Source organism: Filicampus tigris, chromosome 11 (genome assembly GCF_054856515.1).
Source record: "Filicampus tigris isolate MCC_2025a chromosome 11, RoL_Ftig_1.0, whole genome shotgun sequence".
Lineage (NCBI taxonomy): Eukaryota > Metazoa > Chordata > Actinopteri > Syngnathiformes > Syngnathidae > Filicampus > Filicampus tigris.
In genome coordinates, this window is record NC_141227.1 from 10,615,612 (window position 1) to 11,514,942 (window position 899,331).

General features: G+C 39.9%; 26 protein-coding genes and 4 long non-coding RNA genes across 54 annotated transcripts; 18 read left to right on the forward strand and 12 right to left on the reverse strand.

The window, feature by feature from the left end:
- Positions 1 to 18,715: 18,715 nt before the first annotated feature.
- Positions 18,716 to 37,768, forward strand: LOC147139711 (uncharacterized). The gene is made up of 16 exons (XM_086046104.1): positions 18,716 to 19,526; positions 20,405 to 20,455; positions 23,267 to 23,370; positions 24,091 to 24,220; positions 24,301 to 24,350; positions 27,912 to 28,017; positions 29,311 to 29,445; positions 29,512 to 29,617; positions 29,688 to 29,749; positions 30,718 to 30,843; positions 30,924 to 31,015; positions 31,097 to 31,210; positions 31,307 to 31,503; positions 31,721 to 31,850; positions 35,649 to 35,842; positions 36,168 to 37,768. The coding sequence occupies exons 1-16, from the start codon at positions 18,716 to 18,718 to the stop codon at positions 36,400 to 36,402; spliced, it is 2,643 nt and encodes an 880-aa protein (XP_085902230.1). The 3' UTR covers positions 36,403 to 37,768.
- Positions 37,769 to 48,150: 10,382 nt separating this feature from the next.
- Positions 48,151 to 128,382, reverse strand: LOC147139712 (uncharacterized). 4 transcript variants are annotated; one of them, XR_015088729.1, is made up of 6 exons: positions 128,335 to 128,382; positions 127,834 to 127,933; positions 108,248 to 108,480; positions 105,612 to 105,768; positions 79,535 to 79,590; positions 77,924 to 78,614 (listed from the first exon to the last, which is right to left on the reverse strand). It is a non-coding gene; the product is annotated as an uncharacterized LOC147139712 (long non-coding RNA). The 4 variants fall into 4 exon arrangements; XR_015088728.1 differs by lacking the exon at positions 128,335 to 128,382 and adding an exon at positions 128,143 to 128,303; XR_015088727.1 differs by lacking the exon at positions 128,335 to 128,382 and adding an exon at positions 128,143 to 128,303 and having other exon boundaries at positions 127,826 to 127,933.
- On the forward strand, positions 64,971 to 71,702 carry btbd3b (BTB (POZ) domain containing 3b). Its single transcript, XM_086045385.1, has 4 exons — positions 64,971 to 65,868; positions 66,491 to 66,581; positions 68,159 to 68,277; positions 69,570 to 71,702. The coding sequence occupies exons 1-4, from the start codon at positions 65,558 to 65,560 to the stop codon at positions 70,600 to 70,602; spliced, it is 1,554 nt and encodes a 517-aa protein (XP_085901511.1). The 5' UTR covers positions 64,971 to 65,557; the 3' UTR covers positions 70,603 to 71,702.
- On the forward strand, positions 127,781 to 149,498 carry sptlc3 (serine palmitoyltransferase, long chain base subunit 3). Its single transcript, XM_086045518.1, has 12 exons — positions 127,781 to 127,975; positions 130,045 to 130,236; positions 131,312 to 131,466; positions 132,370 to 132,518; positions 135,418 to 135,542; positions 136,627 to 136,720; positions 138,900 to 139,005; positions 139,488 to 139,707; positions 144,612 to 144,738; positions 146,553 to 146,688; positions 147,270 to 147,399; positions 147,463 to 149,498. Exons 1-12 carry the CDS (start codon positions 127,865 to 127,867, stop codon positions 147,523 to 147,525), a joined length of 1,608 nt encoding a protein of 535 aa, XP_085901644.1. The 5' UTR covers positions 127,781 to 127,864; the 3' UTR covers positions 147,526 to 149,498.
- A 6,385-nt stretch (positions 149,499 to 155,883) lies between these two features.
- On the forward strand, positions 155,884 to 172,449 carry ism1 (isthmin 1). 2 transcript variants are annotated; one of them, XM_086046107.1, is made up of 7 exons: positions 155,884 to 156,224; positions 156,379 to 156,626; positions 164,732 to 164,956; positions 166,020 to 166,272; positions 169,666 to 169,809; positions 170,893 to 170,982; positions 171,167 to 172,449. In XM_086046107.1, the coding sequence occupies exons 2-7, from the start codon at positions 156,501 to 156,503 to the stop codon at positions 171,682 to 171,684; spliced, it is 1,356 nt and encodes a 451-aa protein (XP_085902233.1). In that variant the 5' UTR covers positions 155,884 to 156,224; positions 156,379 to 156,500; the 3' UTR covers positions 171,685 to 172,449. The 2 variants fall into 2 exon arrangements, with proteins under 2 accessions (XP_085902233.1, XP_085902231.1); XM_086046105.1 differs by having other exon boundaries at positions 155,884 to 156,626.
- Positions 172,450 to 178,236: 5,787 nt separating this feature from the next.
- tasp1 (taspase, threonine aspartase, 1) lies at positions 178,237 to 197,839 on the reverse strand. 2 transcript variants are annotated; one of them, XM_086045819.1, is made up of 15 exons: positions 197,698 to 197,839; positions 197,203 to 197,277; positions 196,161 to 196,362; positions 195,534 to 195,601; positions 194,952 to 195,020; positions 194,260 to 194,380; positions 194,056 to 194,140; positions 193,887 to 193,966; positions 193,641 to 193,747; positions 190,752 to 190,871; positions 189,245 to 189,323; positions 186,483 to 186,593; positions 185,361 to 185,468; positions 184,752 to 184,825; positions 178,237 to 179,264 (listed from the first exon to the last, which is right to left on the reverse strand). In XM_086045819.1, the coding sequence occupies exons 3-15, from the start codon at positions 196,288 to 196,290 to the stop codon at positions 179,172 to 179,174; spliced, it is 1,245 nt and encodes a 414-aa protein (XP_085901945.1). In that variant the 5' UTR covers positions 196,291 to 196,362; positions 197,203 to 197,277; positions 197,698 to 197,839; the 3' UTR covers positions 178,237 to 179,171. The 2 variants fall into 2 exon arrangements, with proteins under 2 accessions (XP_085901945.1, XP_085901944.1); XM_086045818.1 differs by having other exon boundaries at positions 197,605 to 197,784.
- A 2,599-nt stretch (positions 197,840 to 200,438) lies between these two features.
- On the forward strand, positions 200,439 to 592,491 carry macrod2 (mono-ADP ribosylhydrolase 2). 6 transcript variants are annotated; one of them, XM_086045890.1, is made up of 18 exons: positions 200,439 to 200,645; positions 203,182 to 203,286; positions 205,858 to 205,971; positions 289,686 to 289,715; positions 348,042 to 348,158; positions 446,109 to 446,230; positions 477,715 to 477,745; positions 497,920 to 497,993; positions 555,757 to 555,835; positions 563,124 to 563,162; positions 564,773 to 564,829; positions 570,694 to 570,732; positions 571,144 to 571,188; positions 571,972 to 572,109; positions 572,616 to 572,684; positions 589,115 to 589,150; positions 590,050 to 590,121; positions 591,465 to 592,491. In XM_086045890.1, the coding sequence occupies exons 1-18, from the start codon at positions 200,609 to 200,611 to the stop codon at positions 591,485 to 591,487; spliced, it is 1,227 nt and encodes a 408-aa protein (XP_085902016.1). In that variant the 5' UTR covers positions 200,439 to 200,608; the 3' UTR covers positions 591,488 to 592,491. The 6 variants fall into 6 exon arrangements, with proteins under 6 accessions (XP_085902016.1, XP_085902018.1, XP_085902020.1 ...); XM_086045892.1 differs by having other exon boundaries at positions 572,619 to 572,684; XM_086045894.1 differs by lacking the exon at positions 590,050 to 590,121.
- On the reverse strand, positions 248,474 to 257,371 carry flrt3 (fibronectin leucine rich transmembrane 3). The gene is made up of 3 exons (XM_086045920.1): positions 257,093 to 257,371; positions 252,368 to 253,050; positions 248,474 to 251,621 (listed from the first exon to the last, which is right to left on the reverse strand). Exon 3 carries the CDS (start codon positions 251,577 to 251,579, stop codon positions 249,627 to 249,629), a length of 1,953 nt encoding a protein of 650 aa, XP_085902046.1. The 5' UTR covers positions 251,580 to 251,621; positions 252,368 to 253,050; positions 257,093 to 257,371; the 3' UTR covers positions 248,474 to 249,626.
- Positions 592,492 to 613,906: 21,415 nt separating the features above from the next.
- kif16bb (kinesin family member 16Bb) lies at positions 613,907 to 634,559 on the reverse strand. The gene is made up of 19 exons (XM_086045863.1): positions 634,404 to 634,559; positions 634,263 to 634,326; positions 634,087 to 634,188; positions 633,854 to 633,970; positions 631,695 to 631,789; positions 630,209 to 630,324; positions 629,960 to 630,102; positions 629,544 to 629,712; positions 628,425 to 628,547; positions 628,148 to 628,320; positions 627,986 to 628,051; positions 627,850 to 627,909; positions 622,352 to 622,471; positions 622,155 to 622,206; positions 621,920 to 622,057; positions 620,669 to 620,751; positions 619,902 to 619,975; positions 616,574 to 616,664; positions 613,907 to 616,457 (listed from the first exon to the last, which is right to left on the reverse strand). The coding sequence occupies exons 1-19, from the start codon at positions 634,448 to 634,450 to the stop codon at positions 614,265 to 614,267; spliced, it is 4,026 nt and encodes a 1,341-aa protein (XP_085901989.1). The 5' UTR covers positions 634,451 to 634,559; the 3' UTR covers positions 613,907 to 614,264.
- A 787-nt stretch (positions 634,560 to 635,346) lies between these two features.
- On the forward strand, positions 635,347 to 641,230 carry mad2l1bp (MAD2L1 binding protein). Of its 2 annotated transcripts, XM_086045104.1 has the most exons (4): positions 635,350 to 635,746; positions 636,399 to 636,655; positions 636,755 to 636,880; positions 641,030 to 641,230. In XM_086045104.1, the coding sequence occupies exons 1-4, from the start codon at positions 635,515 to 635,517 to the stop codon at positions 641,042 to 641,044; spliced, it is 630 nt and encodes a 209-aa protein (XP_085901230.1). In that variant the 5' UTR covers positions 635,350 to 635,514; the 3' UTR covers positions 641,045 to 641,230. The 2 variants fall into 2 exon arrangements, with proteins under 2 accessions (XP_085901229.1, XP_085901230.1); XM_086045103.1 differs by lacking the exon at positions 641,030 to 641,230 and having other exon boundaries at positions 635,347 to 635,746; positions 636,755 to 637,477.
- Positions 637,749 to 643,625, reverse strand: ephx5 (epoxide hydrolase 5). The gene is made up of 9 exons (XM_086045102.1): positions 642,902 to 643,625; positions 642,598 to 642,814; positions 642,321 to 642,501; positions 641,927 to 642,136; positions 641,719 to 641,848; positions 641,024 to 641,235; positions 639,573 to 639,681; positions 639,368 to 639,493; positions 637,749 to 639,293 (listed from the first exon to the last, which is right to left on the reverse strand). Exons 1-9 carry the CDS (start codon positions 642,922 to 642,924, stop codon positions 639,095 to 639,097), a joined length of 1,407 nt encoding a protein of 468 aa, XP_085901228.1. The 5' UTR covers positions 642,925 to 643,625; the 3' UTR covers positions 637,749 to 639,094.
- cst3 (cystatin C (amyloid angiopathy and cerebral hemorrhage)) lies at positions 643,230 to 645,506 on the forward strand. The gene is made up of 3 exons (XM_086045105.1): positions 643,230 to 643,479; positions 643,616 to 643,717; positions 645,093 to 645,506. The coding sequence occupies exons 1-3, from the start codon at positions 643,279 to 643,281 to the stop codon at positions 645,168 to 645,170; spliced, it is 381 nt and encodes a 126-aa protein (XP_085901231.1). The 5' UTR covers positions 643,230 to 643,278; the 3' UTR covers positions 645,171 to 645,506.
- A 796-nt stretch (positions 645,507 to 646,302) lies between these two features.
- Positions 646,303 to 652,017, forward strand: LOC147139723 (glycine N-acyltransferase-like protein 3). The gene is made up of 5 exons (XM_086046148.1): positions 646,303 to 647,780; positions 647,882 to 647,989; positions 648,071 to 648,191; positions 648,407 to 648,539; positions 650,609 to 652,017. Exons 1-5 carry the CDS (start codon positions 647,706 to 647,708, stop codon positions 651,012 to 651,014), a joined length of 843 nt encoding a protein of 280 aa, XP_085902274.1. The 5' UTR covers positions 646,303 to 647,705; the 3' UTR covers positions 651,015 to 652,017.
- A 162-nt stretch (positions 652,018 to 652,179) lies between these two features.
- On the reverse strand, positions 652,180 to 653,335 carry LOC147139724 (uncharacterized). The gene is made up of 3 exons (XR_015088619.1): positions 653,282 to 653,335; positions 652,749 to 652,883; positions 652,180 to 652,300 (listed from the first exon to the last, which is right to left on the reverse strand). It is a non-coding gene; the product is annotated as an uncharacterized LOC147139724 (long non-coding RNA).
- Positions 653,336 to 653,358: 23 nt separating this feature from the next.
- Positions 653,359 to 660,703, forward strand: LOC147139725 (glycine N-acyltransferase-like protein 3). Of its 3 annotated transcripts, none has more exons than XM_086044882.1 (6): positions 653,359 to 653,462; positions 657,679 to 657,809; positions 657,922 to 658,029; positions 658,104 to 658,224; positions 658,723 to 658,855; positions 659,723 to 660,703. In XM_086044882.1, exons 2-6 carry the CDS (start codon positions 657,735 to 657,737, stop codon positions 660,126 to 660,128), a joined length of 843 nt encoding a protein of 280 aa, XP_085901008.1. In that variant the 5' UTR covers positions 653,359 to 653,462; positions 657,679 to 657,734; the 3' UTR covers positions 660,129 to 660,703. The 3 variants fall into 3 exon arrangements, with proteins under 3 accessions (XP_085901008.1, XP_085901006.1, XP_085901009.1); XM_086044880.1 differs by lacking the exon at positions 653,359 to 653,462 and adding an exon at positions 654,819 to 655,467; XM_086044883.1 differs by lacking the exon at positions 653,359 to 653,462 and adding an exon at positions 655,504 to 655,950.
- A 10-nt stretch (positions 660,704 to 660,713) lies between these two features.
- On the reverse strand, positions 660,714 to 663,625 carry mgme1 (mitochondrial genome maintenance exonuclease 1). The gene is made up of 5 exons (XM_086044879.1): positions 662,170 to 663,625; positions 661,871 to 662,099; positions 661,360 to 661,492; positions 661,152 to 661,282; positions 660,714 to 660,939 (listed from the first exon to the last, which is right to left on the reverse strand). Exons 1-5 carry the CDS (start codon positions 662,675 to 662,677, stop codon positions 660,924 to 660,926), a joined length of 1,017 nt encoding a protein of 338 aa, XP_085901005.1. The 5' UTR covers positions 662,678 to 663,625; the 3' UTR covers positions 660,714 to 660,923.
- On the forward strand, positions 663,028 to 672,893 carry snx5 (sorting nexin 5). Its single transcript, XM_086044878.1, has 13 exons — positions 663,028 to 663,409; positions 664,216 to 664,320; positions 664,404 to 664,514; positions 664,609 to 664,730; positions 664,823 to 664,946; positions 665,246 to 665,341; positions 665,433 to 665,538; positions 666,385 to 666,460; positions 668,692 to 668,731; positions 668,836 to 668,922; positions 669,921 to 670,080; positions 670,404 to 670,489; positions 671,788 to 672,893. Exons 1-13 carry the CDS (start codon positions 663,374 to 663,376, stop codon positions 671,836 to 671,838), a joined length of 1,200 nt encoding a protein of 399 aa, XP_085901004.1. The 5' UTR covers positions 663,028 to 663,373; the 3' UTR covers positions 671,839 to 672,893.
- Positions 672,894 to 674,761: 1,868 nt separating this feature from the next.
- rrbp1a (ribosome binding protein 1a) lies at positions 674,762 to 692,266 on the forward strand. Of its 5 annotated transcripts, none has more exons than XM_086044444.1 (27): positions 674,762 to 674,884; positions 678,758 to 680,657; positions 681,662 to 681,816; positions 681,892 to 682,014; positions 682,479 to 682,631; positions 682,796 to 682,914; positions 683,028 to 683,181; positions 683,538 to 683,676; positions 683,798 to 683,967; positions 684,050 to 684,084; positions 684,320 to 684,395; positions 684,635 to 684,672; positions 684,777 to 684,855; positions 684,934 to 684,968; positions 685,051 to 685,117; positions 685,193 to 685,282; positions 685,390 to 685,476; positions 685,552 to 685,641; positions 685,759 to 685,851; positions 685,951 to 686,001; positions 686,093 to 686,173; positions 686,260 to 686,343; positions 688,293 to 688,370; positions 689,464 to 689,547; positions 690,519 to 690,617; positions 691,536 to 691,679; positions 691,769 to 692,266. In XM_086044444.1, the coding sequence occupies exons 2-27, from the start codon at positions 678,776 to 678,778 to the stop codon at positions 691,805 to 691,807; spliced, it is 4,245 nt and encodes a 1,414-aa protein (XP_085900570.1). In that variant the 5' UTR covers positions 674,762 to 674,884; positions 678,758 to 678,775; the 3' UTR covers positions 691,808 to 692,266. The 5 variants fall into 5 exon arrangements, with proteins under 5 accessions (XP_085900570.1, XP_085900571.1, XP_085900569.1 ...); XM_086044445.1 differs by lacking the exon at positions 674,762 to 674,884 and adding an exon at positions 674,913 to 675,080; XM_086044443.1 differs by lacking the exon at positions 674,762 to 674,884 and adding an exon at positions 675,561 to 675,792.
- A 1,312-nt stretch (positions 692,267 to 693,578) lies between these two features.
- LOC147139729 (calpain-2 catalytic subunit-like) lies at positions 693,579 to 703,099 on the reverse strand. The gene is made up of 21 exons (XM_086044454.1): positions 702,765 to 703,099; positions 701,562 to 701,631; positions 701,035 to 701,153; positions 699,751 to 699,884; positions 699,492 to 699,660; positions 699,322 to 699,405; positions 699,105 to 699,190; positions 698,040 to 698,114; positions 697,686 to 697,843; positions 697,415 to 697,584; positions 697,312 to 697,323; positions 696,973 to 697,184; positions 696,846 to 696,882; positions 696,684 to 696,749; positions 696,505 to 696,562; positions 696,333 to 696,397; positions 695,796 to 695,864; positions 695,320 to 695,398; positions 695,066 to 695,182; positions 694,883 to 694,938; positions 693,579 to 694,792 (listed from the first exon to the last, which is right to left on the reverse strand). Exons 1-21 carry the CDS (start codon positions 702,999 to 703,001, stop codon positions 694,769 to 694,771), a joined length of 2,097 nt encoding a protein of 698 aa, XP_085900580.1. The 5' UTR covers positions 703,002 to 703,099; the 3' UTR covers positions 693,579 to 694,768.
- A 202-nt stretch (positions 703,100 to 703,301) lies between these two features.
- LOC147139730 (calpain-2 catalytic subunit-like) lies at positions 703,302 to 714,596 on the reverse strand. The gene is made up of 22 exons (XM_086044455.1): positions 714,500 to 714,596; positions 712,240 to 712,615; positions 711,496 to 711,565; positions 711,244 to 711,362; positions 710,067 to 710,200; positions 709,809 to 709,977; positions 709,520 to 709,603; positions 708,767 to 708,852; positions 708,620 to 708,694; positions 707,909 to 708,069; positions 707,570 to 707,739; positions 707,479 to 707,490; positions 707,156 to 707,367; positions 706,955 to 706,991; positions 706,695 to 706,760; positions 706,561 to 706,618; positions 706,404 to 706,468; positions 705,566 to 705,634; positions 705,405 to 705,483; positions 703,931 to 704,047; positions 703,792 to 703,850; positions 703,302 to 703,683 (listed from the first exon to the last, which is right to left on the reverse strand). The coding sequence occupies exons 2-22, from the start codon at positions 712,474 to 712,476 to the stop codon at positions 703,660 to 703,662; spliced, it is 2,103 nt and encodes a 700-aa protein (XP_085900581.1). The 5' UTR covers positions 712,477 to 712,615; positions 714,500 to 714,596; the 3' UTR covers positions 703,302 to 703,659.
- On the forward strand, positions 713,839 to 726,967 carry LOC147139731 (calpain-1 catalytic subunit-like). Its single transcript, XM_086044452.1, has 22 exons — positions 713,839 to 714,076; positions 716,775 to 717,021; positions 718,565 to 718,634; positions 720,193 to 720,311; positions 720,392 to 720,525; positions 720,696 to 720,864; positions 721,560 to 721,643; positions 721,719 to 721,804; positions 721,927 to 722,001; positions 722,639 to 722,799; positions 722,880 to 723,049; positions 723,136 to 723,147; positions 723,663 to 723,874; positions 723,974 to 724,013; positions 724,100 to 724,165; positions 724,443 to 724,500; positions 724,644 to 724,708; positions 725,544 to 725,612; positions 725,687 to 725,765; positions 725,849 to 725,962; positions 726,056 to 726,114; positions 726,196 to 726,967. The coding sequence occupies exons 2-22, from the start codon at positions 716,776 to 716,778 to the stop codon at positions 726,220 to 726,222; spliced, it is 2,115 nt and encodes a 704-aa protein (XP_085900578.1). The 5' UTR covers positions 713,839 to 714,076; position 716,775; the 3' UTR covers positions 726,223 to 726,967.
- Positions 726,968 to 727,043: 76 nt separating this feature from the next.
- On the reverse strand, positions 727,044 to 728,506 carry mrpl14 (mitochondrial ribosomal protein L14). Its single transcript, XM_086044453.1, has 3 exons — positions 728,185 to 728,506; positions 727,921 to 728,002; positions 727,044 to 727,526 (listed from the first exon to the last, which is right to left on the reverse strand). Exons 1-3 carry the CDS (start codon positions 728,246 to 728,248, stop codon positions 727,157 to 727,159), a joined length of 516 nt encoding a protein of 171 aa, XP_085900579.1. The 5' UTR covers positions 728,249 to 728,506; the 3' UTR covers positions 727,044 to 727,156.
- Positions 728,461 to 746,775, forward strand: LOC147139733 (mechanosensitive cation channel TMEM63B-like). 3 transcript variants are annotated; one of them, XM_086044449.1, is made up of 24 exons: positions 728,461 to 728,882; positions 731,378 to 731,599; positions 731,693 to 731,772; positions 732,914 to 732,955; positions 734,557 to 734,647; positions 734,726 to 734,763; positions 734,868 to 735,010; positions 735,324 to 735,375; positions 735,466 to 735,574; positions 735,677 to 735,747; positions 736,113 to 736,193; positions 736,299 to 736,422; positions 737,536 to 737,669; positions 737,748 to 737,885; positions 737,992 to 738,145; positions 739,296 to 739,402; positions 739,505 to 739,591; positions 739,724 to 739,789; positions 740,333 to 740,495; positions 740,687 to 740,792; positions 740,936 to 741,103; positions 741,223 to 741,338; positions 741,422 to 741,493; positions 744,584 to 746,775. In XM_086044449.1, the coding sequence occupies exons 2-24, from the start codon at positions 731,402 to 731,404 to the stop codon at positions 744,761 to 744,763; spliced, it is 2,520 nt and encodes an 839-aa protein (XP_085900575.1). In that variant the 5' UTR covers positions 728,461 to 728,882; positions 731,378 to 731,401; the 3' UTR covers positions 744,764 to 746,775. The 3 variants fall into 3 exon arrangements, with proteins under 3 accessions (XP_085900575.1, XP_085900576.1, XP_085900577.1); XM_086044450.1 differs by having other exon boundaries at positions 744,587 to 746,775; XM_086044451.1 differs by lacking the exon at positions 732,914 to 732,955.
- On the reverse strand, positions 742,285 to 743,712 carry LOC147139734 (uncharacterized). The gene is made up of 3 exons (XR_015088568.1): positions 743,582 to 743,712; positions 743,310 to 743,500; positions 742,285 to 742,862 (listed from the first exon to the last, which is right to left on the reverse strand). It is a non-coding gene; the product is annotated as an uncharacterized LOC147139734 (long non-coding RNA).
- A 2,192-nt stretch (positions 746,776 to 748,967) lies between the features above and the next one.
- Positions 748,968 to 757,184, forward strand: LOC147139735 (zinc transporter ZIP9). Its single transcript, XM_086045970.1, has 7 exons — positions 748,968 to 749,501; positions 749,673 to 749,787; positions 749,867 to 750,001; positions 750,553 to 750,615; positions 752,954 to 753,039; positions 755,765 to 755,899; positions 755,976 to 757,184. The coding sequence occupies exons 1-7, from the start codon at positions 749,406 to 749,408 to the stop codon at positions 756,222 to 756,224; spliced, it is 879 nt and encodes a 292-aa protein (XP_085902096.1). The 5' UTR covers positions 748,968 to 749,405; the 3' UTR covers positions 756,225 to 757,184.
- A 146-nt stretch (positions 757,185 to 757,330) lies between these two features.
- On the reverse strand, positions 757,331 to 760,649 carry LOC147139736 (uncharacterized). Its single transcript, XM_086044552.1, has 2 exons — positions 760,634 to 760,649; positions 757,331 to 759,500 (listed from the first exon to the last, which is right to left on the reverse strand). Exon 2 carries the CDS (start codon positions 759,373 to 759,375, stop codon positions 757,663 to 757,665), a length of 1,713 nt encoding a protein of 570 aa, XP_085900678.1. The 5' UTR covers positions 759,376 to 759,500; positions 760,634 to 760,649; the 3' UTR covers positions 757,331 to 757,662.
- LOC147139737 (uncharacterized) lies at positions 757,353 to 761,031 on the forward strand. Its single transcript, XR_015088576.1, has 3 exons — positions 757,353 to 759,819; positions 759,906 to 759,943; positions 760,748 to 761,031. It is a non-coding gene; the product is annotated as an uncharacterized LOC147139737 (long non-coding RNA).
- Positions 761,032 to 763,067: 2,036 nt separating this feature from the next.
- Positions 763,068 to 810,197, forward strand: tacc2 (transforming, acidic coiled-coil containing protein 2). Of its 6 annotated transcripts, XM_086044551.1 has the most exons (22): positions 763,068 to 763,440; positions 772,201 to 772,427; positions 772,861 to 772,968; positions 774,683 to 780,247; positions 781,618 to 782,064; positions 785,860 to 786,105; positions 795,101 to 795,201; positions 796,377 to 797,754; positions 799,173 to 799,230; positions 799,305 to 799,497; positions 799,751 to 799,800; positions 799,921 to 800,024; positions 800,120 to 800,273; positions 800,628 to 800,765; positions 802,358 to 802,417; positions 805,101 to 805,241; positions 805,832 to 805,908; positions 806,700 to 806,743; positions 807,927 to 808,087; positions 808,196 to 808,302; positions 808,773 to 808,893; positions 809,237 to 810,197. In XM_086044551.1, exons 1-22 carry the CDS (start codon positions 763,330 to 763,332, stop codon positions 809,300 to 809,302), a joined length of 9,657 nt encoding a protein of 3,218 aa, XP_085900677.1. In that variant the 5' UTR covers positions 763,068 to 763,329; the 3' UTR covers positions 809,303 to 810,197. The 6 variants fall into 6 exon arrangements, with proteins under 6 accessions (XP_085900677.1, XP_085900676.1, XP_085900672.1 ...); XM_086044550.1 differs by lacking the exons at positions 772,861 to 772,968; positions 774,683 to 780,247 and adding an exon at positions 798,160 to 798,195; XM_086044546.1 differs by lacking the exons at positions 763,068 to 763,440; positions 772,201 to 772,427; positions 772,861 to 772,968; positions 802,358 to 802,417 and adding an exon at positions 798,160 to 798,195 and having other exon boundaries at positions 774,564 to 780,247.
- Positions 810,198 to 811,307: 1,110 nt separating this feature from the next.
- On the forward strand, positions 811,308 to 814,015 carry LOC147139739 (uncharacterized). Its single transcript, XM_086045960.1, has 2 exons — positions 811,308 to 811,729; positions 813,462 to 814,015. Exons 1-2 carry the CDS (start codon positions 811,397 to 811,399, stop codon positions 813,570 to 813,572), a joined length of 444 nt encoding a protein of 147 aa, XP_085902086.1. The 5' UTR covers positions 811,308 to 811,396; the 3' UTR covers positions 813,573 to 814,015.
- A 157-nt stretch (positions 814,016 to 814,172) lies between these two features.
- Positions 814,173 to 819,367, forward strand: ly6pge (lymphocyte antigen 6 family member pge). Its single transcript, XM_086045961.1, has 3 exons — positions 814,173 to 814,575; positions 816,342 to 816,458; positions 818,299 to 819,367. Exons 1-3 carry the CDS (start codon positions 814,515 to 814,517, stop codon positions 818,475 to 818,477), a joined length of 357 nt encoding a protein of 118 aa, XP_085902087.1. The 5' UTR covers positions 814,173 to 814,514; the 3' UTR covers positions 818,478 to 819,367.
- The last annotated feature ends 79,964 nt before the right edge of the window (positions 819,368 to 899,331 follow it).

Here is an 899,331-nt window from a genome sequence, read left to right on the forward strand (position 1 = left end):
TTAATCCATGGTTACATTCCATCTGTCACAGACACAAAGACCCTCGACTTTATCTGCATTCAGCGCTGAAATGGAAATTGGGCTTGTGGGCTAATTTTGGCCAAAGTAGTTTTCAATCAGATGGTACATAAAATAGAAGTAATCAACAACAGTGCCAATTGTAGGTTAAGGCAACATGTGGTCAACAAGACCCTACAATAATAACAATATATTATTTCCTGACTGAAGGTGCCATTTAAAGGACAGATATTCATTTTTCTTGCGAATGTAAACATCTGAAAATCTGACATTAAACAGGTCAGCATGGTCTTTTAAATTTAAAATTCCAGCTCAGAGAATATGGCTTCAGTTCTGTAGATTTCCCAGCTATAGGCCATTTGACTTCACTACAGAGGAACATGACTTTAGGGAAAATGAAGAGCTATCAAACACAGAAAGCAGGACCATAAACACTCACGATATGAAACAAGTAATGGCACACGCACTCTCACACCATACACATTAAAAGGGCGTTCACACGTTAGCAAGCAGAGGTGATTTCGTCATGTCACCCTCCTTAACATTCTGCCATTGGACGAGAACAAATGATGATGTCATCACTGGCACAGCGCTAGTGTCTGAAAGCTTTTCATGCAACCGCCTCAGCTGAATGAAACACAGACATTACGCACGCACAAGAGCGGAGACGAACCGATCACTAAAGCTTTTTTTTTTCTAAATTGACATGGACCACTGACAGAACAAATAATGTTTACTTAAAAAAAAACACAGAAAGTGACTTTCTCTGCCAATCATATATCCTTCCTGTCCATAGCAGCAGGCACTGGCACCAAGTGAAAACCACCAAGTTTGTCATCACAGGGCTTCATGTCTAATACGCTCTTATAAACTTTGAATTGGAGTGCATTGGACTGTGTACCTAATATCTTAACGTATATGTACATGAACCACAATATTTTTTAGCTTGCATGTCTCAGTATTAAAGTATTTAAATGAAGGATTCAACAGCTATTAGTGTTTGTATGCTTTAAAATAGCCCATTTCTTGAAAGTGTGTTTCTTGGAATATCATGGTATTTTTTCTCTGCAAAACCTCCCTTATCTTGCTTAAATTTGAATTGCTAGTGTGGCATTTCAACCATGAGTCATGTGTGCCCTATAAGTATTCAAATGTAAATCAGACCGCAGCGTTATCGCAGCCATCCTTATTGCGATATCAACGTTCCCAGTCTGGCTGACAGGTCAATTGAACTGTGAAGTCACAGGACGGAAGAGGCCTTGTTTCACTCATGAGAAAGTACAATGATCCTGTGGGCAGGATATAGCTGACAACACAGCTAAATCCATTCAGTATGTCTATTTTGGTGCAACGTCTAGACATGAAAACATTTTACTAGCCACCCAAAAAAAACAAAAAAGAAACACTACAACTTCTGCAAAGTTGCACAAGACGAAACACCAGTGCCTGAAGACGCGGTGTGGCCTGCAACTGATTTCTTGCCAAGCACCTTACAGGGTGCATACCTCAACTCTAGCGATAAATTATATTGAATGTGATCATGTCTTTACAACTTCTAATGTTGTTCTCGTGTCTTAATGATGTGTTGGCTTTGTAAAAGTGTTTATATCAGAGTATTTTACGAGATGTTCGATTTATACATCAGTCTTTGCCACATCATTAAAAAAAACTGTGCAAATTAAGAGAATTGCGTGACACTTTTTTTCCTCAAAATTGAAAAACACAAGCAACCATTTTGGATGGAGTAGACATTCTTCTGCATCTGTCAGAAAAGGCTCCCATGGCCATGTTTCCATCTTTTTGGCATCCATTAAATAGTCTTCTGGTAGTTCAAGTCAGAAAAGCAAGCATTGAAGATAGACAGACCGGTGAATGTTCCCTCAGAGCTTTTCAGACAAACCAATGAGCAAATTGCAAACTGCACGATCTATAAATTAAAAAAAATTGGACTTTTAACTGTTGTAAAAACGCATCAATACAAAATTACTGTTGCGTATGTTGCGCGACCAATATCTGCTACTCCTGTAACTGAAAATGTTCCGATTCTTTGACTGGTCATTTGCTGCTATATTTTGTGTACATGGGGACATTTAACCAAATATTAGTGGGGGTGCATGTACCTGTATTTCAGACTAGCAATCTAATTCTAATTTATGTGTTAAAATCCCAAACAAATTCAAATTTAAGATCAACCAAACCCAAATTAATATAATATTCATGCCATGAATATGAGTGTTCGTCAACTTCTGACTACAACTGGATGCATCTATCGGGGTATGATCAATACTAACCTTAAGTCCCTCCTGCAGTTAAGTTCTTCATCATAACAAAAATATTTTAGATAATTCTATGCTCCCAACATTGTGTCAACAGTTTTGACTAGGTCCATGAAGGCATGCATAGACAAATTTGTTGTGGGTGAACTTGAGCTCAAACTCACCCAATGCCTTTGCGATGAACCAGAATGAGGTGGAGCGCCAGCCTCTCTCTCAGTTCCAATATCAGCAACCTTTCAAGTCACAATAGCTCTTCACGATGACTAGACAAAAATTCCCCCAGACACATTTCAAACATGTAAAAAGCCTTCTCAGAAGTGGATGCTCTTATATCTGTACAGAGGAAACCAGAGTGAATGTTTTAAAAAATAATAATAATCACCCTCATTATCGAGTTATTTAATCATCTCCATGAACATGGACAAAATGGCTGATTGACTTGATACTGAAAATTGGAAAATTCTCAACAGAATTAGCATTCATAATCCTGTGGTTTGGGCCAAAATCACTCACTGGCTAGCAGGCTCAGATTACCATCTTTATTATCTGAAAAGGAAAAAAGAAGAGCAACATATCCTGACCACACTATGGTGTGCTGTCGGGTTAAACAGTCACAAAGCCAAGATGAAACTTTAAGCACAAGCTTCAGTCAAAAACAAGAGATTTTTCATGGTAAGAGATCCATAGAAATAGAAAATATGCTGCATACTTATGGATTCTCCTCAGACAGTGCGTGACTAAGAGGGAAACCTCTTGACTGATTTATATCGCTGTCAAATCTAAGTGGCACTTCCGCTGTTCTTTTAAAACCATGTTTTACTGTTAAATTGTTTTCTTTTTTAATTTTCTAAAATAAGCAGGCCCTCCCATTGTTGTTCAGAATGGGGACTTCGGGGCGGGGGAGAATGAAGAAAAATAACTGACTGTGTTCTTTGACTGATTTCTTTCCTTCAGTCGAAAGAATAGGTTTCGTTCTAATCTTGCGGAAACATATTGGTGTGAACACCCTGGTTCAGCCCAACCATAATCACTGAGAGGCTTGCATTGATTAAAAAAAGACTGAATGAACCTGAACTTTGGTACTGTGAGTGGGAACAACAGCACAAAGCATCAGCTGGAAGAAAGCCCCCCCCATTAGTTCCTTCTCTGGAGGATCTGATGACTGACATGATAGTGGTCCCAATCAAACTGCACATTTGACACATGATTGAGGCTTTGTTGGTTGTAATGAAGTGTCCTTTCTTAATGTTTTGCTTGTGTCACCACCAGTACAATGGGTGCTATTATAGTTTTGGTCTTACAAACCATTGTTTTATTGTACAATGTTTCCACTGCATGCGCTATTATTGCTAAAGCAGAGTGGACCTGTGGTTTCGGGTTTATTATATATGTGACAATTCTATTCATCAGGAGCCAGCCACACAGTGTTAATTGACCACAGAAATCCCACAGCCAATTTATGGAACGTTTGGAGTTTGGGTCACTGGAGAATGTAAATGCAGAGAGGAAGTCTGCGTATAAAACTACGGAAAATGCACTAAACCTGGGGTCACTGACCTTTTTGAAACCAAGATCTTCAGCACTTGGGTACTGATTAATGCGATAAAAAAATCTGAAATAACAAATGTGATGATTTTACCTATAACACTTTTATTGTTACATTTTAATTAATAATCATGTATGTGAAGATGCTGATCATCTTGATGTCTTTACAGTTTCAAATGATCACCTCTACGACATTCCTAGAAAATCACAATGTCCCATCATTGGTGAGCTATTTTTAGAACAGGCCCGCAGGCTACTCATGGTAGCTACCTGGTGCCCACCAGCATACGATGGTGAACTCGGCACTCAACTATTCATTTCTGTGTTTCTTTCACAAGTAATGTCACAATATTAGGTACTAATGCACAACCCAATGAATCACAAGAAAAGAGCTGTATAGTCAAGAAACATGCAAAACAGTTACGCTCAGTTTTGAGTAACAGTGTCAAAAAGGCATGTAATTATTATTCTTAACTGTTGCTTATAGAGGTTGTGGTTTGCAGGTTGTCAAACTGCTCTGTAGCGTCAGAGATCTTTTAAAATATTTTAACACATTCTGACAATGTTAGGCATGCGCACAGACATGATTTATCTTATGTATTAATTTCTGTTAATACTATTAGGACAGTCAATAAACCGAGTTACAAAGGAGGTTAACAGAAGCTACAGTATTTTTCAAAGGTCTATACAGCCCTGCTCTATTGGTGAAGGCTTGTGTGCACTATATGTGCACGTTCCTGAAATCAAAACTGATCATTATCAATTTGTAAAGCGAGAGCAAGCATCCATCTCAAAAATTAAATCTCCCAAATGATTATATTGTAGCAGTGGTAGAGTAGTAATAGTAGAATACCTTTTCTTCATATTACAAGAATGCAGTCATGACTACAAAATACTCAAAATACTCAATGTGGCCCTGAAACTCCTTAAGATCTCATTAGATGGTGGGTATTATCAAGAAAAAATACGTTAATACATTGATTGCAAATTTATTCACAAAATCCAATCTGGCATAAGTAAGAGATGACCCAGTTTGTCTCTCTTTGTTCCCCAAGCATGCAGATGTGTGTGTGTGTGCATCTGTGTCTGTGTGTGTGTGTGTACTGAGGTCCATCTGGCCCTCTATAATCAGCTTTTAACAACAAATCTAAAAACAAAGACGCACATGTGCAAGACCCGTCACACCGCCACAATCACAAGCATCCAGTGTACATTTTTATGACCATCCAAGGTCCACCATCCACACTTGACAGCGTGCAACAAGGTGGCCCGCTGGGATGACAACGGATAGCTTTGGATCCCGCCGTTACATTTCCAGAGCAGTGTGTCAGTGTGTTTGAATGCATGTGCATGTGGCCTGCATCTGGACATTGTTAATTCAGTTTAATCCTTTCCGTCAGCCAGCCAGCCTTGTGTTCATGCCCATGTAGTGTGTCACTCATCTTCTAACAGAATACACGCAAACCCATAATGTCTTGTTAACCTGGAATAATAACAATTGCTGCTGGTGTAAAGGTAAGATGACTTCTTTTTAAATGCTATTTTCAGTTATAATACAACCTCCAGATTTTGTAGTGACAATGCAGACAAACAGCACATTAGGAGGGGACACAATCTTGTTTTCTAAAGGCAGTGAACCTTTGCTTGCAAATACTGGAATAATGCAGATTCAGTGGACTGTTTTTGTAGACAGAATGATTTGGAAGCTTGCACCAGCCATTTAACACCCGGAAAAAATGAAGATGATTGCCGCGAGGATGTCAATAATTTTACTGTGATTATGTGATAAGAGGCTGTGGGCTGCATCGTTTGGGAGAGTTGCTCAGACCTGAAAACAGAGTCGAGGCATTAAGTCTGTGTTTTGCTGCGCTGGGAGACTGTTTTGGTGCGTGAAGTCTTGCATCACCATGCTAGCTTACGCAGAAAAGCAGCACTAATGGATTTGGGTTACATTGCTAAATCAACTGGGCTCCCAGCGAACCTTTATGATCCATTACGCACACGGGGATACTTTTGCCAGGGTGCCTGTGCCAGCTGGCCGAAATCATGGAGCCAGCGATAGCTCGAGTGAGGTTTGCACAATTTCTCCTGTTCACTCTTGCTGAACACATACATGTTGTTTTGTCATTATAAAGCCTCCTTGTGGTCCTGTCTTATGGAAATGCTTGATGGAATCAGGGCACATGGGCCGTGTGCAATATGTCTGCAGACAGCTCAGGCAGAGAGAATGCGCAGCGGTTAGAATTTGGGTGGAGACGGCAACATTTACTGGAGAACTGCAGACAAATATGCATGCGCTCCACCCTCTGTGAGTGATCAACTCCTCTGTCATCACGGTCTTGATCACGCAGACAGAGATTGATACCAAAGGTTCAAATTCATCTGGTTTACACCAGGTATTTTTTCTGCATGTGGAAACGCGACATAGAAGCTGGCAGGCCTCCCCTCCTCAATCTGCGTCTCAAGTAGCATCCCGTTTTACACTTGGACTTTTCTTGATAGTTGTCTGTGCATGTCTTGTATTGCAAAACTGGATTATGACATTGATGTCTTCTTCAGCCACCATGTAGTTCATTTGCCAAACTTTTCTCCTGAGCGCACTTCTGTTTGGGCTCCCTGTGGATGACTCATATTTCAGGGCCAATGCTTTTAATGGGTCAGGAAAGGCAAGGGAACGGGACAAAGGAACCAGAAAAGGGTTGTATGCGAGGAGAGAGTGGCTGATACGATTTCTTTTCTACAATGAAAGCAATAACAACTTCAATTCATAATGTCTCATTTGTTATTTCTTATTGTAGAGTAACCATGATCCACCAGCATAGATGCAAAGAGTCGGGGAATTCCAGGCTTTTATCAGATTACTGCTCCCGTATGGCTGTTAACGCATGATATATCTTGATTTAAGTAGACGATATCTAGGTCGGAGGCTCTTTGAAAAAGTGTCACTTTCACTCCGGTAGAAGGCAACCATGCATCAGGAGGGGAAGGAACGGGAGGGAAGGTGCGTCACTGGCACTGGGCAGTGGTAATAGACGGGAAGAGAGGAAAGACAATGGTTCAAAGCAGCGTCCTTGGTATTTGATCTATTGTCCTCACTGGTCTTTGGAGACCACCACTAACAAGGCATCATCTTACTCAAATTGACTGGGTTTTGTGGCGCTAAGATCTTCTGTGAGATTAAGTTCAGGTAGCCAAAGGGGTTGAGAGTGAGGAGGGGTAGCTACTGCAAGCACTTTATTTTGTGGGGCGCAGAATTTCAAAAGAAGAAAAAAACGTACGGCATTTAACTTATAGCTGGCGCAGTAGATGTAGTTGTGTTCACCTTATTTGGCAGTCACTGACCAAATTTTACGGCAAAAAGAGATGCGAGTGCCACCTTTACCTACCACCACCTCGCTTTGCCCACCCCTAGCCCCCTGCTATTTGAGCACCTCATCGTCATGGCGATAGCCAAATTCGAGATCTCCAGGATCGAAGATGTTGGATTTTTCCTTTCCCAAAAGGACTGTTGCATTATGATTCTACGTAAACATACGGAGTGTTGCATGATTTAGTTTGTTACGCGTGCCAACTTTGGCTTGCTTCTGCATTGTTGATCATGAACTTGCCTTCAATCTGCCTACACAAAGTGAATGAACAGTGTGACAAACATTTAAGATGGGCCTCTTACTTGTCTACAGGATCTTTCAGTTTCCACCCAAGATCAATACAAAGAACAAGGGAAGCACCGCCTTTTTGGTTCTAGCCTTTTGTTTTTTTTGCGTCAGCATTAGGAGTCCACAGACTGTGGAAAGTTCTTTATCTTCTTGATTCGTTGCAACAGTCGACAACAGTTTTCTCTCCAGACACTTACAGAAAGTGGGACAGCTCTAACCTGCAGGTTAGAGTTTAAGCAGTTAAATCAGTTTAATATGGGCAGATTATATTAGACTTTTCGTTGCAGACAATTTACATGTACAGTGTGAGCTGGATTTAAAAATACAATTTTGAAAGTTGTAGTCTGCGTGCCCAGGTTTGGGCGCGCAAATACTGACTTACCCGAGGTACTGGCAACCCACATATGCTGTGGTATTGTTAGAATTTTAGGCATGTATGTATACTAATGTTCTGGTTAAAGTAATAAACTACTGGCAAAGAGAGTGCAATTCTTGCTTTGTTAGGTCGTGGAAATAAGATGGGGGTTATGTTCAAAAGAAACTGTCTGTCCTTTTATGAGTCTTTTTTTTTTCATGAACTATAACAACATCCCATTTTTATTCTTGAGCAGATTTATGCCCCCTTGTAATTACCATTTGTCCCTACTCTGTCACAGAATTGATGGAATATGTTGAGAAAAATGCAAGTAAAAGCCAAGCAGGAACAAATCTCAGAGTGAAACCACAATGGATGAGACTTTGAGGATGCTAATTAAACAACAACATGATTTACGGTAACAAAACATGCAGTGTTTCAACGCCAAAGGCTTGGTTTCTTGGAATACGAACCACTTGGTCAACACTCTTCCCCTTAGTTCTATTTGCAACGAGGGGAAAATCCGAGTAAAAGTGAAGACCGGGTGCTATATGGTTGTACAGTATCAGCAGACTGGCTAAATTACTCCAGGTTAATTTTTTGACCCCTCTTCCTAAAAAACAGTGATCCATAATGTTTCAAATCAAGCTCAAGATCGTCATCAACTTCATGCAGCCTACTGAAGTAATTAAATTGCAAGACATTTGACAGTTTCACAACTACCTTTAACTTCTGTGTCTTAAACCGATTTGGTAACGAGAATGATTAGACCTTATGGAATGCTTCCCCAGTTCCCCAGCATGGCCTTTGGGTTGCTTCGCGAATGGATGGCCAGAGATGTTATCTGGCCTTAGGGAGGATGTTTGGGGAGTGGGAGTGGAAGGGCTGTGGGGCTTCAGTGTGTTAATACAGCTAACAGCCAGGAAGGCAGAGTGTTGACTCTGCAGATTTAAGCCCGCTACTGATGGCTATGGGGCTAAATACTGACCCCATGGACTAATAAAGAAAATCACCTCAGGCACGAGCCGCGGGGGTCAGAGGTAACAGCGTGGCTGGGAAAAACGCAGGCCACGGATTTCCATCACTACACTGCCTAATTGAAATGACAGTTAAAGACCGATGAGGGTAACAGTGTTTATTTGCTTCTTTGTTACGCGGTGAGCAAGCACAAAGATATGCCGAGCCCGGACAGGGGTGACATCGCTCCTGTATGCTGTCTGGCTCCGGGATCTCTGCACTAGTACAATAAGGACTTCCTGTCTGCTGTCAGATTCCGATGCATTCCATTCAAGCCTGGGATAAGGCAAGGGGAGGTGTGACGTGATTGTGTTAATAAGGGTTAGTGTCTACAAATCCTACTCACGCTAACAACATGGTTGTGTTCGCTCATTTGACCGTTAGGCCAAGTTGGCACCAGCTGAGGTACAGCCCTCTGGATCAGCGGCATTGGGAACAGTACCACATCCGCTGAGCTGTTTTCGTTTCCTTCCAATATATATTGGTGATTTAGTACAGAGCATGAGAGGGTCTTGATATTTCCTAACTTGGCATGCAAGCAGCCTATGCGGAACAGGCATTTAGCAATAATATTTGTTTTTTATTCTGACTAGCAACAAGTGGCTGGGCAAACATGCTTTGTCACCAGGGAAAATAATCAGAACAATTCTGTTTAACGACATTGCTGTGTGAAGATTTTATTTGACTTGTGAAATTTTATAATGAATCACATGTGTTGTCTGTTCACTTATAACATTGCCTTGCCTTTGAAAAAGAAAAAAAAGAACCGTAGCAGAAAGTGCTTCAGTCTAAATACTAAAAACAAATACCCCCGGGGTTGTAAAATTTGCACTTTAAAAAAAAGGTCCCACGAAACTGTTGTCATGCATTACGTCACGCAAGACTTCAGGGTATCTTCCTAGACTTAAGTGAATAAGTCTGTTTAGTGGTTTCTTTGGTTTTTTTTTTGTTTGTTTGTTTTTGGGAAGGCACCACAACATGTTAACATTAATAGCAAATAAGATAAAGGTGTAATAATCACCATAGAATCAAAAACTACCTAGAATCCATGAAAGCGGCACAGACGTCATGGCTGCTCAGCACAATTCGGCTTCAACCACAACAAAATAATAATAATAATAATAATAATAATAATAATAACGGAGTACATTTAAAATTTCGAATTTTACCCCCAAAATTGTAATCTTCAGTGTGCATCTGGCTTTATAAAGTTAAGGGTGAGTAGTGATACACAGTTTATTGTTTTTAAGTTTTATCACACAGCAATTAACCTCTTTTCACTTTTATAGATTAAATTGCTACTTAAAACATTCAAGTTCAAGACTTAATGATGGAGACAGTTTAATCCTGAAAGAATGAATTACATTTTTATCATTTTCTATGGGACAATGACTAACCTTAACCCTAACCCGACAAATCTGATGTTGGAAAGATTTCTCAAATGTGTTCACCCTTAGAGGTTGCACTGTGTATAACCTCATACTGTATAAAAGCACATCTGGATGGTTTGCTATGTTCAGTTAAATGTCATGTTGTTTTGTTAAATTTAGGTAGGACCGTCAGCACCTACAGCCATGCTTCATTTACAAATACATTTGCAAGATGTCTGCTCCCATTTTCTTGAAACAGAAAAAACAACAAAGACATGATGAAATATCAAGAAATGACTTATCATGGCCTCTGCAATGTACACAAATAATATATATATATGTGTGTGTGTGCGTGCGGGTGTGTGTGTGTGTGTGTGTGGGTGTGTGTGGGGGTGTGTGTGTGTGTGCTACCAGAGGGCTAAACCAGCTTGTTTGAGCAGCAGCAATGCCCTCATCGGCAAGGACTCAGAATGTAGGAAAAGAGCACACATATTCCATCACAGATGACAAATAACATCATTTGTATGTGGTGTCACTCAACAAGCATGCCACTTAAATGACTATACCACAAATTATATAAATTAGAACCCCAAAATGACACCAAAATGATTTATTTGTCCCCAGGATTATTGGTCCAACACTAACACAAGCTTTTTCTGACTGGATTGCAAATCAGCCGTGCCAGATGTAATAGTTCTGCTCCCAAAGAAAATTCCTTGCTCAAAACAAAAATAAGATTTTGTTTGAGGATATTGTAAAATGTTATACAAGTGTTATACATTTTAGCTGCCTTTAAAATATAGTCAGTGACTGCCAATAACTACAATTACAGAATATGATTTACGCCTTCGCTGCCATATACAACCCTCCAACGTGTAGACATTCAGCCATTCAGATACATAACCATATGCTGCGGTCGTTCTCCGTTTTACACCAAGCACCATCTAAAAAAAAGTACTTAGCTCTCCAAGTACCACCATCCTGACCAACATTAAAATAAAATGAAACCAACATTAAAATTTAGGCACAGTAGGCCTAAATCAGGGAGCCAACTTCGGTCCTCAAGAGCCTCTCTCCAGCATGTTTTTGATCTCTCTTTCCTCCAACACACCTGATTCAAATGACCAAGGATCGTTATCGGACTTGTGTCAGGGCTTCTCTGAGCTTGCTGAAGCGCTCATCATTTGAATCAGGTGTGTTGGAGGAGGGAGACCATGCTGGATAGGGGCCCTCGAGGGGCCCTCGAGGACCAGAGTTGGTCACCACTGGCCTAAATGTTAATCAATAATGTGGCAGATGTTTTATTGCTATCAAAAAATAGTTTTTGTAAGTCACTGTAACATTATACACAGTTTGAATATAAACACTGTGCTAAAATATAGTTGCACACAAACACACAAAAATCAGTTCTTAAGTAATGATTCAAGAAAACGTTTTGCACAACAAATTTACATTTTTAATTATTATCCAAATTTTTATCCAAAACGTAAAATCCAATTTACACTCAGCTCTATACCACACGCACATGCAAGCATGCAATCAGAGAATCAAAGCCGTGCAAACGATTACATTTTTTAAAACGAATTAATCGCAAAATTTTCCATAATTAATAGTGTTTAATTGTATTTTTCAACAATTTTTTTTACAAAGCTTGGAACCGATATTTACTTCAGTAAAATCTTGGAATTAATATGGAAACAAATGTAAAGTATATTTTGTTTCAAAGACTGTTCTAATAGCTTTTTTTGATCCTTGAATACGATTCTTTTCCAGCTTTTGATCCGACGTGAGAACGAAGGTTTTCTGCTGTTTTCCAGTGTCTATTTTATATAGTATTTTGTGTTTTAATTTATTGCTTTCACTTCTTATATTATTGCTGTTTTGTCGTTGTAATGTAAAGTGCTTTGTTACAATTGTAGCTGTTATGAAATGCACTATACAAATAGAGTTGTGTTGTATTATATTGTATTGTATAAAACACAACAGTTGAACAATACACCAAAGACGTACAACTAACATGGTATTTGGATTTGTATTTTCAAATTATTTTGGATTTCTCCAAAGAGCCGTTGAGCAACTTTTTACAGTAAAACTACGTAAAAGTTCATCTTTCTGACAGTAACTCTCCTCTAAGTTTGGCAGCACAGTGGGCATAGGTCAGCTGCTACAGGAAGTAAATAAAATTGAGTTAACTGAGTTAATTATTTTTAATGCGTTATAAAATTTAAATCAGCTCCAAAGCCAATATCCTTACAGATGAGACCCAAGTATAAAATGAAAGTAAGTAAAGGCTTGAAACAAAGAGTTATCAAAGATTAATTTGCTATGGCTAGCAGGGTCTTCACTGCTAACGGTAGTCACTGTTAGCACCTGTGCTCAGCTTGCCTCTCATCCTCTTCTGTTTTTGTGCGCTCCTGACCCATACTTTTCTTTGCAGACTGAAGCCATGACTATTGTTTGGCTGAGCACTTCACCATTTAGTTTGGTCCCCTCCACCTATTTCCATAACAGACAACTACTGTCTAACGCTTTTAAATGCAATGCATGGCTACCCAGAAGCACTTGAAAATTCCCTTTCATGTTCTTGCCACTGGTTGATATTTTCATTCATTCTAATAATCCGAAATTGAAATTCAGTGATTCCACTGCAGGGAGCCTGTGTACCATTACCACTGTGAACGAGTACTATATTGTCAAGTTATAAAAAAAAAAAAAAAAAAAAAAACGTTACATGCAGCTTTCATTGCACCCTTTTTATGACTTGTTTTATGTGTTGTAATAGTATTGAGAGACACAACACAGCATAACATTGAATTGGATACTTGAATGTGTATTGATTTAAACGTTTGTTCACGTCCTCGAGCATTTCTAAATAATAAATTATCAATATGCCATCGTGTGAATCGAATTATAACGTCTATTGTCATACAATACATAACAATTGGTAACCATTTCAATTATTTTTTTACTTTGATAGCAGAAAAAAATAGCAGCAGCGGGACTAGCTCTTGACTAGCATTTCACACTAACCGTATGAACTACAAACTGCTCATTTCATTTGCATTCAAAATCAATCACACAACTGTTAAGTTGTAACATCTTGGGCTGTATTAAAATAGGTCAGAGCATGATTTATGACACATAATCAACATTTCTGACGGACCTTCATTACATAAATATAACATCTGAAAAGCGATGTTAAAGCGTGTTTGCTTAAAAAAACAGTAACACATGCTAGAAAACAAAATATCATTTGTAATTACAAAACAATATAGTGTAAGAGGCAGTTTGCATAGATATTTTATATATTGGCTTATGAAAAAGTATTTCTCATATTTTAAAATTTTGTTGAGATGTCATAAACTGTTATCATAAACTGTTACCAACAATGTTCAACTTGTTGTGAGTATTGCCTGTACATAGTTGAAACATAAAATTGTAATTGTACAACAACATATGCATAGAGTAATGTGCATTTACTTGGACTCGTTTAACTCATTCACTGCCATTGACGAATTTACTTGTCTTTTCACAGTCGAGCCATTCAATCCCAGGAATTTATTCATAATTTTTTTTCACATTTTTGCACACGTTAGGGTAAAAGAGGGTCTGAAAATGTCTGGCAGTAAGTGAGTTACTAAAAAAACAAAAAAAACAAAAAGGAAATAATTGGCTTGTTGTATCATAAAGATAGTTAGATATTTTCACCCGTTTTAGAAAAGAATACTCTTGTGCCGTGTTAACACTTCAATTGAAACTCATGAGGCTACGGTAAATTTGTCCTAAAGAAAAGACGTTCCTGAACAGAGCTGATCGTGTTGAGGCCCGTGACCACTGTTACCATCTGCTCACTATTTCCTCTCCAAAAGATGATAATTGAATTTGAAATCACTTTTCTTTCTCGCTTGAAGAGAGAGAGGCTCTGTCACTGAAGTCTCTACCACAATAGTTAAGGCCCGTGTTTGTATTCTTTACAGAGCTATTTGCTCTGCTTGGCTCTTGAAACATCTGCACCCCAGATCAATATGGACCATCTAATCACCTGACACACCTAATTAAAATCTCACCAGAGGCATCAAAGAGCATGTTGCCCAAAATGGGGGGGATGTAGATCAGCCGCCAGTGGAGTGCTTTGCCGGGCCTTGTACACAATAGAGGATGCTAAAAATCCTTCCTCATCTTTGGTGAAAATAGGTCACTGTTGGCAGCTGAGGCTAATGTGTCACAGGTCTGGCCTGTTGTCAAGCGTGCTACTCATCGAATTTAACACCCTTTGTGCCAGCGTCTCGGCACTAATCTGTCTTTTCACTGCGTGTTAAAATTAATTTGCAGTGATTTCTTTGAAAGCACACGCATCTCTTCAGAGACCTCAAACGGACAAGATGCCACTTGGAAGCCTTTGTCCTTGATCTTGCCCATTCTAAACTCTCGTGACAGGAGCTTAGAGATGCCTGCCCGATGAGGCATCGCAGTGACCACCCTTGTCTGCCTGTGAAAAACATCCCATGACAAAATACAAATCTAGCCCAACAGACAATACGACGCACTAAATTCCAAATCTGCTCGAGTTAGAGTCCAGCTAACGTTGCATGGTAATGTGCAGTGACGATAATCAGAGTTGGCTCCGAATTGACAGATAAAACATAATTTGATTTAACATTATCTTCTCACGGCTAGTCTCAACAGGGCATATCTGGAAAGGGGAACATGAGCGAAGTGAGATAACTTTATCGGAGTGTTTGGCAAAGAAACAAAATGGTGTTCCCATGGGAAAAGTGGAGACACAAGTGTTTAGTGGCGCTCACAATACCATTGAGAGAAAAATGAGCCGCGGAGCGCCCTGGGGGAAGTCGCATCTCGTAAGGCAGGTTTCTAACTGCCTGTTGCAGTCGAGGGTGTGCGCAGTCCGAGCAAGTTCCTCCCCTCTTTGGATCACTTCCCTTGTCTTTTCATTCTTTCGGCCCCTTTTATCTTTCTTTATTTAATCTGTCCGTCTGTGTATATCTCGCTCACCCACTCAAACATAAACCATTTGCACTGTTTTGCCTCTGGCCATGAAACAAGAGCGGAGAAATGATGACATTTGTGATGGCTGATTGGTGACCTAGCTCTATAAAGGAGATAAACTTAGAAAGTTAATGGTGAGAGGCAGCAAAATAAGAGATGGAAAGCAGGGGGGGAAAAAAAAGGTATAAAATGAGAGAAAAATAGTTGTCTGTGGGTGTGGTGTAAGAGTTCCTCTCATCCAATTAAACATCAATCACTTAGATCCAAGCGAGACAATCAGCCAATCTAAAACAAGTGATTTTGTTGAGCTTTGTAGCCACACTGACCGTGAGAACAGCTCTCATTCTCACAGACAGAAAAGCCCCTAAATGATGTGGTAATTGGCTGGTCTCCTGTCAGTAAACAATATTTGGCATCTGCTTATGTGCGTACAGATTACAGTAAGACATGTTCTTTTTATTGTCGCTGATAAATACAACTGTTCAAGGCTCATTTCAATGTTTCACTTTTCCCATGCTAGTTTAGATCAAAGCAGTTTGAGAGACTTCTTCTCAACCCTCTTCCCCTAACCCCCACTCCTGTGCCCCCTCCTCAAACGTCAACCCCCCAAACCACGTCTGCCTTGCTCCCGCTAATCATTGGTGGTCTCCTGACTGCCAACAGTAATTGATTAGGGAGCGCCGTACTGGTGGGGGAATAGAGGGGAAAGTTCAAACCACGAGTTCTCAAGGTCACTGCCCTCTTCTTCCCTCCGCCAAACTCCTTTTCTCATGCTATTAAATGTCAGCCACAAGGGAAAGCTGCAAATATCTGGCGCACCCTGGAAGTCCGACTTCCATGAATGTTTGGGTGGAAAACCGTAAAATGTGCTCAAGGACAATAAGGTGTTATGAATGGAAGAAACTGAAGTCAAAATTCTGAATGTCCGACGCGAGGTAACGTCGGCAGCAGAAATGTCCGGATTTTACGGTAGAACATGTTTCCCACTGGCGCAACATCGTGAGAGGTGAGGGCGCTCTCCATGTTAAGAGCTAAGAGCCAGAGTGTTGATGTTGGCTTAATGGTTTTTTGGGGGTCAACCAGACCCACTCAAAGACGACTCGGACACTCCAGGATGTATGTGTGAGCGTTTAAAGCAGCGCAGCAATAACAATGACATCCACTAAGGCAGAATCCAAGGAGAGAATCAAACAAATCCCGCTGAGGCCGAGTTAAACACATATGATTGAGATTGTTTGAAATTTACATCGTCACTGTGGGAGTAGAGACTAATGGCTTTCTGCGTCTGTCTCACTCATGTCTCAGAGAAGTGGCCCCAGGCAATAGCAGCTGTGTTGCATTCATCTTTGTCTTCTGTGTCTGTCTCCCAGCTTTTGTCATAAGGATCTCAGTTTTCATAAATTTGTCAGTTTGGTCGCTGATTTTCAGCTGATTTCAATCATTAGCTATACAACGAGGACGGGGACATTAATCTTACATACATCTCTTTAGTTTCCTTACCGCTTGGATATTTCTAAAAAACATGTAAAAAGGATTATGACAAAACTTGATATACTTTCAAATAGTGGATCAAGATATCATAAAAGCTGGCTTTAAAGGGCTGTGAATGAAAAGCACTTGTGTGGTTTAACTCTCTCCAGACTTGTGAATACCAAAGGAGGTGGTTCTAAGGAGTGGTGGGCTCTGGTTTTTGTTTGTCCTGTCAATGTCGTAAGCCTGCTTCCTACTGCCCTCCTCTGGTGGGCATGCGGTATTGATTGGGAGTATCTCAAGGGAAGCTTCAATTAAGATTCCTCCATATAAGGGACAATTTATTTCTAACTGCCTCATATTTAAAAAAAATAGCTTTCATCTGTTTCCAGGTTGCAACATTCCTCACAGCGGCAACTGGGCTTTGAGTGCTGTGAAGTTATTCGGCTTCTTTGCTTTGTTGTGGTATATTCTAATGTGAGGTAAACGGAACCCACATAGTTTCAGAGATGTTATGGGAGGAAAGCCACCCAGTCTCTGGACTAATGCTGGTATCTGCCTGAAAGTGCCTACATGTGCTGCAATTCAAATAAACAACTTACCTGTGCATCTCATACTATGTTAATACATAGTATATATATATATATATATATATATATATATATATATATATATATATATACACATATAAATGTGTATATACATATACATATACGTATGTTATGATATACATATACCAAGATAGATTGATAATCCCTGTCATTGTCAATCAAAATTGAATACGGTCGTATTAAATTTTTAGAGGCACACTTATGGCCTGTGCAGGAATAACTACCAAAAGCCATATTTTTGTTTTTGGAAATAAAACTCAAATACAAATCTAATTCAGGAAAACATTTATTCTATTCAAGATCACAGCCAGATGGAGCCTATCCCAAATGGGTTCGATCAAAAGGCGAAGTCAGTCTTAGTGCTCAGACAATTACTCCAAGGAAATGTATTAAAAACATATTGGAGAGTTGTAGAGTTTGTAGAGTAGGGACAGCATAATATATCCATTGTAAAAACCCTCAAAGGATTCATTTGCTTGTTCGAAATGTCATTTTGTAACTCAAAAATCGGAATACTATAGGGCTCATTATGCCGTATTTCGACAAATGAGCAGTGGCCTGTTTTCATGCAAAAAAAAGGAAAAAGCACGTAAGACATGAGAGTCCTATATTCCAATCACTTTACTGCAACCTTATGGGCGTGAGAAAAAAATAAGCAACACATAGATATCATCTTTTCATAGAAGCCTTCAAATGAGGGTGGTGTGGTAAAATGGGTTTGCGCTGTGGCTGAATGGCTTATCACGCAGCAGACAACAGGACTGGGCACGTGGAATCTGGAGCCATAGGGGTTTTACAGGCAAGCATCCGCCGGCCCATATTCTCACCTTTTCCCAAACGCACTGTTCAGCTCCCAATGGATGACCCACAGGGAAACAGAATGCTCCCTTATAACAATAATATCACAAGCCCACACAAGACATTATAATTTTACTTGGAATGAACCAACCCACGTTACTAATGTATTCACAGAGGTTGCAAAGTTGCAGTGACTAAAAAAAAAAGAATAATAATAATATTAATCTCTCACCAGAACTTAATTGCAGCCATTAGCTTGATGTAAAATCTATTTAAACTTGATCGATTTTGGAAAATAAATGTCATTTACATTAAGATCTTTTTTTTCTTTTGCATTTTGCAGCTCTTTGAAAGAGATGTCCACATCGCCATTAACATATCAAAGGACATTTATTGGACCCTCCATTCATTTCAAGTGCTCACCTGGCCAACAGTGTATGACATGTTTCTGTCCTTCCCTTAGCAACCCATTATGCAAATGAGTGTTTGTGTTGCAGATGCTTCATCCTCCTAAACACAATTTTATCCTGATGTGCAAGGTTGTGCATTTTCTCAGGGGTCTGTTGAGCTGGTGAGCAACCAGTGTAGCATCATGGAAAGTCCAGTTGAGAATTCCAAGAAACGGAAGGCTCGTTGGTTCCCTCGGAGAACTCAGCATCTTTCCCGTAGGCTCTTCTGTTGCTCATGCTTGCAGGGTGAAGAGGGGGATCAGTCGCATGAACAGGACATGATAAATGGAGACTCTCTACACGCGGATCAAAGGGGATCAGGTGATAAGGAGACTATCCACATTACAGTGGAGGATCTGGGGATAGTTAATACCGGTTTTGGTCTGTTTGAGGAAGAGCCTGTGACGCCGAGAAGTAACATGGGCCGCTCGGTGTCAGCCTGCACGAGGGCTCTGAAGAAGAAACGACTGCAGCATCTGTCTTCTCTGCCCCTCCAGCCTCGAGCAAGACAGGCTAACACTCCTGACAGCTGGGAAGAGAATGAAAATGAAGAAGAAGAAGAAGAAGAAGAAGAAGAAGAGGACCACTTTCTGTTTGGAAGTGGCAATGACAGCACCCCTGCTTCTGGGAGCCTCTCGGTGCATTGTGAGATCAATTTGATTCCACCCACTCCATCCGATGTTATTGACGATGATCAGTTCTTTGATACGAATTCAGAAGAGAGCGTGGTTGACACTGCAGAGAGTGACGGTTGCTTTGCTGTTAGAGACTATGAGGAGAATGAGGCAACGCTCCGACTGACAATGACTGAGAGTGAGATGATGGTTGCGGATTCTGAAGAGGACGAAGAGAGGGAGACGATAAAAGACAAAGATGGGGATGATGAACAAAAAATAAAGGCCACGTTGTTTAGTCTTTATCAGGTGGATCCCCTACCTGTGCTCCCGCAGAAACGTGAGTTTAACTCTGTTCCCAACTCCGCTGGTTTTCAAGGGTAGAGCAAATATGATTCAAGTTCAGCGCATGTCTTTTTAGCCAAAACACAAACACGCAGCAGAAACCTAAACGATTTTAGATACAAAGGGCCGGCATCAAAGCCATAGAAGAAGATCCGTCAATAAACTACCTTTGTCTTTTACACGTAAGACAGTGGTTTGTTATTATACCTGCAAATTCTGATTATCATGGCACATTGCACAACACAGTATTAAAAATGCATCTTGACAGCTGTAATTGATATTCTTTGATCGATGTGCAGCATTGGGATTATTTCCAGTCATGCAGAACTGCACAACATAGTGGGACGTCTTTCTACAACTACACACTAATATAATTACACCTCCGCCGCAGAGGTTAGGTTGTTTGTGTGCAAGATTACGCAAAAACGACTTCTGCAAAACTTTATATGCGGTAAGGCAAAGGAAGAATCTTTTAAACTTTTGCTGCAGAGTAAAATACAGTGGCAAATTTTTAACATTGTTATTCAGGGCAATCCCGGCATAAAATTTATTTTACTGTCAGGCATGTAGAGGAGTGGCGCACTATGCTGATTCAAATTAGGGTTGTTCAGTCTGTACTGAAAATAAGTAATCAGTACAAATGTTTACTAAAAGAAAATAGAAATATGACAAGGGCAGCAGACTCTTAGCTTTTTTGTTCAGTGTAAAAGCAGAGCAGATGTCATGCAGCAGATGGTGGAAGGCTGAGGTTACAACCATTAGAGACTCGATTTGAAGATTGTGTCCGAACATAACCGATAATTATATTAGTAACAATAGCAGCGGGTTTCATTTGAAGCAAGCTCAAATTTGTCCAATCATTTTGCTTTTCAGGCAACTTCAATACCGGAATAAAACTTTTGCCCTTCACTGAGCTCAACTTGGGTGAGTTTTTATTCAGACACATGTACTAAGTAAGTATTTGTATTCAAATTTAAAAGGTCTGTTTCCATTTGGAACAAGAGAGGCGAGGTAAACGGCACCAGATGATGGTCGACATCATCCAGCTGTTGAGCTGCGTTCCCCATTCAGATGAAATTGCAGTCATTATGAGACATCGCTACAGTGCCTCCAACACCTCCTTTGGGAGTTGCAGAAGTTCCCCTTTGTTCGAATCCCATTTTAGCTATTGTGCGCGTAGTCCCAGTGCTTGGCTGGACCGATGGTTCCCAGGTTTTGAGTTCCTGTGACTCAGCGTGCTCTCCTCCCTCAGTTGTCACTCAATGAGCGCTTTCTTTTCTCTCAAATCAGCCCAGGGCAATAAGACTGAAAGAGAGCCATCACATACATCCACTAAATGTGATTCTCCATAATCAGACTCTACAATAAGTGTTTTGTTGCAAAGTACTGCGCAAAAATGTAAAACATCAATTCCACATCAATCACACTACCATTCTAAAATATTTAGCTAACTAATAATATAACAAACAAAAAGTAATATAGAAGAAATGCCATCATGCAGATAACAAAGCCGCTACATCTTTGGGTAGATTTTTCTGCTTTTTTTCATAGTAGCTCATTGGAAAAAAAAAGCCTGGTGAGTACTCTATCTAAAGTTGTCAATCAAGTTCCACAAACAAAACAGTGCATCCACACAAAATGTAGATTGCACATACATATAGGTTGCGCTTTATATTGAATATTTTCCCATGAGTATTTTGTTGCCACGCAGAGTAGAGTATATGTGCTTGTTTGTCACAAGGATGATGCAAAAACTGCTCGAATGATTTGCATGAAACTGTTGCATTTCCTTTTTAACCGACTGTCAATATTTCAAAATGGAATATATTTCAACATCAATTTCTCAGGGATTGATCGTATTGACCCACTTCAGGTACGTAGAAGGAGCTGGATATTTACAATCTTGTACAATTGCTGCTCCATTAATTCCATCAACCAAAGTGTTGAGCGTCTTTTTATGGCTGACGTATCACACAGCTGATTGCCCAATGTGTCTTTGTGTATTGGCATGCAAGGGCAGAATGTTACCCACTTTAGTGAGTGAGAGCTCACTCAAGCTTTGACATGTCCTGACGGCGCCTGCTCAGTCTGGGAACAACGTCCATCTCTCCTTCGCTACTAATTTCACCCTATAAGGCAACAACGAGCCTTGTCGCTGAGCCTGCCCAAAATGTTCTGTCCTCTTATTTTAGTTGGACTCACACAAGATAGAGACTGTGTGAAGTCTGTGCACGACTGTGGTAAGGCTGTGGGTGTATAGCTACCCTCCATTAGCTCTTTCTCCATCTTGAGAGCATTCTGTAATCCTTGGTGAAAAGAAGTCATATAGCAAGACAGGAAAGGGAGTTTCAAAGAAGTTTCACCCAATCTGGTCTAAGTGACCCAACAGAGGAGAGAAGGCATGTTGTTTTCTTGGCTGTAGTTTTGACATTTTGACCCTGCTTACGGAGTCACAGGCCAACCAGGTGATGAAGAGAGTGCCAGCTAACTTGCCCCCTCCTCCTCTTCCTCCTGTCTGTCCTGGACCCAGACCAGATTCCTTCGCTAACACACATAAACCCATTAAGTCTTATCTGATGCTAACAGCATCTGCACTCCTATCTACGTCAAAGTAACCTTTCAAAAAACCTTCAATGGAAAACATGTGTTCCATAAATTAGGCTGAATTATTTGTCGCGAAAACAATTCAAAAGGCTACTGTTGACGGAATTATAAAATTTGGGACTCTAACTTATTTAATCAGAAAAAAATAACATTTGAGCTAGGAATCATATTGTCATATTGGTATCTTTATTGTCAAAATGTATTTCTTTTCTTTTGACAAATTATGCTCTGTGGCAACAGTTTTGGGTGGGCAATTTTCTATTCAAGTATGATTGTACCCCAGTGCACAATGCAAAGTTTACAAAAGTATGCTCGCTGAAGTTTGGTTTGAAAGAAGTACCCCAAAGCCATCAAATGCCTTTGAATGAACTACAACAGAGATTGTGAGCCAGAACACCCTCAGTGAACTGACCTCGCAAATGTTCTTCTGGATGAATGTATTCAAAACCCCACTGACACAGTATCTTCCAGTAATTTGTTGTTAGTTGGGTTCTGAATCTTTGTGTAATATAGGCACAAGTTGGCAACACTTTCAGCATGATGTCATGCAATGACAGCGATCCAAAAACTAAAGTATGGCGCAAAATTAGAGGCATAATTTTCAGGAAAAGTCATGACATCACGTACTGTGACATTATGCGTGAGAATTTTTCATCTTTTGTAATATGTCTTGGGGGAAAATGCCACAAAAGCCCTTGAAAGGTTTATTTGCCTGAAAAATGTAGGTCAAGCTCCAAATTGTACAGCCTCATTGGTCTTTAGAGGTTTTGCTGTAATGAGCGTGTATACTTGGGTTAAATGTCTCTCGGTTGTTATGATAGCACGCAAATATGGAACTGGCTCGCTGACCATGTGATATTTAGAAAATTAAGGAATGCACATTTCTGTGGGAAGGAATTTGAGTTGTCAAAAAGCACGTCATCGACTCGATTTTATTGTCTGACTTGTTGCCAAGCAACCCCATCAAGCTGTGTCTATCAGCGGAATTTTCTACAAACAACTGTGGCGACCTATAAAAATTGAAAAAAGACAAAACAGAAAGAATGGCAAACTAGTTTTCCCATGCGTTTACTAAGTGATAATGCACTAACCACATGCATTTATGAATGAGAATATTGTTCTTCTACATAGATGACTTGAGCAACAGTGATGTGAGCTGCTCTGACATGCTGAAGACTCCTATTGGCGTGCCTCCTCTTAAGGCTCCCACAATGGATGCATTTACTCACCAGAGGGTATGAAGGCCAAGCAGTGCATCTGTTTGCCCATAATGTCACATGTTGTTTCTGTACAGACCCACGCATGCACATCATGTATTTAAAGGTATATCCACAGAGTCTCTACACATTCCTCAGAAACATTTTCATTATCTGATTAAGGCTCTTATTGTGCATTGCTTCCCATGATGTTAAATAAATTACTGTCCATAAATAGACCTCCGAGGGGCGGGGGTGGGGTGCATTGTCCTACTTGCCATTGGGACAGACAGGTAACGTTTGCACAACTTGGCCAAACAGGGAAACCCGTCCTCGTTCTGGTCTCCCAACAGCAGCAGGTTCCGCATGGTGGGAATTTGCAGTGTTTGCAAATAACCACAAAACCTCTTTGTCTGTAGTGGATTAATTGCTGCTTACTTTCCTCTTTGATATTTTCTTTGATCAAAAACCTGCTGAAATCTGGCTTCTTTTCCATTTACTTGTTATCGCTCACTTAATAAATACGTCTATTAGAAGAAATAGAATACAATTCGAATTAATTAAGGTGATGGACTGATTTCATTGCACTCATTCATTTTCTGCAAGTGGCTTTGCCTCCTTTTCTAGCCAAAAGCACGTGCAACGTTATGCCCTAAATGACATTTTGGGGTAGTAAAGTCAACAAGTTGATTAGTCTGTACAAATGGTTAATTGACATCACTTTTTTTTTTTTTTTGGTCTGTTCTGTTAATGTTCCAGAGGCCAATCACTCGTTCCTGCAGTTTAGGGGACACACAAACTGAAAGTGCCACTTTTCACACTTTAACCCAGGCCTCAGACCAGCAACAGCAAGGGAAGAGGTCGCCACGGCAACGGCGTACAACCGTTGGTGGGTCTTTAGTGGTTTTATTAAGGACAAATTGATTCATATGACACCATATTTAACCATGAAACTCTGTATTCCTTCAGCATCATGTGTTCCCAAATGCAAGGACCAGAATGGAAACTTCCCAGAGAAGGTACTGTGTACCATCAATGCAGCGCCTTCAGGGTGGCATCAGCACACGACCCAGATCGACTGCAATTACAGATTATATTCTGTTTATATTTCGCAGATCTCTAGCGCTGTCAAAACAATGGCTCTGAAAATAGTCTAACATTTTTTGTATTCATGTCTAGGTGGGATTTGCAGGGTAAGATTTTCAGCATCCTTGGCAAGACGCGTGTTCACACAAATTTAAAATATTCCCTGCAGTTCTTATCCAAAGTTATGATCACCACTCGCATGTGATTTACAATGAATGGAGGGATAGACAGGTGGATGGACAAATGGGAGACTAAATGGTTAAAATAGTAGGTCATTAGGGAAATAGAGTAGGTACATGGTTCAGGGCAGGCCTTCATTTAGGTGGGTAAGTCGGATAAGTGAGTGAGGGTTGGGGTTATTTTCGTTATTAGTTGCTAAGTGGACTTTAAATTTTGTATCTAGGCAAGTGCTGTATGTATTTACTCTAAGGAAGGGTCTGTAAGTTCTATGAACCCACCTCTAATTATTATTATTATTATTATTATTATTATCATTATTATTGTTGTTTATATCTGGATGAAAAACGCAACTTAAAAGATAGTACCTGTTTTTAACCGAATCATTATTCATGTGAGCAAAAGTATTGGAACATGTCATGGAACATGACGGGTGCGTTATCGCTCAGTGTCAGACTCAGGTTCTGCCTGTGAAAAAGAAAATTATATCAGTTAACTCATTCACTGGCAGGCATTATCAAACACTGTTTTACCCTAACATTTGAAAAAAAATAGAAAAAATATATATAAATAAGTTCCTGGGATTGAATGGCTGGACTGTGAAAAGACAAATAAATTTGTCTTTGGCAGTGAATGAGTTATAGGTGTAAACAACAAACCACAGTGCTGTTTATTGGTGAAAATATTAACAACTGTTAAGCAGAAAGGAGATGGAAAATCAATCAGAGCCATTTCACAAACATTTGGAATGTCTTGAAAAGAACCACTGGCGTACTAAGTAACAGATGTCAAATGGGTATACAATGGAAAACAATAGCGGTTTATGATGAAAACAATGTGAGAGCTGTAAATGAGGCCCCAAAACAACTAGTGACATCAGTAACAACCTCCAAAAGGGCATGAGTATAGTTGTCACCATCTACGGTTTGCAGAAGACGTCATGAACAAAAGCTGGCAAAACCAGAGGATGAAAGGAAGAACTGGAAGGTCAGCTGGTATTTGCCCCACAAAAAGTAAAGACAAACCTTAAAAAAAAAAAATCAGTGAGAAAGTTGTATGGACTGATGAGACAAAGATGAACCTTATCCTTTGGTCTGCTAGTTTAACACATTGCTTGGCCTTTAGTCTGCTAGCTTGCATCCAAGTACAGCATTTCTTAAGCACTGCAACTTTCTCTGTGCATTCACGACATGTTGGGTTGCCCCTGTGCTCAACACACACACAAAAAGTCAGTCCCTCTCCTGTTTTTCTTGAATCTGGCTAGTCTTATTGCCAGCCGTTTTTTTCACGGCAGGTTTTGAAAATAACATGACTGGAACTCAGTGTCATTTCAGAATTACGCTCCACCAAAAGCTGTCACACTCAAAACAACTGTCAACACGCATAGGGGAACGAAATGGCAAAACACATGCGTACTGCACTAACATAAAACATAAAATATCATCCTGTGGACCGCATATGGCCTCTGGGCCTCAGTTTTAGGACCGCTAGCGTACAGTATACCATTTCAGTCCCTCTGTCTTATACTGCCCCCAGGTAGCTAAGATGGGCATCATCACAATGGATTGATACAAAATTTATTTCAATTGTATTTAATTATGCAGAGCTGGGCACTTGACCCTTTTTTGCCGGTCCTGCCACGACCCTCCACCCTTGACCTGGGTACCCTTCCGGCCCCGACCCTCCTGCCATATTCATAAACATTGCCGGTCCCCGCCCCGTTCCGCCCCCCGAGGCCCCGATACCCCCAAAAAAAGCATCCGTGATTGACGTCGCCGCGGTAGAGATGCTAACGGCAGAGGCTTTTTAAAGATCATTAGCTGGCAAATTTACAATTCGAACCCGCTGTGGACATGCTTCAAATGGGCCTCTCTTGTTCAAACTAGTACTTTACTACTTACCCAACTGCGTGTGCTTACTTCCATTGCGAGCCCTGGGGTTGGTTTTGTCGTATTGTATGTATAATTATTTGGGTGCAATAGACGGCCAGAAATTGCAGTCAACAAGTTACTTATTTTCCACACTTCCCCTCCTTCACACTTCCCGGCCTTCAAAATAAAAGCATACCAGCAAACTACTATGCACAGCAGGTTTGCTACGGCGTATTTCCGGAAGTAGGGAAGACGAGACAGAAGAACTGCATGAACTCCACCTTGATGTGCCGGCGTCATCCTTGGGTGCTGCGCGCAGCTTGACTATACTCGTGGACACAATTTATTTTGAAACATTTGAGTTCCAAGTCGGGGGGGGCGTCGCTTCAAAAAGACAGCGACAACAATGGATATCATGCCTGCTACAACCATAAAGAGATCGAGATGACTAGACGATGCATTTAATTTTATTGCAAAAACGATCTGAAAGGTGGCGGCTAAGGGGGAACGTGGGTGAGCGACTAGCTTCTTTTTACACACACGCCGCAGCCAAACTAGTTTGCTTTGCAGCAGCAACTAGCTGCGTGGTGCATTCTCTCCTCCGTGTGGGAAACTGTATGTCATCGCGACATGTGACATAATGGACCGATCTTAGCAGCAACAATTCCTGATGTGTGCGTGGCATGTGTTGCAGACCTGTCGCCAACAGCACAATGCGTCGGTCACGTGAATCAATGCGGCAGTTGTCACTCGCGCCGACGCGGGAGTAAAAAGAAGCCTTTCACCGAGTAGGCTGAAATTTGGCCGCCTCGCGAGCATGTCACACGCATGAGGGCCGATTAGTGGGCCGGACTAAAATCCACTTCCGGCCATGCTTAGTCCAGCCCTTTTTTTAAATTGTCAGCCCTCACACCCCGCCCCAAAAATGGGCCACCGGCCGGGCCGGTGGGTTCGACCGGTCCGGCCCAGGGACGGACTGTCCAGCTCTGTAATTATGTCATTGCTGTATGTGTTACAAATTAAACAGGTAATTCAATGAACCCCTGTACATACAGTATCAAGACGTATTCACTTTTGTCTACTCTAAGTGTATCGGTTTCAATATTTATGATGACCAAAAAAATGTTTTTGCAAGTTTTGTATCAGATCCTGGAAATGAAGCCTGAACTGCTGGTCTCTTGTTTCATTTCATCATTCATCTGTTGATGTGTACCCAAATATTTTCAGTCTACAGCAAAAGGTCCTGATACATTTGCAGTGTAATGTTGATACATTCATCTGTATTCCTCAAACAACAACAGTTAATCCCATGAATTCACAAAGCAAGGGCCATTAAGTGGAATGACAACTATGCAATCATAATAACTGCGTTGGACATGATCCACAGGTTGGAAAGCACATTAGTCATGAGTCGCAGGTATGAAATCTCTCCTCTTCGCCCTCCAGACTCTGAACAGGAAGGAGGCCAAATCTCTCAGGGAGCGAAACACAAATGAGATGTGCCAGTGGTTCACTAGCATTGGATTGCAAAAATGTCTTCCTTTCATCCAAGGTAAGACGCATGCCTTGGCGGTCTGCCGCCCCTCCCAGCCCTGTGGCTGCAAAACAAAGCCAGCCATTTTAATTATTCTAAATGAGACCAAACATGTATATAATAATTCATGTATCCAGATTTGAATGGGTATTTCTATTACTAGAGTATGATATTGGGGTGTAATGATTTCTTCAAAGAAATGCTCTTGTGTGATAAAGTTATGATAGCATTTACACCATGCAACCAAAAGTTAAATTCCTGCATAGCAACTTGTCAAGTCCTTCATAATGATCCAATAGATTTGCTCCAGTTCATTTTCCTTCCAATTTCAAATCTGATGTTACAGTATGTTGAAAAAGTTTAATTTATCTCTATTTTACAATCAAAATAAATGTCAGTGAAGTTACACCTTTCTGCATCTTGAATGTGAAGTAAAAATTGTATTAAATCAATTATAATTATAAATGTTAACATAAGGTTATTGAAAAGTATGATTATGCCGGTGGTGTGCTTTTTTTAATGCTAATACTATGCTGGTAAACAATGCAAAACACAGAAGACAGGCCAATGAATGGCATTGGTGTTATGGTGTTATAACCCTAGTAACAGATAATTGAATGCATCTGATGGAGCAACACATGTAGACAGACAATACAGCAATACTGTCAGGCACACTTTCTTTATCCTTTGATGAAAACGACTGTTACTGCAGGTTACTGCGTTTAGTTGTGACTGTCTCAATATACATAATTGTATGTCTGTATTTTACTGCTATATATCTGTTTTTACTGTCCCTAGGTAGCCAAGAAATTGAATTGCTTGATCATGATGCACAAATTGTGCAATTAATTATGTTATCTATCACTATGTGTGTTATGCAGTACAATATTGTAAAGTGTTACTTTCCTTATTTAAAAAAACATTGCAAAAAAGTTTTTTTAGGGAGGTTGGAACTGATTAATGACATTTCCATTCAGTTCAATGGGGAAAGATTATTTCAGATAAGAGAGTTTATAGATTCGAGTCACGAAATTAATCAAATTCATGTCTCAATCCACTGCTGTATATAATATACATCAAATGTAAATTATTGATTTATATTTGATTATAAAACAATGATAATATTGAAGTAAAATTTGCAGATTTTAAAGCTGAGCCACAATGACATGTCATTACATGAAAATGTATTAAAAAAAAATTGATTTTTGTCATTTAATCAGAATAGAATTGATTAAAGCTTAAAATGTTAACTTAATAAAATTTAGTCATAGCCCCTTGTCATGTGCATTGCATAAAACGTTTGTCTTGCAGAGGCAAATTTGTGTGGAGCAGACATAGCATCAATAGATGTCAACATCCTGGACATGCTTCACATCAACACACTAAAAGACAAGGAACAACTTCTTTCTGCCATTTATAATGAGCTGCACCCACCCAGTACTTCTGGTACGCTTCCACCGTGACGAATGTCTCAACACCTTCAAAGAGTACTGAATGTTTATTTTCTGGTAGGATCCTTCGGCTGTAATCATGTAGAAACATTCATGCCAATGATCAAATCCAAGTCCTCACCACACGTGAACTGTCTGAGCATGAACCGACCATCCCTTAAGATCAGGTAGAGTCTGCTCTCATTAACTCACTGCACACTTGCATTGTCAACCTATATATATATGTTTTTTTTTCAGGCACAACAACCAAAGCTACATGGCACAGAGGAATGCACAGTTGATCGAGGTCACTATTAATGGTGAGTAATGGAGGGCGTTGGAAGTGCGGGCTGATGAAATTGAGAAGTTTGGAAATTGCAGACCTTTGACTTTTTAATATATTTGAAGTTATGATTACTTTTAATTTTATGTTTATATATAGGCCTACACACATATAAAGTATATCGTCGCTGTCCTGTGAAAAACACATATGTCCAATTTTTAATTTTCACGTTCATGCGATGTCTGTAATGCGGAAACAGCATTCACGTGAAAATAATAAAAATGAATGTTTTTCACAGGACAGCAAGGATATATATACACATAGGGTCACACAAACATTCCTATTTTCTGTGTATCTTTCTAGCAGTTTTGCACAAGGGATATATAAATGCTATAAATTGTGTATCTTTATTATATTTGATCGTTAATTATAAATGGGAATTCAATTCTAATGTATTTTAGCCATTTACTGGTCCGTACCTTGGCTTAAAGAAATGTTTCTAAACTTTATCTATTAATTAAGGACCCCTGCCACATACATTGACTCTTAAAGTACCACCCATTTCTGACAGTGTACATAAAATATTTTAGACTGCAATATTGTTACGGATATCAAACAGAACTGGAATTTGTAGAGCGCTGACAAGAAAATGGCCTTGCAACCATTGTGGTTGTATAGTTTGGGAGGACAATATTATTTAGATAAATTATAGGAGGCATCATGGTGGTTTAGTGGTTAGCACATCTGCCTCACAGTGAGGTTTGGGGTTCAAATCTCACCTCTGGCCTTCCTGTTTGGAGTTTGCATGCTCTATGTGTTTGTGTGGGATTTCTCAGAGTAGACTGGCTTTCTTCCACATTCTGAAAATATGCATGCTAAGTTATTTGAATCATTCGTAGGCGCTGATGTAAATGTGAATGATTGGGTGTCTATATTTGTCCTGCGACTACCTCTCTGCCAATGACATAAAGGTATTGTGCCTAAATACACTCTTGTGTGTTATAGCATCAGAGCGAATAGTTCACCTCAGAACGCCAAAAGAAACAACCGTGGGCAAAATAATGGACTCGTGTCTCAGAATGTTGGGAATGACGGATGACAGAAGTCTTTTCTCACTGAAAGAGCAGAGAGGTACAGAAAAAAAGCTCACAACACCGAGTTTCATCACAACAGCATGAAGACATCATGTGCACATCTGCTTTTATTTCCAGATTCCACGGCTGAGCTCTCCCAGGATCAGCAGATTGGGAGTCTGCTGACATCCCTGTCTGACAGGCAGCTGGACCTGCATTTGTCTAAAAAGGTATGTTTGGTTGATTTTTTTTTTTTTACTGCATCAATTGTAGCATTAAAAGAATAAATCATGAACGGCTTTGCATTGTAGAATACTGCCACCCAAAGTAGCCCAGAAGCTAACAGCTCTACTGGTATACAAAAGGAGGAGAGAATCAAGGAGCTGAACCTGCAGGTGGAGTCACTACAAAATGTCATCCTCCAGGTTAGGTCCATTCTCTGAAATGCAATGCAATGTTTCAATTGCACTATAGTCCTTGAAATATACCGTGAAAACTGATTGACTTCTCTTGGCCTAAAGGTGCAGGAGCTCCACCTAGGCCTGGTAGCATTTTGCTCCGAGCTGAAGAACTCAGACGGCGATGGGAATTTAGAAATGCTCGGCTCAGCTGAGCTGGAGCAGAAACTGGAACTGCTCCAAAGAAGACTGAGCGACAAGAAGCAAAGTCTTCAGACCCTCCGGGATCACATCAACAACTCGGCTGCTCACAGGAAGAAGTAAAACTGTCTTCTATGATAATCGGAATTGAAAACAAACACCTGGTTGTATTTTGCAGCCACACGTTTAATATAGATATCCCCAAAGTGATTAGGTACACATAATACAAGCGCCTGTAATCACAATTGAGCATTATAGGCCTCACAGAATTTAGCCATGTTATATGTGTGCATTTGTTGACTGTAAATGGACTTTATGGTTTGTCTTTCCATCCAGACAGCTGGATGTTCGTCTTTTGGAAAAAATGAAGCTCAACTGCCAGGTGTTTAAAGAGGAAATCTCCATGGTGCATCTAAACCGACAGGTGGCACATCTGCAAAATGTTCTGCAGGACAGTTATATTAAGGTACTTTACTGAAATATTCAAAGTCTGGCACTAGCCTGCACTGGCATAATGTTGACATTGAAACAAGATTTGTACAGCTTGAGAAACAGTCAGTTGGTATGTGGGAAAATTGTTTAGTGTGGGAATAATAATATTTTGATTGCTAAAAATGTACTGAGATTGAAATGCAAAATCAGTTCACAGCACTTTTTCTTTTTTACTGCCACCAAGCGTGAATAGCAAAGGAGCACAATTTTAGTGGTCGTGATCGGGTTTGAGTTAGTTAGCAGGATTACATGCACATTTGTAAAACATAAATTGGAATGTATTTTTCCATTTTTGCCTTTTTGAGTCTTTTATACTTCATCCCACGAACAGAATGGAAATAGTGCAGTCCGGTCCACCCACTGAATTCTTCCAGCTTCCAGCACACATTGAACGTGAAGTTTTAGTGACTATTCCATCAATGGAGCCATTAAAAGTGTCCATAATCAATTATGGAATCCCTGTTCATTTATAATGCCATGCTCCATGTACCATGTCTATAAGTGCTAACTAACAAACAGATGGACAAACAAACACAAATAGGTGCTTTTTTTTTTTTTTTGGTAAACACCTAATACCGAGTTGACACCCATTCGAGTTTTGTGAAGGTCTTGTATTGTCCTTTAAGTAACAATAGATCTGAAACATGGAAGGCATAAATGACTTCCTGGTGTCAAGGTCAGCGACCCTTTTATGGCCACCATCTTTGATCCCGTCACGTCCGTTCTCCTGAGGAACAACACAATGCCGCATTGACCTCTCTCCGCTGATGATTAAAGCTGAGCAGGGTGTCCTGTTGTGGGTACGGGCGCGCACAAGAGAGTTGTGGATGGTCATGCACTTGGTCTGAGAAATTGTTGTTTTAGCGCTGCTACTGACACCCGAGAGCCTGTGACCATACCGACAATGGAATGTGCGCGACAAAAGGCACTGGGAGAGCGCAATGGAGAAATGGGCCAGGATGTGTAAAACTATCTCCGTCTATCCCCCGGAGGAGCCCACTTCTTTTTTAATGTGGGCCTTTTATCCCGCTGGAGAAATCCTAACGAGGTGCCATGAAAGGACACACGCGGCTTCGGCTTTGACTGCCGCCCCGTGTCACGTTGCTGCCCCAGGGCCACGCTTTTTTAGGTGGCGAGCTTGTGGGAAAAGCAGCAGCGTTAATGTTTATCATATGACCTAATCAGAGTTAACACACAGGTCAGGACTGAGGAGCAGCCTGGGAACTGATGGAGCCACTGCTCTAATAAGGAGCAGACCGCCCTGTATTTGGTCTCGTAGGCTGCCCCGCGTTGCAGACAATAAGGAAATATTTCATCATTGGCTGTCTAATCTCCAAGGATCTCTTCCAACTGGCGAGCATCAATAAAGCAGCCGAGAGGCAAGGGAAAGAGAAACGGGGAAGAGTGCGAAGGGCGGAGGGGAAGCACAACAAATAGCGGAAATGATTTTAAATAAGCGTCTTAGCTTGGACAAAAACTTCAGACAGACTCTTGCAGAGGGGAAATTGAAAGAATAACATATACGTTTGCCTCCGATTGCCCATGGCCTTGTTGTTTGAGAATAACCTGTGTGTACCTGCATGCATACCCTGTGGTTTCACTGGGTTGTGTTTACACAATGACAGCCAAATTATACTACAGCGGAACCTCAGAAGTTAAATACCTGAAACACTATAGAATATGGAATTCAAACCAAATTTCCTTCAAGAAAAGTATGCCTCGAGTCAAACAAAATGTCCTGCAAATGTTGCTACAACTTCACCTTATTGGGAAGCTCAAGGATTATTGTGTGTTCTTTGGCCAGAAATGTAACCTACTGTGACATGAGAAAGGGTGCTGAGTAATTCAATTAATAAAATTTATAAAATAATCACATACTAAAATCAGTTTTACCAATATGTAAATAGGCTGCACCATACATGAAAGTGTAATGACAAATCACTTGCATGGCAATGGCCTTCAGGAAGGAATGTAACATTCATAATAATGATATAGACTACCAAGGCAACCACAAAGCTCAAGTTGGGTTCTTTGGTAAGTGCTGGCACAGTAGTTGAACAATACATATAAAATGGCACTCGGTGCTGCGCTGCAAACACTTTCTTGTTCCCTATCCATTTGGTGTCTGCCGGACATCACTGAGAGAGAGTACGGTTGTTTAAGTTTAGCTGAGTTTTCGCTTTACAATAGTTAACTGTTCTTTTATGCTTTGACCTTTATTATGTCATATAGGCCTGATGTCTTACAGTTTATAAGTTACTCAGCGAGACGTACGTCAAACCTTCTTCGAGTGTGGATGCGAGCTTAAATCCCAGTCAGAATTCCTCCAGCCCTGCTCTTTGTAGTTACTTTGTATTTTCGTTGATAGACTTTTACTTTTCAACTTCCGTGTCACGTCTGCTTTTGGGTCCAAATCCTGCTCCTCATGTGACAATGAACCAATCTTTATTTCACTTAACATTATTTCATATCACTCACCCCAAAAAAGATTACATTTTTCCTAATTATGTTTGACTTTGACGTTCAAGGTTCCAATGACCTGTAAACAGTGTCTGTGACCTCTGTGAGCTGGTGAACATCACCTGTCATCTTTCTTCATTGTTCTCTACCGTGTTAAGAGATTGATTCATTACACTGGATCAAACTAAATTCTTTTCACATTTAATGGCAGAGGAAAGATATTGCTCTCGTTCTTTTTAAGGCAGTAGCATAGTTTTTAAAGCTCACTTTAGCTAACCAAGTTGTAGTGATTTTTCAAAGATCTTATTTAGCGAACCATTTCTCTTTGGTGATTGCCTTTTGTAATATTTCATTTTCTTATTTCATCTTGAGCCTGTGGCCTGTGGCTGCCCTCGCTTGGTTAGAATTTGATCAAATCATGTGGATAAACATGAGAAAATTACCTCCGTCTTTGGGCGTCGGTCCAACATTAAGGGCAACTACGAGAAAATGATGCGCATTAGCGTGTACTTCTCAAGGAGCTTGAGATGCATTTCTGTGGCTGTATCCTGTCTGGCTCTGTTGTCTGAGGCGAGAGGAGCTTTTGTTTTGACCCCTGACCTCGGTGAAGCAATCAATTGCTGTAAAACATTCACATGCCTAACAGAGAAAGGGCGGGGATAGGACACAGAGAAGCTGGATAAGGGAACTGAGGAATTCAGCGGTCAGGCTCACAAGTTATTTCTGATCCCCACAAGCTACTTGTGGCGTGATGTCCTCAAACGCTAATCATCACGTCTTGGTGGTCTGCAAGCTTTGACGCACACTCACTCTTATCTTCCGGGGACCTCGCCACAGCGGTATCTGTAATAGTCTGCCTCTTAGAAAATAGAGTTGCATATCCAGGAAAATTACATATATGAGAGATATAAATCACAACTTTGTAACGATGTTTACATGTGATGATGTGATTTAAAGTATGTGCAGTATGTGTTTTTGCATATGCACTTATGTTTGTCAGTTATTTTGTAAGCGTGACCATATGCGTCCCATTGTCAGGCTAAAGACACTTATCGTCCACTGAAAAGAAAAAAAAAAGAGCCTGAAATAATTTTCCTATATCACCTTATCTTTTATGTATTGTTATTACAATGAAAGTTTGAATAAATGCAATTTACCTATGGCATGTATTTTTACACTCACCTTAAATTTTTATTATAATTTTTTTTTTTTTTTTTTACCATGAAAGAGTGGTAAGTGGTAAGGTTTGTTTTAAACGTGTGCAGGTACGTTAATGTTTACAATGTAAAGTGACATTATTTTCTGCATTCAGGAGAAAGCCCTGAGAAAGAATATGACCATTGGAAACCTAAGACAGCTGGTGTCACCACAATCTCCCGCCATGCTGCTGCTCTTCCAGGAGTGTTGCGGACCGGATGGCTGCTATGGCTTTACATGTCGTTACACAGAAGGCAGTGGCTTAGTGGTTGTCGAGGTGGACAACTCGCAATTATGTGTGGATGACAGGTATCATAAGCACTCCTGCCAAAGAACGCCCAAAAAAACCTACAAAACGGTTAAAGCATGAAGTCCTTGCCAGAAAATTTCTCAGCACCAAAAAGAGAAGTCAAAGCATATTTATATTTAAATTAAATTTCATATACCGGTAGTTTTTTTGTTTGTTTGTTTAGCTGTATTGGTGGTGTAGCAGCATCTTTGCAAAAAGACATTTATTATGTCATAGCTTTCTTGGGCACAGATATACAGTAAAAGATAATAGGGGCAATTTGTGGGGCGAATCGTGTACCATATAGTTTTGGACTAACACTACCTATCTGCAAAATCTCTGTAGACTTGTGGAGGTGAATGGATCCCCAGTGGTCAACTCGACAGAAGAAGAACTGAATGACCTTCTCTTTCAGCTAACCAGCGCTGAGATTATTGTGCTTCGCCAGCCCCCTGCGACCCTCACCTCACATCAACCCCCTCTTATCCTGCAGCACATGGTTAACCCTAATCCCCTGCAAGTAGAAAGAGATGTGATCGTCATGGAAACTCCATCACTGCGCAGGCTAATGGCCATCTGAGGACAATGGGGTTCATGGATGAACACCAACAAATAGCGAGACTAAGAAACTGAAAATTGATGAAAATGGTGGAAAGATTTTATTTATTTTCATCTGGCGTTCATGTGGGTTATTTATGTGCTGGCATTTCTTCTATTGTGGTACTAATATTTGTAGTTACAATCTCAAGGTCCTGTGATAATGTTACAGTGCTTGGTATATATTCATCATGTTTACCCCACTGTAAAAGCTGTATGACTATGTAAAGAACACATACTTGAGCTTTGCTGTCCTAACCCTATAGGAGGTTTACATTGAGATGCACCGATACTGATATTGGTGCTAATACCGCTGATGTGATGGGCCAGTCCGCCTATTACGGATGCCTATTTTGTAGGTGATAAACAATAAACGGGAAGCTTAAAAAAATAGTCAAACTAAGCATAGTTGGAAGCCCATTGGCATTCGCCATTTTGCGCCGGTGGTTTGTCTTGATTTAACTCTGGTAGCCATGGTTGCATTTGCGCACCCTCTCCTATTTTATGGCGTCGCGTAGCTGCTAGCATCCGCTGTGTGCTCCATGCTGCTCCGCCCCAGCTGAGTCAGCTGCACTCCTGTCATGATTGCGACGCTTTCATGAAGAATCACTTCAGTTGTCCTGACAATGTTTAGTTTTAAAGCCAGCGGTATTTTCAAGAAGCAGTTTTGTACCTGTATTTCTTTTTGCTCACTTCACTTTATTTTGTAGTTAAAGCACAGAGGTAACATCCTACTTGTTTATCCAGAACACTCTACATTCTGAGCCTCTTATTTGTTCTTCCTTGTCTCTTAGCTATGTACACTGTTTACATAGTGCCCACTAGTGTTCAAACTGTAACACTACATAACTGAAATACCTTATGCTACAGGCTACAACTAAATTAAATGTGTAGCAAGACTTGGAAATAAATGCAGTTGGATGTTAAATATCTATAATGACAAGTTGTTATACTAAAAAAAATGTTACAACTGAGTGAAACGTCTGCCATGGTTAATTAAAAAAAAGTGTTTTGGACAATAGTTGGTTATAATAAAACACATTTTCATTACAATTGCAAAATGTTATGCATTGTCAAATATTGGTACGGATACTCTATCAATCGCTGCACCCCTAATAGTCACGCTAACATGCATTGTATTCCATATACTCTCATTTGCAAAATTGATGATACATAAGAGTGCTGCGAATGAATAATAAAAAAAATACAAATCCTTATCTTAGTAGACTGGTGAGGATCATGCTTGTCGAACATCTGTCTTTATATTCCTAAGGGTGAAACAAGGAATCCTTGATGTTGCGTAGGGGAACTCCTGGAAGTATCAGGAAACGTATGTAATCTAGTTACATGCATGCCGTACATCCCATATTCTCTTTGTAGAACACACACATACATCTTTCTTTGGAAGGTGAGTGAGTCATGTTTGGCTTTTTGTATGTTGTAATGCAAACCATCGGGCTGTGGGAATAAACCCTTGGCTGCAGAAATGCCTCATTTCAGTCTTCAGTTCTCCCTCGTTAAGAGCCAATAGATCGTGCAAGCTTGACAGTGCAAACAGTATCAGCCGCTGACCAAGGCTGCTGGGGGTCCAAAGAGCCTGAGGACAAGAAACCGATTTTTCTCTTCGGCTGATGAGAAAGGTCACTGGTCACTCACCAGTGTAATATAATTTGGCAATAAAAAGAAATGGAGCTCGATGTAATGCGGATGAGAGATGTTGGCTGCCAAAAAACATCCACAAAGAGGGAGAAATATGACTCTGGCAAATTGGAGCGATTTTGGCACATACATGGGAAAATAAAGTTGACCAGGCCACAACTTGTAAACTGACACAGGAAGTGTTAGCTCAGTTTGGTGAGAAGTCATCCAAAACCGCAACACAATGCAATGTCAGAATGTAAAAAAAGTAGAAAGACTGACAGTGATCATAATGCTTATGGTCAAAAGACGCAACAGGAATGTTCGGTCTTCTTCTTTCAGTTCACACAGACGAACGAGTGATGAAGTTCAGAAAAATAGAGCAGCACTTGTAGACACGAAGGGCAGAGGAGACTATGTGTCATGGCTGTCTTTAGGGAAATGAATTAACACTGGGGAAAATGAGACACAATCCTATAAACACTGCCGCTGGCAAAAGAAGAAAGCCATGGTGACCAACATAAACCAGAAGACACAGTCAGGATGTAACACTCCCGCTACCATCCACTCCTCGCTCGCAGGCGAAAATGGCCGAATGGGAAACTGGGGGCTATGCAAGTCAGGAAGATGAGCCGTAAGACCTTGTTCAGTACATATTAGTCAGAAACATCTGCAGCACATTTGAATGAAAATCAGCCTCCTCTTATTCTACTGCCAAGACGCCTCTGGTTGACCCAGGCTGTACCTAACACGTAGTGGCACTGCGCAACCTGTACTACATCTGGTTCGCCTTAACAGCCTTAGCAACAACATCCAGCGCACACCGATAAGCTCTGAGGTGAGGCCACTGTAGCTCCATTTCTCCTCTCCAACTATCAGCAGCAAATGCTCCACTCCTGAAACAACACCCCCCGCCCCAACCCTTTCTTCTTTCAGTCCTTGCACCACGTCAACTCTCATCCTGCCTCTCGACATTTCAGGGTGCCTCACATCTGTTTGAAGTGGAAGAGGGGGCATTAGCTTTGGTTTCCTGCCCAAATCCAACACAAGCCGATCAAATGCATACAGGTATGATTTGGAGCAAGGGAATTCCTGTCCACTAAACACTAAACAAACACGCAGTTAATATACGGATGGTTGAAGCAGACACTGGTGTTACTCCTGCAAAGATTAAGTAGTTATGGGCTTGTCTATCAAAACATAACTGCTTTTTTACATGTGAGTGTGAATGGCTGTGTATCTACTGTACATGACCAGTTCAGAGTGTACCATTTTTTACAAAGTTGGATAGAGAATTAGCTATTTTGATGGGTCACAGACATGTTATTAGGGCACATTAGAAACTGTTGAAATGATGTGTGTGTGTGTGGGGGGTGTGAAGGTGTCAAAGTCTTATTTAAATAAAATGTAACACTATATCAAACCAGTGAGGCTGTAAAATACCCATGTTTTGTTTTTTAAATTCATTTAAGTAATGATTTTGTGCTGGGGAGGTAGGGGTGATGCTGTGAGGCTTGCTGTCAAATCCCAGGGGCTTTGGATTTCATTTTGCTGAGGTGGAAGTAGGACTTCTGCCCTTTCCTCTGGCAAATCTCACTCTAAGTAGCTCCACTAGATACTTAAGAGAGTCCCAGGAGATATTTATGTGTTGGCCCAATCCTGGTCAAATGTACTGTGATATTTGACCTCTGCCTCTACCGGATTATTCCTACATAAAGGTGCACATCCAAACAAAGTGAGGATACACTGCCATCTACTGGTAGAATGCACAGGCTGCCGATATATATATATATATATATATATATATATATATATATATATATATATATATATATATATACACATATACATACACACACACACACACACACATACACACCCACACACACACGCACCCACACACACACACGCATGCAGTACACACCACTCTAATAAATCACTCATCAAATCACGCATTTTCCTCATTACATAGCATTACAAGACTTAATAGGGAAATATGACTGAATGATGAGTGCACTGTGGGTTAATAAGGGTTTAATCAACTAAAATGAATGTGAAGTATAGGGTTGATCAGGCATTGAACCGATTTACAGCAGCTGAGCTATATTGCCATACTTTGTACCCTACATAGTTAAAAGGCTAATGAAAAAGATATTAGAATTAAATACGAGGTGAGCTCTGTGTGTGAGATAAATATGTTGGCAAAATGACCACTTCCTTATCGACAGGTAATGACTGAGAAAGGTCAGCACAATGTATTATTCAATCTCCAGTACATTCTTCTTCTTCTCCTCTTGTGCAATGTAAAGAACATAATGGCCTGTGTCTGTCAATAAAAAAGGTTTAATTAAAACAACATGAAAAATTGTCGAAGCCATATTAAGAGATGAAAAATACATGTGGTTGGGGTAATTCAAAATTGAGTAGCAGAAATTAGACTGCAAATCCATCATAAGAAGTGAAGATAAATATGAAAGATTAATTTGCATGCTAGTAATGAAAAACACTTGAAAAAAGCCACGCTACATCATGTTCCTTGAGGCTTAACAAGCATTACCCATTTTTGCACAAGATTATTGAAAAACAACAACGACATTAATAATACTAATGTATATATATTTATGTTTTAGGACATGTACACACACACACATATATATATATATATATATATATATATATATATGCGTATATATATATATATATGCGTATATATATATATATATATATACATATATATATATGCGTATATATGTATATATATATATATGCGTATATATGTATATATATATATATATATATATGCGTATATATGTATATATATATGTATATATATATATGCGTATATATGTGTATATATATATATATATATGCGTATATATGTATATATATATATATATATATATATATATATATATATGCGTATAGATATATATATATATATATATATATATATACGCGTATATATATATGCGTATATATATATATATATACATATATACGCATATATATATATATATACACATATATACGCATATATATATATATACATATATATATACGCATATATATATATATACATATATATATACGCATATATATATATATATATACATATATACGCATATATATATATACACATATATATATACGCATATATATATATACACATATATATATATATATATATATACGCATATATATATATATATATACGCATATATATATATATATATATATACGCATATATATATATACATATATACGCATATATATATATATACATATATACGCATATATATATATATACATATATACGCATATATATATATATATATATATATATATATATATATATACATATATATATATATATATATATAATACATAATACATATATGCAGGCGCAAACTTCTTCAACTGCTCAAAGCGTTTCAAGACTACTTGTAGCAGTTCTATTTTCTCCCACCATGCCAATTTACGCACTAGGTGGCAGTAAAGGACTCGGTATGACTCCATCAATGGCAATTAAAATCCCTGAATCTCTCGGTGAAAACAAGTGTACCGGTGGTTTGTGTAGTAATTCATTTACAAACATGATCTTGTATTAGGTTGAGCATTGCTGTTCAGGTTGTTGTTGTTGTTGTTAGTATTTCTGTTCAAAAAATGTTTCCTCTAACGTTCATATCAAGCCCTGGTTATCATTAACATAAATGATAAGTGTGTACTAAACAAATATTGTATTATGGTTGCAGATGTGCTCATTGCTCCTCTCTGTAGTTTTTAAGTTATCAAGTTAAATTGACCATAACTTGGTGTAAGTGACAGCTAGTGTGCTCAACTCTCAACCAGTGCAGATGGTGGTAATGTGATGGATCCCAGTGCTAGTCTGTGCAGGGTTTTATTTTCAATTAAAAAGACCAAATTATTTAATGAGGCTTGTGAATATTTTAGGGGAGCCAAAGCCCCCCTAAATAGGCCTAACAACACTACTGATTCCCGGCAAAAGCGGAAAACGAACACATTGGGGTTGCTCTGAGAAGGGTGGGGGGATGCGCTAATTTGTTCTGATTATTGATATGTGTGCACCCATCTTAAGTGCTTTGTCACAGTTTTGGGACTGAGATGTGGAAGAGGTTACATGTATATGATCCACACCTATTCAATACACACCAATCAAAGTGGCGTTATGGGATGTGGCTGACAAGGAGGAGATGGAAGTAGCACACAGAGGGGACCAATGAGAGGAAATGGTGCACATGATAAGTGCTGAATGGTAGGCCTGTGGGACAGACCTTGTCAGAGTGGCTGTTAAAGGGCTGCTATGCCAAGAAGAGAGATGACTGCAGAGGACAAGAAGTACAGACTGGGAGGAAAAACGTTACTCAGTGACAAAATATTAATATCCACTTGACAACCAATGAATTTTTTGTCTTGCGTTTCATGACCACTGTACTCTTTTTTTCCATAACTGCCGTGCAGCCCGAGTAGACTAATGGAAGATTATTACGTTGAAGGGTTCAGAGATGAGAAATAGGGTTAGCAGCATGTTTTATTCAGCTCATACGTTGAATTTCATGTTTTAGCACTGACTCGTTTGCATGAGTACTTTTTTTGCAGGGACCCAGAAATGTCTCGGTCTGACGCTGCTGTACTGTGCGTTGTTTTCTGCTCTTGTCTTTGAGCTTTTCATCTGTAGAGTCTTGCGGAGAAACAATGATGACCCAGTTCTGAGTTTGTCTCTGTCTTACAGCCAGCTCTCTTCTGTCCTAATCACGGGTGTCCCTCAGCTCCGAGAGCTGCCGCACTACCAAGGCACGAGTGAGAGAGGCGTGGGAGCTCAGGGGGGGTTGGTAGAGATAAAAAAGAGACAGAGAGGCGTGAACAAAGTCGGCATGTGCAAGAGAAGAAAACGTGAGCTAATCTCAGCAGGAGGAAAAAAGAGACGGGGTGACAAAATATTAGTAGGGATGGATGGATGATACATTCAGAGAGAGAAAGAGGGAAGGTTGACGCATCGCATCTTCTCCGATTCATCCCCTAAGGACAGCACATCTAAAGGCAGGATTGAGTCCATGACAGGCGGTTGAAGAGGGGAAACGGAGGCCTGACGCTTCATGCATCTTCACGTGCACAGATGTCTCTTGAGATAAGCAAAACCAGGTCATTCATCAGGTGTAAGGATACCTTTGCAAGGAAGGAGACATACTGGCCTTATGTAATAGAAGATACACAGGCACACATAACCTGCAGCATTCTTGAATCTCGTGCTGTGCTTTCCTCTACCACATGGAGTGTTTATTAAAATGGAACTAATAGGGTTGGCGTAAGATTATGGGAGATTATTGTCAGCATTTTATGTGGGAGAACAGCATTTGAGTTTGTGATAATCCACCAAAAAAGGGTTGCCTACATATTGGTAAGCCAGGATCATTTCAAGAATATTTTGAATTTTTAAAATGCCTATGAAAAATGTTGCAAGAAATTGTGTTTCCTCCAATTTTCCAGTGACATCGGGGAAATATAATACTTACAAATAAATCAATGAAGGCAACATTTTCAATTCTTATTTTTGTTTTTATTATTTATTTATATTTATGTATTATCTTTTAAAAAATGAATTTTAACTTTTTTTTGGGCCAGGGTACAAATCATGTTGGGCTTCATCGTATGCAGCGCTTGTATGTGCATGATTCAAAAATCCGTCTTTGTCGCTCCTTCACTGTCTTGTCCCCTAACGCTTTTCTTTAGTGCACCATATACCATCATTGGGTGACAGGGTCGTCATCATCCTGGAAAATGAGCCTCCTTGCTCACTCCTTTATGAAGATGATTTAACCGTCGCTGTTCTTTCATGACTGTTGCGAATTCTGTCTCTTGTGTCTGTGTGGAAGCTCCCCATTTTTTTTTTAGCTCATGCCGGGAGGTGATGTTCCACCATGTCTTAATCAGTCTAAGCACCAAGAAATTACAGTTATATTCTTTCAGTCGTATATTTCAGATTGACATGATTTTTTTTTCATTCAGTTCATTCATTCATTGTGTGAGGTTATGTTTATGTCTATTGTTTGAACTGATACAAATGGCATAAGTGGGTTTCACGTATACTGTATAGCACTTATCTACATTTCAGTCTTTGCTCAAAGATGTCTCATAAAAGGTCATTGTTGTTGGAACACAACCTGGATTTGTAGTTTATTTTCTGCTACAGGTTGTAATCATCCGGCAACATCCATTGTTTGGGCCCTCACTTACTTTCATACACATTCCTGAGAGAAATCAGTGTGACACATTGATGGACTTTGAGACTCTTTTGTGATTAAGAGTCAATTCTTGAAACATTTTTTTATCTGTGACAGACTCCACACATAAAGTTCAGGCATTTAACAGTTTTGGTCTTATGAGTGTGGTCTGCTCCGATAATCTCAAAACAGAACACCACACACCCCCACACACACACACCCCCACACACACACAAAGATTCCTCCAAAGTCCTCTGAGGCAGAGCTCTCGCATGGTCACATGGGATCTTACAAACACAAAGCCGAGCAGACACTTTGCGGGTATGTATCGATGGTTGCCGAGTGTTTGTGAAAAGGACCGAAGAAGGGGGCATGGTGAGCTGGGAATGTCGGCTATAAAAGACATTTTGCTTTGGAAAATACTTCCTGCCATTTGGGGAACCCGCTTTAATACAAAAAAACAACACCACAAAGAACATATTTTATTTGATTTATCGCTGCTTCCTTGTTTGTCAGTCAAGGCACTATTTTGATTGTCTACATTCCATTAACCTCACAGGACACAGAGTCAAAGGGATTAAGAGAACTCGGCTGTCCCCACATACATAAAGATTTTTTGTTGTAAATATTAAACATGTTTAATATTTAAGATTGTTGGGCCAACCTGATTTGTTCCCTATTATCGGGACAAGTACAATCTTAACACACTGAGGTGTGTTGATCCCGAACTCAACTCAACTTTACAGAACACTTTTAGAACAAGCACCGCTGCATACAAATTGCTGTACATGGCGTAAACATCAGAAAACAAAGATAATTAAAACAAAGTAATAACATAAAAACAGTACACTCCATAAAACACCAAGCCAATGCCGAGCCTGATGCTAAGTCAAAAGCCAAAGAATCAAAATGTGTTTTAAAACAAGTTTAAAAAATGGACAGAGAGGGCGCTTGCCTAATGTTCAACATTCCAAAAAGAGGAACCAGCAGCGGAAAAACTTCAACGCCATCTGTGCTTCACGTTGTCCTCTAAACCTCTAGAAGCGTTTGGTCTGCTGACTTGAGGCACCGAGCAAGTGCATAAGGGTGGAGGAACTCAGAGATGTAAGGTGGTGCGAGACCATTTAAAGATTTAAATACAAAACAAAATAAGTAAAGTAAAATGAATTCTAAAATGTACAAGGAGTCAGTTTAGGGAGTCCAGAATTGGAGTTATGTGCTCCCTCCCTTGAGCTCCAGATGGTAGATGAGCAGCTGCATTTTAGACCAACTGGAGATGCTTGAGGGGGGACTGGCTGACTCCAAATTAAGTGCATTACAGTAATATGACCAAGATGTAACGACAGCATTCCTGTTTCTAACTGTTGTTGAGAAAGGAGAGGCTTGACCTTATCAGCTGGCTTAAATGGAAAAATCTGGATTCAACAGCAGCATTCATTTGCCAGTCATATTTATAATCACTCTCCAATTTAAAATCCAAGTTTGAGACAAGGCACCGGGGTCCCAAGTCAGCGGGGTGGGATGTACAAGGGCCATTGGGACCAAACACCGTAACTTCTGTTGTCTTTCCATTGAAATTCAAGAAGTTGAATGCCATCCGGGCCCACCTCTGCCGTTATACAGATAGGCGAGTACCACAGGTTTTTCATATCATAAAATAAATGTTGGAGCAAAAAAAAAAAAAAATGAAGAAAAATCTTTTCAATCTTTGAACAAATGTTGAAACGAAAATAAGAACTTGCCTAAAATAAGACATGGATTCAAACAAGAAAAAAGTATTTTGCTATAGTGCTCCATGTTGATGTCACTCAGGTCGACTCTCAGTGATGCAAATGGACAGGAGAGTAAACGCTGGCGAAATTGTGCATCCAGCATGAAAACATCTCCAACTCGCAGGCAGCCCTGTGACTGGGTTAGTGCCAGCTGGGGACTGTAGGGATGGATTTGACCTTGCCTGTTTATACCCATATCTGGCAAACCACCCATGCACAAGAGACATATTGCAAGATATTCTAATACGCCGGTTTAATGGGGTAAAAAGATTTGAACAAGTGAGGATGCTGTTTCTTCCTTCAACGTATCATTCCCAATAAGTAATGTCGGTATGACCACTGCATGAGTGTGTCCTGTTCAGTATGTCTGAGGGAGGGGAAATGTGACTGAAACAGACTTAACGGTCAAGGGTGCCAAAGCTGGCATGGCAAAGACTTGGCAACATACAGGCATTAAGCCGACACATGGGGGAAGGGGGGCTTCCTTGCCTGGAAGGGTGGGCTTGTCAGAGCTGAGAGAGCACATATCAATGACTTCTAAGCTCTCTGAATTATGCTAAAACATGTCTCCTTGAGGGAGCATGGTGTGGAGTTGAAAGTCAGTCAAGGACAGAGCAGCGCCGCGTGAAGCCCCACTTCTCTTGCTGTTTGGGCAATAGCTATGTTTAAATAAATTGATATGTACAACAAAATGTGACTTAGCATAGTAAGCTATAGTAAGTATGTAAAAAAATGCACATGGTAATTCTACTGCATGTAATTTGATTCTGACGATGTGATATATATCTGTGCCATGTTGAGATGAATTACACCATCAGCCCTTGTTTTTCCTCTACTTTACATAAGGTGACCTTGGGTGTAATGTAATTTACAGCTAAACGACAGGTTTGCTGCTCACGGTGCTGCCGAGTTGCACGCTCGTGTTGTGACATATTGCTGGACAGGTTTGTACAACGAAATGATGCAATCCAATGCTTGCATATATCACCATCTGCAGAGCTTACAGTGATCCTCTCTATCTAAACGGCATGAGAAACAGCTCTGGCATGATGATGTCTTTTTGGTGAAGTATCTTCCCGCAGCACAACTTTGAAAGAGTGAATACGTAAAATGGATGCGCATTGGTGAGACCTGGTATCTCGTGCGGTCCAAATGTGACATGGGCTGTGCCTCCATGCTCCGCCAACCACCGACTGATGATGTGAAATATTGATTTGCATGTCCACCCACATCAACGCGCCTTGGCTTTGCTGTCAAGTTCATTTAGAAGAGGCCCCTTTTAATGGGCCTTTGATGCCAAGCTTGTGGCAACAGCAGAGGTGCCGAAAGAGGGTGGAAGAAGTCCCGCAGGGCGGAGAGGAGAATGCAAACACGAGGCCAAAAATGGGATAATGCTGCTCTCATAAAATCTCACCGGTTTCATAATCAGCAATACGCAGGCTACATGGGTGCACGCAAGCTGTGTATGGGGCATAAACCTGCAGTAATTCATGCAATGGTAATGTGTTGTTGGTGCCTCATATGAGGTTGTACACTGTACTTTTCAATTAGCATTTCGGCATGGATACGCTCTTCTGCTTCACAAAAGCAGCCGGCAGCCTTGCCGGAACACACCCACACACGCACACCCCTACACACGCATACACACTTACGCTATGCACACTTATGTACAGTCAGAGAGTAAGAGAAAATGCTTTATGAGTTGCATTGGACACAGAATGGCCTTTGCAGAAAACAAGAAGTAAAAGATTACTCTCCCATTCCATTGTGAGAGTCAGTCTATCTATGAACAGATTTCAGACTGAAAACTGATGCCGCACGCGACTACGAGAGATAACAAGGTGACCTTTTCATGTACACGGCTGAAATGACCAACTACCGGTATGTTAATGCCTCGATTCAAAGCTGCTTTCGCCCCCAAAAAGAGATGGGTTTTGCTATGTGTTTTCTTCATACTGATGACAAAGTCGCAGGCTCCACATCTCCACACACATTTGTGTCGAGGCATTTGTTTTCCACTTTTTCTCCCTCTCGGTGAATCGTGGAGGCTGCCTCAGTCAGACAACCGCAGTCCATCATGCAGCAAGAGACACCTGTGGCCTTTGTTCTCACTGCCATGGTCCCTGACATTGTGTGAATTGTAGAGGGAAGAGGTAATCCATTGAGACAAGTCAGAGTGGCACAGGAAATGAGCAAAAGCTGAGAAAAAGGTGGCGCAACAGAATGGAAGGGGAAGGTCACGTCACAATTAACTACACTCAGTAGAGTGTACACCTGTGCCAAGGATGAACTGTTATTAAAGTGAACAAATCATTGAGCACCTCCATTTGTCCATATATTAGCAGCCCATTTAGGGAGGATGATTTAAGATGACAGGACTTTCCTGTCCCATTTTTCATTCTGGGCCAGAATGGAGTTCTTCTATCGCATCTATCTATAACTAAAAAGCAAAAAGAACAAAATAGTAAATAAAAGTCAAAACATTGTGGCGCTCTATGTTTTTTGTCTCTATGTTTCGTTGGCTGTGTTCATTCCCGGGTTTGAGCAAGGCTGTGGATTTGCCCGTATGTGCTCTCTTTGTCCCGCTCTGTACTTCTTAGTGGTAACATCCGTTTTGCTGTCAGCTGTGGCTGGTTGCCTCACTTTTTATGTTCCAGAAGGAACGATGATTTCAATTTGTTCACCTTGCTTCTCTTTCGCTTGTTTAATTTATCATTTAGACTCATTTTAATTCACTTCGCCCATCTTTCCTCGCAGTAAAACAATAAGAATTGGCATTAAGAGTTATTAGCAATGCTTTTAATATACTGTACATTTATCGAAGGTGATTATTTTTTTCATGATTTTTGGCACCACCTGGAGGTCACAACATGCTTAGCATCGCCAAATGTGCTGAACGGGCGAGCCAGCCCTTCCATTAGAGATAATATGTAAACTGTAACAACCAGAGCTGGGCAGTCCGTCCCTGAGCTGGACCGGTCGGACACTCCGGCCCGGCCGGATGCCCATTTTTTAGTCAAATGGACATCTCTATCTTTTAAGTCGCCAGAGAAGCATAAACCTCTGCCAAGGGTGAATTTAAACTATTTAACAATGAACAGCTATTCATGATGTAATGTGAATGGGATTCAAATACATGAACAAATACTGATATAACGCAAATACGGTGCTATGAATACTGTACAAGATGATTGAAAATAATTCAAAGAAATTACAGACTATGTTAAATGATTATTTTTTGTTTTGCTTCAACAACAAACAACAACAACAAAACTACTAGAGAGAAATGTATAACAAAAACACACTTTTTAAAGGCAGAACCTTCTTGGTGAAGTTACAGTAATAAGGACACAGAGTCCACCATGACATTATAGCATGCAAGGGGAGTCATTTTTTTGTGCTGCCCTGAGTGCAAATAGAGGTGAGTCACTATATGCCAGCAAAGTGCTATAAAAGAGGCCAATTCCAACACAGCCACGAGGGGACAATGTTGTGTGAGACAGGTTGAAGAGAGGAAATGAGGTGAAGGTAAGTGAGACAGGACGGATATAGGTCTCCTGCTATTAGCTCTTCCTGTGTCCCACTTCTGAAGATTTGCATCATCCTTTATTTATTTATTTGCATGCAAAATATAGGTCAGACCATACATTTTTAATAGTTTTGCAGATTTAATTCAAATGTCTGCGAGCAACCCCTGCGAGAAAATCTGCCTTTGACGCTGAGAATAAAATGGGATGAAGACAACACACAATGCACATCAGCGTGCAATGTTGCTCGGTAATGCCCCGGCGAATAAGGCTATGGTGTGATTAAATACAGTACATTGTCTATTCAGACGACATGCTATGCTATTCGAGGTGAAAAGAGGACAGAAAAATGTAGTTGACTACCAGATCAGTAATGGTTTGTATATCATAAAGGTTAAGCCCCTAAAATAGGCCTTTGACTTCAAGTCATGATGCAAAGGTCACTTTTGGTATTGGTGTACCTTAGGGTCATGCGAATAAATGTATCCTAAAACACAAATGAAACAATACTCTTTATTTCAAACACATTCTTTTTTTCAAAAATGACTGCCAGCTTGAGAAAAATGCTCTAAAGTGCATGTCTTTGCTTCTGTTATTGCTATAATGAAAAAAATGGTGTCAAAGTATATATTTTTGGGTGGGGGGCGGTTTGGGGCCAGAAATGCCTCCAAAATAGGCTTCAAGTTTTATAAGACAAAAGTTCTCGCCATGGCACGACATCCCTGATTTACACTCACATTCACACCATCAATGAGTGGGAACTGAACCCACACTGCCAACACACGTCAGCCGAGCGCACCACAACACCATCAGTGACAATTAGTCAGTAGTTAGTTTTATTAGAATGAGCTATCTAGTTAGTCACTAGTTAACAGCATTGTAACTACTGAATCTTGCTAGTAAATAGTTATCTTTGTTTATATAGGCCTCTCAAGTATAGTCGGTGCCCCTTTTTGGAAAATGTGTGTAATTAAGGTAGAAAGTATGATCTCACTCGTGTTGTAGGATACATTTATTTCTATGACCTCAAGGTACTTCGATGCCAAAGGGAACATTAGCATCACAAATCGAAGTCAAAAGTCACTAAACTCTACTAGTAATATGCAGAGGTGGGCATTCCGTCAGACTAACGGACGCCCATTTTGCTGACGATTGACGGGACACCTTTTTAAAATGATGGACTGACAAATGACGGAAGTGGGTTTTCGTTCGTCATTGTAGTCACTGGCGGACGCCCATTTTTTGGACGTTTTTGGGGGGGACTGACTGACGGAACAACAGACTTCTGACGGATTGTCTGACGGACTGACCGACTGACGATTACAATTCAGTTTGTCACGAAAAATGATGGATGACAAATGACAGACCAGCAAACTGTAATAAAATGCCCACCTCTGGTAATACAAGTCAATGGAGGACAGTATCGTCCATAAGTGCTTTCAATCCAAGCATGATACACATTCTGCACCTGGACCAAAACATGTCTGACACACACAAATTTACATCATAAGTGCATCTTATCTGATTCATGGTTGGGTTGATAAGTCAAGCTCTATTTCTAGGAGGCATTATGAGCCTCCCGGCTGTAACTGGCCTTTTCCACTTTTTTAACATGAAAGAGAAAAGGAAAATGCCACTTCATAACCGCGACTATACTGTTACCAGGAGACTCATGTTGATACTAAGCCCAACCAGTGCACTGAAAGCTTTATTCGCTTTCTTAAACTACATGACACATGGACTGGAGTAAAGATAAATAAATCCAATTTATCTGGTTGGCATAAAAATACAGGGATTATTTTATTTATATCCTTGGTGAGCCAATGACACCACTGTGGCATATGAGATCATCCTTATTCCAAATACTTCATGCTGAAATACAAGGCAACCTGTGGAGAAGCATCAAGCTTTCAACTATGAAAACCCATCTGTGGTAGTATGAGCCATTCTGAGCCACTGCCCAGCTGTTTAAGCCATAATTCAAATGTAAAATGTAATGTGTAAATGTAGCCCTCAATATACAGCAATTTACAATGCTGAGATTCCCATCATCTTGATTTTAATCAGCACTGTGAAAAATATATTGAATTACAGGTATAGCTATATAATACAAAGCATTTCCTCGGGTGAATATTATCTCCTGAAGGAAGAATTAAATAGGCAAAAATCAATAATCGTGTACTATCAGACAGCCGGACTGGGGGAAAACAACATTTTTTTTTACTAGTATTATTTTACGCTTTGTCTGGAAATGAAATTGCCAAGAGAACAACAATTGAACCATTGTTAAAGCTGATATGTAAGAAATGATTTATTTTTCTGTGTGAAACATTACACTCCCTGCTTGCCTCAAACAAAAGTAAAGATGTTAAAATTATTATAAACCTGTATGTATGAACTGTATACCCTATATTGAGGAGGTCAAAACTGAATTCAGTCTTGAGCTTGAGAATCATCTAAATATGAAAACCCAAATGCATAATGCTAACCTAATTGCGAAACACTAGAAACCACGAGGAAGTAACATCAAAAAAATAATATGGAGCTTCCTTGTTCTGGGTTCCAATATGAACCATATTTCAACATAGCATTCAAGCATGCCCCTGTGGATGTAGTATAAGAATGGCCTGCTGTGTTAGAAGGCTCATGCAAAACAGTAGCTATGCATTTATAGCGACCCTTCAAAGAGCATGTGTGCATGCTACTACAGTATATAACTAAAGGTACTCCACTGGCTATCAAACACCAGTGGCATGACAATCATTTGAGTGGTTATGACTGTGTAAAAATAGCAGCACAAATAACACATTTTGCTCTCAGAAGAATAGTTTTATGGGGATTTTAAGACATATTTTGATTTTGTGGAACTCTACCAGACCGCAGCATATACCACAGTGAATGAACATTATTTCACAACCATTGCTACAATTAAAATCTGCCTCATCAAAACAATATTCTCATTCCATTGTATTTCCAAGTCAAAAAGAGAAAATATCTTTTTTTCCCCTTACATATGGTTCCCAGTTCAAGATATGTTATGAGAGCAAACTGAGATTATGCCGGCTGGGCTCACATTTTACAGAATAACAATATAACAGCCGTATTGTAAATTATTTGGGGCAGCTGGGGAGGGTGAAGAGATCACTCTCAAGATGTTACGCTTCCGTGAGTCACTGATTTGATGATGTACCGTATGTGCTCAGTCTGACTGAGGAACACAGTGTAATGCTTCAAGCTTCTTTCACTTTGGTGGGATCATAATGTGGGAGCTTGTAAAGCACACTCATTGGACAAAATATTAGGTATGCCTGCACCAACCAATGCCATCAGATAAGAGCTGGATGAAAATAAGTTGCTATGACAAAGCTCAATTATGATGACACGTATATGCGTCATACATACACACATGCTTGAATAAAAATAAATTGTATATGAACTTCCCAATTTACTAAAGCATATTTTATTAATGTGGGTGCAATAGTCATACTACATTGTACTTATATATTTTTACATGTTTAAAATTCAAGCAGCTAAGGTACCACAACCAAACCAGTATGATGAAATGCAGTTTTATGCCACTGCAAACTAAAAACACAACACATATTCAAGATTCATATAAGCGAATGACTCTTTATTGTTTCACACTATTTACTGCTATCATTTTCACTCTGAAAACTAAGCTGCAATATGCTTGTTATGAGCCATGCCATATTGTGGCTGAACACATTATTTTGGAACGAGATGAGGAGCAATTTCAAAAGCTGTTATTTGTTATACTGTTTGAAACACCGGCAAACCTATTGTGGCCATAAAATATTTTAAAATCTTCTCCCATATTACTATAGACACAATTCTCTAAAATGGGTCTGGAAGCGGCCTGGGTACATAACTGTATTTCACTCTGATTGAATAATAACCAAAAGGATTATGATTAATATGTACTATACTGGATGGAAAATGATGAACACTGAATATATCCAAATTAATGCGGGCAGCCCGAAGAGATTGAGGAGTGATCACTCAGTGAAATGGTGTAGACCTCAACCTGGGACTAATACACAGCAGAACAGTACATCCATCTATCTATCCATCCATCCATTCATCATGTCATGGGTAAGATGGCGCCTATTACATTTGACCAGCATTCACTTTCACACCATAGGAACTTCCCACTCTATTTTCGTAGGCAGGCACCTTTGTGCTTGACGTGCAAACGGATGCATCTTCATTTTGGTGCTGGCTCAAGTCTAGTCTACCGTTTTTGGGTCCGTGTTGCGTCTCTCTGGGTGTTCCGGCGCACGGAGCTGCCTCGCTCCCAACGCACCTGATAATTTGGTCACAGAACGTTGAATGCGCTTGGTGTAAAAACAGGCGCATATTAATTTTCGAGCCAGGGCAAGCACAAAAATAGAGCCCTTCATATTCAACTGAGTACGGAAAAAAAAAAGTTATGGAACAATTGAAACAGATGCCAAGGAAGGGTGTGAGTAAAAAAAACAATAAAAAAAACAAACGAAAATACTGAGGCTGCATCACGATTGTGATAAGGCATCACGTCAAGTATATGGAGAAATCGTTGTCGAATTTATAGTAGGCTAAAATGTGCTCTGTGATTCCTGTACACTATCCATTTGTCATGAAATCTCATGTGTTAATCTGTTCCCTCTGACTGACTTCCATATTTCATTTGCTGATTGTGCATGTGTGGGAGCATGCACAATCAGCGTGTGACACTGAGTGGGCAAGTTTTCAAGCAGAGCAGACAAGCTCTACATTGGACCTGGGCGGCACGTCGGGGACAGCTGGATGTTTTCATGCCCCTGTAATGCTGATTGCAGCCCACGAGCCCCTACCAATTATAAATCAGCTTCACAGCACTCAGGGGTGAAATACAGCAGCAACGGAATGCTGCTGCTCTACTGTACAAGAAACCTTGCTCGAATTGTGAGTGCAGATGGTTGCTTTAAACTGTTTGATATGTATGAACACAACATTTTGGGGAATTAGAAATGTGTTTCAAAACATTTTGCCATTCATCCATCTTTTATAGCGCTTGTGCTCAGAGTCGCTGGACTGCATCCCAACTGACTTGGGCAAGAGGAACGTTAAAGCCCAGAGTGATCACCGAGCAGTTGCAGATATTTTGACATATTTTAAGAAATTACACTGTGCTGTCTTTCCTTTGAGCATATAACAATACCTTTTACGTCAATCATATATGCTTCATTACATTAACCAAAAACTGAGGAGAGAAAAATGACATGCATCATAGAATTTGTGTTATTTAGTCAATTTAGGCTCTTCATTGAAAGGACGTAAAGGTTAAATGCTTGAGTAGTAGGATTTAGAAGGATTACATTGATTGGCAGCTGTCCTTCGGAGATTTATTTGAAACCACAATTTGTGCATTGCTGGTGTGCAGCCTCACATACAGTCCATGCCGCAAGAAAAATATAAACATGTTTTTGTTCCCATTTCACATTAGTTTTTGAATTGCGCGAGATAATCTAATCAGCAAGATTCATGCAAACACATTGGTGAAATCGTACTAAACTGGAATTCTCGTAGTAGAGCTAACACACATGGACAATGCGGTTAAAAATCAATGTAGTTATTTACAACAAATCAAATGAATGTTACTAAGGTTATTTTCCCCACTAGCATCCTTTAGTCTGTTTCAATCGAATTCTAGTTACTCTTCCACCTTGTGGATTTGTGAACACTGTAATCTCATTTGGATATGGAAAACAAAGCACTATCTCGGTTCCATTCTAAATGACCTCTGGTGCGGTTAAGTTGTTGCAAGAAACCAACTAAAAGGACTATATGTATCAGATTTGTATACACACATGTAGAGACTAACGATGATATTTATAGATCATTGTGGTGAGGTAAAGAGACGACGCCGCCGACTGCTTTTCAGTACGTAAAAGAGGATAATGCACTCGTGACGTAAGGTAAATGCATGATACTTAATTGACATAAAGTCACGTCAACCTCATCAGTGCACACTGGAAGCTGACCGAGAGTGCAAGGAACTCTTCTACGCCTACCTGCACTCGGCCATAAATAAAGCAACCTCCACTGACAAGCTCATTTCTCCATCAGGGGTTTCTACGCAAGAGTGGGCTTTGACGGTGCGTTAGAGGGATGTGCTTGGGCAGCACGGTGTTGGCAAGCTCAATGAAAATGCTCTCTGCCTCCTCACTCTGCTCTGAGCATCGACTGGTCATCACTAACACCTTGTTCCAACTGAAGAACACATTAAATCCCTCCTGGCAACACCCCCGCTCCTTGATTACATCATTGTCGGACAAACTGACAGGACAGAGGTTCAAGGCAGTTTGTCTTTCTACACTACGGCATGACTCGGAAATCTGGACTCCCCACCAGAGGCACATACGAACCCTGGAGGACTTCCACATCCGTTGACTGCAAAGGATTCTGGGTGTGTCCTGGGAGGACAAGATGCAGCTTCACACCCTCCAGTGTCGCCTATCCATACGTCATGTAGCAAGCCCTGAGGATCCTGAATCGGCCACATGGCCTATATGCGCTGCCGCAAATAAAGAGCAATATTAATACTGTATATTACATTTGAAACATTACATTACATACACTGGTCAACAGAAAACTTGAATCAAAGATGGCTGTATGCGTCCCTAAACCTAAAAATGTCATTACGTTTTCATTTCAGGTTCTAAGTTTGACTGATAAAAGCTTGCGCAATATGGATTTTACCATGCGCTGTGGTTTATAGCTATTTATTCAGAAAATAGTTCCATCTGTTGCTGAACCTAATGCTTAATTCATAAATGATAGTGAATATTACTAGTATTTATTAAATTATGATGATGATTATTATTAAAACCTGACATGCTAGAGAATAAACGAGGGCCGATTCGGAATCAGCGCAAAAAATTCATCTAGGAAAGTTGCATTTTAAAAAAATTGCAAAAGATTTGTTGACCAGTGTTATCATTGTAAATGATGCCATAAGCAAGCAGATGAAAATCGTTCAATTACAGATGTTACACCCCACTTTGTGTTTCTCACTCATTAGTTCATACAGAAAATCGTTTTCCCTTATTTGCATTACTACACCAGCTGCTGGCCAACCAGAGAGATCTTATGGTTTGTTGTGCCACTGAAACCAAACCATTGGAAAATTCTCAACTGTTTCAGACGAGAGAAAGTCAACTGCAGTGTATGAAGTGCAACGCCATAATTGCTAAGAGGGGAAATGGGATTAGATACGAGAACATTTTTGACAAACCAGAACCAAAACTCAAATATGTTTGTCATTGTTATGTCATCCACCGATTTTCGATAGCGCTTATCCTGTTCGGTATCCTGGGGGAGTGGAGCCGATCACAGTTGACTTGGGGGGAAAGTCAAGTTGCATACCGGACTGGTCACCAATCAATCAAATGACACAAACAATCACACGCCACATTGTTGTTGTTTGTTGGTAAAAATAGTTATAGAATGATGCGCCTTTCGTAGCAGCCAACACACTATTGTGATTAGTGCCATTTTGTTTGGGTTACGTACAGTAATAAATTCAGAAAAGGTCATTCCCCCACCCCATGGGGCTGAGGCAATCAGGAAACATTAACTGTGAGAAGGTTAAGCCATCGGCTTTCATTGCAGCACAAAGTAATTAGTGAAAATGAATAAAAAGAGGTGTTGGTGACATATACAGGACCCAAATTGCTGTGAACAATTTCATGTTAACACAGTCTCAGAGATTAGGCTGACGGATGGAAAAGGATGGGGAGGTGCGGCAAGGGGGTGTTCTTGGCTAGAAATGAATTAAGAATCGTCTTTGAAGGGCTTCTCCCATGTGCTCCACAAAACCATATCTCACTTTTTAGCTTTTCCACAGCTTTCTGCCGGGACTATTTACTCTCAGTTCAAAAAAAGCTAATCTCCCTCCTGACCTTCTCTTGCACCACAGTTTGTTGATTAATACACACACAAACACACACCAGTGTGCGCATGCAGACACACACACGCGCACGCACACTATGGAATTTCATGTTCCAATATAGCACATTGTGGTCACCCGACAGTCTCCAAATTGCAACAAGCATCAGCATCTGGCCAATGCTTTGACGTGTCCTAACAGCGGTGTGAAATAAATCCAGTCACCTAATCTTACAAATCATTTGTTGTGCGACAAATGCTGTTTTTGAAGACTTTTAATATGTGCTTGAATTGCCTTGTTCTCTGCCAGGCCTTCTCTATGCTGCTGTTGTAATGTCATTTATAACCGTTGGACAGCTGCGCCCATCATTGTCCATTGTTTTCTCCCACTGCCACTTTTCCCCTGCTTTATTGGATGATAAGGTAGTAGAAATGTGCGTGCGTGTGTGTGTGTTGACTTTGCTTCATCTGTTATTGCCTAATCAGGATTATCCTTTTGTTTTGTTTTTTGTTTTTTTAAATCTCAAAACAACTCGATTGTCAATTGGATGAAGTAAAGGATTGATGAAGTCCACTTTCTGACCAAGCATTGTGTGCAGCTGCATGTGTTGCAGACATGTATTCACATCCCAGAATGAGCCATATGGTCAGCTTTTACAGCATCCGTGGGTCTGTTGCCAAGACTCAACAGCCTTGTCAACACCTTACTTTCCATATTTTTTTGCTCCAAGCAGCGGGTGTTATAGTGTTGCTTAAACATAAGGCCGTGTGTGCTGAAGACAGCAAACATTTTTTTGCGCACAAACGGCAAATTTCAGTTTCCGGCTTGGCATTTATCATGCCGTGACCGATGTTCAACTGTTACCATTCTTTATTCAACTGTTGGCGATGGCATGTAATAGTATAGGGAAAGACAGACAATAAATAATAGAAATAATGTGTTATAATTATTTCTTATATCGGGACTAAAGCAGGCAGAACCCTCGGGAGTAGTACAGAGACAATGATTAATTGAAATGACTTTGGGGAGAAACTGCAAGAATGAGATTGGTAGAGAACAATTCAGTAACTTGAATATAGTCATGGGGCACATCATATATCTACAGTATCCATCTATCTACAGTGAATATAATATCAAACATCTCCAACATTATGTTTCACATACGATAGCAGAAGGACACAATGAGTGAGTGATGTTGAACAACGTGGGAGTTGGCGTGTGAGCATGCAGTGGGCATGGGTTAGAAGGTTTTTCACTATGCTGTCATTACTTAGTGTGTCCACACAAACTGGCCAGCAACACAAGCACAGATAGAGGAAGACAAGCACCGCATGGTGTAAACGGCCCATATGAGAGCACCCACTCTCATGCGGTGTTCTAGATAAACTGGTGGATCCCATGAGGCTTCCTACACTTTCTGACTGAGCAAGTGAAATTACAACTATATATCTTTTGACTATGACACATTGATTCTGTGCCAAAGGACCGACTAACATAATCTAAAGTGTTTAGCGTCAGTGGTTAGAAGTTAAAAAATAATGATTGCGTTATCGATTTTAGTCTTTTTGAAGATATAGTCATATTTTCTCAGGAGTAGGGAAATTCATACTTGGAACACACCATCAGGAATTACTTCAGAAGGAGAGTTTAAAAGGGACTTTGATTCAGAAGATTCAGGCAAAAATATTCAGCATTGATTCCTTCCTCCTGTCAGAGTCACCATTTTTTTTTAGATGCAAATTCAACACTAATGTACCCTAAATCTAGTGGTGGCTGCTGAAGTTTTCTCCGGAGAGGTTATCGGTTACCGTTATTATATAATCTCCCGAGATATGGTCATGTGATCAAGCCAAAGAAAATATGACTCAGATTTGATAAGAAGAAAAAAAAAATTGGGGAGAAGAAAAGTTGCCATGTTCAAGGTCTGGTTCAACGGTATAATGCTAATTCTATATTTGAAATAATAATTATCTATAATTATTATAGAAGGACCTTAGTATTTGAAAACTACAATGTAAGAACATCTGAAAACATTTAAACTATTTGGAAAAGTTTTGACAGCAGCAATTTCGCATTGTATTGTATTGTAGTCTTAATTAATTCACTTTATATACCTTATTTAAATGTGAAGTGTATGGCTAATTACTGGACTCAAAATAATTGGAGTAACAAGGTTAAAGGGGAATAAGTCAGGTATCGAAGGTTCAAAAGTAGTAAGTCTGAGGCTAAATTCTAATCTTAAGGGATATATCATTGAGATAGCCTTTCCAAAAACAAATCTGTGTGTAGGTTATACATTGGTAATTCAAATTGTATAATTTAATTTAATTTAAATTTGAACAATGATGGCTTTTAAAAAAACAAACAAACAAAAAACACCATCTTGGAAGTAAGTGACAACACCAACTGACCTGTGGTGAGAAGTAGCAGCCAGGTTACTTTATATTTTGGAGTAGACTGCATAATGTAGTCATTTTATTGTCCACAATTGGGTTTGCTGGCCATGTTAGTTTGACAGATATGATACGTATCCTGTTACGGAAAATCCACTCACCACAGTGAAGCACTTTGATAAAACGCGACCTAATTTACTCTTTCCAGCAACAATTTTGCTAAAAAAGACACATTTGACTGTCAATTCACATGCACATAAAATGGAAACACATGTTCATCTTCACACACAATGCAAACACATGTTTTTGGGAGTCACATTGACACTTAAAAGAAGGAGCTCGCGGTCTTAAAACTACAACAGAATAGAGCTCAGTGACATGTTCTCAGATTTGGTCAGTTCTTTGGTCTCCGACTTCCACTCTACACTCTGTAAAGCATAATTGGAGTGCTACTAGGTGGTAAAGTCTAATCAATGTTGTCATTTGCTGGTTACAATGTGATTTTAAACATATATCATGTTTCAGTATGTGTTAGAAACTCCACAGATGGACAGTTTGACTGTTTCGGCAACCTCTTACGGCAGCTCACTACTACAGAAGGTACACCATAATTTATTACTTTTTCAGAGCATTTCTGCATTAATGGCAGCAGACGTGAGTGTGTCCATGCGTGTGTGTGTCTTTCTTCCAGGCCTGCATCACAGTTCATTTTCTTGTCTCATCCTTTCTCTGCCAAACCTCCCAGCAGGTGTCTCTCTGTGCAGAAGAGTTCTTCCACAACTTGAGTTCTTATCTGAGCTCAAACTCGAGGCTGGCAGGCAGCCAACTTCATCACATGTGAAGGCCTACATAGATCAATCCGACGTTGGCCAACTGTGACCGAGGCTTACCCCCTGTGGCACCGGGCCGACTGTCGGCACGTCACACTGGAAAAATACACCGCAACGATAGACAGCGACGCTGACCATTAAAGTTCCTTCTGCGCATGCATGAGATGTAATACCCTTCCATACCATCGGCGGCGGTAGTCACTATTCCTCATGGTTAGAAAAAGGCAACCGGAAAGCTATTGGCCGGGGACGGATTATAAAAACGTACACAATGTATTCAGCTATATTTTTCGCTCACGATGAACTCCGTATCGTGAAATACTTACATTGTAAACACTCGCTCTTGTACTTGTAAGAAGATTAAGGGAGCGAAGGCGTGCTCACTGTTTATCCGCATTTGTCGTTTCATAATTGTAATTGCATTGTATAAAGAAAAACACAGTTTGATTTGTTCGACTGTGTGAACAAGTCAATAAATTCACTACCTTGGAGGCTTATGTGATTTTTTGATTTTTTTTTCACAGAATAGTAGAAAACTGCCATATTTCTTTTAAAACACCAATAAATACGCAGAAGTTTGCTCATGCTGTTTATATTGAAGGATTTGTACAATATTAGAATCAGGCTGGTAATTACTGACTCTAGATGGATGGCTTTAGCCGATATGTTAGCTATATGTTGATCAGATGATAATTTCATAACACATTTATAGTCATGACACATAGACAACTAAATGTCTTTACACGTAAGTAGTCATATAACAATCAATAGTAAGGGAAGAAAGAAAACTATTTGTGTCTTGTGTAACACACACACACACACACCAACAGGCCTCCACATAAGTGCACGCATACAGCTTTGTCTAGTGGAATGGAATGTGGCTTTGAGGGACAATTTGACAAAGGTTGAAGTCCTTGTGACCAAGGATGTCTCCAGCCCAGACGACCTGGTCCTTGAAGTGATAAACTATAGATGGAGAAGATCAGAACTAACATTTTTGATTAGACTTATCTGACAGGACAACATGTGTATATGTGAGGGTTGCATTTTCGACAGCACCCTTTTCTCACTTCGACTCCACGGGTGTAGGTGTTCGCGAGGTAAGGAAAGAAGCCCAGATCTGACCTCGTCTGATTCCTGCATTTAGACGAGCAAATTCAATCAACTTGTATCAGACTTTATTTACGTTGGATGCCTTCTTGAAAGATGAATGCAACAGGCATTGGAAACTAGTTGTTTTTTGGGAACAAATAATAGAGCTTACATCCCAAGTGAGTGACCTGATGACATTTCATCAACACGAAAATGTTGATAAAACATCCATCCATCCATTATCGCTACCGCTTATCCGAACAAGGTTCGCGGGGCGTGCTGGAGCCTATCCCGGGTGCCTTCGCAGGGCACACAGAGACACACATCCACACTCACAATCACACCTAGGGGGAATTTAGAGAGTCCAATCAACTTACCATGCATGTTTTTGGAATGTGGGAGGAAACGGGAGTACCTGGAGAAAACCCACACAGGCACGGGGAGAACATGCAAACTCCACACAGGGAGGCCTCAGCCGGGATCGAACCCACGACCTCTGAACTGTGAGGCGGACGTGCTAACCAGTCGCCCACCGTGCCGCCGTTGATAAAACATATTTTGCAATTTACAATACATTGCAAGAATTAATGCAGAGGATCACAATTAGCAAAATGATCATAATTAGCACATTTGGATGCGTTTGTTATTAAGCAGAAGCTCATCATGAGGACTGGATAACTGTGCTAGTACACCATCGCACTTCTGCTGGGGGAAAAAGATGCTACTACGCAATGGCAACGTGTGAGACAAAGGTCGATTCTGCGACTGTCACTTACGCCATCATGATTCAACTTGCGTAAAGCAATATTGCAATTTCAGTTAATGAATGAGATATATTTGCAATCAAAGAAAGCAGGAGGTCATTAAGGATGACGGTGGCATTTACAGCCATTCGAGTTATCATAAAACTGTTAAACGGTGCGTTGCGTGCAGCATTTGAAACGAGTGGCATGTGCCTTGTAAAGGCAAAGGCTGCAGAATTAATTGTGTATTACTGCACCATAGTCAGTTGTTCTGTGTCCTAAATGTCCGTCCTGCTGAAGCTTGTGGATGTGGTTTCCAAGGTAACGTCTCTAGTGGCCCGGCTTTTGAGAGCACCGTGCCCTGTAATGTTGGTCCCATGTTACCATAGCAAATGTCTTTGTTCCACATTGCACACTCTATAAGGGGGCTTTGTGGGCTAATGCTCCTCAGTGCAGCAAACACTGAGACAGTTAATTGGGGATTATGGAAAAATCAATATTGTAGCTCAAAGAAGTGGATACAAAAAATACAGTTTTTCCACCCTGGCTTGCTCTTTGAGTTTTTTGCTTTACTTTTGTTCATCCAAATGAGATGGCAAGCCAGTATTAAGGACAGCGTTATTGCTCCTGAAAACTTTAAAGCAAGGTAAATATTAAACATTTGAACATTTCAAATGATGTGCAGTATAAATATTACAATATCAGCATTTTATACGTTCATACCATCTCACACAAACATTTAGAACACTAACTCCGCTGCTTAAAATAGAATCCCCACTGTGCAAAGTGCCAACTGCGCAAGAGGAGCAAAAATACATGCATTATACATTGTGCAAAAGTGCATTGCATTTATGTCTCAGTCTATTCCTCTGCAAAGATGACTTAACAAGAACAATGCTTCTCAGTCCCGGATATATTGTACTTGTTTTGGTTGTTTTGCCCTCCCACAATTGAAGGGGGGTTCTTTCAATCAGAAATCAATCAGTGAAGTGGCAAAGGTCTAAGATGCTGTGTAAAAAAAAGAATTCTTTTTATTATCATCATTATTGTTTTTATTATTATTGTAATTATTTTATTGGTCGTTTCAGTATTCTTTTTATTGTCCAAAATTACTCATGCAATTAATTAGGGGTGTACATCCTTCCAATAAAAGATGAGTCAATGCATACATGGGGGATGATACTATTCAAGAAAGGTACATTTTCAAGTGCAGCAGATTCAGTGGGATTACGATTATATTCAATATTGTACGGATGTAGCTTTTGTCGTTTTATACGTATTCAACAACATGTCAGAGTTCTCCAAAGACCAATCGTTTCCAGTTAATTAAATTCAAATAAACAAAAATTCATCATCAAAACCAAACTGATTTAAAGTGATTCATACTTGGTGTGCTTCTCTCATAAAGATGATTCAATGCAATATACGATTCAAGGGTGGTACATTTTAAAATGTAACAATTCAATTTGGTTAAATCTAAACCACTTTACAATTGAAATAGTTTTTTCCTTACAGCCCTAACATTAACTAATAACTGCATTTTTTATTCATCTTCAGAATGCTCGTTATATAGAAGCTATTGAGATCCTTGAAATATTGCAAAAGTGTGTGTTTCCTGAAAATGGTCAGGGATACGAATGATTATCTCAATAAAATAACATGAAAAGATATACACATACATGAATGCATACATTTTCTACCGCTTGTCCATATTAGGGACACAGGTGAGCTGGAACCTTTACCAACTGACTGACAGGAGTAAGGTGGGGTCTAACATCAATTGCCAATCAACTGGATGTCACACGTACAGACAAATCATTCACATCTTCTGTATGAGCCGTTTAGAAATCAAACTAATATGCCTATTTTCGGAATGTGGGACAAAACCCACGCAATCACGTGGAGAACATGCAGATTCTAAGATTAATGACTTTGAGCATAAGTGCAAATCAAAGATAAAGCTATTCATTAAGTACTAGCTGAAAGACAGGTATTTGCGAAGCACTATAATGAGTTCATAGTTTGAGATCAATTACACTTTGTTGACTTATCTCAGAAGCTTTTGCGAGTCCGGTTAAAGTGAAAAATGAAAAGCAATGTGCATGTGTCGGTTTGAAGGACCTTGTATTACAATTGCCCTTTCAAATCACAGCCTGAACGTGATGTTTTTAGATCATGCAAACAGGAAATAGATAATTCCCGTGGAAAACAGCTGCCTCTTTAATTGAGACTTTGACGATTACATATTCAAGTATGTGCCTCACTGTGCCGCATGAGCCAATCGAGAAAGCTCTGCACTGCCATTGGCCGCATTATGAGGAGTTCTGTGTACTGTGGGGGGGGGGGGGGGGCATATGTCGAGGGGGCTGGAGCACAGTCTCCTCTGTGCGCTCCCATTTAATCTCTGTAGTCAGCAGAACGAGCGGCGAGGAAGAGCAGCGCAGCATCCACCGACGCATCATCCGGGATGACGACTGCGCTCATGGGGGAAGCAAGAGGAGGAAGTGTTGAGGAGAAGGTGTAAGCGCTCCAAAGAGGAGAGAGCGAGCTGTAAAGAAAGACAGAGCTGGAGTAAGAGTGGGAGATGAGAGGGATGGAGGCATCGTTGCTGTCTGTCTGAGAACCACTGCAGCAGCACTAAATCTGCGGCTGTCAGACCAACCCTCAGCAGAGCGACAAGGGGGGGCGAAGAGGCGATTTCAAGAGCGGGTCTCATCACCCTGAATCAGCAATGGCATTCCCAAGAGCAAATGTAAGTTCACCCAGGAAAAAAGTGGATCACAAGTGTGGACTTGCATCCTCAGAGAAATAAAGCGACCAGCAAGTTTTGAAGACTCCTCGCGGATTAGTGAGTGCTGCACTGCGTCCGAGCCGTGCAACCTGCGCTGTCATCTTCCCAGGTCCTCCCTCGCAGCTGTCTCTTCCCGTTGGATGTCCTTTCTGCTCTCGCGCTGCTCAGCAGTTGAACACACTCATGGTCGATGCCAAGGGAAGGAACATGAAATGTCTGACTTTCTTCTTAATGCTGCCTGAGTCAGTCAAAAGCAAGTCAAGCAAAAGCTCCAAGAAGGGCAATGCCAGTGGTAGCCCCAAACTGCCCCCAGTCTGCTATGAGATTATCACTCTGAGGAACAAGAAGAAGAAGAAGATGGCAGCGGACATATTCCCCACCAAAAAGCCGGCACCTGCCACCACTGTGCAACAGTACCAGCAGCAGAACCTCAACAACAACAACACCATACATAACTGTAACTGGCAAGGACTCTATTCGACCATCAGAGAAAGGTAGGCGGCCGAAATATTTATGGCTCCTCAACAAGGAAAAAAAGAAACGCAATATAAAAAGATGAACAACGTCATCTCTGTGCGTATGTATAAGTGCCGGGGTTATTCTTATTGACACCACCTTTATGCACACTTTGCCGATCTGGACGAGCATGAGGTGGACTTTTTATGCACGACTGGCCAAGACTCTTCTGTGCTAAAGGCAAAATATTTACTTTGGCCAGAGACGAAAAAAGATCCCAGCTGTCCAGTGCTAAATACTGTATGTGTTTTTCTTTCTTTTTTTTGTGACCGGGCTTTGTTGTTGTCTCTCCAGGACATTTTGTTTACCTACCACAGTGCTCCTCTGCTCAATAATACATAAACACAGCTTCATTGTTGGGCCTTTTGTAGACAGCTTTTGTTTTGCTCTCATTTAGGAGATGTCACACTTTGTGCAATACTAAATTTCATAGTAAAAGAAGAAAATGTTTAAGCAACTACTTGTTCAATGATATAGTAATGAATTCCTCTATTCGGGTGCGTTACATTTGTCATCATATCTAAACTGACATTTTTTTGTCTTACACGTGTGACATACAAATACCTTGTACATTTGTTGTCTCTTTTTCTGTGTTTTCAGAAACTCTGTCATGTACAACAATGAACTGATGGCAGATGTTCACTTTGTGGTGGGTCAGCCTGGAAGGACCAAGCGGCTGCCAGGACACCGAGTAAGATTTTGATCAATCAGTCAATTAAGTGGAAAACGACAAGCATTTCATAAACCTTCCTCATCACTTTATGGAACTCAAGTCCTTTGTGCTCCACTCTCGCTTCGCCACCACATACAGTACAGTTCAGTATGCCTGTTCGAGACAGTCTTCAATTATTTATGTAAATGAGTCTGAATGGGGGAAAAAAGGAGAAGGGTTATTTCCTCCATCTTCCACACAAGAATTTCTACGTCTTTGTATCTTCATTAGAATTCGTTTTCTTCATTTTGGGCGCAATTACAGTCTTCAACTTCAATCTACACAGCCACAACTTGAAGCTCAATGCATTCACATAGAGTATATAATCAGACCCTATTCTGCATTTGCAGCACAATGTATTTATAAGAAGGAGCGGTTGTCATTCTAATCAAGTCAATTTTCATCATTTATGCTTGTTGAGAAGTGTTTTTTTGACATCCGGCGTCTTAGTCTGGTTCGCACCCTTAAGCCTTTGTGTTCCAAGATGTAACCATAAATGATTAATTTCACATCATGTCTGGACAATGGGCATCACTTAAAAGCACATCTATTCTATTTGAATCTATTTTAAAATTCACTACAAGTCATGGAATATTTTGTCACCGTGAAAAGCACCCAGCTGACTACTCTGTATTTTCACTGTCAGATGAGCCCTGTGTGAGCATTTTTTTTTTTTTGGTCTTGATGTGAGACCTAGATTTATAATCTATAATTGCTGGCAGCAGATTACTGAGTGCACTTTGAGAAGGCAGTTATGGAAGGACATGTTGGATGACTTGACTGCACTTAAAAGCTGAAACATTATGCCAGTTGGATATAATGACGGTCAATTCAGCAATTTTTATTGTTTCCATTTGGCACTTATAGCCAAGAGCCAAGAGGTGCGACTAAGCACATCTTAAACTGGTCCACAATTGACCTCACTTTATGGAAAATAATTTTTAATATCTGTGTATCCTTATGTTGGAACAAAGATTGCCTTTACTGTTTCATTGCCAACTCATAATAAGAATACTGTCTATGTCACGCAAGTCCCGACCTACAGGCACCGAAACCCGCAAAACTCTCGACCCCCCCCCCCCCCCTCACACCAACACACAAGTTGACACAAACAATACAGGCGTACGTAGCGTCATTAATGGATTTGTTCTCATTTCTAAAATTAGCGTTTTATGTTGCAACCGATTCAGTCAAGCTGTGATTAGTCATTAATTTCAGGAAATTGAATTTTCGCTATTCAATGGTGTGATTAGGATTCATTTTATTTCTATCAGATGCAATCTTGTTTGTTAGAAACATGCCTCTTCATCCTGAGGGTAAATACCGCTCTATCTGGCTGAACACTGCTCATTATAAGGCAAACCGTACAAAGGCAACCTCCAGTAATTACAACTGGGGAAATCGTTCAATAGCTGGGCCTTAAATACACAGCTGCACATTCACAAACGATTCAAGTCAAATTACAACTAATCAAGCTCATGAGGTCAAAATGTCTCTTGTATAAATCACATATGATGTGAACCAATTAATAAATGTCTTTTTCCATTTCCGAGCAGTATGTCTTGGCTGTGGGCAGCTCAGTGTTTCATGCCATGTTTTATGGTGAGCTGGCTGAAAACGATGATGAGATTCATATTCCGGATGTGGAACCAGCTGCCTTTCTGGCAATGTTGAAGTAAGGATCTTCTCTTCTGTTTGCCCCGTGCACTTCTATCATTGACCTTTTATTATATTGTCGCCATGTTTATGGGATGAGGTATGAAACATTTCCTTCTGTCAACATCACTGCTGGATTGTCTTCGAATCTTTCATTCGTCACACTGTCAAGGATTTAGTGACGAAACAATACTGTTGATTTAATATAGTGGTTGCAGTGTGCAGTGGCACAGAAGGGCACTGAATCATACTGAGAGGTGTTTCAAATATCTTATTAATTTAGCAAAACAATTTTGATCATGAGTAATACCTCTGAGTAGGATGTAGTGAAATTGTACACACATTGTTTGAATACCTCTGACAGTTTCAGTCAGCAGGCACAATCTCATAAAATTGTAATGTTATGGTCAGTGAGTGTGTATATGAACACGTCAAACCTATTGCTTTGAGTGGGTGGTGTCATGACACCAATAGTTTTGCGTGCACAATTATTCAAAGCCGAGGAAACGCTTATATTTCACATCAGCATAAAGGTACAGTGGTAGGATTTAGGAGTTTATAGGTTCTGGGACCAAGCTCGTAACTCAAATTATTTGTACAACGGAAGTAGATACTGTATAATGCTTTAGGCAATGGATATTTGCAACGGACAGCAAAACAGGGCAATAAGCAGACAACATAACACTACTCACAAGCACATATTTTTTATCCTCTACAAAAAAAAACTACTATTACTGCAGCTTCCTGAAACTCTTCATGTACTATGTGTGTCTGTATTATACTGTGCCCTGGTAGCAATAGAAAGAGCACATTAGAAATGGGCACTGAATCTATCTATCTATCTATCTATGTTTTTATAAAGTACAAGACTGTAGAATGTTATTTTTTTGACCTATCAAAAACACAGTACAGGTTTTTGATTATTGTGGGCCAGGACGGAGTCATAAAATTTCCATTGATTTCAACAGGGAAAGATGATGCGAGGTACAAATGTTTTGAGTCACAAGAGTGGTCACGGTGTTTCCTTCAAGGCCAAGTCAAATCAAGGCCGGACTGTCTTTCAAATCAATTTTCAAAGGAAAAGGCCACTAATCCACTGAAGCCCCCAAAAGACACATTTTTTTCGTTTCGTTTGTCATAAAGACACATTCATGCGTTTGATGTGCCTTTTAGTAGCACGGATTCGTGAATGACATCAGGAGTCAAGCATTAGTCATGTAAGGTGCCTCTGGCCCTTGTTTCCAAAGTCGCATGCTTTCCGGTACAATGCAATAAAGTTCATCAACGTAAACTACACGTCTGTGTCAACAGGTACATCTACTGTGACGAGATCGACCTAAGTGCTGACACGGTCTTAGCCACTCTCTACGCTGCCAAAAAGTACATTGTACCGCACCTGGCACGTGCCTGCGTGAACTTTCTGGAGACCAGCCTGAGCGCCAAGAACGCCTGCGTGCTGCTCTCCCAGAGCTGCCTCTTCGAAGAGCCCGAGCTAACTCAGCGCTGCTGGGAAGTGATCGACGCCCAGGCCGAGCTGGCGCTACGCTCCGAGGGTTTCTGTGACATCGACTCCCAGACCCTGGAAAGCATCCTTCAGCGAGAGACTCTCAACGCGAAAGAGATTGTTGTCTTCGAAGCGGCGCTCAGCTGGGCTGAGGCCGAGTGTCAGAGACAGGAGCTCACCTTGTCCACTGATAACAAGCGGAAAGTTTTGGGCACGGCTATGTACCTGATACGCATCCCCACCATGGCTCTGGATGACTTTGCAAACGGCGCGGCCCAGTCGGGCGTGCTGACGCTTAATGAGACCAACGACATCTTCCTTTGGTACACAGCTGCCAAGAAGCCTGAACTTCAATTTGTCAGCCAGCCAAGGAAGGGCCTGACGCCGCAGCGCTGCCACAGGTTCCAGTCCTGCGCCTACCGAAGCAATCAGTGGCGTTATCGGGGCCGCTGTGACAGCATACAGTTTGCTGTGGACAAACGAGTGTTTATTGCCGGTTTCGGACTCTACGGCTCCAGCTGTGGGTCAACAGAATATAGCGCCAAGATAGAGCTCAAACGGCAAGGAGTGCTGATGGGACAAAACCTGAGCAAATACTTCTCGGATGGCTCCAGCAACACTTTCCCGGTGTGGTTTGAGTACCCGGTGCAGATCGAGCCTGATACCTTCTACACCGCCAGTGTGGTTCTTGATGGGAATGAGCTGAGCTACTTTGGACAGGAAGGCATGACAGAGGTGCAGTGTGGGAAGGTGACATTTCAATTCCAGTGCTCGTCAGACAGCACTAATGGCACAGGGGTGCAAGGAGGTCAGATTCCTGAGCTTATCTTCTATGCCTAACGTTTGCACTTGATTAAAAAAAAAAAAAAAAGAAAAAAAAGATCACTTTGTGTAGCGTGGCCTGGTATTTATTTTTTCCACTACTGTTGTATACAGATGAAAAAGAGCGTAAGTGTATCTCAGATGTTGGAGTTTAGAAATATATAGAAGAAAATATTGAGAAATCTATCTTGCACTTGATGTGCATGTACATATGAATATATGTACATTTTTAAACGTATATGAGGGCAGACTCGTGGCTGAGGCTGACCTCAGAAATAACTTTTATGATGAATAGCTACTCTTCTTATTTCCATCCATCTTTGCATAGAATGCACATACTGTACATCGCAGCAATACATCACATTCTTCTGTATTCGCTAATGAGTATTTCATGCGATTATCGGTGTGGAGTGTCAGCATTATAATGGAGGGGAATATAAATACATACACTTATAGTCAAAGCACTGTGTTTAACACCCATCAAGCATTTGTATTTGAGTGGTCGTGCTGCTTTTTGATACTTCTGAATCTACTAATGACGAGAGGTCTTAGATTAGAGAGCACTATGAGACACTTCTTTCTCTCTGTAGCATGTTGCTCTGCACTTACAATCACCCCTCTCAATATAACTCCATCAGTGTTGTTATGCCCACAGTAAACATACATAAATGATCATTAAAAAGTGAAGTTATCCCCTTTCATGTCTTGAGGGTTCTCTTCTGTTTTTTTCTTCTCTGATTGCATTGCAGCCTAATGTGTACTGCTAATTGTTTTTGCACCTTAGGTTTGTTTCACAGGGACAAGATCAATAGTGTACTTTGTGTGTGTGTGTGTGTGTGCGTGTGTGGTGAAGCACTGTCTTCCAGACGTACCGTTGTTGAACAACTCCACACATAAAGTGTGTACTGTGTGTTGCAGAATTGCACCTATGTTTTGTAATCAAATGCGTTATTTTTTTCATTTCTTCAAGATGTGTATTTTTTTTGACTCAAAGTTAAAATCTGATATAAGAACATCCACAAGCTGGTCTGATGAGGACAAAGTCCTGTGTTTACATGCTGAGTGACTACTGAATGTGGATGATTGTTGAAGAAGCAAATAAAGAACAACAAAAAGTACTCATTGTGTGAAGGCCTCAGCCTTCATAAATATTTAATTCCAATTCTTTATTAAACTTAGTATTATTCCTCCCACAGTTTTTTTACATAAATGTACTTTCATATAATTCAAATCAAATTCAAAACATTCATCTCATTCAATTCATCTTGAGAATGATTTTCAACATTCCAAAAATTCACACATACAAAAAATGTGACATTTTTCAGTTTTATTCCTAAAAAAAAAAAAAAAAAATCACAAATTCATATTCTGTACATTAATCGTTTCTATTTCTACATGTATTCATTGATTCACGACTCCAATTTCAACATATTCCCCAAATTGATGTCATTTAGTGCACTATTCTCGTACCAAGAATTCACATTTCTCCACAAAAAAAAAATCAACCTTTTATTTTCAAACAATTTTCATCCAACAAGTTCATTACAAAAATACCCACCAAAAATTCACCATTAATTCTCAATGGTATTCTCCTCTAATTTCTACTAATTTCTAATTTTTTATTGTCTCAAACCATTACAACTTCAATGTTCAGCTCATTCCAGCTCATTGTATACGATTATGTCATTATTATGTCATTATATTAATTATGTCATTCAATATAATTATACATCTTTCGATATCATTCCACAATTTTTCATTTAGCCTCTCACCCTTCACATGCAATTTCTCCAGAAATGGCATTCTCTAGTTAGTTGTGATTCCTTTCCATAAACTAGAAATGGTACTCTATTGACACTTAATATTTCCTCAATTCATGTAAACAGACTGAAGTCAAACAGTGGTAATATCCAGCGCGAAAGCAGCATCTACAAGCTTGACAGTTACTGCCAGCATAATTAAAGTTACATGACCTACAGGAAGTAATAATTGAACCCAGCCACATTATTACCCTCACACAACAATAACATAGCTGTGTGCCTAAATTAAAATCATAACAGCATAAACATGTCTTCATCTCCATCCAAGACTGTGATTAATTGAATAGAATGAGAAGAACTGACACAAACAATGCTTGTGTTTTCTTTCACTGCACACAATTTGAAAGTGTGTCTTTCGGGAGCCTGGTGAGAAAAATCATTACTCTAGTGGTCGTATGGCAGATAGTTGATTGTCAATAAATCTGAGGGCGCGTTTGACAGAGCCAGCAAGCATGAAGCCCATGATGAATTGAACTAAATACGTTAAAGTTGCTAGATGTGCCAGTGTGATTTCTCATGATTGTGTTGCTAAAATTGTAAGCAAGGCCATTAATTACACTGTGGAAACAGATTGTGCCAAGAGACCGAGACAAGACTGTTCCCATTTGGTTTTAGTGATCTAAAAGTAAAATTCAAGTACAAAATCCAAGTGCTACTCCACTCCAACTTCCCCCCCAAAATAGCTGCTCATTTGCAATCCAATTATTTTTTATATATTTCAACTGCAAAATTGATGTCACTCTGTCTATGCATCCATCATACACTTACTATGTGATTAGCCATTCTTGGTAGAGAATCTTTTTTTAATGAGAGGTGACGATTATTACAGGAGATCACTCAGTTGTGGTTGAAGGAAATGTAATTAAATCCCACAGGGATACGAATAAAACACATGGTTAGGCGACTAAAAATAATTAGTTTGTCAGTAGAGGAAAAACCAGAGTCACCATGTGCATACTAATGAGGAGGCCTGTGCAGATTTTGTGTCACGTGAGCATTGGGATTTGGACCCATACGCAGACATGACGCATAAATTGTAGAGTAAAAAGTCTTTATCAACGTAAATACAAAGTAACTACCGAGAGCCGAAACTCAAAGAGAGTTATCATCCTCACTCGAAGAAGGTTTGACGTACTGAGAACGTGTCACTGAGTAATTCAAGTTTATAAACTGTTACGGCACCAGGCCTATATGACATATAAAGGCCGAAGTATAAAAGGACCATAGCAACTGCATAGCAACTGATACATCACGTAACAACCAGTCCTAACATTTTGTGGTGTTTTTTTCTAGAAATATCGTTACCAGGTGAAGCTATCTTAATGTTATGGTATTAACTAACATACTAAATGTTGCATCCTGTTTAACTTGGCCAATCAGTTTATAGTGTAATATTATATAGCTTAATTAGATATTAGAGCAGGTTTGTTATTTTTCTTTATTTGTATTTTTTTCTCACTCAAAAAATGCTTCGTTTTAATTTCTTTTTATAGTTTTTTTTTTTTTACCTGGGCATTTGTGTTTTGCAGTAAAAAGTAAACAAAATGTACAACTTTATATATAAAACTATTAATTAAGAGCATAAACCTTTTACCAGATAAACAACCAGCTACAAATCAAATACAGGTATTGTCTAACAGTCCTCTAAGAAGTGCATAATCCAGCTTTGAAGATTTGATTAATATAGATGCATCGAAAAAAACAGGGAACCATTTATGAGAAACATGCTGTAGGTATGGCTTTTCTTAATATACTGTTTTTATGTTTTAACTTAGCCTTCTGCCAATTATTGTAAACAAATGCAAATTGAAGCCCTTACTTAATTGCATGCTTTCCTTACCTTGCCTCAAGTTGCAAGATGATTACCCTCCATCATCGGAAATGTTATTGAAATAATAATACAGGAACTGAGAATAGAAACACAGCTGTGCATTTTAAAAATTCATCAAAGAAATCATACCCAAATGTTTTTTATAATTCATAACATCAAAGTATATTGATAAGCCCTTTCCCTGTTCCTCTTCTTAAACCAGTAGTTCTTAACCTTTAGGCGGCACTGAATCCCATAAGTGTGTAGTCACTAAAACCTTTCCAATTGGAATATATTAATCAGACTTTCTTTTTTTTTTTTTAATTCAAAACATAGGTACATATTGTATCAGGGCACAAAAGTAACCATTTACTTTTGACAAAAAGTCACTGTGTTCAAAAAATAAATAATGATGAATTTCACTCAAAAAGGAAACACTTAACTCAATGGATATTTACTGCAAATCAATATAATTTTTGTTGATGCCTTACAGAGGTAAGTTCAGGAATGCTCGGCTTCACCTTAGCAAGTGCCACTCATATCATTTTCGGAAACAAAGTCTGTTTTTTTCCTTGATTTTATACTTTATCTACCATCCTTGAAAAGGATTACTCACAAAAATGTGTTACAACAAACAGTATGCGTATCTATATCTAATACTTTCTATGATTTGGTGATACTGAGGCTGAGAGCGTTGTTCTAAAAGAGTTGTTATAAATCATACAAGCGGGGTGAACGTAATATGTTGTGTCTTAATATGTCTCAATGCAACACTTAGGCCCTATATACATTTACATGATGGCACTGCCGTAAATATGTTTTTGGTCCCAAAAATCTCATGTAGTAATGACAACACTGTCATGGCAGCATAAATGGGAAAAAAAACATGCACAGAATTGAATGTTCTCAGATTCAAATCGGGCCTCTAACAATTGTGGATATAAAGCCAATACATATTGGATACCTAGCATTATAAAAGCAACATAAACAGACAGATTAGAGATACCCAGTCAATACGAATGGAATGCAAATAAGTGCAGATGGCGATCAGTGTAAGTAAACTGCAATTAGACAGTATGTAGCATTGAATATGTATGTTATATATTATTGTTTACTTCTGTCTTGACACTGCCCCAAGTTGATGGTTGTGTATAGTATGTATATATTTTTTAAAGTGTGACTTGGGCATCTACGGCTGTGAATGCGGGTAGTTTCATGTGTTCCATCACTGTAACCAAAGTCATATTGGCTATGTGTCACTTGTAATTGACATGAAAATAGACACAAATTAAATGAATAAATAAATACATTCATAAATAAAAACATGGATGCAGGCGTATAATTGGAACTGGCCACTACAGCCCGCAGAGTAAACCCAGCCGAAATGTTGTACATTTTGCTGCCACTACACTCTGACCTGTGGTTCTTAAAAAAAAAAAAGACACAATAGGGAACAGAATTTGAGAAGGTTGTAAAACGAGGAAGAAGTGTGGCAAATATGTCGTTACTAGTATGTAGGCAGAGTGAAACATTTTCACATAGATTATTGGTGCACACTAATGGCGCGGGGAAAAGCTAAGGTAGCGCATGGAAAATAACACAAGGTTGCAGAGTTCAGCAAGGAAATGCAGCCGGGCAGGGGGGGGGACTAAAACGGGGCCACCTATTGCTCATTTGTCGTCAGACTGCAGTGCTAAAGAGCTACAAAATAGGGGTATTATTTGCAGTAATCTCCTATCTTGGAGCTGCTGCCAACCACATGGGATCGCGGTGCAATGCACAAGCAGCAGCCCTGTGATTGTGTTATCTATTTATTTATTCATTGCTACCACCATGCGCTAAAACGTTTCAACTGCCTGGCCATTCAGAGACCAGCTTTTATGTAAGATTAGCCTGTTTATAGTGATGTCGCTGAGCTTTGCAAGCATCAATAGGGCTGTGATTTCTTGAGGCAAAATCTCTTTGTGTATGGTGAAGAACTCTTTGCTGAAAAAAATTGCAAATGTACTTTCCTTGAATAATAGAAGTTGCACATCTTATTCAAACCGGATGGAAATATACACGGCATGTAGCAGGCAGGAGGTAGATTATACTTTGCAGTGGTGCAGCGGTAAATAAAGTACCCTTTTTGCATAATAGCATGTTTGTCCAATGGCGTGTGACCTCTGCAGGTATACTGTAGGTATACAGAACTCCATCCAACCATTTTTTATACCATTTGTCTTCATTCACAAGTGAGATGGAGCCTATCCCAACTGAGAGGCAAAAGGCGGTGTGGTGTACACTGGAGACTGGTTGTCACCCAATAGCGGAGCACATATAGACAAACAATCCGACACGCTCATATTCATACCTATGGGCAATTTGGAGTTTTCACTTCCCCTAATGTGCAGCATATTTTTGGAATGAGGGAGGAAGCCGGAGTACCTCGACTCCACACAAGGAGGTTAGATTCGAACCCCCAACCTCTGAACTGTGAGGAAGACCTACGAACCCCCGAACCAGACAGTGGCAATGTACCACATCCAGCCCGCCTAAAGTCTCCGATTGAATCTCACAGGGACCATGAAATCAAAATAAAATAAAAAATGAAAGTTGTGCTTTTATTTTATGTGCACACGTGCGGACGTTGGTACAAGCGATGTAGTGAGCAAGAGCTGCAACTTGTGTCTGCAGAGTTGCCAATTTAGCTACGTTTTTGCTATATTGAATGACTTTTCCGACCCCTCTAGCAACTATTTTGCCAAAAAAGAGATGAGCAAAAATGACAACAGTGGTCCTAATGTTAGTAACTTTCTTATTTCCTGCACGGACTGAGAAGATTTAGCCCGATATAATACTGTACGCAAATATACAGCTTCATATACTGTACATATTAGGTGTATTTTAAGTCATCACTGTATCATTATACGTCACTGTCAATATTATTAAACTTCCCACTTATCTATATATTTGAGAGTCCTGCCTAGGAATGGCCAATATGAGTTTGCGGGTGAGGCACGAAAATTTATGTTAAAATTTTGAATGTGTAAAGATGCAATTTTAAGGATGCTAATAACATTAGTTTAGAATATTAATTTCCTCACAATAACAATAGATAGCATTTTTACTGAAAAAGACAACCTGCTTTTTCTCAATAAATTAAAAATAATATAGAACAAAGCTGAAGTTAGCATGTTGGCTTGGCCTCTGCAAATGTTCCAGTTTCTCATGTACCCCCTTTGCAAAAATTAATGACCCAGCCCTGCCCCGAGAGCATCAGACAACTTAAAGCGGAAGTCAACCCAAACATCTTTTCTTCAAGAATATGTTCTATGTAGGCCCGCTATTTGAAACACGGCATTCTGATTAGCATTGCGTTTGTTTAATATGAGTTAAGCAGAAAAATCCACCTGTTTTTAGCCATCTCAGGGGGTGGACATTGTGCCACTTCTGTCGATTGAAAATGACATCACAGATGCTCAGGGCTCAGATAACGACCAATCATGGCTCAGCTTCAGAAAACAGGTGAGCTGTGATTGGCCGTTACCTCAGCTCAGAGCAACTGTGATGTCATTTTCAGTCGACAGAAGTGACAAAATGCCCGCCCCCAGAGATGGATAAAAACTGGAGGTTTAACTCTTATTCCCCAAACGCAATATTTATCAGAATGCCTTATTTTAACTAGTGGGCCTGCATATAACAGATTCTGGAAAAAAAATATGTTAGGGTTGACTTTCACTTTAAGATTCAGGAGAAAATGAATGCCACTTTGAAGAGCTAAATTAGGTGATATATTACAGTCATAAAGTTTTCTTTAATTGCACAACTATGGTCACGTTTACCTATCACCAGCAAACGGCGCATTAAGGTTTGATCAAACACTTGAATGTTGACAGCTTCCTAGTGGGAGAGGTGCTCAGGGCTGAGCATGCTAGTTTTTGTGTGTACTCCAGAGCTTCTCCACATGTTGTAGAAGGCAGCTTGATGGCTTTGATAGTATGGAGCGAGAGGGCCTTTCTCTCCCCGGGGTCTGATATAATGAGTGAGAGCTTACTAAACATGATCTGCAGCTCTCACAAATAGGCTACTTGAAACAGCTGGAGTCTGAGAAGTAACAAGCAGGAGTAATGTATTTGTAGGAATGCTATCTGACTCAATTTGGGCTGTGTAATGTGTTTAAATATGATACAGTGGTGGAGCGCGGAGTGGCAAAAGACGCTGTCTGTGCTGATTCTGAACGCAAAGGCTGGAACAACAGCTTTCCAGTTTGGCGCATGCAGTTGCAGATTTCAAATGATTGCATTCAAGGTTTGAGCCTGGGAACAAATGCAAATAGAATTGTACTGCACGGTCTCAGAATCACATCCCATGGTCAGGATTTATCTTGTAGAAAATCTTATCACTTGGCAGCATGGAGTCTGGAAACCAAAAGAGACATCATACTTGAATTCAGGTATTTCCACGCGTCAGCAGAAATTCCTTGCTTCATGAATACATTGTGTTTTTCACCACACATTTAGACAACAGAATTGAATTTGCTGAATGTTCATTTTCCTCCTTTTTGTCCACATTTGCAGTGGCCATTGTAGCTACAAGACTCTTATGAAAGACAAGTGACCTCTAACAGCCTGTGCTTGTAAACCCAATTCCAAAAGTAGAGCACCATCCTCAACTCCCCTGCAACATGTACGACCTGCTTATTACTGGCAAAGTCTGTCCCTATATTTAAGATAGCAGCAGCACCCAGAAAGGCAAATACAAGCATATGCAAAATGTCGAAGCTGGCGTCATTAAATCTTTGAAGCAGAGATTCAGTGTTCAATCAAGGAGGGATTGAGCGCAATACACCTTTGCTTTCATATCAGTGTCACATTTCCATATTCCGTTGTGTGCATAAACATCACCACAGCTGCGCCATCTTGGCCTATTTGTCAAGCTGATAATGAATCTGATGTTTACAAAGCAAAGACTCTCTTCTCATCCCACTATTAACTCAGTAATTACTGCAGCTGCCTCAACCCACTCAATGACAAAGACTTTCAAAGATATTAATGCTATAAAATCTGTTTACCGTATTTGTTTAGGTTGAAAGAGTTGATGAAAAACAGTGAAATACATTTCTGTTTCGATCACTACTAAAATATTCAATAGTTCTGAACTCTGGAAATTTAAAACAAGCTTGCTCATCCTCATTAAAGAGTTTTGCGGCAGCTGCCGTCAGCGTTCATCCGACCTGACTAAAACTCTCTCGGCTCACCCGTTTTTGAGTCGATCCCCAACCCATTTCCTCACTAGTGCCCTCAATAATGGCCTCAGTTTAATCTCCACTGTGCCTTACCTTTGCCTTCTTTTCATTTCCCTTTGCGATAGCAAAGCTTCTTTCACTCTGAGCTGCTGGAAACAATCACAAGACATGGGATGAATAAGAATGTTGTATTTTGAGCAGATTTGCCATGTGTGACTATTTTGTATTCTCCTGCAGCACATCCAACTGTGACTAAACATATTATCATGTTTTGTGAAAAGGGAAGCTATAGGACATCGCTTATAAGTGCAAACTTCCATCCTCTATGTTGGTCAAAGATAACACAATTACATGAAAACGCCAGCCTTTTATTCAAGGGTTCTATTAGAACTAATAAACCTACACTCAGTGGCACTAAAATATACTGTATATGTTCATCTGGCAGGAAATTGTACCCAGAGATGAGATGGGCATTGTGCATTCACTCAGCATAGCATAAAGTCATGTGTGCGTTTGTTTTACGTGGTTGAAGAGAAGGGTTTGTTCTGGCAGATCAATATCCATAGAATATTTGGTATAGTCATGTCATATGACTTTTTCATTGTAGCGGTGGATGCAAAAACTTACAAAATGATTCAACATTGCACTTTAGTCCTATTTTAATGTTATATTTGTGAAAGGATCTACAGTATAATGCTAGTAAGGTGTAAACAGGGGTGCACACAAGTGGTGCGCAGCTGCGTGCATTAGAAATATCAAAAGCGCACGAGTGTCACTGCTCATCTGTCTACCAAATATTTTGCTGTAGTAAAGAGTTTGGGCAGGAAATATAAAGGCTGCAGTATACACAGTAGATGGTATAAATTTAAACCAGCTCAACAAAGTTTTAAAACAAAATGTTTCTAATTGGTGAGAATCTGATCTTTGATTTGATTAACGTTGATTCCTGCCCACTTTATTCAAAATCCCTCACTCCCAAAATCTAAGCCGTCACAGTTCAATAGTGTGCTGCACTAGTAAACAGGTGCAAGTTGCGCTTCTTTGCCAATTCAGGTCTGCAGCTGATGACGATTTCACCAAACATTGCCACTCCTTATGTTGATTTCATACCATGAATATTAATCAGAGTACCGTGTTTTGACTAGTGCTGGCACATACAATGAGAAAAGCGACGGGGCTAGCGTAGTGTTGTGTCATCCGCGAATGACTTGTGATCCAAAGAAGGCTGGGGACTGCTGCCTTAGAAAGTAACAAAGTACAAATACTTCATTACTGTACTTGAGTAGTTTTTTCCAGTCCTTTTGTAATTCACGGAGTATTTATTTTTTTAGAATACTTCCTACTTTTATCCATTACATTTTATCACCAGTATCTGTACTTTTTACTCAATACATTTTCAAAACAGGGTTGTTACTTTTGTTTTACATGACGATTAAAAAATAAATTAGACCAATGTTCGTGGCTCCGCCAATCATATGAAGTGTTACAACCGATCCCGGACTTCCCAGCTCTCAAGCTACAACATCACCCGAGAAGAGGCTATAAGATACGAGCTACAGAAGATAATTTAATTGTAAGGTAAGTAGAATGTAAGTAAAATGTTCGACAACGTGGAGTATGTCGACGTTGAAACTTTCAACATGGGCTCGACTCAGAACGAGCCAGCGCCAGCAAGTCAGCAGCTGTCTGACGCCCAGTCATGGCCTAATCTGAGAAAACATTGAGGTAAAGCTAAACGAGTACCCTTTTGTTAGCTTGGCCCTGCTTAATGACGTTAGTTTTATACTGTTTGAATGAAACAGCGGTTCATTAATGAAAACTTGATTCGAGGGGTGGGTCTTCCTGCGCGTGTGTGTTAAATGACGAATTGAATAGCCTTCAAATCATATGACATGAGAAGGAAAAATACGATAGAAATTCTTTGGACTTTTACTCACAAAGTATATTTCAGAGCGTCTACTTTTTTACTTTTACTTGAGTATTTGAATGAGTACTCTTACAAAGTTATTTTTTATACAAATAATATTACTGAAGTGCAGAATGTCATTACCTTTCCCATCCCTGCCTCATTGTGCCATGCTTTAAAGTCTAGTGAGGTGGGTGCATCATGAAAAAAAGGAGAGCCAAGCAACAACCTCAAGTGCTCATTTGAGAACCAGACCAAAATTGTTATGTGCACCTTGCGTATAAAATCACCAAATTTATTCAAATGCAACTCTTTGTGAGCAGCAGCCTTTTCTCTTATGGCGCAAATGCTGAATACACTAAAACAGTTTTAGTTGCAGGCAAAATGTCTCCATCCCTTTAAATATGCAATATTACAATAAAAAAACAAATTGCTCTTTTTATTGGTTGCATCCAGAATGCCCTCACATGAGAATAGTCCATGCAATGAGAACCTTGGAGTGTGTGTGTAAATATGAGCCCAGCCAGCAAAAGGAAAATCACACATGTAATTCCAACTCATAAACTATTCTATTTCGTCATCACAAGAAAACAACATGCAGCTTGCAGTCCTTGGCCATACATATAAACAATGAACCACAAACAACTGTTTACTTCAAATGGACAAGGTCAGTAAATGTTCCTTGATTTTTTTTTAGGCAATAATTCATGTGAATAATTCACATCAACACTGGCTTGACTGAAAAGGCACAATTTCTGTTCATGTTTGTACTTACTCCCCCACAGATTTCTCAATTTAGATAACCCTCTGAGCATCGCTCTACCAATGGCAAAGATCTATCTATGGCAAAGAAAAGGCATGTGAAATATCAGCACTCAACAAGATTGGAGTGCAGGTGGGTGGGGGCAGCCTCCACCATTCTGAAATGTTGCACCCCCAGCAATCCTTACGAAGAGGAGGGGCAGTTGGAATCCCATCTCTCGGTGATGAAATTCTTTTCATCATTGCTCATATGCATAACAAAGGTGCATAAAACGTATTATATATGCCAACGTGCAACTGTACACCTCTACAAGAGGACTGTCGAACCAACACTGTCCGCTTTTTTCCAGGAATAGTCACGGGTTCGTGTGCACATTGGCTTGAAATGTTCCCCAGAACAGATCATTAGAAGGTTCGTGTCATTTAAAAAGGCGTTCGACCATGCGACTCCCAAGATATTATCAATGCAAAGCACCTGCTATTCCATGATGTTATACACCCTATTTAAATGCTTCCTTTTAAGCGGCAATACTATCCAAGCCTCATGAACCACTGTCTTCGTTCTAATGAACCCACTCGGAGTTCAGCGAAGCACAGAGACAAAGGTTTAGGTCCGTAATATATCATCAGAGGTCTATTAGGCTGATAAAAGGGGTGAGATGTGACGAAGGGCCATCATGACCGAGGAGCCGAGCCAGGTGTCACTCTATCTTGTGGTCTGGGGCAATGTGCTTAACAACCACGACATGCAGAAGTTATTATACAAACATATACTTGTTGCTGGGGAGGATCTGTGGTTACCTGTAATCTGTGCTCCATATGAGTAATGAACAAATCAGTAAACGTCAGTCATGCCCAGCAAACAGCAGACTTGTGTCAGCTAGATCACAAAGTCAGGCAGACTCACACTAAGCAAAAATAATTCTGCAGGGATTGGAAGAAGTTTACACATCAATTTCACAATTTAGTCATTACTCTGAATCAAATATAAAATTGATATAGTAGAAAGTGCCCATTTGCTGGATCTGGTGCACTGCCCCCTCCTGTCCCAAATGCTGAGTCATCACTGGAAGAAAATACTGGGCCACACGGCCACACCTCTTAATCACTGAATTCAGATGTTTTATCATGTGTAAAATGTCCATCATTGTGCCAAAAAATGTTTTTAAAGAAATCTGTTACTTCTGTTTTAAATCTGCTTGTGAAATTTCTTCCTATACTTTTATACATTAAGTTTAAGTGTATTAGGGGGGAAAAAAAGTCATTTATATTTAATCTGATGTTATGCATTGGTTGCACATGATTAATATATGTTAAACTAACAGATTTTCAGGGAAAACGAGGAGATATTTACATCAGTTAACCACATTTTAATCATGTTTAACTGAAAATGTACCCAACTAAATACCCACATTGAAATAATCATCTACTTAATTTGGACATGTACATCGGTTGCGCATGATTAAAATCCGTTAAATTAACATATCATGTTTTTATATTTTTGAGGAAAAGAATACAAAATTACATCAGTTGACTACATTTTAATCATGTGCAACCAAAAGTTAAGTCCTTTTTTTTTGGCAGTGTACTGTAACTATTGACATAGTGTAGGTGAAATATCAACTGATCTATCCATGTGTGGAAATTTTTCAGACCTACTACAACTGAAGAGCTGCATAAAGTTAGAGACAAGTTAAACACTGAAATGCACAGTGCATAAAATACCTAAATACTGCTGACTCAGTAATTGCAAAGTTCAAGGCATTTTTTTGGCATGAACATCAGCTCAAAACTCCTTTGAGGCATAGTTTTCCATGGCACAATGCCAAGCGTTGGATAAAGTACTCATAGTAATGCAAGCCAACAATGAGCTCTGTAACAGTGCAGATGTGTTCTGTGGAGTGACAAATGAGTTTCTAGCTCTGCATGTTTGGTGGTAGAGTTTGGGATGATTGATGCCAGGACAGCTATATAGCGGAGGGTATATACCGGCTTGATTCCTGGTGGGTAGCTAGGTGAGGTGAGGAGATCTTAAACTATTCATCATAATGAGACAACAATTCTAAGATTACAACATTTTGTACTGTTCCAGCATGACACACAAAGGCAGTGGTGGCGTTTGGTGCGGATGAATTTGAGAATCCTGACCTCAACCTTTTCAAAAACTTTTGCAGAACAACTAAAACGGAGTGCTGTTTGATTGCGAGGCTCTGGATGAATCGATAACGATTCCCATAAACACTCCCATAAATCTCGTACCCCTTCCCAGTCTGCTGGGAGAGATATTGAAATCCATCTACTTAAAATGAATGCCAGCTCCTGTAGGTAAAATATGACAGCCCATATAGTGTAGAGCCTGAACTGGGCTTGGATTAAGTCGGTTTACCCTTGAAAATGATAACAAGTGAAGCAATGAAGGCCTTACAGTATGTGTACAGAACAAATAGAAGAGAGAGCTCATGAAAAACAAACACGAGTGGGGGAGGCAGAGCATATGTGGAGCCTTTGCATGAGCTCTTGAAGAAAAGATATTTTAATTGCTGCCATAATTGATCCGTCAGAAGATGCCCTGCACTACTACGAGTAACGTATCGTATTAACGTCTAATACTGCCGTTGTTTATTATACCCAGTTAGATGAAGGCAAAGATTAATAAGGTTACGACGGATGAGAGCCGCTCTGGGCACGCTTGTCTGCTGATAAAGCAGCGCAGGTTCAAACTTTCAGTGGTCACTGCAGCCATGTTTTTCTTGATGGGAGGAATGCTGACATTTATTGAAAAATCAACAATTACACACAGAAATTAATCTGGACACAGGCAGATGCATTAGATAAATTATGCTTTAGCAGTAACACGCAAGTCCTTCCGATATTCAGAACAGCACTTGAGGACCTGAAGAAGATTTGCAGGATTAGAGGTTGTAAGCCAGGCTTGATCAATATATTGATTGGCTCCACACTGAGAGCTGCATTCAATTTCCCAACAATTAGATGCACCCGAAGGTTAATATGGTAGTCTGTTAATCTGTGGTGTTTGTGTTATCTAAAGCAGTGATTCCCAACCGGGGCGCCGTTGCACATTACTGTGCCGTGGGAAATGATCCACTTTCACTTAATTCATTCACTTAATTCATCTAGCTATGGGAGTGAGGTGTCATGACAGTCAGAACAATTAAATGCTCTTCTATTACATTCAAGAAGGTGCAATAAACATGCGCACCCAACTGCCATTCATTCATTCAAGAGAAGAAGTCATGGCTTTCTGCAAGTGCGTATATCGACTTTTTGTTCGATTAAACAGGCCCAGATTTCACACAGAGTAAGTCCATTTGTGAGTACATAGAAGAGATCATCATTATTTCAGCATTCAGACTGTGTAATATTTTTGTCTCAAAGGTTGGGAAACACTCGTCTAAACTAACGCTACCTCACCTTCACTTGTTGTGTGTGTATGTGTGCGTTTTGTGCATAGAGAACACTGATGTCACTGGTGCCATATGTTTGGATGACAGGCTCAAATCTTGGCAGGACATCCATACAGATATAATGAAGGTCATTGCATATTTGATAATGCAAAGACACTAATGCGTTGGAGGAGGCTGCCTCTCATGAGGTGGCTTGGTCCGTATCTTCTTATATAAAGTAAGTCCCCACTCTGACCTTGTTTCGACACCAACTTCCCCCGACGACCGCAGTATGTTTTTAATAAGGGTGCTTTTCATGCCTAGTGGCAGTTGGCTTCCAATCCAATCCTCCTGGCTGATATTATATTCTGAGGATGTTGTGGGTCCCTTGGCCATATGAGAAGGAAATTTCTCTCCTGGGATGTGGGAAGATGTCTCTGGTGTGGCACACACTGAGAGGCAGTGATGACAGGAACATTACATGGTTCAAATGAAAATCTCACATTAGGCTATTTATATTCGTAAAAAGGCATGAAGTGCCCCTCCTATTGTGTCTCAATGCAAAGCAGTGGCAATAAAAAAAGTTGTGAATTGAGGTAACTGAGAAAGTTGGTGTGAATGCAAATGCAAAGTGCTAAAGCATTGGCAGAAAGGGTTTATTTTATAAAGCCTAAGTCACTGACTTTATTCGTTCTAACCTGTGGCCATAGTGACCGACGGAGTGAAAGAGGAGCTGATACTGACCAACAAGGAAGGAGATTAGCTAGAGTGTTTTATTTTGCTGCCGTCTGCTGTTTCACAAGGAAACTGAAAAAAAAAAAAAAAAAAAGACAATGACTGGGATGTCCTTTGTTCGTAGCTTTCATGAGAAATAATGTCTGCACTTACGGGGACAAAGTTGCTCTAACTTTTCCATCAAGGACGCCTTCTGCATCAAAGTGGGTATTTTAGGCTGTCAGAAGTGGAGTGACAGTTCTTTTCAGACTAAATGAAAGTGTTTCACACAGGAACAACCAGTGACTTTCATTGCGTACTTCACAAGCAAAGAACCTGTGAGCTCACATGTTGTACAGTGTACAGTATTTCCACGGTTATCCTAAAACCTTGATAACAGAGAACATTCTTACCCGTCAATAATACCCAGTGAGTCAATACCTTGAACTGATTGCAAAACACAAAGGTGAGATTATCACTATCAAGTACACTTACCAAAATACACGTTACAGTAAAGTATGTCCCCCACGAGAGTGACACTAATCTCCACTTCAATCAATTTCAAAAGGTTATACTCTAGTATTGTAAATGACTTTCTGTGCTCGGTTTGAGTTGTTTTCACCTCCACTAAGCACTGTAGTCACCTCTACTATAGCTGATGCTGCACAACTCAGAGGTGATATTGTTCACTTCATTGTGTGGGTGTGTCATCAATACTGATGGTGTATTGCATCATATATTGTATTTAATCCGAACTGTTGCTAACTGGCCAATAGTTAGTCAATATTTCAAAAACATTTATCTCAATAGTTTGGCGTCAATGCTCTCTTCAGATAAATGATAGAGAAGTCACTGAGTCATTAGGAGGTGCTACATCTCATGAATCTTTTCTTCGAATCACACCATCAACTATATTTTTTGGAAGGGAGTAACGTCCCTAAGGGGTTATGTCCAACAGAGGTGTGTCTGACATATAGTCTGCAGTGTGGCAGTAACTGTAACATCTAATCCTATCAGCAATTACAATGCTGATACAGTATTCTGATAACCTGGACCTTCCATTTTCACTGTCACCAGTACAGCTGCTAATTTAAACCGTTAATTTCAGACTGTGCTGTTCTTCCACTTCCATTTCTTATCCCCCCTGGTGGCGGATGGAGAAGCGGTTGGGGGTAGTGCCTCTATAATTGGAGAAACCTTCTGAAACATGCAGATGAAGCCGGGTGGGAAGGATGGAAATGAAAGCGTGAAATGGGCCACATTCCTAATTATCAGCCCCTTTTCTCCCACTCATAGTCATAGTGTATAGCAGAGATGCCCTCTTCGCCTGCTGGCCACCACATAATTAGTGCTCAATGTCTAGGGCTGAGGGTGGATTGACACTCGCATAAGGCTTGAGGAAGGGGGCTGGGTGGCAGGGGGTTCACAGGCAAGCTAAGGCTTTGATGGCAGGGTTAAGAACACTGTCAGCACACTCACTCCTACATATGTTGCAATGAAACAAACTGTCAGCTGACACCCAAGCCCACCGCTCTTGGACGTGAAACATGGAAAATGAGAGGCTGAAATAAAGTAAAGAAGGTAAATTGGAAAATGAGGATATTGGAAAACATTACAGTGCGACTTTATGTTAAAACGTCATTTTTAATGAGGTGACAATCATTTCCTGCCGAGAGGAGGGACAAAAATGGAAAAAAAGGTCAGGAAGAGCCCCCGCGCACAGTAAAGGTGGAAATCAGCCTTTGCAGATTTCCAATTTTAAAAAAATGTATCAAAGATAATGCATTTTTAAAAACAATTTAAAAAATAATATTTTTGTTTCATTTTTACTACTACACAATATTTAACATGATGTTTTTTAATCTTTCACACAATAGATTTTTTTTTCAAAACTAAAACTAATAAAAACTAAACTAAAACAAAGCATTTTTGAAAAAACTATAAATAATAAAAAATAAACAAACCCGCTCTGAAAACTACGGTACCGTATTTTCCGGACTATAAGCCGCTACTTTTTGTGTAAAAGTGTGGCTATTCTGTGGATTTTTCTTCCACCGCAAGATAATATTAAAAAGAAAAAAATACACACTGATGGAATTACTTACTCTATTCATCCCAATAATGCCTTATTGTTATCCCTTGTATTTTTGGTTAGTGCTTCTTCTACTTTCAAACAGCCTGAAAATTCAAGTGACAATTTAATAAGATTTCACACAAAAGTCATCCACTGAGAAAACATGTTGAACAGACATATTCGACATCATGTACTTAGAGTATTCTGAAGTGCAAGTGCAGCCTCTTTTAAAATAAATTTTATGAACTTAATATGCACTGCACAACCCCTCTGACCCCTTAACGGCTTAAAGTGAAAATAATACTGTATATAGCATGTTTGTCCCAATAATGCTTTCAGGCATGTCAACAAATTTGGGGGATTGTGTGCAGCCCATCATGAACGAGGTTTGCACATGTACATGGAGCCACAGTACACATATTAAAACCTCCACGAGGACTGGTTCCATTTTACCCCGACCCCCCACACGCACACACACACAAAAAAGGAAAAAACACACATTTTCCAAAATCCCACTCTCTCTAAGATGAGTTAAGAAACAAGAAGCTGTATAAAGAATTCTCAGCTAAGGAAAGTCACCTACCGCAGCAAATGGAGGCTCAGCACTGCCTCTTTTCAGGGTGTCGGGCTGCTCTTATCGGCCTACCAAGGGGCCGTAGAGGGGTAATAGGATTGTGGCTCACAGAGAAAGTGGCATGCTCACTAAGCAGGGGAAGACTGGGGCACATGTGCAGTTGTCCAGCACTATGAAAGCACAGAGGAGCAAGCGGAAGGATCTTGAGTTCTGCTCACTCAATAAATAACCCTGTTAAATGGAAAACTTTGGTGGGTCAGTGGGACACTGTTCCGCCAGTGTATGTCTGAAGACCTGGATATAACCTGTAATCCTGCAGCCAAGAAAATGAATAGCCAGCAGTTACACGGAAATGCATTTTCTGTAAAATGGAGGGTACGAGAGAGGTTGCACAGAGAAGCGGACGGTGGTTTTAGAGTTTGCTGTCAGTGTCTAACTGGCTGAGTCTTCCCTTGGCTGGCTGAGTCCTGGCAGCAGCACAGTATCCATTTTGTGTTTGGAAAGATGAAAGCAGCACTGGGCTAAATCAGAATGGGAGGGGGTGGTGAGCATGCACCTTGAGCTCTGCTGACTTAGGCAAGCATTGATGAATAATTACAGGCAGACTCTGTAAGGATGGCATGTTTTCATCAGTGGAGATTTGACCATCTCCTTTAAATCCAATTTTTGGTCAGATACACAGCCACAGATTTTCAAAATAATCCCCATCATTTATAGGGGCGAATCATTACACTCTGAAATCATCTCTATTCAGACGAATTGGCCACGATATTGGAAACAGACGGTAAACCAGGTTTAATCTCGATCTGATAGCAAATTACAAATTTGGCAACGCTCAGAATCAGGAAATTACCATTTAACGTCATTCAGATGTTTATGCCTGTTTATATTCATCCCCCTCCAAAATAAATGGACTAGTGAAGCCATTTCTTTTATTTTTGCTGAGGACTCACGTAGTTTGGGATTAACATCAAAAGATGAATATGAGACAAATAAGAGATCAACATTTTAGCTATGATTTCCAGGTACTTACGTGTTAATCTTACTCACATATAATTGCCATATTTTATGGACTGTAAGCCGCTACTTTTTTCCTAGGTTTCGAACCTTGCGGCTTGTGTAAAGGTGCGGCTATTCTGTGGATTTTTCTTCCACTACTATTGGCGCTCTAACCGGAATTAGAATTTTTTTTTTAAAAATCAATGAAAAGAAAAATACGCTAATTTTATAAGAATTAATATAATAATTTTCTTTAGCAGATAGAACACGGATGACAAATTAAAAACAATTATTTTCAAATCCTTGCCCCATCATCATGGAACCTGATATGTATTGATGACACCATTAACAGGATGTGACTGGAGGTGGAATAGTACAACAGGCGAGGGAGTGAACTGAAGATAAGTACTGGTTATCTTGGTTCTGTTCCGTTTTAATCAGCAAAGTTGCTGCCGTGTTAAAAGGCACTTTTAGGAAAGAATTTATTCATGTACATGTGCATTTACAGTTCAAAATGCAGTTCGATCTGTAAATGCAGTAAATATCAAATTTGTATCTAATTTTTCAACATAGATAGGTGCGGCTTAGAACTTAAATTCGTGAATAAATTCTTTCTTTCTTTTTTTTTCAAATAGAGTGGATGCGGTTTATATAAATGTGCAGCTTATAGTCCAGAAAATACGGTATATAGCAACTTTTGTTTGGACCCACCCATTTTTAAAGTGAGCAAACTGAAACATATGACCGACAGAAATCTGATTTATTGTCCAGGAGTGTCTGTGATTAAATTATTTTTTCAAACTACGTCCACGCTGTCTAATTTCAGGTTCAGGTTTTGCCTGTGAAGGCTACATTTATAGCAGATGTAACCAATATGAAAAACAAAGCGCTGTCTCTGGGTGAATAACTTACTTACAGTAAATACTTCAGTATTCTCAATGTGCATGTACTATGGAGTTTTAAAGGATAATTTTGAACCTAGAGGGAATTGGTTAACATGTGGTAGTTTTTCTTTTCTTGTTTTGGCAAAAGTTCCAAAATTACCTTCTCGTTGTTATTAAGACATTAAGAGCATACATTCCACATGAGAGACAGCCTCTTATCAGTTGGAGAGGTTGTGAACTTGAGTTACATCAGTGCACAGTGGGAGGAACACAGGTGGTACAGGTCCAGTAAGGGCCATGCTTCACATTTGACAGAATAGTTTTTTTAAATCCTAAAAAAACAAGGTAGCAAGCTTTTGGGTTAGATGTGGGGTTATTATTAATAGAGACACATGGTGTACCTCTTCAAGATGAGTTAAGAGTGTCCATCTTGAGGACCAATAAGCAAAAACACACAGAGCATGGAAAGATTTTCTCTGTGTACGCAGCAATATGCAGTCAATGCTGGATGCTTGTTTACTGTGACTTTGTACAAGATAAGGATGAGATATAGAAGATATGATTGCAAATTATTGGCAATTTAGTATGCATCCAAACACTGACAGAGGTCTAGTGCGTTTGTAATTATACAGAATTGCCCCCTCATCTGCATACTGCAAAGCCTGTCTTATTGAGTTTGATGAATGGTTCTGTTTATCGGTCACACTCACATCTCCCATCAGAACAGTTTCATTAATTTCACACATGCTGGATGATGACAGCCGCGAGCTGATTCCAGAGAAGCTTAATTTGAAGTGTGGGTATTTCAATTCCCAACAACATTTGGTAATTCAGAGAAAATAGAAAAAAAGTTTAGCACTTTGAGACGAAGAGTTCAACAGCATGGATGACCAGATGGAAACCATAATTGTGAACTCTGAAAAGAGCATTGTGTTTGAATTAACAGATTTTCTCTTGTAACACTGCATATGTGCATACCTTGTTTCAGTTAAAGAATTATTTTCATATTAATGTTGTCGGTTGAAGACAGGTCAAGAAGGAGAATTTGAGCTGCAATAAATACACTCGGACCTTCAATATATCACAACTCTTCGGAAAACATAACTCTGATTAATATGACACTAGCAAGGAAACCGAAATTCAAAACATGGCAGCAAGATCCTATGAAAACTACTGTTTTCTCCACAACTAATCAAAGTTAATTTAGTCCATATCCCTTTATAGCTATACCAACTTGAAATACTCTTGCAATCATCACGTCCAAGCTGAAGTCTATACCAGTTAAATTCAGGTAAGAGACTAAACCTTGGATTGATCACAAGTCAGTCCATAGAAATCGACAACCACTCACATTCACATTCAGTACTGTAAAAAATGTGTCAATGAGCCAAACATACTGTACATGTGTGTTGGACTGTGGAATGAAGCCAGGTAGTAGGCAGATAACACGCACAAAAAAAGAGAGAGAACTTGCAAATTCCATGCAGAACAGTCCGATCTTAAAAACCCTGAATGGATGCTGCAACAACCAAGTTCGATTATCTTGAGAATTTAAATGTCAATTTAACTGCATTTAATGCATCACAGCATCACTGAATATAATTTTTCATTGCGTAAATGACAAGAGCATCTATTTTTCACACCCGAGCTTTACATGGTGCTGTAATCAATCTCCAAATGTACGTGCATGAAATTTCACACGCATCAACGGTGAAGCAAGATGGTAATGCCAATGTCATTTACGCCGTGTGTTAGAAAGGACACTGCTTCTGTTTATGCTGCATTTCCTATGTTCCAATTTATATCCTGACAGACCTGATGAGATAACGTGACGAGTGCTACAAGATGGTTGTCAGGAAGAGACGGTGTCTTTCTTCTGGCTGTCGCTTGGCGGCTATCAGAGATGGTGATCTGGCTGAGAGCACCCCCCATTCTCTGAGAGGGTCAATAGTGCGGCGCCTGACACCATACATGCTTTTTGCAATGTGAGGAACACTGGCATGCTGCACATATAGCGGCTGCTAAGCAAATGTTTCAATTCTAAAATGACTTTCACATTGTGGAGACTACGAAAAGACACTCATTGAAAATGATCTCTATGTTTCCGTTGTAGAATAACGATGTCTTGCTGTTGCTATTTATGGCACATGCAGTACATGTCACACCCTAAAATAAAAGCAGGGGAATTGTTTTTCTGCTCAAAATATGCTGGTTGCGCCTCAACATAAGAATGCATAAAGGCATCCAAAAGCAAAACAGCATGACTATATTTTAAGACGTTCCATTGATGAAAGAATACCCCTTCGATCCTAATTATACAACAGAAACATTTCTTATCTATTGTATGCCTCTTAGAGTAGCATTGACTACTGTGTCTGATCAGTCAGGTCGCAGCAGACTTCAACAGTCTGTCAACAATGCAATGTTTGCTCTTTGTAGTGATGTTTCTCGCTCTCTTTACTGTCTTATATTCTCTCTCATCATCCTCTTTCTTGTTTTATTGTGTTGTCTCTTGCTGTCTTTTCTTTCATGTGCATGAAGTCGACATACTGCACTTAGTCACAGGGTGATCTTACGCTTCAAGTCACGCAATCCTGTTAGGAACTGGCACAACTTTCCCCATTTGATGCCAGTCAAAATATTACAGTCTGTTCGTGGATCTAATGAGCACTGGCCACAATGCATCCCATAATGAGCCTTGTTTATACATCTTTATGGTGCAGGGAGTATTGGAGCGGCGCCACCCAAATCTGTTCACTGTGTTTTGCATCTTTCATGTGCATGTGTGTTTTCGCTCTCATTTGAAGCACAGGAGCAAGACATGGATGCCATGGTGACAAAGAAAGTTATTGGCTTTCCTAATATGAGCCAACAGCCTGATCAGGATTCAGCAGGTGTCCTATGTATCCGAGGCTGACGTCTGTTCAGGACCATCAATCAGAGCTAAATGGCAGATGGTCGGCTCCGTGGCCAGGCAGGAAGTGCTCTAACACAATCGCTGCAGCAACACAGCGAGCAGTCTACCTGCTGATAATCCATTTATGCACAGACAAAGCTACTTTAATCTGCACCCCCTCCACCCCTCCCTGCAAACAACAAGGCCAGCATCCGTGCTGAAGAATCACTGGTCCACTGCATACATCACGCAAGGTGACAGGCCGCATTAGAGTGAATACTTAACCGCATTTACATATGGCAGAAGGCTTATGATGTGAATTAACATACAGTACTTGATTAAAATGAGATGATTGCCTCCTTGCTGGTGATATGGCGATTGATGCAGTGGATGAATTATTCCATTACTCAACCAGAAATTGAACTTAATGCAAAATAAGTCTGCAATTCATACATCTTTGTCTTGGCCATTCCCTGGCACAGTCCATGTTGATATTGATCTAAATGATGATAGAATGTACAGGAAATTATATTTGAAACTTTTCTCAACCCTGTCTTGAGTTGACATTATACTTTCAACTATGAAAGTAGTAACTATGATGTCATATTTCACATGTTATCATTTAAGAAAATAAGCCTGCTGGGTCGAGAACACATTTGACTAAAATACATCCTCGAGCAACGTGTTTTCTAAGCCAACCAAAGCAATTTCTTCTTTTTAGCGCAGTGTAACTACATCTCGCTTATGTTGCATGTTTTTTTTTTTTTTTTTTTAATTTAATACAAATTCTAAAGTTCACATTGGAACCAAGGATTTCAATGAGAAACGCTGGACTCTGTGCCAAACGAAGAGATGCATCAGGCCAAGACCTTGAGTTCCCAAAGGGTGTCATTAGATAAGACTCAGTTTGACTGAGCTCTGTTGCCAATATATTTCCGCTGATTAGGCTTCATCAAACAACATAGACTTAGTGGAAGAGAAGTCTGTTCTGCTGACATTCTGCACGGAGTTGCTCTCGCTCTTGAATACATTTGTTCAAGAGTTTGTGAGACTCATCCTCTTTTCTCAAAGTATGGACACTGGCACTCTAAAGAATGAGGTGTCACAGCCCAACACAAGAAGGAATATACAATTAGTGTTGACTAGTAGAGCTGTTCCACCAACCCGAGGCAGCAGCGAGGGGGGAGACAGCCATGAAAGAGGCCAGGTGCAATATCACATCCTTCCTGTCAGAGCGCTTAAAAGGAGAGCAGAGGAAGAGCGTTTAGCTCCAAGGGACGCATGTGGAATGCTGACCGCAGGTTAAAGAATCGACTATTCAGTGTGCGTCTCTTCCATGTGCCCTATCGTGTCTGGGAGGTATCTGCCAAGTCAAAATGTTGCCAACATCTTCTGAGGTGCTTGGAATACTGACAAGGAAAGTCAGGTCTATAGGAGGAGCGCTGACCTTGATCACTAAATCTCTGGTGAGAAGAGACCTGAAGTAGCATGTCATGTAAAAAAAAAATCAGTGGTTGAAAGAGAACAATAAAAATGTTAATATAAAATTTGGTCTATTAACAGACCTGTTCATAAACCAAACCTACGAAATAAAGATAACCCCACTCTAATTTTCTGAATGGAAACTTTTGCAACTGGTTGCGGTTTACTCAACATTTTCTTGAAAGGGTTTGATCTTCCTTATGGAAGCACAAAGTGTGGGGAGGACAACACTATGAGCAAACGATGTTCCAAATTACACATTAAGATCATTTAAAGACCTCAAACAAGGTTGATCTTTGCTTGAGAAGTCTCGAGAGTTTAGGTAACACATCTCTTTATTGATCAAAGCACTGCAAAACATGGTTCCATCGTTTGCTTGTGTATAACCAAACATCACATGATGTCCTTGCTTGGTACTTTCAGTCCCTGCTGAGAATTCCTGGTGTTTGTCCATTATTGATTAAATGGCCAGTTAACAGCTTGCACTAATGTCTCAAATCTCTGGTGAGACAAGTGCCACGTTCAATAACCACCGTCTGCTCTCAGAGTGCCCTCTCTTGTTCATAAAGGCAGAGGATTTTCTTTTTGTTCCCCATTGATATTTCCTTACAAAGTCAATAGGAGCCATTTACTCATTCAAAACAACATTGGTCTGGAGTCGAAAAAGAAGAAAAGTGCCATTCTTCTGAAAGATTTTGCACTTAAAAAAATACATGTAGCTTTTCACCAAAACAACGGAATTGCTATTCCCATTAGATGTTTGAAAATACTACTTGATGAGGATGAAAAGTCAAAACGAAGACTCAATTATGAAGCCATTGCACACGGTGCTGTGAAACAATGGGAAATGGGCTTTCACTTGTATAACACTTTTCTACCTCCAAGGTACTCAAAGCGCTTTAACACAGCATATTTTCAGTGGCAAGAGCAATAAATGGAGATGTGACAATCATCTTTGAGAAAGAGAACTGTCACATTGTTACCAAGGTTCGACATCCTTCGGAGCGTTTTTCCTTTCCACTTGTTCATATTGTTGATCAGTGTAAACAATGTGTGTGTTATGATGCACAAATGAAGAAGTCAAGTAAATTCCTTTGGACTGTACTGCGTTTACAAGTTCAGATTTACAAGCACTGTTGAGGAAGAATAAAACTAGGCACAAGATGTCTGCACCTCCCCTAAATGGCACTGCAGAGAGAGGATGGAGAACACTGAATAACATGGGCAGCTGTTTTCTGATGGAGAGTAAGCTACCAGATAAACCGTGGAACTACACTATCCATAAAGGCTGTCCTTAGAGCACTTCCACTTACAGTTTAATAAAAGTGGAGTCTTTTTGATAAGGAGGTGATGAACTATAATCTCCTTTTACTCTGGCAAACAAACACACTAATGGCCATATTGACTTGAGAGTTAAAAGAAAATCAAAGCTTGGCAATAGTCATTGTTAGTTCCTGAGAAAAACCTTTAAGCGAACTAAAATGGCTGGAAGCGTAGGGCACAGTTTGTGTGTGTCCAATTATTCAGCTTGAGTGACCAAGAACAAATAGGAAGAGCTCCATACTCTGCGACCGATAGATTTACTGTTGCTGCAGAACCTTATTTGTGTTTAATAATTATTGAGATCTTATGCGAATAAGTGTTGACATAAGATATGAGCAAAACAGAGAATAAAATCAATCTGCACCCACAGACGTATCTATATAATGGTTCCACTGTGAATGTCGTGCCATTGAGTACTGGATTTAATGAGCAGGAAAGTAAAAGAGACAATTTTTCCAGCACTACCTCACGTGAATGTTCTTGAGGGCACTCTAATGGATAAATGGTTGCCCAAATGCAGTCTGACTTGGAAACAGGCTGCTCCCTGACTCCACTGCTAAAAGCACAAAGTGAGATTAATCACTGTTGCCAAGGGAGATGATATTCTTTGTTTCTTTAAATGGGCTTAGTTCAATGAATAGCAGAGGGACAGGCATAGTTCTGTCCTACTAATGATAGTAGAGCACAAGAGGTGTAAATAGAAATGGCTGGACAGCTACTTATAGTATCATTGGAGGCTATAAGCATAGGTTCAAAGTATACAGTGACCTCTCATAGCCGGGGGGGAGCAAGGCTCTCCTTGCGATTTTGAACAGAACTCATGGGATTTTTGAATATTTCATGGCAGCTATACCAAGGCTGACAATGATGCTGGTCACAGTTGTTTCTTTATGTGTTAGGGGGTTAGAATTGTTAATGATAACTTTGAGCCTAAAGACATATTTGCCACACTGACATTTCCAGTATTGTTACAACCAACCCAGAGAAAAGCTAGTTTCTCGCTACAATGAAAGGCAGTAAAATCGTATACTTTGCCCCCTGCCAACAGCAGACCAAACAAGGCCAAACAATCTAAAACGCATCCATCCATTTGACATGTTCAGTCAAAAATCATGATGTGTAAGGGCCAATCCAGCTCTGTAGGTGCAGCTCACATTCCCACTTGGCCCCGGTGCCGGTAGACTTTAATGGCAAAAAGTGAGAGACAGAAAATAAAAGGTTGTTTCCTCAATTTCACTCAAATATTTACCTAAATATAGGAAAACAAGTTAGGTTATTACGCCACACTTGACAGTATTGCACATCTGACTTTGTATGTTTTGCATATTCTGCCAACTAACAAACCAACAATCTGACGACTGGTTAGTCTTTGGTGGCTAGTATTTAGACTCCCATTCACCAGACTCCTATCCACCTGTTAATTTTGTCCTGTAGATTTGTGATGACAAAAAAAGCTAATAGTGCTCCAATTCTGCTTTGATTTTTTGATTTATAGCATTCACAAACACAAATATATCAACAAAAAACTTCTCAGTGATGACAACATTACATTTCATACAGGCTCACATTTGTGAAGGTCCTACCTTTCATTGCACTCTATTGATGTGCACACATTTAAACATTTGTATTCCATTCAACTTAAGACAACTGCAACATACCAGGCCATAGCAGTATATTTTTGGTCCCCCAATAATTTAAGAGGGCAGCGTTCAAGCCCAACTGTGCAGCTGCAAGTTCCCTGGAGACAGCAAATCACATAGACTTATAATAGAGGAGACAAATCAAGTGTACTAGATCCCTCCAACCTCCAGCCCTACTTTCCCAAGGTTATTTTCAAAGATGGTTTGGTACTGTATGTGGGTTGGGTCTTAAGTAAGCTCTGCCACTAGAGATGTGGTATAACCCTATGCAGTGGAAGCAAAGGATATTGAGTGGCCACAATGACACAGGGGGGTAGCTAATTGAAGCCCCTGGGAGGCCTTGATGGGTGCTGTTTTTATCTCAGCAGAATCAAGTCAGGCCACTTTAGCCCTGCTAACATCATGAATCACATAATAAAGTTACTGTGGACTTGCATGCCAGAATTAACAACACCTCAAAGATTCAGTGCTAAAAGATTTAAGCCATGATTTAATAAGATCCCAAATACCGGGCACTGAATTGCAGAGCTGGGCATTCTGTCTATGTGACATACCGGTCCGTCTATTTGCCCATGACAGATGGCCATTTTGCTGACGGTTGATGAATGACAGGAAAAATTAAAAATAGACCCACTAAGCATAATCGGAAGCCCATGTATTTAATCCGTCTTTCTGTCTGCAGTCCATCTTTAGTCTATTTTTCACGGCGAGGAACAATAGTGAGTTGTTGTTGAGTTGTCGTTGCTTGAGGGACAGGTTTGAGTGAGGGACCAGGCTGTGAACAGGCTTCCATGGTGCAGAGAGTCACTGTGACTCACTCTTTCTGTTCAAATATCGGCCAGCGGGGGGAGGGGGGGTGCTATTGAAGTTTGCAGTCGGAATCACTGACGGAAGCCCGCTTAAAATCAGAGGCGGACCGGCCAATAGGCGGGTACTATTTTTTTCCCCCCGAAAAAAAGGCGAATAACGGACGACGGAAGGGTACACATGCTGCAGACGGGTGACGAATAACGGATGCTCAATTTTCAGTAATATGCCCAGCTCTGCTAAATTGTGTGTTCATTCCTAACAGATTGCTCATGCTGTTGGTGGGTGTTTTGCGCATGATCTGCTAAGATTGTGACCTCAGAAGATTCCAAATAATAGGGTGAAAATTGTATGTTTGACTCACTAACAGATTGTGAGTGCTGACAACAAGTAAATGTGGTGCCAGCTGATGTATTTAAAAGAGGCTTTTGTGCTTTTTTTTGTACCACTGTGTGTGTGTGTATATATATGTATATATGTATATATATATATATACATACATATATACATATACATACACACACAAGAACAGACACAAAATAGAGTGTATGACTTCTCGATTCAGCTATAGTAAGGACATTCCTTTACGTCAGCTTGTCCTGCCTGAGGCTGAGATCATGTAAGATCCAGATGGCAAATCATCGCCGTTTCCTTTTTCTCTACTTTAATTCAGTCTTTTCTCCAATGTTATTCCAGGCTTCTGAGAAAATGATAGTCACACGCACAACTGTAAAAGTACAGAAAAATAAGTCCGTTTGTTATAGTCATCTTCTCATCTCAAGCCTGACAATCTTCTCCCTACATGTTTTAACAACAACATTTCCATGACTCATAAACTCAAATTTGAAGTACTTGTTTGGTGTTTCAATCCGTGCATTACTGTGATAAATATGATAGATACAATCCACTGTGTCAAGGAACCATAAAAATGATTATTGTTTTCATCAACGTATATAAGATATCAATTCAGTAAGAAACAAATGATTGACTCTTGCCTGTGCTTTCACTTTTCTTTGACTTTTGGTTGGCCGTTTTTTGTTTGTTTGTTTGTTTGTTTGCTTGTTGCAGGGGGGGTGCAACACCACCGTATTAAGGGGAGAAAAACTTTAAGAAAAATATAAATAACACACAGTAAGTGGACTCCTCCAAAGTAAGACCCACTACTTTTGTCCAGCATTACTGTACAGCAACTCACTTGAAAGAAATGTTCAATTTGTTCGGCTATTTTGATTGCTCCCGGAATGGAGTATTGCCATTAATACTATCCACAATTCCCAAAAATACAAACGCATTGGATGCCAGCATCCAAGAATATATCATGTTGCAGTTCAACTGAGTATTTCAACGACACGGCAGCTGAGAGACCCTTACTTTTTTATATATATGTACTTGATACACAAACTGAGAGTGAAGCACACTTCCTTAAGGAGGAGTAAGTTGGCCGTTCTTCCTCTGATAATGTATGCATAGTGCATGTTTACAAGCCCCTGCAGCAGAAGTACATACTGGCCTCCTCCCGTGTACAGTACTCTCTATACAGGAATAAGGAATCATCATCCAGGCAGTTAATTGTCGGCTGTTTACAATGCCGTTGGCGTACCTCTCCTCCCCTGCTCCTCACATCTGTAGTCTTCATTACAGCCAGGAGCTTGGTGCTTCACCGTGTTTGCAAATCTGCCCTCTCAAGATGTTCAGTTTGCAAACTGCATAAACCTGATTCACATCGCTCTAACTCTGTGCATGTATTCATGTTAAACCTAATGGAAATTTATCTGAAAAACTATTTGGAAAGTTGACTTTATTCCCCTGTGTGTTTTACTGAGATGATTAGTTTCATTGAATTAAAGTTTGAAATGTCAATGTTTTGTTTGAATTCTAAGCAGGAAAGTTTAACTACATTGCAGTAGAGAGATAGAACAAGGTGGAAGAACTGGAAGTGAACTGCAATGGAAAGCACGGGGGATGTTGAGGGAAGAGCATTTATCACAGGAGGCTCACTAAAGGCACAAATGCGGCAGATGGAGAAATGTGTGAAAAGGGAGAAACAGAAAAGACTGACAGCAGCCTCAAGGATCCATTTGAAAAATTTTGATAAAAATGAGACAAAGACAGGAGAAAAATACAATTAACGACAGCTCACAAAAGGACAAATTAAGACTTTCTGTATTTTAGTATATGGTGATTTGATGTGACTTTTGAATGGTTCAATAGATAAAATTATTGGCACAGTAACCTTTCCATTAATGACTGATTTCAGGACAGAATACCGTAACATTCAAAGTCTGCACTCACACCCAAAAGTATTGCAACAGTGAGGCCAATTACTTATTTTTGCAGTCGACTGAAAACAGCCGGGTTTGAATTTTCAAATTTGGGTTATTCAGGTGAAGAATATATTTTTTATATGTTAGAGGTATAACCAACATCATAACAGCACAGCTGTTTGTGCGTAGAAAAACAAGGAATTGTGAAGCTGAGAGAAAAGGGAAATACAACCAGTTATTGCACTATGATTTTCCATAATCAGTACAGTATAACTGTATGATATTTGGAATGTTCCAAAGAGGAAAATAGGACCAGACAAGGCAAATAGTGGTGCTAGACAGATGCTATTCCAGAAGATGCTAACCACTCATTGCCAAGAATAAGATGGCCAGTCGGGAATTTGTTTCAAAGTACAAGTTCAAATACCGCTCTCTACCTTTATATTTTTATTTTTTTCTATGTTTACAATTTTTTGTAAGACAGTCAGGGTTCTTCTGCAGCCTGTTGGGAGTCGTAAACGATATGTTTTGTTTCAAGTGTTCATTGCAGAATTGAACAATTGAACGGTTTTGATGTTGCTTGTGATGAATCTGCAGACAGGAAAAACAAAATTACTGGACTGGCATTGCCCGAACGGCCACAGCTAGAATCGGGAGCCAGTTAATGTGGAAGCCAGTTGAACTGTAACACTGACGCGAAATCCATCCGAGAACGAAACTGGTCAATTTACGTACCCTATTCTTATCTTTTGGCCGCTCAAAGAACTGTCGGCCTGGACGTGAACAATGCATCACCACACAGCTCCGAGGCATTTCGCCAAAAATTGCGATAACACCGGCAAAGAGCAGTTAATGGGACACTCAACAATGTTGACTGGCGACTCAATCTTTTCAAATGACGTCACTCACCGAAGATTACCGGAACATTTGCATTTTCGTTGTTAAGCGCGTTGCTATGTGGTCTAATTATGAATTTTAGTTGTATCCTTGACCTCAACCCTCAAGTAGCGGAGAGAGCTTCTCTACACTTCCAACTAATGAACTGAGAAGGAACTGCTAAAGCCTGAAAAAAGTGCTTGAGTTGACAGAAACTCATTTAAAAGCTTGAACATGGGCAAATTCCTCTAATTGCACTGGCAGTAATCTATTTGTGCATGTAGTAATTGCAGGATGAAAAATACAAGTTGTCAATGGCTCAATGCAGTTATTGCAAGCAAAGAATTTGAAACTAGTCTTATTTACTTCAGTCTATTAATAAGTTTAATTGTTTCATTACTTTTGCTCACCAAAAATGTTGTATTAATGCAATCATCTAGGTAGTTTTTCTGACGCAGATGTACCTGGAAATAAAAGCTGAAATGTTGATCTATTGTAATGTATTTACACCTTGGTGTCAAACCCAAATGTTCCCAGTCTAAATACTTTTGGAGGGGGGCATATGTGGTAATTCATGAAATGATCTTTACTCTCTTCATTATGGAAATGCAGCCACTCTGTCATATCATTAGAGGAATTTGTCACTACACATTACCAGAGGTGCCCGTCATTCGCTGAAAAAAAAGCTGCTATGTTATCAGTAGAGTCAATCCTGAGCATCTTGTGGCACTTTATTGCCAATTATCTTCGGCAATGTCGTGAAATGTGAGTTTCATTACAATGGTAGACTTCATGTTTTTGGCTGATAACTGAATAATTACATGAACTTATCTCCGTGTATGTACAGTACATAGAGAGAGAGAGAGAGAGAGAGAGAGAGATGGATAGATAGATAGAGATAGAGAGATAGACAGATATACAGATAGATATAGTACATACAGAGTAAATACAGCACATAAAAGGCCTATTTCTCAACTGTTGCTAATAAATCTGTCCAAATCTGTCCACATTTACCGAGATAATCCATCCACCTCACAAGTGAGGCATTTTCAAGATGCTGGTATGACAGCATGACCATTGCACTTAGGTCGCCCACAGAAAAGGGGACAGTAAAATGTGCAGTTTTATCAAACAGCACATAGCCAGAAATATTGCACGCTTTGAAAGAACTTGTAATTTGCTTGCTGATTACAGGAATATCCACCAGATGATTGCCTTTGAATGTTCATTTTAAGCCATCTCCAAATGTGTTTTGGAGAATTTGGCAGGATCCTTACCATCCCGGCCCGGGAATTTAACCTGCACCATATGCACTTCCAAAATCGGCTGAGACCAGCCATCCTGGCAGTTGCTGCAAATGTCGGTTTGCATATCCAAATAATTTCTCCACAAACTGTCAGAATCCTTCTCAAGTAAGATCATCTCTATGTTCATCATCCTCATCAGGATCTCCACCTGACGGCATTTATCGTCATACTGACTTGTCATTGTTGAGTGCAGCAAAACCGGTGACGCAACGCTTTGTTATTTGAACAAATAAATATTAGGAACACACGTTGAAAGACTCCTCCACTGACTACTTTACTTGGTACCTTGTAAACACTATTTGTTTGTAAATGCATTGGTAAATTAAAATACTTGTGAATGTTCAGTCATACACTAGCTTATCAACTATGCGTCTGGCCCCTGTAGATGCATTTTATCTTACACTACTAATTTTGTGTGAAAACAAAGGTTCACAGTCAGTCAACACATGGAATGCAGCATCACAGTGCCATGGCTTTTCACAAAGCATTCACTTTTCTTCTGTCCTATCTCTTTGGATGTCTTTCCAATTAAATCAGAATTATATGCAGGAGACCCCTGGGAAATTAGTTGACTCGTGGCAGTGGAAAGTCACCATAACAGATGACCTGCAAGGTGTGAGGTGACAGCAGAAAACCTTACGAAAGACCACCTGCCTCAGCCAAATCATCATGACTGAGTGTGTGTATGTGTGTGTGTGTGTGTGGGGGGGGGGGGGGGGGGGGGTATTAGCACCGTATAAAAGTAGTTTGTTTCATTGTTGCGCTGAGATTTGCTCTTTTTATATTGGCTTGCCGCTTCTCTGTTTTATTTGTACAGTTTGTGCAGTGCTACCTTTACAACATATCAACGCTTGCAGTCATTAATTTACAATTTAAGAACACCTGCAGTTGGCAATCGTTACATTGCTCCTAAGGACAGTGACTCAGCAGTGTATGTAATGAAACATTAACTTTCTATTAAGGTTATATATTTCGGAATCATTCACTGTTATGCTCACAGCCCATTGCAACACCTATGGGGGATTGACAATGTTTTCATTAGGGTGGAAGTCTTACTTTAAGGGCAAGTCAACCCAAACATATTTTTTTCAAGAATATGTTCTATGCAAACCCACTAATTGAAACAAGGCATTCTGATAAATATTGTGTTTGTGGAATAAATTAATCCAGCCATTTTTAGCCATCTCTGGGGGTGGCTGTTTTGTCACTTCTGTCGACTGAAAATGACATCACAACTGCTTAGGGCTCAGGTAACGACCAATCACGGCTGACCTGTTTTCTGAGCAGTTGTGATGTCATTTTCAGTCGACACAAGTGACAAAATGGCCACCCCGTGAGATGACTAAAAAGGTGTGGATTTTGCTGCTTAACTCATATCCCACAAACACAATACGAAACAGAATGCAGTGTTGCAACTAGTGGGCCTGCTGGGAACATATTCTTGAAAAAAATGTGTTTGGGTTGATTACTACTTTAAGGGACAGAAGTGCACTCCTACTGTATCCATATTTCCAGTCGCGTAAGTGTAAAGAGAAAGTCTTTCGTAACTAATAGTGTAGTGGTATGTGAACTATATTGGTTGTTTGATTGATTAGTTGGTCAGTCGGTATAGATCGTGGGCCAGTCAATTGGTGTGCTTGGTTGGTTATTGTTGCCTAAGTGGAAAATAAGGAAAATGTGCCATAAATGCACCACTGTATTGTGGTCATCCTCATCAAATACCTTGTGAATAGTGATAGTGACCCCAGGTCAACATCAGTAACCTTTGACATGACAAGTGTTATTCCTAATGAAAAGGCAAAAATCTCTCAATGACACCACAACCTTGGAAGTCATGTTCGGTGTAGAAACTGGTGTCAGGCCAAAACCTCATAAGACACATTTTGGTGAAGTTCATATTTTTTCAAAAATGTATAATATTGTTCAGTACATACAAGTGGGTGTTATTTTCACACATTATTGACCAATCTAAAGTGTTGAAAATGGCTTGCTCCCTTTCACAATGCAATGCTAACAGATGCACAAACTTGCCATTTTTGGGCTCTCCTGAAAAGTGACTATTTCGGAGATACATGGTATTGACCCAACGCCAGTGATATGCAGCTTTAAGTTATAAAGAAGTACATTTAGGTACAAACCCAACCCCATCAACCTCAATGTAAGAACTTGGATCGCAGAAAACACCAGGAGTACTGTACTACTTGTATTGATTGGTAAGGGAGATTTGACCACAGAACCCGAGCGCAGCTATTATTCACCTTGATCACACCCTCTTCCGTCTGCAGCTTTCCAATCACAGCTGGCTCCGAGCGCACATTTCCCAGCAAACACACTTGGAGGTCATGGTACTGTGAAACACCGGCTTGTGACAAATAGCTTCTGGAGGGTTGGCCTGCTGAGACCAGATGGAAAGACCTGTATGATGAAGAGAGGACACTTCTGGAATTGCTAAACCCAACTAGGCATGCAGGTAATAACAGTACAATACATCATTAAAATGAAAAAGTAACATTTTAAGCACGCTTAAGATATTTTATTCACATTCTCTAATATCAAAGTGTTTTAATTTTATTTTGGAGTTTAGGCACTATAATTGCAATAATGTGGATTGTGTTGAAGATCTTTTTTTTGGGCTTTCTTTGATCATGAAGGCAATGTATGCACACTTGAGAATTCTCTTGTGCAGGCCTTTGTGATTAGCATCTATGTGCATGTCTTACCTTCAGTTCACCTCAAAACCTCCAGAGAACCAGCTTGTACAGACTGAGTGGGAGAGAGATGAGCAACCCAAAGATGTTTAAAACATGAGGGGGATTTGTTGCCTATGTTTCGCTCTCAGCCATAATTAAATTCTTAATTAGGGAGCCCTCTGGAAAAAAAAATACTATGGCTGGAATTCAATTCAGTGCTGTAACCAGTTTGTCCAGTGGTGAAGGTGAAGAGAGAGAGAAGATATTGTAGAGGAAAGTAGGCAAGCCCCGAGGCAATAGATGAGCACACTGTTTTCATTTTAATTTGCTCTTTAATGCTGCTCTTGCAAATATAGCTGGACCTCCCACAACCTGGTAAAACTTTCAAGAGAAAATCTGTATATTTATTGCCTTCATCCAAAATAAACGGGCTATGGTGTTAAGATGTACTCTACCACCATGATTTACGTGAGTATTAACTTGGGCTTTTAACGTTTTTGCCTGAATCTTTTTGTTGTGTCGCCAAGCCCTGAAAAAAAAAAAAAAGAAATCGGAGAAAAAGCTGCACTTTATCACATCTAGCCTGTCTGTGATCCAGATCATCTCGCCTTAACCTTCAAGGTTAACTATTGCGTGAAGAGACAGTTCTACCCAAAGGCTGCCCAATTTACTTTAACTCATCGAAGTGGGAAATGGAGAATCCATTTTTTAATACGTCCGCTCGAGGCTTTGGTCATGCCTGTCCTCTCCCTGTGCATGTTTGTCATGGCAGCTGCAGATTGCGGCAGTGAGGATCCAACTAGCGCTATGAAAGTGCTGCGGCCCTTTGATGTGTCAGCAGTGCGTTCGAGGCACACCTCAGTGCAAATTTGGGGATGTGATGCAATGACGATAACGTGAGGGTGAAGAGCTGCCAGGGGCTGATTGAATGTACGCGGCCCTCCCTGCACATCGCTCTTGCCTCCAGCTCCTTCATTTCCACCTTGAAATTGCAGATCTTCTGTGTGTGGACAGCCTGAGTGAGTGAGTGCGTGTGTGGGTGTGTGTTGTTTATGCACAAGTGTGATTACACATGTAAGAATGCAAAAAGAAAAGTTAGTTGTGAGTTATTTAGGATTTCTTTGAGTGCTAACTCTGGAATTTATACAAGCAATTACTGCATAAGGAACACAGCAAATCAGTACAGCGGTCCCAAACCATGTTTGCAATATTTTTATGGATCCGCATAGAAACAAATAAAATTAAAGACAGTCCAAGTGAAATTATACTGAAGGTAGTTGCTGTAATTAGTGGGAGCTCTGCTCTTGTTTCTCTTAAATGAGCAGGTCCCATCTTGGCGTAATAGGGGACATGTGTGTTTCTTGTGCCCATACTTTTTATATAATTTTGTTTTGGTCGCCGTCATTGCCGAAAATCCTGCTTTCACAGCGATAGGATGTTGGGAAATGAATGCAAGGTAATCAGTGCTTTTTTGGCAATTTAAAATGCTTCCTTGCCTCATTTGCGAGCCTAACACGACGAATTGCACAGAGCGGGCTTGGTACATGAGAATCACCTGTTGTATCAAACATGAATTTTAGGAATACTGATACTATCTCTTAACTGTACTTTTTTTCTTGGACAATGTAGGATCGTTTGTTTCATCATTTGGACTTTCTTCCTTTCAGAAGAAGCACTCCAAAGAAGTTTGTATTTTAATCATTTTTGCCATTATTTATTTATTATGATACCGCATGATTAAAATGACCTTCAGACTTATGATGAATGCCATATTTTTTGTTTAGTCTCTCCCTGCGTTCAGTACCAAATGGCTCAGCGACCGGTGCCAGTCCGCAGCCTGGTGATTGGGACCGCGGGTATCAAGAGTCCCCCAACCAGCTTACACTCTTTTGAGTAGAATTTCAATGCAATTTTAATATGAATCTCAATTCCGGTTCTCTGGTTCTTCCACAAAAAAACTCATCCAACTATGCCATAAAAGACTTTGCTTTGTGCACTGGAAGGAGGCACAGAAAAAAAACAACTGTCTGACAACTTCAGCACAAAAACTGTCTGAAAACGTCAGTACATTGAGTGTATTTGTTCTCAAAACTTTACAAGATGCCAGAGTGTATTTATAGCGAAGTGATTTTGAGACAGTGGGTCAGATCCTAGGTGATCCAGCATACACAGAGGAAAGCTGACAAATTTACTCATGTTCTGACCTTCGCAGGCCACTGCGGCGCTCTGGTGATGTGGAAGTGAGCGGCGGGCATCCTGGGAGAGCAGAGGCCTCATGGCCAGTGGACTAGAGCTGAGCGTAAGGGGGATGATTGTGCAGTCAGATCAGCTCTGCGGAGGCGAGGGTTTAGAGGCTTTAACGTGTACGCAGCACATGTAATCCCCAAACCTCGGGGTAGGACTATGTGCCAGGCGGATCCTCAGTTGTGCTGACATTCTGACAAGGAAGGAGAGAAAGATCTGTTATCATACGTCGTCATTTAATTCACCATATGCTAAGACACACAAACATTCTAAACAAAGCCCAAATGACTTGGTGCTCTGGTGTTTATCTTTAGCTCCATTATAAAATATCCCTGCGGTGGGGGCACACTTGTGTTCTTACATCAAAAGGGTTTGCTTTGTTTCATCAGCAGGTTTAATGGCTTTGTTTTGGGACCACATGATCATAGCGGCCATTACACATGACAACCCCATCAGCAAATCAACGTATTAGGCCTACTATCGGGAAGCAGGTGTTGGATTACTGAAGTCTTGTTTCCTCGACGAGAGCTGAAAGCTCTGATTTCCGATGTGAAGTTTTTTGCTCTCACTTATCTCTGCCTTTGCTTACTCCAGTCGGCACCCTTCCCCTCCCTCAGATCCCACCTCCCACTGGGAGGTTGAGGAAATTGACGTATCAGCACTTCTGCAGCGTACTGGAAAAACACCATTTGCAGAGTACTGCTGTATTTTTGTCAAAAGGGCAGAATCTGCAGAATCATACTAAAAAATACCTGTTCGTATTATCGGCAAGATAATCATATGGAATTTAAGATCGTAATGAGTACCAGTACAGGAAAATGAATGCATTATGCGCTTCAGTTTTAAAATTAGTACAATTGGGGAGGCTCCAGAAATGTTTACTTTTGACTTAAGAATGCATTTGATACGGATCATTTACCCTTGAAGACAAAGTGGATTTTATCATCGTAGTGTACAACATGAAATTGAGATGCTCAGGTGCCTAATGCAACAGAGAGTGCTGCTTGAAATCCATTGAATTGGACTTTAATGAATCATTAGGCACTGATGATAATTTCCTTTTACATCTGCGCTTTTGACCATACAAAACCCCATTAAATAGCTCTGAATAGCTTTCCCTCAATGGCGTTACGTCCACTTCATAACATATTGTGAGCAACAGATGATCTAAGTAATCGTGCATGCAGTAGGATACATGCATGATCAGCAAGCATCTTTTCATGACGGAGTGCACATACCCTTATTTTCATTATTGTTATCATTAAATACAGTACTCTGTGGTCCCCAAGATCCTGTAATTTCTCGTCTACAATGTTTGTATGTGAATGGTCGGATAAATATTCAAATTTTGGGTGTATGTGAATAGACAGATAGAGGTGTACATAGTGTCTACACTACAGGATTTGAATGAATTCGCTGATTTTTATGTTGTGCGCACTTGAAAGGACATACAGATGATCAGAGTGACAGATAAATGTAATGTAAACATAACCCAGATGACAAGCACGAGTCAAATCTACTGAGCTGCTTACATGCACCAAAATGACTACTTTGCTCGAATGAGACATGCAGTGTTTATAATGCTTTAAAAATGCTGTTTTGTTTTATTAAAATAAGTTATTGGAGAATACCAAGTTCCAATGTTGGTTCTTTGTGTTGTCTGCAACTCCTACATACAGTATCTGCATCAGGGGTGGGCAGCTGGCGGCCAGTGATCACACTTTGAGTGGCCCTGGATTAATTTTCATGAAAACAAAAATTGGGGTGGGGGGAATATATATATATATATATATATATATATATATATATATATATATATATATATATATATATATATATATATATATATATATATATATATATATATATATATATATATATATATATTTTTTTTTTTTTTTATTGGAAACCCAAATAATTCTTCAAAAATGGTGATAAACATTCAATATGCGTTTTCCACAAAGGACTGGGTTTAATGGGGAAAAAATCCTGGAAAAACTGGAGATAATCCAAAAGATGAAAATATTGAAAAAAGGTAAAAAAAATAATCTGTGAATTTGAGGGTGCTGAACAACTAATATGCAGACTGTAGTTTTATGTTATAATATCACCAGCAACCGCTAGATGGCAGACATGTATGAGTTGCACTTACACTGGGTCCTTATCCTGCCCTATACAACAACAAAAGTAGGATGAATAATGTTTTGCAGATTTAGAATGATATGCCTCAATAATATTAAAATTGCGACTGAGTTGATTTTTGTGAAAATGTGGTTATTTTGTTGTTTGCTTCAAACTCTTTGTTGTTGGGTTAGGATAGTGGATCAGTCTACAAAGCATTTATTTTGCTATATTTTGTCCTATATTTAAAATAGCATATTTGTAATACATCTGGTTAGGAAGTGTGTGGTCCTACCTGGCCCCCCACTAGCAGTGATGAAAAATTGTGACCCCCCCCCCCAAATTGACAATTCCTGAGCTACAGTGTATCTGTAGAAACTGTACAATAGGTTTGACATCAGAGTATATATTTTTTTCGTTATTAATTTCAACTAATATCCACAAAGTTTCAAAATTTATATTTGACTTCAATTGGGGAGACACATCCATTCAAGAAATCTCACTGTTACCATTTTGCCCTGAAATGTATTGAAATATACACACAATTCCTACTCTAATATGCAAGTGAAACCCCAAATTAAATTAGACTAATACATTAAAAGAAAAGTGTGATCTAATGCTCTAGCGAATATTCTCTCATGCAGTGTGATTTGTGCACACTCATTCAGCTGTTAGAATTACATTCTAATTATACTTGTACATTATATTTCTAAACACAAAGGACAGAAAAGTGTATTCCTCTTTGGCATCTTCATTGTAAAAGAGAAGTGAAATGCAAACCATGGTTAAGGGCAGTAACCGTTCTCAGTAAGTGAAACTAAATTTAACAATAGCAGAGGCTTCAGAATGTATCCAGCTCCTGTGACGAAACCTGCCAGCCCCAAGACAAGCTTATTCTTCCCTTCACCTGTCGACTACATTTCTGTGAGTGCTTGCAGACTGTGCTGCCAAGCCCGACATTCTGAAGGCAGTCCGTGATATCTCTTTTTATTAGAAACTTGACTTTAACATGGGGAGCAGCTCCACACCGGGCAAATTGGGTGCTATGGCACTTTTAAATACCATTTCCTTCAGGTTGGAGGGGGTAATTATATCTAGGTCACTGTTTTTCATGAGCTATAACAATGTGTTCCAACCAACACAAATGAGGAAATAAGTCCTATCTAGACAAACAAATAGACAAAAGTGTTTTCTGCATATGTGTGTGCGTATGTGCACAATCCTTTGCATATCCACAATGAATTCAAAAACATTACTTTGAGAAGCCTCCAGAGCAAGTAATCTACTGGGTGGATGTCATGAAACTGGGTCATCTAAAGACTTAAATGCAGTCTTTTTTGGGCGCTTTAAATTCCAAGTAATTCTTTTAATCTTCAGCATCTTGCACTGGAATTCACTTTTGTGTTGGAGGATGATGCTGAATTATAGTGAGGCTGTCCTACATTAGCCTTCACAGTTTGATGCGCCTCAGTCTTTCACACATTGACCAAATTTATTCGTAGTTGTTAATAAAATAATAATTTAAAAAAACAAAAAACGTCATCAATTAAAACCCATCGCCTATTCACGATTCGTCATTTGCAAACTGACAGTCAGGTCGGTTATACTGTAATCTTTTTGGCTCTAATCACCACCACAGTGGATTTGGAATTAAATGAACAAGGTGGTTTAACTGCAGACTTTCAGCTATGATTTGAGGGTATTCCACACAAATCAGGTAAGCGTTGGAGAATTAAAACAGTTTGTATATGTGACTCCCACTTTTTTTAAGGGACCAAAAGTAATGGGACAACTGGCTGCTAAGCGGTTCTATGGCCAGGTGCGCATGTATGAACCGGTTTTCTTTTATTTATTGATTATGCGACTTCTGACAAAAGCAGCAGGATGAATCCTGAAGTGTTTTAGGCGATATCTGCTCATATTAAGCCAAATTCTTAAGAACTCATTGGACGACGTATCACAGTGCAGATGGACAATGACCCGAAGCATAATGCGAAAGCAACTAAAAAGCTTTTTTAACAGAAAGAAATGGAATGTTATGCAATGTCCAAGTCAATCACCTGACCTGAATCCGATTCCGCTTGCTGAAGACAAAGCGGAAGGGAAAATGCTTCTAAAACAAAGAGTAAATGAAGCTAGTTGCAGTATAGACCTAGCAGAGCACCACCAGGGATTAAAAATAGCGCCTTGGGGGTGATATAGTGGGGTGGGGTGAATTAGGGGGGTCGGCAGGGGGGTTGTTTGATGGGAGGTTAGGCGGGGTTATAAAAATATTGCTTTTAAATTGCTAGTTTTAAAGCATTGGTACTGAAAACAAATTTTCCGGACTATAAACCGCTACTCTTTTACCTAGGTTTTGAAGAATACGGTTTATATAAAGGTGCGGCTAGTCTGTGGATTTTTCTTCCACCGCTAGGGGCGCTCTTACCGGAATTAGAATCAAAAGTAAAAAAAAAAGTCAATGCAAAGAAGAATACGCTACTTTTTCTTTAGCAGGTACAACACAAATTACAAAGTTACTTATTTTCAAATCCTTGCCCCTTCATCATGGATCTTGCTATGCAGGAAGGAAAGGGTTAATGGAAAGGGAAAGGGCACACAAGCTTAGCGTCAATGAATCTATGGTGAGAAGTTGGAGGCAGCAGTGGGAAGTGAAATGAAGATAAGTACTGGTTATTTGGTATTACAGTACAACAAATGTCGAACAACAAAAAAATAACAGTGAACTACTAAAAATAGACCCGTCAGGAGTAATGAATACACCTTAAATGTAAGCATAATATTTTGTATGTTATGATCCCTCGTTCAGCGTTAGCATCATTGGTGCTTGCAAATGTGCAAGATCAAAAGATGACACGATTGATTGTTGCTTTCGTCCAGTGGCTGCCGGCTAGTTATTAGCGGCTAAACTGATCATTTTTACTCTGCTCGCAATCTAATCTTCATGCTGATACCCTAGTCAGACCTTGCAGTAAGATGTGTTTTGGATCATCCAACTGGGAAATCAGGTGTGAACGTTAGACTTAGAAGTTCCTCTTCGTCTTGTGTTGAAATTCCACGGCATCATTAACGGTTATGGTGTCAGAATAAGCATATGTATATTGCAGTTTAACTGTAAAAATAAACAATTCCTCAATCTTTGATCATTATTTTTAGTTTCATTATACTGAAACTTAAATCTTAAATTCCTACTGTATTTACATTTTCCAGACACTCCAGTCCCCGGAGTGTTGCATTATCAGGCTGCTGTGCTAATGTATTCTCACTGACACCGTAGATGTCGTAAATGATGCCTTTTCATCTTATGGGATGAATGGAATGATGCATGTTAACATGCTTCAATTGAGACATTCAGTACCTCCCAAGTGTCCCTCAATGACATTTCTAGGAGCTCAGATGAAAAACAACTGCTTACATATCAAACACTGTTAAAAATCATTCTCATGGGGACTATGTTTCATATTATATTTATTCTCCTTTGTTGTTAGTCTGTTGGGGTTTTTTTTTTCATTAGAATTTGGTGATTCAAAAATGAATGTCAAGTTTATTTTCTCGGGCTGATAAAATACAGGTTGCCACTAAATGACTTGCAGCACTACATGTGGGAGATGTTCTACAGCACTGGTGTCAAACTCAAAGCCAGAGTTCCCGATCCGGCCCTCAACATCATTTTAAGTGGCCCGCAAAGACAAATTATGTATGTCGACTTCATGTTTCTTGCAAATAGTCTCCATTTTTAACAACACTGAGGTATTACAAGATTTTTTGTTAACAATGCCCCCTTAATAATAAATTGAAAAATAGGGAAACCAAACAAATGACTTCTTCTGCAATATTGTACCAGAAAGGGAAAATGACACAGTACAACTTTAAAAATGGAAAAAAAAAAAAGCGTGGGGGGACTCAAATCTTTCTAAATAAGAATGTCAGATGAAAACATCCCATCCCCACCACTCACCGTAATAAATAATTGAAGATTTAATCTGTGATATTTCCAAAGGTCAAACACACAACAAAGAAAGAGAAATACCATGACTTTCTCTCCTTATAAGCACACTTGGTAATCATTCCATATTGCGTTCATACATTTTCACCTCAATGCTCTATAAGTAGCTGGAGATAAAAAGAGGTGAAGAGGTCACCAAACAACATGAATGATTCATCCTTTTGTCTTGATGTGGGCTGGAGAAGAACCGAGCAATTGTACTCGGTGACACCCGGGCGAGGACAGTCCCCACTTAGCCCCGTCACAGGTTCAGAGCAAGAAGCCACACTCACTTTTATGCATAAATGTCTACTTCATGCATTAAATGCATGCGGTCCTGATGGATTTCTTCTGCTGATGTATTATCAATGAGTTCAGCTCTCTGCATCACTGCCCCAGCACAGGCAGAATGGGCTTCATTTTCCTCCTCAGTGCCTCTCGCAGTCTAAAACCAATGGAAATTTAAAAGCACACCTCAAGTTACTTTTTAAAGTGGTGTTAGCGGAATGGATGAGAGTTTTATACAATACATTTTACACATTTTGACAATAGCTGCTGCTTATTTGGGTGTGTTATATTAAATATGCTTGAAATGGAAAAAATGTGGGTTGGACTTTCTGGATTTAATCATCTAGTCGCCTCTGTTTCTGTGGACACATTTATAGGGATGGGCATAATGATGATTAGTCAATTAACTGATCAGTTTGTCTGATTGAATGAAATTGATTGTTGATCAATCATTGTTGAAGGAACAGGCCAGTCCAGGGTGAACCCCGCTTCCTTTCCAAAGTCAGCTGGGATGTGAGCCAGCTCACCTGCAATCCTAATGAGGACAAGTGGTATAGAAAATGGATGTTGTCCAAGTTTAATATGAATTGGATTAGTTGGCCGCTGTTTTTTCATTTACAATGTATAATGATAGATTTTTAAAAAATGTACCGGTAAGTATTCTTGAAATAAAGGAACACGTTTCCTGCCGATTTACAAGCAAGTGTAACATTTTGACTGAATTTATATTCATTCCTCATTGTGTCAGCCCAGTTAGTGCTGACTCATCTGAACTCGTGTGCTTGTTCCTTTTTTTCAGATGTTAACTTTTTGAAGTATGAACTTTGCATGGTGCCACTCAGAAAAATTCAGCGCATTGCTGGTGCCGCAGTTTCCCGGCACTTTCTGTCTACTGAAGGCAGCTCTAAGCCTTCTATATCAGTGTCACCCTCGCACTTCATCGGTGACACACTTATTGCCTTTGTGCTGCCTCCTCATCAAGCCGGAGCTACGGAATGCTGGCAGACAGATATGAGCGCCTGATTGTTTTTACCTTACAAACAGAAGACTAAAAGACTTTGATGTGATGTTGTTTGTGACTTCGCTTTAAAGCTGGCACTGAGAAGCTGATGTTTGCTTGTGCAGATACAATGAGTTTATGTCAGGTAACCTCAATCTGCATAGCTGCCATGCTGCCAAGCTAGCACCAATATAGTCCTAATATTGTTATGCATAACAAATTACAAATCAAATGCATATGTTTCTTTCATTTTTTTTATTCTTTAATTTGATCAGATGTATTTCATAGAAAGCTACTGTCTTAGTTTACCAATATTGTCAAATGAACAACTGTTTTGTTGGTGTTTTCGGTGGTGTTGTTTTTTACTAGCGACAAGTTCATTAAAGTCATCATAGTCTGCCTTGTGCCTATAGTTAGCCTGCATAGGCTCTCGATCCCTGTGACAAGATAAGTGAGTGGTATAACTGCAAAAAAAATTGTTGGATAGATGGATTTTTGTTGGGGATTTCTATAGATCACTAAAGTAGCCAATGCACAGCTAAGACAGTAGCTTTTTTGTTGATTGGTTTTCTTGATTAAGATTGATTTCCATTGGTTTTTGTGTCATATGTTATTTCTTACTTATTTCTGCAGGTCTGAGAATGATTTAATCATTGCTGGTGTTTTCATGTGTCGCGTCCTTTGTTTGTAGCACCTCTGTTTTTCGCTTCGACTTCAAGTGTGTTTGTTTTTGCCAAGTGGCAAAATCAGCTGGACACACCCAAAACTGCCAGCTTTAACATTAAACATTCATGAGCTGCAGTGTAGTGGGACTAATGCAGAAAGGCCATTCAATAATGGTCAGTTTATTTGGGTACAGCACCTCAGATAACTACTGTGAATGCACAGATAGTCATAAATAATTGCAGGACCCCTTGGACTGTAATGTGTTCCTTTCTCAGTCATATTGAAAATTCCATCGATGCACATATGCGCCTCCTCTGAGAAACGATAAGTAAAGTGTACACTATGCATATCTATGAACATTAAACCATTGAGGGTTTCTACATTGTACTTTACATTTTTTGCACAAATGAAAAGAAATGGTATGAGCAGGAGGAAACAAAAGCAGAATTTCATGCCAAACCAAGCATACATTTTCCATTATGCAAACTGATCTGCATTTATATAACTGCGCCTAAGTCAAATAATGTAAGCACAAAAAAAAAAATACATAAATTAACAGTTACCTGAAAAAGGTAACATTAGCCCTTTGGGTTTGAATGTGGATTTTAGTTATTGAAGGCAATTGACTAAAGTGCACTGTGGCGTTGCTGAAGAGACAGACATTTTAAATGATGATTTTTATTTTGCATTCTGCATTAACCCAATCATTTAATCTTTTCTAGTTAAGGCTCTTTAAGTTGTATAGACATAAAGGCCGTTTGAGAGTAATCGCAAGGCGTATGATTCAATGGACTGGGAGTGGCTGCATGAAGGCCCTGCAAAACAAATCACATTACACCTCAATTAACACTGGGCAGGCCTCTGGAGTCCAGCCTGAAGTCTTAGCAATAAACCTCTCTGTCTTGCACACTAACACCCCGCAGGTATAGCTACCATCTTTCCATCTATATACTGTACAATGAGAGTAAGAGACACAATAAGGAAATCTGCCTCAGTGGGCAAAGAGCTTATATGGTCTAGCTTTGTCTTCTGTTGAATATAACTCCTGATGTTGCATAAAATACAATGTGATTGTTTTTTTATTTCAAAAAATGCATGCATGGATTGAGTAGTTAGATTAGCATGTTGTTGTATAGGGTTAGTGTCAATAAACAGTAAATAGAGGGCCCAGTTAGTACTGTTAAACTTTCAGTAGACCTACACACGACCACATATTTTTGTACGAATACTAACGTACTCTTACTTCAAATGTAACGTCAATTCAATTTGGACCGGAAAAAGTAGAGAACGTCACAACTTGCGATCATCAAATGTCAAGCAATAACGAGACATCGGTCTCTGGTTAGCTCGTGATTTAAATTAACTACTTGGCAAAGCAAAAATATACATATGCAGCCATGTCACTCTGTCACTTTCTATGAACAGCCTCAGCTCATCGCCCAAATAAAGCGCCCTTAACATCGATAACCTCTCACTTCAATGTTTATCAGCAACATACTTGAAGACAACTTATGTCTCCAGAAGTCAGCCAATTTCCAAATTCAAATTCCTGCAGCAACCCTGATGAGCTCTCAATGCACACTAGCATGCCACCGCGCTCTGGTTGGGAATCACAGATTGAACAATCTCAACAAACATTTGTCAGGCTATTGAGTATGCTCTGAGTGTTTGTTCAGTGGCTGCAGCTTTTAATTGCTTGTTTTGAAGCATTAGAGAGTTAGTGAAATCCAAGCAGGTTTTTATTGTGCTCGGGGATGTTAGGTATTCTTTGCTTGTTTGTGTGGGGGTGCGCGCGTGTGTGTGCGTGCGCGTGTGTGTGTCTTTATATTCTAATCACCAGAGCTGGGCATTCCGTCTATGTGACAGACAGGTCCGTATATGAATCACTGACGGATGCTTGATTTGCTGACGGTTGACGAATGACGGGAACATTTTTAAAATAGACGGACTAAGCATAGACGGAAGCCCCTTTATTTAGTCCGCCATTCGTCAGTAGTCCATGATCAATCTATTTTTCGTGGAGAGGCTTCGATGCCCAGCTCTGCATGACACACGCTTGTTGAAATTGTATGTCAGTCTCCACATGTGAATTGTTTTAACTGCCAACTACATTCATACACATTAGTTTAAAAAATTAGGTAGAAAATCATTTTACCATGAATAGATATTGACAAACTTAATTATTCCTTTGCAAATATAATAATGTTCAGTTCTGATGAGTATTTATTTCATAATACTGATTGATTGGTATTGCCCTCTTGTGAAAGTAAAAAATATATATTTATACACCCATATTGCAGTAATCTAGCCTACAGACGCGCGTGTGTCCAGTGAGAGTGTAAAAATAGGGTGTGTGAGTAGCCCAGCAGTAACTGATGTCACCACACATCCACCGCTCAACAGTGCCCTCCCCGCTGCCCCAGCCTCAAAACATGCTAATTAGCTTGATTGGAAACTATAATTATTCATAGGTGTGAATGTGAATGACGGGAAGTCAATATGCCATCTCTGATTGCCTGCCAGTCTTTTTAGAGAGAGTTTACATCAGCTCTTCCGAAGTGTCAACTATAGGTCACAACTCACCTTGGTGTTAAAAAAAAAATCCATGGACACATCTAAAAATAAAATGGAGGGTTTGTGAATATAATTTTGGGTAATCTGTCTGATCCTTTTCTCATCGATAATACAAGAGCATCAGCAACTTTTCCAGACTTTTGTAAAACAGATGAAAAATTAATAACCTAAACCTGCAAAACAGAGGGGAGACACTGATTTGATATAATCTGGTACATTATCAGTGTTTTCAATTTTTCACTCACTACATGAAAATTATTCCACCCTGCTCTGTGTTTCTTTTCTGATATATGTTAAAAAAAAATGTTATCTATAACAAATAATTTGAGTGAGAATTTAAAAATAACTGAACAATAAATCATACCTAAATTATAAATGCTGCAAAATCAAAACATGCAGTGCACAATATTGAATTTTAGAACTAAATGTAACCTCAACTCGCAAAATACTCAAATTCTTCACCAATCCAAGCATTAAATCAGTAATGTATCATGTAGTATACCAACCGTATAGTGAAATCAACACACAGAAAACTATTTTGTGTTAAAATGTCAACTTGGATGTGGCTTCTTGAGTGTCTCGTCATTCTCATCACTACATGCTTCATCTTGCATTTGTCTTGGAGCACATTAAGTAAAGATGATCATGAGTGACAGGGACTTTTACATCTCGCCCTAATTAGCGGCTCACCCATGTGTCCGTCCCCCTCAACATTTGCAACTGGAGGAGTATTCACACATGCCCATCAGTCACTCACCTTTTCATAACCCATGATGAACATGCATGCCTCCACATGCAAACCCCCACCTCACCCTTCAGTCTCAGTCTGACGCCTGTTGCCACCATGGTCACAGCCAGCCACCATCATGAACATGTCTCGTTTCTGTTACATCCAAACTTGGCATCATTAATTCACCATCACAGCAAACATGACTGTGTTTCAAGCATGTAGTATTGATATGCGGAAATGGTTGCAAATAGACCAATCAATTTTATGATTGTTTGCATTTGTTTAAAGTTCAAAATGCTGTTTTAGCCATTTTTCTTGCAGAACGCAATATTGGTGATCAGCACCCTGTGTGCAGCTTTTGTTGATAGCATGAGCAACTCCACTGCAGGACTACAATCCCTTAAGTCAGCACAAAATGGTACATTAAACACTGAAATGCTTTTAGCGCTCGAGCTTGAAAAATAACACCCAATAGCGTGATTTTTTTTTTTTTTTTTTTTTACTGTAGCTGTGAACACACCCACTAAGAGTCCTAATGTGATCAGTGAAAGCTGAATGTGATGATCTTTTAACGGTGTGTCTGGGAATGTGTCAAACACATTCGAGAAGACGTAAACAAACTGTGTAATCCTACTGCAGTTTTATATCAAGAGAACAGGCCAGACGTTTGAGAAATACTGCATTAAATTTGTTATATTGATCCTCACTCTGTTCCTCGGGTGAACATGAAGCGTTAACTTCCATTCTTCCTCCCATGCGTTTCCTGTATCGACTCTTTTCCAGAACACTTCCAAAGTTAGAGAGTGAAGTGTGCTGTAGGCATAAAGAAAGAATCTAAGAAGAATTTCATTTCATGCCTCATGTTCAATGAAAAATACATCAGACTATCTGCACTTTGAAGGGAAATACCGAGCTTTGGTGATCGGTCATTACATTACTGTAGCCTTACACAGCTCTTTTTGCAGATAAAGTATTTTGTAGATTTCATAATAATTACTCAGAAGTGCCTAAACATTTGCTGTCAGTCTCTGGAAATTAAAAGGCACAATTGCCAGGCTGTCACCATTCCACAAACCAAGATAAAACCTGCAGCACATTGACAAGGACTCAGAACCTTTGCGTGCAAAAATAAAGTTTATTAAAATTCTGCTCCTGCAGAAGTAGGGAGAATGACAAATACTGAATGTGACTTGCGAGTACAGTAACTGCTATATTACCGTTTGAAAATGAGCTATGCATGGTAAATGAGCAGTGTGGCATAATGTGGATTGATACTCTCATAATAACCGTGCTCCACAAAAACGACTTTAAAAAAATGGCCCCTCCAGCTCTTCGTCTACGTCGCTCTTTTTATTTCAATTTCCCCATGCTGTACTAATGCAAATTTGATGGCATGGCATACAAGCTCAAAGCAGTATCAGTTACGCTTTATTGTATGGACTGATACGTTGCTTTTGGTTGTGAATGGCTGAGAATATGACTTTGGCTCTACATACTTTGTCAGTGATTGATATTTTATGCTAATTTTGCCAAACATCTCTTCTTTTGGCGTGACAAAACTGAATTGCAGTGTGGCAAATTATTCCGATGATCCTACTTTCATTTCATTGGATTTTTTCACTCAATATTTCAAACTGAAGCAAGTTAAGACATCACTCCCAACTTGCACACAATCTTCATATACTGTATAATTGTAAGTAATACTTAAATTGAAATTAGACCCATGCTGATGAATTATGAGATTTGGGACTATGTAGTGTCATTCGATTCCATACTGTCAGCTTGTGTTTAGTGACAATGCATTTATGAGCGTGAACTAGCCTGGCTGTCTCTATACTGTATGTGCTCTATGATTGACTGGGAACCCAAAGTCAGCTGGGATAGATGCTAGCTCCCACAGTACGTCCAGTATAGAAAATGGATGGATGAAATATACAGTAGAATGAAGAAAATATGCCTGATGCTTCACGCACACCAAGATGCAACGTAATTGTCACACAATGAACACCTTTCTTTCCCATTTCCTGACAGCTCAGAGCCTTTAAAGACACTGCTTTGCAGGAAAATCGCAGCATGTGCCACTGTGATTCCCATCAGCCTCGTATACACGAGACAATATTTTCTCCCACCGGATCCGGAACACGGCAGCCCGCCATCTATCCTCCTCGACACACTTGCCTGGTGTGACAGTGATTCGAGATTGGCCCGCTGAGGGGAGGCGAGACCATCCATTAAAATCAGCCCATGTTGGTCCATACATCAAACACCCCGCAGGACTTCACCTCCAGGAGGCACTGTCTCACACGTGAATGTCCAGACAATGTCTGTATGGCTGATTTAGGACATGCCGGAGTGGAGATTTAATGTGCAGTCTCACTGGAGCTGCTCGGGACTCTGGATACAAGTAGATAGGAAACGGTAATTACAGCCAGGGGGGGGCCTCACCGGGAGTCTGGAGCCTTGCAGGGAGCTGGTGTCGTAAGGCCAACAGATTTGTCAGGAGGAGAACAAGTGGTTGGTTCGCTGGAAATAGCGCAAAAAGGCACTTTTGAGCTAATTTAACACCACAGAAGGTAGGTTTTTGGTCTCCTTGGAGACATAATTCTGCCAAGAGGGAATTAAGTCTTTGCACTCACTCACCCACTCATCATGAATGAAAGTTCAGGAAGACGGAATCACCTTGACTAACAACGCTAATAAAATCCTCAATATATATATATATATAATTCACCCCAAATTTTGAAGAAGAGTGACAGAATGATTCAGGTAGGATGAGAAGACCGTACGGGAAAAGCAGAAACAGAGAAAAGTGCACCCAACATCATAACCAAGCACCCGCACCCCCCTCCCCCCAGCCTCTAGTGAGTCATTTAAAAAATAACTTCAGAACATAATTAAGGTCAAGACCAACTCAATGTCTACATGTTCTTGCTTTATTTTTTATTCTCCACCATCTCACAGATTGTTGCATCCGGCAACTCAATGTGTCTTGCCACAAGCCACCATCGCAGTTTCTCCCACTCTCTAGAAATATCTGTTGCAGAATCTGTCTTTTTGCGCATCTTCCTTCTGACGTGAACGGGGGACAATCTTCCCAATGTGAACACTCAATATTGAGACTTCTGCAAAGCAGTCTGCAGTCACACAGGACATCATAGCCATACAAATGCCTGTTTACAAATGGAGCACCCATAAGGCTTGAAAAACAAAACTGTCTGTTCCTTGTTCCTGGATACACAGAAAAACAAAAACATGCGTATACGGTTTTTAGCTGAGTAAAACATTCTGTGACAAAAATAAAGTCAGTTAATGCATCAACGTTTTATAATTTCATCAAGTCTCAAGGTGGTCTTAACAGACTATGCATTTAGCCAAAATCATTTTAAAGTCTCCCTCCTTGCAGCTCACAACAGAAGCAGCACAGTCATGACACAACAAATTAAATCCCATTGCTGCCACTTTGCCATCCAAATACAAGCAACGTTGTCTTACTTATTATGTGTTTAGGATTATACGATCAGCATGTCTGCAAAGGGGATTTAATGTAAATGTGAGATGTGCACGGATACAAAATTGAATATTCCTCTTTTTTATGTTTTTTCTCCTTAATGCTGTATGATGTGCGTATTAAAATGAGGTCATCCGGGCCTGACGAAGAAATTACATGATTTAATGGCACCCCAGGGGAAGTTTAAATATAGCTCTGCATTATGACTGGTCTCCAACAGCACAGCTTGACACCTATAAACATCTAGATCCAGCATAAGTCAGGCTGTGAATACAGTGTGCAAATACCACAATCTTAGGCCTGTGCACGCAATTGCTTATAGTCATCTATCCCGCTTTATCCTCACATGGGTGCTGGAGCCTATCCCAGCTGTCTTTGGGCAGTAGGCGGGGAACACCCTGAACTGGTTGCCAGCCAATCGCAGGGCACGCAGAGAAAAATAATCATTCACACGTAGCCGGGGTTTTTGAAAATGCCGGATATAAGCGCCGGATATAAGCCTACGGTTAACCCTATCATCCACACATCCCCGGAGTTTTTTCAGTGAAAACGCAAAACTCTGACCGCAGTGGAGATTTGCGGATACCTCCGGATGTCTCCTGATCCGCGATTTGGTGTGGCTGCTTACACCCGGAGATTTACGTCGTCACTGTGCGACGACAATGCTCTGACGTCATTGCGCTACCTGTGTTTTCATGCGAGTCTCGCGGCACTGCGTTGGATATAGCCGTTCTCGATGCGCTTTTTGCTTACTTATTTGTCCGCAACCAACCACTGCTTCTCGGTGAAAGGTTTAAAAGCAATTCTTACCCCTTGTCGGTTCTCCCAAACGAGTTTGGCGCCGTGTTTTTGGTTTCGTAGAAGTGACGTCAAAGGACGGAAGTTCTTCCGGCGGTATACGGTTGTTAAAAACCCCCGGCTACGTGTAGACAAGGCCTTAGAGTGTTCAATCAACCTACCATAGATGTTTTTGGAATGTGGGAGGAAATCGGAGTACCCAGAGAAAACCCACGCAGTCACGGGAAGAACATGCAAACGCCACACAGGAAGGCCGGAGCCAGAATCGAATCCACGACCTCTGAACTGTGAGGCGGACATGCTAACCAGTCGATCACCGTGCCGCCCTGCTTACAGTCAAATACATGGAAATTTGCCCATTTGCCAAAAGGGAGGTGCTGTTTCAGATGTACTGCCGCTAGGTGGCCAAATTCCCCACACAGCACACTCACTAATACACCGTGCACAATTATAATTACAAAGGTGATAAAATGGATAATATATTATTTATCTGGGAAATGTACTACCATTAATGGTTACAAGAACATTAAACAAGCATTATCCAACAGCCAATTTTACATGACAGTAACATTAAAAATGGTGTTTCACTGAGATGCCCCACTGAGCATTGTGTGCATTTCCACCACTAATAGTTTCACCATTCATTTGTATTCAAGGTAGAGAATCTCTTTCTTGGTGACTTTTAATTAATTTCCCCATCTCATCTTAAAAAGGGCCATGTGCATTTAATAATCTTATGGTAAATGCAGGGAAGGGAAAATGAGGCTTTGGAAATGAAACGATCAATCCTGTAAGGAAATTAAAACATCAATCAATAACAACCAGGATAGATTTCAAGTGGGGAAATTAAGTCCAATCTGCTATTGCACTGAGAAACATGAAGTGAGATGTCTTCTGAATGGTACTTTCCATGTAGGGGGTGTTTTCTTTCATTTATAGCAATGGCTGAATGCATGGATCCTGAGAAATTTGTGTGGTTTTGCGTCTTTCTCGAGGACACCTTGGCAATGTTCAGGAAGAGAACAAGCAGGTCTCCAGCAATGAGACTTAGTTTCAATGTTTTTGGTCCGTAGCAGGTCTTGAGTCTGGGCTAAGGGTTGGGCACTGACCTACAGTATATCAATGTTGCCTTTGCAAAGATGTTGATGATCTGTTTTCACTGAGACTAACAGAGATACAGTACATTATATCGTGGAATCGGTTCCCCCCGTGACTCCGGCCGAACAACGATTGTTCGGCCATTGTTCTCATTATCAAGGGACGTTATTCATGGAAACACTTATTTCCTAATTTCTCCCAAATGTATTGATAAAATAGAAAATGACAACTCTTTTCATTTTCCTGATCAAAAAATATATAAAATGAACTTGTTAGTGAAAACGTGGCCATCCCCACCGTCACTTAAATATTCTTGCTTCTTACCATTTCCCATCTATCCTTTCACTTGGTGCATGACAAACTTGGTGCCACTTTTTCACATGGCACACATGCAAGTGGCCTATGAAGCAAAATGAGTAATAAATTCCTTCCAATCCTGTAAAATAACAAGCAAAAACATCTCCATTCAAGACAGCAAATGGAGGAGGGATAACATGAAGAATCAGGTACCTTAAACGCAGTGTGCTAAGACTGCGGTGGCCTCTCCTCATTTCGTTTATTCTCTCTCTAACAGCTGGATTCCACCCAGCAGGAATGTTTCACAGCACTGTATCTTCTTTTCTGTTTTTCGCTTTAATCGAAAATTCCGCTGATCTTCCAGCAGTCCTATACTGTCTTCATTCATGTGTCAGACTGCACCCCACCACCCACGAGCACCCTCCCTAACAAGGGAGCTACAGCCCTGATCTGTGAGTGACAGCTGACTTTGTGCGTCATGCCACGGAGTAGCCCTAAGACTGGCCAGTGCAGTCTCAGAAGCAGTATGATTGGAATGAAGGGAACATTTCCAAGGAGACAAAGAATGTGGGAAATTATGTCAATTTGTGAAGGATAGTCTTGAACCTCAAGTATTAAATGATTCCCATTTCAAAAGATATTAATGTCCCATGCTGCAGGTTGTAGCATGATGTACGTAGTCAAATGTGCACTATCGGTGTAAAGGAAAGCATAATCGACAATACTGAAGCTCAAACTACAGCTGCTTGCTTACTTTCAAACTTAGCTTGTAGCAGACGTGTGTGACGTCATGCATGCTGTGTTCATGACGTCTCTAATCCACTGGTGAAAAGAGACTGAATCTCTCCTCTTTCATCTCTAGCCGCTTCAAACAACAAGACCTATGTACAGTAGGAATAGTTATGATTGTATTGTTGTCAATGTTTTATGTTATGTGTTCTGTTGTATTGTTGTTATATGTTGTGTAAAGTGCTTCGTTACAGCTGCGGCTGTTGTGAAAAGGCTTTATAAATAAAGACGTATTGTATTGTGTAAGTTTGGGTGTATTACACTTACAAGACGTGCATACTTTGTTAACCAAGCTTGACATACTGTGCTTGCACATAAAAATCTATGTCTGTAAGTAAATAACAATGATGATAGTGATGCAGTTACTGTGCATATAACACATGACTGAGGCATTGACCTGTTCCTCACAATCACTTTTTGTATTCCCGAAGATGAACAACAGGAAGTTTTAACAAGACAACTTTGGAGTTGACCTGACAATAAAAACTGTGCGCATGTGTGCGTGCGTGTATGTGAGCGCGTGCATGTGCGACATTTCAATAATTCATCAACAACAGAGTGGAGTGCCATTGACTACAAATTACTACATTACTATTTATGTGTTTGCCAAATCAATGTCACTGAGCTGGAATGAATGAACTATGGTGAAACTTCAAACGGAAGCCAAGTCAAAGATTTTCTTTGCAATAATACTGTATGTGCCCCCACTAGTCTAAACACGGTATTCTAATTAATATTGAGTTTGTGGGGTAAGAGCTAAGATGAAAAATTCACGACGTTTTTATCCACCTCAGGGTGCGACCATTTTACCTTGTACTACCACCCGCTGTTGAGTGAATTGACGTCACAGTACCAACGGGCTCAGCTTGCGAATACCATACCTCACCTGTTTTTTGGGTTTGGTTACGTAACGTTCGCAAGCTGAGCCCGTGGGTACTTTGAAGTCAATTTTAGTCAACAGCAGGTGGCAGTATGGGGAAAGTATTCTGCCTCACAATGACACTACCATTAGGCAAACACAGGCAATTTCCTGAAAAGGTGTCATTAGAAAAAGTAAATATTAATTAAGTAACAAAAAGTAAAGCAAGTAAAAGCTCTATCATGATCGTTCCGACTGGTCACCCCGCCCTTCCCATCAGTGGACTAGTCCATTCTTTTTAGTGCACATGTACAGACTTGATTCAGCGAGACAAAAAAAATGTTGACTTAGTTGTGTGGAAGCGGAAGCTACAGTCCCTATGTTCTAAAATGCTCCACTGCTCCAAATGAAACCCAAGCATGGAGGATACTTAATTGTCTAATATTAAAAATGAATAAACAAACAATATCCAAACTAGGCTGCAAATCTAAACAGAATCTAATTAATAAAAGAAAACCAACACATAAATCTGTTTCAAATAACAGGTCAGAAAACCAGTTTTCAAAATCAGGCTGCTAAATTAATGTAAATTGTACTGTTAGAATTGCATCTCACGTCTCAGCTATCATCAGTTCCTCACTTAGCTTGATTGACAATATCAGAGAGGATTATGTTTAATAACTTATTTATTTATTCATTCATTTTGTTATTTAAGTCCCCAATAAAGTTCTCTTAAGGAGGGAGTTATTGCAATATGCGTGTTCTGCCGTGGAAGCCCGACACCAATCACAAAAGTGACGCGGCACAAGGAGGAAGTCAAGTCACCTTGATACCTGTTCAAAGTTGACAGCCGACACACTTGCAATGGTGCAGGGGGGAGTATGGTTCGACCGGCCCCTCATGGAAACGTTAACCCACCCGGAGCAAAACGGACTGAAATGCAAAGAGATACACATCTGTCACAACATCGCACAGGTATGGATGCAAACACGGCTTTCAAAATGCGTTTAATAAGTGTGGAAAATGTGAACATGACGACGCATACTGTATTTGAACAGCTTTTAGTAAACATGACTTTATGCTTATAGCCCGACGACCTGCACGGTGACGTAGGGAAGTTGTTGCTGCTCTCGTATACTCACGTTTATCTACTTGACAATATTGGAGATAAGTGGTACATTTTATACTCTTAAGGGAGTCCATTGTCGAGCATTTCGACGTGACTTTTTAGCTACCTTCATGTAAAACTAACTTGTGCAACCGTGTTTGTTGTTTGCCCTGAAGTAGATTAAAATGTCCTATAGTAGGAAGAGACCCCGCCCTTGTTAGTTTACCTCCAAACCAAAGCAGGTTTCTTTTGCCTCCAGGCTGTTGAAATCAGGATGCAGCTGTGCAACGTCAGGTTGCACTGATTTTATTCCACCTATTGGCCTGCTTTTGCTATTTAGGGTTAATATGAATGTGGTTTGTCATAACACGAGGTTTTTTCTTTTTCTTTTTTTTCATGAATGTGGGTTAGATAGCTACAAAAGCTGTGACAAAACATATGTTTTTTTATTTACATTAATTTTTTTGTAACTAAATAACTTTTTGGGGGGGAAACCCTTAAGGCACAGATAAAATATATATGATATAATGTTGCAGTTGTGACTGAATGCATAAATTAATCAGTGCATCATGTTGAGCTTTCACAAATGATTATCCACTTGTCAGCTAACAAAAATATATATTAATGCCCAATTGTCTTAGATGCTATATGGTCTAGTCTTGTGCTTAGCATGTCTGCCTCCCAAGCACTAAGATTTTTAATCTCGCCTATTACCTTTTTATAGTTTGAAGAGTTTGCATGTTTTCCCTTTGCTTGTACTACGTCTTTTTCCTACATTACAAAAACATACAGGCGGCACGGTGGTTGGCTGGTTAGTACGTCCGCTTCACAGTGGTCGTGGGTTCGATCCCGGCCCCGGCCTCCCTGTGTGGAGTTTGCATGTTCTCCCCGTGCCTGTGTGGGTTTTCTCTGGGTACTCCGGTTTCCTCCCACATTCCCAAATAAACATGCTTTGTAGGTTAATTGGACACTCTAAATTGCCCCTAGGTGTGATTGTGAGTGCGGATGTTTGTTTGTCTCTGTGTGCCCTGCAATTGGCTGGCAACCAATTCAGGGTATCCCCCGCCTACTGCCCGAAGACTGCAGGGAGAGGCTCCAGCACTCCCCGCGACCCTTGTGAGGATAAGCGGTATAGATAATGGATGGATGGATCGACAAAAACATCCATGTTGGGTTGATTGAAGACTCTACATTGTCCATATAGTGGGTTTGAATTTGCGCTGTAGCTTCCAACATGATTGTTTAAGTGTGTGGGCTTCCACAGTAAACCACGGAGTAGGCCTTTTTAGGACGAGTTTTAAGTCTTAATGGTGCTACGGAGTCACACACATTTAACAGAGCAGCATTGAAATCATTTGTGAGATTATCAATTGAACCAATATAACTCAGAAAGGAAGCAGTTGCCAGAGGCAGTAGCTCAGAGAGCGCAGCGGTAGTTGAAGAACTGATATTGCGGCTGCTACAGCTTTGATTGTGGGCAGGATGATGCCAATGAGCCAAGACTTCAAATTTTATAAAGTAATGGTCAGACATAACAGTAGTATATGGTACATTTGAGAATGGTAAACCTCGGGTTAGTGCCAAATCTAAAGTATTACCATATTTATGCGTCACTTCGTCAATTATCTGCAATATTTGTATATAGAAAAGGTTGGAGCTGATTGTTTCCTCCAGGCAGGACAGACTGGAGTCCTCTGAATATGTGCCCATTTTTGTGGCTGTCTCTTTACACCTGTGCTCATGTATTGTCATCCTGTTTGGCTACCTGAGAGACTTCCTCAAAACAGTGGGCTTAGGGAAGCATACTTACACGAAGCAAAAAAAAAAAAAAAACAAGAACAGAGGGTAGTCCATGTTTACTCAAATGGTGTTGCTCTCTTTTTTTCTAGATCTCAATACTGTATGTGACTGCTCATGTTGGTGTCTTGTTGTATAGAAACATGTCGAGGATCCAGGAGTCACCTCTGGCCAGCACAGACAGGAAGTCTTTGAAAAGGCTCCCATGCACGTGGCTGTCTTAACATACTTGGGCTTTGGCATCGTCACCCTCTTTGGCTACTTCAGAGACTTCCTCCGAGCTGTCGGCTTAGAGAAACGCAATCTCGCACAGGAACGAGAGGAACAGAAAGTACGTTGCTGTCATTTCAGTCATCAGCGCATTGCCTGCATACACACATCATGAGGAGATGCACGAATGCACAGTTGGCTCGAAGGCCTGTGTATGCATTGAGTCTTAACACATTGTTTTGCCCCAATTCTCTTAAATGTTTTTGCACTTTTAGCTCTTCCTCCCGCTTCATGTATGTACAGGACCTCTTCACACGAATGTTGCCAGGGGTGAGACAGCACCACTGGGAGAATCTGCTGAAGACCTAATTAAATCTCAGAGGAGTCAAGATATCACAATGTTTTTTCACTTCACATGTTAAACAAGACATGAAACTCTCCCGTACACTGCCTTAGAGTTGAGATGAGAGTTAAATGCAACTTGGACCCGGGAGGTTATACTAACAATACTATTGTTCTGCAATGAAACAAGCCATACAGTGACTATATTCAGTGTATACAACTTACAAAAGCAAGAACTGACTAACCGAGGACAAGAAATAACTCGTAAAATGACGTAATAATGCGCAGTTTTGTTTTCACTGTCTTAAAGGAGAAACCAATCCCAAACACATTTTTTTCAATAATATGTTCTATGCAAGCCCACCAGATAAAACAAGGCATTCTGATGAATATTACATTTGTGGAGTAAGAGTTAATCCACCTGTTTTTAGCCATCTCAGGGGGCGGCCATTTTGTCACTTCTGTCGACTGAAAATGACATCACAACTACTCAGGGCTCAGGTAACGACCAATCATGGCTCAGCTTCAGAAAACAGGTGAGCTGTGATTGGTCGTTACCTGAGCCCTGAGCAACTGTGATGTCATTTTCAGTCGACAGAAGTGACAAAATGGCCGCCCCCTGAGATGGCTAAAAAGCGTTGGATTTTGCTGCTTAACACATATTCCACTAACACAATATTTATTAGAATGCCTTGTTTAAACTAGTGGACCTGTATAGAACATATTCTTGGAAAAAAATGTTTGGGTTGATTTCGCTTCAATCACATCACTATCTTAGATGAAGATGTAAAATAATGTTGCAAATGTTAACAGGAGTTGGAAAAAGCTCAAAGAATGACCGTCTCTACTTCCAGGATTTTGTGCCACTTTACCAAGACTTTGAGAATTTCTACACCCGAAACCTGTACATGAGAGTGCGAGACAACTGGAACCGGCCGCTATGCAGCCTTCCGGGGCCTGTCTTTGACTTGATGGAGAGAGTTTCTGATGACTACAACTGGACATTTAGGTACTGAGAGCTTTGACAAACTAGCACAATCTTTCAGCCTGAATGTCAGTACAAGCTGTCTGAAGGTTTTCTCACAGACTTCAGCAAGGACATTAGAGCAAAAAAAAAGAGCACACTATGAGTTATCATCTACAAAGGCATTTTACAGTACGTACAAAAGATGCGCATCTTTAGCAAACAATATTTTGGTCATTTCTATACTTCTACATTTTGGGGTAGAAGACAGCAGATATTTTTGTGTGTGTTGCAGTTTTTGTTTTTGTAGCACTACTTCACTACTAGGCCAAACATTATACACACTTCCTCAATTTTGCCGACTTAATGACACTTTTTGTTGATGAAACTGTAATTTACCAACTTAATTTACCACTGGTTTGATCAATAACACTGTAAGTATGCTTTTTAGGTTCGTGATACAGCAGCAGGAAAATTGAGAATGAAGAATTGGAGTAATTAACCGTTGTAATGATAATGAGTTAAAGTCTGATTCTGATTTTGAAATGGAGCAGGGACCTTATGAATTAAAATGTGAATGAGTGAAAAGATAGTAGAGTTTGTTGGGCTGGACTGAAAAAGAGTGCACTTAACCTGAATTAACTTTGTATAGATTCACTAGTGAATCACTTTGACATTTATTGACTTTTGTGTTTGAAGTTAAACTCTAATCTACACTTTTAATTCAAGATTGAGTTGTGAAGTGATTTGAGTCATGCTCTATGTGAAAAAATGGTGTTCTTTCTTCAATAATCATTTTATGAATAAATCACCTCAGACGTAATGAGTTTATATTTTGAACTGTAATTGGACATTTATATGCTCTTAATACAGTGCAATGGAAGGGCGGTATGTGCTGGAGAAACAACTAGAATACTAATGGATCTCCTAATGTTTAAATGCTTGCAGATTAACTGGCAGGACAATACACAATGTCATCAATATGGGCTCCTACAACTACCTCGGGTTTGCAGAGAACAATGCCGATTACCTTGAAACGGTGGCAGACAAAGCACGCCAGTATGGGGTCGGCGTTTGTAGCACACGGCAGGAAACAGGTAAGCATGTGGTCAGTGTTGCATTGGGAAAGGGAAAAAAAATAATGATGAATGTGAGCGCGTCTCTTGCCCTGTTGAGCTAGTTTGAGCAAGGCAGTTAATCCAGATGGCGGTGTCTCACACTGCTTCAGAAGTCATCAGCGGTCATCTGCTTTCCAACACTGACAGAGCACGAATATGCCGAGTCGCAAACCAGAAATGAAACTCCATTTCCCTCATCACATATGCCATCATTTATTATCTTTCTCGTGATTTATACTGTCTGCAATTTTAATTATCTTTCAGTAGCTGCAATGTTGTATGAATTATTCACCCTTTGTTAAATTATGTACCGCTCGGGCACAAGCTGAGATCATTAGAGGCTCGTCCAGTGCGATGGGAAAATTACATCTTATAATGTTATGAAATGCCATAGACATGAGGCGGGATGCAAAAAGAGCAGATGTGAGAAGTGTTAGCGTGACTTGGATCAAAGAGAGGCGTATTGGGCTTCAGATGAATTTTGAATAGCAAAAATCGGGGCTTGTTTCTGACGGGGTGGCAGTGGCTTTGAGTGCTGGGATTTCGTGTTGTTGTATTCCAGTGTTACTGTGATGAAATCTGATGCCTCACCATCAGCCTGCTGCTGAAATGTAAACACGGTACAGGAACTCACCAAACAGGTTGCATTTCGGGAAAGTTTGAGAAAACTTCAATCTAACCCACCCTCTGTTAGAGCTGTTTACTTCATGACGCCTCCAAGGTGAGATGACACCATTACGTATTGTATTTCAAGCACAACGTTAGCCTCATAGTTTAATAGCCTTGGTCATAAGAAAACTTATTGAGACAATATAGGCAAAAAACACCAATCTTGCTAAAATTGTGATTTTATTTATTTATTTATTTTTTTATGTGGTGTAATTCGCAAAGGATGCATCTAGGCAAATTAATAAATTAAATTACATTTCTTGTTTTCCAAAAAAGAAAATGACACAGATTATCAAAAGCTATTAGGCTAATGATAAGAACAAGGAATTCAATATATAGTGGTTATTATTTATGGAGTGTATTTTTCTATCTGCATTAAAATGCCCAAATATGTTATCCACATTTCAATTATTTATTTCTGTTCCCTCAAGACTGGGACGGAAAAGAACAAATATTTCTTACATGAGACTTTAGTAAGTATTGTTGTGTCTCAGAATGAGAGTTTCTTGACATGTCGTGTCTTTCAATGGAATGTAACCAACATTCTTGTGGATCTTGTCATAACTTAATGTACCTGAGAGACAGTCACAAGGTGTGGCTCAAACGATCATTTCTTTTTTTGTTTTGTTTTAAATTGTAACTATTTTTTTCCCAAAATGTGCAACAATCTTAGGACAAATAACAGTGTGTTACTGTGTCACAAAATCAAGGTACAGAGAGACCATATGAGGAAAGATAATTTAAAACACAAGCTATGACTTTTCCCCTTCAATATGACCAGGACGTTTACAAAGAGATCCTGCGGCATTTGCTTTGGTCAGTGCAGAAAAACACGTAGCTGCTTCACCACGACAACATGCCTGCTCACAGTGCCCTGAGCATCTGCCAATGCCTGGCTAAAAAGAACACGCCATACTTTGCCATACATGCATCTTTCCTACTTGTTGGACCTTTTTTTTTCTCTTTACCAAGCTAAAGGGGGTCATCAAATGACCCATTTTGAAGACCTGGACGACATCAAGTTGGCTGTGATGGCAGAGTTGCGGAGGCGTGGCAAAGAAGGCTGTGGGGAAAGTGGGTTAGACTGCTGGGGAAGTATATCCAAGGGAAAACTGGTAGTTTGGAACTTTTAGAACTAGAATATTTCTGACATACCTTGTATATTTTGCAACTGTTAGCAAGCCTAATGTCAAACATTTATGGAGTTGATGTATAACCCGTGGTTCGACTTATCCTATAATCATTACTTAGGTATTGATAGATGCATTCAGATGAATGCCTACTACAGAGAAGTTTGCCGGTTTAGCCGAAGAGCACATTTTATCAATGTGTGAAAAACCGGCTACTATATAAAGGCACTTCTTTTATGACATATGCTGAGTCAATGTTGTAGATGCAAATCATTAACTCTTCTTTGGGACTTCTTTTTCCTCATCTGGTTGTAAAAATTTTAAAGACAACTTCATTCACGTGCTTCAAATGAAAGAAGGAAGTAAACAACCAACTGAAACTTTGCAAATCTGATCTTTTTCATCTGCGCTTTGCTGTGTTCAGTGTTCTGAATGTGACCTAAAACAATCACTATATGCTACATACACCCATCTAATGAGATCTCATTCAAGTGCTTTACCCTCTCTGCTTTTATATTACGTCTCAGTTTTGCTCATGAAGAGCATTATCAAGATTGTGAAGACAAAGTGCGGTACTGATGAAAAATGGTGCACTCGGGCTTTCAGCCATGTTGATGAAACTCATAAATCAATGTGTCTCGCCACAATGCTGTATGGATTTGAACGTAATGAAAATCACTATAAAGACACAGCTGCGTTGCCATGTTATGTTTTTTAAGTCCATACTTTATATTGGCTTCCAAAATGTGCTGCTGCACTTTTTTTTTTTTTTTTTTTTGCTTATCTGAAGAAAAGTCATTGCACAGCTAAAAAGAGTACCGTAAACCAACTCCTTTATCCATCTTTATTTTGTATTTTTTACTAAAATTGCCGTTTGCAAGATGTCATTGCTAGTGCACTGGTGGGTTTCAATTCCCACTTGCTGTTCCCAATTGCTCTGTGATTGACTGGTGGCCAGTACAGGATATTGCCTGGTTTTCACTGCACAGGATGAGCAGTACAGGACGTGAAAATATGGCTGGATCGCAGTATGAATGATGTTTTATGATTGATTCAACACTGTGATTTGTGTCTCTTAGGTACCCTGGACATTCATGTACAGCTTGAATATCTAGTGGCCCGTTTCCTTGGAGTGGAGTCCTCCATGGTATTTGGGATGGGGTTTGCCACCAACTCCATGAACATTCCTGCACTCGTTGGCAAGGTATAATTACCACACAGTAGAAGAAAATCCATCTGTGATACTGAATACTGCAACAAAGGATATATTAATGTAATTAGCCAAGCTTTTGCTGCTGCCTTGCATATGGCCTAAATTAATGAATAACAGTCAACTTAACTCAGCTCTGAACAAATCCCGGCTCACCCCATTAATTAAAATAATCATAATTAAACAGAACAGTCGCCAGGAGGTTGAGGCTCTGGGTATACATATTTGCCTTCAGATACACTGACAAGCACGGGCACGTTTTTGTTAAGAGCACCTCTCAAGGGTATTATTAGCCATACATTTGCCTGTCGGCGCACCAGTCAAGCTCACACAGACAGTCACAGGTTACCAGGGGCAACGCGCAGCATGGATATCTGATTGGACCGGACAGGACGAAGGGGACTGTTGAACTGATCAAAGTGTGGCAGCATTTATGCAGCTCAAGAGGTTGCAGCCCCCACTGTAACCCTGCAGGGGCAGGGAGGGTCAACCAAGCTGCCAACTCTGACCTACGATACGATGCCAAGACAGGACCGGCCTTGCATTAGAGTGACAGCTGCTGTTGGTCCGGGGACCAGGCCAGTTGGATCTGAGGCCCGAGGGAGGGTTTCTGTCACTGAGATGGTGTCAGCACACCCTCAATATGAATTCATTTGAAAGTACAGTATGATGGCAAATGCTTATTAGTACGTCAATGTTATTATGCTAAAATAGTGGAGAAGGCTTTGCGGTATATTCAATCAATTTGCACACTAATACAGGCTGTCCATAAAGTGTTTTTAATAAATGCTAAACATGCTTTTTCTTGAGTAGACATTTTCCAGGGTTTCAGAACCTACAGTATTTCATCAACAGGGTACCAGAAATACACCCAGTCATGTGATTTAAAAACCGTGATAACCACAGTACATAGAACAAATATGAGTAACATATCTCATCAACTGCTTTGGTACTAATTTATTTTCAATTGTAAAGAGACTTTGGGGGTACACTGTTGTCATTCCTGTGTAGCAATTTGGATTTTGTGAGACAGTATTTTTAGTCGGGAATGATTGATTTTCAAACTTTTCCTTCCAAGGGCTGTTTGATCCTGAGTGATGAGCTCAACCACACTTCTCTCATCTTAGGGGCTCGATTGTCGGGAGCAACCATCAAGGTGTTCAAACACAATGGTGAGTCACAGCTGAAATGGACTTTTGAGATATTGCCTGCGTGAATGATGAATATATTATGATATACAGCATTCCAATTTTAAGCTTTGAAAAGAGCATCATGTGTAAATGTGCATTTGAAAAAAATAAAATTGTCATTTTATTGTGCTAGGGGAACTCAACGCAGACATATTTTTTCTCAAGATTATGTTCTATGCAGGCCCACTAGTTGAAACAAGGCATTCAGATAAATATTGCGTTTGTGGAATAACAGTTAATCCACCCGTTTTCAGCCATCTCTGAGGGCGGCCATGTTGTCACTTATGTCGACCTGTTTTCTGAAGTTGAGCCATGATTGGTCGCTATCTGAGCCCTGAGCATCTGTGATGTCATTTTCAGTCGACAAAATGGCCGCCCCCTAAGATGGTTAAAAACAGGTGGATTTTGTTGCTTAACTCCTATTCCACAAATGCAATATTAATCAGAATGCTGTGTTTCAAGTAGTCGGCCTGCATAAAACATATTCTTGAGAAAAAATATGTTTAGGTTGACTTCCACTTTAAATAGATAGTTTAATTATTGTGCCTCTGCTTGTATATTGCATAAAAACAATGCCTATCGTCCATTCATCCATCCATCCATTATGTAAACCGCTTATTCTCACTATTGTAACTACCGATAACTAAAATAAGTTGGATTATGCAAGGTTTATGAAAGAATGTAATTGATCAATGCTGTCAACTGCAGGAAACACTTGAAAATTGATGTCAAAAATTGCTTAAAAAGTGCTTAACCATGACCCGGGAAAGGGTGCCCAAACCCTGTGTACAGTACTGTCTATAGAAGACCTAGTATCTACTCTATTCATGAATATCTATTAATTCCAAACTATTAGTGCTGGAAGGAAAACATTACTTTCTTCACAGCACAGGATTTGCCTCAGGAAAGACCTACTTAACATTCTATGTTTGGATCAGCAATTGTGAAGGCTTTAATGAAAAGGGTTCACTTTACAGTCACGGCCGTGTTTATCCAGCAGCGGAAAAGCTGAATGTGTATTTAAATGAAAATGTCAATCTTGTTGCAATTCACCCTGCTATTAGGTTGTCAAGGCGCATGTAGTGGGGTTTTTTTTCAATAAAGCCTATAAAGATGTATTAAACATGAAAGATATATCATTCACTGTCCTCAGATAAGGAACATCGGCTGCTCTTTCAGTAGACAGGACAAACGAGACAGTCCACTAGTGCTAAATGCATACTGACAGGTACAAGCCAAGTCAGTTATAGGTATTTCCAAGCAGCTCTCACGGGGCAAAAAGCCCTGAGGCACCTGAACAAATGACCTCTTGCTGCCTTTGTACCTCCTGCACTCACTGCTCGTGCGTTTATAGAGTAAGGCCCGTATTTACAAATAGGGCTGTGCCAGCCCACTGGGCCACACCCCAGATTAATGATTAACATTCAATGGGTTGTAAGCACAAGCGCCACATATAAAAAGTCTGTGGTCTGTGTAGTCTTGTGTCATCACAAACCCGTAGCCTATACATTGTTGTTGGCTTGTTGCTTTGCTAGCACTGTATTTCAGGTTCAGTAACATTTCGGCACGCTAAAGCTGAGTCAGAGATACAATGGCATAATGGATGCACATAGCTGGAAGAATGCTAGTCCAGTGTGACCCATGAAGCTGTATCTTATCTCAAATCAATACTCATTTACTGGAAAACAGTTTTCCATGACAAATTTAACAGGTCTAACCGTGATGACATGAATAGCATTAACAATAGTAATCTGCTCTTCCAGGAAGCAAAATTATCTGAAAAGCATCTGTTTCCTCCGAAGTAAGGCTGGTATTGGTCTCTAGCGGTTTGTAAGGTCTGATGAGTAAGGGCCCTGACTACGTCTTGTAACTACAGTTGTTTAATACTGCCATCTGCTGGTTGGTTAAATAAGTAACACTAACAGGGTCACCATCATGAAATCATGACCTTTGCATGTGGTGATTTATGCAACCCACATAGCTATTTCCTTTTGGAAGTTAATGACATTTGTTATTTTCGAAATATAATGTGCAAGTTAATTATTCTGGAAGTCAAAGTTAATCACTCATGTAAAATTTGGTGAGGGTATCAAGGATTTTGGTCAGAACCGGTTAACCTCTAGCTTACAACTCTTCTGTGTCTGTGTGTTGTATGTGAAAGACATGGTCCATTTAGAGAAAGAGTTAAGAGACTCAATCTGCTCAGGGCAGCCTCGAACCCACAGGCCCTGGAGGAAAATCCTGATTATGGTGGAAGGCATCTATAGGTCAGTTGCTATTACACCACGCAGAGTCACTCACACTTACACTGTACAATTGTCTCGCCGACATTTATCTGGTGTCAGTTGGTATATCTTACTAAGTAAAGGCTTCCAGGTGGTCTTAACAGAGGCTTTTTGTCTATGTGTCAATTTCAGTAGCGAGTTGAAAAGAACAGTGTGCCTCAGTGCCTCCATCTGCTCATTAGCTCCAAATCAAGGCTAACTGGAGCCGCAAAGGTTGATGAGGCTAAACTCTGAGCTCCTTTGATTCATGGCTCTTTTGCCTTTTGCAGGGGTTGCTTAGCCCCTTTGAATTATAATATTTACATAGACACACGCACACACATTGTGTGTTTTTTATTTATTCAGGAGGTGGCTTATTGCATTATTGCACTCATTGTTGCAGCATTGAATGTTACATACCTTATAATACTGTGTCCACACTGCCATTGCATTGAAAACTGTTTTTCGTCATCCTTTGACATTAGTATGGAGGGCTCAGTGGTACGACTCCCCGAACTGATCGCTCTGAAGAAGAAATATAAGGCATGTCTGTACCTGGATGAGGCCCACAGCATCGGTGCAGTGGGGCCAGGCGGGAGGGGCGTGACAGAGCTGTTTGGGGTGAACCCAGCAGACGTGGACGTGATGATGGGCACCTTCACCAAGAGCTTTGGGGCTGCTGGAGGCTATATTGCAGGCAAAAAGGTGAGTGCCCATTCCAAGATTTTTCTGTTGTGATTCTTACTTTAGCAGGTTCTCCTCTTTATACGGTATGACCATCTATATGATGATAACTGTTAGTGGAGTATCTACAAAAACAAAAACTGACACACCATCAATATTTAGGATATCAAAAACTAATCTGCACTTGAATGAACTCAACATTGACAAAGTCTGAATACAAACAACTGACCAATCAACACGCTATTCAATAGTCGTGTTTATGGCGGTCATTGAAAAAACATGACGGTGGATACAAGCAGCTTGAATGTGTTAACTCTAGAGGGTGGCCGACCATTACGCTACTGTGACTCACTTTTTCTGGGCAAAGAGGTTGTTAGTTACATACCGTAACACCATGTGTGAGAAGAGGTCGAGCTCTCTACTCCACTGCACTAGTGTTACTAGCGCCACTTGAGGAACAACATATTACATAATAGTAACGCTGCGAGCTTTCAAAATAAAAAAAAAAATTCTTGAATGGTATTAATTGGTGGCGTCAGTAACTCATCTGTAAGTACTTGGGTTTTTTGGTAGTGCAGGGTCAAATATGAATTGGAACTAGTTGTTTGAGAGATAATGGTCTGCTTCCTGACTACTTTCAAGCAAGAAACTGTGACTCAGCTCAAGGGCGCAGTCGCCGTATGTTTATTGTGCACCACATTACTCCTTACATGTGTGAATGTGTGTGGTCGGGCTCTTTGTGTGGTGTGCCACCGAAATATACAGCAATGTAATTTGAATTTCCCCCAGGGGATTATAAAATGTGTAATAAATTAGAAAAATAATATATTAAAAATGATCATGGACCGCTCACAACAACAATCCTACTATTGGTAAACATTTTAGATCAATACCTGTATGACTCACACTCTTAGTCATCATGGAGGTGTGGAATGAAGCTGCAGGTGGAACCGTTTGTTGACAATAGCCAAGAGTGGACCGTGTTTTCTTTTGCACTACAGGCCAAGGTAACAGAAACTCTAACAGCCGAAAGTGGGAGCACTGAGAAAGTGATTAAATTAAACATCACACAACTCGGATCTGACAAGTACTGAACTAGGAGAACTAAAAATGCACACAGACAAAAATGACACAATGAGGCATGGGTGAGTTCAAGGAAGGAGTTGATTGCGTCAAAGCGGGAGGGAAACGACAGATAATAGGTACTGGGACACTAAGGACTAGATATAGGAAAGTATGAACACAATTGTAGATTAAAAAATAAAAGTTTAGTCTTGGTAGAAATGCCTTCTGTGAAGGCAGAATTTGCATATTGATATCCACAATTTGTTTAAAAGATGGATTTCTGGTCTGTTGGTGTATTTTTTCTCTGCCATCTGCCCAAGACAAAAAAAACATAAAAAAAAAAACAACAACCTTACTTAGATGTTAATTTATCTAGGTTCTCTTAACAAGATATTTAAGATTAACTATACACACTTTGTCACTACCCATCACCTTCACAGCTCACATACGTCCAACAAATGTTGCACAGGCGTTTGTAATTTCAATTTACTCCATTAAGAAGTACACTTTAGTACATAACCACATGGGTTTTGTGGCACTTGATTAAAATACTGCAGAGGAAGTAAACATGTTGTTTGAATTAGGTATTGAGAACGGAACCCTTCCTGTCCTTTCCTTATGTTGGCTTAGCCATAATAAGAAGGTACAGCTGGCAGATGGCCAGCCCCTTCTTGTGGCAGCCTCGGAACTGTGCTCCAGATTTAACAACGCAGCTTTAACAGGCATGATCATGTTTGAAGTACCAATACTGTGCCTGGCTTGACAGCTGGCTGTAGTAAAGTTCAGGATGAATCAGGCCAGAGAGAACTTCTCGATATGTAGGTATTTGTTTGTTGGTGAGTTTCTCGGTTAGGGTTATGGCTTCCGGAAAACAGGCGTACTTTTGATGAGGGTAGAAAACATGAAACTCCAATGGTTAGGCTCTTTTTAAGTTATGTTGTTTTTGCACTGCTCCTACTTTTGTGGAAGCACACTGCAACATTAGTAATTGTGTTTGTGTCTGCGGCTATAGGAGACTCTCTTAAGCTGTCACTCCATACCCCAGATACGAGATGGATGTTCTTTCTCTGACATGCTGGCCTTATTGGTGATCTCTGTCACCAAAATCCTGTGGTGAAAATCCCAGTCTTAAAGCGAAAACAGATGCAACGTTGGTTCAGGATTTGTATCCTGCGTTTGAGCATTTCCCCTTAAATCCCTTCCCCTCACATGTGCATAAGGAAGCCGCAGCCGCCGCCCAGTAGGGACAGATGGCGAGAGTGGAAGCGGTGGCCAGACATCATCACCAGCGACGTGACATCGCCCAGCGCCCGCCGGCCGCCGCACATTCCACAATAGCTTTGAGTCTGCTCCAACCTCGGAGCACTTTCCACACTCCGCGGACACACCATCAGATAGATTTGCAGCAATCCTGCTCCTCTCACATCTTCGAAACCAGCGGGTCAAGTCATCTCGCTGACATGTGAGAATAATGAACATGACGGGGCCCATTCTGGCTCATTTCAGTGTCCTGCTCTGGCTCCCGTAAAAAGTACAGATCGGGAGGTGTTCCAGAGCTCATTGACGTAGGTCATTATGGTGATGAAGAACCGTCCTGCAGATTGATCTTCAGGTGTGGAGTGAACTTGGGCTTCCTCTAGTGGTTTTTGCTTGGAAGTGCATTTCTTCCATTAGCTCAGCCAGATGAACTTAGGGGAAAGTTCATATTTTAGATACAGTGAACCCTGCATATTCACGGTTCGGGATTCACAAATTCAACTGTTTTCTTCTTTTTTTTGTTTTTAACTCACCAATTTGTGTTTTTGTGCTCCATCTTGTGGCATCTCTGTGCCAAGAGACTATGTTGAAGTGAGTTGAGGAGCTTTGTTTTTTTTTGCTTGGGCTTCCTTTAGAGCAGGGGTGGGCAATTCCAGTCCTCGAGGGCCGGTGTCCTGCCTGTTTTCCGTCTCTCCCTGCTGCAACACACCTGATTCAAATGGTCATATAATCAGCAAGGTCTGCAGAAGCTGGATAACGATCATGATCATTTGAATCAGATGGGTTGTAGCAGGGTGACATATAAAACATGCAGGATACCAGCCCTCGAGGACTGGAATTGCCCACCCTTGCTTTAGAGGTTTTTGTCTAGATTCACCTATTCACTAATGGTTTTAGAATCTGCCCTCACCAATTTGTTGTATTTGTGCTCATCTTGTGACATCTTGGTGCCAAGGAACTATGTTAAAATGAGCTGAGGAGTTCATTTTGACAAAAGTAGTGCTTTGCCAAAATGCCACCAACTTTGGCATCTTGGTGCCAAGAAATGCTGTTGAAGTCAATTAAGAGGCTTCATTTAGACAAAAGTGGTGCTATTCAAAGTCAAGTCAAATTTGTTTATATAGCCTCTAATCACAGAAGAGTCTCAAAGGGCTTTACAAGTTCACAGTTGACAAATATTAACGACATCCCCTGATTTTGACCCCAAAGAAAGGCAGGGAAAAAGTAAAAACAAAACAAAACAAAAAAGAATTGATAAAAAGAAGATGCCTTGAGAAGGGGGCCACAGATGGGGGAATTCCCCTCCAGGATGACCAGGATTCAATGGATGCCAAGTGGGCAACATTTAACACATGATGAACAAATGATGCGATGCTGTGCAATGTTAGTTAGAATCGTGTGAAAGTCTAATCTCCAGCACACTCGCGAGGCGCGACCTATATGAGGGCAATTGGTTCAGGAAGGATGAATGCATGCATTTCTTCCATAATCTCAGTCTAAGGAATTTAGCTGATATATTCATGCATATTCATGGATCTGCATTTGCAAATTCACCCTCTCGCTAAATTTCTTTTTTGGGAACCTGTCCTCCGTTATTCTCTGAAAAACCCACCAATTTGTACTTATGTTGGAAACAGTGAATTGAGGAGCGTCATTTTGACAAAAGTAGTGTTTTGCTCCCATCTTGGTGCCATGCAACTTTGTTAAAGTGAGTTGAAGAGCTTCATTTTGATAAAAGTGTTGTTTTGGCAGCATATTGGGGCATCTATAGATAGTTATAATCCTTTGGGCTTCCTTGAGCATTTATTTATGAGCTTAAGGGTCTGTGTATATTAAGTACATTAAAAAAACAAAACAAAAAACATGGCGGCATTCACTAGTTCACTTATTCACAATTTTTGGGGGGGGAACCTACCCTCTCTAAAACTCACCTCTTCCCTGCTATTGTGCTCAGGCCGTCTTTTGGCATCTCGGTGCCAAGAAACCTGCTAAAGTGAGTTAAAGAGGAAATCATTTCAAACATTTTTTTTTTCAAGAATATGTTCTATGCAAGCCCACTAGTTGAAACAAGGCATTCTGATAAATATTGCGTTTGTGGAATAAGAGTTAATCCACCTGTTTTTAGCCATCTCAGGGGGTGGCCATTTTGTCACTTTTGTCAACTGAAAATGACATGACAACTGCTCAGGGCTCAGGTAACCACCAATCACGGCTGACCTGTTTTCTGAAGCTGAGCCGTGATTGTTTGGCCACAAACGCAACATTCATCAGAATGCGGATTTTCAACTAGTGTGCCTGCTGGGAACATTTTTTTTAAGGAGCTTCTATTAGACAAACATAGTGCTTTGTCTCCATCTTTTGTCAATTATAAACCTTTTTAGGGGGTTTATAAATGCTGCCCAGGAACTAGTTAAAGTGAGTTGAGGAGCTTCTGTTAGACAAAAGCAGTACTTTGCTGCCATCTTGTGGCACCTTTAGCAATTATTAATCTTTTACGGGGGCATTAATTACTTGCAGATTTTTGCTATTTACATCAGGGTTCAGCCCCTACACTGTGTAATATTTGTTTCGGTGATGGACGTGTCAACGGACTTTCATTGCAGGAGCTGGTCGACTACCTGCGCAGTCGGTCCCACGGTGCCATGTACACCTCGAGCATGTCTCCTCCTGTCGCTGAGCAGATCATACGGGCCATAAAGTGCATCACGGGACAAGACGGCAGCACAGAGGGTAAGTACTGTCTCAGTACTCGTAGGCTTGGATTTGACAAGCACTATCTGCTCGTCCCTATATAAATCTTTACACCTGCGCATAATTTTTATGGAAACAAAAGCAATCTGAATCCAGAGGACTGTACCAATGTTAGCATTAGGAGTAAGTCCAGACCCGCAGGGGAAGACAAACAGCTGCTCGGTCCGAAAATATGGTAGCGATTACCGGGGTCTGCAGTGGTAGAAAGAAAGGAGGGCGGAGGGCGTGCAGTACCCCAACACACGTGACCCTCACACAGAGGAAATCATTTTCATGTGTGTTTTAAGGAACCGTAGACCTCTGAATAGTTTCTACTTTAATGGCATCAGACATGACGGCAGGGAAGTAGTCATTAGTCGCAGTACCACCAAAGAGCCAGCCCCCCCTTCTCCACTCTGTTGTCAGGGCTAGTTGAAGAACTGGGCTTGCACAGGTAGAACACAGCCCACTTTGTGCCCCTGAATATTAACGCCCAGTGAAAAGGTCACCAGAATCCTGCAGGTCATCGACAGTGCGCGTAAAGTTCTGCAGTGCTTTAATCAATATGATGGACGAGACTATGGAATATGCAATCACGTTGGAGTGTCTGCCTCTCAACCAAACATGCTTTGCATCTAACGTAGCCAAAAGAAATAACTGCAGAGACTTGTCTTCAAGCAAACACTTGTTCACAATGACTCCAGTGTCCACCTGATCACTAACAAACAAAGTCTTCATTTATCTTTGCGCCTGCAGCAGATTAGTTTCATCATTCTTCGTCTCCCTCCGCCGCCCTCCTTTTTTCTCTTGAACGTAGAATTTCACACTTGAAAGCAAACTGGTGGCGAGAGCTCGGAAACACGGACAAAGAGCACCTCCGCAGTTTGACCCACTCCTTACAATTGCTGTGTCTGGCATCGGGTTTTTAACCCCTCTGCCCTGCACTTTTTGCCCCTTCGCTCTCCTTTCCACAAAGTAGGAACAATCTACAAAATGTGGCCTGAGCTTCTGGGCTGATGCCTGCATGTTTTGTGTTTTCCCCCATTTAAGATAAGAAGAGTTGCAAATGCTTTCTTCCATCCCTTGCAATCGCTCCCAGGTAATCAGAGGTAAACAGAACCATGCTCCAAGACACAGCTGGGCCAGCCACGTAGAAAGCTGGCTTGTTAGGGAACACGGGTGATGGAAGGGAGGGGGCACCCTGGCACACTTGATTTTGTCATGATATCTGAAACACTTGTGGCGCTTTGGCATTAAACGTGTGTGCTTGTGCATTTTGAATAAAATGCGTCGCGATCTGCGAGGACTGAGTCTGGCAACGCGCGTGCATGCACAGCGTGCCCGTCTGTGGCCAAACCTGAACCATCTGCTGCTGCAGCTGAGTTGTCCTCATCAACTTCATAGAGGAGGCTGCACAGGCCCAGATGGAGGAGTAGGCCTCACATAGTAAGATAGGAACTCATGTTGCATTAGTTACTGCTGACAGCTGACTGTGTCCCTGCAAGGCGAGAGCACGGGAAATACATATTCAAACTGAAATTTATAAAAAAAAAAAAGAAAAAGTGCAGACTTTCACCATGCAAGGCTGAATAAACCTAAACATGTCCATCAGACTTCATCCATCCATTCATTTTCTGTACCGCATATGCTAATTACAGTGAGCTGATTTTTCCTCACTTCATACGTCATGCGTCTACAAAGTTGTGAGGACATCCTTTTTTTTTTTGTGTGTGTGTAAAACTGCTCACGAACCAACCGTCAACCACCGGTCAAACCCTAACATCGACCTCTTTGTCTTCTTGTTTTTGTTGAAGGTATCAGACGCATCCGACAATTGGCTCAGAATACCAGATACTTCCGGGCCAAGGTGAAAAAAATGGGCTTCATCATCTACGGCAACGACGACTCCCCCGTGGTCCCCATTCTGCTGTACATGCCAGGCAAAGTGGTGTAAGGATGCTCCAGTTGCATACAAAGACCTCTTTCTGGTTGCGCTACACTTCTTGTCAGATGAACTGTGCGTGGTCCCATTTCGAAGCATTAAATGCTCAGTGTTGTTTGTTGTCACAAGCAATTTTCAGCCACATCAGCGCGTTTCATGTTGAAGTGATTTGAACGGCTGCCACGGCCCACATTTAAAAGTTTCCATGAATCACTCGTGTGGACTGTTTGGTTTGACTCGTATCTGTGACTACTGAAGAGAAAACATCAGGTAGCTATTATGCAGAGCCCACTCAGGTATAATGTGTCTTGCAGTGCGCGTTTACATGCGTGAACATTTCAATCCCTGAGAAGGAGTTGCTGCGTTGTCACACGACAAGACAGGACGGGTTTCTTTTCAGAGACAAAGACCCCAATTAGAATGTATTGACTAGAAAGGCACTTGATAGCACGCAGACCTTCACCGCAGCATAGTCAAACAAAATTGTACACCTTCCTAAATAAACACCCTTAACTATGTAAGCATTACAGAAGCTTTATTTTATTGGCATGTTACCAATTGATGTTTTTATTTCTCTATCACTGACCAGTGCTTTTGCTCGAGAAATGCTTGAGAGGAAAATCGCCGTAGTCGTGGTCGGCTTCCCCGCTACGCCGCTAACTGAAGCCCGTGCTCGCTTCTGTATGTCTGCAGCCCACACCAGAGACATGCTGGACGAGGTACGGCCAGCACGTTCTTGCTCAATCACAAGCGCACCGTTTAACCCTTTGCTTTGTCCTCAGGTGCTGCACCACCTGGACGAGGTGGGAGACGCTCTCGGTCTGAAGTTCTCACGACGGAAATGATCCTCCTGTTCTGACCTCTGTAATGAAATTGACTTTGAGCCGGATGGCTAAGGCGACTCTTGACCTCTTCACTTCAGTGTGTCAAAACCTCACGCGACCACAAATCCACACAGAGCCGGAAAACACAGGGCCGAATTCACTGAAGGATTGCGTGGTTTTTTTTGCGTGGCGCTAACTGCTAAAAATGGAGCAAACGGATAGCGTGTTATTCCCGAAGCACACGCAGATGGTGAAATGCTTCACTAACTGCGCTGTCAAGCAGATCTCGGTACTCATGTGTTATTTGCGCGTATTCAAATGAGATGTGATATTTTGGTGGAAAAAACATCTAATTCACTAACACCAGTGCTAGTAGCCACATGCAGTTTGAGGGAAGCAAATAACGTCTTAAAAAGCTGGTGTAAACTTGGCGCTCCTCTGTCTAAGCCTTATTATGCCAGCAAAGATTGTAGCCCGGAGTAGGCATCATCATGTCAGGCGTGCTCGTATTTCTTGTCTGGAGCTCTGTGGGATAGGTTCGCATCGGGAAGGACTAAAATGCTTAATGGGAAAAAGCTCAACGTCCGATTAATGTCACAAAACAACGATCAATTTTTATGAAAATTCACATGCACGCTTCAACTAAAGGAAATATCAACACAATCACCACCGTATTTTGGATTTTGCAGGCATTAAGCCTTTTACGCCCCATAATGTCATGACAGAGAAAAACCTTAATGTTACTAAAATTAAAGTGGGATGCATCAACCTGTGAAAATCGTGAAATGATCGCACAAATATTTGGTGACACCAGCAAGACCAATACCAAAATACAACAAGTCCGTGCCGGTCTATGCTTTTTCTTTTTCTTTTCTTTTTTTTTTTTTCTTTTTTCCTTTAAGCAGGGCTGCATTTTTTTTTTTGCCACGGTGTTTTTGGAGCAAAGCCAACATTTATGCTTTGCCATGTACGGCTTATTGCAACCGGGAGAAATCAGGAGCAAACTGCACTTCACTGTCAAACTTTGAGGCATGTTTGCGCTGGTATAATTTTAGCGCGTACATATCCTTTGTGAATACGGACGTAATGACAGAGCAAACTGCAGATGCAAGTCAAATGCAATTGAAGGTTCTACCAGCAGTTCTTTCTTTGTGAATTCGGCCCACGGTGTTTACACCTCAGAAGCGCAGTCAGCACTCGCAGGATGATTTGATCGACAAAAGTTGATTGTGTGATTCGTTCGAATCTCCCCAGTGTATGCTATGTAACAAATGTAATGTAAAAATATAATTTGTAAATGAATCGAACGAATAAGGCCATCCACTTACACAATCTAATGACATTCAGTAGAGATTGATGACACTCACAAAGCAAATTAAATGCTTACATACCAAAGACGGTTAATATGAAGAAAAATACAAACCTGAGATATGTTATGTGCTATATGGACAAAGGTGTTTGGCCACTTGAATCACTGAAAAGAAGTGAAAATATCTGTATTGTATAATATACCTCAGTTGGCACACAGCTAACATGCGAGGAGTGCAGACAGCTGTGTAGATTCATATATGAGTATGTGTTGCGTGAGATGCAAAAAAGGGTCCAGACTTGCAGGGTACCACCCACATTCTGCTGCAAGACAGCCAAATATTGGCTTTTTTTTGTATGTGTAAAATGTGTTTTTTGTTCTTTTTAACCAGAAGGTTTGTATCGCGGGCACGGTGGTCAACTGGTTAGCATGTCCGTCTCACAGTTCAGAGGTCGTGGGTTCGATCCCGGCTCCGGCCTCCCTGTGTGGAGTTTGCATGTCTTAGATAGAGATAATGGATGGATGGGTTTGTATCGCCTCTCCTGCCACGACTTTTAATACCAGCCAATCTGTGTGCTAAATTTGTCAGCTCTAGTTTAATCAAGGCCTTTTTTTATGTTCTAGAGAGCAAGGTATGGATTACGTAATTTTGTGCTCTTTTGTATTAAACCATGTTTGCCTCATATATTTTGAATCAATTTTTGTTTATTGATTTGTATGGTACATATTGTAGTAATCATAATCATCTACAGCTTCAAGTACAAAGATAAGATGATCCAGGTATCAAAATGATCCTTTACCCGATACGTGCCTAATTAGCTCACTTCAATATATGACAACTCATTGCATTCCAAAATGGAACCAAATGTCACATTGAGCTCTCATTTAGTGTAAATGATAAACTCTGTGTGGGTAATAGCTCATTTAGCATTTACTTCTTTGACGTGTGTTTAAACCCTTCCAAATCCTGAAGACGATGCAGATTGTTGGGGCTTGTTTTGTTGGAAGACGTCTCATATTTTTCACAGCTTCATTGTTGATGTTTTAAAGACCAGCTTGTTCCCTTTGACACACACACAAACTGCAACAGTTGTGAAGGTAAGCATGCGGGGTATGCAGCACCTGAGCCAACAGAAACCTAAACCGGCAATTAACGCAATGAGCTCCAAATTCTCCTGCAATGGGGTAATCAGTTGATTAACGCAGGAAGGATTATGGATGGATGATAAATGTGTTTTTCACAACGTCTCAGACGGGCTCCAGTCGACACTTGTTTGCCCTCAGGGATATCGCTCACTTTGTATTTTTTGACTCTGTGTAAACAACGTGATCACATTTTACAAGAACAAATGGAAAGATATCTTGCAAAATACGCATTATATGCATATACTTTCCGACAATGTTCCCTGCATTAATCGAGCCAAGGCACATATTTTAAATAAGAACAATCCCACGGCATACCACCAAACAAAAATGTCACAAAAAGTGTATGCACTGGAATGATGGATAGCATATAATTGCCCTGGCCCACACTATAGTCGCTAACATAGATAGAACAAAGATACATTATTTATAGACAAATGAGAATTTTTTGATTAAGTGAAACTGTATAATTTTCCGCAGCTTAACTGTTGGAATTCTCAGAGCACAATGATTGCCATATGCAAATCTCTGGCGTCAGGCCTAATCCTTATACCTCCAAAATCATCACTTTTCACGAGACCCTGAAAATGCTGTTTGTTGAAAAATGAACATTGCATCCTCAAACAGAGCGAGACATTTTCAACACTTTGGATTGGTCAGTAATTTGTGAAAATAACACCCACGTGTGGACTGACCAATTGCATAGATATGTGAACAAATCTTACATTTACCAAGTATGAAGGCGCGGTCTGATGCCAGAGATAGCCAATGTTGTACATCATGAAATATGTACAGTCCTTTACAGTCCACCAAAGAATACCAAACAAACGAGACTAAATAGAAGAATCTGTTTGGCATAGGCAATGAACAAATGGCAAACTTTAACATGCTCACGCAACAAATACTTAAAAGGAAATGCAGATGTACTATTAATTGACAACACTCTTTGCATCTATACGATGAAATGCAGTTAAATGGTGTGTTAGGCGTTGCATTTTTTTATGAAATGGCACAGTTTGTTCTTTATAGTAGTTGGTATACGTTTATAAGGCGATAGGAGTGATACGCTGTACATATAGTTTGATGCAAGACGCAGTAGTAATACCACCTACCAGATCAAAAAGTAGTATATGCAAAGTAATATACAATATATCAAATGCATACACTTTATGAGAGTAAATTGGATGATATACATATATTTTAGAAGTTGACAAATTATGAAAATATTGTACAAGCTGAAAGTGCCATATGCAGATCGGTTACAAGACGAAACTGTATACGCAAGTTTACAAGATGAAATAAAACTGCATGCATATCCTCCATCATATGAAATGGTATGCTACTTTACAAGATGAAGCAAGATATACATATCCTTTACCAGATGACATTTTACAGTATGCATATCCATGTGAAAAACATGGAAGAAAACAGACATGGGATGAAAAGAAAGCCTACTTCCCCCAAAGGATCAAACTGTTCTATTGGATCACTTTGTTGTGTCAGTGAATATTCACATCTGGCTCCTATATGGGCCTGAAACAATACAAAACAGTCTCTTCACCCTCCACACTGTGACGTTATGCCAATGTTTCATATAGATCTAGAGGAGATGGGGAACGGGGGCTCATATTTCCTCTTCATATCTGTTCTTGCTGTTTTCAGATGTGAACAGCTAAGGTGAGGATGTACAGTTTGCTGGGACGCTTAACAGATTTCTCCTGCAAAAAAAAAAAAATGACTCAGACCATCATCGCACACGTAGGGGTGTTCAAACAATAGTCCCTATTGTGATGATGCAGAAAGACAAACTCTGACATGCACAGACATAGCAGCTGCATTTTTGTACATAGCACAGTGGGGGAAATGCGTATTTGTTTAGGGAGCTCCTAGTAAATCTAAGCAGCTTTTGTCCATATATAGTCACGAAAAGCAACCAAATCACATTGAATCGTGGAAGACACTTCTGTTGAGAACACTCAAAGGACGGTTCCATTAAAATAATGCAAGTGGTACCAAAATGTAAACAATTTTACTCTCAAAACCCACATCATTAGGTACACTAGCACAACCTAATGAGATCCAGCGCACAAGCTGCATAAAAAAAATCTGCCTTTGCATATTACATTATCATAATTCTCTCTTTTGATTAAGACTGTCACAGACGTATTGAGGTACTCCCCACCACCACTGACTGGCGAGCAGCTCGGGGTGTACCCCAAATTTTGCTTAAAGATGGGATAGGCTCCAGCTCAGCCATTACCCTAATGAGCACAAGTTAGATCTAAAATTGATGGAAGGATGGTTGGATAATGTGCACCTTAGACATAAATCCTAAAAGCGTTGCAAACAGTTTTTGATGTTCATTTCATTTTAGGATAAAAAAAAAAAAAATCCCACACATTTTTGGCATCGGTGAGACTTTAAAAGTGGGCCTCTACACAACCAAAAGGCTTGAAATAAATTGTTTTTCTTTGGGGAGCAATTTTGCTAATCAATGATTTCATTTGAGGAGCAACTTTTTAATTTTGATTCGCAATTTTCAGGATAGTCGCGGGGACCTGAAGCAAGGTTTTTACTAAACAATTAACAATTGGTTTTCTTTTTTATGTAATTAACTGTTATTATTTCTTAAATTCACATTGTGTATAGCAGGAAACTGCATTTTCTTTCTTTTTTTTTCTCTCTCTCAATTTCAAACACAAATACAAATTTCAGTTTAAACTTAGCATTTCCGAATGGGTTGTACGGTCTTTAATTCACTGCCAGACATTTTGAGACCCTCTTTTACATTAACATTGGAAAAAAAAATTAAAATATATAAATAAATTCCTGAGATTGAATGGCTGGACTAAAGTAAATTCACCAATGGCAGTGAATGAGTTAAGCAAAGCTAAATTGAGGGGGGAAATATCAGCTCTACTGTCATGTAATTTTGAGAACTTGTATTGTGCGGACCTCAAAAGTCAAAATCAAAACTCAGGACTTTATTGTGAAAACAAACAAAAAACATTACAATATTTTATACTGTAGAGTTAAGCTTATAGGCCACTCCTCTTGGCTGACATATGCCGTAACAGCAGTTCAAGCCATCAAAATATGCTCAACAACAACAACAACAAAATGCCACATTTTCAGCACGATGAGGGTATATGCTTGAGCAGAGCAGATGTAAATACCGATCCAAATGCTTCAATGGGGGTGGATTTTATATAAGAATTTAACACTTCAACACAGAGTTAATTGAAAGGTTCCTGTGCAGTAAACACAATTTTGTTGAGTTAAAGAGAAGCTAACAATAGAGAAGAGTATGACGCTCCTGAAATTGGGAAAATAAGTAAATAAGCCACATTGATGTTAAGGTGCAGGGGTGATTGAAGATAATTCTATGTTTTGCTTTGAATGTTTTAAAGCACTTTGAGTTGCATTTTTATGTATGAAAAGTGCTATATAAATAAAATGTGATTGATTGATTGATTATACTGTAGTCGGCACCTTATGGTGAATGGTGACCTCTGAAACCTCACATTACAGCAAAACGTCAACTCGTCAATCATATCTTGTTTAATTTGTGTGCGTGTGCTGCTGTATAAAGGCCAAATCTTTCAAAAAAAACCAAAAACAATTCTGACCCCACTGTATATTCGACATACAACAGCTTCTACTTGTGACTCCAATAATGTGTGCTGACTCAAAGGTGAGGTGAGTAACGTTTGTGTGTGTAGCCAAACTGGCCTGCAGTCACTTGGAACTGGCCTCAGCTTCAACCCAAGTGGCAAATGGTCTTGAGTGGCATTCAAAACATCTGTGCAGCCAGACGTCTGGTGGCAAGGCCCCAGAGAGCAGCCTGCACCAGCCCTCGTTTGAACTGCACATCCAAATAGACTGCACTTATTGGAATGGCATGTAGCTGCTATTCTAAAGGGGAATCCTCTGCCATGCTTTGATGTCCACCACTGTTGTCCAAAGCAGCCAATGTGTTCCTCTATGCACTCTGTTTTCCATTTGGAGGGAGATCTTTCAATTGTGGCAAGTGATTTTTGAAGTGAAGCAGACAAAGGAGAGATTTACATGGTTGAGACAGCTCTGCTGCGTCTGGCCCAAATAAGATGGCAACACAAGATTGCTGCTGTGCTGTAGGCTTTGAGACAAAGTCAAACGTTTCTTGCTGCTTGCTAAATATTGAAATACGAAACCGCTCGTCATTAACTGATGATTGATGTTGACTTATTGTTCTGAATGGCAGCATCTGCTGCTGGCTGTTGGATGGCAAAATTGGAGTTAAACCGGCCCTGATGCGAGCCAGTTTCAATTGGGGATGGACTGGGCATTCTGGAAACTCCCAAAATTCCTGATGGCCACCATGCTCCTGCTTATTTATGTATGTACAAGTGAATAACTTTGCTGATTTAAATTGTTCAGGCTGAGTCATTGCAACAAATCTAATGTTATGACCTATCAATCTCTATCCATTTACTGTGTAAAATATGTAAACACAAAGACCCACCGACATGATGGCAACCCATACTCTTTATCTATCTATCTATCTATCTATCTATCTATCTATCTATCTATCTATCTATCTATCTATCTATCTATCTATCTATCTATCTATCTATCTATCTATCTATCTATATTTGTACTCTGTAGCTTGGTGCTAAGAAACTAAGCTCAAGTGAATTGAGGCGCTTCATGTTCTGCTTTGCTGCCATCTAGAGGCAGCTATAGGTTTTTATGAACTTTTTAAGGGGAGCCATCAGTTATTTGTGGATTCTTTTTTATATTCACAGCTGGGTTTAGCCACCATCCTCCATTCATAGAAGGGGTCCACTCTATTCTCTTAATATTGTCATTGTAATTTGCAGTGGTGAACAACCGCCTTTTATTTTAAGAGCAATTTATTTTCCAACCATGAATCTTGCAGGAAAGTACGCAGAAGTACACAATTATGGCACATTTGTTTTTACATGTCCCAGACTACAAATCAAGAGCACTAGTAATTAAATATGCAATAAAAAGTGCATATTGTCAGGCTGCACAAGGCTACCCCACAATTATTATGCAGAAAAAAACTGAGGCAACTACAAATGTACAAGAAGAAGAGAAAGAAGAGGACATTCCAAAACTCACCAAAATTCACGTGCACATCCAAAAATATGAAAATAATCACCTTAGTATTTTGGTTTTTTTGGACATTAAGCGTTTTCCTCTTTAAGCAACATTAAGCTATGATGAACACCTATATGGAGAGGAAGACGATAATGTCCATAAAATCCAAAATAATGGCATGATCATTTCGATATTTTCAGAGATTGATGCGTATATAGGTAGATATGTCCAGTTGTCCACATACATTTTAATAAAGACTTTTTTATAGAAAAGAAAACACTTAACGCCAATAAAATACAAAGTCATATATTGAGTGTTTTAATATTTTCAGAGCTTGATGTGGATATATATAGATGTGCACATGAATTTTGGTCACGATTGGGTGTAGTTTTCTAACATTAAGCGACATTAAGCTTTTTCTCTGTAGTGAACATCTATGAGGAGAAAAAGGCTTAATGCCTGTAAAATCCAAAATACGCTGGCAATTGTTTTGATATTTTCAGAGGTTGAAGTGGGCATGAGTAGGGATGTACATGTGAATTTTGATAATGATTGGTTGTAGTTTTCTGACATCAACCAACCTTGAGCTTTTTTACATTCAGTGTTTTGGACTGTCCCTAAAACTGAAGAAAAAAAGAGGCACAAGAAGAAAAGTGACTTATAGGTGACTGATTTCTACTTGAGGGGTTTGAGTTGCGTTTGGCCAAGGGCTCAATAAAGAGTTAACAGGGGGAGGGCGCCTGGTGGTGGGCGGTGTAGGAGGGTGGGTGTATGGTTTAAAAGTCACTCAAGAGCCCTCAAGTCAAACGTGCCATGCGAGTTTGCTCGGAGTCTGAGCCTGCTGCTGGACACCTTGAGGTGCGAGACCCCCTTTCTACTTGGACCCCCACCCTCCTCTTCCTCACCCCGCCACCATTATGGAGGATTTTTTGAAGGGAGCGGAACACACGAGGGAGGACTCAAGAGGTCGAAGACATCTTTAGGACACTTGTTTGGTTCCGATCCAAACGGCTCTCGTTGCGTGGCCAAGCCGTCACATGGCGCACGATGCGGACAAAAGTGGAAACGATTCTTAAGTGGCCTTGAGGACGAACAAGTGTGAATTAAGGAGTTGATGCTGCAGCAGGCGATACGAACTGGATACGAACCAGCAGATGCACACGTGTGTTTCTCTCCAAGCGCAAATAATTTGTTGTTTATTTCGGGACAAGCCCGCCATATCTGCATTAGCACCTTCTCCCTCAAGTAGACTTTGGACTTTGGGGGGACTGCGTCGATCTGTTTCCCCTCACTTTTTGCATTTCTGAATCCCGAAGTGGCTCCGAAGTGGTGTTGCGGCTCCTCGTCCCCGGCGGATCCGGAGATCGGAGCCTCTGCACCGGGCGGAGGCGGAGCCGCGGCGACCTCTGAGGCTCCAAAGGGCGGCCGCGTCAGGAGGATGGTGCGGCTGGCTGCAGAGCTCTTGCTGCTCCTGGGACTTCTCCTCCTCACCTTGCACATCACCGTGCTCCGGAGCAGCCCGCTGCCGCCCGCCAACGTCAGCCTGAGCCTGGATCAGAGCGAGGTGAGTCCGGTGATGGTGGGGGTCTTCACAGATGGGTCTGATCAAATATGAGAGTCTGTTGACACATGCACGGAAGCGAGGGTTTCCCCCGGGGATGGCAGTCAGTCAGTCAGTGAGCACGCAGGGTCAGGGGTCATCCCCTCCAACCCCAAGGCAGACACACCCCCTGTTGTTGTCCTGGGGGGTTAAATGCTTGCCACGGGCACTTCTCTGTCATCATGCACCCATCACATCACATCACGTCACAGCCCTCACTCAATTTGTGTCTTACATCTTGCTGCATATCAAAAAGAAATCCAACTTGAATTGTCTTCTATACACCACAGCATTGGGCTGTGTGCAGCACCGCCCCCCCCCCCCAAAAAAAAAAAGAAATCCTATACCTGTAACACACAATGTTGCATTTGACGTAATGTGTTGTGTTCACATTATTTTTACATGTATTAAATTTATTATAATCACAGTATAAATTCAACTCACTCTTTGCTGTATATTTGTGATGCACATGGTGAACCAAATCACACACAAACATATGCATGGAGAGGGATGTCAGAGTGAAAAGGGCGCACACAGAGGACTGTGCCACTTGAGCTAGGGATGGTGGAGCCGATGTCTTGCTCAGGGGCACCTTGAAGATAGCCAGGTGTGTGTGTGTGTGTGCATTCTTACCATCAGGACTTTAATACAATTGGTGAATGACTTACACACCCCAGATGGACCCTCATCAACACTCTTCTTCGACCCTTTGCACAGCTTTTCATTATACATTATTGTAATTTCCATGTTTGAACCAGGTAGAATAGTACTGTTGTGTTCACAATCGTGTTTATTTTTGTACCTTTTACAACACTTTTGACAATGAAAACACAAAAGTAGTACGTTTTGTGCCAAACAATAAATTGGCATGCATAGCAGAAACAACGCTTAAGTGACTAATAACTGTGGTAAACAGCAGATTTTAATCAGAGATGGCTTTATGTGTTCCTAAAGGTATTTTTGACACTGATTTAAAAGTGTCTTCACCTTTTTTTTTTCAAACACATCAGATTTTTGAGATATTTTCACTTTTTGTTTTTAAGTTTGACCTATGAAAGGTTGGGCAAAATACAGATTTTACCATGCATTGTAATTTATAGCTATGACGTTTCAGAAAAAAAAATCCACCTGTTGTTGAACCTAACCTTTAATTCATAAGAATTAACATGAACTGACTAAATATATATCATATCACTATATTACATGTCACATTTTTGTCATGGTGTTATTATTATGATGTGCTACAGAAAAAAAGAGGGCAGAGTCAGAATCGGTGCATAAAATTCATCTGAAAAGTTTATTTGCATCTCTGATTAAAAACTGTATTAAAATTTGTTGATAAGTGGACATCCAGGGTAACTTCTTGTTTGCCCGGTAGTTTAGAACATAACGACATGACCTCACCAAATTTCACAAGGGGAACATTTGTCAACATGTCACCTCTTAAGAGATGCTCTAATAGTTTAACTGCCAAGTTTAACATCAGTAGAAAGCACTTAGACTCCAATAGAACCCCCAGTCCTAACCCAGAGGTTAATACAGGTCTGGGATCAACAGGCTTTTTAGCAAGTGTTCAGCATCCTCCAGCTGCTTGTTGATATATATTTAGCCTGCAACCAAACAAATATTTTCTTCACGTCCCAATGACGAATGGGTACTTAAAACCTATAGAGTGGTAACCGCCACCACCATCATCATCAAATGCTTACGGTGATTAGCACTGAATAATTTAAAACAATGTTTTCTCGAACTTAAGGATGGTATTGTAACGTTGCTTTCCTGTGAGTACCATCACAGCAAGTCTATGTTCGGCTGGATGTGAATGTGAAGACATGCAAAGCTGAGGAAATATTTCAAGAATGTGTGGAATATTTGACACATGGCCAACTGTTTGATTGGGCAGGCAGGGCGGAGGACCAGGAGGGAGTACCCCCCCCCCCCACCTTGCAAAACACTTGAAAAGTATAGAACATAAACTACCTAACATCCTTTTGAAAATGTATTTTGTTGTTTCTTGACACTGACATCCAAATGTTTAGCTATGTTTGAAAAAAAAAAGAGAATATATGCATCTATTTTTTGTCCGACATACATGCCCACTGTGTGGATATGCTCCAGTGGTCCACCACAGAGGACAATGATGTAATCTTTGAGTGAGGCTTTTCACAACCCAGGAGGTGCATTGTCATTCCAAGGTGTCGGATTGAAAACGCCATTCAGAGAAGCACCAATGACAAAATGTCGCTTCCTGTACCTGTAGCATTACAGTTTAAAATGGAGGCAATATCACACATAAGTACAGTGTTGGGCAAAAGTCATAGGCCAGCATGACATTTTTTTTGTTCGCGCAATTCTATTATGCCCATATAATAGGGCTGGACAACTATGGAAATAATACTAACTAACTAATTAATACTAATTATTTTGATTGAGATTGAAATCACGATTAATACAATTATTATTCATTGACTCCTAAACATATTATTTATTCTATTACTAAAACTCCACTACTCAAAACTATCATCATAGCCCCATTATGTATCCCTGCATGTTGAACATTTTATTCTTGAACTCTCTTTTTGTCAAGTAAAAAATGACCTTGTAAATATAAAGTTAAATTCAAGCCTCTTGCATTTTCATTCTCCTACATCCACACCTTCGATGCCTTGGATCGTTACACTCATTCAAACCATGACTAAGCACCTCCCTGGTCGCTTTATCATATTTATTTTACAGTTGTCCCGATCACAATTTTTTGCTTCAGAATCAGAGTCATTTGTTTTTAAGCATCTGCCAATACCGATTCTCGATCCGATACCTCAGCAGAACATTACGAGGACAGGAAAGAGCGCATCCAAATTGTCTTGATTATCTTAAAATTCACACACACACACATATATATATATATATATATATATATATATATATATATATATATATATATATATATATATATATATATATATATATATATATATATATATATATATATATATATATATATATATATATATATATATATATATATATATATATATATATATATATATACACACACATATATTATATACACACACATATATTATATACACACAATATATACACACACAACCGGAGTTGCCTAACCCTGGATTAACCCCAAATAAAGTTCATCTATTCCATTTAGCTTTTCCTGACATACGTGTAGTCACACCTGACAACACAAACAATGGTCTGTTGAGAGTTTCCACAGAATCCGAAGGAGAGATCACTGTTCAAAGGTGTCAGTCAGGAGAAAAGATGGCCCAACAGCATTACATTACCAAGAACTGGATGTCACTTCAAAATTGATAAAAGATGAGAGGAAAACTGCTCAGAGAGGCTGTCAAGGGGCGTAAGGAACATTGAAGGAGCACCAGAATTTCTGGCAAGAACTGGCTGTTAAGTAGCCATGACAACAATCTCCCTTCTTCTTCCTCCAGTACATTGGGGCTATAGGACTAGGGGGCACGACGGAAGCCTTATCTTACAAAGAAAACAAACCACACACTTAAAATCCCATAAACATTTGGGAAAATGTGTTATGGTTCCTTTGGTTGCTAGAATTCCACAAGCTTTATGCTTGGCGCAAACACAACTGCTGCTCATCACCAAAAGAACACCATACAGCAAAGCATGGTGGTAGTAGCAATATTTTTTTTTTTTTGCGAGAAGTGGGGCCTTAATCAAGGTGTAGGCAATTATGAGCAGTGAACAGTTCCATATACCAGTCTGAGCACAAAACCTTTATGCCCCTGCTAGAAAGAAAATTATAAATATCAGGAAAAGCCTACTAGAACAACTGAACTGTCTTTGGGATTATTCAGAGGGACTTTAAATGGTCGATTTTATGTGCTGACTCCCAGTTAACGTGAGTTTGAATGTTATCGGTTAACAGCTCCACGCCCCTCGCCTACAGCACAGAACTCCAGCAGTGTATCATGAGCCGCATCTTTATTGGATTTAAACGTATTGTATTGTGTTACAATTATATTAAATATTTGAATTCCAGTTTTATTTTGTAGTTGTTTCTCTATTACACATGTAAACAAAGAATGACTCATGTGGTAGGGCAAGATCGTTTTGTTTTCCGCCTACGTGAGTGCAGTGTTGAGAAGCATCTGGCACAGTGTGCAACTGCCTTCATTTCCTGCCAGTCTCCCAGGGGGGGAATGGACCCCTGACTTGTTCCCAATTGAAAATGGAGTCATGCCCCTTTAAGCAGCCGTCACAAAGTGAAAAAAGGGGAAGCGGGAAAAGAACAGGAGCGAGAGTAAGGGGGTGTGCGGGGCGGGTGTCTTGTGTGTGCATGTGTTCATTCATGGCTTTTCAGAGTAGGGGGTGACACCCTGGGGGGCCAAGATGAACTGAGGGACTGTGTGTCACTTTTGATCTCCAAATTAAAGCGCACAGCCTATTGAGGAAGATTGCACGAGACTGATGGCAAGTGGAGCGCAGCCTGACTTTTTCATGTTTTTTTTTGTTTTTTTTAGTCACTTTTAATATGCTTCTGACTCTGGACTATATTAAAGACAAATGAGAAAACAGCATGTTTCCCCCCCTCAATTTCCATTGAGACTCATATGGAAAAGAGAGAGGTGCTCATTTTGACACTATCAGGAAATGATGGAGGTTACACAACTCAGACGTAATTCCTTTCTCCTGACTTATTCGCTCATATTTTCCAACTATGGGTTTTTGGCTATTCATTTACTGAAATACTCAATGCGTATGTAATTTGAGCACAAAACAATGTGTTTGGCACATCATATTGCTGATAGAGACATTTGTATTTGTTGATTAGAGCTACTTTAGTTGTGTTAAGTAGTGTACAACCTTTTAGTTATTTATATAACAGTGTAATACTTTTCATTCCACATATAATAATTAAGAATGATGGCTTCCAGCATGCTATATAATCAAAGACATTCTGTGTCCACCATTTTGGCACAGAAAACTGAAAAGGTTTGAAGCGCACAATTAAGATCAACTTAAACTACAGTGTTCCCTCACTTATCGTGGGCAATATGTTCCAAGGTGGCAATATATATCAGTATAAAACAGGGGCAGAGCCATGGGTGGGCCTGGGTGTGCACAGGCCACATAATTGTGGTTGTCTAAGGAAGTTCTGAACTTCATATTATTCAGTTTGTCATTTTATTTGAATATATGATTTGTCGGGACAGGAGGATTGTGCTCAGTGAGAGAAATATTCAGGCCCACCCATTAGCCACGTTCTGGCTGCGACCCTGGTATAAAATATTCTCATATTCACTACCTTCTTTATCCTTTCAATATCCATCCATCCATTATCTATACCGCTTATCCTCACAAGGATGCTGGAGCCTATCCCAGCAGTCTTTGGGCAGTAGGCGGGGGACACCCTGAATTGGTTGCCAGCCAATCGCAGGGCACACAGAGACAAACATCCGCACTCACAATCACACCTAGGGGCAATTTAGAGTGTCCATTTAACCTACCAAGCATGTTTTTGGAATGTGGGAGGAAACCGGAGTACCCGGAGAAAACCCACGCAGGCACGGGGAGAACATGCAAATTCCACACAGGGAGGCCGGGGGCGGGATCGAACCCACGACCTCTGAACTGTGAGGCGGACATGCTAACCAGTCGACCACCGTGCCTCCCCCTTTTAATATTGAAATCTGAATTAATTATAACACATTCAAATATATTATATATATCTATATAATATATATTCTTTACTGCGTAACGTATAGATATTTAGTCTACGAGACAGATGGATACGAACACTGTCTGACTGGTGGAACTTTAGTTTATACACTAGATGTGCTAGATATTGGTTTTACATCAAGTTTTTACAACTTGTATCAACAACTGGCAGTCTGTCCAAAGAGCCTAGTTAACTGTCTGCAAAATAGTTGACATGAGCTGCGCATAAATCAAATGGTCATGTCATGTCATGTCATCTTCCAAACCGCTTATCCTATATAGGGTCGCGGGGAGTTGCTGGAGCCTATCCCAGCCGTCAATGGGCGAAGGCAGACTACACCCCGAACTGGTCGCCAGCCAGTCGCAGGGCACACATAGACACTGTCACTGAGCGGGAATCGATCCCACGCTGCCCGCACACAACTCAGGCGTGTGTACCACTACACTATCAGCGGACCTAAATCAAATGGTATTATGGTATTTAAAGCTAAACAGTGAAACAACACGACTTGCAATGGGAAGTAGGGGAACACTTGAAAGTCTGACATGAGATCATTTCAATTGGAGTTGGGATTAGATCATCTGTATGCCACGTGGAACACAGCATATGACAACTGAATATTTGTCTGGTTCAGATTACACTGGATAATGAAGGATTTACCCTGTAAACACTCTTGTTGGGTTTCATGATGCAATTGTTATGCATTGTTTTTGATGAAATAACAACAGTTGTGTCTGAAGCATAAAGTCTGCTCATGTTTGAAGAAAATGATCTTTAACAGCAGGATTGAAGTTTTATCCTCAAAAAGTTAGCAAAGATTACTCTCATGATTCTTTCAGATGTTTTGCGAACTTTTATTAACAGTGTCTTATGATTTACAAAAGATTAAAATGATCAGGAAATAAAGTTCATCCTAGTTTAATGTTATGATGATTAAAGCACAATCAAATCCTAAAGGTCTCATTTGGATCTAATTTCAACACATTTGTAATCTAAATGAATGTAAATTTCTTTGAGTATTTACATTGACAAGAGTTTGGCCTCAGAAGTGTGGAAAGACTCGTAACTGGAATGTGTTGAGTTAAATAAGCTCTTGTGGTTTTATCGTCACAAAAAGGTCTATTGCTTGGACATAAAGTAAACGATGCACATATAGCACTACAGAGGTAAGTTATGAGACAAAGGCATTTTAACCACAAAAGGTCAGTCATTACCTCTACTATTTTTGGCATCAGGCGCATTCACTTATGACATTTTGTCCTCCTCCTGTCCATTGGATGTTAACTGCACTTTCTATAAAACAACAACAACAATATAATTGAATACACAATGCTATGAAATATTTTTATTTGCCTCTCTATGTAAATTAAACTAGGATGAATGGACTTGAACGTTTCTTTTTTGCCTTCGCTACAGAATTAAAGTGACATGTACATTCAAAAATCTTCGATCCATGTTGTGCAGTACTCCCACTGGCTCAGAGTGCACCTTGGTTTGACACAACCAGCTCCACTGGAGGCTATTATGGTGACCACAATGCAGGCGAGCTGACACTTTGTCTGTGACTGGCAACCGCAACCGTACAGCACTGCTGCCATGTTCTCAGGCCTCAAACCCAACCACACAAACGGTGGGGTGCAAGAAATGGAGCATGAACAAAGATAACACGACACATAATGAGTGGTGATTTCTTGGCGATACTTTGTACCACACCGCCCTATCGAAGACTGCTGACTTTGTAGGACTGTGTGGTCAGTTAAGAAGTCACTGTTGAGGAGATGCGTCCACTTGTCGTCCTTTTGCGTTGATTTCACAAACCCACCACCACACCCCTGACAGAGGAACCAAATGCTCCTTTGGCTCCAAGAAACCTAAAGTCATAATTTTGCAATGTTTGCTTTGGGTTGTCTTTGCAGACACAGCAATGGAAAACCAACACTTTCACACAAGTTGGTCTTTCAGACAGCATCAGAGCATGCTATATACGGGTGCACTGCATATTACTATGTTAAAATATCAACATTCTCTGTGGGTTAAAACAGGACAAGGATGGAGTCCAACAGACACTGAAAGCAGTTGTTAGACAGATGATTTAGGCAGATTATGTTTTGACTAAAGCAGACTACAGTTTCTGGCTCTGCTATTTGGAGCTCACACAGTTGAGAGATTTATGGTGGACGTAATGTCCGCATGAATGTCTTGTCAACATGGGAGATCATGCTAATATTGTTGGATGTGCAGATGCCAAGTCACATACGCCGAGGTTGTTTTCCTCATTCACACCTGACATTTAGAGGACAGTAAAACTGTCTTGTACCAGGGCTTCACAAACTAACAATAAAATATTTTCCTTTGGCAGAACATCATCCATGCAAAAAGCAGCTCATTGGGCCAACTGACTCCCGAAGGCTCCTGGCGGTCTGGTGCAGAGCATCGCTTTACCCATCGGTCCTCCACCCTGCCGTGGGCGCAAGGCGCTGGCAGTAACGTCCACAAAGATGGCCCTGGAGCTTTCATCCTGGATCTGCAGAATTTCCCTGACCTCTCCAAACCTGATATCAATGGGCAGAATCCCAACATACAGGTGATCATGTGTGACTGTGCACCTGCCCCGCTGCTTTCATGCTTTCACTGACTTGTAAGACATGGCTACTCAAGCAATCAGGACAGGAAGAGCAAGCAGGAAGATGGAGAATAGTTTGGTGCACACCACTAACCCCGCTTTCTTCCGTGCCCTCCTCCGCCTCCCCCTTTATCCCACTTCCTGGGATGTGGTGAATCTTAGGGTAGACTTTGAGGTCTCATGTCCATCATAATGACAACTGAAAGGCAGACATAGCCAGCAATACCCCACTGCTCAGCCTCTTGCAGGAATACAGCTGGCGGCTTATGTAAATTTGTGGCGAGCCCTCATCCATAAGTTCGTCTGGGTGCAGATGGCCGGCTAACCACCGCTATGTTCAAATTATTCCCCTGTTTTAATCTAGCAAGGGGGTCCCTTCATTTTCCTGCGAGCATCGCCGCTAAGTCCGAGGATGAACAAAGTGTATTAACATCTCAAGATGTGGGAAGAGAGAGGAGCCACCAATTGAGCAAGGGCGTGAGGCTGTGGGAGAAGAGGGGGAGGAGGCGGGGGTCTTTGATCCTGGGATTCATCTGGCTTTCATGGTCTGGAGGAGGCTGAGGAGCCCTTTGAACTTTGTGTTTAGGTGGAGCGAGCTAGTGAGGTGGGAGGGTGGCTGAGGGGAAGGGGTGCTGGTCCCAGCTCATCTGGGAGGCACATGTGTTTGTACAGAAGGGGGGAGGGAGGGTTGGGGGTGGGGGACATGGCTATCAGGAGGTGTCACCTCTTTGCACCCAGTTGACCCGTTTGGTCAAGGAGAAGAAACTTTAATAAGATTCGCCTCAGGAGAAATTATTAAATTTCCACCTTGAATGACATGCTACAATCTCATTGGATAGATCAGGGAGTGGTATAGCGAGATGTTCATGCTCCATCTAACGGCTCCTCTGTTTTTGATCCAGCAAATGTCCGAACACAAGGCCAAATTCTTACACATTGAGCCTCTGCCACCCCTAATAAAAAAATAAATAAATAAAAAACTGTCAACATGACTCTGAAGCTGCCTTTCTTCTTTTTATGGAAGGTGACAATTGAAGTTGTGGATGGATTGGAGGCACATGAGCCAGAAAAAGTCCACCGCAAGGAGAATAAACCCAACTGGGCTTCTCCTAACTGGAGAAACTGGTGGCCTCGCACTTCCTCCACCACTCATCAAGGGCAGGAGCACGATCGCCCCTTCGGAAGCGACAGTGAGGACAGCAACTTCCTGAGGCCGCCGGTAGACTGGGACCGGAGAGGAGGCACAGGGGACAGAGGCAAATCCCAAACGGAATATGGTGAGTAGCACTGCAGCGGGTCTGAAAAATAGTGTTGTTTTCGTCAACGACGAAAGTATTTAATTAATGCCCCTTTTTTTTCATGACAATAACAAGACGATGACGAGCTAAACGAGGCTCTTTGATGACGAAAACATGACGTGGCGTACATGAATTTTCGGTGATGAGACGAGACAGGACGAAATTGTTAGCGTGTGGTCCGTCAGACGTTCAAAATTTATGACATCCCTTCCTATTGTACACGTAATCTGTCTTTCAAAAAAATGCAATGCTGGTTTGGGCACGTCCACCGCCGGGACAGCATGCAGGGCGCACGCGTCGCACACACCGTCGCACACACCGTCGCACACACCCGCACAACAAAACACGAACGGGTCTGCGGTCATTCGTCTCGGCTCATGTACACTGACACGCTTTCCTTTGGCGGACCATGGCGACAGTGACAGCAAATGGGCTTGGTGGTCGGAAACGTAGAAAAGATATGGACATACTTTCTGTACAACCCAGGAGAAAGAACAACACGATGCATTGTAGACAGCGGCAACGGTGTATGGGGCCACAAACTAAGTGGAAAGAATGACAAATCTCAAGCGACATCTGAGGCCTCACTATGCTGATATTTTGTGACAAATCGTCCTGTTAACACATACTGGATACATCTACTTGCACTCTGTTATTCGACAATCGGCTTGTGATCAATTTCATTGTGCTTAAAGCTTAAAAACTTGTGGCGCAAATGGGCCGAGTTAAGGCATAAGTTATTTTGGTTGAGCTAACGTCAAGGCTAGCGCCCATTCATTCGCTTGTTGTGTGTAAAGTCAAATATTAAAAGTAGATTAAGGCAGTGGTCCCCAGCCATTTTTCTACCACGGACCGGTTTGTGCGCGTTAGCGTGCGTGTGTGGGTGGTGCGTGTGTGTGTGTGTACAATAATAAACGCGAAACCACAGTTTTTTTTATTTCACCAATATTGAATGACTTTTTAGCCTTAGCAATGCGGTTAGCTGCCAAAGTACTTACATTTTTTGACAAATCAGTTAAAAAATGTTTGCCTTTATGTACGGAATGTATGTATGAAATATTGTATGCCTATTTTCAACTAAAACAAGCTAAAACCTTTTTGAATTTTCGTCGACTAAATTTACGAAAACTAGATTAAAACTTTTTGGGGGAGTTTCCGTCGACTAAAACTAAAACCTTTTTGAGTTTTCATTGACTAAAACTAGACTCAAACTATCACTAATAATAATGACTAAATGTGACGAAAACTAATAAGCATTTTTATCCAAAAGACTAAGACTAAATCTAAAATGCCTGCCAAAAACAACACTGCTGAAAAAGAATATTTACAGTAGAATTCATGGTCTAGCATGTCCACATTTGGCCACGGTTTCACGAAAGATCTATAATTTACAGATTTGCTGATTCAGGCTGTCACCATCACAAGTGCTGCTATCCCCAGACAGGCTTTTGGCAGCTCTTGCTTGAAACCTTTTAACACACTTTTATGAGACAGATTCCTCTACGGTGTCGAGCTCGCAAGGTGACACAATTTAAATGCTTCTTAACATCAAAGTTGAGCAGCAGGAATGGTTGCCAAAAGCACTGTTGGGCCGCCACACCACTCTCACAACACTCTCCAAGAGTAACCCCGCACATAAATCAGCTGTGGAAGAATTTACACTCACTGTCGTACAGTATGCGTGCAGTCCGAGTTGTAGCATGCCCAAACCAATGCGGTGGAACAGGAATGTGGCTGCTGTGGAAAATGTCCACTTTATCCACTCTCGCTTTTACTTAAGCGGTTAGGCGTGTGACTTTATAGTGTTTCCCTGTCAAACCCATGTCCATGTCTAATGTTTCTAGCTTATCACTGTGGTCAACTCTCATTAATCCTTTACTTTGTGCTACACTAATGGGCAGGGATCTGTCCAATTTTCAGATCTCTCTGAGATTTAAACTTGGAAATAAGAATTGTGAAGTCAGTGAGGATCAATATCTGCAAATTGAAGTCCTACAACCTTTTGACCAATAAGGCACGGCTCCAGGATTTTTTTCTCACCTGAGGCTATAGGGGGACTTGACTAATACATATGGGGCTGAGAAAATAATTTATATTTCAGAATGCCAAATAAAATGCTTGAGGGACTTAACTGGAGTTACACTGATTTTTTTACAGGGTTATAGCACCCCCTCACCCCAGTGCAGCGGCATCCCTGAGACTAATGGAGCTAGATATACCGATTTGGAAAAACAACCCCGGGAAATGATACGAATATCAAAGATGATATCTTGGTACTGATGAGTTAATCTCTTTTGTGAAACTCATCACATTATCTTTCTAGCAGTCTGTGTTGTATATAATCAGTATATGGAATCCATTATGCGCCCAATGTTTTTGGACCTAATGCGCACTTTACATACAGTACATACAACAAACGGCTAGCTTTAATCATTTTTGATGTGAAGGACAATAATTAATCATGCCTATTAATAATGTCTAATATGAAAATTGATTATGCACATAGGCCAGAAATACACAAATGCAAAAAGATGCTTTGAATGTTAAAAGTGAAACTGGGATGGTCATGTCCAGTGCATCTTGCTTGAGGGCCACTCAACAGCACTTTGGAACAAGCCGACATCCCACAAGCAACAAGTTGCTGGTACTAAATTGAGTAGTTATTACATTAGCATTCAAATGTGGTCTTGGATCTCACTTGCTCTTTGCTTCTAATATCCCATAGAAGGGGTAAAGAATGAGCATTGGGTGTCTATTTGTTCATAATGAGCGGCAGATGGCAAGGGGTGGGGGGTGAAGTCCATAAGAGGGTTTGGACTTTGGCCAGAAATACTTCCATCCCAACATGCCCACATTAATTCTCCTCATTGATGGAGCGCTGCTTTCCAGACAAGCATGTGAGTGAGATCTGTGTTTGCATGCGGTTGTGCAGATGGGCTCCGGCAGTCGAAGAGCCCAGTGTAACTGTTTCCATGGATGCCCATTACAGCCATGTGCTCAACAATAATTGGACTTAAAGAGGATTTCTTGCCAATTCGCTTCCCATTTTCAATCGGATGAATCACGGATAGAGCAACTAAATGCTGTCCAGGATGTGCCTCTACTTGGAAGCGCAGCGCTAAATGTCTTGAATCATTGGTGGAATATGCAAAATTCATGTCTGTTACTCCACTCACTGACTGAACACACACAACCCCCCCCCCCCCCCCCACACACACACACAGACACTGTTCATTGCCTTGGCATTATTTGTTTAACAATCATTCATTAGTTGGTACAATCATCACCGAAAATCTTATCTGGTAAGATGATAAAGCAAAAGTTCAGCATGTGGCCTACATCAGCCTTCTCATCATTTTCTCTCTAATTCAGACTACATGGATGGAGAGGGGGACTGGAGTAACTGGTCAGTGTGCAGTGTTACCTGTGGAAATGGCAACCAGAAGAGAACCAGGTCTTGTGGTTACGCCTGTACTGCCACTGAGTCCAGAACGTGTGATATGCCAAACTGTCCAGGTAAATACTTGATGTTGGCATCATCGGACTGACATCATAAATTTACACTCGCAGTCCACTTCATTAGGGGAAGTTGTACGATCGAACAAAAACAAATACAAGAGCTATAGTAAATAAAAATAAAACATCTGCCTTTACAATATTATGATTAACTGAGTTGAACTATATTATTGTGGTTGTAGTTTGGAGTGGTGAACAATTAGACTACAACATAACAAGAACTGTTTTTTTTATAGTTTGGTTACTCCTTTTACCAACAAGAGGGGCAGAATATTATTGACACCTCCCGGTTTGGGGTACTACAGTTCCATGCCCCTGCAAACTACAACCATAATAATAAAAACTAGGGATGTTCGATAACACTTTTTTTAGACCATCAGACGAGTATCACTCTTTGAGAATTGAGTATTCGTTCTTTCAGTACTCAGTACATCTAGTACTTTAAAACAGTGACAACAAATTGTGAACAAAGACCTTTCTTTCGCCGATGTGTCAAACTACCGCCAACTACTGTTGAGGAGGACTTACTCGATGTTAGACTTTTTTTTTTTTGTCTAAAGTATCAGTGGCTGATATCGGCAGCCTCCAAGAGTACCCGATACCTTAAGATAAGACCGATATCGGTACTCACGCAACCCTGATAAAAAGACAAAACAGGATGCACTCAGTGGACTTCAAGGCCCATCAACCCGAATTTAGCGCAAAATAATACACTTGAATACAAATCTACCTGACTTTGCTTCTTCCTTTTTGATTCGTGTCAATTCCTACGGCATTTCATTTAGGCAGCTATTTGTGCTTGCCCCTGCTCCTTTTTGCAAAGTAGTCAAGTCTATTGTAGATCCAGTTTCAGATGATTCATTAGATAATGTAAGACTCATACACTTAGGACCGAAAACACATATGTTGACATACATGACAAAATGTTATGGATTCTTCCTCAGCCTAATCCCAATAGCCAACAAAAACTAGTCAAATCACAACTAATCTCCCAAAACCGAGAACTGTACATTTTGGGGGCCGTATTCTTATTTAGCTCTTATATTGGCAGAATAATAATAATGTGTTCCACTCTTTACTCAGGTATCGAAGATGCCTTCAAGACAGCAGCGACTGAAGTGAGCCTGCTTGCAGGAACAGATGATTTCAATGCCACTGAGCTCTTTGGTGTCGGTATGTTTGCCGCTACTCTTTTAGTACTCCACACCATCCCTCATATAAATGTTCCCACTCTGTCAAAAGCACTTCATCAATCCACTGTTGCGGTCTCGCACTGTAACATTATCTGTACTTATCGTTTTTATCTTCCAATACTGGAACAAGATTTAGCATTTTAAAGTGTCTCCATATTTTCTAGACACCGACAGCTGTGAGCGATGGATGAATTGCAAGAGCGACTTCTTAAAGAAATACATGACTAAGGTGGCCAACGACCTTCCCAGCTGCCCTTGTTCATACCCAACCGAGGTGGCGTACAGCACTGCCAATGTGCACGACGCTCCTTCACGCAGAAATTTCCGCTGGAAAGATGCCAGCGGGCCAAAAGAGAAACTGGAGATCTATAAGCCCACGGCCCGCTACTGCATTCGCTCCATGCTGACACTGGAGTCCACCACACTGGCCGCACAGCACTGTTGCTACGACGACAGCATGAAGCTCATCACACGAGGCAAAGGCGCCGGAACACCCAATCTTATCAGTACCGAGTTCTCGGCTGACCTCCACTACAAAGTGGACATCTTGCCCTGGATCATATGCAAAGGAGACTGGAGTCGCTATAACCAGGCCAGACCACCAAACAATGGACAAAAGTGTCGCGACAACCCTCAGGATGAGGATTACTACAAGCAGTTTGAAGAAGCAAGGGAATTCTAGCCTTAAATTTAGACAGAACTACAAAATGGTGATGGAAACATTTTGGATTGTTTTCACACATTGAGGCTCCAAGGCATAAGACTTACTGGTCCTCCGAAGCTAGAAGACCTACAAGACAGAGAGAAATTTCAGTTGACACCAGTTACTTTTTTTGTCAGGCACTGAAGGATGTGCCATCTTAACATCTTTTTAAAATATACCGCTGAAAAAGCTAGGATTGTTTCGGTCTCAATTCCGTTCTCCAATAAAGGGAGTTTCTATTCTTAAAGGGCAAAATAATAGTATCTTAGATGTGTAAACTGTTTGAAGGTTTGTGTCTAAATATCTGTGATTGTAGAATAAATGGAATCCTTCAGGACTACATTGACTGAACGGGAGGATGCTGTAAAAGATTTGTACCATTTTGTCACTGGCAACATCCAGGTTCTCATCTCATGTAAGCTTGTGAATATGTTTATTAAGTATGCACATTGCAGCTATAATTTGTGACGGTGCCCGCTGCCTCTCTGAGGAAGACCTCCATTGTAAAAAGTATGCATTGTCTCTGTAAAGTATTTATTTTAGAAGTCTATTGCTGAATTGGTCATCGGTGACTTGTCACCAGTTCACAAATGGCTGAATGCTAATTTGAGACTCCTCTCTCACTTTTTCAAGGTTCTGTCTTGAATTCTGAAATAAACCATAGGGGTCAAGAATGTGTGTGAATGCAATTTATGATTAAATAATTTCCAGATTATAAATCTATAAATAAAACTTCAAAATATCGATGTCCTTTTTTGTCACTGGGCCTGCAGTCACTGGTCTTGAAAAAGTATTCATCCTCCTTGACCTTTTTCAAATTTTGCCACCTTACAGAATGGATGGGTGGACAACCACAAATTTGAGTGTTTGTATTGAGATTTATCTGAACGAAATAATCAAAAGACAACTTTGGTCTCATTTGACCAAAGCACCTTCTTCCACATTTGCAGTGCATGGCAAATGGGACTTCATATACCTTTATTTCAACAATGTCTTCTTGCCACTCTTCCATAAAAGCCAGATTTGTAAAGTGCAGGACTTATAGTTTTCCGTGGACAGATTCTGCCACCTGAGCTGTGGATTTCTGTATCAACTCCAGAGTGACCCCGGGCCTCTTGGCTGCTTTTCCTCATTCGCTTGTCTTGGTAAGTTTGCAGTTGGGCCATACTTTTCCATTGAACGTTGAACGGATTGAACGTTGCTCCTTGTTCAAAGCTTGGTGTATTTGTTTCATAATCTAAACCTGCTTTAAACTTCTCCAACCAAATTCTCCCTGATCTGTCCGGTGAGTTCCTTGATCTTCATGATGCTTTTGTTCACTAGTGTTCTCTAATAAACCGCTGAGGCCTTCAGAGAACAAGTGTATTTATACTGAGAGTAAATTACACACAAGTGGACTTCACCTATATTTACAAATTAGGTGACTTCTGAAGGCAATTGATTGCACTGGATTGTTTTTAGGGGTATCAAAGTAACCCTAACAGCCACATAAAATCTCAACAAAATACACCCAAGTTTGTGTTGTAAGGTCACAACATGTAAAAAAAAAAGTTCAAAGGGTATAAATACTTCTTCTAAACACTGTAACTGACTGAGAAACCGGTTGAACAGACAATCCAATTTTCTTTCTTCTGCCAGAAATTAATACAAGCTTTCATTTGGGCAAAAAAGATCTTATCTCAATTTTGCCAATAGGATCAAAACCATCGCAAAGCGCTTTCATCTGTTTGACCCACTGCAACACATTAGTCCCTCCTTTTGATGGGATTTCTTTCAAGGCTTGACTACTGAAAGAGCCTCTTGAATTATTTTTGTCTATGGAGTATCGTCACATTCCAGTATCATTTTTGCAGCACGCATACACACACAGCGCAGTCTGTCTATAGTGGGGACCTCTGACCAGCTGCAGCCATTGTCACACAGAGGAAGCCATTCATGGCGTGCTCATTCCTCCAGTTAACTGTATGCCACAGCTGGCCAAGTGCACGGCTCGTGTTTACAATGCAGCAGGCTCCTTCCTCACTACCGTGTCGATTACTGGCTTTTCTACCCTTCCAAAACTCCTCAATGTGCACCACTTGACCGCAGATATGTATCAGCAATCCATCTTCTCTAACTATAATTAAGATATAATTCTCTAAAGCTTCAAACTTCTGTATCATCAGACCCAAAGCCTGTAAAGTATTCTTTTTATGTGTCCTGTCCTCCTCGGTTACATCATCGTTTGAAGCTAAGATTACAGTACACAGCCTGGATCGTTATCTATAGCAGACCATCTGCTGCACAGGCCATTAAGAGCTAACGTGTTTGTCTTTATTTAGAAATATACTCACCGGCCACAATATTAGGTACAACTCTAAATACACAACACACGATACTGCTTTTTTTCCCCTTAATTTACATTGTGAGAGTGTCAATTAAGTTCCAATTCTTGATTGTTTTAATTAGCAGTGGAATACAACTGAACTGCACTCATACTGAGGTGTATTTTAATATTTTGGTTACCCCAACTTAATACACAAGAGGGTCCAAATATTAAACAACTCATACAATTTTAGCACTTCAAAAGCACTGCAAAGTACAATCACAATAATGAACATTGTTACATCAACACCTCTCTGACACTGACAACAATTTGTGCATTGGATCTCATTAGCCCAAATGTAACGCGTAATTTGGTGAAATAAATACAAGTGAGATTCGACGACAAAGCTGTTGGACTCACTTTAAGATATTGTGTTTATCTAGTTCGTTACAAAACACAATGATGGTTGGTTTTTTTTAGTCAACCTCTCTGGGCCCCAGTAAATCCTCCATGTCAAAGAATGGCAATTACTCTGACATAATTACTACAATTGAACAAGAAAAAGTCATGGCTAATCCACACCAGTAGGCTATGTTAAAAACTACAGAGAAAACTTGCTGCTCTGGATTGTGGGGCGTCACTGGAGGTTCATTTCTGCGATACTATTTTAAGGATACTTGTCTCGTACATTTCAAAGAATTCAAAGCACCATATTAGTGGTATAATGTTACGGATCTGAAAGCGCTCATTAAGAAATACCAAGATATGATTGTTGGTGTTGTACCCTCTATTTCTGTTGAGAACTAATAGATGTCAAACATTCTGTTTTTTTTCTTTTGCACAAGGGAAAAAAAACTAAAGCCAAACTTTTCTACAGCTCATTTCTCTAGTAAAATGTATTTTTTAATGTACATGTGCTTTTTTTCTTTGGGCCTGCTTAAATTCAATGTTGGGGTTCTTGTAAAGTAGGTGATGACTCAGAAAGCAGCTCATTATGGAGTTGTGTAATTTTTATCCTCTCACACTCCCTTTGCTTCTTTGTTGTGTCTTCGTCTGGGCCACAATAGCACGTGGTCTTAACCCCACTATAAATGAAAATGTCTGTCTACTAATCTGGAATATCTGATCAGGAACTTTCTCCACCCATTGCGTCTGAGCAGCACAACAGAGGTGGGGCCAATTGCTAGGATAGAAGGTGAGAGCAGCTGAATAAACAGATCAGGCTGTGGAGGTCTAAAAGAGCAGTGACATGATCTGTTTCTTGATTGGCTGTGTTGGGCCCTTTTCACGAGTACATTTTTGAGTCCAAACTGTTCTTTTGGCTGTTCATCGCGATGACAGATTTTTTTGGGAGCCTGAGTGCGCACCCACAATGCATTAATGAAACTTTCCAGAACTTGTGACTTATGTTAAGCCATTCTGTTTATGTGTATTGTGCAAAGTGGAGGTTATTAAATGCACTATATAAATACAATTGTATTTATTGTCTTGTATATCGTATTTTATTATCACTACTAACTGCCAGAGGAAATGATCACTACATAGCATTGTAGTTGGATCTGTGCTTCTGATCCAATTCAGATGGCTGCGTTGAATGCGGACTTCAGAAAAACACAGTGGGCCAATAACAGCAGATTGACAAAAAAAAAAATTTTTTTAGATGTACCCTGTCTTTACTGGTACTTGAACCCGAAAGACTTGCTGCTACATGTAACGAAACCTAAAATCCAACTTGAAAATAATTGAAGACCTTCGAAAAGAGACAAAAAGCTGAGACACATCATTGCTTTAAATCTTATGTGACAAGAATGGCACTCTGTACCATACAGACCCTTTTCAAGGTAACAATGTCAGGCATTGGTTTTCCTTTCGCCTAGCATAGCAAATCCCTTTGCTGAGCTAATAACTTGGCACTCGTTCTGGTAAGACCTCCTTCCCTCCTGAGGGTCAATGTTGACTAAAAGAGACATCACCAGACAGTGAATGTTGACCCTGTGTGTGGATGTGAAACAGTGACAGTGACAAGGAGGTTGGCATCCCTGAGGTGGGAGATTTTGGGCAGGGGTGAAGTAGCATGAGCAGTGATTCATTGTGACAGTGGCGTTTGGCATGTGAGGACAGCAGCCTGGCCTGCAGCCTTTGATCTTTATTTGCTTCAACGTCTGTTTTGCATTTAAGAGCCTCGCTGAGCACCAGGCATTGGATACACCTTGAATGGCTCAGGACTTTGTCCACTTTTTAAAGATCCAGGATCCCTTTTCAAAGCAAAAGGGGATTCAGGGCACAGAAGGTTCATGCTTGAAGGGCAAGGTTTCCGAGATGAATTTGCTTGAGGGTCTCCCGGCAACGCAGATTAGCTCTGATGAAAAGTGGGCGCTCTGTAATAGCCCATAATCAAGCTAATGGTGACTGGTGTGAGTGTGGGCGAGGGGCAAGGTAACAACCGTCTCTTTTTAGATGGACTTACAGGATCAAACCAGGGTCAGAAGGCTAAAGAGGAAACACAAACACATTTCTGACACTTCTTCTGACCTGTCAGCTACATTTTGCATGTCAGTGATCTCACAAGAGTGCGATTTGTTACACTTGCAAACCAAACTGCCAGTGGATGAAGTCATCAAGTCAATATGTTATTATTCTCCTACATGTTTAGTACCATGTAAAACCCAGTGAAAAAAAACCCATCTGCTGCCAAGTCACATTCAATTTATTTATGAACATCACTGATTAACTTTTTTTTTCAAATTTCAAAATGGCGGCACTAATATGGATACCAATATTGGTATCAGTGTCATTACTGTATGCCTCGACAGTATCGGTGCCTTTAGAAATTATCCGATACTAGGCATCGGTACCACAACAACGACCTGACATAAACCTTTCGGGAAGAAGCTATGACAGCTGTGTGCGTGTGGAAATACTTTAAGGACAAGGATGATGATACTTTTAGGCGACTGCAAATTTTGCTCTGCAATCTAGTCAAGTGGTAATGGAATATGCTTCCCCACCAATTGCGGAGGTGGTCTGCCAACCAAAGAGTTTTGTGAGCATGCACAGTGGTTAGTTGTTTTTGTTTTTGTTTTGTATTTTTCTTTGTAATGTGCTCATAACAACTTTTGTTAACTGTTGTAAAACGAATCCGTGTTGCCTTTAATGTGACATTTGTGTGTGTAGTTTTATAAAACAGACATATGTATGGGAATTGTGAGGTAACACACTATATGATCATGTGATTACAATGATTCATTCGTTTTGCTTATTTTATGGCATTTTAATCTGTTTATGTTGTCGGGCAGAGCTGCAAAAAATGCACAGTAAACCCATTTTACATAGTGTCCCCAAACGTTCAGACTGAGGCACCACATAACTGAAATGCCTTGCGTTACAGGCTGTATTTTAAGAACATGCAGTTGGATGTTAAAATGTCAGGAATGAATACTTCTTACTCTAAAACGTGTTATATGTCAATAAAGGTATTCTACAATCATGAAAAGTTTGTATTCCACAATCATGAAAAGTTTGCATTTTGTGTTCCTAAACAATACTTGATTATAATGAAACACATTTTTTTCAATTGCAATACTTAATGGCTTTCCAAAGTATTGGCGAGTACTCAAATGTGAAGTACTCTGTCTGGGGGAAAAAAAAAGTGTTACTTTCTAACTCAAATGCGTAAGTGGACACGGACACAAATTCAAAGTTGGCAACTGCACCCAAAGCCGTTATCAGAAAACAGTTTGAAAATTCCTTGAAAACTGTAAAGAACAGGGAAAAAAATACAGGTTTGATCTTTTTCTTCCCATCAAACTCATGCATCTTCAAGATTATATCCTTTGAAGTTTTAAATATTTTGGCTTCGACACTCCACGATAAATCCTTAACATTTGTAAAATGGAGATTAGGACAGGTAGAGAAGCAGCAGGCATTTAACCCCCCCAAAAAAAAATAGGTGTGATAGAATTGTAAAGATTCAGATGCTTAAAAGTTGAAAATTGTGGCTCCTCAACATACTTGAGCCTTGAGGCTAAGCACACTGGCGACTTGTCTGTCGAGTTCTCTTTTCCAACCAGCATGCAATTTATTCCCAGACTATACATTTTGACAGGAATAAAACACTGTCTCAAAGGGTAAAAAATCTGTTCTCCAAATAGCTGCGTGTGGCAGAAATGCAACACTCCAATTCCAAGAAAATGTATCAAGTTCTGAAGTTTCTCAAGATAGACACATTGACACGGTAACATAAAAGTTTATTTACTTCTGAAGCACTGTAGTAAGCTGCACACAAGGATTTTCTGTATTTCATACAGGTTTATACCGGATTTTCACGTGACAAGCACCATATTGGTTTGAGACTTGAACATTTACTAATAAAGAATCTAACAGAAACATGAATTTTACTTTTTCCAAGTAAAACTTCCTAGCACCATTTAAATATGCTTTAAAATGCATACATTGGATTATAGATTACCCCCTCTCTCATAGCAACAAAATACAAGTCTCTTATGATATCTATATAAATATGAGATATTTATGGTTTGCTAACAGTCGTTCTTGGTTGTAGCTCTAACTGCTACAGTATTAGCATAGCTCTGGAAGTGCATACATACATTTCTGCCCTCTTGTGATGCGCATGCAGTGCTATGTATTTACTTTTGCATAAACTATGCTGTTTATAAAGGATGAAAGATTTTTAATGATGTGTAAGTGTGAAACTACATAGATGTTGAATATGTTAACCAGAGTAATTATATCACTATTTTACTGTAATTCCGCTTTTCACATTTGTCTTAAGTAGCAGGAATTCTCCAATGTGCATAATTGCATCTATTGTGCTTGAAAAGTATTTTTTTTTACAACTGTTGGATTTGGTATTGAAATCCCTTAATAAAAATAGTTCCATTGGTGAAGCAATCCAAAATAATATCCACCCTGTTTACCTCAAAATCATAGCTTACCCTCAATAAAAAGGAAGAAATCAAATATGTGACACATCAAGGCAACAGTGCATCAAGTATAATCCAAGTGCATATGGAAGTCCTGCAAGTGCACAAACTACATGTGAAACACCCGAGCCTGTTGTTTCCAGCATCATACATCTTGATGCATTGTGAGTATAGCATATAGCATCGCTTGGGAAGCCAACAAGAACGGTGAATGGGACTCAATCCATCGTGCTCATCAGGCGACAAACACCTCCTTCGATGGCCAAGGACTGACCAGGAACTGTTCCAGGTGGTAATCTGGATATGTGTGTCTGGAAGGAGCGCAGAAGATGACAACATGAGATGTACGCGCAAGGTGACGCCATTTGTCAGAAAATGGACAAACATTGATTCATAATTTAACACTAGATGAGGATGCTACTAACGTTTTACATTCATGTAACGAACACAACAACAAGGTCTGACTCAAACAATATCAAGCAATAAGAATTTGTTTAAATGATGTATTTCTCACCGACGCCACTAGTCTCAAAGGGTAATATCAGTGAAGTTTGGCAAAGAAAGAAGTGGGAATTTTTGTCAATCAGTCGAGGTACAAAATCCATTCATCCACTCCGCTCATCAGATCAAAAAGAGGCAAAAGTGAGTCAGATGCAAATACTAACTGGCGGGGTGGAGGAAAAAGTCTAGTCATAGTAGTAGCATCAACTGCATGACAGCTGGTCCACTGAAAACTGTCAAAAGTACATCTTTCCATCAGAGGATGATATGACAAACTAAAGTGCCAAGGCTGCAGAATTAATTACTTGCAGTTGCAGATCAGTTTGTTGATCAAATGTGACCACTGTGAACAATAAAGTCAGCGGATCGTCAAAGTCACATAATGCAGTGTTTGATGTTTTGCGGTCTCCTAGGCTGTCTCCAGCCAGCTGCTGCACATCGGTCCAGACTCAAATCAACTTTGGTTTGATAAACGCAGCGTGACATTGGCCGATGTTTTTGATCTGGAACATGAGGTTATAGTTCATCTCCATTTGTCTGTTTTGACTGTTAAATGACACTTGGATGAGAGGTTTATTTATGGCGGGTAGGTTTGTCATCCTAAAGGAATAAACTATCAGAAATAAGAAGAGAATCAACGAGCCACTGAGTTGGCTTGACATCACATCTCCAGTTGCAGGACCATCCATCTCTCCAACATTCTTCATTCAAGTCCTAGACTATGGCCCCTGGCAACCTGGGGGCAACTGTCATACACTGGGGAACATCACCCGGACCTGGCTACATACACACATGGCAACACTCTTGGGGGTTATTATGCCTCCAATACAACCTTCTGTATTCATCTTTTTCCCTTCATCTTTTGCGGATGGGTTTTGAGAACAGCCATTTTAAATCTGTTTCAAGTGAAAGTTCAAAGCGGCGTTATAATCAACTTAAGGTGCTTTCATGTCAGAAGAGAGCCTTTGAAGTCTTAACAATTCAGACTAAATTCATCAAAATATAAGCTACAGTATTTACAACTAGGAGCTATGCATGATAAACATTAACAACACTCCAGCATGCAAGCCGTCAATCACCTTTAGAGACGTTCACTTTTGTGGCAACCTGACACAATGACCATAATGAGCGGGCAGGCAAAAAGGGCCAGTGAGCAAGCACACCACAATGCTGACAGCATTTTGCTCATTCCAAAACTCTGCTTATGTGGTTAGGGAGGATGGGTGCTTATTTATAGTCAGGAAATAACCATCCCGTAGCCAAGCCATGTGTAAACACCTAATGCGATGGATGCACGTGTCCGTTACAACTTCAATCACAATCCATTTGGTCATTCTTGTACTGACTCCTACTATTGTCTGCAGTGGAGTAAAATGCACATCAACAGTCACTCATATCAAATTGTTGCATCGTGGCCAAGGCAATGCATGTTTATTCCATGATAATGACCCTTGGTGGGCTTGAAGAAATGAACAATTACCTGATAGCTACACAAAGTAAACAGAAAATGAGGAGCTCCAAACCAACAGCGTGCTTGCTGTCAAGTTGTCAACCAGTGAACCGACCACATGACATGACAAAAAGCCGGGTCAAAACATTACATGAAAGACATAGTTGGTCTGAATTTATGGGCAACAAACAACTTCATGAATGCCTCTGGAGGCAAGACAAGCCACATGCTAAGTCCAGAGAGAACGCCAAAAGACACTTTTAGCACGCCGAATATGTCACTGTTTTGTTGTGGCTTTCACATTCTTTAAATCATGTGCTATTTATTACCAAGCCTAAATGGATAACAAAAACAAAATGTACAAGAATGAAAGACACTTGTCATAAATTAAAAAAAATAAAATAAAAACTACACAATATCAAAAGGACTCGCATTGCATGCTATCCGATTATCTCTGGCCTTAGTTTGCACAGCAAAATGCTTTATAGTGGTAATGATGTCCAGGAAGAGGGAACAGTGCCTAGGTGGGGGGCAGCATATTTTACATTTCTCTTTCATCTGCGCAATCATGATAAGCCATGTGAGGGAAACGCGATTCCGCATTGCCTGTCATGCAGCTCACGTGTGAGCAGAGCTGGGTATTTTACTAAAAAAATTGCATCCGTTATTAGTCATCCGTCTACAGCGTGGGTACCCTTCCATAGTCCATCTTTTGTTTTGTTTTTTTCTGGGGGGGGATAGTACCCATCTATAGGCTGCTCCGTCTAAAATTTTAAACAGGCTTCATTTTAAAATTTTTCCCGTCATTAGGCAACCGTCAGCAAATCGGGCGTCAGTGAGACGAACCGGTCTCTCACATCTCTGCGTGTGAGGCTCAGTCCAGCGTAAAGGTGCAGCCATTTTAAGATAATTTGACAGTACTGTATTAAAAGGATCTCACGCTGAATAAAGTCCATTTCTAATGCACTTTGGCACAGCTAAAAATGTTAATTCTGTCTAATATGAATTCTCTGAAGCGGGCAGAGGTGCGGTGTACTTTGGTGTCCCCTTGTTGGGGACCAGAATGATCACTCATGCACGAGCACACTGATAAGCGCCCAAACTAGATGTGCCATATCATGAATGGAATCGTTCCTCCCGCTATTTTTTTATGAAAAGAGCCACCTTGCATAAAAGTAATAAAACGACTTGATATAAGTCATGTAGTCCGACATGGATGAGTGCAGCACAGTGTGAGCATGTGCCAGGGGTGGATAAGGGAGGATGGGTTACCTATGCTGGGCCACAGTACACTACGATTGGCCCAGAGTGACGGTTCCCTTTTGGTATCTAATAAACATCCACAATCCCCAATGACCTGCAACTAAAACCCTGGAATAAAAATGGCCCCACATCATCACTGTAGCTGCATATAAGGGAACAACTGTTCAACATCACGAGAACACCTTATGGATCTCTGACATTCTAGTCGCACATTAAAAAGAGTATAGAGACACAGCACTTATACGACAAAAGCTTTTAAATTTATGCCCTTTTCAGTGACCTAAACAGAATGGAGAGGAAACAGATGCCCTTCACTTTGGCATTCATTGAGTGGAGAATGTGTTGGCAGCGTTTAGAGGCCCAGCGGAGAAGCAAAGGCTCGAGTTTTGTTTAGCACCCACAATGTTGGCTTGAAGTACTGGACGGCCAGCTGCTTTGGCATGCAGATGGTAAAAGAAACAGATGCACATGTAAGCGTTGTAGCCTCACTCCTTCAGCATGCTGCCTTATCAGTCTCAAACGTAACACTGCGATGTTTGCTGCACAAGCTAGGGATGAGGCTGTTTAATATCACTGCTGTAAATAGAAACTATGTGAACTATTGCATATCATCATGAGACATTATCTGGGTATGAAAAAGCAATCCTTGCGTGCATATATTCCGCAACTAACCAGAGATATGAAATTCTGCTTTCTTCAAGTAAAAAAGATAAACACTTGTGTGTTTTTAAGTGTATTTAATGCCTGATAGGGAGGCGGTCTACCAAGACAGATAGACTACAAGACATGAGTAAAGTCAGGAGGGGTGGAACAGTGCTCAGCAGGTCATAGTACCAACGCTTTGAAATCTGAGCCAACCTTGAACAACAGTGGCCTCTCCTCATTCAGAGTGAGAGATTCATAGGCCAAACAAATCAATGTGATCAGTCCTCAGAGCCATGAAGTCACTGCATTAAAACGCTCTTGTTCAAGAACTGCATTAAATCTCACAGATTGTCTGTCTTCAAAATGTGACTGAAACTCTTATGTAATATTAATTAAAAGAAACAATGAAGCCAACAATGAAGGAACCAAGATGACTAGATCAAACAAACATGCAGTAGGGGAGTAGAAATTGTTCAAATAGGCCCTGACCTGACTCTCGGCGTGTGTGTGTGTGTGTGTGTCTGTGTTGACCAGACACTGACAAGGTTAAACCAACTTTCCAACGCACAAATCCCCGTCATTAATTTGTACACCCCGAAATCCAAACAAGAAACTTAACCTTCATCTTACAGTATAATACAAAGTCTTCTCATGCGCGCAGCGCAACAGGCTGCTTTCTTTTGTAGTCAAATATTTCCAGACATTACTCTTCAATCCCAACCACCTGCTGCCATTGCGACATACTGTATCTGCTTTTGGCAAGCCCTCCAGGGTTCATTTCTGACAAGAGTCATCCAACTTATGGATTTTACCAGAAAGCTGATGGTAATGTAAGTCAAAAGAAAAGAATCATTATCTGTCTTTCTTCTGCTGCTCTCTTTCATTTTTGCTCCTCACGCTTGCATGTTTCTTTGTGCTCCGATAAAATAGCTTGGACAGGACATCTGGAAAGTGGGACCGATCAGCTGCCAAATTTTTGCCTTTGCGAGGACTCGCCGATGCTTGATGTTCACTTTGTATTTTGTTTCTATGGTTACTCTCTGCATTTTTTCATATGATTAAGTGAGTGCTGGTGTATGTTCTATGGCTAACTGCAACACAATTTTATATTTATTTATTCAATTCACTCTTTGGATTCCAATTCCACAGCTGTCCAGAATTACTATGCATTTTCTTACACATATACATTAATTACTTGATACAATGCTAACTCCAGAGCTGGCTGGGCATGTTACTAAATATTGAGCGTCCGTTATTTGTCATCCGTCTGCAGCGTGGGTACCCTTCTTTCGTCCGTTATTCGCCTTTTTTCCAGGGGAGGCTCAGTCTTTAATTTTAAACGGGCTTTGGTCGGCGATTCCGACTAAACTTTGACTCGCCACTTCCATTTAATTTTACTTAACAGGTAAGATAATTACTTTAAATTTCTACAAATAATGTATCTTTGCTCATCGTCATATCGCTGGCATTGGGCGTAATTCACGTATCGCCATAATCATCACTTTTTAGGACACCCCAAAACAGCATGTTTGTTTAACCATTAAAGATTGCATTGTCAAAGAAAGCAAGCCATTTTCAACATTTAAGATGGGTCAGTAATTTATCAAAACAATACCCACATGTGTGTCCTGACCAATCGTGACATAGGAGGTTTCGGCCCGATGCCAGTGATATCTATTATTAGCTGTACTTACAGACAGAACAATGTAATGCTCTTCCACTAGTTGACAGAATAATTGACCTGTGTGTAAACTTTTTGTGACATTATTGTTTGGTGAGGATATGCCAGCATAGGTTAGAAAACACCGCTGTAGCAGAGGTAAACTCAATGACAAACCAAATGTCAATAACATTTGAAGTAAGAGGATGTAGTGTCAACACATTTTGTTGAAAATGAATGGACGTAATTGAATTGTTGAAGCAGTTTAACAGAGCTCACCTTTGCTTTACTATCTTGGGCAGACATGTAGCCTACACACATGCTTTCTGTGGTATGGCTCCAAAGAAACTCCACTGTGCAAACATATAAGAACAAGTGAAAAAAAAGATACAAAATTGCATTTTTATTATAAAAGAGAACATGGTTGCTCAAATAACATAATTGTACTCAATTCAAGCAATATTAATGCAACTCAGTTTATAGTTGGCTCAAAAAAAGCCATCTATTGCAAAAAAAACAAACAAAACAAAAAAAGCTCCAGGTAGAGAAACCAGATCCACCAACACAATCAGCCAAACTGAGGCACATTCAGAAGGCCTGCTTGTCTGAAGATTAGCATTTGATGCCGTAGTGGGAGGTCTTCATGAGATCTGAGATGAAGGGTGTGAAACTAGAGCCTGATTGTGCCAGTTAAAACAGACCACCTGCCAGGAAAGCCAGGGTGAAGACACCCCCTCCCTGACCACACCCCATGAACCCAATCCAAATCTCCCTTTTATCTAATTGGCCAATGATAGAGTTTAAATATTTGCAACCACATTTTTTTGGCTGGCCTTAGCTAGGCATGGAATCCAAGTGTGGCCAGGAATGAAATACTCCATGTCTCACCTAGAGAACCCTGAACATTTGTCGACGGGTGAGGTTCCACACATTTGCAGCACCTCAAGACGATGACCCCACCCAAAACTCGATCTTCGCTGGCCAGAAAGGGTGAGCCTTAAATGTAAAAAGAACAATATATTTTAGTGGCCAATTTTAACTTCCGTATCATAGCTTCCTTACTACATCACATGAAACAAAGAACAACAGCCAAAACACACACTATTAATTTGATTATGATGATCCTTCAGTGCAAATTAAATTACTAAATGCAATTATTCTGTCGTGATGTGTTTGATTTGAGAAATGTGAAATAAATTGTGTCAAACACTTGCCTACAGGTTGAATTAAAAATGACCTATAATTGTATATATGTATGTATGTATATTCTATAACTTGAAAGGCTGATGCCTGTCCAAAGCATAGCAGCCAAGTATGAAGTATAGTGCCTTAATGTTTCCCATTGTTTAACTATCCATTGTCCTTAATTGATGGATGTGTACATTATTGAGTATGTCTTTGGGATGCATGTCATGAGAAACCCTTTCTACTATAGAGCTGACGCAAAGAAAACAATTGTGATAAAGTCTGAGTAAGAGGCCTTCACATTATAGAAACCATTACTGAATGTGGAGCAGGATTTATGGGGCATTGTTTAAAAGGAGGCAGCTGAATTAACTTGAACTGGTTGCATACAACTTGTCCAAATGTGTCAGTGTTATAGATTAATGACAATGTCTAAGTGGTACAGACACATAGTCACTCGCTGAAAACACCAAGCAAACCGTTATAAAATGGAAGAATTATGAGAATACAAGAAAATTAAACCTTCACATGAACATTCAATGAAAACATCTTCAAAATGAAGTGCAGCCATCAACCATGATATGCGGGGAATTTGGGGGCCAAGTGGAAATAGCAAAAAATAAATACATAAATAAATAATGAATCACAAGACTTTTCTTTTGATTCTGGTCTTCCCGCTCTCCAACATCTGTTTGTTACATCTGTCTGTTCATGCTGTTGGAAATCATTGTTTTTCCACAAACTTGTTCTTGGCTGACAATACTGCACGCATATACAATCACTGGGAAATGTTAATGAAAGCTACATACAGTATGTGCAACTCACTAATGAACTTGTTTTGCATAGCTTCCAGCAACGCCTGATGGGCGTCTTCTGACTGCATGGCAGCGGAGCATTCCCGTGCCAGCATGGTGCGAATCAGATGCTCTCCACAGCCTGCGGGAGACACAAATACATAATTAAATATATGTGAAAACAACTGACCAGCATTATTTCACCTAAGGCTCAATACATCCGCTAGGCATCCTTTGAAAACTATGTTCTATCTGGAATATTATGGAAACGCGTACACATTTGGTCTCAAGATAATTCCGATATCTCTTCATAAATACAAATTAGTTTAAGGTGTATGCTTATGTAACACAAAAATATGTTGGGTAAATAAAACGGAAATATTATTAATATTATTATTATTACGGCACCACTGGCTAACAGGAGGGGGTTAAAATGAAACAGATGTTGGTGAACATGAGTGACCGCCTGCCAAATGTAACACTAACAATTTTATCCATAAAGTCTGACACATTGTATATTTCCCTATTCTTAAATTCCAGGAAAACAAATCTGTGGGATACATAAAAGCTGTGTATAAAACTGAGTGTGAACATGTTATTCTTGCCAAAAGCTCTGGATTACTTTAAAGCTGTTCGTTCTTGTTGCATGTGGTTATGGTATCACGTCCAAGGAGTAAAAGAGAGACAAAGTGCAAAGACTTTAAGCAAAGGATCTATAAAAAGCATCGGGCCACTGGCATAAGTGCCTCAAAGTATGAGCAAAAGCTTTTAAGACAAAATATCGCCGGTGTGTTTTTTGGGATCGTACGCTACTTAATACCAAAATTTACCAAAAACAGCACATTTGAGTCTTGTTGCTGTCAATTTAAGGTTAACTTTCACATGACTATTTTAAGCTTGAAAACAAGACATGTCGTAGAAAATGCGCTACTCCTCATTGAGGGTATTGCCATGTTTTTGTGAGCGCAAACGAAAGCCCCATAAAATATCAAGTAACTACAACACAACTAAAGCCAGTTCTGCAACTGTGGAGAGCAGATGCCTGGAGCAGTGCAAAGTTTCTTTCTTTTCTAATGAGAGCAGAATGTCACGTTGGCCAGGTACATGGGCTTTTTTGCACTGTGTATTATGTATTATGGCTATTTTGTTGATGTATGTAAAGTGCTTTGTTACAGCTGTAGCTGTTGTGAAATGCGCTATATAATAAAATTGTATCAAATTGTGTGTACTGTAAAACACTCAGAGTGATCATCATGGCAACACAAACACAGTTAAATTAGATCTGCAGCGGCACCAGAATAAAATGCACGGAAATCCATGAGTAGACTGTGACAGCCAGCAGCACCAAGAAGAGTTAACAGTGACATGCTGTTCCTTTATGGGCCACAACAAAGTAGGAGTGACATATTACAAATCAAAACACAATAGAGGAGAAGGCTATGAGGGACCAAGTGAGTGACAAAGGGTGAGGATCAAACGCCCGCTATGTCAGCATGAAAACTATTGTTTTTCCTAGTCCTTTTGATGGGGCTGGCTTTCATGCAGGGAAATTAAAAACAGGTGATGTACTGGAACACACATTATGCTCTACATTCCCTTAACATCCCCATAAAGATTTTTAACCAACATCAGAGACTGAGCAACATTACAGGGAAAGAGAGGATGTGGTGGAAACACAGTAGTGCATAATAAGGATGCTCGACAACTTGTTTTTTCCACCAATGATAAGCGATAACTACCTGCTTCACAATAATCGATACAATTTTTTTTCTTGAGGGGGGATACTACAAATATATCTTTTGTTGCATCTTAAAAGAATAAAACGTTTGAATCCCGTTTCCTACTAATGTAGCGGGGTCGGAGGATCATATAAATTAAAGTGGTCAGCGACAACATACAGTTGCACGCTTTGCTACTTTCTGAACTCTTGTCACTTCAAGAGGGAGGCGATGAGCAATCTCAAAAGCAATGATGTGTATCAATACTTATTAAGAAACTTGATTCTCTCAATGAATTGTATTATAACATGTTGGAGTAGATAAAAATACAGTTAAAAAGGAAAAGGCACAGCCGCCCCCGAGGTGGTACCATGGCAATCGGGCCAGGTGACACTGAGGCAGTCTCTGCTGTGGCTCTCATTCAAATTAATTTTACATTTAAAATCAGGACACAGGTGTAGGTGCTTTAGGACATTTGCATACGGACAAATGCAAAGTAAACACATTATTCATCCATTAATTAGTTCGGTTGTGTGAAACCTTTGCATTTACAGCACAATGGTGAGTGAAATGGCAAAGAGAAAAGCAAAAATGACAGTACAAACCACTTTCATTGAACCAAGTGTATGAGCTTGATTTCAGGTAAAGGGAATGTTAATCTTTAATGTACAAGAAAGCTGGAAAACAACTTGCATGGTGCTGCACTCCAGTGGCTATACACAATTTTTATCCATAGCAGGTGACCCGTGTTGAATGTCACTGTAAATTCAAAGTGCCTTGCCGGGCACCTGGCCTGCAGATGACTAACAACGAGCGGAGAAAGATGACTCAATCATCAGAGGAAGTGGCTGATGAAAATCACTCAGCAAGAATGGTTGGAGGTCGTCGGAAAGAATTATCAAGCCTTTTAAAGTTTGACTCACTGGAGCTAAATAACAGGCTCAAATACAATATCTGGTTCTGATTCATATCATCACTTAAACGAAATGTGGGGCTTGCAAACGTTAAACATGATAGGAAGAGGTGCAGACTTGTGCACAAAGTAGAAGGTTGTAGATATAGTGGAGTGTTATACCTGAGGTACTCACTGCAGTAGAGTAAGGGTTCATGTTACATGCATTTTCAGCCCAGCAGCCACATCCATAATGAGCAGCCTGAGAAAAGAAGGAAAAGTAAAGGCTTGAAACGCAAAAATAAGTCTTAATATGTCACAGTTTTTGGGCAAGGCAATTCTTTTTTCTTTTTTTTAAGAAAGTAGAAGTAAAACACTAAATGAATTTAGTTGATACAGTTGTGGCTGTAGGTTTTAGTCAGTGAATCAAAAGTTGTGTCACCAAGGTGCTTAACTCATTCACTGCCAGACATTTTCAGACCCTCTTTTACCCTAACGTTTGAAAAAAAATGTAAATAAGTTCCTGAAAAGACAAGTAAATTCTTCAATGGCAGTGAATGAGTAAAGTATTTTTAAAATAATATTTAATGTTTACTATTAACGTTATATAGGAAAAAACGTATTAGAACAAAATCAAATTTGTCCAAAAGGTTGATATTTACAGGATGCAAAAAGGTTGATGTGGTTTCATAGGCTAATAATGGAGCCACTTCTTGCTTAAATGATCCCACATTTTACAAGTTTAATGTTAAACTTAAGTTTAATGTCATTACTTTCAGGGTGAAGAATAACATTGACATGAAACGGGTGTGTTTAAAATATACTTGAAAAAAGTGAAACATGGTGAAAATACATTTTCGAAGACAATTCAATAAATACAAACCAACTGGAAAGCCGATTTGAATATTCCATTAAAAAAAAAATAATAATGAAGGCGACAAACAGGAAAACGAGTGCCATGTCACTTTACGGTGTGCATGTTGAAAATCTGTGAAGCTTTGTGAAATCAGTATAAAATCTGTATCTGTTTGAATATGCCGTTGAAATTTTGATAAATGAAGCTTTCCTTTTTCCAAAGTGAAGTACATTTAATTCCATTTGCCTAGAACATGCAGCTATGCATATTTCCAATGACGTTAACTTTTTGGAATACCATATACTATGTTGACCATTTTTATTTCAACTGGCTCAAGAATACAAGAGTTTATGGAGATTGAGGGGGGAAAGTGCTCATTGTAACAGCGAAACAATGTGAATCACCACCAGCAAAGCAGCACAGTTAAGTGAAACACAAAATTGAGCTCACTGGCAACACTTTGCCATGACTGTACATACAAAGAAATTGATTGGTGTAACTTCATGCAGGACTTATTTTTGTCAACTTGCAGAGTGCCAAAAAACACAAACCCCTTGATTTTTTTTAGTCAGGATTTTTTTCTTTTTTTTTCCCTGCTGCAGCACCATGATATTACAAGGCCAAATGACATCATACCATAACAATTCCCACGATCAATGTAAATGTGCAGTAAAGTAGCTAAAGGCAGTATAGAGATAACATCAGTCGACTCAGTAACCTTGATTTTCAGCAGCTATAAACAATGACATGAAGACATATTTTTGATACACTAAACCGTTGTTATGAAAGCTTGTCCCAGAGCATTCACACAGCTAAAAAGCCACAAACTATTACCTGGCCAACCCTGCCTGGATGCTTCATGGCCAGACCTCCACTGGAAACTGCTGCAGCTACATTGCCTTGCATGTCAACGACAACGGCTCCAACAGTATCAAGGCACTCGGAACCATTTTCCTACATCACAGGAAAAGATTAGCAGCCAGGAATTGTTTGAAAATTGTCAAATACATCTACTTGACAGTTGATCCAGCTGGAACAAATGGTATGGCCATGATGAAGCTGATCCTGTGATGCCTAAGGAACAAGAGTATAATTAATAAGTAACTATATATAAAGAGAGAGTTTGGAGAGAGGCTGATGTTTTGCAAACTACACAAGTGCTACATTAGAAATACTGTAGATTACATAGTGTATTTGACAAGCATTGTATGAATCACTCTTCCATGCTCTTCAAATTTCATTCATTATGACTTGAGTCCTCCCTGATTGCAGTTTGCCTCAGGCATGCTTTGCTACAACCTTCACAAGTACAATCAAGCCATTGCAACGGCATGTGATGCACTTCTAATCCCAAACAGAAACTGAAAGATTACATTTTTGAAATTGGCACATGGGCCATTTGGAGATGAGGTTAAAAAAAGGCTAAATGTATAAGCATGTGTCATGTATTTATCCATCCATTTTCTATACTGCTTAATAACCTCATCAGGGTCATGGGTGAGCTGTAGACTGTCCCAGCTGACCTGGCTGAAGAGGCGGGGCACACCCTGTACTGGTCCCCAGCGACAGTAATTGCAGGACACATTTAGACAAACACCCATTCGCGCATTTAGGACAATTTAAAGTGTTCAATGAACTAAACACATGTTTTTAGAATGTGGGAGGAAGCCATAGTACCCCGGAGAAAACCCACGCAAGCACAGGGAAAACATACAAGTTCCTCATAGGAAGGTCAGAACCTGGATTCAAACTAGACTTTACATGATCAGGACTTTGGGGGTCTAATCACTGTAATTAAAAAAACAAAAAAACAGATTCAATCACAAGATGAAGCATTATGCCATTGAAGTAAATTCCTTATCTTTGTCTCTATGATTACTGCATAATTGTACTTTTACACTGTATCAACAAAAGTATTCTCAAGCATTTAACATTTTTTGCCACGCCCCAAGGAAGGAAAGGAAAAAAAAAAAACACTAAAAGTGTTATATTTGAAAATTAAATGTTAATTTGCGAACAAACAAGCAGAGCTTGTAGTAGTCTTTTCACAGCATAATACGAAATTCAGAAAATCCTGCTGACTGCATGTAAGCTTTGGCCAAAAAGAACACAGTGTGCTGTGATGGGACAGCATTCAACCGAAAATGAAAATGAGTGCCTAAGGGCTCAGCTTACGAACATCACATGACCAACCCTAGAAAACATATGTGCCGTGATTGGTCGTTACCTGAGCCTTAAGGCACTGTCATATCATTTTCAGTCGAAAGCAAGTGGCAAAATGGCCACCCCCCTGAGATGGTTAAAAACGGGTCGATGTTGCTGCTCAATTCTTATTCCACAAACGCAATGTTAATCAGAAAGCGGCATTTAGAGTAGTGGGGGCGCATAAAACATATTTAATTAGACTTGACTTCCTATTTAATAAATAATACCATTAAATTAAAAAAATAATTATAATAACACATACCGGTAGATTAGAGTTAAATACAAGCCAATTTGGAGGGAGGAACATTGGATTATCAAACATAGGGGGGAAAAACATCTTCCTGCAACTACTATATATAACATATTTTTAGACAGATGAAACACTGTTAACCGTGTAAGTCTCTTAACTTTGTTTTTTATATTACTAAATGAATTAACTGATGGCTTAATTGAAAAACACCATTCATACCGGCTGAAAAATTGTGGATTCTGAAGCTGACCGAGTGTGGTTGCTGGACTGCACCAAATGGTCACAAACTCATCTCTAAAATCGTTCACTGCCATTAACGAATTTACTTGTCTTTTGATAGTCCAGCCATTCAATCCCAGCAATTTCATAATATTTTTTTCAATATCTTTCAAACGTTAGGGTAAAAGAGGGTCTGAAAATATCTGGCAGTGAATGAGTTAACAGGTCATGCGGGGTTGCATTGGCAAGGAGATAGATGGATGAGAAAAGAGGGCAATTTAAACCTGGAACTCGTTTGTTACCAAGACATTTGACAGACAAATCAATCATTTGATTATACTACTCAAAGACGGCCAAGTCAGCAATTGGTATAACTACACGGTCGCTCTTTATTGAACAAATGCCATTCATGTTGAAGACAGCTATAACTGAACTCAAAATACAATAATATTTGTTATAAGAGGGTACAATTAGCAACACCTGGCAATGGAAGTTCACATGATGGTATAGTCTATTTTACATAATAACATACCATAACATTAAAAATAAGAATCTCCTACTCTCTTCTGTGTGTGGGTAGCACCACTTGTGGGTTGGAAGCAAAATCGTTCTTAGCTCAGCTGCTTTTTAGCTCAACTCATTAAATCAGGCTCCAGTTGTGGTGTTCAGTTCAATAAAACTTTGCACTAATCACTGTCAACACTAGCATCATTTTTTGGAGAAGTCTCTATGTACAGTCTGCTAACTCCATTTCCCCCGTGGAGCAACTTGAGATCTTATATAGGAGAACACAGCTCGCTTATTGCATCATTAAAGGTCTTCATCCATTCATCCGTCTCTTCCTCAAATGCGATATAATGTGGTTTGTCAGTATGTATGATTCTCTTTTTTGAGGGGGATGTGCTAACCATCCGGCCACTGTGCCACCCTAAAAATTGTTTGATATTTTTATTACTGGGATGTCATTAGTATAATAGCAACCGTGCATTATGTGAACGAGCCATCTAGTTTTCTTATATCTACAACATAAATAATGTAATACTACTCACATTGCTACTTGATTGTCGTCTTCTCTTTGTTTGATTACGCCCTGGGTCCATTTTCTCAGCCAGCTCCATCTTTCTTTTGTTCCGCTTATATGCAGATAAACTGAATTCTGTGTGTGATTGCAAAATAAATAAATAAATACTCTGATTTGTCTGCAACTACGCATCCAGAATCGCCTGTGTGTAATCTAGAGTAACTTTCAGCTCTTACGCAAATGCCTTCTCCAGAAGCAGCGGAAAAATACTCACTAGTGGCCATTTTCTCTGAGGGGCAAGGTGGGACACCATGGCTAATGGCCCAGTCGTGTGCTCCCCGTCCCACTAAAAAGCTGGCAAATAAATCATCGATTAAGACCAAAAAATACAAATATAATGTAGTCACAATACTGACAAAGTAATTGATGATTATGATATTCACCAGGGGGGTATTCTGCCGGCTGAAAGTTTCCCTTTCTGTGCTTCACTCAGCAGTCGATTTGCAACCAAGACAGGGTTCTTAATACCTGGACGGAAGGTCTGACAATTACTACTACTTATATGACAACAATGAATACAGCCCATTCCCTGAGTGAGTAATATAAGTAAGTATTCAATATATTCTATTGAGCATATAAAAACGTACCACTAATAGCCCCTACAGCTCCATAATGCAGTGATTTCCCATCCATGATACTGGCGTCACACTCTATTTCCCCTGACAGGTTTATGTTGGAGCCCATACCTGCATTCGTAAAAGGAGAGTCCTGGGAACACACAGAAAATGCAAATTACATTTGACCAGGAAGCATTGACAATGGCTTACCAATGTAATCTCAAGGATCAGTGGCCCTTTTGACTCGTTCCATTGCTCTTAATTTATGATGTTCTTCACTGTGGATGAAAAATATGTGGATTTTCTCTTTCTCTACTTTTCATGAATTTATCAATCATTTACCAACATGCAGATTTTGCCATGTATAGACAAGGCTGATGGATTTACAGTCTTCCGTAACCAAGTTGAACTAAAACAGTTAACAGTTAACAAAGCAATTAGGGATACAATGGGTACCTTATTGCAGCTGCAGAGATCATGAAATTCATTGTTATTTTTCTAATCCTTGCCTCGTGCAACAGGATATATGCACAAGCATGGGCAATTTAAGAACATAGAGGCTATTTTGGAAAAAAACATGCATGTGTTAATTTAAATTTAGCAGTAATTTGCACTGAGGTTTTTTTTTTTTGTTGGATGCTCATTTAGTAGAAAATAAGAACAGTTCCATCCATCCATCCATTTTCAGAAGTACTTAAGAAGCTGAATTATTACAAACCAACCTCAAGCTCAACCAGTGCTGCAGCCACGGCTTCAACTGCAAGTGCCCCTGCTTTGAGCTGGTCCACAGCCTGAAAATGATAAGACAGTGTTTACCTTGCCAGTAACATTATGCGGGTATACCTCACTTTGTAAAATATTAGGAGGAAGGATATTTAGTGTTAAAGTTAAAAACCATTGAATTACAAATATATTATATTCAAAGCAAAACAATAACATTTGTATCACCACTGAGTTGTACACCACTGATTGTGTTGAACGTTGTCATTAAGCTTCATGCATTTTTCACCAAGGAAAATGGTAAAAAAAAAAAAAAAAAAAAAACTTCTTACGTGAACAAAAGTGAAACACGACGATGGAGAATGATGTTTGATTTAAGGGTGTTTAAACGATTATTATTTGATAATGTTGACTGGAAGGTGATATCTCCAGGAGGCAAAAAACGTTTGGGAACAAGTGTTAGAAAATGTTTGAAATATCGTATCATTCAAATGATTCAAAGTACTTCTACTTTGCATAGGTTACCCTTTTCTGTGCAGGAAATTGTGGAAAGGATTCATGCATGTTGAGAGTAGTACACTTACTTGCTGGCAAGCTCTTTTGCATGCATGCTTGTACTCCTTCGCCTTGGACTCTGAATGGTAACCAGCACCTGAAAAGACATGAGGCAATTGCATAAAAGGGTTTGACCATGAATAAGTGAAAATAATGTATCTATTAAAAGAATGACTAAACAGTCTTTAAGATTCAACTCTATTTCATCTCCATTGAAAGAGAAGTATTTTTTAACTATTACAACAAACTTGATTGACCCCAAATCTATCTATGCATTTTCTATTGCACTTGTTCTCATTAGGACAGTGGATGAGGTGGAGCCTATCCTAATGGAATTCGGGCAAGAGGCAGCATACGCCCTGGACTGATCACCAGACAATCACAGTGAACATACTGACAAACAACAATTAACACTCAAAATCACAATTACAGAAATGTAATGTTTTAATTTAATTTAACATGCATGTTTTTGGAATGTGGGATGAAGCCAAAGTATCTAGAGAAAACCCACGCAAGCACAGGGACAACATTCTAACTCCACATAGAAAGGCTGGGACTGAGATTCAAACCCTGATCCTCAGAACTGTGAGTGCAAGCCCCTTCACTGATATTTCAATTCATTTTGCCGAAAAGTGAATGGACTGCATACAACTTACCTGCATGCACTAAAACAAATCCGCCGACACCTGGTTTGTAATTGTTGGAGGATTCCTGTATGTTGGGCCATGAATTGTCTTTGTAAAAAGTGCATTGTTCCACTTCAGCAGAGTTTTGTAGACTTTCCATAACCCTTGCATAACTTGAAAAGCCTATCGTGGCCCATCATCTGTGAGTGACGGAAACATTTTGAAGATAGACCTGTCAAGGCAAAAGGCAATACAAATGTCACACAAAGGCACCTCCAAAGGTCATTTCTCTTGATATGTACACAACCCAATTGCAATGAAGTTAAGCATATGTAAAAAAACAAAAAACAGAAAACAATGATTTGCAAATCGTTTTCAATTTATATTTAATTGGATACACTACAAGGACAAGATACTTAAAGCGATACTTTACTAATTTTGTCTATCAAGAATGTGATAGCTTTATGATTTTTTATGGACAATTGCCACTTCCTGTCGACTGAAAATGACATCACGTGTTGAGGGCACAGGTAACAACCAATCACGGCTCAGCTTGTGAACGTTAGGTGAAGGTGCAAAAGATTGATAATTATCCTGATCCTGTGCTGGTGCGACCAACTTAGTGCAAAGGTTAGTGTAGAGGCCTGCACTGCATTAAAAACCGGCATCTATGTGCAAAGGATAGAGCCGCATTTTAAATTGTTTTGGAAATCATAGGCGGGGCGTGTCCTCTGGGCCTAACAGAAAAAGGACCATCCAGATTGTTATTAGTGCAAAGTTCAAAAGCCAGCATCTGCGAATGTATGCGGGGGTGCACATACCACAACTCTGATAACAATCCTGATCATTTGTATCAGGTGTGTTGGAGGATGTAAACATCTAACATGCAGTATACCGGCTCTCGAGGACCAAAGTTTGACAACTGGCTGTGATTATGCTAACTTAATAATAATAACAAAAAAAATATTCGTTTTAAAAAAACCTTGTAGACCCTAAATGCATATTATCAAACGACAAACAGTAAGAAAACAAAACAAAAAAAGACAAGAAGAGATAGTGAGCAATCGCTCACCTTTACTCATGTGGTTGGCTTCCCACAATGGAAGCAACCGTTAGCAACGGCGAAACGCTGTCAACCGAGAACCCACTGTAAAATAAGCAATCCAAAATACAATTTACTGATGCAATGACAGAAACGTGTAATTATTCCATGTATTCCTTTCTTCCAGTGTTTATATAAATGTACATTGTAGGTTATTGACTTCCCAATAGTGCTTTCAAACTGGGGATAACATTAACAGATGTAGTTTTGCAGCAACGACGTGGCTCACTTTCAAAGTTAGAGTACAACGTCATAAAGACAGTTCCAGTCTGAAGTACGCTGGCACGTTGCAGCCCAAATCACTTGCGATGGAGCCTATGGTTGCGACAGCTAACAGTTCGCCAACATACAAATAAAACAACGTCAACTTACAACTTATACACGTCCCCCACGAGCAAGACACCAGTTTTTTGACATAGCCTTAACACGTACGTTGGTACTTCAGGCAGTAACTGAAGTACTTACACTCGCAACTCGGACAAACTTCTTTGACACTTATCACGTTAGCCGGTTAGCAGAAGCGTCGTGAAGTACTTCCGGGTCCAGCTACGCGTTGCTAAGGAAGTGGTGTGTTAGAGGCGCTGGATCACGTGACTCCAATGAGCGCTCTACGCTGTAATTGGCTAAACAGACACATTAACAGACTATATTTAAACTGAACTGAGGTAGTCACCCCACAACGATAGCAACGTTATCTTTTATTGATAATATCTAAATGTACTGCATCACAGTATTCTGTTTACAGTATTACAACAATAGCAGAATAACGCCTAATCGCACCAGGAGAGCAACGAGTTGCCAGGATCCTGGGACCCCACTCCACCCCACCTTGAGCAAGAGTCAGGACCCGGCTAGGAGCGTGGTTTCTTGATGTCTTTGATTTCTCAGTTATTTTAAATAGCACATTTTAAAGAGTTTTTAATTTGCGGTCAGTATTATTTGTGAAATGACTTATAATTACACTGGTTGGTTTACTACGCAAATAAAGTCTGTAATGAGGATGTAATATGTTCTCAAATGCACTGAGCAACATCAAGAAAATAGTACATTCTTAAGAAAGTTTTGATGATTTTAAACAGTTTTTGTATTTCCATAACACAATAACTGCAAGCCTAAATACAAGACTAGATAATCAAAGGGAGCACAGAAATAGTCACGTGTGCCTATACAATTTCATACAATTATAATTGTATTAATATTGCTCCCTGTAATTATGACGCAACATGTTATCCTCCTGTCGGGTAGCAAAACCTTACACATCAAGCCATCATATTTATGTGACTTTTAAAGACCATTTTCTTTTCTGCAAATCCAAGATAATTAAAAAAACACTTATTACTTACTTGGTTATGGCTTTCTAATTCTGACTGAGGATGACCAAATGACTCTGACAGGAACATGTACTGCAAGAGTGACACCTAGCGGTTTGGATTCGATTGTACACATAGAATAATGCGACATTCGGTGTACAATATATGTTTTTAATAAGTAAATAAAATACTCAACTTTACAAAATTTGGCTGTGGTGGACACAAACTAATTTTGCCATTTAAGTATTTTTTGAGTGAGAGTGCTAGTATGTGCTAGTATGTGCATCTTTCAACTGTGGTGCACATTTTAAATTGAGGCATGGCTCTGCGTGTTGAAGTGTTCACAATGATATATTTTTTCTTCATAATAATAAACAGAGAAGGAAAAAGGTGAGTAAAACCTGTGAATGAGTGCAATTTCCCCATGATTTCTCTGGTTTCAGGAACATATGGGTCAGGTAAGTGCAGACCTGAACCCAGACCCCAGACTTTAGGAGATTTCATGAAATACATGCATCGGGAGGCATGCGTTACTTTGATCCATGTATTTGGTGCTAATAGTCTTGAATGGCACCCTTTGTGACAACCACTGGCAACTTACCATAAACAACATTTACAGTACATACTGTGTACATAGACACCATCTTGAGTATGTCCATATAGCAACCGTATTGGATGTGGCAAAGTAAATTGTTTTGCATACCTGTCAGCCCCGGGGTGTACTGAATCTTTCAAAAGTTGTACTGCACATATTTGCATATTACATTATACATTTTCCCGTACATATCTGTATATAATCTTACACATTATTTTCAAATGGGTGCTGTCACGTGATCGGAAATCATCTTTAAAAAAAGTAAACATGATGATGCGGGTATTGTGATACCTTGTGCGTGAGGTGTGGGTGTGTTGTGCGCATGCATGAGGAAGAGTGTGGAGAACCGTTGTCTCCCTCTGATGTGTGTTGTGAGGTTACTGGGCTCCCCCTTTTCGACGGCGTGAGACGGCCGTGATAGACTAATACATAACCATTGCTTTTCATTGTATTACGTCATTCTAACTCAATTTGTCGAATATTATTTGCTGATTTTATGTCGAAAACAATGGCCACATCCAATATAGCGGATGCACTGACATATCGCTTCGAACGGGCCACCCAGTTCATTGGGTGTCAGATGAACAGAAATAAATAGCCAAGGTGAAAACTTCATGAGCATCCTGGTGGGTGGGCACGGTCCCTTAAGGCCCACCCGTGGGGACAGGTCTGGGTAAATGCCCTAAGCACACAACAGATCATAACCATTATTTGCATTTAACACTAGTGTCCATTTCTGTTATTAACCCTTGTGCGATCTTAACATTCTGTTTACTCCCCTTGTCCTATGGGCCAAAAAAGACCCGCTCTACCAAAGCCCCAAAATAAAGCAACTTAATTGAAATGTAAATCCCATATCTACTTTGCATGATGAAACAACCTCTTATTTATCAATTCAATACAATTTAATTAATTTTTATCATGTATTTGTAACACAAATAAACAATCATCAATGACCATTATTTGGCTTTTTTTTAAACACAATCCAACTGTCATAGCACTTATATATATATTATTGCTATTATATAAAATGTGAAGTAATTACTTCTGAAGTAATTGTATTGAGGAATTGTTACATTTTTTGCCTACATTTTTCCGAGTGACTTAAAACCCACCAGACATTGCAGAACTGCATAAGCCATGAAACACAACTATCAGAAATGACCTATCAAACGTCCTCAGAGCATGGGCCACTTTTGATTGACTCAACAAGTCAACCAATCACAAGCCCACTCTTCCGTTCTTTCCAGCCAATCAGATGGCCTGGAATCATACACATAATTCACGCCGCAATCACGGTAGGTTGAGCTGAGTGAGCACCGTAGATATTTGACAGCTTCACAGGTGAGAGAAGCGGCTAAAGGCTGTCAGACTTTACATTTCTATTTTATCCCCCGGAACATCGCTCACAGTGAGTCTGGGGTTGCCACAGTCAAAAAACAACCAGTCGAAAACCAATTACTCCGGCAGCATGAGCAAAAAGAAAAAGGATTGGAAGACTGAAAAAGGTAAGGCTTGATTTGAGGAGGGATGGAAATATTATGCTCTTCGTGGCTGACAAGCAGCGTAGATTCTTATTATGCTTGACAATGGACCAACGCTCTTTTTGCTTCCCCGTATGGCTCCAAACTACTTTCCATTTGCACTCATCCCACACACCAAGTGCACACATGTTGTGAGGGTGCTCCTGCTTTGGCTACCGTTATTGCGTGTTTTGCATTGGAAACAACACTGTGCATAGTCAACCCAAGGCTACTTCGTATTTAGCTTGCATCCAGGGCACCAGTTTCTTTGTCATCACCTGTCGGAGTAACGTCGCTGCAAGCTTCACCGCGACGTGTGATGCTCATTAACATCCACATGTGCGGTTATTTCTTGAGCCAAACAGCACAGCGACACCAAGACAACAAATATTTTATTATTTTCAAGAATATGCATTCGTACCTCATACTAATAGCCAAAATACATATTGCACACCTTGATATTTAATACACTTTCACTGCCACTGGAATTTAATCTGGATAGTGATGGAGCAGCACGTGCAATTGATCACCAAATCAGTGCTGGTCCAACACATGTGTATACATACTCTTGTGTCAATGAGTAAAATATTGTAATGCAAACTTTCTTACCATCTAAATACACATTTTTATTGTTGCATGTACATTTTTACAGGCAGCATGTTGAGTTGGTGGGTTGCATGACTGCTTCACAGTTTTGAGGTTAATATTAATAATACTGTATATTACTTTTATTATAGGAGTGTTTTTGAATGAATGAATGAATGAATGGTTTATTTTCGGATGTATACATGGTACATAAAACAAACAACCAAGAACATTTTGAACATATCAATTAATAACCGAAAAAAGGAATAGGCTTAGACGCACCAGGCTTATCATTGCCTATCCTATAACTGTTCAATGAATCACCTAGAATTTCAAAAGACCAAAAATAAATAAATACTGTGCACTCACATTATAATCCCCAACTGTTTTACATTTTATCAATGCCACTATAATCATTAATTTCCCCAAACTTCGGCACAGTATGATGTGGGCAACACAAGAGAAGAGTAAAATATACAGTATAAAGAGCATTCTTATTTAGCAAATCGTTTACATTATAGAGAACAGCCACTGATTTAGCTAATTTTCATTTGGAGCATTCTATTTGTTGCTCCCAACACAATTTCCAATCAAAAACCACACCCAAAAACTTTGTTTCACTAATTCTTTCAATTGTATTGTACGAAGGTTGTGGGCTTTGTTCAATGTTTCATGAACTCCCTATACAGCCTATACTTCTTTTCACAAGTTTTTTTTCAAGGCATTTGTTAACCATGGTTTCCTCTTCTTCATGGACTTTCTAAATTCTTTAATTGGACAGTGTCTGTCATGCATTATCACAAATGTTTCTTAACATGCATTGTATGAGTCATTAGTGTTGTCTCCATAAACCTCTTTCCAATCATTGTTTCAACAGTTCTGTTTTCAAAGCCATAATTATTTCTGGTAATTTTACTCAACTTGCCTTAAGAATCTGTCTTTCCATTTTTGATGTTACCTTATCATCCATTTCTAACAAGGTAAAACTGGAAAATGGTACGTAAATCAGTCACTAATAGTCCACATTTTATCTTCCCAGTAGTTACAGTGACAAAAAAATACTGTCAATCAATGTTGCACTATATTCTGCTATGCTTTAAAATTAATTGATACAAACTCAAAGTGAACATTATTTATAAATCTGCAGTCTGAATATGATTAACAAATCAATATTAAAATCCCCACAAACAAAAATCACCTTATGTTTTTCATAGAATTCAGAAATATTCTTATTAAATTGATCAACACAGGACCCAGGTGTTCTATAGATGCCACTTATTAACTTTAATTCATTTTTTGCTCTTTTGGCCTTGCACATTCCATAAAATTGTCAAGAATAGTTGTCATACTACCAATAATCCTGCATTTAAGATTAGACATAACAAACAAAGCAACGCCCTCCACCCCTTTTGTTAATCCTACTTTGCACAAATATTTCATAACCATCTAATCCATCCTGCAATTCTTCAGCCAAATCTCTGAAACTGCAATTACATATTTTTTTTGCATGCATGGATTTTCTCCGGGCACTTCCAACAATCCCCCCAAAAATAGGTTAACTGAAGATTCTAAACTGTCCAAATGTATGACTGTGAATGTGAATGGTTGTGTTATATATGTTCTGCGATTAGCTGCTGACCAATCCAGGGTGTACCATACCTCTCACCTAAAGTCAGATGGGCTCCAGCTCACATGTGACATAAAGAGGGCAAGCGGTGTTATAAACGGATGAATGGGTGGTGGCATAGGCAGACAACATACAAAAATGTAGTCCTTAGAAGTTCAAGGCAGCTGTTACAGTCTGATCCTGTGAAACAATTTTGTAACCAATAATACGGCCAGGTACAGATTATTGTCCATGGCTTGTAGGGGGATTGGCTGTCATTAATTTTGATTAATAAAACATTTTTTTATTATTTTTTACTTGTTTTGGCAGAGAGACTTCTCCGCATGGACCGCGATGAGAGACGCAAGGAGGGCTATCGTCGTCAAGATTTTATAAGTCTGGACAAGATTCCAACCTGGAGAGAAGAAAACTACTGTAAGAGAAGACACCATTGGTGGTCAAATTCCTGCATCACATTTTTCATTACAGTACAGTTATATACTTGACAATAAACGGGCAGTAAGGAAAATACATCACTTACCCCAGCTATCTGTACCTGACTTTCTATACTATCGGAGAACATCAAATTGTACCTAAATTAAAGGGACACTTGGGTGATCTTAACATTGGCATTTATATAATAGGTTTGCATGTAAAAACGACATTAGTACTAAAATGTCCACCTCAAAAGACTCTGCAGTGATTTAAGGTCTTTTATTGTGATTAGGTTTATGGCAAATTTCCATGCCCCAAAAGGGGGCGTGGCTTATGTTATGTTTTTGGTCTCAGCGGTCTACGTCACGCGAGGGAGGCATGCTTGTTAATGCTCGCTGTGTCAGTTCTCTTGTCTAAAATGGTGACCGATCGCCACCAAAATGCAAATGCACATTACTACTCTTCAACCTGTGAAAGTATAAAAGTCTTCTGCACAATAGTTTGGATTTATTGACATAAAACGTGATCTCATCATGATCACCTCCACAAAATCAAAAATACCGTGGCGATTGCTCCTCCACTTTCACAAGCTGAAGCGGACAACAGCATGAATGCGCACACGAACCCCGATATTTTGGACATTTAGCGACGCTAAACTCGTGTCTCAGGAGGGAGAGAGACGCGGCTTTCAGCAGCAGCAGGCAGATTGGAGCCCCCTGCTTCCCTCCCCGGTTAAAGGTAGGATTGGGACAGCGGAAGTTTAGCAACAACTAGTTTCAGGCCGTTAAAACAAAAGGCGTTAGCACAACAACATTAGCTCCTTACTGTCCGCCCAGCGTGTAGAGGTGAAGATGAGCCTGTGTCTTCATGTCGCCTCGCAAGCAGCCGCGCGCGGTGTCTCTGCTTCTTGCTTGCAGCCCCCTTCTGCCCGAGTGAAGCGGCTTGAGAGTGACAAAAGCCTTCATCGAACAGCGAACGAAAAGTTCCAGCGAGGCTGACTGCACAGCCGAGAGTGTGGCCGTATTGGAATGTGCCATTTCGGCTGTTACCTTCCAAATTGGACAGCGCGTTGTAAGCCGAAAATCTAGGGCACTCCTCATCCAAATAAATGTGCACGTCTCATTTCCACTTCAGTCTCTGTAAATATCGTGACTGGTGTTTAATGCCTCGCCGTCCTAATCGTGATCAGCAAAGAAGCAGTGTTTTTTTTTTTTTTAAGCAAAGAAGCAATGTGCGCTGGTTCCAGCCTATGTAGCTCTGCTGACCTCCGCATTTCCTCATTCTCATATAAATTAGTCACGGAGAGGTTAATCCTTTTGATATGTTGAAGTGGGCATTAGTAGAGATGTCCACATAAATTTTGGTGCCAACTGATCGCCGTATTTGGACATTATAAGCAATGAAAGTACAATGATTTCCAATGGAGGGTTTGGAATCGGTCCCTCGCGTGACTCCGGCCGAACAAGGATAGAACGGTAGGGGGTGCGGTCATTCTGCTGATTAACAAGGGGCGTTATTCATAGTCACTTATTTCCTAATTTCTCCCAAATGTATTGATAAAATAGAAAATGACAACTTTTTTCATTTTCCTGATCAAAAAATATATAAATGAACATGTTAGTGAAAACGTGGACATCTCGGCCCCACCGTCCCTTTAATGTTCTGAAAGAGGGGTGAACAAAAAAAATCAACACACCAAAGTGACTTATTGTCCTGTATAAGATTATCTGATCAAAAGCACTAACACATTTTAACTGTAATTTATCAATAATACATGCTATACTCATGTATTATCCACATACTAATTTGATAGATTGGGATTTCTTTTGCGCCGACACATTTGTGTAAAGAGAAGTTCTCTTACTTTGCTAACTGTTTCGGATGTCAACGCTCAATTTCATGGATGTGTATACAGTACATAGATACGACAAGCCCTTTTTGAGCTTGGTGCCTACGGCGTTGCTAAGCTAGGAGGGTCAAAGTCGTCAACGCATTACATATGTGTGGAGGGCAAGAAAAACAATCTTTTTTTTTTCCCCAAATATTATTTACCCTGTATTGATAGAGCACACTTTGATACCTTCGTTATTTTGCATTATAATTAACAGCTTTTAACAATGCATTTTGCCACTTGCTATCGACTGAAAATGACATCACATGTTGAGGGCTAAGTTAACAGCCAATCACGGCTCACCTAACGTTCACAAGGAATAGATTTCTGCCTAATAAATAATTAGACCAGTGTTTGTGTGCAACAGCTGTAAATGGTTAGAGTACATAAAGGTGATCAACGACATCGGAAGCACCATAGTTGACCGATTTCAATTGTCAGGCCCGACTGCTAATCATTAATTGTGGGGGCACTGCACATTGTCCTGTATTGAAGTTTTGTCAGTGTTGATGTGACCAGCAGCAATGTTCCATTGTAAACACCAAACGAAACTGGACACTTGGTTTTATATCTAATTGAAACACATTATGTCATTAAAATAAGTAATTTATTAAATTACATACACCAGAACTCATCATAATATGTTGCGGTGAGATGATTATTTTTCTTTTTCCGTTTAGCTGATAGAAAAGAAGATGGGAAGCTTTTGACAGGCGGAGGCGGTTTGAATGACAAAGTATCTCTTTACAAAGGAGACATCACTGTCCTGGAGTTGGATGCCATTGTCAATGCTGGTAAGTACTTTGCTCTTTGACCTTGTTGGTCATCTTCCATGCCTTTAAGCTGCTGTATTTATCAACATGCTCTGGCTATCCTATTCTGTACTTGAAGATAGAAGTATTGGTTGTGACAAAGTCCAAATTTTTCCTAAATTGAGACTTCTCAATTGCAAATTTTGTCCAAATTGAGATTTCTCGATTAATTTTAACATAGTTCCCTGCCACCAAGATGCCACAAGAGAGTGGCAAATAAATGCTTTTTTTGCATTGGTCTAAGCACAACATCAGCATGTAGGCGAGTGTTTCAGTTTAACGGAGAATAGATTAAAAAAAAAAAAAAAAAGTGAATTCAAAAATATGCGGGGATCACTGAATTACCGGTACTCAATAGGTTCATCCTGAAATTTCATCCAAAAGCTCAAATGTCCCAAACGTTTTGTGAGTAGTGACTGTAAAGTATTGATGTTTTTATTAGTAAACAGCATACAACACCGTTGTCTGTGTGCCTGTGGTAGGATCTCTTACGAAATACCTTAGCAGTCGGAAGTTAGGTAATGGCAGATGAAAGGCCTCAGATTTTTCTCCCTTTTTTTCCCTTTTTATTGTGTGCAGTACATAATGTTATGCAATGTTCTAAAGTTTGTCTGCTCACAACCTACATGGTGTGTCACAACCTACATGGTGTGTCAGACTTGCCACTCTAGTGTTTTTTTTTGTTTTTTTTAAACTGGTTGCTATGTAACAGCATTCAGTGTCTTAGCTGTATGACTGGCCGCATACCGATAATTTAATGTCAACTGAGCCAAACTGACTAACAATAAGTTGGTGTTTTTCCTTTGTTTTAATTGAATGCAACACAATTCTACACTACATTAGGAAAAATGTTATTAATAAACTATCAATTCATCCAATTTCAGAACCAATTATCCTCACTATCCGTTTTACAAAACATTAAGATCCTTCATTTTAGTCAAGGAAATGTGTCATTTCCTCTAGTTTATCATCTACAAGTGTTCATAACTGATCACAGTGATTGCATATAAAGGCAAAACCTTTACGTGACACTTATTTTGAACTGAAAAATAAATTCTGGACATTAAAGTAGCCTGCGGTCTTTGAAATATTTTTACTTAGGTCTGCACGTATCTAATAAGTCTCCAAACCTATTTTGACTTCTGAATTCCCATGTTGAAAATGTCATTTTTTGTGATATAACTAAGTAATTTCAAAACTTTTTCCACTATTAATGTGATCTGTGAACGGTACAACTCAAGTGGATCAAAGAAAAATTGAAGAAGTCAAACAAACTGAGAGCTGGTTGCAGAGGTCTACATACCCTCTGTAAATTTGGATCTGTCTGGCTTTAGAAAGTAACATTCTATTAAATGGAAGCCTCATGCCTGCCGCCATTTAAAGCACCTCTGATTAACATTGTATAAAGTTCAAATGTTCTTGTAGGTATTTCTTGACTTTTATCTTGCTTTCTAGCATGCTAGTCTTGCTATTTTTAGAACTGTTCATAATTGTATTACCTCCATGTAGCTTAAAGTCCAAGTTCCAGCTGAAAAAAAACAAAACAGTCCAGACTATGGTACTGCCACCACCATGCCTCACTTCTTTTAAAAAATGGGGTCAAAACATTTAGCCTTGTTTATATTGGGCCACAAAGGCCTCATTTAATCATTATGTTTGTCTCTCTTATTTTTAATGGCATGAAAACCAGTTTTCATACACAGGTGTGAAGAATTTTTTTTTTAAATCTACTTTATAAAGGAAAAAAGTAATCACCTGCAGTCAGAAATGATAGACATCTTAACACAGCACATACTTATAATGTCACTACAGAATTTTGTTCACTTTTAAATCCATCCTGCGGGCTGAGTTGAACCCCCCCAACATACTGGTTTTAGCCTGCGGGCCATATGTTTGACGTCCCTGCTGTAATCGTTGCTTAACCTCCTTATTCACTGTTTGCCAACATATTCACACAAGTTAAGTAGTGTGTATGCTGTGTGAAATGAGCGGTGTATAATGTATGCTGAATTAATAGATGAGAATAGCAGACTGCTCTGTTGGATGATGCTAATGAATTGAATCTTTTATATAAATAGCCACCCTAAGGACTTGGAAACTGGGCATTCTGAATATCGTCATCTCTGTTGTGTACACAAAGCTATGTATTTGTACATTTTAATTGGCCCCTGATAAGTGCCTAAATGCCAGTTTCCTTAATTTAGAGTCGATGCGTCTCATTTGCTGCTGCTGTTTATGGTGGAAATACTGATATACTCTAATAAAAAAAAGAAATTGAAATTACTGTTCAACCAGGTGGACTTTGCTTTGTGGAAAGTACACTGACTGACATTTTTGTCCCTGTTTCGCATCACTGGATGATAACAGTGTATGCGGGGATTGGTGTATTTATCACTTCTGCAATGTAACCGTGGCCACAACACCACAAACTGTATCGTTAAGGAGGAAACGTGTGTTCTGGACACAACTACAAAAGCAAGTTGTCAAGTGCACTCCATTTACATGTGGATGGTCTTGTACCTTCTGTAATGAGTACTGTTTTATCATTCGCAATAATGACTTAATTTCTTCTTGAATTAACTTGGTGCTATCATTGTGCAGGTTTTAGCATTGTTGCATCACAAGAAGGTGAACCCTGCACCAGTTGGAGATGGAGTATCAGTACTAAAATGGTTGTATCTCAGTTTTTTCCCCACATCCTGTTCACTCTTGAAATGGTGTGTCTGAAACACTTAAAGATTATTAAATTATGTCCCATATTTTGGGACTATACATTTTTCCAGAATATACAGTAAATTGCACCAGTCAAAAAATGCTAAGTTAAGAAGAAAAAAACCCCACAAATTATTCTGTTCACCGGCGGTAATGCACCACAAAAATCTGTCAACGAGCACAAAAATGTCAACACTAGACCTGTCACGATATTGGCTTATCCCTTGATGAGCGAAAGTGGGCACAATAGATTTTTGGGAAGCAGTAAATGTCGGTCATCTTGCTCATTGTTGTGCGAGAGTAGGAACGCTCATGCAACACGCATCCACACTAGGGGTGGAACAGTTTTTGAAACATATTTAAACATAGGCGCGCCCAACTCTTTTTCTCTTTTTGTAGCATCTCGTAGCAGTGTTCAGTAGCGCTATTAATAGCCAAGTAGCGCTAATGCTAACCAGTGCAACTATGCGTTCGGCTAACAAGGCAACGGCGCTCTATTGTACTATTTCATTGTTCAACAATTCAATGCAAATGTGATTTACACATATATATATATATATATATATATATATAGATATAGATATAGATATAGATATAGATATAGATAGATAGATAGATAGATAGATTAAAAAAAACAAACTGTTTATCGTAATGGTTTCTGGGAAAATATATCGTCCGGTGGCAGGCCTAGTCAACAGTATTGGAGAACGGGAGATTGGGGAGCCAGTAAGAGCTTTACTTAATATGTGAAAGTCAACCTGAGTTTAAGTCGCAGGACCAGCCAATCTATGAAAAAATAGGTCGGACTTATAGTCCGAAAAATATGGTATATACTGTATTTAGAAGACCACAGTGTATTAAAGTTCTTAGTCAAAATAACAGTGTAGAGTGAATTACAAAGGTTAGCAATTTTATGAGGCCTTGTGCTCCCACTGTTATAGTGGTTGCCGACAGCTTTTAGAGGGTGTCAGTTTGCTTTATGTCCGCTGTTAAAGTTTAATTATTGGCGTCATTGAGTTTTTAATGCTTCCTTGATTCTGTTTGGCTCGTGGCTCTTCTAAAGCCGCTTACATGTTGAAAGTCTTAAGACACTATCTAGCTGCGGTGTTTGTGGTCACACTATGGATTGACTCCACTGTCTAAATGAGACATTGTTTATTTTCCCTTTCATTTTCTTCAACTTCGGTTGCTTTTAGGTGGCTCAGTGAAATGGTTGTCAGCCGATCTGCTTCTCAGTCCGGATATCAAGGTTCTTTGGAGCATTTCTGAATGGAGTTTGGATGTTTCCGTGTGCTTGCACGTTTTTTTATTTTTTATGTGGGGGTGGGGGGGTGGTTACTACTCTGATCTGATTTCCTTATACCAAGTTTCCACATACCCCCAAAAACATACATAATACAGTATATTAATTGGGGAGTCCCAGTTGGACGTTGGCATTCATGTTTTGTGTGTGTGAGTGTATTTGTGCCCTACTATTGACTGGCAACTAGTTGTTGGTGTATCCAATCTGTCACCAAAAGTTAGTTGGGTTAGTCTCAAGTTACTTATGACCCTAATGAGACAAGTTGTGTAGGACATGAATGAATATATGCCTGCTTTTAAATGTGTTGTTTTATGATGATCTATTCCTACTGCGTGGAAGTGAATTTACGTTTATTCTTTATTGGGATACTAAGATTTTTAAAATGTTAGTTGCAATTGTTCTCTTAATGTATTATAATTTAGGGAAGACTGTTGTCATGCATGATTTGAAGCCATTCATGAAGCATGTACCTTTTTCGTAGAACCTTGTGAGCAGGCTAAACATTCATTTGGCAATAGATTTACTGCTTAACACTCTGCCACCAGAGGCAGTGTTTCAGTGGCTTTGTCTCTGCAGATTAACAAAACTCCAAAATTCACGAGTCATACATGAGGCTCCAAGGTAGATGACCCCCAAACAGACACACATTTGTGATTGTTACACTGACACGCAATGAATGAAGGTCAGCGCTGCTGCCTACACTGAACTTGCTGCTCTGTTGAACAGTGAAATGACCCAGGTGGAGTTCGACATTGAGTCCTTTTTAGGTGCAGTTAATGGTGTCAGTCCTGAGAGAGATCACTATACCGATACGGCATACACAAGGTTTCCCCCCCTAAATCTTCTTAGAAACGTGATAACGGCTAACACACCATCCAGTGTATTTTCCACTTTAAGTACTCAGCAAGCCCAATTAGCAATTCACAAAAACAACTATAACTCAATGCGTGTTTGTTTTATCTTTCAAGAAGGCATCCAATGTAAATAAAGACTCACACAAGGTGATTGAATTTTCCGTCTGTTTCTTTCAATCTCTGAAGTTCAGGAATCTGACAAAAGTCAAGCTGGGCTGCTTTCCTTAACCTTGTGACAACTCACACCCAAGACAGGCACAGTCAGAAAAGAGCGCTATCTAAAATGCAACTCTCAAATATATCATACTGCCCTAACAGAGAAATCTAATAAAAAAATGTCGGTAGACTCGAATCTTCTCCCTCTATGGTTTATCACTCCAAGTCCCAGGTCATCTTGGCGCCTCGAGCCCTTCCCCCGGCTGGCGGCTCCAGAGTCCCAAGGACTCAGCCCTGTGAAACATCCCTCAAGGCCCATTGCACTCCACAAGCTTGTGTCTATATGCGTCTGTAGATAAAAACATGCATGACAAGTGTGTGTGTGTGTGTGTGTGTGTGTGTGTGTGTGTGTGTGTGTGTGTGTGTGTGTGTGTGTGTGTGTGTGTGTGTGTGTGTGTGTGTGTGTGTGTGTGTGTGTGTGTGTGTGTGTGTGTGTGTGTGTGTGTGTGTGTGTGTGTGTGTGTGTGTGTGTGTGTGTGTGTGTGTGTGTGTGTGTGTGTGTGTGTGTGTGTGTGTGTGTGTGTGTGTGTGTGTGTGTGTGTGGTCAGTGCTGAGAGGGATCACGATACAGATATGGCATACACAAGGGTTTTCCCCCTAAATCTTCCTAGAAATGTGATCATGGATAATGCACCATCTGGTGTATTATCCCCATAAATAGGAAGTCAACCCACACATATTTTCAAGAAAATCCACCCCTTTTTAGCCATCTCAGGGGGGCAGCCATTTTGTCACTTCTGTCAACTGAAAGTGACATCACAACTGCTCAGGTAACGACCAATCACGGCTGACCTGTTTTCTGAAGATGAGCCGTGAGTAGTTGTGATGACATTTTCAGTCAACAGAGGTGACAAACTGGCCGCCCCTGCGATGGCTAATAAGGGGTGGATTTTGCTGCTTAACTCATATTCCACAAACACAATATTAATCAGAATTCCATGTTTCAACTAGTGGGCCTGCTAGCAACATGTTCTTGAAAAAAAAGATCCCTTTAAGTATTCAGCCATACAGTATCTCAAAAAAGACCAGACCGAGTTAAAACATGCCATGCACATTTATTTTTTATTTCAAATGCACAAGCTGTGCTGAGATCAAAACAAAACAGTCCTTCTGACTCTGATTGGTTGTTTTTTTTTATCAAGTGGGGTGTTTTATTTCTCATATTTTTCCCCAAGTACTGTCAGGTCATAATGATACTTTTTAACAAATATGACGGTTTATTTATATATTTTTTTAAATTGCAAACTTTCTAACTGTGGTCAACTGAAATGTCGCATTATCACTGCCGTACAGTAAGAGTTTGTAATGCAGCTTTTGGAGCGAGTCAAGTTGTGGCTAGTCACTGAATATCTGAGAAGAAAAATCTCCATCCAGCATCCTTTTTTTTTTTTTTTTTTTTTCCTGCTCATCCTCACTGTTTGCTTACAGGCTCGCAATGTAAACTGCCAAGTGAGGAAAGAAAAGATGAAGATGAAGAGGAAGTGATTAGAGAAAGTTATGGGGGACAGGTTTTTTTTTGTTTTTGTTTTTTTTAATTACAAACTGTAATTTCTCATTTTTCATGTTCCAGAGATAATCAGGCATTACATGTCTATGCTTCAGCAGCCTTAACAGTTGGCTATAGCGGCTTGGCAGTGTTTATGCAGAGCTGACCATCATACGGTTGAAGGCAGAAAGCCAATCATTAAATACTTTTTTTTCTTTTTTTTTTTTTTTAATTGAACATGTATTATACAAGCAATATCATGGATGGTTACAGAGTGCACGGTGGAATATAATGTGGGCATCTGCGATCGTGTTCTTTTCGTTGGTCAAGAAGTGGATATTGTATATATTGTTGTATTTTAATTGTCTCTACTGGAGCCAGAAAAAGACACTGTATTTTCTAAACCGGCACTAGATTTTAAGTGTTGACACATTTCACATCAAAACGCCACTCAATATGATGAGCATTTAAGAATCCTTTTCTGAAGCAGAGGATTTTTTTTTTAATTGGGTGTACATCCTGCAATTGAATGCAACAGCAGTGTGAATTGAATCAGTGCTTACTCAATGTGCCTGTAGGGGTCACTGTGCCCCCACCTATCACTGACATACCCAATGGGAGACATTGTTTGACAAGGGGTGGATAAGATGGTTCTTAGGCTCAGCTGTATCAATCCTCATTTTCTGCTACCCCTCGGATATTCCTTTTAGAATTGTTTTAGAGGATGAATGGAAAATTCAAGACATCCTGTAGTTTGTCAGCACCTGTTTATGTTCAGCAGTCTAAAAAATATCCAATATTGAGCTGTTGCATTTTTAATTAAACCAAGCTGAGAAACAGACAATTTTACCTCGATACAACATTATGATAAATCTCTGCATAGCAAGTGACACCTTGGCACCCCCCATCCCACGTAGCATCAAATGTACACGTAGTTATGGAGATAAAATATTGCATTTTTCTCTGAGATGAATATGGAGGTGCCACATCCATCCATCCGTCCATCCATTATCTGAACCGCTTATCCTCACTAGGGTCGGTGGTGTGCTTGATCCTATCGCAACTGTCTTCGGGCAGTATAGGTGGAGTATAACCCTGTATTGGTCGCCAGCCAATCGCAGGGCACACATAAAGGAGATGAACAATCATTCACATTGGATGAAATTAGTGAAACAAGGGTGATGAAAAGGGTTTGGTAAGACTTATTTATTTATTTTTTAAAGTTTAATCTAAGTGTCATGCAGTGATTAATCTAAATTACTTAGGTTTCAGTTATCACAATCTAAAGAATAATCAAAGGCATTCCTCTTAAATTTCCTGTGCCGCTCTACAGTATTTTGTTTTTGTGAGTCCCTGCAGCAGTGATGTGCCGCTGTACAGTATTTTGTTTTTGTGAGTCCCTGCAGCAGTGATGCAATATGTCCACGATGAAGTGATCTTTTTAGTTGAACATTCTCTGTCTATTAATGAAAAACTCCCCCACCAAATGCAATGAAAGCCAATAATCACCAGCTGCTCTCCAGGTCATATTGGCTGCACAGTTGTTGTCCTCGTGGATGCTAAGCAGTGACTGGGCGTCCTGATGAAATGGATTTTCTTCTGTTGATACAAGTGATTGTGTGGTTACTGTAGGGCTTAGGGAATGTGGAGTCATTATAGATAAAGTGCTTCCTTCTGTGGAATGAGAAACGCGTCAATGTTCTCCTGGCTATGATGAACAGTACCATGTCCGAGAGAGGTCCAGAAGATATGACTCCATTAAGCATGATTGACTTAATTCTGAGTGATCTTCCTGCTAAGTCAGTATTTTTATGTAACCATCCTGTGACTAATGGGTACAAAGGAAGTGTATCATTTACTGTTATGGCAAAAACGATCTCAGTAACTGCATTGAGATTTGTTTTTTTCAATTTCTTTAAGCAAAGCAATGCTTGATTTGATTGCAAGTGGTCTTCTAAGTATCACTGAGGTGACTGCCTTGCATGCTAAGAATATACAGATGTTGGACTGAGTCTCTAAAAGACAGTTATTAATTGTCCTGCTAGTTTGCTGTTCAAAGATGGATATTCTCCGCTTTAAACGCGATTCCAGCCAGACATCTATGGAAAGTGTAATAGATCATACATGCACTTATTTGTGGTGTTAAATGCACTAGATGTGTCGTTCCTAGGTTAGCTTAGCACTTGGCATGGCTTCTCCATCTTTTCTCTTCATTCCTCAGCCTTTGTATGGTACTTGTCAGAAATGTAACTTCTTCACCGCTCTAGTGGAGATTACTGCCTTAGTGGTGACTCCGCAACATGTTTAGGCGCACTAATAACCAGCCAAAGCTGTTGCTAGCCAGCTGCTTCCGCTTAAGTAACAGGGCTTCCCATGGACTCCTGACTACTTGCGGGAGGTGTTGTGAACCCAGCGAAGCTTTTTGGGACTGTCTCGGGAAACAGCAATGCGAAACCGCTTATTTCGAGCCTTGCTTTGGTTCAATAAAGAACAGATATGTGCATGTAAGTTTTCCACATTTCAAATGTTATTTTTCTCATACATCTGGTTAGAAAACGCGTAGTCCTATATGGGTCCCCCATTAGTGCTGATGAAAAATTGTGGCCCTCTCATCATTTCAGTTTCCCATCCCTGATTTACAATGTATAAAATCCCTCAGACAACCAAACCAATTTAGTTTGACAAAATGTTATTTGCATAACACATTACAGCCAGGAATTTTTAATAAGTGTGGAAGAGTTTCAAAAATGCAGTCGTTAATGCAGCAGGGTTCAAAGGTTTGCGTCGAGCGTATAGACAAGCTGATGATTTGTTGTCATGTACGCACTAAGAGCAGTGAGACTTGACTTGGAGGTTGTGCAACCTCCAACAAGATGCATTTGTTTAACCTCACTCAGCTGTGTCACTATAATGGGATGATGGCTTCTGCCATTAGCATGATGAAATGGACAAATAAGTGACTTAAAAGAAACCCACTCAACTCAGGGGTTGCAATTTGGTTGGCCTTTGATGCTTCAGATGGCCATGGAAACAATTTAATCTCTCTAATAGAATCTCGGTCCCCATCCATGAGCAAACAAAGCAGATTAAGTTTTCCAATAAATCGAAGACTACACAGCCTTTGTCATGGATCAGAATTCCCAATTCTGTGGGTGACGTTTGAATAATTTTCTGGAGGGAAAAAAAAACTCTCACAACCATGTGAAGATAGCCTGAATGAATAAGTATAAAGAATATTACCTACTTCTACAACAGGTAGATTATTAAAAAAAACAAAACAAAACAAAAAAAAAACATAATTATTACTTTACCTTGTACAGTACCTTTTTGAAATTGTCAGTAATTTTAATGCAACATGCCTTTTACTTTAGTGTTTTTGTTAAGAAAAACATGCTATTTTTAATAGGTGAAGTGGTTCAGAAAATGGATGGCTACATTCTTGATGCTTTGATTTGTATTTACACTACAATACAAATTTATTTATACAGCACATTTCACAACAGCTACAGCCGTAACAAAGCACTTTACATACAACACCAAAATAGCAATAATATCACAAGTGAAAGCAATAAATTAACACAAAATACTACATACAATAGACACCGGAAAACAGACGAAAACTGTCAGTCGGATCAAAATCTAAATCTCAATCCTAAACCTCAATCTATGTGTTTTGGTTCATCACGAAAATATTGCCTTGGGTGCTACCACGTGACTCTGTTTCACCAATCCACTCGGGGTGTTTCACTCCATTTCACCAATCAAATGGTGCCAGAAAGTCACATGACTGTGCATAGTGTCCATGACCTGACACTGAAAGCAAGGTTTTCAAGGTGATTTTCTTTTTTTTTTTTTCGGTGGAGGAAACAGTGGCGTGCAAATCTCAGTCACAATCACTGGTTTAATATTATTTATCTTACATACTATAAAAAAGAACGGCTATTTCATGCACTGAGCAGCCTTGTTCCCGTTTTTTTATATAAAAATTACCTCGTGACCCTATTGTGCCCTGTACACTGTATGTCTCAAAGAGTGTGAACAAAGACAAGACCATTTCTTGTGGCTAAATTTGCCTGAATTTCTTATCAAGATTGATTTGTTTTTATTGTAGTTAGTGATGTTGGTCAATATCTGAAGTTTTACAATTCCTATTTTAGTTTTGTCTATTTGACGTTCATGCGCTGACTAATGATGATAATAATAATAATTAATGATATGTTACCCATTTTTTTTACTCTAATTTGCAGGTCTACTTGTTACTTTTACTTGAGTCAAATTATTCTAACAGTACTCTAACTTCAGTACACTTTTTAGCTACTCTTCCCACCTCTGTTCAGCAGTGCAATCACTGTACTATACGCTGCATCTAGGTCACTGCTTTATGTTGTGGATGATTGTTAAGCTAATTATATCTCAAGTGGCTAAATTCTGTTGTTGTAAATAGTTAGTAGGGACTATTTTTTTTTTGGATGAGCCCTGGAGATACCATCCATCATTGTCTTACTGCCTGAAGCAGGTGTCTTTGTAAGAGTATAATTCGGGGAAGTTGACTAAGGACTGTTATGATTGCCATCTGTTTTATTTTTTTTTTGTCACAGGCCAAAGACAATGCAGTGACTGTTTTATTTATAGGGATCCTCTGAAAGCTTCCAGGTAAGGAAGAGAAGATGAAGAGCGAGAGATTGGATGAAGTTATGACAGGCGGGGGACTTGGATGAGTGTGTTGTGTATCACCAGATGTAATTTCCCATGTTCCCCAGATAATCAAGCAGCACATGTCTACCCTCAAGCCGCTACAGTTACCCACTGGCTGGGCAGTTTTGTTGATTAAAAATACACCAGACTGCAGTAGATATCTAATCTTAGTTGGTTTCATGTTTTATAGAAGACACATGTCAGAACCATACTGCTTCCGCCAAGGCAGTAAATCTATTTCATATTTATGAGCCATTTGATCACATGGCATCTAGTCAAAATATCTAACATTTAAGAATTATAGATGGTTAGTTTTGTTAAAGGCCAAGCCAACGCAAACATTTTCTTCACAATATGTTCTATGCGGCCCCCACTAGTCTGTCATTGGCAAGTCTGTTAGGATTTTGCTGCCTTATTGATATTCCACAAACGCATTGTTATTCAAATGCTGTGTTTAGACGAACTGGGGCGCATACAACATACACTATTATTGTAAGGAAAATTGTTGAGCTGTCTTCCCAATGCTTGGTCCTTTCAACAACTACAGCAAACGCAATTCTTGTTGAATTTGTCAGAACATTGGACAAAATTTGCAAAACACAATTCAGCGTGAAGCATGTTGAAGATTGGAATTAGAATCTTTGTCATTGCGCTGTGTACAACATAATTGACAGTATTAAAAACGTTTTACTTACAAACAGATAATTTCACCCATTTCTTTCCCCCATTAATGACTGCGAAACAGTGTGCCCCTCTGTTGAGACAGCAGCAAGAGGCCAGCCAGTGGAAATTGAACACCTGATAGCGGAAATCTCTGGATATTGCTAAATGAGCAAACCAAAAAAAGCAGTTTATTGCTACCTCTCAGTGTAACCTGCATGTTTTATAGAGAAGAGTCTCACTTAGAGACAATGAAAGCACCTCTCAGTATGACACACTAATAGCCTCTGACAGATGTTTATGGAGGTTTATCATTGCACATTTCCCCAACTTTCTTTCATGGCCCCAAAAGGATGCGCATCAAAGTGGGAGAGAAACTTCAAGTTTTTATGTCATTAGCCAACATGTCAAAAAGCTTGTGAATGCTCTAGTGCTTCAGTATTTGGACAAAAAGATTACCTTTTGGTCGTTCCAATGTACTTTTTAACATGAACACCACTACAAATTTATTTATAAGATGTTATTGAAGACATGAATTTTAGAACTGTCCTTTCGGACAAACAATTAAGTACAAGTGTCTTTGTCGCCAACAAGAGTTGGTATACCTTAACAATCAAGGACTTAAATGGTTTAAGACATGGCATGCAATACAGTGTGAAATAAATATTCTATTATGGCAATTCTTTATGTAACTCACACTCTAAAAGCACTAGGTTAAAAAATTACAAGTCAAAAACGAACTACTAAATAAATAAACCATGAAGTTGGGCCAAATTAATAACTCACAAAACAACCCAATTTATTGGGTTTCTTGGGTCACTTTTTGACCCAAGTTAGGTTATTTTTGACCCAACTGTTTCTTAGTGTGCATATTAACCAGAGGTGGGCATTCCGTCGACTGACAAATGCCCGTTTTGTTGACGATTGACGAATGATGGGAGACTTTTTTTTTTTTTTTTAAATGACAGACTAAGCACTGATGGATTTTCGTCCGGCAGAGTAATCGTCACTATCCGCGTCCGTCAATGACTGTCCATCAGTCTGTCACTAACAGATGCCCGTTTTGCTGATGTTATTTTGGGGTGGGGGCAAGGGGGACCGACTGATGGACCAACGGACTAACTTACCGAGGATCAACCGAGGATTGCAATTTGGTTCGTCACGAAAATGTACTAAAATGCCCACCTCTAATCTTAACATTCTTGTTTACATACAAATTCCATAATATTATGCTACTACAATTTTGATAAGTGTGAGTAAGTACCACCAGTGTCAATGGTAAGATGTGTGAAATTTTAAATCTGCTCAAACAGTGTGACGGGGCAAAAAGTCCTGCCACTTTGGTTTGGATCAGACATCAGTTGGAAAAGGAAGAGAGCTGCTATCCCCTCCATTTGCTTTAAAAAAAATAAATTAAGAAGAAAAAAGGCCTTGGGCATTTAAGCGAATGTGCTGCCCAACCCTCCACATCACAGTAACTCTATAGCCCTTTTCACATCATCCTTCAATTTCTCAACACCTCCATAGCATTTAGCCTCTCAGGATTTTGACCTAGCAGTGCAGGTCACCAGTCTGAGACAAAGAGGGAGATTCTTATCATTGCCGTTTCCCCCTTCTCAACCACCTCCCGAGCTCATATCTCAAATGGTTAGCGATGACTTCTCTGAAACTCAATATCAGTGAAACCAACAAGGTGCTTCTTCACTGCTCTCAGGCTTGAGAGGGGTGTTGAGAAAAGCAGCGTTCGACACTTGGCTAACGGAGGGTGCCTCCAGGGAGTGTTGATCAGGTTGGTGCCATTAAGGATGGTGTAATACAAGCCAGAAAGACAGGTCGGCAAAGACGGTGTGTGAGAGAAAGAGGCATAATTTTGAAAGAGATTAATGCCACATCATTTGGTTTGCACCACTAATTTAGAAGCGGGAAGCAATTACAAGATGCTGTCTTGATCTGTCTATTATGTTTACCTTTAAAACCTTTTAGTGTAATGCTTAACATGATAAGTTTTTCAAACATAAATCGTATTGGATTAGTGCATATCAGTTTACACACTATTTGAAACAGGAGAGAAAAAAACAATTTCAGTCAAGAAAAACACCTTTCACTTCGTCCAATTCCAGTATAACTGCTGCTGTATCTACGCTAATGTCTCTCTTGCGGTACATGTGGCTTGTGTACCTGTGACGTCAAAACCATGCAATGTGGTTGCTGCCTTTTTATCTAATCAAGTAAATGATTTGTAAAAACGGACCAATCACAAAGTTGTGGATATTTGGCTTTTGAAGATTTCCAGAGATTCCAAGTGTTCCGGTTTGGCCGTATTTTGTTATGTGCAGTTGCCATCTGCTCCGCTATTTTGCAGAGGCCGAAATTGTTCTGCAGATCCCGAGATGATGTACGGTAGATTAATTTGGAGTTTATCTGTAATGCTAGGTTCGGACCAAACACAAAATATTGCATCGCCCTGCTTGTCTCGTGCACTTTTGTTTGCGGGATAGAATAAAGATTCCATTGTGACAGCCCTGGTATGTACAGAGTTTAAATGAAAACTGTCTCCCATTTATAAAAAAAAAAAAAAATAAAATAAAAAAATAATAATAAAATAAAATAAAAAAAAAGTTTTAGAAAGCACATTGTAGTGAATCATAGCATTGCAAAGTAAAACGTGCAAAGATGCTTTGCTGGCAATGTGGATGTCATGAAATGCGCTAATGCTGGTCAGTCATTTGGGCAATAAATGAAACTTCTATACTCGTGCATCATTTTAAAGTAATGCAGCTGATGTCCTCCTTAATAGCCCATTAGTAAGTAAGAACAATATTAATCTGTTCCTGCTCTGGAATAACTATTTAGAATGTTCATAATTATATACACCCTCTTTTAGCATATTCATACAGTTTTAATGAAGAATTAATTTGATCGCAAAGTGCTTGGGTATTATTCTGCTTATAAAGAACTTTAGCAGCAGTTGCATTCATCCCTTGTATTCATGTTTGATATTGTGCACCAGTTTACCAAACTATGATGATTAAATATTCCTTTGCAAGAAGAGATTGTCTCTCCTATCTTCGGTGTGATTATCAACAAATCCCGGTAAAGTACTATCTGGCAGTTTGGTCAATGCAAGGTCTTATGGCATATGCCCCTTGAACATCATCCGATCACTGCTTAACAATTAATGGTCTTTATGTGACTTATTTTAGCAAAATTGCTAACGGTAAAAAATGTAGACATTTACATCTCTACTTAGTTACACAAATCAGTGTTGGAAAAAGTGTCTGAATTAGGGATGTAATAATTTCAGTCTGAAATATATTGAGATGCATATCTAATTTTCTTGGTATATTTTAGAAGGGAATGACACATTTATCGTGCTGACAAGTTCATTCATATATATGTAAAATAATTTTAAAGATCAATGCATCATACCCTGTCAACCTGAGCCGTAACATACAGAATTATAATCCCCTTGAGTTGAATCGAATTGTTCCACTTTCAAATCGAACCGTCCTCGAATCGTTTCACAGACCACGAAAACTGTATCGAATCGCCCTTTGTTGAGAGATGCGGTGCTTAGTCTGAATAGTATCAACAAAAGTAAAAAAAAAAAGTCTCCTAATCACAAGATGCATGCACGCTAATATATCCCAAAAGAAATGTTAGCATGTTCTTGAACTGTGGTCTGTCCTTGCAGATTTATATATGAAATAAAAGTGAAATCTGTAACATTTCACATTCAAGGAATTTTGACATGTGCCACCAGTTCCAAAAATGCTGGATTCCAAAAGTAATATGGGTTTGTATTTTACTGCAGTATGTGCATGCTTAGGTTGTCTGAAAAGGCTGAGGAAATGAAACGAGTTATACGAAGGGAAAAATAACATGTACTGATATGGTACTTGACATGTAAGATTGTGAAAAGTGTGACACAAAAACTGAGCATTCAGATTACGTTTATCCGGTCGTTTCATTGCACACAAATGTCATAGTTTTATGAAATACCTCTGGCAGTATGACCTGGATATGTTCTTTGTAATAGAGCATGGAATAAATGAAGTGGCACTGTAACTGTCAAAGCTGAGGCATTTATTTTATACAAACGATGCATCAATAAATTATTCTTACTGAAAATACTGTGGCTTTGGGATAACAAACACGTTGTTTATTTGGTATGCATTGACTTATAATAAATCAATGTGTGTGCAAAATATCTTACACAAGATGCCTACTGTCTGGTCCATAAATACCGAGTTTTTGACTAGAAAGTTTCACCAGGGTTACTGCCCCTGGTAAGGATGATCTTTCAACTCTTTTCAGAATATTGAGATGGGTTTTGAAACATATGGCCTACGTGAAGCAAAGACCAGTGTTCAACGTGGCTCATTTGTTTCTTGCTTGAGTGCTCTTGTTTAGTTTTCTTCTTGTCACCAAATATACCTAGACAGTGGGAGACAGGAGTCAGGGGCTAAGCTCTCCAAAACAGATGGTTGAAATCTGTTTAACTCCCTGAGTTAAATACCCCTCTTTATTTTCCAAGGTACCCTAATTGGTATTGTGTTTACGAAAAGCTTGTGACATTAGGGTCAAACTTGGATTGCTAAGGTGTTTGTAAATGCAGTGCTCATTTAGGTTAAGCCTAGGAATTTGTTTCCACACACACCTTCCTCTTTATGGCCACACACAGTGATTGAGAAGCTAAACAAAGCTATGGTATTGGGATAGCTTTTAGCTGGATTGAAATGCAGTCAAAGTCTGATAAAAATGGGTAGATCATAAAATTGGGGAGAAACATTTTAGTTTGGTCCAGGCTCAAAAAAGTCAGTCTGGAAAATCCTTGCGTTAGAGGAAGTCGCAGTGGGTGTCGATGGACTTTTGCGCTGCCTGGGCTTAAAGAAAAGAAGCTGGAGGATTTCAAAGACGCTCTTCTACAATGAGCGCTTCAGTGCCTCTCACTGCACCTCCTTGTCACTCACACAGCCACGCAAGTGTGTGGACAGCTGGTCTTTGGCTGGCCTTTGAAAGCAGTTGTGATAATGCTTCACACAAGGATGAAACGGAATCAGAGTCCCAGAATGATGATGTATAATATTATACAGGGAGTCAAACTTGCATGGATGCTGATTTCTAGTGTAGTGCTCCAAATACTCTGGAAGGCCAGTTGCACACCGTGTGACACGGCTGAATGAGACTGAACTGTAGCGTAGAGTGTGGCATTCAGTAGCCAGTTGTCGAGTGATTGACTGTTTGCCACGCGGTTTACTGTAGTGAAAAAAAAACAAAAAAACAGCATATTTAAGTTGTATCGTGAGCTTTTCAGAACCAAATTATTTGTTTTTAAGTGATATTCCGCCTGTTGCTGCCATTGCCATGCTATATCGATACAGTATTTATACAGTAATTCCATATGTACCTGTGGATGAAAAAGTGAAGTGTTTAGCATCTTCTGTTGTTATAGTGCACAAGTAGAGTACTGTTAATTAAAAGAACCAACAACCTATGAAGTATCAATACACCGTCCTTTATTTCTCAGCATTTTTTGCTCTTTGTATTATAGCTACAGCTTCTTTGATGATCATGCCATGTTTTTTCATATTTTATTTGCGATTTTCCTGTTCAGTTTCTTTCGGCCAAGTTGCTTGATGTGTGGTAGGCCGAATGTGGATTCAGGTCTGACTTGCAATCACTTTAAGCGACCATAACCATCTCAAAATCCCTATGTGATTACGGATTCTTTTGTCCTTCTTGAATTTACAGTGTTATCTTTAAAATTGTACTTGATTAGTTAATCAGTGATGTAACGTATTTTGCTTAACAACATGCACTTTGCTCTACGTTCAAATGATTAAACAGTCAAATCTGTCGATTGGTAATAGTGGGGAAACCAGATGTATCATTCCATTTTGTGACAAAACCAGTATCAAGATGGTGTCTTGGAGCTGTTGGCCCTTACAATGTGGCTACAATTTTATTCAACCAGTAAGGTTATAGCATTGGAGCTTTAAGTGTATTATGCATGCTTAAGTCACAACGAGTCTATAATTTGTCAATACTGTTCAGAGATGTTAGCTGGATACGGTTATGCAAACACTTAAACAGCCGATCTAAGCAATCTCAGGAGAAATGTGTGGAAGATGTAGGAGAATCATCTGTCATGGTATATACTGTACATCATGTCCAATGTGGCCCTGATGAATGTCAGGCTGGCAGCACTCGACTGAGAAAAGTAAAAGCTCCCAGTCTGGTGAATTAAATAAATGTTTCATGAATCTTAAACAGCTTGCTGTTTTTCTTGCTGCAGTTTTAAAAGACCAAAAGGTTTAGGGAAAAAAAAAGACTACAGGCTGATAGAAGGAATCTGAATATATTTGCATTAATTTTGTTTTGTAATTTGTCTTCCCGTTTAGAAGTGCATCTTTATTTCCTGTAACTCTTGAATTTGCCCCTATTAAGGGGAACAAAATGAAAGGGAATTGTGCATATTTTCTTACTGTACTCTACAGTCTTGTACAGCAAGGGTCCCCAACCGCCGGGTCGCGGGCCGGTACCAGGCCGCAGGCAGGCCGCATAGATGAAAGAAAGAAAAGTAGTAGACAGTACTTCCGGTCTATTTATTATATGAGGCTGAAAAACATTTTATTTTGAAAAGTGACCGGATTCTCTGTTACATCCATCTATGACTGACTTTTAACGTATGTCAAGTTGTCTCAGTTGCGTAATGGTAAAATTAAATGCACAAGTTAGCAAATGAGTAAAATAAACAGACGTATTTGGAAAGATCACTCCTAGAGCTCATGGTAATGCTAACATTAGCATGGTGATACGGTAGCTTCACAACACAATTAGCTCCCTGCCATCCAAGCACCCAGAGGCATTATACTGTTAGGTTGTCTTAGGTGATTTTGACCATGTAAAATTGATACGCACTCTCCCAAATTTTCACCAACATCTCTCCATACCAACACTGGGGGATTTGATGCTGGATTTTCTGAACACAAAAACAAAGGGCGAATACAGAGGCCTCCCCCCCGCCTCGACTTTTCTGACCACCTCTCCATACTGCCGGCCCCAGCCTCTAAACCGGTTGGGGAAGCCCACAGGCAGAAGTGTCAACGTGTGGCCCACTGATACCTCCTCTGTGTGCAAACAAGCGAATGTTCAGGGTTGCAGTTACTCAGGAAGGAGAAGTGGTCCTGGAGGAATATGCTTCATCCGTCCTGGGCCTAATCTCAAAATGATGGCTGCACCACCAAGAACGTGATATACCTGAACCAAAAACCCTGGCAGGGCACTGCTGAAGGCTAGGTATGCTGTCTTGTGGGCACACAAAATGTCAGCACTCAGGGCAGCAAGAAGAGAGCTGCCTGCGGGCAACAGGAGAAATACTACTTAAGTAAAAAAAAAGTCCAGGGGCACTGCACCCCCAGTAACCCGTGTAGCACGTGGAAAGGTGCATCACAAACTACAACATGAAGGATGTGCAATGCATAAGAGACGCCTTGACTGCAACTGCAACAATACCCTCAACGTCAGACTCACACCACCACTCAATGACATGGGTCCCAGTTTATCCCCAGCAGATATGAGGAAAACCTTGGAAAGGATTAACCCCCACAAAGCCGCAGGTCTTGACAGTGTCTCACATACTGAGGGACAGTGCCCGCCAGCCGACCGAGGTGCTAAAAGACATTTTGAACACCTAACTCCAAATAGCATCCGTCCCAACCTGCCTAAAAGACTGCCTCCATCGTCCTTGTACCAAGACCTCCACATTGACAGGTCTGAATGTCTATCGGATAGCAGTCCTCACTCAGACATGAAGTGCTTTGGAAAGTGGATCATGGCGCAGATCAAAAACTTCTTTGCCATCACTGTGTGGACACTCACAGTATGCCTACATGAAGAACAGCACCAGTGATGCTGCCATCTCATCAGTGGTCCACACAGCCCTTACCCCCCTGGAAAGACGGAATTCGTATGTCCGTCTGCTCATCCTGGTTGCTAACCAAGAAGATGGTGCAGTTCTCCAAAGCCATCATCGAGTCCATCCTCGCCATGACCATGTGGAACACTGGTGCAGATGCTAGGGACAATAACAGACTGCAACGCACTGTGCCTGCTGCTGAGAAGGTGATCGGCTGTAAGATCCCATCCTTCCAGGACCTGTACATCTGCAGGACCCAAAGGCGTGCTTGTCCGATTATAGCTGACTCTAGTCACCCAGGACACAGCCTGTATGACTAGCTCCCCTCAGACAGGAGGCTAGGTTCCTTTCAGACCAGAACTTTCCGCCAAAGGAACAGCCGTTTCCTCTTGGCTATCTGAGTCATGAACACTAAATAATATGGTATCACTTCTATTCTGATGAATAGTTTCAGTCTGGCAGGTCATAACTGGTGCTTGACCTGTGTCTAAGGATAAATATGATATTAAAGAATGCCCTTTAAAATTTTCACACCTAAATATTTTTCAGTGTAATTGTTAACCTGGAGTGACTCTCAACCAAAAAAGGTTGTTGTATCCTAAAACTGCCCAATTTGGTTCATCGGATTATATGACTGATGGACATTAGTATAAATTATGCGGAATGCACAAAATGTATAAGGGCATTTTCTTAGCAGGTGTGCAATTGATTGTTTTTAAGTGAAGATAATTGATTGCGAGAAGAACATTTTTACTGCTCAGATGCAAGTTTAGCTCTATATTTATTTATTTATTTGCAAAGCAATTGTAGGAATCCTTTTTGGGATACATTTTGTTATACAAAGAGTATCATTTCCCCACACACACACTGTGAGCGGAGAAGTTCCTCAGCACAATGAGGGCGTCACCTGTGGCAGGGCTCTCCAGCACATGCATGGCCCCGAAAAACAGTCAGGAACTTTTAAACCATATGATGGTGGAGGGAGGCTACATTCTCATCCGTCAAGGTGAACACCTACATCCAGGCACTAAACTATGGGACAAAAAGTATACCCAGAACTGCCCCGCGCCTCTCATTGCAGGCAATTTTAGAGTGGAAGAAATTCCAACCCCTCTCAAGAGGATTGGTACCAGAGCCCAAGCTGTGTATCGCCAGAAGCCCGACTAAATCAAGATGGAACCTCTTGACGTATCCCCCCAGCTCAAGATCTTTCACAGTCAGAGAGATGACGATCCATATCCCTCGAGCTCGCTTCTGTGGCTCTGAGCCGCCGCTCAGCTCACAATGCACCCAAACCCCTTTCCCTCTCCGACAGTTGGTGAGCTCATGGGAAGGGGGACACACATTGTCTTTGGTATGTGCCCGGTCCTGTGGTTGCAGCCACCAGACGCTTGCCATCGAGCCCTACCCGGTGAGCCCTGTCCAGGCAAGGACAATGCGGTCCAGATATTTAATTCTTCATAGGGTGTATATATATATATATATATATATATATATATATATATATATATATATATATATATATATATATATATATATGAAAGTCGTGTCTGAGAAGGCATCAGGTTTGGGGCACAATTCAAATGTCACTTTTCAACATTTCTTCCAAATCCTTCTATTAATCATGAGCCCCATTTTATGAAATATTTAATGTGGATATAGTGCAAGTAGAGTAGGAGCTGAACTGTGTGGCTTTCCTTTTAGTGCTACTATCTAGTATTTACTGTCAAAGATTTAAAAGTCAGGGTTTTTGGTTTGAATGAGTGCTAATTAAATTTGAGTTGGCCGATAAGGATTTGAATTCAAATTTAGTATGAAGAATAGACTAAAAAGAAACCACAACAATGGAAAAAAAAAATGCTGGGTGCTATGGATGTACTTCTTACCCTGTTCGTGAACCTCTTGTCATTGCTTTCATATTCGCAGCTGTCCTGTGAAAAACACTTATCTCCAATTTTGGATACTTTTTTAATTTTCACTTTAATGTGATTTCTGTAACGCGCAAACATGAGTCAGGTAAAAATAAGAAAATGAAAAAAAATGGAGAAGTGTTTTTCACAATACAGCGAATATAGTACTTATCCTTATTGTAAATAGCAGCTTTAAAACGTTTTCGGCCTATTTTTGTTGTTGTTCTTCACCGTCTAACTGGTTAGCGCCATTGTAACCCTTTGCGACAGATGTGCCTTAAAAATGTATTTGTCAGATAGGTTGTCATGGAAACATTTCTCGCTTCTTTCTCTTTACCATAATGAGTTACAACTATCATTAAATTATTTTTCTGATATTTTTTAGCGCTGTAAATTCTTGGCTGTTTTGATGACTCTCCGCCCACAATTTCTTTACAAAAACACCTTTCCCTAGTGTCCTTAAAAATAGACATGCCTAAATGAACCTCATACCTTAAAATACCATGCTCCTCATGCAAAAGGAATTAAAGAGTAAATGCATTTACAATTTGCGGAATACACTTTCATTTTTCGTGCTCTGTTCACATAGTGTTCTCAACAGTTTTTACACATCTAGTAAAAGTGAATCAACATGCTTTTCTGCCAACATTGAAGATCCCGTCTGTTTTACTTTAAGTAAGCCTGCTTGTGAAGACAATCCGTCCATACAGCTTTGGTTTCAGCGCTTTGCTTGCTGAGAAATGTAAATCAGCAGTAATGGATAAGGACCCATCAAAGCACCTGCACATGTAATGTTAATGCTCTGCTTCACATAAGCTTGCATCTGAGAGGGTGAGTCTAAAGGCCATGAATAAATCACATGCTTTTCAGCAAAAAGATTTTTTGCTTTTTACATTTGCCGGGCTTTTTATTGCAAGAAGAGCAGAGTTGTTTTGGTTGATGCAAACTCCTTCCTCCACGTAAGCCGTAAAGTAGAGCCACAGTGTGTGGGTTGAGCTGGAACAGGTTACTCTTACCATCTGACATGAAAATGTTCCAGATCTGGCCTCAAGATTCCGGAGGGTAGCTGCCAAACACCATCATGATAAAAACAATATTTTTGATGCATTGAAAATTGCAATAATTTATATTCATACGCTATTTCAAACCTCACTACACACTGGTATTACATGGGGGGATGCAAATGATATGGAATAGATGGCTTAACTTAATATCTTCTGATATTTTAACTAGGTCCTTTTGTGGAATAGTAGTTTAGTAAACCAACAGAAATATGTGACTTTTACATCGTTAGACTTTCAGTTCAGTGCTCTTGTAGTCATTTCTTGTTTGTGAGGCAAATGTTGACAATCAAGTAATCGCAGCCCTTCTCAGTAATGTTTGCCATCATATTTAACTCCACTTGAAAGACCCACCTTTTCCGAATGCCTTTCAACCCACTGAGAGATGTACATTTTTTTTTCTAAATTTCATTCACGTTCTACTGCATGTTTTGTACCATCAGGGGGATATACAAGTCTGCTTTAGTGTAATGAGAGCGGTGGAATTAATGATCACTTGGTCAGTATTTTAGTAGTTAGTTCTCTAGTGTTTGATTCAATATGTAGTCTTGAACCCCAAATTTATTTACTGCCAGCAAACCAGTGGACTGTAGTGTATATGAATGCCAAGTATGATCAGACAGTCTGAGTGAGATTCACATCTTTAGTCTGTTTCTTACCTGAGGTTCTAAAGCCCCTTTGCCTCCTCTTTACCCAAAGGGCCGAGATAGCTCCTGTTTTCTGTAGACTACATGTTAACTCAGCCTTTCTGTTGGACAGAACTCAATTTCTTCCTCCACTGCCTCTAAACTGCATCATCAGAATAGGGTGCTCTAAAGCCCTCACATATCCCCCATTGGGCACATTTGAATGTGTGCCACTGTACAAAACCCCCACTCCCCTCGACTCATTCTGGCGCTTACGTTCCTGCTTAATATATTACATACACTAAGCTACCACTTTTCCCTGTTTTTTATTTTATTAGCCACACCTACACTTATCTTATGGGAAGCGTGTGTGTGTGTGTGTGTGTGTGTGTGTGTGTGTACACGTGTGTGTACTTGCATGTATTCTTGTGATTTTTATCTGAATCCATCCAATAATTGGATTACAATGTTCACTGTTACAGGAAGGAGACTGGCAAGCAACAGCAAAACAGGATGTCAAGCAACTGAGAAAAACGCTTTTGCAGGTGCCACTTTAGAGCCACAATGTCTCACTGGCCAGATGCCCGGGAAAACCCTAATTAACAATCATGCTTTGTTTGCCTCAAACTGACTCAAGTTGACTGCATCTTGATGAAATGTAAGAAGCTCATGTCATCACAGGTTGTGGCCAAACCCAAAGAATGAATCACTTTGGTTAATGCAAGCATTGATCAGGTTTAGCAAAATATAATAATATGATTCGCTATAGATGTGTACTACTACTTTAGCTTTGAAAAGGCTTTTTGTACCTCATTATTTATATTTTCTCAGCAATATGACTGGTTGTAATAAAGTTTGAAAACTTTAAATTACAATTTGATGGTGCAAGAAGGGTAACATGGTTATAACTAAAGCACTATCGTTTTTTTAGTCTCTGGGGTCTTGGTATTAGGTTTTCATTGCCTAAAATGACAAAAAAGCATATTTTGACATAAAATCACATTTTACAGGATTGAGTGTGAATTCAGTGCCCACAAGCAGGACAGTGAATATGTAGTATCTCACAAAAACAGTACACCGCTCACATTTTAAAATTAGTTTATTATAGGTTTTCATGGGACAATAAATGACACTTTGATACAATTTAAAGTAGTCAGTGCACAGCTTGTATAACAGCATAAAGGTATTGCCACCATAAACGAATTAAACCCACAGCCATTAATGGCTAAACCTCCGGTAGCAAAAGTGAGCTAACCCCTAAGTCAAAATGTCCAAGTTGGGCCCATTTGCCATTTTCCCTCCCTGATGTCATGTCACTTGTTAGTGTTTCAAAGTTTTAGGTGTGAAGAGTGATCAGGTGTGCAAAATTCGGTCTCCTCTCTCACACTTTCTCATAATGGTCACTGTAAGTTCAGTATGACACCTCATGGCAAAGAACACGTCTAAGAAAATGGACAAAAAGATTTGTTGTTCTACATAAAGATGGCCTAGGTTGTTTAAAAAAAAAAAAAAAAATCCCAGCAACCTAAGATTGAGTTACAGCAGGGTGACCAAGACTATGCAGCAGTTTAATAGGACAGGCTCCACTCAAGAGAAGTTGAATGCAAATCAACATAATATCCAGTGCTTGTCTCTGGAAAAGACAGAAAAGACTTGTGCATGCTGCCAGCATTGTTGCAGAGCTGGGGTCTGCCATCGAATCTGCCAGTGCTCAGACCATACGCCACACACTGCCTCATATTGGACTCCAGATAGAAGCCTCATTTAACGATGATGCAAATGGAAGGCCACAAACATCTTGCTAAAGACAGACGAAGGACGTACTACTTTATAGACCAAGATCAACTTATTTGGTTTAGATGTTGGCAGCGATCAGGCGAAGGGAACAAAGACAAGTGCGTCATGCTTTTTGTCATGGTGGTGGAGGATCCATGGTCTGCATGAAGGTTGCCAGCACTGTGGAGCTACATTTCATTGAGGGGAACCATGAATTCCAAGATGTACTGTGACATAAAGAAGTGGAGCATGATTCCCTCCTTCTGTAAATGGGGTCGCGGTACCGTATTCTATAATAATGACCCCATACACACCATCAAAATGACCACTACCTTGCTGAAGAAGCAGAAGCTAAAGCTGATGAACTGGCCAAGCATGTCTGCCACCAAGACCTTATTGAGCATTGTAGAGCGTCCTCTGTCTTCAGTGTCGTTCTTGAAAAGACAAGAAATACATTTACAACCGTTTTTCCCTTTTTTTCTTTGTTTTTGTTAAACCTCTAAGTCAAACAAATACTGCACCTTAGTATGAGCAATTGCCATGTCACATTACAACAAGCTGAAATGTAATCATCAGTCCGTCACTTAAGTCTGTCAGTTAGTCCGTCAGAAGTCTGTTGGTCCATCAGTCGGTCCCCCCAAAACGTAAGAAAAGCGGGCATCTGCCAGTGACTGATGACAATAAGACTGACAGATTAAAACCATCATTCGTCAGTCCGTCATTTTAAAAACGTGTCCAGTCATCGGTCCGAATACCCACCTCTGCTCAATGGTCTCCTCAATAACCACATTGTATCAGGATCCTTATTCTGTGATATCTATTCTTCCCCTTGATTTGGCCTGTTAGTCAACCCGCAGACCTTTATCCACTGGCATCTGGGTGCAGGCAGGAGAAAATGGGAGTATGGCCATAAAAGATTCAACTTAAAATAGTTTATTTGATTGTTTCTCCTTTGCGGATGAGCTTTTACAATGGGTCTGACCAGTTGAGTTCAGTCTGAATTAGCCTTAGCAGGAGGGAGTGATGGGGCACTGAGAGGGGCCTCAGCTAATCCCAGGATATTGAGTAGGATTCCTAGGATGAGGCTGCGCTCCTTTGCTTTCCCGAGTGTGACTGTGGGGACGGGGCACCCCCTTGGGCAGGGGGATGAAGGAAGAGGGGTGGATTTGGACTCCTCTTTTTTTTCCCCCTGCTCAGTCCCTATTGTAATAAGACTTTTCACAGTTTAGGGGAACGGTATCTGGGATTCTCTGCCCACTGAAGTGAGTCTTTTTTTGGAGGGGGTGGACAACCAGCCAGTGTTGGACTCTAAGGATTAGGCCCATTGGGATAATCAGGATCAGTTCACAGTGAACTCGAAGGGGGTCTTAGTCTACGTCCAGCAGAGATGGAGCGGGGGAGTCACTGCTCAGTGCCCAAGATGGCTTGTCCACATCCCCCTCTCACCCTGAGCACACCTGCCTTTCCCCCTTCTCTCCCATGCGTAACACACTGCAAGATCATGCCTAAAACTAAATCTGTTTATTTTAAAGCCATTTGCTAACTAAAGTTAGGCTCTGTGCTAATGAATTGATTATAATTCAGGAGAATAAGTTATCTAATTAAACTATAATTAGATCAAGTTGAATAGTGTGTGAGTGTGCAGTGTAAAAAGGGATGCTAGTTTTAACGTAGCGTAGTCACATCTGCTTTTCCTATTAGCCGGTTCTCTTCTCTATATTTTGTGACAAACCTTTGCCCAAACAAAAGCCCAGGAAATGGGTGTAACTGAAAGGCCGTCACTGTGCATCTACAATAAAGGGACTTTGACGCAAACGGATACCCCGATGGAGTAGCCATTCCCCCTTAATGTAACTTGCACATTTCTGTTCACACTGAAACCTGTAAATACCTCTTCATAAGCCTTCACCTTCCTGTAACTGTACGTGATTCACATCACATCGCCATCTGTGAGCTGGGAAACAGTCGATAAACTTATCTACAGTAAGATCCCCCACAAAGGCTGCTTGCTTTTTGCTGTTACTATGACACCATCCGAACAACTGCAAGTATGTGTTTGGCTGGTGTGCAACTTCAGCACGTGCGCCGACAGAACTGGTCGCAGCACAAAGGGCAACAAATAAGGGCTTTCATATCTTCACTAGCCCTCTTCTTTTGAACAGTTGAGGGATTGAATGGAAAGCAGTGTTTTTGTGTGTGCGTGTTAGCTGAGTAACATAGGACAAGTAGTGTTGGGAAATATGTTTGTGTGAAAATTCTTTACATTGGCTACGTATTTATTTGAGAACAATTTAAACCGTCTGCTGCATGTTGGGTGAATGTGTTGGAATATGATTTTTATTGCATATAAAATATACAAATACATTGGAGTTTTGTAACATAACGGTAAATTGCGGTTGACTATTACTCACTTTGCACTCACACTGTAAATGCAGCTGTCACATGACTGTACCCTTTGTGTATCTTTCATCTCTCCACATTAATTTCTTCCACAAATTACCTCATAGTACATATACAGTCCTTATGCATATTGTTAAACATTGCAAAGAAGGAACAAAAAAAAACATTTTTAATTTGTTAAACAGGATATATGATCACATGCCATGACTGTAATTTGATCTTGCTCTTCAAATGCAGCCGGGCCTACCTTCTATAACTCTACGCCAGTAGAATATGTCATTTAATTATTCCTCAATTAAATTACATATTCTACTTTGTGTCATATTACTCTGCTACACAAGAAAGCATGATTTCCCTCCCATGTGAAATTACATTCATTGCATTTTTTCAAGTATCCATGTAATATTTCTCTGCAATAGTATGGCATATGATGCACATCTTCCAGGAAAAGTAACATCTGTTTATCATTTAGTGTTGATGCGAATGTGATTTAAAGCTACATTTGTACCAGGTGCATTACGCTGCAGCTTTATTAATGGGATTCATCTCATTGGAATGCCCTGTTAACTAAACAATGCAGGAGCTTGCTTTAACAATCACTCATCTTTGAGACGCAACAATTGATCACCAATTCAACTGATAACTGTTGAAAATTGAATTTCCATAACTAACATTGTCTGCTAACCGCAATGCCGATGAGATGGCCATCCGGATTAATGATAATGGGGGGCTAAGATGGTTTCGGAGACGGTCTGTGAATTTGATTATCTCCAAACGGCTGTGGAGACAACGAGCAGCCAGTCAGACTCTTATGTGAAAGTACTTAATGAAAACCCTGCTTGAAAGGTAATTGGGAAATGTTTGTCTGGCTGCGTGCTTCTTAGGTTTTACTGTACGTACCCTTTAAACACCTTCACTCTTGCCTACTCACACTACAACACGCTAGAATGGGGGGTGGGGAGTTGTGAAAGGTTCAAGAGTGACCTAGCGCTTACAAGAGAAATGTTGCATTTTCTGTTGGGGGGGTTAAGTCACACAATGAGGTGGCTATTATAGACTATTTGCTAATTAAAACATGTTTTCTCATTTGGTTTATAATTTTTTAACATCTAAAATCCATACACAAATCAAGTCACTTTTCTTGTGTCATTGACAGAGCACAACCCACTCTGACCAACATTTGTCATCTTCCTATTAATTCTCTTCATAATGTTGGTTGCAATGCCCTATACAGGTATATGTATAACTTACAGAAAGGAATACATTAAAATACATTTTAAATGTATGTTTTGAAACGTTTATTTTTTTTTCATGAGCATTATAAGACTTTGAAAGTAAAACACAAATTTGCCAAAGTACAAAGTTCTTATCCAAGACCAGAACAGTTCAATTGCTTTTTAACTAAAATCAGATGCAAAATCTTCGTGTTATATGGTAGCGCTAGGGAGAGAAACTTAGCTTTTGAAAATAGGTTTAAAAATTGAATTTGTTTTTAAAAAAACAAGTGAATTATCATTCCTGTTAAAACACTGAAATACACCTGTGTTCTAAAATGCAGGATGTACATTTGTATGAGTGTCACATGCATTCATGAATGACTGTATGATGGGTTTTTTCCCCTCTGTGTGCTCTATACAATAGTTTATGACCCTTCACCAGTGAAGTGTACATAAATTTACTGTGACCGGACAAAGAAAGACATTACTCCCACAACTGACTTTACACTCTGACTCTGTGTGATGTACACTATATATTACATACTATTTATGCAACATCCTTGATTTGTTAACATTTGATATGGTATAATTGGATAACACAGCATAACAACATTTATATTAAAGCCCTAGCAGGGAATCAAGTTTCCTCAGAAAATAAATAAATAAGGAAAGGTAGCATATTGCTGAACTTAATGCTGGCAAAATATAATGTGAATTTGAGCAGTCCATCTTCAATGCCATTGCACTGCTTCTGTTGCTGCCCGTGCTCTTTTGAAAAGGGAATCACATGTTTGTGATTGTATTTGAAAATGCCCGAAAGCTCATGGAATTGTTTTCCTTTAATTTCTTACTATTTATTATGCATCATCGTTTTGCCAAGTGCTACATTTAAAATCCTTGCTTAGTGAGAATTGCCGGCTTGCATCATAATGAGATTTGCTTCAGTACATTAGGGATATGGATACTTCTTAAACAAATTCGAATGCGACAGCAACCCTCATACAATTTCTCTCATTTTTCACCACATTTTATACATAAAACTGTTGCACTTTGTGGCATGGTTTGACAAATCTTTGTTTTGCTCACCATACAGTAGTGTGAAAATGTTTTTCCCCCTTCCTGTTTTCTTATTTTTTGTCATGCTTATGTTTCCCATCATTAAACAAATTTAAATATTTGTCAAAAACAAAACGAATAAAAGCACAAACTGATTTTTTTTTTTTAAATGGAGTCTGTGTTATTATTAAGAGAGAATGATATCCAAACCTACATGGCCTTGTGTGAAAAAATTGAGTGCCTCATCAACCTAATAACTGGCTGGGGTGCCCTCAGCAGCTACAATCAAAATCAAGTGTTTGTAGTAACATGCATGATTTTCTTACAGCCTTGTGGAGAAATTTTGGCCCACTCATATTTGCAGAATTGCTGTAATTTAAGATTTTCGATCTTGAATGGTCTTTTAAAGTTTATTCCATATAATTGAAATCAGATTCAAGTCTGTGCCTCGACTAGACCACTCCAAAACATTAATTTATTTGATTTTTTTTTATTTTTTATTGTCAAGATATTCGGACTTGCTGATGTGTTTTCGATCGTTGTTGTGATGCATAACCCAAATCTGCATAACCACTGGTGCACGGACGATTTAAAAAAAAAAAAAAAAGCTGAGACTTAGATTTGGAAAGTTTGCACCCTGTCTAGTTTTCCAAAAAGTTCGTTTTAAAAATTACTTGGATAATGAATCATAATTGTATTAAATGGATATCTAAAACTCATTCGACACATTGTCGAATTCTCGAGGCCTCATAACATCTTTGCAACCCAAAATAGACTCAATAATTCATGCCAGCCACTGCAAGAAGAATCCAAACACAGAACAAGAGTTGCCTGTTCCACACATATTAGATAGCCTTCTTGGAACTAGGTTTCTTGAAAGACTGGGACCGAGCCGAGCACTTTCACCTCACTCCATTTTCCAAAACAAAGTCACATGGTTCTGTGCCAGTGGCTCTGTGCTGCCCTTGTCTTAGATTGACAGACCCCCGTCTACCAACCCCCTGCACCTCCTGTTTGTGTTCCTGTGGTCAGACTGTTTCTCGCTCCTCTCCTGCTTCAGTCTGGCTCAGACAAATTAACTTTAATTCGTATTTTTACTCTCCTACAGTGTTGTGCACCGTCTGAATATGTTCATTGTGTCGATTAAAAGGGCATCACCCAATAAAGTCAGTGAATAGCCCATGTTAATTAATATCAGGGGTTTATGGTGTGTGGTATGGTCTTGGCATAGTTCTTTGTACTTGATAATCATTTGGCTATGCCATGTTAGTTTCGTTTTGGAGGCCGAGAGCAATGACACTTGTCCACCAAAATTAAGTCCAATATTGAAATTATAGCATTGAGTATGCAGGTATTATGATCCTATTCAATTAGAGTATTGTCACCTTTATTTGGGCACACACAATTGCTGAATGCCATCAACACGCGAGGCTGCAAATGAATTAGAATTAATAATAATGTGCGTTAACTGTGTCAATGTGCGTGTTTTGTACTGATTTGTCCATGTGCGTGTGGCTTGACACATTGTGTAGCCTAAGGCCTGCCACACAGGGCATGATATTTCTGAACCTGATTGGACCGGACCATCGCAAAGAATACAATTTGGCCACTCACGCTGCCCATTGGGTGATATAATGTGTAGACTCCCTGTGATCTGAACTGTTCCGGCCTGTATCACGTTTTGAGGTTCCCCATACAATACATTGCATTGGCCCCCTTTTTTTTTTTTTTTTTTTAAAGCTGTCAGTCAAGGAACACACAGGTTGCTTCAGAAAGAGGACATGAGCAATAATCATGATGGAAGTCTGCATATATTGAAAAGTAAGACTTGCTCCCGTTCAATTGAATGGACCGGCGAGGCTTGGACAGTTCGTACAGTTTTACCACGATCTTAGCTATTTTATCCGCATATGAAATTGTGAATGTGGTTAACTAATGTTGTAAAACACAATGTGTTGTGTATATGCTATATTTCCATGGCTTGACGCTGTACGGATGTATTTCCCTCTCTTGGCTTTAGCTGTTGAGCAACCCCAAACTTGAAAGGTGGTGTGTGGTTGGGCGGCCTGAGCTGCTCATGCAGTGAGTGTGGAAAGTCCACATGACTGATATTGTCCTAATTTTCAATATTATTATTATTATGTCGAATGTTCATATGTAGATGATATGATAATGATCTATTGCCCAGCTGTACATGATGCTATTAAAATACCACCACGGAGTATGAAAGAACCACTTTAACAGTAAAGTCAAAGCACATGCGCCTTCGTACAAAAGAGGCATTTGCTGTAGAGATTCCTTGTCTCTCTCATCTCATGGCAGCTGAGTGAAGAGTCTTGCTCCTTTTCAGCCTCTGCGATCTGCTACATAACCTGGTAATTACTGGTACTTAAATGAAGGACCTCAAATGAAGCCCATTGTCTTACTCTAGTATCCAGCCAATACTACACAGACATTAGTGCTACTGAATGGCAGTCTTTCCCATCCTTACCACATGCTCTACAATATTCATGTAGTTTAGTGAGTGGAGTGGCTCCCAATGGTGTTATGCCCCTTAGCATTCAAAAAAGAATAACCATTATCTATCCACCAATGCACTGATTTAATGAAAACAAGTGACAGTTTTATTCATAATAAATTCAGGCATCCAATGTATGGTAGCTAATAGGTCCAAAGGTATATTTCATCTTTCTTGTGACGTGCATATTGCCGTAAACAAGTGTATAACATTGTGGTTCACGTCCAAAATCGAGTCCTGACTCTCTTAAATTGGGGCTTTTTAAAATAAGTTGCTGATATAAATTGCACGATATTTTCATGTTCAGGAGTTTGCATGTTCTCCCCGTGCCTGTGTGGGTTTTCTCCGGGTACTCCGGTTTCCTCCCACATTCCAAAAACATGCATGGTAAGTTGATTGGACTCTCTAAATTGCCCCTAGGTGTGATTGTGAGTGCGGATGTTTGTCTTTATGTGCCCTGCGACCAATTCAGGGTGTCCCCCGCCTACTGCCTGAAGACAGCTGGGATAGGCTCCAGCACGCCCCGCGACCCTTGTGAGGATAAGCGGTATCGATAATGGATGGATGTATGGATGGATTTTACACACACTTAGCAGGTCAACACCCAAATGTAAAAAATCCCAAAATTACAAAAAGGTTCTCTAATTTAGATTTTTCATTTACAATTCCATCCATGGGGCATTATGACACCATTCACCTTCACAGTCTTTAGTATTCTAGCTGGACTTTGGTAAGCATGGATAGGCAAGCCCGCAATTAATGTCGCTGCCAGTGTGTGTAATCACCCACCATGCGGCATGAAACAATGGAGAGCACAAAGGTTTCAATTAATCATCCTCATAGAGAATTTGCATTTGTCAAGGATTTCTTGAGATGGGTCAAATCTACATATGACCAAAACCTGCTTGCTATGAATGTGTATCAAAATGACAAATCTCTTAATGCCAATTATGATAATTTATCTTCTACGGTGTGTCAAATCGTCATTAAAGCTGATCATATTAACTACAGGATAAGCTTCGAGACTATAAATTTAAGAGACCACCAAACCATATCATTTTTTTCTTTATATGGAGGAGGCTGTAAAATGCACAAAGTTAGTATTTGGTTTTATTGTACACATTAAAAAAAAAAAAAAAATCATAGAGCCCATATTCTCTCCTTTCTATCGCTGTATGGACTTGATTTGTGATGACAGACGGTAGCTTTGTGTGGTTAGGGAGTTGGTGACTGAGTGACCTCCGAAGGAGCACCTGTCCAAGAATGGACCTGCTGCTCGCTGCGTTGTGCTGGCGGGTGCGTTTGGCATTAACCTCACTGTTGTGTTCGGCGATCCTCACTAGCCCCTCACCCCAGCCGTAAGACATACATAGCCTGCCAGTTCCAATCTGTCATCGGGGGATTAATTAAAATGCTACACAGCAAAGGTACGGGATCCCTTTGGGGCTGTGGTATATACATGAATGACATGCTCATGTGTACAAGCCCACACAGAGAGCCTTGTCTGACATAGCACGTTGTTGTTGTCACCTCAGGGGACTTACAGCATGTGAATAAATTCTCTATTGGAGGGACAGCTTTCACATCATTCCTTGTATATGTTGTGCTGTACAAAAATGAAAATTTTGTGCTTGCTATTTCAAGGAGGTTATTTTGTCCGCATTCATGGCCATATGGGCTGATATACATTTGCGTAGTGCTTCTTGCTGTGACAAAGCTGTCATCAAAGTTTCAAATGGTCACTGTCATTGTTGAATTAAATCAATGCCTGTCTGAAAAGGCATGCATTCATATGAAAGGACTTAAATAAATTGAGGGACAGGGTTACTCATTTAGCCCAGACCCTCTGATGCCCTGGCAGAGACAATAGCCATGAGCAAGGGATGCTAAATTAATTCTCTTGTCCTGTGCGCTGTCCCTGGATATCAACATAATTTGATTAGTGACCGGGTAACATGAATGTGCAGGACCTCTCTCCATTCAAGTCCAATGGGGCTCCGGGGGTGAGAGTCCATGTTACAGGGCTCAACCCCCTTCCATTGCAACTCTGCCCCCTTGTCATGTATACACCCAACCAGACGACTGTGTGATTAATGACTCAGCTTGTGGTGTCATTGACAACTTCGGGAGACTTTACACAAAAGGCACTAATCGTGTCACATCGGCGCTACTTTTCTGGGAACATGTGGCTGTACGCTACTAGCCTACAACCTGTAGGGACATGTGTAAGACTGATACATGCATTGATAGAATGTATAACACTTTGTAGTGGCTGAGCTTTATTATTTTGAAAAAGAAAATATAGCTTAAGTTCATTATTTCATTCAAATCGAATTCCCTGCAAAGCCTTTTAGGTGGGCTCTGCATCAAATGCAGTCAAAGCCGTCTAATAGTTGCATAATTTGCTCAATGTGCCTTTCCTGGCATCTCCTTATTGCATTACCACATTATGTTCACGTTTATCTTCTCTGTCAATTAGGTCTCTTGCCAGTGTCATCTATGAAAATTGAAGGGAAAAGTGCCCGCCCAACATTTCCTGAACTGGAAAAGCTCTATTATGAACCCCCCCCCCCCCCCCTTCACACACACGCATACACACACAGTCTTTTAGATTTAGCGTTTCAAACAATAAAGATATAATTTTAGTTTATTCTTCTGGTTGAAATATATTTTTTGCCAAATTGTGATCCTCCGTGTCAGAGTTATCAGGAGTTGAAAGGATTTGATTTGTATCTGGTCTGTTCTGGTTGTCATAGAACAGCCACAAGTCCGATTTGCCCTGAGGCTGAATTCATCTGGCTAAATGAGAATGTTCACTAGCATATCTTATTGCTTTCTTCACCCGTATCTTCCTTATCAATCTGCCGTTTTAAAAATTCAGAATTACGTCAAGTTAGAATGACCAGAGTCACCTTCTTACCTTTGCTGCCATTGTTCATACAGTTCACTATAGTGAATATAATGCATGACTTAAAGTGAGAAAAATCTAATTTCCTGAAATGTATGCACCCCCCCTCCACCCGAACCCTACTGCCACCCCTCCCGGGTAATTGGTACAGTAACGATTGCTAGTACCAGAAGACGGTAATAATCGGTACTCAATGGTAACAATTTTCGGTACTTTGGTGTCTGTTGTAATAAATGTTAATCTGTATATCAGTCACATGTCAATTTTTAACAATTTAACATTTATTTTTAATACTATTTTTCTAATACATAAATTGGGTTCTTCTACCCCCCCAAAAAAAAAAATCATGAAACAATGTCCATACACCAAATTGTCAATATTTCAAGTACAGCACATATACAGTGTACAGTGGTGCAGTATTCATAAATGTCCATACACCAAATTGTCAATATTTCAAGTACAGCACATATACAGTGTACAGTGGTGCAGTATTCATACATTTGGACATTGTTTCATGATTTTTTTTTTTTTGGGGGGGGGTGTGGATCTAGTTGACAAACTGGAATTATATACTGTACCTTTTGCAATTGCCTCTGGCAGTTAATGTTTGATTTTTTTTTTTTTTTTTTTTTTTTCTTGAATGCAAATTGTATAACAGCTGTAATTTGTTTACAATAAAGCATGATCTTTAAGGAGATGATGCATTTTCAATAATCCTTGCTCTTTATTCATGTCCATGCTATTACTATATTCTTAAATTCTCATGTTTCATGTGATCTTATAATTGCTTCAGTACAGTATATTGTCAGGGCAAAAAGGGTATTACTGTATTACTAAGGATCCCAAGAAAAAAGTGGATAGCTGGATGCAGGGACATTGCCAGATGTTAGTTTAAGCCGAGTGTTGTGTGCCATAGTATTTATAGACACACACATCATTTTTACTTTTAAACAGCACAAGCTTAGGATTACAGTGGCTTAGATCATTTGACCCCTCAATGGTCTGAGTACATCACTGAGTTGAAATGAATTCATTACACTCCTATTCAAAAGTTTAAGTATTCATTCTTCACCTCATTCCTCATCCCTTCCTTTCTGGGTTCTTGGCTTCAAGAAGTTGCCTTTCTCTGTAGACCCCGTCCCATTTAGCTCCCCTCAATGGGAAAGGAAATGACTTGTGGGAGCAGATTCTTCTCACACAGAGATTGTAATCGTGTGACTGCGTGTCACAGGCGCACCAGTGACTCCAGGTTTTAATTAATCCTACATACCACCACCACCCCTACCATCACCCCTGACCGTTCTTCCTCTCCCACAAAGTTTCTCTGAAGATTTTCTTTCCATTTGTGTGACTCCATTCAAGTGAATTCTCCCAACCTGCTTGAAGTGTGGTGTCCATAATTTTCATGGTGCCTGGGATCACACCGCCATCACTTATCTACGCCCTGGAGTGTGAGGCGGCCCACTAACTGTGTTAATATGCTGTAAACTCTCCACTGCCTGTGCCACTAACTGTCTTCAAGAGATGTTAACCAAACTCAAGCTTGTAGACTGTGAGAGCAATTCACAGTTTACAAGGACTCACCTAGGCTCACTTTTCAGTTGTTTTTTTTTTTATCTTCCTTGGATTTATGCTGAATTTGGCAATAGATTGATTAGAGTTCCCATTGGTTTATATCTTCATAATCGGGCTGCCAAGATTAGTCGACTAGTCACGACGATGTCGATGATCAAAATCATCAACTGAGTCGTTTATTAATATTTAATTGGCACCTTTTCTGTCAAATCTGCCTTGTCTCACACTTTTCCCACTGGCTGTAAACCTTGGCTGTAACGCACATGCGCAGTAGTTTTAAATCCGTGATGTAAACAGGTTATGCGGTGTCATGGCTAACAGTGTTAGCAACAGAGTCCAAAAGTTCAGGTACATTTCGCCACAAATACGTAATACAATGCAAACCTCCCTTTCACGGCCGCACGGTGGTGATAAACAAGCATCTAAAAAGGAAGCACATTGTGGCTGATGTCCAATTTATTTCTGACATGGGGACAGTCTTGTCTGGAAGCTTGCATTAGCACAACAGGCTACCGTGCCCGTTTTGTAACACAATGTCCTGTTTGTTATGCTAACATATTGTTGTGTCTACTATTGATTATAGTGGAATTAGTCAGTGAAATCATTTTTATTAACAACCCAAGAACAGTTTTTTGTATACCCGTGCTTGACATCGAACAGGCGCTCCCTCACAGTCACTCACAACTATGCACAGAATGTTGCATTTATGAACTCAGACTTAGCAGCAGTCAAAGTAACACAACATGACATATTTGCCACAAGCTCTCAACAGCAACACACAACAATAAAACACATAACCTTAGTAGTTTGTTACAATATGCTAATTAACGGTGCAAAAATGTTACTCCTATTTTTTTTTTTCCCCATTACAGGTGCATACCACATTTTGATTGTGTAGATCAAATTATGCATACCAGTGAAGCAAAACAAAAGGTTTTGGATAAAGGTTAAATCCAAAATGAATAAAATAAAATAAAATAAAACAAGTGTTTATTTTAGTTTCATTTAGCACAGTGCATTTTCCTAATTTGCTCATCTGACTTCACTACCTTCTACATTAATCAAAGCCTTTCTTTTTGTATTCATAGATATTTTCGTAGTAGTAGTGCAACTCTGCGTAGTGTATAGTTTTTTGTTCCATTTTGAAAATGCATGATACATTTGCAGCTAATAATTTTAAGGCCACATTATCACCTTCAATTTAAGTTACGCCATTTATAAACATGTCCGGAATTCTGGTACTATCGTCTTAATTGTTTATTAATTAGGACATACCTTAGAGAATTCAAGCTGTAAGATAATGGTTATATAAGAGCGGTTGCTTGCTGGTGCAATACGCCACGATTTACATATGAGCTGATTAGTTGAGTAATTGAGACTCCTGTTGGTGATTAGTAAGTATATTGAAACCTTGTTCCTCAAGATTCTAACTGCTTTTCAGAATGTCATCGTTTGTATCATATGATAATGAATGTTTTTCTTTTTTTATCAAATTGTCTTTCATTATACCACCCCGTGTTGTGAAAATAGTGGCAATGTTGTTTACACAAATCCTTGGGGTTGTTTTTTATCTTTTTATTTTATTTTTTATAGTTGCCTGTTTTGTTGTAAGAGAGGGTTGTATCCCAGTAGTGCAACTATGATGATGTTTAGAATTATTTGAATTGATAACTTATGTTGATTGAATTAGCTTCTCTGTGATAATCATAGAACAGTAGGAAAAACAAGGTATTGGATGTACCTTAATCCTTCCTCTGCGCCGGTAATCGGGGAGTTGTATTTGCAATACAAAAAGACGCTGTCGTTATGAAATGTGCAGTACTTTGAGAGTTGCCTACTATTGCAACATTTGCACAAACATCAATCTTCAGACTTGTGTGGAGTGCCTTGTTGGTCTTTATGCTTCTGTTTTTAGGTCACACTATCTTCATACTCCATAAAGCTAATGGAAGAAATCGCTCTTGAGCTGGAGATCAAACGTCTCTGTATATTGTAATAATATAGTTATACACCATTTAATTTATTTAAACCCATCTTTTTACTGCAAATTTACTTGGCAGACAGTGTCGTTTTTGTGGTTAGCTTGCCATGTTTTCTTTAATTATCAGCTATCAGTGTTTTGTTTATTTTAGTGTTTGTATAAATGGAGCCACCTTGGTATGCGGATCCTACACCAGTATTTAAAGATGCTGAACACAAATGAGAGGAAGAGATTGAAGAGGTGCCTTGGCCTCCCACTGCTGAGATGTAGATCTACTCTGAGGAGTAGTTGAGAGTTTGGACCCCTCAAACCTTTAGCAATGAAACAAATGTTCCACTCCATCAGAAATGGAGGCAGAATGAGATGCAAGGTCGATTAAGATGTGAGGGGGATGTGGTGGTGATCTCATAAAGGGCATCGGAAGATGTATGGCCTTTTACAGGATCATTTAAACCACTTAATGGGGGACAGAAATTAATGGTTTCTATTGAGTAGAGTCAATTATATGGATATTTTCATAAAATATCGTGTATACTTCATAGTGTAATAGATTATGAATCCACCTCCTTGCTTTTGTTTTTGATAGTTTGCTTTAAATGAGAGTGGCTCTTGTATTTCAGAGTGCAATCTGTCTTCTTCATAAAGTGCTTTAAATGTGCAGAGTTTTCTTCCTTTACAGAGGCACAGTCTTCATAGTGACGGCTCTTGTTAATTAGTATTAATGTCAAATAATTTACAGTTGCAATGGATGTATGTGGGGGCCTTGTGCTCTCAAGCATAAAATTGGATTCATTATGATGACGGAGGTTCTGCTTAGGTTTTTTTGGCCCTGTGGTTTCAGGTCACTGGGTAAAGTGATGGAGAGCCTTCTGGCTTTAGGGAAGGGGCGGGGCAAGCTGGTCAGAGCCAGAGAAGAGAGGACAAGTCCTCGACACAGTAACACATCACTCACTGGCATCTCTCAATGGCCACTCTGTTCTTTTACTGCTAGGTCTGGTGACTAAGAGTGACAAAGTCCAGTTTCAATCTTGAGAGGATGTATGATGGTGGGAGGAGACGTTGTTTGTCTTGATCATTTGTGTAAACAAGGTGCACCTATGAAGAAGTTATCTTTTATTTTTGACACATCAAATATTTGTCACTCACATATGCAAACTGTACTGTTTGAGGTTTTTATCACAATGTTGTCTTTAAATTGTAAACCTAATCTCTAATAAACCATGGGATCACTTTGGTTGTTTGGAAGATGTCTCCCCATCACTAAATATGTCAGTTTGCCAGCATATTGCAGTAGTATTGTGATTATAACTTTCGGTAAATGTGCATGTGACCAATGTGATGTTCAGTATGTTTAGGTGTACCAAACAAAACATTTGAGACGTGTTTTACAGCCCTAAAATTGCGGATTTCCGTGAGGCAAGCTGGATTGACCAGTCATCCACTCAATTTTGCATATAATATTGCATTCTTGTCCGATGAAGCCAGTTGTTTTGATACTATCTGTTTAGCTTCATGAGTTAAAAAGTATGCAGTATCATGTCATGATTCTTAATGTGGATCATGGCTACCCTGGTAATTTTCTTGTCAGATCCTGACTGATAGCCTTTATTTGTTTCTTGAGGTCCTGTGAGTTCACTCCGATAGCTCTTATAAAGGTAACAGGCTCTCACAGCCTGAACTTACTGTATGTTATTAGTACTATTGGAGAACAACCAGTGCTATTGGTCACGGAGGGGTCATGCAGTGATGCTTTGATACCAGCATCTATAGGAATGCAAATGTGACCGTCTGCCTTGACCAGCACCTTGCAAAATGAATAGTAGCACCCTGGTGCAAACACCACAGCTGCACCATTAGTGCTGATCATTCGGTACATAAAAGCCAAACTGTTGTCTGCACTGTGTCACACACGAGGAGACAAATGCATGTCACATTTTGTTTTGTCTCCAGCCTTGTCTGGCCTCAGATGGCATGGGAGTGATTTAAGGAATTGTTTAAAGTGACTGATCAGATCAGGTCATGGGTCACCAATGATAAGTGAGGTCACACGGGGTGATCATCAGTCTGGTTCATCAATTTTGCTTCATGCGCGTTCATGCAAGTTACACAAAGCTGCTCCTTTCACCGTTTGTCTTATTTGTCGTTTATCACAAAGCGGTAGGAATTTGCCAGAGTGGTTTGCTCATTTTCAGAGCATTGAGGTTGCTGGCATATATTTGTCAAACCCATCTAAATTATTTACTCAAACAAAAAGACCCATTAATAACAGATGAAAGAGTATTGTTCAAGCTAATGGAATTGTTGGTCTTAAGATGCTCTTAATAAGAAGATGGGCTATTAAGTGTGAGAGACATGTTACAGTTTTCAGTATAAGTGAAAACAAAAATAATCTTAAAATTTTTAGAATTAATTCATTTATTTCTTTTTACAAATGTTTTTTGTAGAATATTGTTAGTTTTTACAACAACACAGTAAAGTTAGATGCTTGACAAGGAAAAAAAAATACCCATTGCCATCATTCATATAGAACCCTATTAAAATTAAAATGGTCGGGCCAAGTATACACAACTTTTCATCAATAAAGTTACTTCACAAACATTTTCATAACATAAAGTACTTTAGAGTAGGGGTCACCAACATGGTGCACCGGGTAGCCACCATAGACCACATGAGTAGCCTGCAGGCCTTTTTCTGAAAATTGTTTTTTTGTTGTTGTTGCTGTTGTGTTTTGAATTACCCTTGCATTGGGGCAAATTTGGAAATTACGCTATCATAAGATAAATTAAATGTCTCAGACATTTTCAATTTACTATTACAACATCAATAAATAAAAACAAAAAAACAGCAATATGCCAGCGAAAAAATGTTTTTTGTATGTAGCTTGTTAGTCACAGAGCTCATAAAAATCTGCATCTGTTTTTATTTGTTGAATTATTTGTTTTCTGGAAATGATCAAAAATGACTTGGGTAATTATTTAAACATTTAAACTAGTATAGGTAGGTCAGTATTGTAGCGCATTCGTTATGACATTGTAGCATTTTTCTACAAAAGCTAGCGGGTGCTCTTATGATGGGATGATTTACCGCCAAAAGAATGTTACAAATTTATTTCAAGTGTTTTATCAAACTGGTAGCCCTTTGAATTACTCAGTCCACAAGAAATGGCTCTCACTTTCAAAGAGGTTGTTGGCCTCTTTAGAGTGTGTCCTGCATTAATAGCAAATTTAAGTGTTTCTTTTGTGTGAACTTAGTAGTGAATATACAATATGTATGTATGTTCGAGTAGTTACATTGTAAATTGGAAATGGTAAAACCAAATCAAAAAACATCATATTCTTGTCCATACAGCTTGATATGGAAAGTAATTTATTTTTTCCAATACAAGCTAAAAAGGCAAATTCTGTTTTGTTATTCTTATCATTAAACGAAGTACTTAATGTTTCTGAAGTGAGCTGCAGATCTGCCATGTACGGTAAATATATTTTTGAGCTGTTAGTACTGTGTGGGCAAAATCAAGGTGAAAACACAACTTGTATGATTTTGTTTAAAATAGGTATATTTTTGAATTTAAACAAAAAAAAACTGTTGTCAAGGTGGAGTGTAGGTAATAAAGAAATCAGTGTTATTTTTTTTGTTCATATTTCTTTTATTCTGTAATATGACCAATACTTTTCATATTCAAGTGTGTATGAAAAAAGTCACTGGTTCCTTAAAAAGCTAAATACAATAAGCATTGGATCAAGGCACATACAAGACTGGCCAAAGGGCATACAATGCACTTTGGTTTTTTTAAACATGAAGAACAGATAATTTCAAATTGTGGCAACAAAAATGTGTTCACTTTGAAAATACAAAATAGTAGTTATGTTAAGGAACTGCTAACACTTGGATCATTTGAACAATCATGTATTTTTGGCCTTTTGACTTGAATGACGTAGGGTACACGGTACTGAAGAATGCCACCGTTGTCATTTGGCCATTGTTGGTTTGTACAAATAGCGATCGTGTGGGGTCCTGTGTCAGCCTGTCCAGTCTTTTTGTTTTGAGGAGCAAAGTCCCCTTAAAGTTGATGTGCTTTATCTGCCCTGTGCTGTGGCCTACAATCCCATCAGAAAAAAAGTAAACGAGAGTCCTGCTAGGGTTGTTCTGCTGTGTTTCAAACTTGCAGAAGGTACACACCTAAGAAATAAAGCATGGCACATCATCTGAAGTGATTTGTATCATGAAAACTAGAACAATATTATTTATCAGTAGTACATGAGACAGCTCGTTGCTGTTTATTTTTCGTAAGAGGGCAACATGTCTGATTTGTTATTTTTATTGATCAACTGTACCTTAGTATATGACAATTTCTGCCTTTGTTTTTCAGACAGCCACAAAGTGAAAACAATGACCTGTGCTTGTACAACAATGCTTTCTAAAGTCTGATTGTTCAACACAGCAATGAAAACCCACTTTCACAGTTGACAAGTCATCATATCTCAGAACACAGAGTTTCTTTTTAGTTGGTCGATCATTTTAAGCCAAGGAAATACAGTACAAATTACTACAAATCCCTAAAATATAATTGCAGTACTACACCCACTGGTTCAGTGAGGGCCTGCAGGTGGAACGTTCTCAGTTTTCATAAAATGTCCTTAAATATAAATTATATGGCAAATGTACATAACATTGCTCCCTTAGTCCTATAGATCCAGTGTTTTGTAAAAGTCTTGCCACTCTGTTCACAACACATTTTCATCATGAATGTCTGTGTGCAATATCATGAATGGGAATAGTCTGAATCTGGTATTCCACTGTCTCTGTAGCTCCTGTTGTTAATATTGTTCTCGTTGTGTGGGCTCTTGTATAAACTCAGGCCATTAGGTGGAAAAATTGTGTGTATCACAAACTCCTCCTTGGACACAGGAAGCTGATTTATAGGTATCATTTGAAAAGAAGTCTCTCTTATTTCTAGAATTGAGTTGTCCTTCTTAGTGCCAGCTTCGGCATAGTCATCCTTTCTCCGACGGCCTTTATTGTAGGTGCAGTTCCTGGAAAAAAGTGATCCATTTCTGTGGACGTACCAGCAGACCAATGCCAACATGATTATTGCCAAAAGTGCAACAGCCCCTCCAATGATGGCAGCCAAAGGCAGACTTGAATTTTTGTAAGGCTCTTTCTCCTGCTCTCTGTTTAAAGTTGTGGTTGGGTTATACGATTTATGAGAGCCAGTCTCCGTTTCTATGCACACGGGGGTTTCGTCTGATAGGTAGATATTGCTGGTCTCCATGGGAACCATACATATCCTGTAGGAAGACTCTGGCTCCAGCGCAGTGAGCAGGTACTCCGTCTTCTCCCCCTGTACAATTGTTTCAGTGATGGAACCAAATGCAGGGCTGTGTCCCAACTTCAGCCAGCTGAGTCGAAGGGCAGTCATGGGTTGTGATACCCTCCAGGATATGTGAACTGTATCTGCACTACTTGACTTCACGCTAATTGTGATGATCTTTCTGCCTGATGAAATCGTGGTGCCGTGGTAATTTTTGCCCATATTTGGGCCTTTTGCTCCAGGCCTTTTAGTCACAAATGAGGGCCACTGTGGCTGTGAGGGGCGCCAAGCGTTGGAGACTGTGCTTGTCTCATATGTGGGAATAAATTCTAAATCTGTGCAGTCAAACATGTCTGTAGTTAAGTCTTTGAGAGCCATGCCTTTTACCTTATCAGGGCCCTGGCACATGAATCCCCGTACGTTTACTTTTGTCGGTAATGACCGGAGCCAGTCACGCACCCATTTCATCCTGCAAGTGCATTGCCAGGGGTTGTTGCGTAGCAAAAGCTGTGTGAGATTGTCCAGATCTTCAAATACCCCTTGTGGGAGGCTACTCAGGTTGTTGCCAGAGAGGTCCAAGCGGTAAAGTTGCCTAAGGAAAGCGAAAGCCCCAGGTGGGACCCTATTAATGTGATTATCTTGTAGCTGCAGCTTCTCCAAACTTGTGCCTGGCAGGTTAGCTGGTGGTGAGGTCAGCGAGTTCCTCACTAGCGACAGCTCAGTCAGGTTAATCAGATTGATGAAGGCCATCTCTCCAATTCCACGGTTATTGAGCAGATTTCCATCCAATATTAGTCGCTTCAGGTTGATGAGATCTTGCAGCGACTGTTCAGATATCGATGAGATTCGGTTGTCTTCAAAGCGCAACTCCTCAATGCTCATGGGTAGGCCTGAGGGGATGGTACTTAAGTGGTTCCTGGAGAGGAAAAGCAATCTAAGGTGACTGCTGTCCCTAAAGGCCCCCTCTTCGATGCTGACCGCTGACACAGAGTTGTCGTCCAGGTGGAGTTCCTCAATGTAAGGAATCTGGGCTAAAGTTGCGTGCGTAATCATTCGAATGTTGTTCTCCTGGAGATGGAGCTCTTTCAGCCCAAGAGGAAGGTTAGTGGGGAACTCATCTAGATTGTTGCAGTAAAGGTAGATCTTCTCCACATTTGTGAGCCTGCTGAGCTCTGCAGGAATTCCTGAGCTCTTTATGCGATTGTTTTGCAGGAAGAGCACTGTTGCATCCAGGGGTAAACCAGTAGGGATGGAAGTCAGGCCACGGTCATTACAGTAGATGAAGGTCCCATCACAGCGGCAGGCAGAGGGACATGAGGCAGAGGTCACCAGTGGGTTAGCAAGGCCCAGCAGCAGTCCAACCCTGATGAGGGACAGAATAAAGGCCTTGCACTGACGTACCATCTTGAAGCGGAGTTGCCTGGCAGTCTAATCACTCAAGAGCCCCTGGGGAGAAGACACAGGAGTACATTTAATGCAAAAGGCCTTTAAGATGGGTCCAAATTCCTGTTCTTAAATTTGCTTGGTGTTTGAATGCTGCCTGAAGCACTTAATAGATTAAGTACAGGATCCGATTCAATTATTCTTACGTGATAAGTCATACGGTGGTACATAGAATTTAGTATTGGGCCTCATTCATGACTGTATGTAACATACGAAACTAGTATTAAAAGTGACTAATTAGTAAGCCTTCTATACATTGAATCTCTTCCCCATAGATCTGCTTTAACTGTCTGCAAACAAGGCCTGTGAAGTTTTACTAGCATTGATTGTCTCACAGGCATCTGTATCTCATGGCTGCCTTTCATTGCTACATACCAAACAGAAAACAGTTGTGGTTTGTTGAGTTAGTGTCTAAGTGACATACTGCTTTAAGTGTTTAGTCCTATAAGACATTCCACATCAAATTAGAGCTTTTTTCTACATATACTGCAAATAGACCTTTTTTTAATATTTTTTCTTATCACTACACCCAATATCAACAGGGGTGCTGAGTTGTAGTGTGATACGAACCATCGCGTTGCAATTAATACAGATCTTTTTTATTCCTAATGGCTATTACTTTTTGAGAAAAACTCTGTCTTGCTCTCTTTCTCACTCTCTCTCTCTCACACACGCTTTCACCCCATGTAGTTAAATTCGTGTCGAGTTGTGAAGTGTAAAGAAGCAAAGGCATACAAACGTTTCTATACCTGATTTATGATAGGTGGTAAATCCTTTCTGATCACTGAAAAATCCAATCAAGGGTTTCTTCTTTTAATATCCTTTCTGAAAAGAAATCTGTTTCAGAGGGCTTTCTCGTGATATCCTGACTGGTCAGTGTTTGTAGAGCTGATCCTTGTTTGGACGATGACCTCCTCTGTTGTCAGAGGCTCATGCCTTCACTGCCTTCACCATGGCAGATAAGCCTGTTCAATAAGCATCTCCTCTCAGTGACAAAGCCTGCGCTCGCTCAGGTAATATTAAAAATCCTAATGGGTGTTGAATTTGTCAAGATCAGTAGCCATAACCGTAGATTAGTTTTTTTTTCCAGTTACAGCAATCCTGCTGGCTTTAGTATAGGCTCCTTTCTGCAGTCAGGCCCGGCATGCATGATGAGTTGACACAAAGCTGGTCTGAGCCATGCCAATCCCCTGTGCCACAGGCTCAATCAAGGCCTGTTCACTTGTGTACTCCGGCTCATACAGGTAACCAGAATCCTCTTGTCCCTTGTCAAACTTGTATATACATTAATCCTGGGCTCCACTTCCGGATGTGGATGAACAGTGTTCTCTCTCCTAAACCGGTGAGATGTGCTTCTCGTTTTGGGCCAAGCGTCCCTCATGAATCTGGAGTTGGATTCATGTTGGCCACTTTTCACACCTCAAATGTTGTCCTGAAAAAGAAAGACAAACATGCTTAGTAACCTGTAATCTTTTAAAATGAAGAAACAGTTGTACAGTTGTTTTAAATGTTTTTGAGGGAACATTTAAACATGTTTCTTCCATTAATACATGCAACTACTTTTATCGATAAATTGATGTGATTTGAAAATTTGCGTGATTTCAACATTTATTCAATTTCCCTTTTTGGCTTTGATCATGACCCTTGACTTCTTACTAACTTTATGCTAACAGAACACATTTATTGTTTGGTGATCACAACCCTTACAGAATGGGCACTGATGTGCCCTGTATGCGCATCATAGTCCACTCTGTTTAATTATTTTGAATTTCACATCTTTTCCACACTTATTTCAAATTCATTTCATTGAAAATAAATACATAAAGACGGCGCTGAACTGGCTTTTCTGCTTTAGATGAAAGGACGATCCAGTCAGTGCTCACATTGTTAGCAAGCCCATTTGAATTTCATATGTGGAGGACAAAGGCTGTTGCATCCATCCCTGTCATCCCCTACTTCTCCGTGACCCCTTGTCCCCACCTCATCCCCTTTTTAAAAGCTGAGAATAGTCTTGTTTGTAAAAACAGAATTTCCTTCGCCTAAGAAAATGTTGTTTTGCCATTTGAACACAATAGTTGTCATTATATGTGACCTGCTGGCAGCTGCCTTGTGCTATAAAACACAAAGATAAATCAGGAAGCAGGGCCCCAGCCATTTACAGTTGGTTGCCCAGACCTAGGGTCAGCTGTGATTTATAAAATGTTGTCTAGTAAAAATTAATAAAATATAAATAAATAAATAAACAGTCCTTTTGTGCAGCACATACGTTGTCAAATACAAGCTGCGGAAAATTACTTGACCTGAGTTCTACTAACCTTTAATCAAGGTGTAGGAGACATGAAACTTCTAGAACCTACATTTAGAGAGCTGGATGAGAACGGTCTGATTGGTTTGGCTTTTAATGCAACACTTTATGAAGACATTTGAGTTGTAAATGGTGGTTTTCACTTCATATTGAAAAGTATACATTTCAGTCAGTAATGAGAGCTCAGCAAGACCTAGCTACTACATTTATTCAAATATGCTTTTCTGATTTATTTAAAAAAAATCTACATTAATGCTGCCTTTTTTTTAAATAAAGGGCATAATCTCTCTTGACTGCTGGGTGGCTGTTATTGGCCATTTTATTTGTTCTGCACTCTTTGGGTTTCAGGAAAGAGAAACAACCCCCCCCCTCCCCCCACTCCATTATTTGCTGCAAGGCAAGTATGCTGGACTTCAGCAGAGGAGCTTTAGGTACAAAAGTACTCCATCCAAGCAATTCGACAATCAATTAAAATGGCATTACAACATACTTTTCCCTGCAGGTTATATTAATACATATTTGTTTTGAGGGCTAGCCAATCAAACATCTCTTGCAACAAATATCCTTCCGCATCATTTTAATATGGACCACTGACCAGACGGGAGGTTTCGTCGACAAGCAGGCCAAGTGGCTTATGCTTCATTAAGTCTGAACTGCCAAAGTTAAATTGAGCATTCAACTAAACGTGTGTGTGTGTGTGTGTGTGTGTGTGTGCGTGTGTGGGTGCGTTTGTGTGATACTTTTCAGTCGAAATCATGGGATGTAACATGGATCACACAAAGCTGGATGTTAAGTCAAGTTTAACATGGACAAATACATTTGTCTGCAATAATAGCTTGCCAGACCTAGTACCCCCAAGATAAACTTCACATTGCACAAGGGAGGCATTTCAGATTTCTTAAAAAAAAATAATAATAAAATGCTTTTAGGGGAGAAAGGACCATTGAAGTTGTAAAGGCTAGCTAAATTATTCATGGGACCTGAAATTAATTTTGCTCCACAGTACCTATCCATTGGGAAATAAGTGTTGTTTGTATCTTTTGTTGTTTATTAATTTTGGACCATTAAAATAGTTGTGTAACGGATTGGAAAGCACAGACTGTAGTTGCTCTAGGTTTATTTTGTCAGCAAGTTCAGATTTATACGTATGGTAAATACTGAATAGTCACATATAGCTTCTTTCTGTTTATATTGATTCAGAGTATTAAATGATTGTGTACTCTTGAGTCCTTAATTTCTGAGAACCAGAGGTGGGATTTAAATTAAATTCTATGATTCAGTGAAGAAAAATAATTGACGACAAGTGACAACAAGAATACAACAGGGCTACGGCTTCCTGTAGCGATGAGCTGAACAGATGATACTTTTGGTGGCCGGGTAAGCCTGTATAGGCCCGGGACAGTCAGGGGTTTCTCTTTTGTTCCATGCTGAAAGGAGAGAGCTGTAGCAGCTGCCATGATTTTTCCCCACATGGGGGTGGTAGGCACCACAAGATGTGTGTGAAAACATATGCAAGTGTGTGTGTCTGCTTGTGTGTGACAAGCTAAGCTGCAAAGAGGAGCACATTTTAGCCTACAGGCCAAGCGCCCACTTACAATATAGGGATTTGTCAACTGCTCTCCTGGCCCCCGCTACTTTCCTCAGTCGCGTAGCTTCGAAAGGTTATCTTGCTGTTTTATTACAGTCTTTGAATGCCCAGCTGCGTTTGTCACTGGTCCCATAATAGATGGTAAATATAGTTTAGTGGGAGAATTGAATAGGAAAATAAGGAATGATATACTCTAGTGCTGAATCCGAGCTATGTCTAAAAGTAGGGTTTTAGTGTGGTCTTTTGCAGATACATTCATGCGGCATGTTATGCAGACTGATATTTTGATCATGACCTGGTTAGTGGTTAATCTAAAATGAAAGCAATTGGCTGGGAACTGTAGCCTTAGGCAGTCATCAGTGAAGACAACTCATCTGCCCTCCTGTCTATATTGAACCAAATTTATTTTTATCAAATACACTGAACCGTGGCTTAATTGGATAATAACTAAAATTGAACTTGTGCACATTTCACAGTCATTCAAAAGCAATTTTCTGGTTGGTAAAATTAGCACGTCGTCTCATACAGTAATATATCTGTTAATTCGTTTAAGCCCGGATGACCTTATTGTCTCATGAAGATAAAGGCTGAGTGAAATTGGATTAACAGCTGTCTCTGCAATGGTGTTTCCAGTAAGATGTGCATGCAATAATGGAATGGACACGAAAGTGCACGGATGCGGCATTTAGGAGGAAATGTGTTGTCAGTTGAGAGCAATATTTTACTGCAAATATCCGTGGGAGATTTTTTTTTTTTTCTATTTCAAAGCAGCCAGTGTACATAAATGTGGTTGAGCAACTATAACATACGTGCGGCGTGTGGCTGAAGCGCGTGGAATGATTCGTGCGTTTAAGCCAATTTATTGCGACCACCATACATGTTGGTCAAAGTTTAGTGGGATGTCAGAACGTGAGTGGGAGCTGCACGGAGCCGTCCCGACAGAGGCGCATTTAGCGGAGTTTGTCCAGCTGGCTCTGCGTGCGCATCGCTGCGGGATGTGCGCTGCAATTCAACATACTCATGTCTTGACGAGCCGTGGCGCCGGCTGGGTTCAAACCGCTCCGCCTGTCCTCTCCTAATCCTATCAAGTTTGTGTATTCACTGATCAAAAGCTCAAACGGCCAGCGCAAAGACAACGCGTCTCCACCACGTTTGCACCACAGGAATGGCAGCGGCTGTCGTTAGAGGCGCAAATGCGGCTCTTCGTCACTGCCTCCACGCAGTGCAATGCCTTTTTTTTTCGTAGAGTGAAACGTGAAATCCAGTTGAAGTTGATTTCGTTTCAATGCGTAAATGGACGAGCTTGATTTGGTTTGCTGAGAGAAAAGAGCGCTCAGTAATTTTGACGTCGCTTCCAGCTAAAAAAGCCTGCAGCCTGCTATACAACCAAAGCCGTATACCTCACGTTTTCCATTAGGGTAAGGGTCGTAAATTCAAAGAAATAAACTGCAAATTGTTTTTGTATCAAGATGCAGTGAGTGACTGTACTTTAGTCATTCGGTCAGAAAGACACCCCCCCCCCCCCAAAAAAAAAGAGAAAAGATGCACTCCATCTGGATAGTACCAGTCAGAAACACTTACCTCAAAAAACAACCCCAAAAAAGTTACAGGTATCCTCTGAGGTGGTTCAAGGAAGGGGCTGGGGAGGGGGAAAGTAATCCTGTCCGAGTTGTGCGGATTCAATACAGATCCCAAAACGGTTTCTCTCACTCAAGGAACCAGAACTAAATTAGATTTATCTGTAGCACCACTACGATGTTTACGGGTGTCCCCTCACACATACACACTGCAAGTTGCACAAGCACATGCGCGCACGGATTGGTCCCAACAACAAATGTGGACTTATGTTTGCCTGTAGCCCTGCTCCAATAGAGCGCTGACGTCATTTGGGGGCGAGGCCTTCCTCTCACTCACTTTGTGTGTGTCTCTCTCTCTCTCTTTCTCTCTCTCTTTCTCTGTCTCTGTGTCTCTGTCTCTCTCTGTGTCTCTGTGTGTGTCTCTCTCTTTCTGTCTCTGTGTCTCTGTGTGTGTCTCTCTCTGTCTGTCTGTCTGTCTCTCTCTCTCTCGCTCTCTCTCTCTGTCTCTCTCTCTGTCTCTCTCTCCCTCAACCACTCTGCTATGGCTCCCTGGAAAATACATAGGAGTTTTGCAGTACTCAGTGGCTACGCTAGGGGGAGTGGAGGAAAAGGGAAAACAAATGCCTTGGCAGATGTGAAAGAAGCTGGCAGGGACTTGTTAAAGAATCACGCTCTTGAGCTGAAAAAGAGGGAAAGGCTAAAAAAATAAATACAATAAAGTCATAATTTCATGACTCAATACTAGTTTTATCAAATGTAATACAAACATGGGGTTGATACTTACATTGCATGCATGAAGATGAGTGTTCTCATATGCAAGGCATTCATTGTCTATACAATATCAATTAGTTTATGATTTCTGTGGCATACCTTAACTCAACTGCCTTTTAGCACTAAGTTTGACCCTGTTGCTTCCATGTTTAAATGAAGTCAAACGTGCCCTCCGAGGCTCAAAGCAGCTCTGAGTCACACTTTTAGTAATAGGGTTGCAGACACTCTCTTGGCGTCATCTCCAGTGTCTCCCCCCTTAGGCTTCCCGACCGCGCCGACACCGTAGCCCACAATAGGGCTGCTCTTGTTCAACCGTTGACTGAAGATCAGCAATCAGATATGGGTGATGTTTGCCACTGTATGTGTAATTGAGAAACCACTTGCTGAAATGTCATTCACTGCTCCCAAAACTACTTTTAGTGATCACAGTGATTCATCAGCTTGTGGTTAAACCACATTTACCAGCAGTGTCTGCCAACTTGAGTCTCATTTTTTTTTTTATGGGTCGCACATGCAGTTTTGTTCTCAACACATTTATAGACCAAGCTTGTATGCTATTAGGTTTGCCGAATCACATGATCAAAATGCAATGCATAATGGGTGCACTCGCGGATTCTATGGAACGCTATATGATGACAAGTTAAAGTCAAGGATAAGGTGCAATATTTGAAGAATTGGCCCAAATCAACACAGAGTCGGTGTAAGACCTTAACAGATCCTACCAGGTGCATAACAATTTTTGTTATTTTCTGTTTATAAATAGTCAGGCACTCATTATTTTTACAACATGGTAAAAAGCATTGCATGTCTAAAGGTGAAAATTACGCAAAATGTGAAGACACAAACCTCATGCATTTATAAATGTTTTGCATCCACTTATTTGGCTGTGCCACCTTTTGAGGATGCAGATTCTGAGAAAACATCCATTCAGAATCGTGCTTGAGCATTTCATAGACTGGTTTGCTTGTAAACGCAAATACGAAGCATTCTGCTGAGATGACCAAATTCAACGTATTACTATTAATGGCGTGGAGGGACAAATCTCCCTGTGTAGTTATACTGATTGTTAACATTGCAAAGTATTGTCCAAGTTGTTTTGGATTTTGTGGTTGGAGCTAAGGTTTGCAAGTTGTGTGGCTTACAGTTGGGTAACATAGCTGCAAACCAACATCATGTCCTATTCTACCAAGCAGGTCGTGAAAGTTGTAACAGAAAACACTAAAAACAGTTGGGTCAAAAAAGGTACCGATCCACTACTTGAGTCAATTTGAATAAATATTCTGGGTTGTTTTGCATACAACAACCCAATTGAGTTATTTTTGAACGTTTTTAAGAACTTAAAAGCTTATACTTAATGAGTTATTTAAAATGTAACTCTGTAAAAATGCTTTTATATCCGATCACCTCACGGCTACTTTTAATGTCACGAGTAACATCTTTGTATCATCTGAAAACATGTCTTGTGCTTTTTTCCCTCACTGTAGCACAGGTTGATGTGTTTATTTGTGGATGGCCTTGAGAATTGCTGTTGCTAATGCTACAGCTCCTTGCCATTTTCTTGTGTAATGCGCTCGCCTCGTAATTCAAAATGATGTCTAGCTTTACTCTTCTAGTTGGATTATCAAGAATTATTTGCTTTATATCACAGCAATTACACCGCACGGTGCAATCAATCCATTTAGTCATATTATCCTGTATTGAATTGTCTATTGCACTGTGGAACTGCCACATCTCAGTTTCATTTGCCTAATGAGCATAATTTTGTTATTCTTTTGGACCAGGTGCTTCATGCCCCCCCCCCCCCCACCCACCCAAAAAAAAAAAAAAGAAACAGGTGACAAAAGGTCAATCTGTGACATCCTGACTTGATCCTTGTCTTCTCTCTAAGGAGACGAGGCAGGGGAAACCTGTGACTGACCTCAGCTCAGCTTCCTCTCTAAAATCGACTGCAGACACATCTGTCAGCAACTGTTGATTGACCTGCACTCAGACATACAAAGAGCCCCATTGGAGGACGCGGGTGTTGGATTTCAGTTATCTTCAGACGAGGGAAAATCTATTGCCCTGTTTATCTTTTGTTCAAGGGGATTGGTGCCCTATTTTACCAAGGGTGCAATATTATTCCGTCTGTCCAATTTCTCCAAGTCTGGATATCGGACAGCTTGTGACTGTTTAAAATAAGGGACAAGTTAACAGTCTTAATCTGTTTAGCTGAATGCTTGCTACAATGCCCTTTGACTTTGGTGGCTACAAAACAGCTGTTGAATGTCTGTTTTGTTATGTATAGTAACAGACTGTATACATTGTTTAGGTTATGGCAGATATCTCAGGGTTTGCTCAAGCTGCGATCAGTGGGAAGGCGTGCCCTACTTTCGGGATAGTCAGCCGAGTATGCACACAGTATAATGTATGGTTATTTACGCTCTTGATTGTGCGTGTTTGTGGACACTGAGGAGAATGTGGTCTTGATGTTGATAGATGTAGACATTTTTTTTGTCAAATGCTGAATTACAGTAACATTGTGCATGACAAAATGTAATGTGTGGGCTACACATCAATGGCAAAATAGTTTCTCAATGTAGATAAGCAAATATTTACATTTCGAGAACAGAGAGCCTTATTTAACTATGATAGCTCATCCATGTTCTGTCCAATGTTAGCGTTTTCTAATTCAGATCCCAGATGTTGAGAGACAAGTTGATCCCTTCATCTCTGGGGACTGGATGCAACCATGAAAAAGGGGGGGAGAAAAAAACAACAGACTGAAGGGGCCGACATCCTGCTGCTTCGGCAAGCCAAGGGACCTTGGTCAGCAGTCATTTAGGCTGTGTTTGGGGAAGAATGACAAGCCATGCAAATAGCACAGTCGGCTGTTTTTACCCTCATCTTTTGTTTTCTTTGCTTGTTTTTGTGGTTGCAGTTGTGTTGTCTGCAGAGAAAGAGGAACACAGGGATGAGCGAGTTCTGTAAAACAGGTAGAGGGGGGTAGGAGCTTACTCGTCAGTCTTAGGACCTCCCATAGGTTAATGACCCCAAACACAATGCTCAGTGATCAGATTAGATAAAGCACTCTCCCCCTCTGCACTCATCAGCACAATAAAGAAGATAAAAGAAACAATTAACGTACAGTGTTTTTCATATCCCAAACGTAGATCTCTAATGTATCTAATAGAAGCCCCTTTTTCTTCCTTTTCTAACCAGTTTACTCTTTTGATACTTAATATGTAACTACCCAACTTTAGTCTAATGACTCCAATGCGTTAAGCAGAGGTATTTGCTGTACATCCAAATTTGTATTTGTTAAAAAACACCGACAGAGCTGTCAGGACATGTCTCCTTCAAATTCCTCAGTCCAGGTGAATATATAGTGCATGAGTCTCCTTTAGTTTTAAAGTTCTTGAGAGGCTGGAGAAAGGTCATTTAGGGTTAATAACTGTATGAGCAGGAAGCTAGGGCTAATGTTATCTCACACGGCAAACCAAGTCTTTGCTTCTCTTGATAAGGTAAAATAGATTATACAAAAGCTCAAGGCCTGTTGTGGCCCTGTTGATTGGGGCAAATACAGGAAGTAAACATGTTAGACAACAGTATTTTGAGTAAAGAGAACGGGAGAGGGTGTACACAAGAAAGGAAGTCTCGTCACACAGAGGTGCCAAGATTGTGATCAAAGTGTTCACTTATCTGTGCAAAACAGTAACTCTAAATTTCCTTTCTCAGTCATCTGGATGATATTGTTTACCCATGACACCTTTCCAATGAGTTCTTCACTTTAGTCCTCATGTTTTTTTTCCAACATGTTGAATAACCAGAATATTAATATTGGAGCATGGGGATATTTGTAGACATACTCGGCCAAACTTAGCATGGCATGGGTGATTTTAAATCTTGAAACATCTACATTTTGATTTGAATGCTGTTGCTCTGTCCTGTCTGTTTTAGCACAGTTGTGATATGTTGACCTTTTTGTTACTGAGGTGCTAAGTAGTGTCTTCACTTCAAGATAGTGTTGCAAGATGCAGCCGAGAAACTTGATTGGCATTTATCATTGTCTGAATGTGTTTTCAGGCACCTCAGACCCTTACAACACCAAGGTGTTTTTACCTCACTCTCCGGAAACTGCTTTGGCACTGATTTGAGCTGAATATCGAATATCTTTCTACTGTTTAGCCATTAGCCCTCTTCAAAGGAAGGTCTCAAGGAAGTGATGGTGGGGAACTGAAAGGGCAATTTGAGATGAGGTGCAGTTATGACTATATCCTACATTGCCTGCTCACTTTTTGACATGAGGGTCTAAGGTGCTCGTGCCAGGGTTGAAGCGAATGACGCTTGATGTAAAACTAGAGCGAACTGAAGTAAAACAGTCGTCAGCCCAATCTGGGCTGTTTTTGTTTAGGTGAACACTCAGCGATAACACACTTTGTGTGTGTTTGTGTGTAGGTGTAAATTACATCAGCAGTGACAGGGTTGAGGTCAGGGAGAATTTTAAATTGGTAGACAATCACATAATAAATATTCAGGCACACACCAGTGAATCTAGAGGCAGGCTTGATTTTTGTCAATGGTTTGCCATACTTGGCTTTCACAGTCTGTGTGGCAATGATTTTGTCATAGATCATGTAGCCTTGAACTACCTCATTTTACAAAGGGACAGTAAAAGCTGTGACATTTCACACTCCAGGAAGAACGCCTTTTTAACCCACCAATCAAATGCAACCAGTGAGTGACATAGGAAGTCACGCAGCAAATCTGTAAAGCAGAGATCCGTGGAATGAGTGTATATACACTAATAGCCTTGAGCTCCACATCAAATGACAGAAGTGTGGATATATACTGTATGCTATTTGTAGTAATAGGAAATGCATCAACCAGCCACATCTAATGACATCCAATACAGGAGCTGTATCAAACTGCCTTTACGAAGCCTATAGGGAACACTTTCTCAAGTTCTATACCACCACAAAATGGGCACAGCGTTCCATGAATACACTTTTGGTTGGACTCTGTCACTGACCAATATGACCTGATTTTACTAAATGTCTGTGCAGCAAAAACAGGTGGAAATTGATTGTTCACGCAAACGTCCAAGCGGATCTACTAACCTGGTGCACAATATTGCCATTGTGTTCATTTGGATGGTCTTGAAGCCGTATAGGCAAATAGACACATTAGGCACATGCAATGTGATTTATCCAACTTGAGATAAATTGCATTTGCTGACCTTGCATCTTTAAATATCGTTCTACAGGCGCAAAACCAGTACGCACACTGGTGCCACCATAGTGCAGGTGTATTTCTCTAAAATGAGAAAATACGGGGGAAAGAGAACTTTTACAACTTTAAAAATCTTTGAAATGACAAAGACAAAACATGTCGCCTATGGAGAAATGCTATTTTGGATCTTCTTAATGAAAGAACTGACTTGATGCCAGAACATTTAGCGTCCACTATTTGGGGTCTTAGTAAAAGATTGCAATCTGTAATCGATCAAGTCCAACACACCCATTATCCAGCCACAGTGGACCCTCATACCTGCGGTTTGGCAACCATGGATTGACCTACAGTATTCAGAATTTTTTTTTTCTGTATTTGTTTTAAACATTTTCTCCCTCTTTTTCTCTTTCTGTATTTCTATCTAGATCTCTCACTATCCTAATGTAATGGGGTACGGTTTTGCACAATTGTGGTGTGAGGGGGTTCACTCATAGTTATATTGTGCAATTTTTGTGTAAAATAAGGTTGTCTGCTATGGCACACCTCGAAGTTGAGCAGAAACCCAGTCTGTTATGCTCCCATATTTCTACTCCAAAGTTTTTGAGAGTTGAGCCAACATTCTCCCAATTACAATCAAGTTCTATGTGCACTGCAACAACAGCCACCCCCAACTCTCACAGGATAGAGGAAGCCCAAAAGAGGCTCCATTTAACCCCTAAGGATTAGTGCTCATGCCTGCTTTAGCACTGGTAAAAGGGAAAGCGTCTCAGTACATTGAGTCAATAGGGATTCAGGCTCTACTGGCTTCCCACATAAAAAATGAACAAGTAGAAAACAGTGAAGCTTCACTTTTGACTTGAACAGCGATATATGTTTGCCCAGCCCACTTAACTGGTGCACCTTTTGATTCCTTCTCACAGTACATTACTAGACCAAATATACTTGTGCAACTATAATGCCAACACTGTATTCACAGACAATTTTAATATCAATAGTACTGTATATGTAAAGACAGTTCCTGGATGATACTTTAAACATTGTTACTGTATCAGTTGTCCAATTACTCTATAACATTGATTTGTGATTTTATGCCAAAAGTCACAAATCAATGTTAGAGAGCAATATGTGTTTGTTTTGTAATATTGCTCTTGAGATGGCCTAAAAAAATCTTTGTAATTTTTCCACAAAAATCACATCAGTTTCAAAGGGCAAGGTAACCTTGGAAAAATAACTGTGGCCTGCGAGCACATACAAGCTTCCAATATGTCAATAAATCACTGTTTTTGTAATGTATAAAGGGCACTAGGTTTTTGCTAATGTCTTATGCGATTCACTATCTGATCGCCTTCCTTTGGGCTCCTTTCTTGTCATATGCAACACAATGTGAAAGTGATTCTGCTCCTGTTCTTTCATGGTAATTATAGTTATTAGTTGATTCAAAACACATACATAGAAAATTGTTGTTGGAGCGGTCAGGAAAAGTTGCTGACTTGGCAACACTGTATGTCCTTTTGTAAACTAGCTCCTTTCTATTAACAGCTACAATACTGTATGTTGTGAGAGTGCGAGGATGCGTTTTGAACTAGGGAAGCTGTTTGATTGAAAAAAAAAAAAAAAATGTCCTGAGGAACATACTTTGATATTGACAGAATTGATTAATTTAGTACAGTACTATCTTGTTTTCTGCACCCTCAAACTAGAGTTTTTGTTTTTGCCCATGAGCTTCTTAGTCCGGTGCGATTTCGGAGGGCGTGGCCTCTGTCAGGGTTGCCTGACAGGCGAGATTCTGTCTGTTGACTTTACTCCTCCGTTTACATTCCCTTGTGTTTGTCTAGGCTTTCATCACGGCTCCGTTCAAACAAGCGCCAGCAACTGATAAAACACATGCCCCCACTAAATCTCTCCCTCACACACGCACTTGCACACACATGCACACACACTATACAAGTGACATGAGGACAGACTTTGATTTTTTTTTTTTTTTTTTTTTTTTTTGCCTCTGCAGCAGATGACACCCTAAAATGCGATCATTGCAAGTTATGTTGTGCGCTAAATCACACTGGAGGCTGTTGGTTGGTTGAAGTAACTGTTGTGTATTGAAGTCTCCACTTGCTGAAATACAGAAGCTTTCCTCCATGGGAAGTTCACCGGCATGAAACACATGACCGGCTGTGTCTTTAATTCTCAATGAGGGAAAACAGCTGTGTTTTCACATTGGGCTGAACAACTCCGCTGTTTACATTTTTTTTGTGTGAGCTGAGACTCTTGAGCCACCCAACAGGAATTAATCTGCCAGTCAAGGAGGAAGAATGTCCTCACCGTGTGTGGATTGCTGTCTGTCTGGTGTTGGCCGGCGCAGCTCGCCAAATTCCTCACCTGCTGTGGGGCCTGGGGGATGGAGGAGGAGGAGCAAAACATTACGGGGTGTTGGGACAGAAGAGGTGGGGGCTGAAAGTGATGTCACATCTGCAGTGTAGGGTGAGCTTAATCTCCTCATTGGGATGGCAACAAGGAGACGTGATGGTTTTTGCAAACCAGGTGCAATCCACACCTGCATGTGTTTGTTCCACCCTGCTTCATTAGGGTTCAGCATCCTACTAATGAATATTGTCGCTCTTGTCTCTTCACTGTTAGTGTGTGCCTGTGTTGTGTGTGTGTGTGGTTAGGGCACAAAGGCTCAATTGGGAATTATGTCGAGTTCCCTCGAGAAAGCATGTCTCCCTACTCTCGATTTTAATCACAAGTGCATACTGTACTCTCGTTCAAGTGAGCTGTACATACTCAACAACCGGTGTCTCTTTTAATATATGCCTTAAATTGGTTCTGTGTCAGTATGGATGCGTTACCGCAAGTTTTTGCAGGCCTACTTTCCATTTTACTTTTCTATTTGACACAAAATCAAACAAGACCTGAATTTTTTTTTCCAGCCACTTCTTAATATAAAATGTTACTATACAACTTGTCACTTTCACTTTCTTCCAGAATATGCTTTGAATTCAAAGATGTTTTTTCCACCTTTCATGCAATACATTTTGCCAAGTGGCATGTCACATAACAACCACAGTAGTGCTTTCTGCAGATCAGTCGTGCTGCCATATTGATTGACACATGAGATGGTCCAATGATTGAGAGTTGTGCCCGAATCAGGCAATGCTGTGATAGACATTGCTCTGCTTTAGTTACTTTTGTAACTCCATATTCCCAATACTGATTCCAATTTTGTCATAGCTATTTTGTGAAAAGCACACTATTAATCCCAATCGGTTTTATATTTATTGATACCTACAGGTTCATAATATTACTTTTACTAAATTGTTCAGTCTATACGAATAGTCCCATTCATTTTTTTTTTTTTCATAAGGATTTGAAATTGAATGTATCTAATCAAAATGAACGACGATGACGTCAAAACCCTTACTTCTTCTGAATAGAATAAAAAAAAATGCTTAATGGAAATTGAATGTTTTTGTTGCTTCACCTAGACTGACTGGCATGTCTGCTTCTCACATCTCAATCAGTTTTATCCGAGATGCACTCTTTGTCTCTTTGTCAGCCTCAGATTTGTGACTGACATTGGTGATAACGATGTCACCTATCAGTGTGTGCTCATGATGTCCTTTAATGACTCGAGCGACATTTTCTCATTGGTGCTCCTGGTTTTCATTCTAGATCACGTCAAAGACATATTCGTTGTCGACTCCCGCAACCCATGACACTGCCCTCCGCTATATCACATGGCCAGCTGACCTTGCCCCTCAATGCTTAACAAACTCCCAGTCTTTGTTCATTCAACCATGTTTCCATGGTGATGGGGCTTAGTCACCACAAACAGCATGGGCATACAGCCTCAGATGGCCCAGTTTAAGAGCAGAAGACCACAGCTTCACAGAATTTTTGGACATAGGTTTTAATGCACCGAAGTCAAAACACTTCAAAGCCTTATAGCATCATCTGAAAATACAGAGCACTCTTTGAGATTGTGGGTTTGATTGCTGTGCGGATATGCTTTGTAGCCAGAGAGAGAAAAAAAACAAAACAGTGAGCCCATTTGTGTTTATTGTTCATGCAGTGAGCAATTTCCAAGCTGTTAGCTTGTGCTTTCCAAGTTAGGCGTTCTTTGGTCATTTCAATGGTGCCCTGTGGAATATGACACATGTTGCACTTATGAATTTCAATCCCCACAGGTGCAACCATTTACCTATTACCAGAGTCATAACGGAACACTCAGAAGTCTAGATTTCTCCTGCGGGGTGCATGCAGTCCCAAATGAGGTGTTAGCAAAGACAAGCAACTTCTGTCTGGGGAACATGCTGTCACTGCAAAACCCTGAATATGCACCAAAGAAAACAAGAACACAGGCAGCTGCTGCACGTTTTCTTCACTCTGTTCTACTTTGGGAATATGCATTGGTGGATGTCTACGCACACTTTGTCATCATGTACATTTTTGTGTGGTCCTTTGCAAACAGGACTAATATGACAGAATTCACATCGCACATAAGGCAATTGCAGTGTTTACAATGTGCTGTTATACACAATTAGAGGTTCATGCTCTGTGGAGCTTTGTACACACATGGACAAAATTGTTGGTACCCCTCTGTTTGTAACCCCCCCCCAAACCCCCCAACCCCCCATGGCCACAGAAAAAAAATCAAATCTGAAAAGTAATAATAAATAATAGTGTAATAAATTAACCGCCGAAAATCAGAATTCTTTTTAAAAACAAAGTCATGAATCAAGCCTGGACAAAAATGATGGCATGCTTAACTTGCTTAACCGTATTTTCTTAACTATAGGTTTGGAACTATGCAGCTTATATAAAGGTGCGGCTAGTCTGTGAATTTTTCTTCCACCGCTAGGGGCGCTCTAACTGGAATTAGAATCAAAATTAAGAAAAAAACAATGGAAAGAAGAATACGCTACTTTTTCTTTCGCAGATAGAACACGGACCAAAAATTACAAATAGTTAACGGGAATTCTTTTGAAATCCTTGACCCTTCATCATGGAACCCACACAAAGAAGTTTGTATGATGGAAGTTTTAAGTTGAAGGCCATCGACTTTGCTATCCAATAAGGATAAAAATGAAACCACGCTGCTGCACGCAAGCTTGGCGTCAGTGAATCTATGGTGAGACTTCGGGACGGCAGCTGGAAGTGAAATGAAGATAAGTACTGGTTATTTTCTCTTGGTTCTGTTCCATTTTAATCAACAAAGTTGCCATGTTAAAAGGCACTGTTAAGGAAGAATCTATTCAGGTACATACATGTACATTTAAAGTTAAAAATCGTTCTGTAGATGCAGTAAATATCAAATTTTTCGACAGATAGGTGCGGGTTATAACCCAGTGAGGCATTTAAAAAAAATAAATAAATAACAGACTGGTGGCAGCTTATATAAAGGTGCGGCCTATAGTCCAGAAAATACAGTAATATTTTGTTGCACAACCTTTTGAGGCAATGACTGCAATCACGTTTTGCAACTCTGCTGGACTGGTGAACTTCTCATTAGTTATTTTGTCCCACTCTTCATGAGCAAACTCCAGTTGTCTCAGCTTTGAAGAGTACTTTCTCCAGATGGCATCTTTCAGTTTCTTTCACAGATGTCCAATAGCATTTAAATCAGGGCTCATAGAAGTCCACTTCAGAGTAGTTCAATGTTTTGCCCTTAGCCATTCTTGGGTGTTATAAGACCCATGACTCTGCGACTAAAGGCCTAGGTAGAACAATCCGACGTTGGCCAACAGTGACAGACGCTTACCCCCTGTGGCGTCGGGCCGGCTGTCGGCACGTCACGCTGGAAAAATGTGCCGCAATGACAGACAGCGACGCTGACCATTAAAGTACCTTCTGCGCATGCATGCGATGTAATACCCTTCCATACCATTGGCAGTGGTAGTCACCATTTCTCATTGTTAGAAAAATCCAACCGGGAAGCTATTGGCCGGGGGCGGATTCTAAAAATGTAAACAAAGCATGCAGCTATATTCTCACGATGAACTCCCATGCGGAGTAAACCCTCACGTTCTTGACACGGTATTGTGAAATACTTACATTGTCAACCCTCGCTCTTGTACTTGTAAGAAGATTAAGGCAGCGGAGGCGTGCTCACTGTTTTTCCACCTTTGTCACTTCCCGTGCTCTGAGCGCTGATTTGCTAGCTAACAGCCAATCAGAGTGACCAAATGTCACGACTGGCGACGCTGATTCAACATGCGTAACGGCCCTGAAGACGCTTACAGTCGGGTTACGACACCACGACGGTGGCCACTACACCAAACAGACGGCGCATTCAGACGCCACAACACTTCATGACCTCCGACGTCGGTTTGGTGTATCAGAGCCTTAAGGCCAAGCTTTCTCACACGAGGCAGCGCATTCCTCTTTAGAATACCTTGATAGTCTTGATTTCATTGTACCCAGCAGAGATTCAAGACACCCTATGCCAGATTTTGCACAGCAGCGCCAGAACATAACAGACACACATTAGTCTCTTGGTCGAATTATTTATAATCTTTTCTCGGGGTACCCTCATTTTTGTCCAGGCCTGTTTCATGAATTTATTTTTAAAAATAATCCTGTTGAACCATGATTCAAAAGCAATGTCAGATTTTCATTGGTTTATTATTATTATTATTATTATTATTATTATTATTATTATTATTACAATTATTTCATTTTTGTCCATGCGTGTGTGCACATATGCAGCTTTGCTTGACCCGTAGTTAGTACTGTTGCCTCTGTAACATTGAACATGAAAATAATAATAAAGACATTTTATCTGGGATTCCAATTTGCTTCCACTTGTGAGGCTATGTCGGATACAAAATGGATGGATGGATGGATAAATAAATCCATGTGGTTCACACTCTATCCAAACATCATGTATTCTGAATTTTGCCATTAACAGCAATGTATTATTCATTCATAATGCCTGCAAGGTTAACACAATCTTGCAAGTTAATAATGGTGAAAACAAATAAGCTGTTTTCTACTTGCTGGAACATTCTGAAAAGTGTTTTTCATACTGCCCTTCATTTCCCTTCTGGGTACATTTGCACCAAAACTTAATTAGTACTTACTTGGACCATGCCCAAATCCCTCCAAAGTTTTGAATATTTTAAATATACATCATTTTTTTTTTTATGTTTAATTTTGTTAGTTAACAAACCCATATCAGTCTTTGATGGAGAACACAGTGCTTTTCATTGCTGTAAAAGGCAAAATTAACAAGAAATAACTGCTAAAATGAACTACTTTTGAACAATATTTTTTTTGTAAAACTGAACTATTCTGCTTGGAGGTTTATCTCTGCAATTTTGTACTTTAAATTGTGCTTAGAATTTAATTCCACCACATTTCACAGGAAAATTGCAGGACAAACATTATTTTTTCCGCCCCTCATCAGTTCTTTACAGTTCTAAACGATCACATTTTTGTGACGTTTTTCCAGGTGTATTTTGGGTTTTGCAGTGGCCATGGTGAGATTGGTTGTGTGAGTATAATTACTAATTTAGCTAAAGTGTGTTGGAAAATAAACAGAAAAGCTAGACTGATTCAGAGATCACGCTTCCCAGCTGCCTGCAGCTCCAATCTTCCCAGGTAATTCTCCTCAAACTCATTGATTCCATACAAGTGATTGAATTTCAATGCATCACTGATGAGAGGGGGGAGGGCAACCTACCTGAGCACTCAAATGGATTGGAAAGCAGATGTTCAGTCAGCGTTGACAGGTGATAAGTGCTTTTGCCAGCTTTAAGTGAAATCTTTATGAATGTCTTGTCTATATATGTGTGTTGTCACTACATATCACATGTTCCCTCTTTACCAAGGAACAAGCCAGTTTGGGGGCTCTCAAAATTGACTTATCTTTTTTAAAAGGAACTTCAGAATAGTGATGACCCGTTGCAGACTGTGCAGATGAACTTATTGTTGTGGCCAGTCCGTATAAGGGCAACATTACCGCTCAAGGTGGACATACAAACTCGTTTCACTGCAAAATTACTCCGTGGCATAGAGCGAGGTAAAGCGACACTCCTCCCAGGAAGTACAATTTAAACAAATATTTCAACTTTGGTCTGTACCAGAGTACCAAACTTGAAATGTGAATGCAGCCTTAATTGAGTTTGAACCTGACTTGCACTTTGATTTCTTTTCTTTTTTTTCCTTTCTGAGTGACTTCTTACATTTCAAACGGTATGTATGATCATATAGTCATGAATAAAATAAATTACAGATGCAGAGAAGAATATGGAAATTCAGGTAAATTGCTTTGGATTTGAATTTCTATACGTTGTCAGCTCTGATGTTGACTCGTCGTGTGTCACATTTGACCATGCGGCTGGTGCTACACTTCACTTCTCAGGTTGACCTATTTTTTTTTTCATTCCGCCAGTGTTATGTCTTGTCATAATCAATTACTGAAAAATATTAATCAAATCAGGCTCATTGAGTTCAGGCATCACAATGCATCCAAGAATATTGCTCCCATCCATAAATAAAGCAAAAATAATACAAAAGCTTCATCACATCAATTTTGAGTAATTCAGAAGAGAACATTAAGTATACTTTTACTCTCTCACTATGGCATAATCTGTTTAAACAGTTAAAAATACACGCACATATTCACTACCTTTTGTTCTTTGTTATTTGAAGAAATTGTGCTGAAACATATGTTTTCGAATAAAGGCCTAGGTAGATCAATCCGACGTTGGCCAACAGTGACAGATGCTTACCCCCTGTGGCGTCGGGCCGGCTGTCGGCACGTCACGCTGGAAAAATGTACCGCAACGACAGACAGCAACGCTGACCATTAAAGTACCTTCTGCGCATGAGTGCGATGTAATACCCTTCCATACCATTGGCGGTGGTAGTCACTATTTCTCAGTTTTAGAAAAATCCAACCGGAAAGCTATTGGCCCTGGCCATGTTCTAAAAATGTAAACAATGCATGCAGCTGTATTCTCACGGCGAACTCCCATACAAAATAAACCTTCACGTTCTTGACACGGTATTGGGAAATACTTAAATTGTGAAGTCTCGCCCTTATACTTATATGAAGATTAAGGCAGCGAAGGCATGCTCACTATTAATCCGCATTTGTCACTTCCTGTTGGTGCGCCGAGCGCTGATTTGCTAGCTAACACCCAATCAGAGTGACCAAATGTCACGATTCGCGACGCCTTTTCAACATGCGTAAACGCCCCCCAGACGCTTACAGACGGGTTACGACACTACGACGGTGGTCACTTCACCATTCAGACCTCCGACGTCGGTTTGGTCTATCTTGGCCTTAAACTCGCATCTAATCAACAATGCTATATGCACTGTAAACAACTATTTCTTTTATCTGCACTTTCACTAGACTCATTGCCCTGAAGTGTTTCAAATGGCACCACTTTCAGAGGGCTCGTTTGGTGCTATACTTAATCACCTTTCTCATTGTATTGGCGTGACACCAGCCAGCTCTTGCTGCACATGCATAGCAGCTTCAGATACGTTGGACCTTATTAAGTCTGTGTAAAATGTGAAGCCCCCCGAAATTGGAGTCCAGGGGAGAATCTCTGGGGGTGCTCTCTAAGTACTGCCCTACATTGTCTACAGGTCAGAGGGCAGCACTGAGATTTGCATGCGGTTCCACGCAAGAAGTATTTAAGTCCAGTGTTTAATTTAAAGTGGCACAGAGGCAGTTGGAATTCAGCACAATATCTTTCCATTCTCCCCACGTAATGGCCTCAGCCACCTTAATTTATTTCTCCGCACACTTCATCTCACTGCACGTGTTTTTCATTTGTGTGGATCAGGAGCATTCTGTGCGTTCATCTGGAGATCTCCCACACCAATCATATCATCACAACTTTCTGAAAGACGGGCAACTCTAGGCTCCATCCCTACATCTGCGATGGATGGCAATCAGTAAATTGACCTCTTAAGTGCAATGAAAATGCATTAGTAATGGCTTGTGATCACAACCAGAGCACTGTGGATCTGAGTCACTAAGCCTATTGTCTCTCAGGACAAAGAAGGTTTTGAGCAGCCATGGTTGACTATTCCAAGTTTCTTTGCAACTACCCACAAAGTTGAACTGTCCTGATCCGTGGTCTAATCCTCATTCTCCCAGTTTGGCTGTCACTCACTCAGCCATCAGGTCTTATTTCCTGTGGTCGCACATGCTTGTATGGCATCATTAGCTGAGGCTCAGCCCTTTCCCGTATGTAGCCATGTATGCATTCCCTGTCGCTCTTTTTAGGAAGGGTCAACATTTTCAACACCCTGACAAGTCTTTGGGTGCTGGAGTGTAAAACTCTAATACTGACATCCTATTGACTTTCTAATCCTCGTGAACAAGAACCATAGCAATGGTGCTGAGACAGCGTACATACAGTAATAATCTAATCCTGCCTACTGTACTACTGACATATCAAAGACTAGCTATATGAAAATATATTAATTTGATTTAATATTCATTTAAAACATTAATTTACGTCTTGAGTTATAAGAGTGTTTTAAGTTTTAATAGGTTAGAGGCCATATTAATGGTGGAAAAAGCCTTAAATGTTTTATCTTGGTCTCACTTTCTTATCATAAAAACATGGCATTTGAACTGGGGTGTGTAGTCTACATTTGGTTACATCCGCTGTAGGTTTTGGATTCAACAGCAATACATACAATTGTCTTCCCGAAGTTTTCGGACTGTAATACACGACAAAACAATTTTAGGTTAATGTTTTTAACTTCAACTGAGTTTTGGTTTTGTGAATATGATTAAAATGGAGTTTTATTTTTTGATAATGGACGCTTTGCTCATCCTTTCATGTTTTTCAGTTCAAACACCCCAGTTGGACCCAAAAACTATTTTGTTTTATTTGAGTCTTTCTCCTGTCTTTTTGTCTCTCTGCAACTATCAGTAACAAATACAATAATTAACATTGATTATGCCAAGAAAGTTGTTTTGAAGTAACATTTTACATTGCATCAGTGAGTGATGTAATTTCTACGGCGCCCCCCCGGTGCCAAAGTATGAGGAAAAATAATTGATCTGTACTCACAATTTCATGATCTTCATCCTCGGTTTAGCTTGTCGATAAAAGACGAAGAAGAACACAACAATGGTACCATGATGGCATATTGAATAGATACTGCTTAATAGCTCTCTGTGCTGAAATGTAAAAACAAACAAAAAAAGAAATACAAGACTGATTCTTGAATACCACACCGAGAGAACTCGACTGTGCGGAACAGGTAGCCCAGACAGTGGCGGCCGACACGCAGTGAAACTGTGACAATTTTTAGCGGCTATCGCTTGCACCACAAAGTTAGATGCTAATGGTAATGTGTAGTGCACAAGACCCGTGAAGGACTTTGGATCTCTGTAGTGATCAACAAAGCTTCCATAAGTGCTTAGACTGCCAGGAAAAATGAGGAAATGTATTGCGAGGCATACTCTCACACTCTACTAAATGGTGGGTGGCTCTGTTCCCTGAGTTTTTAAATCCCTGCGGCTTCATAGTGTTTCTCTATCAAGTCCCGCATATTTTTTAAACTGAAACAGGACTGTTATTGGACTCAGAGACCTGCATATAACCAAAACAGATGCAGCTATTTAAAGAGGCCTCTGACGTTAACTGCAGGTAGTGCCCTCCTGAGAGGCCATCATTTACAGCTGTGCTGAGGCTACAGTATTTCATCTTTTAATTAGAATGTGAGCGATCGTAGATTACTATAGTCAAGCAGGAGATACTCTGGCCCAACTCTGGGAAGCTCTGCTTTCACTTTTTACCTTGGGCAGCTGGCCTTCTGTTTAACAAACCACACATGTGGAGTGTTGGTCCTCAAAGACATACCATCAATGAGTATAAGGAAAAAAAAAAAGGTTTATTCCATGTGCTTGTCCATGAGTTGTTCAGTATGAATTAACTTGTATAATAAGGAGGAGATACCTTTTGTATCCAATATGTCTGGTAGTGTGAATAAACGATAATGGTGTTCAATGGGTAAATAGGTTCAGTTGTGGCAGGACTTTGAAAATGGAAGGTCACAAGCAAAAACTGTAGCTAGTTGTTGTTGGAGAGATGCTGTCAAGTTGCCCTTGAACAATGCATGGACCCCGATCACCACCCTCAAGTCTCAGTTCACAGCGTTTACACATCCCAACGCTCGCACATCTCTCGTTGCATGCCTGAATGTGTGTGGTCTGATTCCTGCTGGGGTGTGCAACAAAAATACACAGCAGAATTTTCCCTTTTGGTTTTAAAATTAGCTCACTAGATTTAAAAACAAAACACTCAACTAATTTTCTAGTCATGAACAAGCCTGGAAAATATTATGCATTCCTGGCAAAAGAAAACATTGCAGTTGTCTCCTGTATTCATTTGCCCACCATTCCAGCTTGACTATGACTGAAATTAACCATATAAATATTAAATATTAAATTTAAATAGTATCTCTTGTTCTGATTTGGAGAACTTGGAGCAGTGGTATATTTAAACTTTAATTACAATAGACAATACCAGATTCGGTTATCCCATACTTTTTGTTCTTGTTTACTATTTTTGTTGTTGTTGTTGTTTTTACCATAGAAACAAATGAACATGCTTGTCCTCCTGAAAAGCTATCAAAACACAGCCCACAACCTAGCACGTGTTGCATTATTGCGTTGTATTTAGTGCTTTGTATTTTGGCGCAGATGCTACTCTTTGTGGTTTCTTTTTAGCTAAGAAAGTCTTCTTGTTACTCACGCCTGCAGTATTACCTGACACAGCTGACCACAAAACAATCATTTTGTGTCGTCTTAATGGTTTGTGGATGTGCTTTCACTGCACTCACAGCATCTATGGTGCCGCTATGTAAAGCTTAGCAGACCTGCACTTTGTTGGACCAGCTATCACGGGATCCTGGTTCATCTTGCATCACATCTCATTAAAGATGAACGCAAAGATTAAACCACATCCTCGTTTGCACACGACAGACTGTGGACAGAAAGCATCATTTCTTTTTGTCTTACTCGTAAATGGGAGCCTGCTGTAGCAAACATGGTGCTTGTTGCTGCTTCAGTTAAAAGGTTTATTTAATCAGACGAAGACAGATGCTCTGGAAGCTATTGCGAGCAAATTATTACCTATTACTTTCCTTTTTTTGTTGAATACATCAGCCAAACACAATGGCTACAAATAAAACATGATTGGATTTAAAATAAACACACAAAAAACACCACCAAATTACTGTACTTAATAGTGCCAGTCTCAGCTTCTGTCAATATTTCTTTTTCTACTACTGAAAGCCGAATTTTCACCCCAAACCTTTCTGCCATAAATCATATTTTTAAACTAATGAAGTGGCTGATCTAAGAGTGTGTCGTGGTTTAGTACCAGTTTTGTCAGACATTGCTGCTGTAAAGTGGTCTGCAGCTGTGTTGTTTTTATTCTTTATGGGTAGGGGGAAAAAAAAAAACAGAGAGAGATAATCCAATTAAACGCTTTGCAGAGTTGAAGTTGCACTCCAGTTCCCTTAATGGTGAGCTTGAACTGGAACTTTACTGATGGTTTCCCATAATTAGAACTTCCATTAATGATGACAAAGTTCCCCTTCCTTCAAGGGATGCCTTAATCCACACAGTGTCATTCTGCCAGCGCTCAAAGAAGGCAGTCTGATACGTGAATTTAGCAATGTTATGGTTATTATGCTGTAAAAAAGATGCCTTCCTCTTGGCAGCTTCAAAAAGACTTGATGGGATTATTGGAAGCTCAGCCAAATTCTTTCAGGGTTGATTAATATTTTGTGGATATTATTGGTAAAAAAGACTTAATGTGCATTTTAAAATCCATGCATAACAATTGCCCCCTTTCTCGAGTAGTTTTTATTTTTTTATTCAGATGTTGCACATTTGGCAACTGGCGACTGGTGACACCCTGGCTAATATTTTGCAGTTTGGTGTAAGTCTGTCCTGTATGGCTGCCAATTTCATTCCAGTCATTTATCCATCCTGCCTTCCTAACTGAACTGACATAATTATGTATGGTTTTAGCCACCTTTGTCATCATTTTGATGTTTGGTGCAAAGTGATCATGCTGAAGTTGCTATTCGAAGGTACATTTATTTACAATGGTTAAGTTAACATTGGACTGCAGATAGATCTCTGTCTGTGATTGAGGTCACAATGGTCTATAACTTATTTTTTCACATTTACAAAAAAATACACATTTTGTTTGTGATGTTTAACAGTTAGATTGAATTTGACAAACACATGACTTGCTGACCTTTTTTCCCCCGAGCAATTTGTCATGTTTGCCCTTTTGGTTTACGAGAAAGCAAACGTTTAAAAAAAAAAAAAAAATGGCTGAGCAAGACGTGCTCTGCAAACAGCAAAAACAAATATTCCATTGTTACTTTAGGACTACTATGCATTGTCACTGTGGTCGTACTTTAAAAGGTACTGCTTTTGACACCTAGCTTTTACAGCTCAGGAACATAGCTGTAAATTTTAACCCTGGAAAAAGATCCATAGCATTACATTTGAGTGCTATGATTAGCCCACAGGGGGATACCTGTAGATTGTACCTTGAGGGACAAAAATGGACTCCTTCTGTACGCCTGTTTCTGGCCGTGTGTGTTTGTGTCAGACTGAAGGATCTATTCCCACACACACAGCAAAGACTAGCACAGGAAAGACCAAGTTAATTCTGCGGGGAAAAGATATATCACTGTGGTGTGGCACCCAATGCATTTCAAATGACGTGTCCTTGGGATGCAGAGGTGACTCCTGGGTCCATGTCCTCTGGCAAGGTATACTAGTGTGACTATGGCTATTATTGAAGGGGTCTGCCAATGAAAGGTTTTGCCTACCTTTTGACAGTGACATATTATTGGAGTTGTTTTTCAGAGCGCAATTCGTTGAAGGGCTTCACTTCATTAAGGCTTTCACTGCTACGCCTCATGTTGATTTATTCAGAAGGCTTTTTGGCTGTTGCTATACAATTAGACATTTCCCATAACACTTCACTTTTACAACTTGAATGTATTTACATTTATTTTCAGTCTTAGAAAAAGGTGTCGTAACATTTATTACAACTTATATAGGAATTAGTCAAGAACATCTACTGGATGTTTTTGTTTTCATCAATTGGCAATTAACATTTGAGTTTAGGGGTTACAGAATTTACTGTGATAGCTGTATGGCTGGCATCCTATCAGGATCATTGGAAATCCATGTAAATGTTGTCCTTGCTTATTTAAAAAAAAAAAAAAAATTCACACAGTCCATAGAGAACTGGATTATTGTTTGCGGAAAACAAATGAAAAACATCCCGACTAGCTTCTCCTTTTCTATAGTTTATAGTCACCATTAACGCCTCAAATGTTTCTGCCCCAACAGTTTCAACTTGAATCGTTCAACTTTCAGTCACATATTGGTCTCCTGGGTAAGTGTGAAAGCCATATACGTTGCCTCCTCCAGAAGTGAGAAACTCCTCACAGTGTAACTAGTTTGCTAGTGTGATTTTTGTGTTTGCTTGATGTTTTGGAGTTGCCAAAGTGTAGCAGGTCTGTGCTCACTGACCCACCCCCCTGGTTGGAAGTTCTGACACAGGAACTCTAAAGCTGGCGACCTCATGTAAAACTGTTCTGTCTGGCCAACCAAGACCCTGGAACTGCCTGTGGATATTGCCCACATTGACTTGCTGTTCACCTATTAGTCAATGTGAACTTTAGAGTAAGTGCTGCTTGACAAAGACACATTGGAGTCACTTAATATGCCTTCCTGGCAAAGCCCTTGTCACCCTCACTTCAACCTTCAAACCACCTCTCCAAAGGATTTTTACAAATCTGCAGGGAACTCAGAAGTCTGGCTAATGCAATTTAAGTCATCTTCACATGATAGTCCATGCACATCGTATTTTGTCAGTTAAGATAATTTGGCATAGACTAGGATGGCTACAGCAACTGCTTTTTGGGTATTAGCAAAGGAAAAAATAACAAGCCTTGGAGGCATGTCAATTAACATTTGCAATTATCCAGCACTGCAAAGTTCAGCGTGAGCGAGGCAAAACCATGGAGAGAATCAACCACTGTGAATCTATTTTCTAGTTAAGTTCCCCCAAGGTGACTGTTTCACCTCCGCAGCCTGCAACGTCTGTCATTTTATTTTTTCTGATGAACATGATTCTGTTTCATTCTCCTGTCTGCATGTGGGAGGATCATTTTTTATGAAGTATTTCTTCTCAAACGCTCTATGTAGGCCTACTTCCTCTTTTCAGTAACATAGTTTTTCCCCTCTGTTAAAAGTCTCAGTTCCAGTTCTAATATCAATACTAAGAGGGGAGATTTTCTTCAGTATGTCAATATGTCAACATTTCTTACTCTTTAGGGATTCTGGATGTTTGCTTTTTTTTTTTACTACATTTTAGAGGGTACTTATGAAAGATAGTTAACCAAGATAGTACTTTAATGAGTTAGGTTTTGATGTAGTGATTACACTAGAACCTATCCAGACACTGACCTACCCACCAGAGCATGCACACGCACACGCACGCACACACACACACACACGCACACACAAACATGGCAGATGTGATGCACTGTGAACAATGTTTTGCCTCCTAAAAAGCATGTTATGAAGTATTGGATCTTTTTTTGTGATTGGGCAAATTTGAAACGGATGCTTGTTTGAAGGTGCAACTAAGATAACTCACTGGTATCAGAAACATGCCTCAGAAGAAAACTATTGAAAACAACTAGGTTTCCAACACATAATAGAAAAGAGAGCCATTTTCATGCATACTATACAAGTATGCATTTCTATGGGAGCATCCTCCTTGGTTGTTACAACATTTCTCGACATTGTTTATGGTCATTGCTTTATCGTAAGTCCTTTTTCAGTCCCTCCCACCAACTTTATGATTACAAGGCGGAGAAGTGATACCTAACAACTCCTATTGGCAGCTAAAAGCCTGTTTTGTAGAGCTGAACTGTCTGCTGCAGTTTTTCACCTGGGAAATGTGGCTTGTGGGATGGTCTGTGAAATAGAGCACGAACAATAGAAAACATCTCACCAGAACTATTTTAGATTCTTGTTCTAAACCTACAACTGCCGAGTATATCTTGTTGGAGTAATATGTAGTGGATATAAAACATCTACACACCTCTGCTCAATGGCCAGGTTTTTTTTTTTCCAGGGTTAACCGAACTATTTTTGTGAGGGTGAGTAAAAATAAGAGTGAAATAATGTTTTCACAAGTGTGCTGCCCTCTTATAAATGGGGATGTGATTGTGTACAGAACTGGCAAAACCTGACATTTGAACAGGGGTTTATAGATTTTTTTTTTTTTTCTTTTTTAGAGATATCCTCGGAGGATATCGTCATTAGACGTGTACATGTAATTGAGTAAGTGCACACATTATGTACATTTCAGTTTCTTTATGGGGCAATAGCACTCACAAACACTAATGGATATATTTGGTTTAATCTTAGTTAAAATTGAATACCCCTCCAAAAAGATGCTTTATTTAAAGTAGCTTCATTGAAATTTTCTGTCCAGGGAGTCTGCGACTTAAATGGGATCCGCCTAGAGTCCGAACACGCTTCACTCGTTTCATCTGTACTAACACCGCTGTAAACAGATGGATGCCAGTGAGACCAGAATTTATTAATTGCTAGTTAAATGTGTTTAGCTAAGGATGTTAGATTGCAGTTTTTTTAAGCATAGAAAGGACATTTGGCTTCTGCACTTCCAAAATATGGGCTGTACTGTCCTGTCTATACCAGCTGGCCTGCCTAAGGACAGGCATAGCCTCTTTTTCAGCTAGCTGTTCCAGGCACATGATGTTCTGTGGTTGTTCTCTAAATTGCACTGCACTGAAGCGTTATGGCACATGGTACAACCCTTGTGTGTGTGTGTGCGTGTGTGTGTGTGTGTGGACCTAGTAATTGCAATTATTCCATATTATGTGAGGGGATGCTGTGATTTTACCATGTTTGCGCATTGCTATGGATTGGGAAGACCCTGTCGAACTGTGCAGGTCTTTTCCAGTTCAACAGGTCTGGTAATACTGAAAGAAGAGATGCTTAATGTAAAGCTGATAAAGAGCAAACTATAATATGCAGCAGCTGGCCCAAAAACTGATAGAAGCACAACTGACACGAGGCCCTGTGAAATATACCCACAAGATAGTTCTTCCTCATAAAATACTGTTGTGAATAGGGTAAAAATGTCTTGCATTATTAAGAATAAGTTATGAAAAGTTTATCAGTTGCTAAGAAAAGCACTTTTTTTTCCCCACAGCATTTCTTTATAAAACATTTCAGTCTGCAGCGGCGGTATGTGCAATAATACCATAATGTAAACCTTGTCGTCTTGGGCCATTTACCAGCATGGGTGATTGTAGTTTCACACAGTCTATCTTTCCCTTTCAGCGCACAAAATAAATTGATTTGTACTTTGCTTAAATGCTTACAGCTACTTTGTGTTTTTAATATAAATACAGTATTTTAGCATTGAAAATATCCCCTTTGTGGGACAAATAAAAGTTATCTTATTTTAAGAGTCTAAAATAATGGATTCCCCTGTGTTGAAGTAGCCACCTGCATCTTCACTTTCTTTCCACCTTCTAAAGAATTGGGGGTTGGGTGGTTGCAGGTAGATGTATATTTATGAGGGGGTTGTGTATTTCTGGGAGAAACAGTGTTGTGAAAGGTGACCTTGTTAGATAAAAGGAGGGCTTGGAAGCCAAATGATGAAAGAGAATGGGATCATCACGGACTCATTAATGTGGATTTGAAGGTCAGGTAATTATAACAATAGACGTGGGCTGCTTTTTGGCACCTGGTATTGTTGGTTTGTTATGAAGGTGACAAGCATGCAGAGGAAGGGGATTAATCACTGTGACACCACACTGTTGTCACTTTGATACATTCAGACATCATCACAGTCCTGCTGTATGCTTGTTGCTGCAAACAACATCAGTCGAGCAAGTGACAAAAGAACTCTGTGGTATTAGCAGTATTTGTTTTCAGACGCAGCCCACACACCTCTGATATTAGTGATGAGGCTTCCAAATAAAAGACAGAAAAAACATTTTGAAACAAATTTCGCAGCTTTGTGATTGTAGTAAATTGTCATATTTTAAACACTGATGTTCTTGGCACACAAATATCGAGTCACATTTATTTATATAGCACTTAATCACAAAAGACTGAAAGGGCTTCATAGGCCCACAGTTCACAATAAGCCTCGTTAAAATCAACTGCCAAATACATATTCAAAATGATAGCAAAATATGAGAAGTTTATAATCAAAGGCAACAGTTTTTTGTATGCACATTTAATAATTCAAACATGTCCATTTTAATGAGAAAAAGATTTCAAAGTTTTAGTTCTACTGACTACAAATTTATCTGCAAGCACATTTCTGCTGTTAAAACACAGCAAAATAAATGTGTGCATCTACAGCGCCCAGGCACAGTTTGCTGCTATAAAATATTCATGCAGACATGCTCCCCCTAAATTGTCCAGCGCATCAATGTGGCACTTTTGTACACAGTATTATCATTTTAGCATTGTACATGACTTGAGATTCATATTACATGAAATATTGACATAATGTCCTGATAGTGTTTTGCACACTGATGCCAAAGTTGCATCATTTTCACAGCTGCAAATGTTCCGTGAGGCAGACTTGTTTGTCTGTATCAGAACGTGTGCTGCTTGAATAGTGCCACCCCCAAGTTTGTTTGACTCTGTGTGGCTTCTTTGGGACTACTTGAAGCTGTAAAGAACAAAAACCTCTATAATAAGGCAAGGCAGCTTGTGTGGCATTGCATACATTTTTAATGCACCACAAGTAAGAAATACCACTGCTGCCTCTTTTACTTCATTCCACAACTGGTGGATTTTCAAGTTTCATTTCTATTTGATATTTTAACGAAGAAATAACCCATTATTGAGAGTTTGAAATGACACAGTTCAACAGGGGCACGATATGGGCTGCTCTACAAATCAAATCCTTGCTTGAATATTTCCAATAGTACTGCTTTGTGCTTCTGTGCATGTACATTAATGTGGGTATTGTGGATGTGATTGCGTGTGTGCATAGGCCTAGTAGCGGTGCTTGTTAGGAAGATTGTTGAAGTGGAAAAAGTGTGTATCTGTGTATTTCACACAAAAATAAAGTTTTCCAAAAGTACTTCACTTGACTAACTCTTTGAACATTGTTTTGTGCTGACATTTTGGACGTCAAAACACAACAAGGACAACATCTAATGACTGTCTCAATTGTCAGTCCAGTCTACGAGTGATTAATCAAAGCGGTTTTCTGTGTCCATACTTCTATTTACAGTTCATTGTATATCTGTAATAAGTGTCAAAACAAGCTCAAGGCAATTCCCTATACAGTACAGTAAGTGAAAAGGCACGTAAGTCTGCCTGGCCGTCAGAGCCCCCTGTGTTTGCTCATCAGACTGGTGTGTCATGGATGTTACCAAAAGAGGGCATTCTATCAGTACTGATGGAAGGTCCGTCATTGACCGACTCCCTGTTTGCTGACAAATGATGGGAAACTTTGATAAACTGACAAAGCGCTGACGGAAGCGTTTTTTTTTTTTTTTTTTTTCCGTCATCGGAATTGTCACTAATCGTGCCAGTACCGATGGACCTTCTCAGACGAATTGCACGGGGGTGAATATACACCGGGATTGCTTCGAGCAAATTGCATTGACTTTAAATGGAAACACTTCGCCAGAAACACTTAGCACATAACCTGCCAAGCCCCATTGCGGTTCCTGTCCAGTAGGTAGTGACACCAAAGAGACGTAATCCGCCAATTAACTAAGAGCAGCAGAAGGAGAAAGCTCACATTCGGTCTGACCGCACCATTATAGATCATGGATAGATTTAGCAGAGACAGAATAAGGAGAGACAAGCGTGGTTAAAATAATGATGATGGAGTGACAGATAGACGATGGCGGACGGATGAAATTCACTGACAGTCCTACAATAACGGTGACCAGGAGTAGGGTGGTCATCGGGAATTTGGAGAAAATATGTACATTTTCTCGAAAGGCCCGTGTATTTCCGGTCCGGTCCTGGCCATCACGGGCTGCGACATCACATACAAGGTGTCATAAAAGTTACTGGACTGGTGTCACAAAAGGTATACCACAGGTTTCAAAGTAATCCTACTAGGGTGTAAGACACTTTCCCAGCCTTCTCTGCAACACCCTTCGTGCATTTCTTTAAGTATTCTTCCGGGATCATCCACAGCTTAAGTCCTCATGGACATTTTGATGTCATCACATTTTCAGAATGGGGTCTCCTTAGTGACCGCTTTGAGATTGGGAAGAGGAAAACAAGTGAGTTTAGTGACAGTGATGTTGTTTCTTCCTGGCCAGGAAATGTCAGATACTCAGTCTTGCCTTCACTCGTGCACTGAACAATCCGAACGCCACATGATCTCTTTGTAGACATTCTGGTTGATTGTCTTGCTCACAATAAAAGGGGACAACAGTCCCTAAACATTGCTGACACTTTGTAGTTGGCCACATATCATTTTGCTACAAAAATGAAAAGCAAACTGAACAATGGCATTTTATTTCCTTCTTTACCTTACTATATCTTTGAAGTGCTGTATTTTCCACCAATGCGATTCAGAAAACCACGAAAAGCTGAGAAAGTTGACTTGGGGTTGTATTTGTTCGACAATCGTTTCAAGGCTCAGCTAAGGCGGCCAAGATCAGAGTGCAGACATTAGATCCGTTTACTACCGTCAGCTTTTGCTGTTATGCACCACTATGTCCCATTTAGCTGCATGATCGAGAGTTGTGCCGATGACGCTAAACAAGCAACCAAGGACCTTGCTTCTCTGCTCACTCACTGCAATGCTATGCAATGCATGGCTGCTTTCCAAATAAATTTATACACTGAGGCTATAGGGTGGTAGTGGTGGTGGAGGGGGGAGAATCTTGATGTGGTGCCACGATTCATAAGCTGGGGCTGTCATACCTTCTGGCTCTGTAATCAATATTTTCCTCGCTATGGAAATACACAGCAGTTTAACCCTCTGAATTTCCATTGGCTGCAGGGTGTGTGGGGATGTTGTGGGGATTAGGAGTTCAAAAGGCAGACTGGAAGTGGTGTTCCCACAGTGACAGTGAAGGCATGTGTTGGATGAGTTAGCCCAATGTTGTGGACGAGGGGTTCCTAATGACCTGCTATCTCCAGGCAGCCCATCCATTTGAGATTTATGACCTGCGTCGTGGTTGCCACTGGGACAATTCACCTTCTGATACACGTCATAACCTACACTTCTCCACTGTGTTTCCCTAATTGGCTCATTCTAACCCTCTGTGCATGTCTTAACCGAGAGATACTGTATTTTATTTTTTTTGGGAGGGGGCGGGGGGTTGGGCGGGGTTAAAGTTTTAAAACGCACTGAAACTTTTTGTCTGGCAATCGCTCTCATATTTGTTATATAGGTGGATAGGTCATCTACGGTGTCCTTGAAGAAGTATTGACTCCTGAAAATCCTCCCGTGGTCTGAAATCGAAAGACAAATCATTTTAGTAGTGGTTTGTATAGAGGAGAATAGCTCTGCTAGTGTTTGTTTATTATATGGATGGTCAATCCTAGATACCTCATGCACTGCTCGCATTACTATTCATGGTTGTTTTTCATTCATTCAACATTCAACATGTAGACTCAGGCCCTGTCGACACGTAACAGCGGTTTTTGAAAACGCCGGATATAGGCCTGCGGTTAGCCCTATCATCCACACGCCCCCAGAGTTTTTTCAGTGAAAATGCAAAACTCCGGCTGCTGTGGAGATTTGCGGATATCTCCTGATCCGCGTTTTGGTGTGGATGGTTACACCCGCATATTTACGTCATCACTGTGCGACAAATTGCTCCGATGTCACTTGCGCAACTTGTGTTTTCATTAGAGTAAACATGGAATCTCGCGGCGCTGCGTTGGTTATAGCCATTCTCGATGCGCTTTTTGCTTATTTGTCCGCAACCAACCACTGCTTCTCGGTGAAAGGTTTAAAAGCAATTCTTACCTCTTGTCGGTGCTCCCGAACGAGTTTGCCGCCATGTTTTTGGTTTCGTAGAAGTGACGTCAAAGGACGGAAATTCTTCCTAATAGACAGTATTTGATTACCTACTGCCACCTAGAGGCTTGGCGTGCGTTTGCAAACGCACTTCTGCGGTTACGTGTGGATGGGTTTTTTTAATGTGTATTCCAACGCAGGCGGGGGGAGAGGGGGTTGATATACGGTTGTTAAAAAAACCCGGCTACGTGTAGGCAAGGCCTCAAAATCGCTCAAGTATTTATTATACATATTAATAAAAATAAAAAAAATATTGCCTTTCTTATTATTTTCACAAAGGTAAAAATGTGTTGATTCACTACCATAGACTATGCCCAGGATAGGCACAGAGCTATTTATAATGAATATATTCTACACAAAATGTACATTATGGGGTCTAAATGGCCAAATATGGATTTCTGGTTTGATTTTCACTCAGAATAATTGAAACACCTCTGAGAGGTTTTACTGAAAGGCATTCACAGTGCAGGTTCCATATTCAGATTATTATTATTTTTTTTTTATGCAATCCAGTCTACCTATAGTATACAAAACCTTGCAGACCTGATTTAATGGACTTGGCAAAATGCATATTCACTCTAAAAGATGCACACTGTTGGTGGGAGTGTAGTGTGTGGTATGCTAAGATTGCAAACTTTAACCAAGATCCCAAATAACAGGCGCTAAATTGCGTGTTCACTCACGCCAACAGATTGAGATGAAGAGTTACAGTAAATAAATGTGTCACTGAGATACATTTTGAGAAGGGAGCAACTTGAAAGCCATGTGTGTGTTTTTTTTTTTAAATTTTATTTATTTAACGCACACGCAAGGAAATGCAGAATTTAGAGGAATTTTGTAAAATGACAACCCAATAATTGTTGATTCTAGTATTTCAAGAAAGTTTACACAAGCGGCAAAGATCTGTTCTTCCCGTCGCCTCTGATTTTGCCTGTTTGACTTCCTGGGCACAGGAATGCAATCGTCATTACGGACGGCGATGACGGTTTGCAACGGCCTTTCAGACATAGTATTTGAAGATCCAAATACTCCGGTTTTTCTCATGCAAACCTTTTCATTCAGCCATCTCTTACTTGTCTTCTGGCCTTGTTGGTATTTTAGTATTTTCTTTTACTGATTTTGTTTGCAAATGCAGTATAGCGTGCTGACAGATAAACAGCTGGAACGTGTTTCATGACATTCTGACTATTAAAAGCGATGCAATGTGGGAGACAGGAAATGAAAACGCATGCCTTAGCACTTTTACCTCCCCACCTTTCTGCTTTCATATTTATTCCACCAATAACAGATGAGGTGGCTGCCAAACACTTTCCACACTGCAAGATCACATCACATGGCTAGAAAACATCCTCATATTGTATTCTCACAATTATCGCTGAGTCTGTCTCACACACACTTTCGAGATTTGTCAGACTGATTAGAAAACACATCTTCATTCTCTGATTAGGTTTGGAGTAAATGAAGCGGCCCCCCTCTGGTATGCATTTCCATAATGTCAAGTAATTAAACCCCAGCGTTTTAATAGATCAGGAATAAGAAGACTCCCCAGGTGACAAGAGAATGATAGACTTTCAGGAAACTGCCTTAATATCAGATTTGTTTTAAATGAGCACTGAAACTTTGACTTTCATTGTGTTCATAACAGTCAAGTGGTAACATACAGCAATCAAAACCCTAAAAATCCCATGCCATCAAAATCCACTTTTTCGCCACTGCTTCTTGCATAACCCAGGGTCATCCAACATGATTTAAGTTTGACATGTATGCAGTTTGTCGTTTGTATGCAATAATCATTGAAAGGAAACTGGCCTGCAAAATGAGCAATATTTAATTTGGCGCCGTTGTGACATAGAGTCATTATTCAAGTACCTGCCCTCTACGTGCTTGCAACACACCCACCCAATACAGAAAAATCTGACACTCGTGACCAACAAAAATAGCTTGAATAATGGCATCCCTTTCCAACCCAAATTTTCTGGCAAACCTGATAAAAAGGATTATAACACAATAAAACGCAGTGCAATGACACCTTTAAACTAATTAGATTTATTACCAAGCATTTATCACTTAGACCTCAATTTATACGCCTCACAGTTCACATAGTTTCTTAATATAATAAGCTTTGTAACTCATTCTATTCCAATGGCGTATTTATGTGATTTCACAGTGGGTCTGGAAAAAGTCTGGTACTGAATGAGTTAACATGAAAATATACTTCGCATTATCATTTTGGAATGGCTAGCTGACATAGTCTAGACATATACACAAAAAAAAAAAAGGTTTACATGAACATCTCCCGCCACAGAAAAAGAGAAGCACCATTGTAAACATGACAGCGGACTGTCAGTATATCATTGTTGGAGTTTATTGTCTGTTATGTTATGCGCCTACTGTATGTGCACACACCAAAAAATAACAAAAGGCCTTTGATGAAGCAAATTCTGCAGCGGGAGAGCTTTCCTTTGTCCTTGCTCCCACTCACACGTGCTGCTCTGTGACAACAATGCAAAGCCGTGATGGTGCCACAGAAAGTTGTGGAAGTCCCCCGCTGCCCATCATAAAAACAAAACTGTGCTGTGATTGTGCAGCTCTTCCTGACATCACATGTTCATTATCTGTTGCTTTTTTTTTTTCTCCAGGAATAATAACCGTTAAATGGACTACTCTTGACTGCTAATGATATAGATGGAACAGATGATCATTTGAAGAATATTTTGCAGTATGATTGTTCCAGTGCCCGTTGTCTGAACTATACATCAAACACAAAGTTCCTACTTCCTCTAACACCCAAATTAATTGATGTATTCTTAACAATCCCTCCTTCTAATCTTTCTCCTTTTCAAGTGGAACGGATCGCTCTGGCAGAGCAAAACCTAAATAGGTTAATTGTCATATGATATGCTCACCACTTTAAAAACTCCGGCTTTGTCTTGGACTGCATGTGAACCAACAAGCTTCATGTCGCCTCAGAAATGGACTTCACTTATCATGTATACAACCTGTTGCTAAGTATAGAGTGCATCTATCGAAATCATGGGTAAACATTTTACAAGCACCGCAAGCAATGCATCGGGTTTGTCCGATGTTTTCATCTTCCTGGAATCTGTCCGTTTCTGTGACATGTTTCCATAACAACCCACACATTCCTGATGCCTGCGTTTACTGAGATGAACACAACGTTCTCGCACCACAGGGCATTTTTAATTGCTTCAACTGGGCTAACATTTTAATGTAGTCTTGCTCTAAGCAATACATCTGCTAATTAGTATACTTTATGTGATGGAACTACGCAATTTGATTTTCTTTCATGAGAGATAAACATCATTTTGTGGATGAAAAATGCAACTTTAACCGTGGCCCTCAAAGTACACGTTTATTAGGTACTCTCTTTGCTCTTGTGTTCAGTGACTAAATGCATGAGTGAATATTTCTGCTTGTTTTTGGTACGTTTAAACATGTTAGATATTGAGCAATCATGGTAGCCTTTCTTGCAAGCTTTCTGACATTTGATTTGTCTCTTTTCAGCAAATTCAAGCCTACTTGGAGGAGGGGGTGGTAAGTGAATGTCTTATTAGTCTACCTATTGTTTGCTGCTCCTTTACAAGATGAGTTGATTTTGGTGTGAGGCCCTCAATATTTCGATGGATCGGCGATAGATATAAGTGTAGAGTATGCTCATCAAATGTCTGGGATGAATGTGACTGAATGTAATTCTGAAAAGATGAGCGTGAAGTGCAGCGCAACCTTGCACTGTGCCACACTGAGAAATGGTCATTACTTTACTGGCCTGCCGGAGCACATTATCATCAAAGCAGTGAAGGAAATCTCAAGCAGTCAACCGTGGTGTTAGAATAATGGGGAAGGAGCTGGAATGCTGCAGCCCAAACCTCTCTGTTCTTTTCTGAAATTTGACTTTGTCAGTGACATGATTGAAATAATCATTCCCCCCACAGTGTGATGAAAGCTCCTAGTTAGATGTTGAATTGTGTGTGTGTTTTTTTTTGTTTTTTTTTGTCTGAAGTAGAAAGTTTGGATGGTACAGAAGTCTATCGCTCCAGCAATATTTCTATACAGTTGTGTGGGAAGATTTTTTTTCTCGCTCTCTCCATCCATCCATCCATCCATCCATCCAAGTTTAACAGCTATTAAATGCATAATGATTTATACATGGTCATCTTTCCTGTGTTCAGGGGAGTCCACAACAAAGACAGTTATTTTTCTAGACACTTTCGTATGTGTGTTTATTCTTGGGCTTGACAAAATGCATCATTAAGAAAGAATGGACAGTTACCTGTGGATCTGCACAGTGTCCGTCTGAGTGCTCACTGTGCTGATGGAATCTCATTGCCATCTAATCACACTGCCCGGAGTGGCTCTCATGAAGTCTCATGGTTAAGACTGCAACATTTTACAGGTGTGGCAGCTTGGCTACACTGTATCAATGACAGTGAGGAGCAAAGAAAAAATGTGATTGATATGAAAGGTCATGATGCATTTCCATGAAACAGCCAAGTTCTCCAAGTGTGATATACACTCCTACAGATTGAGGTATGTGTTTTACACAACTTTATGGTCATTTGATGCGCACCAAAAAGAAACCATAATATATGCTATTATTAGTCACTTTAAAGTTCAGAACACGGAGGCGAATTGTTTGATCCAATTTTGTGAGTGTTAAAACTGCAAGGATTGCACCGTTTCAACACAACCCAAACAGAAGTATTCTACTTTGCAGCTATTTTCACCATACATTCATATAGGAATATAACTTTAAACAGTATATATTTTGTGACTAAATATTAACGAATGTTCAGTAATGATCACATTACCTATTCCAGTCTTAAAACATGAAATATTTAACTTGCTCAGTTTACACCAGGGGTTCCCAACCTTTTTGACTACAGTGACCAGTTAATTAGTCACATTTAAAAGGGAGAGTGGGGTACAGTTTAAAAAAAATGTATTCAAAACTTTTATTTTGATTACATACAGTATATTTACAAATTTACAAAAACATAATAACTGACCATAACACAATACAGTGCAGTAGGTCTATGTATTATGACGTTCCTCTTGTGGAGTTTTGTGGGCAGAGTTGGGCAAGTCCATGACTTGGAAGCACAACTCAGCCAAGAGTTGGGAACCCCTGTTTTACGTGACATTGTTGTCAACTAAAAATGGTTACAAGCAGTTACTATTTTGTTGCAGCAAAGACTACATTCTCAAGGCTTTCCAATACTTACTGTTTATTTGCATTCGTCACTTCCTGTTCTCAGCCCGTGCGCTACTTCGCTCACTAACAGCCAATCAGAGTGACCAAATGTCATGACTTAAAACGCCGATTCAACATGCTGAAAAGCCCACCAGACACTTCCCGATGTTACGATGGTGTGTAGTACATCAATTACACGGCACAATCCGATGCCCTGACTCTTTCCGACGTCGAATTGGCCTATCCGGGCCTTTATATGCCAAATAGCTTGGCTTTTTGAGTGCATAGTCTACAGCAGTGATGGCAAGACACATACACAGCTGTGCTTATTAATTATAATTGCTCTGAGTGCCTCTTTGTTGTAAAACACATTTGTCCAATCATTTGATGCTTTTCTGCTTAATAAAATCAAGGTCAATCTGAAAGGAAACAAAATCGGTGATGTTTTCAGCCCCTTATGGCTTTTTTTTTTCCTGAAAGAAAACACAATTGATGGTTACAATCAAGGACAGTTGTCCAACATTAAAAAAGAGTTATGACAATGATTAACCAAACAACCCCCCATGCCTGGCCTCATGGAAGGCCCAGAAGGTTTTTTTTTTTGCTCTTGTCTTGATAACTCCGAGGTGGCTGCTGAAACTACAAACCCTTCTCTCTCGCCCTGGCCCCCTCTATAGCTTTATCTGTGGTTTGGCGTGTGAATATCTTCTGCCCTGGTGGTGGAAAGGATCAATATGAAGAGGGGACGTGCTCTCATACCTTCCTTATCTCCCAGCTGTCTTCTCAGGACTCTGCAGAGGGGCAGTTTCACAACAGGATGATTCATCATGTTTGGCCTCATGAACCAAAGCCTTATTTAGTTCCCACAGATTGGGAGGTTGCCTACCACCACAACCTCACTAAAACTGACAAAAAAACCCTCCATCTCCACTTCATTTGGAGAAAAAAAATTGTAGACCGTGCACTCACGTTTAGATATTCTATCGTATTCTTTTGTCAGTATTATACTGAACCCATTTTCCATGTATTCAATGCTTTTCAGCATTTTAGGGATTTTTTTTTAGGACTTTTTTTTTTTTTCCAATGCATTTCAATGGCCGTAAATTATACACAAATTTTGTGTACTCTTGAGTCCGGGCAATCCCAATCTCGACTGTACAGTAAATTAGTTATTTGGATAGATTGGTCCCTTGTTTGATCAGATTGGTGATCGGTTATCATTTTTTCAAAAGTCGCTGATTGGTGATCAGGGCAAAAATACTGATTGTGTAAAGCCTAGTCAGTATTCAGTCATCACCCAAAATATACATGAAATATTATTTGGTGTGACATATGACATCATGGTCTCAATTGATTGCAATTAAAAAATAGAATTGTTTTGTCCCTGAAACATTGTTTGGGCTGTGACCATTGATTTTAGCGACCCCAAAAAAATTACAAGATACAGTACACAATGAAAACTGTTATGCGCCGGTGCTCTGTTTAATCCTATAAAATCACTAATGGGAATTCTCACTGGGCCCTATGTTTTCACTTTCATGTACACAATGGAGTTAACCAAAATAGCACAGTTATCTGCAGTAGACATATTGGTCTCGCTGGGATTGTGAACATACATGGAGGGAAAATAACAATGATCTCTGATAATAGAACACTAAATGAGGCCTTGGTGAATAGAGGATAATTATGAATGGTACTGAGATGATCTTGTAATGTGTGTCACCGCATGGCTGGATGCTGGCACTGTCCCAAAAAGAATGTAAACATCCTTCTGTCTATCTCATCACCACTTCAATTTATCAAAGGCAACATGACAGCATATTCACAGCCTTGTAATGATACCATGAAGCACGGTGTAGCCACCGAGCAGGAGCTTCCCCTGCCTTTTGATGTCTCCATTCAGGAAAGGGGGGCTGCCTCATTAGCATTCTAACCACAATTGTTGCCCATTTAGCAACATGCTTTGACTAGACCACCCAAACAAATTGTTTTTCTTGTGTTGGCCCTCCTTTCTCGACTCCAGCCGGGCAGTGGGGCACATCCACGCTTGTTTTGTAAGTCCTAACTCTGGCTAATTTAGTCATTGGACTCCAATGCTCACCGAATTAACGAGCCTTTGCCATTGCTTGCGTAACACCGACTGTCGAGCTGCAGGCACCCAGATCTCTTCATTGGTGTGAGTCTGCAAACACAAGCGGGATTAATTATGGTTGATGTGCCACCGATTGTATCTGAAAACGGTGGCTGTCCTGTGGTCCTCTTCTTGTGCTACATCAAGGTTCCAACAACAGAAGCATCATGTTCAGCCAGTCATGAATGGACGTGACGTGTTTGCGCAGCCTCTGTTTTGAGAAAAGTTGCGAGGTTACATAGCATTTTCTAAAATGGTCACTTTGAGCTCTTTTTTTATAAAGTTTTTTTTTTTACTTACAACCATGTAAGCAAGGGGCCAAAACCACTGTTACTAGCAAATAAAAAAGACAACTACGATCAAATTGCAGACATGGCTGTGATGTTTTGTGAGCCCGAAAACTATTTTGAAACCAGGTCCTAGAGTGGATCGTTCTGAAAAAGCTGGCCTTACATTTTTGTTTATGCGGATGTACTCATCTTTCCTGAGACGATGATGTGGTTGTCCCAGTTTTCATGTGCACGTGCTCAAACACCACCCAAATTTGCAACAAATTTCTATGACACATTTCTATAAACAATTCCTTCTTTATGGGAAACCTTTTCAAAACCGATCAAGAAAAAGATCTCCTCCGTTTGCGTATTGACGATAAATAATGACCAGACTCGAGAGGGACGTGTTTCTAAAGAATGAGGAAAAAATGGAAATAGAGAGACGAAAACACCCACCTGTTTCCTCTTGGGTTCTGAATTCATGATAAAATTTCCCCACTAATGAAAGTTTTGCAGTTTCAGCAAATCTAGATGGTAACTTCAGGACTTTATTATCCTGTAACTGTGTGTGCGTTTGTGCTTAAAAAAGAAAATGTTTTCAGTTTTCGACATGTTTGGATAATCCTTTTGACAAGGTCCATGTTTGCTTTGTTGTCTATTTCTCTGTCTCCATTTGTTATGCAAAGACTTCTGTTTTCTTTTCACGTCACCTCCAGGTGAACCATTATCCGCTTTCTGGTGCTGCCAGAGGCCTGTTTATTGTGGAGATTGGCAGAGACTGGGGCATGCTGTTCTTTGTAATGGGGGTGAGGTGTGTGTGGGGGGGGGGTTGCGGTGCGTGGTGGGCCGGTGGGAAATGGTGATTAGAGATGGTGTTGTGTGACTACTTGGCCTGGCTGACCTGCTGGCCTAGCTGCAGCCACATCATCTTTCTGGGAGCTCAGGACCTCCCTCTATGATTAATCACTCAAAGATGACATTATTCTCATCTCTCATCGATTGCACACTATGCTTGACTGATGGTCCTCAGTTCGCAGATGGTAGTAACAGCCATTAGCATAACTTATGACAAAGATAGTGTTTTCCCCAGGGAGTCTCCTAAATAATGTAACATGATAAATGAAATGCAAAGATTCCTCCATCAGCGTAATACCCGAGAGACATGCTTATCTCCTCATATTTAGTGAGCACTTAGTTACACTCTGATCAAGATGCACCTTATATCTGTGCTGAGATACTTTGTCGTGTGTTCATGTTGTCGTGTGTTTAAGTCCTGGTGTTCAGGAAATCGTAAGCAATATGTAGTAAATGCAACTCATTCTGTATTTTTCAAATCAACATTGCTTGGTCAAGTGATCGTCTAAGATGCATTTTCAAAGTCAGAGGTCAAGCATCTTGCAGCGCCCTGTGTGAGATGACTTATGTGACTTCTTCCTGTGCCAGTCAAGTGCCGTGTGATCATATATGATATGATACGTAGTTTTATACAAAAACGTCCATCGTGCTGTTTAACCCTATAGTTTTTTATATTTGTTGGGATCGGTATTAGTTTGATGGTGACGGTGACTCCGCTGTCCGAGCCACATCTACTCGGGCTTATGAAGCCACCACATCACTAGCTTGGGAACCCAGACCACTAAATCAGCAGCTTTCAAGGCTCCTAGGAGTGAGGTTTTAATAACGTACACTCACACAGTGCTAGTTGGAGTCCTTTACATTGGGTTAGCTCTGTTGCTACGAACGTAGCATCCGAGCCATTCACTCCTTACGCATGACAAACCGATTTCCACTCAATGCAATCGTCACACTAACGTGAAATTTTTGTTATTTTTTGTTTGGGTGGTAATGCCTGGAGAGGCATGGAGGGATGACGGCGCAACGTCACTGCTCAATGCACGTTATCACAAGTGCAAGAAATCATTGAATTGTAAGGGTAATAGTATCGTTAAATTCTTATCGATACCCATCCCAAGTTGAGTGTATGGATTTTTATGAGCCACCTGTCACACTGAGATCTCAGTAATATAAGTATGTGTATTGTAACAATAATATGTAAAGAGTACTTCTGTTGCATCTACCATTAAGAGTAGTTAACAAGGTCATTATCTGGACTGTATTTGGAGGTACCCAAGAGGGAAATTACATTTGGTGGACTGCCCCCGCTTTTTTTCTACTGCACCCTCCTCCAATCTATAGTGATGGATGGACTAATTGACGTGGAATGATTGAACCATTCATTTTAGTCAAAAAATGTGGGTTCCATATTTAGAATTGTTACATGATAATAGGAAGGTAAGAAGAAAGTCAAAGAATGCAAGATTAAAAACAGACAGGAACAAAAGGGAAAGGTTAGAGCATGCAATTATGTGTGCCAATAACCAAAAAAATGGCCAGTTGTGCAAAGCTAAGCTTCAGAGACCGGTGAACTGGATTTATGAGAAGGTGTGTATCTGCAAACGACAGAAGGACACATCTGCCACGTGCCATGGTATCTCACTCGTAGCCTATGAATCATTCATCTCTGTCCCCATGTATAAATCAAGCTGCTGGCTGGCGCCTGTGGCAGTCATGTCTTAAGCTGGTTGATGGCAACGCTTGATCTCTGGCATTGTACTGCAAGTGACGGAGAGGAACAAACTTGAATGGCACATACAACCTTTGAAACCTTCTTTACTGCCGTTGTGACCGGAGCTGTGCCACTTTGCAAGTCCACATAAAGACAAGCGTTTTTGAATTGATGATACTCCACTGTGGATCATAGTGGTCATTTTGTAACATTTATGTAAACGTATACAAACCCTGACATATGACATCAATGTCGTTCTTAAAAATACAATGAAAAAAACCCTATTGTAACCGCTTTATGGTGTCTCGTCAGAATTGATGAATCAATTTATCCTCGCAACACATGCTGTGTTTTACTGATGACTTCTAGGTCAATTGATCTGACAAGTCTCAATACGCAAGTCTTTGAGTATTGTGCAACGGATTGTGACTCTAATCAGTAACCACCCACTGGAGGTCATTCAACAACATTTTTCCTATTCAATGGCTTGCATTATACTTAGTAGTTACCCGTATTGAAACAAATTGAACCGGGACTTGACTGCAGCTAGGGCTAAAACATGAAAAATGTATTTGTCATTCAGTAAGTACATGGAAAATATCCCTGTACTAGATGCTTCCATGCTTAACTAGCCCTATTGAAGACAGTACCGGTAAATAAAGCAGTACCGCCCACAGTGACTTTAACCCTGGAACCAAAGATTGAAAATATGCTAACAACTTAACTATTTGTGCTCCTTTCCGGTCTCCAGTGTATGAGGTAGACCTTATGCACATTGTAAGTAGGAGACACACTTATACACTAAGGATGTCATGATATCCAAATGTGACTATACACTAATATCACGATATGAACCTCACAACACGATAATTATCACAATATTGTGGGGAGGTTGGTGATATATAAAAAGCTTGCAAAACTGTATAAAAGCTCACAATATTGTAAAAAAAAGAGCTTATATAAAAAAAAAAAAAAATCTGGTTTTGTACATAACAGCATTCACAATGAAATATCCTTGGCCAGTCATGCACTCCTATTGGGTCAGCAGCGCAAATTATCATGGTCTATGTAGTTCACAATGCTGTGTTCGGCTGAAGTGGGCTGACGCAGATGTTGAAAAATATTGGACCTTTTATTGGTTAGGACATAGTTTTGTTCATGTGAGCAACAATCTGTTTAATTTCTGTATAATTTGGTTGTGTGGGTGTGTGAATGTATTCTGTGGAACATAAAATAAAATAGACATGAGCAATTGCATTTACATGTCTCTACACAGTGCTTATTAGCTGTGGTCCTAATTATACATATAGTTCAAATAGTACAGTTATATTAATGACATACAATGACCAAACACCTAACATTGAGGCACTTAAACTGCACTAATTAACTAACCACCAGAGGGTGCTGGAACTGCACAAATGGAAAACAACTTTTAAACAGATTTGCTGCTATTAATATCGTGACATGACAACAGCGATATCATGGCAATGTTAATATCGTGATATCACATTATTGCCGATACTTTGACATCCCTATTATAAACTGTATATCGTCGCTGTCATGTGAAAAACGCTTATCTCCATTTTTTTTTTTTTCATTTTCTTATTTTTACATGAATCATGTGATACGTGTTTTTCACAGGACAGCGACGGACGATAGGTTGAATGTTATGTGATATGTTTCAGGGGGGAAAAAAAATCAAAGTTAGATAATTTTTACTGATCTACCAGTATCCCAAATAGCGGGAACCTAATTGCATATTCCTGCTAAGAGACTTTGCGGCGGTTTGCAACAGGTATCAACGTGGTGGAGGCCTCTAGCTGTACATAAGAGACGGTATTTAACTATAGGTAGTGCTGAATGTTGTCACCATGGAAAATACTGTTACAGAAATTACATCTGTCTTTCTAATCAGTTTTGAGAAACCAACAACGGCATAAAATCGCTGCTTTGTTTGTTTGATTTAACTCATTCTGAGTTTATGCCCAGCCTGCGTAGCATCATGTTTCAAACTTAGGACATCACACCGAAGATTTTCTTTGGTAGAATGGCCAGCAACAAACAATTGTTTCACTGTTCTGAAATGACCAGGCACTGCAGAGCTTCAAACACTTTTGTCATAGGTAAATTGATATGGCTCCTTCTTGTGGCACGCTACATTTTTTGTTGTTGTGGAATTTCAATTAGGTTTACATGAGCAAAAATGATCTGGTTTCCCCGTCAACTGTCATTTAGCCTGCGCCTCATTGTCATGGTTGCCGCACAGTGGTGCAAATTGCAACTGCCTTTCAGATGAAGTCTTTAAAGACACAACATGAGCCACCATGATTTGTGTCAGGTTTGATAAATCACATGGCACCTGCACAAATAACCTATTTGCATCTTTTCTTCTCTGAATGCGCAAAATTAACTGCACAGCATTTTAGTGCATTTGGCATATGCAGTTGTGGGTGTGCCCGGCTAGTAGATCAATTTACTCATCTGTTTGACTGAGCAATTCAGTTTGCTCTTGTTTTTGCATGCACAAATTTAAGTATACGAACAAGTGTGAAGTTATCACTATTTTAGAAGGGTCTGTGTTCCGACAGAACCCGCCATTCTCTTTAGGAGTATTAATGCACGGTTCTTAAATGTGTTTGGAATCCATCCACTGAAACGTTCCTCGCTGAAAAATAATGTAGCAATTATAATTTTGAAGTTGTACAAAGCCTTAAACGCTCAAGCTTTCAATGCTTTTGTGCTTCCTTTTAACTGCAAGGAATCGCACAAGAACAGAGCAGACCATTATCAGACTTTTCTGAAACATTTAGTTGATCTATTTTTTTTATTACTTAGTTGATAGTTGAGTCTATTTCCCACTCTCCCATAGGGTCTGCTCTATAAATGTATTGCAGCTGCTTGCTTTTCTTTGTTTTTGACCTATGTAGCCTCTCTTTTCTACTCTTTCCATCCCCGAAAGGAAACAAGGGTGGCCTTTGACTTCAATCAGGGGACTTGGGAGATTGATATTGTGCAATTCTACGCAGTATCTCTGTAATATCTGAATTGGTTATTTATTCTCATGACTGTATTGCAAAAGACTACAATTTAGAAAGTGGCCACCTTATTCTGTCACTGCACATTGTGCACAGAGTGTACAGTGTATACCGCCACAGGGCTTTTGAACTAGGCAAGAAAATATCAATTTAGTTCTCATCCACATTGCACTCGACCTCCCCTGGACCCCAGACCCCTTGGTGTATCACAATTTCTGGGTCAGTTGTTGAGATTTTAGACAACTCAAAGCATTACCAGCCCAAGTGTCAGAGCACATTTGTGTCCTGTGTCAGATTCATTGTGGACTGTTTTGTGGGCTGATCCTGCGGTCGCTTTGGCCATTTTTGTTTTGCACGCATGTGTCTGTGTGTATTATCTGTAATTGTCTTTTTGACTGAGTCTTGGAACGGTTGTGTGCGTGAGTGCAAACTTGATTGTCCACACATTTGCTTGCATGAGGCCTGTCAGCGTCCGTCTGAATCTGCAAGTGTGTAACTGGGCTTCAGCTATAGTAGTCTTATTCCGGGATATCTGGACGCTGAGTTGCCTTGTCAGTTGACTCAGTGGTCAGTTTGGGTCCCACTGCCCCCAGCGATGCCGGATGGATTGATGAGATCTGACAGATAGGGACAGTTCTTCCTTCGCAGGGCTCTACCCTACATCATTGTCTTACCAACCAGTGCAAGGCTAACACAGGGACGTCACATGAGGCTCTGAGAACTTGGCCACACGGTCAACCTCTCATTCAGAAATGGTTGACGGCATAGTTTGAAACCCTTGATTCAGTTTCTTTTCAACATTTCTACAGAGGGATGGATATCCTTTTTTAAAAAATCTTTATAACCCCCACCGCTCCTCACCCCCACTCACACACACATTTTCCCCACTCACACACACATTTTCCCCACTCACACACACATTATTCTTATTTAATATATAAGAGTTTAAGTAATGATGTGGTGTGAGTTGAGTGTGGACAGAATTGCGGGTCCATTCATTCTTTGCTACCATACTATTCTGCATTCGGGTGGCCACAGCTCAGAGGTAGAGCGGGTTGTCCAGAAACCAAAGAATTGGCTATTCGAATCCCGCTCTGTCAGAGTCTGTGTAGTTGTGTCGTTGGGGAAGACACTTCACCCACCTTGCCCCCATTGTCACTCACACTGGTGTATGGCTGGGCGTGAATGTTAGGTGGTGGTTGGTGGGGCTGTAGGCGCATACTCGCAGCCGCGCCTCCGTCTGCCTGCCCCAGGGCAGCTGTGGCTACAGAAGGTAGTTCACCACCACCAGAGCGTGCAAGTGCATGAATAATGTATCCATTGTGAAGCATGTGAGTGTCCAGAAAAGTGCTATATAAAACTGATGCATTATTATTTTTATTATAAGATGAAATATGACCAGTTATGATTGCTTAGGAGAATGTAAAAAAAATGTGGTTTTCACACAAGATGGGGCCCTTCCACATTTTGCTATTGTCATTAGTGAATGGCTCATTGCCCATTTCCCTCGGATGGGGTGGCATGGTTCGTATGAGTGGCCAGCCAGGGGTCCTGATTTAACATCCAGCTACTTTTTCTTTGAGCTTAGAAGGTGCAAGTACTGAACCAAACTTTGGACAAACTTGAAGGGAGGATACCAGAAGATTTTGTCTTCCATTCCACAAGAGTTCCTGGCAGAAATAGTTGATGTGATTGCAGGGTGGCTGGAGAAGTTGGGAGCAAGTCCTGGTGCCAATATCAAATTTTAAATAAAATCATGTTAAATACTTTCCTTAAATACTTCCATATATCATCGCTGTCCTGTGAAAAACACATCTGTCCATTTTGGGAATTAAAAAAAAAAAATAAAAAAATCACGTTAATGGGATGTCTGTAACGCATAAACATCATTCACGTAAAAATAAGAAAAAATAAACAAATGGACATACGTATTTTTCACAGGACACCGATTATATGAGTCATTACAAAAAAAAGCAAATACAAATCATTAATTCGGCACATTAATACAATCATACATATGGAAAGCAAGTGTTCATTAGTGATATGGCTCCTATAAGATTTGTTTTGTTGTTGCTAAGCTTCATCACAGAAAACAGCTGCTCACACAGATATGTTCTACCAAAGATACTTTGCGCTTGAACAGCACGTAGACGGACTTACAGCGTGATCGCGGGGAGCCAAAAGTTCAGTAAGACAGCTGTTGCGCTGCATTATGTATTTGTAGTTTGAGTGTCATCAGCACTTCACATCGCGCAATTAAAAAACATATTAGTGTGTGAGAGAATTGGCGAAGGAGACATTGCCCAGAATGCTTTTCTGTAGTTTCAATTATCACATTTCTCAGTGTTATGTCTTATTTTGTAAAGAGATCGTGGAATAGTTAACCTTGTAGTGCCTAGTTGCTATATTTGAAGGTGGACAATATGGCCCCCTGAATTATGACACTCTAGTCTCTTGCATTATTCGATTTAATTGATTTATAGACAGATGGATACTTTATTCATCTTGTGATGCTATTGACCAAACAGTGAAGATAACCACTGAACCAGAAATGAAACTTATTGCAATCTAGTTGTAGTGTAGCAACAAAAGTGTGCCTCCCTAACTACTCAGTGCAATATGGCTAAAAAACAATGTTTAGAATTGTTGTTAATGTTTGATACAAGAATAAATCTTTTGAATCGTGTGTAATTCTTAATAAATATTGGTTAACTTTCATGCTTGGCAGTTAAGAATCTTAAAAAGAACAATGCATATTTTTATTACACAGCCATTACCCTAAGCCCCTTTCACACAGGTGTCCTGGCAAATTCTTGTTAGAGGTATAACCATATAGCAAGCATTTATAGTAGTTAGCCTGTCCCTTTCAGAACCTCAGGGTTATTGCCATGTGTGTGCGTGTTCACACAGCTGCCGTTTTGGCTTTGTACATTCAGATAACGAAAATGATGAAAAACTAACATTGACTACATTCACAAACAATAACAAATCTTTATCCAGTGGGATATGGGCTTTAAAACTCTGCTGTTATATAGTTAAGGTTTTATAATGGTGACAGTTTGGAACGTATTTCAATATCTTGTGGGAAACCTCCATCCATCTGTCTATTTTCTAAATCACTTGTTCTCGTTTCTGTTGTAGTCTTTGATGATAGGCTACACAGGACTAGTTGTCAGACAATTGCACATCACATTCAAATCCACATTTATGGGCAATTTGGAGTCATCAATTTACCTTCCATGTAGAAGTGTGCGGTACAGACAGTGTATTCAATTTATTTTTGAATTTGCCTGAACGTAGAGATGTGGACCCTACTGTCCAATTGCAGTAATGCAGGTTGATGGTTGTATCCCTTTCCGTGCGGACTGCTCAGTGTAAGAGAAATGCCCAAATTGTATGCCCGCATCACATTTTCCGCTCTTGCTTGTTGCACAATACTTGCAAAGCCTCTGCTACTTACAAGTTGCAGCTTGATACCTAAACTGGCTAAACATGGTGCAAAGTCAAAAGTGCATCCCGGTTCTACATGGCATCATTGCCTCTACAGTCAACGGCAGCGAAAAAGATACAATTCTATAAGTAGCGTTGCAACGAAGGGAAGACGGTGAGAACGATGGGAAGCCATGCTAATTGGTAAGCTATCGAAATGCAAAACAGAGAAATAAGCGTTTATGTGATGCAGTGCACTTGTCACACATGTCAGGCTGCAACATTTACAGCGGAAAGTAACTAACTTTGAACAGCTAATTATCAAGCAACTTAATAACTGGGAAGAAAACAATACAGAACAACGTAGACAGCCACTGAAGACCGGAAATGACGGAGGACATCAACCCATACGTGAGAGGAAATGGGCTGAATAAAGTTATAAGTACATTAGTTATAATATAAAAATAAATAAATATGATAACCTTTGTTAGTCCCACATTGGAAAAAAATAACATTGTTTCAGCAGCAATAGCGGATACAGGAAATAAAGGAAAACATTGCATCCCAGAGAAGACATTTGTATAAGTACATTGCAGAAAATAGAGACCTGAAATATTGCCTGTGTATTAACCATCTCGTCCAATCCATCAGCAACTTTTCATTTTTAGTGCCAATTGTTAATTTTGACATTTGAGATTAATCTTGGATAGACTTGCTGGATTTACTACTGTTGAAAAAAGAATTGGTAAAGGCTTATCAATCAATTGCCACATAAATTTCAATGAAAAATGGAAAACAAAACTGAAAGCCAGTTTTACTGTTTTCATTTAACATATCAGCAGCAATATTTTTTATTTACAGCATTTTGCACTAGGGAGTGCTAACATTCAACTCTGACTTGAGATTTGCATAATGAATGTTTATCTTATTCGTTTTATCGCTATGTATTTGATCAATTGTGCATCTCTAATGGAGTGTATAATTACCCTATTCAGAAATTATTCATTTAGTAAATTATTAATTCAATATATTTTTACCCTTTAGCCTTAATTTTATTTTGTGACATATACCACCATCGGGAAGGAATGCAATTCATATCGTGATATGAATTTTGGGCTATATCGCCCAGTTCTACCTACATGTATCTTTTTGTTGTATGTGGATAGAAATTCACGCAATGGGAAAAGCTGTAAACTCCTCTCTGGTGGGCCAAAGCAGAGATTCAAAACTCGGACCTGTGAGACAGATACGCTAACCATTACTCCAGTGCTGCTTTCCGGGAAACATAGTTATATTTAAGGCGAGGTCGACTAGAGTCCTGTAAGAGCTTGTGGTCTAATTCTTAATTTCCACTTAACATAAAACATGTTGCCTGTCAGTAAGGAACCACATAATCGATACTGGTTGCCGTTCATGGAAATTCAAACCTATCTGATAGGCTTGTGCAGTACTATCATCAAATTGAAGCATTATATACCTTTGGTTTGGTGCAGTGCATAGTTGTTATCTATAATGTTCATCCCGGAGGCATAAAGAACACACACACAAAAACTCTTGTGGGTCGAATGTGACTCAATATTTATACCACAGTGTATCGTTTATCAATTTTGTCAGGTTCAAATTATGTAAGAAAGGAAAACAAATGCAATGGTCTTAGCCATTGTCCTTGTTTGATACATCTTGCTGAAACGCACCTACTGTGGTGGCTATTTGCCAACACTGTCGAACTTCTGAGCCCCTCATGGGGCAATCTAGTTAGGTCTGTCTGACAGTCTGCTTGCCTACAAGTGAGGTTTCAGCCGAGGGAGAGCAGAGCATGCTCCAGAGGAAAGCTGTCATATTTTTTTTCTAGACCACGGGGTATAGCGTTTTCTCTCTCCTCTATCCTTTCTGTCTTACCCTCACCCTGTATTTATCCTTCACTGTACCAGTCGGTTCCCTTGGTGAAGATCTTCACTTTCCCAGTGTCTGCTCCTCTCAGCCTGGCTGTGCAACATAAACAGGCGGGCATCGAGCAGATGAAACACCAAGCGTCCCTCAGGAGGCGGACAAGTCACTATGTGAACCTCCTCGCTGCTTCCTAAAAAGACCCAGCAGCAATCCTGGTATGCTTGCTGGGACTGACACCGAGCCAGCAAGTTGGACTGAGGTAAAATACGCTCCCTGCGTGCTTCCTGTGGGGGAGATGAGCGTTTATACCTTTGGGATGATACCCACCACTCCACCTTATCCCCTCTTCCCAGGCACTTCATTATCACCTGCACAGTGCTCCTGCAGTGTGTGCTCTGTAGACAGATCTCTAAGGAGAGTCATAGGAACCCACGTAAAGGAGCACTGAAGACTTGAGGTGAATGTCAGGAAAAATGAATGTGAAGAAAGGAGGTGTGGAAATGGCAGAGGGATAAATAGACAAACAGAACAGTGAACAGATGTCTGCCACAGTGGGTGGCGTTAAAGCTAAACTGTTTGTGCTATATCTTCTCGTTTTTGTCTGCAAATGAATATATTTTCACAAAACGAATGAGATGCAGGTCATCAACGTACACACCATGTTATCAAATGTGTTTGTAGGCTGACAGCAACTGTCAACATGTTTTGCAACGAGTGAAAATACAAGTTTTTAGTTTTCCCTCTATAGCAATGTTGCATTACAGCTTGGTATTTCGTAATACGGGTATCTGGGGATTGCTATGATAGGCTGTAACATATTATCAAGTGCCACGGTCCTTAATTTATTCCTTCCTATGGCATTGAGCCAAGTGAAGGCTTTTCTGTGTGTTCACACAAAATGTTCCAGGGAATCACCATTTCTCATCAAAATGATGGTTTGGTGGAAATGCAGGAAACCTGAAATCACACTGGCTATGGCCCGACAAACACGACATATACTATAACATGAGTGCGTGCATGCAAGTGTAAAAAATGTGCAAATACTGATGCATGCAGTAACAGGGCTCTACACTAACATTTGCACTTTTTCAGTTGGTGCACCAGCACAGATGTGGTAGCACCCTTTTTTTGGGGTGATACATCATGATCGTATTCGCTGGTGTATACCGTAGTTGTCTCAATTGTCATTCTGTAGTTTTTATATGACGTAAAGATTGACACTCACTCAAGGTATGTTTGCAAAATATTTTACTGAACAAGAACTATCTGCAACAAGCAGCGGCTGAGAAAACAGGTCAATAACCTAAAACTGAGATATTGAAAAATGGCTTTGCTTTTGTGTGAACATTTTGTTCAACACAGAGGGGCCGGCTCTTATTGTAAGGCCCCCTAACCCTCTTCCCGTTTGGATTACCAAAGCATCACGGCCTGCCTCTCATCATATTCCATCAAGTCTGGCCCCTCAACACTGCTTTGGATTAGGGCCTCCAAAGCAGAGTTTTCAACCACGGGTACATTGCAGGTGGCATGTGGAAACTCATGAAAGTTCAGATGACTGATGAACATAAAATAAAAGTGCCATAGTGGCTCTGATTATTATTCTTGTTCAGTGCTTTCTTCCTGATATTGAAATTTCATGCCTGTTTAAAGGGGACTAATTTAAAGTTGCTCCGATTTTTTTTTTTTTTGTGGTAAATATTGAGAATGATATATAACAAAGGCTGGTTTATTCTTTGGTTTGATTCATATTTTGTTTTAATATATATTTATTTTCAAGGTAACATATTTGTGTTAAGACAATGCCTAAGAATGAAATGTTCAAATTAATGAAACGTAAAAAAATAAAAATAATAATAATCAGCTGAAAGAGAAGAATAGATAGCAAAGCATACCTGAGCTTTTAATTTTACATGATGAGTTGGGTCTCTCTCACATCTATCAATGTTTCTGGCAGGATCTGCACCAGATTTCATCGCTCTCCTAGCCCCTCTATGATGAGATGCAATTGTGGGCTGTTGGACAAAGGGATGCCAGAACCACATGAACGTGTTTGCCTGCTAAAACAGCATATTTGACTGAACTTAGTTTGTTAAAAATGGAGTGGGAGCAACTGCAAGCGTGTCAGGATTTTAGCATCAAAGTGTGCAGATTCATTTTCCCTTGAAAAGTAGTCCGACCGCTGTTGCAAGCCGGACACTTGCTGCTAGCCGCAAACGCTGGAGGATTTATGCCGAATCACGCAATGATAGTGTAATGAACTAGCGGTTTCTTAGCATCCTTAATTAGCGACTGAATATGATTTTGGGATGGCTTTGTGTTGATGTTAATAGCTCTGAGATTTGATGGCAATAAAAACTGTTAAAGCGGATTCAACCCTAACATATTTTTTTCAAGAATATGTTCCCAGCAGGTCCACTAGTTGAAATACGGCATTCTGATTAATTTTGCGTTTGTGGAATATAAGTTAAGCAGCAAAATGCACTCGTTTTTAGCCATCCCTGGGGGCTGCCATTTTGTCTTCTGTCAACAGAAAGTGACATCACAACTGCTCACAACGACCAATCACGGCTAACCTCTTTTCTGAATCTGAGCCATGATTGGTCGTTGTGAGCAGTTGTGATGTCATTTTCAGTCGATAGAAGACAAAATGGCCGCCCCCAGAGATGGCTAAAAACTAGTGGATTAACACTTATTCCACAAACACAATATTTATCAGAATGCCCTGTTTCAACTAGTGGGCTTGCATAGAACATATTCTTGAAAAAAATATTTTTGTGTCGACTTCCTTTTTAAAGACAAGCGGAGAAGACGAATCAAGCCTGCTAAGGCTATTACATTGATGTCCATGTATTATTTGTTAGGCCTTCATCTTGAAGTTGGCCTTCATAGCGCGTTGGATTGTTGTGGCTCTGCTCGAGATGACGACCGCTATGCTTTACTAAAGCAAATGAAGCACTCCAGTTGTTGGTGAGAAGACCCCAAAACTGAAACTGTACAGTATATACCCTACTTATGGAAGGAAACAGAAGCTTAGAAACTTGTCGTAATTGAGCCATGCTGATCAATTGTCGACAAAAGTCCCGAACCTTTAGACCGAAGACTTGTCTTTGGTCACAATTGTAGGATTGCATCTCTGAATGTTTCCTCTTTGTACGATGAGAAGTGTTAATACACTATTTAGAACTCACGGCCCACGGGCCACATCAGGCCCGACACACAATTACATCTGGCGCGTGGAACCATTTGATTAATAATGTGGAACTTTCCTGCACAGCAAGTGTATAATGGCAGTAAACATATGGTGTCTTTGCTATTCTCAGAGAGATTTACTTTGTTTGACACAAATACACATGAGGTACCCTCATGCTGAAAGAGACCAGCATGTCATTAATTGCAGGGTTCCAGATTCACCTTCACAAAAGTTGGCAATTGTAAAACTGTACACGACTAGAAGCAACACCCCTTTAACTCTTACACAATGCTTCGACAAACTAACACATTAAAGATGCGTGATAAGTTACACAAATGCGATAGTTGTAACTACAGCAAACGATGCTGGAAAATGTCTCCTTCTCCAACATGCTCCAACATACATTTTTTTAATGGCACAATGGGAAGCACTGATGAAATTACACAACTACAAATTCCATAATACTGCACATTATCTGCCTTACCAAATAAAAGACTACTCGTAATCATTCCACAGCTCTGTCTACTTGTGACTTGAGTGCTGTGTATCTTGAGTAGTACATCTCTGCGAGCACCGTAACATTTCTGAAGTGATGACTATTGTAGCATCCGAGGTAGTTGACCCTGGATTTCACAGCAAGTTTTGCGGCATTATTAAAATAATTATTTTTTAAAAAAGCATATTGTTCACATTTTGTTGTTAGATATTCCACTAGTGGTAGCCGTAATTGTTTTACCTACTTTTACATGTTGTGCTGTCATTTTTGTCTGTACAGTGGGTGAGGTTAGTGTTGTGTTTAGTGACCACGTCGGCGTCGGTGACCTTACCTTCTGAATCCGCTGAGTGTCAAGCTGATTGCAAGTCTATTGTTGACTCAATATTGCTTAAATGCAATTTCCGGATCATTAACCGTGCAACTAGTCACATTATTAACATATCCTCACAAATGAGTCTTCTCAATGATGGACACCTGCAGTCCAACCTGACAATCTCTAAAACATACAACTTTACCCCAAACCTAAACAAGCAAGTTGCCAAGAAAATATGGCAATTATCTTCTCTGTTTTGACTCACATTTATGTTAAAACAAATGTCTTTCCAAACATGTTTTAACCTGTTCTGTCTGCGATGTAAAGGGTGCTTTGAGTTTTTTTCCCTGTGTGATTGAGTTTAACACCCCTGATTAGAATATTATGTGCTCAAGAATTAGATGTTCAGGTTTTCAGGCACTCTTTTATAATATTGCCTGAAGCACTACTTAGTATATTGTTGGGTGGAATCCTTGTACCTCTGTAATCATCACTTTTCAGGGCACTCCAAAAACTGAATATTTGTTCAAGCACTAACATTGCATCATCAAAGAGAAGCCATTTTCAATGCTATAGATTAGTCAATATTTTGTATACTAAACACCCACGTGTGAACTGACCAATAGTATAGATTTGTTTAAAAATATGACCGTTACCAGATTGTGAAATATGAGTTTTTGGCTCGAGGCCAGCGACATGTGTGTTAAGAAGCAGTACCCAATACCGTCCATGTGTGTTCTTTGTGCTTCTAGAAAGATTAATAGTAGTGATGAAATGCTCTTTGAGCCCATTGAAAGTTGGCAGGCTTCTGTGAGGTTCACCTTCGCATATAATGTATAGTACATAGTTGTTGGAGCATAGTTAGCAGATGAGCATCTTTGTTTCATTTTGGAAGTGGCAGCATCTTGTCTTTTTGAAGAAGCTTTCCAAGCCTTGATGAGCACAGCTTGCCAATCAGTTTGTTAGGGTCTTTCTACCATGTGTAGAGAAAATGACCCAGTTCATCAAACTGTGAGAGAGACAGAGCATGTCTCTCGTGGCTCTGGTACTAGCCTTGATGAAACCGCAATCAGCTCAGCACCATGGGGAGCTATTGTGTTTACAGTTGGTGGGTGGATGGACCTGCTGCAATTTGAGAGATGCACGCTTTGAGGCTAGCTGGGCAAAGACAACCACACACCAGGTCTACGTGGAATTGCAAATAAGAACCGTCCCTTCCCTTTAGCCTCCAGTACTGATGGAGTAATCAACAACACACTGACTTATTCCCACGGCTCTGGACTCAATGCAGTGTGGGAGGGCTTTAAATGAAGGCACACACAGATCTTGTGTTGATTCCCATTGTTGACTGTGTATGTGCGTTTTGACCAAAAGGTCACAATACGGATGATTTAGGTGGATAGCAAAGAAAGCATTTGACCTTTTTGCAGTTTCTCCGATAACCATTTGTTCACCTTCAAACTTGTTTACTTCCATTGCCAATACTCCTTGGAATACTTGCTTTTCCACACTAGCTCTTTCTTAGAGAATGTGTTCTGTTTGACGAAAGCACACCGGAAAGATTCTAGAATGCATGTAAATGCTTTACCTGAATGCCCATAAAATGTGTTCCTGCCTTTTGGACAGTGTAAAAATGTCTCCCGAAGCATGCTAAGAACATGGATTGGACCAAGTCGGATGTGAAATCCAACACATTTGCAAATTAGCTTTGCAGCATTTGAGGCTGCTATGTTTTTGACCAAACATGTGCAATAATTCTCTTTGGCTTTTTGAAATGAAGCATGATTACTATCTGTCTGGATCCTTCTGGAAATGTCATGCCTTTTAATGAAGTTCTAAATGTGAGCTACTGTGTATGAAATCTTAACATAGTTTATCTCCCCTGATAAGCTCTTGAGTGAGGATGTATGGGTTCATACGAATCAAGGGGTTGTCTGAAGTTTTTGTCATGCTTTGGGCTTCTCTTTTCTTTCTTTGTTACTGGTTTAGTTAAACTCACTACACTGAATCTGCCCTCCTGTGGGACACAGATGTTTAATGTTTTATTTACTGAACCTAGATTAGATAAGAATAGAGCGATTTAAAACATGTGCGTGCATTTCTTCGTGTCCGTTTGTGTGTGTTTGTGTGCTTGCATGTGTGTGAAAGTATGCACGGGCATGCAAAATGGTTGCATGGACATTTGGCATCTGTCCTCCAACACTTAATTGGCCCTGATGTAGCTCATAAACATTAGCAGTCAATGACAGAGCTGGTCTAAGAAAGGAAGAAACACGGAGTCATTTTCGGGGTTATTCTACAATTGGGTTTGAAAACATGGCTTGTTAAGTTCCCAGTGTGCCTACTTAGGTGAATTGCTCTTGATGTGGACATTGCCTTTGATCACTCACAAAGCATGTCGCAGTAAGGTCTGCATAGGCACCAAACAGATGGCCATTAAATCATGCGTTTTATTTTACTGGAGTCTTTTACAGCCCTGCAAGATCTGTGTGCGTTTATTACTGCCATTTAGGATGGCTACTGCACATAGGAGAAACATGCCAAGGCCTTTTTGCAAAGAATCTAACTGAAAATACTTACTCATTCTACGACCTCATTCAATGCATAATTATACTTCCCCCAGCATAAATGGAAAGGTGTAGATTGCTATATGAAATGTTGCGTGGCATGTTTTAAAGAGGAAGTCGACCACAAACATGTACATATTCGAAACATATTCAACCCAAATGTGTTCTGTGCTGGCCCAAACAAACAAGGCATTTTGATTAGTATTGCATTGATGGAATAGGAGTTAATCAGCAAAATCCACCTGTTTTTAGCCTTCTCAAGGGTTGGTCATTTTGTGACTTCTGTTGACCGAAAATGACATCACAGTTGCTCAGGGCTCAGATAACTGCCAATCATGGCTCAGCTTCAGAAAGCGGGTCGTTACCTGAGCTCTGAGCAACTCTAAATCATTTTCAATTGTCAGAAGTGACAAAATGGCTGCCACCTGAGATGGCTAAAATTCGTGGATTTTGCTGCTTGACTCTTATTCCACAAACACAATATTAATCAGAATGCCTTGTTTCAACGAGAACATGTTGGGGAAAAAAAAAGTTTGGGTTGACTTCCACTTTAAGGAAACCATCCAATGCCATTGAGTCTTATCAATCAATAATGTATGCCATTATTGATTGATACGACTCAATGGCATCTCTTATTTAGTCAGCTATGCTTAAAAGCTTTTCAATCTTGGTGTCAGTAAACATAATGGAGACAGAAATACCTAATTATTTTTGCCTGGTTGGCTACTGAGCAAACCAGGAAATCCACTCTAGTAAATGCATTTCATCTGGCTGGCATTTAAGATGCTTAGTCCAACCTCTGCCATCTACCTTGATTGGGTCAGAAAGAACAAGTGGTCACATCTCACTGACCTGCCTGTAGATTATTATTATTCTTTTAACTTCTGTCAAAAAAGAGTAAATAATTACATATAATGGTAAACCACCAGCAATACTACGGCATCCAGAATGACGCAATGCAGTATATCTTTATATCTTGCTTATCACACATGCATTTTATTCATTTCGTTTCCAACTCAACCATGATCTTAATGATGACAGTCGGTGTCCAAAATGGGTGAATGTTTTCAGAGCTGCGCATCCTCCCTCTGTCCCTGAGTTTTAATCTTGCATATTCAATCGATCGACCCACGTGGTCCCGGCCCATCCCTCGCCGGCGACAGCCAATCGGCGTTGAGAATGCAATCTTTACGTCACACGCAGGGGCCGCACGATCAGACACGCCGCCAAACCAAGAAAAAAATATCAAATAAAGACAACTAACACACACACACACACACACCCGTACACACGCACAGCGTTGTCATCGGTGAAATAAAAAGAATATGGGGCACATGTCATTGCGTCTGTGGGACCGCAAGGTACACCACACTCTTTTATTTTTCTTTGTTTCCTTACTCAATCACGTGTCAGGAGTGCAGCACCTGCATGTGATGAGGTATCGGTTAAGTCCGTTCCAGATGCCGGTTGGCTGACTCCGACCGACTAGGACCACATGGGTCGATTGAATATGCAGGACAGAAACTCGGGGGCGGAGGGCTGATGACCAGCTCTGGATGTTTTATTGCAACTGACTGTTGACAGTCTGTGTATTTTTAAATATAATGTTTTCTTTTTTTTTTTTTTTTTTAAATAGCTTACTGTATAACTAGCGCATGGCCATCTGTTTCTATTCTACTTTGTGCATAATGTGTGCTCTAGTTTAAATATGCATTAATTTGCATCAAGTATTTTTGCTTTTTTGCTTTGGAAGTGGAATAGTCGCAAAATCCCTCACATATGCTTGCATCAAAACATGTGTTATCTTATTGTAGCTGTTGTTGCACCATATGAGCGTTAGCTCATTTGTGGTATAGCACATATTATTGCCATTCACTCCATGTGAGACAAAAGCTGCACGTTAAATTTGCGTGAAGGATGAAGTTCCTTACATGGCAATTTGTCTGTTCTTCTGGGTGGCTGGTGACAATAGGCTCTTTGGGCCCCAGTGTGAAAGTGGTTTGGCTTTTTCCCCTAAGGGGTCAGCGGGGAATCTCAAACATCACTTGTGATGAGTGTTAATCTGGCCTCCTTAGCAAACTCCCAACCTTTTTCTGCAACCTTCAAGCAGTGAAACACAATTAACAGAGGTGGCAGAGGTCGAGGTGACCATGGTGTTTGCAGCCAATGGGGGAGTACCTTCAAAGACAGAATCGGCACATTTGGATGTAATTTAGAAATTCTGCAAAACATTGGTTTGGTTTCAAAATGTTTTAAAAATGTTCACATACAGTAAGTTTATAGTACAGTCCATATACAGTAGTTTCTTTTACAGTTCTAAAGGATGGCAAGTGGCAAACCATAAAATAACAAGCACATATCGAGAACTTAATTTACAACAGCCGAGATATGACATTTCGCATTTCAAAGTTACAAGCACGGCGCAGTGTATTTTTTGGATTATGAATTGCTTCGCAACAGTCCCTTCAGGATTTCGCGGGCGACTTTCCTAAAAGTTGCAATAAAAGTTGCAATTTTTGGAGGCTCAAAACCTAATTTCTTTACAATCAAGCAAACCTTTTCTACAAATTTGAAGTGGATTTGTACACAAGTTGTCTGAAAGTGCAACATATATTTACACGTGTATATTATTGAAAATGGATATTTAGCACACATCTCTTAGCATCTGGAGTTGAATCAAACATGACGGCAACAGTATTTTTCTCAATGTTGCTCATCAATGCTTCTTCTTTCTGGTAGACTGCAGCATAAATATATAAATATATATATTTTTGAAGCTGATAGTAAGCCAGAATAGCTCCTCCATTGATGACTTTCTCTCCCGGTGATCTTCTCATAGCTGAGTGGTCACTAACAGATAGTGAAATGTTGATAGCTTCACAGGTCTGAAAAGAAAGCGAAAACCTTTAGCACTCCTAGACTTTTTTCCCCCCCATCTGTACTGTGAAATAACTACAGTTGGGCAATATATCAAATTTTCAAAACAATTTGTGGCTATATTTTACAACAACAGAGACCAAGAACTGTCATGCTCATATTGGCACCCAAAATCCCCGTTCCCCTTTATGGGTGCCTTTGGAAATACACTCCAAGTGTGCACAGCTTCACTCCAACCGTTCAGAAAGTCAGAGCGTTCTTCAAATGTGCCATTGTGTTATACAGAGTGCCCCAAAAAAGGAGTGGCGGAGCCCATTGCGTCACACAGGACAGATGTAGTTCAAGCTGCTGATTGCTTTATAAGATAGGCTGCCTTCAGAAATGAATGGTAAGGGAGCACACTCTTACTCTCTGAATACACACTTGTTAGGGCGTGTAGCGAAAATGGGGGTCACTCGTAAGAGTGTAAATAGCTGTGACGGCCAGTAGCGATGCCTGCATTACTCATGCCCGCCTCTAGGGGCACCACGTCAATTTTTTCGGGTATTCAGAGGGGAATTTGATCAGTCATAAAATGTGAAGGCGCTACAATAAAATAAGTTGTGAGCACTTGGAATAAAATAGAGGGGAATACCTTGACCCAAACACACACAATTCACGCTTGACTTCTGTATATGGACAATGTTTATTAACTATTCTAACATATAAGAAAACACTACGATATAGCAAGCCTAAATAAATGAACAAAAAGAAAACAAATATCAAAATTAACTGGGAGGAAAGGAAAAAGGGGACGTCTGATAGGTGAGCGTAAGGACGACTATAGTCAAGTCGACGGACTTTATGAAATGCACAAAGTTTACTAGCGTTCACGATCAATGTGTATGCACACACTGTGAAAAGCCTCGGCGAGTCACACAGTAGTCACTTCCATTTGCTGAAGCTCACGTGATGAGCAAAGAGGGGAAGGACCTTCACTCGTTTGAAGATGGAAAAAAAATTAAGATAAAAATGATGGAAAAAGAAGGGGGGAGAGACTGCTGGGAGCGGGACCAAGCTCTGTTGGGTCCTCAGATGACCAGACCGACCGCGGAGCGGGGTTGGGGGTCCGAACATGACAGAACCGGCGTGTTGCTAAAGCGGTTGCTGCCCAAGGGCCGGAGTCCGGCGCGTCTGCCACGTGTGTGGTGACGATGTTCGCAGTGGTCCAATTTAGCTTTTCAGGTCAACAGCGGTTGATTTCCAAAAGTGCAGCCAAAAGATCCAAAAGTTGAGAAGTAAAAAAGTAAAAGGGAGTTTGAGAAGTTTCTTTGGGAGGAGGATCTCGTGTTTTGGAGAGGGCGAGATTTTTGAAGAGCCAATTCTTGAAGAGATTCTTTTGAGAGAGCGTCAAGGGAGAGACAAAGGCCAGGCCTTTTTATCTCCTTAAGAAAAAGGGGGAGGGGGTGAGGTGTCCACCCCTCCTCCAGCTCAGGTTTCAGGTGAGCCTTAAATCATGACAATAAAGTTATATTTGAGTCTATTAAATTGTCCTGTTTAAAACCCTTGTGCATTTCACAATTTGTAACTGGCATCAACTGTCATACTTCAGCTGGAAAATCTTATTGTGAATGCGTTTAAAGTTTAGGAGTCAAAGATATGAGTTTAACCCAACATCTACACGGTTATTTCATAAACCTGCCCAGAAAAATGATTGTTACCATAGCGAAGCAGATTCCTCAATGCAAAGTTAGCAGGATACAAAAAGTAAGCAATACACAAACATACATTCAAATATGTTTCATTTCAAGGTAATTTTGATTGCTCGAAAGCATAGGACGTTTAATGCTGCGGTTCCCATGTCGACCTCTTGGGGTCGATCTTCATCCAGCATTGTCAATGTTCGTCGGGCTGGACCCCCCGTTGAGGAAGCTCCAAAAAGTAAGGCCGTTTGAATCCACATCATTTGTCTGGAGAGGTTTTCAGGTGACAACAAGTGGCTCCTTATCAGGATTTTGGGTCTTCCTGAGTCCTAGCATGTCCTTGTTAAGTCAAATGGCAGAGGTTCCCTGGTGATTCCATTGTTTTGAAGTAAGGCTGTAGTAGACTTGATGGCTGACTCTTGTCTCCAGCCCCGAAGATGTGGTCCAAATGAAGGCATATTCACTACAGGTGTCAGAGTGAAATTTGCGAACACACCCCATGTTGATGGCAGCAAACGATTTCCAGTTGGACGAAACTTCCGCTTCCAACTACAAAAAGATTATTTTGAGTTTTAAATAGATTACCTTAACTACTCTGTAGAATACCACATCGCATTGGGACCTAAGGTGGAACCCTGGTTGGTTTTTGCGTATTTGGTTCTGTACGTCCTTGTTGTGGTGTAAAGCTGCTATCTCACCGAGCGGCAAATGCTTGCGAGTGTAGCAAAGTTTGAGTTTCCGTTGGGGTTCATAAAAGGTTGCAAAGATGTTCAGAAGTGAACATGTTCCAAACAAGGGCAATGAGAAAAACTGTTTGTGAACATCTTGGCAACATTTTGCAACCTTTTAGAACCTTTAATTAACCCAGATGAAAACCCCAAATTGGCTACGTTCGCAATCATTAACTTACTTACTACTTACTCCTGCGTCACATCGTGGCCATATGTAGAATCCTGGTCATTCAAAAATAACACAAAAAGCCACAGAGAGAGAAACTTGTGTATAAATAGAAACATCTGCGTATAAATATATAAACGTCAGCTGTAGTCAAGCCTTCAATTTCTCAGTGACACGAGGGACAGGTGAAGTGAGGCTACATTCAAATCTGGCTAGCAAATTAAACTGCATATTCCATCTTTAATATTTGCTCTAATCCCCATCTGGATAGTTTCCGCTAGTTGTGCTACATGAGATGATTCACAACATGACACATTAAATGTTTGGCAACTGAACTTTAATTGAATGTGCCTCTTTGTCCTTTTTATTGCAACTATTTTGGCAAGGCTTTGTCTTAATTAATATTCACAAGAAGGTCTTCACCTGGAAAATTCTGAAAGAATTGGAATAGAATTGTCATGCAGCTCATACCAAAGTTGATTAAAGAATTTAAATGGTCTATTTAACCCTTAATACAGGCAAGGCCTACCTTTGTGATAATACCATTACTTCGCAGTAATTCTTACAGGCGGCAGTTCAAATTGATCCCCTCTCAGCCATACGGAAGTTTTAGTACTGCTATGTGTGTGCTCAAAGCCCAGTTTAATAAAGCTAGCCAGTCACGAGCCATTAAAGCAGAAGTGAACAATAAATACACACAGCAACCCTTCCCACCTTACCCCCTCTTCCACCTTTGCCGGATGTGTACCCGCATGGTGAATGGGCTCTATGAGCCTGACTTAGGAATTTTATATATGGTGCCACCCTTGAAGAAGCCTTGATCACCTCCCTTGAGAAACCAAATAAAAAATACCTTTAAATCTTTTATTAATTGACATAAGCTTGGTTTACCGCATGAGAATGTTCAGAGGAATGTGTTGTGAGAAAGCTTCCATAAAGGTGCTTGATCCTAAGACGCCTGGCCAATGGAGATACAGTTTATCTTCAGCCGGTTGGGATATGAAATCTAATCACATGAGTGCCGGCTGAGAAAGTGCAGCCACAGATGAGCCACTAAAGCACACCATCACACTTAAATTCAACAAATAGCAAGGGATCTCTCACTGCGCGATTGAGACTGTCGATAAGAGTGCCCCCGACAAGAACTCTGTCATTTTATTCAGAGAGAGCAAATCGAAATTTGAAAGGACTGAAAAAGCATGAAACGGGCAAGGCAAAATAAAAAGGTAATGTAAGGAAAATGTGGAAAAAATGGCCAGCATCATAACACTTACAAAATATAGAATATATCACATGCTCTTGTTTTTTTGGTCATTTGTTTTAGTACATTGATGATTCTCCATGCCGTAATTGAACTGCATATGTGATTTACCATTATTCAATTGGCAATGACTCCCACAATCGATATATTCCTAATGTACTGTACTGTATTTTCTGGACTATAAGTCATTCCGGAGTACAAGTCGCACCAGCCATAAAATGCATAATAAAGAGGAAAAAACATATTTGAGTCGCACTGGAGTATAAGTCGCATTTTTGGAGGAAATTAATTGTGCTCTTAGTACACATCATTTCCACCGAGCTACGATGATAACAATAAGCTAACATTCACACATGTAGCATACAAGAAAGTTACGGTAAGATAACTTTAAACTCACCAAAACGGTTGTAGATCAATTAAATAAGTCTTTTATTTATCCCCGACCATATAGAATGTTTCCAAATCTCCAAAAGTATTTATGTATTCGGTTGTAATAATCTCTTTGTTCTCTTCCCCGCTCTCAGATCCGTATGTGTGGCTGATGCAAGACCCCAGCCAGTGTCTTAAAGCAACAGTACACTATTTTGTATAGATGTATTTTGATTGACAGCCAAATTGTCTATCATACTATTTTGATTACTTATCAAAATGTTATATTTTAACCGTTTAAATTATTCATGCATTTTGATAGCTTTTAGGATTTATCTTCATGTGGGTTACAATAAGCTGTGAAATGATATACACTACACATGTTATTCTGCCCGTTGTAAAGTCAATATGTAATGCAGGTTAATATGAAGCCTTAGAACGCTCTCCTGTGGTTGTTTGGTGTATTGTTTGCTGACGTTGAAAAGGAAAGAGATACAATAGAATATGTTAATAATTTCACACATATGTCGCTCCAGAGTATAAGTCGCACCACCGGCCAAACTATGAAAAAAACTCCAACTTATAGTCCGGCAAATATGATATATGGGAATTATAAAGGAGGCTTTTCATTGTTGAATGATGGATTCGCATTTTACGTTGTAACTTTACAATTCCTTCAGAGCTCAACACCAAGTGCAGCTGTCAGGGCCTCAGTCTTGGGCACTTAAGCAATATTAACAGACACCCCAATTGGATATGCTCTTTGATCTTTCAACTACTTAACCATTCTTCTATTGTACTATTAGAATCAATGTACATGCTCTCTTATCACCCACACCATTTGGTATTCCAGTGGAATCGCCATTATAATGAACGTGAATTGGGTTTATGATATTAATGTCCTACTAGCATATTTTTAATATATCCACAGGTATCCACCAGGGGCTGCACAACTTCACATTTTGTTTTTCAAGTTGACACAAAATGTGATGGTCGAGTATGTCAACATACTGACTATTCAGGACAGTATTATGAAAAAAATATCAAAATCAGGTGGAGGGAATGTTTTCCGGTATTCTTAGTAGTAGTTCGTAGTAATTCCCCATTCTCCTTCTGCTTTAATAAAAAAAAGTTTCGCGGGCTGAAAATTTGCTCTGAATGCTTCAGGAGGCAGGCTTTCCCCCCCTGTACTGCCACATTCAGAAATAAAATACAATTTAGATGAATTAAGGTCACATACAGTACTTGATTTCATCCAGCATTGACATTTGTTGTTGCAAGCCGTTTGCCTCCTACATGAGCCAAAAATATATCGATATTAAGCTGGAAACGTCATTGTGTAGTTGTAAAATTGACAAGTGTCTAGTCTGTACAACCCCGACCATACACATTGACTCTCTGGAGAAAAAAAAAATGACACAATTAAATACAACTGTTAAAAACTATAGTACTAAAACACATTGCATCAAAAATTACCAGTAGTAGTACCATAACTAGACTGTAGGCTTTCTTCCAGACTAAATCCCACTGTGTCCAAGGTTTACTTGGGTGCATGACCACTTGCTTAAAGAGGAAGTCAACCCAAACAAGAGTACTGTATGTTCTATACAAGCCCACTAGTTGAAACAAGGCATTCTGATAAATATTGCGTTTGTGGAATAAGAGTTAATCCACCCGTTTTTAGCAATCTCTGGGGGCGGCCATTTTGTCACTTCTGTCGACTGAAAACAATATCACAACTGCTCAGGGCTCAGGTAACGACCAACCACAGCTAACCTGTTTTCTGAAGCTGAACCGTGATTGGTCGTTACCTGAGCCCTGAGCAGTTGTGATGTCATTTTCAGTCGATAGAAGTTACAAAATGGTCGCCCCCTGAGATGGCTAAAAAGGGGAATCTTGCTGCTTAACTCATATTCCTCAAGCACAATATTAATCAGAATGCCGTGTTTCAACTAGTGGACAGGCTGGGAACATATCCTTGAAAAAAAATATGTTTGGGTTGATTTCCCCTTAAGTGCCACGGCTAGATTCACTGCTTCAGACATAAGTTTGACCACATGATTGCTTTCTTTACCGAGATAGAGGACCCACTCATGCTCAATAATCACACAAAAAGCTTTTCCCTGTAGTTTCAGAATTCATTTTCCACAAAGTTTCAATAATTCTGTAGCTAAATACATGAAGGAACCACAAACGTTTCTTGCACAAATCGTCGTGAACTGTATTGTAAAAACATTTTACATTGAACTGATTTCATCAGGTTTTGTTTCTGTCCTGCTTAGTATGTGTGTCTTTAGTAATGTTTCTGTAATAGTTCACATTGTATCAAAGACTAGAAGTGAAGCACTCTCATAACATGGAATGGGATCAAACATGAAATGGCTAAGGACTGTGGTTCTCAACTTTGTACTTGTTAAAAAGTTGGAAAGTAGACTCCAGAGATGTTATATAATAAGCTCACTACTCATTCTATGAAAGGGTAATCATTTTGACAAGACTTTCAGACGGATCAGAAGATCATGGAGAGATAACATTTGGGAGAGATTTTCCATGAGAGAAAAGCAGTGCTGAATATCACAGAGTAAAAAAAAAAACATTTGACACAGTGGTGCCTCTATGGTACACACACCACAATTTTCAACATCATAACCATGTTTTTTAAATTGAGACCCCACACATGACAAGAAAAAAAAAAACTGTCTTTTGTGTGGTGTACTCGAGATGACCCACACAACACACAAACGTCCACTGAAAAATTATGAGTCTCCTCCCCCAAAACAGATGTCTGACATCATACAAATACTGACCTTAAGTGTTACAGTGGTACCTTGACTTATGAGTGACCTGACTTTACCGGAGTTTCTCAAGTTACAAGCCTTTGCTTGAAAAAAGAGGCCAACTACTTGCTTGAAGCAGTCTATTGCTACCCTCAATTAAACTTAACTGAAGAAAAAAATCACATAAAACAAAGATAATTGTACTTTGTGTATTTCAAAATCAATCACACAACCTTGGCTTAGGAAATTCTGCTAGCTTTATGCTATCTAACAATGCAAAACGCGATTAGACTCGCTAAAGCATCCTGAGAAGCTGAAGGTGTTACAATCATTTAATCAACCACTATATTAACACCCACGGTGCACAAACACACCAACCACATAATGTACAAATAATCAAACGCAAAACAAATCAATTAATGTATTACAGCAGTTTACTCGGTCACTTGTTGTGAAACTGTTTTTTTTTGTGTATTATGTATTACTGTATTATACTTCACAGAACAGGTGCATTTATACTGACAATAGATAACATACAAGTGGACTCTGTTTACCAATTAGGTGACTTCTAAAGACAATTGATTGCATTGAATTGTAACTACGGTTGTCAGCGTACAGGGGACTTATCTGAATACAAAGACACTCCTCACTTTTCAGTTGTATTAAAACTTTGAAAACATTGTAATTTTAGTTCCACTTCACAATTTATTGATACTTTGTATGAGTCTGTCACAAAATCTCAACAAAACACATTCAAGTTTCTGATTGTAAGGTCACAAAATGTGGAAAAATTCAAGGGGTATTAATACTCTTTGTAGGCTCTGCATTTGTGTGCCTAGCTGAAGTGGCACGATTACAATGGTTAAAATGACTGTGATGGACTGAAGTTTTTTTTTTTTTCAGCTTCTTCCTTGTTGTCCATCAAGCACCATTATTGCCAAGGTGATACGTCTCACAAAACTTGTTCTGCCATAATAAACTTGTTAGAATGTTGTCACAGTATGCTAAACTGCACATTAGCAGTTGAGTTAGTCGTGCTTGTATCACATTACTGTATATATCATGTACACAGCAAGTCGGTGTTAGAGGTCACGAGTGTGACGGTGACCTGGTCGCCAGGTCATGAGACGGAGCCGATGTCTCCAGGAAAGTCTCAAACATGTCTATCTCCTCACCGTTCCCAACATTCCTTCACTTCACCACTCTTGCACACATCCTCCAGGCCTGTTGTGAACTAATGACCCAAGAGTTTTGGTGCTATGCCATCCATTTGCCAACAGGGAGATTGTTTTTCAGCCCTTGAAATTTTAGCCCGTAAGATCAATGTTGCAGCTGGCCAGAGATTTCAGCTCAGGGCATGGAGGACCAGAAGGGGCTGAGGTCAGTGTCTTCTTCCCGGCTCCCTGAGGTGTGTTTAGGAAAAGATAGAATCTTTTAGATCACTTTTTACGCTGACAGCTGAGAGAGGATAACTTTCCCTGCTTTAATTACTTATATGATAGAATGTGTCGTTTAAAGTACTTTGGAGACCAAATTGTGCAGTTCTGAAGGTTTCTTGTGAGTTACACATTTTTAATTGTTTACTAAAAAAACTAAGGACTTGTACTAACTTTCCCAAAAAAATAAACAAATGTCCTGCACTGCGGGACCTGTCCTGACAAAACTTTGGTAGGATTTTGCGCGAAAAGTTCAGAGTGTAGTACACAAATAACAAGTAGTTAGTATAAAAATATTATTGTTAAACATACTGAGATGTGACATCATGAGCAATTGGCAAGTTTCAAAAGATACTGTAGCTGCTAAAAGAAAAAAAAAAGTCTCCCACAGTTAATCCTTTGAATATTAAATCTTTCAAGTTATGTCATGCGTTGAAATGGTCAAATGTTCATATTTGGAGGTTCCACTGTATCTCAGGACTCTTTGTACGATTTTCTACCAAAATTAATTATAGTGTGATCTAGTGTCAGATTGTCAATATGAATTAACAGTTGTGTTTCTTGTTGCATGTCTGTGTTGTCCCCCGCCCCCTCTTCGTTAACTAATCTAAAAGAAGAGATTGAAGAATCTGTTTATACTTGAATGTTCCCTTCAGTCCCATCTCCCTCATGCACACTTTACCCATTTCCACAGTTGTTTCTGCCTTTACAAATGGGGACTAAAGCGGGGTGATTTCATGCTTTGAGCTTAGTAATGGCATTATGCAAAATGCCATTACCGTGGAAAGGACACTCCAATGTGGAACCGGGTCAAGTGCTTTTTTTAAAAGGTGGAACCTTTGGGCTTGTACAATGCAACACAAACAGCCGTGTCTTCCTTACTCTCCACTTTAACAGCCATTAAAGACGGGTGACATTTCGGCTAAATTGATGTTGAGCAAAGGCTTCTTGCAACTAATGGTCATTGTTGGTGTCACATTGAAAGCGTCCATACAATATATTTTGTTTCATCTTTTTTCCAGCACTTGCTTAAGGTTGCTGTTGAATGGTGCTGGAAATGGCATGATTATAGGGGTTCTTTGTTGTGAAGATGCTGATTGATCCACAGTAGGGTCATAATAGAGCACTCCTCAGAAACAGATGTTCCCGATTTATTACACTATTGTCTGAGGAAGCCTGAATACAAAGTAATCAAATGAGCATTCCACAACACTTCTTTGAGAAAATCATATTCAACTTAAATCTGACATTTTTATTATCTGGGGGAATCTTTCAGCTTCTGAATAAGTCATCATGAGTTGCATCCATAACCCAGAGAGTTTGAAGTAACACAGTACATGTATAAAGAAAATATGCAGAACTGGACTGGACAATAGCATACCAGACCTTTTTGCTGGATGGCCATTTTGTGGGAGTGTTTATTAGTTATGGGTCACCTTCAAGGCAGCAAGGTGGATGGAAGGCAATCAATGGCTAAGCCAATAAGGAAGCTCAGGCGAAGCGGGTAAATCCTTGATGGTAAAAGCAGGAAATCTATAAAATAAATACTTCCCCCTATCTTTACGGTGGAGGAGGCTCTATTTTACTATAAATGCATTTGTTGTCACCGTTTCTGTTGCAATACACACATGGAAGCAACACCAAAACCATGACACTATATAGATAGTATCAGCAGCAAAAGTGTTGACTGTCAGATACTGTAGTTGTTGTACTAGATTAGAAGTATGGAGCTCATTTTAATTGAGCAGCAGCCACTGAGCAGTGTTTTTCATTAACATGTTAAAAGTATCTCATCAGTTTATCAGTGTAAGCAACAGGCTTCCTCAGTAAATAATTAACATCACCTTTCTCTTTGGCGATGCTGGATGCATATTGATACAGGCAATTTGTCTCCTCGTCTGAGCACTTAAGCTCCTCCTGTTAGAGGAGCATGTGTGGCATCCTCAAAACATAATGGCCACAGCAACAGCTTGTTACAAGAACCTGTTTGCCTCCTTATGCCACATGTTTGCACACCGCGTGTGCAACAAGCGTATATCGCAGCCATCATTTGTTAGCAGCTGACTATTATTTTTCACATTGCTCAGATAAGCGGTGGACTGTCGATTGACCTCGGGGTAATGAGGACATTTTTTCTACGTTAATTAAGTAACCCGAAAAATAGAAACAATTACAATATCCTAACTAGGACGTCGCTAACCCCTAAGGTATATGATTTGGAATTTGAGCAGAATGTTTGGGTAACAAAAACTTGGACTTACTGTAAGTAGCTAGGGGTGTTCTGATCAGGGTTTTATGCTGCCAATTCCGATACTAATCATCCATGCATGAGATCGGCCGATGAATTTTTGGTGCGCTTATTTTTACAGTAAAGTCCAACTAGAGTGTCAATAACATCATCAAAAGAATATGCATCACGCTTGTTGCAAGCAAAACACTGCAACTTGCATACACATGCCGCGCTATTCAGTACATTAAGCATTTTTCTTTGACTACATTGTTTTTATGATTTATGAATCTAAGTCATGATTGCATTTCGAGTAATTGCCCAGACCTACCATCTACTGTGACTGCTCACTGCCTGCAACCAAGAAAAGCAGCAAAATTGTACAATCACAGCATTTTATTTTAACGTTGCTTAATACTTGCATGGAAAAAACAGGCTGCTAAATTTGCATCTTGCAAGTTCTCAATCAAATGCTTTGAAGGCCATTGATACTTTGAAAATGAAACAAATATATCTAAACAATTATCTTTTAGTCTTGCCCTTGCAACTAACGAGTCTGTTTGATTTGTCTTTTTTTTTTCTTTTCATGTCACTTGTCACCATCTTTGCTTGTACAGGTTTCTAGCAGTTGGACTTTTCACAATGGCCTTGTGTGCAAGGAAAGCAATCTACTTGTCATGCCTGATACTTGCCCAGTTCAAATCCAATTGTTAAAATGTGAGCCAGATGCTAGTATCCTTTCAACATATGATCTCAAATGATGTTAAATGACCTTGTGGGCCGATGTGTCCAGAGGTTAAGCAGGGGTTGTCCTGATCAACCTCTGACACCTAGGTCATTCCTAAGGTTGTGCTCCAGGCGCGGCTTCAGTGATAAGGGTCATCGAAAGGGTCATTCTCTCTTCTCTTTGGTTGTATCCAATTAACGCATCAGTCGCTGAATCATTTGCTGCATTTCTTCGGAACATGAATTGTTCTCATTGATTGGCATGCAGCTCAAGCAAGGGTCCTCTGAGCACTAGACAATAGCATTGCTTTTCCTTAGCTTAACTGACAGTAGTCATCTGTGATGTAAAGGCCCACATAAGAAGACTTGAAAAGGCACATTCTTAACCAAATAGATGGCCACTGTTGTGGAATACTTGGACAGACTTGGCTCGTCCACAAACTTGAAGAGATTGACAGCCGGGTGTGTTGAGGTGCTGACGGTGGTGTAAAGGGAGAAGCGCAGCGGACAGCGGATCCTCATCCTTGGGGGCCCTCGATGTTGATGGTGCGTGTTGATCTTGTCTCTCCCAGACTGACTTGTTGTGTCCTGTCCGTCAAGAAGCTGTAAATCACAGGTGTCAAACTATGGTCAGGATAGTTATCAGGCTCCTGCAGAGCTTGCTGATGAGCTGATCATGTGATTCGGGTGAGTTGGAGGAGGGGAAACATCTAAAACATGCAGGATAGCAGCCCTCGAGGATCTGAGTTTGGCTGGTGGAACTGGTGGAGAAGAGTGGTTCAAGGTATGATGGTGTTGAACTCAGAGCTTAACTTCACAAACAGGATAAAAGCATGGTGCGTGTGTGACACCCAGTGAATTTGGAAGAACCACTCTCAACCGAATTCACCTAAATGATGGAATTCATTGTTATTAGCTTCACTATCTCAGAGTTTCAGAGCAAACCTTGAAAATGCTTTGTCTTTTTTTTTTTTCTTTCTGCATTCTGATCCTGGGGTTTCTCAATGCACAAATTGTCGATCAAGCAGGTTAGATAAAATTAACACTCTATTTCCAGAGAATACAACATTTTCATCCTCAACACAAGCCTGCTGATTACATGAATTGGCAGAAGTGATTTCAAATCAGTGGGGCTTCCCAAAAAGTAAAAAGTTATTTTAGGGAAAGGGCAGTTCATTATTGCAGTATTTCCTCAGAAGAGTGATGACAATAACAATTGTGTGTTGTATTACCAGATTCCTTTTTGAAAAGTACTATTCCATAGTACATTGATTTAATCCAATCGATTAGCAAAGACTAAGTAATGTTGGGTTTATTAATGCACTACTACAAAACATTTGTCTAGTGTTATACAAGACACAAGATATTGTGGAAAGAGCATGCCTACAAGAGATGCCCTGTGTATCTCATTGTTCATTGAGGCTGGTTTTGCCTCAAACTTGTGCAGCTTATTAAAATGTACAATTAGCATGTAATTTAGTCACCCATGCACCCAAGCTTTTAAATGAAACTTCACAAAGGCTGTTCTCGTTCAGAACTGGGACAACACCCCCTCCCTTTTGAAAATCTAATTAAACTAAACTAGTTTTTATCTGTTCTAAATGACTTTAGAGAAGACATTCATTATGCCTGCCCTCCAGTCCTGTCACAAATATATTCCAATATTGCGTTTATTTGATAAATAGGTTACACAATGTTGTCGCTCTTCTGTTGTCCTGGACCTGCTGTTGCTGTGTTTGCTTTAATGTGGTAGGTATGCTGATGATGCTGATGTAGGCAGCTACATCACAATCATCTTTGGTGTATTTAGTCTTTAAATACAATTTACGTACCGATGCAGTAACCCATTTTTCTGTAATCACCGCATATGATGACAGCATTACCAAGTGATCAATGGCACATCCTTCTTACTTTTTTTCCACTGCCACTCTGCAACTATAGCAACGGGACCAGGATAAATCTAGTATTTAGAGAAAGAATTACCTTTTTAGATTTGATCATCAGCTTTGCTCTATTGCTCAATTTCCTCTCTGCCAAGGTTTGGCAGTTATGATCTAAGCGATATATGAATGAGAAATGAATTGCTTGCCTCATACCCGTTTTTGGTCATTACCATTTAGACTGTAACCAGGAGGCCTGGCTTATCTTTTTCCTCCAAGATGGAACGGTACAATACCTGATTTCACATTTTGAATAGCAGTCAATTAGTTTAGACCCTCCTAATTTAAAGTAAGTAAAAAATGTGTTCATGTTTATTTTCCTTATTTTGACTGTGAATAATACGGGAATCTTGAAGATCAGTTTAGGTATGTACAGGTGGTGGGCATCTATGAATTAGTAATTGATGATACATATTATTAGTGTTCACCATCGGTAAACATCTGCTCTCTACTGAAGGACATTCTATTAATTGTTTTTTATTGCAAGACTTGACACAATAAATAATGGAATGATTTTCCTGAGAAATTGCATTGTAAGAGTAGCTGTGTCTCTCAAAGAGTTAGCGTTTATTTACAAAAAAAATAATTTGCTAATTATCTATGTTAGCACTTTGAAACAATGTAAGATGATTAACAGTGACGATTAACAGATCAACAGTGTGTACAGAATATGTGTGAACCATTAAATGTTAGGCCTGGTACAACACAATTATTTTACAAATCTTAAAAAATCTAATTCTGTGACAGACCCCACACAAAAATAGACAGAAAATAAGGCATTTTACAGTTTGGGTTGTATTGTGTGTTGCCGCAATAATTTCAAAGAACACCACACTCAAAGATTCTTATCCACCACCAGTCGAGAATCCAGTCCTCCGAGGCAGAGCTTTCACATGATCACATGTGATCTCATGAACTTAAAGACGATCAAACACTTCTGGGTATGCACGATAGTTGACAAATGTTTCCAAAGAGGACCGGAGATAAGAGTGTTTCAAGATGGCGGCAAGAAAAGACTTGCTTTGGAAAATAATTTCTGCCGTTTGGGGAACTCACTTTTATAGCAAAAAATTACATTGGGTAGGACATATTGTATGCTGTTTTATTTACCACCGACCCCGTGCTCATCAGCCAGGACGCTTGTTTGATTGGCTACATTCCCTTGTCGTCACAGTCTACCGAGTCAAATAGCTTGAGAGGAGTCGCCTTTCTCCACTCGCATGAAGATTTTTGCTCGTAAATACTGAACAGGTTTAATAATTAAGATTTTTGGCCCAACCCTATTATTGGGACAAATCCACTCTTGACACACCTCAGACATAAAGATAATATTATAGGACAATCTTTAAAGACGTAAGATAGTCGGGCATTCGATGTCCTTTGTCAGGATGGTCCAAAATCGTGACAAAAACTACCCGATTGTCTTTGTGTGTACCCAGACTCGCGAATAAGGAATTTCTTTTCAGCATTGGCTTCTCATACTACCTCACTGGTCACAACACGAGTGATTGATGTGCATCACCAATTGTAGAGACGTAGAGTGGTCCTGGCTAGCTTTCCAGGCTGTCGCTGTCCTAAACACAACGTAATCCCTGGCTGCTAGCCCAGTGTGTTGCACTCACTTTCATTAATTATGGAGAGCCAGTTCATATGGCTGTCAGACAAACTGCTTCAAAGCAAGAAGATCACTCATGGTGCATTAACTCGTAAATAGCCTTTTTACTTGTATTCTGTTTGACTTTTTGTCTCCACAATAACGAACTTGTTGACCTTACATGACTTGTTTGATATCTTACTTTCAAACTTAGACGCCTGTTACGTTAATAGTGTGTTAATATTTTATTTGTATGTAGTAAACAGAAGAGATGTGCATTTTTGTGCAACATCAGTTCTTGAGTTATGAGTATACCTTTTTTTTTTTTTTTTTTTTTAATATCTCATTGAAATTGTAAGGCTGCCATGCAGTAAAGTGGTGGTTAATTACACACATCTTCATTCAGCCTGCAGTTGAGTCTGCCTCGGTTTTTGAGATAGTTAGCTTTAATATGCAAAATAGTCTGGTTTTGTTTTATTTTAACTCTTATGGGTCCCTTTTATGTGACATTAAGAAGAATATCATGACTTAATATATGCTCACAACATGCTTAAGGGGCCTTTCGAAAGCCATCAAACTAAGAATGAATGTAGCTTGCTATTCTTTTAACATCCACCATTGCTGTGCAGCACTTGCTCCGTGACATACGTAATGCTGACCTAAGAAATTTAAAGTCAGAATGTATAGAAAAAAATTATCATAGGTGACAGTTCACTACATTGTAAGTCCACATGTAATCCCAGGAAGGTCAGGGGCTCCCAACTAAGTCCCCATAGCTGATATTCAGCTCTGCCTTAAACGTGTTCTGATGAGAATTTAGTATGGAATAAGTCTGAATATTGGCAGAATGACTTCTTACCCACCTTTGTGGGTCAGTGCAATTTTGGCAGAAGAACCAGGCAAATGGTGTAGAAAAATACCTTTGCTTTTGCAGGCAGTCTAAAAGGGACGTTCATTTCACACCTAAGAGCCATAACAGGGGCCACAGTCCCAATTGGGATGGCGAGAGAGGAGGATGAATTTCACACTTGACACTTTCTTCTCTGGCCCGATTGTTTTGAACGTATTGTCACTATCCTACTGTTTTTTTACTGCTCAGTAAATGGTGGTTGTGATGTCATCACACAGCTTCTTGATCACAGGATGCTATAGACATGCTATCATGTTGTCGTGATGAGGATATTGTGTCCATTATATTATTTGATAAAATTCTCTTTTTTTTTCAAATAAGTCCAAATGAAAAAAAAATCATGAACTGTTGTCATTGACAGCGTCACAGTCAACAAGTAGTTAGCACATCTGCCTCACCATTCTGAGGTTGGGGTTTAAATCCAGATTCAGATCATTCACATTTACAACCTAATGTTATCTAATAGCTCATGCCATTGAGGCTAATATTGCATTTAGTTTTGGAGGAAACAGATGCCTTTATAGCAAGGTGGATGCCATATACTTGGTGACTACAATATTACAGAGATAGGCCTCTGGAATAAAATGGAGGTGTGCTTCATTATTAAACTTTCCATTGTCACTCACAGACGTATTTACCCAAGATTCACCTCCACTCCACATATTGTGATACTTCAAAATTCAGTCAATGAAAACAAGGAAGATACTCCAACAATTTTGTCATAACGTCTCCAATATACATGTTCCCCCTTTCACATTCAGTCCTTTACATTGTAAATCAAAAACGACTTTGTTCAAGTAAAACCATATTTTCCATTAAAAAAAAAAGAAAAAAAAGAAAAAAAAAGCTACTTTTGAAATAGCCGGTAAGTATGTTAAAGCTGGTCTTCCCTGGAGGAAAATTATCTCCGTAATTAAAAGGACCAGCAGGAAATGTCTGGAATCATCTCGGTATAATTATAAAAGCCCCATTTTTGTTAATCTGTGGTTCTACAGCAAGGATTCTCATATAGTGGAGCTAAGATATAGCCTTGAGTAAAGCAGCTAGACCACACAAGCTTCCACAAGGAGAGGCAGTGGGTGAACAACAGAGGATATGGGGGGCTAGGGTGGGGGAGCCAGGACCTCTGCTTGATGTTGCCGCTAAGGAACAGGGTGTCACAAGCAAACCACGGACATGCTTTCAAATCAAGTCTTTGAATTAGAAGACAAGCTCTGCCACCATGCATTATTTGACCCATAAGCGAAACTAGCTTTTGTACTGCATTTGTGATTCATTGTTTCCATGGGCTGTGTACGAGTGGTGGCAAAAGAGTTGATTCTCCCAAGTGACTTTGGAAAAAGGGAGAAGGACTGAACTCTGGGTTTAATTTCTTTTACATGAATCATAGTCCCTGTAAAATGAAAACACAGTGAAGTTAACATACATGCCTGCCAAAATTTGAATGAAATCTCCAAATATATACGTTGAAGTTTCAAAATTGTGAAAAATAAAGCCATTCTCTCATCTCTCAGGCACGGTGGGCGTGTCTGGTGAATGCATTGAAACCACACCCAACTCAACTGTCAATGAAATACTTTTAAACATCTACATCTTTCTATAATGTCATCGCACAGGGCTTGTCCACTAGCCACTAGTTAACTCGCATGCCAACAGAGTTAATCATCAACCATAAAGTTAACCATTTATTATTTAATAACACAAAATCATTACATTTGTGAATTTAACTAGCAAGCTGTTCAGTCAGTTGTGATATGCATTGAAGATGCATTTTGAGGGGTGGGTGTAGCCTGTACATAGCTAGCTAGCTAACTGCAAGCTGTAGTGGTGGAAATGGGCCTCGTAATTATAACTAAGTAACTCACAATTGCGTCGCATAGCCTCTGATTCGAACAAAGGCGCCCAGCTCTTAAACAGTGGGGGGAGCGGCCCCAAGTGAGTTAATGGGCACCATTTTAGCCACGGCCTCAACAAATCAGGAAAACTGAGATCTTGAAGAAAATGCTTCATCACCTTAATAGAGTACTAAACACTTTTCAGTCTTTGCACATTTTCAATAATTATCCTCAAACATGTATTTGAAAGCAAACATCTTAATTTACTTTAAAGAGTCTTTAACAGTTTATTCAAGTCCTTAAGTGTTAAGAATGTTTAAGAGTCTTTTTTACTCAACAATTAATAGAGCAGGGCATCAGTGCTTTGTTGTGTGCTTGTGTAAAGGTGAGCTCTGCTGTGCTGCTTGGTCTCAGTGTCGGAGCCTTTGATTTGTGTGTCACAGCTGGGCCTGAGGAGGACGTTTCAATGGGCAGCTGTGGACGCTTTATCTCCCGTGCGCTGACACAGGCTCATTTAATAGATAGCATACTTGGGGATTTGCCTCCAAAGTTGTCAGGGCGCAGTCAGATAAATCACTAGACAGGATTCCACACTGGCTATCCTAGGCTCTGACACTTATGGCTTTGTCTACCGACCATGAGACATGTAAAATATATTGTTCCCATTGAAGTCTGCGTTTTCTTTGGTTCAGCCTAAGCACTCACTCAGCCACGTCTCATAAAGGTACATATCCGACATGCTGATACTACAGTATGTACAGTAATTACACTAAAACCATCTAAAAGTACCAGTAGTTTATTTATTTACATTGTCTTGTTATGTTTATTATGTTTTGATAACGTATATTGCTATTCTTTGTTAAAAAATGCAAAATATTGGCTTTTTCCTCTGACAGATTAGTAGCATTTGAATTCATTTCAATGAGGTAAATTAAATTTGGTATGTGTAAATTATCATCAGCATGGTCACGGGAACAAAGTAAACTGGTAAGACAAGGTACTGCTTTATTTGTGCTAAGATTCTCAGTAACACTCTTAAGCCATTTATCTGAAGTAAATTCATACAGTACATTCTTGATAATAGAATACGAGAGCATCTTCTTGAACCTAATGTATTACTTACTTCCATTTTATTGTTTGCTGTTCATCTCATACTGAAAACGGATAGACATCTGGAGAACTGGGGTCATCTCCCTTGACAGAAGAGAATTGAGTTTGTATTGATTATGACGCTTAATATTTTAATCCCAGAGGTTTTCTTTTTTTTTTTCTTTTTTTTTTTTCCACTTTGAATAAGTACCATCAAAGAAGTTCAGCAGTGGCAAAATGTTGTTACTGTTCAGGTAACTTTAAATGTCAACCAGTGAGAATGAAATAACAATTCAATCATAGTGCTTATTGCTGAATTTTATTTTGTGTATGTTGTATCAAGGTTGGAAGAAGGCAGTCGATGCCCTCACAGTCTTATTGTTGTCATAAAGCATTTAAGTACAGGTAAGTACTTAATAATTTATTAATTCAGAGAAGGCGGCTAGCTGACCCATTGTACAGTACAAAACAAGTATATTTTGTTTACAAAATAGGTCATTGCTGTTGCAGGAAGTAAAAAGACATTAAGGGAAACTTGAAGTAGAGACATTTATAGAGCAAATGTGGATTATAAACCCAAGAGTTTAACACAAATTTTCCGCTGCAGCCTCTGAGAAATTGCTGCCACTGGAGCAATAGTTCAATGTAACTCCTCATAAATGTTTACCGCCAGCGGCCTTTCAAACATGCACTGTTCAGCAAGAACCACAATGAATATTACCACATCCACTCAGTCATCAGTTGAGGCACTTATACTCTTTCTAAAGTCGTAAATTATCATTATTTTTGTTAATATGTCAAATCGGTATGATGTTACAAGCAGTATGCTTGGCCATGTGTGTGCTTAGCTAAAATAAGGCAGCTACTGTAAATGAGGCAAACCATAGAAATGATATCTCAACCTGTCACAATCAAAGGTAATTGGATTTGATGGTACCTCTTTTGTACAACAGGAGCAAAGATCCCCAGGGCTCTAGACTAACTTTTTGCACTGGTGCGCCTGAATTTATTTATTTCTTGTTCCTCTTTGGTGCACCAACACAAAAGTTAGGTGCACCCACATTTTCTACTGAATCACATTCAACACCACAGTTTTTCAGATTCACTCCTTTTAGGCAATATTGACTGGTAAATGATTAAATCACATGTGGTTATCATAAACTTCTTTATTTTAATCAACTAACTTACTCAAATGTATCGGCGCTTGACATACTCTGTGTCAGTGTTGGTTATGCGTTTTGAATATATTGGGCCTTTACTTACTTCTCTGATGTCACAACATCACAGTTGACCTGTTTTCTGAAGCTGAGTCGTGATTGGTCGTTATCTGAGCCCTGAGCATCCGTGATGTCATTTTCAGTCGACAGAAGTGACAAAATGGCCGCCCCCTTCGATGGACAAACACGGGCATATTTTGCTGCTCAACTCATATTCCACAAAAACAATGTTAATCAGAATGCCATTTTCCAACTAGTGGGACTGCATAAATTATATTTTTGTTAAAAATATGTATGGGTTGACTTGCCTTTAACTGAAATTTTAAATACTCGTTTTTTCCATGTATTGTACTGTTAACTGAAATGTACCCCATTTTAAAACCATTACTACTTCATTTACGCGTCTTTTGAATCTGCACATGAATGTCATCAACACTGAACTTTTGATCATGCCAAGTTAATGTCAACAAATGACTGACTGCATTAATGAAGATTTACAAATATTTACTGAGCAGGATGTGTCTTCAGCTGAGTCCGTATTCCTTCTGCTCCGGCGGACATGACAGTGCTGTTGCATATCTGATGTTTTAATATGCTTCCCTTTCACGAGGGAGGAGTTTGATTGATTGGCATGCTAATCCTCCATCACAACAGTACAATGCCCAAATTGACAGGCAAACCCTCCAATCACGACAGTCCCATTTACACCGTAACTAAACGTTACGTTTTGTATTTAAACCGACCATATAAAATATAACATCATTCAAGTCTTTCAATTGATAATGTCTCAAATCAACACCCAAGTCAATGCTCCTGTCTATTAGTTTTTGCCTAGTCACAAGTCATTAAAGCGGTGACTCGAGTCGATTCAGATCCTTGTCAAAAGGACTTGAGTCCCCATCTCTGGTATATATTATACAAGGCTGTGGGCACTTTAATGAAAAATTGCCTTGCAAATGCTAGCCCAAGGAACCATGCATAATAGCAACAGCTGTTCATGCATTTTAATCAAAAGCAGTGGTCTTTCATGGAACTGCTTCATTTCTCTTCATTTCTGCAATTACAAACTGCCCACCAAGCTTTTGGCCCCAAGTTCCAAGCATATGAGGAAGCAGCCATGCTTGCTTTCTATCCTCAACTACCTTAAAGCATGCCGTTAAGTTTGCTTAATAATTGCATACATTTGTCTCATCCTGTCTGCCGCAGCTTCGTAGTGCATAGTTTTAGTGTGCTTAGAACAAAGTGTTTTTGTCCAACTTTCACCTATATCCAGGTTGAAACCATCCTTTAAAATCAAGCAGCAAACTCTCTTGGGTGACTCAAAAATGAACTTTGAGCAGGGAAGTAATTCATGATTAATTTAGCCTGGATCCACACTGGGGGTTATGTTTTCCAGCCATGTTTTCTCAGCATTTGTGTGTCCCTTATTAGCCCAGATTGCCAGACAGTGCAGTTTCTTCACGAGGTGACATTTAATTATGGGTGCATGAAATTGTGTTCTATTAATTGAAAATAGTCACCCATGGTCAGTCAGCCTTATGTTTTGTAATGGCCAAGTCTATGAGACTGACTAATACAGCTTAGTGTGGTTTAATGAAAGTCGTACCTCACCAGGATTTAGACACATTTAGATCACAAATTCACCAGTAATGAATGACATATTTGCATCCTTTTTCCAAAACTGTTTTTTTTTTTTTTCTTCTAAATCCAAACATTTTTGGGACAAAATGTTTACAAAATGTTTACTGTTAAATATTAGGCCCAAAGAAAAATGATGTTTGATTACTTGATTGATTGAATTATATATGACTGATTTATTACTACTCTAAACTCTCTTAAGATGGAGGAGCTATTTGGCTCACATGGACGTACCTCCAAAATCATGACTTTTCAGGACACCCCAATAAACATGTTTATTCAGCTCTTAACATTGCATCATAAAAGAGATAAAGACATTTTCAACATTTTAAATCTGTCAATTTGGAAAAATAACACTCACACACATGGAATGACCAATAGTATAGATTTGTGAAAAAATATTACATTTACCAACTTGCGCCATTTCGAGGTTTCGGCCCGCCGTTAGCGATTATGTAGCCACTCCTATATTAAGTATACCCGAAAGAGATACTTGAGTAAAATTAGTCTGCATACAGCATATCTTATCAGAATAGTATCTTCTGTCATGGAGACAGTGTTCCCAACTAGGTTAGTGGGGAAAGAAAGAAAAAAAAGACTGAGAAATACTGCACTAAATCATCAAAGACAAACTCTTAAAAATATGTTAGAAAGGTGGAAAACACACAGACACACTGATTGGATTTGGAAAAGAGAGTGCCTATCCTATCGAGACACTGTTTTTCAGTTGCAATAATCGTAAAGAAGGGGTGCCGAAGATAATCTAACCTAGAAGACTAGGCGATAATAGCTACATTGGCAGAGTGCTTGTTGGTAATAAGAGACTGGATGAGAAGTTAAGGGAAAAAATGAGTGTGATATTGAAGGAAGGGGAGAAAACCGTAACAAAGGAGGTATGTGTTTATTTGTGATTATTAGAGTACCTTTCACCCTGAAATGGACACAAAATGTAGAGTAATAGAAGACACAAATGGATTTCCATCAGGCAGCTGTGATCACAGTCTGAGATAAGGTGAAAATGGGTTGTATTCCCAGGGTCAGTCACATTTTGAGCATTTATGCTATAGACAATGGTTTGAATAACCACCTTCATATACATGAACATGAACGTGTTGATCATTTCACTCTGAATGCAGTGCTGCTTAATTAAATGCAGAAAACACTATACATGCCTGCCCTTTAACTTATATCCCTTTTCTACTGCTTATCTTGTTAAGGGTCATCTGAACTGACTAGTCACCAATCAGTCACAGAGTAGTGTAGACAGACCATATTAAACCATACATCTATGTTTGGTTAATTTCAGACAAAATTGCTAGTAGGTTTTGATGTGATCAGATATTTGTTGTTGTTTTTCTGTGGCCTTATTCAAGGTGGGGGGAATTGAACAGTTCCAAATACCATTCAATGTTAGCACAAAACCTCCATCTTGGTCTCATTTATTTGTGTAGACGTATGTTTTTGATGTACAGTATATATGAAATATACTGTATATGTAGGAAAACAGTCACAACTGTATCGTATTTTCCGGACTACAGGCCACTACTTTTTTCCACGCATTCAACTGTGCGACTTTAAATGTGACATGCTTTATTTGTGATTTTTTTTTTTTTTTTTTCCCTCCTGACAAGCTTCAAGTTGCCATTGAATTCACCCATAGTTTCGTCACATCTGACCAAGGAAATTACTGAACACATCACAGTGGGCCAATGAAACTGTCAGAGTCCGCCCGTATACTGAATATTCATCAGCCATTTGCAGTTGGAGTGCACATGTAGGCTGTGATACGGAATATGGCAGTGTGTGTGTGTGTGTGTGTGTAGCGGTACAGGTTGGAGCGAATATAGGGGATACCGTATATGGTAGAGCGAAAATAAGCATCTAGAGTTGAGTTTAATGAGCATAGGGAACGAATGCCATAAATATCTCTGCAGTACGCCCCCAGTTTCTGTTGTTTGTTTCACTACCGACTCCCACCATTGGTGGCAACGGACGACAAGTGCTAGCGGCTAACCGCAGAGGACAGCATTCCTGGCCATGGAGCAACATCCTCTGCATCTCCCAAACATGTAACAAATGGCTTTCCAAAGGCTACACTGCTATGTACATATGTACATTGCTGCCTGATGAATCTACTCAGTGAACTGGCCTCATGTGACAACAAGGGACTGAGAGGATCTGGGATGCGACTGTGTAACTAGCTGCGATCAGTATTGTTTGGGGGTGAAAAGGCATCTACCAGTATTTAAGGTAATACGAATTTTTAAAAAATCAATCTGTGACCTGTTTCTTTGCAAAGATCCCGTTCTAACTAGGAGACCAGCGGCTATTAATACGACGCGGCCAATGTATGAACAATTTACCTGCTGCAGCTTTTAATCAGGTGTGTTTGTCCAGAAAATACAGTATAGACAGGGTAATTCAAAAATATTGAACTGATTTCATTATTCAATATTTTAATAAGGAAAAGCAACCCTAACCCTTAAATAAAAAGATATAGGAACACAAAGAATGTAGCAACACGTAGACAGGCAGTGCAACAGTCCTGAGTCATATATTATTTAACCTCAGCGGGTTGAGAGACGCTGTGATGAGTCTTCATGAACAGTACATATAGTCTTATACTGTGGCCAAGGTGCATGTACCAAACGGGGCAACAAAATCGCCATTCAATTCATGCAATGTTTGACAAATTTTACTTAAATATAATTGTCAGTACAGTATGTTTTTTTTTGTGTAATATATTAGAGTGGAACCTCGAGTTATCAATGTCCCTTTTTACGAACAATTTGGGTTATGCACAAAATTTACATAGACAAATTAACTCTATTTACATACTGTTTTCAATATACAAACATTTTTGGCATGGATGAGCGTATGGATATGTTTTTGCTTCTCGCACTGTTGCCACCATTGGCAATGTGATCCACATTTGGAAGAAGCCTTATTCCCATCTGACGATGTCCGTTTCCATGCATCTTAATCCATTATGCTACCATGATTCCTATCTAAATTATGCAACTTAGTGTTGTGTAAAGACAAAATTTCTTAATAGATAGATTCATTAAATCATTGGTTTTCAATATATATTTTTGAAAAACCTCTTTTTCTTAGTTTAAATGACTTCCCCCAAGTCATTCTCTATATTTCTGTTAGATTTCCTTTTGAAGTTTGGAAAGGATTTGCAAAATACTGTAATCAACCATATATTGAAATGAATCCATATTTATATGTACTTTATTTGTTAAACTGTTTCAATTGATAGACTAGATTTTGTGCAGTAGAGTCAAGTCCAAATAAACAGTGCAGTAAAACATCCTGAAATGCTGTTCAGAAGAAGTTGTGCTGACAGTGTGATTGTCTGGGACGGGGCGGCTCCGTTGCCTCTGACAGGGAATGTTGCAAACGACAAGACAGAACAGTTGAAAAAAAAAAAAACATTTTAAAGTAAGGACTTTGATGATTGTCACAAGAAGTGCTGCACTGTTGGGGTTCGGCACCAAGTTGTCCGCAGCTGTCAGACTCCACGCTTCCAACAACAGTGTCACTTGAGCTAAAGTACCCAAACTGAGCTTTGTTTTTTACGATTCTGGGAACAGCATGAACAGTCTGGTGTTCTTGTCAACTGTCAGGGCCTGTTGCAATCATCAGTATGTGTCCATTGTTCCAGACGTTTTTAGAAATGTACACAAGTAGTGCGATTAAATATTAAAGGGACACTTGGATGATCTTAACATTGCCAAATTGCCCCACCCCTTTTTGGGGCATGGCCTATGTTATGTTTTCGGTCTCAGTTGTCTACGTCACAGGAGGGAGCCAGGCGTGGTAATATTGCTCGCTTTGTCAGTTCTGTTGTCTAAAACGGCGACCAATCGCCACCAAAATGCAAACGTACATTACTACCCTTGTCCGGTTCAACCTGTGAAAATTAAATAAATACAAAAGTGTTCTGCACAATAGTTTGGATTTATTGACATAAAACGTGATCTCATCATGATCACCTCCACAAAATCAAAAATGCTGTGGCGATTGCTCCTCCACTTTCACAAGCTGAATCGTACTAGAGCATAAATGCGCCCACGAACCCCGACTGGTTATATTTCGGACATTTAGCGATGCTAAACTCGTGTACACTCTAGGGAAGCAGACGGGGACTGGCAGTGGGCTAGCAATCAGGCAAGCATGGATCTTTATCCACCCCTGATGCCCCCCTCCCCCCTTCCCTTCCCTCCCCTCCCCAGCTAGCAGTAGGATAACAGTACAGATAATGGCAACAACTAGCTTCAGGCCGTTAAAACAAAAGGCGTTAGCACAACAACATTAGCTCCTTGCTGTCTGCCCAGCGTGTGGAGGTGATCATGAGCCTGCGTCTAGGGTTGCCTCCCAAGCAGTCGCGTGCGTTGTCCGACAGCGCTTGCAGCCGCCGGCTTCGGGGTGAGTGAAGCGGCGTTAGAGTGGGGTAAGACCTCAACGAACAAGTGTCAATTTTCAGCAAACAAAAAGTTCCAGCGAGGAGGCTGATTGCACAGCCGAATGTGGCCGCATTGGAACGTACCATTTCGGCTGTTACATTCTATTGGACGGCGTGTTGTCGGTCGAAAAACTGTGGCCATACCTCATCCAAATAAATGTGCATGTGAACTCATTCCCACCTCACTCTCTGTAAATATCTTGACTGGTGTTAAATGCCTCGCTCGTCCTAACTGTGATCAGCAAAGAAGCAGTCTTTTTGTCTTCTTTTTAGCAAGAAGCAGTGTGCGCTCGTCCCAGCATAATGTAGCTCTGCTCACTTACACATTTCCTCATTCTCACATAAATCAGCCGCGGAGAGGTTAATCCTTTTGATATGTTCAAGTGGTCATTAGTAAGGATGTTCACATAAATTTTGGTGCCAATTGATCACCATTTTTGGATGTTATAAGCAATGAAAGTATAATGATTTCCAATGGAGGGTTTGCAATCGCTTCCTCCAGTGACTCCGACCGAACAAGAATAGAACGGTAGGGGGCGCGGCCATTCTCCTCATCAACAACAGGCATTATTCATGGAGTCACTTATTTCCTAATTTCTCCCAAATTTATTGATAAAATAGAAAATGACAACTTTTTTCATTTTCCTGATCCAAAAATATATAAAATGAACTTGTTAGTGAAAACATGGGCATTCCGGCCCCAACGTCCCTTTAAAGACCCTTATATACCAAACCGACGTAGGAGATCGTGAAGCGTCGTGGCGTCTGAATGCGCCGTCTGTTTGGTGTAGTGGTCACCGTCGTAGTGTCGTAACCCGTCTGTAAGCGTCTTGGGGGCATTTACGTATGTTGAATCGGCGTCGCCAGTCATGACATTTGGTCACTCTGATTGGCTGTTAGCTAGCAAATCAGCGCTCGGGGCACCAACGGGAAGTGACAAATGCGGAAAAACAGTGAGCACAACCGCCGCTGCCGTAATCTTTTTACAAGTACAAGAGTGAGGGTTGACAATGTAAGTATTTCACAATACCGTGTCAAGAACGTGATGGTTTACTTTGCGTGGGAGTTCATTGTGAGCGAAGAATATAGCTGAATGCATTGTTTATTACGTTTTTTTAATCCACCCCAGGCCAACACCTTTCCAGTTAGGGTTTTCTAACCATGAGAAATGGTGATTACTGCCGCCGATGGTATGGAAGGGTATTACATCTTATGCATGCGCAGAAGGTACTTTAATGGTCAGCGTCACTGTCCGTCGGTGTATTCCTCCACCGTGACGTGCCGACAGCCGGCCGGACGCCACAGGGGGTAAGCGTCTGTCACTGTTGGCCAGCATGTTTTTGGTCTATCATCGCCTTAATATACTAAGAATAAAATTATAGGAAGCGCCTTGGGCTGCTTATAAATAGAGAATATCAAGGTGCCAAAATAACATTACAGTATTCAATGGATTCAGTTGGTATGGCATAGAATGCATTTGTGATCAATGTTATAATGGCAGAATGATTTATTTCTGATGAAGCTGTGATAGTTGTCCATTGTTTTCATCCCTACTTACATACTGTAGCAGTATCAGGGGAATAATGTGTCATGTAAGCCTCCACCATTTAATGGCTATTTACAGAGTAACATCTGTGGCTATCTGTTTTACCATTTTTAAATCCCATGTATTATGGGTTGAGCGGAGATTATTATTACATTGCACAGAATGTGGTTACAGTAAGGGGCGAGCTCTAGCTCCGGTTGTACCTAAAATTGCTGCGATTAGGTCTCACGATCCTGTATCACAAGGGAGTAACCACAATGGCTTGAACATATTCCACCTGACATTTAGTTCAGCCGGATCTCTGATTGGCACTTGATTAGCAACTAATCCATGTCATTATCTCCTTCGTAAAATTAGTTGAGTAGAAAATAGTGTTGTAAATCACAGCGATGGAATTGTGCTGGGGCTTTGATCAGTGTTAAGCGCTGAAAAGTGCTCAGAGGAGTTGGGACATAAGCTGTTGCTATGGTTACAACAAAAAAATCGGTGAACAGAATAATAGAGTAGCACCCTAAATGGTGTTATCTTAGCCCCCAATTTTGTAATAATAGTCACACAGCATTTAGCTAGTATTTGAAAGCTAGCAGTTATCCCTATGTGTTGATTATTTTGTGTATTGTTAAGTCATTCAGGGTGCCCTGATCAATGAAAAGCTAAGTTGAAACATCACTAAGCATGCAGACAATATTGGAAATACTGTATACTTAATTTATGCAAACATTTGTAAATCATATTACCAAAGGCAAGTTTTATTTTTCCCCCAAATTGGTGGACCATGGAACAAAACTCAAACATGCCCCCACCCCACCCAAAAAAAAAAAAAAAAAATCAAACACTGCATGCAGTCAATCACTGATGTAATTATAAGATTATAATTATAAGATGTGTGTCCGTCCACTTTGTTCTCTCACCTTATCTCAATTAGCTTTGCATTGTTATAGCTGGAGTTCTTTTATTTCCTCTGATGTGTATTAAAAAATAAATACAATTTTACTTGTTAGTGATTACATGGACTTTTATTCATCAGTGGCCTGATTTTCATTGTTTTTTTTTTTTTAATTCTGTCAGTTTGCTCTTTTGTTATTGTTGTTGTTGTGCTATTTGCTTTTTTTGTTTTGTTACTTTCTCCTAACCTGCAGTGTCGAGACCCTCCAGTAGACCAGCAGGTAACGGTAACAAAGACAATGCAGCCGAGTTGGCTGTCTTTATATGAATGCCTCTCCATTCCCCTTACTTGGATTACTTGCTGATATTCAGGCTTCCATATCCTGCTAGGTAGATTCTAGCTCAAGCATACCCGATCTCGCCCCCCCACCCGCTCCATGCTGCTTCCTCTGGCTCCAGTCCTGATCCTAACCCTCAGAGGCGCAGGAAATAATTAGGAGAGAAAGCTGCAGCTGACACTATTTCTGAAAGCAGGGTATTGTAATGAGAGCAGAGCAGGTATTCATGTGTCTGATGGAGCGATTGAAAGCCACTTGGTTTTCGGGATGCCTGGGAGAAGCCTTGCAGAGCTTTGCTGGTCCCTTAATGCACATGGGAGCCAAGCCTCGGGAGGTTGAGCCAGAGGTGTCTCCAACAATGGCAGCAGCCAAGGTTATAGCTGAGTAACCCATTCAAAGTGCTTTAAAGTGACACAGCCCTCACTGCTTTTGTCTCTGCCAATATGGCTGCCTCTCTCTCTCGCTCTCTCTCGCTTTCTCACTCTCGGTTGTTGTACTCATTATTAAATGTGAGGAATGCCGACGAGCCACTGATCAAAATTCAGCTTCATTTAACTGTGTGGACTGAGTAACTACTTAGGAAAGCTTTCTCTTATCAAGGCAGAGAATGAGCAGGTTTAATTACATAGTGTCTCACCTATTGTATGTTTCTATTCTGGTGCAATGATTTAGGGGCATTTAGGGTTTCATTTCTGAGATGTTAACTTCAGGCAACATGTCAAAACACTCACTGTTGAAAGACTAATAGTAAGACAGTAAAATGTATAAAAATATTGGCTTGCAACAATACATGTCTTTGTATCAAATTGTTTGATAAAATGGCCATGGTTCGGTGCACACTGTATTGAACGATGTTTTTTTTTTTTGTTTTTTTTCTTAATCATTAGCGCTGCAACATCCAGTTTTCACAATTCCAAGTTAGTTGAGAAATCGGCAAAGAAAGTACATATGGAAATGCCGATGTACTCTCTGGAATATACTCTTTTCTGGAGTACGTGTTATAATAAAAAGCACAGCAGTTGTTTGTACTTTTCCATTTTTACACTGAACAACTGACTTTATTCACAGAAAACTATTTCAGGAAAAATTGCTATGCAAAAAATACTTTGAGACCCAGTTTTAAATGTTTTTCAGTTTTCAAATTGTTGCTCTTGTACTGAAACCAAATGGATTATATCTGTTTTTATGTGAGAATAATATTTTGTAAATAGCACTTAAACCTGTGACCTTTCCCATAATAAACAGCTCCCACAAAATGTACATCACATAGCCAAGATCCTATTAACATGTTCTTTCTAAACATATTTAGAAACAAAGAAACAAAGAAACAAAATTAAAAAAACAAACAAAAAATTGTTTTTGCAGCAATACAGATTAAGGTAAAAAAAAGTACTCTCATTTTCCCCTTTCAATTGTAATTGTTGCATTTCAGGAGAGAGGCTTTGAACTTCCACAAAATGCGGCATCTCTGTATGGATAGTAACAGAATTTGGTACTGAGTCTGCATCGGGTTAGATTATCCTATATTTATATATATAATCAATCTGCTTTCGTGGAGGCCTACAGAAATCGGAGAGGTCTTACTTCTCAGAGGCTGAAATTCTGAGGATTCTGAGGATATATATATATATATATATATATATATATATATATATATATATATATATATAATAAATAATAGTAGTAGTATTGAATGACCCTTCCTGAGGACTAACTTGTTTTATAAGGGTGGAGCATGGACCAAGGAGTCCATAAAATCGCTTTGCAGATTTCAAAGTGCAGATCATACGCATTAAATAGAGATCCTAATGTTACTTCACTCAAATTTGAGGTTGTATTTTGGAGGCTAGACGTTAGAGCATCAATATCCCAAGTCCGGCCCGGGGGCCAAATGCAGCCCGTGGTCAAATTTTATCCGGCCCGCACCCTCTGTCATAGAATTAATAACGGCTGGCCCGTAGCCCCATTGACGTTGATGCATATAAGATACACTCTAAATGCAATTTCTTTACATATAAGAGGGCAGAAGCACTCTGTCCAACTCCATACGCCTATTTGCCCCTTTCCGGACAATTTCTAAAATGGCGACAATGAATAAAAAAGGGACAGGGAGGGCCGACAATTTAAGGAAAGGTTGAAATTGGACTATTTTTCACTGAAATACACAACTCTGTCTGCCTCATTTGCAAGGAGACTGTTACTTATGTCCCTGTTTTTACATTTAAAATTCACTGAACATTTATTTTCAACAATATGCCATGTTTCAAATTAACCCTGGCCTGTACTGATGAATATGATATATATTTCCATTTTTCCCTGTCATAGAATTAAAATTCTAAGTGATTTAATTGCAATGTGTTGTTGTTTGAAAAGTAATTTGCACTGGTGAATACGTTTACTCATTTCCTTGTTTTAAATCTAAAAGTTCAGTGAACATTTATATGCCAGTAATACTGTATGTCATGTTTCAAATGGACCAAAATAAATGTTTAAGAATCTTAAAATTTAAATAGAGTCAAAAGCAAAGGGAGACTTGTTTGCTAAAATGTGTTTGGATTTATTGGTGTTCCATGTAAAAAAAAAAACCTGTCAGGCTAAATGTTCGGCCCCGCGCATTTTCACCACACCGAATCTGGCCATCTTTGCAAAGAGTTTGGACACCACTGCTTTAGAGTGATAAAATGAAATAAGTTGGTACCATCCTCTTTTCCAAAATGAAATATCATTCTTTCATAATGAGATTCCGAGGCTGCACTTTTAATGTGTCAGACATACACAATTTATGAATCTGCTGAGATTTTTAATCAAACCGTGGCTTTAGAAAACCTTACAAAAAATCAAGTGTGAATGACAACGACCACATTTAATGATTTTTTTTACTCCCCAATTAAAATCAGTATTTCTCTGTGGGCTCCCATCCCACCTCCATATCTTATTTGTGTCTCTATGGTATACAATGGATCAGTTGAACTCCACTCGTTCCTGTAAACAGGTAAATTAAATCCATTCTCCAGCTATGTCAATCATTTCACCATCTTTTGTTGTATTTATGGACACTGAAGACCCATTCCCAGACTCATTAGAAGTATGCAGTGCACCGGGGAGGGAAGGAGGAAGGGAGGAGCTCTCAGATGGAAATTGAAGCTATCACTTTGAATCATTTTCTCCAGCTACTGAGATGTCGTGCACAACCTCACGTTGTTGCTTGCTGAGTTCCCAAGGTGCTTAGAGGCTAGAGATCAGGAATGCTTGGTAGTGATGAGAAGTGTCTCGGGAGCATTGACTCCTGCGGGAATGCTACAAACCGAAATAGTGCATTATTGCCTTTCCCTAACCTGACTCGCTATAGGAAAAAATAACAAAAGCAGTTGGCCTTACATAGGCGTGGCCTGAACCTGCTGCCCTTTGTGAGATTAGCCTTCAGAAAACTATACTCTATATATGTTGTATATTATTTGTGTGTAAATGCGCAACTTTTTTCTGCTTTTTTACCCTGCCTGCTTGTTGCATCTCATGGAAGCTGGACAAATATGATTAAATGATGTATGCTTTTGAAAAGCAGCAATATCAGGCCGTTAAAAAAAATAAAATAAAATAAAAAATCGAATTCATCAAAGTCAACTTAATTTCCCCCTGCCCTCAGCAGGATTATACAGGTACATTTCCAAATGTCAAATCTATCTGCATTCAATTTGTTTTATTTATAATATACATAGCTGCATAGCATTTTGTATCTGAGGCCTTTATGCATTGTGACAGCCTCTTCTTTAGTCCTGTTATTTCCTGTAATATTAAGTATATTGCTTCAAAAATTGTTATTATAACAATAACTCTACCTGGTTATTGTGGACAAATATGTGTGGACATTTTCAAAATTCCAAGCTCATAGCCGGCCGGCGCTACATCAGCTCTGGACTGTGTTAAGTAGCTCCCTCTGTCACCAGAGCGATCCTTCTCCATATCCACATCGCTGTCAGATGCGTGTTACTTTTCCGAAAAGCCATCAGGCTCCGTCTCTGTCAACCGGCTGTCCCTCACTCCATTAAAGATGATTGATAGAGCCTGAGAACCTTTCGCCCAGCTGTTGACTCATCCCTGAGAACCTGAAAAGAACTCAGATAAAGGACCCCCCCCATCACCAAATATCTTTTGTCTTCATACTGTTCACTAGTACACTTCGGAAAATGGTGTATTGCAATACGAAGGTGGTTTGGAGTCTCAGTGGTGCTTACCATGTATGAGTTGTTAGTTTTCTTTTTCTTTTTTTTTTTTAACCACAACCTTTGATGTATAAAGGCAGTCCTCCGGTCAATTGAAAACAAACAAAGAGAAAAGACAACTTTGTTTGCCCATCTGTCATTGTTCTTCCTCTTGGCTTTGTTATCCTCTAATGGCTTGTGAGGATTTCTGCAGGACAACTTGAGACTGATTTTATGATGTTTCAGTGTGATTGATAACATGCTCTTGGAGGGATGTCAGGCTTTCAGAGTTGGATAATGTGGATTTCTATCTCCCTGCCTTCTTCTGTAAGACGGGCCATCAATCAGCAGCAATCGCGGCCTTAACCCGGTAAAATTAAAACCTTGCAGGGGGGGGGAGGGGCCTACGTTTTCCGTGGAATCAGGACACACATCAGAAGGGAGCGCGACAGAATCGGAACAGTGATCCACATCACACCAGGCTCACTGCCACGGAGAAGAGAACATATATAAGATTCCCAGCATGGGGCAGAAAATACGGTTAATGATCTGATTGTAGATGGCCGTTGACAAGGGAGAGGGATTACAGGAAGAACAGTCTCATTTTCACTGTGTGTGGAGATGTTATTAGATCCTAGACCAGCTAATTTAATTCCTAGGCCTGTCAATATTTACCAGCAACAAGGGCACTGCACTCTGGCAGAGTCTCTCGTCTTTGAGAATGCCGAGCTAAGGAAATGATTTGACGTGGAGATGAAAAGATCGAAATTCCGCTTGTGTCTATCTCAACATAGAAGCTCCGGTCTTGGACATGTCACAGGCATGTTTTTATGCATGTCTCAGTACTCTATGTCTGTGTTTTTCAGTCGATGGCTGCATACACAAAGCTGCAGGTTCCTGTCTCTATGATGAGTGTCAAACACTAAATGGCTGTGAAACCGGCAAAGCCAAGATCACCTGCGGCTATGATCTCCCTGCAAGATGTGAGTACCAGTAATTAATGCCTTCCCTTCGCTCAGTGCGTGTGCTTTTGCTTGCGAAAGTGCCGCTCTTTCATACTGCATTCACACACAGACACAGGCGTAATGCAATGTAGTGTAATAGTCCATTCACAGGTCACAATTTGCACAATCTAATTCCTCAAGATTAACTTGCACCAATGCATTTACACCCCAACACCCCCAAAAATAAGCCTTTCAAAAGATTTTTTTTTTTTTTTAACATGTATATGATCCCGCAATTTACTGGTATCCACGCTCAAAAATATGAGCGTTATCTGCATATTAATTTAAAAGTTTGGGAATTCTTGTATTCAGACACATTTTTTGTGTGAAGACACATTTTCTTACCTTCCTAACAGTTTGGACTGTCAACGCTCGAGCTTTCCTTAGAGCTGTCCCCGCTTTGTGTGATGTCACAAAAAATGAAGAAGGATAAGCTTGAATATGTGCTAAGTGTCTCAAGACATCTCTGATGTAAAAATGGCTATGTAGGAGTGAAAGACATGCTTTGGAAAATACTTTTTGCCGTATGGGGAACCCACTTTAATACAAAAGAAGCCAATGTCAAAGTCATGTTTGTGTTTATTTACGGCCATTTACGTGTGGGACAAATTCACTCACAAGGCCTTCATGATTCTTGGTGAGCAACGAAAATTATGTTAAGCTGGAGCGAATAAAGGGAGTTGTAGGAGGTGTGTCTGAAAACAAAGCTCAGAGGATAAATAAGTCAGGCACACCAAAAACACACTCGTGTACCACACTAATGTGGTCCATATTCCCATGGGGGAATTGAGCCAAAACCACATTATTATATATTTATGTTTCACATCAGACAATAAATATCATATTGGAATGAAAGTACACCTTTTTTACAACAACTAGGAACCGGTTAACATCTATATAATGTGACTGTGTGTGGGGGGGGGGGCTGGGTTATTCCCGAGAATTTATGGTATTTTATAATGTAACCAGCATATTAGAAACACCTTCCCCCATACATCACTGCAAAACATATCCACAATATCGTTAAATAAATACATATCTGACACAAAAAAACATACGGAGCATTATTAGAATGTTCAGGTGAACCTAATGAAGTGTCTGGTGAGTGTGTATTGTTTCTGAACCAAAGTATTGTGAGACAGTATATTAGTTTGAGGCCCCTTGACTAGAAAGGTTGATCATGTTGATGTTGCAATAATGAAGGTCCCCACTAGAACAGATCGTGTTGCTATTCGTGTATGTGAGTATCAGGTTGAATAAAGGGGGATTTGGGATAAGGCTTTATGAGATGAAAACAATGCATGCAATATTAATCATACACACTGGCTTCAGCCTCACCTGCACATGATAAAGTGTTCATTTTTAATAACACAGTGGAGAGAAACAAATGATGAGAAACTTTTAATTTGGATGTATTAGTTGTAAAAAGTTCAACAAAGTTCATCAGGAGTGTTTTGCTCAAAAATGATTATGATGGTACTCGTACGGCTGAATGAGAGCATCATCTATATACAGGCGCGCCTTTTGTTGCTTCATTTGATTGATTCTTTTTTCATCCCTCATTTATTCTTTTACCCAAACACACGACTTTCACTGTCACACTGTAACAATGATAAGAGGAACTTAGTAGGGAACATTAGTTTTTATCTTTACCTGTAATATATTATTTTGTGTGCCCGTGAGTTTTCTGCCACTTTCGAATATGAGCCAATTTCCTTTTGTAATTGTTGAGGACGTGTGGCTTTTAAAGGGGGAAACACGAGTGTAATTCAGTTGAGACTAGTGTCCCACTGGTCCTAACCTAACCCTGAAGGATTTCCATGAGACAGCCGTGAGAAGACATGGAGCCCCAGATGAAATTAAGTAGTGTTGTAGGGAATGTCAAACAAATGGAGTAGATAAACTGCAAGTTTGTCGTTTTGGGGCAGTCAGATCAAGAGACACCAAAACAGGGTGCACCCATGACAGTTTAATAAGCTGTAATGTCACGCAGTAGCAATCGCACTGCGACTGGGTACTCTTATAGTAATTATCTCTGGGTAATACGCCTCCTGTGCTGATAAGTTATTATGGATTGAACTGTTCTTCACTGGGAACACTCAGTCCAATTTTGAACCAAAGTGGAGTTCATTTTAAAGCTTGTATCTTACCCGCAGTTGTTGAACTGTTTCCATCTCCACTAATCGGAGTCATCGTCCTGTTATCTTTTTTTTATATCTCCTCTTAGAAATCAGCGTCTCATTTTGAGAATGCCATTTGCTTGCTCACGAATCATTAATTAATTTGCATTGCTGTCATATTTATTCCACCTGCACGTGCCTCTTTGTTTCTGGAATCCAAAACCTTAATGTCCACCTGCCCACTGCTTAATAAACTACAAAGCAACCAAGGGAGACATCCTCCATTCTCGTACATCTGTAAGGATTGCACCCTTCTTTGGAGAACTCTGTATTAGTTACTCCAAAGTCAGTCCTTTATACCACTATTGCATCTCAAATTGTCCAATTCATTTAATCAAATGTGCTTAGGCTTTATATTGTCCTTCTATTTGTGTGAACGCGTCATCAAATGGACACCCTAAATCAAGAGCTCAGCCACTTCACTTGATGCTGCATTAATGGGTGTCATTTATTTATTTTTTGTCATTTTTGACCATTTTAAATGACAAATTGAGTGTGCATATAACTGGTTTTGTATAACATTCCCTTTGTGTGTGTTGACTGTAACTACTTAGTGAGCACAGGGAGAAGAGCACTGAAATCGCAGTTGTCCTTGTTCAGAGATGTGATGGTCTGAGGAAATGAAAAACTGCCGTAGTCATCCGCCCCATCTCGAACTTCCTCTCAAGACAAGAAAATTGGTCCCCTTACATCCCACTAAGCAGTTTAGGCTGTGAATCCCACTGGCAAATGAGCCTTCCTTTTAGGAGGGCCGTGCACATGTGGGACACATTATTATGGGGCTGGCCAGGGATTATTAATCAATGACAGTAATTATGCACCTACCAAAGCGGAAAGACACCCGAAAACTATCTCCTACGTCAAATTGACAAGGAAATTGTCCATTTACCCTGATTTTAGACAAGTTATTCATCAGTTCGTAGGTTAGGATGAAATGAAAATACAAAGTCAAGTGTTGCCTACCGCCATACATATTTATGATTCTACTTCTGAAAAGGATTTGCTCATTTCTACTATTTAAAATCTTAACAATAAAATATGTGTACGCCGGTTTTATAAATAGAACCATTCTAATGAATTAAACATGATGATCTGATGATACAAATTAATATAACCACCCTTATAAGCCTTTTGTGCCATACTCTACACCTCACATTAGTCCCAGTCCAATGTATTTAACATGAATTAAAAACATCTTAATCTATTTTGAACGTTATTACGGTTGTGGGTTACGTAATAACCTGCATCAGTGTGGCTGTTGGTTTGATGTGCGACGAATCAACCTTAGTCTTGCAGTCCGAACTGTTAATTGTGCTTGTCCACTCCAAAGGAGTTTTAGCAGAGGCCTTGAGGGCTCAGCTTCACTTGCACTTTCCCACCCCAGATACTACTCTAAGCTTTTGATTTGAATCTTATATAATATGCTTCGAAAGTGAATACCCCAAAGGAACTTTGAAGAAGATACTGTGTTTGTTGTGCTTCCACTCCAGTACCATGTAAAATATTTTACACAGTTCTGTTCAACCCCCAGAGGAGTTTTAGACTGACACTTCAAAATGCTTGTGGTGTTTATTGTTTTGCTTCTATTTTTCTCCCTTCCCATTGAGCTCTGTGCGTGTGTGTGCTTTAAATCATGGATTATATTTGGATACAAGGCGGGTATATTCTATTTTGTTGCTGCAGTCCTCTTTATTTTACTCTTTGCTAATTAATAATCCTTATGAGTGCTCCTTCAGTTGTATTCACATTTTGAAAAGTTGCCTTTACTAAAACGGTTTAAGCATTCTACAGTTTTCTCAGTTTGAGCACCAGTCCTCAATGTTGTCAGCATGTCGCCAAGATAAATGCGTAGGCTTTCGCTCCTTCATCTCCTCGGTTGTAGAGTGATCATTTTCAGCCTTCGTTATGTTTTTTTTTTTTTTCCCTGCCACTCACTGGTTTAGTGTGGATATATCCACCTTAAACCCACACAGTCGCAAAACCTTTGATTAGTCTCTGGGTGCTATGCAACGCACGCACACTCGTCCAGCTCTGTCCCCACTGCGACCCGGCACGTCTTTACACTCCTCCAGCACTCTTTTCAGACTTCTGCACAACAACAAACAACATTCCACTCTGCAATTTATTCATATTTCATATGCTGCTGCACAAGCCTGCTTGTCTCATGCATTCATTGATGTCATATGAAGTCTGTGCTTCAATTTCATCCCAATAAAGCTCATCAGTATTATTTAGCTACAGTATGGGCACACGACTTTGTTGTAATTAGGATCTTAATGTCACTAACTATCAATTTTAAATGTCACTGGTGTAGAGTACCAGAAACCAGTAGATTTAAAGTACTTCACTATTTTGTGTGTTTAATATCAATTTCTGTGTGTGTGTTGAATATGGGAACCACTAGCTCTGCCCAGACAAGTCAAATGCTTAACAAATGGGTTATGCATATAAAAAAAGGTCTAGAAAATGAATTGAGGTATACAAATATAGAAAGTCCCTAAGTGAGAAACATGTAACACCATACTTTAAGGGGAAAAGTAACAGAGTGCCTATTGCGGTAAACTTTTCTTCTTACTCTGAATAATCTTTACTTGTGTGATCCATTGCAACATTTAGGAATGCAGACAAAACACCTTTGGGAGACGCACCCTGCCTCAGCTCACAGCTTCTTTATCTCATGTTCTTTTTCAGTACAAACTGCAACTCTCTGGTGTTTACTGTAAGTGCACCTGTGCTAATAATCATCCGCTGGTGATAAGTTTTGCTCCCTGATAGTGTGAGTAATGTTTCCCAGGCCTTATTTACCCCGGAAAACCAGCCTGTCTGTTCCATCACTCCACTCAGCAAACACAGACAGGCAAGGCAAACCTTTCTACCGTTAACGGAAGCTTATCCTGCTCCATCATCCACTTTTTTCACTTGTAATTTAATTGAAAGGAACAAAGGCTGATTTGTTGAATATGTTACTATTTTGCTTCAACTGTGTCCTTAATCAAATACATACCAATATACTCTTCACTGTGGTCACTCTTCCATCCGCAGTTATGCTGTCAAAATATTGTACTTTTTCTTCAATTTTGACAAACTTAAGCATTTCCTCTCATTGAGTGCCATAGTAAGACTGTTCAAGTATTTTTCAAGCTGACCTTATTACGGAAACCTCATTATTGTGCTGAGCAGCAATAATCCTATACAGTATCATAAACAATTGAAAGATGACCGGGATGCATATCGATTGTCTCAGACTATATACTTTTTGTTGTTGTTTTTCATCATCTATATATTTTTTGTTCATTGATTGCCTGTTAAGTGCCATGCTCTGCTACTGCTTCATAGTGAGGTTGTGCATGGTCTCTTTTGAATGCAAAGATCTCAAGTACTTCTGAAAGGAATATTGCCTGATTGCTAGCGGTAATGATCTTGAAGCAATAGTGCATGTTTGCTGCACATTATTACACTGCATAGCATTATTACATATTACATTGCATAGCACATTTTAACACACAACACATTGTGTGTAGGTCTCAAGTGAAAGTAATCCTTTATTTAGATCCACCATGGTGGCCATGACAGAAAAGCCACACACAGAGCAAAGCCAAGTTACTGCTCAGTGTGAGCACTCACATCATAAATGTCACTTCATCACTTCATGCACATGCCATCAAACCTCCAGCTCCCTGACTGTTTGGATGCTCTTGTGCTAGTCACTAATTTACCCTGTCTGTCACCAGGGTTATTATAGTTTTGGACATTTTAATTAGAGTTATTTTTTATTTATTTTTTATTTTTTTTTAATTCAGTTTTCAGGGCAGTTTTAGTTTTTACTTAGTTCCGTTTAGTTTTATTTATTTTATTTTTTAATTTTTTTTTTTTTTGGGTTTAGTTTTAGTATTAGTTTTCCTTTTTTTGGACTTGTGTGCAGGATTTCAAAATCACCATGTATGTATTGTATAATACAAATTCAACAAAAATATATTTTTTAAACATTTTGATGATACAGAGTACAGTTTCAGTCCACAGACTTTGAATTACAATAAGTGCAGTGTATAACACCGCTTCTAAAGTTTCCACTTTTCACCCCAAAAAAATCATAGTAAGATCCTGCCATAGGAAAAAAAAAACATGATTTGCTCATCATTATTCTTCAATTGAAATGTAAATTAACCACTGACAAAATTAAGCATGAAAAGGAAGATTGGATATCAAAAGAGGCCAGATGTTTTTTTTAAGCGTTATTTATTGGGGGGAGCGGGGGATTGTGGTTTTTTTTTTTTTTTTTTTCCGCCAGATTAATCCACTCTCCCTCTGGCTCCTCATCGGTGGAAATGGGTCCTCTCTCAAGGAACAGAACAAACCTAATTTCACGATTCACATGCAGAGGCCAGTGTTGTGTCTATTCTTCAGATGTTTGTTTCTTTTGTTGGTAGGCCTGTCAGTTCTTTAGGCCTCTTGAGGACTGAAGTAATTTGGTAATTTTACCTAAACGGTGATACTGTAATTGTGTAGCGTCAGCTGCCGAGCTGTCATTGAGACGGCCAATGGTCATTCATCACCAGCAAACGAGATGGGTGGGGGGTCATTGTGACTGATCGGGTAAACATTAGCAGAAAGAAAGCAGTCTGGTGGTCTCACCCCGAAAAAATGATGGAAATAGTAGTGGAGTGGTCTTTGGAGTAATGGGGTGTAGGGGCAGCAACAGTCTGTGTGGCAGCCTGGTTATTAGGCTGAAATTGGGCGGAAAGGTGGTGGTGTGGGGGGAGCTAGTTCATTGGGCGTCAGGAAAAGGTGCCTGAGCCTCACAATGACATTGATGCATCAGAATACGAGAGTGTGGGTGGCGGATGAAAAGTGCCCACTAGAAGGTCAGGTTTGAAGTGGAAAGTGGCAGTCGCTCTAATGCAGTCCTGTCTTCCCATCAAACAATTTCATCCGTCCAATTTTTTGCTTTTTGCTTTTCTATTTACCGGTATTTATCATGAGGAATTATTTACTCCATTTACGTTCTCTGCCATTAAGTGATACATTCAAAATAAATAAGACACTTTTCAAAACATGTCATCTTTCACAGAGTTGCATTTTAAATTCCCGATGTACATTTTTTTTTTTTTCTTTTTTAAAAAGTGTCTTCCAAACAAAGCTTCCCATCAGGAAGTGTGTCCACAGTCACGCAAAGACTGAAACTTACCCCAAACTTTCCGAGCAATATCATGCACAGGAGCGTCTACAACAGAAATATAGCATGATAATCCACCAGTGTTGTTGTAAATAATGTCCACGCACGGCCAGACAAGTACTCTGACAACTCTGACATTGTCTTAGGAAAGATGCTTACTGGATGGATGGATGGATGGATGGAGTCAAAGCCCGATTAAGTGGACAAATGGTGCAATGACAACCTTCGGCATGATTCCAACACGTAACAGCGTTTACTGTTTCATGATAAACTAAGAGTGTATAATCGACAAAACTCCAGCTGATTATGAATATTCCGACCGACAAAATTGGCTGAATGATGAATTGGTCAGGAACCAGGCCCCTACGTTACATTAGGAAAACCTTTGCCACAGCAAATTGGAGTTGAAAAAAAACTCCATGGCACTGGTCACTTTACTGACAAATGGTGTCATTTGTGTATCACATATGCTGACTAGTGTTGCAAAGTTAGTGACTTTGACTTTTCAGATGTCTCTTGCGACTCTTTAAAAAAAAAAATACAAATAAAAGGCGACTCCAGACAACTCTAGCAAAGTATTCTGGTCACCAAAGTCTTGGTGACTCTGAGACTCTCCCCCACCTGCAGTCAGAACAAAGTGCAGACTTAAATAAATCGCACTCAAGTCAAGCCATTGCTGTGAACACCAGCAGACACAAAACTGTTTAGAGAGTGACTGAACTTGACTGAACAAGATGTTATATAAAAATGTTGATAAAAACACTCCCACATAAAAAAGCAAACACAACTAAATCAAAGTTGACTTTAATATATTTTGTTTGGAATCTGTCACCATGTTTTTGAACGCCCTACCTTGTCCTCTAGAAGTTCTTCTACTGTAACAACAGACTATATTATTTACTAGAGACACTTAACATGAATACGCACAAGGCCTCAGGCTTCTTGATAATGTAACTGAGACCCCGGGAGAACACTGCCACTTACTTCTCAGGGACAACAGCGTGCCGTTTATGGCTCAGTTGACAGTGCTGTTGTCACAAGAAAGGACAAGTTTTAATCTTGTGGCTTTGTTTACTCCTCATCCAAGACTTGTGATGAAAAAACTAATTAACAACACTGAATAACAGACTCCTGTAGTGCCATTTTCACAGCTAATTATGCAAGACTACCGCCTGCCTAAATCGTTGTTGCTTTGTCTTTGATGTTATTTTCTTCTAAATTGTTATGCTTCTTCAGCTCATTAGGCTGTTAGGATTGTAAATGTTGACAGTTTATATATATATATACATATACACATATACATATATACACATATACATATACATATATATATACATATATATATATATATATACATATATATATATATATATATATATATATATATATATATATAGATATATATATATATATATGTATATATATATATATATATATACACACACATGTGTATATATATATATATATATAGATATATATATATATATATATATATATATATATATATATATACACACACATGTGTATATGTGTGTATATGTATGTGTATATATATATATGTATATATATATATATATACACACATGTGTATATGTGTGTATATGTATGTGTATATGTATGTGTATATATATGTTTTTTTTTTTTGCTTTGTTTTAAACATTTCATCCAAGATAAAAAAAAAAACAAAAAACACTTGATATAGAAAAAGAAAAAAAAAACATCTTTTTAAAATTCCAGGATTCACTCCTCCAATCTTCAACAGAACTATGTGACTTATGTTGGTATCTCAGGTCGCAATTGCTGGTTTTAATGCTGTGGATTTAGGCTCATGCCATTTAAAAAAAAAAAACAAAAAACAAAAAAACATTAACCTTCCCATTAAACAGCATATGGTTTTCCATAAACCCCAATGGAGAAGGGGAGCAATGTAAAAGAGTCTGTGTTTTTAGGGATACCACCTAAATACAAAAGTGAGACCATTTAAAGGCAACCACAGTTGTTTTTGATACTATCATGGGCTTGGCAAGGTTCTCGGTTTTGTCTTTCTTGATTTAGAAGCTATACTACTTGATATAAATAAATGGACAGAAATACTTTATTTATTAGTCCTGTGAGAGTTCAAGTTTGTTTACTTTTAGTCTGTATTTACTGGCCTCAGCTCAAGTTCTAACCTTTGTTGGAAAAACACCATTATTTCAAACACTTCAGAATGGTTCAGGCTTACTGTATGATTTTCCTTGTTTTTCAACTTTCCTTAATTGTTGTAAATTAGTCACTGCTTGTGCCATTTGAATATATCCACACACTAATATGATGCAATTTCATAATAGGTCTCCTTTAAGATTTATCTAGTGGTCTAGTGTTCAGTGCATATTTAAATCTGATTTTTAATCTATAGCGTTTTAAAACAGTTCATGATGCAATCATTTACAGTATGCCCACCGTTGGTTTTACGACGTCTACAACTGTTGGCAGCAGGGAATGGAGACGTGTCCTCCTAATTTTTATGACACATGCTAGCCTGGGGGCTTTTTATACTGTCATGTTGCTTCTGTTTCTCCAGGTTGTTTTAAAGGTAATGCCAGTGGAGAAATGCTTTTGTGGCTCACATTTTTATGGTGATCTCCTTGAGTCATTGCACTGGCCAGGACCCAGGGAATGTAATGGATCTGCTGGGAGCCGTCACTATGGATTTATGAACGTCCAATGCTGGAGGGGAAAGCTCAGTCACCTGGTGGTATTTTTCGCAGCCCTGTAGATACCAATTCTCAGATATGTAATCTGTGATGAGAACAATATATGACACACGGGCAGTATCTTCCCGTACTGGCTGGCAGATTCCTCCAAATAAAGCCACACACCTTTCAACATTACCACACAATTCGACATGTCATGCAGCACTTAGCTGTGCTCCGCAGGGAATTGAGACGTGTCGGTAAAGGTCCCCTCCATGTGCAAGGCGGTTGGTTTGGCAGGGCAAGCGGGGGAGCGTCCGGATCAAGTTTCCTCCTCCTGCTGTCTAATTATTGACCCATCTGGTATTGTCTTTTCAATTGTTTCAATTATGATGGCACTAGTGTTGCACTGCACCATGGCGTTAAGGCATGCATAATTCATGTGAAACACCCTGGACTCCACTCAGAGCTGTGGGTTTGAGCTGAATGTCAATACTAGCTCATGCCCTCAGTGGAGCCCAGGGTTGTCTGTATTGACAGCAAGGTAGATAAGGAGGGCCAAAGCAAGTGCTGCTGAAGACAGTGGATTGTGATGCTATCACCAAGTGTTAAGGTGAACAGAATGTCCTCCTGTGTGAGTGTGTGTCATCAACAGCTAAGCTGATTTCACACCTCGTATTTGTCATTGTCTGATAGCCGACTTATTCATTGTTATCCTCCATTTTAGAGGCCATTTACATGATGCTGGATTACACTGTGTTTTTAGTCAGAAAATATGTAAAAAAGACATTTTTAAAAATACAATATGCAGGTACATTTCTGCTTCACCAACAAAATGTTACTACATCTCAACTTCATCCAGCAGAGTTGCATAACCTATAGTATATAACTCAAATTATGAGCCTGCATGTAAGCTAAAACAGTAATCAACAGAAATCATTTTGTGTTGAGACTTTGCTAACTAGTGGACTGACATGGACATTCCGGTCATTTTTGCAGTTCCATCTGAATTTTGATAGCACTGGCATATACCTATGCAACTTCACAAAAGCACAAAGGAAAAAATATTCTCGTCGTCACTCGATTGTTGCAATGCAAACGACGAGGCTCAGTTTTAGGCTGCTACAACCAGACTTCCCCATGAGATGAATGACTTCACTGGCCAAACCGTTGCTTCAATCATACCACTGTACATAAGCAGAGGAAAAAAACACAGGTGAAGGTCAGTCAAGAGGGAATGATTCAAGCAGCGTGACTGTTCACTAAGGTGTGTGAAGATGAAACACAGAACAGGTCACATTTCTGACACAAAGGAGTAACGAGGACATGGTCCATGACAACTCTAAAATCCTGCTCTTTGACTATGTGGGATGCCACTTGCAACTATCTAACCTCAGCTCCTGAAATTATTAAAACAATTATTATTTCTCTGCTAATTTACTTCTATTATTTTATATATAAAAAAAAAAAAAAAAAATCCATTTGATCTGCATAATCCCTCAACAATGTCTGCATTAGATAGAAAAACCTTCCATTTCCACTGCTTTCCTCTCTTAACTTTGATCATAGTGGTTGTGATGGACTCATTGATTCAGCTTGAGACGCCTGCAGTATTTTTTATACTGACCCTTCATTACAAGTCACCCGCCGTTGCTCATACTGTATGTGCTCTCACACTGGCATACTGGTCTCCAGCACTAGAATTGTGTGAAATAAGCTGTCAGCGTGTAACAAGACACGGACGAGATTTCACTCTGCTAAACGTGTCTCTGAAGACCACAACCTGCGCCAGCTAAATGATGCCTCTGCCTGTAGGGGAAATTTCCACACAGGGAATATTTAACCTCCTGTACCTCATTCAAGGACATTTGTTTCAATGGCAGAAAGACAAGACACACCGCCGCAAATCCATACCCTTGATAATTAGAGAAGGGAAGCAATATGGAGGAATTACTCACTGTGTATTGACACTACAACATGTCTTCTGGAGGAAAAAAAAAAAGTTCCTGGTAATTGTTGTGGACAGAGAACACCCTGTTTTGTGGGATTGTATTGCACTCATTCCATCATAACAACCCCCCGCCACCCCCCACGGAAAAACTAATTGACCAAATAACATTTTGTTTAATGGAATCTCACAAAATATGAGCAGTCCCCTCAGTCATATTTGTTACAGGTGATCTAAATTGGACAAGGCTACAGAATGACGGTGGAGCTAAGATGCCAGTTTTTTGTATACAAGGCAACAGCCCTGCGCAGGAACAAGATTGTTCCATCTTGATCGTAAATTGGTTAATTCCTGGATGCACTGTCCACTTGAAACACATAAATACATCTCCCCAAATATAGACCTCTTTTTTGTCTTGATTTTAGTTATCATTGGAAAAAAACCCTAAGTTTGATCGTCTCATTTTGTAGATGCTGTTTTCCAGCCACAGACATTAAAGAGTTAACTTCTGAGCCCAGCAATAGGTTGTTGTTATATCAGTTGCTCACAAAAAATAAAAACACATCAACATGTCAACTCTCAGCTTAAAATGTGGCATCTTACCGGATGCTGTAAATTAGTTCACTCAGCAGTATTTCTGATGATCTTTTATGGCAAAGCTCTTTTTGTGATTAAAATCCAATGACCGCTCTGCTTACTATTCAGTGTTGTGTGTGTCATGTTGCAAAGAATTTTCTACAGAGTACCCCTTTTATTTGTTGATCGATTGATATGTTGGTGTAATTAATTTAATCAGGAATCAATATTCATTTGGGGAAAATATGAAAATGTAATGATGTATTGCTTCTAGATATTATTGTTGGTATAAAATATAAACTGCACAGAGGTGTTAAAAAATAAAATGTTGATGAGGGAAAAGTTTAGTCTAATTCAGTTCAAGTACTCTTTGACATGGATTTTTGAGCGTGGGCTAGGACAGGGAGGTGTTTGTGTTTGTCAAAACCTGTCAGAGCGTCAAACTGTTAAGAGTTCTGAGAGCTTTGTATTTTTTTTTTTATCCTTGGCAGTACACTGTACGCATTTTAAAGTATTTTTTTATTTACCCACTTAAGGAAGTCTATTTGTAATATGTGAAAACCACTAGACCGGAATATTGATAGACAGTCTGTATTGTGTGACATTGTATTTTGCTTTTATGCCAGTTTCATAGAAAATGATTTAAAAAATACTGGGCAGTAAATTATGAAGCAATTTGATTATTTTCTAGCAAAATCAGCGTTGGTCAAACAGTGTATGTGCATGCAAAAAATCAACGGACAAAAAAAAAAAAAAAAAAAACTACACAAACATGGTAGGCATGCTGCACTTCAAACACCATTTTATCACATTTAGGGGTATTTTCTGTAAATTGCTATTTGCTATTTTTAAACGCGGCTCCTATGTTGTAGCAAATCTTAAAAAAGACAAACAACCCTTATTTGTTGTTTAAAACCTTTGTTCTCACTCCTGTAAGCATTTTTTTTTTAGGTTGGTGTAGGGCAAAAAGGAAAGTGTCTCTTGGCATAGCAACACAGGGACAGCTGCACACCTCACCGTTTTGTGCAACCTCCGCCTCCGTTTCTGCGGCCGTCAATTCGGGTGCTGTCATGCTCTCAGGGGGAGTCATATCGGCTTCTTCGCTGGCACAGTGCTGCCCTGACCAGTGAAGTCGCACAGCAGTGGTGGGGGGTAGAAGAATTGAGGGTTGTGGTTAGTTGTTGGGTTAGGGAAAGTGAGTGGGGTGGGGGGGGGGGGGGGGTGACAGGTGAGCAGCTGCTTTCCTTTGGATCACTTCATTAATATCCTTGGGCAGAAATTTGAGGGGCTTCTGCTTACTAATTAACCCTGTCTGACCCTGTGTCTTACGGAGGTTGCTCCCTTTCAAATCTTGCAATGCAAAGCAATGCCTCCCCACTACCTCCCCCCCTCCCTTCCGCCAACTATTACCATCACTGTCGTTTTTTTTTTTTTTAATTTGTTTCGTTATTTCTGTACAGCGTGGAAGCTGAAAGGTCAACCGCTTATTGTGCACTAAATTACGACTCGCTAAAAGCTCAAACTTTTTTACACTTTTTTTCTTCATGAATAAACATGGAATGACTTTTTTTGTGGCCCAGTGTCAGCTTGTGCCACTGTGCCCATGTCTGTCAGCGATTGTTTTTGTTTGCGTAATGAGCGGTGCCTTTGACTCTTAAGCCAGCAGGGACAGTGTAATACAACGGAAACAGTGTGCATGCTTGGTAGTGGGAAGGAGCTGTCCCTCATTAGTCTCATCTGTTTCCCAGATGGCAGAGGCATGGTAAGATGGGGATACTTGATGAAAAGAATCTCATCCTGCAAGGTGACACTTATTCCGCCACGCAATGCTCACTATGGCTCCCGGAGCCGAGTTCCCAGCTCTCAGGTGATACCGTGGCTTTGGAGGGATTCAACGTCAGAACAGGAGCTTGGTGTTCTTTATCCCTTCTTCAGCCACTTGCTCATGCTGCAACCTGATGACTCTGACTGAGATATACAAAGTAGAGCAAAGTTAACTCAAGAACATGATGTTTTCTTGAGAAGCCAAATGGAAATCTGTCCAAAGGAATGCAGCAATTATTTGCCGCCTGTGACTTCAGTTCTCACCTAAGATTTTTTTTTTTTTTTTGTCTTTTGTCAAATACCTTTTGTACTAGCTCATTAGAGTGCCGTTTTTGTCCAATGTATCAGCCAAGAAGCCTTGCCCTGACTCCATGCGGAATGGAGTTAGAAGCTCTTGCAAATGTGACCTGTGTGGCAGCAGTAGCATCTACCAGAGGGAAAAACGATAATGAGCGGTTTCCTTTACTTTTTTTTACCTTGAAAATTCAAGTGGCCATTATCAATCCTGACCTTCCAGTTCTTTTTTTCTTTAACGATTTCCTCCCGATTCTGCCATCTTTCGCCCTGGTGAGCCCAAGGAACCTCGAATGGTCGGCAAGGAATGGCTAATAGTGCTCCAAGTTGAGGTTGGAAGGGAAGAAAAGACACCATTTTGTTTCCTTGTTATCTATGGCTATCGCCATCCTATCATTTAAAATTTGCCTCTTCTATAGATGGTGCATTTTGTTCTCAACTCAAGACTGTCTTAACATTTCAAAAGTCATCCTCAGAACCTTCAATTTGATGCAAATGTGATGAGTAGTAGCTTTAGGGGTGTGCGAGTGAAAGTTTAGTCGGACCTGCCAATGGACGGCCGTTTGAATTTAAAGGCGGACCGACCTACAGACAGGTACTACTTTTTTCCCCCCAGAAAAAAAAGGCGAATGTGACTGATGACGGAAGGGTACCGATGCTGCAGACGGATGATGAATAACGGATACAATTTTTTTAGTAAAATGCCCAGCTCTGTCAGTTTTGTTTCAAACAATTCTACTGCAGCTGTCAATGGAACTGTCTGTTATAAGTTGCCTTATTGAACATGCTTCTATTTTTTTGCTGCGCAGTGCATGCTCAATATGTCTGCAGGAAAAACTAATTATCAGAGCTGGGCATTGCCTATTTCTCGTCTGCATATTTAATCGACCCACGTGCTCCCAGTCGGTCCGAGTCAGCCAAACGATGTCGAGAACGGACTTAGCCTGTGCCACGTCACACGCAGGTGCGCACTCCTGCATGCGGCCGAGTAAGGAAAACAAAAAATAATGATGTTGTGTACCTTGCACAGAAGCAATGACATGTGCCCCGATTGGCTGTCACCAACGAGCGATGGACCGGGACCACGTGGTCGATTAAATATGCAGGATGGAACGTGGTGGCGGTTAGGTGACGCCCGGCTCTGCTAATTATGCAAAAAAGTCAGAACTGTCTAAAGTGCATTTAAAAAGTTGTCATTAGAAGGCTCTGAGTAGAGGGCTATTGCTGTTGTATTTACCTGATATTAGATTGTTGAACAACTCACTGGATGTTCCCCATTTAAATCAATTAATCATGTTTGTGGATGTTATACTAAATAAGACTAAATAATCATGTTAAAAAATGATATCCTTTGAGTGTGTCACAATTTAATCTTGAAGAGAGACGATACAGTACATTTAGAAAGGTAGGCATTGAATACAGGAGGTATTGGTACATGTTTTGTATAGTTTTCAATCACGTGTTATTTTGACAGTTTTTCGAATGGAAAATGTCTACAGACTTTAAAATAAGTACATCAATAGATAAATGTGAAACCTTTCGCACACTGAACCAAGCTGCTCTGCATGAGCTTCATTTCTCCCATAGTTGATCTATTATTTATATGCTGTTTACATGTTGCCGTATTTATTAAAGTAAAATGTTTTCATTTGCATCAGATAGAAGTGGAGTCCTACTTGTCAGACTCAGGATAGCATCAGCAATATACGAGGTATAAAGATATAATTGCTAGAAATGTCCTGCATTAGGTAGGCTAGACTGAAATTGCAATGTTTTTTGATCAGCATTCCCAAGAGGAGAGCTTGTCTTGCTTTTGAACGCTCTTGGAATGAATGCCTGGCGCTGGTTAAAGAGGCAGATTACCCATGGAGGTATTACTATGTTGATGTCTGTGGCGTAAGAAGCCATCAGCCTCCAGCGGCAATAGCGAGGTCTGCCCATTATTCAGGGACAAGGTGGAAATGGAGAGGGATAAGACACAATGTGCTCAGGGCCAAGCCTCTCACTTCTCTGACCTGCTGCTCAAATGGCTTTTCCACACTCTCATAAAAGCCATTGCGTTGCATTTTAAAGAATAATAGAATCGCTGCCTCCTCCCTGAGAAACTATTTTAGCTTTCTAATTCCTTGTCACTGGGGCATTTCTTTGAAGGTGACTTGGCTCGTTCTTTTTTTTTTTTTTTTTTCCTTTTTTTTTTTTTTTACACCGTAGGGATGCCTTTAAGAATAACCCAAATGTCGTCTTGTTTCTTTTGATGTCAAGTCATGAGACCGATGCTGAGGAAAAGATGAGACTTTCATAGGTGGGGAGCAAAAATGTTATGATTTAGATGCCATTCCTCCCGACCTTTTAGTTCATTTTACTCTGCATGCTATTTTTATTAGTGCCTGACAGTGTTTTTTCTTCTAAACAAAATGTGCGACACATATAGAAAACAAACATGCTGCACTATCGGAGTTTATTTTAATAGATAGATGCACTGAACAAAAATGTAAATGCAGCACTTGTGTTTTTGCATGTCTTGTGCTGAACTGCAAGACCTTTTTTATGCACTCAAAAGGCCCATTTGTCTCTAATATTGCTCACAAATCTATCACAATCTGTTAGTGAGCACTAATCATTTTGTGGCATATTAAGATGCCGTTTGATGATTTTACAGGCTTGCTGTAGGCTGCCCACAATAAAAGGCCACTCTTGAATGTGCAGTGTTATCATACGGTACAATGCCACAGATGTCGCAAGTTTTGAATAGGAGGTCAGTTGGCATGCTGACTGCAGAAATGCCCATTAGAACTGAATTGAATGTTCATTTCTCAACCATAATCTGTCTCCAAAGGCGTATCAGAGAATTTGGCAGTACATCCAAATTGCCATACAATAGCAGACAATGTGTACTGTGTAACCACACCAGACCAGGACCTCCACATCCAGGCCTTTGAGTTTAGCTCATGAAAAATGGGAGCAAAATGATGTCTTTTTGATAAGCCTAAATAGGAAGGCAGACTGGTACAAAGATTTATCTTGACCACTTATTAACCACATCATTTTTTTTAATTTTTTTTTGGTGGTGTCGTTTTTTTAACAATTATTTGAAAATGTCAGCAGTCCTTGCCCCCTTTCAAGAGTCACTTGAATAAGACACTACTGCAAATATTGCCTGCTGTGTTCCCACCTCTTTTATATTCTAAACTGCACTTTCACTGTTTCTAACTAAAAAAAACAACACTCCCTTTCTCCCTTTAATGCCAGGGGATACTGCAATTGCTCGTATTAATCAGAGCAGTGATAATGAGCAGTGAATAATAACTGTGGGTGGAGGCATACTGAATGTGGTAAGTTGTGGGGGGGTGTCCCTCTTCCCCTAGAGAGGTGTTTATTTGAGATCGTAGGATGTTGTGAACACTTCTGTTCTTGTCTCTGGAGACCAAGAGTGTATTTTCATGCCGCTGACCTTATCTCTCTCCAGGCAGTTACCACCTGCCACCCCATCCTCCAGTTTTGCATCAACTCAAATGCAGTTGCTTTTTTTATCAAGTGCTGGCAATGCAGTTTATTAATGTGTTCACTATTTTCTTACAATAAAACATCCATGCCTGCTTGGCCTGTAACAAAAAAGAAAACATTTTGAACACTTTTTGCATGGTATTGTATGAAAAGCGCTGTACACATTAAGTTTGATTGAGTGATTGACTTTTTCTGTTATCAAACAATGTTTCATGTTATTGTTACCCTTTCCTTGTTAGCTAACTAGCAGGTCAATTATCTGACAGCCAGCTGCCAACAGTTTAATCTTTTGCATCGAAAGCAGACTTCACTTTTTGGCGATCATAGAAAAATGATTACCGTATTTTCCGGACTATAAGCTGCGACTTTTTTTTCCTAGATTTTGAGCCATGAGGCTTATAGTCTGGTGCGGCTATTCTGTGGACTTTTCTTCCACCGCTCGGGGCGCTCTAACCGAAATGACAGTCCAAATTAATACAATACATTTCCCATTAACTGGATGTGACTGCAGGTGTAGGAGTTCAACAGGCGAGGGTGCCATAAACTAGGTTATTGCATTAGGTGCTGTAATGTTTTGATTTTCTGTTTTCCTAGAGGTCCATGAAGTGCACATGAATGTGATTGGCTGATGTTACGTCTGTTCTGTTGTTTCGATGTGAAATGCTATTGTTGATTTAGCACGTCGTGTGTTAGATTGGCTGACTTTATAAACATAAAACAAGACAGGTGCATATGTATAGTGTAGTAGAACAATAGATGGTGGAGTACGGTGGACGTTAGCTGACAAACTGGAGCGGCAGTCGGCAGTGAAATGAAGATAAGTACTGTTTATTTTCTCTTGGTTCTCTTCTGTTTTAATCAGCAATGTTGCTGCAGTGTTAAAAGGCACTGTTAGGAAAGAATCTGCTCAGGTACATACATGAACATTTACAGTTCATAATCGTTCTGTAAATACAGTAAATATAAAAGCTTTCAACATATATAGGTGCGGCTTATATAAAGGTGCAGCTTATTTAATTTTTTTCCAAAATATCCCAAAAATAGAGTGGGTGCAGCTTATATAACGGTGCGGCTTATAGCCTGGAAAATACGGTAGGTGCTTTGTGTGAATTGCGTGTGTGTGTGTGTCTTTCATACATGCCAAGCTAAGTAGGTTGTAGGCTACTGCTATTACGCTACGGTCATACTGAACACAACTAAAGTCAATGCAGTCCGCAAATCCGTGTCAGGCTGCTTGTTTAATGGGTCTGAAATGGCGCACGTGGCTTAAACTGCTCACCACTGAACTAATAACTTATTATTTCTTATCCCTCCTCTACACATAATCTAAAGTAACTCTTTAATGTGTACACATTTATAGCTAACCGTTCTGTCATACGTATTCCTGCATTCCATCGTAGCTTAAGTACAGTATAGCTCTGTCGTTATATACACTACAGATAAAATGCGTATGGATGTGTGTACCTTTTAATAATAATGTGTATATATAGTGTAGTATATCATAAAGCCAAAAACAATGAATTTGACTAAAGGTGAATTGAAGGTAATTAGTTTCAGAAAGAGTAAACATGATTGTTAATTTATGCTTCTGTAGTCTCACGAATCAGAATATTTTAATCATGCCTGTGGAAGGGTGGCATAAATTATTTAAAATTGTAACTCAATCTGCCTTGACTGTCACTGATTTTGGGTAGTTACGGTCTTTTTATTTGATGTCACTTTCATTGCAGGTGGGGTGCAGTTACTCCTGCTGTGTCAACAGTCAGATTTACATAATTGAAAGTCTGGGGACCTTACTTGCTGTGGGAACACAAAGTAACAATGGTCCAAGAGACGTTTTTTTCACAATTTAAGAGTATCATCCCCCACACTGTATAGTGTGACCTTTTTTCAGGCCTCTGCAAATATTGTTGTTAGATGGAATTCTCCATCTAGGCAGCCAGTTAATTTTTGATTACACATGAAGCATGTTTAATTCCAAGCTATCTTCATTTCACCCAGCTCATCAAGTCACAGTCTTTGTGATATTTCTTTTTTTTTTTTTTTTCAAGCTGATTGATGAGGTTTTGATTGAACTTGCGAACAAGAAGACACTTTCATTACTGTCTGTCGACATGCATCCTTTTAGGGGTGGTAAAGTTTTGCGGAATGTCACACAATTTGTGGTTTCATTAAGTGCTTGTGTAAATGTGGGTAAACAAATAACATCCCTTGGTTATGACATACAATGACATTTCTCATTTAGTGTCAAGCACAAATGCTCAGACTTGGGATCTGGAGGCCTGGGTCACTTAAATGAGATGCAGATGACTAGATCATGACTGACTTGTTTTGTTGCTTACCAAGACAAAACCTATTCTCTTCTTCCCACATCCTCAAGACAACTTGAGTGTGGATGGTTGTAAATTGAATGTGTTTTATTTATCACATACAGTATTTGCTGCAATGAAAATGGAAGCAGGGCATACATCTGAATGTTGGCAAAGGGCACTACCCACAACTTGCACTGAATCCTCTGCTGGTTGCTTTGAAGTTTATAACTAATAATAATAATATTAATAATAATAACTAAAAAAAGGAAGTTGTCAACTGAGCTTATGTCTTATGTCATAGAACCCGGAGAAACGCATAGTGGTTGCAGGGGCAATTAGCTAAAGGGAGACAATGAAGTAAGGTTGAAAGTGATGGTTCATTTTAATCAAATGAAGTTCAAATCCAAAAGCCTCTTGCTCTGTTTGTATAAAGTGTTCATTATGCCTCTTGCTCTGATCAATTAGGTTGTCAAGTCAAGTTTTATGACATGTACTCAACTTCTAATCACCACATTGAAAAGCATTTTGCATCTGCTGGCTCATTTGTTTAGAGACTAGTTGCAAGTCAGCAATAACAACACATGCATTGTGGGAAAGTTTATTGATTATTCCCCATGTTATTAATAGCATAATGCCAGATTTATTTGCAAAATTCTACTCATTTTTTCCTCACACTGAGTAAGTGTGACAGGCCATTTTACTCCTGGCAGCATCCTTTTTCATGTCCCGTTATTAAGTGGTTTAGGTTGGGTCACCTTGGTACAAAAAGGGAAAGCATTGCCTGCAGCAGCTGTGATTAGAAAAAAAAAATGTTTACCAGCAAATAATGTTTCTGCGACAGGAACAATCGACACATCATGGTTGCAGCTCAATTGAGCTGGCCAGCTCATTTATTTTCAGGCTCAGCCATAGGTTCTATTTTGATTTGTTAAAAAGAAAGCAAAAGAAAGAGAAAGAAAGAAAACACCTCATTTTACTTAGGAGGACAAACAAATTTATTGATTCTATTTTTTTTTTTTTGACTCTGTGTTGGTGACAAGATATGTCAATAGTTCGATACTGCGTCCAAAAATTAAGTCAACACATGAGAATATATATTACCATTCTCACCTGAATAACGATGCAATCAGTTTGCTGCTAGGCTCGTTACCCGGTAAAATACTTCTCTTTTATTGTTAAAAAAATGACCCAAATAATTTTGTCTCGAGGCAAATGTTTTAACATTAGACTATGGGAGCAACATACAACTAGATGTCAGTCCTATAATAACAGTGAGTAGGCAAACTGATTCATTTTTAGGTTCTGAAGAAAAAACATGTTTTGCTGAGAGGTAGATAACAACAGGGTGGACATTTTGAGTTTACACTGTTTCTGAAGGTTGTATTGTGCTGTAGTGACAGTGTCATCCTGTGATCTTTGCGAAGACACCATTTATTATTGCCAGGTGTTGCTTACACTTTAAATTAATGGGTTTGGCCAATTTCCTCAAATATTAAGAGTACAAAGAGGAAACATTGATGTACTAAAGATGGTTGTGCAATTTAAAATGTATTTCATGGTGTGATCGTCAACGTTTATATACATAATTGCTTCATTTTTTTTTTTTAATTTGGTAATCATCCCATTTTTTTCTTGAGTGGTGAAGGTGCTGGATTTTTTTTTTTTTTTTTTAAGTATAGGTAATTATGTATTCAATTGGATGGAACCTTTTTTTAGTTTGACTTGTAAGCAAAACTTTAAGATGACTGTTTGGTGAATGTACTCAACTTAAGTCAGACGCAGTTTGGCAGCTAGTGAACAATTCTTCAAAAAAGAGGCTCCAAGCTGATTAATGCCACTCGTAGTTGTAGTTTACTATCAAACTAAACATAAAACAAGATAATTACACAGTTTACTAAGAAAAATAAAATAACCTAAACAGATTGCTTTAATCCTGCTTAGCTTAATGCTAACAAATGATGCAAAATGCAACCGACAGACTAACGACTAGCATCCATGTGGCGGCACTGATGGCACCAGGGCACATCTGATGGGTGGGGCATTCGATCAGCACGGATGAAGGGGCGCGGGGGGGTTTCATTTCACTGCCCAAAAACGTGTGCACACAAACACATCAGGTACATTATGTCACGGCATGCGACAAGTGCATGTGTTCAAGCAGTCAAACACAACATTATGCCGTATAAAACAGGTGAGCCTTGGCTGCCGTTGGGTGAATTAAACACATGGCTTAGCTTTAGGAGAGTTAAGGCGGCGTGTGGGTATTTTTCTCTAGGCGATGGTGTCCTTCCACTCACCTGTGAATTTTCGGGTTGCCAATGGGGCCTTTTATTTTATGAAGCATTATGTGCCTGTGGTTTGAAAACACGTAGTGGGGAATTAATTCTCACATATTGCGGTGGAGATGCTAAATGTTAGGCATGGAAGTTTGTAAGCACTCAGCTTACTTAAAACTTGGTATGGCCATCAGATGCACGTACAGTATATAAGGCTTTGACAGAAAGTGGCATGACTGTAATATGGACATGATCAATTGAATTTAATTATCACATGGATTAGATTATGTATAAAGCTTGACACGGAAAGGGTTCACTGCAGTGGGGGGCAGTAACTCATTGTGTGGGGAGCGGCATACTCTGTGTGGCGGTGTTATAACAAATAAAGTGACGGATACATGAACAGAAATGGTTCATCTACTGTGCATGTTGACAGACAATATAGTAATACCAACAGACATATGTTCTTTATCCTCTGCAAAAAAGGCTAATAGTAGTTTACAGAGTCACTTTGAGATATTTTGACTTCATTTCTTTTCAGATCTTTTTTATAGCGTTTGTTGTTACGTTCTTTTAGTGATTTTTAGTTAACTGTCTTTTGTTTCTGTACATTATTTTTAAATGTCTTTTACTATTGTTTTTTAAATGCGTTTAATCATGTAATCCACATTCACTTGTGTATGAAATGTGCCATAAAGTTGCCTTGCCTTGCTTTACGAGCGTGTTCACTGAGCAAAATAAATTCATATCTCAGTCCGATTCAAATTTCATACACTGAACCACTGCAAGAGTGCTGTTTAGTCTTGTGGAAAAAAAAAAATGGAAAATTGAACAGTACAGGATTACTTTGATATTCCCATCTGCTCTCATTCTCTTTCTTTTTTTTTTGTGTAACTACATGAATTATTTACAGTGGATTTGGGGGGTAGAATCGCGACATGTTTTTGGCTGTTTGGAAGATTTATTTTTGTCGTAGTATGCCGTGTACAAGCTTCATCTGCACTTGCAATAACACACAAGCTCTGCGCCTCCATGGTTGTCCCACATCAACCCCCCCCCCCCTTTCCCCGCCTATCCTCTGAATTTACAAATGAAAGTACAGTACACTTCTGCTGCCATCATTCCACAATGACAGAGCAAAAGGTAATCCCTGTTCATGAATTCTAGATCACCTTGTGCCACGTGCATAACAATGATTCATTCTTCATTGTCCCTCCCTTTCTCTCTTTTACTCCCTGGATGAGTTGTATGGGTGAAGGCTTCCATATCTGCTGCTTGTCATGGTGGGGTGATACTTTTGCGATTATATTCTCAGTGGTGTCACTTCTATTCCACCAGAGGATCTTTAATGTGTTACTGTACATGTACCAGCAGCTACAGCACCTCATCAGCTCACACAGTAGGTGAAGTTGTACATTGTAGGAGTAATGAATGACATTAACCATTTTTAAAATGTTATATGCACTGTATTGTGACACTTTTCACCTACTGTCCTTGACCAAGTCAGCGTTAGGACTTGCATGCATAAAATGTCAACACCCCCCCCAAAATTATGTTGAAAGTACTATTCACAATATAGTTTTGAATAAGACCTGCAGGATAAAGAAGGCAAAACGTTCAAGGTTTATACTCTTCTGATTTTGGGTAAATAAATCATTGCATCACTTCTGTTGTTTTTTTTCTACCACCTCCCCTAACATGAACAACAACAGAGATTATTCAATTGGGTGGATAATTTGAATTCTTTGTTTTGGCATTTTCTCTGTCCTCAAAGCACCGATTTTGTTTTCTTTACTGGGCTCAGAGCTTTGTTGGGAGTAGCAAAGTCCTATAAAGGAAGTACTGTCATTAAATTTTCCCCCACCTTTCCACAAAAAAAAAAAAAAAAAGCATACATGCTGACAGTTTTAGTCCAGCAGAGCACCTGCCAAAGGACAGACACACTATTTGGATACTTTGATGACAAGCTTAATTTTTCCATATCGCTGAAGCATTAAACGACAAAGCTGAGTTGATAAGTCCTGTATGTTGGCCTGTTGTTGGCCCTGCATCCATTTGTAATTCCCAAAGTCATGTTAATCCCCCTCCGAGATATCCAGCTCCCAGAATAACTTTCAGCAGACAGGAAATTCCTTTGATATGCTAACATGGAAATTAACTTACATGCTCTTGTGTTTAACGCTCAGTATCATTAACTGGACTCTAATATTAATTAAACACACAAGATATCTTTAGTGGAATAAAGGGAGACTAAAAAACAGTGAGTTTGTTTAGTCATTTATTTATTCTCCCAATGTGGATACAAAGTTATGACTATTTTGTGCTCCTATGTCTTTATTTTGACATAAAATGCTGATACTAAGACGATGAAGATGAAGGGGTGGAATTGTATTTACTTTTTTCCTGCAAGTCATAATGTATTTATCATGAGATGCGCATTGTCTTGCTGATTCTTCACATGGCTTGAATTCTTTAGACCCATATGAGGGCCGTTCCCAGCAAACGTTTGTTTCCACCATAAATAGTACTTTTGGTTCAGCTTGGAGATGTCAATGTATTTTCTGTGTGTGGGTTAATACGCACTGCTGTTGAAGGGAATTAACACAAGTATCAGGATCCTCTTTATCTTCTAATTAAGTTTAAAACTTCATATCTCATTTGCAATATTTATCCTACTTTTGCTGGTTTCTCCTATCTGGCAACACGCTGGCTTGCTTCAGAATTCTAATGGAGAAAGCGTTGATACCACCAAATCATCTAAATTATAAACCCCTGGCCATCTCACTTAGAACATTTTTTTTTTCCTCCTGGTCAGCACATTATTCTTTGCCCGTAGTGAAGGAAGCCATTCTGCTGGCTGTCAACACATAGAAAGATTCAGTGCTGCTCTCATCTGGATGATGGATCTGGAGTCGTCAAAGAGTTGCTGACTCCTCACTGACCAGCTCTCCCTCACCACCACGTCGGCCCCTAAACCCAACAGAAAGGCCCGCTGTGATGGATAGGGCATACGTCGCTCAGCCCCAGCACATCAGCCCCCCCACAAACCCGCCGCCCCCCCCCCCCATTCACCCTGCTGGGCCTTTGTCAGGCAGGCTGCTGGTGGCAACTCACAGCTTGACTCGGCTGTGAAAGACAAGCAGGTAAACACAGAAGCAATATTGTTCTCAACTTACCCGCTGTCATCCTTCTGGGGTCATTTACAGTTTACCGACAGGTTCAGGCCGAGGACTGCGGATTTCTGGCTGATGGATTAGGTGGTACTTGTCTTTTCCCATGCATATCTTTCATAATGAAAAGATAAGGCTCTTTAAAGGGTGTGTGTTGCTTTAATGCTTCATCTGATTAATGCCAAGATAAGATATATGATGAATTTCATTGTGCATCGGGGGTGTCTGGCCACGCACTGCGCTTAATTATGTTTCAAAGGCTTGTTGTTTTTGGACCAAATATTTCCCCAACCATAATAATTCCTCCAAGTCATGAAAGCGGATGTTATTTGCTGTTGTACTTGTTAAATAGCATTGTTGTAGTTGTAATTAAAAGCATTTTAACTTGCAACATATATTGCATTAAAAAAAATAATAATAATAATTTTAAAAAATTGAAAAAATGCGTTACAACCATTCATCTCATAGAAGTTGTTGCAGGGACTTTTTATGTTTTAATTGGACACTCCTTTCACACATCACATGCTTGTGGTATTTTGAAAACTCATTACTAGAGTACGCCGTTATATGCCATATATCCACTCTACACCAGAACAATATATCTAGTCTGGTACTTCTGAAGAAAAAATACATTGCTTTGTGGCAAAGAATAAAATCTGACTTAGTAATTGGCTCCAGTTGTACGTGATCTGCCAGGCCACCTCATAAAAACAGAATCACTGTTACTTGTGTTTGAATAAAGTCCCCTTTTCATGTCATACTGAATAAATTACTTACTTTTCTGCACAATTCCACCACTGCTTTTCAGGGAGTAGGTTGCCCTCAGTATCATGTAATGAAAGAAACTCCCTTCCTTCTGTGGTGGCAGAGTGGAGCAATTAAAGCTTATCAAGGAAATTATAGAATTATGTATTAATGGGAATTGCACGTTTGTTTTTCCATGTAAAGATGATTGTGGGGGGGGACTAAACAAAATAGTCAACTGAGGCACAAAATTGCTAGGCAATAATTGTTAGTAATATATCACTTTTGGATGTAATTCAATATGAGCAGGCAGTTCTCTGATCAGATAGTAAAAGTTGGAAAAAGTCTATGAAGTGTATAATGAGGTGACACCTGATATTCTGTTGGGCCTGTGTTGCATCAGGCTCAAAAGCCTCCATCTGTCAGGGGGGACACCAGTGGCTAATCTCCCGCTGCATGCAAAGAACTGATCCCACTTACCTCCAACCTGAATTATTCATTATTCACACAAAGACTTAGCCTACATTGTTTAGTCAAAAGAGAATGCCGAGTTCTGCAAATAGGAACTTATTAAAGTGTGAGAGCTGCTTTTCTCATCACTTTCTCACTGCACTACATGTACTTGATAATTTGCACCTTCTCGATTCCTGCCTTTGTGCTGCTTCGATGGCTAAGTGGGGAAATGGGCTGTGGAAAATGATCATCAATGCAACTGGCCCAGTGACAAGAATGGCGCATTTCATTTCTTGCTCTAAAGAAAAGGAACATCCTTTCACGCCTCGTGCATTGCTCCCTTTACTCATTACATCCCCGTAATTGTTTGGATTTGAAAAGATTTCACTCTCTAATTTCTGCCACTCTATACATCTAACCGTGCTTTATTCATTTTGCAGACGTTCCAATAAATATTCACTGCATTAATATGGTCCATTAATCATTGGAAGAAACACAAAAGCTTTGATTACTCCGCAGTATAAACATGCATTCTGTTGCTGAACGGAATTCTTCCCTCCGGCTTGTTATGAAACAATGTGCATGAATATAAATCATCTCCATCATTAGCATGTGGAGCCAGGTGATTGGACAGTGGTGTTGAGGGCATTGCCACACTTTACACTTTATTATGCTGCGGATACTGCTGTCATTCGTTAGTAGAAACAAAAGAAGCAATTTAAAATGATAATTATGCATTTATTGTCTTATGGAGATGAGGAAATGTGGCGCATGGCACACAGTGACTCGTAAATCTCTGGATGCCATCCATGGTGTGTAGATGGATCTGCTCTCCTGCGGTTGTCTCCGGCTCTGTAGAGCACTGTTTGGGCAGACTAATGAATGCAGAGGGCCTTCACGATGGTAAACAAGTGCTTGATTAATTGGCCATATGCTTGCATTATTTTATCAGTGGAATACAAAATATTTCACAATAGAATGTTTTTGATTAGGCAGCATGGCGGACTAATGTTTAGCACCCGTGGTTTGGGGTTCAAATCTGGGCTTGGACCTACCTGTGTGGAGTTTGCATGTTCTCCCCATGATTGGGTGGGTTTTGTCTCGGTCCCACATTCCCAAAAAATGCTTGCCAGGTAATTGAAGACTCTAAAGCAAGGTTCTGCAACTCATAGCTCCAGGGCTCGGTGGCTCTCATCCTTCTGCTGGGGCTCTCTATGACTTTGGGAAATAAGGACTATTTAAAGGTTCTGTTGATTGGCCTGAGCATAGGCACTTATGTAATAGATCTGTGTACAAAATGATTTTCAGCTCTAAAATTCACCCCCCTGAAAAACTCAGTCATGATTTAATGCATTTTGTTTCTTGACTACATTCAGAAGATCTTAATGGCATCCATTATTTGTGGGCAGGGAATATTTTTTGTCACACATCAGCCTGTCATTGAGGAAAAAAACAACAACAACAGTGATATTCCTCAAAATTAAAATCAAAATATCAAAAGGGTTTTGTGGCTTTTGGTGAGTATTTTTTTTTTTTTTTTTTGTATGTGCAATGTATTGGCAGATCTCTTCCGGAATTCAGCTGGGATTGACTAATTTAACTAACAAGAAACAACTGTTATAGAGAATTGATTGATGGATTATCTTTTACCCTTTATACAGTTTGTCATTCCACTTCTTAAAATGAGTGTGGTTAGTAAATCAAAAGCATTCTCTTATTAGAATATATTTGTACTCTTAAATTTTAAAAGACACTAGCATTTCTTTGTCGTGTCCAAATATGTTGAGCCAAATGTGCTGTTATGTTATAAATTATTATACGCATAGTGACTCCGTTCAGGATTGAGATGTTCTGACTGCAAAGGCCCATCTGTTCCAAATCTTGCCGCAGTTAACTAAACTTTTTTAAAAGCCCAAAGATGTTAGTCTGACTCTCACCGCACACTACACACTAAATCATTAAGTGGGCCACTGGATTTTCAATGCATGAGGATGTCCTCAACACCAGCGCATTTCAGAGAGCCTATGAAATGTTCAACATCAATAATGCGTGCAGCTGTCTTCGTCTCAATTTGTGACTTTACTTATGTGAGCTTTCAGGGCACTTAAGTGTCACCGTCCAGCATATACTCATGAGAATGTAGTAGCGAATCTGTGATTAAGATTCACAAGACTATTATAACTAGACTAATTTCCAGCACACCTACGTTGCTTTTATGCTTTTGCATAGTTATGTCATAATATAAATGCTCTATTGTGTCATCATTTGGAAGGGATGAGAGTTTGGCCATACTATTTCCATGAATTGCATTAACCCTCCACTCATTTTTGTGGTGGACAATATTGTGGTTACAGCTTCCCTCAGAGGGTCATTATGACTGTGAAACCAAATAAAGGATTAATTGCCTCAACATATTATTACCAATATGTATGATTGTGTATATTCAGACTTGTCCTCTTAAAGTACCTTACAAATAGGAGCCACATGGAGATACTCTAAAGGCCCTGATAGACCAAACCGACGTCAGAGGTCGTGAAGCGTCTTGGCGTCTGAATGTGCCTTCTGTTTGGTGTAGTGGCCGCCGTCATAGTGTCGTAACCCGCCTGTAAGCGTCTTGGGGGCGTTTACGTATGTTGAATCGACGTCGCCAGTCGTGACATTTAGTCACTCTGGTTGCGCGGAGCACCAACGGGAAGTAACAAATGCGGAAAAACGGTGAGCACGCCTGCGCTGCCTTAATCTCCTTAGATGTACAAGAGCGAGGGTTGACAATTTCAAGAACGTGGTGGTTTACTTCACGTGGGAGTTCATCGTGAGCGAATGATAGAGCTGAATGCATTGTTTACGTTTTTATAATCCGTCCCCGGCCAACAGCTTTCCGGTTGGAGTTTTCTAACCATGAGAAATGGTGACTACCGCCGCCGATGGTATGGAAGGGTATTACATCTTATGCATGCGCAGAAGGTACTTTAATGGTCAGCTTTTCTGTCTGTAGTTGCGGTGTATTCCTACAGCGTGACGTGCCGACGCCACACGGGGTAAGAGTCTGTCACTGTTGGCCAGCGTCTTTTAGTCTATCAGGGCCTTAAGGACGCGGATGACAATGCTTTTAGCCGACTCTATCTCAAGGGGGTGTTTAATCTTCTTTCATATGGGCATGATAACCTTACATTTTTTTTCCCCTCGTCTCAATTCAACAAAAGTACCACTTGTAAATATTTCAATGGGACAAAGGGACTGTTATTTAATAAAAGCGATGGAAATCCATGCCTGCGTTCAATCCTCTTATTAATCTTACAGGAACATTTTGGCACAGATGAGATATATTATGAACATGCTGCTCTTGCAGCACATTATCACATGCTTTCATAAATATCATATTATGTTACTGAGCATTTTTTTTCATACATCACTCGTAGCCGCAGTCATTTTAAAGGAAGGTGTGGGCTCTCCATGTCAAGTTGTTCTACACTTCTGGGTCCACATGCCTTCCATTTTCACAAATTACTTTCCAGGAGTGTCAAACTCATTTTTGTCGTGGGCCACATCCTACTTTCCTACAGTGGTTTGGAATGACTGTGGAAACCATATAAATGGAGAGTCATCTTGTCATATTATTCCATAATTTGCACTTGTGATTGACTGTTACATGTATTTGAAAATACAAGTTGAATTTGAAATCAGAAGTCACAGATAATTTGGCTTACACGTGTTTAAGTCTGCATTTCAATTGTTTAATTTATGTTCAGTGATTTGGTGAAAACATTGCTTGTATTTATTAAACATGGAGAAAAAAAATTGCCACTTTGGTACCAATTCTCTGCCAAAATGGAAAGAAGAAACCTGTTCAGCAAGAAACATGAAGTGGACACATTTAAATTCCACAAACTGATGTGGCCTGCCAAATATTTCCCCCTGGCCTTGAATTTGACACCTGTGGTTAGAGCGGTTTCTCCTTGCATTTTCACATCTTGTGTAATGTATTACATTGTGTACTGGGCAGATAAGACGACATAATTACCAAAACAAACTTTACATCAATCAAATTACACGTGATTAGCAGCTATTATTCATTTACATTGACTGTTTTGTTTTTGCTTGATCTTCGGTTGTTATCGTCATACATGTTTTTCACACTTACATGCTCTGGCGAAACCTTACATTTTAGTTGAAGCAGCAAGTCATGTAAACCTGTCAATGAATGTATCATGTTTCCAGTGTACAGTATTAATAAAATCTTAAATCTCCTCGGGTTTGGGCGTAGCCTAGTTAGACAGCAGGCATGGGACCCATTTCTCTTCCATCTACCTTGCTATGTCTCTATTATTGAGAAGACATCTTTGTACTAAACATACTGTAAAACAGTGATTATTCTGTGAACTCGTGGGGAGTCTGTGGGGCTCACAGATCTTCTGAGGATACCACAAGCTCAACAAAGCCATCAGAACAAGGACGTTTTGAATCTGTTTGGTTGTTCTGCGGGGATTACGCTTAGCGTTTGTGCAAGCATAAAGGCAGTCACCTCAGAGGATCTACCTTTTCATGTTCACAACCAAAACCTGAACATGACATTGAATGGAAAGGGTGAGTTTTGACAAAAAAAAAAAAAGTGGAAAAAATAGCAGTAATACTACATTTTTTTCCCTTGGATTGCAAGTAGTATACAGTTAAAAGAGCTGATTGTGTTTGCTTTGGATTCCTATCTGCTTCCACACACGTTCATTGACTGCGGCGAGACCATGTGAGAGGGTCATTACCCACCTCAAAGAATTACATGTTAGCATTTTCGCTGGTAGAATTAACCGTTGTGTCAAATTCAGTTCTGCAGTTTGTGTGTTTTAATTGATCCTGCTGGACATAGTAGAGGCAGTTTGTGACTTTGCTAAATGGTAGCCATACAATGCCTAATATGACCTTGTTAATTCTCATGTCACTCTCAGCCCTTAGCGGTGCAGAGGGAATAATCGGGCATGTCTGCTTTGGAAACACACATTGATTTTTGCTGTGTATTATTCAGCGTGTTGGTGCCTCAAGCCACTCTGCTCTCCTTTTGCTATCGGGTTCGGTAGTTAGGATTAGAATCATTATTTGGTTCTATATTAAGACTATTGATTATACGGAAACTGAAGCGGTGAGGGTGATCACTTTTTTTTTTTTTTTTTTTTGCCTTGAGAAAAATGCATATGCCAGGTGGGACCTCATGTCACCATTAGTTGGCATTGACCCACCAGAAGGGGATGTAATGATCACTGTGTGGCATTGTGCACTGTCACTATATACAGGACTAGAGTTGGAAATTAACACTGAATACATTGTGACTTTTTAAACAGTTTGAGAGAGTGTAAACTTTTGGTACCAGTTCTCAGTATGATGTAGCACCTTTCTACTCTACAACCACTACAACCACAATAATGAAAATGTTACATTAATATATCTACAGCAGTGTTGTGACAGTTACCCTTAAAAAGTAGCTTAGTCACTTTGCTGGTTACTTTATTGTAGGAGTAACTTAATTATAAGTTACATTATCAGTTACATTCAGGCAGAAGCCTAAACAAAAATGGTTTTGTCAATACTGGAAGTGCTATTTTGAATATAGTGTTTAATAAAGTATTTATGAAAAATACAGTCGTTCTTGGCTTTGCATATTTGTTTTTATTAAAAAAATAACAAGTATTTCCTGATTTCACATAACATAAATAGGCTACTTGCTTTCATAAATCTATCAGCAGTTTCAAAATCAATTGATTCTTACATTGATCAACACCTATTTCAATAAGTGAGCAATCATTTATAGCCATTGTTTAATTTAAAGTTGTCTAAGTCCTCGGATTTCAGCCTCTCAACAGTAATTATTCATTGTCTGTAATCCTTCATGAAAGCAGATTAGTTTTTATTTTTTTGTATTCAATCCAAATAAGTAATTTGCAAACATCTGCTTGTACTTTGGTTAACAATGACCGAAGCAGTAAATGAATCAATTTTGAAAGAGCTGTTGAGTATATCAATCCCTCTTGTGCGATATTGCATAATTGTTTTTCAGGTGTTTTTTTGTTTTTTTAATCACTAAATAATATGAAATAAACAACAATAATTGTTTAATAAACAGTCACCGGAGGAAAAAAAAAAAAAATTTTAAAAACTTTTTATGCTAAACTAAAATTGTCTCCAATTATTCAATGCAATAATTGATAGAATTATCAATTCTAAAAAATATGCCTTAGTGATAGCCCTAATGTCTTGTCCTGACATTTAACTGTTAATACTGTGATGGCAAAACATAACATTTTTAATGCACATTGTTTATGAATATATCTATGAGAATATTGTTAACATGTTTAATGAACATTGAACCTGTTATCAGCATTATAGCAGCAAGATGTTGTTTTACAAAACAAAATGGTGAATAAACCACATGTAAACTTGAATGTTTACTTTGATACTTAAGTCGTTAATCTTTGTTTCTTCTTCAATGAAGTACTTCTTTTGTTGTTTCAGTATTGGTGACCGCCAACATTAGGTTCAGCTTTCTGCTTTGCACAACATGGTGCTACTTTTTGTGTGAGTTTGATATGTACCCTGCGCCGACTCCAAATGTTTCTTCAATTTTGACATAAGGTTTTTGAAGCTAGGTAATACTTTGTCACCAGCACAGAGTATACAACAAACCATACCAGTAGTATTTTTATCTTTATCTGACACAAACTCAAAATTGCGGTTTTATTTCCATCTTGAAAACGCAAATCTCTTTACTCCCTTTTTTTGCATCAGTTGCTGCTTGGTATGTACACCTGATGCTGAAAATGTTACTTGGCGCAAATGTGATTTCACTCCTCCAGAGTGAAGAAGAAAGCAAATACTTTATATATATATTTTTTTTTCTAAGTAACATGACTGTAACATCCACTTGGATAAGTAGATTTTAATTTGATAACCAGTCTGGAAATAGTAAGGTATTAGATTACTTAATACCCAAAATGGTGGTCATAATAAGTGAGGCATTACTGGCATCACTGGTATACAGTGTGAAAACAGAACAGCCTTTTTTGATGCAGCTCTTGTGTTGTATATCATTATATTGTGTTCTTTTTGGTAGGTGTGTATGGCAGACATACTGAAAATGTTACATTTTCTCATAAACAACTTTGCTGTATTTTCAATATTGTTAGGGTTTTGGGAAATTCTATTCATAATATTCAATAATGGTAAATTGAAGCTTTGTCATGTCAGCCTAAAACAAGTGAGCTTTCTACATTTTTTGGGGGTAACCAAATCATCACTAATTTATTGGCAGAAGAGACCCGCACCAAATGAGCCAAACATTGAAAGCATCTGCGACAGTTGCTTGAATCTTCATGGAACACATTGACAACCATACCGTGTCCGCCTGTGTCTAACAGATGCCAATATTTCTTGCAGCCTCGTTGGTCAAAGCTGGTAACATATTAATTGAATTGCTGTCACACTGCTGCGCATGCGTTGAACCTCATATCTATCAGATAGCCTTGGACTGGGGTGTGACAGATGATAGAACAAAAAACGAGGCTCAACACAAATACATACAAAATGCACCAATTTGGCTTCTCAATCCAGTATGTATTGAATAGAGGGAAAACACTGCCGCAAAAGCATTTTTGACTGCTCTTTTCTCTTACGCACCTTCTAGCGTACATTGCATTTGTGTTGCACCTCAATCATGCCCCTTGAACAGGTGCCTTCGAGTGAGCCGCCCCTCCTGTGTGCCACAGCACAATTTGAGGGAGGGAGTAATGGCTGCTAAGAGCTTCACAAACATATGCACTGCAATTATCCTCAATTATGGGTGATCAACATTTGCATAATCTTTATCCCAGCTTCTCCTCAAGAACTCATCAGACGTTGCTTTTTCAGTATGAAAGTTACATGAATAATGCATTCAGTAAAATATATCTATTCTGTGAGTCTCAGTGGCTATTCAGCCTCCTTCTACATCTATCATTTATGATGGAGCGGGCTCGGAAAGCTCCCTGATTGGACTAATGAATGCAAATGCACTTCGAGTCGAGCACGGGTCAGTTGCAGCGCTCCTTGCTCCTGTTACCTGTTTTTCCTCACTATCAATTCACTTCAAGACCATAAACAAATGTGGCATATCATTTACTGTGGGTGTGAAACGATTAATTTTCATAAAGAAGCAAAGAAATGGCTATCACTTTGCCACTTGAGGCACCTGACACTGACGATAAGCGTACATGGCAGCCCAATTACGTTCTCGCCACTTTTTTTTTTTTTGGATGTTGTGAATCCTCTCAGAGCAACCTTTGTTCACAAATACACATATACTTATATTGGCACTGGCACCTGTGCCGTTTCTTTTGTAATTAGCCCTGCGTCACATCACAAGACTAGCACGCACACATACTGTAGGTAAATTGTTATAAATGCAAGTAATGGGCACGCACTAAAACGCAGGATTACTCATGCGTTTGTAGTTTCTTTTTGAGTCAATGAGATGCCCATCTGGACATGTGCTTGATATTTGTTGTTGTAGTACCTGCAAATCACCATATGTGGCAGCGATTGTGAACATACTACATCTCATGTTAACATTTGTCATCTGTTAAATCCACATACGGCAGATGTTTCATAGAATTTAGGACTGTATTGCATTTGGGTTTTGTCCCGGGGAGATAAGCAACGTCGTCAATTGAAAACATTTTGACAATCCTTGACAAATTGTCTCTTTACAATGTTTAGAATATATTGCAAATGTAGTTGATAATATATCTTAACCAATCAGTGGTTGTCGTTGCATTTTTTACCTCATTTAATACACCTCTTCATGGCACCATTCGTCGCACGAATCCCATTAGGACACGACTTGATTTATTGCCATGTTCGCTGTAGCATAGCCTTATCAATGGTAGCAATGGCAACATAAATATTTAGCTTAAAGTCAGTAATGTCCCGTTCCTTTGTTTTAAAGGGGAAGTCAAACCCAACATTTTCTTTACAAGAATATGTTCTATGTATGCCCACTTGTCTAAACATGGTATTCTGATTAGTATTGCGTTTGTGGAGTATGTGGTAAGCAGTAAAAGCAACCCACTTTTGTTTTTCTCAGGTGGCCATTTCGTCACTTACTGTCGACTGAAAATGACATCAGAGTTGGTCAGGGCTCAGATAACGACCAATCACGGCTCGGCTTTGTAAAACAGGTGAGCCGTGATTGGCTCTTACCTGAGTCCTGAGCAACTGTGATGTAATTTTTAGTCGATTAAAGTGACAAAATGGCTGACCCTTGAGATGACTAAAAATAGGTTGATTTTGCTGCTTAACTCATATTCCACAAACGCAAAATTAATGAGAATACCATGTTTAGACTAGTGAAGGCACATAGAATGTATTATTGCAAAGATTTTGGAAGTGGTTGACTAAATCTTGAGTACAGATTTTTTTTTTTTTTTTAACATTGCCCCATCGAAAGCACCCCAAGGGAGTGATATCTAGTGAACGTGGTGGCCAAGGACTCGGCCCATCCCTTCCAATCTACCGATCTGTAAATGTTCCTTTTTTAATTTTTTCATTTAACAGTACCCCTTTTTCGGGATGCCTGGAACACAACATTTCAATGTGTTTACGAACGTGAATAAACAATACAATAAAACAAATCCGACTGAGATATAGCAACTGCCTTTGTTTTTAATTCTTAATATTGTGAAGATACTTTCTGGACACTCTATTAGCACTCTATAATATGTACTTTGTGGAGCATTCGTACTGAAATGCCATAAGCAGTGTCTGTCTAGCCCTTTGCTTACTTCTTGTAGCCAACTGTATTAAATCCATGTGAGACAAAGCAACGATCACAATAATAAGCTGTCATAATATACAGTACTAAGTGTACATTGTATTATATTTTTTAATGTTATAACATAATTGTTTGATTAGCTTCCAATATCTTGTCATTTTCACAGTGATGTCGTATAAAATCAGTGTAGAGAAACATCATGCGCGGTCCTGGATTTTGATCAAATAATATCCGGTTGATAAAAGGTTTGTCCAGCACTATCCTCCAATGTGCAGTGCCTAGTATTATTGTTCATTACTGGAGAGGATACATGTGTGATGGGAAACAGGTACATTGTTCCTTTACTCACTGCAGTGCTTGAATGTAACATATTCATATATTCCAGCCAGTCCTGAAAAAGCCCCTCCTATATACAAAGACTGAGTGACATTATCTGGCAGTGCTTTTTTTTTTTTCCCCCCCTCTTCCAAGCTTCCATAGCTTTGACAGCAGAAGGCTTCCCGTTGCACACACACACACGCATGCACACCCACACAAACCAATGTGTTAGGCTCTACCAAGTTGTCAACAGCTGCCAACATGGCCCAGTTTTTTTTTTTTTTTCTCTTCAGCGGGCAGACATCAGACCCTGTTCTGACAGGTCCGCTTTTGTTATTAATATTTCCACAGAATTTTAATTATTCTGTGCTTCATCTGTCATGTTTGTCCATTGTTAGCATGACTGTGGCCACGTGCAGTTGTGTAGTCTCACAATGTGACTCCCGGATATTGAATTTTCCATTCTTCCACACGTGTCCCTCTCTAAGTGTTTTCCTCAGGGTATTAGCATGTTGTATTCGCCTGGCTAACAGGATGATGCATGGTGTAGCACAGACCTAACCCAGACAACATGCTCTTTGACACTCTCTCCTTCTGTGCTCGTGTCACCCTTCCTGGGATGCATGACACCACTGCTATCATTGCAGGTGAAGTGAATGCAGTGAGCGGTACTTGTTTGCCGGGGAATCTTTTTTTTTTCTTTTTTTTTTTTGTCTGTGTTTTTCTTTTCTTTGTTTTTCTCATGAAGCAGTATTGTTTGGTGTCCAGATGTACATCAGTGACATTCACACAAAAAAAAAATAATAATAAAATGACAGATTGTTTTAAGTGTATGAGGATTTACTAACAAGTGTGTCCTCCAAACAGACTTTGTTCAACACATTTAATAGTGTTGCTAACTCATATGGTGGCTTGGACAACTGGCTGTTGCAACGGACAGAGTGAACTGCCTCATTCACTGCACTGTATCATACGGATGAGTGAGTAAGACTATTATTTTTGGGAGTTTGAATGACAGGCAGGACCACAGGTATAATATTCAATGCTGTGAGTTATTTGCTTCTTTGCCGAAGGGGGGAATTTGGGATGTGGCTCTGTTCAGAATTAACCAATAACACAATTGCCACCATTTAATTTGCATCTAATTAACATCAGATGTTGTAGTAGTTTTTCCTGGCATTTCCTGGCAAGTCACATCTAGCAACACAAGCCATGGGCCACAGAGAGCTTCCACAGCATCCCGGAGATCTCATTGTTCAAACGTATCAGTCAGAAGAAGGCTACAAAAGGCTACAACAGAACAAAGGCATTCAATATACAGTACATTGGACTGCAGTGAAGACAGTCATCATCAAGTGGAGAAAATATGGCACGACAGTGACATGACCAAGAACTGGATGTTTCTTTCAAATGTTAATACATGTTTAATACATGTGACAACAATGTCCCATCTTCTTTATATATCCGGGCTTTGTGGATGTGTAGCAAGACAGGAAACGTATCTTACAAAGAAAAACATCCAAGCCTAACTACATATTGCAAGACCACACCTGATATCTCCCATATGCATGTGGAAAAATGTTATTCTCCGATAAAAAGCAAGGTTGAAGTGTCATGTCATGTGTCATGTCATCTTCCAAACCGCTTATCCTATACAGGGTCGCGGGGAGGTGCTGGAGCCTATCCCAGCCGTCAACGGGCAAAGGCAGACTACACCCTGAACTGGTCGCCAGCCAGTCGCAGGGCACACACAGACACTGTCACTGAGCGGGAATCGATCCCACGCTGCCCGCACACAACTCAGGCGTGTGCACCACTACACTATCAGTGACCCAAGGTTGAAGTGTCGAACGATCTTTCCAGATGGTACGTTTGGTGCCAACGCAATACTGCTCATCAACAAAAGAAAATGATGCCCACTGTCAAACTAGTGGTGGCAGCATCATGCTTTGGGGCTGCTTTTCCTCTGCTGGAACTGGGCCCTTAGTCAAGGTGGAGGTTAGCATAGAATCTTCAGGGTTCTGAAAGCAAGCTAGATACATTAACTAAAAAGTAAATAATATAATCCATAGAAAATCAGGAAAGGCCTGCTAGAACATCTGAAATTTATTTGGGGTTAATCAGAGGCAATTTAAATTGTGGTAGGTGTGTGCTGATTTCCCTTAGTTTAAACGTGAATGGTAATCTCGACCACAGCCACATATATACTTTATATCTGATGGTTTGTTATTAAAATAGTATTAAAATCTGTCAAAGCAGCCAGCCAGCTTGCTCTGAATCAAACAATAATAAAGTACTTAACCATTTAAAAAATAAGTGCCTGTAATCCTGAAGTGCTATGTCATGTCATGTGAGCTAAGGGTGCATACACTTAATTTTAATTACGCATCTTCTTTGTACTTTGTACATATTACTTCATGTTGGATCACTTTAGTTACATTATGGAACAGTTAATTACTTTACGCTTCTATTGCACTTACAAATATTTAATCCAACACCTACATATAAAAAAAAAGACCTTCATTGCTGGTTTCAGGTTTGCTGTTCCATTATTTTTTTTCTGTTATTAATTCAGTATTTTTGCTATTTGCCGGCATTTTGTGCCTTTTTTTTTGTGCGTAAATCCCACACGTCACGTCAAAATACCCAAATGTACTGGTTGAGCCGATCAGAGCGTCACTAGTTTTTGTCGGCCGCTGTTTGGCGGTTGTTTCGTCTGTAGACTCACAACACGCGGCTTGCTTTGCTATTAACCTCCGCGTATTCCTTTTCGATATGGAATGTAATATTAGTGGAGTGGCGTGGTGCACTGCAGTTCCAAAACAACATTGGTGGAGGCACACAGGTATACAAAAGAAGAACCCTTTATTTTGGCATTGAAATGGGGGAACATAACCCCCGCAGCAACGGGGGATTTACTGTACTGCTCATTATTACATCAGTTTGACACTGTGACGGATGATTTCTAAACAGTTATCCGGTAGAATACCAGACTGATTATATGGTACATATGTTATCTTTTGTCAGACTTATTTCAGTTATTTTTTTTATTGTTTTAAAAAAGAAATCATTTTTCAGGTTTCGTATTTTGATGGTTGCTTTCTTTAATTGCAGCGTAATATAATCACAGCACACAATTTAGGGAGTTGTTTGGTTTCCTGTCTGTAATGAGATCTTAGCTAAGGAATGACAGACATACATAATTGAATCAAGGCTTACTGTAAGCAGCAGATCAGCATCCCCCAAAAAAACATCCCGCTGTAAAAAACAATTTGGTTCATGTAAGTGAAAATTGATATACGGTACTTTTCACTGAGCCACACTTGTGTGTTTTTCAGAGCTCTTTTGATAGGGTTCAAACAAATACTGTCTTGAATGCCTGTGATATGGAAAACTCTCCAATGAGCAATTGAAAACGCTATGTATTCCGTTCTTTGCATAATTTAGAAATGTGATAATCCTCTGTGCCAGTCATGATGTGATTGTGTTTGTTTTTAGAGACTATATATCCTGACAGCTCTGTAGGGTAGATGTAATGGACACTCACACGAACTGTATAGTATCAGATCTGTCAGATGTCAGAGGACATAGGATGGCTGTTCGGAGTAAACCGTTTTAAACTGTATCCTCCCACAACCCCCAGTGAAATGTTTATCCTGCAAGCATTTTTTTTTCCCCCTCAAATCCCCCCAAATTATTGTTAAAATTTAAATCTCCACAGCCCGTATTACATTACTATACATACGCACAAAGTTTAACGGTTTTACACATGGCTTTTGAAATTATATAAATTGTAATGGAGATTCGCTCGTGAATGAGATTAGCTTCATTTAACTTGGCATGACATTTGAATTGGATCTCAATCCATAAAATGTTTCATACGCCCTTCAACCAGGTCGTGATTGATATGGATTTCACATCCAGACCAGATTTGCGCTCCAGTTCTATGAGTACAATGTTGGACGCCGCCTGCCTCAGAGCTATAAGAGGAGGGTTCTCCGTATTTGAGCCTTTGCATGAGCAGAAACTATGAAACCTTTTTCTCTTTCCTTGACAACTCAAGCAGAAACATTAAAGATGTATTAACTACTCTCAAATGGCAGCCTTGCTCTTCTCCTTATTTTAAACAGGAACCATAATGGCTTCATACTAACAGACTTACAGTACCAGCCATGCTCATGTTATAAAAGAGATGTGTGTGAGCTTTTTACTGGTACTGCATGTTCTACTGTGGTTGTATTACATGAATTAAAATGAACTATGATATGATTAAGTTGACGCAACATAAATGCATCACTTTACCCTTATATCATATTTTTTTGTTGAGAATATTCCTTTTTCTCATGCAATTGACTCATGCTGTTTTAGACAGTGGCATTGGTTAAAATATTTTTAAAATTTCAGCAAAGGTTCTGTAGCTCAGTCAAAAAGGTAGAACGAAATGCATTTTATGATGAATTCAGCATATCGGCTGAATTACATAATAGTACAATAGTACAACCTTGCCTGTAGGTTCTACTGTACTCTGTCCAACTCTCAATTGAAAGCCATGCAATAACTACCACATTTTAATATAAAATTGAAGGAATTAATAGTGATTTTGCCTTTTCTCATGTCAGTCTATTCAAAGTTTAGTCCTACACATCTCACTCAGAAGCCACTTAGACACAATAAGGCGAAGCAAAAATGAAAATACTTTTGTGGTAAAGCATCCGATCAGCTGTTGACCATCATTCCAGTAGTTTTGCGTTGCGCCCCTTGGAGCGCAAGGGACCACGCAATGCATTATTAAGATGGCCAATCACTCACAAATCCCTCTATTTGGGCCAGCAAAGGAGCAAGATGTCTAAAAATATCACTCAACAATGTGTAGTTTTCCTGTGTCATTACAATGGGACCTGCAGATATGTACATGTGTCTCTGAAGCCGTTCGTCAAAGTGATGGTGGCAACAGGATAAATCGCTTGTATGCGACAAGATTTGCACTGTTGCTTTCCTCAGGAGGTGTCCTAGATTTGCGACTCCGGTGCAGTCAATGTGTGTGATGGACGGAAAGATAATTATTCAGGAAGGAATTGTGAAAATTACTGATACTGATTAGTTTGTGCCAGGTCTGCTTTGTCATATGATCTTCACGGTCATTCATTATCATGGCTTTATACTATGTTGCCTTTCCGAAGATTAAGCTTCGTGCACAAAAAGCGGACAGTACATTTGGGATCAGATGTACAGTATGTATTTTGTGGTTATACTTTTTGAGTTTGTGGATGGATGTCAGGATGTGACACAAGACTAAGATGCTGTGCTAAGCGATATAAACTTCAAGAATGCAGTGGCTAATGTTCTCAATTTACAATTGAATACGTACATAATGAATACTCACTTTCATTAGAATGCAAACACTTGTGTGTCAGCAAATAAATGATACCCATTCCACAAATAATTCACTTCATCTGGAAATTGTATCCAGGCTATGAATCACATTCGATTTGACTATTTCTACAGTATATGCTGTGTGTATAAATACATGCATTCCCTTAAAATTGCTGTTAATTTCTACCTGTTGATTTCCTCCGAGACTATCCAAAATATGTATTGGCTCAATAAGAGGTGTGTAGCTCCATCATTTATTTTCTTCCCTGGGAATAACAAGCTCCACAGCCACAAAGAGGCATCTATGGACACCGCGGAGGCGTTCAAAGAGCAAGCATCCCCTTGCCCCCCTTAGGGCCCATCTGGCCGTGGCCGTCAAGACATGTTTCAGCAACGTACCCCCTGGCATGTCTCCTGCTGCTTCAATCCCCTTCTGCAGTACTTCCATGGAGCCCACGCCACCGAATCCTACTTGAACGTTTGGAAAGAGAGGTAGAGGATGCAAAGGAAATGAGCAGCAGTCAGAGATAGAGAATGAAGGGAAGTAAACAACATCATTAGGAGTCCCTCAGCTTTGACCTTGTGAGCAGGTCCAAAGCGTTTGTGCAGATGGCTGCTGTTGTAGTGTGTAGAGAAGGTAATTATGGTGCACACTGATTTAGTCGAGCATTCTCCCACCTAGTGCGCAGCCTTGATGAAGGCACAAGTAACGAGATGTCTACATTCATGGATGCTGTAGTTTTCAATCACGCTAATTACTCGAACTGCATGACAGTTAAAATGAAAATGTTGCAGCGCACTGTCACCGCAAAAACATGATTTCCTCCCTAACTTCCCGGCTGCTCCAGTTTACAGATTTTTTTTTTTTTTTTTTGCCGTTTATTTGAAACACGAGTCTGTCCCTACATATACAAAGACTCAAACAAATAGCTAGGGGTTTGTCTACAAAGGGTTCAGACACAGAGACTTGTTTTTCGAACAGAAACAGAAGTGAGGCTAAAAAAAAACAACAGAAGGAAAACACAAATGACACCAATCTCAAAGAGTTTGAGAGAGGAGGCTGTGAAGAGCAAATGCCCTTAAGCAAAGGAGGCTTTGGTGTCAAAGTATTTCTCAAACTCTCTTTACAAATGCTTTTTTAGGAAATATGAAATAGAAAGTAATCATTATATTCCACCTGGTGGTTGTAGTTATGTCAACTTCACTGCACCACCCATCCATCCATCCATAAGCACATATTTTGTCTATATTAAAAATGGTATTTTTAGTCATGCGTCTAGTTAGGGAGTGTGTGGCCCTGAGTAACACTGAAGAAAAATTATGGCCCACTCCAGCATTTAAGTTTGCTTTTCTGGACTAGAGCAAGATAACTGACACACCTATATGGCAGCCATGTTAAAAGTAATGCATGGATATATGTGGCGGCCATGTTGGCTCTGGTGTCAAATCCCATCAAAGACCAGTAATAAAAATCATGGACATGAGTTTAGCGTTGCCGAAGGCACACTCCTCAAAAGGAATGTGGCATTTGTGCCTATTCATATCTATGGCTGTTGTTTAATGGATCATATTTACACGTCTCTTGAGCATGCTATTTTTGGTACAGTATATGTTTTTTTTTTTTTGTTTTTTGTTTTTGTTAAGCCAGCTAAATTGTAACAGGTGAAAGCAAAGAAATACACTAACATACACACTGTGTGTGTGTGTGTATATATATATATATATATATATATATATATATATATATATATATATGTATGTATATATATATATATATATATATATATATATATATATAGATAGATAGATAGATAGATAGATAGGTATAGATATGTAGATATAGATAGATTTATATGTATATATGTATGTATATATATGCATATATGTATATGTTTTTTATTAATATTGTTTTATTTTTATTGTGTGATCGCTGTAAAATATGTATTTTATAAATGAATCTGAGAAAAGAGCCCAGAAAGTTTCTATTAATTTAATGGAATTTTAAGAAAAAATCCTGCATTGGGATATGTATCATTACCGGCATATAACATTTCCAGTTTTTGGATATTCATTTTTGTTCATATCATAGCCCTCTATAGCATCATCACAATGGAATAGGTTTAATCAGCTATGTATGCCTTGTTATTTGTAGTTTACATGCCAATCTGTGACCTGCCATTCTGTTTTATAACAAATAATTTTACTGCTGCCATGGGCTGCAGTAATACACCAGGAGTTAAAAACAGATGCAACTGATCTTGTCCCCTCATCAGGGACCAGCTAAGAGGCCTACGTCTGTGGGTCGCAATTATCATTCCAACACACGTTAAGCCCCTTGGTATGGGTGAGTCACTTTAATGTGACTTTTTAATTAACACAGACATTCCAATGCACTGCTTAACATTTGGGGTGCCTCCTTGGTACCCCTTGGCCATCAGGCAGATGGTCAGTTATGAGTAGTAATTAAAAGTCCATCACTGATCATGGTTTGTAATTGTATTGAAATTGAAATGTATTAATGATTAAAATCCACAGCTGCGTGGTGTGAATGTAAAAAGGGACGGGGGGCCACCAGACAGATGCAAAGTGTCACAGCCTCCCGTTAATTGCCACAAATTCTGATGTCTTGTGCACGGCCACCTTTGTCTCAGACTGCTATGCTCATTAGCTCAAACCAGTTCCATCAGTCCTCATTTGTTTATTTATTCAGCTGATTTGGAATTTACCTCGTGAACGCACAGAAAACAAAACTAACATCATTTGTAGCCAAACAACTCACAATGACATTTTCTGGATCTAATGAAGACAAAATGGTTGTATTTGTAGTGGAGGGGTTCTTGAGGGAGCTGCAAGACCTCACAGAGAATAAAGTAGGTCAGCCAACTGACACAGGGTGCCTGTGGACATGTTCTCGATGCCGCTGGTGCTGCTTTGCACTCGGCGGAGCTGTATGCAATGGAAGCAACCAAAGTTAACATTGTTAACAGCTTGCCATTAGAGGAAAGTGCCTGAAGGTATTTATTTGATCATCTGAGTGGATCTTGTCCATCACATCTCTTAATAAAACAGCACAGTGGGTTAAATCTATGACTCTGTGCACTTGGAAGTCCACGTATTCACTGCAGGTTTGTCTCAGTAAGGCAAACAGGTTTATCATTACCATCAGTAAAATGCACCTTATAAGTGCTATTATTATAGGCTTTGAAGCTTATATATAGAATTGACTTTAAAGTTATGCTACTGGTCTATGCATCAGTGAATGTTTTGGGTCCTAATTATACTACTTAAGGAATGCTAATGCAATATAAACACAGAAGGGCACTGGGGTCTGCTGACTCGGGTCAATTAGTGGAGCCCAGAGTTCAAAACAAACATGGTGAAGCAGTATTTTGCTGTTATGTTACAAACAAATGGAATAAACTGCCAAAAGAAGTTAAATCAGCCCCAAATGTGAAATGTTTGTTTTATATGATACATTGTTCAATCGAATCAAACCCAATCAATGCCACCATGTCACCTTAACACATCTATTGTATCAACTAAATAAACAGGACTCCAACTTCTCCACAGATTATATCATATGAAAAGACCAATAAATCAGAGTGACACATAGAGCTCTTACATCTGCCTTTTTGATCTACTTGATGTCATGTCTATCATCCGCAATACAGTTCAATAAATCCTAATGAGGAAAAAACCCTGCAGTAGACGGGGATGTTGTTGGGGTTGGATATTTTGGGACTCTTTACAATGGAAATTCAACTCAACCACCATGGCCCAGTGATTGTCAAGATTAAAAATGACGCCTTAAAAGCATGTAGTAAATATAAAAACATGGAACGCTTCACAGTAAACCACATCATTTCCTGAACCTCAATACCTCATTGTCATGCATGGCTTGTACAGCAGTTCAAGTCTAAATATTGTAAAAGTCTGGTCACTGCTAGTGAAACGGGTTGTTAGCTAGGCTCATTGCAAGGAGAGACAGAATGACAGACTTACTTAATGACACAACACCTATCCTACTGCTCAGGCTCGTGTTTATTGATTTGTTGTCTGGACCATTATAAATGAATCTGCAAAATCCTAGCTTTATTCTTGACCGTGTGCTATGACTGACACTCATTTAGAATAACAATAGCATGCTAAACCACTTGAGGGTTCTGCGTGCCAAGGAGGAGCAGTCTTCAGACCTAACACTATTACTTGCAAATAATGCTTTGGACCTATATTTATTTATTTTCCATTACCACTCTTACAGTGTTCTGTATTTTACGGACCATTAGGTGCACTCTATTATGAGGTGCAATATCCATTAATAATCCTATTTGTAAAAAATATATAATAAAAATAAGAAAAGTTTTTTTTAACAGCCGTATATCCCCCGTGTGGATGATAGGGCTAACCGCAGGCTTATATCCGGCGTTTTCATAAACCCCGGCTGCGTGTAGACAGGGCCTTAGATGTAAAAATGGTATTCCTCGTGTACTCACAGCACTGTACTATGCAGTCAATGATTTTATACGTGTGCCATTTAGTCATAGAGGCTTATACTTGGAGGGTTATACTCTATTGATTCCTATTGACGTATTCCTTGTGCTACCTTTACTACGGACCCTGTGCCCTTTGGATAACTCAGGCACACACAAAGAGAAAGGGCATGTCATCGCAAATTAGATCTAGAGTCTTTGCAAATAGTAAACAAAGAATATAATATGGCAGCAATGTGAATCAGAGAAAGATCTCATGTTCACTCATGGGGGCGATGACCTACAGCAAGTGAATGTGACCCTCCCAAGGACTATTGAAGGAGTAAGATCAATTCCAAAAATTTGATGACAACTTGGTTGGGTCATAATGATTAATGTAGCATTGTGATGACAGCAGGATGTTTGCGATCTGAAAGGCTCTCATTATAGTCATGTCAAGGGCTGTTGCACTTCCCAACAAGTAAATAATGTTTAATGTGGTGTAACGCCATCTTTCACCTTGACCTTAAAACCATTTTGCAAGCAAGGAACTATGTAAGTGGGTATTCAGAATGGACCCAGCAAGCCTCCCTGTGGGCCATAGAACAGTGCACGCAATTTCCTCCCCAGACAATGCCAAATTGATACAGTAATCCAATGCAACTAGAACGAGTTGCAGGAATGTTTTACAGTTGGTATTAAATGTGATGTTGATTTTAAAAGTGTCACAATTTAAACAAAGAATTAGCGGATTTGCAAGTGTTTGAAGTCCAAGGTCACATTCCTGTTTCCTGCTTTTTTTTTAATCCACAAATGGAGTGGCTGCACAACTTTGTTTACACTTATATTTGTTTTTCCCCTTTTTAATGATTGCAAATAATCATTTGGAGAAAAAGTTCACCCATCTGGTGAGGAAACTGGGGCAAAGTTTACCTCAGAGCAGATGATAACTCTCCTGGCCTTTAAGGATGGAACTAAGGAGAAACAAGATGATGCTTCTTCAACAAAAAAGGAGGAGGAAAAAAGTCAGGTCATTAATTCAAGTTTTCACATAATGAATACTTGCACTGAACACCAAAGTGTGACTTCATGAATATCTCTGGTCAGTCAAGTACTAATGGTATTGTGGCTCCAGGAAAGGAGTCCACAAATTGAATTTTAAGCCTCCAACTTATTCTTCCTGCCCCCGCTTTAAAATTGCTTACCCTGTCCAATCCAAAAGCATTCAGTCCCTCCCAGCGCTAGCATTCAGAGCTTCATCATTCTCCTGACTCTTATCTTGAAGTGGGATCAATAAATCCATGGATCCGGCCCTGACTGGATTTTGGTGTCCACCTGCCTCCTATTTTTCCCTTTGTCAATGGACAAGAGCATCTGCCTGACACAATGTCTGATGCCTGGGTGAATGTCCATTAAGTTGTTTTCCAATGAATCAATTTTACACGACGTTGATTCAATCAATCCCGCCCTGATGTGATCTGATCTCATGCTGGAAGTCGACTTTTGGTAATTTGCAGGCCATGAAATTTAAATGATATCGGTATGAGCAAAAACTGCTTGCATCTCATTTAAAAGCTGCAATAGTCTTCATAATAATATTAAATTTCTGAGTATAAACATTGAAACAGTGCATCATTAAGCCTCGTCTTAAAAAAAAAAAAAAAAAAAAAAAACTCATACAAATTTAAAAATGTGAAATGGTGTCTTTCTGATAAAGCAAATAAACTATCAGGATTTAGAACAGAAACTTCTTGAACAGCGCATCTCTGCAACATAAAACAGCCCCTTAGGGATTGAGCCAAAATACTCATATCCAACTTCTTTCAGAAATGTTAAATGTTGCCCAAGGTGAACCAATCAATATGGTCAACTCTTGCAGAACCACATTCAAGGTTATTGGAGAAACAACTTTCATAAAACATTCAATTCATAGCAACGTGCCTCATCACATCAGCCTCAAGATGCGGTTTTCATACCTCAAACAGTTTGATCAATATGTCTCAGCCTTCTGCGAAACCATCTGCAAAGACCAGGCTGTGTCTACCAGTGATTGCTGGTGTGTATGACATTTTGAGCATGCATTCATGTGGTGATTTAACCCAGCCTGGATTTCAAGTCACTCATTTTGTTCTGCTGTGTCGCTGGTCAGTTGTGGTTCAGAGCCTTTAATTTATTCAATGAAAATCTAATGCTTGACTTAAGGCCTTTTCTACACGTAGCCAGGCATTTTTTAAAGAAGCAAGTACCAAGGGCTAACGTAAGGCTAATAGCCGCTTTTTGCAAAACCCCCGGCCGCGTACGTGTAGACGAGGCCTTAGACAATATACTGTATAACAAACATCCTTCAGCATCATACACTGAAGGTAAACACCACTGCAAACAATCTCAAAACCTATATTTTCTGACATTGTAAATTAAAAAACCGTTACCATTTTTGATGCATCTCATGTATTTATTGGATCTCATTATATGCCTTTAGGCAACCTTATGCAGTGTATAATGTGCATGTTTCTTTAAAATGAAGGAACAAATCTCAGTAACATTGACACTGCCTTGTTGTTCCTATGTGATGTCTTCATCTTTCCTCCAGACATTTCAAACACTTGTACATTTGGTTTCATATTGTCATTCAGATGCTAGACATCTCCAAAAGAAGGCTTTTTTTTTTAAGTTGTCACCCTTGAAACACATTCAGAAATCATTTTATAATCTGGCTTGTTTTCATTTTCCCTCCCTCTCTCGATCAATATTACAGCAGCATGCGGTGGCATTGTATGTTGAATGTGCTACTAGAATTATTCAGACAACCTTATACATAATTCTATTAGAGCAGACATTCATTTTGAAGCTAAAATTGCTCAGTGGCAGACACCAGCTTTGTCTCTGCATACAGTACAATATGTAGAAAATGCACAAGAATAACAAGGTTTCTCGAAGGTGACAGATCTTTTGGTCAAAATAAAACTTAGTGGGTTGGGTCTGAATTGGACATGTGTGGCATAAGAGAATCTTCTGGAACAAAGAAGCAATTAGTGGACCAGTGAGTTAATGATCATCCTATCTCTCACGGGCCTATCACTTCCTCCTCTTGTATCAATCACATCACAGTTGGGACATTCGGCCAGCCTTTGCTACACCTCCCATCGAGACACCAACTGTACAACATTATCCTTCGTGTGGTCTTGCATCACTTTGCAGGAGATTGCTCCATTTGCACAAATCCATCCATCCACATGTCGAGTGTAATGCTATGTGGTGTTACGTGAAAAGGCACCGAATTTGCAGAATTGCAACACAAGGAGACAAGTTAAAGTTTCACCGTGCATATTGTTTCCACTTGTATCCTGTTGAACAATGCAGATGAGGGATAGCCTATTGTCTCTTCGTCTCTGCTGTGGTCGTGTTTTCTATTCATGCACTAATTTGTACAGCCCACTTACCTCTGGCTCAGTTTAGCAGGAAGAGGAAATGATCGACCCCCGTGGCTTCCCCAGTGGGACATTGCTGACCGCAGCACTCAGCACCAAGAAGCATTACAAAGACATCATTACAAACAGCATATGGGTGACTGATAGAGAGCAACTGCTTTTGCGCCAAAGGAACATCAAGGTGGACACAGAGTGCATCTCTGCAACCCTTTCTAGTCATGGGGGAAGCTAAAATGGCCTGAAGTGAAAAGGATGAATGCAGCATGATTGAGTGATCTGTCAATGCAATGAGCTAGCTTCAATGGGAAATCAGGAATTTACCGTTCCTATTGTAAAACTTACTGGAAACGTGACATAAAAACTATGAAAATCATTTGAATACTTGACATACAGTACATATAAAATACTACAGAAATAGTTACATCACTTTCAAGTGGTCCTGGTTACTAACCGTTGTCTACTGCATTATTCATTTCCAGCTAAAGGTTACCCCATTCACCACATAGACATTTTGTTCAAATCAGTGGTTACAATATTAAATAACGCATTAAGAATCTCATGAGATAGAGTACAAGTGTATCAATAATTCAACAAGCTGAGGAATAGTTTTGATCGGCACTGTCTGAAATGTTTACAATCGGCAGATCTCTTTGGTACCGTTCTCATCTTGAATATGAGGAGTTTGGCAGCACTGGTTTTACATTCATTTTACAGTTCTACCTAATGGATATAAATCTACTCTCTTTTCCAGATATTTGGTTCCAATGACACATAATTGAGGGACTGCTTTCTGCAGAGTCCCTTTTTTTTTTTTTTTGCCACAGTGTAGTTAACAGCCCACACTGTCTGTAAAACTATTTTATATCTTGTTATAACTAGAATAAATACAATAAAATGTAAATGGGTTTCATGCATGCTGGTTGTGTTTTCATGTCGAACAGCTCTCTCCTTCCCTCTTCTGTGCTTTTGTCTCCCGTATCACTCCACATATTGGAAATGTCAAATCCATCTTGGTGACCCCTGTAATGAGCAGAGGTATGCTGGCTTCAAGTCAATCATTTTGTATTATTGACCATTAAATTCCTTAAGGAAAATCACACAATCATGCTTGACTAAATTCAGGCTGGAGTCCGAATATTTTGCTGGAGGTTTGTCCGGTGACGATGACAATATCGTGCACTGACTTTGTGAAGTTGGTTTTGAGTTTCTGCCCTGCAGATATGTTTTTGCTCCTCACCCATTGGGACAACACTGTTTATCCTCTTATGTTAGCTCAGCCAGAAAGGATGCTCTATTGAATAGTTTTTGAGTGACAGAGATTTGCAGCACATGTCAATACTACATCACTCAATTCCTGAATTAGAAGCTACTACTTCTTAAAGAGGAAGTCAACGTAAACATATTTTTTTCATGAATATGTTCTATGCAAGCCCACTAGTTGAAATGGGGCATTCTGATAAATATTGTGTTTGTGTAATAAGTGTTAATCCACTAATTTTTAGACATCTCTGGGGGCGTCTGTTTTGTCTTCTGTCGACTGAAAATAACATCACAACTGCTCACAACGACCAATAACAGCTCAAATTCGGAGAACAGGTCAGCCATGATTGGTCGTTGTGAGCAGTTGTGATGCCATTTTCAGTCGACAGAAGACAAAATGGCCGCCCCCAGAGATGGCTAAAACAGAGTGCATTTTGCTGTTTAACTTATATTCCACAAACGCAAAATTAATCAGAATGCCTTTTTTAGAACTAGTGGCCCTGCTGGGAACATATTCTTGAAAAAAATAAGTTTGGGTTGACTTCCGATTTAAGCAATGTTTCTGACTTATGTCTCCTGAGACATACTCTAACAAACTCATGTATACTGTACTGTATTTTTACTACATTTTCCATGAACATCAATCCTTGTTATACTTGTCATTGTGTAACTAGACAGCACTCTGCACATCTGCCAAAATAAAAATATTGTCAGTTTAGATGCAACATTTCTTGGAGACCATTCTTCAAAAGTATTGTTTAAAGCTCAGTTCAATGTAGAAGATGAGCACAACAGTGTCGCTTTAATCAATATTATAATGATATATAGGGATATTGCAGTAATAATTAAGCAGACTACATTAATGTTGCAGTTTTCGAATATCACCGGTGCTGTAACTGTTTCTCTGAGAACCATCATGCATTGGTGGAATCCACCACCCATTGAACAAACAAGTTTGATTGTTAACAATTCACATGTATTTGTGTTCCCTCCACAGGGGCATGATTAAAGATAAATGCACTTAAGTGTCCCCTGTGCAGAGCGTTTCATTGGGCGTAGGGGTGCAATTTTGGGCAAACGAATGATTTATTCAGGTGGAGAAAGCTGTGTACACGATTGGTGATCAGGCTAATTCCATTTGCAATTGGGCTGACCAATTTGCAACAAAATGCATGGGCAGAAAATCGGATAGAATCTATGTTCAGCAATAATCCTAGTGGGGGGCAAGGGGGAGAGGACTCAAACTGTGCAATTACCAGAAGAAAGGAACGACCCACGACTTGGCCTTTGCACATAAGACCACAGTTGTTTCTTACTTCACTACGTCAATTCAGCAAATAGGCACAAAGCCTTCCCTGTGAGAGAATGATTGTCACTCTACAGTCCCCTCAGCTTTTACCTCGACTTACATATTCTGTACATGTTGACTGAGTTCTGCCTCATTTAGTTCAGATCAAGACTTTGTCATCTACAAGCTTGTGTTGCCTCTCCTGCTCACAAGACCGTTTCAGGTACTCAACTGTAGTGTTGCTTGTTTATTCCAACAGCTCCTTTTATGTTCCCTCAGGCAAAAGACAGAGAATCGCTGAAACTTCATTCTCTCACAAGGGACAGTGTGGACATCAAGGCCCACAGGGCCAAGAGAACTAATGACGAGAGTGTGGGGATTTAAGGCCAAAAGTATCACCACAATTACATTAACACACATTTTGGTAGCAAGCGGTTTCCCCTATGGAAAACCTCTAGTGTGTCACCTAAATTGCCTATTCACAGATGCATGGATGACTATATGCAGATTAACATGGTAGTTCCAGTGTGTGGGTTAGTGTTGCATGGGTACCGGTACCAGTACCGTGAAGTGATTTACCATTTCTTTTTAAAACGGGTATTCCACCAAAAAAAAGCTGCTCACCAACTCTGTCTTAAAGGCAAGTGTACGGTCCATCATGTCTCGTGTTGCGATGATGTAAACCAGGACTGCCCAACCTGCGGTCAACAATAATGAGCTGGTCTTCTTAAAATGTAATTTCGCACGTCAATATGGCATTTGTATGCTTCACCTCTGGGTTCGTGTTACGCAGCCAATCAGGTACCTGTATTCGCAATACAGGCACTAGATTGGCTGTAGTCTGAAGAAATGCACTGATGATTGGCTGACTGGCGCACGTGACATTTGTCTCGTGAGCAATGTAAACGAATGCCAGCCGTGTGCGCTCGGAGCTACAGTAATCTTCCCATTAAAAAAAATAAATATATATATTTATATAACTAATGTGAATTGAAGCACACATTGATTATGGACGCTTTCAATGCATGTAGCGGATCCCTCCCGGACTACCCCCTGTGTTAGCGTGGCTTCGCAATCAATCTTCGGGCGAGACGGTTTACACGTCATGTCGTGACGTGCCGCCGTCTGGTTGGGAGCAGTGCCCGTTGCGGAGATCTCTGCTTCGCCTGACTTCCGCCCCTACCTCGGACAATGCAGCATAGATACGCCTCCAAATGTAAGCATCTCAGTAAACACAGAAAAGGAAAACTAACAAGTTGAGTATTTTATTTATTGTTACTTTGCTTTTTCTATAGCTGCGGCTTTATTCAGAGTGTTCCTGTGTTTCTGACAGCCATTCTGCCTGGGCATCATTAGAACCTGTCCAGGCTTCAAATCTTCAGTGGCCCTTGAGTTCCCTCCATTGTAACATCAACCAGTAATTTCAAAAAGGGAATCAACTTCTCAAAACACAGGTTGTTCACTTAAGTCAGGCAGAAAAGTAGACATACTGTAGTTGTTCCCAAAATGTATCAAACGCTCGTGTCAACTTGCTTAGAACATTTCACGGGTTACAAAGATATACAATGAATGGGAGTTTGTCAAAACATGCAATGGAGGGGACGGGACGGAGCAATTTATATGCTTAGGTGTATGGTGTGGCTCTTTGCAGTAACACAGTCAAAATTGTGGCTCTTTGCCTTTGATCTGTTGGCCACCCCTTTGAGGGCAATTTTTCACCACGGAGGAGAGGCTACACCAAGCAGCTTGTTGCTGCTGCGAAGCAAACTAGTTTGGCAACGGCGTAGGTCTTATGTCACGTGTGTGTGTGTGTGTGTGTGTGTGTGTGTGAGAGTGTGTAAGAAACCCTACACACTCACGTACTGCGTTTGTCTTTCCGGATTGATTTCGCAATACAATTAAATACATCATCTAGTCATCGAGGTCCCTTTGTTGTAGCAGGCACAATATCCATTGTTGTCGCTGTCGTTTTGATCGTTGCTCTGCAGTCAAAACACAGACCGGGATTGGCTATAAAAGGCAGAGGAAATTCCGCCCTGTGTTGTCCTCGTCAGTATCTGCTGTAGCGACGCCCCCTGACTTGGAGTGAGTGAAACTATACTCACGGACGTCGCCCGCGGCACTATAAAGCAGCCTTCAAAGCAACATTGTTGAGTCATTATCAATTAAATGAATATATTTTCTTGACTGTAACGTTGCAAATGTATTGTCAAGATCAACAATGGATGACATGAAATGCAGGCAAATAAGTCAAGAATATGGCATGTAATGAAAAAGGTCTTAGGGAATATATATATAGATAACTGTCAAGTCAAATCAAGATTATCCAGTGCAATTTAGAGGCGTCTTGTGATTTCTGGTGAAATTTAAGCCTAAGATTTAAAGGCTCAAATGTTATATTTTTGGTTTTATTGATGTAGTTGATTTTGTTTAATGCTATTTTTCGTTTGACATTCACTTTTTAGCTGTTAACAAGCCACAACAGGCGAGAATGATTTGTTTCATATCACTGTCACTTGCATTCCTACTGGCAGCGCAACGGCGTCTTAGTGTCAAGATTTTGAGTGTTCCTTGGCTTTTAACCACCTTAGCTGACAATACCTTCATTTCTTGTCAGCCTAAATTCATTCATTCTGTTACCATGTGCCTTTTTTTTATTTTTTTTTATGCTGCCCAGCCCGTCACTCGTCAATTATTTTGACACATCACTTTCCTTTTCTTCCATTTCATGGTTATGTCACTCTGTATTCCACACTGAGTTACCATTTATTCCTGTATTTATTTTATATATGTATTTATTTACTTATTTATTTTATGAGTATTTCTCCAGAAATGTCACACTGCCGTTGCTCTATCATTTTATAATTCTCATTTCAAAATCGTCTTGAGAAATTAACACTTATTTGAAGGCTAACAAGGACAAATGCATTCAAATTGTGGGCAGAAGGACTTTTGAAACAAGGCTACTACCGGGTTAGCTACTTTTCTTATCAGCTTGCTCTAGCGCTAACAATGTCCCTTTCTTTGCTGGTGTATGATCGATAGAAATAACATTTTGACAACAGTCCAAATGGAATGCCGCATGGTGTCAATAGTGCATATGTGACACGGAAGAGCTTCCCTGTGGATCTCCATGTAATTGTCTTGCAGTTCTAATTGCTGATGCCTGTCCCATGGCTGTTCTTCAATACCCATTCACACCTCTCCTCATATCCCCACAGGTGGAGTGTGGAATCCATTTGTTTCTAAGCAGGTACTAAAGTGCTCTCTGCCTTTGACAGGCCATTTTGTCTTCTGCCACAGACCATTTTAATTGAGCTAAGCAGGTATAACTCAACGACATGGTAATTTGGTTCATATGAAGTCATTGGAGAATCTTTAACCTGAACCCAAAGCGTGTGTTTTTGCATTTTCCTTCCATCTCCATCCATTGTTTCCGCATTGCACTGGTGATAAGCAGACAATTAGTGGTTCATTTAGGCATCAGCCGAAGGTCGTGAATCATGTTAGCATTGTCAACCTGGTTAAACCACAGCAATACAACATTAGCCCCATATGAACGTGAGCAGTGCTTCTGTTGTGCACCTGAGCTTTAGGAATTTAGAATTTAGCAATAGGAATTTAGAGACATTTAATTAACCTGTTCTCTTTTTACGGCATGGTTAATGGATGATCTTTTAAAACAGTACACATTGCGTCCAGCTGAAGGTTATGAATGATGTTAGCATATTCAACCTGGTTTAACCTGAGCAATACAACATTAGCCCCATATGAACGTGAGCAGTGTTTCCGTTGTGCACCTGAGCTTTTTGGAATTTAGCAAAAGGAATTTAGAGACATTTAATTAACCTGTTCTCTTTTTACGGCATGGTTAATGAATGATCTTTTAAAACAGTACACGTAGCCTTCTTGTAAATGAGCCTGCCATCTGAAACTACTGATAACCTGCATGCCGACCTTGACTGCTGGTAAACAGATGGTCTGTTTGTGAATCTTTGCAATGACCATAACCATTGATGTTCTGAAGGCTTGTCGGTTTTCCATTCCTCTGAACCTTTTTTCAATGATTTAGTGTTGAGCACCTCAAACTTTGCCTCCTGACTGAGGAGTAGCAAGAGCTTAATGAGAATGAGGATCTCAAAATGCTAAATCACCTCAGTTAGGGCACCACCTGTCCCTGGTGTGCCTTGGTAATTATCTGGCATCACTTCCTCCTTGTTTCCTCCCACTGAGAAGACATTAGCATAGTGCAGAGACGTCACTGAATATGTGAGATGGAGTACTTGGCTGATTGCATGCCTGTTTTGACCTCCGTGTTTAACACATAGTGGAAATTCTGTAGATTATAAGGAACGCATAGTATGTTTTCTGGCTCTGCCTGCACAAATAAACAAAGGGCTCAAATGTTAGACTTTGTATAAATTTGCATGAATGACTTCATTATGTTTCTGGACACTGCACTTTTGTTACAATCAACCCTCCATTAAGTGGTAGTGGCCACTTGATTGAAGTTCCAGCTGTATTTGCAAAGCTCGATGGAAACCAAGCGACATCAACTACTACTATCGACCACAGGTTTTTCTTTGGTGATAAATTTGAATGTGGCCATGCCAATCAGTTTTTTCCTTGACAATGACAATAACGTTTTTTGTGGTTCATTAAAAAATAAGACAGTACTCTATATGTGGCGCCTTAACCCATTCAGGCCTAAAGTGCATCTCCTCAAAAGCTACGGGCGACTATAGAATCACATTAAACCGGACGTTCTCCCACCTACAAAATAATTGATACCTTAGCCCGCTTAGCGGATCGAAACATCATTCCAAAAGACATTGAGAGCTTAGACATGTGGCTTTCACACAGGCCCGAGTTGAATATTTACTGTCTCAATCAAAAGATGTGGGAAAAAAAGTGTCAGTGCAAGAGAAGCACTATTTTTAATTAAAACAATTGTGGTAATGTCATCTTCTATGCTGTTGTTATAATATAAATATGAGCACAGTACGCTGTGCCAACGTGTTTTAAGTTAAAAAAAAATAAAATAAAAAAAAAGAGAGAGGAAAAAAAAAATAGTAAATGGTTAGGCTTCATGCTCCTCAACCCACAACCGTAGGTTTGTTCAATTGGCTATTCATTCATTCATTTTTATTTTATCTTAATCAGCCCTTATGCATGCTGATTGCCACCATGATATTTTTGTCTGCTATGCGTCAAACACCTCTATGACTACACCATAGCCTACTATGACAGAATACAAAACCATATTAGTATGTATTAGTGTGAATGCATCAGTATGTGTTTTCTTGGACCATTTTAGTCCATCCAGTCCTCAGATGTGCCCATGGGACTTGAACCTATTACCCTTTATTGATTTAGGCAAGCGCTCTTTGGAAACCTGCTTTTCCCAGGTCTCGTTTGAATATGACTTTTGAACCTTAACCACCAAACTGTCAATTGGTGTTTGTATCTTTATGAACCTAAACAGGTAGGTTAATTACTAAAGATGATTCTGACCAAACATCATCTTTCTTAACAAAGTTTCATACTTGGTAATCATTAGGTCAGGTAATGAGAAACTTTCAGAAATACATGAAAATCTGTTTCCAGACTAGTTGCAATAAAGGTCTATGAATGCAAAAAGTTAACACAGTACATCAGAAATAAAGTACAGTGTAATCAACCTCAAATGTGGTGTACATTCCATTATTCTTTTTCCAAGCTATATTATATACTAAGTATCCAGGAAAAAGTTCCTTATGCCAGTGTTGGATGTTACATCGCACATGATGACAGTTAGTATTGTGGTGTATACGCCTTACTTGAGTTCAGGCAGCATGGCTTCAGTTCCCACTCTGTCACACTGTGAATATGAGTACAAATAGTTGTCTGTCTCAATGTGTGCCCTGCAACTGACTGGTGACCAGCGTGTAGTCCACCTTTCGCCCAGAGTAACCTGAAGAGGCTCCAGCTCCACATGACCCGAATAGGATAACCAGTGATAGGTTGGTGATGGTTGGACTCTTGGGGCATTATTTTTTTCTCCAGAAAATGTAGTTTGAACTTCAGATACGAAGACTTTGGGGGAATTCAATTTTTGAAGTTCCGCTGTAGTCCTTTGCTGAATAATTAATGTTGAAGGGAGAAAGCCCTACACAATTATCAATATCGCAGAGCACATTGACGGTCCAACAACACGTGTTTTTGTTTAGCATTCCCTTTTTACTTTAATCAAAATCCATGTGGGAAACCTTTACATCTTCTGAAGGTCAGTATCAGTCTGCAGTCAGAATGTGCCTATTAGAGGTACATTTCATCAGACATTTCCTTCAAGGCACATAAAGATGCACTTTTGATGTGGTTTTCTTCTGAGAAAAATACAAGACCGGCGATAGTAATGACACGCCTTCAGTCCGCTGCAGATGCTGATTGAAGAATCTATTTTGGCTTCAGGAGTTTTGTCAGTGGGACTCTCACTCCCAGAGGAGGTCACTGTGATCTTTCCGTCATCCACTGGAGCTTGCAAAGGGGCCCCTCCACATGTCCTGGTAGAGGGATGTGAGTTCCCAAGGGGAGGCAGCTACCCAGCCTTCCCAACTTGTCAGCCTGCTGCAGAACCTTCATTAACATACTGACAGGATTAGAGTGCTTCATAAAGCTAGCATGCTGCACTACACACTTAGACAGTTGTATCACCACAGCCTCAATTGTAACGTCATAGGGCTTTCTGTGAAGATGACAATGCAGTCACTAAATAAAACATTGCGCTTTGACGCTAATAGTAAACACCCTACCCTGCCTGTGAATGCAAATTTTCACTTTTCAAAATAGCTTTAGTCATTGAAGACTGTTTTTGTTGTTGTTTTTTTTTCTCCCCCATTTGCTCAAGAAACATGACTCATTTTGCCAATAGTAGCTTCTGGATATGTCACAGGTCATCAATTTTGTATATGTCAAATAGGCTTTGATAAGAATTTCTGATGCAAACAAAGCAAATGAATTAGTTAAACAGCACTGTGTGTACAATGCATGACAAGAATATAGTGGCAGTCTGGCAATTTACTGTATTCATATTGCTTCATGTACTGTAGCTGCTACTGTCAACTTCCCAGGAATACTGTCATGCATTTCAAACCTCCAGGGCTTAGCCGTATTTACAAAGAGCCACGTGCGCTGGGTGATTAGCATTTTGTTTGGTTCTAGCAGGTGTGCAATTTTCTGCTGTGTACTAACAAAGAAAGTAAAAGCTCTCGAAATATACCCACAAAATATATGGGGTGACTTTACACATTGCTTGGGTTTTTAGTTTCAAAACAAATGTAGATATCCTGAAAACGTAAGGGTAGAGAATTGGTAGTAGTACGTAGCACTAGCACTTTTGTTGCCGTAGCACTCTCTCTCTGTTCAGTTTTATTCAACCTTTGACTACTGTGCATATGCTGTTTGAAAGTGGATGATCCCATGTTTGATTTGGCACGTTAAAAAAATGTAATCACTGCATGTATTCATATATGCAAATTAAATAAAATGCAATCACTACTTTACATTTATTCGTGCTCTAATAATGGTGAATGCCAGTTGGCTGCTAAGAGAAACTTTCCAAATTGGATTTTGAACACCTAGTGCCGATTTCATGTAGTGTGTGTCAGGGGATGAGCACAGAGTGCCTATACATAATTTAGCTGGTCTGGGAATAACGGGTCATGATTCCTGCTTATATTGGAACAGACTGAAGGTATTGTTTGGGCTGTGAGTTGTTTTTGCAAAATGTTACAAATTTCAGAACATATTGTTTCAATTCAGTTTGGTAGAATACTTTTAACCACAACTACATTCATGTCTTCAGGATAATGGTTTGCATATTCCTATTATTTGAAGAATACAGGTTTGTGTAACTACAAATTACTACTTTGGGTCAGAACAATATAAGGAAATGTCTATATTAATATGCTCCACAATTACGTTGCTAGTTTTAGTACAAAGCCTTCAGGCTCCTTAGAATACAGAAAAAAGGCCTCAGGAAAAGCTTACTATTACGGTGTAACATTATTTGGGGTTAATCAGGGCCACTTTAAATTGTGACAAGTATGTGGTGACTCCCATTTAACATTCATTTGGATGTGATTGGTTAATTCTGAACCGAGGATGTGCACTTATTTTTTCTTCCCCTGTTAAAGATCTTTTTTTTTTTTTTCTCAATTGTGTGTTGTACAAAAAATTGCATTTTAACAGTGGTGTGTAGACTTTGTATCCACTGTACAGCTCCCAGCTTCTTACTTTCCTTTTCACAGTCCAGTCATTCAATCCCAGGAACTTTGTATTTTTATTTTTTTACATTAGGGTAAAAGAGGGTCTGAAAATGTCTGGCAGTGAATGAGTTAATGGAGGTTCGAATGCTCAGTTTTGGTTGACACTGGTTTTAATGTATACGAGTCATGGAGTGCATTCTGCCATGTTGAGATACACTTTTTTGTTTTTTTTAACGTATCATCGATTATGTAGCTACAGTATGAGATGCTGTTAAATTACTACCCATTTGATACTGTCAAATCAAACAGAGCAATTTTGTTTTTAATGGATGATTTGATACAGCTCTAACCCTGGATCTCATTAGATCAGGGGTCACCTCACTGTGTCAGGCAGCCAGCAAGAATCACATGAATAGTCAACGGTCTTCTTTAAAAAAAATAGCTCACCAGTGATGGGAAGTTGTGATTTCCTTGAAATATTGTACAAGTAATCCATAGAAAATGATTTGCAGATGTTTATGAACATAAAGTGTTGTTATTGATGTTTAGCTGTTTACTACTTAGTCAAATTTTTTGTGATGAATATATTGAGAAAGCATTAACATAAGCAGTTTCTTCGCATAGATGAATTCCGTTAAGATTAACATCATTTTATGTATTTTGAGCATTTATTTATTTTTTCCTATCAGGAATGTGCATCAAACTCATAGTCCTGTGTATTTATCCGTGCCCAAGAAATGGCTCTCAGTTTCAAATAGATTGCTGACCCTTGCCTTAGATCCAACTGTTGTGCAGAACAGCTTCTGCAGCAGTAACTGGGTGTTACTGTTCCTCATTTTATTCTTCCCTGTCCCATTGTACTATTGCATCACACAGAAGGATGGATGGTGGAAAAGAAAGGAAGAGCGAAAGATTAGTTTAGTGGCACTAATTAAGAAGCAGGCAGAGAGGAGCTGCATACTATCTCGTGCAGAATGTCTTGCGGCCCTCCAGCACCTCCGCTGCTGTTAATTACCTCTGGTGATGCACTCTCTCTCCCAGGAAGGGGCTAGCATCTCTAGAGCTGCTCCCTGCATGGTCATGAAAAATAGATTCTGCCCAACCAAACTAAAGCATGTGTCATCTCTTGAAATACAACTCTGACAATTATTACCATTTCCTCAGTGTTTCCACATCCCCAGAGAACTCTCTCTAAAAGCAACAGAGCGAGTTTGCAACAGCACAAACCTCAAACAAGAGATTATTCAAGCACAAGTAGTTTTCACTTTGCGTCTGTTTTAGTCCAAACTGCCATCAAGCGAAGGCAAATTAACAGCAGCTGTTAATGGTTACCATACTGTGTTAGAAAGGCACAACTTTAAAATAGATTGTCTGTTAATTGCCGGTTGATGCATTTGCATCTGTTTCCAAGGCTCATCTGTTTTACCAAGCAATAGAGCATCTGACTTAAAATTAATTAGTATCAAACTTAGTCTCCAACTTCAGAAGTTATTTCTAAAGGTGGAAATTGTGTCGGTATTAAAATACCTACGCTTTATCTAATCTGCTTGAAATCCTTGTTTTGTTTTGTTTTTGCATGCTGACCCCAAGCGAGTACTGCATGGCAAGTGGGCACCTACCTTACATTACCAAAAGGAACGCTCGCAATACATACTTATACTTAGCCTTCCCTTGGCTGAGAAGCCGCACTCTCGAGAACAACATGTCTCTTCTGAGTTATTCTGTGGTGTTGGATCATGTTGTTCTAATCCGTTCCGAAGTGTAGCCGCTACCTCGCAGAGAGACAAAACATGCCCATAGCCAAAGACTGCTAAGGGCAAGCTCATGTCTGAACACAACTACACCCTCTTTTTACTGTGGTTTTCCCACCTAAATAGACAATATTGCATCATCTCTTTCAGATTTGTTTCCAGTTTCACTGCATGTGGTTTTTTTGTGTTTTTTTTTTAAATGTAGGACTTCTTAAAAGTGGAAATTTGCATTTTCTTCTACTGTACTTAAAAGGCTGATGTGAGTGATTGACTGGGAATTTTGTTTTTGTATTTGTTGTCATCACACGACCAAACCTAAAATGATAATAAATTAGCTTCGTTTTGTGATTTGTACATTACAGGTATGGACACCATGATTTGTAATTGTATCATTTTATCATGCAAGTCTACTTACTAAAACCTCAATCCAGCCAATCTCACCCTTTCTCTTATTGTAGTGGACCGGTGTGGAAATGTACACTCACATTTTGCATTTAAAAAAAAAAAAAAAGGCCTCAGCAGTCCTTCATTTACCACGGCAAAAAAAGAGCATCAATATGATTTTGTTTATTTTTTTAACCTTAGTAAGGACATTTAAGTGGAGAACTTTTATGAAAGCAAGTGAGTCCCACTTTAAAAGCAATACTCTTTTTAGATGACAGGAAATCACTGGAATGAAAAGGTGAATTTCCTTGATTATTTGTCCATCTGTTTTTAATTTAAGTCTTATCACGGTGGACATTGATCACAGTGTCTGAGCAGGCCAGACACCATTGAGTAGATGCTACTCAATCAGTTAGGCTCATTTCAGGATTTGTTTTTCCTCCCTTGAGCATCTGGTGCCAATTTTCAGATGACTTTCAACCAAACCGTGGATGATCCTCCATTACGCCTATTAGTCCTAAAAAGTAGAGCACAACACTACTGAAGTGTTCTCGTCTTGAGGTTGTTTAACTATTCCAGTGTTCAACAATATTCAGTAGCTCATAATCCTTTGATGTCATTGCTTGATAAAGTAAAAAAAAAAGAACAGCAACAAATCCTCCAGCGCGGTATCATTTTTGCTTGTCTTCTGCATAACAAATGTTTGATGTCTTTTCTTTTATGTTGTATTGGTTTGGCCCGTTGGACTCATTTGTTTCTGTCTTAGGTCTTTGATCCAACATGGGAAGTTATCTGAGGTATGGTTCATAGGCCCTTTTTTTTTTAGGTTGACTTAACACTTCTATTGCTTCATTGTTGCATCTTATCAAGAGTCTGCATTGCCTGTTCTGTGAAGAAGGCTTTGCTGCAAAGACGATGTAGTCCGTGCAAGTCCTGACTTTTGTTTTTGTTTTGTTTTGTTTTTACACCGTACGGTAATGGAATTGCAGCAGGAGAAAAGCTTTTAAGAACCTAAAAAACTCATAGCACCTCTCACTTCTGCTCTTGTGGAATGTTGTAATTAAGATGTCATAAGGCATATTGATCTAAGCTTGCTATTTTATTTTTTTTTACATGCATGACTCCAGTGATGTTTCTCATGATTATATTATATACAATGAGCATATATACAATTAGCATAATGCAGCAAAATGAAACTGATGCTGTGTTTACCCAATGTTGCGACTGAGAGTTAAAAAAATATATAAAAATAATTGTATAGTAATTGGTCCTTTTTGTGTTCTCGAGAGATAATCCAATTAGACTATCCCATCATAATTATGATTTAATGATTGTTGATGCAATTAAATCGTTATTGCTAAATTGATTGCAAGTGGGATCCACAACACAACAAATCGCTTTAATATCGCAGAGTGTGCATAACCGCTAATAGATTGTAGCCCATTGCACCTTAGTACACTTTCTGTTTTATGTGCCACATTTTATAGTGCATATGTGCAAGAGGAAGTAGTTTTGAACCTAAAAAAAATCTGAAAATACAAGATGGCAAGCACCGTTAATTGATGTTATTGAGGCTTCCTACTTTGTTTATTTTGGTTCAAAGCTGGTGTAAACGGAGACATTCTTTTCTCAGCCCAATGTCAAAAATTAATCCACATCTCCTAGAAACAGTCATTTTGTGTTTTCAGGAAAATTTACCACATAAAACATTAAACTCTACTAGAAGTGCATCATAACATCAGTGTATTGTGTAAATAACCGCTATTCAACACACTCCAGAAAACAGTGATTTGTAATGTGCTGTATTTACCGTAGTTTTAAATTACTTTAGGAGGTTATTATTCAATATGATCAGCACATTAATTAGTTGATTAATTAACAAAAATATGTAGTGATCTATTATCTAACACCCCCAAATAGCATAGTTTTTAGATAATTAAATTTCACGTCTGATTCTAATGTGAACAAGCTCTACTTACTGTACAGTATGTATTACTTCATGTCATAATATTTTTAAAGTATTGTTGGACTGGGACAATTTATGAATGTCTCTTGCAGTTTGTAAATATTGTGGGATTGACCCATGTTCAAACCATGTCCAACTATTCAAAGCCTCAAATATGAGCTTCTTTCCCACATTTAATTGCCGCTGAGAGTACTTCCAGAAAAGTCATGTGTAAGTGGTGTTGCGGCTGTCCAAGCGCATTTGCCTGAGCCTTCCCTGATCTGCGCTGCGGTCCAGAGTAGTGGGCCAAAACCAACAGATGGGTAGAGCAAAAGAAATGCTGCAGCAGTGTTTGTCAAAAACACCACGCTGAGCGGGTGTCCCTCCACAGATCACTTGGCTCGACATCCTCTGGGCTTGTGCCAAGGAACTAGAGTGAAAATGGTAGAGCTAGTGCTAGCAAAGGCTAAATCAATGCAGGTTGACGTGCAACTTCAGACAGGCTTTTTGTGAACAACCTCTGAGTCACCAAAATGTTTCATATATATTTTTAATAGCTGTATTTATGTGTAGACTTTGCATTCATTAAAGTCGGCCTTCAGTTACACAAGTCCCAATAATGTCTCCCCTTGTCGGTATTTGCAAATATATGCGCACTTAAACACAAATTCACAAACATGGTGAGGATTTGAACCCAGAACCTTAATTTACTCATGGGATGGATTGAGTTTTCTCTAGTCATTCTTGCTCCATCCGATAGTCGAGGTCTGCAGTGCAATTTTGAGCCCCAGGCATGCTGCCCTCTGTGTACGTATAGTATGTGGGTGGAAGGAGTGCAAGGCAAGTGCTAATGCTTAATATGAGCTGCCTCCCTCCCCCCTCTGTAAACAGGATATAATATCAGTCCTTCATTAATGATGCAGGGCCCAGGCTCTCAAAGCTTTAGACCCACAATCGGCGCACATGATTGCATCGTACTGTCTCCAGAGACTTGGGTGGTGGTTTATGTGGACTAGCTCTTGACAAAAATAAATGAATAAGTATAGAAACAATACAATGCTATTCACACTTATAGTGCTCACCAAACCCTTTTAAATCAATGAAAAGAACAAAAAGCTTAGTTGGTAGCAATGTTTGTTTGTGATCACTGTATTTGCTGGAAATCAATAAAAACACAACAAAGACTGATAGCGTCACAGTGTTGCGTCTGCATTATCATCCCTCTTAATTTTCAAGCCGCATTTCCTCCCTTTTTTTTTTCTTCTTAGCCCAAATAATCACATCCGTTTCTCATCATCTCCCTGGGAGCTGCCTTGTCACTAATTAGAGATACTTTCTGGGATGTTGAGAATCTACGAAGGAACGGCATTTTTTTCCCCCTTGTGGGACTTATCTGTTTCCTGCTGTTATTCTTGTTCTGCACGCACACTTCTTGTAGGGCACGCACACTGGGTGACGGGTGACTTTGATGTGTTTGGTATGACTGAAATACCACTCGGCTGCCTTTGCTGAATACTGTATGATACTGTATGTTGTCTACATATACTGTACATACAGTCAGCTAGTTAACATTCTCATCAAATAGATGATCAAAAGCATTAAAAATGCCAGAGATAATTGTATGGTGACATTTGAAGAACATTTTTTTTTTTTTTTTTCAATCCACCATCATTTTATTCTTCTGAAGAGTTTATCATCACTAGGTGATATAATGCAAAGTGGTTGCGCTGTCTGAATGGTGAATGTCTGGTTCTTGTGGTGCATTTAAAGCACTATTGCTTAAAACAGCAATTACTTCATATGTTGTTGCCCTTTGTATGAAGTTTGGATTTTTTTTTTTATAAAAGTTCTCAAATGTTGTGAACACATTATGAATACTCTGGAAAATGACTTTCTCTCCTCACCTCCTGTGTCCAATGAAGCCTTACACAGGCTATGTTAAGGTGCTCCGCGGGTCAATTCCATTATATTTTTGCACCAAGTGATTTGGAAATTTGCATTTACAGTCATCCGCATAATGTCTATATAAATTATTGGTTGCAGTGCATTTGTAAGAGTAGATTCTAAGGTACACTATACCTACAAGGAAGAATAATTTTTTCTCCCACTCTGACTTAGCCCAGTTTTGCCAACGGAGCTAGTAATTAGCCTACTTGCAGTGTTTACTTAAGATCTTATCAGACATGATCGGTGCCTGTTAAGTCAGTGAAAGCCATCCTCTTGTGTGGAAATTGCCTAAATGGATTTTATTAGCTATCATAAGTAATGTTGTGGCCGTTATTCGATGGCTATTGTCAACATTGTTTTAAACACTGGGTTGTTCTGTCCTCTCAGAGTTTGCCTTCAAAAGTTGTAGTTAACTTCACCTTCACAACTCATGCTCTGCCGTTTGGGCTATTTCAAATCTAAAACCCGAATAAAGTAGTGTGCGTTGATACAGCATAAAATCCAGGGGTGTGCAAGGGATTGCTTTCTGAAAAGCAGCAAGTGTTCAAGGCTGTAACACTCAAATAGGTTTTATTGCGTGTGCCTGTGGCGTCTTCTCGGTTCTGCCAATCAAACTGAAGGAAACCTGCTTCTCCATAGGGGTTGGTGCTTTAGCTGCATGGGTCTCTAATAATAGGCTTTTATGAGTGTGTACAGTAACAGATAGTGCTTTCTCCTATCCACCTCACAAAGAGTTCCACAGCACTAGAATATAAACTGGCAGTGAGGTGTGGCGTTGTTGAATTAGAGTAGAAATAAATAGGCAGTGAGCACTTAAAACCAAATTTCCAGTGCTTGGGAACAGGACTGTGTGCACATGCATGTCAATCACACAATTTGGGTGAAACAAGTGGGTAGGCCACCGTGCATATTCAAAGAGAGAATGATTTCAAGTAGTAGTGAAGGACGCTTTAGTTTCCCTCCCACATCACTGCGAAATTGATCTTAACAATGGCATTTCTTTCAGTGCTGAGATCCCTCACAGCTTTAAAAGACTTAGCTGTTTGTTCAGTAATTCGTTTGTCTCAATCTCCACATATGTACCTAACAGCACAGCTTTTAACTGAAAAATATTATTCATGCATAACAACCTAGGTCACATTTTGTAATTATTGTATACCTGTATAGCCAGACACCATTTTTTTTTAGCTTGTGCTTATACTACATTTCCAGGCCAGCGTATTTTAATGAATGTAAATTAGGTGTGAATAGTGGACCTAACCCTTTCACAGGGATATCATCATGGTAGCTCAAATCATAATTAAATTAATATCAATTGGATAAATATTTACATAGGGTAAAGAATAATCATTCATGCAACCAATGAGTCATTTACCGATGGGTGGGTGGGTGAGTGAATTTCGCCGGTCCATTTATCATTCGCCAGCAGCCGGCCCGACAGTCCTACAATTATTTCAAGCCAGCCCATTCTGTCAGTCGTCACCAGTGTTGGGGAAGTTACTTCCAAAATATATTACATATTACTTGTATGCGAAAGTAATGTTTCTTTGTAATGAGTTACTCAAATTTGTTACTTTTGAATTACTTTTTTTTTTTTAATTGTGCAATCATTTATTTAATAATGATTTCAACACTTTTAAAGGAAAATGCTAAATTTAATACCCTATTGTAGCTGGTAAAGTTAACTTTTAATGAGGATATTTAACTATATGGTGTGGGCTATAATATTAAATGTTTCGACCCAATGGTGGGAGATCACTACCTTTGATCAATATTTGTATCATAGTGGAACTGATATTTTGTCCAGTAAATAATCACAGAGTCTAAACCCTAAATGTAATGATCAACATACTCAAATTAATTTACACGCAAATAACAGGTGATAGATGACATATAATTCATAATTGGTCCAACAAAACTTGTAGATAGATAGATAGTGTGTAATAAAAGCAAAAATATGCATTGAAAGTCAAACTTGATTTGACTATTTTTTTTTTCGTTAATCATTTAAAATAAATGTACCAAACTAATTAAAAAATCAGTTAGTTGAATTATCTTTACTACATTGAGACAAAGGTTTGAGGTTTAATTGAACAAAAAAGAAAATGGAACTATAAACGAGTGCATTTGACTATAATTTAATGGGGCATACTGTAGTTTGTCCGATTGGAGTTGCCATAGCATGACGTCTTCGACCACCGGACGTCTTCGACTTTGAGGCAGACGTATTGCATTTTGATTGCTAACAGCCAATCAGAATGACCAGTTTTACAAACTGCAATTGATGGCACAAAATTCATTAAAATCATATCTAAAAACTGCACAATGACCCTTATTCCTTGGCAATTTATTTGCTTTTTTTTTACTTAGGTTTGTTGCCGCTTGTATTTTGAGTATGTGTTTTGTATTTTATTTTATGAAACCATGGCAGTGATTGGTGTCACAATCACTTCTCAGCCATGACAAATGCTCATCATCGTGTAAAAACAAACGAAGCATTCGGGAGGGGGACAAAATATTCATTCTATTCATCTCTGCTGTCTTACGTTCCGAATGCGTCAAGAAAATATCATTGCGAAAATTGGTTTAATAGCTGACCTTGTAAGTGAGGTAATAGACTGCTCTCCTGATTAAACTGTGATTATCAGTGTGTTGTGTTCCCGAATTTAAAACTGTAATATTACACAGGAAATCTGAATAACTCGTTATATTACTTTTCTACTGCCTAAATGTAATGTATTACTGTACTGCATTACTTTTGTAACACGTTAACCCCAACACTGGTTGTTCCGCCATCATTGTTATTTTAACTGTGCTTCTGTCATCCCTTAATTACTTTTTCACCGCTGTTTTAGGACCGTCAGTAAAAAAATATTACAAGGCTAACAGCAGTGGTGGGCCCGTCAGTAAATGTCACCGGTCCGTCACTCGCCAGTGGCCGGCCAGCTACTCCGTCATCATCGATCTGTCATTATTTCAGGCCGGCCCAGTCGGTACTAACAAACTGCCTCTCTCTGGGGTTAGTGATGGTTCGGATAAAAGTCGAAAAAACGCTTCTGTAAGCACTTAGTCCATCTGTATTTCAAAGTTTCCGTCAGTCGTCATTCTGCCAGCAAAATGGGAGTCTGTCAGTGAGAGATTGACAGACCTTCAGACAATACCGATGGCATGCCCATCACTGATTATTTGTTGCTTGCGCTCGTTAATGGATTGGGCATATATTCAATTTTTGACTACTTTGTTTTTCCAGATGCGATGATAATAAAAATCATTCCAAGCTTTTTCTTTGTGCTGTTCCCCCATATTTTTAAAAAAAATTGTATTCTATGGAAAGGTACTGTAAGTTTTGATCAGGAGGTTCTAGTGACTTTCGACTACCCCAGTAGATTTGTTCGAATCTGTCTGGATGTTGACTTTTTTTTTTTCCTGTCACAGCAAGTCTCTGCCTGAGAAACACTTCATCCAGGGGACATTTGCATTAGTAAATAGCACAAAACTGACAGGCTCCTCTATAAACGAGCGAGTATGTTGTCGAAACTACTGGTGGGGAAATGGGACATCTTGGGGGCATATGCACTCGATATGTATGTTGACAATGATAAATGCTGCCTCCGAAATACAGTATAAGTGATTTCCACCATTATTTATTTATATACTGACTGAAATTGGGCCGTTTTTGACTGGTCTGATTAGCCAGCTACAGCGCGCGGATAGAAGAGAGAATAGATTGCCAATAGCTGTTAACTGTGTTCTGCCATTGAGTGCCCAACATCAGCTGGGATAGGTTCCAGCTCACTTGTGACAGTAAAACCGGTAGAAAGTAATAGATGTGTGTAAGAATTTGTGTAAATTATTCTGAGTACAGGGCTTCATCCGTATCTGACAGAGACTGTAACAGCCTTTTATCAAATATGAGATAGGATGCTTTAAGCACAGTTAATTATTATTCATATGATATTAAAATTGGCCATGATTATACATGATCTAATTGTATGTAGTTTCCTCAGATCCAGATAAAAAAACAAAAACAAAACAAAAAACAATCAGCTTTTTACTTCTAAAGGTCCGAAATGATGTCGGGTCACCAATTCAGTATATTTACTGACTTGAAACACATTTTGTAATCACGTTTGAAATTTCTAAAAGTCACACTAGCAAATACATTAATTTAAAGTTCATGTCATGGTTCTATACAAGACGCTTCTCTAACTCTGGGTTGCAGCCAAAATGTCTTAAAGTCCTGTTTTATATTGAGTCACGGTTGTCAGAGTAAAAGGCTTCACTGTATTGTACTGTTCATGAAGGACACAAATCATTGCAAAAGGAGTCAAGTTATGTTAAGTCAATATTTGTAGTGTTCTTTATCATATATATAAATGTATGCATCAGTATTATGCCAATGCACTCTGTATTTCAGTTATTTTTGGTCCAGAGAACCAACTTTCTTATTTAAGAAAAGTTTGGGAAAGATCCATGTGTACAGTCAACCTTGGCCTTCGATGCATGCTTCAATTTATGGATCTGACCCAGAAGTAAAAAACAAAGAAAAACCAGTAAGAAAATACTATAGCTAAAATGTACAAGAGAAGATTAAGCCGGTACTAGAATGGGAGAAGCTACATTGTAAGGTGTGCATTTTAGGACAGCAGACAAGTGGGCGATGCACTACCTGAAATTAAAAGTAAAAGTACAGGGTTGGCATGAAAATGCATATTGGGTGCCAATTTAAAAGTGTGTTGCATACTTGGTGTTTACAGTTGCATTTGTGCATGTAACTGTACTAAAGTATTTAGCAGTTGGCACCTTTTGTGTGCTCTTATGTCATGTTTACGCAGCATTCCCAACATGGCAACACATATGTTGTGGTTTACACAGTGTATCTCCACCTCCTGGTTGTTGGACCTTATAAGAAGAGCAAACATTTTAGTACCTTTTGTGCAAAAACCATAAAAAGGTGCCTCATTACTTCATAAAAGTGTTTTATATCCCCTGATGTTTTAATGGTGTTTACAGGGTTTGTATTAGCAGACACTTTATGTCAGAGACACATGATCGCTGTTGCTGGGTCATTGCAGTCTGGCACTTAACTTTCTTCAAGGGGGTTTTATGCCTTGCTTAAACCATAGCAATTAGTCTGATATTGCACAGTTTGAGAGTTTGCAGCAGAAAGCAGAGCAGTGTGGAAGCTGCTGTATGATAAGGTGGGTGTGAAGATAAGATATCTTCTCAAATGCAATCTCATTTGTCCCCTATAAAGGCATAATATTTGCTTGTTAAAGTGACAGCTCAGAAGTTTTACTCTTGCTTTGAAATGCCATACTATGTAATGAGTGATGCATTTTTTGAGGTTGTAAATATTTCACCTCACCTGGTTTCATTGAGGCAAGAGAACGTTTGTGTCTTTGTTGATGTTGTATTAGTAAGCAAAAATTTGATATTTTAGTGCACTAATTGCATGCATACTTGCAATTGCAACGGTAAGAAAAGAAAATTACAGAAGTTATGCCTTCTGCTTTTTAATTATTTGATATTGAAAACAGTCCCAAGAGAAAGTGAGTTATCAGTGTTAATAATTGTTTCTCTGCGAGCAGAAAAATGAAACAACATAACATTGAAACATACCTTTCCGCCACAGTAATCATATTTGTTTAAGTTTTGACCAAGCGTTTGTGGAGTTCTTCACTGGTGAGGAATTGACAACATTGGAGCAGTCACAGCATTACAAGTAGGCTCATAACCAGTTTAACTACATTTGTCAGTAGCATGGTCACTGTTTTCAACATCAAATAGCATGTCAGAAGTGTATGGAGGACCAAAACTGCCAAATCAAAAATAAATACAAGTAAAATAAAAGCAAATATGAAAAAATATAATTGACAAAAAATATAATATGAATTAATATTTAACAATATTTGTATATTTATGTATGCATTTATTTCCAAATGTATTTTGCTATTCTTTTTTTTTTTTTTTTTTGGTTCTTGTTTTTGTTTGTTTTTACATTTAGTTTGTATCATATATTTTTTTTGTTGATCTTATTTCCATATTTGTTAAAAATGTTCAGTTACTATTTGTATTTTCACTTATTTATTTATATTTGATTTGGGTGTTTTAGTCCTGCATTGCAGAAGGAAATGTTATTCAAATGAGGGGCGCCTATTGGTTGATCAATATGTCAGTGTAGCAAGCACCTTCACCTACCCTATAGGCAAATAGTTCAACCCAAGCCACACTCAGGACCGCCCCATCATTTGAATACCATTTGTAAATTTACGTGTAAATGTTTCACTGTTCATCGTGAAAACAGAAACCAGGACTCGGCTGGTAAATGCAAAAAACAATTCCCCAAGGTTGCAAATGACTGGGTAATTGAAAAAAGCTATACACCATAAATAGTAGTAGTAGTAGTAGATTGTTTATTCTCATATCAGTCATCATTACAATCCATAATTATGCACGACATAACAGTTACAATCATATGTCCCATGACAGAATGGCACAGGTAGAAGCTAAAGCTTATTTAAGCCTGGCCTATTCTCCCCCTTCAGGCAATGTAAAACTGCATTTACCTATTTACATTTGATGCAAAAACAAGACAAAACAAAACTGCAATAAATAAATCATCTAAATCATTCTCTGCAACTTTCCAAAATAGCTTAGCGAACAAGTTTTTTTAAAAAAAGAAGTGATTCGCAGGTTTTCCAATCTATATTTGCATCATTCCAATATTTCACCCCGACAATAGAAACACATCTTTTAATTCCCTTAACTGCATTTTGCACAATGAACTTACAAACACCTCTTAAGCAATATTGAGACTCTCGGATTCCAAAGAGATTTTATATAGAGTGAGGAAAAGATTGAGTTTTTGCTTTAAACATTATTTGCATGATTTTATAATAATATATGTATTTTAACTTCATAATGTTTGATTTGAAAAAGAGTGGGTCTGTATGTGCATAGTAGTGAGTCTTATTAATAATTTGTATTGCTCTTTTTTGCAGAACTACAATTGCATTTATTGTAGTTTTTGTGTGTAGATCCCCACAATCCTACGCCATAAGTCCAATAGGGAAATATCAAAGAACAATAAATTATATGTAAGGCTTTATGATTTAGAAGATGTCTTGACTTATATAATATTGCTATTGTTTTAGAAATATTTCCTTTTATATAGTTAATATGTTGTTTCCATGTTAATTTATCATCTATCATAACTCCAAGGAATTTTGTTTCGTAAACTCGTTCAATATTAACATTTCAAATTTTTAACATTATGTTCTCTTTTTAGTTTCTATTTTCTTCTATTTTCTTCTAAGAAAACCTGTAACTCTAAATGTTCAGGCAATCATTAGCTGTCATCCAAGTGTAAAAATAAATGAAGCACTGAGTAAACACTTAAACAATAAACCCCTCATATAATACTAGCTAACGCCTTTGGATTTACACTCAAGGCCACTCAAGATTTGCTTATGAAATGTGAAATGCTGGGCCCTTTGTAAAACCTTTGTGGCCTTAGAATTTTGACATTTCACTCTTTTAGTCCTACAACGTCAGTTGAGATCATAAGCTTGACTTGTCTTATTATTTTCCTATTCATGAGGCTAAGTAGAGACACTGTATTATATTGAATGGGGATGTCACATTGTATCCTGAAGTAAGCAATTCTCAATGCAGGAGCGCTCATTGTGCGAAAAAGTCACATCCACCTGTCGAGGGAACATAGTTGCTGTGGCTTTTGTGATGAATATTTAGCATGTGTCCTTGACAAATTATCTCATTAATGATTGATTTAGATTGAACATGTATGAAGAAACCATTCATCTATTCAGAGAATCTCATTTGTCCTGTTTCATGGAGTGATGCCTTTGACAAGAAGTATGGACCAAAGAGGCAAAATGGGAAAACCCAATTGTCCGAGAAAAATGGGCTTCTTTATCAATGTCTTTGTCATGTATAATGCCTTAAAAACGGAACTTGATTTGGATTTTTTCAGGATTTTATTAGAACTATCCCTGATTTTGAATAAGATACGAGATGTACAATTTCTTTGTATTATCCTTTTTGTAATGGTATGCCAAGGCTGTGGTCTCCAACCCTTGATGATTATTAAGGCTTTTAATACACACTATTGTCATTCTTACTAAAATGATTAGTTGTTTTTTTTTTTTTTTTGCATATACTCTATCACGTCAGTGGCATGGAAAAAGAGACACTGGCTGTTGCTGCTGTTTTAGAATCTAAAGAGTTCTATTCTTTGTCTTCTAGAGCAGTGAGAATGTCAGCAAAACAAGCATTTGCTGAAGAAGTGATATAGAGGCAAACGAGAAAGCGGACATTGAGAAAACAACATGTCAGCTCATTAAACATATACAGTTTAGAGATAAGGATTGAAGAAAGGGGAAAGAAAAGTGTGCCTTGCTTGGGCTAAAAGGCGTGTAGTTGTATCAAAACCTGGTGGCTTAGTGTCTCATCACGGATACATATCTTGTTAGAATATTTTCCTATATACAGTGCAAAACGAGATGTATACTGACTGGTCCACCAGTATAATTGAGTCAACTCGCATGCATCACCATTCACTCTTATATACCAGTGTAGTATTAGTGTGATATTCTCTCTAAGGGTATAAAGAGTAAACCTGAATCCACCGGCACCGGTTTGTGAGAAGTGCCTTCTTTATTCTTAAGCAATGTTGTTGTGGTGGGACATTAAAAGTCATAATTTAAGAGAAAATTCAACTAATTTTACTGCCGTTTTTATAAAAGTTACAGAATTTATGCAATTCTTAGTTTGTGATATTTAAACCACACACAAATTTGTACAATCTATTGGGGGCTCTCCCAGAATTGTTTTGGTTATTAACGGCCTAATTGAGAATCATCGTATTTGTGTCATTGTGGCTGTTTTCCTCATTAAAGTTAGCATAGATAGCAGTCAGCATATATTATATAATGAGAACATTATTGCCGTGTTGAATGCATTATCTCTCTACTAAACAAAAATATAAACACATCACTTGTTTTAGCTCTCTTTTTCATGTGCTGATCTCAAAGATTGAAGACCTTAGTAAATATTCATTATGAGTATGTAATACAATAGTAAATATTTTCCAAAAATCTCTTAAATCTTAATCTGTGTGAGGGAGACTTTGTCGAAATAATCCATCCATCAGTATCTGGTGTGACTGTCATTTTCTTCACGCAGTGCAACACATATATTGCACAGGGACGTAGATATCAATCTAAATAAGAGGCATAAAACATGTTTCTGACAGAAATCGATTTAAAAAAATTAAAAAATAATTAAAAATATGACCTCAAAAAGTCAAAATCAAAACTCAGGACTGTGTTGTGAAAATAAATCACATTAGTAACATTATATGTATTCAAGATACTATCCATCCATCCATTACATGAATATCCTCTATCAATCCATTTTCTGAATCGCTTATCCTCAATATTAATATACAGTATATGTTCGGTCTTCTAGGCCATTGTGAAATACGGGACGCCGTAAAAAACATTTCCTGTTCAGCTAGGTGTGTAGCATTATTTTGTATCATTTTCTCTCTAGTCACTTAAGTTGCTTGCTATGTTGCTATTCAAAGATGGATATACTCCCCTTTAATGCGGTCCCAGCAAGACTTCTGTGAAAATTGTATTCAGTCACTCAAGCACTTAATTCTGGTCTTTCACGCTAACATTAGGTTAGCTTAGCAATTAGCAGTCTAGTTTAGCAATTAGCATTATCCGTCTTTCCCTCTTTTAATTACTCCTCATAATCCCTTTGTGAGAATGATACTTGAAGCGAGTGTAGCTTGTTTGCCGCCATGGAGGCTGTGATTACTACCACAACGTGTTGTTTTGCCACCATAGTAGTCAGCCAAGGCTATTTGTTAGCTCGCTGCTGTGGCGTAGGTAGCATCAATATCTCCTCAACCTGCAAACTACCAATGTGTAGATGACGTAAGCATCCCGCCGTCAATTATCGGAAAAAACTTAAACATATGTGATTTTCAGTTTTGCTATTGCTTACAATTCATTATTTGCATTCACCCACCTCATTATTTATTTTCAGTGACTGCTGGATTTAATTTAGCACAGTAGGTTTGTTATGTATAGTGGCAAAGTATTATGAATCACTTCGCTCTGTTATTGGTCAGTCTGCCACGTGATGGCAGTTGTGTGGCATAAGACCGATAAGTGAAAGCTTTTGTCCTCAAATTGAGCTTCCTATCACTTCATATTACTGGCATTTTACTGTAGTTGACAAATGACAACATATACGATAGGAGAAAAGTGACTCGATACTTTACAATCATCTGTATGATCTATATTGTCATATCGTCCTGCTCTATGAATAAACTTGACTTGATACACCTGTGAGGTTGATGGATTGTCGGCAAAGGAGAAGTGCTTACTAAAACAGATATGTGAACAACATTTGAGAGAAATGGGCACTTTGTGAACATTAAGGGGACATTTTACATCTTTGAGTTCAGATCATGAAAAATGGAAGCAAAGCAATTCTTGTGTTTACGGTTTTGGTCAGTGCTTTTCTTTTATTGGATCCTTCACTGTTGCTGTTTCTGTGGGTGTTGTAATAAGGGGAGAGACAGAATATAGGGTTCCTTGTACCCTTGTTAAGTGTGATATGTAGATGCATGGACTGAAGAATGTGTCTTACAATCAGTTTTGACATCTACTTTGCTACATGTCCAATCTTGTACAAATGTGCATTATTCTCTCATACTGCACTTTTTGTTTTTTACTAACATGTTCTTGTTTTTTCAAATGTCAATTACATTTTAGGATACTTGTCTGTTGAAGCAGATTCAATTCTATTCAATTGTTAAGAAACGATGAATGATTCTCCAAGTCTTGTTGCACTGAACACATTGTTTAGAAAGTCATATGCATTTGTGGAAGTGTTCACTCACCTCACTGCATGACTTGCTCTGTGTTGCTGTGCATTTCAGCCTCCAAGATCAAACACAATTCATGCCCGATTTGTTTGTACTTCAGTATCATTTTACCCATGTGAATAAATGTAAATAAAATTATAATGTTCAAGCGTCAAACAGTTATCATAAATCACTTCAGTATAGGTGGGCCTATTAAGACTTTATTTATTTTTTTATGAAGAACCTCTCTCTCTATCCATCCATCCATCCATACACATACACATATACATATATACACGAAAGTCTTTATGCTCTTCGGGTTTCCAGGACTGTAGCCTATCCTTGCCGACTTTGGATGAAACGCAGGCTACAGACTACACCCAGAACTGGTTGCCAGTCAAACACTGGGAATATACTGTATTTGGACAGGCAGCTAATCACATTCACATTCACACCTTCGCTGACTAGCAAGTGGCAACCGAACCCACGCTGCCTGCACCGAAGTCAGGTCACTACATGCCGTGACTCCATAACAATGACACTATTTAAAGTCACTGACTTCAGGGAGATAGTCTTCTTCTTTTCTTCCCTTGTTGAAGCTGCTCCATCTTTTGGAATGTGTTGCAGAAAGCCAGCGGAATGGACAAATAATACACACAGAGTTAATCTTTTGAAAGTGAGCTCATGTGAGATACACTGAGGTCTTGTGAGATTTGCCCACTTTCATGTTGCTTTCTGTGCGATGACATTTCAACCTCCAAGCTTTAGTGACTTTAAAGGCATCATTTTTGTCTGATTATCCAAAAGAAAAATTAAGGAGTTTTATCACACCTATGCCTGTTTGTAAGAAAGGAGCATTGACAAAGAGACATGGACTTGCACTTCCAAATGATTGCTAGGTCCCGGTTGGAGGTAAAAGGAGCAAATACAAAGAGCAAAAATGTGTAGCCAAGATACGTGCCCAGAAAAGGCAGTGTGAGGCAAAGACTGGCTTTCACATGATCAGCGTTCACATTACAGGCTCGTTCACAAGAATAATGGAGCTCAATAAAAGCAATCAAACTCTGAAATAAACCACAATTAAACAACCTTATATTTTCTCATTACAGTCGGGAGTGCTCTGCTGGGCTCAAAAGAAGGCCACTGCTTCAGTCTTTAACCATGTGCTGCTGACACACTATTATTGTGCACGCATGAGAGGATGCACTGTGTAAACATCCTATGAAGATTGAGCATTCCCATCATTTGAGGGCTTCTTAGTGTTCAGACCATGCTCAATAATCACATCCTCAAAGCCGTTAATGTGTAGTTATGCTACACAAACACATTGTATACTGTTGTCTTTCTGCAAAGTATCATTTACTTCACAAATCCTTCTACAAAGCCCCAGCATCAAGTGTGGACTGTGTGCAAACAAGTCACACAGCTTTGGCTTCGCAGCGGCAGCACCAGGAAAGGCCTGTGTACGTAGGAGCTCTAATTTAATTGAGGGATTAGCATTGGTGTTCAGGGTATAATATTCTTCTTTCAGAACTGTCCGTTTAACCTTGCTGCTGCCATCCTGGACTTGTAGCCACAGAGTTGAGGGGGTTAGCTGAGGCCCTCCTGAATGTTGTCTGGGGGTTTGAAGCCCTTATTGATTCCAACAGATGGCAGAACAGGGGAGGGATTTTTTTTTTTTCTTTTCTGCTGACTCGATGCCCAGATGAACAGCAGCAGAGAGGCTGCCATGGCTTCATTAAATATTCACTCATGGATGGAAAACCACACGTTGAACACCCAAAGAACAACAAAAGAACAACTATGCATATATATGAAATGAAACTCTACACCATATACTTGTGAAAAGCCATTTACCTCACCCCTATTGCCCTTAAAATATTCAGCAATCTGCATTAATGGCGTCCACAGCTCAGTATGCTTGATAATCCAAGTTGGAATGTAATTAATTATTCATTTAGAAAGTATTGGTTCATTTTTCTTTTCAAAGCATAGCTTGCATTGACGAAGATCCTGATCTTTTCATCCAATTTCCAGCACTTATCATGGACAGTTGTGTTAATTATTAACCTTTATCAATTGGAAATTGGCCTGGAATGAGCTTTGGAGAACTTTGAAGGAATTTTAATACTTCAGAGTTGGCTGTGAGTCTGCCCTTCTGCATGCAAAACACTCGCTATGAACCTGGACACCAGGATTTGTTTATTTTGGCAATTAACTGGAGGAAAGATGATTTTTGGGCAGGTCAGGGAAATAATTACAGGTCTTAGGCAATGTCAGGCATCATATTAGGCCACATCAAGATTTGTCTCTTCTGTCCAGGAATAAACTTGAAAACGCAAATGAGGCTTCAACTCTTTGCAGGGATGTATTTCCTGTAGTGCTGCAGTAACAAGCTCATTGGAATGCAGTGCCACCAGTATGTTATAGCTGCTATTTATTCTTGCAAAACACCTCACCTTTATAATGGACTGAGACCTGCTCTTGCTGAAATACTTTTTTTTTTGTACTAATAGCAAAAAACAAAAAAACAAAAAAAAAAAACACACCTCAGTAATTACGCTGAATTTTAGGAGGATTACAATTTGATGAATCATCATTCTCCTCATTTCTCATTTTGAATTAAACAAGATGAGAGTGGCAGCACAATTCATGTATACCGGAGCTGAACGTGCTCAACAGCATTAGAACCCAATTTATTATCAGCTTAATTCCTGCTGGGTCCGTGCATGTTAAGTATGCACTCAAAGTGAGATAAAGCACATTCGGTGAGGCCATCCATCTTTGGGTATTCTTGTTGTAATATTTCCCATGGATGTATATTCAAATTAAAAAAAAAATAAAAATAAAAAAAAACTTTTAGTGCATTGTTTCATTATGACTAATTTTCTATGAAGTGATCTTTTGGGGACAGAAGAAATGCTGTGCAATGTAATTGCTTTTATTTTTTTTAAAAACATTATGTTGTTAAGCTTTGGTTACTAAACAGTTTTCCAAATGTAATGTATTTGATTTATGTTTATTATATTTGGTTGTTTTCTTGTTGATGAGGAAAGAGCGATTAAAAGATGCAGATTTACTCACACGTTTACTTTTAAAGTGGAATTCAACCCAAACACATATTTTTTAAGATTATGTTCTATGCAGGCCCACTAGTTGAAACACACCATTCTGATTAATATTGTATTCGTGGAATATGAGTGAAGCAATAAAATCCACCCGTTTTTAGCCATCTCTCGGGGTGGCCATTTTGTCACTTCTGTCGACTGAAAATGACATAACACACCTTCAGGGCTCAGATAAGGACCAATCATATCTCAGCTTCAGAAAACAGGTGAGCCGTGATTGGTCGTTATCTGAGCCCAGCTGGGAGTATGTGATGTCATTTTCAATCGACAGAAGTGGCAAAATGGCCACCCCCTGAGATGGCTAATAACGAGTGGATTAATCATATTGCCTTGTTTCACTTAGCGGCCCTGCATACAACATATTCTTGAAAAAAAAATGTTTGGGTTGACTTTCGCTTTAAGAATAGTCCCTGGTTGTTACCCTGTCTCACCTTTTGTGGATCTAGCAATACTGTGCATTTATTAGGTAAGGTAGGCAAAGTAATCCAGGGCCTGAATGCCAAATTTTGTTTAGCTCCAGCAGCCAATGTTTTCCACAGGTATTTGGCTGATTGAGGAGTAATTCACTGTTTTCTCTTTTTTTTTTTCCCAACAATCAAAATAAGAGACAACAAACGGCTTACTGTATGTTGAAAGTAAACTTGGATATTGTGTGATTGCTAATCAGTGATTTCACTTGAGAAGAAAATTACTCATTTATTTTGGCCCTTTTTTACTGTCCTGTTTCTACCCCAAAACAGCCTGGCTACGCCCTGTGCGATTACTTTTCCATTATTTTCCAAATATTCAATTTTCGTCGCCGTGCAGTTAAATTGAACTCTTCCTCAGCACCTCTTCCAACCTGGTTCTAAAACACAGGCCGAGGAGAGCCATGATGGCACTGTCATCTGATTGGCCGGGAGATGCAGCCGTTTCTTAAGCGATGCGTAAAAGAACACTTCTGCTCAAACCCATTTCCTGGTTTTATCAAGTTAAACAGAGCCGGTCGCCACCAGGTCATAACAATACAGTACAACCAGTACATAGGTATAGAGTTTTACAACAATACAACCATATTTACAATTACATATGCATCTGTGGATGAAATAAGTGAAGCTTGTACATTTTTTTGCGAGATGGATCCATTCAAATGAATGAGAGCCAAGTCTTTCAATATATCCACTTTCCTCTTGAGGGTTGCCGCACACTGCACGGTGTCAGTCAAGTAACACCCTGCTTGCTCCAGAAAGAGGACGTGGTGTATAATAAAGACAAAAATGGGTAGATATTGAAAGACGAGACTCGCTATCATTCTCATTCAAGTCCCATTTAATTGAACGAACCCGGCAAGGTGCGCATGAAAAATGTTAAATTTTTGCTTGCCAACTACAAAGCCCTGGAAACACCACATTCTTTTTTTTTTTTTTGGATTGAATCTCCTTGGTCTTTCCCTTAGTTTCTCTTTTTGTCTATCTCATTTAGTTTCCTTCCCCACTCTTTCTTTCTCCCTATCCGCCCTGCAGCAAGAGGCTGGCGCGGTGATGACCAGCCCTCGTGTCCTTTAGTGTCCGATAACAGAGCCTTCTCATCAGCTGCCTGCCTCAGCCAAGCAAGGTCTGGCTAATGGATTTGGCTGGCAGGCATACATCCCTTCATCCCACTGCAGCCACCCTGCTCTCTTCCACACCTCTCAATTATTTAGTCTCCACCTCTATGCAAATGGTTTCCTATTGAGGAGAAAACCTGCCAGTTTCATCTGGTTGTTATGCGCGCTGATGCGTGAGACTCCAGAGACTTGCTGGATGTGACATATGGTATAGCTGGTGTGATGGAGCACGATGGCTGCCTGGTGATCCCTCATCTCCTCCTTGGCGAGACTCCATCAGACCAGAACCATTAGAGTCTGATCTATCGGAGCGCCGCTCACAAGTGGTATCACTTTTTAGCAGTTCCCTAGCAACCGCTGCAAGCACTGGTCTCTTTCACTGTAATGCTTAGTTGCTAAGCTACAGAGACTGACAAAACTACACATGGCTGATCTCCCTATGGGGTTGAATTGAAAAAAAATGGTTGTATCATAAAGAAACAGGTTCAGTGAGTGGGAGCACAAATGTCACAATGCACTGTTCTTCAGCCATCTGTAAAGTGTCCCCGTGAATATTTCTCAATGTGTGTTTGATATGTGAAATAGTACTTTTTCATGTTTCCATTTTATGGATGGTGGAAGTCTTGCGTAGGCTTGATCAGATCTGTGTGTTAGTGAGTCACTTCCTGGTGTCTGTGGCAAGCCAAGGGCAAGAGAATCGGAGGGTAGAGAGGCACTATTGGAAGACAGTCTAATCAAGGTACATAAAGCCGCCAGTCTTGTCTGCAGCGTAAAGGTGTGCTGCTGATTAAGCCCCCGCCCCCATGCTGTCCACCTGTTAAAGGAATTATTTTCCTTGTCTTTGGTGGGTGCATGTCATCATCAGGCAAAATGCTTCTTTCCTGTGTATAGTCATACACTCAGGTTTTCTAAGTGAATTTGTGAAGTCGGGGCATTTTGTGGAGGCCAATGTGCACTGAGGACTAAAAGTTCCTCCTGAACTCATCTGGGAGTCATTGTGCCCTTCCAGTTTCCTCTCTCACCAATGTCATATCCCACCTTAGCAGATGCTTTAAGAAAACACCAGCAAGCGCATTTACCCCCAGTTCACACTCTCATATTTCATTTCATGTCCGCTGAGGTTACTTTGCCATTTTTCTACCCACTGCAGATATTGCAAGGTGAAAATGGTAGGGTATCTGTTTATTTATGAGAACTGCAGTCAGGGCCATGTATTTGCCATAGCCGCAGATCACTGTGTGTTTTGAAGATGTCTCTAAGGTAATTTGTTGAATCTCTACTCTGGTTTACACTAACAAGGCAGGGGTAGTCTCTCCCCCAGATGGCAGCATGCCTCTGCCTCCTGAGAGGACTTTACACCAGGCATTGGCAGGACTTGTTCTGCCAAAATTATTAAGCACGCTGTCACAAGCTTTTTGCTGTATTGGCGTAAAATGTTGGTCCAAGTCTCAACATGGGAGAAGGCCTCTACCTCCAGTCTTTTCTTAGCCAGACTCATACATGCACATTTGTGAACACTAGGCCCTTTCCACTGATACTCACACTCACAATTGTGATCGTCAGTGCACAAGAAGTTCTCGTTGATTAAGTGTCTCAAGGGAACTGTTTAAATTCCTATAGGGCTGCATTTTCTGAGCTGTTATTGCTCACCCTATTAGACACTGCATATTACTGAAATTATGCTGTACTTGTCCAACTGGTTCGTTACAGATCACTACATTTCATAATGGACACCGTGTCTGGTAACAGTTTCCTATTTGTAGCCATTCACATTTGGCTTGATTGATGACACCATATTGTGCTAAAGCCTATGAAGCGCATGACTCTTATTCTTATCCATGGTTTACATTTTTATTGCCAGCGTCTTGAAGACAATATGGTAATAAGAGCATGACCATATTGTTTAATTTTTAAGCATGTGCCCAGTGATGACACATCATACGTTCTTTGGATTTACACATCCACAAATTATATAATAATTACTGTGCAATCCATAATGGCAGCAAACAAGAAAGGCCGCTACAATGAGCAACGAAGTGCTGCTTGTAGCATCACTTAGCGTCAGAGCTAGAGAGTGTAGAACAGGGGTGGGCAATCCAGCCCCTCGAGGGCCGGTATCCTGCCTGTTTTCGCTATGTCCCTGCTACAACACACCTGATACAAATGATCATATAATCAACAAGGTCTGCAGAAGCTAGATAAGGATCGTGATCATTTGAATCAGGTTGGTTGCACCAGGGTGACACATAAAACATGCAGGATATCGGCCCTCGAAGGCCGGAATTAACCAACCCTGGTGTAGAATGTATGATATTTGAAGTATCTGCAGTACATGATTTTCTTGCAGTTCAAATTAAAAAAAAAAAAAGAATGATATTACTTTGAGTATTCTTGACATTTGGCAACAAAATTGAATTTCCAATGCAAGGATGTCTAAACAATATTCAGGGGCCATTCATTTTTTTCAGTGGGCCTCAATATGTATTAGAATTAAAAACACATTACAGGAAGTCCTCAAATTACGACGTTTTGACTTTACGACGCCCGTGCCTCCTCCGCCATTTTGTCCCCAGCACTATAGTGACTACATTTACATGCAATTTTTTTTTTTTTTTTTTACCGTCACTTTGCTGATTAAAACAAAACGGAACCAACAGAAAATGACCAGTACTTGGCTTCATTTCACTTCACGCTGCCACCTCCAACGTCTCATCATAGATTCATTGACACTAAGCTTGCTTGCGGCAGCGAGGTTTCCTTCCTGGATAACAAGATCAATGGCCTTCAACTTAAAACTTGCATTTTACGAACGTTCAATGATGAATGGGGCGCAAATTTTAAAATAATTAACTGTTTTTAATCTGTCGTCCGTGTTCTATCTACTAAAGAAAAAGTAGCATATTCTTCTTTGCATTTTTCTTTTTTTTTTTTTTTATTAGTTTTGATTTTAATTCAAGTTAAAGCGCCCCTAGCAGTGGAAGAAAAATCCACAGAATAGCCACACCTTTATAAGCCGCATGGTTCAAAACCGAGGGAAAAAAAGTAGCGGCTTATAGTCCGGAAAATGCGATGCGTATATACAGGCACCGTGTCATTTTTGCCGTAGAGACAAACAATAATGTGAAAATGCAGCTGAGAAATCAATGTATTCAATTTTGGCTCTCTACGGCGAGGATGCCGCACATTGTACTACAAAGACCAAGATTCCTTGCAGCTGAGCATGCGCAGTGTGTCCCGTGCAATCGGGGTATTACCATCGGGGCATAAATGTGCACATATTCAAGTTAGAAAAGGAGTAACCCAGGCATGATATTCTGAATTTAGAAAAAAACGAATAAGGGCATATTCGGGTGGTTGTGTGCAATTATATAGCTTTTAAAAACCTCAATACTGCCAATATTCGGGTTTTAAGAGGGTTATTGACTGCATGTAAACATAATCAGAGAGAGCACTCCACTGTTTTGAGGACCATGGCCTTAGATATGGAGGTGCATGTTTTCATCCCGACTGCTTCACACTCGGCAGCAAACCGCTCCAGCGAGAGTTGAAGATTGCAGCTTGATGAATCCAACAGAACCCCATCATCTGCAGAGACACAATACTGTGGCCATCGAACCAGACGCATTCAACTCCCCAGCTGCACCTAAAAACTATGTCCATAAAAGTTATGAACAGATTCAGTGACTAAGGGCAGCCTTTGCAGAAGAATCATCTGCCGTTGATACACACTCTCTGGTCACCCTTTTTCCCTTCTTTCATTCTAATTAATATTGCATTTGTGGAGTATGAGTTTAGCAGAAAAATCCACCCCTTTTTAGCCATCTCAGGGGGCGGCCATTTTGTCACTTCTGTCAACTGAAAATGACATCACAACTGCTCAGGGCTCAGGTAACGACCATTCACGACTCAGCTTCAGAAAACAGGTCAGCCGGCTAAAAAAGGGTGGATTTTACTGCTTAACTCATACTTTAAATTAATCGCATTCCCTTGTTTCAACTAGTGGGCCTGCATAGAACATATTCTTGAGAAAAAATGTTTGGGTTGACTTTCCCTTGAAGAATAGTCTCGGTCTCCCCGTCTCACCTTTTCTGAATCTAGCAATACCGTGCATTTATTAGGTAAGGTAGGCAAGGTAATTCAGGGCCTTATGCCAAGTTTTGTTTGGCTCCAGCAGCCGTTGTTTTCCATAGGTATTTGGCTCAGTAAGGAGTAATTCACTGTTTTCTCTTTTTTTTTTTTTTCCCAACAATCGAAATAAGAGACAACAAATGACTTACTGTATGTTGAAAGTAAATTTGGCTATTGTGTGATTGCTAATTAGTTATTTCATCTGAGAAGAAAATTACTAATTTCTTTTGGCCCTTTGTTATTGTCCTGTTTCTACCCCAAAACAGCCTGGCAGCGCCCTGTGCGATTGCTTTTCCATTATTTTCCAAAAATTCCATTTTCAGGGACGTGCCGTTTAATGGAACTCTTCTTCAGTACCTCTTCCAACCTGGTTCTAAAACACAGGCCGAGGAGAGCTATGACGGCACTGTCATCTGATTGGAGTGTGGATTTTGCTGCCTAATTCATATTCCACAAACGCAATATTAGAATGCCGTGTTTTAAACTAGTGGGCCTGCTGGGAACATATTCTTGAAAAAAATGTGTTTGGGTTGATTTCCGCTTTAAAGTGACTAATGTAGTCTTTTTGAATGAGCGATACTTTAACTCTTTAGGCTCTTCCCAGAAGAACACATGCTGGTTCAAACAACGCACAATTGAGTTTCTTTCAATATTGCTCAGACTGCATTGGATGTCTTGACCATAAACACAGCCACTCCATAAGTGAAACTCTCTCTGACATAAGAGAAGGAAAGCAGCATCTTGTTGGCCCTCCTTTAAACACCCGCCATCAGATAAGACCAGCAGATAACATTGTGCCGTTGCATCTCTCAGCAGACTTGCATTAATGCCGCTTAATGGCACTGTGCACTTAGGGCGAGCGTTTGATGACCCAGGTAGCCGGCCGATGTTTCTGTCTCATCAACAAACATGGGGGCCCCTGTAAGGTAGGGTTGCACACATGTACGCACACACCGAGCACTGCTGGCCCAAGAGCTGCAGCTTGATAGACGTGAGGCTGTCCCTCCTCCCTCCCCCAGCCACTATAATTCATGTCAGTGAACTATTTTGCACAACAGACTCTTGTACTTTGATATATTTTGGGAATCACTGCCACATGCTGCATGCACATTGATCTTACACTCACACAAATGTAGATTGAATTAGATAATGTGGGTTACTGCGTTAAATGCAATTAAAGTGTGAATTTAGTGCTGGATGGCGGGATTTGGACAAACTGTTTTAACTTCAAGAAGCACAAGGTGAAGCCATCAGTTTCAACCCAGTAAACAGAATTCATTTATGCTCGAGTCTGTGAGTAAACAGTCAGGGCTTCACTTCGTGGACGTTCTCATTTAGGTTGGGAACAAATCACTGACATAAATAAATAAAAATAAATAAAAGACAAAGCGAGAAGAGAACAGTTAAAAACCTTCATTTTCAAGTTGAGATGCCAAGCGCTTAGGAACAAATGACTTCCATTATTTCAAACTGGAAACTTATTGAACAAATCAAATATCAACAGACTCTTTGACCTCAGATTTTCACAGCATTAAAAATGGCACTTTCATTTATATTAACTTCTTTAGTCAAAGTCTTAAAAAGGTCTAGCATTACTTAAATGAACCTCCTCAATCATCGATATTAGCCAGATAAAGCTTCTTCAAAGTAAAACTGCACCCGGATATGAAACAAAATGATGGAGAGCAAGTGAAAAACATTGCACACATCAGTGCTACCATTCAGACAGTGCTCAAAATAGCGTTTCACACCTGAGTGGTGCTACAAAGAGAATCCAGAGGAGCATGGACCACAATCCAAGGCTGCTGTCAGTACTGTCTGTAAGCTTGCAGGATAAATGATTGACATACATAGATGTGTTTTATTCACCAAAGCCTCACGGTTGGCGATTGCATAACTCAGTAAGGTGAAGTAAAGATGACTCGAATATGAATATAAATAGGATATATTCACAAATGCATTAAATGTTCATTGTTCCAGGTGTGCTCTCCCAAGTTTGAAATCCACTGTTATGATGACATCCATCCAATTGCCGCATACTGGGGATGAGTTAAATCAAACCAAATATGGCTTTTTGGCGGTTGCTGGCGTTCCCAAAATTATGAGATCAGTCCGTTTGTTTTCTGTCATTTAATAAGATATGTTTGTCTTCCACTGAAGCTTCCAATTCCATCACCTCAAACTTAATTTTCTACTTGTGATGTTCTCCCAAATGTTCCATAGTGCTTACCGTGTCATTCGGCTTTTTTTTTTTTTTTTTTTCTGCAGCAGTATTATTACCCCTGAAGATTGTTTCCTCATTTTTTGGGGTTGTTGCATAAGCATTTGCACACCTTGGTATTTGTGTTATCTCCCCCTTTGAAGGCAGGAGACCCACTTCAAGGTAGGGCCATGCTTGGATTTTGTTGTTCAGTCTTCACTTGGTTTTGTCTACTCAATATGGTATAGTCCAGTTCAGCCTGCCATCATAACATTTGACATCCCAATCTCTGACTTGGTTTGTGTTTGCACTATGCAGTATGGAGGATGGCCTCGCTCTGTCTGTTATTTAGTTATTCTTAAGTCATTTCCTCTCTGTCAACCTATCAATGTATTGTTACAAGTATACCGCATGCTTACATGAAAGTCTAATTTTCACTGAGCAGTATGTTTCAGTTGGGTAAGTTATGCTTTCCTCTTATGATTTTCTTTGTACTGGGCCTAAAGGTTTTACTCATATTGTGATCCCAATTTTCAACGCATTTTCCTTCGCGTGCCAGTCACAGTTGGTGACTGTCAGGTAGAGTTTGAAACACTACTATCCTTTAAATGGTTGACAGAGAACTCTCACGTCTCTCTTACAAAAGAATGTAGGAGTTGTTTTTGAAGGAATCGTGGCATTTAACAACCCTGTATTTTATGATGAAGAGAGCAGTTGCCGGTTTGTCTGTAAAGCTTCTTTACAGATAACATTAGCATGCAACACTGCTCGGGGTCACTTATTTCTTCTTTGTTTAATTCATTGGTTTGTTCCAGTTACACAGCAATATGATGCCACACTATGTATACAGCCGAAACACCTCTAGCCATCCGGCCCACACACCGCATAAGCTTGCTCAGGATTTACGCTCAGAACTAGTCAAGTGACCCAGGCTTGGTGGAAATGATTTTACCCCGTTGTGTTTGGTACCTCAATGGTAGGGTGTCAAAATGTTCTGGTCCGGATCAGTTATGCGTGCACCATTTAAAATGTGTGTACCATGCCAACGTTTTAACCAGTTATGTCTGCTGGAAATGGTTCCAGTGAGTGTTTACAGGTATTTTGAGAATGACTTCCAACAAGACAGTCTCTAGAACTGGTTTCACAGTTTTGTGACTAACCTAGACAAGTAACACTACTAGTGATACCCCTGCTTCCTCAAGTAATGTGAAAAACCTCAGAATGTAATGTTCAAACTGTGCTTAATGTAACAATGACTTAAATATATATATTTTTTAGGAATAAAATATCTGCCTTTTTTGTTTTTTTTTTCCCTCTGATGAACATGTTGGCCTACTACTCCACTGTATTTAAATGTTAGTCGTCGTGATGGCACATGGAGAAGTAAATCTTTTTTGAGGTGGTACTTGGTGTAAAAAGTTTTAAAACCACTGTTCTAGATAACCCTTCTTTGTGCGAATGCAGGGAGGAGTACAACTTGGCGGACTGTGAGATGACACTAGCTGGATGGGTCCTTGTTACAGCTTCTTTAGTGGAGCTAGCTGAAATACGCAGAGACAAGAGGCTGCCCTGGTCACTCTCACAGATGGAGCTGTAATGGGGCCATGCACCATCTCTGCTGACGGAGGTCTCTGGGAAAAATAGGACCTCTGTAGTCCTGCTGTCATTGTGGGGAGATTATACTCTTTTTAGCAGAGTGCCTCCAGGTGTTGCAGAAAGAAAATGGAGGTGTTTGTCAGTGCTGTCACTGTGTAGACCTGGCATGATGACCTGGTTAACCATTTTATCATTAGGCACTGTGCATGGTTTTCCTGAATGCATTGTTTAAAAGGTTACGGGTTTTATTTCCAGAATAACTGACTAAAAATTATTTTGGTGTATCAGGAAGGGATTGTGACTTATTCACATTCTTCCTTTATGCTTCTTCTACATTACACTGTTCGTCCCAACATTATAGATAATCACTTTTTTTTTTTTTTACAATGGAATGTTCCAGATAAATTAAAATGGTGAACACTGAGCTAGCTCCATTGGAACCTTAATGACAAGATTACTGACCATAGGTACTGTAGCTGGTTTAGTTGTTTTGGGCATACTGTAGTTTGTTTTTATTAGTTGTGGTGTGAAACAGCAGTTTCTAAAAATGTGTAAAGGATCTTGCACAGAGGAACTTGAATATCTACATCATTGGAGAGTGTAACTTGTCTCATCCCACCTCTTATCGTTCATATGGAAAAAGTATTTAATTCCTGTTGTGAAAATGGCCTGATCAAATACTCACACACATGCATCCGCTTTGAAAGAGAAGGTAACGCTCAGTAGATTCAGACGGTACCCCCTGCACCGTTATTCACTGGAGCTTTGTGATGTTTCAAGTGTAATATTATTATTCAGTGGCTCTGAGGCAATAATATGTCAAGTCACACTTGAAAATAAAATTATTTTATTTTATTTTTTTGTCATTGCTATTGGGTCACAACCACGATTCTGGAGTTAATTGTTCAGTCATTTGTGAGAGAAGGTGAAAACTCATCTGACCAATGCTCATGTGTATGTGCTCTAGGCCAGGGGTCGGCAACCATTTACACTCAAAATAGCCATTTCTACCCGGTTCCCACGGAAAAGAAAACATGTTTTGCTGCAAACACGTTTTTGACATCTAAAATGAAGGTGTGTGTGTGGGTGCGTGTGGGTGGGTGTGCGTGTGTGTGTGTGTGTGTGTGTGTGTGTGTGTGTGTGTGTGTATGTGTGTATAGGTGTATGTGTATATATGTGAGTATATGTATACATGTGTATATATGTTTGTGTATGTATGTGTATATATATATATATGTATATGTATATGTATATGTATGTGTATGTGTATGTGTATATATATGTATATGTATGTGTATGTATATGTATATATACACATATATGTATGTGTATGTATATGTATATATACACATATATGTATGTGTATGTATATGTATATATACACATATATGTATGTGTATGTATATGTATATATACACATATATGTATGTATATGTATATATACACATATATGTATGTATATGTATATATACACATTTTTGTATGTGTATGTATATATACACGTATATGTATACGTATATATACACGCATATGTATACGTATATATACACGCATGTGTATACGTATATATACACGCATATGTATACGTATATATATATACACGCATATATATCTGTATACATATATGTATATGTATATGTATACATATATGTATACGTCTTTGTAAGAAAATACAGCATGGTAATTACCACTATTTTTTTAATTAAAAATAGTGCTTGCTTCACTCATCTTCGATTGAAAGATTAATATTAAGATTAATAAACTCATTCCTGTGTGAAAGCCACACGTCTAAGATCTCAAATTATTTTAGGAATTATGTTTCTATCTGCTACAGGGGCTGAGTTATAATTATTTTGTAGGTGGCGAAAATGTCAGGTTTTCAAGGGTGACTCCAAAGACAACCGTAGGTTTTAGAGCGATGTCTCACGAGGGGCTTCAGTGTTTAATGGGTTAAGGGTGTACCATTAAGTGTAAATACCAGCCTGCCAAAACAAAAACAGGCTTGAATGTTGCTTTGCAATAACTAGCAATCTATCCGAGTGAGTGATTAACACAAAGACGGGGAGAGAGAGAACCTGACATTTGAAAGTTTCATGTAGGACCTGCTTGCACACATATAATTAAGATTATTAAGCCTAACTGTTTTGGTGCCATACGCTCAATAAAAGAAAAAAATATTTCAAACAAGAAGCAGAGCATCAGAGTGTAACATTCAGTGGGAGAGATAAAAGACTACTCTGTGTTTGTGTGGTTTGTTTTTTTACATTTTCGCTAAACAAAAGAGGGTCAGTTGTCATCAAAGCTCTGCCTTAATATCTTGCTCTTAAAGTGTTTTGTAAATGAATGGACAAAACATGCACAATTGCCTGTTTTGGTCAAAATGAGACGAAACAAAAAAAAAGTCAAATTACTGCAGAAATAATGCTTGCCTAGTTTGTGAAATAGCTTTTCAAATAAGTGGTGTTTATTCCTTGGCATTTGAAGGCATTATAGATGGTATTTTACCGTGTCGCGTGAGTGCTTAACATGGATGTGTGTGCCTTTATCAGTGGAAATCAGCTCAGTGTAATCTGCTTTGAGGACTCATGATTGACAGTACAGATGGATGCAAACTATCACTTCATGAAAAAGTCATGGTTCTCAGTGATCAAAGGGTGAACTACTTTGCTCTTTCTTGGAGAAAACTAGAATACAAACCGATGCCTTTTCTCCAAGAATTATTCTGATAAACAGACGTCATGGTGTGCCAATGTGACGTATGTTTACCAGTCATAAAAAAAGCAGTTGTTTTGTAGTGTAGTTTGGTGTGATAGATCAAATAATTCATGGTCACGATGGGGAAAAAAAACAAATGTGTGAAACCTAATATGACGCCTTACCTTGGTTAAATGTGACACGTTTCACATGCTCTTTACCCCTTCACCTGTTTGAATGTGAAACATCTCACAGTGGAAATCCCCACTGAGAGCAAAGTGTATGAATAAAGCAGCCCTTTTCAATTTTTTAAGAAGAGAAGCGAATATAAATGCATGAGCAACTATTTCTGCTCGGCATGTGGCAGATGATTTGAGGTTTCCAAAATGCTCGCCTTTCAGACTGGAGCGGCGGTAAGTGTTAAAGGATCACTCTCCACTCTCTGTCACCATGACAACACCAGTTCCATGTCCGAGTGGGTGTCCACACTTCATTTAGTAATCCTCATTGAATAACATTCACACCGCTGTCTACATGCCAAGAGGGTCTAGGATAGTAATCACAGCAAAATGCAGCATGAAGCTTCCCTACTGGAAATGTGCTTCTTCTTTTTGAGTTTTGTGGAGCTGCAAGTCAAGTGGCAGTTGGAGGTGTCCACTGTGTAAAGTTTATACAAGTAAAGTATACACCAAGTATTGTTTTCCCTCTCTGAGAACAGCATTTGGTTAGTCAAAATTGTATGTAATTCTAAAAATGTACATTTGACCCGACATAGGATGACACATTTCTAATTGTCTAAACCTGCACTAACCATCCTTAATACATTTTTTACATCCTCACTCAGGATATTATACACAAATAGATATTTCACTTCAGTATTCTTATAAAGCTTTAGTATCTCTTTCAAGGCTTGACTGATTTCGTTTTTTTGTTGTTGTTGTTTTTTTTTAACAGTGCCAGTAAATTCACAAGATCGCCAAATTGATTAGATTTAATGGCAGCACATGGAAAAAAGTCATCACTTTATACACATTGGACAGTATGACTATTTACACTGATTACAGCCAGGACCATCTTTGTAAATAAGATAACGTTCATCCGTTCATGTGCAGGCTTTTTGCATTTTGACTCAATATTAGCTGACCCATCTAAACATTTTGAAATGTGCTGCATCAGCTTGTGAAGAAATAACAAAATAAAACAATGTTATCTGTGCATAGTGGCTCGTTCAGCAATGGAGTTCTTCACCATGTGCTGCAATGATAAACTACTCAGAAAATGACACGTCCTTTCGTTTTACTTTTTTGTTTGGTTTTTGATTGGGGACAACACCACAACACCATGCATCTTCCAGCTCTATAAAGTCTGATGATTTCATGCTGCAGCTGCTTGTTCTTAAAGTATTTCAAACCGTTTTAAGGGCCAGCCCTGTTTCATAAGTGATCTTAAATATATTGTTAGGCCAATAGCGTGCCTAGCTTTCATTAATGACTGCGCCAAATGCATCTTTTGACTAGAATGCTCCTTCTTTCATCCTTCTCCTCTTGATACAATCATAATAAAAAATGCATTTACTTTATATCTTAATGAACTGCTCACTTATGGTGTAGTAATACATGCTGCTGCCTTTCACGCAGACACCACAAGTTACATTCCAAGCCACATCCAATCACAAACCCGGCTTAAAAAAAAAAAATGGATGCGTTGCATCAGAAGATGCAGCCGACATAAAACCATGTCAAACAAATCATGCCAGTGACTGTCTGCGGAAACCCCTGCTGCAACATCTCTGCCTGAACCAGGAATCATTTACCTTGCTGGAAATGTTTTTATATGGAAGATAGCTGTCTTAAACAACAATGTAGCTTGGATTTAAAACCTGATTTTAATAGAGTGCTGCTTGTTATTACACCCCAATAATTTTTGGCAAGACAGAACATTCAGGTGCTGTCACACTACAGTAGATATTACAAAAATGCCTTTGTGGGATTAAGCAAAGCAGCAGCCTCAAAGTCATAATAGCCAAGTGAAAATGAAAGATTGATTAGGCCCTGAAGTGTCAATCCTACTCTAAAATAGCTCAGCACTTCTGTTCTAAATGAAGCCTGGACATTTAAAAATATTTTTTTTTTTTTGTTGCTAAGAAAGTGGTGTCTTTGAAGTGTGCATGTCCCCCCGGTAGGAAGTCGAGGAATATTTTAGTGGGAACGTCTAAGATGATCACACACCACACTTTGGTGTGTTTAGGGGTCATTTCATGTCCAATCCATCGCCAACAATCCAGACTTACTATAGATGGTGAGCCACTAAGGACATCTCAGCTCGATTAGTTTCTCTTTTTGTGGTTCTGCCAGAAACAGGGGAGCAAAAATAGTCATATGCTTGTGTCCCCACTTGGCATCCAAGCATTAATTGATGGGGGAACCAAACATCCGATTCAAGGACATTTGATGTTAATTAATTAACAGCGCTATACTACCAACATATATTGTTTTCTCATACTGTAGTATTTTGTATTTGACTGAAGTGTGTACATTCATCTATGAAAAGAGAAGGTAATGGTTACCCAGAGCGTCAAGGTCCTCATTTCCTTGTCTCAAATATCTGCTCTGATGCAATGCAATGATTGTATGAATGATGAGCTCTCTGATTAATAACAAAACAGAACAAATCTTTTTTTTATGTTGAGGCATGCTGTTAATTTGCTAGAATTTGAGACGGATTAGTTTTCTTATTTGTATGAAGGTCTGAAAGATTAAATTGGAGTTCATCAGTGGTCTCAATGTTGTTGTTTTTTTTGTTTGTTTTTTGCATCTATCAGTTTAGGGCCACTCGCTGAAGTGTGAAAGTGATGGAAGTCATCTTTTCCAGCCTCCTAAAACTGTGTTTATGCAGACCTCGGCTTCACAGATAAAATGGTGCACGTATTACAGTATGTCAGTATGTGCTAAGAGGATGCATTTATGGACTGAAATTTTATTGTACTCAAATACTGGATAACACAGAGTACACAGAGGTCTCTACCAGGAGTGATGATGTTCAAGACATATGCGGAATGGATAATCAAGTAGAAAAGATGTTTGTTACAACTTGACAGGCTTTGTTTAGGATGGAGCATTACTGTTAGCTTCAAGTATACAAACCCTGCACTGAAAAAAAAAAAATTGCTCATACAATTTTCTGTTCACTACATGTATTCTATAAATCATTTTTCCTCCATAATAATGAACACATTTTCATGGATTCAGATAAATAACGTTTCCCTTGTACAAAAGTAATATCCTCAAGTTCTGCCATTCCCAAGGGCTGGGAGTTCATTTGTGATTGATTTTTGAGGGATGCCAAAACAACTGCCAACGTGTTTTGGAGCTCTAAAGAAACATATGTGCCTTCTTTGTAATGCCTCTCCTTGTTTACCAAGTGAAATATACCTTCCACTCTCAGATGTATAAATATTTATCTAATGTGGATATGCTGAGGATAAAATGGATTCATTGTACAGATGAGAAAAGGCCTCTTGATGTTGTTTTTATGAATTCACTACTTGTCTAATTTTTAGCACCTGTCCACACCAATTGGAATGTGGCTATGTGTTTAGTGAAGAACTTCAGGGACTACCCAAGCCTGTTTTAACTTGTCACTTTCCATTTCGTTTATCATTCAATGTGTGTAAGATTCCTAACAATGTTGAGAAATTGTTTGCTTTTATTGAAAACAATCTGTTAATTTGTTTGAAATGGTCTTTTGTGTATGAGATTATTTTAATTCATCAAAACAATGACAACGTTTGTTGTCTGTTTTGGGGGACTATCATTATTCAGTTTTGTCCAAAATTGAAAAGAGGAGCGCAGAATTGAGTGGAGATTATGCTCGGGCCAAATTATAGTTTCAATCCTCTTATTCCTTGTGAGCTTTTGTATCTCTGGATTTAGCTGCTGTATACTATTGTTTCTATCCAGACCATATCCTGAATGAAATGTATGATGAACCAGTACAGACAATAGTATGCAAAGAGTACAGGGTGAGATCAGGCTAATCTGAATGGGTGGCATACAATCACATTTAATTTCAGAAAAATATTTATTAAAAATATATGTGTGTGTGTGTATATATATATATTTTTATTTTTTTATTTTTATTTTTTTTCTTCTCACAACATAGGTATGTCAGAGCACATCCATTGTAGATGTCTGTACTAGGTAGCTGTTCTTGGCATATGCTTGGTGGTTTGGCAGCCCGCTGAGAGATTTTACAGTCGCTTAGTAATACACTGCATGCTGCTTTAGAGCTACTGCCAACCATTTAACCTTGCTAGAGGTGTTTGATGTTTAAAATAAGCTTTGTGTTTTGTCCCTTTCCAACAGTTGTGATCCACACCGTGGGTCCGGTGGCCAGAGGTCATGTGGGCCCTACCGAGACCAATGACCTCACCTCCTGCTACCAGAACTCCCTCAGGCTGGTGAAGGAGTACGGCTTGAGCACTGTGGTGAGTAGGAACGCATTTTTAATGGGAATCTTCACTTTGAATGAACCTCCCAGTCTATTTATTAGTATTATTATTATCATTATACTATTTTTATTTCAGCAAATTTGAGAGGTATGCAAACAATAATTTAGCATTATAGCAATAGTTCATTAAAAATACACTTCTAAAAAGGACAATATTTTCTTTTAAACACGAGCAAAAGATAATACATATCGTTGTGATTAAATGATAGGAAAGTCCTGTTTTCCCATTTGCCCTCGTTTGGTGTGTTTTGTCAGTGTTTTAAAACTGCTAGCGTGTTTAAAGCATAGCATGGGTAAGGCACTGCATTCCTGATAAATTGCCACACAGGTAGCATGGGCTGGTACTAGGGATGTTCCGATCAGGTTTTATGACACCGATTCCAATCATGCATGAGTGAGATCGGGCGATACCGATTCCGATCACATGGAATACTGTATATGTATATGTTTCCATTTATTTATGGTGACTGCTATTATGCAATACTATCTGAAAAAAGACAGCCATGTTATTGCCGTAATTTTGACAAAAATCTACAAAACCGTTGCTGGTACAATACGATAATTACTCAGTCACAAAGATAACTGAAAAACTTAAATGTACCAGCTTTTAGTAACACAGTTTTTAACAGATCAAAATAATCAGCAGTCTCAAAAGACTTATGAAAAAAGTCAAATAAATAACATGCCACCTAAACATTGCATGGTTCAGAATACATTCAAAGTAGAAAAAAATAGTCACATGCAGGCTTCACTCGAATATACTATTCAATGAGTTCCTAAATTGAAATGACTCAGGAACTTGTTTTTTGTCTTGTGTATAGACAAACTATGTTGTGCATTTGTCAATGAGAAAAAAGTCTCTGTTAATATTTTTGTCAATTATAAAATGATATAGTAGTGGGTCTGTTGTCCACAAGTGACCTACAATGCATCTCCCTGTGACAATAATGCCACTTATACGGCGCTGTGTCCGCCTTGAATAATTTATTCAATGCAGTGAGCTTCATAAACTCACCATAGTCTCCCAATTGCTTGTTCTTCAAATGACGGATTAAGTTGGTTGTGTTGAAACATTTGACCATGTTCTCCCCGCGAGGTACCTTTTCATGGCATATACAGTATGCATTGCGAATGTTTTGATCGGCAATAAAAGGCTTTGATCGAATTTTCCGATCGTCATTTTTCGCGAAAATCGACCGATCATGATCGGTGCCCGATGGATCGGAGCATCTCTAACTGGTACCATCACCAAAAACAAAATTCCGTGTCAACTTCATCGCCTACAGTATATCCACATCAATACCTAACACACAGAACGCAGGTTACAAAAAAGACTTTTTTTTTTTTTTCTTTTTTAAACAAAAAGTTGGCTTGCGTGACTATTGCGTATGGGGCTAAATGTATTTTCTCCAAACCTTGTCATTTCAGTTTTATCAAGAATTTATATTTCTGATTAAAACAATGTCTTCTGTTGTTTATACATGAAGCATGCTATTCATTTGTCATATCCGCTCTATTTATATACACAAACAGTGGGATTATGTGTCAAGAAGAAAAATTGTAAAGGTATTAAGAAAATGATGCTAGTACTTTCTCACTTCAAACATGTTACAGGTTGCTGAAGCATGACAGCTTTAAATGATAGAATGGTCACACAATCCATGGCTAGCTTTATCTCAATGTTTACAGACTAACCCATTTTTATATATTTCCCCTTACCCAATAGGGGTACACAAATCAGTCTATTTCTCAAAATAGCCACAAATCTCATTTTTAGTGTCAGCCTACGGCCCCTACAACCTCATCAGAATCCAATCAATTTAAGTACTTGCCAGCATAGACGGGAGATACTGATTAGTGCCAGTTTCATTAAAGATGATTGTGACAAATTCCTGCACTGATGATCAATCATTGTGGCCATGATACTCACTCCAGGTAGCAATTAAATTGATTTTGAAAGCCAAAGACAGAGTTATAAAGACTTTTGATGTTATATCAACTGCTGATATTTAAAAGTATCTGCAAATTGGCAGAATTTACATTGTTGCATGTTGTGCCCGAATCCTATTTAGTGACTAGATCTTTTGTGTATATCCATGGACATGTATTTTTGAGGGAAACATAGCCAATATCATTGTGTTTGTGTATATGTAACACCTAGAACAACATGCATGTACACTTGGTTGGCCATGTGTCAGAGATTGCATGAAATCATGCATAGGCAGGTCACAAGTCTTTTTGTCTAGGAAAAGTCAAGTCCCAGGTCAAATTATTTTGTTAATGCAATCGTACATGCAGTGTCTGGGTCTGGTATCCATAAAGAGATAAGACCAGTAAGGTCGTATAATTATATTATTGGTCAATGTATCTAATCTGTATGTATATAGAAATGTGTAGCACCTCAAAATAATGAAAGACTCTTGCCGAGTGGGGCACGGTGTGGCCTCATAATGATTCCACCATAGCTGAAGAGCTTCTGAACTAGGTGCTCTCATTGCAATTGGGAATAGTAGTTCTTGTATGTGTTTTGAAATGTAGCCTTTATTTAAATTAATTCATTTTGAAAACAATTTTCACAATTCTTACTGTTTCAACCTAAATTTACATAATTGTGTGTAATTAATAATCTCTGATTCCATGTACTGTATTAAACTTATATTTACTTAATTTTACAACCATATTTAGTCCATGTTCTTTTTTTGATTGAAATTCTGCCCATTTTAAAAGCATTGACACTTCAAACACTCAATGGTTAACTCAAAATTTCAAATCATATTTACAGTTAGTGTGACTGTTTTGTCAATGTGAACTTTTTGCAACAGACTGACAAAATGAGTGCGGCGTGAGAGTCAATGACTGAGCATCTGCAACATTCAACTTTATATTAAGCTAACGTTGCGTCACTAGTTAAAAACGAGTTAAAAACAGGCTAACATTTTTAGAAATACTGATTAGAATGGTTCTTCAAGTGACAAGCAGTTAGCTTTGATGAACACATTTTGCATTACTCACTTATAACTCTTGGAACAACCCTCTTTACCTCTTTACGCTAGTATGATCAATAACCGAACTGCACCTCTTGGAAGCATTACAGTCAGTTTGCTCCCATGCAGTGTAAATCCAGCCTTAGATGTGGCACTGATGAGAAATAACCATGTAATTTAATTCAGACATCAAATATGCCATGCGATCATAGAAGTGGTACAATTTTAAAGTTTGTGGGCAGAGGGTACATATACTTTATCATAAAGCCTCATTACACGCCAACCAAACACTGCACCAGTCCTTGCTTTAATTTCTTAAGTTTGACTCTACTAGTCGTATTTCTTCCTTTATTTGTACAATATTATATATATTTGTAGGAAGCAGAGGTTCTGTTTTTACTCACAGCCGTCTGGATTCTGTTTAATGTATTTATACAGCTGTTATGCATTGAGAATGCCCTGAGTGAAAACAGTGGCGCTCTGTGATTGACTGGCCTTGTACGATGAGCCTAGTCATTACATCGTCATAGCTATACCCCTTTCCATCAAACTGCAAGGGCACCACTGCACCAGCATTCATTTTGCCACAACGAAAATATGTTATGGGTCTCTCTGTGCTCATAAAAAAATGTGGAATTTGTTCATTTGGACTGCCTTGATATGCAAGAGGTACATCAAGAGAGTATCCGTCCATACACATTTTTGGTTAACTATTGGAGCCAAACAGTTTGTAAGGGGGAAAAGTTGTTCTTGTCTTGGTTGTTTCACAAAGTGGAGAATGGACTGGGGGGTATGGCAAGGAGGGGGTTGGCTACGTTTTGGAAACCTAGACGGCCTGGCTGCCTAATGGGGATTCCAGAGCATTACAAAGGAATATGAGTCAAAACAAGGCCTAACGCAAAATAAACTTCAGCATGAAAGATTAAAACAAGGCAAAGCTAGTCGTTAATCCCTTTTTCTTAAAGCCCATAGCCATCCTTCAGGCCATGAAACAAGTAAGGGTACTGCAGTTGCAATCTTCACATCCAAATCTTCTCCTGACTGTAGCGTGTCAGGACGGAGGAGTAAATGCCAGTGCATTGCACAGCTGAAAATGGATTTCCCTTACCTCAGGGCAGCTCAATGTGTATGACTGAACTATTGCTAAGAACCCCCAAAGACAGAAATTAGTTTGACGAGTTTTTCCTTTCTCCAAAGTAATGTTGCACTTATAGCTCTGTTGGAGGAAAAATATCCAGGGAACTCTCAGCAATTCCTGTCTCAGAGGTGTCCCTTGTTTAGTCGTATTCTTACCACCAGTCCCGGAGTAAAGGGTCATGTATTCACTCTGAATATAGTTGGGTTGGAGGCCGCACAAGAAATACAAATCAGTTGTTTCCCGATCTGGTAGTTTCCAAACATTTAACACCTGCATGAGGGCAGATTTACAGTTTGAGTATTTCTAATTTCTACCTGTGTTTTTGATTTGATGTCAATGTGATGCAATTTCTCACCTCCCTCCCTTCAGGGGAAGTGGTTTTCTGAATCAAATTGAAAACAATCCCAAACCAAATAGAAATGACTTTGAACCACAACGATAAAGTTGAAAGCTATCTGGAATAGTGCAGGCTTTAACACCTTCAATCTGTGTCAATTCCTGGCAGAATATCATCATTAAAGTATTTTGGAGGCTGGCTTGCACGTCTCCCGAAGCATTTGACTTCACTGCATGCTGGAAAGTGATTGTGTACTTGTATATTTATGTCCACATATACAGAAACCCTTTGTGGATGCACAGAAACTGTTTCGACCTTGAGGCGGTGTGTGCGTTTGTGTGATGAGTGAGAGCGTGAGTGTTAGTGATGCTTTACAGTATGTGTATTTCGTCTTTGCTTTAAGAGAACTGTTATGCTTCAGTTCAGTGCTTTTCTCCATTGCTGTAGCTGAAAGAGCAGCAGGCTGTCACAGCTCCCTGGGCTCTGACTGACCACATCCCACAGCCTGGATGTCAGTGTTACGGACTTGGCTCTGCCATACTGCATGGTGGAGTTAGGAGGGGGCTGTGCAGCCTGTAAGAAGGGTTGGAGTGAGGCATGTTGTCAAACAGCCCCCTCATCTGCTCAGTGCTTGTCATTCAACATTATTTGATGCAAAGAAAATTGATGTAAAATACAGATAAAGACATACAGATTATGAGGTAATAGATTCTAAACTTTGTAAAAGCCCTGCCTGATGGTCGATGGTGTATTTAAAGGGCCTCATCATGCTTGTTCCAGTTTGCGTCCCATTTTGTTGCGGTGTTATTGTGGTACTATTTGGAAACAGCTGAGTTTTCTGGAGAAACTCATTTGTCAGTGGTGGTGAACAAAATTAACCACTAATATGAAAATTATTGTGTAAAAATAATCGGACTAAATGTTTTAATCTGTTTGGTAAATTGTTGCACATTGAGGATTAATGTAGATGTCGCTTGGTGAAAAGGGAATCTAAGCATATCATTGGGGTCATCAGGTGCGCACTGTTCTTTGTCGACATTTCATTAATTGACGTCCACAATGTCTCTGAGTGGCTCAGCGGAGAGTCCCAGGTACAGCCCCTCAATGCCAAACACTCAATGTCTCAATGACATGGCTGTCCTTCTCCCTGAGCCTGGTGTATGCCTGGCCACATGCCATCTGTCTTCATCTTGGTTCCCAGTTGTTGCCGTCTGATCCAGTACCAGTTGCTGCTTTTTTCCGGCAGCAATTTACAGAGTCTTAATAGCCTGCTGGAGAGAATGGCTCCTCACCCCCATTTTGCTCAACAGACTCATAGATGTTGTAACAAATCCCCTGCATCCTACCTCAGTCGGGAAGATGAGGGTCTTCCACGCATTTTGGGATGCCAAGTGAGAATGTATGCATTTCTTCCAGTTACAAGCCACTTCAACCCCAGTTTCCCATGGAGCTGTTAGCTCCACAACATAAGCTATCTTTGCTTCTGGACACCACGGGAACATAACTAGCCTGAGTGTTCTAGCCACTATTTACGGGGGGAAACATACGTGTTTTTTTGGGGGGTTTTTTTCATCATCAGTGTCCACCTCCAGTGTCCAATCTTGAGAAGCTTGCTGGATGCTTGCAGCTTGCTGGATGCTTGTTTCCTTTGGTAGTGTTTTTTTTTTCTTTTTGAGGTTGGCCTCCTGGTACAAAATGCAAGAAGTGGACCTTCATGCTGATGTTTGTTGGAAATATGCAGTGATATACCTCTGTTCCGGAGTTAATCCTTGCTGTCTGAGTTGTTGGTTATGCCGCAAGGAACACACAGGACATGCTCTGTACCACAGTTTTATGTTTTGGGGCAAGATAGCAAGTCGTATGTGACTGATGACAAAACTCAGCCGTGCTCCCTTCATCTGCCAGATGTCATGTCAGCTGAGCTTTTTCTTCTGTAGGTTGTCCCTGTTGGTTCATTTCCCTTGCCTACCCATTTAGCCGGTTTTGGCATGTCGCTCTGCCTCCCCCTTGCCTTCTAAACTGATGTTTCTTTGTGTCACTTTTGGGATGAGCCGAAGCCCCGATCTCCAGTATTAGACTTAGCCAACCACTTTTCTGAAGTGGCCCTCTGAAGAGCCATATCCACCCGGGGTCCCGCTATACGACTGACTGTCTCCTCTGATTCAGAAAGGGTCATGATTAGCCTTGTTTTGGTGATTTTGAATTCTTCATTGAGGCTTGCAATTTATGATTCCAGTTTGCTCTCCCTGCATTGTCTGATGGAACTTACATAGCAAGGTACTGTTTCAGCTATGTGCTGATCACCCGTTGCAACTTTTTCCAAATTGTTGTTGGGGTTCTTGTATACTGTTAAAGGCCACAAGAGTCGTGGGGAACTGGGGAGGAAAAAAACTTGAGTTTTCCTGGTCGTATTGATGTGATCCATGTCGTGTATCATTGAGCTATGCATTACAACAATGGCTGAAAAAAAAAGCAGCTTACTGTGTTCAATTGTCATGCTCGGTGATACTGTATATGCACATTTTCATCAATTCACTATATTCTCAGAGGAAAGCAATGCAATTCGGTTACATTGTGTGTGTGTGTGTGTGTGGGGGGGGTGCGCCTATTCACCTATTCGCCTCTGTAGGTAAATTCTAAAAGTGCTCACTTGTGTGTAGAGTCAAGCCTTTGGGGATGGGAGGTCCTGAGCTGAGTCTTGCAGTACATGGAAGTGAGGACACAGTTAATGCAGGTCCCCTGTCTTGTTTAGTTATGGAACGCTGCTCATATTTTCCCCTGGAAGCAAATGTAGCATCTGTCAGGCAGAAACTGACTGACTGACTGACTGTGTTGAGGGGGACGCCACCATCTGGAAGCCATTCAGCCTTTGGCTTTGCTTGATTTTAACGACCATATCAACTCAACTCTTAGAATTTGACCTTTAGAATAAAAAAATAGACTAGTATTAATTTAAGTAAGTCTGAGTCATTAGGGAGTCTTTCGATGAGACTGCCTAACAAGGATTCTCATCCCAAGACAATGTTGCACAAAGATACAGCAAGATTTGTTGTTGGGCAATGATCTTGTGGGCTACTGAGTCTCTTTTTGTCTCTAATTTGATGCTGACAAGCTACAATTGTATGCGTTGTGAAAGTATATGTCATTAAGCTGTGGAGTGCAATGGCCTGGCAGCTGTCAGTGTGGACAGTGACAGGGTCACAGACTACTACATTTAGAGCCCTTCTCTCTGACTCTCAGGCATCCCTGGAGCTGTTTTGCAGTCATAACATATTGGCGTTGAAGAGATCCAACAGGGAAGCCACAAATTGCCCGTTCAGAAAAATCCTAAAAGCCAAGTGGATTGGAGATGAATGGTGTAGAATGATAGGATTAGCCGCTGCTCTCTGTGGGCTCATTGCAAGGCTGCGCAGAGCATTAGTGCCCATTCATTTTACCCAGAATGCATTCCCACAAACAATTTTGTACAGTGACACATGCACGTGCACACCCTGCTTGACAATGACAGCCACTATGCGATAATCTTCTTAAGAAGACAGGAACAGCATAGAAATGAAGCATCACAGGGTGAAGGGACTTTTTTGTTTTGGACATGTTGACAGTAATGCTAAACTGCAAAAACATTTTCTTAAATTGGTGGAGGGCTGGCACTTGTTCGGTTCTAAAAGGAAATTGGAATAGAGATGCATTTTTGCTTTCAACCATTTGAGTTTGACCATTGTTTTGATTCTAAAATGTTGTCGCAGGTGCCAGGAGTTAACCTGTTCATGGAACACTGGTCTCTGTCTTTTCTTTGAGGATTCACAAAAAAGGCCATTAATTGGCATCTATAGCCTAGTTATTTTACAGGATATACTGTATTTCTTATAGCAGCATCCAATACATGACACAATGTGGTCACGCATAAGTACAAAACCCGGCACTCCTTGGCGGTGGTCTGCACTTGGCTGAGTGATATTCTTGTTTACAACCACTCTTTGTTGCAAGTGTATTCAATCAAAAAGTGTGGTCATTTTACTTGCCGTGTTTTGCATAGGTTTTGTCATTATTTACAGCACGTTTGAAAAAACTACCATCACACAGAACTACTTGTGCTCTACTTCCTGTGCTGACTCTCCAAGTGATTATTCTGGATTCACTAACTGAACATTTCCAGCCCAAAAATGTTCCTCTTTCTGCTTTCAACATCCTTCTTAACCCATTAAGACCTAAAGCGCCCGGCTCAACAGCTCCCTGAAACCTAAGGTTGCCTTTGGAATTACCCTTGAAAACCTGAGGTTTTCCCAGAAATTCAACACTTACAAAATAATTAATATCCCAGCCCCTGTAGCAGACAGAAACATAATTGCAAAAGAATTAGAGAACTTAGACATGTGGCTTTCACACGGGCAGATTTTATTATTATTTACTAGTAAATAATAATGTATTATGTTTCAATCGAAGATGTACAAATAACATGTCAGTGAAAGAGAAGCACTATTTTATTTATTTGTTTAAATCGAGTGGTAATTACCATCCTCTATTTTGTTACAATGATGTCAATATCGTCATTGTCGACAAACCATATCATATCACCTTCGACTGGTTCCACCGGGTCAAAGTCCACAAGCGCGTCGTCTATATATCACTGCCGTTGCTTATTTCAGAGCTCCTGGCGATCGACAGCATCCGCCATTAGCCTACGGCTCGAAATAAATCTGCGACATCTTCCATGGTCCCGTGACACCGTCACGTGTATATTCTGATGCATTAAATTGGCTAGGAGACAGAGAATTGGATTAAAAAAAAGACACAGACGTATCCGCTCTCCCGGCTTTAAAGGTAGAAAGACGCAACAGCGCTCCCAGCTCTAGTGGTAGAAACGCGGTTATGCGCTCCCGTACTTAATGGGTTAAACAAAGACTATCCAGAATTGTACTAAAAAGGTAATCGAGAGCCAGCTTTGCCCTCTGATTAAAGCAAAGTAAACTCAGCCACTTTAAGCAATAATTTAGACCATAATTAGGATGGAACACATTTTATTAGCCATTAGCTTGCATAAAGCAGATCATTTATGTGAACCCATACGCCACCAAGCCTGTATTGCATTTTCTGTCAGTTGCATTATCCTCCGCATTCTTACCATCTATAATTGTAAGCATTGAAATGACTTCATTATCCCGTGTGCCATGGAATGGCATGAGTGACAACAAATCAGACTTAATTATCTACTTGGAGATATAATGCATTGTGGTTATTTGCTAATGTCTGTGTTTAAAGTATGTCAAGAAGGGAAAATATTTTGTCATTTTGACCACAGTGTCCGTCCTCGAAGATCCATAGTTGAACTAAAGGTCTTGTTCTAATTAAGGGTGAATTAACTGGATGTCATCTCTGTATCACGACTGAGCTGGTTGTCTCGCTGAGTGGTTATTAACCAGTCCACTTTGAAGCCAATCAGCCAACCATTGCTTGTGACCCACTTCCACATACAGTACCTGCATGCATCAGCTGAAGGTTAATTAGACTGAAGCTTTCAAAAGGTCACTGCGCCATTTAAATTAGTCATTGCTATTTGTCTGATCCGAATCACGAGCAACACTGGGCCAATTAGATCAAATTACGCTGATAGTAGTTGTGGTGGCCTGCCAGTCTACGCTAATGACCATGGGAGCGCCAATTACACCGCCACCGTTATTCAGAAGGATGCAATAGCAGCAGGAGGAGCTACAGCCTCAGATCTGGTTGGAAGAACCAGCGGCACATAGCATCCCTTGACGTTCCTTTTACTTACAGTGAGCACTGCAGAAACCTATCATTTATTGCATGATGAAGTGTTGGGATATGTAAAATGAGACATTTTTACACACCTCAGGAGGGTTAATCACAGTTGATGGGGACTGAAATGGTAATCTCTTGACTCTGTGTAGAGTGGACTTCAGTACGTGGGCATCCAATGCGTTGATTTCAAGTATGGAAGCCAAGAGCAATCACCAGTAAGATGAGATCTGTCGTGAACAAAGGCAACTCCACCAGGATGCTCAGCAAGGGGAAAATGGCAGCATTCCTGTTTTAGACTAATGGGCTGTGACAATAATAAAGTTGCTTCAAATAATTTAAGTATCCAAGCACAGTCAAGCAGAGGAAGACTCAAGCTTGGGACTCAAACTGCTTTCACTAAATCGTTTCTTTCCTTGGCTGCCGGCTGTGCAGAGCTCCTGGAGACAGTCTTCTGAATTTCTATGAGGCTCATCTGTCCCGTGGTGGAGCCATCTGAGAATTCAACCGACAGCTCGCACCCAACTGAGGGACTATCAGAGGAAGTTGTTGATTAAACAGATGTTGTTCCTACTATATGTCGTGAGACAAGAATGCCACAACAAGCACACATTAATTAAACATACCTGAAGAATGCGGGCCACAGAGCAGAACAAAAGACATTTCTATCTTTGTCTCCGCGTCACAGCAGGAAGAGAGAAAGTTGCCTCTTTTTTTCTCCCCCAGTTTGACTGCTTTGAAGAATTATAGCAGCAGCAGGAGGAGGAGTTCTTGTTTTATATTATAATTGTTGATTACAATGTAACATCAATGCACCCCAAAGTGCTGTATGTTCACATCTGTACATGGACAGTGTACCGTATTTCCATTCTCATCTTAGCAATGAAAATCCAGTTGTTTTGCCCTCTGGCGTGATTTATTATGATCAGGTGGGAGCACAATACCCACACTTGGGTGCAAACCAAATCAACCTCATCAGAGGCCATTGAGAAGAGGTGGTCTTAGTGCAGTTCCAATGGAGCTTACCATTATTGGTGAGAAAGCCATCGACCCCTCATGTACTCAATTTGACAAATTAAATAATGTTTGATGCTAAACAGCAGAATTATGATGTAACTTCAGGCAGTAAAGGGATAATACCGGGAATTTATCACCTCTTTGGCTTAAAATATAGAGTATGTACAGATAGTTAACGTCTTATCATTCTCTCTCTCTCTCTCTCTCTCTCTCTCTCTCTCTCTCTCTCTCTTTCTCTCTCTTTCTCTCTCTCTCTCTCTCTCTCTCTCTCTCTCTCTCTCTCAATCAATCAATCAATAAATAAATAAAGTTGTGGAATGTAATAAAGGTGAGTTAAACTGCACTCAATTTATGTACATATTTTATTGGTTTTGAATTAAGGTACAATTTACCCCAAATCTATTATTTAAATATACCTAAATTTAAAGTGGTTGTAAATTTAGACATGCACATTTTTTTTTTTAAATAAATGTGGAAGGAAGCCATAGTGCCTGGAGAAAACCCAGGCAAGCATGGGGAGATTATGCAAACGCCACAAAGGAAGGCTGTAAGGCGCATGTGAATCCCCAACCTGAGAACTGAGGTGGATGTGCTAACCACTCACCATGTTGTTGTCAACAAAGGATCATTTCGAACTGCTAAGAGAAAAGAACAATGCCATATGGCTTGCTGTTATGAATCTTGAAAGGGAATGTGAACTACAAATTGGTAGTTAGTTTCAATGCAAGCTGTTTGCATAAAGGTCCGTAAAATAATACACTTAACATGTTAGCTTTAATCACCCCCTGCCAGTTTACCACTTCAAGGAGTCTTATAAGCTGCATTGACTTTATAACACTTTTTCTGCAGCTTTCATTTAAGACTTGTATGAAGCCAGATGTTGAACCCATCTTCACACTTGCCAGGGCCAAGTCCATGAAACTGGAATTTCCTGGTGTATGACAGGGATTCATTTCAACAAGCTTGCACCCAATTATCCTTCAATCATAGTGCCCGCCTTGACAGATGTGTTTAGTCGGTGTACAAGGTCCTTCCAGTGTTCTTTGATACACTGGGCAGATTTCGTCTCACTCTGGCTGTACACATAGAATGTTTTCATGGGACACAATCAAAGGGCACCTTGGATTAAGATGAATGGCAAAAGAATGATTATGTATGCGTCTGTTAAACACTTCTATCTACACTGAATAAACAGTAAAAAGGGTTATGGCATCACAGGACATGTTATTTATTCCATTAACACCTTTCAAGACAGTTTGTGACGCAAGTGTTTGAATTGTACATGCTTGCCCACCGTCTTTACAGTTGTTACCTATTCGATGGGAAAACGAAAAGCATGAGCACATAATTGCGTCCATTCTTCAAAGCAACGAAGCACTAAAGCCTTTTTTTTTTTTTTTTTTTTTTACTGGCTCTGTACGTTCATGCAGTCCTCTGCAAAAGGTAAAAAAACAGAGCACAATGTTCCCCGCGAATAGTGAAAATTCACATATAATTGATGCCCACTAAAATACATTGAGAGGGGAAAAAAAATATTCCAAAATGTCTTCGAAACAAACAAAAAAACTACAATATATCGAGAAATATACTGAAAAAAAATGTTTGAATAGGTTAATCTGCGGGTGCCGAAACACAAGCATTATGCGGCGGTCTACTGTTTTGTTTTGGTTTTCTTTCTTTTATACAAGACAACGCTCGAGGCCTAGAGAAAAGGGTGCCCCCTGTATGTGGGGCCATGTGGAATAATATCAGTTTGAACCACACCACAATTTTCCAACAATGTGAAAATAACATTTCCTCTGCGCCTGTCAGTCATGAGCCCAGAAAATTATCAAACACACGCACACACACACACAAACACACACGGGCACCCCGGAATGGAGATGACGGGTACTGCGAGCACTGGGCGACTATCCCTCATATTTCCTGTAAGTTATTACCAAAATTAAGAAATCCGTATTCAGCAAAAGTTACCATCCATCTATCCATTTTCTATACTGCTTCACATATCCATGACAAATTATGAAAATGATTTTGTCTTGTACAGTCAGCCCATGATTATTAAAATTACAATTTGAAAATGAGCAGAGCTGGGTAGTCCGTCCCTGGGCCGGACCGGTCAGACCCTCCGGCGTGGCCGGATGCCCATTTTTGGGGCGGAGGGATGGGGGGTATGGCACATCATACACTTTCCTACTTCCGGAAGTACGCCGTAGCAAAACTGCTGTGTAGTGGTTTGCTGGCATGCTTTTATTTTGAAGGCCGGGAAGTATGAAGGAGGGGAAGTATGGAAAATAAGTAACTTATTGAATGCTTGCAGACTTGTTGTCTGTTGGACCCAAATAATTATACAATACGACAAAACCAACCCCAGGGCTCGCAATGGAAGTAAGTACATGCAGCTGGATGAGTACCTGAATAAGTGGCGCGTTTGAAGCGTGTCCACAGCGGGTTTGAATAGTAAGTTAGCCAGCTAATGGCCCTTAAATAAACCTCTTCCGTTAGCATCATGCAGGTTTTTGGTTTTTTTTTTGTTTGTTTGGTTTTTTTTGGGGGGGGGCGGGTGATGGGGGGGGGGGCGGAGGGGGACAATGTTTATGAATATGGCCGGGGGGTCGCGACCGGAAGGGTACCCAGGTCAAGGGTGGAGGGTTGCGGCTGGACGGGCAAAAAAGGGTCAAGTGCCCAGTTCTGAAAATTAGTTGGCAACTGAGACACTGCAACCTATTGATAAGACCTACATTTGTAAACTTGTATTTTTGATGAGCAATTCTGAAAATGAAATGATCAAAACCCCAATGGTCTCCCTAAAGGCTCCAGTGATGATTTTAATCAGACACACCGTTGTTTATGCTGTTTATGTATTTCTTTAATTACAGAGCTATTACCTTTGCATACACCTTTGCAGCTTTAGTGCCGTTATTATCTCCCAAGGTCGTATCTAACGAGGACTGACACTGTGCCTGGCTGGTGCTGATTGACTCTCACTTTTTCACTGGCTCAATGCAGACCTACTCAGCAATTCAGATCCATGTCGGGTTAGGTTATAACAAGATATTTTAGCAGTTATGCTGTAAAACTACTTCATTTGGTTTCTGCAGACTGAATGGGTTAAGGCTTAGGTTTAAATACGGGTGCGCGATATGTGCCAAAAAAAATCTATTGAAAAAAAACTAACAATTTGACCATATTCTACAGAAAATTACTGTAAATCTGCACTTATGCAATCTTATGGATAAACAGAATTTCTGAACAATGGGCTAGGTTGTATTTTAAATTGCTTTATACAGCTTCTGCAAAGCATTGTACAACAACATTCTGCGGCAAAATTTAACACTGAAGAACTTCAAATTATGTCCACGCTATATAGGGTGTTTTTCATTTATTTTTGTGATTTTTTTTCCTTTATTTCATACAGTTTCTACTTAATGATAGTTATCAGCAACGTTCGATGTGTAGTATGCAAAGGCCTCCAATTTTCAACTACATACTACAGCACTCGGAATGGGAAAAATAAAATATTGTATTTGATATATGGTGATTTGTGCCAATTAGTGACACCAAATGCAGCCACTTTTGACAGATAGTTGCCGAAATGTTTCTACACATGCAATAGGCGCTAATGTATCGATAATGCAGAGTATGAGCATGTGAGAATGAATGGTAAACGAATATTGAATATCTTACCAACTTTTACCAGTTTGTATAGTGTAGTAGGCGTTTGTAGTGTCTCTCCATTGTTTACTTTCTTTGTCAATGGTACAGTGGCGAGGGTTTCATGAGTATCTTTGTTTTTCTTTAGCGGTATTCGTGTTTATGGAGTTGTGAAGTTTTGTTATCCCTCACACATCCTTTGCCTTCTATGCACAGTGATTCGCCAAATGAGGATTTCATCACTTCCTCCTGATTTGCAACCAATCAATAGGCCTTTTTGTTTTTGAACGGGTTTGTTTCAGAGACAGAATTAAGACTCGACAATGTAAAATTGCACATCATGAATGCAATTTTTACAATATTGAGGACGATAAATGTCACCAACCTCTAGGTTTAAGTTGCTTGTTTGTGGCTCAGAAAATACTTAAAATGTCCCTGAAACTACCCAAAACAAATTAGACTGACATCTGGTAGAATGCAGACCTCTACAAAAGTGAAATTAGTAACAAAGTAAGAAACAATGACTTGGGGAAGAAAAGTCATTTGTGGGACACAGCATACTGTGTATGTTCATATACATAAAGTAAACAGAAGTTATGGTGTTTGGTCCCAGTGGTCCTGTTGCCTTGAGCCCCCTGACGCCTTATCTAAAGCCAACAGTCTCAAACTTGGGTATTAATTTGGACAGTGATTTTAAATTGGACCGACAAATTGGTACTGTTGTTAAATCCAGCTTTTTCATCTTAGGCAGCTGGCTAAGGTCAAACCTCTCCTTTCTCAACAGCATTTTGAAACAGTAATCCATAAAGTGTTTCCAAATAAAATTTAGTTGAGAGTATCTAAAAAAAACTCCCTGTTAGAACTGTGTCTTTAACTGTCATGCAAGTGTAAAGTAGGTTATTCAACTGTGATTTAGCACTGTAGTCAGTTGACAGGCTGCTAATAAAGGCTAATGCTAATGCTACCTTCACACCAATTCCGTTGGGAGCGTTTCTGGCGGCGCGTTTGAATTGGAGTCAATGTGGTATGGTCTCTTGTCTCTTAGTCTCTTGGCAGCCAATCAGCATCGGGCATACTACATCACACACAGCCAAACAGCGTTCTGTTCACTCAGCAGCTTTTTTTTTTTGTTTTTGTTTTTACAGTTCATGAACTTTACCAAGACAGCAATATTGTTAGCATTAGCATAGTGTGTCAGCCATTTGATTGCGATGTTGAAAAATGGTCTACTCCTAAGTGAAGCCCCTCCACTCTCCGCTGTAAGCGAATAAGCGGCTGCAGCAATCAAAATTCAAATTTCCCGCGGTCAAACACGAGCGAATCAAGCAGCTCGGAACCCTCCATCCGCATTTGGTTGGAACGTAGCATAACTCGAGCTTCATAATCTTTGCCCTCTGTGTTTTATGCGCTAATCTTCATAGCTAGCTCCGACTAGCATGTCCGACTGGAATCGTAACAAAATTACAAAATCAGTGGTCTGTACAGGGTAGAATTGGGTTTAGGAAAACCTTCAATATAAGTGATTCTCATTTTGTAGCCTATTCTATCATGATGGTTCAACCTTAGTTTATTGTGGAAAATTTCAACCATAGGTTTGCCCCAATATTATTGTTTGGCTGGCTCTATTCTTGATTTTGAGTGTTTATGAGATTAATTGTTGCTTTCATTTCTAACATTGTCTTAAATGTCACAGTCACCTTTTGTGAGTGATGCTGTAACAATAAGCAGTAAAGTGTGTCGTTAAAGCTAAATCAAGCCTTTTGTATAACATACAAATGAGCCCATAAAACTGAAATATTTAGTCAGCACACAATGCTAAATGAAGAGAAATGCTGCAGAAAAGAAAGAGGTATAATTTTTTTGCACACAGTGCAGGACGCCAGATAACTTCCTAATCTCACCGAGCTTAATATCTAATGTCACATCGAGACATCCCTGATAATAGCAACGGGCATGAAATAGATTCTAGGCCTTTCTCATTTTGTATCTGAGGCTTTTCTCAGGAGAGCAACAAGCGTGAGATGGAGAGTGTAGGACGATGCATGTGTCTCATCGTACTAAATTAATTAAAAAAGAAAAAACCTTTGTACCAGACAGTCATATTTCCACCTACATTTCCACCTAATGGCATGTAATTGTGTTGCGCCTTTTGTGTGGATTGTATATTTATTGCTTTGTACCACCGACCTGTAGTTGAATGATGGCATGCACTTGGGCACTTAGTCAGTTCTGACCTCTCCAGAGGACAGTCAATTTGAATATGGAACAAGTGGTTCATCGGATAATTATCTTGACACAAGGTTGTCTTTTTTTATCTGGACTCAGCACACCTAATTCCCCCAGCAATTAAAAAAAAAAAACAAGCACACTGTAGTGTTTTTCAATCAGTTATAAAGTGAAGAGGCCCTATCACCAAACTGAAGAGAAGTGACTTGAGGTAAGTGTACACATCAGATAATTTTGCCTTAATCAAGGCCATTATGAGTCTAGAATGTGAGGCATTATTGGCCTTCTACCCGCTGTGCACTGCAAGGGACAAGGCAAAGAGAAATGTGTGTTGATCTGGCATAGATCAGGTATAATGACCTCCACAGTGGTCTCTTACTGAGCTTTAATTATGATACACATTAATACTAATTATGATTCTCTCTGTTTTTGAGCTCATGCTTCATTGATTATAGTGATGTGTCATTGAAAAAAATTGTAGCGTACATTGATGTACATTTTCCCGGGTATCAATTTGTTTGGTGCTGTCGAAACATGAGCCGCCATTGCTCCAAAGTAATGTTCTGCCCCCAAAACATGTGATGTATTTGGTGCAGAGAAAATGGTTGCTCCAGTTTTAGTAACTAATTAATGCTTTATCAATATTAATGGTGAACTCCACATTTAGAAAACTGTAATTAGCTGCATTATCCTCTGGCCATTTGTGGAAGTATAGTTCAGCTCCAGCAACAACTCTAGTTTCTGACCAAGTGGTGAAATCTACAGCTGTGACAAGGAAGTCATTGCAGGGCCAAACAACAGATGAGAAGCCTACTCAGCATGCACTGCTTTTTATTCTGCTCGAAAAATGAAAAGTGGTGGATGGAGGGTGTCATAATTCACGGGAGCCACCTGGTGATTCCCTCAGTGGCATTGCTCTTTCCTCTCAGCCAGCTGCTCCCTGTACTCCCAATCAATCGACAGTCAGTGCTGCTGCAATTCACCGTGACCTTGAGCGCCGTGTCCCTTCTCTTTGGTCGGAATGTTTGTGGGCATTGACTCCCTTGTTATTCCTCCTCATTTGGAGACACACCTGCGCTCAGACCAAGATTATGTAGAGCAGCTTTGGGAATTTATGGCATTTAGGGAACATTTTATACTTGCAGACTTTTCTTACCTCAACTGTCCATTGCCTTCCGGTTTCTCTCTCTAGTTGTGTTTAAAGGTGTAGGTATAAAGTAATTGCCCTGTCAGTGTTCATTGCATGGGTACTTGTAGCAGACCTCCCATTATGTTTTATTTGCATAATTGTGATTTCATTCAAGTCATAGTTACCTACCGGGGTCTTATTTTTCTTATTGTTAGCCTTAAACTAAGACCTGACTTCTTTTCAGGATGTTGTTCCGTTTTCCTTTTAAATTCTGGAGGAGATGGATGTTCTATTTAAGCAGGGTACACACATACTGTCAATTGAGCCACTGAGTGACTGATAATCACTCAGTGATTATCCTGTGGTGCTTGGTTTGTTCAGAGTGACTTAGCACCGAAGACAGTTTGATTTCAGCTGATATTATTGGAATCTGATGGTACATATGCAGTCACATGAACAACTCAAAAAGATGCCACTGATGCATTGTGAGCATGTATTTCGAGTTCCATAATGTTTGTTTTTCTACAATAGTCATCATATCATCACATGGGATGTGATTGGAATATTTAACTTACCTCACACTGAGCCAGCCCATGATTTGGCATGGTATTTCTGCAACTTTCCCGAGTTGAGGCTTATTTTTAGTCATTCGGTTGAGGTTATGGAAGGTGACATATCATTAAAAAGTGGCGGGAGGAATGAATGCATTAATTATATCACATTGTGCGCCCCTGCGAGTTCCCAAACCCACCTCTTCCAACCATGCTGACACCAGGAAAATACACCGTGCTTGAGTGCGGCACAAAGTGGCTGCACCAATCCTCCTGATTTTAAGTGTCAAGCGTGATAAAGTATGTTATAACATGGGGTCCTCACTTTACGATGAAGTACCGGTCCTCTAGCTGCGTTGTAACCTGAATGTCCTGAAGCCGGAAGTCAGAACTTACCGTTGTGTGTAGATCGTCTCTCTTCTAATCTCACTAAACTTGTCTGAAAAATCATTATTTATTCATTAAAAATACATCGTTGCTGTCCGGCGGAAACCTTATATGTACATATATGGTCAAATTCATTTTTTTTCCCCACAAATCGATTCTAACGGTCCGTCCCTACTTAGTCTGTAATTTTTACGCAATGTTCGACAATTTAAAGCGGTGAAAATAGCAAATACAGGGAGTCCTCATTTTACGAATGAGTTCCGTTCCTGGCGATGTAACCTGAATTTCGGCGTAGGTCGGATTTCACCGTTAAGTCAAAATTTACGTCAAAATACTTTGCATAGAAAAACAAATACATCAAAATAAAAAGCATAAGTTGCTGTATTTAGCATTGCTGCTGAGAAGTGGATAGAGAAGGACTAGAGGAGAGCAAAAAAGGCAAAGATACTGCCGGCGTGAGCAGACACGATCAAGACACTCTGCGTATGCACAACCACAAGGAATGCTGGTCTTTGTAGTACAGGAAGTGCTTGTATGTGGAAGTGCGGTGATTGGCGCGCAACCACCGCAAATACCCAAGCAAAGGTAAACAAGCTCAGAGACGCAGCACAAAAGCACAATTTTGAAGCGAGTAGGAAACCGGCTGCTTCATTCATGTGGTGAGTGAAATGAATATCAAGTGTTTTATTGACGGTTGGAAGTTACAAGTGGAAATGACGTCCATTTCAGTGTCGCCGTACACAGTGGGTTATTCAAATGCCGGAGCAACTCTGTCCGCTCAATCATGTAAACGGGATATTCAGAATGTTTCAGAAATCTGAATTTTGATTTTAACCCGAATATTGACTGCATGCAAACGTAGTGACTATGGTGCTGGGGACATAATGGAGGAGGAGGCACGGGCGTCGTAAAATCGAAACGTGGTAGGTCGCGTACATTGTAATACGAGGACTACCTGTACAGAAATAAAAATACAAAAATAGCCTGCCGCTCTTGATTATGTTTGAGTGTTGCAGAGGTGTGGCTATACTACTTCCATTTCCTCATTGTGCAAATCCATGTGGCGTAATTGTTTTGTTTTGGGTTTATTTTAGACAATAACGAGTGAAAATTGTAAAATTCGCTGGATTAAGTTGGCTTGTTTATTTAATATGGATCGATGTGATGCCTCGTTGCAGAAAGACCCTCGATCATGTGTCATCGAGCTAAGACTCTGTTTCATTTTAATATCCACGTTATAGACGCAGTTATTTGGCTCATTGTTTAATTTATTGCATCACTCATGGCTGTGGAACTTTTAAGAAGGTGTTTGTGAAGGTGTTGTAAGCCAAGGGCAGACATTTGCTTTTGTGATGTCATTTTCAAAGGTTTTTTGCACGATGGGTGCTTCACATGAGCGCGGACTTTGAAGCACTCAGCTGCTGCAGGCTTTGTGTTTGTAGTCTTTTAATCAATGCAAGCGTTAAATTAGCAATTGAATGTATAAAGTAAAAGAAAAAGCCATTTTGTACCTATGGCATGATGAAAAAATGTTGTTTCTAGCATTTAGTCTACGTTCAATCACTATCATTCATCAATCCATCAAAAAGTTTGAAGACACTTTGCAAGTATGTTTCACAGACCACAATGACATTCTCACATATTGGGTATCCATGGTTCAAATAACGATGACGGACTGGCGGGCCGGCCACTGGCGTATGACAAATGACCGACCGGTAAAATTTACTTAACATGCCAACCACTGCTGTTATCCTTGTAAACATTTTTTTTTTAAATTGACAATCCTAAAATAGCGGTGATGAACTAAATTTCTAATTAGCCATAACTGAAGTGCGATTAAAATAACAAAGACACAGTGACGGACTGACAATTACTTTTTTTTTCGGCTTGAAATAATGACGGACTGAGGATGACGGATGGGCGGTCCGGCCGTTGGCGAATGCCGAATGACGGGCCAGCAAAATTTACTGATGCGCACGTCTCTGTATTATGCTTAACAATATAACATACAGTATATGTGTAATTACCTGAGTTGCAAAATATAAAACTATCTACTGGATGTATCTACAGCAGTCCTTCTCAAATAGGGGGCATTCGCCCCTTAGGGGGACATGGTGGGGGGCATGTGAGCTTTACTTTTTCCTTTTTTTTTTCCCGGCCAAACTAGAATAAATTGTCATTTTCTTATCTACTACAGTATGGAAAACTACAGCTTAAAGGTCTGTTTTAGCATTACTCTCGCTTGTGCTGGTGTCACAGGTAGTCTGTTATTTGGCCCGGTTGGCCTGAAAGCTTGGTGAAATAAATCTCTTTGGGGATTTCAAGGTGCATACTTTGATCAGCCAATCCTTCAGATTGCTTTTGCACTCAGCTCCAACAGCATTGCTGGGTTTCACAACACTGCTTTAGCAGGCTAATACTTTATAGCCGTGTTCCTCACTGAAGTGTAAATGTGACAGAGCTATTTGAAGATGGGGACAAGCCGTGGGGAGCACTCTCACCGACACTTTGACATCTGTAGCTCCCCTGTACCCCTATGCCATGAATAAAAGTAATTGTGCAATATGACAAGACAAGTGTATGATGCTCTCACTCCCCTTGCAGGTCGTGAGAAGAGACCATGAGGTTCAGTCTGCTCGTGCTGAGTTCAGTGAGTGTTTGCACATCTTCTGCGGAGTGAAGGTCTCGCGGTGCATCCTATCCACAGTTCATTCCACCATAATTACATTCACAGTGTTTACATCCAACGGCCATTGAGAGCCTATTTCCTCCTGATTCTTATACAGAGTCAATTTGAGACAGAGTGCACACAACCACGTTATTAGCCGTTGTAGAAAACTGCAGTAAAACACCTGTCTTCAACTGTGGTGATCCAAAGATTTTCTGCAGCATCTTTGTGAATTCAGTTTTATTACAGATGAATATGAAGAACTTATTAGGAAATCTAGTTCTTTTGTTATTGTGCTAAATGACTGGTCTGTGCAAGATTTCTTTTCACTCAGGGGTCTCAAACAACAGTTCTCGAGGGCCGCTATCCTGCATGTTTTCAATGTTTCCCTCCTCCAACACACCTGATTCAAATGATCAGCTAGGGACCCCAAAGAGCATAATAGTGATGCAATTAGGGGAAGAACTTTAACCGTTGAGACTGCTGACTCACTCAACACGAATTTGGTTTTGCATGTATGCACTTAACATGCCGATTGATAGCAGTGTTTATTTTGTTACCACGTGAAAGAGGATAATTAGCTTAATATATCTACATAAAGTCACTATAATTGTGTGGTACATTATCTAGGGAATTATTAAAGCTCAATGGACAGAAAATTGGGTTCCTGGATTTGGTGTGGGGGGTGAAAGTTTGGTGTATGATGTGTTTGGTATCGGACCAAAGTTCTAAACGGATTGATATGTGTACTGTAGTTGCAAAGGCACCCCTTGTAACATTCAGCAGCTGTTCCTTTTTGGATTGCAGTAAATGAAGCACTAATAAAGGCATTGTCATTGCCTCTAATCATTGCTTAAATAGTCAACTTGTTCTCATGAGAATTAATTAGGGAGGGTTTCCAAAAAGAAAATAACTCGGTCCAGGATGAGTGCTGAAATAATGGTGAGTCCTCCTATTACAGTATTGTTCAGTCCACTAACATGTTTTGCTATATGTTGTTGTAATAATGCAATTTTGACATAATTTCACTGTAGATGCATTCTTTGATGATCTAATTTTAAGACTTTTGAGTAACACAAAAATATAGTTTTGTGCTAGTTACAAAACGTAGTTGTCCTACTAAAAATTCTCAATTTTTTATGAGAACATGTATATGTACAACCTAAGATGAATGTGGACAACAGTGTGTCCCTTAAATCTGCCGTTTTTGTGCCATCAAGTTACATTAAAATACTGGTGTCTGTCCATGAAGTTAAATATTTCAGCAGTAACACAGTTTGCTAAGAAAACTTTGATTCTAGTTCCTAAAACCCACGGCTTAAAGATCATCAAGAAATAATTAATTCCCACTCTCACCTTTGCAGATCTTCTCCCATTAGAGACTTAGACACGAAGCACCTTGTTTTCGCGTAGGCTTGAATATCATTATCTTTCTGCGAGTGCGAGAAACATGGTTCGGTGAAGCAACCTTTACCCACGAGAAAATAAAATACATATGGAATTGAGTCGGCAGCATGACTAATAGCTTGCTGTTTGATCCACACGCCCATCTCAGCAAAATGCCCGCTCTCTCAAAGTGAGCCATTATACAATTATCAATGAGCCTGCCTCGCCTTTGAGCTCGTCCAGCAGTTGAGGACTTAGCACCCTAAAAAAAAAATGGAGAAAGCAGTCTGAAGGGTGTCTTCCGTTATGCCCAGAATGAGGATGAACCAAGCACAAAGGAGCCTGTCACTCCTCATGTCCCTCCTGTCCCTAATCCCCGTACTCCTGAGTGTGCCATTATCCGAGCTCAGATCTCAGCAGGAGAATGGCCCCCAGGTCTGCATAGAGAGAGGACTGACCTCCTCAGAGCAACTACGTCCTTGGACCAAAGTAATTTTCAAGGCTTAGAAACATTGGTGGGAAAAACTCCCTAAATTGACCTTTAGCTTTCATGCTTTGTGGACATTCCCTTGAGGCATTGTAAGTCATTTGAAGGAAGTCATAAGACACATACTGTCTGTATCCATGCCTACATTTTTTGTGTCACAACATGTGCACCAGAGCACTATATGGAGCAAATACATTGTGTCTGACCTCGCCTACTTGTAATTAGTGTTGGTTGCTCTTACCTCTGGCCAAACTCTGACGCATTGCTCTGTAATCTGTTGTTGGGAGTTTAAAATGTGAGCATCACTGGGGCCAAGTCTGACCACGGAATACATGGATAAGCATTCTACGCTAGTGTGGTATGTCTGCATATGAGCATGCCATTTAAATTTGTGGTATAAACTGTGGTGTAAATGCTGTTCGGTGACTGGCTTTATCATTATATTTACAAGAGATACTGCAGCATATCTAGGCTTTCCATCCAGTATCGAAACAGTTCTGGCTGTAATTGGAAAGGATATATGATGAAGTATTTATTTATTTATTTATTTATTTATTAATACCATACAAATTGATCAATTAAATAAAAAGTTGCCATATTGAAGATGGATAGATATGTCTTTTTCTGTCCATTAAATACTGATAGGCAAATCAAACTAACCCAAACCCTAAGTAAGTAAGCTAGACTTGTGTTCATTTATTTATTTTATTTGGCTGATATGCAGGACATTTCTCCCTATTGTTGCCTCACAGGGGTCTGCACCGACCTCGCGTTAATGGGGCTGTGCAAATGGGATGAACTACCATCGTCTTTGAGGACCCAAGCACAAGGAAGGAAATCACAGACCACGTTAAGCCTCCGTTAACAAAGAGAGTTCATTAAGTCTATTAAATTCCCAGTTGACCGAAACATCCCGACTTGAAGCCACTGAGTAATTTATTCCTGAAGTGAAAGACCACTGAATAAATTTAGAAATAGACCCAATGTGCGATCTACTGTGTTCAAGTCATTTTATTAATTTTTGCTAGGGGAAAACAGGGTCAAATAGTCAATTTTTAATGGGAAAATCTGACAAAATTAGTTGTAACTGGCATACTTATAATACTTCCGAGGGGTCACTGTTAACCTAGTGCAACTGAATTTGCAGTTTATGAGAACACTCATTAAAGCATGCTCTGCAATGCTTTGGATAACAATAGTGGCTGTTATACAGTGCATTGCAGTTCTATGTATATGGAATATCTTTATGTACTTTACAAACATCAGGGAGATTCCTGGGAAACATTTATGTCCCTTTCTGTACTCATGAATTTGTTCATGAATTGTCTTTCATCACTGTTGTGCTGTTGTCACTGCACAGTAGGACGCCTGCATAGTCAAAATAATCTCCATCTGTTGGTCATTAATTTCCAAACTCCTAGAAAAAAAAAACATTCACATGCTGGGCTTACACTGCCAAATATAACTACCAAATTAGGTACGTATATAGGTGTGTATGTGGGGGGGCGGGTATGTATTTATATACTGTATATATATGTGTGTATATATATATATATATATATATATATATATATATATATATATATATATATATATATATATGGATTTTGGTGGATTTTGCTGCTTAACTCATATTCCACAAGCTCAATATTAATCACAATGCCGTGTTTCAACTAGTGAGCCTGCTGTGAACACATTCTTCAAAAAAATATGTTTGGGTTGATTTCCACTTTAAGTCGTTCTAACAAGGTACAGTATTTCCCCCCTTAAAATACCATGTGAGCCTCATCACAGTAATGATTAGTATGCAATTTTCATCAGAAATGCATACTGTATGTTTCACCCTAAGGAGTGCACTAGAGCTAGTCTCCACATGTGTACAGTTCTGTCTCTTTAATTTTCAAAGTGGACTTGGGACTTTGAGGCCCCCTTTTGAAATGGCAATTTTGAAATGTTGAAGGCGGTCTTGAAAGCAAAAAAAAAAAAAAAAGAGTTTAATTAATAGCCTCACAACAGATGTGTGTCACAGGCAAACTTTCACCTTGCTAGGCCACAGACATTTTTATTATGTGATTAAAAAGGTTGTTGAAGTTGATTTATGGATGTCTCATGATAATGCTTTCTAATGATTTTATTATTCATTTTGATAAACCACCAGGGAATCATCTTCTCCACTACTGTAGAACAAATCACAGCCTTTATTTGAGGATTAATGATAATTCTAACCGTCCATCTCCATATGCTACTAATCTGCCCTCAGATATTTTGAAGCATGATATAAAGTGCTTCATATTCATCGTAAGTTTTTAATCACGGTGATTTATCTCAGGTTTGTTGTTTCTACTCCATTAATCATGTGTGGCTGTGTAAGACAGTTTAAATACATTGGAAGTAACAAACAATGCACCTGTCCCCTCTCGTGTGAAAAGGAATTAACTGAAAATAAAAATGTAATCATTGAATAACAGTGTTTTTGTTTTTTTCCATGCACGATGCTACATGGAAGTTTAAAAAAAAAAATGTGCTCCTTGTCCACTGTGCAATACCCACTTACCTTGATATGGCTGTACTTGCTCTGGATGCCTTTCCATGGGCAAAAGCATGGACCATTAGGCAAGCCATTGGCCATTGGTGAGTGACGCTTTTTCACTGGTTCAGCAGATTCATCCAGACAGAGTCATTTGAACTTTTGAGGGGTACATTGCTGTTATAATCCTCCCCCCAAAATTCTGGTTCCTACATACTTTGATATTAGGTGTACTAAATGCCCAAGGATGAACACAGATTATCATGGAGCATCTTAAGGTATATAAAGTAAAATAATTTAATAATAATAATCATCATCATCATCATCATCGTTTTGCTTGCACTGATGAAACTAAGATTATATGACCCAACACCCCCACCCCCTTGCCCCATTCTCCATATACACGCACGCACGCACGCACGCACGCACGCACACACACACGCACACACACACACCTTGAGGGGCTTAATAGGTTTTAGCTTTGTAATATAAATGAAAAAAATATCTGCATCTTTCTTAGGTTTTCTGCACAATTGCACTATTTTCATTTCTTTGGACGTCCTTCCTTTCTGGCAAACCACAATGCGAATGATGGGAGCATGTCATTTTGTCATACAAATGAACCATAAACATGCAAAAAAATAAGTCCACACAGATCTGTGTCGCTATATAGGAAATCCAATATGGATAGCTGACCCTCTATATATGCTCTTTTTTTCCAAGTGGCTTTGCTGCGTTCCCCTTATACATTTTACTTTAGTATTCAGAGAGAGGCATTTTCGCTTTAAGATCCCCTATGAAATATCACTTTGATAGATGCGGAGTAAATCCTCATCATCCCTGCTTTGATCCTTTTTCATGCCCACCTGTAAATTTGGCTTCCGAAATGCAAATTACTTCAAATGCTACATGCCATGGACACATAGTCTACATTTACATGAAACACTCATTGGAATATTCACATTGGCCTGGAGGCACATTGAGTTCTACTTCTCAGTGGTGAATGTTAAGGTTTTAATCAAGCATTTGGCAATATGTTTTTCCTTTAATTCTTCTTTCTTTGCTTCTGTCCTCCATTTCAACACTAAATGAAAAAGGCTTTTTTTTTTCTCTTTATACTGCGACGGTTCATGTGACAAACACAATAAACATTTCATAAGACCATTCTAATCATGTCAATGTGAGACTCGTAGTAAATGTAAAGTTCAAAGCTTTAAAAGAAGCTTCTGTTGACCTCTATATATTCTCCAATAAAAGATGTGCCCAAGTTCTTCTAGCAATGAAGAATCGATTTCCATTCAAAAGCAAAATTCTAAAAGGATACATTACATGATATATATTTGTACACACACAGTTATACACTTTGTGTAACTAATATATTATACACATACAATATGTTAAATGCAGACTGGCCACATTTGTTGATATTACATTTGTGGTCACATGAGAACACTCTTGCTGCTTATGATTTATAATCTTACCTTCTATCTGCAAACAAACTAGACGGCTATAAGCTACAGGCGCAGCACCCTGGGTCCAGTTCTATATACTCAGCCAGCCGAGACGAGGTGTTCCTCCTGCAGAAGTCACTGTGCCCATGAAAGGTTTTCTCCACATTACCTGCCTGCTCATAGCTATTTTGCAGCATCTCATTCACGTTCATTCATGTGAACATTGCAACTACAGCTGGACTGTTGAGCTTTGCCTGAGGTTTACTACTGTTACGTCCTGCTGCTAAACAAATGACTGGAAGTTGCAGGGTGCCATTGTGCTAGTGGCGCTACAGTTACTCCGTTGTAAGAAAACAGTATATGCATAATGCTAGTCATACACTGAAGTCAATAACTCATTGCTTTAACTAGACAATCTGCACATTATTAACACGTTAAGACAAATACAGGTGAATAATTAAGCTTAAAAGATGCGCAATTATCCCGAGGTCCTTACGAATGTATATGTTCACCTCTCAGAAAGGCCGTTGCAATTTGTGTAAGTGAAAGGAATGAATAAATATGGCTGTACCTATGCACAGAATGTATCAGTTTATCCATGACTTTGTACGACTCAAACTAACTCACTTCAAGAGTGTCCTTAAAATGGAAGTCAACCCAAACATATTCTTTGTCAAGAATATGTCCCCAGCAGGCCCACTACTTGAAACACGGCATTCTGATTAATTTTGCGTTTGTGGAATGTAAGTTAAGCAGCAAAATGCACTCGTTTTTAGCAATCTCTGGGGGCGGCCATTTTGTCTTCTGTCGACTGAAAATGACATCACAACTGCTCACAACGACCAACCACGGCTGACCTGTTTTCTGAATCTGAGCCGTGATTGGTCGTCGTGAGCAGTTGTGATGTCATTTTCAAGACAAAATGGCTGCCCCCAGAGATGGCTAAAAACTAGTGCATTAACACTTATTCCACAAACGCAATATTTATCAGAATGCCCTGTTTCAACTAGTGGGCTTTCATAGAACATATTTTTGAAAAAAAAATGTTTGCGTTGATCCCACCTTTAAAGAATAAACATGGGAAAAAACGAACATATTGGGAAAACAAGTCTAGTCATGCTTCCAATAATCACAGTAACCGGCCTTTTGTCATTGTTCATGCACTGCGAGCTAAATAAGTGTGCAGAAGTGCTGAGAGGAAAGGTGTTCCACTTTAAAATTATGTGATAGATTTGGGAGGAGCCTCGGAAACAGAATAATTTCCCAAGTGACCAATTTCTGAGCGCTCCCTAAGCAAAGAGAATCATCAACAAGGCAACATGTCATGCCAACACGGGCCGACATGCTGACTCACTTCTAATGAGCAGCCGCAGAAAGAAATAATAACCTGAAGCAGGAATCATAGGTCATGACTGTCTATATACAGCTGCCTGTTCTAATTAACTCTGGACCTTCACACAGTGTAAGCATATCTACAGGTATGCATGGTAACAACTACACATTGCGTTGTTTGAAAACAACGAAGAAAAGTAGGTTATGCTTTATTTGACTTACTCTTGGATTTATGGGGCATTTTCCGGTGTGTGCGGTGCATTGTTGACACCTTGGATCACATGGCTCGTTGACGTGATATTGTTTTTCACATTACATACTGAATTCCGTTGCCAGGAACTAAAACGCACGTTTTAAACGATACTTAAAATTGTATTCTTACGTATTTCATTGCCTTAGCTTTTTATTGCCATTTGCAAACATTTTGGCATAAGTTATTAGCAAACAGACCACAGGCACAGCTGGTCAAGAATTTGTTTAGGCTTGAGGCAAATACAGTCGATATTGCAAATATATGAATTGACTCAATGTAGTCGTGTTGTTTGGGGTGTATCTTAAAGCAACAATATTTCACGACTTAAAGTCAACAAAACGTGGTCTCAAACACAGACATTAAAAATTCACCAATTTTTGGGGGTGGGGTTATTTTATTTTATTTTATTTATTTTTTGTTTGTTTAACAAATCATTTTCCTCAATTGCACATTTGGGAAAATGCCATGGGCTGAGCTTGGCACCGCATTAAAACAATGACCATGCTTCATCATCTGTTATTTGTGTCAGAGTCAGACGGTCACCTGGAAAGGTCAAAGCTACTTTAAAAGATTTAAATCTCCCTGCAGAAGAAAAATGAACTTGGACAGGTGGAACCTTAGAACTGGTTTAATATGGATACACACAGAAATGCATTCCGCTTGGCTTAAAAAAACATCAAATTGACCTATTGGTTTTCAAAGTGGGGGAAAAAATGAAAGATAGAGTATCACTTTACTCATTTATTTTACTTATTTTCTGATCAACTGTAGGTTACAAGATGTAACCTTTAACATTTGATAGTCTTACTTTAACAATGAAATGTGGCTGGAAATCTGTGTTATAATTTTGGCATTTGGCATATTTTGGTTAAGCCACGTAAAACTCTGAAGAGTACTTTTGGGACTCCAATGATGAGAGATGTCAAAGGTGGTCTACGAAAAGTAGCTGAATTGCGGTGATGATGATTGTGGAGCAACTGCCATCTGAATTACATTCCATTAGTAAATCAAAATGATGTTGGAGGTCTTCAGAGTTGCTTGTATGAATATGATGGGTTTGTTTGTTTATGTTAACATCACAAATCCTTCTTGTTGCGAGTATGTTGCTTTAAAAGCAGTGTTCAAAGATGGACAGTTGAACTAAATTGATCAGACCTTGCCATATTGCTGCGAGATTTATGTTGTCCTTAGGGCGCCAGTGAGCACAACAATATACCAAATTGTTTGTTATTTAAAAAAAAAAAAAGAAAAGTTTTAGTCTTTATAGGGAAACACAGCCTCAAGATTGTTCTGCGAACAAAACACAAAGTCTAAGCATATAGATTAATTTTCATGGCTTCATGGCCTTAACAAACATGCAGACAAACTATGCTCTGGTCTTTACAAAATAATGTATTTACATGTATCTTAAGTACCTTTGTATGTGTGTTGTAATTGACATAATTTTAAATGCAAAAACAAGCTGTAGCCGTTTTTGCTTACTATTAGAGTAATATATTTAGTGTGCTAGTCTTAAGTACCTTTGTATGTGTGTTGTAATTGACATAATTTTAAATGCAAAAACAAGCTGTAGCCGTTTTTGCTTACTATTAGAGTAATATATTTAGTGTGCTAGTATATTAGTGGTTGTAATATTAATCCATTAGTTAGATATTGGTGACATTTGTTATCTGTGTGTCATTTATTAATGTTGTGCTTGCTCATTATGAAGAATGCAGGAACCAAAACACAACTTCAGCTGCTTTTGAGGACAAATGGAACCTTTGAATAAGAAAAAAAAAAAAAAAAAGGAAACCTTTACTGTTTATTAATATAGTTAAAAAGATAAATGTGACATAGGGACGCTCGGTGCAGGTCCTCTGTATCACAATATATTTGCAGACACAAGTAAAGAATAATGGAACTATTTTAAGCTATAAATCCATGCTTGAATAATAATGTTTGCTGCAAAGTGCTACAAAGCAAGAACTATTACAACGTGGTCACTTTAGGGAAACGCAAATATGCTATATGTAGCTATTCCTGTTTAGTTTGTGAGGAAGCATTTGTATGTAAAAACATGTTTGAAATTCAGCCTGAGATTATGAGTGTAGAAGTTATATTGACTTTGCCGAATTGTGTCATGCTTGTTTACTGTGAATATGCTTTGACCGATGTTTCTTTGACTCGTTTCACAGGCCTTCCCGTGTATCTCCACAGGAATCTATGGTAAGATTTATTTATGTATTCATTTATTTATGTATTTGATGTAGATTTGTTTTCTCTCTATGAGAGCTTCACCAAGATAATGTGCCCACATTATCGAACTTTGATTGCAAATGTGTTTGTAACAGTTATTATTTATATTAAATTTGATAAGTTAAATTATTGAAAAGAGAATGTTGAAGCATGTCAACAAGCTCAATTTAGATCATGTTACAAAGTGAAAGTCGCATTGAATTGGGATAACCAAATGAAAGATGCTCTGTGATCATTCAACAAGTCACTTTGCAAATATGTCAAACTTGTTAAAAGAAGAACGATTTGATGTTGGCAAAAGTTGCGAGTTGTGGAGAAATTGAATTTTGGAACATAGGTCACCATGTTATGTTATATTGTAATATGGACACAGATTTACTTTCACTAACAGGAAAGACAAATCAGCAAAAGTGTTTCCATCATGAAATTCTCATAAAATACGAATAATTTTAAATGACAAAGATGACTGTTTTTTCCCAAAACACTGATCTCCAAGTTTCAATAGAGTCAGTGTGAGTGCTAGTATATATTAAATAGAATCTGGGACTCATAATTGTTGTGAGCACACTCATAATACAAGAGGTCTGGTGATTTGATCACTCTTTATTAGCAGAACATTATGTACCTGCGGTGAAAACACTGTTCCCTTAAGATATGCTTTCATACATTTACAGCAGCAGTAATGCCTCAGTGAGCAACAGTTAGATCAAAACAAGAACACGTATGTTACCTCATTGGCACGTCATCCAAAAACAAAACAAAGATGGAGACTGTATTGTGACATCAGAGATATAGTACCTTACCAAAGTGAGTACACCCATCGCATTTGGATAAATATTTTATTGCATCCTTTTTGGGACAAAACTGAAGAAATGACACTTGGTGTACAGGTACAAATATAGTGTCACCTCAAAGTAACTCAACACACAGTTAGCAATGTCTCAACCACTGGCAACAATAGTGAGTAGACCACCGAAGTGAAACATACCAAATTGGGTCGAATTTGCCGTTTCCTCTCCCTAGTGTTATGTGACTCATTAGTGTTGCACGGTCTCAGTTGTGAATGGGGAGTAAATGTGTTAAATTTGGTGTCATCACTCTCACACTCTGGAATACTGGACAATGGAAGTTAAATATGGCACCTCATGACATAACTCTCTTAGGATCAGAAAAAATAATTGTTGCTGTTTTTAAAGATGGCCAAGGCTGTAGCATTGCCAACATCTTGAAACTGAGCTGCAATGCAGCACAGGGGCCAATCCCACACAGGACAGGTTCCACAGAGAACAGGCCTCGTCATGGTTTACCAAAGAAGTTGCGTGCACATAATCAGCATCATATCCAGAGATTGTCTTTGAAAATTAGCCGTTTGAGTTGGAAATTAAATGTTTGAGTTAATTGCCAGAATTTCTGCAGGGATTGAAAATTGAAGGGGTTGTAGGGCCGTTGCAGCCTGTCAGTGTTCAGACAATGTGCTAAACCCTGTATCAAACTGGTCTGCATGTCCGTCATCCTACAAGCAATGGTCTTCTAAAGAGGATGCATAGAAAGCCCACAAACATTTTTGCTGAAGACAAACATACAGGATATGGTTTACTCGAACTGTGGTCTGATGAAACCACATATTTGGTTCAGATAGTGTCATGCATGTGTAAGACAGACTTGTACAAAGTCAAGAGGGTCTTGCCTTGAGTTAAGCATGATCGTAAGCGTGTCATGGTCTCGAGCATGAACTGTGACAATCTGAGGCAGAATTCCAACATAAGAACCCCAAACACACATCCAACAAAACACTGCTGGCAATGCTGTAAATTAATGGCAGTTATTCATAATATTGACACTTTGGGCACAATTTGCACATTTTCACATGGTGTACTCACAGTTTAGACATTTTGCCTCTACTTTTCTTGCGACAAGAAAAAACACAAACTGTCGGCGAACGTCTGGAGAAAGTTTGGCTAGTGTTTACGACGGGCTTTTTACTACTTTTTCCAACACTCATAAACTCTCATTTGTGCCATGCTTGGGCCTCTGCCTTGATTGACAAAAAATGATTGTAAATGTCAGTGTATGTATTACATTCTAAATTGATCTGCAAGGAAGAACAAACATTTCATCACAATGTTTTCAATTTGCTTTTTCTTTAACTTCTACAACTAGCCTGAACCCTCCCGCTACCCTAACCCCAAAATTTGTGGTAGTGGCTTGTGCTATGGTCCTCTCGTCTAGTGAGATTACTGAAAACGAAACAATATATGATTATGATTTTCACTGAAATACAATCATCGACGACCCCTCTACTCTGCATTGAATTATCAGCATTCATATATTTATACTAATGTATTACTTTATCTACCGTACCTTCACATGTCTTGACAAACCTTTTTAAAATGAAAGTCATTTTTCTACAGACACCAATATTTTTAGTTTAGAAGATATGTGTGGACAGTACTGTAGTGTATTTCTGTTCGGTGAGTTTACCAATAAAAGACTACCTTTAATGAGTGCGAGAGATTTGTGGGTAACTATCTTTGCAACATTTAATATTATTTATTTTCCACATCGCACTGACAAAATGCAGTGATTTATACCCTGATACAGCACCGTGAAATGAAGAAAAACTACTTTGGAATCTACTGATAAACTGTGAAGGAAATACACTATCATCATCTCATTACATCGCTGATACAGTCAATGAAATATCCCCATGGTATAACACAATGCATAAAGAGGTACAGTAGGTGTGCAGTCAATGACATGTACAGGATATGTGATTCCTGCAATTTACATAATTGGCAAGAATTGCAAATGCAGTATACTGTATCCTGAGTGTCTAGCTAAGTTTACCTCCACAGCCTTGTAATGATTGTTGACAGGCGATAACATCAAAGTTGGTTGCACTCTGACCTGACCAATCCAAAATGTCTGACTTGAATTGGATTTTGGGACACATGTTCAAGTGGCCTAATCCATCCTGTAGAACATTTGATGATTAATGATTTTTAATCTTTGCTGTTCCGTTTTACACCTCCAAGATAAGGTTACATATGCACACAAATCTCTGGCATCATTCTCTTTGTCTTTGATCACTTTGCTTTTACAGCAGTGCAGGATTTGTAGTCTATGTTGAATCTATTATGCTCTTGCTCAATCGATTTGATTTATGACAGGTGAAAAAGTCAATTTTAGGGCTGGGATGAGTCCTTGATATCTTAGTCGCTCTGCTCCTGCTACTCCTGTCATAGCTATCTTGCAGAGACAGTAGAGTTTATCTTCAGCTTTGTTCTACAGCTACAATCACTCTCTGGAGGGTATGTCAGTGCTGATCCATGTTAGGATACCTTCCACACAACCAGAGCGGTTAAAGAAAACAAAAACTTCCTCATCTTTTTTCCTCTCAGCATTAACGACTTGGTCTTGGCTTGAATGCACTCTCTATTAGAGATAGACTGATATGTTTTTTTCAGGACCGATACCGATTATTAATAGTCAAGGAGGCCCATGGCTGATATTTGAAGCCGATATTTATTTGTAGAGAAAAGGGGTAAAATGGTGTCAAATTTATGAAAAATAAAAACTCCAACACTTACTTTAAATGCCTAAAGTCCATGTTTATTAAACAACTTTAGTGATGTACAAGATGTTAAAGCTTTTGTAGATCTTAAAAAATGGACAACTTTGTTTTAAGTCTCACAAAAAAGTGCACTGAGCTCCCAGGCTCAGCTGCATCTCTTATAGTTCAATGAAAACAAACATCTCCTTACAGTAAATAGTTTTCTAAAAATCCAATATATCTGAAATGTTGATCTTTCACACATCTTTGTTTTAAAGTTCAAAAACATAAAAGTGAATCCCTAACGCAGCTACTAGCCAGAAAAATAAGCATGTTTCCAAGACCGGACTTTCACATGCAGTACTTTGCCGTCAATTTTTGCACCATGTACAGCACTTGGAGCTAGGGTTGCCAACTCCCGGAAAAATAAATAAGGGACACCTCATCGGCAGGGACGGCCGATCTGACTGCCTTCAACTAAGGATGGACTGCTCTATACCAAAATATCGATATTACGATCCAGGGTGCTCAATTTTAAGTATGGATCCTCAAGCTAAAGTATTGATATCTGCAATTAATTCATATATACTGTATAATGTATTTATTAATCCATAATTTAGAAGGTTGTATTGTCATCCAATCTGCTATGTGTTGCCAAGGGCAAAGAGCTTTCTGCCTTGGCAGAAACAGACTGCTGGCTCTGGTCCCGCCCACCAGAACTTTGTAAACACATTTGATTGGATGAAGAACGTCCAGGCCACTGTTGACAAGATGACATGGAAGTGATAACACAATAGTTTGGTTCAACTGATGACGTGTACCCTCCCACTGATATGAGCGCAGCAGCAACACACATGTGGTTTTGTTTGCAGCTTTGTATAAAAAAATTAAAAGTCACTTCCTGTGTCAATATCAGGTAGGTATTACAATATTTAGTCCAGAATTACTTGGTATCGGATCGAATCCAAAATCACTGGTATCGCCCATGCCTTCCTTCAACCTTCATGGCGTGATTGTTTTGGTGGGTGAAACAATTTTTAACTATTCAAACCTCGAGTTGAATAAGATGCATATTTTTGGATGATATGAACACATTAAAGAGTTATTATCCAGAAATTTACTTGAATTAGGGCTGGGCCGATAATTCGATATCGATATGTATCGCGATTGACACGTGATCAATACCAATAGAAAATGCCTTCGATAAAACGTTCAATAGCAAAAACAAAAACATACCCGATCGCAGCATGGTGCGTGATTTAGGCAGTGCGCTTCCGCCTCCAAAAATGAAGAAGAAGCGTTTAAGCCAAAGGAGAAACCGCTTTTAAACCAACGAGGAAGCAGCTGTTAACTCAATGGAGCATACTGGAGGCCCCGGCGGCCGTGCGCTACACTGGCGCGGCCGTGCGCTACGTTCGCGGGCCTGGCGGCCGTACGCTACGCTCGCGGGCCCGGCGGCCGTGGACGCGAGCGAACGCCGTAACTTTCCTCAAATAAATGACCACTCAACTCAGTACAACTCTTACAGTTAAATTATATTATGCATGATAACCATATTAAAAACTTGTGAATGGAGCCATGATGTACAAGTAGAGTAGATCTTGTCCTTGACATGCTAGCAGTAGTTAACCTTATCCGACACCGGCATCGCACTCAAGGTAAAATCAAGCAAGTAAAATATGAATGGACTATGGCAATAATGAGTCCGCTAAAAAGATAAAGTAGTCCTAAGACGGTTGGTCAACAGTGATGTCCGCTGTGCATGAGAGTATTCGTTCACTTACATTGGATGAACATTGAATGAAGACTAATATATATGACAACAACTGCTTTGGGGTAGACCTAATGCAAATAAGCATTTACAATGCACTGATGGAGGACAAACTGCACATTACACTACATAGCGATGTACAAAAAACAGTTAACTGTGATTTAAAGAAAAGGTTTAAAACAAAATCAATAATTATCAATATTGACTGACATGAAATACTTGGATTGTGACAGTTTTTCAAATATTTCTCAGCTCTTCTAAGCACATTATCTTTAAAACTGAGTTTATTTAATCTTTATATCGACCAGTTTATTTCACACTTTCATAGTTACATCGACCTCTTCTGAAAGGTGAAGTATTATGTTAAAATAAAAAAACCTAAATGTATTTTTCTTCGGGTCATTATTTTCAATAGTTAAAAAAAAAAGAAAAAAATTCAATATATATCGATATCGACCAATATGAAACACTTATATCGTGATATGCTTTTCAGTCGTATCGCCCAGCCCTAACTTGAATACAAACTAACAAAATTAACTTATCAAAATAAATATCTCTCAAACAGAAACCTTTCCTGCTTAACTTAAGAACATTCATCCTGTAACTTATGAACAGCTCAATGCCACATTATGTGGCGCCTATTTTTCCATTCATATTTCCTCTGAGATCTTGTTGCAATGAGCAGCGGTTTGTCTTAAACAACTGCAGAGTAAAACACTGAGCAAGACATATCATAGTTGTGGCTCACAATGAGCTCACCTTTAATCAGTTCAGCAGAACATTTCTTTCGCACATTTAGCCACTTCATCTTCATAAAAGAGAAAAATATTAAACATTCTTTTTATAGTATATAAAATAACTATATTTATATTTACAGTGTAGTATATCGACTGCGCGTACATTAAAAAGTATGCATATCTGTTTCAACTTGTAATGAATGTAAGGCTGTGTGTGTGTATTCTTTAGCTATTATTCATGTCAATCAATCAATCAATTACCCGTCCGTTTAATGTACTTTATTGCTTCTGCCGGTCGCATTGCTGCTCGAAGGTGTGTCACCGTGTCATTCAAGCTGCTTTGTTTGTCTTCCGCTATCGAGTTTGGCGACATTACCTCAACCAATAAGTTAGCGGATTCGGTATCGTCATACCCGTGTATGAATATGCTGTCACCTCATTGGTCATAGAGCAGAGACGGTCCTAGGACCATTACCGTAGATTGTTGTATAAAGGCAACTGTTGTTCATTAATTCCATTGACATTTTACTGACTATTTTTGACTCTCACGGTATTACGGGACAAAGTGCGCCCCTTTACAACTCATTACGGGACGCGTACTTATATTTCAAAATACGGGACGATTCCGTTTTTCAAGGGACGGTTGGAAACCCTACTTGGAGTGGTGGTTGTTTTAAAGTGCTCTATAAATAAAATTGAGTTTAGCTTTTCACTACGTGGCTTACACACACTGGCACTCACTCATGTCTTACTTTTATCACCATTTCTCGATATTATCAGCAACTTCTCTCAGGAGCCATGTCATTCACAAAGCAAATTAACTGTTGTGACATTGGGGGAGCGGTTAGATTGAGCTGCGTGGCAGCTTACTGTGGCGAGCAGAACTGCCCCTTGTGTTTATTTGACATAAAAGGGCTCATAGTAATGTTACAAGTGAGTTATAGTAGACTGACATTTACTAAAATTTCGGCAAAGTCTATTGCATTACCTTGAACTACTAACTCGCCGACTCCCGTCATGTATGTGCCTAGCTCGCCCAGGAGACAGAGAGAGTGAGCGAGCAGGGAGCAAGCACGCAGCTTTATGCTGATTGGCTGTTACGCACTGCACAAGGAACCAATCAGATGGTGCTTTGGGCGGGCCAATCTGCCTATGGAGAGAGAGAAGCACGCTCAGCAAGCACGAATAAAGTATTTAATTTATCGGCCTTAAAATGAAAAAAAAGGCAGATGCCGATAATCGCCAAAATGCCAAATATTGGCCCTGATAATCGACCCGGCCGATAATCGGTCCATCCCTACTCTCTATATCTTCATTTCTCTGAAAAATGAGTACCCACGGACTTGAAAACCCGTTAATGTTGGCGCCTGGTAAAATAACACAATCAGCTTCTTGCTTTACGCAGGAGGGCCCGGGTCAAGTGTAGAACGTGGGACCTTTCGACTGTAAACCAGACAGGATCACAGCTGTTGTATGATGTTGTCTTCCAACTTCATATATAAGATAATAGAACATGATCGGTTGCAGGCCTTTTGCTGTTAAACAGCTGTTTTAGTGCAACAGAGGCATTTGTGCAAGCAGAGTGGGGGTTGATTATTGTTGTAACTGTATGCTGCTGGTAAGGGCATAGCTTATTGCAGTTCACTGTGTTTATTGTGGTGTCGAGTGCTGCACTGGCAGTGGGGGCCCGTCATACCACTCTGCCAGACGCCCTTACTTCAAAGTACAAGGCAGCGCCGAGCCAAGCGTGCTGCTGAGGGGAGGTATTAAAGGCTGTTCAATAAATAAACAGCTTAGCACTTTCCATAACTGCATCTCCACAGAACAATGCAGCTGATTAAGGATGAAGATCCAAATACAGCAGAGGGCAAATAGAGGATGGATTTTTGTAAAAGAAACTACAGTGTCTCAAGTGTAGTATTCTACTGTTCCTGCATTTTCCATCTGTTCCCTGGAATTATCATGCTCCGCCAATCTTTTTGGCAAGTGTTTAAGGGTTTTTGTGCACTTCAGACCACTGGTCCCCAACCACCGGGGCTACGCAGAGAGACTGACCGAAAAATAGTGTATTGATCATCGGAGAGTGGAAGAGGTTTAAACTCAGGTGCATCCGCCCGTGCCACTGTCAAAGTGCTTGTCTTGGTGATGTGATACAGTAAAAAAAAGTCAGTTCACAAAAATGACTTAAAAGTATTTGTCGAGCTGGGAAAGGGAAAAAGGCCACATGTCGAAAAAGGAGAAAGGCCTATCACTTCCAAGATAGTCAAGCCTACTCTGTGTAATATAGGCGCAGGCTCCCAAATGAGGCTATGGAGACTAAGGCAAATTTATATTCCATATGAATGAAAATTAATCTTCCCAATGCCTCTCACTGTTCAAATTGTCTCTGTTTTGGAATTGGTTGTACGTTTGTGTGTTTTCATCACAGCTCAAAACTATTTTACAATCAACTACAGGACAGAAATGGTTAACTTTGGCCATCTGCATTCTCCTGAGTGCCACTCTTGTATCAATAACATTTTTTCAGTGGTACTTGTTTAATATAAACATTTAACATAGTTCGAGGAGGGATTGTTTTCTGATGTGAATATAGATCAGAGATTCCATTTTTTTAAACATGTATTTATTGCTTGGAAACCTGCAGGGAAGATGAGCATGAAGACCTTTATCTATCGAGCATAGATGTTTGCTCTTCCCTCTTTGAAAGCTAGTTGTTTACCTTGTCAGAAAATGTATCCACTACTCTTTACACTGTGACAGAAACCAATAAGGAACACGTTATCCAAGGTCTTTTGTGTTGGGAAAAACAGATTTGTCAGGAAATCTGATGCTAATTGACACTGTCTCTCGCCCCTCTATATTCCAGAGGACTCAGTCACCATTGACAGATTATGGCAGAGCAGGATGGGTGGGTGTAACAGTGGGGCACAGGGGGTACCTTCCACACATTGGAAGAAAAATGAGGGCTCACACTGAGCTGACAGTCTAATCCCTCAATCAGGCCCATTAACCACAACAGAATTTCAGCACGGACGTACCACCCCGTAAACAAACTGGTACCCACTGTGGGTCACAGGGTCACCTAGCATGATAGAGGTTATTAAGTGTTACTCCTGTTTCTACATCAATCACAGCAATGTGACCTGAGTTCAAATGGATTATTCAATCCAAGGTGGGGCCCTTCTTAATGTCTCACAAGTTAAGTGCCAAAAGTCAGCTGCCTATACTTAAGAGAGGTCATTTTGTCTTTATTTATACTGTTCCTGTCTTCACTTTTTTAAAAAATCTTAAAATACTCTTTCACCGAAGCATGCACACGCACGATTCAACGCCAGAAAAGCTACATATGTAAAAATGCTCTTTTAGGTTTTGTATAATTTTAGTTTTAGGATGATCATCTCTTTGCTGATGCAGAAAAGAATTTTCCAGCAGCCTTGTAATGATCTGTTTATGAGGCATCTGCAAGAGATTATGATATCACTGATATTATGCAAAAGCAACAACATCAACAATGTGTCTGCCATTCACCTGACAGATATCGAGGCACACTTATATCTATAACCCAATCGAAGCAGTGATCTTACCTCATCAGATTTACAGTACTGTGTATCCCTATTTACTGCTCACCCTCCACCTCATGTGTCTCAGTGATAAATCTGAGTACTGTTGACATACCACTGACTGGTGCTTCTGTGAGATATGCAGGTGTAATCCACCCAAACTGGACTGGATTGTCCATGGTGCTATTCTCTACATTTGTCCAGATCAAAGGTGTTAAGCGCTAAGGATTCTTTCCTCCAACCCAGCATCACACCAGCGGTCTTCATTCCTTGAGGATTAAGGAAGCTTGGAGACATTTATGCCACCTTATCTTTCAACAGTGTTATCTTGCCTTCTTTCGCCAGCGATGGCCTGGCAGCTTCACTCCTTCTGGCAAAACCTTACAACAGTAATCTTGCCCTGGGTGGGAAAAGCAAAGATGCATTAAAGCCAGTTTCCATCAAGTGGTACTGGTCAGTTCATTTAGTTTTAGTTAAATTTTGGCATTTCCACCACATGATGTGTAGGAAGAATGACAATGTGCTCTTTAAAAGTTGTCCATCCCTTTTGGCGTTATTTTTAAACTTAACTGTTTTATAGATATACAGTATTTATACATATATTAAGTGGTGTGATGTGATATATTCCCAATATATTCAACATAAAATAAAGACAGCACTGATGCTGACTAAATTTAATATCTTAAATTATTCCTGTTCTTCATTTGTTCGTAACATTATATGCTTCAAAGTGAATGTATGTCTCACTGTTACAACCACACCAGGGTATACACAACCTCTCGCCCAAAGTCAGCTGGCACAAGCGCCAGCTCACCTGTGACTCTCATCAGGACAAGCACAATAGATAATGAATGGCTGTTATGTAACAGTCATGCTAATTTACATTGTCACCACCCTCGCTCTGTGTTTCTCCGCCATTGAGATAACCAGCAATGCTGGACAAGGATCTGCCATTTTCATGCCATGGCCGGACTACGCTGTCTGAAACATTTAGTGGCAAATCCAAAAGTTAAGCAAATCTGCAATGAGTTATATTGGATGCACATATTAGCACTAGCTAACAGTGTAAGCTTCTCAAAAGAGCATACTTAATTGCTCGAAAAAGTCAAAGTGGTGGGCCTGAGGGGGGCGTATGTTTTGCAATGATCTTCCACATACAGACCAGCGATCCGCACACTAATTGAAAGTGTAATTAAGCGGCTTTGTGAGGAAGTACTGACTTCACGAAGGAAATTGCAATCCATGTTGTCTTTGTAGGAGCTTGTGTGCACTATTCAATTTGCACTCGCTTTTTTAGACTTGCAGCCCCCAAGCTCCTCCCATAGGCATCAGTTTAAGTAAAATCAGATTTACTATTGAACCAGCAGGGTATTTGGTGGGAGTAGTCACTCACTTGCATGCTCCCCTAAAAAAAAAACGATAATTTTAACAAAACAAAAAATAGTTTATAAAGTTTATGTAATTATTGATTCATGGGGGATTTTCAGAAATATTAAGACACCCGAGACTGTTTTAAAACGTGAAGAAACGATAATGTAATATAGGCCTCCTTTTAATTCAACCGGTACGTCTTGTCCACTCTGTTTTTTAAAAGGAGGTGTTAATTTTAGCATGTAGGACGAAGCAGGGCATCACCTCAGTGGATCGTTTCCAAGAAAGGTCATCATGGCTTGTACCATAAAATCTGCTCTCCTTCTTCCTACTTTCTTTTTCAGTCTGTCTTCCTCACATACTGTAGCATGCTTCTACCTCACTTTGTCTCTTTCTCCTTTTGTGGGCTGCAAAGTCGGTCATGGTCACAGCCTACTATTGTGTGCCACTGTTAGCGCTGAAAGAAGCTTCGGGCTATTTGACATCCACACATCAGTGCTTGGAGTTCTGTGGCACTTCTTACGTCCTCAACCCCGGGTCACTCACCTGTCCTGAGGGCCCTGATACTATGACAAAGATTTCCTCTACTTTTTCCACTGGACATCACACCGACTTCAGCTATAGAAACCCCTTCCATGCTGATCTTAACGATTTTTCTGTGCAGATGTTAACGCAGGTTTTGTTTTAACCCATGAAGGACTAAAGCGCCTGTCTCAACAGCTCCCCAAAACATAAGGTCGCCTTTGGAATTACCCTTGAAAACCTGAAGTTTATGGAGTAAGATCGCTGTCAAAAAAGCATATGCGTGATTAACGATTCGTTTCCGTAATAGTAATAATTTGCAAGTACAGATTAAAATTGTGAGGGTTTGACTTCTTTTCTTGTGAGTACGAATAAAAACTGTGAAGTGCCATTGTTTTGTGAATACAACTCTCGCTTCTACGACTACGAATCTTCACTACGCACAAATTGCCAGCTGAGGATACGAATCAGTTTGTGCTTTGTGAGAGGACGAATCTGCAGAACATGCAAATTAGGATGATGTCATCATCGCATCATTAGATTGCAATCTATCGCCGTAAACCAGAGTCCAAAGCTATTATTTGAGACAGAACAACTTTATGAAATACATATTAATGAATTGGATATACACGTTGATGACTTAACCTGCTGTGAAGATGCGTCTCCTGAGCCGCTGGAAGCGCCGTCCAATCCGCTCGCGTTCGCCATCTTTGTTTTCTTAGCCACGCATGTGCGGGGAGGGGAATCGCGGATCAATTAGCTCCCCTTGGGACCTGCCTGTGTTCTGCGTGACGTCATCCTAATTTGCATGTTGTGCAGATTCGTCCTCTCACAAAGCACAAAGTGATTCACATCTTCAGCTGGCAATTCGTGCATAGTACTTCACAGTTTTTATTCGTACTCACAAGAAAAGAAGTCACACCCTCACAATTTTGATTCGTACTCAAGAAAAAAATTCAAACCCTCACAATTTTGATTTGTACTCTCAAGAAAAGACGTCAAACCCTCACAATTTTAATTTTTACTCACAAATTATTACTATTACGGATACGAATCGTTAATCGCGCATATGCCTTTTTGACAGTGATCACACTCATTTATGTTGTTTCTGTTTAAGTGTATTTCCATTGTTTTTGTTTTTCTAGTATCTTTTTTTAAACCATTTGCCTCTGGTGATTTTTCAAATATACTGCAACCTTTGGCAATATATTGCTTCTTGGTAGACAGTTCCTCAATATGAATGGCATGTTGAGACCTTGACCAACTGCATCTTTAGGGATGGCAAAAGAGCTTAATAACACAGACCTTTCTTAGAGAAGAGAACTGGAACTCAACAAGAGCATGCCAGTGAAATGCATTCTCACTGGGAAATCTTTTGTTTTTCTCTCCACAACATTATACCTAAAAAAGCAGGTTGCTGCTCAAGCCCAGTGAAGAATCGCAAAGATGGTGTACATGCTGCAGTATATGAATACCAGCAGCTACTATCTAAGAGCAAACGATGCAGTGCATTTCATTGCACAGGCCTGCGTTTGGCTCTTTCCTCTCACTTTATCAGGTGGTGTAGCAGCACCTTGTCACTTCTTCTCACTAAAGGCAAAACACCTGAGCTATAGACGTTGCTTGTGAAAGTTAACTCTGTAGATGCGGAATGTGAGGTAAGTGCAATGCTAGCAACAAGTTTGTAATGCCTTTTTCTCCTGTGTTCCAGTTCAAGGTTTGCCATGCTTTGAATCTTAGTAATATTCCTCTTTTCACATCATCAAGAAAACTGCAGCTCAAACGGCAAGTTAGTCTAAACTGAATAGTCAGTTGAACCGTATTTTTATTTTATTTTTTTACGGGTGGTGTCTTGTTTTCATGAAAATGATTTTTTTGTCCGTCAAGATTTTTGTTTTCTGTTTATCAGTATTAACACGGGACATCAAATCCTCACATTTTTAAATAAAAAATATGTAGATTTGAATATAATTATTTTAATGAATGTTGAATTATTTTTTAATCATTATGATTATTATTTCATAGCTGAATGTCGACACTAATCTTTCTAACCAGTTTGATCATGCTTTTAAATGTTGCCAACTGGTGAGAAAGTGTCTAATGAAAAGGTGAGCCTGTGCTAATTTCATTTGTACAGTATTTGCTGTGGTCACTTCTTCCATAATCTGCCTTTTCATGTCACAGGATGTATTATGAGAATATTATACAAGTACATTTTGCATCAGTAGCTCTTTTTTTTAACAAGATGCATGTCCTAAAACTCCCCCATGCCCTCCCTCGGTCACACCCACCATCTCTTTGCTCTGTTGTGCTTTGTGATGAAGTAGAGGAGCCTTCAGCAGAAATAACATTGTACCACCTGAGTCCTCATCAGCGCCACTACACAGCACATATCCCATCAGTGCGCCTCACGAAGACAAATCTCCCTGTGCCGTCCATATTCCCAACATAGGACAGAACCGATCCAAGCAGCACAGAGACCCTAGGGCCCACCATCACTGCACCTGACGCCAGTTCTCCACCTCCTGACAGATTAGCTTTCACTGAAACCTTCACAGTACACAGAAAGAGAAAGGAGAAGCAGTAAAATAAATCACTTTCAGTGATATTAAATTAGTTTGTCGTGTTTGTACATCATAAGGCTATGCTTACACTACTGTATGTTGCCAGCAGCCCAGTTTTTCTAAAACGCCTTGCTGCATGTTCTTTTGCCCTTTATTTTTCTCCACATTCAAGTCTTGAAAGGTTTTGTCATGGTACCTGTGACAACAAGGGGTGGGTGTGGCTGCTGTGTCCGTGAGGCTTGAAGTGCACTACAATTTGCCCGACTGTTTTCTACCCGGCCAACAAGTTCTGATGGGGTCCTTTACGTTTGCCATGTTCTGTCAATGCTTTCCAAAGATGAAACATGGACACCGGGCAGCTTTGGAACTTGTTTGAGGGTTGGGCTGAGTCGAATGAAGCGACCCTGCCAGACCCGGCTCCAGACGCGGATATCACAACGTGCCACTAAATAAATGTTTGACCATATTTGTCTCCTGTCAACAACTAATTGACAAGTTTCACTTTTACTCTGCTACAAATACTATACTATTACAATAATGTATGATATATTCCCCTATCTTTTGTTCTTACACAATACAGAAAAAAAAATAATAATAATTGAAATGTTCATTGACATAATGATTAGACTACGAAGCACAAAGTGGAAGAATAGTACAGGAAGTTTTGAGTATTCCTCTCCATTGCTTTTTGTATATAGTTGAAAATGAAGAGGAAAAAATAACATGTCCTGCGCCGTGAAGATAAATACCAATGAAGCAGACATTGAAACAGAGCCAGATGATGGTGTTGAACGAGCGGGAGAGAATGGAGTTGAGACTGCCAGAAAACTAGAGAGACACTGGTTTTCAGAGAGGACACAGCGAAGTAGAGATAGTTGAAGATCCGGAGAGTGAGGGCGTGAGATACAAGCAGAGTGTGAGAAACAGACAGAGAATATACAGCTTTGTATGTGCATCCACTGGACCATCATGTTTGTGGTGTTGGGAAGGGGGGGGGAAGGCTGCTTAATGTGTGTGTGTGTGGGGGGGGGGGGTTACTTTTTATTGCAATGACAATAAAATAAACATAAAATGAATAATTATTTAACAGGGACAAAACATACAATGTTGCCTTTCAGAAATGGAAACGTGATGCATGTAAGACATCTAGCTTCGGCTAATTTGCAGTCGTAGTCCCTGGTCAGGCTTTAGAATACAGTCAAGGAATGTAGGCTACTGAATACAATAAGAAATATATATTTAATGAATACAATGGCTAAATAACATGAATAAATAAATACAGTTACGCAATTAGACAATAGTATTATGTGTGTGTTTCGGAATTGAACTGTAGACAAAAAGCGATGGAAGGGAATACACTATAATACAGGAACCTCATTATATAAATACAATTTATTATAACAGGCTTCTGTTGCTTAGTTGTGGCTTGTGGTAATGGTTCACAAACAGCATCTCTTGACTAGAAGTCTTACCTTGAGATAATACAATATTGTTCATTGTAATCTGCATTTGCTAGTTCTGCCTGCCTCTCATGGATGCTGGTAATTTGGAGCTTGTGACGTATAACAACAAAACTCATTGTTGACAACTCTTTGAAGTGGCGCAACACACTAAAGAATCCTGTGGCGTAACAGTTTTCTTTTACTGCCGTGCTTTTATTTTCAAGGCCAGTTCAAGGATATGTTATCGGAGTGCTGCCGAGCGGAAGTCTGTTGAACCATTTATCTGAAATAGGACAGTTCCAACTGTTGAGCCACGCGCATTTTTTTCCACCTTCTCTGTCGGCACTATATCACAATTTTTATAACTAAATATATGATTAGATTTGTTCAGAGGGGTGCGACGGGATCGGGTGTGGTGGCTTATACTGGACTGGACTCTCTCTACAACTGCCGCAGGCACAACCACAAAACTATTGATTATTCTTTAGCAGAGAAATCTTACCATTTGCTGTATTGTCACAAGTATGCTCAGATCATCAGAGAGGCTTATGTTGCTTGTGTATCTAGTAAATGTTCACTGTGTGATACATGAAGACTCATCTGTATATATGATTACAGAACCATATCAAAACTATTGGTGGATGTGCAGTCTGTGATCATGAGGACACAAAAGTTTGTTTGTTTTTACTGCTATTGTTTTTCACTATACATCCTGCAGCGTTTCTAAGGTCCACTATCAACCAGTGAATAGTAATGTGCAAGGTCTATAATAGCCAAATGAAAATTTAAAATACAGGAAGCGGTTGAGAGCTATCATAGTCAACCATATTTTCATTTGCACGATGCAAATTGATGGAATTTAAGAAGCCCCTGCTGCTGACTCTGCTGCTTACACTCTCCAGCAGCAGGTGACGACCAAGATGACAACAGTGTTAAATTCTGGTGGTGATAACAAGGATAACACGTGGGCGTATTTACAGGGATAGTTCTCATACATTGGAGTGAAAGACTCGTCCTACAGGATGAAGTGTCTCTTACAGTATGCCTAGCTAAACTGATGAAATATTGCCATTCAAAAATTCCCCATTGAAGTCAAATGTTCTTTTAGTTATCATGATCTTGATTAAGCACATGGTTAATGTTATGGTGAGGCTAACCTCTGGTAGCTAATCTTGCTCATTATCCTACAGGCATATAACTAACAGGTGTTGACATTAACACTCGCCAAATGTGGGTGAATTTCAGCTGTACATGGTGACACTGCAACTCTCACTAGGCAAATGCCAGGTGCAAGCTCAATTTGTATGCAGTCCGCTCACTCATGATCAGTTTGTGTACGGTACTTTGAAACAAAGTGACATGACTATATGCAGATTTTGAGCATCGTTTTTTCCTGTTTTCATTTTGATCCTATTATCTTTGTCTGACCTGTTTTACCAAGTGATGAACTTTGTTGCATTTATTGTTCAAAAACAAAATTGTGACCAGTGAAAATGCCGAGTGACGAGTAACTCTGGGAAACTACTAGCCACAGTGGAGCAAATAAAAGTGAATGTCAAGCTTACTGAAGTAAACCAAATTATAAATAAATAGAAACGTAAACAGAACTCAAACCACTCCTTGTATGGGGAAAAAAAAATATTTTTGATACTTAAGTACATTCAATGTGCGAAAAACAATTTGGAAACTTAAGTACATTTAATGTCAGATACTTTGACCCCAGTAATATTATGCAAGGCGACTCCTAACATATTTGATACTTTCAGGTATTTTATACAAGACGTGTCACGGATAACTGCAGCTTATTTTAGCTGACTTAGGGCAAGGGGTGGAATACGCAGTGGACTGTTCTCCTGTCAGTCAAAAAGCGCATGGGGCAAACAACCATGCACACTCACGTTCACACCTATGGGAAATATAGAAATCTTCAATAACCCTAGAAGCATAATTTAGGGATGTGGGAGGAAATTGATGTCAACAGAAAATGCTTTCATGTACGAACCACAAAAGATGTTCCAACTGAGATTGAAACCCAGATCTCCTGTCAGTACGGCAGTTGTGCTTACCGCTAACCCACAACGCTGCCTATGTGATTATATGTTACCAAATTAAAAGTAATTCCTATAAATTGTCTAATCACAATTACCCCAACTATACTTGTCATTGAAATTGTCTGGACGTTATCAGTCCCTTGCAGCCTTAGCAATGTTTAAAATTGTATCATGCAGGCGTATGTGAAATGTGTGTGTTGTTTACTAAAGTCACCTGTTACTTCATTTATTATGTTATGAGTGTGTGCAGTATCATTATCAGAGCAGTGAGGAGCCTTGAAAAACTCACACACTGAATAGATTCAATGTACCCGATAATGTTTGCCCATTGCTAGTGACCAGATGTTCTATTATGACTGGGATGCTTTCAGGATGTTTCAGCCAAATTCACTTTAGACATCACACAGTGAGCACAAATGTGGAACTTACAACTCATTTATTCAATTTCATTTCCTGCACTTATTTTTATGACACCCTTTTCCTAGACAGCTGGTTCTCTTTTTGTTTTTCCACAGCTTTGTCTACCTCACATCTGTTCACCAATAATACATGACAAGCGTGCGTTGAAATATTGGTAAAATGGTACTTTCATGCAGAAAATATAAAAATGGTGATAATACTGCAAAGTAAAGTACATACAGTATACAAGAGTAGTTGCGTAACCTGCAAAATGACTTGGCGTGCTGGATTTGGTTCTTAGCAGAGTTCCTGCAGCCAAGTTGCTAAGGACTGAACGCTCAGTGAACTATCTGCAAACACGCACCCTAATGTAGTCTCAGAGCTGACATGTTGTCACTGCTGGCTGGTATGCTCCTCACAACCTGCTTATAGAGGAGCTCAGCAACATGTATTCATGTCTTCGCCCCTCTTGGTGTAACTCAAGTTTTCCTGCAAGGCGGAGAGGGAAATAAAGGAAGATAAACATCAATAGCCAGACAGCGGAGAGTTCTGTGAATTGTTGTTTTATTTTTTGCTGTCAAGACTATAAACTTTACAGAAGAGGTATTTATTGACTTTGACCTCTAGTACTCTTGAGTGTGAGATGACATCATTCAGGCAATGTTAAGATTGATTGCTTTCGCTTATCCGCCTTTCTTAAAATGTCCTTGCAACACTTGTTTCATAGGTCATACAATGTTATATCAATGGCCATGACCCAGGAAGAAAAAACAGATCTGAGAAAGTGACCGTGCAATAACCAACCGGCTGCGTATGTTGCATGGCCCTTGTACCAGTTGATTTGGGTTGAAATTGAGGTCTTGACCCCTGTCATTACAGCCAGATAGTGCCCTCTGCAATCTCTGGTCCCTTATTCAGGGCTTATTATATGGAACAGTGCCCATGCCGGTTGGTTGCTTTCAAATTATTTAACATCGGCTATAGTCTTTTTAAGTTTGCATAATTTTAACAGTATGGGCCTGATTTATTAGAGGTTTCTCTGCAAAAAAGTTGATTGCTCACACAAGCAGATGTGGAAGTTGATCTGCTAACAGGGCGCACTTAGAATTGTGTGCCAGATACATAAAATGGTTACATTCATTTTCTGCAGTCTGCTTGGTGTCTATGCATATAGACACATTTAGCACATGCATTGTGATTTATTCAAACTTAAATGAATTGTGATGCCTGATCCTGTGACTGAAAAGTGTGTCTGAAAAGCAGATGCAAACCAGCATGCAAAACTGTGTCAGAAAAGTGCAAACAAATCAGAAGCTGAAGGGAGAACTTTTCCACTCAGATAAATATTTTTGAAATGTCAGAAACAAAAATTATGGCAACATATTGTCTATTCAGCAATGCACATTTTGAAGCTTCTGGATGATCTAAAATTTGGAGCCATTCACATAATATGCCATTATGGCCTGTGAGAAAACTGTGCATCATTTTTTCCCTGAATGTAGGTAATTTCAGTGCATGGTGGGAATTGATCCTGGTCTCTCCCGAGTTTTAAACATAATGTTAAGCATGGTTCACACAGCAGGATAATTAGCCCGATTTTATCCCCAAATCTCCCCTACCGACAATTGAAGGGACACTCAGATTAATGTAATGGCTCAAAAAGATCATCTTATCAGATATTCCTTCTGTTGGTCACGTGTTCAGACTGATCTGGACCACTCGGAAGGACGTTTGGGCCGCTCCGATCTCAAATTGGGGAATATCAACATGTTGGGTTGTTTTGGCCCGACCATGCTGAACTTGCAATTTATCAGCCACTATTTGGAATCTTAATAAATCAGCCCCTGTGTGAGCGTTGTTGTGAAATTCCTGCAAAGGTGAAATATTTTTTATGGTATAATAATTTTCTTTTGTTGTCTCGCAAGACTCATCGTGGAGTGAGAATCAGCTTTGATTGCTGGCCAACAATTTATACAGTCCCAAATTAAGTCACAATCAAATGCTTTTGTAGTCAAAACGGTACGTGGCCTCAAGGCTGGATCATCATAAGGGAGAAACGATAACATGAAAAAGTAGATTATACATTATATTCTAGTAAATCCAGTTCTACCTACAGAACGTTGTAAATGTCTTGTATGTACTGGTATTGATTGTCATTGTTTTTCCTTTTGTAGGGTTTCCAAATGAGCCTGCAGGCGACATTGCCCTGAGCACAGTCAAAAGTTGGATCGAAGAGAATCCTAATACAGTAAGACATATTTGTGTATCCTCCACCACTTTTTTTTTCATAACTCATTACAAGTGAGCATGATTGGACCACCACAGTGAGACAAAACACACATTTTCATGCGTCCTTGTATTTGATGACATCTCGTCTAACTGCCTCGCTTGATCAACCATCAAGTTTGAGGTCTGCATTCCTCATCAAATTAAAAGCGAGTCTGAGACTAATCAGACCTTAAATGGTCTGTTGACTCTTTAATTGGTCTTGGCTGAGGAGTAGGAGCAAACTCAAGAACATAAACACATCTGATGAAATAATCTATGATGTGTTTTTGTGTTACATGAATTACTGAGCTCCTAAATGGTCTGGACATGACTAAGACTTTCAGGCTTCTTAAATAACACAGTGATTTAATTGTTGGTAAACATATCTCAATTGAAAAGCATGTGAAATTGAATGAATCAAGTCATTAGATTATCCTTTTTAATTTCGAAAAATATTAATTGGAATAGCAACTTTACCAGTGACTTTATAGAGTTAATTTTGTACCAATACAATACAATGCAATACAACATAGAAGCAAGGAGCTCGAGTGTTGAGCAGATTTATCTCATGCTTCTGAGGTTGGGGGTTCAAATCCTTCCTGTATATTTGCATGTTCTCTCCACTTATGCATGGGTTTACTCAGGGTACCCAATCAGGATAAGCAGTATAAAAAGACGTATGAATGCATAGTGTATAAAAATGTTTCCCATCAAATTCTATACATTTGTTTTCATTCATTCTTTAATGGTGAAGAACTGGTTTTCAGAGTGTTATTACATATGACACCGAACATTAACCTGTGCGAAATGTAACCGTCAGAGGTCATCTTTGTGTCCAGTGATATCCTTCTATGTGTCACTGTGGGTGTCCGTTTTAAACTCACAGCTTGATATGCTCCAGCGTCTCTCAGCCGGTGTTACAGATGCTGTGAAGAAGCAGTCAAATATTACCTGCTGCTGGATTACTTTGCAAGTGACGTGTGACAAGACTCTGCCTGATGATTGCTGTAAGGTGCAACTGGGGGACCCGTTCACACTCTCTTTCACATAGCATATTGGTGACTATAAAGAGCAGGCTTTAAGTTGACGGTTATGTGAAGACTTTAAATTGCCCATACTATAGGTGTGAATGTGAGTGTGATTGGTTTGCTGTCTCTATGTGCCCTGCAATTTAATAAGGAACAACTCAGAGTGTACCCTGCCTCGCATCAAAAATCAGCTTGGATAAGTCGTAGCCCTGGCTGGCACTTCTATAAGCATTTACATATTAATAATAAACAATTTGTACATAGTGACTGTTGGAGTCATTGTGAGACATTTTGTCGCACAATAAAAATGCAGCTCTATGTTCCTATTCAGAAAAGCAGTACGTCATTGCAGATTGTGTCTATTTAGTTATAGCACATATTTCTGTTATCGGGCACGCTGTCAACTTAAACACTACGATATAATCTGGTAGAGTCCAAACAAAAACGTGGTGCCGTTACTTCAATTACTCAATGGTATGTAGTATGCAAAAAGCCTCACTGGTTGCATTAGGCCAGTAGGAAGAATAATCATGCATAGACCAGTAGAACTTAACCTACTTGTTCATCTGCAGTTCAGTGAGCTCTATGCCGAAGAGTGAATATTGTCATTGTCCACAGAGACAATTCATTTCATAGCGACAATAAGGCTTCTACTTGTCGGGGGGGGGGATGCTGTGCTATTGCGGTTTCAAATCTGTACAATAGCCTGGCAGAGCATCTGAAACACTTGTGTGGCAGAGTACATTCCCTTCCCTGGGCTGCATACTGTGCATGTGCATCTCTTTTTTTGGATTTGGGAGCTATTCGGTTTTTTTTTAGAATATTAACATGATGGCATACACGCACAACATGTTTGGAATCTAAAGAGGTGCTTACATAAAGACTTTGTTGTCCTGCAGTGTGCTGTTGCTTCCACAAGCCTGGAATTGAAAAATAGAGAACACTGTGTGATTGATTAGCCTTGAGTTTATCTCCTCTGCCAGCATTCTAACACAGATGCACTCACCAAAGTGCAGCAATGTCGCACCCAGGCTTCTGTTGTGGAAGAATAAATAGCATCTGTGTGGCAAGACCCTTTAATCTAGAGAGACCTGAGTGCAGCAGTGATCACAATAGATGAAAGAATGAAGGGGCTCAGTCTCTGCTATTGCACATAGAATAGAATTTGTGGGTAGGTTGGGGGGGAGGAGTTCTCATATCTTCATGGAATGCAATGATTGACAACCCAACACCTATCTGGTCTTAGTTTTTTTTTTTGTTTGCCCATCTAATTGGCTTTAATTTGCCGATGAAAAATGTGATCTGACATGTTATTTTGCAACCCGTGCTGTGGTGTCCAAGCTTTTTAATGAAACACCTCAACATCCCAACAGCTGCCATCACTGACTCAGACTAAAAGCTTGAAGACTCAAATAAGCTCTTCTACTCAATTCCACTCAGGGCAAAAAATGTAAATTTTTAAGTTGAACAATATCCCTGTGTAATTCAACTTTAGTAATAAGCACTCCCTTGTTGGTAAATGCACCCACAATACTGGTATATGTACAGCTTTCTTGTGTGTATGTGAATGATCAATTTATATTTCCACCATTTGTCTTTTCAAACACCAGATACTAAATCCAATCCTAAACCTATGCTGGAGCTTTAAAAGTGATTTGTGCCACATGCCAAGTGAATAAATACAATTTGGTTTGTGAATGGATATTAGTTTAGGATGCTGTCTGTGTTTCGACAAGCTGGAGACAGCTATACCAAATTGAGGGATTTATTGTCAGTGAGTTGAGTAAGATGGATCTTTTCTTATATGAGACTATATTGTGAGCTTTTCCTTCATAAAAAGAAAAAAATAATAATATTTGTGTTTACAGTACCTAGCTTCACCTTAGCTGCGCTAAACTGGTAAAGCCTGTGTGCTACAAACACCTGTTGGTAAAATTAATGAAATGTTGCCTCAAACAACCTCTACAATCTTGTATGAAATATCGTTAAAAAAAAGGTTTATTCGAAGTGACCACTATGTTTTTTTTAAATGTTCTAACTTACTGCAAGTTGTTTGAGGATCTACACAGTTTAGTTTGATCATTAAACGTTCTTTACAACAGGCAGCTAAAACCTGTTCTGGCCATCCATGATGAGTTCAGTCCAAGGTGAGTATTTACTGAGCTCTTAAGCACAGCACATAAAATTTGTGAAAAGAGATTATGTCACTGATATTTGATCCATAAAAACAAGATTGTTCATAACTCTGCCAAGGCATACAACTAACACTGTTTTGTTGAAAATGTACAGGTATACATAAAAGCACTGTGAACTATTGTACTTGGTACTGTGTGTGTTCTGAAAACATGCAACTGACATTTGAAATATACAATGTATTATATACATTATAATTAAGGGGGAAAAAAAAAAGGTTTTTATTGCTGATTTTAAGAAAACAAAAATGTCACCGTATCCTCCACAAAATCAGATTAAGTCTTCCTTGGCCCAAGTGCCTAAGATGTTCAAACTCTAAATAGTATAACAGTAAGAAGAAATCAGTTAATATCATTTACCAGGGATCTGATTCAGGAATTGCATTTGGCTCCTCTACAATATGATACAATTCAGTTTAGATTGGATGAGCCAGAAATTACATGTATAACTTGGTTGTATTATACTTGCCATTTTGCCATGACCACTTTGCCATTGTATTGAAGAGTAATGTATGTAAAAAAAAAAATAGAAAAGCATGAAATATCTATGAACAAGCATAGAATTCCCTACCTTGCAAACTAGGTTGGTTTCCTGGGTAGGTGCGCACATGGACCCTGCATGCCTCACTATGAGCTATCATAAAAACGGACTTTCTCCGTATCAATCAACTAAAATTATGATCATAATATTGACAGTCTATGACTTAAGTGAAAAAATATTACTAATATTAAAGTATATTTATTCAGTAGGAATGAATATCTTATGGTAAAACAAAAAATGTTAAACATTACATTCTATATGTCACTAATTGTCTTTCATTTTAATGAGTGCCGTATTAAAGCGTAAAAGTAAGGAAGGCGGTTTGAATCTACTTTTCCTCCTCATGCAGCTGTCGTCTCTTGTATCTAGAGAGGTGTGTGCCAAAAGGTGTCATCTGTGGGTGCATGAGCGGCCACATTCCCCTATGCGTGCCTCAAGGATGCTGATGCATCCCACTGATGGTTTGCGCAACTGGCATGGCGTTCAAAGCCGGCGCGGCTCTTTTGAAGTGAGCGTCTACACCCTTTGAATTCTCTGCTGCGACTGGGAGCGTCAGGCACATGTGGTCTGATCAGCAACTGAGAGCGGGATTGAACATTTGGCTTTGCATGTGCACACCGTATGTGATGCAGAGTGTGAAATGGGCACACTGTATCTCCAAACTCAAAACACCTCTCTGGCAATAGAGATTCTGTACATTCTTTGTGTCAGCCAATTACTTTGGGTCACATCCAATGCATATTATGTAGATTGATATATTAGTGACTGGCCTAAGGCTGCAGCGTGAGGGTTTTATGGCTTTTATGATCTGAGGGTTTTATGATCTGCCTCATTCTGAATAACATGACATGATCTTTCATATTCCCCCCACCACCACTTTGTGTAGTTCGAAATGAAACTTGCATCAGTTTTTGGATAGATTGAAGACGATATGGATTCAATTACCGAATTAATGCCGTTGAAAGTTATTTTTCAAATGTAACTTTGTAGCGCTTCATGCTATCTGCAGATGAAAAGTGGCTGTGTTTAAATGTGTGTTCTGTCGAAGATAAAGAAGAAACTTTATCACAAACAGTAAATGTGACAGTATTTTCAACGTTTATCTGGAAAAGATTTGATTGCACGCTTTGAGTGAAATTATCTTTTGTGGGGATTAAAGCTTTTATCTCTGCATTATGTCCATAGACCAACGTGCTGCTTTAGTAATAACAGAATGATTGTGTGGTTCTATGAAACAACAATTGTAGCGGGGGATAATCTGGGGCATGCGCTTTCATAGTGTTCGATTTCTTCTATTGTCATTTGCCAGGCAGCAAGATAAAGCCGGAACTTGGTTTTATTTTGAGTTGTTTGTGATAAACATGTTGTTTAAAGACGCCTTTTCAAACTATTGTTTTATCTCTTCACAGTATGTGAATTTGCTGTAAATCCATCATTGTGAGCTACGACCGTTTGGGACGTTCAACTTAAAATGTTCAACATCTTGTCTTTTCTATATGCCTGTCACTACATATTTCAAGCAATTATTTCCATTATAAACTTATCTTAATGTCTTGTACACACAACAGGTTTTGACTATCTCTAGGTATGTCTTTCCCAGTATAATGTCCTTCAGATTTTACATATTTGCATTGTCTTTTTCAGACAGCTTCTTTGATCCAATGAGTATAATTAGTAAAATTACTCCAATGTTCTGGTAACATTGTGTCCCTATTTAAAACGTGTGATTATATTTTAGATGGATTCAGTCTTTACTCAGATACGACAAAATAATTGAAAAGTTGTTTGTTATAACAACAATTGTAATTGCTGTGGACATTGCTGAAGATCGCACTGCCACTCAGAATGAAACAAACAACAATGTTTCATGTGTTGGGCTCTGTATGTTTTTCACGTATTAATCATAATGAGACCTCGTGTTTGATTTGGGAAATGTATCAGTCCTTTGATATTTAGTTGCTGTGGTCTCCCTAATCCAGCTGCTACTGTATACAGCAGAGTCTGCCGATCCAAGACCCATCCACTGCACACCAATACCCAGATATGATGGCCTCTAAGTGCAGCTCCACCTCCACACTTACTGTGCTGGAAAAAAGCTATCTTAATGACATGCTAATTGATTTAGTGTAGCGCAGATAACAGTAGGCTGGCACACCGTGATAAAGCGAGAGCGGGTCGAGTCGTTGGTTCAGAAGAGGACAGGAGACTCATCAAACTCCAACCAGCTCCTCCACTCTCTTTGAACACAATTTTACACTACTGCACCCCATGCTGATGCATGGAGACCTTGAATATAGAGGAATGTGTTTGTATGTGTGTATATGACTGTACTCCTTTGAAAATACAGTAAACCAAGTGTGTGGCACAAGAAGCATAATACTGTATATTATGCATATATTAAAATGTTCAAAATGTTCACTTATTTCTTTGCATTTACCTGTAGCCCATTGCAAAGCACTCATTTACGCTTCTTTACGACACTTCTTGGTGGGCAGAATGTACAGTGTGTCACTGATTAACACTCGCAAGTGCAGACACGCAGATTGGACTATTAAACATTAATTATTCAACTTCATCTAAGCGCTTGCCTGGTTTTTAACACGTGTTTCATTGCAAGTATAAAGTCAGAGTATATATATTTGAGCCAGGTAATTCCTGTTTTATGCGAGACAGCCCAATATTAACAACATGGGTCATAGTTTGATCCCGATTACTGTACATACATACTTGGGTGCAATACTATTTGAGGTCAAGTGAAAAGGAAGTCAAGCTTCATTTGAGTAGACATTGGGACCTAATTTTGTTGAACGATATCTATTGTACATATACTTTGTACTTAAAGAATATACAGCAGTATCAAACTCAGAATTTCTAGTTGTTTAAACTATTACACTTAAATCAGGGTTAGCTCTCTGCTGTGCATACACGATACAGGCCGTTTCTCACGAAACTATTTACAACAAAAATATGTGATTAAGCTTTTGTTTGGACCACATTGTATAGTAATGTTGGCAGTAGCTGTCAACTGCTGTACGTAGTATGGCATCATAACAGCACAAGAGTTTGTAAGTGACCAATGTATTATTCAACAAACACAATAAACACTGCAAAATAAATCTTTAAACACAACTCATTCCCCCCTCCCTAATTCCTTTAATTATCCATCCATCCATTATCTGAGCAGATTTGTATGAAAGCAAAAAGAAAAACAAACAAAGGTGTTGCAAAATGGTCGTAATGTGTATGGTGTCAGATATGTTGTGATTCCTCACAGTTGATTTGTAAAAATAAATAAATATGTACCATACCAAACCGTATTTGCTAAATGGAAACAGGGCTTTTGTTTACTAAGCCTAGCCAAGCTGCACTTCATTTATGTTTACTTACCTCAAAATGTTTAATATTTTTTTTCAACACATTTCTACTCACCAAACATTGATACTACAGGAATAAACTATATTTTTAAAGTATCAAGTTTAGACTCATACATGGAGGGGGGAAAAGCTTTACCACTTGAGCTCTCGCCATTAATTATGTTAGTCTATCTATAGCCTGCAGAAACTGATAGTAAATGAAAACCATTATGACCACTCCAACATCCTGTCACTCACTTGGGCTGATACCAAGCCATAATGTCTGAGACATTCAAGTAACCTTGGTTTGTATCGGTGTTGTAAATGGTGCGATTTCAATTTAACCTTAACGTCTACACCAAATGTATCCTCAGTTGAGCCTCTATAGGAACTAGAGCTGCAGGTCATCTACTGATAATGTATCTATATTTCAAAAGCATCATCATGCAGGTCCCTAAAGCCTATTTTATTATAGCTCAGCACAGAGTGAACTATCCAGGACATCCCAACATTTCTCTGTTAATTAATTTTTAATTAACCTAGTAAAAGTTCAACTTTGTGGCCAATAAAATATGGCTGACGTTTGTTGGCCTGTGGAATTTTTATTCACGAACCAGAGTTTCAACTCTCTATACAATTCTGGCCACCATTACTGGCACCCATAAACTTGGACAAACCAGATTCCTTCTGGGGAAAGTATTTCGTCAATGCACGGCCATGTTCTGTTAGCCTATAAGGGGAAAAAACACCTTACATACAATTAAATATGGTGATGGAACCAATATAGTGTGGTGCTTTTGCCTCCTCATGTAGTGGAGAATTTACAATTAGAGGATTACCAAGGGATGTTATGTTGAATTATGCCACCCTCTGTAAAATAGCTAAGTTTAGGTGAAAGCTCTTCAAACCAAACAAGAGTATAACCAGGCACACAAAAGATCTTGAGAATCACTCATTTTGTTTTAAACTCGCTACCAGAGTTCTGATCTCAATTTACAAAAATTCCAAATTGCTAATAATGATGGCTAGAACTCTCTATGCAAATTATCAATTGCGTATCACTCTCAACAGACAACTTGGCTTACCGTGTGGATTTCTTGGATGTATTACTCTTCTATGTCCACTCTTTTTTTCTGTGTGGGGAACACACAAGCAAGAAAGACGTTACCAATGTCGGAGGGTTTCGACTCCCCTCAGGGGGAGGAGACGAGACCACCGTAGTGATTACCTACGTTGTTGTTTTGTGATTGCACAGTCTCTGGCATGTTATTTCGGAGAATGGGTCATACCTCACACCATCTCAAAGGGGAATCAAATCAGCCTCAGAGCCTTGCTTCAGGCACTGGTGCATTTGAAAGTCACTGTTTTGTTTCAAAGCATACATTACTTTATCAGAGCACGTTTTTGCCCAAGGTTGTATTCATAAACAAAGTGTGCCCCGGTTGGAGTGGCTGATAAAAGCTTTACATTTGTGTAGTCGAATGCATAGGTCAACAGTCATTCAATATGCTGTCTTTCAGCATAAATATTCAGTTTCTTGAATGTCTGAATTGGTCACATATCAGCACTTGTCCTCTTACCTGTAAATTTAAAACAATAATGATGATGATAATAAACACACCATTTATGTAGCCTTTGCATAATTTTTTACACGTCATTTGTAGTACCAATGCTTTTCAAGATTTATTATATAGTATGTGTTGCTAATGAAACTCAAATAACACTGAGGCACTTCAGTATGCGCTCTGTATACTGCCCAATTAGTGTATGTATTTGCAAAAAAAATACACATTTTACTGATTTTAGTATCATTGTCAATTGACAATTGAAGGTTATCATCTGATATATGATTTAGTTGTCTACCGAATGTTTTTATGAGGGAAATTTGACCCTGGAACTGGTTATTTCTTCTCACTTTTTTTTTCTATTGGATAAATATTTTCGAAATCTAAACAAGTCGGAGGTTTACCATCAATCCTTGTTGGACTTTTTATGTATGAATGTTATTAAAAGTATACTTTAACCAGAACTATACTTTTAAGCAAAATACCCTTGATATAACATGTCTGAAAGTTTAATTTAATCCCTGTAAATTGTAACAATAAATGCAGTGTAGGTGAGGATCCTGAAGCCTTGGGCAGGTTTGACAAAGCTTGGAGACAAACAACTGTGCGTCTACCGAATTAAATATGCAAATGCTAAATAATTAGGCAAAGAGGCTTACTTTTTGTGATGTTTGTAACGGCTGTGTATGTTAACTACATGACCCCGGCTTGAACTTTCATCCGAGCTGTCTCCACGTTGCTTGGTGCAAACACTCTTGTATATTTTCTGCTCTCTGCTGTATCCCCAGTATGCCTGGGGTAATCAAAGGAGAGCAGCATTAATTGGTTGGCCCTGGTAAGACAGCAGGTGGCCTAGGGCAGGTCGCCACCTGCCCGAGGAAAGGGCGCCGCTCATCTATTCAATGACCATGCTTTACCTTCTTTACCATTCTTTCCTTTCACCTTCTTACCCAGAAAACACCAGGATTCTGCAGTCCATGTTGTGGGCCTGTCTGCTGCACAAAGTCACCTCGGTAAAATGTTGTCTGAAAAAAAATAAAAAATTCAAGACAGCAATATAGCTCATCTGAAATACAGTAGGGGCGCAATTCCATTTGAAATAATTGCAAGAAATGGAATTGAGGCTGGCCATTTTCCATCAACTTATTTCAGACAATGGTGACACTCGCGTCATTATAACTGCCTGTCTCCATACGCCAGCATAAACATCTTGGAAAGGCAGCGTTTTGCCTGACTTGTGGCTGATACATTCATCAAGCTGGTGCCAAGCCAATATCACACTGTCACAAGAGAGTGTCTGCCATTCTATCACCATGCGAGGCTGACAAAACAAGTCCCTTTCCATTATACTCTAAGGCCAATGCCTTATAGTGCCTCTCCGCTCCTCAGTCATGTTTATTTCTATTTCTTTCTCAAGTGGACCGAGGTTCACCTACACCACCATCTCTACCTCCCTTTGTGCCCCCGTCTTTGTTAACCTTGCTGAATTTGAGCATTACTTTTCTGGTAATGGAGGGAAGAGTGGCGACTCACCCAGAGATACTGAAATACTGCATTTTAGTACGTTTCAATTTAAACTCCATAATTGAGCTGATTCACCTGCTTTCTGTGCAAATGACTTTGTTGGGCAAAAGCTTCTGCCTAAATTCATCTTTCTCTCAAACTTGTAAAGAGAGGAGTTGAGGCTGCCAACCTTTTTCTTATCACTCTGGAGTCCCTATTTGTCATTCAAGGGAAACAGTTAAAAAGCTCTCGTCCTGCAGAGAGGTCCCCAGTACACTCCTGTGTTCTCATCGCCCGAAGCACTGAATTACTATTTATGTGCACAACTTTGGCAACACACCAGACTTTGCCCCTGTTCAACCAGCATAGCGAAAGCAGTGTTGCTTTTGTTTCATTTGCCCTATGTTTCTCCGTCCTCCTCATAGCAGATGCTGCAAACGCTGTAGCGCTGATATTTCAAGTAACAAGATGCAATTCAAGTTTGTTCCTTCCGCAAACCTGGTCTACTATGCAAGCTTAAGTTTATGTTTCAATGCAGATGGATTATGTTTATGCTTTTTAGAATCACTGTTAACACAAACATTTTGCGTTTTGAAATAGATTAGTATCAGAATAACATGATTACTGCCATTCAACTTTTAGTGTGAAGAATATAAAACCTTTGAGAGGTTTACAGTAAGAGTTGCAAGTTTTTACAACTGTGGCTTGATTTCTGCTTTTCAAGGACTTTTTCCTTATTCAAAGTGAAATAACTGAAGCAAAATAATATATTTTAGAATATGGCTATTGTGAATTCACTAATTACATTTTTAAACATTTTAACATAAACATTTGGCCACTGTGGCATGTTTGCATTGTCATCTCATAAAGTCCATAAAATGTAGGAGCTGAAGTGTTGATTTTTCTGTTGCACAAAGATTTCTGTTTATCCAGTACACTTGAGCTTTTATTTTCCTTTTTTTTTTAAATATCAGAAACAAATTAAATCCCCTCAGTTGTAATAAAGTGAATAAATAGCCATTTTAATTCTTAGATGTGAAAATTGGCAAGTCTTTGAAGAAAATAACCGTTCTGGGGAAGTGTGAGTCCTTTTGAGGCGCTACAGAGGCTCTCTTACGTTTGAGCAATGTGGACCTCTTTTGAATTATATAACAAATGAATAATGAATAAATAGATTACCTCTCAAGTGTCCAGGATGTGGGATTTGGGGGGTTCTGCTGGCAGGAATATATGTCTAAAATATTATTATTGCAATAGCTCAATCACATAGTCAAAGCAGTCTTAGTCAATTTGTCATACATCCTTTTACAGACATACCCTACATTAGCGTTTAAGCTGATAATCATGTTCTGTTTTGAGTGTAAAAATCTGCAGATTCCTTTTATTTTGTGATACAGCTGCATGATACGCATTCGGCAGTGACTCGGTTGGATGTTTTGAGAAACTAAATGCCATTGTGTCATGTGTACTGACTTGCTTAGATGATCACAAATTGTTCCTTGCATTGTAAATGATGTTTTTTACAGAGAAAAGTCTCAAGAAAGAAATATGAAGTGTCATCTGCCTGACTCACGCGGGCGGGCTTGGTTGATGCAGTGCCGTGTATGGTGAAACACAGTTATTGGAAATGAGCTTCAGAGCTTAGAGTACACGTGATCGGTCGCCGTACTCCACTTCTGCTCTCTTCTTTGTCTCTGACACACCTTGAGTGACCTCAGATGTGTTCAGAGCGCGCCGTTTATTTAACTCAATTTATTCTCAACCTTTGTTTTAATCGCTGTCAGGCATATTCACAACCTCTTTTACCCTAATGTATGAACAAATTTGTAAAAGATATGAATAAATTCCTGGGGTTGAATGGCTGGACTGTGAAAAGACAAGTAAATTCGTCAATGGCAGTGAATGAGTTAAAAGAAAAATACAATGCAGAATAATTGTCCACTTTACGTCAGCTGTCATAGCGAAGGAATGACGTTACAGTGTGGGCATTGTGAAGCTTGAACACAGGCATTTCTCATTCTCATCTGACAAAGATTGAAAGAGATTTCTAAAGGGCTTTGAGGGTTTTTTTTTTTTTCTTTTTTACGTTTTAACTCTCCCAATACAACTTGATAGGAACTCATTCATCCTCTCAGCCTCAAAAAGCAGACAAGGTTTGGGCCGTAACCAGATTCAGTCTGTCACATCATCACAGAGCCTACAGAAATGCTCTTGTCTAAGCGCTTCACTGATAGAGCATTCAGCCATTCAGTGGCAGCTTATCCTCTGGCTTCATCAGGAAGGCCATTTTCTAATGGAACCCACAAAACAGATCTTTCATGATTATAATAAGTACACTTTGTGACTGCTTGTAAGCATGACTATGCAAGCCTATTGTTGCCCTTGTTTATGCACAGTACAGATGCGACAGGTTTGATGCAATTGATTGTTCTCAATTTATGATAGCAGATTCTTCATTGCTTCATGCTTGTAAATTCCTCTTTTTTAACGGCAGTGCACTGTGTATCGTTAAATGATGACCTCTGCTCTAATAGACACAACATGCCCTTGAACAAATAATCAGCACAACTCATATATGCGGCTACTTTTTTTCCTCCAGGAAAAAAATTGGTGGTGCTACTAGTGACGATAATTACTTCTACGGTGAAATCTGATCTGCTCTCTAAACGCCATTGGCACAACACACACTGCCAGTAGAGGAGAAATTATGCCTTTAAAGCTGAAATTTACAATTTATGTGTCTTTCTTTTGAAGGCAAGAGCTGGTAAACATTTAAATTAGGTTTGTTTGTCTTTACTTATTTCATGGAAGTTATTTTTTATTTATTTAATGTTTTAAATGGATGACTAAAACATACAAATATTGTGCATATTAAAAAAAAAAAAGCATCGTGAGAATAAAAGACTCCTGCCGTACCCCCAATGGACACATATGCTTTTCAAATGAATCAATAAATACCCCTGACTATACAATATGAGGAAATGCAGTCAGTAAGAATTCAGCAGGATTGTTTGTGTGCCATGTTTCACAGGAGACTTAATTGCATTGTTCACAATTTTAAACACTTCCCAGGTGTCTCAGTAACGTGTTTGTGATTTGCTTACATCAAAATCCCCCAAGGATCCAAAAATATTGGGCACTTTCCACCCGGTTTCTATCCTTGCTGAAATTTGCCTGTTTTGAGGGGCCTTCCTGTTTCATGAAAATGAACCAATGCTCGGGCTGGCCCCCAGTACCGCAAAGTGCAGCTTCCGTTACCATGACAACGTGGGTCTACTTTGAGCCCTGATTCTAAGGGGGTGGGGGGGGGTGAATATGAATTGCAAAGCCCACATGAGTCCTCATAAAGAAATCATTGATTGCATTTAAACTTCAACAACAAGCCACAGAATTACACTTGTCAATTATTTATTTATTCATGATGTTAGTGTCGGTTAAAAATTGGGGGTTTCTTTTGGAACACTTTGATTTACTTTGATGTCCATGTCACGAAAGGTCTCTGGGTTGTCAGGCTGTGTCCTAACAGGTAATAAAATGCCTCACACAATACATCTTGAGGTTGCAATTCCAGGAGGGGTTTTGTGGAAAAAACTAAAGAGAAAATTAAGAGGAATTCAATTAAGTGATTTGCTGAATTGGAGGGAAATGGCAGTGATGTGGAAAAGGCTTTTAATCTTGGTGAACCACCTCTTCTTCTATTAAGCTCATATCGCCTGCTTATCACACTAATCACTCCACCCAATGTCTGCAGTCCTGGCGATTTTAATGAACCCATCATAGCCTGATTCAGTCCACCAGGACTGGCAGAGGCACAACGTGCTTGTGAAGTGGGCTTGAAACAATCAGGGTGAGGCTATGGCCCAGTTAGACAGAAAGAATATGGCAGAAATGCCTAGTGTGGTTGTTCAGGAGATCAAAAATTGTGCTCGTCATGACCAGCAAAATAAATATTTCATTCCATGGCATTTGCATGCCAGTGAGATGAGGCGTCACAAGCTGGGAAAGGACATTGCAATACTGTGGCTCAACAGTGGCTATGGTGAAAATCGTCACTGGTCACAATAATAGGTGCACTTGCACACTCAAGCGATCAGAGAGGAAGTCATATAACAAAATTCAAAATGCTTGTTTTTGAGGCATCAATTTATATTACTTAATGATTATTAGTTGTGTTTATTGTTGTTGGGATTGCACTGAGTCATAGTGACTCTTGTTTCTTATATGTTGCCCTCACAGGGCCCCGGACTGCCCCTAAAATTGCTCAACTACATTGTCAAAGTTAACTGTAGTACATTGTAAATGCAGTTCTCCGCATACTGACACTGATCTACTTCAATGGTGGGTGCACCATGGTGCGATAAACATATCAATATGAATGACATGTTTACCGGTGTTCTGTTCACTTCCGGCGATTTACTTCCCAGTAAGAGAGTATGCGGAAGTTTGAATTAAACATGGCACGAGCATTAGCTCTCTATCTCTAAGTGCTCCATCAAACGGCTTTTCAATGTAGAGGTGACATTGTGACAGGGAATGCAATATAAAGCCTCATGTTGTTGACAGTCTTATTTTATTTGTCAAAAAATGTAATTAATTAAAACTAGGCAACCCACCTGACATGTACCAGGAGTGCTAAATACTCCTTGCAGGATTTTGTTGACATTTTTAGGTATACATGTTAATTTTGTTTGCAAGCAGTACCTTTTGATTCATGTTTTGTTTAGTGATGGTTCAGTTGTTACATATTAATTCCAAAGGGACTTTTTTTTTCATCTTGCGTTGCTGAGCTTTTGGATTGTTGTATTAAAATATATTAAGGGTTGTGTATAAAGTGCCATGCCATTGTTTTTAATGTCATTTTCATTTGATTCTTCTTTGTATAGAAAGGGAAAAAAATACAATTGGAAAATGGATTTTGGGGTGGGGGGAAAATCAGGAATTTTATTTTAAGGCAAAATCACCTAGTCCTGCTCTAATTGGCTCTGTGTGAAAAGAGGCGGTTCTTGCGGGTTATTGTGCAAATGCATGGGTTTCACGTCATAACTTTTGTAAATGATGACTAATGGAAAAGATAATGCCAGATAGAACTACCACTGCTTACTTTTTCCCCAATGAACATAGTATGCCAGAGGAGATAAATTCTGATGAGTCCAAAACGTTCTGTGAAGAAATGCTCATGGCAAAAAAAAAAAAAAAAAAAAGCATGAAATTCTATTTAGGGAGTACTCGCTGTATACTATCAGTAATACAGTGTTTTAAAGACTATTTACAGTGTGCATACCTACAATTTTACGATAGGGACAACTCGGATGCTATTAAAAAAAAAAAAAGTTAGACTGGAGCCCTTCCTTGTGAAGGAAGAAAAAAGAAAATTTAGAACACTAAACAAGAACAGAACACTGTTATGTCATCACCAAAACAATTGGGTTATCTCCTGTTAGGGTAGGTTCTATGCAAGAAACTCATCATAGACAAACCTATTAAAATGCATACCCTTGATCCCACCATTTCACGTTGCCACTTTCTAAAGATTTTCTTCCAATGGCCTGGGAATTCCATAAACATTTACTCATACAGTCAAATAAAGCAAAGATCCCCTCTACTCTTTAAAAAGGTCATTAAATTGCTAAAAAATTGTGTATTATTCCAGCATGTGGTGCATATCAGTGTTTATTTGCTGGCAGGTATTGAAAGTGATGGTTTTTAAGATGGGATAAGCAAGCGGTGGGGGTGTGCCCTTTGCCATTATGCATGCTTTCTAATCGATTTGCCACAATGCCATCCAATCAGGTAACTTGACTATTATTCATAATTAAAGCAATCTAGATGCAAATCAGAAAATGTTAGGGGCCATGTTGTGCTAAATGCAAGTCTGACCGTCCTAACCATGGGTTCATCATTTTGAATGTTTGTTGCAAATGCGTACCAATAAAACATGCACATGCCAACCCACGCACACAAACGCATTTACCCTTTTGTTAAGAGAGCAAACAATCATTGTGCTGATTGAAATGACACGTAAATTGGAAATGTTAATGTGATTACTTTCTAATGTTGCATTTCTCTGTCCCATTTTCATTTTAAGTGGTGTTAATTTAGATTGTTTCTTTATGTCATTCAAAGCCTAGTAAGGCTAAACACCTTTGCAGATATTTCCTTTTAAAATAAGTTTGAATGTGAATTTCTGAAATCTTCTAAGAATGAAAATGATAAATATAACAATTTAAAAAATCTATGATACCACAAAAACATCTGGCACTCTTGGTGAGCTCTCATTTCTACCAATTTAAACAGGATTGCGGCATTTCAAATACAACCCAAATTTGAGCTGCTTCACCGGTCAGCATCAGAAATTAGTCAAGCATAAGTTCATTCAACCACTATTTTTTGTTAGTCTGTTTGTTCAGAAACAAAAGCAAATAATGTTAATCAAAAATAATAATGTCCAGATTTTTTGGGGGGGAGGGGGAAATTAATGCTAAGTTGTGTATCAGATCCCGATTATAATATGTGGAAATATTGTAAATCCCTTGCCTCATATTCATCTTTATCTCAAGCTCATGTTTTCAGTCTGCACCATTCATTGTCTTTTGGATCTCATTGCATTGCTATAGCAAACCTACAAACACCACATGAGAGCAGGTACGGAATTACTGATATGCAGAGCCTTTTTAAAGCTGATGCAGTGTGTTATTATCCATTAAGCATCCACACAATTTTCAGTGTTAAATGGTGGGGAAAACGGTGCAGTTGTCAGAGCAAAACAATCACTCATACTTGGCACTGTGTAGTAGCATGATTTTGAATGAGTTCATTTACCAGCCTGTCACGCCTGGTTGCCTTTTTCTACCCAGTACACTATGTAATAACCAATTGTCTACGAGCGTTATTACACCGCATGCATGAATATTAAGCAAGAAAAAGTAAATAATTTATTTTGTTAATTAGACCAAGATTGGGATATATTACTTTAATTATACTGTCGAATGACTGAATGCATTTGTCTTTGGTCAGCATACTGCTGCTCAAAATTCATTAGAATTTATCCAAACATCTTCATGGGTTTAACCTTTTGGATAATTAAAATGACTCCTAAATTAATTGCCATTAGATTGTGACCGATTCTTCCGGCGTGTCAGAGATTTAATTAATCAATTAAGTTATGACATCGTGCCCCATCATTCGTACATGTGCACATCAGTTCTCTAAATGGGGACGTGCACCTTTTCCTTTCCGCAGTAGGTGAAATGATTATTATTTTTCATGTGCTTAAGTGTGCATTTTATATAAAAGTATTGGGGAAAAAATCAGTGTCTGGCATTTGTCTGGCCACCAAAATAAGTCAACACGCAAACATAAATGATATTTTTCTGTATTTATCTAGCCATGACGTCATTCTGGGTTTGAATCTCACATCAGTTTTTATCAAAACCATGTACGTTTGGTTAATTGAAGAACCTAAATTGGCCATTGAATGTGAGTATGTAATGAGTGTTTGCAGAGCAGAGCGTCCCGCCTATGTGACGCACCCGTCCGTCTATCTGCCAATGACTGAGGCCCATTGTGTAGGCAATAAACGATAGACGGGAAATTTGAAAAATGTCGGACAAAGCGTAGTCGGAATCCCATTTTTTCCGTCTACGTAATCATCTATCGTCTATTTTCGCGGGGAGGCTTCAATGGTTTCAATGGCCTCGCCCGAGGTTCTCAAAGGTCTATAAACGTCCTAAAAGGAGACTCATTTAGTCTGGCTGCGGTGAGGTTTCCATGCCACAGTGAGTCTTTCGTTTCAAATATCGCCCAGTGGAGGAGTGAGGGTGGTGGGTGCTAGTGGTACTTTGTCAAAGTTGGTAGTCAGAAACGCTAACGGAAGCCCATTTAAACTGATAGGCGGACCGGCGTATAGGCTATTATTGTTTGGTTCGGCCAGACAAAATGGCGGATAAACGGACGGTGGAAGGGTATCCCGGCCGTAGGCGGAAGGCGATAAACGGACCGCAAATTTTTAGTAAAATGCCCTGCTCTGGGTGTTTGTGTGGCTGTCTTTGCCCTGAGAGTGACTGGTGTGTGTTCCGCACCTCTCACCGAAGATCAGGTAGGCATAGTTGACACCCTAAGCACAATAAGCCGTACTATGTGCCGTACTATCATGGATGAGTCTAAAAAAAATTGTGATCCTTCTTTAGATGTTTAGTATCATAAAATATTTTGTTTTAGATGTCTCCATGAGGTCACTTATACATATTATTTAGTATGTAGTATGACACGGTAGGCATGGCATAAATTAATCAGAAAATATGAGTGAGGAAAAAACAAAACTTACAAGGTTATAAACTTTGTAAAAAAGCAAATATGACACTTCGTGTTAATTTATTAGAAACTAAACAGTGTGAACTTGTTCCGGCATAATTTTTATCCACACTTCATCAGTGTTTTTACCGTCTTGCAAAACTAGTGTGAAGAATTGTTCTGAGAGGTCTCTAACCTGAGATGAATTGCTATGAGGGCTTGAATTAATAAGGCAAAGGTTAATGTTATTGTAATTATCAGTGTGAAGTCTTATGGGAGATGATTTTCTCATCACAAGAAGCCTGTGTGATCACATCTCATGCATTAGACTAATAATTAGATTTTAACACTCCCTGTTTCATACTTTATTAAATGCTGAGGCGCCCATCTTGTCATTGGTATGCCCGTCTCTGGGGTCGAAGATGTCAGCCTACAGCCAAATGGGAACCATGAAATGACAGACGCATCAAAATGGGTGCACCGTTTGGCATCCATGAAGCTATGTTTACTTAATAGCCCCAGCCGCTTGTTGAATCACACGCTATTATCATGCACCAATTGTTTCAGCAGGTTGAGGTGTAAAAATGTGTCTTGAGCGAGTTACAGCACTGACGCGTCCCTTATGGCCCATCGAAGACTGAAATGCAACTGAAACTACTTCACAGCACAGTATATCATTTTGTTATGAGTCCCCCACAAGTAGTGAACAGGGACGACGCATCATCTCATTCGGAAGTACAATGGAATATTGTTGTTATCTGCTACTTTAGAAATTTGGGACCTGGAGGCTGCAGAAAGGACAGAACTATTTTCTTATGCTGTTTTTCACTACGTTGTTTGGTGTTCTTTTGGCCACATACCTACTGCAGGATCATTACCAGTTTTAAACATCCTCCAGGTATACCCTAGTGTTACCCCGCTGGCTGCATCTTGATGTATGAGTTTCGCAGAGTTCGTGTCTCTAACTGGTCTCTGTCACCGCCCACCATCCTGGCAGGTAAAAATCCAACTCTGCAAATGGAGGTCTTGATATCATCAAGAATTCTGGAGCGGCAGTTGTAAAAGAAGCCTGGGGTCCCTGGCCTCTAAAACTGTTTTCCACCATGCACTAGAGTTTGGCTTAGTGCAGTACAAACTCTTTTTTTTTCATTTCTAAGTAAGGAAAGAGTAAAAGTCTGTGTAGATTCAAAGTCATCCGAATCATGGTCGGCCGCAAATGTTAACTCTCAACTGGACTCTTGTTGAAGATGTTTCAACTTTAATCCAAAAGGCTTCTTCAGTTCTAAATACTAGGTATGGATTCGACTAATGTCACCACAACTCATCAATTGCAATGGAATCACAAGTCAGATCAGGGTTTGCACCATTCTAAACTGTACTATAACAAACTGAATAGAACTGTACTGTAATGGTTTTATGCTGAAGAGACCAAGAATATAGATGTACTATACATGCCTTGTGTAGCAGAGAGGGCTTTTGAAATATCAGTGCATGTATGATATGTGTTGTGTTTTTATGCTGTATTCAAGACTGCTGGGAAGAACTGTCGTAAATAGCCCACTTCGGGCTTACAAGGTGGGAGCTCAAAGCATCTGTGTTGAGGCAGAGAGGCTATAGCTACTTATTTTCCCAGATTATGTCTTGTACAACCAATACATACAGAGAAATAAATGTGTACATTTGTAATATAAATTTCGAAATAGCTGTGTGCTTTTAAAAACAATGCTGTTGCTGGTGCATAAGCCGATAGCCATTAAAAGCGTTGGCTCAGAAGCGTTTGCTGTGAGGTTAATTTGTTGGCAGATAACCCTGCCTTGGTGGTCCACCACAGAAGAAGTCATTTCCCACACTATTTTAATTTGCTTCACACTGGGATTTGTCACTGATCAAGATGATGCTGTGTGAGACCACCAGAGTCTTGTTAGGTGGAGCTGTGTAAGGCCTAACATCATTTGCATTATTCACAGCGTACTGCAAAAGTGGGTGTTAGTTCCTGTCACTCTCCAAAGGCCCGTGGTACTTTCCCACAGTGTGTCACGGTTTTCCTCTGTAGAAAATCTGGCTCTGGTAGACAATTAGCCATGAAAGAGCAATTCCCTTTACTATTACACCAAAATGACAGATTGGAGAAGGAAAGTGCATGACGTCTATACTCAGCCGCTTTCGTGTCTGTTTTCCCTCATCATGAGGGGTGACTTTTACCTGCTCATGCAATCTTAAATTGAGTGTCATCTTTAATATTAACAACGACGCCTCTGGCGGAGGGCATTACTCTCATGTTTGTGATCGTCTTTTGTTCTACGTTTAAAAAAACAAAAAAACATTCCAGTTGAATCTTTAGCATTAGCATGGTAGTAGCTTCAACAACATTTGGAGATTCAGATGTATGTTTCCTGTTTATTTATTTAATTTATTATACAGGCTATAATCCCTCAGTTGTGATTCAATTTACACTGTTGAATATATTTGAAGCAAACCACAGAGAGAAGCAGATCACAAACACGCAGCCATGCCGAGAGAGATATCAGAGTGATGTGTGGCGCCAATAGTCTTTGCACCCCAAAGTTTTTTTGGAGCTTGGTTCAAGGCACCTCAACAGTAGTCACGGTGTGATTTGATGGTCCAGAAGGCAGCGATGGGCCCAGGGCTGATCACACCAGTCGAGATAGTGACAGAAGGTACCACTTGTGCCTTGCCGTGTCTCCAGTCATTCACACCATCTTGTTCACATGCCTCGCCAAACCAGGAACATATGCCACATCACAACCCTGTAAATTTGGTGAGAAACACTCAGCCAGCCAAACAATCAGTGTGTGCGTGGGAGTCCGTGCATGTGTGCGTCAATGTGTACGTTGGTGTGTGTGAGACGTTCCTTTTTCCACCAAAATGCTTGCTCACTCCGCTTGACTAAATGCAACTTGTAGCCACTGTATGATGTTGTGTTTGTTGCCACCTGCCCCTCTAATTACACTGTTAAGAGACAAGGAAACAGACAATATATTCATTACCTTTCTTTGACAAAATAGGTTAAGGCAAACGTGTTTAATCAGTTACAGAGAACTTTATCCTCAATTTTTTACATGTATTTGGCCCTTTATTATTATTAATGATAAACGATTTTCCAATCTATTAGCTATGCTGTACCTTGTAATAGCAAATAATTGTTTCATATAGATTTTGTTGATGTTGATTGAATATATCCCAAAAATGTTTTTTTTTTTTTGGTAGAAATTTAACAAAATAAAACCTCAGTCAAATCTTGTTTGATGACAATTCAATTTGTGTATGTGTGACCTAGATTGCCCATTTAACAGCAATAAAAGCTGACCCTCAGAAATCCAATGTAACATCGAAAACCCTATTTAGTCTTTTCAGAAACTTCCCTCCCTTTAAATGCTTAAGCCTTGGCAGAGTTCAGCCCTCTCTGAGATTTCTTGAACAAATGAACTTTATCTAGCTGTAATGAATACACAGTCATGCGTTGCCTTTTCAGGAGGCCAAACCTTCTCAGGCAGATGAGGGGCAGTGCTTTAAACCTCATTCTAATTGGGCCACTAATCGACTGTCACACTAGAAAGGCACACAGTGCAAGTTGGATGAAAGGGTCTGGGCCACAGGTGAGACAGAGATAAAGAGAGGATGGCCGCAGTGACTTTAGGACCTGCAAGGCTGCTCTTATCTTGTCCTCTGCTCTTACTCAGCCTGTCCTTTGAGTACAGAATAATGTCACTTGACGACTGTTAGTTTACACAATGGGAGGAATAGACCTGGACATGTTAGGATGTCTTACTAATACTATACCCGAGCTAAGCAGATGTTAAGCGGGATATTTTGTACAAATGTCATCTCCAGCCCTAATGAAAGTGAATCACAGTTTTTCCACAATCTGTATTTGATTTTATGAGCAAAGTCTCCCTTTCACTCAGTGAAATCTGACCAATGTGAATCATTTTGTGCCAGTGTTGTTTTCCTCTCAGCATCTGTGGGTGCCCTGGCACAGTGTCAGTGTAATGTCACTTCAACTGCCTCGGGAGCTGAAACACTCCATCAGCCAGACGATTGCTCCTTGAGCTGGAGAGTCTGTTCCATCAGCTTTCGGTGTTAGTGCTGATAGCTGTATCAGGGCTGCGAGAACTGCTTAATCACTGCAGTATCGGAGTGACAGATGACATATTTTACTACCACCGCCACAAGCCCCGAAGAAGGTCGAGTCTACGCTGGTTACACTGGCAACCAGGCTTCAGTAGTTTTCGGTTTCTATCAGGACACATGCAGTGGCCATTGAAATGGGCCTGTTTCGGACTGTCCGTATGCTGTGTTGGACTGATTGGAAAGGCGAGCAGCAAACGGCTTTTGCTTGTCACTTGCTTTCGCAAACATTCTCATAGACTGGGTGACAACGCCGTGCAGCTGACAGGTTAGAAATGTTCAAAACAACGTTTGTGGGCTTGTGAACCTTGGAATGTAGCAACGCTCATCAGCCGCCCTTTCAATGCCAAAGAGCCAAAATCCCCAAATATTATTGTGAATGCAATGAAATGTAGCATAAACAAAGTTTTGTTTTGTCACATCTGCCAAGAGAGTTGTGCGCTGGTTTTGAAAAAATGTAAAGTATCTCCCAAATCTGAGCATTAAAATAGTTTTGAAGTTTAAATTTTGATGCAGCTCAATTGAGCCTCATTAGATTTCCCAAGTATACTCAATAGTTTAATCACTTAACAGAACTTATTGATGGATCATCATGATTGTCAAAAGTGGTGGCCTGAAATGATTCCAATGCAGTGCATGTTATACATGCAAGTAAAATAAAATGAAATAAAGAATCTTATGTGACATTCTTGAACAAGCATGTTTTTGTAAATTAAAAAAAATATGAACAAAGTAACTAATATTGCTATAGCTGTTTTGTAATCGCGGACCCATGGTGTACTCCTTTACACTCTGAAGCTGCAAGACATTTTCAAATTAATAGTGGTTGCAGTGAAAATATATATTTTTTTTATTGTTCATATTTCTTAATTTCAGCCCAAATAAGTAATAATAAAATAATTTGTCTCAACAGCAATAGAACATGCAGCCATGGTTATATAAATATGCATTCTTTTATGTGCTGCTGGGGATAGTTAAAATATTCTCTCTGGCCCCTTTCCATGTCAGTGGTTATGCATGAGTTGACTCTGGCTTCACAGCAGCTGTGTGGACAGGCTTTCACCCCAGTGATCAAATAGGACCGGCGACTTAGTCCTGCTGCGGGGCCCTGGGCAGGGTAGCTGTGATGACAACCCTTTCACTAGCAGCCCAGGTGGGGACCAGTCTGTCCACCTCCTTCCCTGGTTGAACACATCGTAAAGGCTGGTTCCAGTCCATCCCTCAGGAGCGACATTCGGGGTTACTCGGTCACATCATAAAGGGGGCATTTTGTCAGCCAGGGTCTCATGTTTACATGTACTGTGCTGCTGACTATAAGATGGCAGCTCGGTATGAGGCCATTATTGTCATGTATAAAATAGATGGTATTTGAAGTGATTTTTACTTTATTAATCACACAAAAAGGAGATATGGAAAGTGCCTTTAGGGAAGACCTGACATTTTCATCATGTTAAAGGTGAGGAAGACTCATTCCTGGTCATCTCGGATGGCTACAATCTAGTTTTTTATTTGGAATGGATTCTGCGTGAATAGCTGAGTAGGTGTTGGCATACCAATCATATAGTTATACAGTACTTTACGTACGTTGTGGTGCCAACTAGATGTCGGCTTGGTGCAAACTGTACTGACCAAGCTGTGACAGCGGGCCTGTTGTCTATCTGTCTGTCTGACCATCTGTCCGTCTGTCCATCAAGGTACAGCATCTAATACAGAGGTGTTAGAATAGGCCTCTTTGGCACATGGCTAGATTGTATGACTTGAGTTCGATTTGTTCATTGCTGTAACTTTCCACTTGCCAAGGCCTTGCATCTTCCTATCATCTGGACCCTCCGGCACACTTACACCACTTAAAACTAGTAAATTCCAAGCTTGGACGAGTTGTTTAGGCTGTCACCCACTACGTAAGCAGACAATCATTTTGGCCGGTTAGATCTTGCATTGTAGCCCATCTTCCTGGTATAATTTTGGTATGCATCTTTCTTGGTATTAAATATATTAAACCTTGACTTGCAGTCCTGTTTGGGCATTCATCGTATAGCGAGCGTTAAAGACAAAGTCAACACAAACATATTTTTTTCAAGAATATGTTCTATTCAATCCCACTAGTTAAAACAAGTCATTCTGATAAATACTGTGTTTGTGGAATCACCAATCACGGCTGACCTGTTTTCTGAAGCTGAGCCGTGATTGGTCGTTCCCTGAGCCCTGAGCAGTTGTGATGTAATTTTCAGTCAACAGAAGTGACAAAATGGCCACCCCCTGAGATGCCTAAAAAGGGGTGGATTTTTTCTGCTTAACTCATATCCCACAAACGCAATATCAATCAGAATGCCATGTTTCAACTAGTGGGCCTGCTGGAAACATATTCTTGAAAAAAAATGTGTTTGGATTGATTTTCCCTTCAAAGAGCCAACAGATGTTCAGACAGAACTTATCAGAGGGTATGCATTGATATCCCTATGAAGGTCAGCGGGAAAGGGTGCAAATGGACTTTTCAACTAACTCATCGTTTTTCCAAACTGTGGTCTACTTTGCCATTAACATGTAGAATTGATTCACACTAACTCATTAACATGTTCCCTTTATAGCACAAGGGTGAAACTCGAGGCCTGGGGGGCTGGATCCTGTCTGCCATGTAATTTTATGGTGCCCACTTCATGGTTCTTGCTAAATGGCTTTGTTCCTTTTGTTTTGGGAAAAAAAAAAAAAAACTGTACCAAATGTACATTTTTCTTCAGTTTTGATAGATATTGCCAGATTTTTTTTTCCCATCACATTCCTTAACATAAGTTCAACAATACTGTAATAGTACATTTAAGTGTTTTTTCCGGTTTTGTATTTTCCATGACTTAATGTTGTTAAAAATAATTATATATGATAACAATCAAACACAGCCTCAATACATTGATTTTCAGACTCATCATAACAGCCCTCTGAGGGAAACCCTCACTACTTACTGTATGTGGCCTGCACCAAAAATGAGTTGTACACCTTATCTATAAGAAAAACAGTGGCAGTCCTAGCTTGAATGATGCCCTTTACGAGACTACCCATACCTATTCCATCAACACACGTACACACATATATATTAACAATGAAGAAAGGAACTGAAGTGGACCTTTTACTAAATTCAGTAATAATCAAATAAGACTACACCAATACCAGAGGATAGTTAGAATTATACAGGATTTAAAAAAAACACCAAAATTTATTTGTACAAATGAATTAAAAAAAAAAAAAAAAAATTTATGACCCTAACAATATGCAATAATTTTGGCTTTGTCTCAGCATGTTTGATTTTCTTTTATAGGAACTGTGTCAATTTTCTTGAATGCCAGATTATGTTTATTTGAGAGGTTCTTCACAATTTCCAACCTGACCCTCTTCTTGTTGATTACAAAAGCCTGACGCATTGATGATTAATTCACTCAGTGAGCAGATGCGACAGTTTGCTTGAGGGATCAATTGTTCTATAGAGTTAGCACCAGTCAGTAGCTGCTTAGCAATGAGGTTGTCACTGCGAAACGAACAGGAGCCTCACTAAATAGAACGCTAACCTCAGGTACAACAAAATGATGCACAAAGAGCAAAGTAGAACATACATACTAACTATAACTATTATTGAACTACAAGGGGGTCTGGTGTCAAACTCAAGGCCCGGGGGCCAGATCCGGCTCGCCACATCAGCAAATAATGTTGAGAAGTATTTGTTACACCTTAACAGTAACTTGAACGATAATTGAACAAACCACTACCATTGACTTCTGATTTCAAAACTGAGATCAGAGCAGTCCTTCTCAAACAGTACTGTTTTGGAGTAGTGAAAAAAGGGCCCGTAAATTGCAAGTGGCACTTTGTACTTAGCAATCACATAGTATTGTACGTCCTCCGTTTTAACTGAGTGCAAGTTCCAGTCTTTTAAGTGAATCTCTTGAATTTTGCAGGTGTACCTAATGACTGTAACACATCACGCAGTAAACTAAGCACAATGTCTGTGAACATATGCAATAATGCATCATTCATGTTTTATGATGGAGATTGTATAACTTCATCCTGGTTACCTAATATTAAACAACAGTTATTTTGGTAGTTTCAGCACTAGTGACCGTGACTGTCCTCCATTAAGTAAGTGATGTAGTTGATCATGATCAAGCACTTGTGATTTCGGCGCGCTGCGGCCCAGCCAGACCTGCAGATGAGGAGCCGCGGTGTCATGGTTGAGTGCGGGTGTCGAGGGACGGGGCACCATGGCCACATGGTGCTAAAGTGAGGTGAAGAAATGGAGTGTGACTGGGCGGATATGACGAGAAGTCTAACTGTCACCTGGGGTCCCTCAGGCCCAGCTGTTTCGCAGCCTGAGTTTAGACGAGAGAAACAGTCATTAACCTTGTCGCATTGATTCTGCCCTGTTGCCTTGTTTTTTGCCTGAACTATACTGTGAAATAAAGCCACCAAAGGGCTATAATTACGTTCTTTTCACATTTGCAGTCTCCTCATTCTTTTTTCCTCAGCGGGCTATTTTATTGCGACGTCAACATCCGCTTCCCTGCGTGGATGCTCGCTTGTATTTTGATTTTCTGACACCTGAGATTGTTAGGAAATGCTGAAAGAATCCAAAGTTGTGTGATAATGGCTGACTCCGCTGCCAGTCGGCATCAGATCTTTCCACTTGCGCCATATTGTCACTTAGGTTTACGCTTCCTCTCCGCTGCCTGAGACGTGCCCAATTCCTTCCTCTTCTCTTTGTAAGTCTGCACGCTGTTTATTCATCAGACAAACCATCTGCTGAAGTTGTGTGTTTGTCCGCTCCGTGCTGTCCTCTCTGCACACCACTTCACATGGCGGTGTTCTTCCAATTATCTGATGCGCACAGGATGCCCAGCGGGCTTCGAAGCCCGCTGCAACACGCATGAAGTCTGTGTGTTCACGCCAGGTAGCCTCTCAGCGTGTCGCCGGGTAATAGAAACGGAGAGAGAGGCCTCTCTTCAGCTCTCCTCATCATTCATTTGGCGAGCTTATTAGCTCTCCGTAACCAGCAATAATCTGCAGCCCTGCGTATTTCATGCCCCATTTCAGAATTAGTGCATCTTTTTATGCCTGAGATGTTTTTCACCGGCAGCGAGGTTTGTTCTGTGTAATAAGCGCTGGCCCTGTGTTTTTGTGCATTGTGCCATGTCAAACAATGAGGTGAGCTGAGCAGCAGACTTGTAGGCACACTTGTTCCTTGTCACTTGACTGCATTAACGTTTGGGTGACTTCAGTGACATTTGGTGGTAGGAAATGCTACATTCAGTTGAATAAAATGAAGAAATAAATACAATTGTACCCAAATAGGCACACTGGGTTATGTGTGACATTTTGCAGAGTGAATCCAGTTGGACTTTCTCTTAACAGTGCTTTCATGGTCCGCCACCATCAGAACAAATGACAGGTGATTGTTAATTTAATGATCAATGTGAAGTGTAAATGTATCCATTTATTTAAAGTACACCAATTCACACGTAATCTGATGTTGATTTACTGAACTAGGCTCACAATTATACCGTATGATCAAAATGGAGAGATGTAAACTCCGTCACATAACTTTTTTTGCATCGTAATAATTTCTCTCCAAAACAAGGGATTTAGTTTTTGCATTGTCAGATGGTATTAGCAATGGTAAAGTTAAGAAATTGATGTAGTTACTCAGAGAAGTTGCAGTAAACATTTTTGAATTATGCTTTATTAAGTGAATGCATAAATACAATGCACAACAGAGCAGCTTCAGCGAATACAAATCTTTCCAAAACATCATAATGTTGTACTTACTGTATCTCTTGATAGCAACAACATAAGCATTTGAGTCTTAAAAAAAATACTCAGCAGCAGCAACAAAGAAAAAGTTTAACCATAAACATTTATATAGACACCATTCCAATATGCCAAGATTAGTAACCATATACGCACATTCCCCATTCCGCTGTCATCCTCAAGTCTGTATATATTAGACATTGACACAGTTGTCATCTTTTCTGACTCTGAACACCACCACAATTGATTGGAAATGAAACAAACAATATGTGCTTTAACTCTGGGCTACCAGCTTCTAATGTGTTCTGAAACATATGCGCAGAAAATATTGCCCAAAACACTTGGAATTCATCTTGCTGCTTTTGTTAGTCAATAAAGCAGTCAATAAAAACAAGGCAACCAGTGTACCCTCAAATTAAAGCAGAAAGTCTGCAGTTCAAGTTCATAGATTGCTTCATTTCAAAGTTCCTTGTTGGTGGTGTTTTACAAAAAGTTGAGTATTGTGTCTACACATTACTCATTATTAGTAGTAGTAGTAGTAATAGTAGTAGTAGTAGTATTGGTAAACTAACATTTACACTAGTATGACAGTGTGTGACTTAACTATATGTGGTGTAATGACTGGTTGTTATGTGATGTATCAGTTGCTATGCAGTTGCTATGGTCCTTTTATGCTGTGGCCTTTATTGTCATATAGGCCTGATGTCTTAACAGTTCATAAGCTTGAGTTACTCGGTGACACGTTGTCAGTATGTCAAACCTTCTTCGATTGAGGATGCAAACTCTATTCCAGTTCAGCTCTCCGGAGTTACTTTTTATTTTCGTTGATCAAGACTTTTTGCTCTACAACTTCCATGTCATGTCTGCGTATGGGTCCAAATCCCGATTCTCACATGACACATGGCCTGCAGTCAGTAAAGATTTTATAGATGTGATAGTTTGATTTTGGGAAAGTTTATTGCAATTATAATTCATTCTTATGGGGAGGAGACATTTTGAAATAAGAACTGCAAGTGTCACAGAACAGGTTGTATTCAAATTTTTAGGTTCCGCTATAGCAAGTACTCTGTTAGTGAGTGTAGCTAATCATGATGACTACCGTCACGTATGACTGAATGACATACATGGCATTAACCCATTACGGCCTAAACTGCTTGGCTCAACATCTCCCAAAAACCTATGGGCGACTGTAGAATCACCCTCTAAAACCAGAAGTTTTTCCAGAAATCTAACACCAACAAAGTAATTGATATGTCGGTGCCTGTCGCAGATAGAAACATAATTACAAAAGAATCTGAGAACTTAGACATCTGGCTTTCACACAAGCCTGAGTTTATTATTATGTATTGTTTCAATCAAAATGTAAAAATAAAGTGTCCGTGCAAGAGAAGCACTATTTTTAATTTTTTTTTTTTTTAAATTGAGTGGTAATTACCATGCTCTATTCTGTTACTGGAGAGATAAGCACCACTGTCCTCTGGTGTGCAGTATGGCTTCAGCGAAGCACACGTGGTTAGAGTTAAAGCACTAAATCATCCAGCATACTGAAACATCTGAGCCTTCCTGCAGGCAATGGGGGATATTATAAAAAGCCTAAAATTGAGAAATATGATATGTGTGGCTCTGCAAGAAAAACAAAGTCAATTTACTGAGGTTTTTTTTGTATCAAGCCTTTATTGAATTTAATCTGTTTACACGTTGGGCAACATCAGCAGCCTGTGGTGATCTTTTTAATTCTCTTCATCATGTCATGCAAAAAGTGACAAGCGTCATGGGTTGTGCTCATGCATATATGCCTTTAACCTTGTGTGAGTGTACAAGATCGTATGAGAGCTGAGCTTGCACGGGAGGCTTTTCGGTGCAAAGCGATTATTTGGGCCTTTTTTTAAAGGTGTTATCGGCATGCCGTCTTTCTGGCACGTCATTACATTCTCATTTTCCACCACATTTCCTGTCCTTAGGAGTCAATTAGTGATGTGATACTTGGCTTCTTTCAAAATCATCTGAAAATTGTGTCGAAAAAGGTTAATGTAATTTCAAAGCATTCAGTGGAAGGAATTGAAGGGATTTAAATGTGTTTCGCCCATTAAAGTTAATCTCAACATTTACTATCGCGGGCTGGAATCAAATGGAAGTCAGGGTCTCTATAGTCAGTGAAACAGCAGTAATTGGAGAGATATAGATTTTTTTTTTCTATGCATGTATCACATAGCATTTATGCGGTGAACTCAAGTAAAGCATACACATTTTTAATGCTTCAATCTCCTGTTCCAAACTGATATTTTATGTATTACAATTTTATTTTGTCATTTCCTTACAGTATATGATGCCGCTTTCAAAAGCACTATACACATTTATTACATTGGAAATGTTTATTAGTCCTTCCAGTTTACTGTGAAAATCAACAATACTGGTGTCTTACTAAAGTACTAATTGTATCTTTTTATTTTGACAGTGACATTTAGATGCTGATACACCTCCGTGCTCTGCCAAAATATGTGGGATTATTATGTAATGAATTGCAATTGCTATAATTTGTATTTATTTATTGAAATCCCCTTATTTTAACCATTTGATTGGTTTTATGTTTTTTTAAAGTGGGACATATTTTATTGCATTTCATTTTTATTGCTGTAGCACCCGAAGTAATTTCCCCTGTGGGAACAATATTGGATACCTTGTTGTACTGTATCTTAACTTATCTTTGTCCCCAACCTCTACGTTCAACTCGATTTTATCTGGAGAGTTTGGTTAATTTGTGTGTCAAGACCTTAGCATTAATTCAGTTAAAAGTTAAACAAATTGTGTCGTACAGTATTTACATAGAAAGGCATGGTGTGTCTCTCATGACTCTCAACGGACAAGAATGAATCAGACTTCACAAGCTGTTTTGCTCTTCAATTCATGGCCTACAAAAGCCATCTATAAGATTGACTAGAACATATCTTAAAAGACAGGACTGGATTCACCCTTTAATGTATGATGTCACTGGTTTGTGTCTAAATGTAACAAGTGCTGCAGTATATGGCAGATATATTGCATGTAGATTGTGTTATCATCACGTATGACTGGCGCTTTGTACTGATTCTCCATGTCTAATGGCCACATGGGAAGAATCTGCTATCCATAGCTAGCGGGAATGAACAGTATGTTTTCATGCAGCATGAGATCATACTAACATTCAAGATAATCCAGTACACTTGTAATGACTGCATCTACCCAATAAATACTGTTTAGGTATGTCACAGATGCTTCATGAAGTGATGAATAATATTTACTGACTTTTTTGATAACATACCTATTTTATATTATATCGACAAATCATATCGTGTCTCTTACAGCTATCACAAGTTTGAAGTAGTCAACACAAAGCATCCAAGTGGATAAAAGATTAACCGTCAGGTTAACCGGTATTTGTTGAGTGCAAATTCGTTTTTATTATTGAAGAAAGTTAGTGCAAGAGTTTTGATATAGATCAGCACCATGCATTCTCTGAGCAAAAAACATCTTCTAAATACAGCAGAAAAATAAGCAGAAGCCTTTCCCAAATAAATATTTGTCCACAATACATTGATTTATTCTGCTACTTTAATTTTTGGGGATTTGAAAGACAAATTCCACATGAAATAATACATTCAAGGATCATCCTGTTGCCTATTATCCTAAAGCCTTTATTAGGATCGTAGTGTAAAAACAAGTTAACCACTGGTAATGCAAAAACATTCAAATAATTTCTTAATTGTCTCCGTCTTTTGTATGACTAGCTCTTCAACTAGCTCTCAGACAATTGTAAAGTGTGTGTCTGTATGTGTAGAAGTATGCAATGTACTGCCATATGTGAAGGAAACAGCAGCTAGCCACTAAAACCTGCTGTTAACTGCTAGCAGCTAACATCGGTTGTCACTGTCTTTTTCCCTCGAGAGTTTTATTGCTTTAAATACAAGGGTGCGTTCTTCACGTAACTTCTGGTGTGTGTTGTCCTACTTCTCTTCTCACGTTTTTCTGCTCTTAACACGCCTTCTTGAAGGACCTTCTTTTGAAGTCTCCAAATCCAGAGATCCAAAGGCTCAAACAGTGTTTTCTGTGACTTTTTTTTCCATGTCAAAATCTGTATTGCACCACCTTATGGGCATTTCATTTTAAATGATCCACTATAATTCATGTAGGGTAAAAATACTGTACTACAACATCCTTTCATGCCCCATAACCACAGAACTGCAAAAAACACCTGAAGGCACTGTTATATGCATACCATGCTTGTCCCTCCAGTTTTATCCAAATGTGTATTTTACATAGTGTACACTATTAGAGTATGTTGCATCGCAAATGTTTGTTTCCACATTAATTGCTATGCCAGCTTTTTTTTTTTTCCCTTTCACGAAATGAGACTCTCCAAAAACAGTTGTCGTGTAAATGAGCAGCCAAAACTGCACTGTTCTTATTGCAATTGTCTGCGAAGTACTTGTCTGTCCATCACACAGATGGAACTTAAACCGTAATCCTCCTTCTGGAAGTGTTCCTGCTGTATATTTTGGAGAGGTTTTCATGCACATTTTATTGTCTTTGCTCGGAAACTTTTAGATCCTCTTTTCCCTCCCAAAACCTCTGAAAGTTCACCATGTCTCTTGTCACCTGGCCAGTAGAGAATTTCTGCTGTCTGCAACTTGGGACACTTAAATCAAACCTTCCAATCGACATCGTCATCTTGGGAAATATGTTGCAGATGTGTGCATGCGTTTCATTTTTTTCCCCCCTTGTGAATGTTGGCACGCAGTTCATGATGGTTGAATGCCTCTTAAGTGTAACACATATGAGAACATTTATTATTCCGACAAAACACTCTCACTCTCACATATGGTCTTATAGCCTTGTGGCGATGGGACAGTTTTACACTTAATCTGAACGTCTCATATAAACCGGCTAATTAGATGTAGCCTTACTACTCTTAAACCAGAGAAAAAAAACTATCACGGGCATTTATCTAATACTTATTTGAGGCGTGAAAAGAATACATATTCATAAATGTGCTCAAGTTACCCTCAAAGCCCTCTGATGCAGTATGTCAAATTTAATTGGCATATGCCTGATTTGAAATCCAGAATATATACAGTATGTTCATATTCAATCCGTATCCACAGTTACTGCATTGATCCAATTATAGCATTACAGTCAGGAAAAAAATCATTTTGAAAAGGTAAAACAGCCTTCTAGAAATTGGCTATTTTTAATGTTTTTGCATTTTAAGCGAATGACAGCTAGGTTTACTCCTTAAATTGCGCAGACAAACCTTCACAGGGTCTTTGTGACGATAGTTTGAAATCTTGTACCTTTACACTACATTGTCATCTTTTTAGTGTCTCTAAAGCAATTTTTTTCCTATTGTTAGGTAATAACAAATAGACACAGGAAAACAGATTTTTTTTTTTTCATGTTTCCCTGAGGTGGAAGCGAAACGCTGTAAGATCACTAATATCTGATGGCTGCCTGCCCTCCTGGTTGCGTGTGCTTTTGAGAATCTTAATTACAAAAAGAAAGTGAAAACAGGGCTATATTTTTGTTATCCGCAAAAACTTATTAAAGTTCAGTGAAATGAAATAAGTAAGGAAGCAGAAATGAAAAGGCTGTCAAGCTTAGCTTCTTATCAGGGAAAGCAGAAGATATAACTTTCAGGTCTGCATAGCCCGGTGCTTCTGTGATCATCTGTTGGCTGCCTCTTCAATACGTCTTACTGATGAAAGAGTGACCTTCTCCCTTCCTGAACTGGAAAGCTGTCTGTTGACCCTGCTGACATACTTTTGCGCCAGGCAGGAAGTGAAGACCTACCATTAAAATTCCTGCCATTGGGCTCAAATTTGACTCCACCTCAGCCCCGCACACAACCGTACCAAAAATATAACATAACCTCTGTCAGACAGGCAAGCTTCCGCCCAAACAAGGCGAGTCGTGCGCAGACACAGCACATGAATTAAAGATGCACGCAGGGCAGCCTGTTGCTGTGTGGATACTGTCAACATTTCCTTCAACACATTCAAGTTGTGAAGACAAAGATATTTTTTGTGGACCACAGCCAACTGGGTCCTTCTCAGTCGTTTCCTTCCTTTTACATTGTTCCACTGTTTATGGTAGCCCCTTGTGTTTTCTGCAAACGGCGCTTTTCATATAATTAACATAACAGGTTAACAAGATTAACAGGAGAAAGCAAAACAAACTGAAGAAGTTAGGACCATCGGCTTTTGTCATACCATTTGCTAGCGCTGGTCTGTTTTGTTACACTGCTTGTAAAAATGAATTGGATAAATGACACTTTACACCTGAATCTTGGTTCTTTTTGGCACTACTTCATTAAGTACTAAAGGAAGACATAGGAGTCAAAGATGATAGGAAGTGAGGCCCAGATAATTTACAGGCACTTGACCATGTTTGTTCAAAGCTGCACCAGGAAATTGAGTCGAAGTGTGACACTTGGAAAGGGGAGTCCGCAGGGAAAAAGAGATAACCTCTTCCCAGATAACAAGCCATTGTTACCTATTTTTACAGTCTTTCCTGAAGTGACTGTTGGTTTACAAACACCCCAGAGATACACCCTTCATTTTTTGGGACCGATTTTTCTTTGTATCAACTTTCTCTGGTTTGAGTACCCCAATCTGTATCCATGCTTAGTTTATATCCTAAAATTTCACCTGCTTTATTACTTTCTTCACATCTAATCGAAACATTGTGTATGATTGGAGGTATCGTGGTTCTAATTTGCAGTGGCGTAGAACTGTACTGCATCAAGCAAACCACACTACGCATCTGCAGTGCAAAAGATCAATAGAAATTGTAGACAGAGGTAACATTTTGCTCCCTTTGGAGATGTCAAGTGCAGTTACAAACATTTTAAATCTGAAAGTGATCAAAACAAAACTTTCGATGCACCAAAAATTTCTGTGATGGCAGACGGACAAAGCAATTAAGAATTCACTGTTGGCCGTGCCTTTCAACAACATTGTTTCGATTTATATTTTGTTGTGGAGGGCCATTTTGCTATCAGAAACATGCCAACGTGGAACTGATGTACCGTATGTCATCATTGCTCATGTGTTATATTTCAAAATGTGCATAAACTTCCAAATCATTTTTGGGCAGTTAAATGAAACTGTAACACAATGTAACTGTTAAGTTGTCTTCATACTGTTAATATGAATGGTTTAAGCCATGTTGCCTTCATACTGTTAATATTGTTAATATGAATGGTTTAAGCCATGTATTTAGCTTATAGATCCATTTCCTGAAATCTAAAACATTTTCATCAATAAAAACTCATTTCTTTGGTTCAGTATGACATCCAAATATTGAAATAGCCCGACGTTCTAGTTCAATAATTGTACCGTCCAGGAAAAGGTGTTTGACTACAGATCTTTTGCCAACAGGGACTGTACAAAAACCAGACATTGTAATCAGTGCCACGTGGAGTTCAGCAGGCAGTCAGTAGCTCAGCCTGTGTTTCAGCCCTGCGCAGACATATCGCAGACTGATTAAACTTTCAATAGCTCCTGAACACCATTTTCACCTCTCAAAGCAGCCGAGCGCTGGGCCTCCTTTTCAGAGATCCCCTGAACCAATCCTGCCTAAAAAGCTTTTCAAAGTGCAGAGTTGAGCAGCACTTGAGTTTGAGGAAGGGTTCTTTTCCTCACATGGTAGCTTGCACAGAGCGGTGTGGAGAGCTGTGATGAATACACTACCTTTCAAACAATAGCTTTGTAGGTCACAAGGAGAGTTGCACTCACTCGAGCCGCAACCTGCGCAGCCCACAGACATATGAACAGGCGACCTTTAAAGCAAGATTTGAAAAGGTCATAATACAGGCATGCAGAATAGTGATATAGGAGTGTTTTCAAATGGAGGTCACGGGGTCAATGTAGGCTTTTTTCCTCCATGTAAGGGTATATGGTCAAAAATAAAAACCTGATTTTCATCGATATGCGTGGAACTCCTTCAGCGTTCTCCCTTGTCGTGGCTGAGTTGACCCACTTTGGTGTACCTGTCAGTGATATTGCGCCCACCTGGACCTGGTTAGAAGTATGCTTAAGAGAGCCTTACTGGAAACTGGTGCGTCCCTATGCACTCTCCTAATGTTCCCCCTCTTTCATGCTTCTCCTGACATGTTGAAGTGCATTGTTATGTCAGGTCTTGATGGACTTGGGAAGAATTTCTTGAGAATGAGCTTATTAGGTCTGCGACTTCTTGATAGATTGGTGCTTCCCCCCTTAAGCCCCGACTTCCGATCACAGCATGCTTTGAAATTTCTCTTCCGGTGATATAATGAGTCCCTTGACACAACTTTAATGTCATGTATTTATTAGGGACCATAATTAGATCCTATACTGGGTACATTACTTTGAAAATGGTTGGTGTTCTTGTTTAGAGTATTAACAACAAGCAGGAGATGCTACGCTAATCTCTTGGTATTAGTCACTTGCTGAGCCTGCTCATTTATCTTAGCCATTCTGCTGTGTGTTTTCTTCTACTTATCCTTGTTTGTCTTTTTATAAGTTTACATATAAGGTGATGTTCTATTAGCATTATTAATTACAGCCGTGGTTGTCAGGTTAATTAAGTACCATCTATCTCTTGAGTCACCTCTAAGGTACAAATGGTTCACAGTGCTTGGTTTTGTTGAACTCAGTTTTCTGGGACACTGGGACCTCCAATTTGTTTAGATTTCCAAAACTCTTTTTTCCCATAGGAAATAACTGAAATTGTATTAAGATGAGAATCAGATTGTTTCCTTATTAAAACATGTATGAACTGTACGTGCAATGTTTACATCCATTTTATTTTTAGCATTAACAGTCACAATAAATCAACCACTTTTAATGGTAGCATAAAAACAGTTAGTCTTAACTTTAAGCCGTGTCAATGCAATCCAAGGCCGACGCAACTCACCCTCTACCTGTATGTGCTTCATGTGTCTCACTCATCAGTGTAATAACAATTTAACTCGTGTTAATGCTAAAATGTAGCGGCAATCAAAAACAAGCATTAACTGGATAAAAAGTAACAATGCACAAATCCTCACCTCCTTCTTAAATTAACACCACATGTTGAGTTTGGTCCTTCTTTTGGAATAAGATTCTACACAAAATGCATAGCAGAGCTTGGGAGGTACCCTGAGGCCCTGTACCTGTATAATATGCTCTGCTTTTTGTGCCAGAAATGTTTCCCCGCAACATGGTTGAATTCCGAATGGTACGGCCTCAAGGGCATTCAACTGTACAGAGATCTCCTATTCCATGGTACTGGTGCTAATGACAATTTTCCTCATATGCCACATAAACTATGTACACCCAGGGCTTTAGTTCTTATGATTTCTGCATCAGAGATGCATCTGACTACCACATCTGTTGTTTTTGTTACTTCCGAGCTTCTAGCAGTAGTTGGTTATAATTAAATGAAGTGCAACTTTCAGTCCTTGTTAATGTAATTCCTTATTTCCCTTTTGAGTTCACGTCTCCAATTGTGTTAATCTCCCATTCACCCACACATATCCCATTAAAGGCAGCAAGCCATTTGATATTTGTTTTCCATGTTTTATTTGATGTGACAACAAGTGAAGCGGCTCTTTCTTTCATCCACTCACCATGCTAATTAGACACACTTAAGATATTTTATTGTTACTCTAGAGGCTCTTTTGGATGCTCTTTTGGTAGTGGGTTGGTTTCTGAAAAGCACAGCGCTGTTCTACTTTAGGAGTGCTACTTTAACACTCCACTCACTCCCACATCAGGCCAAATCGATGTAGAGTCGCATGTGAATGTCCTTACAGGGATTCAGTCTTGTTTTAAGTGGCTGCCTAGAGCTGTGTGTTAGAAGGATGTGGGCGAGCCTTGAGGTGAACCACCGTGAATTCCATAAGAGCGCAGAAACAAATGTACGCTCAAAATATAGACACTCAAATAGTTCTACAAAAAAAGCTATGTTAAAATAATAAAGTTTTCCCAAGGTTGATAAAACTAATTATCTAAGATCAAATTCGAATAATGCTCAGATTTGATGACATTGTCATAAGTATTAACGACCTCCATGACGGATGCTACAGTTTCATCGATTTTTCTAGGTCAATGAACAGCTCTTTCCTTTATGGAGGCGTGTTACATGGGTCAAGGAAGAACACATTTGATTTCTTTGATTTTATTTCTTAACATAATGAGGTGCTGCATAAGATGGTCTGTTGACCTTTTCGGAATTTGTCAGTGGATAAGACAAAATACCAACAAATCAAAAGGGTATAAATAAATGACGGTGTTAAATTTGGTCGACTTGGAGGTCTGCACTATAGGTTTAAGAGTCATTTAAATTGTCATAAATTGCAGCATTTGTGTAGAACATTGGATTACATTATACTGAGAGCTGTTTCTAAGAAAAAAAATGCATTACATTTAAAAAGGAGCGAGTAAAGTGCAGCCACAATAATAACATACTGTTACAATCTTACCCCTCAAAGGGCCGCATTTACTAAGATCCCAAATAAGAGATTCTAAATTGCATGTGCATCAAGGTTATTATCCTTAATGAAAACAAACTAAACAATGAAAACGTAAATTGAAAAAAAATAAAATAAAAATGAGTCTTAAACTATTCAAAACCAACCATAATTTCTGTATGTTGAAAATGTCCTTCGTTTTCATCTAGATCGATTTATTGCATACATAGGTTTTTGGGGATAATTTTCATTTTTTTTATTTATTTTGGCTCAGACAGTTTTACAGCAGCTGTACGGCCCAACGACACGGGTTGGAAGAGACAGTTGTGTAATGTGCCTACCCTATGTCGTCATTGGACGGCGCCTATAAAGGTTGCCATAATGCTAGGTAACGCCTAGTCTCCTTTTTTTGGTTCACATATGAAGAAATAAGTGCTGGACAACCAAATTGCAGCTAAAATAACAAGCATTTTTATGAAATCCCAGCACTCGTGTGCATGTGGGAGAAATTGGAAGAGGAATTTCTTTGAGTATGACTGTCATGGATAAAAGCAAGCGCCTTGTAATGGAAGTAAGTGATGTGTGGAATACTCCTCAAGGGGAATAACAGCCACAAATCTTAAAGTCCGCATGAAAAGTTTGCAACTTGGCAGCAAGGGAAGTACAGTGAGACCGCTGTTGAAGTAGTCAAGTAGACAAATCTAGTATAGACAGCTAATTCATTCAACATGCAAGGACTTTGTTTTTGTTCATAATGATAGACAGCTATGTAAGTTAAACATAAAGACAAAGTGCATACTCCATGTGTCTCGTGAACGGCTTCACTGTACATTTTGCATCTAATCTTAGAAACAGTATTATGTACTGCACTTAAAGTATTCGACAAACCCCATTCCAGTCAAGTTGGGACGTTCAAACAAAATACAATGATTTGCAAATCCTTTTCAACATAATGTACACTACAAAGACAAGATGGTTAATGTTAAAACAGAAACGTTGTTATTTTTGGAAAATATTCACTCATTGTGAATTTGATGCCTGCAGCACATTCCAATAAAGCCAGGAAAGGTGCAACAAAAGAACAGGGAAAATAATCTGTTTGTAACACTCCACAGGTGAACAGGTTAATTGGAAACAGGTGAGTGTCAGGGTATAAAAGGAGCTTGTGTTAAGAACAACATTTTCACTGTATAATTTCAAGAAATTGAGTGATTTCATAATTTACGGTCCATAATATCATCAAAAGATTCAGAGAATCTGGAGAAATTACTGCATGTAAGTAGCAAGGCCGAAAAGTAACATGAATGCCCGTGACCTTTGATCCCTCAGTGTGAGTACTAGACTGGCCTGCCAGCAGTCCAGACCTTTCTCCCACTGAAAATGTGTTGTGCATTATTAAGCACAAAATACGACAACCGCGGATGTACTTACGTTGTACATTAAGCAAGAATGTGAAAGAATTCCACCTACAAAGCTTCAAAAGTTGTCTCCTCGGTTCCCAAATGCGTAGAGTGCTGTTAAAAGGAAAAGATGATGTAACACAGAGGTAAACATGCCCTTGTCCCAGCTTTTTTGGAATGTGTTGCCGGCATGAGATTGGAAATGAATTAGTATAAGCGGCTCGAAATGAGCATTTGAGCGGGAAAAAAAAAAGCATCAATATGAACATTAAACAACCATGGACATCATGTCTGCTACAACAAAGGGACCTATATGACTAGACGATGCATTTAATTGTATTGCGAAAACGATCTGGAAGGTGCCGGCGAATGTGGCACGTGCGTGTGTAGGCTTCTTTACACACACATATGTGACATAACACCCACGCCGCTGCCAAACTAGATTCGCAGCAGCAACAAGCTGCGTGGTGGATCCCCTCCTCCTTGCTGGCAAATAAATCGCCTTCAAATTACTGAGGAAAGGTGTACGTCATCGCAACATGTGACATAATGGACCAATCACGAGACAGAATGCGCGCGGCGTCGTATACGCAGCAACAATTTCTCACGTGTGCGCGGCATCTATCTGTTGCAGACCTGTCGCCAACAGGTCACGTGATGCGTCGGTCACATGATGTTGTCGCCCACGCCGTCGCGGGAGTATAAAGAAGCCTTTTTGTACCAAAGTATTTTCTAACTGCCAAAATATAGTCAACACGATTACAGGATTTTGGGTGCCAGTCCAAATTCTTATTTTAATATACACAAGTCTCAACTGAGTCTGAAATGCACAACCATTCAAATTATGAAAAAATAACTATGATTTATAGTCCGAAAAATCTGGCACACCAGCCGGACCACAAAAATTGCGTGGCAATTATGCTTACTTGGTTGCGCCCGGGTAGTAGCTAATTTTCCCGATCTCTTGCCTGAGCAATCAGATTTGCGGATATCTTTGCATGTGCAAACCTTCAAACCTTAGCATTATTATTTCATTATAGATTTTGAGCCATCAGTACATTGTACAGATGTACCTAATGTTGAATGACATCAACTTTTCTGCTCCTTCCTCCTGTAATGCGGACATTATGATGCCAACATCTTCCCCTCATTTGTTTTCCTCTCATATTAAATTACTGTATATCTCCTTGACAAGAGGACACTGAACTAAGGTCGTGTCGTTCAATGAGCTGTGCTTGTTCCTTTCCTCAAATAAATCAATAGCTTTGTAATTCCTCTTTCATAAGCTGTGACAAATTCATCTTGGCAGGACTCTGGCCCTCTCGGCATCTAATAAAGTGGGAATTAGAAACTAATTATAGATCTTCATCCTCCCACCACCCCACCACTTATGACACACTCGTGTACATTGGAATGAAGACTACAAATCACTACAGGACTTTTTCAGTTTACCAATGAATACTTGTATAGGTGTAGGCTAAATTCTCGGCACCTGTAGCATCCTAGTCTGAGTGATGGTTGTACTCTTTAACGGATGGTTCAAAAAGCTTTAATATCTTGCTCTGTGGTGAAGCAGGTCAACTGGGTCCATGATGTCACTGTCATCTGATTGCCTGACAGATGTAGGCATTTCTTAAGCGATGCGGCTCATAACTCCGCTGCATATGGTCTTTTCCTGGTTTTATAGTCAGCGAGACAGAAACGGTCAACGGCCGCCACCAAGTCATAAAAATACAATACAGGTATGTACAGTACCCAATTGTGTTTTATGATACTAACCTATATTTACAATTTCATATGTACCAATGGATAAAATAGTGAAGCTTGTGGTCAGAAGTTTTGCAAGTGAATGGACCCGATGAACGGTGCGTGCCACTCGTGAAAATTCTGACCCAAAGCTTCAGTATTTCCTCCACTGGTACATATAAAATTTTAAACATAGTTAAATATTGTTGTAAAACACAATATATGTGTACTGTTGACACTGTAGTTTTGTCTTGACGGTAATGTATTTTTTGTCTGTGTGAAAGCTGCTGTGCATTTGATGAGCTGTAATTTGCAATGTTGCAAAAGCCATTCATATTACTGAATTGCTGCAAAACCAGTGGCCGGGACACGTCACTTGTGAAATTTTATGGCAGAACCCTGCACACTCCGAGAGTGCACTATACAGTGGAGGCTTGCACGGTTCAGTTGATCCCGCCCCCAATTGATTGCCACCGGTTTTAATGGAAAATCAACAGAGGCCAGGCCATGCCAGATCCAGGCCAATGTAGTTGGTGTCAGGCCGTAATGGAAAAGTGGCTGATTTCAATGGGAACACTAACAAGTTTCAAGTCATTTCAGTAACTGTTGTTTGAAGAGTGTGAACAATTTAGCCAACGTGTCCAACGGCATAGAAGGGTGGGTTTGTCTTTAACGATGCTAGTGAAATAACAAGCCCTTTGAGGAAAGCACCAAAAGAGAATTCACTGTACCTTAAAAAGATCATCAAAAGAAAACAAAACAAGGAACAAAATGTATTACAAAAACCCTCATGTGCAATCTGGAACAACATTTTTATTTCTGATTCACTTCAAATGGAAACCAGATGTCAGATGTGTGTAACCACTGTGTCAGCCTGAAACTGGGCCTTTGAGTCTAGTGTTACACAGCTGTTTTCCATCCGCAAAAGTAAAGCCTGAGCGATAACTACAGAAAATTCTTCCTAAAAGTTAAATCATGCACCACAAATGTGGAAAAACTTGTATTTATGTAATAATTAGTCGCCTATCGCATGAGCGACATTTTTAGGCTTCCCCTACTATTTGGTCAGCTCAAGGAACTAAACAGCGACAAAAAAAGCTACGCAGTTTGGTATTATTTATTTGACACACTCTGTAAACACTTATTTTTATCTTCGTTACAGGGTGTCTTTTTTTGTTGTTGTACCTTTTTAGCTAACATATCCAATCTGCTGAAACCAGAAAAGCACTGACCTATTGGTTCCGTCTCTGTGAAATAACTGCAACAAAAGTCCACAATGGCTAACGTGACTAGGTTTGCTTGACAGATTTGTCCACATTGACAAATGTCAACCTCTAATTTGAAACATTTCTTTGCACCACACACAGCCACCTGGTAGTTCTCTCGCTGAGTTTTTTCCCTTTTTTTTAAACTCCTTTCATGGCCATCCTGTTTTTTTTTAATGTGTAGGTGTAAATCCGCTATAAGTGTGGAACACGTTAAAATATGTTTTGTTTTGATTAGGTTTTTGTTTTTCTTTTTTTTTTTACTTCCCTAACTGAAACAATTACAAAAGGAGAGAAACTATTTGAAAATAACACACATGTGGAAAACCCAACTAAGCAATGTACGATGATAGTTTTACAAAAAATCTGTTAAAGCAATTGAACCGTCGATCCAAGGGTCTGAGAATGTCTTCCAAGGGCGCATAATCAGGAAACGGTTGCTGCTCTTTGTGCTTCTTTTTGGTTCTTTCTCTTTCCTCTGTTTGCCCTTGCTTGAAAACAGGTACATCAGTAACATTGTCAGTCTCCCGAATAGTTTCTGGCTGATTCTGTGTGCAAGTTGGTTCACTTTCTCTGCTGCAATCAACAATCTTGCCTTCTCGTTGTATATGATTCCTGTTTAATATTAAAGTCAGTGTAATATTGCCATCATGTTGAGTACCTCCTGTGGTTGTCTGTGTGAGATGATTTTTAAGCAAAATCGGGAAAAGGCAGCTAGCGTTTTCTCTTCTGCCCCTGATTGGTGTCCTCGTTTGAACTACACTATTTCTGCCCAAGTTCGAATCAAGTGTCTCTAGTGTGATGGCTGGATGACATTTTGTGCTGCTTGAAAATAACCTTGTTGTCTTTCTGAAACTCCTGCAGCTTTCCAAAGAGATTCACACATGTTTTTACAATTTGATGAGTCTCCTGCACCCTGATGCAGTAATCTCATCGTGTCTCAGTAAAAGGAATGCTGGTGGCCTGGCTTGGCTTGCCACAAGCACAAGGAACTCCATTAGGGTTGTTACCCCTGGTCTAGAAAATCTCAGTTTCAAAAAATGTAAAAAAAAAATATATATATATATATATATATATATATATATATATATATATATATTAACAGTAGTAGTGGAAGTTGGAAAGGTCAACTGTCATCAATTTGGAGATGCAACAGGCCTTTACAATGTTTTCCCATTCCTGGATTGCTTTCTACCCCTCACGCATTTAAGAGCCTTAGCCCGCCGTGGTAGTAGTTAGCTGTGAGGTCTGAACTATGTTTTCTTTTTTTGTTTTTCTAAGTTCTTCTCAGACTGACATTGAGATGATTTGTGTATGCGAATGCACATACAGCAGCACAATGCCACAAACAAACATTACACATAATTTGACTTGTTTTGACTCATTTCCACATGGCGCACAAGCATAAAGTAATGTGCCCCTAAAGGGTCGAAACTGCTCCATACTGGATTCGTGAAACAGACTCATGCAACATTTTCACAGGGAGCCCATTGACTCACCCTGGGCTTGCAACCCTTGAGATGCATCAGTGACCCTGCTACTCCTTTGATACTCATTTACTCATTACACTTAAGTCAAGTATGAATAAGTGTCATGTTGTTTAGATTAGTTAAACACAACAAGAACATTCATAAATGTCATTGTATTCATATTTTTTTCTGAAACGGATGTATGACCCCTTAAAGTTTCAAAATTGTGACTACAGTAATGTTGAGAGCACATTGTTTTATATGATACTGAACTTTGATCTCAGCTACCACAAAACATTCATGTTGAATATACTGTATATTCTATTAGTGGTCACCAGAGATGGGCATTCCATCCCAGGGAAGGAACGGTCCGTCCAGTTTTTTGTTGTTGTTTTTTTTTTTTTTTAAAGGAAGCAAGGACGGAAGTGGGTTTTCCCTGCAGTAACATTGTACTCACTGGCGTAGTCTGCTCTCTAGTGGTTAAACACATGTAATACCATGGATTATGCCACAGAACGCTCATTTCACTGAAGGTTGACAGAAACACGCCAAGCCTGCCTTGCTTTTGTAACCTGGGATAAGGTATGTTATGGGGTGTAGGAAAAGGGTCACATTTTTGTTAGTCGGGATAGCAGTCTTGTTTTGTTAACTGTTTTGTTAACTAACTGTTAACATTTAGTACATACCTTATCCCTTTGTATGTGAAGTTTGTCCTTCTCTGGAACATCTCTTGAGCATGAAAATCTCTCCAAAGCATCATGTATGCTCATGCCAGCGCCGCCGTACACTTAAAGCTACGACCCAGAAGTGGAAGTCTTTCGTTCTCCTCCTAAAATAACATAGTATTAATTTTAAATAATTATTTTTTTATTGTGAAATAAGGCAATACAAACTGAAAACTTATTGAGTTATAAGTCTAAAGGTTTGCAATGGAACACAATAGTATTGTGTTATAATGCAATCTTAAATATCACACGATGTACCCTGGCTGGCTTCGTAGTCCGGTCACCGACGGTGGTTGTGTTGGCAGCAAAATGCTATCTTGATGTGAATAGGAAATTAGCCAGCTCATGAGTTTGAAATAATGTTTGGGAATTATGAAACCTCTGCCGTTAGCCTCCCTCCCACAGTGTTATGCACGGACGCTTTTTTTTGGGCGGTTGGGATAAACTGTGAAGTAGTATGGAAGCGCTTTCAAAGGACGAGGATGGATGGATACGGAGGATGGATATTTTTCTGAATAAGGACGGAGGGATGATGACGGACAGGTCACGAACAGAGGACGGACTGGTAAAGTGCCAATCTCTGGTGGTCACTATTCAATCAGATACATTGAGCTCTTGAGCAGGTAAACATAACAAAAATATGTCTGGACTGCTTGTGAAACGAGTTCCGCCTACTGTGTTGGAAGCGTACATTTTTTTTTCCCCCAGAGAGATGGTGTATGAAGCAAATTACTTTATAATAAGTTTTCTTCCATGACCTTTTAACATAAACCTCAACAGGAAAAAAAACACCACATGTATATAAAACCTTTACACAAAAGACAATGTTATCATTTCAAGGTAGTGATAAGAGGCAGTGCGGCCTACGCACTCGCACTCATCTACATTTTCATGTTCAAGTGCATACAGGCAGGCTTACGACTTGAGTAGATAAGCATACATAAGATGAAGACTATGTATGATTGCAGAATTTTAACGTTTGCTGAAGAAAAGTTGAGATTTATGTTAGATGACTACCGATGATGGACATTTATGTTGCATTGACTGCTGGATTGTAATCCTGTGAATCTCCCTGGAAATCAGACTAATGCTCAAGCAGTTTAGCTAGTTTTGCTCATGGGACTTGTGATTGGATTCCCATTTGTCTGGAAGCTTTTTAAAGTACCCAAAAGAGACCAATCCAGCACATACCATACATTTCCCAAGATAGTGACTCAAAACCAGTGGAGCCTAAATAGGGCAAACATGCAGCAGGAAGGGAGAAGGTGAACGTGGCAAACCAGCACACAAAAAGACACATTGACTCTCTTCCATATCCTGTATATTCTGAAGGGAAATATCAAAATGATTTATGTGTGAATAATAAACATTTCTACTGCTGCATTTTGCTTCCATCACATTCGTGGGTCTCACTTCTGTTTTCCACTAGCTTCTATGGGTTTCTGCCCTGAGGACTTTGCCATAGTAGTGTTAAAGTTTTCTGCCCCCACTCCCCCTAAAAAAATGCACTATCATCCACATGAGTTGTGAGTAACAGTATCATCTGAAAGCATATCAGTGTGTACCAGCTTGGTTGTTTCTTATTGGCCTGATCCCAAAGACTCAACAGGTATTGACTCAAGAGAAACAGGAGAAATGTAAAGTTTTTTGGATTGCCAGGATGGCCTCTCTTTGTGTTGTGCTTGGGAGCAGATGAGCCAATAGCCTGGTGCATGTGCGTGAAGCACCAATTTTTCAACCTGACATGTTGTGCTGCCTATTGGTGGTCAATAGGAACAATAGAAAGGTTTAAGGGATCAGTTATTGATCAGCAGCATTGCTGAAACCCGCTCAAAGTAATCTTGGAAGAGCCTGTATCAATAACACTATAGTATTGTAGTTTATCTTTCTTACATGTTCCAAAATGGAGTTGAGTGTCTTTACCTGAGTATTGTGGTGTTAGGAGTTGGCTATCCTCCTGTATTTTTATTCATTACACATGTTGTTGAATGCACAATGCGTTCGTGTGAGGGAGGCACCATGGCTGAGAAATGTGTACTGTTTATGTAAGTCTTGTCATTTCTTTCTCACTGCTGCAACCTGTAGTTGGTTAAGTGCAAAAGCGGTTTGGTGGTGAAAGGTGCTACTCCATGAAATATTTGTCACCTTCAAGTAAGCAAATCAATATATTTCACCTGGTAATGTTTTGTGATATTTGAAGAGTAACTGTAGTCTGATTACTTGACTGGAAAAGGTAGTCCCTACTGGAAAACATGCACATTTTGTTGTATCTTTATTGTAGGAAATTGTTTGCTTATTGATATTGTTATTACATGTTGTAAATCGTGTGAAAGAAAGGTTTCCACAATTTTATGCACCAACAAATGTATTTTTGTGCAGTTGTTATCTTTGGCAGGCCTAACGATTCATTTTTGTGAGATTGATTGTGCACTAATAGTTATTGTAACCTTCACGTTTTAAGGTGTGTGTGTGTGTGTGTGTGTGTGTGTGTGTGTGTGTGTGTGTCTGTGTGTGTGTAGTTTTGTACTGGCGGTAAACCAGCTGTTATTCGGCTCATTTTTCTGAAAACCAAGTCCATTAAAACTCCTTCCTCATAGAAAAACAGTTGGCACATCAATACAGGTTTTGGACTATTAGAGAACATCAAAATACAGAAAACGTCTGCTTACTAACACCATATGTTCTGCAGCGTTTATCCTCTTAAATGACTTCAATGTCAAGAGATTGAGGAAAAAAAAAAACATTCATCCATTTTCTATACGGCTTGTCCTCATTAGGGTCGTGGGTGAGCAGGATCCTTTTCAGCTGACTTCAGATGAGAGGCAGGGTACAATCTGGAATGCACATTTAGACAAACACACATTCACACCCACGTTCACACTTTTTATGCTAAAAGAAAACCCACAGAAGCACAGGAAGAACATGCAACAAGTCCACATATAAGGCTGGAGATTCGAACCTTGAACTTCACAACGGCAGTCCTACTGTTCCACCCAAGAACATGACAGACTAAATAATTATATATGTATACATATTCTTGTGGTCTTAATTGGCAGCACCACACTGCTTCAAATGGAGCTGTTTCTAATATTTTATACCCCTCGCAACCAGATAATACCAGTCTAAACCTAGCTTCATTATTTTTGATACTGCTAGTTTACCTTATGGAGTGCCCACTGAGTGGAGAGTAGGTAAGCCTATTTCACCTTCGCCAAAGAATAGCTTACGCAAATGTTATTCCTTTCAAATTATCGCTGTCCATCTTTGCCACATACAGACAGACTGACGCACACCTACACCCCCCCGCACACACCCCCACACACACACACACACAGCCAGCCTCATCAGCAGAGCTGTTATAGGCCAGAGTCCAGAGGTCACATCATTACCAATGCAGTCATGGATCATAGATACAGCCCTCACATTAGTCCTTCCTTCATCATCCCCCTCTGACCTTGTCCGCAGTTGCATTTCCTCTCATCTTTATGATTTCAAAAGACCCAGTCCTTCTCCTTCACACTCACAGTATTCCCCTCTGTTACAAACACGAGCATTCCGTCATTATAATCATTTGACTATCAACACTTTACAATGGTGAATCCTTCAAGGATTCCTGCAGGTCCTGTTTGCTGGTGGGGAATCATTTTTCCTTTCTTATGCTTGAAGTGACTTTCTGAACATTAGTTTTTTTTGCCCAGTGATTCGTTTTTTTTTTGCCCAGTGATGACGATATCTGCGGTCCTTGTAGGAGGTTATTGACACAGTCCTTCATCTTGGGGGGGAGCAGTGCTTGCTAATTAAATAATTCCTGTGTTGACATTGAGTCAACCCTCACTGACGCATCTAAAATCCATAAAGCCTAGCCTCCTCTTTCAGAAACGTGATGTATATTTTATAAAATTATTCACATTTTTTATTATATGATAAAACAATATGACAAATTAAACATGCACTTTCCGTCTGGATTCGTTTCAGTATTTCTGATCTTGAGATGGAGTTGGCAGAAGCTGTTCGGCTCTCAGTTTGAGCAAATCATCTTTGACAATGAGCAATAAAATGTTTGAAGCCTCATACGTGCTGCAGTCCAGCTGAGCTCAAATGTGTGGAAAAATAACAGATTTGTTGAATTAACATACAAATTGCTGATATATTATCGGATGTGTTTTTTCAAATCTGGCTAGACAGCATTTTTCTGTCAAAATGTTTGATATTCTGTTCTACATGCAGCTTTAGGAGTCGCTTTGTGATGTTTTACACTGATGAAATAAGCAGTCAGCTTAGCAGAATGTTATCACTTCTATTTAGTCACACTGTGCTGAGCACTCATGCATAATTTTGTACGTAAGCATTTACAAAACTCTCGTCGTCTTTTACGCAATATTTAAGTGACTGCAGTGGCCGTCTTACTGCCCTCTCTGTGATTTATTCAGTATCTAACACTGATCGGCTTTGGGAGTTCAGCTTCTTCAGTCCAGCACTTTCTCGTGCGGCTTTGGTAGTAACCATCATTTCTCAGAGTTCAATGTCAGGCATCTGCTTTGATGTATGGATGGAGGCGTTTTGTTCAAAGGGACAACCTTTTCTGAGGCCTCCTTTGAAATGATAATGCTCCAGCTTGCTGCAGGTGGAGCTTCTGACCAGGGTCAATCAAAGTCAAACTGAGAAGCTTCTCACAGTTTCCCCCGAGTGACCGAAGCTACCTAATCTTAACATGGGATGTCACATTGACCTTTAGCAGAGCATCCATGTCATGGAGGAGTCACAGGCTGGATTTTACAATACATAACTGACACAATTCCGATTTTTTTTTTTTTGCCTCATATATGAGCTATGGCAACCTAAAAGAGACAAAATAACTCAAGATCGAAAATCAAGCCTCTTTCAAATGTTAGCTCAGCTCAGCTCTTGATCATACTGTATCAGCCAATGTTATTGCACTGTTAACTAACAGATGGGCTCTACCCCGTCAGTGTGATCCTGACATCATCAAAATACGGCAGTCTGTGACAAATACACACCGGTGTCTTGCCAAATATTAAAAAGACATATTCTGTAAAGCTTAAAGTTGAAGTCAACCCAAACATATTTTTTTTCAACAATGTTTGATGCAAGACCACCTGTTGAAACAAGGCATTCCGACAAAAATTGTGTTTGTGGAATAAGAGTTAATCCACCCATTTGTAGTCATCACTGGGGGTGGCCATGTTGTCAATTCTGTCAACTGAAAATGACATCACAACTGCTTGGAGCTCAGGTAACGACCAATCACGGCTGACCTGTTTTCTGAAGCTGAGCCGTGATTGGTCGTATATTATTACACTCTGCTACCTTTTGTGCAGCCGGCATAGATTTTGATTCCCGGCCAGCGTCTAAACACCCTGCTCTCGAGTGCCATCCTATGCCTGGGAAGTGGGAAGGTTGAGTCAGGAATGATATCCAGTGAAAAATAAAAAAAAACAATAATGCGAGTTACTAGCTGTGTCGACCCGTGATGGGAGGAGATGATCAACTTCTACTTACTTACTTTTGTCACAGCTGTCTAAGTGAATTGTGAATGTTTTTGCATACGGATTGTGATTTATTCAGTGTCGACACAGTTGCTATCAATTATTCAAACTATTTTCTTTCCCCCATTTGTTGCGCTTTGATTGCTCAGGTGTGAAGCTGGTAAGCAAACAAACTCGGGCGTGGTTCAGTTGAGGTGAGAAACCAATTCGACCTAGATTCAAACTAAATGGAATATAAAAAGAAAAAATTACAAATCTGGTCCGACCCAAGAGTATAACTGCAGTGTATATAAGCAGATGTGACTGCTGACATCAAATCAAATATTATTCAAGTAGCACGTTTCATACAGGTAAAAACAGACAATAAAAATGGCAACAAATACATGATTTACAGACACACACACGCACGTACTGTATGGCATGGTACTGAGGATCCAGGTGGGAAAAATGCATGGGAGCCATTTCGACCCGGGTTGACTGGGGACTTACCAAACATGCAGTTGTATTTTTTTTTAACTGCAAGAAGAATGGTAAATTGTTTATGCTATTGTGATTAGAATACGTCATGCAAGGATTTTTTTCACCCAGTTTGTCTTTTTTTTCACTACAAGAAGAATAGTAATTTGTTTATGCTATTCTGATTAGAATATGTCATGCAAGGATTTTTTTATACACACTTCTTTGGCTAGCTACACGCTCTATGAACCAGGAGACGCAGGTGTGTGTAATTACATCAGTAATAAGGCCTGGATGTGGTCCGCCTACCTCAAAGTGAACCCTCTAACCAAACCTCCATTGAAGACAACAAAGGAGGCAAAGTCCTACTGATGATGCCTTTGATGCAGCAGTCTTTTATGAGGCGGTATTTCTGGCTGCAGAATAATTTGCTGTCATATTTTAGTCTCTGGTACGATGACACACGCTATCACACACGATGCTTGTCGTATACGGAAAAGCAATGTGTGATATGATTGAACCTTTCAAGAAAAAAATGTACACTTGGTCACAACATTAGGTGCACCTGCACAACCTAATATACGCCAATACAAGAGCTGTATTGAACATTCTGTCTACACCTGCTATGTGTAAGTCCAGCTAGCACTAAATATTTTGACTAGAAATACGTTAGTGATACCATTATACTTAGAGCAGTGGTGTATAGGATTAATGAAGAGCGCATACATTTTTGGTCCAGATAAAGGTGGCAACAGATGTTATTTTTATTTTGTGCCGTTATGGTCCACTGATATCAGGGCCAAGTGGGAGAGTGACCAAGCACATCAAGCTGGAGATGCTGTCAAAAGGTGTATTACCACCCTTATGGTTGGTTTGTTTGGTCTTGACATAGGTTGGTTGCTGCTCCACTCACTGCCTTTACAGTTATCTTTGTAAAGGTCCAATTTTTTGTTCCACCTTGTGTATTGGATTGAATATGTGAACGTGTGGTAATACGTAATAATAATAATAATAATTTTTTCATGGTGCTTCAGCAGATTCCACTTTAATGATGATGTGCAGTAATGAAAGATGTCTTTTAGTTGAAACAACAGGTGGAGTACGGGCAATCTATTCCCTCTTGTTGAGAAAATCAAGACGTGAATACAAGCAAGCAAAAAAAAAAAAGGATTGTCTTCATGCCCTATTCTGCTGCCAGTGTCAGATAGTCAAGGGCGCCCGGTCAACCTTGCACTACCGTCGTGTGTGACAGATTCACATACATTAAATAGCATTAAATATTCTCTCAACACAACAACTTCAGTCATTTCATGTTCTGATTACAGTCCAAATTATTCTTCTCCGCATGAGATGTGCCTTTGGTAATTATCTTGTAATATATTCAGTGCCTATGAAATGTGTTAGGCTGCCACCCGGTGTGGTTGAGCTTGTCCTCATTAGGGTCACGGATGAGCTGGTGAGCCAAACCAAGGAATTACCAAACTCATCAATCAAATTTACTGTACAATAAAAAACAGGGAAAATGAAAATATGACAGAGATATTTAACATAAAACTCCATCTGGATTCAGCGTGTCGGTATATCCATCCAGTCATCATACATCATATATCCTCCACGGCTGACCTGTTTTCTGAACCTGAGCCGTGATTGGTCGTTACCTGAGCCCCGAGCAGTCGTGATGTCATTTTCAGTCGACAGAAGTGACAAACTGGCCGCTCCCTGAGATGGCTAAAAATGTGTGGATTTTGCTGCTAAACTCATATTCCACAAACAATATAAATCAGAATGCCCTGTTTCAACTAGTGGGCCTGCTGGGAACATATTCTTGAAAAAAAATGTGGTTGGGTTGATTTCCTCGTTAAGTTTTATTTAGTGTTAATCAATATCAAATAGATATCAATAATGACTGATAATCACTATCTCTCACATACGGTATTTAAAATGGTTTCATCAGACATTCACAACTTGACTGAGACATTCGTTTGAGTTGAGTCAAAACATGTAGTTATTCTATAAATAACTGAACATTAACTTAAGTTATTCTATAGTCTAGACGAGGGGTGGACAATTAATTTTGCAAATCGGCCATGAGAGAAACTGGAATGCTTGCTGAGGGCCAAGCCAACATGCTAACCTCAACTTTGTCTATATTATTTGTAATGAATTTAAATTAATTATAAGTGGTCATTTGAATTCCATCTTTACACTTTGAAAATCAAAACATTAATTTTGTCCAACCAATAATTCATGTCAGCTGTTCCTAGTCAGCGCCACCACATATATAGAGAAGCAGAGCTGGGCATACCACCTGTGTGACGGACCGGTCCTCCTATCTGCTTATGACAGATGCCCATTTTGTAGGCGATAATCAATGACGGGAAATAGTAGCTCGTGCACTACCTTGCTTGTACTGTTGTCCTCATAAAATAAAAGCATCACTTTCAAAATAAGAGCACCTCATATTTTGTTTCACTTTGAGTTCATGGTGACTGTGAGCGCCAGTCAGAGACTGTGGGCAGGTCGGATGTCCGTAATTTGCCCAGGCCTGTTTATACATTAATATGCACTTGGTGCACTTATGGCTCAATAATATTCCATAATGTTGCTGACTTATTTTTAGCATGCTGTACAGAAATACTCAAATATTGGCAGATGCCTGTCATCTGAACATGGTCGTCAATAAACGTAATACACTCAATTTCTACAAAGTACATAAACATACTCATAGCTATGATTCTGGATTGTAAACATCAGTGGGCTGCATCAAAAGTTTGGAATCTACTTAAGTGTGTCTCGGGGAGAGACACACCGATGAAGTACAGGCCTTACTGTGAGGAAATTTTTTGTCAAGATGACCATTCCTGCCTGAAGCGGTCATGGGATCCAATCATGTTGCGCTCACCCTTTGGCAAAGGCGCTCCAATCAGGGATGAATAATGACAAGGCACAGTGGCATGCAGGGAACCCAGCTTTCTAATTAGTCTTCCATTAACTTTTTCAACCTTGATGGTTGTGGGGAGTGGCACACTTACCTAACTACACGCACACTCTACATGTGCATTTGTCGTCTTGAAAATCTGACTTTTTCATTTGCATTACTACATGATGATACTTTTGGCTCAATTAGTGCTTCATTGGGCTTACATGCCAATAATAGCGTAATAAGAGCTATTTGACACATTTTGGACAGTATAAACGTACTGTAAGATGTGAAGTAATATTGGGCTCTCATACACTATATCTTTCACTTTCATTCTTTAAGGTGAAAATTAGGCTCCATTCCAGGAAGATGTCGTGCGTTTGTTGAGAAACGTTAAGTCATCCCGAGCAAAACCTACTGTAATTCCCCAGAACCCCCCAAAAAAAGCTGCATTTAATGTATTCTTGGCGTCCTTGCTTAAGTGTTCGATTGGAAGCAATAACATTACTAGTGCTGCACACATTTAGATTTCTGCACGATTAAATCTGATCCTGGCAGTTGTTTCATTTGTAATACGACAGTTTGTCCCCTCTGGTGTCTTTTGTCATCCTCCACCTCATTTTCACGTCTGTGCCAGAGGGCCCGGCTCGATTGAATTGAACTAAATGAACAGGTTAAGTAACCGAACATCTTGTTATACGTGGTAAGCATAGGCTCATACGCACCTTGACTATAAGGCTCGCCTTTATGATTCGTTTCACAGTGGACGATCACTTTCAGGATTAAGCTCCATAAAAGACTAATGGAATACCTGGGGAGCTGCTATCCTGCATCATAACACACAGGACATATGCATTCGCCTGGCATATTATTACTTTTCACACATTGTTTGTCAATGTCTGCACAACTCCACGCCATTTATTTCCCTAATTGTTTTACAGATGAGAGTGAGACAACATTTTACCAGCAGTCGTCCTCTGGAGATCTAGCAAAAATAAAATGTCCCCAGATTGAAGTAACCCCTAACATTTACTACAAAGCCCCGGGGGTAGAATTATTTATAGATATGTGTCTGTATGAAAACCAGAAGGGGGTCTCTTTGAATTTGATCTTTGTGTTTGGTCCAGAATGGTGAGAAAGCTAGCGAGAGACATTTCTCCCTCCATAGCTGTACTACCTAATAACCATAATGGCATCCATTCTAATTCTATTCATCCATCCTTTCTAATTGTCATTGTGTGAAATTTAGCATTATTCAGGGTGCATCTTTGGGATTTTTGCTGGTATGCACACATGTAGAACTTCAAAGATACAATGTATATGTATTTGCTGTCTGAAAGTAGAACCAAACCCAAGATGTCAAAACTTGCTGTTCTATTTCATTTGCATATTGCTGTATCAGCTGTTGTTTTCTTAAATCTACATGGCATTCACTATAAAAAAAAGGATGTTTAAAACATTGCATCTACTATCTTATGTGGTGGACACAATTTTTAGATCTTTTCACTCCCGCGAAGTCGGAATACATGAGAATGTGACGTTAGACCGCTATTTCCTGCTAATTTTGCAGGAAACCATAAATAATACATATTCAGCAAAAAACAATTTACATATTGAATCCTCACCTCTAAAAGAAAATCATTATTTTGAAGTTAATAAAAAAAATCTTGCTTGAGTAACCAAACGCCGCAACGTTCAAGTTATTATGCCCTATGATGCTGTCACATACAGTTGCGCAGCAACGTCAACATGTCACCACCCCAAAATGGTGTTCAGTCACTAATATGATACACTAAACAATCACTAATTCAGTTTAGTAATCGTTTATGTGTTAACTTAGCCATGAGCTGCTCGCCACCAGGCCTCTCACGTACACGTACAGTATCTTTGACACTGCTACAATTTCAGTTCCTACTGAAGTGTTCTCAAATGTATCTAACCTAACTACCTTCAGTTATCATCTCTATTAAAAAAAAAGACAGCAGAGTAAGCAAACAGGTGGATTTTTACAAAAATTCTCATAGAGCAGTGTTTGTGAGCGTGCTGACGCGTAGGAAAAGTAAGATTATGCCCGTTTGTGATGTCACATCTTCCAATTTAAAAAATGGCAGCAGCAGCAGGCGTTAAAAGCAGTGTCTCATCAATTAAATGAGGACTAACATATCTTTTCGTCTGTCTTCCGTTTCAAACATGAAATCAGATGACACAACAAATGTATCCTCCAATTTTATGAATGTTGACAATTTTTGCATGGCGTTGCCCTTTTGAAATGATTTGACTAGATGATCCATTTTTTTTTTTTTTTTGTCACCGTTCAAGTATCAGGCACACTATAGTGTTCGTGTGCATGCTCAAACATTATAGACACGTAAATCGAAGGCAACCTTTTTATTTTACGTATGGCAGCACACATCACACAGGCCTGGTGGCTCGCACATGGCGGGTCTATCAGCACAGACTTTTCCTTTTTATTTATTACCCACACCGCCACACGTTCCAACATACAACGGCAGCCGAAACTACACAAAATACACTCATGGTATGCAACTCCGCTCTCAACCAGTCAAATCGCAGCCTTTGCAATTAGCAAATCGCAATTATATAGCAAATACAATTAATCATTCAGCCCTCCTCGCTAGTGCTGGCACATACAATGTATTCTCGCTTTATTTTTTTGCGTTGAGTTCCTCTTTAAGTTTACTTTGGCAAAGAAACAACTCTGTTAGCCCAGCGTTCCATTCTCTCTCTTTTTCCCCAGACCTAACATCATTTTAGGCCATTTTCGACTTCGCTTATTGTCGGACAGTCGGCAGTCAGCATTTTATTGGGCTTACTTTATGGCTCTATTATATTATGTCTGTGTCCATTATATTTTTCTTTTATTTGACCATTCATAACACTGTAAAATGGTAAAGTTGAAGATAATTATGTAACTTTCCATTTAGTGTTTAAGCTGGTTTCCTTTTTTTTTGTTTTTTAAGATACCACTATTAATGTAATTATGACTTTATTACTCCCACATGTGAAGTAAAAACATGTATTTGCCATTTTAATTTTGTAAATTGCATGCTCAGTGAAAGCATTCTAAATTGCTTGTTCCTTTTGTGGTCTTGAAGGATATTGCTCTGGTGTAACGTGCACCCTTTTGGAAATAGTAATTCTGGTTATGTGCTCCACTATTTGCTAAAAGCACTCTCAAATGGCTAATTCAGGTGGTCTCAGTAGGCATGGTACCTAATCAGACTCCCGAACGAAGCTGATTGTGTCTCACTAATGCACAAAGTTTTAATATCCAAAATGTTCTGCTTGGTTACTCTGTTATTGAACGTGCTGAGTTTACCTTTCAACTAATTGTTTTTCTTCATCCTTTTTCTATGCAGATCACACGAGTCATTTTCTGTGTCTTCCTAGAAACTGACTTCACCATCTACAAGAAGAAAATGTCCATTATTTTTGAAGGTATGTGTCTTAATTACCAATTGTGCCTTTTGCATACAATTATTTTGCATACAAACAGTTGCGATGATACTTAGCCTGGCCAAATGTTGTCAGTGAATTTTTAGTTGTGAAATGTTTTGGGGGGTTTTTTTCCCCTAGCTGGGTGCAAATGAAAAGGAAATGGCTGATGATTGTATGATGAAATGTTTTCTATTATGACAAAAAAATCAAATTGTCCAAAATGATTCCTGGTCTTTGTCAATGTAATCACATGCGTAGCTAATGTCAGGAAGGCTCTAGCCGATTATATTATATTATATTATATTATATTATATTATATTATATTATATTATATTATATTATATTATATTATATTATATTATATTATATTATATTACCAGGATATTTCAGAATGGTGCAAAAGATTGTATTTCCATAACATTGTCCATGCATGATATAAATCATTTTTCGAATGTAAAATAAAATGTGAAAATTGTGATTATGATGCAGCCTTTCCAGCTGGCAAGTGTTGATGGGTCTGATGGACTCGTTAGAATTTGGGGTTTTCAAAACAACACAAATAATTTTCTGTTAAAATACTCAAAAGATGTTTACTACATCACAACTGCAAGTCACATGAACAGCAAACATTGTTGATATTTGCCCTTTACTTTGTTAGATCTCATTTTTTTAATTAATGTGCTACTCTGTTTTTTTTTTTTTTTTAAACAAAACGTAATTGGGGAAAAAAAAAAAAAGAAAATCCCATAGCTGTGTTATCACCATGATGAGAAGGTTTCAGATATAGTATGCCTTGGGTCATTTTTATTATATTTATAAAAACTGAACGCGGCTCCCACAGACACCATACAAGGGTTGTTTTGCAAATTCATTGATGCACCATATCCTGATTTTCATTGACACCATCATACAGCATGTCATCTATTGCAATACACTCACACCATCTTCTGGGAGATTAACAGCGATAATTTATTCAGACAGTTTGGTCAAATAAGTATACGGATTTCCTTAAGCGTATGTAAATACTGTCTGAATGTGCGAATGTAACACAAATGTTGTTTGCTAAACTAATGTTCATATTCCGTGATTTTAATGCAACATTAACAAACCCATATTCCATTGAAGTCGGGACATTGTGTAAATCTTAAGTCAAAACACAATACAATGATTTGTACCCAAAATGCTCATTTCATTTTGAAATTGAGGCCTGCAGCACGTTCTGAAAAAGATGGGACAAGGGAGCATGTCTAAAACTGCCGCTCAGCCCCTTTCCTGTATTGTTGAAGCTTTGTAGCTGGAATTATTTTTTATTTTTTTCTACTTTGTTGCTGCTGAAGTAAGATTCTGTTTTTATTGACTTTGTACACAGTGTCACAACTTCTTTAGAATTTGGGTTTGTAAATGCCTTATCATCTTGGCTTGAGTTGCATTTGGCAAGAAGCAAATTTAGTAATGCATAACAGCATCTGATAATCCTTGGTTAGTGCTCTTCAATTCTTTATGTGAGATAAACATCTGTTACATTCCACTCCCCTTCTATTTTATGGCTCTCTCTTACACCCTCCGTCCCTGGTAGCAGCATTACTTCTTGGCGAGGGCAGAAGGCGTAACAAGTTCTGATGGGGGCTCCATAGAGGATTGAGTTGAATAGCTCGGGAGCCACTCAGCTGAGGCTGTCTGGCTTTACCAGCCTTGCATTACCTCCCATTTACCTTACTTTGCACCCCCCCCCCCCCCCCACCTCCCCAACGGAATAGCGGCTCTCAGGCCTACGTCTCGCTTCTCCCAGATGGAGAGTGTTTTGTTCCCTGTGTGCGCCCATCATCTGTCCCGCTCGCCTTCCTGAAAGATTACATTCTGGGTAGAGACCTTAATTATATCGCCTGCCCTCGTGTACCCAGTCCCCGTCTCATCATATTAGTGCTCTGAGATGAGAATCTGGAGCTGTTGTTCTCCAGTTATCACTCCAGCCACTTACAAGAGCTGTCACTGGGTAACTGCCCTACATCTCGCCATAAGCGGCAATGGAGGAGAAACAAAGCAGCTATCTGAGAGCGTTTAGGATTCACTGGTGGTATTGTTAGCTTATGTATAATCGCTGTCGGTTGGAATCCTGCATCTCCAAATCAAAACTTACACACTATCACGCCTGAGTTTTAAAAAAAAAAAAAAAAAAGCATCGTTCAAGTTGGTATTATGCATGTTATGCACAAATATCTATGAAACACATCCCCCAAATGATATTCAATGGTTAATTTAATTTGCTTGGAAAAAAAATCACAAATTTGATATGCTGTCATTAATTAAAATGGCACAGACATCTCTGCTGCCAGCTGTGCACATCAAAGTCGGCTCTCACGCCGACTCTCTTGACTGGACAAAAAAAAAACGGCTGTGGTTACGTCATCTTCCCAAACTGTTTTGCCACCGTTTTAATGATGCAGTAAATAATATGATGTACATATATCTGCACTCAAACCTACCTTCGTGGCCCAAGTGCTCCTCCATGTAGCACATTTGAACTTTTTTCCGTGCCCATGTGAGCAGTGAGAGGATATGACTCCCCTTAAAGTCCAAGAAGGACTCTTCATCGCTTTACGTCATTCACATTATTTGCACGCTCATTGACAGCAGCAGCTCTTTGAAGAAATATGAAAAAAAACGACAACACTATTTGTGCTTTGACTATCAACTTGACACTGTTGTTCTAAGGACTGTCGGGAAGCTGATAGGTTTGATACAAACAAACAAAGAAATGCTGATTGGAAGGATTGCAACGTGTACAAAGACATTAGCCTGCGATGAATGGCAGCAGGTGTGCTTCAGAACATTTCATTATCCTCACGGTTGGAGACAGGCAATCAGATGTCTTCTGCTGCTGCGTTCAATGCATCACAAGGACACCTGAGACATTGTTGGGTCCCCTGACATCGCTGCGTGTTTGATGTGTCACATCACATGGACACTGCCTATTATCTTCTCCTCTAGTCCTACTTGCTCTCACTTAGACCTCTCTTTGTCTTCAAGCCACTCGTTCTTCCCTTTTCCTCTGCTTTAACATTTAGAAGGCCCTCCACGAGATATAATGCATTATGTGGTCATGCATTTCTTGATGGTTATCATTGCGGGTGGGTTTCCTGGTTATCACAAGCGAAACGCTTGGTCACAGCCACAGGTCAAACAGAAAGACAAAAAGAATATGGCTAAGGACACCTGAGAAGACAATGGACTATTCTCATTGAACAGGATAACGAACAAGGAGCTGAAACATGCCCTCTGGAGAAGGAATCCTTTCAACATGAGTCAGATGAAGAAGCCGTTTGCTCATAAGGAGTAGGCCAAGGTGTCTACTCTTAAGGGTTGCACAATAGTGATCGCCGGGTGATTGCCTCAAACAGTTGTGCCAAAAATATGAAGTTAACGTTACCATCATGTTTGTCTAGACCACTTTCGTTATTATTTTTTTTACTAATTCTATTGGCCCACAAAAAGCAGTGCCTGATTTTTATAAATAAATTATCAATATTGTTTTTGTTCATGTTTTTTCTTTTGCTTAATGGAAGAATACCAACAAATTAGTCTTTGTGTGTGAAGTTAATGTGTATGTGAATGGCTAGTGTTAAGGTTGCTTAGACATTTAACACATTGTACAAAGTTGGATTTGTCCAGCTACAATTACAGAAATTTGTCGTTATAAGCAGAGCTGGGCATTTTACTAAAAATTCCCGGTCCATTTATCGCCGTCCGTCCATCCACCTTTTTTTCAAGCCGGACCAAATTGCCTATAAGTCAGCCCGACTATCATTTTAAACGGAATTCCGTTAGCGTTTCCGTCTACAAATTTCGCCTCCAACCCTCTGCTGAACGAAATTTGAAATGAAAGACTCACCGTGGCATGGAAGCCTCACTGCACCCGGACTAGCTCCTAAGTACTAGTATGTTAATAACTAATATAATAATAATAAGAAGAAGAAATAAAAATAAATGAAAAACAAATACAGTAAAATAATAAGAAATAAAAATAAATGAAAAACAAATACAGTAAAATAATCTGCTCATGATTAGTTAACAACAAGATAGTATGATAATGAATAAGAAGAAATAAAAATGCATGAAAATAAATATTGTAAAATAATCTGCTCATGATTAGTTAATGTAATAGATGAATTTCGACAAATTATATTGAAATATTGTGCTTAACGTTTTTATTTTTTTTATTTTTTATTGTTCTGATAATGTGGGATTATAAAGGGCAGTATTGCAATCCAGCATTTCAGGTTGACAATATAAAATATCAGGAAAAGAAGAAAAAAAAAGAAAGAAAGTGAGCGTTTGATATGAACAGAAACTACATATAAAGATAATCTGTTCAGTTAGCTTCCAAAGAGAACTATTGGCATTGTTTTAAACAATTGGAACATTTTGTCATTCCAAACAAAAATTTCCCATCAAACAGCGCAGCTATGTAAAAATATGGTGAGGTAAATCAATTAATACAGAATAACATGATTCCATGGGGTAGTCTTTGATTGACTCCATGCTTGCCATGGCACATATAATTTGCAAGCAGTGAGGCAGCTGTGGTTTTAGACAGTGAAATTGATTCTGGTTACACTTTTCTACTAATATGATCAGGGTGGCTGCCCACAAGCTACTTTCCAACATTTCGTCTCCTCTGTGAGCCTCGGCGCTGACAACATGAAACCAGCCCTCAGATCTGTTGGGGCTCTTGTGTTCTCGCCAACTGTTTCACCGACTTTGCGATTGACAATTGTTTACATGGCTGTTAATACACTCTGCACTCCCAAATCCATGCCCCCACAACCACGTCTGTGACAGAAGCGCCCACCCTCCACCCGCAACTGCTCTGGATGTGGCCAAGCTGCACTGTGCACACACACTTGTCTCACACACACGTAATATGTTGACAGAGGATATGAGGGGCCGCAGCAGCCTTGTGAGGGGTGAAAATGAAGTATGTGTTGGTTTCACAAGGCGTTCCCTCTGGGCCGGGAAACGAGATGACCACAGTGTGTTTGTGATGTGATCGGCAGAAAGCGCATTGGCTCACACCTTCCCGGTCAGTTTTGGCGGATATAAGGATACACTTTCAGCACATCTGTGAATATGTTTAGACATACATTCTAGATGTGTAGAATGTGAGAATGTATGGCGTAACTACTAAGGGTGGGACAGTACGATACGCCCTTAAATATGTTGTGTTTTTTTTTTTTTTTACTTTTGCAGTTCACTTTGCATTAATGCTGTGTGTGAGTGTGCGTGCCTATTGCACGTTTACCCGCTCACAGTAACTGTATACGGCTTCAAAGTGCAGTTCACGGTCACGGTTGAGCGTAAAAAGCACGAGCGAAGGATTTGAGGTACAAAAATTTGAAGAAACTCCGGCTTCATTCAAATCTCTGACCTGGATTAATTGATGTTTCACAGACAAACACAAAGATGAGGGGATGTAAACTGTTGACAGACATGTCACTGTCTGTAAGAGTTACTTGAAACATGTCTCATATTTTTTTTTATATATATATAATTTTGATAGTTGATGAGGTACATCTTTTTGTTGCCCGTTTTTGCATGCCCAAATCAGGCCCTTTGTGTGCATCTGCTGGTTTACATACACTTGCTGGACTAGTGCTTCTTTGGCAATATTTTCATGAGCTGCAGCCCATTGAAAAATATAAAGTGCAACATTTGGTTTATAAGTTTGTAGCCCAATTACTGACAGATCCCGGATGCAGCCGATGCGTCTTTCATGTCATGATGAGAATGATCTTATAGGAAATGAGTTACTATTATTAGCGCACTGTATGCTTTTTCTGTGACTATGTGAGAAAATGAAGAAATAAGTGTAGAAAGAAATAAACCGAGGAAGTGAGGACAATAAATTGTGAAGGTGAGGTAAATGGTAAAGAAGGTAAAAAGAAGCAAAGGCAGTTAGGGAAGGAATGAGGGGCAGAAAAAGTTGTAAAAGGAAAATGGAGGAATAAGGCACTGAATGAATGAGTAGATATTGGAAGGAAGGACCGTTTAGGAAAAATTAATGGAATAAAGCCAGGAAGACCAAGGGAGGACAGCAAGTAAATGGGGGGTTATGGATGGCGTAAGGAAGAAAAATATTTCAATATTTTCTTGATTCAATTGAACAATGCGCCAGTCAGTGAGTAACTGAGTGAGCGAGTGAAGAAATATTGTGAGGGAAGGGAACAAAGAAGGAAACAGTGCTGATGAGAGGTAATAATGTGATAGCATGTGACAGTAGCTGAGACTCTCGATGTTTCCCAAAGCAGGCTTAGATGAATGCACTGTCGCCTTTTATTCGGTGTTATACAATAGAAAAAAAAGGCTGTCACTGACTCCACTGGGAGTGCTGATGCGCTCAGAGCAGATGACAAAAGCCTTTCATCGCATTGGATGCTTGCTCACAAAGGTGCCATCATGGCACAGGCATGCTCTTGCAGCCATATTGCCCTTACACATATGTACTAATAGCGTGCGTGTTTTTTCAAGGCAGCACAAAGCACATGGTGTCTTGCTTTAAAGCGTCGAGCTGCTTGCTGATCTGAGCCGAAATCTGTGTGTTTATATGATGGGAGCCAAGCGCAGTTGCTCTCTACCCGCCTAGGAAGCAAAGCCGTCTTCTCATCTCCCACTTTGCAGCGAAACTCGTCCGAGTAGAAACACCTCCGGTTCACTCCGCGCGGGCTCCGAGAAAATCAAAGAGATTTTTAAGACCCGGTTGTCCAACTCGGCTTACATTCCTTGTACTGGGAGGAAACCCAGGGTTTTTTGTAATATATGCTGAGCCAACTTCTATAAATTTAATTGAAAAGGGATGTCTCTCACTCTCTCTGTCTCTCTCTCGCACACACACACACACACAACGTGAGTCATTTTGATGTAATAACTCACAAGATCCAAGAATGTCTGCTAGTGCAGTTCAGAGAGGCTGTTGTGAAATGTGTGAGCTGGTGTGAGGGTAACAAGGAGGACAAGAGTTATAAAAACTGCCATGTTGTTATAACGACCATTTTTAGCCCTTTATTACCGTCACAAAATCCCATTCCCACAAAATGTATCCTCTGCATTATTAGTGAACACAGCAAGCGTACACGAATGGAATAGATGCCTTCTCTCACTCCATCACAACTAAATGAAATGTTAAACAGACGTGCTATATGAAGTGATTGGAATGACAATCAAAAGACACATTTTAAGGATGTGCGGTATCAGCTACATACTTTGACAGGCTGTCTTTTCCCACTTTTCCTAGACAACGACATGGAGGTTGCAGACGAGCATCTGAAGGGAGGTGAGTGACAGAATATTTCATGGTTGCCTTTTCACCTTAACACCCCCCTTTTTTTGCACACACAACCTGAATGAGTGGCAGAGCTTTGACTCGTGACAGTGATTTGTGAGTTCCCCCCCCCACCCACCCCCCCCACCCCCCTTGTATGCAGCAGAGGAAATTGAATGTTTATTCATTCTCTGACAAGTTGGATCATGATTTGCCGCGTTGCTGTTAAAAATACTTAATGCCAGCTAAGGTACACTGCATTACAAGAGCTTATGTCCGCCGCTAATTCCCAGCGTCAGTCTCTTATCCGGCTCACTGGCACCATGCCTTCAGACCACCTAAAGTGAGCGGCAAAGAAACATCTCCCGGCAGCGTGCGCTAGGCTGGAGAACAAACGCGACCACCAGCGTGTCGTGTTTTTATCATTGCTCCATCTTGGCAAGTGGCCTGTAGCGCCCAGATACTGCTTATCATGTTCAACTATTGCTATTTGTCCATGCACTGATGTCCTGAATTAATACGGGCACCAATACATAGCACCATATTTACATAAACGGGTGAGACAGGGTCTATAAAGCTGAAGTTTAGTTTTTGTTTGATGCTTTGCACTCATTTTCCATGTAGCTTTGTGGAATTATGGCTTAAGTGAATTGACCCCAATGATGGTCGATACCGAATAAAACTGAAAATTGAAGATGTTAATTTATGTTTTCAAACTCTGTCTTGCTATGGCCTCCCAGCTTCTTGGGTCCATTCTGCATGAAACAGAAAGTCACCCGCTAACATAAAAGAGAAATCCATTTTTTTTTCATTTTTTTTTCTGCCCCAGAATTAAAAAATAGTACAGATCCGTCCTCTTCCATGTTCCATACATTATAATTTGTGTGTTGTTCTTTAATAATATTTTAAATTGCGCAATGATTTAACTGGCTGTTCATCAAAGAGACCAAGCCATTTTCAACACTTAATAATTGATCAAAAACCTTTAGAAAGAAAAACAACCCTTCACGGGGACTGACCGATAGTATAGATTCACCCTCAAAAAATAATTGACCATATTGGGGTAAAATGAGGTTTTGACCCAATGCCAACAATGGGTGACATCATTAAGTATAATTTGCATTTGGTTGAGGGGAACTTTTCCCGACCTGATCTGTTATTTGCTGCTGGTTTTGAACCAGGTGTTACACCACATCACCTTCCAGCATGAGGCCAGTACTGTCCTGTTCCAGGTGGACCTTTTTTGACGGGCCTTTTCTCCTGTGCCAAGTGCTGGCCTTTCATTTTGCTCTATCAGCCAGAGTTTGACTCACTGCTCTGTGGAACCTATTCAAAGGTTCCGAATGGCTGCCGAATGGCTCACATTCGCTGTCAGCCCCCCCCCCCAACTGTTCTCTGGGGTCCCTCTCAAAGCCTCACATTGCCCCACAGGAGTCACTTTTTGTCAGGGAGTTATAAAACAACAGCATGTAAAATCAATTCACTCTCCCCTTACCCTGTTGTACTGGGATCAGCCTATACAGAATAGCCAAGCCTGATTCCATCATGCATTGTCTTTTATCGAGCACCTGGATAATTTGACAACCTGTTATTGGTCTGTCTAAATCATTATTTCTTTGCAGATAACATTTCATTGTCTACACAATCAACAGCCAAGGATGACAATGACAATAACAGAGGTTTGTGTGACTCATCCACAACATTATGTCCACGTATATTAGTTGTACGCACATCAATGCTCAATTTTCAAATAGCATACTAAGAAAGGTTTAGAATTCAGATGTTCTATGTATTATGACCTTCCTAAATTTTTACTACTGCCCTATTGTGCAGGAAGGCATGCCTGATAATGTGGCCAGTGAGTTAATGCAAGTGTTTATTTTGTATTTGAGTGCTATTAATGATGAATCATCATTGGCGCGTTTATATTAAAAAAAAAAAAAAAACAACAACAACTATGTTTTGTATTTGGCAAGTGCTGTCTTGTTGAACAATCACTAGTCATGGTCAGCACTCAGTATTCCCGAGTTGCTCTTTGGGCAAATGAATACAGCATGAAGATTGGTCCTTTTCAAACGAATGTTTTCTGGGAGGCAAACTTGTTTAAGAAGCCATTATCTGGCTATTCTGCAGTTTCAGCCCCTTTGGATGTGCAATATTGAAACAATTATAGGCTTCTCCGATACGATGGACCAAAGATAATTAGATTCTTACACTGGAGGGTGTTAGTAGGCAATTAAAATGGTACACCATCCATTTGTCTTCAAGCCTAAAGGTTGCAGGGAATTTTTAAAGATAGCAGTCATGGTTGTTTTCCCTGGGGAAATGGCTCATCTCCCTGATTGCGGAAGGCCGGACTAGATAGCGCAGTCGCTTCAAGGGCGTCAATAATTCTGTGTTTTTAAACCAAGCGCAATTTTTGCTGCATTTCGGCCTGCCTGCCTGCATTTCAATCTGCATGTTCAGCATACATTTCTATATAATCTTGCAGCAGCAATTCAAAATGATTCACAAATTCAATCAGCAGCATTAGGAGGGCATAAGTATTTTGTAATAATCTTTATAAATCCTAATTTATCAGGCCCGGCAGCTTAATAGTAACTAATCCATTCACAAAAGGCCCCGGCACAGCTTTCGAGCATGGGAACACTCAGTCCTTGAGACAACCTCTCGCACAGGAGGGGAATGAAATGATTTTGTAGTGCCTTCACTGTAAAGGTTAGGTGTGCATGCAGCGCATTGGGGGGATTAATCATAGAAAACACTCAGATGTCACCGATAGCACAGAGTGTGTAGGAGATACACATTAGGAAAAAGAAAAAAAAAAATTCCGCCTGTCAGCTATGTGATAGTCATAGTTCAAGATCCTTGAGCGTCTCATACAACCACCAACTGCTTCCATTCAAAACGGAATGCACTTTATCCGGAGCCTGCAACATATCGGTTGCCGTTCATATGTGGAGCACTTTCGAATAAATTACATTCTGTTGCAGCGCTGGGTGGAATGTGTCTGTCAATATGCCTCAGTGTGATGCATCACACTCCTCGGGGGACTTCATGCTCCCCACACCACAGGTCAGCCATGAGAGGCTTTTAGCCGCTGTACAGATGAAAGGAAAACATTCAGGTTACCTCCAGTGTGCTTTTGTTTATGAAAAAAAAAAAAAACACTGGTTAGTGGAGTGACACATAATAGTAATAAAAACGAGTGCTATTATTACTGCAGAAGGTACAATGTGTGGGAGGGAAAAACACAAATGAACGCAAGTATCAGCTTCTAAATGAATGCTCACCCTGTTCTCACAGGTTTAGTTGAAAATATGTTAAGTTAAGCACCTTATTACGTTCTCACTTGGCAAATAAAGCAAAAGAAGCGCTTTTGGTCATATGCTGTAGTTCTTTCTCAGAAACAGGCACAATACCATTAAAATGTTCATACTAATGATGGTGTTGTCACAACTGACTCTTTTGCTGTTTGTGAAATGTATATTAAAAGTGTAATTTGAAAATTGCTGTATTTTATGTGCAATTTACAACCTGTCAATTTTTTCTCACACTTAAACTTTTTCTTAGTCTTATTTTCATGTTTGTGTACATGCAAACTAAGCCTAGAGTTGCGCCATAGTCCAGAAACAGAATGCTGTCGCTTTTGTGTCTCTCTAACTCCCCAAACTACCACTTTAAGTTTATTTTTTCGTCCGCAAGATAAGGGGGAAAAAAGTTGTTGTTTTTTTAGGGATGTCGCAATACCATCAATATCGCGATATTAAAATCGCCACAGTATCGTCGTTGTGATAGCAGCAGATCTGTTTAGAAGCCCAAGTTGTTTTCCATTTGTGCACTTCCAGTACCCTCTGGTGGTTAGTTTATTAGTGCAGTTTAAGTGCATCAATAGTAGGTGTTTGGTCATTGTAGGTCATTTATATACATTGAGGTTCATGTTAACTGTACTATTTGAGCTATATGTATGATTAGAAACACAGCTAATTAGTATTGTGTAGGGACATTTACATGCAATTGCTCGTTTATTTTATTTGTATTTGTATTTCATGTTCTACAGAAACCATACACACACCCACACAACCAAATAAATTATAAATAAAACAGATTATTGCTCACATGAACAAAACTATGTTGTAACCAATAAAATGTCCCATAAATCAGTCATGCTAGCAACATCTTCGTCGGCACCGCTTCGGCCGAACACAGCATAGTGAATTACATAGACCATGACACTTTGCGCTGCTGTGCTGAGCCAATAGCAGCGCATGAATGGCCAAGCCTATTTATTTGTGAATGCTGTTATGTACAAAAACAGAATTCTTTTTTTTTTTACAGTATCATGAGCTATATGTATAATGCTATGTATAATGAGCTTTTTATATATCTCCAACCTCCTCACAATATCGTGAGAATTATGGTACCGTGAGGTTCATAACATGATTATCGTATCGTGACATTTGGATACCGTGACTTCCCTATTTTTTTTTTTTATGGGTATTTTTTCCCAAATATGTAAAATTGGGAAAAATTTGCATTTCAATACACAAGTTGGAAATTATGCGTTTCACTTGACTAGACTGGCCAACACGTAATATCAGGAAAATAAAGGGCCATAAATACGTACTGATGCTTTTTTTTTATAGAGACACCACCTGAGTTGGCAAGCAAGCCCGCGGTGTTTACTATTTGGCATCAGGGTGGTATTAGTGAGATTAGTGGGTGTCACAGGGCACAGCAAAATGTGAACCTTGAGCCAGAAATCAATGTCTTGCTGGATGTGTTTATCTGGGTTGCGAAGGTTTCTAGTAAAGAGGCGAGGAGAAAAGACGAATGGTGGTGAGTGCGGACCGTCCATGGAGATAAATAACGCTGAGTGGGCTAAGGCTCTGCCACTCCACAGGCATTGCTGACAAACACGTGCAAAAATTCTTTAAATGTGAGCTTTTGGTCATCCCAGCGGCCTTCTTGCACGTGGCTCATGATATTTTTTTTCCTTTTCTTTGCTCCAGTTGGCTTTAATAGGAGGGGTGGGTGAGAGGGCAGTGGAAAGAATGTGTTCGATTTTCATTCATTGCCGAGGATGAGAAATCCACGGAAATCCACTCTAGTCAAGAAGGACACAGAGGCAAGGTTGCATATCAACTTTTAAATCATTTATGTTTTTGTAATACTTAACCCTGTTGTCATAAATAAATCATCACGTGCCTGTAAGACATGTTTTCTTTTCAACAAAAGACTGCAACGCTCACTTAAATCAATAGGACCATTGAAAACGCTATTTAAAAAAATATAAATCCTCATTAATGCTGAGAGCCATTTTGTATGTAGTTGCTGACCAGTAGTGAATGATGGTGGACCTGCATTCACAATGAAAAAAGGGGTTAAGTACACTTCAAGTGGGCAAGAACGCTTGTGACAATGCTGCCACCTGCTGTTTGTAATGCATGACTGAGCTGCATGTTGGGGGGAGGTGTCATTGTGGAGAGACATCCTTCTAATGGTCCTAATCTTGGCGCCATTATAAATCACAGCTGCCCTACATATGATATGTTGTCACCGAGTGTGTGCCGGGCATTCGTTAGTGCAGATTGAGCACTGTTGTTCTCAATAAGATCAAAAATGATCAAATCAAGTGGAGGAAATTGCATTTTCCTCTTTCTGCATCTGCTGTGTTGTTTGGGATCACTATACATAGTTATGACAGTCATTCGGGCATTTTCAACACAGAGTGTGACCTTAGCCTTCATCTTTAACCTGCTTTTACCACTAAGATATTCCTTTTGGCCCTCTCGGTGAGGCTCCATCTCCAAATGTCAGTCATGATTAATAGAAAGGATTGTCATCGACTGCGTGTCACCAGTATTCGGCGTGATGGACAGAGGCACTCGAGATAAACATGCAGCCATGCTAGAACGGGACTTTTTTCCCGTTTAATAGAGGCTGACGTTTTTTATTGTTCTGAGTGCATGGCAAAATTGTGCAGATATTGAAAATGGTTTCTCTGTCCAGCTTGTTAAAAAAAAGCAATTATAGAAGCTGCACAATAGCCATTGTGTGAAACATGTTCTCTTATTGGTGTCATGGCTTTTGTTTACACACTTTGCCAAATGTCATTGGTTTCCATACAGTATTGTGGGTAGATGAGAGAGCGCGTGTTCGCGCAGATGTCAATGGGATTCATTTTATGTTACGACTGAAAGGTGACCTTGGTTCTTCAGTTAGTCCAAAATTGAAGGTTGTCAATCAGTAGTTGAATAAATCTTCTTAATTGTCCTATCAGTAATTAAGGAAGCATACGGAGCCGACTACATTTAAAATGATGTACTTTACATCCATTCTTATCATCACATGATGTGGAAAAATACTGTCGTTGTGATGGGAATAGTATAAGACAAATATATTTGGCAGTTAAAGTATGACACACCCCTAGAGCTGCATCGCTCAGTGCCTTCAACACTTCAATACTCCCTGTGACCCTGAGCAGGAAGAGCCATATAGCAAATGGATGGATGGATGGCTGAAATAATAATGCATTTACAGTACACTTGAATGGTGAAGGACTAAAAGTGTACTGTATTATAAATAGAAACACATAAGTAATTTAACTGCACCCACACTGCAAAAATCAAGTGAACACTTTGTTTATTTATTTGATTCATGGTACTCCTTCTAGTTGCGCCACATAGATAAAATCAAGGTGGGCCCTAACAAAAGAATAGAAAAGGAAGTAGGGGGACTATGTGAAACACAAAGAAATTTGAATTCTGTCTGAAACGGTGTTTTGGGAAGAGTTGAAACCCCCTCAGTGTTAAAAATCTACAGTTTATAGTCCAGTGAAAGCGCATTCATGTCCAGCAAAAACAACAACAATAATGGTTTTCTCACAGGAAAAAAAAAGCTGTCACAAATTGTGGACATGGATACATTTGAATTATTTTTGTGTTTGTTTTGGCTTGGGGGTTTTTCCTCCAAGATTACAGATGACAAGGTGGTCAAAATGATCCTTATTCACATGGAGTTGCAAAAATACCTGCAGACCTCTTATTGCCCCAAACTACACACTCGGACCAACTGCACTTCTTCACGGTCTTATCCAAAAGCATATTTTACTACTGGATTGACAATTTGATTTATGGGAGTAATGTCTCCTCAGGTCAGAGTAAATATAGAAACAGAGCTGGAGAAGTATTCCGAAGATCGTTTTGTTGTGTGGCACACATACAATGACGGCCCCGTTTGTGTTCCGCCCTTCATGATATCTGAAGTGAATGATAATGCAATGTTCTTTTTTACAATACAAAACTTTCACTTTGATACCTATGTCAAAAGGGCACAAGTTAAAAGTGATCCTGTGTATACGGCCCCGAGACGAAAGAAACAACAGGCTAAACTGGAGGTTCATGATTTATTTCAAGGTTCAAGATTCAATATGAATCATGTATCAATAGAAAATGTTTCCATCTAATGCCTGTTTTGTTTATTCCTTCTATGCGTCTGGCCTTCTTGAGTTCAAGTGGTGAACATTTTCTCTTCTTTCTAGGAAAAGAAGAAGCAGGTGATGAAAACAAGGATGACAATGGTAATGTCACTTTACGGCTCATTAACATGCTCACAGCCCCTTGGCTCTGCCACTGTTTCTTGGTGTCATTTGTCATCAAAAATTGAATGTACTATTCGCTCCACTTCAGTCTTTCCATCCCACATGCCAACACTGCAACAAAAAACAAGAAAAAAAGTTCTCTTATCACAGACGCTTGGAACAAAGAATTCCCTCAATTATGTATGGCTTTGGAAGTGACATTATTTTCCCCTTTCTTTTTGTCACTTAATTTATGCATGCCTTTGTGGTTCCATTGCTCTCACACTGCAGTACAAAGACAAAGCGGCATAAAGCGATGGAATGAAAAAGCTGTTTTCGGTGATTTCGAAAGGCGGGTCAGTTTGACTCTGGGCGTAAATATTTTCTACTTTTTGAACTCTTTGTTTCTAGATGCGGAGGGAATTGAAGATGTGGTGATGGAAAGTCAGAACCCAGGTATGGTACACTTGCAAACAAAGTCTATTGTGTGGGGTTATGTTAATGAGCAGGTTTCCACTATATATCAGACTTTTTGGTCATGGAGGAATTAATCACAGACAAATCTCGTCTAGCAGCTCCTAAAACAAGCTCGTGAGAATTCATTTTGTCTGCTTGTTGTTTGTGTGTAATAAAAGGACAACCATGAATTGAGAGCAGGAAATATTTCTTTTTGTCTGAATATGAACTTTTCTTCCTCCCTGTGTCATTAACATTTAGGATTTGCATTGCTGTCAGGGAGCAGCGCCTTGAATCTCTTCTTATTTTATGTAAATCCTATTCCATTGACAACGTTTTGACAGATGGAGCCAACATAGCGTCTCCAAACATGAATATTGGCGATTTTTGATAATTGTATTGTGGTGAATGCATCCCTGGTTTGCTATCCAAGGCATTAGATCTGTAATTAACCTTCTCGCAAGACACAAACAGAAAGGTAAGAGCAACAATGAGAAAAATACATAAAACAACAGACTAGTGCAGCTCATGGCTACATCGGGGGGGGAAAAAAACACCTGACGGCAGTGACTTTTCATGAACTTTATCTTTTAGTTAGCTTCTAGTTTTTCCCGATCTTTGAAGTCATAAACAATGCACTGCATATAAAACTACTTGCAAACACATATGGGAAATGTAGCACATGACATCTTTATTTGAAGACTCGGGTCACGTGAAATCTTAACTTAAATCACATCTGAATTAATCCTTCAAAACCTTTCATGTGTTTTGTTGCTGATCAAGATGAAGATATGGGCCTTGAGGATCTGAATCAAGAGGAAGATGAAAATAACGTTCAAGTCAAATGTGACGATAGTGGATCCGAACAAAATGAAAATGAAGAAATAGTCACTGAAAACAAGGATAAAGATGAAGACAAAGGTACAGAGCCGTGCTTGCATCCGTCCATACATTTTACTGCATGTAGTGCTTGTCCTAATCACGGTAGCAGGTGGGCTGGAGCCTAGCCCAGCTGACTTCGGGCAAAAAGCGGGACATATCCTGTACCGGTCGCCAATCGCAGATCACATGTAGTCAAAGAACCATCCACACTCACATTCATATGAACAATTTAGAATCTTAATATAATCTACCATGCATGTTTTTGTAACGTGAGTGGAAGCTTGAGTACCTGGGTAGAAAACTTAGTCAAGAATGGGGGAAATGTGATAACCTGGAGCTGAGATTTGATATCCATTGAGGCAGATGTGCAAAGCGCAATTATTAGAAATTACAATTCACAATATTTGATTTCTGGGGACTTTGAATGGCAATGTGATTCCATCTTATTGCGGCCTGACAGGCATGACAACCTGCCACCAAAGACACTTCTGGTAACATTAGTAAAAGACCTGTAAGGACCATTGTTTGCTTTTTTTTTTTTTCAGCAGAAGATGAGCTAACTGCAGCAAAGACAGAAGAAAAAGAAAAAGGCAAATCCAATGTGGAGATGGAAGGTAAAATATTTATCCATTTACCCACTTACCGAGAATGTATGTATTTGGTGGAGCTTTAAAGTCCAGTTCCTTCCTCCTACCAGCGCATTCCAGATTTTGGGAGCAGTTTATTGCTCAAAGTGTTTGCAGACTTTGTCGTAGCTTCGGATCTTCTTCAGTTTCATGCTGAAATATTGTGGTGTGGGAGCGGCGGCGCCCTAATTGTATTTAGTCCACGTAGCTCCAAATTAAGTTTAGTCTAAATTGAGTGTGGTTGCTGTGGCCACCATTGCATTAAGACAACGGTCTAAGTCACTCTCTCATTTTCTTTCTCGCTATTTCGCCTTCTCTCTGAGTGACGTTCAATTAATTTAGGGTGAAAGTGAACCTTCCAGATAGATGTGTTTGAGAGCTTTCTCCATCCACTCTGAAAAGCCATCGGAATACGTCCCGTAAACACTACAAGCCTTTCTATCAGTGGGAAGCCACACTCCACCACGTTGATTGTGTCGCGCCTTTGCCTGCCACTGTCTGTCACTGTCAAGGGTTACTATGGGATGTCTGTGGCAGAGCAGTAAACATTGGTGTCATTCATGATTGCAGGCAGATTAGATTTTCTGCAAAGGAGCAGGGTCTCCGGGATATCGTAAGTGCAAACTGTCGCTGATCTTGGTTTTCACGCATAGATGGGCTTAGCCGAGTATATCAGTTGAGCAAATAGTTCCAGAGCAAATACATTTGATTAAAATAATATCTGCAATCAGGCTCCTTGCTCATGGCCTTAGAGTGGAGAACTTAGTCATTAGTTGGAGTAATAAAATGGTTCATAATGATGTGAGGAATGAGGAGCAATGAATCAAACTGCGGGGGAGCCTCGCAGGTTTTACATCCTTTCCAGCACGCTGGTTCACTTGTGATTTGTTAATAGCCGTCCGTTTTCTGTACCGCTTATCCTGTTCAGGGTCACAGGGAACTGGAGCCTATCCCAGCTGACTTTGGGCAAAATGCCGTCCATAACCTGGACTGGTCGCCGGTCCATCAAAGGGCACACATGGTGTCGAGACATAACCTTTCACATTCGCAGTTACTGAGTGGGAATTGAATCCAAGCTGCTGCGGCACAGAAGACAAACAAGTGAGGTGTGCACGAACAGAAATTAAAAACAGTTTTTTTTAAATTATATAATCATATTCAGCCTTTCATGGCACGACATGCATCATGTGTTTAACATTCTTTAAAGACCCTGCAATGCAAAAATAAACATGGTCTTAGAAATTTGACACACAGGTAAGAGTGTTGTCAACTCTGCAAATCAACGAATTGAAGTGACGAATGATTTTTTCAAAATGCCCAAGTGAAATGAGGCTTCATAATGGTGAACAATCAAGCCGTTGTCTCCGCTCTCAAACAGTCAAATCGCACTTATGTTGATGGAAGCAGTGTATACATGAGAGGTCGCCAGCCTTGAAACTGAGAGCGACTGCTTGGGGACTGATTAAGAAGGGCTACCAGTTTGATATAAACCTCTTCAGTAATAAATTTGCTCAAATTATTTGGGGGTTAAAATCATCATTGTTTCTCCCACTAGCTTTTCTTCATGAACGCTATGATTTGGTCATGCCCTACAAATGCTGACCTGTACACCACCGCAAGTGTGATTTTTAAAAGAAGAGCACCCAAAAAAATATTTGCTTCAGCTGACTGGTAAATGGTGCTATTTTTTAATTTTTTTTTTAGAACAATAACACACAAGAGAGAAGAGGCCCGTGTGCACCATGTTGGTGACACCTGGTATACGTCAACTATGAAAATGATGGTGGCTTACATAATGTGAAATCATATTAGGAGGCTCGCCTTCAAAATGGAATGTAATAGTGGACCATAATCATAAAATAACCACATAGGCCAACCTACTTTCAATGTCGGGGACATAATGTGACCAACTGATCACCCAATGATGTCGCTGGGCAGCTCAAGTTCTTATATAGTGGCGGCGGGCCAACTCATGCCAGACGCCCAAGTGTGTCACAAACCAATTACCGGTAAAAAAAAAAAATCTGAGAGAGAGAGACTTTATGTTCAAACCCTTTTTTAATATACATTTCCTTTTTTTTTTGCAGTACATTTTTAGGCCATGAAAAAATATAAAACAATAATGTTGTACTATATTGAGTGCTTTTAGCCCACGAAAAATAATACTTCCATCATCAAAAAATACTTCCATTTTTTTTTCGGCCACAAAAAAAAGGACTTCAATAATGATAGGTTTTCACCATATCTGATGAGACTTGAGGGCCTGCATGATGTTTGACGATGGAAAGAGCAAGTCTGGAGCTAGTTTTATTCCAGGGTTCAATGGCCATCTTCGCACATTTCCATTTTGTCATCATTGCTACCCTCCTGTGGTAGTATCAAAGTATCAAACAAAAAAAAAATCATAAGAAGTCTATACTGAAGCCTTTCATGACATCTTGGATAATGATAATGATGCACAGTGATGCATTTCGACCTTCTGACAGTTTGTTAATGGCTTTGTGGTTAATTGTTTCAAATTTAGCATCAATGCAAATTTGGATTCATGTTTTTAATAAACGGGTCTTACATCCCCTCATTTCATACTCCTTCTGGATTCATCACATTTTAAAAGCTTTTGCTCCACTGCGTTGCCCTGATATTTTGTGCATTTGCCCCAGTGTTGTTAAAGTGAATCGCTAAGTCTAAGTTAGAGTTGAGTTTACTGTTTTAGTGTCAACAGAGAATTTGCAACGCGGGCAGGCACTAAAGCTGCGTAAGCATTAACGGGTGTATGTGTTACTTATTAAACATGCCAGAGCAATAAGCTTCTATTAGTGTGTCTAAGGCATTGATCACACTTTGCAAGGAGTGTTATAGATATTATTCCAAATATCTGCTTTTGCGTTTACACATTTAGCTCCACTTTGCCTTAACACCCTGCCGTTCTCACAATTGCACATGTGGAAGGAAGTGCGTATCACAGCTAAGAAGTTCAGTCCCTGCTCGCCTACACTTAATGCCAAGGGGTGAAAAAAAAGCTTCCTGTTCATTTTCACCCTTGTCACTCTGAACCTGTTACTGTTTCTGATCTACTTGTTTGCTTATTTTAGATGCTGTCGGAGAGAGAATTGCCAGTGATTTCTTCTGGAGTTTTTTTCACTCTATTAGCATGTAACATTTGATTTTTACACTATAAGGCTTTTAATAAACCGCAACTGTCTAGAATGTAGTGAAAATATATCCAATATCGAGCAGAAAGAGCCTAATTTAATGTAAGCAATATAAATGACCAAACAGGCATAATGCAGCAAGGCACAGTATGTAATGTGTAATGTGTAAAGAATTTTATAGCGTGATAGAATATTCATGTGGAGAGGCCATGTGTAAGTTGGTGGGCAGAGGAAATATTTTGTATTTTAAATTGGGGTGCTTGCTACATTATTTGAATTATATTTATTCAATATTGCCTTCCACATGCAGGTAATGAGATTCTTAGCTCGATATTTGTGGTTAGAAAGGCTCACCAAATTGAATCAGAATCCAATCATCCTTTATTTATGAATATTCATAACATACTTTAAAAAGGGAATTGAAGGCTGCATTCTTATTGCCTATCTCTTCAGCCTTGTTCTGCTGAATTGTGAGTGGGCACCTGCTTCAATAACCTCATGGAACACCCATAAATTAAAGTAAGACGCTCTTTGCCTTGAGCAAGGAATAAATAAATGCGAGTTGAGAACAGAAATTGTTTTTCCTTCATGCATTGTGATTCTCTGCTCGAAGTCAATAGTGATTGTCTTTGTTCTGAAGGTAAGACTTAATGGCAGCACAGATTCAATCATCATGTGCATGCATACGTCACCATCGTTCTTCCGAATAAAATTTTTAGCAAGTTTCTCCCCTCCATATTTGAATGATAATCTTTGGAAAATCCTAAATAGTTTTGTTGTTTACAAGCCGAGTTTTTTTTGTCTTCGACCTGATAGTGTTTCCTAACGCACTTTTGAACCGTTTACTGTTTTGTTTTCTTTTATTTTGCTATTCCTCCAAGCAAATATGCACCACACAGGCAACACAGCCATTATGTCTGAATACTAAAAGTAGGAATATTTTACCCTCTCTTGCTTTTGTTAATGAAGGACGTTCACACTGCATTTCTTATATTCCAGAATGTTTTTTGTTGTTTATTTTATTTATTCTTTTATGTTTATTTTAAGTGCTGCTAGAACAGCAATGTATATTGGGAAAAACCATCTGCAAGCTGCAGAAAGCAGCAGGAAGCATAGTGGTTATGATGCACAACCAATGTGGATTGCCTTTAGTGTGAGTCAGTGGTTGGACTACGATTGGCGGTTATTTTTCATTTGCATCATATTGCTTTGTTTTTGTCATGCTGATGTGAGGCCATTTCAGTTAAAGGCAGTCGTGTCAAACTCATTTTTGTCGCGGGCCCCATTGTAGTTATAGTTTCCATCAGAGGCCTGTTATGACCATAGAAATGTTCAATCATCTCCTCCTAACAAGTTGATGGATAGCTAATTTTGATATCAGCAGTCCAGGATAATAGTTTGTTCAACTGTTGTTCAAGTCACTGTAAAAACAGATTTGGTAACAAGAAAATGCTTGTAATATCTTACATTATTCATTACATATGACAATTTCAAATGTTGGTACAGATTTTAGCAAGAATCACAGAATGGACACACTTGATTTATTTCTGTGGGCGGAGGACCAGATCTTGCCCCCGAGCCTTGAGTTTGTGAGCTGCGGTTTAAGGTTTTTAATGCTAAAAGAGTCGGTCGGTGCGACTGTTTCACATCTGCTGCAGTGAGTGACTTGGATGGTATAGTAATAGTGTATCTGCAACTTTTAGGTGATGATTTTTTTACAAAGTATGTAAAAGAGATATTAACATAGTCACATAGGGGTAAATATCGCTGTATCCACTCACATAAGGTGACACGTATAATGTAATCGTGTCAATTCATATGCAGTAAACACAATGTAAACAACATATGTCAGAGATGATACATTAACAAGGTTGAGAGCTCAAAGCTGATTACGGCCATTCTTAAACGGGAAGTCAACCCAAACATATTTTTTCAAGAATATGTTCTATGCAGGCCCACTAGTTGAAAAACGGCATTCTAATTAATATTGTGTTTATGGAATATGAGTTAAGCAGCAAAATACACCCCTTTTAAACATCTCAGGGGGCGGCCATTTTGTCACTTCGGTCGACTGAAAATGACATCACAACTCCTCAGGGCTCAGGTAACGACCAATCATGCATGGCTCAGATTCAGAACAAAGTTGAGCTGTGATTGGTCATTACCTGAGCCCCGAGCAACTCATTTTCAGTCGACAGAAGTGACAAAATGTCCACCCCCAGAAATGGCTAAAAATGGGTGGATTCATTCTTATTCCACAATTGCAATATTTATCAGAATTCCTTGTTTCAACTAGTCAAACATCGAACATATTCTATATGTAATCTAATATGTTTGGGTTGACTTCCCCCTTTAACGTCTGGCCTCTTCAAGGTTGTGACTGGGTGCAATAGAAATAGACACGCAGGAAACCGTCTGTAAAGTCAGACATGAGGGGCCGCAAAGGAGCTTGTGAGGAAGAGGATGGAGACAAAAACACACCCAGCAGGCCATCACAACAGAGAGGCACAAGCGTTAACATCGGCCTGTAGGGTCCTGCTGCCGTCACTCCCTCAGTTTTGTTATATTTTCTTTTCTCTTGTTTTTTTCCTCTCCCACCAGGACTTGAACAGGAATGTGTTGTTAAATTCACAGCACAGCACTCCTCATTATCCATGCACATATACTGTAAACAAAGAGTACTGTTTCGAGTCTTGATTTCATGATGCATGTCTGTCTTATGTATGGACGGTGACCGATACTTAGCACTGTAACTCTCCTACCAGATTTCATTGCAATGATGTCAGTGAGAACAAAACACACTCATTTTCCTCATGTAGTTATCTTCCTTATAAAATCCCTCACACAATAAAAGAGTGCATCAAAAACTGGAGGCACCATAAATCTACTGTACCTCTAACCATTATGAGATTCACTTTTACGCTTTAGTTGGCTACTTTATGTGAGGGGAGTTATTGATTGATTCAGTTTATATTTGACTCATTCTGTGTTAACATTTACAGCAACAAGCTGACACAAAAGGCTCGCTGGAAATCCAGCAGGCTTGTTATTGATGTTAACATACACTCAACTATGGCAGCCCAGCAAGTGTGTTTGGATGCTCTTATGTGTTAAACAATGTCACGCAAAGAGTTCTTCCTGTTTTATAGGGAGACCATATTTCGTTTTGATTTGATTTGCTCCCAAAAAAAAAAAGATCACAAGGGGGGGTTTCAAGAACAATCATACACGAGTGGCCTTTTAAAAGGCATAAATGCCAACGCAACATGAGTAAAGTGGCATTGAGTCCCTTTAAAGCATATCAAAGGAAAAGTAAAACTGTAGATGCTCGAAGCATTTAACTTTCAATCCTCCTGATGTGCTTTGTCACAGCCTTTTTTCTTGAGGAAAAAAATATATATCTATACTGTATTTCTCCAGGAAATTTGAAGCATAATGGAGGGATACAATTGCTAAATTGAATTGTGAAATTTGAAGACAAACTGCAATGTCCCTTTGACGCTATAGTCTTTCAAAACTACATAATGAAGTAGGCCTACCATAATTTCTCGAGAACAACACCCATTTTCTCCTTAACGGTGCACTTTCATTCCGACATGTTATGTATTGTCGAATTTGACACATTTCGACATAATTTTCTCTGCTTGAAAAGAAGTGAGGACCAGAGATCCCAAGCTATCACATGACTATGCGGATAATACTACAATTTTTGAGCGTGTGTACCAGCAAATCGGGGAGCACATAACACTTGAGTACGAAGAAATGATTTTAAATGCTACAATCACCCCTAATCTGTCTGTGCTTGTTCTTTTTTGTTGATTTTTCTACAAAAGCAAACAGAATTTGCAAATTAATTTCAAGGTGGATAGCAGAACACTGATGATGTGCATTTCTAGAGAGCAACATGTTTTTTTCCTATGGCTAAGAGTTGTTAGCACACAATGAACCTTTGGCATAATATTATATGGCGCTTCACTCCTGAGGGAGGCGGCTACTGCTGGCTGATGACATGGACCTGCCCGTGCGTTTTATAGCTTTTTACGCTCTCACACTCTTTCAAATACTGGAAGAGAACCCCTGCTGGGGCATCTTGAGCACAGCGACAAGCCATAGTTCTTATCTTTCTGCGTGTTTATGCAGCATTGAATTCCATTTGGCTCGGCTCCTCGTTCTAAACTCTCTCCGGCGCGTTTTGTGTTCACTTGTTATGCTAATTTGGCCGAGATGGGTTTGAAACTGGGACTATTTTATGCTTTTCAAAATATATAAATCCTATCACACTCTGTTGAAATCAGGCGAAGTAGTTGTGGTTATTTATGTAGAGATAGAGAATAGACGCACATAGTGCACAGATTGTAAGGGATGTTTGGTCAGCTCTCGAGCCTAGAAAGCTGCCTCAAAGAGGGAAGGGTCACGTTGGCTACAGCCCTTTTTTTTTTTCCCTATTTCCCTTTTGAAGCTTCTCTTCTAATCAGCCCTCTTATCTCTATTCATCTGTTTGCCTCACAAAGATGCCAAATGAATAAACTCTCAGCAGAGTGAGAATTTATCAGTCAGTGAGAGATGCAGCAGATGTGTGCTTGAAACGTCTGCATCGCATATTTGTCATTCTCCAGCATGCACGTAGACACACTCCCACATGCGCACACGCATACACTCTAAAAGCCAACACGAGCCCGAGACAGCATCTGACTGATGTCTGTATGGGCTGCCTGTCTCCTGCAGGCAGTAGGAAAGAGTTGATGGAGCCGCTGCTTCACATAGGAAAAGAAGCAAACCCCAAGTGAGATGCTGACTGACAACTGTTGTCTTTGGGAATCAAAGATCATAGTCAACATGATAAATTTGTCATTCTTTGGATTAAAAATGGCGTAAGGTTTTTAAACACTTGCACTCTTCATGTCTTCGTTCACTTGGAAGGCGCAGCATATGAGAAATGATGTGATTCACAATAGTGCAAAAGGCTATGACTAAGAATGTATTAAGAATACAGAACACTAAGCTCGAGCTGAAATAAAACTGTAGGAGTGACAGTCTTACCTCTTATGAATATCCGTAGAGGCAGGATAGAATATCATTTCAGAAGTGCAGGTAGAAGTGTGTTTGCAGCTCGTGTCTGCCATGTTTGTGCAGTTTGTTGTGACGGAGCTCTTTAAGTGTGTCACTGTGGGCGTGTGTACATGTGCTGGATGGATTTCAACAAAGGCGCACTGATGTTGACTATTTTTTCAATGCCTCCTTAAAAATCAATATGCATGTCGGTGGCACAGTTAGCTGGCGTTGAGCACATATGCTTTTCAGTCTCGAGGTTCTGGGATCAAATCGCAGCTCAGGGATCGCCTTTGTGGAGTTTGCATGTCCTCCCGATGCTTGCATAGGTTTCAGTTAAATTGAGGACACTAAATCAGTAAACTGGGGTCCAAAGACCCTGAAGTTCCACAAGCTGTAACTTGGGGTTCTGTAAAATGAGTGTCCATAAATTTTTGTCATTTGAGTTAAAGAAAGTGCATACTTACACTCTAAAAACAGTTGGATTAAAAAAATAATACAATTTTGGGTCAAAAATGGACCGATCCACTACTTGGGTCAATTTGACCCAACTTTCGGTTTGCAGAAAACAGCCTAAAAATTGGTATTTTTGTACAAAACAACCCAAGAAATTGGGCTGATTTGTACAAAACAATGCAAGAAGGTGGGTCAAATTGACCCAAGTAGTGGATCGGTCCATTTTTGACCCCAAATGGTGCTGTTTTTAACCCAACTGTTTTTAAAGTGATATGGGCACCAGCACACTACAAAAACAAATGTATTAAACCAATTACTCCTCCCTACCTTGTTGTGATTGTGGCATATTACATTCATCTGTCGTCCATGTATGATTATGATCAGCACGAATGACTTCACAACTCATTCCTAAACATGCTTTGTAGTATAATGGGGCACGTCACACTGCTGAGAGAGGCCAATGCCATCAGGTTTGCCATGATTTACCTGGTGTGAAACAGTATTTAATTCAATACACCTGAATACAAAGTCTGCCCAGTGAGAATTGCTCCGAGCATAATGTCTCCGCCAGCTTGCCACCTTCTCCTGTGTATCCTGGTGCCATCTGTTCCCCAGGTAAACACTGCGCAAAACACACAGCAGCCTCTTCAAGTCCTGTGGAAGAAAATGTGATTCAATCAGAGCCATTTCTCTCATATGTTTGAAAAGCTTGTATCAACCCATTGTTGACTGACAGTATAGTCTCACTAGATGTGGGAAGAGTTTTTAAAAGAAACGGGTTACAGTGAACTCACAGAACTGGAATTGTAATATGTTTAAATCATTTTAGAATTTAAAGGAAAAACCATAACTTGGAGCAAGAATTGGAAACCTGAGCAAAAACAGAGCAAAAACAACCCCTCTAATAATTTGGTGACCAGGTAAGCATGTTAGCCACACTCTAAAAACAGTTGGGTTAAAAATAACACAATTTTGGGTCAGAAATTGGACCGATCCACTACCTCGATCAATGTGACCCACCGTTGTGGTGGATTGCAGAAAACAATCCCAAAAATTGGTCTGTTTTGTACAAAATAGCACAAGAAGGCGAGCCAAATTGACCCAATCAGTGGATCTGTCCATTTTTCACCCAAAATGGTGTTACTTTTAACCCAATTGTTTTTACAATGCATAAAATAATGGTATGTTGTTGTTAGCCAAAATAGTCATGTTGTGCTATTGATGTCAAACCTATGGTTAATTAGGCTAGCCATGTCTGCCATGTTTATATTGGTCTATTGTTTTTGTTTAGTGACTGTACAGCAATAGTATGCACCATCCAAGATTCCTCAGTGAATATAAATGTTGGGAAAGTTGTTTTCATGTACAGTATTTCTTAGCTCGCTGCAAATGTTTGTCGTTGCGAGCATCGGTTCGGGGTGGCGAAATGCTGCCTGTCTGCAAGCCTTTGGAGTATACTGGGACTGTCAGCTTCAAATACCTGCTTCATGATCACGGTAAAAAGAAAGAATTTTACTTCTATCCGGGCTCATCTGGGAAACTTATCAAACCTGTCTGAGATTTATATCAGTGATCTGAACACAGGAGAAAACCATATGCCAGAACTTCAGAAATAGTCAAACTCAAGTTGCTTTAACTTCGATTTGAGTGTATTTACTTGGTGGATGTAAACTTCAAATGCACACTGTTCTCCCTGCTGCCCACTTATTTCTGAAATTTCCTTTTCCAAAAATGTGATGAATCTCCAGGGAGCGCAGACAGAAGCGTCACGTTGGTTCCGAAATCTTGACGGACAGGCAAAATGTGAAATGGCTCATTGTAAAAGTCATTGTCATGCTTCTCGCACATCAATTGTAAGAAATGAAGTGTTCTCTTGTTGTCTATGATATACCACTTGCTGACAGCTGCCACTGTAACAAGAGATAGTCAACGTTATTCATTGTCTGTGGTTTTAATATCATAGCTGTTTAGTGCATGTTTCTCTTGAGGACTGCCAATTAAGCTGCCCTACAGCTGACCTTTGCGGTGATGGGCAGGACTCTCCCAGCACTCCGACGTTTTTCTTTTTACTGCAGTCGAGACAAGCACTTTTGATTACACTGACTGCTTCATTGCATGATTTCCTGTGAAAAGCCAGAAGCTGCCCAGTGGAGGCATCACTCCCTAACTGCAAATGAAGGCCTGCGCTGCAGCCTCTTGTCACACATACAAACATTCCCTGTTTCCACATCCATCCCTGTGGTGTATTCGGTTAATGCAGTGCAGCTTTTGCATTACCTCTGTGTCAAATTAAGCAGAACTCTGACCGTCATTGGATTGATATAGTTAGCCACAATCGGGATTGAAGAAGAGCATTGAGCTTTCGGCGGCAAGTGTGGTTAAAGTGTAAAGATTATGTAAAGTTATTCAGCAAGTGATGAGAGAGGAGCAGGCCACCACTGACAGCAGGTATGTAGGTCACACAGGGGGAGGCCTCTTTTGCATCCCCCCGCCCCCCGTCTGTGTCTATTTTTGTGTCATCTCCTCCACCTCTCTTAGTTCTTCACTTAATCAGGTATTCACTTACAGCTTCTCATCCCTGCCTAACTCTTGTATCTTCACTCTCTACTCATGACAAACCACTATGGCTGTCTCACACTTTTTGGACTGCAGATGAAAAATGACTTGAAAGAGAGATCAACACAGCCAGCAGAGGCACTTTATCACACGTTCATCAATGGACATTTTTCCTTATCTCTGGCAGCATATGTTGTCAACTTTGTCTCGTCTTCCGTCATCCAATCAGCTGCACTGTCTCCGTGCTTTTGCTCAACCCAAAGCAGATGGTGTCCTGTCCCGTTGTTTCGCTCATTCCAATGACTCATCTTGTCAAGCGAGGCCGAAGCGCTTGTAATAAGTTTGGGCCTCTTCAGTCTGTTTACAGGACCCTAACCCAATTCGGAGCCACAGTGGCACAGTCGCTGTTGCAAGGTTACTCAAACCCACACGGGAGGACATTGTCACTTAGTGTTCACAACGTCTTCTCTTTTCTTTTGGAGAAGAAAGGCCGAATATCAATGAAACCTCTTGTCTTCTAAGGAGAATAGCCAAGAGAGGGGCAGTCACAGGGTTTACAAAGCAGGCTTGTTTTCATCTCCTGAGCCTTTAGGTCACAGCTCAGTGCTCCTTAATTGGCTCAGATTGTCAGACAGTGTTCCATCTTAAAGCAAAGAAAACTCCAGCTATGAAACGTTTACCCCCCTTAGACACAAGCTATTTTCCACCCTCCTGTTTTGAGAGCAGAGGCTCATACGGCTAAGCTACTTGCACGGGCTTCCACAACAAATGTAACATTAACATATGAAAATGGGCTTCTTTCCACATTTACCAGCTCATTAATTCTTTTGGATTAGAACTTGTTGAGGCCCACCAGTTTTTGTTTATCTTAAGGTGGGAGATGTATTTAATTATCTTTGCATTTGGGCATATCAGGCCCTTGGCTATTCATCCATGCAAAGTTTAATGAGGGTTTTTATTCCATGCTTGTTTAATACACATGGCCTTGGACAGACCAGGACCAAGTTGCTCATAGGCCACCCACTTTGTTTTGAGAATGTATTTCCTTTTTGAGCCATTGTGAGCAATGAAAAATACTCTGATGCTGACCTTGTCATTTTCCTCACTTATTCCCTCAAAATGAAGTGCTGTTGGGCAAGCAATGGCCTCCCATCTGCTTCATGAAAGCTTCAAAAGTTTAAGCTCTTCACCAGATAATCATCTTGAGAAAATGCAGAAATGAAAGTGATTCAGTCCATAATTGATTTTCAAGTGTGGTCTGGTCCATTTTGGCTTCTGACACTTAAACTTGAAGAAATAGCTGCTGAAATGAAAGCTTTCGGATTACATTGAGTCCTTCATTGAGGTAATGAAGAGTTATGTCCGTTTGACTGTCAGCTACACAGTTACACATTTGGACTAGCTGGACCCAAAGCTCGCTTTCTGACATAAAATGAATTGAAGTTCCTCTGAGGAAAGATGCACACCATCTATGGTTGGTGGTTGAATCTCTGACAGTGAAAAGTCAGGTGGCCGTGGAACAAAAGAAACCTTCTGTACTCGCCAACACTTCTGTCTGGAACCTTCAGCACGGGTAACTTCATTGTGGTTGATGGATGCCCGCTTTGCTGATCATTGATGATAGACGGGAAACTACCGATTAACTATTAAAGCCTAAAACGCCTGGTTCAACGGCTCCCCAAAACCTAAGGTCGTCTTTGGAATTAACCTTGAAAACCTATTAAATAATTAATATCTCAGCCCCTGTAGCAGATAGAAACATCATTCCAAAAGAATTTGGGACCTCAGACGTGGCTTTCACACAGGCCCGAGTTTATTAATCTTCTTCTTCTTTCGTCCGTTAGTGTGGTCATCACAAACCGGGTCAAGTACGGACGGGCCTCTAAGTCCGTCACGGACGGACACCCGTTATGCTGACTAACAGAAACACGCCTCGCTTGTCTCCTGTGTTTGTTCACAAGGGGTTAATTGGAAAGTACCAGATGTGGGCATTCTGTCAGACTGACGGACACCCGTTTTGCTGATGATTGTCAAATGATGGGACACCTTTTAAAAATAACTGTTTTTGAAAACGCCGGATATAAGTCTGCGGTTAGCCCTATCATCCGCACGTCCCTGGAGTTTTTTCAGTGAAAACGCAAAACTCCAGTCGCAGTGGCAGGCGGGGGTGCGGGGGGGGGGGGGGGGGGGGGGGGTGATATACGGTTGTTAAAAAAGCCCGGCTACTTGTAGCCTTTGTCTTATGTACGTATGCAAATAACGTGCACTTAAGCTACTGATTGATTTTCTATTGTGGTTGTTGTTCCTACTCAAGTCACTTATCTTTGTGAATTTTGTGTTCATGATGTCTGTCGGCAGAGCCTCGGATTAACTCAAATTCGTTCACCATGCATACTGGTAATTTACATTCCAAAAAGGAAAAAGGGAGACACTTTCAAGTACCCCTCAGGGTCCTTGGTCGTAGTGTTTGGAACCGCTAGTGTAAGCGGTCTCGCTTCCTGCTGAGGGAGTCAATTCTGTCTATTGTTTTCCTACGCTTTTCGTTATCAGCCCTCAGTGGAGTGGGCCTTTCCTTCACTAGAACCTTGACAGAGGACTATTTTTCTCTCCCCCCTATCTTATGTGTTTACCACAATGCACACACATCATTCCCTAAATGATGGCCCCGCTACTGTCAGCATATATGGGAGTGAATTCATAATATAAATAAGACTAATGTTGCCTTGAGAAGACCATGTTTGTAGGACCGCAATGAAAGTGTGGTAATTTTGCTTTGCGTCTACCACTAATTGGTAGTATAGAAGGAGATTCTATTAGAGCAGTATTGTGTCTTCTCAAACAAAGCAGCAAAGTAGCATCTGGAATGAGGCCAGTGCTTCAGTGAGCTCCTGCTGCTGCACACAATGCTGTTGATATGATGCTATGCTAGCCTGGCTAATAAGGCAGACTTGACAGAAGCTCCCTCCCCACACGTCAAAATATCCTCATTTCACCAAGGGCTCTAGCACCAGCATCTGAATTGTGAAGTGCCAGTGTCTAGAATTAATGGGGAAAAATAAATGGATAGCATTAATAATGTATGCCTATTGACTAAAAGCCTTGTTTCCACCAAGGTTTGTTGTATCTACTCTTATTTACTCTACTCAGCGCTACACCAAAAAACGGTGCGTCTCCACTGCCACTACTCAGGAGACCCTCCTCATCTCGCGAGTGATGTCATGTTACAGCGACCGTAGCTAGCATGCATCGCGCACACCAACAAAACAACGGAACACCTTTTCATTCCTCGTGGACCCATCCAGCTGTCTCTGCACATCTTGGGCAGATGATCATGTGAAAAAGTCAAAAGTTCTTTTGTTTGACACTCTTCAACAAGTATTGATTTAACAGTGGGTTTTTTTTTTCTGGCTGTATGCAGTGGTATACAACTGCACGGCATTATATCTGTTCTTCATATAGTATTCCTGGTATTCCGTTTATATTTATTATATTGTTCAATTAATAACTGACAGTTAGTCACTCAAAACTCAACAAATATTTTTTCAAACCAGATTGTTTTGTTTTCAATATCTCTATATTACATCTTATTTTCTTGTGCAAGTGGTGACAGTGTTGTGGAACCTTAATAAACTAAAATAGATACAGATAAGGCAAATTATATTGTAATTTGTTTAATCTAAAAGCAACAAACAACAAGACTCGTTAGCACATCTGCCTCGCAGTTGAGAGGTCCTAGGTTTTGACATCAGCTCAGGTTATGTCCTCCCCGTGCATGTGCTGGTTCTCTGATGGCTTATTCCTGAAACATGCATGTTGGGTTACCTGAAGAGTATAATTTGTTTGTCGGTGTAAATCTGACCATAAGTAATTGTTTGTCTGTTATGTGCCCTACGATTGGCTGGGTGCCACTTTAGGGTGTACCCTTCCTCTTGCCCAAAGTCAGCTGAGATAGGCTCACTTATGATCCTAATAAGCATTTGGTCTTTTGCCTCGTTCTTGTCATTTCCTGACATAATATGCCCATTAAACAAATGGGTGAAAAGGAAATTTACCTTGACGCCAAATGTGGTCAGTTTTGTTGTTTTGGGTTTTACGGCAAATAGAAGTACATGTTACAAATAGAGCTGTAACTGTAATTGGTGCTTGCATGGACATTTATTGTACTTTTTTTTTTTTTTTGCCTCATCTTAGTTCTTTTATGCATTGACGCTTCATTTCTAAAACCTCAGCACTTAACTTTATTTGTAGATGTTTATATCGCCTCAGGGCGATTCTGTGCCTAGAGAGGAATCAGACACAAGTCTGAGACTGTTGCTTCATCCTTCCTACCGTTAGAATAACAGGGATTAGAAACTTCACTTCAGATAGTTTCATCAGATAAAAATCCATTCTTTTTTGGGGAAAACTATTTTTGAGTCAGCATAAGATGGAAGTGGAATCAGAAAATTGAAGATTTCTAGCAAAGAGAAGGCTGAATGTCAAACAGTGATATAACCTGTCAGACTCAGGCAACGCGGCAGGTGACGACTGAAAGCAAACCAACGCCACAACAAAGACTGGTGATTAAAAACAACAAACAAACTAAAAGAAACGCAATGTATAATAGTTTTACATTGAACTCCATGCATCTTATGGCAGTGTCATCCGAGTTCATTTACACAGGTTGCAGCCTAGTTACCAGCATCGCTCTTTGCATTTTGGCGATGATCTGACCTTTACTGCGGGCAGCAGAATGCTTTCAATTCTTGCTATTCTTTCGTAGCCAAGCGGTTGTATTTCACGCTGCTGCTGGGCCGCCGGGGGAGAGCGAGTATTTTTATGGTGTGCTTTGTTTGCCTGATTGTTGTTGCAAAAGGGGGAAGCGGCGAGGTTTGCTCGGGGAGTGAGGAAGAAGGAAGGAGTTGTGTGACTACAGAGATAACAGGCCGTATAGAGGATGTGGAGGGAGGTTTAGTGCAGGAGGGGCTTCTCGGGCTGCCTTACAGGGATGGCAGTTTGTAATTAATTTTGCACGCATCCCTCTCCCTTCTCGCTTATGTTTTTCTCTGCATTTTTTTTTTTAATTGCAACTCAAGAAAAGCACTGAATTTCCAGGCATGAGAGGCCATTAAGTGGGGATATTAAACATGTAATATCATAGCATTATGCAACTAGATAGAGCTTTATGAATTATATCTAAAAATCAAATGTGCTTCACATTTGCAGATGCCTCCGAGACCGCACCTGGCACCAGCACTGGAGGTGAGCACGTGTTTCTCCATCCTGCCCCCTGTTGTGAAAGTGATGTATTGCAGAAACCCACCACCGTTCAACTGCCCACGTTCTTTCCTGTTACACTTTTTTTTCTGCTTCCCCAACACATAATCACGATTTATATTAGAGAATCAGCGAGTAACAGAATGTACTTTGACCAGCAAAATCAAATAATACTTTGTGTGATTGGTAACCTGTCTTGCATTTCAAATGTCTCAAATATAAGTGGGAAAATGGGTTATGGTCCGATGAAACAAATGTTGAACTTTTTAGCCGTAATTCCAAACGGTATGTTTGGCGCAAACACAAGATAATTCTATGTTTTGCTTTGAATGTTTTCAAGCACTTTGAGTTGCATTTTTATGTATGAAAAGTATGAAAAGTGCTATATAAATAAGTGCTATATAAATAAAATGTGATTGATTGATTGATTGACAACACTGCTCATCACCAAAAGAACACCATACCCACAGCGAAGCATTGTGGTGGCAGCGTCATGCTTTGTGGCTGTTTGTTTTTCACATGGAATTGGGTCAAGCCACTTGGTCAAGGTGGAGGAAATTGCAAACACATATCACAGTCAGTATTAACACAAAACCGTCAGGCTTCTGCTAAAAAGCAAAACCCCCCCCAAAAAACAAGTCAGGAAAAGCCTCCTAGAACATTTGAATGTTATATGAAGTCAATTAGACTTTAAATGATGGCAGGTGTGTGCTCACTCCCATTTAACATAAATTTGAATGTGATTTATTTCTGAAAACAGCCCCAGCTATGAGTGGGTGAGCACACTTATGCAACCACATTATCTCGCTTTATTTAACTTTCCCATTCCAAAAGAGTGTTTTGTTTTTCAATTATTGAGTTGTCTTCTTCTCTTCTCACTTTAGAGGGGATAAAAGATCATGTTGAGAGTTCAGGGGAACATGAATCCATTGTGACTGACAGCGTGAAGTCCAAAGGTACGAAAAACATGGATGTGTTCCCATTTATTCAGAACACTGCAAAAGGATTCGTATGAAAAGCCACAGCTGCTAAATTAAAATTCACTCCATCCTGAGGTTTCCTTGGAATTACTTAGCCAAATCTGCCGAGCCGCGCCGCGCAGCCGAGTGCGACACAGCTTCACCCTCCTCGTCTCCGCGCTGTCTCCCCCGCGGAGCTCTTGCTCTCCTCCCCATCTGTCTCCATCTCTTAGTCTTAGCAGGCAAAGACATCAGGCAGACAGTCTTTACGTGCGCCTTCAGGGCCAAATGCATTTGTAAATGCACCCCCCCCAACTCCATCTCAGGTCTTCAGCTATGACCCTGGTATTTTGGTATAAATGTGTCAGCACGTCTGTGGAGATTGAGTGTGATAAATTGCCTGCAAACTCCACGATCAGACATTCAATAAATCAAGTGTGCAATACGTATTATTCCAAGGTGCGGACAAGACAGACTGTAGGGGCGATAATCATGCAAATAAATCATATTTGATAAGAATACCACGCTGTTATTCTCAGGTCCCCACTGAGATTTGGGCATAATAACGGGGCATGTAATTTGAATGAAACAGTCCTGCAGAATAATAAGAATGTGGATGACTGCATGTGTTCTGCGTTTGTCTTTTTTTTTTTTTCATGTTAAGTCAAATAATGGGAATTTGATTTGATCATAATCACTTTTTTGGGGGGGGGTCTTAGGCAACAACTCTGGACAGTTAGTCTTAAATCAATAAGGCAGTATAGTAGCATTTCAAAAAATAGCACAAACAGTTTGGTGTCAGTAGGAGGGATTTAAAACTAAAGATTGCTTTTGAAATAAGCGCAATGCAACATTAGGAATCTCCTTCTGGGATGATTGAATGTTCAATACATACGGCCCTTAAAAATACAAATTGAGTGAGTGTCTGTGGGGGATTTATTCATTTTTGAAGACCATTTGTCAGGTCGGGGGATACTGATGTTGGCTCCCAATTTCTGTTCTAGTTCATCCCAAAGGTGCTGGTTAGCAAAGGTGTTAACGGTGCATGCATTTAGCAGTCTTATATAATAATAGCAGTAATAACAATTTATTGAGACGGTGTTTCTTACCAAGAAAGAATTCTGAGAGAAAGTCTGAGTCAGTATCAAAACCGTGTCTAGCTTTTCAATGTGACTTTTAATGAATTTTATTTGGATGGATTTGACCAAGATAGTCAGACCTCAAAACGCAAAGGAAGCACAGTTGTCCACAACACTATTGCACATATAAATGAATGTTGGAGGCATAAATGAATTATTGCCACAACCCTAATTCGGAAAATCACTTCATTTTGTGCGTAGATGCTGCTGAGAAGAAAGAGTGACCGCCTGAGGGACGGACAATCAACCTCATCTGACAGCCAGCAAACTGAGTGAAGGCCATTCACAAGAGAACCAGACAAGCTCAATGGCGGTTTGGGTGCTGTCACAGGTTCAGGACATCCTGTCGTTCACACACTTCCAGCTTTGTTTTGCCCTCTTCTTATTTGTTAATGCAACCCCGAGCCCTAAAGTTACAGTATGTGCGTCCAAAAGGGGCGGGCACTTGAACATATCAAGCAGAAAAGATGAGCCATACCTCACTGTGTCATAACTTTTCATAACCTTGTGCCAGTTGAATGCAATGAGATGAAGCGAGTCCCTTTGTTAGAGCCACGCCCACTAGGAGAGCGCGGTGCCAACGTGCTGGCTTTCCAAGTCCGGTTCACATTTCCGTGAGGTCTCAAGTCAAATATCTTCGCTTCAAGTTACCTTGATCGAGGCCAAGGTTTCAATTTGACCCTCTTAGATTAAAACTGCTCTGCTGAACCTTTTTTCTCTACTTCTCGACACCCACGCAGTCCAAAAGTTATGATTGTCTTCTAATAAATGCACTCGCCGTCACCCTTTCCCACCTCTGACACAACCCACTTTACCTTTTCTTCATCATTTCCCTGTGCATGCCAACAAATTACTTTTACAAAAATGAGTCATCTCTGCTTGTCTCCTTTTCAGATTGTCTAACATTTGTGCAAGAATCTGCCTTATTTCACATCAATCATGCAATCGCTATCACACAGTTAAGGAGATGGTCCAAGTGTTCATTCTATGTTCTGATTTCAAATTCAGATTTAATTTTGTCATTGAAGTCATGACAAGGCTACTTACTACCTGTTGATTGTTCTTGAGCTGATTCAAAGGATTTTTAGTTCAATGTTCTTTATGGCTCACGTTCAGTGGCGCCGCATTGAAGACGGAATGGGTTAGAGTTTTCAAAAATGTTGCCTTCATACTTTGATGTTTGCTTTGCTAAAATATACTGAAAGAATTAATAAAGATTGAAATGGGAGCCGGGTCACACGTCTAATTTTGCCTGATGACAGGATCTCATGTTTTATTTAATTCTGATTGCATCGGGTACAGTTAGCATTACCTCAGCTCATACATTATACGCGAGCCGCCGTAACAGAGCAATCAGTCGGGCGTCTCTGGGCAGACAGGAATAATTAGTGCGTCCTGTGATCTCATGCACGCTACCTCTCAGGCGTCCCCCTGAATCAAATGAGACGAGATGCGTGTCAGACCTCCTCACCTCAGAAACCCGCTGAGATTCTCGAGCAAGTCTTCATGCGAGTGCCTCCGGTGGTAGCGTTTAACATCAACAAGGTTGTCGCATCATCCAACAAAGAGAGGAAGAAAAAAGCTTCGGAGTTTGTTTGCATGTGTGCGCTCCTCACTTGCCACTTTGGCACCTGCATAGCTGGCAGGTCAAGGGAGTGAAGGCTCAAGTTTTAAGGGAGCCATTCGCAGACTGTTAAAAAAAAAAAAGTACAAGTAGCTCACTCACCGGATTCAGCGAAAAGGTCATTTATAATGATGGTACATGGTACAAGTTCGGAGTTGCAGCTTCAAAAATGCTGGCACTTTGGAGGGAAAAAAAAAGACTGCCCGGTGAGATGTATCACTGGGTGTTTTCTCAAGTTACCAGCTAATCTCTTTTGTCTGCGATTGTATGTCCGCATTTTTGGTTAAAACTTTAAAGCCTTTCACAACCAATATCAAACTGATATTCGATCTTTTGAGGAAAAAGCATGTGTGGAATTGACACGAGAGGAGAGCAAGATAAAACAACTCAACAAGCGAGTCGCACACTTTCTAACACCCGCCCAATGCATAGCAAACACACCGATACCAAAAGCTCCCCTCGAAATAAGTTATCCTTCTTTCATTATTTTTTTCCATTTTCAGTACAGTCATCCAACAGAACATTGGTTGAAACACAGAGAAAAAAAGAAAAAGAAAAAACACTGTCATAGACAAAAATCGTATGTCAATAAAGCAGGAAAAAGGGGTAAGTAAGTATTATAAAGACATTAAGTACTTTTCAGAGACATCCAGCATAGTGAAATGCTTCAATGCGGAGGTCTTTGAATTTCATTGAATTCTGGAAAACAAATATGAACCCGCTCACTCGGTTTGTCTGAGAGATCAGAAATGTAACAAAAAATCATACTTAAAACCAGAACTTCAACTTTTTTTTTTTTTTTAAACTTAGGACTGCAAATGTCATCGCTAGCAGAGGTGCATAGTAACATGCTACATTTACTTCATTGCATTTACTTGAGTAATGTTTGGGAACTTGATAGTGTCAATGAAATGTTCTTTAATTACTCATGCTCAAGCATTTTTATTCGGAAGGATCGCCACTCTTGCACCTTTGTGTTGAGCTTCATTGTATTCGCTGCTATCAATTTCATCACACTGGCCAAAATGAAAACAGACTCAACAAAATGTCAATTTAAAGCAATCAAGGATTGACAAAAAAGAAAAATTAACTATGCTATTTAATTTTAAGTCCTGTTCTGTTTACTATCCGGCTGGTACATATAAATCATAAAAAATGTTTACCATACTCAACAGTTAGGTAATACTTGCGTAGATTTGTCATTGAGTACTTAAGTACTTTTACTGGTGCAGTTGTGAGTATGAAGCGGAGTTACCCCAGTGGAGCGGGAACAGGAGAAAGCAAATGGACCCAAAGAATCACAAAAGAATTTCAACCAAACCAAACCTGACCAGTGTAAACACACCGAATGCAAGGCACAGACGTACCATTACTGTAAGTCAGCCAAATTTCACCCCGCAAAGACGAATTCTCCTTTGATGTGGGTTCATTTTTTTCTCTCCCCAATTTGTTTGGAAAACGGACGGGGTGTGTGCTCCTCTCCAGTTCCGACCGAACCACGCCCTAGATTTTCAGGTTAGGGGTCACTGTGCTCCTAGAAAAAGAAAATAAAAGGTAGTCGAGTACACCACACGTTATAAGAGCATCGACTGTGATTACGTGCGATTATTTTTCATTGTTTTGGCAATGAAAAGGCTTCCCCGGGGAAAAGTAGCAAGTATTAGATGGAAGGCTTAGCTAGAGAATCTGTTTACAAGATCAATGTTACGTATTGAAGGAACATTAAGTTAGTGCTGCTTCAGCACCTAGATGGGCAAAAATATTGCTGCAACTCTGATTCCATGGCATAGTTATTAATTGTTGTTTTTTAGAATCAGAATGTTTATAGTCATTGCCCAGTCTACAATGAATTGTTGTCATTTTTTCTGTGAAGTGATTTTATGAGACCATGTAAAAACACAACAAGGGCCTAAAAAGATAGCTTTGTGCTGAAAAGCGGACAAGTAACAAGTTTTCACACCACTTTGGCACCTTCCATATTTGTGTTCCACCAACTTGCAGAAAGGCCAAGCGGGTGTCAGGACAGATTGTTCCTGGAAGAAAGAGAGTTTAAATGTTAATGACTTCATTTAAATGTTGCATGTCAGAGCCGAGGGTTCCGTGAATCGGAGCCATAGATCAGTGTCAGGGGAAACGGCTCCGTGGTCCTGCTGCTGTGCACAGGCTCTTTGGCATAACAGCCACTTCAGTGCTACAATAACAAAGCGCCACAAAAACAGCCCGCGGCCCTTCATTCTACTCGCTCCAATGTTGGAATTGCCGTGGAAGAAATTGTTCATCCGTCACTTGAGAACGACATTGGCAGCGACAAATCCACCGGATCTGCGCTTTCACCTGTTTCCTGTTTGTGACGAGCTTGGGAAAAAAAAAGCTTTGAGTGACACGTGTAGCTTTCATGTTTGTCACTTTCTATCTGGCAGGCCTCATCAAGGTGCCGCGGGATGATGTGCACCATTTATTCCATTTTCCACATGAAAGCTCTTAGGGACCCAGCTTACATAAACATGCATCACCAGACCCCCACCAATGCTACACCACGGCGAGCCTGCGCCACGCTTGATGTTAACACAGCACAAACAAATTGGGGAGAAATAATTCCAGCTCGAAAGCCTTAAATCCCAGCACAAGATAAGCGTTTTCATCTGAAGTACAGTGTTTGTCCTTCATGAAAATTCATCACCAGCCCACAAGAGGCAAAGGCAACTCCATAGGTGAACTAAGCTGAGATAAACACTCTAATTGGGATGAAAATTGATGCCATTCATTACAGATGCCTGCCTTCAAAGGTGTGGAGACGCTCTGAAAAATGTTGAAAGGAGCGGCAGTGTTGCTTTGAACAAGAGAGAGCGCGAGAGAGAGTCAAGTCCCGCAGCGTAGGACGCAGATCACATTTATTGTCTGACTAAAAAAAAAAAAAAAAAAAAAAAAGAAAAAAGGGGCCGTTTGTCTGGTACTGATGGCCCCACATGACAAGACGAAAAAGAATTAGATCAACTAATTCTGTCCTTGGCCCTTTCCCTTTTGTTGCTCTAATTATCAACATGGTAATAATGTGCTGACTCGGGTGAACGGCAAAGTTTTACTACCATTGTTGCAAGAGCGCAGATAAGGCCAATCATTCACTATCGCATAGCTTTATTTTCTTGTGTCTATAAAAAAAAAAAAAAAAAAGAAATCATAATAACTTTCATTACCAATCAGCAATGCAGGCACTGGGACTCGTTAGGAGATTATTCCGATGATTTCCCATCTGCTTTCATACGAAATCGTTTTGTGACGATGCACAAGAGTGACATCCACACCTGAATCCACTTCCCTCCTGTTGTCCGTAACAAAACAAAGCTTGCTTTAAGGAAAAATAAGAAAACTCAGCCGAGGATGAAACTAATGTGTGAGCAGCGGCCTTCCATCAGGAAAATGTCGATGCTGTTTTATGGGTTGAACTGAGTAAAATAATGAAGAGGAGCCATGATTACAACGTTTCCAAGATCCCCCTTGAGGAATTATTTTTGGACTCGAAGGATTCTTCTTCTATCCTCAATCTTTCTTAAACGTTCAAATTCATTCTCACCACAGTTTCCCAATGCCGCTTTTTACAATTGATAGTTTTGTTTTTGTACATTTTGAGAAAAAATGTTCTATGCCCAATTAATTTCATTACTGAAGATAGTTGCAAAAGAAAAGGGAGGTGTGTGCCTCTAACACAACATTTTAACCTCTTCAAAGACTCTGTAAAGCGAATTCAGAGACTTGTTTCTAAATTCATTATACAAATTTGTTAGATAATTTCTGACGTGCAAAGACTGACAACTATGTAGTACTTAGTGTCATCAACTGTTTTTCACAGTTTGTTTTCCTGATTGTTTTTTTTTCCCCCATCTTAAACCAACACCTCATAACACACTTTGGAGTTAGGGATGAGTTGCTCGTTCCCGCTATATTAGAACTTGAGTGCTATCTTTTACGTCAGCGTTTATCCGGTGCAATTGCGACATGCAGTTAGCGTGGCAGCTTTAGAGCCGAGCGCCTCATTTGTCTGCCATGGTTGCGCTGCTTGTCACAGGACAGAAGAACGAAGTAAAGTCCAGTGTGTGGACTGGCGCATCGGCGTTTTAGTGCCTCATTGTTATAAAAGGTGTTGTGGAAAAGCCCTACGACAACCAGGTGTGATGTATTCCGGCCACCAAAGGCTTTGAGCAGAAATAATTTCTCATGTCTCAAACACGTGCAGGCATGTTTTGTGTAGACTTACAAAAAAAGGCGCTAGACAAAGTAGCACCAATTTTCCCGGGTCATAGAAGTGATATTGATTGATTGTTGGGAAGGGTGTGGTTTCAGCACATTCAGCAGACAAGCTCACAATATTTGAGAGCAGGGACAATCACTTGATTTTTCACAATTTCGAAGGCTTATTTTATATACATTTTTAAAAAAACAATGATTCACATTTGTGTGGTTGTCAACAACACTCTTATACTTTGTGTCAAGTGTCAGTCATATTTATTTTTACTTTACTTTAACACTTGTTGCATCAGAGCTTTGACAGATTTATCCGCCAGCAACCAGCAATCAATTTGAGATACTGAAGTCAACGCCTGTTGTAACATAAAAAATACTTTGACACATGCATAGATGATTACTTTGAGCACAGAGGCACCTTCCTACCTCTAAAGGTGCAATATTACCGGGTTAAGTTGCTCTCACCCGTTCTGCATATATAGAAAAGCCCCATGGACAGAAGGTGAGAAAATGCCAATGTGTCATTTCCAGCTAAAAGATAGCAATTCAAAAATAGTTCAAAAACACACTTCGAATGTGGCCAAGGTAACCAAGGCCAGTGTTTTTTCCAGTACAATTTCTTGTTCCTTTATAGGTTTTAGTAGTTAGGTTTCAGGTAATATTGCTCATAGTTAGAGCAAGGACATTTTGAATGAAATTGTAATTTTCAACCAATATGCCTTGCAGCTAATCAGCGATCGCTGCAAGGATTCTGCATCTGCCACACATGTTTTGTGTGCATAGTTATCTTGTTTTGTTCTTAACATATTCCATGTATTATTAAAATAGTACATTTCTCAATGCATGTATAAAAGATCCACTATCCTAACCCAAACAACAAAGGGTTTGAATCAAACAAGATAATCATATACAGTACTGTAATATTTTCTTTCAACAATAAACCTATATTAAGTGCAAGAACCTTTTTTTTCCCCACAAAAATCAACTCACACATGTTAATATTATTGAGGTGCCATGTTTGTCTTGCATATCATTCCAAATCCGCAAACTAATATTCGGCCCCCTCATGTTGTAGTAAAGGGCAGTAAATGCGCCCAATGTAAGTGCAACTAAGACGTGTCTGCCATCAAGTGGTGATTGGTGACATTACAACTTAAAACTACAATTCACCACAGCATATTTGCAGTTCACCACCTGTGAATTTGCATGTTTGCAGATTTTTTTTCATTATTTTTGGGAATATTTATTAATATTTGGGATTTTTCCCTTTTTTTTTTTCCCATTTCCCCCATTTTTCATGGCAAACATATTTTGAATTTTCATGTTTTTGTCTTTTTAATCAATTAAGGTGTGGTTCCGGTCCGCCGGTTGGCCATTCCTGGTCCAGGGACAGTGATAATGAATAAGTAGTGACTTAGAAGTCACGCTGGGGGAAGATCAGAGGTTTTCCTGGATTCCTGTAGATTTTCACTGTCGCCACTTAATGGCAAAGCACTTAAGCACAGTCACTTCCAGGATAGAAACTAGCAGAGCAGTAGGGAAGTAGCAAAGGTCAGTTTGTACAAATGCTTCATGAAGTCCAATTTATCAAAACCCACCCGGTGGAAAAAAACACACACAATCACTGTTGGTAAAGTTTTCTACTGTCAAAGTTTAACAACAATGCTAACTATTTTCACAGCTTAATTAGCCCGCATCACCTCATACGCCGTTGTTTTAATTGGATCACAATTTGCAGTTATAGTACACTAATACGCTCTCCTGACAGGCTAACTCCCTCTCACATGTGTGTTATGGTGTTGAAAGACATGCCAACTACATGAGATACCACTTAAGAACTGATTCATTGAGTGTCTGTAAATTAGCAGTTTCACTTTCATATCATTTTCTTTTTATAGTTTATTATCTTGTAAGCTCACTAAACGTATGTGAATGGGCTTTGACGCTGGCATGAAGTCTTGAGTCCTCGAAAATGGCTCAGCAGTGACATCTCAATGGTGACATGGACTTCATCAGTGCCATTATTGAACAGCAATGGCTGTCATCACTGAGTCAAGCTAAATTGCAGCGTATCATTGCATTCAGTCTTCAGTTCCGGATGAGGCTCAGCGGTTCAGTCGGTGCAGAGAACATTGCTCGAACAATGAAACAAAGCGACTGCATTGCTGTTAGCACAGCAGCATTTACTGTGAAGATGCATTTGTTAGTTGACAACATCATGCTGAGATGTGAATAAATGTCTCTGTTAAACCTTGGCAAAACTAATTAGGTACGTCTGGTTGTTTTAATATTTGGATGTGCACTGCACAAAAGTATTACAACACCATAATGTGTTCTAACTCAATTTGAAGTTCAAATGGCAATGATGATAATCACATCCGTCCATATTAGTTGACCATCACAATGATTTCTGATAGTTGCTGTAATTCCAATTGCAAATTATGACATTTAGCATTATGTCTTTGCGCAATATATTGGAACTTATAGATAATATTGTGTATATAAAATCCCTAAACCCGTGGAACTCATAAATGTGCAAATTGTCATGAAATTTACAAGATTCATTATAATGTGCTCATGCAAGCCAACAGTTCTAATTAACAAAATGAGTCTTGCAGCTACTGTATTCAAATGAGTCCTGGCGCAAGTGTCTGCATGTGTGATCAAGCCGACCACGCTGCACGAGTTCTTGCTGCCATCAGTGAGCAACGCTGCCAACAACGATGCCACCAACTTAGTAAAAATTCTGCTGAAATTCAACACAGATTCATGCGTGACACATTTGCTGCCTTTTTAGTTTGATTGTTGACCGTGCCAGGAAGCTTTACATCAACCTGATTATTTTCCACAACAAACCTGAGAAGCCATCCCAAGAAAAGAGATAAGCTTGATTGCGTTTCAGCATCTTGGCTGTTAACACTGACTGACAGCACCAAGCATCTGCAGTACTCTGGGGTGACTGAGAATTGTAGCCATAGCAACAGGCTGTCTGGTAAATGAGTGCACTCACAATCACTTAACCGGGTCTTAAATTATTGCTTCTTTTTTTTTTTTTTCTTGTTGTTGTTTTTACCTGAAGCAACTGTCAACTGTACCACTTCTCGTCAGTTCTTTTCAAAATAAAATCATAGACTGCCAGAACAATACATAATTAAAGGAGAAATTGCATTGAAATCTAAAACCTAAATAATGCCAATGACCGCTCTTTCTGTCAACCCATTTTCTTATTAATTAAGAAGAATGAATAACATTCTTTTACCTACAGGCTACCATACTCACTCAAATGGGGGCCATTTTGTTCATCCGTCACTTAACGAGGAGCAGCTATCAAGCTTTCTATGCGCATGATGTATTGTATGTGGCATGGACCATAAATATTGGACAGTAGATAAGTGTATGTGTTATTCATTCACACATGAGTGTCCTACTCCTTCCCAGCAGGAGTCATCGTTTTCTGTTGCCAACTCCTACTGGTTATGTTAATGTGTGTGATTTCCTCAGCAGAACAAGCATCAAGGTAAGCAGGAAAATCTCTCCAACACAGCATGCAATTTACATGTGCCATTTGACGAGCAATCATTCATAGATGATGTGCAGATAGATCCTGATAGCACACTAGTCATTACCGCTGGGCCGATGCAGGGTGAAGGACGTTTTAGGAGGTGTCTTTGTTGATTGTCAAGTCCTAATGCTGACGTGCACGTCATCTTGAATAGACTCTGCAAACAAAGGTGAGAGATGGACTGCGTGAACTGCAGCAGGGCTGCTCAAGTCCCGTCCTCAAGAGCCCCTATGCAGCCTGTTTTCCGTCTCTCCTTGCCTGCAACACACCGGATTCAAATGACCCACTCATCACCAAGCTTTGCACAAGCCTGATAACGATTGTGATTATTAATATTAAAAGTGTGTTCAGGTAGGGAGAGATGGAAAAGAGGCTGGATAGGGGCTCTTGAGGACTGGACTCAAGCACCCCTGGACTGGAGCATAGCCTGGCATGGCAGAGGCCAGACTGTGCCTGCAGACTGTTGAAGCCACTAGATTCTTCGGTTTAAAAAATGTTTTTTTTTCACCATGCGTTGCTCTTCTTGTCGGGAAGATGTAATCATCTGTCTAAGACAGGGATGCGCAAATGTCGGCCCGCAGACTCCTGAGTGGCACCTTAATTGAAAAATATATATTTTTGGAGCAATTTTTGTTTTGTTTTGCTTTGTTTTGTATTTTAAAAACCCAAAATATTCCAAAGAAACACTGACAAACGGATTTCTTTTAGTTAAAATTACATAACAAAAAAAAAACTACTATTGAAAAAAATGTCGAAATAAATCACCAAATATGCGGAGTCTGAGTCGACGAGCTTTGAATATGCATCGACTGTAGTTATATCACCACTCACCACTAGATGGCAGACATGGATTACTTGCATTTAAAGTGCCATTTACTACATGAATGGACCTAATAATTTTTGGTGGATTTGGAATGATATGCAAGACAAACAGTACCTCAATAATATTAGAATTTTGAGTGGATTTATTTTTGTGAAAAACTGCTCAAAATGAATTCTTGCACTTAATGTTGGTTTCTTGTTCAGGAGTTTTGTGCCGTCCTTGAGTGGTAATTTTTATGCAAGGGAGCCCTTTGCACTGAAAAGAAAAAATGACACTATGCGGCTATTTTATTGTTTCAAACCCTTTGTTGTTGGGTTAGAATAGTGGATCTTTTATACATGCATTGAGAAATGTATTTTGATAAATTAAATATAAAGAACATATATTTTGCACATATTTCATCCGAAATGACATTTTTGTAATACATGTGGCCCTGAGTAGTAATGATGAAAAATTGTGGCCTCCTCCAGCATTTAAGTAGTGGTAATGATTAAGAAGCATACCAAAAAAAACAAAATCACACAAAATTCCTCACCCACAGATGCGTGCAAAGGGGGGTGAAAGGATGACCCTGTGGGCATCCACGGTAAAGGGGGGCTGGGGGCTAATCACTGTCGACAAATAAATTTGAATAGGCAGCAAAATGTCTTTGACATCTACGGTCAGGCAATATGCCAGACACGTGTATCAACCACAATGTTTTTCCATCCGAATTTGCCAATAACTTCTTACATGCTGCAGCAAAAGAAAAGAGAATTCAATTTGTGGTGCAGAATCACTTATTGAGCTCACCATTCCTTTGTGCGTCTCTCTCGCTCTTGTCAGCTATGATTTTTAATGTAGCCTATCAGTTCTGAAATTCGGCACATCTCATGTCTCCCCAGCTCCTCCCCGAGGAGTCGGAAATTCTGGCTCTCAGTGAGGCTGGTCAGTGTGTGGTGTTTGCAATTCCTTTCAGAAGCCAATTCTGAGGCTTACCACCATGTTCCAGACTTGTATCAGTTTGACCGGCTGCCAGCGTCACCAGCTCTTGGCTATAAATTTCACGCTCTGTCTTTTTTATTCATCTGTTTCACTGAGGCGCCACGTTCCCAGCACCTGAGAGAGACGGGAGGAATTGGAGAACAGAGAGAAATCAATTATGGCCTTTGCCTCTGCCCAAAACGAGTTAGGTCAGGATCTTCAAGCTTCCAAACTCGAACAGACAGGACAATATATGATATCCAATCCCTTCATTTGAATGAGAAGCCAGCATCTGTGGCTGTTCAACCCATTGAGTATGAGTTCAAACAATCAACAATGGAATTATTTGGACTACATGGTTGCAGATGCCTGACAGTGCTTTGAGCAAACTGCTGAAAAATAAACAATACTTCTCCAGTGTAAAATAATGCGCTGGCATGACAGATGTTCTAATTGAAGATGCAATTATCTTGAAGATGATTAAAAGTCACAGCATACTTCACTTCTGAGAAGTAGCATCATTGCGAAGTTGAAGATGAAAAACTGTTATCAGCCGTTTTGGAAATTATGAAGATGCAATCTTTTTTTTTTTTTTTTTTTGTACAAAACTGTGCCTCGAGGAAAACCCTGAACCCAGAGATATAATCAACACATAGTTGCTGTGCTTAAAAAATAATTATTATTCTAGCTCAGCGGAAGAATATTTTACAGACTTTTGCTAAAGAACATCTGAATTTTGCTATCATAATGCATTGTAGAGTGACACTCATCAAGAAGCCAGCATGCAGGAACTTTTCCAGTTCAAAAATCGATTCAGCTCAAATAAAACCTTGAAAATAATTCTGATGGTAACGTGTAACGAAGACAAGTGCATCATTGGCACAGTGACCCTGGATCACATACTAGGTACGAACAACATGCTACTAACAACTGCACATAACATGTAGACTGTACAACAAGAGGGAATAAAATTTCTTTATGCCAAATACCAATGTGAATACACTTCTTGTATTTTATTTTATTTTAATTAGAAAAAAATATATATTTTCACTGGCATTACTATTATTATATAGAAGATGGATGTTTGTTGGATCTTATGTACAGCATTTTGTTACTGGAGCAGTTTTTTTTTATGTATTTATTTTTTTGATCTATAAACTCCGGCCTCCCTGTGTGGAGTTTGCATGTTCTCCCAGTGCCTTCGTGGGTTTTCTCCGACATTCCAAAAACATGCATAGTAGGTTGATTGGACATTCTATATTGCCCCTAGGTGTGATTGTGAGTGTGGTTGTTTGTTTGTCTCTGTGTGCCCTGCGATTGGCTGGCAACCAATTCAGGGTTTTGTAAATATTTTGTCTTTTCATGGGGCAACACTGAATGATGAAATGACATGTTCATCAATTTACCGTTCCCTCAAAATTACTCAACACCGCCATTGATGTCTATAAATAGAAGACAACAAGAGTAGTTCTTCCGTGTTGCCCCATGAAATGATAAATAGTTACAGAGGAGTGCACTCACTTTTGTGAGATGCTGTACATTTGTCTTGGTTTCCATAGATCCCAACCATGTCTTGTGCTTTAAAAACATAAAATTATACATACCACAGCATCTCGAATGTAAATCACAACGCACAGTTGTAATGGGGTAGCAGAAGAAAATGTTCAAATCATATATTTTAAGTAATCCCACATTAATTCAACCTAGACCAATCTGAGGAGCAAGATTTTCTGTAATGCCCAGAAGCCTGTCATTTGACTATTTCTGCTTTACATTTGACTGTCACCCCACCATTCCCCATGCTCCTTTGGCAGGCCAGTTTACAAATTAAAGTTGGGTAATTGTAGCCAGCAGAGTTGTTTGTCAAATATCACCATGATTTGTAGTTCAATAGTTGTTGTAAAAAAAAAAACCTGGGCATTCTAGTGTTAAATGGTGGAGTCCGTCCGCAGTGAATGCACCCAATTACAGAACATTTATATGGCACTTTAGTCAAAACTGTATTGGCGACCGCAATGCAGTGCAGCATCTGTGTCGGAGTGTGCGCAGACAGAGGTGAGGTATGTCACAAACCAGTGTTACCAAAAAGTATGCCCATCAGCTTGGCATGATTACGGACATGAGAAGGCTCTGATTGTCGCGTGCTGAAGCGTGACACTACTGGAGAGGAAGAGGATGGGAGGGGAATGCCCAGCTGGCGGCTGCTTCTAATTGGGCTAAGCAGGTTTTCATGGCTCTAAAACGAGAGAGGGCCACAAGCAAAGTAGCAGGGCAGACCAGGCTGCAGAGAGAGTAAGAGGGGGGGGGGTTGATTGGAAGGCCGGCAGGCGGCCTAGAGGCTGGTCACACTCCAGCAGTCCCAGCCTCTTTGGAACAACGACGGGCAGAGAGAAGCAGCTGTCACCCCCTGACAGGGGCACACACTGTCTCCAGGCTCATGGAAAGCACCAAAACAGGCACACAACTTTAAAAAAAAAAAAAAAAAAAAAATCCACTTAAACAACAACTACTTTAATCAAGGCACTCGCGGGGGGAGGGCAAAATAAATATACACAAAGTAAAGGGGACAAAAGACGCTGATTAAAAGAGCCAGCGGGTATAAGTTCAATGCATTCTTCAGTCTGGATGTTTATTGTGCAGCAGTGGATATAATTAGAAGTGATTAAAACTGAGGTGAATTGACATGGGGCCGGAGAATTCCCAGCACCAGAACCCCCAATGCTCCACAATGAGTCTGCAAGATGTTAGTGCATGGCATGCTCCAAGGGTGAATTGATTCACTTCACACTCTCAGAAGCATTAATTAATAATCTGCTGTGTGTATCGTATAGTGACTTGCGTCATTTTCTTTCCTATAGCTTTATTGTCACTTTCCTTTCCTTGACTGCCCCCAACCCCCACCCCCCCTTCATAATGTTGCAAAGATATAATGGAGGATGAGCCTAAACATAAACGCTGACACGAACAATAAATGTACCAATAAGGATTATAGTACTGAAACCGAAGATATGTTTGCATGGAACATAAATTATTGGTGATTCATTCACAGGGCTTTGTTTTTATTTATCCATTCCCTTTACAACCAACCAGATGTCTGGAGGGCACACCACAATCCTATTATGAAACAAGGAAAGGCTGAACAGAACGAATGGAAGGTAGCTTGTGACCCAGCAGCTCACTGCTGCCCCCTGCCGTCCAAGTAGCAGTATTCTTTGGGAAATAGTCACCCTTGAGCTTATAATGTTGTCAGCAGAGCAAAAAATGTGTTGTTTTCTTGTAGCCCGGGGGCCTTAATTTTGTGTCTAAATGCATCAACACACATCAGTAGCATTATGCATTGTCAGAGTGGCTCTTGGACATGATAGCCTGTTATTATCCCTTGAAGCTCATGCTAAGACACAAACATGTTTTGAAGAATTACAATCATCCCAACCCAATTTGACTTACAACAAAAATGCCTCGTTCGTATGATAAAAATAGTATACGTATATGACGTAGCAGGCAAGTCCATGCCCACCCCCATGCTTGCATAGGCCGGTTGTGGAGCGATGAGAGTGACCGCGGGAGTCCCCCAAGGAGGCAGAGAGACAGTAAACGAAGCCGTGAGAAAAATCGGATCACCTTGAATTTGCATAAACAGACTTCAAATAGCTGTGCACAGAGTATAAGTGTGAGCCATTCAAGCCTAAAAATCTCCCAGCCGTGGACCAGCATTGGGTACATCCAGGTCATTTAACACTTAAAGGCAGTCTCCAGGGAACCTCTTCGTGTTGGACAAATTGTTTTGCCTTAGCAGTAGCTCGGCACTGCACCGAAGTGTGTGCCTGGTTCTGAGGAGTAATTTGCCGCCTGCGGTGAGGAAAACTTTGCACTGTGCCTCTTTCCTTCACGTGCATGGCTCTTTTAAAATACTAAATGGCAGCAGACGCAACATCGGCAGCAATTAGGTGGAAATACGCCCTCTCTGGGTTAAGGTCCCGCGAATAGGCTAAAGCTATGGGGAGTAATGAGCGAGTTCTCTTCCTCCTTATTTATGGTAGAAGCAGATGTGGCATCTCATAACAATCAGATGAAATGTGGAGCACGGGCTGTGTCAACCTACATGGAAATATGAAATCCTTTCAAAAGTGCACTGAGCTTTATGAGTTATGAAAGAAATGCACAATGTTATAGGGGGAGTGCATGGCATACAGGAAATAGATTTGATGGGGAAAAAAAAAAAAAAAAAGAAACTGTGCTGAACACATCTTGAGTATTTTGGACTCCCTCACATCACACGTGGGAGCCACTTCCTCGAGTCAAAAGCAGTGATTACTATTCCAACAGAAACAAACTACAGCGTGTAGTTGTATCTGTTGCTGACAGATTATGTATTTCTGATACAATTTATAGCACAGCGATGTCTCCTGTTAACACTTAACTTCCAAAGTTTGATTAATAGCACCAATAGGATGGTGTAAACCCCGACACGGGAGGGGTGGAGAAGGCGCTTGCAATGCCTGCATCAGCAGTCTGCTGCTGTCACCGCTCTCCACAACTTCCCATAAAAGTAAAATGCAGCAGGTTGGGGAAACAGCCTTGTCCTGTTTGTACAGGGATTGTCGTAAATAATGTGCCTGCCGGCCTCTTGAGGAGAGCTGTGGAGAGCGCTCATCACCACCATACAATTCATCTGCAGGTGCCACTCATGCTTATGAACCGCTGTGCCAGATAAGCATGATTTATTGGCAATACATATTACTTTTCAATAGAGGACTCAGTGTGAGATTATCATTTATTCTCATTCTTATTTTACAATGCGCAATGCGCAGTGACATTTGCCAATGGATTACAATGCTCAAGGGCATTTGTTCAATTTTTTGCTTTGATTGGATTAAATTCAATATTGTCATCCTCAACATTTAAGTGATTATGAGGTACATTTATATAAGTATGTTATACAATGATGTGATCAAATTCTTGTCTTGAACTCAACATTTGCATAGTTCTTTTTTTTCCCAGTCCCAACATAGCATTAAAATATTTGTTGTTGTGAAAGAAACTCAGAAAAGCAATGCCGATAGGTTCGAGCATTTATTGAAACATTTTAGCACAAAGCTTCCAAAAAAGATGGCTCTAAAATTAATGCCTGTACTGTTCACAATCTGTCGGAGACATGTTATTACAATAGAGGATCTCCTTGACGACCTCGACTGACGATGTTCCATGGTGAAGAACGGCGCATAATGAGCAACAAGTTTGCATCCACCTCAGCATGCAAGTCAACCGCATGTGTAAAGGTAGGTGAAAGTTCTTTTTTTGTTACTAATTTTCATTTTATTATGGTGCATTTACGGATTTTTTTTTAATGCAGACATTTACTATTGTCGCATGGGTTAATAAATTGGTTGATATTAACAGAGCTGGGCTGTGACGAACCAGTCCGCCTCTCCGCCTATGACGGACGTCCATTTTGTAGGCGATAAACGATAGACGGGGAACTTTAAGAAAAAATAGTCGGACTAAGCATAATCGGAAGCCCTTTTCTTCCGTCTAATTGTCTATTATCTACAATGCCAGGCGGTATTTGAAACTAAAGACTCACAGTGGTATGGAAGCCTCACCGCGGCCGGACTAAATGCATGTCCTTTAAATGCGGCGAGTCTTCCAAGGTCCTTAGAAGTACATAGAGCTCCAAAAAGGTCCGGGAAGTGCTAAAAGGAGCCGCGGTGAGGCTTCCATGCCGCGGTGAATCTTTAGTTTCAAATATCGCCCCGCTGGGGGGGCAGTCGGAAAACGCTAACGGAAGCCCGTTTAAAATGATAGTCGGACCGGCCTATCAGCGATTACTATTTGGCTCGGCCGGACAAAATGGCGTATAAACAGATGACGGAAGGGTACCCCGGCGGAAGGCGATAAACGGGCCGCAAATTTTGCACTCATCATGTACAGTTATGTTCCCAACCTGAGCAACATTGCATTTAAACATGAGACAAGTCGTTAAACTTAATATTACAGAGACATCCGATTTGGTGACTTTTGACTGCAACGGAGAAACCTTTCGTTAGGATCATTCCTGATCTTTTCCATCAAGCAATCCAGGTACAGAAAGTAGTTGGCCATCTGTCACGCATTTATTTGAAATGTTTACTAATTTAGGTGAAGTATACTTTGGCAGAAAAACTATTGTATTGTATAACAATGTTCATTCACACTTGTTTCTGGGACGATTGAGTGTTGTAGTTTGATCTCTAAGTACAAGTGTTTGCTCTTTTCTACACTGTTTGAATGAGATCTTCGATGGATTTGTGAGATGCACTTCTGTGACACAACACATGTTCTGGAATCACAAACCTTTGCAACAAAGTTTGTAATTCACTAGCCAACTGATTGAGATTTCTACACAAGAAAAAGCGTCTCCATCTCAAAGAAGAGTATTGACATGCTATGCCAAATAACTATTGTTGTGGTTGCTTTATTGATGCATTGAGTCTATTTTCTTTCATATGATATCAGACAAGGCAGAATTCTTAAAACGGTCAATGACACACAAGCACAACAATTATGTTATACCAAAAATGATTGACTTTTTTTTTCAGATTTGCTTATGCAGTCTCCATGGTCTAATTGCTATATTATGTAATACAGTAGTGTTATTTTATATGCATGATTGTAATGTTATTGAGTTCGAGTTCACATTTTCTTTGAAACAGAGGACCAAAATTAATTATTTTGAGGTCATCCATTTTCAAATCTCTTGGATCCTTATTAAAATCAGAATTCAGTCACTAAACTAGAACATCTGACGTGTCCCAAATATGAGCACTCTTTTACAGAGCAGCCAATTATTTAAGCAACCTGCTGTGTATCAGCTTCATCTCTTCTCTCAAAGTCATTTGCAATAGGCTGAATGTTTTCGCTGATTCCTATCTCTGAAATAACAAATGACAATAGAACTAAAGGGGCACACAATAGAGAGCAGACCTTCACCAAGTTAGAAGGGTTGTTGTCTGCGTCATTAACACTGAGGGTTCCTTGCAAAGAAAGGTTGAAAACATTTTTTTAAGTATAAAAGGAAAATTAAATTTAATTTGAAAAACGAATGAAGATGCTCTGGCAAATAAAGGGGAGGTTAGTAAATAAGCAAACAATATGCGCAGCAATACAACTCAGAGTAAATTGCAAAAAGCGAGAAAAAAAAATCCTCTTCACATTTTCATCTGAGGCGCACCAACATTTACGTAATCAAACCTTGTGGACAGGTTTTATGGAAATCGACTGTCAAGTTTCTGTGTATTCCTCACTGCCACACAATCAAACCATGATCTAAAAATAGAAAGTCTTGCTTTTACACTTGGCGGAGGTAAATATTGACTACACATCTACAGACACTAGCTAAAAGGCAGTTTTAACCAACATTAAAATTGAGTTATCCAAATCTGTCACATCCTTGGTGGTAAATGCAAAATGGTGGACTCTCTAGCTTGGACAGGGAAAGATGAAGTCCAATAAGAAAATGACAGTATGAGACAATTTCATCTTTTTATTGGACAGAAACTGTCCCAAATGAGGGCAGCTCAAAGATGAAAGTGTCATCTACATCATGGAAGCATTTCCTTTGAGATTAATGTTCCTTTTTTGGCTATGGGAAGAATCAGTAGCCATCAAATTGAATGATTCCAGTTGGGTATTTGACAAAAATAAATGTCAAAAGAGGCACAAAGTTCCAAACGCATTTTAAGGTGAACTGATGTGACCTGAGATTTGCGACTGGTAGTCAGGATTGGCCAATAGTGATCTGGCTTTGACCTTAGCTAACTTAAAGAGTGACCGGATACATTGGTTTCTTGCTCTGTTCTGATCCTCAACCTATCCACAATAGGAAAGTAACAGCTCATTCACACACTTTTTCAGCATCCGAGCTACTAATAAAATGACCAAGTCAAAATGATCTACCTACAGTAAAAATACATAATTCTTTATATGCACAATATTGTGGTGTATTGGTTCCACCACTAGGGGCAAGATGGAGACAGGAATCTAGATGGGGGACATAGAGAGAATATGAAGAAGAAAAAGAAAAAGAAAAAAAAAGAAAAGAAAAAGACATTGAACGTTATCTTCGGACTGAGTGCTCATTGCAAATAAAGAAAAGTAAAAGGAAATACTGTACTGTAAAGGCATGCTTCTTGGAACACAACAAATTTAGCTGTCCTGTGAAAAACACCTATGTCCATTTTTGGACCAGTGGAACAGTTTGCAGCAGAGTGTGAAGCAGTTGGGAAGAGAAGTTTTTTTTCTCCGGGTCAAGGAAGAGGTCCTGCCCCAAGTGGAGAAGTTCAAGTTGTCTTGGGGTATCTTGTTCTTGTGTGAGGGGAGAATAGAGCAGGAGACTGACAGGGGGTATACGTGCAGTGATGCCGACTCTGTACCAGGTGAAAAAGAGCTGAGCCAAAAGGCAAAACCCTCGATTTACCAATCGATCTATGTTCCCCCCCCCTCACATAGTCACGAGCTGCAGGTCGTGACCGAAAGAACAATATCATGGCCATAAGCAGCCGAATTAAGTTTACTCCTCAGGGATGAAATGATGGGATGAAAAGCTTGGTCATCTGGGAGGGGCTCTGAGTACAGCCACTGAGAAACCAGATGATTGAGGTGGCTTAGGCATCTGGTTAGGTTGTCTCCTGGATGCTTCCCTGGTGAGTGTGTTTACTCTGTGCCTTTTTTTTACTGCTAGAACGTGCTGGACCATGTCATTTATGATTGTCAATGAAGTCAACTTTTATTATTAGGAAAAAAAAATAAAAACAGCATCTGAAGCAACGGGCTATACATAAGTCAAGCATACTGTAAAACAATCAAATATGATTAATAGTATGAATATAACATTTTTTTATACAATTTTACCTCTATAAAAACATTCTTAAAATTATACAAATATTGTCAAGGCTCTCAGAAGTCTCAGCCAAATCTCATGCTACGAATAGTGGCAAGTCATATGTTTGTCCATGTAGTGCATCTGAAATGCATTTTGCGTTTTCACTCCATTTACAGTATGTAGATATAGGATGTTAATCAGTCCGATTTCCTTTACAGACACATATGCCATTACCGGTATGTTGCCTCAGTGATCTGGAAGTGAAAATCAGCTAGAGCAGAAAAGCCACTCACCCTCCACCATTTAAGTTGTAATGTAGGGTTGTCACGGCACATCATGAATGTGACTAGAGGCTTGACTTCACATTTTGCAAAATACGGGAAAATAAAACACTTAAAACTCTTGAAACACAATGCATTACCCACCAAAGAGCTTATCTTATATAAACTGCTTTAAACTGAGCAGACATGCCACAATTCAGAAGTTAGTGGTGCTAATAGAGCACTACATAATTCAATAGCATGAGGACATCAAACAAAAAGCCACATGCATAAAACACAACAGGGGAGCCACATGAGAGAGCAACCAGTATAGTCAGTGCACCATATTATGCATCCCAGTCGTGGAGATTCACTGCAGCAGTAAAAGTGACAACGGCACAGTGATTTAGCAATCCTCAGCAAGGATAAACCAGCAAATCCTCTCGTCAGAACATGGACCACACTGGTAGAGGTTGTACCGACTAGTCAACCTCCAAATAGCGGCTGCAATCATGTCCAGCTGTGTGCGATGCCACAGGAAAACTATCCGTAGTCCAAATGTTTACTTTTATAGCCCAGCCCAAATGAAAATGTTCATAGGGTTGTCTTGGGAAGAGTTTATTTAAATCAAATAATCAGTTATCCAAGACACACTTAAAGAATGATATTTAGAATCATAAGCAGAACCACTTGCTAAACAAGCAAAAGGCTTTGGGAAAGTCTTCAACACCTCTGCTGAAAAGGTAAATCACTTTGGCCACTGCAGGCAGGCAGAAAGATTAAGATTGGCTCAAAAAGATTTATCCCATCAACAACTAAGTAGTGAGAAAACTGTCTGGGCCACGTTCACATGCTTCCAAAGTAGACAGCAAAGAAATTATCCTATTATGGTCTGTCAATGATAGCATGTCTTGGGACCAGAAAACCCATCGGGAAGCCATAAGGTGTGATTGCACAGTCAGTGCGCACCAGTAGAGCTGGATCGGCTGTCTTTCCAAGAGCAAACACTTCCTTTTCACCAGTGGGGGCCCAGCGAGCAGCCATGGACACCTCGCATTCAAACCAGTCTATGAATTCGACTTGAATACCGGCCAAGTAATGTCTCATTTAAAGTAGAAGAGAGTCAATCCTCGACCTTAAATAGAAAACCAAGCAGGGAAAGATTTATTTATTTATTTATTTTTTTTCCTTCGAACCCTTTTCTATATAGTTGCTGACCTGTGAAAAACACGTATCTCCAATTTTGGGAACTTTTTTTAAATTTTCACAATGCGACGTCTGTAACACCATTCATGTAAAAATAAGAAAAATGGAAAAAAAAAATGGTGATAAGTGTTTTTCACAGGACCGCGAAAACTACAAATGTCTTCAGGCGGGATTTAAATGAGCGTCAGGTGACCTACAGTTGTTGTATGTGTATCTTATAATGTAATTTCATATGTCGTTAACCCGCTACAAGCAAGTTATGAGTTCAAGGGTGAGCACTTAATTAGTTTTATTATTCAGTGGTATCTTCCTTTGCGAGAGTTTGACACTGGAATTAATCGATTCAATTTCTCCCCCATCAGCCATACAGAGGCCTATGGCGATATGTTATAACATTGGCCATACTTTGTACTGGCCCAGCAGTGCAAGGGGCGGGGTTTGCAGTGGATTATTTGCATGAGCCATCCCTTCATAAAACGGCAAAATCCAAGCAATGCAAGCATTTTTACTTGTGGAGCCAGCACTTCAAATTATAAATTATATTGCATGCACGTGGTACGACTACCCGCACCCCGACCCCGCAACTGTTTTTCCAAGCAATCAGCTATGCGCCACTTATCAGAAGCTAACGCCGTAAAATAAAAATCTGTGACATGATGGCACAGGTGTCACACCTGTGGAGGATATGGGTGTTGCTACATGATAGTCTCTGCATGATTTGTATTTCAAACAATTTATTCAAGCAGTCAAACTCTGGCTCACTTAGAGACATTTTTAGGAATGGGAAGAGAAGCTGTGCAGCACTTGATAAGTGAGCAGATGCTCCAGATATCCAAGTTTGTATACATACAAGCCATTAAAGTCACGTTTCCGTCATGTTCTAAAACATGACACAAAAATATTAGTCTCCTTTAAGTATGTATTATTATTTTAATCCAAATAAATGGATTACGGCACTAAGTTTTAACAAAATAATGATATAGGTACAATCCTAAAGATAGGGTTTGAAGTTAAATTTAGAGTTTGGCCTGAAAAAAAAAAAAAAAAACCTTGAAAGGGATAAAGTTGGAGAAAGCAGTCAAATTAATTGGAAATTCTGTGTGTGCATAGGGGCTACATTTATTCGTAAACTCAAAACATTAAAAGTGTGTTCACATAAAAATTCAGAATCAATAACTTCACAAGCAGAACGACAACATGTATTTGAGATTATTAAAATCCTTAAAATTAGACAATTGTCAAACTAATTGAACTGGAGCAGTCACAGATTTCAAATGAATAACTATGTTAAATGTGGGCTTTAAAATTCTACAAGCTAAAGTCATGCATTGTAAAATGTCAATTTAATGCAAGGAATATATCAGACATCAAAAGTGGGTGCAGTATTAGCAGTTCTTTGCATTGGTTGCTAATTCTCCATGTGTCTTCAAGCTGAGCAGCTCATTACTGTCTGCCAGTTGTTGATCAGACATTTGACAAATAATTAATCAGGCATGCTGCCTCAGTCGAGCAAGTGAAAGTTAATTTCCACACCTCTGCACGTGGAGATGAATTTGAAGCAAGCGCAGGCGGGGAGGCTACTTTCGTCACACTTTCAGGGTGACCTCTGGCCCTCTTATTTGCAAAGATTAGATCCAGACTGACAACTCCGCACTTGTCTTCATCATGTAACACCACGCAGCGTACATCAGCGCGCTGACGAAGAGTCAAGTTGCGGAATTGATGATGGCAGGGCCTTATGGTGACCGAGCGCGGGCTGGGATAAAAGACAACATCTTCCTGCACCAGACCAATGTGTCTCTCTGTAAGTAAAAGCTGGCTCACAGTTTCAGTGTAGCTGCTGGAGCTTAAGCATACCTTCACGCTTGTGTACAATAAGAGCTGCACATCTCCAAGGGTAACTGATGTTCCTTCTTCCATGTTGCAATAAAGAAGATAAATCAGATCTGCAAGACTCTTCTGAAACTGGCAGCACACCCTCAGGCCGGCATCCAGCACAAGGTCAGGTACACAAGCCTGTGAGTCCAATGATAATCTGTTCCCGACCGTCCTCCAGTCATCGTTAAATAGCAGGTGCTGAGAGACCCGGATGTCCCCAGGGCACAGGACTCCTAGTATGGCCCAGCACACCTCTTGGGTAAGCTTGCGACTGTGAGTGTACAGACCCAGGATGCTTCCCTGTGTAGCTCCCATCAAACGCAAGCCATGGCCTGAAAAGCTTATCTGTAACTCCTTCAAATGCGAGAAGGGGAGCTGGTGGAACAAGACCAGCAGCTCAGATTCTGCAGTCAATGTATAAAGACCCGTCTCCACGAGGATCAGGAGAGCAGGACAGGGTTCAACTTGGCTAAATGTAGCTACATTCAGCCAAAAGAGAGCTACAATCTGTTGAGAAACTAGCATTGTGCTGGATAGGACTGACTGTAGCGATGTCTTTAGGTGTTGAAATGAGAGATTTTCTAGTTTCACAAGAGCAGCAGGAAAATCTATCAAGGGTTGACAAAAACTTCTAATCTCATTTCTTTGAACAGTGGCAAAGTGATCTAATGCCTGATCCTTGTTTGGAGGCTTATGGGTAATTATGTCATTCATTGGGAATTTCTCAACGCTTGTTTTGTCCTCTTGTACGAAATCATCATGAACTCTTTCTTGCTCCTGAAGGCCATCTGGGTTCCAATCCGCTTTAATGATCTTCTGTGTATGGGACATGACTGGTGTGGTATGTTGATAACTGTAGTCCTGCATATTAGTCATAGCTTCATTGGCCCAAAGGTGTTCCATTATTTCCATCTGGACCTGTTGTATCAGTGGCAGCTCTTTGACCATTGAATAAATAACACTACTCTTGAAATATGAAAAGAAATAACTCCTTTTTACTAGGGAGAGGACTTGGCTGTCAATTACAGATATGACCTTGCTTTCATTGACGAGAGAAATTAGATGATTGAACCAGTCGGCCACAAAATGCTTTTTTCTTTCCCCTTCAAATTGCTGCAGTAGCGTGGATGAGCTCCAAAGGAAATGCCCAGCATCTTTGACAATCCAACTCACTCTGCTGACTAAGGCGCTCAGTCTTGAGCTTTGAACTGCAGCCCCTACACCGACTTTAGCCCGTGTTACAGACTCATCCAAAGAGCCACAATCATTTATGTCTCCAAAGATCAACTCTCCGTCCAAGATCACTTTCTCGGATGGACAGCAGGATCCCGAACTGGTAGAAGCATTTTCCTTGAGCTGAGAAGCGTCGGTTTGTTGGGGGACGGACATGGAGCTAGTTTCCCCTGTAAGCCGAAGGTGGGACATGTTGCCTAATGAGCTCCCACCAGAGCCAGGTCTCCCCCTGCAGCAATGAGCCACAACACCTTGGATCTCGTTAGCATTCCCCTCTGGCTCCATGACACATCCATCACCTAGGCCCAGGACACTTGTCTGCTGGAGGCTGGCATCCCCTGACCACACTTGCACTTTTGTATAACTTGATACTTCAGCAGCATTCTCAGCTTCCCTCCAAGGGTGCTCAGACATCAGCTCTGGCCGTGATTTATGACACAGAACTATCTCCTGCTCCAGGTCACCCCTGGTGCTTACCCCATTCTGTTGTGTGCCTCCATCCAAATCGAAACTAGTGTGAGGGACGGGACCTTTTCCAGGTATTGCCTATTTTATATTGTGCCGGTGGATAAAGAGAAAAGTGATGCATCACATTTCTTTTATGCCAACTACAATAATTTGCTTGCAAGATATACAACTACATTGAAAAAAAACATACTTACAGTCATTGTGAAATCATTTGGTGTCACAAAGGTAGAAGAGCAGGCTATGAGTTCACACTGCACAGTCTTTGAAGTAAGTAGATCAAACTCACTAAAATGGATGAGAACAGAAAATGATGGATGCAAATACACAATGTAACAATATTTAATTGTGCATGCTGCAAGCAACTTCCAGTTTTTTTTACAATCAAAATCAATTAAAAGCTAAATACAGTAGATATGGTTGCAGCAAACCTGGACTCCGCTTCACAAAAAGGAGTCTAGCAGCCTTCGTTTGTGAAAAGCACCAATCAAATGGCTGGATAAAATTACAGCCAACCTATCAGCTGTGAAATTAAAAAGAATGTGCGTATGTTGATGAGATTTACATATCACATGCAGCACTCTGGGTGAGAGAGGAACCGTTGTTGAGCTCTGTGTGCTGCAGTATGTTGTCATTTAGGTTAGCATGAGTCAATGTGCTTCAGTCTATAACATTTATTTACAAATCGGTCAATCACAAAATTAAGTATTTATAGGTTTGTTTGGGTTTTTTTGCTGTGGAATGACGAGCAAATTGCCATCAAACTTAAAATGTTAGTACATTAAACTTCATTACTTAAAGTGGATGTCAACCCAGATATTTTCTTTACAATAATATGTTCTATGCAGCCCCATTAGTCTAAAAACTAACACCTTCTGATTGATATTTTGTTTGTGGAATACGAGTTAAGTAGTCAAATTCACCCGTTTTTGCCCATCTCAAGGGGTGGCCATTTTGTCACTTGCAGTCAACTGAAAATGACATCACAATTGCTCAGGGCTCAAGTAACAACCAATCATGGCTCAGCTTCAGGAAACAGGTGAGCTGATCACCATATTCCTGCCTATATTATTTACTAAAAAGACCATACAGTTGGTAAATATTTAGCAATGACAATCTGTGTATTAGTTTTCATGACTTGTACAAAAGCTACATAAGAATCATCTACAACAACTGATGTACAACGTGTTTTACTCATTGCTACATTTTCTCTGATGGCTGCTGCATGTTTTTTTTTTGTTTTTTTTAAATCTCAGACATAGTGTACAGAGGATAAAATGATCAAATCTGTTGCGCAACAATTTCTCAGGCCATAATTCAATAGTCCACTGAATTCGCAGGCACTACTTGCCCTATTCTAAAGGTTTACGGTGGTCTTGACAAAGACTGTGCTGATATGCAATTCATTTTATAGTGTACAAACAGTCTTGAAGATAAAAGCACAGGACTGAGCTCTGACTCATGATCATATAGTAGCCATTTCTGCCTCCTGTATTGAAATGGCCATCTTGCAAGATCAAAGCTCAGGGCTAAGCAATCATTTGTATTTACCCAAAGTAGTACATTGCTTGTCAGGCCAATATAGTTAATTAAGCCAAACTCCATTAGGAATAAATAGAGTAAAATGTTTTACAGAAAGCACAAACATACTATACAAGAATCAAAGTTTCCGAATCTCTAGCAAGTAGTCTTACTTTGCCCAAACAATCCATCCATCTATTTTCAATACCGCTGATCCTGTTCAGGGTTGTGGGGTCAAAGCAATCCACACATTTATTACAAGATGAGAGAAACCATAACACTCTTGGGTTTGAAATTTAAATATGCAATTCAATGACAGAATCTCTCCTAATCTGCATCAAATTGAATTGGTAGCTACTGAATTCTTATGATGTAGATCTACATTTTTTTCTAACAAGGGCAGCATAGCCTACAGAGGTGGTTAAGGACAAAGCAGCCACTGACATTCTTCACCTTCATGCTATAGCCAATCCATTAGTGTAGGTAAAGATATGCTAGGCAAATATACAATATATTGTTTTTATATCCATAACTAAAAAAAAAAAATAATAATTAGCTAGGAAATAAAAAAAAGTCAATGATTGATTGTGAGTGTGAATGTTTGTCTCTGTGTACCCTGCAATTGGCTGGCAACCAATTTGGGGTGCACCCCGCCTACTGCCCGAAGACAGCTGGGATAGGCTCCAGTGCGCCCGCAACCCTTGTGAGGATTAGCGGTTTTGACGATGGATGGATGTTTATTTAACAAAGTAATTTTGGCTTATTTGTTTTTAGTCCTCCCTTTTGTTTGCTTAGGTTAGTGCTACCTGACCATGGAACTCTACAAGTTCGATGTGCGGCACATCCGTGTAATTCTTGGTCCTTGTAGTCTTTATATCACTTTGATAAAAGTTTAATCGTATCACTTCGTTAAAGCTTAATCTTTCTCCTCTCATCAGTCCATAAAACTTTTTTTTTTTTTTCATATTTTGAGGCTTGTCTAATTTTCGGTAAATTCCAGACTGGTATTTCTCATGACTGGTTGCATGGTCTGCTGTAGTCTTTACATTCATTCATGAAGTTTACAGCTCTAAAAGGTTTCTATCATCAATTGGTGTCATGCTCGACCTATCTGATGTCCGTTACCTAGTACTGAAACGCTTTCTTCTTCAGGACATTCCAAATGGCTGCTTTGGCTGTGGCCAATTTTTGTGCAGAGGTACTCATTGTTATACTTTCTGAGGAGAGTGTAGCTAAACCACCACATCTGTTCATAATGAGGAAAAACAAGGGGCCCCAATCTACTTTCTTCACCAATGCTACTAGTGGGAAAAGAGAAATGTAATGTATTTCTCTTTTCAATAAATCCGCGATCAAACTTAATTGCTTTCAATTCCAAGATGGCGAGTGAGTTACACAGAATGTAAATTGCAAAACCACTTCTGTCATGCGAGAATGAAGAACTATATGTAATATATCGGCAAAAATCTTAAGACAAATAAGTATTTAAAAATAAACAATCCAGGAACAAATGTTCTTCTGCAGCATAACGCCTTGTGCACAACTTTGCTCTCTCCCCAAATCATAGGAACGCATGGCAATCCTTTGCCCAAGCATTTGACTGCACTTTGCAAGATACAGACAATATTAATGAGAACACTTGTACTGATAATGCGCTTCTCTGACACATCTATCACGTCATGTCAAGGGTGAACTTCAAGTGAAGAGTGATTTATTTGTTTATATATTTTAAAAAGGGACACGCCGGTTCGCTACCGAGTGAACTACAGAAGCCAAACTGGGACAGCCTCTCAGCTGTCTAGACCAGCTGTGATTTACACTGGCACAGCTTGAAACACTTCAGGTTGGCATGTCCATTTGCATGTTTCCACTTCTCCCAGAAATGCTGCCATGATTTATGGCTTTGATTTTGCAATGTGTATCAAGATAGAATTGTGAACCAGGTGTAACTGGACCTTTGGCAAGGAGTAAAGAATTTTAGTATGCGTCGGTCTCAACTCTTACCTTGGGGGGCTAAGTGTCATCTTGGACAAATTGTTAGATTTTGGTGACAAGGTGATCGTCGATATCAGCGCACACTGTAGAGAATAGAACAAGACTGAAATGAAAATAAAGAAATGTTTTATCCATACCTGTTGCTTGATAAAGATAGATAAGGCATTTTATTTAGTACATCTAAAATGTATGAAGGTTCAAAATTAGGCACTGTATTGACATATACCAGTAGATGCTTAAAAATTCACATGTTAAAGAAGCACCATTTTTTTGTGCATTCGTTAACCAGCTTGATTTTGCTCACATAAAAAGAAGTTCAGCTTCTCTTTGGAAAATTAGATAACCGGTAAATAAAAGCAAATTGAAATATAAAATTTGTACTGATTTATTTCTATGTATACATGTATTTTCATTACTTTCTTAGCCAATATTATGTTGAAGGTGTTTTTTATATCATCGGCCTTGCCGGATGTTTTGCAGTCAATAGAACAGTACAAATATCGAAACTTCAATTAATTTCTATAATTGTGCTACCCTTTACTTGATTCAAAAATCATTTAATTTTGCACAACCCCTCGAGTGTCATGTTATACATATACACATCTACACATTTGGACTATATGAAGAAAAAAATGACAAGATGTCTGTCTTGCATTAGAAGAAAGCAATTCAGTTAAATCATCTGATATAGTCATTGAAAGAAGTTCAGCGAAAAGTTATTTGACCACAGAGACATGCAATACTGTATGTCTGCTGCGGTCAGGCTCTTCCTTCACCTGCTGGTTCTGTCTGAGAAAGGCGGCTTCGTTGGGGTGGTTAAAGCGCAAGATGTTTTTGCTCCCAAGGTGTATGATGGCACCTGAAGGAAAGGGGGGGGGGGGGGGGGAACAGAGACTGGCAAATTAACAAGATACCTGCAAGCTCAAAGTATTTTGAATTAATAATGTAATGCCTGCAAAGACAGGTGCAGCAATTAAAGATTTGAGGCTCTTCACAACATTTGCCACAGAGAGTAATGATGTAGTATCAGAACAGTAATCCTAAATCATGAAAAGTTACCAAGAACCACAGACTTGGCTGATAGAAACCTTCCTCTCAATGTTTCAACAGAGTGAAGTGTCTTCACTAAAAAAAACTGCTGGCATAAAATGGGAGTTGCTTACATTTCCTCAAACGAGCAAAAGGGAATGACTTGCTACGAAGAAAGCAATTTCCAGCGTGAATGTCAGTGACCTAAAGTAAACCATAGGATGATCTACCAGAGAAAAACGGTCAAGCAAGGCTTGGTAATCCTCAAAAAGTGATAGAATTGAAGTGATATTAGGGTTTATATATCAGGCTCCGATTCATGCAATCACAGCCAGAGATTTTCTCAAGGCCTTGCTGTGCAATTGCCGCCTCGTCGCCGGCTCCAGCAAATTCTAATCTTGCAACTACAAATGACTTAGACAAGTGACAAAGCACCTGCGAAGGGAGCCTCTGATAGATTCCAGCTGCTGTTTGCCAGAAAATTACAAACATTTGTTCAAGAAAATGCCTTCAGATACAGCCGTTTGTGAAGGCGATATGGGAAAAGCTGAAATGGTTATAAAGGAAGGCTAGCAGAAGGCTGTGCTACACTGTTAAGTTGTTATCTCGGAAAGCCAAGCCCTGATGAAGAGGAGGTTGTAAGCTGCAAGGCTCCAACCCGCAGCAAGCAGTGTCTGTTTGGACAAGGGAGGTTAAGAGTCTCAACACGGTTTGACTCTGTCCTTTCAAAGAGTAATTCTCAAACCTGTGGGTCCAATCGACTCAATCTGCCAATTAAGGAAAACAGTTTGGGGCTTTGTCGGCCACTCACCCTTCGAAATGTTTATTAAGAGAAACTATCCATTTTATGAAAAGCTGCATTTACAGTGCACCCATGCCAAAAAGTGCGATGCTGCAAGAGCCAAGGACAACATGGATTTCATAAGATGAAACAGCTTAACCAAATCTGGGAACGAGCTCATTCCTTTCTCTGAGAGAATATGAGGCAAAAAGCTTACCCTGAGTCAGCTGACAGGGATGAGCTACCACGATGCCATTGACTGAACACATTGCACCCTCCTGAGGGATGAGAGTCACAGTCCCGGCGTGGTTTTCAAACACACAATGTTCATCGCCGAGCCCTGAATTATCATCATCTATGAGAAACAAAAACATGTCAGGAATGCATTTTACAGTCAGTAAATCAACAGATGATGCAACAATGGGCTATATGATTTAGTAACCCTGACTCACCAATATTCAAGCTGCAAGCTGCTTTGTTCGTGTTTATCATGGTTCTGCCCTCCTACAGTGGTGATTAATCAGGAGACTATGTAAGGCGTGTGTTTGTTCTACTGCAATCACAAGGCGCAATTTGCTACGGCTGGTGATTAATTAACAGAAAATGCAGAATGAATGTGAGTTAGGTCAAGATGAAACGCTCCATTTACTTTCAAATAATAGAGGACGACGCCAGTGCTGAGCAAGTCTTCATCAATGCCTATCAAATGGGGGAACAGACAGTCCAAAACCACTGCATTTCCTTCCTTCTTCAGAGCCACCGCCTCCTCCTATGGGACACAAGAGATTATCCTTAGAAGGACTGAGGCCGTCTCAATAGCCTGTAGCTGTAACAATAATAAAGAAAAAAGCTGACAGACATTTAGTGGCAACCAGCAGAAAACTAAATTCTTTATGACTGCTCTTCCTTGCCTGAAGGCCAAGCAGAATAGCCGAGTTTCGGCCATGTGTTGCTATGAAGCGGTCGAGTGGCTGACGGGGAGAGACGCAATCAATCATTTAGATTACCATGGTGAGAGTCAAACTGTACATTGTGTTCGCCGAGCGACAAAGACGCAGTGCCAGCAGCCACACACTTGCATTGCATAACGTGCAACGTTGCCGCCAGTGAGGCATAACAGTCAAGGTTATGTCGCTTTTAACTTTCTTAAGCATACACATCAACATAACACATTCATTTCACACCATTAACAATGTGTCTGTATGGAAGGTAAAACAAGGTAGGCCTTGTCTTACAGTGGATCCACCAAAGGTAATGTAGGTCTTCAAAGTTTCCCCTAAAGTCATACAATTGGGAGTTCAAATTTATCAGAAAAACTGCCTTGGGTCGCACAGTAACAAGAGTTTAGCTCAATGAGCATAAAAAGGATTAATTCATGTGTTTTGATTTTTTTTTTTTGTCTTTTTGTGATTCCTCCACAGAAGGGCACCAGTGTTGACCAGAATTGGATCGTAGTGCGACACAGGAAGCAGTCACCCATCTCTAACTTGGCTGTTCAGTACAATTTGGGTACATTTATTGATTTCTTTACAAAATTACAAATAGTGAATAATTTGACATTGGCAATATATATTTTTTTTATTTTAATGAATTGCAAATGGTTAAAACAAATACCATAAATCATAGAATAATGGAACGCACACCATCGTTCAGCTTTTAATGTTAAACTAACAACTACAGCATGTGTCTTTCTGCATGCCATCACGTCAGTTAATGGCTAATACATAATTTGTAAAATCTTACTTTACAGTAGTTGAACCAATAAACTTGTTGGACAATTAAGAATGCTCAAAACCTTGATTTATAAAGCTTCCTCGCCTTCAATGAGCCTCTGCTAACTTCACTTAGCCTTTGTCAATGGTCCAAGGGTGAGTCATTTAATTTATTTAGTTTTAATTTTATTTTAGTAGTTTATTTTCACACCTGTATGTCTAAAGAATTAATTCACATTAGGGTGCGTCTCAAATTATACTTTCACGATGATATCTTACAGCTAATAATTTTTTTTTTTAATTCCCCATCTAAAAAGATTTGGAAAATTACATAGGAAACAATTTTTAATAAAGAAATGTTGGCCTTCTGAAAAGTTTATTAATATACGTAGATTCATAGCTCAAACTGTGTTTGGCATTGTGAGAAAGGCCTCCAAATCGATAGGTGACTTCAGGTAGTCCATTTTGTCGCTGTGACCTTTTTCCTGGCTCTGCATCTGCACCTTAGTCAATGTGGAGGGAATTATGAACTGTACCAGACAGTGTTAACACAAAACTTTCAGGCTTTTTAAGGTGAAAAATACAAGTCAGGAGAAGCTTAGTGGGTGGTAGTTGGGTGTTGATTCTCATTTAACATGAGTGTGAATGTGATTGGTTAATTCTGAACACAGCCACATCCCCACGTTAAGGGTATTGCACAGTGATGCTACCATATTGTCTGTTTAGTTTTACTTGCGCTCTTAAAAACATTTGAAATTATCTTTGGTTATTGTTATATCACAAATCAGGCTTTGGAGTGTCGACTTTGTATACTGTAATTATAAAATGCAAAAGCACTAACACCAAGTGTTTCATACACTCCCTCCAATTGTCACTGAGAAAATATGTGCAAGTCACACACACACACCTGTATATTAAGCAACTATTATATATGTCTACTGGGCTATTCATCATCATCATCATCATCATCATGTGTAAATCATGCCCTTACTACTATTTCAGACTAGAATAAAACAGTCCTGAGAAGACCTGAGGGGTTGCAGAGTTTGCTCTGAAAGTAATTTCCAACTTGACAAGAAATGAAACATTTAGCCTGGGATGACCAGGTTCAAAGGGCACAATGAATTAAGCCATAAAAGAGAAATGTACCCCTAGGCAAGTGTTCACAGCCAATAACGTCCTTCCCAGGGCTTTGGGATTCGATAAGCCGGAGTTCTACAGCCAAATGCAAATGCTCCTCAAAGAGGTATGCTCCTTTTAAAATGGTGGACTAATGCCTCAGATTGCTATAGATTACCAGGAGTACCTCCCCAAGAGGCAGAGTAGAAAATCTTGCATATGGAGAACTCTATAAACTCCTTCCTCCTCCCATTCACTTTTGCATGGATTGGACAGTGGCAAGAAACATGTCCACAACTTTCCTTACTGGTGGCAGTTGAGAAATTGAAGAAATCCTCCCCAACACGTCCCTAATGAAACAGGAGAGGCATCGACCAGGGCCTGTTAATTAAAAGGGATTCTTCACAGACTTCATTAGAAGTTGGGAGAGGCCTGGGCGATTAATGCATTGTGTCACATTGCTCTGACATCAGGAACAGATGAAATACTCTTAGAGTCTCCTCACATTCACATATGTGCCAGTGAACGCTGATCATTTCAGATGGTCACTCCGTCAGTCGGTGTGCCATTTTGACCAGAGGAAAAAAAACTCAAATCTGCTTCCCACTTGAAGCAGCTGGTGAACATACTGTAATTAATGTTGACATTTGCTAAATGAGCATTTAGGCTTCCATTAAATACTGTACTATCATCTGCAAAACTTTTTTTCCCTGGGAGCATTTGACAGTTCTATCTACCATAGTTCATTAATATGAATTCCAAATCACCCAACTGCAAACCATCTAATCACTCTTAATACCCATCGGCCATGTCACATAGCGCAACATGCCAGCTGAGCAGAAGTTTGCAATTAATTTTGTTGCAGAGAAAAATGCATGCATTTTTAAAGCATGCATGCAAATATTGATTTTACTGAAAGACAAAACTTGAGCACCCACAAAACTAATGAGTTTTTAATGTACCAAGGGCACAGCCACAGTTTGGCAATTTACACAGAATTTATATCAAATTGTCACCCATAGTTGGAGATATGCAAGATTCAGCTCTTGAGTAGAATGCAATAGAAATATTAAAATCTGTGAGTGTCAGACTAAATAATTTTCTTGTTGTTTCTGTTACACTTTCATTCTGGTAGACTGCTCTGGATACAGTTCATATTTTTTTTTCCTCCTTCCTACATGCCATGTAACCAATTTGGGAAACTGATGATTCATAAAACTGCATTCTAAACAGATTTTAAAAATGGAAAAATTGCATACAGGCCTACACATAGCTCTTGGTTAACTTGGCTCCTAAAGGCCCTTGTGGGAATTTCAGCAATAGAATTTGATAGAAAAAAATGTGTAAAAGTACTCATTTAAATTACAAATACTCTATGTGACAGTAATATTGGGCTTTTTGTATAGAGCAGGGGTCACCGGCACTACGACCCAAGGACCACGAGGAACCCGTGGGCCTGTTTTAAAAATAGTTTACCAGCGATGGGAGATTGTGATTTTCTAAGAATGTTGTAGAAGTGATCATTTCAAAATGTGAACACACAAAATAAGTGTTGCATATTGATACTGATCTATTTCCTAATTATTGTGAGAAAATATTATATTTCTTAAATGAATATCATTGATAATAGCAGCAAACTGCTAGCTCTTCACACCAATCTACCCAAGAAGTAGCTCTACATTTCAAAAAGATTGGTGACCCTTGGTATGGAGCAATCTGGCCTATTGAAGCAGAATGTTTCTTAAAAAAAAAATAAAAACGTTTCATTTGTTGCACACATGGGATAAACATGTGTTAGTGCTAAGTGAAGATGCAGATATTCCGCTTTAAGTTAAGTACCAACCCCACCTCCGATGTCTGCAAAAGAATTCCATGACAGAATCCCCACTTATATTCCGCCAAGACTAAATGCAAATGTATTGGGAGACAAATGTCAAATTCCAAAATTGTTAAAATGATTGTAGTTCTGGCATCACTAGAGTGCCTGCTGTTCACCAGCACAGTGGCCTTTTGCTCAGATGCCACAATGTGTCTACCGGAATGCTAACTGCTATAATGTCTATTTTCTTTATTCAAATGGACAATGTTTACCTCCAAAATATATTAAAACAAAGATGCTTCATTAATATTGCATGCCCACCTGTACAAGATTAAAGTGCCGCATGTCAATAATGATTATTTCCTAATTAGGAGCAGTGACAGGTGCTAATGAGTTCCAGCACCATTATTTTGAATAAAAAGCCATCAAGCCCCCAAATGTTACCTACTAACTTAGAGCATAGAATACTAATGCCTCAACATACACTGACAAATAGGTATGAAACATCACCATATACATGAAATGACCCAAAAATGTATCCATGTACCGAATAAGTTCTTTAACCCAGACTGAGAATATATATATTCAGAGACATTTTCAGAACTATCAATAGTAGCGGTGTGAAGAAATCTTTTCAATAACAAATACTCAAAGTATATCATTTAGGATGTATTATTGGACAATAAATCAACCCCTACTTCTCATGACAGGCACGATCACGGTTTATGCATAATGGAACAGACTACTTGGCTAACTATGATGAGGCCCAAAATGATGACATTTGGTGTGATTTGGGATGTTGGAAAACATTCAGAGGAAAATTGTTCAGCAGTCATTGTGAACCGTTGAAACAGTAGCAATATTTTTCTTCATGTTTTTCTTTTCTAGAACCCTAGGGCTTTACAAGCTCACAGCCTCAGAAGCAATATTGGGTTGCAGGAGAGTGCATGTCAGTTTGGTTTCTCTTTGCCAGACTTCCAAACGCTGTCACACTCTCACCTGAGGAGTATTTCAACAACTCAGCGTTTGGGTACCATTTAAATCTTAATAGATGCAAAGTTATACTTCATGCCAGGTTGACTCTCTTTTTCTCTCTCCCTCCCGACTATACGCTTCTAACATTTCTGGATGTTTATAGGAGCTGCAGGGACACCAACTGGTGGGGTGATTTCACTGCAAGCACAAGTGTCAAAACTGCTTCTATGTTGATCACAAGGGAGAAGCAAACAATGATTCTAGTTGGAATAAAAGATTAAATAAAAATAATTGCTCCAAAAAATTGGAATAAATCCTTTCAGACTTTTTGTACGTATAGCTTATGTCTCAGCGTCAAAGAGAGAGGTTAAACTGGCTAAGAAGATTTTCTATGAAAAGAAGGGTTCAGTGGACAACTGCTTTAGATATGTAAAATACAAATTCTCAATATCATTACTTGCATACTAAAATAAATGCAGGAGAAACAAGAAAAACGTATGACAAATGTAACACTTGCTATACCTGCAGAATACCTCGAGTCTCCTCCCATTTGCAGGTCCACTCTTTGGTTAGAGTATAAACCTGCAGAAATGGAAAGTATTGCAAATGCTACCAAATATGCACCATAAAACTGTGCATTAAGCAGCAGAAGACAGACCTTTTCTTCATTTTGATGCAGCTCCTCTTCTACCTTGAGTGAAGACGACAGCTCTCTATGTGAAACCTGTAGCAGTACATAGGTAAATACAGTATTATGCCCATGTTAATTAACTCTGCAAAACCCATTTACAAATATTGTATGGCTGGAACAATACAGGACCTGTTTGGTTTCGAGTATCCGTTTCAGCCTGGTAACCTCTGCCTGGAGATCCCTGATCAACTTCACACTGCTGTCTTCATTCACTGTCGGGTTGTTCATGATGTTTCGGGCGCGGTTGGCATAGCGCAATGTGCTCAGGGTCTCCCCATAGTTCACGTTAGCTGGGGAAATGGCTGCAACGATGGGTCATAGTGGAGAAATGCACACATGAGCGATGCAGTATAAAAGCATAGAGGATTACCTGGTTTAGGCAGAAATTTGTGTGAACAGTGCATACTTGCAATCATGGTAGTCTTTGAGTTTCCACCAAGACTGTCTTTGAGCAGCCATGTAAGAACCGAGTCTCTGTATGGGATGAAGGTCGTCTTTTTTGTTGTCGGTTGTCCCACGCTGAGCTCGGCTGGAAGGTCACAATATATGTGCATATTTGTTTTTTTAAATACTGCAAAATCTAATCAGTCCTCAGAATTATCTGCAGCCTATGCAACTAATTTGTCACATATCAACCTCCTAAAATAATTTCCTATGTCATATTGACAACAAATATTGTTTTGCCTTAAATATCTCAGGATGCTGGCCACCTCTGATAAAATCAGCTACATCCTTAAACAGATCATTCATTTCTACCCGAGAAAGTAAATTACTAAATATAATCAGTATTTGGATCCGTTTTTCCATAGTTTCCGGAAAAAAAAAACCTTTAAAAAGATATCTCAGGCCTCAAGTGTCAAACTCAAGGCCCAGGGGCCAGATCCGGCCCACCACATCATTTTATGTGGCCTGTAAAAGCAAATTATGCGCATCAACTTCATCTTGCAAAAATACCAAAATTGCAAGTTGTCTTCACTTGAAAAGTTAAAATGTCCCTTTTAAAATAAATGTAATAATATTTGACCAAACAGTTTTACTGGCCTCTGATTACAATACAAGTTATTATTCGGTTTGTTGTGGGAATCGTTGGCGTCAGGACAAAACTTGCCATGTTGCAATTTGATAAATGTAATCTTTTTTCACAAATCTATACTATTGGTCAGTCCACTGTTATTTTTACAAACTTTTCTAAAGTGTTGAAAATGGCTTGCTTCTTTGACAATGCAATGTTAATGGTTTTTGGGGTCTCCGAAAAAGTGATGACTTTGGAGGTACAAAGATTCCGCCTAACACCAGCAATATGTAGTATGAGGCAATCATATATTTTTGGGTTCACAGTCATAACGGTCCTCCGAAGAAAACCATAACTATGACGTGGCCCGCGAAAAAAATGAGTTTGACACCCCTGAATCTACCATTATTTTAGGAAGGTGACGATATTGGTCTTAACTGTTGTTTTTCTATTAATGGGCCTATTGGCTTAACATGGCGTCAGTAGGCTAGTCCTGCTTTGAATGCCATTTACCCAGAGCTGAGATAACATTGCCCAGGGTGACGAGGGATTTGTTGATGTTGCCGCCCTCCTTCAGTCTGATGCCTGAAGTCTGCGTGGTGTCTGCCCTCTCACTGCCAGCCAGGTCCACCAGATGGATCTTACTCAGCATCTCGCGTGGCAACTCTGCATCAAACCACGTCTATGGCAAGAAAAACCATCAGAAGAATACGCAAGCACATAGCATGACAAACAAATGGCCTAGTTATAATGAAAAAAAATGAGCCTTTGAAGTTATTGAAAAGTTCGGGACACCAACAGAAAATAAAGCTAATTTCACCTCCAGAGACACACAGCAGACTATAAACCTCCCAAAAATTTAAGGGGACTTCAGGATTTACTCCAATTCAACATGGTACACTACACTCCTTATGTATACCACACCTTACCTGAGTGAAGCTGATGGTGAAGATGGCATGTGAGCGGCTACTGGAGTCATTCATCCCTGTCCTGGCAGTGATACGGTTGGCGTTCCCGGCAGTTATCAATTCTTCCATGTTGCTGTAGCCGTGAACCAAATTCTTGGACAGATCTAAGCACAGAAGAAGTTTTTATTATCCATTTTTGTTTTAAGAAACTATAATATTTGTCAACTCGGAAGATAAGTAGATAAAAAGGAGGGGGGAGGGGTTTCTTACTCTCAACATACGGTCCATCCCTCGGGTGCTCTCTCACTCTTAAGCCTCCATTCTCCACGACGACAGTCCTCTTTTTAAGAAGGTCATACACACGTTCGTTGTAGATTTCCATAAAGCTAGTGTCCAAAGTCCAAATGGTTTCAGTGTTAGTTGTTTGTGAATGACAGCACCAAACAATAAGCACGTACACAATCAAAAAGACCCCCAAAAAGCCATCGTTTGTGAAACTGAGTAAACTTTGATAAGCAACATTTTATTCAGAACCAGAAGTTCACCCTGTACGTTATCTGAACAGACATAGTTAAAAAAAATAACATAAAACATTGGATTTCAATGGTAAATTGCTTCCAAGCCCAGATAAATCTAACCCTAACCCTTAACCTAGGAGCCATAGCAATGATTTGTTCAAATAAGATTTTAACCGTCTCGTTTAAAAAAAAAAAAAAAAAAGATAAACCCAAGGTTTAGGGCAAAGCTATTCAGGACGACACTTGCAGTTAATTAACATATGCCCATTAAGTTTTGGCTCAACACAATGAGAGGTAGAGAGTTTGATTCTAAAACATTACAAGCTGAAGAGAGGGACATTTTCCAGTATTAATGCAACACTATTCTGTCTCTGTGTTGAAACACAAAAAAGTTCACATTTTAGATTAATTTTACTTTGCAAGAGTTTATGTTGCTCAAGAAGCCAGTTACATACGGTTATATATAACATTGTTGACAACTGATTTGAGGGGACTGAAGCAAAAAAACTATTAGAACAAACAATATTCAAATGCAAGTATTTTTTCTGTCAATGTAATGTTGTCTAAAAAGCAAACTCTAAAGGCAAACCAAAACAGCTGTGGAGTTGAATTCAACCTAACCAGGAGTTACCAATGCACTCCAAGCACCAAAATGTGGATACACTTGAATTTCCTCGATTCAGCAGGAGATCTGGAAAATCTGTGGGGGTCCACAAAAGAAATTGCTTGCTTTGCAAGTTCTTCTTTTGTGAGCAAAATGAGGTATGAAGTAGGGCAAGGTGCACTCAGAGGCTAAGCAGCAGGTAGTAAGGTATAAAGTAGAGCAGTCTTGTTTTTTTGGGTGACAAAAGTAAGACATTGACTTTCGGAATATTGTAGTTAACTTCATTAGTGTGATGCATGATAAATAGAGGTCATTTAGTAATGCAATTGGAGAGAGTCTTTTTTGTGAGACTGATGCTTGTTTGCAGGGTTGAGACCAATATTTGGAGGTTAGTAATTCTTGCACATTAAATAAAAAAAAAAAATCCAGATCATTAACTTGAATAACTGAGGGGGAGTGTATAATTATCACTGTATTGATATCCAAAATGACAAATTGATAAAGAAAGACCGGTTACATCTCATATTCCTCATTGCCATTCTGTTTTTGCATCATTCGCAACAACATCCTGTCAGTCTGCATCTGTTGGGCTCTTTGTCATTATTTAAATAAAAAATAAAAAAACATCTCATACCTGACCTCTGTACAAAATGACGTGTTGCTTGTGCTTCTCTCTGATATTTTGGAGAACAGACCTTCACAGATCCGTGGGATCAAACCTTTTTCTTCCTGGCAAATTCAACAAAATAAAAGTGTTGACAACACTCAAAACTCTGTAGTGACATTGTTAAATTCAATTGTCTTAATGCGAGTTTCTATGTATTGCTGTAGACCAAAAAAAAAAAAAACAGCAGGCAGAGGCAGTGGAACAGCTACCACAAAAAGTTACTGAAGCGTTAAAGCAATCTCTTCATCCCTTGTTTTAATTACACAGCAGTAGATAGTGAGCATTAAGGACGTTATATGTAATTATCAAGTAAGTTGAAAGGAGCAGTGATGCTGTCCTGGTAGACATTCATTTACCCCTTGGTAGAGTGAAATTTACATTTGAGTGCAAGGTGGGAAATGGAAAAGCTACGCGCTGCTGCACTCATCACCTTTTCTGATTAGTGCAGGAAAACACGGAGACAAATGAAGAGAAAAGCAAGGATGTCTGATGAGGTCACTTTCTAATGTAAAAATGTGTCAGCATTGCGTTCACGCTGGGTAAGCACTACTAAAATGATTTGCATTTGTAAGATCCTCAATGCTGATTATATTGGGACAGTGGGAGTGTATGAGGTGGATGTCATATGTTTTAAGTGAACCGCGGTTATGAGAGTTCTGTTTAATTTTCAATTTCTTTCTTTTTTTTTTTTTTTTTTTTTTTTTATATAAATGGCACCTCCACAGCACGCAAATTGCCCTTGGGAGGAAAAAAATAATCACAAAAACATCTCTGGATTGCTGACCATCCTAATCTCCTTTAGCAATCTTTGCAACACTTAAATCCAGGAGCTCAGATACACCCTGGATTGGTTTAAATCATACAGTTACAAGATAATGTGTAAACCCTTTGAATTGACCGGATTTCTGCATAAATTGGTCATTTCATCCAAGTCACAACAAGAGACCAATGGGTCTTAAATACCACCCAAACAAGTATTGGTTTCCATGTTTCTACAAAAAACAATACGTAATTGTCGTCAACAGTTCATGTCGGGCAATGCTTCTTGAGAATAGAAAACTCAAAGCCAGAGTATGTTGTTATAGCACCTCCAGCTTGGTCACATTGATTGCCTTCTGGGTTGGCTGACTCCTGTCTCGGATTCGGTTTTGGAGACGTTATTAGCAGGGTGAATGTTTACATGATGCGGCCAGTAAAAACAGAACTGTTTGGTATTAGATCAAGCAGGCTGTAAATTGCTGTGACTTAATCACACCTTTTATGGCCAATTTATGCAGAAATGTCAGGTAATTCCAAATGCTTCACATGCGTTTTGAAACTGTATCTCTGGCTGCACTCATTTCATTCACTAACAACTTTACTTAGTATACATATTTTTATTTGAGTTTGGGTATTTTCCAATTGCGAAAATACTGGGATATATGTACAGTACTGTGTATCACCTCTCAGTCCCCAAAAATGTTGGGGCCATCATTTAAAGGCCCTGACCACTCCATTGGATAATTGTTTAGGGCGATAAATCAAGGGTGTGGGTGGGTTAATCCTTCCCCTAATTGGGCCTTTGGTCAAAAGGCAGTAAATCGGGATCACAATTTTGATTATATTGGTGTTGAACAGGCCTAGAGCACAATCAATAATGTCACACCTGACCTCTGCAGCTGCTTCTTTGGCTCCTAATTATGTATTGCATCGACCAGCCCAGAGTGTGACCTGCTTTTTACCCATGGTCAGCTGGGATGGGCTCCTGTACACCCATGACCCTAAACCTAACCATTCAGTGCCTCACTTATGTCCTCCAGTAACACTGAGTATTTAAGTCCTCTTCAACATTGTACTAGCTACTCGTTTCACCACCATGCGGTTAACAGTCACTCAGCTTCTGAAGCGCTCTCCCTCCGGAAATGAGAAACTTGGACTGTCCTGGCTAAAATCTATTTATACAAACTGGCAGATTAACTTTTATTTATTCTGCTCCAGCTCAGATAATCAAATCACAACTGAATTTATCATCTTTGGGAGAATATACAACTCATGTACTGCATGGTGTACTAATGTTGTGGCAAGTGAGCGAATGAAATACATGCATTTAAAATGATGCATTGTGGTGGGAAATCTGGGAACCTTACTGCATGTCCCATCATGGTGTAAGATTTGCCTGATCCAGTTTGGCCATAGGCAAACACACAGGCGTTGAAACCTTCAAATGCAGCTGTTAAGACATCAGGCCCCAGATCATTGAATATCTACAAAAAAGATTAGATAGAGTGTTCAAATTGAGCAGGCAAAGAACATTCAAGACTCATTAACATACAATCAAAACAGTAAAGCAAAATGTGCAACAATACAAGAAATCAGTTACCTTCTCCTGGGATGCAAATGAGGGACTTGTGTCAGTTGAGTCATATGAGAAGTCGTAAGTAAATATCTTTGTGTTCTTATCGTCCCCTCGTACCGATGATGGCTGTAGAATTTCAAAAGTGCTCATTACTTTGCATTAATCTGTCTCAAAGTGAATTTCTGTTAAAGACACTGTACCTTATACAAATAAATAGTATTTCCTTCCAAACGAGTCACCACACTGGATGATAATCGCTGTTCTCTGAGGAGAAGTAAACAAAAGCGTCTGTGGGTAAATAAATACCACATCATGTGGGGTTCGTTTGTTTTTTAATTTACCTTTTGTTAAGTGGACGGACTCGGACTGCGACACGCACTGAGGCCATGACGGAGAAAACAGCTGTATGGCCTTCGGCATGTAACGAGAGCGTGGGTAATTATATGACCATGAGAAGATCCACAGCCAATTAATTCACCTGTGACCTGTCTTGATACATATCTTTTAGTGATTTGCGCATTTTCTCCAGTAGAGGTCGCAACTTACAAGCTCAAATTTAAACATTGGCGGTCCAGTAATGTTTAATGACAACAGTTATAAGCCTTTTTTGTGGCCAACTGAAATCAGTTCCTATCGTTAGTATAAAATGTACATTATTTTTTAACCCTTTGAATTTAGCTGTTTGCACAGTCCACCGACTGTAAAACTTCCAAAATGAAATGTGTACTGTATGTATACATGTTGTATTGAAGCCCTCCCTTTGGGGTTAGGGGGAAGAAGATATATACGTACCGGTATATAGGGAATCACCACAGTATTTTCATAACATAATGAATAACATAATTCAGACTGAAATCAAAACTATTATGGTTGCACATTTCTGCAGGGTAAAAAAAAAGACAAACCATTGATGTTGCTCGTTTCTAAAAAGAAGAGATCTTTAGCACTGCACAGTATAATATAATTTTTGCGGACATACAGTGTGCAGTAGTGATAGCAAACTGTATTATATTTATTTTTTTACATGCAGTTGTCAGAGTCATCCTAATAGATAAGTAAGCATGTGTAGTTCTGTTTTAAAATATAGTCTGATACACGTGTTTCCAAGGGATATTTTGACAACAAACTGTATTATTATTATTATTATTATTATTATTATTATTATTACTGTTCTTAAATTCTAAAAAAAAAAGTGGTGTGCGCCTTACCGACAACAAGAAAATGCAGATCCCATAGTGATGATATTTGAGACCAACAGTTCGCACAATTGATAGTGGGAATTCCGACGTTTCGTCTGCATTTGAATGCATCGTAAACCCACGTTTCCCATTATGCCTTGCGGTGGCGGAAGTCAGTCACTCGGCGGCAACTTTTAAATCCAGGGCACGGTTTCGTGTTTATCCAAACCAAATAAAACCAAATATAAGTGCGAACGTCGAGGGCAACGGAATAATGAAGAATCCGTCCCCGTCTACAAATAACCTTGAGGAAGTGGAAGTGACGATAGCGTCAAGGTTACTGAATGTTCCCGATGTTTCAAATTCAGACGGGGCGGCTGATAGTAAAACAGTAGTGGGTGAAAAAGAATTAAAAGGTTCTGAACACGAATTAAGAGCATGCCGGCGTCAGGTTAACAGCGCCGAAAAGAACGATGACATCAACGTGACTTCAAGCAACTTGCTTGGTAAGTGCATATTTTATTGAAAGGAGTACCGTCTGCCATTGTGTTTAGGTTTTGTCTCATTTTAACTTAATGATAACGTTGTTTCTTTTCAAATGAGTTTATCCTGGGTATGCACAGGCAGCGGTCGCACAAGTACTTAAGAGTACAGTCTGTACTTTAGAAGAAGGAGGGTACAGTAAACATACTTTGGGGGAAATTTCCAGCATAAGCGCTGATTCAACTAAAGTACTTTTAGTTGTAAAGTAAAACTAAAAACGCGAAGACTCTGAAAAGCAAAAAAGTAAACATGAAGGTATCCTATATAATAAATAAATACATGAAACATTCACTCTTCAGTTAACTTATAGTGCTACTAATGAGAGAAAAAAAATGACAGTGCAGTCGGAGACGTTTGCTGAGAAAAAGCATTTCTCATGTGAGCTGAATAACAAAAATGGGCCAAATAATGACATCTACTTAAGGAAAAAAAAAGCATCGTATTTGTACTTTGTTACTTGCAGCCACTGCTCACAGATGAGTGATGTTTACATCCTCCTTTTAATGTTAAGCAAAGGAGAATATGGTTTAGTTGAAGGAAATTTAATTTACATTCAATGAGCTCTGATTCGGAAGGCTGCTCCATTGTTCACCCATTTGCTGTTTATGTTGACAGGAAACCCGCAAGAACGAGATTGCAGCGTGACAGCCGTTAAACAACAATTTAACACAGCTGACAGTGACGCAGAGATGGCGAGAAGGGCTAAGGAGGAGGGAATTGTCAATGTGGTCTTCCCGGGAACTGTGACTCAGGAAGGCTGCTGCCGCTTTGTCAGCGAAATACTCAAGTGTATTTTGTATCAGAGGCAACAACTGCCCATGACCTACGACCAACTAGTATACTCCCAGAAGAAATGGCAAGACTCAAAAGTGGTGAATGTCCAATCCTACCTACACATAGAATTTCATCATAGGTGTACAGTATATTTTTGTTCTTCTCACATCTGTGTGTTTATTGTTTTTACTTCTCAGGATAAAGATGTTGTTTGTGGAAGGCAAGTGAATTTGGCAGATGTAAACGGGCGTAAGTGTCAGAAGACGCTCCAGGACCTGGAGGAGGTGCTGCATCAGTTGGAGGTGCTGTTCTCCCTCAGCAAGGTACCCCGAGTTCTGCTGCTCATGGGTGGCTCAATCATCCTCCCCAAAGAGATATACGAAATCAATCTGGAGGCGCTGGTATTGGAAAGTGGCGATCAATGCCTACGGGTGTCATCATGTTTAAGACAACTCTTCCGCACACTTTTTGTAGCTGACCTTTTGTCTGATAGCAGACCAGGCCGTTTGATGCCCACCACAGTCTTGGCACTGGCGCACAGGGACTGTGGGGTAGGTTGGTTCCACCCTAAACTCCAATTTAAAGTACCAACCTCTGTCCAAAAACAAATGATTGCTCTTTGTACTGATCTGTGCTGTTTCAGGGACAAAAGCACAGACACAGTAGACTGGCAGGAATATGTGTGGTTTCAATCACCTACGACCATAAAAGGCTTTCGAAACTGACTGCAAATGAGCTACTTTTTAAAATCATGGGTCAAATGAGCTTTGAATATGTACAGTATATTTTACATTTTTACTTGTATACTTTTTAATGAAATGTTGCAACATTTATTGTTAAAATTAAGTTGACTGGCGCAAAACAGATGCTTAATTTTTTTTTTTTTTTAATGGCAAAATACTATTCTTTACATGAAAGTGATTTTTGGGGCAGATGATACATAAGCAAGTTTAAATAAACTGATATGATCACAAGATGGTGGAATATGTCTATTTATACTCGTATAATGTTTACTATCAACAAAGTTATTTTAGCATTTTTGCCAATATTAACATTTGCAATGCCCTGGGAAATGAAAGAAAATGTGTGATTTAAGTACAATGTTTATCTGTTAAAAAATGAGCAGGACATAATTTTTATTCATGTAGCTGCTTTCAAAATATGCAATTCATAAAATTACAATTCGGTACCTTAACCTTTTTGAAATATTTTAATGAAGAACTTGCATGGTAGTCTTTATATGAATGATGAAAATGGGACTAACAGTTGCATTTTTTTCATTTGGTTCACAAAGATGCACAACTTTGAAACTTGTGAAATGGACAATGGAGGTAAAAGAGTACGGTAAGCTCCAAAAAGAGCACAAAATCACAAGGAGTAGAATGGCACAATCTCCACACAGCAAAGTTACACATCAAAATGGTTGGCCGACCACGGGTTTTGCTGTGATTCGCAATTTTAATTGCAAGTGAACAGTGTCGCAATATTGCATATGCTACGGCCAATCAAAAATGCAATTTTTTAGGTTTCACCAAAAAATTGTTTCCGGGTATAAAGTGAGATGCAGTCAGCCATCTCCAAGCATCATGCAACTGTGAATGTTTCTTACACGAGGGAGCAAAAACGTCAAACTTAATTAGCGACATTTATCATATTGTAGCGTCTTCCAGGAACACGCTGTCAGACGTAGTTGAATTATCACGTTTTTATTAAATCCAAGTACAACTGCTCGCGCTCATCTTTCTCCGCTGCTCCACTCGCTTGCCGTACGATGTATTCATGAACCTCGGAAACATCTTAACTCGGCAACACACAAATCCGACCACAACACAGATAACCCAATTCGTTACAATATGGTGCTGAATAGTCAAAGATTTCAATGCCTAAAAAGTGTATACAATTTCATAAAGACTTTTTAAAGTTACTGTATTTTTTCATTATAAAAATAGTTTTTATAGTTAGCAATAATTGTAACTGTTATTGTATGTATTTTTTTTCATCACAAAAAGTGCATATATGCACTGTAGTGACTACTTGGCTTTAACTTGAATACTTAGATGTGTCATAGGCTGTTGCTGCTGAGAGTTTAAAGAATTCAGTGTCTTAATAATTTACAAAATGAAGACATCTTTATTATTAGTGTATTTTTTTATTTTGGCGTAATTTCTTAGAATGTCACCCGAATGGTTCGCTTTTATTTATTTTTTCAAAAAAAAAAAGAACAGTTTACTTGTCATCTTTTCTAAATAAACATTTTTTTTTTTAAATCATTTTTTTTTGTATCGAAAATATACCGAACCGAAGTTTCCCAAAAAACGTACCGAAACGTGATTTAGCGTACACCCCTAATATATCAGATTTTGTGTACTTGAACCTGCAGTGTTAAATCTACTCAAACGTTTACTGTTTTTACAATGTATTTTTTACAACTATGTAACAATTAAAAATCATATAATGATTAGAGACTTAAGAGCATTATCTTCTGAGATATTGTGGAATATTTTGTATAGGAAGTGCAGAAAAACAAATGCGTATGTTCAAAGCTCCACCTTTCTAACAAACTGGATTAAATCACTGGCAAGCAGCTGAGGCTCCTCAAAGGCAGCAAAGTGACCACCTCGAGCCATCCATGAGTACGAGACAATGTTCCGAAACCTAATTTGGGCCCACGATTTTGGGCAGTGCATCAGCTCCCCAGGGAAGGCGGCCAATCCAGTCGGCACACATATTCTTGTCCTACAACAAAGGATTATAGTCATCCTGTGACTCCAAAATCAGAGTGCTTCAAGTATGATTATGAATCCACATACCTTAAATCAATCCTTTTGTCAAGATTACTCTTGAGGTTCTCTTTGTAGAAGCGCATGGAGGAGACGATGGAGCCCGTGGTCCAGTAGATCATGACATTTGTTAAGAGGTCATCCAGGCTAAATTTCCTGTGCAAAACCAACAACAGCTATGAGCGATCTCATAAAATTGCTGATCAATGGAAAAAGATTACATGTACTCTCTGACCTTTCCAGCCCACCGTCCTCCAAGTGTATGTTCTCCAGGTCAGTCCAAGTGGAGAACTTCTCCAGAATGTAAGCAGCCAAGCCTACAGGAGAGTCATTCACTCCACAGCCTGTGAAAACAACGGCAGCCATGTTTACCATGCCGAAAGAGGACCGAAAAACAGTGAAACCTCCTCAGTTAAATGTCTCACAAGTTGCGAAATTTGGAGCCGCACGTCCCCCCCAGTCACAGACAGAATTAGTTTACTCAATGTCTCCGAGACCTGCACAATACTTGGAAAAAGGTCTCTGAAAAAGATTGAACATGTTGGAATTTACAACGAATCCCTGGCTGCTTCCCAAGCCAGTGAGATATGCCCACCAGTATCATATGACTGAGACAACTGGTGAAGTGTGGGCAGAAGCACAGGCTAGTGTACCTGGGTTTTCAAAATAAAATTTCTTTCAGATTGATCGAGTAATCATTTTTTGTTCAGTCTCTTTGTAAGACCCAGTATCAAATGTCCAACAGACAGGTGGTTGGAATCACTGATAAAAAGGATTATCTCCATAAGTGTGTGTAATATTTTTTTTTTTTTAAATAGTTTCTTAGCTGGTATGATGGTGAAGTGCTGACTCACAAGGGAAAATATAAATTACGTGTTTACTTTGTCTTCATTTCGTTGGCTTGATTTCCTCTTCAGACTCTGGGCTGCTTGAGAAAAAGGGCTCACAACATCCTAGCTTGACCCCCGGTTGTCATGGTAACGAAAGCCTCACTGAACATTGTCTCTGTTGTTGGGGGCTAATAGTGATTTTAAAAAAAGAGAATTATCTCTAGGTATTTTGACAAAAGCATGTTGAGACAACTGGGAACTGTTTTCAGTTTGCATAGTATGTCCCTTTTAAGTCAACAAGTCATAAAAAAATGTTCCTGAACTTGCGTTATACAATATGCTGAAGTCCAAAGCTTTGTACAACTATAGAGACATTCAACTTTAGAAGGCCCACTGTGTACAAATGAACCATTTGTGTGTTTGTACATGAATTAATTCTGAGCAATGACTGATTAAGATTTTACATTTCCACAATTATTTACCTGGATGTTGTCTGCCAGACTGAAGGGGTTCTACCTATAAACAGCCTCTGGGTCTGTCTGCAGAGCTTGTTATTTTATACTGGGGTGATTTCTTAAATGTTTGAGCAAACTGAGTTTCCAAATTATTTTAGTCCCTTTCGGCAAAGGTTGCACATTGCCGTTGTATCATTTTTGGTCTGAAATTTTAAGTAGTGAGTAGCGACACAAAGATGCAGTCACCTAAGTTACCTCTTCAAATAAAACTGTAGCAGTGCACGCAGGAGAGAAATAGTATTGATCCCCAGACATTGAAATATTTCAATACCAACTCTATCGATATCACATTTGGACTGATCCGCGCACCGTGACTGAACAGTATGTGTTTGTGTTCCTACCTATAGTGTCTGGTTTTGTAGCCTGAATGTGAAAATAGCCTGATTCCCTCAAGATGGTCCACACATTTTTTTCAAAGAAAGGAAACAAGCGGCGGACATCTTCCCGACTCAGGCCCACCAAGAAGGGCAGGTAAGGGCCAATCAGGAGGGACAGCAGCACTTTAAACCCTCTTCTCGACATAAACATGTTTAAGTGGAGACCTTTCACACACCTGTATGACAGATATTAAAAAAGATTGTTTAGGAAAAAACAATGAGCCTCATTCACTAATAGTGCATACGCACACATTTTTTTGCTTAAATTGTGCGCACGAACTTGACACAAATCTGTGATTCATCAATGCTTGTACTTGAATACGTGCATAGTGTCCGAAAAAAAAATTGAAACTCCTCAGACAATCAGATTTTTGAAAGAAAAAAAAAACATCTCACGGTCAATTTTTATGCCAAGTAAGAACATTTCTACGCATTTCTTAGTGAATGAAGCCCAATATCATTCAAATGACTGTCAATGAGTGCAAGTGTTGTGCCCTATTGAGGAATTTGCAGCATCAGTGCCTATTGCACAATGCAATCACTGTACCACACGAAGGCTCCATATTGTTACCATGGGAGTAGATTAGCATGTGGAGACAATTCCAGTGCGGTGGCACCATATTGTCCACTGGTGTGGCCTGTTTTGCACACTGTCTTACTGAGGTTTCATCTGTGCCATATTTGTGGTGATGACAGAACCCCAGTCTCCTCCCTGTAGATAGAACTGAAAGAAACCTAAACGCTCCATCAGCTTCAGGAAAATTCTGGCAGCAGCAAGAGTGTTGAAACCTACAAAGAAGGACAGAGAATTAAAAAAGTAAATACCCACAACATGTCTTGAATTATCTTTCTGCAACAGAGAAACACCTTGTTTGTGAGGGGCTTCAGAGAAACCATATCCAGGTATTGACGGGCATATGACTTCAAAGGCGAGATCAGTGCGGCTCTCTGTGAGAAGTGGCAAGATGTTGTAGAATTCAAAGAAGGAGCCTGGCCAGCCATGAACAAGCATAAGCGGGACAACCTTTTGATTCTTTTGGTAAGTTGGCCGCACATGGATAAAATGCACATCTATTCCTGTTGAAGAGGAGAAAAGTTTGAGTAGCACTCGGGAAATATACGCATACAGTGCCTCACTGAAAATGATAAATGTTGAGGAATCATTTGAGTTAAATTCTGGATTTTTGCTGATCTATTATGTAAATGTCACTCAAGTTGAATAAAAGAACCAAGTTGACCCACACACATTCCGGCTGAATACCTTCAATTTTTGTTTTGAAGTGTGGATACTTGTTCAGCACTGCCACTTGTTTTTTCCAGTCAAACTCGTGTCTCCAGTAGGAAACCACTTGCTTGAGATATGTTGAATTGAATCCATAGTCAAAGGCGCCATCTTCAAGAGGGTCAGTGTAGCGGGTTTTGTCAAGGCGATCTTGAAGGACCTGAGGAATTGCCACTTCCTACATGACTGCACATATTTTTACAGTCGAGTTTTTATACTTTGGAAAAAAAAATCAAAACTCGACCATCGAATTCACCTTTATTTCATCATCTGAGGTTTGCACCTCAAAAGAATAGATGTTGTCGTCTTCTGACTGTGGTTTCTCGCCTGCTCCCCACCACCCTTCGCCTAAAGGAATAGTTTGGACGTTGTGCCTTCTTCTGTGCTGGATGTACAGAAACGCAACGCCTGTTGCAACCGCTGTGCCGATCACGATCTGCTTGTGGAAAGCATCTAAACTCAGGAAGGAGTCTCTGCACCATGTGAACACACATTTTAGTTGAGTCTTCATTTTAAAAAACAACAACGAAACACTCTGGCTGTAAAAGATTATTACTTACTTCAAAAAACGTACTCTTTGCATTTTGTTCGTAAGGTGAACGCCCACTTGTGCTTATTTCACTAATGCGGACAGAATAACACGTGAAAATTCACAAAACTTCCGCAGATGTGGTAAATGAATACCAATGATTTATATTGTATATCGTATAACCGAATGCAAGCCGTTTAAAATGAACCGAATACGAATGTCGGAAGTAAACACCTCGACGAGTTTACTCCGGGACAATCAGTGACCAGCTGCCAGTCCAAAGAGCAACGAGCTTGCTCGGCAAACGACTTTGATTGGCCCAAAAATGACCCAATCACGTCGCGCAATTTAGCCGTGACGCAGTTATTTATATAACAGAGACAAACCGAGTCCGACTAAAACTGAGCTATGATTTTGAGGGTTGCATTAATTTTTCTTGGTGTAGTTTGCGCCGTAGGCCTAGGCGCGCTTGTCGGAGGATTCAGCGATGCGGATCCCAACGAAGAAGGCGCGCGGAATGCCATCAACTTTGCTATTTCTCAACATAATGTGGCCTCGAACGACGCGTTCCTTAGAGTAAAGACTCGTGTGGTCCAGGTTAAAAAACAGGTTAGTAATGCCGTTAACATTATAGTAACAAATCAGCGCATATCATTCGTCATGTTTGGATTATGTAATCGACCGTTGGGGTAACGATACCAGTAAATTTTGTATGTGCTGACATCTGTGTGTGTGTGTGTTGAAGTTGGTCTCTGGCGTCAAGTACGTCATCACCGTTAAAATGGCTCGGACTAACTGCAGGAAGGACGCCCCAGATGAACAGTGCGACATCCCAGTCGGAGCTCTGGTATGATTCGTCGTCATTAATTCTGATTTCAGCACAGCCTTGTTTTTGTTTTGCCTGATGTGGTTGGTTAGGATTGCCAAATGTTTTTATCTTTATTTATTTTTTTTACATAAAAATAGGAACATATCCCACAATCCCATGCGGTTGACCATACTGGCAGTCAGCAAGAGGGACTGCCATTACATTGCCTCACTTAAAAATTGAATAAAGTAGGATTCTCTACTAGTGACGTTCTCCGATGCTGGGCTGAATGCATTGACTGCTCAACTCGTGTGCTCTGTGAGGGGTGACGTAGCGAGACTAACGTGTTAAAATGCAACACAACGGGTAGCTACGTAATAATCGCGCGACCGAACGAATCAATAATGCAATTCGTTGCCAATGCTTTTAAATATCGATTTTTAGCGATTCGTTGTTGCAGCAGCCCTAGTATTTTCCATCTGTATGGATATTCTGCTGCCTCTAAAGGCCCTGATACACCAAAAAGACGCTGGCCAACAGTGACAGACGCTTGCCCCCTGTGGCGTCCGGCCGGCTATCGGCACGTCACGCTGGAGGAATACACCGCAACGACAGACAGTGACGCTGACCATTAAAGTACCTTCTGCTACATGCATAAGATGTAGTACCCTTCCATACCATCGGCGGCGGTAGTCACCATTTCTCATGGTTGGAAAACTCCAACCGGAAAGCTGTTGGCCGGGGGCGGATTATAAAAACGTAAACAATGCATTCAGCTCAATTCTTCGCTCACGATGAACTCCCACGCGAAGTAAACCATCACGTTCTTGACACGGTATTGTGAAATACTTACATTGTCAACCCTCGTTCTTGTACTTGTAAGAAGATTAAGGCAGCGAAGGCGTGCTCACTGTTTATCCGCATTTGTCACGTCCCGTTGGCGCTTCAGGCGCTGATTTGCTAGCTAACAGCTAATCAGAGTGACCAAATGTCACGACTGGCTACGCCGATTCAACATATGTAAACGCCCCTAAGACGCTTACAGACGGGTTACGACACTATGACGGTGGCCACTACACCAATCAGACGGCGCTTAAAGACGCCACGACGCTTCACGACCTCCGACGTCAGTTTGGTGTATCAGGGCCTTAACAGATCCCTTTTGGTACTATGTCAGACTTTAGGTTTGAAGGGGAAGACTCACGATTGTCAGTGGGGATATTGTTTTCATCAATTGTGGCTGCCCCCCCATTAAAAAAAAAAAAAAATTATGGGTGCTTACGTAGCATAAAATTTCGAAACAAGTTTCATATCATATATGGTACATTCTTTTTCCTTTTTCCATCTGTTGCAGTTCTTAATCATGTCACAAATACAGTACATGTTTAATATGGATTCTGACATGTTTCCTCAGCCATACCAGTGCACATTCACCGTGTGGAGTCGCCCATGGCTGACCGACATGCAGCTGCTAGGGCCAGCGACTTGCTAGAAAATGAACCACGTGGGAAAACATCAGTATATCATATAACTTTCAAACACCCCATTAGTGTTCTTTATCATTGGAAAACGTCTATATTGTACTAAGTCAACTATTTACAGAGCTTGCAAATGACTACTGTAGCAGTATTGTTTCTGATTTCAGAATAGAAATGTTACAATTATATGTTGGGTTGTATAATTTTCATTTCTTTTTAATTTTTTTTAATCGTTTTAGTAAAACACATTAACTACACATTCCTGTAGGTGTGCACTCTTGCTTATGTCTTTTACCAACAAAGTGTTATGTGTTTTGATATGAAATTAAAGTACTTAACTTTTAAACACATGTGTGCTTCCACATCTGGTGGATGTCCAATTCGTTCATTCGTGTGGTCATTGGCAAGCCAGGGCTTTGTAATGAGACAGAAGTAACCTGACAATCCTTATATGTGTCCAGGGTGCACAATGCTTGTGGAGTCACTGTGTGTACTGCTTTGCTAAAAGTGTAAAGCTGAATCTTTGCTTATTGTTGTGCAACTCTGGAAGGGGATTTGCTTCTTGAGTGTAAAGGGTTAATTATGTGAAAATCTTCATTTTAGTGTGTCAAAAATGGTTTAAAAAAACAATCATACACAAATGTCAAGAAAGGGAAGGGTGAATATTTTTAAGCAAACCTCACACTATTGTCCTTTACACAAGTCAAATATATGGAAGAGGGTTAAGGGCCAGTGGAGGTAAAAATAGGTTGGCAAGATTCTCACTTTTATCTCAGAATTCTGACTTTAAAGTCAGAATTCTGACTTTATTCTCAGAATTCTGACTTTAAAGTGAGAATTCTGACTTTGTTCTCAGAATTCTGAGAATAAAGTCAGACTTTTCACGTTTCAGAATTCCCACTTTAAAGTGAGAATTCTGACTTTAAAGTCGGTATTCTTTATTCTTAAAGTCAGAATTTTCACTTTGAAGTCAGAGTTCGGAGAATAAAGTCAGAATTCTGACTATTCTCAGAATTCTGATAAAGTCAGAATTCTCACGTTTCAGAATTCCCACTTTAAAGTCAGAATTCTGAGAAAGAAGTCAGAATTCTGACTTTAAAGTGAGAACTCTCACTTTAAAGTCGGAATTCTGACCTTAAAGTGAGAATTCTGAGAATAAATCTCAGAATTTTCACTTTAAAGTCAGAATTCTGACTTTAATGTCGGAATTCTGACTTCATTCTCAGTGCCTCACAAAAAATGTTTTCCCAACGAACACATTTTATTGACTGGATTTAGTTATTTTGCTACACTGGGGAGCTTTTATTTTGAAATCAATAGGTTATTGTGTTGCTTCTGATTTCCTACCTATCATTTCCTTCTTCGTTGGCAAAGTTGACTTCTTGTGAGAGGTGAGTTGATACCACTAAAATCAGAGTAAAGCTCATTTTCTTAATTAGGATTTTTCAACATTTCACGAGGGAATGATGCCGATACATCTGTTGACGACCCAGACGTCACATAATTAAATGATAAAGGGCAGTTATTCATATTTGAGTGTCACCCTTATTTTTTAGCATTGCAGTTAATTTAATTGTGTAGACATTCTGGAATTACCGGTTGTAATGTGCTACGGCAAAACCACAAGGACAAATCATAGTTTTCTTGCCCACATATTCCGTGTCCCTGCGAAGGTTTTTCTGAGAAATTATGACGTTATTCTTCCAGCAAAACCTAACACATTAATTGTGAAATATCAATCTCAAACCCTCCTCCACACACGTGTTCACACTATGACGTCAGTCAAAGCCGTGATTGGCATGATTTTTTGGGGCAGTTTTTTTTTTTAACACAAGTCACACGTTTTTTTTTTTTTATCTGCTGAGCAGGGGCCAGGTTACCAGATCATGATCATGTAAATGTTCAGCAGGCTGGATTAATTAATAGAACAGGCTGTAAAGCATGTGGCTCGTAGGATATGCTGTGCTTGACCCCTTTGTTACAACAGATTGTGACAGAATTTCTGACTCGGATGTGTCTTCATTAGTGTGGTACAAACATTTTTTGGTCAGACACACTAGTAACAGAGTGCAGTACATTGTGGTGAAGAGTAATTTCTGCATTGTTCGAACGCCATTTTGTGGTATTTCCAGTGGTACAGCTCTATACATGGCACTACAATTGTTTGAAAACTGTAGATCCCAATTATCGGCGGAGATAATGTGTCTGTGGTGTGCTGTGTTTCTGAACTCATCTCAAGCTGTATCTCACTTTTTTTTGTCAAGGTTCGTTAAAGGCTGAAAAAGGTTGCCAAGATGTTTGCAAACAATTTTAGTGGTCAAAAACATTTTTTTTGTCATCATGAAATCTGGAATATTTAAACCTGTTTGCAAACATGTGGCAAGCATCATTGCAACCTTTTGCAACTTTTAACAAACCTTGATGAAAAACAACATTTACTAGGTTCGCTTACTCTCGCTAGCCTTCGCTACTCAGTGAGATACATACCACCATAAGGAAAGAGCAGTGAAGCTTGCTGAACACTCTACATTGGAATCGAGCAACCAAAAATGAAGGTCCTCCAAAATGATGAGCGAGTGACTGCTGAGACTGTTCTGCTGAAACACATCCCCAAGGGTTTTCAGGTAAACCTGCAAACATTTTCACCTTGTCATGAAAATGTTTTATTCGTTCATGCATTTGATTTTTTTTATTTTTGTCAACCACTGGTGCTCCTTTCCTGTAGGTCTATGGACTCTTACATGCTCGTAACAGAAACAAACCAAGTGGCGTACAATTCGTTGTTGATACGTGGCCCGATTTTAAGGTCATCATTTGTCGCCCTGACTCAGAAGTGAGTTTGCAACCCAATTTAGAATTTTTGTATTTTTTTCTTTTATTTGGTCCACCTTAACAATTTGTTTTTATTTCACAGAACAAACAGGCCTCAGATTGGACAAAAAAGGTGATTGTCTACTGCCTGGATGAGAAGATTTTGAGGAAAATGTTATTGGAAGAGGATACAATCGACTGGAGCACTTATTTTATTATAGAAGGTAATTTCACATAATGTGTAGAGGATAACAGACTCCCTCTTTGAAACCGGCACCTTACATTTCTATGGAAAAAATTGGGATATTAAATAACCAGTACTTTATCATCTATTACTCACATATTGTATGTGATGGTGCATGAATCTAGAGGTAAATTAGAATGAATTTCATACTATTTTGCTGTGGACTGAAAATTATTATGTGCATTTTCATTACAGGCTGTGACAATTCTCACACCTCCATGCTCAAAGAGATTTCAGCGCAAAGACTCGTTAGCCACAAATATCTGGTTTGTGCACATCTTCTATACTTGCCAGATAGTAGACATCTGGTCAAACCAGCATTAAACAGGTAGCAAGTTTGTGATATAAGATTGGAAAAAAATGTCATAACCCTCAGTCTTAACTATACAATTGACTAACTAGTCACCAGTCCTTAAAATGGATAAAGAAAACTAATCCACACACCTATTATATTATCCAAATTAAACTCCGGTTTGAAAATTATAATACAAATAACAATAATGATGTGTCGTATAACCTGTAGTATTTCATGAAAAGTTAAACAATTAGGGAAAAAATATTAAAACTTTACAATAATATGGTTGCCTTAGTGTGCATATCCTAAAATTAAAACTTAACTTTACAATATTTGCCCATTCTACATTGCTTCCTGCTTCTCATACAGTGTAGATCAGAGGTGCCACGGAACATCTCTACACAACCAAGGAGGAATGAGTGCACACCGGGAAAATCTTATTCATGCGCTTATCTCCAGTCGACTTGATTATAATAATTGTCTTCTTACTGACCTCCCTCAAAAGAGACAAAAAAAAAAAAAACAGCTGCAGCTCGGGTCCTGAACAGAGCAAAGAGATCAGAAAATTCACAACAGTCCTAAAGGCTTTAGATTGGCTCCCAGTCAGCTATAGAATATATTTGAAAGTCCTGCTACTGGTCTATAATTGAATGGTTTAGTTCCTAACAGTGGTGTTACCAGGATGCCATGTGTGGGTGGGCATTAGTCTTACCTGGGGGGGGGGCAAAAAAGTGCTACAATGCTCAAGTAGGTCGAAATCCGGCGTAGGACTACTGCACCTCAAAACGTGTTTTGTTTTCTCCTTAATTGAGATAACTGTTGTTGTGATTTGGGCTAAACAAATAAAAGTTGATTTGATTTTGATTTTTTATTTCCCATTCATCAGAACTACATCCAGTTTTCTTTGGGTGGGCAGAGCGTGTCCGTGGGTGGGCACTGACCCCCCTGCCCCCCCCCCTCTGGTAACACCCCAGGTTCCTAAATACATACATACATACAAATGCTATATACATACGTACATACATACATCGTGTTAGTATCATTAATATGTATTTCATGGTAGTAGCATTTAGCTGTTATGCTGAACACAAATGGAATAAGCTGCCTACAGAAGTGAAGTCAGCCCCAAGTGTAAACACGTTTAAATCCAGGGTCAACTCATTATTGTCGCAGGCCACCTTGTAGTTTTGGTTTTCTCTTGGAGGGCCGTTACGACAGTGAAGCCATATCCTGTAAGTGTATGATTTACACTTACAGATTGCCTTATATTATTATCTCTACACACATGAATGAAATGATGCATAACTACTTTTTGAAACCAAAGACCAGTAAAAACTGTTTTCGAACAATTTTTCAGTTTATTTCAAAGGGGGGTGGATTTGGTAACAATTTTTTTTTTTTTTTTTTTTTTTGCAAAATCCAATATCTCAGTGTTGTTAAAAGTAAAGACAATTTGAAATGGATATGAAGTCAACACACATAATTTGCCTTCATGGGCCACATTAAAGGATGTTGCGGGCCAGATCTGGCCCCCGGGCCTTAAATCTGACACCTGTGTTCTAAACTCGTGTTTGAACTGTTTCCATTTTGTCTGCCTGATGGACTGGTGCAACGTGTCACCAATTAGAGCACCTACAGCGCACACCGGGACTCTGCTTTTGGTGTGCTCTGAATAACCGAACGGCACTTTTGAACAGCGTTTATTCGGAAACTCAGAACGTTGACCAAACGTGCTGTTCAGTTATTGTAAGTGCCCCAAAAAAACGGAGCCCAATGCAAGCCAGAACTTATCCCCCGTGAAAAGCAGGGAAACACAGTATTTGATTTTTTTTAATTTGTGGAGGAATTGACATTCCCTCATTAAAATAGTCTTTTCATCTTCAAAATATTGCAACTTTTTGTCTTGTCACTTCACTTTTTCCCCCCAGGGTGGGCATAATATTCCTTCATATGAATCAGTAGAAAAACTGAAAATCCTCACGAAAGTCTCTCAATTATTTTTACTTGTATATATGCAGAATTTTAATGTTATACAGTACCGACATATACATTCACTTTTTAATCCTTTTTTTTTTTTTTATTATTTTTTTTTTTTTTTACAGTGAGATTAAATCAAGGATTTCATCTCTCGATATTTCCCATGCTCATCTGGTGAATCAAACCTGCAAGTTTGGAGGTGATGAAATGATGTACAAGAAAATTGTAAGGCAGATCAGCAACTTCCCTTCATACTGCATCACCGATGACCAGGGTCAGCCTGTATCATGGCTGCTTTTGCATGAATACCTGGCAATGGGCATGGTGTATACTCTGCCTGAGCACAGACAAAAAGGTTATGCCACGGTCCTGGTATACACCATGGCCCGGAGACTCCTCGCTGAGGGCTACCCAGTGTTCTGCTATGTAGAGGAAGGCAACATGGTCTCATTGGAGCTGTTTAAAAACCTGGGCTTTCATGAGTATCCCTCTTACAGAGAGGCATGGATTGAGTTCGACACCTGCTTTTGAGAAGCAGGCAGCCTACATTTTATCAGACAGAGAAAACTTGTATCACAGCTCGGCGTATCACTTGCCTTGCACAAAACAAACCTGTGGCTTTTGTCTGATTTATTTCTGGGAGACTGCTTTGTGTGGTGGTATGAGGTTAATCACTGGCTCGACAATTAGATTTGAAATTGATAACATTCCAGAAGCAATTACCTTTGAAATAATCAATCACTAATAAATCATTTAATGTATGTAGATGACCTGGTTCTCTTTAGCCCATATAGTGCTGGTTTGCAGCAGATGCTGAAAATGTGCTCCCTCTATGGCATAAGTCATGATATTATGTCTAATGCCAAAAAAAGTCATATAATGATAGTTAGAAGTGCTGGGGATAGGAAATTATATTTCCCAACGTTTTATTGATCAAACAGTCCACTTGCAGTTTGTGGAAAAACGCAATATCTTGGACATATCATATCTGAGGACTTGATGGATGACAAAGATATCTTTCGTCAGCGCCGTAAAATATACTCTCAGGCTAATTTGTTGATTAGAAAGTTTCATATGTGCTCTGATTTTGTTAAGTGTTCTTTGTTCAAAACATATATTACGCCACTTTACACTGGTCAGCTATGGTCCAACTACAAGAAGTCAAGTTTACAGAGGCTAAAAGTTGCCTATAATGACGCACTGAGGCTCCTTCTTCGAGTACCAAGGTGGTACAGTGCTAGTCAATTATTTGTGGTGAAAAGAATACCAACATTTGATGCACTACTCAGACAGCTAATTTATACCTTCATCTGTCGACTAGACACGTCAAGAGAACCGTATAATTGAAGCCTTTGTCAGCCCAGTGAAAAGTTGTTTATTTCTAATATTAGACTGCATTGGTGACATGCCTTGTATAAATTTTAATATGTACAGTTTTATATCCTTTCTCTTTCATCTTTTTTCCCCTGTGTGTTTCTCTTGTGCTGATTGTATGGACCTGTGTCTGCAAATAAATAAATACTGAAATACTGAATCAATTACCTGATTACATTTATCAGACCACTTAGGTTACAATTGACACTTTTACTGTTCAGCCAAAAGCAATGTGTAATGATATGCAGGCCACTGTATAAATATTCGTAGATATGCATACAAAAGGCTACCTTTTGGACTAAACACAGCCGGTGAAATATTCCAGAGACTCATGTCATAGACGTTTGAGGATCTGGAAGGAGTGGAAGTTATTAGCAGGGACAGCAGCAGGGCGTCTAGCGACAGCTGTGGGGTTTGTCCTTTTCCAATCTGATGGACAGTCACTATGGTTAGAACAATTAATATAAATTATGTATGATTAGTAGTAAGGCAGCATGATGATGAAAGTCTAGAATTATGGAAGGAGGCAGTGAAAATCATCCTTTTTTCACCCAAGCATCATTAGGTCAAATGGGAAGGGAGATGGAATCAACCAGGCATGGAGCAAAGCAGACCAACCACACACTATGAGTGCTATTAAACTACACAACTATAGTCCAGCGTGAGCAGGGGATGTGTGAAAAATAGGAGAAATTAGCTGAGTCTGTGGTTACGATCAAATCAAATAAATACAATTACATAAACCTTTAACCCTTTGGAGAAGTGCATTCAAAGTGAATGCAGAGGCACTTTTCACAAGTGTCATTTTTCTGTGTTGCAAAAGAAAACATTTTGAGACATTAAAAAAATATTTTATCATTAACTTGTTTGCAATACTTTGGGATTACATACCTGGAGCAAGTTGTTCCTCAGCTTGTGAGGCCACAGTTAACATCTCCTGTTCATCTTCCACCTCAAAGAAATCCCCAGAGCAAGTTCTTCCTCAGCTTGTGAAGCCACAGTCGCCATCTGCTGGTCTTCTTTCAACTAAAAAAAACAACAACAACAAAAAACAAGAGCACTTGTTTACTTGTTTTTATGGTTTTGCATTGTTTAATAATATAAACAAGTACAACAATCCAGCTTTTAGGGCGAACGGGTACCTGTATAAATACTGTGATATCTCGTTTAATAAAAACGATAGCACTTGTTTTTATGGTTTACATTGTTCCGTTCGACATTGTTTAATAATGCCAACAAGTATAACAATCTAGCTTTTACGAAGAACGGGTACGTGTATAAATACCATGATTTCATTTAATAAAAACTGTTTATTAGTATAAACAAGTTACAACGAGATGTGCAGTCAATATCTAACACAGGACAATATGCATAAACTACTCATCGCCTGTTTAAAGTAGTCCAGAAAGTTGTCGGTCAATTACTATCTTGTATCTTTGTATCTTGTTCGCAATGAATTGTCGTGTGGAGCGCGCTCCTTTTCTCCGGGGTTTGTGGCCAAAGTAAACACGGAGCACGTGATAGCATGGGGATGCATGATTGGTCAAAAGTAAGAACAAAAGTGAGAACAGGCTCGCGACGCGATTGGCGTGAGTTTTTGTTAAGGTAAGCTGTTTTAAGACGAATTTAAGACAAAACTAACAAACACTTTCACACTTTATTTGCCGAAGACTCGTCGTCCTTGCTAGGAGGCTGACCGCGCTCTGCTCACAACTGTACTATCCTCTTATCCGTCTTGACTGACTAAATGAAAGGCACATTTGAATAATGATATGAGTTTACGAACATAACGTTGTTTGTTTTGTCGCGCTGAGCACGTTCGTGCTTGCCGGGTGGCTGAGCGCGCTCTGCTCTCAACTTGTAAACAGTAAACACAGCTGTCGAAAACGGTGCTCAAAGACTGCTGTTCTGACTTCTTTAAGGGGGCGGGTCTTGGAGCTCCGACTCGGGCAGGAATGTGTCATGTGTCATGTGTCATCTTCCAAACCGCTTAACCTATACAGGGTCGCGGGGAGGTGCTGGAGCCTATCCCAGCCGTCAACGGGCGAAGGCAGACTACACCCCGAACCGGTCGCCAGCCAGTCGCAGGGCACACACACACACACACAGACACCGTCACTGAGGGGGAACCGATCCCACGCTGTCTGCACACAACTCGGGCGTGTGTACCACTACACTATCAGTGACCCTCGGGCAGGAATGTCATCTTCCAAACCGCTTATCCTGTACAGGGTCGCGGGGAGGTTGCTGGAGCCTATCCCTTCTGACAATGGGCGAAAGGCAGACTACACTCGAACTGGTCGCCAGCCAGTCGCAGGGCACACACACAGACACCGTCACTGAGGGGGAACCGATCCCACGCCGCCCGCACACAACACAGGCGAGTGTACCGCCACTACACCATCAGTGACTTTCTCGGGTGCCAATCTGGTGCTAACTTTACCTAACTCCTTCGGGCAGGAATGAGGAAGGGAATATAGAGAGACGGTAGCGAGACTTGTACCAGTTATTTAAGTTTAAGTTCAAGCCTTAGTTAACAGTTTATCCTGCCTTTAAGTTGTGCGTGAGACAAGTAAGTTCATAATACGAAGAGTATTTGTTTTGTTGTATGTTCAAAAAACATGCATGATAGGTTAATGTGAGTGTAAATGGTTGTTTATTTCACATATGCGTCCTGCGATTGACTGCCGACCAGTCCAGGGTGTACCCCACATCTCGCCCGGAGTCTGCTTGGATTAGTGAAGAGAACATAGGTGGAATTAACTAAAATGATCACTGTAATTGAGAGTGATTATTTTGCCCAACTTTCTCACAGTTTAGAGTAGGGATCTCCAACATGGCGCCCACGGGAACCAGGGGGCACCCAAGGACCACAAGAATGGCTTGTGGGCCTGTTCTAAAAATAGCTCACCAATGATGAATTTGAAAATGTTAACACTACCAGAGATTTATAGGAATATAATGTTACAAATTGAGAGCCAGCTTCATAATTAATGTGGGAAATTATTAATTCATTTCATGCCGAGCCTCTGTTAACTCGTTTTGTTGTAATCCAACCATTAAGCGCCACCTACGTTTTAAATTTAAAAATGCTTCTTTTTTTCATTCAATTGACGCAAAAAGGTCTGAACGCTGTTAATCACAAAATACGGTTTGGGAATGATTGTAATGACATACAATCGCCAGCAGATGTCACCAGTGCGTTTTATCAAATCATAGCCAGTACTGTTTTTAGGTTACCCACGGAGAAGAGAGCTTTTTAGTGTGTTTGTGTGTATATATGTCAGGTCAATGTTATTTTCGTACTTTGGTACCGAAACAAGCATGGCAGCAATTTAATGGTTAACTTTAAGACATATCACTGTAGCTTTTAAACACAAGTGAAATATCGCTGAGGCTTTAGTTTTTAAATTTTGTGTGTAGAGAATGTTGAATCAGGTCCAAACCTTCTCTTTTCAAACAAGCAAAACCTAGGGGCTGGATTTAGCATCAGAAATATTGCCACAAAGGGGAGCTTTTATTTTGAAAATCATATTTACTTGTTTTGCTTCTAACCTTGTACCGCACATCATTTCCTGTATTCTTCGTCGGCAGAGTCGATTTATGAGAGGTGAGATGATGACACTAAAATCTGAGTAACAATTTTTTCCTCTCTGTCTTTTAGTAGCATTTTGCAACGTTGCACGAGAAAGTAGTGCTGATAAAAGTATAGACGACCCACACGTCACATAATTAACTCATAATGGTCGGTTATTTGAGAGTGTCTTCCTTTTCGTCGCAGCCAGCGGTTCTGGTAAATTTAACGCGTTTAAATGTTCAAGAGTTACCGTTTGCCACAGCCAACCCACTAGGACAAACTAGATTGTCGCTCCCCAGATTTACATTTTCTTTAAAAAGTTGAAATTACGCATTTTAAAAAGTATTTTAAAAAGACAAAAGTTGAGCGTTAGTTATTGTCGAAGCAAAAATACAACTATAGGAAAACACGTTTTTTTTTAAATATATAAATATGTTTGCTGCTTCCCACCGCCCCCCACAGGATGTATCGCACAGTCCGTTATTTTTATGTTGGAAGTTCACACCATGGTAGAAGGTAGGTCAACTTTATTTCAACCGTCATACACAACGGCATTTAAGAACACAGACAAAAATACAAACGAACACAAAATATTCTGCAATATATACTGCCATATATATTTACTTTGACAATTTGAGATTGTTTTCCAAGTATGATCTACGCCAGTTACAGTAAGTCACATATGTATTCTCACCAACCGATTTTAGGTGGAAAACATGATAAAACAAACAACAAATACTGTATTACGGGACTCTTGAGCATGTAACTGCTCAGCAGGCTGGTTTAAAGTAGAAGTCAACCCAAATATATTTTTTTCAGGAATATGTTCTCAGCAGGCCCACTAGTTGAAACATAGCATTCTTATTAATTTTGCGTTTGTGGAATATAAATTGAGCAGCAAAATGTACTTGTTTTTAGCCATCCCTGTTTTTAGTTTTCCGTCGACTGAAAATGACATCACAAACTGTATTGTTTTCTGAATTATGAAAGCTTTACTGACCTGTATGAGTTTTCATAATTAAGTGTGGTAAAACATTATTTTAGATGATACGTCTTTGCTGCCTGCAAAACAGTGTATTATTAAATACAATGTTTTGTCAAAGCCATGCCCACAAATGACCCATTTGTTGTGTAACACACAGATTTATGGTCAGCCATACTAGCAGCAGAAAGGCCCCAAAAAATCAAACTCACATTACATTGGAAAAAAAACAATTTCAAAGTAAACTGTACACTCTCAGTTTAGTTCATTGATGGTAATTAATGAATGTGTATATTGTTTGTGAATGTGCATTACTGTTATACAGACCCTCCTCAAAAAATGTTGTTTGGTATGGGATTGACAGTGCAGTGTATCACATACTGTAACTGTTGCTACGGTACTCAAGAGCAGTGTTTTTCAAACTCCAGCGCGAGATATTGTCAGATGTGCCGTGGGAAATTATCTAATTTGCGTGCCTTTGCGGTCTAGCGGCCGGCAGCGTAATCATGTAGTTACTACAGTGAAGTACTCTTCTATACCAGTAGGAAGCAGCAGCAGGTAGCTAAATGTCTTTGTTTAGAGACAAGCGAATTAGTGACGCATGTTTATCCAAACAGGCCCATGTTTCACACGGAGTACCAATATGAAACATTATGAAATACTTTTTACTTTGTGTTTATTTAATTCCTATTCAAGACGTTATAATATAACGTCATTCTTCAATGTTAAAAAATGATTAGGTATATAAACAACAGTTTGAAAAAGACTGCTCAAGAGCAACATCTGTATTGATGGAATGCCATCTTGTGGTAAATCCAGTGATACAACACCATGCATGACACTACAACATTTTAAAAGCTGTAGATCCCAATTGTACGTGGATGTTGTGTGTATGGTTGGTCACACGGTTCCTTGTTACTTGTCATGTGTGGGGTTATGCAAATTTGCAATACCTCTTGAGATGTTAGAAATCAGGATATGTGTACCCACCTTTCTTTTCTGTGTAGCTATTTTGTTTTAAGTTCTCACATGAGCATGCTTAAATGTGCATGTTTGTGATTTGATTTCCATTTGGAGTTTGGTAATAACCTGGATATACACCAGCATACTCATGACCAAATGTTTCTATTGTTGTCATACTAAGTTAAAAATTGAAAGGTTATATTTTATCTGTTAAACACAGATGGCACAGAAGGGAAATGAGTAGCAATGATCAGTAGTTAATTATTGACCAAATCTCGACGTTTGAACTCATTTATAAGGAGAGAAGAAAAGTGAAGCTTGCTGAACGCACTACATTGGAATCAAGCAAGCGAAAATGAAGGTCCTCCAAAAAGATGAGCAAATGACTGCTGAGACTGTTCTGCTGAAACACTTACCCAAGAGTCTTCAGGTAGACATGCAAACATTTTAACCTTCTCATGAAAACTTTAAAACTTTAATTGAAGTAACTTGTTTTTTTTTTATGTGTGCAAACTAGTGGTGCTCCTTTACTGTCTTTGTAGGTCTATGGATTCTTACATGCTAGTAACAGAAACAAACCAAGTGTCGTGCAATTCGTTGTTGATACGTGGCCCGATTTTAAGGTCATCATTTGTCGCCCTGACCCAGATGTGAGTTTGTAAATTAATTTAGAATATTGGTGTTTTGCTTTGGTCCACCTTAACATTTTGTTTTGATTTCACAGAACAAACAAGCCTTGGACTGGACAAAAAAAGTGATTTTCTACTGCCTGGATGAGAAGATTTTGAGACAAATATTATTAGAAGAGGATACAATTGACTGGAGCACTTATTTTATTATTGGAGGTAATTTCAAAGATTTTTTTAGAGGACATACACTACCTCTTAACTCTAAACTTACACCCCACATTTCTATGAAAACATTGATATTAAATAGCCAGGACACTGTAAAATAGAAGAAAAAAGTTGTGTGAACTCAAAATTACAAGGCAACCAGCTTTGATAAAAATTTAAAGTAGTAAAGAGTGTAAAGAAATTCAACAAAATATTTTGTTTTGCTAATGTCAAAATTGTCTGTCCCGCATTATCAACAAGGAAATAAGAGTTTACAAAACTAATTGTCCCTTGTTTTGTCCCCGAACTTAAAGATGGTAAAAACAACTCAATTTAGATTTTAAAGTTGTTCCAACTTGAATTACTGTTTTAGCCCAACCCAAAAATACAAGCTGTGTTTTTACAGTGTACACCATCAGTTATCACACACATAGTGTCTGTGGTAGATTTGAATGAATTTCATAGTAATGAAATGTGGTGTAATGAAAATTATATGCAATTTAATTGCAGGCTATGACAGTTCTCACATCTCCATGGTGAAAGAGGTTTCCGCGCAGAGACACGTGAGCTATGAACAGCTCGCTTGTGCACATCTTCTCTATTTGCCAGATAGTAGCCATCTGGTCACACCATCATTCAACAGGTTAGCAGTTTTTAACGTACCGTTAGATTAGAAAAAATGTCTGTCTCATAAATTATCATATCCCTCAATCTTAACCATACAAACATGACTAACCAACAACCAAGGCTTAAAATGGATAGAGAAAATGACAGCTGTTACTACAATTTGAATATAATTTTAATAATGTGTCGTAAACCTGTACAATTTCATTAAAAACCAAACAATCCAGGGAAAAATATTAAAACGCTACAATGACGTGGTTGCATTAGTGTGCATACCCTAAAACTAATACTTTCAATTGTTTTTTACAGTACTGAGTTGTTGTTTTTTTTGCTGTAGGAGTGTCAGCATGGCACATCTGGACTTGACAATATTTGCCCATTCTACCTTACAAAAGAATGCAAAACATGTCCGAACAAGTCCATCTCTTGTGCACAGCAGTCTTCAGGTTAACCTACAGATTTTAACCCACTGAAAAGAAAGAAAAAAAAAACAATGCTTTGTTAGAAGACTTGTGTTGAGGTGTTACGTCAACATTTGTTGCATTTGTTTGATCTTCTACCAGAAATATTTTCAAGAAATGTTTAATACTAGTATTACAGGGTTTTAATGCAGTATATAAGAGGTCTGACAGTTTCATTCAAGTTTGTGGAGGAAAATTGACATAACGTCATTAAAATTATCTTTAAATCCTCAAAATATTAACTTTTTTTTCCCTTGTAATTTAACTTTTTTTGTCAAGGGAATAATACTCCTTCGAATGAATCTGTGTAGAAAACTGAAAGCAAAATTACATAACCAAAGGCTCTGAATTATTTTACAGTAAGCCCTGCATGTATGTATATTAATTCATAGGCCCTTTTTAATGTTTTTTTTTCTTTTTTACAGTGATATTAAATCAAGGATTTCATCTCTCGATCTTTCTCATGCTTACCTGGTGAATCAAACCTGGAAGTTTGGACAGGATGAAATGGGGTACAAGAAAATTATAAGGCAGATCAGCAACTTCCCTACATACTGCATCACTGATGACCAGGGACAGCCTGTATCATGGCTGCTTTTGCATGAATACCTGGCAATGGGCATGGTGTATACTCTGCCTGAGCACAGACAAAAAGGTTATGCCACGGTCCTGGTATACACCATGGCCCGGAGACTCCTCGCTGAGGGCTACCCAGTGTTCTGCTATGTAGAGGAAGGCAACATGGTCCCATTGAAGCTGTTAAAAAAACTGGGCTTTAATGAGGATCCTTCTTACAGGGAGGTATGGGTGAGTTCAACACCTGAGTTTTAGAAGCAGCCTACACATGATCAGATTAATAAAACGTGTATCACAGCTCAATATATCACTTGCCTTGAACATAACAAACCTGTGGCTTTTATATGATTTTTTTCTGGGAGACTGCTTTGTGAGGTGGCGTGAGCAAAATCACCTCCGCAACAGTTTGATTTGAAATGGATGACATTCCGAAACAATTACTTTACATTACCTGATTACGTACATTTATCCGACTGCTTTACAATTTACACTTTTGCTGTTTAGATATAGTCAATGCAAAGGAAATCAAAGTAACCTCTGTCATAAAATGAATAACGTTTTCATATTCAACGCTAGCCTTGTTGACAAGCGTCTAAAATACACTTTAACTGCAATCTCACATTTATACACGAGGGCAGCAGCAGCATCCTGCCCAACTCCATAACCCTGTGTGATCCTTTCTTGCACTGGTGAAGATTGTTACTTATTTCTCTGTTTTTAAATCTAAAAGTTCAGTGAACATTAAATTGCCAATGATATGTCATGTTTCAAATGGACCAAAAGACGTTTCAGAATCTTGAAATTTAAATAAAGAAAAGTCAAAAACGAAAGGCAGACTGGTTTGCTGAAATGTGCTTGCATTTATTGGCGTTGCATGTAAAAAAGAATGTCAGGCTAAATGGTCGGCCCCCAACATTTTCACCTCACCAAATCTGTCCCTCTTTGCAAAATGTTTGGACAACCCTGGTCTAGGGTGTACACCATTTAGGGTTAGGGTTATTATGTTTAACAGACTCTTCCAGGTTTCATCTTCACCCCGGACAAAATAAATCACCTTGCACTGGATCTGAAATGCAAACAACAAATATAAGTATAATGGTTAGTAATAGTGCTAGTCGTCCTGCATTATTGACATGTTTCTGAAGCCCATTACAGTCCCCAGTTCCCAACCATTTCTGTGCCTTTTTATGAGTTTTTGCACCCTCTAAAGTAGTTACACTCAAGAAGACAAAGACAAATTTGTTTGAAAATGTTGATGAAATGACAACTTGCGTTCACCTCTGTTCTCGAAACTCTTCCAAGCGAATCAGCCACTTTTCCCAATACTCCGACATCAGCTCACGGTTCAATTGGTGAGCGTGGGCAGGTGAGCCATCCTTGTAAGCAACAACAATAAGGCCATTCTCCACCTGCAAAAATGAGTGGGTGATGAGCATTGGTCTCCATGTGATTAAATACAATAACCTATAAAAATAGAATAGAGTACCTGGTATTTGTATCTTCCATCACTGTTCAAAGCTCCTGCGTAGGCCGCTACCTGAATGGGGTTGTCATATGTGTTGCTCAGGAACGGTTTAGGTTTTTCTGAAGTCTTCCAGTCAATAACACATAGAACACCTCTGAACAATGCAATGGAAAAAGAGAAAGTTTTTTGCTGCACGAAGACGGATTTTTGCATTGCCACACAGACTACTTCATCGTGACCTGTTAGAAACTTCAAAATGTCATGTGTTGGGCCGTAGCAAACTGGGGACCCCTTGTAAATGAGTACACCCCCCTTTGAAAAGTGGGCATTATATCAATTTCTCAGTGAACACAAGCACCATTTTCACTTTCATTGGTACATGGGTACTCATTTTGAAAAATTTAAACATTTTGGTGTGAGAATTATTGGAGTATATATAATATGTAGTAAAACATTCATTCTGAAGGGAAAGTCACTGCACAAATCAGTTCGCATGTACTCATTTATATTGAGCAGTGAGCACCGTACTTGCCTGTAGCGGGCCACGCAGTCCACGATGCCCAAATAACTGAGAGTGTCATGCTGCACACTGCTCTCTATTGCTCTTGTCGCGCTGATTTCTTGGAGAATGTAAGCGATGCTCTTCATGCATCCCATCACATCAGGTGGATGCGGTTCATTCTGTTCGTCTGGTTTTATTGCGTCTGACAAAAGAACTTCCTCCAGGGCTGAATGGAAGAGTTTCCCTTGCCTAAACAAGTCTAATAAAGATTAAACGCAATCAAATGAAGCATATAAAATTAATAACTTGTGACATGCTACAAAACCTACTTTTAGTGTATTCCTTGAAGCCTTCCTCCCCCAGTTCTGCAACCATCCGCCTCTTCCATCTCTCCAGATAGAAGAGCTGCTCTGGTGAAAGTGTCGCCTGAAGAATCCTGGTCACACTCGGTATGGGCGACCGACCTTGGTCACGGTTTAATACAATCCGAACTGGAGGTCCTGACTCTAGGTCCCCTGTTTCCTCGCAATGTAAGAAGGGATGCATGACTTTAGGAAGCCTCCTCTCTTGTCTTGGAGGCGGATGAGCTTTGACAACTGGTCCAAACATGTGCTCATCCTCAGCTTGGATGGTATCAGGCGTTTGAGAACTGACCCTCGAAGACAAGACAGACTTTACAAGAGACGAGTAGCGCTCTTTGTCCACTGAGTTGTACGGACTCACCCCCCTGCGGGAGCTGTAACGATGACAGCCTATGAAAAATCCGAAAGTGAGGGAGGAGTACTGCATCCGTAAAGAAATACCTCCAATGAAGGACAAACGTTTTAATAAAAACATTTTTTTTTTTCGTACAACGGTATTATAAGACAACTTATTTGTCGCTTACTACGCATACAAGCTTTAAATATAGACGTAAAATTTGCGATTAATAACTATAATTTGCCCCAACGTATTCCGGAGTGCCATAATTTCCGCGTATTTAATGCAACTTTCTTCTTCTTCAAATGTGCGGTTACCAAGCAACGTTTTTTCGAATTTCCGCCATCGTGTGGTGCCGGAGTGTGCACGGCCTTCGCTGGAGGCTGCACAAGTGACATAGGTGGGGATTGAAGTTCTGAGTGTCACCACAACTTCGCATTTCATAGAGTGGAAAACTACATTACCCACAACACCTACTGAAACGTTCAAATACGTCCGTTCGCTCGCACTGCTAGAACCGACGGTGTCTCGTTACAACTTTGACGTCCTCTGCCACCACTTTGCGGTAACCAAACAACAGTTACGTTAATGATAATGGATGAAAATAGAAGTTAATTCGCATCTGCATACACAGACATGACAGTGATATAGTTGAAACTGGGGTGAATATCTGGTTGATTTTGGAAGTAACCAGTCGATAATACCTCTTGTGCGGAGGGGAAAAATTGACAGCTCGTCAAACCGCTAGCTCCCCACTAAGTTAAACACAGACATAGCGCTTCCTTTCCTCACTGGCTTCGACACTTCTGCTCTTCAACCGACTTCGGTCCAGTTATGACAGCCACTTTAGACGAAAGCGACAAAGACAAGGTAAGGCGAAAGAAGCATAGCGTGTGCATTATTCAAAACGTTATTTTGAAATCATTAGGGACGCTAAAATAAGTTCGATGATCAACCATGAGCGTTTAGCTAGGTTTCTATCGCTGTCTTCTTGACCGCTCCAGTTAACGTTAGCCTCTGGCTATCAGCTAATTATTTATTCGTTTACCAAACTGCCTAAACGTTCAAGTGCATATTGTGCAAAGAAAATGAAGGCGTCGTTGCCCGTTTTGTGACGTACGCGTAGACTGTCATCACCCGACCTTAAGTGACAACGTTTGTGGGTTTTCAGGATGTACGAAGTCTTCAGTCAGTCAGACCTAAACGTGTTTGACAAGTACGAAGATCACTAGTGACTTATATAGAATCACTTTGAGGAACGTTGACGCTTGCATTCTTAATTTTTGAAGGATGTGCTTGCTTGTACGTTTTAAATCAAGAGGCAACTTACACCACAATGTATTACCAGGAACTGAACAAAGTTGACAGTTAAAAATGCTAAATTTTGTAATCGCGTATTATTTGACCCAATACTCATCACTTCATTGATGTACGAACAAAAAAAACTGACCTGTTTAATCTGGCTCTAAATTGGAAGCTACAATTCTTAATTTAATGTTAATATTAGGTTTTAATAATGCTTTTGTTTTCTATAAGGTGACCTTGGGTGAAAAGCACCTCCAATTAAAATGTGTGATTATTGAGGCGGTGCTTATACAATTTCTAACAAGGCAGAGAATAACAATAGTAATGTTTACTGACAAAGTCTGTGAAGTCACTTTGTTCTTTCGCCTTAGATGCGCTCTGTGTCTGTTGACTTAAATAATGATGCATCTCTGCTCATCGACATTCCTGATGCACTCTGTGAAAGAGACAAAGTCAAGTTTACTGTCCACACAAAGGTAAAACCTGATTTGAGGAAACACTTTTTGTGATAGGTAAAGAATTTCCATGAAACTGACCAATGACGTCATTATTTTCGTAGACTACACTTACTGCTTTCCAGAAGCCAGAAATCTCTGTTCCCCGGCAGCATGAAGATTTCATCTGGTTACATGACACTCTGGTGGAGACGGATGACTATGCTGGCCTAATAGTTAGTAATATACCCCTCTTTCCTTATATATTCATTTGGCTGGCAATGTATTCCTCTAAAATACCATCTTCCTGCTATTGTTTAACATTCCTAGATTCCCCCCGCTCCTCCAAAGCCTGACTTTGAAAGCCCTAGAGAGAAAATGCACAAATTGGGAGAAGGTGAAGCCACTATGACCAAGGAAGAGTACACTAAAATGAAGCAAGAGTTGGAAGCGTGAGTGTCCAATGAAACAAATCAGCATTAAACCACCACTGCTTGATGAAACGGGTTTGCTATGTAACTTGGTTTTTGTTATTTATTTTCAGTGAGTACCTGGCTGTGTTCAAGAAAACAGTGCAAGTGCATGAAGTTTTTCTGCAGAGACTCTCTTCTCATCCAGTTCTAAGCAAAGACAGAAACTTTCAGATTTTCCTAGAGTATGACCAGGATGTGAGTTCTGCATAATGCTGACTTCCTGTCCTTAGTTTGTCAGTTGGAAAGAGGGGAAGTAGTTTTTTTTTTGTTTTTTTTAACTGGACAGTTGTGACACATGGCTTCCATCCTGCTGTGATCAGCAGTTATAGTATTTTTAAGTCATTTTCTGTCAGTGGTGGGTTTACAGAATGACACTGTATACATAAATTAGTGTAATATCTTGATTCATATGTTGCACTACCATTTATTTTATTTTGTACATCAGTCTAGTCTAAAGATGGAGTGCATTTACGATTTGCATTTTCAAATTTTAGCTCAGTGTCAGAAGAAAGAATGCCAAGGAGATGTTTGGAGGATTCTTCAAAAACATGGTGAAGTCAGCTGATGAGGTCCTTATCTCCGGAATAAAGGTGTGCTTTTGTGTGATCTTCCTGAATCAATGGAAGCTTTGCAGGCAAAATCTCCTAACCACCTTCTGTCTCACTGTTATTTACCCCACAGGAAGTTGATGACTTTTTTGAGCAGGAGAAGACATTCCTTCTGGACTATTACAGCAAGATTAAAGATTCCACTGCCAAAGCAGAGAAGATGACCCGCACGCACAAAAGTATTTGATGTGAACTTGAATGCGGTCTGCACTGCTTGCGTGAATCAGGCTATCACATCATTAGGGATGCACAGATAATACAAGTACTTTAGTCTGTACTCGTAAAAATCCTCTGATACAATGAGCAATACCACTTCACCGGCCTGCTATATGCCTTCTGGTTAAGAGCCATGAAAACCGTGTGGAGAAACTTTATAGTCAACATGGATGAAAGGCGGCGAGATGAGGCGGTGGCCCATCTGACAAGGACTGAGTTTCTCGAGCCCAGTCACCTGCTCCGCTGTGCGTGGCTCGCCTGTGGTTGTAATTTCAAAATTAACACATGCAATTCAAAGCACACAAGGACCTTTACAGTGAAACTGTGAAGGACTAATTAAATCAATGTTTCATTTGATATTGTTGCCGCTACTTGAATAACTTACAATTCTAGAGCTAATATTAAAAAAAACCTCCCTGATACTTTTTCAAAACAGAGTCAAGAGTAAGCCATGGTGAAATAATGTATCACTTAAATTGTTGCCGTAGTTTTAGTATTAAAACGCCTTGTTACAAGCTTTAGTACATTTAAATTGGAAAGTGTGGCAAGACTGTTGGAAAAACATGCATTTGGTCATTAAAATGTTAATTAGGACAGTTGTTACTCTTAAAGAAAAAGTGTTATTTTTTTCGTGAAACGTACGCAAGACGTGATGGCATGTAGTATCAATAATTGTATTGGCGAGTACGGTACTCAGATCTGAGTCAGCACTTGCACTCTTACTAGGTCTAAAGAAATTGTGCATCCCTACTTACCTATTTTTTTATAGATTTCATAGTTATTGGTTTTGCTTTTTTCGGTTGTTTCAGATATCGCCAATGATTACATCCAGATCTCAGCCACTCTGAATGGACTCTCTGCTGAAGATAGTACAGCAAATAGGAAGTGAGTGCTACATTTAATTCTATATAGAATAAATGCCATAGTTTTCAGAATATAAGTCGCTCCACAGTATGAGTTGCATTTCTTTGGGAAATTTAAAAACCAAGACCAAGAACAGTTGAGCTTGGACTCGCACCCAAAATCCCCATTGTCTAAATGTGTTGGAGGCAGCCGAAGAGTTCCAGTTGGATTCGAAACTTCCACTTGTAACAACAGAAAAGCTTTTCTTTTTAGTTTAAAATGGCTTACCTTAAAGCGGAAATCAACCCAAACATGTTTTTTTTTCCAAGAATATGTTCCCAGCAGGCCCACTAGTTGAAACAAGTGATAGGTTGTTACCTGAGCCCTGAGCAGTTGTGATGTCATTTTCAGTTGACACAAGTGACAAAAAAGCCGCTCCCAGAGATGGCTAAAAACAGGTGGACTAACTCTTATTCCGCAAACACAGTATTTATCAGAATGCCTTGTTTCAACTAGTGGGCTTGCATAGAAGATATTCTTTAAAAAAAATGTTTGGTTTGGGTTGACCACCCCTTTCAATAGAATCCCGCATTGCTGCCAAAGGTAGAGTCCCGGTCGGTTATTGCGCCTTTTGGTTCTGAAAATAAATCATTCATGTGGTGGATGCCGCATGCTAAAGAAGATGGTGGTAATGCATCAAAATTATTTGCCAAGCGCCAAACGAAAGTAGAAGAAGCGGAGATGAATATGTGATGTATCGCTAGTTTAGCAATAGCATGTGTCTACCTGCTCCACAGCAAGGATTTACACCACCAAAAGGCATAATAATCAACCAGATTATACCTTTGGCCACAGTGCGACGCGGGATGCTATCTAAGGTAAGCCATTTTAAACTGAAAAGAAAAAGGTTTCGTTAGAAGCCGAAGTTTCGAATCCAGCTCGAACTTGTTCACTGCCATCAACTCAATTAGTAAACAGGGATTTGGAGTTTAAGTCTGAGCTATAATTTTTTAAGTCTCACCTGAGTATTAGGCTCTGTTCAGACTGCAGGCAAATGTGACCCGAATCGGATATGCGCTCCATGCTGGCAGGAAAGAGTGCTTGGGTTGGAGATTGACAATTTTCCTTGAGTAACAGTATAGACTTTAATTTTGACTTTAAAAATAAAAAATCTAATTTAATCCCACTTCAACAAACATGAAGCATAAAGAAGACTTTTGTGGTAATAGTAGTAATTTAACAACGGAGATGCTTCATTTGTTACATGTGGCAATAACGTGACGTCATCTTTAAGACGTCTTGCGGTGAAATGAGGCGAAGCCTCTCATTCCCTCAAATACCGGTATATTTCTACCTCCTCGCGGATCGCTCCTCTGTAGCTATGAGATGATAAAAAGATGAGCCCGTACATGCCGGACCATATTAACTTTCGTAAACACCAGAGCTGGGCATTTTACTACCCTTCCGTACTACTAGGTACCCTTCCATCATCCGTCATCCACCTTTTTTTCCGGGCGTAAAAAAGAAATGGCGTATATATACTATAGGCCAGTCCGCCTCTAATTTTAAAGGGGCGTCCGTCGGTGCCTCTGACTAAACCTTCACATGCACACCTTGCCCCCCCAACCCCCAAGGATGATATTTGAGCAGAAATAGTCACTCACAGTGCTTTGAAAGTTCACAGCCTGGTACCTCACTCAAATCTGTCTCCCAAGTAACAACAACTCACGATTTTCCTCCCCACCCTCGCCGCAGCAATCGAAGCTTCGCCGTGAAAAATAAACTAATGACAGACTACTAACGAACAGCGGTCTAAATAAAGGGTCTTTCATCTGTGCTTAATCAGTCTATTTTAAAAAATTTCTAGTCAATCGTCAGCAAAACGGGCCTCCGTCAGTGACGGATACACGGACTGGTCCATCACATAGATGGAGCGCCCAGCTGTGGTAAACACTACGTTGTGGGTGACCTCGTCTCTTCTTCTGCGCATATGGGTCACTTTGGGGACGCACACACCAGACAGACTGAGGTTGCAATTAATATGTAACATTAACGCTCACACAAAAAATTGGATTTCACAAAAAAAGGCTGAATTGAGAATTTAGACCTTCAGTCAGAATGTAGCATAAGTCGCAGGACTAGCCAAACTGTGAAAAAAATGTGACTTAAGTCCAAAAAATACAGTATCTGATATCATGTTGGTGGCTGTATTGCACTGTTTAAGTAAATACATGTAACTTTCATGAGGATTTTGTTATTTTATTTCCTTTCAGGCACCTGGAGAAGCTCTCAGACCTCTTTGAGAAGCTCAGAGTGAGTATCTGTCAACAGGAATGGATGTCTTTGACGATGTTAGTTCAACAACATGATTTTAATAGTGGTGTTGGCAATTCTTTTTGTCCTTTGTTCCCCCTCAGAAAGTGGAGGGAAGAGTAGCATCTGATCAGGAGCTCAAGCTCACAGAGTTGCTAAGATATTACATGCGAGATATCCAGGCGGCAAAGGTGAGTGAGTCCCAACAGCTGAGGTGGGTAGAGTAGCCTTAAATTTCAGTCAAGTAAAAGTTCTGTTGCTTTTGACTGAAATTATTTCAGTAAAACTAAAAAATAATGCAGTCCTCCAAATAATTAATTTAAGTAAAAGTGTTTAATGAAGAAAACTACAAAACGACAAAAATATAAAAAAGGAATGTGCAAATTCTGATGTTGCCCAACAATGTCTCTTTAACCCATTAAGGACGGGAGTGTATAACCTAGTTTCTACCATTACAGCCTGGAGCGCTGGTGCATGTTTCTCCCTTTAAAGCCGAGAGAGCGTATACGTCATTTTCTTTTTTTAATCCAATTCTTGGTCTCTTAGCCAATGAAATGCATCAGAATATAGATTTGTCGGAGCATACCCGGAATGTTTTACGAGGAGTAATGGCGGACGTTGTCGATCGCAGGAGCTCTGCTATAAGTCACGGCAGTGATATAGACGATACGCTCACGGACTTTAAAGCCGTGAAACCATCCAAACGTGATGTATGTTCGTAGACAATGACGATTTCAACGTCTTTGTAAGAGAATGCAGCATAGTAATTACTACTAGATTTTTTAAAAATTAAAAATAGTGCTTCACTTGCATCTTCGATTGAAACAGTAAAGATTAATAAACTCGGGTCTTTGTGAAAGCTACGTCTAAGCTCTCATTACATTGAAAAACAGGAACAAGTTCGATGTGGAGTTCTTGAAATGAATTGTATAAGCTAAAGTTGCGTCTTATCCGGAGAGTACGGTACTTTAATTATGAGTTTAATACAGCGTTAGTGTAAGTTATTGATTGACTATGGCTTGTTCTGACTCATGATAGTCGTCTAAGGAGGAACAGAACTCCGTCATAAAACAATGAACCCCTGTGATGATTTTTGAAGGGGCTTAGAGTTGAACAAGTCAAGCATTAGATATTCGAAATGTGGCATATTTTGTTTCTCCGGTTCATCCCTGTCCCTCACACCTTTTAGGACCTTCTCTACCGACGAGCTCGCGCCTTAGTCGACTATGAGAACTCCAACAAGGCTTTAGATAAGGCTCGTCTGAAAAGTAAGGACATTCCTCAGGCTGAGGAACACCAGCAGCAGTGTCTACAGAAATTTGACAAGCTCTCAGAGTCTGGGAAGAAAGGTTTGTGCGTCCGATCAAGTTCAACCATTGTATTTGCTGAATGCCTCTTTTTGTATGTACATCGAAAATACAGTTTATTAGATACATGTGTACACCTTGATGACGACGCCGGCCGGATGTCCGTTTAAAATTAGAGGCAGCCCTGCCTATAGACTGGTACTACTTTTTCCCCCCCTGGAAAAAAAGGCGAATGACGGACAACGGAAGGGTACCAACGCTGCAGACGGATGACGAAAAACACATACGAAGTTTTTAGTCAAATGCCCAGCTCTGATAAATACATATATCATTATATATCAAAGGCCACATTGTGTTTCTAACAGAGCTCACCAGTTTCAAGGGCAGGCGAGTTGTGGCATTTCGAAAGAATCTTATAGAGATGGCTGAACTGGAGATTAAACATGCCAAGGTAAGTAATATGATTTGATGATAGTTCATCTTACTTTGGAACTTTTGTCAGTTTGCCTTCAAATGTTCCTAAACAGTTGTGTCTCTTTGGCTTGAATTTCCGCTGTTTAACAGTCTACTCCACTTACTTTTGGACTTAATTCAAGGGTTCTACGCAACACAAGCCATAATGACATTGAAACACTATAGTTTCAAACAAGTTTAAAAACTGACAAGTATGGTAATGCCCTTCTGCATTATAAAATGACCAGACCACAAGCTGTGGAATTATCTGATGTTAATAAATGCAAAAACAAAACAAAAAGAAGCAATTTGAAGTACCGTACTGTTGTGAGATATGTCAGAGATTTTTTTTTAAGTATATTGGTATTTATATATCCCAGTATATGTATCCTTAAAATTTAATGAATTAGACTCCACCTGCTGCAATATGATTGGCTGGCTGCTACGACAGCATAGGACACATGCAGGCACATACACGCACACTGCATATATGTCACAGACGGAAATGACAACAAGCGGTCTTTTCATTAGAAAAACAAATTGGTCTATTGCTCCTCTTGTTTTTTTTTTTTAAATCAAAATGAGGAGAGAGAGGAGGATGCTGGTGGTGAAGGAGAGCTAGTGAAAGATGCTAAATCAGACAGTATTGATGATGAAAAGGAAAAGACGGGACATCGGCTGAGCAGCAGGTGAAGAAAAAATTGCTTTGAACCTCAATTGCTTAATTTGCAACACAAAACAGAATTATGTCCGATGTTGGGGCAAGCCTACGCACTGATACTGTGGAGAAGTGTTTCCTAACCTTTTTTGGCTTGTTTACCTCAAACCTTTTTGTCATACCAAGAGTAACCCCTCACTCATATGTGTTGATGATTATCCAAAAGTAGAACATAGCACATTTTGCATTTACTACATTCCACTACATTTAATTTCATTTTTACTTTTTGGGTTTCAAATCTTGGCTCCAGCATTCCAGTGTGGAGTTTACATGTTCACCCCTTGCTTGCCTGTTTTTTTTTTTTCAAGATACTCTGACTATCTCTCATTCCAAAAAACATGCATGAAGAGGTGCAACGATGATTGATAAATATTTGTGATAATCAATTAATTGTTTAGAGACATTCGTAAATTAAAATTTGTCAAAATCCTCAGAATTACAGCCTCCCAACAGGAAATATTGTCAGAGTTTTGTAGTCCTGCATGAAGGAGACTGATTATCTTTTGGGTGTTTGTTTGTTTGTTGCCACCGTATAAAAAGGACTAATAGCAGCCATTTTCTGCATCTTCCTTCCACAGAACAACGTGACACTATTGCAGGGGTGTATTGAGCTCCTCAAGAACAACTGACATCGTTCCAAGTATTCTTGACCTCCTGCTGTCAAGTGACCAGGCACAGCCAATGAAATCCTGATGTCCCTTACGTCTCACACAGACAAGAATTCAAGCCGCATCATTGCTTCCACTCACCTATTTGGTGCCTCTTAACCAACAGCTTTTTTAGCACAGCATTCTCAGATTTACTCAGTCTACAGCTCATACTCCCCAAGGTATATGAAAGTCTAACCCATAATTATTGACTCCAACTTTAAGGTCTATCTTTTGTTTTGTCTATCTTGTAACGTCTCATTTTCAACTATGCACACAATAGAAACCCCAACTTTGTTTTTTGTACTTGTCAGCACAATTACTTCTTATCTCGCTAGTGAGTTGAGTTTGGCACCCATTGCAGACTCTACTCATAAGATTTTGCTTTACAACACTTAAAAAGATTTTCTATTCCCATTGTTTCTCTCATTCTTGTCCTTTTTGCGTAAGTGTCTAGTCTAGAGCAGCACACCCGAGCCATACGATGCTCCAGTACCAAAAGCCGAACAGCATCAGTTTTTTTTAAATTACATCTTCATCGTACCGCAATTATCAAAGATGTACATGTGAAAATATCAAGCATTTAACTATCTGAGCAAAGACAAATTATGTAAGTAAACTTGAATTGTGGACTCTTGGTTTACTTTATAGTTTTTGTTTCCACAAGGCGCTCATACTACCTCTACCGCAGGTATTATTCCATCACCTGCTCCATACCGCCAGCTGACTGTCGTTCATTCCTTCCCTTTCCAATTTAATTGATGTTTTACTTTAATCCGCCCTGAATCTCTTATTGCCTAAATGATTCTCCTGTATTGCTGTAGGCTCCCAGGCATCCGAACAATTAAGAAAATAATGCACTAAGATGACAAAAGTTTCACAATCATCACCAAGCACAATGGTGTGTTTAATACATTATAGTTTTCTAAAAGAATGTATTTCTGATTGCAACAGTGTGATTTCCTTTGTTCTTTTCTCACTCAACTTTAGTGTTTTATAAATTTGTAACAATACTGAATAAATCTACTTTCCCAAGATTGGTCCCATGTCAAATTCTGTAAACCGTTCAAATAACATTAAAATTAACTGCATTGCATTATGCACCTGCCATCTGGAATACTTTAAGTTGAACTCTTAACTGAGGAAAATTAGCCTTTTAATTGAGTGAAATTTTCATCTATAGGATCCAACTATACTGCAGTCATAGTGACCTAAAGGTTTCCGGAGTTTCTGATTTCTGATTTTGCGGCAGTGGAATTTTGACAACTCATCAGTGCAAACATAAGGTTGGCAACTGCGAGTAGAGCAAACAAATAGATAGCTTGGGAGTATGGTCCAAAGACCAGGATGTGTCATGTTTTCTCCTCTAGCCGTATTATCATGTTGATACAGTATATTTGTAAGATTATAAAGGACATATTATGGTATTTGAACTTTTTAATTGCTTGTAAAAACATTTTTGGGCCTCTGGAGTGGCTCCATAACTATCAACCATGACAAAGTAAATCTTTAAGGTGCAGCCTATTTCTGAAAATGTTTGTGAGCAAGCAATTCTTTAAATTTTGCCTAATTGTGACATCACATGTCTATTTACATGATCTACCTATGATTTACAGCTAGACTGGACACGGTCACCATTCGCATGCGATGGCAGTGCTACACTCAAAACGTAATTATGTCAAGAATAAAAAATATTAGGAGATCTGCACACTAATTGACAAGTGCAATCCAACTAACTGCTGCCTCCACGAGTAAATCTACAATAGATTTTAGTACTGTCTTAAGGGAGGCTCGCGAGCGCTCTGCAGTTGTCATGCATGGTATTGAAACCTGCACTCACATTCTGACACACCCCGCAATAGAGGGAGGCTCATTGGCTAAACTCTCCAAACAGGCAGTGTCTAAAGAGAGGGTCACAGACACGGCATTGCAATAGATAGGGGGAGGTCGGGGGTAGGATGCGTACCTCTCTTTCAAATTTCAGACTTGTCCTAGCTTTCAAAAACCTTTTAAAATATTTGTAACAAGCTAGAAGGTATTTGTGATAATTGGTTGTGCACACACGTGTAGAAAAACTGCTCTGAAATTAATTGCAAATATGTCTTGATGTATAAAAACTTTGATTGTTGAAGCATATCGCAGTATTCTAACACACCTGCTTCTTATCCCACTGCCCTTGAGATAAATGGTCACAGAGCATAGAATGCAGTAAGGTCATACAGAAATGGATATAGAAGAGCTGACACAGTAGAACTGCCTTATCTTTCAAATGAGATGGCTCTTCCAGGTGGACTTCAGTTGAAATTTGAGTGTAGAAGCAGATATTTTACAGACCCATGAGGTGCACAACATGCAGTAATTGTCTCTTAAGACATGTCATGCCTGAAATAATACATTGATGTCTAAAATCAATACTTGACCTCCCAAGGTCAGTGTGCCCTGCCCAGCCTGCCATTTGCTCTCGAACACATGGCAAAACCACTCACATTTTGAATGATTATGTTAACAAAGCAAACATTTACTCTCATTGCGTAATATTTGTATTTCTAGATTATGACTTATGTTTAATAGCAGATTGATGAAAGGGCAACCTACATGACAAACTCTTGAGAAACATGACCAGTATGATCTTAAAATTCAAAAGTGTTTGAAGGATGCAGGTTGTGGATGTCCAAAGAATTTTGGTCTTGAATTATGAATGATTTACACTGAACAAAAGGTGTCAACACTTTTGATTATACTCAGATTTGTCACGGAGCTCATAGATCTACAGCTTTTACAACGTTTATTTCTCTCAAATATTGTTCACAAATCTGTCTTAATTCGTGTTAGTGACCAGCTCTACTTCGCTGAGGTAATCTAACAGGTGTGCCAAATGAAGATGCTGATTAGACAGCATTATTATGCTCACTAGGTGACATTATTATTGCACAAGTGTGCCTGAGGCTATCCACAGTAAAATGCTTCTCTAGAATGTGCAGTTCTAATCTATTGTGGGATCTAGGGTCAGAAAACCAGTCCGTAACAGGTGTGACCACCGTTTACCTCACACACCGCAACTCATTCCCTGTGCAGTGAGTTGACCAGGTTGTTGATTTGTGGCTTGTGGAATGGTGTTCCACTACTATTCAGTGGCTGTGTGAAATTGCTGGATATTACTGGAACATGCTGTCCGATAAGCCATTCTAGTGCATCCCGAACATGCTCACTAGGTGACATGTCCGGTGAGTATGCTGCCATGGAAGAATATTTTTGGTTTCGAGGAATTGTGTTATGAACCTTGCAACAAGAGGGTGTGCATTACCATGCTGCAACATGAAGTTATGGTTGTGGATGAATGGCACACAAATAGGACATTGTATTCTGTGATTTAGAGGATTTCTGTCGTGAAAAAAAAGTTACTAGTCATAGAAACAAATCACAGCTCTCACTATGAAAAAGGTAAAATTGTTTACTTTAAATTACGGTATACAATAATTAAAAAAAATGTCTGGCCACAATGTTTTAAGTTACCCAAACATTTAATTTGTGCAAATACCAAAAAAATAATAATTTTAAACAAGCCCTGTTTGTGTGACAGAAAACAAAACATTCAAATGTGAACCTATCACTATGGCAAGCAAACTGAAAACTACAAATCCCAAACTTCTCATTTCCTGTATGAATGCAGTCCAGCCAATCAGTTTCCCTGGATTAACGCTAGCTATCTGGGGCACCGGGCCAGCACGTCTAGCCAGCTAGAAGTGCCACGACTTCACAGTAGTCCAGCGATTGCCCAGCGGAGTTAGGAGGAAGATATCTGGGAAAAAGCAACTAAGATAAACCGTTGCAAATACAGAGGAACCTCAAACCGCAATTGTTACGTCTTCAATTGTAAGATCTCGGAAATCCCTCAATTTTTCTTTGAGCCAAGCAGACAATCTCATCAATAGCGAGGTAAGTAGTGTGGGAATAGGAATATTCCGATTAAAGCCACGGAGAGAACTAGCTTGGCAAGCTACCTCCTGCTAAAACCAAATCTGCCTACTTGTAAACATAAACTTCATTGAAGTTATTTTGCGTGATTTGCGTTTCGTCTGCACATGTTATAACGTTTTGGCTGCAGTTCTCTTGACACGTCATTCTAAAAAGTTCGCGTCGCTAGCCAAGTTCATTGATTCCCACTGTTAGCTAACAGGCTACCGTGTAAATGAGCGATTAAATGCATATAACGCACGGGTAATTTCACAATTATACACTATATTTGTTTAGCCGCCTCTTTGACAGCTAGAGGTTGTTTTTAACGTCTCCTAGTATTGTCGTATTAGTTGGGGCAGTACAGTAGTTTAGGAATTCGCCTACATCGAATGAATATATGGAGGTTTTCTCAGAGTTGTAAACGGATGGAATTATGTTAAAACATGCTATAAAAGTATCATTTGGTAGGTGTGTGTGTGCGCGCATGAGTGTGTGCGTGCTCGCGCCTATGTGAAACGATCGGCTGCTCTGCAATGTACACGTATTGACTTTACTCGACGTCGACACCTTTTACCTGCGTGTTGTAAAGTTAATAAATGTATCCAAATTGAGCCTATTTTTGCAACATACAGCACATAAACTATCAAAATACTAATTTGTGGGGTGGAGGATGGGGTCGTTTAATCGTGTTGTATAATCGCTAAATCGCGATTTCCAGTGAATGTAGTGAATCTGTGTTATGCATTCCTTTGGGATTATGCCATTGGCGTCTTTCTTCAAAAGAGTGCAAATCTACAAGAAAAAGGGACTCTGAGAGGTACAGTCATCAGAAGAGTGTGAGCGCAGATGTCCTGATGTGTGACGTGACATTCTGAGAGCCTGTATAAACTTTTCCCTATCTTTGCCAGTTTTAAGACCTTCACACGAAAAGAGCCTCTGGACTCTGTGAGCCCACATTATAGTCTTGGTTTAACCATAAGAACATATGTGTAATTAATTTAAGATAAAAATCTTTCACTTTAATGCAGTCCTTCTCAAATAGTGGGGCGGGCCCCGTGTGTGTGTGGAGGGGGGGCGGGAGACATGCTTTTTTTTGCTTTTTGCTTTTTTTTTGCCATACTAGAATAAAGTGTAAATGCACATCGACCACAGTATGTGGCAGTGGCGCTCTTGTTCATTTATTTGTAATTTCAGGCAAATTGATGCACTTCATTTTTTTTTTCTGACATACTAAAAAATATGTTAACGTTGTTGTTTGTTTTAATTTGATCTACATTAATTTTTTTGTTTTCTTCAATGTTAATAAGAATACTATGTTATGCAGACGTGTACCTCCAACAATTTTATATACAAATGATACTATTTACAGTTGCGTTAGAGAATTGGGGGCACAATATGGTTTCTTCTTCTTGCGTAATAGAAAATCATTGAGAAGCACTGGTTTAATGTCACAAACTTGCAACTATTACTATACCAAGTACTGCGATTGGCTGGCAACCAATTCGGGGTGTCCCGCGCCTACTGCCCGAAGACAGCTGGGATAGGCTCCAGCACTCTCCACGACCCTTGTGAGGATAAACGGTGTAGAGAATGGATGGATGGACTATACCAAGTATAAGTATATTAAGTTTAGCACATTCCATATCCAATGTAGTATAAATAATAAAGATTAAGAAAAGGCCTAGATCCCATTTAGTTTAACCACTTATTTGGGGAGTTGGATTTTACCTGCTTATTGATTTTTGTAGCCTCAAGGCTAGAGTTTTTAAAAGTGCAGAACAGGGACATCTTGAGGCAGTTACAGGTATGAAGGGCTATGCGGGAAAATTATTCTCAATGAGTAGGCATGGGAAAAGTTAAAAAAAAAATCATTCTCATTCAAAAGGAAAACATTTTGATTTTGTTTATTTGAAGTTTTGCTTCCTTGTCTTAACACAACTTCTATCCAATTTTGGAAGATTCAAGAGAAAAATGTTTAAGTACAGTGCACCTAAAAGTCAAGCGCAAAACTGTTTTTACTTGGGGAAAAAAAAATCAGTTTCAGGTTTAAACTGTCACTGTTGTAAAACCATGATTAACTCTAAAGATTATTTTAAGTGACATTTCAACATGTTTGATCCCCATGTCCATGTAGTAATGATAATGCGTTACATCCATCGATTCCTTTTCTATAATATTCTTGTATTCAGTAGGGTTGTGAGTGAGCTGGAGCAAATCCCCAGTTGGCTTTGTCGCGTTAGACAGAGTACAGCCTGAACTGGTCTCCAGACAATCGCAAGGTAGGGACAAGCAACCACTGATGCTCACAAGTCTTCATTGAACCAAACATGTATGTTTGTGGACTGTGGGAGGAGGACAGAGTAGCAAGAGAAAATCGACGGTTGGAGTCGGCTTTGGCTAGGGCTAGCAACTAAAGTTAGCAGTCCTCACTAAGGATTGAAGTTCACTGTCTCTACAACCTCAGTCTTCATTCATTACACTTGCATATACGCATGGCTACTGAAGTTCAATTGGTGGCTCAACGATTTCGGGTTGATGTTAGCTATTTCATTAGAACATGTTGGAGTATTTGTGCGTTAATTGACAGAACCTTCTCGGCAAAATTTGAGATCCCCCTCATGCTGGTCATTTTTAAACTTTTGGATCCACTCGACAGGGGGATCGTCAGTATCCAGTGGTAACAGTTGTTTTTTGTTTTTCCCAACAGTGTAGACGTAACCTCAAATCATACACAAAACAATTCCCGGCCATAAATATAAAACAATAAAATGACCAAAAAATACAGTAAATACAGCTGTAACTCAGTGCGCTTCCTTGTGCCACTTAATGACAAACTCGTATGCATACCCTGAAAATCTCTTATGTCTGTACCAAACCAGTAGCCCTCTGCATTCAATTTTTGCTACACAAATCCATGTTGAAATATCTGTCTCTCTTGTTTTAGGTGAATTAACATTGAACAATGGATATCTATGACCCCCAGACCCTTGGTATGATGGTTTTTGGTGGATTCATGGTGATCTCTGCAGTTGGGATTATTCTTGTCTCTACCTTCTCTATGAAGGAGACCTCTTATGAAGAGGCACTGGCGAAACAGCGTAATGAGATAGGTAAGATACAGTCAGGTCGCACAGAGAAAAAGAAAAAGGACAAAACAGCTGATAAGAAGAACCGTGGAAAGAAGAAGGAAGAAAAGCCCAATGGAGTGATCCCAGAAGCTGAAAAAACAGATGAGACAAGTAAGGCTGAACTAGTCGCAAAGCCTCTTGCTGCACCAATTGTGGCTACTACTAATGTCTCTCAATCCATCTCTGAGGCAAAGCCAAATGCAACCTCTGCACCAGCACAGCCACAGCCCAAAGCGGTCAAACATTGCCCAAATCCTGCTGAGTCCTCACCTGTGCATTCGCCTAAAGACAAAAAGAAGAAGAAATCAGCAAAGATTGAACCAACCTCTGCTCAGCCTCCACTTGCAGTTGCCCCTGCACCAGGCAAACCCTCACCAGTTCCTACTTCAGTCCAGGCCATGGAACCTGCCAAGGCCAAAACAGTGGCTGCCTCTGCCCCAACCAAAGTAGCTCCTCCAACTTCTGCCAAGGCTTCCCCTGCTTCAACGTCAAGCAAAAATACTTCTAAGTCTGCTCCTCCCTTGGCTAAATCGGGTCCACCCTCTGCTAAATCTGCTCCTGTCTCTGATAAAATCTCATCCCAGTCCATCTCCACCTCGGGCAAGTCCGCACCAACCTCACCCAAGTCCGCCGCCCCGGCCAAGGACAAGTCCGCCGCCCCGGCCAAGGACAAGGCCGCCGCCCCGGCCAAGGACAAGGCCGCCGCCCCGGCCAAGGACAAGGCCGCCGCCCCGGCCAAGGACAAGGCCGCCGCCCCGGCCAAGGACAAGTCCGCCGCCCCGGCCAAGGACAAGTCCGCCGCCCCGGCCAAGGACAAGTCCGCCGCCCCGGCCAAGGACAAGTCCGCCGCCCCGGCCAAGGACAAGTCCGCCGCCCCGGCCAAGGACAAGTCCGCCGCCCCGGCCAAGGACAAGTCCGCCGCCCCGGCCAAGGACAAGGCCGCCGCCCCGGCCAAGGACAAGGCCGCCGCCCCGGCCAAGGACAAGGCCGCCGCCCCGGCCAAGGACAAGGCCGCCGCCCCGGCCAAGGACAAGGCCGCCGCCCCGGCCAAGGACAAGTCCGCCGCCAAGGACAAGTCCGCCGCCAAGGACAAGTCCGCCGCCCCGGCCAAGGACAAGTCCGCCGCCCCGGCCAAGGACAAGTCCGCCGCCCCGGCCAAGGACAAGTCCGCCGCCCCGGCCAAGGACAAGGCCGCCGCCCCGGCCAAGGACAAGGCCGCCGCCCCGGCCAAGGACAAGGCCGCCGCCCCGGCCAAGGACAAGGCCGCCGCCCCGGCCAAGGACAAGGCCGCCGCCCCGGCCAAGGACAAGTCCGCCGCCCCGGCCAAGGACAAGTCCGCCGCCCCGGCCAAGGACAAGTCCGCCGCCCCGGCCAAGGACAAGTCCGCCGCCCCGGCCAAGGACAAGTCCGCCGCCCCGGCCAAGGACAAGTCCGCCGCCCCGGCCAAGGACAAGTCCGCCGCCCCGGCCAAGGACAAGGCCGCCGCCCCGGCCAAGGACAAGGCCGCCGCCCCGGCCAAGGACAAGTCCGCCGCCCCGGCTAAGGACAAGCTAGCCGCTGCTCCAACCAAGTCCTCAGCAGTGCCCACAAAGTCCGCCCCACTACTTGAAGTTGTCACTAAAGACGTTCCCGTCATGGCCGTACCCCCAGTGGGGTCTATTGCACCAAAAGCCCAGGAGCCCAAGAAGAAGGCCTCCAAGAAAAAATCTGGGAGTGGTAAGTCGAGGAGGACGAGCAGTTTTGTTTCCCGTCCGGTGTAAAACATGACTCTTTGCAAAGTAGTCTTGTATATTTGACCATAGCTTCTGTTAGCCCATTACTTAAAGGTCCAATTCCATGATATTTTTCCCACTGTTTTACTTGTAACTTGTTTACATGAACACATTTATTTGGATTAAATGCCTGATTGGAATAAAACTGCTGGAATATTCTGACCCAATCAAGCCCATTCCGATCAAGATTTTATTCCGAACGAGAGAGGTAGGTTATGTCTATTTATCCGATTGGCATGCATGAAAGCACTTATTCCGACATTTCGTATCAAACAGTCTTTACTGCGCATGTCTGTGATGCGTGGAAGAAATGTACTTGTAAATGTAGCCTGTGACATGGTTTAAGTTTGACATGTTTACGTGGACAAAATTTCTTTTATCCGATCAGAGTTTGGATTAAAGTTCTGATCGGATGCACTGTTTCATGGACACAATCCAATTAGGATTTGCGTGTTCAAGCATCACACTTCGGAGCGGAAACAAATTATTTCGATATGCGGAGATTGACCAAATATACCGGAAGTAGTAGTAGTAGAAGAAGAAGCTGTAGCGACTTCCGTGTCACCAAAACATCGCTCCGTGCATTTCTACTTTAAAACGTTAGCGGTATTTCGCATATTTTTACCGTTGCGTCGAACTAACACTTCCTAATGGACCTGCAAATGTACAACACACTCTCATTCTTGAGAAGTAAAGCTCTGTCAGTACAGCTGGAGCTCTTGCTGTGGAAAGTGGTGCCAGCAGCACTGCTGGATTGGTTCTGACAAGTTCCTTGGGCTTGTCTTTGCCTGGTGCCACAATGGGCCATCATTTTTCCATCAACCAAAGTAGCAGCGACTTGAGACGATGTCAAGATTCCTTTAAACTGCCAACTGTGACTGTTGACATGTTTTTAAGTTCTGCCACTGTATTACTTTGTTTGAACTGTACACTTGTTCTCCTCTACAGTGGAAGCCGTGGATTCCGCTGACACGCCACTGTATCTCCCCTACAAGACGTTGGTGTCCACTATCAGCAGCATGGTGTTCAGTGAGAGAGAAGCTCACGGGCTCATTGAGATGTTGTCTGAGAAAGCTGGCATCATCCAGGACACCTGGCACATGGTATGGAACAAGGTATGGTACTTGGTGCTTGCACAGAGGACTACAAGCGTTGGTGTGCTTCTTGTGCATTTGCAGGCCACTCAGAAAGGAGACCCAATGACCATGCTCAAGAAACAATTGGAAGAGAAGGAGAAACAGCTCGGGGCTCAACAAGAGGACTCTTCTGCAGCAAAGAACCGTCTGAGAGATCTCACTAAGGTTAGAGCATCTCTTTCTCAAACCAAAATTTAGGTATATTGCCTGAATCCAGCTGCCGGAAATGCAAATCATATTTACACTCTTGGTGTTGATAATGTTATTTCAACTAGAGGACATTTGTCTTATTTTTGCTTTTTTAACACTGTGTATTGCGCTCTTGGTGTAATACTCCTAGTGTAATATTCCTAGATGTCTGTCACATGTACTTCAGAATTGTTATCATAGTTGTCCATAATGAAATTTTTCATGTACGTTTTGCTTAACACTTTAAAACCTGGACTGTTATAGTGTAAAATGCCTTATTCATTAATTTCATTACAATATGTATACAAAGTGTTTGAACATTATCAGGCCCAATTCACAGTCATCACCACATAACCCTGATGGAGATGATCCTGAAATTGAAAGAATGCTGTACAACCCTGTGCTCATTTGCACCTTGCAATTCTTTCTGTGCTGATCAGGAGCTGGCTGCCGAGAAGTCCAAGGTGGCCAATGTTGAGACTAGGCTGAGCTCCCAGCTAAGCAAGAGGGAGCAGGAAATGATTGCTTTGCAAGCTCGCATGCAGGCCAGCTACCAGGATCATGTAGCCCAAACCCAGAAGCTCAATGCCAAGGTATGGTAATATTCCTCCAATGTAGAGACAGGATTGGCATGTTTTAGCCTGCAATTCACATTAAAACCTTCTGCTAAGTAGTTTTGATAAATATAACCCAGTACGACACAACATCGTGTCTAACATGACTCATTACAAATAAAAATGTGATGTTTCTCTCTTAGATTGTCAGTCTGCAAGACCAAATAGAAAAGGGTCCCAATGCCCAGCTAGCCCGTCTTCAGCAAGAGAACTCTATTCTCCGTGATGCTCTCAACCAAGCAACCAGTCAGGCTGAGAGCAAGTAAGCCTTCCTTTAGTCAGGTTCCCATCGAGTGCATTGTCAACAGATCTTCCACTTTTTAAAAATCGTGTTTTGTCTGAAAATGCTCTACATGTACTTTATCCTGTCCCCAGACAAAATGCGGAGCTAGCCAAACTGCGTCAGGAATGCGCAAAGCTAACCAAGGAACTTGGAGAGAAGACTGAAATCGTGCATACTGATGAACACATGAGGAAAGGGTTGGAGGCTAAGATCTCTGCCACGGAGAAACAGCTCTCTTTGCTGCAGGTTAGATCATTGGCTATTTAATTTATTTTTCAACATCTGGTAAGATACAGGTGGCTGACTTTCAACAAGCCTAGACCTTTGTCTAATAATAAGGGAAGTAAATAACTCTGGTGTCACAGACTTGGTTGGAATGCACACAAAAATGCTGGAATGTGTCTTAAGCATATCAGAAAACATAAATGAAATGCGCCTCAAATTTTTTTTTTTCAAATGTATTTGCAGCTAAATACCGTTTTCTTTCATTTCATCATCCAAGTCCTTGTGTGGTTGGAATTTGACTTAAGAGAGGATCACGCATTTTAGTCTTTGCTCCCTCCTGCTGTTTGACCTGTGCCAATTGTTTTTGACATTGTCAGACCAACCATGCAGAGAGCCAGAAAGGGTTGCAGAGGAAATTAGAGGAGGTCTGTGAGGAGCTGAGAACTACACAAACTGCAAAAAGCAGCCTGCAGGACTCTCTGAAGAAGGCCCAGCAGGACACGAGCACACTCTCAGGTCAAGAAAGAATCAAATGAATGAAGAGATTTGTATTTTGTTTTATTATAACTATGTATGCATCATAGAACATAATTGCCGTTTGAATGGCCTCTACTGACAATGCTGATCCTCTTTGTAGAGTTTCAGGTGCGAATGGGAAATCTTGAGGCTCAGGTCAAGGAGCGCGTTGCTCAGGTCGATGCTCTCACTGCTCAGCTGGAGGGAACACAGGTTGAGAAACAACAGCTCGTACAACAGTTGGCATCCATTAACTCCTTGCTGGAGGCCAGTCAGAGTAAAAATGAACAGGCGAGTTTTTCTTTTGTCAACTTGACTTTCCTGATTATTGACCACCCTACCCCATTTAACATGGCATTTTTTTACTTGGCAGATAAATGCTGAGGAGCTGCAGAAATTAAAGCGCAGGTACATGTTTATTTTTAACATATTTAGTTTGACCAAGAACAATTTTTGTCAATGGCAGAGTTTTGTTGTGGCTCTGAATCAAAACAGTCGTCAGTTGTCATATGTCCTCTTTAATTGACATGTTTTTTCAAGTATTTACAATAAATGACACAGTTGCTAATATAACCATAACATTTGTAATACTTTAGAACATTGTCCTAATATGTCTGAATCAAACTGTACATGCCCTGTGCAGCCTGCAGGAGAAGGATGACCAGTTAAACACTCTTCAGGAGGAACTGAAGCAATTTCAGATAAAAAAGGAGGCAGCGGTAAGTGTTGCAAACACGTCAAATCCATTTTATTTCTGTAGCATAAGAACACAACAGAAGTTAGTTGTCTTAAAGCACTTCAAAGAAGAACAGAATCAGGGAGCAACAGCCACTAAATTTTACATTCTGATCAAATGTGATCTGTCTAAATCGTGTCATTTACACAACAGAAGTGTTGAGTTGATTAAAATCTGTGACTTGTGAACGGCCTGGCAAATCACAAATTGTTCTTCTTACAGGAGAACACCATTTCTGAGCTTGAACAGAAACATAAGAGGTATGTTACAGGTTGACTTGCGATTGTGTTCACTTGGCCCCCTTTTGTTTAGTTTGTTTACGTTTACGGTCCAATTGTTTTGACATGAGCTCTGTCCCTTTTAGTGAGGATGCCAGCCTCATCTCCTCACTTCAAGAGGAACTTAAAAACCTCAAAGAGATGGTACAAGTAAAAGACACTGCAGTCAGTACACTTCACTGCCTTCCTTGTAGATCAACAAAGGATCCTTTTGGCTTATTTTCATGCCCCTTTCTTTTGCAGCAATCAGATGTCTCTGCAGAACAGATAAAAAGCAGGTAAATAGCAGCGTCGATTCAAAAATCTGCATTCCACTTTTGGGGTCTGAGATTTAAGTTTATCTTTTATGGCTGTGTTTAGTCTGACAGAGAAGGAGGCCCTTGTCACGTCACTACAAGAGCAGCTGAAGGAGTCGAAGCAAAATGAAGTGAGCATTTCTGGAAGTCTTATCGAGAACACGTTGCATCCCTAGCGCTTTGCTGATGATATTACCCAATTTCAGGTTGCAATGATCCAGCTAAAAGCTTTCCAAAGTGAAGCCAAAGAATCTCTCCAAAAACTCTTCCCGCTTGTACCCCTAGAAACACAACAGGTTTGGAAACTGTCCCGAAAGCCTTTTACCGAATATGTTTATAATTCTCACTATAGTGTTCCTTTAAAAGCCTGCTTATGCCTACTTTTTTTTTCTGTGCACCTTAGCCAAATTGGTTGGAGGGTTTTACGATGAAAGCTCAGGACGTTCTTAAACGGCACAGCCCACAATCCCAGTCAAGTCAAGAGTCGCCTGTAAGCCGTCATCTTTTCGCTGTCTCACATACTGACTGCACACGATTTCCTATGTCACAAGTGGATTTGTTTCAGGAGCTGCTTGAAAAGCTGAAGGAGGCTGAGGAGAACCACACTACCCTGCAAGCAGAATGTGAACAGTACAGGACAGTTTTAGCTGAAACGGTAAAGGAATGATTGTAGTATGTACACAAATGCCTGAAAAGTGAAACGAACTGAGTGTGTCATTGCAGGCTCCGTTTACATTTACTGTTTTGTCTATCTTTTTTTCTTCCGCTGCAGGAAGGAATGCTGAAACATCTGCAGAAGAGTGTGGAGGAAGAGGAGTTGGTGTGGAAGTCTAAAATGATGAGCTCCGAGGGGCAACTGAAAGCTGTAAGTAATATTGACCTGGCTGAGATCTTTTTAAGTAGCTGCCACACTTAAATCCCTCCATGCTTTTTCTCAAACATACTGTATCTCTTTTGTCACCAGGCTTTGGAGGAAGTACAAAAGCTGGAGTCAGAAAATCAAAGTATAAAGCAGGTTGGCTGGTGCCCCCTCGCCCCACAAACTTCCATTTTAAGAATTCAAATGTTTGAACGCCCTTCTGTGTGAAACTGCTTGTGCCTTGCAGTTGAAAGAGCAGATGATGCTTCTGGAAGCACAGCTGGAGAAGCAGTCAGAAAACCATTGCCTAGCTGAGGAGATGGAACAGGTAGAGTTTCAGGAAACATAAGAAAAAGCTTCTCGAGTAAAACGTCTTCATGCATAACACGATGTGTTCTGTGGCTCTGTGTTCAGCTAAGACTGCAGCTGTCAGGCAGTCAGAACCAGCTGGACTTGGCCCACAAGGAGGTCCAGGCGCACAAGGAGGAGCTTGCTAAGGTTTTTTTTTTTTCCCCTTTCTCATCCCCAACTTTCCCACCTGGAATTGTATTTTTTCATTTAGGGTGTGTTCACGTTTGAAAATCAGAAAATTGATATGGTTAGGTTTTGCATTACACATTTGATCCTGGTTTATTTGGCATTTATGCTGACATTTTTAGCCCCTTTCCCACAGTTTTCTGCCTTCGGAGATGGTATCAGAGTTGTGCTTCCCAACCTTTTATTGAGCCAGTGTATATATTTTCCATGAGAAAAGCTTGCTAAAAATTCACAAAGAGGACACAACTTTCTTCATAAGTTTACATACCCTGGCAGATTTTGTGAGCTATTGTCAATTTTGAGGACTGGTCATGTGGGAAAACTCTTATTTTGGGATAGTGGTCCACTGAAGCCATTCAGCAATTTAGGGCTGGGCAATAATTCAATATGTATCGTGATATACACATGATCGATATCAATAGAAAATGCCTTTGATAAAATGTTGGATCTGAAAAAAATCTAAAAGCAAACCCGCATGTACACGCGGAGCGAGAGATTGGCGTAACTTTGTTCCAATAAATGACCAGTCAACTCAGTACAATAAAATGATATTATGCATGCTGCTAACCCGATTAAACACTTCCGGATGGAGACGTGGTGTACAAGTTAAGGAGTTCCTGCTTTGACATGCTAGCGCCAGTGTTAGCCATGTCCGAATAAGGCAAGTAAAATTTGAAAGGACTATGGCAATTATGAGTCCACTAAAAAGATCAAGTAGTCTCAAAACGGTTGCTGGATGCTGTGAAAACACGCCAGAGAGGCAATATCCTTTCGTTTTGCCGGGTTCAGTGTAAAAGGCGCAAGCAGATCTGATGCTGTGATTTTGTGACATCTCTCTGTAAAAGGGGCTTTTAACACCAGACCAAAAATTTCTCCAGTAAAAAGCACCTGGATGGAGATCAACCACCATGGTTTAGGTGATGGTATCAATTTGAACTTTAAGAAATCACTCCACAGTTTTGTTTTGTTTTTCTAACGTGAACTAAACCTGTCAAGTATGAACACACCCTTGTTGAAACGTCTCCTTAAAGGAAATGTGTGATTGCCAAAGTCTTAATTTGTAATTTATTTATTCAAAAGGGACAGTGCATATTAATGAACATTTACATGTAAATATGCCAGAATTAGCCAACGGCTTCTTTCCATCTGCAGTCCCTAGCAGGTCAAAAGAAGTAACATTACAATAACAACACCAATAAAGAGAAGGACAGAAAGAAATCAGCACATAAAACTGACACATTAGTGACGTGTCAGTGTTAGCCACTTTTTTAGGTTGACTTTAAAAGTGCTTAAAGTGGTGCAGTTTGTTATTTGAATAGAGATCTCATTCCAGAGAATCCAGACCACAGTACCTTTTAACTGATAAAACCTGATTACTGAAAGTAGTTTGTCTATGTAGTACTGCACAGTCACCTCTAGTGAAGACTCTGGTTCTTTTCCCACTGATGCCGGATCTTAACATTATAAACTCACTCAAAAGTGGGGGCGCAAGTCCATGCAAAATCTTTGCAGACTAGTTTAAACTTTTTAAAATGATCAAAACTTAAAATATTATGTTTCTAGAGAATAGGGCAGTGATGGGTGGAAAATGATTTTCTATCCAATGCTTTCACAGCTTTTTTGAAGAGAGATTCTATTGGTTTTAGTGTACTTAAAACTGTTAGTGACCAGTTAGTCATGCAATATTCAATGTGAGAAAAGATCATACAATGAAGAAACATTTGAGCAATCCTGTCTGGGAACAACGATCTTATTTGTCTGAAATAATTCAGATTTAAATTTACAATTCCACATACGTTTTTAACATGCTTTTGTGTCACTCGTGTGTAAGAGAAGCGGTGTCGCAGTTGGATGTTGTGTAGCGTGAACTTAATGTGTTATGTGTGACTGGCAACAACTTCCCATTTCAGGTCAGAGAGCAGCTGAGCCAAGTCGCATTGAGCGACCAGCGAGAACAGAACGGTCCCACAGAGGCTCAGCCTAGTCAGGTCAGGGTGCAGCCGTCATAGGGCACCCTTGGGGCACTTCTTGTCAGAGCGTGCATGACAGTAACTCACACCAACGTTACTTTTCATTCAGGCTAATAGTGAAATTGGAGTCACTTAGGAATGTCCTTATTCTTGATTGAAAAGCAGATGGTAAACGAATACAAAATGGTCTACTCCAGACAAGGGCTTTCCTTTAAAATAATGAAAACGCACAATTGTATACACTGGCTACCTGAAATTAGGGATATTCAGCTTTTGGGATTTTTGTGGATAAAATGCCCTACTACCTGTACAGGTGAACTTTTGCTTAACCTGCTGATGACACTCTGTGACATTCTAAGCCCGTGGCCACTTTGGTCCTAATACATCCCGTTCGAAGCCTCGCAAAGGTGAGGTGCTGGTGATTGATTGGTAGCCATCTTCTTGGTCTCACGTCAAAATGTGAACCACATGATAAGGAGGACTGTTAAAATACCAATTCTAAATGAACCCGGAAATTTATTGGCCCAGACATAAATAAAACACGTTGGGAACTTTGCCATTCGGCTCCTTGTTTGAGAGCTTGGCTATGCAAAAAGTGCAGTGTTTACATGTAAAGGCCGTTCTGCATTTTAATTTCAAAATTTTTTGGAAATTTTACCCAGAAACCAAATATCCCTAACATTATCTTAGTTTATACAACGGTGTTTTTTCATGGAAAATATGAAAAAGTAGTCTTGCTGACCCCAAATATTTCAACGGTAATGTCTATTTAAAACAAAAAAAACAAACAAACAAACAAAACATGAGTGTTGTGTCCAATCTGTCCAGTTCTGCTCTGACACTCCCAAGTCTGTATGCTAACATTTGTCGGTTGGTTTTAATGTGCGCTCACAACTAACCACTCGCCTCTTTATGGCATGCAAGCTTTCTCTCCATTTGTTTGTTTAAATGACTCTGAGTAGCATTGTTTGACTAGAACCTTTCGCCTAACGACAACTTCCAGGTGGAGCAGCTTTTGTGACGAATGTGTGGTGCTAGACTGCTAGTTTGGCACAAGAATGTTTGCTGACACCCACACACATCTATATTGAAGATGTCTGCGTGTCACCAGGTTTTGTCCAAGTTGAATCAGACAACTGAGAAGCTGCAAGGGGAGTCAGCTGCAAGACAGCAGCTGTCGGAAGATTTTCAGCAGGTACAAGACAGTCCGTTTATGCCTCGCTCTCATGAGTTATCTTTTTTTTTTTTTTTTTTTTTTTTTTTTTTCAAATATATATGGAGGTCCTCGTTTGCCTGAGTCCGGTTTGGTGCAATTAAGAAACTCAATTAGTAGCTCCTATTTCTATTTTGTATCGACACTTCTCAGATACTTTACAATGTTTAGAAGGACTTGTGCTAACAAACGGTGTCGCTGTTGCTGTCCTCGCGTTTCCAAAATCATTGCTCTTCAGAAAACAACTTCTTGCTTGAATTATCAAACACTGCATTATCCAGGCTAGGATTACACCTTGGTATTGTATACTCTTGTGCACTGACATCTCAACAACACAGTCAGCATCACCCCAAAATCATGTTCAGTCGCTAATTTACTATGCTTTAATTGATTAAAATGGTGTGGTAGGACACATCACCAGCTGTCCAAAGGGACATAAAAAGTGATGCAGTAAATAGAACAATGAGCGGACTAATCTGTGTAACCGACCGAAATGAATCTGTACACACTTACCTTCGTGGCTGACATGCTTCCTTCTGTATCGAAGTATTAAAACAAAGATTTTTTAACAAAACAGGCTTTTATCAAATGTATTTAACCTATTTTCACTGTGTCTTAAAATAATAAAAAGAATATCGAGGCTTTCACTCTCAAGATGTCACAATGCTGCATGGAGGAAAAACAGTTTTATGACACTACTCAGAGACAGCTAATTGGCCAAAAGAGTCACTAATAGAGTGGTTCTTAAGTTATTTAAAAAAAATAATAATAATAATTAATAATGCATGAAAATAACTGACAACGTAAGGAACAAACCAATCGTATCCCTTTGTGAAAGAAATCTGTTAAATTGAGGTAACAAAAGTATAAATTGTTGGGAATGTGAGAATGACGAAGTTACGAGCTGCGGGCGGCCAATTTTGCTAACCTCTGTGTGTTTTGGCAACTTGTAGGCCCAGGCAACCATCACAGAACTTCAAGCTCAACTGGATCTTTTGAAGGATTCAGCAGAGTCGCAGCAAGGTGACTCAGAAGATGTTGCTCAGCTAAAGGTGTGGTCGTAATCCAGGTTCTAACAATACAGATTGTTCTTTTGACTTTGTCTGTAGCATCTAATTTGTTTTACGAGTTTGCTTTAAAATCCTATGTTGTGTTTTTTTTTTTTCTTTTTATAAAGTTTTTAATCTGCCATTTAGCCACTGAAATGTACATTGCTGACACACAGCCACTGCTTTGGTTTGAGGGAGTGGACGGTTGCATCACTGGCTTGACCAAATTGAATAACCAGTAGAATGATGCCGTGAAATATAATATCAGGGAAAACAAATGTATTTGAGTCATGTACAGGTATATTTGTCAAACTATCAATTTTGTCCAGATCATGCTGGACACCTCTGTCAGTTGAACTCAATTCAAACACAATGTGATTAGATGTGATGATTTTTTTTTTTTTTTTTTGCCTCATTAAATGTCAAGAATGACTTAAATTGTTTCTTAGAAACTTTTGGTCATTTGTTATGTTTTTTTTTTTTTTTGCCATTGGAAGTGGCAGGGAAAGAAGAGTCTGACGCTGCTCTTTGAGGAGTGGTGATGTGCCAAACTAGCCAGCAGAGGGTAGCAGTGTATCAGCAGACCTCAATGACGACTTTCAGTCAGACAGTTTGAAACAGACTCGAACTAGGAATATATACAGAATGTAAAAAAATTAACAGTATGTGTTGCTTGTTTAAAATGTTATCTGATTGCGTGATTCCATCCCTGAAGTCATTCTTTGATTTTGCAAAAAAGCCAAAGAAAAGTGAAACCGCTCTGCGGCGATCTCTTACTAGAGGTTCAAGCTCAGAAGTTGTGTGAGCTCAGAGGCACATTTGTCCTGAAAATGTGGGTTGGATTCATAATTGCACTACCTCGGCAGCATTTGACTTTCGAATTTCTACTATAGCAGTAGTTTGCCTCTGCTCTTGCTACAGGAACGTCTGGAGAAGGAGAAGAAGTTGTCCAGAGACCTGGGGCAGGCAGCCTCCAAACTCCAGCAACTTCTCAAAACCGCACAGGAGCAGCTGAGTAAAGAGCGAGAGACGGTGGTAACACTACAGGGACACCTAGACGGCAAGGTGAGCTCACACGGACACATTTTTACAGTACATGCGAGGACGCTCGGCTTAGTGTGATTCAATCTTGCCCCTTTCTCTTCTTTCTCAAGGGAGAATATGTGGAATTAAAGGAGGGAACGTCCGTCTGAGAAGCTCACTGTGTGGACATCAAACCAAATATGCCTTATGATTATCATAGTTATGCATTCCAAAACTATTTCTTTATTGTACTGTAGTTTTTTTTTTTTTTTTTTTGCAATGCTAGTAATCAAATATTTGATATAAGCATTTCAAAGTATTGGAGGAAATCATGCTGCAATCTTGACTGAAAACTCACATTCCATCAACAATTCTGGCTATGTCAGAACATGCGTATCCCCTGCCTTTTAGTCCAAATATTTGCTCATGGTTCAGTGTTAAAAGGGAAACCGAGTGTACGTTAAACGTACATCAACCTGTGCAATTATTTTGTATGTTTTTCTTTATGTGCTTACTGGTGGTGACACTTCAGTGACAGTACAAGTGCTTTTGGCCTGCTTCTCTCCAAAGCGGGCCACCAACTTACGTTGAATTTGTATGAATGAATAAACTACAGTGTAACTATGTAACTGCCTGTGTTATTGTTCAGGCTGGTGAGTATTGTAAGAAGTTTTCCTCAATTAAGGTTGTAATATTTGAACAAAAAGTATTAATTTTAATCACAAAATTCTAAGATGCAGGTGGTGGTTATCAATAGAGATTTCTAATTTTCTAATTACTGCCAGCGTCAGTCACGTAGCAGCACAACGTAATCCTGGTCAGAACTTAATGGGCGGTGTCTCATGACGAAAACTATAGCGATTTAGAATAGTTTAATTGGGTGTGAGAAGAAACTTCACAAAATTAGTTTTAAGAGTCAGTTTTTTGCTTATATAGTATGTACAATCATTTAATTACAATTAGATGTCAATATGCATGACATTTTGCAGTACAGAAAATTGTGGTTATAGTTATATGCCACAAATTCTCATACAGTATTTGAAATTTCACAAAGCCATCATTGTCATAAAACAAACATAACGTATATAAGAGCATGAGTAAAAAAAATTTTTCATTTCCAGCATTGAATTTAAATTTGATCAATTATCTTAATAAATAGTTGAATAATTGCAAATAAAACAAATATCAGTAATAAACTATTTTGTACATGCATCTAAATTGTTTATTATAATACAAGTCATTCTAAATACAAAGTAATTCTAAATACAAAAAATGTAGCATTATTATGTATTGTGTTATTTGCAATACTAGCACCATTTCGATGTATGGAGGACTTCACTTGCAAGACCAGATGTTTAACCATGGATCAACAAGGCATAGTGGACTACACTAATTTAGGTAAGTTTCTTAAAGCGGAAGTCAACCCAAATGTATTTTTTTCAAGAACATGTTTCCAGCAGGCCCACTATTTGAAACAGGGCATGCTGATTAATTTTGCATTCGTGGAATATAAGTTAAGCAGCAAAATGCACTCGTTTTTAGCCATCTCTGGGGGTCGGCCATTTTGTCTTCTGTCGTCTGAAAATGGTCGTTGTGAGCAGTTGTGATGTCATTTTCAGTCGACAGAAGACAAAATGGCTGCCCCCAGAGATGAGTGCATTTTGCTGCTTAACTTATATTCCACAAACACGAAATTAATCAGAATGCCGTGTTTCAACTAGTGGGCCTGCTGGGAACATATTCTTGAAAAAAATATGTTTGGGTTGACTCCCGCTTTAAACACGATTTGAAACAAAAGAATAACAACATTTTATTTTATCATGAAATGTTTGTTGATTTAACTCATTCCTTGATTTCTGTATTTAGCCTCCAGTGGGAGACCAAAGTTTCCGAAATTGTCATCACTGCAATGGAAAAAGGAAAACTGAGTCTTAAACATGAAACGCTCAAAAATAGCTTTATTGAATAAACCGATTAGATTTGTGGTAGATTGAGTATTTTGTAGAATAATAAACCATGTTCTCTCAAATTGATTAAGTCACACACTGACACACCCTATCCAAAGGACAATGCATTCAAAACAAAACAAGTATTCATTTGGGGGAGTTTGCAGTTTAAAAAAAAATACTTTCCATATTTGTTAAACCTTTTACTCATATTTGTTAAAACTGTCAGAATAAGCCTGACAGTATTAGTAAAGTGATCTGTGGGGGGAAGGAAGACTTCTCTGACCCCATCTTGTGCCTATTAGTTGACCTGAAACCACTACATCTGAGGAAGAACCACCAATGACAGACAGAAGGCGTGGCCTACAAAGTGCCACTTATTTGATGTGCACTTGTGGGTAAGTTTATAACCGGTCGCCGGTCACTAAACCCCCCCAAAGCCTCACTCTGGTTTATTAGCATGGGCTTGAAGAGCTTTGCTGAAACTATGGTGAAATATCCACCTCTGGAAATTAGGCGGGGTAAAGCCCATCCTTTGATTGCAACCAACTGGGGATAAGACTAGCCAAAAGAAGGGGCCTCAAGGGACCTCAAGCAGCGGAGGATTCAGAAGCATTACGGAATTAGCAACATTGCTTCTCGACCGGTAAGTTTAACACCTTTTTTTTATTAATCATTGATTGTACAGTCCCCAAAGTAAACCTTCATAATGTGAACATTTAGGGTTATAATAATGATTATGAATAAGTAATGCTACCAATGTTGCAGCTGTGGTTAATGTTAGTTTACAGTGCCAGTGTTAGCTTAGTATTGTTAGCTCTTAGCGCTATCACATCTATGCACTTTCATAAATAATTATATACCATTATGAATGGCCATGTGTGAGAATTATGCTTACGCCACGGGCATCTAAAAATAACCTGAATGCGTAATGCCACCTACTCGCAGTAGCGAGAATTTAAGTTACTGGCGGACATCTTGAGTTGCCACTTGCTAAGCGTGCCTAACTCAAATACAGACTGATTTCTCTGCGTCATATTCACGTTATTTTCTGTCTCCATGGCGAAAATGCCACAGTGTAAAGTAAGAGTACATTCTAGTCTTGATAGTGGTTTTAAAACTGCAAACTCCCATTTTAAGTGGCGGTTGTGTTCTCCATTTTATTTTACAGTCTGAGCAGCTCTTCTATAACATGGACAATTCCAGCCACTGGGAAGAAAAATAAACACAAAAAACATGTTATTGTCAAATATACAGTGGCGTCAGATTTTCACCCCACCATTCCTGAGAGCCTCATACCTGAAGGTAAGTCAATTCTATCACACCAGAACCGTTGTCTATGGAGTTGAATGCGTCTGTTGGGAAAGAAAAGTTGCAATTACATTTACAATTTGAATTTTGTTTATTTATACACATTTGTAAAATACTGCATATATTTATACTGTAATATTTTTGGCAAAAATGTTGAGTGGACAGACTCACTGAAAAGTGACTCTAAACGCATTAGGCAGCACACAAAGTTGTCAAAGTCTATAGTGTAGCTTGGTTCCCTGTAGCGAGCAACAATGATCTGGTGCAGCGGGTTGTTGAGTGAGAAACCTACAAAAAGAAAAAAAGAAAAAAATGACTTCACCTGTCTAAACTGAGTCTATGTAAAGTATTGTACAATAGATTGACTATTTACTGGTATTGTGTGTTCTGGTCAAAACATCCTATATTATCTGAAATGGACTCACCAGCGACTTCCACTGCTGACCGCATTTCAGAAGAGCTCATGCAGCCACTATTGTCTGCATCTTTTTCTCTGTATATTTCCTAATGGTAGAACCAAACAGCTTGTTATCTGCAACCACCATTCCAACGAAATATGTACATCTCCAACCACAACATTAGACAGAAAAATGGAATGAGATCCAATACAAGATCAAAGATATCAAATATTTCCTTATAACTGACACTGCAAGATATTTTAACTGTTTAGTGAGGTCATGGTTGTTTGTTGTGCGGAATTGGACTGCATCACACAGAATTTCTAATATCTCATGAACACTTCTAATTGTGATGCAGTGTAGTTATACACCACACTCCAAAGTGAGCATTACTTTTTCTGTAAAGACAGATTTTATTTTTAGGTGTACATGCAATGCTGTGGCTAGTGAATTGACATAAAAAAAATAATAATAACAATAAATGAATAAAGGGGGGGAATTACCAAAAACTTTTCAATCTTGGTCCACAGAATCTTAAACTCCACCAGTCCTAGTTTGCCGCTTCCATCTTTCTTTGAAAAAAATTGTTAATTGATCTACACAAAGTTTTTCATTTCAAACTAACAATGACAAGACAAATTGAAAATCAAGTGTTAAACACCCAGAGACAAAAGTCTCATTCCTACAGTTCCAAAAAATAGTTTCTCATTTATAGTAAACTTTTGTTGGGATACCAGATGGGTAAGGTATGGAATGGGGAGAAGCAAAACGGGCCATTACAAAAAAAAAAAAATAAGCGATACATTTACGCAGCTGCTGGCCTGTGATCATGTCAGCACACAGTAGTGGTGGATGCCACGTTTATCATACACACTGATGTGCTGCTATGATGTCATGCTTTTTATATAGCTTCTACTGGGACGTCTGGTACCATCCCACCTAAGCAATGGAACCACAAGCCAGAGTGGGAATTGTTTATCTGAGTGGCATCACTGCAGAGCAAACAACTTGTTGGAAATATGGCTAAAAACAAAGGATACTTCAAGCAGATTGACCATGTTGCGGCATGTGGCCAAGCTGAACCCGTCAGTTTTGATGTCGCTTCCTGAAAATGGAACAGAGATCAAGTTCTTGGTGTATCAGATGGAGGCAGCAGTGGATACTGAAAAAAAAAAAAAAACTTAGGAGAAAAAAAAATATATTTTCCCTTACGCTTTACCACCACTTTGTTGAGGATTCTCTGCAGCTCAAATGCAGAAATCTCCACATCCTAAGAGTCGGATTAAAATGTTTACACATCTATCAGTACTTTATCCAGTGAGAGAGAGAAAATTAAAATCGGTGTTCCTATCAAGTACTTCAGATGAAACATTAAAGTACTGATGACTCACATGTCCGGCCAGCTGTCCAAACAGTCTCTTGAATCTGTCATCAATATCGCTTTCATCGATGTCAATCTAAGGATTGCCAAAAGTAAAAATTGACAGTAGAAATTTCATGATTTTTTTTTCTTCTGCTTTCTAACCCAAATTATGGGAGTGAAATGATTTTACCTGTTGAACATGGCATTCAACCGGATCGTCGATCTCACTAAAGACAGGCAAAGGTCATTGCGTTACTTTTTCTGTCATCATTCATTTCGCGACACTTTTCTCAAAATTACGCCTTGATTGTACATACTGAAAGTCCGCCGGTTTCTCAGAGAACACCCGTATGTAAAAGTCTCCGTTCTTGTTGGGCTCAAAGGTGGAGGGAATGATGAGGTACTCCCCGGGGGGCAGATGGTGACGGCTGCACACCTCCCGGAGATTGATGAAGGTCTCAGAGCGTGCAGCCGAGCGGTTGGTCAAGAAGAAATCTTTCTTCAGGTGGACTTGCTTGGCGCCATAGTACTGGAAAGTGATATGTAGAAAGGTCAAATGAGGACGTAAAAAGGTATCGATGCAGAAATTTCTATGAGTATAGCACAAGTGTTTCAGATAAACATTTGTGAAGCGTCTACTTTTTTTGTGCTCGTACCTCCTCAGGCAGCTGGAAAAAGACAAAAACAAACCCACTATAAGAAAAGAGGCTCAATGATTTGTAGTGTTTGTAGTTTATTTTGACTTGTGGCATCGTTCACCTCATACATGAGGAAGCCAATGGTCTCCATGTCCTCCCCCATTTTTCTCCTGCGACGCTTGTCCTTCTGCATCAAACCCACAATGAACGTGCAGCCGTCCTCTCCATCATAGGGGTCATCATCCACCTTGTCCAGTTTTATGACAAACTGAGGATTTGTCCAGAAGGTATCTAAGCAACCGTACAAACAATAGCATTTTAGCAGCAGCAGCTAAAAAACAACGACTTTTACTTCATGGAACATTGCTTGTAAAACAAAACAAATCATGTACTTGGATAGTTTCTGCAGCCACCGGCAGAAACGTTGATTCTCCACGTTTCTTCAAACTCTATCTCCGCCCACTTCCTGTACTCGGATGTTAGGGCATCAGGTGTGAGGTTGCAGATCTCCAACCGGGAATATTCTCTCAGGAAGTCAGAAAATGACATCCTGTCGGAAAAGCAGTGAGAAGATGAGCGTAAAAAAGTAACAATTAATCCTAGTGAAAGAAACCATATTCAAGTTATTGAGATCCAATAACAGATTGACCGTAATCAGCTATAAGGTGTCGATCAATCACCTCAAGCTATGCCTCTGTGTTTCACAATCCAATGATGTAATGTAATGTGTGACTGTGATCATTTACCAGAACTCCCCATCTTCACTGCGGTTGGTCAGCCTCCGGCGGTCATCATCACTTACATATCTCCACACAGACGAACTAGAAAAATGACATTCAAATTCTCAATATTTAGGAAAATCAATGCATTTCATTGGACAGCAACATTATGCTTAATCTTAGTCCATTCAAAGTATAGATTGAAGATTTTCATTAACATCCAAGAAAGTTAACACAACAGGCAACTCCCATGCAGTCACTAATCAGTCAACTAAGGTTATTATAAGTAACGAAAAGTAACGAAAGGACTAAAACTAAAATTGAAAAAATATTTTCATTAACGAAATAAAAAACAAAGAAATAAACGGAAACTAACTGAAGCTATATCTTACGTTTATAAAACTAACGATAGTTATCAAGAAAAATGCCTTTGTTTTGGCCAATTAATATTATACATGATCTTTCAGGGTTCACTTTAAATGTATTTATTTCGGTATTTCTGTACATCCTTGCAGAAGAAGAAAGGTCAAACAGTTGTTTGAGAAATGTAGTTGACTTTATGACAATACTTTTTTAAAATCTTGCACTCGACAAATACTCTGTACATTAAAAAACTAAAACTAATATTAAAACTTTTTTTTAATTAACTAAAATGAAGCACTTTTCCAAAAAGTAAAAATTAACTACCAGCAACTTGCTCTAAAAACGAATTAAAACTAATTGAATTAAAAAAAAATAATAATAATAATAATGAAAAATCCTGAACTATTACAACCCTGGTTCCTACCTGATATACAAATTAGTTGCCAAATATCTATATTTTTCTAAATGCATTTATTTTATTTAGGTAAGGCAATATAGAACCGTTTGCCATTTGCAATGCCGACCTGGACAACACAACTTCCCACCTTTTACAGTGGGTTTGCTGCACCGACATGAACATTTTTTCTGACGGGCCTGTTGTTTTCCGTGCTTCATATTAGTTATGGGAGAAATACAATTCGTATACATAAATATTTACCAGCATTTAATTTTTAATGTGTCTGATACTGGGTGTTTAAAAGCTTTAGGCGGCCACTGTTAACAACTCACTTGTCACTCCAGTCTCCATTCCACTCCACCTGACCCCATGGATTTCTGATTCTGATCAGCTTTTCCATGCTTCCTCTGTAGTCCACCTGACAAATAATGTGCACTTTACTCAATTTAATATGTAAATTTAACATCTTGTCAGGTGTGTTTGCTATTTCATCAACTTTGTTTGTCTCTGATCTTAAGCTCAACCAATCCTACTAAGCTGACTCTTTACCTGCTCAACTCCTGTCACAGAGTAGGCGTGGCCCTTCACCAGCTTGCGATATGTGACAGCTTCAGAGTCGGCTGCACTGGTGATCTGGCATGGACAGAAACGTCAGCAACAATAGGGCAGATAGTGGCAAATGTCAACACAGATGCAGCATTGAAGAATCTCAAACTGACATCAATGGAGCATCCCAGAAGTGAGCCTCTGTCCAGGGCTTTTTTAATGATATTGAAGAGGTGAGGATGAGGATTGGATAGTTCATGTCTCTCAGCAATGCCTCCGGTGAAGTCCTCGAACCCTTCAGTGGTGGTTCCTCCAGCCAGAGCCTCGTAGCATCCATTTAACCTGTAGCAGAAAAAGGAAGAGCCATAAAGGTGTAAAGCTATTCAAAAATGAACCGAGACACAAATAAGAAATCAGACGTTTCATTCATACTTGGCGTAGGCCTTCTCCAGCAGGGCACTCCAAAACTCAGATCCATCTGCTGAGTGAACAAACAACAGTTCTCCATCTCTGGTGGGCAAGCGGTCATCAACCACCACATCCACCCAGTCGCCAAACTGCCAGAACTGAAAATGCAAGAGGACGTGTTGTAGCTGCTGCGTATATTCGAGCCTGGTTCTTTTAATTCCCTTGAGCGGTCTTCTGGTCTAGTTCAGATGATACTGAAAAGTCGTTGTGAACGTTCACCGGTCCTTTTAGCGTTAACGCTCGCAATATACTAACAGTAACTGCCAGAAGACTGTATATTCTCAGTTGAACTATTTAATGGATGCCAGAAAGATCGAGACACAGCCGTATGGGCCCATTTCTGCGCTGAAAAAAAGGGTGTTGAATTTACTCCATTTTATTTTGTCAAGTAGTTGCACAAAAGAAAATCATCTGGATCCAGATACACTTTTTTAAAGGAGAAGTCAACCCAAAAGTTTTCTTTACAAGAATATGTTCTATGCAAGCCCACTAGTCGAAACTTAGCATGTGTTAAGCAGTAAAATCCACCCATTTTTGTCCATCTCAGAGGCAGGGGCGGAGCCATGGGTGGGCCTGGGTGGGCACAGGCAGTCTGTGAGTCTTGGTGGGCCTGCGTGTGCACAGGCCCACCAAGACTCACAGACTGCCCACCCAATGAGATTTGTTGACTTCCCTTACAAGTGAACAATTATTTTGTCTGCTTAACTCATATTCCACAACCAGAATATTAATCAGAATGTCATGTTTAGTCTAATGAAGGTGCTGGATCTAGATGTAGTTTTTAAGTAGACTATAGATCTACTTAAATTATGGAACCAGGTGATTTTATTTTGTGCAACCACCTGACGACCAACTGCCGAAATAAAATTGAGTAAATTCAACAGAAGCTTTTTTTCAGTGCATAACGGCCTTGCTCAAGTCAGATACTACGTACTTGTGTACCAAAGAGGCCTAATCTAACAATACTCAGAGGTTACTCCAGTTTTATAGTTTATTCTGCCCTCATCCAGTTTCTCTTTTGTCAGGTATGTGAAATTATTTGGGCTATTCCAGTTCATGGGTTTATCCTGGGCTAGCCCATTTTATAACACACCAATTGAATATATTCTGGACTTGTCACTGAATGCAGGAAAAACAGGCTCACCTACATATAGAACGCACTCGAGACTGTTCTTTTATCGAGCTCTTAATACACATTGAAATGGAGGGTGTGTGTGTGTGTGTGTGTGTGTGTGTGTGTGTGTGTACCTCAAAATGAAAGATTCCAGCATAGTCCTCTTCAAAACTTTGGTCATGCGGTACAACGCGGGACAAAATCTGCTTGTTGAGTGTCAAGGAGGCGATAGCAGCCAGGAGCCAGCAGTCACCTAACCATGAAGTTGATTGATTTTAGAACAAGAAGGCTCCGCTGGCTGATGTTTCATGTTCATATAGTACATATGTCTTAGTTAAGACATTAACTGTCTTTTCTTGTCTTTCACCTGCTTAATAAAGTTTGGTTGAGTTAAAGCACTCAACATTCAGCCCAACCCACATTTGTATTGTTCCAGACAGGGTGTAGATCCTTGACAACAAGCCGGCTCGACATATTTTGTACAAAGAGTTGTGATGTGAGTGCACAGGCGTTTACTGGCAAAAGGCATTGTTGTTTTTTTTAGATTAATCCAAGCAGTATTATTTGTTAATTACACAGTCCAGAGGAGGAAAATCCATGAGTGACAAGCATGCAAAGTATTTCAAAAGGAATGTTGGGTGAGTGTGCATGCATGTCTCACCAAGTGCCCCCTGGCAAATATCAGTCCTGGTAGCATCTTTCAGAATAAATTTGGGATTGGACACAATTTCCTAAGAAAAAGAGAATTTTATTGTCAACAAATGTAACATGTAACAGAATAAAGTCATTTTGAGTTCGAGCATTGAGGGAAAACAATGTTCCTTTTTCAAACACACCCACTGCTGCAACATGTCGTATTTTGGCAGTAAGTGCAAAGATAGGTATATGTCATGAAAATCGAAACATTCTTCACGCTGTCTCTTTAAAGCGGAAGTCAACCCTAACATATTTTTTTCAAGAATATGTTATATGCAGGCCCACAGTTGAAACATGGCATTCGGATTAATATTGCGTTAGTGGAATATGAGTTAAGCGGCAAAATCCAACCGTTTTTTAGCCATCTCAGGGGGCGTCCATTTTGTCACTTCTGTCGACTGAAAATGACATCACAGATGCTCAGGGCTCAGATAACGACCAATTATGGCTCAGCTTCAGAAAACAGGTGAGCTGTGATTGGTTGTTACCTGAGCCCTGAGCAGTTGCAATGTTTTTTTCAGTCAACAGAAGTGACAAAATGGCTGCCCCCTCAGATGGCTAAAAACAGGTGGATTAACTCTTATTCCACCAACTCAATATTAATCAGAATGCCTTGTTTCAACGAGGGGGCCTGCATAGAACATATCCTTGAAAAAAATATGTTTGGGTTGACTTCCACTTTAAGAAAATCCCTAAACTCAAGACAACAAACAAAAACGAAAATTGGGGATACAACAACTGACAGCAACCAATCCCCAAACACAATGAACCGACAAGGACTGAAAGAAACCAGAGCACCAAATAGGCCGACAAACTGACGAGACAACGAGGAACACCTGGATAAGACGTGAGTGGGTGAGAGAGCTGATTGGTAAACAAAAGGGACAACAGGTTCATCAACACAGGTGGAAACACAAAAAACGAGCAAGACAGGACACACAAGAAACGAAACTAAATTCAACCTAATAAAAACAAAACAAAAGGCCAAATGCATACCATGACAATATGTAATTTTGTGAACTGTCCAAAACCAATATGCTCAAAACACTAAATAGTATGCCTTCATATATGAATGCTAGCGTCTCCCTTAAAAAACAGACTGTGAAGCCAAGGAATGCAGCAAACATGCAAGCGAGTGTTTGTATCAAGACCGCTTTAGGCTACCCACCTTTGGTCTCAACCATCTGATGCCTCGAACTTTATAAGACCCGGGTCCAAGTTCGTTGAAGCCCAAAGATGCTGGAAGCGGCTCAAAGCTTTCATCCTCAAATAGGCGTCCCCTCTCCAGGCAGCTTTGCTTCAGAGACTTATAGTCCTGGTTTAAGTATGGCACTGCATGAGCGTTGGTTCCAATGCCTTTCAATTTGTCTCGGTTGTGCTGAAGCTTAACTACAACGCCAGACATTTTCAGGTTCTTCTCAGGTGCTCGTACTGTCTAGGAAGTGTCTGGATGTCTGAGGTGTGTTTATACACAATAGTGGTAACTCAGGTGCGGCCACGCCCTTGTTTATCATGCCTCAGGGCTCTGTGTCACCTGTTTAACTACTCGTAGCATTTGTAGGAACGTCAAGCAGAAGGATGGAGTGTAAACGTGCAGGAGCTTTCAGTCAGCAGTAGTATGAAGTGGTGGTTTATTATCGGCTCTTAATTTATACATTTAAAATACATTGGCATAGCGTTGTGTTGGGGCTGGGGGGGGTGAGCTTCAAGTAAGTGGTGGTTACCCTGGTGGGAGCCAAAATGATTTTGACTGTTTTGTTTCAACTTACTTCCACATTGTTTCAACTGTCAAATTGAACATATAGTTAGTGGTGTGTAATAAAGAGTTTTGGTGACTGCTTTACAATACATCAAACAAACATATTTCCCACACCAGTCTTTAAAATCTTTATTTAAATCTTTTTTCTGATGTCAAAACTGTATTGCTAGTCCCAATGCCATCATTTTTACCATGCCTTTCTGATATTATGGTGGTTTTGAAATAGAGTACTATAACACGCTAAGCAAATTTAATTTTCAAAATGATCTTATTCAAGCATTCCTTGCTTGTATGGTCTCCCCAACTAGCAGATTGCCAAGCACAGCCACTGTAAATGAACATGGGGGGAAAAAAAAAAAGAATTCAAGAGAAAATAATTTATACAACGAAATATACAAAGAGTGACACCCAACTAGCACACTGTGCATACATTTACCTGCTGTATATCCAGCTCAATTTTTCCAGAGTCTGCTTGGTCTAGAGCCTTGAACATTTCTTATTGAAAAAAAAGACAACAAAAATGAAGATGATAACCAACTTTGATAAAGACATCAACTGTGTTTTTGCACGCTTACTGAAGAGCATTTCCACTTTAATGAGACACCCAACAAAGCTGTCAAAGTCGATTGCATAGTGTGCATCAGCATAGCGACCGACAATGGCCTGCAGCACAGCACTGTTGATGTGAAAGCCTGTGGAAGTAAGTCACTTGTCATTGCTTTTTAAAAGCTGTTGAGATCATTGTCAGCGCTTGCAGATTACTTAAGATCCTACAGGGTGTCGCATATAACCCGAGTTAGGTTTCGCAGCCTCTCCCATGCTTGCTTTGTTTCTGTGGCGAGTGAATGAGGTTGACATGCTCCACCCCCGTCTGACCGGCTTATCCAGTTTACTGTTAACTGCTCAACAGCACAAATGAGTCAGAACACTGATGAGCCCATCACACGAAGTCTAAAATAGCTCGGACACATCCGCCACTAACGCAATAAAAAGTGGGTGAGGTGCCTTTTTAATGTCAGCCAAAAGAATGTCCAAGAATATCTAATACCTTGTTAAAGGAGAACGTATGTATACAACAGCGCTAAACAATTTTTTGTCATTGAAATGGGAGAAATTAGGGTACAAAATATATCTCGAAATGTATCACAGGTGTGTGTGTGTGTGTGTGTGTGTGTGTGTGTGTGTGTGTGTGTGTGTGTGTGTGTGTGTGTGTGTGTGTGTGTGTGTATGTATATATATATATATATATATATATATATATATATATATATATATATATATATATATATATATATATATATATATATAAAAAATGCTGTTTTTTCCACATACTCCACCCTTGCATGTTCTGTATTATTTAAGTTTTGGTTTCTTTTTTTTTTTTTTGTAAAGTTCAGATATGCATCATTATATTTTAAAACAAACATGGAATCGGATATCCGATTAGAATCAGGCCTGTTTCAAACGTGGATTACAGTCGGATATGAACTGGAAAGCAGCCAATGCAACTGCACCATACACGCGGACAGATTGGATCTACTCAAGCCTTAAAGCCTTCAACAAAATAGGCTAATACATATGTTTGGAATAAAATAGAGTGATTGACAAGTGATCGATTGATAGCCTACTTAGGTAGAACAGATTTTCAAAATTAAAAACCGGGGACACTACAACTTTGCTGAAAATTAAATATACTGTACAATAAATTCTCACCAGGAACTATCTTTAAAAAAATATAATCGCTAGTCGATATAGTGCCCTGTGTTTTTAGCATTTAGCATATGGTTGACGGTTTAACAGGGCTAAACAAGTCAATGCACTCATTATCCAACCTTTTTGCTCGGCAGATATTGGAAGCTGACTGTGCCGTTGACCACGGCATTTTGACATTATCGTCCATATTTTGAACAGTGGATTTGAATGTAAACGAAATAAGGTGAGACACTCAAATTGTATTTTTGCTAAAGTTGGCTTCAAAACTGAAAAGCCACATTTCAACCGTGGGTTTAAGTGATTAAATGGGGTTGTGTTACCTGTCAAATGTTTTACCTGCTTCAGTGGCAGCACCTCTCATCTCGTGGGAGCTCATGGTGCCAGAGTTGTCTAGGTCATGTTTCCTAAAGATCTCCTATAGAAAGCAAACATTGAGTCATCAAATAAAGATGGTCTTGTTCACCCAAATGACCTCTGCCGGTGAGTGACAATTTTACCAAGTATTTCTGGATTTTGCTCCAAAGTTTGTGGAATTCCAACAGTCCCAGCATGGAGCTTTCATCCTTCTGTAGAATGTTAAGGTCTCGATAAAGCTATTCATATTGCAATAAATATTTTTTTTATAGAGAAAAGAAAAAGGAACCCAACTGTTCACAAGCCACATCTTAGTTTCGACTTCTAAATTGCTGCTTGTCATTGACAGGACATATAAGACTGGATTTACACTGCATGTTTCGTGCCCAATTCTGATTTAATGCATATCCATTCTTTTCTATTTCCATGTACAGGGTCCAGTATATATTAAGTGACATATATCAGATTTGATATGACAATATCAGATATGACTGATGGAAGACATAAAACATGCCAACAGGTCACAGTTTTACTCTGTAGTGGACTAAATTGAAATTGAGTGCTACTTCTATCTATGTTTTAGATTGGAAGTTGGAGATCAATTTGTGTTTTTACGAGTTTTTAAACAATGGCTCCAAATACCCACTCTATTATTAAAATAGTTGTAAATTCTATTCATAATCGATTAGATGTCGATTGATCGCTTCATTTTGACACCTTATCTTGCAGTTGCATTTGCAGATGTCTGTTCCATGCATTTTTTTTTACATTGTCATGACATGTCCGAATTGTGCAGTTCGGAGCCAAAAATCTGAATCGTGTGATTTGAAACATCCATCCATTTTCTGTCTCGCTTAATCCTCATTAGTGTGAGTTGGAGCCTATCCCATCAGACTTTTCTTACTCCATACAATTGCAGCCCAAGAAGGAAGGTAGTACTAAATATACAGTACTGTGAGTTTTGTTTCTAAAACAGGATACATCCAGTAGACTGATGATAAGACGGCCTGTCTCAAGGCTGAAGCCATCCGTCTTGATGTCAGTTCCTGTGAGAAAGTTCCAAGAAAAATCACATTTTACAACCATTAAAAAGTGAAAAAGCTACACGTTGATTAACAAGGTTGTTCTCTTTACTTACTGCGTGAAACCACATTATTCAGAATTTTGACCAATTCAAAGACTGAAACTTCTGTGTCCTGTTAAATAAGAACCTATAATTCAATAATTGATGCAGTTTACAGCTGATTAGGTTTCATTTAACATGTTACCGACTCTGCCAGCTATCTGCTTGAAGAGATACTTGAAATGAGGATCCACATCACTCTCTGATAACTCCTCCTGCTATGACAAGACACAAAATGGAAGTTGATCGTCAATAGGAAGTTAGGAACACTGAAAGTTAAAACACATGTAAGACATTGTTGTGATTCCATGTCATATTTTGTTCAATACCAAAGTAAAATACTTACAGTATTTTAGTAAGAGCTAGGCACTCAATGTTATACAATGGCAAACAATTGAATTATTCTTACCTCGTCTGTTTCAGCACCAATATCCTCTTCCAATGGACTGAAATGGAAATGTTGAGGTGTTTTATATATATATATATATATATATATATATATATATATATATATATATGTATATATATATATATATATATATATATAAAAGACATAAGACTTTTGTCCGCCAGATGGCACTGTAACCCAGCGCTCTGATAAGTCAGTTACCTGGTGGACGCTTGTTTCTCAGAGAACACTCTGAGAACAAAGCTGGCATTCTTGTGAGGATAGAAGGTTGAGGGTACGATGGCATATTCGCCTGGAGGAAGTCTAAAGCGATCGCAAACTTCTCGGGTGTTGACGAAGGTTCTGCTCATGGCCACAGCTCTCTGACCCAGCAAGACATCCGGGCCCAGGTGAACATTGCTACGACCTTTGTACTTGACAGTGACATACAAAACAATTCTTTTTTAATGATGCTCAAGACCAATCTCAGCATTCTCTAATGTTTACATTTTTCCTTGTAATGCGAAAGTAAAGACATACTTTACCTCGTCTGGGACCTGGACAGAAGCAAAAGACTGTTAAAATAATCACTTAAAATATTATGTTTCATGGGTCAGCTACAAATCATTACAATACTTCATAGATTGCAAAGCCAATTGTTTGAAGATCGCGATCGAGTCTTCGCTGCCTGCGTCCATCCTTTTGCATCAGTCCCACTAGAAAGGTGCATCCATCCTCCCCATCCTGAGGATCATCGTCCACATCTCCCAGACGCACCACAAACTGAGGGTTGGATGAGAATGTCGCTGAAGCAAACACACAAGGGCAACACGTCAAACGAAAATCCTTCTACCACTTCAAAAGATTAATGAATGTAATTTATGAATGGCTGGCATCCAGCCCTCAGTGCACTAAAAAAGATGAATTAATTTTAATTTTTTTTTTTTCTATGACAGTACATGATCTCTGTGTTACCAGGGTGATTGCGGCAGCCGCCTGCAGTTGATCCGACCCGCCACATCCCTTCAAACTGGTAGTGGTTCCAGTGGCCAATGTCGTCACTCTTGAGCGTATCGGGAGTCAAGTTGCAAATCTCCAATTTGGTGAACTGTCTGATGAAGTCCAAGTAGGACATCCTGGTAAGAGCAAACAAATTATCTTCATTTTCATCACTTTTTTTTTTTTTTTTTTTTTTAAGTTAAAGAGGAAGTCAAACCAAACATATTTTTTCAAGAATATGTTCTATGCAGGCCCACTCGTTGAAACAAGGCATTCTGATAAATATTGCCTTTGTGGGATAAGAGTTAATCCACCCGTTTTTAGCCATCTCTGGGGGCGGATCATTTTGTCACTTCTGTCAACTGAAAATGACATCACAGTGTCTCAGGACTCAGGTAGTGACCAATCACAGCTCACCTGTTTTCTGAAGCTGAGCCACGATTGGTAGTTATCTAAGCCCTGAAAGACTGTGATGTCATTTTCAATCGACAGAAGTGACAAAATGGCTGCTCACTGAGATGGCTAAAAGCGGTTGGATTTTGCTACTTAACTCATATTCAACAAACGCAGTATTAATCAGAATGCCATATTTCAACTGGTGGGCCTGCACAGAACATATTCTGGAAGAAAAAAAGTTGATTGGGTTGATTTCCACTTTAAATAAATTGCATAAATCTGTATATTCACCAGAACTCTCCATCCTCAGCCACATGGTTGAGTTTGGATTTATCTTCTTCATTGACATACTTCCATTCAGTGGAACTAAATGTGATAAAGAATCATTATTGTGGGGAAAATCCAGACAATATCTGTACTAAGAAAAGATTTGCCCACCCATCACTCCAAGGCCCAGTCCACTCCACCTTCCCCCATGGGTTCCTGATGCGGACCAGCGGAACCAGTGTGCCTCGAAAATGAACCTGGAACCATGAGCAACAGTGTCTACTCATTGGTGGCAAAAAGAGCGCCTCATGCACACTTTAAAGGAGGAAGTTATGTCAAAAATATTCATAAAAAGAATATGTTCTATGCGGCCCCATGGTATTCTGATTAACATTGTGTTTGTGGAATATGAATCAAGTAGCAAAATTAGGGCTCAGTTTGCAAACATGACATGAACAAACTCAGAAAACAGGTGAGCCATGGTAGGTTGTTACCTGAGCCCTGAGCAACTGTGATTTTCAGTTGACAGCAAGTGGCAAAATGGATGAAATGGATGAAACGGGTGGATTTTGCTGCTTAATTCAAATTCCACAATTGGAATATTAATCAGAATGCCATTTTTACCTATAGTTGATAGAACATATTCTTGTGAAAAAAATTCTCTTGACTTGACTTCCCCTTTATATCCAATATAATAAGAACTGTGTCATTCCAAATGTGGTAGCACTCAAATTTGACTAAATTTGAGAATGTGTTCACAATATTGTACGTGTATTATTCCGGTGCATACCTGCAATAAGCAATAATCAGGGGTGTTTATAGCATTTGTGTTGCCAGAAACGCCTCTGAGCGTGATGCACTGCTGTTTCAATATGAATACGTTTTTTGATGATAGTTGAAAGTGCAGTACTGTATATACTGTACCTCTTCTGCACCAGTCACTGAATATGCGTGCCCTTTAACAAGTTTGAGATTTGTAACAGCCTCTGTCTCGTAGGCACTGGTGATCTGAAAGCAGTTGAACATATATATATATATATATATATATATATATATATATATATATATATATATATATATATATATATATGAAAAAAAATATATATATATATATATGAAAAAAAAAAATATATATATATATATATATATATATATATATATATGAAAATATCATTGCGTTGGTCAACAGGCAAATCCACATGAATCAAATTACATCAATACAACAGCCCAGCAGAGAGCCTAGCTTTAGCGCCCGCCGTATAATTTGGAAGAGGTGAGACGTAGGCTTGTCCAAAGTATAGATTTCAGCAATCCCCCCAGTGAAATCCTCAAAACCCTCAATCGTGTTTCCACCCGACAAGGCCTCGTAGCAGCCACATGCTCTGTCAGACACAGGTAGCAAAAACTGTAAGTAACCGTCGTATGAGGTTTTTTTTTTTTGTTTTTGTGATGATACAGAAAGAATCTGTACTTGGCGTAGGCCTTTTCCAGCAGCGCACTCCAAAACTCGGAGCCCTCAGCCGAGTGAACAAACAGCAGTTCTCCATCTTTGGTGGGCAAGCGGTCATCCACCACCACATCCACCCACTCGCCAAACTGCCAGAACTGAAGAGAACAAAATAAAATCATAAAATAAAATATAGAAGGTTTCGTCGGAATCGCCAACGGACACCCGTTTAAAATAAGAGGCCGACCGACCTATAGTATATACTATTTTTTTTACCCCCGGAAAAAAAAAGCGAATGTCGGACAACGCAAGTGTACTACCCACGCTGCAGACGGACGACAAATAAACGGATGCTCAATTTGTTGTAAAGAGTTTACTAGTGAGAGAGTAGTAGAACTCCATTGCTAACCAAAACAGCACTGAAGCATGTAAACAGTCTCTCAGGTGAATTATAGTGTGGAGACTTACAGCATGTTGTAAACAATATCCCTGTCCAGTATTAAAGATGATTACGTCTCTAATTAATGTTCAAGGAGACGCTCATGTAACCACTCAGCAGTGTTTTATGCATCCATGTTCATTTTCTGTGGACCATCAAAACTTTGTTGTGCCCACTCTGCCTTTCCTTGGTTTTATGCAGTTTGCCTGCATTTCTCCATAATAATATAGTTTTTAAAGCCACAATTTCACTTGCATAAAAGTAATACAATATATGAGTAGCGCTGTTTGATATTCCAAAAAGGTTTGTACAAATAAAGGCCTTCCCACGATAGCGACACCTACCCCCATCTGCAAATGAGTGAATAAATGATGCCAGGCAGTACTTGCAAAAATACATAAATTAACACAAATAAAAAGCGTAGTGTATTTCTTTAAAATATCAGCCAACTGTATTATAAACAAAAAATGATTCGTGTGATAACTGATGCGCACCTAACTATATAAAGTTAGGGAAAATATTTGTCAAGCTGTGCTTTTCTTTTGTATATATCTGAGATTGGCTAGCAACCAGTTAAGGATGGACTGGCCCAAACTCAGTCAAGGTAGGCTGCGGCTCTTCGCGACCTGATTGGGGACAAGCCGTATATGGATTGACGTGGCACATATGTGAGTGTTCCTCAAAATGAATGAAAAAAACACAATTCACCACTTCAAACTATCCTCATTAGAAGTAAAAAAACAACAGATGGCTTTTTCTGACCTGGAAGTGAAATATCCCTGCATATCCCTCAGAGAAACTCTGTCCAGGTGGAACCACACGTGCAAGTATCCGCTGATCTAGGGTCAGCGAGGCGATAGCAGCCAGAAGCCAACAGTCACCTGCACAATAAAAACAAATGTTGTACATATGTAGAATGTGATGTGATCACAACTAAAGGTTACATCTATCAAGCCCTTCATGTCACAAAGTCATTCAATTACGGTAATAGTCATCCTCCTTCTTGCCAATTACCTAAAGATCCTTGACAAATGTCTGTTCTTGTGGCTCCATCATTAATGAATGTAGGGTTGGAACATAGCTCCTATAGTACAAAAAAAAGAACAAGTGAATGCCTCCGTTATCTCTCATCTATTTAAGAATGAGACTAATGATATGGCTAAATCATTGCGGTGTTTCGGACATGTCCGTGACAAAATTGGTGTGTGTCCAAACTTAACACCGTTCACACAGTTTATTGTTAAGAAGCTTCCCTTTATGCTTCTCAGTTCTAATTTAACTGCATGCAAATATGCTGAATCATAAACAAATCAACCTGATAGACGACTCAAATTACTGCGTAATGTGTATGCAATCTTGTACAAAAAAAGTATGTCATGGTGTTTCAGGCAATTTCTCTTCCATATATTTAGAAAAGGTTTAGTTTGAAATTAGCAAAGCTACATGATAATATAACAACTACACATAATGTCCATTTTTTATTACTTTTGTAATTTGCAGTGGATTAGAGCTACTTACACTCTTGCATACTCTTTTCTAAATAAGCTATTTTAAAATCCTCACCAACCCCTACAACCATTACGATTCTTAATACTTTTGTGCAGGTGTTCCAAATGAAATGTCGAGTGAGTGAAAGGACCTGGAAGAGTCTTTCTTGGAACGCAAACTCTTAAAGGACAACTCCAAATACTGTTAAGCATATTACCATTCTCTAACAACAGTAAAATCATTTTGTGATTCTATTCTACAGCTTCTTACTGTTGGCCTCTTCCAAACCACTCCTCTGGTCTTGGATGAGTATGGACCCAGTTCATTGTAGCCCAGCGACTTGCACCCAGCCGGAAAGCAGTCGTCCTCAAACAGACGTCCCCTCTCCACACACTGCTGACGGAGACTCTCATAGTCCTGTTGGTGGAACTTCACAGCAGACTGCTTGGTACCAACTCCACGCTTCTTCTCCTGCTGATGGGCAAAGCGACCGGCAATGGAAGTCATTCTCACCAAACAAGCATTGGGCGATTTTCAAAGGATTTGCCTGTTTGTCAGATGATCTTGCAGCTTGGCGTGATTGAGACGTGAATCCAGCCTCTTTATAGCAAGGGGGGTTACTGCTTCAGACAGGGAGGGGCTTCCACTGTGCAGGTGAGGCAAACAAAGCAAACAACAGATCAACACCATAGTATGACCACAACTGGAAGGCAAACAGGGACACACCTAAAGGTAAATTTAGGCAAGTTTTAAAATACATTTAAACTCTCCTACTTTCAGTTCAAATAAAAACAATTTACTTTGTCGCTTTTAATGAAGTCAATATATCACACACTGGTTATGCACCGATATTTTATTGCACATGTATAAAAATATGTATTGGAGGGATTTATTACTTGGAGCTAAATGTTGTGAAAGGGAGGCTTTAAAACATGCAATGAAGCAACAAGTCTAAGGAATAAGGAAGGGATATACTGGAAAAGAAATTGCAACAGCAGGCTGTTTGGACTGTCTGGTCCATGTGAATTTTTTTTCCACGACTGTCAAATTCATGTTAGATAAGACAATGTGTTTCAATGGCTATGGTCAGTTATGTACATGTTCACTGTCACTCCTCCTGCATTTGGACAATCCTGTTTTGACATGTACAGTATATCCTTATTCCGTTTGTACATCCTGAAAGCTAAACACAGCAAAGCTAATCCTTAGTTATACATCCCTTCAAGTTTAAAATAATTTCATTTGCTAATATACAATACTCCACTGTTTTACACGGAAATAAAAATTGAAGTGATTTTGGACCAAATATACTTTGTAGAGACCACATTAACATTACGTATGTTAGTTCATATAAAACACTCAGTCGAATGATGTGTTAAAGTGGAAGTTAAGTCAAAAAATGTTCTTGCGATTCATGTTCGATGCGACGCCACTAGTCTAAACATGGTATTATGATTAATATTGCGTTTGTGAAATATGATTTAAAGCAGTAATCCACCCAAACATATTTTTTTCAAGAATATGTTCTATGCAGGCCCACTAGTTGAAACAAGGCATTCTGCAAAATAATAATGCGTTTGTGGAATAAGAGTTAATCCACCCGTTTTTAGCCGTCTACGGGGGCAGCCATTTTGTCACTTCTGCTGACTGAAAATGACATCACAGTTGCTCAGACGGTTGGGTATTGCGGCCTGTGAGGTTTCGTCTTGTTTAGTACTAATGACTGAAAATGATATCACAGTGCCTTAGGGCTCAGCTTGCTAACAACACATGACAGCCCCCCCCTCCCCCCCGAATAACATTTCTGCACAAGAGTTGGACAACTACATGGTACTAGTGAGTAAAAACAGTGCACTTTTTGACAACTGTGTGCTACTAGTAGAGCCGCCCCCACGTCATACTAGCGCCTCAAGTGTCAGCTTGTGCGTGGCGCTGCGTATGCGACGTGGCCCCTCCTATTGCAGTGCCGGTGTGTGCGTGTATACAGCGTGAGAGGGCTGGACCTGCCCCCTGCCTCCCGAACCGCTAGTCGCCACTTCCCCTATTTTCCACGATTAGTGTCAATCGACTCCCACGGAGGAAACCACGATTCGTTTCTAAAGCGGTGGTGAGTGTTATGTCTTGTTTATTGTCCTTTTGTTGTCATGTAATTGCGTGCATGATTTACGTTTGGATGCGGCTAACGGTGCGCCGGTTTCGCTCATGCTGCAGCTGCGTCTCCTCTAAAGCTCGACATGAATTGGCATATCGAGGGTCGAGCTGTGACGTCACTTTACGTGCTATTGTGTGTTTTTAAGACCGTTTTAATTACTCGGGGCAGTAGGCCGGCACACACAGGCCTTTGAACAGGTGCTCATGACAACAGTCCGAGGCCGAACATGCCTGGCATACTAGATGCTTTTGAATCACAGCGAGCCTGTGAATGCATATAGCCACAATGCTGCAAATGAGAGTGCATGGTAACAGCGTTATTTGGGACTTCCTGTTGAGCATTTCACAAAGGTTGAGGCCCTCTGATGACATCACTTACCACAGAACTGCGTTGATCAGCTATTTGCTGACAATTGTGGATTGGAGGAGTTCTGGAGTTCATCATTAGCCAGAGTAGAGCCACAAGAACATTCCTGCAGCAGAATGGAAGGGCTCAGCAACAGAATAGGGGGTGGGGCCTGGGGTCACAACTCTAGTCTCTATTGCACTGCAAAAATTAATTGAATTAAATTTAAAATTAATCTTGAGATTTTTAAGGCAAACATGCTTGAAGCAAGTTAAGTGCTCTTACACAAAGACTGCTGGGTAAAAGAAACATATTGAAAGATGGAAGAATCTTATTTAGCCTTGATTTGAAATTGGTTGTATGGGATTGCATGCTGCACGTCTTGTCAAAAACATTGCACGTTTGACTCAAAACACAGCTCTTTGCTCCAGTTTCAGGTGACTTTCTCACTCGTTCTCCACATTACCACCATTAGCTCACCACAACTGCCTGGATTGTGTACTGACCACTGCTCATTAGGATTCTGTTGAGTGGTTCGGAGCAGCACAAAAGATGATCTAATGTGAAAGTACTGATTAGGAATCACATTTGTCAGGAGTAACTAATAGACAGCTGCTTGGCCTGTTTGCCTTGTAGCGCTATTATCCTCTCCTTGGAGATTTTTGAACCTCCCCATCACTGATCAGTTAAATGCATTCAAGGAAAAATAAATAAATAAAGCGAGCGTCCATTAGCTAAAGTGCATCGGGGCTGGTTGAAAGCTGCGCCCGCATCTTAAGCAGCTCAGTGCAATCCAAATTACTTAAAGAAAAAGGCATTTTGTCTCAAAATCATCAGTGAATGACACTTCTCTTTTTTTCCTCTTTTTGTGTCGCTCTCCCTCTCAGCCTGTCTGCACATCAGGTATCATGTTACTAACTTCTTTATCATGACGCTTTGTTTCTCCTGTGTGGTCTTGATCTTAGTAGTTTCATTTCATCTGCACATGCCTTTTGAATGTTCCTGCTACGCTGCGTAACTGTTCAATTTCATTGTGAATGATATATACTTTGGAACCGCTAAAGTCGAATACACTGCTTTCCTGGACTCTTGTCAACCTCTGATTCGGGTGGATTTCTAAACAGTTTAACTGCAGTTAATATCTACTTGTCACACTATATGTCACCCCTCTACCTCCAGACTACAAATGAATGGAGCCTACTGCTTAATTTAACCATATTCAACCGCATTACCCAGCGCTAATCTGGAATAATACTGTAGCTTTGCTTGACTTTTGGTTTTCACGAGACAATTCAAGGTTTCCCGTGGAAAACTTGCTAAGCCTGGTGGAAGAGAAGCCAGCCGGCTTCATAATAGATATTTTATTTTAGTCAATGTACTGTATTCACATTATTTACTAGTAGTTGTCACCATATTTTTTTCCAGACGATATATTTACCCAGAAACTGTCACGATGAACGGTAGTATCATTTGTTTGTTGTTGTTTTTTAAAATGTCACTTATGGACTGATAATATTAGTCAGTTCAAGATGGCTTCAAATTCGATCAACATATGATCAGTAAAAAGTAGGACTTCCGCATTCACCCTCTGATGGTTCAGTCAACTTCTGTTAAGTGAACAGCTGATTTTACTCCCTCTGCTGCTGACGTACCACCCCAACAGTTGAGTCACAAGAAACGGCATTCAACGCAATAGAATCTCAATGCATGTACAGTATATAAGCTATTTTTAAACACAATGTCATGTCCCCTTTAAACAAGTAAAAACAATTCATACACAGTGTTATTTTTGTAGACTAAAAAAACTTTTGAAAACAATTCTCAAAGTGGAATTTATCTGTATTTGAAACTTCTCAAAAACCAGTTCTCATTTAAATGCTTTGTCGGCACAAATGTCAAAAGAAGTCAACTAACACTTGGATAACCTCGAGGACATTCTACTTTAGAGGTTCCACTGTAATTTGCAATCGCAAGAATAGAATTTTGTAACAGAACTTCCCTTTTGTGATGCTAAAATGCCTCAGCTTCTTGAGCTACGCCCTGACTTTATGTATCAATCAAATGTTTTTCTACATTCATGCTTGCATAATATGGAGATCTATGTGGATTGAATGCCCCTCAAATATGGTCAGTGTAATATAGGCAAACAGATTCTGTATACAGTAGAAAGAACATGTCAGTACAAGTACTTTGTCCGTATGCTCTTCACACTCGGTGCTCTACCCTCTTGACAAGTGTGTGTCACTGATACTAATAATAGACAGATCAGTACTACACCACCCACTTCCATATTTTTATCTTGCGCTAGTATGAATCCTGTTGGAGGGATATCTGCAACCATAAACGCCAACAGGCTGCGAGCAGAAGGCATGGGCTCCCATGGGCAGGCGGTGCAGTTCTCCAACCAGGACTATGAGGCACTGAAGCAACAGTGCATTGAGTCGGGCTGCCTTTTCGAAGACCCCTGTTTCCCCGCTGAACCCCCGTCGCTTGGCTTCAAGGAGCTCGCTCCCTACTCTGCAAAAACCAGAGATGTGGAGTGGATGAGACCCACGGTAAGGACACTGAAACAAAATTCAAATGTTCTCTTGCCACATAACATTACCTTAAAGTGGAAGTTCACGCAAACATTTTTTTTCAGGAATATGTTCTATGCAAGCCCACTTGTTGAAACGGGGCATTCTGATAAATATTGCGTTTGTGGAATAAGTGTTAATCCACTCGTTTTTACCCATCTCTGGGGGCGGCCATTTTGTCTTTTGTCGACTGAAAACGACATCACAACTGCTCACAACGACCAATCACGGCTCAGATCCAGAAAACAGGTCAGCCGTGATTGGTCGTTATGAGCAGTTGTGATGTCATTTTCAGTCGACAGAAGACAAAAAGGCCACCCCCAGAGATAGCTAAAAATGAGTGCATTTTGCTGCTTAACTTTTATTCCACAAATGCAAAATTAATCAGAATGCCGTGTTTCAACTAGTGGGCCTGCTGGGAACATATTCTTGAAAAAAATATGTTTGGGTTGACTTCTGCTTTAAATGGATTACATACAGTACACTATGCTCTGGCTTGCTTTATTTTAATGTATCATTCCACTGCTTTTTACATTGGAACATGATTGTTTTGATGAACAGCTTAGGTCTCAACCAATTGGAGTACAAACATTCAATTTTCATTTCCCTCATTAGATTCATTGGTTTGCATACAGTACCCTATGCACTCGTCTTTTTGTAATGGCTCATTTAACCACATTTTTTTAATGGAACATGATTGTTTTGTTAAACAACTGAACTGTGAGTCTTATGAGCAATTAGAGGATGGTTGGTTGGGGTATCTTGCGGTCTTTTCTCCCAATGCATTTGCTAATGAGGGTTCCATTCCATTTAGGAGAAGCTGGTTCCCATAACCTTTGCATTGTTATGAAATGTGTTGTTAAATTGATTTTTTCCCTCAATGAGTGTATTTTTAGATAATTAGATATGTTGTGTACAGTCTTAGGAACGGTTCTGAGGTACAGTACATGACAAAAGTCTAGCATAAGGGCAAGTCACACTGAATACTTGCAGAGCACTAAATGCTAATTTTAACATTAATGTGTGTTTTAATAGTATTTTAGTATGATATTCGGCTAAAGTGACTGGGAGATCACTATTTGGTCATTGTTAAACCGGCTGATCTAATTATGTACGGTACTGGACATCTGTTTTACTTCACAAATTTATAAATGTTGACCTCTCTGATTAACTTCTCATATAACTTGTACATCAGCCATGACTGTTTGTGGTGGTGACAGGAATGTAAACATAGCAAACAGCATATCAGTGACATGATTTTTTTAACGTTTGAAAATGCAGACGGAAACGGACAAGTTGCGGCAGGGGGTTGTTTGACCGCTTCAGCTGTCCGCATTCTCCCCCACATTGTGGACATTTGTTTACATGATTAGTCCCTCGGAGCCTAGATGCAAGAATAGTCTGTGTGCATGATCGTAATCCATATAGACTGGTGTGATTTCTATTTTAATTAGCATACGGAATTAATTTCTGAATGTGGATTTGCGCTCCCTAAGCCATATGGGGGTTTTTTTCCACTAAGGAACTGGTGAATCAGCCTCAATTCATTGTTGGTGGTGCCACCAGGACGGACATCTGTCAAGGAGCACTCGGTGAGTACACTTTGGTCTATTTACCTGCCAAAATCTAATGATAAGATGACTAAATGACCTCTTGCTAGCTTCACAATTAACATTCCCTGATGATTTTTCTATGTAGTGGCTGACAGTAGTGGTGTAGCAGGATTTGACCTCCAGGGGTATTCTGCCTATCAGAATGTCAGGCATAATAATCCTTATTAGTGTTTTTACTTGGAGTCATTCATTCTAATAATAATAATAATCATCATCATAATAATAATATTAATAATCATAATGGCGATAATGATGATGATGATGATAGTCGTATTATTATAGGTGGCACTGTAGCCGACTGGTTCGCACAACCAGCTCACAGTTCAGAGGTTGTGGGTTTATGCATGGTAGGTTAATTGAAGACTCTGAATTGTCCGCAGACGTGAATGTTTGTTTGTCAATATGTGGCCTGCAATTGGCAGGCGACCAGTTCAGGGTGTACCCCGCCGCTCGCCTAAAGTAACTCGGATGGCTCCACCACACCCACGAGTTGGCAACTATTACAATGTTATGTTAAAAAATAATCAAATTAGTAAAATGTCATATTGATGTGTAGAATATTTCAGTGGAATTAATCCACACATCCATTATATCCTCATCATGGTTGCCAGTAACTGGAGCCGAGCTGTTTTCGAGCGATAGGCTGGCTATATCCTGGACTGATAAACAACCATTCTGTATATAGACAACCAGTGACACTCACATTCATGTCTGGGCAATTCAAAGCATTCAATTAACCTAGGAAGCATATTTGGGGGAATGTTTTTATGTACCGGCACTATATGTAATAACGGTAAAGCCTGCAATAATTCCCCTCCATAAACTTTTTTTAATTATTGAAAGAAAAATTCAGTGAATATGCAAATCTGTAGGGGCCGTAGTGCGAGTATGCGGGGTACACGGTGCTGAAATAATAATGATCTTGTCTTAATATACTCAGAAATTTAATTAGTTGAATGAAGCTATTTTTCTGTTTTGTAAATGGAAACGGGGGCCTTTATTTGTTCTGCCTATCACTGTACATCGCAGGCATACAAAGTAGATGAACAAAGATCATTAGTAGTCAATAAATACATTTCTGACCAATTAAATGAAATTGTATACTTACGGCACAGTGTTTGCAGTTGGACTGAGTGGTGTGTCTGACCATTTATAAAAGAGGACTACAGTGCTTACATTATGCTGGCCAAATAATATCTATACTGACATATTCTAATGGTCAATTTGAGAAAAAATTGATTAAAACACATATTGCTTGTGTACTGCTAAAAATGGTCTCCAGAGGACCATGGTTGAGAGTGTGTCAGTGGGCCCATACTGTATGGTGGACACTCTGGAATCCTCTGCTTCCGGCCATTCTGCTTCTGTACCTTCAAAAAAAAAAAAAAAGATGAAACATCAAAAGTAGTTCATATCCATCTCCTCTTACCTGCCTTTCCACTCATGCTCAAATCCTTCCTCCATTGTAGGATCCTACTGGCTCATTACCTGAAACTAGAACATTAAAATAATATTTACTTTACATGTTCTGATTCAGGCGACTGCTGGCTCTTGGCAGCCATTGCTTCTCTCACCCTGAACGAGAAGCTGCTTCATCGGGTTGTCCCACATGGCCAGTCCTTTGATGATAGCTACGCTGGAATTTTCCACTTTCAGGTGCTTTTAAAGACGCATTCTGATTTATGCAAGATCGTCATGCCATTTTGACTGATGATGTAATTGTTATTATGTTTTAGTTCTGGCAGTTTGGCGAATGGGTAGATGTCGTCATAGATGACCGACTCCCTGTCAAAGATGGCGAGCTGATGTTTGTGCATTCTGCTGAGGGCAATGAATTCTGGAGTGCACTGATGGAGAAGGCTTATGCTAAGTAGGTAGTTTAGAAGGCTGCACAGTATCTGACTTTAAATTATTCAGCGGAGTGCATGTTCTGTAAGAGCAAAGTGTAAATCTTCAACACATTAGGAAGTGCTGCAGTTTCCCGTCAATGTTGCTGAAGAGTGAGTGTATATTTTTTTTTTCTTGTGTTGTGTCCATCAGGCTGAATGGAACCTACGAGGCTCTGTCTGGAGGAAGTACCACTGAAGGTTTCGAGGACTTCACAGGCGGCGTGTCGGAGAGTTACGAACTCAACAAAGCTCCCAGAGATCTGTACAAGATCATCGGCAAAGCTCTGGACAGAGGCTCCTTGCTGGGCTGCTCCATTGATGTAAGTGCTCAACTCCATCATGTTACTGCATTTCAAAAAACTGAAAAGTTGGACAATTGACTCAGTAGAACAAGAATTCTTTCTCAAATGTCCCCATGATGCAGTAGTGACATCATGAAACAATATTAGTGTGCGCACAAGGACTTATAGTCTCTAAAAGACTTGTGGTTGAACTCAAACTTAAAATTCTAGATGTACTATATGACTATAGTATCTCACCATGAAGTAATTCAGTCAGATGTATTTTAAACACGGGGGTGGAATGGTACGGTCACTGAAAACCCAAAGACCATTTACCAAAAATTCTCATGTCCACCAAAATGGTTTGTTATTTTGATGGGACTGCTGACAAATAAAGTGGAAGTCAACCCAAACATAATTTTTTTTCAGAATATGTTCTATGCAGGCTCGCTAGTCTAAACACAGCTTTCTGATTAAAATTGCGTGTGTGGAATATCAGAAATCCACCCGTTTTTAGCTAGCTCCGGGGGCGGCCATTTTGTCACTTCTGTCGACTGAAGATGACATTGAAGTTGCTCAGTTGCTTTTCACAAATAATTTCCAAGACTGCATCGTGGAGTGAGTTTAATTACTGCACCGTAATGCCGCCACACGAGATTTGTTTACAGCACTACTGTTTAATCCTCCATCCAAAGATTTCATACTGAAAAGGTATGTGTCATTTTTTATTACAGATAACCAGTGCTTTTGACATGGAGGCTGTAACCTTCAAGAAGCTGGTGAAAGGCCACGCCTATTCAGTCACTGGGCTGAAGGAGGTACGTGGGAGTGGGACACTTTTGGGCAGCCACAGTCATTACATTTATTGTTGAACACATGTCTGTGTGATGTAGTTGGATTACCATGGCAGACTGGAGCGTCTAATCCGAATTCGTAATCCTTGGGGTCAAGTGGAGTGGACCGGTGCCTGGAGTGACAAGTGAGTCTAATGAGTATACCTAATGTCAGCCTACGGAAAAACTTCCGTGTTAATGTTGTCCCATTCCGCGGGTCGGTAATCAAATAAAGTAAAATCTGACGCTGCATTCTTGCTCTTTATAGTTCCTCAGAATGGGAGCAAGTTGATCCATCCGAACGAGATGAAGTGCATCTGCAGATGGAAGATGGAGAGTTCTGGTATGTGTGGCAGGTGCCGCAATGATTTTGCATTAGTTCAATGATGAATATGGAACAATGGAAAAGTCAAGTCTTGTAAACAAACCAAATTAAAGATTAAATTGGGGTATGGCCCATCTTACCATACTTGGATGCATAAATCTAAATGGATTTACTGTGAGGCAGTAAATAATGTATAGTATCCATCCGTTCAATTTCTATAATGCTTGCTCTATTAGGGATGTGGGGAGCTATCGTAGTTGACTTTGGGAAAGAGGCGGGGAGTATATGCTGGACTGGTTTCCAGCCAAACACTGGGCACATACAGAAAACCAACCTTTTACCCTTACATTGACTATTGACAATTTAGTCTTCAATTAGGTTAATCAATATGGGAGGAAGCTAATGAGAATAAGTACTGTAGAAAGTGGACGTATGGAAAGATTGGCAGTAATCATATTGATGTGTAATCATGTATATATCATAAAAATAGTGTGTCAGAGTTCAGTGTTGTTACATGTCGAGCTTTGTTTCTAGGCTATACTAAGCTATGACGTCCTCTAAATTGTTTTTGTATTGAATCCTCTGACAGAAGAAGTTAATTCCATTATCAATGCACTTATTGCTCTTTGAATTCCATCTTTTCCTTTCCATCCAGGATGGCCTTCAGTGAGTTCCTGAGGCAGTTTTCCCGACTTGAAATCTGCAACCTGACTGCCGACGCGCTGAAGGAGGACACTCTCAGCTACTGGAACACCATCAAGTTCCACGGCACATGGAGGAGGGGCAGCACTGCTGGAGGCTGCAGGAACAATCCCAGTGAGTCCTGATCTGACAGAAGCAGTTTTTCTGAACATCCAGGAAACAAGTCTGAAACAGAAATGCATCAATGTTTTTAGACACATTCTGGATCAACCCTCAGTATAAGATCACCTTGCTTGAGGAGGATGACGACCCCGACGATGACGAGGTCGCTTGTAGTTTCTTGGTAGCGCTGATGCAGAAGGACCGCCGCAGATATCGCCGACATGGTCAGGATATGCACACCATTGGCTTTGCGCTATATGAGGTGAGAGCGAAGACGAGTTATGTTCCTGAATCTACTGTTAACTCTTGCTTATTTTATGAATGTTTTTGTCTTTTGTATTCTTGCAGATCCCGGAGGAGGTAAGCAGTGCATCACACACTGACATGGTTTAGAGCACTAGACATGTTTTTGTTGGTGCAATATTTAATAATGCCAGTTTTTGCATTATGCTGCACTCACCAGACACTTTATTAGGAACACTTGCACAATCCATTGAAATCCAATACAAGAGTTGCATTACAAATTCTGCCTTTGCAAAGAGTAACACTGCCAACTACAACCATGATTAATAAACAAATGCTTATTTTGGTCATTTTAGCTGCAGTACATTATATAGATTAGAGGAGCAAATTATTAACCACAATTATAAACACAGTGTTAAAACCGTAAGAAGTCATCAGCTTCAGTCAAAACTGAGCATTATCTTAACACAGTAGAGGCAGAATTTTTGACACAGCTTATGAGTTAGGGTTCATTCATATTGCTGCACGAAAAACAGAAAAATCCATCCATAATAACTACATTTGAAAATCATTCTTCAACCATTATTTGAATAAAATGGCCAACAGTTTGATTGTTTTCCTACTGCTCTCAGTTTAAAGGCTGCCAGAATGTCCACCTGAAGAAGAATTTCTTTCTGAGCAATCAATCGTGCGCTCGCTCTGAGACTTTCATTAACCTGCGGGAGGTGAGCACACGGCTACGTCTACCTCCTGGAGAGTACCTCATCGTCCCCTCCACCTTTGAGCCCGGTAAAGAGGCTGACTTTGTCCTCCGAGTCTTCACTGAGAAGCAATCAGAAACAGAGTAAGTGTATTTTTTCACATTTGGTATTGTTGAATGGTGTTATTTTAAGGGTCATAAGAACATGTAAAAGCCAACAGTGATGTCATTGTTTAATTGCAGAGAACTGGACGATGAAATCTCTGCTGATTTAGGAGAAGAGGTATGTTCAAACACATGAGTTATGTGGAAGAAATCAGAACATATCTGTCGATAAATAACCTGTAATATGATTTACCCTCCCTATAGGAAGAATTAACTGAAAATGACATTGATGATTCCTTCAAGTCCATGTTTGCCCAACTAGCAGGAGAGGTAGGCTGTGGAAAACTCACACATTCAAGGATCCATATCTGGTCAATTAAATTTAAGCCCCGCCTAGAACAGTTTTATACCTCCTAGCCGATCACAGAAGATAAGTAGGTAATGATAATGATGAAAATGTTCTAACATAATTAAAGAAAATTACATCATTATTAGAAATTGAATGAAAATGTATTTCAATGAATGCCCTCTAAGTACATTTGTAGAAATTATGCATTTAACTTGAAAATAATGTAAAACATTTTTAAGTCAATTTTTTGTCACGCAGGACATGGAGATTTCCATTCGGGAGCTGAAGACCATTCTGAACAGAGTCGTCTCACGCCGTGAGTTTTGTTTATTCATAATGATAGATTGGTAGCTGCTGGAATGCTGACATGTTAGTATGCCTCTAGTGTAAATGCAGTCTATTTCCTGAATGGCCTCTCCTATGGGTGTCTGTGTAACTCCATTTATGGTGTACTCTCAGATAAAGATCTGAAGACGGACGGCTTTAGTTTGGAATCCTGCAGAACTATGGTCAACCTTATGGATGTATCCTCTTGCCTTATTAGAATTTTTTAATGCAATATAGTACTATAATTGTGTCATATTTTGCAATATATTGGTTGCCAGAGCTGGGCAGTCCGTCCCTGGGCCGGACCGGTCGGACCCTCCGGCCCGGCCGGATGCACATTTTTGGGGCGGAGAGGTGGGGGGTGACATATTTTTAAAAAAATGGCTGGACTAAGCATGGCCGGAAGTGGATTTTAGTCCGGCCCACTAATCAATTCGTGTGACGTGCTCGCGAGGCGGCCACCAAATTTCATCTCAGCCTACTCGGTGAAAGGCTTCTTTTTAGGGTTCTTTCAAAACAACTTGTGTCCGGGAGTGCTGTGTAGTGGTTTGCTTGCATGCTTTTATTTTGACGGCCGGGAAGTGTGATGGAGGGGAAGTGTGGAAAATAAGCAACTCGTTAAATGCGTGCAGACTTGTCGTCTGTTGGACCCAAATAATTATACAATACGACAAAACCAACCCCAGGGCTCGCAATGGAAGTTAGTGCACGCAGCTGGGTAAGTACGTGAGTAAGTGGTGCATTTGAAGCGTGTCCACAGCGGGTTTGACTAGTAAGTTAGCCATCTAATTGTCTTTAAATAAACCTATTCCGTTAGCATCTCTCCCACGGGCATCATGCATGTTTTTTTTGGGTGGGGGCGGGGGTCGGAATGGGGCGGGGGCCGACAATGTTTATGAATATGGCCGTCGGGTCGTGGCCGGAAGGGTACCCAGATCAAGGGTGGAGGGTCGCAGCCGGAATGGCAAAAAAGGGTCAAGTGCCCAGCTCTGTTGGTTGCTGAGTTAAACACCGTGACAAAATTCTAATCAGAAGGATGGAAGTGCTCGTTTGGGAGTGGTGGAGTTCCAGGTTCTTTGGAATAAGATCCGAAAGTGGCTGGTAAGTGAGTGAAATGTCTGAGGTGCATTACAAGCATTTTAACCAAACTCAACATGTCTTCACTTTGCTTGCAGCTTGTTTTTAGACAGTTTGACCTTGACAAGTCAGGTGCCATGAGTTCCTATGAGATGCGTCTTGCTGTGGAGGCAGCAGGTAGAAATGCTCTCCATTTTGTTGCATTTAAATAATAGTTAACAAGTGACAATCTACCCTTAAGTATTTGTTATCCTTTGAAGGTTTTAAACTAAACAACAAACTGAACGAGATTCTGGTGGCCCGGTATGCAGAGAATGAGATGATCGACTTTGATAACTTTATCTGCTGCTTGGTCAAGCTTGAGGCCATGTTCAGTGAGTACTCTTCCCGTTGCTGTCATTTTGTGTTTAACTTTTCCCATCAACTGTTCATGGCCAGTAACATGAAAACTGCATTATTTTACACAGGGTCTTTCCTGCAGTTTGACAAAGAGTCATCGGGAGTGGCTGAATTGACTCTCATAGAAGTGAGTTCTGTTTAATTTGTGAATTGCAAACCTTTCCATCTAACCTTCCCCACTCCATGACTCTTCTTTTCTCTTTGCTAGTGGCTTTACCTAACCATGTGTGGTTGAAGAGGACTCTGTACCAAGTGAAGGACGGACGGCGGCAGCCGGTAGACTGCCATGATTGTTTGAACGCTCAGCCTTGATAATCCTGTAACATTTCCCACTCTAGTGTACCCAAAGTAGCAAAGGAGCAGTATACACACATTGAAAAGTACATCCAGGCCAAGCATCTGCACTAAAAAGTTGTAAAACTATGCAAACCTAAAGTATGCAGCTATCACTCCCGCATGAGAATATGCGTAACCACAGAATGGCAAGTTTTTGCATGGTGATATTTCTGTATTTTAGGTTGGCTGTCTCTAAAGGTCCTATTACAATATTTTGCAACGAAAACATTTGTTAAAGTAGTGATTTAAAATATGTTTTTACTAATAATCACATTGACAACAGTGTTTTCCTTTTTTGTATAACTTTTATTAAAAAGATAGTGTGAATTCAATTTTGCAATACAGACTTGAGCATATGACACATTTTTTAACTTTTATTTTACTGTGCTGTTAGAAATAAGTAGCAGATCTATGTGGGGTTTCATCCCAAGCTTTTACTTTGCACTGAAATTTTAGTTGAAGGAAGCTGCTAGCAAAAATGCCTCCCACTGAAAAACACTGTTGCTAACATTTACAGGGATCACAATATTGGAATGCCTTATACATGTACTTAGCTTTAAACAGCTAAATTAAAATGTGCCAGTTTTGTTTTGTGTTCAGAATGTGTGTTGTGCCTTCAATAAATAATGACATTAACATCCTTAGTTTTTTTTGTTCATTGTGTGTTCATAACATTAAGTTATCCCACATTTTCTTGTTAAACAGACCATATACCATGCATTTGAAGTAAAGGTTGTATTTATTGTAAGCAAAAAGATGACTGTCAAACAGAAACTTGAGCCTATTACATACAATAATGTAATTGACAGTGACAGCAAAGTGGAGGAGTCCAATCAAACAAAAGAACTAGCAATTGCCAGCACCTTTGAGTAGTCCCCCTCCATTCTTTTACGCAAATGGGTGGGTATGGGAACCTTAATCCTTGTTCCTGTTGGGTTCCCATTCTCCTCGAGCAGAACGACATTATTTGAATCAAAGCGTGGATTCATACGTTGTCCAGGCATTTTGTGACCAACAATTAGTGCTGCCTTCTTCTGTCCTTTAATGGCCAGCAGCACTTTGTCACCAACTTTTCCAACGCCGTTCTTGGTGTACACATGGATCACTCTTGGAGGCCGGTGGTAAGGTGTATTTCCAAGAGAGCTGTTATCCACCACTCGCACCCTGGTCATTTTCTGGATGGCAGCTGCAGCTGCGGACACACTGAAGAGACAGTTTAATTTTGTCATGATTCTCATTCAATAGTCATATTAACGGCTGGGTATGAATAAGATAACTTTGCCATTAATTAAAGAGAATAATGTAATCTGAGTACAAAATGTATTTGTATAGTAACGTAGCGAATTAGAAAATTTGTTTCAAGTTTGTGATTTAGAGGTTATGAGATTTCATAAAATGTGATTGACAGACCACAGGGCAAAATGCATCTATTTTGCATGTACACCACGTACATAAATGTACATAAACACATGGGAATAAAATTAATAGTGTGCCAATGTTCAAAATAATTTGTTGCTTGTTAAGCAACTTTTCAGCATCTATGAAACACACAATCATCGTGTAGGCTGCGTGGCCCGTGTACTGCCAGAAAACTTACCCGAATGTCCTCCGAGGAATTAAGCACACTGTATCAGCGAGGAGCCCGCTGACAGATCTTGCAAACGGGTACATCGCCATGACTACAAGGAACATAAAATTGTACGATAAAGTCTGTGGCTAATGCTGTCGCTAGCTAATGGTCACACGGTAGACAGAAACAAAGGGGGCCCATTATTAATGTGAATTAATCGTAGTAATAATACACACAACTAAAACACCAGCGTCTGTGCAATGGTTTTGTTAAAAATGTGAATTCCTTTACCGTTCTTCCTCAGACCACGCAATGTCAAATCGTCGACGTCATTACCCAGCGCCAAGAGGCACATTTCATTACATTTACATTTAATAATAGCTTGACGGAATGTAAATGTCGCAAATACGTTAGCGTTTTAATGTTATTCACATATTAACCGCTTGAGCACGTAAAAAATAGCACAAAACAACACTAGTGTGTCGGATACAGATTACTTTTTTTAATCTTCTAGCTAACGTCATAAACATGCGCTTCTGTTCACAGAAATATAGAGCATAGATTCTTCCCAAACACGAGAGCTCTGTCGAAGTGATCTGTTGCGAAGCGGTTCCCCATTTCTAGATGTCATACGTCTATGGCTGTCACATTCGAAGCATGATTGGCGTCTCCGCCCGCTGGACTGGTTGGTCTTGAGAGTTGTCCAACCGGCTGTCTTAACATATACAATAGTCACTTGCGTTGACGAGCGCATCGTTGTAAATAGGTTAATGGTATACTGTTTGCTCACCTCATTCGTCGCTTAACTTAGCGTTGTGACGAGGGAAGTTAAACTTTTTTTTTTTAATCCATGTAGTTCGGTAGACTCCAACTGTCTTATGCTACATCAAGCAGCTAATAGCTAGCGTCTACGCTACGGTTAACTGCTAGCCCTCATTGACGAAGTGACAAGTTCGCTGACCACTCCACTCGTTAATGCATACGAAAAGGTAAGTCTACCGGCGTGGAGTTGAGCTCGTTCACAACCATTCGTCTGTATTTCAAACGGCGGTGAGGGGACAGTGTCCGTTTGGTGCTTCTGAATGAATAAGTAGCTTGACAGCACAAGTAAACTGAAAAATGATACTGTTAGCGTTAGCAGGCTAACTAATACTACATACTTTATTCTCGGTAAGCGACTGTGGTCATTTTTATTACTTCCAATCGCTGGGTCAAAGAACATCACATAATTGTAATAATGATTCTAATGCCTCAACTCACTTACCAATAGTAAATTCCTTATAGGAACGCCAGTGATTATCTCTGGTCTGTCAGCTGATGATTACATGTAACTTAGAGGACATTGTAAAGATACGATCTATTGGGTAATGCAGCTATAGCTAATATATGCTATGCTTTCGTCGTGTGTTTGACTCTCTATAGGAATTCTACCCATATCGAATCAGCAACTTTCATATCAGTTTAGCAATGCAACTTGAAACTAATAACTCCTGACATCGTTGTTTCCACTAGCTAACCACAAGCGCGGTGTCAAGTAGATTAGTTAGTTTCTTTAAAGATGGTGACATTGGTGGTTAAGCAGTCAAAATGTGTGCCGTCGCGTTCAGGATGCGTAGCCGTGTGGCTGAAGGCACAGTAGGGTATGCTGTGTCCTCCTTGGGCTCACATCAGACCATTTGAACCCTGCGGTCTCTATTGGTTTATTGTTGGGCTCTGGCTGCATCTTGCTGCAGTGATGTCACAGCATTCCATGGAGCAGATAAACGACTTAGTGTTAGGGCAGATGAACACTCAGCATCGCGAATGCTGCTAATAGTGAGTGGGTAGAAGGGCAAATATAGAGGAGTGCAACTGTGTCAACACATGTACCAGCACACCCCGGGAGACCAGTGTTGTTTTTTTGCCCTTATCAAAACATGCAAAATGTGTGAGTCTCAAACGGTGATTGCTTGTAACAGTAGTGGGAAGTAACGGAGTAAGCTTTTGCTGTACTCAAGTAGACTTTGCAGGTATCTGAGTATTTATTTTTATTAACTATTCACTCTTAGTCCCTAAATGTGAACACAGATGTTTGTACTTTTTTCTTCTTACTTTTTTCAAAGTTGGCTTTTGCTTTTTTTTTTTAACCTCCGCGGATGAGACAAGACAAAAGACTTAACTAGAGGTAAAGTCAACTGCATTTCAGATCGTGATTGCTTGAGATCTTGGAGTGAAAAAATTGGCGCATGCAGTTGCGACATGAGGCAATTTGTACCAAGGAGCATTAAAGATGTTGCTGCAAAAGATTCGGAGAAGCAAGTTCCCCATCCATGACTGTATTTAAGATAATTATTTGGTGCTATTGGCTCCAAGAATAATTTATGGAAAGTGTGTCATTTTGTTCCAGCCAACAATCATGGGCTTCTGCCTTTAAATGTATCTTGTATCCAGGTTTTTCAGTGATCAAATTGTTTTTATGGAATTTTTTTTAAATCTTCTATAGTATGACCACTATACAACTTAATAAAAGGGGGACACTCTTCTGTGTAGAAGTTTTTGTTGTTGTGCCAAGTTATCCAAAAGTAATATATATATAGTATTTTACTAAAATTGTATATAGTAAAATTTTAATTTGACCTCTTAAATACATTTCTTTCTGTTTTTTATTTTTACTTACTGACTTATCAGTCAGTTTGAACATAATTACCCTTTTCTTCTCAAGTACAGAGTCAAATTATTTTGCCACCTCTGTAGGGAAGAATAAGTGCAGCTCACTTTCATTTGCAAATCCTGTTCTATATTAGCCATATTGTAGTGATCTGCCAAGAAACAAATGATTTTCCTGATCATCCATTACGAGTCTATAGTCATTATACAGTATTTCTTTTCAGTGGTACAATTCTGTGCAAGTAAAAAAAAAAACTCCTAGCATAGAAAAAAAAGTGAAATTGTCGATTCTGTTTTCGATGCTCACTCAAAGTCACAACATCATGTCTTGGATATTTTGTGTCATGTTTAGGATATTTTTTCTCTGAAAAATTGGTAGAATTCCAGATGGCGAATTTCAGCATCCTCTGCGACCCTCGTGAGGATAAGCGTTTTGGATAATGGATGGATGCATGGAAGTTGTAACTAGTAACTTATAAAGTAAAAATGAGATCCATCAGTTTTCAGTTTGTACATCTTCATTTAAATAATAGGAAATATGAGAAGCTTGATGATGATCAGTGGTCTGAAAATGCTTGAATTTGACCTCGGGAATGCCCCATGCACTTTGTGGAGGGAACACAAAGTAAATGTTGTCTTGTTAACAACACAACATGGGAAGCAAAAGCTGCTTGAAAGAGAGAAAAAAAAAAAGCACATTTTGGATGTCGTATGTGTTGTCAGTAGTTGGGCATCTGACGAATAAGACAAACTTCAGATTTGGTCAAAGAGGACAGAAACTTTTAATCTGAAATCAAGGTCTAAATAATTGGTATGTATTTTGGGCCTTTTTTTGCAGATTCTCAGCATGTTGCAGTGAGCGATGCAAGTGCTAGTATTAGGGATGGCCATCTGGGGGGCGCAAGCTTGCTCTGACTCACAGAGCTGTACGACAGCGCTGCCACCCAATGCCACCTCCAAAGAGTACTGCTACTCGGCCCGAATTCGCAGCACAGTGCTGCAGGGCTTGCCCTTTGGTGGCGTACCAACTGTTCTCGCCCTTGACTTCATGTGCTTTTTGGTGAGTTGTTGTAATACTTATGTTCATCCTATATTTTTTTCTCCAAGGATTATTTTTGTAATCCATCCATTTCTTGCAAATCTGCGCTTCCAGGGCTTGCTGTTCGTGTTCTCCTTCCTGCGAAAAGTAGCGTGGGACTATGGACGTCTCGCTCTGGTCACCGATGCTGACAGGTACGGTACGTCTGAAAGGATAAGTTTGAAGTATTAGCGGTTACTTCAGAAATGCACATAAAAAAGTAATGGAGTACTGTTCAACACCCCCCCCCCCAAAAAAAAAAGAAATGTCCATTTTAAATGCATATTTGTTTGTTGACTATCCTCAAATGTCGAATCATTATATTTGTGGAAGGGATTATCCATCCATCCATTTTCTGTACCGCTTATCAGTGACAGAGAAACCAATATGGAATTAATGCTAAGTAAAACAATCAATGACATCTTATTCAGAGCCTTACTGTTGCTATAGAAGTATGTGATATTTGCTGGGTTCAGGGAGGCATTTTCTGTTGAGCTTAGTGTGGTAGGCAGCCACTCAGGATCTGTTTTTATACAGCAAGTCATTGTCATGGATTAGGCTACTGACAGGAAGTGTGTGTTTACCAACAGTGAACGTATGTTCATTGCACCAAAGGACACATATGCCTTGTCAGTTGTTGTCTCAGCCAAAAAAAAATCAATTGAATACACAGTTGACACAGCAAAATTAAGCAATCTTTAGGTTAACTGAAGCAAACCTCTCGAGGATTTCACCTAGACAAGAAGTCGCGGTCAGCAGCACATGGTGTCTGGTTGAGTCGGTATAATTAGACCTGAGGTTTATGAGGGCGTTTAAGTTAACAGCAGTATTATCAAATAAAATCTATTGTTATGCTAAAACATTTACCGGCAATTCTCATTGTTTGTGAATCTGATTCAAAAAAAGTTTACCTCGTAACATGCTGCTTTTTAACCCAAATTTCCCAGCTGTGGACATTTGGATTTTACTCCTCCGCTATTTTTGCAGCTGTGTGCAAGATGATCATTGGGTTGTAGCATAGCGGGAAGATGGGAGGGGGTGGCAGCTGTCATTTGTCAAATGTTATTTGTTAAAAGCAGACTATATATTTCAATGGTGGAGCTCAATGTCAGAAACAGCGATGCGCTTAGGTATCTGTTCATTGCTAGAGTGTGTGTTTGTGTTGTGTGTTGAGGAGCTAATTTGTTTGCTTGTGGTGTGGAATGCTTCTCCGGTGTAGCTCTGAACCCATCCGTACTAGCAAGCAGAGTTGCTTCCTATCGGCTTAACTTCATGTTTTGCCTGTCTTTTCACCAGGAGGATGGATCAGCGTTACAGTCGTCTGGATGATCGGGAATAGTATGTTTTGTTTGTATTGCCTTTTCTTTTGCTCCTTCTTTTTGTTATTAACCTCGCTACCACTTTTAGGTTTCCCCTTTCTTGGTGGTTTAGTTTTTCTCCTCCAGGTGTGTCCCAGTGCCAGGGTCCTAAATGATTCTCCCTCCTCTCCTTACCAATGTCATTCTTGTGCTGCTGGGTGTCCTTGTATTTAATTAGATCTGTGTGTACTAATCTCTGTATTAACCTATTTCTGAAGCATGGCCTCCTCCTGTGTGGGCCGCACAGCATGATGCTCACATACAAGGCTCTTAGGTAGAGTTAGTAATGCTACTTCATCTCCTCTTCACCTTGATAACTACACTTGGGTTATCAACAACCCCTGTAATTTCTCGTTGGAATGAAGGAGACCTTCTCGCTAGGGTGACATCATTCTTCTAATCATTCTAAGAAACCTACCTTGAGTCCAGCAGAGACCATTTCCTTAGACCAGGAGTCACCAACCTTTTTAACTCATTCACTGCCAAACATTTTCAGAGCATCTTTTTTTTACCTTAACATCTGAAAACATTTGAAAAAATATAAATAAATTCCTGGGATTGAATGGCTGGACTGAAAAGACAAATGTCAAATGTCAGTGTCTTTTTCCAAACTGCTTATCCTATACAGGGAGGTGCTGGAGCCTATCCCAGCCGTCAACGGGCGAAGGCAGACTACACCCCGAACTGGTCGCCAGCCAGTCGCAGGGCACACACAGACACCGCCACTGAGCGGGAATCGATCCCACGCTGCCCGCACACAACTCGGGCGTGTGTACCACTACACTATCAGTGCAAATGTCAGTGAATGAGTTAAAAAGAAATAATACATTTGCTCAAATTTAACTATGTTATCATTGATTAATTATCTTCATCTATGTGAAGACACTAATCATGTTCATTACTTCTCACAATAATTATCAACAATGATATAACAAGATAGAAAAAAGACATGTAGCTTATTTCTAAAAAATACCTGCAAGTGTTCTAATGTTCACTTCTACAACACTCCTTGGAAATCACAATGTACGATCCCTGGTGAACTTGAAAAAAAAAACCCACACACCCGCAGGCTCCTCAAATGGTCTTTGAGGGCAGCCTGATGCCCACGGGCAGCATGTTGGTAATCCCTAAATAGAGTACTGCATATTAAGGGACAGCATATTGGCTCTGCTGAACTCAAAAGGATCGCTTCCTGTTCATGTCTGAGCTTCATCTGGGGTGAGGTCGCTTTGCAACCTAACAGAAGTTGTGAAGTTCAACATCCAAGACTCACTTTCCTTGCCCTCTTGTTTTGAAAGTTATTGTTGCTGTTGCGCCGACTGTAACACATGATCTCAAAACGTGATTCCGTCTCTAGTCTGTGCAAGCGCACACATTTCCTGCAAGGGACAGGTGAATAAATCCTTGCGCTACTGTTACGCCTCTAATGCAACCATTTACTGGAAATACAGTGTGAAAGTAGCTTGTGTTTGTATGTGTATGAGCTTTCCCATTCTACTAATGGCAGTCCCAGTGTGTTGAGTCACAAATACTTTGTTTTTATACCAGATCAACGCTTTGCCTTGTGTCTTGTTCACACAGTGCGGCCGCTGCCTTGACAACAGAGGCACCTGAACGCTATGAGCGCCTCACCTCAGTTTCCAGCTCGGTAGACATAGATCAGAGAGACACAGTAAGAATCTTATTGCTTTTACAGAATGGGCAATTGGGTTTGGCCACGTTTCGTTCATATTATTGCTCTCTTTTTTAGGGATTCTGCTCCTGGCTCACTGCCATCTTCCGCATCAAGTCAGTCAGCCATTATAAAACAAAAAAACAAAATGAAATTTACAGTGCTTTTTCAGATGGACTAAAACCAGATAGCTCATTTTCCTGATGTGTTTTACCTGTAGGGATGATGAGATAAGGGAGAAGTGTGGCGAGGACGCAGTGCATTATTTGTCCTTCCAGCGCCACATTATCGGCCTGTTGGTAGTGGTGGGTGTGCTCTCTGTTGGCATCATCTTGCCTGTTAACTTCTCAGGAAACCTACTTGGTGAGTTGACGGTTTTCTGTAACGCAAGGATGAAACCATTTTGAGTGACACAAAATTCTCTTGAAATGACATTTATTAATGTTTGGAGCAACATAAAGAACATGTCCTGCTGCACATACCTTTCTTAATACATCACATATATCACATTTATTTACAGTCAAGTTGTCTTTTGCCATCTTCCTACAAACATACTTCATGAGCAATATTCTTCATTACTGTTTAACACATTTTTCATTTGTTGTATTCTGCACAAATTTCACAAGAAGTCTTACACATAAATGATTGTCATCTTTTTTTTTTTTTTTCTCTACAGAAAATAACGCTTATAATTTTGGAAGAACTACAATAGCAAATCTAGATGCAGAGTGAGTGATTATTGGGCAATCATTTTAGTACCAATGTGATTTATAGTCTGTGTTGCATAACACTGATATCAACTCTTTTATCTTATCCAGTAATGCGCTTTTGTGGCTGCACACCATATTTGCATTCCTTTACCTGTTACTGACAGTATGCAGTATGAGAAGACACACCTCCAAGATGCACTACGCAGAGGATGACCTGGTTGGTTTCACAAAATTTTCTCCACAAGCAAACTTTATTTATTTATTCATCATTATTCTTTTTTTTTTTAATTTACACCCTTTTTCCCCCCAATTCACTTAGGTTAAAAGAACATTATTTGTCAATGGACTCTCCAAATATGCAGATGAAACAGAAATAAAGCAACACTTTGAGTAAGTGCTTTCAAATATTTGCTTTGTGTGATTTCATGTGAAATCTTTCATAACCTGTCTTGTATAGCTTCTCATTTCCTGCCCGCTTATGTCCTCTCTAACTGCATTAGCGTATGAGAGCCATGCCTTTTCCTCTTAAATCTGGTCTCGTCAACTATGTGCCCAGTATGAGACAATGGCCGGCCTATAAGTATGAACGTCTGTAATAGAACCCAGATGATTAGAATCATGCAAGTCATGTGTCATTTCTATTCTATTGAGGAGGGGTGCTTGGCCCTTATCCCACTTACAACCAACATTTATTCGGAAGTATGTTGTCTCCTCCCGTTGTAATGCAATTCCCTCTCTCCCTTTTGTTTTAATAGGCAGGCGTATGAAAACTGTGCTGTGCTGGAAGCTCGCATCTGTTACAATGTGGCTAGGCTGATGTATCTCAACTCTGAAAGGTACCAGGTTTACACAGTAAAATGAGGATTAATCCTTTGTTAAACATTTAAGGTACCTGATATCAGTTATGTCATCAGTGTTGAAGTATTACTGTTTTGATACAGGAAGAAGGCAGAGCGCAGCAAGAAATTCTTCCTTGACCTGCAGGCCAAAGAGCACATAACCACCATGTTAAACCCAAAGCCATGTGGACACCTTTGTTGTTGCATCATCAAAGGTTGTGAGCAGGTCAGAAGAATATTTCCTTATATCCCAAAACAATAACACTGCTTAAGCTTTCTGGCAGTCAAATGTTTTTTTTTTCCTTTTTGGAGATGTTTATAGCTTTTTGCCATTCTGATCATTTTTCTGATAACCTACGGTGGATATTATGTCTACACACCCCTGTTGAAATGCCAGGTTTTTGTGATATACGAACATGTGGCAATACTAAACAATTTTGTAACTTTTATCCCAGCATTAATGCGGCCTATAACCTGAAAAAAGAAAAAGAAGAAATGATAATGTAGTTGCACCAGTCTGCAGACCGTCTTATAACTGGGCATTTGCCGTTGTTCAGAGGCAATCAATGCTATTCAAACTCACGTTAAATGGGAGTCAGATCCATGCTTGCCCACTGCCAGTCGCCGTCTGCCTCCCGAGAGTTGACACGAGTTTAGCGTCGCTAAATGTCCGAAATATAACCAGTCGGGGTTCGTGTGCGCATTCGTGCTCTTGTCCTCTTCAGCCTGTGTAAGTGGAGAAGCCATCGCCACGGTATTTTTGATTTTGTGGAGGTGATCATGATGAGATCACATTTTATGTCAATAAATCCAAACTATTGTTCAGAACATTTTTATACTTTCACAGGTTGAAGTGGACAAGAGTAGTAATATGCATTTGCATTTTGGTGGCGATCGGTTGCTGTTTTAGACAACTGAACTGACAGAGCGAGCAATATTACCACGCTTGGCTCCCTCCCGTGATGTAGACAGCTGAGACCGAAAACATAACATAAGCCATGCCCCCAAAGAGGGCGGGGCAATTTGTTGTAAACCTAATCACAAAAAAGCCCTTAAATCACTACAGAGTCTTTTGAGGTGGGCATTTTAGTACTGATGTCATTTTTGCATGCCAACCTATTATATAAGTGCCAATGTTAAGATCATCCAAGTGCCCCCTTAATGGAGGAAAAAAATTTTGGATGATTTCTTGTTGTTTCTTTTTTTTATCCATCACGAAAAACCTGGCATTTGAACAGGTGTTTGTGGACTTATATATCCACTGTATGTTCATTTCAGAAATCCAATCTTATACGCTCTACAAATCTCATCCATATTCGAATGTTAATCTCCCTCACAGGAAGAGGCCGTGAGTTATTATACCAAGCTGGAGGCTCAATTAAAAGATGGCTACAGGAAGGAGAGAGAGAAGGTCAACAGGAAACCTTTAGGAATGGCATTTGTCACCTTTCAAAATGAATCCATAACTGCTATGTAAGAAATGCACAATTATTTACAAATAAAAAAAGGACATGTAAATGCCCTTTAACAGTTTTTCTTGGTTTATCTCAGAATCTTGAAGGACTTCAATGCTTGCAAATGTCAGGGCTGCCACTGTCGCCGAGAGCCTCAGAGCTCTGCAGTCAGCGACAAACTCCAGACACACAACTGGACTGTGAGCTATGCCCCTGATCCACACAATGTCTACTGGTTAGTGCGAATTCAAGTCACTGTATCAGCAATATCAGTTAATTGACTATCTGTGTTGGCCACTCTGGCTTTTGATCTAACTGCTAGATCATATTTTATCCCCTAGGGAACATCTGTCGGTGGGAGGATTCTCGTGGTGGATCCGCTGCTTGATCATAAACTGTGTCCTCTTCCTCCTCCTATTCTTCCTCACAACACCAGCCATCATTATCTCTACCATGGACAAGTTCAATGTTACCAAACCAGTGGAGTACCTAAACGTGAGGCAATTTGTTTAGAATATTAAGTGTTCTTTTACATTATACTTCATCTTCAGCCATCATGAGAGTGTGATCCATGTGAAGGTCTTTTTTTCAAAATTTTACAAAGGTATGAGAATTATAGTACTCTGTAAGTCTCTAATTATAAGTAATGAAGTAACGACTCCTTTAGCATTTGCAGGAAAATAGCCTTTAAAATCTTTAATCTTCTTGTGCTTGGAAAAATAAACACCGAGGGCTCTATTTCCGTGCCCACCCTAAGTCTAGTGTGGTGAACGGTTAAACTGTGTGCCTGGACTGCGGGTTAGACAGTTTTTATACTTCCGCAGGCGTATGCAGCTCGGCCCAGTTAAAATCGGGCGCCGTTGTGGTCGTGAACACAGTTGACATGATTTGCCCTCATTCAAAGCAGCTCCTCGCATTACTTTTAAAATTGATGCATGAGAGCCACAGTCCTTGACTTGGCAGAAGAAGATACTGAATCCATGCAGTAGGTTGAAGCACACAAATTACAGGTATAAGAAAGTGCAATGTCAAATGGCCAGTGCGATTACAGATCTGTGCAGTGGGCACTCAGAGACAGATTTCCAACCTGATCATTCATGTCCATGTGTAAACCTCCACTAACTCCAACTGCCCCCACCTCCACCCCGTAGCTGTGCTGCGGCCAGAGGGTTGATTTATAATAATGTGTTCGATTAATTGATTTCCACAGTGATTCAGAGGGTTCAATAAATCCCATTATCATATTTATGAATGAAATACGATGACATCCACCACACATGTCCGCAAAGCGCAGAATCAGCGTGTGCCCCGATCCTGGTACCAAATTCCCAAACAGGCAAAATGATGCTTTTACCATCATGAAATTTAAGATGCGCCAGTTTTTACACGAGTGCAGCTGCACCATCAACGAATATACAGCCCTGAGAATTGACAACAGATTTGTGTATGGAAATTTGGCTTTTGACTTCAGATATCTGCGGCCTTGGAGAGTAATCCATAAATGTTTGAAGAAAATTGATTTGAAAAAGGCAAACACAGTACTGAAACATAAACCGACAGATCTAACCTTTGACTTCAGATCAGACGGTCAATTTAGACGTGGATTGGTCTCAACATCTCAGTGTTGTTTGTTTTTTGCCCACAGAATCCAATTATCACTCAATTTTTCCCCACCCTCCTCCTGTGGTCTTTCTCTGCCTTACTTCCTACCATTGTCTACTACTCTGCCTTCTTTGAAGCCCACTGGACCCGGTAAGGTTTTCACTTAAGGTCATTTCAGGATATACTGATGATATATGTGTCCTGTTTGTTTTGGTTTCCCCAGACTTATAATGCGTCCTTTTGTTTCTACAGGTCTGGCGAGAACAGAACTACTATGCATAAATGCTACACTTTCCTAATCTTCATGGTGCTCCTACTGCCCTCCCTCGGTCTAAGCAGGTACTGTATGTTTTTGTTTTCAGTGGCAAAAGAATGTACTACAGTACATTACTTTATATTTTTTCGTTATGTATTAAATTATGTAATTTTATTGTTGGTTTCAGTTTTAACAGTTGTCTTTTCTGTCTTTAGTTTGGATGTTTTCTTCCGGTGGCTTTTTGACAAAAGATTCTTGGCAGATGCCAAAGTGAGATTTGAGTAAGTGGCATGTGTACATACAAACAAGAGTTTTGCTGCACGTATTCACTGAAATACATGTGTGTTGAACCACTTATCCTATTATTTCAAATAATCATGTTGCACCGGAACATATTCATTAATTTTAGGATGTATACTGAATCCTGACAAAAAATGCACAAGTAAATGAGAATATTGAGTATTAAGGGGTAATTACCTAACTCCCACATTTTTACCTGAAACAATGCAGTTTATTTAGTCATATTTTTCTATTCTCTATATGGCACGACGATGATAGTCTTTCCTCCAGGTATTACGATTTTGTCCCACATTTAAAAAAAAAACAAAAAAAACACAGATGTCAGGTAAATTGAAGATCTCAAATGTGAGTGTAAATGATTGTCTAGCAAACAGTCTGTAGGGTGTACTTCCTGCGTCTATCTGAAAGTCAGTTGAACTCCAGTTACCTGCGACCCTAATGAGGGTAAGCAGTATAGAAAATGGGTGGATGGAGTTGGATGGAAACTAAAAAGCTCTCTGATCTGTCTGTGGTGTCCACATCAGGTGCGTGTTCCTTCCTGACAATGGAGCCTTCTTTGTGAACTATGTCATTGCATCTGCATTCATTGGAAATGCCATGGACCTGCTCAGGATCCCTGGTCTGCTTATGTACATGATCCGCCTTTGCCTCGCTCGATCTGCAGCCGAACGCAGGAACGTCAAGAGGGTTAGTATGTGGTATCCCTTTTTGGACCGCGTATTCTGGCAATGTCGATTTTTAATCAACACCCACCATATACTTCTCACATTAAACGTGTTGCTTACGATGATGGCATGTCTGGTTATAATAAACAGTCAAATATATGATAGGCACAACTCAATAAAAAACGTGGTATTATTTATCCTCTTATTCTGTAGCATCAAGCTTATGAGTTCCAGTTTGGAGCAGCTTATGCCTGGATGATGTGTGTCTTCACGGTGGTTATGACCTACAGCATCACCTGTCCAATCATCGTCCCCTTTGGTTAGTTCTGCTTTTTTTATTTGCACTGGTCTGCTACTGATTATGCTACCTGATGCAATTGTGTGGTTCTGTTCTTCATTTGCTCACTCATCAGCCAGCCTAATAGGATTTGCTCTTACTTCATACTCCACTTCTCTGCACAGGGCTGATGTACATGTTGCTCAAACACCTTGCAGACAGGTACAACATGTACTACGCTTACCTGCCTTCCAAACTGGACAAGAAGATCCATTCTGGAGCTGTTAACCAAGTGGTGGCTGCTCCAATTCTTTGTCTATTTTGGCTTCTTTTCTTCTCCACGATGCGCTCTGGTAGGAAAGCACTCCATCTACAGGCCACAAATGTCTATGATTCACATGACCATTCTTTTTTTCCCCATGGTAATTTAAAGCACCTAATTAACAGATGTCCTCCAAAATTCCTTTCTCAGGGTTTTCAGCCGCAATCTCCATGTTCACTTTCATAGTTTTGATCATCACCATCACTGTCTGCCTCTCGCATGTCTGTTTTGGACATTTTAAATATTTGAGCGCTCACAACTACAAGGTAAAAAACCCTATCAACTTGTACAATTCAACATTTTTTTTTTTTTTTAAACTTGAGTTAAATGTATTTTTTTTGTGTCTCAGATTGAAACTCAAGATTTGGATGTGACTGAGAATGGCCGTACAGAGTGCATTACTGACTCCAACAAAGCTGCAGTAAGTAGTCAGGCATATACATATATTTGTATAAATAAGTGTCTCTTAGCTGCAATCAATATTATGACTTCCATAAAAGTAATGAAAGGAGTTCCTCCCACAGTACAAATATGCGTCACGTTGGTCTGACTGGTCATAACCTGACCAAATTCTTTGTTGAATTGTGTGTCTTTTACCTGTAAATCACATGTGTCAAACGCCAGTCCTCGGGGCCAACATCCTGCATGTTTTAGATGTTTCCATCCCTCTAATACACTTGATTCAAGTGATCAGCACATCAGCAAGCTCTGCAGGAGCCTGATAACGATCCTGGTCATGAATTAGATGTGTAGGAAGGAAAACTCCTAAAACATGCAGTATAGCATTTGGGACCCAGAGTTGGACACCTGTGCTGTAAATGGTACAAAAAAAATAGTGAAAGACTAAGAAGAGATGGTAATGAAAAATATTTGCCCATTTCATTGTTTTTTTTTTTCTCCATACAACTGTATTTATAAACTCAAAGAGCAATTACCTTGTTCAAGAGAGAGTGGCTAACAACACACACACGCACACACATCCCTGCAGACCTCAGCGCTTGTCAAAATCAAATTTACTCCTAATATAAATACATAGTTTGAAAATCAAACATCAAATATGTATTCTCTCTTTCAAATGCAGAAATCAGATATACAGTTAAAACATTTCTCGGCCCTTGCAACCTAGAATTATGAATGAGGGGGCTTATTTTTCAATTTCTTAAAAAAAAAAAAAAAATACAAAGCAATTTCTTCAAATTCAGCACTGTCTGCTCCAAGTGAATAAAAAGGTGCTTTATTTGAAACTGCAATAAAACAATTGGAAAAGTGATACGCGTGCCAGTTTACAAAAAAGATAAAGAATAAATAAAATAATAAATAAATAACTAATAAAGAATCACAAAAAAATAAATATAAATCAGCAAAATAATGGTTAAAAATTGTCTTAAATTTTAGGGGCAAAATGGCACCATTTAAGGGCAGTCTGGATTCCTGTGTCCTGTTATTTATCTATTTATTTTACAAAAGTTCAACATCTTCCCTATCATAAAAGAAAAAAATGCCACAATCAGAGTTCATTGTACTTCCATTAAGCTTAATTAGCAACAGAAATATCATAAAGTCAGATTTACTCTTAGTATAAATAGTTTTAAAAAATTCTCTCAGGTGCGTCATATAAAAAAGTTCATATTTTTAACAGTACAGCTTTATTTTTTTTTTAAAAGTTCAACACGTCTTTCCTATTGTGAAAGAAAAACTTGAACAGCTCGAAGATTTATTTTTTTCTCATGATCCAGACCCTTGATTGCTTTTCTGCTTCCCGCAGCTTGTCTTCTCCAATGATGATGCATCTATGCAAGGCAAAAAAAAATAGTTATGACAATTTCCAGACAGACAATTTTCGGATTAAACAATTTAACTAAGTAATTGACAGTTCTGTTGATTTTTACAGCCAGTAGAAAGTGAGCACTTTTGCTGAGCACGCTGAATAAAAGGTCATGATTTTCCAACTACCAACGAAGCCAACAAATTCAATACGCTTACAAAAAAAATTTATCAATTGGTTATGTTCTAAAATGATCATTTATAGCCATTAAACATAGGTGAGAAAAATAGCTTCGGCAGCTTTCGACGCTCAAATTAAACTTCAGTACAAAGTAATGCAAGTCTGCTCTTGAAGACACGCACAAAACTTTAAACAAGTTGCGCAAAATGAAGTCACATTCAGTTGTTTTGCTAAGATGGATAATAGTACATTGGTATAGTCTTTTAAACTTATTTTCAGAGTATTCACTTACCGTTTTTTTCTGCATGTGTTCAAATGAGCGTCTAATGATTTCAAGTCCAAGTGTGCAATAAATGACGGCATTTGCAGGCTGATGGTGGAGCTTTGCGGTTTGCAGGCACGTGGGAAGGAGGGGCCTGAGAATGGTGGTCAGGCTATAATCAGACCCTTCTCACCTTGTTTCACTCTCTATTTTCTCTGTAGCTAAACATCAAAGGTTAGCACATGACCAACGGAACAACAGATATAAATACAATGACATAAATGAAAGCAAAGAACATCTACCTTTGTTTAGTTATGGATGGGTTGTTTTTTGTTTTCATTCTTTTTTGTGTAGTAACATTCCTCTGCGTCATGTCCTGAAGCTCCTCCTTCCAAAGTCTCAGAAGTAGTTTGTCATTGAGACCTTCAGAGCCCAGTTCTCTGTGACATCGCCGTGAAAGGTTTTCTGATAAAGCTTTGTGACACTGAGATGATGCCTTAGAGTGCATGGCAAATATTTGTCAGTCAATTTGGAGGAGTACCGGTACTGGTAACTGCATAATGTAGAGCGGGGATTCGCAACCAGGAGTAGTGGTACGCGAGCACATTGCAGGGGGTAGGTACATGGAAATATTTTATAATCTGTTTTCAAGATGGTAAGTAAATATTCTGAGTCATTTTAGAAGCCCGTCAATAAAATAGATGTGCACTACTGTGCTTTTTTTTTTTACAATAACTTGTGGCACAAGCTCGCCCAAATCACAACATCTGCGAGTAAACTCCGATGTGTCATTATAGCTCAGATGACTGATAAAAATTAGTAACTGCTCTAGTGGGTGTGAATATTAGTCTTGGTGTTTTGTTTTGTTGGGGTAGCCTGTAGCGGGAGGTTGCCAGGTCGACCGGCCCGCAAATTGACGAAACTCCCAAAATTCCCAGTGGCCGCCATGCCCCTGCTCACGTCACACTTTTGTCTCTGTTGGCAAACTGACGTAACTACTCAACACTCCCAGACACTCTTTGCAACACTCAAATTTAACAGCAGGGGGCCCTGTTACCCATATAAAAGTGGCCTCCATAGAAAATTACCTAAATTATAATTTTACAATCATGTAGAAATGTACATTTATTTTTAATACAATGCTGAACTTAGAACCACGACAGTTACATTGCCCTTCTATCACATTAAAAGATTGTGACCATGCAACAAGCACATCAGCTGAAAGCTTTTTGCCAATTATGCTACCTTGCAAAGCTGCTTTTTGAGAAAGAGATTTTATTTTTAATCTTCCTCCTTCTCAACAGCAGATGTACATCGCTGAGGTTCTGCAAGACCCAAATTCAGAGGAGGCCGGATCGGGCAGTGGCGAGGACGACGGTCAGGGGTCGTCACAGGACGAGGAAATAATCAATGTGGAAAATGGCCTGAACGAGGACTTCCAGTCCGGAGAAGACAGCCTCATTGATAATGAAGTGCGGCACTGAGACAACAGAAAATTTAAAACTCACTGAGAAGTATGCACTGAATGAATGAACTGGAAGTGAACCAACAAGTTCGCCAAAGCATCTCACTTTGATGGAGGGACGTAAAACTAATGGATGCGTGTTGTCTACTAATGATTTCATGGATTCTAGCTCAAGGATTCTTACATAGTTATACCGGGACTATTTTGCACAAGCAATGCATGAGCAGCAAAGGCCCTCAGATCCACCTCCAGAGGGCATGGACCCAGTGAAAAGAAACAAAGATAGACAAGACCGCTATGGCCCGGTCTTGAAGGGAATGTGATGTTTCTCTCCTTGTCCTTGTAATGAGAAGACTTCGAACTCCAACAAGCTTGACTTTCCACAATGGTACCGACGATGGCATGTCTTCATGAAGTGGAGATTTCCCCATAATCAATCCTCTGCTAGCACCCCAAAATGTCTCCTCTCGACGCTTCTTGTGGAATGTGGCTATCAAGTGAGGTGCAGATTTTTCCACAATGCTCATGCAAGCCCATAGAAGCCTGAAAGAGAAGAGCATTATTTTCTTTTAACACATAACCTCCTTGGGCATTGATTACAATACGTACATATATTCCCACTGTGGAAGATGAGCGATATCTTCGCACGCTTCGTGTTTTTTGTAGCGTATTGATGAGCGATATCTTCGCACTACACTGAAGCGATCCGGCCAGTTGGGATTGCTGTTGGACTGCCGCTCCTGGCCCGGCTACAAGAGGACCTTTGAGTTGAATAGGACGGACAGGTCGGTGGGTCAGTCTGTTATGATACTCTTTTGACATTAGTTGTCTTCTTTCATATCTTTATTTTGCCCATAGGTTTACATTGTTACGCACAGATACTGACATTTACATTCATTTTACGGTGGTAACTGGATAAGGACTAGTTTGTCTTGTCCTTGTTAATTTATGTATTGGCACTTGATCACGTAGAGCCTGTTAGGTGAATTAGAAGTGGTTCGCAGCCATGTTACAGCCTCCAAAATCCGATTTGTAAATTCTTTTAATTAAATGTTGTAATATCTATGATAACGTGTTAAACAAATCACAAAATCAGTCAACAGTCACAACGATGCATTCAACATCTCAATACTTCAAGCTGAACCAAGTAACATTTGTTGACGTGAAATGTACCACACACACCCAATTGAGGCCTTACTTTGCATTAAACTTGTCGTGTTTATATTATTGAGTCGGGGTGCCTGCAAGATCAATTTAATGTGGCCCATAATTCAAGTCTTAACATTTATTTATGAGTGGAACCATTACAAATGGCCCCAAAACATTTAAATTCACATGCTCTAAATGTATGGTAGTCATTTGTTCAATTGTTGCAGTATTATTTTTTCCACTCAGTTTAGTATAACCCTTAAGAGGCCCTCAATCAGAAATGTTTCCCCATCACTGATGTTTCAGGCCCACTCCATTGCATTCACAATGACAACTCTATTAAAACAGCCGCTAAGATCAATAGAAACTCCAATAGGGTCCGATCACAACAGCAACAGTGAGCATGACCTGTTGTTAAAATGTTGGTACTAACAAAAGAATTGTCTGACATTTTCAAGTGGCGTTCTCTTCTGATTGTAAGGTGACTGTTCCATACCTCCACATTTGTATACCTCTCACATGTCTTGAAATGTCTGAACGGGTTCTGGAGGGATTCTTTGACAACACTATTTGTTTAACTTTGAATGTAGCTGACCTCTGCAACTTTTGATAAGAAGCTAATAGTGCTAGCTAATAGGCGATCAGCTTTGGTTCACTGGACAACCATAAATGTGGAGTATTTTTTTTTTTTCTTAACTGAACTAGCAGGTGCAGTGTCACTGCAAAAAGAACATATTTATGTGTATCAGTCTGTTGGCCTTAGTGATGTCTAATAATTTTAAAATATTCTGTATAGACTCATCATTGTGAATCATGTTTTACTTAATCTCCTATGCATCTGTGGACTCACTGGAAAATAAACAATAGTTTTTGTTAACAAAACCCTCTTTAATAGAAGTTGTCAGCTTCTCTTTTCGGATTGTTTAGTAAAATGCTTCATTTCAAATTTAGTAAAATGCTTCATTTCAAAATGTCACTTTATAATATAGTTTCTATCTGGGGAAAAAACAAATCTTGTGAACAGTCCCCTCCAAAAGTATTGCAATGGCAAGGTCACGTCCTTTCTTTTTGATGTATACTGAAGACATCTGGAATTCGGATCAAAAGATCAATATGAGACAAACGTTCTAGACAAAAATTTTAGAAACATTCTGAAACAACAGCACCTTTTGTTTGAAGCCAGCCATTTATCAAGTGAGCAAAAGCATTTGAACAGACATTATTAAATGAACCTCAAGTGAATAGCACTCAATATTTAGTGGCAATATTTAACTGCCAAGCCTGCGATTCATTGCAGGAAGACTGATTCTAACCCCAAACCGTACAACTGTAAGGCAAATTATGTTAACCACTAGAGTAGATAGATGGTTAACCACACAACTTTATCACAAATAATCTCTAATCATTTACCCAGCTATTACCAGGACTATAAATGCACTGTATCATCATAAGCATCCAGTAATAGTTGCTGTCCCAATGTCTTTTTTTCTTTGTGTCCCTTGCATAACTTTGGGAGGTTATTAATGCTTTCCAGTGGACACAGGAATTGCTACCTAAATGTAATTTTATATAAAAGTTCCTAGAAATGTGATAGCCCAAGTTAAAGTGCTTTGACATCTGCATGAGTTGGGTACGTTCCCACTATTGTGACATTTTAAATTGCTTGTAGGTGTGTGTATGTACTGTATGACACACATATATTGAGATACAGTATTGATACTGCCTCAAGTAGCTTCTAGTCTCTGCACTTTCAAACAATGTAGAGTGGTGGAAAAGGGCCAAGAAGCCTGAAACAACTGTATTAAAGGGATTTCCTTTCTCACTTAGGCCACTGATATATAAAATACTTATATAAATCCCTGTACTGCAAAGTGTATGCTGATTTGAAGCAGTGTTTCCATTGTCCACTTTAATGGATCACCGCCAGAGTCAAATTCTGCAAGCAATTTATTGACGATCAAGAAGGCGCATCATTTCTTAACAAAAGGGCCTTTTGATTCTGTTGTATTTTTTTCCCCCACTATTTAAAACACAGGTGTCAAACTCAAGCCCCGGTGGCCAGATCCGGCCTGTGACATCATTTTATGTGGCCCGCGAAGTCCAATCATGTGTGTTGGCTTGACATGTTTCTTTCAAATTGTCTTCACTTTTCTCACCACGGATGAGATATTGCATACATTTCTTACAAATCCCTTCTTTAAAATACATTTCATCAGTAACAGGACCAGATCGAGAGAGCATGAAAAAAAAACATTCTAACGCAAAATATGTTTGATTTGAGGGGGAAAAAATCAAGTTATATAGACCTGTAGGCTGTAGCCTAAGTAATGTTAAATGCATTTCAAGGCGTGTTCCATAAAGAGTTAAAGAACTGCGACTGCGTGTTCTTTTTTTTCCCCCTTCCCCTGCTAGTGCAACCGGCTCAGCACTCAGCAGTAGCAGGGCGGTCACGGACAGTAGGGTTGGGCGATACTGAGAATTTTTGGTATCGAGCCGATACCAAAAAATACAGGTAGTAGTATCGGCCGATACCGATACTTTTTACTTATGACCCCCCCATACACACAATGCAAACTTTAACAGTATAAAAAAAATAAAACACTTGTACTACAACTGTTTCAGAACAAAAGTCAAGAGAGTCGAACCAAAAAAAGCAGCAATGTAAAGAAAATACAAATAATGTCAACATGACAACTACCAATACATCCAATTGCAAAATATTTTGAAAATAAAGTTAGTCGTTCAAATAGTGTAAACAATACAATGTAAAAACATTTAACACTATAAAAAATAAAATACTTCTACTACAACAACTGTTGTTGATTTTTTTTGGCTGAAAAGCCTCTGTCAGAGTATGTTGTCTCTGTGTCCGCGGGGGGGTTCTGGCTTGGGATCCCCCCTCCTCCTCCTTTTCCAACTTTGCTTGTAGCTTGTTGCTCTCAGTAGGGTGAACTTTTTTCACATGTTTGTGTAAATTTGTGGTGTTACCACAGCAGCGGAGCACTTTATTACACAAATCACACTTGGTACTGTCCTTTTCTGTTGTTGTGAAAAAAAGTCCACACCGCGCTCCGCTTCTTGTTTGGCTCTATATTGCTTTAGGTTCCGGCCGCTCTCTCACGCTCCCATCGCCCTCTCTGCCAGGGAGGGGATAAAAGTGTGCCCGAGTCACTCACTTAGGCAGAGAGAGTAGCAGGAGGCGCTGGGCGAGAGAGAGAAAGAGAGGGGGGGAGAAGCGGCGCTTTGAGCGAAGTATCGACTTTAGGACAATAGTATCGATCCGATCCAAGTACTTGCTTAGTATCGACAGTATCAATATCTGGATTGATCCGCCCACCCCTAACGGATAGAGGGAGACGAGACGTGGAAGACGAGAATGGGAGAACATGTTTTATAACAAATGTTGGCCTCGTGGACGCACGCTGACACATTTAATGAGGCAAGAAACAAAAAAAAACAAAAAACGACACTACTCGTGACTTAAAAATCTGTCCTAAGAACAAGTCGACGAAATGGACGGAGGTTTGAGTATTACTTTAATATCAGTCGTGATGTTCGTGGGTTCTGTCCTACTCGGATTCATCCCTCTGTTGTTTCGACTTTCAGAGGTAAGTCGTTCGCGTTACAAAACATCTATTTTTCTTTTTTTTTGTTTTGTTTTGTTTTGTTTTAGTGCCGTTGGCTTCAAAACAAATGTGCGTTGACTTGTGTCCTTACATGGCAATTTAGCGGTAGAAATGCGGCTTATGTTAAAAATACGTGTGTGTGTTGTGTTCCAGAGAAGCCTGCACTTTATCTCCATCCTGGGTGCAGGCTTCTTGTGTGGAACAGCGCTCGCCATCACCATCCCCGAAGGAGTGGGCTTATTACAAGAGTCCTGGACACACCAAAATGGTTATTATCACACCATAGAGATGTATTCGATTGTCATGCATATGTGTATAGCCTTATTTTTGTATTCCTCTCCATGTAGCTTCTTCAACTGCTGTGACTGAAACCTCCAAAGAAAGAGCCAGTTCGCCTCAGCTGTGGATTGGCGTGGCTTTGACGTTGGGCTTCACCTTCATGTTTGTGGTTGATCAGCTGGCGAGTTACTTCTCTGTGTGCGGTAAGTGGACGTAGCATTTGCATGCACTTGGGAGAATCCAATGGCGGCCCATGCATCTGGCACCTAGTCCTTCAGTGGGGACGAATTCGACTTAATCCACCTTGTGATATTACCGCTGTTACGGCACAGTTACAGAAAACTTCAAAACTAGACAAAAAAGCAATATAACAGCATGCAACTGTGTCATATGTACAGTGCATCGTTGAGCAATTCACAATAGTAACAGGACAAAAATATAGATCAATCAATCAGAAGATGGAAAAATGTGGACATTATCGTGGACCAGCTAGCTGGCCCTCTGAGGGAAATTTGAGAGACGGCTAACATTGCTAATCTTCATTAAATTACATTAGCCAGCACCAATTATTCTTAAGGACTGGGAAGAGTTGATTGAGAGACTGAAATTTGGTTGTTTAACTAAAATCCACATGTACTGGAATCAGTCCAACTGAGAAAAAAAATACTAGATTTTAGGTTTAAAATGTAGGTCAGTGTGTCTGACTACTCATTACTGGCAGAATCACAATGTTGAATGTCTTTTGTCATTTCAGGACAAACTAATCCCAACAGTGATGCCATCACAGCCACACTTGGGCTGGTTATTCACGCCGCAGGTAGAGTAACATTAATATTAACTTCACTTCTATAAGGGTTTGTTTGCCTGCGTCACACAACACACTTCAGGACACTAGGGCAAAGGGCCATCCACAAAGCAATGTGCAGACTTCATGTGACTTACCACGTGTGCTTTTATTAAAACCTTGCCTTAGAGCAGTGATTCTCAACTGGTGATTCGGAAGCCAAAAGTGGTGGTAGTACTAGTAAAACAATCAGGGTTTACGACAGCACCGACATACAATGTTTTGAGGTTTGGAACAGCACGGAATTGAAGGCGTTTTGAACTACATATAGTCAGACAAAGGCAGATATGCCAACCACGATTCCACCGTGCCATCGCGTATGTATTCATGTTTAAAAATATGATACAGTATACATATGATTGCAATATTTTTTGAACAATGCGTTTTCTTAACTCATTACACTGCCAGACATTTTCAGACCCTCTTTTACCCCAACATTTGAAAAAAATATAAATTCCTGGTGTTGAATGGTTGGGCTGTGAAAAGACAAGTAAATCCGTCAATGGCAGTGAATGAGTTAAGTGGGTCGCAACTTAGTCCGGGGTGACAGCTGGAGGTTTAATTCCATTGAAACAGAATTGTAGTGTGTGACTGGAATATATAAAATGATTGTGTAATAACTGTGGAGAAACCCATTGTATGGCAGAGGCAATTGTGTTTATTTGTGTGAAGGATTACCCTGTAATTTACCATAAGTGGCCAACAGTTCAAGGTCTGTCTTTCACTCACAGTCAGTTGGAATAGGCTCTAGCTTCTTGTGACCCTGGACAAAATAAGACAAATGGAACATGGATTCAGATTCAGAAAACTTGATTTATCCCAGATGGATGTGTGAAGGATTTCAAAATAAACTCAAAACTATTTCTTTCCAAGGGCCAAGGCAGAATGCCGAACATAAGTAACAGATACTTAACTGGCATAAAGGTAAAACAATCGGCAAATTGCAGCCATTTGGCCGATTATTTTGTCCAGTGTTTGAAGGGCCATAAACGGCCAATTTAATCAGCCGGCCGATTAATCGGTCAGGCCCTAGAAAATATTCCTCTGAACTCACTGGGGATGGCAGGCATTTAAATGAGACATGATATAGGTCACACTCTAGACCAGTTCTTAAGTGATTTAATGACATGTCTGTGACATGCTTTCATCAAAACACACACATAGAAGATTTATCTTGCTAAAATGGTCCAATTTTGAGTTGGATTATATTTTGTCATGCTCAATACCAAGCCGTCAAATTAGACTTGGCGATTAGTGTGTAGAACCTTGTGTGGGGTGTGTGACATGTCGCCAGAAACAAATACTCAAAAATTTCAGCAAGTGATCAAGTATGTGCTGTTAACTCATTCACTGCCATTGGCAAATGTATTTGTCTTTTCACAGTCCAGCCATTCAGTTCCAGGAACGTATTTATATTTTTTTCAATTTTTTTCAAACGCTAGGGTAAAAGAGGGTCTAAAAATGTCTGGCAGCTGATGAGTTAATCAGGTTAATGCTGATGAGTGCTTTCAAGAATACTCTGTGTGGCTCTGATGATTACCTTTTGGGTTTTACTGACTGCAGCCACCACTAGAAAATGGAGAATTTTCCACTCAGCCTAGCTGCGAGGTCATGAAGGGAGAAACTGTGTGGGGGTGGTTTGCATGTAATTTGGCCCCACTTTTACATATGAACCTGAAAGTCAGAACCGCTATACACACACATTTTCACAAAGAGGCAGATAACATAAGATTGACTTGGTTGTTTGATTTTACACTTCACAGGTGCACATGCACGCTGACCTGTTTTCTGAATCTGAGCCGTGATTGGTCGTTGTGAGCAGTTGTGATGTCATTTTCAGTCGACAGAAGGCAAAATGGCCGCCCCCGGAGATGGCTAAAAACGAGTGCATTTTGCTGCTTAACTTATATTCCACAAATGCAAAATTAATCAGAATGCCGTGTTTCAACTAGTGGGCCTGCTGGGAACATATTCTTGAAAAAAATATGTTTGGGTTGACTTCTGCTTTAACAACATTTTCTTGAAGGACTATGGGGAAAATGACAATCAGCTACGATATGCATCTGCTGGTCACGCAGCACCTAATTCAAAATGTGTGTTACGAGAACAAAAATGTGCAACTTTATTTTTACATTCATTTCCACCAATAATACAGTTTATTATTATTTTTAAAGATATTGGTTCTGTAGGTTTTGTAGCAGGTACAAACAAAACTATATGTGAACAAACTGCATTTTGGCCTTGGAGGTCAGCAGCCTTTGCATGTTTGTTGCTTTCATTGTGACCTGCTTGTGTTTTGCTTTGCAAATAGCTGATGGCTTCGCTCTGGGTGCAGTGGTAGCCACAGGCCAGGTGACCTTGCAAGTCATCGTGTTTTTAGCCGTGATTCTGCACAAGGTGAGAATATGACGATGACGAATTATGCTGCATTTATGACTGGTGGGAAGTTGGAGCTCACAAGGTCAAACTCTAAACATTTTCCAGTTAAAGTTAAAACGAAAACCGGGTTGGTGACAATAAATGAGCTCTTGACTTTGTTTGTGTAGAGCAGTCAAACCTGATCTGTTTTTTTTTTTGTTGTTGCTAGCCTTGATCATGTTGCCAAATAACCAGTGTTGTTTTTGGCAGGCATTTTAGATTTAGTCTTTTGGGCGAAAATGCTTATTAGCTTTTGTCACATATAGTCATTCCTATTAGTGATAGTTTAAGTCCAGTTTTAGTCTACGAAAACTCAAAAAGGTGTTGTTAGTCTAGTTTTAGCCGACGAAAACTGAAAAAGGTTTTAGTCTAGTTTTAGTCGACTGAAACTCCCCCAAAAAGCCCCACGTCGGGCAGGCTCGTTGCGTTGACCGCACGGAGGTTGACTTAGAAAATCGTGTTGTTCTTTCTGCTGGGTTGTACAGAAAGTATGTCCATATCTTTCCTTCGTTTCCGACCACCAAGCCCATTTGCTGTCATTGTCGCCATGGTCCGTCAAAGGAAAGACGAATGACCGCAGACCTATTCGTGTTTTGTTGTGCCGGTGTGTGCGACGCGTGCGCCTCGTGTGCTTTCCCGGCGGTGGGCGTGCCCAAACGAGGATAGGTTGCGCCAGCATTGCAATTTTTTGAAAGACAGATTACATGTAGGAAGGGATGTCATAAATTTTGAACGCCTGACGGACCACACGCTAACAATTTCGTGCTGTCTCGTCTCGTCGCCGAAAATTCGTGTAGGTCACGTCATGTTTTCGTCATCAAAGAGACACGTTTAGCTCGTCATCGTCTCGTCATCGTCATGAAAAAAAGGGGCGTTAACGAAATATTTTCGTCATCGTCATCGTTGACGAAAATAACACTGCAAATAATGTCATGAAGGGATGATATAATTCCATGCAGAACTGGTGATGCTGAATGGCTGCATTTTTTTGGGCTGCCATTGTTCTGTGATTCACATTACTACTTCTTGGGGCAGTCAGGGTAGATTGATTTGCCTTGAGCTTCCGAGTTGGAACTTCCTTGTCAGAGATTGTAAATGTACAACTTCCCAAGCTTGCAAAATGCAGCATGACAAAGAACACCATCATTCTGTTGCAGGACACAAAGCTGTATTGACACTACAAGACCAAGTGCCAAATTTCAATGTAATGCCTGTATCTGGTTTCTTTGATTGTCTTTATGGTTTTATATTTCAAGTGACACTTATCAGAAATGAACACATGAAATCAGCTCGCATGTGAAAAACCCCTTGAGCGTCAGCTTGACACAGTTCGGTTACATCACGCAAGTAATCACATTAAAATTACAAATATTAAGCAGTACTTATTCATAGCACTATTTAATATTTTAAAAGCCGCCATTTGTTTGCAATTATTTTGCTTTTTTAATGATTGACACAGCTCGAATGTAGAATACTTAGGTCATATTTAATGCTTTTGCTGTAGTTTTGATTTACAGAGTAAACCCTGCTACTGGCGGTGTGAAGAATCTCCCCCCGCCCCGACTATATTTATAATTGCCTATGTAAATACTTTAGAAATTATTTATTTATTTTTTTTAATTATCCCAAAACAATGATAACATTTCTCTCACCCTACAACATTACCCTCCCTGACACACAAAGATCTTAAGTCTCTTGGTCAATTTTCGGATTACCTCACCCCCTTGACACGCTTACTATCCTATTCCTGTTAGCCAGTGCTTTAGTGTCATTTTAGGATGTTACTGAAAGAGCACAAAAAACATTCATAGGTAAGTTTTTCAGTGAATACCTGAGCCAAATGCCACAAAAAAAATACGACAGGATGTGAATAGTGAACTGGGAATAGCTGGGAGTTCACTGTATTTTTATGTAATTGACTTTGAACGGCAAAGGTTTAGTCAGATTTCATGCCATATAGTGAAAAAAATGTATTTTTATATGGCGCACAAGCAATCCTCGAATTCCGACGTTTCGACTTTACGGCGCCTGTGCCTCCTCCTTCATTTTGTCGCCAGCACCATAGTGACTACGTTTACATGCAGTCAATATTTGGGTTAAAGTCAAAATTACGATTTGTGAAACATTATGAATAACCCGTTTACATGATTGAGGGGACAGAGTAGCTCCGGCATTTGAATAACCCTCTGTGTACGGCGACACACGGCGTCATGACTCAAATGGACGTCATTTCCGCTTGTCACTTTCAACTGTCAATAAAACTCTTGATATTCATGTGACTCACCGCAGGAATGAAGCAGCCGGTTTCCTCCTCGCTCGTTTACCTCTGCTTGTGTATTTGCGATGGGTTTCGCGCCCAACAACACACTTCTGCGTACAAGCACTTCCTGTACTACAAAGACCCGCATTCCTTTTTCCATACAAAATATTTTGACGTAAATTTCGACTTTAACGGTGAAATCCGACATACGCGGACATTCGTGTTACATCGCCAGTGTAAGAACGGAACTCGTTCGTAAAATGAGGACTCCCTGTATATACGTAAACTTGTGGTTTCAACTCCGTATGCTTCAATGCACAATTTTTATTCACTCTTACATATCCAGAACTGTGCCACTTGAGCCCCTGAAAAATCTGAATTGTGTCACTTGAACGACAGATGTGAGAATCCAACCTATAAAAGTATTTCCCCTTTGTCTGCTAGGCTCCGGCAGCTTTTGGTTTAGTTGCCTTTCTGTTACATGCGGGACTGGAAAAGAAGTACATCCAAGGACATTTGTTGGCCTTTTCAGCTGCAGCACCAATCGTTGCCATTGTTACGTACTTCATACTGCACGCGGTAAGACAGCACAAACCAGTTATCCTTTGTCGTTCTACAACAGTCTGATTTAATGACCGTGTGTTTGTGTCTGCAGACTTGCTCGTCATCTCACAACCAATTCGTTGCGACGGGTGTCGGTATGCTTTTCTCGGGTGGGACTTTCCTCTTTGTGGCCACGGTGCACGTTCTTCCTGACATCATCAGCAGTAACAGTCGCGGTCATGCAGGCCAACAGCCTGATCACCCCAAGCAGCAAAGCCACTTGGGCCTTAAGGAGAGCGTCACTCTTGTTCTCGGAGTTGGGCTTCCTGTGCTGCTGGCTCTGGGGCTTCCGGATGACTAAGGAGGGCTTGCCTGAGCATTTGCATAACTAGACATTGCGGTTCTGCCTGAATGTAAACGCAGAGCGAAGCTGCCACCAAGCTGAGGTGCCAAGGAGAGAAATGAATTGAGAACATCGGTTACTGCGTCTCAGGATATCACATCAATCCTGAGAGTATAGAGCATAACAATCTGGATGCAGGTCAGTCATGATTTCGCCTCGGGGACATGTGTTGCCCAGTGCCCCACCAGATGGCACTCATGAATGGCACAGACTATTTGTTGTTGAGAACTACAGTCACCTGTTATGAAGCCCTGCCAATTATTTTCATAGAAAACACTACTGCGAGTGCTTTGGGGCACTGCTATGACGCCATTGCTTTTCTGTCCATAACCTCACCTTTTTGTAAGCCCAAATTTTTCAAAGCTGTACAATCAAAACATGCTGAATATTAGTGTGAATGCGCCCTCAACATAACTAACTGCCTGCATGGCACAATGATGGAACACAGGTTTGTGAGTCAAATACCTTGGGAGGCAATTTATCTTTGTTAATCTGGTCCCAGGGAAACTCGCCCTTGGGTCCAGTTATTGTTGTAGATTAAAGCAGCTTTCAATTGAGTGGAAGGAAATGGATAGCTCATGTTGTCCTTGGTGCACAATTTCCATGACACAACAAGAACCTTGGCTGAAGGTGTTAACTTCAATCAGGTTTTTCTTCATACCTGTTAATAGTACAGTATACCAAAAAAAAAAAGACGCCATGGCCTTAGATCAGGGATAGGCAACTAAAATGCTGGCGAAGTCACAATTTTGTTTTAATCAGTGCAACTGGGTGGGCTACTGATGTAACATGACAATATGTATGACAAAAATGCTATTTTTAATATGATAAAAATATGTGCATTGTCAAAATGAACAAAAAAATAAATAAAAGAAACCATGGTGGCATCTTGTTTTTTTCCCCATGGCCAACCAAATACATCACAGTAAAGCGAAAAACAAGTAAAAGAATGTTATTTGCAATATGTAAAGTATATGTGCCCTCACTATTCAAAACACGGTATTCTGATTCATATTCTGTTTATGGAATATGAGAGTGACATCACGCTCCGCTGTTTTCTGGATTTGGCCACAAGACATTCGCAAGGTGAGCGACGTCAATTTCAGTCGACAGCAGGTGGCGGTGCTGCGTAAAATGTAATTCTCTTTTGAGGGCTGAGAACGAGATGATAACAAACCAGAAAACATGACAATTTTATGGAAACACATTTTTAATGCATCACTCGCCAAACCCACATTTTACCCCAGCTACAAAAATGAAGGCTTCTCCTGGTATTTGAAAAATAATAATTCCAAGGCACACTGCCAATCTGTTCAGCCATCGCAATTTGATTTTAATTCGAACGTTTAGTTGGTGAACTACGACGAAGCATCCGTGAAGATCTTCCCGATGACGGCTAACGATTGTCGTTTGAGAGGTTCATGCGGCTGATGGAGGCGGCCAGCTGAGCTTCCTGAGCCATCTGCGCAAACGAGCGACTTTGAGTCTGTTGCCTCACTCGCTCCCTCAAGTGAAACGACGCCAGGGCTTGCTTGTGCGCCTCCTGTCGGACGTATTCCCGCTCTCGAAGCAGCCTCTCGCACCTCCGCTCCTTCATGGCGACGCTGCTCTCCCTGACCTCCCTCAACGCTTCCTCCTCTCTCTGCAGGCTCTCTCGTAGTCGCCGGTGGCGCCGCTGCCTGAGTTTGTTGTGCTGATGCGTTTGCTGGGCTCTCTTCCTTTGCTGGGCCCACGTGTGCTCGGCGGCTCTGTGCGCGCGCTGCTGACTCAGCTTGACCAGGAGGTGTTTGTGTGTGAGCTGCTGGATGCTCTGCAGCTTGGCCCTGAGTTGCGTCCTCAGCATCTGCTTCTCCTCCTGCGCCGCCCGTTCCTGGAGCTCCACCAGCCGGGCCTCCACGTCGCGAGCGTGTTTCTCACAAGAACGCCGCATCTTCCTCTCCAGCGCGTCCCTCAAACGTGACTCCTCGTCCTCCACCTGTTTCTCCACTTGCTGTTTTAGGAAGATGTGGTGCAGCAGCTCCCTTCTGTTTTCCTCCCGCAGACGCCTCTTCTCCTTTTTCTCCAGCCGCAATTTGCTCCTCCTTGCTCTCTGCTCCTTCTCCACAGCTCCCTGTCTCTCCTTGTCTGCCTGCCTTTTGAGCACCTCCTCTATTTCTCTCAGCACTTTCTCCTGGCAGCATTTCCTCCCCTGTGCGTCCTTCTGCGCAGCTGCCATCTGTCCTCGACGCTGCGCCTCCACCTGCTCCTTCAGCCTCCTCCAGCGCTCCTCTTGCAGCATCACCTCCCTTTTGAGCTGTCCTGCTCTCTCTTCTTCCCGACGCGTTCTCAGCCTCCTGCGGGCCTCCAGTTCCTCGTGCCAGCGGTGCACGCTTTGCACCAGCTTCTCCGTCCTCCTTTTCTCCGCTTGCACATGCCGGGCCTCCTCCTGCCTGCGGGTCTCCTCTCGCTCGTCGTCCTTCTGCTGCCTGTGACTGAGGCGGTCCACCTCTTCCTGGTGCTTCAGCAGCATGAGAGCTGCAATCTTGCGGTCCGTCTGAGATATCGAGACACGCATTTCCCTCCTGATGTCTTCAGTGAGCCTCTGTAGTTTGATGTGGATAGCTGGAGAGTGTCTGAGGTCACCTAGACTGCAGGTTGTGTTCCTGTCTGGTTCTCCTGCAGCAGAGCAGGACGTTTTACTCACGCATTTGTCCCTGACACACAGATCTGCGTATGGAATGGGATCCATTGTCTTATCAACAATGATGTCATCCTTCAGCCTGGTCTCATGTCTCGTTTTCAAGCTTGAGACTTTCTTAGTGCTCGGCCACCTGGCAACCTGCTGGATAATCCTCTCTCTCTCATCTCGGCACATTTGCAAAAGCGCCCTTCTCTCCTTCTCATTGGATTCGTGCATAACTTTCGCTGCCTCTAAAGGCAAGTCACACTGCTCAGACAATAAATCATTCAGGGATTTCATCAAAAGTTCAACAGGTTTGATGCCAAGTCGTGCACAGGACTCCAAGGAGCGGGGACTTGTTAAAACATACCTGCTATTTTCTGCATCAGCAGAGTCAAAGTTGTACAGATCCAAGTGAGGTGGAGGTGAAGATGACCTCAACTTCCCCATTTTGAAACACGAGCCACGTTACCTGACTGCAAAGGTGCACAGAAGAGCCTCAAAGTGGACTACGGCTCAGTCGGTTCTTCAGCGTGACAGGGTCATGAAGGGATTAGTTTGTCCATGTGACCGGTCTCCTCATAAATGAAAAGACAGAAAGAAATTCAGTCCAAACAAATGCCTCTAATCATCTGAAATCAGCATTAGAAAAAAATACAATATGCAACAGCATACTACATTGTAAAATTTCATGAAAGGTTCATTGTTAAGAATTTAGTGCCACCTAGTGGTGAACTAAAGCAATGATCTAAATTCAAAGCTCGTGCAATTTGATTTGAAGCACACGCACAACGGTATGGACCACACATCCGCAAGCCTAACACACATTTCTTCAGCAGGGGTGCAAGCAAAATGTAATCACCAAAAACTTCTAGTATTCCCTCAAGTGAGGAAGTAAGTGCATTGCATTTGTTACATATGCTGTAGTCATGATGTGAAGGAACTATGTTGGCTAAATTTGTCTCCTTCGGTATCCGTAGCTGAAAGATGCCGGGAAGACATGGCAGTCTCCAGTGAGGTAACTATGTAATATTAATTAGAGCAGAGGTTGGACAATTCCTGCCTGTTTTTACGTGTCCCTGCGGCAACACATCTGATTCAAATGACATATAATACATGCAGGATACTGGCCCTCGAGGGCCGGAATTAGAGATTACAATACCTACGATTATGTTAAAAAAAAAATAAGTATGTTGATAAGTATGTTGATTTGATAGAACACACACACACACACACACGCACACGCATATATATATATATATATATATATATATATATATATATATATATATATATATATATATATATATATATATATATATATATATATATATATATATATATATATATATATATATATATATATATATATATATATATTTTATTGAAATTAATAGTGGGTTTTCAAAACGAATGAGCATTGAAGATTCAAAACATTCTACACAAATTATGACAAATGTACAGTGCCCATGAGGTATTTTTCAAAATTAACAATTAAAAAAAACAAACTAATAGTCTGTGAAAATTGTTACAAAATGAAATGTTTGTACCACGATACCCATTATGCTTTTGCATAGGCAACAATTTTGTTTTTATAAAATACAATAATAATTAAAATACTTAAATTAAATATGATTGTACGTTTTTGACGTAATCTATACACTTTCCAAACTATCTTCAATGTTTAAAGAAAAAAAAATCTACTCACCTTTTGCAAACGCCAGCATCTGAAAGTGATTTTGGACACTTGTGGTTGCCATGGCAAGGTAAACAACATCAGTAAAGACAAGAGCGGCTTTGTGGTGTCTCGCTCACTCTACAGGTTTTCTTAGAGCACCACCTACCGTCCAGTTAATGCGTGGAGGACCGAGATATGGAGGTTTCCAGTGGTGCTCGACTGCAAGATGCAACAACCTCATTGGTCAAAAAAGGAACACGTACAGAAGCTCGATCGAGTCATTCCAGCGTGCGTGAGTATGTTATCTTCCAGCATAACACAATTAAACTGTCAAACATTTGTCATACAGCAAATGACGGTTGTTAATAAGTAATTATTCAAGATTCTCCATATTCACTGTCACACTTGAAGTAATAATGAACCATTCTTCCATCAACTTTATATTGAGCTCTTTCTGTTGCAGAGGGAACTGGAGTCTACCCAGTTGATTTGGGGCGATTTCACTCCAGCCCTACCTGCAAAAATACAAATAAAAATAAAAAATGCACAGACTAGCATGGTTTTGTTGTGTTTTCGTGCTCACACACCGGCTGTTCGAATCCTGGCTATTTTGTTTTTGCATTTGCTGCTGGTCCAGCAAGATCACGAAATCACAACAAAACCATACTGGTCTATGCTTTTTTTTTTCTGAATAGCCGGGAGGAAGTCGTTCAGGCGAGTACCACTACACTGTCTGTAAAATAAATGACATTCCTTACGTAATAGGTCATATTTTTATATACAGTAGCCACATATTTACATCTGCTCCCCTGTTGTTTGCATTGGAAGTCAAAAGGCAGTGATATTTCTTTGACAGGTGTCCTGACATTGGCACACTTAGTCCCAGAAAGCACAGGACTGTTTTAGGGCTTCGCCGACCATCGAATACAAGTGAGTTGGGATCATTTAAACAGTCTACTTGATATGATGTTTTTTTTTCTCTCAACATTGGTAGAGTTTATTTTTTTGTATTGATGATTATTATTTGGTGTACCCGCATTACTCGTGGACCCGTTTCACCTGGAGGGTTGCATCCAGGAGGGCTTCTCTCAAAACGCTGCGTGCGTGATCCGTATGAATGATACAAAGATAAAACACGTACTCGCGCTTGTGCAACTGGATGTTTTTTTTTTATTATTTATTTATTTTTTAACCAGCGCAAACAGTAAAGTTGGCCGCATTTGCGAGCATATATGGTCGCGTTGTGGAGAGCCCTAAAACTAGTGGCCTTTTAATCTAATAGTGACCCCACCAGTTCCAAAGCCCAAGTCCTTCAAGATGTGCTGCCCCCCCCCACCAAAAAAATAGATAGCGAAAGATATGGTTGCGTTAAGTGTTGTACATGTCAAGTCATTAATCACAAAAAAATGACAAGAGTAGAGAAGAGTTTGCGACTGCATTGTAGCAACCAGATAAACTAACAGTCAGCATAACTTCTTCTATTTCTTCTTCTACATAAGCGCTGTAAAAAGCATGCATGGAAATTTTTTTCCTCATCATGTGTGGTTGAGTAACCTGAGATTTATTAATTTTTAATCACAGCATGAACATCACATAGACAAAAATATAAAATAGGAATGTGAAACTTCAGATGTTGCCCAATATTTAACTAAAACAAACAAACCAAAAATCTTCATAAAATTACACATTAAGACAAATTGAGCCACAAGAAATTACCGGTATCTTAAACTGAGTTTCTTTGTTTGTACTTGTAAAGCAGTACAGTATGCTCACCAGGCAAAGGTTTCATAAAAAAAAAAAAAACACATTGTGCTTTTTCAAGTTTTAACTGGAGTTCTTGTAGGCTGACATGTTTACATTTTTCGGCAGACAGAGATGACAGCACATGACATAGTTGTTGTTTCTTGTACTTTGTAAAGTAAACATACATACATGCATTGAGTGTGAGGTCAGGGGTGTTGAAAATTTGGCTTATGTGGGCCCGTGGAAACTTTGAGCGTGACTGCCTGACTGGCTCCATTTGATTGGAGTGAAACTGTATCTCACCTATAATGTAACTCAATGCAACTGCATAAATGTGACGTTTCTTTCCAAAAAAAAAAAAAGCAAAGTGTAGGTTGCATTAAAACTACTCTGACAAGCACAATTTATTTGAAAAAATACTTTAGTTATGTAATCTAGTAAATGTATCTCATTACTACCTACCTCTTGTTTGTGTGTAATATACAGACACAATGCATTTATTGATTCATAATTGGATGTAAATATGACATCGCAAATAGGCTAAAAGACACATTGTGGCTCCTCTTGTACTCTGGTCATACTCAGTGAGCTTGGCTGCACTTGAAATGTTCTCTCTGACCATGTATTGCCATCATTCTTGCTGCCTCCTGGGGCATTTAAAGGGACAGGCACCCTTTATTCTGCTTCCTATGTTTCCCCCCCTCCCTGTGTATATCCCTGCCTAGCTGTGCCTTCGTGTGCCTCTCTGCAACTGATACGAGGTTGAGATGCATCCAAAGCTGGAAAGCATCACTTCCCATCTCCCGCTCATTTGATTAGGCAGGATTCCTTATGTAATGTAGATTATTTTTATATAACGATGGCTTGAACAAATGTCACAGATGCACCACCGGCAATGCAAGGCAGCGCATCTATTAGTCACTCAGACGCGTACGTTTTCAAAGATCTTGCTTCCTCGGCGATGCTGTGGCTGAGCGACGAGGATGCAGTTCTGCAGGAAGGTGCTCTGCAAGCCTTGTAGTGCCACAGTCACTTCGCCAGAAGAGGACATGGAATACAGGATGGGGGGCTGCATCGGAATCTCACCAAGAAAGGTAAACTGCAGCGAAAGCTGCTGTGTCGCAACCACATCTGTGAGCGGATAGATTGCGCTCATTCTGAAGGCAAAGAGAGAATGAGCATTGTTTTGATGGGGAAAACGCGACAGCAATCGTGGAGAGGCAAAGAGAGTGTTAGGAAAGAGAGAAGCCAGAGAGAGAAAGTGGGTGCTGCGTAGGAGGATTAGAGGTTCGAAGGCAATTGGTGAATAGACTTCCTTCAATATTATTGTGTTAATAAAATGAATGTAAGTAGATTGACATTTTGACTAAGGCAATGCAGTGTTGAAAACACGCTGTGTATAATGAAGTCAAGATTTGTAGCACAAACCTGAATGGTTCAGCTTGTCTTCCGTACTGTCACACCTGGAGACTTAGATAATGAAAATGAATAATTGCATAGGAGCGCTACAGCCTGGAAAGATCAAGACGTTACTGGCGAGTGAAAAGTGGAGGAGTAAAATCTGCGCCTGCTACGAGATATTATTCAGTTGTGTGAATGGCAACAGGTGGATACACAGGTTAATTGCATTTTCTGCCATGAGTCAAAGAGCATTTCATTGTTCTGCCTGTCACTATATGTCTCTGGCATCGATAGATGAACAAAGATACATTATTTGTTGTAAATAATAACTTTAGGTAGGTAGGATTGGATAATTTCCTGTGGCATACTTGATCATCTCTGGCACAGTGGTAGGGAATCACTGATTTGCTCCATGCATGTATTGTATTGTACATTGCATGAAACAAAATTGTGGGAAGGGTTAGGGAGTGTGTCTTTGGAAACCATTTTTGAGGGCGGTGTTTGAATAGCAGAGATCACGACTGCCTCGCAAGTTCTCTTCTATTTCATCCGTAAGGTGTTGAGGTCAGGGCTCTCAGGTTATTTCACATTTGTGAAGTGTCATACCGATACACAAAATGGACCTTGGATTAAATAGGAAGACTGTTGATCCAGATTTATGAATTGATTCACTCAGAGGTGTGTCTCAAGACTTTATGCTTCGTGTCTTCATGAGAGTAAAGTGCATTCACCAAAAAAACACACATACTGTGATCTATCCAAGTGTAGGACGACCTCTCACTTTCACTCGGAGCAGTTATGGCCTCTTCAGCTCCGGTTCTGTCTCCTCCGTCCTGCACTGCCCAGTGCCTTCCCTCACCTCGATCCCACTCTTCCTCACTTCTCCTCCGGTCCAGCATTCACCTCGGGCCACCTATAAACCCCCTTTAGCGGCCGGCCCCCACCTGCTCACCCCACGTGCGATGCAAAAATAGCATCAGAGAAATTGAGGCTCCACGCAGGAGACGACAGAACTTTAGTCAGACAGTAAACACAGACCGGAGGAGTTTGTACAAGCTTGAAGAGGACATATTGTCTTTTCTTAGCGGCGGTGAGTAGCAAACGGCTGCTCCTTGGTTTCTGTGGTTTACTGTGGGAAGTGTGATGAAGATATTAAGGTAAAAGGTGATAATAATATAGTTTGGACTGCTTTGTGTGAGTTGTTCTTAAGCATTGTAATGGAATCTGCCATTTGAAACAATTAAATATGGTACATAATGTATACGATACATAGAATTTATCGAGAATATTGTTATAAATAGATGTGTTTATAGTTGCACAAGAGGAGGGGAAGCAGACTGGGCAGTAAATACCAGTCTCCATATTTGGAGCTTGTGTTGAATGGTCAGTTATAACAACAGTCTTATCGTCCAATTTATAACTGGTGTGTAACTTTTTGTCGAGGCAAACAGCTCTGAAATCCAACCACTAGTTAAAGTGCGCACACAATTACGGCGTGGAGGCTGAAATTACATCCCTTTCATCCAAATAGCAAGCAGGCTTGAGCAGAGAAGTGTTGCCACGCCACAAAATAAACACAGCACTAAACACACATTAAAACAGTGGAATGTTCCTATTAATAATAATATGCACTCACTTGGAAAAAAATCTAAAGCCTAAATATACAATATAATGACATTCAGACAAATGCAGGATCTATATTCAAAATTTGGACTTTCCCAAGACAATGATGCTCAGTTATGACAGTTTAGGCTGTTTTAACATAAAACTCTATTAATTATTGCATCAGTTTTTATATTATTATTATTATTGTTATTATTATTATTGTTTTTATTATTATTGTTATTATTATTATTATTATTAATGTTTTGTATTGATTATTGGATCAGTTTTTATATCATTAGTTATTTATTTATTTATTTGTTTGAGTAAAAAATGATGTCATAGCTATATTATAGGATCCCATGAGATTGGGTTGATATCATTTTAATTTTGAACTGTTCACAAAACTGGGGGGCAGTCATACAGAAGAGTACAAGGCAAATGTATCTATTTATAAAATCTAGCATATTCAGGTCAGTGCTTTCTAATTGTGCATGCGCACTTTTAAGTACCATCAGCCATGCACAAACAAGTCTCCCTGCAGGATAAGTGAATTTGTAGATTTAGATACAGTAAACGCAAAAAGCATTAGGGCGGAAAAGTATAAATGTGCTCAGTTTTGATTTACCCAGACACCCTTAAAAGTAGTTTAACAATACAGTAGGTTTGCGAGTGGGAGTGTAGTTTGTACTGTAATGTGTAATATTTGCTCCTCTTATGACGCTTAATAACAATCAAAATGTTAGAACAGGCTGGCACGATGATACAGTGAAGCTCAACACCCCGTTAGTTTTTGTATAATTGGACATGCTCACCTGGCTTTCAGCCCCTACTGAGGGTTGTTAAAGTGGAAGTGGAAGTCAACCCAAACAAATATTTTCTTCAAGAATATGTTGTATGCAGGCCCACCAGTTGAAACACAGCATTATGATTAATATTGTGTTTGCGGAATATGAGTTAAGCAGCAAAATCCACCCCTTTTAGCCATTTCAGGGGGCGGCCATTTTGTCACTTCTGTCGACTGAAAATGACATCACGGATGTTCAGATAACGACCAATGAATCAGCTTCAGAAAACAGGTGAGCTGTGATTGGTCATTACCTGAGCCCTGAGCAACTGTGATGTCATTTTCAGTCGACAGAAGTGTCAAAATGGCCGCCTCCTGCGATAGCTAAAAATGGGTGGATTAACTCTTATTCCACAAACGCGATATTTATCAGAATGCCATGTTTCAACTAGTGGGCCTGCATAGAACACATTCTTGAAAAAAATATGTTTGGGTTGACTTCCACTTTAAGGTTGCACTTGGCCTGAGCGAGCGAGTGGTACTGCATCACAGTTTTCTAATCTCTAAAACTACATATGCATTCATACAAAGTACTTACCATTCTCTGTCTGCTGCTCTAATCCTGTGGAAAAAGCGATCACTGAGGGACCTCGCCTGCACATTTTGTGTTGAGCCTGGGAAGGCCTGGAGGGTCCTTGTGCCACTCGGACTGATGAGACATGGGGAACGAGAGCAGCACGACTGAGACTTTGGTAAGATACACGCAAGAGACGCATTTGCTCTCATGCTTTTTAGCACTACTACCAAATACTGCCATTAATCCTACTTCTAATACTAGTACGTATACACTAATACGAAATTAGGGAATCACTAGTCTCAGAAAATGTTCATTCATTTGTTTAATGAGTGATAAAGAGTACTCTCCATCAATCTGGCTCAAAATTGATCTGATTGCTTTCGCCAGATTAGCTTTGCAGGTTGGAGCCTTGTCATGGAACATTTTCTTCAACTTCCACCAAAGATTTTCAGTTGGATTGGGATCAGGACTATTTGCAGGCCATGTGTCTTTCTTCAAGGAATGTTTTCACAATTTTTGCTCGATGGGCCGATACAATATCGTCTTGGAAAATGATTTCATCATCCTCAAATGTCCTTTCAATTGACAGGATCAGAAAAGTGTCCAAAATATCAACGTCAACTTGTCCAGTTACGGAAAGATGTAACGACAGCCATCTTCCCAGTTTCTTTACCTGACATGAAGCCCCACATCATCAATGACTGAACACGTGCATATTTTCTTTATGCAGCTCTCTTCATTAATCTCATTGGAACTGTACCAAACAAAAGTTCCAGCAACTTCATCTTGCCCAATGCAGATTTGCCATTCATCAGTGAATATGACTTATATCCAGTCATCCACAGCCCACAATTGCTATTCCTTTGCCCAGTGTATCCTTGTTTTTTTTTCTGTTTAGGTGTCAATGATGGCTTTGGTTTAGCTTTTCCGTATGTAAATCCCATTTCTTTAGGGCAGTTCGGTCACAAGCGTTGACTCCAGTTTCATCCCATTTGTTCCTCATTTGTTTTGTGGTTGTATTTTTTGTTTTCAAGACATGTATTGCTTGAAGTTTTCTGTATTGACGCTTTGATGTCTTTTATGGTCTGCCAGTTTGCTAGCTACTAATAGTCCTACTACTTCCACTATTACCACTACTACTACTAACTACTACTACAGCACAAATTTTAATACTACTAATTACAAAACAAATACTAGTAATAATAGGATGGTACTATCACTATATGTACTATTAAGTCTACTAAAAGGACTACTACTGCTACTACTAATACGTCCATTACTATTACTACTGCTATAGTCCTTTTTTGTGCTATTCAATGTACTCATACAAATACTACCGCTGCTACTAATAATAAATACATCTTTACAGTATAGAGTGAGAACTAACAAAACTCATAACTTGAAGCTGGAACCTAGCACTTCCTTAAGTTTGCAGTAATTCTAGTAATACTAAAAACTGTACTCCTACTTATCCCACTACTACTGCTAATACAAATACTTCTCCTACTACAGTATGTTGTACCCGTGTGAAGTATCAACATCTTAAATTTGTGTAACTTTTAAGAGACTAATCTACTTTATCGTACACCTATCTTTGTTTTATCCGTTCTAAAAGGATGTATCATTGAAACCATAGAAACATACCCACATGTGACTCAAGACCCTCACTTGGAATTCTGGATTATCCTTCATGTGATTATTGCAAATGGGCCTCTTAAACAGTCGAAAGCCCCGTGCAGTTGTATTTTACATGGTGCGGTATGGAAATCAATGATGCATTGCATATTTTTACTGATCATGTCAGCACTCAGAATGTTCCTTCCCCCAACACTCTTGAACAATCAAATTTGTAATTTCAGCCAGAAGAGGGCGCTCCTGAACATGTTGTTCTGTTTCCACCCCAAGAAAATCACACCGAACCCTTGCAGGTAGTAAATAACAAAAGTGTGGGTGTTTTGTTTTGAGTGAAGAAACTTCATCAGCTTTGCGTGCATATGAAAAAATACATTTTCTATTACCCACTCTCTTAATAATAACCCTGTTTTACACCTGAAATGTACTACAAGTGACATGATAACGTCAGACATTAAATAATCCACATTTCGCGCATCCAGTAATATATTTTTTTGACTATCATAACAGACAATTATAGTATTATAGTATAGTATACATTTTATTTTCAGGCACCTGTCTGGGAACTCAAGGACAATCGACAAAGTATAATACAACAGCCACAATGATAACACAAAAAGTCAATCAAAATGCTCAATAAATATTAGACTCTGTATAGTACAATATTATTTTACTATTGTACATATTAACACATGAAGTGATGATGACCTTCAAAGGGTACAATAATTTGTCCTGTAATTGTATTTATTGATAGTTGTCTGTCTACCCAACTGTCTAATGTGTTGGTAAGGTAACATCTAAAAATAATATATTCATCAAGGAAATTGTGTTGTCATGTGATGATGTCACATACAAAACAACCCCAAGACATGAGAGTGAAGTTGTTGTGTGTGTTTGTGTACCAAAAGCATCTTGCAGTGCAACCTGATCCTCTTCTAGAGGGCACCAAAGGCCCGCCCCTTGGCCTAATTCCCAGCATTCACCTGCAAGACCACTGTCAGTCAGACACTCGGTGCATCCAGCCGGAAGACACACAAACCACAGGGAGGGAAGGGAAGGGAAGGGAAGGGAAGGGAAGAGAAGGGAATGGAGGGTGTGATATCGAAAAGAGGTGGAAAGGGAGGAGTACAGCATAAAAAGGGGAGGGTACTCCATAGAGGAGGGAGTAGGAACAGTGCAAAGATGGAAGGGGGAGGAGAATTCCTGGCCCTTGCCTGTTGCCAGCCAAGTGATTCAGCAGCAGTGTTTGTACTACCAACATACACGCGGCTGCACAGTCAAAAGAACCTAAGGAGGCGCATGGAAATTTAGAAGGGCGGCGACAGAAAGCAGGAGAAGGAGGGGCTGGCGCAACGACTCAGTCAGGGAAAGAAGAGGAGAGCGGCTGCATGTGTTAGCTGCGTGTTTGTGTGTTCCAAAACAGCACACGGGCCCTCAGAGGCGGCATGTGTACTGTGAGTACAGTGGAGGGACAGAAAGGAAACCTTGTAAAATCTCCTTGGACATATTGAGTACCGGTAAGTACATGGTGAAACTTTTTACTGTAATGTGTTCTACCTTTAAGGTTTCTGTTAGTGTTAGTTGTGCAAGTAGAGGCATGCGTCCACAGTCATGTGTGAAACATCACATTTAAATACCAGGCCAATGCCGAATTGCATTGTGGTACTTTCAGGTTTGTTCAAGCAAGAGTGTACTGTAATGTGTGTTTGTGATGGACTGAAATGAGTGCTGTACTCTTCTGTCTCAAACTTCTAAATGGTTTCATACAATTGATGTCCCTTTAATTAAAGGGCTGCGTGTTTTGCAGTCACCTTGCTTGTGCCTCTCATAGTGCTGAGTGGACAGTTGCCACTGTGACATTAGCTGCTCTTCAGCAAGGCAGATGAGAGTTTAAGTAGCATCAGCAACATCGTATGTGTCATTGGGTACACCTGCACCTGAGCCATGTTTACAAATATGCCTTTACGGAAATAATGGTCAGTGTTCGGTGGTGCTGTCAGAATGTTTTACATGTGTTTATTATTGTGGCCTTAGTTTTTTGCAGTGTTGCACTGGTGATTCTCATGAATAGTAATTAATAACCTACTATGGTGGGTGCTGGCTAATATTACAAGCCAGGATAGATAATCATCGTCATGAAACTATCAAAGATAAATGCATTATTTATATCAAATTAGGAAATGCAATAATTCAACAGCAAGACTAACTGGGGTCTGCCATGTGATGTGTCCATTTATAAATCATAGAATGTCAATAACAAAAACCGTCAGCACAGTAGATGACAGATTCGGGGGTTTGCCTCACAGTTTTGAGATTTGAGGTTCGAATCTCAGCTCAAGCCTTCCTCTGTGGAGTTTGCATTTTCTGCCCTTGCCGGTGTTTTTCAGGATACTTTGCCTTCCTCCCACATTCCAAAAACAAGCATGTGATGGTAGGTTGAACACTGTAAATTGTCCATAGGTGTGAGTGAATGGTTGTTCTTCTATGGTCCCTGTGATTGGCTGGCGACCAGTCCAACGTATACCCCAGCCTCTTGTCCAGGGGCTCGCCTGTGAACATAATGAGGATAAGCGCAGTAGACAATAGATGGATGGATGGATGAAAATAATTCAAATGTAGATACTGACAAGCAGTCTTCCAATGCGTATTAGACATGACTTGGCACATACAAAACTAATTATGGCCAAAATACAGGTGACGCCAGTCACCTCACCACATTTTTGACTCCACCTTAACTGAATTGCATATTTGCACCCATTTACTTCACCCCACAACGCCACATCAGAGATGGCAATGTCATGAAGGAGATCTTTGTGTTCAACTGACAAAAAAACACGAATGATTTATAGTGAAGAAAAGCTTGTAGATAAGTTGAACATTTATACTTGCTGCTATAGTGTATGCGTCCATGCTGCTGCTGCGAATTGCAGCAAAACATCGACACTTTATAGCTGGGTCTATTTCAAACATATTAGCAAGTGACTGCTGTCCATGTACACTTATTGTTTATAATAATGTCCTGCAGTGTGCGTGAAAGCCTCTGTTTACATCACACATTAGCAAGCGTTGTGCCTTAAGGCTGCAGGTGTCATTTAGACAGCTGCTGCTAGTATAAATAGACACCATAACCATTTCGTTTAAATAAAATAATTTAAGATAAAACCTAGTCTATTCAGGGATTTTCCTAACCCAGCCGGTTTGTCCTCAATGACTGTTGTGACTCATACTCCTAAATCAGGCTGCTGCAATTATATGTCACTTTTATTTAATTACCTCTGCAGGTGTTTAAATGGCATGGTTGATTTGAATATAGCTGTGGTGCTTATGTATACATTTCCGCTTTTATAAAAGCAAACTGGGAAGGTGGAGTGGAGTATCAGTTAGCAGTAAATATGATCTGTGCATCACTGCAGGCAATACACACAAACTTTTATTTTATTTCCGAACACATGGGTGGAGTTATTTGCTCAACTTTGTTTGTATTAGAGCTGTAATTCTGAGTTGTTTTTACATTTTCAGCAACATGCAAACACGTTGAAGGGATTTGGCACTGTTCATATGTAAACGTGAATGTTCCATCTAGGACTACTCAACGGTGTTTTTTTAAAAATAGATAGTTTGAAATGTTTTTTTTGTTTTTTTTAAGAAACAATATGTATTACTATCTAGAGTAAGTAGTATATTGAGTAAGTTATTCAGTGACTACCTAGCAATAGGTTCCAGAGAAGCACAGAAGAAGAATATGTGAATTTGTGACTAGTGAACCAGCAAAAACGCAGGAAAATGCTGTACAAAGTATGATGTAGAGTGCCTCTACCTGTAGCTCTCCATTAGTGCGTTTTTCTCCCCCTACAGACTGAAGCCCAGAAGGACACCGGCGTGCTGTTGACTGAGGCATCCACTAGCCAGCAGAGTTTGCTGTCCCGGCCGGTGCTTCTAGATGTCCCAGTCATCACCGGCGTGGAGGAGAGCAGAGATACGGCAGAAGCCCCTGAGGACAAAGAGGAACTGGAGTTTCCCCATGACCTGCTGCCAAGTCTAGATTTTAGCAGTGACCTTAACATCTGGGAGTCCTCACTGGGGTGAGTGTGAGATGGAAAATATCTATTATGCAGGGTACACCATCATGATCACATTTCCACTATAAATGTTTGCAGAAAAAATATTACTAAACACCTTTTGGGCCTCTTTTCTCATTTTGAATAATTATGGTCAAATGACATCATCACTCACGTGATCTGGAGTGAGTACAATACAATAGAATGTTACCCATATTAGAGAGCACAACACATCCTGTGTCATCGAAACAAACTAGTTACACTAGCTCTAATAATATGTATAAACGTAGATTAATGCAAGTAACTACTGTATATATTTAATTTCTTATGATATATACTTGATCGGTGCTTTTAAGTGAGCAGATCTGCACCACATGAAGTAATTAGTAATGGTCTTTATTTGTTTTCTCATCTGTATGAACATGTATGAGCACATGTCCTGGGGTTGTGTTGACAGGCTTAAGCCTAGCACAGCAGAAAGGGCATATGAGCAGGTGAACCCCCTGCTGGCTGGCTTGCAACATCACGTGGAAGTCAGTCATCCTCTGGTAGCTCTAGATAGCAGGTACTGGACTCTGTATGATGGATAATAAAATCAGAGCGCATGGAGTGATACAAGAAAGCTAACAGAATGTTTTGTTTATGTTTGCTTTTGATATGCTGTATATCTTTGCTGTGTGGGTTTTGTCACATCAAAAGCAGGATTGAGAAACAAGTCGCTTTAAGTGCTTGGGTTAATTAATATTAACTTGAGTTGTTTTACCAAAACAACTTGGTGGATTGGGTCTTGTGTCTTTTATGGGCTAACTTGAATATATTAGTCCATTGAGCAAAAAAACCTTGCTCATGCAAAGTTCTAGCTGTTTTTTGTGCTGCTCTCTCTATTGAGGAGAGTACAGGATGTACTGCATATGCAAGAACAGTCATTACTGATTAAAACCAGTTGCCAAAAGTTAAAAAAAAAAAAAAGTCACGTTTTTCAGATAAAAATGTGCAGGCCATTACAGTGATTAAGACATACTATTTCATAATATTAGACCAACATTTTGCACACTGTACAATTTGTACTGACTACCCAAGCCACTACATTAGGCTCACCTGCACAACTTTAATAAGATCCAATACAAGAGCCGTATAGGCTAATAAAAAGCAAACATTTGCTACTAAGTTTTAGAAATAGCTCTCATTATGATTCAGTGCAATTGTATGCCACTGCAAATGAAGCTTAAATGAAGCTTTATTGTCATTCTCCAGAACCATGTAAAGGAAATCTTCACTACTATATATTGTGTCTACAGCAACTCCTATTTAGTACACAAGATAAAATCATCAGGTATAAAAACAAATTTAATTTAATTAATAGTGTAACTAAATATGTGAATAAATATGTGGTGTAAATTGCCAATCAGTGTGGAAATAAGTTTCAATAGAATAGTTTGATTAGGACAGAGAGGGGTTTAGTAGCCTGCGATTGGCTGGCAACCTATTCAGGGTGTCCTCCGCCTTCTGCCCGAAGACAGCTGGGATAGATTCCAGCATGCCCGCGACCCTTGTGAGGAGAAGCGGTATTGATAATGGATGGATGGATAGAGTTTAGTAGCCATTCCAATATAATAATAAACATTGTTAAAACAATTGATATTCTCAATCGAAAAAGAGAATTATTATCTGTATAACATCTGAATATTTGTTAAATCTATTTTTATATATTATGCAGGTGTACCTAAGGATGTGTAGAGTGTGTTTATTCGGCTGGTCATGGTAAAGGTAATGGTACCTTAGTTTGGGCTGTCCCTCATGAGTCAACCAGGGAATGGATCTCTGCCAAATCACAGAGATTCCGATGATCCCGCAGCATTGTGTAGTATGGCTTAATAAGGCTCGGCTGTGGTCTAACTGTTGCATTATTAAGCTTAGTGTTTTGTTATGCTAGGTCAGTGCTTTAATAACTGATTGATTTGTGCACCATTTGTAATTTTGATCCTGATTGTGTAACATTTAAAGGCAGGCTTTAACAATTAATGTACTTTATATAAAAGGCTGTGGTCGTATACTGTATCTAGTGTTAAGGGCTGTTATTTATTAACAGCCAACTGTTTTGAAATGTCTGCATACGACAGGAATTTCGACTAAAGTTTCATTATGCGTATACATGCGTGAGTGCAGTGCTTGAGCATGAGCCTTGTCAACTACACGCAGCTTTGTGTGGCATCATGGAATGAGCAGCTGTGTGTCCACAAGTCCACATTCTTATCTGTGTCACCCTACCCTCGTCTCAGGCCTCGCGGCGCCGACCCACTCCTCGCAGATTCCCCGCTGTCACCTCAGCCCAGTGCCACACCTCACCCAGCTGGCCAACACTTGACCCCTCCTTCATGTGTGCTTCTTGACCAGGAGCTCCTGGCAGCCTTCCAGGAATGTGAGGAACAAATGGCCTCACTGAGCGTTTCTCATCTCAAAGAGCCCATCAGCGCCAAGCATGAAAAAGTTGACGAAGACGAAGGGGATAGGAAACCTGTACAAGCAACAGTTGCAAAGTCTGATGAGTCATCATCACTGCCTCAAGTTGCAGACCAGCCCGGACATAGTAACGGCAAGCTCGTAAACAAAAGTACACATGGAAACAGTGAGACGGGGAGCAACCAGATGGATACAGTTGTTTTTAGTTTCAGGGACTACATACTTGGAATAGAAAATCCTGAGCCAGAAGAAACAACAAAGGAGGATGAGCAGATTCAGACAGGTCCCGATTCACATTCAGAAAAGTCAACGGAGACATTTGAGCAAATGCCTGAAGATGTCATATTGGATGAAGCATATGTTAATTGTAACGCAGCCGCTGGTGAGCTTCGCCCACAGGATCGTAATAGGGACAATATGGAGGAAGACATGGATCTAACTGAAGAGATTGTCGACTTAAAAATTGGGAAACAGATTCCGACTTCCACTATAAATCCAAGTAACTTGGACATAAAGTATTCTGTTGAAGAATATTCTGAGTCTAAAAGTCTTTATTTTGAGACTGAAGATGTACTGGAGGAATTGCAGAAAAAGCAAACAGAATCAAACAGTCATGCTGAAGACAACACGCAAATGATTTCTGCATGCAATGAACAGGGTGAGCCTGCGCATAACAAAAGGATGAAAAAGAGAGACAAAAAGAAGCACAAAAAAAAGAAAAGGGTGGAGATCAACAAAGAAACTGAAGTGGAGGATGAGATGGCCGGGCAAGCTGAAAAGAAATTACAGACTCTCCCACCTATCAATACAGGGAATCACTGTCACTCTGAGCCCGTTGCATCTTCAGCGTCATGCAGAGAGACTATGACGTGTGGAGCACAGCCTAATGATGGATTTTGTCTCAAGGGAACGCCAAGCCCCTCCCAATCATCTCATAGCCAGCAGGGTCATTTTATTGACTCGGCCTGTTCTGCATACAGTCTTGTTCCTTCACATGCTAATCAGTCTGATAGCATAAATGTAACGGATGCTCAGTGTGGCAAAACTAACAACGCTGACAACACCCCACAAAGGACACAACATACAACAGCAAGTCTCATCAATAAGCCAAAGATAACACATGTCCTAACTACCGCTGACGTTCTTGATAAGGCTTCAGAAAATCAATCACATGAGGACATTGTTAGCATTGAAGCACAAGTACACAAACTGGAGAGCTCCTTTTCCAGCATCCCGGCTTGTGTGGGAGAGAGTTGCGTGGAGCGGGCCATTGAAGATGCTTTAGTGAAGGCTGCTGTGTTGCCACTAACAACACCCACGATGCGAGAAGTGCTAAAAAGTGAGGGAGAAAGCGTGAGCTCTGATTCATGGGAGGGAGTAGCTGCTAAAGCTATTGCAGGCATCGGGAAGGGAGAGGCAGAAAGACAACCGGAGGGAAACGAAGAGACGAAGCGACTCTTGGATAGTAACGTCCATCTCTCATCTGTCTATTGCTCACCTAGTTTCCCAAACGAACAGAGACCTGCTGTTAGTGAGGAAAGCTGTGACAGCAAAATGCCACACGCTTCGGCAGAGAGTTGTTCTAAAGGAGAGGAGGAGATAAGCGGTGCAGAGGCAGCGATCTCTCTGGCAGAAGAGGGCAACAGAGAAAAGGAGCCAATCTGGTTTGAAGGAAATTATAATAATTTTCCCCATGGGATACTTGCTAGTGCTGATCATCTGAATGATAGGACCGCAGGACTGGAGGGAGGAGGAGTGGCTGAGTGCAGTTCATTCAGCCTTCCGGAGGAGGCTGCTAGAGGGGCGTCGGTAGCTGAGAAAAAGCCGCGTCCGTCCACTGATGTTGCAGAGTCATGTGTGAAGTCACTGAGCAGCGAAGAGGCGATCATTACCGTCACAGACAGCCTTTCCACTAAGGAGGAGCTCACTGCAGCCTTTTCACCTTTGCCATCACAAGGCGAACAAAGCAAGACAGAATGTGGAGCCAGCACCCAGCACAATCTAAATTCTGAGGAGCCACTGTGTTCAGGAACCACTTGTGAGGCGTCGGCCATCACAGATACCTCACTTACTCCTACCAGCAACAATCAACAGGTTCATCCTGAAAGAAGCACGCCCAAATCCACGGCCACAAAGAGAGAAGTCAACATTCAAGAGCCGGCTCAGAATCCAACCAGTACTGTGGGTAAGTCTACACGTGGCAAAATTGGAGGCAGCAACAGAGTTCGCTTTGTGGATAGTGTGAAAGAAGACTGTAGTGTCGCTATAGAGGTGAGAAACATGTCAATGCCGGCTTCGGGATGTGCTTCATTGCCTCCATTGACGGTACATGAGAGTTTGTACCATCCTGTTGTTGAGGCCAGTTATATTTACCCAGACTTCCTCAGCGTAAAGAAGCCAGAAACCAGCAGTGACACATCTTTTAACAGGGATGAAGCCGCATTTCAAAGTGCTACAGCATTGTCAGAGAATGGCGCTCTTTTGGATACACAAGCAAAATCCAAGAATGCTGAGAGTGATCCATCAGGTGAAGACAGAAAAAAGCCAACAGAGCAAAATCTTGGTGGTAAAGAACATTGTGACTGTCTTGAAAAAGCCACAATTCCCACAGGTGCTGCTACGGAATCAACAAAAAGCAACGAAGAGCCTATAGAACTCACAAAGATAGAAGTAAATAAAGCAACACTGGAGCTATCAGAACAAAGTGATAGGACAACAAAGCAGCTAGAAAGAGAGAAGTCAACTGGTGAACAACAAGACGAAAAAACGGATCAGATGTTAACAGAGCAGCAAGAGGTTGTGATTGAAAAGGACATTGAAGTTTTGTGTCTAACACCAAAAGAATTAAACACACCTGAGATCCAAATGGACAGAAAAGAACCAATTAAACCTGACAACCCAGAGGAGATAAAAAGTGACGTATTTGTGGTCAAAGAAAGAGAAAGTTCAAGTTCTGTCAGTAATGTTGCCACTAATCCAATAGATGTATTTACCAAGTCTCCTGATAGACAGCTTTCCAGTGATCTTGGTTCCATTTCTAATTCTGAAATTGGGACGTTGACCTGCTCAGTCTCTCCTCAGACAAAACTCAGAGACCTCAGTTGTCAGCCGTCTGCTGAGTTTGATCAACCACCCGCTCATGCACTAGTTAGCACAGAGCCAATTGAATCTAGGAAGGACTTGAAGTCTGTGACTCCTGTTGACGTATTAAAAGGTGAGTCACTAGTTCCAGAGACTTTTGCCACAGAGCGATGTGCCAGCATTTCTACGTCAATGCTACAACCTCAAGGCCTTTTGTTAAGTGACTTGGACGTAGCTCTTTCTGAAGGAATTGTTAAAGACAACGCTGAGTGTGACACTACCGAGACACACATGTCCTTACTAGAGGATCAGGAACATGGAGAATGTATCACCGCTCTGCCATCTGACTACAAATTGAAACCTTTGCAAGAGGAAAAACAAGGTCCAGAGTGTGCACTGGCAAATGACACCTCTCATAATATGACTCAAGCAACACCCAACGTCATAAATGACATCTGCCCACTCAGCTCTAACAAGCCCAAAGGGACGTGTGATAACACTGAAGTGTGTGATGTCAAGGAGAAAGAGAACATGGATGAAAAAACGTCCGTGTCACTCGATGACAAAACTGAGCAGCTCACTAATCAAAAGGAAACAGAAGACAGTGGCAAACTGCAAATAAGAAATGTGACAACACAACAGAATGAAGAGTCGGATAAAGATGCGATAGAGGGAACTGGAGACCTGGCACAGTCACATAAATATGACATCCAAAAAACTGAACTAAATATAGTGAACAATTTGGAAACAGAAATGCAAAGTGAACTTCATGATGTTTTGGACCAGTATTTACACCAAACTTTGGCAGAGACGGTAAAGCACAAGGCCAACACGGACACATCATCAGATTTGAGTTCAAATGCTGAACTGCACAGTTTGGCTCAGCAACAGGAGCAACCGCAGCAAGATTTGGTATCCAAGTATTCCACAGACGGATTGCCAGGTGGTTGCGTGGAAGCATTAGTAGAGGGAGGAAAGACGAACAGCCAAGTCAAACCGATTCAAGCACCGTTTTCTGGGATGGCAGAGGTGCTAGGAGGAGACAGAGGACCTTTTGAGAAATCAGAAGATCGGCGTTTGTTGTCAAGTGAGGACAGCAGTGAACAAGTAGTAGGTGTAGAGATTGTTGAAAAGAAAGAATCACAAATAATTCCAGGAGTTGATGAAATCGTTCCTCTTGTTTGTGATTTATCTGATAGCAGAAAATCAACTGGACAAAAGGTTTTAGAGCAAACAAAAACGACTTACATGGACAAGTTTGGGCAGGAGATGAGTAATGACGCATGTGGTTTTGCAGAGGAGAGCTCAGGAACAGATTTCATGCATGACAATGAATTTCTGAATAGTATGGATAGTAAAGACAAGGCAGAAAGCAAGCAATCAGATTCACTTGTCGAGCTACAAGGAAATCATTTGGCCTTTAGAGGCAACACTGTTTCTACTAAGCCTTTATTAGATGATCATGACATTTCACTTTCGAGCTTGTCTGCTTCGGAAATTGATGAGTGTGATACTGCTGTTAGTCCGAGTGAAAACACTCATGTCAAGATGCAAAGAAAAATATTCAACACTGTTGAAAAGGATCACAGTGGTGCTCAGGCTGTGGAACCCAAAAAGAGTGCAACTGAGAAGTATAAAATCCCGGATACAATATGTGAGTCTCTTGAGTCGCAATGCTGCAATAAAAGCTCAACCACACAAAATGGTTCAGGAACACGAACTCCCATAAAAGGCCCTTATGTAGACGAGACTGCAGGGGGAAACAATATTGCTTTAGATGAAGAAAATGCAGATTTCTCAGCGAAGGGAACAAGTGAGGTTGAAGACAATAAAGAAACCAAAAAGAATGGACCAGGAGTAGCAATTGTTCCTCAAGATAAACACCCAACATCTGCTGACGTTTCAAACCACGCTCGTCACTGTGATGGCAACTTTGGCCTTTTGAAGACAATGGAAAATGACAATGACACAACTAACAATCTACAAGCCAACGTTGCCAAAGACACACCCAGTGTTTCATCAAAGAGCCAAGATGATGATTCAACGCTCTCTCAGGAAGTGCTCCCCCAAACTGAGAAACCTCTCAATCACATCTCCTTGCCGACTCAAGCGACCGATGATGTGGGACACCCCCCCGCCTGCAACTCTGATTTTGAGCACGTATCTGCAGACACAGTGGCGTCACATGTGTCAGACAAGTCTGCTGGACGCATGACACAAGAACCGGATCCAAACTGGATATCGGCTCTCAGAGAAGCCGCCTCCTATGCTCAGACTGAACAAGAGAGCGCAGAAATCCCAAGGTAAACGAAAGAGCATGAGGAGCTTTTAAATGTGTTGATGAGTTTATATGCTATAATGACTTTTTACATCTAGATAAGTGGAATGAACAGAAATACACAGAAATCTTTTTATTGACTGTAGTTTTTAGTGTTTTTACTCCGAATGTGTTGATCATCTTGTTACCTTATTTACCTACATGAATATTAGAAAGGTTTCAGTGTGATGTGTCACAGTGGTACAACCACAATAATCAATATTTTGTCAAATCACTCCAATCAGATCTGTGCATTTACTATATTTGTGAAAGCGCATTTTTTTAAAATACACATTTTGCATATGTACCCTAGAAGGTGACTGGTGTTTGCATATTCTGATTGGGATTCTTGCAGCTTTTTCCAACAATAAATCAGACACAAAATAAAGCACACCTAATGATTTTTGATTTAAAAAGAAAAAAAAGACAAGTATTGAGAATCTTTCAGTACTTTAATTCTGTTTTGCAGTTTTGTGTAGCTGCACTTGTACACAACCATATGCCGTGACACTATGTTAAAGCGGAAGTCGACCCAAACATGTTTTTAAAAAAATATGTTCTATGTAGGCCCACTAGTTGAAATACAGAATTCTGATTAATATTGTGTTTGTGGAATATGAGTTAAGCAACAAAATCCATCCGTTTTTAGCCATTTCTGGGGGCGGCCACTTTGTCACTTCTGTCGACTGAAAATTACATCACAGATGCTCAGGGCTCAGATAACGTCCAATCCAAGAAAACAGGTCAGCTGTAATTGGTCGTTACCTGAGCCCTGATCAACTTGGATGTCATTTTCAGTCGACAGGAGTGACAAAATGGCTGCCCCCTGAGACGGCTAAAAGCGGGTGGATTTTGCTGCTTAACTCATATTTCATATTAATCATATTGCCTTGTTTCAACTAGTGGGCCTGCTGGGAACATATTCTTGAAAAAAATATGTCTGGGTTGACTTCCGCTTTAAACACTTGTGTAGAGTATTGTTGAAGACAACAGGCTTACAATGAATATGAATGAGGAGGTAAGTACACTGCTGCACTTTGTGTTGACTGGAACTGAGGTCAGATGTTGTGGCCTAATGGAAGTGAAGCAGTCCTTTATATTGAAAGGATGACATCAGCTGCGACATCTCTCCATGACTAGAATGGGACTTTTCCCCCTGTTTCACACAGCACGCGCAATTTGACGTAATACACCACACACATATCAAGCACTAGTGTAAAACGCAAGCAAGCAGATATTAGGCTGCTGTACGTTGACAAACATACACATTTGTTGTTTGTCACTCATTCCTCATGTATATGGTGTAAAACGTAATGATTCTCCCACTCCCCCCTTCCTCTGATTTTCTTTTCTCAGACCCCTCCCATCTCTGGAGTCTCCTCAACAAGAGTTTCTCACTCCTACTGAGGAGGGAGCAATTCCTCTGGGGCCAGAGCAGGTCCCTCCGGAACATACAGATATCACAACGCTACATCCTGAACTGGATGTTGCGGAACAGCTTGAAGAGGTCCAAGAGGTGACGGTAATTGTCAAAAAAGAAGAGGAGCGCATCGAAGACTATCCAATAACTAGCATAGCAATATCAGCGCATCAAACTGAGCTCTCAAAACCAGCAAAAATCCCAGATGAGCTTGCGGAACTCATCGAGAGCAATGTTGAGAAGGAATCTTCGGAAAAAAGTCAGAAAATAGCAGAACACATAGAACCACAGAAGCCAAACAGTGAAAACCCAGAAGAGAAACCTGAAAGCCCAGCTGAGGAAAGCCCAGTCAGTGAACCTGCTTGGGTGCTAGAGAACAGTAGGTAAGTGTCCGTGTAAAATAATAGCATGCCATGCTTAAAACTGCAATATGTTATTATAATGACAGTTACGTTGAAGTTTGTTTCAATGAGCACAATCTGTTGGGATGAAATAATAATAATCAACAACAAACCTCTTTCACTCATATACACAAGTCAGTAAGTTGCCTGCAGTGAGACTAAACAATAGGGTCACGCTTCCATGTAAGGCCTTTACACTCTGAAAATAGAAAGTCACATGTTTGTAATCCATAACTAAGGAGTCTCTTACACTGCATATAAAGAGATTTAACTAACCCTTTAAATAATATTATTTTCTGGGCATGTTTTTGGTTTTATATTTGATCATTTCAGGTGACCCACTTTTGCTCATTATCATACGTTGCCCTTCATCCATGTGGAATTGGGTTGTCCTCTGGTGCATTTACTTGGCCTCAAGCATGCGTTGTTTCCTTGTCTCAGCAGTTGAGTAATATTTGTACCGCATTGACAGTAAAGGCTTCAAATGGTTGAAGAATTAAGTCTGTGTTGTGATACAATATATGTTGGCTAGCTCTAGCTAAGACTAAGTAATGGGGATAAGATGACATACAATGCGTATCATCATGACTTTATTTTCACTAGCTTTTAGAAGTGACTCCCCCAGCTCGGCCCAGCAGCCGTGTGACATGCCAGAATAGCGCTTGTTGCCTGTCAGTCAAAGTACACGTTTTGTTCCTGCTGCTGGCCACATAAATATTTGGTCTGAGCAATTTGTTTGACAGTTGTCAACAGAATGAAATGTGCATTACTGCCATCAGCTAGACTTAAAAAGAGCAGCGTTGTAGAAGTCCTCAAATCGTGGCTCAGCTGTTCTGTAGTAGGGGTCGTGATTGCAGAGTAACACACAAAAGAATATAATTGTGATATTTAGATCAGTGATGTTACCAGGATGCCAGGTGTGGGTGGGCAAAGTGCTAGTAGGTCGAAATCCAGCGTAGGGCGACTGCACCTTAAAACGGGTTTTGTTTTCTCCTTAATTGAGATAACTGCTGTTATGATTTGGGCTAAACAAATAAAAGTTGATTTGATTTTGATTTTTTTATATCCCATTCATCAGAACTACATCCAGTTTTCTGTGGGAGGGCACTAACCACCCTGCCGCCCCTCAGGTAACGCCCCTGATTTAGATGATACCAAAAATATATACAGAACGAAAATTCAGCGGAACATACAACATAATATCACAACAGAATCAATACTTTGTATAGAATATATTATCCATTTTCAATTCAGGAATGCAGGTGGAGTTAGAATATCCCATCTGATTTTGTGCAAGAGGCAGGGCATGCCCAGGACTTTTCGCCAGTGAATCGCAGGGTAAATATAAAGTTTTATAGAGAGGAGGGGTTCCCCAATTTTTGGTCCAGGAACCCCATGCAGTGAGGTCAGATTTATACGATGTGTCCCAATCATATAAGAGCTTTTAATTGGCCCAAAGCTGAGCTAAGTGGGTAGTAAATGGTTTAATATGTTTGTTTTATTTGGTTTATTGGCCCACCGACAAATTGCGGACCCTCTTATCTCTGGCGCCTGCAATTTGAGCGCCGCCAATGTAGAATATATATTGCAGGGAAAAGAGCGCAGACTGCTGGACCTGTTGCGGCACTGTCTCCTCCGTGCGTGCGTGTGCGTGTTTTCCCCGCCCCGAGCAGGCGCGTCCTCCCTCCCCTGCCTGCCCTCTTGTACTCGGGCCCTCTGAAGTCATTTGCACAGAGCAGACAGTTGAACAAAAGCCAGAGTTCAAGACAAACACTTGAACATGTGCTGTGTGCTGAGCGTGCATGACTGACTCGGTCAGAGCGAGCAAATGACGAGGGGGGGCCGGGACACACTGTAAAGTGCCACTGGCAGTTTGGAACTCGACAGAAGCGTTTCCTTCAATTTAGTTTTGCCTTCATGTTAGGCTGTGTCAATGGCAGAAATATGGGTGAGTTGATTTTAAAATTGCTGCCCCTTTTTTTGTGTGTGTGTGTGTGCTTATTTAAGTAACTCTAGGTGGACATAGCATATGGTGTGAAGGTAACTCTTCTGACCTCACCAGATGGACGGACGGGAGGGTCAAGTAGAGAGAGAGAGGGACAGAAGGCGATAAAGAGTTGAAATGACTCACACATTTACTACATGTTTCACCCACCTCATCTGCTTGATATGGCACATGATTGGTGCTCGGTCAATATGGTAACTTGCTGCCTTTTCTAAACATCCAAGAAAGTCAATGTTAAGCGGGAAGCATGTGGATAAGCCCCCTCACTGTGTTTTTATGTTGAAAACAGCATAAGATATTTCTCATCGGTGTGCTTTTTAAAAAGGAGGTAGTGCTAGCGCTATAGTGAATTGTAAATAGATCGGTTGCCATGGTAATTGTAGGTGCATATACCTCTGATGGCACAAGTGAAGTGGGTAATCTCACGGCTGTGATTTAGTTAGCAGGTTTTGGATCATGTTTTAAATGTCTGTGATTTGCAGGATTGGTAATAATGTGTTTGATTCGCCTACTGTCAGCCGCATGTGTTGAGATATTAACATAAAGACACCTTTGTTTGCTTTCTCACAAGAAATGCGGTTTTCCTTATGAGATTGCCAGCAAGCAACAGAGCCAAACGTGTTCTGACAGCCACCCAGTCTCCAGGTGTTAATAATAAGAGTTCTACTGTGATTAAAGTGTGTCACTGAAAAGGAGCACATGTTCTCCCTTGTTGCTCACTTTTGTTATGCTGATTTGGAATTTAATCTGGTCCAAAGAAGAAATGGGCCAGCTGTTAACTTCACCCTACCAGCTGACATTTATATACACTAAAAAGAACCACAGTGTCCAGTGTAACTTATTCTCCATCTAATTTTCTATCTGCATTGTTTTTGTCTGACTTGGGAGCCACAAGCAGATTGTATGACATTATGTTGTGACTTGGTTTTGTCTATTTCCAGTATGCACAAATGACTTTGGCCTTAAAAAAGATTTGTAATGAGAAACATGAGGCCAAATTAGATTGAAGGGTTGTAGGATTTTTCAAATTCATCGTTTGAGTCATGAAACAACTATTCAAACCCACAGATGCCAAGGATGAAAATGGTAGTAGTCTCTCGTATGAATATTTCTTAAATCTGAAACAGGAAGTATTAATAAATAATAATATATTTAAAACTGCCTTGTTCATGCCAGAGCGCATACTGCTGATTGCAGAAATTGCCACTCGCTCGCTCGCTCACTCACTCGCCACAAACGCAAATACACGGCGCCTTCAATGTAAGGTGAAGTTTTAATTTTACAGCCTAATATACTGTCGCTGCCACCCTTGCCCAGCAGATCTGATGCTCCATTACCCGAAACATGCTTTAGTTCGGCAGACTCCTTGGAATATTTTTAGAGCTAAGCAGGAGGCCTGTCCCAAGTGGTAACAGCTGCATGGGTGTCCATCGCCTTGCCTGTCAGATTAGAGCCTAGCACTCCTGATAAGATAAACCTGGATCAGGGCCAAATCCACCGCCCCGGTGGCCAATTACGACCAAGCATGACACATTTGGGCGAGCTTCTCGATTAACGCGTTCTGTCCAAGTAGACAAAGACAGGGTAACGTGAGGAGGAGAAGGAGATTCGTCTGCATGCAGTTCTAATCCAAAACCAAACTTGGGATGGTTTGAGCAAAGCTTGTCATTCTTCAAGTCAATATTTGGTTTAGCGGAGGTCACAGGAGGTGTCGTGAGGTAAGTCTGTTGAGAAGAGGCATCTGCTGATGTTCTGTGTTCCCCCTCCCGCAGACCCCCCCTCACTGAGCAACCAGAGAGGAGCACTACCTTCCCCATAAATTCACCCAGCCACCTCCCGTCTGCTCCCCCTCCCGAGTTCCCAACTCCTCCACCTGCATCCCCTTCACCAGAGAAGACACCACCTGCATCTCCCCACCAATTTCCTCTTCCTCCAGCTCCCGCCTCCCCCTCGGCACCTTCCAGTCACCAGAGTGACGACCACTGCCCAACCTCTGCATCTTGCCACCTCCCTCTAAGGTATCAACGTTTCCTGAAGCTATCATTTTGCTCAGCGTGAGATTCACAAAACTGTTTGTGTTGTGTGGATGCGGGTTAAGCTGTTTGTCTTCATGCGTGCTCTCCGATCAGATGGTGACGGCACCCACGTGTGCCACTAGTCCTTTTAGCCTGCTTGATTGGAAATTGGCCATTAGCTTATCCGCCCAATTCTAATCAGGACAAATCAAATCTCCTTTAAAAGTGTTAATTCTTTTTTCTCTGTGTTTTGTATAAGAGAAAACCGCCATCAATATGGTACTCACAATCAGTAAATACAGTTTTTAAAAAATGAAAAATGATTTGTGGTGACATTGTGCTTATGTGTAATTGTGCCACGTGAATATTTAGTTCGCAGGAACTAGATCACAAAACCAGATTATACAGTTCATACTGACGATGGTGTTGATTTGCAAAACTGAGTTAATTGTTTATGAAACTTAGGCTCAAGTGTCACTTCACAAGATTACAGTCCTCCTTCCAACAAGTTTGTTTGTACTTGTAACTGTATTCCTGTACAATTAGGACTTTTATTGTGTTACAACTTTATTCTGGTAATAGAATGATTTCATCGTGCTTTACATTTTTCACTTTTACAAACTTAGTAAGATACAACAAAATGCCACAATGAATGCCGCACATATTCTTAATATATACCACATCTGAATATAATGCGATGGAGTTCTTGTAGCAAAAGGTGTGTCATAAATGCCCAATTTCAATATCTGCAGCACAAATTGTGCTCTGTACCTCTTTAAGATTCTTGTAAGAAAACTTAAAAGGCACTACGCTGTGCAGTGCTTTTTACCTCCAGCAGATGGAAGCTCTCCCTTTATTCAGAGACACATCTGCTCTTCTGCTGCCAAATGTAGCACACGTACACACAAAAGTGGTCATATCTCACTCTACATGTTTTTCAGTAGTATCCCTCTTAATATTTATACTGTATGAAAACCTACAAATGATGGCGATAAGATCTGCAAAGTATATTGAATGCGTAACTGTATTATTCCTCCACAAACTGATGTTGTCATTTACTGCTGACACAAAGCCCTGGAAAATATCACAAATGTAACGTATACAATTGTAAGAATTATTAGCGTCGTAGTATTAATGTTTGGTTTTAAACTGGTTTCAGGAATTCAGCCAGTAATTGCCTATAAAAGTATTGTTTCATCATTGACTGTTCAGCATGCAATGTCCAGATAGCCAAGGTTCCCTGAAAGCACCTTTGCATTTTCAGATCAGCTGATTTCTATTTCTATTTCACTTTCATTACTGCTGTTTTGCTGTGACCCCATTACGAGCTCTCTATACATATTGTATTTTTATGAGCTATTCCACTACCCCTGACATAGTGACTTAGCTTCATGCTTTCAGTTACTCTTTTCCACTCAGTGAGCACTTTTAAATTTCAATTGAAATTGAAATGTCCTGTTAGCTTTGTGTGTTGGTTCTTTTTAAAGCGGAAGTCAACCCAAACATATTTTTTTCAAGAATATGGTCCCAGCAGGCCCACTAGTTGAAACAGAGCATTCTGATATATTTATCAGAATCACGGCTGACCTGTTTTCTGAATCTGAGCCGTGATTGGTCGTTGTGAGCAGTTGTGATGTCATTTTCGGTCGACAGAAGACAAAATGCCCGCCCCCCAGAGATGGCTAAAAACGAGTGCGTTTTGCTGCTTAATTTATATTCCACAAACTCAAAATAATCAGTATGCCGTGTTTCAACTAGTGGGCCTGCTGGGAACATATTCTTGAAAAAAATATGTTTGGCTTGACTTCCCCTTTAAGTCTATTTAATATTAACTTAGGATTTACATATACTGTAGAACTATTATTATCATTTCACATGTAACAAATTGGCACAAATAGATTACGTCCCAAGAGTTTAAATTTACTATAGTTACCCGTACACCAAATGTCAACTGCTTCAGTATTTATTTATAAGCTTTTTTTTATTCCATCCACAAATGGCAAATGGCTTTTTAGTGTTGCTCTCAGTGACCTTGATTTCACTTGAGCCATGTTATAGCTCAATCTTTCATGAAAATCTGTCACTGCTTTATTTCTTATTTCCAAAGTGCGTTGAATATTTTATTCTTTTGTCTGATTTGCGTATGAGGCTAAAGTGCAAGGCCAGGCTCATAAATAAGAGCGCATTCATGAATAGCGCATCAGACTAGTACATGCTTTTGTTGCATGCTTGGAACATGGAACTGGCCAGGCCAATCAATAATTTTGCTTTAGCATGTGGGCAGCAGTGAGGGGGTTGCATTTTCTCTTGTCCCCTCTGGCTGCTAAAATCGACCATTAGGCCCATTTGAGAGCGGAATTATGTTAATATTTCTTGAACATCCATTAAAGGATCGTCTACAAAGGCAAAAAAAAGATGCCACTATGTTGCATGCGGTGCAGTGGAACTGAAAAGTTCAGTCATCATGTGGGGCACCTGAATCTATGCTACTGAGATTTCAAGTGCTCCAGGCAGTTTCTTCTGTTGTAGTAAGCCTTCATTCACACACCTTCCCATGATTGCACAACTGATGCATCCTCCTTAAATTTCAGAGTCTCCCTCTTTCCCATTTCTCCTTGGACAATCAATAGGCACTTTTTGAAACTTGTTCCTGCTCTGATTTCACCCCACGGGACTCATTGTATAGCAGATGTCTAAAAATGGCAAATTGGAGTACATTACTACCGGTAGTCTTTTGAATGCCACTCAAATGTGGCCAGTAAATTAGACCAGCCCACATACTGGTATTTAGAACATGTAAATGTATTGAAGCATTGCATTCACATTTGGGTTTGAATGTTGAAACTTGTTTTGCAATACAATCATTTGATCCAAGGTTAAATTGTTGCATGTATAATTGTATAACGAATACATGTAATAACTGTACAAGCACATTTTAAATGCCATTTTAATAGTCTGGTGGAAACAAAGTTTGGTTAGCACATGCGCCGCACAGTTTTGAGTTCTCCCTCATTCCAACAACATGCATGTTTGGTTCATTGAAGAATAAATTGTCTGGCTGTTTGTCTATATTGTGCCCTGCGATTGGCTGGCAATCAATTCAGGGTGTACAAACTCAGCCACGATGGGCTCCAGTTCACATGCGATCCTAGCGAGGATAAGTGGTACAAAAAATGGATGGAAGGACGGATGAATGAATGGATGGATTTTTTGGGGTAGAATTTTGAGTGGTACAACTTGAGTGCTGCTGAATCAATAGATTTGGATCTTATGTGCACGATGATATCGAATTACTGACACCAGGGAGTGGGTGAGACTCAAATCAAATTACTACTGTTCCGAGGCTTATGTTGCGATGTGGTTGATAGAAAAAGAGGGTCATGTTTATTTTTTTTTTTCAGCTTCTGGATAAAAAAAAAAAAAAATTAGGTGGAGGAAAAGCAAAAGCCACGAGGCGTCATTTCTTAAGGACGGATGCTGTAGAAGTAAACCACTGTGTCTTTTTGTGGGGGCTCTATTGTCTGAGTCCCCCCTGCATGGCTGTGGTAGTCATCTAGAAAAAGGCTGCTTGTCTTTTTAAAGGCGCAGGCGTCTGCTGCTCTTGTGGGGGGGTGGGGGGGGTCGTCAAAGGGAATAGAAAGGGGGAGGAGGCAGTGTGTGCAGCATCACAGCTCAAACAGAGACACCTCATACACACATGCGAGACGACAAGAAAGCTGGATTGTTATTGCATCGTTTTGCAAGAGTCTATTTTTCTACTTTTAATGCTTCAGCATCATTTTACAGATGAACTGCATGCATGGAAAAAGAATCATGTCCACAACGTGCGCAGGGGCTAGGGTCGAGGGACGCTATGCATGAATTAACAAGCATTTAATCGCTGATTCGATGCGAGGAGCGGGACGAGGTGATTCTCTGCAGTGCAGCGTTAGGGGCTGGCGCTCGCCTCTGCTGGCTCATTGCTGCAAGGATCACAGCAAACGGAAGAAGGTGTTTTCGAGGGAGCAGGTGGATGTGGACTGGCTGAAGTGCGGGCGCTGGTGGGGGGGGGGAGCAGAGGTAGCTGAGAATGGGAGCCAACGAATCCATGGAGCAAGGACAGACCTTCTGTCCTACTCAGGAACACATGTGAGTCTCAAGTTTCTAGTTCTCACCAACGCAGGGCTGTTTATTTATTTTCTGCCTTGATATCACTACGTGCAGCAGCCCGGTGCAGCCGACAGATCTTTGTTGTCATTTGTGATGTAAATAAAAGGATCAGCGCACATGCGCAGTCACTTGCACACGTGAATCATTTATGTATGGACCATGCAAGCCAGATGGAGGCAGTGAGTTCAAGCTGGTGGGCTGATGTTTTGCCTGCTCCTTTTGTTGTTGCTGGGAGCAGGAGCCAGTGTTGAAATGGAGCACGGTGTGCAGCAAGCAATATGACTGGATGAGAGAGTTAGTTGGAGACAGGGCAAGAGCGCTCTACTTAGTTTTATTTATAGCTCAGTCACTTCTACACTGGAGAGCAGGGACCCGTGCAGTGAGATGGGGGAAGATGTCATTTCTAATGTAGGGATGAATGATTTATCACAGCAACGCTTTGCTAAATATGGACTGAAGACTTTAATTCACTTCTTTTTGCTGGATGGTTGCGTGAGATTTCCTTCACATCACATCAGTGTATATTTTACTGTGCTCACAGTGAGAACCTTGAAGAAAACACCCATTAGAATAGGTTAGAATGTGTTGCAAATTGCAATGGAGGCAAAATGTAAGTAGTGTTGTGTTTTTATTTGACACAACAACTGATGGTTTTTTTTTTGTTTTTTTAAATCCGAATCTAAAATTACAGTTACTCTCTGTTGTGATGGATGTTGGGAAATGTGTCCCTGTATGTTGAATCTGATCTCATTATCAGTATGGTAATCTTTTTAACCCTCTCCTTGCTGCTCATGCAACACTGTTGTTTTTAATGGGCCATCTGTCTGTTCTCAATATGTCAGATTAGCCTATGTGGGATTACGTTAATCTTTAAATGGGAACCTGCAGTTGTTTCATTGTTTTGACAATTATTCTGGATTTGGTTTTCTTCGAGGTATGAAGTGGTTTGAAACATTTTTCTGGGTGATTAATTTTTCTAGAAACTGCAGTTGATTAGAGCTCTCGTGTTAGTCATTCATACAACCTCTTCATGCTGTGCCCCGAGCACCAAATGACACTTGTAAACAACATGAAGGGTTCCTAGTAAAAACAAAATGACTGTTTCACAGGAAGTACGATTCCCATGACATCATTATTATCACCATCATCACCATCATCATCATCATTACTTTCCTAGGCACTATTGCACAGGGTCATAACAAAACAATGGCTCCCTCTGCTGGTATATTTACGTCTAATATATAGTACAAGCACCATTGAAGAAATACTGGGGTGAAGTGCTAGATGTTGTTACGGATTAGACTTGCTGTCTCAGAAACACAAGTCCCAATTTTAGAACACCACCCTAATACAGGGGTGGGCAGAAATCAGCATTGGAGAGCTGCAATTGATTTTTAAAATGGACAGAGGCACATAGACAAGGTTATAAAACTAAGAAAAATAAAAAAAAGTTAAAATGTGTCTTTAAAATATCTTCTTTTGTGTTGAATGAGAAGTAAATGTTATTAATATAATTTATTTCTCACAAATTGCTTCACACATACTGTATAATACAGTCAAATTCAGTATATACAGTTGTACAGTAATAAATTGTAAAACTATTTTACATACATGCTTATTTTACGTATTTGTTGAATTTGTAAATAATGATTCTCATTCGTAATCGTATTATTTCAACAATTTTAATAATTCATTCATTGTAGAAAAATGAACCGATAATTCAATCAAAAATATATCTGTAAAATTACCGTACTTATTTTACCACTTTCAAATTATTTACAATTAAAAAATTACAACTTAACCAAATTTTTTTAAATGTATGTACAATTTCTTATTTGACTCTTATTTTTGTTTTATTTACAATAAATAAATTAACCAATTATTTAATTAGATAAATGATTAAAAAATGAACATACATGTTTCTTGACATTTTTAGCAATACAACAAATATTACAGGATTCTTGATAATGCTCAGTTGGCTGGATTAAAGAACAAAGTGGGCCTGCCGTATGTTGCCCGCAAGCTATACTACTAACCCTAGCCCCCCGCATGGCCTATTATTCCTCACACACCAGTTAAAGACTTTATATATAGTTTAATAATGGTGTTGTAAATGATCAATTCATGAATTACTTCAAAACATTTTATTCTGAAATTGTCTTCTGTAAATACCTAATTCAGAAGTCACTATGAGCTGTCTGGTAAAATGAAGCCTTACTGTAAATTGATTTTTTGTTCAATTAATTGGCTACTACTATTTGTATAACGTGTTGTAGTAGTAGAGCTAAATTAACTCAATATGTCGAAAGCAGGACATCATGTATATTCTTACGTTTATTCACTACCTATTTTATTGGCCATTTCAATTGATGAGTTAAAGATAAATGAAATTGGCAACAGTGCTAAACTTTTATTTATTTATTTAGTTAGTTAGTTTGTTAGGTAGTTGTTTATCTATCTCTGTCATCTGTAGAAATACATGTTTATAGTGTATTTCTCTCCACATGGACTCAAACAGAATATTGGGTTTGTAATATAGCAAATGACACAAACAAAACACTGTGAGAAGAGATGGCTAAAATAGATGGCTTGATAGTTTTGTGCGTGAGCTAAGGGCACAAGGGAAAAGGGAGAAAATAAAGACAGAAAGAAGGGCAGTGAAACGGGATGAAGATGTTGACCATCAGATTAGTTGGTCATTGTGAAGAGCAGCAGCAGCTATCCACGCCTCCTCCATCCTCTTTCCATTGGCTTCTTGAGGCAGATCAGATATTTGTTCGTTTTTCGGGTGTAACTCCCCGCACTGTGGATTTGGCTGGGATCTGTCTGTCTGAAGCGCAGCACCTCCCACCACAGAGCGTCCTGTCTCTAGGCAGGCAGGCTGTCTCTGCTGTCAACACTGGCTGTTGCTCTGTTTGTTTAGGTCTGTCCCCCGTACCCCGACACACTGTTCACCCACATGCTGTCTTTCCTGTGGGCATATTTTGTCTGTAATTTCAACCATTGCAAGATTGTTTTACAACACTAAATACATTATCAGATTAGTAAGAGTCACGTCATGTCTGTTGGATGAAATATGATTTACATGCAACACTAACTATGGATGCTCACTACTCATGTTTAATTGCAGAAAGTGTAGAAATAATTGTAGAATGAAATCTAAAAATGTATTGATTTGATTTACTTTACAGGTCCATGTTTGGCTGTTCTCAGATACATGTGTGTGTGTGTGTACTGTGCAGCCAGACAGTTTTCCTCCACCATCATGAAACATATGGTGGCAACTCCAGTTACCGTGGCAACCTCAGTTACGCAGTTGCAGGGAAAATGGTGCCTGAAAAGGAGACAAATTGAGCATTGAAATGAGGTACAATCAGCTTGTACAAGCTCTTGTATTTCACTTTCTCGTAGCACAAGCTTCCTCACAATCAAACGGTTGCGGGTACAAATCTCAACCAAGGCCATATAGTGAATTAGCAGCCCTCCCTGTGCTTGCGTGGTGTTTCTCTGGTTATTTTTGACTTTCTCCTACATGCCCCAATGTTGGATGGATGATTAGAAATCTAAATAGACCACCAACAAGATTTCTCAATATATTCTACTGTTATATTTGTTAAATTTACATTTTCACTCACCTACCTCACATCGCAATGTCTAGTAATGGAAAGCAATTGCAAGGCATTGTTGAAATCCAGAAGGAGCTTTAGCATTCATTATGTTTTCATATATTTGACTTTGCAACTCCATCGCACATTTCAACTTACTCCAGATGTGTTACACAAATTATTGTAATAAAATGCTTTTTCCTGGTTGAAGTAGTGTATCACTGGCCATACTGAATCCAGTATATTCAGCCTCTTCTTGATTTGAAGTTCTTGCTGATGCTGTATTTTCCCTGTTTATTTTTATTGTCCATTTGGGACTCATTTCATGGCACAAACAACCTCCATTGAGATCCTCACGTGCCAGAGTGGTCAGATCCCAACAAGACAAAGGGTGCGTCTGTGCTCATGATAACTTCAGCGTTATTTTAAATGTCGTGAAAATTAATTGTAAAATCAGCAAAGCGGTGGAAGAAAAAGACGTGCAGGGAGGGGGCAAGTCGATGAAGAGAGGAAGGCTGAGAGAAGGGAGAGAGTACAAGCGGTCTGCAGACAGTCTCATTCAGATGGGAAGACATTTTTGCTCCTGACTGGTGGCTTTGGAAGACGATTACTGTTGAAGGCAATGTGGAAGGAGACTGAGACTGGAGATCAGAAAGAGGAGAGCTGAATATTGAAAATCCTAGTGGAAGAGATCTTGTGCGTAGCAGAACAGACAGTGGGCGTCTACCTGTGTGTGAGACACTGGCTGTGGTCTTTTGGGCGTTATGGCGGTGAGTGCGTGGCAGGCTCTGTCTCCGCTGCAGTGGGCTCGCTGGGGCTGGGACACGCTGCTGGGAGGGGCAGCAGGCAGTCCAGACTTGGATCCGGCTTTCGGGCTGCTCCGGCGTCTCTCCTGGAGCTCGCATCATGACAACATGATTAAGACTTCAGGGGCACTGGTTAGGCAGAGGTGAGACAGGGTGGGATGCGAGAGGCGCGTTCTATTGAATGACAATGATGATCGTTCGGGCATCGATGCTAACATACTTGTTCTTTTGAAAGATGTCTGGTGCTCAGGAAAAGCAAACTAAATATTTACTTCTGATTGTTTTTGTTTTTTTTCATTTATATTGATTTGTTCATCTGCTGTTGTCTCTCATAGCTGACAATTGGTATGTGTACTACCAATTGACACACAAAACATGGTGGTATCAGAATAATCCAGAGCAGCATTGACTCAGTGTGCGATTGTCTTTTTGTTGTAGGAGCTCCGACTCTGATGGAGCATTCGAGACTCCTGAATCGACAACACCAGTGAAGGCTCCTGCAGATCCACTGAACCAATTATTAACCACTGATGACAAAGGTCAGGATAAAAAAGATATCGAGGTAGTCAAAGAACAGGAAAAAAGGCTATTCTTTTGCATCCCCTAGTGGAATTAATCAGTATTTTTCTTTAATCTTTTTATCAATACATGTCTGGGTGCACTGATGATCTTTTATTGTGAGGATTTTGTAAGATGGTCCACCTGTGTGTCTTGTTGATTTATTTCAGTTGATTTGTCTTTGTATGTCAACAATTTCATCGGTGATATTTTTATATTAAAAAAAAAAAAGTGTGATAAAACTTGCTGTAAGTACACAACATAGGTAACATGACGTATGATTCTTTGTCCCAACATATTGATTACGGCACAGTGTGATGCAGTGCTATTATTACTCTCAACTTACTACTCTGTGATTCCCACTTTTAAAATAAACCACAGGCACTATACACAAATAATAAGCACAAATGAAGTTCCATTATTCCTTTCTAACAGTAGCATATTAAATGAACAGAACCACTCAAATATTTTTCACTCAATCATTTGCATGGCACTGTGTTGCTATTCAGAATTCAGGGAGCGTCGTAATTTGTGCTTCAAAGAGCACTATGAGGAAATTGGCGTATAGTAATGGCAGGTATTTAAAATAAAATAAATAATTAAATAAATAATCAGTATTATCTTTATTAGTCTGTATTCATTTTATAGTATCACTTCTCTGTATTAAATATGAAATACAGTGAACCACTGGTAGTTGTGGGGAATATAGCAAAAATCCACCAGTGATTGACACCGACCCCAAAAAATATGTAATTTCCTATAGTTGCCACAAGAGGGCATCCGCTAGATTTTTTTCTATTTGACGGTCTTCGATGACTAAATGAAACTCCTTCACTCACTTCAACATAGTTCTTTGGCCACAAGAAGGCACCTAATGTTTTATATTAGACATGGCTTTGACTCGAGCATAAAAACTGTGAAAAGGTGAGGTTTTCAGCAAATAATGCTCGACAGGTTTGAGCCCATAGACAAATTTACTAAAGTCGGACCGCCAATATGCTAGTGTTCACTGGAAAATAATATATGAGTTACTGCGGCAAGGCAGGCTTGCAATTTACCCTCACATCAGTTGATAGTTGTGATTTCAATGACATTTTAATTAAAGTGAAAAACAGAACTAAAATGTTCATTATAATCTATTTGTCATCTTTCTCAGGAGAAGAAACCTCAGTGAGAGCTCTCTCGTCTGACTTAACTTCTGAGCCTCTTGCAATCGTTTTTGATGAGGACAGGCCAATTGCTGCCAGCGGCACATACAACATTGAACCGTTTGCCTCAGAGACAACAAGTCAACCACTTACTCGTTCCCTCAGCCTCCAGGGTGGAGAACTTGACACTTCTGGCCTGGATGGATCTGTAACACAAGGCTTCCGCCCGCATTCGGAATCCTTCAGCGTAGGCACAGAGAGTAATCCAGGGACCCTACGCAGGTCCAGGAAAGTCCGCCCTGGATCTGTGAAGAAGAAGCCTCTCCAGAGGCAGAACTCCAACCCGGAGAAGCCAAGTTCCACTAGTAGCACCCCGGAGATCATTAAGCGAGCCAAGCCTCAAACTGTGACTCAGGAGGGAAAAGAAAGTGCAAGTCCTGCAGAAGGTGGAAGTCCTGCAGGTACCCTTAGAAAGGCTAGAAAAACCCGTGTGGACACTCCACCTCTGTTACCAGAAGAAAACACCCTGATAGAAACAGGCGGGAGCCTCACTGTTCCTGCCTTACCTCTGTGCCAAGAAGAGAACCATCTTCCATCCAGTCCTCCTGTCAAAGAAAACCTCCCCGTCCCTCCCAGTGGCTCCTACAAATGGGATCCAGAGAACTTTGAGAGCATAGACCCATTCAAGACTGGTGGGAGTAAGATTGCCAACTCACCTGTTCTTGGGCGTAAAGGTCCTGCATGTGTCCCCATTGTTACCCCGCCAGATAGCCCGGCTATCCCCGCTGTGAGGCAGCTTCCTTATCCAGCTTCCACCGAAGCACCAGTTACCAACCCCGAAGAGCAACCGATTCGACCCAAACAGGCGTCTGTGAGGTTGGAGTTTGATTACTCAGAGGAGAAGAGTGAGGCATCACACGGAGCTTCTCCGCCACCTAAGAAATTGGGCAAGAAACCCGGTGCCAAGATGCCCCTGAGGAAGCCAAAGTTGGGGTTAAAGAAAGCCCACCCAGGACAGGCCGAGCAGCTGGACAATAACCTTCCAGCAGAACAAAATGGTAACGAAGAGGAAAAGCCCATTTCCAGAGGTTCTTACGACTTTGAGTCGAATAAGTGGGACGATCCAAATTTTAATCCGTTTTCGACAAAGACCGCCGTGGCCAACTCTCCAAAAGCATCGGGGCCGGCTTACAGTTTTGATTTTGACGACTCCGTAGTCGACCCTTTTAAATCATCCAACAAGATGGCAACCTCACCTCCAAAGGCCTCGGCCTCCTTCGAGTTGTCGTCAAATGATGACATGGAAAATGACAATGACAATATTGGGGAGCTGCAAGATCAAAATCAGAACAAACCAGCCAAAAAGAAGAAAACTCCTATTAAATCGTAAGTTGATTGTATTCACACTCAGTGGTTATTGCACGTAGGTTAACATTACTTTTGCTTTTGTTTGTTTCGATTTGTTTGTGTTGTACGTGGCCCCTTGCTCTGTAACGTCAGTGCCTTTTGTCCGTCTCTCTCTCACCTGGACCAGTGGATATCAAAAGTGTACACACCCCTGTTCATATGCCAGTATTTTATGATATACAAACATTTTTTTTTTACACCATTAATGTGATTAATTAATTAATTAATTAAAAAATATGACATCTAATAGAATAAACATCTGAGATGAGTACATTATAACCGAGGATGTGTCTTTGTCTTGGTCTCACACATAAACCTGGCATTTAAACGGAGGTGTGTAGACTTTTTCCTATCCACTCTATGTACTGTATTCTCATGTCACAGGAGGTCCAGAGGTGTGCCCACTCTATGTTGTTTGTTGTAAGTACGGGGACAACACCTTATCCACCTTATTTCACTAGCAGTTCCATGTGGATCCATGTAAGACAGCTTGTCAGCTCATTTTTTTGGTCATCAATCAGCCTTTATTTAACTTTAATACCTCAACACATCAACAACCCATCTTCTTTGCACTAATAATAAACAGAAGCTAAAGAACATCCGAAAAAAACGATGCTTTGTATCTAATCAGAGAGATATTTATGAAATTTGACTTCTAACTGTTAAAAAAGCAGCGACACTTGTGTATCTACAATTTTGGAATGTTGGATGTGACATTTACGTTGGTTTCCATTTGAAGGCTTTGTGAGTTGCTGTTTTCACACAGAAACTCATGCCACTGAAAGAGAGCAATACTGGTATTGCTTGAATGTAATTTAGCAATAAGTGGCTGTTTTTAGTTGATTAATAATATATTATTTTTTAATTTCCCGAAAGCAGTGGAAAGCCTTTGTGCAACAGTTAGTCCTTGAGCATTTTCAGCCACAATTTACATACTCAGTGTCATTACTTATTAAATAATATCACGGGTTGAATAATTCACATTTTTTCCCCACGCTTTTATTATCATTTATTTTAAGTGCAAATTCTAGTATTCCCTGTAACTGTAGAGAAAATTCCTTTGTTTTAATCCTTTTTTTTTTTTAATACACTTTCTCCGTTTTTTTGCATCATGCCGCTTTCTAACAATTGTCCGTAAATGTGTTCATGAATTTCTAATTTCTAACCAACCTCCTACATAAGCAAGTACTCTATCAAGGCATGTGTGAAGTGATCAGGTGTAAAGTCACTGTCAAGTTGACTTTGTTAAATTGCAGTCCAATGTAGAAGTTACAAATCGGTTACATCTTGTGACTATACAAACATCTTGATTGAGTCTTGTTTAGCAGAGGTTTGGTCTCATTAAGAATTTCGATCTGATTGTGTGACTCTAGATTAATGAGTATTTTTTTCCTCAGTAACACTTTTAGGGTAAAGAGGTCACCAAAGAAATCACAGTTGTCCGACAACTCGCAGGTAACGTTCACGTGTGCATGTATCACTTACGGGGCTCTTTTAGTTCTGTCTAACTTTGTCTGTTTCTATGTCAGGATGCAGATGACCCCGCCTCCCTTGCGCCACAGGACGACCACGCCACGGACGAGGAGAAGCTGGCCTCCTCTACCAATCACAAGTGGGCAGGCTTGCATGACGTCGATGCCGATTTGAACTCTGACCAGCAGGTTTTTCCTCAGCCATCGGATCTCACATCATTTGTTAATGAGAGCGGTCTTCAGTCTTCAGGTGCGACATACTTTTCAGTTGGCTCTCGTGCGTTCCTCTTTAGACTTGAACACACAGCAAAACATTCAACTGATTTTTTTTCCCCAACATAACACATTGGGCGGACAGTTGTTTTTGCTTATTGTGTCATGGGCATTAGCCTTTTGTCCCAGTTGTTCACTACTTTACCGAATTGTTCGAGCTCAGTCCATCCGCAGTGTGTTGGAGGTGTCAGCCATCTAAACGTTTCATCTGCATCTGTTTTGTCTTTTAGCGCAAGACTATGAAATAGAGTATATGGAGAAAATTGGTTCTTCTTCACCTGTGAGTATTTCATCTAAGTTCCTCCTGCACCATCTGTATCAGCACATGCTCCACGGCTCTGTGGTTACAAAAATAAATAAATAAATAAATGTTGTCAATGCACTTTCACGTTTCTTGTAGCCACCGTCTGTAAAGAAGCCATCATTATACCTAAAGTTGGACTCATTGTCAAACACCGTTACCAAGGATACACATGGATCTGAGCCCAACTCCCCATGCACAGGGTACAACTGTAATAGTGAAGCTGATTTTAAATTGTGCATTTGCTTATGGACCAGACTTGACAGATAGGTATTGAACGCGTTCTCTTTCTGTGCAGGAGTTTTGAGGAAATGGAGGCCCAGATAACAGCCAGCATGAAGACTCCAGTCCTAAGTTCCAGGCCGGGTCCCGAAGGCTCTGCTGGCGAAAAGGGCAGGAAAAGAGAAAGTGAAGTGCTGAGCCGAACACAAAGCACAGAGAGGGATGAGCAGGTGTGTAACAAAAAAAAAAAAAAGTGTTTTGCCTTTATGAATGTTGCAAATCGTCGCACTATGTAGCTCTTTGTGTGTTTGTTAAAAAACATCCCTGTCATTTCACCGTCATTTAATTTCATTTCCAGTATGTTTACTCTGTTGTATGTCTGTTATTACGACAAGTAGATCACACTACTCTAAGCCCCCTTATGATCCCTATTAGTGAAGTTGACAGCAATCAGGATCTGGAAACCCGCACTCCGCTCAATAAAGCAACAAGTTCTGCCACTGAGTCACTGAGCGCTTGCTTTGCCATGCTGACCTCAACCCCCCTTCGCCCTGTGCCCACCCCCTCCTGGTCGCCCACTATAGCTCAGTAGCCAAGAAGTCCCTTCTTCAGTCCTGACCATGTCCCTGTTAGAAAGACTGTCTGAGTGTGGCCACCCTGTGCAGTACCTGGAGCCCGACCTCGCTGAGACCAACCCTAATGCATTCGCCCAAAAACTCCAGGTGTGTTAACAACCTGATAACTTTCACACTCCTCTTTGTTTTCTTTTAACTACCTTGTGTTTTTGTGCAAACATCCCACCCTTGCCTTTTCAGTCCCCTCTTATTGTGAGAGATGTTGAGTGAAGTGAGATCGGCCCGACTGTGGTGTGTAGTCAACTCAAGTGTTCTATATGCTTTTCCTTTACTCTCTCATCCTTGGGCCGCACCCCCAACATTCGACGATAACCCCCAATTTGTGCGGCCCAGGAGGAGCTGGTGCTTGCTGCCCTGCGGATAGAGGCTCTGCAAGTAGCCAAATACATCTCTCAGTGCCCCTCCCTCTCCACTGTAACCCCCCAGGTACTGCGTTGATTTAGCCTGCACCCGATGTGAGTGTGTGCGTGCGTGTGTGTTTTGCCAGGATGCATCTTGATGAGTGTATACGAACAGAAATGTAGAAATGGTGCATGAGTATCCCACCATTCTGAGTGAACCCATGGCCTTATCAACATGGCGGCCGCACCACTGCATTGTCAGCCCTAACCTGGAGTATCAAGTTCCCCTCATCCCAAATCTAACATGGCTTAAAATTTGCAGCAAGCACTCTCAGGCTGGCGCCCAGGGAACAGAGTGTTGTGTCATTTTAGATCCCTGCCTTTCTTTTGCATGTTGCCTGTTCACAAGAGGCTTGAATGTGACTGGTAATGTCTTACCAACTACTGCAAGGAGCAGTTACGACATTCAGTGCACATCATTGAGCTCATTTGTTAGGTTTTCATCTTACAAAATACTGGTCACATTCTATGTGTTTATCGACGCACTTAACATGCATTGATTACATTTACAGGCTGGTGTCTGTAGTTTTTCCCTCCCAGGCTGTAAATTTATATATTGTGTTTCCTCATAGTGGCCAACAGCATAGTGCTGGGGTACTCTTAGGGCTCGGGCCCCAGTTTTACAATACTGCATATTTTCAGTTCACTATTTACTTAGTAGTGATTTTCTCTGTGAAGATCCATCGCCGGAGAAAATCACTGAAGTTGTGTTTTTTTTGGTGCTCTTCCTGAAATGCCTGAAGATGGCATGTATAAATAGGAATTTGTGTCAAGGAAGTATGTTGAAGTGATACATCTGAACTGAGAAACAAGCTTTATATTTCGAGGAGAAACTACAGTAAGTTTAGGGTGGTTTGTTCATGGAGATAATAGAGTTTTCTCCACTTGAGAATGTATATGCATTTTTTTTCCTAAATAAAAATCAAATTTTTAAGGGTACAGTTAAAACATTTTTTATATGAAATTAGTGCATTTTTTTTAAATGTGGGGGGTGGGGGGCGTCAAATCACTCGCTGTTTGCCGCAAGGCTCGGTCTCTATCTTATGACATGAAATAATATGTATTTTTCACTTTCCTGCCGCACATATATAAAGATGATACTCACTCTTTTTTTTTTTTTTTTTAATCCCCAATTTCGTGTCAATGTCAAAAGATTTAGCAGCTCTTCTGAAGTGTTCTGCACTATACAGGAGCATTTCACTTCAATTTTACAGATGCCACATGTTGTGTACAGTGCACCAGTGTATATCTCAAGCATTTGTCCCACACATTTCGCAGTCCCGCCTTAAGAAACCCAGCACACGGCGGTGGAACATCAACGGTTCACCCTTACTGAAAGTAAGAGGAACACTTACTGTACAGAATGTGACCTGCCCTTGTAACACATTTCCTGCTCAGTCTTTAGATATTTTGACAGTAGTACTTTTCAGTCAACAAGCTTTTGTATCTCATTATACTGGATGCACTACAAATAGATACAATATAGAGCAGAGATTCTCAACCAACCCATGGAAAGTTTGTGTGTTGCTACCAGGCCTGAGATCAGGTGTTCCTTGGCAAATTTAACTTAATTGGTGTGAAAATGAATATTTAATACAAATCTTTATCTATTTATGGCAGGCAGAACAATTAAATGCTCTTCCACTCGATGGCATGAGGTCCTGTTTCCATTCTTATAACAGTATAAAGTAATAGATTTATATGCAATCAAACAGGCCTGGAATTCACGCGAAATAAGTAAACGTTAGGGATGTTTATTGCCTTGCCTTGGCTCAACAAAGGTTGGTAAACGCTGATATAGAGAACTTTATACCTTCAGGCCGTTGTATACATGATTGTGCTTTACAGTACAGTTTTTGTAGTACTGTGTCTTTAATACAAAACACTTAACGGTGGAATAATGATTTTAACCTCCTGCAATTTTAGATTTTTTTATATATGAAGCATTATACCTTTTCTGCAAAGATCTACTGTGGCTTTTTCAGTGGCAAAATTAATCAAGCAAATTCAAAGTTTATAAAAACAAAGAAGCAAAAAAGACATCCTCAATTCAACCGACATACAAAACAGGCAAAAAGATATGTCCTCAGTGAAAAAAGTCAAGATACAGTGTATGACCGACTACTAATATAAAGGTCATCGACACATTTTACTCAGTCGAGTAGCTGCTCCTGCTGATGCTATCATTTCTGGAGCTGTACTGTAATAGTTTTGCAGTATAATAACTCATTTGACCTAAACAAATCATCAGCACTCGTAATTGTTTGAACCACTATACCGTATAGTCAAAACAACTGTCCAAATACCAAGAGACTGCACTGTTTACCCCTACTAGCTCCTTTAGACACGTTTAGTGGAGAGCACCCTAATGTAGCCAGCTCTCTTATAATTGATGTACACTCCCTGTGAGAATGTGTGTGTTAGGTTCTCTACTATCACTAGTTGTAATGTCTCCTGAAGAGAACAAGCACCTTAACTATTTATTGTGTTCTTTAATTTTGTCCGCCTCCATTTTCATCTCATTCCTCTAAGTATGTCACTTTAGCTCTTTTAGTAGTGCTTCTGTTGAAGGTGGGCTTTTCTACCTTTTGCCAAATGCAAAGACGGTACAAGCTGGAAATTAATATGTGATAAGGTAGTATTACAAAGTATATGTAGGCTATGTACTCAAGGAGGTGGTCTTTCCATTATGTGAGACAATGCAAAAACTGTCAAACCTTAAAGTGAAAATCAACCAAAACACATTTATTACAAGAATATGTTCCCAGCAGTTCCACTAGTTGAAACACGGCATTCTGATTAATATTGCGTTTGTGGAACATTAGTTAAGCAGCAACATCCACACCTTTTTAGCCACCTCAGAAGGCGGCCATTTTGTCACTTCTGTCAACTGAAAATGACATCACAACTGCTCAGGGCTCAAGTAATGACCAATCACGGCTCAACTTCAGGAAAAAGGTCAGCCGTGACTGGTCGTTACCTGAGCCCTGAGCAGTTGTGATGTCATTTTCAGTCGACAGAAGTGACAAAATGGCCGCCCCTTAAGATGGCTAAAAAGGGGTGGGTGTTGCTGCTTAACTCATATGCCACAAACGCAATATTTATCAGAATGCCTTGTTTAAACTAGTGGGCTTGCATAGAACAGACTCTTGAATAAAAAATATATGTTTGTGTTGACTCCTACTTTAACTACAATTATTTTTGAAGACAATCAAATCGACAGTCCCACTACCACTATACCACTCAAAGTTGGTGCGTAACCCCAAAAACCAAAACATGAGAATTTTGGTCTCTACCTAACAGTTCCAAAATGTTACTCTCTTTTCTGCTTATTCGAGTACCCGAGTCTTTTTCATTGATCTGGCTCCCTGTAGTCTAATCCTAATCCGTCTCAATGAATAAATCCCTTTGAATGTATTAGTTTGAACAAACTATAGAGGTCCGGAAACATTATTATGATGTATTTTGGTTTGTTGCTTCTCCATCAGCTATTTAAAATGAAACATCTTGATATGCTTGGGTCTGGCCTCATTATGTATCAATTTATGTAATTGGAAAAGAAGTGAGCAATCAGCCAGCACTTGATTGCGGTAAGAGACTTTAAAGTAATGTGCTTTAACACGAGACTAACATGTTTGCCATGCTGTGCAATCTGCTATCCCGTCCCTCCTCTCTTGTACATGCCGTTTTCTTCCCCTTACCCCCTCCTCCTTGCCTGTACCAATTGCAAACAAGCTATGCTCTCGAACAAGCCAATCACTTGGCTATGAAGACTGTTCCATCAATTCATTCTGCAGCTGACCAAGTCTTCAGGAACATCGCAAGCCTGCCTCATTTACATATTGATTTTGCTGCGTGGTACCTTTTGATGCAATTGGATGCTGCCTTGTAGTTGAGGTTCAGGTATCTTGATGAGAACATTCAGGCCAGCCAACGTGTGGCGGTGGGTTCTGCCTTGTCTGGGATTTAACTGGCTATGTTTCCTTTCCTTTCGCTCCTCTCATTTGGATCGTGGAAGCAGCACAGAGATGTGTCGTCAACATCAGAGAGTTCAGTGTGCAAGAACTCACTGTACGCACGGACCGCTACCAGCTACATGGATGGAGAGAGTCCACATCTTCCCAAAGATCTGGACCACTCGCTGGGAATCGCAAAAGAGGAGGTGCCCAAAAATTGTTATTTATACACTGTCACACATACACTCATCGGTGTTGATGACTTCCAATATAACAACGGTGTTAAATATGGCTTAGAAAAAAATAATGATGCAAAGATTTTGCTAATGCTGTCAGAGAAATCATTTTACAAAATGTTTAATATTGTGTATTTTTGCCTGGGTGCTAATTTTATTGATGAGGAAAATCCAAACTGCAGATCTGAATGCAACCATGAGGAAATTTAAGTCTTAGGGGAGAAAGTAACGAACTAAGAAGAAATTTGTGTTTTGATTCTGGAGCTCACATGGCTCTAAATTGGAAACTACGTGCTTGGCTTTTTCCAAAGTTTGCTTGCTATATAGTGTGTTTTTTTTCCCTCGAGATAATAGAATCAGCTCTCAGGATGATGCATTTTTACACCGCCATAACTGACAACCATAATAATACACAGCAGGTTAATGAAATCATCATCATCATCATCATCATCATCATCATTGAAGTATTATCAAGCTTTTGTATTTGGTTGGGTCCAGTATTCATATGGTGTTGTTTATGGTGTTTCACTGTTAATTCAACAAGATGCTTCCTGCTTTAGATTGTAACCAAAGAGAGGGAGGTGCTGGAGTGGCAGAGGAAATACGAAGACAGCCGTCAGGAGGTGCAGGAGATGAGGTATAATGCTTTGCTTTGAATTGGTGTAATGCTTTGCTTTGAATTGTCACTAATAAAGTGCTGACAAGTGGTATACAGTATCTGACTCAAACTATTACATCAAGCTAGCTAGTTGGTTAAAGAGGTTAACCTATTAGGAAAATATTTGTCGTATTTACAAGTATAGCATGGATTTTAAAATGGGTACAGAGTATGTTACAAGTTGTATGCTATATACGTTTTTGTATTTTGTTTTTTATATCGTCGCTGTCATGTGAAAAACACTTAACTTCATTTTTTTCATTTTCTTATTTTTACCTGAATTGTGTTTCCGCGTTACTGACATCGCATTAAAGTGAAAATTAAACAAGTTTCCAAAGTGGTTTTCACAGGACAGCGACGATATGCTCTTATTCAACTATATATGCCACCAATTGCCAATTGTATGTACATGTCTTCAACAAATGTCTGTTCGTGGATTGAAAAGGATGTAGAAATAAAAAGGTTGGTCGGACGGTGGTGGGTCGGGGTCCAGCTGGTCCAGTCAAGTGTTGACTAGACTTAGCTTACTTGAGATCAGGATAAGGAGGGATGAAATTTGGAGTCAAGGCTAATTATTCCTCTTATTATTCCTCTCAAATAGAAGCAATGATATCATTGAACTGTAAAGTTTTTTTTTTAACATTGTATTTTATTTTGGGGTATATAAGTAATGCTCATTTCAAATTTCAGTGATTTTGCTATTTTGGTTGAAAACATATGAAATACTAGTGAGTCCCATTTGTATAAAACATCCATATTCTTATCTATAGGAGGATTGTGTCTGAGTATGAGAAGACGATTGCGCAGATGATCGGTGAGTTTTTGATTTAATACAATCACGTCAGTTGAACTCTGCAAGCTATTGTGTGCACATTCAAATTGTTTTGAGTCACAATTCCTGACACCACCTTTTGCCGCACTGCAAACTGAAGTATCTGCACATTATGCCAATCCATTGCCACGGATTCTTAAGGTGCTTCAGATCAAAGCCAGCTTGACTGCTTGCTCTTGTCCTTTTTTACAGGACTTTTAAAATCCGTAACCTGAGAGTCACACTCTGCTAATGCTCTGCTCTCACCTGCCTTGGGCTCCCAGCTTGACTTAACACAGTCCCTTTTGTTTCTGTTCTGCTCCTATGTTTGCCCCTTACTATTTGATAATCCTGACAGGCATGCCAGGTGAGTACCGCAGCTTTGTGCTTCAACTTGTGTGTGCCCGCTCACATCTCGCCATCCGTCTGTCACAGAGGAAGCCAACGCAGCTCACAGCCTGCCTCACGTCCACTTACATGTGCTCGTCCGTGTTCATGTCATTTCATTCCCATTTGTGAACAAATCTTGGCATCTTCTTTCTGTTCGGCTTCATGCCGGCGTTTAAGTGGTCAGGATGTTTCTGATACGCATGCCACAACCTTTATTTGACTAGTGCAATAATGACTTTGATTTACTTTGGTAATGTACATGGTTGCAAAAGATAAAGGTTTTGCAGGTTGCTATTCCAGCGGTGACAATAAAGGCAGGAGGAGTGGAGTTTTTGGAAAAGCTTTGATTCTGACCTGAATTTAGAAGACTCAGAGTGCACTCACACCAAGAAAATTGTACCATGCTTGGACAGTTTACTGGCCTCAATATTTTTGAGAATTGCTGTATTAGGCAGAAAGGAACTAGTTCGAATGCTCACCTAAAAATATACTCAATCTCACTTTATTTATAATGAAATGTTTTGGTGTGTTTCATCTGATTGGATTTAAAAGTGACCATAAATGGTTCCTTGGCCTATAAAGGGTGGCCTTTACACTAAAAGTAACCCAGCTCTCGGTCTCTAACGATGATGATCCCATTTTTCATTCTGTCTTTGTTTTTAGTTCACATAATCTACAATGTAAATCATCCATGTAAAAATTTTTCCAAATGTGTGTCTGTTTACATTTTTGACATTTAGTTGTACCCAATTCAAATCTCTTCACCAGATATACTGTATGTGTGTGTGCATGTTAGAAGATGACCAGAAAGAGAAGTCTCTGTCCCACCACACCATTCAACAACTGATCATAGAAAAGGACCAGGCCTTAGCCGACCTCAACTCCGTGGAAAAATCTTTGGCTGACCTCTTCCGACGCTATGAGAAGATGAAAGAAGTGCTTGAGGGTTTCCGCAAGGTGACTTTTGGGGCGGGGCTAAATACCATGACGGACCTTGTCAGTGACAAAATAGCTTGAAAACCAAGATGAATGCAAGGAAATGATGGTCTGTGTCACTTTGTGTAGAATGAAGACGTTTTAAAGAAGTGCGCTCAAGAGTATCTGTCCAGAGTCCGTAAAGAGGAACAGCGGTACCAAGCTCTGAAGATTCACGCAGAGGAGAAGCTAGACAAGTAAATCCTCTGCATGTTTGTCATTTTGAATTGAGGATTACCCTGCTAAAAAAAACAGCATAGACCAGCATGATTTTGTTGGGTTTTCATGCTGGTCTGGTGTCACCAGCTACTCGCAGGGAAACAGCAGCATGTTGGTCTTTGCAAGAACAGCAGCAAAAGCAACCAAGATTTACACACCCAAACCTCCGGTCACCAACCTGCTCTACCAAATGGGCCACAGTCACCCAGGACCATTCTGGACCTGCTGGGCGGCTGTGGCTCAGATTATAGAACAAGTTGCCCAGTGACCAAAGGTTTGGGTGTTCGATGCTGTTTTTTTTTTTTTAGCAAGGTATGGAGTGCACTTTTCCTAAAGTAGCAAAAGAACATAGTAATAATACATTTCATGGACTGTTTCCAAACTTGCGGCTTTACTTTCCGTGGACATCTTGTGGAAGTTCAACAAAAGGTGCCTTGTGTGTTTCCAGGGCCAATTCTGAAATAGCTCAGGTGAGGGCCAAGTCCAAGCAGGAGCAGGCTGCCCACCAAGCCAGTCTGAGGAAGGAGCAGATGAAAGTGGACTCTCTGGAGCGCACATTGGAGCAAAAGGTCAGTTGGAAAAGCATTTCATTGGACCAAGCAGCAACCATAATTGGTTACTTAAGTGGATGTTATGAAGTCAAATCTAATGGGGCACAGTGGCCAATACTGTTCAAGGGTGACATTTTGAATGTCCATTTAGATCAATTAGTACCCTCAATTGTAGACATTTTTTAAGTACATTACATAGATGCACAAACTTTGACTACTGCAAATAACTCATAAAATGATTTTTTTGAAAGGTGCACATGATTTAGGATACATCTCAAGTCTAAGGGGTTTAAAATATCAGATTATGCAAATATTTGAGGGTTTTATTGTATTCCAACTTCAGAATGTGTCTGTTTTCCAGAACAAAGAGATCGAGGAACTAACCAAGATTTGTGACGAGCTAATAGCCAAGATGGGCAAGTGTTAGCATGCACACACCGTTTTGGATCAGAGTAACGCAACATCCTTGTTCACACGTGAAAGGATGAGTTGTGTGGGAGAAAAAAAAATGGAAGGACTCTTAAAGCCACACTGGTCTTACAGTAAATTTTCTACTGACCTTGTGTATACACAATGTGCACAGATGGCTTACTTTTCATCACTCTGTATATTTTTGATGTCTCACTGTATTGTACTGTATCAGGGGTCTTAGTTTAAAATTTTAGAAATTGCACCATCTCATTAATTTCTATATCAGTGTGTATGTCTGTTTGTGTATGCGCCGGTGTGTGTGTGTGTGTGAGCCTGAGCATATGTTGATGAGGATTGCTTGTGGGTTTTGTCTTGTTTATGATGTTGCCATGACAGCCACTGAAGGAGACGACTGTTTACCCACTCCTCTGAATGCCTCCTCTAAAAAAAGAAAAAAGAAAAAAAAGAAAGGAGCAGCAGCCCGTTTTATAGAATGATTCTGTGCTAAGAGAATACAAATAATCACTGTAGCTTATTGCATGCAAGAAAAGAAGATATATTGTCAGTTTTGTATAAAATGTAGAAAATGTTGATGATGGAAGAGACATTTTTATGTACCCGCTGTGTAAAACACAGAAGACTATTAATTTGTCTGAATTTTTAATTCATAGGTACAGTATTGTGCTGCCCTCATGTAACCTTGTACTTTGTAGATAATTGTCATAGCCGTCTTGATGATACCATGGGACTTTATTTTTGTTATTTTATTTTGATATAAACCAAACTAATTGTGACTGTACTCAGATGTGCCCAGTCCTGCTTGGGTTGTTGTGTCACACTGATGAATAATATGTCTGCACAGCTGCTGTACAGCATATGCTTACAAAGTGCAATAAAAGATGGCAATATAAGTCAGTGGTTATTTCCTTGTGTTGCACAAGTGACACATCTACCTATCAAAACAAGAATCATTTAAGATAAATACAATGTGATTATCCCACTGCAAATGATCTGCCTCCAGTCCACTGGAAGACATTCCAATCCTATGTTAAGCGAGACATTATGCATTTCCCCCAACAATTTAAAACATTTCCCAAGTGTCATGTAAATTTTTTGGGGACATTTTTCGGGAGAAATACATACAGTATAAAGAGTAATTCTTCCAACTCCTCAAGCAACTAGTTTAAAGCAATTAGCAACGATTCTAGCGACTTTTTCTGGTTTTATTGGAGAAAGACCTTCGAATTGATTTTTTTTTATAAATTCAGAGAGACAATTTTGCAAAATTTCTCGAAATCATCCAGCGACCTGGGTCCTTTCCTCTGCACTCTCCTCTTTAGCCCCCTCCACAGGTTTTCAATGGTGTTGAGGTCTGGGGATTGAGGTGACCAGAACAGGGGCATGATTTAGTGTCTGGTGAACCATTTCTCCAATTTTCAGTACTAGACTATACTTCTGCAATAAAAAATGCACTTATTTTAAGGCTTTTAACAGAACTTATCCAGGGGTGCCAATTATTATGGAAGTACTCATTAAATAATTGGTTAATTGATTTTTCTGCAGGCAACGTAGTTTAAAAAAATGGTTGGTAAAATGAACAATTAAAAAATAATTTGTTTAATTAAGTAATTGGTTATTTATCAGATGGATGGATGGATGGATAAACATTACACACACATTACAATTGATTGTTTTAAAAATACCACAATTTTATTATATTATTGGTGGATTACAAATAAAATAAAATTATGTTCAAAGTAAACTTTTTTTACATACACATTGTATTTTTTTATTTATCTCATCCACGAATGACCCGACATAACCGTTTACATTTTGTGTGTGTTTGTATTTGTCTACTCATGTTATTTTATGTTGCACCATCGGACCGAAAAAAAAACGTAGTTGTGAATATACATTTGAACATTTCATTGTCCAATGGCAATAAAATCGATTCTGATCATGAACCTTAAAGCCGTACCAGAACGAGAGGGCGGATTGACCGCTGGGTGGCGCTGCAGTTACAAACTCAGAACACATTATTTCCGGTTCCGGTTCATGTCTGTTCCGTTTGATGCTAATCGCAAGTGTTTTGAGTCCATTTTGAACCGACATGGATCAAACCCCGACTCGATTTCAGTGGAACGAAAGGTTTCTGCCCCAGCCTTCAGGTTGGCCTCGCACACCCTACAGAGGCGCCGGGCACCGTGGTGGTGCTTCTGCCCGCGGTTGCCCCGCTTACTCACCGAATTCTCCAACGTATTCCCCTGGTTTTAACCGTGGACATAGGGGAGGTTCGCCAGGAAGGTCTGGTGGCGGAGGACGGGGCTTCGGAGGGTCCCCAGCTAAGTTTGGCAGCGGTGGCCGCAATTTCGGAGAGAAACAACGAAGGGGAAACCATTTCGGGAGGCCAGCAATCTTCAGTCCATCAGCTGTGAATGTGCAGGTAAGATACAAAACTGCTAAATGGCGCCAGATTTCAGCCGTTCTTCAAGGGTTCCGACGGGTTCAAATGACAACATGTGGGATGCTTTGAAACAAAACTATTTGCAGCGGTCCAGGCAACAAATAGCAGTGGATTATCTTCAAAATTGTAGGAGACGGTCCGGTCCGCCTTATTCCTGGAGGCTCTGCTGTAGAAACGAGAAGTGAAGCCACCGGCGGCCATCTTACGTTGCCACTCGCTCAGCACGCCTAACTTGAATACATTGATTTCTCGGCGGCGTTTTCACATTATTTTCAAAATTTACGGCGAAAATGCCACCGTCTGTGGCGTACGGCCCTTACCAATAAGCATGACCTGCATATTTAATCGTTGAGAAATGCAATTTATAAATGTTCTCTTATTAGTGTGCAACTCTATTCGTCTGCATCATGTTGTCAGAACCATGGACAATGAAATGTAAGCAAAGCCCATTAAGAAAACAAAATACTGCAAAATGTAAACCTAACCTCTGTAAATCGTAATTCACGATACTGAGAAAATATTCTCTGAATGGTCAATGCAAGCAGTGAAGAGGCTCTCATTACACCATACGGGGATCCTCCCGTAAAACACTACTGTGGATAAGCGTTCCCGTTTGCGGGGCAGGGGCGGTCAAGTTGCCATGAACAATCGCAACGTAAGATGTCTGCCCTCTAGCTTCACCCCCTAGTGGCCAATTGTTAGTCCATTCAGTTGGCTCGGTACCCATCCCTGCTTCAGTATACAAATATTATTAAAATCTTTGTTTTTATCTATATATAAAATCTATGTTTATTTATATATATTAAATATACTGTGGGTCGCAGCCGACGCGAACACAGTACTATAAAAAATCGTTTCTTTCAAATGTACAACAGCTGTCTCTCCTCTTCGTTCTCCTCTCCCCCTCTCGCTCGCCGTACGATGCATTCATGAACCTTGGGAACATCTCAATTTAGCAAAACACAAATCTGACCACAACACAGATAACTCAATTCGTTACAATATGGTGTTGAACATTCAAAGATTTCAATACCTAAAAATGTATATAATTTCATAAAGACTTTTTGACTTACTGTATTTTTTTCATTATAAAAAGAGTTTTCATATATTTAGCAATAATTGTAACTGTTATTGTATGTATTGTTTTCATCACAAAAAGTGTGTGTATATATATATATATATATATATATATATATATATATATATATATATATATACTGTAATGACAACTTGACTTTAACCTGAATACTTATGTGTCATAGGCTGTTGCTGCTGAGTGTTTAAAGATTTCAGTGTCTTAATAATTTACAAAATTAATAGACCATTATTGTTAGTGTATTTTTTATTTATCCTGGTGTAATTTCTTAGAATATCACCCGAATAGTTCACTTTTATTTTTTTCTAAAAGATGTACCGCTTACCTGCATCCTAAATAAAAGTCAAATCAATTTTTTTGACCATTGAATGCAGAAATACAGCAAAAATGCGCGTGACATCTTATTAAAGATGAAGTATTATGTTAATACAAAATAACCTAAATGTATTTTTCTTCGTGTCATTATTTTCAATAGTTTAAATAAAAAAAAAAAAAAAATTCTATATATATCGATATCGACCAATATGAAACACTTATATCGTGATATACTTTCCAGTCATATCGCCCAGCCCTACGTGTGACTAAGTGTCAACCTACTTCTTTTGTTGTTTCCAGCGTGAGTGTTCTGGCTCGATCGAGAGGTACTTTAGTCCATCCATGTTGGAGGATCCCTGGGCGGCATTGCAGCCAAAGCACACCGATGCATCGGCCAACAACAATCCATAAACAGGATCAATATCACGCAACAGCAAGTAGCTGGGGGGGGTCCCAGGTTAATGCAGGAATCATTCCATTTGACTGGATGTGGCTACGTTACATAGAGGGTCAGGTGGACGTTTTATGCAACGTTTTGGGAATTGTGTGTTATTTGGGGTTAACAAAGCGCCCAACTTGGAATTTCTCCTTGTTCTTGATCAGTGTGAGAAGCGATTCGTTTGATGTGATGTTAGTTTTGTATATAAAGTGCATATAATGCATATACAGCATTTTGTTTTTTGTAATACAGTTAGTCTTTTCCTAATGCACAAACAGGTCAGTTGCATGTTTGTACATTTCTGTGTTTTAATGGCACATAATCACTTAGTTTATACAGTGTATATTTTTGGACTGGAAAACCATGTATTTGCAAAAGAAAAACAATATTATTAAATTGTTGAACACCAAACATTTTTTCTGAGCATGTATCTCGTTTACTCGATTTACCTGTCTTTGTATGCCATACTAAAACCAACATTTTATGTACGGTTCCGGGTGTCTGTTTGTCAACAAATGTAAATACAAATGAGACAACAAAGTACAGGGTCTTGGTAACTTAATGAGTTCAGAGGTCCGCACTTTAGTGGTCAGCCACAGTTCAGAAAGGGATAAAGGAGTGACCACTCACACCGAAGATGGGTGTGGCTATAGAGGAAAGATGTGCGAGCTCCTGGATGGAAGTCCGCTACTGCACATTGTGTCCGTTTGGCGAGATATAGTAACTAGAAAAGTCAGAACAGAGTGGGCCATATTGAGGGTCTTCTAATCTTGTCTGCGCAAAACAATATTATCTTGGCCGACAGAGCAGATTAAGTTTCGTAAAACAGTGTCGGGAGAGGGGGGGGTATTTGGGTGAGATACAACCTGCTTTTCTTCCTGAGATCAGGACAAGGACGTTGACAGGGCAGCACCATGAGAGCTTTGCTGTCCTGTTTATTGATCTTATTTTGCGTGGTCCTGCTGACATCAAATGGTAAGAAGTATTTCTTTAAACCTGTCATATTATTCTTTCCACCCTAGAATGTTAGTTATATATCTTTTTAGACACATCTTTTATTGCCATACTGTGGTTAGTCTGATTTCTTTTCTTTCATGTGACAGAATGCTTAATGCGTCTAAGATGCACTATGCTGTATACAATTTAAATTTGAGCCATATGGGGTTGATAATGAACTGTAGAAAATGCGGCAAGACTATATATAATAAAAGCACAGTCAGGTTTGCTATTTTTGTTTGTGTTTAGTTCTTGTCTATTAACTGGCATGCCATCCCAGCATCTAATCCCTTAATAGGACTGCAAGCTAATGCTTTTATCGTGTGTGTAGAGAACTTATGCTTAGGGGATTGATTGGAGTCAGCACGGAGCATAAATATGCCAAGTATAACACCCACACTACACTAGTAGTGACTCGTCTTCACACGTAAACAGTTCCAGGGCGCAAGATACTCTTCAAATAGCATCCAGAGCTTTTCTTTCCGGCCATCAAAACAACCTACACATTGGCATTTCACTTTGATGTTTTTTCCACATCCATCCGTTTTCTGAAGCATTTATCTTCACTAGTGTCAGCTTGGCGCCTAAATGTGCCCTTCCTGGTTTATGTAAAATGATGAACAGTTTGCAGTTTCACCACAGGCTTCCTCCTTTGCCTTTTCCAAAGTCTCTTTGAAATCGGTTGTATTCTATCTACAGTGTTTACTGTATATAATTCTCCTCTCAGAGCCGGGGGGCTACCCACTGTATATTTGAATATTTGATCTTGAGGCTCAATATATGATTAAACATACAATTACATTTTTACAGGGGTTGAGGGGGCTTCAGTCATAGTTAAGGGGGAAGGCCCCTCTGAACCACCAGGCGCCCCCCTCCATCAGTGATTTGCATAATGGTAATAAAATAAATACAATAGAATTGTTGACTTTAATTCATAAAATCACATTTCACCCTTTTTTGAATCTAAAATAACACTTAAAATATACAACTTTAATAATGAAAAATGTAATTGATTCATGTTGGCTGCTATACATGTACAGTATATTAGTACGTATACTGTATATATATATATTTTGATGTATATTAGGATTGGGTACAACTTTGTCATCACTGTGAAATATGGATTAGCAGATGCAAAGAAGCAGTAAACTGCAGTTTATAATGGCATGTGGTAAAGTTAAGGACCAATAATTATAACAATGGTGATAATGACCTGCACTTTAGTAGTGATGTAGTATGAATAGTGTATGTATGTATACGTATATAAAAAGACAAGGACTCATTATGATGTACGACATGAGGAGCCCGCGGGCCTGTTAAAAGGGTGGGTGAAGTTTTTCTCTGACTTATTTATTACCATTTACAGTACAATAATATTAATCTGCATTTATATTTTGAATCTACTGTATGTTCCATTTTCCATTTTAAAAGTTAATAGGAATATCTCATTTTATAGAATTATATTAAATGTGATTTTTTTTCTTCTTCTTTTGTTATCTTATTGGTGAGCCAGCTCTGAAACTATCAGTCATACATTAATTGTGTCCAACGTTTTCTTTTTCTTTATTTTCGGGGGAGTTGTACTTGATATCTTTTGGTTTCAAATGAATGAAAATGAAGTTAAGTTGGAATCTGGTTTCAATAATTGTACGCAAATCTCAGTCTCGAGAAAGTCATTAATTAGCATGCAACATTTCAGTACATTTTTAAACTCTTACTCTTCATTTCTGTTATGTTTTCCTCAGGTACGGCTCTCCAATGTTACACATGTATGGGCTCCAATAATGAAGACTGCAACCGCCAAGGCACCAGAACATGTCCCAGCTACTCTGATGCCTGTGCCGTGGTGGTGGGCCATAACAGTGAGTCCAAAACTGACAGCGTGTTATTATTATTTTTTTTTGGTACTTCAAACCTACAAAAAAAACAACAACGGAAACAACATTGGAGTTTATATTTTCATATATATTATATACTATGATTATATTATTATTACATATTGGGTCATCTGTTTTTCAAATGGAGTGCAAAGTCCAAACTGAATTCACATCAGCAGGGGTGACTCTAAAAACTTGAATTACAGTTATAGCAACATGAGGCCATTTTTCTTTAAATATCCATTTTCTATGGTAGATTGCCTTCAAAACATAAGTGACGTGCAGTTCTGCCATTACCATGGCAACTTTGGACACACATAGGGTGGATTATAAAAAGTCTCCACGCTCCTGTTCAAATGCTTGGCTTTTGTGATGCAAAAAAAAAAAAAAGAGTCAAATGATTTCAAATCCTTTGCCACCATTAATGTGACCGAAACCTTGTACTATTTGGTGGAAAAAACATGACTTTTGGAATAATGCCCAAAAACTCCAACCGTGGCTTCATAACCACGACATATTTTCATATGTGTTTGGGAGATTTCTCTAAGGCCCAATGAAACCAAAGTTACAAACTTTTAGTCATAATTCCAAAAGGTAAGTTTGGCGCAAGCACAACACTTCTCGTCACCAAATAACACCATAGATACAGTGAAGAAAAACACTGTCAGGAAAAGCCTACTAGAACATCAGAATTTTATTTTGCGTTAGTCAGAGGCCCCTTAAATTGTGGCAAGTGTGTACTGACTCCCATTTAACATGAGCTTCAATGTGACTGGTTAATTCTGAAAACAGCCTCATCCCCAGTTTTAAGAGGGCTCCTTGTGAGGGAATATGGTTATTGCATTTCGTTACCCAGCCCAATACATCAAAAAATGGGTGTGGCCAACAATCGTAAATGTTAAACCTGCTCAATATTTCACAATCGCAGATCTTTCTGCGTGTGGTCAACACCAGAGGTGGGCATTTTACAAAATGTTGCTGGTTCGTCATTCGTCATCTGTCAGTGGCCAGGGTACGTGTCCGTCTTTCGTCAGTCCATCATTTTTTATGACGACCTGAATTGTAATCGTCAGTCCGTCAGTTAAGTCCATCAGTTTGTCCATCAGATGTCCGTCAGTCGGTCACCGCCAAAAACAAAAGAAAAACAAGCATCTGTCAGTGGCATCCTGATGAACCGTCACAAAAGGACGCGATTAGTGACGATTAAACTGACGGATGAAACCCCACTTCCGTCATTCATCAGTCCGTCATTTTTAAAAGGTATCCCGTCATTTCTCAATCATCTTGCAACACGGGCATCCATCAATGACGGACCGATCCGTCAATCTGACGCAAAGCCCAACTCTGATCAATACCAAGTTTGGCCTTGCTACTGACTCTGCGATTGATATGAAACTGAGGTATAGTCAATTAGAAAGTGACCTGAAGCATGTACCGTTGCCAGATCCAAAGGTCATTCTTTGTCGTATACGCCAGACTTCTGGTTTGGGGGAGGAGATTCACATTGTTGCAGGAGTTATCGTTACGTCTCGAGTGTGCTGTGTTGGTCATCATGAGTACTGTACATCACACACTATAAGAGCAGTAATAACACACAGGGTGACTCACCACGCCCCTTTTCGCATTTTAAAGAATGGGTTAAGAGTATGAGTCTACCCCACTTTAGTTTCAAGAATATATCAGTCTTCTGTCCTTATTATAATTCGCCTTAATAACTAATGGCCGACCTATTGATGCCTTCCTGCACCATTGAACACGAACTCACATTTTACATAATCAAATTAGACAAAAGCTAAATGAGCGTGACCGAATTGTCTGTTGTCAGGTGGGGTGATGAAGTCCTGCTCCTACAAGTCCTTCTGCAGCCAAGCTAACAGTGCGAGCTACAGAGTTCACTGCTGCTACAGCAACGACTGCAACTTCACAAACGCCGCCGACAGGCCGCACGCACTCAGCTATTTGTTATTGATTTTAACTTTGTTGTACCACTGCTTTTTCAGGTAGACCATGTAACAAGTATCTCAACTGTGATCGCAGCTCAAATACATTCTTCAACGTACTCACGGGCGTTAAAATGCCACTGAGACATATTTACTATGCATATCTAGTGCATAGAGTTGTTTTGAAGTGTGCCCGGTTGGATTATGCACGCCACATAAGATTAAAGCTTTAAGATTAAGAAGATCTCACGTGGCTTTGGCTTGTGGTGTATTTTCTTCAACCAATAAGATAAGGAAGAAGGGAAGTGCTGACATAACATGTAATAATGATTTATTTTGCACCGGAATTGAAGAGAAAACACATGCGAAGAGCCAGAGCGTTCACCATCGTCTGCTTCGCACGAGTTGCTAAAAACAAAAGCGTGAGTAGAAGTCGGTTGGTGTGCCGTTGCATCATCGGCCAACAGTCGTTTGATGAGCTATTTCGGAATGTGGTGAGAAAGTCATTAGCGCAACCTGTAAAGCCACATAAGCCTTTAACCTGTAACCAGGTGTGTTACACGGATGCGGCTTTTACAGCTCAGATACTGCTAGATACTGTACACACTCAGAGCAAGTAGGCGAAAGGAGCTAGTTTCATCAGCATTATCTGTTGAAACACTAGAAAGGGAAGTGTTGTTGAAACTCAAAAGTACATCTAAATACTCAAAGCACTACTGTTTGTCAATCAACAAAGCTACAAATGCAAGTAATCTCTCTATACATGTGTTCATATCTTCTACTAAACAGAATTTACAGTTTACCATTGTTCACTCAGTGGGTCAGTGCTGCTGGATGATTGTCGAATTGTACATCCATAATTCAATGTACAATAGATAAAATTCATAGCAAGTGCTGCTGTGTTCAGGTTCATGTTTGCAATGTGAAAATGAATAAACAAAATATTTATGAAAATGTAGCAATTGCTTCTTTTTTCATTAGAATTATTTCTAAATTTTGTGCTATTTAAGTGAAATGCACGTGTTCCAGATCAGCACTCAAATATCAACCACAATATGTAATTGTAAAATGTTTTAGGTTCCTGCCTGTCAACATTAACAGATGGATTATGTTTTCATTGAACTATCCAAACCCAATTTGGTGAACATATTGAAAGAAGAATAGGCCCACTTTTCTCTTATCATAAATAGCTGGAGCAGAATAGATTGGTTAAAAATAATACAAATCCATGAATCCTGAAAGCTGAAATGCTTTTCACGATTAGAAGTGCAACATTTAAAATAATTCAAAACAAAGAATTTAGGACATTTAATAACAAAGTACAGAAATAAAATGACATCATTTGCTGTGTGAATGCAAGAGCCGTGCATTTGTCAATGTTTTAATCATGTAGGTTCACATAAGGACCACTGGGAGTCAGTCTAACCCCACTTAACTTCTCCATACACGCTCCAACCAACCTCCCTTACAGTTCCAATTCTGTGCCTTTTAGGTTACTGATGTGATGAGAATGTCAATATAGTGATATTTAATTGCGATCTTTTGACAGCTTGCTTTATTTACACTCTCAGTTAATTTCTTAGACTCTTGCTCACTCTGTGATATCTAGGAAGGATTTGGGTTCATGTTGAGAATTGTTGATGATGATAACAGTCATGGGGTAAGGGTGCTGCTTTGGGGACTCAGTGATTAGACAGTGTTACAGTGGGCTCGTTAAAGTGTTGAAGCTTTCCACAATCCCACGGAATTGAATTTACACCTATTGTCTTCGCCATGGATAAATAGTGGAACTTTGATTTTAAAACTCTTCTAGAATGGAAACACAAATGAATATTCTGTAGCTTTGGCAGCAATCAATTACACTTGCCAGTTGGAGAAGAAAGTTACCTAAAATTTCTGCCTCCGCAGTCTATGACAACTGCAGTGGTGAGCAATCAGTGTCAGCAAGGCCTTCTGAAGTGACCTCAACACTATATGATCTATCAGGAGCACGGACCTCCATTTACAAACTAAATTCTAATTGTTATATGACATTTTAGGAACTTATTCCCAACGGTTCATTCTCTCCATTTTGTCGAGTTTTTCTCGACTGCTCTGTTTCCATTATGTTAGATTTTTTTTTTTTTGTTTTTCTCCAATCTGATTTCAGCCTCCAATTTGCCCAGCTCTTTGAGAATTAGTAGTGCTGGCCAATGAACTAAAAAGTATATTAAATATTTGGACTTTCTAACAGATTTAATGGCCAGAGAGCTGGCTGATGTCAGCATTTTTATGATTGTGTAAAGGTTATTTAAATATTGAGCTACAACAAAAAGGGAATGAATTGGATTTCTAAAATGTAACCCAACTAATTCCTGGGGAAAGACAATATACCTTTATTTTGACATGGCAGAACCTCTATACATAAGTATTTTTTTTTACCCCCGGGCGGTAAACTCATTAGCACGTCCGCCCCACAGTGCAGAGGTCGTGGGTTCGAATCCACCCCCGAACCTCTGTGTGGAGTTTGCATGTTCTCCCCTACTAGCATGTTTTTTTTCGGATACTCCGATTTCCCCCCATATTCCAAAAACATGTATGGTAGGTTAATTGAACACTCTAAATTGCTCATAGGTATGATTATGAGTGTGAATGTTTGTTTGTCTGTGTGTGCTCTGCGATCGGCTGGCCACCAATTCAGGGTGTACCCCGCCTACTGCCCGAAGACTGCTGGGATACGCCCCACGTGAGGATAAGCGGTTTGGATAATGGATGGATAGATCAGCCCGTATAGCGAGTACTAGAAATAATAAAAATGGACCTTGGATATATTTTTAGGACTTTTACATGAAATGCAATGCACAACACATGAACATAAATGGATTTGGATACTGGATATTAACACCATTGTAAAATCATCTGTGTGTTTTTATAAATGACAAACATCAACATGTTTGAACAAAGGACTAGAACAATAACATCCTTACAATTAAAAAATATCCATAAATAAACCAAATCACAAATACTCTACACAAACCAAATGAAAGACATCACCAATGCACACACACACACACAATAAATACAAGAATGTCAACACAACAACAACATCAACAATAGTTTACATGTCTGAAAAACCCCGAAAAAGATCAATGTCCAGGGTATCTATATTTGTCTTAACTAGGACTTATTAAGAACCTCTTATTTTTTTGTACAATTTTTAATTTCACTGTTTATTTCAGCTATGTACCTCTCCAGTGTTCTATATCGCCTTATACAACTTTTAAAGTTTGTTAAGTGAAAATCTATTAATAACGTTAACAATAAACTTTATTTTCCAACTAATATAGTTACGTTTACAACGTCACTGCAGTTCTTCAAGTCCTCAAGCATCAGAGAAGCTCTGTTAAGTTTTCGGCATAAAAACACATTTTCAACATTTTTTCCAAAAGCAGGACACAATAACAATGCCAAAACAAGTGTGTCACGGACTCTAAGAAACCAAAACGACATTCATCAGATTTAGCCAATCCAAATCTTTGTGGTCTTTGGTAAACTTTCATATGAGGTATGTTGGTATTCTATTTATGCACCCCCAAAAATGGTTTAGAAATGCCTATGGGGTACAGAATTCTAGGGTGAAAACACTGACGGTATAGTGGTTTACTGGCCTGACCTGTGTAGGCAGCGTATGTTCAATTGTCATTCAGTGATGTTGATGGAAGTGAATCGTTGTCTGCTACTATATCCTCTGTAACTGATTGCCGACCAGTCCAAGGTTTATTTCGCCTTTTGCTCATAGTTTGCTGGGCTAGGCTCCAGGTCCCCGTGAGCCCAAACAGGATAAGCAGTATAAAGAATATAAATATTCTAGGCTGTCCTTCTCAATTTAAAGGCAGATCTGTAAACGCAATAATAGCTAAAGCACATGGATCAATTGAAGCATACGCGTACTTATAATGTCAGCCGGTGTACATGCCACATACAGTATGTCTTCTAAGAAAGGTCATCACCATAGCAGTTGTGCTGTTTCTATTGGAATGGGTTTTATCCCCAAATCACAGGCACCCAAAGACATTATCACCACAAATCCCGCCACCTGCCCTTTAAGGAAGGAATTGGGAAAATAAAAGGGAAAATAAAACCAATGCATTTCATCTTTCTGCCTGTATAAAGCACCACTTTATAGACTTGGAATGAATGGCCGGTTTGTGATAACGGCAAGCTGCAGCAGAGCTGATGTCAAATAGTAAATACTGGCAATATACAATTATAAATAACACATATTTTAGTGAGTTCTAATTGAGAGAATATTACAAGAATGACACAGATAGATTGCTCACCTTTATTTACGGCACAAAGAAATTAACTTAGTGAAATCCCAATTTTTAAAAAAATCATTCATGGGCCTGTCTCAGTTTTCTGTTGACAAGTCCGACTGTCTTTGCAATATACGCTCCCTCCTTAAACTACTTAAAGTTATATGCTGGCCATGTACCTTTAAATCATTAAGTGGCCTCTCTGTGCAAAGTGACAGCCAACAAGACCGGATAGTGTGACAAGTGGTTGCAAACACTCAAATTCTGATGCCATTGGAGACCTTGGGGGGGGGGCAACATGCTTTGGGGGGGCAATAAGAGCGTGTGAGACGATGGCCGTGTTTACAAGCGTCCAGGATCCGGCTGGTCGGCCCGAGTTCATCTAACGGTCACTGGTTCTGAGGTCCCCGGGTCTTGGGTCTTTTTGAAAAAGATCTGTGAAGCAGAATTAAAGTGATCTACCTCCGGACTCCGGACGAAGGAGCAGAAAGGCTTTTTAGTCTGTGAAATGATGAAGAGGAGAAATACAGGGAGGAAAGAAAGGGGGGCTGGGTCATAATGAAGAGAGGAGAGGAAGAATTGTGTTTAATGAGTGTGTTCCCCTGCCTGAGCTACTTTGAAACATAACTAACTGGCCCACCTTCTGTGAGGCCAGCCGGCTCCAGGGCAGGGACAAAGTGAAGCTGCATACACTCCATAGAGGGGAAGTTCCTTAAACAACATCAAATGAAGTCCTCCTTTTTGTAAAACTTAATCTATAACTTTGGTGATATTATCTACAGTTATACTTTTTTTTTTTTCAATTAACAAAATTTGAACGGTGGACGACCGGTTAGCACGTCCGCCTCGCAGTTCAGAGGTCGTGGGTTCGATCCCGGCCCCGGCCTCCCTGTGTGGAGTTTGCATGTTCTCCCCGTGCCTGCGTGGGTTTTCTCCGGGTACTCCGGTTTCCTCCCACATTCCAAAAACATGCATGGTAAGTTGATTGGACACTCTAAATTGCCCCTAGGTGTGATTGTGAGTGTGGATGTTTGTTTGTCTCTGTGTGCCCTGCTGGCAACCAATTCAGGGTGTCCCCCGCCTACTGCCCGAAGACAGCTGGGATAGGCTCCAGCACGCCCCGCGACCCTTGTGAGGATAAGCAGTATCGATGATGGGTGGACTTTCCAGAAGTGCAACCGTTTAACTATTTCTTCGATCAATCCTTAGAGCACATTAAGAAATCGAGTAATCCGTTTTCAGGGAAACCTCAATTGTCTGGTACACCATTTATCAAATGAATAAAAAAAATTATAACATGTTTTGTTATGGTATAACTCAAACAAAGGTGTGCTTTGCAAGCAAATTGGTGTCTTCTTCCGCCATGTCAAAGACTACCAGCGCTATGTCGCTATGAAAATAGAGCCCTAACTCTGCGTGTCTGCATTCAGGGCCCTATTTTCATGCCCAGGACAAGTAGAGTGCAAAGTGCAGTCTAACTGGGCGCATGGGTGTTCTTTTTTTGGCATTTTCGTAGACAGGCGCAGTTTGAAATGCACGTTTGCGCCATTGTGGGTATGAACACAGCCAGCTTGATTGCTGGCAGATGATGTAAAGTTGGCCGCTATGAAGTCCAAGCACACACACACACACACACACACACACACACACACACAAGGACGAGTTGTGCCATGGTACAGTTATGCTTTAAAGAAATATTCAAGATGATAATAATAATAACACATTCAATGAATTGTTCAATGCATGTTGATGTCATATTTATGAATGAAATATGATGATAGAATCTGCAAAACATGGTCTGCCAAATTCCCAAACACGGTAAACTAATTTTGCCCCGGCAAGAACATCAACATGCGCCAGTTTTTAGAGCAAACGCACAAGCGCATGCCTACGAAAATAGGAACCAGCATCTTATTACTTAGTGGACAGCGCTTTTGTCCCCAAAAATTGTGTTCGGAGACAGAAAGAAATAATCTTTGACACTCGTTAAGTAAATGAGCACGGACGAAGATACGGAAACAATATTGAGAGAGAAACAGCGAGAGAGAGAAATTGCTTTTGGAACATAACAGTTGATTTTTTTATTATTTTTTTTTGGCTTACAATTTGTAAGTTCCAGTCCGTGGGTTGTTTTGCATATGCATGGCTGTGAATACTTTCATGTTAACCCAACCAAATATTGCTGCCGTGACCCATCCTGATAAAGGAAATTAATTAATAATTTTGATCATACATACTTTTATGCTTGGAATTCATTTTCACAACAATTAATCTTGATGCGTTCTATAGTCTGCTCACTGGTAAAGGCGATTTCAAAAAAAAAAAAAAATTGTCTTTATAATTGAGTGTGGGGTTTTTTTTCATTACAAAGGCCCATGTGGCTGGTGACATTCATGTAAGCTTTCAGATATTAAATACATATCCCTTTATTGTGCTTTGGAAAGGTGAAGCTTATGGATTGTCTCTTGTGACAAAAGTGTTTATATATATATCTATATCTCCCCTTTCTTCAGTCACCAACCCCCAAACCCCTTAAGCCTACTACTGAGGAGCATTTCTTAATTAAACCTTTATTTATCTATTTGATTGGTCTATGAGGAGGTGAAGTCTGAAATGTACCTATCTCATATATGGACTAGAAAGATTTAAGGCCTGGGGGAATATGTAGGCGTTCATAATGTGAACATCGGACCCAGTGAGAGCTTCAGTTTTTGTCTGTCTAAGCTGGCGGCTTAACAAGGAGGAGGTGAGCCTGTTGTCATGTGAATAGATGGAAACTAATGAGATGAGCCTTGTTTAACAGAAGGGGGTAAAACAAAACAAGCAATTTAATACTTTTACGAATCTATTTTCAGGAATTTGATGAATTGATCAGAGGACACATCTGTCTGAGACTGAATCTTCATTCAAGTCTGACAGGAGTATTCAACCGACAGATCTTTATTAACACAGACATTTAGTTTCAGCTGCTGTGCAGAAAGCAATTACTGTAACAGCAGTCAAAGCAAATCTTTTCAAGGTGAACGCTGGGTTTAACTGTACCAAATTAGGGACTTACGAAACTTGACTCATTTGTTTATTCACCGCTGAACTGTTTCATTGCTGCTCTTCATTTAATATACATTTAAAACTCAGAATCCAATCCAGTCCAATTTGTCTCAAACATCTCAAAAATGAAAAACATTTTTATTGAACGCGATCCTAAAGGCGTCACGAGAGGCCCAACACACAAATGTGTGAATGCTAACAGAAAAGCATTTAAGATATATTGGGTTATTTCATTAACCCAATTGTTGGATCAAATTAACTATATATTGGATTATATGCCAGTATTGTTTTATGTTGGCTCCAAAATCAACCTTGCAGGCCCATACACAGGTGCCAGATGTACACTTGAATTAAGAATGACTGACGGCTATGACAGCCACCGACATACTGTTCACGTCGACACACGCAGCAACGTGGTCAAGTCAACAACACTTTTGACATTTGGATTTCTTCATTTATCACACTGTTTTGGGAAGTATTACACACATTGTAATCTGTGTAAAAAAAAAAAAAATAGGATGTGATACTTCACAAGAACTGTGCCAAATAATGTTTCATATTAACCTTATGTGTTTACTGTAATCCACAGGAACATTTCTATGATTAGCGGAGTGGTTCTGGTTACCTTGCTTGGAGATTGAAAACTGTTGCGTGCAACTCCCCTCAAGAGGTCAATATATCTCACCACACTTTTCAAGATGGACCCACAACTCATCACAGCCCGTGTGAAAGTGTGAGACAGTTGTCTGGTGATGACCGCAAGGAAGCAAGGCTTGGTTTAAAGAACTGAAATAAATGGTATATGCAAATTCTGTAAATCTCATGCACTGATTTGCATTTCCTGTCCGACAGCCAATTGGAGCGATTGTCACTGACACCACATTTGCAGACTGCCGTTGATGTCTTATTCATTCAATTCATATAGCACCATGACACAAAATTGGGTCAAAACTGAATAACCCAATTTTTTGGTTCAAATTGACCCAATTCTGGGTCGGTTCTTTTTAAACATAACAATTGGGTCAAATTTAACCCCAAAATAGTTATTTTTGACCCAACTGTTTTTAGAGTGTACAGAGCCCTATTTTCGTGCTCAGTGCAAGTCTGGGCAATCGCAAAAGTGCAATCGAAATGTGTGTATGGGTGGAGTTTTCTTTCTTTTGATATTTTGATATTTTCCCAAACATGGTAAACTAGACTTGCCCCTGCTAGCTTAATGCCAGCACATAATGCAAACACCATAGGCTACTGAGGCTAGGCTAACGGAAAGCATCTATGTGGCTGTGTTATATACGTTTAAAGAAATGGCTTTTTGAACACAAAAATGCAGCAACATATGTAGACAGACAATGACACCACAACATTATTTTAAATCTGCTAGGAGAAGCAGAATGTTCTGAAGTTCTGAAAGTGAGGAGCTTGTACCCCAACTTCCCATAGCAGTTCATCATATATTTCATCCTCAGACTGAAAATAGTTGAAACTGAATCAACAGCATCTCCTCTTTGTTGTAGCCAAATATTGCACTCCACTGGCCTCAATACAATCAACAGAAGACAGAAGTCTCAATCATTTATGTTACTGATGAAACTGTTGGTACCTTTCCGTTCAAGAAAGAAAATCTTAATAAATAATGGGACTGGAACAAAAATGCATACAATATGCCATACGCGTGTTTATATGTGTGGACAGTATTTCCACCACTGCTAATCACCAGTAATAGCTTGGGTTAGTGTAAATCTCTATGCATTACACGACGATTTGTTGACTGTACACGCTTTTAATAAGACTTAGAAATGACCGATGTATTTGGTGCCCTGGAGACTGTGTTGTGCAACTGCATTACACCTGGTAATAGATTAAGACTAAATTGCTCCTCATTAAACACTATTCACCCTCAATTCTTCATCGTTGATACGCTAGCCCCCTTCCTCCTCCTCACCCCCCACAGAGAACAGCTTAGGTCATTACAGTCTGCTGTCAAAACCTGTGACCGCTTCGTGTTGGAGGCCGGGATTAAAGGCTGTGAAAACAAGAACAAGCAGGGAAGTGAGGTGAAAGCTGACAGAGGGAGCAAAGCCTTAAATATTTTCTTTTTTCTCTCTTTTTTTCCCCTTGCCTGCCACAGTTGACCGCATGCTGATTCTCGCAGCTACTTTGCGGGGAGCTGCACTAATGTGAAGGATATGGACTCGTCTCACGGAAAACAAGGAGACGGAAGCCGCCGGCTTCAAGCTGGTGACGCAAATGTGAAGATTTCTGCTTTTGCCAGGCGCCGATCACTACTTTTAAATCTATGAAATACAGTACTACTACACCATCAATGATGGCCAATGCAACTATTTTAAGAAGATTTTAATTCTACTTTCAGTCTAATTTACTTTTAAATAATTTACCTGCTTGGGATAGTAGATAAATAGGATTTTTTCTTTTTCCTGGGGGATCTTGTGTACAATCAATCATCTGTGAATGTAAAGCCCGGATTCAGGTTGTTGTTTCTTATTCATAACCACGCTATTTCACATCAGTCATTTATGTGGTTCTCGCTGCATATTTACAGTGTAATGCCATTTGAAAAGGCTTACGGAGCCATGCATCTGTCAGTAGGTTTGCGGGTACCATGTGAAATTATCTCACTTGGTTACTTCACACATTTTCAGGCCGATCCGACTGCCGTATTCCGCCATTTCTTTTTTTTAAGGGATCATCTTGGCTGGGTGCTTTGCTCCCCTTGCTCTGTGTACATTTAAGCGAACCTTGACTGCATTTCTTGACATTCATTTCAAATAAGAATGGAATCTTGGGTGCGTCATGCATCTCCTGCAATGTAGGCCTATTTGGCCTTTTATTTACCATGACCTGCTGGCCCACAAGTCAGTAAATCCTCTATTGGTGTCTAAACACCTCATTGCGTTGCATGAGTGTGTCTCCACAGTGGATGCTGGGAGCTGACTGCCAATCAGGCTCTCAGCGGAGCCAATATGACAGCATGCCGTCCGGGGCAATGTCTTTTTCCTGACATGAGTTCCACATAGTGGATCGATCATATCCACTGTCTTCGGCTGAATCAGGGACAGTGACCGTTATCCATCATGCGTCCTTTCTTTCTTCATAGAAAATGTTGGGAATAAAATTTTCATAACCATACTTGGTACAGAAGCTGTAACTCATCAGTATGAGTCATTTTTCCTCCTTGTTGGATCAGAACCTTGACTCAATATGCTGGGTATAAATAACCCAGAAATTGGACTGGTCCCTTTTGGACCTAACGCTGTGTTAACTATTCCACCCCCTTTGGGTTAGTTTTGACCAAGCGGTTTGAAAATCCACTTTACTTTCTGCGTAAAGCTTCTGCCTGGGCAGAGGTAAAGATAAAAAAAAAATAAAAAAAATAGCTTCTCAATTTTCGAGGAATGTTTCTGCTCCTTTCATTGTTTTGCCCGCTAGTGGCTGTACAAGAGCAAAGATCCTGTTCCACAAACCCATCAGGGTCATGAGCAGGCCCTGTGTTATGGCTCGGGTCCCCCTCCCACACCATTGTCCTTCATTTGGCTCCTGAATGCTACCCCTGATTATCTCATAGTTTTGCTGGGTATTCTCTTGTCTCGGCTTTAAAAAGGTCTACATTACTTCCAGCTCCCCAAACTTGTCAAAACCAATTAGCTGGCCTATTATTCCCTCAAATGATTTCACCGGCACCCCTCCTCACAGCCCCTCACTTCACAAATCCTTGACCCTGCGCTTTCCTCAATCGAAACTCCCAACACGACCTGTGCAACCCCAAAACTTCCCCCATCCCCGTCATGTGGACTCCTGTGATTTCTTTTTCTTTTTTTTTCTGCGAGACCTATTTTTTCACCCTCTATGCTAAGTTCTTTCATGTGAGGGTAAACGATGGTGAAGCAGCTTCTCACACACACATTAATGGGCCTTTGTGTGAATGAAAGCAGACAGTGAGTCAGTGGCAAAACTAAATAAAACCTGTCTAATAGAACGCAACCAAGCTGAAAAATGTGTACTCGTCTGTGCGGGCAGCACTTCCATCATCATATCCTGCACAGGCCCAACCCCAACTCCTCTTTAGCCCGTCACTCTCCCATCAATTAGCGCCTCAACAGTGACAACACAGAGGATCTTCATTAGCGGAGACTGCTCAATTATATCGGTTGATATTGCTCTCCAAAATTAATTATACCACTCGCATGGTGCGGCTGACTGAGCCTGCCCTCACCCGGCAGGCCGTAGCAGTTACTGATGCGATTTGCTTTTGGCTCCAAAGTTCACTTTCCCCTCCTCTCTCTCTCTGCTTTTCCTCGCCATTCATTCTTCACACTCAATAGCATTGATCACCAAGCACAGCAAACCCCGTTTCCCACAAACACTACAGTACACGCGAGCGTTGGGCTCCTTCAAATCGTTAGGAGAAATTTCTGTACTTGTATCATGAAAAAATACGCGGCCCAAACTAAAGATGCAGACTGTGTGCTCCTCCTGTAAGGCCGATCAAATTAGTGGAGAGGGGGTAATTCTACAAAAAGCTCATCAAAAGAACTCTTTCTCTGTATAATCCTGATCCTATAGGGAATAACAAAAATAGACAGCCTTTACTTCAGCGATAACTGAAAGGGAAGTGGTACAAACACCGTCATCTCCTGAGAGCAAATGTGAAGGAGGTGGAAACCACAGAGAACCTAAGGTGAAGTGCTGGTGCCTCAAAATAATGTTTCCTTTTGCACTTTATACCCAAATGACTTGCTCTGATATCTGAAGTGTGTGTGTTTTTGTGAGCATGCAAATCACCTTTGTTAGTCTCAACACCTTTTTTATGTTCATCGTTTCTCGTGAATAAAAACTGACTTCTCCGGCTGGGATAAAAAACAATCCCGCTCTGAAAGTCCAAATTGTAAATTTACTACCTGTACCTTGAAACATTGAAGATCAAAGGAAATGTGTCATTTATGATGTCCCTGATTATTTAGTATAAACATCAAATAGAAATAGTAGTAACCGCCAATTTAATGTATTATGAAGTGCAACCTTTTATAAAAAGTGATGAGTGGAGAAATAGCAATTAATGTTAGCAGTTGACGCCATTATTTAGAGTAGATGTCGCACCAACCTCTTATGTCTTCCAAAAAACGAAATCCCCCAAAATCTACAAATACACGTAGCAACAACAAATGTATGTAATACTGTTTCCGTAATGGTAAATATTACAATACGAATAATAATTCTTTTATCAGCATCTCGGAAAACCAGATCCTGAACATGGATTTTCCAAACAAAGCTGTTAGTGTTTACATTGCTACATACATACATTACTTTCTGAACTTCCTGTTTTACCACTGCTTTCTATGTCCTTTATCAAAACCAAAGAAAAGTTAGCTCAGCAACTAGCGACAATCTGAAGAGTGACTTTAGGGCAATTTAGTAAAATAGGAGCTACTTCTTTGTTTAGAAGCTGCTTTCACCACGGGAACTCACAGTATTATGCACATACTAGACTTCATATTAACCATGAAGCAGAGTCGCTGCCAGGGATTTTGGGCCACATGCAAAGCAATCTTACTGGGCCCATTTTTTTTTGCATTTTAATGATATTTTTGACTAGGCTCATATTTGTGAAAAGAAAACTCTAGTGGCACGTGCTAGACATATTCACCGTTCCTATGGCAAAGGAGGAGTAAACTATACTGACCAAACATAATATTTCCGAGATACAGCTGACACTTTTTACACTACTACAATGATTCTGAAATACCGTAAGTGCTGTCGGACGAAAGGCTTTTTATCTCAGATTGATTGCTTATTGTTTATTCTTTAATAATATACTCTGTAATAATGTGTTCATTCAACACAGCTGCTCACCTACTTCAGTGGGTACTTACATTTGTTCTAGTGGGGCAGGAGAAGACAGACAGACAGGGACAGATTGCTCTTTGATGTGTCAGTTCAGAACATGTGTTATTTGAGGTGGATTGAACTATTTTACATAAATAGAGAGGGGGGGGTCATTGAGAAATAATTCCAAAACAAATACGTTTAGTGTTACCAGTTACATTGTAAATGGAATACTGTATGTTTATTATTAAGTGTCATATTATTTTGTCAGTATTATAATTGCATTAGGGGCCTCTGCCCCCCCCCCCCCTTATAATGCTTCGCTTTATTCTCCCCCTTTCAATGCCCTTGCACAAAGTCAGCGATAGAAAAATGATGTTATAATGGCTGAACTTTACCGATCACTCCACTTTAGCAGCACTCAAGGCAGTGCCTACGTATACGTAAGTGTTGCACTCACGCACGCACAATACTCTCTGCTAGAATAGTGTGTAGCACTCATACAAACTCATACAAACTGCAAACGCATTTGGGCCAGATCTGGCATGAAGCCGGCACAGATGGTATTCAGTCGGCACTGGCATACGGCATGTGAACTGAGCATGGCCCAGGACCGGCAAAGGATGCACTGTCTTGACTTTGTCAAACAAGATGTGGGCCAGTTGTTGAGTGAAGGATCCGGCCCAGAAATACATTTAGAACTCTGGGCCATATACAGTATGTATAGCCAGTCTTCTCCCACCCTTAGATGCAGTTTCATTTTTTTGTTTCTACGCGCAGTATTATTTTACATTACAGACATAAGAATTGTATTACATCATCACACACAGACACACACATGCACGCGCGCACCATTACCACGTGCCACGTTTGTTACGTCAAAGATGGACTGACGATTGCGAAGAAGCCCAGAATAAATAGCAAAACCCACCACTTGGCCCACATACCTCAATGAATTACAGTCCTTTAGTAGTCCATCTGGTGACCACAAGTCGGCCACATAAAGCCCATATCCGGGCCAAATCGTATAACCATAGCTGGCACCCTGTTTCCTAGGTAACTGTACAAATATTTATTTTAAAAAAAGGTATTTATTTATTTAAAATTCCTTATTCAAGAACAGAATGACACATCAAAATAACAGCCAGGGTGAGACAAGCAGAAAAACAAATGTATTCTACAAAAATATTATAACACTCACATAAATACAAAGTCTTGAGTCCTTTCCTATTTGTGGCGTACAATCGATTTCATATAATATCTGACTTCATTTTCAACCATGAAAAAAATGTGGTCTTCTGTGTCTACGTTTGAGGTGGTGATCCGGTCACCTGATTTCGGTGAGGGTTCACTTCCCTCTCGATAGACCACAAATATGAGTGTGAATGATTTTGTCTGTGCTTAAAAAAAAACAAACCAAAAAAAAAAAACAGAACAAAGTAGAGAAAACTTTATAAACAAATGAAAAAGAAGAGTGTGGTGGTACTGTTTAGTCTTAAAAATGTGCTGAGGACAAAAGGGATTAAGTTAACGTCTGTCTTTCAAGTTTTTGAGAGAAATTGGGTTGAGAGGTTTGGCCCACACAAACTACCAGGATATATACGGAAGTTCCCAAATTAGTTCCTGCGGTCTGAAAGGGGCTATTGTAGACACCAGATGTGGCCCACTAAATGACCGCCATTCATTGAGGTATGTGGGCCAAGTACAAATGGGTTGTTTGGCCCATCACTGGGCCACACCAATTTTGCTATCTGGGTTGTTTTAAAACTATAACGTAATGGTGATCTATTGATAGGATTATTCCAATTTACTACAACAGGCCTCACCTTGGAAAAGGCGCAGCTCATTGGTGGAGAAGCTGCTTAAGTATTTAGGTAAAAACGGTTGGGTTTGTGTTAGGTCAAAATTCTGGGTTATTTCTTATAAATTAACCCAGTTGTTGGTTCAAATTAACTATATATTGGGCTATATGCCAGTAATGTTTTATGTTGGGTCAAAAAACAACCTTACAGGCCCATACACAGGTGCCAGATGTACATTTTAATTAAGTATGACTGCCGGGCATGACAGCTGAATAACCCAATTTTTGGGTTCAAATTGACCCGAGTCTGGGTCGGTCCTTTTTTAACACAACAATTGTGTCAAATTTAACCCCAAAATAGTTATTTTTGACCCAACTGTTTTTCGAGAGAGAACACTCGTCTACAGGTAGGCAAGAGGGACAAAAAGGTTGAAGGAAAGCACAAAAGAAGTCACGGAAACAGACAAAAAAAGCAGAAAGATTTATCTTTCCAAAGCTAGTTCCACTGCAATATATTTGTGTGTTTTTTAATACTGCGCTTTAATCATAATTCCAAAGAGGGGTGGACTGACAGAGTGAAACATTAGGCAAGAGACAGAAGTAGACAGAACATTATGAGGATGACACAGTCTGAATATAAAACAGCACCCAAAGCAATTAAATAGCTGCTTGTGCCTACAGCTCACATTTAGCGGCAATGCAACACTTTTTGTTTTGTGTCTCTGCACCGGATTACATTAAAAGACAGCAATGGCAGTCTTGGGCCAAATGTGTCCCAACATAACCATTTCATATTTAAATCAACAAATGCAATAATTGGGAGCACTTTTTGAACTTGTAATGGAAAATTATAATTAGAGTCGGTGTTCATTTGCTTGTGGACATTGCAACATTGTCCAAATTGTCTCATGAAATGGCCCGAGTTAAAAAACTGTTGCGGATATAATTTGAGATACAATCGCAGTTCATATTTAAAACAGTTTTTTTTTTTTTTTCATCATTTGCATCATTTTATTCTTTTCAAATTCAACACAGCTATAAAGTACACTGGATTCTAGCTCTAGCTCCGCTCTCCGAGAGTACTTGCTTGAAAACCGGTGAACACATCTTTTATTCTCATTTTCTCATGTCCCACCAGAGAGCAGCTCGGCTCAATCAAAGGCGAAAGCTTTTCAGCAATTTATGTGGGGTACGCTACAATATGAATTCAATGCAATATAAATGGTGCACCTTGGAAATCACAGTTCAGATTGTGCTTCAGAAAACTTTCTGAGTGTCTCGGTTGGAATCTTGGCTCCTGTCACCCTCATGTTTGTCCATATTCTTAAAAAAATGCATGTTTGATTAATTGAAGACTCTAAATCGGCCATATGTGTGAATGTGAGTGTGAATGGTTCCTATAGGTGCCCTGTGATTGGCTAGCAAACAATCTCCAGGTCTCCAACTCCTTCACCCATAAAGTTGAGTTCATATGCAATCAAAGGAACCAGTACTTTGTGTCACCATCTGTGAGCATGGCCAACATCTCACAAAACCTTGATTGAACCACGCTCTCTGCCATTATGCTCTACTTTCGTAAATTGAAGCACTTTGCCCCTTTGTGCTCGTTAAATATCATGCTAGGATTGCGTTTCTTTCTACTCGTGTTCAAATGGACGTCAAGTGAGTGAGCGCCTTCTCACTGTTGTGCAGTCTGTGAATTGTGACGGTCAACTGAGAGAAGACGTGCATCTCGTAACCTCAACCTGTGTATGCATGCAAGGTGAGAATAACTTTCCCTTGCATCATCACACATCCATCTGGTGTCAAGCATTACCAATATGGAAGCTGTGGAGAAGGCTCCCAGTAGGGTAGGCATCGGTGTAACAACAACACCAAGCAAGTGAAACGTTGGAGCCTTGCCTGCAAATGAAATCACACATTGCGTGCTACCAGCGTCTCATTCACTCTTCTCACTCACATGCGCGCTCATTAAAGTTTTTGTGTCGAGTTCCCACTTCCACTTCACTTGGTTGGTGCTACTTTTAGATGTCTTCAAAATGTACTACTGAGTCAATTGCAGTACTTTAGCATCAAACTTCATTATGGGGGGGGGGCTGAATCTTTGGGTTGACCACTTGAATGAGGTTATTGAGAGGATGAAATGTAGGTTTGTTCTTCACATAAGTTTAGGTAGTATGCAGTCATTACTGTGATTACTTCCATCAAGGAAATTGGGTTTTAATAACAGTTTCTTTGTGCGTGAGCAGGATTACGGTTTCCATATAGCGATATATTATATCGTTCCTTGACACTGGTGCATCAATATTGTCATCGTTTGATTAACATCAGGTTTATGCGTTGACACGTTTGCCCCCCAAAATTTTTCACATTTCCATGAAAAATGGAGGGGGGGAGGGAGAAATATAAAACCGGCCGAAAAAAAAAAAAAGTAAAACCTTTGGGGGGGAAAAATCTGCAGGTGACAAACCGCGATGATGTGGGGGTCCACTCCAACACAGTTGGGTATTACAGTACAGTTGGCCAGCGATTTCCACATGTAGTTGACACTGACCAGCCACAACATTACAACCACTAATATAATGACTTTCAAGACAAGAACTTCCTCAACTATTTGGTGAAGTCAGTCATTTACAGTAGATATTAAAAATCCGTAGTAGCGTCTCACATTATGAAGCGGCACATATTTACCCCACTGAAAACAACAACTACAATGATGTATTATAACATGAATCAAAACGGATCATTAATGAATATTTCATACAGCTCTTGTATTGTATCGGATTTGATTATGCTGTGCAAGTGGCTGGTCAGTGTATCAAGGTGAACAATTTGGTGCTGATCCAATTAAGAATTGTTTGGCCTTGGTGGAAGGTAGCGTGGGAATGCATGCGTTTAACACATCTGTGTCACAGTCGAAGGTTTCCGAGTTGACCTCTCAAGATGGAGGAGGTGGTTCTATCTAAAGGTGTAGGGCTTGGTGTGCATCCAAATTAGAATTGTTCGGCCTTGGCGAAGGTCTGCGCTCTCACTTCGAGTTTATAGATTTATAAAGCGGAGCAAGTAAGGAAATGGCCCGGGCGGCCTTTTGCCTGAGGAAATTGCGGCCCTCCATTTGTAACGGACCCATCTCTTGACCCCAAGTCCCCGTACCATCTCTCCTGGGGGCCCTGGGGTCCTGCTGACCCACCTCCATCCTCTCTTCCTCCATCTCTGTCCACAGCGACACTGCATAAAGCAAACTCCAGCTTCAGGCCACATCTGACTTTCTTTGTAGTTTTCCAGGGTATAACATGCGGTGCAGACAAGCCCCCCTCATCCGCCCCGCAGAGAGTGGGCCGTTGTTAGGGATGACCGATTTAACAGCTGCTGGGTAATACACAGAGAGTCATTTTTTAAAATCTAATTGATCGCTCCATTTCCACCTCTACACTCAGTGGATGTTCTATCCTTTGTGTATGCATGACTGAGCAACAGATGCCGTCCGTCCTAAAAGGCAAGAAGGGAAGTAGAACAAGTGTGACTTCATTGCTTGCAATCTAGTTAATCAGACAGCTTACCGCAAATGACTTGGAACAGTCATCTATGTTAAAATCTCCCTTAATGAAGGCTGTTTTATGGCACGTTATTATGCACAATGCACACTTTTATGTTTACTACATCATTTTTATTCACAACTTCATATTATACGGCACCGCCGAATCTGTAATGTTGAAGTGGTTAGCCTCCGATTAGTCCCGATTTTGAAACAATGCACTGAACAAAAAATACTTGCTTTTCGGTTGCGCGCGATTAAAATAACACATGTGATTTGTTTATTCTTGAGGAAAACATGGGAAAATTACATCGGCATACCACATTTTAATCATGTGCAACTTGATGTAAGATACTTTTTCATGCCGGAATAATATTCACTTCTAATTCTATGGTTGCCATCATGTTGCGGAACCGATACCCCTTTGTGGAGGCGTGACTCAGCACTAAAAGACACACTTTGAGAGTTAATCTGTAAAATGCTCACAGGACTTTAATTTGTTACATTTGTCTAGCTATACATCATGCGGGACAATTTTGAGGTGTATTTTTCCAGAACTATTTTTTGTATGACTTCAGATGTTCCTATGTACAGGATCACACAAGAGAGTAAAACCGTCAAATGGTACAACGCTGAAGAAATGGCATCACTGTATCATTTGTATAAGAGTGTTTAAAGAGAGTAAATAACTCACCATACAGTGATTAATATCTAAACAGCTGGTAACAAAAGTGAGTACACCCCAAAGTGAACATTTTGTGTGACCACTACCAGAACTTCACAGGTTGCCACTGGAATCCTTTTCCACTCCTCCATGATGACATCACAGAGCTGATGGATGTTTAAGCCCTTGGGTTCCTCCACCTTTTTCATTAGGGTTTAGGTCTGGATACATGCTTGGCCAGCCCAGACATGAATGGCTCCCTCAATAAACTATAGCACCCCATTGTTGGCACCACCCATGTGTTCAGTTCCAGAGTGTTAGCAAGCTTCTATCCTTTTCCTATCTTTATGTAGGGCAACCATTCTTTTTTCAGACAGTTCTTTGCCTGGTGCCCTTTGAACTATATCTGTCTGTCTGTACTGAACAAAATTATGAAAGCAGCACTTGTTTTTGCTTCCATTTTTCATGAGCTGAACTCAAACATCTAAGCCTTTTTTTTTATCTACAAAAATGTCTATTGCTCTCAAATGTTCACAAAAAAATGTGTCTCTGTGAGAGAACACGTCCTCTTTGTGGAGAGAATCAGTCCACCTTACAGGTGTGGCATATCAAGATGCTGATTGGACAGCATGGGTATACTGCACAATTGTTCCATAGGTTGCCCACAATAAAAGGCCACTCTAAAATTGTACTCTCTTGGGACTCAGAAAAACAATCGCTATCTGGTGTGACCACCATTTGCATGGAGTTGATCAGGCGTTTGATAGATGCCTGTGGAATGGTGGTTGACTTTCATTGGCTGTGTGAAGATGCTAGATAACGGCAGGAACATGAATGCGCTGTATACGCCAATCTAGTGCATCCTAAACATGCTACGGAAGGTGACATGTCCGGTAAGTATGCTGGCCGTGCAAGAACTGGCAAGTTTTCAGCCTCCAGGAATTGTGTCTAGACCCACCTGCCTACACTGAAAGAAAATGTTATTGAATTTACTCAATTTTATTTGGTCAAATGGTAGCACAAAACAAAATCATCTGGATCCAGATACATTTTTAAAATAGACTATACAACTGAGGCGGCACGGTGCTCGACTGGTTAGCACGTCCGCCTCACAGTGCAGAGGTTGTGGGTTTGAATCCGGCCCCGACTTTCCTGTGTGGAGTTTGCATGTTCTCCCCATGCCTTTCTCTGAGCACTCCAGTTTCCTCCCACATTCCATAAACATGCATGGTAGGTTAATTGGACAATCTAAATTGCCCATAGGTGTGAGTGTGAATGTTTTGTTTGTCTCTGTGTGCCCTGCGATTGGCTGGCAACCAAATCAGGGTGTACCCTGCCTGCTGCCGGAAGACAGCTGGGATAGTCTCCAGCACGCCCACGACCCTGGTGAGGATAAGCAGATTAGATAATGGATAGATGGATGGGCTATGCAACTGCTTAAAAATGTATTCTGGATCCAGATCATTTTATTTCGTGAAACCAATTGACAAATTAAAATTGAGTAAATTCAACATCTTTTTTTTCACTGTATCTATCCATCCATCAAGGCCATTTTTTAAATTCAAGAATGAGGAACATGAACTTGCTAACCCTCCATTAAAAAGGCTTTCCCCTGTCTCATTTTCACCTTCTTTCCTGCGACAGGCATTTTTATATCATCTGACATATCCTGCACCTGCAACCAGCATTCTCACTTCCCCATAACACATGTAGGTACCAACAGATATACAATATGTACCTGCTGGCCTTAGCGGCAGATGGTTAACCTAAGCTCGGCTGACCATGCCAATCAAACAACAGCCGCAGGCCCAATTCTCACCCACTGAGCTGTGAGACGGTGAGCGCTATCAACACATGATGGCGAGACTGCCTCCTCCTCCTTCTTTCACCTCACTTCAGCTTATAACTGTGAAATCAAGTCAACACATAACACCGTACATCTATTATCATCAGTGGTAGCTTGCATATGCTACATATCTGCCAAGTGATATAAACCCGGGGAAAGAGTGAGAGACTCCTGGCACTTTAAAGTCGGAGAGCAAGTGGCTAATTATAAAACCACTCTGGGTGCCTGCTAGTATGGAGTCATTGCTACTGAGCTGCTCCATGCAGAGTGGTGAAAATAAGCCTGTCAGTCCGGTCTCAAGTTGCCATGATGAGGGCAAATGAGGTAAGGCCCCGGAAGCCTCTTTCCAAGCATACTATAGAGGAGGTGGCAAAAGAAGGTCATATACACAGAGTCGGACATTTTACTAAAAATTCACGGCCTGTTTACCGTCTACAGCCGGGGTACCCTTCCACCGTCTGTCTAGCCGCCCTTTTGTCCGGCTGGAAAAGATAGTAATCCCCTATAGGCCGGTCCACCTAAGAATTTAAACAGGCTTAAGTTAGCGTTTCCGACCACCAATTTCGACAAACTACCACTCGCGCCCCCAACCCCCCAAATTTGTTTGATTTAAACAAAAGGCGGAACCACTTTACCAGGGTAAGTTGAAGGGTTCCTCGAAAGGTTCCTGCGGTGGAAAATGGGCTATAGAATGTGATTGTGTGACTTAAAGAGAAATCAACCCAAACGTCTTTTTTTCAAGAATATGATCAAAGCAGGCCCACTAGTTGAAACACAGCATTCTGATTTATATTGGGTTTGTGGAATATGAGTTAAGCATCAAAATCCCCCCCTTTTTAGCCATTTCAGGGGGCGGCCATTTTGTCACTTCTGTCGACTGAGAATGACATCACAACACCCAGGGCTCAGGTAACGACCAATCACGGCTCAGCTTCAGAAAACAGGTGAGCTGTGATTGGTCGATTGGTCGTTACCTGAGCCCTGAGCAGTTGTGATGTCATTTTCAGTCGACAGAAGTGACAAAATGGCCGCCCCCAGAGATGGCTACAAACGGGTGGATTAACTCTTATTCCACAAACGCAATATTTATCAGAATGCCTTGTTTCAACTAGTGGGCTTGCATAGAACATATTCTTGAAAAAAACATGTTTGGGTTGACTTCCGCTATAAGTAGTGTAAAATGTGCTCGGACTCAGATGCAGACAGGAAGTGACAAAATACATCGAAAAGTATGTTCATATTGCAGAAGTCTGACTTTTACATTAATGACGGTATCCATCAGCTGTCATTATGCAAATATTCAAGATGAAAGAATGGGCATGGCATTCATATATGATTGATTTCTTTTTTCGCCTACACGGATGCTTGCCTTTATGTTCACATTCGTGCACAGTTGCCTTTGATTGTGAACCACTTAAATATATCCTTCAATACATCTCGTTTCCATCTGCTGAAGCAAGTCATTAGCCATGGTCATGTATCAGCCCATCCCCCACGGCCCACCCCTAATTTTTTTTCCATGACTGACAGACAAGTTGGTTCTCTCCTTTCATTTGCATATCCTGCCGTTTACCCTATACCCGCCTCTGGTGATTCCCAAGCTGTCATTCCCAAATTAGCATTCTCCAGTCAGGGACTGGGTGTTGCTCATCAGAAGCTGTGGTTAGAGGAGAAGGATATCTTCAAATTACATCCTTCTCAGTCAACAGGAGGTGCACATGAAAGTGCGACATCCCGTCGCTTTCCTCAGAGCTGGGCTGGTTTGCAGATTGACAGTGACAGCACCCCGCTTACGTCTGAGACACCCACTAGCGCATCTCCAATTAAAAGCTTCCAGTGATTTCCTCTATTAATAATAAATGTCTCTGCGCTCAGGGGAAATGCGATTGGTACGTTTTTGAGAATTTTTAGTACAAACGTCTGCCATAGATTTCTTCGACTCTCTCATGGAAAGCTTTCGTGTGTGTGTGTGTGTCACTTTCCTTGAGAGCCTCCTTTGCTGTAGCTTGTCAAGTAGAACAAAAACACCTACAAAACAATAACATACCACTCTATGGAAACTGAAGATGCCACATTGAATTTCAGCAGGAAATTTGAAGAGGTGCAGATGAAGATGCCAGTGAAACAGACACACGTTTTCCAGGAAAAAAATGTGCTGTGGGCAAGCATTTATTCTATGTGACTGAGAAAACAACAAATCCGAAACCACCTGGAGTGCAACAGCTCCTTATTTAAGGGTCAGGTATCATCTTCATCAATAAGTTAATTTAAAGGTCATCATGGAGTAGGCAGAAGAGGAAAATTCACACAATGCAATCACAAAAGGTTAATTGTCTAATAATAATAAGCACTGATTGTTTTATTTATGCAGCACCCGAGGCCATTTCTGGGTTTTGTGTTTTGACACGACCTTGTCAATATGGTCCTTTGTAAGGAATTGTACTGCCATTTCTTGGACAAGATGGTGGCCTGTGGTGAAATAAAAAAGTTGCAATTGATCATGTAGTTGAATTGTGTTCCTGATACAAAAAGCAGACAGAAATCCCCAAATTTGACATTGCATGTGTCAAAATGGGGTGCCCACCAAAAGTGATGTTATGATCCATTTTTTTTCCCGCATACCAAGCGAGCAAAGTCAGTTGCAGGCCAATGATAAAACATGTATCGATGTACAACCCCAATCTTTTGCATATGCAACACCCCAAAAGCTGCATGCCAGCCAGTACGGGGGTTGTTTAAACATTAGAATGATGATGATGACAATAAAAATGCATCCAATGAATTGATTACTACATTGATTCAAAACGTTTGATGCCAGCTGTTGTCATATTTCTGAATTAAATACATTTGACATCCATGCACATGTCCACGGCGCACTGAATCTGTCTGCCTGTGCCCCACTCAAGTTCAACTCAATTGCATTAGACTACCTGCGCCATTAGTTAGATGTGGCGTAGCTTTAGACCAAATTACTGTCATCAAATTTTCTTTCTGTTGGCCGTATCTTCAAGGACACACCCTCGCTGCGCCGCAACACCCAGCATGGCACAGACCAGTTTGTTAAATTGGCAAACACACGCAGCGAGACTTGCACATGTACAAAAATTAGGAGACAACAGCATTCTTACGAAAAAAAAAAAAAAGAGCCCATACTGTTTCTTATAAATGCAATTTGAACAAAAATTGACTCCCTAGACCTCAATTAAAGGCGATGTTGTGAGCGGAGGTGGAAATAAGCAGCAAAGGGAAGAAAGTGCAGATCAGCATGTTGCAGTTTGTGTTTACTGGCAAACTGTAAAGACCTTGGAGAGACTTCATCGAGAGCATCATTGTTGATTTGTCTTTACGGAAAACACATTTCACACCATGATTCCACAGTGATCTTTTTCTGTATTGGCCATGATGTCGATGGCAGCGAGGGGCAGCGCTTTATCTTCTTGTATACTAAAAAGTCATGCCCTGTCTGTGATTCGGCTTAAGTTATTTTGATGAAAAATTGAATTGTGTCTTATATTGGGAACTGCAAATCCATGCATACTGAATTATTATGAATGCTGAGTGATGTGGTTATTGAGGCAAAATGCTAAAGAAATTAATAGAAGCCACACTGCATTACATAGAAACAGCACAAAGTACTATATATGATGCAAATATGCTACAGAAATCCAATATTTCCGAAACGTGAAGGGTGTGAGGTGAACAATGGTGCTGGTATTATCATTCATCATCAAGATAAGCAGAAGAATAGTAATTAGAAATTGTGGTCCCTTGGGAATTGGGTGAGAATGCTGAGAAACACTACCTGAGTTTAAATCAGATAAATGTATGCATGCATTTTGATACCTTTTTTTTTTTTTTAAAAGCTGCGACCCAAAAGAGGACAAACGCTATAGAAAATGGATGCGTGTGATATTTTTAATGGGATGGAGAATGTTCTGATCTCCAGTTTCAAAATCAGTGTTGTAGAGAGTAGAAAATGCTGCCCGATTGAATCAAAGCTCCTATGTTGGTTGCAGCCAAGTGGTGGACTCCAATTTCCCTCTGCTGCTTCAAGATAAAATACTAATCAACAGTTCCACACAATATCATGAACAGTAGAGTCAGTGTAACAGTGACTCCCCAATATAAACCAATAATATGTCTTAAAAAATGATGGCCTAAATAAAAGAAAACTTTTGCAAAGATACCAATAATGGAGATATTTCATCACAAGAGAACTGTTGAGCAATCTTACTTCAAACTGGAAATGTCTTTGTGTTAATATGTAATGGGTGTTTTTATTTGATGATATATCCGGGCAGAGCCCTTTGTCATCTTTTTTTGTCGACAAGAGAGTAGTCTGCTATGACCTTTAGCGACTGTCAGGTCAGAGGAGCGGACAGGACTTATAAGAAATGGCAGATCTGCAGGTGACCTTTGTAAAGCCCTCATATTGCATTAAGGCCACTTGATGACTTGGATTATTCACAGCTGTCTGGAAGCCCACTGCATCATATTGACCAGGCTGCCTTTGTCAAAATGTTCTCATAAAAAAAAGAAAAAAAAGTCACACTTTTGTTTAAAAAATATATATATTGAATTACTTGATCTAGATGGTGAATTGCTCTAAAAAAAAAAAAAAAAAAGTGAATTCATTTTTTGATTTGAATTTTATTCGTCCAATGTTTCACCCGAGTAAAAAAGAAAGTGTTCTTTGAACTATGTTGGGCAAAACACGATTACAAATGTACTTTTTTTGCATTTGAGAATCTCTTAATTGTATTATCCCAGGCTGTAAAATCAATGTTAGCATCTTGAAAATCTTGTTTGTGTAAAGACAAAAAACAATTTCTTGATGCGAAAACATGAATACCAGTTGTCTTTATGTAATTGCTTTTATGAATAATAAAATCTAATCTGCTATGTCCATATCGCTGGCGTTGGGCTGAAACCTAAATCACACTTTGGTAAATTTCATGTTCAGCACAGTTCACATATGTTTGAATGTTTGGGTTTTATTTTTACAAAGCTGAAAATGCCCTGTTCTTTTTAGCATTGCAATGCTAATGTTTGAACGAATATGCTGTTTTTGTGTTCTAATGAAAAGTGATGGATATTTATTTACACTGTGGTAAGATACACACATAGCTAATCACAGAGTAGATAGCATACTTTTAAGGGTACAGTAAATGCAGTCTGTTACTTCTTTCTTGATGGATGTCCTCTTCTGATTCAATGTGTTACGTATAGTACGGTCCTAATAATAACTTGTTCTAACTAAAATCAAGCCGAATGAAGTGGAAAATTCTTGCTGATTGAAGAATGGTCATTACGCCTAGAGGTTTTAACTTCCAGGCTTGGATCAGACCCATCTATGTGCTGTTTGCATGTTCACCCTGTGCTGTTTCTGTTTATGCGTCATATTAGAGTGTATTGTCAATTTTTCATTCAAAGCATGCTTGACTTTGGTTAATTGTCATTAAAAACAGCCCCCAATGTCACATGAGTGTGTATTAAGTGTTCTAGTGCTGGCAGACAGAAGAGAACATATTTAAAAGGTGCAATGACGTGAATGTAATTTTGGGAGTCGCTTATTAGCGGCGTGTTTTGGATCAGGTGCTCTGTCCCCATCTCATTGGGAACCTTTAGCTCTGCTCAAGCTATCACAAGCAGCACACAGCAAAAAAAAAAATCAGTCATTCAGGTGTTCATAAGGATTGCCCTTTGGGACATTTTCTCGTTTGGATGGGGGCTGGGGGCCTTTGAGACATTTTCTTCACACCCAACTCTGCTGTTCTTTCATACCCAAATCACTGTTGCACCATATGGACGAGCTAATTGACTCGGTCATTTGAAAGCAACCTGACCACATCTGTGTGTGTTTCAGTGATAAAACATAAAAGCGTGCTCTGTTAATCTATTCCTGGGCCGTTTCCATCTTTGCAGTACACATCCAGTGACCCATTAGCAATTGTAGATTACAATTTTGAGAATGTCTTTAGCATCTGCTTCAGTAATTAAGGGTTCTCTTAAATTGTACAGGGACCCAACGTAACCCATCTACTTCACCTTTCACTATGTCATTCTGTTCCCAGTCGCGTGCACAGGAGTAGAAGGTACAGATGCTGTAAATTTTGCGTTCTCAGAAATATCATTTTCTGTAGCGCTTGTTCTTATCCGGGCCGTGGGCGAGTTTGCGTCCATCCCGGCCAACTTTGGGCAACACTTACTTTTCATACAGAGTACGGGTACAAGTACATGGATTGAGTACTCACCGATACCAAGGAGCGACACTTGGTAATGTCACTACGTCTCGCAAGTTTATTTTAATCAAATATTCAGAGATCGGCACTTTACCCTATTTTGCCGGTCCATCCTCCATCCTCCGTCCGCGACTTGGGGAACCTTCCGTCATCGTCCCTCCATCCTTATTCATACAAAAATAGATAAAAATCATCCTCCACCCTCATCCATCCTCGTCCTTTTCAATCACTTCTGTCTTTACATTTCATCAGTCCGTCCTTTCAAAAAAGTAAACAGTTCGAGAAAATGGCATACACTATACCAGGGGTCACCAACTCCGGTCCTCGAGGGCACCTGTCCTACAGGTTTTCCATCTCCCCCTGCTGTAACACACCTGATTCAAATGATCAGCTCATCAGCATACTCTTGAGAAGCCTGATAACGAACCTGATCATTTTAACAGGTGTGTTAAAGCAGGGAAAGATTGTAAACCTGCAGGACAGGTGCCCTCGAGGACCGGAGTTGGTAACCCCTGCACTATACAGTACTCAAATATAATAATTTTTATACATGCAATCAAATAATTTTACTTAACTAGTGTTAAGCTAGGGAAGAGTGAGAACAGGAGAACAGTTGCTAAAAAGTGAGTTTTAATTAGATCAAGTGCATTTTAATACATTTTCATGTGTTAAAAGCATGTGGGAGGAGTCAAACTACAAGTATTTCAACACTTTTTATATGGTCTCTCCATAGAGTTCCATTCATCACAATTAGGCCTGGAATACAGTATATTCCCCATGATAAACTGGGGTTTTGTTGTGCATTTCTCTCCCATTGAACTTAATGAAAATGCTAGCCAACCTGCTTATTGTTAGGATGGAGTCATATAGACCGGGAAAAAAGCTGATGAAAATAATTTCATTTCAGTGATAACATTTTGATTGAAATGTTGCCTTTCACTCGCTGTCCCATTTGAATACAAATTCATTCTTCAACAACTGAATGCTTGTGATCAGAGAGTCACTGCCTGTCTTTGTTGACTGCAGGAAATCATAGGCTCCACTTTTTAATTGGACCTTTAGGAACTCTCCGCTCATGGCAAATTTTGAACTGCACTAAAATGACAGCCATTCTGAAGCAATGAATTTCAATCACCTTTTCTTGTCCACCGCCAAATTGGTTCTTCATCAAACTGTCATTTCGCTCACTCACTCTGACATTTCACAAGATTTGGGCAGTGACTTCATTCATGTGGACGTGATTAATCAATCATATGATACAGGTGAAACAAGACAGGGATTGCTGGAGATCATTTACACTAGTGAAAATATTCTTTGCGAATGGGAGGTAGAACAGCTGTCGCACCGGTATACAATGCACTCAATTATCTAGACAACTGTCTGATAAATAGATAAACAAATTAATTGATTATTCGTATCATTATCTGAAACAATATACGGGATAATATTATGAAATGAAATCAAAAAGTTTGCTTGTTTATTCAAAGCGGCGATACGAAATTTATATGCTGCCATCAATTATACATAACTTCTGAATCGTCTATAAGGTAAATAAAATAATAGTAGCAAATGGCAAATATTATAAATGCAGCCTGTAAAACCAGTGTGCGTACACCCACACGCATATACAGTATATATCAGGTGGAAAGGTGGAAATTGTAACATTTTTTCTCTGAAATATGCAACAGCTGTGTCTGCAGCATTTGCAAGGAGACATGTTCCTTATTTCTCCGTGTTTAAATCTAAAAGTTCAGTGAACATTTATGTTCAACATGCCATGTTTCAAATTAACCGTGGCCTGTACTGGTGAATATGATATATATAGATATATGATATATAATAGATATATGATCGAGATATATGATCATAAATGTAAATATAAATATAAATATATATAGTATTTTACGGACTATATATACCATGCGGTTTATAGACCGGTGCCGCTATTCTGCGGATGTTTCTTCCACCGCTAGGGGCGGTTTAACTGGAATTACAATACAATTGCTATTAACAGCATTAGGTGGTATGTGGAAATAGAGCTGACAAACTGGAGTGGCAGCCGGCAGGGAAATGAAGATAAGTACTTTATTTTCTTTTGGATCTGTTCCGTTTTAATCAGCAAAGTTGCTGCCGTGTTAAAAGGCATTGTTAGGAGAGAATCTGTTCAGGTACATTAACAGTTCATAATCGTTCTGTAAATGCAGTAAATATCAAATTTTTCAACATAGATCGGTGCAGCTTATAGTCCGGAAAATACAGCATTTTTGTTTTTTTTTGTACATATTTCCCTGTTATTGAATTAAAAAGTACAGAGAACATTTAATTGCCAGTTGTTATTCATGTTTAAAATGTAATTTGCATTATTACTTATTTCCCTGATTTTGAATCCAAAAGTTCAGTGAACACTTAATTGCCAGTGATATGTCATGTTTCAAATGGACCCAAAAGACATGTTTAAAGAGAAAGTCAACCCAAACATATTTTTTCAAGAATATATTCTCTGCAGGCCCACTAGTTGGAACAAAGCATTGTGATAAATATTACGTTTGTGGAATATGAGCTAAGCAACAAATTCACCCGATTTTAGCTATCTCTGTGGGTGGCCATTTTGTCACTTCTGTCGACTGAAAATTACATCACAGTTGCTCAGGGCTCACAGTTGCATCACAGTTGCTCAGGGCACAGGTAACGACAAACTACAGCTCACCTGTTTTCTGAAGCTGAGCCATGATGCTGTTCTTCTCCTTGTGTGATTACAGCATGTCGCTCTAAAATCAAATCAACCAAATCAAAACGGCCAGTATGTCTCTCAGACTGAGAGGTTGAGACACATCAATGGCCAACATAGTTAATACCCACTCGTGTTTTTGTCAAGCTGTGGAATGTTTGCTGCTTCCTGACATACCCTTTGGCTTGCTTTTTTTTTTTTTTTTTTAACAGCCAGATCAAACACATCCTTGGCCTGGAGACGGCTTGTCGATCCAAGGCTGTTCAAAGCCATCAGAGTCACTGTCCCACAGAATCAATAAACTACTGCTCCTGCAGCCCCTGTTTTACTCATTCTTTGCATCCTTCAATGGTGGACAAAGTTTTCCTATACATCCTAATGTGGAAAGAACATCAGTCCAATCAATAGTTCAAATCATCTACGAGCTCTGGGGAGCAGGCGGCGAATAGAGTCCCTAGAAGGACCAACCTAGTAACAGGTCAAGTTTGGTGACTGGAAAGACCTCTATCTGGCAGGCCCTTAAAGAGGAAGTCAACACAAACATTTTTTTAAAAGGATATGTTCTATGCAAGCCTACAAATTGAAACAGGGCATTCTGATGAATATTGCATTTGTGGAATAAGTGTCAATGCACTCGTTTTTAGCCATCTCTGGGGGCGGCCATTTTGTCTTCTGTCGACTGAAAATGACATCACAACGACCAATCATGACGTGGCGGCCAAATTTGATTTCAGCCTACTTGGTGAAAGGCTTCTTTTTAGTCTTCTTTCTACTCCCGCCTCGGCGCGAGCAACAACTGCCGCATTGATTCACATGACCGACGCATTGTGCTGTTGGCGACAGGTCTGCGACACATGCCATGCACACATCAGGAATTGTTGCTGCTCTGATCGGTCCATTATGGCACATGTTGGGATGACATACAATTTCCAAACTCTGAGAGGAGGAGAGCATGCAGCATGCAGCCCGTTGCTGCTGCAAAGCAAACTAGTTTGGCAATAAAATTAAATGCATAGTCTAGTCATCTCGGTCCCTATATGGTTGTAGCAGGTACGATATCCATTGTTGTAGCTGTCTTTTTGAAGCGACGCCCCCCGACTTGGAACGTAACTGTTTCGAAACAACTTGTGTCTGGGAGTATATTAAGCTGCGTGCAGCACTCAAGTATGATGCTGGCACATCAGGGTGGAGTTCATGCATTTCTGGCGTCTTCCCTACTTCCGGAAATACGCCGTAGCAAACCTGCTGTGTATAGTGGTTTGCCGTTATGCTTTTATATTGAAGGCCGTGAAGGAGGGGAAGTGTGTAAAATAAGTAACTTGTTGACTGCGACTTCTGGCCGTCTGTTGGACCCAAATAATTAGACAATACGACAAAACCAACCCGGGGGCTCGCAATGGAAGTAAGCACACGCAGTTGATTTAAGTAGTAAAGTACTAATGGCGCATTTTGAAGCGTGTCCACAGGGGGTTCGAATAGTAAATTAGCCAATGAAAGATAAAAAGCCTCTGCGGTTAGCATCTCTCCCGCGGCGGCCTCAATTACGGACCCTTTTTTTTTTGAGAGGGGGCGGGGGGCGGAACGGGGCGGGGGAGTGACCATTTTTATGAATAAGGGCGGGGGGTAGCGGCTGGAAGGGTACCCAGGTCAATGGTGTAGGGTCGCGGCTGGACCGGCAAAAAAGGGTCAAGTGCCCAGCTCTGCTAATTTCCAATGCCTGTCCCTAGAAGGGCTTTTAAATTCAAGCATACCATATTAGACAATCATATCCCATATCGGAAACACTTGAAACTTACTCACAGATGTTAGCAGCACACTTGAACTAATACATCTGAGGGCTGAGGGTATGGCACTGTTCAGCTATTCAACAATGATCTTTTGTGCGCTTCCTGGAAATAGACAAAAATAGCAAATGAGTAATAATACCTTCAATGTACTGCTACTACTAAGTAGTACTCAAGAGTAGTGAAGGGGAAGTGAGAGTGAACCTGCAATCTTCCAGCCACTCCACCACCAAGCATCTCGGCCTAATTTAGTCCATTAGTGTGTCTGTTATTAAAAATACCCATGATGGAACCTCTACAGTTGACAAACACATCAACTCTAATTTTCTAAATGGCTCTTGCAAGATTAAGCAAAATAACAGAAATTAAGAACCCAGCAGGGAAGCTTTGAGAAGTATCATCCTGAAGAATAAACATGTAAAATGGCTGTTGGCCATTAGGAAGAAAATGTAATCAATGTTAATTAAATGGACATAAGAGTGAAACAAAGGCATTTCTATTATGCGTGATATTGCACAGAAATTATTTTTTCATTATTATAAATTGTAAAATGATGTTGCCATCAACCCCCTGTGTAGTAATGGCTGCCCAGGCTGCTCAGTGCAAAAACATCTATTATTAAAGTAGAACTCAATATACTTTACACACTGAGTCAACAGAGAGATACATAAGGGCAGCAGTAATTTGTAATTTTATTTTGGGTAGAAGTACTGTGGAATGTGCAATGTTCTCCGTGTTATGTCGTTGTTTTCCGGGTACTCCGGCTTATACAAACCTATGTTATGCGCCAATGCACTGCCCAATCAAGTGTAGCTTTAATAAGACACAATCAGAGAAGTTGACAGGGACAGTTTGCAATAAATACACGAATATATACATAAATACATAAAAGAAATGTTATGTGATTTCAAATACCACGCAGGCTAATCTAGTAAATACGGTTTTTCCCGTCCAAACGAGACCCAATCACTCAGCCCTCAATCCCCCCAAAATAAAAAATAATGATCACAATCACCTTCCCGTACTTCCAAATAGGTCCTCTGAACCTTCCTCCACTAACAGCTGACACCTTCCTGTAACAAATTGGAGAAGACTGGCACTTTCTGTGACAAATGACTTGCCCTGTCTCCTTTGACACTAGCTACACCGTGTTAGTTGATGATCCTTATATAGAATCTGATATGCCATCAGATGTATGTGTTAATTATTCATCAGTAAACACAAAACTGTCTGCATCTTTGACAGCACCACTAACCTCTTGTACCGACTGCTATAATTGACTTTAAGTAAAGAGCGGTCTGGATTAAAAAAACAAAATACCCTGAAAGGATTCACAGCAACACAATCCTTGGATGTCCTCATTTGAAAAAAGGTGAGGGGCACTAATGGATCAGATTAAAGAAAGCAGTGGAGCATGCAAATGCTGGGGGATTTAGACGGCACGTGGAACTTTAGTCTGCAAACAAACAACATTTACAGCAGTGTTACTGACAGAATTCAGTGAGGTGCTTATATTTGATCTCTTACACAGACCTTGAGAATAAATCTTATTGATGGGAAAAGTTAACCTACGTATACAAAGAAACCAATGCGATTGCCCACTTTCAGCCTGTGTCTCATTAGAAATAAACAGTGGGTGTAAGACACTATATTTATCCCGATACATTTAACTTTACTTAATTTTGGGGATAAATGGTGCAGCACCATGAAAACATATTTTCTTTCTTCTCAAATTCTGCAATGAGTCTTTCACATCTCTGTGGAGATATTTTGGTCCACAAAAACACTGGAGTTTTTTTGATCATGAACAGCCGTTTTAAGGTCATGCCTGCATAGACTTTGACTAGGCCACTTGAAAAATATACACGCAGTATTTTTGTGTTATTATTTGTAAAGCCATTCAGAAATTGAGTTACCGGTGTGTTTTGGATTGTTGCCCTGCTGCAGAATCTAAGAATGCTTCATCTTGAGGTCGCAAACTGATGGCCTAATATTCTCCTTCAGGATTTTCTGGGAAAGCGCAGAATCCATGGTTTTATCATGACCAGCAAGTCGTCCAGGTCCTGAATGACGTAAGCAGCCCCAGTTAAGACACTACAACCACCATGTTTGACTGGTGGTATCATGCTGTTTTTCTGAAATGCTGTGTTACATTTCTGCCAGCAGCTTTTTTAGATCTTTTGGCCGAATTCAATTTGCCAGACAAATTCTATTTAAGTAATTTCTTGATAGATTCTGACATTCTGGAGGTAATCAGGGTGTGTTCAGTGAACACGAACTCAGCTTTCCCAAAAATGTGATTAATTCATGATTTAAGGGGTGCAAGTACTTGTGCGTATGGATTTTTTTAGTATTTATTTATTTATTTATTTATTTTTTAAATTACACTGAATATCTACCTTAGTGATAATTCGGATAAATTACTCTTTCCTTGAGTCATTATTCATCAGTCATCAGTACTCTAACGAGTCAAATTAGTCACATTTTTGGTTACAATTCCGCCTCTAGAAATAAACCTCTTTTAAAGGGATGTCACAGTACATTGCTCTCTTCCGTGATACAATTAAGGATGTCTCGGGATTTATCAACTACGAGAGGCAAGGATTTCTAACATGAAAATTCCTCGTATTTGCTTGATGTTTTGGATGTGAAACGCAGCATAGCTAATTCATGCATCATACCTTGCCTCTGTCTTTTTCAAATAAAACATCACTCATGCTAAAGCAGCTTAGTGGAATTAAATCACCATATGAAATCACCATGTGTCCTGACAGCTCAACAGATTTGACTCTCTGCTTGGACACACAAGACACAATTAATCTTTGGGTGTTTATGTGCAGCCTACAACTCGAAATCACCAACATTATGATTAGCTATGCCAATTTTTACAGCATCTTCTCGCGTTCACTCACTTGGCACCCCGTTCTGTGATAACATACGCATCAAAAACATCAGGTAATTATGGAATACACACAGGTCTCCCGTGTGCGATGTTTCAGTTCATATGTCGTCTTTCTTATGCGTGTGGTCAGTCAAGTTCCCTTAGTGGCATTCTCAGTGTCAGCGCTGTAGTCATTGTGGCTGCAGGCATCCTGTCGCTGCGGTGGATTTACTGGCAACATGCCCCCCCTCCCTCCCTGGTCAGCTCTTTAATTACCCTGGACTATTGATCCTCCCAGGGACACAGCACTCTGGAGCTGAAGCTGGGCTCGCACCAGTTAATGACTGATTATTCCTCTGTTGGTCCCGTGGGAGCAGACAGCCGCTGCCGGGACAGAAGGAGCCAAGCACCATTGGGACTGTTCAGCCGTGCGACAACATTAGCACTTTTCACCAGTTTACCAATGAAAAGCAGACATTTTGTCTTCCAGCTCACAGTTTCGAGTCAGTTGACACAGTCGTTTAAACTTTTTGTAATACTTTATAAGAAAAGGGTTAATTCATTTCTCTCTTAGCTCAAAAAGTACAAGTTCTAATTCTTCTGGTGTCCTTCCAGTTGTCCTGAGTTTTTGAACGGTCATACATACATCTTACAGACCATGGAACAGCAAAATTCGCTAAAACTGTTATGGATGTGTGTAGAACCCAAATGCAGAACAGCCAAATACAGGAATAGTTGCTAATGACATACGGTATCTGCTTGAACATGTCTAGAGACAAAAAGATGAGTGTATGCTGTTCAATTAGTTGAGATTAAGCATTTCTGCAGGTTTGGGGGGCCTGTACGGGTAAGAGACTCACTGCTCAGGAGTCCACAGGAAGCAAGACAGGGAAAATCACATTGTAATGTTGCGGTCACCAGGACAACAACAAGGTAGGAAACTCAAACACAGACAGGGTCAGCAACACGAGAGCAATCCAAGGAAGAGAGCTGGAGAGCTTGATTACCGATTTGGAGCACCTGGGTGCCCAGGTGGGTAGACTGACTAATCAGGTGGGAGTGGCTGACTGGTCGAGCTATCTCCCCTAACCCTTCATTCACTTTTTAGTCCCACACTATAGCCTATTTATATTCTGTATTAACTATATATTAAGTCCCCTCATTCTGTTTCATTCGGACACTGGACATTCGGTCAGTGTCACTTACGTTTGTATTCACAGAAATGTTTTACAGTGACCTTCTGAACACTCTGCATCAGTGACATTGCTTTTTATTGGCTCAGCATGCACATTACATCATTTTAGCTGTTCATGTTATCGTCTATGTGGAACCTTACAAAAGCTCAAGGAGAACAATGTTGCCATTTTTGCTAGTTGATTGTCATTCAAATAGGATAAGATCAAGATGTCAGTATCAAGACCACATGATCTTAAACTTTTTGGGCAAAATAGTGAAATTCCTCCATCGGGACAGCCTCAACGTATTTGACTGGAACGATCAGTAAGCCGGGGGGCGAAATGACAGTTTTTTGTAGGTTAAAAAAAAAGTGTTAATGCACATTACCAGACATGTTTCAGTACACATACCTGCTGTATGGACATTTTGAAGGCTGCTTGAGCTGTTTAAAAAAAAAAAAGAAGTGTTATTGAAAAGAAGATATCCATCTATTTTCATGCAGCAGGTTTCAAAAACTGGACTTGCATTGAATATTTAGAAGTAATTTTTCACTATATCACCTAAACACATCACAATAGAAGAATATAACGAGTATGACTATTCACTCACATTTATTTGATGGACATTATTCACTGCCCTCACCACTTCTGAGATCTAATTTAGGTTAAATCCTTATTGATGTGATATATGAGTCAGAACAAGTGTTGGAAGACAGCTAGTGTGTGTGAGCAGAAACGCCTAAAAGCTGTGACAAATGCAGGCAACATTTAATAATGACGTGCGCACAGAAAAGGAATGAGAGAGGCTTGTGAACAAGTTAAGCGTGATCTTGATACGTCAACACAACTATTTTTTTCTTTTCACATGTTCGAAACCCTCATCAGGAATTGCCTCAACCTGGGACCTACGGTTTATACTGTATCTTCTTGCTTTTCTTTCTTGCTTCTTTATTTCCTGCCTACGTTTTTTCTTTTTTTTCAAAGATTGATGGAGTGCATCCCTCCTTCACACATCTTCCCTCAACGAGGACACTTACTGTATTGGTTGAAGTTGACGTTTTAGCGAGGTGCTGCTCTGAAAGGATGCCGTGACTGACACCTGACTGACACTTTGAAGTTTGAACGATAAAGTCCTTCCTTTCTGCTCACTCAAAAACGGTCTTCACCACCTCTGTTCTATTCCTCTGTGGCAACCTTCTGCTTTTTCCCCTCTACCTTTGCGGGAGGGGTGCTCTTTACCCACCTGCCCATCAGTCAAACAGAAGAGGGACTTGTCAAAGCAGTCAGGATGGAATGGGCTCGGGGGCTTACCTGATCCTTTCCTCTATACCCCAAACTCACATCTTATTATTTATTCTGATCATTCAGATTTAATGAAAACATTTACAATAAAAACAAATTGAAATGGTCCCATTTTGGCTGTGTATACAAAATATGTCTCAAAGTTTCTGAAAACAATGGCATTATCATTCCCGGGTGAGCACTCAAGTTAATGGACTTGATAACGCTTCTCTAGTGAAGTGACCAGTAGTTACGTAACCACTACTAATTATTTTTATTATCCATTCATACATTCGTTTTTGATGCCACTTGCAGGTAAATGGAGCCATCCCAGAGATTGGGCATGAGGCCCTGGACTGGTCGCCAGTCTATCGCAGGATACATATAAACAAACAAGCAACTGTTCCACTAACAGTTACACCTTTGGAGAATTGAGACTCTTCAATGAACTGAAGAAGCATGTTTTTGTAATGTGGGAACATCCAAAATACCTGGAGAAAATCCAGAACTTCAAGACTGTGAGGTGGGTGTGCTAACCGCAACACCATTGTGCTGCCCATCATTTCTTCATCATTTATCATTTAATTTTAAAAATAATATTTCATATTATCTTAAGGTTACTATCACTATAGGTGCCTTTACGTTTCAACTGAAAATGAACGTACACAAAAATGGCCGTCATAGTGGCAGTCGGACATTGCGATTGCTCGTCCATGGCGTCAAAATGTGTAGTCCCTCATTCTGACAGCCAATTTACAGTCTCCAGCCCACCTGCTCATTTTAGATGTGAGGATCACAAGGTATCATCAATTTATTGATCATGTGTCCTACTTGCCGCCTGCCTCCATGCTGTTATATGTCTTATATGTGAGGCTGCAGACAGGTGCTAGACTAGAAAATCTTCTTTAGGACATCGGCGTTAGTCCAGGTCGTTCGAATAAAAGGGGAAGGGTTTTACACTCACTGACCACAACATTGGGTGCACCAGCACATTCTAATGAGACAAAGAATTATTTCCCCAAAACATTCACAAAAAATGTATTGTTCAAGTTTTTGGAAGGATATAACGATTTCACATGTGCTTGTAATTTGCAGTGACGTAGAACTGCCTTATTCTGGGAGGTGCTTCTAATATTTTCCCCTTCTCATGTAGCAAAATTAGAGTGGCGCAAATTAAATAGAAATGAATGATGCCTTTAAAGATATGATCGATCTCTGTTTCCTCCACTGTGTTTTTTAAAGTTTATTATGTTAGAAAAAATTGAATGTAACAAGCTGTAATAATCAATCCCACCGAAAATTTGATGGCATACATGTTTTTCAAGTACGTTCTTTTCATCAGCAGGTGTTGTTTGTTGCCAGTGAAATGGCACGCAATGTGAATTATGTGATAAGGCATCATTGGTTGGCCGTGCTTTTAATTGTTGATGAAAAGATGTATAGTGCTGTTTGTCTCTTTCCGTGTCTATGAATTTGCAATTATGATGTTCCATTCCTAATCATTAGGCATCACCTAATTGGGTGTCTTCATAATTAGTTGTTCTTGCTCACTTTTCCTCTGCCCCTTCATACTCTTTATTCTTTATCTTGTTGTGACAACATAAAAAAAAAAAACATCAGAGAGACAAAGAATCGTCAGTTCACCTCGATGTTTATTCATACATCCACATTATGTGGTGATGACTTGAGTGGCTTCTGAGCGTGAGTGAATAAAACTGTGCATGCTGAATGAAATCAACTAAACCAAAAGTGACTCATACACATACATTCACACAATTCTTTTGTTCACATTTGACATTCTTGTTAGCCCCATGCATAAATAAAGAAAATTACACATGCGTGTGGATTGGCTAACTGAAGATGACGAGTGACAGGACTGGGGTGCCTAATGACATGGTAACATTATAAAAATCTAATCTTTTTTCATGGAAAACAACTGTGTGATTCTAATTTTAGCACTGCAGGAGAGATGAAACCATCACAGCCGGTAAAACACAAGTACATAAAAAAAAATTCTCTCTCACTCTCTCTCTCTGTCTGTCTATCTCCTTCCTGAATGATTCACAATGACCCGAGGGGGAAGCGACACAGACAGTGTGGCCAGATAGATGGACTTTTAATGATGTTGTGTGTGTCTGCAATGCGAGCTGTGATGTGATGTGCAGCTCCACAGTGCAGACTGACAAGCTTACTGAGGATAACAGGGCCACAGACCCTGAAGGCCCTAACACAGAAATCTGACTACAGAATTAATGTGCTACCTATGTTGTCTGCCTACAATTCCATTGCCTTGAATAGTATAAATTGATCAGAACACTAATTAAACTTATGTTTTCAAAATTTTTCAAATTTTATCGATACCGCTTGTCCTCACAAGGGTCGCGGGCGTGCTGGAGCCTATCCCAGCTGTCTTCGGGCAGTAGGCGGGGGACACCCTGAATTGGTTGCCAGCCAATCGCAGGGCACACAGAAACAAACAAACAAACATTCGCACTCACAATCACACCTAGGGGCAATTTAGAGTGCCCAATCAACTTACCATGCATGTTTTTGGAACGTGGGAGGAAACCGGAGTACCCGGAGAAAACCCACGCAGGCACGGGGGAGAACATGCCACACAGGGAGGCCGGAGCCAGGATCGAACCCGCGACCTTTGAACTGTGAGGCGGACGTGCTAACCAGTCGACCACCGTGCCTGAGGAAATTTCAGTTGAGCAAAAATATAATTTTATCTCAATATGTTTTATAAACCCAGTAACAAAGATGGGTGATGTGACTTGCAGCTTTTCGTCACAACAAATGGATGGAGCAAGTGGTGGACCTGCCAATTTGTTAAAAACAGAAAATCTATTTAGTTATCGGGTGTTATAATACACGGTGTTGACAGGACAGATGAGGATTCATAAATTATGTACAACATATTAAGACGTCAAAGCAAGTATGCACATGCTGCACTTGGATGTCAGAGACCAACACTGTTGATGCTTGTGTACAGATAATGATGCAAGTTACTGCATTTTCTGTATCTTTTTGTGTTTTATTTTCAAAACCATTTCAGACACAAAAAAAAACAACTCAAGTACAAATATGCAGATTTTATTAATCCCATAATGGAATTTCCTGGAGTAAAAGAACAGGTGTCTTTTTCAGAAAAATGAAAACATAACAATGTTGACGGGAAATATTTACTTACCTGTTTATGAATATGCAGTCGCTACAGTAAGATCTTTTTTGGGGGGGGGCAATGTACTAGAAAGTCGGTAGGTTTTTGCTTCATCTTTTTCTGAAATTTGTTTAATATTTTGGCCATTCATAATCATTTGGTGCCCTGTTTTGTTACAAGTTTAGAAGTGAGATACAAGTACATGGTGAGAATTGAAGAGTGCTGGCAGATGACATGACTGGATTTTTTTTTAATCAGTTGAATTATTAAGTACACTTGACTTCTTGAGGTGTACACATCTTTCCTTGTACCTTGAAATAAAACAAAAAAAAAGTTGATGAAAAAAGAGAGCAAATGGAGCCACATATCCTGATCCAGACTCAAAGCAATGCTTTGAACGAACATCATCTTCTGAGTCATCTTTCATCCTCTTCAGACTCTAAAAAAAGCTAAATGATGCTTTCAACCCACAGTGTCTGATGCCCACTGTTAAACATGGCATCGGAAATGTAGTAGAAGAGGCAGACATCTACCGGGGTTCATTAGGTCTGCTGATTACGCTGCATAACAGTCACAGAATATGGTGCTATTTTACAGAATGAAGAGCGCCCTGTGGTGCAGAGGCAGTTCCCATGCGGGACTAGCATGCAGAGAAACGATGATGCCACGCTACACACTGCTAAATGAATTACAAAGTAATTCCAGGAACACCAGGAAGAAATCACATGTTGTTTTGGTTGAAAGATGTTAGCATGAGGAGTAATTATTTTTAAAGACAGTGACTGCGGTAAAGAATGTGAAGAAAATAATCATTCTTCATTGTTATGTTATTCACGGTCTGAATACTTATGACCATAAGATTCATTCATTCATTCATTCATTAACCCTACCGCTTATCCTCACAAGGGTCGCGGGCGTGCTGGAGCCTATCCCAGCTGTCTTCGGGCAGTAGGCGGGGGACACCCTGAATTGGTTGCCAGCCAATCGCAGGGCACACAGAGACAAACATCCGTACTCACAATCACACCTAGGGGCAATTTAGAATGTCCAACCATGCATGTTTTTGGAATGTGGGAGGAAACCGGAGTACCCGGAGGAAACCCATGCAGGCACGGGGAGAACATGCAAACTCCACACAGGGAGGCCGGGGCCGGGATCGAACCCACGACCTCTGAACTGTGAGGCGGACGTGCTAACCAGTCGACTACCGTGCCGCCTGACCATAAGATATTTCAGGGGGTTTTTTTTTAACAAATTTGCAAAAATGTCTACATTTCAGATTTTTTTTCTGTCAAGATATGGTGCTGAGTGTACATTAATGAGAAATAAAATGAACTTTTTTGATTTTAGCAAATGGCTGCAACGACACATAAAGTCAAAAATGTCAAGGGGTTTGAATACTTTCCGTACCCAGTGTATAATACAGGCAAAAAGTCAAGGATATTCAGCTTTTGGTGACATTTTCCAGATGAACCTAAACCTTTACAACTTGCTGCTCTCTATAAAGGAGCTGAAAGGCAATATTCACATTTTTGTTTGTTTCATTTCCAACGACATCCACTTCTATGCCTTTCTGTGACTCTTCTAGTCTCTCTGTACAGTATCATTGCCGCAACCTGCTGATAAGTAATAGCGAGCATTTGTTGTCTTGGTTTTCCATTGTCAGATTGTGAACGGCAGAAAACGGTTTAAATGCTACTTGTGCATTGGTCGATTCATGTTTCATTCATTGTTGAGAACACAAAGTTATGCAAAAAAGTTATGAAACATTGAACATGTGCATTCAAAATTTGTGAGTAGTGCCCATTTATCCAAGCAAGAGCCTTGATTTTAAGTGACCCTAAATGGTGGTTAAATCTTTGTGATCTCCAACAATCATAATCATTTTTTGAATTTTAAACAATTACTTACAGCTCACAAGAGAGTTTCAAGAATGGTCATACAGCAGGTGTGAGCTCTGCAAGAGTGCAGTTCTTCTGCCTGGTTGCTCTGCTGTGTTGCCTCACCATGCCGCACAGCCAAATTGTAACGACGGCCCATTGTGCTGTGATTGCTCCAAGAGACTGGGGTGAGCTTGCCAAGGTCCAAGATGCAGCATGCGTGGGTGCAGTGAGGTGATGGAGGAGTGTAGGGTGGGGGCATAATTATGCTATTGGGAGCCATGGTGATAATGGCCGTGCACAGAGCAAGGGAGCATAGGGAAAGCACTTTAATTGAGATATAAAAGACATGGTTCCAAGGGCACTTTGCAAGAGCACAGATAGCAGCTCATGTGCTCCAGAAGCTTGTGTAAATACTAAATCACCATGCAAAAGCTCTTTAGTGTCTATTTATAAGCACTGTTTGCTAGAATTGATTTTGGATAAATTAATGTTATCAACCAATTTCAACACCCTTCCAGAGGGAAAACGATTCATCGGGCACGGTTTGCAAAACCACATTTGCCAGCCTTCTTCATCAAGCAACAAAAAGCAAACAAATCAAAGGAACACTCTCTGCCTTTCCTGCTATTTGTGTATATTGAGCTAGCAGTTGGGCTGAGCCGACAACAGTGGGCGGGATAAGGCGCAAAGAAAGATACATGCGTTGGCTAATCTTCCCCCTACAGGACGCCAGCTGCAGTTCATGACAGTGAGCCATGACAAAATGGCAGGAGGTAAGATTGAGCGGGTAACCGAAAATTCAATTCCTCTGTAATCAGTATACGTAAATGATCTTGTGACTACTAATGAGCAAAAATAATTCACTGGATGTTTGTGCCTTGCTTTAAGCTGAACTTGAATGAAAATGTTGCCATTTCCTGATTGTCGTGACCAGAAATGAAAACATGAAGCAACTAATTGCTTATCTTAATCAGCTATAGTGCTATGGAAAGTGGCTCAATGTAATAATACCCTCCCAAAAAAAGTTGTATCTTGTAATTCTGCCAATTACTATTATTTTCAGAATTTAGACAAAATATATATTTTTGGTTTAATTTCTAACATGAAAATGTTTTTAAGAATATAATTTGGAATACCATGCATTATATTTCAATATACTGCTTCTCCTCAAAGTCAAGCGAATAAACCACATCAGATCCTTTTCCTTTTTCAATTACATATATATACCTACATGTATCTTAGATTTTTTTTTCTTTATTGCTTTATTGTGGTACTATTGGTTTTGTTACCAAAATATTGCACATTTGTATCGCGAGTGACTGGGATTGCCAGGCCAATTTTAACCATTTTTCCATGATGTTACATTGCAGTTCAGTTTGCCACAGTAGCCTACAGATCGGATCATTTAACCTTGATCAGGCTTGCGCTTCCACTGTGCTGTGTGAAGGCAGAATGAAGATAGCTGCATCGGCTAACTAAATGGTGAAATGAACTGAAAATTCTAAACTGGTCCTGCATTGCATTGTTAATGTTTTGAACTCTAAGGTTCTAAAAAAATAACTGACACCGTGTTGACTTTTGTTCATTCTCATCTATAAAACACTTTCTCACTCTCAACAAAAACACAGTTAATAGTTATTGTCACATACAGTACTTCCTTCCCATTCTGTGTGCCACTACTTTGTTGTTCCATTTATTGAACCGGGCCATCAATAGAGCTATCTGGAGAGGAGTCATGGAGCATGACCAACAAAAGATTTCCCGCTAACACGTCGTCTTTTCTGGGTACTGAAGGTGCCCGCCTAACATTTCCAGCCTTTTGCCTCCGGCACTTTCTGTCTGCTGTGAGGTGAGAGGGCTTTGTTACTACACAAACGCGGCGCCACCAGGACACCTCACAAAGTCACAGGAGAAACGTTTCCATAGCAGCCAAGCTCAAGGTCACCTGGCCAACCAAATAAAATTGGCCCACCTGAGACTGAACCTCCTTTGACACCAGCACTTACGAGTCCCATTTTGCCACCGGTGGTCTATCATATGCGTGCCCCTCTTCAACACAGCGCACACACAGACACACTGGATTTCCTCCTAGTTTTCCGCTGGGATCTGGCTGAGCAGGACTTGGCACCTGCGGGGAGAGGGTCTGAAGCTTGAAGGAGAGTGGAGCAGCTTGGCAGCAGCGGCCGCACAGGTCTCTCAGGTTTGGGCTAACGGCCCCGCTCGGCCCAAACGGCTGCCGGTGGTCAGATGGCCTGCTCCACAATGAGGCGACAAGGCCAGGGGCAAATTTTCACTCCACCCGTCTTTGTCAAAGACACTCAATGACTTTTCCAAAGTAGGCTAGCGGGAATTCAACAGTACGTTGGAGAGAAAAGGGTGGAACAAGAGAGAGTCTTAAGTGCAGAAATGCAGGCGAGCAGCATATGTTGTTTTATTGCCATCACTTCGGGCCTTTCTTTTTCCCCAACATGCCATCATGAGGTTCCATCAGTTTACAACAGGCTCCAAAATGACTCCTGCTTTGGAGTGGGCGGCCGAAGGGAGCACTTACCTTGCACATTTTCAGCAGCAGCAACAGTGACTGGTGGTGTGCGAGGATGCCGCATTAAACAAAAGGACAGGCGCGGTATGGTTTCTTAAGCCAGCCATCTGACACAGCATGGCGGAAGCCATCTTTTCAAAATGTTATTCTCAATCGCCAAATTTGAGTAATTTGTCATCTGTAATACATTTGCCCTGCAGGCAATGGTTATCTTAAGGTGGCAGACTGGTGTTGAAGATGAAAATATTAGCCGCTTGACAACCAATGTGGGGCTTCCTCCTGCTCAGCCTCAGGACCCCACTGTCCCCCCATCAGTCCCTCATCCCAGGAGCACAAGGCTAATCATTGTTAGAATTCCCAGAAGGCAGCATTGGTGGGTTAATCTAGTGTGGCTGTAATCCTGGTCCTCTATCTGCTAGTGAACGGCCTTAACTTCACCTGCAGAGCTCCGTAGCTTCTGCAGAAAACCACAGGAGGGGAGATGGCTTTCAACGATAGGCCGGAGTATAAATCCACCTTGTACCCGCATGTCTGTCTGAGACAGTCAACTTGTCACATTTAGTCAGGAGAGGGGGAAATGAGGTGCAAGATGATGATTTAAAAAAAAAAAGAATTTGGCTTCAGGGAAAAAGAGATTGGCTGTGACCTTTGTTCACGCCACATTTCAGTTAGGCTGAAACCAAGCAGCAAAAGCTGCCTTAAGGTTGGACAAATATGTTGCTCCTGGAGCACTGTGGATAATTACATGTTTGAAAAGATGCCCTTTTTCCTAATCGGTGCCAAACATTCTTCACATTTGGTGTACATTTCTACGGTGGCCAAGATGTATAAACATGTCTTTTTGTTGATTTATGTTAAATGTAAAAAAAACCCAATCTATATCAGAAAATGCAAGTGAGTCTTGCGTCAATCAAACGCCTCAAAGATTCAAAGTAAGTTGCAACATAATTAGAGCCAGTCTAATTGCTTTGACAACATTACAGGTACTGTTGCTTGTTAGCTTTAGTGCTACTTTTACCACCTGGATAGCAGGTTTTCAAATCATACTGATTCGTGCAGTGTTATACTGCCAAAATACTGCCAGGCTTTCCATTTCCAATTAGTAACCTTTATTTACCTTTCAACACATGACTGTTGTCAGGGGTTTTTTTCGCCTGAGGACACTAAGTGCAAGCGAGAAAACTGACTCGGATGAATACTTCACAGTCCAGAGCTAGCAAAGAACAACAGGGTAAGCACGTACACTGTGTAATTTATAGTCATGCGTCTTCAACTGCTACAATGTTGCATTAATGATCAACCAACGTCATGCACGTGGTATGGAGTCTTGCATGTCAATAACGACCAAAGGCCAGTAAGTAGTGTGAAGTGCCGAATGCTTTTGGACAAAATGCACCTCCTGTGTCACATGCTGAGGAAATCAAAGAGGCTTCAGTTCCACATATGCATGTGGAATGTGTCTCTCCATCAATATTTGCTGCAAACAATGTGAAGAATGGCTTCACTCCACTTCCAAAGCGTGTTCTTCTCATCACAAGATAGATTTAATTGGCCATGGTTTTATTGGCAACAATATTCCCATGTGTTACAACTGTTTTTTTGTTTTTTTTTCTCTTGTTGACCTTGAAGTCTCCCGTGGAGATGCCGCACCATCATTGTGTCGCTGAAGCTGCCGTTTGTTGGACTCATTCCTGGATGCTATTTTTCTAATGAGGTACATCAGCACTTTGGCAAATGCACTTTACTGGCACTATGCTTTAAAAAAAAAATGGTAAAAGAGGTGCACAGATTTGTCTCACAGCCTTGTATTTATTTATTTGTTTATTTTTTGTTGTTGTTTTTTTTATAAATTGTTAACTATGCCAACAGCATATTTTGAATTTGTAGATGATGAAGCTCGCTGTTCGCGGAGATTTAATGATTTATTTATCTGCGATTCTGGATATTCAGAAGACAACCCTACCACCACCAGCAGCCACCAGCTGGGCCTATACCATCCCCATGTATATCGATTTTTCTGTTTACAAAAGCTTCAGCACACTCAAACTGAAGGAGCCTCTGTGAATGATGCCAGCATCACGGGTGCAGCACTCCACAACACTGCAACAATACACCTTTGGGGGACGTTTTCAGGGGTGCTGCGGACTCATTATCTTGTCATGTATCATAAAAAAAGACAGCAAAGGCCAGCGTCACGGGGCCCTGCCAGTGTGTTCCCATGCTCGTCCTCAGCTGGACTCTGCTGCAACTTTCCATAAGGACAAAAAAAAGCCTACACTGTATTGATTGTCTCCCTCTGCTGCGAGGTCTCATTCTGTCCGTCACACTCCCACACAGGTGAGTCTAACACACACACACACACAAACACGTACAAAAACAAAGCTGCATATACGCCCCCCTGGAGGGCTTTGCTATTTAACATTTCGCCCACTGGATGCTCAATTAAAGAGTAAATGGTGTGTCGTTTAACCATTAACTAGTAGATTCTGTCACGCAGCGATCACTTTGCTCTACGTCCTACATGACTTTGCCACTTTCTAGTTTGTCTCTCTGGTGCCTAATCTTTGTCAACATTGAGCAAGGAGGTCATAAAGCATCACGCTTTTACTGGTCTCTGCCACTCAGAGCGACCGCAAAATATCCCCGTTAAACATGAAAGAATGGAGATGACGGAAAGTTTACCAACCATTTCTCACGCTTTCGGCTCCACGGTCACGTTGTCTGCTTTTTGTTTGTTGATCTCAAATGGTCACGATGGATTCGCTGGGACCTTTTAATGTTTCCCTCCCCACTAAATTCTCATTTCACACTAAACTTTTTTCATTGGCTTCATTAGTCAACAGTGTAGCCCTCTTAAATGAAGCCCCTTTCCACCTTTACGGCCTAATAATTTCAAAGTGTGCACGCACGTCATGCATGCTCACTGATATTAACATCCTATTGTGTAATTAGCGTGTCTTTAATGTGTGTTGACTATTCGGGCAAACGGAAGAAAACACGTTTTGTAGTTACTACATAATGGTACAATATTAACATGCACCTGCAGATCCAGACACGTGCGCAGGAAAAAGTGTTAATTGACCAACCTGCCAGGCAATTATTGTCGGTTGACCTCATAACCAAAATGTGTTGCTGATTATCATGCTTCAGAGCGTCTGTTGTCAAGGAAGCAATGTTTTAAAACTGTTTAGACAGCATCTTCCACAGTCCACGGGGGACTATTCTCAGTCAAGCAAAAGTGTAATCTAGGCTATAAACTATTGTTATGCGTTATGATTTAAAAAAAAAAAAGAATATTATTACAGAATTGATGGACTCATGAAATGAAAAAAATCATTTCCATGAAACCTAATTACATACTTAGCAGTCCGCAGAGCTCTCTGAATTCAAAGATAAATGCACTTGTAACTCTGATTATTTAAAATGTCAAATTGCCATATTGGTGTGACAAAAATAAATGTTCAATGGCATCAAAAAATGTTCACAACTTTACAAGTTATGTACAGTACAGTCGAACCTCTCAAGCCGAATGATCTCTAGAATATGGAAACTGTTTTTTTTCCCATGGGAAATGAAAATAATATTTTCCATTGCCTGTTGTTGACAAAAATATCCTTTATTAACTGTATTTACAGGCAATTTCACAAAATCACATTATCAGTCAAATATTTAAAAAAAAACAAAACAAGTTAAGCACAATTACTATTGAACAAACAGGGGGGTGAAGAACATCAAATGCATATGTTGCTTCATACATCAATTTTAACACTCAACTATGTACACTCAGTCAAGTTAATAGGAATAAACAAAAACTCCCCCTTAACCTTATAAGTGACAATGTGTATTCAATATGATGGCACGCTACAATACAGTATTTGTGCTACTTCATATAACTTCCAATATTACTCATGTTCTTCTTTTCTAAACTCCGCTTGATGAGACTAGTCCTTCTTTTGGAGTAACAACCACAATAAAACAAAACCATCGCACAAAGTTATTATTGTTACTTTTGTAATACCCATTGAACTGAGGTTTTGTGATGTGCGTTGCTGGCATGAAACACTAACCTATCAGTCTACGACTTTAGTCAGTGTTCCTTCCTAAGAAATAGCACAGATGGAACACCAATGAATGGCGCCAGTTATAGAAGCCGGGAACGCACATACTGAAGTTTAACATGTTGGCCAAATGTTATAATGTACGACTCTACATATGACAAGGTGGGGGAAAAAAATGGCACGTGTGTTCTTATTGCTCTTGTAGTATACGTGTATGACCTGTAAGGGTCAACAAGGCGCAACTGGGCATCCAGACTGCTGAGTAATACAAAGAACAAATAGTAGCAAATTAGCCAGACTAACTGTTAGCTCATCTGGTAGGCCTACTGGTCACGACATTTTGGTTGCAACATCTTCTGTTTGACATTTTTTCTTGTGGTGAAAGACAAGATCAACACAACCAGTAATTCCTCCACTTGTGTCTGTGAAGAGCACAAGCTTCAGGTCGCTTCCCAGTTGGCTATCATTCTGTTTCACATCGCAATCACAGAGTCGGTAGATCGCCCGACCTGGCTATTGCTCACACACATAAGGATTTAACATTTCGACGGCCCAAAGGCATATCCTCCTATCTGACAGAGGTGTCAAATCCAGGTCCAGAAAGTAAATCCTGCCACAGTTTGTCCTTAGCCACAGGTGCTTCTACTCAAGCGCTCGTTTACCTGCCGGTCAATTTAAGGGTTAAACATTAACGACGGTTGGCCCTCACCATTTTCAGAGCCGGTGGGGTTTCACTTTTAACCCACACGACAGGATAATCAAAGACATCCATTTAATCAAGCTTTTGCTTTGCTAACTTTGATTTGAAAGCGGCTGCAGAGTGCTGCTGAATTGGAGCTGTAGGTTTATGTTCACTAAACTTGGTCCAAGTCAGCTTCAATGAGTTTTATCAAGCCAATATTAATGGGAACAAAAATCAGTTAGTAGAAACTAGTAAGAGTTCTTAACATATCTTCACACTGTTTGTCAGCCATGTGACTACTGAAGCATTCTGTAACACTGGAAAAAAGTACTTAGACATGACCGGAGTCTTTGTATTTTAAATGAGTACTCTTATTTCACAGTAAAGTTTGACCACACGCCAAATTCTACAAGCTTGTACACACTCAAAATTTTAGGTTCTACAGTATGACGATGCATCGATACGCATCAGTTGTCCCCCCCATCTCGAATGGCCAGAGACTCAAATTAACAAGAGCTTTATGAGCCGAAGGTAGTTCTAGAAGCATTTTCAGTGTATTTGTCCCAGAGATTATTATCCTCACACTCCCGCGAGACAAACACAGGCGTGACAGAATTCTAATAATGTTACACTTTTATCAGGATGCACAAATGTTGCACTTTTGTACGTTTCCTGAAGCACAAGTTATAGCGCAAATGGGGGCAAACATCAAGTGGTGCAGTAAATTGGAAATTCTTCCTCCCATATCTAAATCTTTTGAATTCTCTAGGTCCCCAATGTAATTAGAGTCTCAGGCGAGAGGGGCTCATAGGGGCACCTGGAGTCACTCTACTCAAATAGAGGGAATGCCCTATGTAAGGTGGCGTCCCACACCCTCTCCATCAAATACCTCCTTACGATTTAGATGTAGGGCTATTCAGTTATGTATACTCACTAAACTCACTTGTATATTCATATGTGTGTGTGTGTATATATATATATATATATATATATATATATATATATATATATATATATATATATATATATATATATATATATATATATATATATATATATATATATATATATATATATATATATATATTTGTGTGTGTGTGTGTGTGTGTGTGTCTGAGTATAGCGAGTAGCACCACGAGTGCGTGTGCGTATGGGTGTGTGCATTCTCACATGCACCCTTAAGCACTGAAAGAACTTAGACCTCGGTGACTGATCTGTCCAGACTGGAAGAACTTGAGCCACAGCCACAGTGGCTGCAGGGTGCTTGTTATCTCCCTGCTCATAGGTGGTGTTTAACAGGCTCTTTAGCTGGCCTCAGGCACAGCATCAAACTCCTTGTCAAATAAGACGAAGTAAACACGGGCAGTCTGGCCTGGGTTAATAGCACTAAATATAAGGGTCAGATCTTCCATTATGGACCAGTGCCTTATCAAACTCGAACCAGTCATCTGCCAATCACCTCACTTTCCTGCTACCCATCGGAGGAATCTTCAATTAAAAAAATGACACGCCTGTTCAAAGTAGGTCTCTATCAGTGAGAAGCAGATTGTGATTTTTCACATTTTTTCCACCCCAGTATATAGTGCAACCTCCTAGTCCAATGATTCAAAAGCATTATAATTTGAATTCATCAATTTTTTTTTTTTTTTAATATGGTAAAATGGATTCGGTTGATTTCACATGGACTGCAGCTCACCTTTAAGACTTAATCCGTAAATTTGCTTTTTCTCTCTTTTTTGTGTGATTCCACCACAAATCACTGGTCTCCTAGTGATAGCAAAGAGGAAAAGTGTATTGACAACCATAGAACAGGAAACGGTACGTATTGTGATGCTCATTGTGAGTACAACATAAGAAATACCTTTCTTCCATCCATTCTCTTTTCCGCGTATCCTCACTAGGGTTGGGGGCGCGCTGGAGTTGGCTTGACACATACAGACAAAGAACTACTCATGCTCACACCTGCAGGCAATTTTAAGTTCAATTAACTAGGAGAAATACAATTAAATATTAACCGTGCATACAAATGAATATTTACCAACAAACAATGCTGACTTAAAAAGACATGTAGCAAATAGCATAATTGCTAATGACTAGTATGAAAATGACCAGTGAGAGAGCTTGCATATTTTTTCTTTGCTGAAAACATCCTTCAGTATTAGTCTCATTAAACAGTGCGATTCACTTCACACCTTTATGATAGGAATGTTAAAAGGCCAGTCAGGGTGTACCCCGCCTCTTGCCCAGTCAACTCGGATAGGCTCCAGTTTAGTGCCAACCCTTACGAGGACAAGTACAATAGGAAATAGATGGATAGATGTTAAAATGTTACTGAAAATTAGGTTTCATAATGGCATTACATGTTATGGAAATCACTTCCGCTGTACTTTTAAGTAGACAAAGCTGTCAAATCTGCAACACGTGTCCTAGTTTGAGTTGAAAAAAAATGTGATGAAAAATGATAGTCAAAGTGAAACCAAAGCAAGGCCTTGCAAGAACCAACCTTTCACATCCACCTTTTTTCCGCTTCCTTTCTTCAGTTGGATGTCTTAAAATCCTTACGTCTCATATTATCTTGTGCTGTATTTCTAGCCATAAGAGAACTCTGAGTGCACCTTCAAGTGGACTCCAGTGATATTAAATTCCACTTCTTTCATCCCTCCTCATATCTGTATACCCACCATTCTCCTTTAACTCTTTGTTCTTATTTTCCATTCTTGCTTGGCCGTGTTGCTCTTTTCCAATTTTCCTGTCAATGGGCTGATTCCTTTTATCCAGGAGCATAGCAGATTAACAGATATTGTATCATGGCCAAGACAGGCAAAGCCCCTTTCTGTCCCTGACATCTAATTAATGGTAATCCTCTAATCTGCTGCTTGTAGTGCAGACCCCTTGGTCGCTGTCCCATTTGCAGCAACACAAGCAAGTCTGATGAAGGGACAGGATGGGGAGAGAGTAATTTTGCTCACTCTGCAGGTCATAATACTGGTTGCTGTGGTTGAAAACACACAAAACATAATAAAAGACCATGTGTCATTCTAGGGATTGTTCATAATTCATTTGCACTTCGCTGTTGTTCATCTCAACTCTGAAAAGAGAAAAATGTGAGCGACTCACAGCATGCCTGCTGCCATTGGTGACAGATATTTAAATCTGTCAGTGCATGTGCATATAACGCTCATATTCTGAAAATGTTTGTCTGGTGAGAAATGACATTTGGATTTACAGCAGTGATCCTGTGCTGTAGACACAGATTTATTAACAGGGGTGTGGAAAGCTAATCCTCCCATTTTAATTAACTTAATTAACAGAAATAAATAATCACCTTCAGTCTGTCTTTGCTTGTTAAGCAATAAAACTGGGCATCAAAACCTCATCTTGTCATCACAGATGGTGATTAGATCAGCTGGCACGGCTGTCGCAGACTTTGAACAATGTCGATTTGACAATTGTGTACAGTTGCAGTGTTTTAGTGTGACTAAAGAAATTCTCACCTGACAAAAATCTACATTGAACATCTGTGCTGAGAGGTAAAGGCCTTTCCAAAATGGTACCCAAAGGTATGTTTTTGGGCATTAAAAAAAAAAAACTCTCCTCACTGTAACTTTTCAGAAGAATGTTCAATTTTCAAATTATTTGGAATTTCAATTATTTCTTCCGAAGAAATCTTGGAAATTGAGATTTGAGAATTGGGATGAAACCTTCACTATAAAAACACCTTTGCTGTTACTTGATGTATCGATTGCTATGCAGTTGCTATCTTCCTTTTATGTTTTGTCCATTATTATGTCATATAGGCCTGATGTCTGAGAATTTATAAGCTTGAGGGGCATCATTTCTTATGACTTTGTTTTTTAATTGAACAGAAATGCTTATATTTAACCGTTTTATTTTGTAACCCAAAAAAATCCACAGTGTAAAAGTCAAATTATTATACCGACACTTTAAATCCGGAGGGCACTCACACGCACTTCAGTTGAGAATCCCTGCTCTATGTGATATGTATTGTACCATTATTCTCTCTGTCTTATCATCCCTGATACCCTTGTGAAATAAAATACACCTACCTCATACATCCTTTTCAATTTATAGGTCAATTGTTCAACTGCAAAACGGTTTCAATGTTTTGGGTTCGCTCTACTGTTATTTGGCTGCTTTAATGATCAATATGAGAGCAGCCTTTTTACCTTCTGCCATGCACAAAGTCGCCATCATTTACTAGCACAGCCGCAAAGGTGCCAGGCCGTTTACAAGGGCAAAAACAAATAGGACAATAGAACCTTACCTATGCATTTCCCTAGCAAATACATGCTGACCCACAGACCGGTTTGGAACACAGGACAGTTTGTGCCTTTGTATGCACAAACACACACCCACAGCACCAAAGTGTGTATGAAGACTTGTAGACAGCGAGGGTGATGAATGTATCAGGCACAGGGCACCGACATAGTAGGTGTCTGTGTCTTAATCATTCTTTCACTGCGTTTCATTAGCTCCTGATAGCTTCCGATGAATGGCCTTGCCCTGGGTGTCCCGGCCCCCGACAGACAAGCCTAATCGATCCCGTCCGCGATAGTTACCCCGCCTCAAGCACTCCCCTTCCCCTCGCTTTTCCCCACTGGCAGGTGTGTCCGTCAGGTTGTTAAAAATGCGATGCTCACCAGCACAGCCTGCTCCTGAATTCATTAACCTACATTTGAAGGATAATTCAGTCACCAGTCACCGGCCATATGCGCTTTGACTGCTGGACTCTTTCCACTGCTGGGATTTAGTGCAAAGCAATGGGCGGTTTAATAGCACGTGCAGATGGCCTCTGGCACTTTTTCATTCTTACTACAGTCTTCTCCTTATCTCATCTGGGAATGCTGAACTTATGTTGCACTCTTAAGATAGTGCACTTTATGGTAATATACGATAAATCTCCACAAATATGGTGGCAGTTATTCTAATGAAGTCGTGGTTCCAATTAGATCGCATGGCTCAGTTTCCCCACAAAGTTCCAGCCCATTATGCTGTTATTATGTAAGAGGAGTAACACGCAATTTCTAATCTGCTTTACTTGCATAATGTGGAAAGATAATGTTAGGAGGGGAGGAAACTTTACCTGAGCGAGCGATATTCTTTTCGAATATCACCTTCCTTGCTTTTCTTGATTGTAAACATGGCACCTGAGGGCGGTGGAGGCTGTGTCAGCTAAAATACAAATGGGACAAAGCAGTAGTCAGCAGCAGAGTTCTGCAGGATACTAAGCCAAAATTCATGAAAAAAAAATGTTCATGAGGAACTAAATTATACTCCAATTTGCAGACAATGCTGTAGACTGAGGCAGAGAATACTTTATTATGTTTGGGCTTGGCACTAGCACGTGGGTATTCAGTGTGATGTGGAGAAGTGAGCTGCCAAAATAAAAAAAAATAAAAAACAAGAGAAGGCAAGATGCCAAGTCTACAAGAATCAGTCAGCACTCAGGAATCACAAAAGGCACGGATTCAACATTCCTCTGTAGGGTAAAAGCCATTTGAAAGAGCCAGTACAGTGCAAGTTTGCAATCCAGGATGGCCGGAAAATATGCAAAATTGCTTGCCAACAGGTTGCTGGAAACATGTCACTTCTCTTCCTGGGATAATCTTGAGTAATGCATCCAAACTTGAATTGATCAGACCCCTCACAGCTCAGAATATCAGGAGAAATTTCTCTTGGAAATAATGATCTATCCTTTCATTTTCTTTGTTGGTTATCGTGTTCATGCTCAAATGTGGACTGGTGTCTATTCCGCTTTAAGGGCATATTCTCCTCTTCACACTTCGGTCAGTTTCAAGCATGCCTTTCTTGCACACGTTCATGATGCCGCAATTCTCACGTCTCGGCTTCTGACACACCCACTATGCATAACCTGGAAATAAGTGCGCACCCTGCAAAGAGCTGTGATTCAGTGATGTCTGAGGGTGGCCCTAATTTCTGGATCGTGGGCTTTTCATGAGACACATGAATTCCACATAGATACGTTTTGAAAATATGGCATGATTGTGAAATGAATTTGCGCCGTGTATACGGATGCTATCTCCGGTGACGTGCGTGGCTCATCCACGGGCTACTTTAAAGGGGCGTGTGTTTTTACATTAACTTCATAAATAAATCCAATACAAGCAATTTAATTCGAATATCGTGCTCATAATGGAATGTTTAGGAGATTATGCAAATTGAGAGTTGACCAGGTTGCCAAGCGACTCATTGTGCACGTGGCGCATCAAATATTTAAAAACATTGTATCACGGGACTATTACGAGGATTGTGTCGCTTGTGTTCGGCACTTCAACTCCGAGTCCAATCAGCATGTGGAAATGCTCCACACAGGTAAAGAAAAAAGTCAGTTGGCAACTGATCTTTTTTTTTTAACCAATTGATATGATATAATGTCGATGTTCGTCTGTCATTGTACTGTAGCATGGACAGTTGTTGGGCAGTCGATGAGCGTATATGGCACAAGTGTGACAGAAGCGCACCTTTTCTGAGTTTAGCACAAAGGACAATATGCCCCTTTGGTGTGAAGACATGTTACACCTGCACAGATTGAAATCAATTACAGGATTGACACATCGAGACAACACTCCCATTACAACTATGGAGTCTTTCAAGAAGAAATAAGACTTCTCCAAACGGTGTAAACCAAGACCAAAAATGTTTTTTTTAAACAAGCTCAAATTCAAGCCATTTCGAAGTCGGCCCTGTCATCAGACATGACGTCAGCATATCATGTGAACTGCCAGAGCATCTCAGGAGAACTATGCTGTGTTCTATTGTGGTGAACTGATATCTGCTGCACCTTGAATAAAGATGACAAGGAGAAGGTGGTAACCTCATTTCAGCCAGACTCAAAGGATTAATTCTGCATGTGTATTTTGCTCTTGCCTTTTCGCCACAGTTATTAAGAAAGCAGAGGGATGGAGGTAAGCAGAAAGAGAAGATATCTACTTTACGTTACCATGAAGAAATCAGATTGTCTTTTGAAAGCAGGGTACACACCTTATCTAATTTAAGCTTTTTTTCTCTCTTCTGATCAAGGTCAGCAAAGATTCGATTATCAAATGTCTCAAAATGATTATCCTGACCTAATCCTGTCAAGAGTCAAGAATTCCATTCTTCCCCGATCCGCTGAGAAAATGGTCAAGACGTCAATGGCAAACGTTAACCGACTTTAATATTTATGATCGCAAAATCTATGTGTGTGGTCGAGATGAAGTTCGGTCAAGCCAAGGACTCCATCACTGCGATGTAAAAGACACAATAGCCCATTAAGAAGTTTATAAGTACAGTATATAACCAAGTCATTCACCTCCCAGTCCTTCACCGCAATAAATATGACAAGGAGAAGAGCTTGCAGCCACGGAGCTTTTACCGGATCAGTTAATGGCCGAGCTTCTTGTATGACTACTCTTTTCGTCTTGTGTATTTTTGGCAGTCTGGATACCCTGTGGCACCATGTTGCCTCTCACAGGTCAGTCTTGGTATTATGACAGACATGTTTGTGGGGTTAGACCGCGATTGTCGGTGGCAATATTGTCATGTGTGTGTTGTGCTCTCTTTGTTATGTCAAGTAGACCCCACCACCTTAAGAGCACCTTTTTTTTCCTCGTCATGTGTACCCTATCTTTACCTCTCACATTTTCAAAATTGATTAAGATGTTTGCCAGCGAATCCGTGACCCAAATGTGCTATCGGAATGATATGAAAAATGATAAATGGATTGTCTGTACACTACTAAAGACTATATGATGATGATGATGATGACGACACTTTGGGCTCGGGAGCAAATTCTTCCAATTAGAATTCATCTCAATGTAAAATTTTGTTTTGATGGCAAACCAAATGGAAGTGAAGCATTTGTGCCTTTCTCACTTGAAACTTGAAAGGGAAACCTTTTTGGACTGAATGACACTATTGCCACGTTACACGTGAGAAACCAACACGTGTTGTCACAGTCTCAAGCTGCTAGAAAAAAATACTTAGATTGTTTTGCCCACCCACCATGCAAACCTGCCTCAGAACAGAATGAGGTCTACCATCACTCACAAAATGGATTGCCTCTACCCTCAGGGCTCCACTGTATCTGATGTAGAAGAATGAACAATGACATTAGTTGGAAACTTGTGACACTTTATTTCTACGAGCTGTTGTTCACACGCTCCACTTTTGACCCATATTACAAGATGGAAAATGACTATCTGGATTTCACACAAATTGAACCTGTCGTAACATTCTTTAAACTTGTGGATGATCTACAAAGGAATCACTTAGAAGTCATCTTGGTGAGGCGGAAAGATGAAGATCGAGAGTGGAAGAAGAAGAAACAAAAGCATGTAAAAAGAAAAATAGATTAACAAAAAAACCCACAATACTCAGCCTTGTTATCATGTCACCTCCTGTTGCACTCTCATTAACACTCCCCTCTCTTCTGTTGTTAGGTTTGTGTTCACTGCTGGTCTCATTGGTAAGATCCAGGTGTTGGAAAGGGTCATTGAGGGTGTGCTGAACACCAGCGGTGGTTTATGTCCCCTCAATGGAAGTGTAGGGCCGGGTTGTGCACTGTGTGCGCTTTTTTTAACCAGGTTTTACAAATAATAATTCATAGATGCTGATATTGTTGTTTTAATTAAAAAGCAGAAATATTTCAGCGCCTTAACAGAAACAATTGAAAAGTTCTCTGTGGTGTCCTGAGCCAAGGTGAACTGGGAAAAGAGTGAAGGTCTTGCTGTTGGCAAGTGGCTTCAAGGTCTAGCTGTTTTGGCCTGGCAAGAATACAATTTTTAATACATTGGTAAAGTTCTAGGTCATGAGAACTTTTCTAAAAAACTGGAAAGGCCATACACACAAAAAAGATGACAAATTAATAGAGTGGAAATTGCTTAACTCTTAAATGTCATATAAGGGCGGGGTTGTGGTTTAAATAACCTGGTAGTTTTTTTTACTTTTGTATCGCTCGGTCTGTTTGGACACATCTTCGGGCGTTGCTGCATACCTACAGAGCAAAATAGTAGGGAAAAAAACATGGAATAATTCACATTTGGTGCCGCAGTCGGTCTTGTTCTTCTCAAGGGATGAGGGGTGTCGGGGCCTTGTCCACTGGCAGCTTCTTTTAGAATCGAGAGGACCTTTGGTCTTGGTGTGGTGCGATGTGGCCAGCGGCAAGTTCAGATGCGTTAACAACCTAGGGCCGGATGCTGCTTTGTTTTGAACTGATTTTATATTTTCAAAGTAAAGTTGATTACCTTGTTTTGATCAGGGTGTTTTTAAGTCCCGTGCTCTGTTTAAATGGCACAGCACTCTGACTGTTAGCGCTCAGTACTGTTTGCAAATGGAGCCTTTAGTTCAAGATGCCAGACCTGATGTGAGCTGCAACTCCTTACGAGGGCTGGTGGGTCGCTATGCAGGCAAAAAAACTGGTCGATGCATTGTGGCCGGTGCTCACTGATGCCCACAATGTGGGATTCCTGCTGGGAGTACAACCTGTTCAGCTGGTTGAGAGGAGTCAGGAACTCTGGAAGAGAAAAGTGTCTTCACCAGCGACGAATCTCTTCCTGTATTACATTGAGGAACATGCTCAAACCGCCTCTCCAGATGACTTTCCTGATCTCTACCTGAAGCCTAATTTGAAAGATATCAGCTGTGTGGAAACTATTGACAGAGGTAACCTGTGAAAGAGAGATGACTGTGCGCGGGGAAACGGACTTCAGGGACACACTGTGTAGGGAAGGACTAGGTTCAAGCCACTGAAAAATACAGAAAAGTGATCTATAACTGAGGAATTTGAACAGTGCTGTTGTAACAAATGCATTTGTATCTGTTGTTAATTGCGCTATTTTTAACACACGTCAATTACATTGTATGCATGAACATTTTTTCCATGTTTTTGTGAAGTCTAGGAGACCAAACGCTTTCTTTTCTTACCTATGTTTTTAACCTTTTTGGAACCGCTTTCTCTGGCCTTGTGTCGATTTGTTTGGTTATATTAAAGAAGTAAGACAAATTTAAGTGCCAGCTCTTATTTTTCCTGTCAAGGAAACCAAGTTGACTATTTATATCAGTCGAAGAGACAAATTGCACTCTGGCCCTTACTGAGGTTAAAACCAGAGCTTTGTTTCTACAAGACCACGTAGCATTTGAATATTTTTGTGAAGATGTGAAGTTATGAGAGGATTTTATGCATTGAGTCCCAACAAAAAGAGGTGACGTTCAGTCCTAATTTCTGGCTAGGTTTGGGTGCCTTGGTAATATTGTAGCAATGTCTTTTCGTTAATTTTCTTTCATAAATAAAGTGTTTTTCGAAAAAATAAAAATAAAAAGATCTTCTTCATCAATTTCCTGTTTCACTGCAATACAAGTGGAAGTAGCTAAAAAGAATTGCTTGGTTCTAGCTGTCCCAAAAGGCAACTTTAAAGCTAACAACGGAGCAGCTCAAATAACTCTCGCTGAGATGGCGAACGTTTCTTTTAGGACTCTGTTGCCCCCACTAAGGAACATTATTACTGTGTTATTGATTTGCAAAAGTTAAGTAGTGCTTACCATTAATAAGTCATGAATCCCTTTCTCACTTCTTCAGTGAAAACGATTAGTTATCAGTAATCATTCTAATGGATTTCTCAAAAGTGCTGTACACTGCAATGCTAATTAAACAACAGTGAACAATGACGTCAAGGCATCACAAAGGAAAACTCCAAGTGTGGAATTGCTGACATTCTGGTGACATTTGGTATGTCAGTGGCATTTCGCAAGATATACGAGCAGGTAGCTCAGTTTGCATCACATCTAGCGTGGAAGCATTTACACAGCAATGCACCAACATAACACTTTTTTTTTTTTTTTTTTTTTTTTTGCTCAATGCATATTTTTCTTGCAACAAAATGAGTGTCATTACTCTTGTTTTTATCGGACTTCTTTCAAAGCTCAAAGAGCGCTTCATAGTGAGTGAAAACCGCAGGAAACACCAACCTTGTCTTGCGGATTCTCCTCTCGTGGCTCCCCGTACATCCATCAGGAAGTGCTCCAGTGGAGCGCGCCCGGCCTTACAATTGTCCTCATAAATTGTGTGTGTGTCGGGGTGCAGAAGGGCTAAGTGAGCAGTAAATAACAAGAAGCCTGGCTGCCATCCGCTCCGCCATGGCCGCCTTTCCTGATGCTGTTTGGCCACGCAAGATTACCCAAAATTCCCCAGGAGGGGTGTCTTCTTCCTGCGCGTGATGAATGGACAAGAAGGAGGGCGAGCGTGCCTCTGCCGCCCTACATCTGACACCGTCAGGTGAGGTCCTGCAACCTTGACATTTTAAATTGATGAGTGTCTTTATTCTGCAAAAAACAAAACTACAGTCTGTATCCACCCTTGTGTAATAACAGATCACTCTTTCAGATCGCTTTAAGTGCCTCCATTCTTCATTGTCACTCCTTTTTGTCCTGATCCCACTCACTTGGGTTTGCTTCGCTATTGCCCTTTTTCGATTTTTCCTTGCCTGCCTATTCTTAGTCTCTATATTGACTCTGCATTCATAACTGCCTCCAGTACTTCCCTGCATTTCAGCGGCAATTTCATTTGCAGTCCCACGTGGGATGTTCCTCCCGCTCTCATAGCCCAAAAGGCTAATACAAAACATTAAACCTGCGAATGCCACTCACTATAATTTGATCACAAATAATAACATGTAATTGTGCCACAGCAATAATGCCAGATAACCTTTTTCTGGCAGCTAATTCTTAAACGTTTCTCCTTGCCTTGCATTTTCTTCTGTGCTTGTATGCATTTCACCTTGATTATCAATATCACTGCATTTGTACGGCTTGGTGAAACACTCTTTTCTGCATGATCTGCTACACAGCATAGTGTATCGCTGCAAACAATGGCCTCCACTCTGAAGCAGGTTCTCGGATAATCTCTGGCTGCATTATTTCGACAAATACGCATTTGCCTCAAAATAGGCAATTTACTTTTCCCTTAACGAGGAAGTCAACCCAAACATATTTTTTTTACAGAATATGTTCTATGCAGGCCTACTAGTTGAAATATGGCATTCTGATTAATATTGCGTTTGTGGAATAAGAGTTAATCCATCGGTTTTTAGCCATCTCAGGGGGCGGCCATTTCACCACTTCTGTCGACTGAAAATGACATCACACATGCTCAGGGCTCAGGCAACAGCCAATCACGGCTGACCTGTTTTCTGAAATGTGATTGGTCGTTACCTGAGCCCTCAGTAGTTGTGATGTCATTTTCAGTTGGCAGAAATGACGAAATGGTCGCCGCCTGAGATGGCTAAAAACGGCTGGATTTTGCTGCTTAACCTATATTTCACAAACTCAATATTAATCAGAATGCCGTGTTTCAACTAGTGGGCCTGTTGGGAACGTATTCTTGAAAAAAATATGTTTGTGTTGATTTCTGCTTTAAGAACAATAAAATATCAAGTGGTAACAATGGTGTAACCATAAGTACCTGAGTTTGTTGACTCAGGTACTTATGACTCTATTTGTTTAAATAGACATTAAAGGGTTAACCCGCATAGAGACATAAACAGGCCTCTGTTTAATTAAAAAGTGTGGAGTCTTACCAATTGTTAACGACTTCTCTACATATTGAAGACGATCCCACGTTACTTGGGGACATGGTTTTCCAATGATTTGCCTTCCGATTTCCTCTATACTCACTATTTTTATGTTCCTATTAGCTACATACTTCAGCTATGCACCCAGTCTGCCTCTATTGAACCGAACTAGATTCTTGCCATTTCTCTATAACAGTCACTTAATTAGTCCCAAACTGTTTTATTTACGACAAATAAGGTATCTTTGTTCATCTATCTAATGTATGGCAGCGACACATAGTGAAAAGTACAACAATTAGATGCTCTTCCACTCGATGACAGAGGGTACTCGACATAATGAACCTATTTAATCCCTTATTTTGTGATAATTTGGCTTGAACATGTGCCATGACATTTTTTTTCTAACGTGAGCCTTGGCTTAATAAAGGCTGGAAAGCCTGCTGAATGCATCTGAGTAAAAAAACTAAATTCAGCATGTTATAGACATTATTGTTTCGTTTTTTTAATTCATCATACTGTGTGGTGTGGCGCAGCTGCTCCATTTAATTCAATCGAAAGTGGCACACATGCAGAAGTTCATTTTTGAATTTTGACTTTTCGAATGCGTGCAATTGTCTCTCTCACTGTGCTGGAGGGGTTTCTTTGCCTTCCAAATGTTGACAGCTGTAAGACAAAAGATGAATGGATTCAAACTGGGATGTGCCGCCTGTTTGTGGAAATATTCTAAACATAGCTTATGTAAAGGGGTTGAGTTGGAAGATTTCTACATCCCTCGCATCTTTGTGCTTATGAATGGGGGAGAACATCGCGTCGAACTACATATTGGAAATGCTAAACTGTCAAATTTTGGCACAGCGTTTGACAATTGTCTCCCAAGAGAAAGAAGTGGCAAGCAGAAATACTAAATAAGAGTCATCTACGTCCCTCTTTAACCTACTTTACTGTGCGATACTCGATGAAATCATCGCATAAAAGCTTCCTTTACTGCTTCAGCGCCGTTGAACGGGGATAAAATGCCTCTAAATGTCTTTATAGGCACTACATATCACATATAGATCAATGCAGTATTTAATGGTTTGACGTGTTACCTTTTTAAGAATATCGATTTCCACTGTGTTCTGCATGAGGGCTCAATTTGGAGTCTATTGACTGTGGTGTTGTTATGATATGGTGAAGTGGGGGGTGGTGACGCCTCAGGCTCCAGGCAGGCGCTCTCAATGCCACAGCTACTGACCTTTTTGACCTTCTTCCCGTAATGTTGTATTGTATGTCGTTTGCTCCAGTGTTAGCAAAACCAAACCGCCTGAACTTGAACTAGGGGCAATATAAAATGATGTCCAATCATGAGCACTTAGATACCATTCAAGCAGACGGTAATAATTCCATCCATCCATTATCGATACCGCTTATCCTCACAAGAGTCGCGGGGCGTGCTGGAGCCTATCCCAGCTGTCTTCGGGCAGTAGGCGGGGTACACCCTGAATTGGTTGCCAGCCAATCGCAGGGCACACAGACACAAACATCCGCACTCACAATCACACCTAGGGACAATTTAGAGAGTCCAATCAACTTACCATGCATGTTTTTGGAATGTGGGAGGAAACCGGAGGACCCGGAGAAAACCCACGCAGGCACGGGGAGAACATGCAAACTCCACACAGGGAGGCCGGAGCCGGGATCGAACCCGCGACCTCTGAACTGTGAGGCGGACGTGCTAACCAGTCGACCACCGTGTCGCCCGAACTTGAACTAGGGGCAATATAAAAATATGTCCAATCATGAGCACTACCATTCAAGCAGACGGTAATAATTATGAAATCGATTTTTTTTTTGTCTAACTTTAGTGGCACAGAAACGTGTCAGCAGGGTGCCCTCTGAAAACAGTTGGGTCAAAAATAACACAATTTTGGGTCAAAAATGGACCGATCCACTACTTGGGTCAAGTTGACTCAACTTTCTGTGTTGTTTTTGCAGAAAACAACCCAAAAAATTGGAAGTTTTGGACAAAACAACCCGAGAAATTTGGGCTGTTTTCTGCAAAACAACACAAGAACGTGGGTCAAATTGACCCCAAATTGTGTTATTTTTAACCCAACTGTTTTTAGAGTGTGGTCTCCTATAAGATTTTGTTGTATGTAACCTCAAAATATGTTCAAAAAGGACAATCCGTTTTGTTTATAAAAGGGTTTTCACATTAATTAGCAGAAATAGTCACACTGATGCCACTTGACTCTGCATAGACTGGTTGTCAGGCTTTAGGCGGTCGTGTCTCTTCCACACTGGGATAGTCAAGCCACTGTACGTGTATGCCCAAACATAACTATTATGAGTTGCCATCCATCTCTCTCTGTCTGTCAAGTTTTATGTTGTCCCTCTGCTGACTTGGGCATCCGTACAGAGGCAGGCAGTTTCCCTTGGTCACAATGACACCGTGGATGTCATCACACACCCTGTATGAGTGGCCAAGCACACTTAAATGAAGGACTGAGCTCTCTCCCACACCCGCCATCATTGCCAGCGCCCACTGCTGGATGAATTAGATTGCAGGCTTTTTAATAGGGCTTTTAATGGTTTATAAATTGCATGTAATGATTCCTCCTTCCCTCCCTCCTCTTGCGGTGCTTTTTTACAGCCGCTCTGCTTTCCAAGGGTGTGGGTGGGTTTTAATATCTGGTGGAAGAGGCAGAATGAGGATGAGAAGCTAGACCTGCATAACTTCCTGCCTGTGCTTTTAACGTTTCCCCTGGCTACAGAGAAGGGAGTCATGGAAATAAAGCTGGACACTGATACTATCTGGCTGCTAGTACATAACGGCTGGCACGTGACTGTGCTGCATAACAAAACAGGACACGGGATTAGTGCAAATAATCTGGAGGGAAAGGCGGGAAAGGTGTGATGGATGGAGCGGCCACACCTTTGAGAGAGACAAAAATGTGCTATGCCAACCACGGGAATGACCAAAATCTGATACAGTGGCCTGTATAAAACAGAAGGCAAATTATCACCCTGAATTGAATATGAATGGGGTTTGTTTCTTTTTATGGCACGTAGGTTGGTCATGATCTTTACATGTTTATATTCCAATATGAAACCCTAAAAATCACATTAAAATATTAACCAGCTAAAGGGAACTCTTGTCCTGCTGCGGGACCCGCTGACTCTAATTTGCGCTCGCACCTTTTATTTGCCTTTCCTTGCTACGTACTGTATTCATATCGACTGTAGAGAAACAAAGATAAGCTCGGGGGCAAATTTAAAACATCCTCAGTTGCCTGCAGTGAGTAGCATATAACGTTTAATTTCACCGAACGAATAAACATATGCTTCCCATAATTGTTCAATTAAATCCTTCACTTTGATTCACTGTTTGCATTGCACTTGCTCAACTTTTTAGAGAATGGTAATTAGAGCAGTGTGGGAGGCTTCCAGTTCCTAATGCAGCACAGTTGGAACAGCAAGCAGCATAAACTATATGCCCTACTTGATGAGAGATGAAGTGAAAATCTAAGGAAATGAGCCAAATATTGGCATCTGAGACTGTGAGTTGAATACTGGGATGAATCTGCAGAGGAAAACCTTTGACCTCTGATCCCAGTCATTTCCGTTTGAAAAGTCATCATACAGAGGAAAGTAAAAGAAAAAGTCGGCTGTGCCATCAGCTTGTAAATAAAATTTCAATTATGAACACTTTACATAACTTCTTTTGGACAAAATAAACAATTGCTCGTCTCATTTAATTGTTCAGTTGAAGGTTTGGGTTTGACCTCTAATCCTCCCTGATTCTTATTTAGCTGGTTTACCAAGACTGGGCATCAATATGCCATCAAAATCATTCAATTGATGTCATATTGACATTGAATTGACATCAAATGTCCACTGGGATGCGTCCAACCTGTTAGGAACATTTTGGTAAAGGCCTGTCATGGCTGTGTCCCACAGCACAAAAAACATCTTTCAAGTTTGGTGCGAACAAAATCTTACCTCAAACCCATCAAACAACTTTTGGGATGTAGAAGAGCAGGGAATGGTAGCCAGGCCAACTTCTAACCTCTCAATTGTTCAATGGATAAATGGACACAATCCACACTTTTACTTCCTTTTGGGTGTAATAGGCAGGTGTCCCAATACTTCTGGTTCTATGGTGCATTATAAAAGTATTGCTACAAAATACGATGTAGATGAAAAATCTATGCACCATTGTTCAAATTTCAGGTAAAAAAAATGTAACCAAGATAAATAATCTCATTTTCAACCATTATTGTAACCTTTAACCTCTTCATGTGAAAGAAACATCAATCTTTTGAAAGAGGAGGTTACACAAGTGTGCACACCCCATAACTAGGGATGCAGTTGTGTTCATAATTAACCAGTCACAATCAAATCCATGTTAAATGGGAGTCTGGCATAATTTAAAGTGTGTTTTTAAAAGTTTTTCAAATTTTAAAGTCTGATAAACCTGAAATAAAGTTAAGGTCTTAAGGCCCTGATACACCAAACCGACGTCGGAGGTCGTTAAGCGTCATTGCGTCTTTAAGCACCTGATTGGTGTAGTGACCGCCGTCGTAGTGTCGTAACCCGTCTGTAAGCGTCTTGGGGGCGTTTACCTATGTTGAATCAGCGTCGCCAGTCGTGACATTTGGTCAGCGCGTGGAGCACCAACGAGATGTGACAAATGAGGATAAACAGCGAGCACGCCTTCGCTGCCTCAATCTTCTTACAAGTACAAGAGCGAGGGTTGACAATGTAAGTATTTCACAATACCGTGTCAAGAACGTGAGAGTTTACTTTGCGTGGCAGTTCGAAGAATATAGCCGAATGCATTGTTTACGTTGTTATAATCCGCCCCCGGCCAACAGCTTTCCGGTTGGATTTTTTTAACCATGAGAAATGGTGACTACCACCGCCGATGGTAGGGAAGGGTATTACATCTTATCCATGCGCAGAAGGTACTTTAATGGTCAGCGCCGTTGTCTGTCGTTGTCTGTCGTTGTCTGTCGTTGCGGTGTATTCTTCCAGCGTGACGTGCCGACAGCCGGCCGGACGCCACAGGGGGTAAGCGTCTGTCACTGTTGGTGAACGTCGTTTTGGTGTATCAGGGCCTTTAGTAGACTTTTCCTGACATTTTTATTTATTTATTTTGCTTTCTAGCAGAAGCATAAATGTTTTGTGCATTCCCTGATTGGTATTTGTCACTGTTCATAATTCCCTCTTCATTGATTTGGGCCCCAGTTCTAGCTGAAGTAAAACAGTCCCATGTTGTACCATGACACATTTTCCGATGTGTCTGGAAGACTTCAAGTGTGCTTTTTAAAATGTAGCCGTGCTTGCATATTTTTCTTTGTAAGATAAGGCTCAGTACAAGATTTTATCTAACTCTAACCCATACAGCAGCGGTGCCCTCATCCAGTCCTCAGGAGTCACTATCTAGTTTTAGATGATTCAAATGAACAGCTGATCAGCAAGCTCAATTGTTTATTTCTACTTCCCTCTCAAAAAAAAAAAAAAAAAAAAAAAAAACTGAATTGAATTGAATTGTAACAACTATGTAGGTCACATTTATGGCTGTTTTGAAATTATATTTCTTGGTGTCCCTTTTTCATATTACAAAAACAAGGGTGAGTAGACTATATCTACTGATTATATCCTGTCACCTTTTGTCAAAATATTAATGACAAAAATGATATTGTTTTATCTAACCGAGAACAGGTGGTGAAGCAGTCTTGACAAATGCCCCACACTGTGCTTTATAGAATAGATCAGACTATTTTGTTTGTCGAAGGGGGACTTCTACCCTAATTTTGCTCAGCTTTCTCTCATTTCTCATCTCTTATTTTTGCTGCCCAAGACCATTGCGAGAGATCAGTTCAAGTTAAAATACTGTATGTGTGTAAATAAATAGTTTTACATCTAAAAATTAGTTTATCTAGTTGAGTGACAACGACCTAAAAATTCTATCTGCCTCAGGTATAGCATCTATACTGGTAGAGAAATGTATTTTGAGAAACGAGACAAAATATCTATTTATTTATTTTAGGAAAAACACTTCATTAAAAGAGAGAACATTTTTTAAAAGACATTTCTATAAAATTAGCAAGACAAGCAAAGTCATCCAAGAATAGTTAACATGAAAGTGATATAAAATGCCTGCCTTGTTGTTGTTATGATTCACTCTTATACACCACAATTAGTGCATTTTTATCTAATGCAGAGTACCTCAAGGACCCAATATAGTATTTGGAAGAATTGACGTAAATATAACCAATCCTTTGCTCTCAATAAATGCCTGGAGCCCATTACATAAGACTCCACCATTTTTTACATGATGTGGTATGCTTTGGGTTATTACCTGCCTTTGCCATGTTTCCCTTTCTATCGGTCAGGCTGACCTTGGGTTCTTCTGCCTTGGGGTGTCTGGTAAATTCATTCCTCGTTTTGGTTTTCTTGAACATTATGAGGTGATTTGCGCCTCTTTGTGAAGCCTCTGTATTTACATGGATGACAGCCCCTCTTGAGTCAAGATTATGATAATGATAGGTGTTGTATTCTCTTATGACGTATGTTTGATTTTTAATGGCATGTTGATTATTGTATTCTGGTTCTGTGATGGTGGTATATGAAGGAAAAATCCTAAAAACGGATTATTGTAAATACTTCTAGACCAAACTGTGTAGATAAACAGAAGACAAAGAGTGGCTGAATGAAATTCTAAACCATAGTCAACGTCTGGAAAAGCAAAAACCCAAATTGATTTTTGCAAAATCTACAAATGAAAAATCCATTGGGTTTAGATCTTGTCAGTCCTGTGGCAAAGAGGGCAGCAGTGGTCATGTCTCTTGTATAACAGATGACACCGGGCTCGGGCATCTTGAGTGGGCTTGGCTGCACACAGTGGATCAGCTGGACACCAAAAACAGCATAACCGGTAATGTATCTTCAAACAGCTTTCAGTAAGATATGTTTAGTACTCACATTTAAAATCAATCAAGGATGTTTGTATATGTGGCACTGAATGATGATCCAAAACAAAACGTGCATTTTGGTCCTATCTGATTTCTGAATGCATTTGACTCCATTCTGAGCAGCCTGTCCTATTAAAGAAAAACACGGTCAGTCGGTCTTCCTGAAAATGGAAGATAAAGATGCAGAGGTCCCGCACCCCTCTATCAGTCGTTCCAACTGAACTCCTTTGCTTACATCGGGTGGAGGCAGGTAGGGGGTTATCAGGTTTAGGGAAGGGAGGGAGGAGGATTTTTTTTCTCATTACCACATCCTGTCAGTACATGAATACACCACATAATATTAATCCGTACCTCTGATATGCTAATCTTTCCACCTCCCCCTTTCTCTCTTTTTTGATGGCAGCCACACCTAAAATGCAGAGCTGTAACAGGCAAGAGGAAGTCATCAAAATGTGGCCTGCAGGAGCCTGCATGCCTGAGCCTGGCCAGCATGAAACGGGACAGTCCTTTGGGTGTTTACACACTACAGGCGAGAAAAGGACCTCAGGGGAAAGGCTTCTATTTTGAATCCCCACTGTGTGATTCAGGGTATCACGAGACACGCAGAGCGTAGAGCAAAAACATATTTCCGCGCCAGTGGTGGTGCTTGCATCTGTGAGCGTGCGCATGTGCATATTGGATTTGGGAGATAAGTAGGTGACAGTCGTCACTTTGCTTGGACCAGATTGTCACAATGTGTCGAAAAGCAAAGCAGCTCAGTGAAGTGTATTGCACCTGTCATCTTAGGTTACCTGCTTTGCCACTGACTTTCACTGATAATAGTTTGAGGATCCACGCCTGTACAGTATGTGTGCACATTCACATTTACACTGCTAGGGTCACAACATTAGGGACACGAGCGCCATCTAATAGGCTCTAATATGTACTATCTAATAGTACAAAGAGCAATGCTCGATTTTGATTGACACTCTCAGAGTAGCCCACTTCATTATTTCCTTTATAGTTGGCAGTGATGTAGATTGTAGAATGTGCTGAATTATACCGAGAGATGTGTAGCCAAAATATTAGAACTAACTTTAAATACAAGGCTGTGCAATTCTGATGATATGAGAATCAGATCCATTGTCATTGTTTTCCTTATATTTTGCTAAAAATGTCAAAACCTGCATTTTATCATAATTTACAACACATTTATTTTATAACAATAACATCTAGTGCATATTGTGTCACAGGGACACAAGAAGAAGAAAAGAAAGGAGAAAGTAGACCGAAAGAGTTTTCTGCCTGAACCACTTTTAACCGATCATATATGTCTCCCATCAAAAGCTATGAGCTGTTTAATAGTTAGAATATAACCTCTTCATTTGTCACAGGCAATAATTACATTGTAGCCAAGCTTTAACGGCTATGTGCAAAATCATAATGTGAAATCTAACTCATTACTGTGTGCAAGTGTGCGTGCATGCGTGGGTGACTTTCTGTGACGCCAGCATCCCTGCACGGCCCTTATCAAATTTATGACAACAGCGAATCATGTTTTTAAAGCCCCGATCTATTGGACCTCCTGACTTCAGTGACTTATGTTTTTGGTTGTTGTTGATGTGTGCGCGTGCATGTGTCTGTGTTATATTTTGCTGTCTCCATGATGAAGATCACCCTGAGAGATTCAAAGATGCAGTATTGAAGACAAGAGCAAAATCAATGTTCAGACAAAGCTATGTAATACATTCTAATGAGCTAACGGGAGACTGGGGTAGCATTCATATGCCTCCTGCATTCACATCCGGAGTTCATAACAGAATTTCTTGTACCGTATATAAAATCTGCAATCAAGTTGGGACCAAAAAAAGCTCATAAAGAGAGTCTTTTTTTGGATGACTAACAATACCATTAAAAATACAGTTAATAAATGTTTTATAATGGAGACAATTTTCTCATGGTGTGGGTTACTTATAATCCCATTATTTGCTATCGAAGGAATTGTTTTAAATACGGAAGGGATCGGAGGTTCCACTGTATTTGAGGGTAAACAGAGCCAAGAAGTAAAAACTGACAGCGGGCAGTGTTTCTGGAAACATTGAAAAACTGCATCTAACAAAGGTTAAACAGCAATGTAGCTCAAGCCCGCGGCAGCGGTTCACCTCGGAGTCTGGAGACTGAATTACCCAGCAGCCGGTTTGCTCGCCGGATCGGGCGGACAAGGGGAGATGACGGGAAGTGTTAATGAGGGGAAGAGACGTGCAGGTCCCTCAAGAGCCTCGGGGCACCTGCACTGGAAATCTTGTACTACCCAACCAGTTGTGATAATTATCAACATGGATTTAGCCCACAGACAATCAAAGTGATTGGAGTGTTTGGTGATTTTCTCTTTGGTCTCTTGCTGACTCTCCTTCCTCTGCTGTGCTCTGTGCTCTGTGTCTTCACCACATTCCCAGTGTGGGAACTCAGAGCTGCAGGTACCCAGTTACTTTGCAGGATGTTTACACAGCCACACATGGGATGCTTTCCTCTCCCCGCGGACATATAATTACCAGAATAAATTATTTGTATCTGCAGATCCTTAACAGACTACAGCCTAATACATTCCTCAAATGGTGGCGAAGGGATGAAAGGGCATGATAAGTGACATCTTGGGTCAACATAGTTCCAGAAATTGATGTTGTTTGCCATTGCCACTGCACCTCTGGAGGAGTCATTAAATAAACCTTGCTATGTTTGAAGATAACCCAGTATACAATATTGTGTAGCTATAAACTTGAATATACAGGGTGTCCCAAACACATTGCAGAGAGCAGAGTGTGGACCCATGCAAGTTCCATAATGTGGCGGTTCTCAAAGCGGGGCCCCCGGACCTCAAGGGTCCTGCAAAAGAATTTATGAATAAATGATTATATTGTACCATTTTTTTAAGTGCATGCACCTATGGGGGCTGGTGCACTTATAAATCAGGCTAAACTTTTTTTTTTACTCCTCCCTGTCTCTGCTTTAAGCCACTAAAAGCTGCAGCTGTTTTAATGTTTTTTTTGTTTTTTTTACATGAAGCCTGTTTAATTATAAATAAAACATCAGGAATTGTTCTTGTAAAGGTTTCCCTCTCTCTATCCATTCATTCATTTTCTTTAGCGCTTATCCCGAAGAGGGTTTCATTCTAAGGACAACATGGAGTCTTCAATTAACCTGATTTAGAGGTTTTTGGAATGTGGGATTATTGAGAGAAAACCCACACAAGCGCAGGTAGACCACGAAAAGTCAACACAGCAAGGCCAGAGCTGAGATCTGATCCCCAAATCTCAAAACTGTGACCTGCTATCCACGTGTCCATAGAATAAAATACTGAATACACATAATGTATAAAGAATAGTTTAATTATGGCATCACTGCTCAGGAATTTCTTTTAAAGGTCATCAATGCTCAAACAATGAAAGCTAATATCTTCGCACAAATGATGTTTCACTCTTGCCTTGCCCAATGTTTGTCCCCCATGCTTTGAGTATTCAATAGCATGACAACGTGGGAGTGCATATAAAAAGCTTTCCTTTTACATCCTAATCCGCCTGCAGGCCAAACGGAGTGCATGATACATTGTGCCATTCCTTGGAACAGAACAACAGAAGAAGAAGCAAAAAAAAAAAAAAAAAGTAAAAGAAAAGAAAAAAAAACAGGAACTAAGCTGCACGTTGCTTGCAAATTATGCAAGCAGGTATCGTCTCCCTACTTTCCCCCATCAGAAAAGTAATCCATTCTCTTCTCTGGGAGCCAATACAAGAGGTGATGGAGTTGAATAATACTCACTGTGGGATAGAAACACTTTGCCTGTACAACCGAAGGCTTAACTGGGAAGTTGGAATCCTTAGTCCTAACCTACACCATCGAAGTGAACAAAAAACAAAGAGACAGAAAATCTTGAATCTGTGGTGATGGTCCACAGCGCTCCAGGGATTCCCAAAAGGGGTGGGGGCAGGGGCGGGGATTAGTAGTGGTCTATCTCTTAGTGCTGGAAATTAATTAAGTAATTATGAAAAGCAGACACGGGATGAAATATGCATGAGCCCCGATTGGGACGTTTGTAATTGTGTAATCTAATTTGTGCTGGCACAATGACCCTTTCAGACAGGTAGGACGCACAAAGCCGATGGAATGAATATTAGGAGCATTAAGTTAATTGAAATTAGTTATTTAAGGCTTAATCAAAGTAATGATGATTTAATAGCAGATTAAGGATTTCCTATTTGTTTGCGGGATTTTGTAAAAACAGCACACTTTCCATGAAACTTTGTGAGTAGGGATTTGTAAAAGGATACAAATACAGCAGGTGTTGGGATTTTTTTTTTTTCTCTTTTCGCGGTTACAGTACATATGCATCGGGGCCGAGTGGAACTGTGACCAACCAGATGGAGCTGCTGTACGTGCAAGGCTGGAGTGGAGCTGTGGCCTTGCATGCTTGCTGCATGAAACTCCGCCCATTACTTTGTTCTGTGGAAGAAAGCCCTGCTATCTAGCTTTGGACTACATTTGAAAATCGGGATGGTTTTTTTTAGACAATAACAAGTGAAAATAGCTATAATAGATACTTTTGAGTAGGTTTGTTTTGTTAAACGGTGGTTGACTGGTTAGCACGTCCGCCTCACAGTTCAGAGGTCGTGGATTCGATCCCGGCTCCGGCCTCCCTGTGTGGAGTTTGCATGTTCTCCCGGTGCCTGCGTGGGTTTTCTCCAGGTACTCCGGTTTCCTCCCACATTCCAAAAACATGCATGGTAAGTTGATTGGACACTCTAAATTGCCCCTAGGTGTGATTGTGAGTGCGGATGTTTGTCTGTGTGCCCTGCGATTGGCTGGCAACCAATTCAGGGTGTCGCCCGCCTACTGCCCGAAGACAGCTGGGATAGGCTCCAGCACGCCCGCGACCCTTGTGAGGAAAAGCGGTATAGATAATGGATGGATGAATTTTTTGTTAAAATTGATCGCTGTTAATAAGGAGAATACATTTTGGAGGAGCGGGATCCGACGTGTACACCCCGACATATCGATTTGAAAAAGGGTAATTCAAGGGGCAATTATTTATTTACAGATTACTTCCATACTGATTGATATCATTGGAAATGAATACCAGTTTCATTTTCCTGAGCAAAAAATACATACACTCTAGTATAGCGTTTGTCAGTGGAAAAAAATGAACTGCCTTGACTTCATAGAATCCTTTAAATTATTGTTTTCGAACTCTGCATGCTTTTTCAGCAGTCACCCCATGACTAAAATGATGGAGTCCTATCCCACTTCCTTATTACAGGTTCTAGCGCATAGTCAAATGGCTCAAGCACCAGTATAGCCTCAAAACTTCAGGATTTTTTTTCTTTAAAATGCTGTACAACAAACAGTTGGACAGCGAAGTCGCCATGAATTTTTACTTAACATTGTGATTTCTTTTCTTCCTAGCTCAAGTGTTGTTGGTATTTGATTGATTCAAAGTAATATTTTTTATGCCTGCTGTTCACTTATGCCTTTTGTTTTCTTGAAGGTCTAGGAGCCTTATTTTGAAAAATACTGGAAGAGAAGAAGAGTCGATAGCCGGCCAGAGGTCAGCAGCCACAAGATACACCACAAGAACAAGACATCCTTTCTTCGTACACAAGTACGCAACATCTGGTCAATACTGGGTTGAAGCATGACCGCAAATGTACACAAAATGTAAAATGTAAATACACACGCAAGTCTCCTATTTGCTCTCAATCACCTGCACGTATCGACCCTGGTGCATTCTCTTTCCTTTCATGTATTTAGCTTCTCTTTTTCCCTGTGTATTGATTTATACATTTGGAAAGCTGCATCGCACTGTGCTGGTATATCATATTCTAGCTTTGGCCATTTGTGTCCTTATACATCCATCCTCTGCCGGTCCTTAATAGCCTCGACTTTAAACTTAACGATCAGTGTAACAACACAGCTTTCAATATGCTTTAATTAAAAGAAAAGGGGCCATTCATATAAATGCAATGCAGCCACGTAGACAGCGGAAATATTGGCAAAAGCCTAGGCTCTTTATATTTCTCTATAGGATCTAGTTCACTGGAGCACCGCAGAGGGAATCTCCAGTATTTAAACTGGTCCCCAGTGTTTGAACCGTGCTCACAAGGCAGACATAAAGCCGAGAGATGAGAAGACACATACACAGATGAAACACTGCAATGTGCCCACCAAAGGGAATGCGGCAGTTCGGGAGCATGTTAACACAGAGTTAGTTGTGCGCTTGTTCTTTTGTGTCATGTTGTCACCCTTTAGTTGGGACTTTAAAGAGACTGGTTGGAAGGTTGTGAAGTTCTCATCGTCAGATTCGTCACTTTTCTTCACCTCAAGGGATTACTCTTTATAGAAAGTGCTCAACTTTGATTGCATGACAAAGGAGGTCACAGCTCACACAGATGAGGGGTTTTTTTTTTTCAGCGACAACAGGCAGTGATGTTGTTTTTGAAAAAACATGTAGGCAGCGAATGGAGCAGATGTGCCTCTATCAGATGGTCACCTTTCGGACCTCTGCCTCTTCTCTAGAAGGTGTGATTCATGCCCCTTCAGTCAATCTCAGCTTCCTTTTAGTGTGCCACCGCATGGTTTGAGTTTGGCTTTTTTTTTTTTTTAATAAATTATTTGAAGCTGGACAGGATCGGCAGCAACGTGGTAGAGTGACAGGATCGGCAGCAACATGGTAGAGTGTCTCTGGGCTCTCATCATTTTGGGTGTGTCGCAGATAAATTGTATTCACAGCCTTTCCAAAAATTGCGATTGGGTCTCAAAAATGGGCACTTTGTAAGCCGATTAACATACACTATATTGTTAGTTTAATCAAAGCGGGAAATCAACCTAAACATATTTTTTTCAAGAATATGTTCTCAGCAGGCCCACTGGTTGAAACACTGTATTCTGATTAATATTGCGTTTGTGGAATATGAGTTAAGCAGCAAAATCCACCCGTTTTTAGCCATCTCAGGGCGCGGCCATTTTGTCATTTCTGTTGACTGAAAATGACATCACAACTACTCAAAGCTCAGGTAACGACCAATCACGGCTCATCTTCAGAAAACAGGTCAGCTGTGATTGGTCGACAAAATGCCTGCCCCCAGAGATGGCTAAACACATGTGGATTAACTCTTATTCCACAATTGCAATATTGATCAGAATGCCTTGTTTCAACTAGAGGGCTGGCATATAACATATTCTTGAACAAAATATGTTTGGGTTGACTTTCCACTTTAAAGCATAATAATTCAGCCTGTTCAAACTGTTACTGCCCGCATCATCCCTTTCCTAAAAGGAAAGGAAGACAAGCTAGTGATGTTGCACTTTCCTCAAATGTAAAGATTTAAGCTGTTGCTTTATCATATTAACCCTAGAACACTAACGTTAAAATTAGTAAAACCATCACTGATGTCCGGTACATTTAACCCAATATAATATCACGGATAAAATACAGTTTTCATCAATTTATGTAAAAGTACAACACTGTATGCCAAATTGGAAGTTGTCTTCTTTAATTTCCCAATACAAAAGAGCACATTAAAAAAAATGTGTGGGTGAAAATCACCCGATGTTGGTGGTTCTAGGGTTAAATGCCCATAAATGCTGTTTACACAAAACGGAAGTTTACATATCAAATGTGAACCAAACCATGACCTCAAAACTGTCATTGACTGTGATTGTTCTACACTATTATACATTTAATTTGTTTTTCACCATTAAAACCAACCATAACTATCATGTGGCCCGTAATGAAAAGTTTGACACTCCTGTTATGCTACTGAAATGAAAATAATGAAGTGATCAAGCAAGCATAGCATTTCTTAGTAATGGGCTTTTGGATTCACATTTGTTGTTTTGTCTGTCATTACAATATATATACAGTACCAGTAAAAAGTTTGGACACACCTTCTTTGTGTGGCATAAGAAAATGTGTTCAAACTTTTGACTGGCACAATACATGTCAATTATGATGACAGGAGGCCTATGTGGTTTATTTTTCTACATCTGGGTCCCTGGGAGAAATCTGATTTCCATGTTGGTCTTGGGCTAAAAACTCGATTTAGCAAAAACAAGCCATTTTCCCTCCTCTTTATTTCAGTATAATATTGTTAGTTAATTGTAACGATTCATGATTGTAAGATGATCAATACATTACTTTGCAACATTTTTCCAACTACATTTCACAATTGTATCTTCTTAAAATAGGATTGTCGGTGTGCAATAATATGATCTATTTCTCATTTACCCCATTTTGTGTATTAAAAAAGTTTCAGTTCTTGTTTACTTCTGACCTTATTCAGTGTTGAATAATTTCCAGCACCTAATTTGTGGTTCTAGTCTCAGCTGACTGCACGATTTGCATGTATTTGTTTTGCAAGCATAACGCTGATTTGCATCCAATGAAAAGTAAAAGCACTTAGACGGCAGACCAAAAAGGCCTCTGATTGTGATTGTGATTACTATTCAAATTCACTGATGACATTGAAGTGTATAATTTGACTTACAATAAAAATGGGAAAAAATAATAATGACATTCTGGTAAAAACTATATTGTTCAATGCTTCTATCAACTCAGCCTTACTTTCACCTCCTCCTCACTCGTGCTTTTCTCCTTCTCTTTCTCCCCTGCTGCTGTTGGCTTCCACGCCCTGAAATGAGGTGATATTGCGACGATGGGAGACCATGTGAAGACAAACAAAATGCGCCCCCACACCTGAGCTCTTTTCCAAGCTAATAAGGTGACCGCTGACTGGCTGTACAGTGAGGTCAGCTTATGTTCTCCATGCCCAGCCTGCAGCCCTCCAACCTATTATTACCATTCTAATTGGCTCTTTCGTCTGGCAGCTAGTCAGACCACAGTCTTAGTAACAGATCAGAAAAAAAATACATACATACATACATTTCTTAATAATGCACATAAAAACATGACTGCTCTTAATCAAACTATTCATCATACAGAAGACGTCTTTAGTATTGTGATATTGTAGCTTTTCTTTTACCACATAGTTTTTGTAAAAGCCCTGCTTTTATTTGGTTTTGTTTCTTGTAGCTGCTGAGAAAGTACTTTGTGTTTTATTACATCGGCAAATATACTGCCGCTTTATGAGTTTGGATGCAATTATCATAGACTTTCCCAGGGTGAACTCTCCTGTGCCAAATTGAAAATGTATTAAATAGTGACACGAGAGTGTAACAACTCCTCCAAATAGGAAATACTTAAATTGCATAACCGCTATATGCGGATAGTTTCTCCCCGCTTATCTTTTGCCAATCCCTGCCAATTGAGGCTGGTTACATCCTGCAAAGAATGGCACTCAGTTGCTTCGTTGACACACAGGAAAAGACAACCATTCATTCTCACATTCAACTGACAGGTGATCATTAACCTATGAATATCTTGTTTTTTTGTTTTTGTGGATGAAAGTGGAGAACATCTAAGAGAACACGCGTTCACGTTGTGCTGCTGCATCCATCTATATTTTTTTAAGTACTGTAATCTGACTGTAAAATTAAATGAATTGTATAACGCAAAAATCGGACTAAAGCATTTACATTAGAAAATTTAACATTCAACACAATCTCAATCCGTCTCTATTTGTTGCGATTTTGAAAACTTTTGTTTCCAAGCACATACAGCAGAAGTAATCAGTTCAAGACGTATTTTCTTCATAATTTCAGTATAATTTCAAATTGTGTATCATTCAATTTGAAGTTTCTGCTGCTTTTAAGGATGTGTTTTATGTCCCTTACTTGTAGTAGTGACAACACTAGAGTGTTATTTCTGTTCAGAGTTGTCGGTGTCCCCGCTAGATCAAGACTGTGATTAATAAAACTGGCCTCTTGGTCCCACTCCGGCCGATCCTCACTTTCTCCCTTTACAACTTTATGCTGCCTTTGGAACATGTGGCTGCATCCTAGTATGTGTAGGCCTCTGTCTACTATCCTCATTCTTACTCTACTTTTGTTTCAAACCTCATTCAGGAGATAAACAATTCGACTCCCTTTCCTCCCGTGGCCTCTCTAAAGCTAATGGCAAATCATATATGTACACTCACAGTCACTGAGTACTCATATGGGAGGAGGTACAGGTGAATAGGAGAAATGGATGATGAAGAGAGGTGAAGCAGGGGATATTAATAAAAAAAAAGGATGTTTCCGCTCGCGGGTGTTTCCCTTTATCACAAAATCTGGAAGTTATTTGTGTAAAGCGCAGTTGATGGCACATTTAATGAGTTTTGTCGTGAATCACACACAGAGAAATGAAACCATGATGTTGCTCTCACAGACGAAGCACTGACTTACAGTGTCCTAAAGCCCTCCGCAACCATAAAAAAGGCCGGACAAGCAGAGCAAATGTGCTGAGCAGCCAATATTATGAAGTGTACATAATGCTTCCCTTATGAAATATCATCACTCAACAATGCTCCGATGCCCCTCATAATAAACAAAATGTAGGTTTATAGTTCATATCAGGGCTAATAGACTGAGACATTACCTGACACAGGTCCACAGAGGGTGGCATACTGCATACTCCCACAAGCAAATCATATCGGAAACCTGATTCATCTTAAAGCGGAAGTCAACCCAAACCAATTTTTTTCAAGAATAGGTTCTATCCAGTCCCACTAGTTGAAACAAGGCATTCTGATTAATATTGTGTTTGTGGAATATGAGTTAAGCAGCAAAATCCAGCCATCTCAGTGGGCGTCCATTTTGTCACTTCTGTCGGCTGAAAATGACATCACAGTTGCCCAGGGCTCATATAATGACCAATCATGGCTCAACTTCAGAAAACAGGTGAGCTGTGATTGGTTATTACCTGAGCCCTGAGCAACGGTAATGTTATTTTCAGCCGACAGAAGCGACAAAATGAGATGGCTAAAAACGGGCGGATTTTGCTGCTTAACTTATATTCCACAAACACAATATTGATGAGAATGCCTTGTTTCAACTAGTAGGCCTGGATAGAACACAAAAACAAAAGTATGTTTGGGTTGACTTCTGCTTTAAGTGGGGTACACATACAGTATAATGATGCCAAATTTGAGCATGTTTCCCTACCTTGGGATTAAAGTCAGAAAAGTTCTGATTCTGGTATGTTTCTGAAAGATTATCATGATTGATTTGAGTCTGAGGTATGTTGAGATGGTTTTTCTCCCTTGTGCAACAGTCAGGGCAGATTATCAGCACGCGTGTCGCAACTGGTCAACATCACATCCGCTTCATAAAGTATTTTCATATTTAAAGTGTGGTTCCTCATGGATTTCAATAACATTCACAAGTCTTCGGAAAATTCCACGCTCTGTGATTCACAGCCGTCCTCAGAATTCAATAAATCACAGGTCCTTAGTATTAACGCGGTCATGTGTCAGAAGTCTGGATGAAAGAATATGCATAGATGAAAAGTGCATATAAGTCTAAGCATAGAAAATGGCTTTTGCGCGAACAGCAGCCTTATGAGACCAGAACATAGACTGATTTATTCCTCATCTTGTGCATCTCTCACATTTAAAAAATCGATAAATATGTACCGTGCTTCACATGGTTTCCCTACACAAAAATCAACAAAATGTAATATTTTGATCATGACTTTTATTTTATGAGTCTTGAATACCAATGTTCTTCACTGTTCTTCTGGCAAATGTAAGTTTAATTAGTGTTCACACTCAGCTTAACGTGCTGCAGTCTAACAACACCGCTATTCATCACATCCAATCGATTTAACACAAAGTGCTTTGCAATATGAAAACAGTTTTGAAAAACAATTATTAAGGTAAAACAAAGCAAAATCCAATTTGCCTTCACTTACAGCTTCCAATCAGCACACCACCCCATCTTTTCTTGACAAAGTGGCCCAATAAAATCCTCTATTAAAATACTTGGGGACTGATGTCATTCTCCAGTTCTTTGCAAA

What these genes read in the sequence shown, in the direction of transcription:
- LOC147139711 (XM_086046104.1), top strand. Translation starts at nt 18,716, where the DNA reads ATGGAAAGTCCAGTTGAGAATTCCAAGAAACGGAAGGCTCGTTGGTTC. An exon ending in CTCACTGAAAGAGCAGAGAG is followed by an intron (nt 30,844 to 30,923) that starts GTACAGAAAAAA and finishes TTTTATTTCCAG; the next exon opens with ATTCCACGGCTGAGCTCTCC. An exon ending in TCGGCTGCTCACAGGAAGAA is followed by an intron (nt 31,504 to 31,720) that starts GTAAAACTGTCT and finishes CTTTCCATCCAG; the next exon opens with ACAGCTGGATGTTCGTCTTT.
- btbd3b (XM_086045385.1), top strand. Translation starts at nt 65,558, where the DNA reads ATGGTCGATGCCAAGGGAAGGAACATGAAATGTCTGACTTTCTTCTTA. An exon ending in TATTCGACCATCAGAGAAAG is followed by an intron (nt 65,869 to 66,490) that starts GTAGGCGGCCGA and finishes CTGTGTTTTCAG; the next exon opens with AAACTCTGTCATGTACAACA. An exon ending in AGCGGCTGCCAGGACACCGA is followed by an intron (nt 66,582 to 68,158) that starts GTAAGATTTTGA and finishes ATTTCCGAGCAG; the next exon opens with TATGTCTTGGCTGTGGGCAG.
- sptlc3 (XM_086045518.1), top strand. Translation starts at nt 127,865, where the DNA reads ATGGTGCAGGGGGGAGTATGGTTCGACCGGCCCCTCATGGAAACGTTA. An exon ending in GACTACAACTGGACATTTAG is followed by an intron (nt 131,467 to 132,369) that starts GTACTGAGAGCT and finishes AAATGCTTGCAG; the next exon opens with ATTAACTGGCAGGACAATAC. An exon ending in CAAGGTGTTCAAACACAATG is followed by an intron (nt 136,721 to 138,899) that starts GTGAGTCACAGC and finishes TGTATGTGAAAG; the next exon opens with ACATGGTCCATTTAGAGAAA.
- ism1 (XM_086046105.1), top strand. Translation starts at nt 156,501, where the DNA reads ATGGTGCGGCTGGCTGCAGAGCTCTTGCTGCTCCTGGGACTTCTCCTC. An exon ending in TGAGCCTGGATCAGAGCGAG is followed by an intron (nt 156,627 to 164,731) that starts GTGAGTCCGGTG and finishes TTCCTTTGGCAG; the next exon opens with AACATCATCCATGCAAAAAG. An exon ending in TGATATGCCAAACTGTCCAG is followed by an intron (nt 169,810 to 170,892) that starts GTAAATACTTGA and finishes CTCTTTACTCAG; the next exon opens with GTATCGAAGATGCCTTCAAG.
- tasp1 (XM_086045819.1), bottom strand. Translation starts at nt 196,290, where the DNA reads ATGGAAAGTCTACAAAACTCTGCTGAAGTGGAACAATGCACTTTTTAC. An exon ending in CTCAGAGAAAATGGCCACTA is followed by an intron (nt 193,748 to 193,886) that starts GTGAGTATTTTT and finishes AATCACACACAG; the next exon opens with AATTCAGTTTATCTGCATAT. An exon ending in TACTGCAGTGAGTACCTCAG is followed by an intron (nt 186,594 to 189,244) that starts GTATAACACTCC and finishes TGTCTCCCGCAG; the next exon opens with GCTGTGGAGAGCATCTGATT.
- macrod2 (XM_086045890.1), top strand. Translation starts at nt 200,609, where the DNA reads ATGAGCAAAAAGAAAAAGGATTGGAAGACTGAAAAAG. An exon ending in GGATTGGAAGACTGAAAAAG is followed by an intron (nt 200,646 to 203,181) that starts GTAAGGCTTGAT and finishes TTGTTTTGGCAG; the next exon opens with AGAGACTTCTCCGCATGGAC. An exon ending in AGTACGGCTTGAGCACTGTG is followed by an intron (nt 446,231 to 477,714) that starts GTGAGTAGGAAC and finishes CTCGTTTCACAG; the next exon opens with GCCTTCCCGTGTATCTCCAC.
- flrt3 (XM_086045920.1), bottom strand. Translation starts at nt 251,579, where the DNA reads ATGGTACGTCAGTGCAAGGCCTTTATTCTGTCCCTCATCAGGGTTGGA.
- kif16bb (XM_086045863.1), bottom strand. Translation starts at nt 634,450, where the DNA reads ATGGCCTCAGTGCGTGTCGCAGTCCGAGTCCGTCCACTTAACAAAAG. An exon ending in CATTTGCATCCCAGGAGAAG is followed by an intron (nt 633,971 to 634,086) that starts GTAACTGATTTC and finishes TCTTTTTTGTAG; the next exon opens with ATATTCAATGATCTGGGGCC. An exon ending in TCCCTGTCAGCTGACTCAGG is followed by an intron (nt 620,752 to 621,919) that starts GTAAGCTTTTTG and finishes CCTTTCCTTCAG; the next exon opens with GTGCCATCATACACCTTGGG.
- mad2l1bp (XM_086045103.1), top strand. Translation starts at nt 635,515, where the DNA reads ATGAAGAATCCGTCCCCGTCTACAAATAACCTTGAGGAAGTGGAAGTG. An exon ending in GACTTCAAGCAACTTGCTTG is followed by an intron (nt 635,747 to 636,398) that starts GTAAGTGCATAT and finishes TTATGTTGACAG; the next exon opens with GAAACCCGCAAGAACGAGAT. An exon ending in AATGGCAAGACTCAAAAGTG is followed by an intron (nt 636,656 to 636,754) that starts GTGAATGTCCAA and finishes TTTACTTCTCAG; the next exon opens with GATAAAGATGTTGTTTGTGG.
- ephx5 (XM_086045102.1), bottom strand. Translation starts at nt 642,924, where the DNA reads ATGCAAAGAGTACGTTTTTTGAA. An exon ending in CAAAGAGTACGTTTTTTGAA is followed by an intron (nt 642,815 to 642,901) that starts GTAAGTAATAAT and finishes CACATGGTGCAG; the next exon opens with AGACTCCTTCCTGAGTTTAG. An exon ending in ATGGCACAGATGAAACCTCA is followed by an intron (nt 641,236 to 641,718) that starts GTAAGACAGTGT and finishes TCTGTCATACAG; the next exon opens with GTGTGTGAAAGGTCTCCACT.
- cst3 (XM_086045105.1), top strand. Translation starts at nt 643,279, where the DNA reads ATGATTTTGAGGGTTGCATTAATTTTTCTTGGTGTAGTTTGCGCCGTA. An exon ending in TGGTCCAGGTTAAAAAACAG is followed by an intron (nt 643,480 to 643,615) that starts GTTAGTAATGCC and finishes TGTGTGTTGAAG; the next exon opens with TTGGTCTCTGGCGTCAAGTA. An exon ending in ACATCCCAGTCGGAGCTCTG is followed by an intron (nt 643,718 to 645,092) that starts GTATGATTCGTC and finishes ATGTTTCCTCAG; the next exon opens with CCATACCAGTGCACATTCAC.
- LOC147139723 (XM_086046148.1), top strand. Translation starts at nt 647,706, where the DNA reads ATGAAGGTCCTCCAAAATGATGAGCGAGTGACTGCTGAGACTGTTCTG. An exon ending in TTTGTCGCCCTGACTCAGAA is followed by an intron (nt 647,990 to 648,070) that starts GTGAGTTTGCAA and finishes TTTATTTCACAG; the next exon opens with AACAAACAGGCCTCAGATTG. An exon ending in GTCAAACCAGCATTAAACAG is followed by an intron (nt 648,540 to 650,608) that starts GTAGCAAGTTTG and finishes TTTTTTTTACAG; the next exon opens with TGAGATTAAATCAAGGATTT.
- LOC147139725 (XM_086044882.1), top strand. Translation starts at nt 657,735, where the DNA reads ATGAAGGTCCTCCAAAAAGATGAGCAAATGACTGCTGAGACTGTTCTG. An exon ending in ACTTACCCAAGAGTCTTCAG is followed by an intron (nt 657,810 to 657,921) that starts GTAGACATGCAA and finishes CTGTCTTTGTAG; the next exon opens with GTCTATGGATTCTTACATGC. An exon ending in GTCACACCATCATTCAACAG is followed by an intron (nt 658,856 to 659,722) that starts GTTAGCAGTTTT and finishes TCTTTTTTACAG; the next exon opens with TGATATTAAATCAAGGATTT.
- mgme1 (XM_086044879.1), bottom strand. Translation starts at nt 662,677, where the DNA reads ATGTTTTTATTAAAACGTTTGTCCTTCATTGGAGGTATTTCTTTACGG. An exon ending in GACTGCGTGGCCCGCTACAG is followed by an intron (nt 661,493 to 661,870) that starts GCAAGTACGGTG and finishes TGCATTGTTCAG; the next exon opens with AGGTGTTCTATGTGTTATTG. An exon ending in ATGGAAGATACAAATACCAG is followed by an intron (nt 661,283 to 661,359) that starts GTACTCTATTCT and finishes TCATTTTTGCAG; the next exon opens with GTGGAGAATGGCCTTATTGT.
- snx5 (XM_086044878.1), top strand. Translation starts at nt 663,374, where the DNA reads ATGACAGCCACTTTAGACGAAAGCGACAAAGACAAG. An exon ending in TCCTAGAGTATGACCAGGAT is followed by an intron (nt 664,947 to 665,245) that starts GTGAGTTCTGCA and finishes TTCAAATTTTAG; the next exon opens with CTCAGTGTCAGAAGAAAGAA. An exon ending in CTCAGAGTCTGGGAAGAAAG is followed by an intron (nt 670,081 to 670,403) that starts GTTTGTGCGTCC and finishes TGTTTCTAACAG; the next exon opens with AGCTCACCAGTTTCAAGGGC.
- rrbp1a (XM_086044444.1), top strand. Translation starts at nt 678,776, where the DNA reads ATGGATATCTATGACCCCCAGACCCTTGGTATGATGGTTTTTGGTGGA. An exon ending in TACAAGTAAAAGACACTGCA is followed by an intron (nt 684,856 to 684,933) that starts GTCAGTACACTT and finishes TTTCTTTTGCAG; the next exon opens with CAATCAGATGTCTCTGCAGA. An exon ending in GCAGAACAGATAAAAAGCAG is followed by an intron (nt 684,969 to 685,050) that starts GTAAATAGCAGC and finishes GGCTGTGTTTAG; the next exon opens with TCTGACAGAGAAGGAGGCCC.
- LOC147139729 (XM_086044454.1), bottom strand. Translation starts at nt 703,001, where the DNA reads ATGTCTGGCGTTGTAGTTAAGCTTCAGCACAACCGAGACAAATTGAAA. An exon ending in AATGGAGACTGGAGTGACAA is followed by an intron (nt 698,115 to 699,104) that starts GTGAGTTGTTAA and finishes TCATTTTTCTAG; the next exon opens with TTCGTCTGTGTGGAGATATG. An exon ending in GTCAGCAGTGGAAGTCGCTG is followed by an intron (nt 695,183 to 695,319) that starts GTGAGTCCATTT and finishes TTCTTTTTGTAG; the next exon opens with GTTTCTCACTCAACAACCCG.
- LOC147139730 (XM_086044455.1), bottom strand. Translation starts at nt 712,476, where the DNA reads ATGACTTCCATTGCCGGTCGCTTTGCCCATCAGCAGGAGAAGAAGCGT. An exon ending in GCTGAGGATGGAGAGTTCTG is followed by an intron (nt 708,070 to 708,619) that starts GTGAATATACAG and finishes TGCTCTTACCAG; the next exon opens with GATGTCCTACTTGGACTTCA. An exon ending in GAGAAACAAGCGTCCACCAG is followed by an intron (nt 706,992 to 707,155) that starts GTAACTGACTTA and finishes TTTCCATTTCAG; the next exon opens with TCCATTGGAAGAGGATATTG.
- LOC147139731 (XM_086044452.1), top strand. Translation starts at nt 716,776, where the DNA reads ATGAATCCTGTTGGAGGGATATCTGCAACCATAAACGCCAACAGGCTG. An exon ending in GAGAAGCAATCAGAAACAGA is followed by an intron (nt 723,875 to 723,973) that starts GTAAGTGTATTT and finishes GTTTAATTGCAG; the next exon opens with AGAACTGGACGATGAAATCT. An exon ending in TCTTGCTGTGGAGGCAGCAG is followed by an intron (nt 725,766 to 725,848) that starts GTAGAAATGCTC and finishes TATCCTTTGAAG; the next exon opens with GTTTTAAACTAAACAACAAA.
- mrpl14 (XM_086044453.1), bottom strand. Translation starts at nt 728,248, where the DNA reads ATGTGCCTCTTGGCGCTGGGTAATGACGTCGACGATTTGACATTGCGT. An exon ending in GCGTGGTCTGAGGAAGAACG is followed by an intron (nt 728,003 to 728,184) that starts GTAAAGGAATTC and finishes TGTTCCTTGTAG; the next exon opens with TCATGGCGATGTACCCGTTT. An exon ending in ATTCCTCGGAGGACATTCGG is followed by an intron (nt 727,527 to 727,920) that starts GTAAGTTTTCTG and finishes CTGTCTCTTCAG; the next exon opens with TGTGTCCGCAGCTGCAGCTG.
- LOC147139733 (XM_086044449.1), top strand. Translation starts at nt 731,402, where the DNA reads ATGCAAGTGCTAGTATTAGGGATGGCCATCTGGGGGGCGCAAGCTTGC. An exon ending in GAAATAAAGCAACACTTTGA is followed by an intron (nt 735,748 to 736,112) that starts GTAAGTGCTTTC and finishes TTGTTTTAATAG; the next exon opens with GCAGGCGTATGAAAACTGTG. An exon ending in CTTCTCCACGATGCGCTCTG is followed by an intron (nt 741,104 to 741,222) that starts GTAGGAAAGCAC and finishes TTCCTTTCTCAG; the next exon opens with GGTTTTCAGCCGCAATCTCC.
- LOC147139735 (XM_086045970.1), top strand. Translation starts at nt 749,406, where the DNA reads ATGGACGGAGGTTTGAGTATTACTTTAATATCAGTCGTGATGTTCGTG. An exon ending in GCTGGTTATTCACGCCGCAG is followed by an intron (nt 750,616 to 752,953) that starts GTAGAGTAACAT and finishes CTTTGCAAATAG; the next exon opens with CTGATGGCTTCGCTCTGGGT. An exon ending in TAGCCGTGATTCTGCACAAG is followed by an intron (nt 753,040 to 755,764) that starts GTGAGAATATGA and finishes TTTGTCTGCTAG; the next exon opens with GCTCCGGCAGCTTTTGGTTT.
- LOC147139736 (XM_086044552.1), bottom strand. Translation starts at nt 759,375, where the DNA reads ATGGGGAAGTTGAGGTCATCTTCACCTCCACCTCACTTGGATCTGTAC.
- tacc2 (XM_086044551.1), top strand. Translation starts at nt 763,330, where the DNA reads ATGCAGTTCTGCAGGAAGGTGCTCTGCAAGCCTTGTAGTGCCACAGTC. An exon ending in ATCTGGGAGTCCTCACTGGG is followed by an intron (nt 772,428 to 772,860) that starts GTGAGTGTGAGA and finishes TTGTGTTGACAG; the next exon opens with GCTTAAGCCTAGCACAGCAG. An exon ending in TGGGAATCGCAAAAGAGGAG is followed by an intron (nt 805,242 to 805,831) that starts GTGCCCAAAAAT and finishes TTCCTGCTTTAG; the next exon opens with ATTGTAACCAAAGAGAGGGA.
- LOC147139739 (XM_086045960.1), top strand. Translation starts at nt 811,397, where the DNA reads ATGGATCAAACCCCGACTCGATTTCAGTGGAACGAAAGGTTTCTGCCC. An exon ending in CATCAGCTGTGAATGTGCAG is followed by an intron (nt 811,730 to 813,461) that starts GTAAGATACAAA and finishes TGTTGTTTCCAG; the next exon opens with CGTGAGTGTTCTGGCTCGAT.
- ly6pge (XM_086045961.1), top strand. Translation starts at nt 814,515, where the DNA reads ATGAGAGCTTTGCTGTCCTGTTTATTGATCTTATTTTGCGTGGTCCTG. An exon ending in GGTCCTGCTGACATCAAATG is followed by an intron (nt 814,576 to 816,341) that starts GTAAGAAGTATT and finishes TGTTTTCCTCAG; the next exon opens with GTACGGCTCTCCAATGTTAC. An exon ending in CGTGGTGGTGGGCCATAACA is followed by an intron (nt 816,459 to 818,298) that starts GTGAGTCCAAAA and finishes GTCTGTTGTCAG; the next exon opens with GTGGGGTGATGAAGTCCTGC.